The sequence below is a fragment of the Cetorhinus maximus genome, chromosome 1 (genome assembly GCF_964194155.1).
Source record: "Cetorhinus maximus chromosome 1, sCetMax3.hap1.1, whole genome shotgun sequence".
NCBI classification, from domain to species: domain Eukaryota; kingdom Metazoa; phylum Chordata; class Chondrichthyes; order Lamniformes; family Cetorhinidae; genus Cetorhinus; species Cetorhinus maximus.
The window spans coordinates 57,505,394-58,535,655 of record NC_135879.1 but is presented as its reverse complement, the minus strand read 5'-3'; the positions used below and the strand labels follow the sequence as shown (position 1 = coordinate 58,535,655).

Below are 1,030,262 nucleotides of genomic sequence, written 5' to 3'. Positions count from 1 at the left end.
AGTTTAGAGTGAATAGAAGGCTCACTTACACTGGGGGAGCAGATCAGATCATTCATTCTCTTCCTGCACTGCAGGGCGGTCCTTTTTTGTTTAGCATGGGTGCTGACTTCCCTAGCAATCTCCTCCCAGGCCGCCGAGGTCAGGTGACAGGGCCTCCTACCCCCTCAGAAAGAGGATCTCTTGCCTTTCCTGGACTGCCTGGAGAAGAAGCCCAGGGAGCCCTCACTGAACCGTGGGGCCGAGGGTCTTGATCTTTTGGGCACCATTGAGAAGTTCACAGCACACCTGAGCCGCAGTGAGTGAATTTGTGTATGGGTGCCATTTAAATACAGTGCCAGGACCTTCAACCATATGAGGTAACGGCAGTGCAGATGAAGCACTGCCCACCCCATCACAAGATAATTAATTAGCTTCCGAGCACGAAATCAGGCATGATTTCCCGCCACTCCAATCAGCAGGAAATGTGCCATGAAACCCGCCCGCCACGGCACTTGGTTTCAAAAATTGAAAATTCCACCCATGGTTGCAATGTGACCAAGGTTGGGAATTGAATGTTCAAGGGTATTTGAAAATTAGGAAGGATAGGAAGAAAGGGAAAGGAATTGGTGTAGCTCTGTTAATAAAGGATGAGATCCGGACAGTTGCGAGAAATGGGGCGGAATCTTCCGTTCTCGGCAGGTGTCTTGCCCATTGCCTGAGAAAGTATCAAGACACCCGCGCTGACTCTGAGGAGGAAAGCTCATCATATCTTCTGGCCATCAGGCATTTCATTGTCAGCGGCAGGATATCCTGCAGACTGACAACCCCAAAATACAACTTCCCACCTGTCAAGAGCTGCCAACCAATCACAGGTCAGCAGTTCTTGCACTCATCAGTATCATGGAGGGGGTTGTGTCTGTTGCCGAAACAACACCACTGGAGTCCCAGGATCGAGGAGAACCCAGGAGAAAGCAGGTCTCGTGGTGTGGGGATTGGGGAGAGAAAGGGGTCATGGGGGTTGGCAGTAAGGGAAGGGGTGACTGGGGCAGGTCAAGGGACCCCCCCCACCCTCCTATTCCAGCTGACATGCAGCCCATGCAGTTTTACTAGGTGTGCAGGCTGCATGTCGGAGGACTGCTAGACGCTATGATTCTGCTGAGTCTGAGTGACGAGCTTCTGGACTTCGTCCTAAATCAGTTGCTGGAGCTGCAAAGGCAAGCTTGGGAACATCAGGAAGAACTGTCAGCTACTCCTCAGATTGCAATGCACAATGGAGGAGTCCATCCACCCTCAGTCTGAGGTGATAACGCCGGCATGCCAACTCACTGAGGTCAACACTGGCAGGTTGCCAGCCGCCACGGAGACCTTGGTCCAGGACATCAGTCCTGCACTGCTGCAGGAACTGTACTCCATCGCTGTTGCCGTTGGTGGCATCTGTCTGTATCAATGCAAGAGGGCTGCAGGGCACCTCAATTTCACTCCAGCTGCTCCTACTCCTCAAGGAGTTAGTCAGGGGCCCTCGGTCACCAATAAGGAAAAGAACCAACAGCTCAACAACTCGGTGTCAAGCACCCCGCTGACTTTGGGAGGGTCCGGCCGATCCAATTCCCCTTTTCCTGTGACCCTATCAGCTCCAGCTCCACAGGCCGAGGAGAGAGCAGCTGCCCTCCAAAGGACCCCCGCCAAGGTCATCACAGATAACAGGGCATAGCAGTCAGCAGGCTGCCTCCACCTCCGCTCTGGATGTCGGGGATCACCAAGATGTATCGGCAGGGAAAGGAAAGTTAAGAAGATGTAACTCTTTTGAGTCAAACAATTAAACTAAATTAACAAAATCAGGGATAAAGTAAAAGCAGTCCCTTAAAGGGAAACTGCAAAACCAAAGACAAAATTCAAAGGAAACTTACCGCCAATAAATCAAAATGTCATCAAAAGGGTCTATAAAGCACCCCGAGCACGGAAGTCCTCGACAGTGCCGGTAGACACCGTGTGCTCCCTCTCCAGGGACATCCGGCCACGAACATAGCCGTGGAAGAGGGGCAGACAGTCGGACGACCTCCTCGATCGCCTGCTGCCTGGACCTGTTAATGGCCAACTTGGCCAGGCCCAGAAGCAGGTTCACGAGGAGGTCCTCCTCCCTCCTGGCCCCCCTCTACAACGGGTGCCCGTAGATCAGGGGCGTGGGACTGAAGTGCAAGCAAAACGACAGTAAAAGATTTTTTAAAATAACTGAAAAGGGTGTGCAGCCTACAACAATTAACATAGACATGGTACATGGACTCCACAGGGCTAATGTTCAATGATTACATGAAATTAATTTAGGGTGCCCAGAGTCTTCTCTGTGAGTGACGAATGGCCACATTTCCAAGGGGATTCTCAAACTTGTCCAGTTGCCCAATAGTTCCACAGTTCGAAAATACTCTGGTGAATTTGAAGGCTGCAAACAAGGGGTTAAAACTAGGGGAACAATCATTGCCACTTTGAGAGATCAGTGTTGCATGTATGGGCATTATTGCTTCACTTTACCGCATGTCAATTGAGCAGCTGCTAACCTGTTTCAGCTGTGCCTCTGTCCTCATTTTGGAACTATCAATTCAGTTGGGTGGCCTTTTAGTGACAGCTCCCCACCCCCGGACATGTGTCCCAGTGCAACCTTCGCCGCTCGTTGACCCCAGTGGAGCTTTTGTCCTGCAGCCCCTTTCCTTCCCTTCCCTTCCCTCAGCTTTCAGTCCTGTCTGCCCCCTTCCCCAGTGGAGCCCTTGCCCTGCAGCACAGTAAAAGCCACTCCCGCCTTAACTCTCCTGTGGTACCTGTAGAGACTTGCTTTGAGAAATCTTTTTTTTTTTGTAAAAATATACTTTATTCATAAAATATCTTCAATCACATTCCAAACCATTTCAAAAACACCATTACAAGGGTACAATCCAGGTTAAACTTTTACAAAATGTATCACCAGGTGCATCAGTACAAACAATATTACAATCATTTACAGCCTTTCATTTTGAGCTGTACAGCCCGAGGGGCTCTGAACAGTTCCCAGTCTCTCGGTGCGCTGTGGCAGAAAGGTCTTAGACAGCGACCCTTCCCCATTGCGCCTTTGCGGCAGCTGCCCCAAGCTTTAGTGCGTCCCTCAGCACGTAGTCCTGGACTTTGGATTGTGCCAGTCCGCAACAATCGGTCGGGGACAACTCTTTGTGCTGGAAGACCAACAAGTTTCGGGCAGACCAAAGCGCTTCTTTCACCGAGTTGATGATCCTCCAGCTGCAGTTGATGTTTGTCTCGGTGTGTGTCCCTGGGAACAGCCCGTAGAGCACAGAGTCCTGTGTCACAGAACTGCTCGGGATGAACCTCGACAGCAACCACTGCATCTCTCTCCAGACTTTCTTTGCAAAGGCACAATCCACAAGGAGGTGAACAACGGTCTCTTCCCCACCACAGCCACCTCGAGGGCAACGTGCAGAGGGGGTGAGACTCCTGGCGTGTAGGAAGGATCTGACGGGGAGGGCCTTTCTCACCACCAGCCAAGCTACGTCTTGGTGCTTGTTGGAAAGTTCTGGCGATGAGGCATTCTGCCAAATGACTTTGACAGTCTGCTCGGGGAACCATCCCACAGGGTCCACCCTCTCCTTTTCCCTCAGGGCCTCTAGGACGTTACGTGCTGACCACTGCCTGATGGACTTGTGGTCAAAGGTGTTTTTCTGCATAAATTTTTCCACCAGGGACAGGTGGTACAGCACGGTCCAACTACTTGGAGCGTTCCGCGGCAGCGTGGCCAGACCCATCCTTCGCAACACCGGGGACAGGTAGAACCTCAGCACGTAGTGACACTTGGTGTTTGCGTACTGAGGGTCTACGCACCGCTTGATGCAGCCACACACAAAGGTGGCCATCAGTATGAGGGCGATGTTGGGCACGTTTTTTCCCCCTTTATCTAGAGGCTTGTACATCGCGTCCCTGCGGACACGATCCATTTTCGACCTCCAGATAAAGCGGAAGATGGCTCGAGTGATCGCCATCGCGCAGGAGTCTGGAATGGACTTGCTTTGAGAAATCGTCTACTTCCTACCTGTAGGAAACTCGTTCGAGTTACCAACAGTCACAGATTGCAACTCTTTTCGAGTACAATCACAGTTCTTGGTTTCCGGGAGTGGGACATGAACCCACAACCCTCTGATTCAAAGGCGAGGGTGCTATGAACTGAGCCACAGCTGACACCTCCCTGACTTGCTTTGAGAAATTTTTTTTTTTTTTTTTTTTTGTAAAAATATACTTTATTCATAAAAAATCTTCAATCACATTCAAAACCATTTCAAAAACAACATTACAAGGGTACAATCCAGGTTAAACTTTTACAAAATGTATCACCAGGTGCATCAGTACAAACAATATTACAATCATTTACAGCCTTTCATTTTGATCTGTACAGCCCGCGGGGCTCTAAACAGTTCCCAGTCTCTCGGTGCGCTGTGGTAGAAAGGTCTTAGACAGCGACCCTTCCCCATTGCGCCTTGGCGGCAGCTGCCCCAAGCTTTAGTGCGTCCCTCAGCACGTAGTCCTGGACTTTGGATTGTGCCAGTCCGCAACAATCGGTCGGGGACAACTCTTTGTGCTGGAAGACCAACAAGTTTCGGGCAGACCAAAGCGCCTCTTTCACCGAGTTGATGATCCTCCAGCTGCAGTCGATGTTTGTCTCGGTGTGTGTCCCTGGGAACAGCCCGTAGAGCACAGAGTCCTGTGTCACAGAACTGCTCGGGATGAACCTCGACAGCAACCACTGCATCTCTCTCCAGACTTTCTTTGCAAAGGCACAATCCACAAGGAGGTGAACAACGGTCTCTTCCCCACCACAGCCACCTCGAGGGCAACGTGCAGAGGGGGTGAGACTCCTGGCGTGTAGGAAGGATCTGACGGGGAGGGCCTTTCTCACCACCAGCCAAGCTACGTCTTGGTGCTTGTTGGAAAGTTCTGGCGATGAGGCATTCTGCCAAATGACTTTGACAGTCTGCTCGGGGAACCATCCCACAGGGTCCACCCTCTCCTTTTCCCTCAGGGCCTCTAGGACGTTACGTGCTGACCACTGCCTGATGGACTTGTGGTCAAAGGTGTTTTTCTGCATAAATTTTTCCACCAGGGACAGGTGGTACGGCACGGTCCAACTACTTGGAGCGTTCCGCGGCAGCGTGGCCAGACCCATCCTTCGCAACACCGGGGACAGGTAGAACCTCAGCACGTAGTGACACTTGGTGTTTGCGTACTGAGGGTCTACGCACCGCTTGATGCAGCCACACACAAAGGTGGCCATCAGTATGAGGGCGATGTTGGGCACGTTTTTTCCCCCTTTATCTAGAGGCTTGTACATCGCGTCCCTGCAGACACGATCCATTTTCGACCTCCAGATAAAGCGGAAGATGGCTCGAGTGATCGCCATCGCGCAGGAGTGTGGGATGGGCCAGACCTGCGCCACGTACAGCAACAGCGAGAGTACCTCACACCTGATGACCAGGTTCTTACCCGCAATGGAGAGGGAGCGTCGCTCCCACATGCCCAGTTTCCTTTTCACCATAGCCACTCGCTCCTTCCAGTTTCTAACGCATGCCCCGGTCCCTCCGAACCATATCCCCAGCACCTTCAGGCCGTCAGCCCTGACAGTGAAGGGGACAAAGGATCGGTCGGCCCAGTTCCCAAAGAACATGGCCTCGCTCTTCCCACGATTTACCTTGGCTCCCGAGGCCAGTTCGAACTGGTCGCAGACGTGCATCAGTCTGCGCACCGACAGCGGATCCGAGCAGAAAACGGCGACGTCGTCCATGTACAGGGAGGCTTTTACCTGAGTGCCTCCACTGCCTGGGATCGTCACTCCTCTTATGCCCGGATCCTTCCTGATGGACTCGGCAAAGGGTTCTATGCAGCACACGAAAAGGACAGGCGAGAGAGGACAGCCCTGCCTGACTCCAGATTTAATCGGAAAGCTATCTGTTTCCCACCCATTGATTGAGACTGCGCTACTGATGTTAGTGTAGAGCAGTTGGATCCAATTTCGAATTCCCTCCCCAAAGCCCATTTTGGAGAGCACATCCCCCATGTAGGTGTGCGATATTCTGTCAAAGGCCTTCTCCTGATCCAAGCTGATGAGGCAGGTATCCACACCCCTGTCCTGTACATAGGCAATCGTATCCCTGAGCAGCGCCAGGCTGTCAGAGATCTTCCTGCCTGGCACAGAGCAGGTCTGGTCAGGGTGAATCACCAATTCCAGAGCGGATTTGACCCGGTTGGCGATGACCTTGGACAGAATCTTATAGTCCACATTCAACAGTGAAATGGGTCGCCAATTTCTAATTTCCTCCCTTTCCCCCTTGTGCTTGTAGATGAGGGTGATGATGCCTTTCCTCATGGATTCTGACATGCTGCCGGCCAGGAGCATACTCTCGTACACTTCTAGCAGGTCTGGGCCGATCAAGTCCCACAGAGCCGAATACAACTCCGCCGGCAGGCCGTCGCTTCCGGGGGTTTTACTCTTCTCGAAGGACTCGAGGGCCTTAGTCAGTTCGTCAGGAGTTAGCGGTTTGTCTAGGCTCTCCCGCGTACTGTGGTCTAAGACCTCCGTGATAGAGGACAGGAAGGACTGGGAGGCCGTGCTGTCCGTGGGCTTCACGTCATACAGTCCGGCATAAAAGGATTTGCTGATCCTCAGAATGTCGGACCGTGATGACTTTACTGAGCCGTCTTCTTCCTTCAGGCTGCTGATCACAGAGCGCTCTCTGTGTACCTTTTGGAAGAAGAAACGTGAGCACGTCTCATCCTGCTCCACGGAGCGGACTCTGGAACGGAAGATGATCTTGGAGGCCTCCGAGGCAAAGTGCGAGGCTTGCTGGCCCTTCACCTCTTGGAGCTCCTCCTTGACATCGACCCCCATCGACTGCAGCCGGAGCAGGTTCTGCATCTTTTCCTGGAGTCGGGACATTTCCCTCTGTTCCTTTCTAGCTTTCTGGGTGCCTTTGCGGATGAAAAACCTCTTGATGCTTCCCTTGATCACTTCCCACCAGTGTGTCAGGGACTCAAAGAGGGGTTTCACGGTTCTCCAACCTTTGTAATCCCTCTTGAGCTCCTCAATGTTCTCTGGGGTCAGCAGTTGCACATTTAGCTTCCATGCCCCCCTGCCCACCCTCAGGTCTTCCTCCAAGTGGCAGTCCGCCAGTAGGAGGCAGTGGTCAGAGAAGAACACCGGCTTGACCCTGAAACCAAAGCGGTGCAGCCTGTGAAGCTTGATGCTGACACCCATGAATGCTGCGCAATGCAAAGTATGCAAACTCACCTCAGGGTCAGGAGTGAAGTGCAGGTTGCCAGCTTCATGTTGTGTAAATCCTGTTGTGAAACATGTTATTCTAATTGCACGCCAACGTGGGCTCTTAATCCAGTGTGGAGGGATGATTCCAGTGAGCAGGCATCATAATGAGATTCTGATTTATGCTAATGACATTCGCGATGCTCAGTGGTGGGAAATGTGATTCGCCAATGACGGCTGAAGCGCACAGTCACTTCCTCATTTTACATCATCGTAAAACCAGTTTTGGGCCTTCTCATGAGATTTAGCTATTGCGCCCGCCATGACGCCCGCTGCAGTGGGAGCGGAAGATCCTGGTATGTGGAATTAATAATGGGAAACAAGGAAATGGCAGACTTCGAACAAATTTTTTTTTATCTCTCTTCACAGTAGAAGAGACAAAATGAATCCCCAGAATATACGAACATACACACATACATGCGAATTAGGAACAGGAGTAGGCCATTCGACCCCTCTCCGCCATTCGATTTGATTGTGGCCTCAACTCCACTTTCTTGCCTACCCCCTATACCCTTTGGATTCCATTCTTAGTCAAGAATCTATCTAACTTTGCCTTGAAAATATTCAATGACTTTACCTCCACCGATCTCTGGGGAAATGAATTCCACAGGCTCATGACCCTCTGAGAGCAAAAAAAAAATTCTCCTCATCTCTGTCTTAAATTGGAGACCCTTTAATTTAAACTGTGTCCCCTAGTTCTATTCTTGCCCACAAGGGGAAACATCTTTTCAGTATCCTCCCTGTTAATTCCCCTCAGGATCTTACACGTTTAAATAAGATCACCTCTCATTCTTCTAAACTCCAATGGATACGGGCCCAACCTGTCCAACCTTTCCTCATAAGATAGTTCTTTCATTCCAGGAATCAATCCAGCAAACCTCTGAATTGTTTGTAATGCAATTATGTCCATTCTTAAATAAGGAGACAAAAATTGTACACAGTGCTCCAGATGAGGCCTCAGCAATGCCCTGTACAATTGTAGTAAAACTTCCCTACTTTTATATTCCATTCCCCTTGCAATAAACAATAACATTCCATTTGCCTTCATAATCACTTGCTGTACCTGCACACTAATTTTTTTGATTCATGTACCAGGACACCAATATCCATCTGTACCGCAGAGTTCTGCAATCTCTCTCGATTAAATAATTTGCTGCTTTTCCATTCTTCCTGCTAAAGTGAACAAGTTCACATTTTCCCATATTATACTACATCTGCCAAAAATTTTTACCTACTCACTTAATCTAACTATATCCCTTTGTGGGCAAGAATAGAACTAGCGGACACGGTTTAAATTAAAGGATCTCCAATTTAAGACAGAGATGAGAATTTTTTTTCCCCTCAGAGGGCCATGAGCCTGTGGAATTTGTTTCCCCAGAGACCAGTGGAGGTAAGGCCTTATGTCCTCTTCTCAAATTACTATCCTACCTATCTTTGTGTCACCAGCAAATTTAGCAACCTTACATTTGGTCCCTTCATCCAAGTCATTGATATAGATTGTAAATAAATGAGGCCCCAGCACTGATCCCTGTGGCACACCATTCTTTGGGTGGAACTTTCCATGCCTGCAGCCGTCGGGTGTGTTCGGTGGCATGAGAGAGCAATATGGCAAGAAGGCCAAAAATCAGTTTCATGACGTTGTGAAACCAGTTTGCAATTCTCCGCTCAGTCATTCAATGGCCGGCCCTGTTTCTCACCATTGGATGTTAGGAACCTCACTGTAATACGCCTGCATATCATTATGGGGCCAGTCCGCCGGAATCGCCCCCCACGCTAGATCGTCCGCCCATGTCGACAGGAAAACACGCCGGTGCAGAACACATCTTGACAGGTGTGACGTGCAGAAGTCAGGACTTACCTCCAGGGCCATGCTCACATAGCGGACATCCAAGGAGCAGAAGATGCTGGAGCCCAACAGCAACAGGACACTGGAGGAACATCCATGGCATGCTGGGTGGATCCTCATGGACATGGCTCAGCCATGAAGCAGCTCACAGAAGGTGGAAAGTCACCGTTGAGGGTCTGCTCACAACGGATGATGGTCGAGGGGGTGAAGAGGAAGATCCAGCCGTGTTTGGGAGAGGAAGATGTACGGGGGGGGTGTCGGAGAGAAAGGTCTAGGATTGACTGGGAGAGGAAGAGGTGTCAGGCGTGGGAGGTTGGGTTGGGAATGAAGGTGTCAGGGGAAGGTTGGGAGGGGGTAACGAAGGTGCCGGGGGGAGGTTGGGAGCGGGGAACGAAGGTGTCGGGGGAGGTTGAGAGGGAGGAATGATGGTTTCAGTTGGGAGGGGGGGATGGAAAGTGTCGGGGGGAGGTTGGGAGGGGGAGGACTATGGGGGGAGTGGGTAATGGGGGAGAAGACAGCAACAAGGGTGGTAGGTGTAAGGGAAGGACTTCAGAGGGGGGAAGGAGTGCAGAGAGGGGAAAGAGTCCAGGAGGAGGAAGAACTTCAGAAAGGGGAGGGAGTAAAGGTGGAGGAAGGGGGAAATAGTAAGCTGGGGGGGAGTCTGGGGGCGGGGGGATGAGTTCCAAGGGGGGAAGGAGTTCTTGGGGGAAGAGTTCCAGGGGCAAAAGGAGATCCAGGAGGGGAAGAAGTTCCAAGGGGGAAGGAGTCCGGGGGGGTTGTGTCCAGATAGATGTGCAAGGGAAGACTCTGATGAGTCCATGACTGCTTCCTGGGGAGCGAACTGAGGGTGGGCGTGGTATGAGGGAATGGTGAGAATGACCAAGGACAGAGTGAGGCAATAGGGTGTGGGTTTGATGGTATGGGTAGAAGGGACTGCGAGGGCGGTTGGTGGGGATTCAGAGGCAGACACAGACCCTGGGGATGAGGAGGAGGAGGTTGGGGAGGTAATGTGGATGGGGTGAGATTTTCGGAAAGGAAGGGAACGTGCGTGTTCATCTGAGCATCTCTGAAAGGAAAGGACTGTGGCTGGTAGTTCATGGAGGGGAGGTGGAAGGTGATGTCAGGGGGGTCGACAGTGATGGTAGAAAGGACATGGGTGACTGGAGGAGGGGTAAGGGTGGGGGAGCAAAAGAAAAACTAAGTTACTATCATGCTGGCTAAATCAAGAGTCGTGGTGGGTGAGATCAGGTGCTGCATGGGAGTGTGGTCAGTGTGTGGGCAGAGATGCAGATCAGTTCAGCTGGTCAACTGAAAGAAAACCCCAGCAGGCAGCATTGAAAATGCTCACAACATTGAGATGAGTGTGATACGGGAAGGATCCGTGTGCATGGGAGAGTGCATGCACGAGGCTTCAAAAGGCCCTGCCACACACACACTTCTCCCTGCAGAATCACTCGTGGGCCAGAAGCGTGCAGCTGAACTGCCAGTGTTGGGGGGGTTGTGAGGAGATGCAATGGGAGGACTCGTGAAGCCTGTCAATGAAGCTGAAAGACACCATTCCACATTATTGAGTGAAATTGAATATATTTCCAGATTGTCAGGTGATAAGATATGTGATCAGAATTTCTTAACTTTTGAACATCTTAGACTTCTAGTTGCTGCCCTGATATCCACAGGATGGATGGAGACAGCCTGCCCAATGGTTGGCCTTGTTGCCTCTGATGACTTCGGAGTGGGTCCTCTGGAGAGCCGAGGCCTTGGGGGCCTTGGCTTGCTTTGGCTGTCCACCTGTGGGCCAGCTGCTCCCTCTGCGGTGACAGAGGATGAGGCTGAGGAGGTCACAGGCAAAGTAGACTTGGAGGGAGAGGCCAGCCTTGGAGATTCCTAAGTGAATTACCCAGGGGTGTCCAGCTGCTGCTCCTCCTCCCTTTGGGTGCCCGAGGGCCCTGGCCTGACTCCTTGAGAGGAAGAAGTGCCTGGGGAGGCGTTGAGGTGCCCTGTTTCCCTGTCGCGTTGCCACTGCAGGAACTCACACGGCTCTCACGATGGAGTGCAGATCTGCGCACACCTCCACATTCTGCTGGACCAGGGTGTCCATCGCACCCGCCATCCTATGCAGGGAGACATGTGGGCACCACTTCATCAGAGAGCAGGTGGACACACTCCTCCAACTCACGTGCCACTCTGTTGAGGGCTTCCAACAGCTCTGTGTGATGTTCCCCCACCTTCTGCTGGTTCTCCACGATGAGTTGGAAGGCCAAATCCAGAGGTTTGTCATCTGACTCGGACCTCACTGATGCCTCTTCCCCAGCAGTCCTCCGAGTGCCGGGAGCTCGGCTGAACCTGCCTCCTCCTGCTGTGGACATGTGTCTGTGCGGTGACCAACAAATTGTGAATCCGAGCCTGCTCTACATCTAGGTCTCACCAAGGTGTATGTCTCTGCATCGATAGAGGGTGTGGGTAAGTGCTGTGACAGGTCTTCCATGCTGCTTATTTCCAGCTCTTCAATGGCAGGAGGTGAGGACATGGATGGAGCTGAGGGACTGGCTGGCTGAGTGTGTTGGTCGCTTGGCAGAGCTCCCTGTGAACCAAAGTAGAGATAATTAGTGCATGACAGCAGAGTCAAAAGCAGGAGAGAGAGCACTCACGGTTGATTTGAGAGAGGGATGATGTGATGCAGGATCCTCATGAGTGTGTTTGCCGCCCACCTCACCGTCGCCTCAGGCACAGTCCACATCCTCAACCAGTCAATGCGATGGCAAAGTCCTCAAAGTGAGTGAGGGGCATAATGTGGGCCACTCTACCCCTGGCCTGGCACCTCTCCCTGCTGTTGTGAGCCACCTTCTACATGAAACAGAAGGAGAGAGTGTGAGCAAGACACATGGCACTGCATGAAATGTTTGCGTGGTGAGTGGGGATATGGACAGGGTGAGGATGTGAGCTCCAGAAGATATGAGCCTGATGGAGCTTTGAGGGTGTGTGTGAGAGTTAGTGGTGTTGCCCCTCGAGGTGTGAGATCCCTGCCGATGTGTGATTGGTTTGTGAGTGTGTGAGATGAGAGTGATGAGAAGGGTGACTTACCCTGGCGGAACGGATGAGATTCTTTATCCTGTTGCAGCACTGGGTGGCTGTCCTCTTTCGTAGGGCATTAACACTGATCACCACTGCCACAGCCTCCCATGCTGGATTGGTGATGCTGCTGCCCATCCTGCGGCCAGAGCGGGGGTAGAGGACATTGTGGCAGGCCTCCACTGCATCCAAAAGGCACTCAAGGGGCGCATCATTAAACTGGGGGCAGCTGCAGTCTTTTTGCCTTTTGGGGCCATGTCTTCTTTGCAGTAGTCATGGGCTCGAAGCGCTGAGAGATGTGTGCGCAGCTGCACTTTAAATGTGACGCCTGGCGTGATGAAGCTGCGATGTGATGACGTGCCAGCCATCGAAATGGCATGTTTTCCGGAATGTATAATTAATGCGGTAGGATTGGGATGATACAGTGTGAGAAGCCGCCATTGTGGCCTTCAGATTTCCCGCCTGCTACCGCACTTAGTGCAAATCTGGGAAGATTCCGCACATTATATCTTACCAATCTGAAAATGACTCATTGTCTGAATACTCTCTGTTAGTTAACCAATCTTCTATCTATGCTAATATGTTACCCGCTACACCTTGAGCTCTTATTTTCTGTAGTAACCTTTGATGTGGCACCTTATCAAATGCCTTTTGGAAATCCAAGTACACCACATCTTCAGATTCCCTTTTACCTACATTGTTTATTACTTCCTCAAAGAACTCCAATAAATTAGTGAAACACGATTTCCCTTTCACAAAACCATGTTGACTCTATCAGATTGCACTGAGATTTTCTAAGTGCCATGCTATAACCTTTTATAATAGATTCCAGCATTTTCCCAATGACAGATGTTAAGTTAATTGGCCTGTAGGTTCCTGCTTTCTGTTTCCCTCCTTTCTTGAATAGAGGAGTTACATTCACTATTTTCCAATCTACGTAATTTTGGAAAATTAAAGCAAATGCATCTACTATCTCAGCAGCCACTTCTTTTAAGATCCTAGATTGAAGTCCACCAGGACCTGGGGACTTGTCAGCTTTTAGTATCAATAAATTTTTTAGTACCACCAGGGCCACTCAGCTCCTGACCTCATTACAGCTTTGGTTCAAGCATGGACAAAAGAGCTGAACTCCCAAGGTGAGGTGAGAGTGACTGTCCTTGATATCAAGGCAGCATTTGACCGAGTCTGACCGAGAAGAAGCCCTAGCAAAACTGGAGTCAATGGGAATCGGGGAAAACTCTCCATTGGTTGGAGTCATACCTCGCACAAAGGAAGATGGTTGTGGTTGTTGGAGGTTAGTCATCTCAGCTCCAGGACATCACTGCAGGTGTTCCTCGGCCCAACCATCTTCAAATGCTTCATCAATGACCTTCCTTTCATCATAAGTTCAGAAGTGGGGTTGTTCGCTGATGATTGCACAATGTTCAGGACCATTCATGACTCCTCAGATACTGAAGCAGTCCATGTCCAAAGGCAGCATGACCTGGACAATACCCAGGCTTGGACTGAGAAGTGGCAAGTAACATTCGCGCCACACAAGTGTCAGGCAATGACCAGCTCCAACAAGAGAGAATCTAACCATTGCACCTTGACGTTCAATGGCATTACCATCACTGAACCCCCCACTATCAACATCCTGTGGGTTACCATTGACCAGAAACTGAACTGGACTAGCCATATAAATACTGTGGCTATAAGAACAGGTCAGAGGCTAGGAATCGTGTGATGGGAAACTCACCTCCTGACTCCCCAAAGTCTGTCCACCATCTAGAAGGCACAAGTCATGAGTGTGATGGAATACTTCCCACTTGCCAGGATGCATGCAACTCCCACAACACTCAAGAAGCTTGACACCATCCAAGACAAAGCAGCCCGCTTGATTGGCACCACATCCACAAACATTCACTCCCTCCACCACCGATGCACAGTAGCAGCAGTGTGTACCATCTACAAGATGTACTGAAGGAATTCACCAAGGCTCCTTAGACAGCACCTTCCAAACCCACAACCACTACCATCTAGAAGGACAAGGACAGCAGATAGCTGGGAACACTGCCACCTGGAAGTTCCCCTCCAAGTCACTCACGATCCTGACTTGGAAATATATCGCTGTTCCTTCTCTGTCACTGGGTCAAAGTCCTGGAACCCCCTACCTAACAGCACTGTGGGTGTACCTATACCACATAACCTGCTGGCTTTGACACCCACCCGCCTCCATTCCCACTTCAGGTCTGCTTTGGGAGGTAGCAACCTTGACTCCAGCCCACCCAGACTCCCCGGGATGAAAATTACATTTGTCTGAGGGTTCATTTAGAACTCAGGAACGTGATATCAGGAACTTGCAATTCCTGAGCTAATGATGAAAATCCAGCTACTGGTGAGAGTGATGGTTCCCCTAGGGAGCACAGGCAGAGTCAAGTCTGCAACACCATGGTTGGCTCAGCTGCATAGCAGGGTAAGGATCAATAATGGTAGGGGATTCAATAGAGAGGGGAACAGACAGGTGCTTCTGCAGCTGTAGACCTGACTCCAGCATGCTATTTTGCCTCCCTGGTGCCAGGGCCAAGGATATCATTGAGTGGCTACAGGAATTTCTGAAGGGAGAGGGTAAACGGCCAGAGCTCATGGTACATTAGCACCAATTGTACAGGCAGAAAGAGGAATGAGGTCCTGCGGGCAGAGTTTAGGAAGCTAGGAAAGAGATTGAAAAGCAGGACCTCAAATGTAGTAAACTCCAGATTACCCCCAGAGCCACATGCTAGTGAGAGCAGAAATAGGATAATAGAGCGAATGAATATGTAGCTGGAGAGATGGTGCAGGAGGGGGGGACTTTAGATTCCTGAGGCATTGGGACCACTCCTAGGGGAGGTGTGACCTGCATCAGAGAGACAGGTTGCACCTCAACGGGGCTAGGATCAATATCATCACAGGCAGTTCTGCTAGTGCTGTTAGGGTTTAAACTAGCTTGGCAGGGCTATTGAAATCTGAGAGTGTATTCAGAAGGGAGAAAAGAAAGTTTGGAAATGGAAGGCAGGAAATTAGTCAGTGTGTTTGGAAGGCAGATAGCAACAAGTGCTAATTAGTACATACTTCAATGCAAGAAGTCTGGAAAATAAGGCCAATGAGTTGAGAGCACAGATTGACATGTGGATGACATGGGATGTGGGCATTGCTGGCCAGGCCAGCATTTATTACCCATCCCTAATTGCCCTTGTTCAGAGGGCATTTAAGAGTCAATCACATTGCTGTAGGTCTGGAGTCACATGCAGGCCAGACCAGGTAAGGATGGCAGATTTCCTTCTCTAAAGGGCATTGGTGAGCAGATGGATTTTTACAACAATCAACAATGGTTTCATAGTCATCATTAGACTTTCAATTCCAGATTTTTATTGAATTCAATTTCAATTGAATTCTACCATTTGCCATGGCAGGATTCAAACCCGTCCCCAGAGCATTACCCTGGGTCTCTGGATTACTAGTCCAACGGCAATACCACTTCGCTATCGCCTCCCTATTATAATGTTATTGCTATTACAGAAATGGCTGAAAGAAGGGAAGGAATAGTAGCTCAACCATTGTTTAAAAAGGGAGAAAGGGATAGACCAAGTAATTGTAGGCCAGTCATCCTAATCTCAGTGATGAGAATATTATTGGAAACAATTCTGAGGGACAGGATAAATCTTCATTTAGAGAGACATAAATTAATCAAAGACAGCACAGATTTGTTAAGGGAAGGTCCAATCTGACTAACATGATTGAATTGAATTTTTAAAAGAGGCAACAAGGAGTGTCAATAGGGATAACGCATTTGATGTAGCGCACATGGATTTTAGAAAGGCTTTTAATAGGGTCCCACATGGGAGGCTAGACACAAAAGTAAAAGCCTATGAGATCCAAGGCAAAGTGGCAAGTTAGATCCATAACTCGCTCAGAGGCAGACAGCAAAAGGTAATGGTCATTTGGGTGCTTTTGTGACTGGAAAATTGGGGAGGATTTTCCAGCTCCTCCCGCCGGCGGGATCTTCTGGTCCTGCCGAAGTCAACAGAGATTTGAATGGCCCGCTGCATCTGTCGAGGGGGAGCCCACTGTGGTAGGGCTAGAAAACCCTGGCCATTGTTTCCGGTTGGGTTCCGCAGGGCTCAGCATTAGGTTCCTTACTTTTTTTTTGGTGTAGATCGACAATTTGGAATTGAATGAAGGGGTTATTGGCCATGTGATTGATAACGTTAGAGAAAACTACAGAGTGCAGGAAGATATCAATGGGCAGTGGGGCAGAACAGCGGCAAATGCAGTTCAATCTGGAGAAGTCTGAGATCCTCCTTTTGGGGAAGGCTCACAAGGCAAGGGAACACATAGTAAATAGTAGAATACTGAGAAGTCTGGAGGAACAGTGGGACCTTGGAATGCATATCCATAGATCCCAGAATGTGGCTGGACAGGTAGGTAAAGTGGTTGAGAAGGCATATGGATATTTGCCTTTATTAGCCGAGGCATCGAATATAAGAGAAGGGAGATTATGCTGGAACAATATAAAACACTGGTTAGACCACACTTTGAGCTTTGCATGCAGTTCTGGTCATCACACCATAGGAAAGATGTGATTGCACCAAAGAGGGTACAGAGGAGACTCACAGGATCTTGCCTGTACTGGAGAATTTTAGTTATGGTGAAAGATTAGATAGGTTTGTGTTGTTTTCTTTGGAATGTCGGAGACTGAGGGGAGACCTAAGTGAGGTGTACACAATTATGAGGGTCTGGATAGATTGGATAGGAAGGCCCTATTCCCCCTGGTTGAAGCTGGGATTAGCCGAGTGAATGGCTTCTTGTTGGCCAGCGCAAACATGATGGGCTAAATGACCTCCTTCCATGCTGCAAATTTCTATGATTTTTTTCTACGATTCATTAAGAACAAATATTTTTCCTGTTTCTACTGGATATTTTCATTATAGTTAATTAGGGGTGCTGAAACCTTGGGACAAATAACACGTGGCTAGAATGATAATGTTTTTGGCCCAAATCAATTTGTAAAACACTTTAATTATAACATCGCTTAGTAGAATGGATATACATTTAAAACAATGGTGATTAAGATGAGCAGAGAAGATTTGAATTTTTCTTTCTAAAACGTAAAACTTATGACATCTCTGAATTAGAATGTAATGCTGCAGTAGTTTCTCGTGGTCCCATGGCTGCCAGAAATAGGGCTGAGTTCTTAAAACTAATTTCACCTAAGATTTTATAGTGGAGATAGTGGTTGGGGAGGCAGAGATAATTTTGTTGCATTAGTCTGGCCTGGGTTTGAAAAAAGATCACAGAGATGAATGGACACGGTATGCAGATGCCCACTAATAAGAATACTTTAGTTATTGATACGCTACCTATAAGTGTATTTCAGTAATATGTAAGAATATTAAATAAGATGATCTATGTACATATTCACCATTCTTGAGAATTATTTTATTGTTTAAAATAACAGCATTGATGAAAATTAAAAGTAGGAGCTACTTTTTAAAAATGCAGCTTTATGTTACATTCAGCAAACTCGTTTATCGTTCTGGCTGCTCGCAGTTTTTTTCTCCCTTTATACATATATTTCTAGCTGAAAGATCAAAAAAATTCAGTGGCCTTTTTCTTCAGTGGACTTGACTTTTCTGTAAAAAAACTGCATCGTGTATTCATTTTTTTTAGTTTTTTTTAGTTCTTTTCTTACCTAGAGAATTATAATGAGATGGCATGAATGAGATCTACTGGGAAACTACTGGACCTTGAGACTGGAAATAAGGAAATGATTGATGGCTTGAAATTACCATGAAAGCACAATCAGCTTTAGATTATAAAAAAAGAATTTTTAAGTTGCCAAAGAGATATTCTTTGATTTGTAGACCAACTGGGTATATAATGCTTCATCCTAAAGACAAAGCCTATCACAAAGCAACTTACATGACTTCTGATTTTTCTGCTGGGTGTAAAATGGAACGTAAGGCAGCCGCACTGTTTTTTCACATTTAAATGTATTGGTGTCGTAAAAATAATTTTAATATCAGGACCTTGCAAGCCTTCAGGTATCAACCACGAAATAAGTAAGTTCACAGTTGAATTTGCCTTTGTCGGGCGGGAGCAGCCACGAAACCGACCACCACCCGTGATCGGGCTCCAACCACGATTTCACACCAATTAAGGCCCGCCCAGCATGAAACACGGTTCGTCGCTTGCCAGGAAGGGCCGAGAGGGGGCGGGGCCTGTTAGCCACTGGGTCCAATGGTGACCTGGCAGCCGGTATAAAGAAGGCCCAGGCAGGCCCAGAAAGGCTACCAGGTAAGGACGTCTAGCTGCCATTTGTACGATTCATTCAAGCACAGCAGCATACACCAGGCGGCAGTGCAGGTCAGGTGGGCACTCGGCCCTCCGCTTTTCCCATGAGTGTCTTGCCATCCTGGTGGCTGCCAGGAGGGACGCCCTTGTCCTCAGAGATGGGAGGAGAAGCCACCACACCTCACCAAGAGGGCATGGGAGGAGGTGGCTGTCCGGGTGAGCAGGCATGATGAGGAACAGCGCAAATGGGTGCAATGTTGGAAGCGCTTCAATGACCTGCTGTGCTCAGGAAGGGTGAGTACCATGTTGGCATGGGTTAGTGTGCAGAAGTGTTAAGGTGTGGACACCCGCCCCCCCCCCCCCCCCCCACCGTGGACCTCAGTGGTGTTAGAGTCTAAGTGCCAACTGTCAATGACGCCGGAGCTGGCCAAGGGGGTGAGCCCTGGCTGCTTAGACTGAGGGCCTTGCGGCTCAAGGGCCACAACTCAGATGTGCCCTGTGAGGTGTTCCTCTATCCTTTCAGGAGAAGACCAACTATAACCAAGCAGAGAGGTCACGTACAGGCAGAGGTCAGCCCAACCTGCTGCTGCTCTCCCAATTCGAGCAGGATGCCCTTGAGCTGGAAAGCCGACATGCTCCCCGTACAACTGGGCGTGGAGAGGCGGGGTGCCAGACGAAGGTAAGAGTGCAGTGCACAGAGGTGAGACTCTTGGATTGTGCAACCATCCTAGTGCAGTCTCCTCACATTGATATGAGCCTCAAACCTTGCATCCCCATTGATCGTTAGAAGATGATGGCACCATGATGCAGATCTCCATTGTCTCACCAGGGTGCCTGGCATACACAGTGACAGTGTGATGACTTTAACTAATGACATGTCCTTCTTCTCCCTTTTAGGTTCGCCAGCAGGCGTCCCATCTGCATACCCCGAAGGGCCACCCCTGACACCAGAGGACCACTGGGCGTCACTGTCACCTGCGTCACACCCGCTCTCTGAAGCAGGCACCAGCGCAGAGACCGGAACCTTGGTGGGCATTAGTTTGGCAGCTAGTATCTCAATGCACATTGGTGAGGGCACTTCATACTCGCTTGAGGTATAGGCAGAGAGTGCCCAGGGCACCGGCAGTTGGAGGAGTGCTGGGAACCAGGATAATGCTCATTTGAAGGCTAATGATGTCGTCCATTAGACAGCAGATGCTGGATGTCCAGCAAGATGTGCGGGAGTATCTGGCGGAGATCCATGAGAATCTGCATGGTCTCCATGATGAGGCGGAGCATGAGCATGCGTTGACCATCATGGATGAGCGCTCTGCCTCCTCCATTGAGAAGGTGGTGACTCTCATGGGAGATGCAGCTCCAGGGGCAGAATGAGGGGTTCCTGGTGTTGCGCTTGAACCTGCAAGCCCTCACACAGGCACTGACCTCAGGTGGTCAGTGTCAGTGTGGGAGATGGATGAGGCATGCAGTATCCCAGCTAGGTGCCTGTGAATCAATGGTGTGCAGGGAGGTCCACAGTGACCTTATGTTGATGCATGAGCTGCCTGTCATCTCTGCGGGCTCCTCTCAGGGTGCTCCAGATGACGGCAGCAGCTCCTCTGCCCCTCCACCAGTGACCATAGCATCTGATGAGGCCGTAATGATTGGGGAGATGCCAGCCGTGGCAGTGGCCGCTACCCCCCCTGGTGGTGCCAGCATGGGCTCAACTGGCCAGAGCGCGACAGCCATGGTCATCAATCCCAACATGACAGCAGAGTCAGCAGGCTATCTCCAATGCTGGTGCCAGCGACGGGGGAGCACCTAGGTGTAACAATCACATACGTAAGTTAAAGGCACCATGAGCAGAAGAGGGAGAGGTAACAGGTGATTTTATGTTCATTTATGTTTAGTTAATGTACACTGGTCTGGGACTTAAGACCAGAGAGGTTGATGTAAATAGTCTGTACTTGTCAAAATGATATAAATCTGGTTTTGTCATCATGGCCTGAGTATGCTTCACCTTTTTATTTCATTGGTGCAGGGTACACCAGTATGAAATGCTGGACGTACGTGGGTCTAAACTTTATTGCGCAGGCACTGAGTGTCCTTTGTTTTCAAATGAAAGGGTCCTTTCAGACATCCGGGATGGAGGTGGCAGCCCTGGCATATGTTTGAATCTGATCTTTGGCAGCCTAGCTGAAGGAGCGTTAGATCAAGGCATCCCTGGTGTCCCTGCCTCCCTGGAGGTTACCAAGGTCTGGGGCTCCACACCTCAGCATTCTCACTGTGCCCATCTCCAGACTCACCACTGGAGTCATCATCTGTGGCCCGTGCAACTGCGTCAAGATCCTCTTCCTCCAGTGGGTCCCACTTAGCCAGTGACAGATTATGGAGAGCGCAGCATGCAACCACTATCAGTGACACCCGCTCTGGGGGGGTATTATAGTGCTCCCCGTGAATGGTCCAGGCATCGGAAGCACATCCTGAGAAGACCTATGGTCCTCTATACCACCACCCTTGTGGAGGCATGATTCATATTGTAACGTTTCTCTGCCTCTGTTCCTGGATGGCGGAGAGGCAGCATGAGCCACCTCTTCAATGGATATCCCTTGTCACCAAGCTGCCATCCATCCAGTTGGGCTGGAGCACTGAAGAGCTTAGGCACCTGGGAGTGTCTCAGGATGTATGCATCATGGGAGCTGACAGGGTACCTTGCACAGACTTGTAGAACCTGCATCCTGTGATCACACACTATCTGCAGGTTCATGGAGTGGAATCCCTTCCTGTTGACGAAGGCACCCAGCTGACCCGCTGGTGCCTTGATGATCACGTGTGCAGTCGACAGCACCCTGGACACGGGGGATCCCAGCAATCGCTGCAAAACTTCTGGCTCGCTCAGCCTGGCTGGCCTCATCCGAACGTAAAGAATAAAGGTCAATACCCGCCTGAACAGAGCTTCTGTCAACAGCTTGACGTAACTGTGGACAGCTGATGGGAAACTCCACACAGATTCCTCACTGAGCCCTGGAAAGAGACAGAGGCAAGGAAGTTCAGGGCCACTGTGACCTTCAGAGCCACTGGCATGGTGTTTCCACCCACACCATCAGAGCTGATCCCAGGCTCAATCATCTGGCAAATGGTGGTGACGGTCTCCCTTAAGAGGTGGAGCCTCTTTCGGCATTGCACCTCAGACATATTGAGGTAGCTGAATTGCCACCTGTAAACCCTGGCAGTGGGATAGTGGTGTCTTCTGTGGCCCCTTCGGCCTTGGGCTACCTGCTGGCCCTGCCATTAATGCCCCTTGTGCCTGCGCCTCTCCTCCCACAGCTCTCTGCCCTGGAAGCTGCATAGGGACACGTGGCCTTCTCTCCCTTCTGCCCTCTCTTCCTCCTCAGAGGAGGTGTCCCCAGCTGAGATCACAATCCCCGTTACTAGGGTAAAGGAAAGCTGTCTGATAATTGGAAGGGTCAAAATGGTCTGAATCCTCCGGGGGCCTGGCAGACAGCAATGAGTCCTGAAATGAGACCTGGAAATGCTAAGAATGAAGCCCTGAACAGAGATGAAGTTGCCAAATACCAATAAGCAACCAGGTGAAAACTATTTCGAAAACTGCTCACTACTCACACTGGCAATGCTGCTGACCCTTTTTATCCCATCCTCGGATGAGGTTTGAGGAAATGTCGGCTGGCCGCCAGCCCGTTTTTCCCATCTGACAAGGAAAAAATCGCATGAGCAACAAAAAATCTCAGACAGTTGCATTGTTAAGGGCCTTAAGTGGCCTGTTAATTAATGGCAGGCACTACTCCTGCAACCACGCGCACCTGCCGAGCAAAAGTTTGCAAGAGTGTGCGAAGACGTCAGGACGCTCGCCCAACGTCATCGCGTACTATTTTACTCTCGTTTGGGTCAGGTGTGCACCGCCCGGCGAGGGAATAATTTTGTCCCAAATGTAATTTCTGTCCTGTAGGATTTGTGAGAAATATGACTTACTTCATTGCAATTTTCCAAATGTTTGTCATCAAATATGCCCAAAATCTATTGCTTTTTAAACATAGATTCTATTGTAAAATAAAAATAACATTATGGTGGCGTGGTGGTAATGTCACTGGACCAGTTATCCAGAGGTCCAGGCTAATACTCTGTAGACATGGGTTCAAATCCCACCAATGGCAGCTGGTGGAATTTCAATTCAGTTAATAAATCTGGAATATAAAGTTTGTCTCAGTCATCGTGACTATAGCAAGTATCATCAGTTATTGTAAAAACCCATCTGGTTCATTAATGCATTTTAGGGAAGGAAATCTGCCACTCATGGTCTGGGCTACATGTGATTCCAGATCCACAACACAGTGGTTGCCTCTTTACTGTCCTCTGAAATGGCCTAGCAAGCCACTCAGTTCAAGGGCAATTATGGATGGGCAACAAATGGCAGTAACACCCACATCCCATGAAAGAAAGAAGAACAATGAACTCTTTTGAAACACATATTTTACAGAATATTGCGTTCAAGTATAAATATTTTAGGGCTGAGTTACTGGAGGCAGACATTAAATGCCTGGGGATTGCCATGGGAAACTTGGCTTCAGTTAGATTCTTGTCCGCGCACGACATGGAAAGGCCATGGTGATTATACCGTAAAATTATAACTAATATATTAAGTGTTGCACATAAAATCAATTTACTAAAATAATGTATTTATTGTATCTATTTAATGAAAAGGATATCCTAAAGATATATTTAATATGAGAAAATAAGTGTTGAACATACATTGCAAATATACTCAATAGACACATTGGGTGGAATTTTCCATGAATGAGACTAAGTGCGGTGGCAGTCGGTTTCGGCAGCACCCACCATGCCAACCGGAATGGCGGGAGCTTGGGCCCGATTCTGCACTTGGAAGGTTATTAATTATGCAAAGGTGCATAAAAGCAAAAAACTGCGGATGCTGGAAATCCAAAACATTGTTATGCAAAGGTGCATATCGGTCTGAATCACCTGGCAGGTCAGAAGCTGACTCACCAGACATTAGCTGGCAGCTGAAAGGTCTGGGCGCCATATTCAAAGGCCAGTCCAACACATAATCTCTCCAGCCCATCAGGAATGTCTTGCAACCAGAAGAAGAAGGCCAAGAGCCTCAAGAAGAAGGCAGGACACCGCTTCACCCACCAGGCCCTCCAGGCATTGGTCACAGGGGTGCAGGTGTACAGGCAAGTGTTCTATCTCAGGGGTGATTGCAGGAAGCACAACAGCTTCACCTCTCCAGCCTGGGAGGCCGTCGCGGAGGTCAACACGGCTGGCAACCATGCCCGAAATACCATCCCGTACAGGAAGAGGATGAATGATCTCATCCACTCAGCCAGGGTAAGTCATCCTTCAACTCCCCTGGTTAATCTAACCCCAGTTACACCTCTGTTAAGGCAACAGTAAAAACACATAGATTTTAAAAGAGCCGGGCAAAGTAACACGATACCCTGAACAGTTGAATTCAAAGTGAGTTTTCTTAACTTCAGTTCTTGCAGACAGCAGTCTGAGCTCAGAGGCTGGAGGCTTTTCACACTTGTTAGATCTTAGAATGTCTTCCCTTGCACATAACCTTCTCTCCTTTATACATATATTGCCCTTTGAATGCGGATTCCCATTGTTTCACCATGTCTTTCGACTTTATCTCTCTAACAATAAAAACCTATCATAGTACTAATGTTACCAGTAATCTTTGGGAAAAATAAACACACTGTTTCTTAACTTCTCCTAGTTAAGTGAAACATTTCAGCCCCTCTTTTGAATTCAAGCTAGCTAGGTTTATTTAAATGTGCAAATGTTCCCTTTACACCTCACATTCTAAAACTTCACCCATGTTTACCTACGTAGCATTTCAAACCTAGCTTATCTTCTGATACATCAAAGCCTTCAGACCAGCTGCCTTTAGTTCAATTAAGTCCCACACACACAGACCCATAGACACCGACCCCATTATTACTTTACTTTATAATAAAATCCTGTCAGCAATTAACGTATCATGGGCACGTATCCCACATCTTCCTTCCTCCATAAGGGAGTGTGTGGAGCTGTGAGCAGCATGGTACCTATTCTTGGACGGACTCTGAGGGCGATGCACCAGTGTCATCAGCCAGTGTTTCCCAAAGCAGCCATAATGATGGGCCTTCTTGTAAAGGGCATCTGTGACCTCCTTTATGCACCAACATGTTGCGGACTGAGAGATGCCGCACAGGTTGCCTGTCAATCATTGGAAAGAACCAGAGGCTAAGAAATTGAGTGCTGCAGTCACCTTCAAAGCCACTGGCAGGGGATACCCTCCAATTCCACATGGCGTCAAGTCTTCATAACAAATGTGGCATATGTGATGTACCAGAGCTCAGGACAAGCACAAAAGTGCATGCATTGCCTCTCACTCATCTGTAAATAGCAGACTCTTCTCTGACAAGTTGTCCCCGTTCACAACAAAAACAGAAATACCTGGAAAAACTCAGCAGGTCTGGCAGCATCGGCGGAGAAGAGTAAAGTTGACGTTTCGAGTCCTCATGACCCTTCAACAGAACTAAGTAAAAATAGGGAAGTGGGTGAAATATAAGCTGGTTTAAGGGGGTGGGGTGTTGTTGGGGGTGGCGGGGGGGAGTTGTTGGGACAAACAAGCAGTGATAGGAGAAGATAACCAAAAGATATCACAGACAAAAGATCAAAGAGGTGTTAAAGGTGGTGATATTATTTAAAAGAATGTGCTAATTAAGAGTGGAGAGCAGGACAAGCAAGGTAGCTCTAGTGGGGGGTAGGGTGAAATAAACAATGGGTGGAATACATTTAAAAATAATGGAAATAGGTGGGAAAAGAAAAATCTATATAAATTATTGGAAAAAACAAAAAGGAGGGGGAAGAAACGGAAAGGGGGTGGGGATGGAGGAGGGAGTTCAAGATCCAAAGTTGTTGAACTCAATATTCAGTCCGGAAGGCTGTAAAGTGTCTAGTCGGAAGATGAGGTGTTGTTCCTCCAGTTTGCGTTGAGCTTCACTGGAACAATGCAGAAAGCCAAGGACAGACATGTGGGCAAGAGAGCAGGGTGGAGTGTTAAAATGGCAAGCGACAGGGAGGTCTGGGTAATGCTTGCGGACAGACCAAAGGTGTTCTGCAAAGCGGTCAGCGTTTGGTCTCTCCAATGTAGAGGAAACCGCATTGGGAGCAACGAATGCTGCTTCACTTGAAAGGAGTGTTTGGGCCCTTGGACGGTGAGGAGAGAGGAAGTGAAGGAGCAGGTGTTGCATATTCTGCGTTTGCATGGGGAGGTGCCGTGGACCAGGGTGTTAAGGAGGGAACAATCCCTACAGAATGCCGCCGGGGGGGTGAAGGGAAGATGTGTTTGGTGGTGGCATCATGCTGGGGTTGGCGGAAATAGCGGAGGATGATCCTTTGAATGTGGAGGCTGGTGGGGTAATAAGTGAGGACAAGGGGGACCCTATCATGTTTCTGGGAGGGAGAGGAAGGTGTGAGGGCGGATGCGCGGGAGATGGGCCGGACACGGTTGAGGGCCCTGTCAACCACCGTGGGTGGAAAACCTCGGTCAAGGAAGAAGGAAGACATGTCAGAGGAACTGTTTTTGAAAGTGGCATCATCAGACCAGATGCGACGGACGCGAAGAAACTGAGCAAATGGGATGGAGTCCTTACAGGAAGTGGGGTGTGAGGAGCTGTAGTCGAGGTAGCTGTGGGAGTCGGTAGGCTTGTAATGAATATTGGTGGACAGTCTATCACCAGAAATTGAGACAGAGAGGTCAAGGAAGGGAAGGGAAGAGTCAGAGATGGACACTGGATGATGCTGCCAGACCTGCTGAGTTTTTCCAGGTATTTCTGTTTTTGTTTTGGATTTCCAGCATCCGCAGTTTTTTGTTTTTATATTATTATTAAGTGGTTCCTGTTGTCTGGGTTTCTCCTCCTGACTATCCTGCTCATGTTCTGGCTCCGCTTGACCATGTCCCTCCTGCTGGAGATGCATGCGGAGTCGCCTCTACCTCCTTTAGCTCCTCCATTGCATTAGGACCCTGACAAAGACAGCATTGAGCCCTGGATCCATATGTGCTTTTGCCTTCTCTCTGAAAGGAAACACTGAAGACATTAATGATTCAAGGGCAAGAAAGTGAAGCTCAGAAGATGAAACGTATTTTCCGTAGTTTTTCCTGACCTACTTGCATGGTGGCTGATGCTGCCTTGTCTCTGAAAGACTAGCACACACATTGAGACGACCAAGATGGCATCACAGATATGTCACATCTTGAGCCCTGCATGAGATGCTAAAGTTCAGTTGAGATGAGTGACCCAACCTAGCTCTGTGCTTCAATCTCTGATGTGGCATATTAATGGCCAATCAGTTGCTCATGGTCAATGAGTGGATGCCCTTTGGCCCAATGGAGTGTCATCTGGTGAATATGTGACAGGTCTTCATTGATGGAATGCCATATATGATACAGCTGTGCCTCCTTCACTATTGCATGCATTCCCAAATTCTACATTCCTATGTGTTACTCTTGAGATGCAGTGACTGTGATGTGTAGGCACTAAGTTCTGAGTAGCCCTTTGACAGCTTTTGAAGCCATTGGCTTTCAGTTGGTTTCGTCGCAAGGAGGTCTCCTCTTTTCTTTCTAAACAGACTACTGTTCACTCCTGCAACAACAAGAGGCTAGAGGATGACCCCAGAAAGGCCCCCCTCATGTTCATCCTTCCCCTGACTACCATTCCACAGCCTTCCCTCCCCGTTGCTTCCCTCGTGTTCACCCTTCCCCCTGGCTGCCATTCCACAGCCTTCGCTCCCCGTTGCCCCTCTCGTGTTCGTGAACCCCACCCTTGCCTCACAGCCCATCCTCAGTTGAAGTGTTTCTGAAAGTGGAGGCCTGCATGAGTACCACAGCACAGTGGTGTTCTTTGGGACAATGTAGGCCAAGAGCAGGAGCAGACCAATCCTCCAGCCCTAGCACTGTGACATTCATCGCAACAAGACTGGCACAGCGCTAAGGCAGGTAGCCTATGTATGTTCCGCTCACCTCGAAGTTACCAACGAACTGAGGTCCAACTTGTGCATGCCACCCCTTTTCAGGCCCACATAGTCAAGATTCTGGTGAGCAGCTGTTTTAATGGGCATTCATGACATGTTAATGAATGCAAATGGCATTCATGCCACTAGTCGGTGTGATAACTGACCCGCCATAAACCTACCATTGGCATGCTGTTTTTACGCTGGCGAAGTTCCGACCTTTTGCCTGCTGCTGGATTCTCCACTCCCACCTGCCACGAAACCCGGCGTGGGCGGGATGGGAAAATTTCGCTCATTATTACTAACTTACTGGCATCAATATCTTCACTGTTTACATCAACCATAAAGCACACTGAATTCAAACAATGTCAGAGTACAATTAACAAAAACCTTAAGGGGCACATGTATAAGATTATGGGAATATTATCAAAACTATTATGCACCAAATATTTTGTCAATAGATTATGATTGTGTCATATTAATACAATAATATATTATAAAAGACAATTATTCAACAATACCGTCTTTTAATATCTATCTACAAGAAATTAAAATTCTTAACACATAATGCAGTTCCTGTCTGTAATGCTCTGAGGCCATAATTCTTTCCTCACATCCTAGCTTCATATCCTACCGTTACACATCAGATGATGAAAAGACAGTTATGTATAAAGGTTTTAGTGCCAAGATGGAGTAAAGTTGGAAGTAGTGTTGCAGAAGGAAATTAAATGGTCCTAGAGATGGATAGCATGTGGGATTTAAAAGTCTGCTTAGAATCAGATGGGAAACTAAGATAGTGGCTAGGGAGTGGAATGCAATTATAGCAAGGAAGGATATGAGACAAGGATTAAAAAAACAATGGCACAGATCTTATTGAGGTTGAGATGGACAGAGTTGTGACCCATCCAAAACTTGATGTGTAACAATCAGTGTGGCACCACAGAAACACTTGAGGGAAGTAGAGATAAGCCAGGGAACTGCAGGCCAGTGAGTCTCACATCAGTGGTAGGGAAACTATTGGAGAAAATTCTGAAGGAAAGAATCTGTCTCCACTTGGAGAGGCAAGGCTTGATCAGGGATAGTCAGCATGGCTTTGTCAGAGGGAGGTCATGCCTAACAAATTTGATTGAATTTTTTGAGGAAGTGACCAGGTATGTAGATGAGGATAGTTGATGTAGTTTATACGGATTTCAGCAAAGCCTTTGACAAGGGCCCACATGGGAGACTTATAAAGAAGGCAAATGCACATGGGATACAGGCTAATTTGATAAGGTCGTTTCAAAATTGGCTTAGTTGTAGGAGACAGAAGGTGATGACAGAAGGCTGCTTTAGTGACTGGAAGCCCATGTCCAGTGGCGTACTACAGGGATCTGTGCTGGGTCCCCTATTATTTGCCATTTATATAAATGACATAGATGACTATGTGGGAGGTAGGATTAGTAAATTTGCGGATGACACAAAGATTGGCCGGATGGTTAACAGTGAGATTGAGTGTCTTGGGCTACAGGAAGACATAGACGGGATGAACAAATGGGCAGATAAGTGGCAGATGGAAAAGTGTGAGGTGATACACTTTGGAAGGAGTAATTTGACAAGGAAGTATTCAATGAACGGCATGGCACTAGGAAGTTCTGAGGAACAAAGGGACCTTGGCGTGTGTGTCCATAGATCTCTGAAGGCGGAGGGGCATGTTAGTGGGGTGGTGAAAAAGGCATATGGGACACTTGCCTTTATCAATCGAGGCATAGATTACAAAAGTAGGGAGGTCATGTTGGAGTTGTATAGAACCTTGGTGAGGCCACAGCTGAAGCACTGTGTGCAGTTCTGGTGGCCATATTATAGGAAGGATGTGATTGCACTGGAGGGGGTGCAGAGGAGATTCACCAGGATGTTGCCTGGGATGAAACATTTAAATTATGAAGAGAGGTTGGATAGGCTTGGGTTGTTTTCGTTGGAGCAGAGAAGACTGAGGGGTAACCTGATCGAGGTGTACAAGATTATGAGGGGCATGGACAGGGTGGATAGGGAGCAGCTGTTCCTCTTAGTTGAAGGGTCAGTCACGAGGGGACATAAGTTCAAGGTGAGGGGCAGGAGGTTTAGGGGTGATGTGGGGGAAAACTTTTTTACCCAGAGGGTGGTGATGGTCTGGAATGTGCTGCCTGGGAGAGTGGTGGAGGCGGTACCTGGATGAGCACTTGGCATGTCATAACATTCAAGGCTATGGGCCAAGTGCTGGTAAATGGGATTAGGTAGGTAGGTCAGGTATTTCTCATGTATTGGTGCAGACTTGATGGGCCGAAGGGCCTCATCTGCACTGTGTGATTCTGTGTGAATTGGCGAAGAGATAGACCTGGATGATATATATATCTGGAAGTTGACATGTACATGCATGACTAGGTAAAGCAGCCAATAGATCAAGAAAATGAAGAGACCAAGTGCCACATCAAACTATACATAGAAACCAAAAATAATGAAGTATTGGACAACAAAACAAAACACAGCTGAAAATGTAGACATTTTCAGCTAAACCAATTAACCAAACACAGCTGAGGTAACATAAATATGACTAACATCTCCCCAAAATACTTACTTTCTCACACTAAAAGATTCATTTGAGTCAGCTGGCTCAACGAGATCCGAGTACACCCACATTTTTCAGGTGCAACGTGCACAGTGGGCAGAGGCACATCCTGGAAAATTAGACATAAAAGGCAGAATTTTACGGCCTCTCCCGCCAAGGGGATCTTCTGGTCCCATCGAAGTCAGTGGAGTTTTGAATGGCTCAGGGCGTTTTCCGGCCCTGCCCCTGCCACAATGAGGCCATAAAATTCCACCCATGGCTATTCGTCTAAGGGTGGGAAGCTATAAATTGTAGAGGTGCATACAGAATTAGGGGTCCATGTACAGAAATCAATAAAAACTAGTTTACAGGTACAAAAAATAATTTAGAAGGCCAATAGAATGTTAGTCTTTATCTTAATGGATCTGGAATGCAAAGGGGTGTAATGTGCTACAGATTTATAAAGCTCTGGTTAGATTGCATCTAGAGTTCTGCATTCAGTTCTGTGCAGAGTACTTCAGGAAAGATGTAATGGCCCAGGAGGGGGTGCAATACAGATACACCAGAATTCTACCAGGGCTAAAAGGGTTAAATTATGATAACAGGTTGCATAGAGGCTTGTATTATGTTGAATAAAGATTAAGGGGTTATTGACTTATTTAAGATAATTAAAAGATTTAATTGACGTAGAAAGAAAGTATTTCCAATGTTGGGGTTTCAGAATAAGGGGCACAACTTTAAAACTAAAGCTTGGCCATTTGGGGCATGTAAGGGAGCACTACTTCACACACACAGCAGCGTTAAATTGGAATTCTCTCACCAAAACAGTAGCGAGGTTAGGTCAATTGAAAAATTAAAATCTGTGATTTTGATAGATTTTTGTTAGGTAAGGTATTACAACCAGGATGGGAGGAGTGCATGTATGATCTAGCCCCACTACTCCGCAGGCTGTACAATTAATTTAAAAGTTTAATTTTCTTATCAAAATAGCCAATAGTCTATTCCCTCTACTGGTGCCCAGAATAAAAGAGTCTTCAGCCAGGCTTCTTTCAATGAACTCAGAACGATTGTTTATTATAAAACAAAACTCCTTTTTAACAAGTTGCAAGTACTGGTTAACACACAATTGTAATCGGGAGGTATAACTATCTAACTCTTCCTAAAGAAATCCCAAGCACACCCACAGACAAACAAAGGACAAACAGATAAGCCAGAATTTTCCAGTTGGCGTGCAGGGGTGGGCCCTGCATGCCCGCGCATAAAATGACACGCGGTGACATCAGGTGAGCATCCTGACATCACCGCGCGCCATCGTGATATTTCGTTGGGTGGATGTGTGTTGATCTCCGATGCGCACCCGCCATTAATTAACGGGCCCCTTGAGGCGCCAATCGACTGTGATTTTTCGGCACTCGTGCAATCTTCCGGTCAGCACACGGGCACAACAGGCAGGCGGGTAGGACACATTTGTATAAACAGCATCCACGGGCGAGATAAGAGGGCTCACTGGGGTCGCGAGTGTGCTCTGTCAAATATTGTTTTTTCAAAGTTACTGATACTTGCCTGTGTGATCTGCAATACTTCAAAACACATACCAGCTGCTTGGTTTGGACTCACAACCTTCAAGTCAGCACTCTGCAGTGAGGCATCTTTTTTGGGCCTGCAGGTTTCAGGAAGCCTTCCCTTAGTCTGGGAATGGGAGCTGAACTCTCCACTGGAGGCACCTCCTCTGAGGAGGAAGGGAGGGCTAGAAGTGGGAGGAGGCCAGGAGTGCACATTCAGCCTCCAGGGGAGCCACCTTTGGGAGGACAGGCGCAGGCACAAGGGGTGCAGCGCCAAGAGGTAGTCCAGGGTGGAAGGAGCCGCAGAAGACGCCACTATCCTGCTACCAGGGTGTACGGGCGGTGAAGCAGCTACCTCAATATGGCTGAGCTGCAGTGCCGAAGGAGGCTTCGTCTCTCAAGGGAGACAGTCAACTATATCTGTCAGATGATTGGGCCTGAGATCTCCACGAATTGTGTGAGTGGACACCTCATGCCAGTGGCTCTAAAGGTCACAGCTGCCATCAACTTCTATGCCTCTGGCTCCTTCCAGGGGTCGGTGGGTGATCTTTGCGGTGTCTCCCAATCAGCTGTCCACGCTTGTGTCAAGCAGGTTACAGACGCTCTGTTCAAGCGTGCATTGACCTTCATCCACTACCGTTGGGACCAGGCAAGTCAGGCACAGCAAGCCAGAGGCTTCGCGACGATTGCTGGCTTCCTCCCCGCGTCCGGGATGCAATAGACTGCACACATGTGGCCATCAAAGCGCCAGCAGGTGAGCCCGGTGCCTTCGTCAACAGGAAGGGCTTCCACTCCATGAACGTGCAGATAGTGTGTTATCATAGGATGCAGATTCTGCAAGTTTGTGCAAGGTACCCAGGCAGCTCCCACGACGCCTACATCCTCAGACACTCCCAGGTGCCGGCGCTCTTCAGTGCTCCGGCTCAGCTGGATGGTTGGCTGCTGGGTGACAAGGGCTATCCCCTCAGAAGGTGGCTCATGACGCCTCTCCGCCATCCAAGATCAGAAGCTGAGCAGCGGTACAATAGGAGCCACGCCTCCACAAGGGCTGTGGAGGAGAGAGCCATTGGTCTTCTCAAGATGCGCTTCCGATGCCTGGAACGCTCATGGGGCGCACTCCAGTATCCCCCAGATCATGTGTCTTTGATAGTAGTTGCATGCTGCACTCTCCACAATCTTGCGCTGGAAATGGGGAACACTGTGGATGATAAAGACGTAGACGCAGTGGCTGCGACTGCACACGTTGAGTCCAGCAGCAAGTCCAAGGATGAACACGCACAGGGAATTGCTGAGGGGATAGACGCTAACCCGGGCATACTCCAGGGAGGCAGGGACACCCGGGAGGCTTTAATCCAATGAACCTTCAGCTGGCACACCACATATGGACCTCCAGTACAAGCCTGGGCTGCAGGCTCCATACTCGATACCTAAGTGCAAAATCTGCCTGGATAGGAACATTAACTAAGGACCTTGTTAATAAAGCTGGATGACCCACAAATCACTCATAACATTTTTGGAAACCATCCACCTGCAGAAGAAAAGAGGCACCCTCAGCCATGGTGACGTCTGAATTTAATATTACAACCAAAGAAACTTAAGAAAACAAAATGACAAAGGGGTTAAAATTCATACCAACTCATAAAGACCTCATTGCAGGCCAACACAAAAGCACCAGTGACAAACCCATGGTGTGCCTAAGGTGCCTTATGTTTACGTTTTCGGGTGCTACGTCTTATTGCTGACTCCTAGCTGGGAGTGGCATCTGAGACAGCCTGCTCACTCTGCTGTCCTGTTGACCTCGGTGACCTTAGTGGTCGTCCTCTGGCCCGTGGAGCCTGTGCTGGCCCATCTGGGAGGGAGCTGCCAGTTCCACAGCTGGCATCTCCCCAGTCGTCGCAGCCTCACTGGATGCAATGGTCACTGGCAGAGGGGCGGAGGAGCTGCCGCCCTCATCTGGAGCGCCCTGACAGGAGCCCGCAGAGGCGATAGGCAGCTGCTGTGCCGACGTGAGGTCGCTTCGGACCTCCCTGCTCACCGTGGATGGATGGGCACCAAGCTGGGAAACTTGGTGCCCAGACCATCTCCCACATTGGCAATGACCAATGCGAACATGTTACTCACCCTTCCTTAGTGCAACACGTCGTTGAAGCGCTTGTGACACATGATCCAGGTGCACCGCACCACATCACTACCTCCTCCCAGGTACGTTTGGTCATGTGGGGGTCCTCCTCCTCCTGTCCTGGGCTACGAGGACCTCCCGGCATGCTGCCACCTCCTTGAGAAGGGCAACAAGGCAATCATCAGAAAACAAGGGGCACACTGGCCCCCTGCCCTACCCTCCTGCCTGTCCCGTTCACCAGCCTTTGAAAGGCTGCAGCAACTTTTTAAAACAGGCCGCCAGGTCACCATTGGACCCGGCAGTCATTGCAGTCCCGCCACCGCCCACCCACTCCCACTGTCCTTGGAAGTCGCGATTCATGCTAGGCGTGCCTTAATTGACCCGCCCACATAAAATGGCGGCGCCTGCCCCCGCACAACCCTCCCGACGGGGGGAAAATTCTCCCTCTGATTTCGCAAATGGTCTTCAATTGCTTTGGAGTCCCACACAACTAGTATTAGCTGCCTCAGGGAGATTAGTTTAAGTTACCAAAATTTTAATAAAGAAAAGAAAAAAATTTAAGACATGTCCCTTCATGTGACAGTGTCACATAAACTGGGACATGTCAATAAATTTTTATAAAAATTTTTATTCAATTTATAAACACTTCATGAAACCTCATCTCGCCGTGGATGAGGTTCCATGAAAAATGCGAAGGCCGCCTGGGCTTTTCGCCTGCCCGCCAACCCTAAGGTTGGATGGGCAGCTCAGTTTATTAGTTTGATTGATATTTAAATGGCCTTAATAGGCCTTTGACAGTTCGGCGGGCGCGCAGCCGAGTCCGCTGCGCGCCCGCCAAACTGAAAATCTAAATCATGCGCGGTGACGTCGAGGCACCCGCCCACACCCAATTGCCTGTGCAATCAGGCTGCTGCTAAATTCATTGGGCCCATTTTTAGGCAAGATTTCTTCAAAAGCGAATATAACCATGTAGGCAGCAATTCTATTTTTCATAATATAGGAAGAGGTCTACCATGACAATGACCATCCAGACACTTCAATCACTTTAATACAGTTCCACAGTCACTCACTCGCCAATTGCGTTAGGGCATATTAATTGCTCAAATGCCAACATAGGCACCTACATTATTTAGTGAGTCAGAAAAGGTTTAGCTAGGTGAGGTACTGAGCTAGTGTGAAAAAAGTGTTCTTTTCCCCAAGGTGGGTAGTGTTGAATGAGCACCCAGATCTCAGGGAAATAGGGCTAGATTTTCATTCTCGGGGTGGGTAGCAGGGGTTGGGAAATTTCTTGGTTTGACTGCCTGTGCTGGGAGAAAGTGCCACCAAAGATGGGATTTTCATTCCAGGGGATGGATGCTAACTGGAGTCGGGCTGACTGGATGCAGAAAGAGTTCAGAGACAGCAATAAGGACTGTCAAGTGTTGAGGTGGGCAATTTAAAAGGCTCGCCTCAGTGCTCTGGGACTTTGTCCTAGTTGTAATAATGACAGCAAAACAAAGAACAGCCCTTTAGCCCTCACCCATCACACCTCATGCACTCCCCGTGCCCCATTCATGCCAACCCATGCCCTCCACCCATCCCCCATGGCCCTTTCTACCCTCCATGCCAAGCTATGGCTCTCCATCCACCTGCCATGGCCCCTCATACACTCCATGCCAAACTATCACGCTTTCAAGACCATTCACCCAATATACACTCTGTACGGATCCAATGAACCCTATAATAACAATAGGATGTGTGAAAAAAAACATTTAAAAATTCATTCATTCATAAGTTTCTACTTTGTTAAAAAAACTTTCACTATAGCCTTATAAAAACGTCAATCATACAGACCCTTTAAAGTGTCAATTGCTGAAATAGCAAGCAATTGAAACATCTTTATCTTATGTAAATAAACATTGTGCAATTGACCAAATAGATCTGAGAACAAGAGCTGTCAATCATCAATGTTTTCCCTGGAGCACAGGCGTTTCAACAGCCTAATGATATCTGGACTCTCAGCAAAGAAGGCATAACGCAGCAGGGGCCTTTTTTGGGACTCAAACTGCATTTTTCAGTTGTCCAGGTGTCAATTAGCTGCTGTCTGGGCTTCTGTCCCTTTAAAATGGAGGACCAGCATGTCTCTAGGAGTGGTGGCCACCGCTGTGCTGGAAGAGAGACCATGGAAGCAGGCCACACTGCAAACCAGGTTAGTGCAGTCTAGTGGCACCAAGGTCAGTCAAGAAGACCCCAGCAAAGGGAGAAGATGGTTGGGGCAGAGGGGGTTTGCTGCATGGGCAGCCATTGCAACTGGGGGGCCCCTCCATGGACCACAGAGCACCCAAATTGTAGGGTCCCCTCTGAGCCCAAAGGGAGGTCACCAGGGCTCACCAGGCAGTCTCCCACATGGCAGAAGGCCCACCTGCTGATGATAAAATGAAATGAAAGAGGAGGCAACATTGGGACAGTTGGCACTGGTTATTGTCAGAGAAGTTGTTGCTGGTGAGTGAGTGATAAGAATTGAGTGAAAGAAAAGAGATTTGGGAAGGGAAAAAGCTGCTGAACCCAAGTCAATTGAAAATTTCAAAACTGTGATTGACAGAGTTTTGTTAAGCAAGGGTATAAATAGATATGGTACCAAAGCGGGGTAGATGGAGTTAAGATACAGGTCAATCTAACTGGCAGAACAGGCACAGGGGATTGAAAAGTCATCACTTGTTGATATGCTTAAATGAAATAAGGATAAGAAAAGTCAGGGGTTTTGAAAAACTTTGTGGTAGTAAAATATGACTATGGAAGAGAATAATGGGATGAGCTGTGAGCATGGAAGAACGTTAGAGTCAATACAATGAAGAAAATAATGAGGAAAAAGTTGCGAGAAAAGTGAAGAATATATATTCATAAGCCCTGGGGAAGGTATTCTACTGGGCCAATGGGATTTCAGAGTGTTTCTACAAACTAACAATGACACTAGGGCCAAATTTTTGTCAGGGTTCGGAGGCACGGTTCAGTACCTGAATGGCCACACAGCTTTTATTTGGAAGAAATGTGATTTTCTTCTGCCTTTCTGATCCTGCACCATTTCCCCCTGGCCTTTTTGCAGTTCTGGAATGCCTAGTATGCAAAAGGCACACCTGCCCCTGCTGAGGTTGGGTTCCCCATTTTAAATGCGGGACAAAAATTGGATTTCCTCCTGCACACCATTTTTGTCTGGTGTTGAGGGGTTTTGGAAGCCCATTAAAAGCCTGCTGTATTTGAGACTTTGTGAAGAAAATGGAAAGCCTACTGAAGAGTCTAGAACATTCTAGAAGATAAGTATGAAGTGTTTACACACATTCAAATGTCATTATTGGGTGCTACATTCCAAAATAGATGTGCTTTTAATGCAGTGATTCATCATAGGGATCTGTCCTTTAAAGGTAAGTTGATCCTTACATTGACCAGCCTTGTGTATTTGTTCACATGCATCACAGTGCTTTTCCAATGGAAAAAGCACCATAATGAAGTGAAAAATGTATCAAAATATTCTGCCAGCATACGTTATCATCTTTTCCACTGTGATTTAAATGGCTCTTGATGATTTTTTTAAAAAGCCTCCTTCTGACACTTAGAAAAAAATCTAACCATCTGCTTGCCTACATTTATTGACAGACACTCTGTTTTGAAATTGAAATGAGCACCACTTCTTTCCTTCGCAGAGCGTAGTCCATTGTTTGGACAGTTGTGGCCATTGTCAATGCTTGACTGAGTGATAATGAGTTTCAGCACTGTACATTTTCCATTTATCTGAGAATGAATGAGTTTCAAGAAGTTGTATTAACAGATTGTCCCTTTGATGTGGTTTATGATTCATTGACACGAGCTAATAGGATTACAAGTATTACAAGGTTATTTTCACATGCCAGAATGCGCTTTTCCCTCGATATGAATGATATGGTGGCTTTTATCAGAATGTGAGAGGTTCATTTTTTCCCAAGAAATGTAAAATTTTTTCATTAATATTGCATATAATCTGAGGGCTGAACTTAATGTATACGGAGTGAGTGGCTATGAAGGTAACATGGGAGGCATAGGATTGGCATAGGTGATCTGAGGGAGCATGGAGGATACATGGGGCATAGAGATGGCATGGAAGAATCTGAGGGGGCTGAGGATACACAGCATTGAGTTGCCATAGGTGATCTGAGGAGGCATTGGGGATACATGTGAGCGTAGAGCTAGCATGGTTTGGCATAGGCAATCTGAGGGGGCATGGGTGATAGGTGGGGGGGGGGCTGCTGAGGGAGGTGAGGGATGAGGTGAGCTGGGATACTGTGTTGGGGAACCAAGGTGGGCCTTCTCATTGGCCTGCCTCCGTACCCACACTCCTCCCACAAAGATTTGTGGCTTGCAAACTGCACTGCAAACCCGAGCCTGGTATGAAAAGACTAAAATGGTGTGTGAGGTCACACATGGGTAGGGTGTGCAGTTTGTGAGCTGCAAAAGTGCGCAGATTGGGTTTATTCGAGCCCAGAGGAAGATTTGGTCCCAAGAGCTCACAAAATATCACCACCGCAGGACTAAAAGAAACACAAGTAACTAGGAGCAGGACTGAAAAACCCCAGAATAACAGAACCTCATTACATTAAGATCAGAAGTAAAAATATTCATATAGCACCTTTCATGGCCTCAAGATGTCCCAAAGTGCTTCACAGCCAAGGGCGTTTTTTTAAGTGCTGTCACTATTGTGCTGTAAGGGAATGTGGAAGCCAAAATGTGCACAACAAAATCTCATGGTCTCCAATTTTCAAGTTTATAAGTAGCTCTGAATTAGGCTTTTTAGCTTTTTTTAAAGGAACTAAACAACTTACAGTGTGTTCTGTCCCTAACCATGTCATTCATGAAAGACACAGTGTTCTTCCCTGAGCAATAAACTGAGAAACAGACTTTTGGTTGATTAAGTAACTACTAAGACAATTAACACTATATGCATGTGCAGCTTAGTGTTGCAAAGAGGAGAATATATCAGGTAAAATAAATCCAATGGCCTGGTGAAGCTGGGATTGTGTGGGGGAGATTGTTGCAAAGAAATCATAAGGTCCGGGGTCAAGGGGCCATGAAGTTAAAAGTTGCAACATGGTTTTGTGAAAAAAGAAACCACTCGTGAGTCTATAAGCTTCGAGTAACCGAGGACTTTATTTACAAGCATTTGCTGGGAGGACGCTGCCTGATCCTACAGGGTGGCTCTCCAATACAAAGGGTGCGAAACATATTTATATCTTTTAGTTATCACATTTCACTTTCCTGCCTAGTACAACCTCCAGTTACATACCTAATAAGCAAAATTATTCAGGCTGAAGATGTCTCTGTTATTTCACTGGAAGGCTAGGAATGCCTCGGTTATAACGCCTCCTAGTCTGCGTTCTTATCACCCTAACATTTGTTTACACATCCTGTGAAGGTCATTAAGTTTTATGACTTGTGATTGTTAGTTGGGTTCCCACACTACTGGCTACATACCTGTTATGTTCCTTTAGTCGGGTCGCTTTGCTCAGTGAACACAGTTGCACGCCTATCTACTGGTGAGTGAGTTGGAAAACAAGACACTGCAGATGCAGAGATCAATGTAAGATGAAGCACATGCTATTTATTAACACAAGTAACAGAGCACTAACACGTGTGCTTCTCCAACCAGACCCTATTCTAAACTATCAATTAACATTGTAGCCCACGCTACACAGCAATTAGGTAATACAATGATGTGGCCAATCTGCTCACATTCTCTTAAAGGTGTATTGCACCTCAGATTACCACAATACCCATCATGCCTATGTATTGACTATATTTCCCATCATGCTTAGAAAAAGCTCTCATAACAACATTTGTCTATTCTAAAGCTATTAATACATGTCCAACCTAATCAGTTGCCCCACTTCAGTGGCGAATCAAAATCAGAATCAAGCGATTGCACATCGGTTTGGCAGGTAGAGAGCAAGACCCGGCTTTCCCAAATATTGGGCAGGGGATTGGATAGAGTTGCAAAAGATGCATATAAACACAAAAATCATGCAGATTCAGTAGGTTAAATAAACAAAATGGCAGAGTGACCTATGCATCATGCCCTGGAAACACAGCATACCAGCAGGTTTTGCGAGACATAGGCCTGAATCTTACCCTTGGTGGGCGCGCGTGATCAGCGGGTCTGGGTCCGGTTGGGAAACAGGCCCCTGACCATGATCGGCCCACGACCACGATTTACATAGAAACATAGAAACTAAGAGCAGGAGTAGGCCATTCGGCCCTTTGAGCCTGCTCTGCCATTCAATACGATCATCTATCTCAATATTCCTACTTTCTCTCCATATCCCTTGATGCCCCTAATATCCAAAGATTTATCAATTTCTTTCTTGAATATACTGAGCGACCCAGGCTCCACAGCCTTCTGTGGTAGAGAATTCCACAGGTTAACCACCCTCTGAGTGAAGACATTTTTCTTCACCTCAGTCCTAAATGGCCTGCCCCGTATCCTGAGACTGTGACCCCTGTTTCAGGACTCCCCAACCAGGGAAAACATCCTCCATGCATCCAGTCTGTCTAGCCCTGTTAGAATTTTATACGTTTCAATCAGATCCCCTCTCATTCTTCCAAACTCTAGTGAATACAGGCCCAGTTGAACCAATCTCTCCTCATACAACAGTCCTGCCATCCCCGTGAACCTTCACTGCGCTCCCTCTATGGCAAGTATATCCTTTCTTAGGTAGGGAGACCAAAACTGCATGTAATATTCCAGGTGTGGTCTCACCAAGGCCCTGTATAACTGCAGTAAGATGTCCCTACTTCTGAACTCAAATACTCTTGCAATGAAGGCCAACATACCATTTGCCTTCCTAATTGCTTAACTGCACCTGTCTATTTACTTTCATTGACTGGATACCCAGATCCCTTTGTAAATTCACGGTTCCCATTATTTCACCATTTAAATACTACTCTGCCTTTCTGTTTTTCACACCGAAGCGTATAACTTCACATTTATCCACGTTATACTGCATCTGCTATGAGTTTGCCCACACACACCACTTGTCTAAATTGCCCTGAAGCCTTCTTGCATCCTCCTCACAACTCACAATCCTGCCCAGTTTTGTGTCGTCAGCAAATTTGGAAATATTCCATTTGGTTCCCTCATCCAAGTCATTTCTATATATCGTGAATAGCTGGGGCCCAAGCACTGATCCCTGCGATATACCACTAGACACCGCCTGCCACCTGGGAAAAGACCCATTTATTCCCACTCTCTGTTTCCGGTCTGTCATCCAATTCTCAATCCATGCCAGTATAGTACCCCCAATCCCATGTGCTTTAATTTTTCCCACTAGCCTCTTACGTGGGACCTTATCAAAAGCCTTCTTGAAATCCAAATACACCACATCCACTGGTTCTTCCTTATCTATTCTACTAGTTACATCCTCAAAAAAACTCCAGTGGATTAGTTAAGCATGATTTCCCTTTCATAAACCCATGCTGACTTTGTCTAACCCCATTAATGCTTTCCAAGTGTTCTGTTACCACGTCTTTTATAATAGACTTTAGCATTTTCCTCACTACTGATGTTAGGCTAATTGGTCTGTCATTTTCTGTTTTTTCTTTCCCTCCTTTTTTAAATAGTGGGGTCACATTTGGCACCCTCCAATCTGTAGGAACTGCTCCAGAATCTATATAATTTTGGAAGATGACTACCAATGCATCCATTATTTCCATGGTCACTTCCTTTAGTACTCTGCGATGTAGATTATCAGGCCCTGGGGATTTTTCAGCCTTTAACCCCATTAAATTCTCTAGCACCATTTTTTTTAACTAATAGTGATTTTCTTCAATTCCTTCCTCTCACTAGACCCTTGGTTCCCTAACATTTCTGGGAAATTATTTGTGTCTTCTTTTCTGAAAACAGGACCAAAATACGTGTTCAATTCTTCTGCCAATTCTTTGTTCCCCATTATAATTTCCACCATTTCTGATTGTAAGGGACCTACGTTTGTCTTTGCTAATCTTTTTCTCTTGACATACTTATAGAAGCTTTTACAGTCAGTTTTTATGTTTCTTGCAAGTTTACTCTCATACTCCATTTCCCTCTTTTTGATCAATCTTTTTGTCCACATTTGCTGAATTCTAAACTGCTCCCAATCCTCAGGCTTGCTGCTTTCTCTGGCAATTTTATATGTCTCCTCTTTGGATCTAATACTATCCCTAATTTTCTTTTCATGCTAGCTAGCCAATTAAGGCCCACCCAGCATGAAACGGATCTTCTCAATGGTCGGGAAGGGCCGAGTGGGGATGGGGGCCTGTCGGATGCTAGGTCTAATGGCAACCCAGTAGTTGGTTTAAAAACGGCACAGACAGCTCCTTGAAGGCTGCCAGGGAAGAACATACATTCTGCGTTCCGGAAGCTGAAGCTATGGGTTCGACAGAGGCTGGAGATACCAGGCTGGTGGGGGGATGGGGCAGAGGGCAGGTCGAGTGAGCACTTGGCCCTCCGGTTTTTGGACAAGTATCTCGCGGTGCTCTTGGACGTGGCTGCCAGGAGGGGCACCATTGTCCCCAAAGATGGAAGGAGGAGGCCACCGCACCAGACAAAAAAGGCTTGGGAGGAGGTCGCAGCCGAGGTCAGCAGTCACAACATTGTGTGGTGCACATGGGTACAGCGTCGCAAAAGGTTCAATGACATGCTGCGCTCGGGAAGGGTGAATACTGTGTTGGCATGGATCAGTGTGGTGAAGTATTAAGGGCTGGCCATCCCCCAGTCGAGCTCAGGGGTGTTACAGTGAGTGCCAACTGTCAATGATGCTGGAGCTGGCTAAGGGGGTGAGCCCTGGCTTCTTGGACTGTGTGCCTTGCGGCTCGAGGGCCACAAACTGGATGTGCCCCGCAAGGTGTTCCTCAGGTGGGGTTGGCCAGGCTGCAATGGTGCTGCAGGTAGAGAGTGGGCTAATCAATATTCCTCTGTCCTTTCAGGAAAAGATGAGTCATAACTACATTGAGAGGTCACGGACAGTTGGAGGCCCCCCAAACCTCCTAATATTGACCAGATTTGAGCAGGACGCCTTGGGGACAGAGAGACATCAAGCACCACGTTCAGCCAATTGTGGTGATGCTGGGGTGCCAGACGAAGATAAGAATGCAGTTCACAGAGGTGAGAGTTTCGGATGGTGCAAATATTCTTGTGTAGTCTCTTCATTGATGGGAAACTTGAAACTGGAGTCCCCATTGATCATTGAAAGATGATGGCACCATGATGCAGATCTCCATTGTCTCACCAGGGTGCCTGGAATGCACATTTGACAGTGTGATGACTTAAACTAATGACATGTCATTGTTCTCCCTTAGATTCGCCAGCAAGCACTCGTTCGCAGGACCCTGAAGAGACACCCCTGACACCAGAGGACCACCAGGCTTCAGTTGCACCTGCATCACACCCACTCTCTGAACCAGACACCAACGCAGATACCAGCTCCTGTGGGCATTAGATCTTTGGCTAGAATGTTGGTGCACAGCAGTGGGTGTACTTCACACTCGCTTGAGGTGCAGGTGGTGGCAGACAGTGCCTAGGGCACTGGCAGTCGGAGGACTGCTGGAGACCAGGAAGGCAGTCTCCAGGAAGGGAGTCGAAGGCAGATGATGAGCCTCTGGAGTCGTCCAATAGGAGCCAGATGTTGGATGTCCAGCAGGATGCGTGGGAAGATCTGGTAGAGATCCATGAGGGTATTCGTGCCATGGTCTCTGTTGTGGAGGAGTCCATGTGGAGCATAAGCACTGCGTTGACCCACAGGGCCGAGCGGACTGCCTGCTCCATTGAGAAAGTGGTGACTCACATGGAGAGGCAACTCCAGGGACAGAATCAGGGGTTCCTAGGATTGCACTTGGACCTGCAAGTCCTCACTTGACGTCGGGTGGTCAGTGCCAGTGTAGGAGATGGATGAGGCAGCCAGTATCCCAGCTAGGTGCTCGTCAATGGCGAGCAGGGAGGTCCAGAGCGACCTCACGTTGGTGCACAAGCTGCCTGTCATCTCTGGAGGCTTCTCTCAGAGCACTCTGGATGACGGCAGCAGCTCCACTGCCAGTGATTGTGACATCTGATGAGGCTGCGATGACTGGGGAGATGCCAGGCATGGCACTGGCTGCTCCCTCCCAGGTGGGGCCAGCACAGGCACCACTGGCCAGAAGACAACCACCAAGGTCATCAAGGCTAACAAGACAGCAGAGTCAGCCGGCTGCCTCCAATGCTGCTGCCAGCGAGGGGGGTGGGGGTGGCATCAAGATGTAGCACTCATAAATATAAATTTAAGGAACCATGAGCACAAGAGGGACTGGTCACGGGTGACCTTCTGTTCTGTAATGTTTTGTTTGAATGTTTACTGGTGTGGAAATGAACACCAGAGATGGTAATGTTAATTTGTTTTGAGTGTGAAAATTACATAAACTTTGTTTTGGTCTTAATGGCCTGAGTATGCTTCACCGTTTTTTTGGTGGAGGGTACACCAGTATGTAATGCTGGATGTGAATGGCTCTAAACTTTATTGCACAGGCACTGAATGGATTTTGAGTTCAAATGAAAGGGTCATTTCAGATATCACGGATGGAGGTGGCAGCCATGCCATGAGGTGGAAGCATATCTTTGGCAGCCTAGCTGAAGGAGCATTGAATCAAGGCTTCCCTGGTGTGCATGCCTCCCTGAAGGATACAGAGGTCTGGCTGCACACCCTTGGAGTTCTCTTCACCATGCTCCTCTTCTGACTCACTACTGGATTCATCCTCTGTGGCCTGTGGAGCTGCCTCAAGATCATCTTCCTCCAGTGGGTCTCCCCTTGCCAGTGCCAGATTGTGGAGAGTGCAGCTTGCAACCACTATCAGTGATACCCGCTCTGGGGGGTATTGTAGTGCTCCCCCTGAACAGTCCAGGTATCGGAAGTGCATCTTCAGAAGACCTATGGTCCTCTCTATCATCGCCCTTGTGGAGGCATGACTCCTATTATAACGCTGCTCTGGCCCTGTTCTCGGGTGGCGGAGAGGCAGCATAAGCCACCTTTTCAATGGATAGCCCTCATCACCCAGTAGCCATCCATCTAGTCAGGCCGGAGCACTGAATAGCCTTGGCACTTGGGAGCGTCTCAGAATATAAGTGATGGGAGCTAACAGGGTACCCTGCATAGACTTGAAGAATCTGCGTCTTGTGGTCACACACTATCTGGATGTTCATTGACTGTTGATATCCCTTCCTGTTGATGAAGGTACCCAGCTGACCCACTGGCGCTTTGATGGCCACGTGTGCAGTCGATTGCACCCTGGATGTGCCGGCACCCAGCAATCACTGGCTTGCTCAGCCTGGCTGGCCTCTTCCATATGGAAATGAATAAATGTCATTAGCCGCCTGAACAGAGCTTCTGTCAGTAGCTTGACGCAACTTTGGACAGCTGATTGGGACACTCCACAAAGATCCCTCACTGACCCCTGGAAAGAACCAAAGGCATAGAGGTTGAGAGCCACAGTGACCTTCAGAGCCACTGGTATGGGGTGTCCATCCACACAGTTGGAGCCGATCTCAGGCCCAATCATTTCACAAATGGAGGTCAGTCTCCCTAGAGTGGCGGAGCCTCCTTTGGCATTGCGCCTCAGACATATTCAGGTAGCTGCATCGCTGCCTGTAAACCCTGGCAGCTGGATAGTGATGTCTGCTATAGCCCCTTACACCTTGCACTACCTGCTGGCCCTGCACCCCTTGTGCCTGTGCCTCTCCACCCATAGGTCACTCCCCTGGAAGCTGCATTGGGACACCTTACCTCCTCTCCCTTCTGCCCCTCTCTTCCTCCTCAGGGCTACAGAAGGCTGTCGGATACCTGGGAGGGTCCACATGGTCAAAATCTTCCAGGTGCCTTGGAAACACCAATGAGTCCTGAAATGAAGCCTAGAAATGCTAAGAATGAAGCTCAGACCTGTGATGAAGCTGTCAAGTTCAAATAAGCAACCAGCAGCAAACTATCTCCTAAACTCCTCACTACTCACAATGGCAATACTACTGAACCTTTTTAGCCCACCTTGGATGAGGTTTTGCAAAATGTGGGCTGCCTGCCCGCCCGTGCAATGAGCGCAAAATTGCACGGGCAACGTAAAATCAGGATCAATTTGGTTTTTAATGGCCTTAAGTGGCCTTTTAATTGATGGCGGGCGTGGCTTCAACACCTGCATGCGCCTGCCGACCTGAAGATTGCGCACATGCGGGATGATGTCAGGGCACTTGACTGACGTCTTTTCGTGCTATTTTACGCCTGATCGGGTTGGGCGCACACCTGGCTGTGAGGTGTAAAATTCTGCCCATAATTCAAAGTTTTTAATTCCAAATTAATTATGAAACCAACTAGGTTTTGTTCTATCTTTGCAAAGTACCTCATAGAATGAAGGGTTAAGAAATTCTCAAAAACAGCAAGAAGAAAAATTCCTTTATTCATCTCAATTGCTTTAACTGTTAGGGCTGGCACATCATGTGATCAAGAAGGTATGTGACCAATCTGGGTCTCCATTAGCAACACACTGAATTGCCACTAGGAAGAAATCAGTATTGTCTCACATGTAGGGTTGTCAGCTCTGGTTTGTCACATTTCTGCAGATTTAATCACATGGCATCTGCTCACTGTTTGCCAATATTATTACATTTACCTTAAAAGCAAAATACTGCAGAGATCTGAAATAAAAACAGAAAGTGCTGGAAAAGCTCAGCAGGTCTAGCAGTATCTGTGGAGGGAGAAACAGAGTTAATGTTTCCAATATGACTCTTCTTCAGAACTCAGTTCACTCATCAGTGAGACTGATCACACAAAATAGAGGACCAGCAATCCTGTTTCCGTGTGCCTCTCCCACTCATTTTCCTAATGTTTAGTAAAGTGGCTGAAAGGACATTAACCTGAAACTATATCTCCGGGCTAATTTTCGCTCTCAAGTTGCGAGAGCAGAGTTGGGAAACTTCTCCACTCCGCAAATCCGACTCAGGAGAAAGGGCCCTGGATGTTCTCATTTTCATTCCGGGGGGTAGGGGAGGGGGATATTAATGGGAGTCGGGCTTATTGCCCCCAGAAAGAGTTCAGAGGCAGGTGGGTGTGGAAGCACGCTGTGTGAAAGGCCCACCCCTGGGACCTGTAAGAAAAAGAATAAAACAAAAAAATGCCCACTAGCCCTCACACCCCCTCAACCCCCTGCCCAACCCTAATTCTACAACCATGCCAATTTATGCGACCTCACTTACCCCCAATAGCCCCTCATACCCTTCATGCCACCTCATGCCCCTACCCATCCCCATGGCCCTTAATACCTTCCATGCCAACCTATTCCCCTTTACCCACGCTCCACAGCCCTTCATAGCCTCCATGCCAATCTATGCCCCTCAACCTACACCATGGCCCTTTATAGCCCCTATGCTTACACCCTCCATGCCAACTCATCCAGTATCCACCATGGGCATACCTCAGGAGCCATACTGAGATGAAATAAAGTTCTAAGTATCTATTGCAGACTATTTTTTAAAAATCTCATTCATAAAAACCCACTAAACACACTTAAATTCCTTCAACTACATAATCCTTAAAAGCAAACATTTAATTCAAGTAATTAATCCCTTATGAAAACATACATCAAAGACTTTATAACCACTTAGAGCTGTCGTTCAAACTGTAAACTTACAGGCACTTCCACAGTGATAATGATAGGTTGCGAAACCAGTCATGCAGCACTAATCCCATAATGATAGATCTCCGGCATATGTCAACAGACAGGGAGAAATTGCAAGCACTGTTTTTTTAAACTGCGGACTGTATTCTTAAATTTAAAGGGCAGGAGTTTTAAATGCCTTGAAAGCTTGACAGTTCCACAGACCTTTTCTACTTTTTACACACATTCATGTCCACTCTTACCAATCCCAAAAGGTACCTTACCTCTCCCAAAGGGCTACTTACCTTTACCAAAAGTCACCTTAAAGCCCACAAATCATGTTTTGGATATTCCACTAATGAAAATTGGATTTGTTTGAAGAAGTTTCACTTTTCATTGTGTAGCTGCCTCCATGAACTACGGATGTGCAAACTACAACCCTCCCCTGTTTCCACCCACCCACCCCCGTCAAAAATGGTGGGTGGCAGGTTTGGAAGCGGGACTTCCAGAATCGGGGGGTCTGGCAACATTTTGGACAAACCGGGGGCCCTTTCCATCCCCGCAAAAACTCAGGCCTGCTTCTCCCTCAACAGATGCTGCCTGACCTGCTGAGTATTTCCAGCATTTTCCATTTTTATTTTATTTGAAATCAAATTTGGATATATCAGGAAGAGATTCATGGAACAGATGCTTCAAACCTGGCATTTTATCCAAACCCACAAGGAACAGACAAAGCTTTGAAGTTCTGCACCAGTGCTACAGTTTTAATCTTGTTCTGTTCTTTAATTTTGAAACAGCAACACTACTGCAGTCTTCAAAGGGTTAAGGAATACTTTGTGGACAGAGGTTACAGGTAGGTGTGCTATAAATCTCAAAGCCTTTAGGCTTTGTTCATTCTTCTGGGCTTCACTGCTGAAAATTCATCTTTGAAGCTGCTGTCTACCCACTTCTGCTTCTGCCAGCTGTGATCTTCCTCAAACCCCCACTCCACATCTTCAGTTATATCATTTCCCTTTGGTCACAATTTAAATTCCTTGTCTAAAGTCGGAGAGAGAACCTCGAAGATTCAGTCCATTGATGATGAAACTTCAAAGGTTAAAAAAGAAGTGACTATATTATACCACTAGCTACTGCACTAGAATATTGTGGGAGCTATCTTTAATATTTTGAGATTACTTGATTGCTAAAGCACATTTGCAGTTTTATGTCTGGCAAACACATTCTAAAAGATTATTGTAGAAAGCTCCATCGAACAAATTACAAAATGATTCCAGAATTTTGTGCACTTAAAAATAACAAAATAGAACAACATAGCTTACCAGCTCAAAAAATTGCATCAGTGTTTCCCCAAAGTAAAATTCCACTATCTTTCAATCCCTGCCTCAAATATGCAACCGCCCCCCCTTACATTTGTGTGACTGCAGGTATGCGCCGCATGTCAATATCCCTGGTGCAGATACTGCATTGATGAGATAATTTTGTTTGTCTCAACCTGCTTGCATATCAACTTTAGCTGTTTGATGCTCTGGAAGGTCAGACATATTTATACTATGGGGATATGGATTTCCCAATGGAAATCCATCTGTAAGGAATCCATGACTTTAGACAAATAAGCCTAACCAATCCATGTCAGCATTTACTCCCCTTCCAAGTGAATAATTCTAATCACATTTACCTACCGTTTTCCCATATACATCAATACATTTTCCTTCATCCATCTGTCTATTGTTGCCATAGTTTCTGTCTCAGCCCAATAACTCTGGAATTCCATAGCCTCACAGCTCTCTGTGTGGTGACATTTCTCTTGTCCTCTGTTCTAATTTTTGACATTTAAAATGGTTATCTATGGCTCTTGTTCTTAATCCCCATGACTGCTGAATATAGTCAGCACTGCCTCTCGGTTCAGGAGTCAGTTTAATGGCATTACCACAGAAGCTCCCAAACTAGGGTGGACGGAGGGGTGGGTGCATGCCAAGTTGGGTGTTTTTGTTGCTTAATCAGCAGAGGCAGAGTACAAAAGCAAGGAAATTATGGTAACTCTTTATAAATCACTGGTTCTGTCCCAGCTGGACTAGTGTAACCAATTCTGGGCATCACACTTTAGGAAGGATGTCAAGGCCTTGGAGAGGATGCAGATGAGATTTACTAAAATCATACAGGGAAGTCAGGGTTGCTCTCTTTAGAACAGGTTTTATAGAGGTGTTCAAAATCAGAAAAGGTTTTAAGTGAGTAAATAAAGCCAAGTTCTTTCCAGTGGCAGAAGGGTCTGTAACTGAAGGACACAGATTTAAGGAAATTGCCAAAAGAACCAGGGATGAGATGAGGGGAGGTACTTTTACACAACGAGTTGTTATGATCTGGAATGCACTGCATTAAAGAGTGGTGGAAACATGTTTGCCATTGACCACTCCTCATTGCTTCAATTTTAAAAAATCAATGCCAAGAAGCTGGCCTTTTACAGTTCCATCCTTCGTCCAGAAGTATTTCTTCACTCATGGCTTTATCTGCATTTACCACATTAAATTTTTGATATGCTTTTTGATAAGGCATCGCTGTCTTTATTGACTTTTTAAAAACATGCAGCTTCCTATGAATTTGTTTTTTTTAACTCACCTGGGATTTAACAATGATATTTGCAACATATAATTTTCAGAACTCCAACCTTTTTAACTTCTTGTCGCATTCACCTGTCTGCATCAGCCTAGGTTAAGAGGGAACAGCAGCTTCATGCTCTGTGGGTCCACTGCCACTCTCCTGGTTGGTGAACAGATTGCTGGAGTGTTGTGATGCCCTGGAAGCTCCTTTGCAGATGGGTATCTAGAGCCATGCTGACAGCAGTCTGAGGTTCCATGGTAGCAAGTTGAGATTGCATGACAACAGTCTGAGCTTCACTGTAGCACTAAGATGGTGGCTGGATGCTGCTTGTGCCGTAATGGAAGTTGAAACGTCGGCCATCAGATGCTATTCCATGGTTAGCTCCACAGGTGTGTGGAATTAGCCATCTATTCAAAGTTGGAAAGAATGAATTCCAATCTCTGCGCAAAGCCCAGTGCCATATTGGTTGTGGACATCTCTATGCTCCTTGACATTGAATGTAGGCTTGTCAGCAGGCTTCCCAGCCTAACAAGCATTTGGGTGTGGACACCCATCAACCTTTTTGTTCCAGCTTGGACAATTGAAGTCCGCATCTGAGTTCTCAGCGTAGAAGTTCTGTGTGACCTTGCCCACCAGACAGCTGGCAACCGAGTAATCCTTTCCCTCTGTCTTGGCTCCAGCGCACTTGTATCCCATGTTTCCATTCTCTGTTCCCTGGGCAGCTTCTAGTTCATGAGTATCTGAAATGACAAAAGGGACAAGGTGAGGGGAGAGGAGTAAGTAAGAAGTGCACATCAGTAACACATCTGCCTATTGTTAGTAAGAAGAGATTGAGGGATGAGGGTGAATTTGGATGAAGAGGTGGATTAGGTATATGGATACCCTCATCTTCAATTGCTTCAGCCCACCAGTGGCCACATCCTCAGCAATGGCCTCTCCCATAATGGTCAGCAATGTCTCCTCCATTGGGGTGAAAACATGTAGGTGAGCCTCTGCCCCTTCTGTTAATTCCTGCTGCCTTCTGTTGTGTGCCACTTTCTTCTGCCAAAAGGAGTGAAGTGTGTCAGTGAGAGTCGTGCAATACCTTGTAGCTGTCGTGTTTGAATAGCTGGCATTGTGAGCAAGCTTTGAGGTATGGGTGGCAAGCTTGTTACAGTGTTAAGTATGTGAGAGTGCGGTAAAGCATAGGAATTTAGGCATGAGTCCTGACTGATAGAGATTGTTGGTAGATGAATGATGGAGATGTTGTGAATTGATAAGGCTAGTGGATAAGGCATTTGAAGATGTTCTAACTGACCTTAACAACAGGTGTGAGATCACTGAACTCCTTTTTGAACTGTAACCAGATCCTCTGGCATTGACCTCAATGTAATCTCTTGCCACTGCCTTCCAAGCATATGTCTGGTGGGCATTTGACCCCCCTGAGGATAAAAGACATCACTCCTTTCTACCGCTTCAATGCAGCAACTGAAAATCTTGATGCACACTATCTAAGATGGTCAGCCACTGCTGATTCTTGGCACAAAATAATGTCAGCATTCCCACCAGCTACAATGCATCTCTCCTTTAGGAGGTGCGCTTCTCAATTTAAGTAGTGCTAGGCACTAACAGTATTGGGTCCCCTCCCAACACTTCAGCAGAGTGAAACCAGTTGCACACAGAAATCATGGAAATGAGCAGGCAACATGAAGTTGGCTTTTTATGTATAATCAACCAGCGCAATCACACATTGTGATCCTGGCATCCATTTTTGGGTGTTCTGCAGTTTAACTGCCATTGAATTTAATCCCAGATCCAGCTTCAAAATGTAACCCAGTTATGCTAATTAGGTTTAGACCTACTAGCACCATTGCCTCTAGTTTCAGCCTTGATGTTGACACTCCATGCCCTGAGCTGTTAAAATATATTAACCACACCTGTTCTTGGCCTTGCCAACCACGGAAACATTGGATGTTCATGGGATTGTGCTGTGCACAAATTGGCTTCCATCTTTCGCGACATCACAATAGTGATTGTATTTCAAATATACCTCATTAGGTTTAAAGTGCTTGGGGAAATTCTGAGGTCATGAAAGATGCTATGTAAACCAAAGTTCCTTCTTTCTTTAAAGTGCTTTGTTGAGAGCGATCCTATTGTTATAAAATGGCATGCTATCTGACGCTATGAAAGATTTACAAGACAGTCCAGCAAATACGATTGATACATGAGGACCATTTCATATTACCAAAGTGTAAATCTCCTGTAAACTAGCTTGTAAGACAATGCAACCGAACAACACCACTCTGACTTATTTCTTTGTATATGAAACCATACACATTAATTACAACCATTATCTGAAAGTCATTATTATAAATTTTTACATCCATCTTGTTACTAATATGATCACCAAAATCTCAGTTATATCAAAGTTTTTAAAATTAAAACAAGACCAGCACACAATTGTCTGATTTTGAGAAATATCTGAGAAGTCTGCTTTGCATGCAATAATCTTTGCATCTCCAACTTTGTGACAAGATTGTGTGAAATTAATAGACTTTTCATCTGAAAAGATCTTTAGTGGCTGGAGGCGCAGGAGGTAGAAAGTGTAGGCTGTAATAATTGCTGTCAACCTTGGGAAATGCTATCAATGCTAGTACAGTAATGTTCCAAACCAGCACATCCTCTAATTATTGAAAAGCTCAACACAAAGTTGATGTTAATCAGTCTCTTGGAGAATTCTGCTTTATGTGGTTACTACAGATTTATGGCATTTTTCTATACTTTTATTAAAGCTGATTTTTCAGCTTTAGTGTAAGGAAATTATGTAATGCAAGTTTCCTTCATGAAAGTGAATACCAGAATTATTCTGAGACCATTTCATGAAGCAAAGAAGTATTCTTCATTATTGGACTAAAATAATTTTTTATGCAGAGTAGCAACAACTAGCCAAGACTGACCATGAATTATAATTTGATGGACTCAATACAATTTTACAAGTTTAATTATTAAAAATAACAATTCCACAATGAACAACAAAAACAACTGGCATTCATATACCACTTTTAACTTAGTAAAACATCTCAAGGTGCTTTACAGAAACATTATCATAAATGAAGGATCATCTCATCTAATTTAAATCAAATACTGGATGATATGGAATCGCAGTACCAAGTAAGTTGCAAAGATTTCTTTAGAATGTAAAGACAAATGTAAATAAAACCATTTGGTTAAACAAATAAAAATAAGTTGGAAAATGAATTCAAGAAATCAATTTGCAAAATTATTATAAATATTAGCAAATCTCCCATGCTCTTATTGATGGCAAGGCAGAGGATATGTTGTTTTCTAATAATATACACTCCTTGTAAGATAGGGCCAAATTTTTGTAGTAAGGCAGCTAATCACATCGGTCACTAGTTGACTTGCCTTTGTATTGTTTAGGTTTATAAATTTTTTGCCTGGCAAGTTGCTGGACATGTGAGCTGATAACTTTGCAGTGAGAGAAACATGGCATCTGGGACCTGAGTGAACAGGCTGTAAATCTCCTTAACTGATCAGATTGAAGAAATGTGAAATAAACAGCAAAAGGACAAAAATAAAAATTAAAAATACCTGGAAAAACTCAGCAGGTCTGGCAGCATCTGCGGAGGGGAACACAGTTAACGTTTCGAGTCCGTATGACTCTTCAACAGAACTAAGTAAAGATAGAAAAGAGGTGAAATATAAGCTGGTTTGGCGGGGGGGTGGCAGTAGAGCTGAATAGAGGGCCAGTGATAGGTGGAGATAGCCAAAATATGCCAGGGAGACAAAAGGACAAAGAGGTGTTGAAGGTGGTGATATTATCTAAGGAATGTGCTAATTAAGGGTAGAAAGCAGGACAAGCAAGGTACAGATACCTTATAGATATAGATAGCCCTAGTGGGGGTGGGGTGGGGTGAAGGAATCGAAATAGGCTAAAAGGTAGAGATAAAACAATGGATGGAAATACATTTAAAAATAATGGAAATAGGTGGGGAAAGAAAAATCTATATAAATTATTGGAAAAGAAAAAAAAAGCGGGGGGGATCGGAAAGGGGGTGGGGATGGAGGAGAGAGTTCATGATCTAAAATAGTTGAACTTAATATTCAGTCCGGAAGGCTGTAAAGTACCTAGTTGGAAGGTGAGGTGCTGTTCCTCCAGTTTGCGTTGAGCTTCACTGGAACAATGCAGCAGGCCAAGGACAGACATGTGGGCATGAGAGCAGGGTGGAGTGTTGAAATGGCAAGAGACAGGGAGGTCTGGGTCATGCTTGCAGACAGACCAAAGGTGTTCTGCAAAGTGGTCACCCAGTCTGCGTTTGGTCTCTCCGATGTAGAGGAAACCGCATTGGGAACAACGAATGCAGTAGACTAAATTGAGGGAAGTGCAAGTGAAATGTTGCTTCAATTAAAAGGAGTGTTTGGGCCCTTGGACGGTGAGGAGTGGGGAAGTAAAGGGGCAGGTGTTGCACCTTCTGCGGTTGCATGGGAAGGTGCCGTGGGAGGGGTAGTGGGTGATGGAGGAGTGGACCAGGGTGTCCCGGAGGGAACGATCCCTGCGGAATGCCGCCGGGGGGGGTGAAGGGAAGATGTGTCTGGTGGTGCCATCATGCTGGAGTTGGCGGAAATGGCGGAGAATGATCCTTTGAATGCGGAGGCTGGTGGGGTGATAAGTGAGGACAAGGGGGACCCTATCATGTTTCTGGGAGGGAGAGGAAGGTGTGAGGGCGGATGCGCGGGAGATGGGCCGGACACGGTTGAGGGCCCTGTCAACCACCGTGGGTGGAAAACCTCGGTTAAGGAAGAAGGAAGACATGTCAGAAGAACTGTTTTTGAAAGTGGCATCATCAGAACAGATGTGACGGAGGCGAAGGAACTGAGAGAATGGGATGGAGTCCTTACAGGAAGCGGGGTGTGAGGAGCTGTAGTCGAGGTAGCTGTGGGAGTCGGTAGGCTTGTAATGGATATTGGTGGACAGTCTATCACCAGAAATTGAGACAGAGAGGTCAAGGAAGGGAAGGGAAGTGTCAGAGATGCACCATGTGAAAATGAAGGAGGGGTGAAAATTGGAAGCAAAATTAATAAATTTTTCCAGGTCCAGACGAGAGCATGAAGCAGCACCGAAGCAATCATGCCAAAGGACAAAGATGGAAGGCAAATTAAAATGGGTGAATTCAATGTCAAATCAGCTACAGAGAGAGAAATAGAGAAAGAAAGTTGGATTCAGAGAGAGCGAAAAATCAGACAGTAAGGAATGTAATTTTTTAAATTTATATTTTAAAAATATCCAACAATTAAAGCCTGAAGGAATCAGCCTCCAGTTGTAATAGTTAACTTTTGCTGCCAGATTTGCAGGGACTAAAGCTTGAAATTACTGACAGAATTTAGGAACAGAAGTAAGGCTCTCAAATCTGTTCAGCTGGTACTCAATGAAACCATGGCTGATCTGCGACCTAACCATACACCTGCCTTTGCCCTATATCCCTGAATATAACAAAAATCTATCGATCTTAAATTCAAAATTAACAATTGATCTTGCATCAGTCGTCATTGCAGAAGAGCATTCCAAACTTCTACCAGTCTTTGTGTGTAGAAGTATTTTCTAATTTTTTAAAACATTTATTCTTTCATGGGATGTGGGCATCACTGACAAGGCCAGCATTTGTTGTCTATCCCTAGTCTGGCTTTAACTTTTAGACTATGCAGTCCAAGACATCCCAACCATCAGAAATAGTTTCTCCCTATCTAGTCTATCTGGTCCTCTCAATATCTTGAGAACCATGATCAAATCACCCCTCAACTTTCTAAATTCCAGGGAATACAATGCTAGTTTGTGCAACCATGCCTTGAGTCCGGGTACCATTCTGGTAAACTCCCTCCAAGGTAAATACATCTGTCTTAAGCTGTGGTGCCCAGAACTACCAGCAGTTAACTTTTTGTTGACTTTACTTTCCACGGCAAGTTTAGTTTACATGTATTCCACAAATACACAACTTCACACCAATCAATACAAGAGGAATCCCCAGGTATGGCATCACTCCAGTAGGGAGAAGGGTTTTTGGTCATTAGGGGTGAGATACTGGTGTCTGTCACCACTGGGCACAGAGTCCGAGGTGTGGCAGCGGTTAGGTGGGGCGTGGAGGGCAGAGAAAAGAAATCACAGCATCTGGAACACTGGGATCCAGGCATGACTCCTGAAATGTACACAAAATGGAAGATTCAGAGACTTAGCATTTTGTATTACTAGTTCAGACAAGGCAAAACCAGCGTAGATTCTGAATTTCTTTCAACTATCTGTAAAAAACCAACTTCAATCATAAAAGATGGCCTAACTTGCTTTGATACAATAGACCCAGACTATCATCCACGTGTCTGGTCAAGTATCCAAGAAGGTTTAAATATAAGGTTAACTGGCATGTCTGGCTTTTTTAAGGTTACCACATTTCAATTTTGATTTTTCTGGTTTGTTCAAATCAAATAGTTTGCCTGGAGCCATGAGTGAGGGATTAATAAACCAGAGAAAATCATGACAGATGGTCAGCAACAAACCACACAAAGGCTAATCATTCAGGTCTTCACGTGTGGCATGGTTTACATTGCAGGTTAACACAAGGAGATCTCTGACTGTTAATTTTCTAACTTATGAGAAACCATAGATAAGCTTGGAACTAAAAAGCGAAAAATTGCATTTACCTGGCACCTTTCAAGACATCGGGGCATTTGTGCGCTGCAAAGTTCCATGAACACCATCGAAAGAATGACCAGCTGCTCTGTTGAGGATAGTGTTTTTTAAGATGTAGTTGTTGTTGGTGAGAACACTGACAGTACTCCCTGCTCTTCTTTGAATAATACAGTGGGTTACTTTATGGCCGGTTGAGAAGACATAGAGGACTTTGGTTTAATATCTCATCTGAATGATAGCACCTTCAACAATCCAGTACTACACGTAAGTGTTAACCTAAATTATATCCTGAAGTGGAGATTGAGGACATGACCTTACTCAGAAGTCTGGCTGCTACGACTGTGCCATATTGGTACCTTACTGCAAATCTACTTTGTTTCATCGTTTCTGTTTATTTATTCGTTCACTATTAGTAAATATACAATATATAGCCTGAACCATTATCTACCTAAGTGTTTATTTCCATGCAATTTTATATGTCTGTGAAACGCTATCCACATGTTGCTAGTAAAAAGAATACAAAATATGGCCAACAGCTATTAACACTGCATTTGGGGTTTTAATGAGATTCTCACAATTTATGTGAGAACACTCTACATTCTTATTTTCTCCCACTGGGAAATACAAATTAGGTGATAAACAGGCCTGCGAGCATTCATTAGATTAGTGCCTGTAAAATCGGCTGACAAATCAGAGCTCTACCTTCAACGAGTGCATTTTCACATCTGAAGCTTGATGGGATTCTGCTTCCTTACATTTAATATCAAAAATGTCAAAACTGCATTGGAAAAGATGCATCCAAGGACGGGTTTTCCTCTTTGAGGTGGGAATCGCAAGTCGGGAGATTTCCCAACCTAGCGATCATTCCTCTTGACCGACAGTGCTTGCCACACTATTTTCATGGTGGGCAGGGACAGGCTGAGGCAGGGGCGTTGCCTCTTGAAGCAGGCCTGAGGAGGGAATGGATGCAGGTGGATGGTGAGATGGAAAAGTTAGAAGGCCCGCCTCCATTTGTTGGGACATTGGCCCAGCTCTGCACATAAGTGTTAAGCACCCTAGCCCTCATCGCTTCAACCATACCCCTGTCCCTACATTTCCCCCATGCTCATATTATTATCATGCCCACTCACCCAGTATCCATTATGTGGACAACTCGTGAGCCCTATAATAACAATGGGAAGTCTTTGAGATTTCTTGAAACTGTCAAAATAAATATACAACCATTCACACGCAACTTGAAAAAAATCTTAATCACATTAAATGGTCATAAAACTGTCAAAATAAACAAATTACCATTCAACAATAACTTCAAAAAACATAATGCTCTTAGGAACTCATAAGACTGTCAATCAAAACAAGGCTCAGAGTTCTCTTGACAGTTTTTTCAACAGCCTCTGCTGAGCTGAACCATTAGTGGGGTCTAAAGCTCAGCCAAGCATTCATAATCAGGTTTTACTGCACAAATGTGTCAACAAAACTTCCAGAGTTGGACACATTAAAAACTTTGAAGTGGTCTAAACAGATGACCATCCGTCCCACTGCTTCAGAGGCTGAACAGGTGGCTGGGCTGTCAATTAAAGTCAACCATCTGTCCAGCTATTTCAAAGGCTCAACAGATGGCTTGACTCTTAATCAATTTAAAGATTAAAGCATTGGATGAAGTACTCCTATGCATCAGAACACTTTCACAATGTTGATAAATTTAATGGTCCCTCACCTTTTAAGAAAAAAAGCCCTATCATCAATTACTGCATGAAAAACATACCTAAATTATCTGACAGCATTTTAAAATGACATGTGAAGTTGGCAACATCTTTTAATTTTGTCTGTCAAAAAGTTCCCGACTTCAGAATAGGATTCCCCAATGGTTCATGAACCAGGCTGCCTTTAAAAGGCTTCCACAGCTTGCCTGACTCCATGAAACTTGCTAGAATTCTCTAATCAACATCCAGAAATAGAGCTGCCGGTGTTTGGGATTGCTGCATATGTAGGGTTGCAAACCACACCTTTATCCTGTGCCCTTGAAAATAGCAGAGGAAAGGAATGGGGTTGGGAATAGCGGGGTGGAATCTTCTGCTGTCACTGGTGGTGACCGTGAAATTAAGTTATGGGCAGGAAGGCCTATGGTCGACTTATCTGCCCCACCGCCTACTGAGGACCTTAAATGGTCAATTAATGACCACTTAAAGGCCTCATCCCACCGCTGGCATTAACCTAGTGGCGGGCAGGCTTATCACCATGCGGCATGAACAGCTGCTAAAATGTTGCAGCCAGATTGTCATCTCCTTGGGAGGGGGGAGGCATGTGGGGGAGAAGGTCCCTTGTTCAAAGTGCCTGGTTGAGGGACTGGATATTGGGAAGGTGGTCGCACTGAGACCACCCTTGTGCCCTTGCTGCCGACACCCCCTTCACACCTCTCCCCATGACTCCCACCCCTGAAACCAACCTCACACCCCACATTACTTACCTGTGGCCTGGCTCCGCGATCCTGGGACTCTGGTGCCTGTCCTTTTGGCAGCAGCCACGGCCTCCCCAGTGCCACTGCTAAGCACAGGAGCTGCCATCTTCTAATTGGCCGAAAGCTGTTGGTAGACAACCTCGGGTCTTGATTTCAGGGGAAGACCCACTGCTGGCCTTGCCACTACCTGATTGTCATGTGGTTCAGCAGGCCTTCCTGAAAAGAGGCAGTGCAGATCTGTTGCCGGCTCTCCAGCTGGCAGGTGGAGACCCCTGATGCCGCAACAAGATTCTGTCCCCATAATCTGTCCCCACCTGCATCTTCGCCAACTGCCCCTGCCCGATGCGGGTTTGCCCCACATCAGGAATGGCATCTCGGCCCCAAGTAAATTGCAGCACAGCCAACATGTTTCAGGAATGGATTGTTGCAGTGACAATGCCCAAAAAATCATTAGTTGTATGAATTTTCAATATCTGCAGGTGCATTTTTTTCAAAACAGTACACAAAGTACAGCAAATTTTTTTTATAATCCATGCAAGTGAAATTTAATGTCTCCAGCTAACTAGCTGTTGGAAATTTGGATTGTACTTTTCTAACTTTGCATCCTGCTTGTCTAAATAACGGTTTACGTTTCCCCGCTGACCAGGGGTATATGGTTCTCTTACTGCAGCCATGATACGTACACCAGCAAAACATAGACGGCTTTTTAAAAATATGTTGAATGGGTCCGTTAACTTAGATGACATCAAGCATGACATTGGCTCAAATTAAGTATTTTGTCACATTTAAGACCCACGTAAAAAAGCACATGACGAAGTGTTTGTTGTTGCTTATGCAGAAAAAAAATACAGTCTCTTGTAAGCAAGAACCCAGGAAATAGTGGAAGGTGAAAATTCTTCACATTGCAGCCAAACAGGGTAGTTGATAAAGCCGATCTTGCTATTTGACTGCCCAAAGAGAAATAGACAAGAACTTTGGGCACAATGCTTCTGCAAAACATCTCCCATATTGATTGCTCGAACAAATAAAACTACACAAGTTTGTGTCATCTACTTATTCTAACGCCAATTATTTTAGCAATTTGAATCTGAGCTATTAAAACTATTGAGGTGTTCTCTGACAAATGCTAAGATGACTATTGTGACCAAATGAAATAATTAAAATTAGTTTAAAAAGGACAGGTTAGGCGCATTTTATGCGATGCATTACATGCACTGTAACTTATAATTAGCTCCATCCCTATTGTTGGACAACCCCAAATTCAAGTGAATTACAAGTCTCGTGTAAGGCATGCAGTTCTTCGGCATATTACCTTTAATTTTTTTCTATCATGACTGTGTTACAGGTACAGCCTTAGCCTTCTTTTGAGTCCTGGATTACCGTTTATACCGTTATTACCGTTTTTTCACCGCTTTTGTCCCGAGAGCGCTCGCGCGGCCGTTGTCAAGGAGACGGTGGCCGGCGTCGTGATTCACTGCGACAGGTGGTGGTGGAGGAGGAGGAGGAGGACAGAGCAAGTTTGGGCAGTGGCTGCTGCTCATCTTCTGAAAATCCCCTGCTCCCATCCTCTAAGAAAGAGCTAACTCTTTCAACCCTTCTCCCGCCCGCGACTGATGAGAGTTGTGTTTCTGTTTTATTTGTGTGTGTCTCCAGAACAAGACCCGGCCTACAGGGGGGCAGGGCACCTGGTTTCTCCCAAACGACTTCAGAGTTCGGCATTGCTGAGTTCCGTGTTTGGTAACTTTTACTTTTCCTTCTTTGCATTTTAATGCTTAATCGTTAAGTTGCTTAACTAACTATTGTTGCTAATACTTATGCACCTAAATTAAATTATTGTACCTTTCTTAATTTCCTGAGTAATTGTTGATTTATCAAGTAAGTTGCAAGTCAGGCTGGCTTTAAAAAAACATAAATGCCTCCCGAAGCCAATTAGAAACTATTTTCTGTGGCTGAGCGAACTTCCTCTGAAGACGGGAATTGCCGACTTTCTACTTTTTAAGTGGCATAGAAATTGGCCTTTACAATGGTATCTGAAATCGACGCTTAGACAGATTCTTAAACTATAGGTAGTCGAGGGTTATAGGGAACGGGCAAGAAATTGGAATTGAGGCCAAGATCAGAACACCCATGATCTTAATGACTGGCCGAGCAGGCACGAAGGACGTACGGCACACTCTTACATAAGAGGATGAGAAATAGGAGTATCACGAAACATTTTTAGAAAACAATTTTGACATCATTTGGAATTTAATTCAATTTAATGCTTCTGGCTGCACTGTACTGACTAATTTAATGTTTATCTGCGGGGATGGAATGTATGTGCATGCATATGCTGAGTTTTATCCTGAGCTATTCCAATTTGAGCAAGACATTGGCTCAGATCTTCTGGTCCCCAGATGGTTTTAACCTGGAAAATGCTTTGGGGGACCCCTCAGAGGCCTCAAGGATTCCACATGAATTGCCCGGAAAGTTTCAGGTTCCGTTGGGCAATTACCCTGCGTCTGGAACTGGAGATTTTGGGTGGTTCTGACTCACTAACCAGAATAGTTACCCAGGGCAAGTTAGAAGGATTAAAACCAGTTCTAACTCCTGGGTAACTATACTACTTTACTACTAACACCCCACTGGACCACCAGACTACCCTCCCCACCCACTCTACCCGCTCACCCACTCACCTTACACTTGCCTTCTCTTCCTAGCTTGTTAAAGTGGCTTTGGGACATTTAAACTTACTGGAATACGGCAGCTACTACTGTAAAAAGGGGCATGGCTTGGCTTCCCCCAATGCTCTTACACTATGAAGGAAGGACTTCAGGTATGCAGGTATGCTCCATGTTTCTCAGAAGGTCCTGTTTGGAGGTCTAGCCGAGAAGTGTAGAGCACGTGTAGTGCAAGGCACATAAATAGGAGCAGAGTGGCAATGGGATGGTGATTGCCACTCATTGAAAGATTTGGCCCATTATAAGTGAGCTACTAGATAGCTGGAATTGATATTGTGGCTACTGGTAGCAGCAGCATAAATATACCTTTGATTCAGAGGACATAATTAAACTTTAAAATCGGCTGAGTTGGTGAATGAGGTGTTGCATGCTGGTGTAAGAACCTGTTGGCAGAAAGATTGATTGCACATCTGTCTAAACTTGTTTTTCGGCTTCCTGGGATCTTGGTCTGCAGTGTTATACCATCTGTTGTAAGGACACTTGCAGCAACCGTTCAGCATAGGGCTCACACAACCAGTGAAAGTAATAGTCAGCTTTGGCCTCAAGCCTGCTTCCATCTCTGTCGAGGAATGTTGCGATGCTAATCCATGGAGAAAGTGCAGTAAAATGACCAGGAGTTCATATTTCTCACAACCACCTCTTGGATTAGCATTTCCATTACCATTTCCACTTCAGTTGCTGCCAGAGATGGTTAGCTTGTTCTGACACTTGCCCTCAGAGCTATTGCAAATCATGGTGTAGAAGTCAACCTGGTATATAAGACAGCCCCGTTTCTCCACCCTCAAAAATCATGTTTTTGCATTTACTCTGTATAAGTTGGCGCCCCCCTTTTCAGCCATGACATGCTTTATTAGCATTCCACCTCCATTTTTTTTTTTGCTTCACATTTGAATGTTTTACTTACCAGTACCTTATAATTGGGTGCAAGGGATCCAACAGGTGATATGGACTCTGTACAAAGATGCGCGGGAATTTCAAACACAACCACCCTTTGTTTCGGATGCCAATAACATTTCATAATGGCAACCAACCATGCTGGGGAGCGGGGAGTTCACTTTTTACTTTGTGCAGAAAACCATCCCAGCTTTTTTTTTTGGATGGATTTTTTAGGGCTTCGAAGGCCGACTTACACCAACATCTACAGTAGCCCACATCTTATTTATCCTTATCATTAGACCAATTCTTGCGTTGAAGGGGTTGTCTTGTGAGGAACGATTGAACAGGTTGGGCCATACTCATTGGAGTTCAAAAGAGTAAGAGGTGATCTTATCAAAACATAGAATATGTTGAGGGGGTTTGACACTAAATGCTGAGAGGATGTTTTCCCCTTGGGGAATGTGGGGGAATCTAGAACTTGGGGCAGGGATGAAAAATTTCTGCTGTTTTTGTGGAATTCTGACTTTTGGATAATGGAATTCCATCCTTTTAATTTTTTTTCGACCTCTGATTCCACCGTCTTCAATGTGGCCAAAGCTAAGGGGAGAGAGTCTCAGCCTGGAAAATCTCTGCCAGTAATGAAGCCAGGAGCAGGACTCGGGGAGGCCACCACTTGGTCTCACAAGATTTGGCTGCTATCACTTATCCCTGCAGTACATGCTCTGCTGCTGGCTGTTTGGTGCATGCTTGGGGGTAGGGGAGCAGTGGAGGCCAAGTTTTCGCAGGCTGGTGGATATTGGGAAGTGGGGTGGGGAAGGCAGCAGTGGACCCCTCAAAGGGGCTGCTGATTGAGTGAGTGGGGGAGAGGGGTTGCTGAGTGAGGAGAAAGGTGATTTGGGGAGCCAGGCTGCTGAGTGAGTGGGAGAGGGGGGGTGTTGGGGAGAGGGACAGCTGAGTGAGTGGAGGGAGGGGTGATGGGAAGAGGGGTGTGTCTGGGGGGGATGGGCTTCACTGAGTCTTCTGCCACCAGATAATATGGAGAGCTTGGCTGAAACTTAGATGAGTATATAAAATAATATTTTTATGAAGTACTTTAAAAACATAATGTGTCATATAATGAGAATTTTATATGTTGATATGTAAGCTTTAATTGTATACTGCATATTACTTTGCTGTTTTATTGCTATTTTGCTGTTGCCTGGGATCATATTAATTTTCAAGATTTTTAAAATCTATTCATTCATGGGATGTGGGCATCGCTGGCAAGGCCTGCATTTGTTGACTTCTGTAATTACCCTGGAGGAGGTGGTGGTGAGTTAACATTGGTTCACGTTTGAAAATAGTTTGTGAAGCACTGCCTTGGTCCTTTGATTCGCTTCTCATATACATAATCCAGCAAGGTCACGTTCTGTTGTTAATATGGTCTTCATCCTGTATTAAGTACACTAACTGCATTGAATGCTGAAATGTTGAGGTCAATTTGGTGATTTGATGCAAATACATTGTTTACATTTATTACTATCAAGACTGTGGACCAAAGAGCAAACTAATGTTTCTACCCTCTTGAAGCCTAACAATTTCACCTATTTGAAGTGCCTAGAAGCATTTGCACTCAGTGCAGATCAAATAAAGGGCTATAATTACATGATTCCGTGTCACAAAACATTTTTAGACCTTTTGTCCTTGGCCACACTCATCCCTGCTCTAGGTATAGTTTCAAAATAAGGGATCTCCCATTTGAGATGGAAAGGAAGAAGAATTTCTTCCCTTAGTTGTAAATCTTTGGAATTCTCCTCTCTGGAAAGCAGTGGTGCCTGGATCATTGAATATATTCAAGGCTGAATTAGAGTTTTGATCTACAAGGGAATGTAGGGTTATCCAGCCACTGGTGCAGCATGTATTGGTGCTGGTTCCCAGCCTAGCAAAATGGGGAGGGTTTGCAGCAGGAAAGACATAAGGCTGTAAAACTTCCCACTAAAATCCAAAAATGACGGTTGACCACCTTCAAATCAGCCATGTGGTGACCCCATGTAACATTGGAAAAGCTAAAAGAGGAACCAACCAAGAAAGTTGGGGAGTATGGGGGCTGTCAGGAAAGTGGATTTAAAGCTACCATTAGATCAGCTATAATCTTATTGAATGGCAGGGCAGGTTCAAGGGTCGGATAGCCTAATCCTGTTCCTGTTTCTTAGATCTTATGAGTTTTTTTTAATCTATTCAATCATGGGATATGGACATCGCTGGCTAGGCCAGCATTTATTTGCCATCCCTAATATTGAAATTACTTTTCAGATTTTTCTAATGTTTGAATATTTTTGACATCTCCTCCAACATTTCCCTCTAATTGTTCCAGTTTCTCTAAATTTCAACTACATACAATTTTCCAACACTTGTGTAATCCCTGCACTGGGATCTGAAGAATTTACCCTGGAAAGTTAAAGGATTTTACCACAATTCCATTCTGCTGAGATTTGTCATTTCTCAATCTTTCTTGATAAAAATGGGGCCCCATATTTTTGACTACAGCTCGAATTCTAGTCGTGAATGGCCTGTTTCTGTGCTGTATATCCTATGTCATCAATAGCAAGCAAATGTGTGAAAGGTAAAGGACCAAAAAAGATATCTCCACCAGGGATAAAAGCATTCTTAATTGTGACAGGGATAAAGAGACAATGAATATTTCTCCACATATTGAGATTTATATGCAATATTCTCTGTTTGCAGAATTTTCTGGCTACCCAACTACAAAGTTAAAATGTCAACTATTGAAAAGCAATGTTCAGCCGAGCCACAACCTAATCTGCAGGAAAAGCTGCAAAATTGCGATTTACCGCTCAATAGGCAATTTCAGAGGCCCACATCTAGGTAAGTGTTTGTTGGGTGTGTTTTATATTTCCATTACTGCCAGAACCCGATCAAGAAAAGCCTACTTCCATTCCTTGAAATATGTGAAAAAAGTTTACATACCTATAGTAGCAACTGCAAGCATTTAGTATCTATTTCAATCTTGTGTTGAAAACAATGACACTGTTAACACAATTAGGAGCATTTAGAACATACCCAATTTTACAAGGTAATTACAGATGAGGAAGGCCATTTGATCCATATCTATTCATCTACATGGAAAAACCCTACAGTGGCATTATTTGTTAAATGTTTCCTACTACTGTATTTATGAGGAAATTGTTTTTTTTGTGTTGGGACAGAGTCACAGACCTAAGTTGACTTTTTAGTAATTTGATCCTATGGATGGAATCTTGTGGGGGTGACAGGGGTGTTGGCTGGGCGACAGGGATCACAGCCACCAGCTAGAGAGCTGGCGAGATCCCCGTGTTACCTTTTTCTTGGGAAAGCCAGCTGCATCTTGTGCCACTCAGGCACTTGGCAGACCCCCCCCCCCCCACCCCCAACCGAACCCTGGGATCAAGGACCCTGGGGACGGATGTCCCTCATGCTGATAGCTGCCTGCCAAACAAAAGCCATCAGTTCTTCTGTATTGAACAGCATCACTAGGGAGATGGCGACTGCTGCCAGTACTATACCCATCCAAGGCCTCTGACAGAGGAGGGACCCAGGCACAGGTGACTGATGGTGGGAAGGTGTCACAGATTGGGGTTGCGAGGAAGGAACAAGTGGGTTGAGAGCAATGGCAAGGGGGGTGGCTGCCAACAGGCTCTGCCCTGCCTTTCCAATGCTGGGTCTGTCGATCAGGCACAAAGTGCCTTTGAATGAGGGGTTTCACACCCCGCCCCTGCACCACCACCTCTCCCCGAGAGCTTGCAAGCAAAAACACCAGGATTTTCTTGTTGTACTCTCCGGTCCTGATCACTGCTGGGTTAATACCAGCAGAGGGAGGATGAGGCCCCTAAGTGGGCATAAATTTTCCACTTAATGGCCTCAATTAGTGGCAGGGCAGGAAGGGCATCTACAGGCCTTCCCACTATGGGCTTAATTGGGGTGAAGGCAAGAAGGTGGTGGGGTCCCCTCCTGCCTGATTCAGTGCACCCCCCACACCCCCCTCCCCACCAAACTCAGGACAAGAGAGGGTACAAGATTCTGCCCTATGTCCTTTTTTTCTCTCAAATTTAATTCCAGCAGTATTCTGCTCTTATCTTTTCCATTTATTGACTACCACCTCTTTGCCCTCTTTCTAGACTGGAAAAACTCAAGTTTCTTTCCTCTTAACTCAAACCTTTGACAATTGGGAGTAAATTTTAATTTCTGGAGCCAGACAGCCTGCCACCTTTCCTATTGACAAGAAGTCTGAGTGATTTTGAGGGCCTGACCTTGTTACTCTGCTGAGTGGGCAACCGGCTGCAGTTTGTCAGACTTGAGCCAATACAATATCAGGTGGGTTAGAAAAAAGGTTGGCCTAGGGCAACCCCATAGCCTTTATACTCTTGTCTCCACATAAACTACCTTTTGTGGCTGTTTTGTGCAGTACAATTCAGTTCTGCTTAGTACAACTGGGTGTAACTTGTATATTTGGTTCTGTTTTCCCTTGAAATTCCATCCATGGTTCTTTGTAGGTCACCAGGCCCTAATTTTCATGCTTTAATGAAGTTCCTGCCCGATTCAAGCAGGCTCTCTGGCCACCCAGCAGAAGGCTCAGAAATATGGTTGTGTTGAGAGGGTGTGTTAGCTGTTGAGCGCAGTGCAACTATTTTAAGATCACTACAAACCTGTTTACATAGGGCATACCAAATTGAAATCAGCCCTTGGATATCAACTTCATGGCTCTTCTCTACACTGCCTCTCGTTTTTTTTGCTTGATAAGATATCTGACCAGAGCACTGTACAGTTCAATCGTGATTTTGTTTGAACTGTATTCTATTGAATTGTATTCTTTTGTATTTAGCTAAATGCAGCAGTTTAAGACCTTAGTGGTTTTAATTGTTGTCCTACACTAGCTGGTCATGTTGGGGTAGAAATTCGTTATGGGCCATTTTCGGGAGCATAACTTCGAGGGGGAACCCAAGTTTGTCATCGCTCCACAGGCAGTTTGGCTGGATCAAACTTGAGCTGCTTGCTTTGTTTAACGTGGCTCTCCAATGAGTCCTGGTAAGTGAGAAGAGGGGAAATGATCGCAGGATGGCAGCTGCTCGCAATAATGCTGTGCAGCTGGGAAGAGCTCTCCTGCTTCCCCTGACTCCACACACAGGTCACTTTTTCCCAGAATTTCATTAAGTGCAGTAGCGGGTGGGTAAAATGGAGTCCTACCTGCCAACGACATTGGCGAGTTTCCACACCGTATCGTCCCAAACCCGCCTCATTATTTATACACACCATTTCCACGGTGAGCGGGCTCTCATTTGCCTGCCTGCCATCACCCTGCTGTTGCATCACGCCGGCCGCCATCTTTAAAAGGCAGTCGCCAGCAAAGCGCTCATTGCCACCAGCTCACCATCGCTGCCCGGGAGACATGGCCAGCAAAGGAAAAAAGGCTGCAGCCCCCGTTTCAACGACAGGCCCCTTGAGCGACTGTTGAATGCTGTGGAGGGCTGCCAGGCTGTGCTCTGCCCCTGCTCTGGCTGCAGGATGGGCTGCAAAGTCACCAACCTGGCTTGGGAGGCAGTGGCAGCAGTGGTCAGCGCAAACGTCCTGCAGAGGAGGACAGCCACCCACTGCCACAAAAGGATGAATGGCGATCTCTGTTCCGGCAGGGTAAGTCACTCTTTTCATCATTTCCAACTCTCATACACTCAAACCCATCACACATCCACAGGGCCCTCACTCACTGCCAGTGCAAGGGACATCACCATTCACGCTTTCACACACACCATCATTGCCCATATCCCCTCCATGGGACCACTCGCCACCCACACAGGCCAGGCATACTTATCATCTGGCTTGGCAGATGTCCTGATACACTCTCCCCATCTCTATCCATGCAGGACAAACTGGCTCACAACAGGAGGGAAAGGTCGCAGACAGGTGGAGAGATGCCGGAGATCAAAGTTCTGACAGAATTCAAAAACAGAGCCATCCAGCTGGCCGGCGATGACCGGGACCAGCCCTGTGCTGACTGCGAGGTTGGCGCTGCTCTACTAAGTGAGGATCCAGCAGTGCAACATCCAACAGACAACCATGCTGTGAATGATGTGTCCTCTTTCACAGGCCACTGCCATACACTAATTATCTCCCCTTGCTTTTGCAGGCACATCTGGAAAACAGCCGACAGAATCCATGACCCAGGGCCTCCAATCAAGCTCCGAAGAAACCTCTGAAGAGGAATCTGAAGGCACCCTCACTGAAGTCCCATCACAGTCCTCACCCACACCCTCCACCAGCGCAAAGACACACACCTCGGTGGGATCTAGCTTTAGAGTAGCCTAGAGATCACAATCTGGTGAGCACATTGCACTTTCTGATCCACAGCAGGTGGAGGTAGGGACTTCCCAGGCCCCCGGCACACAGAGGATTGCTGGAGGCCAGAACGTTGCTGAGTCCGAGTCAGATGACAAGCCTCTGGACTCGATCATGTCACAGTTGCTGGAACTGCAAAGGCAAGCTAGGGAACAACAAGAAAGGAAGTCTGCTGCACTCCTCAGATTACAAGGCACGATGGAGGAGTCTGTCTGCCTTCAGGCTGAGGTGATAGCGCTGGCATTGCAACACACCGAGGTCAACACTGGCAGGATGGTGGCCGCAAAGGAGACCTTAGTCTAGGACGTCACACATGCACTGCTGCACGGGCTTAACTCCATCGCTGATGCCATAGTTGGCCTCCAACGGTGTGTACGCGAGAGGGGTGCTGGGCAGCTCGACCTCACTCCAACTACCCCTTCCGCTCACGGAAAATGCCAGGGGCCCTTGGGCACCCATGGGGAGGAGGATCAGCAGGTGCACACTCCGGGGCCATCTACCCAGGTGAGTCTGGGAGTGACCGGCCCATCTGACTCCCCTATTCCTATGACCTCTGCAGATCCAGCTTCACAGGCTGAGGAGGGTGCCACTGCCACACAGCAGGACCCTGAAAGCAGGCCGGGGCCCTCCAGAGTACACCTGCCAAAGTCATCACAGACATGGCGTCACAGTCAGCAGGCTGCCTCCACTTCTGCTGTGGATGTTCAGGGAGCACCAAGATGTAGTGGCAGGGTTTAGGAAAGTTAAGAATTAAGTCTCTTAGAGTCCACCAAATAAACTAAATTAACAAAACTAGGGATAAAATAAAACAGCTCCTAAATTAGGAAACTGTAAAACCAAAGACAAACTTGAAAGGAAAAAGTTAAGAATTAGTTGCACAGTCTGGGCATGGGTGTTGATCACTTGTACGTACTGTTCACTCTGTGAAGATCTGTGGAGTGTCCTCACTGCATGTTGTCGTCACCCTCCTGCGATTGAGCGACTATTAGGGCCTCCACTGCATCTCCATGACAGGAGCATTCTCACAAAAGGTATTGGTGCTGTGATAAGCCAGACTGGAGTCATACATTCACAACTGTGATGTGAGGATCTACGGGGACACCTCACTGCATGCTGTCGTCATCATCATCCTCTATGAGCGCGCCTGCCTCGTCCAGCCAGTGCGAGAGTCTTATCCCCGTCATCGTCACCACCGAGGACCCCCTCACCCTCATCCCTGTTGCTGTCCTCTTCATCGGAGGAGACGTGCAGCTCCTCCATCTCCTCCTCAACCAGCTTCTCTCCCCGTGGCAGCGCCAGGTTGTAAAGGGCGTAGCAGTCAACGACAATGCGTGGCACCCTCTACGGACTGTATTGCAGGGCTCTTCCAGACCGGTTCAGGCACCGGAACTGCATCTTCAGCATCCCGATGGTCTGCTCCACCAAGTTGCGAGCTGCTGCAAGAGCCTCATTATAGCATCGCTCTGCTGCAGTCTGAGGCCACCACACGGGTGTCATCAGCCACAGCCTCTGCGCATAGCCCTTGCCCTCAAGGAGCCAACCCTGCTGCCTCTGTGGACCCTGGAAGACTGCAGGGATCTGCAAGTGACTCAGGATCTAGGCATTGTGCACACTCCCTGGAAATTGTGCACATACCTGCAGGATGCGTTTCTGGTGGTGGCATACTAGCTGAATGTTCAGTGAGTGGAAGCCCTTACGGTTGATGAAGTACACTGGGTATAGCGATGGAGACCCGAGCGCTACATGAGTGCAGTCAGTCGCACCCTGCACCTGTGGGAATCCTGAGATCAGGGCGAATCCAATGGCCCTTGCATCCTGGCTGTCCCAGTCCAGGGTGAAATGCACAAAATTGTGTGCCATGGAGAAGATGGCATCTGTGACCTCATGGGTGCATTTGTGGGTGGCAGATTGAGAAATCCCAGAGGTCACCTGTGGAGCCCTGAAAGGAACCACTGACATAGAAATTGAGTGCCGCGGTCACTTTCCCAGTCACTGATAGTGAATGCCCTCCATGCCCCCTTGGCACCAAGTCTTGCAGTAAGTGGCAGATGTGAGCCACCAGGCCCCTAGACATGCACAGTCATCGGTGGCACTGGTTCTCGGTCATCTGCAGGATTAGCAGGCAGCGTCTATAGACCCTGGATTCGCTAGGCGCCGACCAGCCACAGCTCACTGTCACTCCTGGGCAGCGTGTGCAGGAGCCCCTGCTGCCCCTTCTTCATGAGGTTGCTGCTCCTGCCTTTGTGCAGCCATGTGCCTCAGCCACTCTCTCCTCCGTCTTCTATGGTCTCTGTAGGCCTTCAGGCGTACAGCTAGGTCACCAGGATCCATGATCTTGACGTGGTCCTTCTGCAGCATGAAAGAGCAGTTGCGCCTGGATATCCCCCTGCCCCCTCAGCAGTCGCCTCTGGGGCCAGGCATCAGTTTCCCACCACCAGCAGGCTCAGAAAATTCCGCCCTACATGTGCACTTTTGTTCTACATTCCAGTTCCTTTAAGGATCATTAGCTCAGCTGCTGTAGTATTATAGAAGGTGTGGGGGGGCAGTGAGCTCAGTTGGCTAAATAGCTAGAGGGTGGTTCAGAATAATGCCATTAGCGCAGGGTTGTTTCCCATTGGCTGAAGTAAGCTTGAGGACCTACCTCCTTGCCCTGCTCCTGTGAGTGTAAGGCAATGGCATACCACCACTGACAAAAACTGCCAAGAAAACTGCTCTGGATGAAGTATCAGCAGACAATGAGGCAAAGACCAGAGCATAGATGAATGTATGAGAATTTTGTAACTGGCCAATGAATGTGTATACCAATGAGTCCTGATACCGGCTATGTCTGTCTAAATAAAAACCCTTATTAAAACAGAACCCCTTGCTGAGCTAATACTTTTTGAGCCTAGGCTCTCAGCCAAGCATGCATAATGAGGACAGGTCGAACTCTTTTTCAGTAGAATTAGATGGCCTTATCGTGCATGCTTGGCTGAGAGCCCAGATACTCAGGGGTTTCTGTTTTGACAATTGGAGAGAACTCTTGACTTTGCTTGATTGACACATTTAAGTGGCTATAATTTTTTGTCTCTGATCTCTATTGTCAATGTCTCAATGTTTATTTGTACAAGGTTAAGAGGTGTGATGTGTTTGAGGCCTCAGGTATTGGTACTTTAATGATCTGTCTGGCACTTTTATAGGCTTGTAGGGATAGCTGTTTCATTTTCAAAATGTGATTTGTGAATGGGAGCTTTTTTTCTGTGCCGTTCCACACATGCTGCTGTTACTATATGGCCTATTGGCTCTGTACCTAGTGTATATTGGGTGAAGGGACACAGGCCGTTAGTTGGCATGAGTTCGCATGGAGGGTATGAAGGTTGGGAGCTAAGACTCACTCTATATTTTTATAAAATATATATACTATGGCTAATTTCTATTTTTTTTAAGAACTGGTCAAAGGTTTTTAAATAGCTGAAGGCATGACTCTAACAAAAAGAACTTCCTGGCATTCAGAACAGCTGCCACCTCATTATCTTTGAAGAGATGCTAATGACCCCTGTGACTGCAGAGATCAAATCCAAGGGAATTGTACAAAGACCATTTACATTTCTAAGGCCAAAGTCTGGCCAACAGAGACGACCAGTCTGTGAGGAAAAAGACCCCTGAAACCTCTTTGGCAATGTTTCAATTGTTAATAATTTCAAATCTCAAGAATCCAGACTAAGAAATGTACATACTTTGTCCAAACTACAGTGGAGAGGTGTCAGTCACCTGATGCTGCCCCCCCCTCCCTCCCCCCACCCCAAACCAAGCTGCTGGAACCTGTTATATTGTCTTGTGTAGCTGCACAGCTCAGACTGCCATTTTCCATCAATCAAGTGGCCACTCAGAACAAGAGTTTTGTCCAGGTGAATGCCTGGCCCCTATCTACACTGTTTCTACTGGACCTTCTGAACTTCTGTACCAGAGCCTACAAGACTAATTCATCTCTACATGCTCATTGTGGAAGTCATCTTTGTTGGAAAAGTGAATTATCCAGCATCAGTCTTCAACCCACCAACTCTGAAAGAATATACCATTGGACTTTGATTCTGGACTCGTGTGAAATAATAATTCTTACCTTCTCTGTGGTCTTTACCCTGCAACTCTTTCTCTTTCTTATCCCTGTCTCTTTTTTATTGTATAAATGTACTGGGTGCTATGTAGCGACACCACCCCCTGCCTTATCCTCGTAACCTTGCAAATCATTTATTTTCGGGTAGCAATCCAATTCCCTTTTGAATACCTCAATCGAACCTGCCTCCACCACCCTTTCAGGAAGTTTGTTCCAGACTCCAACCACCCTCTGTGTGAAAACATTTTTCCTCTCATCACATTTACTCCTTTTACTAATTTTATTGAATCTGTGCCCTCTAGTTCTTGATCTTTTGAGCGGGAACAGTTTCTCACCACTTACCCTGTCCGTACCCCTCAGGATCTTGAATACCTCTATCAAGTCTCATCTCAGCCTTCTTTTCTCCAAGGAAAAGAGTCCCAACATTTCCAATCTATCCTCATAGCTACAGTTCTTTATCCCTGAAATCATACTTGTGAATCTCCTCTGTACTCTCTCCAAAGCCTTTTCATCCTTCCTCAAGCATGGCAGCCAGAACTGGACACACTACTCCAGATGAGGCCTAACTAGTGTCCTTTACAAGTTCAACACGACCTCCTTACTCTTTTGCTCAATGCCCCTATTAATAAAACTGAAAATACTATATGCTTTATTAACTGCTCTCTCAACATGCCTTGCCATCTTCAATGACCTATGTACATACACACCTGTTCCTGCACCTCCTTTAGAGGCCCTCCCTTTATTTTATACTGTCTTGCCAAATTTTTCCTGCCAAAATGAATCCCTTCACACTTCTCTGCATTGGACTTCTTCATCTGCCACTTATCTGCTCAATCCACCAACATGTCTATGTCCTTTCGAAATTCAAGACTATCCCCATCACAGTTGACAGCATTTCCAATCTTCGTATCAGCTACAAATTTTGAAATCATGCCTTGCACATCACAGTCTCGGTCATTAATATATAGCAGGAAGAGCAAGGGTCCCAACACTGACCCCTGGGGAACTCCACTACAAATCTTTCTCCTGTGATGGAATATTTGAAATAAATACTTGACATCAGGTCTTCGGTTCAGCACTCAAGCGGTCTTTATTTGCACTGGTAGGGAGACAACCTTCTATTGGTAACGCCAGGAGACTTCTCCAACGATACAGAGTTTCAAGCAGTTTATATACTATTCTAATTGCGTTACAATCACAGTGCCACCTACAACAGAACCGATACTATTAAAAGGACTGGAATTTAGGACATCACAACAATGACGCAGGATAACCACCATTATATACTCTAATTAAGAAATGGAGGAAGCCATTGTCACAACCAAATGGCCCCAGACAACATCCTTTCGCTCTGTCACAGAAGGAGATAAATCTTTTGCATAAAGATCAACTTTGGAGCCAGGGACAGCTCATGTTGGTAGGGTCCATTGTTTTTAGTTGTGGAAATAACACCAGCACTGAGCAGGCCTGTCCAGAACAGATTTGCTGGATCAAAGTGAGTGCTAAACACCAATAATCCAGTAAGATGTCCTCAGGAGATGTGCTTGTGATACTCTATAATCTTAGCATCCAGGAACCATTTTAACACCATAATTGTTGTAGAGCTTGAAAGCCCCACTTCACTCCAATCTGAAAAACAACCATTTATCACCACTCTGTTTTCCGTTACTCAGCTAATTTCTTATCCAAGTGCCTATTTTCCGCTTTATTCCATGACCTAGAATTTTGCTCACAAGTCTGTTGTGTGGCACTGTATCGATGCCTATTGAAAACCATATACACAACATCAACAGCATTTCGATTATCAACCTTCTCTGTTACCACCTCGAAACTCCAAGTTAGTTAAACATGATTTTCCCTTAATGAATCCATGTTAGCTTTCCTTAATTATCCTGCACTTGTCTAAGTGACTATTGATTTGATCCCGTACTGAAGTTTCCCTACCACTGAGGTCAAACTGACTGGTCTGTAGTTCCCAGCTTTATCCTTGCATTCCTTTTTGAACAAGGGTGTAACATTTGCAATTCTCCAGTCCTCTGGCACCTCCCTTGTGTCCAAGGAACACTGGAAGGTGCTAGTGCCTCTGCAATTTCCACTCTCACTTCCCTCAGTACTCTTGGATGCATCTCATCCGATCCTGGTACCTTATCTATTTTAAGTAAAAGTAGCCTTTCCAACACCTCCTTCCTCTTGATTGTAAGTTCTTCTAGTGTACCAGTTACATCCTCTCACCTCAGCTTGGGTAGTGTCTTCTTCCTTTGTAAAGACAGATGCAGAGTACTTGTTCAACACCTCTGCTATTTCTCCAGCTTCCACATACAAGTCCCCCTTTTTTTCCTGTCCCTAATCGGTCCTACTCTTTCTTTTATTACCGTTTTATTATTTAAATGCTTATAGAAGGCCTTGGGATTCCCTTTTATGTTCGTTGCCAGCCTCTCTTCATGTTCTTTCCTTGCTTTTTAAAATTTTCTTCACTTCCCCTCTGGTCCTTCTATATTCAGCCTGATCCTCCATTGTAGTTTCTACCTGACATCTGTTATATGCGTGCTTCTTCCTTTTCATCTTTATTTGTATCTCTCTCGTCACCCATGGCGCTCTGGATTTATTTGTCCTATCTTTCCCCTTCAAGGGATATTGCCTGCAGTACTTTTTCTTTGAAGGTGGTCCATTGTTCAGCTACTGTCTTTTCTGCCAACATTTGATTCCAACTCACTCGACTCGGATGCATTCTCATCCCATTGAAATTGGCATTCCCCAAATTAATTATCCCTGCTCTGTATTTTTCCCTGTCCTTTTCCATGCTTAACCTAAACCTTATGATAAAATGGTCACTATCCCCCAGAGGCTCTCCCACTGATATTTGATCCACTTGGGCCAACTCATTCCCCAGAACCAGGTCCAAAAGTGCATATCCTCTCATTGGACTGGATACATACTGCTGTAGAAAATTATCTTGAACACATCCCAAGACCTCTAGCCCCTCTTGTCCCTTTGTACTTTTCCTATCCCAGTCTACATTTGGCTAATTGAAGCCCCCCATTATGATTACTCTATAATTCTTGCACCTCTGTAATTTCTTTGCAAATTCATTTCTCCACATCTCTTCAACTAGTTGGTGGTCTATATACTACACCAATCAATGTTATTGTACCTTTTTCATTCTTTACCTCTAGCCTGAGAGATTCTGTCCTTGACCCCTCTGGAACATCCTCTCTCTCCAGTACTGTAATGCCATCTTGAATTAATATTGCCACTCCATCACCCCCACCACCGCCCATGACTTATCCTGTCTCTCCTAAACATCTTGTACCCAGGAATATTTAACGCCCAGTCATGCTCTTCTTTGAACCAGGTCTCTTATAGCATAATATCATAATTCCATTTGTCAACCTGTGCCTACAGTTCACTAATCTTATTAACCACATTCTGTGCATCTACATACATGCACATTAGCCCTGATTTAGGCTTTTTTACTTTCCCTCTTATTCTGACACCATCTAATGACTTACTATTACTCTAATTACTCTAATTCTATCAACTCCCCAAGTATTCTATCTACCTTGAGACTACTCTCTGATATATCCTCGTTATCAGTTGATACTTCGCTACTTCCCACTGCCAGATTTTTCCCGTGCACTCTGAATTCAGGTTCCCACCCCCCTAACAATCTAGTTTAAATCCTTCCCAACAGCACTAGCAAACCTTCCCTCGAGGACATTAGTCCCAGTCCTGTTAAGGTGTAACCTGTCCTTGTACAGGTCCCACCTGCCCCAGAACAGATCCCAGTGCCTCAAAAATCTAAAGCCCTCCCTCCTACTCCATTTCTCCAGCCATGTGTTGAACTGCTCAATCTTCCTATTCATATGCTCACTAGCAGGTGGCACTGGGAGTACCCCTGAGATTACTGCTTTTTAATCCCCTTCCTAACTCCCTAAAATCTGCCTTCGAACCTCATCCCTTCTCCTGCCTATGTCATTGGTCCCAATGTGGACCGTGACCTCTGGTTGCTCGCCCTTCCCCAAACAATGTCTTGCAGCCGCTCTGAAACATCCTTGACCCTGGCACCAGGGAGGTAAATGCCTGTCTGCTCCTCTAGCTATGGAATTCCTTACCACTATAGCACTTCCACTCTTCCTCCTCCCCTCCTGTGCAACTGAGCCACCCGTGGTGCTTGGCTGTTGCTACAGTCCTCTCAGGAACCATCTCATTCACCACTATCCAAAATGGAAAAGTGGTTAGAGAGCAAAACAGCCTCAGGGGATTCCTCCACCACTCACCTGTTTCCCTTTGATACTCTGGCAGTGACCCATTCCCTCTCTGCCTGCACACTTCTTAGCTGCAGTGCGACCACTACTCTAAACATGCTATGTACATAATCCTCAGCCTTGCGGATGCACCACAGTGACTCCAGCTACTGCTCAAGTTTTGCAACCCAGAGCTCAACTTTCCGCAGCTGATGACACTTCCAGCAGATGTAGTCATCAAGGGCACTTTGTGCCTGCAGGACTTCCCGCATCCCACAGGATGCACATTCCACATGGCCGAGCTGCACTCATACCTTAAACTTTATATAAAGTGTTTACTAACCTATCACTCACTAATTATCATCTCTCCTTCTTGCGCCTCTTTATGAAGTCTAGTTGCTCTCTCCCTCTCGAGCTCTTTTATCTCCCAGGCTCCTCTCTAGTTCCCTATGACGTCACACTTGATTTTCTCCAAATCTGGTTGGTCCACTGAGAAGCACCACAGCTAGTTCCTTTTGAACTCCTGGCTCCTCTTGTGCTCTTTTATTATGTATTAATTAATTTAATTATTTTTCTTTATTTATAATTAACAGATCCTACTACTCAAGATAAGCTTACGACTATTTGTAAACCATACTGATGCTAATAAAACCGTACAATTACAAATAAATGACCAATTTGAAAGACAATCAAGCAAAGCCAATGGATACTCACCAGCCTATCACCTACCTGCTCCCCTGTGATGCCACACCTTGATTTTTGTTTTAGACTGTGGAAATTGGTTAGAGGTCAGCCCCTGCTATTCTTGTTGACTCTGAATGAACTCCTGTTCTCTCTCTTTTACGCTTTTCAAAACCCGACTCAATAACTCTGTTTCTCTATCTACAGATGCTACCTGACCTGCTGAATATTTCCAGCATTTTCTGCTTTTGTTTTAGGTTTTCAACATCTGCTATATTTAGTTTTTGTCCTTCTAAGTGTCTATTTTCTATTCTTTAACTAAGTTCTTAGCCATTTCCATGGTTAATCCTGAATTTCTACAGCATTTAAGTTAAACTAATTGTCATTTCTGTGGAAGTTTGTCAGAAGTCATTTTGGAGATCCAGGTATTCCATCATGGGGTATTTAGGATGCATTCGTACCATTCAGTCAAGCTGCTAGAATGCTGTTGGGTGAATTGTATATTAAGCCTGAAATAGACTGCTTAATTATGTAAATCTGGATCACATATCAATTACAAATTTCAGCTACAAATCCAGTCAGAGACATTTGTGGCACACAAGGCTATTTGGCCCATTGAGTCCATGCTAGCCCTCCACGGAGCAATTCAGTCAATCCTACCTCCCTCCTCAATCCCCATAGCCCTGCAGGTTTATTTCCTTCAATTGCTCATCCAATTTCCTTTTGAAGTTTTTGATAATTTCTGCTTCAATTGCCCTGATAGGCTGCAAGCTCCAGGTCATTACCACTCGCTGCGTAGAAAATTCTCCCTCACATTCGCCGGGGCCTGATAATCTACATCCCAGAGTACTTAAGGAAGTGGCCCTAGAAATAGTGGATGCATTGGTGGTCATCTTCCGAGATTCTATAGACTCTGGAACAGTTCCTACAGATTAGAGGGTAGCTAATGTAACCCCACTATTCAAAAAGGAAGGCAGAGAGAAAACAGGTAATTATAGACCAGTCAGCCTGATGTCGGTAGTGGGGAAAATTTTTAGAGTCCATTATAAAAGATTTAATAGCTGAGCACGTGAAAAACAGTGGTAGAATCAGACAGAGTCAGCATGGATTTACGAAAGGTAAATCATGCTTGACAAATCTACTGGAATTTTTCAAGGATGTAACTAGTAGAGTTGATGAGGGGGAGCCAGTGGATGTGGTTTATTTGGACTTTCAGAAGGCTTTTGACAAAGTCCCAAAAAAGAGATTGGCGTGTAAAATTAAAGCGTATGGGATTGGGAGTAGTGTATTGAGATGGATAGAAAACTGGTTGGCAGACAGGAAACAAAGAGTAGGAATAAACAGGTCTTTTCCCGAATGGCAGGCAGTGACTAGTGGGGTACCGCAGGGATCGGTGCTGGGACCCCAATTATTCACAATATATATTAATGATTTAGATGAGGGAATTAAATGTAATATCTCCAAATTTGCAGATGACACAAAGCTGGGTGGGAGGGTGAGCTGTGAGGAGGATGCAAAGATGCTTCAGTGTGATTTGGACAAGCTGAGTGAGTGGGCAAATCATAGGAGATGCAGTATAATGTGGATAAATGTGAGGTTATCCATTTTGGTAGCAAAAACAGGAAGGCAGATTATTATCTGAATGGCTATAAATTGAGAGAGGGGAATGTGCACCGAGACCTGGGTGTCCTCATACACCAGTCGTTGAAGGTAAGCATGTAGGTACAGCAGGCGGTAAAGAAGGCAAATGGTATGGTGGCCTTTATAGCCAGAGGATTCGAGTACAGGAACAGGGATGTCTTGCTGCAATTGTACAATTGAGACCACACCTGGAATATTGTGTGCAGTTTTGGTCTCCTTATCTGAGGAAGGATGTTCTTGCTATAGAGGGAGTGCAGCGAAGGTTTACCTGACTGATTCCTGGGATGGCGGGACTGACATATGAGGAGAGATTGAGTCGATTAGGATTATATTCGCTGGAGTTCAGAAGAACGAGGGGGGATCTCATAGAAACCTATAAAATTCTAACAGGACTAGACAGGGTAGATGCAAGAAGGATGTTCCCGATGGTGGGGGAGTCCAGAACCAGGGGTCATAGTCTGAGGATATGGGGTAGACCATTTAGGACTGAGATGAGGAGAAATTTCTTCATCCAGAGAGTGGTGAGCCTGTGGAATTCGTTACCACAGAAAGTAGTTGAGACCAAAACATTGTCTGTTTTCAAGAAGGAGTTAGATATAGCTCTTGGGGCGAAAGGGATCAAAGGGTATGGGGAGAAAGCAGGAGCAGGCTATTGAGTTGGATGATCAGCCATGATCATGATGAATGGCGGAGCAGGCTCAAAGGGCCAAATCGCTACTCCTGCTCCTAGTTTCTATCTTTCTGTTTCTATTCCCCTTGCATCTCTTGCCCAAAACTTTAAATCTGTGCCCCCTAGAGTTTTTTACCTTGTCGACCTTATACATACAGTGAAACCTTTCTGTCAAATCTCCCCTCAATCTCCTTTGTTCCTAGGAGAGCAACCCCAGCTTTTCTAAGCTAACCTTATAATTAAAATTCATCATCCCTGGAACAGTCCTGGTAAATCTCTTCTAGGATCCCTCTCTAGGACCCTCACTTTTGTTCCTAAAGTGTGGTGACAAGAACTAGATGCAATACTCCAGTTGCACCCTGACCAGAGCTTTATAAAGGCTCAACATGACTTTCCTGCTTTTTTTCTCAATGCTTCTATTTATGAAGCCCAAGATCTCATACACTTTGCTAACCACTGTCTTTGAAGGTGGCAGACATATTGAGATCGATGCACATGCACCCTCAGATCATTTCTGTTCCTATACACACTCTTTGGAACTGTGCTATTCCTCTCCCTATTTTTTTGCTAAAATGCATCACCTTCCACTTCTCTGTAGTAAATTTCATCTGTCACTTGTTTGCCAATTCTGTTAGCCTATCTTATGTCATGTTGCAGGTGACTTGTATCATCCATACTGTTTTCCACTCCTCCAAGTTTAGAATCATTAGCAAATTTTGAAATTCTATCCTGTATTCCAAGATCCAAATCATTTATAGCAAAACAAAAAAGCAGTGATCCTAGACTGACCTTTGGAGGACACCACTGATTACCATCCTGCATTGTGAAATATAACCATTTACCACAACTCGCTGTTTCGCGTCCATAAACCAATTTTTTGTCCAATTGGATGCTGATGTTCCTATCCCATAAGCTTCAATTTTGTTAACTAGCTTTTGGTAGTACAGAACTTTGCGTATTGCTTAAAAAAAAAAAGATTTTTTTTGTTGAAGCTTTTTGTCTTCCACTCATCAGGACAATTCACAAGAAAATACCAATATCAGAGGAAACAACATATTTCTACTGTACTAGAAGAGAGTGGTGATTGGTAGAGGCAGTTCTGTGGAGAATGCACCAGTCGATGGTGACTGATAGTTAACCGCCAAGCATTGTTTGAAATTTAAACCAGGCAGCTTGACGAATTGGTCAAGACATTGCCATAGGGAATGAACCAGCAAATCGCTGTCACTTATTTTGTTTATCTGAAATAGGTGCAATGTGTGTACGTGTTCTTTGTGTCTGCAAAGAACAGGGTCCTGTGTATTAATATATGTAGCCTCCAGTACACCAAAATGCACCGCACTGCAAGCCTGACTGACAGGGCAGAATTTTACGCTGTTCAGGCTCCCAACGCCATCCTGCACTCACGTGATATTTCAGTCGGCGGGCACGTGTGGGTGTTGGAGCTGTGCCCGCCGTCAATTAAGAAGCCAGTTAAGGCCATTAAAAAGGCAATTGACCAAGATTTCATGTTGCCCTTGCGATTTCATGCTCATCGCAAGGGCAAAACAAGCAGGTGGGTAGCCGACATTTTGCAAAACCTCACCCAAAGGTGGGATAAAAAGGGCCAGCAGCGTTCCCAGTGTAAGTAGTGAGCAGTTTTGGAGATAGTTTGCTGCTGGATTCTTGGTGGTGCTTGGCCGCTTCATCTCTGTTCGGGGCTTCATTGTTAGCATTTTCAGGCTTTGTTTCAGGACTCATTGTTGTCTCTAAGGCACCCGGCCGGATTCAGACCATGTGGACCCTTCCAGATATCCGACAGCCTTCTGTAACCCTCATAATGGGGATTGTGGTCTCCACTAGAGGCACCTCCTCTGAGGAGGAAGCGTGGGCACAAGGGAGAGGAGGCCAGGTGTCCCAATGCAACTTCCAGGGGAGTGACCTGTGGGAGGCGAGGTACAGGCACAAGGGGTGCAGGGTGAGCAGGTCGTCCAAGGCAGAAGGGGCCCCATACGACACCACCATCCAGCTGCCAGGGTTTACAGGCAGTAATGCAGCTACCTCAATATGTCCGAGGTGCAATGACGAAGGAGGCTACGCCTCTCCAGGGAGAGTGTGACCTCCAGTGGTCAGATGATTGGGACTGAGATCATTTCCGACAGTGTGGGTGGATACCCCATGCCAGTGACTCTGAAGGTCACAGTGGTCCTCAACTTCTATGCCTCCGCTCTTATCAGGGGTCAGTAGGGAATCTGTGTGGAGTGTCCCAATCAGCTGTCCACAGTTGCATCAAGCTGGTGAGAGAAACTCTGTTCAGGCGGTAATGACATTTATTCATTTCCATACGGACGAGGCCAGCCAGTCTGAGCGAGCGAGAGGGTTTGCAGCGATTGCTGGGCTCCCCCACATCCAGGGTGCAATCGACTACATGCATGCAAACATCAAGGCATCAGCAGGTCAGCCGGGTGCCTTTGTCAACAGGAAAGGATTTCACTCCATGAATGTGCAGATAGTGTGCAGCCACGGGATGCATAGTCTGCAAGTTTGTGCAAAGTGCCCTGGCAGCTCCCATGGCGCTTATATCATGAGACATTCCCAGGTGTCAAGGCTCTTCAGTGCTCCATCCCAACTGGATGAATGGCTGCTGGGTGACCAAGGCTATCTGTTGAAAAGGTGGCTTATGACGCCTCTCCGCCACCCGAGAACAGAGGCAGAGCAGTGTTATAATAGGAGTCATGCCTCCACAAGGGCGGTGATAGAGAGGACCATAGGTCTTCTGAAGATGCGCTTCTGATGCCTGGACCATTCGGGGGGTGTACTACAATAAACTCCAGAGCGGGTGTCACTGATAGCGGTTGCGTGCTGCACTCTCCATAATCTGGCACTGGCAAGGGGGGTACCCATTGGAGGTAAGAATCTTGAGGTAGCTCCACGGGTCGCAGAGGACAAATCCAGTAGTGAGTCAGAAGAGGAGCACAGTGAGGAGAATGCTGAGGGCATGGAGGCAGACCTCTGTAGCTTCCAGGGAGGCAGGGATACCACGGACACCTGGATCCAAAGCTCCTTCAGCTAGGCTGCCAAAGATCAGCTTCAAACGCATGCCAGGGCTGCCGCCACCATCCAGCATGTCCGAAATGCCCCTGTCATGTGAACCTAAAGTCCACTCAATGCCTGTGCAATAAAGTTCAGAACCACTCACATCTAGCATTGCGCAGTGGCGTACCCTGCACCAAAAATAAAAGGTGAAGCATACTTAGGCTATTACTGCGAAAGCAAATTTAATGTTGTCACTTTGAAATCCCATTGAAATGACCAGTACTGGCGTTGATGCTCACACAAGTAGACATATAAACCAAACATAATTGAACAGAAGATCACCCGTGACCAGTCCCTCTTGTGCTCATGGTGCCTTAATCTTATGTTTATGCTGCACCTTGGTTCCCTGCCCCCCCCACCCCCCAACCCCCTCCATCGCTGGCAGCTTGCAGACTTTGCAGTCTTGTTGGCCTTGATGACCTTGGTGGTCGTCCTCTGGCCAGAGGAGCCTGTGCTGGCCCTGTCTGGGAGAGAGTGGCCACTGCCACGGATGGCAACACCTCAGTCATCGCAACCTCATCAGATGCCAGGGTCACTGGCGGAGGGGCGGATGAGCTGCTACCATCATCTTGAGTGCCTGAGAGGAGCACGCAGAGACGACAAGCAAATCATGTGCCATGTGAGGTCGCTCTGGACCTCCCTGCTCGCCATTGATGGACGGGCACCTAGCTTGGATACTGGGTGCCTCATCCATCTCCCACACTGGCACATGCCACCTGAGGTCATTGCCTGTGTGAGGGCTTGCAGATCTGAGCACAGCCCCAGAAACCCCTCATTCTGTTCCTGGAGCTGCCTCTCCATGAGAGCAGCCACTTTCTCAATGGAGGAGGCAGTGCGCTTGGCCATGAGGGTCAACGCAGTGCTTATGCTCTGCATGGACTCCTCCACAACAGACAACATGGCACGCATACCCTCATGGATCTCCACCAGCTCCTCATGTGCATCCTGCTAGACACCCAGAAACTGCCACCTAATGGATGACTCCAGAGGCTTATCATCTGCCTTCGACTCAGTATCGTCCTGGTCTCCAGCAGTCCTCCGACTGCCGGCGCCCTGGGCACTCACTGCCTCCACCTGCACCTCAAGCAAGTGTGAAGTGCCCTCACCAGTGTGCACCGACAATGTTGCAGACGATCTAACGCCCATCGAGGTGCTGGTGCCTGGTTCAGAGAGCGGATGTAACGCAGGTGTAGATGAAGCCCGGCAGCCCTCTGGCATCAGGGGTGGTCCTTCAGGGTCCTGCGACTGAGTGCGTGCTGGTGAATCTAGGGGAGAACAAGGATATGTCATTAGTTAAAGTCAGGACGCTGTCACTGTGTATGCCATGCACCCTGGTGAGACAATGGAGATCTGCATCAGAGTGCCATTGTCTTTCAATGATTCATGGGGATTCCAGGTTTGAGGCTCCCATCAATGAAGAGACTACACTAGTGGTTGCAGAATCCGAAACTCTCACCTCTGTGCACTGTGCTCTTAGCTTCATCTCATACCCCAGCCTCTCCACGACCGGTTGCATGTGGAGCGTGCCAGCTCTCCAGTACAAGGGTGTCCTGCTCGAACCTCATCAGCAGCAGCAGGTTGAGCTCCATGACCTCTCCAATCAGTTATGGCTCGTCTTCTCCTGAAAGGACAGAGGAGCATTGATTAATCCACTCTCTACCTGCAGCGCCATTGCAGCCCGTCCAACCCCGCCTGAGGAACACCTTTGCAGGACACATCCAAGTCGTGGCCCTCAAGCCGCAAGGCACTCAGTCCAAGCAGCCAGGACTCACCCCCTTGACTAACTCCGGCATTATTAACAGTTGGCACTCAGACTCTAACACTCGTGAGCTTCACGGGGGCACAGCCAGCCCTTAACACTTCTGCACACTGATCCATGCCAACATGGTACCCACCCGTCCTGAGCGCAGCAGGTCATTGAAGCTCTTGCGGCACTGCACGCATGTGCGCTGCACCACTCCATGGCTGCTGACCTGCGCTGTCACTCCTTTCAGGTTTTCTTCCTCAGGTATGGTGGCCTCCTCCTTCCGTCCCTTGGTACAAGGATATCTTTCCTGGCAGCCACCACCTCTAGGAGCACGGCGAGGCACTCATCAGAAAAGTTGGGGGCCAAGTGCTCACCCAACCTTCCCTCCTGCCTGGCGTCTCCAGGTAGGTATTGCCTCTGCAATGCAGATTGTATGCTTCTTCGCTGGTAGCTTTCAAGGGGCTGCTTGTGCCATTCTAAACTGCCCGCCGGGTTGCCATTGGACCCGGCACACGACATGCTCCTGCCCCCGCCTAGCCCTTCCTGACCATCGGAAAGCTGTGTTTCATGCTGGGCAGGCCTTAATTGACCAACCAGCTTGAAATCACGGTCGTGAGCCGATCGCAGGCGGTGGCCCATTTCCTGGCCGATCCCGGGCTCACCAATCACACTCGCCCACCGATCTGAAAATTCAGGCCACTGTCTTAAATTGTTTGTCAGTGTAATTCTTAACAAACTTGACAATATTTGCTAAATAATCCCCAACCGTGGAATCACATCTTATGTTGGGCACTGTTTTGAGTTTTGCATAGCCTCCCTGAGTTATATTCCATCGCTTGGCTAATAAAATAACTCCTATGCCTCTAAATCGCTGTATCATCCTGTCCTGCTACCATCACAGATTTGTGGACTTGTACTCCAAGGCCCTTCTGCTCCTACCATTTATTGTGTATTTCCTTGACTATTTGTCCTCCTTAAATGCACTACTTCACATTTCTCTGGGTTGGGTTCCATTTACCAACTTACTTCCCACCTGATCAGTCCACTGATATCTTCACAGATGGTGAAGATTTACCTGGGAGTGATTACAGAATCACAGAATCACACAGTGCAGAAGAGGCCCTTCGGCCCATCGAGTCTGCACCGACACGTGAGAAACACCTGACCTACCTACCTAATCCCATTTTCCAGCACTTGGCCTGTAGCCTTGAATGTTATGACGTGCCAAGTGCTGATCCAGGATGTGAGGCAACCCGCCGCCTCCACCCTCCCAGGCAGTGCATTCCAGACCGTCACCACCCTCTGGGTAAAAATGTTTTTCCTCACCCCCCCTCCCCCAAACCTCCTGCCCCTCACCTTGAACTTGTGTCCCCTTGTGACTGACCCTTCAACTAAGGGGAACAGCTGCTCCCTATCCACCCTGTCCATGCCCCTCATAATCTTGTACACCTCGATCAGGTCGCCCCTCAGTCTTCTCTGCTCCAACGAAAACAACCCAAGTCTATCCAACCTCTCTTCATAACTTAAATGTTTCATCCCAGGCAACATCCTGGTGAATCTCCTCTGCACCCCCTCCAGTGCAATCACATCCTTCCTATAATGTGGCGACCAGAACTGCACACAGTACTCCAGCTGTGGCCTCACCAAGGTTCTATACAACTCCAACATGACCTCCCTACTTTTGTAATCTATGCCTCAATTGATAAAGGCAAGTGTCCCATATGCCTTTTTCACCACTCCACTAACATGTCCCTCCTCCTTCAGAGATCTATGGACACACATGCCAAGGCCCCTTTGTTCCTCAGAACATCCTGGTGTCATGCCGTTCATTGAATACTTCCTTGTCAAATTACTCCTTCCAAAGTGTATCACCTCACACTTTTCAGGGTTAAATTCCATCTGCCTCTTATCTGCCCATTTGACCATTCCGTCTGTATCTTCCTGTAGCCCAAGACACTCAACCTCACTGTTAACCACCCGGCCAATCTTCGTGTCATCCGCAAACTTACTAATCCTACCCCCCACATAGTCATCTATGTCGTTTATATAGGGGACCCTGCACAGATCCCTGTGGTACGCCACTGGACACTGGCTACCAGTCACTAAAGCAGCCTTCTGTCATCACTCTCTGCCTCCTACAACTAAGCCAATTTTGAATCCACCTTATCAAATTACCCTGTATCCCATGTGCATTTGCCTTCTTTATAAGTCTCCCATGTGGGTCATTGTCAAAGGCTTTGCTGAAATCCATATAAACTACATCAACTGCACTACCCTCATCTACACACCTCCTCAAAAATTCAATCAAATTTGTTAGGCATGACCTCCCTCTGACAAAGCCATGCTGAATATCCCTGATCAAGCCTTGCCTCTCCAAGTGGAGATAGATTCTCTCCTTCAGAATTTTCTCCAATAGTTTCCCTCTTGCGTTCTTTAGCTTTCTTTTTCACTATGACCAACATGGCCTTTTTTTTTTGAAATCACATGCAAACTTCTTGATAATGGCCCCTATATTTAATTCTAACTCATTGATATGTACCATGAAAAGCAACGATAGTTGTACTGAGCCTTCCAGAACCCCAATGGAAACAACCTCCAGTCACAGAAATGCCCATTTTGACCACTGACCATTTCACTTGCTTCCTGCCAATGAGCCAATTTTGGGTCTAACTTGCACATATACTTTTCTGACTAGTCTGTTATGTGGGATGATGTCAAAAGTCTTGCTGAATCTATGTATACTACATCAAACATGCTGCCCTCATCAAAACTCCCTGTTAATTCCTCAAAAATGTCAATCAAGCTAGTCAGCCACAATCTTCTCTTACCAAATCCATGATGACTGTCCTTGATTAATCTGTGTCTTTCGAAATGATGATTAGTATTATCTTCAATTTTTTTTGACAATTTTCCTACTACTGAGATTAAGCTGACTGATCTGTAATCACTTGGACTATCTTTATCTCCCTTTTAAACAATGGTACAATGTTAGCTGTCCTCTGGGACCAAGGCTGTAGCCAGAAAGGATTGGAAAATGATGGTCAGAGCCTCTAATATTTCCAGCCTTGCTTTTCTTAATAGCCTGGGATGCATTATACCTGGGCTTGGCAATTGTCTACTTTCAAAGATGCCAAAGCCCTTAATATCTCCTCCCTCAATATATTTATCCCATCCACTGTTTCATACTCCTCCTTAACTACAGAGGCAAAATATTTATTAAGAGCTATGCCCACATTTCTGGCTCTATACGCAGGTTACCTTTTTGGTCTCCAATGGTCCTATTCTTTACTCTTGCTGTTTATGTATTATTGAAACATCTTTTGAGCTTTCCTTGCTATTATTTTTCATGCCCTAACTTTGTTTTCCTGATATCCTTTTTAATTTCACTCCTGCACTTTCTATACAACTCTGGGCTTTTTGCAGTTTTGAACTCTTGGTATCTTTTCTTTTATTCAATCATGGGATGTGGGCTTCGCTGGCTAGGCCAGCATTTATTGCCCATCCTTAGTTGTCCTTGAGAAGGTGGTGGTGAGCTGCCTTCTTGAACCACTGCAGCCCACGTGATGTAGGTGCACCCACAGTGCTGTTAGGAAGGGGGTTCCAGGATTTTGACCCAGTGACAGTGAAGGAACGGCAATATATTTCCAAGTCAGGATGGTGAGTGACTTGGAGGGGAACTTCCAGATGATGGTGTTCCCATCTATCTGCTGCCATTGTCCTTCTAGATGGTAGTGGTCGTGGGTTTGGAAGCTGCTGTCTAAGGAGCCTTGGTGAATTCCTGCAGTGCATCTTGTAGATGATACACACTGCTGCCACTGCATGTTGGTGGTGGAGGGAGTGAATATTTGTGGATGTGGTGCCAATCAAGCAGTTGCTGGACAGTGTCAAGCTTCTTGAGTGTTGTGGGAGCTGCACTCATCCAGGCGAGTGGAGAGGATTCAATCATACTCCTGACTTGTGCCTTGTAGATGATGGACAGGCTTTGGGGAGTCAAGAGGTGAGTCACTCATCGCAGGATTCCTAGCCTCTTACCTGCTTTTGTAGCCACAGCATTTATATGGCTAGTCCAGTTCAGTTTCTGGTCAATGGTAACCCTCAGGATGTTGATAGTGGGGGGGTTCAGTAATGCTAATACCATTGAACGTCAAGGGGTGATGGTTGGATTCTCTCTTGTTGGAGATGGTCAGTGCCTGGCACATGTGTGGCACGAATATTACTTTCCACTTGTCAGCCCAACCCTGGATACTGTCCAGGTCTTGCTGCATTTGGGCATGAACTGCTTCAGTATCTGAAGTTGTGAATTATGCTGAACATTGTGCAATCATCAGCGAACATCTCCACTTCTGACCTAATGATGGAGGGAAGGCCATTGATGTAGCAGCTGAAGATGGTTGGGCCCAGGGTATTACCCTGAGGGACTCCTGCAGTGATGGCCTGGAGCTGAGATGACTGACCTCCAACAACCACAACCATCTTCCTTTGTGCTAGGTATAACTCCAGCCAGTGGAGAGCTTTCCCCCCTGATTCCCATTCACACTGGTTTTCCTAGGGCTCCTTGATGCCACACTTGGTCAAATGCGGCCTTGATTTCAAGGGCACTCACTCTCACTTCACCTCTGGAATTCAGCTCTTTTGTCCATTTTTGAACCAAGGCTGTAATGAGGTCAGGAGCTGAGTGGCCCTGGCGGAATCCAAACTGGGCATCAGTGAGCAGGCTATTGCTAAGCAAGTGTCGCTTGATAGCACTGTTGATGACCCTTTCCATCATTTTACTGATTACCGAGAGGAGACTGATGGGGCTTTAATTGGCCGGGTTGGATTTGTCCTGTTTTTTGTGTGCAGGACATATCTGGGCAATGTTCCACATAGCTGGCTAGGTGCCAGTGTTGTAGCTGTACTGGAACAGCTTGGCTGGGGATGCGGCAAGTTCTGGAGCACAAGCCTGCAGTACTATGGCCGGAATATTGTCAGGGCTCAGAGCCTTTGCACTATCCAGTGCCTTTAGCTATTTCTTGATATCATGTGAAGTGAATCTGGCATAAGCTTCCCTACTTTTGCCTTATTCTACTGTATATACTCCTTGACATTTAGGAGATGCTATATTTGAGAGTCTCTTTTCCTGTGTGGAAGCATCTTTGGTCTGTGTTGTAAGATGTGTGTACTTCGGTAGGTCTCATGAAGAGGTTCTGAGTCTTGAATAGTTTAACAATTTAACAGCAAGTGTCTATTAACCACTCATAACAATGTACATATATACAGCATAATGTCTAAGCTAGGAGCTGTCTCCATGCTTGCCCCTACACATGTCCCTGTCCAGTCCACGACAGCCTTCTAGACTTGGATCATGTGTCCCACATTAACCCTTTCTATGCCAGATCCTTAAACTAGACTCTTTTCTACAGTCTGAACCTGCACTATCTCCTCATTGAATGCCCCTGACTACTCTGTCACTGCTTTACCTTTAAGTAGCTGTTTCCATTTACTAAATCAGATCCCAGCTCAGTTAAGTTGGCCTTTGCACAATTGAGAACTTGTCTTGAGGCCTTGTTTGTAAGCGAAAGGGGGCAGGGGCATGTTGGTAGAATCCGAGGAGGTAATGTTGGATCTGGTGTGTTGTGATAATGTATTTGTTAGCATATTAAATAGCATTTAAATATATGTTTATGCTAATATGTATGTCATCACAGTAAATGATGCAATGTCATGAGTTTCCGTTCTCTTGCTACATTGCGAACCCAACTGATTGTAAATTAGTTGTTAGTGTAATCCTTAACACATTTGGATTTTTCAGCAAATGCTGAACAATCATGGAATTACATTTAAGATTAGACATTATGTTCTGAAAAAGAGATAATACAAAAGGTGGCAGAAACAGTGAATTGACAGCATTGATCAGCAGCTAAAAGTGACAATTAAAGTCAGAAGCCCTATCTGAGCGTCAGATCTAGGAGCAGGAGTAGGCAATTCAGCCCCTTGAGCCTGCCCCACCATTCAATACAATCATGGCTGATCTCATTTCGGCTTCAACTCCAATTTCCCGCCCTCTCCCCATAACCTTTCAACCCATTACTAATTAAAAATCTGTCTATCTCCTCCTCAAATTTATTCAGCGTCCCGGCATCCACTGCATCCTGAGGTAGTGAATTCCACAGATTCATGACCCTTCGAGAAAAGTAATTCCTCCTCATCTCTGATTTAAATCTACCACTCCTTAGCCTAAAACTATGGCCTCTCATTCTAGAATGCCCTACAAGGGGAAACATCCGCTCCATGTCTATTTTGTCTGTCCCCTTTAGCATCTTATATACCTCAATTAGATCTCCTCCCATCCTTCTAAACTCTAGCGAATATAGGCCTAAACTGCTCAATTTCTCCTCATAAGACAAGCCCCGCATCTCTGGAATCAATCTAGTGAAGCGCTGCAACTGGATCACAGCTCTTGCACTAGGAGAACAACAGTGTATGTAGAAATTAAAGGCAATTTGGGCGCACTCTTGGTTTTGCCCTGAGCCAACAATGCCCTTTAGGGAAGGAAATCTGCCATCCTTACTTGCTCTGGCCTACATGTGACTCCAGACCCACAGCAATGTGGTTGACTCTTAAATGCCCTCTGAACAAGCGCAATTAGGTATGGGCAATAAATGCTGGCTTAGCTAGTGACGCCCAAATCCCATGAACGAATTTTTTAAAAAATCAACTGTAGCTTCAGTAGCAGAAATCAGTGCAGCATTGTGATTAGCATGGATTCCTTCCCACCACTGCCACAATTGTGTACTGTTTGCTGATCTTGATGCCATAGGCCCTCCCGCCTTCAAGCTTGAAGCACGTGCTGTAGCAGCACAGCTCAGGACAAGGCCCCTATTCAACTCCACAGACATCGCAGCTTGCTGCAACTTTTAAAGCAAGGTTAAAACAATGGGAGTAAAGACTAGAAGGCTTAGACAATGGCATTCAGGTTTCCAGAGATGGATTAGAAAGCATCTGATGTCCCAGGTGAATTCAAATTGTCAAGGTAGAGGATTGAACTATCTTCCTAGACAATGAGGTTGTTTTTAGCAGAGAAGCAGGCTATAAAAATTAAGATTGCCATTGGAAACTAAGGTCTGCGCAGAGTCAGTATGCCTGATTTACCTGATGCTGACCAGAAGGATCCACCAATGCTATGGGCAACATTAGAAAATCAGCTTAGAAATCAATTTCAGAGTACACTGCCTGGAACTTGTGTGGTGTGGACAGAAATACAATAAGAGCTTGGATGACTTTGCTAACCAGTGCACAGAGAAAGCAAAATAACACAACTCCTCTGATGTTAAAGTTTCAGATCGGATTATGGAGTTGGGTATAACTCCAGTCCTATTGAGGCATTCCAGAAAGACTTCCTGGAAAAGTTAAAGGGACACAACGTGGAGAACATGCTACAGGACAGATGCAGACATGAGGCCATTGTGGCTGGGAGGCAGTATTTGCAAGCCTTGGTGTCAGGAACGTCTGTAGGCACAATATCTAAGACACCCAAGCAAAGCAAGGTGTGCAGTAACTGGAGATTATCTCACAAAACCCATGTAGATGCTCCACATATGAAGACACTTGCAAAGCCTGTGGACTTAAAGGCCATTGGGCTAAACTTTGCAGAAGGTCCAGCAGCAGGAACGTGGGGAGAAGCCCGAGTGGGCAGTGCTCAAACCACAGAGGTGGTGCACCCAGAGGCGAAGGGAGGTGAGACATTTACAGGCATCACCAAAAACATAGACCCATCAAGAAATGGAGGAATGCCTGACCAAATTGAATGAGGTGGATCAAGGTGGAGACACTTCAGGAGAACAGCTAACAGCTATTTCACGCAATCACCTTGGCAATCCATTCTGTTAACAAAACAAAAGCTTTTGCAACCCTCCAGGTCATCTGCCTCACTAAGGCTGGATGGCATCGACTGAGAGTAAAGACTGACAAGTTCCACATTCTCAGGGATATATACCATGGAGCATGGAAGTCTATGGTCCAACCCACAAGTGTGAAGCTTATGAAAAACAGTGGCTGGGCAATAAAATGCTTAGGTTCCCTAGTGCTGAAATGAAGGTACAAAGAGTCAACATGGTCTATTAAGATGTTCTACATAATCAGGACCAGCAATAGCAGGGTTGTCAGCGTTCAACAAACTTAACGTGGTCATGATCCATGAACTGACAGTGTCAGAAGACCACAGCAGTCAGAACGGGTTGGAGTGGTGCAAGACCTCCAGAGGTTCTACCTGACCCAGTCTGATATGGTTGGAAATTTACACAGGATCACAGTCCTACACCTTAAGGAAGGTGCAATACTGTCAATTAACTCTGCAAAAATGCAGCATGCACATTTGAGAAGTTGAGGATGGAATAGAATTTTTAGGCATCATTCGAGTGCATTACACAGACTGGTGCAGTTCCACCACTGCCAAAATTAAGCCGAGGATGCTAAGCAAAGTCGTCATAAGATACCAATGCTAAAGACAAACATTTTTTTTCCAAATTGGACACAAAAAATAGATATTGGTCCGTACGCTTGTCAAGAGAGTTGTAAGAGCTAACAATGTTTAGAACTTCTGGCACGTAATGTCTCCTCTGTTTACCTTTTGGACTGTTGGTTAGCAAGGATATACTTCTAAAGTCTATGGACTGGATAACGGAACAAGTCCTCAGCTGTGTATGTCTTGTCAGTGACATCACCATAGTAGGATGCATGGAAGAAGAAAAAAAAACCTAAACTTGTTAATGGAGACCGCCAGATGTGAAAGCTTTCAACAGCAAACAGTGCTTGTTCTAGTATGCATTTAGGAGGATGAACATGTGTCTGTATACATCACTAGAAGGGAAATAATGCATGTACTGTGTTTTAAGTTTTAGTTCCACTTTTGCTTTAAGCAGCAGAGCAAACAACAGCCCCTCATGCTCCAAGCTTTACAACAACGTAAGACCATTGTCGTGTGCCTAATCTTAATAAATGAACCCACAATGTGTTTACCTAATCTCTTACAAGTGATTGGTGCCTACACAGCAAATAAGCTCAAAGACTTTTATCATAATAAGAACACGGCATGGTGTGCAGCAATGGTTCCTTCTAAATGATGATGGTAGCAGCTAATAGACATCTTTAAGAAAAGCCAAGATACCATGGTAAGGATGTGCAAAGATTAAGTACAGGTACGACATGGTGAACAGCAAGCAATAGGCACTACACAGTATGAGAAAACCCTTCCAAGCTTTGGTCAGACTGCAATGAAGTCCCAGCAAGTGTTGAAAACGCAGTGTGGTGACTGCGAATAAAAGCTTTGGAGACACAGCGTCGAGCAAGTGCTCAGATAAAAAGCTAGGTAAGCAGACTGATTCCTCGTGGTGAGATTGTAGCGCATAGCCTGTCAGTTCCATGAGTGGGACAGCGCATCGAGAGGACTGGCACCAGATTAGCTCAGTCGGGAAGGGCGAGTGACCAGGCTGTGGGCCGGATCAAGAGTGAGCAAGGGAACAACCATCATAAAAATCAGGCCAGAGAAGGTTACAATAATAATGAACTGCTACAGCGACACTCATCCCGGATACTGCTACAGAAGGAAGGTCAAAGGGATATTGTCAGAATGTCTACAAAATTGCCCAGTTTGAATTGGAATATAGCTGGCTACTATTGAATTCTAAACATTTAAATAGAGTACAGAGTTATGGTTTCTTGATTCAGATGCATCTGACCCAGATAAGCAAGCCATAAAGACTCGCCTAGCAATAGGGATGAAGGTCTACACAGGCTGAACACAGCAGGATTAACAGAAAAAGAGCTAAAGGAACCCCAAAAGATATGGACTACGTTGGAAGACGGGTTCAGGATCAGTTTAAACTTCTGTATTAATTGACTGCAGTTCACAACTTATCGCCAATAGCCTGATGAATCCAGAGATCACATCGTCAACAAATGAGGAGAAAAGCCTACTTAATGTGATTTTGCAGACACAGAGCTATAGTAATATGTGCCACATTGCGAGTCAGACTGATGATCTTAAATTGGTTGTTAGCATAATTCTTAGCACATTGGGCAACATTTGCTAAATAATCCTCAATCGCGGAATCACATCTAATGTTGGTCATTGTTCTGAGTTTTGTAGGCACAGGCTGTTGGATATGGTCTGTACCCTGCCTGTTGCGAACAGCAGCTGGGCCATACTGTTTGATATGATCTGCCAGTCTTTGGGACGTACAGTCTGCATACTAGCGTCACATTGGCACTGAAATTCATATACCACATTATTCATTTGTGTGATAGGCAGTACGTCTTTTTGGCTTGACGGCAGCATCTTGTTAGTGGCGAATACCACTTGTGGTATTCGCCACTAACAAGTGCTACTACATAGTAGCAACATGAAATAGCTAGTTTCAGCTATTGCTCAAATTTCTGAGATACCTTGGTCTTCTGGGATAATCTGAGGTAGACTGGGCACTTTCCAGGGCTGAAAGTGACGGCCTTAGTCCCATTTATAAGTTTGCATGATATACAGCGCAAAATGATCTGATCAGGGTAGCCATTATCCTGCAGGATGCCTTTGATGTGCCTTATTTCAGCATCAAGCTTGCATGGAACTGTAAGAATCCCAATGTATATATTGACCAGTGAAGATAAACTTGCTAAATAATCCTCAATGTGTAAAGAATTACGCTGGCAACCAATTTAAGATTGTCAGTCGGGCTCGCAATGTAGCGCATTTGCGTGTACTGGAAGCTACATGTATTAGTTCACAGGGCCTTGTTCTTTGCAGACAGAAAGAATGTGTACACACCTGTTTCAGCTAAACAAAATAAGTGACAGCCATTCGCTGACTCATTCCTCAGGGCAATGCCTTGACCAATCAGGATGAAACTGCCTGGTTTAAATTTCAAACAATGTTTGGCAGTTAACTGTCAGTCACCATCAGTAGTGCATTCTCCATGGCAATGGCACCTGCCAACCAATCGTACTCCCCAAATACTGTATAAATTGTTGTTTTCCTCCTATATCTTTGTATTCCTTGGCTCTATTTATTCAATTGTTGGAATATGTCTTGATCCAAGTAAATTAGAGGATATTCAAGCCATGCCATTATCCCAAGGAAAGGAAGATCTTCGAAGATGCTTAGGTCTCTTTAATTTCTTATCTCCATACATTGCCGATTTTGCTCAGAAGTCTTCATCGCTAAGGGCACTGTTGAGAAAGAAAGTGCCTTTCCTGTGACACGAAGACCACCAATACCTCTTTGAAGCACTGAAACAGCAGAAGCATCAGCATTACAATTTTACAATCCTAGGTAGACAGCTACCCTGGAAATATATGCTTAACAGGCCTGGGAGCATACATACCAAGGCAAACCTATTGTATTCACTTCAAAATCGTTCGTCCTGTCTGTAACAAAATCCAACTATTCCCTCGTTGAGCGGGAAACATTAGTTTTAGTGTTTGGAATTATGCATTTCACACTTATTTATTTGTCAAAAGATTGCAACACCTCTTGATCAAATTCCAAGGTTACGACTGAGATTAGGTACTAGCCAGGTAACTTGATGGTCTCATCAAGTACAGTTAGCAGATTGCCTAACCCAGTGAAAAGATATATCCTTGGACCTACAAGTTTATTTGATTGACATTGAATTTGAAAATGTTCTTCAAATTGATCTAGTACATTTTCTGCAACAGAAATATCAGTAGCCACAAGAAGGAACGGCAAAAGCTTCTACATTACATAAACTGTGGAAAATGATCATTGAAGGATGGCCTGTTTAATTCAGCATGTCCACAAACACAGGGGACCATTTTGGCCTTATAGGGATGAGCTAGGCATACCCCAGGTGGTCATTTTTAAATGCAGGCAGGTCGTCATACCAGCATCTTTGCCACCTGATATTCTTCAAGTTCTTCACTGGCACTTGGGCATTGATTGGACAGGAAGACTCTATTGACCAGGTATGTACAAACATACATACGAACGAGGAGCAGGAGTAGACCATTCAGCCACTCGAGCCTGCTCCGCCATTTAATAAGATCATGGTTGATCTTCATACTCTCATATCATGGTATGAACAATGACATTGAAGTCGTTGGCAAGAAGTGCGAGGCATGTCAAGAGATATGCGAATTCAGCACAAAGAACCACTGATTCCACATGAAGATCCGGCCCATCCTTGGTCCAAAATTGCTTCCAACCTCTTTCATGTCCTTGGCACTGACTTCATTATTGACTACTTTTCCAAGTATCCCATCATTAGATAATTGCATGATATGTCAGGCAAAACTGCACACTCTTAAATGCTATTTTTGGCTTATTTAGTGTGTGTAGAGAGATCATTTTTGGATAATGGCTGCAATTTATTGTTAAGCCATTTCAAGATATGTGTGAGAAATGGAATATTGATCACACTACTTCTTCTCATTACCTTAGATCTAACGGCCTAGCTGAACAAATGATTTGCATGGTGAAATCCCTAATTCTCAAATGTAGACAGACCAAGCAAGATCTACACATTGCACTATTACACCTGAGAGCGACACCTTTAAGTGCAACTATTCATCACTGTCAGAGCTCATGTTTGGCAGACCAGTGCGTGCCAATTTACCTATTCTTACTCATTCTACTCTCTCAAACTAGAGAGCAAGTTTTAAAACTATGAGGGAAGATGACCAACATGCATGGTAAATATGCAGGTGCAGAATTGCCAAGCAGTTGGGACAAGAAGTTCGCATTCAATGTCCCACAGAGGTACATGGCAACCAGCTGAGGTGGCATTGATTTGTTCAAGACCAAGGTCCCATGAAATCATTACACACAAAAGCACAACGGTGAGGAATAACAGAAGACAAATATGATCCATTTCATCTCCTCAATCACTGCACAGTCCTAATACATCTAGGATAAGGTCCAAAATGCAACCAGGAACAACATCCAAGAATGACAGCCCCACAGATCACTGTGAGAAACTAAAACCTCAAGACGAGGTTACCATCACAAGATCTGGCTGTACAAGCAGATTACCTTTATGCTTTAGAGACTCCTTAGGTTCACCAGTTCTATGCAATTATGTAATGGTAACTGAACATGTATTGTTAATAGATATACTTGTTTAGAAAGGGGAAAGTATCTTTAAAAAGAAAGGGGGATGTTGTAGTTTGCCTTTTAAGAGGATGAACTTGTCTATATATACCACTAGAAGGGAAGTGATGTACGTACTGTGTTCCAGTTTTAGTTTCACTTTTGCTTTAAGTAGTAGAGCAAACAACAATTCCTAGTGCTCCAAGCTTTACAACAATGTAAGACTATTGTCATCTGCCTAATCTTAATAAATGAACCCACAATGTGTTTATCTTGTCCCTTATGGGTGATTGGTGCCTTGTATATTAGAAGTCTTTGAGCTTATTTGCTGTATATTATTTTAAGAACACGACAGTGCTCCATTAGGGCAGATCACAATTTCTTTTTTGGTGCCTTTTACTTAAGCTCACATATTTGCCTATATCCTGGGAAGATCAAAGACATCCTGTCAATTCTGACATTCTAGGACATGTATGACCTCCAAAGATGTTTATTCAACTTCCTTGCTACATACAGCTTCTTGGAGAAGGCATCTCCACCAAGAGAATTGCTAAAGAAAGACATGTCATCCCTATGATAACCTGATCACTAACATGCACGCATTCAATGTGTTGAAACAAGTACTTTCAATTGAATCATGTCTTCAATACTTTGACCCTAAGAAGGCAACAATATTAGTGGGACGCATCACAGAAGGGCCTCAGTGCATGTTGTCGTCTTCTGTCGCACTTGATTCAAAAGGTCTGTTGCCAGTACAAGCAAATTACTCCGATATAGAATGAGAAACCCTCGCTGTTGTCTTTGGGATCACCAGGTTCCGCACATTTTTTTGGGAAAGAGATCACGGTCAAAGTAGATCATAAGCCACTGGAGATGATCTGGGGAAAACCACTCATGAGCACATTGCCTTGACTCCAGAAGTTGCTCATTAAGGTTCAAGGCTACAACGGTGATATCAAGTACAAACCCAGTATTCAGATGGTCCTTTTAGACACTCTAATTAGACTGCCCAACCCTGGGAAGGCGCAAGATATACCACTAGATAGCCAGGTGGATGAAGTTGGTGCAAGCTTGGAGGATGTCTACAACGTAAATCTCATGTGCTTCGATCAAAACAAGAGGAACTCCAAAGGGGACTTCTCAAGATCTCATACACTGAGCTGTGTGGCAGATCATTATAGAAGGTTGACCTGAGATCATCCAGGAGATTCCTACGATCTGAACATATTGGCTGCATCAAGATGAGATTGGTATATCCTATAGAGTACTCTTCAAAGAATGCCAAGTACGTACTCCTGCAACACTCGGGCCTGACATGATCAGCTCTACTAGGGACACAAGGGATTAGAGTCGATGAGATGACTTGCTGGTGAGTCAGTGTTCTGCCCCAGCATCAGTAAGGACAGCAACCAGGTAGTTATAGATTATGATGCGTGCCAAGAATATCAAACCAGTCAGCAGAAAGAACTATTTGCACTATTGGCATGACATACCATCATTTCCGTGGACCAAGAGAAGACAGCATCATTGCTATTGGCCGACTATCACTCCAAATTTCCAATTGTTTAGAAGTTCCGGGCACACGTGCAGCTGTGCCCAGTACTGTTGGTGCCACGTTTAGTTTCTTTGGTGCCCCGATGAAAGTTGTATCCGACAATGGATCACAATTCATGGAGAAACCGTTCCAGGATGTATGTGAACAATGGTCCATCAACTACATGACATCATTGCCCTGATATCCTCAGTTGATTGGAATAGTTGAATGTATGGTCAGGACAGTCAAATCGCTGATCAAAAAAGTGTTTGGAAACCAAGCAAGATGCGTTATTGCATCTTTGCACAATGCCATTAGACGCTGGATTTCCATCACCTGCTGAGATTCTGTTTGGTCGACTGGTGAGAACCACACTACCAAGTTATCAAGTTATCATTCCACCAAATCATCTTTAATTACAGACCAGCTTAATCAGAAACGAGATAAAATGAAAGACGCACATATTGTGCATGCAGGTGCAGAATTACCACCGCTATATATTGGTCAGAATGTGAGGGTCCTACGCCTGCGAACAGACATGGATCTTAGTAGAGGTGTTCAAGGTGTGCAAATGAGGTGTTAACGCCAAATGATGCAGTGCTACAAAGGAATTGTTCTCTGCTCAGGGGACTCTCTGCTAGTCATGCATAAGGTGACCAGCCAGCATCGCCTATGCATACCCGTATACATTCTGCAGACCAAGAGACAACAACCAACACCAACAATTGAGGACAATTCTCTAAAATACAATCTTCAGGAGGGGAGGATGAACAGCTCGAGAACATACTCACGTTTCGTTGTCACAAGGTCTGGTCACATCAGTTGATGACCAGCACTGTTCCAAATATAGATAACACCTCGAAGAGGAATGTTCCAAATGTTCTTGTCACAGTTGAATGTTTTATCTAAATAATATTAGTTAAATTTCCTATTCCAGAAGGGTTGCTTATTCATTTTTAAATTAATGTTATACTATATGGGGTTGTTATTTAAGGAAAGGGGGATCTTCTGATAATGTGTTTGATTGTATGTTAAATGTAATTACGTAAATATATATTTATACTAATATGTATGTTATCACTGAATGTGATGCAATAACATGATTTAGTTCTCTTGCACAGTTGGTTGGCACATGTAAGCTGAAGATATAATAAGCCTGCATTATATCTTTGAGTTCAACCTCTATGCCTGGCTTCACCTTCGTTTATATTAATCTAGAAAGAGATAGTACAACATGGTGAGCCCTGATGAATCCACACTGTACCCATTTCAAGACCATTCTTTTTTTTATTTATTCTTTCACAGGATGAGGCTCTGGCTAGGCCAGCATTTATTGTCTATCCCTCATTGCCCCCAAACGTAATGCTGAGCCGTCACCTTGAACTAGTGCAGTCCATGTGTTGTAGTAACACCCACAGTGCTGTTAGAAAAGGAGTTCTAGGATTTTGACCCAGTTGCAGTGAAGGAACGGCAATATAGTTCCAAGTCAGGATGCTGTGTGGCTTGGGGGGGAACTTGCAGGTGATGGTGTTCCCATACATCTGCTGCCCTTGTCATTCCAAGTGGTAGAGTTGCGGGTTTGGGGAAGGTGCTGTTGAAGGAGCCTTGGTGAGTTGCTACAGTCATCTTGCAGATGGTAGATACTGTTGCCACTGTGTGTCAGTGGTAGAGGGAGTGAATGTTTAAAGGTGGTGGATGGGGTGCCAATCAAGCGAGCTGCTTTGTCCTGGATGGTGTCAGGCTTCTTAAGTGTTGTTGGAGCTGCACTCATCCCAGCAAGTGGAGAGCATCCCATCACACTCCTGAATTGTGCCTTGTAGATGGTGGACAGGCTTTGGGGAGTCAGGAAGTGAGTTATTCGCTGAAGAATTCCCAGCTTATGACCAGCTCTTGTAGCCATAGTATTTATATGGCTGGTCCAGTTCAATTTTTGGTCAATGGTAACCCCAGGATGTTGATAGTGGGGGATTCAGCGATGGTAATGCCACAGAATGTCAAGGGGAGATGGTTAGATTGTCTCTTGTTAGAGATGGTCATTGCCTGGCGCTTGTGTGGTAGAAATGTTACTTGCCTCTTATCAGCCCAAACCTGAATGTTGTCCAGTTCTTTCTGCATATGGACACAGACTGCAACAGTAACTGAGGAGTTGCAGCTGGTGCTGAACACTGGGGGTGTTTGCTGATGATTGCACACTTCTGACCATGGAGGGAAGATCATTGAAGCATTTGAAGATGGTTGGGCCTAGGATACTACCCTAAGGAACTCCTTCACTGATGTCCTGGGACTGAGATGATTAACTTCCAACATGCACAACCATCTTCCTTTGTGCTAGGTATGACTCCAACCAGTGGAAAGTTTCCCCCTGATTCTCATTGATTTCAGTTATACTCGGGCTCCTTGATGCCACAATTGGTCAGATGCTGTCTTTTTGTTAAGGGCAGTCATTCCCAGCTCACTTCTTGAGTTTGGCTTTTTTATCCATGTTTGGACCAAGGCTGTAGTGAGATCAGAAGCTGAGTGGCCCTGGCAGAACCCAAACTAAACATCAGTGAGCAGGTTATTGCTGTGTAGGTGCCATGCATACCACTGCCGATGATCCCTTCCATCACTTTGATCGAGAGTAGACTGATGGGGCAGTAATCAGCTGGGTTGGATTTCTTCTGCTTTTTGTAGAGAGGACATACCTGGGAAATTTACCATGTTGCTGGGTAGATGCCAGTGTTGTAGCTATACTGGAACAGCTTGGCTTCATTACTATTGCCAGAGTGTTGTCAGGGCCCAAAGTCTTTGCAGCATCCAGTGTGTTTCTTGATATCACGTGGTGTGAATCGAATTGGCTGAAGGCTGGCTTCTGTGATGCTGGGAACCTCAGGCAGAGGCCGAGATGAATCATCCACTCGGCACCTCTGGGAGAAGATGGTTGCAAATGCTTCAGCCTTGTCTTTTGCACTGTGCTGGGCTCCCCCCATCATTGAGGATGATGATATTTGTGGGGAGACTCTTCCTTTTCCTGTTGAATTTTCCACCACCATTCACAACTGAAATATAAGCTTAGATCTGATCTTTTTGTCATGGGATAGCTTAGCTCTATCTTTCGCATGGTGTTTCCACCATTTGGCATGCAAGTAGTCCTGTGTTGTAGCTTCACCAGGTTGATGCCTCATTTTTAGGTATGCCTGCTGCTGCTTCTGGCATGCCCTCCTGCACTCTTCATTAAATCAGTGTTTATCTCCCCGGCTTAACGGTAATGGTAGAGCGAGGGATATGCCTGGCTATGGGGTTACAGATGGTGGTTGAATACAATTCTTCTGATGGCCCACAGTACCTCATTGGATTCCCAGTTTTGAGTTGCTAGATCCTTTCAAAATCTATTCCATTTAGCACGGTGGTAGTGCCACACAACATGATGCAGGGTACCCTCAATGTGAAGACGAGCCTTCGTCTCCACAAGGACTTTATGGTGGTCACTCCTACCAGTACTGTCATGGATGAATGCATCTGTAATATGTAGATTGGTGAAGACAAGGTCAAGTAGGTTTTTTCCTCTTGTTGGTTCCCTCCCCACCTGCCGCAGACCCAGTCTAGCAGCCATATCCTTTTTTCAGTCAACCAGCTCGATCTGTATTGGAGCTACCAAACCACTTTTGGTGATGGACATCGAAGTCCCACACCCAGAGTGCATTCTGTGCTTTTTGCCAACATCACTGCTTCTTCTAATTGGTGTTCAACATGAAGAAGTACTGATTCATCTTTTGGGGATGGGGGAGCAGAGTTGGGGGTTGAGGGGTGGGTGTGTGGAGTTGGAGAGGTGGGGGTGGGTTTCCTTGCCCATGTTTGAATTGGTGCCATGAGACTTCATGAAGTCCGGATTCAATGTTGCAGATTCCCAGGGCACCTCCCACCTGACTGTATACCACTATGCCACCACCTTTGGTGGGTCTGTCCTGTCCATGGGACTGGACATACCCATGGATGGTGATGGTGGTGTCTGGGATATTGTCTGTAAGGTAGGATTCTGTAAGCATGACTATTTCAGGCTGTTGCTTGACTAGTCTGAGGGACAGCTCTCCCAATTTGGGACAAGCCCCTCAGATGCTAGTGAGGAGCAATATCGATAGGGCTGGATCTGCCATTGTTGTTTCCGGTTCCGAATCGATGCCTGGCGGCCCGACTGCTTCCATTCCTTTTTGACTTGCAGCAATTTGATACAACTGAGTGGCTTGCAAAGCCATTTCAGGGGGCCATTTAAGAGTCAACAACATTGCTGTGGGTCTGGAGTCACGTATAAGCCAGACCAGGTAAGGATGGCAGATTTATTCCCTAAAAGGCGTTAGTGAACCAGATGGGCTTTTATGACAATTGACAATGGTTTCATTGTCACCATTACTGAGACTAGCTTTTAATACCAGATTTATTAATTTAATTTATATTTTACCAGCTGCCATAGTTGGATTCTTCCTGAGATTCGGTGCCCAAAACTGATTGCAGAGCTCTAAATGGGGGTCTGATGAACTCTGTATAACTGAAGCATCACTTCCTCACTTGAATTCGTTTCTTTGAGATAAAGGTTAATGTTCCATTAGTCTTTCTGATTACTTTTTGTTCCTGTGTATTAGGTTTTGGTGCTGTGTATACACAGACACCTGTATTTTTGTTCTTATAGCTTCTTGTGTCTTACCACTAAAGAAATAACGGAAGTGTCTTTAAATGGCTATAGGAAGTACAGTTAAAGTCTTATAAAAAATGTTTTCTTGACCTACTAACTCTATTTTAAACCATTTTCTTTTTTTTGTCTTTCATTACTGATAAAGGCAGTTATTAAAACAGCTATGACTTCTACTGGGGATCACCTTTTTGTCTCCTTGCCTATTGGAAATGATAAACAAAGTGGAGGGCAATAGGAAATAAATTCATGTAAAATGGACCCAACAGTGTTGAACTCAGCAGATCGACAGCCTGCACTGGTTCGTTGGTATGTTCGGGCTGGCTGTAAATCGTAAATCATTTTTTAATTTTTAGGCCCCTGGGCACCTACCTGAAATGAAGACAGGCCTCACTTGAATATTGAAATTTAGGTCCTACACCCATTTTCAGGAAATTCATGAAGACTGGACAGAGCTTGCAGTGCATAAGTTCTTGCTAGTTACTCTGGCTACTTGAAGGAACCAAGCGCTTCGTAAACAGAGCGCTATAGTTGGGAATTTGGTACAAGTAGGAATTCAATGCAGAGGACGAAAGGGATGCTGCTTTTTATTTTTGTTGTACCTCCCATAGCTGGTTAGTGTTCTTCTATCTGTAAGCCAGGAAACTAACTTGCTATTCCTGAAAGAGTGAGGTGGGAGGTAGGAGTTTTACTTCAGAGATAAAAACAAAAAACTGCGGATGCTAGAAATCCAAAACAAAAACAGAATTACCTGGAAAAACTCAGCAGGTCTGGCAGCATCGGCGGAGAGGAATAAAGTTGACGTTTCGAGTCCTCATGACCCTTCAACAGAACTGAGTAAAATTAGGAGAGGGGTGAAATATAAGCTGGTTTAAGGTGAGGGGGTGAGGGGGTGGGTGGGGGGAGAGAAGTGTGGGTGGGGGGGGGGGTGGTTGTAGGGACAAGCAAGCAGTGATAGGAGCAGATAATCAAAAGATGTCACAGACAAAAGAACAAAGAGGTGTTGAAGGTGGTGATATTATCTAAGAGAATGTGCTAATTAAGAATGGATGGCAGGACACACAAGGTACAGCTCTAGTGGGGGTGGGGTGAAATAAGACTAACAGGGCATAAAAGGTATAAATTTAAACATAATGGAAATAGGTGGGAAAAGAAAAATCTATATAAATTATTGGAAAAAACAAAAGGGAGGGGGAAGAAAGGGAAAGGGGGTGGGGATGGAGGAGGGAGTTCAAGATCTAAAGTTGCATTCAATATTCAGTCCGGAAGGCTGTAAAGTACCTAGTCGGAAGATGGGGTGCTGTTCCTCCAGTTTGCGTTGAGCTTCACTGGAACAATGCAGCAAGCCAAGGACAGACATGTGGGCAAGCGAGCAGGGTGGAGTGTTAAAATGGCAAGCGACAGGGAGGTTTGGGTCATTCTTGCGGACAGACCGCAGGTGTACTGCAAAGCGGTCGCCCAATTTGCGTTTGGTCTCTCCAATGTAGAGGAGACCGCATTGGGAGCAACGAATGCAGTAGACTAAGTTGGGGGAAATGCAAGTGAAATGCTGCTTCACTTGAAAGGAGTGTTTGAGCCCTTGGACGGTGAGGAGAGGAAGTGAAGGGGCAGGTGTTGCATCTTTTGCGTATGCATGGGGAGGTGCCGTAGGTGGGGGTTGAGGAGTACGGGGTGATGGAGGAGTGGACCAGGGTGTCCTGGAGGGAACGATCCCTACGGAATGCCGCCGGGGGGGTGAAGGGAAGATGTGTTTGATGGTGGCATCGTGCTGGAGTTGGTGGAAATGGCGGAGGATGATCCTTTGAATGCGGAGGCTGGTGGGGTGATAAGTGAGGACAAGGGGGACCCTACCATGTTTCTGGGAGGGATGAGAAGGCGTGAGGGCAGATGCGCGAGAGATGGGTCGGACACAGTTGAGGGCCCTGTCAACGACCGTGGGTGGAAAACCTCGGTTAAGGAAGAAGGAGGACATGTCAGAGGAACTGTTTTTGAAGGTAGCATCATCAGAACAGATGCGACGGAGGCGAAGGAACTTAGAGAATGGGATGGAGTCCTTACAGGAAGTGGGGTGTGAGGAGCTGTAGTCAAGGTAGCTGTGGGAGTCTGTAGGCTTGTAATGGATATTGGTGGACAGTCTATCACCAGAAATTGAGACAGAGAAGTCAAGGAAGGGAAGGGAAATGTCAGCGATGGACCATGTGAAAATGATGAAGGAGTGGAAATTGGAAGCAAAATTAATAAATTTTTCCAGGTCCCGACGAGAGCATGAAGCAGCACCGAAGTAATCATCGATGTACCAGAGAAAGAGTTGTGGGAGGGGGCCGGAGTAGGACTGGAACAAGGAATTTTCCACATACCCCATAAAGAGACAGGCATAGCTGGGGCCCATGCGGGTACCCATAGCCACACCTTTTGATCCTTAGCTTACCCATGTAGGTTGTGGACCTTTTATTAGGTAATGACTTAGCCAGTTATAAGCTGTTATCCCCAGAGCAGTCCATGGAGACTGGAGAAACTGAAGGGAACAGACCAAATTCTACACAGGTGCAGAGGGCTGAGAAAGTTACAAAGATCCCACAGGAGGCGATAGAGCCAGTAAAGGCTAAGGAGGCTAAAGGAAAGCCAGTCAAATTTAAAGAGTCTAGGGTAAAGCCAGTGAAAGGTAAAGGAATTGACATACATTCAGTAGAATTGAAGGAAATGTACCAGAGGTAAGGTTAGCAGATACCTTCTTCCAAGATTAAATAGGGACCAGGAAAGTTTCCAAACAGGTAAGCAGAGAATGAGAGAAATGCCTCACCTAGTTGAAGTGCCACAGGGGAGTGCAGCAGAAACTGGGCAGCCATCTGTGAGCAGTAGTGTCCCAGCGACCATGGTACAGATTGGCGGGAAATCCATGCCCAAGGAAAAGGAAAAAGAGAATATAATACGCCCAAACTTGAACATCTCTTGTGAAAACCACAAGGAAAGTAAAAGAAAAGTCACTGAAGGATTTCCCAGTAGAAAATCAAATGGTCAGGTTCCAAATTCAAATCTAACTGAATCCAGAAATCTAACTTCAAAACCTACTAAAGACAAAGAGCAGGAGGAGAGCCCAGATTCCTCACAGAGGTATAAAAACAGTTTACCACACACTGTCACTCTAGAAACAAGAATTATCAATGGACCAGAATTTGTACTAGTAAGCCTATAGTTTGTGGAAACAGCAAGAGGTTAAAGACTCTATGGGAAGTGCAACAATGCAGTAACTGAAATTTGCGTAGTACCAGCCTTGGAACAGAAGAGACCCACTTGGCAGCCTGTGACATTTGTTTTCCTCCAGGACTCCAGAATTGAACTTGAATTCCACTAAAACCAAAACTCACCAAAGACCACATGTCTGTTGGTATTAAAATTCCTAAAGCTCTATGAACAGATGTTAATTAAAATTCAAATCTGCTAGACAACACATAACTGGGATCTTTAAAAGGGGAAAGGGATAGAAGTCACTAAATTCCTGAACAAAAGCATTTCTAAGACCAGACCCCCAACACCAGAAGAAATTCAAGTATAGTTGTGCCTCATCCAAAAAAATGATGAAAAATGTAAGCTTGAAGCAAGAAACTGGCTGCTGCAGACAAAGCAAGTGTAAAATTAATGTGTGAATGTTTAGAATGAGCGTATACAGAATGTGTGTTCATGTTTCTTGTGCTTTACCATAAAAGCAACGTAAAAGAAAATATAATCAAGATTAAATTTTTTCCCCCTGTGCAGTGGAGAGATGTCCTATCAATAAATTTTAAAACATGAATGTAATCAGTTTGGAATCTTCTGGAACTAACTTTTCTTTTAAAAATAGACTTTAAAATGCTGCAAAATATGGCCTCCAAGAATCATCTGACTTGATCTGTGGATTCAAACTACCACACTGCCTCAAAAGGACAAAATATCAACTTCCAGACTAAGCAGTGTCAATACCCATATCCTGAGACCATTCAGAAGAAACTTCCTATCTGGAATAAGTCTTTTTCAGAAACAAAGACAATGATTGTCTCAGACCCCCCAGTGGGAATGTCTGCACACAAAGACCCAGGCTCTAGGTAATTAATTTAAGCAACAGAAAGGGCAGCAACATCTACGCCTTTAAGAACTGGAGACTGAAACACTGTAAGGACTGTACACCTGTTCCTTTTCATGGCCACCAGTACAGAAAACTGACCTCCTGGTAACAAGACTACAAGTAACTAACTTTGTGATCTACCGAAAATCCATCTGTTCAAAGGAATTCTGCAATAATCCTAATTTATGATTTCAGCTATTGAATCAGCCTACACTATTCTTCAGATGTAAAAATGCCTTCTTCACCAGGCCTGCAACACCTGTTTTTTTCAGACCAGCTAATCACATGAATTGCAAACTATTCTTTGTTTATAACTTGTAAAAGTGCACTATTCTTTAGTCACATTTTTCCTCGAGTGTGTGTGGGGTGTGTGACTGACATAGGATTAGACTTTTGGCGTGAACGCATGAATAAATAATTGTCTTTATTTAAATCCTCTGCTGGATATTCAAATTGTTCACACACTCGGGTTAAGAAACACACACCTCTTCCTTTTCAATATTCACACTGATAATGGACGGTTAGGGAAGGGAACAGGAGCTTCTCATCTCTGTCCGTAACAATGGTTTTAGATTAAAGGAAGAGGCTTATAATGTTGCCAAAATGAGGAGATAAGTCTGAGGATTGGAAGGATTTTAGAAGTTAACAAAGGAGAGCCAAGAAATTGGTAAAGAAAGAGAAAAAAGAACATGAATGAGACCAGCAGGAGACGTTAAAAAAAATTGTAACTGTTCCCATAAGTGTTTAAATAGGAAGAGATTAGTGAAAGTAAATGTGGGCCCACATGAGGCAGAGACAGGTGAAATTATAATGGAGAGCCACCACTTAAGAGCCACCTCCCACCACTAATAGAATTCTCCTGTGGCGAGAGAGGCCCAGGCCAAGTGTTCAGGCTGCCAATAAAAACTGGTGTCCGGGCCAGTGGAGGTGATTCCTGTTTGTTCCTGTTCCAATTGGAGGTCCCCCTAAGGTTTCCACCCCTCCCACACTGCCCTGTCCAATCTAGACCCCACTGCTGGGGCCAGCCAGTCTGACCCTAAACTTGCCTTGTTCTGGGCTCTGGAATCCACTTTTTCAGGGGACTCACTTCCGGTGCCACTGTTAGGACAATTGAGCTGCCAGCAATTTGATTGACCAGCAGCTCTTCGAGGCGGGCTTCCTCTCCGACTGGGGCGGAAGTCCCATCTCAAGCCAATTAAAGGCCTGATGGCTGTTGAAGTGCAGCAAGGCTTGCCCCAACTTATATCCCAGGTTGTGGGCTGTGAAATTCAGTTCTAACAAACAAAAGGGATAAACCTTTTGGATAAAAGCAAAATACTGCGGATGCTGGAAATCTGAAACAAAAACAAAAATAGCTAGAAAAACTCAGCAGGTCTGACAGCATCTGCGGAGAGGAACACAGTTAACGTTTCGAGTCCATATGACTCTTCATCAGAACTAAGGAAATATAGAAATGTGGTGAAATATAAACTGGTTGAGGAGGGTGGGACAGGTAGAGCTGGATAGAGGGCCAGTGATAGGTGGAGGCAAAGAAGAGATTGCCAAAGATGTCAAAGACAAATCTTTTGGATATTACTTCCCACAGGTATATAATGTTCAACACTGGGGAAATGAGAAGCACTAAAACAGGATTGTAAATTTTTACTCAAGTTTGTTATAAATCAATTCCAAGGGCCGTAACTTCTGACTAGCATCGGAAAGTGCTGGCCCACAGAAATTAGAAGAAATAAATGCACACTTACCCAGTCGTGAAAATTGCATGGCCACTTCCATTCGCCAGAGCTGCTTGGGGCCTGCAACAAAAGAATCCAGCGAAGTCTAGATCCAGAGTATTCAAGGAGGTCATGCCCCTTTTATTAGAGCATTTGCTGCCGTAAAGCAGGTGAGTTTAAAGGGCCAGGGAAATTGACAAGCCAGGGGAAGGTGAGTGTCTAAGGTAGGTAGATAGGATTTGGGTGTGGGGGGTGTCCGGAGAACGGCGGGTGGGGGATTGGAGGTCAGGGCGGGGAATCAAAGGTAATGGAGGTCTGATGGGATCGGTGGTCGGGGGGGATTTGGAGGTCGGGGGGGATCGGAGGTCAGGGGGGATCGGAGGTCGGAGGGGATTGGAAGTCGGGGGAATCGGAGGTCGGTGGGGGGATCAGAGTTTGGGGGGGATCGAAGGTCGAGGGATGGAAGGTTGGGGTGGGAATCGGAGGTCGGGGTGGGGATCAGAGGTCGGGTCGGGGATCGGAGGTCGGGTCGGGTCCGAGGTCGAGCCGGGTCAGGGTGGTGGGAGGTTGGGGGATGGGTCAGGTCATGGGGGTGGGGTCCGGGTTCGAGTTCGGGTCTGGGGTGGTCCGGGCCTGGGTTGGGGTGGTGGGGGGAGGTGGTTCCAGGGTCCGGTTGGGTCACGGGGTGTTCCGAGGTCGGGACTGGGGAGGGGGGGTCCAAGGCCGGGACAGGGGTTGGTCTGGAGGCCGGGTGGGGGTCCAGATTTCTCACCGGTGTTCTTGATGGCTCTTTTTCAGGATCCGGGATCCTGTATGCACCACTACCCTTCGCTCCCCCCCCCCCCCCCACCCCCGCCCCCATCCTGCCCCCTTTTCCAGATAATGCACAACCTGCCGCTCCTATCACAAAGTGTTTAGCCTTACATTAATTGGTGAAAGCCCTTTCAGCTCTCAATTCTCTAACCCACTCGCTTGTAGCTGTCTGCTGACCATTGACTCATTACAGTTTTGAAGCCATCTGACTATAAGTCTGTTTGCAGCTGTAAAGATTGAGATCCCGTCTAAGACAATGTCTTTGTTTACAGTTGTCATGTTCATTTTTTTTCTGCAGGCTCGGCAAGGTCTTTTATGACAACTTAGGAAAGTCAAGCAGGTCCTGTTGTTGGCCTTTTTACTGAACAAATTTTTATTAATTGTTCTGCTGCTCTAGATTTTAATGCATTATTAATCTTTACATTAATGTGGACCGAGGAGGAACAGGAGTGGTCCTTGTGCAGGCTGTTTCCATCGAAGCAGACCCCCATCCGTTCCTGGACCTAACTTGCAGACCAAAACTTGAATGAGCTTGGCAGACAAGCTGCATTGTGTTTCCCAGTTGGCACTTCTGGCTGGTTGAATTTATTCTAAGGAAGTCCCAGGAGAAATTAAGGATTTTTTTGTGCCTCTTTCCTGTCCCATGTCTTCAACACAATGACCATTTCCCATTAATTCTTAGAGAAGAATTATCAAATTTAGATACCAGTATTTCTTGTTATATTGTATAATTCTTATGGTGATACTAAACAATGTTTTCAGGTAACAATATTTAAAGAGAAATACACCAATTAATCAGGTACATGAGGAACGGTGGATAAACTTTAATGATGGTATATGTTAGGTAAAATATAAAAGGTCAAGCATGTTCCTTAGCAAAAGGAGGAAGGATTTGGATGTGATTGATTATGTAAGGTTTCCAGTTAATGTGAAGTTGTTATCAACAAAGCTAATCAGATGCTGGAATGGATGTCAAGAGCTTTGAACTGTAAGTTAAAAACAAATTACTACAATTTTGCATATTTCAGGACCATTTTTTTCCTTAGTAAGACCAGTGGTGCTGAGGCCAGCTGTGTAGCTCCAATTACATTTTCATACTGACCTATAAAACTTTTTGTTTAGAAAGATTGAAACTAATTTTATTACGGCCACAAAAAACATCACTTTTTAAACATTATTTGTTTTACCTTGCGCTTATAGTAAACATTTTTAACACTAAACAGTTTGAACAATAATTATTAAAGAATAGAAGTAAGCTTCTCCTTAGATTTGCTTCTATAACATTTGGTATTTGTTTTTGCTGTTTTTATGCCTGTGTAAACTGCATGTAAAAGTGCAACATTTGTATAGTGCCTTTAATATAATAAAACATTCCAAACAAAGCCAGGGATGAGTTATTTTTAACCAAATAAGTATGGAATAAATATCCTGGTAACATTACTGTAGCAAAATATAATGGCACTTTTACACTGTTGTTATCAGTACTTGGTTAAAACAAAAATATAAAAGTTGTCTTTTCTACATGTCTAATAGAAATTACTTGTTTATAGGGTACCAACAAAGAAGGAACGATCAGCAGAAGCAAAGCGCTTAGAAACATGGAGTAAACATTTGAAACTTTCCAAACATGATATTAATATGTAAGTATATACATTTTAATTAATGGAACCTGGCTTTTAAGAAATCTCCAAGAACTTAGCGGTGAAGATGTGTGCTGAGTGGTATAGAGTAGCAATCAAGCTTAAATGTAATAGGGCTGAATTTCCTTGGTGTTTCAGCATATTTTCAGTGTAGAACTGTGTCAAATAGGTTTTTGGTGGCAGGAGAATTTGGCAGAAATTTCCATCGGTTTCCCACCATAAAATTGCCCCCATTCAGTTCCCTTACATTTTTCTTCCTACAATCTACTCACCCAGTTCTGAGTACCGTCATTTACATTTTGTAATAAGAGGCAGTGGCACTGCCACTTGGTTCCCGCTTTTACATTTGCTTTGCACTTAATAACTTGGACTGAGAATTATAAGATGCAACTGTTGTAAAGATTGGTTGAAACTAGGGGAAATGAGGAGCTTTCGAGCCTAAGGTCACTGGAGAGTTTCAGTAGCAATTTCCTTAGCTGGGAAGCACTTTTTTGCATAGGTTTTCTTTTTCTATTAAAGTCTTGGATTTGCTTCTGACAGGGTCAGAACACTAGCAGATTTTCAGCCACACCACTTTCCTCCACCACTTCTGCTTTCCTATCTGTAGAGAGGGATTCTCTAGTACAGGTATGGCATTTCAAATGCGCAAATCCTTTTCCACAATTATCAAGGAAGAGGAGTAAGAGAGGATGGAACATACAGTTGTGCAGCAATTGAGGAGATGCACTCTACCAGATAGTATCTCCCCAAAGAATATACAAGCAGCACTGGTCATATGAAGACATTGGTAAAAGATGTGCCCAAGAAAATGTGGCTGGAATTTTCTGGTCCCACCAGCATTACCGAGGGCAGGACGGAAAAATTTGGAGAGCCATTGACTTTTAACAGCCCTCCAAATTTTCTGTCCCTCCTACGATGATGCATGCTGGTGTGTTTCATCAAAGAGCAATAGGGCAGTTTTGACACCAACTTAATGAGGACTTGCAGCCTGCTCATCTACTTATGAAGGCACTCCTGGCAAGCCTCCCATGTTATACCCTCTGTGAACCTGAGATTATACAAAACTCTTGCTGCCCGTGTCCTAACTTTACACTAAGTCCTGTTCATTCATCAACATTGTGCTCACTGACCTATGATTGGCTCCTGGTTAAACAATGCCTTCATTTTTAAATTCCCATCTTTGTTTTCTCTCCATGGATCCAACCCTCCTTCTTTCTCTAATTTCTCCAACCCTCTGAGGTATCCGCACTGCTCCAATACTGGTCTGTTGAGCATTCCCAAATTTAATTGCTCCAACATTGGCAGCTGTGCCTTCAGTTGTCATGGCCCTAATTCTTGGAATTCACTCCCTAAACCTCTCTACCTCAACCTCTCTTTCTTCCTTTAAGGCATTCCTGAAACCTGTTTCTTTGACCAAACTTTTGTTCATTTGCCAAATATCTCCATATGTAACGACGTGTCAAATTTTGTTTTATAACGCTCCTGTGAAGCACCTTGGGGCATTTTATTACATTAAAGGAGCTAGATACATACAAGTTGTTGAGCACAGCACACAACATAAATAGCACTGTTCCATATCAGGCAGCTACATGTGATCTATGTAATTTCAGCCAGATGATAGTATGGATATGTACTTATCAAGGAGAATCAGTAGATGTACTGTACTTAGATTTCCAGAAAGCATTTGATAAGGTGCCATATCAAAGGCTATTAAGGAAAATAAAAGTTCATGACGTAGTGGGTAACATATTGGCATGGATAGAAGATTGGCTAGCTAACAGGAAACAGAGGATAGCCATAAATAGATTTTTTTCTGGTTGGTGGGATGTAATGAGTGGCATGCCAGAGGGATCAATGCTGGGGCCTCAAATTTTTACAATTTATACAAATTACTTGGATGAAGGGACAGAAGATATGGTAGCTCAATTTGTTGATGATGGAAACATAAACCCACCTGGTTCGCTAATGTCCTTTGGGAAGGAAATCTGCCGTACTCACCTACATGTGACTCCAGATCCACAGTAATGTGGTTGACTCTTAAGTGCCCTCTGAAATGGCCTAGCAAGCCACTCAGTTGTATCAAACTGCTACAAAGTAAATAAAAAGGAATGAAACCAGGCAGACCACTCGGCATCAACCTAGGCACCAGAAATGACAACACCAAACCCAGCCCTGTGGACCATGCAAAGTCCTCCTTACTAACATCTGGGGGCTTGTGCCAAAATTGGGAGAGCTGTCTCACAGACTAGTCAAGCAACAGCCTGACATATTCATACTCAAAGAATCATACCTTACAGATCATGTCCCAGAAGCCACCATCACCAGTCCTGGGTATGTCCTGTCCCACCGGCAGGACAGACCTGGCAGAGATGGCGGCACAGTGGTATACAGTCTGGAGGGAGTTGCCCTGGGAGTCCTCAACATTGACTCTGGCCCCCATGAAGTCTCATGGAATCAGCTCAAACATGGGCACAGAAACCTCCTGCAGATTACTATGTACCACCTCTGCACCCCCACCCCACCCCACCCCTCAGCTGATAAATCAGTGCTCCTCCATGTTGAACACCACTTGCAGGAAGCATTGAGGGTAGCAAGGGCACAGAATGTACTCTGGCTGGGGGACTTCAATGTCCATCACCAAGAGTGGCTCGGTAGCATTACCACAGACCAAGCTGGCTGAGTCCTAAAGGAAATAGTTGCTAGGATGGGTTTGCGGCAGGTGGTGAGGGAGCCAACAAGAGAGAAAAACATACTTGACCTCATCCTCACTAACCACTAGCAGATGCAGTACCGGTAGGAACGACCACCACAGAGTCCTTGTGGAGATGAAGTTCCGTCTTCACATTGAGGATACCCTCCATCGTGCTGTGTGGCACCACCACCATGCTAAATGGGATAGATTTCAAATGGATCTAGCAACTAAAGACTGGGTAACCATGAAGTGCTGTGGGCCATCAGCAGCAGCAGAATTGTACTCAACTACAATATGTAACCTCATGGCGAGCATATCCTCCACTTTACCATTACCACCAAGCCAGGGGATCAACCCGGGTTCAATGAATAGTGCAGGAGTGCATGCCAGGTGCAGCACCAGGCATTCCTAAAAATGAGGTGTCAACCTGGTGAAGCTACAACATCGGACTACTTGCATGCCAAACAGCATAAGCAGCAAGTGATAGACAGAGCTAAGCGATTGCATGATCAATGGATCAGGGTAGTGTCCTAGGCCCAACCATCTTCACCTGCTTCACCTATGATCTTCCTTCCATCATAAGGTCAGAAGTGGGGATGTTCGCTGACGATTGCACAATGTTCAGTGCCATTCGCAACTCCTCAGATACTGAAGCAGTCCGTTTCCAAATGCAGCAAGTCCTGGACAATATCCAGACTTGGGCTTACAAGAGGCAAGTAACATTTGCACCGCACACATACCAGGCAATGACCATGTCCAACAAGACAGAATCTAACCATCGCCCCTTGACATTCAATGGCACTACCATTGCTGAGTGCCCCACTATCAACATACTGGGGTAACCATTGACCAGAAACTGTACTGGACTAGCCATATAAATACTGTGGCAACAAGAGCAGGTCAGAGGCTAAGAATCCTGCGACGAGTAGCTCACCTCCTGACTTTACAAGGTACAAGTCAGGAGTATGATGGAATACTCTCCACTTGCCTGGATAAGTGCAGCTCCAACAACACTCAAGAAGCTTGATACCATCCAGGACAAAGCAGCCCGCTTGATTGGCAACATATCCACAAACATTCACTCCCTCCACCACCACCGAACAATGGCAACAGTGTATACCATCTACAAAATGCGCTGCAGAAACTCACTAAGGCTCCTTAGGCAGCACCTACCAAACCCATGACTGCTACCATCTAGAAAGACAAGGGCAGCAAATACATTGGAACTCCACCACCTGGAAATTCCCCTCCAAGCCACTCACCATCCTGAGTTGGAAATATATCACCGTTCCTTCTCTGTCACTGGAACTCCTTCCCTAACAGCACTATGGGTGTACCTACACCATATTGACTGTAGCAGTTCAAGGAGGCAGCTCACCAGCACCTTCTCAAGGGCAATTAGGGATGGGATGGGCAATAAATGCTGGCCTTGCCAGCAATGCCTACATCCAATAATTGAATAAAAAAAGGTAGGAAAATTGTGAAGAGGACATGAAAAGGCTGCATGGGGACATAGATAGGTTAAGTCAGTAGGCAAAGATCTGGCAAATAGAGTACAATGTGGGAAAATGTGAAATTGTCCATTTTGGCAGGAAGAATAAAAAACAAGCATATTATCTAAATGGTGAGAGATTGCAGAGATCTGAGATTCGGAAGGACCTGGGTGTCCTAGTGCACGAATCACAAAAGGCTAGTATACAGGTAATACCATCAATTAGGAAAGTTAATAGAATGTTATCATTTATTGTGAGGGGAAGAGAAGTTTTAAGGAAGGTCTTAAAGAGGAGAGAGCGATAAAAGGAGGAAATTCTAGAGCTTAGGACCTAAACAGCTGAATGCATGCCTGCTAATGGAGACAAGCAAAGTCAAGAATACAGAAGACAGCAGAATTGGAGAAAGTGTTCCCATGTTTGTCTACAGGTAACAAATGCATCGGCGAAAGTTTAAGCAACAGATGGACAGAGAGAGGGGCAGAGAAAGGGAATATTTCCGAGGTAAAACGGTAATAATTTTAATCCTTTTAATTTTTTGATATTTTAATTTAAGTACAATTTATAGTTACCAATATCTAATCAGTTGGGACTGGCTACAACCAATAGGTGGGTATGCTAAGTTTAATCAGTGTTTAAGATGAGATACAACACACTAGCAGTACAGCAAACATATGTGACCAAGTACCATATATGGCAAGTACCGATTTAGGTTGGACAAGATGGCTGGCACATGCAAACAGATCTTTCTTTGTTCTTTTTTTCTCTCAGTGCTTCATGTCTTCACGACTTCTCAAACTATCCAAGAGTGTTAACTTGGATCTACCCCATAGGAGTTTCTCTCCACTGGCTACTGCACTGAGGACTCTCAAAGTCTCCAACTTTCTACCCTTCTCAGGGTAGACTTGGATGGATTATTGACAGAACTTATTGCCCTAAAAAGATTTCCTTTATTGCAAAATGTCCAATAAAATGGTGAGCTATTTATTTAAATCGTGGGATAAAAGCCTGCCCTAATGTTATTCACCTGCCAGAAGCTTCTTGAACCAGGCCTTTACATCATTCCTTATCTCACCCTAGAATGTTCCACATGTCTTGTTTTATAACTCCTTTACATCTCTTGCCTGACCCATAACAAACTTGCAAGGCTCCATTGTTCATATAGAGACGTGAATGAACTCTTCATAATGGCTGCCCAGTCTAGGTGATCTAATTCCTTATCAGACTTTTGGATGGTAGGGTTGTTCACCAGAGTAACTACTCTACTTCCACACACTACTTAATGTTTTCATATCAACAAGTATCTAAATCAGGTATGGCTAAATGAAAAGCCCAATACAGTTTTGTACTATGATTATTTAAAGTGTCTATCCAGTTGCTCTCCCACTATTTCAGAGGCCTCATTTGACCATGGCCCCTTATTGGGTTAGTTACAGCTGCCGGCACCTAAGAGTAACCATTTCACTAGTTTATTTCTGGAGAAACAAAACCTTAAGCAGTTTCCTGTAAAGCAAAACTTACAGAGCTAACCTAGTCCTTTACCTACTTTAACCTGTGTTTGTGTGTGTGTATATATATATATATATCTATATATAAAAAAAATATGTATATGCATATACACATTTTTTATACATAAAATATACTAAGCATATTACTAATTTCTAAGAAACTTCCCACCTTAAGAGGGAGAAACTTCATTTAACCTTTCACTTTCAGCCTTTCATTAATTGTGCAAGTTCCAGGCTATTGGTTCGATGGCTCAGTCAGACACCTCAGATAACATGTCCTTGCAATCAGGATTATCAGGATCAGGCACTGAGCAATTACCAGTATCTCTGACGCCATTCTTGCACAGGCATATTGCCTGAAGTTGTAACCTATTTCTTACCATTGGTGGTCTCCTAATTTTTTTATTGATTTTTCAATTCAAGTGTTATCCTGTTGCATCTTAACTAGGTGTTTCTGGGAAGTACAACTTCTTTCATTGATAGATCTCAACCTAACAGATAAAGGTGGAATTGGGTGTCCAAAATTTATTATGCCTTCTAGGGCATAATGTCGGGCAATATTCATTTGTACTTAGGTTACATTATGAGCTCTTGTGGGGATTAAATGAGCATTTCCTACTTGAGTCATTTTATAGTGCTTAAAACAAAAGGTTGGTCACTTGACCTGACAGGTGTAGAGAGTCTTTAATTAAGTTATTATCATTGCCACTGAAGGTGGGTGGAGTTAATGTTTTTGCCCCAGTCTGTTATGACTGTAAACAATAAGTTTCAAAAACTAATGGATGGATTGCAATGAAACTTGGTACATAGATAAGGTATGGCTCAAGGAGTAACTGATTAGTTTTTGGCAAAGATGCAGATTTGGATCCTAGAATTTTTTTAAAAGAATCCATTAACATTGAGAGAGAGAGCAAATTTACTTTTTTTTTGGAATGTTATGGGTTGTTTTATTTAGAACATTATTGATTGTTTTAGAATGTTGTAGATTCTCTCATCTGCAGTGGGATTGTCACAGCTGTCAAAATGTGAGCAGAGTTTTCAGAGCAGGTTGTTGGATGTGGATTGGCCTGAATCCTCCTCAGTGAGGTGGAAGCTCTTAATAAAGCAATTTCTTTTTTCAGCTTTTTAGTTACAGAGCATCAGCTAGGCAGGGAAAAGCCTCAAGGAAGAGCAGCATAATTACAATAACGTTGAGTTAACACAGCATGGTGGAGCTCTACTGAGTACCCTCTTTACTTGTTAGTTTGTTGTATCATTTTGCTGTAAAATATCTCATAGATGTAATTACACAAGCCTTTGGCATTTGGACTGCTGAAGGTTAAATATCACTGGGACAATTTCATAACTAACATTATTGTACAAAGTCCCATGGGTATATCTTAACTACTAAACTACTCTCAGTTATCTCAGGGCAAGATTTTAACAAGAACTATTTATTTACAGCAAGTATTTACACATTTGGACCTCCATATGAAGTAAGAGATTCAGCTCTCTTCAAGATCTCTCTTACTTCACAGTCATCAGATTTGACATCTTTATTACATCAGCATCATGTGTGCTTCTGATGTTAACCCTTTACTGTACAATCGCCTCACTCAATAATACTCTAAATTATTAGCACGTAAGTACATGTAATTCAACAGATCATGCAAGGACTTAAAAGATTTTCCAACTGTACCTTGACATGTATCCAGTGCTGCATCCTCACTAGCACTATCCAAATCCCCATGTGTGAAACTATCTGACCTGGTGCATTGGAGCGAAGAAGCAGATGACACTGGCTAAGATGGGCGGTTTAGAACAGAGAACATGGGACATGACGTCTCCTGCACAAATTGATGGATGGGTTTGAATGTGACTTCATGTCCTTTAACATCTTCATCCTCCTTGTCTTCTACCTCATCATCATCATCATAGTTTGCAAGGTTCACATAGTTCTATACCTGGTATTCGTCCCCTTTACCACCTTCTTCCTCCTCATACGCTTCCAATTTGCTGTAGTAGATCTGCAAGAAAGGAGGGTAGAAGTATCACCACATTAGAATTAAGGGTACAGAAAAAAGGATGGAAGCTTGTGCCTTACCCTTCACTGTAGTGCCAGGATGACAGTACAGGTTTTCAGTTAACTTACAACTAACAAATATGTCCCCAACCTTACCATCTCCCATCACAATAACATTGTATCTTCCCATGAACTATATGAACTCTCCATTGGAGGACAAGGTGTATCAAGGCTGGGATGCCCGCTCCAGCATGCTGCCTCTTGTGATCATTCTGTGCCCATTTGTTCTGCAACAAGATAGATTAAATAAAGGGAAGAGATAACAGTGAGGAATGTGTGTTACTTGCATGGGAGAGCTGAAGTAAGAGACCTGGAGGAATCAGTTTGTTAAAATGGAGAAAAGGGTTTTAGACTTGTGCTGTAAGTAATTACTGTTGGAGGAAATGGATAACCATAGCGCAGGGTCTGAAATTAGAACCTCATGAACTAGAGTGCTTTCTGGAGGGTTAGTCACACAAATGTTCCTATTAGAAGATAAAGAGTGTGCTTGATACCCAGGATTGGCAAGGAAGTAAAGGGAGAGTGTCCAGGACGTTATTGTGTTTGCTCTGGTGAAGTAATTGAACAACTTGCAGTTTTTGTCCACAGTGCTGTGGATGAGAAAGTTGTGCTCAATGCCAGTATGTCCAGGTGGTACAAAAATTGATTTCTGCAAGGTTTGCTGCTTCAGATACCCAGAATTCAGTACCTTCTAATGTCAGTTTGCTCAGTAGGTCATGGTGGTCAGTGTCTGAAATTATGGTAGCGTTTTCTTTACCTGCATGCCATGCCTTCTGCCTTGTTTAGCTGCATATGTGAGCTGCTTCATAGTAGACATACTTGAAAAGCATTAGCAAAAGATGGATGACATGTGAGTAAAGTTAGTTGAATCAAGTGAGTGAGCTTCTTCCTTACCTGCATACTCCCAGCCTGCTACTGCATTATTAAGCTAGAATTATCTTTAAAGGCTGCAGTCTGATTTCCATGTAGCTCAACAAATTTCACCTGTTTTATATGGAACATGTGGAATGACTTCTTCACTGGATGTGCAAACCAGCTGACGCAGGAATCTTTTATATAAATACCTCTTCAGATCACTGACAAGGGCAAATCAATTTTGATTGGTATGAAAGCAGTTCAACTCATTGGCTGGAATTTTCCCGTCCCTCCCAGGGCGGGTTTCGTGGCGGGTGGGAGTGGAGGGTCTAGCGGAAGGCAAAAAGTGCAAATCCGGTGCCGTAAAAACAAGTCACAATTCTCCCGATGGTGTGATCATGGTGGGTCGGTTACCCCACCGACTAGTGGCGCTAATGTTATTTGCATTCATTAGCATGTCATGAATGCTCATTAAAACAGCTGCTCACTGGAATTTTGCCACACCCTCCAATCTACCATCACGCCGGTGGGAAATTATGTTGGCCTCAAACCCATTTGAAAAAGAGTGGTGTGCACAAGTCGGACCTCAGTTCGCTGGTAAATTCGAAGTGAGTGGAACATATCTGCCATAGCGCTACACCAGTCTTGCTGTGATGAATGCCACGCTATTGAGACTGTAGTGTTGGACTGCTCCTTTTCTTTGCCTTCATTGTCCCGAGCCACATCAATGTGCTGTGGCCTTCACTTTCAGAGACTAGCACTTCAACTGGGGGTAGGCTGTGAGGTGGTGGTCAGGTTGATGAACACGATGGGGGCAATGGGGAGGGAAGGTGGTGGAATGACAGTGAGAGGGAAGGGCGAACACCATGGGGGCAAAAGGGAGGGAAGGCTGTGGAATGGTAGTGAGAGGGAAGGGTGAGCACTATGGGGGCCTTTCTGGGGTCGTGATCTGACCTTTTGTTGCCGCAGGAGTGATCAGGAGAGATGAAAGCCACTTAAAGCCAATGGCTTCATTAGCACTGTTAAAGGACTACTCAGAACTCAGTGGCTACACATCACAGTCACTGCATCTCAAGAGTAACACATAGGAATGTAGAATTTGGGAATGCAAGCAATAGTGAAGGAGGCACAGTGTATCGTATATGGCATACCAGCAATGAAGGCCTGTCATATGTTCATCAGATGTGACATCCTAATGAGCCAAAGGTCATCCACTCATTGACCATGGGCAACTAATTGGTCATTAATATGTCACATCAGAGATTGGAGCACAGAGCTAGGTTGGGTCACTCATCTCAATTAAACTTTAGCATCCCACGCAGGGCTCAAGATGTTACATCTGCGATGCCATCTTGGTCACCTCGATGTGTGTGTCAGTGTCTCAGGGACAAGGTGGCATCAGCCACCATGCAAGAAGGGTAGGAAAAACTATGGACCCTACAAATCTCCAAACGTGTCATCTTCTGAGCTTCACTTTCTTGCCCCTTCAATGTTTCCTTTCAGAGAGAAGGCAAATGCAGATATGGATCCAGGCTCAATGCTGCCTGTTTCAGTGTCCTAATGCAATGGAGGAGGCGAAGGAGGAAGAGGCGACTCCGCGTGCAGCTCCAGAAGGAGGGACATGGTCAAGTGGAGCTACAGCATGAACAGGAGGGTCAAGAGGAGAGACCCAGACAACGGGGGTGACTCGCCAGACCTGGGGTTTATCGTCCAAGAGTCTCCTATTAACAAACGAGTGAGAGACAATGCCATGCATGTCTGCGCTTGTCCCGAGATCTGGTACATCACATATGCCACATTCTTCATGAAGACCTGACGCCACGTGGAGTTAAGGATATCCCCTGCCAGTGGCTTTGAAGGTGGCTGCTGCACTCAATTTCATGAACTCTGGTTCTTTCCAGGGATCAGCAGGTGACCTGTGTGGCATCTGTCAATCTGCAACACATCGATGCATAAAGGAGGTCACAGTTGCCCTTTACGGAAAGGCCCATCATTATGTCAGGTTTGCTCTGGACGAAGATAGCCAGAATGCGAGATTCACTGGCTTCGCCGCCATCTCAGGCTTCCCAAGAGTGCAGGGTGCAATAGACTGCACCCATGTGGCTATACGGGCTCCATGGCAGTAGGCCCTAATGTTTATAAACTGCGAGGGCTATCAGTCCCTCAATGTACAACTGGTGTGTGATCACCGGAAGCACATACTGCACGTTTGTGCACTGTACCCTGGGAGTTGCCATGACTCTTCCATACTGAGTCACTCCCAGGTGCATGAGATTTTCGAGGGGCCATTATGTCTGCAGGGATGGCTGCTTGAAGATAAAGAGTACCCACTGAAATGCTTGGCTGATGACACCAGTGGGCCACCCTCAGAGTCCAAGGAGAGGTACAACGTTGCTCACAGCTCCACATGCTCCTTAATAGAGCAGATCATAGGGCTTCTGAAGATGCATTTTAGATGCTTGGACCGCTCAGGTGGCTCACTACAATACACTCCCAACGGGGTTTCCCGCATCATCGCAGTGTGTTGTGCCCTTCACAATCTGGCTGTGCAAAGAGGTGACCCCCTGCCAGAGGATGACCTGGAGGAGGATGGGGGCTCATCAGTGGATCAAGATCCGGAGGCCCAAGAACCTCAGGAGGCGACTGAGGGTCAGCATGAATGCGATCACGTCATGGGGGAAGGAAGATGTGGGAGACGTGCCCATGATACGTTAATCGCTGGCAGGTTCCAGGAAGAGTAAAGTCACGCGAGGGAATATGGCCACATCTCTCCTAGTCCTCAATGCCATTTTTTTTCAACTTTTTTTTATTCATTCATGGGATGTGGGCTTCCCTGGCTCGGCCAGCATTAATTGCCCATCCCTAGTTGCCTTGAGAAGGAGGTGGTGAGCTGCCTTGTTGAACCGCTGCAGTCCATGTGATGTCGGTACACCACAGTGCTGTTTTGAAGGGAGTTCCAAGATTTTCACCCAGTGACAGTGAAGGAACGGCAATATATCTCCAACTCAGTGGGTGACTTGGAGGGGAACTTCCAGGTGGTGGTGTTCCCATCTATCTGCTGCCTTTGTCCTTCTAGATGGTAGTGGTCATGGGTTTGGAAGGTGCTGTCTAGGGAGCCTTGGTGAATTCCTGCAGTGCATCTTATAGATAGTGTACACACTGCTGCTACGGTGCGTCAGTGGTGGAGAGAGTGAGAGTTTGTGGATGTGGTGCCAATCAAGTGGGCTGCCTTGTCCTGGACAGCGTCAAGCTTCTTGAGTGTTGTGGGAGCTGTACTCATCCAGACAAGTGGGGAGTATTCCATCACACTCCTGACTTATGCCTTGTAGATGGTGGACAGGCTTTGGGAAGTCAGGAGGTGAGTAACTCGTCGCGGGATTCTTAGCCTCTGACCTGCTCTTGTAGCCACAGTATTTATATGGCTAGTTCAGTTCAGTTCCTGGTCAATGGTAACCCCCCAGGATGTTGATAATTGGGGATTCAGTGATGGTAATGCCATTGAACGTCAAGGGGCGGTGGTTAGATTCTCTCTTGTTGGAGATGATCATATCCTGGCACTGAATGTTACTTGAGAAATGGAAAGCAATGAAGGTGAACAAGGCAGAAGAGACAGAAACTGAATGTTACTTGCCACTTGTCAGCCCATGTCAGGGGATGCCCACGCACTTGCTGTGAGAACGAGTCCCACATTCGCACTTGCCTCTTGAATTGCCAGGCCATGATCTTTGCTTTGGGCCGTTGGACCTTGTGAGTGAGCTCACTCTGGGAACTGAGAGCCTACTTAGGAACAAGAGTGATGCGAGAGAAGAGTTAAAGTCTTCGTCGCCACCTAGTGATGCAAACACTGCTGCGTCTGAGACTTGAACGTGCCTAGGGATTTCCTCCTCCCCCATTTCTTTTCTTCTGCCAATACCACTGAGGAGACACAAATGTCACTAGATTATAAATGCTGGTGAGCTGCCCTCACTTAATGGTGTTCTTTAAGGAAGAAGGGTTAGAAACGGTTACACCACACACTTCCAATAAAGATTTAAATACATTTCCCTGACATCACACAACGGGCGTGGATACAAGTTCAACTGAGGAATGACATCACACGAATGTAAACTTCATAGTGGGACACTATCACTGATTGGGATGAATGCTAAACCTTGAAATAAGAGGATTCCAAAGTATCAGATCACAATACCTTCAGTTGACAGGAACATTCACATTACCATAAAATGTATTAACAAAAGTGCAATTTAGTTACATGTCTAGGACACCCGTGACCCCAAAGTGATATCAGTTTTTCTTAACTTTCTTAACTCTAGCGCTACACCTGAGTGCAGTCCTGACATTCACAGCAGGGATGGAGGCAGCCTGCTGACTGCTACGTCCTAATGTCTGTGATGACCTTGGCAGATGTCCTTTAGTGGCCTGTGACCTGGAGGGCTCCGGCCTAATAAGGGTCACCTGCACAGGGGCAGAAGCACCCTCAGCGGCCTGTGAAGCTGGAGTGGATGGGGTGACAGGCAGAGGGGGCTGTGATCAGCTTGACACCCTTGGAGTGTCCTGAGAGGAGGCCCCCAAAGTGTCAGGCTGATGCTCATCCTCTCTATGGGTGCCCAAAGGCCCCGCCCTGACTCCTGCAGAAGATGATGCACCTGAAGGGGGGTCAAGATGCCTTGTCCCCATGTCGCCTACACCTTGATTGTGCCCGCCTGGCTGTGTGTCCATGGAGTGCAGGGCCGAGCGCAAATCCAGCAAACCTGCTGGACCAAGTTCTGCATGGTGGTCGCCAGCCTTTGCATGGTGACCTTGAGGCGCTCACATGTCAAAGCCACAACATCAGACTGAATGTTGATGGACTCCTCTACCATTTGCTCTCGTCTGCTGAATGACTGCTGAAACTCTGCCTGATGTTCCACCGCCTGTCATTTCCTCTCCAGCATAGATTTGGCTGCCACTTCGAGAGGCTCATCATCTGACTCAGACTGAGTGGGTAGCTGGTCTCCAGCAGCCCTCTGAGTGCTGGAGACCTTGGCTGTCCCTGCCTCTAACTGTTGCGGGGATGTGTCAGTGAGGTGTTCTTCAGAAAGTGAGCCCAAGCCTAATCTACATCTGTGCCCCACCGACGTTTGTCTCTGATCTGGTGGAGGCTGCGTGTTGGCGTCGTGATGGTTCTTTTGGAGTTTCCTCTTCGGATGAAATCTGGGGGCTCGCACTGGTGGTGCTGGACTTGCTTAGGGGCCTCAATCTGCTCGTGCAGCTAATGAGCATGAGCTAGATAAGACTGCACATGACTTACTGTGAATGTCAAGATTTGATGAAGTGATGGAGCTGTGATCCGTACTGGGTTGGTTGGAGAGGCCGATCTCACATTCCCAACAGGAGCAATCCATGTTCTCCCCAGCCATCTCGGCTGCAACCTCCTTAAACTCCGTGAGGGCGATGATGTCGGCTTTCTCTATCCTGGTCTGAGCTCTCTTGCGCCTGTTGTGTGCCAGCTTGGCCTGTATGAAGAATAAAGGGACATGATGAGAAGGGATGGAGCAGAGTTTGGTTAAGATGTATATTCCCTGTGTGTGGTGTGCCCTCCCCAGAAAGGCCAGAGGATGGAGTGTGAGCAACATGACAGATAGGATGGTGGTGATGTAAAACTCTCAGTGAGAGAACAAGTGTTGATATGTGTCCCCTGCTACTATTTGCGTGAGGGCCCTGAAGAGAGTAGCTGATGGAGTGCTTGATGCCATGATGAGAGTTTGATATTGGAGGGTGTTGAAGGATGACTTACCCTGGCAGTGCGGATTAGATCATTCATCCTTTACCTGCACTGGGCGGCATTTTGGGTATGGGCTCCAGCCGTGCTGACCTGCTCCGCGACAGCCTCCTAGGCTGGAGAAGTGAGGCTGCTGTGCTTCCTGCAGCCATCCCTGGGATAGAGCACGTGCCTGTGCGCCTGCACCCCTCTGATCAAGGCCTGGAGGACTTGGTGCGTGAAGCGGAGTGCTGCCTTGTACTTCAGGCTCTCTGCCTTCCTCTTCTGGCTGCCAGACATCTCTGGTAGGCTGGAGAGAGTGAGATTGTGTGTTGGATAGGCTTTTAAATATGCACCTGGACCTGCGAACCCACCAACCAACCAAACAACTCACGACCTGCTCGGTGATTTGGACCGATACGTGCCTTTGCATAATTAATGAGACTCCAAGTGCAGAATCGGGCGTGAGTTCCCACAATTCCACTCGGCAGGGTGGGCGCTACTGAAACCGCCCGCCATTGCGCTTAGTCTCATTTATGGAAAATTCCACCCATTCTGTGGAAATTCACCCCCAATATATTAATATTATAGTCAAGGCTCCTGATTGGCGATTTTCACAGACTGACGGATTGGCAGCATAAAATTTCAAAGTCCTACAATTCCATAATAAAAACGGATTTCACTTATTCAGTCATGATTAATCCATGTTCCTAATTCTAAAAGAATTAAATTGCAGAATACAGTCCCCAAAGCACTGTTTAGGACTCAGGATTCCATGTAATAAAAAAGAAATGTGACCATGAAATGTGTCACTTATTATAGTTGAAAACTATATTTGCTTCTTAAGTCATTTAAAACTATTTGGAACAATATTAGCTAATCATTTTTGTCATTAGTTTTTTAGATGACTATTCAACAAACATTTTTGAAGTAATACAACAAAAAATAACCTGAAGCAGCACACCTTGTTAGAGTTGATTAGATAAACGTATTGAGATAACTTTCTTTTAACTAGTTCTGCCTAAATTCACCTTCACTATTTAAAACTTTAAATAGTTTTAAGTGCTATTTTTATTATTGTGGATGTGCACTTATTATTTCCCACAAGGAGTTCTTAAAAGGAGAACTGCACACCATAGCTGTACCTCCGTTACACACTTAGCCCTTCATTGTCATTGGCAAGTTTTAGACAGATACAAATGAAAATATGCTGTTTGCATTTGTTTTCTGTGATCATTTCATTACCATAATTTTAGGTGCAGTCCAGGGACATGTGCAGGCAGCAAACTAGTGTTGACAGCAGATAATTGTGTATAAGTGAAATCTAAAGGGGTGTGCACAATTTAAAAGGTTGGTAAAAATTCTGAAAGCCTTTAGAAAGCCTCAAAAAGCATTGCAACCTACTATTAAATGTTGAACAGATAGCGAATTGAAAAGAGTCAGGAAGAAGTGAAAGAAAAGTAGAAAGATTTGCAGGTAGCTGATGCAACACCTAATACAATGGCTTCTGAAATAGAGATGCTGCAGCATGGGATATATATGCAAGGAAGGTACCCATTTGTACCATTGCAGGACACCCTGTCCATTGTGTCAGATGTGGCTCAGATGGTAGCACTCTCGCCTCTGAATCAAAAAATTCTGGCTTCAAGTCCCACTCCAGGGCTTGAGCACAAAATTCAAGGCTGACATGCTGAAGAAGCATTGCACTGTTGGAGGTGCCATCTTTTGGGTGAGATGTTAAACCAAGGCTATCTCTCTCTCGCTTTCTATCTCTCTGAGGTCTGACTGTCTAAGGGCCTCTGATTCTGACTGCCTGAGAGTCTGTAAATTTGCCTATAACGAGGCCAGCTGCTCTTTCCTTTGCACCCAGGTGTGAAAGCTGGGCTTCAATAGGACTTAACCTGGGCCCCCAGTTCCCATGGCAACCAGCTCACATAAGCTTATTGTTGGGCTGAACCAATAACCAAGCAATCACGTGCTCCTCTACATGACTCCATTTTACTTTTAATTTACATAATCATCTTATAAAATTTTATCCCATTCATCATCATTCATTGATTTTCAGCAGAGGAGACCATTGTTGTTGCAACTGCCAACCTCATTTTTTCCAATGATCTCCTTCGCATGCCTGGTAATATGCACCAACACTTGTGTTGAAGTCACCAAGAATGATAAACTTGCCTGACTTTGGTACAGCAGTAATCAAGGGTTGGAGGTCATCATAGAATTTATCCTTGAATTCATCAAGGTCGGTCATGGTAGGGCGGTACACACTGAGACACTTGCCTGCCTATTGCCTTGCAGGGGGAATTTAAGCACCATCAGACTATCATCAACACCCTCCGGAAGGCAAGTTAACTTACTGACAAGAGGCTCATGGCAGCAAAGCCAACACCAGCTTTGCGGCATTCCTTTCCACGGACACTCCAAAAGAATGTGTAACCTACATTGATTTTCTTGAGCTGATCCTCTTCAGGTAGATGGGTCATGGTAGGGGCAACAATCTGGACACTGTACCTAGCCTGATCTCTACCGACAAGAATAGTTCTCTCAGAGTTGTCAGCTCTGGCGTTGTGCTTGAGGGTGAGCACATTCCATGTGCCAATGGTGACAGTTGTCAGCTTTACTTTTTTGGGATTGACTTATGACTGTATTAGTTGGAACCCCACCACCTGGGGCCTGCTGATCAGGGTAGGTGAAGCAGACAATGTTTAGTGCACATTTTCTAGCCCCTTCCTCACACTATGGAAGTGAGCATTGGTGCTGAAAAAGATTGCTCAGTTGCTCAGGGACTGTTGAAACAGTACATCAGAGGACTGCTGAAGCACAGGTTCAGGCATCTGGACAGGCAAGCAGTTTTCTTTTCATGGCTCAGCCCTTGAAGCCCTAATTTCTATCATGTTTAGAATAGCTAGAAGAGGATCTCTTCCTTCGGTGAATGCGCTCCTTGGATGTTCCTGCCTCCAGGACCTGCTGCTTCTCTCTGGTACCTTGTATTTCACCATTTTTCTTGCTGCTACCACTCCCACCCCCATCCCCCTCACCTGCTCACTGGTTCACTGTCTTAACCTACATGGAATGTCAGTGTGCTTGAGCAAAAGAACGTGTGATTTAGGATTGTCCTCTTCCAAGACGTCTTCTTCTGCAGCCTCCAATTTCTAAAAAGGACCTAGAGGAAGGAAAAAAGGCACAAATATTAGGCTGGCACTGACAGGTTGGATATTAACAGGTGCCAATCTTCAGAATGCACTTTAAAGTTGTGAACCGTACTGAATATTTACTGAGATGACAGAAGGGTTGGAAGTAACATGCAGGCACCCTGCTCAACTTAGCTGCCAACCTCGCCTTCCCTGAAGTTCATGGCATTGCCTGGGTCGCTAATCTTCAGGGCTTCTTGCTTCGTTTGGGTAACAGTAATGTTATCAGCTACTCTTTTCCTGGCCTTGCCCTTCTCCGTAGCATTATGTGCTCTTTTGTCCTACAAATAGAAGGCAAGATTTAATGAGTGGCTGTCGAAAAGCTAAGTAGAAATGAGCAGGGTTTATGTGTATAGTACATATGCTGTGAGCTGGAGAAGAAGCAAGATATAACAAGAATGGGGAGGTGATGAATACAAGGCCATGTGTGTGGAATGTGACATAAGGAAGGAGTACTGGAAGGAGTTTCTGGTTCTGCTTGTATTAGAATGTGAGAAGAAAATGGTGTTGGTACATGGTTTGTAGAGAGCAAAGGAATAAGTGTGTATGTTTGGAATGGGAGTAGATCGTATTGTAGTGTGCCCTTGTGATTATAAGCTGAACGATGTAGTGAAGAGGAGTTTTGTTGAGAGATGAGACATGAGGTGAGAGAAATGTCAACAAGTGCTAAGATTCATGGAGAGATGAAGATCTGTACTCAACCTTGCTTCCCTTGTGAGGTAATTTAACCTCTTCCTATACTGAACTCAGTTTCTGGGGTGATGCTACTATGCTGACCCTCTCAGCCACTCCTTTCCACCCTCATTGGATATTCATCCTGTAGATGGCCCCATGAGTGCTAGGGAACACTGTTTCCCTTCTTTCTCTGATCTTACACATGAGGACCTCCAAGGAGGCACCTATCTAAAACCTGGGGGGGGGTCATCCTTGTGGCTCTTGCCTACACTGCTTCCAAGACTTGATATGGGCAGTACTCAAGATATATTCTGAACAAAGCACTGTACAGTTTGATCAGGACTATCTGACATATGCTGTACAGTTTTCAGTATATAATCCCTCTTAAATTTGATACTGTTTGCAAATCTGGATCCAAATCTTGATGTAAATTAGAAATAGCAGTGGTCCCAGGTGTAAACCCTCAGTACTCTCTAAGTCGTGCCCATTGTTAGGATGACTGATCTATTGTTACTGGGCTTACTTCTTTCTCTCTTTTGAACAATGGTGTTAAATTGTTAACCCTCCAATCCACTGGCATAAGATCATCACCCAAGAAGAAGATTGTGATAAGTCTGTTATTTTTAACTTTGACTTCCTTCAGCATTCAGGGATGCAGGTCCCTAAATTGCTTCAAATTTTCCAGGCCAGGAATTTGAGTTTGGTGGGCAGGTGTGGTTGGCAGGCCTGGAAGCGGCCAGGAAGTGGGCTGCCGCCAACGATCGGCCCCAAACCGCGATTTCACGCTGGCAGGCTAATTAAGGCCCGCCCAGCATGAAACGCAGCTCATCACTGGCCGGGAAGGGCCAAGCAGAGGCCTGTTGGCTGCCAGGTCCAATGGCTACCCGGCGGCGGCCGGATTAAAACAGCCCAGGCAGACCCTGGAAGGCTGCCACGGAAGAACGCCTGTTCTGCGTTAGCAAAGTGATGGAGTCAAGTGCAGCTGGAGGTGCCAGGCAGGAGGGAAAGTTGGGTGGGCACTCTGCCCCCCACTTTATGGATGAGTGCCTTGCGGTCCTTCTGGAGGAGGTGGCTGCTGGGAGGGACACCCTTGTCCCCAGAGATGGGAGGAGGAGGCCATCGCACCTGGGAAAGAGGGCATGGGAGGAGGTAGGGCAGCGCTGGTTAGCAGCCATGACATGGTGCAGTGCCGGAAGAGGTTCAATGACCTGCTGTGCTCAGGAAGGGTGAGTACTGTGTTGGCATGGGTCAGTGTGCAGAAGTGTTAAGGTCTGGCTGTACCCACCGTGGACCTCAGGAGTGCTAGAGTCTGAGGGCCAACTGTCAGTGACACTGGAGCTCGCCAAGGGGGTGAGCTCAGGCTGCTTGGACTGAGTGTCTTGTGGCTTGAGGGCATGACTCGGATGTGCCCTGCGAGTTGTTCCTCAGCTGGGGTTGGCCAGGCTGCAATGGCGCTGCAGGTAGAGAGTGGACTAACCAGTGCTCCTCTGTCCTTTCAGGAGAAGACAAGCCATAACCAAGCAGAGAGGTCACGTACAGGCGGAGGCCCGCCCAACCTGCTGCTGGTAACCAAGTTCGAGCAGAACTCCCTTGAGCTGGAGAGCGGGCATGCTCCGCATGCAACTGGACGTTGAGAGGCGGGGGTACCAGACGACGGTAACAGCGCAGTGCACAGAGGTGAGAGTTTTGGATTGTGCAACCATTCTAGTGTAGCCTTTTCATTGATGGGAGCCTCCCCGTTGATCATTGAAAGATGGTGGCACCATGATGAAGATCTCCGTTATCTCACCAGGGTGTGTGGCATGCACAGTGACAGTGCGATGACTTTAACTAATGACATGTCCTTGCTTTCCCTTTTAGATTCACCAGCATGCACTCGGCCTCTGGACCCCGAAGGGCCACTCCTAATGCCGGAGGACCACTGGGCTTCATTTGCACTTGTGTCACACCCGCTCTCTGAACCAGGCACCAGCGCAGATACCAGTACCTCGGTGGGCATTAGAGCGTTGGCTAGTATCTCAATGCACATTGGTGAGGGTACTTCACAATTGCTTGAGGTGCAGGCAGAGGCAGAGAGTGCCCAGGGCGCCAGCAGTTGGAGGACTGCTGGGGACCAGGACGATGCTCAGTCGAAGGCTGGTAATGAGCCTCTGGAGTCATCCATTAGGTGGCAGATGCTGGATGTCCAGCAAGATGTGCGGGAAGATCTGGTGGAGATCCATTAGGGTGTGCGTGCTATGGACTCCATGGTGGAGGAGTCCATGCGGAGCATGAGCACTGCGTTGACCCTCATGGCTGAGCGCACTGCCTCCTCCATTGAGAGAGTGGCAACTCTCATGGAGAGGCTGCTCCAGGGACAGAATGAGGGGCTCCTAGGGTTGCGCCCGAACCTGCAAGCCCTCACATAGGCAATAACCTCAGGTGTTGAGTGCCAGTGTGGGAGATGCATGAGGCACCCAGTATCCCAGCTAGGTGGCAGTCCATCAATGGTGAGCAGGGAGGTCCAGAGTGACCTCATGTTGGCGCATGAGCTGTTTCTCATCTCTGCGGTCTCCTCTCAGGGTGCTCTGGATGATGGCAGCAGTTCCTCCGCCCCCTCAGCCAGTGACCATGTCATCTGATGAGGCTGTGATGACTGGGGAGATGCCAGCCGTGGCACTGGCCGCTCCCTCCCAGATGGGCCCAGCACAGGCTCCACTAGCCAGAGGATGACGGCCAAGGTCATCAATGTCAACAAGACAGCAGAGTCAGCAGGCTGTCTCCAATGCCACTGCCAGCGAGAGGGAGGGAGGCACCAAGATGTAGCTCTCAGAAACGTAAGTTAAAGGCACCATGAGCACAAGATGGACAGTTCGCGGGCGATTTTCTGTTCATTTATGTTTGGTTTATGTGTCTGCTGGTGTGAACATCAATGCCGGTAATGGTAATGTCATTATGCTTTCAATGTGACAATAACATTACATTTGCTTTGGTTCTGATGGCCTTAGCATGCTCCGCCTTTTTTCTTTCTGCTGTAGGGTACGCCAATATGTAATGCTGGACGTGAGTGAACGATACTTAATTGCGTAGGCATTGAGTGGACTTTGGGTGCAAATGAAAGGGTAATTTCAAACATCCGGGATGGGGGTGACATCCAGGATGGGGGTGACATCCAGGATGGGGCCCTGGCATGGCTGGTAGCCTAGCTGAAGGAGCGTTAGATCAAGGTGTCCCTGCCTCCCTGAAGGATACCTCACTCTGCCTCAGACCCTCAGAAAACACAAAGGTAATAATCTCCGGTTACTACCTGAGCCACGTGCAAATTGGCATAGGGTAAATAAGATTAGCAAGGTAAATGCTACTTATTTAGCATAAATAAAGATTGGTGTGGAAGAAATTGGTTCCGATTCATGGGGCAGTGGCCCCAGTACTGGGGAAGGAGAGGGCTGTTCCTTTGGGACAGGCTTCATTTGAACCAGTCTCCTGGTGAATTGTATAACTAGTGTTGTAGATAGAACTTAAACTAATTAGTGGGGGGAGGGGTCAATTGAAGGAAAGTTTAAAAAATCAAAAAGAAACGAGAGAGCAGAGGTGCAGGGTAATGAAGAGGTGAAAGATAATCAAAATGTGACAGGAAGGGGCAAAAAATATAAGCAGAAGAGTGCAGCAGAAATCAGAACCAGAATGAGCAATAATGGTAAAAATTCAAAGCTTAAGTGTCTTTATCTGAATGCATGCAGTATTTGCGACAAGATAGATGAGTTGATGGCACAAATAGAAATAAATGAATATGACTTGATAGCTATTACAGAGACTTGGTTGCAGAGTGACCAAGACTGGGAACTCAATATTCAAGGGTATTCGATGTTCCAGAAAAATAGGCAAAAAGGAAAAGGAGGTGGGGTAGCCTTGTTAATAAAGGAAGGTATCAGTGCGGTGGTAAGTTGTAATATAGGTGCAATAGATCGTGATGTGAAATCAGTTTGGGTGGAAATAAGGAATTGCAAGGGAAGAAGTCACAGGTGGGAGTCTCCTATAAGCCCCTGAAGAGTTGCCTCACTGTAGGACAAAGTATAAATCAGGAAATAATGGAAGCATGTAAGAAGGGCGCTAAAATTGACATGGGTGATTTTAATCTGCATATTGACTGGACAAATCAGATTGGCATCAGTAATATGGAAGATGAATTTGTAGAGTGCACCAGGGATTGTTTCTTAGAGTAATACATTGCACAACCTACCCGGGAACAGGCTATTTTAGATCTAGGAGTGTGTAATGAGGTGGGACTAATAAGAGATATCGTAGCTAAGGATCTTCTTGGGGGTAGTGATCACAAAATGGTAGAATTTCCAATTCAGTTTGAGGGCGAGCACTCGGGCCTTAAACCAGTGTCCTCAACTTAAATAAGGGCAATTGCAGAGGTATGAAGAAAGAGTTGCCTAAAGCAGGCTGGGAAAATAGACTAAGGGGAAGGTCAGTTATGAGCAGTGGCAAACATTTAAGCAGATGTTTCATAACGCTCAACAAAAATTTATCCTGGGCAAAAAGAAGGACTTAGTGAGAAGGATGAACCACCTGTGGTTAACAAAGGTGGCCAAGGAGAGTATGCAATCAAAAACTAAGGCATACAAAGTGGCAAAAACTAGTGGTAGGCCAGAGGATTGGGAATTTTTTAGGAACCAGCAGCGGATGACTAAAAAGCTAATAAGGAGGGAGAAAATTGATTATGAAAGTAAATTGGCAAGAAATATAGAAACAAACAGCAAGAGGTTCTACGGATATATAAAAAGAAAGAGGGTGGCCAAAGTGAGCATGGGACCCTTGAAGGATGTGACTGGAGAATTGATAACGAGGAACAGGGAAATGGTACATAATTTAAACCAATATTTTGCATCGGTCTTCACGGTGGAGGACACTATACACATCTCAAATATATCAGATAAGCAAGGAGCTAATGAGAGGAAAGATCTTGTAACAGTCTCTATCACGAGGGACAAAACATTTGACAAACTAATGGAACTAAAGGCAGATAAGTCACCAGGACCTGATGGCATGCATCCAAGGGTTTTTAAGGAAGTGGCTGCAGAGATAGTGGAGGCATTGACCGAAATATTCCAGAACTCTCTGGATTCCAAGTAGGTCCCAGCAGATTAGAAAACCGCTAATGTGACACCCCTGTTAAAGAAGGGAGAGACAAAAAGCAGGAAACTATAGGCCAGTCAGCCTAACATCTGTCATTGGGGAAATGCTAAAGTCCATTGTTAAGGAAGAAATAGCAGGACATTTAGAAAAGCTTAATGCAATCACACAGAATCAACATGGTTTTGGGAAAGGAAAATCATGTTTGACAAATTTGTTAGAGTTCTTTGAGGATATAACAAGCAGAGTTGATAAAGGGGAACTGGTAGATGTAGTGTATTTGGATTTCCAGAAGGCATTCGATAAGGTGCGCATAAAAGGTTATTGCACAAGATAGGAGCTCACGGTATTGGTGGTAATGTATTAGTATGAATTGAGGATTGGTTAACACACAGAAGACAGAGAATTGGGATTAATGGGTCTTTTTCAGGTTGGAAAGACGTAACTAGTGGAGTGCCACGAGGTTCAGTCCTAGGACCTCAATTATTTACTATCTATATTAATAACTTGGAGGAGGGAGCAGAATGTAATGTATCCAAATTTGCTGATGATACAAACATAAGTGAGAGGGCATGTTGTGATGAGGACATAGGGAATCTGCAAGGTGATATAGACGGATAGACTGAGTGGGCAGATGGAGTTTAATGTAAGAAAGGCCATGCTCTTTGGTAGGAAGAATCAAAAGGCAGACTATTATTTAAATAGAGAGAGACTTCAAAAAAGTGCAGCACAGAGGGACCTGAGTGTTCTTGTGCATGAAACACAACAAGTTAGCATGCAGGTGCAGCAAGTAATTAAGAAGGCAAATGGAATTTTAGCCTGTATTGCTAGGGGGTTGGAGTTTAAAAATAGGGAAGTCTTGTTACAACTGTACAGGGTGTTGGTGAGGCCGCACCTGGAGTATTGTGTACAGTTTTGGTCCCCGTATTTAAGCAAAAATACACTGGCATTGGAGGCAGTTCAAAAGAGATTCACTAGGCTGATTCTTGGGATGAAGGAGTTGACTTATCAAGAATGGCTGAACAGGTTAGGCCTTTATTCATCAGAGTTTAGAAGAATGAGGGGTGATCTTATTGAAATGTACAAGATTCTAGGGGGGCTTGACAGGGTAGATGCTGAGAAGATGTTTCCACTAGTGGGGGATCCTCGAACTAGCGGACATAGTTACAGAATAAGGGGACACTCATTTAAAACTGAGATGCAAAGGAATTTCTTTTCTCAGAGGGAAATGAATGTCTGGAAATCTCTACCCCAGAGAGTTGTGGAGGCCAGATCACTGAAAGTATTTAAAGAGGAGGGAGATAGATTTTTGAATATCAGGGAGTTGAGGGCTATGAGGAGCTGCCACGAAAGAGGAGTTGAGGCCTGGGGCAGATCAGCCACGATCTTATTGAATGGTGGGGCAGGCTTGAGGGACCAAATGGCCTACTCCTGCTCCTATTTCTTATGTTCTTATGTTCACCGTGCTCCTCTTTTGAGACACTACTGGAGTCATCATCTGTGGCCTGTGCAGCTGCGTCAAGATCCTCTTCCTTCAGTGGATCTCCCCTTGCCAGTGCCAGATTGTGGAGAGTGCAGCATGCAATCACTATCAGTCACACCCACTCTGGGGGGTATTGTAGTGCACACCCTGAACAGCCCGGGCATCGGAAGTGTGTCTTGAGAACACCTATGGTCCTCTCTACCACCGCCCTTGTGGAGACATGACTCCTATTGTGATGCTGCTCTGCATCTGTTCCTGGGTGGCGGAGAGGTGTCATGAGCCACCTTTTCAACGGGTAGCCTTTATTCACCCAGCAGCCATCCATCCAGTCGGGCTGGAGCACTGAAGAACCTCGGCACCTGGGAGTGTCTCAGGATGTAAGCATCATGGGAGCTGCCAAGGTACCTTGCACAGACTTGCAGAATATGCATTCTGTGGTCACACTATCTGCAGGTTCATGGAGTGGAATCCATTCCTGTTGACGAATGGCTGACCCGCTGGCACCTTGATGGCCACGTGTGCAGTCCATGGCACCCTGGACATGGGGGAACCCAGCAATTGCTGCAAAGCCTATGGCTCGCTCAGCATGGCTGGCCTCATCTTTATGGTAAAGAATAAAGGTCAGTACCCACCTGAACAAAGCTTCTGTCACCAGCTTGACGCAACTGTGGACAGCCGATTTGGAGACTCCACACAGATCCCCCACTGAGCCCTGGAAAGAGCCAGAAGCATAGAAGTTGAGGGCCACTGTGACCTTCAAAGCCACTGGCATGGGATGTCCATCCATACAGTCGAAGCTGCCCGATCATCTGACAAATGGAGGTCACTGTCTCCCTTGAGAGGTGAAGCCTCCTTCGGCATTGCACCTCGGGCACATTGAGGTAGCTGCATCACCGACTGTAAACCCTGACAGTAGGATAGTGGCGTTATCTGCGACTCCTTCCGCCTTGGACTTCCTGCTGCCCCTGCGCCCCTTGTGCCTGTGCCCCTCCTCCCACAGGTCCCTCTTCTGGAGGCTGCCTTGGGACCACCTAGCCTCCTCTCCCTTCTGACCCTCTCTTCCTCCTCAGAGGAGGTGCCACCAGCGGAGACCACAGTCCCCATTACTAGGGTTACAGAAGGCTGTTGGATACCTGGAAGGGTCTACACTCTGAATTTTCTGCAGGCCTTGGAAACACCAGTAACTCCTGAAATAAAGCCTCGAAATGCTAAGGATGAAGCCCCGAACAGAGTTGAAGTGCCAAGTACCAATAAGCAACCAGCAATAAACTATCCCCAAAACTCCTCACTACTTACACTGGTAATGCTGCTGACCCTTTTTATCCTGCCCTTGGATGAGGTTTAGCAAGTTGCCCGTTTTGCCCATGAGACAAGCGCAAAATTGCACATGCAACGTAAAATATGTCTTAATTGCCTTTTGAATGGCCTTAACACACCTCGTAATTGATGGCCGTGCAATGACGTCGGGGCGCTCACCCGACATCATCACGCGCTATTTTACACTCGAGTGGGTCGGGCACATGTCAGCCTGCTCAGCGAAAAATTCTGCCTCCAGTTTAGGATGATTGACCCCACTACAGTCTTGATATCAAACCACACAAAAGGAGGCCATATGGCCCATTGTACCTGCCAACTCTCAAAAGGGTCGTCAATCCCACTCCAATGCTCTTTCCCCATAGCCTTGCAATTTATTTAATTTTGCAAATGTATCCAATTCCCTTTTGAAAGTTACTGTTGAACCTGCTGCTCCACCCTTTGAGGCAGTGTATTCAAGAATGTAACAACTCACAGAGCAAAGAAATTTCTCTTCATCTTTCCTTCGGCTTTTTTGCTAGTTATCTTAAATCTATGTTTTCTGTTTACTGACCTTCCTGTCAGTGGAAATAGTTTCTTCCTAGCTACTTAATCAAAGCCCCTCAAAGCTTTGAGCACTTCCATTACATTTACCCTTAATCTTCTTTACTCTAAGGAGAATAATCACAGCTTCTCTAGTCTCTCTATATACCCGAATCCCATCATCCTTATTTTTACTGATGGCAGATGCAACCAAAAAGATCCTATAGATTTCTCAGCAACCCACCCAGATGTCAGTGACCATTGTGAGTTACAAAATCTCATTAACTCTGTCTCCCTCATGAGAGATTTCAACGTTTCACTTTTGAAGATTTAGCCTCTAAATTCCTTCAACAGCCATTCTGACTCGGACTGCCTCAATGACTACTCACCTCCCGATAGTTCAATCTCTTCTCCTGAAACCTCGTTTCATGGGGTTCACAAAGCTACACTCCTGCCTATAATTACCGAGACAATTCCAACTCTTTCGCAGACTGCTAGCTTCACTAAGCTCTCCCTGGGTTTCTCCGAACTCCATTTCCCGGCTGCACCGATGGATCTCCTCTTCTGAGCTGTAACCCTCTCCAGCATGGAACTAGTGATCTTCTGCCACCATCTTATCAGCCATGATCTTATTGAATGGCGGAGCAGGCTCGTGAAGTCAAATGGCCTGCTTCTAATTCATATGTTCATAAGTTCTCAGCTCCCCAGGACTGCTCCTTGGGCCTTCTCTCTGTGAGCTGTGAACCACACGAGGTTGAGACTGCAACTCTCAGCTGCACTGAATGGCTTTTCTGAGCCCTAACTGCCTGGAGCCTGTTAACAGCAATATTTCTTTGGTATCTAGCCTCTTTTCCTGCTGTAGAACACACACTTCTCCGCTAAACACATAGATAAATTGGAACCAGCGAACCTTCTTAAGCTCCACCCATCTTCATGACAACACAACCCTTTCAGAGTTCATTGAATGCTTTTAAACTAATGTAGCCTTAATTCCCAAAACAAAACATCTCTCTGGACTGCACTTCTTTGCCAGCAGTGTAGACACTACATCTTCAGTTCTCTAGCTAAGTAAGCCCTCTTTCTGTTTCATGGCTCTTACCTTTCTAGCTGTTAATCCCTTAAGTCAACATGGCCCCAACCTTTGAAGTGTAATAGACTCAAAGGTGCTTTAGTTGCATTTATCCCATTTTCTACAGTTGAACTTTAATCTTCCCAGAACTAAACATTACCGCTAAAATATTAACATGAACCATGAACTGGATATTCATTACACTGTTTATCTGTAGTTTCACCTGTTAACAATTCCACCAGTTTCAAACCATGACCTCCACCACCTAGAAGGGCAATTTAGGGCTGGAGACGAAGGGAACCGTACCACCTGCAAGTTCCACTCCAAGCCACACGCCATCCTGACTTGGAACTATATCACCATTCCTTCACTGTCGCTGGGTCAAAATCCTGGAACTCCCTCCATAATAGCATTCTACGTGTACCTACACCAGATGGACTGCAGGGGTTCAAAAAGGCAGCTCAACACCAGCTTCTTGAGGGCAATTAGGGACAGGAAACAAAAGCTGGCTGTGCCAGCGATGCTCACATCCTATGAAAGTGTAATAAAAAGTTTACTGGTTAATTTTTCTCTCATTCCTTCAAAGTTAGCCTTTCCCCAATTTAAAATATTGGATTGTGACCTATCCTTCTCCCTCTCGAATCCAATGTTTGTTTAGTTATGTCATGGTTATTGTTAACTTGGTGTTCCTTTACCAATAGATTATTGACTAATTCCAGCTCTCTACTCGATGCTAAATGCCTGTCCTCTTGTTGGTCCAAAGCTATTGTTCCAAAAAACTGTTTTGAATTAAGTCAAGAAATTTGCTGGTTTTGGAACTCAAACTGGGAAAAGTACAAAAGCTTATGTAAAGCTAGGTCTCGCATTATGATCACTTTTGACATAAACTTCTCTGATTTTCATGTTTATGCACCCCTTCATCATTGCCAGCTGGAGGTCTGTTGTCATCTTCTACCTAAAGTCTTCCACCTTTGTTTCTCAATTCTACTCAATTTCTACTGCCTGCTCACACTTACTGATATTCATGCTTTCTAATGCTGTAAGACTATTTTTTTAAATCAATATTGCCACTCCTTTTATTTTAATTTCCCTGTCTTTTCCAAAGGTCTTGTCTAACTTGAAAAATTCATCTCCTAAACATGCCCAGCTTGGAACCAGGTCTCAGTGTTGGCCACTATATCATACCTTTCATGGAGGGGCAGAGTGGTTTAGGAAGGGAATTCCAGAGTTTAGGGCCTTAGCTGGCTAAAGGTGCAGCTGCTAATAGTGGAACGAAGGAATTGGTGGATGCACAAGGGACTAGAATTGGAGAATTGCAGAGTTCTTTAACGGTTGTAGGATTCGATGAATTTACAGAGCTAAGGAGGGGAGAGACCTTCGAGGCATTCGAACATGAGGGTAAAATTTTTTAAATTGAAGTTTTGCTAAATTGGGAGCCAATATAGTTCAATGAGCACAAGAATGATATGTCATTTACTTCTCTACTATCTCCTCTTTTAAGATACTCCTTAAAACCTATCGTTTTAAGGTTTCAACTGTTTCACCAGATAGCTCCTTCTGTTGCTCAGTATTATATTTTAATTGACAATGCTCCTGGTGCTTTGCTGTATTAAAAGCACTATATAAGTACAAGTAGTGATGGTGGTTGTTTCCGTTGATGAACAGGACTTGGTACAAAGGAATTTTAGATGAACTCAAGGTCAGTAGCATGCCTTGGGATGGTAGCGTAGTGGTAATAGTATAGGACTGGTAATCCTGAGGCCTGCACTAATGCTCTGGAGTCATGGGGCTGGATTTTACGGAGTGCCATAGTCCCTGCTCCATCCCCGTGCCCCCCCACCAGCTAAAATGTTGAGTGGGGGGAACTGGCAATTTAACGCTGGTAGCAGGGTTAATTGCTTAAAGGCGAGACGTCCATCCCTTTCTCAGGAAGAAGTCCCGCCTTAGACTGCTGTCAGACAATTGGATTGGCTGGCAGTTCTGTAGTCCCAGCAGCACCAACTGAGATTAGTAACCAATGCTGAGGAACCCAGAATGACAGATAAGACCGGAGGTCTTGGTGAGGGGGGAAGGCGGTTGGGTTTAAGACGCCCGAAGGAATGTTAAGGTGGGGAGAAGACATTTGGGGGGGGTGTCTCCGATGGGCCAGAGAGCCCACAAAATAAGCCCCTCCCCACCTTGCCCATCACCAGCCCACGTATCTGAAGCTGTCAGGCTTTCTGCAAGGCCAGGGTCTCCCTCTGCCACATGTAAAATACTGGCAGTGGCTGGTTTAATTGGCCATAAGGACCTCAGTAGGTCCAAGGGCAGGCAGGCTGCCCAATGCCTCCCCACCCCCACGCCCATAAAATTTCAGACAGGTCTGAGGTGAACAAGTAGGTGGTGAGAAGGCTTGCCCACTGGACTTTACATTCCCCTCCCACCTTCAAACCCATAAGCAGGGGAGAGTAAAATCCAGCCCGCGAATTCAAATCCCACCACAATATCTTGGGAATTTTAAATTCAATTGATTAATACACCTGGAATACGATGCCAGTCTTATGAAACGACTGGGCTGCCATTAAAATCCATCTGGCTCATTAATGTTCTTAAGGGGAGGAAACCTGCCATCCTTACCTAGTCTGGCCCACATGTGATTCCAGACCATAAATTGCCCTCTGAAAGAGCCTAGCAAGCCACTATGCTGTAACAAACCATTACAGAAATGTCAAATAAGAATAAAACCAGAGGGACCACCTGGCATTGACCTGGGCACTGGAAACAACAAAGACACATCCCTGTCCAGTCAACCCTGCAAATACCTCCTCACTAGCATGTGGGGATTTGTGCCAAAATAGAGAGCTGTCCCACAAACTAGCCAAGCAACAGCCTTAAGTGGTCATATTTATTGACCCATACCTTATAGCCAACATTCCAGACTTCTTCATCACCATCCCATGTGCAGGACAGACCCAGCCAGAGGTGATTGTGTAATGGTATATTGGAAGGAGTAGCCCTGGATGTTCTCAACATTGATTCTGGACCCCATGAAGTCTCGAAGCATCAGGTCAAACATGGGCAAGGAAACCTCCTGCTGATCACCACCTACTACCCTCCCTCAGCTGATGCTCCTCCATGTTGAAGACTATTTGGAAGAAACACTGAGGGGAGCAAGATCATATTATGTCCCCTAATGTCCATCACCAAGCATGGCTTGATGCCACCAGTACTGACCAAGCTGGCCGAATCATGAAGGACATATCTGTCAGATTGGGCCTGCATCAGGTGGTGAGAGAACCAGCAGAAGTTAAAACCTATTTGAGCTTGTCCTTATCAATCTACCTGTCGCAGCTGCATCTGTCCATGGCAGTATCGGTAGGAGTGACCACCGCACAGTTCTGGTGGAGGCAAAGTCCCGTCTTCACACTGAGGATACCCTCCATCATGTTGTGTGGCGCAGTGTGAAATAAACTCAGAACAGACCTAGCAGCTCAAAACTGGGCATCATTAAGGTGCCTCCCTCCCAGAAACATGATAGGGTCCCCCTTGTCTTCACTTATCACCCCACCAGCCTCCGCATTCAAAGGATCATCCTCCGCCATTTCCGCCAACTCCAGCATGTTGCCACCACCAAACACATCTTCCTTTCACCCCCACTGGTGGCATTCCGTAGGGATCGTTCCCTCCGGGATATCCTGGTCCACTTCTCCATCACCCCCTACTCCTCAACCCCCACCTATGGCACCTCCCCATGCCCACGCAGAAAATGCAACACCTGCCCCTTCACTTCCTCTCTCCTCACGGTCCAAGGGCCCAAACACTCCTTTCAAGTGAAGCAGCATTTCACTTGCATTTCCCCTAACTTAGTCTACTGCATTCGTTGCTCCCAATGCGGTCTCCTCTACATTGGAGAGACCAAACGTAAACTGGGCGACCGCTTTGCAGAACACCTGCGGTCTGTCCGCAAGAAAGACCCAAACCTCCCTGTCGCTTGCCATTTTAACACTCCACCCTGCTCTCTTGCCCACATGTCTGTCCTTGGCTTGCTGCATTGTTCCAGTGAAGCCCAACGCAAACTGGAGGAACAGCACCTCATCTTCCGACCAGGCACTTAACAGCCTTCCGGACTGAATATTGAATTCAACAACTTTAGATCTTGAACTCCCTCCCCCATCCCCACCCCCTTTCCGTTTCTTCCCCCTCCCTTTTGTTTTTTCCAATAATTTATATAGATTTTTCTTTTCCCACCTATTTCCATTATTTTTAAATCTATACCTGTAATGCCCTGTCAGTCTTTCCACCCCACCCCCACTAGAGCTGTACCTTGTGTGTCCTGCCAACCATTCTTAATTAGTACATTCTCTTAGATAAATATCACCACCTTTAACACGTCTTTGTTCCTTTGTCTGTGACATCTTTTGATTATCTGCTCCTATCACTGCTTGCTTGTTCCTACTACCACCCCCCACCCCCCAACTTCTCTCCCCCCACCCCACCCCCCACCTTAAACCAGCTTATATTTCACCACTCTCCTAACTTTACTCAGTTCTGCTGAAGGGTCATGAGGACTCGAAACGTCAGCTCTTTTCTTCTCTGCCGATGCTGCCAGACCTGCTGAGTTTTTCCAGGTAATTCTGTTTTTGTTTTGTTTTTTTTGTTTTTATCATTAAGGTTCTGTGGGCCATCAGCAACAGCAGAATGGTTTTCCACCATAATATGTAACCCCTTGGCCTTCACCTTACTATTACCATCAAGCCAGATGATCAACCCTCATTCAGTAAGGAGTGCAGGAGAGCATTCCAGGAGCAACACCAGGCATACCTAAAAAAAAATGAGGTGCCACCTTGGTGAAGCTACAACACTGGACAATACTAAACAGGAGAAGCAGTATGCGATAGACTGAGCTAAGCGATCCCACAATCCACAGATCAGATTTACACTCTGCAGTCCTGTCACATCCAATCGTGAATGGTAGTGGGTAATTAAACAACTAATTGGAGGAGGATGCTTCATAAACTTCTCCATCCTCAATGCTGGCAGGGTCTTGCACGTCAGTGCAAAGGACAAAGTCGAAGCATTTGCAGCCATCTTCAGCCAGAAGTGCCAAGTGGGTGTCTATCTCGGCCTCCTCTGGAGGTGCCTGCCTGTCTTCAGACAATTAAATATACTCCATGTCCTATCATTTGATACAGTAATGGCTGTGGGACCTATCAACATCCTGGCTGTATTATTATTATTATTATTTTGTTCTCCAGAACTAGCTGCACCTGTAGCCAAGCTCTTTCAGAACAACTACAACACGCACATCTATCTGACAAATGGAAAATTACCCATATGGCCTGTCCACAAAACGCTGGACAAATCCAATTACAGCGCCATCAGTCTGCTGTTTTAATCATCAGTGAATTGATGAAAGGTGTCATCGACACTGCTATAAAGTGGCTTTTAGTCAGCAACAAACTACTCACCAATGTCCAGTTTGGGTTCCGCCAGGGCCACTCAGCTCCAGATCTCATCATAGTCTTGGTCCAAACATGGACAAAGAGCTGAATTTCAGAGGTGATTGCCCCTGATATCAAGACAGCATTTGAGTTTTAAGCGTGAGTTTTTTTGTTTATATGTTTGAGTATGGCATCAAGAAAAATTGGAAGGCTTTAGCAAAATTGAAGTCAATGGGAATCAGGGGAAAAACTCTCCACTGGTTGAAGTCATACCTAACACAAAGGAAAATGGTTTTGGTTATTGGAGGCAATCATTTCAGCTCCAGGATATCACTACAGGAGTTCCTCTCAGGATCCTCAGGGTAGTGTCCTAGGCCCAACCATCTTCAGCTGCTTCATCAATGACCTTCCCTCCATCATACAATTAGAAGTGGGGATAAGAGGTGTCAGCTGTGGCTCAGTTCATAGCACCCTTGCCTTTGAATCAGAGGGTTGTGGGTTCATGTCCCACTCCCGGAAACCGAAAACTGTGAATGTACTCAAAAGAGTTACAATCTGTGACTGTTGATAACTCGAAAGAATTTTTTAGAAGTGGGGATGATTACTGATGATTGCACAGTGTTCAGTAATAGTCAGTGGCTGAGAAGTAGATTGGGCTTTATTTGCACATAGAAGCTGACTATATGTTGCTGAGAAGTCACATGTGAATGATGAATGGAAAGAGATTAACCATAGAGCCCTGCACTACATTGAAAGTTGCTATTTGGACATGGGAGAGAAATAATTCAAAGAAATTATGATAGATTGAATTGGAACTACTGACTATAGTGCCACAGAAGTAGACCATTAAAGAAAGATTGTGGAGGAAACTGGATTGGTCAACAATGTTGAATACTACAGGAGAGGCTGAAGAAGATGAAGAAGAAAAATGAGCACAAGCATAGCCATTGGTCACCAGGATTTATTAGTGCAATGGACAGATCATAAATCAAGAGACAATAGCAGATTTGAAAGGTGTGTGATCAGTGTCAGATTAGGGAGAGGATGAAAGTATTGCCAAGTGTGGAAGCAAGAACCAAGCTGAAACGTTGCTAAAGAATAGCCCAAAACTAGTTTGATATGCAAGGTAGCCTTAAGAGACAGAACACAAATTAAAGATGGAAGCCAGATAGGTAGGAAAGTGTGTTATGAAGAGGACATAAGGAGGTTGCAGATCGATATAGATAGGTTGAGTGAGTGGGCAAAGATCTGGCAAATGGAGTTTAATGTGGGAAAATGTGAAGTTGTCACTTCGGCAGGAAAAATAAAAAAGCAGAGTATTACTTCAATGGAGAGTGGTTGCATAATTTTGAGGTACAGAGGGATATAGGTGTTCTCATACATGAGTCACCAAAAGTTAGTATGCAGGTACCTCAGGTAATTAAGAAGGCTAATGGATGCTTTCCTTTATTATGAGAGGAATTGAACATAAAAGTAAAAATGCTGTGCTTCAGTTATACAGGGCATTGGTGAGACCACATCTCAAATACTGTGTGTGGTTTTGGCCTCCTTATTTAAGGAAGGATGCAAATATGTTGGAGGCAGTTCAGAGGAGGTTTACTAGATTGATACCTGGAATGAGTGGGTTGTCTTAGGAGGAAAGGTTGGACAGACTGGGCTTGTTTCCACTGGAGTTTAGAAGAGTGAGGAGTGATTTGATTGAAGTATGCAAGATCCTGAACTTTCTTGATAACGTGGAAGTGGAAAGGATGTTTCCTCTTTTGGGTGAATCTAGAACTAGGGGGCACCATTTTAAAATTAAGGGTCACCCTTTTAGGGTAGAGATGAGGAGAATTTTTTTCTCTCATCAGGTTGTGCTCTCTGCCTCAGAAGGTGGTGGAGGCAGAGTCATTGAATATTTTTAAGGCAGAGGTAGAGAGATTCTTGTTAGGCAAGGGAATCAAAGGTTATCGGGGGTAGATGGGAATGTGGAATTCGAAACACAAGCAGATCAGCCATGATCTTATTGAATGGTGGAGCAGACTCGAGGGGCTGAATGGTCTATTCCTGTTCCCATTTCTTATGTTTCAAAGTTAATGTCTGTTTGTTTATGAGATACAATAATTCAATGGCTCAGGTTTGATTTGTTTCTTTTTCATTTTGCAATTTAAAAATCCAGGTAATCCAAGAGGTATACATTGATCGAGAAATATTTCTGGAAATCTATGTTTTTCATTAATTATCCTGAGGCAAATAATGCATTAAGTGAAAATGAAGTGTATCGGTAGACTAAGTTGAATTTTTATTTTTATTGTGATAGTCATATGGTGCTTATATGTTTCAGAAACTTGTGGCGGAATCATCCTAGATTTACACTAAATGTGGTAGCAGGCAGGAAAAAGGGCGTTTTACCCACCGGCTGTAATGGTGACTTTTGGTGCCTTATCATTCCATTCCTGCCTCATTAATTACGCAGCCACAGGAAACATGCTATCTCACTGGCAGGTGGCCTCCAATTTGCCCACCATGCTGTTACCTTGCTGCTTCCTCACGCAGGGTGCCATATTTAAACTGTAGCTGAGTGCACACTTCTCAATGCTTGCAACCAGGAGGGCACTGGTGAAGACATGGCCCCAAAACCAAGAGTGCAGCCCCCAATTCAGTGATGCATCCCTGGGATGCCTTCCGGACACTGAGGAGGTCCGCCGCGATATCCTCTACTCCTGCTCTGGTCGCAGGAGGCCCATTATCCTCACCACTCCAGCTTGGGAGGTGGTGGCAGAGGTGGCCAGTGCCAGTGCTGCACACAAGAGGTCAGCCATCCAGTGCAGAAAACAGATGAATGATCTCATTCGTGCCGCTGGGGTAAGGCAACCATCTCATCACTCTAAACTCACACACTCACAAGGCCATCACACATTCACTGGCTCATTGCCAACTCAAGGGGCATCACCAGTCACTCTCTCACACAAACCCTCACATCACCATCTGGCCTCTTCTCCTCTGGAGACTGCCTCCTCAACCCTCACCAAATCCCAAAAAGCTAGCATACAAGTTCAGCAGGTTATAGGGAAGGCAAATGGAATGTTGGCTTTTATTTCAAATGGAATGGAGTATAAAAATAGGAAAGTCTTGCTAAAACTGTACAAAGCACAATTTAGACCATACCTAGAACTCTGTGAACAGTTTTGGTCCCCTTGTGTAAGGAAAGATATACTGGCATTGGAGGCAGTCCAGAGAAGGTTCACTAGGTTGATCCTGAGTATGGAGGGATTTTCTTATGGGGAGAGGTTGAGTAGGTTGGACCTGTACTCATTGGAGTTTCGAAGAATGAGAGGCGACCTTATTGAAACATATAGGATTCTTTGGGGGTTTGACAGGGTAGATGCTGAGAGATTATTTCCCCTTTGTGGGAGAGTCTAGGACCAGAGGGCATAATCTCAGAGTAAGGGGTCACCCATTTAAGAAAGAGATGAGGAGGAATTTCTTCTCTCAGAGGGTAGTGAATCAGTGGAATTCTTTACCGCAGAGGGCTGGGTCATTAACTATGCTCAAGGCTGAGATAGACAGATTTTTAACCAGTCAGTGAATCAAGGGTTATGGGGAAAAGGCAGGAAAGTGGAGCTGAGGATTATCAGATCAGCCATGATCTCATTGAATGGCAGAGCAGACTCAATGGGCTAAATGGACTACTTCTGACTTATGGTCTTGCACAGATCATCGTGCCTACAAACACACTTTAGACACCCCCCATCTACAGCCCTTGCCCTGCAGCCTCTTCCCTTGCCTGAGGCCAGTTCTCCCCATTCCCCAGGTAAGCCCTAGCCCTGCAACCATTGAAAAGCCACCTTAGGCTGGCCAGTTAGGTAGAGACCTGCCCATGAGCCCCATAAAAGTGATGAAATGCTGCCTGCAAAGCCTGGCGTTAATGACCACAAGTGCTGCCTGAAGAAAGGTCGGCAAACAAACCTCGAAGTCCTAAAAGAATTGCAGCTTGCCAGGTGCATGTTGCTTGTGTACTGTTGTGAAACACATTGGCGTGCGTGCCCCGATGATCCAGCGTGGGGGGGCATGATTCCGGCGAGCAGGGCTTATAGTTAGATGCAAATGTATTAGAATGACGATCCCAACTTTGGACGGCAGGAAAGGCGGACCACCATTGACGGGCGGAGCAGACGACCGTAAACTGGTTTCATGACAGCGTAAAACCAATTTTTGGCCTTCCCTCCATATTGCCCGCTCACACCCGCCATGACACCCCGACGCCAATGGGGGTGGAAAATTCTGGCCTAAGCTATACAGTTGACAGTTTTCCTGTTTGGAAAAGTGAGTAGGTGGAATTTTCCTCTAAAGTGGCCTCATTGCAGCCTAGGTTCAAACGTGGACAAAAGAACTGAACCCCAGAGGTGAGGTGAGAATGACTGCCCTTGGCATCAAGGCAGCATTTGACCGAGTGTGGCAACAAGGAACAAGGAGCCCTACCAATGGGAATCAGGGGGAAAACTCTCCCCAGGTTGGAGTCATACCTAGCACAAAGCAAGATGGTTGTGGTTTTTGGAGGTCAATCATCTCAGTTCCAGGACATCCTCATGGTAGTGTGTCTTAGGCACAACGATCTTCAGCTGCTTCATCAATGACTTTCCCTCCATCATAAGTGGGAAGTGGGGATGTTTGCTGATGATTGCATAATGTTCAGCACCATTTGTGACTCCTCAGATAGTGAAGCAGTCCATCTCCAAATGCAGCAAGACCTGGACAATACCCAGGTTTGGGCTGACAAGTGGCAAATAACATTAACGTCACACAACTGCCAGGAAATGACCGTCTCCAACAAGAGAGAATCTAACCATCGTCTCTTGACGTTCAATGGCATTACCATAGCTGAATCCCCCACTATCAACATCCTATCAATGGTTACCATTAACCAGAAACTGAACTGGACTCACTATATAAATACTGTGGCCAAAAGAGCAGGTTAGAGGCTAGGAATCCTGCAGTGAATAACTCACCTCCTGACTCCCCAAAGCCTGTCCACCATCTACAAGGCACAAGTCAGGAGTGTGATGGAATACTCTCCACTTGCCTGGATGACTGCAGCTGCAACAACACTCAGGAAGCTTGACACCATCCAGGACAAAACAGCCCGCTTGATTGGCACCCCTTCCACAAACATTCACTCCCTCCACCACCAACGTACAGTGGCAGCAGTGTGTACCATCGACAAGATTCACTGCAGGAACTCACCAAGGCTCCTTAGACAGCACCTTCCAAACCCATGACTGCTATTATCTAGAAGGACAAGGGCAGCAGATACATGAGAACACCATCAGTTGGAGATTCCCCTCCCAGCCACTCACCATCCTGGGCTGGAAATATATCGCCATCCCTTCACTGTCGCTGGGTCAAAAACCTTGAACTCCCTCCCTAACAGCACTGCGGGTGTACTTACAGGGACTCTAGGGACCCACAGGGACTGCAGTGGTTCAAGAAGGCAGCTACCACCACCACCTTATCAAGGGCAATTAGGGATGGACAATAAATGCTGGCACAGTCAGCAATGCCCACACCCTGTAAATGATTTTAAAAAAGCATTGATCTCAGTGTAAATGGCTCATGAACATTTCACTGGAGAACACAAAATGGCATTTTCTCTCCTTGAATTAGGGACCAGGGCCAGAACCTACGGCTCGGCGAGCGGGGGTGGGGCCCACTTGCTGACGCGTAAAATGACGCGCGGCGACGTTGGGCGTGCAACCCGTCGTCACTGTGCGTCATTCCAATTTTCAGTTCAGAGGGCACACACCGGAGTCGGCTGCGTGCTCGCTGAACTGTCAAAGGCATAGTAAAGCCATTTAAAAACTAATTAAACCACTTAATATATCTGCCCATCCAACCCTTAAGGTTGGCGGGAGCCGAAGAGCCCAGGCGGCCTTCGCATTTTTCATGAAACCTTATCCATGAGCAGGATGAGATTTCATGAATGATTTATAAGTGAAACAAAGATTTTCAGTAAAATTCATAGACACGTCCTTGCTCATGTGACACTTTCACATGAGGGGTCAGGCCTTAATTAATTTTTTTATTTCTTAAAATTTTTGAAACTCAAACTGATCTCCCTGAGGCATCTCTGTGCTTCCGGGTGCGCATCATGCTGGGCGGGCCTTAATTGGCCCGCCCATGTAAAATGGCGGCACGCAGCCAATCGTGGGCGGCTATCGGCTGCACGCCCGCCTGCACCCACTCCCGCCCAACCCCCCTGACAGGGAGAACATTCTCCCCCAGTTTAATGGGCTGCAATTATGTATGTGCGAGACTCCAATGAACAGATTTTTCCAAAGGACTAAAATTTTCCTTTGTTTTCATAAGAACAAAAGATCTATACACATTAAAAGCAAAAAGTAGGTGTAAAACTATGCTGTAATGTGGCATATAATTCACAATATGTAAATGACACTTACTTTTGCTATTTTGAATTATCCTATGTGAAGCAGTGCATTACAAATCTCCCCATGGCAGCTAGGAAATATAACATAGGAATTGCCCAGCTGAGTGAATTGTGATTTTTCTTTCTTATTTGGAAAAACTGCAGCAATGCAATGTGCCAGCAAATTGTATAATTCTATTTATTCAATGAACTCCGCTCACAGAGTGAATTTCAAATCACAATAAATATTGTAATAAATTTTGACAGACCTCTGGAAATAGTTTGAGATTGCAGTTAGCAGGTCATAAATAAAATGGGCAGAATTTTCCGTGCTTGCTGGCATTAGATGTCATGGTGAACGTGAGCGGACAATATGGCGGGAAGGCCAAAAATCGGCTTCACAACGTTGTGAAACCAGTTTGCAGTCGTCCGCTCCGTCGGTCAATGGTGGGCTGCGTTTCCTGCTGCCACACGTCGGAAACTTCATTGTGATACATCTACATATCATTATGAGCCCAGCTCACCGGAATCAACCCCCACACTGGATCATCCAAGTATGTCAGCATGCATCACAACAGCACCTATAAGGCATGCAGCTGATGAGCTGCACTTCGAGGGGAATTCGATGGTGAGTGCATAGTAGCGTTGTGCAGCACTCGCAAGAGTCAGCTATTAGACTTCAAGGTTGAGGCACCACATATTCAGGCGAGGGCACAGGCAAGTCGCATTTTCCCGGCTGGCAGTCAGTTAGGTGCCGGGTCAAGGGCTGCAGTGCGGTTGAGACGAGTTGGGTGGGTGGAGGGTGGTGGGCAAGGGCTGTACTATGCTTCACAGAATCGCAAAACCACACAGTGCAGAAGTGGCCCTTCGGCCCATCGAGTCTGCACCAACACGCAAGAAACACCTGACTTCCTACTTAATCCCATTTACCAGCATTTGGCCCATAGCCTTGAATGTTATGACATGCCAGGTGCTCATCCAGGCACTTTTTAAAGGATGTGAGGCAACCCACCTCCACCACTCTCCCAGGCAGCGCATTCTAGACCGTCACCACTCTCTGGGTAAAAATGTTTTTCCTCACATCCGCCCTAAACCTCCTGCCCCTCACCTTGAACTTGTGTCCCCTCGTGACTGACCCTTCAACTAAGGGGAACAGCTGCTCCCTATCCACCCTGTCCATGCCCCTCATAATCTTGTACACCTCGATCAGGTTGCCCCTCAGTCTTCTCTGCTCCAACGAAAACAACCCAAGTCTATCCAACCTCTCTTCATAACTTAAATGTTTCATCCCAGGCAACATCCTGGTGAATCTCCTCTGCACCCCCTCCAGTGCAATCACATCCTTCCTATAATGTGGCGACCAGAACTGCACACAGTACTCCAGCTGTGGCCTCACCAAGGTTCTATACAACTCCAACATGACCTCCATACTTTTGTAATCTATGCCTCGATTGATAAAGGCAAATGTCCCATATGCCTTTTTCACTACCCCACTAACATGCCCCTCTGCCTTCAGAGATCTATGGACACACACGCCAAGGTCCCTTTGTTCCTCAGAACTTCCTAGTGTCATGCCATTCATTGAATATTTCCTTGTTAAATTACTCCTTCCAAAGTGTATCACCTCACACTTTTCAGGGTTAAATTCCATCTGCCACTTATCTGCCCATTTGACCATACCGTCTATATCTTCCTGTAGTCCAAGACACTCAACCTCACTGTTAACCACCTGGACCAATCTTTGTGTCATCCGCAAACTTACTAGTCCTACCCCCCACATAGTCATCTATGTCGTTTATATAAACGAATAATAGGTGACCCAGTACAGATCCCTGTGGTATGCCACTGGATACGGGCTTCCAGTCACTAAAGCAGCCTTCTGGCATCACCCTCTGTCTCCTACAACTAAGCCAATTTTGAAACCACCTTATCAAATTACCCTGTATCCCATGTGCCTTCACCTTCTTTATAAGTCTTCCATGTGGGACCTTGTCAAAGGCTTTGCTGAAATCCATATAAACTACATCAACTGCACTACCCTCATCTACACACCTGGTCACCTCCTCAAAAAATTCAATCAAATTTGTTAGGCACGACCTCCCTCTGTCAAAGCCATGCTGACTATCCCTGATCAAACCTTGCCTCTCCAAGTGGAGGCCCCTGCGATCTCCTCCCTTGCCTCCCTCAGCAGTCTGGGACACAAATCATCGGGCCTGGAGATTTGCCCACTTTTAAGCCTGCCAACATCTCCAATACCTTGTCACTCCCTATATCAATTTGCTCAAGAACCTCGCAGTCTCTCTCCCCGAGTTCCATACCTTCATCCTCATTCTCTTGGGTGAAGACAGATGTGAAGTATTCATTCAACACTCTACCGATGTCCTCTGGCTCCACCCATAGATTGCCCCCTTGGTCCCTAATGGGCTCTACTCTTTCCCTGGTTATCCTCTTCCCATTGATAGAATATCTTGGGATTTTCCCTACTTTTACCAGCCAGAGCTTTCTCATATCCCCTCTTTGCTGTCCTAATTGTTTTCTTAAGCTCCACCCTGCACTTTCCATACTCCACTAATACCTCCGCTAATTTGCTCCCCTTGTACCTGCTAAAAGCCTCTCTTTTCCTTCTCATCGTATCCTGAATAGCTCTGGTCATCCATGGTTCTATGGGCTTGTTACTCCTTTCTATCACCCTAGAGGGAACATGTTGAGCCTGTGCCCTCTCCATTTCCTTTTTGAGCACCCCAAACTGCTGTTCTGTAGATTTCCCCACAAGTAGCTGTTCCCAGTCTGCCTTGGCCAGATCCTGCCTTATTTTTCTAAAATCCACTCTCCCCCAATCCAAAACAATTTTTTGTAACTTGTCTATTTCTTTGCCCACAACAAGTTTAAATTGTACCATGTTGTGGTCACTATCATTAAAATGCTCCCCCACCAACACCTCAGCCACTTGCCTGGCTTCATTCCCCAGAATTAGGTCCAGCACTGAGCCATCCCTTGTCGGACCCTCCACATATTGACCTAAAAAGTTCTCCTGTACACATTTCAAGAAATCCACTCCATCCAAGCCCTTCACACTATGTCTATCCCAATTAATGTTGGGAAAGTTGAAATCACCTAATATAATTACACTATTGTTATTGTTTTTACACACCTCCACGAATTGTGCACATATTTGCTCCTCAATTTCCTGCTGACTATCTGGGGGTCTATAATAAACACCTAACAATGTGGCTGCCCCTTTTTTATTCCTAAGCTCTACCCACAAAGCTTCATTCAATGCCCCCTCCAATATATCATCTCTCCTTACTGCAGTAACTGACTCCTTTACTAATAATGCAATGCCTCCTCCTCTTTTACCCCCTCCCCTGTCTCGCCTGAAGATTCTATATCCCGGAATGTTGAGCTGCCAATCCTGCCCCTCCCTCAACCACATCTCAGTGATGGCTACTATATCACAGTTCCACGTGTCAATCCTAACCCTCAACTCATCCGTTTTATCTCCTGGCATTAAAGTAGAGGCCATCCAGCCTTGCCTTACTCTCTTGAAACTTAATGCAGCAGTTCTCCCTCTGACTTGATTGTTTTACTGTATTATGATGTGTCCCTATTTTGCTAATATTCTGTGTCCCCTCCCTCTGCCGAATTAGTTTAAACTCCTCCCAACAGCACTAGCAAACCCATCCACAAGGATATTAGTCCAGCTCTGGTTCAGATGTAGTCCATCCCACTTGTACAGGTCCCACCTTCCCCAGAAGCGGTCCCAGTGATCCAGGAATCTAAAACCCTTCCTCCTGCACCAACTCTTAAGCCATGTATTCATCTGCGCTATTCTCCTATTTCTGTGCTTGCTAGCACGCGGCACTGGGAGTAATCCAGAGATTACAACCCGAGAGGTCCTGCTTTTCAGTCTGCTGCCTAACTCCCTGAATTCTTGATGCAAGACTTCATCCCTCTTTCTACCTATGTCATTGGTACCAACATGTACCATGACCTCTGCCTTATCACCCTCCCCCTTCAGGATGCCCTGCAGCAGTTCAGTGACATCCCGGACCCTGGCACCAGGGAGGCAACACACCATCCTGGAGTCATGTTGACGGCCAGAGTAGCGCCTATCTGTTCCCCTGACTATAGAATCCCCAATTACTATTGCTTTTTATCTCTTCCTCCCCTCCTGTACAGACAGGCTGCTTGTGGCACCAGAAGCTTGGCTCTGTCTGCACTCCCTGGAGGAACCAGCGCCCTCATCAGCCTCCAAAGTGGAATGCCAATTTGCGAGTGGGTCCCCAGGGGACTCCTGAACTACCTGCCTGTTTCTCTTGGTCTGCCTGGTGGTCACCCATTCCCTTCCTTCCTCAAGTCCCTTCAGCTGCAGTGTGACCATCTCTCTAAATGTGCTATCCACAATACTCTCAGACTTGCGGATGCTCCAGAGTGTCCCCAGCCGCCGTTCCAGCTCTGAAACCCGAGCTTCCAGGAGCTGCAGCTGGACATGCTGGTCCGGGGCACTGGAAATGTTCCCGGCTTCCCACTGGAGCACGAGGAGCACACCACAGCTTTGAGCTCTCCTGCCATGACTTATCCCTTTTAAATTAAACCTTTTAAATCAATTACTCTAGGGCCCTTCTTTCCTGATCCTCATTGCTACAGAATATACAAACTATAAACCACAAAAAAGACCTTAAGCTATAAGGGACAAAAGTAGTAAATACTTACCTGACCTTACCCACTACTTACCAGTCATTTCTCTCCTTTGTAGCCTCTACTGCTGCAGCAAGGCAAGACCACTCCCTGAAGATTTAAGAAGTTGGATAGCAAAGAAAAAATGCAAAGAGCACCTCTTCCCCTCTGCACCGAATTCCCACTGTGCACCATATTGCCAATACCCACACTCACTCTGGCTGTGTTTCACTCAGGATGAGGTCTCTCCCCTGGTTGAGGCAAGTTCGTCGGGGGGGGTGCAAGGGCTGCATTGAGGTTGAGGCGAGTTTAGGGGGCAAGGGCTGCACTGCGGTTGAGTTGAGGTTGGGGAGCAAGGGGTACACTGTGGTTGAGGCGAGCTGGGGGCAAGGGTTGCACTGCGGTTAAGGGGAAAGGGCTGCATTGCAATTGAGGCAAGTTGTGGAGGGGCAATGGCTGCACTGTGGTTGAGGTGAGTTGAGGGGGCAAGGGCCGTACTGCGGTTGAGGCAAGTCGGGGGGTGGCAAGGACTGTACTGCGATTGATGGTAGTGCACAAGCCCCCTAAACTTTCCTCAGCCACAGTCCAGCCTTTGCCCCCACAAGCAGAGCAATTAAACAACTACTTTAGTTCTGTCTTCATGGAGGAAGACACAAATAACTTCTCAGAAATGCCAGAGAATTGAAGGTCTAGTGAGAAGGAGGAATTGAAGGAAATTAGTATTACTGAAAAAACAGTGCTGGAGAAATTAATGGGAGTGAAAGCCGTTAAATCCCCAGGACCTGATAATCTATATCCTAGGGTACTAAAGGAGCTGGTCATGGAAATAGTGGATGTGTTGGTTGTCATCTTCCAAAATTATGTAGATTCTGGAACAGTCCCGGCAGATTGGAGGGTGGCAAATGTTGGGGGGGAGGGGAGGAGGTGTTGGGAGGGAAGTGGCCATGCATTAAGGAAACCTTGTATAAAGTGACCATTGCTCCACAGCTGAGACAGTTCAGACGCAGCCACATTGACATGCTTGGAGTCGTGCCTCTAGCTTACCTGCCCATTCAAGCAACACAGAAGCCTGAAAGTGCCACCAAATGCTCCAGAGCTTTTCACCCCTCAGGCACAGACTGCAAACTAATGAGCATTTTAGTGGACTGCAGAACAATTGGCGACTATGCATTTTGTACAATCTCCTTGTGAAAGTTGGCCATAGAGCAGTCACTGGTGGAGGCGCTCACAGCCCCTTGCAATGTCATCATTCAGGTTTGGACCAGTCTCCCCCATGGTTCAAGCTAACAGTGCAGCCTTGCATTGTGAGAGCACAGCATGCAGTCCAGCGGGTGAAGCTGCCACCAATCGGTCAGGTGGAGTGGGGTGGATGTGAGTGAGATTTCGGGCAGCCTTGCAACGCAGTAAACTCTGGCCATTTAAGTGGTGGCCAGCACTCTTTGGGATGCACTCTTAAGGGGTCTTCACAAGAGAGGTTATTGATGCACCCAAGCTAAACCACACGTCTCTGCCTTCCATCCTACAGGAGGAGTACATCAGGAGCGTAGAGCCTGGTGACCTAGCTGTATGCCTCATGGCTTATAGAGAGCGGAGATGAAGGAGAAGAGGTGCCTAGCTGGGCAGATGGAGGAGCAGCACCCTCAGGAGGAAGGGGCGGCTGGGGCTCCCACATATACCGCTGAAGAGCCACAGTTAACCATCACTGGTCAGCACTTAGCCAGACCCAGGGCCTACAAACGGAGCTTGTCATTCCTGCAGATGACTGAGAACCAGTGTCGCCGAAGACTGCGCATGTCCAGTGAACTGGTCAGTCACATCTGCCACCTTCTGCAGGATTTGGTGCCATGGGGACATGGAGGGCATCCACTGCCAGTGGTCATGAAAGTGACCGTGGTGCTCAAGTTTTATGCCAGTGGCTCCTTTCAGGGCTCCACAGGTGACCTCTGAGGGATATCGCAAGCCTCCATGCACAAATGCACCCATGAGGTCATAGACGCCATCTTCGCGAAGACACACAACTTTGTGCATTTTGCCCAGGATCAGGAAAGCCAGGATGCAAAAGTGGTGGGATTTGTCCAGATCTCAGATTTTTCACAGGTTCAGGGTGCCATCAACTGCACTAACGTGGCACTTAGATCTTCGTGGCAACAAGTGGTCAACAACATCAACCGCAGGGGCTTCCATTGGCTGAATGTTCAAGTGGTATGCGACCACCTCAAATGCATCCTACAGGTCTGCGCACTGTACACAGGGAGTGTCCACAACTCCTACATTCTCAGTAGGTCTCAAATCCCTGTCGTCTTCCAGGGTCCACGGAGGCTGCAGGTTGGCTCCTTGGGGACAAGGGCTACCCGCAGCGGACATAGCTGATGACACCCGTGCGGCGGCCTCAGACTACAGCAGAGAGAAGGTACAATGAGGCTCATGCTGCAACTTGCACCTTGGTGGAGCAAACCATTGGAATGTTGAAAATGAGCTTCTGGTGCCTGGACTGGTCTGGTGGAACCCTGCAATACAGTCCACACATTGTTGTCACCTGCTGAGCCCTTCACAACCCAGCGCTGCAACAAGGAAAGGAGCTGGCTAAAGAGAAGATGGGGAGCTGGATGTCTCCTCTGATGTGGAGGACATCAATGGTGATGAGGGTGAGGAGGCCCTGGAAGGCAAGAATGACGGCGATGAGGCCATTACACTGGCCAGACGAGGCAGGCGTGCTCAGGACGCACTCATAGCTGCTAGATTCGTGAAGGATGATGATGACGACGTGCAGTGAGGAGACACCATAGATCCTCTCATTGCATCTGTGAACCTTTGACTCCTGTCCGGCTGATGCCAGCGCATATACCCTCAGTGATAAGGCTCCTGTCATGGAGACATAGCAGATGCCCATAGCCTCTACATTCCACGGGGATGATGACAACATGCAGTGGGGACACTCCATAGATCCTCACATAACTTATGTGAATATCTGGCTCCTGTCTGGCCGATGGCACCTCTCCTGTACTCTGTGAACAGGGACATTTCATGGAGATGCAACGGGGAAACTTTAATTTCTCCTGATCCTATGGCATCCTTCGTGAACTGAACCCTTCAGAACCACACTGTCTTCGGACACAAATGCTGATGAGATGGGGTGCAAGCCGCACCTCAAAGGCGCTAGGAGCACAGAGAGAATGACAGAACTCTGTGTCGCCCATCCAGGACATGTGGCAGCAATGATAAGCCCCACTGAGGTGCAGGCATGACTGACGTGACCAGTGACAGTGAAGGCACATCATCAATGCGCTGGGAAGGTTGCACAAAGCACGGGGAAGAGGCCCTGTACTGAGATCCCTGCCTTTATCTTGTGCAGGAACCAAGGTTTCACATTTAAATGACACAAACACTGCTCATCATAACAAGGAGCCATAGGCAAGCAGGCATTGTTGGGAGCACATTAACAAAGTGAATATTATGCACAAGTGATTAACACCCATGCCCAGGCTGTGCAACTACAGCTGTGGCTCAGTTCATAGCACCCTCGCCTTTGAATCAGAGGGTTGTGGGTTCATGTCCCACTCCCGGAAACCAAGAACTGTGATTGTACTCGAAAGAGTTGCAATCTGTGACTGTTGATAACTCGAAAGAGTTTCCCGGAAACCAAGAACTGTGAATGTACTCGAAAGAGTTACAGCTGTGGCTCAGTTCATAGCACCCTCGCCTTTGAATCAGAAGGTTGTGGGTTCATGTCCCACTCCCGGAAACCAAGAACTGTGAATGTGCTCGAAAGAGTTACAATCTGTGACTGTTGATAACTCAAAAGAGTTACAGCTGTGGCTCAGTTCATAGCACCCTCGCCTTTGAATCAGAAGGTTGTGGGTTCATGTCCCACTCCCGGAAACCAAGAACTATGAATGTACTCGAAAGAGTTACATGCGATCTGTTGATAACTCGAAAGAGTTACATCTTCTTAGCGAGGTGTCAGCTGTGGCTCAGTTCATAGCACCCTCGCCTTTGAATCAGAAGGTTGTGGGTTCATGTCCCGCTCCCGGAAACCAAGAACTGTGAACGTACTCGAAAGAGTTACAATCTGTGACTGTTGATAACTCGAAAGAGTTACATCTTCTTAGTCTTCCTAACCCTGTCGCTATGTCTTGGTGCTCCCTGACATCCACAGTGGAGGTGGAGGCAGCCTGCTGACTGCCTGTGACGACCTTGACCAGTGTCCTCTGGAGACTGAGACCTGGAGGGCACTGGCCTGCTTTCAGGGTCCTGCTATGTGGCAGTGGCCCCCTTCTTGGCCTGTGGAGCTGGAGCTGCTGTGGTCACAGGAAGAAGGAATTTGGATGGGGCAGACACACCCGGAGTCACCTGAGTGGATGGCCCCGAGATGTGCGCCTGCTGATCCTCCTCCCTATGGGTGCCCAAGGGGTGACTCGGCTGACTCCTTGCGGAGAAGGGGAAGCTGGAGTGAGATTGAGCGATCGAGCCGCCCCACAGCTCTCTTGTGTTGACACTGTTGGAAGACAACTATGGCATCAGCGATGTATAGCCTGCGCAGCAGTGCAAGACCGATGACCTAGACCAAGGTCTGCATGGCGGCCGCCATCCTACCAGTGTTAACCTTAGTGCTTTGGCATGCTGGCGCTATCATCTCAGACTGAAGATGGACGGATTCCTCCATTGTGCCTTGCAATCTGAGGAGTGCAGCGGACATCCCTTCCCGATGTTCCTGAGCTTGCCTTTGCAGCTCCAGCAACTGAGCTATGACTGAGTCCAGAGGCTCATCATCTGACTCGGACTCAGCAGATTTCTTGTCTCAAGCAGTCCTTTGAGTGTTGAAAACCTGGGAAGTCCCTGCCTCAGCCTGCTGTGGATCAGACAGTACAATGCGCTTACCAGATTGTGACCCCAAGGCTATTCTAAAGCTTGGTCCCACCGAGGTGTGTGTCTGTGCGCTGGTGGAGGGTGTGGGTGAGCGCTGTGACGGGTCTTCAATGAGGGTTTCAGCAGATTCCTCTTCTGAGGTGTCTTTGGGGCTTGAGTCGTGGACCTGGGTCAGCTGTTTCCCAGAATTGCCTGCAAAAGCAAGGGGAGATAATTGGTGCATGGCAATGGCATGTGAAACAGGACACACCACTCACAGCATGGTTGTCTGATGGATGTTGCACTGCTGGATTCTCCCTTAGTTGAGCGCTGCCAACCTTCCCGTCAGCACAGGAACAGTCCAAGTCTTTGCCGGCCAGATGGATGACTCTATTTTCAAAGTCCTTGAAGACCTTGATTTTCAGGCATTCCTCCACCAGTCTGCGACCTCTCCATTTTGTTGTGTGCCTGCTTGTCCGACATGAATACAGATGTCAGTGTGTAAGCAAGGTGCCTGTCAGGCCAGTTGATAAGTATGCCTGACATGTGTGGGTGGTGAGTGGTGCCGTGAAGGGGATGAGGACAATGAAGCTGTGTGTGAGAGAGTGAATGGTGATGCACCTTGAACTGGCAGTGAGTAAGATCCCTTGGATGTGTGATGGGTTTGTGAGTGTGTGAGTTGAGAGTGATGAGAAGAGTGACTTAGCCTGGCAGAACAGAGGAGATCATTCATCTTCTTTCGGCACTGGGTGGCTGTCCTCTTTTGCAGCGTGTTGGCACTGCCCACCGTTGCCACCGCCTCCCAAGCCATGATGTTGCTGCCCCTCCTGCGGCCAGAGTGGGGGTAAAGGATATCATGGCGGGCCTCCCCGGCATCCAAAAGGTGTTCCAGGGACACATCACTGAACTGGGTGGGCTGCAGTCTTTTTGCCTTTTGGGGCCATGTCTTCTGTGCAGCAGTCCTGGGCTGGAAACACTGAGAGGTGTGCACCCAGCTGGACTTTAAGTATGGCACCTGGCATGAGGAAACAGTGAGGTGATGATGTGGCGGGCAAATCGGAGGCTGCCCACCAGCGAAACAGTGTATTTTCCAGGAATGCATGATTAATGACAGGATTGGGACGACACGGCATGAAAAGCTGCCATCGTGGCAGGCAGGTAACACGTTCTTTTTCCCGCCCATTACCGCACTTAGTGCAAATCTGGGGTGATTCAGCCCAATGGCATGAAACAATATGGAAAAGGAACCACCCCCCATAAAGAACAAATTAAATGAAACCTACTTAATGTAACCTGAAATCTTGCAGATTTTGGTTGCTGCTCTGAATGAAGCCCCTTAACTCTAATACCTTTTTTTTCCCTTCCTTTTGCCATCCCCTTGGGCCTTTCTATCCTATCCTCTCCTTCCTTTCTCCCAGTTGTGCTGTCTTTCATTTCTCTCCTCTTCATTACTTTACACTCCCAATTACTACCTGAACCTATCAGTGTTTCTCTGTTTTCTTCCTTTTCTACTGCTAACTCAGGCTTACGTCTCCCTTAAATAAGTACACAACCTTCCTCTATGCCTCTCTTGACATTTACTCATAGGCTCTTGAGACATCTGTTGCTGCCTCTATGAACAGCTGTTACAACCTCTGTTTCCACCAACCTTTCTCTGGGACTCCATAGAACTAGGACTCCTCCTGAGCCCTAACCTTGTCATCTGCCTTCCTCTCACTACACCCACGCCACCGCTTGAACTCTACCAATAAATCAACCATTACCAACCCTCCAGATTTCTCTCAAATGTTTGTTCATCTATAAACAAGGCCCTTTGCTACCCATGACCCTATTGGCTTGACATCCTGGTTTTGACTAAAACTTGAATGGAGACATCTTGCCCCACCTGGCTATACTTTCCATCACTTTCTAACCGCATCATGCTGTGGCCACTATCACCAGCTTTGTCTCTCCCTTATTACGCAGGCATGCATTCTTTCTTTTGAACCTTCTTCTCTGGCCCTTGCCTCACCTTTAAAATCTATGCTTTCTACTACACTTCCCCTACCCAAGACATACTCTAAAGCTTTCAAAATATCTTCCCTCCTTTCCTTTTTTTCTGCATTGAAACATCCACCTTTGGTGACTTCAGTCTTCATCTTGGTTCCCTTTGACATTTAAACTGACTCCTCGGAGTTTACTGTCCCCCCTAAATCTTTTCCTCCATCTAAACTCTCCTACCTATATTTATGGTCACATGCTCAACCTTTCCATACCCTGTGATCTTTTTACACAGACTTAATCACATACACGGTCATCTTCTGCCACTTTCTTATACCTTTCATGTCTTCATAAATCTCACCTTTCCCTACTCCTTCTAACTCACTTCCTCTGTGTCCATGCTGGGAAAAGTTGCTTACAACCCTTTCTAAGCCACAACTGCCGAGCCTTTGGCCCTTATTTGCCAAAAATACTCGTGTAACTGTAAATCTGGTCAACCATGTCTTCAGCTTTACCCTGGCAAAACTTTTATATTCCCCCATTCCCCCGTCCACTCTTTCCTGGTATGGCCCACATTTTTGTTTGCTCAGGTGCAAGAGAAGCAGAATTGACCATATCTGTTGCATAAATAGTTTAACCACCTGACACCAGATTCGGACCACATCAAGCCTCACTTTCCTCTGTCAAAACAACCCAATTCTCCAGCATCATCCAGATCATTCCCATCTGTTTTCTTTCCATTATCAAGCGTTCCTTAAATCTTTCATCCAGATCTCCATACTCATTTCCGCAACAAATGCAAAGGACCATCTTTTTCCTTAAAGTTGGAACCATCAATTCACCTTTCTTTGCTAATTTTTTCCCTTTCCATTTATCCACAAAGTCAAATTTCCCTGCATTGCCACTCTTTGCAGTAGTTCTGAGCTCACTATCAATTTTAACTCGGAGGGGTTGTGGGGCAGTGTAAGATGCATTTGTGGGCCTAAACTTCAGGTCTGGACTAATTGAACTACCAGGACTCATTAAATTGTAGATTCACAGAATCATAAAATGGTAACAGCACAGAAGGAGGCCATTCAGCCCATCTTGCCCATGTGGGCTCTCTCTAAGAGCTGCTTAGTTAGTCCAAATCCCCTCTCTTTTCCCCCTAGCCCTGCAAATCAGTTTGCTTCAGATAATTATCTAAGTCGCTTTTGAAAGGCAATTGAATCTCCCTCCACCACAGTATCAGGCAACGCATTATAGATCCTAACCACTCTCTACATGAATAAGTTTTTCCTCATGCAGCCTCTGGTTCTTTTGCCATTCAGTTTAAACTGGTGTCTTTAGGTTCTCGACCCTTCTGCTGATGGAGACAGTTTCTCCCTATCTACTCTGTCCAGACCCCTCCTAATTTTGAACACCTCTCAAATCTGTCAATTTTTTCTCTCACAGGGCATTTTGTGTATGGAGATGGAGGACGTGGGTATGTTTCTTAATGCATATTTCGAAGAGCTTTCCCTCTCTGCAGCCTCTGCTTCATCTTGGTGTCATATTGCAGACCTAAAGACATTACCATTGCAGTCCGCATATCCCTATACCTATTGCAACCTTTATGTAGACTGGTCACCAAATCTCCTGCCCTCTCTGTTAGGATGCAGCACAATTTCCTGCTAAATCCAGGAACTCAACACAATACCTCCAAAAGCACTCCACAGTACTTTGAGACACTTTGCAATAGCAAACATTATTCTAAATTACCTTACCTGCAAGTTGAGTGCCTGGCCCTTTTAAAACAACTGCTGGGCTTTTTGCAGTGAACACACATTATTTGGTGAGTGACGAGAATATGTTGAACAGACCTACATAGTCCAAGTTTGTAAGTAGAGCATCAAAAAATCAGGTAGGCTGTTTGACATCATGACAGTACCAGTTTGGAGGCTTCAGGTATAACAAGGGATCGCTCGCGCAAATGCCCTTCTTAGCAGGGGCGGCCAGAGGCACTGCCAACCCCACTCAAATGGCCTCGGTGATTTATGTAATGCCATATACAGCAGTGCTACGGATCTGAAGTTCGCACCCATGGATAAAACGCTGGCCATAAACACCATAGTCTTATGTTGGGATAAACCAAATTGTTTCTAACTTTGACATCCTATTCAACCCCAAGTTCAGTTTCTAATGCCATATTTGTCCCATCACAAAGTGCCTGCTTTCACCTCTGTAACATTATCCACCTCTGTCCCAACCTCAGCCCATCTAACATAGAAACATAGAAAATGTATGGCACAGAAGAAGGCCACAATCATGTCAGTGCTGGCTGGGAAAGAGTTATGTGGCCTAAGCCCACTTTCCTGCTCTTGGTCCATAGTCTTGGAGGTTACAGCTCTTTAAGTCCATATACAAATACTTTTAAAATATGATCAGCGCTTTTGCCTCTGCCTCAGGCATTGAGTCCCAGACCCTTATCACCCTTGAGATGAAAAACGTTATCCTCAAGATCCCTCTAATCCTTCTACCAATTATCTTAAATCTATGACCCTGGTTATTGACCTCCCTGCTGAGGGAAATAGGTCCTTCCTATCCATTCTATCTAGGCCCAACATTATTTTCTACACCACAATTAAATCTCTCCTCAGCCTCCTCTGTTCCAAAGTAAGCAACACCAGCCTATCTAATCTTTCTTCATAGCTAAAATTTTCCATTCTTGCAAACATCCTTGTAAACCTCTACTGTACCCCTCTAATGCAATCGTGCCCTTCCTGTAATGCGGTGCACAGAATAGCTCATAGTACTCTAGCTGTTGCCTAACTAATGTTTTATACAGTTCTAGCATAACATCTCTGCTCTTATATTCTATGCCTTGGCTAATAAAGGAAAGCATACCATATGCCTTCTTAACCACATGATCTGCATGTCTTGCCAGTTTCCGGAATCTGTGGACAACTCCTCTGTTCTCCTACACTTCTCAGTATGCTACCATTTATTGTCTAGCCCCTTGCCTTCTTTGCCTTCCATAAATGCTTCTCACACGTCTTCAAATTAAGTTCCATTTGTCATTTTTAACCCACCTGACTAATTTTTCCTGCAGTCTCTAGCTTTCTTCCTCACTATCAACCATATGGCTAATTTTTGCATTATCTACAAACTTAAATTATGGCCCCTGTTTTGAAGTCTACCATGAAAAACATGAATCTAGTATGGAAACCCACTGGAAATCACAGTTACAAAAACATCCATTGGCCATTAACATTTGCTTCCAGCCACTGAGACAATTTTTGATTCAACTTGCCACTTTCCCTTGGACCCCATGGCATTTACTTTTTGACAAGTCTGCCATGTGGCACCTTGTGAAAAACCTTGCTGAAATCCAAGTAGACTACATCAAATGTGACACCCTCACCGACCCTCCTTGTTACCTCCTCAAAAAATTCAATCAAGTTAGTTAGACATATCCTTCCTTAACAAGTCCATGCTGATTGTCCTTGATTAATCTGTGCCTTTCTAAATGAAGATTAGTGCTCTCCCTCTGAATTTCTTCCAATAATTTACCCACTACTGAGGTTAGGTTATCTGGCCTGTAATTATTCGGTTTATCTTTTCTCCCCCTTTAAACAATGTTAGCAGTCTTACAATCTCCAGTCTGTCAGCACTCATACCTGTAGCCAGAGGGGATTGCAAAATGATGATCAGAACTTCTGCCATTTCTTCCCTAGCCTCTCATAGCAACCTGGGATGCATTTCCACCCTTTTTTTGGAAGGAACATATTTATTCTAATCCCTCTCTATCTTCCCCTTATGCTTCCCACTGCATTGATATTGATTTACCTATCTGAAATAGAAACAGAAAATATTGGAAATACTCAGCAGATCAGGTGACATATGTGGAGAGAGAAACAATATTAATGTTTCAGGTCAATGACCTTTCACCATAATAGTTCCGATGAAAGGTAATTTATCTGAAACAGTAACTTCCTTTCTCCAACTTCAGCCTTTTGTGCACCCCAGCTTCCTTTGCCCTATCATTTGTTGTTTCTTCATCCACCCTGCTCATGTTCTGTATGTTCCTGATTAAATTGCTCCACCCCTCTATTCCTCTTAAATCCTCCTTAAAACCCAACTCTTTGACCAAGCTTTAAATGACCATTATATTTTTCTTTGGCTTGCATCACTTCTGTATGACTATCTCTCTGTGAAGCACTTTGTCTTAAAGGAGCGTCTTAAAGGCACTATATAAATGCAGGCAGTTGTTGAAAATATGATTGACTTTTCCAAATAATTCAAAGGTTTCTACGCGATCAATTGTGGAATCTTCGTTTTTCATAGAGAAGAAAAACTTATGACCAACTACATTATAGAGGAATTTAAATATTTCAACTCTAGTGCAGAAAACGTCATGTTTTTATAGCACATCATGAATTATTCTATTTGCAGTTCTCTGTTCTTTCAAATAAGTGACTTGAATGAGAGATTCAGCTGAATACCATTAGGAAAATGCAATGCATTTTTAAGAAGATAGTAAAACTACACTGATTAACATATTGTCATTGGTGAAATCTGAGAATGCCTCATCTGACTCTGTTAAATAAGAAGAAGAACAAAAGTTTTGTTAGAGCTATCAAATATACGTAATCAAAGAAAATATCTTACCTATCCTGTTCAATGGACAGCATGTTGGTGACCAGTGGCATTGTGTAATGCAGGCCATTGGGAGTTCTCCACATAGGAGCTACTACAAATGCTTTAATTTTAGGGCAATTGATAGTGCTATCACTTTTTCACACAGGAAACAAGTCTTGTGGAAGCTTTTGTGAGATCAGAGCTACCCTCTCCCACCATGGCCGAAGATTCTGCTGTGGTTTTCCAAGGCATAAGTCCAGCAATGGTACAGTGAGGTGCATTCATGCACTGGATAGCTATTGAACTTGACATTCATCAGTATATTGAAAGTATGCGTCAGGTCTCTGGATTAGTTTGGATCATCTCATATAACAAAAAAGGTCTGCTCAGATCTCCAGGATTGTAGTTGTGTGCTACATGCTACGCCACTTTTCTTCATCATGGAGACCCCAAAAGAGGAAGACTCAAAATTGCAGCAATTAATTCAGCAGAGGAACAGCAGTGCAAAGAAACTTGTTGCCAGCTTCAAGAGAGATTTCTGACACTCTGAAGAGACCTTGTCATGACTACCATAGCAAAGTTATGTGTACATTTTCTGCATCCCTCTGTAAAAGTACCATCATCTGCAGCCCTTTCACTGTGCAGAACTCATATAGCTCTCCTTCATGTCAACACATGAAAGCACTTCAGTACCTTTCTCTACATGTAGAACAACTTTAATGCAACCATCATTTTACTGTGAAACAATATTAGCCCAAATCTTCCAATCAGGTTCAGAACCGTTATTTCCAACCCTGATCAGACAGAAAAGTACCCAGTTACCTTCCTCTAATTTTTCTGGTCAATCTTCCAATGGATGATCCTTCTGAACTCAGTCAGCACAGGAAACTTAAGACACATCAGCAAAGGGAATCTGCACAGAAGCCACAATCAGTTTTCACAGCAGACTTTTGGAGGGTGGGTGAGATAAGTGGGTAAGGGAGTAGGGTGGGTGAGGTAACAGGGTAAGCGGGGAGGGTGGGTGAGTAAGTGTGTAAGGGAATGGGATGGATGAGGTAAGTGCATAAGGGGGTAGGGTGGCAGCAGGGTAGCATGGCAACTGGGTAGGGTGGCAGCTGGGTAGGGTGGTGAGGTCAGGTCTGATTGGGTTGGAGGGGAGTTGAAAGGTCAAGGGTGGAGATGGGGGTTCTGTGGGAGTCATGTGGCAGGGGCTATTCAAGTCAGGTGGGGGTAGTTGTGGGGAGTCTGGGGGTCAGGGGATGAGTCAGGTGGTGGGAGCTAGTCAGGTCAGGGGAATCAGGGGTTTGGGTGGAGCTGGGTGATGGGGGCTAGTACAGTCGGGTTGGGGGGCCGAGGAGAATCGATGAGGGGGCCGGAGGGAGTCGGATGGTGGGGTGTAGTCAGGTCTTATCGGGGGAACTGGAGGGCCAGGGAGGTTAGTGGGGAGTTAGGGAGGAGTTGGGCAGCTGTTAGTTTTATAGTCTGTTACCCAGGAGTTAGACTAGGATTTTACTGTCAAACATTTCCTGGGTGACTAGTCAGGTAAGTAAGTCGGAACTGTCTGAAGTCTCCTACTCTAATTCAGAGTTGGAGACTTTTTAGGAGGGTCCAATGGAGGAGAGGAATTGCCCATTGAAAGTTGAAACAGATTCAACAGCCTGGCACCTGGGAGGAGGAGAGGGACAGAAGGGAGAGGGGGCCAGGTGTCCAAAGGCAGCATCCCAGGGAGCGACCTGTGGGAGGAGATGCACAGGCACAGGGGGTGCAGGGCCAGCAGGAAGTGCAAGGCAGAAGGGTCTGCAGAAGAAGGCACTATCCTACAGCCAGAGTCTACAGGCAGTGATCCAGCTATCTCAACGTGTCCGAGGTCCAGTGTCGAAGGAGGCTCCGACTCTCTAGGGACACCGTGACCTCCATATGCCAGATGATTTGAGCCGGAAATCACCTCCAACTGTGCAGGTGACCACCCTAGGCCAGTGGCTCTAAAGGCCACAGTAGCCCTTAAGCTTTTCGCAGCCGGTTCTTTCCAGGGGTCAGTGGGAGATATGTATGGTGTGTCCCAATCAGCTGCCCACAGTTGCGTCAAGCTGGCCACTGACGCTCTCATCAGACAGGTCATGACATTCATTCATTTTCGGATGGAAGAAGCTAGCCAGGCTGAGCGAGCCAGAGGCCTCGAGCAATGGCTATGCTCACCCGCAACCAGGGTACCGTAGACTGCACTTATGTGGCTAGCAAGATGCCAGCAGGTGAGCTGGGTGCCTTCACAAACAGAAAAGGCTTCCACTCCATGAACATGCAGACATATTGTGATCACAAGTCTGTGCAAGGAACCCTGGCAGCTCCTATGATGCCTACATCCTGTGACACTCCCAGGTGCCAAGGCTGTTCATCACTCCAGCTTGGTTGGATGGATGGCTGCTGGGTGACAAAGACTACCCCTTGAAAAGGTGGCTCATGATGCCACTCCAGCACCCAAGGACAGAAGCAGAGGACAGGTACAATAGGAGACATGCCTCACAAGGACGGTGGTTGAGAGGACCATTGGGCTGCTGAAGATGAGGTTCATATTCCTGGACCGGTCGGGGGAGCATTGCAATATCCTCCAGAATGCATGCCACTTATAGTCGTTGTGTGCTGCACTCTGCCCACAGAAACGACAGGCAGCTCGTCCACCAGCATGAGGTAGGTTTGGACCTCCCTGCTCACCATTGATGGACGGGCACCTAGCAGAGAGACTAGGTGCCTCATCCATCTCTCACACTGGCAGTGACCTCCTGAGTTCACTGCCAGTGTGTGGGCTTGCAGGTTAGAGTGGAACCCCAGGAACCCCTGATTGAGTTCCTGGAGCTGCCTCTCCATGAGAGTCACCACTCTCTCAATGGAGGAGGCTCTGCACTTGGTGCTCAGGGTCAACGCCGTTCTCACGCTATGCATGGACAGAGACCATGGCACGCAGACCCCCAAGGATTTCCGTCAAATCTTCACGCGCATCCTGCTGGACATCCAGTATCTGCTGCCTGATGGACAACTCCAGAGGCTCATCATCTGCCTCTCAGCATGGTCTTAGTCTTCAGCAGCCCTCCAATTCCCAGTGCCCACGGCACTCTCTGCCTCCGCCAGCTCCTTATGTGAGTGTGTCATGCCCTCCCCACTGTGCACTACCATCTGAGCCGATAAACTAATGCCCACCAGCGTGCTTGTACCTGTGCGGGTGCCTGGTAGCGAGGGAGCATGTGACACAGCTGGATCTGTCTGTGGCTCCTCCTCAGGTGTCAAGGGAGGGCCTTCAGGGTCCTGGCAGCTCCTGGAGGATGGCGCATCTGAGGGAGGAAGACAATAGTAGTATCAGTAGTATCAATCTTCACATAGTCAATGTGCATGCTAGGCGGGCTGGGGAGATTATGGACAACTGCCTCATGGTGAGACCATGATTGCTGGATCATTGGGGACTCTCGCTAAGAACTCCTCATTTGAGATGAGATGACCCTACATTGTTTGGACTGTCTGCCAATCTCGCATCTGTCCACTGGACCCTTACCTTTCTCCGAGATGCCTCTCTCTCCGCAACCTGAGGACCTTGCTTCATGCATGCACTCTAACTCGAGGGCATCCATCTCAAATTTGCTTAGAATGAGCAGATTGGCCACCCCACCACCTGTTCGTGTGTGTTCCGCTGCATTATAACTTCTCTTGTCCTGTTCGGAACAAAGTGCATTCATTAGTCCACCCTCTGTCTGCAGCACCACACCAGCCATGCATTCCCCAGATTTGCACACCTCACCCTTCTATGCACCCAAGGCTGGTGGTCAGGTCTCCCAGCCTTGGCTGGAACAGGTATGTGTGCCTTTTGTCACTCTGCACCTTACACCTCTGAGTGCCATGAAGAACAGCCACTCTTCATGTCATCTCCACCCAGTACCATACCAACTTGGTACTCACCCTTGCTGAGCGCAGAAGATCATTAAACCTTTTCAGCACTGGATCCAGATGCGGTGTCATACCCACTGACCTGGGCTGCCACTTCTGACCAGGCCTTCTTTGTCTAGTGTGGTTCCCTCCTCTTGCCATCCTGTGGCATGAGGATGCCCTGCCTGGCATTCACTGCCTCCACTAGATTGCGCAGGCACTTGTCCAACAAGCATTGCCCTCTCACCTGGCATGCCCAGCAGGTGCTGAGGCCATAACGTAAGCCAATTTTTAAACTCTCTCCTGGACAGCTCTTTGAGGCTCCTCAACAACTTCTGGCTGCCTTCAGGAAGCTGCATCTGCCAAATTTAAATCCCCCGCCGGGTCCCCATTGGATCTGGCACCTGCCATTATCCCGCCTCTGCTGGCAGCGCTGCACCAATGAGCGGGCGCGTTTCACGCTGGCTGGCCCTTAGTTGAAATTGCATGAAATTGCGTTTGGGTTCCGTTTGCAGCCGGAAGCGAAAATTGCGGCCTCTTCCAGGCCCGCCAATCACCTGTGCATAATGTGCGCAAAATTCAGGCCACGCATCCTTCTCTCCAAAAAACACACTGACAGTAAGGGAAAGGGTACAAGGGTTTCAGTTCATCTCTCCTATCCGTAACAGATGTATATATTGCAAAGTTGTAGAATATATGTAGATATAAGATTGAATAATATATACATTGTATATAAATTTTTATATATATGATGCTAGAAAATAGGAGAGTGGCCAATGCAACACCTATTTTCAAAAAAGTAAATTGGAGCTTCCCTGAGTAATTAGAGGCTATTTAGTTTAATAACTGTGGAGGGTTCAATTTTGAAATATTTAAATAAAGATAAAATTATAAGTATCTAGATAAAGGAAAATTACCAGAAGCAGTCAACATAAAATTCAGAAAGGAAGATTCTGCTTGACAAGCCCAATAGAATTTTTGAGCCACTGAAGAAGGACTGAGGACCAAGGATAGAGCCTTGGGGTCCCTGAAAGTAATGTTTCCATCAAGGGATGGAAAGGGAAGCCATTGTCACAGATGCTCAGGCTATGATCAGATGGATAAAAATGATTCAATCCAGGGGTGCAAGGCAACAGAACAAAGGCATTGGAAGAGGATGATGTGGTTTACTGAATCAAAGGTGACAGAAAGGTTGAGGAGGAAGAGAAGGAACACTGTACCATAGTTACAGTGACAGAGGATTTCATTTATGACTTTGTTTAGTGCTGCTTCTATGCTGTAGAAAACACAGAAACCTGAAATTCATTTTTTTCCATGGGGTGAGCTGTCAGAGGTGTTTTCTCCAAAGATGTTAATGAGGCCCAATTTCAGGGAGTCCTCAGGCCTCTCTGTGGCATACTGCTTGTGCAGCAATACCAACTCAGGGGCCAAAAAGGAACGCAGTTTGATCTCTAACCCAATATTCTTCAGTATATTTATTTTTATTGAAAGTTATTGTCTGACAATAATTGAAGGTATAGTATGTTATTAGACAAACAAGATTCAGTTCAAACTCATTATGGTAAATCATAATGTTAAAACTATTTCTGGGACAAGTATTTCAGGGATAGTACATTATTATCCTGTGACTAACTCAACGTAATGACTAATGGTAAAATAACAAACATGAAACATGTAAGTCTAATTCTGTATATTTTTGTCTGTAAAAGTACAGCTCTATTCAATCTTTGAGAAAAAATATTCAGTAAGCTAACGATGAATGTTTTGCTAATTGTATTGCAAACTGATTTGATGAACAGGGGACCAATTCAAAACAAAAACAAAAATAGCTGGAAAAACTCAGCAGGTCTGACAGCATCAGCGGAGAGGAATACAGTTAACGTTTCGAGTCCGTATGACTCTTCATCAGAACTAAGGAAAAATAGAAATGAGGTGTAATATAAGCTGTTTGAGGGGGTGGGACAGGTAGAGCTGGGTAGAGGGCCAGTGATAGGTGGAGGCAAAGAAGAGATTGCCAAAGATGTCATAGACAAAAGGACAAAGGGGTGTTGACGGTGGTGATATTAGCTAAGGAATGTACTAATGGTGGCATTTAGGGTAGAAAGCAGGATGAGCAAGTGACAGATGGCCCTAGTGGGGGTGGGGTAGGGGGAAGGGATCGACATGGGCTAAAAGGTGGAGATAAAACAATGGATGGAAATAAATTGAAAAATAATAAATAGGTGGGAAAAGAAAAATATATTTTTTTTAAATTATAAATTATTAGAAAAAAGGGGGATCTGAAAGGGGGTGGGGATGGAGGAGAGAGTTCATGATCTGAAGTTGTTGAACTCAATGTTTAGTCCGGGAGGAGGTAAAGTGCCTAATCGGAAGATTAGTTCCTCCAGTTTGCGTTGAGCTTCACTGGAACATTGCAGTAGGCCAACGATGGACATGTGGGCATGAGAGCAGGATGATGTGTTGAAATAGCAAGCGACAGGGAGGTCTGGGTCATGCTTGCGGACGGACCGAAGGTGTTCCGCAAAGCGGTCACCCAGTCTGCGTTTGGTCTCTCCAATATAGATGAGACTGCATTGGGAGCAGCGAATGCAGTAGACTAAATTGAGGGAAGTGCAAGTGAAGTGCTGCTTCACTTGAAAGGAGTGTTTGGGCCCTTGGACAGTGAGAAGGGGAGAAGTAAAGGGGCAGAGGACCAATTCAATCTGATGCATAACAATTATACAAATAGGTGAGTTTCTACAATTTAATTTTAAAATTTTATATGACTACATGAGATGTAAATTAAGCTATGTTAGGAGCAGTATTGTTTTCTGACATACTAAATACAGTTATCACTTTTAGACTAAGCTTTCCTGACCTGTCTATTGTCTCTCTCTTTGACTCAGTGTTGATTTTTACCTGATTCCACTCCTGCAAAGCACTGTGAGGTATTTTACTCCATTAAAGGCACAATATAAAAATAACTTGCTGCTTTTGGACATGCCGATTGAAATTGGGGCTTATGCGTTTCTCTGCTAAATACAATGACCAATGGTACTTTGGTTTAGCAGTCATAGAATTTTTCAGCCACAATTTGCAACTTTATTTTGGTTATTTAAAGAAACATAGAGATTGCTTCAAAAAATTAAAAATGAATAGAATTACAGTAAAGACATTCTGTCTCTTTCTGAACTTAATACAATTTCTAAAGTTCCTAGGAAACAATGATAAAACAGGTGTGTAACCAACAGCCTATCTTTTTTACACACACATCACACAAACACCAGCATGCACACATACATGCACGTGCATATACGTACACACATATCCCTCTGCATAGTAAGAAAAAATACACATTTTAATCAATTTCAATTTACATGAGTCCTAATGAACAGTTTCGACATAAAGATTGAATTGATCTGTGAATAATTGTTGCAGATTTTAAGGAGGAAGAGGAGTTCAACTGCAGGAAAGAATGGAAGATATATTTGTATCTTAAATATCATGCGCTCACTCAGACTCAGATCAGGAGACAAGTTTTGAGACCTAAGCAACTACATTGTCTTGTCTGAAGAGCGTTCCTTCGTTGCTCGCTCTTCATGAAGAAAGCTGTGACAAAGTAATGCTATTTACTGAAGCCTGACCTGCAGCAAGATCTTGCACAGGAACAGCTCTGTCCATTGCTGTGAAAGTCATCAGCTGTGAACTTTTAAGAAGCTAGAACTTTGCAAATCACATTAGTCAGACTTCAGTGTATCATTGCAGGTCACAGAAGCCTAATTTGTATGTGGAAACACTTTTGCCCATTTCCTCTGGAAAAAGAGACAGTACGGCACTTTTAAAGGGGATAGGCATTCCTAAAGTGCAAGGCCTCATTGATTGCAAACACATAGTAATCAAGGGCCCTAAGAACAACTTCATGGCACATAACAGTCATAGTGTCATTATGCCATGGAAGGAAGCCATACAGCCCATTGAGTCCATGGTGGCTGTCTGTATAGCAATCTAGTAGTCCCATTCCCCAGCTCTATACCTGTAGCCCTGCAAGTTTATTTCTCTCAAGTGTCTATCTAGTTTCCTTTTGAAATCATTGATCATCTCTGCTTCCATCACCTTTGAAAACAGTGAGTTAGGAACATAGGACTTAGGAGCAGGAGTAGGCCATTTGGCCCTTTGAGCCTGCTTCGTCATTCAATAAGATTATGGATGACCTGGTTGCGTCTCAATTCCACTTTGCCACCTGCCCCCCAATAAGCCTTGACTCCCTTGCCTATCAAAAACCTGTCAAACTCTACTTTGAATAAATTCAATGACCAAGCCTCCACTGCTTTTTAGGGAAGAGAATTCCACATGTTAACTACCCTTTGAGAGAAAAAATGACTCCTCATCTCCATCTTAAATGGTAGATCTCCTATTCTTAAATGAGGTCCAGGTCATTTCTACTCGCTGTATAAAAAATAATTCTTTTTCACACCTCTCCCTGTATCTCTTGCCCAAAACCTTTATCCTGTGTCTCATATTCCTTATAACATCAGATAATAGGAAGGACTTTTCTCTGTCTACCTTGTCTAAACCGGACATAACCTTGAAGGCTGCGATCAAATCCCCCCTCAACCTCCTTTGTTCAAACAAGGAGAACAACCCCAATTTCTCCAACCTAATCTAGTAACTAAAATCCTTCATCCCTGAAACCATTCTGGTAATTCTTCTCTGCACCCTCCGGCAGACCCACTCATCCTTCCTAAACTATGGTGAATGGAACTGGGTGCAATACTCTAGTTGTGGCCTAACCTGAGTTTTATGAAGATTCAGCATAATTTCCCTGCTTTCATCCTCAATACTTCTGTTAATGAAGCCCAAGTTCCCAAATGCTTTTCTGATTGGTCTCTCAATATAAGACCATAAGACATAGGAGCAGAACTTAGGCCATTCGGCCCATCGAGTCTGCTCTGCCATTCAATCATGGCTGATAAGTTTCTCAACCCCATTCTCCCGCCTTCTCCCCGTAACCTTTGATCCCCTTACCAATCAAGAACCTATCTATCTCGGTCTTAAATACACTCAATGACCTGGCCTCCACAGCCTCCTGTGGCAATGAACTCCATAGATTCACCACTCTCTGGCTAAAGAAGTTTCTCCTCATCTCTGTTCTAAAAGGTCTTCCCTTTACTCTGAGGCTGTGCCCTCGGGTCCTAGTCTCTCCTACTAATGGAAACATCTTCCCCATATGTCCTATTCCTTCAGAAATCTATGCAGATGAATCCCCAGGTCCCTCTGTCCTTGCACACTTTCTAGAACTGGGCTATTGGATCTGTTCTGCCAGAATGCATCACCGCACATTTCTCTGTATTACATCCCATCTGTCACTTGTCTACCCATTCTGCTAGCCTATTTATGTTCTGTTGCAGTCGATTGTATCAGCCGTGTTGTTTGCCACACCTCCAAATTTTGTGTTGTTATGAGATAGCAGTTTGGTAAAGCTGAGTTATTTAAAAATCCCAGAGAGAAGCTTTAAACAACTGTCATAACTTATATTTTATTTTTGTATGTTTGAGATACAACTCTAAATTCAGGAATCAGACCACCAGTTCTTGAGAGGTTTTATCTTAAACTAAATGAAACATTTTATTAATTTAGAACACTTTAAACACAGATACATGGCTACAAATTACTACTATCATAACTTTTAACAGATTCCCAAACTAATCTCCATTAAGTCAACAGCGACCCACACCTAGCAAAGCATTTTCATCTTAAAAATTCAAAATGAGATTCCTTTCACTTTGGTTCCTTGCAGCCACAGTGGTAGGCTTACAAGCTTTGATCTTACATTGCCTCTGCCCCACACACACAAAACTGCGCTCAATTATATCCAGCACATCTCATTGAATGTAAATTCTCATTGTATCACTAGCCTCTTTGAACTCCACCTCTTCTAACAATAAAACCCCTTTTATAGTACCAATTTTATTAATAATATAAACATATTGCTTGGTCTCTGCTAGCTCGGTGCCAGATTTCACCCCACTTCTTGAATGCTCTATTCAAAAAATGCAAATACACTCTACCTTTCTTACATCTCAAAACTAGTACACATCAAAGCACCCAGACTAGCTGGTTTTAATCCAGTTATGGGGAGGCAATGGCGTAGTGGTATTGTCACTGGACGAGTGATATTGAGACCCAGGGTAATGCTCAGGGGACCAGGATTCGAATCCCGCCACAGCAGATGGCGGAATTTGAATTCAATAAAAATCTGGAATTAAAAATCTAATAATGGCCATGAAACCATTGTCGATTGTTGTGAAAACCCATCTGGTTCATTATTGTCGTCCTTACCTGGTCTGGCCTACACGTGACTCCAGACCCACAGCAATGTGGTTGACTCTTAAATGCCCTCTGAAATGGCCTAGCAAGCCACTCAGTTGTAATAAACCACTACAAAGTCACAAAAAAGGAATGAAACCGGACAGCCCACCTGGCTTTGACCTAGGCACTGGAAATGACAACGGCAATTTCAGCCCTGTCAACCCTGCAAAGTCCCCCGTACTAACATCTGGGGGCTAGTGCCAAATTTGGGAGAGCTGTCTCACAGGCTAGTCAAGCAACAGCCTGACATAGTCATTCTCACAAAATCATACCTTGCAGATAATGTTCCAGACGCCAGCATCACCATCCCTGGGTATGTCCTGTCCCACCAGCAGGACAGACCCAGCAGAGGTGGTATACAGTCGGGAGGGAGTTGCCCTGGGAGCCCTCAACATCAACTCCAGACCCCATGAAGTCTCATGGCATCAGGTCAAACATGGGCAAGGAAACCTCCTGTTGATTACCACGTACCACCCTCCTTCAGTGAATCAGTATTTCTCCATGTTGAACATCACTTGGAGGAAGCACTGAGGGTGGCAAGGGCGCAGAATGCACACTTCAATGTCAACCACCAAGAGTGGCTCAGTAGCACCATTATTGACCGAGCTGGTCGAGTCCTAAAGGACATAGCTGCTAGACTGGTTCTGCGGCAGGTGGTGAAGGAAAAACATACTTGACCTCATCCTCACCAACCTACCTGCTACAGATGCATCTGTCCATGACAGCATTGGTCGGAGTGACCACCGCACAGTCATTGTGGAGACGAAGTCCCAGCTTCACATTGAGGATATCCTCCATTGTGTTGTGAGGCACTATCACCGTGCTAAATGGAATAGATTTCGAACAGATCTAGCAACTCAAGACTGGCACCCATGAGGTGTTGTGGGCCATCAGCAGCAGCAGAATTGTACCTGAACACAATCTGTAACCTCATGGCCTGGCATATCCTCCACTCTACCATTGCCATCAAGCCAGGGGATCAACCCTGGTTCAATGAAGAGTTCAGGAGGGCATGCCAGGAGCAGCACCAGGCATACCTAAAAATTAGGTGTTAACCTGGCGAAGCTATAACACAGGACTACTTGCGTGCCAAACAGCATAAGCAGCAAGTGATAGATAGGGCTAAGCATCCCACAACCAATGGATCTGATCTAAGCTCCGCAGTCCTGCCACATCCAGTGGTGAATGGTGGTGGACAATTAAATAACTCACTGGAGGAGGAGGCTCCACAAATATCCCCATCCTCAATGATGGAGGAGCCCAGCACATCAGTGTAAGAGATAAGGCTGAAGCATTTGCTGCAATCTTCAAACAGAAGTGCCGAGTGGATGATCCACCTCGGCCTCCTCCAGAGGTCCCCTGCATCACAGATGCTAGTCTTCAGCCAATTCGATTCACTCCACATGATATCAAGAAATGGCTGAAGGCACTGGATACTGCAAACGATATGGGCCCTGACAATATTCCAGCTATAGCACTGAAGACTTGTGCTCCAGAACTTGCCATGCCCCTAGCCAAGCTGTTCCAGCACAGCTAAAACACTGGCATCTACCCAGCTATGTGGAAAATTATCCAGGTATGTCCTGTACACAAAAGCAGGACAGATCCAACCCAACCAATTACCGCCCCACCAGTCTACTCTCGATCATCAGTTAAGTAATGAAAGGGGTCATCTAGTGGCACTTGCTTAGCAATAACCTGCTCACTGATGCCCAGGTGGGTTCCACCAGGGACACTCAGCTCCTGACCTCATTACAGCCTTGGTTCAAACATGGACAAAAGAGCTGAACTCAAGAGATGAGGTGAGAGTGACTGCCCTTGACATCAAGGCAACGTTTGACCGAGTGTGGCATCAAGGAGACCTAGCAAAACTGGAGCCAATGGGAATCCGGGGGAAAACTCTCCACTGGTTGGACTCATACCTTGCACAAAGGAAGATGGCTGTGGTTGTTGGAGGTCAGTCATCTCAGCTCCAGGACATCACTGCAGGAGTCCCTCAGGGTAGTGTCCTCGGCCCAACCATCTTCAGCTGCTTCATCAATGACCTTCCTTCCATCATAAGGTCAGAAGTGGGGATGTTCGCTGATGATTGCACAATGTTCAGCACCATTAACGACTCCTCAGATACTGAAGCAGTCTATGTCCAGATGCAGCAAGACCTGGACAATATCCAGGCTTGGGCTAAAAAATGGCAAGTAACATTTGCGCCACACAAGTGTCAGGCAATGACCATCTCCAACAAGAGAGAATCTAACCATCGCCCCTTGATGTTCAATGGCATTACCATCACTGAATTCCCCACTATCAACATCCTGGGGGTTACCATTGACCAGAAACTGAACTGGACTAGCCATATAAATACTGTGGCTACAAGAGCAGGTCAGAGGCTAGGAATCATGCGACGAATAACCCAACTCCTGACTCCCCAAGGCACAAGTAGGAGTGTGATGGAATTCTCCCCACTTGCCTGGATGAGTGCAGCTCCCCCAACACTCAGGAAGCTTGACACCATCCAGGACAAAGCAGCCTGCTTGATTGGCACTATATCCACAAACATTCACTTCCTCCACCACCGACACACAGTAGCATCTGTGTGTACTATCTACAGAAATTCACCAAGGGTCTTTCGACAGCACCTTCCAAACCCATGACCAGTACCATCTAGAAGGACAAGTGCAGCAGAGAGATGGGAACACCACCACCTAGAAGTTCCCCTCCAAGTCACTCACCATCCTGACTTTGAAATATTTCGCTGTTCCTTCACTGTCACTGAGTCAAAATCCTGGAACTCCTTTCCCAACAGCACTGTGGGTATACCCACACCACAGGGACTGCAGCATTTCAAGAAGACAGCTCGCCACCACCTTCTCATGGGCAATTAGGGATGGGCAATAAATGCCAGCCCAGCCAGCGAAGCCCACATCCCATGAATAAACAAAAAAAATTAAGACACATCCACAGACTAAACCTCTATTTTAAAAGAAAAATATTTTCCAATTATATTATATACATTAATAGCTTCATGACATCCCCCTCCCTATTGAAAAATGAATCATCATAATTCTGAAAGAGGGCATCATTTTAATAACCCATCTCACACTATCTCCTACACTTATTACACTATTTCATTACCAGATGGATGCATTAACATAACAATATACATATATATATATATATATATATATACAAATCCTTGGTATCAACAGAAATCACTCCAGTTCAGTGTCAAGATTTTTTTTAAAAGCCCCATTTTCCTTTAAGCTTCAAACTCTTGATAACGTATCTGCGAACAGATTTTCGCTTACAGCAATATGCATAATCCGTAGATTAAATGGTTGTAATAATAGACTCCATTTGAAAAGCCTTGCATTTATGTCTCGAAATTTGCCCATAAACTTCAAAGGATTATAGTCTATATAAACAATTGTTTCTGATGAATTGTTTGCAACATAAATTTCAAAATGCTGCAACGTTAACACCAAACTCAAAGCCTCTTTATCAATCGTTGAATATCTTCTCTGTTGTCCATTCAGCTTCCGTGAAAAATACCCTCTCGGTTTATCAATTCCAGCATCATATTCTTCTAACAGTACAGCCTCAATGCTTATATCGCTTGCGTCAATGGCCAACTTGAATTGCTTGGCATAATTGGGTACTGCCAAAACTGGTGTCGTTAATACAGTTTTCAAACTATCGAATTATTTCTGGCACTCCAGTATCCATTGAAACTTCTTGTTTTTTAATAGTTCAGTCAGTGGAGCAGCCGCTTGGCTAAAATTTGGTACAAATTTTTGGTAAAACCCACTCATGCCCAGAAACCTCAAAACTTCTCGTTTTGTTGTAGGCACTGGGAAATCCATGATCGCCTTGACTTTCGCATCTCTCGGAGCCACCTTACCATGTCCAATGGTATGGCCTAGATACGTAACTTGAGCATTTGCAAATTCACTTCTAGCAAAGTACATCACCAAATTAGCTTTTTGTAGTTGAGTAAATAATTCTTCCAGATGCGATAAATGCACCTCCCATGTCTGACTGAAAAGGATTAGATCGTCAATATAAACAGCACAATTGCTTAGACCTGCAATTACTTTGTTTGTCAGTCTTTGAAATAGAAACATAGAAACTAGGAGCTGGAGTAGGCGATTTGGCCCTTCGAGCCTGCTCCACCATTCATTATGATCATGGCTGATCACCCAACTCAATAGCCTGCTCCCGCTTTCTCCCCATATCCTTTGATCCCCTTCACCCCAAGAGCAAATCTAACTCCTTGAAAACATACAATGTTTTGGCCTCAACTAATTTCTGTGGTAGCGAATTCCACAGGCTCACCACTCTCTAGGTGAAGAAATTTCTCCTCATCTCAGTCCTAAATGGTCTACCCCATATCCTCAGACGGTGACCCCCTGGTTTTGGACTCCCCCACCATTGGGAACATCCTTATTGCATCTACCCTGTCTAGCCCTATTAGAATTTTATAGGTTTCTATGAGATCCCCCCTCATTCTTTTGAACTCCAGCGAATATAATCCTAACCGACTCAATCACTCCTCATGTCAGTCCCGCCATCCCAGGAATCAGTCGGGTAAACCTTCGCTGCACTCCCTCTATAGCAAGTACATCCTTCCTCAGATAAGGAGACCAAAACTGCACTCAGAATTCCAGGTGTGGTCTCACTAAGGCCCTGTACATTGCAGCAAGACATCCCTGTTCCTGTACTCGAATCCTCTGGCTATGAAGGCCAACATACCATTTGCCTTCTTTACCACCTGCTGCACCTGCATGCTTACCTTCAGCGACTAGTGTACGAGGACACCTAGGTCTTGTTGCAGATTCCCCTCTCTCAATTTATAGCCATTCAGATAATAATCTGCCTTCCTGTTTTTGCTCCCAAAGTGGATAACCTCACATTTATCCACATTATACTGCATCTGCCATGCATTTGCTCACTCACTCAGCTTGTCCAAATCACACTGAAGATTCTCTGCATCCTCCTCACAGTTCACCCTCCCACCAGCTTTGTGTCATCTGCCTTTTTGCACCTTGAATGTCGCAGGTGCATTCTTCATACCAAATGGCATGACTTTATACCGATATAGTCCACTTGGCGTTACAAAAGCTGATATCTCCTTTGCTCTCTCCGATAACAGTACCTGCCAATATCCTTTTCGCAAGTCAATCTTTGTGATAAATTTCGATTGTCCCACTTTCTCAGTGCAATCTTCCAACTGTGGTATGGGATATGAATCCGCTTTTGTCACCGCACTCAATTGTCAATAGCCCACACAAAGTCTTTGTGTTCCACCCGGTTTCGGTACCAATACAATGGGCAAACTCCATTTACTGCAACTAAACTCAAATTATATAATTTTGAAGCATTCAAGGTTCAAGAAGGCAGCTTACCACCACCTTCTCAAGGGCAACTAGGGATGGGCAATAAATGCTGGCCAGCCAGCAAACCCCACATCCTGTGAATGAATTTTTAAAAAAGCATGAAATCAATTTTTTTTTGTACTTGTGATAACTTTGCTGGATTTAATCTATGTGTGTTGACAAATTGAAGATGACAATTCTATACACACATCGTGTAAAGCTAAATGCGTCTTTCCCTACTTATTTCCACAAATAGGTTTGTGTGTCTGCAATAGCTTTTCCAAATCACTTTGACACTTGCTTGGAAGGTAACTCAATATTTCATTTAAATTTTCAAGCACCCCCTCATTATCCAATTTGATTAGAGGAAAATCAATTTCAGAGTCCTGCACTTCGACCTATTTCTCATCATCCACCATCACTAATCCCTCTTTTTGTTCCTCTTCCCTGTCAAATTACGTTTTAAGCATATTTACATGACACACCCTCTGCTCCTTTCTTCTATCTGGAGTATTTATTAAATAATTTACTTCACTCTTTTCAATCCTGTAAGGCTCATCTAATGAATCGCCTAATACTGGTAACAAAACTAGTACTTTCTCTCCAGAACCAAAACTGTGAATTTTAGCTTTCTTATCTGCTTTCACTTTCATCATTTGCTCAGATATTTTTAAATGTTCCCTAGCCAACTCATATGCTCTGTTCAATCTTTCCCTGAAATTTGATACATAATCCAGGAGAATAGTTTCTGAATTTTGACCCACAAATTTCTCATGAATCAATTTCAGTGGTCCCCTTACTTCGTGACCATAAACTTGTTCAAAAGGACGAAAACCAGTTGATGCATTAGGATCATCTCTAATAGCAAATAACAAGAATGGAATTCTTGTATCCCAATCCTGACAGTATGCTTTTATCATAGTTTTTAAAGTTTGATGCCATCTTTCCAAAGCTCCTTGTGACTCCGGATGATAAGCTGTTGACTTAAACTGCTTTATCCCCAAACTGTTCATTACTTCTTTAAACTTGACATTTGACCCCTGATGAAATTTGACCTCTGATCTGAAAGTATTTTCTTAGGTAAATCATATCTTGTAAAAAAACTTTAACTCCCCCACAATCTTCTTAGTTGTAATTTTTCTGAAAGGTATAATTTCAGGAAACCTGGTAGACACATCCATTAGTGTCAGTAAATACTGATTTCCACTTTTAGCCTGAGGGTGGGGTCCTATGCAATCAATCATGATGTAAATTCTAATTGTATCACTAACCTGGTAAAAGGTTCTTTAAATACTTGTATTGGGATTAAAGGTACCGGCTTAATCACTGCTTGTGCTTTTCCTGTTATTTGACATGCATAACAGGTTCTACAGAATTTGACGACATCCCTATGCAACCCTGGCCAAAAAAACCCTCTGTATCTTTTCCTGTGTTTCCGTAGTTTCTAAATGTCCCCCCGTTGGAATTTCAGGAGCAATCCTCAGAATCTCATTTATATACCCTAATGGGATAACAATCTGGTGCATCTCCCTCTAGCTTTCATTTGCTGAGATGTGATCCGACCACCACTTTCTCATCAAAATACCTCCCCAAAGATAATAACACACTGGAATACATTTTGCTTCTGTTTCTGAGTAAGCTTTCTGATATAACTGTTTTAATTGCAAATCATTTTTCTGTAATTCTACTAACCTCTTTGAGTTAAACACTTCAGCTGATTGTCCTGTATTCCTTCATCTTGACCAATATCATCAAATACGGTGCCAGCTAATTGGATTTCAACACTTTCTTCTTGCCTTTGAACTGCCTGCTTATTTCATTTGTCTTGTTCTTCCCTATGAGCCTTTGATCTCATTATAACACAATCAGGAAACAATCCAGGATGTTCCTTCTGTAACACCTCTGTTGAAAACGCTTCTACAGGCTGCTCAACTACCATAGGCATTACCCACATTTGCAATCCAGCGATAACATTACCCAGATTAAACTGAACCCCTGCAATGGGTAATTTTTCTACCACTCCAACTATAACTTCACCATTCTTCCAGTTGTTCTTTAAATTTACCTTCCACAATGAAATAGATTTAGCATCTCCATGAACTCCACTTATTATTACCTGCTTCTGCAATATTCCCTTTGAACAACAAATACCACTATCCCATAACATTAAGGATTGACTAGATCCTGTGTCTCTTAAAATTTTAACATCTCTACCTACTCCACCTTATACACATGGAAAGACTTTCCCTTCACATACTAAATTTTTAAACATTTCTGTGACTTGCTCCTCAGAATTCTATTGAGTAAACTGTGAGCACATTCCCACTTCTTTAACTTTCACTGATTCTCCCTGTTTCACCTGTACACAAACCACTGGTTTCTCCTGTGACTGAACCTCAGACCCACAGTAATTTTACTTCCAGAGCTTTTGTGTACCCCAACAATTCCAACAGATTTTCCAGCAATCTCCAACACACTGACTTCGTGTGCCCCACTTTATTACAATGAAAACACCTCAGTTTTCAAATTTCACTTCTACCTTCAGCATCTTCCTTTTTATTCTGAGAAAAAAACTTCCTGGGAACTTCCATCTACTCCTTCTAATCCCTGACTACCTGCCTTCCTTTCACCTTCCCACTTTTTAACATTTTCCAATTTGATAGGGCGACGACAAAAAGGTTCAGCTCTATGAACTAACTCATAATCATCAGCTATCTCTGCTGCTTGTCTTACAGAATCAACCCTCTGTTCCTCCACATGAGTTCTCACTACTGAAGGGATTGAATCTTTAAATTCTTCCAAAAGAATTACTTCCCTAAGAGCTGCATAGGTTGTTTCTATTTTTAACGCCCATATCCACCGGTCAAATTTACTTTGTTTTACTCTTTCAAACTTAATATACGTATACCCAGCCTATTTTCTCATATTCCTAAATTTCTGCCTGTATGCTTCAGGAATCAACTCAAATGCCTTTTTCAAAATAGCCTTTTTCACCACATCATAATTCACTGACATTCCTTCTAAAAGTGAAGCATATACCTCAAGCGCCCTACCTAACAACTTAAACTGTAATAATAACATCCAGTTTTCCTATGGCCATTTCATCCATTTATCTAGCTTCTCAAATGAAACAATAAATGCTTCAATATCTTTTTATTCAAACTTTGGAATAGCTTCTACAAATTTAAACATCTCCCCACTGGATTCTACTCTGGAGATAAATCCTCACCTACTGGCATCTCTTTTTTAACTGCCAACATTTTCAGTTGGAATTCTCTCTTTCTTTCTTTTTCTCTTTCCTCCTCTATCATCACAATTTCTAATTCCCTTTTAAAAACCATTTCTCTGTCCTTTGCTTCTAATTCAAGCTTTTTCATTTTCAGCTGAAGTCTCACTACTTCCAACTGTGACTCACTAGTGTCAGGTTTCACTTCCAACTGTAGATGCTGTGCTATACTTTTAACTATATCTGATTTTGTAGCACCCTCATATAACCCCAATTTTAGCTTATCTGCCAACTCTGTTAACTTACTTTTAGTTATTTTTTCCAACCCAATCCGTTATCGTTTCTACTCCCAGACAAGTCTTAGCAATTGCCAAAGCCATCTTGCAGTCTCACACTTCTAAAATACTTCACCAACTCCTGAATTCAAAGTGCTTCTTGTACTTGTAACCTCAAAATTCACCAATTCCAAACCAATCAAGGAATTAGAAATATTTTTATCCTGGATGAGCCCCCAATTGTTATGAGACAACAGTTTGATAAAGCTGGGTTATTTAAAAATCCCGGAGGAAAACTTTAAACAACTGTCATAACCTATATTTTATTTTTGTATGTTTGAGATGCAATTCAAAATTCAGGAATCAGACTACCAGTTCTCAAGAAGTTTCATATTAAACTAAATTAAACATTTTATTAAGTTACAACATATTAAACACATATACATGGCTACAAATTACTATCATAACCTGTAACAAATTCCCAAACTAATCTCCATTAAGGCAACAGCAACCCATAGATTTTTAAGCAGTCATCAGGCAAAACATTTTCACCTTACAAATTCAAAATGAGGTTCCTTGCAGATACAGTGGTAGGCTTATAGGCTTTGATCTTACATTGCCTCTGCCCCGCACACACAAAACTGCCCTTGGTTACATGCAGCACGTCTCATTGAATGTAAATTCTCATTATATTACTAGTCTCTTTGAACTCTACCTCTTCTAACAATAAAACCCCTTTCATAGTACCAATTTTATTAGTAATATAAACATATTGCTTGGTCTTTGCTAGCTAGGTGCCAGATTTCACCCCACTTCTTGAATGCTCTTCAAAAAATGCAAATGCACTCTACCTCTCTTACATCTCAAAACTAGCACACATCAAAGCACCCAGACTAGCTGTCTTTAATCCAATTAAGACACACCCACAGACTAAACTTCTATTTTAAAAGAAAAATATTTCCCAATAACATTATATACATTAATAGCTTCATGACAGTGCCATTGGCAAGTTTTGCCATTTTACTCTGAAATCCACTATTCAAGTAATATATGTGTGAATAATATATATATTTTACATATTTATATAAATATCCTCAGTCAGAAAAGCAACCATTTACTATGACTCGCTGTTATCTGTTCTTAAGCCAATTCTTTATATCCAAGTTGATACTGACCCTTCTTTTCCATGAACCTCAATTTTGTTAACCAGCCTTTTATGTGGTACTTTGTCAAACATTTTCTTAAAATCCATACAGACAACATCATTGTATTCCCTTCATCAACTTTTTCCTGTTACTTGATCAAAGAATTCATTTGGGTTAGTCAAGCATGATCTGCCTGTTACAAATTCATGCTGCTGCTCCATAATTAACTCAAACTTCTCCAAGTGCCTGTTGATGTTGATTTTTTTTCCCCCTGTGATTATCGTTTCTAAAGTCTTACCACTGATGTTAAACTGACCTGCAGTTACCAGGAATATCCTAACAACTTTTCTTGAATAACTGTGTCACATTTCCCACTCTCCAGTGCTCTGGCATCTCCCATGTATCTAAGGAAGATTGGAAGATTTTGGCTATCCCTTCCACTATCTCCACCATACTTTATTTCACAACCTGAGATGCAAGTCATCCAGGCCAGGGGACTCATCCACTCTAAGCCTAGCTAGCTATTTCAGTATATCTTGCCTCAATTTTCAACCCCTGCCCCCCGTTACCTCTATTATCTCTGCTTTTGCTAATATTTTGTCAGTATCTTCTTCCTCAGTGAATACTGAAAGTATTCAAGCCTTGTGTCATGCCGTTGAGCATATATATCCCTTTTGGTCCCTAAAAGGATCCACCCCACCTAATGTCGCTTACCATTCGCATGCAGATGGAAGATTTTTGAGTTCCCTTTTGTGTTAACTGCCATTCTATTTTCATATCCTCTCTTCGTCAGCCTTATTTTCTTCTATGTTTCTCCTCTCAACTTACTTTAGTTGGCCTGGTTCTCATTGAATAATTCACCTGATGTACATCATGCACCCTCTTTTTTTTTGTTTCATCATATTCTTTATCTCCCTCGTAATCCAAGGAGCCGTGGCTTTGGTTCCCTCACTTTTTGCCCTTCTTGGTAAGTACCTAGCCTGGACTATGAAGCATCTCCTACTTAAAGAACACTCATTGTTCCATTACAGTTTTTCCTGTAAATCTTTGGTTCCATTTTGCTCTGGCTAGATCCCCTCTCACGCACTGAAGTTCACCTTCTTCTAATTTAGAAATTCTACTTTAGATTGATCCTTGCTCTTCTCCATTACTAATCTAAACCTTATGGTCTGATGATCATTCTTAGCCAAGTCCTCCCCAGAGATACTTAGTCCACTTGGCTCACCTCATTTCCCAGCACCAGATCCAAAAATGCCTCCTTCCTAGTTGGACCAAGAACATGCTGGTCAGGAAGTTCTCCTGAAAACATTTCAGAAATTCCTCCCCCTCCTTACTGTTTACTCTAACATGATCCCAGTTAACATTTGGGTAATGAAAGTCACGAATATCACTACGCTATAGTCCTTGCACACCTGTGTGATTTACCTGCAAATTTGCTCCTCTCTCTGGCCTAGCTTTTCATGTTGGGGGGGCAGCAAATGGAAGTTAGGATTGTTTTTGGGTCCCGAGCCTACCCCTGTGGGGATATAAAAATTAGTTCGCGTGGGCAACCCTTAATTGTTATTGAAACAACAATGTGTCGTGTGCAATGCGAAATATTAATCACTGCTTTCATCGGCTGGTGTAATGCCTTGGATTGTTTTTAAAAAGAAAAGAGAAAGAGCTCGAACTGCAAAGACACTGTTTTAAAATGGCTGCAGAAGTCACCTGACCTACAAGTTGGCCACATTTCTAGCAGCCGTTGAAAGCGATTGCCGGAGGATATGCCTAGGCAATTCCCTGATGGACTTTATACCTGCCGTTGCCTGGATGCTCTGCAAAATATAAGGGCAATCGGTCACCAGACTTCCTGACTCCAGAAACTGCCAGGAACAAAGAAAGACTAACAAAACTCACTATGCAAGGAGAGTGATGAGGACCCCCTATCTGTTTCAATGGCATCTTGTTAGCTTTGACTATAGGAGATCGAAGCTCCTTCATTAATATTGATTACTCTCCATTGTGTGTCAATAGCCAGCTGTCACCTGATTGGATCCCAACTTGTGAAAACCTATGATTATAAGCGTGTCTGTTGGTTACAGCAAGAAAAGCCTGCAGAAGGCATCAGTAACATCAAGAAGAAGATTGCAGAATGTAACATCATCTCCTCTCTCCCTGCTATTCTCAACGTCGGACTCTGTCTCTGTTACGTTTTTGGAATACAGAGATAGAGAATTTTAATCAAAATAAACTTCAAGTGTCATAGCATCCACTTTGGAAAAGGGCGACTTACACCTTAAAAGAGATCGCCTCCAGAAAAAGAACCAGCTTACGTCGGCCGCAACAGCTTAGGAATTTCAAGACCACTAAAGGAACTTTGTGACATATATTTCCTTTTTTATCTTACAAACTTTAACTCTTATCAATTTCACCTCTTCCATACGAACATACGAACAAAGAGCTGGAGTAGGCCATTCAGCCCTTCAAGCCTGCTCCATCACTTAATAAGATCATGGCTGATCTGATAGTAACCTCAAATCTGCATCTCACCTATCACCCTTTGCTTACCAAGAATCTATCCATCTCTGCCTTAAAAATATTCAAAGACTTTTCTTCCGCCACCTTTTTGGGAAGATAGTTCCAAAGACTTACGACCCTCTGAGAGAAAACATTTTGCCTCATCTCCATTTTAAATGGGCGACCCCTTATTTTTAAACAGTGACCCCTAGTTCTAGATTCTCCCACAAGAGGAAGCATCCTCTCCACATCCACCCTGTCAAGATGCCTCAGGATCTTATATGTTTCAATCAAGTCACCTCTTACTCTTCTAATTTCCAGCAGATACAAGCCTAGCCTGTCCAACCTTTGCTCATAGGACAACACACCCATTCCAGGTATTAGTCTGGTAAACCTTCTCTGAACTACTTCCAATGCATTTACATCCTTCCTTAAATAAGGTGACCAATAATGTACACAATACTGCAGATGTGGTCTCACTAGTGCTCTGTATAACTGAAGCATAACTTCTTACTTTTGTATTCAATCCCCCTCGCAATAAATGATAACATTCTATTAGCTTTCCTATTACTTGTTGACCTGCATACTAGCCTTTTGTGATTCATGCACTAAGGCACCCAGATCCGTCTGCATCTCAGCTGTGCAATCTCTCACCATATAGAAAATGTGCTTCTCTTATTCCTCCTGCCAAAATGGACAATTTCACATTTTCCCGCATTATACTCCATTTTCCAGATCTTTGCCCACTCAATTACCCTATCTATATATTTTTGTGGCTTCCTTATTCCCTCTTCACAACTTACTTTCCTACCTATCTTTGTGTCATCAGCAAATTTGGCAATCATCCCATCCATCCCTTTATCCAAGTCATTTATATAAATTGCAAACAGTTGAGGTCCTAGCACTGAGCCCTATGGCACATCACTTGGCACATCTTGCCAAATTGAGAAAGACCTATTTATGCCTACTCTCTGCTTCCTGTTAGACAGCCAATCTTCTATCCATGCCAATATGTTACCTCCTATACCATGAGGTTTTATTTTCTACAATAACCTTTGATGTGGCACTTTATCAAATGCCTTCTGGAAATCTAAGTACAATACATCCACCGATTCCCCTTTATCCACAGCAAATGTTAATTTCTCAAAAAGCTCCAATAAGTTGGTTAAACATGATTTCCCTTTCACAAAACCATGTTGATTCTGCCTGATTACCTTGAACTTATCCAAGTGCCCTGCTATAGCTTCTAACATTTTCCCTATGACAGATGTTAAGCTGACTGGCCTGTAGTTTCCTGCTTTCTATCTCCCTCCCTTTTTGAATAACGGAGTTACTTATGCCATCGTCCAATCTAATGGGACCTTCCCCGAATCTAAGGAGTTTCAGAAAATTAAAACCAATGCATCAGCTACCTCACTAGACACTTCTTTTAAGACCACTAGGACAAAGTCCATCAGAACCAGGGCACTTGTTAGCTCCAACAATTTACTCGGTACCTTCTCTGGTGATTGTAATTTTCCTGAGTTCCTCCCTCCCTTCCATTTCCTGATTTATAGCTGCTTCTGGGATGTTACTTGTATCCTCTGTAATGAAGACTGGTGAAAACTACCTGTTCAATTCATCTGCCATTTCCTTGTTTTCCAATATCAATTCTCCAAACTCACTTTCTATAGGACCAACACTCACTTTGTTAACTCGTTTCTTTTTTAAGTATTTATAGAAACTCCTACTATCTGTTTTTATATTTCTGGCTAGCTTTCTCTTGTACTCTAATTTTTCCCTTAATTAATCTTTTAGTTACCCTTTGTTGTTCCAAATATGTCCAATCTCCCTGCCTCCCACCTATATTTGCATAATTATATGCTCTTTCTTTAAGTTTGATACTATCTTTTACCTTTCTAGTTAACCATGGATTGTGTGTCCATCCCTTGGACTGTTTCTTCCTCGTTAGAATGTATCTATGCCCTGTTTTCTGAAATATCCCCTTAAATGTTTGCCACTGCATCTCTATTGACTTATCCCTTAACCTAATTTGCCAATTCACTTTAGCCAGCTCTGCTTGCATGCCCTCATAATTGCCCTTATTTAGTTTAAAAACATAGTCTCAGACCCACTCCTCTCTCCCTCAAACAGTATGTAAAATTTAATCATATTATACCACTAGGAGGTCATTAATTAATCCCATCTCATGTACAGTACCAGGTCCAGTATAATCTTCTCTCTGGTTCGCTCCAGAACATGCTGTTTTAAGAAACTAACCCGGAAACATTCTATGAACTCCTCATCTAGGCTACCTTTGCCCACCTGACTTTTCCAGATTAAAATCTCCCCTGATTATTACTGTGCCTTTCTGACAAGCTCCTAATATTTCTCCCTTTATGCTCCATCCTACAATATGGTTGTTATTAGGGGGCCTGTACACAACTCCCAGAAGTGACCTCTTGCCTTTACCATGTCTCATCTCAACCTAAAACGTTTCCACACCCAGGTTTCCTGAACTTAGTTCATCCCTCTCTATTGTCCTAATTCCATCATTAACTAACAGAGCCACCCCTCTACCTTTTCCTCGCTTCCTGTCCTTCTTAAATATCCTATACCCTTTAATATTCAGATCCCAATCCATGTCCTCCTGCAACTCGTTCTGTTTTGTATGCTAGTTTGTGTGCAAGTATGTTGTGGGATTCGGGAAGTGTTTTTTTTTAACCTTTTTAATAAGTCTTATACTTTTACTTGAGTGAGTTTTTAAACAATAAAACTAACTCCTTATTTGTTAACTCAAGAGATCTGGCTGGCTTATTTCTTCATATAGTTTTACATACAGTCAAGTACATGCTGAATTGGAAAAAAAATTACAACTTAAAAAAAATTTAAACTCTGTTATAACCAACTTCAGGAGTGGAAAAGAGAGGAATTTTTTCACCACGTCAGATAAGGCTGCAACACATATTTGGGTACTTACATCCGAGATTTGAACCCACATACAACGAGTAGAATTGGAAGTGGGAACTAAATTAATCCCTTGATGATTTATCTTTAAAAAATGCCAGTACAGTTCTCTTGTTTGAAGTGTTACCATACCACCAAAATGCCTACATTCGAAGCCAGTACCTTCCTAGACTAGAGTGAGGGAATTGGGGATAGCTTAAGGGCTCAATCCGTCAAAGAGTTAAAAAGCATAGCTAAGCAATTAGAGTTAGAGTTCCACCCAAAAGTCAGGAAAACTGAAATTCTAAAACTTGTGACCAGACATTTGGATTTTGAATATGAAGAAACTGAAATAACAAACTAACTTTAGTAAAATTACAGCTAGAACAGAAACGACTAGAGCTAGAATTCCAAGCTAGGGAAAGAGAAAGGGAGAAGAAAGAAAAGTGGAAAGAGAGAAGAAAGAGAAAAGGAAAGAGAGGATAGGGAATAAAAAGGAATGTTTCAAAGAGATACACAAGAATAGGAGCTGAGGCTACTTGAACTGCGTAGGGAAAGGTCCATTGTGCTCACTGAAACCACCCATGGCTCAGAACTGAGTGCTGAGTTATTCAAGTTTTTCCATTTAATCCCTAAGTTTTATGAGGAAGAGGTAGAAGCTTTCTTCATTTTTTTTGAAAGAGTGGCTCAGCAGATCAAGTGGCTAGCAGAGAGCTGGACCCTGCTGTTGCAGAGCAAACTGACAGGCAAAGCTTACAAAGTTTACTCCCAGTTGCTTGATGAAAGTTCAGCAAATTATACGGTGGCAAAAAATGTTATTTTAAATGCATACGAACTGGTGCTGGAGGTGTACCTTCAGAAATTCTGTACCCTTGGAAAATGGCCTGACCTGACATACATTGAATTTGAATAGCTTAAGCAGCTTATACTGATAGATGTGGATGCTTACAATTGAGGCCACATACAAAAGCCTTCAAGGAATATGCTTCATAAAGAGTTCAAAAATTCACTCCCTCTCTCTCTATCAAAACTCATGTAGAATAACAGAAAGTGGAAAGGGCCAGACAGGCAGGCCTCATATCAGATGACTATAAGGTAACCCATAGACCCTTGAATCAAAATAAATTAGGATCTGGCAACCCTCACAGACAAGGGAGAGATAGAAGGGTGATGGATGAAGCCAAGATAGGCTGGAAAGAAAAGGGGAACACTGAAGGCAGGACAGAATTATCCCCAACTTTAAAAAGGAGAAACCCAGAGGATAGACCGGTGAGAAACTGCCACGGAAATCAGGCCATTTAAAAGAAAATTGTTAGCATGCTAAGAGACTCACAGGGAGTCCCACTGCCAAACTAGTATCTGTAGCCATGAAGATGGTCAGCCTATGTACAAACATGGCAGATGGCCAAGGTCACTACCAGGAATTTGTATTTAAGGGGAAGATGACCCTTAATTGTTTAAAAGAATCACTGGCGGCTTGCATACTTAGCTAGTGGGGAACAGTAAAGAATTTCCACCTGAGAACAGGGTAAATTCCAGTGTGCTAGTAAAAGGGCTCACAGGAGAGTGTGTAGAGGTGCCACGGTTTAAAGTTTATTTACAGAGCGAGCTTGTTATGGGCCTAATAATGGTGGGTGTAGTCCACGCTTGCCCATGCAAGGATAGATATTTTATTGGGGAGCAACCTCACTGGCTGGAGAGCATTTTCCCGAAAAGCCAAGGACAGTCCAGAGAGGCTGAAAAAGCTGGAGAAAGTCAGCAGAGATCTGCAGAGGTGCAGGGAACCAAGAGAGATTCAGAGGCCCTACAGAGGGCAATCGAACCCACGAGGTTGAGGTGACGAAGAAAAAGCCACTTGAATTTAAAAGGGCAGAAGCCAGGCCAACAGCGTCAGAAAGGATCAGGGTAGCAGCTAAGGAGGTTAAAAGGGCTGAAGACAGACCAGTAAAAGTAAAAGAGGTCAAGAAAATCCCAAGAAGGTTAAAAAAGATGAAGGAACAGAGCCAGACATTTTGTTAGCAGATACCTTTATGTAGATTTAAATGGAGATCAGGGAAGTTCCCAGTGGGCCAAGAGAAAGTGAGGGTGAGGCCCCACTTGGTCGAAGAGCCACAGGGGATTAAAGCAGGAGACAAACATCTGCTTGGGGTAGAAGCATTCCAGGTGGGAAGTCCATTCCCAAAGCAAAAGAGAAAGGGAAGGGAACATTCCCATAAGCAAACACCTTTTGTGGAGACCACGAAGGACATCCCAATGAAATCACGGTTGAGTTACTCACTGGTAAGCCAAAAGAAGAAGCCCAAAATTAAACCTCGACCAGCCCAGCAGTGTCGATGCAGAGTTAACCAAAAGTGAAGTGCTGGACACAAGCCCAGAGACCCAATAGGAGGCTAAAATCAAGTTACAATCTACTGACCTCCTGGAAATCCAATCTGAAAAAGTACCCGGGGTTGAACCACTAACTCCATGGGTTATAGAGCTGTGGAATGAAGGGTTAAAACTCAGCCAAACAGCTCAGCTCTGCCAGCAGAAAAATTTGCATGATAGAAGCTGTGCTGTCCCACCGTTAACCAGAAGCGCAAGTGTTATCAAAAATCTGGGGAACAGAAGTTTAATTCGAGTTCTAAACCCAAAGCCACTAGATAATACATAATCAGCAGTTTTCTGAAAGAGATCAGGCACTAGGTTCTGAAACTGGAAAAAAATCCTCATTAAGGCCTGACCCCAAAAGGGAGCAAAAAGAATTCAGAGCTAATGCAAGACTAACTGTTTTGAATGAAGACAGGCTTTGTGTGTAACTACCATTCAAATCTATCCAGAATCTAACTCAGTTTAGAATTAGGTCTCCTCTACATTGGAGAGACCAAACGCAGACTGGGTGACCGCTTTGCGGAACACCTTTGGTCTGTGCGCAAGCATGACCCAGACCTTCCTGTCGCTTGCCATTTCAACACATCCACCCTGCTCTCATGTCCATCCTTGGCCTGCTGCAATGTTCCAGTGAAGCTCAACGCAAACTGGAGGAACAGCACCTCATCTTCCGATTAGGCACTTTACAGCCTTTTGGACTTAACATTTGAGTTCAACATCTTCAGATCATGAGCTCTCTCCTCCACCCTCACCCCCTTGTTGATCCCCTTTTTTCCAATAATTATTATATATTTTTTATATATATATTTTTTTTCCCCACCTATTTCTATTATTATTTATTTCCACCCATTGTTTTATCTCCAGCTTTTAGCCTATTTCGATCCCCTCCCCCCACCTCACCCCCCACCCCCCTGGGGCCATCTGTCAATTGCTCATCCAGCTTTCTACCCTTAATGTCACCATTAGCACATCCTTTAGCTAATATCACCGTGGTTGGCACCCCTTTGACCTTTTGTTTATGACATCTTTGGCAATCTCTCCTTTGCCTCCACCTATCACTGCCCTCTATCCAGCTTCATCCAGCCCAACCCCTCTTAAACAGCTTATATTTCACCACATTTCTATTTCTCTTTAATTCTGATGAAGAGTCATATGGATTCGTAACATTAACTCTGTCTTCCTCTCCACAGATGCTGTCAGACCCGCTGAGTTTTTCCAGCAATTTTTGTTTTTGTTTCAGTTTAGAATTACCTGGTTACCAACCCGACAATAGAGCACAGCTGTAACCATAAGGTTAAGGTGTGAATAGGTGTGCATGTGTTTCTTTTATTTATTTTTAAATATTTGGAACTCATCATAATTCGCGTTTCATTCTCCATGCGGGGGATATGTCATGACAGTATGTCATGTGCAGTGTGGAATATTCATCATTAGTTTCATCAGTTGGTGTAATGAGAACTTTAATCAAAAGGAGCTTCAAGGGCAGGATTTTCCCTTTGTCGGGTGGGCGCGGAGAGCAGGCCCGGGAGTGGCCGTGAAATGGACCGCCGCCCGTGTTCGGGCCCCGACCGCAATTTCATGCTGGCTGGCCAATTAACGGCCAGCCAGCATGAAAGATGCACTGAACGGCTCAGCACTGCCGGGCTGGGGGCAGGAGGAGGGTGAACGCGGATGTCTATGCATGCGCAGGATAGTGCATGGCGACAGCTCCTTGAGGGCACAGAGCTGCCTCAGGGAGCTGAAGATTTGGACAAAGGAAAATAAAGATTTAATAAATGATATAAATATGTCCCCACATGTGACTCAGTCACATGAAGAGGGACATATTTAAAATGAAGTGGAAATTTTTTTGTGTGTTTTTTGCTTGCCGTTGGAAACCTCATCCCACCAGTAGATGGGGTTTCGTAAAAAATGCAAAAGTCACCTGGCCTATTTGCCCACCCGCCAACCGTAAGGTTGGACAGGCAGCGAGAAATGCAAATTAATTAAGTGCTTAGGGGCCTTACTAGGCCTCTTAATTGTCAGTGGGCACGCTGCTGACCCTCGCACGTGCCCACTGACCAAAAGATCGCGAGAATGCGCAATGACATCGGGACGCTCTCCTGACATTATCACGTGTGATTTTATGCCCGATCGGGTCGGACGTGCACCCGCATGAGGAACATAAAATCCTGCCCCAAGTGTCATAGCATCCACTTTGGAAAAAGACAGATTACAGTTTAAAAGAGACTGTCTTCAGAAAAACAACCAAATTGCATCAGCCGTAACACCCCTGGAATTTCAAGACCACCAAAGGAATGTCGAAATGTATATATCCTTTTTTATCTTATGGACTTTAACTTTTTTAAAAAGGAAAAATAAACAACTAGAACTGCAAAGACACTGTGTTTTAAAATGGCTGCAGAAGTCACCTGACCTACAAGTTGGCCGCATTTCTAGCAGCCTTTGAAAGCAGATTGCCAAGGGATATGTCTAGGCAGTTCCCTGATGGACTTCACACTTGCCATTGTCTGAACTCTCTGCAAAATGTAAGGAGAATAGGTCACCACACCTCCTGACTCCAGAAACTGCCAGGAACAAAGAAGGATGAATGAAACTCATTATGCAAGGTGGGTGATAAGGACCCCCTATCTGTTTTCATGGCATCTTGATAGCTTTAACAATAGGAGATCGAATCTCCTTCAGTAATACTGATTTCCCTCCAATGTGTGTCAATAGCCAGCTGTCACCTAATCGGAACTCAACTTGTGAAAAGCTATGATTATAAACATGCCTGTTGGTTACAGCAAGAAGAGTCTGCAGAAGGCATTAGTAACATCCAGAAGAAGACTGCAGAATGTAACATCATCTCTCTCTTCCTGCCATTCTCAAGTTTGGACTCTATCTCTGTTATATCTTTGGAATACATCACAGAGGTAGAGAATTTTAATCAAAAGGAACTTCAAGTGTCATAGCATCTACTTTGGAAAAAGATGGATTGCAGTTTAAAAGAGACTGTCTTCAGAAAAATGACCATCAGCTGCAACACCCCTGGAATTTCAAGACCACTAAAGGAATGCTGTAAACATATATTTCCTTTTTTATTTTACCGACTTTAACTCTTATCAGTTCCACTTCTTCAATCCTGTAATTTGTTCTATTTTGTATGCTAGCGTGTGCGTGTATGTCGCAGGATTTGGGACGTGTTTTAACCTTTTTACTAAGTTTATACATTTATTTAAGTGAGTTTTTAACTCTCCTTACTTGTTAATTCAAGAGATCTGGCTGGATTATTTCTTTATACAGCTTTTCATACGGAAAAAATTCACAACTTTTTAGAAAAATTTAAACTCTGTTATAATCATATGAACATACGAATTAGGAGCAGGAGTAGGCCACTCGGCACCTCAAGCCTGCTCTGCCATTCAACAAGATCATGGCTGATCTGAATGTAACTTCAAGCCCACATTCCTGCCTACCCCGATAACCTTTCAACCCCTTGTTAATCAAGAATCCATCTAGCTCTTACATCCTCCTTACATCTACCCTGTCAAGACCCCTCAGGATCTTAAAGGTTTAAATTAAGTCACCTCTTACTCTTCTAAATTCCAGTGGATACAAGCCTAACCTGTCCAGCCTTTCCTCATAGGGCAACCCGCCCATTCCTGGCATTAGTTTAGTAAACCTTCTCTGAACTGCTTCTAATGTATTTACATCTTTCTTTAAATAAGGAGACCAGTACTGTACACAATAGTCCAGATGTGGTTTCATTAATGCCCTGTACAACTGAAGCATAACCTCCCTACTTTTGTAATCAATTCCCCTCACAATAAATGATGTCATTCAATTAGCTTTCCTAATTACCTGCTGTACCTGCAGATTAATCTTTTGTGATCCATGCACTAGGATACCCAGATCCTCTGAATCTCAGAGCTCTGCAGTCTCTCACCATTTAGATAATAAGTTTATTTTTTATTCTTCCTGCCAAAATGAACTATTTCACATTTGCCAAATCTTTGCCCACTCACTTAACCTAAAAATATCAATTACGTACTCTTCACAATTTACTTTCCTACCTATCTATGTGTCCATTCCTATGAAACCATTCCTTCTGTCCCTTCATGCAAGTCATTTATATGAATTATATAAAAAGTTGAGGTCCCAGCACTGATCCCTGTGGCACACCACTCATCACATCCTGCCAACCAGAAAAAGACCTATTTATGCGAACTCTCTGCTTCCTGTTAGCTACCCAATCCTCTATCCATGCCACTATGTTACCCACTACACCATAAGCCTTTATTTTCTGCAATAACCTTTGATGTGGCACTTAACAAATGCCTTCTGGAAATCTAAGTACAGTACATCCCCCAGTCCTCCTTAATCCACAGCACATGCGACTGCTCCAGAGAACTCCAATAAATTGGTTAAACATGATTTCCCTTTTACAGAATCATGTTGATTCTACCTGATTGCCTTGAATTTTTCTAAGTGCCCTGCTGTAACATCTTTAACAATAGGTTCTAACATTTCCCCTATGACCGATGTTAAGCTAACTGGCCTATTGTTTCCTGCTTTCTGTCCCCCTTTTTGAATAAAGAAGTTATATTTGCTATTTTCCAATCTAATGGAAGCTTCCCCAAATCTAGGAAATTTTGGAAAATTAAAACCAGTGCATCAACTATCTCACCAGCCACTTCTTTCAAGACCTTAGGGTGAAGTGCATCAGGACCTTAAGGAGGCAATTGAAAGCGATTTTTCATTGCCTGTCCACTTTTATGGCTGGCAGACAGGCCAGTCAGCCAGGCAGCCTTTACATTTTTGCCCAAACCTCGATTCAGGGCGGAAAGAAATCTTCGTAGGGAGATAAAATAAAAAGAGATATCTGGGGACTATTTTTTATATGGTATGCATTCAGGTGCTTGATTGTGCTGCATGGACATATTTTGCAGCATTTTTGTTGTTTCATTTATTCTGTGGAGGTCTGCAGCTCCCTGAGGCAGCTGTCTGCCTTCAGCAAGCTCACTAGAAGCGCACACCAGCACCCGCAGTGACGTTGGCAACCGTCCCCTTCCCGCTCCCACCAGCAGTGCTGGGACTTTCTCAGCGCGCATTTCACGCTGGTGGCCCTTAATTGGCCAGCCAGTGTGAAATTGTGGTTGGGGGCCAGTTGCGGTTGGGAGCTCGTTTCCCGTCTGCTCCCAGGCCCGCTGATAGCATGAGCCCGACGAGCGAAAAATTCAGGTCCTGGAGATTTGTAAGCCCGCAGCCCCAACAATTTGCTCAATACCACTTCCCTGGCTATTGTAATTTTCCCGAGTTCCTCCTTCCCTTCCATTTCCTGATTTACAGCTATTTCTGGGATGTTACTTGTCCTCTAAAGTGGACTGAAGCAAAATACTTGTTTTATTAATCCATCATCTCCCTACTCTCCATTATCAATTCTCCAGATTCTCTATAGGACCAACACTCACTTTGTTATCTCTTTTGTTATTTAAATATCTATGAAAACTCTTACTATCTGCCTTCATATTACTAGCTAGCTTTCTCTCACACTCTAATTTTTCCCTCTGAATTAATCTTTTTGTCACTCTTTGCTCTTCTTTATATTCTTTCCAATCTTCTGACCTGCCACTTGTCTTTACGTAGTTGTCTGCTTTTTCTTTAAATTTGATACTGTCTTTAACTTTTTTGGTTAACCACGGATGGTGGGCCCTCCCCTTTGAATTTTTCTTTCTCATTGGAATGTACATATTCTGTGTATTCTGAAATATCCCTTTAAGTGTCTGCTACTGAACTTCTTTTGGCATATCCCTTAACCTCATTTGCCAATTCATTTTTGCCAGCTCTGCTTTCATGCCCTCATTTAAGTTTAAAATACTAGCCTTGGGTGCACTCGTTTCCCCCTCAAATTGAATGTAAAATTCAATCATATTATGATCACTGCTACCTAGGGATACCTTCACTATGAGGTTATCAATTAATCTTATCTTGTTGCTCAATACCAGGTCTAGTATAGCCTGCTCTCTGGTTGGCTCCAAAATGTGCTGATCTAAGAAACTATCCCAAAAACATTTCATGAACTCCTCATCTACGCTACCTTTGCCCATCTAATTTTTCCAGTCTATATGTAGATTAAAATCCCCCATGATTATTGCTGTACCCTTCTGGCAAGCTCCCATTATCTCTTCTTTAATACTCTGTACTACTGTGTGGTTACAATCAGGGGTGCCTGTACACCACTCCCACAAGTCCCACTTCTTGCCTTTATCGTTTCTCATCTCAACCCAAACTGCTTCTACATTCTGGTTTCCTGAACTTAGGTCATCCCTCTCTAATGTGCTAATACCATCATTAATTAACAGAGCCACCCATCCACCTTTTCCTAACTTCCTGTCCTTCCTAAATGTTACATATCCTTCAATATTCAGGTTCCAATCTATGTCATCCTGTAACCATGTCTCTGTAATGGCTATCAGATCGTACTTATTTGTTTCTATTTGCACTATCAGTTCCCACTTTCCCCAATACTGGTGCCAGTGCCCACAAACCAGAACCCACTTTTCCCACACCAGTCTTTGAGCCATGCATTTATTTCTGTAACCTTATTTGTCCTATGCCAATTTGCACGTATCTCAGGTAATAATTCAGAAATTACTACCTTTGAGTTTCTGCTTCTTAATACTGACTATGCAGAGCCTCCTTCCTCATCCTGCCTATGTCGTTTGTACCTACATGGACAACGACCACTGGATCCTCCCACTCCACTCCAAGTTCTCTCCAGCCCTGAACAGATGTCCTGAGCCCTGGTACCGAGCAGACAATAAAGCCGTCTAGACTCTTGGGGCAGGATTTTCCCGTCGGCGAGGGGGGGGGGGGGGGGCCCACTCGCCGATGCGTAAAATGACGCGTGGTGACGTCAGTTGGCACTCCTGACATCACCCCGCCCCATTTAAATTTTAAGGTAGGCGGGGGCTCAGCAAAATCAGCTGTGCGCCCACCGACCTGTCAATGAGGCCATTGATAGAGTCATTAAACTAATTAATGGACCTGCCCGTCCAACCCACAGGCGGGATGAGGTTTCATGTAGGTTTTTAAAAATTTAATTAAAGTTTTTAAAAAAGTTATGGACATGTCCCAACTCATGTTACAGTGTCACATGAGGGAACGTCAGGTAATTTTTCTCTTTCTATTTTTAATAATTTGTACATTAGAGCCGATCTCCCTGAGGCAGCACTTAGCCTCAGGGAGATGAGTGCGCTCTTTCGTGCGCATGCGCACAAAAGAGCGCACTCTCAGGTTTAGGGATCCCCACCCCGTCCGCACAGGGAGTGCATAGCGCTTCCATGTGGACGTCATGCTGGGCGGGCCTTAATTGGCCTGCCCATGAAAAATGGCAGCGCCCCCAATCAGGGGCGCCGATCGTAGGCTCATCTCCACGCACCTGCACTTCAACTTCCCCCCCAACGGGGGGAAAATCCTGCCTTTGCTGTTTGCTACAGAGAACGGTGTCAATCCCCTTTACTGTACTGTCCCCTATTACCACTACATTCTTTTTTGCTCCCCCCACTTGGATGGCTTCCAGTACTACAGTGCCATTCTCTCTGCAGCCCCCACTCTCATCCAAACAAGCTGAGGAAACCTCAAACCTGTTAGACAATTGCAGAGACTCACACTCCTGCCCTCTGGGTCCCCTTACCTATCTCACTTGCAGCCACACCCTCCAGTCCCTGGCCACTGACAAAGTCAGAAGACCCTATCCTAAGTGGCGTGACTGCCTCCTGGTATAAAGCATCAAGGTAACTTTCCCTCTCCCTGATGTGCTGCAGAGTCTGCAACTCAGCCTCCAGGTCAATGACTCTGAATCGAAGTTCCTCAAGCTGCAAACACTTACTGCAGACATGTTTGCTCTGGATCACAATGTTATCTAGCAGCTCCCACATGCTGCAGCCTTGACACTTCATATGTCCTGCCATCATTAATGTATTTTAAATAATTACTATATTAATCACTTATTTATGTTGCTTTCTTATATATTTTATAACTTTACCACCAAATTGTGTACTATTTTAAACCTTAGGGGTAGAATAGAACTTACCCACTTACCAGATACTCACCAAACAGCTAGCTCCTTTCCCTGTCGTAGAGCAAGAATCAACTTCTATGGGGTGAGATAGAGAGGAGAAACGAACAACTCCTTCTCCAAACTTCCCTCTCACCAAACTCCAAGGCCTGAATTTTTCCCTTGTCGGGGGCGCACAATTGGCAGGCACGGAAGCGGCCGGGAAACGGATCCCCAACCACAATCAGTCCCTGACTGTGATTTCACGCTGACTGGCCAATCAACGGCCAGCCAGCATGAAACATGCATTGACAAGCTCAGCGCTGCCGGAGTGGAGGCAGGAAGAGTGTGGGCAACCACGTCACCATGGGAAGGGGTGAATGCTTTCAGTGAGCTCCCTGAAGGCAGATAGCTGCCTCAAGGAGCTGCAGACCTCCAAATAATAAAATAAAGCATGAAAAATCTGCAAAAATCAAGCACCTGAAAGCATACTCATAAAAATGCTGTCCCCAGATATTTCATTTTATTTTATTTCCTAATGGAGATTTCATCCTGCCCTTAGATGAGGTTTCATCAAAAATGTAAAGCCACCTGGCCAATCAGCCCATCCGCCAACCGGAAGGTTGGACGGGCCATGAAAAATCGCTGACAATTGCTCCGTTAATGGGCTTAATTGCCTGCTTAATTGTTGATGGGCACTCTTACGACTGCCCTGCGCGCCCACCGAGCGAAATATCGCACGAGTACGTGATGACACCGGGACACTCGCCCAATGTCACCTCGCGCAATTTTACGCCCGCCTGGGCTGGGCGCACACCTGCCCACAGAACGTAAAATTCTGTCCTTCAAGTCTTCACTCAGTTAGTCAAGGCTGCACTCCACTTGCCAAGGCTGCATTAAAGAACCCTGAATTTATAGTAAACTGAACTGGGGCTACAGTAACCAGATTCAACTAGTTATCCAATTAAATACTCAGCTCCTACAACTAAGAGTGAGTTTACTCTTTCTAAACTGCAAGAAAGAAATAACTTAGCCTGCTTACACAGTACTTTCCAGTTACTGCTAATTACAGACTAGATTAGATTTTAAGACGAAACTTTAAGAACAAAATTAACACTTAAAACTCACCTCTCACCAAACTCCAAGTCTTCACTCAGTTAACCAACCTCAGGAGTGGAAAAGAGAGCAATTTATTCATTCTTCCAGACTTGGTCATAACAATATGGAAACAGGCTTACTGGCCAATTAGCAGCCATGGGCATGGGAGCGGAGGTGGGCCAATGGGGTAGAATAAAGAGTTGTGACAGCCTGGGTTGGCAAAGGATGAAGAGTCATGGCAGCTGCTATCAAAGCGAGCATACATGTGGAGGGACCTCTTGTCATCACAGACCAGCTGAACAGTGAGAGAGTGGAAGCCCTTCTGTTGATGAACCTCAATGGATGGTTGCTGGCTGCCTTGATGGCCACGTAGGTGCAATTGATAATGCTATGTATGTGAGGGAATCCAGTGATGGCAGCGAAACCCAATGCCCTCTGTGCCTGCGAGGCCCCATCTATCATGAACTGAATGTACTGTCCAGCCTTCGAAAGTAGGACATGGGTGACCTATAGGATGCCACAAAGGTCTGTAGCTGATCCTTGCAAAGAAGGCCAAAGCCACAGCAACTTTACTGCATACTGGCAGGGCATGCTGACCAATGCTGCATGGTCTGAGGTCTTTGGCGATGATGGCACAGATGTCTGTGAACATTTGCCTGGAGAGTTGCAGCCTCTTGCGCCACAGCTTCTTGGTCATCTAAAAGTAGCTCTGCCTTCATTTCTTCCAATGCTGAGGGTTTGGCCTCTCTGTCCTTTCTGCCACTCATCACTCTCCCCTGCTCTCCTAATGCCCGGAGCTCTGTCCTTCCTGCGGAGGGTGTTGCTAATCATCGCCAGTGGGCCCAAAAAGTCATGTCCTCATTACCAGCTGTGGATTTCCTTGTGATTAGGTGGCTGCCCAATCTTCCTTGGCAGCTTTTCCCCCTGCTGTTATATACCACCCCCCCACCCCCCCCATATGCCAGGATGACCCTCTGTATTGCCTGATCACTTACTGCCCACTCTTCTTACCACCTGTGCAGCCAAGGGCACCTGTTTGTTAATGGGTGAGCTGCCCTCTGTGCCATTCACCCTTTTATGGGGCTATATGAACATACTTCTGGATTTGTGGCACTGTCACTTATGCCACCTGGAAAGCGGCACCACTGATACTGATTACCAACTCCCTCACTTCCAGGACTACAGAACAGTACTGCAAGAAATTCCACATTTTCTGTGGGGCAGGCAAAAGAACAATCTGCATAGCTCTTATTTGCCCCTTTGGCACCAGCACCCCCTTAAGGCAAAACTTCCATATCTAACCCTTCAGAATGCTTTATGGTTGAAGGCATTACTAGTTCCTTATTCTGCATTAAATTTCCACAGATCCCCAACCACACAGTTGCTGTGCACAGCCTCAAAATCCCTTCCTTCACTTGCATACCTCACATTCCCACATCTGTGACTTCACCTTGCCACCTGCAGCAAGTTCCTTAATTGACAATCTTACCCTTATTTACATATCATTTTGCAGGAGAAATTGGCGCATAATGTTATTAGAGGATGTTTTCCCATGTTTAAACCCCTCACCCCCTTTAAGGACGAAGACAAGGCCGGGTAGTAGGTTCAGAGACACTTAGCTCTTTGTACGGGAGATGCTGAGGTTAGTGGCATATTTCCAGCAAACTTGGATACTGACTGAGCCCCTGCACTTTCTCCATGGAATTCCTATGAAGCATCACATAGCCACAACTTTTCTCAGCCTTCTTTGCCACCATGAGGGTGCTGCTCACCCATTCTTATCTTCTACCCTCCCTTCATTGAGTTCCACCACAGCAGTAGGTGGCAATGAAGGAGGAAGATGACAAAGAGGGATGGTAATGCCCAAGCCATCTGGGATCTGCAGCTACATGATATTTTTGACTCATAGGGCAACAACACATGTCAGTCCTTCAGCCACCCACTCATAGCCTCATTCCAATGAAATTTGGAGGTGAGATCACATCGCCTAGGGCACCGGCTCCAAGCCAGGACCAAGGTGTGATGTGACTAGAACCACACATTATATGGACATTTGTTGTGCAGTACCAACTTTTGTATCAATTATTGTCCAATGCTGCCATCACAGAGCAGATCAGGGCATTTAAATGACTATTAATATTTTTAAAGCGAACAATTGGTCTAATATCCCATTCAGAATGAATAATTATTTTTTAAAAAACAAATCGAGATAGCTTAATTTGAATATAAAAGAGTTCTGTGTCATTCACTTACATTTACCCTGAATATGGTCCTTTATTTTTCAAATAGTCTTTTAAGAGCACACATTCAATGTGAATTATGTTTAGTTATAGGAAAAAAGCTATTGCAGAAAACAGGCAAAAACTGCCCAGATGAGTGTTTTTCAGCAAAGTGGACTGAAACAGTACTGTTGAGTTAATATACCGATCCCACAACATATTTTTCTTCCCTTGTTTCCTTTTGCAAAATGATTTTAATTTATGGAATGTTCCTTTCATCACAAGTTCAACATTCGGTAACCATTCTTCACATGGTAACAAATTACAAGACTAGGTTCAAAAGTTTCATGTGCAATTAGTCACTGTAATTGTTCTAAATTTCCAGCAGGAGCCCCCAGAGATTAAAGATTTTGCAGATTGCATTAACTTTTGTTTGACAAGCAATAAATATTCAACCGTTGCCAAGCTTCTTCTGCATGAGGGTTCCAGTGTCAAGGGTGAAGATGGCTTTCTGGATATTAAATTATTTAACCATTAGTGGTTGAATCTGCATTGCATTTAATTGCTAAACGTGCAACTTCACTGTTTCAAAAAATATGAACCTTAAATTTCCATTGGAATATTTTTGATAATTCGCATCTGCCTCATATCTTGCCACCTGGAAAGAGGCACCACTGATACTGATTACCAACCCCCTCATTTCTCACCCTTGCCACATGTTATATCGCAGGCCATGGAGTGTTAGAGCATATTTTGGGCAGGTGCCTGCCAACTGAAGCCTTGCCTTGGTGGGGGGTGGGGAGGAGTTAACTTGCAGCAGGAGATTGGGAAACATTTAAAACTTCTTAATTTAAATTTTCCGCTTTCTCTAATCAATTGTAGGAAAATCAGCCTTTGGAAATTTCTCCAACCCACTTGAGCCAGAATCAGCTTCTGGCAAGTAAATAGGCACACATAGTGGTGAAGGCAACCCCATAAATGCTGTGGTAATGTGCCTACATGGACATGTTTTTGATCTTCCAGGGAATTAAGGAACATGGGGAATGGGTGGGAAAGTGGAGTTGAAGCTGAAGATCAGCTCTGACCGTATTGAATAGGAGAGCAGACTCGACAGACCATTTAGTTTACTCCTGCTCCTATTCCTTTCCCTGTCCTGAACCCAGCCCTCTGGGGCAAAAAGTCACTTGTCCACTATTAATTGGCTGATAGACAGATCCCCTGTCCAATTAAGGCTGGCAAGTGGGCTTCTGACGCTGGAGGGTCAGTCAGAGGCCTTCCAGCTTGAGAGCAGCAGCAGGCTGCAGTAACGTTAAATAACTAAATAGGCACTTCAGCATGAGGGGGCCCTCATACCAACTTTTTAAAAAAGTTTAATTAAAAAACATAAAAGCAGCAAAACTGGCATGTTGGTTGTACCATACCCAGGTGAACAGAGAGGGCATATGGCTCTGCCTGGAGAGCTGCCCCTCCCCCCCACCCCCATCCCCACCTGCCACTGGGTACCCACCAACAGGTAGTTAAACTGCACAGTGTTGCATTGGCAAACTAGAGGTTGACTGGAAAATCCCAGTCAGCCTGCTTTAAGTGATGTTAACAAGCCTTTTAATGAGCCAGCACCAGAAATAGGTTTGGAAAACCTACACACTGGCCTGTTGTAGGGTATTGGATAACATTTGGTAGGCCTTAATGAAGTCCTCATAGTCTTAAGTAGGTTAACTGTTTGTGTTAATTAACTACAAGAACTATGTACATATATGCAGTAAAGGGTTCAAGCTAGGAGCTGTCTCCATGCTTGCTTGTGCACATGTTTCTGTCCAACTCTAGACTGACTCTGTGGCGCTGGTCATGTGTTCTCTTACATCACTGTGTGGGTGGTACTGGAGTCAGTCCCACATTAACCTGTATGTGCCAGACCCTTATACTACAGTAAGCATGCATATTCCATTCCTATAAGCAGACATGGCATAGTCATGACACAAAAGTAATTGTGACAACAGGAAGCGTATGCAAGGACAACATTTTTAATACGCTGTAGATAAACAAATCACAGAATTACAGTGCAGAAGAGGCCCTTCGGCCCATCGAGTCTGCACTGACACGTGAGAAACACCTGACCTACCTACCTAATCTCATTTACCAGCACTTGTACCATAGCCTTGAACGCTATGACGTGCCAAGTGCTCATCCAGGTACTTTTTAAAGAATGTGAGGCAACCCACCTCCACCACCCTCCCAGGCAGTGCATTCCAGACCGTCATCACCCTCTGGATAATAAAGTTTTCCCTCACTTCCCCCTAAACCTCCTGCCCCTCACCTTGAACTTATACCCCCTTGTGACTGACCCTTCAACTAAGGGGAACAGCTGCTCCCTATCCACCCTCTCCATGCCCCTCATAATCTTGTACACCTCGATCAGGTTGCCCCTCAGTCTTCTCTGCTCCAACGAAAACAACCCAAGTCTATCTATCCTCTCTTCAAAACTTAAATGTTTCATTCAGGCAACATCCTGGTGAATCGCCTCTGCACCCCCTCCAATGCAATCACATCCTTCCTATAATGTGGTTACCAGAACTGCACACAGTACTCCAGCTGTGGCCTCACCAAGGTTCTATACAACTCCAACATGACCTCCCTACTTTTGTAATCTATGCCTCGATTGATAAAGGCAAGAGTCCCATATGCCTTTTTCACCACCCCACTAACATGCCCCTCCACCTTCAGAGATCTATGGACACACACACCAAGATCCCTTTGTTCCTCAGAACTTCCTAGTGCCATGCCGTTCATTGAATATTTCCTTGTCAAATTACTCCTTCCAAAGTGTATCACCTCACACTTTTCAGGGCTAAATTCCATCTGCCATTTATCTGCCCATTTGACCATCCCGTCTATATCTTCCTGTAGACCAAGACACTCAACCTCACTGTTAACCACCCGGCCAATTTTTGTGTCATCCGCAAACTTACTAATCCTACCCCCCACATAGTCTTCTATGTCGTTTATATAAATGACAAATAGTAGGGGACCCAGCACAGATCCCTGTGGTACGCCGCTGGACACTGGCTTCCAGTCACTAAAGCATCCTTCTGTCATCACCCTCTGCCTCCTACAACTAAGCCAATTTTGAATCCACCTTATCGAATTACCCTGTATCCCATGTGCCTTTGCCTTCTTTATAAGTCTCCCATGTGGGACTTTGTCAAAGGCTTTGCTGAAATCCATATAAATTACATCAACTGCACTACCCTCATCCACACACCTTGTCACCTCCTCAAAAAATTCAATCAAATTTGTTAGGCATGACCTCCCTCTGACAAAGCCATGCTGACTATCCCTGATCAAACCTTGCTTCTCTAAGTGGAGATAGATACTCTACTTCAGAACTTTCTCCAATAGTTTCCCTACCACTGATGTGAGACTCACTGGCCTGTAGTTCCCTGGCTTATCTCTACAACCCTTCTTAAATAGCGGAACCACATTAGCTGTTGTCCAGTCCTCTGGCTGGTCCCGGGCACTGGAAATGTCCCCGGCTTCCCACATGGAGCACAAGGAGCACACCACAGCTTTGAGCGCTCCTGCCATGACTTATCCATTTAAATTAAACCTTTTAAGTCAATTACTCTAGGGCCCTTCTTTCCTGATCCGTGTTACTGTAGCGTATACAAACTGTAAACCACAAAAAGACCTTAAACTATAAGCGATTAAAGTAGTAAATACCTTACCCACTACTTCCCAGTGATCCCTTTCCCTTGTAGCCTCTCCTGCTGCAGCATGCTCTGAAGATTTAAGAAGTTGGATGGCAAGTAAAAAATGCAAAGAGCACCTTACCCCCTCGCACCGAATTCCCGCTTTGCACCAAATTCCAAATACCCGCTCTTTCTGTGTCCCACTCAGGATGTGCTCACTCTACTGTTCCTGTGCAAGCAAATGTTTGTTCTTATTTCCTTGACCTGACCATGTCAGCAATAGTGTAGGAGGACAAGACTTATTTTCTTCTTCTACCACTGAGCAAGGCATATTGTAATATAAATCTTCATTGGAGTTTATTTTCTTGATTTAAAGAGCCCAGTATTTATTTTCTTTGGGCAGAATTTTGCCCTCATCAGGTGAGCTCGGTGGGGTGAGCAGGAGTAGCAGGGAAGCTGACCACAGCCTGCGATTGGGGCTCGATTGTGATTTCACGCTGGCAAGCCAATCAAGGCCCGCCCAGTGTGAAGCACATGCTGCATTGCTCAGTGTTGCCTCTGTGGGGGGCGGGGAGGGGAGGAGTGTGAGCGCGCAAGTTCATGCATGCGCTCAAGTGCGCACAGGAAAAACTCCCTGAGGCACAGAGCTGCCTCAGGGAGATGAAGATTTTGAACAATGAAAATAATTAAAAAATTTAAAACAAAATAATTTAAAAATGTTTATAACATGTCCTCTCATGTGACATGAGTGGGGACATGCTAGAAATTAGTTTGAAAATTTAACTTTTTTTAAATCACTGGACGAAACCTCATCCCGCTCGTGGATGAGGTTTTGCAAAAAATCCAAAGGCCGCTTTGCCTTTTCACTTGCCCACCAACCGTAGGTTGGAAGGGCAGTGAAAAATTTAATTCTGTTGGTACCTTAATGGCCTTAATAGGCCTGTTAATTTTCGGTGGGCGCATGCAGGAGTCGGCAGTGTGCTCACCGACTGAAATATCGCACGAGTGCGCAATGACTTCGGGATGCTCGTCTGATGTCATCACACATCATTTTGCGCCCGTTCGGGTCAGGTGCACGCCCACCCGACAAGCGGAAAATTCTGCCCTTTATCTTCCCACTGCCCAGGAAGCATTCTTTTCTTCTGCACTGTATCTCCTCACTCTCATTTGGCCCTTCTTCCAATTTCTAATGTCTAGGCAGTTCACCTGCTTTGCCACCATTGTAATTGATACCTGACCCTACCCTCAAAACCTGAAACACTTCATGTGGTATTTAGGCCTAGAAATTCAATGGTGCTGTGCCCATTTTTCAGCTCTAAAATAGGTGCTTCAGTAACTAATAGGTCTACCATTCCATAGTGGTGTTGACCTCATCGGAGATTGGGGTAAGGAAGCTAAAGGGCTGGGTGCTTATGCCATTTATGGCACTCATGAAGTGTCGATATCGTGGAGCCAAGAGTTTTGGATGGCACCTTGCTCCTCCGTCTCAGAGAAGGACTCGCTGCTTTAGCCAAAGATTTCCAAATCTCTGTTATTGCCAAAACGCTGCCATTACAGTGTTGCTCTTTTCTTGTTAGCAGTTGTTTGTTTTACATCAGGGAGAAAACAAATAGGCCTAGCTAGTCTGTTCCTTTTTGATTGATTTGAATCCCAGCTACCTGCCTTTTCACCATATCTCTCAATCACTTCTCGATCCAGAAATATATCTAGTTGCCTATTGAATCCATTAACACTATTTGCTTCAATGGCCTACCTTGGTAACTGAATCATTTAGGAAAGACTCCAGGGCCAGTATCAATTCAAAGGTTCTAAGAGTGTTCACAAGCACCAAAGAAAATAACAGCTTGCAGATAATACAAAAATTAAATGTATGCAAAATTGAATCATATTACTAAGATAAAAGCAAAATACTGCGGATGCTGGAAATCTGAAACAAAAACAAAAATACCTGGAAAAACTCAGCAGGTCTGACAGCATCTGCGGAGAAGAACACAGTCAACATTTTGAAACATTGACTGTGTTTCTCTCCGCAGATGCTGTCAGACCTGCTGAGTTTTACAGATATTTTTGTTTTTGAATCACATTACTGTTCCTCTCCAGCAAACACAAAAGAAAGAATTTGAATTTACATCTCACCTACACTGTCAAGATATCCCAAAGTGTGTTAGTCAATGAAACACTTCTGAAATGTAGTCAATAAGAAAATGCAGCAGCAATTTTGCACGCAACAAAGTCCTACAAACAATAATGAGGTAAGGTTACCTGGCAGATGTCAGCACACATGCTCTAGCTGCATCATTTGTTTCTTTGTTTCTTTTCTTGCCCCATTATCATTCCGTATGGCCCTGCAAGACTAACTCTTCTGTTATTCAATCTCTCATGTCTTTCATCCTATCACAGACATTTTGTCTTTGTCCTATTTTTAGTGGTGTTAGCTGAGGGATAAGTGTTGCCCATGACACTGGAAAAGCTCCCCTACTGTTCTCCAAATAGTGTAACGGCCACATAAGAGGGCAAGCAGGGTCTCTGTTTAACACCTCATCAGAAAGCCAGCATCTACGTGAATGCAATACTTTCTTAGTACTACACTGAAATATCATCCTGGATTATCTGCAGTGGGACTTGAATTTACAACTTTCTGGCTTAGAGGCAGAAGTGTTATTTCTGACCTAAGGCTGACATAAAATCAGCGAAAAACTACTGAGGGTGTATTATTGGAATTGTCTCAAAATATGAAAGGAGGTGCAAAGGACACACAATGTGAAAATATCTGTAATTGCCTTTATTTCAGGAAGCCTGATAATAAAGTAAGCAGATAGGAAGTATTTGCTTCCTTCTCAAATGGTTTGACAGATTTATAGTAATGGTATCACAGTTTAGTGGTAACACTTATCCACTAGCATGTATAGCACATCATAAATATATCCTTTTTGTACTTTAGACACATAGGGCTGAATTTCCAGACCTTCCGCTCAGTGGAAATTGTAGTATAAGGTGTTCAGGTTAGTATAAGTTAATGTGAGACTGGGGAAACAGTACTTCCCACATTGGTAGTGAGTATAGGAACAGAAGGATAGAGCAGATAAAAGTGTGGCTGGAGAGATGGTGCAGGAGGGAGGGCTTTAGATTCCTGGGGCATTTGGACCGTTTCTGGGGGAGGTGGGACCTGTACAAGTTGGGCGGGTTACATCTGAACAGGAACGGGATCAACATCCTCACGGGGAGGTTTGCTAAGACTTTTGGGGTGGATTTAAACTAAATTGGCAGGGGCATGGGATCCTGAAAAGTAGTTCAGAGATGAGAGAAGCTGAGATGGAATTAGAAGTTAAAACGCTAGTAAGTGAGTCTGAAAGGCAGATGAAACATAGGCTAGATAAGAAAGAAGTGAGTTTAGCATGGATAAATGGAATATATTTTAATGTAAGGAGCCTGAGGAATAAGACAGACGAGCTGATGGCACGTGGGAGTATGATATAAGGCCGAGACTTGGCTAAAAGAAGGGCAGGATTGGCAGCTCAACGTTCCTGGTTATAGGGTATTCAGATGAGATAGAGAGGGGGATAGAAGAGGATGGGATCGCAATATTGATTAAGGAATCAATTATAGCAGTGAAGAGGAATGATATCTTGGAAAGATCATCAAATGAGGCCATATGGACAGAAGTAAAGAACACAAAAGGGGAAAGCACGCTGTTGGGTGTGTACTGTAGGCTCCCAAACAGTCAGGGAGAGATAGAGGATCAAATATGTAATCAAATTTTAGAGAAGTGTAAGAATAATAAGGCAGTAATAATAGAGGATTTTAACTACCCAAATATTAACTGGGCTAGTTTTAGTGTGCAAGGTAGGGAAGGAGCAAAATTCTTAAATTGCATCCAGGAGAACTTTTTTAGCCAGTGTGTATGTAGAAAGCCCAACAAGGGAGGGGGCAGTTCGGGACCTAATATTCGGAAATGAGCCCGGGCAGATGGAAGGTATATCAGTAGGGGAGCATTTTGGAGATAGCGACCATAACTCAGTTAGATTTAGGATAGTTATGGAAAAGGATAAGGTTGGGCCGGGAATAAAACTGGGGAAAGGCTAATTTTCCTAAGATGAGATACGATTTGGCCCAAGTGGACTGGGTGCGGCTACTTGCAGATAAAAATGTGTCAGAGCAGTGGGAGGCATTCAAGGAGGAAATAGCGAGTCAAAGGACATGAAAGTTAGGATTAAGAAAAAAAGAGAAGCTTATGGCAGATACAAAGGGCTCAATAAGGCAGACTCCCTAGAGGAGTATAAAAAGTGCAGGGGGGATCTTAAAAAGGAAATTAGGAAAGCTAAGAGAGTGTATGAGAAAGCATTGGTGGATAGAATAAATGAAAACCCAAATGGGGTTTTATAAAATACATAAAGAGCAAGACAATAACTAGGGAAAGAGCAGGGCCAATTAGGGACCATAGAGGTAATGTGTGTGTGGACCTGGAAGATGTGGATACAGTCTTCAATGAATACTTTGCGTCGGTCTTCACAATGGAAAAGGACGGTGCAGGTATAGACATCAGGGTGAAGGACTGCAAAATATTAGAGGAAATTAACATAGAGAGAGAGGAGGTACTAGTGGGTTTAGCAGCCTTCAAAGTCGATAAATCCACAGGCCCGGATGAGATGTATACCAGGCTGTTGAGGGAGGCAAGGGAAGAGATATCAGGGGCCCTGACAGTAATTTTCAAATCCTTTCTGGCCACAGGTGAAGTGCCAGAGGACTGGAGGAGTGCTAACGTTGTCCCATTATTAAAAAAGGGAGGAAGGTATAGACCAGGAAATTACAGGCCAGTCAGTTTAACCTTGGTGGTGGGGAAGTTACTAGAAAGAATTCTGAGAGACAGAATATACCTGCATTTGGAGAGACACGGATTAATCAGGGATAGTCAGCATAGACTTGTTATGGGAAGGTCGTGTTTGACAAATTTCATTGAACTTTTTGAGGAAGTAACCAGGAGTGTTGATGAGGGTAATGCATTTGATGTGGTCTACATGGACTTTAGCAAGGCTTTTGATAAGGTCCCTCATGGCAGACTGGTCAAGAACGTAAGAACCCATGGGATCCAAGGCAAAGTGGCATGTTGGATCCAAAATTGGCTGAGAGGCAGGAAGCAGAGGGTGACGGTAGAGGGATGTTTCTGTGACTGGAAGTCTGTTTCCAGTGGGATTCCGCAGGGCTTGGTGCTGGGGTCCTTGCTGTTTGTGACGTACATAAATGATTTGGACTTAAATGTAGGAGGTATGGTCAAGATGTTTGCAGAAGACACAAAAATTGTTGGGGTGGTAAATAGTGAGGAAGATAGCCATATACTGCAGGAGGATATCAATGGACTGGTCAGGTTGGCAGAACAGTGGCAAATGGAATTCAACCCGGAAAAGTGTGAGGTAATGCACTTGAGGAGGGCTAACAAGGCAAGAGATTACACTATGAATCGTAGGACCCTGGAAAGTACTGAGGATCAGAGGGACCTTGATGTGCACATCACAGACCCTTGAAGGTAGCAGGGCAGGTCGATAAGGTGGTTAAGAAGGCATATGGGATACTTGCCTTTATTTGCCGAGGTGTAGAATACAAGAGAAGAGAGGTTATGTTGGAACTGTATAAAATGCTGGTTAGGCCACAACTGGAGTACCGTGTGCAATTCTGATCACCACATTATAGGAAGGATGTGATTGCACTGGAGAGGGTGCGGAGGAGATTTACCAGGATGCTGCATAGGCTGGAGGGTCTGAGCTATGAGGAAAGATTGGATAGGCTGGGGTTCTTTTCCTTGGAGCGGCAAAGGTTGAGAGGGGACCTGATAGAGGTGTATAAGATTATGAGAGGCATAGATAGGGTGGATAAGAAGGCACTTTTTCCATTAGCAGAGGGGTCAATAACCAGGGGGCATAGATTTAAGGTAAGATGTAGAAGGATAAGAAGGGAAATTTTTTCACCCAGAGGGTGGTGGGAGCCTGGAACTCACTGCCTGAAAGGGCGGTTAAGTCAGAAACTCTTGTAACATACAAGAAGAATTTAGTTATTCATTTGTGTTTCCATAGCCTCCAGGACTATGGGCCAAGCGCTGAAAAGTGGGATTAGTGTAGTCAGCTTTTAGTTGACCAGCGTGGAAACGATGGGCCGAATGGCCTCCTTTCTGTGCTGTTAATGTCTATGAGTCTATTATGATGTAGAGAGTCACTTGATGATAGACTGTGTGTGGAGAGAGTCTTGAGAGAAGCCGGCATGAGTACAGCATCTAGTCAGGGCTGTACCTTGGAGGTGTATATAGTTGTGTGTTAACAATAAACAGTTTATGTTCAACCACACAAGCCTCCAGACCTCCTAGTGAGATACTAAACAACCTTACAACAGAAATGGGACAGTAACACATCAAAAATGGTATGCAATGGCACCGTTGTTGTGGCCAGAACAATTTTCACAAGGGCCCAATGCTGGTCTGAAGTCAGATGGAAAGTGAATTAAAATGGAGATCTGGGTTCTATGACTCAATGTAAACTGGGATTGCCATTTTTGACTGACCTGGCCATGATTCAACCGGTATCATCTGGTGCCCAGCTGAAGAACATGACAAAGGTGAGTTGCCTGGACCAAGAAGTGTTGGTGTGCTCATCCAGGTTTATATCCAGCCTGGACTGCTGTGCTCTTGAACATCAGTTGAAATCCCAAATGAATAGTTCCACACGCAGTGGGGAGGCAGGTTTGCGATTGAAACAGGCTTTGCCGCGGCTCTTTAACTCAGCTTCTGTATTAGCATACCACTTCTGGGTTTCCCAGCCAATCAGAGGCACTCACACTGAGTGGGATAGTGTCCCAAATCTGTCGAAGGAAGGATTTCTAGTTAAAGATACCCCAGCAGGAGTTGGAATGGCTAAACCGTATATTGATTCATGTAGCTTGAGTAACCACATAAGTTAATAAGACACCTGGGAAAGTTGGCCCCAGGATCTTAGAGCCTTACCAGGAGACCCTGCTGCAGGTTTTGAGAGACTGCAATGAGGTGATATTTGTCAAGGAAAGGAACAAGAGGTCAGCCTCTCCAACTAAGCAGGAATGGATTGAAGTGGCCAAGGAAGTGAACAGCAGGAGTGTGGTTCCTTGAAGTTGGAGACAGTGCCCCAAAGGTTCAAGGACCTCAGAGGGCAGGAAAGGTAAGTGTCAGAACATTTTTAGGTGCCAACACCTAGACCTGACTTTCTCAGCATTCTCGGCAGCTTCCTTCAATTGCCATTTCAATTGCCTTAAGTACCTTTTTTTCAGAACCCTGCACCATTCCGAATAGACATGCCATCTGCCCCTCGTAAAACCAGCACCTGGCGTGATCATGTCAGGGCTCAATTCTGACAATTGACTGGGATTTTACAGGCTTATTCCATTTCCCCCAAAAGTTGCTTAGGCTCGGAGCTACACTGTGGATGTAAAAGCAATGAGTCACTCAGTACCAAATAATGTGTGAAAACAACTATTTTTATTAAATAATTACAAATGATAAAAAAAGGAAAGAAAGAAAACTTTATTAGAAAGGAAGAAAATGTATATATCTATATATATATATAAAAAGTAAGGAAGAAAGGCAACTTTATTGTATCACAAATGGTAACCCCAAATTGGTCTGTTGAAGACAGTTCTCCAAAATGGTAAAACATCCCCAAATTAGTCTATTCGTGATAATTCCCTAAACAGGTACAATTCCCCTTACATATATTACCAAGTCTCCAAATAACTTTGCACGCAGGTGGTTAGTCACTCCGTCGACATCCCTTCCTCTGTAGTCTTCAGTGGTTGACTAATCCACTCCAGCTGCAGCACTGAATGTTGGATGCTGTGCCCCCTTAAATCTAATTTCTGACTCTATTCCAGCCTTCCAAGGCCTCCATCCAGACTTTCTCAAAGCAAGAGTCCGACAACCATGAGTCCTTATCAAATTCTTCTCACAGGCATAGCATGGTTTGCAAGGCTAAGGCTGTTTATACATCTTTTTGATGGTGTCTCCCATCTGCCATCAATCAAGTTACGCTGTCCATCAATCAAATTCCATCTCTTGATTCCACACCATAATTGACCAGCCCATGGAAAAGGTTATACATTGTCCTGGCTTGTAATTCAAGGTTCATTGAATGCAGTAAGAATTGATTCCTGTTAAACAGTAGAAAACAAGTTTTATTTTAGCAAATCTAGAAAGAAAAGGAAAAACAGTAGTTTGGACGAAACAACACCTGCAAAATCAAGGTCTACAAAATAGCATTTAAAAATTCAATACAGGCTTAAAACAGGTTCTCTTAAAATTAAGAGCAAAGCAGAAATAGAATGCAAAAATATAAGATTGCGAAAATTAGTGATTGCAGGCCTCAAGTCTACAAGATCATGGGGCATCAGGGCCCTGACAGGTATATCAGGGTTGCAACAAGACAGCAGGTCAGATCAGTGTGGCATTCAGCAGCTATCAGGTAAGGCAATGTGCCTTCACAGGAAGGCTAGGATAGCATGACCAAAGCATATTGCAGTGAAAAGGGGGAGTTCAAGTGCCAGGGCTTTGTGGACGAACCTCCACAGTGCCGTCTGACTCCTGGCACCTGGATGCATTGAAAGGGGGCTGAGAGGGGTGGGGTTGTGTGGGGTGGTTAGAAGAAGCATCTGGGAGGGTGGCTGTTGAGACCGGGAGCATCCACCTGCCATTGGTCATGGTTCACTCTGGAGGCGGGTCCTCCAGCGAGGAATAACACTTAAGAGGGAAAGTGTTACAGCCATTGAGATTAAGACAGCAGCAACCTCACGCCACCTGCAGAGACAGCATCAGGGTGGGAAGCAGCAGAGGGAACCTCAAGCAGGCTGCATTGCAGAGAAGGAGGTGCCCTGTAACAAGAGTGTACAGAAAGAGGATGAACTTTCTCCAGTTGTCGGCACAGCTGTATCTCATATGACTGCACCTCTCCCAAAAGGCTGTCACAGATCTTTGTGCCACAATGACAGATGAGCTGAGCCCCATAGGTATTGGTGGTCACCTGATGCTAGTGCCAGTGAAGGTCACCATTTCCCTTATTTTCTACAACTCCAGTTCATTCAGGGGCCCACTGGAGGCATGTGTGGTGCATCATTGCATCAGGTGGTGATTAATATCATGTTCAGGAGAGCCAGTCAATACATCCATCATCGCACTGATCTGGACAGCCAGTCCGAGAGATCCAAAGGATGTGGGGCCATCACTAGATTCCCCAGGTATAAGGTGTGATAGACTCCATGCATGTGGCCATCAAGGCTTCCACAGGCCAGCCAGCAGAAGCCTTCATTAACAGGAAGGGATTCCAATCCCTCAATGACTAACTGGTCTGCAACCACTACCAACATATCCTGCAGGTGTGCAAACAGTACCTGGGAACTGCACCATTGCCTACATTCTCAGGCACCAGAGGGTGCCTGAACTTATCACTCTCCCTGTTTGCCTTCAAGGTTGGATTCATTGTGACAAGAGCTACCTATTATAGAGATAGCTACTAATTCTAGTGAGGAATCCTAGGATGGAAGCAGAGGAGAAATACAACACCAGACAACTGATGACCCAAACAGGTCATTGAGCAGGTGCCTGGATCATTCCAGTGGGGCTCTTCAATATACCTCAGCAAGGATATTCAGGATTATGGTGGTCTGCTAGGCTAATGAGACTAGAGTGGAGCACACTACCTTGCTGGGAGTTGGAGTGAACCTGTGGGAGACAGTTGGAAGCTGAGGAGCGCCTCTAAATACAGATCCGGGATTGCAGAGCGGCCTACCTTGCTGGGAGTCAGAGCAGAGCTGAGGAGCGCCTATAAATACAAACTGGGGATTCGAGTGAGGAGCGGAGCTGAGGAGCACTATAAATACAGACCAAGGATTCGAGTGAGGAGCGAAGCTGAGGAGCAGCTATAAATACAGACCGGGGATTCGCGTGAGGAGCAGAGCTGAGGAGCACCTATAAATACAGACCGGGGATTCGAGTGAGGAGTGGAGCTGAGGAGCGCCTATAAATACAGACCGGGGATTTTAGTGAGGAGCGGAGCTGAGGAGTGCCTATAAATACAGACGGGGGATTTGAGTGAGGAGTGGAGCTGTGGAGCGGAGCTGAGGAGCCCTATAAATACAGACCAGGGATTCGAGTGAGGAGCGGAGCTGAGGAGCGCCTATAAATACAGACTGGGGATTTGAGTGAGGGGTGGAGCTGAGGACCGTACTGTTTCAATATTTCACTGTTTCAGCTGCTATGAGGATATAGTCGGGGGGGTGGGGGGCGCGGGGGGTGCGAAAAAAACAACTGTGACGTCATAGGAAGCTAGTAAGCTGATTGCCGGTAAATGCTTAGTCTAAGGGACAACGTGTGAGAAACCAGTTTAGGACAGGCGAGTTCAGGTAGATCTGTAAATAAAAAGAATTAAAACTTTAAAATAATAAACCAAAATTTGAAAACTTTAAAATTAAAATAAAACAATAAAGATAAAAAAAGCAATAAAAATAAAGTAATTTAAACAAACATCTAAAACACATACCTTGTAGTTAAGAAGCATATAACCTTTACTTGTCAGTGGTACTAGCATTCAATAAACACAGTAAATTGTAGCATACATAGGAAGAAAGTAATTGAAGTAAATTAACTAAATAACATAAGTTAGAATAGTGGCAGAAGCGTTATGTTGTATCTGTGAGATGTGAGAGCTTTTGGACGCCAAGGCGAACCATCACAAACACATCTGCAGGAAGTGTAAGCAGCTTGAGGAATTCTGGATCAGGATTATTGACCTGGAAACCAAAATGCAGACACTGCGCAACATAAGGGAGGGGGAGAAACACCTGGATACTTTGTTCCAGAAGACAGTCACACCTCTTAGCAGAGGGTCATCTGTTTTGGTCAGCAGTGAGGGACAGGAGGATGTGGCTGTCAGTGAGGCAGATAATGGGACCGAGCAGGCAGTAGTGGAGGAGCCTCAGATTTTGCAATTGTCAAACAGGTTTGAGGTGCTCACAACATATGTGAATGAAAGTGAAGTCTGCAAGGTGGATGAGCCATGGCCAGGACATGTTGTACAGGAAGCTGTTCAAGTAGGGGGAGCAAAAAGGAATGCAGTGGTAGTAGAGAATAGCACACTGAGGGGGATTGACACTGTTCTCCGTAGCAAAGAGTGAGAATCCAGACGGTTATGTTGCCTACCCGGTGCCAGGGTTTGGGACATCTGCTCAGAGCTGAAGAAGAACTTGCAGTGAGAGGGGGAGGATCCAGTTGTCGTGGTCCGTGTAGGTACCAATGACATAAGTAGAACTAGGGAAGAGGTTCTGCAAAGTCAGTATAAGGAGCTAGGTACCAAATTAATAAGCGGAACCTCAAAGGTAATAATCTCAGGATTATTACCTGAGCCACGTGCAAATTGACATAGGGCAAATAAGATTAGAGAGACGAATGCACAGCTCAAAGACTGGTGTGGGAGAAGGGGGTTCCGGTTTGTGGCATCAGTACTGGAGAAAGTGGGGGCTGTACCGTTGGGACAGTTTACACCTGAGCCATGCTGGAACGAGTGTCCTTGCAAATTGCATATCTAGGGAAGTAAAAAGGGCTTTAAACTAAACAAGAGGGGTGAGGGATCAAACTTGGGTAGTGGTGGCAATTCAAGGTGTAGAGTCAAGACAGGTAGTAATATGAGAAATGAGGGTCAGAGAATGGCAGGAAGAGACAGAGAGAAAAAAACCTAAGAATACATCAACAGTCAAGACTAGATGTTGCAAAGGTGACAAAAAGACAAAACTGAAGGCTCTCTATCTGAATGCACGTAGCATTCATAACAAAGTAAATGAATTGAAGTAAATAAATATGATCTGATAGCAATTATGGAGACGTGGCTGCAGGACAACAAAGATTGGGTCCTTAATATTGAGGGGGTACATGACATTCAAGAAGAATAAGAAGCTAGATCAAGGTGGAGGGGTAGCACTGTGAATCAAAGAGGGCATTGGTGAAATAGTTAGAGATGACCTTAGTTCAGGAGATCAAGATGTAGAATCGGTTTGGGTGGAAATGAAGAATAGTAGGGGAAAAATGTCATGAGTGGGAGAGGTCTACAGGCCCCCTAGCAGTAAACATAGAAACATAGAAAATAGAAGCAGGAGTAGGCCATTCGGCCCTTAGAGCCTGCTCCGCCATTCATTATGATCATGGCTGATCATCCAACTCAATAGCCTGCTCCCGCTTTCCCCCTGGCTCCCTGGATCCCTGGGAATTGCAAATGCAAGAGCTTTTTGCTTCTCACTGGCCTCATCAGTAGCAAAGTGGATGTAATTAGCAACTCTGGCAAACATGACATCAGTCACCAGGGAGATGCACTTGTGGCAGCAGATTGCGAAATCCTGCAGATCCCTGGAAGGAACCAAAGGTGAAGAAATTCAGGGCTGTGGTGACTTTAACACTTGACCCTGGCCCTCTTGGAAGGAGGTCTTGTTCCAGGAGGCTGCAGATGTCAGCAATGAACTGCCTTGAAAGCCTGGGGTTCCTGAGGCACTATTGCTCTGTCGCATTGAAGAAACTGATCCTCTACCTGTACCCTGTATGGGGGTATCACCTCCTTCGAGCTGAAGCTCTGTGTCCATCCCCTCTATCCTGTGATGCAGCACGTGGCCCTGGAGGAGGCAGCTGCTATTCCTGCTGGTGTGGCTGCTGGTGCTGCTATTGCTGCTGGTGTGGCTGCTGGTGCTGCTGGTATTGTTGCTGCTCCTGGCTGTTAATTGGATTTATGGGGCGAAAGGGCAGGTTTGGATGTAGGTGGAGGTTAAAGTCCTGAAAAATGCCAGCATGTCAGAAACCCAACATGATCCCACCACTTCCAGGCTGTACCTCAGTGCATTCAGAGGCCAGCAGGAAACCCCCGAAGAGCTGTCAATTCAATCATTTAAGTATTTATATAACCAATTAATTGGGTAAATAGGCTGAAAGGTAGGGCAGTAGATAAACTGTGAGAAACATTTAAATAAACAATTCAAAATATTCAACAAAAATACATTCCATTAAACAACTAAAACTCAGCAAAAAAGATTAATCCATGGCTTACTCAAGAAATTAAGGATAGTATTAGTCTAAAAGAAGAGGTTTATAACATTGCAAAGAATGATAGCAAGTGTGAGGATTGGGGGTGTTTTAGAAACTTGCAAAGGGCCACCAAAACGTTGATAAAAAGGGAAAAATAGAATACCAGAGTAAATTAGCCAGGAATATAAAAACAGATTTCAAGAGCTTTTACAAAAAGGAAGAGAGTAGCTAAGAGACAGGAGAAATTAGTATGGGGCATGAGGTAACAGCAGAGACATTGAACAAAATGTTGTGTCTTTCTTCACAGCAGAAGACACAATTTGCATACCAGAAAAAGGGGGCAACCTAGGTGCTAAAAAGAGTGAGGAAATTAACATGATTAATATCAGCAGAGAAAAAATATTGGAGAAATTTAAGGGGCTAAAATCTGACAAATCCCCAGGACCTGATGGCCTCCAACCTAGGGTTCTAAAAGTTTAGCTGCAGAGATAGTGGATGCGCTAGTTATTGTTTTTCAAAATCCCTAGATTCTGTAATGGCTCCAGCAGATTGGAAGTTAGCAAATGTAACACAGCTATTCATGAAAAGAGAGAGAGAGAAAACAGGGAACTTCCTGCTTGACAAATTCATCAGAGTGTTTTGAGGATGTAACTAGTAGGGTGCATAACAGGGAACCAGTAGATGGAGCATACCTGGATTCCCAAAAGTCATTCAATAAGGTGCTACAAAAAAGATTGATAGGCAAGATGAAGGCTCATGGAGTTGGGGGTAATATATGAGCATGGGTAGAGGATTGATTGACGGACAGGAAGCAAAGAGTGGACATAAATGGGGCATTTTCAAGTTGGCAGGCTGTGAGTAGTGGAGTGCCGCAAGGATCAGTGTTGGGGCCTCAGCTATTTACAATCTATATTAATGACTTAGACAAAGAGACAGAGAGTAATGTGCCTAAGTTTACTGATGATACCAAGCTAGGTGGAAATGTAAGCTGTGGGAAGGACACAGAGAGGCTGCAAACAGACATGGAGAGGTTCAGTGAGTGAGCAACAAGATGGCAAATGGAATATAACGTGGGGAACTGTGAACATAGAAACATAGAAAATAGGAGCAAGAGTAGGTCATTCGGCCCTTCAAGCCTGCTCTGCCATTCATCATGATCATGGCTGATCATCCAACTCAATAGCCTGCTCCCGCTTTCTCCCCATATCCTTTGATCCCTTTCGCCCCAAGAGCTATGTCTAGCTCCTTCTTGAAAACATGCAACGTTTTGGCCTCAACTACTTTCTGTGGTAGCGAGTTCCACAGGCTCACCACTCTCTGGGTGAAGAAATTCCTCCACATCTCAGTCCTAAATGCTCTACCCCGTATCCTCAGACTGTGACGCCTTGTTCTGGACTCCTCTACCATCGGGAGCCCCCTTCCTGCATCTACCCTGTCTCGTCCTGTTAGAATTTTATAGGTTTCTATGAGATCCCCCCTCATTCTTCTGAACTCTGAACTGGAATGCTAATGCATTCAGTGTGCTTTTTCCAGCCTTAGGATCCCAATCCCACATTTAATGAAATGCATCCTCAATGTTCTGCTTTTCAACCACTTTTAGTCTGTTCCTATCCATAGGAACACAAGTGAATCCCCACATAATGCTCACCATCTTCCTACACTTAAATACAATTAATATACAATTAACAGATTCCCTTTTGTCTCGTTAAATAAAAATTAGAGTTTATATGTACAACCACAAAGCACTATGTTGTTAGACACCTTTCTTTTAGGATCCCTAACAATTTCTTTGCACATGCATTTCTTCTTTGTAAAACAATCAGACACTTGATGCCTTGCACCCAGCCATTTAATTTTAGAGATTTCCTTTCTTTCCAGCATTCGTTTCAAGCCAGCAAGGTCAATCTGCAACCTTTTCTCACACACTTTTTGTAGAGTGGACATTATCACACAAGGAACAATTTGTCTACATAACATTCAATTGGCATACTATCTTCAGTATGACCAGCATACGAAATATTACTTAAAATGTTCTACAAATAGAATCCCATACCCACTACCTCCACAACAGCCAGTTTCACCAGCTAGAGTACTTTTAACCACCATTTTTATTTCCTTAACTTTTCAAGCTAAAAGACAATATTTCCCATTCTCACCCATCAGAAATATTTTGAAACCAGTTGCATTAGTATATCCAACAGGAAGATTGGCACATAAAGCATTGCTAAAAATGACTCGTTTCATGCTCTTTGGGTCACCTAAGGATGCATTTTTCCATATTTAACTTTCATAATGGTTTATTTGCTCTGAAAATATTTTCTACTTTAGGGTAAATGCAAAATATTGCGGATACTGGAAATCTGAAACAAAAACAGAAAATGCTGGAAAAACTCAGCAGGTCTGTCAGCATCTGTGGAGAGAGAAAAAAAACAAGGTTAACGTTTTGAGTCCTTATGACCCTTCTTCAAAGCCCTCTACTTTAGGATGTTTCATTGTAGTACTTAACTCCAATACACCAAATCTACCATTCAGCCTAGTTTGAATGCCTAACCAGTTCAAGTGACCAATCAAACTTTGCAATTGCTCTTTATCCTCTTTGGATATAATATCACCTTCTGTGATGACTTAGTATATATAATTAATCTGGATAGGAGTAACATTCTCTAAATAGAATTGTTGATTTAATGTTATTCCAGATCTCCTTGCTTAATATCTAAACCTAAATATTTGAAAGCCACACAACCCTGACTCCAATTTTAAATTCTACTCTAGTCTTATTAATAATACATTTCTCAAATTCCACAGTACCATCCCATAAGAAATTATCAGCATGCACCATGAAGGTGCTTGAAAGTTTTCCTCTATGATACCAATAAAATATTGCGGGATCTATTTTTAGTTCTCATCGGAAAATAGGCCATAGATGCATTTTTTAACTTTTCATAGTATTCCTTCTGCACTTGGTGTGCCTTTGGGCATTTTCAGAAATATAACTATCACTTTACAAAAATGTGGATTTTATGTCAATTGACCTACAGTCCCATGAATATGAGGCCAAAACAACTAAAAAAAGATCTTTGAGATTACTTTGCCAGCTGTGGAAGAATCCAGTCTAACATCTATCACTCTTCAAAACCCCTGGCAATTTGCCTCACTTTAGTCCTCCAAGTCCCATTTGCAAGGACTTTTTCATTACAAATCCACATGTGATAAAGCTCATTGGTCCTTACCTAGTACCTTAGAATAAACTCCAAATTCTTTCCAACTATCTAATTCCTCTTGCTTTGTCTCTCTTATTATTTAATTATTTTGCCAACGAATCACAATCACGGGGATTTTTGCTTCTAGTTCTGTTCCAAGTCTTTTCTGTGGCCTTTATTTCATTGGCTTATCTAGCCAAGCTATGTCCTTTACCTGCACTTTTCAGTCTGTTGGATCTACTACTTTGAGATCTCTCTCTTTCAAAATTGGAGGTTCTTTCTCCAGTTCATGATCATTTTCTGACATGCGAGTCACTTCCAGAATCACTATCAGTACTTGTACTGCGCCTTCTTACTTTCCACTGTTCCATCTTTTTACCAGTCTGTGTACCTTGCTTCATGCTCATCATCCTGAATATTCAACAACATTTTAACTTGTCAGTAGCTTTTCATGCACATCCCACAATTGTCACAAACCTCCATTCATTCGAACCCTTCCAGATTTTATGTCACCAGAATACACCCTCTGGGAAATTGGCCTGTGGATGCGATAGCTCTGTCATGTGTGTCATGATCACTCACATTACCACTATCCAGTCCTTGATTGACCGTATTCCGTTCCTCAGGACCGTCATCACAAAACACACAAACTTTAGAGTACAAAATATGCTGCTAACTTCTATCAGCTGCTAAAGAGTTCAAGATGTTGTGATTAATTCTGATTAATTGTCAGGAATGAGCCTTAACAGTTTGATTACCAAGTTTGATAAGCACTGACTTACCATCAAAGCCTATTACTCTACTAGGACCTTTCCATTCTTTAGTATGTCAAATTTCCTGAATTAAATTCTGATCCCAGATGGCCTTATACAATGCCTCAGTGCTCCATCTGAATTTTCTCAGAGGTCTCAGCCTTGATGAAAGCCTGTCTCCCTGCATGTAAAGCATTCAAATATGCAGAAAAGTTGGAACTAATTGTCGGACTATCATGCAGAACAGAAGACAGTTTGGGATTTCATCCATTGACTAATTGATAGGGACAATATCCTTCAATTATCTAGAGTGAATTCTGTGAATGAACAGCCTATGCCAGGGCAGTTATCAATTTGCAGTCTGGTTGATCGGCTAAAATTTTATGCAACATTTCATCAACCACAGCCTGATTCCTTTCACAGAGTAGATTGCTGAAAGGACTTTCAGTGGTAGTATTCATGACCATGATGTTCATGTTTCCACACGTGTCTCTGAACTCGTCATTGGCAAATTCCCCTCTATATCTGACAGAAACATTGCTGGTGTCCCAAGTCCAATTCCTATTCATTTCTCCATGACTTTATATTTAATAACCCTTTTGTTCTTATTAACTAATATTGTAAAAGGACTTAATCTGGTAGTCATATCTACAAAATGTAGAATAAAAATATTTATCTGTCTTCTAGCACATTAAAGTCACGTACCAATGGAAGGCTTGATACTTTTTATAAATTTCATTGTTGTCACCAATTTCTTCTATTAGCCTCATATACATGTCATCAGCTACACCTGCACCTTTTAGCAGGAGTTTTAACCTTGGACACATAGGGCGAACAAATTGTCTGTGTAATATTTTTTCTCTAATTCTTATCACCTGCTGCTGTACTTATCTAACATTCTGATGAGAAATATCAGGTTTTGTAAAGGGGAGACAATAATGCCCTGACTAGATAAACTGCAGATCCATTGACTTTCATAAAATAATTTCCTCATCATGCTCTGTCCCAAATTTCATTTTTGCCCTTTTCATTGTAGGTTAAGTCAACAGCATAGGTGTCTAACTAGAGACTACACCACTGCTTACAAAATGGCTTACTCTCACTATTTTACATAGAATTACAACCATCTTTAGTGACCTCAAATTGTAGTCATCATAAAATCTAATCATCAGCGCCCTCTGTTGGATGCTCTTCCTCCTGTTGAGTGCAAGAGTCCTCTTTGATTCCCTCCTGAGTCGCAGTGGCTGCAGTGACTTCTCCCAGAATGCTTCAGTCACTTCTCACCAGTGCCCTCTGTTGGATGCTCTTCCTCCTGTTGAGTGCAAGAGTCCTTCTTCTTGATTCCCTCCTGAGTCACAGTGGCTGTGGTGATTTCTCTCAGAATTTTTTTTTTTTTTTTTTTTGTAAAAATATACTTTATTCATAAAATATCTTCAATCACATTCCAAACCATTTCAAAAACAACATTACAAGGGTGCAATCCAGGTTAAACTTTTACAAAATGTATCACCAGGTGCATCAGTACAAACAATATTACAATCATTTACAGCCTTTCATTTTGATCTGTACAGCCCGAGGGGCTCTAAACAGTTCCCAGTCTCTCGGTGCGCTGTGGTAGAAAGGTCTTAGACAGCGACCCTTCCCCATTGCGCCTTTGCGGCAGCTGCCCCAAGCTTTAGTGCGTCCCTCAGCACGTAGTCCTGGACTTTGGATTGTGCCAGTCCGCAACAATCGGTCGGGGACAACTCTTTGTGCTGGAAGACCAACAAGTTTCGGGCAGACCAAAGCGCGTCTTTCACCGAGTTGATGATCCTCCAGCTGCAGTTGATGTTTGTCTCGGTGTGTGTCCCTGGGAACAGCCCGTAGAGCACAGAGTCCTGTGTCACAGAACTGCTCGGGATGAACCTCGACAGCAACCGCTGCATCTCTCTCCAGACTTTCTTTGCAAAGGCACAATCCACAAGGAGGTGAACAACGGTCTCTTCCCCACCACAGCCACCTCGAGGGCAACGTGCAGAGGGGGTGAGCCTCCTGGCGTGTAGGAAGGATCTGACAGGGAGGGCCTTTCTCACCAACAACCAAGCTACGTCTTGGTGCTTGTTGGAAAGTTCTGGCGATGAGGCATTCTGCCAAATGACTTTGACAGTCTGCTCGGGGAACCATCCCACAGGGTCCACCCTCTCCATTTCCCTCAGGGCCTCTAGGACGTTACGTGCTGACCACTGCCTGATGGACTTGTGGTCAAAGGTGTTTTTCTGCATAAATTTTTCCACCAGGGACAGGTGGTACGGCACGGTCCAACTACTTGGAGCGTTCCGCGGCAGCGTGGCCAGACCCATCCTTCGCAACACCGGGGACAGGTAGAACCTCAGCACGTAGTGACACTTGGTGTTTGCGTACTGAGGGTCTACGCACCGCTTGATGCAGCCACACACAAAGGTGGCCATCAGTATGAGGGCGATGTTGGGCACGTTTTTTCCCCCTTTATCTAGAGGCTTGTACATCGCGTCCCTGCGGACACGATCCATTTTCGACCTCCAGATAAAGCGGAAGATGGCTCGAGTGATCGCCATCGCGCAGGAGTCTGGAATGGGCCAGACCTGCGCCACGTACAGCAACAGCGAGAGTACCTCACACCTGATGACCAGGTTCTTACCCGCAATGGAGAGGGAGCGTCGCTCCCACATGCCCAGTTTCCTTTTCACCATAGCCACTCGCTCCTTCCAGTTTCTAACGCATGCCCCGGTCCCTCCGAACCATATCCCCAGCACTTTCAGGCCGTCAGCCCTGACAGTGAAGGGGACAAAGGATCGGTCAGCCCAGTTCCCAAAGAACATGGCCTCGCTCTTCCCACGATTTACCTTGGCTCCCGAGGCCAGTTCGAACTGGTCGCAGATGTGCATCAGTCTGCGCACCGACAGCGGATCCGAGCAGAAGACGGCGACGTCGTCCATGTACAGGGAGGCTTTTACCTGAGTGCCTCCACTGCCTGGGATCGTCACTCCTCTTATGCCCGGATCCTTCCTGATGGACTCGGCAAAGGGTTCTATGCAACACACGAAAAGGACAGGCGAGAGAGGACAGCCCTGCCTGACTCCAGATTTAATCGGAAAGCTATCTGTTTCCCACCCATTGATTGAGACTGCGCTACTGATGTTAGTGTAGAGCAGTTGGATCCAATTTCGAATTCCCTCCCCAAACCCCATTTTGGAGAGCACATCCCCCATGTAGGTGTGCGATATTCTGTCAAAGGCCTTCTCCTGATCCAAGCTGATGAGGCAGGTATCCACACCCCTGTCCTGTACATAGGCAATCGTATCCCTGAGCAGCGCGAGGCTGTCAGAGATCTTCCTGCCTGGCACAGAGCAGGTCTGGTCAGGGTGAATCACCAATTCCAGAGCGGATTTGACCCGATTGGCGATGACCTTGGACAGAATCTTATAGTCCACATTCAACAGTGAAATGGGTCGCCAATTTCTAATTTCCTCCCTTTCCCCCTTGTGCTTGTAGATGAGGGTGATGATGCCTTTCCTCATGGATTCTGACATACTACCGGCCAGGAGCATACTCTCGTACACTCCTAGCAGGTCTGGGCCGATCAAGTCCCACAGAGCCGAATACAACTCCGCCGGCAAGCCGTCGCTTCCGGGAGTTTCACTCTTCTCGAAGGACTCAAGGGCCTTAGTCAGTTCATCAGGAGTTAGCGGTTTGTCCAGGCTCTCCCGCGTACTGTCGTCGAAGACCTCCGTGATAGAGGACAGGAAGGACTGGGAGGCCGTGCTGTCCGTGGGCTTCACGTCATACAATCCGGCATAAAAGGATTTGCTGATCCTCAGAATGTCGGACCGTGATGACTTTACTGAGCCGTCTTCTTCCTTCAGGCTGCTGATCACAGAGCGCTCTCTGTGTACCTTTTGGAAGAAGAAACGTGAGCACGTCTCATCCTGCTCCACGGAGCGGACTCTGGAACGGAAGATGATCTTGGAGGCCTCCGAGGCAAAGTGCGAGGCTTGCTGGCCCTTCACCTCTTGAAGCTCCTCCTTGACATCGACCCCCATCGACTGCAGCCGGAGCAGATTCTGCATCTTTTTCTGGAGTCGGGACATTTCCCTCTGTTCCTTTCTAGCTTTCTGGGTGCCTTTGAGGATGAAAAACCTCTTGATGCTTCCCTTGATCGCTTCCCGCCAGTGTGCCATGGACTCAAAGAGGGGTTTCACGGTTCTCCAACCTTTGTAATCCCCCTTGAGCTCCTCAATGTTCTCTGGGGTCAGCAGTTGCACATTTAGCTTCCATGCCCCCCTGCCCACCCTCAGGTCCTTCTCCAAGTGGCAGTCCGCCAGTAGGAGGCAGTGGTCAGAGAAGAACACCGGCTTGACGTCGGTGGATCTGACTGTGAATGCACGGGACACAAACAGGAAGTCTATCCTGGAACGAATGGACCCGTCTGGCCGCGACCAGGTGTATCTACGCTGCGCTCCGTCTGCAGGGTTGCTGAAGACGTCGTGCAGCTTGGCATCCTTAACTGTTTCCATCAGGGATCTGGACGTAGCGTCCAATCTGCTGCCGGCCCTGCCGGATCGTCCAGCCGCATCGATGATGCAGTTGAAGTCACCGCCCAGAATGACCGGCCTGGAGGTCGCCAGCAGCAGTGGGAGCTGCTGAAAAACCTCCAGCCGCTCAGCCCCTTGTGCCGGGCCATACACGTTAATTAACCGGAGTGGAGCGTTCTTGTACATTACGTCTGCTACGAGGAGTCGCCCGCCCACCACCTCCTTAACCTCGGAGACGGTGAAGTTGCCTCCCCGCAGCAGAATACCCAGGCCGGAGGAACGAGAGTCGTTTCCGCCCGACCAGATCGATGGCCCATGGGACCACCATCGTGACCATTGCCTGTAGGAGCTGAGGTGCGGTATCGCACACTCCTGCAGAAACAACAGGTCAGCTTTGACCTTGGCTAGGTAGTCCAAGGTCGCAACACATCGCGTAGTAGATTTAATGCTACGCACATTTATGGATACAATCTTTAAACCCATTTTAAAGCATTTATTCTCCTACCAAACCCACTGTCTCTGAGAGTCCCAGACCTTTAGTCTGCTCCTTCATACCCGTAGTGAGCTCAAATTCCTTCACTTTGGATGGGCTGAGGTAGATCTCCTTGGCAGTGTTCTGCTCCGGTGGCATCTGGAGGTTCACGTAGAGAGCGGGTTTTGAGATGACCTTTGCTGGAGAAGCTTCTCCAAAACTCACCCCCTCTGGGGTGTTGCTGTTCCCGGCTTCCTGGAGCTGGGGTGCGATGATTGCCTCACTGCTCCCAGATTCCAGGGGCTGTGGTGCACTGGCCTCCTCAGGTTGCAGGCAAAGTTGGGGTGCGCTGGTCTCCTTGTTGTCTCCAATTTTCTGGAGCTCGGGTGTCTCGTCCTCCAACGCCCTGGAGCTTTGCCGCCTCTTCTGTCGGTGCCGCCCTGGCACTTCATCGTCCGAAGAGCTGCTGCCCTTGTCATCCATGTCGGATGGGAGACGCCTCTTGCCGCTTCTCTGGGAAATGCCTTTGCTTCTTCTTCGCTCCTTCTTACTTTTCTTGTTCTTCACCGTCCGCCACTCCCCCTGCTGCTTTTCCACTGCTGCCTCCTCCTCCATTGATTCGCTGTCCTGAGGACTGGGAGGTACAGGGGGTAGTGCTGCTGATTGGCTCTCTGTTGCCTCAATCTCTTTCTCCACCTTGTCTCTCTCTGTGTCCTCCTTTGTCCCGTTGAGCTCCCTGGGGGCCTTGGTGGTTGGAGTGACACGAAACATTTCTTCTGCTTCTGCTTCCCCCTCGTCGGCTTTGGCTGCCTGTGCGTAAGTACGGCAGCGTTTGGGGCAGGTCCTGTAGAGGTGACCTGCCTCGCCACACAGGTTGCAGCACTTGGCCTGTTTGCAGTCTTTTGTCTGGTGCCCTTCCTGTTTGCAGATCTTGCAGAGGGAGGCGCTGCAGTTGGCCGCCACATGACCAGCCTTGCCGCATGAGCGACAATGCTTGGGTTGCCCAGCGTAGACCAGGTAGCCACGATTTCCCCCGATAGCGAAACTGGAAGGAGGGTGGAAAATGGCTCCCTTACCATCGGTCTTTAGCGTGACCTTAAACAGGCGTTTGCCTGTCCAGATCCCCAAGTCGTCTCGAATCTCGGTGCCGCTCCCCACCTTATCGAAGTACCTGGTGAGGAAGGTGACCACGTCGGTGACAGGGACGAAGGGGTTGTACACATGCACCATCACCACACGTTCCCGTTGCAACGGCAGAGAAAAGTGCGGCTCCGCCGTCAGGATCTTCATCTCCGGCAGGTCTCTCTTCTCCTCGAACACCCTCAGGAGCTGGACGCAGTCTGCCACCCGCTTGAACGTTACGTCGAAATAACCACCTTTGCGGGAGTCCTGCAGGGTGAAGATCTCCGGAGCTTCGAAGCCGCACGCCTTCAACAGGATCCTCCTGGCGAAGAAGCCCCGATCCATAGGTGATCCTCCTTCGCTGTCGTTCACCGTGACTCGGACGGTGATAGGTAACCCACGGTATGGATTTCGATTGGTTATAGCCCTTCCATCCCGACCTTGCCTTGGCAGGACCATGGTGTCGCCCCTGCAACACTTGATCTTAGCCAAAAGGCCATGAATTTCTCTCAGAATGCTTCAGTCACTTCTCACCAGCACCCTTTGTTGGATGCTCTTCCTCCTGTTGAGTGCAAGAGTCCTTCTCTTTGATTCCCTCCTGAGTCGCGGTGGCTGCGGTGATTTCTCCCAGAGTGCTTCAGTCACTTCTCACCAGCGCCCTTTGTTGGATGCTCTTCCTCCTGTTGAGTGCAAGAGTCCTTCTCTTTGATTCCCTCCTGAGTCGCGGTGGCTGCGGTGACTTCTCCCAGAATACTTCAGTCACTTCTCACCAGCGCCCTCTGTTGGACTATATTCTAGGGTCTTAAATGAGATGGCTAATGAGGTCATTTTTCAAAATTCGTTAGATTCTGGAAAGGTTCCATCAGATTGGAAAGTAGCAATTGGAGAGAGGCAGGAAACAGGAAACTATAGGCCAGTTAGCTTGACGTCTGTCATGGGGAAGTTATTAGAATGGATCATTAAGGAGGTTATAGCTAGGCACTTAGAAGGGCTCAAGGTAATCGGAAAGAGTCAGCATGGTTTTGTGAAAGGAAATTCATGTTTAACCAATTTATTGGAGATTTTTGGAGGAGTCACATGCGCAGTGGATAAAGGAGAGCCTGTAGACGTACTGTAGTGGGTTTCCAGAAGGCATTTGATAAGGTGCCAAATCAAAGATTATTACGGAAAATAAAGGCACATGGTGCATTGTGTAGGGGGTAACATATTAGCATGGATAGAAGATTGGCTGGCTGGCAGAAAGCAGAGAGTATGCATAAATGGGTCTTTTTCTGATTGGCAGGATGTGCTGAGTGGAGTCCCACAGGGGTCTGTACTGGGGCCTCAACTTTTTACAATTTACATCAATGACTTAAATGAGGGGAGTGAAGACATGGTAGCTAAATTTGCAGATGACACAAAGATAAGCATGTTGTGAAGAGGACATGAGGTTGCAGATGGATATAGATAGGTTGAGTGAGTGGGCAAAGATCTGGCAAATGGAGATTAATGTGGGAAAATGTGAAGTTGTTCACTTTGGCAGGAAGAACAAAAAAACAGAGTATTGCTTAAATGGAGAACAGCTGCATAATTCTGAGGTGCAGAGGGATCTAGGTGTTCTAGTACATGAGTCGCAAGAAGTTAGTATGCAGGTACCTCAAGTAATTAAGAAGGCTAATGGACTGCTATCCTTTATTACGAGAGGGATTGAACACAAAAGTAAGGATGTTATGCTTCAGTTATACAGGGTACTGATGAGACCACACCTCAAATACGGTGTGCAGTTTTGGCCTCCTTATTTAAGGAAAGATGTAAATGCATTAGAGGTGGTTCAAAGGAGGTTTACTAGATTGATACCTGGAATGAGTGGGTTGTCTTATGAGGAAAGGTTGGACACACTGGGCTTGTTTCCACTGGAGTTTATAAGAGTGAGGGGTTGATTTGATTGAAGTATACAAGGCCCTGAATGGCCTTGACAAGCTGGACGTCGAAAGGATGTTTCCTCTTGTGGGTGAGTCCAAAACTAGGGGGCACTTTTAAAATTAGGGGTCCTCCTTTTAGGACAGAGGTGAGGGGAATTTTTTTCTCTCAGAGAGTTGTGCGACTTTGGAACTCTGCCTCAGAAGGTGGTGGTGGTGGTGTCATTGAATACTTTTAAGGTAGAGGTAGAGAGATTCTTGTTATGCAAGGGAATCATAGGTTATCGGGGTTAGGTGGGAATGTGGAAATCAAAACACAAAAAGATCAGCCATGATCTTCTTGAATGCGAAGCATGCTGGAGGGGCCAAATGGTCTACTCCTGTGCCTATTTCTTATGTTCTTATGTTCAAAGCAGCCTCAGATGAGGAGGATGATGAGGAAGCTGATGACCAGCTGTAGCATCCTGATAGTCCTTACAACATCTACCTTTCAGTCAAATAATGGTCCACCTTCTCTCTCCACTTGCTGTTTAACCTCAGTTGCAAGACTAGGCTCCTGCACCCACTGTCACATGGCACTTCTGCATGGTCTGAGCGATGACCACAAGAACTATGGCCCCTCCCAGACAGCCATTGGAGTGAACTGAGGTACTCTTGTATTTCTGGAGGCTTTCCAAATGATACATAAATGATAGAATGGTCCCCATATTTAAGGAAAGATATACTTTCATTGGAGGCAGACCAGTGAAGGTTCAATTGATTGGTTCCTGGGATGCGAGGGTTTTCCAATGATGAGAGGCTGAGTAAATTGGGCATGGACTCTCTGGAGTTTAGAAGAATGAGAGGTAATCTCATTGAAACATACAAGGTTCTGAAGAGACTTGATATGGAGGTTGTTTCCCCAATTGGAGAACCTGGAACATGGGAACAGAGTCTCAGGATAAAGGGCGGATCATTTAGGATGGAGATGATGAGAAATTTCTTCACTCAAAGGATTGTGAATATTTGGAATTCTCTACCACAGAAGATTGTGAATGCTTCATCATTGAATATAATTAAGGCTGAGATAGACAGGTTTTCAGCCTCTCAGGCAATCAGGGAATATGGGAAGCAGGTGGGAAAGTGGCGTTGAGGCCGTGACCATGTTGAATGGCAAAGCAGGCTCAAGTGGCCCTTCCTGTACCTATTTCTTATGTTTTTATGTTCTTAGATGGAAAAGTCAAGAAAACGAATGACAACATTATTACAAACATTGACACACACAAGCAGTAACTCCTTACCAATGTATTCACCCGTGAAGCCCAAGTGCACCTTGGCTTTGCTTATAAAACCCAAACTTCAGCTTTTCTGTCTGTTTCTCTCTCTGTTTCATTTGTGTTAGGAATTAGAATGTTTGTAACTAATGACAAGTACACAATATGAAAATTAAAGGCATTTTATGTTCAAAATTCAGCTTTTTTTTCAAATAAACTAAAACATGAGGGAAAATATTTGGCCCAGAAAACCATCAATTTTGTCAGGATCATAGCTAGTGCTGACACTTCCAGAGTTTGCCGGGCATGTGTCATTTGAGTGGGCAGGCTGGTGCCCATGCCATTAGAAGCGCATTGTGAAAGCCCAGTTGTCCTTTTGACTGGAAAATCATGAATAATGTTCTGGTTCTGGGATGAAGAGAGGGGTGCTAAACCTCTCCAGGAAATCCTTGGAAATAACCCCAGGGGGTCCTTTTGCTGAAGACACTCAGCCCTACCTCACCAACTCCTCTCTTGACACATCCACTGTCTCTAATTTGTCATTCTGCTTGTTCAGCATCCAGTAATGAGTGAGCAGATAATAGGTATACACTCAAATTGGCAGGATATGACTTGATAAAAACAAAAAACTACTGCGGATGCTGGAAATCCAAAACAAAAACAGAATTACCTGGAAAAACTCAGCAGGTCTGGCAGCATTGGCGGAGAAGAAAAGAGTTGACGTTTCGAGTCCTCATGACCCTTCAACAGAACAGTTCTGTTGAAGGGTCATGAGGGCTCGAAACGTCAACTCTTTTCTTCTCCGCCGATGCTGCCAGACCTGCTGAGTTTTTCCAGGTAATTCAGGATATGACTTGATCCTATTTCCACTAAACATCTAACTGCCCAGCTTCCCTTCCTGTTCTCTGTATTAGCTGATACTCTCAACAGTTCTCTCTCTTCAGGTACTTTCCCTCTCTCAATTCTGCCATCATTATCTCCTCAAAAAAAAACTTGTGACCCACCATCTTTGCAAACTATGGCTCCATCTACCCCCCTTTCCTCTCCAAAGCCCTTGAAAGTGTTGTCTCTTCCCATCTTTTCGCGAATTCCATGTTTAAAGCCCTCCAATCAGATTTCTGCCCCATCACAGCAGTGAAACAGCTCTTATCAAAGTAACAAATGACATCCTCTGTGACTGTGACAAAGGTAAACTATCCCTCCTTGTCCTTCTCAACCTGTCTGTAGCCTTTGTCATGGTTGACCACGCCACCCTTTTCCAATGCTTCTCCACAGTCATCCAGCTGGGTGGAACTGCACTTGCCTGGTTCCATTCTTATATTTCGAAACGTAGCCAGATTATCACCATTTTTTATTCGTTCATGGGATGTGAGCATTGCTGACAAGGCCAACATCTATGCCCATGCCTAATTGCCCTTGAGAAGGTGGTGGTGAACCACCTTCTTGAACTGCTACTGTCCATATGGTGTATGTATTCAAAGTGCTGTTAGGAAGCTCCAGGATTCTGACCCAGAGACAGTGAAGGAGCAGTGATATAGTTCCATGTCAGGAGAGTGTGTCACTTGGAGGGGAACTTGCAGTTGGTGGTGTTCCCATATGTCTCTTGCTCTTATTCTTCTAGGTGGTAGAGACCACTGGTTTGGAAGGTGTAGCTGAAGGAGCCTTGTCAGTTGCTGCAGTGCAATGGCTCTTCTTCCCACTCCTGCACTGTAGCCTCTGGTGCCACATTCACTACACTCCTTCATTGTTGTTAATTTATCAGACTGCTTGTCCAACATACAGTACTGGATGAGCAGAAATTTTGTCCAACTAAATGTTAGGAAAACTGAAGCCATTCTCTTCAGTCCCCGCTGCAAACTCCATTGCCTAGCTACTGTTGAGGTTGAACCAGACTGCTCGTAAACTTGGTGTCATATTTGACCTCAAGATGAGCTTCTGACCACAAATCCACGCCAAGACTAAGACAACCTATTTCCAGTTGGTCATCCAAAGTTCTGTTCCTTGTGTCCTTATTCGTACCAAGAATAGATCATTCATCACTCATGGCTGTTAACGTTCATTGGCTCCTGGTTAAACAATGTCTCAATTTTAATCTTCTCTTCTTGTTTACAAATCCCTCTATGGCCTTGCCACTCCTTATCTCCGTAATCTCCACCAGCCCCAAGACACTGTGAGATACCTGGACTCCTCTAATTCTGGTCTCTTGAGCAACCCAATTTTACGTGCTCCACCATTGGTGGCCGTGCCTTCAGTTGCCTATATCCTAAGTTCTGTTTTTATTTTTGTTTTATATCTATATTTATTTTTATTTTTATTTTTATTGAAAGTTATTTTTGTTTTAGGTTTCCAGCATCCACAGTTTTTTGCTTTTATCCTAAGTTCTGGGATTCCCTCTCTAAACCTCTCTTCCTCTCTATCTCTCTTTTCTCCTTTAAGACGCTTCTTAAAACCTACCTTTTTAAGTAACCTTTGGCTATCTGCCAGAATATTGCCTTATATGACTTGGTGTCAAATTTTGCTTTATAACAACCCAGTGAAGCATCTTGGTTTATTACAATAAAGTCACTTTGTAACTACAAGTTGCTGTTGTTGTGGGAAGCTAGGAACTGTGGATCAGCAGAGAGATTTAGGGGTCTAAGCAATGTACCCTCTAATTTTTTTATGGAATGCTTGGGCGATTTGTTTAAGTGCGTGGCCCTTATAATTTTTTTTGCATGGCCACGCAAGGGGCAGAATTTTGCCCTCATCAGGCGGGCACGGTGGGCGTGCCCTGGACCGGTCACGAAGCCGACCGCCACCCTCGATTTCACACTGGCTGGCCAATCAACGGCCAGCCAGCATGAAACATGTGCTGCAGCGCTGCCAGGGCGGGGGCGGGAGGAGCGCTAGTGCTGAACTTCGCACATGCATGCAGGTGCGTGCAGTAAAAGCTCCCTGAGATACAGGGAGCTGAAGATTTTTAATGTTAAAAATAAAGATATTTAAAATCATGAAAACATGTCCCGTCCTGTGACTTTGTCACATGAGCAGGGACATGTTAAATAGGGGTGTAAAACGTTTTTTTTAAATCACTGGTCAAAACCTCATCCTGTCCATGGATGAGATTTTGCCAAAAATGTGAAGGCTGCTTGGCCTTTGCGCCCACCATCCAACTGAACGGTTGGATAGGCAGCGAAAATTCTACCCAATTAATTGATTAAGGGCCTTAATTGTCGGCAGACATGGTGCCAATTTCCACGCACGCCCGCTGACTGAAATATCACGCATCATTTTATGCTCGTTCGGGTGGGGCACAGGCCCACCTGATGAGAGAAAAATTCTACCCATCGTATCTGAAAAGGGCCAATTTGTCCTGGCTTAGAGGGAATACTTGGCCCAAGTATGAAAATCCCTAAAAGCTTGTGGACAGGTACAGAGAATGATTAAAAAGGATAATGGAATGTTGGCCTTTATCTTGAGTACTGGAATAAAAAGGCATGGAACTAATGTTACAGCTGTACAGATCTCTGGCTGAACGCTATCTGGAGTATTACATTCAGTTCTGGACCTCAGAAAGGATGTATTGGTATTGGAGAGTGTGCAGCACAGATTCATCAATATGATAGTGGGACTAAAAGGATTAAATTATGAGGACAGGTTGCGTGGATTAGATTTGTATTCCCTTGAACATTGAAGATTATGGGGAGAATTAGTTGAGGTGTTTAAGATGATAAAAGGATACAGTAGTGTAAATGGAAAGAAACAATTTTCCTTGGTTAGATTGTGTAGAACAAGGGGGTGTAATCCTAATATTAAAGCTGGGCCATTGAGGACTGATATCTAAATGCAGTTTTTCACAAACTGAGTGGCAAAAATCTGGGACCATATCCCCCAAACACTGTTGAGGATAGGTTTTTGTTAGGCACGGGTATTAAGGATTATAAAATCTAGAAGGATAGATGTAGCTGAGGTACAGGTTAATCATAATGTAAATGTATGACAGAACAGTCGAGGGGCTGATTGGCTTACTCCTGTTCCTCTGTTCCCTTCATTCCCTCCAGCCCCCACAGGTCACTGTCTGAGGCTGAAACACACCCTTTGCAATCACAGCATCCTTCTGACCTTGCACTGTACCCCTGACTCCCACTTCCTCTCCATCAGTAAGACCATCTATTTCCACCTCTGTAATATCCCAAATCCCTGCTCCTGCCTCAGCTCATTTGTAGCTGAAACCCTCATCCATGCCTTGGTACCCCAAGATTTGACTATTCCAATACTCTCCTGGCAGGCTTCCCACCTTAAATGCCCCATAAACTTGAATGTATCCAAATCTCTTCTGCTTGTATCCTTACCTGCCCTATGCTGTTCCCCTATCACCCCCTGTGCTCCCTGACCTACATTGTCTTCTGATCTCAAATTTTAAAATTATTTATTCTTGTTTTTAAATCCTTCCATGCTCTTGGCCATTCCTATCTCTGTAGCTTCCTCCATGCTCACAACCCTTCAAGATCTCAGCACTCCTATAATTCTGACCCCTTGTGCATCCCTGATTTTATTCGCTCCTCCATTGACAGCTGTGCCTTAATTTCTTAGGCCCTAAACTTGGGAATTTCCTCAGTATACCGCGCTGCCTCTCTACCTATTTTTCCCTTTAAGTCATCCTTAAAACCTACCTCTTTGACCATGCTTTTGGTCACCTTTCCTAAGATCTCTTTATATGGCTCGGTATATTTTTTTTCTCTTGTGAACCCTCTCATGAACATCTTTGAACATTTCTACTATATAAAAGGCTCTGTATAAATACAAGCTGTTATTAATGAGAGTATAATGAAATAGATAAAGAATTACACCTGCAATCCTCATGTATCCAGATGATAATAAGTCTGAATAAGAAAATATTAGATGACATTGTTGTGAAGCAAAAAAATGAATAAGGGCATTCAAACACAAAGGCAATTCAAATGGTTAAGTTTAATCATGTTGTAGAACATGTAATCTTTACTATTTAATTATTTTGATTTACTGCTGTACCACTGGCTGTGATGTGGAATCTTACCCACATACCCGCACACCGCACACCCCACCACCACCATAGCCAGAAATCAGCAAAAACAGTTGATCTGGGTGTGAACTTCCCCTTTTATGTTACTCTCATATTTCCATTGGAAACCCTGTAAAAAGTTGAGCCTCTTTCAATGAAGTGTAACTTTTTTTTAACAGCATTCTGAGTAACAACTATTGCTGAACAAGCAATCTGGCCCAAAAAATAATCTTTCATTTGTGAAATGTTGTTAAATTATCCCATTATGATTAACTATTAGGTTTTTCAAATGAGATTTTTAAATATATTGATAAAATGTTTGTTCAAGATATTTCAGCTTCTCCTTTAACCCCCTGTGTATGTCCCAATCTTTACTTCACTCTGTAAAATTTTAAAAATTTGCTTTGATTACCAGTGCTTTTCATTTCCTGTTTGGCTTTCTGTGCAAATTCTTTAATATGATTGGCTGCTTAGCCAGCTTAATGAAATTGCTGCAGTTCAATGCTGCGAATCCCTATTAAATTACACGACAAACAGTTGTACATTGAGAGAGTTAAAATTCTTGCCACAGAGATTACTAGATTTCTCACGCAGCTTTCTTCGAGGTCAATGGTGAGCACCCTTGCTTCCACTGACTATAAAATCCGGACCATTATTGAAATATCTGTTAGAAGCCGTTGTTTGGCAGTATAGAGCTTGAGTTTTGCTGAAAAATGAGACATTTTTGTTGAAACTTTTCATTTTGCGTTCATCAGGACATTTTGCAAGAATACAAATCCAAGGGAGACAACACATTTATATTGTATGAGAAGAGAGTGCTGATTGGTTGACAAATGGACTCTGATTAGTAGAGGCATTGCAATGGAGAACACACCATGATGGTGAATGACAATTAACTGCCAGGCATTGTTTGAAATTTAAACAAATTTCAACATTGTTTGAAACTTAAACCAGACAGCTTGACTCTAATTGGTCAAGGCATTGCCCTGAAGAATGAATAAGAAAATGGCTGTCACTTATTTTGTTTAGCTGGAACAGGTGCAATGTGTGTACATGTTCTTTCTGCCTGCAAAGAACTGGCCCCTCTGTATTAATATATGTAGCTGCCAGTACACGCAAATGCATCGCACTGCAAACCTGACTGACAATTTTAAATTGTTTGTCAGCGTAATTCTAAGAACACTGAGGATTATTTAGCAAATGTTGTCCAATCGCGGAACCACATCTAATGTTGGACACTTTTGAGTTTTACAAGCACGGGCTGGTTGGGTACAGTCTGTACCTTTCCCGTTGCAAGCAGCGAAAGGAAAATGCTGTTTGATATGATCTGCCAGTCTTTGGAACATATGGCCTACATACCTAGCATCACACTGGCACTGAAACTCATATATCACACTACTCATTTGTGTGATAGGCAGAACATCTTTTTGGCTTGATGGCAGCATCCCATTAGTAGCGAATACCACTCGTGTTGCTACTGCATAGTAGTAGCATGAAACAGCTAGCTTTACCTGTTGCTCAAATTTTTGAGAAACCTTGCCCTTCCAGGATAATCTGAGGTAGACTGGGCACTTTTCAGGTGAGATCTGTATGACCTTCACAAATGTGAAGGAATCCTTCACTGTTTATGTGGAAAACTTGCTCAGAACTGGTTGTAACAAATCCCCCAACCAGGACTTGCGTATCGATAGCAATGCTGTGTCCATGTGTTCATTTGATATTGCTAACCTATTCACCAATGTTCCACTTAAGGAAACCATAGATATTTGCACTGCAACACTATATCATGGTGATCTAGAGCCGCCACCATTGCATGAATCAGTATTCATTGAGCTTATGAACTCGGCAACTCGCATAGTTGAGTTCAGTTTTAACAATACCATGTATGTCCAAATGGGTGGTGATGCCATGGAATCGCCTCTAGGTCCAGTTCTTGCAAATGGAGAGGTGGTGACATAGTGGTATTGTTACTGGACTAGAGATCCAGGATAATGCTCTGGGGACCCAGGTTCAAATCCTGTCCATGGCAGATAGTGAAATCTGAATTCAATAAAAAATCTGGAATTAAAAGTCTAATGAAGTCATTGTTATAATTGTAACTTCCTTTAGAGAAGGAAATCTGCTGTCCTTACATGTGACTCCGGCAATGTGGTTGACTCTTAAATGCCCTCTGTTTTCAAGGGCAATTATGGATGGGCAATAATAGCCAGTGATACACCTAGCACATGATTCTTTGTGATTCCATGATTAGACAACATTTGCTAAATAATCCTCAGCGAGCTATATTTAAATCTGCAGCTGCATGTAATAATTTCCTTACACGTCTTAATGGGCTCCATCCTGCACTCAAATTCACCTTTGAAATGGAGCAGTCAAATGAACTCCCTTTCCTTGGCATACTAGTTGAGAAATCTTCCAGGGGGTTCTCTATCATGGTCTACTGCAAGCCTACCTTCAGGGATCAATATATGTGTTGGGATTCTTACGGTTCCATGCGCTATAATATTGGCCTTTTCGGCAACCTTGTAAATAGGGCCCATGCCATTTGCTCACCATACAAGCCTCATGTTGAAATAAGGCGCAACAAAGGCATCCTGCGGGATAACGGTACCCTGATCAGATCATTTCACGCTGTATATCACGCAAACTCACAAACGGGCCTAAGGCCATCACTTTCGTCCCTGAAAATTGCCCAGTATACCTCAGGTTACCCTAAAAGGGCAAGGTATCTCAAAAAGTTGAGCAACAGGTGAAGCTAGCTGTTTCAAGCTGCTACAATGCAGTAGCAACACAAACAGGATGCTGCCATCAAGCCAAAAAGGTGTTCTGCCTAACACACAAATGAGTGATGTGGTAAATGAATTTCAGTGCCAGTGCGATGCTAGGTATGTAGGCTGTGTGTCCTAAAGACTGGCAGATTGTATCAAACAGCATATCCCTTCCACTGTTTGTAACGGGCAAGGTACAGACACAAAACACAGTGTCCAACATTAGATGTGATTCCACGACTGGACAACATTTGCTAAATAATCCTCAGTGTACTAAGAATTATGCTGACAACCAATTTAAGATTATCAGTCGAGCTTGCAGTGTGGCGCATTTGTGTGTACTGGAAGCTACATATATTAATATATAGGGCCCGGTTCTTTGCAGACAGAAAGAACATATACACATATTGCGCCTGTTTCAGTAAACAAAATAAGTGACAGCCATTTGCTGGTTCATTCTTCAGGGCAATGCCTTGACCAATCAGAGTCAAGCTGTCTGATTTAAATTTCAAACAGTGTTTGGCAGTTAACTGTTAGTCACCATCAACTGATGCATTATTCATGCCAATGCCTCTACTAATCAGAGTCCACTTACCAACCAATCAGCACTCTCTTCTCATATATATAAATTTATTGTCTCCCTTGGATTTGTATTCTTACAAAATGTCCTGATGTGTGCAAGGTGAAAAATTGTCTCTTTTTCAGTAATATCTGTTAGAATACCACCAAAGGTGGCACAGGAAAACATCACAGGTGTAAGAATTTCAACATGGAAATATCTACAGAAATTTTCAATGGAGTGTGTGTGCGATCCACACTCTCATTTTAATATAGATAAAAGACAATTGATATCTTGGAATCAAATCAATAAAATTGAGCAGCTTTAGTAAATGCAATGCATTGTAATAGGATCAAAATATTTTATTATTAATGATGATAGAAAAGATAGTTTGTCAGTATTGGCTCCTACATGCATTATGTGCCTAAATGGTACAGTGCAACACATTAGTAGTAGTTTGTTATATTTTTGCAGAATATTTCTGCTCCTTAATAGCGGACACTGTGGCCAGTTACATACTTTTCTGACTTTTTACAATGAGTAGCATAATTTTCAAAACATTAAATATCTTCCAGGTAGGAGTTGTCTCCAAGCATCATGCAACTTTTAATATATCTCCAACATATGTATTGCAATGTACCCCTTTCAGTGTCAAACTAGCTTTTGGAATATAATAACAACCTAAAGCAAATTAGAATTTTCTGTGATGATTGCAAAAGTATAACTGGTTAGTGCATTCAAAGGATATAAGGGTTAGAAAAACAAAGCAATTACATTTGAAATGAAGAAACCTTTGAACATGTTTCTTCTTTTCTTATCCCAGTTACAGGAATTCATACAAACACAACATATGTTTAGACATGTTGCAGCAGGGTTATCACAAGTCCTTTTCAGAACTCACCAATCTGATCCTGAATTGGAATGCTGTAAGGGAGGCCGCAGGACCTGGTTCTGACATATGGATGGAAGAGCCCCTGGACAAACAGCACGATAAGCTGGATCATCTTCAGTATTTCCTGGTCAGGGCTGAGGCAGCTCGCAGAGCAGGTAAATGAAGTAGTCATAGGTATTAGCAGCAGTGGTGCTTGCCTGAAGGGGAATGAAAATGAGTTCAGGTAACAATTTACTACATTTCTGGAAATTGCACATAGAAGCTTCACTCCAAAAAGCTCGTAAATATGATATAATGCAGGATAACTGAATATGTTTTTGAAATATGGACATTTTACCTACCCATTTACATGGCTTTCATTCAGTATCATTAATAAAATGAATGAAGATCAAAAGAGTTCATGCATCTGAAAGCTTCTTGGAGATATTTTTATTTCATGTTTATGAGGTATTTAGCTTGCAGTTTATATATGCATAGCATCAGATATGTGGCAGTAGCTGTCTAAATATGTGTATAGACATCTCCTTAAGAAAGAAAATATTAAAGCTATAGTTACAGTGATGTTACTTCATGTTAACTATGAACTGCTATAATTAGAAGAAATCTAAGAATGTGTCAAGTGGCTTTGTTGCACTTGTGTTGGGGCACGTGGAGGAGAAAGTGAGCTGCCTAATGAGCATACAGATACCTTCCTTGTTAGTTTCCAAAATCAGTAGTTAATACAAAAACACATGGGACTGAATTATTTGATGTATAGAAAGCTTTAAAACTGGTGACATTTACAAAAAAAAAATCAAGAAACTGAAGGTTACAATTCCACTATATCAGTCAGAGCAAATTGAATTTATATTTGAAAAGTTGAACTTTAGTGAACCAATAATTAATGTTATTTGTGCTGCACCCTACTAAGATAATAGAATTAAGCATTGAAACATGTTAGTCATTTTCTTTATAGAAATGACTCAATTCTTGTGTGCTATTGTCCTGATATTGCAATATAGTTTATATGAATATGTATATTTCTGATATATTTGCCATAGACATTTCCAAAAAAAAACCTTTCTTTTCTTTCTTAAGGACTATTTGAAGAAGTCTATAATAATCAACTTTCACTGGCATGTTACTTTAAAACAGTAGGGGACAAACTGCTTTCAGATCACTTCTTTCAATCGTGCCTCACCACCGCTGAAATGATCATCCCAGCTGGGGGACAGAAAGTAGTAGAAGCAAATGCTAACATGGGCGTGGCCTATGAGGAGAAAGGTAAATCATATTTTCTTTGGTTGTGTGATATTAGTTTGGAGAAATCGGAAAACATTGTGATATGTATTGCAATTTCCACTTTGGAGGCAATGTTGCACAACAAAATGACGATGAGTAGCGTTTATCCTTGCTGGTTTTCAATATGTCCATTTTCTAGCAGTGATTTTGATCTGATAATTTTTCAGACTCCTCATGCTGAGTATTTTAAAGCAGAATTTTTAAGATTCATAGAAACAGAAAACCCTTTTTCCATTTATCGTTCTTTGAGTATGGCAAAACTTACTTTGTCATATCGCATTTTAGTGCAAAATATTTACAACAGCAGTTTACAGTGACCAAATTCTGCTTCTGATACTAAATAATTGGATTGAATACATGACCTCCTACTCTGTCAGATATTTAGGCAACAGTTTTTGCTCATATAATGGGGGTGGGGGGTTTCATTCTATAACATAGATGAATTGTTGTCATTTTGATTTGATTATTGCCAGCAGGTCGATTTTTAAAAAATATATATGATCTAAATATTATTAAACATTTTTTATTTGTATGATATATTGCAGAGTCTCTTCAACTAATCAGATTGCAGAACCAGAGACTACTGCCTCTTCAGTTAATGAGATCCTAAAATCATGGAGCAAGTGATTTTGGTTTGGTTCAATAGTAAAAATTACTAATTACATTCTACTTAAAATGTTCTGCAGTACGCAGCCTCCATAGCAGTTCCTGACTTCTCCATAATCTATCTACCTATACTAGCCTATTTATCATGTCACAACCTTTGAAGACAACATACCTCAAAAGTATCATAAATTGCATCTCTGGATCACACCTGGATGCATCATGCATCTATAGGTAATTCTCTTTGGGTTTGCTAAATCATTTACAACAGGGCTGGGTATTTGCACAGGCCTTTTCCAACATCAAATTCCAGGTGTTTGTCTATGTCATAAGTACAGCTGATGCAGGCATTCCACTAGAGAACACAAGTATGACACTCACAAGTGACCTGGATTTATTGGACCACTACTTTCAAACTTGGAGCCTCCATTCCAACCTAGAGAAGACAGTTATGACGGCATTCCATCCAAATAATAATGCCGCCGGGAAAGAACACATTTCCTTCTGATGAAATCAAATTACCCATGACCCCTACCCAAAATACCAAGATGTGACCCTGGACAGAACATCATCTATCACATCAGCTGGCCAAAAAGTAAAAATCAGGTTGAACCTTATCCAAAAACTCAACAGACGTCACGGGGTAAGGACAGCCAAAACACTTGGCACTGCAAGAGTGAGCCTAGTCTATTCTGCTGCAGAATGCAGTTCTGCCTCATGGTCCTGTGGCCACCACACAAAGATCGTAGATGCGCAGCCAACACCATCATGAGGATGGTGTCAGGGATGCTTAAGTCCACTACTAGTGGCTCCAGATGCTGTCTCACATTTCCCTACTTGCCAGTCACCACAAAATCATTGTGCTCTGTAAGACGGAAAAAGCCATGAGCAACACCAACTTTCCCATTCACGAAGTATTCAAAAAACCTACCAAGAAATGCTTAGAATCTCACTGGCCTTCCTGGGAAACAGCAGCTAATATTCATGCAGCTGGTAACGACCCACTATCTAGATAGATGGAACCTTGGGACACATGCAGCATGAAGAACCAACATCTCATCACTGACTGAACAGCAGAGGTCCCTGGCTTCAATATCTCTTGAAGACAGTGGGCAGCACTCAACCGAATCCACATAATGCATGGCCACCTGCTCCATAAGTGGAAAGTGAGGAATGACCCTCAGTGGGATTGTGGCCATGAGCCCAGACCATGGAACACATCATATTAACCTGTCCATTAAGATCTGTTGTGGGAGGCACTTCATTTCACTACCTGGCCTCCCAGGAAGTCATTGACTAGACATCTCATTATAAGCTTTTCCTGTCGTATGGAAATAGTAGTAGTTCCCTGCCATCCACTCCTGTTCCCTCTGCTTCTCAAGAGCCCCAGGTGAAGCTTGGTACTAGTCACTAGGGTAGCAGCAGTAAAGTCTCAAACTTTGAGGATGGAGGCAAATGTCCTTTTAGTGGTCTTCTCTCTCTCCAATTCAGCCCTTTTATTTAGTCTTATGGGCCTCAGTCTCAGCCAGACATGTCCCCTTGAAATTGGTGTTTTTTGTCTCCATTCTGTAAAGTGGGCTAGGGGCTAATTTCCTCCCCATTGTGTCTTCAGCACAAACGAAATGTCATAGTTATACTGATTTTCTCAGGAATTAATTAAAAATGAAATAATTTTGTCAAGATCCACGTAGACACATTTCTAAACACATTTCTCAAATTTCTACCATATTCCTAGGTCTCCATGAGGACTCGTAATAGACCCCTAAAAACAAAAGTATTAACAAAATAAGCATATAAAAGTTAAACAATTGAGTTAAAAAATCATTAATTTAGCCATTAGTTTGACTCAAGCAATTACCTCTCTTCATATTCTTTCACATCCCAAACTCCAGGTACATCCAAAAAGAAGTGAAAGCAAGAGAGGGAGAGAAAGAGAAACAATGCAAAGCAATGCAAAAAGAATAGTAGATTGGACGTTACTTGTTGCATGGACTTCAGATCGTAGTCGGGCGGGCAGAGGCAAGGGGCGAGGATCGATTATATCAGCCCCTTTTGCCCATTTTTGGGACTAAGCCATTTTCCTCTGTCATTTCTGGTGGATAGTAGAAGCACTAATAATCCCAATGATATCAATTAAACCCTGTGCGATGCTTATCTCCTACAAGGAGGTGATAGCGTAGTGGTATTGTCGCTGGACTAGTAATCCAGAGACCCAGGGTCTCTGGTGACCTGGGTTTGAATCCCACCATGGCAGGTGGTGGAAGTTTTCAATTGAAATTGAATCCAATAAAAATCTGGAATTAAAAGTCTAATGATGACCATTGTTGATTGTTGTAAAAACCTATCTGTTTCACTAATGTTCTTAAGATATTCCACACTGTAATGCACTACTGTTAAACAACTACAAACTCTATTGTCCTAAGTATCTGCATTGATGATTAGCCAACATTTTGATTTTAAATGCACAGCCTGTAAAGGGTTGATTCCCAGGCTCTTCAGTGGAAAGGAAATGCTTCCTATCTAGCAGCAGCTTCTTCATTTTCCACCACTAACTGATGCGGCTCACTTGTACTTTGTACGCCACAGTGTCCTCTTCACTTCTTAACTCCCCTGAGGTGCATGTTTTTAGGCTGGTGCTAAGGAAAGGTAGAGTGAATGAAGATGTGTGTTGCAAGGTCTAGCATCGCCAGATGCCTGCCCTTTCTTTACATCACATTTAGAGGAGGTAAAAAGAAAGAATTACTAAAATGCTTTCCTGAGAAGCTGTGTTAACATAACAATTTAAGCAGGATCCACAAGAGTTTCAGTTGCTGGTCTATGATAACCCCCAAGATGTTGATTGTGGGGGATTCAGCGATGGTAATGCCACATTGTTGGCCACACGTGTGCAGCCTATTGCACCCTGGACGCGGGGGAAGCCAGCAATCGCCGCAAAGCCTCTGGCTCGCTGTGTCTGGCTTGCCTGGTCCCAATGGTAGTGGATGAAGGTCAATGCATGCCTGAACAGAGCGTTTGTAACCTGCTCAACACAAGTGTGAACAGCTGATTGGGAGACACCGCAAAGATCATCCACCGACTCCTGGAAGGAGCCATAGAAGTTGAGTGCAGCTGTGATCTTCAGAGCCATTGGCATGGAGTGTCCACCCACACAGTTAGCAGAGATCTCATGCCCTATCATCTGACAGATACAGTTCACTGTTTCCCTTGGGAGATGGAGCATCCTTCAGCATTGCAGCTCAGACATATTGAGGTAGCTGCTTGGTCGCCTGTATACCCTGGCAGCAGGATAGTGGCATCTTCTGCGGTTCCTTCCGCCTTGGACTACCTCTTGGCTCCGCACCCCTTGTGCCTGAACCTGTCGTCCCAAAGGTGGCTCCCCTGGAGGCTGGATGTGCAACAAAAACAAAAATAATGTGCACCCCTGGCCTCCTCCCCCTTCTAGCCCTCCCTCCTCAGAAGAGGTGCCTCCAGTGAAGACTTCAGCTCCCATTCCCAGGCCAAGGGAAGGCTTCCTGAAACCTGCAGGCCCAGAAAAGATTACTCACTGCAGAGTGCTGACCTGAAGGTTAAGAGTCCAGAAAAAGCAGCTGGTATGCATTTTGAAGTACTGCAGATCACACAGGCAAGTTTCAAAAATTTTCATTAATGAATACTTGACTGTGCACACTCGTGACCCCAGTGAGCCCTTTAATCCCACCCGTAGATGAGGTTAATACAAATGTGTCCTATCTGCTTGCCCGTTGCGCCTGTGCGCCAACCCGAAGATTGAACGGGTGCCGAAAAATTGGCATTGATTGATGGGTCAAAGGTCTTAAGTGGCCTATTAATTAATGGCAGGTGTGCATCGGACATCATCACGTGCCCGCCCAGCAAAATATCGCGATGGCGCACGGCGACATCAGGACGTTCGCCCAATGTCACCACACGTTACTTTACGGCCCCCGCACGCCAACGGGAAAATTCTGCGAATTTTGTGAAAAAGAAATTGTGCTTGACTAATTTATTAGAGTTCTTTGAGGATGTAACAGCCATTGTGAATAAAGGGAAACCAGTAGATGTAGTATATCTAGATTTCCAAAAGGCATTTGATGAGGTGCTACATAAAAGATGAGCTCATGATGTTGGAGATGATATATTAGCATGGATAGAGGACTGGCTAACTGACAGGAAACAGAGAGCTGGGATAAATGAGTCATTTTCAGGATGGCAAACTGTAACTAGTGGAGTGCCAAGGGATCAGTGCTGTGGCCCAAACTATTTACAATCTATATTAATGATTTGGATGAAAGGACTGAGTATATTGTAGCCAAATTTGCTGATAATACAAAAATAGGCAGGAAAACAAGTTGCGAGGAAGATTCAAAGGGCGGAATTTTCCATGCCCACTGGCATTGGGCATGTTTGGTGGTGTGAGCGGACAATATGGCGAGAAGGCCAAAAATTGTGTTCACAAGACCAACCTTGTGAAACCAGTTTACAATTGTCCGCTCTGCCCTTCAATGGCGGGCCGTGTTTCCCGCAGTCAGACATTGGGAACCTCAATGTAATACATCTGCATATCATTATAAGCCCAGCTCACCGGAATCATCCCCCCATGCTGGATCATCCAAGCATGTCGACACGTTTCACAACAGCATATATAAGGCATGCACTTGGCAGGCTGCACTTCAAGGGGAACTCAGAGGGGAGTGCACAGTAACGTTGTGCAGCGTCACGAGGGTCGCTTGTTAGACTTCAAGGTTGAGGCGCCATGCATTCAGGCGAGGACACAGGCAAGTCGCTTTTTCCCAGCTGGCTGACAGTGCGGTGCTGGGCAAGGGCTGCCCTGTGGTTGTGGCGTGTTGTCGGGGGGGCAAGGGCTGCACTGCGGTTGAGGTGACTTCAGGGGGACAAGGGCTGCACTCCGGGTGATGGTAGTACACAAGCACATGCGGGGTGGGGGGAGGGAAGCAGCCACACATTAGGGAAACCTTGTATAAAGTGACCATTCCTCTGCAACTGAAACAGTCCAGACGCAGCCACATTGATGTACTTGGAGTCGGGCCTCTAGCTTATTGGCCCACTCAAGCAAAGCAAAAACGTGAAATTATCACCAAATGCTCCTGAATTTTTCACCCCTCGGGCACAAACTGCAAGCTAATGAGCATTTTAGTGGACTGCAGAACAGTTGGACAACTGGGCACGTTGTACAATCTCTTTGCTAATGCTGGCCATGGAGCAGTCACTGGTGGAGCCCCTTGCAATGTCATCATTCAGGTTTGGACCAGTGTCCCTCATGGTTCAAGCAACACTGCAGCCTTGCAGTGTGGTTTAGGAGAATGCCTGCATTCCAGTGGGTGAAGTTGCCGCCAATTGGTCAGGTGGAGTGCGGCGGAGGTGGGTGGGGTTTTGGGCAGCCATGCAGCGCACTAAACTCTGGCCAACTAAGTGGTGGCCAGCATGTTCTGAGATGTGTTAAGGAGCCTTCAGATTTAACCAAGAGAGGTTCTTAAAACACCCAAGCTAACCCATGTGTCTCTCTCTCTCTTTAAACCTGCAGGAGGAGCACATCAGGAGCATGGAGCCTGGTGACCTAGCTGTATGTCTCGTGGTGTACAGAGAGCGGAGACAAAGATGAAGAGAGTGATGGAGGCGTCCGGCTGGGCAGAGGGAGGAGCAGCACCCTCAGGATGAAGGGGAGGCTGGGGCTGCCACACATACCACTGAAGAGCCACAGCGAACTGTTGCCATTCGGCACCTAGCTAGACCCAGGGTCTATAGACGTCACCTTTCATTCCTGCAGATGACTGAGAACCAGTGTCGCCAAAGACTCCGCATGTCTAGGGAACTAGTTGGTCACATCTGCCAGCTGTTGCAGGATTTGGTGGCATGGGGACATGGAGGGCATGCACTGCCCGTGGCCCTGAAAATGACGTGACATTCAGTTTTTACGCCAGTGGCTCCTTTCAGGGTTCCATGGGTGACTTCTGTGGGATATCGCAAGCCTCCACCAACAAATTCATCCATGAGGTCACGGATACCGCCTTTGTGAAGGCACACAACTTTGTGCATTTCGCCTAGGACCACGAAAACCAGGATACAAAAGCGCTGGGATTTGCCCAGACCTCAGATTTCCCATAGGTACAGGGTGCTATCGACTTCACTCACATGGCGCCCAGATCACCGTCACAACAAGTAGCCAACTATGTCAACCACAAGGACTTCCATTCGCTGAATGTTCAGCTGGTGTGCGACCACTACAAATGCATCCTGCAAATCTGCACATGGTTCCCAGGGAGTGTTCACGACTCCAACATTCTCAGTTGGTCTCAGATTCCTGAGGTCTTCCAGGGTCCACAGAGGCTACAGAGATGGCTCCTTGAGGACAAGGGCTACCCACAGAGGACATGGCTGATGACACCCGTGCGATGGCCTCAGACTGCAGTAGAGTGAAGGTATAACGAGGCTCATGTTGCAACTCGCACCTTGGTGGAGAAACCATCGGGATACTGAAAATGAGTTTCTGGTGCCTGGACCGGTCTTGTGGAGCCCTGCCACATAGTCCACAGAGGGTGTCACGCATCGTCGTCGCCAACTGCATCCTTTACAACCTGGCCCTACAACGGGGAGAGGAGCTAGCAGAGGAGGAGATGGAGGAGCTCGACATCTCCTTCGATGAGGAGCACGTCGACGGGGATGATGGTGAGGAGGTCCTCGAAGGCTCAGAAGGCCCTCATCGCTGCTACATTTGTGGAGAATGATGACGACATGCAGGGAGGAGACACCATAGATCCTCACATTGCAATTGTGAACTCGTGATTCTAGTCTGGCTGACGGCAGCACAAATAGCCTCTGCGATAAGGCTGCTGTCATGGAGATGCAGCGGAGGTCCTAATAGTCGCTCGATTCCAGGAGGATGATGACGACATGTAGTGAGGACACTCCATAGATCTTCACATAGTCTCTGTGAATGGCTGACTCCTATCTGGCCAAGGGCAGCTCGTTTGTGCTCTGTGATCAGGGTCATATATGGAGATGCAGCTGTGAAACTTTAAATGCACCTGCTCCTTTGTCAGCCTTCAACACCTGACCCCTTCAAGAGCACAGCATCACTGGTCACAGATGCTGATGAGATGGGGCCAGACCCACCTCAAGAGTGCTGAGAGCACAGAGAGAAAATGATGGAACTCTGTGGTGCCTGCCCACAACATTCTGGCAGCAATGACAAGTACCTTCGAGGTGCAGGCATCAGTAATGTGTCCAGGGAGTGTGAGCCGGACCATCACTTTGGTCTGAAGGCTGCACAGAGCACAGGGAAGAGACCCTGGACTGAGACACCTGCCTTTTTATCTTAGGCAGGAACCAAGGTTTCACATCTGACTGACACAAACACTGCTCACGATAACAAGAAGCCATAGGCAAGGAGACATTCCTGGGAGTTCATTTAAAATAGTGAACATTATGTACAAGTGATTAACAGATATGCCCAGGCTATGCACTACAACTTCTCAACTTTCCTCACCCTGCCACTACATCTTGGTGCTTCCTCCAACATTCTCAGCAGAGGCGGAGGCAGCCTGCTGACTGCTATGCCTTGTCTGTGACCTTGTTGGGCATCCTCTGGAGGACCAAGACCTGGAGGGCCCCGGTCTGCTTTTGGGGTCCTGCTGTGTGGCAGTGGCACCCTCCTGGGCTTGTGGAGCTGCTGCGGTCACAGGAAGAGGGGATTCAGATTGGCCGGACACTCCCAGAGTGACCTGGGTGGGTGGCCCCGGAGTGTGCACCTGTTGATCCTCCTCCCTATAGGTGTCTGAGGACCCCTGGCTGACGCCGTGAGGAGAAGGGGTAGCTGGAGTGAGATCGAGCTGCCCCGCACACTTCTCATGTACACACTGTTGGAGGCCAACTATGGTGTCAGCAATGGAGTTCAACCTGCACAGCAGTGCAGGACTGATGTCCTGGACCAAGATCTCCATGGCAGCTGCCAGCCTACCAGTGCTGACCTCAGTGTGTTGTCATGCTGGCGCTATCACTTCAGCCTGAAGGCGGACAGAGTCATCCATCATGCCTTGCAATCTGAGGAGTGCAGTGGACATCCCTTCCTGATGTTCCCGAGCTTGCCTTTGCAGCTCCCGGAATTGAGTCCAGAGGCTCGCCATCTTACTCAGACTCAGCAGATTTTTGGCCTCCAGCAATCCTCCAAGGGCCGGAGACTTGGAAAGCCCCTGCTGCCGCCTGCTGTGGGTCAGAAAATTCAATGTGCTCACCAGATTGTGATTCCGAGGCTATTCTAAAGCTAGGTACCAGCGAAGTGTGTGTCTTTGCGCTGGTGGAGGGTGCGGGTGAGTGCTGTGATGGTTCTTTAATGAGGGTGCCTTCAGATTCTTCTTCTGAGATGTCTTCTGGGCTTGACTGGAGGCCCTGGGTCATGGAGTCCCTTGGCTGTTTCCCAGATGTGCCTGCAAAAGCAAGGAGAGATAATTAGTACATGTCAGTGGCCTGTGAAACAGGACATATCACTCACAGCATGGTTGACGGATGTTGCATGGCTGGATCCTCACTTGATACAGCACCGCCGATCTCACCGCTAGCAGAGTAATGGTCCAGATCTTCACCAGCCAGCTGAATGCCTCGATTTTCAAAGTCTGTGAGGACCTTGATTTCAGGCATTCCTCCACCAGTCTGCAACCTCCCTACTTGTGTGCTAGCTTGTCCTGCATGAATACAGAAAAAAGAAGTTTTACTCGCCAACCACAATGGTGGCTTTTCATGCTGTTTTGTCCCAATCCCGCCTCATTAATAATGCATTCCAGGGAAACACGAAGTTTGCATGGCGGGTGGGCTCTCAATTGCCCGCCACGCCACCACCTCGCTGCTTCCTCATGCCGGGTGCCATATTTAAAGTGCAGCTGTGCGAACACCTCTCAGTGCTTCCAGACATCCTTGAGAATCCAACTTTCTTTCATCTTGGAACTAAACAGACAGTCTCCACTGTTAGCCATTGACTCCAAGCATAAATACCTTGCACCTTCTTCCTAGTCAAACAGTCAAAGCCTTCCTTTGATCTCTAACAATCAAACCATCCAGGCTTACTAAAAGGCAGACTTCAGAACGTGTCATATGACCCCCTTCATTTTACCTTAAACCTAAAGACAAAGGGCTGAATTTCACATGCCCCATCAGGCATGTTTTTGGCATAGGGGCTGCGGGGGCACGTAAAATAGGTCGAGTAGCTAGCCCACCACTTTCTCACTCACCCCTATAATATGCTAAGTGAGCGGGCACTGAAATTGGCTGCCCATCTGCCATATGTAAATTAAAAATTAAGGATAATTTAGGTTTGTTAACAAGCCTATTGACCTCAATAATACTCTGCCCACACCATAACACAGCATAGGCAGTTGGGTGGGAGTGGGCAGGCCATTTTTAAAGGCCTCCATGAACATTTAGGGGGCGCCTTGACCACATCAGGGACAATGCCCCCAAGATGTCACACCCCCCCTCCACACCACCTGCTCAACAGAACCTGGTTCCCCACCCGTCTCCCTGGGATCCCACTGCACCCTAAAACCTGGGGCAACCATGATCTTCTTTGGGCCTTCTTCCTGCAGCCCCGTCAGTGCCCGCTGCTCTTCTCTCACGCTGCTGGGACTGATGATGTTGCCGCGTTGGCTGGCAGCTCCTGAGGGCGGGTCTTCCTCTGGAATGAGGGGTGGAAGTTCAATTCTCTACCGGTTTAGCTTGCCATAAGGCTGCAGGGCAGGCTGACACATAGCGAGTCGGCTTCTGGCTGACTTTACTTCCGGGGGAAGCGGGGCCCTCAAAATGCAGCCCATAGTTACAAAACATAGCAATCTTATAATCCGAATAATTGTAAAAACTTGATGATCTATTAGCTTCCCACAGTCATCCCCAAGTTAGTAATTTAAATTTTAACAGGGTAAGAGAAAAAGTCCCCAGGCAATTTGCAACACCTTTATAATCATAATTATAACAGCAATTACAATAACTTTTATTTTATAAAGTGCTTTTACTGTAATAGCTGCACTAAGCCACTTCATAGGAGCATTATAGTATAAAGTTTGACACCAAGCCACATAAGCTGATATTAGGGCAGATGATCAAATGCTTGGTCCATTAGGTAAGTTTTAAGGAGAATCTTAAACAGGGCAAGAGAGGTGGAGAAGTTTAGGAAGAGAATTCCAGAGTCTAGGGCCCAGGCAACTGAATGCACAGCCACCATTGATGGAACAATTAAAATCAAAGATGCTCAAGAGGCCAGAATGAGAGTAGTTAAGAAGGGTTGGGAGTCTGGAAGAGATTCCAGAGATAGGGAGGGGTGTGACCATGAAAGAATTTGAAAACAAGGATGGGAATTTTATGTGACCATGGACCTGCTGTGACTGCATTACGTTTATTGATTAGCCAGGTGACCACTATTTGTGAAGATTTAGGTTTAATACAAGTAAACTTTATGTGATCTGTAACCAATTATAAAGAATTGCCTGGAGTATATGATCTGTGATCTGCCGATTACAATAAGGGTGTCAATTGCATTTGTTTTCTGTGCCACTAGCATCTTTATGACTTCTGATGGAACATTTGTGAGGTTTAGTCAATCAGAATTGTTTGGAGTTATTTTTGAAGTCCACACTGCATTGCCTAGGAAATTAATCAGCTATAGGCTATATTACCTGCCTAATATCCATGTAGTATCAGCAGAGAACCAAAAAGAAAATTTGACAATGTTGACAGCTTCATTATCTTGGGACCTCTGGAATGTACTTCACATATGCTTCTGTGCATCTGTTCAAAATTTCCAAGCCTATATTAAGATGAAGGCCTTCAAGTCTAAGAACATCCAAGTGGTATGTAAATCCAGCAGTGACATAAAACATGCAGCAGAAAGGTGGTAGTGTAGCTTTAGTTCCACTGATACAGAAAGAAGATATTGATGCAGGAAGAAGAACTCATATATTATTGCTTTTCACATTCTCAGGGCATTCCAAAACATTCTATAAGCAATGGATTATTTCTGAAGTACAGTCATTTCTTATATGTGGAGAAACATGGCAGCCAATTTGTGCACAGCAAGGTTTCGCAAGCATTAAGTGAATGAATAACCCAATAATCTGTGTTGGTGTTGTTGGTTATGAGAGATATTTGTCGAATCATGCTTTAGGCTCTTTTATGTCTGAGCAGCTAAGGGGAACCTTGATTTGTATCGTATCTGACAGATGGCATCTCTGACAGTACTACAGTGAAGTTTGAACCTAAATTATAGTCTCAAATCCTAGAACAAGGCTTGAACCCACAATCTAGCTAGAGTACTACCAGAAGTACCAAACTGACATTATGACATATGAACCATAGGAGTTCACAGCCTATTCAAGTCATTATGCCAGTGCTGGCTATTTACTACAGCAATTTAAAATTAATTTCATTGCCCTGCTTTATCCACATTGCCCTGTATCTTCCACTTGTTCAAATATTTATCCATTTTTTTTCTCTTTTAAAGATGCAAGGATCTCTGGCTACAACCAGATCCTATAGAAAGGATCCCATGCTCTTAACAACTCACAGCATAAAGAAAATTCTCCTAACCTTTCTCCTTACTCCTATGTTTAGAATAATGACCCCTGCACTAGAGGAAACAGGTTTTTCCTATTTGCTCTATTAAAACCTTCTGCAATTTTAACCTAAAATTTAATTCTAAATTTAATATATTAAATTTACTTTTCATTTTCCCTGCTCCAGTGGAAATAGCCACTGTGAAATTTTCCTGATATCAATACTTTCCCATTCCTGGTCTTCTGTGTTTATCGTCTTTGCTATGGGTACTCAGCATTGCATACATTACTCAAGCCATTTAACCTCTGAATAAAAAGGTTGTGGGTTGAATTTCTACTCCAGGATTTGAGCACATAAAATAGAATGATACTTCAGGACAGTGCTGCATAATTTCTTTATTCTTTTCATGGGATGTGGATGTTGCTGGCAAGGCAGCACTTGTTGCGCATCCCTAATTGCCCTACACCAGAGTGGCTTGTTAGGCCATTTCAAGAATCTACCACATTACTGTGGGTCTGACGTCATATGTAGGCTAGACCAGGTAAGGATGGCAGATTTCCTTCCCTAAAGGACATTAGTGAGTCAGATAAGATTTTTTTACAAGATTGATGATAGTTGCCTTGGCACTACCACTGCAACTAGCTTTATAATTCCAGATTGAATTAAATTCAAATTCCACCACTTGAACCCGTGTCCCCAGAGCTGGGTTACTAGTTCAGTGACATTTCCACCACATTACCATCTCCCCCCAAAGGAACAAAATTGCTGTCCTTAAGATGAAAAATTAAACCAAGACACTGTCCATTCAGGTAGATGTAAAAGATCAGATGCAACTTTTTGAAGAGTAGTGGTCCTGGTGCAATGACCAATACTTTATTTTACAAACTGCACCAACAAAACAGATTAACTGGTCAGCATATGACTGTAGGTATGTGCACAAATTGGCTGCTGCATTTACCTGTTTAACGACATATGATTCAAAGTAATTCATTGGCTGTGAAATACTTAAATGCATTTAAGGGGAAGCTAAATAAGCACATAAGGGAGAAAGGAATAGAAGGGTATATTGATATGGGTAAATTAAGTGCATCACGAGGAGGTTCATAGGAGGATCATCCAATTGCTTAAGGAGTTGAATGGCCTACTCCTGTTCCTATGTGAAAGTCTTCAGGGGCTGAATGGTCTCCTGCTACCTGTGTGACATTCCAACTAGGCTGAATGGCCTGTTTCTGTAATATAGATTCTGTGTAATTCTATTTTAAAATCTTGGGGATGTGAAAGGCACTGAAAAAATGCAAGTTTTTTTTCCCCAAAAGTAGCCTAACCAATACTTTGTATAAATGTATCATTAATTCTTTACTCTTGTACTCTATGTCTATATGTATAAAAACAAAATATGTTGTTGGCCTTTTCCTAATGATTTATCTACCTGCATTTGCACTTGCAGAGAATTATGTATTTGAATTCCTAGGTGTCTCCTTGCATTCACCTTCAGCATCTTCCCAATGAACTTATCTTCCTATTCCTTGTATTTCCTCATAAAATGCATTATCTCATCTGTCACCATATTAAATTACACCTTCCAGCTGTCTGCTCATTCTGCCATCCTACTTTTGTTTTCTTCAGGTCTTTTACAGTTCCCTTTGCTGTTTACCAAACTCTGGCTGAATAATAAGTGCTGGCGCGGCAGGCAGGCCCCATATCTGGAAGCAGCCAGCATTCCGATTTCTAAGCCTGCCGCCCAAAGACGCCGAATAATGTGTCAATTGGGCCAATTGTAAGTGCAGGGTTGGTTAAGGGCCACAGACAGAGGGATTCAGCCCAATCAGAGCTAGAGGGCGGGATCTCTGGCATGGGAGCTTGTTGGCTGTGACCCAGAAGGAGCTCACGGTCAACAATTTAAAGGGACACCTGGCACGGGGCAGTCAGAGGAATGCCAGAGGTGACCCAGAGACTGATCCTGAGTCAGATGATGAGCCTCTGGAACAAAAACAAAAATAGCTGGAAAAACTCAGCAGGTCCAACAGCATCTGCGGAGAGGAACACAGTTGACGTTTCGAGTCCGTATGAATCTTCATCAGAACTAAGGAAATAGAGGAATGAGGTGAAATATAAGCTGGTAGGGGGGGTGGGACAGGTAGAGCTGGATAGAGGGCCAGTGATAGGTGGAGGCAAAGAAGAGATTGCCAAAGATGTCATAGACAAAAGGGCAAAGGGGTGTTGACGGTGGTGATACTATCTAAGGAATGTGCTAATGGGGATATTAAGGGTAGAAAGCAGGGCAAGCAAGTGGTAGATGGCCCTAGTGGGGGTGGGGTAGGGGGAAGGGATCGAAATGGGCTGAAAGGTGGAGATAAAACAATAGATCGAAATAAATTTTAAAATAGGTGGGAAAAGAAAAATATATTTTTTTTTAATTATAAATTATTGGGAAAAGGGGGGATCGGAGAGGGGGTGGGGATGGAGGAGAGAGGTTATGATCTGAAGTTGTTGAACTCAATATTAAGTCCGGAAGGCTGTAAAGTGCCTAATCAAAAGATGAGGTGTGCTGTTCCTCCAGTTTGCGTTGAGCTTCACTGGAACATTGCAGCAGGCCAAGGATGGACATGTGGGCATGAGAGCAGGGTGGTGTGTTGAAATGGCAAGCAACAGGGAGGTCTGGGTCATGCTTGCGGACAGACCAAAGGTGTTCCGCAAAGTGGTCACCCAGTCTGCGTTTGGTCTCTCCAACGTAGAGGAGACCGCATGAGCCTCTGGAGTTGTCTGTAAGACAACAGATGCTGGAGATCCAGCGCGAGGTGTGTGGAGATTTGGCGGATATACCAGAGGGGTTGCGTGCTCTGGCCCAGACTGTGGAAGTGTCCATCCAGGTCAGCCACTCTTAGGAGCGACAAGCTTCCTCCATGGACAGACTGGTGACTGTCCTGGAGGGGCAAACCGAAGGTGTTGCTGACGCAATTGTTAGTTTGTGCTCCAACATCCACACCATCGTGCTGGCTCTAAGCTCAGGGGCCCAGAGCCAGGGCAACAGGAGGACTGGGAGCCAGGGCACTGCACCAGCTCCTGGAATCTCACAGGAAGGCAGGGAGGCCTAAACGACCCTAGTGGCAGAGGGTGAGCAGCGGCTGTCCACATGTAGGGGCACCCGTCAGGGCACTTCTGATGGGGCCTCTCCTCCACCCATTCACCATTGACACAGTCCTCACCCAGTGCCGCAGTGACAGAAGCTTTTCCTGCCAATCAGCAGGAATCTTCCAACCAGGCGGAACACTCAAGGCATCAGCTGCACAGAGGACAACCGCCAGAGTCATCCAGGGCAAGGGCTGTATCATATCAGGCACCTCTCTCTAGTGCTGCTGCAAGAGATGGGGGACCACTGCACTGGAGCTCCCAGAAACATGTTAAGAAAATGCCACAGTACTCACCAAGTGGGTCACCTGGGTGCTTTTATTATGATTGTTTATTACATTTCTCATCCACATTGTGTAAATAAACCCTGACCTCATTGTCCCTCGTGCAGAGCTTCTCTCAATATGTTATTGCTGTTGGAATTCCTTAGCATCATTGACATTCCACTAAAGAGTTTAAGCCAAGCCAAGGTGCATAGATGTGACTTACATGTACAAGGTAAGTGTGTTGACTGGACAGAGACCTGAGTCTCACATTCCTTATGAAATGACGCACGACAGAGAACGTGCTCACATCTGTGAGGCTGGGTCCTCAAATCTATTGGAACCTGTGTCTTTTCAAGGCATCCCTTGTGTCATGATCAACCATGCGATCAAGTCCAGTACATACAAACATCTATGTCAGAGTGTTCCATCATCTCATCCTCAGCCTCATACTCCTATCCTCCTCACTGGAGGATGTGTCTTTCACAGAGACAACTATCTCCGTGTCTGGCCTCTTTAGCAGCATAAGGTCATGGTCAATGCAGAAATGTACCTCTTTGCAGGAGGTCTCAGATTTGTAGATCAGAAATTTTATGGATTATCCATTTACTTCTTCTACAAAGCACTTCCAGCAGTCACAGAATACTAAACAGCCAAGATTTAATTCTGCCCTCAGCCTGACCCTTTAAACCCATCTGCCTGATAAAAAAAAGGGAAATACAGCCGGCGTGAATCCCACTCTGAAAGCGCTTTATTCCATTCTGAGCGCATTATGGCAGTCGATTGCCTTTTTAATTAGCACAACTAGCATATTACCTTTAATTTGCATAGCACAGTCAGGCCCCCAATTTCCAGATCCGCCTGCTAACCATATTAGACCAGACTAGTGTGATGACAACAGGAATGCGACCTGACATCATTGCACCTGATAATACGTCAGCGGGTGCTTGTTTCGCTCCCATTTTCAGAGCATATTATTTAGCCCTCTATACTTTTGTGCAATCCGAAAATTTTCTGTTTATACACTCTGAGCTTGAGTTAGAATAGAAATACTGCCCTAAATTGCATCATAGGACCCCAACTTTTAAAGATTAATGAGCCCTGACCTGCCTGTTGCGAGTGTCTCTAACATTGCCACAATTCGTCATCTGAAATGGCAACAAAGGGGACCACACCAGGAATGGGGAGGCGAGCCTGCCCCATTCACACTGATGGACAGGATTAAAATAAGCCTTTAATTTTCACTTATAAAGTGTCATACTTGATTGTCAGGTTATCGTCTGCCTGATATCTATATCAGATATACATTTGTAAGTGGGAATACCTGAATGTCTGGTCCATTGTGTTCAATGTATCCATTAATAGATGTTAATTGGTATTTTCCTATAGCATTCACATGGGACAAGACACTTTGTTCACAGGTCAAGATTATGAAGCCAGTGAATTTAAACAGTTCTGTTGAAGGGTCGTGAGGACTCTAAACGTCGACTCTTTTCTTCTCCACCGATGCTGCCAGACTTGCTGAGTTTTTCCAGGTAATTCTGTTTTTGTTTTGAATTTAAACAGTATCTTGTAGATCCTTTTGAAGTTTCAGTTTTGGACAGCATTATTCAGATGAATAAACGCCTTTTGAGTTCTGTGAATAGCTGACCACATTAACGTAGTTGTGAGAAATGGGAAGCAGTTTTGTTCTAGTTTGCCTTCAAAGAAGTTAGGACTATATTGACAGAAAACAGCATTGGGGTTATCATAGGCCTCTTGATAACATATGTAAGAAGTGAAGAAGCATAGTAATTATCTTGGCATTTCAATGTGAATAGTAGCTTATAATCACTGTAAGTAAACTGTTTACACTGAGTATTGTTTCTTTATCTATGTAATGCCCAGTAAGTTTGTCTGTTGGCTATAGTCTGATCTGTGATCTATCAAATAGTTTATTTATCCAACTTAAAAGATAAAGGATATCACTTGGCAGCATGTGATAAGTTTCACTAAATTGAAATACAGTGATAAGTGTTCTCTTTTTAATCCATGGTTCTGCTTACATGTACAACAATAACAATTTACATTTGTAGTTGCAAAATATCCCAAAATATTGGGAAAGTAAGATGTAAGATGTCAATAACTTGAGTTGTCAGTAACATTTGCTGAGATTTTCTGCCCCGTTCGCAGTGGCCGTCATGGCAGGTGGGAGCGGAAAATATAGCGAGAAGGCCAAAAATCGGTTTTATGGCGTTGTGAAACCAGTTTGCAATCATCCGCTCTACCCATCAATGGTGGGCCACATTTCCCACCACGGCATGTCGGGAACGTCATTTGCACCTCATTATAAGCCCTGCTTGCTGGAATCATCCCCCCACACTGGATCATCAGGCCAGGTCAGCATGCAATTAGTTTTTCACAACAGGATATAAGCAACGTGCAGCTGGCGACCTGCACTTCATTCATCACAGTTTGCGTGCCTTGCATCATGCAGCACTCGCAGGAATCGGTGCCAGGCTTCGCAGGCAGCACCACATCCCTTTCAGGGGGGTGTCACAGGCAAGTCTCTACTACCAGACCAGTAAGGTGAGGGTGGCTTTTAATGGGCTGCAGGGTTAGTGCTGCTTTGGGGGAGGGGAGCAACTGGCCTGAGATATGGAGAGGGGCTGTAGGGCTAGGCCTGCACTGAGGAATGGGGGAAAGTGGCCTCAGACAGGAGAAGGGGCTGCAGGGCTGGGGTACAAGTGTACTAGGGGCTACGAGTAGGAAAGGTTACGCTCAGACACATGACTGGGGGGAGGAGGAGTGGGGGTTATATGTTGAACAGTGTAAATGGCCTCCAGAGGGGGATGGGTGAGGTCAACACGGGCCATAGGCACATCTACTTCAAAATGTTCAGGAGCTAACAAATGGACATGCAGAAGAAGCACAACTGGATCGAGGAATACAGGGGATGGATGGGGAGGTCTGTGAGGGAGGTAGACCTGAACATGAAGCTCCCCTGGGATGATTGGAGAGGTTTCCAAACTCACACAAGGGCCCAAGCTGGTCTGGCAGTGAGAGTTCTGCACCACCATCTTCCAGCCTGCAGTGATGGTGCAGTGTCCTGAGTGAGGGCTCTGAGGGCAGATAGGAGGGCAGGTGCATGTACTGGGGGGTGGGGGGGTGCTGTTGCTGAATACATTGGCACGCAACTGAATTGTACATTTCCAAATGAGGAGAGAGACACAACATATTGGAAACCTTTCAGTGACAGTGCAGGGAGCCTGCAGCCATAGTAGCCTGAAAATGCCCGATCTAGTCTGAAATCCGAAGCTAAGCAGACTGAGGCCTGGTTAGTACTGGGATGGGAGACTGCCTGGGAATACCAGGTGCAGTAGGCGCTAAGAAACAGAAAAGTGAAATAATGATGCCCATTCATGCAAGACTAATCCTGCAAAATGGCACTAATTGATCATCTTGTTTTAACCCCTTCTTCGCAGCATGTTCCCCAGAGTAATAACGAATTCCATAGCAATTGGGCGAATGGACAAACTCCAGAAGCCTGTTAGAAAGTTGGCGCCAGATGGTTCACTGAAGAGAAGCCTCAGGCCCCCCTCAAATAATCTCATTTCCTTAGTGAACATTTACTCTCATGTTTATTCCCAAGAGTGTAGTATTAGAGTGCAGTGAATGAGGCTCCCAGTGCCTGGGCTGAAAGCAGCATATCCAAGTGCCTGGCCAAAGCAATGTCGTAGCAGTCAGTCAAGTTGTTGGGAGGGGACCTTGATACGCATGCCACACTGGCCATCATTTCAGAGGCGAGTACTCTTGACATCGGAACAAAGTCCTTGAACCCATATTCACTGTCGAGTCATTGCCTGAAAGAGAACACTTGGAGGCTAATGCTAACACTTGTCTCTTTCTCAATGATACTACGGAGAATATGGAGGCTGGATTTATCACTGCCTGCATTATCGCTTATAGGCAGGAGAGAAGAAGGAGGAGATTGTGACAGAGGCGCCTGTATCACCAAAGAGAGGAGCAAGACCCTCAAGACTAAGGGCCAGCAGGGCCTCCACCAGAAGCAGGGGATGAGGCTTACAGAGGCATCGTGCGTAGGCAGCTTGCAAGACCCAGGGTGTACAGAACTCACATGTCTTATCCGCAGATGAGCAAGAACCAGTGTCGCCAACGGCTCCGCATGTCCAGGGATCTGGTGACTCACATTTGCCACATTCTCCAGGAATTGGCGCCACGGGGACTGGAAGGGCATCCATTGCCGGTGGCTGTGAAAATAACATCCGCTCTGAACTTCTAAGTCAGTGGTTCCTTCCAGGGCTCCACTGGGGACCTTTTGTGGGACCTCCCAAGTGTCCACGCACAAATGCATTCATGAGGGCACAGACACCCTTTTTGCCAAGACCCCAATTACGTCAACTTGACAGGAAGGCAAGACACCAGAGACATATTAGATTATGCCAGAGTACCAGTAAGCCAGGACGCCAGAGCACTGGGCTTTGCTGAGATTACAGGATTCCCACAGGTGCAGAGTGCCACCACTGCACTCATGGCTACAAAAGCTCCTTGGCAACAGGCACTGCAATACATAAACCGGAAAGGCTAGCACTCGCTCAATGTGGTCTGCGACCACAAGAAACTGATCATGCAAGTTGGCGCCAGGTAACCATGAAGCGTCCACAACTCATACATCTTGAGTACATCACAGATCCCGGACATCTTCAAGGGATCAAACAGGATCCAGGGCTGGCTCCTTGTTGACAAAGGGTACCTGCAAAGCACATGGTTGATGACACCCATGCAGCAGCCTCAGACCCCTGCATAGAGAAGGTACAACGAGGCTCATGGCACTAGCTGAGCATTGGTGGAGCACACCATAAGGATCCTAAAGATGTGATTCCGATGCCTGGACAGATCTGGTGGAGCACTCCAGTACAATCCCCAGAGGGTCTCACGGATCATCATGGCTTTCTGCATGCTGCACAACCTGGTGCTGCAAAGTGGGGACAACTTGCCACATGAGATGGAGGAACTGCACATCTCCTCCAATGAGGAGGACCTCGAAGGGCTTGAGGGTGATGAATTCAAGGAAGATGAGGCAGCAGGGGAAGAGGCCATAGCATGGGCCAGACGAAGCAGGCATGCACATGAGGTCCTGATAGCCACCAGATTCCACCAGGAGGATGATGAGTTGTAATGAGTACCCTATTGGACATGAGCCCTCCTTCATCGGCCAGCATGAGCACTAGCATTGCAATTCCTCTCATTTCGCCCCTGCACTTCAATATGAGACTGAATAGTTACACATCAGGCTCACATTGTCCTGATCCTTTGAAGGATGATGGATCCTTGGCAGCATGTGTCCTTGCTGAGATGTGGTGTTAACTGGAGGAGGGAATCCCGGCATCAGACATCAGAAGATGATGCCTCTTCCAGTGTCTGTCCAGCATCCTAGTTGCAACAGCACCCTGCAAGAGCCAGGAGCTATTGGTTGATCCTCAGTCGTCTCATAGCTGTATGCCTTCAATGTGACAAGGCTCCTCAAGGAGAACCACCTGAAGCAACGGAACTACGCACTCTGTGTAACATCAATAGTTCACACTTAGGCAAGGGAGCTGATGACGTTCTGCTGCTGTCAATCCATTTATAGATAACTCAGTCATCTGTGGTGGATTCTTCCAAACCACAGTAACATCCGGCACTCTCAATTAGGGATCACAGGCTGCATTTATCCTCAGCTTGAGATGATGTGGATCACCTGAGTATGTTGTTAAACACTTGCCTGCCAGTCATAAAATGCCTCCTCTTTAACACAGACATTGTGTCCTCATTGCTAGCTCTGGCCCTTGCCAAGTCCAAAATGCACACACACCATGAAGCCCTCAAGGGCATGTGTCATTGCGAATAAAGAGCGTACTTCAGCTTCAGTACATCCTTTCCCATTGCTCCCCAACACATTGTCTAAAGCAACCATATGCGCTTTCAGAGCCTGCTCAAAACCTCTATTGCCTGCCAGATATGACTATTTGGAATTAGCATCAGTGAGCTGGCAAGTGCTCAGGTGAGGGGACACACAGCATTGCATCCTTAGTTCGTGATGAGACCCTTGTCCCCGCAAGACACACAACTACAGGGTGAGAGACGCACAAGGTTGGACTTTCAAGTGCCAGGACGATAATGTGGCTGAGAGTGGCTGAGCTTCATCATCTTGAGGTGGCAAGGTGTCCCATTTATTGGTGAGCTTAGCAGATGTACACCTCTGAAAGTTGAAAACGCAGTTGGCTGACAACAGCACACACGAGGTCTGAGTATGGGCCTATAGCATGAAAACCCCGCCAAGAGGCAGAGAGCACATGGAGTTGCACAATATATGACCTTTTTCCATGTGTAAATACATCTCTCCTTGTACACTGCACCTTCACCCTTCAAGAATGTAGACGAGGTAGGAGAACACCTCGCCTCAATCTTATACAGCCAAGAGTAAACATGACATGACCCTTCAAAGCACGTGAATGAGGTTTGTTCCTCAAGCACACTTAACATTAAGGCTGAAACATCACTGATGCCAAGAATGATGTTCAAAAAGGGTACACACTGTGGTGATATGGAAGCACACTACTTTGACGAGAAGCCCATAATAGCAACATGTGCAACAAGTCGGGGGAGGGACCATGGTGTGTCATCTGATTGACTGCAACACAGGTCATCATAACAAGGAGGCATGTACAAGAGGTATGGAATGGGTACGATTCTATTTACAGTTGTGAACATGATATACATGTTGTGAATACCCATGCCACCATTGTGCTCCTATTATTTTATTGATTCCCTAATCCTACTGCTATGTCTGAGTGCATCCTCGACATTCACAGTGGAGGTGGAGGTGGAGGCACCCTGCTCACTGCTACGCCCTGTGTCTGTGATGACTTTGGCAGGCATCCTCTGGAGGACCCCGGCCTGCTTTGGGTCTCCTGCTGTCGAGCAGGTACACCCTCCTCGGCCTGTGGAGCTTGAGGTGATGGGGTCACAGGAAGAGGGGATTGGGATCGGCTGGACACTCCTGCAGTCACCAGAGTGAATGGCCCTGGGGTGTCCAATTGCTGGTCCTCCTCCCTATGGATGCCTGAGGGACCCTGGATAACTCCTCGAGGGGAAGGGGCAACTGGAATGAGATTGAGGTGCCCCGCACTCCTCTAGCATTGACACTGATGGATGCCACCAATGCCTACACTAATGAAGTGCATATCCTGCAGCAGTGCAGGACCGATGTCCTGGACCGAGGGGTCTCCATAGCAGCCACCATCCTATCAGCCTTGACCTCAGTGCATTAGCATGACGACGCGATTACCTCAGACTGAAGGCGGACGGACTCCTCCGTTATCTGTTGCAATCAGGAATGCAGCTGACATCCCTTCCTGATAATCCCCTGCTTGTCTTTGCAGCTCCAGCAACTGATTTAAAACTGAGCCCAGAGGCTCGTCATCTGACTCAGACTCAGCTGAATCGTGCCTCCAGCAGTCCTCTGAGTGCTGGTGACCTCGGATGTCTCTGCCTCCATCACAGTGTGCACTGTGCTCACCAGATCGTGACCCCCAGGTTCCTCTAGATCTAGGCCCCACTGAGATGTGAATCTCTGCACTGGTGGAGGGTGTGGGTGAATGCTGGGATGGGTTTTCAAGGCTGCTGTGTTCTGGTTCCTCATCCGAGGTGTCCTTGGGGCTGGAGCTGAGGGCCTGGTTGGCTGAGGGCATCAGGCACCTGGCAGAGGTGCCTACAAAAGAAAGCAGAGATAATTAGTGCATGACAGCTGAGTAAAAAACAGGAGCATGCACTCACAGTAGCGTGGACTGATGGATGATCTGGAGTAGGATGCTCACGTGGGTGTTTACCGCCGACCTCTCCATCGCTGCAGGCACTGTCCACATCCTTTCCAGCCAGCTCGATGGCTCTGTCCTCCATTAGGACCTTGAGTTCTGGCACTCCATCCCCAGTCTGGGACCTCTCCCTGCAATTGTGCACAATCTTCTCCTGCATAAAGATGGATGGAGAGAATGTGAGAAAGACACATGCCAGGGCAGATGAGAAGGATGCCTGGCATGTGTGGGTGGTGAGTGGTGCCATGGATGGGATGAGAACACGATCTGCAGAGGAGATGAGAGAGTGAGTGGTGATGGCCATTGAACAGGTAGTGCGTGAGATCCTGTGAATGACTGATGGGCTTGTGATTGTGTGAGTTGGGAATGATGAGATGGTTGACTTACCCTGGCAGCATAGATGAGACCATTTATCCTCTTTCTACGCTGGGTGGCTGACCTCTTCTGTGCAGTGTTGGCCCTTACCACCACTGCTACTGCTTCCCAAGCCTTTGTGGTGAGCTTGGTGGACCTCCTGCGGCCAGAGCGGTGGTAGAAGACATTGCAGTGAGCCTCCATGACGTCCAAAAGGCAGTCCAGTGTTGCACCACTGAACTTTGGCGCTGCCACCTTCTTGGCTTTCGGGGCCATGTCTTGAGTTAAGCAGTCCTGGGCTGTAGGCATTGAGAGCTGTGCACACGGCTGCTGTTTAAATATGACGCCCAGAGTGAGGAAGAGGCACAGTCACGGCATGGCGGGCGAATCAGAGGCCGCCTGCCAGCAATATGGCTTGCTTCCCGTGCCTGAATAATTAATGGATTGGGAAGCAGATGATACGGCATGAAAACCTGCCATTGCAGCCGGCAGGGAAAACGCCGATTTTTATGCCCATGAATGCACTTAGTGCAATTCAGGGAAAATCCCACCTATTTACAATATTTGGCATTAGCCCCCACAAAAATACTTTGCACAAGGCTGAGCAGGTAGATGGTCTAATGGGGTTTGTTCAATATCACACCAGCAACTTATGCCAGCCTACTTTCAATTTCTATGAGCTTCAACTTCCCCATTCAGTTTAGTTCATTGATGCCCATTCAAAGCCTTTTTTAAAAACTTCCCTATACTTTGCATTCTGTCTTACAAAAATGGAATTTTTCTTCTGTCTATGAAATTTTGCCTGACATCAAGGAGGCCATTGGGGGGCCTTCCGTGAATCACCGGGTGCCCGATCAGGAAGGTCTCCCCACCCAAGCCTACAGGGAAACAACGGGATGAGGCCCTTAAGTGACCCTTAATTTGGCCACTCAAGGGCCTCAACTGGCCACCAGACAGGAAGGTCACCCTCAACCGTCGCCCCTGACTTAATCAGCGGAGTCGGGAAGGCAACGGGCTGTCCATCCGTGCCTTTCCATCCACTTAATGTACTTGTAAAAGTTATTTTACAAGTACATTAAGAGTAAGAGGATAGCTAGGGAAAGAGTAGGGCCCATTAAGGACCATAGTGGTAATTTGTGTGTGGAGCGGGAAGAGATAGGTAAGGTTCTAAATGAATACTTTGTGTCGGTGTTCACAAGTGAGAGGGATGATGTGGGTATGGAAATCAGGCAGAAGGACTGTGATATAATTTTTAAAATTAGCATAGAAAGGGAGGAGGTTCTAAGTGGTCTGGCAGGCTTAAAAGTAGATAACTCTCCAGGCTTGGATGAAATGTATTCCAGGCTGTTGAGTGAGGCAAGGGAGGAGATAGCAAGCGCGCTGGCAATAATTTTCAATACCTCTCTGGCGACAGGAGAGGTGCTTGAGGACTGGAGGACAGCCAATGTGGTACCGTTATTCAAGAAGGGAGGAAGGGATAAACCAGGAAACTACAGGCCAGTCAGCCTAACCTCAGTGGTGGGGAAACTATTGTAAGCAATTCTGAGGGACAGAATTAATCTACACTTGGAGAGGCAGGGATTAATCAAGGACAGTCAGCATGGTTTTGTTAAGGGGAGGTCATGTCTGACCAATTTGATTGAATTTTTCGAAGAGGTGACTAGTTGTGTAGATGAGGGCAATGCATTTGACATAGTCTACTTGGACTTCAGCAAGGCTTTTGATAAGGTCCCACATGGGAGACTGATAACGAAGGTAAGAGCCCATGGGATCCAAGGCAATTTGGCAAATTGGATCCAGAATTGGCTGGTGATAGGAAGCACAAGATGATGGTTGAGGGGTGTTTTTGTGACTGGATGCCTGTGTCCAGTGGGGTTCTACAGGGATCGGTGTTGGGTCCCTTGCTGTGTGTGGTGTATATATAAGCGATCCAGACTTGAATGTCGGAGGGTTGATCAATAAGTTTGTGGATGACGCGAAAATTGGGGTGGTAAATAGTGAGGATGGGCTGGTCAGATGGACTGATCAGTGGCAAATGGAATTTAATGCAGATAAGTGTGAGGTGATGCACGTGGGCAGGACAAACAAGGCACGGGAATACACGATGAATGGTAGGACCCTGGGAAGTATCGAGGATCAGAGGGACCTTGGTGTGCATGTCCACCGGTCCCTTAAGGTAGCAGGACAGGTAGCTAAGGTGGTTAAGAAGGCATACGGGATACTTGCCTTTATTAGCCAAGGCATAGAATATAAGAGCAGGGAGGTTATGCTGGAACTGTATAAAACACTGGTTTGGCCACAGCTAGAGTATTGCGTGCAGTTCTGAAATCCACATTATAGGAAGGATGTGATTGCACTAGAGAGGGTGCAGAGGAGATTTATCAGGATATTGTCTGGGCTGGGGAGTTTTAGTTATGAGGAGAGAATGGATAGATTGGGGTTATTTTCCTTGGAGCAGAGGAGATTGAGAGGAGACATGATTGAGGTGTATAACATTATGAGGGGCATAGATAGGGTCGACAGGAAGGAACTTTTCCCCTTGGTGGAGTGATCAATAACCAGGGGGCATAGATTTAAGGTAAGGGGCAGGAGGTTTAAAGGCAATGTGAGGAAGAATTTTTTCACCCAGAAGGTTATTGGAATCTGGAACTCACTGCCTGAAAGGGTGGTAGAGGCAGAAACCCTCATAACATTTAAGAAATATTTGGATGTGCACTTGCGATGCCATGGCATACAAGGCTATGGGCCTAGTGCTGGAAAATGGGATTAGAATACTTAGGTACTTGTTTGACCGGCGCAGACTCGATGGGCCAAAGGGCCTTTTCCTGTGCTGTAGACCTCTATGACTCTGTGACTCTATGACACTTATATGGGCACCCCAACCCCCAGCCCGCCCCCTCATAGGGGGGTGGAATTAAATTCCACCTACCATTTGACAATAGCTAAGATGCTAATGCATTGTATGATCAGATTAGTAGTAGAACACAGATGCAATTTTTTACGATAATGGTAGAAGTTTTCTAAAAAAAGTGCCAAGGGTGAAATTTGTCTCCAGTAGTAGCTCAAAACAGGCGATAGTGAACTGGCAGCCTGTTATGCATTCTGTTCAAATTTCTGTCTAAGTTACATAGCCACACAACAACCCAAAATTTCCTGTGCGAGCTGCAGACACTTTGACTGCCGCTGCGCAATTTAAAGGACTCATGCACTTAAACAAAGTGCCCGCGCAATAGGAACTAAAGTACTTTGGCAGGATGTAAAGTCTGCATAAAGCTAATGAATGACTGGGAGAGGGCTGCACATGCTGCAGTTCGGCAGTGTAAGCCCTTTGGGCCGAGGATGGGCCAACGGGCTGGCACAGAGAAGAAAAACAGTGTGAAAACCTGGGTCAGGTGACCAAGAGTAGAACACCATCAAGAAGAACTGTCGCAGGCAGGGGAGAGGGAACAGGGGCAGGAAAAGGTCTCAGTTCAGTTAAAAAGAGAGGAGCAGAGAAACAGGCTGCAACTAAGAAAAGGGCTGCAGTAGCAGACTTTTAAGTGAAGAGGGCTCATGGAAGGCCTTGATAATCAAAGAGAGCTCAGGAGGACCCCTGAAGATCCAAGAAGGCAGCCGAAGTTTGTTGACTCTGTGCTGTGGACCTTTGGGGCAAAGATACCCCTTTGGAGCAGTAGTGTTCTGCTTGACATGGCTGAAGAGCTGAAGTTGTGCTTGTGAGTTGGTACTTGAGTGTATACTCAAGAATCTAGGGGAACGGAATCTCGGGAGACGAGATTGAAACTCTGCGAGGTGGGCCGTCGTTGATGCCATCTGAGTTGGAGCTACTTTTGGAGAGAAGTTCCAGGTTAGATCTGCGAGGATGAAGATTGGAAGCTCTAATGACAGAGATGGAGTTCAGTGAGATAGGTTGACTCACAGGGTTACTGATGGCTGGGCAGATTGTTGAAAATTCCATGGAACCTGTTTTTGCCGCATTTGACATTTATTATGTAGTGTGATGTGTTCGACCACAGTTTGCTTGTTAATTCACATGTGCCTCATATTAACCCTGAAATGTTAAAGTATATGATAGATATTGTAAATTGGTTTATCTTTCTGACCTTGTGTTGTAAAATGTATTTTTGCTTGTTTAAAATCCATGGAATCGTGTGGCTTTATTCAATTAGTGTTTTGAATCTCAAACTTTGTCTACTTTAAACAAAACGTTATTGGTCCCTAACCTGATCTGACCAATAACTTGGGGGTCTGGCCAACAATCATTATATTAGTATTGTACCTTGCAAGCATTTGTTGATAATGATTGTGAACCGGTTTAAACATTGAGTATTCATTTGAAAGATATTTACACATTTATAAATGATCCAATAAACAGGTCTATCTCCAAAAATAGTTCGTGTTCCTTCATGGTACCCAATTCCTGATGACTGTGATCCATTAAACCTGTCTTTGAATATCAATCCTTTGTAGAAATCACCTCAAGGCAGTCCCAAAGGCTGTCATTAAAAATATGTTTCACAATATTTAATTATATTTTTTAGAAATACTCAACATGGTAAATGATTTTGGAAGTTCTGATAGATACTTCATAAACTTCAATATATTGCATAAAACGATGTTATGAGAATCGATGCAAATCGATCCTTATTTTATGGGTAATGTAAAACTCTTTTGACTACGTATATGGTTATAATGAGAATGAAAGTTAGGAATGTAATGAAGTGTCTTGTGTTAAAGTATTCATATATTCAGAATAATTCTGTTTGAGCTTTTGGACTGAACCAAAGCCTATTTCTTTGTGCAAAACTAAAAAAAAATGTAAGTATAACACAACCCGGTGGCCAAAGATTCTCTTTAACATTGTAAGCATGATATTTTAATTTCATATCAAATACAGTACTTGACTAATAAATCAATATTTGCTGAAACATCTTTATTTTTGTGTACATGTGGTATCACTTAAATTTTAAATATCTTATCATTGTACCCTTGATTCTTAATTTTGTGAATAATGTGAATGTGGTTTGCTTTTCAAGTGATTTTTTTTTAGAAAAAATACCAACTGAAATTGTTCAGTAATTTCTTCCCTTATTTTTTTATTGACGAAATCTTCCAGCTAAAGAAGAGAAATTATTAGCTATTCCCAGTGTTGCTGAAGTCCGCAGCCAAGCAAGGCAGGTCAGTCAGTGCATCCCCTACTTTCTGACATTTCAAATTACCTGAATAATACCTGCAGCAATCTCCAGACCTAATTAACATCCCATGCAATTATGGCTAGGTCTAAATGTACAACCTGTCTGAAGGAGCTGGAAGCAGCTTAGATTTTTTTCCCCAGACCAGCTAGCATTGTTGCCTGGCTTCTTATGCAAAATTGTAGTGTCTTCTGGTATTTTTGTCAGCGCAGCCTAAATTGTTTTTCCATCAAGTAATCAATGCATTGCTGAATGAGTTCATTTTAATGCACTCAATCATGCCTCTAATGTTCATAGCTTACGGGTGTAGGCATCAGTAATGCAGGAATGTTATATGGCTTCAGTTTGGGCCATTTCATAAAATATTCATGGAATCAAAAATGTGCATCAAAATAGCGGCTGGGTGAATTACATTTATGTGGCTGATGTTGTGGCAGTAGAACATTGCCCATGTCAGTGTCAATATTTTGAAGATATTTTTTAACAATTCAAAATTAAACTGCATATAACCTTTTTTTGCATTTTGTTAAAGTATATAATATTCCTATATTAAAGAGTTGTTTTAGTATCAAAAGGAAGATAAACAGGCAGATGATAGCTACATTCTTTCAACTCCAATTAAATAAAGCTTTTAAATGAACGTTCTCGTTGCCTTTGAATTGTATTGAATTGTATTCTTTCTGGTACGTTTTTGATAGTATATTGTTTATCTGCTTCACATCTGAATTTGGTTTTCCATTGTCAATGTTTATTTGCTTCTCATTGTGTCTTTCCACGGTCAATGTTTTAAGTTTACTGTGTATTATACTTTTTTCAGGAAGTGCACCTGCTGTGTATCAGAATCAGATGATTTCTTCCAAGTCTACAGTGTACAAGTTTAAATATGCTGGTTGAGCTTTCTGCTGTGATTTTCTGCCTATTACAATGAATGGACAGGAATCTGTAGAAGCAGAAAACCCCTGCAGATCTATAATTAGCCTTGCTTATGAAATTTTGTCTACTCAGTTTTTTTACTGCCGAAAGTCAATATCAATCGAAAATATCTTTGGCATTGTGTGATTAGCAAGGTATTTAAATATTCACGCTTAGGAATTCTTAGTGTGACAGAAACAATGCACTAGTTACTGAACAGTGAAAATAAATTAAACAATCACATTGATAAAAAGAAAAAGAAAGGCTTGCATTTATATAGCGCTTTTCATGACCAGCAGACATCTCAAAGTAGTTTAAAGATAATGAAGTACTTTTTGAAGTGTAGTCACTGTTGTAATGTAGGAAATCATATTTAATTCTAATGACATATCCAACTGATGATGAAAGCAAAACCTTGAAAGCAAAGCGCTGACCCTTGTTCTGCTATTAACACATTCTGCAATCTTACCTTTATGCCACTTTCAGAAACTTCTTTAGTCTTTACCACTACCATTAACATTCCCTTGGTTTTCTGTCTATGACATATATGTCAATCTCTCCTTAGCTCCCACCTATCCCTGACCTTCTATCTTGCTCCACCTGCCACCCTCTCCTAAACTTTATAAAACCCATCACATTTCTACTTCTCTTCAGCTCTGAAGAAGAGTCATATGGACTTGAGACGTTAACTCTGTTTCTCTCTCCACAGATGCTGCCAGACCGGCTGAGTTTTTCCAGTATTTTCTGTTTTTATTTATCTATGATGGCTAATAAAAATTAAATTGCTTATTTTGTTAAATAATATTTTTGTATACTGTATTTCCTATTGATGAAATCCAAAAAAAATTTCCTACTATGTAAAATAATTAAACATATTGAACGTCTAAGGCTAACTTGTAATGTGCTCAGCACAAACTAATGTGAGATGGCCTCCTGACACCTCAGGGTTTTAGTACAGTTGGTAGTCTTCTGAGTTATACTGCCACTTTTACATTAATATGCACCTTAAAAGCTTCACATCCATGTGAATTGGCAGTGTAACTGCACTCTTAAAGCCCTGTTCACATTGTGTATTAAATGATGAAGTATAAACAGCGTATATAATAAAGTTTAGAATAATGACTGACCAGCCAGGCTAAAACCAGGGGCAATATTTTGACGCTGGTATTTTCCTTTATTGCAAAGTGAGAGATTTTGAGTAAAGCTGGCTTGAATCTCCTATGATGTTGTGTGAATAAAAAACTTAACACTTGTATCAGGCTGGTATTTTAATATTATGCATATAATTGATTTTTAGTTTAAGTGGAAACCATGGGAGATTACATTTGCTTGCAAAGCATCTTACCTAAATGTAATCTTAATGCGACCTGTAGCAGAAGCATATATTTTAAATTCTTGCAAATTCTTTGTTTCTAGAAAAATACTAAGAGTAGAAAGGATTAGTTATAAGAAAATGACTGTTTCTATTCATTCCAAGGAAAAGGGAAATATTATTTATCAGCAGTTATATATCAGCTGCATCATAATATGGTACATTTGAGACAAATACACAGTTTTAAGTAGAGTACGTTATCCACAGAATGTCTGCACAAATTGTATGATCTTTTTGGAATGTGCAAAGACAAGCATCAAAGGTTATGATTCTGAATAGAATATAGTACTTAGGTCATATTTTATAATTGTTTCAAAAATCTGATTACTTCTTGAATGGTGCTGTCATTAGAACAGTTCTAAATTAAAACATTATAAGGACTGCATTCTGTTCAAGAAACAGTGGCAAAACAATGCAAAGACGATTCAGAGTTCAGAAAAAATAGCTGAAGTATCTGATATTTAAATATTAAGTAACAATTAATGTCATATGGCATGATGCAAGTTCAAGCTCTCATCACCATACTTGTCATAAATGATTAGCTGCCAAAGAGAACAGAACGGGCTTGGTCCACAGCTTTTACACTGGGGACGGGTAACTAAATTCAATATAAAATTTGTATTCAGTTGATTCCCTAAGAGGCAGCGACAAGATGCAAGGTCTGTGACAAACAAAAACTTGCTCCTCTCGCTCAGTTTGCGAAACTCACAGATCGGGAGCAATTTTAATTCTTCACAAAAGCAATAAAGTCCTAATAAATGAATCCCCAACATGGGAATTGAGTATGAATATGAAAAAGAAATGAGAATGCTGCATGCATTTTTTGAAGGATTTAATACCAACAATATACTATCCAAAATCAAACACAGAAGTTGTGTGTACTTCAGGGCTTTGATGTTAGTAAAGCATAGCCTTCAGGAGCTGAAAACCAAAAAATCCCAAGGAATGAATGAACTATTCCCCCAGGTACTTAGAGAGACAAGGGTTGAGATTTGTGAAACACTGATAGTTATTTCGATGGTGAAATTTCAACAGTTTGAAAGCAGCTTAATGAAGTTCTATATTCAAAAATGTTGACAGGCAACTACACCAGTCTCACCTCAATAATTAGAAACAAAAAAGAAGAATTTCCAAATAGAATAACTGTTATGCCCTTAAGATTTCTGTCCACCAATGGTCAAGAGAGGCATTTACATGACAGTTTCCTGGGTCACCTTGTTCTCATAGGTTCTCATTCAAGTAGTTATTGGTTGAAATCCCAGGCAAACTGTGTATACGTTATGGCACAGAAAATGTGGGTGCAGCCTTTAAAAAGACAGTTTAGCTTGCACACTTCAGTAGCAGACTGAGGAGCAACCAATTAAGGAAGGAGCTGTGCTTCATTCGCTTACTTGACTCTTATAACTTCCCTTTAATCTTTATAGCTTGCTTTTTGAAGAATGTCAACACAACCCTCTAGATCAAGCAGCCAAACAAGACAGCGAGGCATGGCACGCAGGCACAGAGGAACACAGATCTTTTCTGAAATAAAAACAGAAATTGCTGGAAATACTTAGCAGATCTGGAAGTATTTGTGAAGGGAGAAATAGGGGTAATGGATGAAATTTAATGCAGGCTGCTGGAGCAGGAACCCTGGCTGGGAAAGCCGTGGGTGGCTGCATGTCAGAGGTCTAATGTCGGGAACAGAGGGCTAAATCACATGAGTGGCAGGGAAGCAGCGAGGCATGATGCCATATGTAAGTGGTGAGAAGGTAATTGAGATTGTTAAAAAGGTCATTAAGTCAAATTAACATTCTTCTGACTGGAATTAAATGCTGCTCTCCAAATTTAACGAGTGGTGAATCCCGGGCCGTCAGATTCCTGACCATTAAAAGGTGGCGGTTTCCAAGTGAGGTCACAGAATGGAAGGTCAGCCATTGTGGAGCTGCCTTCCTTTGGAGTGCAAATTTCCACTGAAAGTGGGGAGGAGGCCAGCACACATGTGAATGAGAGTGGCAACTCTGAGAAGCAGAGCTGTGAAGGAGAAGGGAAAATCTGAGAGTTAACAGCTGGATGCTGCATCCAAGGGCAGCAGCTTTATTAGCACTGTTAAAGGGCTACTCAGAACTCAGTGGCTTCACATCACAGTTGCTGCATCTCAAGAGTAACATATAGGAATTTAGAATTTGAGAGTGAATGCGATAGTGAAGGAGGTACAGATGTAGCAGATATGCATCCCATCAATGAAGGCCTGTCAGCTGTTCATCAGATTTGACACTCTGAACAAGCCAAACAGCTAGAGGCCAATCATCTCCGAAACAACTGAGTGGCCGTTTCAGAGGGTGTTTAAGATTCAACCACGTGTAGGCCAGACCAGGTAAGGATAGTACATTTCCTTTCCTAAAGGGCATTAGTGAACCAGATGGGATTTTACAAGTATCAACAATGGTCATCATTAGACTTTTAATTCCATTTTTTATTGGATTGAAACTTCACCATTTTATTGGATTCAAATTTCACCATCTGCCCTGGCATTACCCTGGGTCTCTGGAATACTAGTCCAGGAACAATGGCACTACATCACTGCCTCTGCCCTGAGGTGAGTAGCTCACCTCCTGATTCCCCAAAGCCTGTCCACGATCTCCAAGGCACAAGTCAGGAGTGTGATAGAATACTCACCACTTGCCTGGATGAATGCAGCTCGAACACTCAAGAAACTTGACACCGTCCAGGACAAAACAGCCTGCTTGACTGGCACCCCTTCCGCAAACATTCACCCCATCCACCGCCGACGAACAGTGGCAGCAGTGTATATCATCTACAAAATGCACTGCAGAAGCTCACCACGGGTCCTTAGGCAGCACCTTCTAAACCCACAACCGCTATCATCCAGAAGGAGAAGGGCAGCAGACACATGGGAACACCACGACCTGGAAGTTGCCCCCCAAGCCACTCACCATCCTGACGTGGAAATATATCGACGTTCCTTCACTGTTGCTGGGTCAAAATCCTGGAACTCCCTCCCTAACAGCACTGTGGGTATACTTATACCACATGGACTACAGCTGTTCAAGAAGGCAGCTCACCGCCACCTTCTCAAGGGCAATTAGGGATGGGCAATAAATCTGGCTTAGCCAGTGATGCCCACATCCCATAAATGAAGAAAAAAAATGATTGGTCATTAATATGCCACATCAGAGATTGGAACACAGACCTAGGTTGGTCACTCATCTCAATTAAACCTTAGCATCCCACGCAGGGCTCATGACTTTACACATCTGCGATGCCATTTTGGTCACCTCGATGTGTGTGCTAGTGTCTCAGGGACAAGGCGGCATCAGCCACTATGCACGTAGGGCAGGAAAAACTATGGACCCTTACAGTTTCCATATGTTTCATCTTCTGAGCTTCAAATTCTTGCCCTTGAATCATTCATGTCTTCAGTGTTTCCTTTCAGAGAGAAGGCAAAAGCACATATGGATCCAGGGCTCAATGCTGCCTTTTTCAGGGTCCTAATGCAATGGGGGAGGCGAAGGAGGGAGAGATGACTCCACGCTAGCTCCAGCAGGAGGGACATGGTCAAGCGGAGCCAGAGCATGAACAGAAGGGTCAGGAGGAGAGACTCACCAGACCTAGGGTTTACCGTAGAAGGTTTCCTATTTATGAATGAGTGAGAGGCAATGTCGTGCATGTCTGCGTTTGTCCCAAGCTTTGGTACACCACTTATGCCACATTCTTCATGAAAACCTGACACCATGTGGACTTGGAGGGTATCTCCTGCCAGTGGCTTTGAAGGTGACCACAGCTTTAAATTTCTTTGCCTCTGGTTCTTTTCCAAGGATCATGAAGGGACCTCTCAGTACACAACATATTGATACATAAAGGAGGTCACAGATGTCCTTAACTGGAAGACCCATCATTATGTCAGGTTTGCTTTGGACGAAGGTAGCCAAGCTGCAAGATTCACTGGCTTCACCGCCATCTTAGGCTTCCCAAGAGTACATGGTGCAATAGATTACACCCATGTGGCTATACGGGCTCCATGGCAGCAACCCCTGATGTTTATCAACCGCAAGGGCCATCATTCCATTAATGTACAACTAGCCTGTGATACCGGAAGCACATACTGCACATTTGTGCACCGTACCTGGGAGTTGCCATGACTTCTACATCCTGAGTCACTCCCAGGTGTCTGAGATTTTCGAGGAGCCATTACGTCTGCAGGGTTGGCTGCTTGGAGTATGGGGTATCCACTGAAATGCTGGCTGATGACACTGGTGCATCACCCTCAGAGTCCTTCCGAGGAGAGGGGCAACACTGCTCACAGCTCTACACGCTCCCTTATAGAGCAGACCATCTGAGGACTTCTGAGGGTGCGTTTCAGATATTTGCACCGTTCAGGTGGCTCACTACAATACACTTCTGACAGGGTTTCCTGCATCACCGCAGTGTGTTGTGCCCTTCACAATCTGACAATGCAAAGAGGTGAACCCCTGCCAGAGAATTGGAAGAGGTCATTGGAGGATGAAGATCCATAGGCCCAGGAACCTCAGGAGGCTGCTGACCGTCTGTATGAGCACGATCATGCCATGGATGAAGGAAGATGTGGGAGATGTGCCCGTGATACATTAATTGCTGAAAGGTTCCAGGAAGAGTAAAGTTAAGTGAGGGCGTATTGCCACAGCTCTTCTAGCCCTCAACGCCATTTACTTTCATCTCATGGAATGTCCACCCACTTGCAGCAAGAACAAGTCCTGCATTCAGACTTGTGCGTTCTGGCCTCAGGGATCGCCAGGCCATGATCTTTGCTTTGGTCCATGGGGCGCTGTAAGTGAGCTCACTCTGAGAACTGAGAGTCCACTTAGGAATAAGATCGATGCAAAAGAAGACTTGAGCTTTCGCCGCTATCTAATGATGCAAATACTGCTGCCACTGAGATGTGGACATGCCGAGGGATCTCCTCCTCCACGCATGTCTTTTCTTCTGCCACTACCACTGAGGAGACATAAATGCCGCTGGAATATCAATACTGATGAGCTGCCCTCACTCAATGGTGTTCCTTGAGGAAGCAGGGTTAGAAATACTTACATCGCACACCTCAAATAAAGATTTAAACACAGGTCCCTGACGTCACACAAGGGTGCGGAGACTATTTCAACTGAGGTTGACATCACAGGAATGTTAATCTCACAGACGGACAGTATCACTGAGTGGGAGGGTGCTTAAAACTCGAAATAAGAGGATTCCAAAGAACAAACTCACAATGCCGTCAGTTGCCGAAAACATTCACATAACCATCAAATGTATTCACAAAAGTGCAATTTCTTTAACACACCCGTGACCCAAAAGTGACATAAATTTTTTTTAACTTTCCAAACCCTACTGCTACGCCAGGGTTCAGCCACGACATCCACAGCAGAGGTGGAGGCAGGCTGCTGACAGCCAAGTCCTGATGTCTGCGATGACCTTGGCGGACGTCCTCTGGTGGCCCAAGGCCTGGAGGGCCCCAGCTTGATAAGGATCACCTGCTCAGGGGCAGAAGTGCCCTCAGGGGCCTGAGAAGCTAGAGTGGATAGGGTCACAGGCAGAGGGGCTATGAACAGCTTCACAACCTTGGAGTGCCCTGAGAGGAGGCCCCTGTGGTGTCCGGCTGATGCTCATCCTCCCTGTGGGTGCCTGAGGGCCCTCCCCTGACTGCTGCAGGAGATGGTGCACCTGGAGGGAGGTCAAGGTGCCTCATCCCCATGTCGCCTACCTCTTGATGGTGCTCACCAGGGTGTGTGGCCATGGAGTGCAGGGCCGAGTGCAAATCTGTCAGGACCTGCTGGACCAAGGTTCTATGGTGGTTATGAACCTTCCCGTGGTGACCTTGAAATGCTTGCATGTCGGAGCCATGACAATCAGATAGAATGTAGACGGACCCCACCATTGTTTGCTCTAGTCTGCTGAGTGACTGTTGAATCTCTGATAAGACATGTTCTTAGTGAAATGTTAAATTTTTATTTTATTTTTAATTGCTGTTGGAAACCTCATCCTGCCTGTGGATGAGGTTTCCTAAAAAGTGCAAAGGTTGCTTGGCCTTTTTGCCTGCCCGCTGACTGAAGTATTGCATGAGTGCACGATGACGTCGGGATGCTCGCCCGACGTCATCACGTGTCATTTTACAATCGCTCGGGTCGGGCGCACGTCCATCCGATAATATTCTGGCCTATGTTTCTAAGCTGTGGGGAGGATATTGAGAGGCTGCAAAGTGATATAGACAGGTTAAGTGAGTGGGCAACAAGTTGGCAAATGGATTATAATGTAGGGAAGTGTGAAGATTCACTTTGGCCAAAAGAATAGAAGAGCTGAATATTTTTTAAAAGGTGAGAAACTTGTAAGTGTTGATGTTCAAACAGACTTGGGTGTGCTCGTAAAAGGAACGCGAAAAGTTAACATACTGGTATAGCAAACAATTAGGAAGGCAAATGGCATGTTGGCCTTTAATGCAAGGGGATTGGAGTACAGGAATAAAGAAGTCTTAATAGAGTTGTATGGAGTTTTGGTCGTTGCATCTCCAGCATTGAGTTGGCGGTTGTTTCCAGAGGCTCATCATCTGACTTGGACTGAGCGGGTAACTGGTCTCCAGCAACCCTCCAAGTGCTGGAGATCTGGGCTGTTCCTGCCTCCGGCTGCTGCGGGGATATATCAATGAGGTGTTAGCCAGAAAGTGACCCCGAGCCTAATCCACAGCTGTACCCCACCGACTTGTGTGTGTCTGAGCTGGTGCAGGGTGCAGGTGAGCACCATGACAGTTCTTCCAGGGCTTCCTCTTCAGAAGTGGTCTGGGGACTCACACTGGTGTTGGACAGGCTTGGGGGCCTCGATCTGCTGGTACTTAGAAAATAGCAAATAGAGTTTCAGTTAATGAGCATGAGCTATATAAGATTGCATGTGACTCACTGTGATTGTCAGGATTTGATGAGCTGATGGAGCTGAGATCAATACTTGGTTGCTAGGAGAGGCCAATCTCCCCTTCCCAACAGGAGCCATCCCTGTCCTCCCCAACCAGCTCGGCTGCAGCCTCGTCAAACTCAATGAGGGCAATGATGTCGGCCGTCCCTCCCCTGGCCTGCAATCTCTCGTGCCTGTTGTGTGCCAGGTGGGCTGTATGAAGAAGAAAGAAAGGCATGTGATGAGAAGGGATGGAGCAGAGGTTGGGTGAGATGCATGTTCCCTGTGTGTGGTGAACCCTCCCTAGAAGGGCCAGAGGATGGAATGTGAGCAACATGATAGATGGGATGGTGGTGATGTGAAGTCTCAGTGAGAGAATGTGTTGATATGTGTCCCCTGCTAATGGTTGTATGAGATCCCTGAAGAGAGTAGCTATTTGAGTGCTTGGTGCCATGATCAGGGTTTGATATTGGAGGGAGCTGAAGGATGATGTACCCTGGCGGAGTGGATGAGATCATTCATTCTCTTCCTGCACTGGATGGCATTTCGGGTGCGGTTGCCAGCAATGCTGACCTGCTCTGCGATGGCTTCCCAGGCTGGAGAGGTGAGGCTGCTGCACTTCCTGCAGCCACCCCTGGGATACAGGACTTTCCTGTGCACCTGCGCTCCTCTGATTAAGGTCTGGAGGGCTTAAGGGTTGAAGTGGGGTGATGCCCTCTTCTCGAGGCTCTTGGCCTTCTTCTGAGAGATGCAAGACATCTCTGCATGTGCCCAGAAGACGTGGGCTGGAAAGAGTGAGATTATGTGTTGGGCTGGCTTTTAAATATGGCACCTGGACCTTCGACCCCACCAGCCGACAGCGGGCAGGCGAATCAGCTCCCAACCCACCAGGTGATTTGGCCCAATAATCACCTGTACATAATTAATGACCCTCCAAGCACGGAATCAGGCACGTGTTCCCGCCATTCCGGCCAGCAGGGTGGGCACTGCCGAAACCGCCCACCACCGCACTTAGCCTCATAAATGGAAAATTCCACCCATGGTTACAACATAATCAAGGTTGGGAAATAAATATTCTAGGGTACACAATATTTCAGAAAGACAGACAAAATGGCAAATGTGGAGGGAGAGCCCTGATAGTAAAGGATGACCGAAGGCCTTTAGAGAGAAGGGATCTAGCCTCAGAAGATTATGAACTAGAATCAGTATGGGTAGAAATTAGAAATTGCAAGAGTCAAAAAATACTAGCAGGAGTAATTTATAGGCCTCCTAACAATAGCTATACCATGGAATATAACACTAAACAAGAAATCATTGAAGCTTGTAACAAAGGCAGTCTAATAATTGTGGGCGACTTTAATCTTCATATAGACTGGGATAATCAAATTGGCAAGAGTGGCCTAGCAAATGACTTTGTTGAATGTTTTCGTGACAGTTTCTTGGACCAGTACGTTTTGAAACCAACTATGGCTGAAGCCATCTTAGATCTAGTATTGTGCAATGAAGCAGGGTTAAGCAGGTAATTTTGTTGTAAAGAACCCACTGCGAAATAGTGATAATAATACCATTGAATTCCAGGTTAAATTTGAAAGCGACATACTCCAATAACAAACAAGAATCTTGAACTTAAACAAAGCCAATTACATAGGTATGAAGGGAGAATTGGCTAAGGTAAACTGGGTAAATAGACTAAAAGTTATAGCTGTAAATAAACAGTGGAAAACATTTAATGATGTGATAAACCAAAGCACAGAGGCAAGGCAAGAGAGAAAGGCATTAATATGGGAAATGATAAACAGACTGTGACAGGAAGGGACAGAGAGTATAATTCTAAGAGTAACTCAGCAGATAAGGTTAGACGCTACAAAAATAATAAAAGGACAAAAGTAAAGGCTCTGTATCTAAATGCACGTAGCATTCAAAACAAAACAGATAAACTGGTAGCGCAAATAGAAATAAATAAATACGATCTGATAGCCATTACAGAGACATGGCTACAGGATGACATAGATTGGGACCTGAATATTGAAGGGTATCTGACATGTAGGAAGGACAGGAAATTAGAAAAAGGTGGAGGGGTGGCTCTGTTAATTAATGATGGTATTAGCACATTAGAGAGGGATGACCTAAGTTCAGGAAACCAGGATGTAGAAGTGGCTTGGGTTGTGATGAGGAATGATAAAGGCAAGAAGTCACTTGCAGGGGCTGTGCACAGACCCCCTAATTGTAACTACATGGTAGGACAGAGTATAAAAGAAGAGACAATGGGATCTTGCCAGGAAGGTACAGCGATAATCATGAGGGATTTTAATCTACATATGGGGCAGAATTTTCTGGGTGACATGCGGGGGTGCCAGGCCCCGCATGTCAGCACTTAAAATGGCGTGCGGTGACGTCAGGCAAGCATCCTGACGTCACCACGTGCCATCACGATATTTAGCTGGGTGGGTGCGCGATGAAGTGCGACGCGCGCCCGCCAATAATTAAAGGGCTTGTTAAGGCCCTTAACTTGGCAATCAATGCCGATTTTGAGGCGCCCGTGCAATCTTCAGCTCGGCGCACAGGTGGGTAAGTGACTTTTTAACAAAACTCATCCACGGGCGGGATATGTGGGCTCAGTGGGGTTGTCAATGTTTTATGTGAAGTATTTATTGCAGCAAGTATTTTAAACTTGCCTGTGTGACCTGCAGCAGTTCAGAATGAATTCCAGCAGCTTTCTCTGTACTTTGAAGCTTCAGCTCAGCACTCTGCAGTCAGGAATCTTTATCGGGCCTGCAGCTTCCCGGAGGCCTCCATTTAGCCTGGGTATGGGTTCTGACATCTCCAATGGAGGCAGCTCCTCTGAGGAGGAAGGGAGGGCTAGAATAAGGAGGAGGCCAGGAGTGGACAATCAGCCTCCAGGGGAGCCACCTTTGGGAGGCCAGGCGCAGGCACAAGGGGCGCAGGGCCAAGAGGTAGTCCAAGGTGGAAGGGGCCACAGAAGATGCCACGATCCTGCTGCCAGGATACACAGACGGCGAAGTAGCTACCTCAGTATGACTGAGGTACAGTGCTGAAGGAGGCTCCAACTGTCACAGGAAACAGTCAACTACATCTGTCAGATGATTGGCCCAGAGATCTCTCCTAACTGTGTGGGCAAACACCCCATGCCAGCAGCTCTGAAGGTCACAGTTGCCCTCAACTTCTATGCACCTGGCTCCTTCCAGGGATGGGTGATCTTTGCAGTGTCTCCCAAACAGCTGTCCACACTTGTATCAAGCAGGTTACAGACGCTCTGTTCAGACGTGCATTGACCTTCATCCACTTCCGCTGCGACCAGGCAAGTCAGGCACAGCGAGCCAGAGGCTTTGCGGCCATTGCTGGCTTCCCCCGTGTCCAGGGTGCTATAGACTGCACACATGCGGCCATCAAGGCGCCAGCAGGTGAGCCAGGTGCCTTTGTCAACAGGAAGGGCTTCCACTCCATGAACGTGCAGATAGTGTATGATCACAGGATGCAGATTCTGCAAGTTTGTGCAAGCTACCCTGGCTGCTCCCATGACACCTACATCCTCAGACACTCCCAGGTGCCGGAGCTCTTCAGTGCTCCAGCTTGGCTGGATGGATGGCTGGTGGGTGACAAGGGCTATCCTCTCAGAAGTTGGCTCGTGATGCCTCTCCGCTATCCAAGAACAGAAGCTGAGGAGCGCGACAATAGGAGCCACTGCTCCACAAGGGCTGTGGTGGAGAGAGCCATCGGTCTTCTTAAGATGCGCTTCCGATACCTGGACCGGTCAGGGGGCGCACTCCAGTACCCCCCAGATCACATCTCTGTGATAGTGGTAGCATGCTGCACTCTGCACAATCTTGCGCTAGAAAGGGGGGATGGAGTGGACGATAAAGACCTTGATGCAGTGGATGCAGCTGCACATGATGACTCCAGCATTGGTTCAGAGGATGAGGAAGCACAGGGCAATGATGAGGGGCACCAAGGAGGCAGACTTTAATCCAACAAACCTTCAGCTAGCTCCACACAAATGGATCTGCAGGACCAGCATTGCCTGGCGCATCCATACGCGGCACTTAAGTGCTACATCTTCCACTTCATCAGCTGCAACTAAGGGCTTAGTACATAAACATCAATGTCCACTCAAACACTCATAATATGTTTGTGAAACATACACATGCAGCACAAAGGAGACACCCTCAGCCATGGTAACAAATATGGACTTTATTTCCATCCATTCATCAGATGGTGCCGCAAAAATCAAAACAAAACGTTGGTCCAACATTGAAAAATATAAATTCCCTAATCTAGGGCCAACACAAAATCACCAGTGAGAAATCCGTGGAGTGCCTAACGTGCCTTATGCTTACGTTTGCGGGTGCCTCGTCTTGGTGCCGCCCCATCGCTCGGAGTGGCTTGTAAGACAGCCTGCTGACTCTGCTGTCCTGTTGGCCTCGATGACCTTGGCGGACATTCCCTGGCCCGTGGAGCCTGTGCTGACCCCTCCTGGGAGGGAGTGGCCAGTTCCACAGCTGGCACCTCCCCAGTTGTCGCAGCTTCAACGGATGCAGCAGTCACTAGCAGAGTGCCCTGAGAGGAGCTCGCAGAGACGACAGGCAGCTGCTGCGCCGACGTGAGGTCACTTTGGACCTCCCTGCTTACCGCAGATGGATGGGCACTGAGCTGGGACACTTGGTGCCCAGAACATCTCCCACATTGCCAATGACCACCTGTAGCCAGTAGCACTGTGAGGGCTTGCAGGTCCGAGCGTAACCCCATCAGAAGCTGAAAAATCTGTTCGAAGCCCCTCTCCATGACAGTCGCCAATCTGTCCATGGAAGAAGCCTGATGCTCTGACATGAGGTTCATGCCATCATTAACACTTTGCCTGGATTCCTCCACCACAGAGACCAAGTGAAGCATAGTCTCATGCAACACTGCACGATGCTCCCGCGCACCCGGCCACTTTTCCTGCAGCTGCTGCATGGCGGGCATCTCCAGAGGCACATCATCACGGCCCAACTCAGCATGTGCCTGGTTCCCTGCAGTCCTCCATCGGCATTCTCTGTCTGTGCCATCTCCTCCAGCGATTGTGAAGTGCCCTCTCCAGTGTGCCCCGGTACACTAGCCGACGTTACATCCCCCACCGATGCGGTAGTCACTGCGCTGGTGCCTGGCTCGCTGAAATGGTGTGACGCTCCTGACAATTGACGCCCCTCAGGTGTGGAAGGGGTACTCTGGATGTCCTCATTGCAGCCATGCTGTGATGATGCTGAAATTAACAACAAGCACAGTGGATCAGTTAGCGTTCAGTCAGTAACACAATTCATCCCTTTCCTCCCCAGGCTCATAATGCGCTCAACCTTCAAGAACCTAAGAAGACGAACATTGGTGGGGTGGTAAATAGTCAAGAGGAGGCCCAAACATTACAGGCACATACAGACAGGCTGGTCAGATGGCCTAAGGAATGCCACATGGAATGTTATGTGGATAAGTGTGAGGTTATGCACTTGGGCAAGACAAACAAGGCAGGGGAATACAGGAGAAATGGTAGGACCATGGAAAGTAAGGATGATTACAGGGACCGTGCTGGGAAGGCCTGTTAATGTAGCAGAACAGAAACATCAGGCGTTTAACAAGGTAAAAGCCAGACTTGCCTTTATTAGCCGAGGAATAGAATGTAGGAAAAGGGAGGTCATGTTGCAAGTGCAGAAAATGCTGTCGAGGCCACAGCTACACTTTTGCGTTCAGTTGTGATCTACGCTTCATGGGAGGGATGGCATTGGAGTGGAGAGAGTGCAGAGGTTCCTGACCAGGATGCATGCAGGTCTGGAGAGTTAGAGTTATGAGGAAACATTGCATAAACTTGTAACATTTGCCGTGGAGCACAGGAGATTGACAGGTCACATTATTGACCTTCATACCGTTGAGGGGCAGAGACCAGGTGGACAGAAAGCAACATTTCCCCTTGGTGGAGGGATGACTAACCTGGTGGCATTTATTTAAGTTGAGTGCCATGAGGTTGACAGGTGAGGTGCTGAGGACCTTTTGTACAGAGTAATGTGGGACGCATTGGCTGAAAGGGTGGTGGAGGTACAAACCCTCCTAAGATGCAAAAAGTATTTGGATCTGTGGCAGCGATGCCATGTTAGGCCATGGGGATAGTGGTCAGAAATGGGATAAGGCGACTTTGGAAGGTGCTAGAGACATGCATCCTCAAAGGGCCGAGGGACCTTTGTGTATGACCCACTTGTCTGACTGTATCAGTCTGTGAATGAGCAGTGTTGCTGCATTAACGATTGTAGCAATCATCAGTGTTTTGGATGGTGGGAAGACAGACTGGATGGGACTGTGGGCCTCAAATACCTGGCCGTTGCAGCCCAGCCTCACCGACACCTGTCGACCTCGCCTTTCCAACTCCACGGCCTGTTCTTCAAATCGGCTGAGGATGAGAAGCACGGGCTGGCCGCCACCAGTGCGCGAACGCCCATAGATGTTGTGTGCATTTTTCTCCTGCAGAACAGAGAACACCATTTATTGGGGCTGATCACTCATGTACTCTGCACACGCATGCCGCACCCCAACCACAGTGGCCCATCTGAGGCCTCCAGCGGCTCCTGTCCACACTACTGGTGATCGGTCACCAAAAAATAGTACGGCTGCTCCCAACCCCCTCCCCCAACAGCCACCTTGGACACATTCGGCATCCATCACTTTCAATAACAGACAGGTTTTAGTTCCCATGGCAAGGAGGCACAACTAGGTACGGCGCTGAGGCCACCAGAATCCCCTTGGCCACAACACCTTGAGGCTCCCCAACACCATCTCATCACCGTCAATAAGACATGTGTTGGAGTTATGAGTATGTGCCTAGCTGCCTCTCCTGCAGGTTGCCACCAGACTAATCAAGTGCGACAAAGACCAACACATGGTGCGGGGAGAACCCATCTTCTCATCAGCCACTAAGGCTGACGTAAGCATGGTCACTATCTGCTTGATCACCAACCGTACGCCAAATGCCCAATGCAGTAATGACACTAAGACGTGGGATGGGGGGGGATGCCTCAAAGGCTAAGGCTACCTGCTAGGTTAAATGGCCAAGGCCAACATGGTACTCACCCTTCCAGAGCGCAACAAATCATTGAAGCTCTTGCGGCACTGGATCCATGTTCACCGCACAACATCCCTGGAACTGACCACCTCCGCCGTCTCCTGCCAGGCCTGCTTCGTCACATGGGGGGCCCTCCTCCCCCCATCCTGGGGAAACAGGACCTCTCGCGGTGCTGCCACCTCCTCAACAAGGGCAGCAAGGCAGTCATCAGAGAAGCGAGGGGCACATTGGCCCCCCGCTAGCCTACCCTGCAGCCTGCCCTCCTCCTCTGGCCTGGCCTCCTCCGGAGCCCGCTGTGCAGACCCCCTGCAGTGCAACCTGGAGCTGGCCATGGTGATAAGCCTAAAGGAGGCTGCCTGGCCTTTTTTTATACAGACTGCCGGTTCTCCATTTCAACCGGCGGTCTGTACATGCCCGCCGCAATTTTAAAAGTCCCGATCTCCACAGGAGTGTGAAATTCGCTGGGCGGGCGCAAAATGTCGCCGTGGCCCCGATCGCCAGCAACGATCGGGTCCGCGGCCGCCCGCGATTGGTTCAGCTCTGCCCGCCGAATGGAAAATTCAGCCCATAGACTGGAAAAATCAGATGGGCAAAGGTAGCGTAGATGAGGAGTTCATAGAATGTTTTCGGGATTTTTTTAAAACAGCATATTCTGGAGCTAACCAGAGAGCAAGCTGTACTAGGCCTAGTATTGAGCAACAAGATAAGATTAATTTATAACCTTATAGTGAAGGCACCCCTAGGCAGCAGCGATCATAATATGATTGAATTCTACATCTATTTCGAGGGAAAAATGAATGCGTCCAAAGCTAGTATTTTAAACTTAAGTAAGGGCAATTACAAGCACTTGAAAGCAGAGCTATCTAAAGTGAACTGGCAAATGAGGTTAAGGGATCGGTCAATAGAGGTTCAGTAGCAGACATTTAAAGGGATATTTCAGAATACACAGAATATATACATTCCCATGAGAAAGAAAATTTCCAAGGGGAGGGCGCACCATCCATGGTTAACTTAAAAAGTTAAAGACAGTATTTAACTTAGAGAAAAATCATAAAATTACACAAAGACGGGTGGCAGGTCAGCAGATTGGAAAGAATATAAAGAACAGCAAAGGGTGACAAAAAGATTAATACGGAGGGAAAAATTAAAGTATAAGAGAAAGCTAGCTAGTAATATGAAGATGGATAGTAAGAGGTTCTATAGATATTTAAATAAGAAAAGAGTTAACAAAGTGAGCGTTGGTCCAGTAGAAAGTGCATCTGGGGAATTGATAATGGAAAGTAGGGAGATGGTAGATGAATTAAACAGGTATTTTGCTTCGATCTTCACTATAGAGGACATAAGTAACATCCCAGCAATGGCTGTAAATCAGGAAATGGAAGGGAGGGAGGAACTCAGGAAAATTTCAATCACTAGACATGTGTCATTGAGCAACTTGTTGAGGCTGCGGGCTGACAAATCCCAGGTCCTGATAGACTTCACCCTAAGGTCTTGAAAGAAGTGGTTAGTGAGATAGTTGATGCATTGGTTTTAATTTTCCAAAATTCCCTAAATTCAGGAAGGTTTCATTTGATTGGAAAATAGCAAATGTGACCCTTTCATTCAAAAAGGGAGGGAGGCAGAAAGCAGGAAACTAAAGGCCGATTAGCCTAACATCTGTCATAGGGAAAATGGTAGAAGCTATTATTAAAGATGTTATAGCAGGGCACTTAGAAAAATTCAAGGCAATCAGGCAGAGTCAACATGGTTTTATAAAAGGAAAATTGTGTTTAACCAATTTATTTAGGTTCTTTGAAAGAGTCACATGTGCTGTGGATAAAGGAGAACTGGTGGATGTACTGTACTTAGATTTTTAGAAGATATTTAATAAAGTGCCAACTCAAAGGTTACTTTAGAAAATAAAAGTTCATGGTGTAGGGCTAACATATTGGCATGGATAGAAGACTGGCTAGCTAACAGGAAGCAGAGAGTTGGCATAAATGGGTCTGTTTCTGGTTGTCAGGATGTGATGAGTCATGTGCCACAGTGAGTCACAGTGAGTCCTGGAGCCTCAACTTCTAACAATTTATATGAATGACTTGGATGAAGGGACTGAAGGAATGGTTGCCAACTTTGCTGACAACACAAAGATAAGTAGGAAAGTAAACTGTGAAAAGGACGTAAGAAGGCTATAAAGTGACATACATAGATAGATTTAAGTGAGTGGGCAAAGATCTGGCAAATGGAGTATAATGTGGGAAAATGTGAAATTGTTCATTTTGGCAGGAAGAATTAAAAAGAAACTTATTATCTAAATGTTGAGAGATTGCAGAATTCTGAGATTCAGAGGGATCTGGGTGTCCTTGTGCATGAATCACAAAAGTTAGTATGCAGGTACAGCAGGTAATTAGGAAAGCTAATAGAATGTTATCATTTATTCTGTGGGGAATTGATTACAAATGTAGGGAGGTTATGCTTTAGTTGTATAGGGCATTGGTGAAACCGCATCTGGAGTATTGAGTACGGTACTGACCTCCTTATTTGAGGAAAGGTGTAAATGCATTAGAAGCAGTTCAGAGAAGGTTTACTAGACTAATACCCAGGAATGGGCAGGTTGTCTTATGAGGAAAGGCTGAACAGGTTAGGCTTGTATCCACTGGAATTTAGAAGAGTAAGAGGCGACTTAATTGAAATCTTTAAGATCCTGAGGGGTCTTGACAGGGGAGATGTAGAGAGGATGTTTCCTCTTGTGGGAGAATCTAGAACTAGGGGCCACTGTTTAAAAATAAGGGGTCACTCATTTAAGACAGAGATGAGGAGAAATTTTTTTCTCTCGGAGGGTTGTGAGTCTTTGGAACTCTTTTCCTCCAAAGGCTTTGGAAGGAGAGTCTTTGAATATTTTTAAGGCAGAGCTGGATGGATTCTTGATTAACAAGGGGGTGAAAGGTTATTGGGAATGTGAGGCTGAGGTTACATTCAGATCAGCCATGATCTTATTGAATGACAGTGCGGTTCGACGGGCCGAAGTGGCCTACTCCTGCTCCTAATTCATATGTTCGTATTTAAAGAAACAATTCAAATTGTGCAACATAAGCACATTCCATGGAAAAACAAAAGCTCAGCAATGAAGACCCATCCACGGCTTACTCAGGAAGTTAGGGATAGTATTAGATTAAAAGAAGAGTCTGACAATATTGCAAGAAAATATAAAAAGTCTGAGGATTGGGAGTGTTTTAGAAACCATCAAAGAGCAACCAAAAAATTGATGAAAAGGAAAGAAATAGAATATGAGAGTAAACTTGCTAGTAATATAAAAACAGACTGTAAGAGCTTTTAAAATTATATAAGAAGGAAGAGAGAAGCTAAAGTTAACATTAGTCTGTTAGAATCAGAGACAAGAGAAATTATCATGGGGAATGAGGAAATGACAGAGGCATTGAGGAAATATTTTGTAACTGTCTTCACATAGCGGACACAAGTTTCATTCCAGAGACAGATGGTAAACTAGGGGCTCAATAGAATGATGAAATTAGGGAAGTTAATATCAACAGAGAAAGGGTTTTCGAGAAACTTAAGGGACTAAAATGTGACAAATCCCCGAGGTCTGATGGCCTGCACCTAAAGGTTCTAAAGCAGATAGCTGCAGAGATAGTGGATACACTGGCTATGATTTTCCAGAATTCATTGGATTTGGGAATGGTCCCATCGGATTAGAAGTTGGCAAATGTTACTCCACTTTTCAAGAAAAAATGGAGAGAAAACAGGGAACTACAAGCCAGTTAGCCTAACATCAGTTGTTGGGAAAATGTGGGAATCTATTATCAAGGAAGTCTTAACAATACACTTAGAAAAGATTGGTATGATTAGAGAAATTCAACTTGGTTTTATTAAAGGGGAATCTTGTTTAACAAATTTATTGGCATTTTTTGAGGATGTAACTAGTATGGTTGATTACCTGGATTTCCAAAAGGCTTTTGATAAGGTGCCACTCAAAAAATTAATGGGCAAGATAAGTGCGCATGGAGTTGAAGGAAATATATTAGCATGGATAGAGGATTGGTTAACAGATAGGAAGCAGAGAGTGGGCATAAATGGGACTTTTTCAAGTTGACTGGTAGTGAATAGTGGTGTACCACAAGGGTCAGTGCTAGTGCCTCAGCTATTTACAATTTATATTAATGACTTAGATGAAGGGACAGAGAGTAATGTATCTAAGTTTGCGGATGAAAAGTAAGCTAGGGTCCTGAATCTAAACAAAGGAAACTGCGAAGGTATGAGGCTTGAGTTGGCTAAGATAGATTGGGGAACTTCATTAAAAGGCATGACAGTGGATAGGCAATGGCTAATAATTAAGGAATGAATGTATGCATTGCAACAGTTATATATTCCTTTCTGGCACAAAAACACAACAGGAAAAGTGGCCCAACCATGACTAAAAAAAGAAATTAAGGATAGTATTAGATCCAAAGAGGAGTCATATAGAGTTTCTAGAAAAAGGAGCAAGCCTGAGGATTGGGAGCAGTTTAGAATTCAGCAAAGGAGGGCCAAGAGATTGATAAAGAGGGGAAAAATAGAGTGTGAGAGTAAACTTGCAAGGAACATAAAAGCGGACTGTAAAAGCTTCTAAAATTTTGTAAGAAGAAAAAGATAAGTGAAGACAAACGTAGGTCCCTTAAAGTCCGAAATGGGAGAATTTATAAAAGAGAACCAAGGATATAGCAGAGCAATTAAACAACAAATTCAATTCTATGTTCAGGGGAAGACACAAATAACTTCCCAGAAATACTAGGGAGCCAAAGGTTTAGTGAGAAGGAGGAATTGAAGGAAATTAGTATTACTGAAAAAACAGTGCTGGAGAAATTAATGGGCTGAAAGTCAATAAATCCCCAGGGCCTGATAATCTACATCCCAGGCTACTAAAGGAAGTGGCCATGGAAATAGTGGGTGTGTTGGTTGTCATCTTCCAAATTATGTAGATTCTGGAACAGTCTCGGCAGATTGGAAGGTGACAAATGTAACCCTGCTATTTAAAAAAGGACGGAGGGAAAAAACAGGAAATTACAGACCAGTTAGCCTAACATCAGTGGTAGGGAAAATGCCAGAGGCTATTATAAAGGATGTGATAACAGGACACTTACAAAATATCAACAGGATTATACAAAGTCAACATGGATTTATGAAAGGGAAATCATGTTTGTCAAACCTAGTTTTTTGAGGATGAAACCAGCAGAATAGATAAGGGAAAACCAGTGGACATGGTGTATTTGGATTTTCAGAAAGCTTTTGATAAAGTCCCACATAAGAAGTTAGTGTGCAAAATTAAAGCACTTAGGATTGGGGGTAATATATTGGCATGGATTGAGAATTGGTTAGCAGACAGGAAACAGAGTAGGAATAAATGAGTGTTTTTCAGAATGGCAGGCAGTGACTAGTGGGGTACCACAGGGATCAGTGCTTGGGCCCCAGCTATTCACAATATATATCAATGATTTGGATGAAGGAACCAAATGTAACATTTCCAAGTTTGCTGACGACACAAGACTAGGTGGGAATGTGAGTGGCGAGGAGGATGTTAAGAGGCTTCAAGGTGATTTAGACAGGTTGAGTGAGTGAACAAATACATGGCAGATGCAGTATAACGTGGATAAGTATGAAGTTATCCACTTTGCTAGGAAAAGCAGAATGGCAGAGTATTATTTAAATGGTGATAGATTGGGAAATGTTGATGTACAAAGGGAGCTGGGTGTCCTTGTACACCAAACACTGAAAGCAAGCATGCAGTTAAGAAGGCAAATGGTTTGTTGACCTTCATTGGGAGAAGACTTGAGTACAAGAGCAAAGATGCCTTACTGCAGCTGTGCAGGGCCTTGATGAGACCACACCTGGAGTGTTGTGTGCAGTCTTGGTCTCCTTACCTAAGTAAGGATGTGGAGTTGAAGTCTAAAATCAGCTATGATCATATTGAATGGTGGAGTAGGCTCGATGAGCCATATGGTCTACTCCTGCTCCTATTTCTTGTGTCTTTTGCTCATGTGACAGCAACATCAGCTATCTGCACCAGAGTCCAGAGCCTTGGAGATCCATGCTAGGGAGGCTTGTGAAAACCTAGTTCACAGCTGCTTCCAGCAGGCATGAGTTCCCTGATCTGCCACACACCACCAACAGATCATGTCTCCCAAAATCTTATCAGATGTATTACATCCCACTGTCCATCAACAAGTCTGTCCAATCCCAGTGGCCGTCACACGAAGATGGCAAGACTCCACTTTCACTCCATCAAGCAGGCAGATAAGGTCTGAGTGTTGACAGATCCATTCAGAAACCATCAGACACTGAATAAAAAATGCAGGAATACATGCACAAATGCAATTTAATGAAACACAGCAATCATTAACCAACATCAAAGGTTTAAACACCCGTGCCACCCTGGTTGCGTCTAAGCGCTCTTGGTGATGCGTTTCTGAGTGCTCCACTGAAGTGCAGCCCTGGCATCTGCAGCTGAGGTAAACAGGGCAGGCTGCTGAACACAATGGCCTCTGGCCTGAGATCACCTGGGTGGCTGTCTGATTTCTTTTAGAAAGCCTGCCAGAAAATCACAAAGCTGCCCCAAGGTCAATAGCAGCTTAACAACTGGGAGTGTTCTTGCTTGAAAAATTGTAAATGAAATCGCTATTTTAGAGCCAATTGGATGCAGGGGTAGGGGAGAAAGCCAGGGGAGATTGGGGGTGTTAGAGGGATGGGGGTAGGTTAGTGGGTATTGGAAGAGTTGGGGAGGAGGTTGCAGGGTGTTGGACGGGTGGAGCTAAGGGGATGTTGGAGGGTTGAGGAGGTCGGGGGTCAGTTGGAGGGGTGAGGGAGGTTGGGGGACAGTTGATGGGGTGGGGGCAGGTTGGGGGTGTTGGAGTGATGGGGGTAGGTTGGGGGCATTGGAGGAGTGAGGTTTAAGTTGGGGGTTGTTGGAGAGCTGGGGGATAGTCAAGAACTGTTGGAGGGGCAGTGGGAGGTGTTGGAGATGTGCGGGGTAGGTTAGGGGCTCTTGGAGGGGTGGGGGCAAGGTTGGGAGTGTTGGAGAGGTGGGGGATAAGTTGGAGGGTTGTTGAAGGGGTGAGGGTAGATTGGGCATATTGGTGGGGTAAGGTGTAGTTGGGGGTGTAAGGGGTCAGGGGGTGGCCAGGGGACTGTTGGAGGGGTGGTGAGAGGTTGGGGTGTGTTGGACGGGTGTGGGGTAGGTAGGGGCTGCTGGAGGGGTGGGGCAAGGTTGGGGTTTGTAGGCGTGGGGAGAGGCCTGGGGACAGTTGGAGGGGAATAGGTTAGGGGGTGTTGGAGGAGTGAGGGGGGATGCTGGGGGGAAGGTTTAGGGGGTGTTGGAGGGATGGTGGGTTTGAGGGTTAGGGGAGTTTGGGGGCCTGTTGGAGGGGTTTGGATAGGTTGAGGGGCTGTTGGATGGGGTGGGGGTTGAGTTGGAGGACGTTAGAGGGGTTGGGGGTGTTGGAGAGGTGGGGGTGTTGGAGAGGTGGGGGTAGGTTTGGGGGTGTTGGAGGGATGGGGTTTAAGTTGAGGGTTGTTGGAGGAATGGGATTAAATTGGGGTGTTGGAGGGGTAGGGGTACGTTGGGGCTGTTGGAGGGCTGGTGGGAGTTGGGGGGGTTGTTGGAGGGGTGGGAAGATTGGTGGGTGTTGGACGGGTGGGGGGATAAATTTACGGGTGTTGGAGGGATGGAAGCAGAATGTAGGCTGTTGGAGGGGTGAGTGGATGGGATGGGTGGGGAGATTGCAGTGTTGGTGTGGCATGGGGTGGTGGGTGTCACATTTTGCTGTTAGAGTTTCTTATTTACTAATTATATTTTTTAATTTTCGGCTGTAAATTCAGAGTGTACAACACAATTTGTATGACAGTTCCTGGAGGAAGGAGAGACAATCCAGTTGTTGATTTAAGGCCTTGCTGAATTTATGTACCTTGTATCATTCTTTTCTGAATAATTCAGATCAGCAATTTGATCTACTATACATTTTTCCTAAGTTGCTGGTAGATGTCTGATTGGCAAATGCCGGGGATAGTACCATTAAACATAAAAGGAATAGATGCCATCTATGGTATATTGTGGATTGGTGCCAGAGAAGTCAGAATGTCAAGGTTGTATTCACTACAGGGTTGAATTGTTTTGTAAATATAGTGATTTCTTTGTAGCCACTGTCTTAACATCAGTTGATTGCTTTGTGATTAATTATCCTTTGAGAATCAGCATTGGGCCTCCATTTTCGCCATTGTTGCAGCCACTCTGCCTACTGCATGCAGGTATAATGAACAAAAGACAAAACCTACATTTATATAGCACCTTTCGCGATGTCCCAAATCACTTTACAGCCAATTAAATACTTTTGAGTTGTAGTCACCGGTATAATGTATGCAGTGTTATCCAATGGCAGAACAGGCTTGAGGGGCCAAATGGCTTACTCCTGCTCCAGTTTGAATGTCATTCTGGATGGATAAGATGAGCTGGGTTAGATGGCTTTTGTCATCCATAATTATCTTGTGAACAGAGGGTGGAATAATTGCTGGAGTTCTGTTTATTTTGTTGCTAATGGGAGTTTACTGAACAGGCTTTGTGGGATGAAATTGCCAGGACACGAGTGTGTATTGGGGGCATAGTGAATCAGTAAAACCTGTACATGATTCTCAAGAGTCTTTTCCATTGATTTCAATCTTGTCCTTATGTCTACTTACCTATTATCCCACTCTATTTGGTGCTTTTGTGAGATTTTCGAGATATTGTGATAAAGTTATATTGCAGAGTAGATATTGAAAATATATTGCAGTGAAAACCAACAATCAGCAGAGTCTTCAGGCTTGCTGATAAAGAAAACACAGATACAATTGTGAACTATTCAGTCTTTGCCTTCTGGCCTCTTAAAAGTTGTGTCTCCACAGAGACACCTGAGAACTCCAATGCTTCTCACTGACAGTGAAGACTTATGTTGTTCAGTCATTCCACTTTATTGCACAGGAATCATTTAATCTTTCTACCCTGTGGCATTGCCGATAAAATAGAATCCAATTACGCCCCTTGTATGAAATAATTATATCGAATAACATCATGCACCCAGACAGGAGAAAGTTTTCTAATTCTTCTACAGAATGGAAGAGATCTTGTGCAGTTTATCTGGGTTGCAGGTATTGAATCTTCCCCCCAAATATGAATTTACTGTCACCATGTTCACATGGTACAATGTGCAGAACATGTTAATGAGGGCTGAGGCAGTCACCGAAATCAGTGTTATTGTCTGCACAGTGTTATAAATACTGTCAAGTTAACAACATTGCATGATACTGTTAAAGTAAAATTTGTACTTTCTGGTTTGTTTAATAGTAACAGTGGGATCACCTATAGGGCGTTCTTGAACTAACACTGCATTATATCATTGCTGGTCTTAATATTAATGACACAAGCTGCATATATATCGGACAATATTTGTAACCAGATGCCAACAAGGGCCGTCATCATTTTACTGTTATCTTTCTGTGATTGGTGAACTGATTGGTGAATCTGGAAAGGGGGAAGATATCATGCATTATTTTGGCGGGGGAGGGGTTAGTGGGGTGTGTGGTGGTGGTGGAGGTGTGAGAAATGAGGGGCCCAGAAAAAGGGAAAGATCCAGGGCCCATTATTTCCCTCCTTGGCACTGCTGAGGTCTGGAGGGCCCCAGCATGCCGAGGGCATGAGGACTGCCTGTCCATCCTCTGCGCGCCTCAAGAGGAGCCCCAATATGTGGCAGGCTGCAGCATCTCCTCCCTCTCTGTGCACAATGGCATCTCTTTGTCAATTGAAGATGGAAGGGCACCTGGAGACTGCTCCAGGTGCCCTGTTCCCCTCTTGCCTGGTCACTACAACCTCAAGCTCATTGATATGCAGGTCTGCTCATATAATCAACAGCCACTGAGTGGTGTGGTGGACCTGGCTGTCCATGACAATCTCCAACCTCTCCATGGAGGAAGTCATACTTTCACACACCTGGGACATGTTAGAACTCAAGGGCTGGATGGACTCCTCCATCTTATGGCCATGGCTGCATATAGCCTCTGGCAGTTCTGCCAGCTGTCTCTCTGTTCTATGCTGCAATTCCAGCAGATTCAGTGGGCTGACACCAGGTGTGGAATTTTAAAGTCACTGTCGGCATTTTTGAAGGTGTGGGGCTCAAAAAATGCAGCACGAGGCTTGCCCACTCCTGACTCATCTATCATTTTACAGGGAATGGATAAGCAATGGGCAGCCTGCCTGCCCTCAGGCCAGTTGAGGCCCTTAAGTGGCCAGTTAATGGCCACACATGCCTCATCCCATCCCCACTGATATTTCATTTATGCTAGGGGCAGGCTCATGCCAAATGGGTAATCCGGCAGTTTTAGCTGCATAGGCTGGTATCAGGCTAGTGGGGTTGGGTGGGGGGTACCTACTTTGAGGTCCCCTTTGTTCATCAGGGGCAGCCCCCATGGCCATACCCTTCTTTAACCCTCCCACTCCAGCCTTTCAAACCTGGTCCCCCAATTCCCTTGCTGGGCCCCGCCAATACCTCAGAATTACCTGCCGGGACTACACAGCTACTGCTCAATCGTATTAGCAGCTCTCTAAGGTGGGACTTCCTCCCCATATGGGGGCAGAAGTCTTGCCCTGAGCCAATTAATGCTGAGTGTTAAATGGCTGCAGGGCAGCAGGTAACCCCGCCAATTCTACAGGTGGCAGCATGGGAAACACTACCATCCAAAAAACCTCCCAAATGCCTCCCTTCTATGTGCATTCTCATGGGGCTTGGAGGATGTTGGCACCAAGAGGGAAATGCCTGTTACCCACATGCAATCATTCGTCATGAGACAGCTGCTGCTGGGGCCTATTTCTCTTTCACCCACTCGACTGCTCCTCCCTATGTTGAGACCCATCACATGTTGATCACTGGCAGCTACGGTACGCACATCATTCATTCAGACTCACCCTGACAGTACAGAGGAGGTCATTGACCCACTTCTGACATTGAACCCAGTTGCACTGCTGGACCCCATGGCTGCTAACCTCCTTTGCCATCTCCCTATATGCTACCTTAGTCAGGTGGGAGGTCTCTTTCATCCCTTGGGAACACTTCCCGCTGTTCGCATACCAGGGAGGCGTCACTGAACCGTGGGACCATCTTTTGTCTGCCCTTCGCCATTCCCCTGTTAACAGCCTCTTGCTTCACTTTCTTCACTGAAGACTGCAGACACTGGAGATGCAGAATGTTGTTGTGTCCAGTGAGGGATTTATACCTTGCTGTTCATGTTTTCTTGCTTACAACAGAAGGCTTGTGTTCTGTGGTGTATGGTGGGTCCTCTCAGCAGCAACCACAAAACCTATACTGTCATCACCTGACGCCAGGATTGCTGCCTTTCTGCCGCATCCGATACAATTGGATGGGCCCTGCAACTCTACCTCGTTAACTAGATAGTCACCACATTATCATATTCAGCTGGTTGTATCAGGACTAAGCAAAAATGCTGTCCATTTCCAGGTCCCCTGCTGGGGCCCGTGCCAGTGATATTAAATTCTGCCTACGTTTCAACTGGATGAGCTTTCAACAGTACTGGGAAATGTTAGGTGTAATAGGTTTAATCAACTGAAAGGGGTGAGGGGATAAAGAACTTAAGGGAAGGTCTGCAAAAGGGTGGAAGATACTAAATGACAAAAGGATTGGTTGTGCAAGGATAAAAAGAACTGGTAATGGGACAAATAAAGAAACAAGGATTTCTCTAGAGGAGGGGTGAATGCCAGAATGACGAACAGCTGTCATCCGAAAACAAAAAAGAGAGAAAATCAAGAGAGTAAAACCAAAACTAGCAAAGAAAAAGGAAACAAAATGGGGTTCAAAGACTAGAGTCTGAAATAGCTGAACTCAATATTAAGTCTAGAAGGCTGTAAAGTGCCTGATCCAAAGATGAAATGCTGTTCCTCAAGCTTCTATTGATCTTCACTGTAACGCTGCAGAAGGTGAGGACAGAAAGGTCAGTGTGCAAGCAAGGTGAAGAATTAAAATGTCAGGCAACCAGATGGTTGCAGTCACACTTCCAGACTGAATGGATGTGTTCTGCAAAGTGGTCACCAAATTTGCATTTGCTTTCCCTAATGTCGTGAAAACTGCATTGTGAACAGCAAATACAGCATACTAATTTGAAATAAGTACTTGTAAATCACTGTTTCGTCTAAGGAGTGTTTGGGGCCTTGGATGGTGAGAAGGTAGGAGACAGAGGGGCAGGTGTTGCATCTCCTGTGCTTGCATGGTAAGGTGCTGTGGTAGGGGAGGGTTTTAGTTGTGATTGAGGTGTGGAGGGTCTGTCCCTTTGGCATGCTCAAAGAGGAGGGGAAGGGAAGATGTGCTTGGTGGTAGCGTCAGGCTGGAGGGAGCAGAAATGGTTGAGGACAATCCATTGAATACAGAGGCCAGTGAGGTGTAAGTTGAGGACAAGAAGACCACCAACATGGTTCTGGGAGGGAGAGGAAGGTGTGAAGCAGAGATACAGGAAAGTGGATGGACATGGTCGAGGGCCTTATCCACCATGGTCAGAGGAATGCTTAGTTTAGGAAAAAAGAAGACGCATCAAAAGTGGAAGGTTGCACCACCAGAACAGGCGTGATGGAGATGGAGAAACTGGCAGAATGGAATGGAGTCCCTACAGAAATCTGGTTGTGAGGAAGTATAGTCAAGGTAGTTGTGGGAGTCAGTGGTCTTATAGTGAATATTTGTTGATAGCCCATCCCCAGAAATAGAGACCGAGAGATTGAGGAAGGGAAAGGAAGATGGGCCATGTGAAGGTGGGAGAATGGTGTAAATTGGAAGCAAAATTTATAAAATTTTCCAGTTCAGGATAAGAGCAGGAAATGGCACTAATAGTCATCAATGTACCAGAAAAAGAGGTGAGGGAGGAAGCCTAAATAGAACTGGAACAATTAATGTTCCATATATATCCCACAAAAAGGCAGGCAGTCACAAACAGTCTGCATATTGAGGGAATGGAATCCCTTCCTGTTGAATAGTTTAGGGGGTGTTCTGTGGGAGCATGCAAAGAACTTGCAATGCATGCTATCAACTATATCTGGACCTTGAGGAAATCAGCAGCCCTGTAAAATTGGATGCTTTATCTCACTGCTGTCTTGTGATAAAAAAGCAATAAAATCTTATAAGGAATGTCAGTAACTTGATAAATATATGCCCATACCACTGTCTGATATTAGACAGCTTAGCCATAGTTGTGTCAATTAAGTGAGTGCCATAAAAGTGGAGGGTAGTAGTCACTTAATAGTCATAATGAACATAATCTGGGGAGATGAGTGTAATTGCAGGTCCATCTGCAGAAGGTGACACGACTATCCTATTGCCTCTTTGGCAAAGCATTCTACTTATGCACAACTCAAGATAACTTGAACAGCCTGTATATTTTGAAACAAAAACAAAAAATGCTGGAAAAACTCAGCAGGTCTGACAGCATCTGTGGAGAGAGAAAAACAAAGTTAACGGTTTGAGTCTGTATATCCCTTCATACGGACTCAAAACGTTAACTTTGTTTTTCTCTCTCCACAGATGCTGTCAGATCTGCTGAGTTTTTCCAACGTTTTCTGTTTTTGTTTCAGATTTTCAGCATCCGCAGTATTTTGCTTTTAGCCTGTATGTTCCGTTGGGGAATAATATTTCATAGGTTGAAACATCCATAAATGCTGCCTGATACTCCTGTGCCCTATTCTGTTTTGCTTCTTCTTCTCCTTCATTATAATGGCATACAAGAGTATGCTCATAAGGAATAGTATAGCTGCTCTGGAGAAGTCTTCATTACGGGTAGGAGGTTTGAGGATGTTAAAAACCCAGTGGTGGTCTAACTCTTTCTGAAAAGCAGATGTGGGTGTCTAAGCAGAATGCCAAAAACACTCACAAAATTTTATTTTCCAGCAACTGAAATTCCTATTCAAAATCTGCAGGCTCTTCAGACTCAAAATCATTTCACTTCTATCTTTATAAGTTGATCTTGTCTGCTGCACCATGAGCTGTAATTTTGACATAAGCATCTGATGTGAGTCAGGGCTCGGCAAGCCAATTGCTGGAGGTCTAATAAGTACGGGGGAACCAGGACAAGGTTTTAATGTAAGAAATTGGGTGTAACACGTGCCATTCACCTGATTTTCCCTGCCTGTAAGAATTCCTGCCATTGCATGCCAATATGTTGAAAATGCCTGGAGACTTCCTTCCCAAATTTATAGAATATTGCAGCACAGGAGATCATTCAGTCCATTAAACCTGCCTTTGCTCTTTCAAAGAACAATTCAGTTAGTTCCACTCCACTGCTCTTTCCCTACAACCCTAATTTTTTTTCAAAACAAAAACAGAATTACCTGGAAAAACTCAGCAGGTCTGGCAGCGTCGGCGGAGAAGAACAAAGTTGACGTTTTGAGTCCTCATGACCCTTCAACAGAACTAAGTAAAAATAGGAGAGGGGTGAAATATAAGCTTATATTTCAACCCTCTCCTATTTTTACTTAGTTCTGTTGAAGGGTCATGAGGACTCGAAACGTCAACTTTGTTCTTCTCCGCCGACGCTGCCAGACCTGCTGAGTTTTTCCAGGTAATTCTGTTTTTGTTTTGGATTTCCAGCATCCGCAGTTTTTTGTTTTTATCTAATTTTTTTTCTCTCTCCTTCAAGGGCAGAATTTTTTGTTTGACGTGCGGGGGGAGCGGGCCCCGCATGTCCACGTGTAAAATGATGCGCGGTGACGTCAGGCGAGCGTCCGGACGTCACCACGCGCCATCGCGATATTTTGCTGGGCGGGCACGCGATGAAGTCCTACATGCACCAGCCATTAATTAACGGGCCACTTAAGACCCTTTAGTCTTTAATCGTCGCCGATCTTTCCGCGCCCATGTGATCGTCGAGTTGGTGTGCAGGTAAACAGGCAGGTGGGTAGGAGACATTTCTATTAACCTCATCCACGGGTGGGATAAGAGGGCTCAGTGGGGTCGTGAATCTGCTCTGTGAAGTATTTATTGGAGAAAGTTTTTAAAACTTGCTTGTGTGATCTGAACGGATCCTAGCAGCTTTTTCTGGACTCTTAACCTTCAGGCCAACACTCTGCAGTGAGGAATCTTTTCCGGACCTACAGGTTTCAGGAAGCCTTCCCTTAGCCTGGGTATGGGATCTGATCTGTCCACTGGAGGCAGCTTCTCTGAGGAGGAAGTGGGGGCTAGAAGGAAGAGGAGGCTAGGAGTGTACATTCAGCTTCCAGGGGAGCCACCTTTGGGAGTACAGGCGCAGGCACAAGGGGCGCAGGGCCAAGAGGTAGTCCAAGTTGGAAGGAGCCACAGAAGACGCCACTATCTTGCTGCCAGAGTATACAAGCGGCAAAGCAGTTACCTCAATATGTCTGAGGTGACGTGCCGAAAGAGGATCTGACTATCAAGGGGGACAGTGAACTATATCTGTCAGATGATTGGCCCTGACATCTCCCCTAACTGTGTGGGCGAACACCCCATGCCAGTGGCTCTGAAGGGCACAGCTGCTGTTAACTTCTATGCCTATGGCTCCTTCCAGGGCCCGGTGGGTGATCTTTGCAGTGGCTACCAATCGGCTGTACACACTTGTGTCAAGCAGGTCACAGACGCTCTGTTCAGGCATGCATTGACCTTCATCCACTTCCGTTGGGACCAGGCAAGCCAGACACATTGAGCCACAGGCTTCGTGGCGATTGCTGGCTTCCCCCGCATCCAGGGTGCAATAGACTGCACACATGTGGCCATCAAGGTGCCAGCGGATGAGCACGGTGCCTTCGTCAACAGGAAGGGCTTCCACTCCATAAACATGCAGATAGTGTGTGATCACAGGATGCTGATTCTACTAGTCTGTGCAAGGCACCCAGGCAGCTCCCACGACGCCTATATCCACAGACACTCCCAGGTGCCGGATTTCTTCAGTGCTCCGACCCGGCTTGATGGATGGCTGCTGGGTAACAAGGGCAATACCCTCAGAAGATGGCTCATGACGCCTCTCCGCCATCCAAGAGCAGAAGCTGAGCAATGCTACAATAGGAGCCACTCTTCCACAAGTGCTGTGGTGGAGAGAGTCATCGGTCTTCTCAAGATGCGCTTCTGATGCTGGACTGTTCAGGGGGCGGCTCCAGTACCCCCCAGATCGTGTCTCAGTGACAGTGGTTGCATGCTGCGCTCTGCAATCTTGTGCTGGAAAGGGGGAATGCAGTGGACGCTGAAGACGTTGACGCAGTGTCTGCAGCTGCACACGATGAGTGCTGTAGTGATTCCAAGGATGAGCATGCACATGGAAATGCTGAGGGGTTAGATGTTGACCTGGGACCACTCCAAGGTGGCAGGGACACCTGGGATGCTTTAATCCAACGAATCTTCAGCTAGCACAACACATGGATCACCAGGATAAGCCTGGGCTGCCACCTCGATACTCGACACCCAAGTGCAAAATCTGCCAGGTCATCAGCACTATCTAAGGGCCTTGTACATAAAGGTGTCCAAAAAAGCACTCATGACACTTTTCTTAAACATAAACATGCAGAAGAAATGAGGCACCCTCAGCATTGATGACACATCTAGCATTTAATGTGTGAATCAGAAGCTATCACAAATATTAAACAATAGTGTAAACAATCAAAAAGAAATCATAAGGATCTAATCTTGGGCCAACACAAAACCACTAGTGAGAAACCCATTGTGTGCCTAATGTGCCTTATGCCTAAGACGGGTGCTACGTCTTAGTGCTGCCCCATCGCTTGGAGTGGCACCTGAGACAACCTGCTGACTCTGCTGTCCTGTTGGCCTTGATGACCTTGGCGGTCGTCCTCTGGCCCGTGAAGCCTGTGCTGGCCTTGCCTGGGAGAGTCGTTGCAGCCTCACTGGATGATATGGTCACTGGGAGAGGGGCGGAGGAGCTGGTGCCCTCACTGGAGTGCCTTGAGAGGAGCCTACAGAGACGATAGACAGCTGCTGCGCCGACCTGAAGTTGCATTGGACCTCCCTGCTCACTGTGCATGGATGTGCAACGAGCTCGGAAGCTTGATGCCCAGACCATCTCCCACACTGGCAGTGACCAGCTGAGGTCATTGCCGATGTGAGTGCTTGCTGGTCAGAGCGCATCCCCAGGAAGCCCTGGCGGGTCTCCTGGAGTAGGTCCTCCATGAGAGTCGCCACTCTCTCCATGGAGGACGCATGGGGCTCAGACATGTGGCTCATTGCTTCGGTGATCGTCCGCAAAGACTCCTCCACCATGGAGTCCCAGCCAAGCATAGCCTCATGTATTTCCCCCAGATGCGCACACCCGGCCGCATTTCCTGCACGTGCTACGTCGCAGAGAACTCCAGAGGCACATCATCAGGCACTGACTGAGCATGTGCCTGGCCCCCTGCAGCCCTCTGACTGCTGGCATCATGGGCACTGTCTGTCTCTGCCAGCTCCCCCAGCGACTGTGAAGTGCCCTCATCACTGTGCCCCGGGACACTAGTTGATGTTCGAATTCCCACCAAGGTGCTAGTATCTGCGCTGGTGCCTGCCTCGCAGAAATGATGTGAAGCTGGTGCGACTTCAGGGCCCTCAGGTCTGAGAGGGGGCATCTGCTGCTCCTCCTCCCGGCTGTTCCCTGATGATGCTGAAAGGAAGAACAAGGACAGTGGATCAGTTAGCGTGCACACATTGACAAACTTCATCTCTGTTCCCCTGGCTCATTATGTGCTCAACCTTCCATAACCAATTGCTCAGCAATGTTGCAACAATAACTAATTTAACAATCATCAGTGCTATGGCTGTTGGGAGGACAATGCGGACCTCACTGTTGGCTTTAAATACCTGGCCGTACCACCCCTGCCTCACCGATACCAGTAGACCTGGGTGCATGGCGCCTCTCCAGCTAAAGGGCCTCCTGCTCGAAGCGGCTTAATATGGAGAGCTGTGCCTGGCCGCCTCCAGTCCTCACACGCATGACCGCGTTATGTGCATTTTTCTCCTGAAAAAGAGAGACCATTGATTAGGGCAAATTGCACATGGATTCTGCTTGCGTGCCACCCAACCAGAGTGGGACATATCAGGCCTCCAGTGCCTCCTCTCCCCGCTGCTACTGATAACTCAGACAAAAATGCTAGGCCTGCTCCCCACCCCCCAATGTCCCCTTGGACACATGTTGCCTACACCACATTAGGAACCACACAGTATTTCCTCCCAAAGCAAGGAGGCGCAATCACGTGCAGTGTACAGGGCAGCAGATGGTTCGTTGCCACGACACCTTGCGGCTCCTCTTCTACCATCTCGTCACTCTGAATAGGACATGTCCTGGAGCTCTGAGTATGTGCCTAGGTGCAGCTCCTCCAGGTTGCCCCCAAAACCAGTCATGTGGGACTAACATCAACACATGGTGTGGAGGAGAACTCACCTCCTCATGACCCACTCAGGCTGACCTCAGCATGGGCACTATCTGCTTGCCCACCCAGCAAAGGAAAAATGCCCTAAATGATTCAATGCAGTCACAACAGTAAGACTTGGGTGGGGGGGGGCTCAGAGGGTAAAGCTACCTGCTGGGTTAAATGTCCAATGCCAACATGGTACTCACCCTGCCAGAGCGCAACAAATCGTTGAAGCGCTTGTGGCACTGGATCCAGATGCGCCGCACCACGCCACAGAAGCTCACCACCTCCGCCACCTCCTCCCAGGCACATTTGGTCATGTGGGGGGGCCTCCTCCACCCATCTGGGGCGACCAACACCTCCCGCCGTGCTGCCACCTCCCCGAGGAGGGCAACAAGGCAGTCATCAGAAAACAAGGGGTGCATTAAACCCCCGGTGTCCTATCCTGCACCCTGCCCTGCGCCTCTGGCCTACCCTGCAGCCTGCCCTGCTCCTCTGGCGTACCCTGCAGCCTGGCCTGCTCAACCAAACCCCTCTGCTGCGGCCTGGAACTGGCCATTGTGAGCAGCCTATAAAAGGGTGCCAGGCCTTTTAAACAGACTGCCAGCGGTCTGTGCACGCCCGCCGCCGCCTGCACACTCCCGTTATCTATGAGAGTTGGCAAATATGCTGGGCGGGCCTTAATTGGCCCGCCCACGTAAAATGAAGGAGCAGACGGGTCCATGCCCGCTCCCGCTCCCTCCCCCCGCCAAACAGAAAATCCTGGCCCGAGTATTTATCTAATTCCTCTTGGGAGCTATTGAACCTGCATCTACCACCCGAACATACAGTGCATTCCTCGTGTTTTATATAGATGTAACATAACTTCCTGGCTTTTGTACTCTATACCTCTATTTATAAAGCCCATATGCTTTATTAACTGCTTTGTTAACCTGTCCTACCATCTTCAAAGATTTATTCACAAACACCCCAGGCCCCTCTATTCATGCACCTCTTTAAAATCATACTGTTTTGCTTGCAACTCCTCATTCATCCTATCAAAATATATCACCTCACACTTTTCTGTTTTGAATTTCATCTGTCATGCCTTGTGTCCGCCAGTTCCATCTGCCTGTCTGTGCCCTTTTGAAGTCTACTAATATCATTTTTACCATTGAAAACACTTCCAGATTTTGTGTCATCTGCAAATTTCAAAATGTTTCCCTGTATCCCCAAATCCAGATTGATGTAACACCAGTGATCTAAACAGCAGCACTGAATCCTGGGCAATACCACTGTATACCTCCCTCCAGTTTGAAAAAGCAGCTACTCACCACAACTTTCTGTTTTCTAATTTTGTATCCATGCTGCTACACTCCCCTTTACCCTATGGGCTTCAGATTTGCTACCAAGCCTAATATATACTTTATCAAAGTCCTTTGAAAGTCCATATAAACAACATCAACTGCACTGCCCTCAGCCACCCTCTCTAGTGCCTCATCAAAAAACTCAATTTGCCCTTAATAAATGTTATGATCCCGGCAGAGACCAGTAACTTTTTTCTTAAAGTAGAAGAAATCTGAAATCCCAGTTATTTACCAAAAGAATGAAACCATAAGATTCTGCGGTTTGAAACAGAACATTTACTATACAAGAGTCAAAGAACACAAACACTAAATATTACCTTAATTAACCACCTATATTCTAAACTCCAAAGTCTATGTTAGTTAAACATGAATTAATCAGCAAATTGTAATTGATTATAAACTATAAATTACACATTAATTTGCAGATACAACTAAGACAGATCTTACAAATTGGCTCAGCAGACTACTCAGCATTTAGGTCAGAAAGTCTTTCAAAACTCTATCTTCCTTTTGAAAAACTTCAGCTCCTCTTCTTCTAGAATTTAACTTGATCCTCAGTTGACTGCAGCGCACAACCAACCCAAAATCCACAGGCACGATTTTCACCAAAATGGCATACGTCTGCAGAACCTTCTCAACGCTGCTTACAATGGTCTGGATGATGTAGGTCCACCAATGTTGCCTTCAAGTAACAGAAACAGCTACAGCAACTATGGGCAGAATTTTGCCCTTGGCGGGCAGGCTTGGCAGGGATGGGCAGGGGCAGTCAGGAAGCCGACTGCCGCCCACGATCGGGACCAAACTGTGATTTCACACTGGAGGGCCAATTAAGGCCCGCCCAGCGTGAAATGCGAGCAGCAGCACTGAGCACCGTCCATGTGGGGGGGGGGGAGTGCAAGACGGCTGAGCATGAACTTCGCACATGCGCGCAAGTGAGCGCTGCATAATCTCCCTGAGGTACGGGGCTGCCTCAGGGCGATGAAGAGATACAAAAAAAAATGTAATAAAACATGTCTGTCACATGCTATTAATGAAAAATTAAAGTTTTAATTTTATTTTCATTTGCTTTTGGAAACCTCACCCTGCCCGTGGATGAGGTTTCCAAAAAAATGCAAAGGCCTTTTGGTTGGACGGGCAGAGAAAAGTTTACGTCAACTAATAACTTAATGGCCTTAACAGGCCTTTAAATTGTCGGCAGGCTCACTGTCGGCTCCAGCGCGCGCCAACCGAACTATCGTGCAACTGCACGTTGGTGTCGGCACGCTCGGCCGACGTCAACGCATGTCATTTCACACTTCACACTCAAGCGGGTCGGGCGCGCATCCACTCACCGAACGAAAATTTCTGCCCCACATCTTTGCTTATTCTCAGCTTCTGGATTCAGCCTCCGTCTTATTCAGCCTGCCTATATTGAATTCATCATCTATTGAACTCTGATGGTTCTGTCTCCAAAGGACAGAATTACACAGCCACCAATCTACATTATTGTACTGTCTGTTCACCCAGACCAATATTTTTTCATTTCTCCCCCGTACTTGTTTTATTTAATTTATTTCTTTGTATTACCAAACTGGTATCTCCCACACACACTTTCCTACTTCATGTTACTCTCTAATTCCATCATCCTCGATTTCCCTCTGTGGAAATGTCAGTGGATTGAACCTGGGCCATCTCTTTAAAGGCCAGCAATTGCTCCATTACATTTCTGTCTGACAGCCTTTTCCTCCAATTTACCTGGGACAGATCCTCCTTAATTCACTGAAGTTAGTCTTTCTCCAGTTAAAGATTTTTTATTCTAGATTGCTCCTTGTCCTTCTCCATAACTCATCTATTCCTCATGATATTATAATCCTATTTTCTAAATGCTTCCTCACTGTGAAATTCTCCACTTGACAAATTTCATTCCCCAGGACTAGATCCAGAAACATCTCCTTCCTCATTGGCAGAAAAACTGCTGATCAAGAAAATTCTCTTGAACACACTTCATAAATTTCTTCCTTTCTCTGCCCTTAACATAACCACTATGTCATTCAATATTGGGATATTGGGATAGTTAAAGTTTCTCACTATCATTACTCTAGAACTCTTGTGCCCCTCAGTAATTTCCTTACAAATTTGGTCCTCTATCTCCTTCTCTCAATTTGTTGGTCTATAAAATACAGAAAGCAGCATGATAGCTCTTTTATTCTTTCTTAATTTCAACCAAAAAGATTGTGAGTGGAATTTTCCCAGAATTGCACTAAGTATGGTAACGGGCAGGTAAAATGGAGACCTACCCGCTGATGAAAATGGTGGGTTTTCACGCCTTATCTTCCCCAGCCCGCCTCGTTACATATTCACTCCCGCGAAACACGCCATTTCCATGGTGGGTGGGCTCTCATTCGCCCGCTCGCCATCACCCCACTGTTGCATCACGCCGGCTGCCATCTTTAAAAGGCAGCTGCCAGCAAAGCGCTCATCACCATCAGCTCACCACCGCTGTCTGGGCGACATGGCCAGCAAAGGCAAAAAGACTGCAGCCCCCTGCTTCAACGACGGGTTCCTTGAGCGCCTGCTGGATGCCGTGGAGGCCCGCTGGGATGTGCGCTACCCCCACTCTGGCCGCAGAATGGGTAGCAATGTCACCAACCTGGCTTGGGAGGCAGTGGCAGTGGTGGTCAGCGCGAGCACCCTACAGGGGAGGACAGCCACCCAGTGCCGCAAAAGGATGAACCATCTCCTCCGTTCCACCAGGGTTAATCACATTTTTCATCACTCCCAGCTCACACACTCTCAAACCCATCACACATCCACAGGGCCCTCACTCACTGCCAGTGCAAGGGACTTCACCATTCATTCTTTCACACACACCGTCATTGTCCTCATCCCCTCCATGGGACCACTCACCACCCACACAGGCCAGACATACTTATCATCTGGCCCGGCAGGCGTCTTGATACACTCTCCCCATCTCTATCCATGCAGAACAAACTGGCTTACAACAGGAGGGAAAGGTCGCAAACAGGTGGAGGGCTGCCGGAAATCAAAGTTCTGACAGAATTCGAAAACAGAGCCATCCAGCTGGCCGGTAATGACCGGGACCAGCCCTGTGCTGACGGTGAGGTCGGCGCTGCTCTACCAAATGAGGATCCAAAAGTGCACCATCCATCAGACAACCATGCCGTGAGTGATGTGTCCTCTTTCACAGGCCACAGCCATGCACTAATTATCTCCCCTTGCTTTCACAGGCACATCTGTCAAACAGCTGACAGAGACCATGACCCAAGGCCTCCAATCAAGCTCAGAAGAAACCTCTGAAGAGGAATCTGAAGGCACCCTCCCTGAAGTCCCATCACAGTGTTCACCCACACCCTCCACCAGCGCAGAGACACAACCTCGGTGGGACCTAGCTTTAGAGTAGCCTCGGGATCACAATCAGATGAGCACATCGCACTTTCTGATCCACTGCAGGCGGAGGCAGGGACTTCCCAGGTCCCCGTCACTTGGAGGACTGCTGGAGGCCAGAACGTTGCTGAGCCCGAGTTAGATGACAAGCCTCTGGACTTGGTCATGTCACAGTTGCTGGAATTGCAAAGGCAAGCTAGGCAACAACACGAAGGGATGTCCGCTGCTCTCCTCAGATTGCAAGGCATGATGGAGGAGTCTGTCCATCTTCAAGCTGAGGCAATAGCGCCAGCATTGCAACACACCAAGGTCAATACTGGCAGGATGGTGGACGCCATGGAGACCTTGGTCCAGGACGTCACTGCTGCGTGGGCTTAACTTCATCGTTGATGTCATAGTTAGCCTCCAACAGTGTATATGCGAGAGGGGTGCTGTGCAGCTCAATCTAACTCCAGCTACCCCTTCCGCTCACAGAGTCAGCAAGGGGCCCTTGGGCACCCATAGGGAGGAGGATCAGCAGGTGCACGCTCCGGGGCCATCCACCCAGGTGACTCTGGCAGTGACCAGCCCATCTGACTCCCCTCTTCCTGTGACCTCTGCATATCCAGCTTCACAGGCCGAGGAGGGTGCCACTGCCACACAGCAGGACCCTGAAAGCAGGCCGGGGCCCTCCAAGTCTCAGCCCTCCAGAGTACACCCGCCAAGTCATCACAGACAGGACGTCACAGTCAGCAGGCTGCCTCCACCTCTGCTGTAGATGTCCGGGGAGCACCAAGACGTTGTGGCAAGGTTAGGAAAGTTAGGTAAAATTAGTTGCACAGCCTAGCAACGGGTGTTGATCACTTGTACAAACTGCTCACTATTGTCAATAAACTCCTAAGAATGTCACCCTGCCTGTGGCTGCTTGTCCTGATGAGCAGTGTTCTCATCACTCAGATGTGAAACCTTCCTGCACAAGATAAAAGGCAAGTGTCTTAGTCCAGAGCCTTTGCCCTGTGCTCTGTGCAGCCTTCAGACCACCGTGATGGTCCAGCTTCCCTGGAAACATCACTGATGCCTGCACCTCGGCAGTGCTGGTCATTGCTGCCAGACTGTAGTGGGCAGGCACCACAGAAGTTCTCTCATACTCTATGTGTGCTCTCAGCCCCTTTAAGATGGGGCTGGCCCTGATCACATCAGCATCTGTGACCAGTGATGCTGTGCACCAGCTCCTGAAGGGCTGAGATGCTGAAGGCAGACAGCATCAGATGCGTCTAAAGTTTCCTGGCTGTGTCTCTGAGATGGCCCTGATCATGGAGCGCAAGCGAGTTGCTCTCAGCCAGACAGGAGTCAGACATTCTCAGAGGCTATGTGAAGATCTATGGAGTGTCCTCACTGCATGTTATCATAATCCTCTTGCGATTGAGCCTCCACTGCATCTCCATGACAAGAGCATTCTCACAGTCAAACATTCACAACTGTGATGTGAGGATCTACGGGGACAGCTCACTGCATGTCGTTGTCATCCTTCACAAATCTGGCGACTTTGAGGGCTTCTGAGTGCGCCTGCCTCATCTAGTCAGTGCAAGAGCCTCATCCCCGTCGTCGTCACCACTGAGGGCCCCCTCACCGTTGGTGTCCTCCTCATCGAAGGAGACGTGCAGCTCCTCAATCTCCTCCTCAGCCAACTCCTCACCACGTTGCAGCTCCAGGTTGTAAAGGGTGCAGCAAACGACAACGATGCGTGACACACTCTGCAGACTGTATTGGCTCCACCAGACCTGTCCAGGCACTGGAACCTCATCTTCAGCATCCCGGTGGTCTGGTCCACCAAGTTGCGATCTGCTGCATGAGCTTCAATATAGCGCCACTCTGCTGCAGTCTGACGCCGCCGCACGGGTGTCATTAGCCATGGCCTCTGCGGGTGGCCCTTGACTCCAAGGAGCCAACCCTGCAGCCTCTGTGGACCCTGGAAGACTGCAGGGATCTGCAAGCGACTCAGGATGTAGGCATCATGCACACTCCCTGGAAACCGTGCGCATACCTGCAGGATGCGTTTCTGGTGGTCGCATACTAGCTGCACGTTCAGTGAGTGGAAGCCCTTGCAGTTGATGAAGTCCACTGAGTGTAGCGATGGAGACCTGAGCGCCACATGACTGAAGTCAATCACACCCTGCACCTGTGAGAATCCTGAGATCAGGGCGAATCTAATGGCTCTTGCATCCTGGCTGCCCTGGTCCCGGGTGAAATGCACAAAGTTGTGTGCCATGGAGAAGATGGCATCTGTGACCTCATGGATGCATTTGTGAGTGGCGGATTGTGAAATCCCACAGAGGCCACCTGTGGAGCTCTGAAAGGAGCCACTGGCATAGATATTGAGTACTGCAGTCACTTTCACAGCCACTGGCAGTGGACGCCCTCCATGTCCTCTTGGCGCCAAGTCCTGCAGTAAGTGGCAGTTGTGAGCCACTAGGTCCCTACACATGCGCAGTCATCGGCGACACTGGTTCTCAGTCATCTGCAGGAATGGCAGGCAGCGTCTATAGACCCTGGGTGTTGCTAAGCGCCGACCAGCCACAGATTACTGTTGCTCCTGGGCAGCGTGTGCGGGAGCCCCTGCTGCCCCTTCTTCATGAGGTTGCTGCTCCTGCCTTTGCGCAGCCAGGTGCCTCAGTCGCTCTGTCCTCCGTCTTCTACGGTCTCTGTAGGCCATCAGGCATACAGCTAGGTCACCAGGATCCATGATCCTGATGTGGCCCTCCTGCAACATGAAAGAGAGAGAGACGTGGTTATCATGGCTGCACTTAGCACCTTTCCTGGCCCTGTGTGACTGCCCTTTAATTCTTCCTGGAGAGAGCTGATCACCCCTCAGTTGGCCACAGGAGTACATTGCATGGCTGCCCTGTCAACCTGCGACATGGGGGACACTGGTCCAAACCAGGATGCTGAGATTACATGGGGCTATGAGTGCCTCCAGCAGTGACTGCTACATGGCCAGTGTTGGTGAGGAGATTGTACAATATATGCAGTCCAACTGCTCCGCAGTCCAATAAAATGGTGGCGGACTCGAAGTCTGTGTCAGGATGGTGTGGGGGGATGTGGGAGCAGGGGTGGTGTAAGGTATGGAGCGCTTGATGGGTCTTTGGCGCCTCCACGATTCTTGCATAGGCGGGCAGCCTAGGAGCCTGACCCCAATCATGTCACTGTGGCTGTACCTGATCTGTCCCTAATGCATGGCCATTTCCCTCGCTTACCCTGCCCCCCAGCCTTGATTGCCTGTGCGCGGGATACAGCGCCAGGGCAGCAATTGACCACCACCCCCCCACCCCGCACCCCCCAACCAGTAGTCACCTCCCAGGCTGGCCAGCACTTACCCCCAGACACCCACCTCTGCAGTCGCCTGCGAGGCTGGCCAGCACTTGCCTCCAGACACCCCACACCTCAACAGTCGCTTCCATGGCTGGCCAGTACTTGCCTCCAGGCATGACCCCCCTCAGCAGTTGCCTCCGAGGCTGGCCAGAACCTGTCCCCAGACAACCCCCCCCCCCCACTCCTCGGCAGTTGCCTCCGAGGCTGGCCAGCAGTTGCCTCCAGACACCTCCCCCCCCCACTCAGCAATTGGCTCCTAGGCTATCCAGCACTTGCCCCCAGACACTCCCCACCCCTCAGCCATTGCCTGCAGGGCAAGGCATCAGTTCCCCCCATCCCCCGGCACCCCTGAGGCCAGTTAACAATGGGTGAGCTGTGGAGAATGCTGCTACTCACTCACCTCAGTTCCCCCAAAGTGAAGACCGCCAAGTGCACGTCACCTGCGTGCTGTTATGAAACATGTCAGTGTGCTTTCCCGCCGACGTGGACGTACAATACGGCAGAGTTCCAAAAACCTGGCAGGATGGCCTTTTAATTATATGCCAATGTGTTACAATTAGCTCCCCGCCAACCTATGGCGGGAAACATGGGCCGCCATCGGTGGGCTGAGCAGAAGATCACGACCTGCTTTCACCCCCTCATGAAGTGGGTCCCACCATATTTTCCACGCACGCCACCTATCATGCCTGCCACCAGCGGGCTCGGAAAATTCCGCCCTGTGCCTTTGACCCCTCAAGAACATTTTCGTTCTAACACTATTATTTACTAAAAACCGAGACCCTCCTCTTTCTTTCTTATCCTTCCTGATTACCTTGCACCTAAAAATATTAGACATGTTTCCTCTCATTTTCTGATCCAGTTGTTAGTTATCACCACTACATCATATTCCCATATGGCTATTTGCACCTGCAATTTACCGCCCTTATGAATCAAACTTTGTGCTTTTAGACACACAAATTTACACTCTTCACTTGGTATTTTCTATGATTCCACCCAATTCTGTATTATTTCTAATTCTAGTAATCTTTCTCCTTTTGCTTCTACTTTTTAATACTACACTTTGGTGCTCAATCCCCCACTAAATTAATTTAAACCCTCCTGACAGCACTAGTTAACCTGGCCATGAGGATATTAGTCATAGCTCTGTTCAGATGCAAACCATCTGTCCCTGCCACAGGACTGGTCCCTATGTCCCCAGAATATGAAACCCTCCCTCCTTTCACCATGGCCTGAATTTTCCAATCCTGCCCACTGGTGGGATATCTGGTCCTGTCAAAGTCAATGGATTTTTGGTTGGCTCGCCTCATATCCTGGTCCTACCACCACGGCCATGGCAGGGCTGGAAAACTCTGCCCTATGTCTCTAGCCACACATAAATCTGTCATATCTTTCTATTTCTAATCTCACTAGCGCATGGTACTAGAAGTAATCCAGAGATTAGTACCTTTAAGGTCCTGCTTTTTAACTTCCTACCTAGCCTCTTAAACCCAGACTGCAGGATTGGAGCCCTCTTCCTACCTATGTTGGTTTCAACATGGACCAGAACTTCTGGATCTTCCCCTTCCCTGCCACAGAACATTCTGCACCTTTGCCATTATGTCCTTTACCTTGGCTCTGGGGAGACTACATGCCATGTGGGTCTCATGTCAACAGTAGCCGAAGCGCCTCTCTGTCCCCTGACTATTGAAACAAAATAAGCAATAAGTGACAGTGTATATTGTTATGATCCCAGCTGATATTACTACTGGGCAAGCCAGATCCCAGGGTGGAACCCGGCTTGATAGATCCTAACTTTTATTTTTTGTTTAGAAATGTGGAGGGCGGTTACTAAACAGCGGCACAGGAGTCAGCTGATGAACTTTTAACAAAAGAATAAAACACTTATTAAACAAGAAAAATGAACTATATTACAATACTCCTTTACCCACAACCATACCTTTACAGATAATACAGATTTGTAAGGATCACACAAGTTACAAAAGCTATCTTATTCTCTGGTGTTCACAGTCCATGTAAACCAACTGGTGACCTGTGGTCAGGCACATCACACTCTGAAACCAAGTGACAGATGCCACCCTAAACAGATATTATAGATCCCTCATCAACTCCTCCCAGAAGCTTGTCACACCGTAAGCCAACCGGTCTCACTGAACTCCATCTTTCACACGAGGTTTCCAATCTCCATTCTCGAAGAACCCCCTTTGGAATTTTCTCCCAAACAACGCTTTCTCTTGGATGCCTTCCACAAGGGTCCACCTCCAGGGTTTCGAACCCTCCTTCCAATGTTCCTCTCCCCTGAATCGCCTTCAATTCAAGCTTTGCCTTCCACGTACTCTCCCTGAGATATTCAGCTGTGCCAACAGAACACCACTGCTTCACATGCCCATGGTAAGGAGTCACAAACCTTTGGCTGTCTCCTTGGATCTTCTGGCTTCGCATAAGCCTATTTTGCTTAAGTCTGCATCCTGCAGTTTTCTCCCTTTAAGCTTAGAACCTTCCTTTGCTCCTCACTCTTAATTTCACTTAACAGGACCTTTTCCAGATTCCTGCTCCTCCTTGGACTAGAATGTCTTCTTGTGACCTTTCTCCTGTTCCACTCCCTGGTTTTGGCTTCTTTAGTTTGACACTTGCAATCTGTCCCTCTCCTATGCTGCTTCTGCTGGCAACTCCTTTTAGCTAAGCTGAACTGAAACTACTTTTTTTGTTTTACTCTGTCTCTGTGGGTCCATCTCTCTGGACCCTGTTGCTAGGCAACAGCATAGTTTTTCTACCTTGTGTTTGTTTTAAGGTCCCCTCAAGAGTCGTAAAACCTCATTAAATCTAGACATCTTTTAAAATGCATCTAAAACTCAAGTCCCCCCCTTTCTTAACACACAAATACAGGAATACAAATTAAACTTAAGTTTAAAGCTAAAACTCATTCCTAACACCCACAAATACAAACATAACTTACTTAAACTATCTCTGGTTCCTAACAATATGCCTTAGAATGTTGTTTGGTTGTTTGAGGAGGTGACAACATAGAGTCATTTGACCATAACGTACTTTGGTTTTTGATGAAGTACCAGATGAGAAATTCTTTCACAAGTTAAACAGTGGGCATCAAGAGTCAGGCATGGACTTGAGTTAGTAATTGACTACAGGGAAAGAAGCAAAGTCTTTTCATTAAAGGTTTCATCGGGAGAATGTAATGAGTGGTTTTCCCCAGGCATGCATGCTAGGAACCTACTAATTCCTGGTGTACGTAAAATTAAAGAGGATGTCAACCGATTAAGTATGGTTTTGCTCAATCACCTATGGCACTATTTCCTGCCCTGATCTCATTTCAAAGCCACTTGCTTTAACATCCAGAAGGTTGTACTCAATTTACATGACAAATTCAATAGTGACCCTGAAGATTTTTGATTTATGAAAGTCTGAATTTCATAATTAAAATATTATTGACAGATCTGTAATGGTATTCCTTACTGGTAGTCTGTGGTGTGGAGCATGGTTATGATGTTTAAGTGCTAACTTTAAGGTTATTTCTGAACTATTCCTTGTGGGAAAGATTAGTATCTGTAACCAAGTGTGATACTTGCTGTGTGACATTTAAAGGTGTACTAAATTTAAAATTGTTATTGATATATACATATTTACTAGCTGATCTCCTATGGTGTTACTCAGGCATTATGGATCTGGAATTTGATTGTAATCTTCAGTTGCTAACTTTGCCTGTTTCTAAGATATTGGCCCGGAGTTTCACTCCCACAGTGGGTAGTGCAAGTCGGGAAATTTCCAGGTTTGCTGCACCTACCTTGGAAGAAATTCCCCCAAATGGCAGGAACTTCATTCCAAGGGGTGAGAGTGCGGGGTGGAGTAGGGTCCACCGCCCCCAGAAACAGTAGAGATGCAAAGGTGGGCCCTGTATGGGGAATATGCCTTGGGCAGACTATAAAAGGTCAACCTGTAAGCAGTCCCTACTGTGAGGCAGGAAGTTCATGGAAATGTTGTTGGGTGGGAGGATTCATCCATCAGCAGTCAGATCAGCAGTAAATGTAATAGTTGCCGACTGGTTGCCGATACTGGAAGAGATGGCCCATCGCGGGCTTTCCAGAGGAAAATGTAAAGATTACTGCTGTCTATTCATCTGTAATGAAGGACCACACTCTAGAATGTTAAGGCTGGCAAAGCTTCACAAGACACAGCCATGAGATGGCAGCATTTTGGCAGCATTAGCAGCTTCTGACACTCTTGCATTGACTTAGATTATCACAGTGTCTCACGGGATGCTTGTTGGACACCAAATGCAGAATAATTCCTCTTCCACCTACCCTTTTCCATTTATCTATCAGAGTGTGGTCATGCAATTGTACCTTTCCCATGACCCTCACAGCAGCACACTGTCATGGCAGATGAGTGTGACTCAGAGAGAGCAGGCCAGCAGGATAGATTGCACTCAGGAGCACGACATGCCATCTTTGTGTGATAGGAACAGATACCAGGCATCTCTGCATTCATGAACGCATCTCCCACCCCACTTCCCCCCAACCAGGAATTGCTGAACGAGAGAATATGGTTTCTTCATATAAGCAGACATAGGTTATGTGGGGCAGTGAATTGAAGCTGGACCTGGAGGTCCTGGTGGAGGAGGTCCAGAGGTGGAGGGAAAACATTTACCCTAGTGGACGGCGGAACCCGCTCACTGTTACAAAGCGAGCATGGCAGAAGATTGCCTCCACCATTAGCGCAGCAAGGGACCATGAGAGATCTTGGACCCAATGAAGTTCCACAACCTGTTGTGCTTGAAAAGGTGAGTTGTTCAGCAGAAGCACACAGAGATCCTTGTGATGGATGACACAGAAGGAGTACTTAAAGTTAGCCCTTGACATTCTGAAACAACCACTTACACTTAGTGCACTAACAGGATCATCTCCACCATTAAAAACATGTTCCAAAATGCCTATAACATCATTTTTGACACGTGCTATGGGCGATTCTACATCCCCACCATGCTACCTCCATGGTTGCCTCCTCAGCATTATAATTTGTCTGTAGTCCCCCAGGCCCTCCCCAGTCTGGGCCATCTTCCTGGCATTGTGGGCCCTCTCTTTTTTTATTCTTTCACGGGATGTGGGCATCATTGGCTAGGCCAGCATTTTTATTGCCGATCCTTAATTTCACTTGAGAAGGTGGTGGTGAGGCACATTCCTGAACTGTTGCAGCCCATGTAGTGTAGGTACGCCCACAGTGTTGTTAGAGAGGGAGTTTCAGGGTTTCGACCCAATGACAGTGAAGGAACATAATGTTCCTTTGTGTAAGGAACAGTGAAGGAATATCATAACATCATAAGAAATAGGAGCAGGAGTAGGCCATTCGGTCCATCGAGCCTGCCCCGCCATTTGATAAGATCGTGGCTGATCTGATTGTGGCCTCAACTCCATTTTCCTGCTGTTCCCCCCACCCCCGTCCTTCAACCTCATAACGCTTGACTCCCTTGTTGATCAAAAATCTTTCTAGCCTAGCCTTGAATATATTCAATAACCCAGCCTCCACTGCTCTTTGGTAGGAGAATTCCACAGGCTAACAACCCTCTAAGTGAAGAAATTCCTCCTCATCTCCCTCTTAAATGGGAGACTTCTTACTATGAATCTGTGTCCCCTTGTTCTAGACTCCTCCACATAGGGAAACATCCTCACAGCATCCATCCTGTCAAGCATCCCTCAGAATCTTATTTGTTTCAGTAAGATCACCTCTCATTCTTCTAAACTCCAATGGGAGGAGAACTTGCAGGCAGTGGTATTCCCACACATCTGCTGCCTTATCATTCTGGGTGGTAGAGTTTGCAGGTTTGGAAAGTGCTTTCAAGGAGAGAATTGGTGAGTTGCTGCAGTGCATTTTGTAGATGGTACACACTGCTGCCACTGTGCATCAGTGGTAGAGGAAGTGGACGTTGAAGGTGGTAGATGGGTGCCAAACAAGTGGGCTGCTTTGTCCTGGATAGTGTTGAGCTTTTTGAGTGTTATTGGAGCTGCACTATCCAGGCAAGTGGAGAATATTCCATCACACTCCTGACTTGTGCCTTGTACATGGTGGATAGGTTTTGGGGAGTCAGGAGCCTGGTCCTGCAAATACAACGTACAGAGTGCAGTTAGCATATTCTTTGTGCCACGGGGACAAAGTTCTTAATGTGGCAGTTGATCACAGTGGCCATGCACATTTCAACCCATAACTTTGTGAACCTACATGACAGCCTTGGATATATAATCATCCATGTCATGGGAGAGGTATGTGCCAAGTCTGCCACCACAGGTGCAGCATTCATATTTCCCTACATGGAGGAGTCTAGAACAAGGATGTTTCCCTATGTGGAGGAGTCTAGAACAAGGGGACACAGATTCACAGTAAGAAGTCTCCCATTTAAGAGGGATTAAGCGGGTTTGACGGCGTGTATCCTGCTGCACAGTATGGCGGGAAATTGCACCCGATTCCGCGCTTGGAAGCTCATTAATTATGCAGAAGCGAGTAACTCTCCGAATCACCAGGTGGGTTGGAAGCTGATTTGTCCGCCCCAACGTTACCCTGGGGTCAAAGGTCTGGGTGCCATATTTAGAACACACACATCTCATCCTCTCCAGCCCAGCTGTCTCCTGGAGACCCACAGAGATATCGTTGAGCCAAAAGAAGAAGGCTGCAAGCCTCAAGAAGAAGGCAGCACCCTGCTTCAGCCACCAGGCCCTCGAGGCCTTGATCAGAAGAGTGCGGGCACATAGGAATATCTGATGTCCCAGGGATGGTTCCAGACAGCATATCAGCCTCATCTCTCCAGCCTGGGAGGCCATTGCAGAGGACCTCAGTGTGGCTGGCAACTGCATCCCTAACATCGTCTAGTGCAGAAAGAGGATGAATGATTTCATCCGCTCCTCCAGGATAAGTCGTCCTTCAACTCCCTCCAATATCAAACTCTCATAATGGCATCATGTACTCAATGGGCTACTCTCTTCAGGGATCTCACACAATCATTAGTGGGAGACACATATCACCACTGATTGTCTCACAGAAACTTTACGTAACCACCATCCCATCTATCATGCTGCGCACTCTGCATTCTGAGACCTGCTAGAGAGGGCGCACCACACACAGGGGGCATGCATTTTCCCAACCAATGCTCCATTCCTTCTCATCACATGACTTCTTTCATCTTCTTCCGGGCAAGCTTGCCCACAACAGGAGGGAAAGAGGGCGGACAGCTGGAGACACAGCCAACTTAATTTCCCTCAGTGAATTTGAGGAGGCTGCAGCTGAGATCGCTGGGAAGGGCAGGGATCGCTCCTGTGGGGAAGGGGAGATTGGATTGTCTCAGCAACCTAATGCGGATCACACCTCCATCAGTTCATCACATCCTGATGATCATAGTGAGTGACATGCAGTCTTATAATCCTCTTGCTCATCACCTAAAACTCTATTCTCTATCTTATGGACACCAGCAGACCAAGGCCCACAAGGCAGCCCACCATAGGTTGAATGCCCAGACCACGTCAGAAGAGGAAGCTGAGGAAGAACCATCACTACGCTTACCTGCACCCTCCACCAGCGCAGAGACACAAACCTTGGTGGGGCATAGCTCGGGGTTAGGCTTGGGTTCACCTACTGGGGAATACTTCACTGACTCCTCCCTGCAGCAGTCAGAGGCAGAGAAAACCCAGGTCTCCGGTACTAGGAGGGCTGCTGGAGACCAGCCGCCCACTCAATCTCAGTCAGATAGTGAGCCTCTGTGAGCAGCCGCCAACTCAGTGCTGTAGATGCAACAACAGGCAGCGGTGGAACATCAGGCAGGGATTTAGCAGTCACTCAGCAGACTATAGTGAAGGGTGGAGGAGTCTGTCTGCGATCTCTCTAATGTCGAGGCTCCGATATGTGAGTACTTCAAGGTCACAATGGGAAGGTTGGTGACCACCATGGACATTTTTGTCCAGCAAGTTTTGCCCGATTTGCACTCGGCACTGGATTCCATGGCCACACACCCTGATTGGCACCATCAAGATGTAGGCGACAGGGGGATGAGGCACCTTGACCTCCCTCCAGGTGCACTGTCTCCTCAAGGAGTCAGGGAGGGGCCCTCAGGCACCCACAGGGAGGATGAGCCAAGCAGACACCCCGGGGACCTCCAAGGGTGTCCAGCCACTCAGAATCCCCTCTGCCTGTGACCCCCATCCAATCCAGCTGCTCAGGCCGAAGAGGGTGCATCTGCCCCTGAGCACGAGACCCTTATCAGACCAGGGCCCTCCAGGCCTCGGGCCACCAGAGGACGTCCACCAAGGTCCCCACAGACATCAGGACGTGGCAGTCAGCAGGCTGCATCCCCCTCTGCTGCGGATGTCGGGGCTGCGCTCAGACGTAGTGGTAGGGTTAGGAAAGTTAAGAAATATTGAATTCACTTTTGGGTCATGGGTGTACCACCACTGTGAAAATGTTGCACTTTGGTAAATACATTTGATGTTCATGTCAATGCCTTGATCAACTAAAGGCATTTACATTTGAATCCTCTTATTTCGACGTTTAGCCATTCTCCCACTCAGTGATAGTGTCTCTCTGTGGGATTTACATTCAGGTGATGTCAGCCTCACTGAAGATAGTTTCTGCACCCTTGTGTGATGTCAGAGAGATGTGTTTATATCCTTATTGGAAGTGCATGATTTATGCGCTTGTAACCCTTCTTCCTCATGAAAGACCACTGTGTGAGGGCAGCTCAACAGCCTTGAGTGATTAGTGGCAGTTGTGTCTCCTCAGTGGTAGTGCCAAAGGACAAGACATGGATAGGAGGAGGAGATGCCTAACCATGCCCTCATCTCACTGGCTGCTGTACTTTTTTATTTATGTGCCGGCAACTGCTTCAAGTAATTTCTCATTGTTGACTCTCATTTCCCAGAGTGAGCACATACAGAGGACTCCACTGACCTTCTTAGAGATCATGGCCTGGCGAATCATGAGGCTAGAAGGTGCAAGTGTGAATGCCGGACTGGTTCTCGATGTGACTGGTTGGACATCCCTTGAGATGAAATGCAATGGCATTGAGGGCCAGGAGAGCTGTGGCCATTTCCTCTTGCCTTCACTTCACTCCTCCTAGAATCTGGCAGCGATTAAAGTATCACGGGCATGTCCTCCAAGTCTTGCTTCCTCAATGGCGTCGTTGCCTTCAAACTGACCCCATCACCCTCTTCAGGTACCTGGGCCTCCTGATCTTCATCCTCCAAAGACCTGTCATCCTACTTTATTTCACCGATGATCACACACCAGTTGAATGTTGATGGAATAATAGCCTTTGCAGTTTATAAACAGTAGGGGCTGCTGTCATGGAGCCCTTAAAGCCACATGGTACAGTCGATTGCACCCAGTACTCTTGGGAATCCTGAGATAGCTGAGAAACCAGTGAATCTCACAGCCTTGCTATCTTCATCTGGAGCAAACCTCACATAGTGATGTGCCTTGCTGTAAAGGGTATCTGTGACCTCTTTTATGCAGCTATGATATAAATTGAGCTAGCAAATTCAGTTTAACCTAGGACTGAGTATGTGCAGTTGTTGGGTAAGAAAGTCTAAATTTTTATTTTGTACAAACCTAATTTAGTTTGCAGTTTGCAGTTGGCATTAAACTGAAGTCTACAGTTTAAATTCTGTAGTTGCCAGCCTTAAGCAGGATTTTTTCAAGGGTTCCAGTGAAAGAGTAGTTTAATTAAGAAGCAGCTGAAACTGGATCCTGGGGCCAGTGTCCTGGCGAAACGAATAACTAGGGCTGTAGAGGGAGGCAGTGGGGGTCGGGAGGCATGCGTTCTGGAGAGGGGATACGTAGGCTTACAAAGTGAAAAGATATGGCAACATTGCAGGGCAGCTATTGAGGTAATGATACTCAGAGTGTGACAGGAAGGAAAAGAATGTACAAACATTAAAAAACAGCAGCGAATAGGGTCAAAGGGGGAAAATATGGTAAAAAGGCAAAATTAATGGCTCCTTACTTGAATGTACATAGTTTTCAGAACAAAATAAATGAATTAACAACACAAATAGAAGTTAATGAGTATGATCTTATAGCCATTACGAAGACATGGTTACAAGGAGATCTAAGCTGGGAACTAAATATTCAGGGGTATGTGACTTTTCGAAAGGACAAGCAGGAAGCAAAGGGTGGTGGGGTAGCTTTGTTAGTATGAGATGGAAAGTACAATAGCAAGAAATGATCTTGGATTGAAAGATGTAGAATCCATATGGGTGGAGGTGAGAAATAACAAATGGAAGAAGACACTGGTGGGAGTAGCCTATAGGCCCCCTGACATTAGCTGTACTGTAGGGCTGAGAATAAATCAGGAGATAATGAGGGCATGTAAAAAAGGTAGTACATTAATCATGGGTGACTTTAATCTTCATGTAGATTGGGAAAATAAAATTGGCAGAGGTAGCCATGAGCAAGAATTCATAGAGTATATTTGGGACAGTTCCTAGAACAATATGTTGTGAATCCAACCAGCGATCAAGCTATTCTGAATCTGGTAATGTGTAATGAGGCAGGTTTAATAAATGGTCTCAGAGTAGAAGATCTCCTAGGAAACAGTGACCGTAACGTAGTAGAATTTAGCATTCAGTTTGAGACTGAGAAACTTAGAATCATAGAGTCATAGAGGTCTACAGCACAGAAAAAGGCCCTTCAGCCCATCAAGTCTGCACCAGTCAAACAAGTACCTAACTATTCTAACCCCATTTTCCAGCACTAGGCCCATAGCCTTGTATGCCATGGCATCGCAAGTGCACATCCAAATACTTCTGAAATGTTATGAGGGTTTCTGCAACTCAAGACTGGGCATCCATGAGGTGCTGTGGGCCATCAGCAACAGCAGAATTGTACTCGAACACAATTTTTTAGCCTCATGGCCCAGCATATCCCCCACTCTACCATTACCATCAAGCCAGGGGATCAACCCTGGTTCAATGAAGAGCGCAGGAGGGTATGCCAGGAGCAGTACCAGGCATACCTAAAAATGTGTGAGAGTTAGTGGTGTTGTCCCTTGAGGTGTGAGATCCCTGTGGATGTGTGATGGGTTTGTGAGTGTGTGAGTTGAGAGTGATGAGAATAGTGAGTTACCCTGGCGGAACGGATGAGACCATTCACCCTGCTGAGGCACTGGGTGGCTGTTCTCTTTTGCAGGGCATTGGTGATGACCACTGCTGCCACCGGCTCCCATGCTGGATTGGTGATGCAGCTGCCCATCCTGTGGTCAAAGTGGGGGTAGAGGACACCACGGTGGGCCTCCATGGTATTCAAAAGGCGCTCAAGGGACGCAACACTGAAGCGGTGGGGGGGTGGCTGCAGTCTTTTTTGCCTTTCAGGATCATCCTGTCTTCTGTGTAGCAGTCATGGGCTGGAAGGACTAAGAGGTGTGCGCATGGCTGCACTTTACCACGCCAGGCGAGATGAAGCAGCGAGGTGATGCTGTGACGTGCGAATGAAAGCCCGCCTGCCATCGAAATGGCATGTTTCCTGGGAGTGCAATATTAACGCAGTGGGTTTGGGATGATAAGGCGTGAGAAGCTGCCATTACGGCCACCGGGTAAAATGTCGTTTTACTTGCCCACTACCGCACTTAGTGAAAATCTGGGACGATTCCGCCCATTGCAATCTTGACAATGCACTGGTCAATGGTTTTCACCAAATCATCTCCAGTGGCTTGTGGTCGGTCTCCACCACAAACCTTTTGCCAAATAGATAGGTATGAAAACGCATGATTCCAAACACTGAAGCTAATGTTTCCTGCTCGATGTTGGAATAATTAGATTGCATTACGGACAGAGGTTTTGAAGCAAATGAAATCGGTTTTCCTTTTTGTAGTATGCATACACCCAAATCTTTCTGTGAGGCATCTATCTCCAGGGTAGTTGCGTCCTTAGGATCATAAAATTGCAATGTCAATGCTTCTGATAATGACTGTTTCAGTGCTTTGAAGAGATATTGGTGGTCTTCATCCCACAGGTAAAGAACATTTTTTCTCAACAATTCCCTTAGCAATGAAGACTTTTGAGCAAAATTGGGAATGTATGAAGGCAAGAAATTAAAGAGATCTAGACATCTTTGAAGATGAGGAGTTGGAATTTTACTTATAGCAGGACATATGCCAGCACAGGTCGAACCGAATAAATTGATTTGCTACACAGTAATGTCACATTTCAGACTGTTGAACACCAAACCTTCATTAACTTGCATCAACAAGTGCAGATTGCGGTCATGCTCTTGTTTGGTCCTTCCCACACTAGCTACATCATCTGCGATACAGATGTATCCTGGTACAGTGCAGGTAATGTGCTCTATGTGAGCTTGAAAGAGATCCTGGCTAACAGATAGCCCAAAAGGAAGTCATTGAAAACAGTTTCATCCAAATGGGTATGAAATGTAGTAAACCCTTGGGACTTCTCCACGAGATGTACTGACTAGTAACCATACTTGGCATCAAGCTTCAAGAATAATTTTGCACCTGCAAATCTCATATTTAACTCTTCTAATGTGGGTATTTTGTAGTGACCATGTTTCAAAGCTGTGTTTAAAAGTTGTGGATCGAGGCATACTCCAATGATCCGTCCTTCTTTATGACACATGTGATTGAGCTCCACCAATCTGTGTGCTCTTATACTCTTCTCATGATTCTGTCTCTCTATTTTGTCTAGTTTGACCTTCTTGTATGTGGATGATGCACTTACCAGAGTGGATGAATTGACGGACTTGCATTCTGCTGCAGGTGTAATGTTGCAGCTCCCTTGAAACTCTCAATTTTCTCGAAACATTCTGGATATTCCAAAGTCAAATTTGGAACTGAGTAAAAAGGAGTAATTGCTGAAGTTGATCTGCCTTGTGATGTCTGACTGATTCTATGGATTGTTACTAGTGTAAGGCCACAGCATGCCGGGAGATCTGCAATTGCTGGGCCTTTAGTTTCCATGATGTAGAATATCTGTGCCACCCAGGAGGATTGATTGTTCTTGCACTCCAGGACCATGGATCCTGTACGTGGAATTAGTGAACCATTTTCCGCTGAAAGTTTCACAGCAGTAGCTTTCATCATGGCATTCCACGTCTGTGGATACATGTCTTTTAGAATTTGCAGAGGTAGTATGTTGACGCTTGCCACTGTGTCAATCTTGGTCAATAACGAATAGTTACCAACTTTCTGAGGACAGATAATTTGAATCTTGGCAAACACTTCAGATGGTATGACGGCATCAATGTTTTCTATGAGATTGAGGGTGTGAAACATGTGTTCACCGCTCTTCGTCTCATTGTGCACATCGTCATTTTCTGGTTTGTTAATCACCTCATGTTTATGTTTCTGATGGGATACTGACGGCCATTTTTATTGCTTGAACGAACCTGTTGTGTATGGTCTGTTTGGATCAGTGCACGGCTCTTTGTAGCTGCACCAGCCTTTGTTCTGGTGCCTGCTGCTGCCAATAGCCCTGTCTGCCACAAGCATTGCAGAATTGATGAAAAGCTGAGCATGCCCTTGGTGCATGTAGAAGACCACGCCTTCCACATGTCTTGCTAGGTTTGGGTGTTCTAGTGAGTGAGTCAAAAATTGGGGTTGTGCTTAGGACTTGTAAGCTTTGTAGAGATGCGAGGGTTGTTTCATATTTACCTCCATCCTTGAGTAGCTCTTCAATGCTTTACGTTTTGGGCATGTCTAGCAGATCTTTCTGGAATGTTTCCATGGGAGTGGATGCGATCACCAGCTCAACAATTCTTTCTGCTAACTCTGTGTTTGAAAAATCACAGTATCCTTTTCTTTGCATCTGCTGACAAAGTGGTCTATGGATTCTGTCGGTTGTTGTTGAAATAACATGAACTCTAGTCGATGAATGCGGAAGTTTAACCTGATTCTGAACCAGTCTTCCAATGTAGTCCATATATTTTCAGGATCCTTTAGCTCTTCTTCTGTTAATTCTGACATGTTGAGCCCGAGCAGACCTTCATTCCTAGTTTCTAGGTGAATTTTTATGGCTTGCTTGTCCAGTTCAGACACATGTGAAGTAAGAAACCATAGCTGTGTGTTGTTTAAACATTTTAAATGTCGATAGCAGATTAGCTGCATCCCAATTCAAACTGGGAAATCTTATGGACATTCTGACAATTCCCCTTTGACCTTCCTTCTCCTGTAGTACTTGAGATGAGTGTTGCTGTAGCCATTTTTGTGCACTTTTCCACAGCTCCACCTATGAAGACGATTTGTGGTGGGAATGCACCACGAGTAATGCTGCCTTTGCTTTTTATTCAATTTATTGTTTAGAAATTCCTAAGACACCAGTTATAATTGCAACCTGCTCTGGCCCTATTTTTATTACAGTTTTTGTTTTTGTTTGACTCTCCCTTGCTCACTATCCGGCCGACACCCTGGCCATTTCCCTTTCCTGACTGAGCTAACCTGGTACTGGTCGTCTTGACGTGCTGTCTGACTCATGGAACTGACAGACTATGTGCTGCAATCTCACCTCGAGGCATCCGCCTGCCTACTATTTAATGCTCTTTATTTGAGCACTAACTTGGCACTGTGTCTCCAAAGATTTTCACAGTCACAATGCTGCATTCTCAACACTTTCTGATGCTGCAACTTTGTTGCAGTCTGTCCAAAATGTCTAGGGTCGTCTCATGCTATGTGGCATAATCTAAGGCTGTTCACCATATCATACCTATTTTTAATCTTGCTGCCACCTGTCTGACCATCGCTGATCACCATGTCGTGTTCTTATAATGATATAAGTCCTTGAGCTTATTTGTTGTATAAGACACAAGGTAACAATCACTCATAAGGGATTTGGTAAACACAGTGTGGGTTTATTTATTAAGACTAGGCACATGAGAACAGCTTTACATAGTTTAATAGCTTGGAGACATTAGGAGATATGAGTGTGTGCTCTGCTCAAAGCAAAAGTGAAACTAAGACTTATCACATGACACATTTCCCTTCCAGTGATGTCATGCTGATATCCTGTAAACTGATCTGGGACCAATGTTCTAGCGAAAAGGGTAAATAGGGTGGTCAACAGGACTTTAAACTAGAAAGTGGGGGTGAAGGGAAGGGTAAAACTCCAAGAAGTATGACTAATGGAAAACAAAGCAGCAGGTTAGCATGTTGGGGGGTGGATTCAACTTCATGGAAAATTATGAAAAAACTGAAAAGAAAGGAGAGCCCAGGAGAGGCTATTAAAGTCTCCAGAACACAAAATAGGACAGAATGTTTGGAAAGGGCTAGGAATCTAACTTCAAGCACATCAGATAAAGGGACGACAATGAGAAGGGGGATGGGAAATACAGGACTGAAAGTGTTGTGTCTGAATGCACGCTGTATACGAAATAAGGTAAATGAGATTGTGGCGCAGATTGAAATTGGCAGGTATGATGTGGTGGGCATCATGGAGACATGGCTGCAAGGGGATCAGGACTGGGAGCTAAATATCCAAGGATATACATCCTATCGAAAAGATAGGCAGGTTGGCAGAGGGGGTGGGGTTGCTTTGTTAGTAATAAATGAAATTAAATCGATAGCAAAAAATGACGTAGGGTCAGATGATGTAGAATCTGTGTAGGTAGAGTTGAGGAACCGCAAAGGTGAAAAAACCATAATGGGGGTTATGTACAGGCCTCCGAACAGTAGTCAGGATGTGGGGCACAAGATACACCAGGAGATAGAAAAAGCGTGTAAGAAAGGCAAGGTTACAGTGATCATGGGGGATTTCAATATGCAGGTAGACTGGGAAAATCAGGTTGGTAGTGGATCCCAAGAAAAGGAATTTGTGGAATGTCTACAAGATGGCTTTTTGGAGCAGCTTGTGGTGGAGCCCATTAGGGAACAGGCAATTCTAGATTTAGTGATGTGTAATGAGGCAGATTTGATAAGGGAGCTTAAGGTGAAGGAACCCTTAGGAGGAAGTGACCATAATATGATAGAATTTACCCTGCAATTTGAGAGGAAAAAGCTGTAATCAGATGTAACGTTATTACAGTTGAATAAAGGCAACTACAGAGGCATGAGGGAGGAGCTGGCCAGAATTGACTGGGAGATGAGCCTAGCAGGAAAGACAGTGGAACAGCAATGGCAGGAGTTTCTGGGAGTAATTTGGGAGACACAGCAAAAATTCATCCCTAGGAAGAAGAAGCATACTAAAGGAAGGACAAGGCAATCATGGTTGACAAGGGAAGTCAGGAAAGCTAAAGCGAAAGCATACAATGCGGCGAAGAGCAGTGGGAAACCAGGGGATTGGGAAGTCTACAAAGACCAACAGAGGACAACTAAAAAAGAAATAAGGAGGGAGAAGATTAAATATGAGGGTAAACTAGCCAGTAATATAAAAGAAGATTACAAGAGTTTTTTTAGAGATATATAGGATAAGAGAGAGGCAAAAGTGGACATTGGGCCGCTGGAAAATGACGCTGGAGAAGTAGTAGTGGGAAACAAAGAAATGGCGGAGGAACTAAATAAGTACTTTGTGTCAGTCTTCACAGTGGAAGACAAGAGTAACATCCCCAAAGTTCAAGAGAGTCGGGGGGACAGAGGTAAGTATGGTGGCCAATACCAAGGAGAAGGTGCTAGGAAAACTGAAAGGTCTGAAGGTGGATAAATCACCTGGACCAGATGGATTACACCCCAGAGTTCTGAAGGAGATAGCTGAAGAGATAGTGGAGGGGTTAGTGGTGATCTTTCAGGAATCACTGGAGCCAGGCAGGGTCCCAGAGGACTGGAAAATCGCTAATGTAACCCCCCTGTTTAAGAAGGGAGTGAGACAAAAGACGGGAAATTACAGGCCGATTAGCCTGATCTCGGTCGTTGGTAAGATTTTAGAGTCCATTATAGAGTCATAGAGGTCTACAGCACAGGAAAGGCCCTTTGGCCCATCGAGTCTGCGCTGGTCAAACAAGTACCTAAGTATTCTAATCCCATTTTCCAGCACTAGGCCCATAGCCTTGAATGCCATGGCATCGCAAGTGCACATCCAAATATTTCTTAAATGTTATGAGGGTTTCTGCCTCTACCACCCTTTCGGGCAGTGAGTTCCAGATTCCCATCACCTTCTGGGTGAAAAAATTCTTCCTCACATCCCCTCTAATCTCCTGCCCCTTACCTTAAATCTATGCCCCCTGGTTATTGATCTATTAAGGATGAGATTTCAAAATACTTGCAAGTGCATGGTAAAATAGGGCAAAGTCAGCATGGTTTCATCAAGGGGAGGTCATGCCTGACAAATCTGTTAGAATTCTTTGAGGAGGTAACGAGTAGGTTAGACAAAGGAGAGCCAATGGATGTTATCTACTTGGACTTCCAGAAGGCCTTTGACAAGGTGCCGTACAGGAGGTTGCTCAGTAAGATAAGAGCCCATGGTGTTAGAGGCAAGGTACTAGCATGGATAGAAGATTGGCTGTCTGGCAGGAGGCAGAGAATGGGGATAAGGGGGTCCTTCTCAGGATGGCGGCCGGTGACTAGTGGAGTTCCGCAGGGGTCAGTGTTGGGACCACAACTTTACAGTTTATACATTCATGATCTAGATGAAGGAACTGAGGGCATCCTGGCTAACTTTGCAGATGATACAAAGATAGGTGGAGGGAGAGGTAGTATTGAGGATGCGGGGAGGCTGCAGAAGGATTTGACAGGTTAGGAGAATGGGCAAAGAAGTGGCAGATGGAATACAACGTGGGGAAGTGTGCTGTCATACACTTTGGTAGGAAGAATAGAGGCATAGACTATTTTCTAAATGGGGAGAGAATTCAGAAATCTGGAATGCAAAGGGACTTGGGAGTCCTAGTCCAGGATTCTCTTAAGGTTAACTTGCAGGTCGAGTCGGTAGTTAGAAAGGCAAATGCAATGTTGGCATTTATTTCGAGAGGACTAGAATATAAAAGCAGGGATGTGCTGCTGAGGCTTTATAAGGCTCTGGTCAGACCACATTTAGAATATTGTGAGCAATTTTGGGCCCCGTATCTCAGGAAGGATGTTCTGGCCCTGGAGAGGGTCCAGAGGAGGTTCACGAGAACGATCCCAGGAATGAAAGGCTTAACATATGAGGAATGTTTGAGGACTCTGGGTCTATACTCGATGGAGTTTAGAAGGATGAGGGGGGATCTGATTGAAACTTACAGAATACTGAAAGGCCTGGATAGAGTGGACGTGGGGAAGATGTTTCCATTAGTAGGAGAGACTAGGACCCGAGGGCACAGCCTCAGAGTAAAGGGAAGATCTTTTAGAACAGAGATGAGGAGAAACTTCTTTAGCCAGAGAGTGGTGAATCTATGGAATTCATTGCCACAGAAGGCTGTGGAGGCCAGGTCATTGAGTGTATTTAAGACCGAGATAGATAGGTTGTTGATTGGTAAGTGGATCAAAGGTTATGGGGAGAAGGTGGGAGAATGGGGTTGAGAAACTTATCAGCCATGATTGAATGGCAGACCAGACTCGATGGGCCGAATGGCCTAATTTCTGCTCCTATGTCTTATGGTCTAAAGGCATATTACAACAGGCAAAGCTGTGGGAAGGACACTACAGGCTGCAAAGGGATATGGACAGGTGAAGTGAATGGGCAATAGTGGAGATGGAGTATAATATGGGGAAATATGAGGTTATTCACTTTGGTAAGTATAATAGAAAAGGAGAACATTTTAAACGGTGAGAAACGTTTAAATATTGATTTTCAGAGAGATTTGGATGCCCTCATACAAGCAACACTGTAAGTTTGCATGGAAATTCAGCAAGCAATCATGAAGCTAAATGGCATAATCATCTTTATTGCAAGGGGGGTGGAGTACAGGAGTAAGGACATTTTGCTACAATTGTGCAGGGCTTTAGTGAGACCCGACCTGGAGTACTATGCACAGTTTAGTTCTGCTTATCTAAGGAAGAATATACTTGCCTTGAAGTCAGTGCTGTGAAGGTTCATTACTTTGATTCCTAAGTAGGAGGGTTTTCCTATGATTAGAAGTTGAATAAATTGGGCCTATTGTCACTGATATTTAGAAGAATAAGAGGTGATCTCATTGAAATTTTTATGACACTGACAGGGTTTGACAAGGTGGATGCTAAGATGTTATTTTTCTTGGGTGGAGATTCTAGAGCTAAGAGGCTTAGTCTCAGGATTTACAATTGAGAAAAGGAGGAATTTCTTCACTCAGAGGGTAGTGAATCTTTGGAATTCTCTATCCCTGAGGGTGGTGGATGCTCAGTCATTGAGTAATTTCAAGGCTGAGGTTGATAGATTTTTGGATTTTAGAGGAATCAAGGAATATGGTAATTGATCAGGAAAGTGGAATTAAGGTTAAACGGTCAGCCACAATCTTATTGAATGGTGGAGCAGGCTCGAGGGGCCGTATGGCCTACTCCTGTTCTTATTTCTTATGTTCTTAGGTGCTGTTCCTTGACCATACATTGAACTTCATTGGAATAGTGTTGGAGGCTGAGGATAGAGAGATCAGAGTTGAAGCGAGTGGGTATTAAAATGACAGGCAACTGGAAGCTTTGTGTGATGCTTGTGGACTGAATGGAGGTGTTTCACAAAGCAGTCACCCAATCTGCATATGATCTCCCCAGTGTAGAAGAGACTGCCTTGTGAGCAGTGAATACAATATACTAAATTGAAAGAAGTACAAGCAAACTGCTGTTTCACCTGATAGGACTGTTTGTAGCCTTGGGCAGTGAGACATGAGGAGGTAAAAGGGCAGTGATTGCATGTCCTGAACTTGCAAGGGAAAGTGCTGTGAGAAGAGGAGAGGGAATTGCTAGTGATTGGGGAGTGGACCAGGGTGCCATAGAAGGAATGGTGCCTTAAAAATGCTGAAAGGGGAGGGGAGGCGACAATGTGTTTTGTGGTGATATGTCAAAAATGGTAGGAGACAATCTGTTGAAGGCTGATGGGGGGGAGGTTGAAGACAAGGGGAACCCTTTCATGGTTTTGGGAGGGGTGAAGGGTGAGAACAGAAGTGTGTTCAGCCTCCTACACTGTTTCAATGTCGCAGCTGTTGATGATGATTCTGCTTTTTCCACCTAACATCTCCTCTAGATCTATCTTTTATTTCTTTTCTTGCCTCATTATTGTCTCCTTTGCCTTGTACCATCATCCCATTTGTCATTTAACCTTGTCTGCCTTCCAATCTATCATAGTACTTCCCTTTTGTTCTTCCCCACCCCACCCCCCACTCCTTTTCCTGCTCCTGTGCTTGCTCACCTGTTATGTCTTTAACTTTTTCCAGTTTTAATGAAATGTCATCAACCTGAAAAGCAACTCTGGTTTTCTCTCCACAGATGCTGCCAGACCTGCTGAATATTTCCAGCATTTTCTGTTTGTTTTACTTATTTAGTATCTTCGCTATTCCCTCATTTTCTAATACATTCTTACATATGAACATAGAAACATATGAATTTGGAGCAGGAGTAGGCCACTCGGCCCCTCAAGCCTGCTCCGCCATTCAATAAGATCATGGCTGACCTAATTGTAACCTCAACCCCACATTCCTACCTACCCCCGATAACCTTTCACCCCCTTGTTAATCAAAAATATATCTAGCCCTGCCTTAAAAATATTCAAAGACTCTGCTTCCACTGCCTTTTGAGGAAGAGAGTTCCAAAGACTCGCGACCCTCTGAGAGAAAAAAATTCTCTTCATCTCTATATTAAATGAGTGACCCCTTATTTTTAAACAGTGACCCCTAGTTCAAGATTCTCCCGCAAGAGGAAACATTCTCTTCACATCCACCCTATCAAGATGCCTCAGGATCTTAAAGGTTTCAATCAAGTTGCCTCTTACTCTTTTAAACTCCAGTGGATACAAGCCTAACCTGTCCAACCTTTCCTCATAAGACAATCTACCCATTCCTGGGTATTAGTCTAGTAAACCTTCTCTGAACTGCTTCTAACGCATTTACATCTTTCCTTAAATAAGTAGGCCAGTACTGTACACAATACTCCAGATGTGGTCTGACCAGTGCCCTGTATAACTGAAGCATAGGGCAGAATTTTTAGGTCGGTGTGTGGGTGCGTGCCCAACCTGATCAGATGTAAAATTGCTGGATGACGTTGGGCAAGCGTCCCAATGTAATTCCGCGCTCGCGCGATATTTCAGTCGGCAGGTGCGTGCAAAAGTTGGAAGCGTGCCCACCAACAATTAAAAGGCCTATTAGGATCATTAAAGTTGTAATTGTCTCTGATTTTTTGTGGTCCAACCATACAGTTGGCAGACGGGCGAATCGGCCAGACGGACTTTGCATTTTTCATGAAACCTCATCCAAGGGCGGGATGAGGTTTCCGTTATTAAATAAAAAGTAAATAAAAATCTGTGGACAACATTTTTATCATGTATATGTTCAGGGGATTGTGATGCATGGATATTTTTTTCCTGATTTTACAAACTTTATTTATTGGTTTTAAAGTCTTCAGCTCCCTGAGGCAGCTCTCTGCCTTCAGGGAGCTCTCATTCAGCGCTCGCCCGTGCCTGCGCTTACGTCAGTACACGCCCTCCTCCTGCCCCTACCCCGGCAGCACTGAGCATTTCAGTGTGTGCTTCACACTGGCTGGCTATTAATTGGCTAGCCAGTGTGAAATCGCGGTAAGGGGCCGATCACGATCGGCAGTCCATTCTCCGGCCTGCCGATCGCGCCCACCCGCCAACCTAAAAGTCCTGCCCATAAACTCCCTACTTTTGTAATCAATGCCCCTCACAATAAATGATAACATTCTATTAGCTTTCGGAATTAATTGCTGTATCTGCATACTAGCTTTTTATGATTCAGTAAGGATGTCACTGAGCGGCTGCAGGACATTCTGAAGAGGAAGGGTGAACAGCCAGAGGTCGTGGCCCATATTGGTACCAACGACATAGGTAAAAAGAGGGATAATGTCCTGCAAGCAGAATATTGGGAGCTAGGAAATAAATTAAAAATCATGACCTTAAAGGTAGTAATCTCAGGATTACTCCCAGTGCCAAGAGCTAGCGAGATCAGGAATAGGAGAATAGACAGGATGAATGTGTGGCAGGAGAGATGGTGTAGGAAGCTAACCCCTGAAGAACTGACCAAGGCCCTTGAGTCCTTTGAGAAGAGTAAAACTCCCAGAAGCGACGGCTTGCCGGCGGAGTTGTATTCGGCTCTGTGGGACTGGATCGGCCCAGACCTACTAGAAGTGTACGAGAGTATGCTCCTGGCTGGCAGTATATCAGAATCCATGAGGAAAGGCATTATCACCCTCATTTACAAGCACAAGGGGGGAAGGGAGGAAATTAGAAATTGGCGACCCATTTCACTGTTGAATGTGGACTATAAGATTCTGTCCAAGGTCATCGCCAATCGGGTCAAATCTGCTCTGGAATTGGTGATCCACCCTGACCAGACCTGCACTGTGCCGGGCAGGAAGATTTCTGACAGCCTCACGCTGCTCAGAGATACGATTGCCTATGTACAGGACAGGGGTGTGGATACCTGCCTCATCAGCCTGGATCAGGAGAAGGCCTTTGACAGAATATCGCACACCTACATGGTGGATGTGCTCTCCAAAATGGGGTTTGGGGAGGGAATTCGCAATTGGATCCAACTGCTCTACACTAACATCAGTAGCGCAGTCTCAATCAATGGGTGGGAATCAGATAGCTTTCCGATTAAATCTGGAGTCAGGCAGGGCTGTCCTCTCTTGCCTGTTCTTTTCGTGTGTTACATAGAACCCTTTGCTGAGTCCATCAGGAAGGATCCGGGCATAAGAGGAGTGATGATCCCAGGCAGTGGAGGCACCCAGATCAAAACCTCCCTGTACATGGACGATGTCGCCGTCTTATGCTCGGATCCGCTGTCGGTGCGCAGACTGATCCACATCTGCGACCAGTTCGAACTGGCCTCGGGAGCCAAGATAAATCGTGGGAAGAGCGAGGCCATGTTTTTCGGGAATTGGGCTGACCGATCCTTTGTCCCCTTCACTGTCAGGGCTGACGGCATGAAGGTGCTGGGGATATGGTTCGGAGGGACCAGGGCATGCGTTAGAAACTGGAAGGAGCGAGTGTCTATGGTGAAAAGGAAACTGGGCATGTGGGAGCGACGCTCCCTCTCCATTGCGGATAAGAACCTGGTCATCAGGTGTGAGGCACTTTCGCTGTTGCTGTACGTGGCACAGGTCTGGCCTATTCACACTCCTGCGTGGTGGCGATCACCCGAGCCATCTTCCGCTTTATCTGGAGGTCGAAAATGGATCATGTCCGCAGGGACACGATGTACAAGCCTCTAGATAAAGGGGGAAAAAACGTGCTCAACATCGCCCTCATACTGATGGCCACCTTTGTGTGTGGCTGCATCAAGCGGTGCGTAGACGCTCAATTATGCAAACACCAAGTGTCACTACATGTTGAGGTTCTACCTGTCCCCGGTATTGCGAAGGATGGGTCTGGCCACGCTGCCGCGGAACGCTCCAAGTAGTTGGACCGTGCCGTACCACCTGTCTCTCGTGGGAAAATTTATGCAGAGAAACACCTTTGACCACAAGTCCATCAGGCAGTGGTCGGCATGTAATGTCTTAGAGGCCCTGAGGGAAAAGGAGAGGGTGGATCCGGTGGGATGGTTCCCCGAGCAGACTGTCAAAGTCATTTGGCAGAATGCCTCATCGCCAGAACTTTCCAACAAGCACCAAGATGTAGCTTGGCTGGTGGTAAGAAAGGCCCTCCCCGTCAGATCCTTCCTACACGCCAGGAGTCTCACCCCCTCGGCACGTTGCCCTCGAGGTGGCTGTGGTGGGGAAGAGACTGTTGTTCACCTCCTTGTGGATTGTGCCTTTGCAAAGAAGATCTGGAGAGAGATGCAGTGGTTTCTGTCGAGGTTCATCCCAAGCAGTTCTGTGACACAGGACTCTGTGCTCTACGGGCTGTTCCCAGGGACACACACCGAGACAAACATTAACTGCAGCTGGAGGATCATCAGCTCGGTGAAAGACGCTCTCTGGTCTGCCCGAAACTTGTTGGTCTTCCAGCGCAAAGAGTTGTCCCCGACCGAGTGTTGCAGACTGGCACATTCCAAAGTCCAGGACTACGTGCTGAAGGACGCACTAAAGCTTGGGGCAGCTGCCGCAAAGGCGCAATGGGGAAGGGTCGCTGTCTAAGACCTTTCTGCCACAGTGCACCGAGGGACTGGGAACTGTGTAGAGCCCCTCGGGATGTTCAGCTCAAAATGAATGTCTGAAAATGATTGTAATATTCATTATTTGTACTGATGCACCTTGTGATACATGTGGTAAAAGTTGAACCTGATTGTACTTTTGTTATGGTGATTTTGAAATGGTTTGGAATGTTGTTGAAGATGTTTTATGAATAAAGTATATTTTTGCAAAAAAAAAGAAAGATGGTGTAGGAGGGAGGGATTTAGATTGCTGAAGCATTGGGACCGATTTTGGGGAAGATGGGATCTGTACAAGCTGGACGGGGTGCACCCCAGCAGGACCAGGACCAAAACCCTCACTGGGTATTCACTAGTACTGTGCGGGAGGGTTTAAACTAGAGTGGCAGGATGATGAGAACCCGAGTGGGAAGACACAAGAGATGGAAACAAAACCAGAAATGAAAGACAGAAAAGTAAAAAGCAAAAGTGGAAGGCAGAGGAAACAGTGGCTAGCAGCAAATAGGGCCATAGGTCAAAAAAAATTGTGTAAAAAGAGAAGTCTAAAGGCTCTGTATCTGAATGCATGGGCCATTCACAATAAGGTTGATGAATTAACAGTGAAAATGGATGTAAACGGATACGATATGATTGCGATTATAGAGACATGGGTGCAGGCAATCAAGGCTGGGAACTGAATATCCAAGGGTAATCAATATTTAGGATGGACAGGCAAAAAGGAAAAGGAGATGGCGTGGCATTGTTAGTTAAGGATGAAATCATTGCAATAGTGAGAGAGGATATTGGCTCCGAAAATCTAGATGTAGAATAAGTCTGGTTGGAGCTAAGAAGCAACAAGGGGAGGAAAACATTAGTGGGAGTTGTTTACAGGCCTCTAAACAGTAGTGATAAGGTAGGGGATGGTATTAAACAGGAAATTAGACATGCACATAACAAGGGTGCTACAGTAATCATGGTTGACTTTAATCTACATATACATATTGGGCAAACCAAATTAGCAGTAATACTGTGATGGACGCATTCCTGGAGTGTGTACGAGATGTTTTTTCAGACCAGTACGTCGAGGAACTGACTAGGGAACAGGCTATCCTAGATTTGGTTTTGTGCAATGAGAAGGGGTTAATTAATAATCTTGTTGTGCCTAAGGGTACAGTGAGCATAACATGACAGAATTCTTCCTTAGGTTGGAAAGTAAAGTAGTCCAATCTAACCTAAATCTAAACAAAGGAAACTACGAAGTTATGAGGTGTGAGTTGGCCAAGATAGACTGGGGAACTTCATTAAAAGGCATGATGGTGGATAGGCAATGGCTAATATTTAAGGAACGAATGCATGCGTTGCAACAGCTATATATTCTTTTCTGGCGCAAAAACACAACAGGAAAAGTGGCACAAACATGGGAGAATTTATAATAGAGAACAAGGAAATGGCAGAGCAATTAAACAACTACTTTAGTTCTGTTTTCACAGAGGAAGACACAAATAACTTCCCAGAAATGCAAGGGAATTGAGGATCTAGTGAGAAGGAGGAACTGAAGGAAATTAGTATTACTAAAAAAACAGTGCTGGAGAAATTAATGGGACTAAAAGCCGATAAATCCCCAGGGCCTGATAATCTACATTCCAGGGTCTAAAGGAGGTGGCCATGGAAATAGTGGATGCATTGGTTGTCACCTTCCAAACTTCTGTAGATTCTGGAACAGTCCCGGCAGATTGGAGGGTGGTAGATGTAACCCCACTACTTAAAAAAGGATGGAGAGTAAAAACAGGGGATTACACACTGGTTAGCCTAACATCAGTCTTAGGGAAAATGCTAGAGTATTATAAAGGATGTGATAACAGGACACTTAGAAAGTATCAACGGGATTAGACAAAGTCAACATGGATTTATGAAAGGGAAGTCATGTTTGACAGACCTATTGGAGTTTTTTGAGGACATAACTATCAGAATAGGTAAGGGAGAACCAGTGGATGTAGTGTATTTGGATTTTCACAAAGCTTTTGATAACGTCCCACATAATAAGTTAGTGTGCAAAATGAAAGCATAGGGGATTGGGGTAATATATTGGCATGGGTTGAGAATTGGTTAGCAGACAGGAAACAGAGAGTAGGAATAAATGGGTCTTTTTCAGAATGGCAGGTGGGGACCAGTTAGGTACCACAGAGATCAGTGCTTGGGCCCCAGCTATTCACAATATATATCAATGATTTGGATGAGGGAACAAAATGTAATATTTCCAAGTTTGCTGATGACACGAAACTTGGTGAGAACGTGAGTGGTGGAGAGAATGTTAAAAGGCTTCAAAGTGATTTAGGCAAATTGAGTAAGTGGGCAAATACATGGCGGATGCAGTATAACATGGATAAGTGTGAAGTTATCCACTTTGGTAGGAAAAACAGAATGGCTGTGTATTATTTAAATGGTGATTGATTGGGAAATGTTGATGTCCAAAAGGACCTGGGTGTCCTTGTACACCAATCACAAAGCAAGCATGCAGGTGCAGCAAGCAGTTAAGAAGGCAAATGGTATGTTGGCTTTCATTACAAGAGGACTTGAGTATAGGAGCAAGGATGTCTTTATGCGGCTGTGCAGGGCCTTGGTGAGACCACACCTGGAGTAGTGTGTGCAGTTTTGGTCTCCTTACCTAAGTAAGGATATACTTGCCATAGAGGAAGTGCAGCGAAGGCTCACCAGAGTGATTCCTGGGATGGCAGGATTGTCGTATGAGGAGAGATTGGGCCGACTAGGCCCGTATTCACCGGAGTTTAGAAGAATGAGAGGGAATCTCATTGAAACATGTAAAACGCTGACAGGGCTGGTCAGACTAGATGGAGGGATGATGTTTCCTCTGGCTGGGGTTCTAGAACAAGGGGTCACAATCTCAGGGTACAGGGTAGGTGATTTAGGACTGAGATGAGGAGAAACCTCTTCATTCAGGTAATGAACCCGTGGAATTCTCTACCACGAATGTGAAGGCCAAGCCACTGATTATATTTAGAAAGGAAAGAGATATAGATATCTAGACTCTAAAGGCATCAAGGGATATGGGGAGAGAGTGGGAGTATGGCATTGAGATAGAAGATCAGCCATGATCATATTGAATTGGTGGAGCAGGCTTGAAGGGTTGAATGATCTCCTCCTGCTTCTATTTTCTATGTTTCTATGCACTAGGACATACAGATCCCTGTGAATCTCAGATCTCTGCAATCTCTCACCATTCAGATAATAAGCTGCTTTTTCACTCTTCCTGTCAAAATGGACACTTCCACATTTTCCCACATTATACTCCATTTGCCAGATCTTTGCCCACTCACTTAACCTATCTATGTCACTTTGCAGCCTCCTTACATCCTCTTTACAACCTATGTTCCTACCTATCTTTGTGTTGTCAACAAATTTAGCAACCCATTCCTTCAGTCCCTTCATCCAAGTCATTTATATAAATTGTAAAAAATTGAAGCCCTAGCACTGATCCCTGTGGCACACCACTCGTCACATCCTGCTAACCAGAAAAAGACCCATTTATGCCAGCTCTCTGCTTCCTGTTAGCTAGCCATTCTTCTATCCCCCTTTTGTTACCCCCTATACACTGAGCTTTTATTTTCTGCAATAACTTTTGATGTGGCACTTTATCAAATGCCTTCTGGAAATCTAAGTACTGTACATCCACCAGTTCCTCTTTATCCACAGCACATGTGACCATGTGACTTCTTCAAAGAACTCCAATAAATTGGTTAAATATGATTTCCCTTTCACAACACCATGTTGACCCTGCCTGATTGCCTTGAACTTTTCTAAATGCCCTTCCAGAACATATTTAATAATAGCTTCTAACATTTTCCCTATGACAGATGTTAGGCTAAATAGCCTGTAGTTTCCTGCTTTCTGTCTCCCTCCCTTTTTGAATAAAGGAGTGACATTTGGTATTTTCCAATTTAATGGAACCTTGCTGAATCTAGGGAATTTTGGAAAATTAAAACCATGTATCAACTATCTCACTAGACACTTCTTTTAAGACCTTAGGGTGCAGTCTATCAGGACCTGGGGATTTGTCAGCCCACAGCCCCAACAATTTGCTTAATACCACTTCCCTGGTGATTGTAATTATCCTGAGTTCCTCCCTCCCTCCCATTTCCTGATTTACAGCTATCTCTGGGATGTTACTTGTGTCCTCTATAGTGAAGACTGAAGCAAAATACCTGTTTAATTCATCCTCCATCTCCCTACTTTCCATTATCAATTCCCCAGATGCACTTTCTATAGGACCAATGCTCACTTTGCTAACTGTTTTCTTATTTAAATATCTATAGAAATTCTTACTATCCATCTTTATATTACTAGCTAGCTTCCTCTCGTACTCTAATTTTTCCCTTCTTATTAATCCTTGTGTCATTCTTTGCTGTTCTTTATATTCTTTTCAATCTTCTGACCTGCCGCCTGTTTTTGCGTGATTATATGCTTTTTCTTTAAGTTTGATACTGTCTTTAACTTTTTAGTTAGGGAGCATGGGTCCTCCCTTTGGAATTTTTCTTTCTCATTGGAATGTATCTATTCTGCGTATTTTGAAATATCCTTTTAAATATCTGCCACTGAACCTATATTGACCTATCCTTTAACCTCATTTGCCAGTTCACTTTAGCTAGCTCTGCTTTCATGCCCTTATTAAGTTTTATAAAACTAGTCTTGGACACGCTTGTTTCTCTCTCAAAATGAATGTAAAATTGAATCATACTGTGATTGTTGCTACCTAGGGGTGCGTTCACTATGGACAGAATTTTTCGTCCCCCGGGCAGCTTGCGCCTGACCCAGTCGGGAGTAAAATAGTGCACAATGATATCAGGCGAGCATACCGACGTCATGGCTCACTTGCATGATATTTCACTGAGTGGACACGCGTGGGTGCTGGAGCAGCGCCCACCATTAATTAAGTGGCCACTTAAGGCCCTTAACAGTCCAATTGACTGTGATTGTTCCTTACCCGTGTGATTTTCTGCTCGTCACATGGGCAAAATGGGCAGGTGGCCAGCTGACATTTTAACAAACCTCATCCAAGGGTGGGATAAAAAGGGTCAGCATCATTGCCAGCGTGAGTAGTGAGGAGTTTTGGAGATAGTATGCAGCTGGTTGCTTATTGGTACTTAACAGCTTCATTCTTAGCATTTCCAGGCTTCACTTCAGGACTCATTGCTGTCTGCCAGGCCCCTGGAGGATTCAGACCGTGTGGACCTTCCAGGTATCAGACAGCCTTCTCTTACCTTGGTAATGGGGATTGTGGTCTCTGCTGGAGGCACCTCCTCCTCTGAGGAAGAGAGGGGCAGAAGGGAAAGGAGGCCACATGCCCCTATGCAGCTTCCAGGGGAGGGACCTGTGGGAGGAGAAGCTCAGGCACAAGGGGCGCAGGACCAGCAGGTAGTCCAAGGTGGAAGGGGCCACAGAAGACGCCACTATCCTGCTGCCAGAGTTTGCAGCAGCGATGCAGCTACCTCAATATATATGAGGTGCAATGCCGAAGGAGACTCCGCCTCTCAAAGGAGAGCTTGACCTCCATTTGCCAGAAGATTGGGCCTGAGATCATCTCTGACTGTGTGGGTGGAAACCCCATGCCAGTAGATCTGAAAGTCACAGTGGCCCTCAACTTCTATGCCTCTGGCTCTTTCCAGGGCTCAGTGGTTGACCTGTGTGGAGTCTCCCAATCAGCTGTTTACAGTTGCGTCAAGCTGGAGACAGAAGCTCTTTTCAGGTGGGTACTGGCCTTTATTCTTTACCATACAGAAGAGACCAGTCAGGCTGAGAGACAGAGGCTTTGCAGTGATTTCTGGGTTCCCCGTGTCTAGGGTGCAATTGACTGCACACATGTGGCCATCAAGGTGCCAGCGGGTCAGCTGGGTCCCTTCGTCAACAGGAAGGAATTCCACTTCATGAATGTGCAGATACTGTGTGACCACAGGATGCAGATTCTATAAGTCTGTGCAAGGTACCCTGGCAGCTCCCTTGACGCGTACATCCTGAGACATTCCCAGGTGCTGAAGCTCTTTAATGCTCGAGCCCAACTGGATGGATGGCTGCTGGGTGACAAGGGCTATCCATTGAAGAGGTGACTCATGACACCTCTCCGGCACCCAAGAACAGAGGCAGAGAAGCATTACAATACGAGTCATGCCTCCACAAGGGCAGTGGTAGAGGACCATAAGTCTTCTTAAGATACGCTTCCGATGCCTGGACCATTCAGGGGGTGCACTATAATACCCCCTAGAGCAGGTGTCACTGATCGTGGTTGCATGTTGCACTCTCCACAATCTGGCACTTGGAAGGGGGTACCCACCAAGGAAGAGGATCTTGACACAGCTCCACAGGCTACAGATGATGAATCCAGTAGTGATTCTGAAGAGGATCACAGTGAGGAGAATGCTGAGGGCATGGAGTCAAACCTCGTCAACCTGCAGGGAGGCAGGGATGTCTTGATCCAATGCTCCTTCATCTAGGCTACCAAAGATCAGCTGCAAATGCATGTCAGCACTGCCGCCTCCATCCCGGATGTCTGAAAGAACCCTTTCATTTGAGCCCAAGAACACTCAGTGCCTGTGCAATAAAGTTCAGAGCCACCTCCGTCCAGCATTACATACTGGCGTTCCCCGCACGAATGAAATAAAAAGGTGAAGCATACTGAGCTCATGATGACAAAAACACAATTTATGTCATTCTGACAGTTCATAATCTTAACAGAAAAGTTTCTGGTATTCAACATCAGACCAGTATACATAAAGTAAACAAAAATGAACATAAAATCACCTGTTCCTCTTGTGCTCACGGTGCTTTTAACTTATGTTTGCGCATGCTACGTCCAGGTGATCCTCCCTCGCTGGCACCAGCATTGGAGACAGCCTGTTGATTCTGCTAAAAGCAAAATACTGCAGACGCTGGAAATCTGAAACAAAAACAGAAATACCTGGGAAAACTCAGCAGGTCTGACAGCATCTGCGGAGAGGAATACAGTTGACGTTTCGAGTCCGTATGACTCTTCATCAGAATTAAGGAAATAGAGAAATGAGGTGAAATATAAGCTGGTAGAGGGGGGTGGGACAGGTAGAGCTGGATAGGGGGCCAGTGATAGGTAGAGGCAAAGAAGAGATTGCCAAAGATGTCATAGACAAAAGAACAAAGGGGTGTTGACGGTGGTGATATTATCTAAGGAATGTGCTAATGGAGACATTAAGGGTAGCAAGCAGGACAAGCAAGTGGCAGATGGCCCTAGTGGGGGTGGGGTGGGGGGAAGGGATCAAAATGGGCTGAAAGGTGGAGATAAAACAATAGATCGAAATAAATTTAAAAATAGGTGGGAAAAGAAAATATATTTTTTTAATAAATTATTGGAAAAAGGGGATCAGAAAGGGGGTAGGGATGGAGGAGAGAGTTCATGATCTGAAATTGTTGAACTCAACATTAAGTCCGGAAGGCTGTAATGTGCCTAGTCAAAAGATGAGGTGCTGTTCCTCCAGTTTGCGTTGAGCTTCACTAGAACATTGCAGTAGGCCAAGGACAGACATGTGGGCATGAGAGCAGTGTGGTGTGTTGAAATGGCAAGCGACAGGAAGGTCTGGGTCATGCTTGCGGACAGACCGAAGCTGTTGGCTGTCTTCTCCTGAAACAACAAGAGGAGCATTGATTAGTCCACTCTGTACATGCAGCGCCATTGCAGACTGGCCAACCCCAGCTGAGAAGCACCTGGCAGGGCACATTGAAGTCATGGCCCTCAAGCCACAAGGCACTCAATCCAAGCAGCAAGGGCTTGCCCCCTTGGCCAACTCCGCAGTGAATGACAGTTGACACTCAGACTCTAGCACTCCTGAGGTCCACAGGCCAGACCTTAACACATCTGCACACTGACTCATGCCAACATGGTACTCACCCTTCCTGAGCGCAGCAGGTCATTGAAGTGCTTCTGACACTACACCCAGGAGCACTTCTCCATGTCACGGCTGCTGACCAGCGCTGCCACCTCCACCCATGTCCTCATGGTGAGGTGCAGTGGCCTCCTCCTCCCATCCCTGGTGACAAGGCTGTCCCTGCTGGCAGTCGCCTCCGCCAGGAGGATAGTGAGGAATGCATCAGAGAAGCGAGGGGTTGAGGGCCCACCTGACCTGCCCTCCCGCCTGCCGTGTCAAACCGCACTCGAATCCATAGCGAGAATTCAGGAGCCTTCCAGGGGCTGCCTGGGCTGCTTTTAAACTGGCCGCCAGGTCGCCATTGGACCCAGCGGCCAGTGCGAAGCCGCGTTTCATGCTGGGGGGGCCCTAATTGGCAGGAAGGGAAAATCCTGCCCTATGAGGTTATGAATTAATCCTATTTCATCGCTCAATACCAGGTCTAGGATAGCCTGCTCTCTGCTTTGCTCCAGAATGTGCTGTTCTAAGAAACTATCCCAAAAACATTCTATGAACTCCTCATCTACCCGACCTTTGCACATCTAATTTTTCCAGTCTATGGGCAGGATTTTTCAGTCGGCGTGCAGGGGTGAACCCGACACACCAACGTGTAAAATGATGTGCGATGACGTTGGGCATGCATCCTGATGTCATCGTGCACTCGTGCGATATTGGTGCGCACATGCCAGAGTCGGCTGCGCACCTGCTGATATTTAAACGGCCTATTAAAGCCATTAAGGAAGTAATTAATGTAATTGTTAACCGTGCCCGTCCAACCTTAAGGTTGGTGGGCAGGCGAAAAGGCCAAGCGGCGTTCACATTTTGTAGAAAACCTCATCCACAAGCGGGTTGATGTTTCCTAAAGCTTTTATTAAATAAATTTTAAAATTTTCCAAGATATAAAAACATGTCCCATCTCATGTGACACAGTCACATGAGGGATATGTTTAATTAAATGTTTTCTCCATTCATGTAATTATTTCAATATCGATTCAATCTCCCTGAGGCAGCTTCGTGCCTCAGGGAGATTAAAGCACTCTTTCGCGCGCATGCGAAGAGATCGAGGGAGGTCATGTGATGAGAATGGAATAAGACATGGCCACAACACCATGATTTCTCTAATTTATCCGTACAAAAATTACTGATATTTGGTTAAAAGGTTCAGCTTTTTGACTATCAGTGTTTTGGGGTTTATTCTGATGCTCAACATACGTTCGAAATGTCTGAACTCAGAGGCAAACGCAATTAGAATGAAACCTGGTGCTTTATCGACTGCAGAGTCTGATACTACAGCTGGTAACAACATGGGAGTTTTCCACACTGAATTTGATTCTGTCAGCACACTTGCTGATTTACAGAGCACTATTCTCGTTGAATTTGCTGAACTCCATTCGGAACTGCCTTCCTCTGTTGCTACTCTAGCAGCCCTTGTTGCCTCCTCCAATCAAAGGCTTCAGGATGTTGGGCAATCAGCTACTCACTTGAGTTACAGAACTGCAGCTTTGGAGACCCGCTGCACCCAGTTGGAAGCCCAAAATACTAAATTACTGATGAAGGCGGATGACCTGGAGAATCGCAGCACAAGACAAAATTTAAAGATTCTCTTAGTGCTCATTGTGCGGAACAGAGAAACCCTGCTTTTACTGGGGCACTTCTTTTGGAGGTTTTAAGGAAGCTTGAGAGTTTCAATTCACTGCTGGTAGTGGATCAAGCCCATTGCTATTTGGCGCCACACCCGCAGCATGGCGAGCCCCCAAGGCTAATAATGCTAAGACTGCATCACTTTAGAGTTAAGGAGCAAATTATGCACCTGTCTAGAGAAAAGGGTCAACTATACTTTTGTGGAAGCAAGATATTCATCTTCCCTTACCTCAGCGTGGATCTAGCCCGGCGTCATGGAGAATACAAATCTATTGAAGCCCAACTTCGTGAAGCCAGGCTTAAATATGGCCTTCTCCACCTGCTCACCTGTGTGTAACTTTCGATGGAGTGAAGAAGATTTTCAACACGCCGCAAGAAGCTTCGGCCTTTTTCAAGGACACAATTGTACCTTCTCTTAATAAGTCATATTGTGACTTCACCCAGAAGAAAACGGTACTCAATGCTTAATTAGGTAACTATGCATAATGATTCTGTTACACGATAAGTTTTGTTGGTTAAACCAATTTCTTTGTATTGTCATGACTCACTGGAGATAGTGCGGTGTAGTATCAATTGTTCCTTGAGCTGTGACAAATGTGAAAAAGTTTGATCAAACCACCAGATTGCCCCAATTTTACCTAACTGTTTAATTTAGGTTAACAGAATAAGAGCACCAGGTTTGTAAACTTAATAACTAAATAACTGTTTATTGAACAAATTGTTTTTAACCAATGGCAAAAGAAAGAAATATGAATTGCTAATTTCTAACACTATAACTTAAACTCTACCCCCTTCTTAATTCCCTTTACACACACACATGACACATAAGACACACAAAAACATGGATTTTAAGGGTGGGATAAAACAGTTCAATAGCACCAATTCCAAAGTACTGGATTCGATGGGTTAATTTGGATCGATGTCTTCCAAATTCCTTTCAGTTCTTGTTGATGACACGAGATGGTCTTCCAGCACTTTCAGTATTTAGTTCACTGGTTGAGCACTTGCCTTTCAATGTCTCTGACAGTGATTTTCCCCTTTGTCTCTTGATAGGGATTTTCAGAGAGAGCGCAGGTTATAGAGATATGAAAAGAAAAGCCAGCTAGCTATTATTGTGGAATGACTGGAATCTTCCACACACAGGAGAAAGAGGTCTTAGGTCTTGTTCCTTTCAGGCTAGGAGCATTCAGCTGCTCTGCTCTTCACACAAACCATGGTCATCTGGTTAGGAGCGAATTGAAATGCTGTCATCAGACAGCTCCCTTTGTCCAGGACTCCTTTCTGGAACCATCCTGTCTTTCATGGCATACTGTGTTCCAGGACTGCGACAATGTATATATCTCTCATCCTGTTCCAGTGGACATATCTTTCAATCTGCAGCTATTGTAATTCTAATCTTAGATTATTTTGAGGAACTACAGCTCTCTACTTTCATATAACTGACCCTAATTAGGTTGTATGTATTATATCATGTGAAAATATATCTGACCTGTGATTGTTGTTGATTTTCTTATTATTTATTTTTTGGGGGGCTGGGGAGGGCTTTTTCTTTCCTTTTCTTTTTCCTCCTACTTCTCTTTTCCTTTCCCTTTTCTTTCTCTTCCAAATGTAAATGTAAATATTATTACTGAACTGTAAACTATATTTTTGTACTGTTACTCATTATGATTGTTGTTAAAACTTAATAAACGGAAATAAAAAAAGGGACGAGATCAGCATATTAGTAAGAGAGGGTCTTAGTTTGAAGGATCAAGATGTAGGATCAGTTTGGGTGGAGCTAAGAAACACCAAGGGGCAGCAAACATTGGTGGGAGTTGTTTACAGAGCACCAAACTGTCGTGGTAATGTTGGGCACGGTATAAATCAGGAAATTAGAGATGCATGTAACATGGGTAATACAATAATAATGGGTAACTTCAATTTACACATAGACTGAGTTAACCAAATCGGCACTAATGTTCTGGAGGAGGAATTCCTGGAGTGTGTACGAAATGAATCTCTGGAGCAGTATGTTGAGGATCCAACTAGTGATCGGGCTATTTTGGATTTAGTGTTGTGTAATGAGAAAGGCCTAAGTAATAAGCTTGTGTAAAGGAGCCTTTGGAAAATAGTGAACTTAATATGAAGGAATTTTGCATGAAGTTTGAATGTGATATAGTTCATTCTGAAACTTGGGTCTTAAATCTGAAGAAAGGAAATTATTAAGGTATGAGGAGCAAGTTGGCTATGGTTGATTGGGAAAATACTCTAAAAGATTTGATGGTGGACATGCAATGGCTAATATTTAAAGAAATACCACAAGGTCTACAACAGATATACATTCCTCTAAGGCACAAACACCCAAAGAGAAAGGTAAATCAACCATGGTCAATGAAAGAAGTTAAAGATTGCATTAGATCAAAGAAGTGGCTTATAAGAATGCCAGAAAAAGTGGTAAACTTGAGGATTGGGAGCAATTTAGAACCCAGCAAAGGAGGACCAAGAAACTGATTAAGAAAAGGAAAAGAGAATATGAATGGAAACTAGCGAGGAACATAAAGGCAGATTGTAAAAACTTCTTTAGGTATGTGAAAAGGAAAAGATTAGCTAGGACAAATTTAGGCCCGTTACAAGTGGGGACAGGTGAATTTATAGTGGAGAACAGGGAAATGGCAGAGAAATGAAACAGTTACTTTGCATCTGACTTCATTGAAGAAAATACAGAAAATCTCCTAGGGATATTAGATCTTGTAGGATTTGTGAAGCTGAGAAACTAAAAGAGATTAGTATTAGTAAAGAGGTGGTACTTGAAAAGTTAACTGAATTGAAGGTTGATAAACCTCCTGGACCAGATGATCTTCATCAAAGAGTGTTGAAGGAGGTGGGTAGAGAGATAGTGAATGCATTGGTGGTTATCTTTCAAAATTCTACATATTCTGGAAAGGTTCCTGTCAACTGGAAGGTAACCCCACTATTTAAGAAAGGAGGAAGAGGGAAAATAGAGAACTACAGACCTGTTAGTTTGGCTTTTGTAGTAAGGAAAATGTTAGAATCGATTATAAGACATGATAACTGGACATTTAGAAAAGAATGGTAAAATAGGTCAGAGTCATAATGGATTTATGAAAGGAAAATCGTGTTTGACAAATCTGTTGGAGTTTTTTGAGGATATTACCTGTAGCATTGATAAAGGAGAACTAGTAGATGTGGTAAATTTGGATTTTCATAAGGTTTTTGATAAGGTCCCACACAGGGGATTGGTAAATAAAATTAGGGCGCATGGGATTTGGGGAAATATACTAGTATGGATTGAGAATTGGTTAACAAACAGAAAGCAGAGAGTAGGAATAAACGGATAATTTTCAGGATGGCAGGCTGTTATTAGTGGGGTACTGCAAAGATCAGTGCTAGGTCACAGCTGTTCACAATCTATATAAATGATTTGGATGTGGGGACCAAATGTATTATTTCCAAATTTGCTGATGACACCAAACTTTGTGGGAATGTAAGTTGTGAGGAGGATGCAAGAAGGCTTCAAGAGGACTTGAACAGGCTAAGTGAATGGGCTAGAAAATGGCAGATGGAATATAATGTAAGTGTGATGTTATTCACTTTGGGAGAAAAAACAGAAAGGCAGAATATTTCTTAAATGGTGAGAGGTTGTAAAGTGCGGGTGTTCAAAGGGTATCCTGGTTCATGAGTCACTAAAAGTTAGCATGCAGGTGCAGCAAGCAATTAGGAAGGCACATGGTATGTTGGCCTTCATTGCAAGGGGATTTGGGTACAGGAATAAAGATGTCTTGCTGCAATTGCATAGCGCCTTGGTAAGATCTTACCTGAATTCTTGTGTACAGTTTTGGTCCCCTTATCTAAGGAGGGGTATACTTGCCATAGAGGGAGTACAATGGAGGTTCACCAGATTAATCCCTGGGATGGCGGGAATGTTTTATGAGGAGAGACTGGGGAGAGTGGGTCTGTCTTCCCTAGAGTTTCAAAGAATGAGAGGTGACCTCATTGAAATTTACAAAATTCTTACAGGGCATGACAGGGTGGATGTAGATACGATGTTTCCCCTGGCTGGTGAGTCTAAAACCAGGGGATATAATCTCAGGATAAGTGGTAGGCCATTTAAGACTGAGATGAGGAGGAATCTCTTCATTCAGAGGGTGGTGAATTTTTGGAGTTCTCTACCCTAGAGGGCTGTAGATGTTCAATCATTGAGCATGTTCAAAACAGAAATCTATTGATTTCCAGAGACGAATGACATCAAGGGATACGGAGATAGCGCGGGAAAGTGGTGTTGAGGTAGATGATCAGCCATGACCTAATTGAATGGCTGAGCAGGCTCGACAGACTGAATGGCCCACTCCTGTTCCTATGTTCCTATGATTTTAGATCACCTACCAGCTGTGCTTCATTACAAGAACTAGATCAAGTAGTGAGTGCTTCCTTCCTCTTGGAGTGGTAACATATTGACTGAGAAAACAGTCCTCAATACAAAAAGAGAGTTCTTCACACCACAAACATTTCCTTACCTCAGTCTACTTTTAAATAATTTAAATCTCCTACAATTATAACATTTCCTATTGGCCACCTGAAGAGTGACATTGATAGTACCCTGAAAGCAAGATGCCAGCTCATCCACTGTGCTGCAATGGAAAATAATCCAAGTAGATCACTAGGGCTGGAATTCGCACCCCTCCCCCCCCCCCCCCCCAACCACACCGTGGTGGGTTTCCCTATGGCGGGGCTGGCAAGCCATTGAAATCTCCGTTCATATTGGTCGACGTGAGAGGCTGGAAAATTCTGGCCTAGGCCTGAGCATACATCAGAATGATTCATAACTCCACAAAATTAATAAAAAGGATCCATCAACTGAGAAGACAAAGTCACTACAAAGTCTGGATAATTGGGCAAAACTTACTGGCGTTCTTAAGCATAAGCTAGTGTTTGCAGTCATATAAATGTATTCATGGCTTAAAAAGTACAACATTATTTCAGCTTTGAATACAATATGTTAAATATAGAACAATTGTGTGAGCTGTAAGCTAAACTGTGCTTCTGTAGGATATTTTCAAAAGAATAAAATCATGCAGAAAGGGAAAGAATCTTTAGAAGAAAGAATACTTCAGTAAGAGCTATGAAGAATAAAGTGCAATAACTTCAATAAGAATGGCAAAGTGAAACCACACTGAAGAAGCTAAAAATGCAACATGGCAGAGATCATATATTAATATAAAACTGGCAAAGGCCATACAATAAGATCCTCAAAGAAAATGAAATAGTTAAAAATATAAGAAGTTTGACCCTTTGGGAAAAATGTAGAGTGAAATATAATGGGTGCAAAATGTGGATCTGGAGACTGTTGAACAACTGCTACTGAAGCCAGAAGCCTTTGAATGGAGTGCACTTCACCTCCAGTCTTTTTGGACTAGGAAGGGAGCTCACGCAAGTGTTCCCTGCTTGTGCCATAAGCCTCTGAACTGGTGCTGTCATGACATCACTCAGCTCTACAGACTGATTTGATTTTGTATTTGCAAACTTGGATCACAGGCCCATTCAATATATTCGCTTGTCACTCACCAAGGAACATGCATTCAAATACAAAAGGCACCTAACACAAGTGTTATTTAAAGGCCCAGGCAGCAACTTGCAGATGAGGTGCTTTTGACTCACTTCTGTGTAGGCTGTTTGTGAAAGAACTGTAGTGTATTTTTGAAGGTGCTTTTTGAGAGATGGTTCTTCAAATTAGGGCAGACACAGGAATTGATGCCCAATGTATGAGGGCTGTGTTTGCAGTACCTCTTGGTCTGCAATATAAGTATGAGATGAAGCAGACACTGCAGAGACATGAAGCACAGCAAAAAGGGAGAAGGAGGATGGGTCGATACGGAAAGCTGTATCCACTAAGGGTTTTTCAGGAGCACTTCCCCTATCTGTACCTGACCCAGGAACATTGCCTGAGGCGACTCAGGTTCAACAAGGCGGTGGTGAAAAAATTGTGGAACATTTTTGTTGCCACCTCCTACATCCCAACCTGGATCCTTGCACCAGGGCAGGACGGACCTGCCAGCGGCTTTGAAGGTCACCATTGCCTTAAATTTTTAACTGTCCATGTCCTACCAGGCTGAAGTGGGGTGCACCTCCAACATTCCCTAGCATGCTATTCAGAGCATCCAGGAGGTCACGGAGGCCACCTACTACAGGTGAGGACAGTACATTATCTTCTTGCTTAGGAAGAATAAGCAGAATGAAAAGGCATATGGCTTTGACAGGATAATGGGATGCCCAATCATGCAGGCCCCATAGCCTGCACACACTTGGTTCTGTAGGCACCCCCATGACAACTGGGAGAGGTATAGGGATGATAAGGAATTCCAACTCATAAACATGCAGTTGGTCTGCGACCATGCCAAGAACATCATACCAGTGAATGCCCACTATCCTGGCAGCAGTCATGATGCAATCATTCTGCACCAGTTGGCCATCCTAGAGGAGCCAAAGACTGGCTGCTCAGGGACAAGGGCTACCTTCTCTACACGTGGCTAATGACTCTGACCCCCACAATCCCACTGCGCAAGGAGAGTGCACATCAAATGAAAGTCATTGTACCACACAAAACATTATCAACAGGCAACTGGCCTGCTGAAATAATAGCTCCACTGCCTTGACTGCTTGGAGGGAGCCCTACAGTAGAAGCCAGAGCAGATCTCAAAGTTTGTGATTGTTTGCTGCGTCTTCCACAACATCCCTATTACGAGAGTGCAGCCATTGCCTCCAGGCATCTGGAGGCCATCCAGGGAGAAGGAGGATGAACAGTTGGGGGCAGAGTTGAAAGCACCTGGAACCCTTATAACCAGAAGAGCAAGACACAGAACAATCAGACTCCGTTTTCTATGAAACTACTTCCAGTGACCACCATGGACCCAACATTCGCACTTGTCATCCTTAGCCACCATCCAATAATAAAAGTCCCCCACAAAACCCTTATTAGCATCTTTATCCAACAACACATCCAAATTTACAAAAACAGAAATGAATTATTCACCAGTGTCTAATCTCTTCGTGCTTGTCCTATGGGCCTCTTTGTCATGGTGCTTCTACACAGTGCTACTGCTGTGGCTGCAGCATGACTGGTGGAAGGCTGCTGACTTTTAGAGGGAGAAATGACCTTGCAGAATGCCTTGAAGCAGCGCTGGACCATGAGGGTCCTGATTGAGACTGCACCATCTTGGCATGGGCGGTAGTAGTCTCTACTGTCTGGCTGACAGGGAGCAGTAAAGGCATTTGGCAGACAGGCAATGGTGAGAGCAAATGCTGTCATCGTGAGAGAGGGCAACAGGTTCATGCTTCACGTTGCCACTGTCGCTCCCACAGAGCAACGCTTCCACAATTCTTCCACAGATTTACTGGACTGCCTGCATGCCTCCGTGAGCACTGAGATCCGCAACCATGATGACAGTAGTCTGAGCCTCCATGGCAGCAAGCACAGATCTCATGGCTTCTGTCTAAGCTTTCATTGCAACAATGAGATGTCAGTGGACTTCCACCTGTGCTGCGGTAGAAGCTGAGACAGTGACCCACAGGCACCTGTAGAGGTGTACTCCCAAGAGGCTTCTTTAGTTGAACAACAAACTTTATTTACAGAACTGTTCGATTAGCTGCCTGCTTCTAGCAAGGCTACAATACTCTCCCCAAGGCTGGAAAAACTCCACCCACTTATGAGATTCCCCATGCTCAGTGTTGATTGGCTGTTCTGACCACATGACCCTTAGTCAGTAAGCCTGCCCTTAAAGCAACAATCACCACATCCCTTGTTTTACATTCCTTACACAAATTACTTTATACAGGTGAATAAAAAACAATATCAAAAATCTTAGAAATAATCACCCTTTCACTTTGTCATGAATTCAGATTATACTCTTATATACAGAGGCCCAGCAATTACAAATCAAGTTGTTGCGGGTAGATCGGTGTAACTCTATAACCTGAGGCTCTCCTACAGGATTGGCATTAAAGGAATTGTGATAACAGGTACCTCTTTTGGCACAGGCACTATTTGATTCAACGGAGACATCAGCAAAGTCTATAACAGGTCAATTAGGCACTCCGGTGCTTATGGGTTTGATAACATTCCTTGGGTGGCAATACTGACCGTGGAAGTGTCTCCCTGCTCTTCAGGTGATCCACGTGTTTACGAATGATCCAGCCTTCCATGTCTACTTGGTACGAAAGGAGTCCAGCCTCAGAGACAATAATCCTGCTATCCAACTTGGACTACCACCGAAGTTCCTCACATAAACGGCTTCATCTAACATAAATTTTTGGACTCTACTATGCAAATTGTGGCTTATTTTCTGATTCTTCTCTACCCTCCCTGGCAAATTTGGAAGTACGAGGCACAGTCTTGTTCTGAGACGATGCTTAATAAGCAGTTCTGCTGGTGGAACTCCCATTGTTGCATGCGGAGTTGTGCGGTAGCTAAGAAGGAAGCCTGAGATTTTGGTTTCCAAGGTTCCTCCTGACAATTTTTTAAAGTCCTGACTTGAAAGTTTGGATGGCCTTCTCAGCTAGTCAGTTTGATCCTGGGTGGTAAGGCACCGGTCGGATGTGTTTAATGTTATTTAGACAGGTGCAGTTCTGAAATTCAGCACTTGTAAATACAGCTCCACTGTCTGATACAATAACTTAGGGCAATTCATGAGTCGAAAAGCATTGGCTTAACCTTTCGATGGTAGCATGCAACATAAGTGATTTCACCTCAGAAATCTCTATTCATTTTGAGTGTGCGTCGATTATGAGCAAAAACATTGTGCCTAGGTATCGACCCACGGAGGCCAGGCCATTTCCAAGGGTGTAGAGGGCTGTGGCTGCCAACTTTTGCAGCAGTTGGCACTGTTGACAATGTTTGACTATCTTCTTGATAGCTGCATCTATACCAGGCCACCACACATAACTCCAGGCGAGCATTTTCATCGTAGAAATGCCACGATGAGCGCTGTGTAATACGGTTAGGAGCAGTTCTCTGCCTGGTACAGGAATGACTACTCGTGCTCCCCAGAGTATGATGGTAAAAAATGGTTTCATTTCCTCGGAGACTGGCTCATTTAACCTTCCTGTAAGTATCTGGTCTCTCACTTCAGACAAAAACGGAACTCGATTGGTCCAGTTCCTGACCTGCTTCAAGCAGACGGGCGATGTGTCTAAGAAATTCAATGCAAGGATGATTTCTTGGGGTACAGGAGTACACATGATGCTTTCTTGCAAGGGTAGGTGGATAAGAGCTTTTGCTATGTGTATCCCAGGTCGGTGCTTGAAAGTGTATTCGTAGACAGACAGAATTAATGCCCATCCCTGAATTCTTGCTGAGGCTATCGGCGGGATAGCCTTGTCTTCTTTCAAAAGGCCCAAAAACGGTTGATGATTGGAGACAATAGTAAAGTACCTGCCATGTAAGTACTGGTGGAATTTTCTAACTCTGAAGACTATTGACAATCCTTCCTTCTCAATCTGTGAATAACCTTTTTCAGCCGCTGAGAGGGTTCTTGAAATGTAAACTCCTGGCCTCTCAGAGCTATTGTCCATTTCATGAGCCAATGCTGCACTAACACCATATGGAGAGGCGTCGCAGGTCAATTTCAATTCTTTAGATAGGTCGAAATGCACTAACAAGGTTGAGGAATGCAGCATTTGTTTTAGTCTTTTGAAGGCTGCCTCCTGTGGAACCTTCCAGGACCAACAATGGTGTTTCTTCAGCAGTGTGTGCAAGGGGGACAGTACAGTTGATAAGTTGGGTAAAAATCGCCCGTAGTAGTTTACCATCCTTAAAAATGATTTGAGTTCAGTGATATTTGTAGGGGAAGGCGCTTCCTTTATTGCCTTAACCTTTTCTTCCACGGGGTGTAATCCTTGTGCGTCTACATGGTGCCTCAGATAGGTAACCTCAGTGGCTTGGAAAGTGCATTTCTCCTTTGTTAGGCAAACTCCCGTTTCCAGAAATCTTTTTAATACCTTCTCTAAGTTTGCTAAATGCTCAGCCTCTGTCCATCCAGTTATGAGGACATTGTCAAGGTATACTACAACCCGTGGCAGTCCCTGTAGCAGACCCTCCATCGTCCTTTGAAATATTGCACATGCCGAAGACACATCAAAAGGGAGGCGCGTATATTGGAATAAGCCTTTGTGTGTGTTTATTGTGACATAGCCCCTGGGATGTGTTATCTAACTCAAGTTGCTGGTACACGTGGCTCATATCCAACTTAGAGTAGGATTGACCTCCTGCCAGCTTTGCGTACAAGTCTTCAATTCTTGCTGGATCAAACTGGATATTTATCCAACTTGGCAGCCTGATAAACTGTTAGCTCTCATCGTCGCAAATGCAGACAGTCTTATCCGGTTTCAGTATGGAGATGATAGATGCTGTCCAATCCGAAAATTGAACTGGCTGTATGATGCCTAGTTCCTCCAAACTATTTAACTCAGCATCCACTTTTTCTCTTAAGGCAACTGGTACTGTTCTTGCCTTAAAAAGTTGGGGAGCTACCTTTGGATCAACATAAATCTTGGCTTGCAAGACTTTGATTTTTCCTAACTCGTTGTGAAAAAAGTTGTCGTATTTTTTTAATAAATCTAGCAGTCCTCCTGCCTGCACTTGAAAAATCTCAGACCAAATTAACCTGATTTCTTTTAGCCAATCATGGTCCAGAAGGCTTGGTCCTTTCCCAGTCACTTGGGAGCTTGGCTGACTGCTGCCCATAGCTCACAGGTACCATGACGGTGCCTTTTACTTTTACTGCTTCTTCCGTGTAAGTTTTCAACTGGGCAGAAGTTCTCTCCAGGCTCAAGGGTTGGGTACCTTCTCTCACGAACTAAAATGTGCACTTACCCATCACTGTGGCTGATGCCCCTGTATCCACCTCCATAACTAGAGTCTTCCTGTTCATGTGAAGTGTGACAGTAATAGAGTCTGCCTTGGCTGCTTTAAGATTGAAAAAAGAGTGAATGTCAAAATTAGTTACTTCAGGCTCTTTCACGTTATGTATTTCTAACATCTTTGCTGGCTGGTTACTTGGCAGTCTGGACTTAGCTCTGCATTGCTTTATCAAATGTCCTCTTTTGCGATGGTAGAAGCACTTAGCCTCCTTAAATTTACATGTTTCAGGAGTGCAGTGTGCCCCACATCGGTAACATTTCAACTTCAGGATCACTGTCAGGTTGCCTCCGGTATATTTTTTTGATTTCTGGGTGATTGGGAATGATTCCCGCTTTGCGGCTGCTTTAGTGGTTTTAGCATCATGCCTGTCTGCAGGTTCCCTCCCTAATTGGTAAATTGCGCCATTTTGCAAGCTCTGGAGCTCCTGCAAATCTTTTTCAGTGCCTTCCATGGCCTCCACTATCTCCAATGCTCATTTAAAAGTCATATCAACTTCTGCAATCAATCAACGTTGAATGGCGTTGCTGCGCACATCACAAACTCACCGATCCCGTAGCATGTCGTTCAAAGTCACTCCGAAATCACAATGCTCTGACAATTGCTTTAACTTAGCAATACAAGTCACAAATAATTCGTCTGGGGCCCTCACCCTCGAATTAAATTTGAATCTTTGCATAATGACCGATAGTTTCGATTGAAAATGTCCCTTTGCTAAATCCATGAGCTCACTGAACAATTTGGCGTCGGGCACACTTGCAGCTGTGAGACTGCAAATAATGTTGTAGGTTTGACTCCCACAGACGCTCAAGAGAATTGCTTTGCGCTTTGTCTCCCCCGCCCCCCCCCACCCCCCCACCCCTATTTCGTTGGCCTGAAAATAAAATCCAAGGCGCTCGATGTATTGACTCCAGTCCTCTATTGAGGAGTCAATTGGGTCAATCCTCCCAAAGAGAGGCACCTCAGTGAGTATATTTTATTTCTTTCTTTAAAACAAGATACCCACAGTTGTAGGTTGAGAGGTAGCACCAGTATCATTTATCCTTGTCGCCAGATGTAGAGATGTACTACCAAGAGGTTTCTTTAGTTGAACAATGAGCTTTATTTACAGAGCTGTTGGATTAGCTGCCTGCTTCCAGCAAGGCTATAATACACTACACCAGGCTAAGAAAACTCCACCCCCTTATGAGATTCCCCGCACTCGGTGTTTGACTGTTCTGATCATGTGACACTTAGTCAGTAAGGCTGGCCTTAAAGCAACAATCACCACAGCACCCCTTCATGGTATGGTCTGCTAGCATTGCTTTGGAGTTAGCCACCACTTTCATGATGGAAAGAATGGGCCCCAAGCTCTGCACAACGCCTTGTCCCACATTGGAGCTGGACTCCTCCATGCTCCTCATCAGTGACAGGAGGCTTTTCAGTCTGCCAATGTGCCCAGCATCTCAGTGTGTGTACTCATCAACATTCTCCTGTACTCTGCTTCATTGAAGCCCTCATCTGACGTTCTTGAAGCAGAACTTGTGTGTGACCTTGCCCTCCAGTGAACTGGCAAGCAAACTATCCTTTCCCCCTGGCCTGCCTGCAGTCTGCTTGTGCCCAGTAATTTACTGCGAACAGATCCCCCCGCTATTCTAGCTTCTAAGGTGCATGCTTTTCCAGTATCTGAGCTGGTCTAAAAATATCATTTCAAGCGACAGTGCTTCCTGATCACTGGTGTGATGTTGCTATCCCTCCTCCTCCTGGATATGCTGCACTTAGCCAGGTGGGAATGCTTTGATATCTGACACCATAAAAGCAGATGGTGGGATTGGGGTAAGGGTGGAAAGCAGGAGGCTCATGGTCACATTATCTGCAATTTTCACTTCAAGCCAGATATCCAGATGAAGGTGAGGAAGGAGTTAGGCAGTACCTTACCATCATCATCGATGGTCTTGGTGACCCCAGCCTCTATGGGCTCCATCCTAGCTGGCCCCATGATTTGCAGCACCATCTACACCATCGGGCCCAGTAGATGGTGATGTGCTGACCCACTGTTGGTTCTGTGATTTGCCTTTCCTTTTATGGGCAATCTTTTCCTGCAAGAGAAAGGCAGAATATCAGTGATTATTTTGCATTGTGTTTGGGTGATGTGCCTGTCATGGCTGAATAGCTAGAGGTATGTGGAGGCAGCGAGAGGTGGATGTGTGTGAGGCTGGCATCATTGGAATGTGTGTGGGGGTGAGGTGGATTATGTGATTGTTAGGTGAATCCTGAGTGCTATTGACTGCTGCTGAGTAAGTGAAGGGAGTGTGGTGCATTAAGTAGCATGAGAAGCTGGAGGTTTGGGGAGTGTGAGATGTGATGTGGAGATACATTAACTGGCCTGGACCAGTGTATGCAGTCATTAAACTTTTTCCAGTACTGCTACAAGGTCCTCAGAACCAAACTCTGGACATTGACCTCCCTTACCATCTGATCCTATTCCCTCAGAAGGGTTTGCCTTGAGGGCCCCCTCGTCCAGCACATCCTGCCCCCCCACCTCCCCCCACCCCACCCCACCCCACAGAAACATGTCCTCTCTTCTTCTGTTCAGCTCAGTTATTAATGCCTCCATTGCCCCATTTGTGAACCTAGGAGCCTTCTCCCTAGCCTGCTTCTCCATATTCCTTGCTCTGATTTTCCCTGATATCAACCTGCAACAATGTTCTGTTATTCAGTGCAGCTTCCCTTTAAGAGAGACAGACACCTTTAAAGAGCTGGAGGCTAGCTGAAACACATGCTAACCTCTATCTGTTAGGCCTCCTGTTGAGCTTGCAGCCAACCAGGAGAATGGGTCACACTGGGCTGCATAGTCCAATCATTGAAATGATGAGGTAGCATGGAACTTGTGACTTCCAAGGCAATTGGGTGCAGGTGGGCTGTGAACTTCAACCCCGTGTACAAAAACAGTGTGGACCAATTTATAGTCCAAAATATTTAAAGAAGTTGAGTGGCACAGAATTAATATATTGTATGAGAATCTGAGAATAAATGCATTCAAGTCACTTGGTAGTATAGAACATGAATATTGCAGAAGAGAGAGACTTTTGGCCGAAGCTTTTCATCTTGCACCTGTCAGGACAAACACAAGAATGCCAAATTTCAAACGATCACAACAATTCATACCACAGAAGAAAAAAGGTGCTGATTGGTTGGCAAGTCAACTCTGATTGGTCAAGGCGTTGCCATGGAGAAAGCAATGGGGAACCATAGGCTCCCATGTTTCTGACTGTTTGTAATAGGCAGAATACAGACCATACTCAACAAGCCTGCACTTGCAAAACCCAAAACAAAATGTCTACTGTTAGATGTGATTCTGCAATTGCGCAGCACTTGCTGAACAATCCTGAGTGCACTAATAGCTACACGAACAACCAATTTTAATAATCAGTCGAGCTTGTAATTTGGCTTATTTATGCTCGTTAGAAGCATCATGCATTCAGCGCAGGGACCAGTTCTCTGCAAACAAAAGGAATATGTTCCTTTTTTGAATTACACCAGAAGCACTGGGAGCCAATAGTTCCCTGCTGCTTTCTCCATGACAATCTCTCGGCCAATCAGAGTTGACTTGTCAACCAATCAGCACCCTTTTCACCTATGGTATAAATTGTACTGATCATTTGAAATTTGGCATTCTTGCATTTTTCCTGACAAGTGTTCCATGAAAAGCTTCAGCAACACAAGTTTTCAGCGATTAATGAATTCTTTTACATTTTTTTGGAGAACATCTACCTTATTTGAAAATTTAAGAAACATTAGCCTCTTCTTCAAGTCATGTCTAAAAGGTTAAGAACTGGTGTTAATCCATCTAAACAGTAATGTGTCAATAGCACTTATATTTCCTGGTTCAGCTTACTTGCATCATTAGTTACAGATCCAGTTGTAGACGAGATCAAGTGAATGGATCACACTAGGGGAAAAATTCTGCCTATAGGACAGTAAGGGCCAAAAAATTGAATTTGTTGCCTTACTACCCCGTTATCTCTGATGATTGACCCACTGTACCTTTAATGGAGGTCCAAAGTTCGAAAGCTGAAGCAACTGTGTTATGTCTTGTGGTTCCCAGCAGTTTGAAATAATCAAACTTTTAGACATAAATGCTGGAGCTTTCTTTGAAAATATTTCACAGATCTCACCATGTACTGTGGACTGATACATTGTTGCTCAGCATCTGACTGTACTACAGTAGTTACAAATGTAGTATTCTGGATATACATGTTGTCATGAAACCTAAACTTACCTTAAAGCTGAGAGCGAAGGGCGAGAAATCCAAGTCCCGAAAAACCTTGGATTTCCCGTACATGCGCAGACCCGGAGCAGGTTACACATGTGCAATTCAGCAGATCTGCATCTTTACATTCTTTGGGCCCAGGACTGACCCGGTGCATCTGCACAGAAAGAGAGAAAAAAAAGGTAAATGGCTCGAAAACCCGGGTCAGGAAGTGGAACCCCATTGCCGACAAGTGTCCCAGGCAGGGGACAGGAAGAGGGGACAGTGAGAGGTCCCTGGGCTAATTAGTAAGTTTGCAGACGACACTAAGGCTGGAGGAGTTGCAGATAGTGAAGAGGATTGTCAAAGGATACAACAGGATATAGATCGATTGGAGACTTGGGCGGAGAAATGGCAGATGGAGTTTAATCCGGACAAATGCAAGGTAATGCATTTTGGAAGGTCTAATACAGGCAGGAATTATACAGTAAATGGCAGAACCCTTAAGTGCATTGACGGGCAGAGGGATCTGGGTGTACAGGTCCACAGGTCACTGAAAGTGGCAACGCAGGTCGATAAGGTAGTCAGGAAGGCATATGGCATGCTTGCCTTCATTGGCAGGGGTATTGAGTATAAAAGCTGGGAAGTCATGCTGCAGCTGTATAGAACCTTGGTTAGGCCACACTTGGAATATTGCGTGCAATTCTGGTTGCCACATTACCAGAAGGATATGGAGGCGTTGGAGAGGGTGCAGAGGAGGTTTACCAGGATGCTGCCTGGTCTGGAGGTTATTAGCTATGAGGAGAGATTGGAGAAACTTGGATTGTTCTCACTAGAACGATGGAGATTGAGGGGCGACTTGATAGAAGTTTACAAAATTATGAGTGGCATGGACAGAGTAGATAGTCAGAAGCTTTTTCCCAAGGTGGAAGAGTCAATTACTAGGGGACATAGATTTAAGGTGAGAGGAGAAAACTATAGAGGAGATGTGCGGGGCAAGTTTTTTACACAGAGGGTAGTGAGTGTTTGGAATTCGCTGCCAGAGGAGGTGGTGGAAGCAGGTACGATAGTGGGGTTTAAGAGGCAGCTTGATAAATACATGAATAGGATGGAAATAGAGGGTTACGGACCCCGGAAGTGCAAAATGTTTTAGTTGACGAGCAATATGATCGGCGCAGGCTTGGAGGGCCAAAGGGCCTGTTCCTGTGCTGTACTTTACTTTGTTCTTGTTCTTGTTCAAAAAAAAGGGGAAGGGATACAGGGAGAAGTGCAAAAAGGAAGTCTGAGGTAGGGGACAGAGACAGGGGACAGAAACAGGTCACAGTTAAGTTAAGAAAGAGAGGAGCAGAAAAACAGGCTGCAAACAGGAAAAGGGTTGCTGGTAGCAGACTCTGAGTGAAGAAGGCAGTCGAAGGTTTGTAACTCCATGCTGTGGGCTGGTAGGACTCTGTTCGGTAATAGAGTTACCGAAGTCTGGATGGATTGTTGAGAAATCCGTAGAAACTCGTGGTCGCATTTGGCATTTATCGTGCAGTGTGATGTGTTTGACCACAGTTTGCCTGTTAATTCATATGCACCTATTATTAACCCTGAATGTTAGAGTATAAGATAGATATTGTAAATTGTTTTATCTTTCTGACCTTGTATAGTAAAGTATATTTTTGTGTGTTCAGTTTCTCCATTTTTTTTCCTCCAGTTTAAAATAGATTAAGCTAAGAAAAGGTAAGTGTTCTAGATTTTATTTAAAGTACATAAATAATTTAAAGTTTTTTTACTGTATTTAACTTAAAGTAAGGGTTTTTTTTCAACTAGAAGCATGGCAGGGCAGCTCAGTCCTGTGTTATGTACCGCCTGCAACATGTGAGAAGTCCTAGATGCTCCTTGCGCTCTGACTGACCACGTGTGCAGGAAGTGCCAGCAGCTGCAGCTTCTTGAGCTCCGAATTTCGGAGCTTGAGCGGCCACTGGAGGCACTGAGGTACATCTGCGAGGCTGAGAGTTTCGTGGTCACCCCACAGCTTACAGAAGTGAAGACAGAGAGGGAATGGGTGACCATCAGTCAGAAGAAAGGTATCAGGCAGGTAGTCAGGGAATCCTCAGGGTGCATCTCGCTCGAGAACCGTTTTTCTCTGTTGGAAAACGGTGAGAGTGACAGTCCCTCTGGGGAGTGCAGCCATGCTCATGGCACTGTGAGTGGCTCAGCTGCACAGGGAGGGGAGGAAAAAGAGGGGAAGAGCAATAGTGGTAGGAGACTCGATAGTAAGGGGAACAGACAGGCGTTTCTGCGGCCATAGACATGACCCCAGCAAGGTATGTTGCCTCCTTGGTGCCAGGGTCAAGGATATCACTGAACGGCTGCAGGGCATTCTAAAGGGGGAGGGCAAACAGACAGAGATCGTGGTACATACTTGTACCAACGACATAGGTAGAAAGAGGGATGAGGTCCTGCAAGCAGAATTTAGGGAGCTAGGAAACAGATTAAAAAACAGGACCTCAAAGGTATAATCTCTGGATTACTTCCAGTGCCACACGCTAGTAAGTATAGAAAAAGGTTAGCCCAGATGAGTTGGTGCAGGAGGGAGGACTTTAGATTTCTGGGACACTGGGACTGTTTCTGGGGGTGGTGGGACCTGTACAAGGCAGACGGGTTGCACCTGAACCGGAATGGGGCCAACATCATTGCGGGGAGGTTTGCTAGTGCTGTTGGGGATGGTTTAAACTAACTTGGCAGGGGTGTGGGATCCTGAGAGGAGGTTCAGCAGGGGGAGATACACAGCCAAAATTAGAAGAGAGAGCAAGTGAGTCTGGAAGGCATAGAAATTATAGGCCAGTTAAGGCACAAAGGAGCTTGGCAAGGTTGGATGGTATTTATTTTAATGCAAGAAGTCTGACGAACAAGGCAGATGAGTTAAGGGCACAAATTAACACATGGAAGTATGATGTCGTTGCTGTCACAGAGACATGGTTGAGAGAGGGGCAGTATTGGCAGCTCAATATTCCAGGATATAGGGTCTTCAGGCAAGACAGGGAAGGAGGTAAAAGAGGAGGGGGTATCACAATATTGATCAAGGAATCAATTACAGCAGTAAGGAGGGATGACATCTTAGAAGGCTCCTCAAATGAAGCCATATGGGTAGAACTGAAAAACAAAAAAGGAGCAATCACGTTGCTGGGAGTGTACTATAGGCCCCCAAATAGTCAGAGAGAAATAGAAGAGCAGATATGTAGGAACATTTCAGAGAAGTATAAAAATAATAGGGGAGTAAAAGTGGGGGATTTCAGCTACCCCAACATTGACTGGGTTAGTCATAGTGTGATAAGTTTAGAGGGAGCGGAATTCTTAAAATGCATCCAGGAGAGCTTTTTAAGCCAATACGTACAAAGTCCTACAAGAGAGGGGGCGGGTCCTGGATTTAATTTTAGGGAATGAAGACGGGCAAGTGGTAGAGGTATCAGTGGGAGAGCATTTTGCAGATAGTGATCATAGCTCCGCTAGATTCAAGGCTGTTATGGAAAAGGACAAGGAGGGCCAGAAATCAGAGTTCTAAATTGGGGGAAGGCCGATTTTAATGAGATCAGATATGATTTGGCCAGAATGGACTGGGAGCAGCTACTTTTAGGTAAATCTGCATCAGAGCAGTAGGACTCATTCAAGAAGGAAATAGGGAGAGTACAGGGCCAACATATTCCAGGAAAGATAAAGGGTGGGACCAACAAATCCAGGGAACCCTGGATGTCGAGGGATATACAGGATTAGATAAAGAGAAAAGGGGAGGCGTATGGCAGATACCGAGGGCTCAAAACAGTAGAAACCCTAGAGGTGTATAGAATGTGTAGGGGGGAGCTTAAAAAGGAAATTAGGAGAGCAAAAAGGAGGCATGAGAAAACATTGGCAGGTAAAATAAAGGAAAATCCAAAGTTATTTTACAAGTACATTAAGAGTAAGAGGATAACTATGGAAAGATTAGGCCCCATTAAGGACCATAGTGGTAATTTGTGTGTGTAGCCGGAAGATGTAGGTAGGGTTCTAAATGAATACTTTGTGTCGGTGTTCACAAGTGATCGGGACGACATGGATATGGAAATCAGGCAGAAGGACTGTGATATAACTAAAGAAATTAGCATAGAAAGGGAGGAGGTTCTAAGTAGCCTGGCAGGCTTAAAAGTAGATAAATCTCCAGGCCCGGATGAAATGTATCCCAGGCTGTTGAGTGAGGCAAGGGAGGAGATAGCAGGGGCGCTGGCAATAATTTTCAATACCTCTCTGGTGACAAAGAGGTGCCAGAGGATTGGAGGACAGCCAATGTGGTACTGTTATTCAAGAAGAGAGGAAGGGATAAACCAGGGAACTACAAGCCAGTCAGTCTAACCTCAGTGGTGGGGCAACTATTGTACGCAATTCTGAGGGACAGGATTAATCTACACTTGGAGAGGCAGGGATTAATCAAGGACAGCCAGCATGTTTTTATCAAGGGGAGGACATGTCTGACCAATTTGATTGAATTTTTCAAAGAGGTAACCAGTTGTGTAGATGAGGGCAATGCATTTGACATAGTCTACTTGGACTTCAGCAAGGCTTTTGATAAGATCCTGCATGGGAGACTAATAACGAAGGTAAGAGCCCATGGGATCCAAGGCAATTTGGCAAATTGGATCCAGAATTGGCTGAGTGACAGGAAGCAGAGGGTGATGGTCGAGGGGTGTTTTTGTGACTGGGTGCCTGTGTCCAATGGGGTTCCACAGGGATTAGTGTTGGGTCCCTTGCTGTTTGTGGTATATATAAACGATTTAGATTTGAATGTAGGAGGGTTGATCAGTAAGTTCGCGGATGACACAAAAATTGGTGGGGTGATAAATAGTGACGAGGATAGCCTTAGATTACAGGAGGATTTAGATGGGCTGGTCAGATGGGCTGATCAGTGGCAAATGGAATTTAATGCGGAGAAGTGTGAGGTGATGCACTTGGGCACGACAAGCAAGGCACGGGAATACACGATGAAAAGTCGGACCCTGGGAAGTACAGAGGATCAGAGGGTCCTTGGTGTGCATGTCCACCAGTCCCTTAAGGTGCCGGACAGGTAGATAAGGTGGTTAAGAAGGCAAGTGGGATACTTGCCTTTATTAGCCGAGGCATAGAATATAAGAGCAGGGAGGTTATGCTGGAACTGTATAAAACGCTGGTTAGGCCACTGCTAGAGTATTGCATACAGTTCTGGAATCCGCATTATAGGAAGGATGTGATTGCACTAGAGAGAGTGCAGAGGAGATTTACCAGGATGTTGCCTGGGCTGGAGAGTTTTAGTTATGAGGAGAGATTGGGTAGACTGGGGTTATTTTCCCTGGAACAGAGGAGATTGAGGGGGGACATGATTGAGTTGTATAAAATTATGAAGGGCATAGATAGGGTAGACAGGAAGGAACTTTTCCTCTTGATGGAGGGATCAATAACCAGGGGGCATAGATTTAAGGTAAGGGGCAGGGGGTTTAGAGGGGATGTGAGGAAGAATTTTTTCACCCAGAGGGTGGTGGGAATCTGGAACTCACTGCCTGAAAGGGTGGTAGAGGCAGATGCCCTCATAACATTTAAGAAGTATTTGCATGTGCACTTGCGATGCCATGGCATACAAGGCTTTGGGCCTAGAGCTGGAAAATGGGATTAGAATGGTTAGGCATTTATTTGACTGATGCAGAATCAATGGGCCAAAGGGCGTTTTTCTGTGCTGTAGACCTCTATGACTAACCCGTGGAATATTGTGCCTTTCCTCACTGAGGAAGTGTCTCAACTCTCAAAGTTTGTCTACTTAAGCATTGTTTGTCCCGAACTGGATCTTACCAACAACTTGGGGACCTGGCCAAAGATCATAACAATGTAAACATTGTTCCTAACTCTTTACAAATAATATAGCAATATGATATCCCTCTTTCTTTAAAAAAAAATCATGCCTCCATATTGAAATATAACTGTCCCAATCATTAAATTTTAAAAAATATATTGGCCCAGATCTTCTAGTCAGCATCAGAGAGGATGCGTCCAATGCTGACTGCAATTTAAACTGTACACTTACCATTTTATGCTAGAACATTTGCGCCTTCCAATGCCATCTCCGCAGGGATGCAGGGACGTACAGAGTCGGGTAGCCAATTGTCGAGCATAAATCAGGTGCAGCCATGCCCCCTTTTCTCATCATGAATGAAAGACAGACCCATTAAGGTCTGTCTTCAATTCATTGACCTACATTGTTTAAAATGGAGCTGTCAACCCCAACAGTGTTCTGCGGGGTGGGGGTGACATTGCTGGGAGGGCGGTGGGGTGAACATTTTTTTCTTTCTTCTTACATGGGATGAGGGTCTCGCTGGCAAGGTCAGTATTTATTGCCTATCTTTAATTGCCATTGAATGAGTGGCTTAGGCCATTGCAGAGGGCAGTTAAGAGTCAATCATGTCTGGAGTCACATGTAGGCCTAAATGATGAACTAGCTGATAGTTTCATGGTCACTATTACTGAGATTAGCTTTCAATTCCAAATTTTATTAATTCACAGAATTATTCCCATGGAGAAGGAGGCCATTCAGCCCATCATGTCTGCACCAGCTGTCCGAATGAGCATTGCACGTAGTGCCATTCTCCTGCCTTCTCCCATTAAATTCCACCAACTGCCATATTGGGATTTGAACCCTTGCCCATAGAGCATTAGCCTGGGCCTCTGGATTACTGGTCCAATGGCATTAGCACTACCCCACTCTCTCCCCCTCATTGTCAGGGGAGGGTGAACATTGCCGGGTGGAGTTGTGACCTTTGCCGGGAGGGAGGTCAACATTGTCCGGATGGGAGGGGTGAAATGCCAGGTCGGGGGAGGCGACCGTTTTTGGTGGTGATGAACATTGCCGGGAGGGGGGGGAGCATTGCTGGGAGGGGACTAAACATTGCTGTGGTTGCCATTATTCTTTCCAGCTGATTTACTTAGAGCTTTGCTGGCCTTATGCCTGCTGTGAAAGCTCCAAGTAAATCCGTGTAAAAACTAGGGGTAAGTATAGGACAAACAGCCCAAGCCTCTGTGATTCTGGCCATCTTATCCCACTATTGTAAGGATCGCGAAGCAATCGGGGCCAGGTAAAACTGCAATCAGAATTTTAAACTTCCCACATAAGAACCGCAGGTGTGCCCACACTGGTTCCCAACACACATCAACGGCGTAAAGTTGTGTCGGAGGCCTCTCCCCATATCGGAAGATTTGGGCCATTATGTCTAAACTAAAGAAGATTAATAATCGACTTGTCTGATTAAACTGAACACCTTGAGTCTTTTATAACTTGTTTTCTTTTCTCAAAAACATTATTCATGATATCACTTATCACTGGTAGGATGTTGTGCCTCCATTTTGTGGATTTGGCATTCACCTCTAACAGTGATGAATTGACATGCTGTACTGGTGATGTGCCTGGTGTTATAAGAGTTGTGTTGCTTGTTGTTGATGTTGCACTGCATGTTGGTGATGCTGATGATGTTGTTTCACTTGTTAGTGATGTTGTAGGTGTTGATGATGACCTTTTCTGCTTTTCCAGTTCAGGTGTGTGTTGAATATGGACTCTGTTCCTTCTCATTTGCTTACCGGTTTCAATCTCAATGATGTATGATCTTGGAGTATGAGTTTTGCTGGATCCCATTCTGTACATGTACACTTTGCACAACTCAGGCATTGATTTAACATTAGGATAAAAGCAAAATATTGCGGATGCTGGAAATCTGAAACAAAAACAAAAATTGCTGGAAAACCTCAGCAGGTCTGACAGCATCTGTGGAGAGGAAGACAGAGTTAACGTTTCGAGTCTGTATGACTCTTCATCAGAACTAAAGAGAAATAGAAATGTGGTGAAAAAAGCTGTTTAAGGCGGGGTGGGACAAGTGGAGCTGGATAGAGGGCCAGTGATAGGTGGAGGCAAAGGAGAGATTGCCAAAGATGTCATAAACAAAAGGTCAAAGGGGTGTTGACAATGTTGATATTAGCTAAAGGATGTGCTAATGGTGACATTAAGGGTAGAAAGCAGGATGAGCAAGTGACAGATGGCCCTAGTGGGGGTGGGGTGGGGGGAAGGGATCAAAATAGGCTAAAAGGTGGAGATAAAACAATGGATGGAAACATATTTTTAAAATAATAATAGAATTAGGTGGGAAAAGACAAATATATATATATAAAAAATATAATAATTATGAGAAAAAAGGGGATCAAAAAGGGGGTGAGGATGGAGGAGAGAGTTCATGATCTGAAGTTGTTGAACTCAATGTTAAGTCCGGAAGCCTGTAAAGCGCCTAATCAGAAGATGAGGTGCTGTTCCTTCAGTTTGTGTTGAGCTTCACTGGAACATCGCAGCAGGTCAAGGACGGACATGTAGGCATGAGAGCAGGGTGGGTGTTGAAATGGCAAGCGACAGGAAGGTCTGGGCCATGCTTGCGGACAGACTGAAGGTATTCCACAAAGCGGTCACCCAGTCTGCATTTGGTCTCTCCAATGTAGAGGAGACCGCGTGGGGAGCAGCGAATGCAGTAGACTAAATTGAGGGAAGTGTAAGTGAAGTGCTGCTTCACTTAAAAGGAGTGTTTGGGCCCTTGGACGGTGAGGAGGGGGGAAGTAAAGGGGCAGGTGTTGCACCTTCTGCGGTTGCATGGGAAGGTGCCTTGGGAGGGCGTTGAAGTGTAGGGGGTGATGGAGGAGTGGACCAGGGTGTCCCGGAGGGAATGGCCCCTATGGAATGCCGACAGTGGGGGTGAAGGGAAGATGTGTTGGGTGGTGGCATCATGCTGGAGTTGGCAGAAATGGCTGAGGATGATCCTTTGAATGCGGAGGCAGGTGGGGTGATAAGTGAGGACAAGGGGGACCCTACCATGGTTCTGGGAGATTTAACAAGTTTGTTGAAGTGTTGACCGCCTTCTACCTGTGCGTCAGTGAGTTGTTGCCTTACTTCCTCCTGGCCATTTGGAGAGAGTATCCTGCTTGGTAAAGTTGTCAAGTACTTTCTGCCACTGAGTAGCTTGAGGCGATTCCATGTGAGCCCTGCAAGGTGTGGGCTGGAGTGACAATAGGCAAATTTTGGGTCTTCCTTTGTCTTTTGGCATTTCATGAAGGTTCTTCTAACCATCTGGACATGTCTTTCCATAAATTGTGTCCCCTTCAGTATTTTGGCGATGAGATGATGATGTTGAACCCACACTGTTCAGAAAATTCCTTAAACTCTCTGGAGGTGAACTGGGTTCCATTATCAGATATTATACTCCTTCATGAGCAAACAGAACACATATATCTGCTGAGTTTAATGTTGTAGCTTAGCTCTCAAATCCTTTTCCTTTTTGATAAAAGGAACTTTGAATAATTATCTTTAACTATGAGATACCATTCTTGATTGTGAATACATCGGCTATCAGAGTATGCCATGGTCTGGGTCATACTTAAGTACTTACCATCTCCTCTTTCTGCTGTGTATTCATAGACCTCTGGCATACACTGCATGGAGATACCAATCTTTTGATGTCTTTGTAAATACATAACCAGTACACAGCTGATCTGGCTCTGAGTTTACATTTCTCCATTTACATGTGGTCATCATGTATCTTCTGGAGAGGTTCTCTCTGCACGTTTTTGGGTACAATGGGCAGAATTTTCCCATTCCTACCGCAGCAGATTTCGAGGCAGGCAGGAGCAGAGATTCCAGCAGGAGCCAAAAAGTCGGAAACCCACCGTTGTAAAGACAATTTGCAGTTCTCCCGATGGCAAGGCAATAGTGGGTCGGTTATCCCACCAACTAGTGGCATGAATGCCATTAGCATTCATTAACATCTCATGAAAGCTGATTAAAACAGCTACTCGCTGAAATCTCCTCACGCCTTCCAATCTTGCATCACGCCAGCGGGAAATTACGTCGCCCTCAAATAGGGTGGGTGTGATAGGAGGGGGTGGTTAAGGTTACAGGGGGCAGAAGGAACTGGTAGGATGGGAGGGTAAGGGTTTGATGATTTTGGGTGAAGGGGCGGTGAGGGTTGTTAGTTGGGACACAGAGATAGACACAGATATGGGGGTGGGAAGGAGGAGGTCGAGGAGGTCATTGTGAGTGAGGGTGGGACGTTCTGGAAGAAAGGGAATATGCACGTTCACCTAGACATCCTGGAAGGAGAAGGATTTGGACTGGAGGGTGACGGTGGGGAGGTCTTAGGTGATGCCATGGGGGCCAATGGTGATGGTGGAAAGGACATGGCTGACCGGGGGATGGGAAATGGTGAGGGAGCTCATAAAGAAACTACAACCATAGTTCTCAAATTGAAAGTAAGCAGAGCCTTTTGTTGGACGAGCACAGGTGCTGCATGGGAGTTGGGTCAATGTGTGGACAGAAATGCAGGTCATCTCAGCTGGACAACAGAAAGGGACCCCCAGTAGGCATTATTAAATATTCTAGGGACCAGTAAAATGAGTTTGATGGATAAAGGCTCTGCATGCGCAGGAGAGTGCTTGCATGAGGCTCTGAGAGACACTGCCACATATTCTTCTCCTTGTAGGTTCAGTCATTGGAGCCGACTACGTGCAGGAAAACTGCTTGGCTGGGGCGGGGAGGTGCTCGCAAAGCCTTTAGAAGGATGCTGAAAGAAAACAGTAGACAATATGCATTGAAAGTGAATATATTTGGAGATGTTCAATTAGTGACAATTATTGTCTTCACCCGTGCAACAAACTGTGATCAAAATTTTTTGATTTTTCTAGGCCATCCATCCCTTCTAGGTGCTGTCCTCACATCTGCAGCAGGGTGGAGGCAGCCTGCAGAGTTGTTTGCCCTCTTCCCTTTGATGACTTCAGCAGTTGTCCTCTTTGAGGGCTTCAAACACCACTGCATGATGTCCCCCCGCTTCTTGCTGACTATCCACCATGAGTTGGAAGGCCAGAAGCTCATCAACTCATCGGACTGAGTGGATGGCTGTTCTCCAACAGCCCTTCTAGTGCTAGAGACCTGGCCTGTCCCTACCTCCAACTGCTGCGGGGACGTGCTTGTGCAGTGACCTCCGGAAAGTGACCCTAGCCTCATCTAGAGATGTGCTCCACTGAGGCATGTGTCTATACTCTGTAGGAGGATGTGGGTGAGCACTGTGACGGTTCTTCATCATCTTCCTCCTTGGACGTGGTCTGTGAGCTGGGAGTTTGATGGAGTCCCTTGTGGGCTTCAACTTGCAGGTGCCTATAAGATAGAGAATGGAGTTTTAGTAGATGAGCATGAGGAATATAAGACTGAATGTGACTCACTGTGATTGTCAGGATGTGATGAACTCATGGAGGAGTGATCCGTATTGGGTTGGTGAGACAATCCGATCTCCCCTTCCCCACTGTCATCCCCAGCAATTTGGGCTGCAGCCTTCACCAACTCTGTGAGGCCAATGATATCGGCCGTGTCCCACCCCTGTCAGGGAACTTTCCCACCTGTTGTGGACAAGCTTGGCCTGGATGAAGGCACAAGAAAGGCATGTGCTGAGAAGGTTTGGAGATAGGTTAGCAAATGTTCACGCCTGCTGTGTGTGGTGAGCTCTCCCCAGCAGGCCTGAGGATGGAGAGTGCACAGCATGATAGATGGGGTGATGGTGATGTGCATCCCCTGGTAATGGTTGAGTGAGATCCCTGAAGAAAGTAGCCATTTGAGCACATGATGCCATGATGAGAATTTGATATTAGAGGGAGTTGAAGAATGACTTACTCTGGGGAAGCGGATGAGATCATTCATCCTCTTCCTGCACTGGATCTCGTTCCAGGTGTAACTGGCAGACCATAACACCATAAGACGTAGGAGCAGAAGCAGGCCATTCGGCCCATTGAGCCTGCTCCGCCATTCAACGAGACCATGGCTGATCTGATAATCCTCAACTCCACTTTCTTGCCTTGTCCCCATAACCATTGATTCCCTTACTGATAAAAAAGCTATCTATCTCAGCCTTGAATATACTTAATGACCCAGCCTCTACAGCCCTCTGCGGTAAAGAATTCCACAGATTGACTACCCTCTGAGAGAAGAAATCCCTCCTTAACTCTTCTTTAAATGGGCATCCCCTTACTCTGAGATTATGCCCTCTGGTCTTAGACTCTCCCACAAAGGGAAACAACCTCTCAGCATCTACCCTGTCAAGCCCTCTAAGAGTCTTATATGTTTCAATAAGGTCGCCTCTCATTCTTCTAAACTCCAATGAGTACAGGCCCAACCTACTCTACCTCTCCTCATAGGAAAATCCCTCCATACCCAGGATCAACCTGGTGAACCTTCTCTGGACTGCCTCCACTGCCAGTATATCTTTTCTTAGTTAAGGGGACCAAAATTGTTCACAGTTTTCTAGGTGTGGTCTAGCTAGTGCCTTGTATAGTTTTAGCAAGACTCCCCTATTTTTATACTATATTCCCTTTGAAATAAAGGCCAACATTCCATTTGCCTTCCCTACTATCCGTTGAACTTGTACGTTAGCTTTTTGTGATTCATGCACGAGGACTCCCAAATCCCTCTGTGCTGGAGCCTTCTGCAGTCTTTCTCAATTTAAATAATATTCAGCTCCTCTATTCTTCCCGCTAAAGTGCATAACCTCACATTTTCCCATGTTATATTCTATCTGCCAAGTTTTTGTCCATTCACCTAACCTGTCTGTATCCCTTTGTAGACTCCTTGGGCGGGATTTCCCCCACCCACCCGCCGCTGGGATCGTCCGGTCACACCACGAATCAATGGACTTTTGGCTGCTGCGCCGCCTCACCCATGGCGGCTCCTACCCTTGACAGGGCCAGAAAATCCTGGCCCTTGTGTCATCCTCACCACCTGCTTTCCCACCTATTTTTGTATCATCTGCAAACTTGGTGATAGTGCATTCACTTCCCTCATCTAAGTCATTAATATATGTTGTAAATAATTGAGGCCCCAGCACTGATCCACTAGTTACAGATTGCCATCCCGAAAATGCCCCCCTTATCCCAACTCTGTCTTCTATTAGTTAGCCAATCCTCTATCCATGCTAATAAACTATCTCCGACACCATGGACTCTTATCTTATTAAGTAGCTTTATGTGCGGTACCTTATCAAATGCCTTTTGGAAATCCAAATATATTACATCTACTAGTTTCCCTTAATCTATCCTGCTTGTTACCTCCTCAAAGAATTCTAATAAATTGTTAGGCATGATTTCCCCTTCCTGAAGCTATGCTGACTCTGCTTGATTAGATTATGTATTTCTAAATGCTCTGCTGTTACGTCCTTCATAATAGACTCCAACATTTTCCCAATGACAGATGTTAAGATAACTAGCCTATAGTTACCTGTTTTTTGTCTCCCTCCCTTTTTGAATAAGAGTGCTACATTGGCCATGCTCCAATCCTCTCGGACTTTTCCAGAATGTAAGGATTCTTGGAAGATTACGACCAGTGCATCCACTATCTCTGTAACTACTTCCTTTAATATCCTAGGATGCAACCCATTGGGCCCAGGGGACTTATTGGCCTTTAGCCCCATTAATTTCCCTAGTACTTTTTCTCTAGTGATAGTTATTGTATTTATTTCCTCCCCCACCTTTTGCCCCTTGATTATTTAGTATTTTTGGAATGCTGTTAATATCTTCTACTGTGAAGACTGAAGCAAAGTATTTATTCAACTCCTCTGCCATTTCCTGGTTCCCTATTATAATTTGCCCTGCCTTATTCTCTAAGGAGCCCATGTGCACTTTGGTCTCTCTCTTCCTTTTTATATGTTTAAAGAAGCTCTTACTGTCCATTTTTATGTTACTTGCTAGCTTACCCTCAAAGTTTATTTTCTCCCTCTTTATTATTTTTTGGTCATCTTTTGTTGGTTTCTAAAACTTTCCCAATCCTCTGGCTTACCACTAATCTTTGCCACATTGTATGTTTTTTATTTCAATTTGATACTGTCTTTAACTTGCTTGGCTAACCATGGTTGGTTTATCCCCTTCCTTGAATCTTTCTTCCTCACTGGGATATATCTTTGTTGAGAACCATGAACTATTTTCCTAAACATCTGCCATTGTTTATCAATCATCTTTTCTGCTAAACTTCTTTCCCAGTCCACTCCAGCCAACTCTGCCCTCATTCCATTGTAATTACCCTTATTTAAATTTAGCACAGTTGTTTCTGACCCAAGTTTCTCACTCTCAAACTGAATGCTAAATTCTACCATATTATGGTCACTGTTTCCTCGGGGATTCTTTACTCTGAGATCATTTATTAAGCCTGCCTCGTTACACATTATCAGATCCAAAATAGCCTGATCCCTGGTCGGATTCACAACATATTGTTCTAAGAAACTGTCCTGAATACACTCTATGAATTCTTGCTCGTGGCTACGTCTGCCAGTTTGATTTTCCCAATCTACATGAAGATTAAAATCACCCATGATTAATGAACTGCCTTTTTTACATGCCCTCATTATCTCCTGATTTATTCTCTGTCCTACAGTATAGCTACTGTCAGGGGGCCTATAGACTATTCCCATCAGTATCTTCTTCCCCTTGTTATTTTTTACCTCCACCCATATGGATTCTACATCTTCTGATCCAAGATCCTTTCTTGCTACCATACTTATTCCATCTCATACTAACAAAGCTACCCCACCACTCTTTCCTTCTTGCCTGTCCTTTTGAAAAGTCACATACCCCTAAATATTTAGTTCCCAGCTTTGATCTCTTTGTAACCACGTCTCCGTAATGGCTATAAGATCATACCCATGAGCCATACCCAGCAGCCGCACTGATCTCCTTGGTGATGGTCTTCCAGGTTCGATAGGTGAGGCTGGTGTTCTTCCTGGAATAGAGCACATCCCTATGCGCCTGCACCCCTCTGATCAAGGTCTGGAGGGTGTTGTGTCTGAAGTGGGGTGCAGCATCCTTGTTGTATGTAGAAGACATCTGTAATGGTCTCCTGGAGACAGATGAACCGCAGAGAGTGAGATGTATGTGTTCAACTGGCGTTTAAATATGGTACCCAATCTTTTGACCCCGCTAGCTGACAGCAGGGCAGATGAATCAACTCCTGACCCACTAGGTCATTTGGCCCGATAGTCACCTGTGCATAATTGATGAGCTTCCAAGCACAGAATCAGGTGCAAGTTGCTGCCATTCTGAACAGCAGGGTGGGGGCCGCCGAAACAGCCGACACCGCACCTAGTCTCATAAATGGAAAGTTCCGCCTGATGATTCTGGATCCAGCCAGCAGAACACATACATTCTACATATGAATATATGAATTAGGAGCAGAAGCAGGCCACTCAGCCCCTCGAGCCTGTTCCGCCATTCAATAAGATCATGGTGGATCTGATTATAACCTCCACTCCACATACCCTTCTACCCCCGATAACCTTTTATCCTCTTGTTAATTAAGAATCTACCCAGCTCTGCCTTAAAAATATCCAAAGACTTTGCTTCCACTGCCTGGAGAGTTCCAAAGACTCACGACCCTAGAGAGAAAGAATTTCTCCACATCTCGGTCTTGAATGAGTGACCCCTTTTATTTTTAAACTGTCACCCCTAGTTCTAGATTCTCCCACAAAAGGAAACATCCTCTCTGCATCCATCCTGTCAAGACCCCTCAGGATTTTAAAGGTTTCAATCAAGTCACCTCTTACTCTTCTATACGCCAGTGGATACAAGCCTAACCTGTCCAATCTTTCCTCATAAGACAGCCTGCCCATTGCTGGTATTAGTCTTCTCTGAACTGCTTTTAACGTGTTTACATTTTTCCTTAAATAAGGATACCAATAAGGTACATAATACTCCAGATGTGGTCTCATCTGTAACTGAAGCATAACCTCCCTACTTTTGTAATCAACTCCCCTCACAATAAATGATAACATTCTATTTGCTTTCCTAATTACTTGCTGTACCTACATACTAGCCTTTTTTGATTCTGCACTAAGACATCCAGGTTCCTCTGAATCTCAGAGCTCTGCTATCTCTTACCATTTAGATAATAAGCTTCTTTTTTATTCTGCCTTCCAAAATGGACAATTTCACATTTTTCCACAGTAGATTCCATTTGCCAGATCTTTGCCCACTCACTTAACCTATCTATGTCACTTTTCAGTCTCCTTACGTCCTCTTCACAACTTACTTTCCTACCTATCTTTGTGTTGTCAACAAATTTAGCAACAATACCTTCAGTTGCTTCATCCAAGTCATTTATATAAACTGTAATAAGTTGATGCCCCAGCACTGACCCCTGTGGCACACCACTCATTACATCCCGCCGACCAGTAAAAGACCCATTTATGGCTGCCCTCTGTTTCCTGTTAGCTAGCCAATCTTCTATCCATGCTAATATATTACCCCCTACACATGAGCTTTTATTGTCCGCAGTAACCTTTGATGTGGTACCTTATCAAATGCCTTCTGGAAATCTAAGTACAGTGCATCCACTAGTTTCCCTTTATCCACAGCACATGTGACTCCTTCAAACAACTCCAATAAATTGGTTAAACGTGATTTTCCTTTCACAAAACCATGTTGACTCTTCCTGATTGCCTTGAATTTTTCTAAGCGCCCTGCTATAACATCTTTAATAATAGCTTCTAACATTTTCCCTATGACAGATGTTAAGCTAACTGGCCTGTAGTTTCCTGGGCTGGGATTTTCCAGCCCCATCATGGTGGGACCTGACAATCTTGGTGGTGGGAGGGGCCGGAAAATCCCACCCCTGCTTTCTGTCTCTCCCCCCCTTTTTAAATAAATGAGTTACATTTGTTATTTTCCAATCTAATGGAACCTTCCCCAAATCCAGGGAGTTTTGGAAAATTAAAACCAACTATCTCACTAGCCACTTCTTTCAAGACCCTAGGATGAAGCCCATCATGACCCAGGGATTTGTCAGCCTGCAGTTCCAATAATTTGCTCAATATCACTTCTCTGGTGATTGTAGTTTTCTTGAGTTCCCCCCTCCCTTTTGTTTCCTAATTTACAGCTATTCCTGAGATGTTACTTTGTATACTTTATAGTGAAGACTTATGCAAAATACCAGTTCAGTTCATCTATCATCTCCTTATTTTCCACTATTAATTCTCCAGACTCACTTTCTATAGGACCAATACTCACTTTTAAAAAATATTTTCTTATTTAAATATCTATAGAAACTCTATTGTCCATCTTTATATTTCTAGTTAGCTTCCTCTCGTACTCTGATTTTTCCCTCATTAATCTTTTTGTCATTCTTGCTGTTCTTAAATTCTGTCCAATCTTCTGACCTGCCACCCATCTTTGCATAATTTTATGCTTTTTCTTTAAGTTTGATACTGCCTTTAACTTTTGTAGTCAACCACGGCTGGTATGTTCCCCCCACCACCCTTGGAAGTCTTCTTTCTCATTGGAATGTACCTATTCTGTGCATTTTGAAATATCCCTTTATAAGTCTGCCAATGCCTCATTATAGACCTATCCCTTAACCTCATTTGCCGGTTCACTTTAGCTAGCTCTGCTTTCATGGCATTATAAATGCCCCTATTTAAGTTTAAAATACTAGTCTTGGACCCACTCTTCTCTCCCTCAAATTGAATGTAAAATTCAATCATATTATGATCGCTGCCACCTAGGAGTGCCTTCACTATGAGGTTAACAATTAATCTTATCTTGTTGCACAATACCAGTTCTAGTATAGCCTGTCCTCTGGTTGGTCCCAGAATATGCTGTTCTAAGAAACTATCCAAAAAACATTCCATGAAGTCCTCATCTACACTACCTTTGTCCACCTGAATTTTCCAGTTTATATGTAGATTAAAACCCCCCATGGTTGTCGCGTTATTTTTCTGACAAGCTCCCATTATCTCTTCCTTTATACTCTGTCCTACAGTGTAGTTACAATTAGGAGGCCTAATGAGATGTCATGTCCAGTGAGATGTCATCTCTGGTAAACCAATACTGCTGTATTGCTGGCTGTGTTTGCTGTATCTTACTGGCCCTCCCTCAATCTCTTGCTGAGATAGCACCTTTAACTTTTCATCTTTGCTGTCTCATCTCTAACTCAATTCAGTTTTGGTGGTATCATGTTTATTAATTGATGGATCTTTATACCATGATATTTTACCTGGTGTTTTTCAAATGGTGCCAACTGAGTCAGGGCATTTGCTAGCACCGTTTCTCTTCCTGGCTTGTATTTCAGAGTGAAATCCCAACTCTGAAGATTCAAGCATGACCTCTGCAGTCTTTCTGGTGCTCTACACAGATTTTTCTTCTAGAACTGCTCTAGTGGATGATGCTCTTTCTCCAACTATGAACTTTCCCCTGTAGAAATACGTATGGAATTTCTCACATCTATATATGACTGCTGCAAGCTCTCTTCCTATGTTGACATACCTGGTCCCAGCTGATGTTTGAGCTTTGAATGCGAACACTTTTGGCTTTTCATCTTGTAACAGGGCTGCTACTAGTCCTTTGGTAGAAGCATTACTTGAAGAGTCACAGGTTTCTTTCTGTTATAGTATGACAGACTTGTCTCCTTGCATACTACTTCTTTGAGTTTGCAGAAACTCCTCTCATGTAACTCTGACCACTGACACTCCATTTCCTCTCTCATCAGCTCTCATAGGTTTGCTGTGTGTTCTGACATGTAAGGTATGAAATAACTCATGGATCAAGCCAAAGATACTTCTCAGCTCTCATTGCCTCTTCTAGCTTCTATCTCAGAGATAGCTGTGACTTTTTCAGGACTCGACTTGACTCCAGCAGGTGTGTACACCATTCCAAAGAACTCCAAAATGAAAAAAAGTTACTGGACCAGTTACCAACTATGCATTGGGACTATTGAAACCCGGTTGATCCCTGGTTAGTGCGCGCAGCTGCCCTGTAGGTTGGAGGCCGATTGATGCCCAGCTTTGTTTTGGGGTTCTTCTCTCGGCATTTCACTTCTCCATTGAAGTACTAATCTGAGCCCTCTGCAGTAGAACTAATTTTCTATCTTACTCAAGGAGAGTTGGCACCTGTGCTACCCTTGTCCCCTGCCCTGGCTGAAGACCTCTTGTGCCTGGTGACTCATCAGGTCATACCTTGCCTCTGAGCTATCCTCTAAAGTACATGTAAAGAGTATCTGAGCTAGTGGCTGCAAATGTGAAATCAAGCCACAGTTCCTTCGTCATCTATGTCTTCTTGCTCTTCCACCTATTGCTCTGCCATCACTGCCTGGCCAGGTTACAGTTCTTGGGTATGTAAAGATATGCAGCCATGCCTATCTTCTGCCAGTTAGCATCTGTTGCCTGACATTGTGCACATCTTGTCCTGCAGTAGAGAGGGCAGTACATCAGGGTTGTGCAATTTGTTTGACTGAGGTGGCTGTCATGGTTGAAAGCTGGCAGTGTGTGCAAACTGTGGGATTTCACTGTGAGGCTTGCAACAGAGCTAAGTGTGAAGGTGTGGTAATTATGGTTTTATGTATTGTGTAGTATACCTTTAAGAAGGATGTTATAAAGGAAGATCACACAATCTTATGTAACCAATAGAGGAGTCGTGCGGGCTACCTCTGTCGTTAGTAGTCTGAGTTAGTAAGCAAAAGTATGGAAACAGGGTTTGAGTTGAAAGCACACAAGTGTAGCTGCTGAGTACCTTTGTAAATAAACAGGATGTGTTTCACCTAAGAACTGTCTGCTGATCAACTCTGTCTATTGCAGCCATCCCAAAATAAGCATGTAACCCAGATCCATAAGTCCCAAAAAACTGGTGACCAGGATCCAACAGAGGGTGAGGTGAAGCTATGAATGTTAAGTATAATTCCTGATTGATGGATTGCTGGTAGGTGAGCGATAAAGTTATGGTGAGCTGAGCAGTGTCTGACCCTAGTGGTACAGTTGCTGGCATATGTTATTTGAAGATGCATTCACTGCCTTGACCACTTGTGTGAGGTCATTGAACTTTTTGCGGCACTACATTCAGGTCCTTAGGGCTAGTCTCCTGGCATTGACCGCCACAGCTATTTGGTCACGCCGCCTTAGCAAAGGTTGTCTGGAGGACCTCCTGGCCTCCTAAATAGGGCACATCTCTCCTCTGCACATCCTTGGCCAAGGCTCCACTGAACAAAAGAAAATATTGGAACCTGCTCTCTTCCATATGGTGCCATTATCCAGATCTGAATGGGTTCATCAAAAATCTCCAGCAATTGCTCCAGCCGCAATGCACCTCCTCTTCTAGAGGTGCAGACTGATTTTAACTGATGCTGGCTTGTGGTGATTTTGAGCCACTGCTGGGGGGTGCTATTGCTCAATTAGTGTGGTGAGCATGGTTGCACACTACAATTATGTTAATTAGCAATATGAAGTTGACATGCTATGTGCACTGAAAGCAACAGCTATGGGTTAATCCCACATCATGATCCCTGCCCATTTTCATGGACTATCCATGCTTTCCCCCCAATATTTCAAGCATAATCTTTCTCACATACCATCCCACTGGAAAAACACAACAGGTACAAATAAGGCAAGGACATAGCCTGTTTTCCTCACTGTAGCACCAAAAAAGCTGGTACACAAAGGTTGAAATGAGGAGAATTGCCCCCTCTTTATTTTTGTGCTTGTGTTTTCATCCAAATGCAGAATCTAGGCTGCTGCATCTAGTTTGTGTTTTGACACTAGCACACAACACATTATACCTTGTTATAGTTGCAAAATAATCTTAAAGAGTGATATCAAGTGATTTGCCTTCAGCTGTTCTGCCCTGGGGCCTGAAACTTATAAGTATTTTCCAATCAATCATGTATTGGGTAAAGATCTTTCAAGATAAATAAGAGCCTGGAAGAAAGAGAGGAGTAATAGTGGGAATAATTAGAGCAAATACACTAACACTAGGGGCAAAATTTTCTGCCTGTCGGGTGGGCTGGTTGGGAGCGGGCGTGGAACCGATCGCTGCCCGGGATCGGCTGTGCGTCGCCATTTTACATGGGCAGGCCTTAATTGGCAGCGTGACTCGCGCTCGGTAGTGCTCAGCACTAACTGTGCGGGTCGGTGGAGGAGGGAGAGTTGGGGCTCTTCGCCTGCCCGCCAACCTTAAGGTTAGACAGGCAGCTTTGAGAATTACTTTAATTGGTTTATTAATGGCCTTAATAAGCCGTTGACAGCTCGACGGGTGCACAGCCGCCTCTGGCGCGTGCCTGCCGACCGAAAGATCGGAATGATACGTGGTGACGTCAGGACATATGCCTGACGTCACCGCGTGTCATTTTATGCGTCAGTGTGCGGGACCCGTCCCTGCACGACGACGTGAAAATTCTGGCCTAGAATTCAAGAATTTAAAGACAAGTTGCCCTTTGGATTAAGCTAGGAAATAGCAAGAGATCTGGCACATTAATGGGACTATATCACAATTGCAGATTGCCTCGGGGAGACCTCTGTGCTCTTTTGCGTGCATGCGCGAAAGAGCGCAGGAAGCTTCTCAGGGAACCCCCCCTCCCCCCCCGCACAGGGAGCGCATAGCGCTTCCTGGCAAGTATCACGCTAGGCGGGCCTTAATTGGCATGCCCACGTAAAATGGCGGCGTGTCCCCGATCAGGGGCGCTGATTGGGTTCGCGCCCGCCCCTGCACAACCCCTTCGACAGGGGGAAATTTCTGGCCCATATTCCCGCCATAATTAATTCCACCTATTTCCACCTCTATAACATCGCCTGACTTCACTCTGTCTCAGCTCATTTGCTGCTGAAATCCTCATTCATGCTATTGTTATCTCTACGCTTGACTGTACTCCTGGCTGGTCACCCACATTCTACCCTCCGTAAACTTGAGGTCATCTATATCTCTGCTGCCCATGCCTTAACTCGAATGAAGTCCCATTCATCTATCAGCCCTGCGCTCACTGACCTAGGTTGACTATTGTTCAAGCTTGATTTTTAAATTCCCACGCTTGTTTTTCTTATCTCTGTAACCTGCCCCATCCTGATAACCTTCTCCAAAATGTATGCACTTCTCTAACTTTCTTGAGCCTCTTGAACATTCCTGATTTGAATCACTCTATCATTGGTGCCATGCCCTCAGTTGCCTAGGCCCTAAGCTCCTGAATACCTTGACTGCACCTCTCTGCTTCTCTATCTTGTTTTCCACCTTAATGACACTCCTTAAAACCTATCTCTTTGACCAAGCTTCTGGTCATCTGACAATGGACTGAATAATACAGGGCGGGATGCAGGGGAAGAAGGAAGAAGGCCCATGGATTCCTTGGAGCAGGTAAGCCTAGGGTCTTGGGCAGGGAAGGTTTGGGTAGGTTAGGGAGAGGGGCGGCGAGTTTAAGGCTGCGGGAGAGTAGGAAGGAATCAGGGATTCTACCTTAGGAGGGGCTGCCTTGCAATCAGCAAAGGGCAGCCCCCAAAACAGTGAACACCTGCTTCCTTTGAAGTCATTTTTAAAAAGAATTGGGCTGCTCACTCCTGCCCAGCTGCCCACGCCAAACGTTTTATGGCGTGGGCAGCATATTATCAGGGTCAATTGTCTTGGTAACAAGTCTAATTGATCCTTGATTACTTATTTGAACACGGTGGGTGGGTGTCGATTTTTGCACCCGCCGACCACCCATATTAAGGCAGTGAACTCAGCGGTGGGCACCCACCCTATTTTACATGCTGCCCCTGCGCAAAACACACCCGGTGGGGAGACATAAAATACAGCCCAATGTCTCCTTAGGTGGTTCGGTGTCATAGCACAGAATTTTTCGCTCGGCGTGCGGGCATGCGCCCTACATGCTCGAGCGTAAAATAGCATGCGATGATGTCGGGTGAGCGTCCTGACGTCATCCCGCACTCGCACAATATTTCAGTTGGCGGACATGAGCGGGTGCCAGAGCCACGTCTGCCATTAATTAAGAGGCCACTTAAGGCCATTAAAAAGCCAATTGACGCCGATTTTTCGTTGCCCGTGCGATTTTGCGCTCGTCGCACAGGCAAAATGGGCAGGGGGCCAGCCAACAATTTCAAAAATCCTCATCCACGGGTGGGATAAATGGGGTGAGCAGCTTTGCCAGTGTCAGTAGTGGGGAGTTTGGTACATAGGGCAGAATTTTGACCTCGGATGGCATGCGGGCCCCACCGGCTCAGCGGTGGGCGGACAGCCAACCTCCGCCACCGAAACGGGGCCCACCGCCATTTTGAGTGAGCGGGCCAATTACGGCCCACCCAGCGGCCTGCCCGACAGGAAGTGCTATGCACTTCCTGTGCGGGGGGTGGAGGGATTCCCCATCTGTCAAAAAGCGCACTGCTCCCTGAGGCAAAGTCCTGTCTCAGGGAGATTCGTGACAGGCAAGTAAAGTCTAAAAATTGATAATTATTGAAATTATTAACATGTCCCCCTCATGTGACAATGTCACACGAGATAGGACATGTTAACAATAAACACATAAAATTTACTAAATGTTTAAAAAACGGACATGAAACTTCATCCCGTCAGTGGCTGAAGTTTCATGAATAATCAGAAGCCTGCTGGGGCTCCTGGCCTGCCCGCCAGCCTTAAGCTTGGACGGGCAGGTCTTTAATTATCTTAATGAGCTTGTCAATGGCCTCAATTGACCATTGACAGGTTGGCGGGCGGACAGCTGATTTCGCTGTCTGCCTGCCTTCCTAAAAATTTAAAGGGACCAGGATGACGTCGGGGATTCCTCCCGATGTCATCCCGCATCATTTTCCCCTCGGCGAGCGGGCCCCGCCCCCAAATCGCCGAGGGGAAAATCCTGCCCATAGTTTGCTGCTAGTGACTTATTGGTACTTGGCAGCTTCACCTCTGTTCAGGGCTTCATTGTTGTATTTCCAGGCTTCATTTCAGGTCTCCTTGATGCCTCCAAGGCCCCCATAGGATTCAGACCCTTCCAGGTGTCAGACAGCCTTCCGTTATCCTGGTAATGGGGATTGTGGTCTCCGCTGGTGGCACCTCTTCTGAGGAGGAAGAGAGGGGCAGAAGGGAGAGGAGGTCAGGTGTCCCAATGCAGCATCCAGAGGAGGGACCCATGACAGGAGAGGTACAGGCACAAGGGGTGCAGGGCCAGCAGGAAGTCCAAGGTGGAAGGGGCTGCAGAAGCCGCCACTATCCTGCTGCCAGGGGATGCAGCTATCTCAATATTCTGAGGTGCAGTGCTGAAGGAGGCTCCGTCTCTCAAGGTTGACAATGACCTCCATTTGTCAGATGATTGAAAAGGTGGCTCTTGACGCCTCTCTGCCACCCAAGAACAGATGCAGAGCAGCGTTACAATACGAGCCATGCCTCCGCAAGGGCAGTGATAGAGAGGACTATAGGTCTTCTCAAGACACGCCTCTAATGCCTGGACCGTTCAGGGGCTGCATGACAATACCCCCAGAGTGGGTGTCACTGATAGTGGTTGCACACTGCGCTCTGGTGAGGGGGGACCCACTGGAGGAAGAAGATCTTGACACAGCTGCACATATGATGAGTCCAGTCATGAGTCAGAAGAGGAGCATGGTGAGGAGAACACTGAGGGCATGGAGGCAGACCTCAGTAACCTCCAGGGAGGCAGGGACACCAGGAACGCCTTGATCCAACGCTCATTCAGCGAGGCTACCAAAAATCAGCTTCAACCTCATGCCAGGGCTGCCACCTGCATCCTGGTTGTCTGAAATGACCCTCTCATTTGCACCCAAAGTCCACTTAATGCCTATGCAATGAAATATCCAGCCACTCACGTTCAGCATTACATACTGGCGTATCCTGCACCAGAAAGAAAAAATGTGAAGCATACTCAGGCCATCAGAACCAAAGCAAATTTAATGTTATTGTCACACTGAAATCATTATGACATTACAATTACTGGTGTTGATATCCACACCAGCAGACATATAAACAAAACATAAATGAACAGAAAATCACCCGTGAACTGTCTGTGCTCACGGTGCCTTAAACGTTCATTTGCGAGTGCTGTGTGTCCCTCACTGCCACCAGCATTGGAAGCAGCCTGCTGACTCTGGTGTCTTGTTGGCCTTGATGACATTGGCGGTCACCCTCTGGCCAGTGGAGCCTGTGCTGGCCCTGCCTGGGAGGGAGGGGCCAGTGCCACGGCTGGCATTTCCCAGTCATCGCAGGTTCATCAGATGCGACGGTCACTGGCAGAGGGGCGGAGAAGCTGCTGCCTTCATCCAGAGCGCCGTGAGAGAAGCCCGCAGAGACGACAAGCAGCTCGTGCGCCAATGTGAGGTCGCTCTGGACTTCCCTGATCACCATTGATGGACGGGCACCTAGCTGAGATACTGGGTGCTTTATCTCCCACACTGGGAGTTCACTACCTGAGTTCATTGCCTGTGTGAGGCCTTGCAAGTCCCAGGAACCCCTGATTCTGTCCCTGGAGCTGCCTCTCCATGAAAGTCGCCATTCTCTCAATGGAGGAGGCAGTGTGCTTGGTCATGAGGGTCAACACAGTGTTCATGCTCCACATGGGCTCCTTCACAATGGAGACAATAGCATGCAGACCCTCATAGATCTCTGCCAGATCCTCCCGCACATCTCACTGGACATCCAGCATCTGCCGCCTAATGGGAGACTCCAAGGGCTCATCATTTGTATTCGACTGAACATTGTCCTCGTTCCCAGCAGTCCTCCCAATTGCTGGTGCCCTGGGTACTCTCTGCCTTTGCCTGGACCTCAAGCAAGCGTGAAGTGCCCTGTCAGGAAGATATAATGATTTCCATAATGTTATTGGAATTTATTGTAAAAAAGAGTAATAGTGGGATGTGTCTATGTGTGTGCCTGTATGTGAGTGAGACTTAATTGAATTAGAGGCAGCTTGCCGCGGGCAAGCCGGCGCCCCAGCCAGAAGCCCATTGACTTACAGTGGGACTCGAAGATCCTGGCGGCGGGCAGGTGCTGAAAATCCCGCCCATGGGAAGTTTGAGAATGTGAAGTGTAAAGGGAACATTTGTATTTTTTAAACAAACTGCAGTGGCTTGAATTCAAAGGAGTGGGTATAATGTATACATAGCCAGCAAAAGTAGTAAGAAATAGTGTGCTTATTTATTTTTCCCAAAGATTATGGTGGAATTGGTACTAGGATAGATTTTTTATTAGTAGAGAGGTAAAGTTCAAAAGACATAGTGAAGCAATGGGAATTTGCATTCAAAGAGAGAAATGTGAATGAAGGATAGAAGATTGTTTGTAAGGGAAGCAGTTTAAGATCCAAAAAGTGTGAAAAGCCTGCAGCCTGTATGTCCCAAACTGCTGCCTGCAGGGACTGAAATGAAGAGAACTCACTTTGAATCTGACTGTTTAGGGTATCGTTTACTTTGCCTGGATCTTTTAAAATCAATGTGTCTTTCTGTTGCCTTAGCAAAAGTGTAACTGGGAGTTAAATTAATTAGGGGATTTAGAACTTATAATAATAGTAATTTGTAGATCTATGTATGTATTTAAAAACATTTCTCTTATTAATAAATGTTTAATTTAGTTTTATAAGATCCTCTCAAGACTCGGTGGTCTTATTACTGACTTCAAAGCCCACATCTCGAAACATACAAATTGAAAATTAGTTGTGACAGTTGTTTCAAGTTTCCCTCAGGGATTTGAACAGCTCAGCATTTACCATCTGCTGTGTCATAACGAAAATTGGAGGCTCATCTGGGATCTATTTGAAATTCCTTGATTGGTTTGGAGTTGGTGAATCTTAAAGTTATGAGTACGAGAAGCACTTTGAATTCAGGAGTTGCTGTGAGGTTTTTTTTGTAGTTGTGAGACTGCAACATGACTTTGGCAATTGCTAAGTCATGTCTTGGAGTTGAAGTTATAACTTTGGCTGGTTTACAAAAAGTAAAGAAAGCTAAGTTAATGGAATTGACAGATAAGTTACAATTAGGATCACCTGCAGAGGTGAGGAAATCAGACATAATTGAAGGGATAGCTCAGCATTTCAAATTGGATGGAATACCTGAGAGACCGAGTTCTCGAAGTGGTGCTTGGAATGGGCTCAAATTCAGTTGCAAATGAAAAAAGTGGAGCTAGAGGCGGCAGAAAATAAAGAAGAAAGAGCATTTCAAAGGGAACAGGCAGAAAGGCTGAAACTCGCAATTCTGTGCAGTGTGTTGTTACCTTCGTCTGGCACCCCCACCCCTCCACGCCTGGTTGCATGGGGAGTGTGCCAGCTCTCCAACTCTAGGGCGCTCTGCACAAACCTTCTGAGCAGTAGCAGGTTGGGCAGGCCTACACCTGGTTGGTTATGCTTGGTCTCGTTTGGTAATGGCTTGATTTCTCCTGAAACGACAGAGGTGCATTGATAAGTCCACTCTGTACCTGCGGCGCCATTGCAGCCTGGCCAACCCCAGCTGAAGAACGCAGGGCACATCCGAGTCATGTCCCTTGAGCCGCAAGGCACTCAGTCCAAGCAGCCAAGGCTTGCCCCTTGGCCAGCTCCGTCGTCATTGACAGTTGGCACTCAGACTCAAGCACCCTTGAGGACCTTAATACTTCTGCACACTGACCCATGCCAACACAGTACTCACCCTTCCTGAGCGCAGCAGGTAATTAAACTGCTTCTGGCACTGCACCCATGTGCGCTACGCCATGTCTTGGCTGCTCACCAGCGCTGCCACCTCCTCCCATGCCCTCTTTGTGAGGTGCGGTGGCCTCCTCTTCCCATCTCTGGGGACAAGGGTGTCCCTCCTGGCAGCCACCTCCTTCAGCAGGATTGCGGGGCAGTCATCCAAAAAGTGGGGGGCTGAGTGCCCACCCGACCTGCCCTCCTGCCTGGCGTCTCCAGCCGCACTCGACTACATCAAGACAGAACAGGTATCCTCCTGTGGAAGCCTTTTTGAGGCTGCATGGGCCATTTTTCAATCGGCCGCCGGGTCGCCATTGGACCCAACAGTGTGAAATCATGGTCGGGGAGTGATTGTGGGTGGCAGGCCATTTCCTGGCTGCTCCCAGTCCCGCCGACTGTGCCTGCCTGCCCACCTAAAAATTCTGCCCATAATTTATTTTATGATGCTCAGGTAGAGTACCTTGGGATGGTTTATTACGTTAAAGGCACCAAATAAATGTAAGTTGTTGTTTTTGTTGCAGTTTTTACAGATTTTACAGATTTTACCCAGCCCCAGAAAGAAACCATAGACTCCTGCGGCCCTGGGCATTTCTCAATATAAGTTAATATTAGAAATATTCCATGTTAGCAGTGTCCCAAATCAAAGAAAGCATTAGTTCATTCTATTAGAGATTCTTCAGATGGACTGCATCCAGAACAGTCTGCCTGAAAGATATTACTGTTGAGCCACCATGCTTGACGCCACATCAATTTTGTGTTAGTCTTATTTGCTGCAGTGCAAGGTTTTCTGTTATTTTTAAATTATTTTAGGGCCGTAACTTCCGAGCTTCAGGGCATTGTATTGGGTGGGTGGAGGGTGGGGAGATACACCAAAGATTTTCTGGGGAATCCCCTTCAGAGGTTCCCAGGTAAGGTTTGCACGGCAATTGCCCAGAAGTGCAAATTTCCCCAGGGCAATCGCAAACTTTGAATGGTTCCACTGGAGCTACATCAATAGTTACTCAGAAAAGGTTAGAAGGATTAGAACCACTTCTAACTTCTGAGTAACTATTGTACAGACCCAGGGGACCCACCCCACCCCACCCCTCACCCGATTACCCTCCCTCAGACTCCCCCAACGCCCCCGTCTCCCCCCATCCACCCGACTACACACCCAACGGGACTCCCCCCACCCGCAAGTGACTACAACCCCTGACAGGAACACTCCAAACCATGGGATTCCCCCACCCCCACGGGAACTCCTCACCCTGCCTCCTCCCCCAGCCCCACCACACCAGGCCCGACTCTCACCCCTAACCCCACACCCCCAGGCTTGACCAGCCCAGCCCAACAGAAGGAAACCATAGACTCCCGCGGCCCTGGGCATTTCTCAATATAAGTTAATATTAGAAATATTCCATGTTAGCAGCATCCCAAATCAAAGAAAGGAACAGGCTCCAGGCCCGAACCAACCCAAGGCCAGAACCGCCCCCGCAGCCTCCGACCCCCCGATCTCTCACCCCCATAACTTATCCACCTGACCTACCCCCCCCCGAACCCCCCATCTCCAACCCGCCTCGATCTCTGACCTACCCTAACCCCGCTCAACCTCCCCCAACCTCTGACCCTCTGACCTCCCTGTGAACCCCCTCCAACCACTCCCCCACCTCCGACCCCCCCCGATATACGACACTCCTGAACCAACACCCCACTTCTGACACCCCCATCCTTGATCCCACTGCCCTCCGACATCCCATGACCTCTGCATCTCAAGCTCCTCCCGACCTCCGACATGCCCCAACCTCTGCCCTCCCCAATCTCGAATCACCCCTCCCTCCTCCGGCACCCCCAACCTCTGACCAACCCCTCCTGCCTCCGGCCCCCCGAACCTTCGAGCCACCCCGACCTACCCCTTCTGACCTACCCCTCCGACCCCAGAAATGTCCAACCTGCCAAATGTCCAACTCTGGCCCCAGACCCCACCCTCCTACATCCATCCCTGACGTCTCCCTGACCTCCATGCTGGACACCCTCCGATCAACCACCCAACTCCAACCCCCGCCCGATCTCTAACCACCCCAAGTGCCCACCACCTCCAACTGTCTCACCTTTGACCTTCCCAATCTCTGACCTCCCCCAACCGCCCCACCACCGATTTCCCTGCGATCCTCCCCACCTCTGATCCTCCACGATCTCCGACCCCCCTGACCTCTCCCCCCGACCTCCCCCTGACCTCCAACAACCCCCCAACTTCTGAACCTCCCGACCTCCGACCAACCCCCCACCTCCAGCCCTCCCGACCTCCGACCAACCACCGCCCACCTCCTACCCTCCCTGATCTCCGATTCCCCCATAAACTTCCCCCCGACCTCTCCCCGGAATCTCCAACCCTCCCGATCTCCCACTGACCTCTGACCCCTCCTGACCTTCAACGCCCCGACCTCTGCCCCCAACCTCCGGACTCCACCCAGTCTGCGACCAGCCCCTCCCCTCCAACCCTCCCAGCCTTTGATCCCTTCCGACCTCCCCCCAGCCTCTGATCCCTCCACCTCCAACTTCCTCCTGACCTCCAACCACACCCCCACCATGGCCCCTGACCTCCACATCCCCTGACCCCTGACCACCCCAACCTCCAACCACCTCCCCCCACCACCCCCAGTTTCCCCCACGTCCAACACCCCCACCTCCGACCCACCCCGAACTTCGACTTCCTCCCCAACCCCCTGACTTCCCCCCCAATCTCTGACCTCCTGACCTCCCCTCTGAATCGCCTCTGACCATCCTCCCAACCCCGATCTCTGACCCCCCCTCCCGAACCACCGCCCCCCACCTCTGGTCCCCCCCACTTCTGATCCCCCACAATTTCCAAACCCCCTGACCTCCCCTTGATCTCCAATAACCCCCCAACCTCTGACCCTCCCGACCTCCAATCACCCCCCACCTCTGACCCCCTTGACCTCCGAACAACCCCCCCCACCTCTGGCACCCTCCAATCTCCGATTGCCTCCCAAACTCCCCCCTGAGCTCTGCGCCTCAGGGAAATTCTCAAGCACGCACTCGCATGCACACGTGAAGTTTGCGCTTGCCCTGCTTGCCCTCCTCCCACACCCCCTCACCTCACATAGGCAGTGATGAGCGCTGCTGCTCCCGTTTCATGCTGGTTTGACCTTAATTGGTCCGCCAGCATGAAATCACCTTCCAGCTTCGATCACGGGCAGCGGTCATCTTCCCAACCACCACTGCCCACCCCGCCGAGCCCACCTGCCGAGGTCAAAATTCTGCCCTTTGAGTCTAGAGACTCAAGGATGAATTTTCTGATGAAGTGGGAATCCCAACGAGTCCCAGTGAGTGGATCCTCTGGGCTTATATTCACTTAAATGTTCTTAGTGTGTTCCCAATACATTTACACAGCTATTAGATCACCTACCTCAGGTTGAGGAAGAGATATGACTGTGGCATAACGCATTGAAAATTTTCTTAATCTTCTGCTTTGATTGCACTGAATAAGGCAATGCTTTCATTTTCAAACCTTAAATCATCCTACTGCCACCTCAACAATGCTGGATGCCAGGCAACAGCCAGTGTTGCTAAGGCATTGAAGATGAAAAGTATTGCAGATGGCACATTCCCAACATTAAGTTCTTAGTTGTGTTGGCCACCATTGATGCATTGGCAAGGAATCCCAGAATTAGCAATAAATTAACATTGAATCCTGATGGGTTCCGTTGGCCATCTCCTGACCCTGACAACTCCACAGAAAATTCATTTGATATGTATTTGATATGTGGGGAATATTATATACAACAAAATCCTGTCCCGACCTGATGCCTCTGCGTGTGTAATTTCCATCTGTAGCTACCAGATAGCAATCAACAGCTGAGACATGTTAGGTTTTTTTTAACCCTGTCTTTCCCCAGCATAGGGATAATAGCTAGTTAAATTCTTTGGAGTTATCAACAGTCACAGATTGCAACTCTTTCGAGTACAATCACAATTCTTGGTTTCCGGGAGTGGGACATGAACCCACAACCCTCTGATTCAAAGGCGAGGGTGCTATGAACTGAGCCACAGCTGACACCTCAATAGCCAGTTAAAGGTGCCCTCCAATCATCCCAATAATAATAATTGATAACTTAGCACAACCTGGAGAATGAAATGGGGACTTCCTTGATTACTGTGGTGATGAATTTGCATGGGGCTTAGGAACACAGGATTATTATTATGAGATTATGTGCCCTGGTTTTAGTCTCACCAGCTAGGGGAAACATCTTATCTACATCCACCCTGCCACGCCCTGTAAGAGTTTTCTAAGTTTCAATGAGTCACCCTTCATTCTTCAAAACTCTAGGGAATACAGCCCAGATTCCTCAATCTCTCCTCATAAAACATCGCCATCCCAGGGATTAATCTGGTCGACCTCTGTTGCACTCCCTCTATGGCAAGTATATCCCCCCTTAGGTACGGGGACCAAAACTGTACACAATAGTCCAGGTGATTTCTCACCAATGCTCTGTACAAATGCAGAAAGACATTACTCCTGGGGCAGAATTTTGCCGTCGGCGAGCAGAGGGCGGGGCCCGCTCGCCGGCGCGTAAAATGACATGGGATGACGTCGGGCGGAACCCCCGACGTCACCCCACCACATTTAAATTTTCAGGGGGCGCAGCAAAATCAGCTGCGGGCCTGCCGACCTTTCAATGGCCACTTGAGCCCACGTAAAATGGCGGTGCAGCCCGCTTTGCTGGCGGTGATCGGCTCCGCGTCCACCGGCGATTAGATTGGACCCGCCCGCCTGACAGGCAGAAAATTCTGCCCCTGTACTCAAAACAGGCTTCTCCTTTTCCACTGCCATAACTTCAGCAGACCACTTAAATGAGGTTTGCATTTAACTTCTGCCAAAGTTACAACCGTGAAGCAGGAAAAGCTCAGGGGAAATTGACCTCCAATAGCTCAGCACATTGAGTGGATCCTTTTCCCAGTGAACCATTAGAGAAGCCACACTTAAAAAAAACTCTTCCGTGCAGTTTGCATATTTTTATTAAAACTTAAGGTCACTTTAATAAATTTGTAAACCAACAAGAGACTATGGTTATATTATCATACCATCATCTATGCCATCATTTTTCTCTGCGCTTCATAAAGTTTCTTGAAAGACACTTCAAACTGAAGCACCATCTCTTTAATTATATTTATTTTACCAACCTGTGTGATAGATGTGTTAGGAGCACATATTAGGAATTTATTCATAGAGGTCAGTGTGCACACACTTCCAGATTTTTCTATTCAAATGACAAATGCCCCATCATACAAGGCTCCTCACTGGAAAGATCAATTTATAGAACTTCCACCTATGTCTATTTACACTGCTCTTCAGATTGTAAATAAAAGAAAACCTAATAAATTGACTAAATCAATTTGAACAGCTCCAAATAACTGCTTCTTTTTGTAATGTAGCACTATTACACCTAAGTATAGTTATTATAACAACAGTTTATATTAAATGCTGTTTGCAATTTGCAATACGTGCATGTATTAATAAAGATATTTCACAATAAATATATTTGCTGAGCTTGTATACAGTGAATATTGTTGACTACAGTTTGAGTATTGTATGAAGTATTGAAAATTTTGCATTTTCACAGTGCAGAGTTTGCTTTGCTCTCTTGGTTTCACAAGACAGACTGCCACAGGGTTTTATCATCTGCTGCCAGTGATTGTCACACAACATTTGGAACAGAGATGACTCTTTCCTTGGAAGTGAAAGTAACCACTGCAATAAACTATCATGCTATTGCATTCTTTCAAGCTACCCAGGAGACATCTCCCCATCAAGCAGTCTACAATTCATACCTGTGTCAAAAGGGTACAATTTCTATTCTTGGATAACAACTTCATTACTTTTCCTGTGGAAAGAATGCTTTGCCTGGACAGGACAACTGCTTTCACTGAACGGCAGTGTACCTTTAAAAAGTTGTACATGATACCGATGTTGGCATCAGGATTTTCTTATCAAGCTCTGGCCTTTTTGAAGAGGGTTTCCATTGGATTACTGTTCAATAGTGGTTGACGATAGAAACATCATAATGTACCCTAAAGGCCGTTATCTATAAAGCAATCATGATGCTTCCCTTGTTCGTAAAGATTGCTCTTGGGAGATGCAGTAAACAGCTGTTTACAACTTGTTACACTGTTTCTCTAGGGATTCTATTGATATCCCACCAGAATTGCAGAAGTAAATGGAGAATTCCTCACCAGACTGTGGAATTTCAGGGCCAATAACTTTAAATTCAACATGGTAACAACATTTTTGAAACAAAAGTAACCTTTATTAGCTGGCTGACAGATTTATCACAACAACTTTTGTAGGTAAAATTTGCCATCAAAGTGAAATGTCAAATCTATTTAATCTCCACTTCTAATGAATGTGCTATTAGTATATTACAAACTGAGTGCCCCTTAGAGTTTTAAAGGGTATGTTCATGATCATCACTTCCCACAAAGAAAACTTTCATGACCAGAATTTTTAGCTTGGCAGACGGGCACTCGCCACACCCACTTGAGCGTAAAATGACGTGCATTTACGTCGGATGAGCGCCCCGACGTCAACGCACAGCTGCGCGATATTTTGGTCGGTGGTCGCGAGCCAGAGTCGGCAGTCCACCTGCCAACAATTAAAAGGCCTATTAAGGCCATTAACAAAGTAATTGAAACAAACTTTTTGCTGCACGTCCAACCTTATGGTTGGCGGGCAGGCGAAAAGGCCAAGCAGCCTTTCCGTTTTTTTGGAAACCTCGTCCACAGGTGGGATGAGGTTTTCAACATCAAATAAAGATAAAATAATTTTAAAAAAATTTCATTTATAACATGTCCCTACTCATGTGACAGAGTCACATGAGTAGGGACATGTTTTATAACATTTTTAATATCTTTATTTTGAAAACTGTTCATCTCCCTGAAGCAGTTCTGTGCCTCAGGGAGATTTCCAAGTGCGTACTTGCGCGCATGTGCGAAGTTCGTCCTTGCCCTCCCCTCCCCCGCCCACACAGGCAGTGCTGAGCTACCCTTAATTGGCCCACCAGCATGAAATTGCTGTCCAGCCCTGATCATGGGCAGCAGTCGGCTTCCCGTCCGCCCCCGCCCGCCACTGCCGAGCCCGCCCGACAAGGGCAAAATTCTGCCCCATATTTTGTTGATCGGTCAAAAGGTGATACAGAACAGGTGCAAGGTGCTTTCTTTCAGTGTCTGAGGGTCAATTGAAAAGTAGATGATTTTTCTTTTACCTCTGCTTCCCTCAGCTATAACCACATACTTCCAAGAAGGTATTGGCAGAATGATATTTAAACTGGGACAAATTAATGTATTTCTCAGTTGTTAGCCTTGGCTCAGTGGTAGCACTCTCAACACTCAGTCAGAAAGTCGTGACCAGTCTAAAGGCTTGAATATATTGTCTCTGCTGACATCTCAGTGCAGTGCTGGAGTGCTTCATTGTCAGAGGTGCCAGCTTTCTAATGAGACATTAAACTCAGGCCCTTCAAGTGAATGTAAAAGACCTAATGACACTATTTGAAGAAGAGCAGATAGGTTCTCCCAGGCCAACATTTATTCCAAATCACAGGAACAGATTGTGATCATTTATTTTGTTTGTATTTATGGGACATTGCTGCATGTGATTACACTGTCATTTGAATACTTGAAAAAAATGGTTTCCTTGTGGGCCATAACAGGATTACTCCTTCAGGCTCCATATGGAAACCCAAGGCCTCAAACTTCCTCCCTTTGATATTTGTTTCACTGGCCCAAAATTTACCCTACATTAATGATAAGGTTTAAAACTATTTGATGCAATTATAGATCATCATCTAGGTTCAGTGGTAATATACCTTCTAAAAATTAAAGAGTACTGCATTGATTCAGTATCAATTGATTTATTTTAAACTTAGTAAGGCATGGTAAAACAGCAAAGGCTGGTTGACTGAAAATTCACATTAAAATACAAAACATTGAATTCTGCCTGTATATTCACCTTCCACTAAGTAAACTTTGTTTAAAATTTTCATAACAAATTTTAAAATTGTCAAAAAATGTACAATACAAAAATAAAGTCCAGGTGAAGTTGCTCGTCAATTTCACTATATCAAAGGCCATGGATGAATTAGGGAGAAGACTGTTATTGAATTTGTGTTGAGTAAGAAAAAGTCCAAAGGGCGGACACACTATCCGTGTTTAGCTAGAAAGGTTAAAGATAGTGTCAAACTTAAAGAAAAAGTATACAATTGTGCAAGGCCAGAATATTGGACAGAATATAAGGAACAGCAAATTATTAAAAGATTAATTAGGGGGGAAAAATTAGAGTATGAGAGAAAGCTAGCCAGAAATATAAAAACAGATAGTAAGAGTTTCTATAAATATTCAAAAAAGAAACGAGTTAACAAAGTGAACGTTGGCCATATAGAAAGTGACTCTGGAGAATTGATTTGGAAAAAAAGGAAATGGCAGATGAATTGAACAGGTATTTTGCATTAGTCTTCATTATAGAGGATACAAATAACATCCCAAAAGCAACTATAAATCAGGAAATGGAAGGGAGGGAGGACCTCAGGAAAATTACAATCACCAGAGAATTGGTACTGAGTAAATGTTGGAGCTGCGGGGTGACAAGTGCCCAGGCCCTGATGGACTTCATCCTAGGGTCTTAAAAGGATTGGCTAGTGAGATAGTTGATGCATTGGATTTAATTTTCTGAAACCCCCTAGATTCAGGGAAGGTCCCATTAGATTGGAAGATAGCAAATGTAACTCCATTATTCAAAAAGGGAGGGAGACAAGTGGGAAACTACAGGCCAGTTAGCTTAACATCTGTTACAGGGAAAACGTTAGAAGCTATTATTAATGAAGCTATAGCAGGGCACTTGGATAAGTTCAAGGTAATCAGGCAGAATCAACATAGTATTCTGAAAGGGAAATCATGTTTAACCAACTTATTGGTGTTCCTTGAGGAATTAACATATGCTGTGGCTAAAGGGGAACTGGTGGATGTACTACACTTAGATTTCCAGAAGGCATTTGATAAAGTCCCTCATCAAAGGTTATTGCGGAAAATAAAAGCCCATGTTATAGGAGGTAACATACTGACGTGGATAGAAGATTGGCTGGCTGACGGGAAGCAGAGAGTCGGCATAAATGGATCTTTTTCAGGTCAGCAAGATATAATGAGTGGTGTGCCACAGGGATCAGTGCTGGGACCTCAACTGTTTACAATTTCTATAAATGACTTAGATGAAGGGATGGGATGGGATGGTTGCCAAATTTTCTGATGACACAAAGATAGGAAAGTAATTTGTGAAGCGGACATAAGGAAGCTACAAAAAGATATAGATAGGTTAAGTGAGTGGGCAAAGATCTGGCAAATGGAATATAATGTGGGAAAATGTGGAATTGTTCATTTTGGCAGGAAGAATAAAAGATAGGCATATTATCTAAATGGTGAGAGATTGCTGAGCTCTGAGATGCAGAAGGATCTGGGTGTCTTAGTGCGTTAATTGCAAGAGGCTAGTATGCAGGTACAGCAAGTAATTATGAAAGCTGATAGACTGTTATTTTTTACAAGAGGAATTGAATACAAAAGTAGGGAGGTTATGCTTCAGTTATACAGAGCACTAGTGAGACCACATCTGGAGTACTGTGTACATTATTGCTAACCTTATTTAAGGAAGGATGTAAATGCATTGGAAGCAGTTCAGAGAAGGTTTACCAGACTAATACCAGGAGTGGGCGGGTTGTCTTATAAGAAAAGGTTAGACAGGCTAGACTTGTTTCTGCTGGAGTTTAGAAGAGTAAGAAGTGACTTGACTGAAACATATAAAATCCTGAGGGGATTTGACAGGGTGAATGTGGAGAGGATGTTTCCTCTTGTGGGAGAATCTAGAACTAGGGGTCACTTTTTAAAAATAAGGGGTCAGCCATTTAAAACGAAGATGAGGCAAATTTTTTTTCTCTCTGAGGGTCGTGAGTCTTTGGAACTCTCTTCCTGAAAAGGCGGTGGAAGCAGAGTCTTTGAATATTTTTAAGGCAAAGGTGGATAGATTCTTGGTAAGTAAGGGGGTGATAGGTTATCCGGGGTGGGTGGGACGCAAATTTGAGGTTACTATCAGATCAATGATCTTATTAAATGGCGGAGCAGGCTCGAGGGGCCAAATGGCCTACTCCTGCTCCTTATTTGTATGTTTGTATGTTCTGCAGTATATTTTGGAACAAGATATTGCTTTGGTAAAATATTTATGGAAAAATATATGGACTGAGCACCAAAAATTTGAAAAATGTAATTAAAGGATAAGTTAAAATCTTCAAGGTATAATGTAAGCTTTTGAGGAAAACTGAAATATTGTTTAAAAGCCTGTATTTTCTGATTTGTATTTTGCTCAACTGAATTATACAGAAAGCAAACATCTCTGAAAGCTAAAATCAGTCACTGGATTGACTTAATATTTGTGAATGACTTGGATGTTACAGGTCAGCTGGATAAAGCTGCTGAGCATTATGAGATATTCCATCAACTCACTGTGGGAATGACATGGCAGGATGAGAATGGCTGCTATCACTTTGCACAGGCCTGTGCGAATCTCTGGAGGATTTACACATTGCTAGCAGATGAACAGCTTGAAAATGAACAGTATAAAGAGGCAAACAAAAGTCTCAGAAAAGCTTATGACATAGCTAAGGAAGGTAAGTGCAAATGACATTCTCAGTTCCTGTGTTTTATGTGGTAATACTCTCGGAGTAAAATAAAATTTAACTGGCTGATTATGCAAACTTTAAAGACAGATGAAAATGATTTTGTACCTGCATTTATAATGTCAAACACAGAACCAGCTGTAGTGTTTTTGAAAGTCCCTATTTTGTCAAGATTTAAATTTCCTGAATGTAAATTAAACTTTTTTCTAAAACTGACTTTTTGGACATTAGAGCAACATTGTTTAGAGCTACGTGGCCTCCTATGGCACCAAATAGCAGGCCGGAAGAGCACAACCCACCATATTGCGTAAGGACAGATGAGGCATCCTTTAACCATGTCTGAAGCAGACAACAGGATGTTTCATTTGAGCATAATGTCTGCTTCATGTCAGGAAGGCTGTAAAATGCCTGATCAGAAAATGAGGTGCTATTCCTCAAGCTTATGTCAAATTTCATTGAAACTGTTTAGGACTGGTGTTTCACCACATGCAGATCCCACTTCTGTGTTGCCCTTGAAATTAAACACTGTGTGAGCCTCTGAATTGGTGATTATGAGTATGAAACCAAGCAATGGTGTTGTGTCTTCATCATCACTGTCTTCTTGTTGTTCCTGTACAGCCAGGCCAGGTAGCACTTCTTGGGTATCTGAAAGGAGAAAAGCATAAAATATGGAGAAGGGGAGAAAGCTAAAGGTGCATGCTTACACCATCTGCACTTTGCAAATCAGGAGAGAGTGTGGGATGACAAGCAGGTGGGATGTGAGAAGCAGCATTAGATATGTGGTTACCATAATTTTTGATGGCTTCAGCTACTTTGTTGGCAATGGCCTCTGCAATGGGCATCCAAATAATGGCCAGCATTGTTTCCTTCATGGGAGGAAAGGCATGCAAAGAGGACTACTTGTCCTCTGCCAGTTAGAATCTGCTGCTTCTGGTTGTGCAGTACCTTGTCCTGCAGGAGAGAGAGAAGTGTGTTGGTGAGGCTCATGCAATTTATTTCATTGATCTGGCTGTCATGGTTGAACAGTGTACAATAGTTTGTACCAGCTGTGAGATGAGGGTGTGAGACTTGCAGCAAAGTGTGTGACAGTGTGATGTATCATATGAATATTAGGTATAAACCCCGATTGATAGAGATTGTTGGTAGGCGAGTGATAGGGGTATGATAAATTGAGCAGTGTCTAAGCCCGGTGATGCAGATGATGTTATGAGACAGCCTTTTGGTAAAGCTGAGTTAATTAAAAATCCCAGAGGGAAACATTAAACAACTGTCATAACCTATATTTTTAAGTGGTATGTCTGAGATGCAACTCTAAATTCAGGAATCAAACCATCAGTTCTTGAGAGGTTTTAAATTAAACTAAATGAAACATTTTATTAATTTACACAAGTTAAATACATATACATAGCTACAAATTACTACTGTCATAACTTTTAACAAATTCCTAAACTAATCCCCATTAAGGCAACAGCAACCCATAGATTTTTAAGCAGACACCAGGCAAAGCATTTCCATCTTACAAATTCAAAATGAGGTTCCTTTCACTTTGGTTCCTGTGGAGTCAGTTGGAGGTTTACAGCTGCTTTGATCTTACATTGCCTCTGCTCTGCGCACACGAAAACTGCTGAAGTTATACCTAGCACAGCTCATTGAATGTAAATTTTCATTGTATCTCCAGCCTCTTCTAACAATAAAACCCCTTTCATAGTACCAATTTTGTTAGTAATATAAACATATTGCTTGATCTCTGCTAGGTGCCAGATTTCACCCCACATCTTGAATGCTCTATTCAAAAAAATGCACATGCAGTCTACCTCTCTTACATCTCAAAATTAGTACATATCAAAGCACCCAGACCAGCTGGCTTTAATCCAATTAAGACACACCCACAGACTAAACCTCTATTTTAATAGAATATTTTCCAAGAACATTATATACATTAATAGCTTCATGACAGATGGTAAGATATAGATAAACTCACAAAGGTACTCAGTACCTGTTTCAGCCACATTGTACCTCCCCTTTAAGAGGTGAAGGCTAGCTTTAACTGGTGCTAGCCGCTCACAATATTGGCACCCTGTTGATGAACCCAGCTAATCCAGCTACAACACTGGCATCTAACAGACCATGTGGACAATTGTCAAGGTATATTCAGTTCAAAAAACAGCAGGACACATCGAACCCAGCCAATTAGCACCCTATCAGTCCACTCTCCGTCATCAACAAAGTGATGGAAAGTGTCATTGACAGTGCTATCAAGTGGCAGTTAATCAGCTCACTGAGTAACCTGCTCACTGATGCTCAGCTTGGTTCCACCAGCTTTAGTCCAACAAGGACAAAAGAACTGAATTCCAGAGGTGAGATGAGTGAGAATGACTGTTCTTGACATCAAAGCAGTATTTGGCTGAGTGTGGCATCAAGGAGCCATAACAAAATTGAAGTCAATGAGAATCAGGGGAAAACTCTCCATTGATTGGTGTCATACCTAGGAAGATGGTTGTGGTTGTTAGAGGCCAAACACCTCAGCCCTGGGACATCGCTGTAGGAGTTCCTCAGGACAGTGTCCTAAACCCAACCTTTTTCAGCTGCTTCATTAATACCCTTCCCTCCATCATAAGGTCTGAAGTGGGAATGTTCCTGATGATTGCAGTGTTCAGCAGTTTGTAAAGCAAAATAACCAAATTTATGGACCAACCCTAAAAGAAGAAATTTACCGAACAAGAATTCTTCAAGGAGCCTGCCTCTCTGCCTCAGGCACCTCCTTCTGCACACTGGTGCATTGCTCCTTACCAAGCAATGCGTGCATGGGCCTCTTCAATGACAGTCTCGCCATCACTGCAGCACCCTTGCGAAGTTCATGGCTGCCTCCTCTGGTGCACTGAGAGAGATCATGATGGATGTCCCTCCACCAGTTCTAGCTATATTCAGGTGCTATACACCTATTTCTACTGCTAGGACAAGTGAGAGAGGGAGATAAGGCACTGCAACCCTGTATGGAGAAGGCCATCGCCACCAGAATGGTAGAGACAACATGTTGCCGTAGACACATGTCCCCAGTATTGCTATGCATCAGAGCTCCTCTATCAGCTGAGTGAGTGTCCTGAGCAAAAATTCCTCCAAAGTTGAGTAGCAGTATGCGCCCTGTGTCTCCTCAGCAGCTGTGAATGTTGTAGGGTCTATGCCCAAGGGCCTGTCCCATTTAGTGGGGGGTTTCCCTCGCCTTTCCAGACCAAATACGCTCATTAAAGTGCTTAAGGCACTGTAGCCAAATTCGCCGAACTGTTCCAGAGGCGCTGAGTTGGTTGGCAATTTCCAACCAAACTCTCTTGGTTGTGTCTGGTGGCATTTTTCTCCCAAATGGGAAGAGGATGTCCCTCTTTTTCCTTACTGTATCCATGGGTGCCTGGAGATTGGCATCTGAGAACCTGGTGATAGCCCTGACCCTGGCTCTCCTGGCTGCTGGTCTGCTGCAACACCCGGCATTGGAGTGGAAATGTTACAAAAGTCAAATATGTTTCTGTTTTATGCACCAGCAAGGAAATATTGTAGGGTTGTGAGAAGCTAATCAGTTGTAGATAACTGACAAGTGATGGTTGTCTTATATGTAAAAAGTGGTTGCCTCATTGTTAATGTGTGCAGGCCATCATAGAATGGCTTCCTGCTGTGTGGCAATGTTTATAAGTAGTTGATCTTTCCTCCCAAAAGATTGTGTGCAATTAGCTGGGTCCAAGACGTTGTTCATTCGGGGGCTTATAATAATTAAAATATCCACATGAAGTTGTTAGGAAAAGCCATTTAATTCAGAATCAGATATCCAGAGACCCTCCCTCAAAATGGCTGGTTTCTTCAATTTCACTACTTTGCTGTCATCATGCATCATGCTAGAGAGAAGACAGAGAGCAAAGGTCTGTACTCCATCATTCGTGCACAGTCTTTGGAGTGTTATGATCTCGGTAGAAACCAGTAACGTTTAAAAAGAAATTCAAACTTTCAGTTATTAACTGAAATAATGACACCACAAGATCTTGTATTTTAAACAAAAACATTTACTGTGCAAGAGTTAAACAAAGCAAGCACTATTACTTAACATTAACATAGAGATTCATAGAGTCATAGAGGTCTACAGCACAGAAAAAGGCCCCTCAGCCCATCTAGTCTGTGCCGGTCAAACAAGTACCTAACTATTCTAATCCCATTTTCCAGTACTAGGCCCATAGCCTTGTACGCCATGGCATCGCAAGTGCACATCCAAATACTTCTTAAAAATTATGAGGGCATCTGCCTCTACCACCCTTTCAGGCAGTAAATTTCAGATTCCCACCACCCTCTGGGTGAAAAAAATTCTTCCTCATATCCCCTCTAAACCTCCTGCCCCTTACCTTAAATCTATGCCCCCTGGTTATTGATCCCTCCACCAAGGGGAAAAGTTCCTTCCTGTCTATCCTCATAATTTTATATACCTCAATCATGTCCTCCCTCAATCTTCTCTTATCCAGGGGAAATAACCCCAGTCTATCCAATCTCTCCTCATAACTAAAACTCTCCAGCCCAGACAACATCCTGGTAAATCTCCTCTGCACTCTCACTAGTGCAATCACATCCTTCCTATAATGCGGATACCAGAGCTGCATGCAATACTCTAGCTGTGGCCTAACTAGCGTTTTATACAGTTCCAACATAACTTCCCTGCTTCTATATTCTTTGCCTCGGCTAATAAAAGCAAGTATCCCATATGCCTTCTTAACCACCTTATCTACCTGTCCCGATACCTTAAGGGACCGGTGGGCATGCACACCAAGGTCCCTCTGATCCTTGGTACTTCCCAGGGCCTTACCATTAAATTTTGTATTCTTTTAAAGTGGTCCGTGAGCTAAGAATTTATATGTGTGTATGTGGCCCCTTTTTAGTTTATGAGTGGTTCAATTTAAAAATAACCCAGCAGACAAACTTAAACAATATAAACATTAGTTTATTACAAAAACTACTCTGCAAGTTACTAAGGCAAAAGTGATAAAGGTATTAACTAAAATACAGATACAATGATTAATAGCAGATAAAGATATTAAAAGATGAGATTCCAAATCAGTCTCTGTGAGATATCATTGCAGGCCTATTGCTTAAATTCCTTCTTTCTGAAGTGAAGGGGTTGAAACTTGAGATTTAGTTTAGCAGCTGCGATGGCTCCTGCAGTTGACTATTCGGAGGTTTGTCTATTCAGCTGGACTCAGCAGATCAGTAGGTTTTTGGGACAGAGAGAGAATGTTTCCTATTCCTCACTAACTCTGAGGTTGCCACACTTTGTAGATTATCTGGACTCTTTTAGCAGAATAGCAGTTGATTTCTTTATACCTTCCCCTTTGTCTTCCCTTAGCCAAGAGTCCCCTCTGAAGTTGTTTCTCAGTTCTTCCTGGGGTTCTACACACAAAATGGCTATTCTCAAACAGATTTTATATAGTATCAAAATTTAAGATGGCTGCTATGTTAATTTTGATGAAGTATTGTTCCACCAGTCAAAGAAGTTAATTATGTTGTATTTATATTCCCTTCCTTCCTGTTTCCTCAGAAGTAAAAGTTATCATACGTTTTAGAATTTAATGGACATCCCTGGAGGGGTCTTTGCATTTTTTAAATGACTCCTTGTAGCCAGCACTAGGGATATGAGTCTGATAAGGTTTGAATAAACACTGGAAGGTGCTATGTTGTCTGTCCAAACCTTCATTTTGAAAAAGGCTTTTAAATTCAATGTAAAGATTTGAAAACAGAAATGTGCCTTTAAAACAGTTGTTGTTAAAATCTGTAATATCATAATTAGACGTTTGTGACAAAGCACATTCTTTATCCCTAAAATCTCAACCGATCACTTCCCATTCTACTTTTATTTCTGCCCAAGAGTTCCCCGATATTTTACAGGAACTTGTAAATTCCTTCACTTTTCCTGGGACCAAGCCAAGGTGTGTTACAGCTTCCTGGAATTCACTTTGATTTTCTTCAGTGTTCCCGCTCTTCTCTGAGGTTAAGCAACTTCTGATTGTGGGCTCCCCAGTACAGCATGGACCTCACTGCATTCTTGCTTCAGCACTCCACATCAGAAAACAGCCTTGGTTTCTGATAGACCTCTGCTACTGTTCAACAGTTCCTGGCAGATCCTCCCTCTCTGCTTGTCTCAAAGCTGCTCCCAGGCTAACCTCAACTGCCGTTCTGTGAGAAATCAATCAGATAAAACCCAATGCTTTTGTTTATCTTGCATTCAAAAAATTTTCAATCCCCCACACTAAAAGTTATATTCCTAAAACTTATGAATCATGAAATGATATATTCTTAAAAGGAAGCTAACTTTGAGCAAGCAAATGAAGATTCAAACCAATGCACATTGCAAAGGCCTTTTCTTTGAATTCTTAGCCCACAAAGGGGACTTCCCAGAGTGTGTTAGTAACAAAATGCCGCAAGGAGAGGCAGCAGAGTAATTTTTTTAACTGCCTTCTACACATTTTCCAACATTTCAAGCAGAATTTTAAGCAGCAGCAACAACAGAAGTTGCCAAGATGGCTTTTTATCCTGCCCGCTCTGGATTCAGCCCACCTATGTTCCCACCTCCTGTTTACCTGCTCAGATGGCAGACCTGTCCCTAAGCTCATTAAGCCCCCAACCCCAGCTATACTATGCCCACTGCTGGTTTCCCAAGGCAGGCGGGTTCACAATACAGAATCAAAGCTGCCTCCCGTTTCTCATCGCTAAAAGGAAAACCTGACCCTAAATATTTGAAAATAGAATATGTTCCATTCTCCAGCACTAATATCTCTTACTTTGAGTTCAAAAATTTGTATTTCTAAGAAATTAATTAAAAGTAGCAAAGTTAGTATCAGTGGTGTGTATGGTTTTAGAAACAATGACTGGAATCATCCGGTCCCACCTGCAGTGGGAGGCCAAAAATCAGTTTCCTGATGGCGGGATGAACTTTGACAATTAAATTCTCAAGACTTCAAAGGCGAACAATGTCTGGAAGCCCTTTTGCATGTATTAGCATGTCATGCATGCTCAATAAAAGGCCAGCTCAGGAGAATTAAATTCCCCCTCCAAATTAATCCCCTGCCAGTCAGAAATTAGAACGTTCTCATTTATGACTGCATGTAAGTGGCATGCACCTGGGGAGAGGTTGACTTCTTCCATGACTTTGAAGTGAGTAGCTGCTGTTTTGGCCTTCCTGGGATCACTTGAAAATGTCAGCCTCTTGATTGAGATAAGGTGTCTCAAGCTGCACAAAGGCTCAACAGGGAATGGAGGACCAGCAGGGAATGGTGGGAGACTGTCCGGGGAAGGAAGACAGACTATCCAGGGCATGCTAAGAGACTATTCTGGAAAAGAAGCCAGACTGTCTGGTGCTTGTTAGAAGGGAGTCTGGGGAAGGAAGCCAGACTGTCCCAGGCATGTTAAAAGGGTGTCCAAGGAAGGAAGCCAGACTATCCGGGGCATGTTAGAAGGGTGTCCAGGAAAAGAAGCCAGACTGCCTAGGGCATGTTAGAAGGGTTTTTGGCAGCAAACACCCGACTCAAACCTCCATCCTCCCTGGTAAATGGTCATGCCTAACAAGGGCTCATTTGGTAAGTCTTTATATGATGGTATCGCTATAGAGTCTCGAGGGTAATGGAGACAAGCTGAATAGGTCTGAGGGATGACTCTTGCACATGGCTGTTATCATCCTAGTCAATGTGGAATGTCTCCATACATATCATGTATGAAAGGGAGGAACACTCATCTGTGGTCCTCCTGTCCCTCAGCTGGCGATGCCAAGTCTATATGGAAGCTCCACCGGGGACCTGTGTGGCACCTCCCAGTCAGCGACACATCTGGGAAGCGACAGATGCCCTCTTCAGATGCACCAACTTGTCAAATTCTGCCTGGATCTTGAAAACCAGGCTGCCAGAGCATTGGATTTTGCATTCACTGGTTTCCCACAAGTCCAAGGGGCTATTGACTGCGCACATGTGCTTTGAGAGTTCCCTGGCATCAGCCAGTCACATTCATCAATGGGAAAGGCTTCCACTCTGAACATGCAGCTGATATGCGATCACAGAAGACAAATCCTGCATGTTTGTGCTCTGTTCCCAGAGAGTTCTCATGATGCCTACATTCTGAGCCACTCCCAGGTTCCACAAGTTTTTGAAGGATCTCAGTGATTGCAGGGCTGACTCCTTGGGGACAAGGGATATCCCCAGAAGACTGAGCTGAGATGCCAATTCACCATCCGCAGAGTACTGTTGAAGAGAGCTACAATGTTGCACATGCTTCCAAAAGGGCCACGATTGAGCAGACGATATGCCTCCTAAAGATGAGGTTCAGATGTTTGGACTGCGTGGCGAGGCACTCCAATACTCCCAACAGTGCCCTGGATTATTGTTGTCTGTTGCACCCTGCACAATCTTGTGCTACAAAGCGGGGATGTTCTTGGCTGAGGGAGACATGGACGACCAAGATGTTTACCCCAACGATAAGGACGGTAAAGGGGGTGGTACTGATGAGGACCTAGATGTCGTAGAGGCATATGCAGAGGACATTGCAAATGTACTACCCGGCAGACAGACCCGTGACAATCTGATATCTAACAGATTCCAGGCAGAATAAGCTACCGATACATTTCCTTTACTATTTGGTTTTCCATCAACTGCTGGCTGGCGCTGGGGCTGCAGTTCCTTTTTGGAAACATACATTATACTTCGCTCTCATGTAGCTTGATTTATGATAGGTGAATTAAATTACACTACTTAATGTCTGCCCTGCTGGTGGTTTGATCTTTTGCATGCGCCAAACTGTGCTGATATACAGAAACCTGGCACTAAATGCACATATTAGAACCTGAACAGCACTCCTTTCTCCCATACGTCAGGCACCTATAAGTAGGAAAGATTTTTCCCAGGCCCTCACAAAGTCCGTATGCATGGCGCATTGAAAGCAACATGAAATCTTATCTCGGCAGGGATGCACTCATGTCACCTTAACATGCCCCTAATGGGGGGCAGACCTTGCAGAGAGCTCTTTCAGACTGAACTAGATATATGGGTGCACAGGGAAGAACAGCATGAGAACACCATTTGGCCCCTCGAGATTGTTCCTCCATGCAGATTGATCTGGGAAGTTAGTGTTCCTGGTCCCCAATCACCAACACACACACAGTAACCCCATATCCCTTGACACCTTTGTCATCCCGAAAAGTTTTGAGGTTACTTTGGAGTCAACTCAATGACAGTGCCTCACCTGCACTATGGGTTGTTGAGTGGCAACCACTCCGGATCCTCCAATTGCAGAGATTTCTACAAATCCCAATCCTAGATGGCCTTAGTAATACTGCGAGACTGTGATCCATCATTCTGGACACCCCAGTCAAGTTAAACAACTGTACTGCATGGACCCTGCAGAGCCCTGAAAGAGCTCTTGATGCTTCACATGGATAGCCTCAGCCCTCGGCACAGTCCAGCACAGAGTCCCATTCTACTCTCTCTCTCAACTCATGATGTAATAGCCCAGTCCTTCAATGAGGTCCGATGCACTTTGGTTGCAATCCCCTTATGCTTGATAAGGAGATGAGCAAGCCAAACAATTCTCCATGTGAGGTCTCACAAAGGCTTCAGCCAACTGCACACACACCTCTTTAATCTTAAACACAGTCCCTCTTGCAGTCAAGGCTAACTTGCCCGTTGCATCCTTACTTGCAGCCTTCACCTACATGTGAGCTCAAAATTACAAATCACCAAGCACGGCCAGTAACAATAAGATGTGCCCGCCACAGCATACTCCTAACATGTAGGGAAGCCTCTGGATTCCTATTATTAAGAACACAGTGTAGAGCTTCATTCTTAATCCTGAAACTGCATAGTGTTCCTTGCCACTCATAGCCTGTTTAACTTCCCTTGAGTACTCTGCATCCATCCACATCTCACATCGGGGCAAGAGCAGCAGGAGAAAAAATTACCTCACTGAACACTGCACAGACATCATTTTCAGAGCTCAGAACGTCGCGAGCTGCAAGTCATGGATTGCGAGATGCGTGCCTAGTCTGCACATTCACAAATGATGGCCAGTGCTTAAACATGCACGTGTGAGATTATTGAGTAATCACAATGTTGATAATGGGAGAGAAATTACTTTATAGGAGTTTATTGTTAGACTCTGATGGGGGACCAAATTCCACACCCTTAAATGCCTATGAGCATTAAAGTAACTAGGAGCAAGATGAGTATCAAGGAAACTTCCAAACAGCGCAAATGAACAGATGTTTACAAGTGCCAAAATTATATACAATGGTTGTACAGCCATCTAGGCGCAGCCCTGACATCCACAGTTGAGGAGGAGGCAGCCTGTTGACTGCTATGCCCTGTTTATTGTGGGCATCCTCTGGTGACTTGAGGCCTAGATGGCCCCGGTCTGCTAAGGGTCTCCTGCACCGATGCAGGTGTACCCTTCTCAGCCTGACATTCTGGAGGCAATGGGGTCATTGGTAGAGGGGAGGTTGAGTGGCAGGGCACCCTTAGTGTGTCCTGGGATGAAGACCCAAGGATGTCTTTCTGGCACTCCTCCTCTCTATGGGTGGACAATGGCTCCTCCCTGACTCCTTGATGAGAAGGGGCACCTGGAGGAAGATCAAGGTGCCCTGTTCCCCTTTCGCCTAGCCACTGCTGCACTGCACATATGGCTAGAGCAACTGTGTGCAGATCTGAGTGCATATCCGGCAGCCACTGTGTATTGTGCTGGACCTGGGTCTCCAAGGTAGGCGCCACCCTTTCCATGGATTGAGGCAAATGCTCGCATGCTGGAGCCAGAACAGCAAACAGAACATGGAGGGACTCCTCCAGTCTTCAGAACAGTTTGCGCACAGTCTCTGGCACTGCTCCCTGATGTTCCCCTGCCTGTCTTTGCATCTCCAACAGGTCTCTTATGCCTGAGCCCAAAGGCTTGTCAGCTGCATGGGGCTGAGCAGGGACCTGGTCTCCAGCAATTCTCTGAGTGCCAGAAGCATCAGCTGTCACTTGCTCCATCAGCAGTAGACCCATATCAGTGCGGCTCACCAGATTGTGATTCAAGCCTATTCTAGAACGTGCACCCACCAAAGTGAATACCTCCATGCTGGTGGAGGGTGCAGGTGAATGCCGTGATGGTGTATCCCCTGAGAATTCTGAGGCATCAGAATGGGTTGGAGGTGGTTCTGTGGGTAGTCTCCCTTTTTTGATTCCCTGTTATGACAGACGCAGTTGGTAAAGTGGAATTATTTAAAAATCCCAGAAGGAAACTTTTAACAACTGTCATAACCTATAATTTTAAGTGTTATGCTTGAGATGTGACTCTAAATTCAGGAATCAAACCACCAGTTCTCGAGGTTTTACATTAAACTAAATGAAACATTTTATTAACTTACACAGGTTAAAATATATACACACATGACTACAAATTACTACTGTCATAACTTTTAATTTCCAAACTAATCTCCATTAAGGCAACAGCAACCCATAGACTTAACCAAACACCAGGCAAAGCATTTTCACCTTACGAATTCAAAATGAGGTTCTTTTCACTTTGGTTCCTGTGGACAGACAGTTGGAGGCTTACAGCTGCCTTTTGATCTTACGTTGCCTCTGCTCTGCACACCTAAAACGGTTGTCTTGTTATACTTATCACTGCCCATTGAATGTTAATTCTCATCATATCAACAGCCTCTGAACTAAACCTCTCTAACAATAAATCCCCCTTCATAGTACCAATTTTATTAGTAATATAAACATATTGCTTAGTTGCTGCTAGATAAGTGTCTGTTTTCACCCTACTTCTTGAATGCTCTATTCAAAAAATGCAAATCCACACTATCTCTCTTACATATCAAAACTTGTACACATCAAAGCACCCAGAATAGCTGGCTTTAATCCAATTAAGACACACCCACAGACTAAGCCTCTAGTTTAAAAGAAAAATATTTTCCAAAATATTATATACATTAATAGCTTCATGACATTCCCCCTTTTCTTGCTGGTACCTGGAATGGAAAAAATGAAGATTTGGTGGACACATAAGCAGGCTCCCTTATGAAAACAATGGGTGAAATCATCCCAGATTTGCACTAAGTGTGGTAGTGGGCATGAAAAAAGACATTTTACACGCCGACTGCAATGGTGGGTTTATGCGCCGTATCATCCCTGTCCCACCTCAAATTATACAGTCACGGGAAACAGGCTGGATCGTTGGCGGGTGGCCTCTATTGGCTTGCCACGACATTACCTTGTCGTTTCCTCATGCTGGGTGCCATATTTAAAATGCAGCTGCGCGGCACAGTTCTCGATGCTTGCAGCCCAGGACTGCTCCGCTGAAGACATGGCCCTAAAATCCAGGAAGATTACAGCCCCCTGATTCAGTGATGCATCCCTGGGATGCCTCCTGGATGCTGTGGAGGCCCGCCGCGATGTCCTGTACCGCCGCTCTGGCCGCAGGAGGCCTGTCAGTCTCACTACTCTGGCTTAGGAGGTGGTGGCAGAGGTGGTCAGTACCAATGCTGCACACAAGAGCTCGGCCATCCAGTGCAGAAAATGGATGAATGATCTCATCCACGCTGCCAGGATAAGTCAGCCATGTCCTCACTCTAAACTCACACACTCACAAGGCCATCACACATTCACTGGCATCTCGCTCACTGCCAGCTCAAGGGACATCCCCACTCACTCTCTCACACACACATTCGCATCTCCATCTGGCCTCATCCCCCCTGGAGACTGCATCCTCATCTTGTCCAAGGCTCCTCTCAGTGCACACGCATTTGGCCTGGCATGCGCCTTGCTCACACCCTCTTTGTCTTTATGCAGGACAAGATCGCGCACAAAGGTAATGGCGGAGACAGCAACTTGTTGCCTGGCCTACTGTGAGATTCGCCATGCTTCTTGCGCATGAATATGTAATAAACTGAATAGCGTGAGATCACACACGGCCAGCTGTCCCAACCCCCCAGCAGAAATCCCTCTCAGTTCTGTTCTCACCACCAAACTTATACTCCAGAACGGAAGATTCCATCCAATAATGAGGAAAAATCAATATGCACTTTGAAAGGTTTGAGTTAATTAAGGAGAGCCAGCACAGATTTGTAAAAGGCAGATCATGCTTGACTAATCTAATTTAATTTTTTGGATGAAGTAACAGAGAAGGTTGATGAAGGGAAAGCAATGGATGTTGTCCAGATGGGTTTTAAGAAAGCCTTTGACAAAGTATCACATAAAAGGCTGGTTAACAAAATCAAAGCTTATGAAATGAGAGGGTCAGTATCAGCTTAGATAAAAATTAAGGATAGAAAACAGAGTGTCATGGTTGTTCTTCAGACTGGATGATGCTAGACCTTGGTGTTCCCCAGGGGTCAATGCTGGGAACACTGCTTTTTTATGTATATAAATGACTTGGATGTTGGAATGCAAAGTAAAATTTCAAAATTTGCTTATGATTCCAAACTTGGAAGTTTGGCTGAGAGTGAGGATGATACCGATTGATGCCAGGAGGACATAGAGTGGCTAGGAAAAAGGGCGAATAAATGGCATATGGAAGTTAATACATAGAAGCGTGAGGTGATTCACTTTGTCCCAAAGAATATGGAGAAGCAATATAGTCTAAATGGCATAGTTCTAAAAAGACGGATCTGGGGGTGCATCTGCATAGATCTTTAAAGGTAGCAGTTAGCAAAGCATATTGGATCTTGGGCTTCATAAATAATGGTATTGAGTACAAAAGCAGAGAGGTTATGTTGAACCTTTATACAGCTCTGTTAGGCTACAACCAGAGTGCTGCATCCAAGTCTGATTATCACACTTCAGGAAGGATGTGAGTGAGGGTCCTTGAGAGGGTGCAGAAGAGATTTACCATAATAGAAACATAGAAACAGAAAAAATAGAAGCAGGAGTAGGTCATTCGACCCTTCAAGCCTGCTCCGCCATTCAGTATGATCATGGCTGATCCTCTACCTCAAAGCCATACTCCCGCTCTCACCCCATACCCTTTGATGCCTTTAGTGTCTAGAAATCTATCTATTTCCTTCTTAAATGTATTTAGTGACTTAGCCTCCACAGCCCTCTGAGATAGAGAATCCCACAGGTTCACCACCCTGTGAGTGAAGGAGTTTCTCCTCATCTCAGCCCAAAATGGCCAACCCCATATCCTGAGATTGTGACCCCTTGTTCTATACCCCCCAGCCGGGGGAAACATCATCCATTCTGTCCAGCCTTGTCAGAATTTTATATGTTTCAATCAGATCCCCTTTCAATTTTCTAAACTCCAGTGAATACAGGCCTAGTTGGCCCAATCTCTCCTTATATGACAATCCTGCCATCCCAGGAATCAGTCTGGTGAACCTTCGCTGCACTCCCTCTATGGCAAATATATCCTTTCTTGGGGAAGGAGACCAAAATTGCACACAATACTCCAGGTGTGGTCTCACCAAGGACCTGTATAGCTGCAGTAAGATATCCTTGCTCCTGTACTCAAGTCCTCTCGCCACGAAGGCCAACATACCATTTGCCTTCTTAACTGCTTGCTGCACCTGCTTGCTTGCTTTCAGTGATTGGTGTACAAGGACACCCAGGTCCCTTCGCACATCAACATTTCCCAATCTATCACCATTTAAATAATACTCTGCCATTCTGTTTTTCCTATCAAAGCAGATAACTTCACACTTATCCACGTTATACTGCATCTGCCATGTATTTGCCTACTCACGCAACCTGTCTAAATTGCTTTGAAGCCTCTTAACACCCTCCTGACCACTCATATTCCTACCTAGTTTTATGTCGTCAGCAAATTTGGAAATATTACATTTGGTTCCCTCATCCAAATCATTGATATACATTGTGAATAGCTGGAGACCAAGCACTGATCCCTATGGTACCCCACTAGTCACTGCCTGCCATTCCGAAAAAGACCCATTTATTCCTACTCTCTGTTTCCTGTCTGCTAACCAATTCTCAATCCATGCCAATATATTACCCAATCCCATGTGCTTTAATTTTGCACACTAACCACTTATGTGGGACTTTATCAAAAGCTTTCTGTAAAGCCAAATACACCGCATCCACTGGTTCTCCCTTATCTATTCTGCTAGTTATGCCCTCAAAAATCTCCAGTAGGTTTGTCAAAAATGATTTCCCTTTCATAAATCCATGTTGACCTTGTCTAATTCTGTTGATATTTTCTAAGTGTCCTGTTATTGCATTCTTTATAATAGACTCTAGCATTTTCCCTACCACTGATGTTAGGCTAACTAGCCTGTAATTCCCTATTTTTCCCCTCCCTCCTTTTTTAAATAATGGGGTTATACTTGCCACCTTCCAATCTGCCGGGACTGTTCCAGAATCTGCAGAATTTTGGAAGATGACAACTAATGCATCCATTATTTCCACGGCCACCTCCTTTAGTAGCCTGGGATGCAAATTATCAGGTCTTGGGGGTTTATTGGGTTTCAGTCCCATTAATTTTTCCAGCACTTTTTTTTTTAGTAATACTAATTTCCTTCAATTTCTCCTTCTCACTTTGGTTCCCTAGTATTTCTGGGAAGTTATTTGTGTCTTCTTCTGTGAAGACAGAACTAAGGTAGTTGTTTAATTGCTCTGCCATGTCCTTGTTGTCTATTATAAATTCTCCTGTTTCAGACTGTAAGGGACCTACATTTGTCTTCACTAATGTTTTTCTTTCTACATAATTATATAAGTTTTTACAGTCATCTTTTATGTTCCTTGCAAGTTTACTCTCATACTGTTTTTTCCCCCTCTTAATCAATCTCTTGGTCCTCCTTTGCTGAATTCTAAACTGCTCCCAATCCTCAGGCTTGCTACTTTTTCTAGCAACTTATATGACTCCTGTTTGGATCTAATACTATCCTTAGTTTCTTTTGTTAGCCATGGTTGGGCCACTTTTCCTATTGTGTTTTTGTGCCAGAAAGGAATATATAAGTGTTGCAATGCATACATTCGTTCCTTAAATATTAGCTGTTGCCTGTCCACTGTCATGCCTTTTAATGAAGTTCCCCAATCTATCTTAGCCGACTCATGCCTCATACATTTGTAGCTTCCTTTGTTTAGATTTAGGACCCTAGTTTTGGATCAGACTACTTCACTTTCCATCCTGAGGAAGAATTCTATCATGTTATGCTCACTAAAGGACCCCACACAAGATTATTAATTAACCCCTTCTTATTGCACAAAACCAAATCAAGGATAGCCTATTCCCTAGTTGGTTACTCAACATACTGGTCTCAAAAACCATCTTGTACACACTCCAGGAATTCATCCGCCAAAATATTATTGCAAATTTGGTTTGCCCTGTCTATATGTAGATTAAAGTCACCCATGATTACTGTAGCACCCTTGTTACATGCATCTCCAGTTCCCTGCCTAATGCTGTCCCCTACCTTACCACTACTGTTTGAAGGCCTATATACAACTCACACTGTTTTCCGCCCCTTGTTGCATCTTAGCTCCACCCAGACTGATTCTACATCTAGATTTTCTGAGCCAATATCCTCTCTCACTGATTTCATGTTTAACTAACAATGCCACATCACCTTCTTTTCCTTTTTGCCCGTCCTTCCTAAATATCGATTATCCTTGGATATTCAGTTCACAGACTTGCTCACCCTTCAGCCATGTCTCTGTAATTGCAATCATATTGTACCCATTTATATCTACTTGCGCTGTTAATTCATTGACTTTATTGTGAATGCTCCATGCATTCGGATAGTGCCTTCAGACTTGCCTTTTAATGCATCTTTTTTTGTACTATGGCCCTATTTGCTGCCATCCCCCATTTCCTCTGCCTTCCACTTTTGCTTTTTACTTTTCTGTCTTTTGTTTCTATCTTTGTTTCCCTCTCTTGTGTCTCCCCACTCAGATTCCCATTCCCCTGCCACTCTAGTTTAAACCCTGCCCCACAGTACTAACGAGTATCCCTGCGAGGATATTGATCCAGTCCTGCTGGGGTGCAACCTATCCAGCTTGTACAGGTCCCATCTTCCCCAGAATTGGTCCCAGTGCCTCAAGAATCTAAATCCCTCCCTCCTACACCATCTCTCCAGCCACCCATTCATCCAGTCTATTCTCCTATTCCTGATCTCACTAGCAGGTGGCACAAGAAGTAATCCTGAGGTTATTATCTTTGAGGTCCTGCTTTTTAATTTATTTCCTAGCTCCCTACATTCTGCTTGCAGGCCCTCAACCCTCTTTTTACCTATGTTGTTGGTACTGATACATATCATGACCTCTGGCTGTTCACCCTTCCCCTTCAGAATGTCCTGCAGCCACTCAGTGACATTCTGGACCCTGTCACCAGGGAGGCAACATACCATCCTGGTGTCATATGTGTGGCCACCAAAACGCCTATCTGTTCCCCTTACGATAGAATCCACTATCACTATTTCTTTCCCATTCATGTTTCCCACCCACCCCAACCCATGCAGCTGAGCCACTCATGGAGCCACAGACTTGACGCTTGCTGCATTCCCCTGAGAAACCATCTCCCCAATGGTATCCAAAATGGAAAATCTGTTAGAGATGGAGATGGACCCAGGGGACTCCTGCACTACCTGCCTAGTGTCTCTACTCTGTCTGGCGGCCATCCATTCCCTTTCTGCCTGTGCATTCTTTACCTGCAGGGTGACCACCTCACTGTATGGGCTACCCATGAAGATCTCAGCCCTGCGGATGCTCCACAGTGATTCCAGCCGCTGCTGCAGATCTGAAACACGGATTTCAAATAGCTGAAGCTGGAGACACTTCCTGCACACATGGTCACTGGAAGTGTCCCTGACTTCCCACATTGCACAGGATGAGCATTCCACATGACCAAGCTGCCCTATCATGACTTACCCTTAAACTACTCCCATTACTTTTACTTTCCCTAGTTTAGAGAATATTAAGGAAAGTAGAAATACTCACCAAGTCCTACTTACCAAGGCTGCTGCTCTTCTTTCTGAGGAAAAGTAGAAAATAAAATGATCACCTCCTTCCTTCTTCACCAAACTCCCTCACTCTCCAAACTCCAGCTGAAGCACCTGAATGCAGCCCAAAGCAGCATTCCAGTGCAGACAAAAGCAGCACTGTAGATGGCTTGATTTTATGCTGTCTGAATCTAGCTTCTGAAAACCTGTTTAAACCAGTTAACTAATTAACTAGCTGCAAGCAGAACCTGAATGAGCCCCTTTTAAAGATGGACCAAAACTCACCTTCCCCCAACACAAAGAGCAACCTATAGTTAATTGTTTAATTAAGGAAAGGCTAGACTGTGGATTGAAATTAATCCTTAAAACTCCCTCAATCATCAAACTCCAACTGAAGCACTCAAATACAGCTCAAAGCAGCATCCCAGAGATGTGGGAATTTAGTTACAAGGTTAATGTAGTAATTATAGTCTTGATAAACATAGGACTGTAGCTTCAAGAATAATCTTGTGTTGTAAGATCAAATGATCTGCGTAAACCAATGAGTTAGCAGCGCTGGGAACCTCTAGGAGAGAGTTCTTCTTTAGCTATATAGTTAGATACACACTTGTAGCTGCTACTGCTGCCTTGTAAATAAAGGTCAATGTTTCCACAAAGAAAGGTTGTCTGGAAAACCAACTCTATAACAAACTGGCAATGAGGATAGATCAGATCGGTGCTTATCTAAGATAATTAAAAAGAAAGGAAAATGTGCTCATCTGAGATGACATAGTTTGGCAGAATCGATCCTTTTGAACCAGCCACAGATGACTGGTCTCAATTTATAGAATGTCTCGAGTTCTACTTTTCAGCCAACGAAATTACAGGGGAGGAAAAGAGGAAAGCAATTCTCCTGAGTATTTGTGGGAGTAAATCCTACAGTTTAAATTGAAGCTTGAAGGTCCCCAGTGCCCCAGGTTTGAAGGCCTTCAGTGAATTAGTAGGCCTTGTTAAGCGACATTTCAAACCAAGCCCTCAGTCATAATGCAGAGGTTCAGATTCAATTCAAGGAATAGAACCCGGGGGAGACCATTGCTACCTATGTGGCAAAATTAAAAACAACTAATGGAATGTTGTGATTTAGGTGAAAACCTGAATGATATGCTCAGGGATAGTTTGGTCTATGGAGTGCAAGAGGATGCTATTCAGCGAGGATTGCTGGCTGAAGTGGATCTTGATTTTAAGAAAGCATTAGAAATAGCGCTTGCAATGGAAAGCACTGTAAGGGATTCACAAGTGATTCAAGGTGCACAAAATGGTGCCATTTTCCTTGAAGGGTGGGAGCGGTCAGCCAAAAGTAGTGCGAAAAGCCAGGACTCCGCTGAAGAAGCAGGAAATGGTTCCCACTCATCGAAAATTTAGAGGAAACAGCTTAGCAGCAAATTCAAAAACTTAATTTTTATTGACATGAAAACAATCATACTCCTAACGATTGGCAATTTGAAAAGGTGGAGTGTTATTTTTGTCACAAAGTGGGCTCATATTGAAACATTGCAAAGTGAGATTAAAACAGGCTTCCAGGCAACAAACGAAGTCCAAAGAAATATATAGGGTGGAAGAGCCAGAAACAACCAATTCTGACATTTATCCCTTGTCAACATGAAAGTTAGGAAGACACAGCCAATTACTGTCACATTGCAAGTGAATGGTAAGCCCTTAAAAATGGAAGTAGACACTGGTGCTTCTACCACTGTAGTAGGAGAACACACTTTCAGATATTTAAATAAAGGTGCTCAACAATTAGCTTTGGATCAAACCTCTGCCAGGTTGAAAACGTACACAGGCAAAGAAATCCAGATAAAAGGCATCACCAGAGTACCTGTTTATTATAGACACAAAACAGCACAACTACAGGTGATGGTGGTAGAAGGTGATGGACCAAGCCTTCTAGGTTGAAATTGGTTGAGAGAAATTAACCTTGATGGGCCAGTGAGATTTCAAAAGGAAGCAGGAAGAGTTCCTAAGTTGGAAAAGGAACAAGACAAGGTACTTCAGAAAGAGCCTGGAGAGTCCAAGGACCGGAACTGGATGAAAAAGGAATGTGTAGCCATTTAGCGACCTGAAGAAATGAAGACTGTCTTAAACAAAGACATGGAAGAACAGCAGAAGAAACTCAAAGAGACAGAATTCAAGATGAAGCGAGTGAGCTTCAGAAAGAAAATGAAAACATGTTGAAAGACCCTCACACACTACAAAGGTCCCTCAAGTCAAAGTTTGTGCCTCTGGAAAATTATGAAGAGAAATAGGAAGAATTTAATGTCACTCTGAACAAACTGAAGAACCAGTTGGCAGAGGTGATGCAGCAATGTTCAAGTTTCCAGGAGGAAGCCAACAGATACAAAAAGGAGACAGAAGAACTGAAGAATCAGCTGAATGAAGCTAAAGAGACTTTGAAAGCAAACATCGTAGAACTTTCCAAGATTGAGTAGATAATGAAATCATTGGTAGCTCAACTACTGAACTAAGACAAGTGAAGATTTCACCTTAGAGAAGCCTGGCCGACAGTGAAGTCAAAAAGAAGGCCGAGACTAAATTCTGTGGTCGAAAGAAGACAAAAAGAAAGAAGGATCCAAAAAGAAAATACAAGGTTGGAATGAGAATGTTAACAGATGAATTGTTGGAAACTAAACTTGTTCATTTCCTATTTCACTACAGAACAATCCCCCACACTATGACAGGTGCAACACTTGCTGAATTACTGATGAGGAGCCGCCTTTGAACAAGACTAAGCTTGACATTTCCCAATTTGGAGGGGAAGGTGGAGAAAAGTCAAGGGAACCAAAAAGCAACTCGTGATTTGCATAGCCATGAGCGACAGTTTACTGTCGTATTTGTAAGGAATTTTGGTGGAGGACCAAAGTGGTTATTTGGTAAAGTAAACTCTGTGACCAGACCATTGTTGTGCCATGTGGAAGTGGAGGGCCGGACCACCCGTAAGCATGTGGATCATTTAAGAAGAAGGTAGATACCCCAATAAAATGATGTTCCACCTGTAACCATTGCTGAACCTGTGGTTCCTGTTGAAGTTGCTCAACCAAGGAAAAACATGCCCGATGTCTCTGTCAGAGTGGAAGACACTGAACTGCCTGTGCCGAATGAGGCACCTGGTGTTAATGCGGTTCCTGAGAATGTGGTTCCAGTCAAAGAATCGGAAATCGTGGAGCTACGACATACCACATGGATCAGGAAACCACCTGAAAGACTGAACTATTATAATGTCATGAGATAAATATCCTTATAAATACAAAATGTACAGAGAAGTTAAAGGGGGAGGAAAGTAGAAATTATAGTTTTGATAAACGTAGGATTGCAGCTTTAAGAATAATCCTGTGTTGTAAGATTCCATGATCTGTGTAAACCAATGAGTTAGCAACACAGGGAACCTCTAGGAGAGAGTTCTTTAGTTATAGAGTTAGATGCACAGATGTAGCTGCTGCTGCTGTCTTGTAACTAAAGTTCAATGTTTCCACAAAGAAAAGTTACCTGGAAAATCAACTCTGTAACCGTTAGATTGGAAAAGCTGGGGTTGTTCTCCTTGGAACAAAGGAATGAGGGGAAATTTGATAGAGGTATACAAGATTATGATAAGTTTAGATAAAGTAGACAAAGGAAAGCTGTTCCTATTTGCTGATGGTACAAGGACCAGGAGACACAAATTTAAGGGTTTGACCAAGAAATGCAAGGGGATGTGAGGAAGAACTTTTTTGTGCAACGAATGGTAATGAGCTGGAACTCTGCCTATGAGGGTGATGGAAGCAGGGATGATGAATGATTTCAACAGGAAATTGAATGGAAAGTTGAGTGAAATAAAATTACAAGGCTACGGGAATGGAGTGAGGTAATGGGACTGATTTGATTGATCTACAGAGAGTTAGAATTGACTCAATAAGCTGAATGGCCACTTTCTGTGCTGAAATGACTCTGTGGGAAGAATTTTCTGCTCATTGGGCGCGCCCGACCCGACTGAGCGTAAACTGACACGTGATGACGCTGGACGAACGTCCTGATGTCACCGCACACTCGCGTGATATTTCGGTCGGCAGGCAAGCGCTGGAGTGGGCAGCGCGCCCGCCGACAATTAAAAGGCCCATTAAGGCCACTAAAAGGGCAATTGAATGAAATTTTTCGCTGCCCGTCCAACCTTGCGGTTGGCAGGCAGGCAAAAGGGCCAAACGGTCTTTGCATTTTTTTAGGAAACCTCAACAACGGGCGGGATGAGGTTTCCAACAGCAAATAAAAATAAAATGAAAGTTTTAAAATTTAATTAATAACATGTCCCTGCTCATGCGACAGAGTCATGTGACAGTCACATCAGGGGACATGTTTTATAAAATTTTAGAAATCTTTATTTTTAAGTTTCAAAATACTTCATCTCCCTGAGGCAGCAGGGAGCTTTTCAAGCGTGCGCCCGCCCACATGCGTGAAGTTTGCTCTGGCCCTCCTCCCCACCCCCCACAGAGGTAGCGCTGAGCGCTGCCACGCGCGATTCACACTGGGTGGGCCTTAATTGGCCCACGAGCGTGAAATCGCGGTCTGGCCCCGAACACGGGCGACGGTCGGCTTCCCAACTGCCCCCGCTCACCCCTGCCAGGCCCGCCCGACGAGAGAAAAATCCTCCCCCATAACTCTACGAAATAGTCTGGGATTACAACCAGACTTTCTCCTGATCAATAGAAAACAGAAAACTTATTGATACAATTGATAAGCCAATTATTAAACATTGATTAAAAATGGCATCTTAGCAAACAAAATATCAATATAAAAACTAAGAAGGTGTCTCTGAATGCATGTATTTTAAAAGGAATTATTTAGAATACTTATGGCACAGAAGGTAATTTGGGCTATACTGTCTGTACCAGCTATTAAAGACCTACCCAACTTAATTCCACATTGCAGCTCTTGGTCTTTAGCCTTGTAAGTTGCGGCACTTCAAGTGTATCTCCAAATATTTTTTTTAATGCAGTAAGGGTTTTGTATCTACCACCATTTCAAGCAGTGAGCTCAGACCTCCACCATCCTCTGAAAACTTTTCTTCTCAATTCTAGTCTAATCCTTCTGCCAATTACTTTAAATCTATGTCCCCTTGTTATTGACCTCTCAGCTGAGGGAAATAGGTTCTTCCTTTCCACTCTCTCTCTATTCCCTCAAAATGTTTTACACCTTAATTAAATCTCCCCCCAGCCTCCTCTGTTCCAAAGAAAATATCCCCAGCATATCCAATGTTAACTCCAATGTAAAAATAAATTGGAACCAGCAAGATTGATCATTTCAGATGTATTTTTAGGGAGTATACCACTAGCACAGACTAAAGTAATAATTTGGATTTTTAAATACTATATAAATCCAATATTTCTGCCAATACAACTGGTCAAACCTTTTCATTGTATGCAAAAATACAGACAAAGTAAGCATTCATGATGCTATCAAAACAACATACTGTGCACGTGTAGAGTGTATGCACCATCAGAACCTGTGTAAACCGGAAATGTTGTTTTGAATTCATTCTAGTCATGACTGCGTATCAAAATTGCTTAAATGGTCGGCAGGAATCAAAGGTAAAGATATGCAGATGATGAAAAGAGTGGAAAGAACTAATCTTTTTATTACATCCTATAAAATTCACGTGATAGTTTTCTTTATGGATTATGTATGTGGAGTAACTTGTAAATGATAGTGAATGCATTGTTTTTTCTTTTAATGAAAAGGAGGATGTTTGGATAAGTACCTTTGTACACCGTGGTTTACCATACTCATGTGACCTCTGATGTCATTATATGTAAATCAATATGTAAAAGGCAGTAGCCATTTTATACACCACATGGAACAGCTCTCTTTTCATGTGACTACTGTGATAGCTGTTAGTTCTTGAGGATCCTCAAGAACTCTTAGAACTTAGTTATTAAAATCATTTGCAGCCTTGTTACATAAAGTTTATTGATGTTTTAAATGAACAATACACAATTTTTCCTTATGAATTCCTCTCTTTATGATGCTAAGTAAGTTTGGTACTTGTAATAATGTAGCAGCACTTCATGAAGAGGTACAGAAATCAATAGGTGCTAATGATTCATAAGAATATTAAAAGAAACTGAACTTCAACAACAAAGCTCCAAAATTTTTAACTGTCAACTTCTTTAGGGGGAGATGGTTGTGTAATGGTAATATCACTGGACTAGTAATCCAGAGGCCCAAGCTAATGTTCTGGGGGCCTGGGTTCAAATCCCGTTGCAACAGCTGGTGGAACTTAAATTCAATTAATAAATCTGAAATTAAAAGCTAGTCATGGTAATAGCAACCATGAAAACAATGTTGATTGTCATGAAAGCCCATCCGGTTTACTAAACCTGCCTTCCTTACTTAGTCTGGCCTACATGACTCCAGACCCATAGCAATGTGGTTGACTCTTAAATGCCCCCTGAAATGGCCTAGCAAGTTATTCAGTTGTATCAAATTACTCTCTACAAGGAATGAATGAAACCGGACGGATCACCCGACATCACTGAAAAGGACAACAGCAAACCCAACCCTGCAAAGTACTCCTGAGTGCTTGTGCCAACAGTGGGAGAGCTGATCTGTTGACTAGTCAAGCCACAGCTGGACATCGTCATACTCACAGAATCATACATTAAAGACAATGTCCCAGACACCACCATCAACATCCTTGTGTATGTCCTATCCCAAGTGGTGGTGGCACAGTGGTATACAGTCGGGAGGGAGTTACCCTGGGTGTCCCCAACATTGACTTTGGACCCCATGACGCCTCATGAGATCAGATTAAATGTAAGCAAGGAAATCTGCTGATTACCACCTACTGCCCCTCCACACTGCTGATGGAGTACTATTTCATGTTGAACACCACTTAAAGAGGAAACACTAAGGATGACAAGGGCACAGAATATACTCTGGGTGGGGACTTCAATGTCCATCACCCAGTGTGGCTCAGTAGCACCACTAGCCAAGTCCTAAAGGACGTGGCTGCTATACAGGGTCCGTGGCAGGTGGTGAGGGAATCAATAAGAGGTATTATAACACAGCTGATGGTAAAGGCTGAGTTGTTCAAATCCCAGTGGGAAACTTGAAACAACTGTCATAACCCATTTTCACAATTTGTATGTTTCGAGATGCAGGCTTTGAATTCAGTAGTAATAAGACCACTGAATCTCAAGACGTTTTTGTAAAGCTAAATGAAACATTTATTAATACAATAAAGATTGAAAAAACATACATACATCCACAAAATGACTACTATAATAACCACAAAAGTCCCCTAATTAACCTGACTCTCAATTACACCCCCATTAAGGCAACAGTAAAATTCAGATTTAACAGACCTCTGGCAAAGCACACCCTGGACAGTTGCATTCAAAATGAGTTTCCTTCAGCTCTGGGTCCTTGCAGTCAGACTTGAGGCTTACAGGCCGGAGGCTTCTCACACTTGTTGGATCTTAAAATGCTTCTTCTTTACACAACCTCCTTTCTCCTTTATACATATCTTTCTCTTTTGAATATAATTTTTCCAGTTTGTCACTAGGCTTTTAACTTTACCTCTTCTAACAATATCGTCCTTTCATCCCACTAATTTTATTAGTAAGCTTTTAAAAAATAAACACATTGCTTGGCATCTTCTAGCTAGGTGTAAGATTTTGCCTCAGTCTTGAATGGTTTCTTTTAACAAATGCTAATTAATACTTTACCTTCTACCCTCCTTACATTTATCTAATAAACATCTCAAAACTACTAAACACCAAAGCACCCAGACGAGCTGGCTTTAATCCAGTTAAGACACACACATAGACACAGGCCCCACTAGAACTCTACTTTAAAAAAGATAATTTCCAATAATATTATAGACATTAATATCTCTTCTAATACCCCTCCTTATCGAAAAATGAACCGTCATAATTCGAAAAGACGGCTTCATTTTTTTAATTAACCCATCTTACATTATCTCCTATACCAACTATATACTTACACTATTACAATACCAGATATGTATCTGTATGTATGTACATTAACATAACAATGGCTGGGATTTCCCAGCCCTGTTGTGAGACCCACCATGGGTGAGGCGGCGCCCCAGCCAGAAGTCCATTGACTTGCGGCAGCACTGAAAGATCCCAGTGGATGGCGGGTGCAGAAAAACTCACCCGATATATATACAAATCCCGATGCATATACAAATCCTTGGTATCAGCAGAAATCATTCCAGTTCAGTGTCCAGGTTTTAAAATGTCCAAATTTCCCTTTAAGCTTCAAACTCTTGATAACGCATCTGCAAACAGATTTTCTCTACCAACAACATGTGTCTTCTGTACATTAAATGGCTGCAGTAATAAAGTTCATCTGAATAGCCTTGCACTTCTCTTGAAATTTGTCCAGAAACTTTAAAGGATCGTTGCCCATATAAATAATTGTTTGACAAATTGTTTCCAACAAAGGGCAGAATTTTGCTCTCGCTGGGCAGGCTCAGCAGGGGCAGTGGGAAATCCAACCGCCGCCCGCAATTGGGGCCCGACTGCGATTTCACATTGGCAGGCCAATTAAGGCCGGTCCAGCGTGAAACACGGCTCATCACTGGCCAGGAAGGGCCGAGCAATGTCAGGGGCCTGTCGGTCGCCGGGTCCAATGGCGACCCAGCAGCCTGTTTAAAAAACGGCACAGACAGCCCCAGAAAGGCTGCCAGGGAAGGACGTCTGTCTGCCATTGCAAGGATGGACTCTAGTACAGCAGCAAATGTCAGGTGGGAGGGCAGGTCGGGTGGGCACTTGGCCCCCCCGTTTTTCCGATGAGTGCTTCACTGCCCTCCTGGATGTGGCTGCCAGGGGGTACACCCTTGTCCTGAGAGATGAAAAGAGGAGGCCACTGCACCTCACAAAGAAGGCATGGGAGGAGGTGGTAGCCCGGATGAGCAGCCACGACGTGGTGCGGTGCACCTGAGTGTAGTTTCGGAAGCGCTTCAATGACCTGCTGTGTTCAGGAAGGGTGAGTACCATGTTGGCATGGGTCAGTGCGTTCAACTGTTTTGGGCTGGCCGTCAGAGGTGTTAGAGTCTGAGTGCCAACTGTCAATCACGCCAGCGCTGGCCAAGGGACTGAGCCCAGGCTGCTTTGACGGAGTGCCTTGCGGCTCGAGTGGATGTGCCCTGCAAGGTGCTCCTCGCTTGGGGTTGGCCAGGCAGCAATGGCACTGCAGGTACAGAATGGACTAATCAATGCTCCTCTGTCCTTTCATGAGAAGACACTCCATAGCAATATTGAGAGGTTGCAAGCTGGCAGAGGACAGGAGGTTACCGAGGTCAGGCTGCACACCCTTAGCGTTCTCCTCATCATGCTCCTCTTCTGACTCACTACTGGTTTCATCCTCTGTGGTCTGGGCAGCTGCGTCAAGATCCTCTTCCTCCAGTGGGTCTCTCTTGCCAGTGCCAGATAGTGGTTGCATGCTGTGCTCGCCACAATCAGTGACACCCGTTCTGGGAGGTATTGTAGTGTGCCCCCTGAACAGTCCAAGCATCGGAAGCGCATCTTGAGAAGACCTATGGTCCTCTGTACCACTGCCCTTGTGGAAGCATTGCTCCTGTTGTATCACTGTTCTGCCTCTGTTCTTGGGTGGTGGAGAGGCATCATCAGCCACCTTTAAGGGATAGCCCTTGTCACCCAGAAGCCATCCATCTATCCATCCATCCATCGGGCTGGAGCACTGAAGAGCCTCGGCACCTGGGACTGTCTGAGGATGTACATGTCATGGGAGCTGCCAGGGTACTTTGCAGAATAAGCACACTATATGCACGTTCATGGAGTGGAATCCCTTCCTGTTGACAAAGACACCCGTGTGACCCATTGGCATCTTGATGGCCACATGTGTGCAGTTGATTGCACCCTGGACAGGGGGAACCCAGCAATAGCCGCAAAGCCTCTGGCTCGCTCAGCCTGGCTGGCCTCGTCCATATGGAAATGAAGGAAGTCAATACCCACCTGAACGAAGATTCTGTCATCAGTTTGTCGCAGCTGTGGATAGCTGATTGGTGGACTCCACACAGATCCCCCCCGAGCCTTGGAAAGAGCTGGAGGCATAGAGGTTGAGGGCCACTGAGACCTTCAGAGCCACTGGCATGGGGTGTCTACCCACATAGTCATCGCTGATCTCAGGCCTAATCATCCGACAAAAGGAGGTCACAGTCTCCCTTGAGAGGCGGACCTTCCTTCGGCATTGCACCTCAGACATAAAGGTAGCTGCATTGCTGCCTGTAAACCCTAGCAGCAGGATAGAGGCATCTTCTACAACCCCTCCTGCCTTAGAATTCCTGCTGGCCCTGCGCCCGTGTGCCTGTGCCTCTCCTCCCACAGGTCTCTCCTCTGGAAGCTGCATTGGGACACGTGGCCTCCTCTCCCTTCTGCCCCTCTGTTCCTCCTCAGAGGAGGTGCCTCCAGCAGACACCACAATCTCCATTACCAGGGTAAGGGAATGCTGTCTGATACCTGGAAAGATCCACATGGTCCGAATCCTCAGGGGACCTGGAAGACACCAATGAGTCCAGAAATGAAGCCTGGAAATACTAAGAATGAAGCCCTGATCAGAGATTAAGCTGACAAGTACCAATAAGCCACCAACACCAAGCTACTCACGTTGACAATGCTGCTGACCCTTATTATCCTGCCTGTGGATGAGATTTTACAAATTGTGGCCTGCCTGCCTTACCTGTGCAATGACCGAAAAATTGCAAGAGCAACGTTGAACCACCATCAATTGGGTTGTCAAGGGCCTTAACTGGTCTGTTAATTAATGGCAGTTGTGGCTCCGACTCCCGTGCGTGCCCACCGAGCGAAATATCACATGAGTGTTCGATGACGTCGGGAAGCTCGCCCGAAGTCATCGCACATCATCTTACGCTCAAGCGGGTCGGACACGCGCCCACCCGCTCAGCGGAAAATTCTGCCCATAGATTTCAAAATGCTAACACTAAACCCAATGTCTCCTTTTCAATTGCTGAATATATCTCTGTTGTGCATTCAACTTCCGTGAAAAATACCCTATCGTGTTTTCAATTCCAGCGTCATCTTCTTGTAACAGTAGAGCCCAATGCCTATATTGCTTGCATCAACGACCAACTTAAATTGCTTGGCATAATTGGGTACTGAAAATTGGTATAGTAGTTAATACAATTTTCAAACTATCAAATGCTTTCTGACACTCCAGTGTCGATTGAAACGTCTTGTTCTTTTTTAATAGTTCAGTCAGTGGAGCAGCCACACTGATAAAATTTTGTACAGATTTCTGGCAAAACCCACTTATGCCCAGAAATCTCAAAACATCATTTTGTTGTAGGTACTGGGAAACCCATGGTAGCTTTGACTTTCACATCTTTTGGAACCACCTTACAATGTCCAATGGTATGGCCTAGATATATAACCTGTGCTCTTGCAAGTTCACTTTTAGCCAAGTTTATCACCAAATTAGCTTCTTGTAATCAAATAAATAATTCTTCCAGATGTTGTAAATGTTCATCCCATGTCTGGCTGAAGCCTATTAAGTCATTAGTATAAACAGCACAATTGCTTAGGCCTGCAATTACTTTGTTTCTCAGCCTTTGAAATGTCCGAGGTGTATCCTTCATACTAAATGGCATGACTTTAAACTGATATAGTCCATTTGTCATCACAAAAGCTGATATCTCCTTTGCTCTCTTCGATAACAGTACTTGCCAATATGCTTTTAGCAAGTCAATCTTTGTGATAACTTTTGATTGTCTCACTTTCTCAAATACAATCCTCCAACCGTGATATAGGATATGAATCCACTTTTGTCACCGCATTCACCTTTCGATAGTCTGCATAGTCCTTGTGTTCCATCTGGTTTTGGTACCAGGACAATAGGTGAACTCCAGTCACTGCAACTAGACTCAATATCATTTTGAAGCATGAAATCAATTTCTTTCTGTACTTTTGATAGCTTTACTGGATTTAACTTATAAGGATGTTGCCTTACCAAAGATGAAACTGTTACAGAGACATCATGTATAGCTAAATCTATCCTCCCCAACTTATTCCCACAAATAGGTTAGTGTGGCTGCAATAGCCTTTCCAAATCACTTTGACACTTGTCTGGAAGGTAACTCAATATTACATTTAAGTTTTCAAGTACCCCCTCATGGATAAATCAATCTCAGAGTTCTGCACTTCTACCTCTTTCTCATCATCTACCACCACTAACACCTCCTTTGGTCCTCTTCCCTGTCAAAGTACTTTTTAAGCATATTTACCTGACACACCATTTGCTTCTAGCTGGAATATTTATTGAAACATTTACTTCACTCAATTTCTTTTCAATCCTGTAAGGCCCACTAAACCTTGCCTTTAATGAGTCACTCAGTACTGGTAACAGAACTAGCACTTTCTCTCCAGCAATAAAATTCCAAGCTGTAGCTTTCCTGTCTCCCATCACTTTCATCACTTGCTGTGATACCTTTAAGTGTTCCGTAGCCAACTCACATGCTCTATCTAATCTCCCTGAAGTTTGAAACATAATCCAGGAGAGTAGTTTCTGGATTTTGACCCACCAATTCCTCATAAATCAATTTCAGTGCTCCCCTTACTGCAAGACCATAAACTAGTTCAAAAGGACTAAAACGAGTCAATGCATTAGGAGGGTCTTTAATAGAAAATAATAAGAATGGAATTCCCCTATCCCAATCCTGTGGATAATCCCAACAGTACACTCTCATCATAGCTTTTAAAGTTTGATGCCATCTTTCCAAAGCCCCTTGTGACTCAGGATGACAAACTGTTGACTTAAACTGTTTTATCCCCAAACTGTTCATTACTTCCTTAAGTGGCTGTGACATAAAATTTGAACCCTGATCTGATTGTATTTCCTTAGGTAAACCATATCTTGTAAAAAATTTAGTTATCTCTTCCACAATGTTCTTAGTTGTAATATTTCTTAAAGGTATCACTCAGAAAACTTGGTAGACACATCTATTATTGTCAGTAAGTACTTTTTAAGACTTTTAAGAACTTAAAAAGCTTTAAGTCTTAGTGAGGGGTCCTACACAATCAATCATGACCCCAGTAAAGGTTCTTCAAATGCTGATATTGGGACTAAATGTGCCGGCTTAATCACTGCTTCCCTATCACCTGACATATTGGTTCTACAAAATTTGACTACATCCCTATGCAATCCTGGCCAATAAAAAATGTTTCTGTACTTTTGCCTGTGTCTTCCTAATTCCTAAATGTCCCCCCATTGGAATTTCATGAGGAATCCTCAGAATCTCATTTCTATACCTGAATGGCATGACAATCTGACCTGTCTCCCTCCAGCTTTCATTTGCTGAAACATGATTCAGCCTCCATTTTCTCATTAAAATATCACCCTTAAGGTAATAACATTCTGGAATACATTTTGCCTCTATTTCTGAGTAAGCTGTCTGATATAGCTGCTTTAATTGCAAATCCTTTTGCTACAACTCAATTAACTGCCTTGAGTTAAAGATTTCAGCTGAATTGTTCTCTCCTGTCTCTTTGAGAGATGTTATCAAACACTGTCACAGAAAATGCTGGAAAAACTCAGCAGGTCTAACAGCATTTGTGGAGAGAAAGATAAAGTTAATGTTTTACGTCCAGAACTTCAGAACTTGTCAAAGAGAAGAGCAGTACTTCAAGGTAGGCATTCCTGGAAGAGAAGTGGCAGTGAATTAAACACTAAGATAAAAACAAAATACTGCGGATGCTGCAAATCTGAAACAAAACTGAAAATTCTGGCAAAGCTCAGCAGGCCTAGCAGCAAGTGCGGAGAGAAAGACAGACTTAATGGGCTGAATTTTGCTGTCAGTGAGCAGGGGGCGGGGCCTGCTCACCAACGCGTAAAATGACGCGGGATGACGTTGGGGGTAACCCCCGATGTCATCCCACCCCATTTAAATTTTCAGGAAGGCAGGCCCGCAGCAAAATCAGCTGCGGGCCCGCTGACCTGTCAATGGCCAAATGAGGCCATTGACAGGATCATTAAAACAATTAAAGGACCTGCCCGTCCAACCTTAAGGTTAGCGGGCAGGCCAGGAGCCCCGGGGGGAACTAGAAAAAACATGAAACCTCATCCACCGGCGGGATGAGGTTTCAGTAGGGATTTTAAAAGTTTAATAAAGTTTTAGTGTAATTTATGAACATGTCCCATCTCATGTGACATTGCCACACGAGGGGGACATGTTCAGGATTTTTGTTTCTATTTTTAATGTTTTTACAACTGTCAGCGATCTCCCTGAGGCAGCACTTAGCCTCATGGAGATGTGCGCTCTTTTGTGCGCATGCACGAAAAAGCGCACTCTTGCTTTTGGGGAATGACCCCCCGCTCGCACAGTAAGCGCATAGCACTTCCCGGCGGACATCTCGCTGGGTGGGCCTTAATTGGCCCACCCACTTAAAATGGCAGCGGGGCCCGCTTCTCCGGCGGGGATTGGCTCCCTGCCCGCCAGAGATTGGGTTGGGCCTGCCCACCCGGCAGGCAGAAAATTCTGCCCCATGAAACCTCATCCACCGGCGGGATGAGGTTTCATGTCGGGACTCAAAAAGCTTAACAAAGTTTTAGTGTAATTTATGAACATGTCTCATCTCATACATGTTAAGGATTTTTTTTCAATGTTTTTACAACTGTCAGTGATCTCCCTGAGGCAGCATGTGCGAAAGATTTAAAAGGGTGACGAGAAAAAGGCTTAGCTCTATGAACTAGCTCAATCATCAGCTATCTCTGCTGCTTGTCTTACCATTTGAATCCTTTGTTCTTCCACATGAGTTCTCACTACCAAAGGGATTGAGTCTTTAAATTCTTCCAAAAGAATTACTTCTAAAAGCTGCAAAAGTTGTCTCTATTTTTAATGCCCATATCCACCTGTCAAAATTACTTTGTTTTACTGTTTCAAACTCAATATAAGTTTGCCCAGGCTGTTTTCTCATATTTCCAAGTTTCTTCAGGATGCTTCAGGAACCAACTCATATGCACTCAAAATAACCTTTATCACCATATCATAATTCACCAATACTTCAGACAGCGAAGCATATACCTCATGAGCTCTACCCACCAACCTGGATTGTAACAACAATGTCCACTTCTCCTGTAGCCATTTTATCTGTTTAGCTATCTTCTCAAATGAAATAAAGAATGCTTCAATATCCCTTTCCTCAAACTTTGGAAGAGCTTGTACAAATTAAAACATCACCCCACTGGGTTCTATTCTGGATATAAGTTTGTCCTCACCTCCTGACATCTCTTTTTTAACTGCCTACATTTTCAGTTGGAATCCTCTCTTTTTCTCTTTCCTTCTTCTCTATCTTCACAATTTCTATCTCACTTTCCTGTTTCCTTTCTCTCTTCTGACTTTCTGTCTGTTCCCTTTTGAATGCCCTTTCTCTTTCCTTTTATTCCAATTCAATAGTTTTCACTTGCAACTGAATTTGAGCCCATTCCAATGAACCACCCCTTGGAGAACTCTGTCTCAGGTATTCTTTCCAATTTCAAATGCTGTGCTATCACTTCAATTATGCCTCATTTCCTAGCCCCCGCAGGCAACCCCAATTGTAATTTATCTGCCAACTCTGTTAACTTATTCTTGGATACTTTACTTCCAAAAGAGACTTTGCCATGGATACAGGTATTTTTGCAGTCTCACTACTTCAAAAAACCCTCACCAACCCCTGAATTCAAAGTGCTTCTCATACTCGTAACATTAAGATTCACCAATTCCAGAAAAATCAAGGAATTACAAATATATCCCGGACGAACCCCCAATTATTATGACACAGCCTTTGGTAAAGGCTAAGTTGTTCAAATCCCAGAGTAAAACTTGAAAACAATTGTCATAACCCATTTTTGCAATTTGTATGTTGTGAGATGCAGGCTTTGAATTCAGTAGTAATAAGACCACCGATTCTCAAGAGGGTTATATAAAAAACTAAATTAAACATTTATGAATACAAGAAAATCGTATGTCTACAAAATTACTACTATAATAACTACAAAAAACCCCCTAATTAATCTGACTCTCAGTAAATCTTATAGATTTAAAGAGACATCTGGCAGAGCACACCCTAGACAGTCACATTCGAAATGAGTTTCTTTCAGCTCTGGGTCCTTGCAGACAGACTTGAGGTTCACAGGCTGGAGGCTTCTCACACTTGTTGGATCTTAAAATGCCTCTCCCTTACACACAATCTCTTTTCTCATTCACTTGCCTGGATGAGTGTAGCTCCCACAACACTCAAGAAGCTTGACAATGTCCAGGACAAAGCAACCCACTTGATTGGCATCCCATCCACAAACATTCACTCCCTCCACCACCGACACATAATGGCAGCAGTGTTTACGATCTACAAGATGCGCTGCAGCAACTCACCAAGGTCCTTCGACCGCTTCTTCCAAACCCATGACGTCTACCACCTAGAAGGACAAGGGCAGCATATGCAAGGAACAACACCACCTGCAAGTTCCCCTCCAAGCCACAAACCATCCTGACTTGGAACCTTATTGCCGTTCCTTCAATTTCACTGGGTCAAAATCCTGGAACTCCCTCCTAACATTATTGTGAGTGTACCTATACCACATGGGCTGCAGTGGTTCAAGAAGGTAGCTCACCACCACCTTCTCAAGGACAATTAGACAATTACAACAAAATTGCTTGTCTAGCCAGCGACACCCACATCCAGTCTAATAATTTTTAAAAATAATTTCCACTATTGGCTACTTGCAGCTAAATCATAAAACTGCTTTTGATAAATGAGTTTGATAATAGCGGGTAGCTGAAATCTCTCTCCCTATACTTATTTGGCAGTCGGAAAGGTTAATGGTGAATGCAATGCAAGTTTTTCCTTGGTGGCCTGATTGGTGAGGTAAGCTACTTTTTGAATCCAGAGATGAATAGGCAAAATGGGTCAAACCATGGTCTCCTACTGGACTCAATTGATTGTGCTTTGACATCTGGGCCGGAGTTCACTTGTGTAGGCTCTTGAGCACTTTGAGGTTCATCCACAAGATTCTCACACAGAAGAGATCATGGAGGTCAGGGTGTGAATGAGACAGAGACCGGTGTTGAACCTTTCTTCTTTTAAAACAAAATGTTTTACTATCTAATGGGTTCTGTTCATGGATGTTAAATACCTAGTAGTTTAAGGTAATAAGGTGAACAGGTTTTGGGTTTTGATTAGTTAATTATACTCCGATGTGTATATACGAACATACAAATATATGAAATAGGAGCAGGAGTAGGCCATTCGGCCCCTTGAGCCAGCTCCGCCATTCGATAAAATCATGGCTGATCTGTTTGTGTTTCCAATTCCACATTCCCATCCACCCACAATAACCTTTGATTCCCTTGCCTAACAAGAATCTCTCTACCTCTGCCTTAAAAATATTCAATGACCCCCACCTTCACCACCTTCTGAGAAAGAGATTCAAAGTTTCACAACCATCTGAGGGAAAAATATTCTCCTCATCTCTGTCCTAAAAGGGCAACCCCTAATTTTAAAACTGTGCGCCCTAGTTCTGCACTCACCCACATGAGGAAACATCCTTTCCACGTCCACCTTGTCAGTACTGTTCAGGGTCTTCAATCATATAAAGAAGAGTCAGCCAGAACAGGGGGATGTTGTGCTGTGGGGGAGATGTTAGAGTGGAGAAGTAAACCCTTTGGCAAGCAATGAACACTTTACATGTTATGGCACAGCGGATGGTAAATGCTGAGCTGCGCAAATCCCAGAGGGAAACTTGAAGCAGCTGCCACAACTCTTTTGCAATTTGTGTTTTTATTTCGAGACGTATGCCTTGAATTTAGTAGTAATAAGACCTCTAAGTCTTAGAGCTTTTTTACAAAACAAATTAAACATTTACCACTGGGACAGTGGTAGTGTAAAGGGCGGAGAGGGACAAAAATTCCTAGATTGTGTTCAGGAGAATTTTCTACAGCAGTATGTGTCCAATCCAACAAGAAAAGATGCACTATTGGACCTGGTTCTTGGAAATGAGGTAGGCCAAGTAGATCAAGTGTCAGTGGGGGAACATTTAAGAGACAGTGATCATTGTATTGTACATTTTAGGATGATGTTAGAAAAGGATGAAAGGTAACCCAGAGTAAAAATAATTAACTAGACAAGAGCTGACTTTGATGGGGCAAGAATGGAGCTGGGCCAGATAAACTGGAACGAAAGATTGGCAGGAAAACTGTAGCTGTACAATGGGCTACCTTCAAAAAAGAATTGGTTCAGGCACAGTCAAGGCATATTCCATCGAAAGGGAAAGGTGGGGCAAACCCTGGATGAAAAAGGAGATTGAAATTAAGATAAAGAAGAAAAAGTGTGTCCGGTAGAAAATATAATTGAGAACCAAGAGGAATACAGAAGGTTCAGAGGGGAAGTGAAAAAGCATATTAGAGAGGCAAAGAGGGATTATAAGAAAAGACTGGCAGCCAACATAAAGAGGAATCCCAAAGTCTCCTATAGGCATATAAATAGTAAAACGATGGTAAAAGGAGTAGGGCCGATTAGGGAACTAAAAGGGAATTTACACATGGACAAAGGGGCCATGGCTGAGGTATTAAATGAACACTTCGCATCCGTCTTTACCAAGGAAATAGATGCTACCCAGGCCATGGTGACAGACGAGGAAACTCTGTCAATAGAAGGGTTCAAAATTGATAAGGAGGAAGTATTGAATAGATTGTCAGTACTTAAAGTTGACAAGGCACCGGGACCGGATGAATGCATCCAAGGATATTGAAGGAAGAGAGAGTAGAAATTGCAGGGGCACTCACCATAATCTTTCAATCTTCACTAGACTCAGGGGTGGTGCCAGAGGACTGGAGAGTTGCAAACATTACACCCTTGTTCAAAAAAGCTGTAAGGATAAGCCCAGTAATTACAGACCAGCCAATTTAACTTCAGTGGTGGACAAGATTCTAGAAACAATTATTCAGGATAGCTAGCATTAGTAATCACATGGAAAAATATGGGTTGATAAGGAAGAGCCAGCATGGATTTCTAAAGGGGAAATTGTGTTTAACTAGCTTGCTGGAGTTTTTTTTGAAGAGGAAACAGAAAAGACCGATGAGGATAATGCTGTTGGTGTGGTGTATATGGACTTTGAAAAGGCATTTGACACAGTGCGACACAGACTTGTGAGAAAAGTTATAGCTCATGGAATAAAAGGAACAGTAGCAACATGGATACAAAATTGGCTGAAAAATAGGAAGCAGAATGTAATGGATAATGGATGTTTTTCAGGCTGGTGGAAGGTTTGTACTGGAGTTACCCAGGGGCCAGTATTGGGACACTTGCTTTTCCTGAGATATGTTAATGATCTAGATCTTGGTGTGCAGGGGACAATTTCAAAGTTTGCAGATGATACAAAGCTTGGGGGTGTTGTGAACTGTAAGGAGGACGGTGTGGAACTTCAAGAGGACATAAACAAGCTGCTGGAGTGGACAGATAGGTGGCAGATGAAGTTTAATGTGGAGAAATGTGAAGTGATGCATTTTGGTAGGAAGAACATGTTCAGACAATATAAAATAAGAGGTGGAATTTTGAAGGCAGTGTAGGAGCAGAAAGACTTGGGTGTATATGTACATAGATCATTGAAGGTGGCAGGACAGGTGGAGAGAGCAGTTAATAAAACATATAGTACCCTGGGCTTTATTAATAGGGGCATAGAGTACAAGAGTAGGGAGGTTATGCTGAATTTATATAAGACCCTCGTTAGACCTCAGCTGGAATATTGTGTATAGTTCTGGGCACCATATTATAGGAAGGATGTGAACGCATTGGTGAGAGTGCAGAAGAGGTTTACAAGAGTGGTCCCAGGGATGAGAAACTTCAGCTATGAGGCTAGATTGGAGAAGTTGGGACTGTTTTCCTTGGAGAGGAGAAGGCTGAGAGGAGACTTGACAGAAGTTTTCAAAAGCTGAGGGGGCTGGACAGAGTAGATAGGGAGAAGCTGTTCCCAATCGTAAAAGGATCAAGAATGAGAGGGCATAGATTTAAAGTGATTTGCAAAAGAAGCAGATGTGACGTGAGAAAAACCTTTTCCACACAATGAGAGGTTTGGGTCTGGAATGCACTGCCTGGAGGTGTGGTGGAGGCAGGTTCAATCGAGGCATTCAAGAGGCCATTAGGTGATTAGTTGAATAGAAACAATGTGCAGGGGTACGGGGAAAAGGTAGGGCAATGGGACTAGGTCATAATGCTCATTGGAGAGCCGGTACAGATGCGATGGGCTGAATGGCCTCCTTCTGTGCCGTTAAGATTCTGTGATTCTGTAATAAAAGATTTTAAGCGCGTACATAAGTCTACAAATTACTACTATGATGACTCCTAGTTCACCTAATTAATTTAACTTCCAGTTACACCTCCATTAAGGCAACAGTAAAACAACATAGATTTCAACAGACCTAGGCAAAGCACACAATACCCTGGACAGTGATATTTAAAATGATTTCTCAGCTTCGGTTCCTGGAGACAACAGCTTGGTACATAGAGGCTGGAGACTATTCACACTTGTTAGATCTTAGAATTCCTTCTTCTTACACATAACCTCATCTCCTTCATACAGGTTTCTCCCTTTTTAATGTAAATCCCATTGCCCCAATATGTCTTTGCAACTTTACTTTGCCCATAATATAAAGCTTTCATAGCACTCATTATCAGTTATCTTTGGGAAAAATAAACACACCTTTTGGCTTAGCCTTACTATCTCTTTGAAATTCAGGACTCTGGTTTATCTAAAAATTGAAAATGTTCTTCACACCTCAGGTTCTAAAGCTTCGGCCATGCTTATGTATTCAGCACATAGACCAGCTGTCTGTAATTCAATTAAAACCCACACAGAAACTAATCCACCTTAACCTTATCCACCTTTTAGCCTTTCTTTACAATAAATTACAGTAATATTATGAAAATTATTATATTTTCATGACATTCCACCAAAGCATCCTAGTCTCAATGTCTTCTTCACAACCAGGTTTGGGAATTCCACTGAGATTTCGTAGCAGAGAATGGTTGCCTGAAAGTGAAGATTGGAGACTAACATTTACTTCCAAACAGAAGGCCAGTAATGGAGTTAATTTTTTTTGAGAGAAGACTGGAAGACTGTAATTGTAGACTCTTTGAAGAAAGATAACTAAAACCAGGTATAGGGTGGCAGGACATGATTTAACACCATTGTTTTGTGAAATGGAACCTTATGATCAATGGAAAATTAAAGTTGATGTATGGACACGGGTTACATCTGTAATGAAAAGTAAGGGATGGCTCTGCCACTTTTGCTTCCTACCAGGAGCAAGATCAGTTTCACAGTGTTCTCGGAACTAGATGTTCAGGAACTGGACAATGAAGAAGGTTTGGACATTCTCTTGAGATTCATGGATAAAATTTATATGAAAGATGCCTTACTGAATGCCTATGAAGCTTGGTCAGACATTGACAAATTTTTAAAAATTGAAAATTCTTCCATAGAAGAATACATCATGGGGTTTAACTGACTACGTTTGAGATTGCAGTGATTCCACTTGGAAATTCCTAAATCCGTACTTGCCTTTAAATTTTTGGATTGTGCTAGGATATTAAGTATGGATAGGTCTTTGGGTTTAACCGGAGTTAGATTTGAAGAGAGAGATGCACTTTTGGATCAAATGTCTGAAGCCTTAAAAAAATTTTTGGGAAAGCATTCATTTCCACCCACTTTTATGATGCAAATGGGCTCTTCAGCAATGACACCAAAGATGGAGGATACAATGCTAGCAGCATTTCAAGACCGTTTGAATATAGGGCCCAAACGTCTGTATGAAAGAATTACAAACAAGTAGTTATGAGGACAGACACACTGGGAGCTATAACAGGTGGTGGGAGTTGGGCAATTATAGAAGGAGGATGAGCCCCAGGAATAATCAAGGGATGGTCAACAGGTGCTTTAAATGCAACTCTAAGTATCATTATGCATTGAATTGCCCAAAAATGAAAAACAGGGCTTTTGAGACAACACATGATATGGAAGGTACAGATGGTGAGGAGGACAATACTGACCAGAAGGAATCGTATTGGTCACCAGAAGTTTCAGTCCACTAATGAGTATCCTAGTTGCAGATTTGTTCAATTGTGCAGTTCTAAATAGAGGGTGTACACCCACTATGGTATGTGGAGTGGACTGGCTGATTCTTTAAGTAAGGAAGACCAAAGTAAAATCAAAGAATACGGCAGTTCTATTTGTTTCAAGCTCAGTGATGGTATCACGTTGAAATCACTAAAAAGAATAATAATTCCGTGTAAAAAAAACGGGTGAATCACTTTCATTACCGATGTAGTATCGAGTGAAATACCTTTACTGTTAAGTAAGCCTTCAGTGAAAAAGGCCCAAATGAAGTTGGAAATGGAACATGATAAAGCAATAGTTTTTGGTAGTTCTGTAGATTTGCCATTTACACAGCCAGGACATTATTGTATTCCTTTAAGGTCTATCATCTCTAGACAGAATTAATGACAGCTGGGGGTATGGATTTAAAGGAGAAAAAGCAAATTATCACCAAACTACACTGACAATTTGCAATCCCTCTGGCCATAGTTTGAAGATTCTTATAAAGGATGAAGGGGTACTGGATGAGGAATACACCAGACTTGTCCATATTAGTGAAAAATGTGATATTTGTAAAAAGTACAGGAGAATGCCATCACGACCAGTAGTAAGTCTTCCATTGGTGAGAGATTTTAATGAAACCGTAGCCATGGACCTCGAAATATGGAATAAAGAAAAATATTTTTCTTCTACATTTTGTAGACGTAGTGACTAGATTTAGTCTGTCAACATCAATTTTTACTAAAGACAAAAAAGTAATTATCAATAAAATAATGGAAAGATGGATAGGAATGGGGTTGGGAGTACCAGCTAAATTCTTAATGGACAATGGAAGAGAATTTGCCAATGATGAATTCAGGTGTATATGTGAAAATTTTAATATTGTAGCAATGCACCTAGCAGCAGAAAGTTCTTTTAGCAATGGGATATGTGAGCGAAATCATGCCATGATTGATGAAATGCTCTGAAAAATTTTAGTTGACCAACCGAATTATAAATTGACAACTGCTCTAACATGGGCAATACATGCAAAAAACATGTTCCAGATGGTTGGGGGCTACAGCCCCTGTCAATTAGTTTATGGAAGGAATCTGAAGATACTTTCAATAATGTGAGACCATCCCCTGGCTTTGAAAGGGACTACTATTAGCTCAATTTTTGCAGAACATTTGAATGTCATGCATGCAGGGGGGAGAGCATTTATTAAGATGCAGATTTCAGGAAAAAAATCAGAAGAACTTTGAGGTGTCAGATCAGGCCATCAGAAATGAATTTTAAGCCCGAGGACATGGCGTACTATAAAAGAGAAGGGCAGAAAGAACGGAGAGGCTCAAGCGAAGTTATAGGCACAATTGGCAAAACAATAATCTTGCAATGTGGCAACCAAACCATTAGATTACATTCCACATGGCTTACTGGCACTGATTACATATTGATGGAACCTGAACAGGGAATGGAAACTGAAGATGCACCATGCACTTCACACACATATATGCCGGACCTATGTGAACAACAGATTGTGGCAGATACCAGGGTAACTGAGAGTAGACCAAGTGATGGTGAAGATCAGGTTAGGGCCATTTACACAAAGATCAACTACTGAAAGTTGGAGCTGGGGTGGCACATATGCCAGAAGGGGATAATGAGTAGAGGGAAGCCACCATAGTAGGAAGGGCAGGAAAGGCAACAGGGAAATACAAAAACTGGCTGAATGTACAAGGCAAGGGGCAGAATATCAGATTTTAGGATTGACAGAAGGATGTAAAAATGTGGAAAGCCAGGAAACGCAAAATCAGACAGTGGACCTACTGATGATCACAGCCCAAGGGAAATATCAAGACCTTGTGAAAGGAAATCTAGTTGCAGTATGGACAAGTTGAGTAATAGTAGTCCACAGATGGACAGGAGATCTAGTAAGGGTTGTAGTTTAACAAGAGTAAGGATCAAAGAACAAGCGAGGAGCAACAGAAGCAGGAGCCCCTATGATAGAGAAACTCTAGTGGCTACTAATAAGTTAGATGGTAAATTGGTAAAGGAGGCAAACAAAAATAACTTGACAATTGGGATAGCTTGGTGTTTACACGGAGGAGCCAGCATTATCCCATAGATGGATATGTATGGAGAAAGTACTTCCTGATGGTACTACAAAGCTAAGGTCAGACTTGTTGCTCAGATTTGAGGAAAAACTGGGCAACCAGGAAGTTAGAGGAGACTCCCTAACAGCAGAAAATGTAAGTTTGAGGATGTTCCTAGCACTTTTAGCGACATACTCATAGGAATGTAAATCCATTGAAGTCAAAGCAGCATTTTTGCAAGTGGAACAATTTCAAAGAGAAGTATTCTTAAAACCTCCACAAAGAAGCTGGAAATATAGAGAGGAAACTATGGAAGCTAAGTAAGTGTGTGTACGGGCTAAATGGTGCATCCAGAGTATGGTATTTTTCAGCTACGTCCATCCTACTAAAAGCTGGTTGTCTTCAGTTGAAAGTAGGTCCAGCAATGTTTTATTGCTAAATGAAGAAAAACTATCAGGCATTTTCTTAATACACGTAGATGATTTCCTTTGGCAGTGGTTGGTGGGGGGCGCAGGTGGGAATCTGCAACATTTGAGAAATCTAGGAAAGATAAAATTATAAAGAAATTCAAAATTGGAAGTCAGGCTTCTGGAGCTTTTAAGTATATTGGGTTGGACATTAGACAGACTAAGTTGGGAATAACCCTAACTCAACAGTCTTACTTTGAGAATGCTAGGATCCCGATAAATCAGGCTAGATCCTCACAGAAGGAAGACTGTACAACAAAGGAAGAAGCAGATCAATTAAGAAGGTTAACTGGGCAATTAAACTGTTTATTCACACAAACTAAACCGGTTGCGTGCTATGATGTATTAGAATTGAGCACCATGCCGAAATATGCTACAGTTGGGGAAGTGGTAAAAGCAAATAAGACATTGAAGAAATTCAGTTTAGTTCAGTACGCTCAGATTTCCAGACCTGGGTGACCCAGAAGGGATGAAATTAGCCACCTTTAGTGATGCTCACGCGATAAACTTTGCAATGGTTATTCAAGTACAGCAGGATTAGTTATAATTTTGGTGGGAAGAAACGATAAATGTTGTCCATTATCATAGAAATCGAAGATAATAAAGAGAGTAGTTAAAAGCACCTTAGCTGTGGAGAAGTGACAGATATGGCTATGTATTTATTGAGTATCTTAAAGGAACACCAATATAGGGGGCAACCGGGGAAATATGTGCCTATAGAATGCTATAGATAACCATTTGCTATGGGGGCATTGTCCAGTACACAAAGTGTGTCATGGAAAAGAGGCTGAGGATTGATCTTGCGAGTATAAAAGAAATGTTGGAAAGGAAGGAGATTTCAAAAATAAATTGAGTCAACGCTAGTCACCAGCTGTCGGTTTGTTTCATAATAAGAACTGGTCATCCAAAGAAATTGTTGGACATCTTCGAAGAGGGACACCTTGTGTTATAAACCATTATGAGAACATGGACATTTTCATGTTGTAACCATATTTTTTTTTGTTTTGTTCAAGATGGGGGAGTGGAGTATATTAAAGATTGATTGTATAATAAGATAACATGTATTATCATTTTGTATTTTTTCTTATGAATAGTTTTTGTTAGCATATCAATTTAAAGAAAAGGGAGTATTTGTTAGTATCTAATAGGTTCTGGTGATGGATGTTAACTATCTGGTAGTTTAAGGTAATAAGGTGAACAGGTGTTGGATATTGATTAGTTAATTATACTCAGATGCGTATATAAAGAAGAGTTAGCCAATGGGGGGGGTAGGGGGGAGATTGTGGTTGTGGTTAGACTAGAGAAGTAAGCTCTGTGGTAAACGACAAAGTCTCCACCAAAGCATCCTAGTCCCAGTGTCTTCTTCACAACGAGGCTTGGGAATTCCACTGACATGTTGCATATCAATAATTTTAGAAAAAGCAAGAGTGTAAGCCACAGTCAAATTAATGATCCCTGACGGATTTTATTTTAGCTGTTTTCCCCTCATTACTGGAATATTTTCTTAGTCCCTGTTTAAAATTACAGAGTTAAATGTAAATCATTCTATGTTATCTCTTTGTTTTGAACAGTGAAACTTTAGTTGTGTTTGAATGGACAATAAAATGCTTGTGTATTTCTTCTGTTAAAAACAGAAAGATTACAGAGATCTTTTTAAAAAGTGGCCCAGTGTTTTTTTGTTTTGATGCAATTTTCAAGTAAATTGGTGAATTTTGATATTCTCCTTGATTTTCGACTGCATTGCTGCTGTATATTGACTTCAGCATACTGATTCTAGTGTGGAGTTAAACATGCATGGCAGAAAATTATTTTCTGTTGCATAATTGTTTTGGGCAGAAAATTGGCAAATGGAATTTATTCCAAAGTAGTATGAGGTAATGCTTTTGGGGATGACAAGACAAGAGCATACATAATAAATGGTAGGATTCAGAAAAGTGTAGAGGAACAAAGAGACCTTGGAGTTTATGTTTATAACTTCCTGATGGTAGCAGGACAGGTAAACAAGGTGGTCAAGAAGGCAGATGGGATACTTTCCTTTAATGGTCGTGGCCTAGAGCATATGAGCAGGGAGGTTATGCTAGAACTTATGCAAAACACTGCAAGCTGTGAGAAGGACAGAGGCTATAGAGATATAGACAAGTTAAGCGAATGGATAACAAGGTGGCAGATGGAGTACGATGTGGGGAAGCGTGAGGTTATTCACTTTGGTCTTGAGAATAGAAGAAAACAGGATAGTTCTTAAATGGTATAGAACTTGTAAATATTGATGTACAGCACACTTGAGTGTACTCGTACAAGGAACAGAAAGTTAGCATGCAGATACAACAAGCAATTAGGAAGGCGAGTAGCATGTTGGCCTTTATTGAATGGTGATCAGAGTATAAGAATGAAGCAGTCTTGTTACAGCTGTGCAGGGCTTTGTAACCACAACAGGAGTACTGAGTGTAGCTTTGGTCTCCATATCTAAGGAAGGATATACTTGCATTGAAAGCAGTACAGTAAAGGTTCACTAGATTAGTTCCTGGGATGAGAGGGCTGTTCTATGACAAGAGGCTGAGTAAATTGAGCCTATACCATCTGGAATTTAGGAGAAGTGATCTCATTGAAACATACAAGATTCTAAAGGGGCTTGATAGGGTAGATACAGAGAGGTTGTTTCCCCTGGCTAAGGAATCTAGAACACAGGGGCAAACTCAGGATAAGGGACTGATTATTTAGGGTTGAGAGGAGGAGAAACTTTGTCACTCAAAGGGTTGTGAATCCTTGGAATTCTCTACTTCAGAGAGTTGTCGATGTTCCATCATTAGGTTAAAATAAACAGATTTTTGGTCTCTCAAGGAATCAAGGGGTATGGGGAGTAGGCAGGAAAGTGGAATTCAAACCGAAGATCAGCCATGATAGTAATGAATGGCAGACTGGGCTCGAAAGCCTGCTCCTATTTCTGATGTTTTGTTGCCAGAAATGTCCCAAGCACAGCACTGCATTCAGGTGGTGCACCCTCACCACCTTGTCCACATACATCCAAATCTGTATTTTTTCTTTCTGCTCTACTTACGGCCAGGACTTAAAGCGAGAGGGCTTGAGTTGTTATAGATACCTAAAGTGGCAAGGAAACAGAGAGCCAACTTTGAGTTAAAGCCTTCATACTGCTCATCTGTCCCTTCAGACCTGTAGTCTAGTCCTGGTATCTGCACCACTCCTCTCGTGCCACCGCCGAACAGAACACTTATACCTAGTCTAATGCACCAAACTAGCCCACCACTTTACATTCTTGCAAGAGGAAAATTTTGTGAGATACAAGTTTTACACCTTAAATTTTATGTATTTGATACTTAATTATGTTTAAAAAGCTACAAATTTCCATGTGCAGGTGGTGTTCACCTGCTATGGTTGATATTCTTGATTGGACTGGGGTAACTTGGTGAGCTCTCTTAGCTATCAAGTGAAGATGGCACAGCTAACTTTCATCACTCAGCTATACTTTGGTAGGGGTAGTATTCTGTTCCTTTATAATGAGCTAACTGGAAAGTCAGCATCCTGGCCAGATCAGATTGCTGTTAGATGTAGAGTCTAAAAATGAGCCCAGCTGCATTTACCTAATGGTACTTTTGCATTTCCTGGTACGTCAGATGTTGCTTTCAGTGATATTCAAAGGTTTGTCGGTTCAAAAATACCAGTTTACAGTAGTTAATAAGTGAAGAAAACCATTAATTAAATCGCTAGCAACTACAGTAGCCATTAATAGTTGCTACCAGTATTTAGAAAATTCCATCCAGTTACTCTTGCATAGTCAGATACAAACGTTTTCCATGATTTTGCTGATTTCTCTTTTGATTTGAAGTTGTTCATAAAATACTTTGTCCTCCAGAGCAAACGTACATTGAGAAAACATATTTGAGCAATTTGACTAGAAATTGTCTTTAACCACCAACACATATATAGATGAAAATACTCTCTTATAAAAAAAATAACTTTACTCACAATGCAGACAAGATGTACTCTTGGATGATTTGATGGAGGCTGTGATCTTTTCTTTTGTCATTACAATGATTCAGGTACAGGTTAATATTTACATATATAATTTATAATGTTTACATTGTCAAGAAGAACATCTTTAGGACTTAAACTTGCACCATTATCTTGCCTAACTGACAAGGTATCTCCCTGAGGGACGTGATGACTACTTGTTTACCCCATCAATAGAAATCGAGCTTGATGAAGTAGCCTGGAAGCATTTGCATTTCACTACAAATCAATTTCACTACTACAGATAGCCCTCAAAGGTGGCGGTGAGCTGCCTTTTTGAACCGCTGCAGTCCCTGTGGTATAGGTACACCCAGAGTGCTGTTGGGGAGGGAGTTCCAGGATTTTGACCCAACGACAGTGAAGAACCAGCAATATACTTCCAAGTCAGGATGGTAAGTGGCTTGGAGGGGAACTTCCAGGTGGTGATATATCAGGAAGATATAATGCTATTGGAATTTATTGTAAAATTGTGGTATCTGTGTCTATATGAGCATGTGTGAGACTTAATTGGATTAAAAGCATCTGGTCTGAAGGCTTTAATGTATTAGAAGATAAGCTAGGTTTAAAATGTTAAGGAGGTAAACATGGTGGAAGCTTAGAATGTAAGGTGTAAAAGGACATTTGCATTTTTAAATAAACCAGACTAGATTGTTTTCAAAAGAAGGGTGAAATATGTCACCTAGCCAGGTGAAGTTAAGAAACAGTGGGCAGAATCTTCTGGCTGGCGTGCGGGTGGCGAAGCCCACACGCCAGCGCTTAAAATGTCACGCGCTGACATCAGCGTGTGGCATCGCGATATTTCAGTCGGCGGGCACCAGCCATTAATTAAAGGCCTCGTTAAGACCCTTAACTTGCCAATCGTCGATGATTTTGAGGGGCCCGTGTGAACTTCGGCTCGGCGCACGGGCCCAATGGGCAGGCGGGTAGGTGATTTTTTTTACAAACCTCATCCAGTGGTGGGATGACGTTTGATAGTGGTTTTAAAAACGTTTAATAAAGCTTTTGTTTATTTCATTAACATGTCCCATCTTGTGTGACATTTTCACATGAGGGGGACATGTTAATGAATTTTTTATTGTTCTATTTTTTATATTTGCCAGCCTTTCAGCGATCTCCCTGAGGCAGCACTTTGCCTCAGGGAGATGTGCGCTCTTTCGCACACATGTGCAAAAGAGCGCGCTCTAACAGTTGGGGAATCCCCCGCCCGCCCCCCTGCACAGGAAACACATAGCACTTCCCATTAATTGGCCCGCCCACTTAAAATGTTGGCGGGGCCCGTTTTGGCGGCGGCGATCGGCTGCACGCCCGCTGCCGAGCCGGCGGGGCCCACCCGCCCATCAAGGGCAAAATTCTGCCCAGTGTGTTTATTTTTTCCGAAGACTATTGGTAAAATTGGTACCATGATAAATTTTTATGATCAGGGAAGTAAAGTCCAAAGACATAGTGAAATAATAGGAATTTTTTCCCAGGGTGGAAGAGTCAATTACTAGGGGACATAGATTTAAGGCGAGAGGAATAAACTATAGAGGAGATGTGCGGGGCAAGTCTTTTACGCAGAGGGTAGTGAGTGTCTGGTATTCGCTGCCAGAGGAGGTGGTGGAAGCAGGTACGATAGTGGTGTTTAAGAGGCAGCTTGACAAATATATGAATAGGATGGCAATAGAGGGATACGGACCCCGGGAGTGCAAAATGTTTTCGTTGACGGGCAATATGATCGGCGCAGGCTTGGAGGGCCGAAGGGCCTGTTTCTGTGCTGTACTTTTCTTTGTTCTTTGTTCTTTGAATTTGCATTTAAAGGGGGAAATATGTATAAAGGAGAGAAAGCTGTGTGTAAGGGCAGGCATTTTAAGATCTAACAAGTGTGAAACATCTAAGCATTTAAGCCTCAAGCTGCTGTCTACAAAGAACTAAAGTTAAGGAAAGTCACTTTGAATTGGATTGTTCAGGATATCATGTTTCTTTGCCTGGGTCTTTTAAAATCTATATGTCTTACTATTGCCTTAACAGAGGTATAACTGGGAGTCAGATTAATTAGGGGATTTAGAAGTTATTATAGTAGTCATTTGTATGTGCTTAAAATCATTGCTTATTAATAAATGTTTAATATAGTTTTATAAAAACCTATAAGGCTCGGTGGTTTTATTATTACTGAATTCAAAGCCCACATCTCAAAACATACAAATTGCAAAAAATAGTTCATTATAAAATATAATAATACATAACAATAAAAAATAATACATCGATGATTACTTCGGTGCTGCTTCATGCTCTCATCGGGACCTGGAAAAATTTATTAATTTTGCTTCCAATCTCCACCCCTCCATCATTTTCACATAGTCCATCTCTGACACTTCCCTCCCCTTCCTTAACCTCTCTGTCTCAATTTCTGGTGATAGACTGTCCACCAATATCCATTACAAGCCTACAGACTCCCACAGCTACCTCGACTACAGCTCCTCACACCCCGCTTCCTGTAAGGACGCCATCCCATTCTCTCAGTTCCTTCGCCTCCGTCGCATCTGTTCTGATGATGCTACCTTCAAAAACAGTTCCTCTGACATGTCCTCCTTCTTCCTTAACTGAGGTTTTCCACCCACGTTCATTGACAGGGCCCTCAACCGTGTCCGGCCCATCTCCCGCGCATCCGCCCTCACACCTTCTCCTCCCTCCCAGAAACATGATAGGGTCCCCCTTGTCCTCACTTATCACCCCACCAGCCTCCGCATTCAAAGGATCATACTCCGCCATTTCCGCCAACTTCAGCATGATGCCACCACCAAACACATCTTCCCTTCACCCCCCCGGCGGCATTCTGTAGGGATCGTTCCCTCCGGGACACCCTGGTCCACTCCTCCATCACCCCCTACTCCTCAACCCCCACCTATGGCACCTCCCCATGCCCACGCAGAAGATGCAACACCTGCTCCTTCACTTCCTCTCTCCTCACCGTCCAAGGGCCCAAACATTCCTTTCAAGTGAAGCAGCATTTCACTTGCATTTCCCCTAACTTAGTCTACTGCATTCGTTGCTCCCAATGCAGTCTCCTCTACATTGGAGAGACCAAACGTAAACTGGGCGACCGCTTTGCAGAACACCTGCGGTCCGTCCGCAAGAAAAACCCGAACCTCCCTGTCGCTTGCCATTTTAACACTCCACCCTGCTCTCTTGCCCACATGTCTGTCCTTGGCTTGCTGCATTGTTCCAGTGAAGCCCAACGCAAACTGGAGGAACAGCACCTCGTCTTCCGACTAGGCACTTTACAGCCTTCCGGACTGAATATTGAATTCAACAACTTTAGATCTTGAACTCCCTCCTCCATCCCCACCCCCTTCCCGTTTCTTCCCCCTCCCTTTTGTTTTTTCCAATAATTTATATAGATTCTTCTTTTCCCACCTATTTCCATTATTTTTAAATCTATATCTGTAATGCCCTGTCAGTCTTTCCACCCCACCCCCACTAGAGCTGTACCTTGAGTGTCCTGCCATCCATTCTTAATTAGCACATTCTCTTAGATAATATCACCACCTTTAACACGTCTTTGTTCCTTTGTCTGTGACGTCTTTTGATTATTTGCTCCTATCACTGCTTGCTTGTCCCTACTACCACACCCTCCCCAAACTTCTCTCCCCCCACCCCCACCTTAAACCAGCTTATATTTCACCCCTCTCCTAATTTTACTCAGTTCTGTTGAAGGGTCATGAGGACTCGAAACGTCAACTCTTTTCTTCTCCGCTGATGCTGCCAGACCTGCTGAGTTTTTCCAGGTAATTCTGTTTTTGTTTTGGATTTCCAGCATCCGCAGTAGTTTTTTGTTTTTATAAAAATAGTTGTGGCAGCTGTTTTAAGTTTCCCTCTGGGATTTGAACATCTCAGCATTCACCATTGGCTGTGCCATAACAGGTGTTCCCATGCACCTGCTGCCCTTGTCTTTCTAGATGGTAGTTGTCATGGGTTTGGAAGATGCTGCCTAAAGATGTCTTGGGGAGTTTCTGCAATGCACCTTCTAGATGGTGCACACTCTGCCACTCTGTGTCGGTGGTGGAGGGAGTGAATGTTTGTGGAAGGGGTGCCAATCAAACAGGCTGCTTTGTACTTGATGAATTCTTCAACTTCAACTCAACTTCTTGAGTTTTGTCAGACCTGCACTCATCCAGGCAAGCAGAAAGTATTCCATCACACTCCTCTGACTTGTGCCTTGTAGATGGTAGACAGGCTTTGGGGAGTCAGGAAGTGAGTTAGTCACCACAGGATTCCTAGCCTCTGACCTGCTCTTGTAGCAACAGTATTTACATGGCTGGTCCAGTTCAGTTTCTGGTCAATGGTAGCCCCCAGGGGCAGGATTTTCCCCCCGTTGGGGGGCAAGTTGAAGTGCGGGCGCATGGAGGCGTGCCTCCGATCGGCGCCCCCGATTGGTGGCACGTCGCCATTTTACGTGGCGGGCCAATTAAGGCCCGCCCAGCGTGACGTCCACACGAAAGTGCTATGCGCTACCTATGCGGGCGGGGGGGGGAATCCCTAAACCCAAGAGTGCGCTCTTTTGCGCATGCGCATGAAAGTGCGCACTCATCTAACTGACGCTAAGTGCTGCCTTAGGGAGATTGTCTCTACTGTACAAATTATTAAAAATAGAAAAAAATAAATCCCTGACATGTCTCCTCATGTGACACTGTAGGTATGTGTTGGGACATGTCCATAACTTCTTTAAAAACTTAAATTAAATTTTTAAATACCGACATGAAACCTCATCTCACTCGTGGATGAGGCTTCATGCTTTTTCTAATGCCCACCAGGGCTCCTGGCCTGCCTGCCAACCTTAAGGTTGGACGGGCAGGTCCATTAATTACCTAAGTGACTCTGTCAATGGCCTCAATTGGCCATTGACAGATCGACGGGCGCACAGCTGATCTTGCTGAGCCCCCGCTTACCTGAAAATTTAAATGGGGTGCAGTGACGTTGGGAGTTCTGCCTGACGTCACCGCACATCATTTTACACATCGGTGAACGGGCCCCCCCCCAGCCCTCCCTGCTCGCTGATGGGAAAATCCTGCCCCAGATTGTTGATAGTGGGGGATTCAGCGATGGTAATGCCATTGAATGTCAAGGGGCAATGGCTAGATTCTCTCTTGTTGGAGATGGTAATTGCCTGGCACTTGTGTGGCTTGAATATTACTTGCCACTTCAGAATTTTAATACAGGAGGGCACAGAAGGAGGCCATTTGGCTGATCATGTCTGTACTGGCTCTTCATATGAGCATTATGACCTAGTGCCATTGTCCTGCCTTTTCCCCGTATCCCTGCATCTAATGATCTCTCAAATGCCTTTTTCCCGTACCCCTGCATCTAATGATCTCTTGAATGCCTCGATTGAACCTGCCTCCACCACACTTCCAGGCAGTGCATTTCAAACCCGAGCCACTCGTGTGAAAAAGCTTTTTCTCGCGTAACATTTGCTTCTTTTGCAAATCACTTTAAATCTATGTCTTCTCGTTCTTGATCCTTTTAAAAGCAGGAACAGCCTCTCCCCATCTACTCTGTCCAGCATCTGCATGATTTTGAACATTTCAATCAAATCTCCTCTTAGCCTTCTTCTCTCCAAGGAGAACAGTCCCAACCTCTCCAATCTGTCATCAGTGAAGGTTCTCATCCCTGGAAACATTTTTGTAAACCTCTTCTGCACTGTCTCCAATGTGTTCGCATCCTTCCTAAAGTGTGATATCCAAAACTGTACACAATACCACCTAGAAGGACAAGGGCAGCAGATAGATGGGAACACCACCACCTGGAAGTTCCCCTCCAAGTCGCTCATCATCCTGACTTGGAAATATATTGCCGTTCCTTCACTGTCACTGGATCAAAATCCTGGAACTCCCTTCCTAACAGCACTGTGGGTGTACCTACGTTACATGGACTGCAGCAATTCAAGAAGGCAGCTCACCACCACCTTCTCAAGGGCAACTAGGGATGGGCAATAAAAATGCTAGCCCAGCCAGTGAAGGCCACATCCCATGAATGAATTTTTAAAAAATCATTAATTAATCCTCTCTCATTGCACATTACCAGATCTAAAATAGCCTACTCCCTGGTTGGTTCCAAAATGTTACTATTCTAAGAAACTCGAATACACTATATGAACTCATCTTCAAGGCTATCTTTAACAATTTGATTTGTTCAATCTATATGAAGATTAAAATCACCCACAATTCTTGCCGTACTTTTATTAAAAGCCCTCATTATTTCTTAAGTGCTCTACCCTACAATATAGCTACTGTTAAGGGACCTATAAACTACACCCACCAGTGACATGTTTCCCTTGCTATTTCTTACCTCCACCCAAACTGATTCTACAACTTGATCTTGCGAGCCAAGATTAGTATTGTATTGATCTCATCCTTTATTAACAGAGCCACTTCACCTCCTTTTACTTTCTTGCTATCCTTCCTAAATGTCAATATACAGTTCCCATCCCTGATCATTTGCAAACACTTCTCTGTAACCGCTGTCATATCATACGTACTTATTTTTATTTGTGCTGTCAATTCAGAAATCTTGTTATGAATATTGCATACATACAGTTAAAAAGCCTTTAATTCTGTCTTTTTAACATTTTTCTCAACTCTGACCCTATTCGTTGGTGCATTCTTATATTCATATGCTCTGTCCCTTCCAATCACATTCTAGTTATTATTCCCCATACTGCTACCATGCCTTGTCCCTTCTCATTAGCTTTTTAAGCCTCCCTTCCCTTGAACCCTGATGCCACCGCTCCCCTCCCCCTACTCGAACTGTTTAGTTTAAAGCCCTCCCTACTGCCCTGGTTATACAATTTGCCATGGCACAAGTCCCAGCGCAGTTCAAATGAAGGCCATCTCAATGGTATAGCTCCTTCATTCCCCAGTCCTGGTGCCAGCGCCCCACAAATCAAAACCTCTTTCTCCCACACCAATCTTGGAGCCACAAATTCAACTCTCTTATCTTAGTTACACTATGTCAATTTGCTCATGGCTCAGGTAGTAATTCAGAGATTATTACCTTTGTATATCCCTTAGCTGCTCATACTCCCTTGGCAGGTTTTTTTTAGTCCTACCTATATCGTTGGTACCCATGTGGAGCACAACAACTGGATCCTTTCCCTCCCACTCCAAGTTCCTCTCCATCTCCAAGATATCATTAACCCTGGCACTGGGCAAGTAACACAGCTTTCAGGATTCAGTAGCAGACAGCAGCATCTATCAGCCTAACGATAGTGCCCTCTGCTACTACCACTACATTCCTTTTTACTCCCCTGCTTGAGTGGCCCTCTGTACCATGGAGATGTGGACTGTGTGCTCTGCAGTCACTGGTCTCATCCATACAGGCTGCATGAATCTTGAACTTGTTGGACATGTGCAAGGACTGAGGTTCCTCCAGTGCTACCTTCTGGATCCTCATACCTACATCACTTGTACTCACACCCTCCCGACCCTGACCATGGACAAGTCTGAGGTATCTAACCTAAGCAGTGTGACTGCCTCCTGGAACAAAGTCTCTGGGTGATTTTTCCTCTCCTGATTCATCGCAGAGTCTGAAGCTCAGATTTCAGCTCATCAGCTGTGAGCTGAAGTTCCTCGAGCTGCGGACATTTACTGCAGATGTAAATGCTGTTGGTCACATTGGCATCTACCAACTCCCACATGCTATAGCTGCAACACATCACCTGCCCTGCCCTCTTTATTACATTTTGTTTAATTAGGGTTTCAAATTTAGAAATATTACTCAACAGTATTTGTAGTTCTATTAAGTAGTTTAACTAGTTAAGCTATAATTGTAATACAGTACTTATCTCTTCCCAGTACTAGTTTAAACTACTTTCCAGTTTAGAGAAAAAAAAGAAACTGTAAAACTCACCACCAATCACCCACTTATCTAATTAATGTCTCCGACTTCAGCTCTCAGATCTCTCTGTGTCCCACTCCTTCTCTCAGTCTACTCCTTGTTCTGTAAAAGACCAGAACTTCTTCCATCAATGTGCCAAATTCCCTCACTCACCAAATTCCTGAATCCTGTCAAAACTGTATTCCACCTATCTCGCTTCTGTGCTACTTACTCCATGTGTGAGCAAAAACTTCCTGTAGTTATACCAGCAAATTCTTGATCTCATTATCCTGTTAAAGCTGCACCCTGTTGAGCTGGCCTCCATGTTACTTACTGTTACTGGTGCAAGCTTAGGGATCTTTTATTAAAGATCTAGTTTATTTACGAGCAGTTTTTGACCTGTTTTTGTCATAATTTTTAAGAGAACAACAGTCCATCCGTGTTTCTTCATTGCTATATGGGATGGACATTCACATTGAAACCATTTGATATTTTGGGCTGGATTTTTCCAGCCCTTTGGAGACAGGCTGAGAGGCTGGAAGCCTCATAAAAAGGCAGAAGGCATTGGGAAGGGAGCCTGACATTTTCCCTCCACCACGGGATACTACCATCCAACTGGAAGCAGGTGGCCAACTAAACCAATTAAGTAGCCAATTAAGGGCCACTTTCCTCCCCGCCACCATTTTACCAGGATTGGGAGGAGCCATCGCTATGTGCACATACTGAGAGGTAAATGCTGCAGCTTCCAGCAGGGAGGGCCTCCTTGATGGCCACTCCATTGCAATGGCTGCCTCTATGGCCGGACATTGTTCTCCCCTACAATCACAGGGCCTGCCTGCCTGCCTGCCTAGCTCCCACATGATAATTCAAATAATCTACCTTGCATTCAAGGGCACCTCAACATGGAGACACCCTCTTCTTCCTGTAATCTCAGCAGCCCCCACCTCTCTCAGTAGTTATGCTCAGCCTGCTGAGCTGCTAGCCCCTTAATTGGGTCAGTAGCTCCAGGAGACAGGCCGCCATCCTCAATTGAACAGCAGTATTAATTGGCTACCACCAGTAAAATGCTGCCTAGGGTCCTGCTTCCCACCAATGCTGTGCCAGTTTTAGCAGCAGGACATCCTACCCTTTGATAAGATCTGGCCTTTGCCTTCAGAAGAAATTAAAGGTGACATCTGCCTCCCTTCTCCAAAAAAAAAATCTGCAGTATTGAAATAAAAACCAAAAATGCTGGAAAATTAGTTCCACATTTCAGGCATCTATTGTTTATCAGAAATAACATTTAAAGATGGGACGGAACGAAAATGGCAGAGTTTTGGGGTGGAGGGGCTGCTGTAGTAAAGCGAGATAATGAAACAAATGTCCAAACAGTTTTATTTGAAAAACTGTGGTCACAAGCCTCGGCTCTGTAGTGTCTGAGGTGCCTGCATTTCACCTCCTCCAACCACACCCACAATTGCAAAGCATGACTAGGATAACGCTGCCAGTGAACATAAAGATCACTGTGGCCCTCAATTTCTACAACCTCAGATCCTTCCATGTGGGAGCAGGTTGGTGTTGCCAAAGCATTTCATCGTGCATCACTTCATTAGGGAAGTGACAGAGACCCTGTGTGCCAGGAGAGAGGACTTCAAAGTCTTCTCTCTCACCAGAGAGCAGCAGAAGGAACAAGCCTTACAAGGTTAGCTGGATTCCCAATGGTGCAGTGAAACCATCAACTGCAGGCAAGTCCCACAAATTTATGGGGATGTGTATCACAACAGCAAGGTGTACCATTCCATTAAAGTGCAGTTGGTGTATGATCATACACAGAACATCATGTCAGAGAATGTCACCTGTCCTGGCAGCAGCCACAATGCTTTCATCCAGCATCAGTCACTTATTTAAAAATTCTTTCGCAGGGCATGGACACCGCTGGCTAGGCCAGCACTTGTTGCCCATCCCTAATTGCCCTTGAGAAGTTGGTGGTGAGCCACTTTCTTGAAACACTATAGTCCATGTGATGTAAGTACACCCACAGTGCTGTTAGGAAGGGAGTTCCAGGATTCTGACCCAGCAACAGTGAAGGAAACAGTGATATAACCCTATATTTAGCCACCACAATGAACCAGAGGCTGGCTGCTCGGTGACAAGTATTACCTGCACTACAACTGACTCATGTTTTCTCTCCACCACTAGACCATATGGGGACACTGTACCAACAATGATAGTCATGCTGCCACATAGAATGTCATGAGACAAACTATCAGCATTATGAAACAATGATTTCCCTACCTGAATCTCTTAGGAGAGCACTGCAGTACTCGCTGGAGCATGTCGCCAAATTGCATCCTCCAATACCTCGTTCTCATGAGGGCACTATTGCATATTGCACTGAGTAAGACTAACACACCCTCAGCTGCAGGCAGCCATTATTGAACTAAATTTATTTACAACTCCCCAACAGAGAGGGTAGCAGAGAGGGCAGCAGAGAAACTTCTGTGAGGCCATCTCTGTCATTAAATGAATGTACTTCCAACTTTGGCAAAAAGGGCATCAGTGACCAGAGGGATGCAGTGGTGTGCAGCCATTTTTGAGACAGTACTAAGGTCCGCAGGTGATCCTTGGAAGGAAAGAAGTTCTTGGCCACAGTGACTTTGATGGCCACTGGCAGGGCACAGTGACTAGTGCTGCAAGGTGCAAGGTCTTCGGTAACGAGGGCACATCTGCCTGGAGAGATGCAGCCTCCTGCAGCACTGGGTACCAGTCATTCTCCAGGTAGCTCTGTCTTCAAGGTTGTGTGTTGAGGATTTGGCATTTGTTTCTCTCCCATGCCCTCCTAATGCCCATGGTGCTGCCCTTCTTGCAAAAGGTATTGCTGTTCATCTCCACTGAAGCTAAAATCTGACAGCCATGCGGCCATGGAGTCTACCTTCCGGCTAGGTGGCTGCCCAATTGTCCTTGGCAGCCTTTCTCCCTGCACTGCTGTCCCCGTGATGCTAATGGGGGTGCCAACACCATTCAAAGCCCTGGTGCTGAGTGTCAACTCTGCCTGTCACCTTTACAATGCCACAATCACCTCCTTATCAAATGCCCATACCCCCTTTGCCCCGCTGATTCTCATATGGAGCCAGGCTGTAAACCCTTGGGAAGCCATGGCTGGGCCCCCAATGTGTACCTGCCTTCCTTTAGGTGATCTGTTTCTGAAGGTCTGGGTATCCTGCGGGTCCCTTTAAAACTTGAACTTAAACCCCGGCCAAGCTCTTATCAAGCCTTTCAACAGTGTTAATTAACTTTAATGGGAGAAAAGCAGGATTCCTGTTCTGCTTTTGCCCCACCCTGATTATTGCTGATGCTGGGATTGGCATCTTGAAATTGACACACCTCTCATTGCCATTATTTTTGTCCCCCCAAACCACCCCCCTGTTTCCGTTCCCAGCTTTAAGGGGCCTCAAAAATTTAGCCAGCATGTTCATTATTTTGAATTAGTGTGCAAAGCCAAATTGTACTAATTGAATTATGTGAACTAAATGGTAATTGTTGCCTGTATATTCACTGACAATCTCGGAAATAAAATGACTTAATGATTTGTTCTGGCTCACTTAACTTCAGGTCAGTGTTACTTACAACATCATGTAATATTTCCACACACTGTAACTTCAACCACTGGGGGTAGAAATCCTGGTTTTGTAATTTTAGAAGAAAAAAATGAGTATAATATGGTGATTCACTACTTTGTAGTTTCTCATTAAAATTAATGAATACAATAATTTCACCTCCTAGTGTGAGAGAACCAGTGGTATAAATGAATGTACAAGTTGCTGAGTGTTCAAGTGCGCCTCTGCTTTATATTAGTATTTTTGTATGTGTATACAGGGTAAATTTCTTCTTTCTCTCCACAATTTACCCTGTTCCTATCCACTTTGCCAGATACCTGTGTCACCTAGAGCGTGGTGAACAGCATTATCCCAAATCTCCACTATTGCAGTCTATAGGCAACTGCATGGTAGTACCTGGTGCCATCCAGGCATGATTTTCACCACAGAGTGTTTTTAAACCCCCACCACTGGAAGGTGCCACTGACTCAGATCAGCATGTTGGCGATCAGTATGGTTCTGCTGAGGAACTGAATCTATTTCTGCACTGTGCTTTTTTTGACATGCTTCATTCATTTTGCAGTGTCCTGCAAGTGGGCAAAGGGTACAGCTTGTACTAATGTGGATCCTGCAATATTACACAAATATGTTAGATGTCCCAAGCCAAAAGAGGCTTCCATAGTTCTTAAAAGTTACACTTGTCCGCGCTCATTCCAAGATATAAGTTGTCTCTATTTTAATGTATATTCAAGGCTTTTTCCATATCGATGCTGCAAAGAAGTTCTGGTATAGTAGCATACCAGAAACATGTTAGACTAGCTGGATATTCTGATTTATTTTTATGATTTCTTAAGAGCCTTGTACTTTCTCACTGTGCCTTGGAATCCTTTGTCTATATGCACCCTGCAGACAAAGGATAAGGTAGGTAGGCCATGAACCTACTCTGAGACTTTGACATGCCTTTCTTATTGCTGTGGCAGCATGCATTCATGCTTCATTATGCTGTACTGCCCTGCCACCTGTTGACTTCATTAATATATATTTGGTTGCATAAACTGGTTTCTCTTGCTACTAGAATAAAATAGATGCTTCAGTGCTTTACATTTTCATCCATTTGTTGCTGAAATAAAACAAAAATAAATATCACCTATTCTTCACAGAAGATTTGTAGTAATTATCATAAATCCATTGTTTAAATGCATTTGGTTCCAAAGCAAACCAAACTGTGTATATAGATTTTTTAGAATTGTACTATTAACTGAAGTATTTACATATAATAAGACATTTGTTTCCACCAGGGGGCGATAAGAAGATGGAATTAGCAGCTCTGTATCGTGTGGCTTTAGGTTACCTTAGTGCTGGAGATCCAGACACAGCTATCGGTGTAAGTACGATGCTCATGTTTAATCATTTGGTTTTTCTATGTTGTTTTTATTCAACGCATAACCACTTTAATTACTGAACTGGTTTTGCTACTTTGAAAACATGAATGTATAATTGCCAACGTGTACCTTCACCAACTTGATATATGATGGTTATGATCTTGCTGCGTTTCCTGGCTTTTTAATAAAGGTACAAAACAAGTAAATCATTAAAGGAATGTGAATGTGTTACAAACATAGAGTGTGGGAAATAAACAGTAGAGAAAAGAGACAGAGGTAAGGGAAAATCTACAGAAAGAGTGAAGGCAAAAATTAAAGCACAAGAAATAAGAATTAGAGACAAAGTCAAATCTATACAAAAAAGAAAGACAAACATGATGGAAAACAAATAGAAAAACAGAGAGAGAGACAGAAATAATTAGAGAGGAAGAAAAGCAGCGAAAGTTTCAGGAAGACAGACACAACACAATATTATTATTTTTGTCTATGAACAATATAGTAAGGGGTCAATTACCACATCAAAATAAATTTTCATGCTTTTTAAAAATTTCACATTCAATAAAGAGTCAGTAGTAAATACTAACATCAATTTAATTTCTTAAATCACATTTTATATAGTTCCTAATTTATAAAAAAAACACTATTAAAATTAATTGTGAGTAATTCAACAATGGGAAAAACCTGTTTTATTAGTAAAGAAAGAATTTAAAGCTTAAAGATGTAGCATTGTATACCTATTATGGAGCAAGAAAACTTCCTCCACCTTAAATAGTGTTATGTGCAATTATTTTTGATCACTTTTTCTTAGCAGAAAGATAAAGCTAAGAACTTACCTGTCAGTATTAGTATGCTCCATTTTGATATTTTATTCCAATCTTGCTATAATTGCACTGTCCAGAGTTGCTCATGTACATTTTTTAAAATCATCAAAGCATAGATAAAAGCTAACTGATACCCATCAATATGGGAAAAATAAATAAAAGCTAATGCTTGTTTTACTTTTTAAGAATCATTGCATACAATTTACATTTATGTTTCATTATATTAATCATCTTGCCATCTGAGTGGAGCTCAGATGTATACAGGCCTCAGATCATAGTTACCCCCTCCCTTAGGACGCCTGCTTATCATTATACTGAGCTTGCTAGCTTTCTGCTTTGCCTTGTGGTAATATGCTGTTCATTGCCAGGACAAGCCTCAGAGACATGCTAAAGAGGTCCTGCCACACAGCTCAAGGCTCCTGGGGTCTGTGCTCTGGGGTCTCAGTGGTTGTTTCCCAGCTTTTCCATCAGAGTTTTCATCTCCTTTATCCTGTTGTAGTGTGCCACCTCGGGCTCTCTTTCTACGGAAGACTATAACCGGGATCCAACAGCAACAGCTGCTGTAAAAGACAACAATTTCCTCCCACTGTTAGCTCATTAGTGTTTGCTCAATCAAGTACAAATAAACTTATGGCTACTGTTGGACATCTGGGAAGGAACATTTATTTAAAATACATACCTACGAACAGGATGCTTACAGTACTTTAGTTCATAGTTTGCTTAAAATTATGGTATGCAATTTATAGTATGTTTTTAAATATGGCAATATTTCTATGTTATGAACCATATTTTAATGTGTAGCCAAGACCATTAAGTCAGATAGCAATAAGCCTATGCTATTGAATCCATTATTTAATTCAATTCAGACCAACCTACCTGACATAGAAAAATGTTTCTGATTAACCCCAACATTTGCAACTGTCAAACTAAAGATGACAGAAAACATCTCACAGTTTCAGTTACATAAAAATATTTAAGCTTTTAAATTTAGTTTTGTTCTGTCCTGAACTTTAGCGTGTAGTACCTAATTTCAATATTTGAGTAACTTTTATTGCTATTCTGATATAGCATAGCACAGACTGTATTGAATTGCACTTGGAAGATTAAACAATTGTAAATTTATGTTAGTTGTAGATCAAATGCTGTGTTACATAAGCTAATATTTAATTATTTTTTCTGAAGTTATTTAACTTATTATAACACCCAAAGGAATGAGCTTTTTATGGTAAATGTGACTTTTCGCTACACTAATTGACAAGGACATTATTTCACCAGAAAAAGTTGAGAAAACCAAACATTCAAAACCTTACAATGTCAACTATGTCAGCGGGAACAAAATACACCAATAAAATTAAATTTGGGAAAAAGGGAAAAATGTTGAAAAATCATTAGAACTATCGTGGTAACATGTGCTGTTAAGACAAATGGCATATCCATTAAGCTTAATTCTGCTATGGCATGTACTTATATAATTGTTGTTTCTTTTTAATGCTGAATATAATAAATCCATAGTTTAGCTAGTCGCAAAGGTAACACATCATGATATTTAATATTTGGCTATAGATTTTCAGAAATAGAAAAGGTATTTTAAGAGATTTTCTTTGCTATCTTATTGATAATAGTTGTTTTGGCCTTGTGTGAAGTTTTCCCAATTCAGAAAATGTTTTAATTATTTCACTCAATGTAATAATTATAAATGAACACGCTTCAAAATAAATTATTATGCAATACTTTGGTTGTATCCTGATAAAGTTTTTAAAAAATAATTTGCCAACTATTTTATGTTTGAAAGCTTTTCAACCATAGTAGGTTTTCAGGAGATGTCTTAGGTATTTAATTCTAGTATATAATGTGCTCAAAAGAAAATGATTTTTCAATTCTTTCTCATGAAAAATTCTATCAGCATTAAAAAAAGATTTTTGATATGTGAGAATAAAGGTATTTGATAATGTTCAGCTTACCAATGGAGCCTTAGATGTAGGTACTTTATGGTGCTGAAGCATGAACATGCATATACTATGATTTCAGAGTCTTGGGAGGATACTGGAACTTGACAATCAGGTATATTGCCGTCGACATAGCTATGAGATAAAAGTAAGGCAGGCATCTGGACCAGAGCACTATTTTCAAAAGACAGCTCTGAATGTTTTCTGCACTTGCGCTCACCAGTCTCGTGCTTTTGCAGCTCTCTCATTTTCTCCTGTTCCTGCAATACTCCTTGCATCATTCATGTTCCCTAGGTCTCACTTTTCCTCCACGTCATCGTGGCCCTCCATGCCAAAAAAAGTACATTCAAGAATCTCCAAATTAAGTGCTGTACACCCACTTCCATTACTTGTGTCGCTGTTTGTTTCATGTATGTCACTGCACTACATTCAGCAGCACACTGGTGTGTTTTGTCAATAACCATTTATTTGTTGCTGAATAGTAGCAGCCATTACATCTGACCTCCCTGTTTCATCAATTATGGATAGATTATTGGATATGAACATCTGCAAAAGCTTGCAGTTAGAACCACCTTCTGGTCGGAATTAGATAAAGTCTGGCATTTGTTGTCAGACCAAACTCTAGTGGAAGGACCGAGGAATTCAAGGAACAGAAAATTCGCATCAGCAGGCACCTATAATTGTTTAGAGCCACTGCTGTGCAATACTGACAGCTTAGAATTTGTTTATTTAATCTTATTATGTCTTTTATTGTATTGCACCTTCATGAAAATAAACACTAGCCCATAAACCCCTATTGGGCCATTGCATCTTGTCTAGCAAAAAAACTAATTGGTTACAAAATGAATTACATATTAACTTGTGGGTTGAAGTATGAGAAGCCCAGTCACTCCATCCACCCTCACCTCATCTCATCCTTTGGATTGGACGAAAACACCTGGGGCAGGATTTTCCGCTCGGTGTGTGGGCACACGCCCAACACACTCGAGTGTGAAATGGCACGTGATGATGTCGGGCAAGCGTCCCGACGTCATCATGCACTCGCGCGATATTTCAGTCGGCGGGTGCGTGTGAGAATCGGCAACGCGCCCACCGAAAATTAAGAGGCCTATTAAGAGCATTAATCAATTAATCAACCTGTATTTTTCACTTCCCGTCCAACGTTACGGTTGGCGGGTGGGCAAATTGACCAGGCGGCCTTTGGGTTTTTTAGGAAACCTCATCTATGGATGCATGCATTGCCCAACCAGCATTTTGCTGTAACCAGAGGCCTTGCTTATGTCCCTGCTGTGCACAGAAAGGCAACTCACTGTAATGAGATGGTGCGAGACACCATGGACCTGAAACGATGGGAGATATGTGAGGAGGAGCGGCCTCCATAACACTTGTATGACCTCGGAACATTGCATCTGATAGAGGAGCCATTCACTAAATGGGACGTTCACAGAAACAAAATATATTTGCACATGTGCAACGTATATACAGTTTGTGAACACACATGTCACCTTTGTGCTTTCAAATTCTCTTGATTTTTTTTACGCTACCACTACATTTAGGTGCTTCACCAACACCCGCAGCAGAGGTGGAGGCAGCCTACTCACTGCTATGCCATGTTGTCTGTGATGACCTTGGCGGGTGTCTTCTGGAGGGCCCCAGCCTGCTATGGGTCTTCTGCTGGGTGGCAGCTGCACCCTCCTCGGCCTGAGCAGCTGGAGTTGCTGGAGTCACAGGCTGAGGGGACTTGAAGCTGCTGGTCAGCCCAGGAGAGTGCTGGGTGGGTGGCCCCAGTGTGTCCAGCTGACGCTGCTCCTCCCTGTGGGTACCCGAGGGCCCTTCCCTGCTCTTTGAGGAGAAGGGGTTCCTGGAGGGAGAACAAGGTGACCCGTCCCCCTCTCACCTAGTCATTGCTGGAACGTTCTCATGGCAGAAGCATTGGTGTGCAGTTCCTTGTGCATATCCGGAACAAACTGCTGGACCAAGATCTCCATGGCAGCCGCCACCCTTCCACTGGTGATCTCAATGTACTGGCATGTCGGTGCCACGACATCAGACTGAATGTGGACAGACTCCGGCATCTTCTGTTCTAATCTGGTGACAGCCTCTGACAACCCTGCCTGATGTGCCCCTGTCTGTCTTTGGAGCTTCAACATCTCTCTAAGGGCCAAGTCCAGAGGCTTATCATTGGACTCGGACTCAGCCGATGCCTGGCCTCCAGCAGTCCTCCAAATGTTGGTGACCTTGGCTGTCAATGCCTCAGCCTGCTGTGGACCTGAATCTGTGCTGTGCTCACCAGATGGTGGCCCCAAGCCTGCTCTAAAACTAGGTCCCATCGAGATATGTAACTGCACTGGTGGAGGTTGAGGGTGAATGCTGTGACGGCTCTATATCTAATGGGTCACCAGGACCCTCATCCAAGGTGGTCTAGGGACTGGGACTGACGGACTGGCTGTGGTTGGGCCTCTTCCTTTTCTTGCTGGTGCCTGTTATAGAGAGAGGAGATATTTAGTGACTAACATGAAAAAGCACTCAGTTTCAACGAGTGATTGATGAGTTGTTGATGAGGCCTCACTGGCTTGCTAGGGAATGCCAGACTCTCTATTGGTGCTTGCACGGTTGCTGTCCTCACCAGCCAGCTCTGCCGCCTGCTCCTTGTAGGGAAACATTTGCAACAATCTTCAGCAAGAAGTGCCGAGTGGCTGATCTATCTCGGCCTCCTCCAGAGGTCCCCAACATCACAGATGTCAGTCTTCAACCAATTCAATTCATTCCACGTGATACCAAGAAATGGCTAAAGCCACTGGATACTGCAAAGGCTATGGACCCTGACAATTGGCAATAGTACTAAAGACTTGTTCTTCAGAACTTGCTGTGCCCTTAGCCAAGCTGTCCCAGCACAGCTGCAACACTGACATCTACCTGGCAATGTGGAAAATTGCCCAGGTATGTCTTGCGTGCAAGAAGCAAGACAAATCCAACCTGGCCAATTACCACTCCATCAGTCTATTCTTGATCATCAGTAAAGTGATGGAAGGGGTCATCAACAGTGCTATCAAGTGGCACTCGCTTAGCAATAACTTGCTCACTGACACTCAGTTTGGATTCCTCCAGGATCACTCAGCTCCTGACCTCATTACAGCCTTTGTTCAAAAGTGGACAAAAGAGATGAGCTCCAGAAGTGAGGTGAGAATGACTGCCCTTGACATCAAGGCAGCATTTGACTGAGTGTGGCATCAAGGAGCCCTAGCAAAACTGGAGTCAATGGGAATCAGGGGGAAAACTCTCCACTGGTTGGAGTCATACCTAGCACAAAGGAAGATGGTTATGGTTGTTGGAGGTCAATCATCTCAGTTCAAGGACATCATTGCAGGAGCTCCTCAGGCTAGTGTCCTTGGCCCAACCGTCTTCAGCTGCTTCACCAATGGCCTTCCATAATAAGGTCAGAAGTGGGGATGTTTGCTGATGATTGTACAATGTTCAGCACCATTAGCGAATCCCCAGGCACTGAAGCAGTCCATGTCCAAATGCAGCAAGACCTGGTTGAGCTGACAAGTGGCAAGTAAGATTTACAGCACACAAGTGCCAGGCAATGACCGTCTCCACCAAGAGAGAATCAGGTTATTGCCCCATGACATTCAATGGCATTACTATCTCTGAATCCCTCATTATCAACATTCTGGGGGTTACCATTTACCAGAAACTGAACTGGACTATCAATCTAAATACTGTGGCTACAAGAGCAGGTCAGAAACTAGGAATCCTGAGGCGGGTAACTCACCTCCTGACTGCCCAAAGCCTGTCCACCATCTACAAGGCACAAGTCAGGAGTGTGATGGAATACTCCTCACTTGCCTGGATGAGTGCAGCTCCCACAACACTCAAGAAGTTTGACACCATCCAGGATGAAGCAGCCTGTTTGATTGGCACCACATCCACAAACATTCACTCCCTCCACCACTGATGCACAGTGACAGCAGTGTGTACCATCCAAAAGATGAACTGCAGGAACTCACCTAGGCTCCTCAGACAGCACTTTCCAAACCCACAACTGCTACCATCTAGCAGGACAAGGACAGCAGACACATGGGAACACCACCACCTGGAAGTTCCCCTCCAAGCCACACACTATCCTGACTCGGAAACGTGTCACCGTTCCTTCACTGTTGCTGGATCAAAATCCTGAAACTCCCTCCCTAACAGCACTGTGGGTGTGCCTACAGCACATGGACTGCAGGTGTCCAAGAAGACAGCTCACCACCACCTTCTCAAGGGCAGTTAGGGATGGGCAATAAATGCTGGCCTATTCAGCAATGCCCACATCCCATGAATGAATAAAAAAAATACCAGCACCTCTGACTGGTCTGGGATCTCTCCCTGTTGTGGGCGATCTTTTCCTGCAAGAAGACAGGTGGAAATGTTGAGAACAGGACAGATGTCAAAGCAGATGGTATGCAAGCCTGCCTTCTGTGTCAAACAAAAACAAAAATAGCTGGAAAAACTCAGCAGGTCTGACAGCATCTGTGGAGAGGAAGAAAGAGTTAACGTTTCGAGTCTGTATGACTCTTCATCAGAACACTTCTGTCTTATTTGTGTCCTGAGTGGACCTGTGTAAGGGCTGAGGCCGTGACTTGTACAGAATTGACAAGAGATGAAGATGTAAAACTGTGAGAGAATCAGTGGTGATGTCCCTGTGCTGGTAAGGTGTGAGATCCTGTGGACTATAACACTGCAAATACTTGATGGAAAACAAAAACAGAATTACCTGGAAAAACTCAGCCGGTCTGGCAGCATCGGTGGAGAAGAAAAGAGTTGAAGTTTCGAGTCCTCATGACCCTTCAACAGAACTGTTCTGTTGAAGGGTCATGAGGACTCGAAACGTCAACTCTTTTCTTCTCCGCCGATGCTGCCAGACCTGCTGAGTTTTTCCAGGTAATTCTGTTTTTGTTTTGGATTTCCAGCATCCGCAGTTTTTTGCTTTTATTTTTTATTTTTAAATACTTGATGGACTTGTGAGAGTGTGAGTTGAGAGTGAAGAAAAGGTCGACTTACCCTGGCAGAGCAGATGAGATCATTTATCCTCTTCCTGCACTGGATGGCATTACTCTTCTGGACCTTGTTGGCACTGACAGCACTGGCGAACTCCTGCCAGGGCTTTATGGTGAGGTTGGTGGCCCTCCAGCTCCCGTCATGGAAGAAAAGTATCTCCCGCCAGCCCTTGACTGCCTGGAGGAATGCCACCAGCGCGTTGTCACTAAGCTTCGGAGCTGTGGGCTTCTTCCTTCTCAGGGCCATTCTGGTGTTTGCCACAACAAATCCTGGTGTACAGAAAGTGATTGTGTGCGTGGGTACGGTTCAAATATGGCACCTGGACATAAGGAGCCAATAAGATAATGGCAGGCCGGATGAATCTCAGCCCGCTCCACCACGTGATATTGTGTGCTACACATTCATGTGTACATAATGAGCTGAAAATTAGATGATCTGGCATGAAAACCCACCACACTGGCCGGCGGGAACCGCGCCACCTTTCCCAGGGCGGAATTGTCCCAGATTTGCAATAAGTGCAGTAGCGGGCTTGAGAAAAGATGTTTTACCCACTGGTCACAATGGTGGGTTTCCATGCCTTATCGTCCCCTTGCTGCCTCATTAATTATGCAGCCACAGGAAACATGCAGTCTCACTGGTAGGCAGCCTCCGATTTGTCCACCATGCCATTATTTCGTTGCTTCCTGACACTGGACGCCACATTTAAACTGTAGCTATGCGCACAGTTCTCAATGCTTGCAGCCCAGGACTGCTCCGGTGAAGACGTGGCCCCAAAACTAAGAGAGTGCTGCCCCCGATTCAATGAGGCATCCTTGATTGCCTTCTGGATGTCGTGGAGGCCCACCGCAATGTCCTCTACCCCCACTCTGGCCTGAGGAGGCCCATCAGTCTCACAACCCTGGCTTGGGTGGTGGCGGCAGAGGTGGTTAGTGCCAATGCTGCACACAAGAGGTCAGCTATCCATTGCAGAAAACGAATGATTGATCTCATCCATCCTGCCAGGGTAAGTCAACCATCTCATCGCTCTAAACACACACACTCGCAAGTCAATCACACATTCACTGGCATTTCACTCTGCCAGCTGATGGGACATCACCACTCACTCATTCACGCACACCCTCACATCTCCATCTGGCTTCATCTCGTCTGGAGACTGCCTCAGCCCTCACCATCTTGAGGCCACTTGCAGAGATTAACATATGCCCCTGCACACACCCTGGGATACCCCCATTCCCCAGTACAACCCTCACCCTGCAGCCTCTTCCCTTGCCTGAGCCCATTTCTCCCCCTTCCCCAAGCAAGCCCTAGCCCTGCAGCCATTGAAAAGCCACCCCTGCCTTAGGTCTGGTCTGCTAGGTAGAGACCTGCCCGTGAGCCCCCCTAAAAGTGAGGTGGTGCTGCCTGCGAAGCCTGGTGCTGATAACCGCGAGTGCTGCCCAAAGCACGGTAGGCAAACAAACCTCAAAGTCCTGAGCGAAGTGCAGCTCACCAAGCGCATGTCGCTTATGTAGAGTTGTAATATATGTCAGCATGATGACCAGATGATCCAGCATGGGGGGATGATTCCGGAAAACAGGGCTTATAAGATCGTAAGACGTAGGAGCAGAAGTAGGCCATTTGGCCCATCAAGTCTGCTGCGCTATTCAATGAGATCATGGCTGATCTGATAATTCTCAACTCCACTTTCCTGCCTTTTCCCCATAACCCTTGATTCCCTTACTGATTAAAAATCTGCCTATCTCAGCCTTGAATATACTTAATGAGCCAGCCTCTACAGCCTTCTGCAATAAAGAATTCCACAAATTCACCACCCTCTGAGAGAAGAAATTCCTCCTCACCTCTGCCTTAAATGGGCGACTCCTTACTCTGAGATTATGCCCTTTTGTCCTAGACCCTCTCACAAGGGGAAACAACCTCTCAGCATCTGCCCTGTCAAGCCCCCTAAGAATCTTATATGTTTCAATAAGATCGCCTCTCATTCTTCTAAACTCCAATGAGTACAGGCCCAACCTACTCAATCTCATCTCATAAGAAAATCTCTCCATACCTGGGATCAACCCAGTGAGCCTTCTCTGTACTGCCTCCAATGCCAGTATATCTTTCCTTAGATAAGAGGACCAAAACTGTTCACAGTATTCTAAGTGCAGTCTAACTAGTGCCTTGCATAGTTTTAGCAAGACTTCCCTATTTTTATATTCCTTTCCCTTTGAAATAATGGCCAACATTCCATTTGTCTTCCCTATTACCTGCTGAACTTGTATGCTAGCTTTTTGTGATTCATGCACGAGGACCCCCAAATCCCTCTGTGCTGCAGCTTTCTGCAGTCTTTCTCCATTTAAATAATATTCAGCTCCTCTATTCTTCCTGCCAAAGTGCATAACCTCACATTTTCCCAAGTTATATTCTATCTGCCAAGTTTTTGCCAGTAACCTGTCTATATCCCTCAGAAGACTCTTTGTATTATCCTCACCATTTGTCTTCCCACCTATTTTTGTGTCATCCACAGACTTGGCGTTAGTACATTCACTTCCCTCATCCAAGTCATTAATATATATTGTAAATAATTGTGGCCCCAGCACTGATCCCGGTGTCACTTCACTAGTTACAGGTTGCCATTCTGAAAATGCCCCCCTTATCCCAACTCCCTGTCTTCTATTAGTTAGCCAATTCTCTATCCATGCTAATCTACTACCCCCAATACCATGGGCTCTTATCTTATTAAGTAGCCTTACGTGCAGTACCTTATCCAAATATATAAAATAAAGTATTGAAATTAGGTTCCCAACATGTGGTGGCAGGAAATGCGGCCCGCCATTGACAGGTGGGGTGGATGATCGCAAACTGGTTTCACGATGGCGTGAAGCTGATTTTTAGCCTTCTCGCCATATTATCTGCTCATGCCCGCCATGACATCCACCGCCAACGGGACCGGAGGATTCCGCCCTTAGTCTCCAGAGTGGAAAATTTCGCCCTAAGTCTGGTGGGGGTGCAGGGAAGTTGACCTGATCCCTGCTGGTCGGTGGGACGGCTGATCACACACAACCTTCCACTTTTCAGATCATTAATCATGCATCAGTGAGGAGTTCTGCGAATCTTGTGCTTCCTGCCCACCCCGCCATTATGTCATGGGGTCGAAGGTCCTGGCACCATATTTAAGTGGCACCCAGACAGACACTCACTCACTGCAGGCCAGTTGCTGCGGATAAGTCATCATTATGGTACCCAAACGGGGGTAACCTTTGTCCCCAGGTTTCAATGACTCCTCCTTGGGGATTATTCTCCAGGCCATCCAGGAAAGACGGGAAGTCCTCTTTCATAGGGATGGGAGCAGAAGGTCCTCCCACCTGACCACACCAACCTTGGAGGAAGTCATTGGGGAAGTTAGCACCCATGGGGCCCGACAAAGGATCACCCTGCAGTGCAGGAAATGGATGAATGATCTGCTGCGCTCTGCCAAGGTAAGTGCAACATCTACTCAGTGGAAACTCACATTCTCATAAGGGCATCAGCCTAAGGGTTAGAGTTCACAGGGATGTCACACATGACCAGCAGATGAGGCATCAGCATTGAATGTGTGCCAGTCACTTTATGTACACTTTATGCATGTAATTTCCTGGACAAACGGCTTCTCAATCACTTGCTGGGGTGGGATCAGCAAAGACTATAGGCATGCATGCTTTAGAACTAATCATTCATCCATTGGGATCAAAGTCAACCCTTGTGTCTTCCTGCAGGACAATTGTCCTTAACAAGAGAGAGTGTGACAAGGCTGGAGGTGGCACCCCTGACATCCGTAGTCCCTCACGTTTTGAGGAACAGGCCGCAGAGCTTGCAGGAGAGGAGAGAGATCATTCCTGAGCAGAAAGCGAGATTGGACTCCTCCAACTCCTCCAGATGACACAGCCCCTGCCGCCAGGCCCCTCTGGAGGCTAAAGAAACTAGCAAATGTGAGAATTTGTCAGCACTTCATTATCACGGGCATGTCTTCTGCATCGTTCCCATGCGTTGGCCTCATCACGTGGCTCATCTACATCCTTGCTCCCTTCGAAACCATCCCCTTTAATGTCTTCCTCTTACGGGGAGACTTCTCGCACCTCTATTTCTCCCTCAGGCAACACATCCCCACTTTGCAGCGCGAGGTTGTGCAGGGTGCAGCAAACAACGATGATGCAGGACACTTTCTGTGGTGAGTGTTGGAGAGTCCGACCTGACCAGTTCAAACACCGGAAATGTATCTTCAGGAGGCCAAATATTTGCTCTATTGAGGACCTTGTGGCAGAATGTGCAGCATTGTATCTCTCTTCAGCAGCACTATGTGGACGGTGAATGGGCATCATCAGCCAGATCTTCTGGGTGTACTCCTTGTCCTCAAGGAGCCTGCTCTGTATGTGCCAGGGTCCCTCAAATATATGTCGCACCCCCAGATGCATCAAGATGTAAGAGTCGTGAGAGTTCCCTGGGTACCTAGTACAAACATGCAGGATCTTCTTTCTGTGATCACACGTTACTTGGACATTCAGAAAGTGAAATCCTTAATTAATTAAGCCTTAATTGGCCCGCAGATGCAAAATGGCAGTGCGCAGCCAATCGTGGGCAGTGATCGGTTACGCCCCCGCCCGCATCTGCTTCCGAACTGCCCGCCCGACGGGAAGAAAGTTCTCCCCCATGACTTTATGCATTGTACCTTGTAAGCCCTGACCATTAAACTGGGAATATTGAGGATTGTAGTGTGCATGTAGCTTCTGTTCAGCAGCCGTGGCCCTTGACTGTTTGATCCTCCTTCCCTTTTTACGTGTTGCAACAGATGGCCAACACACCAACTCAAATGTGGCCCCAAAACCTAATGGATTCTCGCATGAATACACACGATTAGCAAAGGAGCAATGCTCCTTCAATGGGCATTTGACCCTTGAAAACAGTACTCAGCTGAGCCTGGTTCTCCATGGCTTGAGCAAATAATTAATAGGGTGCCCCTTCAATTGGCCCAAAATAGCAGCCCTGAACTCCTACCGCATGGCTTGAAACCCCTCCCATATCATTTTTTCAAGCTTCTTTTTCCAATCATGGCCGCCTCGGCGTCGTCCTCGTCCTCCTTGGCAGCGGGCAGCGGTTTCGGGGTGTCCGAGCTGACCCTGCTGTGGAAAGTGCCCTTTGCCTCGCCCAAGGAGCCGACGAGCTGCTGGAAGATGCCACTGAGAGGTTCCTTTGTGAAGCAGTTTTCAGCTATCAGGTGGCTCACACATTAAGACAGGTGAAACAAGAGCAACAATGTTCCCGGATGGAGAAACTGGCCAGTTTGGTTGAGGAGTTGGAGGCACATGAGTGGCGCTGCAAACCAATTGAACGGCTACTGGGATTCACTCCTTATCTGGATGAGATGAGACAGATTGGATTTAGTTCATCCATTTGAAAGCTTTATGCTCTTTAGCAGATTGAAACTGGGAGATTAAACAGCATTATTTTTCTCTGTAAAAAAAAAGTGCACCAGTGAGCGTTTTGAATCCTGTTTTGAATGTACATAATAGACGTGGGGTTCTGTGTTCAGGGGACTTATTTGGGTCTTTTAAGACTTTTTTTAAAAATGAGGTATGGATCCATGAGTTGAACTGTTAATAAATAGACATTATTTTACAAGCTAAAAAAAAAATTACTCAGTAATGGCGACGATGGTGCTTCGCACTTTTATGAGTGCGACCAACTGCTTCCAACCTCCCCCTGTTACCCACCAATTTCCTCCACTCTCCTCCACAGTCACTGCCTCCTAACGGCAATCTCTCCTGTATTATCCATGCCCTTGACCCCATCATTGTTCACAAGGATATTCTTGTTTGCCACTCCGTTCCCTTCAATGTTGATGTCACCAGGTCCTTTATTGATTTGACCCCACCTCTACTCAAGGCCACCTGCACCCTTATTTTAAGAGACCCCCCATGAGCCCATCCAGTAACCCCCCATGACTTTAGAATTACTGACTTAACGAATGTAGATGCCTATCCTGAATGTAACTATGCCTTCTACTTCCCAATACCATGCCTCAAACCCTGATGACCAAATGCCTTAGTTGATTCACCGCACCCTACACACCATTCTGTGCACGACTGCCACTGCCCTGAGAAACCTTCCCCCGCCCAATACTGGGACCAGGACATGCGTGCCATGCAGAGCCCTCTAACATGGCCCGACAGTGTGGACTCATTCCCCGGACAGTCCCTTAAACATGCTCCCTGGACAGTCTTTCATCCTTCCCTGGACAGTCTGTTAAAGTTAACCCCCCCCACCCCCGGGCTGTTTTTCACCCTTCCCCTCTGGTCCTTCTCCAACCCCTTGTCTTGCCTCTGTCTCACCTGCTGGTCCTTCCCTCCCCACTTCCCCAGTCATACCTCTGTCTCACTCTTCCCCTCTGGCCTGCCATCCCCCCAGTCTTTCCTCCATCTCACACCTCCCTACTGGTTGTGCTTCCTGTGCCTAGCCCGAGTGCAGCATGTGCTACAGGCACCCGGTATATTTCAGTGATGGTGTGAAAGGAAGGTGAAAGCAGCATCTACTGACCTCCAAGTCACTGATAAAGTGAAGTTCAAAGGTACGTGGCTCTTATATACAGTTGTAAAACAGAACATTCTAATTAGCCAATGGCAGGGAACTTAATTTGGAGGGGGAGTATGATTCCAGCAAGTTGGTCTTTTAATGAGCATTCATGAGATGCTAATAAATGCAAATGTGGTTTCCAAAATTGCTCAGTGGGAATTTTGACTTGCCTTTGATCCACCTTGAAAGCCGGGAGAGCAAATTTCCAAACTAACTTTCTGCTGGTGGGAAACTAATGTTTTTAATTCACGCCAAAATAACTGCCCCGCCTACCACAATTCCCGCCGCTGTTGGGAGCAGAAGATTCCACCCTATGTTTGTCGACGTTTGTTAGGCCAGGAGAATGGAACCTCGCTGGCAAGCCAGCATATATTGCTCACCATCTTATCACCCCCCAGAAGCTGTTGTCACAGCAGCATCTGCAGCTGAGGCAACCCATATTTTGCAGTTGAATACATAGAATTCTTAGCCAGGCCTTTCCAGGATTGGAGCAGGTGTGACTGAGTCATGTGTAATGTCCTTCCAAGTCAGAAGTGTTGTGAGGCTTTGAGGGAACCATGTATATGGCTTGTTCATACCAAGGGTCTGAAGCCTTTTCGCTTCTAGATGCTAAAGGTCGTAGGCTTGTAGGTTGGTCTGGAGGGAATTTGCCAGATCTGTTGGCATTTCCACAGTGACATTTCTTGAGGCAGAAATCAAGAGATCCTGCAGAGGCTTCACTCTGGCTGAAATCAGGATGCAATGAGTGTCTCGTGGGCCTCTGTCACATTGCTCCATCACCTGGCATCTGCAGCTGGAGCAGCACCATGCATCACCTCAGGCTCCTCTGATTCTTCCCCTTCATCCTCGCCTGAAAATGAATCTGGCTCCTCCATCTTCTGATGAAGAGTCATATGGACTCGAAACGTTAACTGTCTTCCTCTCCGCAGGTGCTGTCAGACCTGCTGAGTTTTTCCAGCTATTTTTGCTTTTGTTTCAGATTTCCAGCATCCACAGTATTTTGCTTTTATCCTCCATCTCCCAGGCTGGCAATTCTCATCTCTTTGCTGCACTAGGTTACGTAGGGCGCAGCAGACCACAATGATCTGAGATGCATCCTTCAGAGTTCCACCTTATCTTCAGCAGTCCAATGATATGTTCTATTGTTGCCCTTGATGAGGCATGGGGGGCATTGTACCTCTCCTCTGCTGGCGTTTGTGGGTTCCTCACAGATGTCATATGCCAATCCTTCCAAGGATATCCCCTGTCACTGAGGAGCAACTACAGTTGCACAGGGGAGCAAACAGCTGAGGCACCTGAGATAGATTGAGAATGTATGAGTCATGGGAGCTCCCTGGGAAGTGAGCACACACCTACAGAATTAAATTTTGTTGGTAACAAACCAGCTGCACATTAATGGATTGAAACCTCTTTTGGTTTATGAATGCTGCTGGTTGTTCCCAGGGAGCTCTCAGCGCCACATTTATGCAATCAATTTTCCTTTGTACTTGGGGAAATCCAGCTGTAGAGCCAAATCCAACAGCTCTGGCTGCCTGGCTCTCAGAGTCTGTGGTGGATTGCACAAAATCATCAGCCCTTTTGAATTTGGCATTGATGAACTCCCTTATCTGTGTGTGGCTGACTGGGAGATGCCACTCATGTCCCCCATGGATCCGTGGAATGACCCAATGGGGTAGAAATTCAAGGCGTGGTGACATTTAAGGCTACTGGCATAATATTGCCTCCCATTCCAAGGGACAGTACGTCTTCCTGCAGGAGCTGACAGAGGTCAGTGATTGACATCCTCAGCTATCTTTGACATTGCCTCTCTGACATTTGGAGGTCGTAACTCCGCCTGTGGTATATTTGGTTATGTGCTATTCCTTGATGTTGCACTGGCCCCCTGGTTGCCAGCATCCTGAGCAACCTGACCATCTGCTGCCACCCCTTGTTATCCTTCTGGCTGTTGTTGTGCCTGGCCATGAGCCATCCTCTGCCTGTTCCCTTCTTCCTCCACCACAGCATCAAAAAGCACAAGGCCCATCCTGTCTGCCTGAAATGAACTGCAGACTGAAGGCTGGCAAAGATCTGGTCAGCATAGTCTATTTGGCCCTCCTTCCTGACTTGATGATTGTGAACCAATGGAGAGCCCACTTCTATGCATTGACCACACCCTGGCCTCCACCAACTGTGCCAACTCCCTTCTCAACCTGATTTCTGGCCACCTCATTCTACTGTTGCGGCTATGTTCCTGGACACTCCACTCTGACACTGGGGCTGCAAACCATCATCCTGCACCCTCCCTAAGTCACCCTTGACCTTCCCTCCACCACCTTAGCCCCACCTTCTGTGACCCTCGAGCCACCCAGCATCACCCTTCGTCAAGAGCTTTCCCCATCACCATCAAGCTACCCCCTGGCAGACTGGACCTGCCCCATCACTGTCAACATAACAACCATCATCCTTGACCTCAATTCATTGTTTTATCTCCACCTTTTATCCTATTTTCAATTTTTTTCCCCACCACTGTCCCCTCCCCCCACCCCACCCCCACAGGGGCCATCTGTCACTTGTTCATGTTGTTCTTTCCAGAGTGCTTACTATTATCACATTCTGCTCTCTGACCTTAATGCCACCATCAGCACCTCCTTTAGCTAGTATCACGATCATTAACACCCCTTTGTCCTTTTGTCCATGATATCTCTGGCAATCTCTCCTTTGTCTCCACCTAACACTAGCCTTCTATCCAGCTTCACCCCCCCAGAAACAGCATAAATTTCATCGCATTTTACTTCTATTTAGCTCTGAAGAAGAGTCATACGCACTTGAAACGTTAACTCTGCTTTTTTTCTCTCCATAGATGCTGTTAGACCTGCTGAATTTTTCCAGCATTTTCTGTTTTTGTTTTAGATTTCCAGCATCCGCATTATTTTGCTTTTATATTAAGTGGAGAGTATTCCACCACACTCCTGACTTGTGCCTTGTAGATGGTGGACAAGCTTTGGGAGTCAGGAGGTGAGTTACTCACTGCAGAATTCCCAGCCTCTGACCTACTCTTGTAGCCACAGTATTTACATGGCTGGATAAGTGTATGCAAAACTTTGTTTAAAATGGTCCTCTGACACAGGTGACTGCAAGGGGAGTCTCATCATCTTTCCCTATTCTTCCAATGGTTGGTTCCACAAGGTCCACCTTTGTTCCAATGAACCTTGGCAAAATCAACAGTGGAACTTAGGCTGAACTTAAGATCATCACCTTAATAATGAAGAAGGATAAGAAAAAAGAAAGGAAGGGAGGTAGGAAGAAAGGGAGGAAGGAAGGAAGGGAGGAAGGAAGGAAGGCTTTTAAAATGTAGCCACTATCGGAGTACAGGAAACGCTTTGTCCACTGTAAGCTCTCAAATGGAAATGAGATATTGATCAGTTAAAATATTTATAGTAATAATGCTTAGGGGACATTGGGGAGAAGCCCGTTGCCATTCAAATAGTGTTATGGGATTTTTTATGTCCACCTGAGAGGGCAGACAGGGCCTTAGTTTATCATCTCATCCAAGTGCAAAACTTGTTCTAGCGTTGAACGTAATTTAGGGCATAAGCCAGATTTGTTATTTATTTATTCTTTCACAGGATGTGGACATTGCTGGCTTGGCCAGCATTTATTGCCCATCCATAATTGAGGTGGTGGTGACCACCTTCTTGAACTGCTGCTGTCCATGTGTTGTAAGTGTACCACAGTGTAGTTAGGAAGGGAGTTCCAGGATTTTGATCCAGAACAGTGAAGGAACAGTGATATAGTTCCAAGTCAGGACGGTGTGTGGCATGGAGGAGAACTTGCAAGTTTTGGTATTCCCATGCATCTGCTGCCCTTCTCCTTCTAGGTGGTAGAGGTTGCAGGTTTGGAAGGTACTGTCAAAGGAGGCTTGGTGAGTTGCTGCAGTGCATCTTGTAGATGATACACACTGTTGCCACTATGCGTCAGTGGTGGAGGGTAGTAAATGTTTACGGTGGTGGATGGGGTGCCAGTCAAGCGGGCTGCTTTGTCTTGGATGGTATTGAGCTTCTTGAGTGTTGTTGGAGCTGCACCCATCCAGGCAAGTGGAGAGTATTCCATCACACTCCTGACTTGTGCCTTGTGGACAGATTTTGGGGAGTCAGGAGGTGAGTTACTCGCCGCAGGATTCCTAGCCTCTGACCTGCTCTTGTAGCCATAGTATTTATATGGCAGGTCCAGTTCAATTTCTGTTCAATGGTAACCCCCCCCCAGGATATTGATAGTCAGGGATTCAGTGATGTTAATGCCATTGAATGTTAAGGGGCAATGGTTATATTCTCTCTTGTTGGAGGTGGTCATTGCCTGGCACTTGTGTGGCGTGACTGTTACCTCCCCACCTCCAAACAGATTTTCAGACCCAATCTGTATCACCATTACGAGAACATGCAGGTCCTATTCTGTCAACTTGTTTCATTGATCCGGGTGTCTTCCTTGTCACCTGGTCACACTTCCTGCAGTGCCTTTATAAGCTGCAGTTTAACGATATTTAAGATTTGCAAACGTTAGCTTTTTCAGATTCTTATAAAAGGCACTTATTTCTTGCTTTCTACATAACCAATATATTCTTTTAAAACTTGCAGTTTTTTTATTCATGGCCTGCTCCCATTTTTGGAGCCAAATCTGTAATGAGATCCTTATATTCTTAAGTGTTTTTATTTGTAGCTTTTTTTAAATTCTGTAAGAATTTTTGGTATCTCTGCCTCTGAGCCAGAACTCTCAATTCAAGTCCCACTCCAGGATTGATGACCAGGGAAGGTGCATTCATAACATGGCCAAACAGGTTGAGTATCAATTTTAAATCCTTCCAATGTACACCAATGACAGGGTTAAGAATGAGAGTGATTCCTGGTCAGCCATGTGATGGAAAGAAAATTGGAGGCTCTACCATCACTATTCATGACTGTGGACTGCAACATGCACGTAAAAGCGCATGTTGCCAGAGCAACTTAGACTCCTTGGGGATCTAGTTGTCTCAGTTGGCTGGATGGCCAGTGTGGATCAGATTGGTGCCAACAGCATGGGGTTTGATCCCCATTCCAGTTGGTGTGGATTTGAGACTTGCCTTCTTGCCCTGTTGGTGGCAGTCGTGGTGCTGTGGATTGGAGCTGCCTTCGGGCAGAGTACAGAGGAAGAAGAAAAATTTTTGGGTCATTCTAATAATCACTCCTTAAGCAAGCATGTCTCATTTTGAAACAAACTTGTCATAAATATACAGTCCTTACATAGCAAGAAAATGTGCAAACTGTTATAAATAGATTTTGCAGGTACACTCAAAAAAGCTGTTTCAGGTTAAATTGAAATTTAATTGCCTCGCATATGGTGTTTTGATTTAGACCTCTTTATTTCTGATAATTTCCTGTATGATAGTTCTGTAATTAGTAGCTATCAAATTAGCTGGATAGCATATGCTCATTGACGCCTATGATACATAAATTTAATGATAATTTCTATTATCAACTAAGACTAGCAGAAGTTAACTCTTTCTTGTGCCCAAAATGGGCTTGAGGTTGATAGAGTACTTCTGACAACTGCCTGAAGTCTGTTTTACGGGTAGGCCTGTTAATGGGCACACAGCATATTAAACTAAAACATGTAGAGGCTACTTACGTATAAAAATGTCAGCTGTGGCTCAGTTGGTGTAAAATAAGGGGTTAACATCAGAAGCACACGAGGCTGGTGTAATGATGACACAACATCACATGATTGAGGAACAGAGATCTGGAAAGAGCAGAATTTCCAACCTCGTGCAGAGGTCCTAATATGTATATAATAGCTGTAAATAAAGAGTGATGTTTTTAACAAACTATAGTCTAGAACAGCTTACTTTGGGAGAATAGACAAGCCTCAAAGAACCCTCATCTGGGCCCTGAACACACAATGAAACAGTTGATTGCACTCTCACCTCTGAACCACAAGGTCCTTGGTTCAAGTCCTACTCCAGGGCTTGAGCATGTAAAAACCAAGGCTAATGCTCCGGTGCAGTACTGAGGAAGCACTGCACTGTTGGAGGCCCCGTCTTTCGGATGAGATGTTAAACAGAGATCCCTTCTATCTGTTCAAGTGGATGTAAAAATTTCCATGGCACTAATTCAAAGAAGAGCAAGGAATTTATCTCTGGTGTCCTGGCCAATATTTGTCCCTCAAGCAATGTCACAGAAACAGAGTATCTAGTTGTTATAATATTGTTAACCACATTCATTATTTAAAAAATGTTGGCAGAATACAGATGTTAGTTTGTTATACTGACACAACAGAAGCAGAAATCTGGATGCTCTGCCATTTGTAGAACCCTATTTACCTACCTGAAAATTGCATTAGATGCACCTGGAGCAGCCATGGTGCTCCCCCGATTTTCCACTATTGGATGATTGTTTTTCAGGTGAGAAACAGGCAGGCGGCAGTTGAAAGCCCTCTTTTTCTTTGACTCCCACCATGTAATCCTGAACATTTAAGGCAAATGTAACTTTGGTAGTAGATGAAACATGAACACATTTATTAACTTTCCATTTCTTGTATTATTATCTAGTAGTTCCAATGACAATAAACATTTTCGCACTGTTTCTCTGTACTGTGCAATAATAGTACACAACTTCAAGCCCCACCGTCTCCCAGCCCAGTCAGTTGGTTTCCAATTTTAGATAGAGCTTCCTAGACAAAGGTTCAGCAGAGGTACAGTAATTTGACTTAGAGGAGGGTGGTTAAAGTTTATATGACACTCCTGTATAGCTCTTGGCAATAGGATATGATGTGGAATTAGTGGAGACTAGGGGCAGGACTTTTCATATGGCGGACAGGCTCAGCGGGAGCGGGCGGGGGCATGCACGGAACCGATCACCACCCGCGATCGGCTCCGCAGTGCCATTTTACGCGGGTGGGCCAATTAAGGCCCGCCCAGCGTAAACCGTGGCCACTGAGATCAGCAGGAAGGGGTGGTGGCGGCAGGAGGCCAATATCCGCCGGGTCCAAAAGCGACCCAGCGGCCTATTCAAAAACAGTGCAGGCAGCTGTCCTAAAGCTGCCACTGATTTCGGTCAGGAGCATGAGGGAGAACGCCCTTGGAGAGCAGGCAAGGCGGGAGGGCAGGTCGGCGGGGCAGTTGGCCCCGAGGTTTTCTGATGAGTGCCTCGCTGCCCTCCTCAAGGAGGTGGCAGCATGCCACGAGATCCTGGTGCCAAGGGACGGGAGGAAGAGGCCCCCCCCACCTAACAAAATGTGCCTGGGAGGAGGTGGCAGCATGGGTCAGCTCCCACGATGTGGTGAGACGCACCTGGGTGCAGTGCCGAAAGCGGTTTAATTACCTCCTTCGATCGGGAAGGGTGAGTACCGTGTTGACATGGGTCACTTAGCACAGCGGTTAGGTTGCCCCCCACAACCCCACCTCAGAATTTTGTTTTTGTATTCATTCATTCACGGGATATGGGCTTCGCTAGCTGGGCCAGCATTTATTGCCCATCCCTAGTTGCCCTTGAAAAGGTGGTGGTGCGCTGCCTTCTGGAACCGCTGCATGTGGTGCAGGAACACCCAAAGTGCTGTTAGGGGGTGAGTTCCTGGATTTGGACCCAGTGACAGTGAAGGAACGGCGAAACATTGCTAAGTCAGGATGCTGAGTGACTTGGGGGGGATCTTCCAGGTGGTGGGATAGCCATCTATCTGCTGCCCTTGTCCTTCTAGGTGGTAGTTTTTATGGGTTTGGAATTCCTTCCAGTGTGAGTGGCAAATGTGATGGAGGCAGCATCTGGGCAAGGGGGTCAGCCCTGGCTGCTCGGAATGAATGCATTGTGGCTCCAGGGTCACAAATCGGATGAGCCCTGTAAGGTTTTCCTCAGGTGGGGGTGGCAATGCTGCAATGGCAATGCAGGTACGGGGTGGACTAATCAATGCTCCTATCTCCTTTCAGGAGAAGACAGCACACGATAATGTAGAGCAGCTGCGGACTGGCAGAGGGGAGCCCCAGCTTCTCATCATCACCAGATATGAGCAGGAGGCACTGGAGCTGGAGAGGCGCCATGCTGGAGATCAAATGGCCGTGATGAGGTTGGAGTGCCCGCTGGGAGATAGGAGTGCAGTGCACTGAGGTTATAATGTCTGTCAGTGCAAACATTCCACTGTTGACTGTATATTAATTTCAGCCTCCAACAAGGGATCCCCATTGATAATGGAAGGAGAAGTGCATCCTGACCCAGGTGCCAGGCATGCACATTAACAGTGTAACGACTTCAGCTGATCAAATGTCCTTGTTCTTCCTTTCAGCACGCCTGGACTCAGGAGGCTGAGGGACCGCCGCTGACCCTTGAGGGCACAGAAAACATTAACGCACCAGTGTCATACCCTCTCAGCTAAGCAGGCACCAGCGCAGATACCAGCACCTCGGTGGGAATAAGATTGTCGGCTAGTATCTCGGTGCACAGCGGTGAGGGCACTTCACACTCACTTGAGGTGCAGGCAGAGGCAGAGAGTGCCCAGGGTGCTGGCAGCCAGAGGAATGCTGGGGACCAGGAATATGCTCATTCGGTGGCTGATGATGTGCCTCTGGAGTCGTCCCTGAGGCAGCAGATGCTGGAAGTCCAACAGGGTGTGCGGGAAGATCTGGCGGAGATATATGAAGGATTGCGTGCCATGGTCTCCATGATGGAAGAGTCCATGTGGAGCATGAGGAATGCAATGACTCTCATGGCCGAGCGCACTGCCTCCTCCATGGAGAGAGTGGCGACTCTCATGGAGAGGCTCCTCCAGGAGACCAATCAGGGCTTCCTGGGGGTGCGCTCGGACCTGCAAGCCATCACAGCGGTAATGACCTCAGGTGGCCAGTGTCAGTGTGGGAGATGGATTGGGCACCCAGTATACCAGCTAAGGTACGCATCCATCAATAGTGAGCAGGGAGGTCCAAAGTGACCTCACGTTGGCGCACGAGCCCGCCGCGCACCCCCCCCCCCCACCCCGCCGGTGACCGTGGCATCTGATGGGGCTGCTGCGACTGGGGAGATGTTAGCCATGCCACTGGCTGCTCCCTACCAGCCGGGACCAGCACAGGTTCCACAGGCCAGAGGATGACATCAGGACAGCAGAGTGAGCAGGCTGTCTCCAATGCCACTGCCAACGAGTGGGGAGCACCTAGACATAGCACCTGCAAGCGTAAACATAAAGCACCTTAGGCACAACACTGGCTTATCACTAGTGGTTTTCTACTGCCCCACTTTTAAGTTACTTTTAAGTTGGTGTATTGTTCAACACCTTTTAATGTACTTTGTTTTCTGTATGCCAAGTTGCCAATCATTAAATGTTTTGGTTCTCAACAAGCCTCTGGGTGCTTCATTAGTTCTGCAGGCGAAGGGGAACCCATGATGTTATGAGTGACTTGTTTGTCATCGAGCTTTATTGAAATGGCAAATAGTTCATATGGCTGACCAAGTAAATGTTGCTCTCAGGTATCGAGCATTGAGCTTGCAGACTGGCATGTGTTGGTGGTTCATCTTTGGTTGGCTAGCTGAAGGAGCGTTGGATCAAAGCCTCCCAGGTGTCCCTGCCTCCCTGGAGGTTGCCCAGGTTGGCGTCTATCCCCTCAGCGTTCTCCTGAGCATGCGTGTCCTCAGACTCACTACTGAATTCATTGTCTGCTGCCAGAGCAGCTGCATCTACATCTTCTTCCTCCACCGCATCCCCCCTTTCTAGCGATGGATTGCGGAGAGTGCAGCATGCAACCACTATCAGTGCCACACAATCTGGGGGGTATTGCAGTGCGCCCCCTGAACGGTCCAAGCATAGGAAGTGCATCTTGAGAAGACCGATGGTTCTCCCTACCACCGCCCTTATGGAGGCATGGCTCCTATTGTACTGCTGCTCGGCCTCTGTTCTAGGATGGCGGAGGGGCATCATGTGCCATCTTTTGAGAGCATAGCCCTTGTCACCCAGCAGCCATCCATCCAGCCGGGCTGGAGTACTGAAGAGTCTCGGCACCTGGGAGTGTCTCAGGATGTATGCATCATAGGAGCTGCCTTGGTACCTTGCACAGACTTGCAGAATCTGCATCCTATGGTCACACACCATCTGCACGTCCATGGAGTGGAAGCCCTTCCTGTTGACGAAGGTTCCCAGCTCACCCGCTGGCGCCTTGATGGCCACATGTGTGCAGTCGATTGCACTCTGGACATGGGGGATCCCAGCAGTTCTGGCAAAGCCTCTGGCTCGCTCATCCAAGCGGTAGTGAATGAAAGTCAATGCACGCCTGAACAGAGCATCTGTCACCAGCTTGACACAACTGTGGACAGCTGATTGGGAGACTCCATAAAGATCATCCGCCAACCCCTGGAAAGAGCCAGAGAGATAGAGGTTGAGGGCAACCGTGAACTTCAGTGCCACTGGCATGGGTGTCCACCCACACAGTTGGAGTTGATCTCAGGGCCGATCATCTGACAGATGGAGGCCACTGTCTCCCTTGAGAGACGGAGCCTCCTTCGGTACTGCGCCTCAGACATATTGAGGTAGCTGCATCGCTGCCAGTAAACCCTGGCAGCAGGATAGTGGTGTTTTCTGTGGCCCCTTCCACCTTGGACTTCCTGTTGTCCCTGCGCCCCTTGTGTCTGCGACTGTCCTCCCACAGGTCACTCCCCTGGAGGCTGAATATGGACTCCCAGCCTCCTCCCCCTTCTGGCCCTCTCTTCCTCCTCAGAGGAGGTGCCTCCAGTGGGGACCACAATCCCCATTCCCAGGGTAAGGGAAGGCTGTCTGATACCTGGAGGGCGCCAAGTGTTATGATTCCTCTAGAGCCCTGATTTGAAGCCTGTTCTTTCTGTCAAAGCAGTTCTGAAGCGAAATGAAGTTGTCCTGTTCACACAAGCAGGTAGCAGTAAGTAATAAACTAAAATTCTAACAACTTGCATTAGCGAGCCGACTCACCCCTCTTATCCTGCCTGTGGATAAGGTTTTTAAAAATGTGGCCTACCCACCTGCCCGTTGCGCCCGTGCAATGAAAAATCATATTCAATTGCTGCCTCATGGGCCTTAACTGGCTCATTAATTAATGACAGGTGCCTTGGAAATCATAGCGCGCGCGCGCACGCGCGCGCCTTCCGAAATATCGCAATGGCGCGTGGTGACGTCGGGACACACACCCGACGTCATTGCGCGTTATTTTACGCATTGGCACGTCGGGCCCTCCCCCACACGGCGACTGAAAAATTCTGCCCTAGGAGGAGAATGCTAAACTCCTTGCTCTGAAAGAGAGCATGCAGATGGAAACACTTTAAAAGTGGACATTTTTTTTTCAACTGTACTTTGTAAAATTGGAGAACTCCAATACTGTCAACTTTCTGCATTGTTACTTGAGTTTGAGTACTAGCAAGTGGTCTGCGTTTTTATTTTAGCGATGCCGTTTCAAAAAATCCATAATTTGTGCCCACAGTTTGTCTTATTAGAAGATGACATGATCGCAAAACCATTTGCTCTGTTTGCTACATTTGAAGCAATCATTTATCAATTCAATTGTAGTTAGTGCTGCCAACTGGATTGCAGGTTTCTGCCTTTAATAAATGTATGATTGGAATTTCATGTTAAAATATGAGTTTGCTAAGCATATGTGAGTTTGAACCAATGACTTTCACTATATATTAGGACAGTTTATTCCAAATTTAACAACAAAAAATGAAAATATTTTCTCCTGTATCTTGAAAGATTAACTAAACTTTCAAAGCTAATTTTCATTCACAAATTAGATCACCCTTGAGGCTATACATTATTAAATGCCATTGAGGTGGAATGCCATAAGAATTGTGATCATATATGGCTGTTGACCATTAATGTATGTCTTGGTGTGTTTGATTAATAGAATTTGAAGCTCTTTCAAGTAGGACATAAACTGTACTATTTAAAATGAAGATTGTTAGAAATGAATTAATATTAGAATATATATAGCAAATTTATCCCACTTCATTCACCATTTATACAGCATAACATATTTGGAGAAATGTTATAACTAATTTATTTTGGACAATATCGCAAATGAAAGAACCTTTTCTGATACTGGTATATAAAAATGAACCCCAGATGGATGTAGAATTCCCTCTGCATATGTAGTAAGAGTAGGTACTTAGGTTGTGTACTGGCCCCAGCTGGCCCAGAGCCCAGTGCAGGACTTATTGAAATCATTTATTAATGCAAATCTCTGTCCCTCAAACTGAAATAGCATTCATTTTGGCCACATGAGGCCTCTTTAACCATTCCTAGTGACACATAGTTCACTCTTGTCCACGACTGTTCCTATGATGTGTAAAGCTGCAATGAAAATTTAGTGTTGAAATTGGTATATTATAATCTCATTATGAAGGCTAAGTTTTAAAAGTAACATAGTAAAATGTTTAGCAGTTAAAATTGTAAACTACCAATAACAAGATATTAACATTTATCCCGAGACCAATAGATAATTGCAGGACTACTGGAATACAAATTCTGTAAACTACATAACTCAGGCTTGGTTTTGCTGTCCCAAATGGAAATAATCCAGCAACTGCTCAAACCTCAGTTTTGTTCTCAACACTCAAGGATAGTAGAGGATATTTCAAAGAAGTGCGATGACCTGAAGAGACAAGCCAAAGATAAATTGGGCCGGTTGTCAGGAGTGCCAGAGCTACAGGTTGAGAACCATCAGTGTAAGAGCGGCCCTTCTCCAGGGAGAAACAGATTGTCTGATCGATAAACTCTGAAGTCATTGGTGTGGATAAATATAGCCAGATGGATTTGTATCTATAGTCCAGTGGAAGATTAAGCAAACAACCATGACAGTCATTTTCAGAATGAATCTTTTTACTTTAGTTCCGCGTATCTAACTTATTCATTGGCATTACAGGATGTTTTACACCAGTGTATTAATATTTAAAACTGTTTCTGCAAAGTAGGAAGGCCAAGTTAGAGCAGCATACTTCCTTTTTCACTGACAATGAGGAAAATTTGGAGATTCGGGGTTCTGGACTCATCCACAAGAGGAAACATCCTTTCCACATCTACCTTGTCAACACCATTCAGGATCTTACATACTTCAATCATACTTCAGGGAAGGTTCAATTAGATTAGATAGGAAAGTATGTTGTGAAGCGGACAAATGGAGGTTGCAGATGGATGGGTTGAGTGAGTGGGTAAAAATCTGGCAGATGGAGTATAATATGCGAAAATGTGAAGTTGTTCACTTTGGCAGGAAGAATAAAAAAGCAGAGTATTACTTAAATGGAGAATGACTGCAGAATTCTGAGGTGCAGAGGGATCTAGATTCAAGTGCATAAGTCACAAGAAGTTAGTATGTAGGTACAGTAAGTAATTAAGAAGGCTAATGGAATGCTATCCTTTATTACCAGAGGAATTGAAGTAAAAGTAAGGGTGTCATGGTTCATTTATACAGAGCATTGGTGAGACCACATCTTGAATACTGTGTGTAGTTTTGGTCTGCTTAATTAAGGAAGGATGTAAATACATTGGAAGTGGTTCAGAGGAGGTTTACTCGACTGATACCTGGAATGAACAGGTTGTCTTATGAGGAAAGGCTCTACAGACTGGGCTTGGTTTCACTGGAGTTTAGAAGAGTGAGGGGTGACTTGATTGAAGTATGTAAGATCCTGAATGGTGTTGACAAGGTAGATGTAGAAAGGATGTTTCCTCTTGTGGGTGAGTCCAGAAATAGGGGGCATTATTTTAAAATTAGGGGTTACCCTTTTGGAACAGAGATGAGGAGAAATTTTTTCTCTGAGGGTAGTGCGACTTTGGAACACTCTACCTCAGAATGCGGTGCAGGCGAGGTCATTGAATATTTTTTAAGGCAGCGGTAGATAGATTCTTGTTAGGCAAGTGAATCAAAGGTTGCTGGGGTAGATGGGAATGTGGAATTTGAAACACAAATGAATAAGCCATGATTTTATTGAATGGTGGAACAGGTTCAAGGGGCCAAATGGCCTACTTCTGCACTTATTTCATATGTTTGTAGATTGGAAAATAGTGAATATAACTCCTTTGTTCAACAAGAGGGAGAGAGACAGGAGACTACAGGCCAGTTAACTTAACATCTGTTTTAGGGAAAATGTGGGAAACTATTATTTAAGACGTTATAGCAAGGCACTTAGAAACTTCAAGGTAATCAGGCAGGTGCAACATGGTTTTGTGAAAGGGAAATCATGTTTAACCAATCTATTGGAGTTCTTTGAAGAAGTAACAAGCGCTGTGGATAAAAGGGAACCAGGGGATGTACTGTGCTTATAAGGCATTTGATATGGTGCCACATCAAAGGTTATTGCAGAAAATAAAAGCTCATTGTGTGGGGGATAACATATAGGCATGGATAGAAGATTGGTTAGCTAACAGGACACAGAGAGTAGGCATAAATGGGTCATTTTCTGGTTGGCAGGATGTAATGAGTGGTATGCCAGAGGGATCAGTGCTGGGGCGTCAACTTTTTAGAATTTATATAAATGGCTTTGATAAAGGGACTGAAGGTATGGTTGCTAAATTTGCTGATGATGCAAAGACAAATAGGAAAGTAAGTTGTGAAGAGGATGTAAGGAGGCTACAAAGAGATATAGGGTGGGAGTTTCCAACACTGCCTGTTGCCAGGATCGTCCGGTCCTGCTGAAAGTCAATGGACTTTTGGTAGGCCACTGAATTTCCCGCAGCGGGTTCCACCATGGCGGGGCCAGAAAATCCCAGCCATAGATAAGTTGAGTGGGCAAAGATCTCGAAAATGGAGTATAATGTGGGAAAATTTGAAATTGTCCATTTTGGCAGGAAGAATAAAAAGGAAGCATATTGTCCAAATGGTTGCAGAGCTCTGAGATGCAGAGGGATTTGGGTGATCTAGTGCATGAATCGCAAAAGGTTAGTATGCAGGTACAATAAATAATTAGGAAAGCTAATAGAATGTTCTAGTTATTGCAAGGGGAATTGAATACAAAAGTAGGGAGGTTTTGCTTCAGTTATACAGGGCATTGGTGAGACCACATCTGAAGTACTGGGTACAGTATTGGTCTCCTTATTTAAGGAAGGGTGTAATTGCATTGAAAGCAGTTCAGAGAAGGTTTACTAAACTAATACCTGGAATGGGCAGGTTGTCTTATGAGGGAAGGTTGGATAGGCTAGGCTTGTATTCGCTGGAGTTTAGAAGAGTAAGAAGCAACTTGATTGAAACCTATAAGATCCTGAGGAGTCTTGACTGGGTGGATGTGGAAAGGATGTTTCCCCTTGTGGGAGAATCTAGAATTAGGGGTCACTATTTAAAAATAAGGAATCGCCCATTTAAGACAGTGTTGCAACTGGGATGGGAGGAGTGCACTGTCTGTCTCTAGTTCCACTACTCCACGGGTCCCAACATATATTTAAATAATTTTTCCAGCTAGCTATACGGCCAAATATGTGCTTTACCTATTAATCTCAGAATGACAACTCAATGCCTAGGTTTCTTCAATAAACAGCAAAATTATTAGTTTATTATAAAACCAGACTTGTCAAGTGGAAATGCAAAGCTTATTAACATACAGCTTGAAATATGAAAGTATAATAATTACCCTTTCTAAATACCTTAACCGACACACACGTACCGCAAAAAAGAGGAATTCTGCCAAATGTTTAAAAGTCAGTGGTTCAAGGGAAAAGGATAGATGGTGGAGTCCTTGAAATGATGTCCAGATTATACAGTTGGTTTCTCAGCACTGGTCTGAGAAGCAATCAATGACTCTTGCACTACTTTTCAAGTGGACTTCGAGGAAAACTTGCAGTCAGTTGACTTCAAAACATAAAGAAACTTTGGAGCAATTTTCATTCACTTTTTGCTTTCGACGGGTCTGGAGCTTCTGGAGTTGTTGTCTTCTTTACCCAAGCAGTTGATTCTTCTTGTTTCCCCCCCAAAGCAAAACAACAGCCTACCAGCATTTAAACACAGTTTTCCAAAACATTTCTTTTTCAAAGCCATAAACCACCATGTGACCCTTTTATAAACAGTCCACCAGGATCAAGAGTTTTACAGCTGCTTTAAAAATGCTTAATTACTTTTTCTTGTAAAATGCTGACTTTTCCAGGAACAGCAGCAGCCAGAGTCCTTGCATTAACCCTTTAAGGGACAGTGTCTTATAAAAACACAAATTCTTCCAGAATATTCTTAGGCCTTGAAGATGAACCATTTTCTATGATTAAAGCATTTATGACAACAGAGATGAGGAGAGGAGAATTTTTTTCTCTCAGAGTGTCGTGAGTCTTTGGAATTCTCTTCCTCAAAAAGCAGTGGAAGCAGTATCTTTAAATATTTTTAAGGCAGACGTAGATAGATTCTTGATAAGCAAGGTAGTGAAAGGTTTTCGTTGTCGGTGGGAACGTGGAGCTAAGTTTACAATCAGATCAGCCATGATCTTATTGAATGGTGGAGCAGGCTCGAGGTGTCGAGTGGCCTACTTCTGCTCCTAGTTCGTGTGTTCACATGAAAGTCATTTTTTTCCGATTGTGAGAAAAAGGTCAAAGGACAATGTTTTAAAACTTAATTTCTTAGTTTCCTTACCAGTATTAGAAGTAGTAACAATGTAAGAGTAAAACAACCTACTTCTTTCATCCTGAACAAACAATATTCTTGTACAACATCAAAAACCATTAGCAGTCAATAATCCATATGTATTGCCCCAACCAACAAGGCAGAGGAAATGCAGATAGATATATTTTTTAAAAATAAAGATAAAGATATGGCTTAGCAGAAAATAAGTCATTCAACTTTTAATTGTACCCTTAAAGGATGTTTTGGTGATCTGGCGCTTTCAGGGGGAGCAACAATTCAAGCAGTTGGACTCAGAAAATTAAGAGCATGAAATCCATTATATCCTGTACATTAATTTTAATAATATATATGGAAATGCCATCAAGAGTCTGCCAGAAATATTGTGAGCCTAACCCCAGGATTTTGTTCAGGGCCAGCAAAAAGCCAAAGGGGCAGAATTGTCCCTGCCATAAATTCAATGGGATTCCTGTCAAAGGAAATTGTTGGCTGTCACTTCTAAACAACATCTATTTCACTCTGTCAGTGGTGGAATCAGAGGGCAAAAGTAAGTAACTTGAAGCTCTAAAATTTGTCCTGTTTTTATCATTTTTTGTTTGGGTGGAATGGAGTTTCTTACAAGTCTTTGTGGCAATTGTGCATTTGTTTGCTGCTAGCATTTTCACTGGGGCTAAAAGGTTCCGCACTAGAAATTTCCCTATATGAGATGTTTGGAAGATGAGGAAGAAGATCAACAAAAGGATGTCCTAAGACCTATACACTTACATATGCAGTGTTTGTGACCACATCTATTTTGACAGACAACTCATGCATAAACTTCTCTTGCCAAAGAAAACCCAGGCAGCAGACCCAATAGCATCACCAAAGGTATGTGAAGGCCAAGCTATCATAATGATATATGCTTTCACGGATGCACCCTCAAAAGGTTTGTCATTCTTTCAGTAGCACTGCATCCAGCATACTGACTGTAACCACCAAGGGACCATTGACCACACCCTGTCTGAAGGGGAACTACATGGACAGCGTTTATGTAAGCAGAGAAATAGATACAGGCCAGGATTTTGCGGCCCTGTCGAGGGCGAGACCCACCACAGGCGAGGTGGTGCCCCAGCCAGAAGACCATTGACGTGCAGCAGGACTGGAAGATTGCGGCAGTGGGCGGGTGCAGAAAATCCTGCCGACAGGGTTGTACCACATGCTGCAGTAAAAGAAAGACTTGCATTTATCTAGTGCCTTTCATGAGCACTGAACATAACAAAGTGCTTTACAGCCAATGAAGTACTTCTGAATTGCGGTCACGGCTGTAATGAAGGAAATGCAGTTGCTAATTTGCACAAACTCCCACAAACAACAATGTGGTAATTTCACATCGAGCGTCGGAGTCAGCTGCACACCTGCTGATATTTAAATGGCCTATTAAGGAAGCGATTAATGTAATTGTTAACGCTGCCCATCCAACCTTAAAGTTGGCGGGCAGGCAAAAAGTCCAAGCGGCCTTCATGTTTTTTAGGAAATCTCATCCACGAGCGGGATGAGGTTTCCTAAATCTTTTATTAATAAAGTGAAAAATTTTTCCTAACTGTAAAAACATGTCCCATCTCATGTGATAGTCACATGAGGAACATGTTTAAATAAATTTTTGATCCATGTATTTAATAATTTCAATAGCGATTCAATCTCCCTGAGGCAGCTCCGTGCCTCAGGGAGATTGAGGCGCTCTTTTGCGCGCATGCGTTGGCCCCTCCTCCCCCGCCCGCACAGGTAGCACTGAGCACTATGGCTTGCATCTTAAATTGGCCCGCCCACGTAAAATGGTGGCACGGAACCGATTGCGGGCGGCGATCAGCTTCACGACCGCCCCTGCCCGCTCCTGCCGAGCCCGCCCGCCACCTGAAAAATTCAGGCCATTAACTCTGTTTCTCTTTCACAGATGCTGCCAGACCTGCTGAGCTTTTCTAGCATTTTCTGTTTTTATTTCAGAATTCTAGCATCTGCCGTGTTTTGCTTTATATGAGGGATAACTCTCCTGCTCTTCTTCAAAATGGGCCGTGGGATATTTTACATCTACTTAAGAGGGCAGGCAAGATTGCAGTTTAACATCTCATCTGAAAGGCAGCACTTCTGTCTTCCTGGAGTAGGACTTAAACTCACAATCTTTCGACTCAGAGACGGAAATGCCAAGAACTGAGCCACTGCTGACACATAGGTCAGAATTTTCTGCCTGCTGGGCGGGCAGGCCCGACCCAACCTCCAGTGGGTGGGAGCTGATCCCCGCCGGAGAAGTGGGCCCCGCCGCCATTTTACGTGGGTGGGCCAATTAAGACTCGCCCAGCGTGACATCCGCCGGGAAGCGCTATGCGCTTCCTGTGCAGGTGGGGAGATTCCCCAAAAGCAAGAGTGCGCTCTTTCGCATATGTGCGCGAAAGAGTGCACACCTCCCTGAGGCTAAGTGCTGCCTCAGGGAGATCGCTGACAGTTGTAAAAACATTAAAACTAGAAAAAAAAATCCTTAACATGTCCCCCTCATGTGACAATGTCACATGAGATGGGACATGTTCATAAATTACACTAAAACTTTATTAAACTTTTTAAATCCCTACATGAAACCTCATCCCATCGGTGGATGAGGTTTCATGTTTTTTCTATTGCCCTCCGGGGCTCCTGGCCTGCCCGCCAACCTTAAGGTTGGAAGGGCAGGTCCTTTAATTGTTTCAATGATCCTGTCAGTGGCCTCAATTGGCCACTGACAGGTCGGCGGGCCCGCAGCTGATTTTGCTGTGGGCCTGCCTTCCAGAAAATTTAAATGGCCCCGCCCCCTGCTCACTGACGGCAAAATTCAGCCCATAGTAGTAATTACTGGAGATAGTACTGTGGAGTAGCTTAGAAGGCACTCTTCTTCACAATCATGCAGTACCATTTCCACATCAGTAATCATCATGGGCAATTACCAGCTGAGGTCAATGCCGCTGTGAGGGCTTGCTGGTCCGAGCGCAACCCCAGGAGGCCCTGATTGTTCTCCTAGAGGAACCTCTCCATGAGAGTCGCCATTCTCTCCATGGATGAAGCATGGCGCTCGGCCATGAGGCTCATTGCATCAGCGATGCTCCATGTGGACTCCTCAAGAATGGGCATAGCCTCATGTATCTCCGCCAGATCATCCCGCATACCCTGCTGCACTTCCAGCATTCGCTGCCTCATGTGCCTGGTCCCCAGCAGTCCTCTGACTGCCGGCGCCCTGGGCACTTTCTGTCTCTGCCCTCACTGCCGTGCCCTAGGACACTAACCAAAGATCTAATCCCCACCAAGGTGCTAGTATCTGCGCTGGTGCCTGCCTGGCAGAGATAGTGTGATGCTGGTGAGTGGATTTCCTCTGGGTCCTCAGGAGTGAGAGGTGGCCCCTCTGCCTCCTCCTCCTGGCCCTGCTCCGGTGATGCTGAAAGGAAGAACAAGGACATTTGATTTGTTACAGAGCAGACAATGTCAATTTACATCCCGCTCCCCCGGATCATTATGTGCTCATCCTTCCATAATTAATGGTTAACTTATGTTGCTAACTTCAATCACTGAGCATTCAGCAGTGCCATGGCTTTTGGGACACACATGGTGACCTGAATGCTCGCCAAACATACCACCCCATGGCACCCCAGCCTCACCACCACCGGTGGACCTGGGGGCATGACGCCTCTCCAGATCCATGGCCTGCTACTCAAAAGGTGTCAGGATCGCCAACTGGGCCAGGCCTCCGCCAGTCTGCATCCGCTCTGCGGAATTGTGCGCAGTCTTCTCCTGAAAAGGAGAGAAGAGCATTGATTAGTCCAGCTGCACCTGAATCCCCATCGCATTCCTGCCAACCCAGCCAGAGTGGGACATTGCAGGATTCCAATTCTTCGTTACCCTGCAGCTGCCGCACACTCACCCAAAGAAGCCAGAGCTGACCCCCTGCCCTTGTCCAAATGCTGCCTCCTTCACATGTGGCACCACAAGGTGTTACTTTGCTAAGCAAGGAGGCACAAGCATGTGGAACGCAAAGACAAGCACATGGATTGGTGCCCCGCCACCTGGAAGCTCCCCTCCCAGCATGTTAGCATCCTGACTTTGACATGCTTCCCAGTTCCAGCATTCTGCCTAGGTGCAGAACCTTGACTTTCACCCACATTCTATACTTTGGGTGTCAGTGTCACAAATGCTGCGGGTGCAGAACCCATCCTAGCTCAACCCTTTCAGGGTGAACTAGGCATGGGCAATATTTGCTGGCACACCCAGCCAGGGATACATGCTGTGAAGGGTTCAATGCCGTTACTGTACTCAGAGTTGCGGGGTAGGGGGTGGTGGCTGGGGGGAAAGGGTGATGGCTGCATTAAGTGACCTCAACCAACATGGTACTCACCCTTCCCGAGCTCAGGAGGTAGTTGAATCTTTTGCGGCACTGGATCCACGTTCACCGTACCACGTCATGGGAGCTCACACTCTCAGCCACCTCCTCCTATGCATGTTTGATCAGGTGGGGAGGCCTCTGCCTCCTGTCTCTCAGAATCAGGACCTCCTGCCGCACTGCCACCTCCTCCAGGAGGGCAGCTAGGCACTCGTTAGAGAAACGAGGGGAACACTGCCCTGCTGGCCTACCTTCCGGCCTGGCCTGCCCCACTGGCCTACCCTCTGGACTTGCGTGATGCACAGTAGCCCTCTGCTGTGCTCTTCTCCCGGCCATTGTCAGCAGCCTTGCAAAAGGTGCCAGGCCTTCATTTAAACAGGCCGCTGGGTTGTCATTGGACCTGGCGGTCTGTGCTGGCCTACCGCCACCCGCCCACTCCCACTATCCTCGAGAGTCAAGAAATATGCTGGGCGGGCCTTAATTGGCCCACCCATGCAAAATGGCGGCACGGACCCGATCGCCAGTGTCGAATAGGCCTGTGCCTGCCTGCTCCCGCATGGCCCGCCCAACGTGGGGAAAATTCTCCCTCATACTCATCCTTGCCCCATATCTTTTGGTTAACAAAATTCTAACTTCAGTTGGTGTGGGTAAATTGGGTTTTGATTCATGGGCCATTGGGGAAAGTAGGAGCTATACCCTTGGGACAGTCTTCACCTGAACCATGCTGGAAGCAGTGTTCTGGTGAGTCGTATAGCTAGGGCGGTAGAGACGGCTTTAAACTAAATAGTGGAGGTGAGGGATCTTGTGAAGGAAGATGTGGTAAATTAAAGGAAAGGACAAGGCAATAGAGAAAAGTAACAGTAAGAGCAATGATAATCAGAGCATGGCAGGAAGGAACAGAAAATACAGATGTAGGAGTGCACCAGCAGATAAGGCCAGAGTTTGCAAAAAATAGCAAAAAGACAGAACTAAAGGCTCTCTATTTGAATCTGTGTAGCATTTGCTACAAATTGGGTGAATTGTCAGCACAAATAGAAATAAATATGTATGCCCTGATAGCCTTTGCAGAGATGTGTCTGCAAGGTGACCAAGACTAGGACCTGAAAATTCAAGGGTACTTGACATTTCAGAAGGACAGGTAACTATGACAATGTGGTGGGGTAGCTCTGTTAATTAAGGATGGCATTAGTACAATAATGAGAGATGATCTTAGTTCTAAAGATCAAGGTGTCAAATCAGTTTGAGTTTAAGAAACAGCAAAGGTAACAAGTCACTTGTCGGAGTAGCTTATAGGCCCCCTAACAGGAACTACACTGTAGGATGGGGTATACAGGAAGAAAAAATGGGGCTTGTAAGAAAGAATAGCAATAATCATGGGTGATTTTGTCTGCCTGTAGATTGGGCAAATCAGATTAGCAAAGGTATCCTAAAAGATGGGTTCATGGAATATTTTCACAACAATTTCTTAGAGCAGCACATAAAGAGCCAACCAGAGAGCAGGCTACTTTTGTCTTTGTATTGTGCAATGAAGCAGGATTAATTGATGACCTCATAGTAAAGGAGCTTCTAGGCAGCAGTGATCATAACATGATTGAATTTTGCATTCAGTTTAAGGGAGAGAAGAGTGAGTCTAAGATGAGTGTTTTGAATGTAAATAATGATAATTACAGGGGTATGAAGACAGAGCTGGTGAAAGTGACTGGGAAATTTTCTTCCCTTGCTAACTCCTCTGTTTGTAGATCAAGTTCAAGCTTTGCATTTCTCTTTCCTTTTTCCTCTTTTTCAAGTTTGAACTTTTTCATTTCTTTTTCTATCTTAAGCTGCTTTATTTTGTTTTCTTTTTCTATTTCAAGCTGCTTCATCAGCAATTAAATTCTAGTTAAGTCAAGCTGTGTTATACCTGTGTCAGGTTTTTCCTCTTCTAGTTCCAAATGCTTTGCTCATCGATGTCTGCTTTCTTAGCCCTTGCTTTTAACCTTAAATTCAACTTTCTGCTAATGCAATTAACCAAACCTTGGTCAATTGTTGCAAATCACTTAGGGATAAATCTTCCTTCTCCAGAAATGTCGTAGCGATTAACAAAGCCATTCTGCTTTTCAGTCAGTATAGTGAAATCCACCATGGAAATCTTATCAGCTCTAACCTCAGTAAGTCCCAGCACTCATATGTGTTTGCGGATTCAAAATCCTGCAAGAGCTATGAATTTATGATGTGACCCTGGACTAGACCCTAAATTTATGTTGTGATCTGTTTATGGATCAGTAACTTTTTGTTTAAAGTAGACAAAGTTTGAGACACCAGGTATTTGCTAAGAGAACAAAGCCACTAGATTGCATGGTTTTTGAACAAACAAAATAAACTTTACTATACAATGTCTGAAAGATAAAACAATTTACAATATCTATCTTATACTCTAACATTAAGAATTAACATGAGGCAAATATGAAATAACAGGCAAACTGTGGTCAAACACACCACACTGCACAATAAATGGCAGATGCGACCAAGGCAGATCCTACGGATTTCTCAGCAACCCACCAAGATGTTAGTATTCACTGTGAGTTACACAATCTCATTAAAATTCTGTCTCCCTTATGAGAGATTCAAGTCTTCACTCTTCCCTTGTTAAGATTTAGCCTCAGAATTCCCTCCAAAGAGTTGCTCCGACTCAGACTGCCTCAACAACTGCTCACCTCCCAGGGTTTCAATCTCATCCCCCAAGACCACAATTCCCTGGATTCCTGAGTCTTCACTCCAGCCTCTACTTGCTGGTGAAATTTCAGCTCTTTACCAGACAGCGAGCTTCACTGAGTTGGTGCTGTCCCTAGGTTTCTCCAAACTCCAGTCTCCTAGCTGTACCCAACCTATAAGGCTCCCAAGGCCTCTTTTGAGCCTAACCCTTTTCAGATGGAGCCAGTGACCTTCTGCCACCTTCTTGGCTGTCCCGGACCTCTCTGAGCCATAACTGCCTGAAGTCTGCTAACAGCAGCACTTCTTCTGCCTGGAGCCTTTTCTTCGCCTGCTGAACACACCCAGTCATGTGGACTTTCTGATTTGTTGGGTTGCTGCTACCTGCAGTGTGTATTGCTTAGACACCATTAAGCAGTCTTGTAGAAGTTACCAAGAAGTCCACCTTTTCCTTATTTTCATTGACAATATCGCTGTTATCATTTTCTAAGGGGCCTACATTGCTTCTAATCAGCCTCTTTTCCCTCATGTAATTTAATTGTTTTGTGTTCATTTTGATATCCTTTGTGCATTTCTTTTCATACTATAGAATCTTAGTAGCTGTTTAACATTTCTCCCTTTCAGACATGTCATTGAATCATATTATGACTGCTACTAAATAAATGTTTATGCACTATTAGACTGCTCACTAAATCTGGCTCATTATTCATTACTAAATCTAATATGGTATGGCCTTTGCTGTTTGTAGAACATATTTCTGTAGTGGTTTAATACTACAGAGTGGCTTGCTAGGCCTTTTCAGAAGGTAGTTAAGGGGTAACCAAATTGCCAAGTATCTGGAGTCACATGTTGGCCAGACCAGGTAAGAATGGCAGATTTCTTCCCTGAAGGATATTGTTGAACCAGATGGGCTTTTACAACAACCTGGCAGTTTCATAGTCACCATTACTAAGACTAGCTTTTAATTCCAGATTGATTGATTAATTTAAATTCCACTTTAGCTGCTGTGATGGGATTTGAGCTCATGTCTCTAAAGCACTAGTCCAGGTCTTTAGATTACTAGCGCAGAAAGATTACTACTATAATACCATTCCTATGCAGAAAGCTTTGTAGAACACCACTCAGCTTCTGGTCAACTCGGTTCCAGCTGCTTGCACTCCTCGGCCAGAGCACCTGATTCCTGCATCTTTTGTGCTATTTTTATCTGCCATGCATAGGATAACCTATAGGACTGTCCCCACTATGGTGGAAGACATCATGCCCCCTTCCAGCACTATGATCTCTCAGTGGACATTTCCAGCCCCTCCACTACCTAAACCTTGGCCCCCATTTTTGCAAAGTTCAGATTCGCATTGTGAATGGAAACCTTATTTTTAATAAAGAGCGCTTTGGGTGCTCTTAAAAATATAAAAGTTAGGAAAGCAGGACACTTTGAAGACCTGTGTTCAGCATCATTGGCCCTCAAACACAGCAGCAAGGTACTTCTGAAATGATCATTACCCTCTCCCGTCTAGCACGCATCCAAAATATACTGCAAGTGAAGCAAGAGCATATGTATTTCATAGTAAACTGCCGGCCCAGGAATTTGAGAAGGGTCAGGGCAATACTGGCCAGCAGGTGGAAGTCTTGCTCAGGCCCTTTCTGCATCACTTACTTCATTTTCAAAATGTATTTATTTATTTTTAAACAAAATTCTTTTCATTTCCAGCAATACCCAAAATGTACAAGCATAACTAAATATTCCCCATTAAACTATATAATCCTCGCCTTATTAAACCAGACACCTGCCGCTGGTTTCTTGAAATACGTGCTGCCCGTTGGCAGCAGTCTCACCCACCATTAGTGTTACTTAGGAAATCACTACCCATAATTACTCGCACATTGATTTTATTGGAAATTTCAAGCCATAATTTCCAGCCAATGGGCAAGGTTTCCATCAGCACAAATAGCTTTAAAAATTACATGCTATGTGCAGATTAGCTGAGAGGTCAGTAATCAGGGGCATAGATTTTAAGTAATTGGTAGGATTGTAAGTGAGTTGAGGAGCAAATTTTTCACCCAGCAGGCGATGGGGGTCTGGAACTCAGTGCCTGAAAGAGTGCTAAAGGCAAAAACCCTCACTGCATTTAAAAAACACTTGAATATGCACTTGAGGTGCTGTAGCCCACAGGGCTATGGACCTAGAGCTGGTAGCTCGGATTAGATTGAATAGGTCTTCTTCGACCTACATGGATGGGCATGTTGGGCCAAATAACCTCCTTATGTGCTTTAAATCTTTCTATTTTTTTATGTTCACAACATGAGGTTCAAATCTGAAAATAATACTAACGCTCACAATATCATGTAGTAAACGTTCAATTTGACTGAGTCACCATCAATCAACTGCCACAATATTGTGTTCTATGTTATAAAACAGCAGGACAATATAATGTACCTTGGACTCACTACGAGGAATGCCATGTGAATTTCATAGATGTGGACTTGTTATTTTTATTGGGAATTAGACATTGGCAGGGTTAACCAACACATCTATAATTTACTGATAATCATTACACTTCAAATACTTTCTTATACTGCAAGGATCACAGGAGAAATGTTTTGTGACATTAAGTGCTGCATCTAAAGGTGTCCAGCTACTAATTCACCATGTCATCACCTGTGCTTCAAACCCCAGTGAGCTGACTCCACTATATCATGACATCCTGGTGCCCAGATTGGTTCTAGTCCTTGTTACTGTCCAACTTGTCACAAATTGTTAGGCAGTGATCTGTTTGATTTACCCGGCGATTGATTGGCTGAGTCATGTCCAAGCTGTGTAAATTAGTCATGAATATCCACCGTGCTCCCAAACTCAAAAGGTAAGCATGTCAAAAACAAATGAAATTTATTATACCTAGAAGTACAAGCTGAAGGTAACAATGTTGTTAGCTTTACAATTTTTAAAATCTATTTAAATAGGGTGAACTTCATTTAAAGGAATAAAGGCCTGGATTTTCACTGAGCCAGAATGACTCAGGAGCCCTTTAAAAATGGCAGGAAGGTCCCAATTCCTGACCCCATTCCCGGGCTTTGTGATTTTCAGGAGTGCCTTTAAAAGGTGCAGGTTGGTTTACATCAAAAGCCCACACCCGGCAATCCAGACCTGACCACCTCCATTGCGGAGATAGGCATGTCCTATTCCTCTGCAATTTTCATGGATTCGGAACAGGTTTTTAAAGAATTGTGGTTCATGGCCTCTCAGAGAATTTGTGAACCCTAGTCTGTATAAGGGGACCTTTTAAAAAGTGAGTTCAGAAGGTCGTTCTCCACTCACCTCCCATCATGCCCCCTATGCCATGCTATGGCACTCCACCTAACCACTATGGCCCATTATGCCCTCTATGTCCATTTACCCACTATACACTGTATGGAACCAGTGAACCCTGTAGTGACAGTAGGTTGTGTAAAAAAAAGCTTTTAAAAAAGTTCATTACTTACTACTACGTTAGAGAAACTCCTTTCACTGCAGCCCAATAGAAGTGTCAATCACCTCTTTAGCTTGAGTAAATAAACATTGTGCAATGGACCGAATAGATCACAGAGAAAGAGCTGTCAATCAAACGATGTTTTCCCTGGGGCACTGCTGTTTCAACAGACTAATGGATGTCAGAGCTCTCAGGCAAGAATGCATAATGAGTGTCTGGATGATTGATACTTTTATAAGGTTGTAGAAAAAGCAATTTTTTGATGAGAAGTAGAAAGTTATGAATGAAGGACTTTTTAAGAATCTTTTTCACACATGCTATTGTTACTATAGGGTTCAGTGGTTGTGTACAGTGTATATACTGGGTAAATTGGCATGGAAGTTCCATAGCTCAGCATGGAGGTTATGAGGGGCCGTGGGTGGAAAACCCAACTCCAGCCACTACCTGTCCATTACCCCAGAACGAAAATCCCGCGTTTGCAGGCTCTTTTGTCCGAGGCAGGCGCGCTGAGCCAGGAAATTTTCTGACTCCTACCATCTCCCTCTAGGATGAAAATCCAGCCTGAAGTTTCTATCTTGTTATTATGCTATAAACAGGAAGGTGGCCAATTATTTAAAATAACAGGTAGTAGACAATGGCAAACTCAGCCCTGTCGACCCTGCAAAGTCCTCCTTGCTAACATCTGGGGCCAGTGCCAAAATTGGGAGAGCTGTATCATTGATTGGTCAAGCAACAGCCTGACATAGTCATACTCACGGAAACAACGTCCCAGACACCACACTATCACCATCCCTGGGTATGTTCTATCCCATCGGCAGGACAGACCCAGCAGAGGTGGCGGCACAGTGGTATACAGTCGGGAGGGAGTTGCCCTGGGGGTCCTCAACATCGACTCTGGACAGCATGAAGTTTCATGGTATCAGGTCAAACATGGGCAAGGAAACCTCCTGCTGACTGCCACATACTGCCCCCCACCCCTGCCCGTCAGCTGATGAATCAGTACTCCTCCATGTTGAACATCACTTGGAAGAAGAACTGAAGCTGCTTCAATGTCCATCACCAAGGGCAGAATATTATGATCGGCGTGCAGGTGCACGCCCGACATGCCCGAGCATAAAATGACACGCAGTGACATTGGGCGAGTGTCCTGACGTCATCGTGAAGTCTCCTGAGGGGACATATTTTATGACAATTTTATTTACATTATTATTTTTATTAAACAGTGCTTCATCTCCCGGAGGCAGGTCCCTGCCTCAGGGAGGTTGAAGCACTCTTTTGTGCGGATGCATGAAGATCACGCGAGGCCCACTTGCTCTCCGCCCCATGCCCGCACAGGCAGTGCTGAGCGCTGCTGCTCGCGTTCCATGACCTGCCTGTGTGAAATTGCGGTGTGGAGCCGATCACGGGTGGCAGTTGGCTTCCCGACCACCCCCGCTGAGCTCCCCCACCAAGGGCAAGATCGTGCCCCAAGAGTGGCTCGGTAGCACCACTACTGACCAAGCTGGCCGAGTCTTAAAGGATGTAGCTGCTAGCCTGGGTCTGCGGCAGGTGGCGAGGGAACCAACAAGAGGGAAAAACGTACTTGACCTCATCCTCACCAACTTGCCTGCCACAGTTGCATGACAGTATGGGTAGGAGTGACCACCACACAGCCCTTGGAGAGACAAAGTCCTGTCTTCATGTTGAGGATACCCTCCATCATGTTGTGTGGCTCTACCGTCATGCTAAATGGGATAGATTTCGAACAGCGCTGGCAACTCGAGACTGGGCAATCATGAGGCACTGTGGGCCATCAGTGGCAGCAGAATTGTACTCAGCTACAATCTGTAACCTCATGGCCCAGCATATCCCCCACTCTATCATTACCACCGAGCCAGGAGATCAACCCTGGTTCAATGGAGAGTGCAGGAGAGCACGCCAGGAGCAGCACCAGGCACACTTGAAAACGAGGTGTCAACCTTGTGAAGCTACAACACAGGACTACTTGCATGCCAAACACCATGAGCAGCAAATGATAGACAGAGCTAAGCGATTCTATAACCAACAGATCAGATCTATGCACTGCAGCCCTGCCACATCCAGTCATGAACGGTGGTGGCCAATAAGCAACTCACTGGAAGAGGAGACTCCACAAATATCCCCATCCTCAATGATGTGGGAGCCCAGCACCTCAGTGCAAAAGATAAGGCTGAAGCATTCATAACAATCTTCAGCCAGAACTGCTGAGTGGATGACCCATCTTGGCCTCCTCCGGAAGTCCCCAGCATCACAGAAGATGGTTGTGGTTGTTAGAGGTCAATCATCTTAGTTCCAAGACGTCACTGCAGAGTGGTGTCAGCTGCTTCATCAATGACCTTCCTTCCATCATACGGTCAAAAGTGGGAACGTTTGCTGATGATTGCACAATGTTCAGCACCATTCACGACTCCTCAGATACTGAAACAGTCCATGTCCAAAATGCAGAAAGACCTGGATAATATCCAGGCTTGGGCTGACAAGTGACAAGTAACATTTGCGCCACACAAGTGCCAGGCATTGACCATCCCCAACAAGAGAGAATCTAACCATTGCCCATGACATTCAATGGCATTACCATCGCTGAATCCCCCAGTATCAACATCCTGGGGGTTGCCATCGACCAGAAACTGAAGTGGACTACCCATATAAATACTGTGGCTGCAAGAGGCTAGGAATCCTGCAGCAAGTAACTCACCTCCTTACTCTCCAAAGCCTGTCCACCATCTACAAGGCACAAGTCAGGAGCGTGGTGGAATACTTTCTGCTTGCCTGAATAAGTGCAGCTCTAACATCACTCAAAAAGCTTGACACCATCCAGGACAAAGCATCCCGTTTAGTTGGCACCCCATCCACATACATTCATTCCCTGCACAGTGGCATCAGTGTGTGCCATCTACAAGATGCACTTCAGGAGCTTACTCAGGCTCCTTAGACAGCACCTTTCAAACCCTCGACCACTACCATTAGAAGGACAAGGGCAGCAGACACATGGGAAAACCACCACCTGGAAGTTCCCCTCCAAGCCACTCACCATCTTGACTTGGAAATATTTCGCCATTCCTTCACTGTCACTGGGTCAAATTCCTGGAACTCCCTCCCTAACAGTAATGTGGATGTACCTACACAACAGGGACTGCAGCGGTTCAAGAAGGCAGCTTTTCAAGTGCAATTAGGGATGGGCAATAAATGCTGGCCTAGTCAGCGACGCCCTCATCCCATGAATGGATTTTTTAAAATGCCAGTCAGTTTGTAATTAGGCTGTGAAAGAAAAAGGCTTTAGGAGCTGAATGGCCTGTCTAAGTTTATGCTTTCCTGTTTTTATACAGTGATGTCTTGGTGTTGAAATACACGAACATATTATTTCTATGTGATCAAATTTATACATAGCTCTCTACCCTCAAAAAAAAATGCTTGTCAAATACTTTCACAAAGGAAGTTCCCCTTTAAGAATTTGGAAAACACTTCAAAACCAATGTATTAGCAACAACAGCAGCAACTTAAAAGATATGTTAAGACCTTCCTGGGATACCAGAAAATAAAACTCACAATTTTATATCACATTCTACCTCATATTTCCCATTTTTAAAGTTATGTAATGAAATCCCTTGTAAAAGTGATAGAAACACAATGCCACATAAAGGTCTGTGATTTTTTTTTAAATCCCACTTGGGACTTTTTAAATTCCACTTGTGAGGTTGCCTATAACTTTTGCCTTCTGGTTGAATTAATATTTTCATGTTTTTTAACTCAGTATTTTTAGCATTTTTCCTGTTACCTTCCCTCCTTTAGCCAAATCAATCTTCGGTCAATGCAATTGGTTGGAAAACCAGCCTTTGAACTGATCTTCAGTAAATAATAAGTATCTTATTATAAATTGCCTCCACTTCCAAAATTAATGTTTCAAACCCAGAGAAAGGAGATAATCAACATATTTTAACAATAATTTTTCAAAGTTTAAAAAATGCAGCATAGATTAATCAGGACAAAACTAAAAGTTTAACAAAACAAGATATAAAAAAAAAGAATAAAGTAAGAATAACACGGTAAGCAGAATTAAATGTTCAACATTTTATCTTTAGTTGAAACATTTTTATGGGGCTGAATTTCCTTAGTCATACCTCCAGCGGGTGAACAACAGAAAGGCTTGGAAGAAGTGCCAGGACCTGGACATACCAGGTCCCAGCCTAACCTAGATTATCCACTCAGTTTTTTGAGTTGCAGTAGATCCACCATTCCATTACAAAGCCAGAGGTATGAAGAGGGTGGGGCCAGGATGGTGACTTCCTTCACTGGAAATTGCTATTGACTCCTCAGAGGAAGTCACTCACTCTGATGACCCACTGTATATATGCCCAGCAAGATGTGGCATACCAGATTCCAGTAGGCTGCAACAGCTCACTTTGGAGTAAGATGTGTCTGGACCTAAAATTTTTTTTTAAAATTTCAATGCTGTCCCTGGTGAAGCAGACTAAAGGATCACAGAGGAGAGTACTACAAGGAGCTGATTTCCCCAGAGTCACCTGAGAGGTGCCCATAATGGTGCAGGCATGTAGTAACCTTATTGAAATAAAGCACTTTTCCACTAACCCTGTACACACTGGAAGATCAGCATTAGAGGTGTTGACAGGTAAAGTCCCAGTGTAACTACCAGGATCATATCCTGATTACCTCCAACATTGAAGATGGGTGGAGGTAATGTTTTTGCCTCTGTTAGCCTGTTTGTGTGTTTGTTAGCAATATATCTCAAAAACTAATGTCTGGATTTCAATGAAACTTAGTATAAAGATAGGGTATGGCCGAAGGAAGAACTGATTAGTTTTTGGCAAAGATGTGGAACTGGATCTAGTTCCTGGAATTATTTAAAGGATCCATTAGCATTCAGAGATAGGGTGAACTGACTTTTTAAAAATTTTGTTTGTTGATTTATTTAGAGTGTTGTTGATTTGATTGTTTGAGAATATTCTGATTGTCTTGGCTGCTGTGGTGCAATTTGTCACAGCTGTCAAAATGTGAGCTGAGTTTTCAGAGCAGGTTGTTACATGTAGATTGGTTTGAAGCATCCACAATGAGATGGAAACTCTGAATTAAAATATTTACTTTTTCAGCTTTATAGTTAAAGAGCATCAACCAGGCAGGGAAAAGCCTTAAGCAAGAGCTATGTGATTGTAATAACATTGCATTAACACAGCATGGTGGAGATATGCGCTTTACTGTGTGTCGCCTTTGCTTGTTATTTTTCAGTTCTGTTGAAAGGTCAGCGACCTGAGTAACTCTGGGTGGAATCATCCCAGATTTGCACTAAGTGTGATAGCGGGCATGTTTTATCCGTCAGCTGCAATTGCGGGTTTTCATGCCGTATTGTCCCCTTCCTGTCTTATAAATTATGCAGTCATGAGAAACACAGTGGATTGCTGGTGGCAGACCTCCAGTTGGCCCGCCACACCATTATCACACTGCTTCCTCACGCTGGGTCCATATTTAAAATGCAGCCACGCGCACACTTCTCAATGCTTATAGTCTAAGACCGTTCCACTGAAGACATGGCCCCAAAAGCCAGGAAGATTGAAACCCCCCCGCCCCCTAGGTCAGTGATGCATCCCTAGGACACCTTCTGAACGCCATGGAGACCTGCCGCAAAGTTCTCGACACTTCACCCAATCTGGCCTCAGGAGGCCCATCAGTCTCATCACTCGAGCTTAGAAGGCAGTGGCAGAGGTGGTCAGTGTCAACGCTGCACACAGGAGGTCAGCAACCCAACGTAGAAAACGAATGAATGGTCTCATCCGTGCTGCCAGGGTAAGTGAACAATCTCATCACTCTAAACTCACTCATTCACAGGCCCCTCACACATTCACTGGCATCTCACTCACTGCCAGCTCAAGGGACATCACCACTCACTCTCTCACACAAGCCCTAACATCTCCATCTGGTCTCATCTCCTCTGGAGACTGCCTACTCCGTGACCCCAATGCCAGCGCCGAGAGCATCTTGGATGAGGATCTTGAGGGCAGCACCATTTAAGACTTGTCACAGCGCTCACCCACACCCTCCACCAGTACAGCGACACACACCTCAGTGGGACCTAGATGTAGAGTTGCCTTGGCATCACAATCTGGTGAGCACACCACAAAATCATTCCACAGCAGGCGGAGGTGGAGACATCGTTGGTCGCTGGCACTCAGAAGACTGCTGGAGGCAAGGAATCTGCTGAGTCCGATTCAGATGCTGAGCCTTTGGACTCGGTCCTAAATCAGTTGGTGGAGCTGCAAAGGCAATCATGGGGATATCAGGAAGGGATGTCTGGTGCACGCCTCAGATTGCAAGGGATGATGAAGGCGTCTGTCTGCCTTTAATCTGAGGTGAGGGTGCCAGCATCCGATGCGTTGAGGTCAAAACTGGCAGGATGGCAGCCACCATGGAGACCTTGATCCAGGCTATTGGTCCTGCACTGCTGTACGGGCTGAGCTCCATCGCTGACGCCATAGTTGGTCTCCAACAGTGTCAATGCGAGAGGAGTGCAGGGCAGCTTGATCTTACTCCAGCTTCCCCTTCTCCTCAAGGAGTCAGCCAGTTGATGTCGGGCACCCATAGGGAGGAGGACCAGCAGCTCAACACCCAGGAGCCATCCACTCAGGTGACTCCAGCAATGTCTGGCCAATCTAAATCACCTCTTCCTGTGACCCCTGCAGCACCAGCTCCACAGGCAGAGGAGGGTGCAGCTGGCCCACAGCATGACACCCAAAGCAGGTCGGGGCCCTCCAGGATCTCAGCCCTCCAGAGGACACCCACCAAGGTCATCACAAACAGGGCATGGCAGTCAGCAGGCTGCTTTCACCTCCACTGGGGATGTTGGGGGAGCACAAAGACAGGGTTAGGAAGATTAAGAAGATGTTACTTGTCCGTAATGTTCACTATTATAAATAAACTCCAAAGAATGTCTCCTTGCCTATGGCTCCTTGTTGTGATGAACAGTGTTCATGTCACTCAGATGTGAAACCTTGGTTCCTGCACAAGGTAAAGGCAGGTATCTCAGTCCAGGGCCTCTCCCCTGTGTAGTGTGTAACCTTCACACCACACCAAAGTGATGATCCAGCTTCACACTTACTGGATGCATTAGTAATGCCTGCACCTCAATGGTGCTTGTCATTGCTGCCAGAATATCATGGGCAGGCATCACAGAGTTCTGGCATACTCTCTGTGTACTCTCAGCACCTTTGAGGTGGGGCTGGCCCCCATCTCTTCAGCATCTGTGACTGGTGACACAGTACTCTGGAAGGAGGCAGGTGCTGAACGCTGACAAAGGATCAGGTGTATTTAACGTTTCATGGCTGCATCTCCATGATATGACCCTGATCACAGAGCTCAAGCAAGTTGCCCTCAGCCAGACAGCAGCCAGACATTCACAGAAGCAATGTGAAGATCTATGGAGTGTCCTCACTACAAATTGTCATCATCCTCCTGGGATCTAGCAATTATTAGGGCCTCCGCTGCACCTCCATGACATGAGCCTGAGTACTAAGGGCATGTGCGCTGCCATCAGCCACACTGGAGTCAAGCCTTCACAGATGCAAGGTGAGGATGTCAGGACTATCCTCACTGCATCTTGTCATCATCCGCCATGAATCTTGCAGCGATAAGGGCCTCTTGAGTGTGCCTGTATCGTCTGGCCAGTGCAATGACTCCATCGCCAACATCCTCGCCTTTGAGGACCTCATCACCATCACCCCCTTCAACGTCCTCCTCATCGGAGGAGACATGCAACTCTTCCACCTCCTCCTCAGCTAGGTCCTCCCCCCGTTGCAACGCCAGGTTGTGTAGCACAGCAAACTACGATGATGCCCGACACTCTCGGTGGACCATACCACAGTGCTCCACCGGACCTGTGAAGGCACCGGAACCTCATGTGGAAACCCAAGACTTCAGAACAAAACTGCGTGTTGCAGCCCAAGACTTCTCTGGCTTGACTGAATGGTTGATTCAAACTGCATCTTCTCCCAACCTAGAGCTGTTTCCAGGAGATCTTCCTCACACAGCCAGCAGCTAACAGCTAACCTAAGCTCTCCACAGTAATTCTAAAATACCCATTTCCCACTTTCATCTCAGGTTCCATTTAGCTCTGAAGAAGAGTTGTATGGACTCGAAACATTAACTTGCTTCTCTCTTCAAAGATGCTGCCAGATCTGCTGAGTTTTACCAGCATTTTCTGTTTTTATTCCATTGTTCTCACACCTCTTTGAAACTCAAATCCTTCCAAATATAAAATCTTTCATGTTTTATATTTTATCTCTGCTTTCAGGTCAGTAACATATAACATACCCTCTTCTATTTACCTATGTAACTCCTGCAAGATGCAAACATGTTTCTTGTCAATGCTGACTTCCCTTTGATATTCAAACAAACCCTCAACTTATCTACATATGCAAATGTTAGATCCAACCTATCCACTTGTACCTCAAATCTAACGCCTCTGTCCTTTCATGTTTTAAACCCCCCAGACAACCTGCCTCCTAGTAATCTCTGCCCAGCATAATTAAATCGTTTACGCACACACACAGCCTTCTTTACAAAATAACCCAATATTCGCCAAAAACACTAAAAATAATAACCTCTATTTCTCACACCATGAACTCTTATGGCACCAGGTCAAACATGGGCAAGGAAGCCGCCTGGTGATTACCACGTACCATTCCCTCTTGGCTGATGAATCAGTACTCCCCCATGTTGAACACCACTTGGAAGAGGCATTGAGGGTGACAAGGGCACAGAATGAATGGGGATTTCAATGTCCATCACCAAGAGTGGCTCGGTAGCACCGCTACTGTTGGAACTGGCCAAGGTCTAAAGGACATAGCTGCTATACTGGGTCTGCGGCAGATGGTGAGGGGACCAACAAGAGAGAAAAACATACTTGACCTCATACTTAACAACCTGCCTGCCACAGATGCACCTGTCCATGACAGGATCAGTAGGAGGGACCATCGCACAGTCTTTGTGGAGACAAAGTACTGTCTTCATATCGAGGATATCCTCCATCATGTTCTGTGACACTACCACAGTGCTAAATGAGATAGATTTCAAACAGATCTAGCAACTCAAGTCTGGGTAACCATGAGGTGCTGTGGGCCATCAGCAGCAGCAGAATTGTACTCAGCCACAATCTGTAACCTCATGGCCTGGCATATCCATTACTATCAAACCAGGGGATCAACTCTGGTTCAATGAAGAGTGCAGGAGGGCATGCCAGGAGCAGCACCAGACATAGAAATGAGGTGTCAAACTGGTGAAGCTACAACACAGGACCACTTGCATGTCAAACAGCATAAGCAGCAAGTGATATACAGAGCTAACTGATTCCACAACCAACGGATCAGACCTAAGCTCTGCAGTCCTGTCACATCCAGTTGTGAATGGTGGTGCACAATTAAACAACTAACTGGAAGAGGAGGCTCCACAAATACCCCCATCCTCAATGATGGTTGAGCCAGCATGTCAGCGCAAAACATAAGGCTTGAAGCACTTGCAACAATCTTCAGCCAGAAGTGCTGAGTAGATGATCCATCTTGGCCTCCTCTAGAGGTCCCCAGCATCACAGGTGCCAGTCTTTAGCCAATTCGATTCACTCCACATTATATCAAGAAACGGTTGAAGGCACTGGATACTACAAAGGTTATGGGCCCTGACAATATTCCGGCAATAGTATTGAAGACATGTGCTCCAGAACTTGCAGCGCCCCTAGCCAAGTTGTTCCAGTACAATTACAACACTGCCATTTACCCAGCAAGTTGCCCAAGTATGTCCTGTACACAAAAAGCAGGACAAATTCAATCCAGCCAATTACCGCCCCATCAGTCTACTCTCGATCATCAGTAAAGTGATGGAAGGGGTCATCAACAGTGCTATCAAGCGGCACTTGCTTAGCAATAACCTGTTCACTGACACTCAGTTTGGGCTCTGCCAGGGTCACTCAGCTCCTGACCTCATTACAGCCTTGGTTCAAACATGGACAAAAGAGCTGAACTCAGAGTTGAGGTGAGAGTGGCTGCCCTTGGCATCAGGGCAGCTTTTTACCGAGTGTGGCATCAAGGAGCCCTAGCAAAACTGGAGTCAATGGGAATCAGGGCAAAATCTCGGCTGGTTGGAGTCATACCTAGCACAAAAGAGATGGTTGTGGTTGTTGGATAGATAATGAGACCATGGGTGGTGCTACTTTGATCAGAAAGTATTCTACCAGTCTTCTTACTTTAACAATTCTGCTCAAATCATTGAATTTTTTCATGTTTGAGGTAATGCTCCTTGCATTGATGTACTCTGCAATCTCTTCCCATTATCTCCTGATAGCTGAAGGGGTCAGGGGAAAGGAATGCTCCTACTTCTCTCCAGTACCTAGTGCAGTATGAGTGGCCCTTGGTGCCTATTCACTCCCTCCATCAATTGTTTCTTCCTCTACCCGTTACACAACTTTTGAAGCCAGAATACACACCCCTTTAAGAGTTGTTGCCTGCTTTTCAGTAGTATCATGAACTCCCAATATTGCACCTCCACCCTCCTACCCAGATAGGCATGAAGCCAATGAATAACATGGGTGTCACTAGCTTCACGTGTAAATCAGTATAATTAGCGAACAGTACGGATACTCATTGGTCAGGTAGTCTGTGCCCCACCTCTTGTGCACACATTTTAAGGATTATAGGCCTATGTTTTTTAGTTCTGTAAGATTCATTAATATTCAGTTAATGCTAATATTGGAGCCATTTTATTACTACAATATTGTTGTTTATTTCAATGTCATAGCATCTGAACTGAAAAATAACTAAACTGCCCCAAGGAGAAGATTATTTAACTGAACTGTCAACTGTAAAAAGAAATCTTATTAAACAGAGCCCTGTAAAGTTTCCTTAATATATCTTAAATTACATCATCTTTAAGTGGCAATAATCTTTATGGGCAGAATTTTCTGGCTGGCGGACGGGCAGAGCGGAAGCGGGCATGGGTGGACACAGACCCGATCGCCACCTGCGATCGGGTCTGCGCCACCATTTTACGCAGGCAGGCCAATTAAGGCCCACCCAGCGTGAATCGCGGCTCCTGAAGACAGTGAGAGTGGGCAGGCAGGGGCGGGACTGCAATGACCGTCGGGTCCAATGGCGACCCGGCAGCCTGTTTTAAAAAGCTTTCTAAATTAGGTGAAGGCTGATTTTAATAAGATCAGATATGGTTTGGCCAAAGTGGACTGGGAGCAGCTACTTTTAAGTAAATCTACGTCAGAGCAGTGGGACTCATTCAAGAAGGAAATAGGGAGAGTACAGGGCCAACATATTCCAGTAAATACAAAGGGTGGGACCAACAAATCCAGGGAACCCTGGATGTCAAGGGATATACAGGATTGGATAAAGAGAAAAAGGGAGGCTTATGGCAGATACCAAGGGCTAAAAACAGTGGAAGCTCTAGAGGAGTATAGAATATGTAGGGGAGAACTTAAAAAGGAAATTAGGAGAGCAAAAAGGGGGCATGAAAAAACATTGGCAGGACTTGAATGTCAGAGAGTTGATCAGTAAGTTTACGGATGACACGGAAATTGGTGGGTGGTAAATAGTGAGGAGGACAGCCTTAGATTACAGGAGGATATAGATGGGCTGGTCAGATGGACTGATCAGTGGCAAATGGAATTGAATCTGGATAAGTGTGAGGTGATGCACTTGGGCAGGACAAACAAGGCACGGGAATACACAATGAATGGTAGGACCCTGGGAAGTACCGAGGATCAGAGGGATCTTGGTGTGCATGTCCACTGGTCCCTTAGGGCAGCGGGACAGGTAGATAAGGTGGTTAAGAAGGCATATGGGATACTTACCTTTATTAGCTGAAGCATAGAATAAAAGAGCAGGGAGGTTATGCTGGAACTGTATAAAATGCTGGTTAGGCCACAGCTAGAGTATTGCGTGCAGTTCTGGAATCCGCATTATAGGAAGGATGTGATTTCACCAGAGTGAGTGCAGAGGAGATTTACCAGGATGTTGCCTGGGCTGGAGAGTTTTAGTTATGTGGTGAGATTGGATAGACTGGGGTTATTTTCCCTGGAGCAGAGGAGATTGAGGGGGGACATGATTGAGGTGTATAAAATTATGAGAGTCATAGATAGGGTAGACATGAAGGAACTTTTCCCCTTGGTGGAGGGATCAATAACCAAGGTAAGGGGCAGGAGGTTTAGAGGGGATGTGAGGAAGAATTGTTTCACCCAGAGGGTGGTGGGAATCTGGAACTCACTGCCTGAAAGGGTGGTAGAGGCAGAAACCCTCATAACATTTAAGAAGTATTTGGATGTGCACTTGCGATGCCATGGCATATGAGGCTATGGGCCTAGTGCTGGAAAATGGGATTAGAATAGTTAGGTACTTGTTTGACCAGCGCAGACTCGATGGACCGAAGGCCTTTTTCTGTGCTGTAGACCTCTATGACCGTATGGCTCTATAATGCCACCGAACAGGTGAGGACTGGCGGAGGGCCGGCCCAGGTGGCGATGCTTAGCCAGTTAGAGCAGGAGGCCCTAGATCTGGAGATGCACCATGTGCCCAGGTCCACCGGTGTCAGTGAGGCTGGGGTGCCATGGGCAGGTATGTTTGCCCAGCACTGAGGTTACCATTGTTCTCCCAGCAGCCATGGCAGTGCTGAATGTTCAGTGATTGAAGTTTGCAACATGGCTTGACCATTGCTTATAGAAGGATGAGCGCATAATGATCCGGGGCACAGGGATGCACATTGACATTGTCTCCACATTAACTAACCAAATATCCTCGTTCTTCCTTTCAGCATCAGTGGAGCAGGGCCGGGAGGAGGAGCAGCAGGGGCCCCCACTCACACCTGAGGGCCCTGAAGTCTTGGACTCACTAGCGTCATACCATTTCTGCCAGGCAGGCACCAGCGCAGATTCTAGCACCTCGGTGGGAATTAGATCATCAGCAAGTGTCCCGGGGCATAGCAGTGAGGGCACTTCATAGTCGCTGGAGGAGCTGGTGGAGACAGAGAGTGGCCATGGTGCCAGCAGTCGGAGGACTGCAGGGGACCAGGCAGATGTTCAGTCGGTGGCTGATGATGTGCCTTTGGAATCATCTGTGACGCAGCAAATGCAGGAAATGCGGCAGAGCGTGCGGGAGATACATGAGGCTATGCTTGGCTTGGTGTCCGTGTTGGAGGAGTCTCCGTGGACTATTGCCGATGCAATGAGCCTCATGGCCGAGCGCCATGCGTCCTCCGTGGAGAGAGTGGTGATTCTCATGGAGTGGCTCCTCCAGGAGACCAATCAGGGCTTACTGGGGATGCACTCAGATCAGCAAGCCCTCACATCAGCATTGACCTCAGATGGAGATGGTCTGGGCACCAAGTTTCGCAGCTCGGTACCCATCCATCCATGGTGAGCAGGGAGGTCCGAACCGACATCACATCAGCGCAGCTGCTGCCTGTCATCCCTGCAGGCTCCTCTCAGGGTGCTCCGGATGAGGGCGGCATCTCTTCCGACCCTCTGGCAGTGACCATTGCATCCAATGAGGCTGCGATGATTGGGGAGATGCCAGCTGTGGAACTGACAGCTCCCTCCCAGGCAGGGCCAGCATAGGCTCCACAGGCCAGAGGATGGCCGCCAAGGTCATCGATGCCAACAGGACAGCAGAGTGATCAGGCTGTCTCAGATGCCAGTCCCAGCGAGGGGGCAGCACCTAGACATAGCACCAAAAAGTGAAAACATAAGACACCTTGGGCACACCACGGGTTTATCACTGGTGCTTTTGTGTTGGCCCGTAATGAGGTCTTTATTAGTTGGTGTGATGTTAAATACCTTTGTCATTTTGTTCTCTTAAGTTCCTTCTGTTATACCATTAAATTCAGACACGTCACCACGGCTGAGGGCGACTCTTTTCTTCTGCAGGTGGATGGTTACCAATAATGTTATGAGTGATTTGTGGGACATTCAGCTTTATTAACAAGGCCCTTGGTTAATGTTCCTATCCAGACAGATTTTGCGTATGGAGCCTGTCAGGTATCGAGTATAGATCCTGCAGCCCAGGCTTGTCCTGGAGGTTCATATGTGGTGTGCTAGCTGAAGGTTCATTGGAATAAAGCCTCCCAGGTGTCCCTGCCTCCCTGGAGTATGCCCGGGTCAGTGTCTACCCCTTCAGCATTTCCCTGTGCATGCTCATCCTCAGACTCACTGCTGGACTCATCATGTGCAGCCGCAGCCATTGCGTCTACATCTTCTTTGTCCACAGCATCCCCCCTTTCCAGTGCAAGATTGTGGAGAGCGCAGCTTGCAACCACCATCAACGACACACGATCTGGGGGGTACTGGAGTGCGCCGCCTGAACAGTCCAGGCATCAGAAGCGCATTTTGAGAAACCGATGGCTCTCTCCACCACAGCCCTTGTGGAGACGTGGCTCCTATTATACCACTGTTCAGCTTCTGTTCTTGGATGGCGGAGAGGCGTCATGAACCACCTTCTGAGGAGATAGCCCTTGTCACCCAGCAGCCATTCATCCAGCTGGGCTGAAGCACTGAAGAGCCCCGGCACCTTGGGGTGTCTGAGGATGTAGGCATCGTGGGAGCTTCCTGGGTACCTTGCATAGACTTGCAGAATCTGCATCCTGTGGTCACACACTATCTGCACGTTCATGGAGTGGAAGCCCTTCCTGTTGACGAAGGCACCGGGCTCACTTGCTGGCGCCTTGATGGCCACATGTGTGCAGTCTATTGCACCCTGGACGCGGGGGAAGCCAGCAATGGCCGTGAAGCCTCTGGCTCGCTGTGTCTGACTTGCCTGGTTCCAACGGTAGTGGATGAAGGTCAATGCACGCCTGAACAGAGCGTCTGTAACCTGCTCGACACAAGTATGGACAGCTGATTGGGAGACACCGCAAAGACCACCCACCGACCCCTGGAAGGAGCCAGAGGCATAGAAGTTGAGGGCAGCTGTGACCTTTTAGAGCCACTGGCATGGGATGTCCACCCACACAGTTAGCGGAGATATCAGGCCCAATCATCTGACAGATATAGCTGACTGTCTCCCTTGAGAAACGGAGCCTCCTTCGGCACTGCACCTCAGACATATTGATGTAGTTGCTTCGCCACCTGTATACCCTGACAGCAGGATAGTGGCGTCTTCTGCAGCCCCTTCCACCTTGGACTACCTCTTGGCCCTGCACCCCTTGTGGTTGCGCTTCTCCTCCCAAAGGTGGCACCCCTGGAGGCTGAATGTGCACTCCTGGCCTCCTCCTCCTTCTAGCCCTCCCTTCCTCCTCAGAGGAGGTGCCTCCAGTCGGGAGTTCCACTCCCATTCCCAGGCTAAGGGAAGGCTTCCTGAAACCTGCAGGCCTAAAAACAATTCTTCACTGCAGAGTGCTGACTTGAAGGCTGTGAGTTCAGTCCAAGCAGCTGGTATGTGTTTTGAAGCATTGCAGCTCACATAGGCAAGTATAAGTAACTTTACAAATTAAATATTTGACAGAGCACACTCGCGACCCCACTGAGCCCTCTTATCCCGCCCTTGGATGAGGATTATACCAATGTCTCCTACCCGCCTGCCGTTGTGTCTGTGCGACGACCCGAAGATTGCACAGGCGCCGAAATATCGCCATCAATTGGCGCCTCAAGGGCCTTAAGTGGCCCATTAATTAATGGTGGGCGCGCATCGGATGCTATCGCGCGCCCACCCAACAAAATATTGTGATGGCGCGTGGTGATGTCAGGATGCTCGCCCGATGTCGCCGTGCGTCACTTTACGTGTTGGCGTGTGGGTCCCACCCCCGCATGCCAACAAGAAAATTCTGCCCTATGACTCAATGACGCAAACACTGAAAATTTTGGATAAAAGAACATGAGTTGGATCGTTGTGGATCTGAAATATATTCTAGTTAATTGTGTTGGTCATTTGTAGCAATTTTATTTATCAATATCAGAGGCTTACTTCAAAAGTAAACTGTTTAATATCATTTTTTGTTCAGATATTATAGACCCCACAAAATAAGTGAAAAATAGAATGTACTCAAAAGTAATGCATTATTTTTGTTGTTTCTTTCTCCGGTGTAATATACACAATTTCTGTCTCCTTCTTTCTTGTTTAGTACTTGCAAATGTATTTGGAACTGTCCAATTCCATGGATGATGACATTGGCTTAGGCAAAACCTATGAAGCTCTGGCTAAGGCCTTGATAAGGTAAGTTGCATTTTGTCACTGGGAATTCATTCAACTGTGAAAAACTAAATTGTTAGAGGTCTGTTGCCAAGCATTACAGCGTACTTAAATTCGAAGCATTGCCCTTCTTGAATGACCCTTGCATGAAAGTTATCCAGTTATTTTCTGGGCACAATTCAAAGGCAGCATGAGGTTGGCAAATGTTAGATATTTTATCATAACAAACATCTAGATGATATGTTAGTTCCTACCATTTTATGTTTAAAGTTACATAACCAAATGTTTCAAACCATTGAAATATTTTGGATTTTGATTTCAGTTTTAGAAATACATATATTATTCCTTTAAAATTATTTTCCATGAGCTTAACATTCTGTCTGTTCATTTTTTTTGGTCAGTCTGAGATGATTAAGTGTTTTCCCAATGGGAAGAAATGTTTTTTTGTTACAAATGTAACAGTATTATAACTCAAACATTATACATACAGCATTTATATTAAATGCAATTCAACAGTCCAGTAAGCATCACAATTTATTAAATTAAACTGGTTCTTTCCGAGATGAAATTTTGGAAATGACCATACAGAAAAAAAATTAATTGAAAGTGTTTACATTAATTCATGAAATGAAGAAAGTCGTTTAAATTTCCACCTGTCACCAGTCCCATTTTCTTCTCGCTAAAAGCTCTGGTCCTTAAACTTGGTGGCACAATTGGCAACCCCCCTGAGTGACTGTTTTCATCTCTGCTATATTTGATTTCTCCACACTGAACAAATGATTAAGTTTTCATGCATTGGTTCAGCCAAAATCTGTGTTCACTCAACCACATCCTTTATTGATTACTTCTACTGCAAACAGTAAGCTGTGTGTGATGTACATAATTGGACAGTTGTCAGGGGATGAGGGTGTTAAGAGTCCTGGTTCCCCAGCTGGAAATTGGAATCACCTTGATATACAAATAGTATGTGCTAGCTCCTCTCAACCTTGAGACTAAGGAAGCCTGTTTTCTGATAAAATAAATTAACTCTTTAAAGCCTCCAATAGAAGTTTCTTAAAGTATATGACATTTTTCTCAAATGAAGATTTTAAAACATCAGTGCAGAAGCTCTCAATGCTGCATGGCTAAGCCATGTTTATTGTTATAGTGTTAAGGTTTTCTGCAAACTGCAGAAGAAACTGGATTAAGAATTAGCCCTATGGACTATGGGCAGCATGTGATATACATGTATGTTTTTGCATATTATATAGATGCAATGTGAAAAAAATTAGGATCCCTAGTTTACTCTGTGAGTGAGGATGATAAGTAACTTCCTCGCTCATGAAATACAAAACAGCCAAAAACATGCTTCAATGAATTGTTTTGTCTTAAAACTATCTTGTCTCCCAAAGCACAATAGAGAATATTTCTTGGACAAATATTTGCACACTTCAACAGCTATACTGAGGTGTTCAAATGTCTTCTAATAACAAAGACATTGAAGTGCTGGGGGCATTATCTTGGAGGTTACTGTGAACAATGTTAGCGTACGAAAGCTTATGCACTCCTGGCAAATTTGCTTCTCTAATTTCAATGGAAATGTTAAAATTAAATGGTTAAAGTCTCCATTAAACTAACAGAGAGAGAAAAACTGATTTATGCTAAGCATTCATAGTTACAATAGATTTTGTACTTTCAAGGTTGTTGTTACTAGCTGTCACAAAATTTACCACATATGTTAATTAAAAGCAATGGCTGGGATTTTCTGCTTTGGTGGAATCTGCATCTTCTTTGGGAAGAAATATCCTCTTGTCATAAATATATGCCAATGACTGTGGCCAATATTTCGTGGCCAGGGTCCTTCGTATTTTTGGATGGATTCACTGACAAAGTGAGGAGGAAGAAATTAGCAATGATATGCCCCAGAAGCCTCAGCAGTATAAACAGGAATTAACTAAAAAAGGTATCTTCTGGCCTTTTAAAATTTAAATGCTCCCCTCTGTCACAATAACAATGCTAGACAGCGAGAGCATTAGGAATAGGAGTAGACTTTTCAGCCCCTCAAGCCTGCTTCACCATGTAATTAGATCATGGCTGATCTGCACCTCAACTCCAGTTAACTGTTCCAAAGCCCTTGATACCATACCCAATAAAAACCTATCCCAGTCTTGAAAGTTCTAATTGTCCTAGCATCCATAGCCTTTGAATTCCACCAACTTTTGTGTGGAAAGGCGCTTCCTGATTTTATTCCTCTGTGGCTCAGCTCTACTTTTAAGATTATGTTTCTTGTTTTTCATTCCTCTACCAGGAAAAATTTCTCTGTATCCACACCATCAAAATATTCTACTATTTAAACACTTCAATCAGGCACCCCTCAATATTTTATATTGAAGATGACATAAGCCAAGCTTCTGCCACCTGTGCTCATAATTGAATCCTGTAAACCTCGGTATCAGTCTGGTGAATCTGCACTATATACCCACCAAGGCCAATATATCTTTTCTCAGGTGCAATGCCAAAAATGAAATGAAATACTCCAAATGGGGTCAGACCTACCGAAGAATAACTTCTTCATCTTTGTAATTGAACTCCCTTGAAATAAAAGCTAACATACCATTAAATTGTATTTTATTCCTGTCCAATAGCTTTTAATGATTGTGCACTTGGACTTTCAAATCTCTTTGCTCCCCTGCAGTTCCATTTTCTCAGCATTTATGAAATAATCCACCTTATCTTCGTTAGGTCCAAAGTGGATGACTTCACACTTTCCCACATTGAACTTCTTTTGCCTCAGTTTTGTTCACTCACTTAATCACTCTCGGTCCCTTTGCAACTTCCTGCTTCCATCTGAACTGTTTACTGTCCCTCCCAACTTAGCATCATCTGCAAATTTGAATATAGTTGGTTCACCCGAATCATTGGCTCAGATCTTCTGGTCTCTGGATAGTCAGAGAGCAGGCGTTGTCCCCGCAAGATGCACTACAGGACCCCGCGGAAGTCCCAATGCAGCGACTCCATGGGAATTGCCCAACTTCCAATGGGCAATTCCTCTGCTCCCCGAGACTCTCCAAAAAAAAGTTAGAGTTGGAGACTTTTGACGGTTCCTACTTACTCACCGTAATTGTTCCACAGGAAATGTTAGACAGAAAAATCCTAGTCCAACTCTTGGGTAACTATACAACTGACACCCCAATCACTCATACTGACTCCCTCTCTGACTACCTCCTCAACTCCTCGACTCCTCACTGACCCCTGACTCCGTCCTGACCATCAGTCTACCCTCCTGTCCCCTGACCCAACCTGACTAGCCCCCATCACACAACCGCCCAACTCACCCAGCTACTCCCCTCAACCCCCAACTGTCCCAACCCCCCAACTTCCACCCTCCCCTCTAAATGCCCCCACCCCTGACTCCCCCCCAATCCCTGACTTGACTGACACTCACCACTCGACTAGCTCCCGACCCTCTGACTCCCCCAACCTGACTAGCCCCCACTGCTCAACTCCCCCCTGACCCAACCAACTGCCCCCCTGACACCCAACTTCCCCCTAAACCCCTGACTCGCCCTGCCCCTCTGACTCACCCTCCCACCGACCTGATCTGACTGGCCCCCAATACCTGACTCCTCCTTGACCCCTCTGATTCTTCCCTGACCCAACCTGACCCAATCTCACCACCCTACACACCTACCACCCTACTTTGCTGCCACCCTCACCCACTTACCTCACCCACCCTACCCCCTTACCCACCTTACTCCCTTACCCACTTATCTTCTCCCCATAGCTTTACAAAGAAGCCTCAGGATAATTAAACTCTTTGCTTACCAAAATACGGCAGCCAGTGTCATAAAAAGGGGGCGTGGCTTCTGCACAGATTCCATTCACTGATGTCTCCGAGGTTTCCTGCGCTTAGTCAGTTTGGATGGACCCTCCATTGGAAGATTGCCCAGAAAGGGAAGAGTGTATTTTTATATCTGATCAGGGTAGGAAATAGGCGTTCTGACCCTGAATGGAAGATTTGGGCCACTATGCAGTGAAAAGTTGAAGCCCTAGAACAAATCCCTGGGGACCACCACATGTCACATCCCACCAGTTTCTGTACCCTTTTTCCTCACTCTCTATCTAGCCCCCAACCAATTTTTAACCCAAGTCAAAAGGCTACAGTGTGAATCTGGATAAAAACAGCACTTGGGGCAGAATTTTACGCCTCGCGGGCGGGCTGGCGCGCGCCTGACCTGATCAGGTGTAAAATAGCGTGAGGTGACGTCAGGCGAACATTCCGATGTCATCCTGCATGCAGGCAATCTTCAAGCCAGTGGGCACATGCGGGTGTCGGAGCCACGCCCACAATCAATTAAAAGGCTACTTAAGGCTATTAAAAACCCAATTGATCCCGATTTTACGTTGCCTGTGCGATTTAGTGCTCTTTGCATGGGCAAAATGGGCAGGTGGGCAGCCCACATTTTGCAAAACCTCATCCAAGGGTGGGCTAAAAAGGATCAGCATCATTGCCATTGTGAGTAATGAAGAGTTTACAAGATTGTTTGCTGCTGGTTGCTTATTTGAACTTGACACTTCATCTCAGTTCTGACCTTTATTCTTAGCATTTCTAGGCTTCAGTTCAGGACTCATTGATGTCTTCAAGACCACCAGAGGATTTTGACCGTGTGGACCCTTCCAGGCATCAGACAGCCTTCTGTAAGCCCCGTAATGGGGATTGTGCTCTCCGATGGAGGCACCTCCTCTGAAGAGGAATGAGGGGCAGAAGGGAGAAGAGACTAGGTGTCCCAGTGCAGCTTCCAGGGGAGCGACCTGTGGGAGGAGAGGCACTGGCACAAAGGGCGCAGGGCCATCAGGCTGTCCAAGACGGAAGAGGCCGCAGAAGATGCCTCTATCCTGCTGCCAGGGTTTACAGGCAGCGATGCAGCTATCTCAATATATCCAAGGCACAATGCCGAAAGAGGCTCCGCCTGTCAAGGGAGACTGTGACCTCATTTGTGAGATGATTGGGCCTGAGATAATCTCCAACTGTGTGGGTGGAAACCCCATGCCAATGGCTCTGAAGGTCTCAGTGGCCCTCAACTTCGATGCCTCCGGCTCTTTCCAGGGCTCAGTAGGGATCTTTGTGGAGTGTCCCAATCAGCTGTCCACAGTTGCGTCAAGTTGGTGACAGAAGCTCTGTTCAGGCGAGGAATGACATTTATTAATTTCCGTGTGGATGAGGCCAGTCAGGCTGAGCGAGCCAGGGGGTTTGCATCAAATGCTGGGTTCCTCTGCATCCAGGGTGCCATTGACTGTACACGTGGCCATCAAGGTGCCAGAGTGTCAGCCGGGTGCCTTCGTTAACAGGGAGGGATTCCACTCGATGAATGTCCAGATAGTGTATGACCACAGGATGCAGACTTTGCAAGTCTATGCAAGGTACCCTGGCACCTCCCATGACTCATACATCCTGAGACAATCTCAGGTGTCGAGGCTATTCAGTGCTCCAGCCTGACTGGATGGATGGCTGCCTGCTGGGTGACAAGGGCTATCTATTGAAAAGGTGGCTTATGTCATCTCTCCGCCACTCAAGAACAGAGGCAGAGCAACATTATAATAGGTATCAGGACTCCACAAGAGTGGTGATAGAGAGGACCATAGGTCTTCTGAAGATGTGCTACTGATGCCTGGACCATTCAGGGGGAGCACCACAATACCCCCCAGAGTAGGTGTAACTGAGAGTGGTTGAATGCTGCGCTCTCCACAATCTGGCACTGGCAAGGGGGAACCCATTGGAGGAAGAGGATCTTGACGCTGCTCCACAAGCCACAGAGGATGAATTTAGTAATGAGTCAGAAGAGGAGCACGGTGAGGAGAATGCTGAGGGCATGGGGCAGACCTCTGTATCCTTCAGGGAGGCAGGGAGACCAGGGATGCCTTAATCCAACGGCCCTTCAGCTTGGTTGCCAAAGATCTGCTTCCACATGCCAGGGCTGCCGCCTCCATCCAGGATGTCTGAAATGACCCTTTCATTTGAACCCAAAGTCCACCCAGTACCTGTGCAATAAAGTTCAGAGCCACTCACGTCCAGCTTCACATACTGGCTTACCCTGCACCAAAAAAAAAGGTGAAGCATACTCAGGCCATTAAGACAAAAGCAAAATGTATGTAATTTTCACAATCAAAACAAATTAACATAACCATCTCCGGTGTTCATTTCCACACCAGGAAACATAAACAAAACATTACAGAACAGAAGATCACCCATGACCTTGTGCTCATAGTGCCTTAAACTTATATTTATGTCTTGGTGCCACCCCACCTCAGTGGCAGTGGCATTGGAGGCAGCCTGCTGACTCAGGTGTCTTGTTGACCTTGATGACCTTGGCGGTTGTCCTCTGGTCAGTGAAGCCTGTGCTGGTCCCCCCAGGAGGGTGCGGTCCGTGCCATGCCTGGCATTTCCCCAGTCATCGCAGCCTCAACAGATGCCACAGCCACTGGCAGAGGGGTAGAGGAGCTGCTGCCATCATCCTGAGTGCCCTGAGGTGAGCCCGCAGAGATGACAAGCAGCTCTTGTGCTAACGTGAGGTCACTCTGGACCTCCCTGCTTGCCATTGATGGACGGGCGCCTAGCTGGGGTACTGGGTGCCTCATCCATCTCCCACACTGGCACTAACCGCCTGAAGTTATTGCCTATGTGAGGACTTGCAGGTCCAAGCGCAACCCCAGGAACCCCTGATCCTGTCCCTGGAGCTGCCCATGAGAGTCGCCACTCTTTCAATAGAGGTGGCAGTGAGTTCAGCCATGGGGGCCAATGCAGTGCTCATGCTCCGCATGGACTGCTCCACAACAGAGACAATGGCATGCATACCCTCATGGATCTCCGCCAGATCCTCCCGCACATCCCACTGGACATCCAGCAACTGCCGCCTAATGGACGACTCCAGATGCTCATTATTTGCCTTTGACTCAGCATTGTCCTGGTCTCCAGCAGTCCTCTGACTGCCAGCTCCCAGGGCACTCTCTGCCTCTGCCTGCTCCTCAAGCGAGCGTGAAGTGCCCTCACTACTGTGCTCTGACATTCTAATCGAAGATTTAACACCCACCGAGGTGCTGGTATCTGCACTGGTACCTGGTTCAGAGACCGGGTGGGACGCAGGTGCAGCTGAAGCCCGGCGGTCCTCTGGCGTCAGGGGTGGCTCTTTGGGGTCCTGTGAATGAGTGCCTGCTGGTGAATCTGAGGGGGAACAAAGACATGTCATTAATTTCTGTCATCACACTGTCACTGTGCATACCTGGCATCCTGGTGAGTCAATGGAGATCTGCATCATGCTGCCATTGTCTTTCAATGGTTAATGGGGACTCCAGTTTTGAGGTGCCCATCAATGAAGAGACTGCACAAGAATGTTTGCACCATCCAAAACACTCACCTTGTGCACTGCACTCTTATATTCGTCTAACATCCCAGCCTCTCCATGACCAGCTGACTGTGCATGGCGCCTCTCCAGCTCCAAGGCGTCCTGCTCAAATCTTGTCAGGGTTAAGAGGTTTGGAGGGCCTCCGTCAGTCCATGACCTCTCAGTGTTGTTATGGCTCATCTTCTCCTGAAAGGACAGAGGAGCACTGATTAATCCACTCTCTACCTGCAACACCATTTAAGCCTGGCCAATCCCACCTGAGGGACACCTTGCAAGGCGTATCCAAGCTTTGGCCCTCAAGCCACAAGGCACTGAGTTCAAGCAGCCAGGGCTCACCTCCTTAGCCAGCTCCGACATCATTGACAGTTGGCACTCAGACTCTAACACCCCTGAGCTCCACGGGGTTGTGGGGGGGGGGGCGGTGGCAGCCAGCCCTTAACACTTCGCCATACTGATCCATGCCAACACGGTATTCACTCTTCCCGAGCGCAGCAGGTCATTGAACCATTTGCAGCTCTTCACCCATGTGCACCACACAACGCTGTGGCTGCTGGCGTCAGCTGCCACCTCCTCCCAAGCTTTTTTTGTCAAGTGCGGTGGCCTCCTCCTTCCATCTCTGGGGGCGAGGGTGTGCCTCCTGGCAGCCGCCTGCTCCAATAGCACCGCGAGGGACTTGTCTGAAAACCGTGGGGCCGAGTGCCCACCCGACCTGCCCTCCTGCCTGGCGTCTCCAGCCGCAGTTGAGGCCATGGCTTCGGTCTGCAGAATGCAGAAGATAAGTTCTTCCCTGGCAGCTTTTAAAGAGCTGCCTGTGCCGCTTTTAAACCGCCCACCAGGTTGCCATTGGACCGGGCGCTCGACAGGCCCCCGCCCCTGCCCAGCCCTTCCCGACCATTGGGAAGACACATTTCATGCTGGGTGGGCCTTAAATGGCCAGCCAGCATGAAATTGTGGTCATAGGCTGATTGCAGGCATGAACCTATTTCCTGACTGGTCCCGGGCGTGCCCATCGTGCACACCCGTCAAAGGTAAAATTCAGGCCTTGGAAATTAAAGTGTAGTGTATAAAAAGACAAAGTTTGGAGTAGCAAACTGGGGAATCACCAAGTAAGCAGATTATTATTTAGATCATTGAGCTCACTTCCAGGTAGATGACTATCTCATGAATCATTTTGATCCACTTTTCAAGAATGTCTACCAAGGCAATGAGGGGAGGAACGGGGGAAGAGTTAATAATTCCTCAGAGGCTGATCTTCAAACCATTCAAGAAGAGACTGAACACAGGAGAGACAGGCTACATGGGACTGCATGGGAGAAAACCTCAAAAAGCTTTTCTCGTTAGGGGCCAGGTTAATGACTGTGCATCTGTACTGTTGCTATGGCATCCCTGTGAAACTGTACACAGCTATAACCTGCCACACGCTTCTCTGTCTTTTTGGTCTTAAGAAGGTCACGCTCACCCGTTCTTAGTTTTCGCCTTCCATTCCTGCAGATCCAACACAGTACTAAGGGGAAGATGATGATGAGGGTGATGAGCAGGAGAATGAGGGACAGAACTTATTCCTTGCCAATTTTGAAAATGGCAAGATGATTATAAAGAGGAAGAGGAAGTTACTGTTGAGCCCATTGATGAATCCCCCATGTTCTTGCCACAACTTAGTCAATTTCATCACTTGTTTTTTCACTCCCCCACATCATCTCATACTTTTACACAGGGGTGGAGATGGAGGTGGTGATGGGGGATTAAATGAGGGAGTGAGTGAGGATTTGCCACCTTCCCAAAGGAGGCTGCAGAGACGGCTGCCCATGACAGAGGTATGGGCCCCAGAAGTTATGACTGCTCAACACAAGACAAGGATGTTCAAGAAACATCACACCTACATGCCTACCTAAGGCTACCTACCTGAATTATGCAGCAAGTAACATCTATGACACTGGTGTCTGCAGTCCTCATTTATGGCAACCTTAGGGAAGATTTTCCTTTGTTGCAAATATCAATGGAGCATGTGGGAACTTCACAGGAATCTGCAGTAGACCCCAAACTAGGAAGCAGCCAAAGACGATTCAGTGAATCCTCTTACATGGAAACATAGACTACAGCTCCTGGTGGCACCTGGGAATAGAATGAACGGTACCCCTGTGTACCAGCTTCCAGATCCTGATGGCTGGGATGTTAAGCTACTGTCTCTCAGGGCTTTCAGAATCTTATAGCTACCATTTTCAGAATCAGCCTGTTGATCAGAGGGGATAGAACCATGGCAGCAGTTGGAACAGGACTACTATCTCAGTAGAGCAGCACGTGCCAGATCCCTGGCCTTTACCCTCAGAGCACCATGCTGTTGTCATGTAGGAAATGATAGTGAGCTGCCCCGGCACAAGCTCCAGTAAACCACGGAAGGAGCTTCCACCAGGAGCAGGCTGCCATGGGAGGAGGACCACATAAGCTCAAGAGCCTCAGGTTGCACCTAAGAGAAACAGTAGAATAGCAGAAAAAAAGTATGTACAGCAACATGGGGAAGAATGATATAAATAAATATTAGGCTGGCTTGTGTTCATTTTAAAAGAGAATGTGCTGTTTTAGCATACTTTTATTCGTGGAAGTTAAAGTCATATTGGGAAGGCTAATTCATGATGACTTATTCATTCAGGCAATCATTACTGACATGACGTAGGGCAAAGAGGTCTGATGTAATGTCCTAGAAATGGTACTACGTTTTTACTTGAAGGTGGGGAGAAGGAGATAAAGCATTGATGAGAAGTGTAGATTTATTACACAGAGGAAAATACTTCAATGATCAGCCGTGCTCTGATTCTCTTTGCAGCAATCACTGAGGAGTTCCCTAAGTGATAGTCATCATAATGCTCACCTCAATGTAGTTCTGCTCCAAAGCAGAAATGGATATGGCCACGTTCCCAGGAATATCCATGTCCAGGCCTTTTGATATGGTTAAGATGTGCAGGGCACAGTTGGCTACAACAAAATAAGGCACAAAAGCACCCATTTAAGATCCCAGTGACCACTGGTAGAGGCATATACCTCGATATACTGCTGCTCTGCTGCTGTTCGTGCAACTATTAGTCGGCTCATTATTCATAAGAGTAGGGGGCAGGCCTTGTCACCCACAAGCCATTAATCAACATGCTTTTCTTTTTTGAGGAATTCGCTTCCTCAGTGAATAGCAATTTTCTAATAAATATCCCCCCATAAATTCCTCCTCAGACATTAATTGCTTGAATTTTTTTGGGGGAGTACAAACTCTTTAAATGATGCCTCACCCTCCTTTTCTCAAACCTCTGCAGCTGCTCGTCCATTCAATGGTATGCCCATAGGCAATGCAATACGTGTTTCTAAGAAGCCTTTATTGTGGGTCTGGGGATTGAAAATCTCACACTTCCACAGAGAGTGAAAAGAAAATCCAAGATTGGCCAGGTTAAATATAATTAAAAATTATTCACAGCTTCAGTGGTCATTATTCAAATTTTCACAAATCTTCAAGCTTAAAATCTTATCTCTTATTCTAGACTCAGCTGATCCTGGCAACAGATGCATCGTATGGCCAGGAAATTAGACATGATCCCATTGAAGTGCCTGTTGCACGCCTCCTAAAATGAGGTCAATGTCAAGAACACAGAAACTGGGCTGCTGGCTACATTTGTTTATTATTGGCGAGCTGCAGATTACAATCAAGTCCCAGAGGCAGCTCACCAGTATCAGGGTGGCAGCCCTTTGAAGAGTCTGGGGGCGGGGGTGGGGAGGCTAGCAATTGGGAAGTCTGTAGATTTCACGTGGAGCACACCTGCTCCTCCCGGCTACACAATAAGGTAAATAAAAAACTAGCTTTAAGTGCCAGCATCTAACAGTCCCTTTAAGGGCTGCTGATTTGACTGCTAGTTGCCTGAAGAAAACGAGCAACAAATGTATGGGGACATGCTGCTGACATTTGCAATCAAATTTGTGAAGCCAGACTGAAACAGGTGTTAGGCCATGGAATTGCATATGCAGTGGGTCTAATACCTCTTTTAGCACTTGCCTTAGACATTGTTGGAGGAAACCTAACTAATATGGCAGGGGTAGCACACTTTTTGACATGAAATGAGCACACACACCCTATCTCTCATATTGGACCTTGACAGACAAAAATGGGCACAACACAATCCAATTTCTAGGGCAAAATTTCTCATTAGAAACATTAAGAGGCAAAAGAGAGGGAGGAATTACTGAGAAAAAGTGCTCAGAAATCTAATGGGACTAGAGGCTGACAAGTGCCCTGGACCTGATAGCCTGCCTCCTAGGATTTTAAAAGCAGTAGCTGCAGAGATAGCTAGGATTGTTTGTAATCTTCCCTAGATTCTGGAATTGTTCAAGTGGATTAGAAAATCGCAAATATAAAGAAAGGAGGAAGGCAGAAAGCAGGAAACTATCAGCCAGTTATCCTAACATCTGTCATTGGGAAAAAGCTGGAATTCATTACTAAGGATGTAGCAGAAGAAGATTTAGAAAATCATAATGCAATCAAACAGAGTCAACTTGCTTTTATGAAAGGAAAATCATGTTTGACAATTTTATTAGAGTTCTTTGAGGATGTAACAAGCAGGGTGGATAAAGGGGAGCCAGTAGATGTAATGTATTTGGATTTCCAAAAGACATTTGATGAGGTGTTACATAAAAGGTTACTGCACAAGCTAAGAGTTCATGGTTTTGAGCGTGATAGCATGGATAGAGGATTGGCTAACGAACAGGAAACAGAGGGCTGGATTTTACACTCCCCTGCTGTCAGGTTTGAAGGTGGGTGGCCTTCTTGCTGCTCACCCAACCTGTCTAAGGTCTGCCATGATGGATACTGGGTGAGTTGGCATTGAGGATATAAGGGCAAAGGGTGGTGGTGGGGGGGCATGGGATTGACATAAAGTTGGCATACGGGTTATAAAGGCCTATGGGGATGAATAGGGGGGTCATGAATTGCTATGAGTTTGCACTAAGTTGGCATAGGAGCTATAAAGGGCCATGGGAATGGGTGGGGGGGCAAGAGGTGGCATGAGTTGCCATGGTTGAGGCATGGGGTGTGTGTGAGGGGCAAGGGGATGTGAGGGGTGAGGGCTAGGGGGCTGTTTTTTGTTTTTATGGGAACTGGGACAAAGTTCCAGAGCATCAAGGCAAGCCTTTTAAAGAGCCCCCCTTGGCATCCAGAGGTCCTTATGGCTGTCTCCAAACTCTTTCCGGGGCCGGCGGGCACCCACGCCCCCCCACCCCCCTGTAAAATCCAAAGATTCAGGGCACTTTCTTCCAAGTCAGATTTATGGAGTTGGGAATTTTCCTAACTCCACGCTCCCAACTCAGGAGCGAAAACTTGGCCCAAGGAGTCTGCCAAGAGTCGGCCCAAAGCAACATAGATAGGTTAAATGAGTGGGCAAAAATCTGGCATATGGGACAGGGTTTTCCCCTCGTTGGGTGGGCAGGCCCGAGAGCGGCCACAAAACCGACCGCCACCAGCGATCGGGCCCCACTGCGATTTCACATGAAATGGGGCGCCGGACTGGCTGGGAAGGGCCAAGCAGGGGTTGGGGTCTGTTGGCTGCTAGGTCCAATGGTGACCCGGCGGCCAGTTTAAAAACGGCACAGACATCCCCAGAAAGGCTGCCAGGGAAGGACTTCTGTCTGCCGTTGTAATGATGGACTCGAGTGCGGCTGCAAACGCCAGGCAGGAGGGCAGATTGGGTTGGGACTTGACCCCCTGTTTTTCTGATGAGTGCCTTGCTGTCCTTTTGGAGGAGGTGGCTGCCAGGAGGGACACCCTTGTCCCCAGAGATAGGAGGAGGCCACCGCACCTCACCAAGAGGGCATGGGAGGAGGTGGCAGCCCAGGTGAGCAGCCATGCCGTGGTGTGGCGCACATGGGTGTAGTGCCGGAAGCACTTCAATGATCTGCTGTGCTCAGGAAGGGTACCATGTTGGCATGGATCAGTGCTCAGTGTTAAGGTCGGGCCACTCCCCCTGTGGACCTCAGGGTGCTAGAGTCTGAGTGCCGACTGTCAATGATGCTGGAGCTGGCAAAGGGGGTGAGTCCTGGCTGCTTGGACTGAGTGCCTTGTGGCTTGAGGGCCATGACTCAGATGTGCCTTGGGAGATGTTCCCCAGCTGGGGTTGGCCAGGCTGCAATGGTGCTGCAGGTGGAGAGTGGACTAATGAATGTTCCTCTGTCCTTTCAGGAGAAGACAAGCCACAACAAGCCGAGAGGGTAGGTACAGGTGGCTCTCCTGGTTTGAACAGGACACCCTGGAGCTGGAAAGCTGGCATGGTCCCCGTGCAACCGGCCGTGGAGAGGCGGGGGTGCCAGATGAAGGTAAGAGCACAGTGCACAGAGGTGAGACTTTTGGATTGCGCAGCCATTCTAGTGTAGTCTCCTCATTGATGGGAACCTCAAACCTGGAGTCCCCATTGATCATTGAAAGACGATAGCACCGTGATGCTGATCTCCATTGTCTGACCAGGGTGCCTGGCATGCGCAGTGACAGTGTGATGACTTTAACTAATGACATGTCCTTCTTCTCCCTTTTAGGTTCGCCAGCAGGCGTCCGATCTGGAGACCCCAAAAGGCCACCCCTGACTCCGGAGGACCACCGAGCGCCATTTTCACATGCGTCACACCCGCTCTCTGAAGCAGGCAGCAGTGCAGATACCAGCACCTCGTGGGCATTAGAGCGGCGGCTAGTATCTCGGTGCACATTGGTGAGAGCACTTCACAGTCGCTTGAGGTGCAGGCGGAGGCAGAGAGTGCCCACGGTGACGGTAGTTGGAGGACTGCTGGGGACCAGGACGATGTTCAGTCGAAGGCTGATGATGAGCCTCTGGAGTCGTCCAGTGGGCAGCAGATGCTGGATGTCCAGCGAGATGTGTGGGAGGATCTGGCAGAGACCCATGTTGATCTGCATGCCATGGCTTCCATGATGGGGGAGCCCATGCGGAGCGTGAGCACTGCATTGACCGTCATGGGTGAGCACACTGCCTCCTCCACTGAAAGAGCGGCGACTCTCATGGAAAGTCAGCACCAGGGACAGAATCAAGGGTTCCTGGGGTTGCTCTTGGACCTGCAAGCCCTCACACAGGCACTCACTGACCTCAGGTGGTCAGTTTCAGTGTGGGAGATGGATGAGGGCATCCACTATCCCACCTAGGTGCCTGTCCATCAATGGTGTGCGGGGAGGTCCAGAACAACCTCATGTTGTTGAACAAGCTACCTGTTGTCTCTACGGCATCCTCTTAGGCTACTCTGGATGACGGCAGCAGCTCTTCCGCCCCTCTGCCAATAACCGTGGCATCTGATGAGGCTGTGGAGACTGGGGAGTTGCCAGGCATGGCACTGGCCACCCCCTCCCTATAAAATTCTAACAGGACTAGACAGTGTAGATATAAGAAGGATGTTCCCGATGGTGGGGGAGTCCAGAACCAGGGGTCACAGTCTGAGGATACGGTGTAGACCATTTAGGACTGAGATGAGGAGAAATTTCTCCACCCAGAGAGTGGTGAGCCTGTGGAATTCGCTACCACAGAAAGTAGTTGTGACCAAAACATTGTATGTTTTCAAGAAGGAGTTAGGTATAGCTCTTGGGGCGAAAGGGATCAAAGGATATGGGGAGAAAGTGAGAGCAGGCTATTGAGTTGGATGATCAGCCATGATCATAGTGAATGGTGGAGCAGGCTCGAGGGACCGAATGGCCTACTCCTGCTCCTATTTTCTATGTTTGTTTCTCCCAAGCGGGCCCAACACAGGCTCCACTGGCCAGAGGACAACTGCCAAGGTCATCAAGGCCAACAAAATGGCAAAGTCACCAGACTGTCTCCAATTCCAGTGTCAGCGAAGGGGAAGCACCTAGACGTCACACTCGCAAACATAAGTTAAAGGTACCATAAGCACAGGTCATGGGTGATTTTATGTTCATTTCTGTTTACTTTATCTATACTGCTCTGGGAATGAAGACCAGAAACGTTTATGTAAATAGTTTGGAATTGTCACAAAGAGATAAATTTTGTTTTTCGTCATGGCCTGTCTATGCTTCACCTTTTTATTTTATTGGTGCAGGGTACGCCAGTATGTAATGCTGGACGTAAGTGGCTCTGAGCTTTATTGCACAGGCACTGAGTATTCCTTGTGTTTAAATGAAAGGGTCCTTTCAGACATCCAGGATGGAGAAGGCAACCCTGGCATGTGTTTGAGGCTGATCTTTGGTAGTCTAGCTGAAGGAGCATTGGATCAAGGCGTCCCTGGTGTCCCTGCCTCCCTGGAGGTTACTGAGGTCTGGCTCCACGCCCTCAGCGTTCTCCTCACCACGCTCATCTTCGGACTCACTACTGGACTCATCATCTGTGGCCTGTGCAGCTACGTCAAGAACCCCTACCACCAGTGAGTCACCCCTTTCCAGTGCCAGATTGTGGAGAGCGCAGCATGCAACCATGATCAGTGACACCCGCTCTAGGGAGTATTGTAGTGCTCCCCTGAATGGTCCAGGCATCGGAAGCGCATTTTGAAAAGACCTATGGTCCTCTCTACCGCCGGCCTTGTGGAAGCATGACTCGTATTGTAACGCCCCTCTGCCTCCATTCTTGGGTGGCGGAGAGGCGTCATGCACCATCTTTTCAACAAATAGCCCTTGTCTCCCAACAGCCATCCATCCAGACAGGCTGGAGCGCTGAAGAGCCTTGGCACCTGGGAGTATCTCAGAATGTAAGTGTCATGGGAGCTGCCAGGGTACCTTGCACACACTTGCAGAATCTGCATGCTGTGATCACACACGATCTGCACATTCATGGAATGGAATCCCTTCCTGTTAATGAAGACACCCAGCTGACCCGTTGGTGCCTTGATGGCCACATGTGTGCAGTGGATTGCACCCTGGACGTGGGGGAACCCAGCAATCGCTGCAAAGCCTCTGGCTCGCTCAGCCTGGCTGGCCTCGTCCATGTGGTAAAGAATAAATGTCAGTACCTGCCTGAACAGAGCTTCTGTCACCAGCTTGATGCAACTGTGAACAGCTGATTGGGAGACTCTGGCAAATGGAGGTCATGGTCTTCCTTGAGAGGTGGAGCCTCCTTCGGCATTGTACCTCGGACATATTGAGGTAGCTGCATTGCCGCCTGTAAACCCTGGCAGCAGGATAATGGTGTCTTCTGCAGTCCTTTTTGCCTTGGACTACCTGCTGACCCTTCACCTGTTGTGCCTGTACCTCTCCCCCCATAGGTCCCTCCCCCGGAAGCTGCATTGGGACACCTGGCCTCCTCTCCCTTCTGCCCCTCTCTTCCTCCTCAGAGGACGTGCCTCCAGCGGAGGCCACAATTACCAGGGTAAAAGAAGGCTGTCCTGGAAGGGTCCACATGGTCGGAATCCTCCGGGAGCCTGGCAGACAGCAATGAGTCCTGAAATGAGGTCTAGAAATGCTAAGAATGAAATCCCGAACAGAGATGAAGCTGCCAAGTACCAATAAGCAACCAGCTGCAAACTATCTCCAAAACTGCTCACTACTCACACTGGTAATGCTGCTGACCCTTTTTATCCCACCCTTGGATGAGGTTTGTGAAAATGTCGGCTGCCCGCCTGCCTGTTTTGCCCATGCGATGAGCAGAAAATTGCACGGGCAAAGTAAAATCACAGTCAATTGGACTGTTACGGGCCTTGAGTGGTCTGTTAATTAATGGCAGGCACCGCTCCAGCACCAGTACGTGCCCACCGAGCAAAATATTGCACGGGCGCGCGATAACATCGGGACGCACGCCCGATATTTTATTCCTGATCGGGTCGGATGCGCACCCGTCTGCAGGATGAAAAATTCCACCCATGGAGTATAACGTTGGAAAATTTGAGAGTATCTACTTTGATAAGAATAGAAAAGCAAAATATTCGCCCAGATTTTCATCCCCATGTCGGGTTCTTTGAGTCGGGAGGTTTCCTGACTGGAGGAACCCAACCTTTAAAATTGGCTGCCCACAGGTCGGATTTTCAGTTGGCGTGGCGGGCTGAAATAGAAATCAGGATATGTGACCCCAGAATGAGTGTGGAGGCTGCCAGGTATGGAGGCAGGCTGCGCGCAAGGACTACCTCCGTGCTCCAGCACTGTGTTTAAATGAAGAAAAAATAACAATGAAACATAAAACATCCCCCCAACCCTCACCCCTCATTCCCCCCACACACTCTCAATGCACATCCATGCCCCAACTGCCCCATGGCCCCTCACAACCCCTATGCCAACCCATTCTCCCTCCACCCATCCCCCATGCCCCTCACACCCCCTATTCTAACCTATGTCCTCCCACCCACCCTCATGGCCCCTCATAGCCCTATGCTAAACCATGACTCCACCCACACCCATGGCCCCTCACATTTCCTATGCCAACTCATGCCCCTCCACTCACCCACATTGCCCCCATGTGCACTATGCCAATATATTACCTCTCTACTCACCTCCATTGCCCCATACTTCCTATGCCAACTTAGTGCCAACTCATGCTAACCCATGCCCCCCCACACCAGCGTTTGCCATCACCCCTTCCATGTCAACTCACCTATGACAGTTCTTTGACAGTTTTGTCAGCTTTGAAACTTCCTGGATGGCTTTGACAGCTTTGACACTTCCTGCATAGCTTTGACAAATGGACAGCTCCTTAAAGATTTCTTGACTGTTGGACAGCTCTTTAACAGTTCCTTGACAGATGGACAGTTCCTTGACAGCAGGACAGCTCTTTAACAGTTCCTTGACAGCTCGCCTATTTAACAGTTGGGCAGTTCTTTAGCAGCCTTACAGTTACAATGAATTTGTGCATAAAAATTGCATAATCATGTTCTCTTTACACAATCCCAAAGGGTGCCTTACCTCCCCCTGGAGAAACATAGTAACAGCCTTCCTTAGACATGTATGCCATTTTCCAGAGTCTCTGCCAACTTCCCATTATGGAACCCCAACAGAAATTCCAAGCGCAAGCGTATATGTAGATGGCTCTAAAGAGCAGTGTAGTGGTGGAAGATGAAAATTAAATCTCAATAAAACTAAAGGAATATGGACCATTAAAGGAGGGTGTCAGAACTGGGGGCTAAAAACTCTGATAACTCTTGAAGAGTCTCTGGAGGCTGCTCACCAAGTGACTAAGAAGAAGCAATCAAAATTAAAGGGAAAGGTACCACATAGAGCAGCTATGAGTGTTCAGGGAAGGAAAGTTGCAGCTCATAGGGGGAGGTGATGGCGTAGTGGTATTGTCGCTGGACTAGTAATCCAGAGACACAGGGTAATGCTCTGGGGACCCAGTTCGAATCCCACCACAGCAGATTGTGGAATTTGAATTTGAATTCAATAAAAATCTGGAATTATAAGTCTAATGATGACCATGAAACCATTCTTGATTGTTGTCAAAAACCCATCCGGTTCACTGATGCCCTTTAGGGAAGGAAATCGGTAATCCTTACCTAGTCTGGCCTATACGTGATCCCAGACCCATAGAAATGTGGTTGACTCTTAAATGCCCTCTGAAATGGCCTAGCAAGTCATTCAGTTCTAACAAACCGCGACAAAGTCACAAAAAAGGAATGAAATCGGATGGACCACCTGGCTTCAACCTAGGCAACAGAAACGACAGCAATGTCAATCGCAGCCCTGCTGACCCTGCAAAGTCCTCCTTACTAACATCTGGGGGCTTGTGCCAAAATTGGGAGAGCTGTCTCACAGGCTAGTCAAGCAACAGCCTGACATAGTCATCCTCATGGAATCATACCTTACGGATTATGTCACAGACTCCATCATCACCATCCCTGGGTATGTCCCGTACAAATGGCAGGACAGACCGAGCAGAGGTGGCGGCAGAATGGTATACAGTCAGGAGGGAGTTGCCCTGGGAGTCCTCAATATCGATTCTGGACCCCATGAAGTCTCATGGCATCAGGTCAAACATCGGCAAGGAAACCTCCTGCTGATTACCACGTATCTCCCTCCCTCAGCTGATGAATCAGTGCTCCTTCATGTTGAACATTACTTGGAGGAAGCACTGAGGGTGGCAAGGATGCAGAATGTACTCTGGTGGGGGGGACTTCAATGTCCATCACCATGAGTGGATCGGTAGCACCACTACTGGCTGAGTCCTAAATGACATGGTCTGGGCCTGTAGCAAGTGGTGATGGAACCAACAAAAGGGGAAAAAAAAACTTGGCCTCATCCTCACCAACCTGCCTGCTGCAGATTCACCTGTCCATGACAGTGTCCACTGCACAGTCATTGTGGAGACAAAGTCCTGGCTTCACATTGAGGATACCCTCCATCGTATTGTGTGGCACTACCACCGTGTTAAATGGGATAGATTCCGAATAGATCTAGCAACTCAAGACTGGGCATCAATGAGGTGCTGTGGGCCATCAGCAGCAGCAGAATTGTACTCGAACACAATCTGTAACCTCATGGCCTGGCATGTCCCCCACTCTACCATTACCATCAAGCCAGAGCATCAACCCTGGTTCAATGAGGAGTGCAAGAGGGCATGCCAGGAGCAGCAACAGGCATACCTAAAAATGAGGTGTCAACCTGGTGAAGCTATAACGCAGGACTGCTTGCATGCCAAACAGTATAAGCAACAAGTGATAGACAGAGCTAAGTGATCCTAAAAGCAATGGATCAGATCTAAGCTCTGCAGTCCTGCCATATCCATTCATGATTGGTGGTGGACAGTTAAACAACTCACAGGAGGAGGAGGCTCCACAAATATCCCCATCCTCAATGATGGAGGAGCCCAGCACAGCAGTGCAAAAGATAAGGCTGAAGCAGTCGCAACAATCTTCAGCCAGAAGTGCTGAGTGGATGGTCCAAATTGGCCTCCTCCAGCAAACCCCAGCATCACAGATGACAGTCTTCTGCCAATTCAAATCACTCCACGTGATATCAAGAAATGGCCGAAGGCACTGGATACTACAAAGTCTATGTGCCCTGACAATATTCCAGCAATAGTACTGAAGACATGTGCTCCAGAACTTGCCGTGCCCATAGCCAAGCTGTTCCAGTAAAGCTACAACACTGGTATCTACCCGGCTATGTGGAAAATTGCCCAGGTATGCCCTTTACGCAAAAAGCAGGACAAATCCAACCCAGCCAATTGCCGCTCCATCAGTCTACTCTCGATCATCAGTAAAGTGATGGAAGGGGTCATCAACAATGCTATCAAACGGCACTTGCTTAGCAATAACCTGCTGACTGATGCCCAGTTTGGGTTCCTCCAGGGTCATCTCAGCTCCTGACCTCATTACAGCCTTGGTTCAAACATGGACAAAAGAGCTGAACTCCCGAGGTGAGGTGAGAGTGACTGCCATTCACATCAAGGCCGCATTTGACCGAGTGTGGCATCAAGGAGCCCTAGCAAAACTGGAGTCAATGGGGATCAGAGGAATATTCTCTACTGGTTGGAGTCATACCTAGCACAAAAGAAGATGGCTGTGGTTGTTGGAGGTCAGTCATCTCAGCTCCAGGACATCACTGCAGGAGTTCCTCAGGGTAGTGTCCTTGGCCCAGCCATCTTCAGCTGCTTCATTAATGACCTTCCTTCCATCATAAGGTCAGAAGTGGGGATGTTCGCTGATTGCATGATGTTCAGCACCATTCGCGACTCCTCAGATACTGATACAGTCCATGTCCAAATACAGCAAGACCTGGACAATATCCAGGCTTGGGCTGACAAGTGGCAAGTAACATTAGCGCCACACAAGTGTCAGGCAATGACCATCTCCAAGAGAGAATCCAACCATCACCCCTTGACGTTCAATGGCATTACCATCACTGAATCCCCCACTCCCAACATCCTGGTGGGTTACCATTGACCAGAAACTCAACTGGACTAGCCATATAAATACTGTGGCTACAAGAGCAGGTCAGAGGCTAGGAATTGTGCGACAAGTAACTCACCTGCTGACTCCCCAAAGCCTGTCCACCATCTACAAGGGACAAGTCAGGAGTGTGATGGAACACTCCTCACTTGCCTGGCTGAGTGCAGCTCCCAGAACACTGAAGTAGCTGGACACTGTCCAGGACAAAGCAGCCCACTTGATTGGCACCACATCCACAAACGTTCACTCCCTCTACCACCGATGCACAGTAGCAGCAGTGTCTATCATCTACAAGATGCACTGCAGGAATTCACCAAGGCTCCTTAGACAGCACCTTCCAAACCCACGACCATTACCACCTATAAGGACAAAGGCAGCAGTTAGATGGGAACACCACCACCTGGAGGTTCCCCTCCAAGGAGCTCACCATTCTGACTTGGAAATATATCGCCGTTCCTTCACTGTCTCTGGGTTAAAATCCTGGAACTCCCTTCCTAACAGCACTGTGGGTGTACCTACACCACATGGACTGCAGCGGTTCAAGAAGGCAGCTCACCACCACCTTTTCAAGGACAACTAGGGACAGGCAATAAATGCTGGCCCAGCCAGTCCACATCCCATGAATGAATTTAAAAAAATTATCCAACCCTGTGTTTGATAGCTGCTGAAGTGGAAATGGGGCTGCCTGAGACAGTTATATAAAATTTGCTCTATGTGCCATTCTACAGTACCATCGTCATAGCTCAATAATGCAAAGAGATTGAGCCAACTTTCAGGCTACAATTGACCACAACTGAATGTGCTGGCCATCTGCTCCATGGTGTCCTGGTGGCAGGTAGTAAAGCATGCATTGTCCTCTCTGCTGACCAGCAGCCGGAGTAACAGTTTCCCAAGGGAAGGGCCTGCAGAAATAGCTGGTGGCATTTTCAAAGATGCCATTAATAACTTAAACCTGACCCTTGATCTTCCTAGCACGCAGTCTTTCCTACAATACCTCTGAAAGTACTAAATATTGCAATTTGGGTGCTTCAAAGGAGCGAACCAACTACACAATTAGTCATATATTTAGATATCTTAATAATGCCACAGGATCTACTTCCCAGCTTCCTTTCTCTGCTCTGTGAATGCTTGAACAGGCTGTAGCTGCCAAAAACAGTTTCAGGACCCCTTCAGCCACCTTAGAACCCTGGACCTAAGAGCATCCCTTGCTACAAACCAAGCATTCAAAAATATTGCTGTGATTTCCATTTAATTGTACTACTTAAACCTCTGCTATAGGGCCTAGATAGTAGGAAATGGGGTGAACACAAAGAGGCAGAGAGACATTGAGGGATCCAGGCCTAAAGTTTAGTTTTCTGTGTTTCTTTACTCCCCTGAGTGCTTCACTTGGGTTATTTATTAATTCTTGGGTCCATATACACTACTCAGCTGAAAATGTAAATGTCTGCAATCATAAAGGGCATAGTCCACTTATGGAAACTGTTGCCAGGCCATTGTTTAAGGAAACAAAGTGAAGCATACACCTTATGCAAACATAAAGGAGAGAAAGGGAGATAAAACAACCATGAAGAATAAAATCTAATTATTGCATACTTGCCTGTTTGGAATTACCTTGCATTTTTGTATTATTACACACATAGATTGTCAATTATTTCTAAAGTTATACAACAACTGAAATATCATGATGTCACTGCCAAAGTCTGAAAAACTATTGCAAAGCAAAAATAATGGCAAATTACTTCCCAAAAGCTTATTCAAAAGTAGAGACAAACAATTTGCATTTTTATCATACTAATTGAAAAGCAGAACACTGTGAATGCTGGAAATCTGAAATAAAACAGAAAATGCTGAAAATACTCAGCAGGTCGTGCAGCAACTGTGGAGATTCGGCACTTTACAGCCTTCCAGACTCAATATTGAGTTCAGCAATTTCAGACCATAATCTCTGCCCCCATTTTTATTTCCTTTACTTTGTTTTTGCTTTCCATCAGCAGCACACCTGCTCTAGGTACATCTTCTGTTCCTTTATTTCTTTCCTTGCGTCACCACCATTCCTAATGGCTCTGGAAGACTAACCTTTCTGTCATTCAGTCTCTCCTGTCTTTCACCCTATCATGGACCTTCCTCTTGTCCTTGTTGTCATGACCATGGACCGTATCCCCAAATTATTTATGGACATATTAGACTTTTTAAGTAAGACATGTTTTTTTAGAAAAAGGACATACAAGCAAAAACTGGCTGAGAATATAAGGTAACCACTTCCTGGAAAATCCTTATGTGGATTACTTGACCAACTAGTTCAGAGAGAACAGAATATTGCACCTAAAAGGAGATAATGGAAAATGATTATCACCTCAGCTGAAACCACTTCCTGTTGACTTATACCCACACTGTGAACATGAGCTAAGTTGAAAAGAAAACAGATCTGGGGGAAAGACATGCTTGCTTTTTCCTTACCAGGAATAAACAAGGAAAGGGGCTTAAAAATCCAACTGCAACCCTAGTTCTATGTGCTAGTCTGGTGTTCTGCTCTGGTGTGTGTGTGTTCTGTGAAGGTCACAGCTGAAGAACACTAGCTGGGCATTCCTGCGCTTGCAGATAAAAAGTCCTTTCTCTCTGCTGACTCACAAGTCAGCAAAGCCACAGTCAAAAAGGAAACAGAACAACTCCTTTCAGATAACCTTCAGAAGAAAGAATCTCCAAATCAACTGCTCAACTGCCAAACTCAGTGCCACTGGAATCACCGCAACTTAATGGCCACAACGTTTTACCATCTACGCCTCATGAACAAGCCAAAGGACTCATTTGTATATCTTTTTAACTTTTATTTTTGGACTCAGTTTTCTCATTTATAATATATGTGCATGGTGTGTTTTTATTATTTTTTCTTGCATTTAATAACAAATAAACCCACTCTTTGGATGGAATCCTCTGTGCCCGCTGGCATCAGGCGTGTTCAATGGCATGAGTGGACAATATGGCGAGAAGGCCAAAAATCAGTTTCACAACATCGTGAACCCAGTTTGCGATCATCTGAACAGCCTGTTGATGGGCTGCATTTCCCGCCATCGGACATCGGGAACCTCATTGTAATACATCAGCATTTAATTATAAGGCTAGCCTGCCAGACTCATCCCCCCGCCTTGCCACACTGAATCGCCCGCCCATGTCGGCATGATTGCATGCCAACATGTTTCACAACAGCATATAAAAGGCATGCAATTGGCAAGCTGCACTTTGAGGGGAACTTGGAGGTGAGTGCCCAATAACGTTGCAGAGCGCTCGCGAGGGACACCTGTTGGACTTCAAGGTTGAGGCACGTTGTGTGGGGACAAAGGCTGCCCTGCTGGTTTGCGGGGATGGGGGGGTGGCAAAGGCTGCCCTGCGGTTGAAGGTAGCGCATAAGCATGTGCGGGGTGAGGGGGGTTGTGGGTGAGGGAAGCGGCCACGCATTAGGGATACCTTGTATAAAGTGACCATTCCTCTGCAGCTGAGACAGTTCAGGCGCAGCCACATTGGAATGACTGGAGTTGGGCCCCTAGCTTATTTTTTCATTCAAGCAATGCAGAGGCAAGAAAGTGCCACCAAGTGCTCTATGCCTTGGGCACAGACTGCAAATTAATAAACATTTTAGTGGACTGCAGAACCATTGGGGAACTGGGCACATTGTACAATCTCCTTGCTAAAGCTGGTCGTGGAGCAGTCACAGGTGGAGGCGCTCACAGCCCCTTGCAATGTCATCATCCCTGTTTGGCCAGTCTCCCCCATGGTTAAAGCTAACAGTGCAGCTTTGCAGCATGGGTTAGGAAAATGCCTGTGCCTGAGCTGAAAGCACAGCATGCAGTCCAATTGGAAAAGCTGCCGTCAATTGGTCAGGTGGAGTGGGATAGAGGAAGGTGGGGTTTCCGGCAGCCATGCAGCGCACTAATCTCTGGCCATGCAAGTGGTGGCCAGCACTCTCTGGGGTGCATTAAGAGGCCTTCAGACTTAACCAAGAAAGGTTCTAAGAGCACCCATGCTAACCCACGTGTCTCTCTTTCATCCTACAGGAGGAGTTCATCAGGATCATGAAGCCTGGTGAACTAGCTGTATACCTTGTGGAATACAGAGAGCGAAGACGATGGAGAAGAAAGCGTTTGGGGTGCCTGGCTGAGCAGAGGGAGGAGCAGCACTCTCTGGAAGAACGGGCGGCTGGGGGCCCCACACACGCCACCGAAGAGCCACAGCGAGCTGTTGCTGGTTGGCGCCTAGTTAGACCCAGGGTCTATTGATGCTGCCTTTCATTCCTGCAGATGACTGAGAACCAGTTTTGCCGAAGAGTGCGCACATCTAGTTGGTTGGTCACATCTGCCACCTCCTGCAGAATTTGGTGCCACGTGGACATGGAGAGCATCCACTGCCATTGACTGTAAAGTGACAGTTGCATTCAATTTCTATGCCAGTGACTCCTTTCAAGGCTCCACAGGTGACCTCTGTGGAATATCACAAGCCTCCACCCACAAATGGATCCATGAGGTCACGGATGCCATTATCGCGACTTTGTGCATTTTGCCCAGGATCAGGAGAGCCAGGATGCAACAGCAATTGGATTTGCCCAGATCTCAGGTTTCCCACAGGTGCAGGGTACCGTTGGGTGCACTCACATGGCACTCAGGTCTCCGTCGCAACACGCGGTCAACTATGTCAACCGCAAGGGACTCCATTCACTGAATGTGCAGCTGGTGTGCGACCATCACAAACGTATCCTGCAGGTCTGCGCAGTTTCCAGGGAGTGTGCACAACTCCTACATTCTCAGTCAGTCACAGACCCATAACGTCCTCCAGGGCCCACAGAGGCTTCAGGGAAGGCTCCTCAGGGACAAGGGCTACCTGCAGAGCACATGGCTGATGACACCCATGCGGCAGCCTCAGACTGCAGCAGACTGAAGGTATAACAAGGCTCATGCTGCAACTCAAAACTTGGTGAAGTAAACCATCAGGATGCTGAAAATGAGGTTCTGGAGCCTGAAATTGTCAGGTGGAGTCCTGCAATATAGTCCAGAGAGGGTGTTATGCATCGTCGTCGCCTGCTGCGCCCTTTACAACCTGGTTCTCCAACGGGAAGAGGAGCTGGCTGAAGAGGACATTCAGGAGCTGGAGGTCTCCTCTGATGAGGATGTCGACGGTGATGAGGGTGAGAGGGTCCTCAAAGGAGATGATGATGGCATTGAGGCCCTCACAATGGCCGGACGAGGCAGGCACGCTTGGGAGACCCTCATAGCTGCTAGATTTGAGGAGGATGGTGACGACATAGAGTGAGGAGACACCATTAGATCACATTGCATTTATGAATCTTTGACTCCAGTCTGGCTTCAGGCAGCACACATAACCTCTGTGATAATGCTCCTGTCATGGGGACGCAGTGGAGGCCTTAATAATTGCTCGCTTGCAGGAGGATGATGACGATATGCAGTGAGAACACTCCATAGATCTTCACATAGCCTCGGAGAATGTCTGACTTCTGTCTGGCTGAGGGCAGCTCGCTTGTGTTCTGTGATCAGGGTCATATCATAGAGGCATAGCCATGAAACTTTAAAAGCATCTGATCCTTTGTCTGCCTTCAGCACCTGACCCCTTCAGGAGCACACTGTCACTGGTCACAGATGCTGAAGAGATGGGGGCCAGCCCCACCTTAAAGGTGCTGAGAGCACACAAAGAGAATGATGGAACTCTGTGATGCCTGCCCAAGACATTCTAGCTGCAATGACAAGTACCATCGAGGTGCAGGCATCAGTAATGTGTCCCGGTAGTGTGAGGCCGGACCTTCACTTTGATCCGAAGGCTGCAAAAAGCACATGGAAGAGGCTCTGGACTGAGGCACCTGCCTTTATCTTGTGCAGAAAGGTTTTACATTTGAGTGACATGAACGCTGCTCATCAAAACAAGGAGCCATAGGCAGGGAGACATTCTTGGGGGCTTATTGACAATAGCAAACATTATGTACAAGTGATTAACACCCGTGCTCCTGGCTGTGCAACTACATCTCCTTAACCTTACTAACCGTGCCGCTACATCTTGGTGCTCCTCGGACATCCACAATGGAATTAGAGGCAGCCTGCAGACTGCTACACCCTGTCTGTGATGACCTTGATGAGCGTCCTCTGGAGAGCCCGTGCCTGCTTTCGGGAACTTGCTGAGTGGCAGTGGCACCCTCCTCGAACTGTGGAGCTGCAGCTGCTGGGGGTCACAGGAAGAGGGGGTTTGAATAGTCTGGACACTCCAGGAGTCACCTGGGTGGATGGCCCCGGATGTGCACCTGCTGATCCTCCTCCCTATGGGTGCCCAAGGGCCCCTGGCTGAATTCTTGAGGAGAAGGGGTAGCTGGAGTGAGATCGAGCTGCCCCGCACCCATCTCACGTGGAGACCAGCTATGGAGTCATCGATGGAGTTCAGCCCGCGCAGCAGTGCAGGAGCAATGCCCTGGATCAAGGTTTCCATGAAGGCCGCCATCCTACCAGTGTTGACCTTGGTGTGTTGGCATGCAAGCGCTATCACCTCAGCCTGAAGGCAGATGGACTCCTCCATCATGCCTTGCAATTCTAAGGAGTGCAGCGGATATCCTTCCTGATGTTCCGGAGCTTGCCTTTGCAGCTCCAGCAACTATGACATGACCGAGTCCAGAGGCTTGTCATCCAACTCAGACTCAGCAAATTTCTGGCCTCCAGCACTCAGAGGAGTGCTGGAAACCTGGGAAGTCCCTGCCGCCACCTGCTTTGGATCAGTATGATATGCTCACCAGATTGTGATCCCAAGGCTACTCTGACGCTAGGTCCCACCAAGGGGTGTGTCTCTGTGCTGGTGGAGGGTGTGGTGAGCACTGTGACGGGACTTCAAGGACAGTGCACTTTATATATGGTGCCTGGTGTGATGAACTGGCAAGGTGATGGCATGGCAGGCGAATGAGCGCCCGCCTGCCATTGAAACGAGAATGCATAATTAATGCTGCGGGTTTGGGATGATATGGCATGAAAATCCACCATTGCAGCTGACAGGTAAAATGCACTTCGTGCAAATCTGGGATGATTCCGCCCTTTCTTTGACTCAAGACAGCCTGGTTAAATTGGTTCCTTTTAAAACATAAATACATTTGGACTAGGAAAAGGTATCCACGAAGGAAGGGATCCTTTTTAAATTAATCTTGTTGCGACCAACCGAGGGGGGCTGAATAAATTAGGGGAGCCAGTTCCTCCCTCCTCACGCAGGAGCATAACAATTTGGGTGCCTCATCCGGGATCATAACAAGTTGGTGGACCTCGCCCGGGGACCAGTTGTAACATTGTCCTACCCAAACCTTGCTCAAGACTTATTACATCTTTAACTTTCGCCAGTTCTGAAGGGCACAGGTCTAAAATAGTAATTCTATTTCTCTCTCTACAGATGATCCCTGATCTGCTGAGTATTTCCAGCATTTTCTTTTTTATTTTGCATTTTTATAGCTCCTTTCAAGACCTTAAGTTGTCTCAAAGCACTTCACAGCAAATGAAGTTCTTTTAAAGTATAGTCACTTTGTAATGTAGAAGGCTATTTGTGCACAGCAAGATTGCACCAATAGCAATGAAATTAATAACCAGATAATTTATTTTAGTGATATTGGTTGAGGGATAAATATTGGCCAGGACAATGGGAGAATTCTTCTGCTCTTCTCTGAATAATGTCATAGGATATTTTATATGTGTCTCAGGGGATAGACAAAGTGTTGGTTTAGTGTATCTTCTGAAAAATAGCACCTCCAATGATACAACAGTCTCTCTTTGCTAGACTGAAATGTCAGCCTAGTTTAAGTGCTCAAATCTCTAGAGGAGAAAATGTAACTGTTAAGCCAAGGCTGACATTAGTTGAATCCAGTGGTATACCAAAGATACAGAGAATGTAAGGTTGTAAAACAAAGAATACAGTGAAGTTTGAAAATTGCTGACAAATATGTATGTGTAAATTTTGCTAGTTTTAAATTTTTTTCAATTTAATTTTTGGATTTTTTCAGTTTATCCTACTGAATTCTACATCAGATTCACATTGAATCAATACCAATACAACATTTTGTTCCCCCTTAGTACAGGACATTCTTCTGAAGCTCTTGAATACCTGAAACAGTTTCTGACCCTGGCAGAGAAAAGTGATGATAAACAGAGTTTGGTGGATGCCTGCAGATTTCTTGGAATTATGTATAATAACCTGGTAGGTACCAGTTTACATAATTGGGGGTAGAAATTGGACCTCAACTCATTTTACATGTGAAAAAAGACACAAATACCATTTTTGTGATCAATATCCAATGCCCCAAGGATGCCGGAGGAACATCTGACCTGAAATTGGGTCATGCCTTTTTCAAGGGTCTCTGACAGCTGTCTAAAACAAATCTTCAGTCCTTGAAATGCGTAATTGAGTGATTTAATGCTTTTTAAAGTTCCCTCACAGAATTTGGACTTCAGGATTCTTCAGCGGTCACTGCAGTCTAAGTAATTACCACTGGTGAAATTTTTACATTAATTTAGAAAAAAAAACGATATCCTCAATCAGGAGAAGCAGGAATGCTTCCCAATTGCACAACCATCATGACAGTCTCTCCCATCCCATATTGCCCACCTCAATCCTTCTCCCAGCACCTACCTTTGGATGACTGCAGAAAGGGGCTCAGCACTTTTGCAAGCTGCCTTTGGAAGCTCGACAAGACAGCAGCTCCTGCTGAAAATGTTCCAATTTCAGGCCAGCCTACTAAGCTCCCTGTATGGTAGGCAGGCAGTATGCCAGCTGCAAACATGCCACCTTCCATATTTGTAAAGGTAAGTCTGCTGGCGGCAGGAATGCATGTCAGCAACATCTAAAGTCCAGGGTGACTTAATCAAATTAGGCTCCTGTGCATTTTACAGGACCTGTTCTCCATTATCAAATGCCCCAACACTTAACTCACCACATGCTGAACTCGCAAAGCATAGCGTGGCACTAACTGTTGCATTGTATCTACCTGGAAAGTTCATTTTGTCTAAACAGAGAAAGATTTGCTGGTCTTGTACTATTGTTGACTGCCTCAGAAATAGTTTGGCACAGACATGTGTGGTCTCATCGGGATATCTGCAGTGCTGGAGGCTGGTTGGGGAGTCAGTAAGGAACACAACAAGAAGCTAGAACATTTGCCAGAAAAGGGAGGAGGAGGAGAGCATTGCAGAGGCAACCATATCGACAGAAGATAGTTAGGCAGTATTCTCATTAACTGTACTCAAAAGCAGAATCTTCTGTTCAGCATGCGTGGGCGGGCCCCACACGCCGATGCGTAAAATGACGTGCAGTGACGTCGGGCTTGCGTCCCGACGTCACCATGTGTCATTCTAATCTTTTGTTCAGTGGGCGCGCACCGGAGTCGGCTGCACACCTGCTGAGCTGTCAAAGGCCTGTTAAGGCCATTAATAAACTAATTAAGCAATTTGACAGGGCTGGCCGTACAACCTTAAGGTTGGCGGGCAGGCGAAGCGCCCAGGCGGCTTTCACATTTTTCATGAAACCTCATTCACGGGCGAGAGGAAGTTTCATGAAAGGTTTATTAAATTAATAAATATTTATTAAACATTTGATAAACATGTCCCAGCTCACATGAGGGGGACATGCGTAAATGATTTTTAACTTTTTTTATTTTGAGGTTTGAACTTGAACTTAATCTCCCTGAGGCAGCTCCATGCCTTAGAGAGATTTCTGCGCTCTTTCACGTGCGTGTGCACAAAAGAGCGCAGGCCCCAACTCTCCCTCCTCCCCCCCGGCACAGGTAGCATTCAGCGCTACTGGGCGCGCATCACACTGGGCGGGCCTTAATTGACCCACCCACGTAAAATGGAGGCATGCAGCCGATCGTGGGTGACGATCGGCTCTGCGCCTGCTCCCAAATTGCCTGCCCGACGAGGAGAAAATTCTCCCCAATATTTCATACACCTTTGCTTTGCTAAGAAGAACGTGCACCAAGCTATGTCACTGCTGCAGCCCTAACTTCAGCTTCAAACCACGGATTGGGCTCCAATGCCTCTGACTGTCAAGTTCACTGTGGCCCTCAGCTTTTATGCCTCAATTTCCTTTCAGGTTGCAACAGTTGGCATTAGCAATATCTCCATGTATCGCACAATGTATTAGGGAGGTCACAGAAGCTCCCTACAGAAGGAAGAATATCTACATCACCTTCTCTGTAGACACAGTGAAACAGCATGAGATAGCACTAGGTTTCACCTGCAAGGCAGAATTCTCCATGGTTGAAGGTGCCATAGACTGCCCACACATGCTCCCTATCAGCAGCTTTGCATCTTTATCAATTGAAAGGGATTCTATACCCTCAATATGCAGATGGTTCATGACCAAGGCAACACATCATGCAGCTTTTGTTCACTATCCTGGCAACAGTCATGACTCTCATGCTGCACCAGTCCTTTGCACCACCTTTATTGCAGCCAAGTCACCAAGTTACAGGCCTTTTCCTTGCATGACTCAATGACTTCTATCAGGAACACAGTTGCAAAGAAAGCCTACAGTGAAAGCCATGCTGCCCAAGGAACATCATGCACAAACAATGGGTGTTCTCAGGCCCCACTTGTGTTGTCCAGACTGTTCCAGAGGATCTTTGTAGTACACCCCTGAATGAGCATCCAGATTTGTCACTGCTCCACAACTTCACCATCGTAAGGGGTAGATTCTTCCCATCACACGTGCAAGAGGAATAGCAGGAAATGGAGAAAGGGGAGGCAACAACCACCAGTGCCCCTACGTACCAGCTCATTGAAGTGTGTTTAACTTAAATCAACCCTTCCATCTCCAATATGCCAATGGTCCCACAACCCTTATCACTTTTCTTGCAATAACCATTAGATTGTCTTTCTTTAGGCCAGATTTATCAGTCTTGTACTTATTTCACTACAAAGATAAATATGAACATCACCTCCAGAACAAAATTCAAATTTATCAAACATAATATTCTCAAAAGTTATCAATTTTGCTTCTAATTTCCACCCCTCCATCACCTTCACATAGTCCCCCTCCGACACTTCCCTTCCTTGACCTCTCTGTCTCAATTTCTGGTGACAGACTGTCTCCCAATATTCATTATAAGCCCACAGATTCCCACAGCTATCTCGACTACAGCTCCTCACACCCTGCTTCCCATTCTCTCAGTTCCTTCGCCTCCGTCGCACCTGCTCCGTGATGCCACTTTCCAAAACAGTGATTCTGACATGTCTTCCTTCTTTCTTAACCGAGGTTTCCCACCCACAGTGGTTGACAGGGCCCTCAAACGTGTCCGACTAATTTCCCACGCCTCTGCCCTCACACCTTCCTCTCCCTCCCAGAACCAGAATAGGGTCCCCCTTGTCCTCACTTTTCACCCCGCCAGCCTTCGCATTCAAAGGATCATCCTCCGCCATTTCCGCCAACTCCAGCATGATGCCACCACCAAACGCATCTTCCCTCCACCTCCCCTGTCAGCATCCTGTAGGGACCATTCCCTCCGGGACACCCTGGTCCACTCCTCCATCACCTCCAACACCTCAACCCCTTCCCGCGGCACCTTTCCATGCAATCGCAGAAGGTGCGACACCTTCCCCCTTACTCCCCCCCCCCTCCTCACCGTCCAAGGTCCCAAATACTGCTTTCAAGTGAAGCAGCACTTCACTTGCATTTCCCTCAATTTGGTCTACTGCACTGGCTGCTCCCAATGCGGCCTCCTCTATTTTGGAGAGACCAAACGCTGACTGGGTGACCGCTTTGCGGAACACCTTCAGTCTGTCCGCAAGCATGACCTAGACCTTCCTGTCGCTTGCCATTTCAACACACCACCCTGCTCTCATGCCCACATATCCGTCCTTGGCCTGCTGCAATGTTCCAGTGAAGCTCAATACAAATTGGAGGAACAGCACCTCATCTTCCGATTAGGCACTTTACAGCCTTCCGGACTTAACATTGAGTTCAACAACTTCAGACCATGAACTCTCTCCTCCACTCCCACCCCTTTTTTGATCTACCCCCCTTTTTTCTATATTCATTTTTATTTTTTTATTTTTATTCCGCTTATTTTCATTATTTTTTACATTTATTTCCATTTTTATTCATTGTTTTATCCTGAGCTTTTAGCCTATTTTCGATCTTTTTTTCCTCCACTGTCCCCTCCCCCAACCCCACCCCCACTAGGGCCATCTGTCACTTTCCAGAGTGCTTACCCTGGTCTGGCCATTATCATGTTCTGCCTTCTATTCTTAATGTCGCCATTAGCACCTCCTTTAGCCAGAACCACCACTATTTACAACCCTTTGACCTTTTGTTTATGGCATCTTTTGCAATCTCTCCTTTGCCTCCACCTATCGCTGGCCTTCTATCCAGCTTCACCTGTTCCACACCTCTTAAACAGTATATATTTCACCACATTTCTACTTCCCTTTAGCTCTGAAGAAGTCATATGGACTCGAAACGTTAACTCTGTCTTTCTCTCCACAGATGCTGTCAGACCTGCTGAGTTTTCCAGCATTTTTTGTTTTTGTTTCAGTTTTCCAGCATCTGTAGCATTTTGCCTTTATCTTATTGCGAAAGGGAAAGATTAGCAAGGACAAACGTGGGCCCATTACAGGAAGAGACAGTAGAATTTATAATGGGGAATAAGAAAATGACAGAGAAACTAAACAAGTACTTTGTTTCTGCCTTCACCGACAAAGTTACTAAAAACCTTCCTGAAATACTAGAGAACCAAGGGACTAGCAAGATTGAAATCTTGAAAGAAGTTAGTATTAGTTAAAAAAAAGCAGTCGTGGAGAAATTAATAAGACTGAAAGTTGATAAATCCCCTGGACCTGATAATCTGCATCCCAAAGTGTTGAAAGAGGTGGCTGCAGAGATAGTGGATGCATTACGAACATATGAACATACCAACAAGGAGCAGGAGTAGGCCATTCAGCCCCTTGAGCCTGCTCCACCATTTAATAAGATCATGGCTGATCTGATAGTAACCTGAAATCCGCATCCCACCTACCCCTGATAACCTATCATCCCCTTGCTTACCAAGAATCTATTCACCTCTGCCTTAAAAATATTCAAAGACTCTGATTCCACCACCTTTTCAGGGAGAGAGTTCCAAAGACTCACGACCCTCTGAGTGAAAAAATTTTGCCTCATCTGCGTTTTAAATGGGCAACCCCTTATTTTTAAACAGTGACCCCTAGTTCTAGATTTTTCCACAAGAGGAAACATCCTCTCCACATCCACCCTGTCAAGGCCCCTCAGGATCTTATATGTTTCAATCAAGTCACCTCTTATTCTTCTAAACTCCAGCGGATACAAACCTAATCTGACCAACTTTTCCTCATAAGACAACGCACCAATTCCAGGTATTAGTCTGATAAACCTTCTCTGAACTGCTTCGAATGCATTTACATCCTTCCTTAAATAAGGTGGCCAATACTGTACACAGTACTCCAAATATGGTCTCACTAGTGCCCTGTACAAATGAAGCATAACCTCACTACTTTTGTATTCAATTCTGCTCGCAAGTTAATGATCATCTTCCAAAATTCTATAGATTCTGGAATGGTTTCTGTAGATTGGAAGGTAGCAAATATAACCCCTCTGTTTAAGAAAGGAGGAAGAAAGAAAACAAAGAACTACACACCTGTTATCCTGACATCAGTAGTAGAGAAAATGGTAGAACCTATTATAAAGGGTGTGACAATTGGACACTTAGAAAATAATGGTTGGATTGGGCAGAGTCAATGAGCAGGATTTTGCCCTTGGTGGGGATGCTCGGCAGAGACGGGTGGGAAACCGACTGCCACCTGCGATTGGCTCCGCACCGTGATTTTACACGGTCGGGCCAATTAAGGCCCACCCTGCGTGGATCGTGAGCAGCAGCGCTGAGCGCTGCCTGTGCAAGCGGCGGGAGGAGGGAGAGCCGGGCCAAAACGCAGTTCTCGCATGCGCGAGAAAGAGCGCTTCAATCTCCCTGAGGCACAGAGCTGCCTCAGGGAGGGAGACTGAAGCGCTGTTTAAAAAAAATGAAGAGAATAAAAATTTAATAAAACATGTCCCCTCATGTGACTCTGTCACATGAGCTGGGACATGTTTTTAATTCAAAAATAAAGTTTATGTTTATTTGCTTTAGAAAACCTCATCCCCCTCGTGGATGAGATGTCCTAAAAAATGTAAAGGCTGCTTGGCCTTTTCGCCTGCCTGCCAACTGTTAGGTTGGACGGGCAGCGTAAATTTGAATTTAATTAGATTGTTAATGGCCTTAATAGGCCTTTTAATTATCGGCGGGCATGCAGCCAACTCTGGCACGTGCCAGCCACACAAAATATCAATACTCTAGGTATTGAGACTGCGTGATGACATCGGGATGCACACCTGATGTCATCGTGCATCATTTCATGCTCGGGCGTGTTGGGTGCGCGCCTGCACGCCGAGCATAATATTCTGCCCAATGTGTATTTATGAAAAGGAAATAATTTTTGACAAACCTGTTGGAGTTTTTTGAGGATGTAACTAGCAGAATGGATAAGGGAGAACCAGTGGTTGTGATGTATTTGGATTTTCAGAAGGCTTTGGTTAACAGGCATAAAACAGAGTGGGAATAAATGGGTGATTCTCAGGTTGGCAGGTATGACTAGTGGGGTACCGCAAGAATCAGTGCTTGGGCCCCAGCTATTCACAATCTATATCAATGATTTGGCTGTGGGGCCCAAATGTAATATTTCCAAGTTTACTGATGACACAAAACTTGTTGAGAATGTGAGTTGTGAGAAGGATGCAAAGAGGCTCAAAGGGATTTAGACAGGCTGAGTGATTGGGCAAGAACATGGCAGATGGAATATAATGTGGGAAAACATTTTCTTAAATTTTCTTAATTTCTTAAATGGTGAAAGATTGGAAGTGTTGATGTCCAAATGGACTGGGTGTCCTTGTTCATAAGTCACTGAAAGTTAACATGCAGGTGCAACAAGCAATTAGGAAGGTGAATGGTATGTTAGCCTTTATTGCAAGAGGATTGAATACCTAGAGTATTGTGTACAGTTTCGGTCTCCTTACATAAGGAAACATATACTTGTCATAGAGGGAATGCAATGAAGGTTCACCAGACTGATCCTGGGGATTGCCATATGAGGAGAGATTGAGGAGACTGGGCTTGTATTCTCTAGAGTTTAGAAGAATGAGATGTGATCTCATTCAACATACAACATTCTTACAGGGCTCGACAGGGTAGATTTAGGAATAATGTTTCCCCTGGCTGGGGCTGGGCGGGGTGGGGAGGGTTGGTGGTTCTAGGACTAGGGGACAGAGTCTCAGAATAAGAGGTAGGCCATTTAGGATTGAGCTGAGGAGGAACTTCTTCATTCAGAGGATGATGGATCTTTGAATTCTCTACCCCAGAGTGCTGTGGAGGTTCAGTCATTATGTTCAAGACAGAGATCAATGGGTTTCTAGATATTAAAGATATCAAGCAATATGGGGATAGCACAGGAAAATGGCATTGACATAGAAGACCATCCATAATCTAGTTGAATGGCGGAGCAGGTTCAAGGGGCCAAATGGCCGACTCCTGCTCCTATGTTCCTATGTTCTCATGTTCTTAAGATGGGTTCCCTTGAAGTCCTATTCTCGACTGGAGGCTGGAAGGTCCCATTTGCAGAATTACCCCAGTTAAGTTATAATATATTAATGAAATGAAGATTGTATGTTGGTGGTAATCTTAGTTGTTTCCAGTGCTATCTGGAAGCTTGGAGAGAATGAACAGAAAAAGGAATTCATTTTTTCAGAAAATTGAAGAACTTTGTAAGGTAACATGAAATTGTGTAGTAAGGAGAGTCTGCAAAACATGGCTGTCTGTTCCAGTTGACCAATTTTGGCTTCCAGTCAGTATGCAGAAATTAAAATTGTACTTTGTTTAGTGGACAGTCTCACTGCCAACAAAAATGGCAAATGTCAGTTGAGCATTTTGCTCTCACAAATGTCAATATGCTCGGGGCTGCAGAGCAGTCTTTCACTTAAAGGATCATCTTCTCAAGTAGGACTTAATTAACAAACATAACCAGTGAGACATTTGAGTTACATTTTTTTGGAAATAATAGTGACATTGACAATGCTGTTGTCAAAAGCACTTTTACCTACAGGCTCCTTCTCCTTTAAACATTCCTTGAGGCACTATTTGTATCATACTGAATAGAAGTGGATTTAAAATGTGTTGCTCTACTATTTTAATGGCTGTTTTATTTTTGTCCTCATCATTCAATCGCATCATTTTAACTATGGTACTTCCTTCTCTAAAACTATTTTTAAAAAACTCAGTGGTAGTTTATTCAAAAATAGGTCATTCTAAAAAAAGCATGTTAATAACAGTGTAAAGTGAATGGTAATTGCTTTGACTATAGATTGTGGCAATAATTGTGATGTGATCATTGCAGAATAACACTTAAATAATTTTTAGGAAGTTATAAATTATTATGTAGTCAGGGAGCAAGATTAATGATCATTATGACTACAGTATATATTAAAACGATGTATTTGTTTATTAAAAATCTTTTTAGACAACATTTTCTTTTTGAAGGTTAAGTTTGGATTTATTCAGTACCCAAAGCAAACATATGGCTGACAGCAGCAAAAATTGCCTGCCTCATGGTGTTTGTTACTTGCAAAAATAAAGAACAGAAATGTGAGAACATCATCCTACTTCACACATTAGGTTCAATGGAAAAAATCTTACACATCCTCACGTTTCACTGTTGACTTAATGTGCACATTTCATGCCCAAGCCTAGAATTCCAAATTCCACTAATGCTACTTCATTTTTATGTTTTTAGCTTGAGATTAATTCCCAGCATGTTAAGGTTACTGTTATGTTTTCTTTACTCAAGGATCAGACAAGGCCTTTATCTTAACTTTTGTGTTGCCTCAGTAACTGTGGATTAAGAAGCAACTGCTTATAGTGACTGCTCTTATTCCACAATGTAAATACCAATAAACTAAATGCCTTTTTCCAACCTAAAAACTTATTTGCATTTCTGAACTTGTTTCTCTGTAACATTTCCTAACAGGGCCAATATGATGTAGCTCGCAAGTATATTTGGCGAGGATATGAGATCGCCGTAACTTTGGGTGATCTACATCTACTAGAGATTATGCAGGTTAATTTTGGCATCTTCAAAGCTCACGCAATGATGACCACATATTGTCACCATGTAGAAGCTGCTGGACACGGCAATCTTGAGCGTCTGGTTACATGGAAGGATAGTAGAAAAGACACGTTCGAGGTCCCCATTATGGAAGGTAAGTTGTTGGCCAGAGAACACAGTTGTGCTTTCTGCATTGTTAATAGCTGAGTCATATCGCATTTATATTAATTTTTTGCTCATCAGTCGCTGCTTTATTTCCTTATTAAATTAATTACTTTTGAGACTATATTCTTTCTATTACCAAATATGGTTAGATGTTTCTAAGTGTGAAACAGTTAATTCATTGCCCAAAATGACTGGTTGCACAGTTAATTTCTACTAATTGATATTGGCAGTTGGAGTGAGTATACTTGAAAATGTTCTTATGTCATCTCAGTAGAAGATTGAAAGAGAATAATAATTATTCTTTACTAATGTGATTTATGTTGGTCAGTATGTTGATGCTGGTTAGAAAAACAGGCTGACATTAAGTAATGATTGAAACAAACAAAAGAAAACAATAGAATTCACATGAATGTCTTTTCTATTATGATAACATTGCATAATTGTTATGTGTGTAACGGAATAAAATGTGTTTTACCAAATTAAAAGTAATATTTCTACTTGAAAAATTTATTGTTTAAAACAGCTTATTCAATTCCAAACTTAGGGCAAATTCGCCAATCCCATGCTCAGTGTGTAGCCATGAGTGAAGGAAACTTGATTTGGGGCAAAATTATAAATGGACATTCTTTAATATTGAAACATTGTACTGCAATTTCATAGAATATGGTTAAGTTTAATCTTCCAGTGCAAGTCCATCATTTGTTTTAAATTGTTAAAACTATGGGAATTTGTTAATGAAACAATACAATTTAAATACCTTCTCTAATTTGTTAAGACCTGAGTAATTCCAGCTGTACCAATTTTAATGGTCAAATTAGCTTTTCTGTGAATGTTTCATATAAACAGTAATTGTTAGTGACATCATTCGCGGAGCTGACATGAAGAGTTATTGATCCAGTGTGAAGTAACTGAACTAATCAACACTGTCAAACTGACAGTCACTGATGCACTGTGTACCTCATGAACGCCTCTAGCACTGGTTTAGCAAAAACATCCAAGCCAATTTCCTCCAATTATGTCATTTAACCCTCGTTATTTCAACAAAAACAGTCAAAAATATTCAACACAAACAGAAGGCAGAAATATGTTTAAGTGCGTTATAATTATTTTAAATAAACACTTTAAATTTTGATTTAGCATTTAAGCAAATTTTTATTTAAAATAAATTTAAAGTGAGTGAGGAACAGCAAATTTTTTTATCAAAAGTAGTCCTGAAGTGATTAATACAACAGGATGTGAAAATCTTACCTGAGCTCAGGGAAGGTTGTAAAATGGCTTTGAGGAAAGTTTTTTTATGTTTGTAATAGTACTTTACACCATTTAAGTCTGGTATTGGAGCAGCTTGGTGGGGGCATGCTGGGGGGAGAAATCGGGCTCTGTATCCCCTTTTGTTTAGGTGCTAATTGGTCTTTTACCCTCAAGCATGGCAGACAAACAGATCATGACATCAATTGATGTGCAATGCTGCGTTGATGGCAGCACTGCCATTTTCAAATGTCATGTTCCAGCCTACACCTGTCTTAACCTCAAACAGCTGAGCATGATGTTAAATGGCTTGAAGGACCCCACCAGACCTACTTAAAGGAATCATGGATTACTTACTTATAGGTTAATTGCTGGATTATTTCTTCTGACTGCTGGTGCAATTCTACACATTTTTGGAGCTTTTCTGTACTTGATTAAAGTTCCAGCAATCTACAAGGAGTGTGCTGACTGCTGTTATAAATTTATTGATTGAAACAGTTTATTCAATTCAAAACTTAGGGTAAATTCACCGATCCCGTGCTCCCATGCATAAAGGAAGCTTGATTTGGAGATGGGGCGACAGCAATGTGATGTCAATTCTCTCTTGCATTAAGACATGGCTCCCAGCTGTGGGTGTACCTACACCACATGGACTTCAAGGCAGCTCACCACCACCTTCTCAGGGGCAACTAGGGATGGGCAATAAATGCTGGTCCAGCCAACGAAGCCCACCTCCCATGAATGAATAAAAAAATACACCTCAATGTGTCGAAGCTCAAAACATTAGCTTTCACTGTCACACTGCACCTGATTAGCTGAATTATTATTTTCATGAAACACCAATCAGGCAGGCATGACTGAACAGGAACAAATTATATCAATCAGCAAATGGCAAGTGGGAACAATAATTCACAATGACAAATTGAAAGTCATGGAAACAACTAGCAGTAAAAAAAAGGAGTAGGCTAACCACTGAACTTACCTGATATTCTTTGAAAATCAATTAAGCTACCATCCTTTGGCATTTGGAGAGAGTCATAATGAGTTCTGTTAGGTTGGTAGTGCAAATGTAGAGTGAATTGCCTAAGGGTTGCATACGTTCCTCTATTTTCAAAGTTGTCATTACAATGCTATGTCCTGTTGCATTCAGCAAATTTCATCCATAAAACAATAAATACCCAAGATTCTGCTGAAAGGTCATTGACCTAAAAACATTAACACTGTTTCTCTCTCCACAGATGCTACCTGAACTGCTGAGTATTTCCAGTATTTTCTGTTTTTATTCCAATTATCCAAGGCTCCCTGGCAATTCAGTGTATCTTGTTGCACCAGGAACTACCTTTGGAATATACACCAGGATTTTACGGCCCCTACCGCCCGGCGGGATACTACAGTCCTACCGAACTGAATGGAAATTTAAATGGCTCACCACATCCGCCGGGGGGTGGGGAGACATGCTGCAGCGGGGCCGTAAAATCCTCGCCATAGTTTCTTCTTACATTTTCTTTAAAAAATTGAATCCAGACCGTTTTGTTTGGTGTTACTCTCTATAGATAGAGCTTGGTACCTCAGCTTCATCTTGCGATCATAGCCTTGTGAACATATAAATTTTCCAAGTACTCTGATTTTGACCTAGGACCCAGGCTTTAGCATGAGAAGTAACACATTAGAGCAGCGAATATTTTTGGTTCCTACTGCTGTTGTACCCAAGATATTTGAATTGAAAAATGTAGTACCCAAGTGACCTCTGTTTTATTATTTAGAGTCCAACCAACATATTCTTTTGTTGGCATGTGTTGCAATCCTGAGAGATGGCAGTATCGGGCAGATAGACTTCATCCCGGTCTTTACTGGGTGGGTCTTGTCTGGTTTCTTTCTTTATCCCTTCATGTTGCATTCTGATGGCTTTTATATAGCAATTCATTTGTACACAACCTTTGTTTCTTTATTATATTCATTACCACCCTCTTTGGCTGTTGCATCATGAAATCTTTTGTTATTTGATCTCCTCTGGCCTCCGCCTATCACAGAGCTTCCCCTTTGTTCTTCCTGGCCCCTCCCCCTTCCACTGATGTAAAAACTCTTACATTTCTATCTTCCATCATTTCTATTTTCTTTCATTCCTGATGAAAGGTCATTGACCTGAAATGTCAACTCTCTCCATAGATGCTTACCTGCTGAGTTTTTTCCAGCATTTTTGTTACTATTTTAGATTCCCAGCATCGGCAGTATTTTGCTTTTGTAGACTACAGCCTCTTTATTCCACCGGATCCTTAGCCCCACTGATCAGGCCTATGTCTTAAAATGGTAGCTATCAAATCCTGAAACCACTGAAATATAGTAGTTGCCATGGTTTGGAGACTGTCATCTATGCTGTGCGTATTCTCTCCTGTTTGCATCCAGAACTGCAGTCTGCACTGACTGCTATCCTGCTGCTTCCACTTCAGGTTTCAGTGCCAAGTGCTGAATTGGTACCTGCAAGGAAGATAAACCTTCCATCATGGTGCTGCAAAGGAGAGCTGTAGACTCAATAGTCATGTCTATCAATTGCTGCACATCCTTGAAGATTGTCCACAGATCCTGTGCATCAGTATGATGTACCCTAAAATACCCTTGATTTCTGGGTCCCACAATGTCAAATCCATAGACAGCCGGCAGCCTTCTACACAACTTCCACTGGGAAGGGGTCATATTCTCCTTCATTCCTCTCTGAATTCCTCTTGCTTGGTGAATCAACCAGTGCCAATTCCTCACTATGACTATCTAATCTCCCCCAGATGTAAGTCTTTGAGATGGTGACTGGAAGGAGGACCAAGAGCCTCAAGAAGCAAGTCAGGACACAAGAAGATGGGGCTAGATCAAGAAGTTGGAAACAGCTCCCATTAAAAATGGCTGCTTTTTGCCTAACAAAATTGATCACAGCACACATGGCAACTTGGAAAACCAATTTCTTGAAGTGGCCCGAAATACATATTTCAGCCTCAAATATACAAAAGACATAATACCAATTTCAGTCAGGTTTCCTGAGCAACTACAGAGCATTCTAACCAATATGGCATGCAGTACATACACCCTGAAGAATGAGTGTGTGCACGTTAAGCACCGTGTAGGACCCTTTGGCGCTCTCTTTTGCCAGAAAAAGGATGATGCAAGATCTAATTTTTAGGCCATTGTTCTGGAAAACTGAAAAAAGACTTGCATTTATGTAGTATCTTTTATAACCACCCAACATCCCAAAGCGCTTTATTGCCAATGAAGTATTTCATTGAAGTGTAGTCACTGTTGTAATGTAGGAAATGTAGCAGGCAATTTGCACACAGCAAAATCCCACAAACAGCAATGTGATAAAGACTAGATAACCTGTCTTTGTGATGTTGTTTGAAGGATAATTAATGGCCAGGACACCAGGGGTAACTGCCCTACTCCTCTTCAAAGTAGCATCATGGGGTCTTTTAAATACCCCTGAGAAGGCACATGGACCCTCAATTTAACATCTCATCCAAAAGATAACACTTCTAACAAGTCAGTATTCTGTCATACTGCACTGAAGCATCAGCCTGGAGCAGCACTTGAACTCACAACCTTCTAATTCAGAAACAAAAGTGTACCAACTAGGCCATAGTTATACCTGTAAACAATCCTGAATACATTTCAGAAATTCACTGTCTTTACGACTTGAGCTGTTATGTTTCTCCCATTCAATAGGAAAATTAAAATCTTCTATGATAGCTACATGCCCTTGCTACATGCTTCATTGATCCCCATATTTATACACCACACTAAATCATTAAAATCAGGTGGCCTGTTAAAAACTCCTGCGAGAGAATGGTGACCCATATTTACATGAGCTAGAAAATGTAGGGAGGGGACTGCGGTTTTAGAAGGGAAGTCTATGTAACTCCTCACAATTAGTATATAGGGCCTGACAGCTTCCTTGTCTGGAAGTCAAATAGCCTTGATTTCCATTCAGCCAGGGAGCATTCCATAGGTGGCTGCAGGACCAGATAGGTCCAAATCATGACTCTGAGATGATGTGAGAATGGCAGGGGTTGGGGGGGGTGCATGGGGGGAGTTCATAGTTGGGTACCTGATCCTGTTTGGGAGCCTTATCCTTGACTCTGGGGAATTTGATCCTCAGCCACTCCCCATCCCTGACCCCAAGGAGTCTTTGTGATGGAGGAGTGGACATTGTCTGATGGGGTGGGAGGTTTGGGAGATTAGGGGGGAGCCCTCCTGCTCTTCCTGGCCCCCAAGCAGTGCTTTAAAGGCACATACCTCTCCCAGAAGCCATCTTCAGCTTGATTCAGGTGCCTGGTTTCCTGAGGTCTGAGATATCCGACTGCCACTGTAGAACCTGTAAAGCAAGTTAAATCAGAGGCTGCTAGCTTCATTAAATGTTTGAAATACCAATTTGCCGCCTGGAAGTGGATTGGCTGCCTGCCAGTTGCCAACATGAGTAAAACTCAAAAGTTGGTTGGTTGGAGCCAGGCTCAGTGATTTTTATGATTTATCCCCCATCAGCACCCAATCCCATGGACTCACAATGGCGGCACAGTGGTATACTGTTGGGAGGAAGTTGCCGTGGGAGTCCGGACCCCATAAAGTTTCATGGCATCAGGTCGAACAAGGAAACCTCCTACTGATTACTACGTACCAACTGCAAAGCCCCCCCTCCTCCCGCCCAGCCTACTACTCAGCTGATGAATCAGTACTCCTCCGTGTTGAATATCACTTGGAGGAAGCACTGAGGGTGGCAAGGGTGCAAAATTTACTCTGGGTGGGGGTCTTCAATGTCCATTACCAACAGTGGCTCGGTAGCACCACTACAGACTGAGCAGGCCAAGTGCTAAAGGACATGGCTGCTAGACTGGGTCTATGGCAGGTGGTGTAGGAACCAACCAAGAGGGAAAAAACTGCTTAACCTCATCCTCACCAACCTGCCTGCTGCAGATGCATCTGTCCATGACAGTATTGGTAGGAATGACCAGCACATCAGTGCGAAAGACAAGGCTGAAGCATTTGCAACAATCTTCAGCCAGGAGTACCGAGTGGCTGATCCATCTCAGCCCCCTCTGGAGGTCCCCAGCATCACAGATGCCAGTCTTCAGCCAATTCAATTCATTCCACGTGATATCAAGAAATGGCTGAAGGCACTGGATACTGCAAAGCATATGGGCCCTGACAATATTCCAGCAATAGTACTGAAGACCTGTGCTCCAGAACTTGCGGCTCCCCTAGCCCAGCTGTTCGAGTACAGCTACAACACAGGCATCTAGCCAGCTATGTGGAGAATTGCCCAGGTATGTCCCGTATACAAAAAACAGGACAATCCCAACCAGGCCAATTACCTCCCCATCAGTCTACTCTAGATCATCAGTAAAGTGATGGAAGAGGTCATCAACAATGCTAATAAATGGCACATGCTTAGCAATAAACTGCTCACTGCTCACTCCCTCACCTTGGGAGTTCAGCACTTTTGTCCATGTTTATACCAAGGCTGTAATGAGGTCAGGAGCTGAGTGACCCTGGCAGAACCCAAACTGTGCGTCAGTGAGCAGGTTATTGCTAAGCAAGAAATTTCCATTGGGAGATAAAATAAAAATAAAGATTTGAGGACAGCATTTTTATGAGGTGTGCTTTCAGGTGCTTGATTGTGATGCATGGACATTTTTTGCAGCTTTTTACAGCTTTATTTCATTATTTGTAGGTCTGCAGCTCCCTGAGGCAGCTGTCTGCCTTCAGGGAGCTCTCTTGCAGCGTTCCCTCCCACCGAGGTGACGTCATCACCCGCCTTCTTCCTGCCCCCCACCCGGTAGTGCTGGGCTTTTCAGCACATGTTTCATGTTGGCTGTCCTGGGAATTTGTCACCTTTCAGTCCCTTAAGTTTCTCCAATGCTTTTTCTCTGCTTATATTAATGATCTAAAGTTCCTTAGTCTTATTAGCTCCTTGGTTACCCTTGGTAATTTATGTCTTTCGCTGTGAAGGCAGATACAAAGTGCTGGATTTTTGTGGAGCCGGGTAGACTTCAGTTCCTTCAGTTGTTTGTAATAGGCAGAGTACAGACCATACTCAACCAGCTCGTGCTAGCAAAACCAAAAACAAAATGTCTACTGTTAGGTGTGATTCCGCGATTGGGAAGCACTTAATGAACAATCTGAGTGCACTAATAACTACACTAACAACCAATTTAAGATAATCAGTTTAACTTGTAACGTGCCTCATTTATGTTTATTAGAAGCGACATACATTCATATGTTCACCCGTTCTCTGCAAGCAAAGGAATATGTTAAAGCCTTGCACCTTTTTTTGGATAACTCAGGAGCTTGGGGAGTCTAGAGTCCCCTGTTGCTTTCTCCATGCCAATGCCTCAGCCAATCAGAGTCAACTTGCCACCCTTTTCTCCTGCAGTATAAATTGTTGTGATCATTTGAAATTTGGCATTCTTGCATTTGTCCTGGTGAGTGCAAGACGAGAAACTTCAACAACATGTTTCTTTTTTCAGTATTTAAGGAAAAAACCATTACCATCTATTTTTGCAGTTTAAATACAGTTCTCAGTTTACATCCCCCAAGGGCTGCTGTAACAGCTGAGGTCCTTATGAATCCTTGGCTGAGTTTCTAAAGCTAGAACCACACTTATCTCATCATGGGTTGGCTGAGTTTACATTTTGATTCATGGTTTAAAGAGGCTATTAAAGGATTACCTGTCTTTGATACGGTTAATGAATAGAAGACTTTCTTTTTATAACAAATTGGACACTTGATAGGATGTAAAAGCTCTGAATGGGTTTCATGGATGACAGTTTTTTTCTTTATTAAGTGTGCATGATTGAGACCGCTATTAGATTATTAGAATTTTTTTCATCTTCACATGGCTCCTGAGGTCTCCGCATAGCAGATACTGTGTGAGTGGCAATGGAGGTGGCATGGGAGCATAAATTGGCATGGAGGGGGCATGAGAAGTGGATGGGAGTGTGAGAGGGGTAAGAGCTAGAGGGCCTAATAGCTTCTAAAACAACTGGGATGTAGTCCCAGAGAAACGAGGCAGGCCTTCTAATCAGCCAGTCTTGACACTCACCCGCCTCCATTGCCACCTATGATTTGCATCCTGGATTGACAGACCCGGCTTTATCCCTCACCCTACTCCCTGAAGCAAAATTGGGTGTAATGGAGCCTTTTAAACCACGGCAGGTGTGCTGAGTCAGGAAATTTCCTGACTCAAGCTATCCACCTTGATAGTAAAAATCTAGCTCTAAATATCTGTTCAATGTGTCTGGCATTTCCTCATTCTCCATGATAATTTCTCTTGGCTCTGCCTCTAAGGAACCAATGTTTACTTTAACTACTCTCCTTTTTATATACTTGTAAAAGCTCTTATAATCTGTTTTTGTTCCTGGCTGGTTTATTCTCATATTCTATTTTTCCTTTTTTTTAAATCACTCTTTTTGGTCACCCTTTACTGGTTTCTAAAACATTCCCAATCCTCAGCTTTACTACAATTCTTTGCTACATGATAAGCCTCTTCTTTTACTACAATATTAACCTTACCTTCCCTAGTACAGTATGGATGACTCTTTCTTGCTGAGTTTTTGTTGTTCAATGGAATGTATTTTTGTTGAACATTTTGAATTCTTTCTTTAAATGTTTTGCACTGTTTATTTGCTGCCATACCCTTTAATCTCCTAGCTGATGCCATTGAGACATACCAATGCCTTGAAGTAAAATAATTATAGAAGCCATTAAAAGACACAAAAAATAGTTTATAAGGAAAGCAAGAGCAACTCAGCTAGTCCCACTCTCTTGCCCTTTTCCCGTAGCCCTGCAAACTTTCTATCTTCAGGTAATTATCCAATTCCATTTTGAAAACCATGCCATACTCTCAGAGAGTACCTTAACCACTCACTGCATAAGAAAGATTTTCATCATATCACCTTTGGTTCTGTTGCCGTTCACCTTAAATTGGTGTTCTCTGGTCCTCAACACTTCCATCAATGGAAACAATCATTCCCTAGCCACTCTGTCCAGACTCCTCATGACTTTGAATAACTCTATCAAATCTTCTCTCAACTTTCTCTTCTCGAAGTAGAGAACAACCTCAACTTCTCTAATCTATCCACACAATAAAAATCTTTCACCTATGGAACCATTCTTGTAAATCTTTTCTGCATCATTGTACTTGGATGTGCACTTGCGATGCCTTGGCATATAAGGCTATGGGCCTAGTGCTGGAAAATGGGATTAGAATAGTTAGGAACTTATTTGACCGGTGCAGACTCGATGGGCCGAAGGGCCTTTTTCTGTGCTGTAGACCTCTATCATCTCCAATGCCTTCGCATTCTGCCTAAAGCATAATGCCCAGAACTGGATACAATACTCCAGTTCAGGCCGAACCCTGTTTTATAAAGGTTCACCAAAAGCTCCTTGCCTTTGCACTCTATGGGCAGAATTTTACATTTGGCGTGCATCCCGACGTCACCGCGCACCATCGTGATATTTTGCTAGGCAGGTGCTATGAGAACGGAGGTGTGCCCGCCATTAATTAACGAGCCAGTTAAGGCCCTTGAGGCACCAACTGTCTTTGATTTTACGCAGCCCGTGCGATTTTATGGGCATTGCACTTGCACAATGGGCAGGCAGGTAGGCCACATTTTCAAAAACCTCATCCATGGGCGGGATAAGAGGGGTGAGTGGGCTCGCTAATGCGAGTTGTTAGTATTTTAGCTCATAACTCATTGCTGCTTGCTTGTGTGAACAGGACCACTTCATTTTGCTTCAGAGCTGTTTTGACAGAAATAACAGGCTTCAATTCAGGACTCTGGAGGAGCCATGACACTTGGGGCCGCCCAGGTATCAGACAGCCTTCCCTTACCCTGGGAATGGGTATTGTGGTCTTTGCTGGAGGCATTTCCTCTGAGGAGGAAGAGAGGGCCAGAAGCGGGAGGAGGCCAGGTGTCCCTATCCAGCCTCCAAGGGAGCGACCTGTGAGAGGACAGGGCCAACAGGAAGTCCAAGGCAGAAGGGGTCACAGAAGACGCCACTATCCTGCTGCCAGAGTTTACAGGCAGCGATGCAGCTACCTCAATATGTCTGAGGTGCAATGCCGAAGGAGGCTCCACCTCTCAAGAGAGACAGTGACCCCCCCATCTATCAGATGATCGGCCCTGAGATCAGCTCCAACTGTGTGGGTGGACACCCAATGCTAGTGGCTCTGAAGATTACAGTGGCCTTCAACTTTTATGTCTCCAGCTCTTTCCAGGGGTCGGTGGGTGATCTTTGTGGAGTCTCCCAATCAGTTGTCCACAGTTGTGTCAAGTTGGTGACAGACGCTCTGTTCAGGCGTGCATTGACTTGCAATCACTACCGCACGGACGAGGCCAGCCAGGCAGAGCAAGCCAAAGGCTTTGCTGCAATTGCTGGGATCCGCCGCATTCAGGGTGCAATCGACTGCACACATGTGGCTATCAAGACGCCAGCGGGTGAGCCAGTTGCCTTAGTCAACAGGAAGGGCTTCCACTCCATGAACATGCAGATAGGGTGTGACCATAGGATGCAGATTCTGCAAGTCTGTGCAAGGTACCCGAGCAGCTCCCATGATGCTTACATCCTGAGACATTTCCAGGTGCTGAGGCTCTTCAGTGCTCCAGCCCAGCTGGATTGATGGCTGCTGGGCGACAAGGGCTATCCTCTCAAAAGGTGGCTCATGACGCCTCTCTGCCATCCAAGAACAGAGGCCGAGCAGCGGTACAATAGGAACCATGCCTCCACAAGGGCAGTGGTAGAGAGAACCATCGGTCTTCTCAAGATGTGCTTCCGATGCCTGGGCCATTCAGGGGGCGTCCTGCAATACCTCCCAGATCGTGTGTCATTGATAGTGGTTGCATGCTGCGCTCTCCACAATCTGGCATTGGAAAGGGGGGACGCAGTGGAGGAAGAAGATGTTGACGCAGCTGCTCTGGCAGCAGACGATGCATCCAGTAGTGAGTCCGAGGACGAGCACGCACAGGAGAATGCTGAGGGGATAGATGCTGACCTAGGCAACCTCCAGGGAGGCAGGGACATCCGGGAGGCTTTGATCCAACGCTCCTTCAGCTAGCCTACCAAAGATGAACCACCACCACATGCCAGGGCTGCAGGCTCCATACTCGATACTTGACAGGAACATTTGCTTGGTGAACAACATGCACTTTGTGCCATTTCAATAAAGCTCAATGACAAACATGTCACTCATAACATCATGGGTTACCCTTCACCTGCAGAACTAATGAAGCACCCAGAGGCTTGTTGAACACAAACACATTTAATGGTGTGTTGCAAAACAAATTAAAAGGAAAGGTGTTCTCCATCACACCTACTAGTAACTAACTTAAAAGTGGGGCAAAAAAAATCACCAGTGATAAGCCAGTGTTGTGCCTAAGGTACTTTAAGTTTGTGTGTGCGGGTGCTACGTCTAGATGCTCCCCCCTCGCTGGCACCAGCATTGGAGACAGCCTGCTCACTCTGCTGTCCTGTTGGCCTTGATGACCTTGGCGGGTGTCCTCTGGCCGTGGAGCCTGTGCTGGTCCTGCCTGGGAGGGAGCAGCCAGTGGCATGGCTGGCATCTCCCCAGTCGTCGCAGCCTCATCAGATGCCACGGTCACTGGCAGAAGGGTGGAGGAGCTGCTGCCCTCATCCGGAGTGCCCTGAGAGGAGCCCGCAGAGACAAGCAGCTCGTGCGCCAACATGAGGTCGCTTTGGACCTCCCTGCTCAACATTGATGGATGGGCACCTAGCTGGGATACTGGGTGCCCAATCCGTCTCCCACAGTGACAGTGACCACCTGAGGTCATTGCCGGTGTGAGGGCTTGCAGGTCCGAGCGCATCCCCCAGGAATCCCTGATTGAGCTCCTGGAGCAGCCTCTCCATGAGAGTGGCCACTCTTTCCATTGAGGAGGCAATGCGCTCGGCCATGAGCGTCATTGCATTGCTCATGCTCCGCATGGACTCCTCCACAACGGAGACCATGGAACGCATTCCCTCATGTATCTCCTCCAGATCCTCCTGCACACTTCCAGCATCTGTTGCCTCAGGGATGACTCCAGAGGCACATCATCAGCCACCAACTGAGCATGTACCTGGTCCCCAGCAGTCCTCCGACTGCCGGCGCCCTGGACACTCTCTGCCTCCAACTGCACCTCAAGAGAGTGTGAAGTTCCCTCACTGCTGTGCACCGAGATACTATCCGCTGATTAAATGCCCACCGAGGTGCTGGTTTCTGCGCTGGTGCCTGCCTAGCTGAGAGGGTGTGACACTGATGCGTTTCCCTCATCTGTGTCCTCTAGGGTGAGCGGCGAGAGTTTAGGCTCCTGATCCCAACGGGCTTCTGGTGAGCCTGAAAGGAAGAACAAGGACATGTCATTAGTTGAAGTCATTACACTGTTACTGTGCATGCCTGGCACCCCAATCAGGGTGCCCTTGTCTTTTCATTATCAATGGGGATTCCCTGTTCGAGGCTCACATCAATATAGAGATAACAGTGGAATGGTTGCTATGAGACATTCTGACCTCCTTGCACTGCACTCTTACCTCCCTGTGGCACTCCAACCTCACCGCGGCCGGTTGACCTAGGCGCATGGCGCGTCTCTAGCTCCAGTGCCTCCTGCTCATATCTGGACAGGATTAGAATGTGGGGCGGTCCTCCACCAGTCTGCGGCCTTCCAGCATTATTGTGGGATGTCTTCTCCTGAAACGAGAGAGGAGCATTGATTAGTCCACCCTGTACCTGCATTGCCATTGCAGCCTGGCCAACCCCACCTGAGAAACACCTCGCAGGGCTCAGCCGATTTGTGACCCTGGAACCACAAGACACTCATTCCAAGCAGCCAGGGCTCAACCCCTTGCCCAGATGCTGCCTCATCGACATTTGCCACTCAATCACGCTCTAAGAACTCTAAAGTCTGGTGGGGGGGGGGGGGGCGCCTAACTGCTGTGTTAAGTGACCTATGCCAACATGGTACTCACCCTTCCCAATCGAAGGAGGTCATTGAAGCGCTTACAGCACTGCATCCATGTGCGCCTCACCACATCCATGGGAGCTGAACCAGGATGCCACCTCATCCCAGGCATTTTTGGTGACGTGGGCGGGCCTCCTTCTCCTGTCCCTGGGGACAAGTACATCCCAGTGTGCTGCCACCTCCTCCAGGAGGGCAGCGAGACACTCGTCAGAAAACCACGGGGCCGAATGCCCTGCCAACCTGCCCTCCCACCTGCTGTGTTCAGCACCGACGTTCTCCATGACAACGGTCCTCTGGGTCAATTGCAGCCTTTGCATAGCTGCCGTGGCCGCTTTTGAATCGGCCGCCGGGTCGCCATTGGATCCGGCAGACATTGAGCTCCTGTCCCCGCCCGCCCCTTCACGCTGATGCCAGAGTCGCGTATCATGCTGGGCGGGCCTTAATTGGGGGCTGCCCACGTAAAATGGCGGTGTGGAGCTGATCACGGACGGCGATCGGGTTCCCAACTGCCCCCGCCCGCTCGCGCCGAGCCCGCCCGACCAATGTAAAATCCTGACCTATGCCTCTACCACAATGTATCACTTCACATTTGCCTGCATTAAATTTAATTTGCTACGTGTCCATCCATTCCACCAACCTATGTCCTCTTGAAGTCTATCTACCCTCCTCACAGTTCACAATCCTACCAAGTTTTATGTCATCTGCAAATTTTGAAATTGTGCCCTGCCTACCAAAGTTTAGATCATTAATTTAGGTCAAGTGAAGCAGTGGTCCTAATGTCAACCCTTGGGGAACTTCCATGTATACTTTCCTCCAGTTCAAAATACAAAACCGTCCACCACTATTTATGTCACACAGCCAACTTTGTATCTTCGCTGTCAATGTCCTTTTCATTCCATGGGCTTTGAGTTTGCTGACAAATCTGTTATGTGGCACTTTATCAAATACCTTTTAGAAGTCTATGTACGCCACATCAACCACATTACCCTTATCAGCTCTCCATTACCTCATCAAAAAACTTAATCAATTTAGTGAAACCTGATTTGCCTTTAACAAACCTATGTAGGTTTGCCTTGATTCATCCACATTTGTTCATGTGACTGTTAATTTTGTCCCAGATTATCACTTCCAAAAGGTTTTCCACCACTGAAGTTAAACTGACTGGCCTGTAGTGTCTGGGCTTATTCTTATATCCCTTTGTGAAGAAGAGTGTGACATTTGCAATTCTCCAGCCCTCTATCTAAGGATGATTGGAAGATTATTGCCACGCTATTGCAATTTCCACTCTTATTGTCCTAGGTATCCTCGGATGCATCTCATTTGGTCCTGGTGGCTTATCACTTTAAATACTGCCAGACTTTCTAATACCTCGGCCTGGATTTTTGATCCCAAGGTGGGTGTGTTGACTTGGGAAATTTTCTGGCTCACTACACCCGCCTTGGGAAAAAGTGCCCCAAATATTGGGATCTTCATTCTGGGTGGGGGTGTGTTTGGGGAGGGCGGGTGTGTGCCGGAGGTGGAACTGCCACCCCCAGAACAGATTGGAGTTGGCTGCAAGGACTGCTGAGTGCTGAGGTGGGCCATTTAAAAGGCCTGCCTCGGTTCTCTGGGAGTTCGTCTCAGTTGTGTTTTTAAATATTAAGCCCTCTAACCTTTACCCCTCATACGGCCTCACCCTCCCACCCACTCCTCATGCCCCATCCATGTTAAATCATGCCGACCCATGCTGCTCTACCCACCCCCAATGGTTTTTCATACCCTCCATGCCAACCCATTCCGTCTACTCATCCCCAGGTTCCTTAGGCCCCCTATGCCAATTTAGTGCCAATTCATGCCAACTTATGCCCCTACACCCTTTGTCCTTACATTCTCACGCCAACTCACCCTGTATCCACCATGGGCAGACCTCAGGAGCCATGCTGAGATGAAATAAAATAAAGTTCTAAGTATCAGCTTCACGACATAAAGACCACCCTCATTCATAAAAGCCCATTCAATACATTTGAAACCTCTCAAGTACTTAATTCCTTACAAAGAAAAAACAAACATCTGTACTCACAACCCCACATGAAAGACAGCTAATCCTGTAATAACCCCTTGGAGCTGTCAATCAAACTATGAACTTACAGCCCCCTATGTGATAATGACAGATTGTGGAAGCAGTCAAGCTGTAATAATACTATAATGATAGCACTTACAGTTATGTCAGCAAACATCTATTGAAACTGCAAGCACAGATTTTTTTTTCAATACAAAGACAGAGGCAGGCTTTTTTAATTTAAAGGGCAAGGGATTTAAATGACTTGACATTTTGACAGTTCCACAAACTTTATCTGCCATTTATGAGCAATTATGTTTATTCTAAAAATTCCAACTGCGGAATAAGGCCTTCACTCCAACATAAATGGGGTCCTTTTGAACTCAGCAATGATTTCAAATGGCCCTGCTGAGTTTGGGTTTCCCTTATATGTGAGTCACTTTCTCTTACTACTAAAGAGAGGATCTGTTGGAAATGGGGTGGGACTTCTGGATCTGGGCTCCCAGCACCATTTTCGATATGCTATGGGGTTTCCATGACCCCGTGAAAATCTAGGCCCTCCACCTTTATCAATGTTTAGCCAATCCAGTGTCCCAACTACTTCCTTTACCAATATAAATTTGGCAGCATCTTTCCTTGGTAAAGACAGATGTAAATTAATCATTTAATACCCCAGCCATGCCTTCTGCCTCCTTGCATAAATCACTTTTTTGGTCCTTAATTGGCTCCTCCTTTTACTAACATTTTACTATTTATATGCCTATATAGAAATCTTTTAGATTCCCTTCTATGTTACCTGCCAGTCTCTTTTCATGTTGTCTGTTTGCTTCTCTTATTCTTTTTTCACTCCTCTGAACTTTCTATATACAACTTGGTCCTCACTTGTCATATCAACGTAACATCTGTCATATGCAATAGTAAAACAGAAAATGCTATAAACACTCAGCAGGTCTGGCAGCATCTGTGGAGAGAGAAACAGAGTTAACATTTCGCGTCTGTGACCTTTCATCAGAATCCTCTGTCATACACATCTTTTTACTGCTTTATCTTACTCTCTTTCATCATCTAGGGAGCTCTGGCATTTTTTGTCCTACCTTTGCCCTTTGCGAAAATGTACCTCAACTATGCCTGAACTATTTCCTTTTTAAGGGCAAACTATCGTTTCATTACAGTTTTGTCCAGCGATCTTTGATTCCAGTTTATCTGGGCCAGATCTGTTTTCAATCCACTGAAATTAGCCCTCTCTCCCAATTAATTATTTTTACTCTTCTTTGCTCCTGATCCTTTTCCATAGCTAAGCTAAATCATATGGTCCTATGATCACTGTGAGGGACTAAGACCTCACCCTGTACATTTTTTATAAAATATATAGAGATATGCTCATTGGTATTTCAAAAAAAAATTAAAATTGGACAAAGTTCTTTAAAATGGCTGAATCTATGTCCATAAATTTCCCCCCGTCGGGGAGGTTGTGCGGGGGCGGGTGGGAACCTGATCGGGGCCAGGCCACCATTTTACCTGGGTAGGCCAATTAAGGCCCGCCCATCGTGACGTGCGCTCGGGGATGAGGATTCCCTGAGTGGTTCCCTGCACTCTTTCGCACATGGGTGCCTCAGGGAGATTTGTTTCAGTCTTAAACTTAAAAATAAAGGGTTTTTAAACTTTTAAAACATGTCCCCTCATGTGACACTATCATATGAGCTGGGACGTGTCAAAGAATAAATGTATAAATTTTTTTTAGATTTTAAAACAGTTCATGAAACCTCCCGTGGGATGCGTGGATGAGGTTTCATGAAAAATGTGAAGGCTGCCTGGGCTCTTCACCTGCTCGCCAACCTTAAGGTTGGATGGGCAGCTCATTAAATTGAGTTAATTAGTTTTTAACAGGCCTTAATAGGCCTTTGACAGTTCAGCTGCACACCCACTGAACTGACAATCTAAATGACGCGCGGTGACGTCGGGATGCACGCCTGTCACTGCTCGTCATTTTACGTATCAGCGAGCGGGGCCCGCTTGCCAACGGGAAAATGCTGCCCAATGTCTGTCTGTGACCCCTGAACAAAACAAACTACCTGGCAGTATCAGGGACCCTCGCACACTATTATCTCTGGAGAACCACTAACGAGCCCTGAGGGCTGGACAGGCCAAATTCAAAGAGTGTGATACAAAGGCCATCTGCATTTCTTAACCCAGGCTGACCAATGGGAGTCTAAGACAAAGGGCCCCGCAACCTTCCTTTCAAATCTTAATGGTTGAGATATTTAACAATCTTAGGGACCCAGAGGAGGGATACACATCCTTTGTCAAAGACAGTGTGGAGAGATGGGAGTCATGTGCAATATAGAGTAATCTCTAGGTCCCCAAACAGTAGTTCAGCAGTAGGGCACAGTATAAACCAGGAAAGACTGGGAGCATGTAAGAAAGGCACGGCAATAATCATGGGTGATTTTAATATGCATATAGACTGGACTAATCAAATTGTCAAGGGTAGCCTTGAGGGAGAGTTCATAGAGTGTATTAGAAATTGTTTCTTGAGCAATATGTTGTGGAACCAACCAGGGAGCAGGTTATTCTGGATTTGGTTTTGTGTAATGAGATGGGATTAATTAATGATCTCATAGTAAAGGATCTTCTAGGGAAGAGTGATCATAGCATGCTAGAATTTCAAGTCCAGTTTGAGAGTGAGAAACTTGAGTCCCACATTGGCGTTCTGGAGTTAAACAAAGGTAACTACATAGGCATGAGGGCATATTTGGCCCTAGTGGACTGGGCAGGAAGACTACAAGGTGGGACAGTTGATGAACAGTGCACATATTTAAGGATATATTCAATTCCTTCCAAGTAAAATATATTCCAAAGAGGAAGAAAGATGGTAAGGAGGAAAAGCATCCATAGCTAAGCAAGGACGTTAAAGATAACGTAAAAGCAAAATCTAAGGCATACCAAATTGCAAAGGTCAGTGGCAGGCTGGAAGATTGGGAAACTTTTAAAGATCAACAAAGGGTTACTAAAAAAATAATAAAAAGAGCAAAGGTAAATTATGAAAGAAAACTAGTGCAAAATGTAAAAAACTGATAGCAAAAGCTTCTGCAAGTATATAAAAGGAAAGAGAGTAGCTAAAGTGAATGTTGGTCCCATGGAGGATGAGACTGGGGAGTTAGTAGTGGGGAACGCAGAAATGGCAGAGACGCTTAATCAATATTTTGCCTCAGTTTTCACGGTGGAGGACACTAGTACCACCCCAATAGTAACCGGTAGTGCAGAGGGTATAGAGAAGGAGGAACTTGGAACAATCACCATCACCAGAGAAAAAATACTGAGCAAACTATTGGGATTAAAGGGTAACAAGTCCCCAGGATCTGATGGCCTACATCCCAGGGTCTTAAAGGAAGTGGCAGTGGAGATAGTGGATGCATTGGCTATAATATTCCAAAATTCCCTGGATTCTGGAAAGGTTCCAGTGGATTGGAAAAATGCTAATAAAGCGCCCTTATTCCAAAAGTGGGGGAGGCAGAAAGTAGGAAACTATAGACCAGTTAGTTTAACGTCTGTCATTGGAAAATTTTTGGAATCCATTATTAAGGAAGCAGTAATGGGACACTTGGAAAGTCAAAATGCAATCCATCAGAGTCAGCATGGTTTTATGAAGAATAAATTGTGTTTGACTAATTTGTTAGCGTTCTTTCAACATGTGACAAGCAAAGTGGATAATGGGGATCCTGTAGATGTAGTATATCTGGATTTCCAGAAGGCCTTTGATAAGGTGCCACACAAAAGATTAATACACAAGATAAGATCACATGGAGTTAGGGGTAATATATTAGCTTGGATAGAGGATTGGCTAACCAACAGAAAGCAGAGAGTTGGGATAAATGGGTCTTTTTCTGGATGGCAAGCTGTAACTAGTGGGGTGCCACAGGGTACGGTCCTTGGGCCCCAACTATTTACAATCTATATTAATGACTTGGACTCAGGGATAGAAGGTACTATAGCTAAATATGCAGATAACACCAAAATAGGTGGGAAAGTAAGTTGTAATGAAGAAATAAGAAATTTACAAATGGATATGGACAGGTTAGGTGAATGGGCCAAAATTTGGCAGATGGAGTTTAACGTGGATAAGTGAGAGGTTATCCATTTTGGTCAGAAGAATAAAAAGGCGACTTATTATTTAAATGGAGAAAAACTTCAGAATGCTTCAGTGCAGAGGGACCTGGGTGTCCCCATGCATGAATCGCTGAAAGCTAGTATGCAGGTACAGTAGGTAATAAAGAAGGCAAATGGAATTTTGGCATTTATTGCAAAAGGAATAGAGTATAAAAATAGGGAATTGTTTTTGCAACTGTATAAGGCATTGGTTAGACCACACCTGGAGTACATATCCTCTGGAACTCGTGTCTTCACCTCATCCATGTCTCCACTTGCCACTCAAACATTCCATGCAGTGCTACGTGTCCTGCTCACACTCACTCCATCTGTTTTCATGCAGTTGAAGCTGGCTCACAACAGCAGGGAGAGGTCACAGACCAGGGGTGGAGTGGCCCACATTAGGCCCCTCATTCACTTTGAGGAGCATGCCATCATACTAACTGGTGAGGATGTGGACTGTGCCTGTGGCCATGGTGAGGTCAGAGATGAACATCCTCATGAGGATCCTGCACCATTTCATCCCTCTCTCAATGCAAATGTGAGTGCTCTCTCTCCTGCTTTTAACTGTGCTGCCATGCACTAATTATCTCTACTTTGGTTCACAGGGAGCTCTGCCAAGCAACTGACACCCTCAGCCAGCCAGTCCCTCAGCTCCATCCACATCCTCACCTCTAGCCAAGAGGACTCCTCCTCCATGAAAGAGCTGAAAATAAGCAGCCTGGAAAACCCGTCACAGCGCTTACCCACACCCTCCATCAGCACAGAGACACACATCTCGGTGGGACCTAGATCGAGAGCAGGCTCGAGCTCACAATCTGGTGGTCATCGCACGGACACATGTCCGCAGCAGGAGGAGGCTGGTTCAGCCGAGCTCCCCGGCACTCAGAGGACGGCTGCGGAAAGGCATCTGTGAGGTCCAAGTCAGATGATGAGCCTCCGAATTTGGCCTTCCAACTCATCCTGGACAGTCAGCAGAAGGCAGGGGAACTTCACGCAGAGCTGTTGGAAGCCCTCAACAGAGTGGCACGTAAGTCAGAGGAGTGTGTCCATCTGCTCTCTGATGAAGTGGTACCCACAGGTGCACATATGGAGGTCTCTGTGGGGAGGATGGCGGACATCATGGAGCCCCTGATCCAGCAGAATCCGGAGATGTGTGCAGACCTGCACTCCATCACGGTCACCATGGGTCAGTTCCTGCAGTGGCAACACGAGAGGGAAACGGGGCGCTTCGGTGTCCCCCCAGGTGCTCCTTCTCCTCAAGGAGTCAAGCCTGGGCCCTCGGGCACTCGAAGGGGGGAGGAATGGTAGCTGGGCACCCCCGGGTCACCCACTCAGGAATCTCAAAGGCCGTCCACTCCCTCTGAGTCCCCTTTGCCTGTGACCCCCTCAACCTCGTCCTCTGTCACCGCAGAGGGAGCAGCTGACCCACAGGAGGACAACCAAAGCAAGCCAGGGCCCCCAAGGCCTCGGCTCTCCAGAAGACCCATGCCAAAGGCATCAGAGGCAACAGGGCCAACCATTGCACAGGCTGTCTCCACCCCTGCTGTGGATGTCAGAGCAGCAACTAGAAGTCTAAGGTGTTCAAAAGTTAAGAAATTCTGATCATAGTTGGTTGCGTGGGTGAACACATTTTGTCACTTTTCAATCCAAAGATATATTCACTTTCACTGAATAATGTGTAATGGTGTCTTTCAGTTTCATTGACAGGCTTTATGAGTTCTCCCACTGCATCCCCCCCACCAGTTCAGCTGTACGCAACCAGCCCACAAGTAATTTTGGACGCCAAAGTATTTGTGGCAGAGCCTTTCGGAGCCCCATGCAAGCACTCTCCCATGTATGCGGATCCTTCCCACTTCACACTCATCTCAATGTCCTGAATATTTTCAAACTGCCTGCTGGGGCTTGCTTTCAGTTGACCATCTGAGCTGACCTGCATCTCCGCCCACCTGCAGTTTACACTCCCATGCAGCACCTGATCCTGCCTACCACGACTCTTGCTTCACTTTCGATTTAGCAAGCATGGTGCGTCTAACATTTGTCTTCAGGTCCCCCGTCCTTTCCCTTACCCCAGTTACCCATTTCCTTTCTCCCATCATGGTCAACCCCATTGACATTACCTTCCACCTCCCCTCTGTGACCCACCAGCCACAACCGTTTTCTTTCAGGGATTCCCCTCCTTCCTAAAAATCCCATCCCCAATCACATTAACCTCCCTGACCTCCTCCTTTCCACACCCAGGGTCCATGTCATCCTCCGAGTCCCCACCAACCACCCTTGCCGTCCCTTCTACCAACACTAACACACCCATCCTTCCGACCCACCCTACTACCTCACTCTGTACTTGGTCATTTTCAATCCCTTGCAAGACACCCACTCTCAGCTCGCTCGCCAAGAGGCAGTCACGGACACATCAGAGCCCTCCCTCGCATGTTCACCTGGACATAGCCCCTCTGGACTCCATCCTTCCTTGAAACTCCTTCCCCCTCTTGGAACTCCTTTTTCCCGAAACTCCTCCCCTCCGCTTGACTCCCCCGCTTAGTCCTTACCCCCGCCGGATTCCCTGCCACTCCCCCACCCCACCAGCCCTTCCCTCTTCCTGACTCCTTCCATTACAACTTACTTCTCCCTCCAGCCTTACTCCTTGCCCATTTCCAACTCCTTCCACCGCCCTTAACTCCTTCCCCTCTCCGCACACCTTCCTCCCCCTGGATTCCTTCCCCTCTCTGCATTCCTTCCGCCCCCCGGAGTCCTTCCTCCTCCTGGACCCCTTCCCCACCCCCAGGCTCCTTCACCCCCACCCCCCCCCACCCCCCCCGCCCCCCCACTTCCCCTCGCCACACTCCTTCCCCCTCCGAATCCCTTCCCTTACACCATCCACCCCGCTTACTTCCACCCCCTTTACACCTACCTCCCTAGTTGCTATCTTCTCCTCCATTACCCCCTCCGTTCCCCCCATAGTCCCCCCCAACAACTTTGTGTCCCCCTTCCAACCTCACCCCCCGCCGATACCTTTGTTTCCCCCTCCCTACCTCACCCCATGTGAAACCTTTTCCTCTCCCAATCGATCCTAGACCGTCCTCTCCCACCCCCCCCACCCTCAGTACATCTTCCTCTCCCAAACACAGCTGGACCTTCTTCTCCACCCCCTCGACCATCATCCGTTCAATTTTATTCATTCACAGGATGTGGGCTTCGCTGGCTGGGCTGGCATTTATTGTCCATCCCTTGAACCGCTGCAGTCTATATTGTGTAGGTACACCCATAGTTTAGATAGGGAGTTCTGGGATTTTAATCCAGTGACCGTGAAGGAACGGCAATAAATTTCTAAGTCAGGATGGTGAGTGACTTGGAGGGGAACTTGCAGGTGATGGTGTTCCCATCTATCTGCTGCCCTTGGCCTTTTAGATGGCAGTGGTCATGGGTTTGGAAGGTGCTGTCTAAGGAGGCTTAGTAAGTTGCTGCAGTGCATTCTGTAGATGCTAGACACTGCTGCCACTGTGTGTCAGTGGTGGAGGTAAGGAATGTTTGTGGATGTGGTGCCAATCAAGTAGGCTGCTTTGTCCTGGATGGTATCAAGCTTCTTCAGTGTTGTTGGAGCTGCACTCATCCAGGCAAGTGGAGAGTATGCCATCACACTCCTGAATTGTGCCTTGTAGATGGTGGACACACTTTGGGGAGTCAGGAGGTAAGTTACTCGTCGGAGGATTCCTGTCCTCTGACCTGCTCTTGTAGCCACAGTATTTATATGGCTAGTCCAGTTCAGTTTCTGGTCAATGGTAACCTCCAGGATGTTGATAGTGGGAAATTCAGCGATGGTAATGCCATTGAACATCAAGGGGTGATGGCTAGATTTTCCTTTGTTGGAGATGGTTATTGCCTGGCACTTGTGTGGCATGAATGTTACTTGCCACTTGTCAGCCCAAGCCTGGATATTGTCCAGGTCTTGCTGCATTTGGACATGGACTGCTTCAGTGTCTGAGGAGTCGCGAATGGTGCTGAACATTGTGCAATCATCAGTGAACATCCCCACTTCTGACCTTATGATGAAGGAAGGTCATTGAAGAAGCAGCTGAAGATGGTTGGGCCGAGGACACTACCCTGAGGAACTTCTGCAGTGATGTCCTGGAGGTGAGATGACTGACCTCCAACAACCACAACCATCTTCCTTTGTGCTAGGTATGACTCCAAGCAGTGAAGAGCTTCCCCCCGATTCCCATTCACCTCACCTCGGGAGCTCAGCTCTTTTGTCCATGTTTGAACTAAGGCTGTAATGAGGTCAGGAGTTGAGTGGCCCTGGCAGAACCCAAACTGGGTTTCAGTGAGCAGGTTATTATGAAGCAAGTGCCGCTTGATAGCACTGTTGATGACTCCTTCCGTTACTTTACTGATGATCGAGAGTAGACTGATGGGGCGGTAATTGGCTGGGTTGGATTGGTCCTGCTTCTGAGTACAGGACATACCTGGGCAATTTTCCACATAGCCAGGTAGATGCCAGTGTTGTATCTATACTGGATCAGCTTGGCTATGGGTGCGGCAAGTTCTGGAGCACAAGTCTTCTACAATTCTACTGCTGCTGATGGCCCACAGTGCATCATGGATGCCCAGTTTTGAGTTGCTAGATCTGTTTGAAATCTATCCCATTTAGCACACTGGTAATGCCACACAACACAATGGGGGGTATCCTCAATGTGAAGGCAGGACTTCGTCTCCAGAAGGACTGTGCAGTGGTCACTCCTACCAATACTGTCATGGACAGATGCACTTTGGTGAGGATAAGGTCGATATGTTTTTCCCTCTTGTTGGTTCCCTCACCACCTGCCGCAGACCCAGTCTAGCAGCTTTGTCTTTTAGGACTCGGCCAGCTCGGTCAGTAGTGGTGCTACCGAGCCACTCTTGGTGATGGACATTGAAGTACCCCACCCAGAGTACATTCTGCACCTTTGCCACCCTCAGTGCTTCCTCCAAGTGGTGTTCAACATGGAGGAACACTGATTCATCAGTTAAGGGAGGGTGGTACATGGTAATCATCAGGAGGTTTCTTTGCCCATGTTTGACCTGATGCCATGAGACTTCATGGGGTCCGGAGTCGATGTTGAGGACACCCCAGACAACTCCCTCCCGATTGTACACCATTGTGCCACCTCTGCTGGTCTGTGCTTTATAATGATATGCAGACATGTTACAATGAGGTTCCCGACATCTGACAGCAGGAAATGTGGCTTGCCATTGACGGGCAGAGTGGACGATTGCAAACTGGTTTCATAATGTCGTGAAACGGATTTTAGGCTCTCTCGCCATATTGTCTGCATATGCCGCTGAACACGCCCGACGCCAGTGGGCATGGAAAATTCTGCCCATTGCCTACAAAACTATTTCATCTCTGCATGCATATCTCATTGTGTGAAGTCAGCACCACCATTAAAATGAATTATACAGCATCGGTTTTCAACCTGCCAACCTAAGTGAAGGAATACCTCATTGGACTTTGATTCTGGACTCTGGAACCCACATGAATCAATATTTCTTTTTTCTGTGGTCTGTGCACTGTAAATCTTTCATTTCTCTATCTCTCTCTTTACTGTCTGAGTGTGGAGGCAATGTTGCAATCCGCCTTTTGCGTTTTGAATGTGTGTAAATAAACTAACCCTTTGAGTTCATTCTAGCTTGAATTTGCTGTGGATCGCACCAAAACTAAAGGGTTGGGGAATATGCCATTGCTTATAAAGAGGGAAAAAAATCAAAACACCTTTCTGTTTACAGACAGCTGGTGAGAGGAGATATTAGTGCTGTTTAAATTAACCCCCACTCCTGTCCATAGCATGATTGTCCCCTAAATGTTCCCCTTCTGTCATTTAAGGAGGTCTTGTGGCACAGTGGATGCATCCCTAACTCTGTGCCAGAAGCTCCAGTTTCAACTCTCAGTCAAGGGCTTGATGACCAAGGAAGGTACATTCACAACACAGTAAAACAGGTTGAGTAACAACCTGTAAATCCTTCCAACCTTCATGCCAATAGTAGGTGTTAAGAGCAGGGGAGATTTCTTGTCAGCCATGTGATGGAAAGGAAATTGGAGCCTCCATCATCACTATTCATACCTCCAGAGTACAACAGGCATATTAAAGTGTCTGTTGCTATAGCAACTTGGACCCCCAATTGGATCAGTTGGACAGCTGGTGCAGATCAGATTGGTGCCAACAACACATGCAGGGTTCAATCCCCATTCTGACTGGGGTAGATTCAGGACCTGCCTCCTTGCCCTACCTGTGTTGGAGATCATGGTGCTGTGGGTCCGACTGTCTTCAAGCAGAGAACTGAAGAAGAAGAACGTTGCCATTTCATCCACATGTTCCACCTCATTCCCCAGAACCAGATACAGCAATGTCTCTTTCTTTATTGGCCAGAAACATACTGATGTGGAAAATTTTCCTGAACCCACAAACGCCTTCCCTCTGCCCTCTACACTATGACTACCCTTGTCGATATTAGGATAATTAAAGTCACCATTGTAATTACTTTGTGGTTTATGCATCTCTTAATTTCCTTGCAAATTTGCTCTTCTATCTTTTCTACTAGTTGGTGGCCTCTAGATTATACCCAGTAGTATAATGGTATCTCTATTGTTTTTTATCACAAACCAAATGGATTCTGTCCTTGACCCCGCTTGGCATCATCTCTCTCCAGCACTGTAATATTCTGCTTAATTAACACTGCCACCCCTCCTACTTTCTTTCTTTCCCTATCTTTCCTGAACACTTAGGCCAGGATTTTCCGGTCATCAGGCAGGTTTGGCGGGGTCAAGTAGGTGCGGCCGCGAATCGGACCGCCGCCTGCAATCGGGCTGTGACTGCTATTTCACGCCGGCTGGCCAATTAACAGCCTGCCAGCATGAATCACGCGTTGCAGCACTCATCACTGCCTGTGTGGAGGGGGGAGGAGGGCGAGCGCAAAACTTCACGCAGTAAAAGCTCCCTGAGGCACAGAGCTGAAGCTTTTTGAACATAAAAAATAAATAATTTTAAAATGTTAATAACATGTCCCCTCATGCGACTCTGTCACATGAGCAGGGACATGTTACAAATTAGTTCAAAATTTTTTTCTTAAATCACAGATCTGCCCGTGGATGAGGTTTCGCAAAAAATCCAAAGGCCGCTTGGCCTTTTCGCCTGCCTGCCAACCATAAGGTTGGACAGGCAGTGAAAAAATGTAATTTAATTAGCACTTTAATGGCCTTAATAGGCCTGTTAATTGTTGGCGGGCATGCTGCCGACTCCCGTGCGTGCCTGCCAACCGAAATGTCCAAAGAATCTATAGATCTCCCTCCAGCATCAGTGCGCAATGTCATCGAGTGTCATTTTACACTCATTCGGGTCGGGTGCATGCCCATCCGACGAGTGCAATATTCTGCCCCTAGAATTTGGGGATATGTAGCACCCAGTCCAGCCCTTGTTTGAGCCACTACATATTCTCCCATGTCGATCTATGTCTGCAGCTTACCAATCTTATTTACCAAGCACTGTGCGTTCACATACATACACTTTAATTTAGACCTTATTGGCTCTTAGTCTGACCCTACCTATTGCCTTGCTGTTTCTTACAATAGTGCTATTTGTTTCTTTCAACTCCTTTGTGCATCTTGTTTTTCCTTTCTATTGTAACATCCTGGTTCCTACCCCCTGCCAAGTTATTTTAAACCCTCCTCAATAGCACCAGCAAACTGCCTCAGGATGACATTGATCCTAGCCCTGTTGAGGTGCAACCCGTCTGGCTTGTACAGGTCCCATCTCCCCCAGAACTGGTCCCGATATCCCAAGAATCTATAGATCTCCCTCCAGCATCATCTCTCTAGCCACACACTCATCTGCTCTAGCTTCCTATTCCTATACCAAGCAATCAGCATCTTCTCTTGTTCTGACGTCACTTTATTTTATAGGGAGGTTAAATGAAATGTTTTTACTTAACTCTTCTCATATTTTAAATTACTGAAAAATTCAGAACCCTAAATAATCACACCTAGTTATTATTTTGTTATTTCTTTCAAACTTTATGCTTAGATCTGAAAAAATTATTTATCATTGATTGTAATTATACGATAAATTATCAAATTGACCTTAGGTTTTTTAATAATTAATTGATTTAATCTGACTTTATAGTGATTAATTTAAATTAAATTAAAACTTTACCAGAATACTCACCCCACTTGACTCTTTGTGCTGTAATATCAGGTTGCGGTCATCCTCGTTATGTTCTTGGGTCGCCATATCTGGAATATGTGATTCTGTGAATTTTTATTTTATTTAAAAATATTGAAGTTTTAATTATTGAGATAAAATGATGGATGAAATTTTTTTCAAAAAGCAAATTAAATGTTTTTTTTTGGTTTGCCTGTTTTTTCTTCTGACTAGTCTTTTAAGATTCAATGCTGTCAAAAGTTCTTAATAGATTCTCACTGTAAGTTTTCTCATTGTTTATCTTTCTTTGAATTCATGCATTCTCTATTTTCAGTCCTGATTTTCTATGGTTTTGCATTGAGCAAATCAACAAGCTCTGATAGAAAAATGTTAAAATTTCCTATTATAAATGTTTTGAAGATGAGAACAATGGGGGAGTAGTTCCGTTGTTTGGAATCTTTAGGAAGGAAGTATTAGAGTAAGATAGTAGTGGGAAATGGGGTTTCAAGGTGGCAATACTGGGGAAGATGCTAAGTGTTGTAATGGTGGGATGATGGACTTGGATGTAGCAGAACTGCGATGATAGTAGAAAGGTTGGAAATATTGGGAGGGTATTAATGTTTATGGGAATACTGGGTGAGGGATCCTGGGGATTGGGAACATTGGGATGGATGTCACTGACAAAAATGCAAATATAGGGATTTTCTCAGAGTAGGTTTGCAGAAGTGGGGAGAGCCATTGAACAATTTTAAAAAAATACCAAATCAATGTCTAGACGAAACCTACTGCTACAAGTGTCAAGAAACTATTCATGGTGAGTTCATTGGCTAGCATCACCACACCTTTGGTATTTAATTATCTAAATGGAGAATGCATGCGCACTGAACATTTGATTGTATTTAAGTTGCACCTATACTACAGCACTGCTACTGGAACTAGCCCCACCTTGACCCCATTTTAATATAGAAGAGGTGCTATCTTCCTGCAACATTCGAGCCAAAGTACTATCAATGGAAAACATAGATTTTGCCATTTGTTCCACCCAACAAAACAACCATTTACATAAACTACTTGAAGAAAAAATTGGATGGAGCTGTGAGTAAGTTCATATTTACCTGTAAGCTAACCTATTTCAATATGCTTGAATGCTATTTGTGAAAAAATTGATTTAATTGACGGATCTCCATTTTCCATATATCAAAAAGGCTAGAATTATATTCAACAACCAGCATTGATATTTGTAACTGGCTTATAATGAACTGTTACTTGTTCAAAAATTTAAAAAAGTTGTCTAACCATTGTATCGAGTGGCCCTGTTAGGTTATACACTTTGTCAGCTAACAGTTGTCAATGCGCAGAGCATATAGAGGGTTAAAATTAGGCTGTATTTTAGGAAACATTCAGATTGGTGCTACCAGGGAGACACTAAGCTATCTTGGCTAATGACATGTAGGTACTGAATCTTAAGACCTCTCAGGTGGCTCTAGCCAACCAGTTTCTTCAGTATGATGAAAAGGTTGAGATAAAATAAACTGACAGTTGCTAGTCAGTGCTGGCAGCAGACTGCACCCAGGCAGCTGAGACCCCAGGAGTCCTATTTTACAAAGGCTTTCATTGCTATAAGCACATACTCCAGAACAGGCCAGATTGGCAGCTGGTGGTCGGTAGCGGGGGAGGGGCGAGGGGGTTAAGGGAGGGAAACTGGGTTTCTTAGGAATTGTTGGCTAATTATAAGCTATTCCCACCTACTTAAAACCAAGGCATTAAACAAAAAACACTTTTCATCTTGCTATCACTGCTGCACATGACATTATGCTCCAATCAATAGCCTCCCACTGACTGCCTCAGTGACTGCAAATAAATACACTGCAGTTCAAGTAAACAGTAATTGAGTTGGTGCAGCAAAACTGCAGATCTCTCAACAAAAAAGATCTTTTGATACAGAGATAGTATAGTAGCACTTTGTATAGTGGAGCTGAAATGAAGAAATCAGATCCTGAGTATTGACAGCTGTCAAAACCATGATACACTGCTGAAATGAGAGGTCAATAACTGTTGCATTTACCATGTAATGCCAATAGTAAAAAGAACATTACAAGTGAAGACTAATGGTTCCATTATTTTAAGTCACCTTTCATTTAAGTAAAATGTACAGTTGGAAACTTGAATTTTTAAAACTGGAACAGCACCTTGCATGTAGGGGAGGGGAGTGGGGCACATAATAATGGGTTAAAAGCAGGGCCATCAGGCACTAATATGAGTGCTGCTAATTGACTTGAGTTATGACTTTCAGGCTGTGATGTCAAATGCAATAAGTGTGGTACAGGCCCTGCTTTGCTCTAGAGTATTGATTTTTGAGATAATTCAAAAACATGCCAAGTATTAAATTATTGTATATTTGTATATTTTTCATTGTATATTTTTCTGATGAAGCGTTGGGAAAATTAACCACATCATTTCCATTTTATATCTCTATACTAAGACCACTTTAAAACAGTCTGTTTTCTAATTTGTTTCAAATACTTGAAGGTGGAACAAGCAGTTTCCTTATTTAGAAAATATTTATTTGCAAAATAATGGAAAGCAAAATGTGTACAAGATTGAAACAAAGTAAGGCAATCTTATCAAGTTGTTCTAACTTATTTTTCAATGCATTGATGCTCTAATTAGTCATGGAATGTGGATTTTCATGTGTGACTGCCCAACTGTGAATATTTGATTTAATCCATATATGATAAGGTGATCAGAGTAATTTTACAACTTTGCACTCCCAGTTGAGGAGCTCACTCATTAGCAACATGAAATTGGAAAATTACCAATGCCACGGCGTAGCCAAGGATATGCCCACAGGCTGGGAATGAAAACTGGAAGGGAGGTCACCACTGGCCACTTGTGCATTTCCTAAACACTAGTTAGGGTACATTGGAAAATGCTTAGAAGTAGGTCCCTTGGTTGCCATCACAGGCAGAGAAAGCTGTGCAGTGTGCTCTAAAGGAGGAAAAAGAATAGATAAACATTTCTCCATGCAGCAAATCACTTTGGTAGGTATCAAAACAGTATGGGACTCATTTTATTCTTGATTATATTGACAATCAGGTGCAAATGGATTGGGTGGAGCATGAAAATAGTGGAGATCAGTCACAGTGGCTTTTTTCCCCATATACAACTCTAGTTTCTGGTAGGGAAATCAATAGGTGGTGGAAGCTGTTAACAAAATACGAACAGTAATATGGAAATGAGCAGCAAATGACATTGTTTGGATAGTAACACGATGATGTAAATTATCACAATGATGACACCACATATACATAAATATTCAGAGTAGCTAGGTGCAGAACTGTATCAGAAGTAAGTGCAAAATATCCATGCAACAATTTTAAAGTTAATTTATTTTGCTAACTTTTTCACTTTTTCTGATGCCACATAAATTTTCATTTGTTTTTGTGGCAGCTTTTTTTCTCACCACCACCATTAGTGCCATTTCCATTTGGAATCCCATTTTCTGATCTTTTTGCAGCCAGAAAAGGAGAATCAACAGAAGAATGTAAGGCAGGTCAAACTGCACCAGTGGTATTTGTAGTACAGCTGTTTAATGTTAAATATGTAAATATATGGTCTACATCATCAGCGGAGTAAGGTCATATGATAACAGAGCATGGAGGGAAATAGTTCCATGTAGAGAATCGTGTAGAGATTATTTTCTAAATAGTTAGCTTAATGTTCAATAAAAGATAAAGTTTGTTAACAGTATTGCCTCCAGCCTTATCAATAAGTCCAGGACCATGACTACAACATACCAGACCAAAGACAATAATAACAGATGGTGACAACAGTTAAACACAATGCAAGGAGCAACAAATGAAGAGTGACTGGAAGAAGTAGCAGGACAAGGACAGCGCAGCAAAATCTTCAACCATACTCCAGAAGAACAGTAAAAAAGAAGAAATGGATAAAATCCTACTCTACCAGAGTGTTTCGACCAAGTGGAAGGCCTGGATCAATCTGAGAAGTGGAACAACTGGTGTCACAGGTTTACCAGGTACAGAACACCATCGGGACTAGCAGAAAAGACTAGCAAAGAGCAGGTCAGTATCTTACTCTACGCCATTGGCAGTAGTGCAGAGGACTTTATGGCCAGACCGGGCATAAAAAAAGACACAGCACATATGAAGTCATTAAAGCCTTCAATACTTATTTTAATCTTTGGAAAATAACCATTATAGAGCGAGCAAAATTTAATAGGTGCACCCAAAGACCGGGAGAGAGCAAAGGTTCCTTTATTAATGAGCTATATTGATTAGCAGAAATTGTGAATCTGAGCCTTAAAGGATGAATTAATTAGAGATCGAATTGTTATGGGAGTCTTAGAAGAGACACCGGCCAATTTTTTGCAGTCACGGTAAGACTTGATCCTATTGAAAACGGTACAGATATGGAGGCAAGCAGAAAAGAGAGAGCAAAACAAAAGTTTTATCAAGGCACAAAATAAATCTCATGGAGAAAACAGATGGATATGGTCCAGTTTATAGCACAAAAAAATTGCAGTGCATCTAACACCAAACAGAGAAAAAGAGGAGAGTGCGGTAGCTGGCATTATTCATTGTTATTGTTGTGGTGGGAAAAGGCTACATTGGTGCGAAGAGCACCCCAACAAAAATGCAGAGTGCCATTCTTGCAAGAAGAAAGGCCATTTTAAATTAGTTTGCTACAGCAAACAACTTCTAACCGAACAATTAAAGGAGAAACAACCAAGATCGTGTACCATCCAGGAAATTGAAGGCATTCAAGAAATTGAAGAAGAAAAAGAACCAGAAGTACCATTCTTGGGAGAAGTCACAGGATCAAATGGAAATTATTGGAGTGCAGATATTATGGTCAATGGACATAAAACAAATTTCAAGTTAGACACCGGGGCAACAGTTTCAGTTCTATCAGTTACAGAGGAGTGGTTAAAACCAGAGATACTCCAGCCATTAACCATGAGACTCCACGGCTCAGGAGGAATACAGCTGAAAGTCAAGGGTAGTTGATTGCAAAACGCCAACATAAAGGAAGAGAAATCACAGCATCCTTGTATGCTACTCAAAATTAAGAATTCTCACTGTTAAGTCGGAAAGCTTGCACAGATTTTTAACAACTTTTTAAAGGAAATGAATTGGAAAATCTAGAGGAAACCAGATGGAAGATTTCCCTGGAACAGCAGGTGAAGGAGCAAGATGAATACGTACAAGGAAAGCAGCAAATAACAGCAGGTGCATTGTTATGCATTCTTGTTGGGAAGCCAGAATAGGAAGACAAAAGTCTTACTGAGGAGGTAGAATCATTCAGCTCACTCATAATAAAATTCTTACCAGCAACCAAACTAAAGCTGAATGAAATATGCCAAGCAAAGAAAACAGATGAAGAATGTGCTAAAATTAGTGAATACTGTGAAAATGGATGGCCAGAAAATATTCCTAACAATATCATCCTAAAACTGTAATGAGTAATGCAGGCATCTCAGTATTGTGGATAACTATGATGAGAGGTTGGCCATACCAACAGTCCTCAGACTCGAAATCCTTCAAAGAATACACCAGGGACACTGTGGTGTTACAAAATGTCATACCAGGGCACAAAATTAGTTTGGCGGCTAGGAATTTCAAAATCATAGAGGACATGATTCCGAGTTGCATCACCTGTGCAATCCATCACCAAGAGCAGAAGGAACCTTTGATGGTATCATCATTTCTATCCAGACCCTGGGAACGTCTTGGAATGTACCTATTTGAACTCAAGGGGAAAACATTCCTCATAGTTGTTGACAACTACTCCAGATGGATTGAGATTAAATGTCTTCATGGAACAACCGCCGAAGTAGTAATTAATTCACTAAAATAATTTTTTTCCACACATGGCATTACAGATCTTGTCAGTTCAGACAATGATTCACAGTTTGCAAATGAAGGATTCAAGAAATTCACAGAAGACTATGGGTATGTCCATACAACTAGCTCACCCAGGTACCCAAAGGCAAATGATGAGCTGAGAGAGGAGTAAAAACAGTCAAAACTTTGTTGAAAAAGAATGATGATCTCAACTTAGCACTGTTGAGTTACCATGACAGAATGGGTTAGCTCCTTCAGAACTACTGATGGGAAGAAGATTATGCACACAACTTCCTGTTCTTCCACATATGCTCATTCCATCTCTTAAAAAACATCTGACACCTAGAGAGTAAGGGAGAAGGAGGATGAATATCGTACAAACCAGACAAAGAATTTCAATCAATGCCATAGAGTGCATGAGTTACCAGGACTCCAACCAGGTGAACCAGTCTGGATTAGAGACCAGAATAGAGAAGGCCAAGCACTGGAAAAGGCACAAAGTCCAAGATCTTATCTGGTTGAAACAGAGAAGGGATAGTGCAAATGAATAGAATGCGCTCATATCAACAACAAGAAGACCATTAATTGAATAGACTAACAATCCATATGATCAGGAAGACAACCTGAACAGAGAACCAATAGACCAATAGTCTCTGAAGATTCCCAAGTTACTCAACAGAGTTCAAGAGTTAACATGAAGAACCTGAATCCTATGCAACCTCAGAGAGAGATCCAAATAAGGTCCAGGAGTATGGTGAAACCACCACAACTCTTATCTCTGTAAACCAGAGATGAAAACAGAGTTTGGGGGGAGGGATGGTATTGGATAATCTAAATAGTATTTATTGAGTCAGAGACTTAGGAGGGAGATTTAGTATAAGGGTTAATGTTAAATATGTAAATATATCGTCTACATCATCAGTGACGTAAGATCACGTGATAACAGAGCAGGGAGAGAGATAGTTCCAAGTAGAGCATCATATAAAGACTACCTTGCAAATAGTTAGCTTAATGTTCAGTAAATATAGAGTTTGTTAACAGAATCATTTCCAACTTTATCAATAAGCCCAGGACCACGACTACCACATACCTGACCAAAGACAACAATGACAGAGTATTCTGTGTCCGCCTGCACTACATCTGTGGTGCATTTACAAAATATTAGTGCAGTGGCTGTACCTGTCAATTGCCTCAAGCCTGCCTCCACCTCTTATTATGCATGCTGTGATGCTCTGAGGATGTTGGCTTGAAATGCCAAATAAAGCCAACCTTCTTGCAGCATTTCATGCAGCACCACCTTCACTTCAGAAGTTATCAAACATGGGATTGGGTGTAGGACTGCCTCATCACATAACCGCAGACCTGCAAATTGTTTTACATTTTGCTTCATTTTTGCCAATTACTTCCTAGCCCTCACCCACTAGCCTTGGCAAAAGTTATCAATCATGTGAAATGTCTATGAAGTCTTTTCAAAGGCTACAAAGCTTTTTGCTATCATTCTGCCTTCAGCTTTCTGCATCAATTAGATTACCTTAACATAGGCCAGCATTTTACTTTCGGCGTGCAGGCGCGCACCCAGCATGCTGGAAATTAATACAACGCGTGATGATGTCGGGCGTGCATCCTGACGTTGCCACACACTCGTGCGATATTTCATTTGGCGGGTGCATGCCTGAGTTGGCTGTGTGTCCGCCGATAATTGAAACGCCTATTAAGGCCATTAAGGACCTAATTAACTGGAAATTTACACTGCCCGCCCAATCTAATTGCTGGCAGGCAGGCGAAAAGGCCGAGCGGCCTTTACATTTTTTAGGAAACCTCATCCACAAGTGGGATGAGTATTTCTAAAGCTAATACTAATTAAATAAAACCTTTATTTTGAAAAAAAAACACGTCCCATCATGAGGGGATATGTTTCATTCAATTTTTACAGTATTAATTTTTTTAAAAAGCGCTTCAATCTCCCCAAGGCAGCTCCGTGCCTCAGGGAGAAGCGCTCTTTCATGCGCATGCGCGAACTGCGCGCTAGACCTGACTCTCCCTCCTCCCCCCACCTGCACAGGTAGCAATCGCTCGCAATCCACGGAGGGCGGGCCTTAATTGGCCCGACCGCGTAAAATGGTGGTGTGGAGCCAATCGTGGGTGATGGTCAGGTTCCCGCCCGCTCCCACCGAGCCCGCCCGATGAATGTAAAATCCTGGCCATAATTTTCCTGTCCCATCAGTAGGCTATCTTCCTATACCCATCCAATTCCAGCACCCATTTTTTTATGTTCTTATGTTCTGTTTGGGAGCATCAAGAAAAAGTAGAATCTTCATTACTTAGAGTTGCTGCGTTTTTATGTTAACTATTTTCATTTGCTTTTCTTTCAAGTTACTTCAATTTGATCATTATTTCCTAAGTTGCCTTTGCAGTTGCATCTTAGAAGAAAAGTTACTTAAAGGTCAAGGTTTTTGACATTTCAGATAATTGAGACATATTTCAGTGTAATGTGACAGAATTTTATACTATACAGCAATTCCCCACTGAATATCATAACTTGAAAGTGTCACTTTATGGGAAGCAACGTTAACTGAATCAGATTTTCCATAAAAATTAATGTATAAATTGAAGTTAAATTCTTTTGGGCATTGCTCATCATAAAAAATAACATTTTAAGTTGAAATACTGTACGTGTACATTCCTACATGAAATAACTTTTAAAATACAGTAAGTCCCCCTTTTAAGTTGCCCCATTTAAAGTCATTCCACTTTAACATCGATCAGTTAATAGGATCCATATTCGCATTTTACGTTGGGAGTTTCATTTTAACATTGTTTCCCACCGGTTCTGACATAGGGTCATGTACCGAATCGGCGCCATTTTGGAGCGGCCTCTCTCCCTCCCTGTCTCCTGGTCACTGCCAACATTCCATCTTGCTGACCTTCCTTCTCGCCAACCTTCTCTTTTGCCAACCCTTCTGGATGCCACCAATCTTCTCTCCCACCAAACTTCTCAGTAGTTGCCGATCCACCCTCTTGCTAAACCTCCTGGTCACTGCCAACCTTCCCTCTTGCTGACCCTCCCTCTTACCACCTTTGCAGCTTGTGCCTTACCTCTGCAACCCTGCAACTTGAAGCTGCTCTTCCTGCTTCCTGCCTCCTGCCACTCATCTCATGAGTCCTCACTCACAGCGAGAGTTCAGGAGAGGGAAGTGGTGAGAGGGAGGTTTGGCTAGAACAATTGGCGGTGACTGGGAGGATCGGGAGTGGGAGAGATGGCGAGCCAGAGAGGTGGCGAGCCAGAGGTAAGTAGAAGGAGTCAGCATATTTCTTTTATATTTTTTAATACATTTTATTTTAAATGTTATTTCGTTTACAAATATAGCAATTTAGCAATGTAAAGTATTTCAACATTTTTTCTGATGAGAAAGTTGTACAGAACCTAACGACAGCTTTTACTTTTATTGGTTGTAATGATTCATTAACGTTGTTTCATTTAAAGTTGCATTTTTCAGGAATGGAATTACAATGTTAAGTGGGAATTTGCTGTAAAATAAATTTCTAAATATAAAAGAACTATAAAAATAAGATAACACTCACCAGTGGTGGATGTGGAGCTTGTTTGTTCAGTTGCCTGGTTCTGCGCTCCACTGGCTATTACCGTTCCGCTACGGATGTTCACCTCGCTCCGCCCTTCTGATAAACCCAGCCATCCATCTGTTGGCACCATGGCAAAGTGTGACTCGACTGCCCAGTCAGAAAAGATGGCATCAGTGCTAGAGCAGCTGAAGGAGTTCATGGTGATGGTGGCAGACACCAGGGACTTCAACTGTAAGAGCTGGGGGTGGTGGGGAGGGGGAAGGCAGGGGAGCTGGTGGGGTGGTAATGTCCATGGCAACCCCAGGCTGTGAACCCCAGGAGCCTGGGCCTCTGAGCTGCTCCTTACCCCAGCCTGGTTGGTAGGGTTGTTGGTGGAGGTTGGGGGATAAGATTTATGATCAGAGCCAGGATACATGATGGTGATACAAGGAACTGGGTCATCTCTTATAGATAGGTTGAGTGAGTGGGCAAAAACTTGGCAGATGGAGTTTAATGTAGGAAAGGGTGAGGTCATGCACTTTGGTAGGAAGAATCAAAAGGCAGACTATTACTTAAAAGTAGAGAGGGTCCAAAAAAGTGCAGCACAGAAGATCTGGGTGTTCTTGTGCATGAAACAAAAAGTTAGCATGCAGGTGCAGCAAGCAACTACGAAAGCAAATGGAATTTTGGCCTGTAATATTAGGGGGTTGGAGTTTCAAAATAGGGAAGTCTTGTTACAACTGTACAGTGTGTTGGTGAGGCTGCACCTGGAGTACTGTGTAGAGTTTTGGTCCCCATATTTAAGAAAGGATATACTGGCTTGCAGGCAGTTCAAAAGAGATTCACTAGGCTGATTCTCGGGATGAAGGGATTGATTTATCAAGGACGGCTAAACAGGTTAGGCCTTTATTCATTAGAGTTTAGAAGAATGAGGGGTGATCTTATTGAAATGTACAAGATTCTGAGGGGGCTTGACAGGGTAGATGTTGAGAAGATGTTTCCACTAGTGGGGGAATCTTGAACTAGGGGACATTGTTACAGAATAAGGGGCCACTCATTTAAAACGGAGATGCAAAGGAATTCCTTCTCTCAGAGGATAGTGAATGTCTGGAATTCTCTACTCAAGAGAGTTGTGGAGTCTAGATCACTGAAAGTATTTAAAGAGGAGGTAGATAGATTTTTGTAATATCAGGGAGCTGAGGGCTGTGAGGAGCTGGCATGAAAGAGAAGTTGTGGCCTGGGGCAGATCAGCCATGATCTTAATGAATGGCGGGGCAGGCTTGAGGGGCCGAATGGCCTACTCCTGTTCCTATTCCTTATGTTCTTATCATCTTTAATCAGCAATGCATTTGTGAGCTGTTTACTCACTGAGCTTATTAATGGAGATAAATCTCAGATCTTCAGCCTGGGATGTGCAGGCCATGGATCAGGAACTCTCTGGCACTCTGACAAATGATGTAATAGCAAACATTAAAAGGATATATGTTCCTTATTGTATCAGTGATGTTATAACAAAATAACATTGACCGAATCAATGTTAAGTGAGGAATAGTAGATGATTGCAGCACAAATTGAAGTTCTAGACCTACTGAAGTCACCTATTGTGTACATAGCGAACTAATGTGAGCTGTTGACTAGCTGTCGTATTTGCTTGCATCACCAGGTTTATTGGCAGCATTTTTGCCTACTTCTTACAAGTAGACTGATACATAATCTCAAAATATTGTCTAATCCTGGAATTTAACAGTGTTCCCCGTACACACTAAACTGGAAATCCTATCACCTAATTAAGCCCCAAACAAATATGCAATTGACCCCTGAGGCGATGAATGATGTTACCAGATGATTCCACATATTCACAGATTTTGCATATATCTCTTTTGCAGCTCTTTGTTCTTTCTAGAATTCTGTAGCACCCATGAAAATTAGACAGTTGACTCAGATGGTGCACTTCACGGGCATTAAAGACTTCAAAGAGCATGCTGTGTGACAAAGAAAGGTGCTGTCCGAGTGATCACTGATCATATTACTTAGATATATGTGTTTCATATGTAATTAGATACTTCCGAATTACAGCAACATCTATTTTGTTGTGACCAATCATCAGTATTAGTCCTTATTTTTGTGTAATATATATCTTTTTTTAAAAGTTAGTCAACAAGTATAATCCAATTTGTGCTATTGCATTGCAAATCTTCACGGCCTGGAAGAGGAAATTTAGGGGGAATTAACATGCAAATAGGGTAATTGTTACTGGCCTGGCTAATTAGTGTACTCATATACTAATGCATTGCCCCTCCCTGCAGTTACATTCGCAGCTGGGTGTCCCTGGAGAGGGGGCATGCAGTATCCACCGGCATGATCGAGGCCTTCCATGCCTGGTGGGCACTGCAGTGACTGGGGTGCTTTATTAACCCTTTTAATCACATTTTAATTTGAGTTTTGTAAGTTTCCTTTCAGTTTTTGTCTTTCTTTTTGCAGCATCCCTTTAAGGGGCTGCCTTTTAATTTGTCCCTCATTTTGTTAATGTAGTTTAATCTATCAAGAAGAGTATTTTTAGCTAGGTGGGCGGACATGCACCCGACCTGACTGAGCGTAAAATGACGCGTAATGATGTCGGGCGAGCGTCATCACACAGCATCACCATTAAAAACCTTACGCTTGGTGGGCAGGCGAAAAGGCCAAGCAGCCATTGCATTTTTTGGAAACCTTATCCATGGGTGGGATGAGGTTTCCAACATCAAATTAAAATAAAATAAAAATTTTAAAATTTATTTAATAACATAGAGTCACAGAGATATATAGCACAGAAACAGGCCCTTCAGCCCATCGTGTCCATGCTGGCCATCAAGCACCTACCTATTCTAGCCCCATTTTCCAGCACTTGGCCCGTAGCCCTGTATGCGATGGCATTTCAAGTGCTCATTTAAATACTTCTTAAATGTTGTGAGGGTTCCTGCCTCTATCACCCCCTCAGGCAGTGTGTTCCAGATTCCAATCACTCTCTGAGTGAAAAAACTTTTCCTCAAATCCCCTCTAAACCTCCTGCCCCTTACCTTAAATCTATGCCCCCTGGTTATTGACACCTCCACTAAGGGGAAAAGTTTCTTCCTAAATACCCTATCTATGGCCCTCATAATTTTGTTTACCTCTATCAGGTCTCACCTCAGCCTTCTCTGCCCTAAGGAAAACAACCCTAGCCTATCCAGTCCCTCTTCATAGCTGAAATGCTCCAGCCCAGGCAACATCCTGGTGAATCTCCTCTGCATCCTCTCCAGTGCATTCACATCTTTCCTATATTGTGGCGACCAGAACTGCACACAGTACTCCAGCTGTGGCCTAACTAGCGCTTTATACAGCTCCAACATAACCTCCCTGCTCTTATATTATATGCCTCGGCTAATAAAGGCAAGTATCCCATATGCCTTCTTAACCACCTTATCTACCTGTGCTGCTGCCTTCAGGGACCTAAGGACATGTACACCAAGGTCCCTCAAATCCTCTGTACTTCCTGGGGTGCTACCATTCATTGTGTACTCCCTTGCCATGTTAATCTTCCCAAAATGCATCACCTCACACTTCTCAGGATTAAATTCCATTTGCCCCTGCTCTACCCGTCTCACCAGCCCATCTATATCATCCTGTAATCTAAGGCTTTCCTCCTCACTATTTACAACACCATCAATTTTTCATGTCATCTGCAAACTTACCTCCTATATTCATGTTCAAATCATTAATGTACACTACAAACAGTAAGGGTCCCAGCACCGATCCCTGCGGTACACCACTCGTCACAGGTTTCCAATCGCAAAAACAACCTTCAACCATCACCCTCTGCCTCCTGCCACGAAGCCAATTTTGGATCCAATTTGCCAAATTGGCCTGGATCCCATGAGCTCTTACCTTCTTGACCATTCTCCCATGCGGGACCTTATCAAAAGCCTTACTGAAGTTCATGTAGACTACATCATCTGCACTACCCTCATCTACACAATTAGTCACCTCCTCAAAAAATTCAATCAAATTTATTAGACATGATCTACCCCTGACATAGCCATGCTGACCAACCCTGATTAATCCCTACCTCTCCAATTGGAGATTAATCCTGTCTCTCAGAATTTTTTTCAATAATTTCCCTACCACTGATATTAGGCTCACTGGCCCGTAATTACCTGGTTTATCCCTACTACCCGTCTTGAATAATGGTATCACATTCGCAGTCCTCCAGTCCTCTGGCACCTCTCCTGTGACCAGAGGATTTGAAAATTAGTGTCAGAGCCCCTGCAATCTCCTCCCTCGCCCCACATAGCAGCCTGGGATACATCTCCTCTGGGCCTGGGGATTTAACCACTTTTAAGCCCGCTAAAACCGCTAATACCTCCTCCCTTTCAATGCTAATTTGTTCAAGTATATCACAGGCCCCTCCCTGATTTCTACACCTACATTGTCCTTCTCCATAGTGAACACAGATGAAAAGTAATCATTCACAGCCAAATATAGAATAGAAACTACACCTACATCGTCCTTCTCCATAGTGAACACAGATGAAAAGTAATCATTCACAGCCAAATATAGAATAGAAACAAAGTCAGTCTGGAACCTACATCCTCCGGCTCCTCACACAGATTGCCACTTTTGTCACTAATGGGCCCTACTCTTTCCCTGATATCCTCTTGCTCTTAATATATTTATAAAACGCCTTGGGACTTTCCTTTATCATGCCCACCAGTGTTTTTTCATGCCCCCTCTTTGCTCTCCTAATTAATTTTTTAAGTACCCCCCTACACTTTCTATACTCCTGTAGGGCTTCCGCTGTTTTCAGCCCTCTGTATCTGCCATAAGCCTCCTTTTTTTTTCCTTATCCAATCCTCTATATCCCTTGACATCCAGGGTTCCCTGGACTTGTTGGTCCTACCCTTCACCTTTATGGGAACATGTTGGCCCTGAACTCTCACAATTTCCTTTTTGAATGACTCCCACTGGTCTGATGTAGACTTTCCTACAAGTAGCTGCTCCCAGTCCACTTTGGCCAGATCCTATCTTATCATATTGAAATCGGCCTTACCCCAATTCAGGACCTTTATTTCCAGTCCATCTTTATCCTTTTCCATAACTACCTTAAATCTTACAGAGTTATGGTCACTATCTCTGAAATGCTCCCCCACTGACATTTCTACCACTTGCGTGCCTTCATCGCCTAAGATTAGGTCCAGCACTGCCCCATCTCTCGCAGGACTTTCTACATGCTGGCTCAAAAAGCTCTCCTGGATGCATTTTAGGAATTCCACCCCTTCTATGTGTTTCACACTAAGACTATCGCAGTTAATATTGGGGAAGTTGAAATCCCCTACTATTATTGCCCTATTATTTTTACACTTCTCTGAGCTTTGCCTACATATCTGCTCCTCTCTCTGCCCCTGACTGTTTAGAGGCCTATAGTCACCCAGCAAAATGATTGCCCCCTTTTTGTTTTTAATTTCTACCCATATGGCCTCATTTGAGGAACCTTCTAAGACACCATCCCTCCTTACTGCAGTAATTGACTCCTTAATAGTGCAATGCCACCCTCTCTTTTACATCCCACCCCCGTCACACCTGAAGATTCTATATGCTGGAATATTGAGATGCCAGTCCCGCCCTTCCCTCAACCATATCTCTATGATAGCAACAATATCATATTCCCATGTGTTAATCAATGCCCTCAATTTATCTGCCTTACCTGTAAGACTCCTTGCGTTAAAATAGACGCAGTCCAGCCTTGCAATATTCCCTTGTGCCTTAACAGGTCTATATTTGCTCCGCCTTCCAGACTGACTTAGTTTCTATTCTATATTTGGCTGTGCATCACCTCCTACTGTACCTCCACTCTGTATCCCATCCTCCTGCCAAATTAGTTTAAACCCCCCCCACCAACAGCACTAGCAAACCTCCCCACAACGATGTTGGTCCTGTTCTGGTTCAGGTGCAACCTGTCCAACTTGTACAGGCCCCACCTTCACCAGAAATAGACCCAGTGATCCAGGAAACTAAAGCCCTCCTTCCTGCACCATCTCTTCAGCCACGCATTCATCCTCTCTATCCTCCAATTACTATACTCACTAGCACGTGGCATAGGGAGTAATCCGGAGATTACAACCTTTGAGGCTTTTTAATCTGTTACCTAGCTCCCTAAATTCTTGTTGCAGGACCTCATCCCTCTTTCTACCTATGTAATTGGTACCAATGCGAGCCACGACCTCTGACTGTTCGCCTTCCCCCTTCAGAATACCCTGTAGCCGTTCTGTGACATCCTTGACCTTACACCAGGGAGGCAACACATCATCCTGGAGTCACATCTACGGCCGCAGAAGCGCCTGTCTGCATTCCTCACTATTGAGTCTCCTACCACAATTGCTCTTGCACTCTTACTTCTCTCCCCTTGTGCAGCTAAGCCACCCACATTGCCGTGAACTTGGCTCTGGCTGCACTCTCCAATGGAACCTTCACCCTCACCATTTTCCAACACAGAAAAACGGTTCTTGAGTGAGATGCACTCTGGGACTTTCCTGATTACCTGCCTGCCTCCCTTCTTCTGACTGGTGGTCACCCATTCCCTCTCTGACTGCACTTCCTTAAGCTGCGGAGTGACCACATCTAAAAACATGCTATCCACGTAACCCTCAGCCTCGCGGATGCACCGCTCTGTCTCCAGCTGATGCTCAAGCTCTGAAACCCGTTGCTCAAGCAGAGTCACATGAGGGGACATGTTTTATAACATTTTTAAGATTTTTATTTTGAAAACTGTTCATCTCTCTCAGGCAGCTCTGTGCCTCAGGGAGATTTTCAAGCGTGCACCCGTATGCATGCGCGAAGTTCGCGCTCACCCTCTTTCCCGCCAACACAGGCAGTGCTAAGCACTGCCACTCGTGTTTCACCGACAAGGGCAAAATTCTGCCCACTGATGCATTGTGCTTTGGAGAGCCTGGATGTTGGAATACCCGTGCAATTGTACATGTAATGAGTTTCCAACCTCAATAAATGCCAGCATGGACTGGTTGAGCTGAATGACTTGTTTTTGTGCCTTATATCCTATGTAATCATTTGTAAGCTGTAGCATGAAGAAAAAGTGTTTCTACACAAGGAAATGCATGGTAGGTGTACATATCAGGAAGGCTGCATGGTTTGATTTTGCAGAAAGGCCAATTAATTCAGTGGAGGTCCAGGGGCCATCTACTTGAACAGCAGAGTCCAGGAAGCGGGTGGTGAAGGCAGCATCAGGTGATGCTGTGGCAGATGTTGGCATCATATTTAAAGAGCTGCCAGCCTTGTATTAAATGCTGTTTGCTCTGGAGGGGCATCTGCCTGACTGCTGCCTGCTGCTGAGGAGCCTCTGCCTGACTACTGCCTCCAACCAAGGAGCTGACTGGAAATTGGCAGCAAAAATGGCAGAAGGGAGACCCAGCTGACTCCATGATTCAGTGATGCCACCCTGCAGATTCTCCTCCAGGCTGCAAGGACAAAGCAAGAGATGCTCTTTCCAGGGATGGGAAAAGGAGACTAGCCTGCCTGACCAAAAAAAAAGGCCTGGAAGGAGATTGCAGAGAGGGTCAGCAACCATGAGGTCCCCCAGAGAACTTGGATCCAGTGCCACTACCACATCAATCACCAAAAGTGAGTACTCTATACCTCTTTTCCCTTTGAGGCTTGCGTGTGGCAATGCGAGAGGGTGCATTTGATGGAGAGGGAGTGACCATGCAGATGGTGGCAAAGGAGTCAGGAAGCAGCATATGTTGCCAGGGACATGGCTACATCTCAGTAATAGGGCCCACCTGTTATTTCTGATCCCCTCAAGGTCCCTCAAGATTGACCATATGCAGGACGCATTCGTGTGGCCTTATCATGGACAGCTGGACTGCCACCAGCATATATGATATGCTAGTCTCAATATGCTGGGCCCAAACATCTTTAGCTGCTTCCCTCCATCATAAGGTCAGAAGCGGGGATGTTCGCTGATGACTGCACAATGTGGGGAGGTAATGGTGTAGTGGTATTGTTGCTGGGCTAGTAATCCAGAGACACAGGGTAATGCTCTAGGGACCTGGGTTCAAATCCTGCCACGGCAGATGGTGGATTTCAATATGAATTCAATAAAAATCTGGAATTAAAAGTCTAATGATAACCATGTAACCATTGTCAATTGTTGTAAAAACCCATCTGGTTTACTAGTGCCATTTAGAGAAATCTGCTGTCCTTACCTGGTCTGGCCTACATGTGACTCCAGACCCACAGCAATGTAGTTGACTTTTAAATTCCCCCTGAACAAGGGCAATTAGGGATGGGCAATAGATGCTGGCCTAACCAGTGATGCTCACATGCCATGAATGAACAGAAAAAAAATGTTTAGCACCATTTGTGACTCTTCAGATACTGAAACAGTCCATGTCCATATGCAGCAAGACCTGGACAACATCCAGGCTTGGGCTGATAAGTGGCAAGTAACATTCATGCCACACAAGTGCCAGGCAATGACCACATCCAAAAAGAGAGAACCTAACCATCACCCTGTAATGACATGATTTACCAGACAGGTTTCTACTTAAAACAGATAACTTCATGACGGAGAGCTCTTCCTGAAGCCACACGCTTGAACCAAGTCCATGACTAGAAAGCCACGGCCCCCAGATTACCTGCGCTTAGGACTCATTCTTCAAGAACAATCACTTGACACCTAATAGGCAGTACCTTCAATCACTACATTTCCTCTCCTTTAGTATTTTTACATTACCTATTTACAAAGAACATTTTAATTCACAACATATACATATATACAGGTCAAGTGATTAAAGATTAACGGCGGAATTTTCCAAGCCCGCTGGCAGTGGGCATGGTAGGTGGCGTGTGTGGAAAATATGGCAGGACCCACTTCACGACGGCGTGAAGGCAGGTCGCGATCTTCCGCTCAGCCCGCCAACAGCAGGCTGCTTTTCCCGCCATTGGTCGGCGGGGAGCTAATTGTAATACATTAGCATATAATTAAAAGGCCATCCTGCCAAGCTCTGGGAACCCTGCCGTATCGTCCATCCACGTCGATGTGCTTTCCTGCCGACGTGTTTCACAACAGCATGCAGGCAACGTGCACCTGGCGGCCTTCACTTTGGGGAACTGAGTTAAGTGAGCAGCAGCGTTCTCCACAGCTTGCTCATTGTTTACAGGCCTTAGGGGCGCCAGGGGGTGGGAGCAACTGATGCCTGGCCCCGCAGGCGACTGCTGAGGGGTGGAGAGTGACTGGGGGCAGGTGCTGGCCAGCCTCGGAGGCGACTGCTGGGGGGGGGGATTCAAGTGCTGCCCTGGCACTGCATCCCGCACACAGGCAATCAAGGTGGGGGGCAGGGTAAGTGATGGAAATGGCCACGCATTAGGGACACCTGTATAAACTGACCATGCCTCTGCAACTAAGACAGATCAGGCGCAGCCACAGTGATATGATTAGGATCAGGCTCCTAGCCTGCCCGCCCATGCAAGCATCATGGAGGCACCAAAGGGCCACCAAGCGCTCCATACCTTACCCAACCCCCCAACCCCCCTGGCACAGACTTCGAGTCCGCCACCACTTTATTGGACCGTGGAGCAGTTGGACTACACATGTTGTACAATTTCCTCACCAACGCTGGCCATGTAGCAGTCACTGCTGGAGACGCTCACAGCCCCTTGCAATCTCAGCATCCTGGTTTGGACCAATGTCCCCCATGTCACAGGTTGTCAGGGCAGCCATGCAGCGCACTCATCTCTGGCCATCCGAGGGGTGACCAGCACTCTCTGGGAAGCATTAAGGGGTAGTCATACTTGGCCAGGAAATGTGCTAAGTACAGCCATGATAACCACGTCTCTCTCTCTTTCATGCTGCAGGAGGACCACATCAGGTTCATGGATCCTGGTGGCCTAGCTGTATGCCTGATGGCCTACAGAGACCATAGAAGATGGAGGAGAGAGCGACCGAGGCTCGATCGCAGGAGGATGATGACAACATGCAGTGAGGACACTCCATAGATCTTCACATAGCCTCTGAGAGTGTCTGACTCCTGTCTGGTCAAGGGCAGCTTGCTTGCGCTCCATGAGCAGGGCAATCTCAGAGTTGCAGTCATGAAACTTTAGACGCATCTGATGCTGTGTCCACCTTCAGCACCTCAGCCCTTCAGGAGCTGATGCACAGTATCACTGGTCGCAGATGTTGGTGTGATGGGGGCCAGCCCCACTTTAAAGGTGCTGAGAGCACACAGAGAGTATGAGAGAATTCTGTGGCGCCTGCTCACTACATTCTGGCAGCAATGACCAGCACTGCTGAGGCGCAGGCATGAGTAATGTTTCCAGGGAGTGTGAGGCTGGACCAACATTGTGGTCTGAAGGCCGCAGAGAGAACAGGGAAGAAGCCTGGACTGAGACACCTGCCTTTTATCTTGTGCAGAAAGGTTCCACATCTGAGTGACGAGAACACTGCTCATCAGAACAAGGAGCCATAGGTAGGGTGACAACCTTGGGAGTTTATTGACAATAGTGAACATTATGTGTTCCCAGGCTGTGCAACTAATTCTCCTTAACTGTCCTAACCCTGCCGCTACGTCTTGGTGCTCCCCGGACATCCACAGCAGAGGTGGAGGCAGCCTGCTGACTGTGACACCCTGTCTGTGATGACTTTGGCGGGCGTCCTCTGGAGGGCTGAGACTTGGGGGGATGGCCCCAGAGAGTTCACCTGCTTATCCTCCTCCCTACGGATGTCCGAGGGCCCCTGGCTGCCTCTGTGAGCGGAAGGGGTAGCTGGAGTGAGATCGAGCTGCCCAGCACCCCTCTCGCGTACACACTGTTGGAGGCCAACTACGGCAACAGCGATGGAGTTAAGCCAATGCAGCAGTGCAGGAGTGATGTCCTGGACCAAGGTCTCCATGGCAGCCGCCATCCTTCCAGTGTTGACCTCGGTGCATTGCAATGCCGGCGTTATCACCTCAGCCTGAAACGGACGGACTCCTCCATCTTGCCTTGCAATCTGAGGAGTGCAGTGGCCATCCCTTCCAGATATTCCCAAGCTTGCCTTTGCAGCTCCAGCAACTGTGCCATGATCGAGTCCAAAGGCTCGTCATCTGACTTGGACTCAGCAACGTTCTGACCTCCTGCAGTCCTCCGAGTGCCAGGGACATGGGAAATCCCTGCCTCCGCCTGCTGTGGATCAGAAAGTGCGATGTGCTCACCAGATTGTGGTTCTGAAGATACTCTAAAACTAAGTCCCAACAAACTATTATCAATGAGGTGTGTCTCTGCGCTGGTGGAGGGTGCGGGTGGGTGCTGTGACGGGACTTCAGGGAGGGTGCCTCAAATTCCTCTTCGGAGGTTTCTTTGGAGCTTGCTTGGAGTCTCTGGGTCGTGGACTCTGTCTGCTGCTTCCCAGATGTGTCTGCAAAAGGGGAGATAATTAGGGCATGGCAGTGGCCTGTGAAAGAGGACACATCACTCACGGCATGGTTATCTGATGGATGTTGCACTGCTGGGTCCTCACTTGGTACAGCAGCGCCGACCTCACTGTCAGCACAGGACTGGTCCCGGTCATCGCCGGCCAGCTGGATGGCTCTGTTTTCAAATTCTTTGATAACTTTGAATTCAGGCATCCCTCCACCTGTCTGCAACCTTTCTCTCCTCTTGTGTGCCAGTTTGTCCTGCATGGATAGAGATGGGGAAAGTGTATCAGGACGTCTACTGGGCCAGATGATAAGTATGCCTGGCCTGTGTGGGTGGTGACTGGTCCCATGGACAGGATAAGGACAATGATGGTGTGTATGAAAGAGTGAATGGTGCTGTCCCTTGCACTGGCAGTGAGTGAGGGCCCTGTGGGTGTGTGATGGGTTTGTGAGTGTTTGAGTTGGGAGTGATGAAAAAAGAGTGACTTACCCTGACGGAATGGAGGAGATCATTCATCCTTTTGCAGCACTGGGTGGCTGTCCTCTTCTGAAGGGCATTGGAGCTGACCACCCCTGCCACCGCCTCCCAAGCTGGGTTGGTGACATTGCTACCCATCCTGCAGCCAGACCAGGGGTAAAGTACATCCCGGCGGGCCTCCACGGCATCCAGCAGTCGCTCGAGGGACCCGTCGTTGCAGCATTTTTCCCTTTGCAGGCCATGTCTCCTAAGCAGCGGTGATGAGCTGGTGGTGATGAGCGCCTTTTAAAGATGGCAGCTGGCGTGATGCAACAGCGGGATGGTGGCGAATGACAGCCCACCCGCCATGGAAACGGCATGTTTTATGGGACTGAATATATAATGAGGCAGTCTCGGGAAGATATGGCGTGAAAACCCTCCATTTTCAATTGCGGGTAGGGCTCCATTTTACGTGCCCGCTACTGCGCTTGGTGAAATTCTGGGAAACTTCAGCCCTAAGTCTCTGAGGTGGTTTTTTTATTCGGTTAGAGCGGCATAGGTCTACCAGTTGAGGTTCTCCCACTGGATCGATATGATCAGGAACTGGATCATCAGGTACATTATTAGAAAGTGGCAGTTCAGGTTTAGGCAACTCTACAGATTCGTAAGGTACGTCTATTCTTGGTTCGACGTGAATCACAGGCGGAATAGCTGGTTGTTGGAATATCTCTCTACTCCTAAGGTGATCCACATGTGGTTTTCCACTTCCAATTGGAAGGACAAGGGACCAGTTTCTGAGACAATTATACCGGGAACCCAACTTGGTCCACTTCCAAAATTCCGCACGAAAACTGTATCTCCTACAGTATATCTTCAAGCTTTGCAATGAATATCATGATTCAATTTTTGATTACTCTGATTCTTCTCTATCTTTCCCCTCTAAGTTTGGAAATGCCAGACTTAACCTTGTATGTAGGTGACGTTTCAATTCAGACGGCGTTGAACCCGTAGTTGCATGAGGCATTGCACGATAATTGAGAAGAAAATGGGAAAGTCGAGTTTCTAGAGTACCTTCAGATAACCTCTTCATTCCTGATTTGAAAGTTTGCACAGCTCTTTCAGTTAACCCATTTGATGAGGGACGAAATGGTGCTATTTTAATATGTTTGATTCCATTTAAACTCATGAGCAGAATTTTGCCCTCGTCGGGCGGGCTTGGTGGGGCGGTAGGGAAGCCAACCGCCGCCTGCGATCAGGCCGCGACTGCAATTTCACGCTGGTGGGCCAATCAAGGCCCGCCCTGCAGGAAATGTGCGCTGCAGCGCTCAGCGCTGCCTGTGTGGGGCGGTGGGGGAGGAGGGAAAACAGGGAACTTTGCGCATGTGCACAGGTGCATGCAGGAAAAGCTCCCTGAGGCACAAACCTGCCTCAGGGAGCTGAAGATATAAAAATCAGAAATAAAGAATGTAAAAATGTTAAAAAAAATGTCCTGCCTGTGAATGAGGCTGCCTAAAAAGTGCAAAGGTCGCTTGGCCTTTTAGCCTGCCCGCCAACCATAGGTTGGATAGGCAGCGAAAAATAACATTTAATTGGCACTTTAATGGCCTTAATAGGCCTGTTAATTGCTGGCGGGCACACTGCTGACTCTTGCGTGCACCTGCCAACCAAAATATCGCGCAAGTGCGCGATGACGTCGGGATGCTCGCCTGATGTCATCGTGCATCATTTTACACTCGTTCGGATCAGGTGCACACTCGCCCGACGAGGTAAAAATTCTGGCCATGAACCTCTTAAATTCTGTACTGGTAAAGATTGTACAGTTCGGCGAAACAATTACTTCCTGTAGGCCATATATACTAAAACATTGATGCAGCTTTTCAATAGTTGCACTTGATGTTGGTGATCTGACTTCATACACATCCATCCATTTATAATGCTCATCTACAATCAATAAAAACATGCTACCTAAGAATGGACCTACATAATCAATATGTAGTCTAACCCAGGGTCGACCAGGCGACTCCCACAGATGCAGTGGAGCTAAAACAGGCAAATTCTGTTGTTGCTGACGCTGGAGAAAGTACTTGACAATTTAACTCTGCTTTATGGGCATGGAATGGTCTTCAGACACTGGTGAATTGAACCACCTTTGCAATACAAGATCTCAGACTTTTGACAAAATTGGATCCCTGTTCATCCAATTCCTAATTTGCTTTGCACACACAGGTGTAACAATTCAAGCGGATGGGAAGCCACTAGTAATGGAAGAGATACAGTGGTGGGAGAGCACACATTTAAATACCTAAATGAAGGTACCCGGCCACTGAAACTGGAGAGTCCATAGTCCCTGTGATGAAACCTGATCAAACTATTTGCATTTGTGGGCACTACAAATTGACAGTGAACAAGACGGCCAGACTAGATAACTAGCCCATCCCGAGGATAGACAACTTGTAAGCAAAGCCAGCTGGAGGCAAATTCTATACCATGCTGTACATGAGCCAAGCATACCAACAGCTAGAGCTAGATAGCATGTCTAGAGGGTATGTAACCATTAAATTCAGCACAAGCACAACTTCTTGTGACACTGGGGCATGTACAATGCCAGATAGTACGACACAATGGTGAAATGTTGTCCATGCAGGTTCTGGTGAAATTTCTTTACTCCAATAAACCTTCCTTTTCTTGTTGTGAATAATCCTTCTCAGCTGCAGAGAGGGTTCTGGAGACATAGCTGATTGGTCTTTCGAAACCACCTTCCATCCTGTGTGAAACATAGCTCCCACACCACAAGGAGACGCATCACAGGTTAATATTAATTGTTTTAATTAGTCATAATGTATCAGTAGACATGATGAATGTAATAGCTTCTTAACTTTCACAAAGGCTTCTTCTTGTTGCGCATTTCATGACCCACAATGATTCTTTTGTAATAACAAGTGTAATGGTGCTAACACTGCTGCTAAGTTTGGCAAGAAGCGGCAATAATAATTAATCATGCCCAAAACAGACTTCAGTTCAGTTACACTGGGCAGAGAGGGCACCTCTTTGATTCCCCCATCTTTCTCCTCTACTGGATGCAACCCCATGGCATCCACCCGGTGATCCAGGTAAGTAACTTCTGGTGCTTGGAATGTACATTTCTCTTTCTTTAATCATACACTGGCTTCGAAGAATCTTATTAAACCTCTTTTAGGTTGGCCAAATGTTCGACTTCCGTTGACCCTGTGATCAGGGCATCATCTAGGTATACAGCTACTCGGGTAAGCCCTTGCAAAAGACTTTCAAGATCCTTTGGAAGATTGCACATGCAGATGACACTCTAAAATGTAAGCGCATATATTGATACAGGCCCTTAGGTGTGTTGATGGTTACATACCCTCTGACATGCTATCTAGCTCTAGCTGTTGGTATGCTTGGCTCATGTACAGCATGGTATAGAATTTGCCTCCAGCTGGCTTTGCATAAAAGTTGTCTATCCTCGGGATAGGATATTTATCTAGTTTGGCCGTCTTGTTCACTGTCAATTTGTAGTCCCCACAAATGCAAATAGTTTGATCAGGTTTCATCACAGGGACTATGGACTCTCCAGTTTCAGTGGCCGGGTACCTTCATTTAGGTATTTAAATGTGTGCTCTCCCACCACTGTATCTCCTCCATTACTAGTGGCTTCCCATCCGCTTGAATTGTTACAGTTGTTGGTTTGGTTTTACTGCTTTGACATTGTACAGGGAATAGATATCAGTATCGGCTTCAGGTTCTGTTATATTATTCACTTAATCATTTTGGTCTTTTTTTATTCATTTATGGGTTGTGAGCTTTGCTGGCTGGGCCAGCATTTTTATTGCCCATCCCTATTTGCCCTTGAGAAGGCGGTGGTGAGCTGCCTTCTTGAACCGCTGCAGTCCATGTGGTGTAGGTACACCCACAGTGCTGTTAGGAAGGGAGTTCCAGGATTTTCACCCAGCGATAGTGAAGGAACGGCGATATATTTCCAAGTCAGGATGATGAATGACTTGGAGGGGTTTCCATAATAGTGCATTATGGGCTGTCTCGATTTCATCCTGCATAGCTTTATTACATGCCCTTTCTTATGGCTGTAATGGCATTCTGCCTTCTTGAATCTGCAGGTGTCTGGTACATGGTTACCCCCCCACATCTGTAACAGATTAACTTCGGAGTCGCTGTTGAAATGCTTCCACTAGGCCTTTTGTTTTTTGAGCAGCAGAGACAGCCTCTCACTTCACTGCTGTATCTCTGGTTTTTGCACCACACCCAGCGGTAGGTTCCTGCCCCACCTGAAGAACGGTGCCATGTTGCACATTCCGTAAAGCCTGCAAGTCCCTCACAGCACTATCCCTGGCTAGCGCAATTTCCATGGTGCACCTTCAAATCCATGTTAAATCTTGTGAGTAAACAGCACTGAATGGCGTCGTCATGAATGCCACAAGCTAACTGGTCCCTCAACATATCATTGAGTGTGTCTCTAAAGTCGCAGCACTCAGTCAACTGCTTCAACTTGGCTATATAGGTTGCAAGGGACTCTCCCGGGGCCCTTACTCTGGAGTTAAACTTAAACCTCTGCATTATCATGGATAGCTTCGGCTGAAAATGCATCTTCGCGAGGTCGACCTATTTGTTAAAAGATTTAGAATTGGGAGCATTTGGGGCCGTCAAACTGCGGATGAGGTTATATGTCTTGCTACCACAAACACTCAAAAGAATTGCTTTCTGCTTCTCCTCCACAGTAATTTTGTTTGCCATGAAATAAAAACCAAGGCGCTCTACATACTTGCTCCACTATTCCATAGACATGTCATAAAGGTCCATTCTGCCAAAGAGTGGCATGACTGATTAGTATACTTTTCTCTTTTCCTTAAGAACTGTTGTACTCGCATTCACAAGGCGAGGTGCAGCGTTGGAGCTATCCCATCCTTATCGCCAAATGTAATGACTTGACGTACCGGACAAGTTTGTACTTGAAATGGATAACTTTATTACAGAGAGCTCTTTCTGAAATTACATGCTTGAACCAAGTCCACGTCTAGAAAGCCACACCCCCCAGATTACTCGCGCTTAGGGCTCATTCGTCAAGAACAATCACGTGACTCCTAATAGTAGTAGGAAAAGCTATGCCTTCAATCACTACACTCCCTGACATTCAATGGCATTACTATTGCTGAATGCCCTACTGTCAACATCCTGGGGGTTACCACTGACCAGAAACTGAACTGGACCAGCCATTTAAATACTGTGGCTGCAAGAACAGGTCAGAGGTTAGGAATCCTGCAGCGAGTAACTCACTTCCTGACTCCCCAAAGTTTGTTTACCATCTACAAGGCACAAGTCAGGAGTGTGATGGAATACACTCCACTTGCCTGGATGCGTGCAGCTCCAACAACACTCAAGAACCTCTACACTATCCAGGACAAAGCAGCCGGGCGGCACCCCACCCACAAACATTAACTCCCTCCACCACCGGTGCACAGTGGCAGCATTGTGTACCATCTACAAGATACACTGCAGGAACTCATCAAGGCTCCTTAGACAAACCCACAACTGCTACCATGTAGAAATACAAGGGCAACAGGCGTATGGGAACACCACCACCTGGAAGTTCCTCTCCAAGCCACACACCATCCTGGCTTGGAAATATATTGCTGTTCCTTCACTGGGTCAAAATCCTGGAACTCCCTTCCTAACAGCACTGTTAGGGTGTACTTACATCACATGGACTGCAGCAGTTAAAGAAGGCAGCTCACCACCACCTTCTCAAGGGCAACTAGGGCTAGGCAATAAATGCTGGCCTAGCCGGTGAACCCATATCCCATGAATTAATTAAAAAAAAACATTGAGCAGGTCTTTGGGCTTCTGACTTGGGCTTCAATTCAGGTGCCTAGATTGATCCAGTGGAGCCCTTCAGTATGCCGCAGCAAGGGTCTTGCATACCATGGAGGTCTGCTGTGCACTGCACAACCTAGCAGTGCAGAGGGTGAGGCATTGGTCAATGGTGATCTCATGGATTGCGATGCCTCCTCTGATGATGAGGATGTGGAGAAGGCTGCTGACCAGGTGATGCAGGATGAGGAATCCCCTGACCACAGGCAGGGCAAATGAGGCGTGCAAGGGAGGTTCTGGACATGCTAATGCAGAGACGTCTGTTGTGATTCTCATGCCCTTTCAAAACCATTCCCATAAGCCTTACCTTTATGCAGTCCTGCTGTCACATCCTTCATTTTGCACTATGTTTCCCAGTGTCAAGGTGCACAGAGCACAGTGGCAAGGTTGAGCAGCTCACTAACCACAGCTTAGCCCATCGCTTCCAGGGAACATGGTGGTAGATGGGATCTCAAAGGGCAGCAAGAATTGGAAGGAGAAGCAACACTAGTGTGTGACCCTTTATAGAATGGCACAACAAATGCAAGGCTTAATATCTACATTTTCTATTCACCAGTCAACTGCAATTGCAGCTGGGTGGTCTTTTTAACTATCTTAGGAGTACTCGTTTGCAGCTGAGGTGGAGGTAGGCTGCTAATTGGGCTGCCCCTTGAATTGACCTTGGCGGTTGCCCTCTGGCTGCCTGAGGCCCGGAGGGCCTAAGCATGCTGAGGGGCTCCTGTACAGGTGCAGAACCTTCCTCTGACATTGTGGCTACTGAAGGCCCTGGAGTAACTGGCAGAGAGGCTAAGGAGACTCTCTCCACATCAGGAGTGCTCTGAGAGGGGCTCTCAGATGCAGAAGGTAGCCATTTCTCCTCACTTGCAAGGCACACTTTTATCTCACTGCTGACCTATGAAGAATGAGGAACAGATGCCTCATCCCCATCTTGCCTTTTCACTGCTGCTCATAAACAAGACAACAGCATAGAGATCAGTGTGCATCTATGGCACACGTACTTGTCTTCTGCATCTGGCTCTACACAAGGGTTACCAATTCCCTATGGAGGAAGCCATGCATACACACACCAGAGACATGGCAGCACTCATGGCCTGGATGGACTTTTTAAAATTTATTCATTCATGGGGATGTTGGCATCGCTGGCTAGGCCAGCATTTATTGCCCATCCCTAATTCCCCTTGAGAAGGTGGTGGTGAGCCACCTACTTGAACCGCTGCAATCCATGTGGTGCAGGTACACCCAAAGTGCTATTTAGAAGGAAGTTCCAGGATTTTGACCCAGTGACAGTGAAGGAATGGCATTATAGTTCCAAGTCAGGATGGTGTGTGGCTTGGAGGGGAACTTTCAGATGGTGGTGTTCCCATGCATCTGCTACCCTTGTCCTTCTAGGTGGTAGAGTTCGAGAGTTTGGAAAGTGCTGTCAAAGGAGTCCTGGTGAGTTGCTGCTGTGCATCTTGTAGATGGTACACACTGCTGCCACTGTGCGTCAGTGGTGGAGGGAGTGAATGTTTAAGGTGGTGGTGGGGTGCCAATCAGCAAGCTGCGTCATCCTGGATGGTGTCAAGTATCTTGAGTGTTGTTGAAATTGCACTCAATCAGGCAAGTGGATGTATTCCATCATACTCCTTTCTTATGCCTTGAAGATGGAGGACAGGCTTTGGCGAGTCAGGAGGTGAGTTACTCTCCACAGAATTCCCAGCCATGGTAATGCCATTGAATGTTAAGGGGTGATGGCTAGATTCTCTCTTGTTGGAGATGGTCATTGCCTGGCACTTGTGTGACACAACTGTTGCTTGACACTTGTCAACCCCAGGTCTCACTGCATTTGGACATGGACTGCTTAAGTCCACGGGTTGCCCTGTAGCATTTGTTGTACATCTCCTTTACGTTCGTGCGTGGGTTCCTCACAGTTGTGAGCAATTATGTCTTTAGTGAGTAACCCTTGTCATCCAGTATCCACCCGTGAAGGTGCAAGGGGCGCCAGAAAAGCTGCAGCTGCTGGGACTGTTGAAGTATTTTTTCATTGTGGCTGTATCCCAGGAACCGTGCACACAACTGAAGGATCTGCTTTTGGTTGCCGCAGCCAGTTGAACATTGTGTGGGCGGAAATGCTCTCCTTTGAGGAAGGCTGCTGGCTGGCCCATGGGAGCCTTGATGGCCACATGAGGACAGTCGATGCCACCATGCACCTTGGAGAATCCAGCGATGGCCCTGGAGCCTCTCCACCTGATATTCCGGATTGGTGTGGTGGGAACATAGTTGTGGCCCTCTTGAACATGGCTTTGATCACCACCTTGATGCACCAATTGGCCACAGTCTGGCAGATCCGACACATATCCTCAGCAGATCTCTGGAAAGAGCCAGAGTCATAGACGTTGAGAGCCACAGTGATCTTCAGCACCAGGTAATGGGTGTCCACCAACCCCCATGGGTCTAGCTCACCCTGCAGCATGGCACAGAAATCAGTGACTGCCTCACTAGAGAGTTGCTGGCTTCACTGATACTGCCACTGAGACATCTGGAGATAGTTCAGCCTCGGACAGTAGATTCCCTCTTGGGAAAGCCTCTACTGTAGCAGGAGGCTCTTGGCGTATGCCCTCCTCCAGCATGTCCACATCGAAACTGGCCCTCTTGCTGGCCCTGCGGTTGCTGATGTGTCCTCTCTGTTGCCTGGACCCTCTTCTCTCCTCTCTGCTGCTCCTCCACAGCGTAGTCCCCAAAAACCTTGTGGATGAGGCCCAAAGCCTTCTATGCAGATGGCCCCTTCACTTTCCCAGGAACATTCCTTGAGAGCAAGTGCCACTACTCCTATCTCAGGCAGTGGTCCCTCCTTCTGCCATTATTTGGCTATGAATTCTGTAAGGTGAGAGTGACTGCCTTGACATCAAGGCTGCATTTGACCAAGTGTGGCACCAAGGAGCCCAGCAAAACTGGAGTCAATAGGAATCAGGGGAAAACTCTCCACTGTTTGGAGTCATACCTAGCACAACGGAAGATGGTTGTGGTTGTTGGAGGTCAGTCATCTCAGCTCCAGGACATCACTGCAGGAGTTCCTCAGGATAGTGTCCTGGGCCCAACCACCTTCAGCTTCTTCATCAATGACCTTCCTTCCATCATAAGGTCAGGACTGGGGATGTTCGCTGATGATTGCACAATGTTCAGCACCATTCGTGACTCCTCAGATACTGAAGCAGTCCATGTCCATATGCAGCAAGACCTGGGCAAGACCTTGGGCTGACAAGTGGCAAGTAACATTCGCCCCACACAAGTGCCAGGCAATGACCAGCTCCAACAAGAGAGAATCTAACCATCGCCCCTTGATGTTCAATGGCATTACCATCACTGAATCACCCGCTATCAACAGTGTAGGGATTACCATTGACCAGAAACTGAACTGGACGAGCCATATAAATACTGTGGCTACAAGAGCAGGTCAGAGGCTAGGAATCGTATGACGAGTAAGTCACCTCCTGACTCCCCAAAGCCTGTCCACCATCTACAAGGCACAAGTCAGGAGTGTGATGGAATACTCCCCGCTTGTCTGTATGAGTGAAGCTCCCACAACACTCAAGAAGCTTAACACAAACATACAGAACAAAGCAGCCCGCTTGATTGACATCACATCCATAAACATTCACTTCCTCCACCACCGACGCACAGTAGCAACAGTGTGTACCATCTACAAGATGCATGGCAGGAATTCACCAAGGCTTCTTAGACAACACCTTCCAAACCTACAACCACTACCATCTAGAAGGACAAAGGGTAGCAGATAGATAGGAACACCACCACCTGGAAGTTCCCCTCCAGGTCACATACCACCCTGACTTGGAAATATATCGCCGTTCTTTCACTGTGGCTCAGTCAATTCCTGGAACTCCCTTCCTAACAGCACTGTGTGTATACCTACACCACACGGACTGCAGCGGTTCAAAAAGGCAGCTCATCGCCACCCTCTCAAGGGCAACTAGGGATGGGCAATAAATGCTGTCCCAGCCAGTGAAGCCCACATCCTGTGAATGAATTTTAAAAAGACCACCTTCTCTGGCACTGTATGCTGGCTTTCTCGATAACTGGCTGAGAGAGCTAGCACTGAGCGCTCGTTTGCTTGCCATCTCCTTGAACCAGGCAAGGCTTTGAATCTCCATGGTCCCTGTGCATCATCAGTAAAATCAGAAATACACCATAAATTTGACCATTTAAATACCTTAATTGTTGCCCTGCTGCATCGATGTGCGAGTCCCCCTCCATGTTTGCTGTTCTTGGTAAAATCCAGGAGCGACTTAAAGACATTGGACTTCCGGTCCAAAGTGTTCCATTTGGATTTCCCCTGCCCCTCTCCCTTTCACCCAAATGTGTTCTAAGTAGCCCCATGAAATCACAGCTGTTGAACAGGCTGGTTCTCTCTTCTCTGGAAAAAAGGCTAAGGGGAGACCAAGTAGAGGCATTTAAAATTATGAAAGGCTTTGATAGAGTAGTTACAGAGAATGTTTCCATTTGTGGGCATGAACATAACTAGAGACCATCAAAATAAGATGGTCACCAAGAAATCTAATAGGGAATTCAGAAGAAACTTCTTTACCCAAAGAGTGGTAAGAATGTGAAACTCACTGCTATAGGGAGTAGTTAAAGTGAATAGTATAAATGCATTTAAGGGGAACCTAGATAAGCATATGTAGGAGAAGGGAATAGAGAGTTGTGATGATAGATTTAGGTGAGGAAAAATGGGAGGCTCAAGTGGAGCATAAACGTCGCATGGGCTGTTTGAGCCAAATGGCCTGCTTCTGTGCTGTATATTCTATGTAAGCGGCAACATAATGGAAAAGCAACATAGTGGAAAAGGAAGGGAAAAAGATTCAGAGGTAGCTTAACCTAAGAAGCTCTTGAGCACTTTCAAATGATCTACTCAAGAACAGCATTTGTAGAGGTCTGATTGTTTGCCTACTTAATCCACATGGTTTGAGAAAGCTTTGTGACATGGGAAGAATATTTTTAGACTAAATATAAATATTTGCAATGCTACAAAATAAATGGTATACTGTTTTTAGTTATTTATTATGATTAAATATTCATAATATTGATGATACTCTGAATAGGTAAACTTATGTTGTAAAGCTAACAAGTGTAAACTAAAATTGATTTTCAATTTTAATTTTGGTATCAGTAGTGTACTCAAAGATGAACCTGAGGTGCTTGCCCCAGGATTGCTGCTCCTATGATACTTGCTGCATGTGTCTGCGCTGAAATTAATTCACCTTGCACAGTAATGCAAAATAATGTTTTGAGGGTTTTGAGGCACTAGTACTGCCTCATAGGTTGGAGCTGGAACATTAGGAGGCAGCAGTAATGATGGCTGACTCTTTACAGCACTGTCAATACTTTGCTTAAAGGTGGTGGAGTCTTACATCCCCTTGCAAAATGTGGTCGTTAAAGCCAAAAAGGTGTGTGCAGCAAGGAAAGGTAGTTCTGTGTCAACAAAAGAATCACCCAGAAACTTTATTTTTCTCTGTGGTCCTTAGGGGAGGCACAGCACCTCAGAGTCTTTAGACTCATTTCGAGAATTTAACCTCATATGCATGAATGAACTGATATGCAAGCTCTATCAGCTGACTATGAAGCTATTGTGCATTTTAAAACACAAGGCACGCGAGTTGCTGTAAACACCTGTGTTCAACATTATTGCATCACTCAACATTGTATTATGTAAATTACTCTGTAATACATAAATAGTGTACTTGGTAAAAGGTTGTTTCTTAGTTTCAGTAAAAGAAACAAAGTCTTGAATTTATGTACTGCCTTTCATGACCAAAGCGCATTACAGGCAATTAAGTACTTTTTAAAGTGGTATCACTGTTGTAATGTAGGAATCACAACAGCTAAATGGCATGCAGCAAACTCCAACAAATAGCAATGATATAATGACCATATATCTTTTTGAGGGATGTTGTTCATACTGATTGGAAAATCAAGGATTAATACTGGCCAGGCTACTGCACTTCTTCAAAATAGTCCCATGAGATCTGGCAGATGGGGCCTTGGTTTAACATCTCATCTAAAATACTGCACCTCCAAGTGCCAGCCTGGAATTTGTGCTCAAGTCTCTGGAGTGGAACGTTAAACTACAACCTTCTGACTCTGAGGGAAGGCTGCTACTGACTGAACCATAGCAGACACTATCATACCACATTGACCATAACAAAATGAAATCATGACCAATGCTATGGCAAAGACAAGGGAGGAGGTCCTAGGCAACAAGCATGGAAATAAATTAAAAAATAGGACCTCATAAGTGGTAATCTCGCGATTACTGTCCAAGCCATGTGCTGATTGGCATATGAATAGACAGATCAGGAAGGTGAATGCAATATGAGTGGTCTAGCAAAGAGGGATGAGTGAGCTGAGTATAGCGCCATGGTACAGGAAGCCATTCAAGCAGGAGGAGTTCATAAGAACATAGTGGTAGTAAGGAACAATATAGTCAGGCGGATAGATACAGTTCTCACAGCCAAGACCGTGTCCAGAAAGTTGTGTTGCCTGCCCGATGCCAGGGTTCGAGACATCTGCTTGAGGTTGGAGAGGAGCTTGCAGTAGGACAGGTAGGATCCAGTGGTCATGGTCCACGTGGGTACCAACAACATTGATAGGACTAGAAGGACTAGGAAAGAGGTTTTGCTTAGGGATTGTGAGCAGCTGGGGGCTAAATTAAAAAGCAGAACCTTAAAGGTAATAATCTCTGGATTATTACCAGATGAATGAGCAAATTGGTGTAGGGTAAATAAGATTAGAGAGGTGAATGCGTGGTTCAGAGACTAATGTGGGAAAAATGGATTTCAATTCATGGGTCACTGGCACCGAAAGCAGGGGAAATGGGAGCTGTACTGTTGGAATGGTCTTCATCTGAACTGTGCTGGAATCAGTTTTCTGGCGAGTTTGTATAACTAGGGCAGGAGGGAGGGTTTTAAGCTAAATAGTGGGGGGAATGGATCATGTGAGAGGAGATGTAGTAAATCAAAGGGGAACAACCAGGTGATTGAGCAGGGTAATGATTTGGGTAATTGTAACCAGAGTATGGCAGGAAGTGATAGAGAGTACAAACTTAAGGCTAGATATTGCAAAAATGACAAAAAGACAGAGTTAAAGGCTCTGTAACCTAATGCACGCAGCAAACAAAAGGGATGAATTGTTAGCACAGGTAGAAATAAATATGTATGACCTGATAGCCATCACAGAGACAGGGTTGCAGGGTGACCAAGGCTAGGACCTGAATATTGAAGGATATTTAACATTTCAAAAAGATAGGAAGCTAGGAAAAGGTGGTGGGGTAACTATGCTAATCAAGAAAGTAGTGAGAGGTGACCTTAGCTGGAAATAGCAAGAAATAGAATCAATTTGGGTAGAGATAAGAAATAGGAAAAGTGAGAGGTCACTTGAGGAAATAGTTTATAGGCCCCCTAACAGTAGTTATATGTTAGGACAGATTATACAGGAAGGAATAAATGGATGTGTAAGATGCAATAATCATGGGTAACTTTAATCTACATGTATATTGGGCAAATCAGATTGGCAAAGTTAGCCTGGAATATAAGTTCATAGAGCGTATTTGTGACAGTTTCTTAGAGCAGTACGTTCTAGAGCCAACCGGGGAGCAGGTTATTCTGGACCTGGTAATGAGCAATGAGACAGGATTAATCAATAAGGGGCAGAATTTTACGTCCTGCAGGCAGGTGTGCACCCGACCCAGATCGGGTGTAAAATCGCGCGAGGGAACATTGGGCGAGCGTCCCAAAGTCATCGTGCACTCATGCGATATTTTGCTCAGCGGGCATGCACAAAAGTCAGAAGTGCGTCCGCTGACAATTAAGAGGGCAATTAAGCCCATTAACAGCGCAATTGTCTGTGATTTTTCGTGGCCCATCCAACCTCACAGTTGGCGGATGGGCAAATTGGCCAGGCAGCCTTTGCATTTTTCATCAAACCTCACCCAAGGGTGGGACGAAATTTCCGTTATTAAATAGAAGGAAAATAAATACCTGTGAACAGCATTTTTATCAGCTATATTTTCAGATGCTTGATTGTGATGCATGCTTTTTTTTGCAGCTTTTTAAAACTTTGTTTGATCATTTTCAGGTCTGCAGCTCCCTGAGGCAGCTGTCTGCCTTCAGGGAGCTCTCTCACAGTTCTCACCCACGCCCACAGAAACATCATCGCCTGCCCTCTTCCCATCCCCGCCGCGGCAGTGCTGAGCTTTTCAGCGTGCGTTTCACACTGGCTGGCTATCAATTGGCCAGCCAGCATGAAATAGCGGTGGGGGGCCGATCACGGTGACCCCTTTCCCGACCACTCCCTGGCCCGCCAATCACGTGTGCCTGCCAAAGGCAAAATTCAGGCCAAGAATAAGGGGTGCGCCAGGAGACAGATGACTATGCCGGAATGAGATGAGTAGAGAATTAGGCTCACGTGGGAATTTGGTGCATGCGGGGAAGAGGTGCGATAAACATAGGAATTATTCTAAGCCAGGAACAAGAGCAGCTGAGCAGAAATGGACCTGGGTGTAAACCTCACCTTCAGAGCTGAATTTTTAAAATATCAAACAGTGACATTGCAGGGAAACTGTAAGCTAATTTGTTGATAAGAAACTGCTGTTAGGGAGTGTCTTTAAATAGCTGTAAATTAGAAAAGCATATTTTCAAAGAAGCAGCTACTTGGATTTGAGTAAGAAACACTAGGAATAAGGAAATTCAGGGCCACTAATGTAAAGTTATATAAGTAACCAAAGTAAAATAAGGTTAACATAAGGGAAGTAAAGTTAAGACATGGCAGGGCAGCTTGGTCATGTAGAATGCATGTCCTGTAATATGTGGGAAGTCGTGGACAGTGCTGGTGACCTAGACGACCACATGCAGGAAGTGCTGCCAGCTGCATTAACTTGAGCTCTGGGTTTCGGAGCTAAAGCAGTGACTGCAGTCACTGTGGCACATCCATGAGGCTGACAGCTATGTGGATAGCACATTCAGAGAGGTGATCACACTGCAGGTTAGGAGCATGGCAGCAGAAAGGGAATGGGTGACTGCCTGGCAGCCCAAGAGAACCAGGCAGGTTGTGCACGAGTCCTCTAGGGTCCTGCTTGCTAATCGGTTTTCCATTTTGGATACTGGTGAGGGCATTGGTTCCTCAGAGGAGTGCAGTCAGAGCCAAGTTTGTGGCACCACAAGTGGCTTGGCTGTACAGGAGGGGAGGAAGAAGAAAGGAAGAGCAATAGTGGTAGGGGATTCGTTAGTTAGGGGAACAGGCAGGCATTTCTGCGGCCGTAGACGTGACTCCAGGATGATATGTTGCCTCCCTGGTGCCAGGGTCAAGGATGTCACGGAGCAGCTGCAGGACATTCTTCTGGGGGAGGGTGAACAGCCAGAGGACGTGGTCCAGATTGGTACCAATGATTTAGGTAGGAAGGGCGATGTGGTCCTGCAGACAAAAATTAGGGAGCTAGGTAGAAAATTAGCAAGCAGGACCTCAAAAGCAGTAATCTCTGGATTTCTCCCAGTGTCACATGTGAGTACAGAAATAGGAGGATAAGGCAAATGAATGCGTGGCTGTAAAGATGGTGCAGGAGGGAGGGATTTAGATTCCTGGGACACTGGGACTGGCTCTGGGGGAGATGGCACCTGTACAAGCCAGATAGGTTACACATGAACAGAGCCGGGATTGAGTTCCTTGCAGGCATTTTGTTAGTGCTGTTGTGGGGGGCTAACTCGACAGGGTGTGAGAACCAGGAGACAGTATTAAAGAGAAATACCAAGGTGCACAAAATTCTGAGAGAGGCAGAGCACCAACTTGTGGGGAGAATGTAAAGGAACAAATCTGCAGAAAAATTACAGAAAAGTGCAAACATTATATTTCGGTCGGCAGGCACATGCAGAAATCGGAACCGCATCCGGCGAAAGTTAAAGGGCCAATTAAGAGCAATTAACTCCGATTTTGAGTGTGGTGCATGGGCCATTCAGCTAAGCGGCCTTCACGTTTCTCATGCATTCTATATCCAGGGCGGGAAAAAAGGCCCACAGGCTGATGGCAAGGTGTATAGTTAAGAGTTTGGCTGTGAGTTGCTTGTTATTGGCTTAGAGATTGTTTCTGGCATTCTTGAGAACTCACTGATTTTTGAGCATTTGCAGAGACTTTCTGCCAAGAGGCTCCTTCAGTCCAGAATCTTGTGCAACAATCTGCACAAAAATGGGTATTGTGTACTCAGCTGGAGTGACCTCCTCAGAAGAGGAGGAGAGGGCCAGAAGGGAGAGGAGGCCAATTACTACAGGCAGTGTCCCAGAGTGGGACCTATGGAATGAGAGGCATAGCCAGAATGGGTGTAGGGCCAGCAGGAGGTACGTGGCAGAAGGGTCCAGAGAAGGTGCTATTACCCAGCAGGCAGAGTCTACAGACAGCAATCATGCTCCTTGGATTTGTCTGAGGTTCAATGCTAAAGAAGGCTCTGCCTCTCCAGGGAAACTGTCACCTCCATATGTGAAATGATTAATCCCAAAATCACCTCCAAATGTATAGGTGGCCACCTTATGCCAGTGGCTCTTAAGGTTACAGTTGCCCTGATCTTTTACACCTCAGGTGCTTTCCAGGGGTCAGTGGGACACCCATGTGGTGTCTCCCAATCGGCTGGCCACAGCTGCATCAAGCTGGTCACTGATGCACCGTTCCGAAGGGTCAGTACCTTCATTCACTTGAGGACCGACAAGGCCAGCCAGGCTGAGCGAGCCAGAGGCTTTGCTGCAATTGCACGATTTCCCCGAATTCAGGGAGCCATTGACTGCACGCATGTGTCCATAAAGGTGCCAGCGGGGGAGCCGGGTGCCATTACCAATAAAAAGGGTTTCCATTCCCTCAATGTCCAGATTGTGTGTGACCACAAGACTCAGATATTGGAGGTTTGTGCCAGGTATTTAGGTAGCTGTCAGGATGCCTACATCCTCTGTCATTTCCAGGTGCCAAGGCTCTTCGTTGCTCCAGCTTGCTTGGATGGCTGGTTCCTAAGGGACAAAGGCTATCCACTGAAAAGGTGTCTGATGATGCATCTGAGGCACCCAAGCAGTCTGAGGACAGCTATAATCACAGTCATGCCTCCACAAATGCAATAATTGAGAGGACCATAGGCCTACTCAAGATAAGGTTTTGCTGCCTGGACTGCTCAGGGGATCACTTCAATACCCTCCTGAGCACGTTTCCCTTGTTGCTGTCTGCTGCGCACTGTACAATCTGGCTCTGTCAAGGGGGACCCATTGGAGGATGAAGACAATGATCCTGCTCCACAGGCTGCAGAGGACAATTCAAGTGCTGAGTCTGAAGAGGAGCAGGAGGAGCTTAAGGGTGAGGAGCAGGAGCCTGATGTAAGGATCCTTATGGGAGGCAGGGAAGCCTTGATTCAGAGGACTTTCAGCTAGAAATCCAAAGCAAGGAATCAGGGTGATGGCATGGGATACACCACCTTACTGATCATACCTGATGAGGTGCTCCTGCCACCCTTAAGTCGAGTCTGACTTCTGAAATAAACTTTGCAGCCCTTCTTCTACGTCACACACGACTCCCAGGCCTCTTCCCTGTCAATTGCATGAAGCACACTATGGCCATTGCACATAATGTAACATTTTTATAATAAAGACAAAGGTACAAATGGACCAGTATACATGTGCCAAGGAAACATAAATCACCCATGACAACCCCGTATGTGATCATTATGACTAAAACTTGTTTGCTCCCCCCTCGCTGGCAGCTCGATTGGAGGCAGCCTGCTGACTCTGATGCCCTGTCGGCCTTGATGACCTTGGCGGCCACCTTCTGGTTTCTGGAACCTACGTAGTGCAGGCGAGTCCAGTGCCATGGGTGGGCACTCCTGTCATCGTGGTCTCATCAGATGCGACAGTCATTGGCAGAGGAGCTGCTGCCATCATGCAGTGCGCCCTGAGAGAAGGCCACAGATGTGAGCTGCAGCTCGTCCGCCAACATGAGGTTGGTTTGAACCTCTGTGCTCACCACAGACAGACGAACAGCTAGCAGAGTTACTAGGTGCCTCATCCATCTCTCACACTGGCAGTGACCTCCTGAGGGACATTGTTGCCTACTCCCCACTCCCCCCCCCCCCCCCCCCCCCCCCGCCCAAAAGATGCAGGTACAGTTGCCCATCACATTGTCGCACATCGCCCTGACATACATAACCAGCTACGGTCTATCAAGGCACATAATTATTGCATACTGCATTTCACACTCCTGAGCACCAACATGTGCTGCCACCCGCAAAGACATCTACCTTAAGGTTCCAACTGGAATCAATAGTCGCCCTGGCAGATTGACACTGGATCCAGGTTCTGTGAACTACGTCATGGCCGCCGACCTGCCACCTCCTTCCAGGCCGCCTTGGTCACATGAGGTGGCCACCTCTTGCCGTCCCTTGGCTGCAGGATGTCATGATGGTGACTTACTGCCTCCAGCAAGCCCCTAAGGCACTCATCTGAAAACGGGGGCGGACTGGATCCGAGCATTCCGTCTTGCATGGGCTCCTGGCAATGAGCAACACATGAGCAGTAGTTTAAATCACCAAAAATGTCACTTTCCACACCTGTTCCCTGAGGCTCTGAGTACAGACTTCCAGCCTTCAGGGAGCTGCACTTAAATTCCACACTGTTCCCAATGCCTCCCTCTTCCCGCCCCTACGGCAGCGCTGAGCTTCTCTCAGTGCACGTTTCATGCTGGCCGGCAGTTAGTTGGCTAGCCAGCATGAAATTGACTTCAGGAACCGATTGCAGATGGGAGCAGATTTCACATCTGCTTAAGGGCCTGCAGATCGCACTCGCATGCCGGGCTGAAAATTCAGGCCATGGTCCCAATATCAGGCCTTCCCCTTCTAGGAAATTCGCAGCCATGGCAACATAAAGAACAGGACTGACAGTTAAATATTTCAGTTTATAAAATATTTAAAAAGGATAGAAAGAAAAAAGGGTGGGTGGAGTAGCTGTATTGATTAGATATAACATAATGGGGATATAAAAAGGAGTATAACTAACATTAAGAAAGAAACAGGATCCATATGCATTAAGGCAAAGAATAAGAGGAATTGATCATGCCAATGGGGTATTCCAAAGACCACTTAATAGTGAACAGGGCCTAGAGGAGAAATATGTAAGGAAATCTACAAATTGAGTAAAGGACAATAATAATCATAGGAAATTTCAACTGCCCCCACATAAACTGGCAACATGAAGTGGAGAAAGGGGAAAAGTGAATGGAGTTTTTAACAATGTGCCCAAGACTCATTTCTTACTCAGTACTCAAGAAGATGTTGTGGTACACTGGTTAGCATTCCTGACTCTGAGCCAGAAGTTATCGGTTCATGTCCCACTCCAGGACTTGATGGCCAAGGAAGGTACATTCATAACATGGCCAAACAGGTTGATTATCAACCTGAAAATCCTTCTGCCACATGCTAATGACAGGCATTAAGAACGGGAGAGATTCCTGGTTAACCATGTGATGGAAAGAAAGTTGGAGTTTCTTCCATCAATATAGCCCATAGCTCCAAACTACAACTGCTAACGTTGCCCCACTATTAAAAAAGAGAAGTATAGACCAGGAAATTACTGGCCAGTCAGTCTAACCTCGGCGGTGGGGAAGTTAATAGAAAGAATTCTGAGGGACAGAACATACCTGCACTTGGAGAGACATCGATTAATCAGAGATAGTCAGCATGGATTTGTTAAGGGAAGGTTGTGTTTGACAAATTTAATCAAATTTTTTGAGGAGGTAACCAGGAGTGTTGCTGAGGGTAATGCATTTGATGTGATCCACATGGACTTTAGCAAGGCTTTTGATAAGGTCCCTCATGGCAGACTGATCAAGGAAGTAAGAGCCCATGAGATCCAAGGCAAAGTGGCATGTTGCATCTAAAATTGGCTGAGAGGCAGAATGCAAAGGCTGATGGTAGAGGGATGTTTCCGTGACTGAAAGTCTGTTTCCAGTGGGGCTCCACAGGGCTCAGTGCTGGGGCCCTTGCTTTTTGGAGGTGTACATAAAAATGATTTGGACTTAAATGTAGGGGGTATGATCAAGAAGTTCACGGATGACACGAAATTTGGTAGGATGGTAAATAGTGAGGGGGATAGCCGTAAACAGCAGGAGGATATCAATGGACTGGTCAGGTGGGCAGAGCAGTGGAAAATGGAATTCAATCCAGAAAAGTGTGAGGTAATGCACTTGGGGAGTGCTAACACGGCACGGGATTACACTATAAATGGTAGGACCCTGGAAAGTACAGAAGATCAGAGGGACTTTGGTGTGCATATCCACAGACCCCTGATGGTAGCAGGGCAGGTAGATAAGGTGGTTAAGAAGGCATATGGGATACTTGCCTTTATTAGCCGAAGCATAGAATACAAGGACAGGGAGGTTATGCTGGAACTGTATAAAACGCTGGTTAGACCATAACTGGAGTACTGCGTGCAGTTCTGGTCACCACATTATAGGAAGGATGTGATTGTACTAGAGAGGGTGCAGAGGAGATTTACCAGGATGCTGCCTGGGCTGGAGGGTCTGAGCTATGAGGAAAGATTGGATAGGCTGGAGTTGTTTTTCTTGGTGCAGCGAAGGTTGAGAGGGGACCTGATAGAGGCGTATAAGATTATGAGGGGCATAGATAGGGTGCATAGGAAGGTGCTTTTTCCATTAGTAGAGGGGTCAATAACCTGGGGGGCGGGAGGGGGCGGCGGCATAGATTTAAGGTAAGAGGCAGAAGGATAAGAGGGGAGTTGAAGAGAAATTTTTTCCCCCAGAGGGTAGGGGGAATCTGGAACTCACTGCCTGAAAGGGTGGTTGAGTCAGAAACTCTTGTGACATTCAAGAAGTACTTAGATGTTCATTACGTTGCAATAGGCTCCAGGGCTATGGGCCAAATGCTGGAAAATGGGATTAGTGTAGTCAGATCTTTGTTGACTGGTGCTCACACAAGGGGCCGAATGGCCTTCTTCTGTGTTATAAACGTAGAGTCGTGGAGGTCTACAGCACAGGAAAAGGCCCTTCGGCCCATCGAGTCTGCGCCAGTCAAACAAGTACCTAATTATTCTAATCTCATTTTCCAGCACTAGGCTCATAGCCTTGTATGCCATGGCATCACAAGTGCACATCCAAACACTTCTTAAATGTTATGAGGGTATCTGCCTCGACCACCCTTTCAGGAAGTGAGTTCCAGATTCCCACCACCCTCTGGGTGAAAAAATCCTTCCTCACATCCTCTCTAAACCTCCTGCCCATTACCTTAAATCTATGCCCCCTGGTTACTGATCCCTCCACCAAGAGGAAAAGTTCCTTCCTATCTACCCTATCTATGCCCCTCATAATTTTATACGCCTCAATCATGTCCCCCCTCAATCTCCTCTGCTCCAGGGAAAATAACCCCAGTCTACCTAATCTCTCCTCAGAACTAATAGTCTCCAGCCCAGACAACATCCTGGTAAATCTCCTCTGCACTCTCTCCAATGCAATCACATCCTTCCTATAACGCAGATTCCAGAACTGTTAGTTTAAATCCTCCCCAACAGCACTAGCAAACCTCCCCGCAAGGATGTTGGTCTCATTCCGATTCAGGTACAACCCGTCCACCTTGTACAGACCCCACCGCCCCCAGAAATGGTCCCAATGTCCTAGAATTCTAAAGCCCTCCCTCCTGCACCATCTCTCCAGCCAGCATTCAACTGGGTTAACCTCCTATTATACTCACTAGCACGTGGCACCGGAAGTAATCCAGAGGTTACTACCTTTGAGGTCCTGTTTTTTAATCTGTTTCCTAGCTCCCTAAATTCTGCTTGCAGGACCTCATCCCTCTTTCTACCTATGTCGTTGGTACCAATATGTACCACATTCTCTGTCTGTTTGCACTCCCCCTTTAGAATGCCCTGCAGCCGTTCAGTGACATCCTTATTTATGTACTTTAAATAAAATCTAGAACCTTTACCTTTCCTTAGTTTAATCTATTTTATACTGGAGAAAAAAACGAGAAAAACACTTACCTACTTCTCACCAATCAGCTCTCACCTTTGTGCTGACGTCACTTTTTGAAGCTTCCCCGCACTCGCGCTGGTTCTGATCTCTCCGCCGCTCTCTCACGTTGTCTTCTGATGTCACCCTTGTTATTTTCAACATGAACTGACTGCAGGACACTCTTCCCAGGCTGCTTCTCTGCGGTGCTGGATTGCTAACTGAAAAGAGAGAATGTGCAAGGTTATGGGGATAAGGCAAGGGAGTGGGACTAGGTGAAGTGTTCTTTCAGAGAGCCATTGCGGACTCGATGGGCCAAATGGCCTTCCTCTGCAATGTCAAGGTACTGTTATACTGTGAACCAGCCCCTGTAGAGATGGCAACCTGCTGCCCCTTCCCCATCCCCTACATGCATTCTCCTTTTGTCCATCCCTTTTACCACTGCTCCTTGGAACTGCCAGGTACAGCTTGATAAACGTCCATGAGGTAGAGGTGGAGAGGCCCCAAAGTCTTTTGTTAGATAGAGGGCCTACTGGCAGCCTTTCCTTCCTCTATTTCATCCAATCCCATACCCACTGATGGCCTGGGTGTCTGATGCAGATTTGGGGTTCTTCTGCCTCTTTAAGCTGGCCTCCCACCTCGTCCAGTGCCACAGTGGCAGTCTGAATTCTCTTACATCAGCAACTTGCTGGTGAGGAATCCACTAAGAGACCACCATAAATAAATAAAAATCTGCAATACAGGGAAGTCAACTGTGTTTGGGACAGTGGGCAAAATTCCTGCCTCAACCCAACAGAGGTGGGAAAACGAAAATCTGGGCCATTATGTCACAAAACTTTGGTATATAATGGTGAGAACTATATTGCTATGTAGGGAAGGGAATGAGGATTTGAAAGAGGCTAGAATGGAGGCTTTTGGAGTTAGGGTATCTCTTTTCGATGTTCTCATACCCATTTATCAGGGTAATCAGATCAAGAAAGTTTTACTTAGACTTCTCTGACTGTCACAACTCAGAAGGCAATAAATGGACTCCCCTAGGGAATGTTGGGAAATATGTCAACTGCTGGTTGAAGACTTCCACTAGGAAAGTAACATTTTTTAGCAGCTTGTGAGAACCACTACCTTGACTTTTTTGTGTTTGGATCCTTCCAGGCAGCAACATTTGCCATGTTAGTCAAGCAGCTGCTCACTATCAGAAAGATCACTGATGCTCTATTCAGGAAGGATGTAATATTTATATCTTTACCAATGAAACCAGAGAAACAAAAAGAGAAAGCGAGAGAAAGATCTAATTCTGCAGGCTGACCGGGCTCCCATTGATGCAAGGATTAATTGATGGAATGCACGTGACACTCAAAGTCCCAGATGAAAAGCATCTCAATTTTGTGAATAAGGGAAACTTTCACTATATTAATGTTCAGTTATTGTTCAATTACAATCAGGTTATTCTCCAATTAATGAAAGATACACAGCAAGCTGCCATGACATTTTTATCAGGTGGCAATTCACCATGCAAGCCCTCATTAGTTAAAGCCATATATTCAGCTTCTTGATTGGTGAACAAATTTTCACCTTCAGTCATAAATGTTAACTGCTGTAAGGACTCCATAGATGGACAGGGACAGTAGATACACGAGCAGTGTATAGGAACCAGAGGTGGGAATGGAGAGACTGTAATCCTGCCATTACAATCCCATTTCTATGTCGAGACTGCTGGCAGGCAAGACCTTCCAGGAGTCCAGGCCCTAAGGTTCCAGCAGATTGAAAAATCACCAATTTAACACCTTTATTCAAGAAAGGAGAGAGACAGAAAGCTGGAAGCTATATCCCAGTTAGCCTAACGTCTGTCATAGGGAAAATGCTATGTAGACTGAACTAATAGCAGGAGATTTAGAAAATCATAATACAATCAAGCAGAATCAATATGATTTTGTGAAAGGGAAATCGTGTTTGACTAATTTAGCATTTTGGTCGCCTTGCAGCCAAGTCTCTGTGATGGCTATCAAATCATAAATATTTATTTCTATTTGAGATGACAATTCATCCATTTGGCTACAAATGCAATGGGTATTCAGGTACAGAGGTTTTAGTTCTGTCTTTCTACTATTTTTACAAACTCTGGTCTTATCTGCTGGCGCATTCTTGTGTTTGTAAGCTCAGTTCCTTCCTCCCACGCTGTGATTATAATTACCCTTATTGCTACCTTGTTCTCTTGCCTGTTTTCTCTTGCCTTGTCCTTTCCCTGTAATTTACCACATCTTTCCTCACATGATGCCTTGTCACAATTTAGCTTAAGGCCCTCTCTACCACCCTAGTTATACAACTCGCCAGAACACTGGCCCCAGCGCAGTTCAGGTGAAGATCATCCCACTTTCCCAAGTACTGGTGGCAATACTCCATGAGTTGAAACCCATTTCTCCCACACCAACCTTTGAGCCAAACATTTAACTCCCTAATCTTATCTACCATACGCCAATTTGCTTGCGGCTCAGGTAATAATTCAGAGATTATTACCTTTGAGGTTCTTTTTTTTTAAAATTAGGGCCTATCTGCTCATAATTCCAATGCAGAACCTCTTTCCTAGTCCTATCTGTATTGTTGGTACCTACATGGGCCATGGCAACTGGATCTTTCCCCTCCCCGCTGCAAGTTCCTCTTGAACCTCAAGATGATGTCCCGAACCCTAACACCAGGCAGGCAACTCAACCTTATGGAGAACTGTCTCTATCCCCCTGATTATACACTTAGTTATTATACTTGGCTACCCTGTGAAATGTACTCTACCTTTTTTATCCATCAGATAAACTTCTTTTAACCTATCTGAAGAATTTTTCACATTTACAATGCTGATCTTTTATTTGACCGCTGCCATTTGACAGAAATAACAATGTGACAAAGACATTAGCCGATTTTCCGGCCCCACTGACATCGGGTGTTATTGCGGACATGGATGGGGTACAATATGGCGAGAAGGCCAAAAATTGGTTTTACACCATTTTAAACTAGTTTGCGATCGTCCGCTCCACCCGTCAATGCCAGACCACGTTTCCTGCCGCCACACGTCGGGAACATCATTTTAACATATTTTCATCTAATTATATGCCCTGCTCGCCGGAATCATCCCCCCAGGTCAGCGTGACTTCAGAACGGCATGTTTCAAGGCTACCTTTAAAAGGCATGCACCTAGTGACCTGAACTTCAGGGGAACTTGGAGGTGAGTGAACACAACTTTGTGCAGTACCCGTGATCATTGCCTGTAGGACATCAAGGAAGACGTCTGTGCATTTGTGGGGTGTACAGACAAGTTGCTTTTTCCAGGCTGGCTTTAAGTGCGGTGCCGGGGCAAGGGCTCCAGTGCGGGTCGGGTGGGGTGGTGGGGGGGCAGTGCGGTGGGCAGCAAGGCAGCACAGATTGAAGCAAACACTCAAGCACATGCTGGGGGATTGGAGGGAGGGGGCGAGAGTAGCAGCCAAGCACTTGGAAAAGCTTGTCAAAAGTGAGCATTGTTCCGCAGCTAAGACCGTTCAGCTGCAGCTCCATTGACGTGCATGGAGTTTTTCTCTCCACTCAAGCAACGCAAAAGCATGAAAGTGCCACCAAATGCCCCAGAACTTCTCAACCCTTGGGTGCAGATTGCAAATTAATGTGCGTTTTAGGGGGCAGCACAGCAATTGGCTGACTGGGCAAGTTAAACAATCCACTTGCAAAAGTTGGCCATGGCTTAGTCACTGGCAAAGGCGCTCAAGGCCCCTGCAATGTCTTTATTAAGGTTTGGACCAGTATCCATCATGGTTCAAGCTAACAGTGCAGCCTTGCAGTGTGGGTTAAGAGAATGCCTGCACTTGAGCTGAGAGCACAGCATGCAGACAGGGGCCGAAGCTGCCGCCAATCAGTCAAGTGGAGTGGGGCGGAGGTGGGTGGGGTTTCGGACAAACAATGAGCGCACCACGCACTGGCCATCCAAATGTTGACCAACACTCTCCTTCATGTGTGGAGGGACGTTCAGACTTAACCAAGAGAGGTTCTTAGTACACCTACGCTAACCCACGCGTCTATCTGTTTGATCCTGCATGAGGAAAACATTAAGATCTTGGAGCCTGGTGATTTAGCAGTTTATCTCATGGCTTACAGGGAGCAGAGAAAAAGAAGAGAGCGGTGGAGGTGCTGGGCTCCACAGGTGACCTGTGCGGGATCTTGCAAGTGTACAAGTGTATCCAGGAGGTCACTGGCACCATCTTCGCAAAGGCAAAGAACTTTTTGTGCATTTTGCTCAGGATCAGGAAAGCCAGGAAGCAAGAACACTGGAATTTGTGCAGATCTTTGGTTTTCCACAGGTGCAGGGTGCCATCAACTGCACTCATGTGGCACGATCTCCATGGCAACAAGCAGTCAACTACATTAACCACAAGGGCTTCCACTCACTGAATGTTCACCTGGTGTGCGACCACCACAAATACATCCTACAGGTCTGCGTACAATTCCCAGGGAGCGTCCATGACTCCTACAATCTTATCAGATCTCAGATCCCTGCAATCTTCCAGGGTCCAGAGAGACTGCAGGGTTGACTCTTTGGGGACAAAGGCTACCCACAGAGGACATGGTTGATGATGCCCATGCTGCATCCTCAGGCTGCAGCAGAACGACGATATAATAAGGCTCATGCTGTGACCCAGATTTTGGTGGAGCAAATGATAGGCGTTTTGATGATGGGGTTTTGATGATGACCTTGACAGGTCCAGTGCAGCACTGCAATACAGTCCCCAGAGGGTGTCGCACATCACTGTCGCTTACTGCACACTCCACAACTGGCACTACAATGTGGGGGTGAGACCTGGCTGAGGAAGAGATGGAGGAACTGCACCTATTCTCTGATGAGGAGGATGCCAAAGGTGATGACAATGATAAGGTCCTTGAAGGCGAGGATGCCGGTGATGAGGCCATCGCACTGGCCAGGTAAGCCAGGGAGTCCTCATAGCTGCAAGGTTCATGGAGGATGATGACGAGGTGCAGTGAAGACAGTCCTGTCATCCTCACCTTGCATCTGTGAATGTTTGACTCCTGTGTGACTGATGGCAGTGCACATATGCTCAGTGCTCAGGCGCATGTCATGGAGACGCAGTGGAGGCCATAATAGTCGCTAGACTCCAGGAGTATGATGACGACATGCATTCATCCAGGCAAGTGGATACTCAATGATGGGGAAGCCCAGCACATCTGTGCAAAAGATAAAGCTGAAGCATTTGCTACAACCTTCAGCCAGAAGACAGTTGCCAGTCTTCAGCCAATTTGATTCACTCTACATGATATCAAGAAACGGCTGAAGCCACTGGATAGTGCAAAGGCTATGGGCCCTGACAATATTCCAGTAATAGTCCTGAAGACCTGTTCTCCAGAACTCGCCGTGCCCCTAGCCAAGTTGTTCCAGTACAGCACTGGCATCTACCTGGCTCTGTGGAAGATTGCCCAGGTATGTCCTGTACACAAAATGCAGGACAAATCCGCCCCATCAATCTACTCTCGATCATCAGTAAAGTAATGGAAGAAGTCATCGACAGTGCTATCAAGCGACACTTGCTTAGCAATAACCTGCTCACTGACGCCCAGTTTGGGTTCCAGCAGGGCCACTCAGCTCCTGACCTCATTACAGCCTTGATTCAAACATGGACAAAAGAGCTGAACTCCCGAAGTGAGGTGAGAGTGACTGCCATTCACATCAAGGCCGCATTTGACCGAGTGTGGCATCAAGGAGCCAGAGCAAAATTGGAGTCAATGGGAATCAGGGGGGAAACTCTTCACTGGCTAGAGTCATACCTAGCACAAAGAAAGATGGTTGTGGTTGTTGGAGGTCAGTCATCTCAGCTCCAGGACATCACTATAGGAGTTCCATAGGGTAGTGTCCTGGGCTTAACCATCTTCAGCTGCTTCATCAGTGGCCTTCCTTCCATTATAAGGTCAGAAGTGGGGGTGTTCACTGATGATTGCACAATGTTCAGCACCATTCAAGACTCCTCAGATACTGAAGCAGTCTATGGCCAAATGTAGCAAAACCTGGATTATATCCTGGCTTGGGCTGACGAATGGTAGGTAACATTTGCGCCACACAAGTGCCAGGCAATGACCACCTCCACACCTCCAACAAGAGAGAGCCTAACCACCACCCCTTGACGTTCAATGGCATTACCATCACTGAATCGCCCACTAACATCATCTTAGGGGTTATCATTGACCAGAAACTGAACTGGACTAGCCATATAAATACTGTGTCTACAAGAGCAGATCAGAGGCTATGAATCCTGTAACGTCCTGACTCCCCAAAGCCTGTCCGCTATCTACAAGGCACAAGCCAGGAGTTGATGGAATACTCTCCATTTGCCTGGATGAGCGCAGCTCCCACAACACTCAAGAATTTGACACCATCCAAGACAATGCAGCCCACTTGATTGGCACCACATCCACAAACATTCACTCCCTCCACCACCGACGCATAGTAGCAGCAGTGTGTACCATCTACAAGAAGCACTGCAGGAATTCACCAAGGCTCCCTGGACAGCTCCTTCCAAACCCACAAACACTAACATCTAGAAGGACAAGGGCAACAGATGGATGGGAACACCACCACCCGGAAGTTCCCCTCCATGTCACTCAGCATCCTGACTTGGACACATATCACCGTTCCTTCACTGTCTCTGGGTTAAAATCCTGGAACTTCCTTACTAAACAACACTGTGGGTGTACCTACACCACATGGACTGCAGCGGTTCAAGAAGGCAGCTCACCACCGCCTTCTCAAGGGCAACTAGGAATGGGCAATAAATGCTGGCCCAGCCAGCGAAACTCACACCCCATGAATGAATCAAAAAAAAATTCTTGATAACACATGGAGGGAATCAAATTGGATTAAGACTGGCATCTGGGATACTGGGAGGAGGCCGAGATGGATCATCCACTTGGCACTTCTGGCTGAAGATTGTTGCAAATGCTTCAGCCTGGTCTTTTGTACTGATGTGCTGGGCTCCTCCGTCATTGAAGATGGGGATATTTGTGGAGCCTCCTCCTCCAGTGAGTTGATTAATTGTCTACCACCGTTTACGACTAGATATGACAGGACTGCATAGATTAGATTTGATCCATTAATTGTGGGATCACTTAGGCCTGTCTATCATATGCTGCTTTTGTTGTTTGGCATGCAAGTACCCCTGTGTTGTAGCTTCACCAGGTTGACACTCCATTTTTAAATATACTTGGTGCTGCTCCTGGCATGTCCTCCTCCACTCTTCATTGAACCAGGGTTGATCCCCCGCTTGATTGTAATGGTAGAGTGAGGATTATGCCGGGCCATGCAATTTCAGATTGTGGCTGAGTACAAGTCTGCTGCTGCTGATGGCCCGCAATGCCTCATAGGTGCCCAGTTTTGAATTGCCAGATCTGTTTGACATCTATCCCATTTAGCATGGTGGTAGTGCCACACAACACGATGGCAAGTATCCTCAAATGTAACGACGGGGCTTCATCTCCACAAGGACTGTGTTGTGGCTACTTGTACCACAGTGCCATGGTCAGTTTGCTCATCCACCCTGTAGGCCTTACTCTCATCCATGCAAGGTGCAAGAACCTCAAGCCTTTTGGATAATTGCAAAGGCTGATGCTCCTCCATTTCTACCTTCTCAATCCCCATTCCTGTCTCCCTCACAGTCACACCCTCCTGTCTGTGATCATGGACCAAATCAGATCAGATTACCTTAGCCTACAGGGTATGACTGCCTTCTGGAACAAAGTATCCAGGTCACTTTCCCCCTCCCTGATACATTGCAGTGTCCATGGCTCTGCCTCCAACTGAATGACACTGAGCTAAAGCTCCTTGAGCTGCAGACACTTACTGCTGACGTGTTTGCGGTGGATCACACTGGCATCCACCATGTCCCAGATACTGCAGTTCCAACATATCACCTGCTCAGCCATTTTTATATTATCTTCTTAATTATTTTTAATTAAAGCCTTTAGTCTTGCTTGTGCTTATATACTTATTATTTCAATTTATGTTCCATTGACCCCGATTTAAATTCCCTAGTTTAGCTAAGATAAATAAGAAATACTCACTGCCAATCACCTGCCTGCTTCCCTGTGGTTTCACACCTTGATTTTTGTTTCCGAATGTGGTCTCTGCCGCCACAGATTGTCCAACAGCTGTCCCTGTTCTCCCCTTGGAAATCTTGCTCTCCATCTCGATCTGTATGGACCAGTTCTTCCCTTGGAAATCTCACATTCCCTTTCGATGTTTATGGCCCCATTCTCCGTTGGAAATCTCACTCCCCCACTCAATGTTTACGGCCCTGTTCCCCCCTCGGGAATTCAGTCTTCCTCTCGATGTTTACGGGCCTGTTGTCCCCTTGAAAATCTCACTCTTCCCTGTCAATGTCTACGGCCCCGTTCTCCCCTCAGAAATCTCACCCTCCCTCTCAATGTCTGCGGCCCCGTTCTCCCCTCAGAAATCTCACCCTCCCTCTCAATGTCTGCGGCCCCGTTCAGCACTTGGAAATCTCGCTGTCCCTCAATATCTATAGCCCTGTTCTCCCCTCGGAAATCTTGCCCTCTCTTTTAATGTGTACGGCCCCGTTCTCCTGTCGGAAATATTTCTCTCCCTCTGGATGTTTACAGCTCTGTTCTCCCTTGGAACTCTCGCTCTCCCTCTCAATGTCTACAGCCCCGTTCGCTCTTTAGAAATCTCACTCTCTTTTAACTTCTATAACCGTGTTCACCATTGGAAATCTCTCTTCCTCTCGATGTCTAACATCTTGCTCACCACTTAGAAATCCCGCTCTCCCTCTTGATGTTTACGGCCCTGTACTATCCTCGGAAATCTCGCTCTCCCTCTTGATGTTTACGGCCCTGTACTATCCTCGGAAATCTCGCTCTCCCTTTGATGTTTACGGCCAATTCTCTTCAAAAATCTCACTCTCCCTTTCTCCCCTCGTTTTGCGCTCCCTCTCGTCGTTTAAGGCCCCGTTCTCTCCTTGGAATCTCGTTCCCTCTCTTCATGTTTATGACGCTGTTCTCTCCTCCAGACTTCAGAACTGCTATCTCAATAGATGTCCAGACTGAATACATAACAGCAATGGGAAAAGCTAAAACATTTGAACTTGGTTTGGCTACCCCGTGAAATATACCCTACCATTTTTATCCATTAGATTAACTTTTTTTTTAACCTACCTGAAGACTTTTCCACATTGAAAAAGTTGATCTTTTACCTGACAGCTTGCCAGTTGGCAGAAGTAACAATCTGGCAAACACGTTGTTTAAAGAGCAGTTATATCTTCCAAACACAGCACCGTCACAATGAACATTACTGAACACAGATGCAACTCATGCTACAGAATTTAATGATGAACTATAAAGGAGGCAAAATCATTTAACTTACGTTTTAAACTCTTCCTGCCTCCAATCCATGTTTCACACTTCCATGGAGCTGGTGTAAAACCCAACAGCTGCTACAGTCCGGCCATCATCATGAAAATCAAAGAAACTTACCTGGGGTGGGTACTCAATGAGTCCAAAATGCTGTCACTTCCTTTCTTCATGGAAATGGGCCCTGGAATGAATGCAGCTGCTTCATGTGTAGGCATTGGAAGACGTTTTAAGCCAGAAGGCTCAATGCCACTCTCTATAGAGACATTGAAACATGGGCCCATTTCCTCCAGTATACTGGCTCAGGCTCAGTTACAGACTCAGAGAAGCACTGGTCACTGTCAGTATGGGCTGAATAGTACAAACCAGGTCTTGGAAACTCTATAAGGCCCTGAAATTCTGCATCTATAGCAGCACTGTTAGCTGCTATTCCAGAAGCTACGAATATCCTTCAAAGCTGTTCCTGGCATTTGGATGCCACGGTACCCACAGCAATGGCAAACTCTAAGATTCACAAGCTACTTTCTGCTGAGTCTCTATAGTGATGCTTACTCAAGTAAAATGTCATGATGCAGTTGTGCAGTTGTAGTTCCAGTAGCTATTTCTCAATGGAAATGCTATGGAAAATATTCAATCACATGAAACACAGAAAGATCATTTAGATGTGGGTGCAGTGACATACTCGCTTGAAGAAATTGATGCTGAGTGTAAGGGCTTTGCAATACTTGGAAAAAGCACATAGAAATGAGATTACAGATGATAAACATTCCCAGCTTTTACCAACCTACTGTTGCCACCTGACCTCCAGTTTTACCCTCATCCACAGGTTTTTCCAGTCTGCCTTATCATCATTTGCATTGCTTCCCCTTCATGTCCACTCAGTTTCTGTGCTGCTATTCCTCCTCCAGCTGTGTAACTTTGGCTTTGGTTACAGGCCATCTTTTTCTTTGGCTGGAAGAAAGACAATGTTAAAGGCAATTATGAGGCATAGACACTTTTCCTCATATAGGTACATGCATCTCATGATAGTAAGCTGCTGAGATGCATTGACGCTTGAAATGAAGTATCCTTGAAGGTTAATTGTAGCCCTTGTGGCAGACAATGTGAATTGACAATGGTGTTGAATAAAGGAGGTTCTTGAGTATTCCAGAGATTGTAGAAATGAGTTCACTTGACATTCAGATATTGAGAGAGGGAAACAGTAGAATGGCCAAGGCTGTTGGTGAAGACTATATGAATAGTAGAGAAAATATTTTGGCAAGTGTGCCCTGACTTAACTTGGCCAGTTATGTGGTCATTGAACTTTTTCCTGCAATGTGCGGCAGTGAGTAAAATATAGAATAGTAAATTTGCAGGGAAATTACAGGGAAGTGCAAGAACCATAGAGTATTGATAATAGGGGACTTTAATTATCCTAATATTGACTGGAATAATAATAGTATAAAGGGCAGAGATGGAGAAGAGTTTCTGGTGTGTTTAGGAGAAATTTCTTGATCTGTACACTTCCACGGCATTGCTGGATCTGGTTCTGGGAAGTGAGGTGGGCCAACGGGATCAAGTATCAGTATAGCAACATTTAGGAAACAGATGCTGTAGTATCATAAGGTTTAGATTGGCTATGGAAAAGGACAAGAAGAGGTCCAGAGTAAAAATAATGAATTGGAGTAGGGCTAATTTCAGTGGATTGAGAACAGATTTGTCTTGGGTAAATCAAAATTAAACATTGACAGACTAAACAGCCTCTCTTTTATAGTAGAAGCGAACTTATTACTCTAAAGCTGCTCTACATATCAAAAGAGGGCCTTAGACAGATTCACACTGCCGCTAACCTACCGTCAGGTAAAAGAAATCCAAATCATGTTATTGTTGAGACAGGTATTAATGAAACCAGGAGAGGACAGCATCATGTTGGTGAGAGCTTGGATGAGAATGGGATAATCAATACTGTCAAGAATTGCAAAGAAATCGAGAAGGATCAAGTGTTGTAGAGAGCAATTTTTACTGCTCTCTTTTAGAGAGCAGCAACTATGTTGTGGGCAGTTTGAAACCAAGGGCAGAATTCTGCGCTCATCAGGCGGGCGGGCATCCGACCCGAATGGGCACAAAATGACGCACGATGTGTCAGGCGAGCGTCGCGACGTCATCGCGCACTCATGCGATATTTCGGTCGGCAGGCATGCGCAGGAGTCGGCAATATGCCCGCCGACAATTAACAGGCCTATTAAGACTATTAAAGTTCTAATTAAATGAAATTTAAGCGGCCTTTGGATTTTTTGCGAAACCTCATTCACGGGCGGATTAGGTTTCGATCAGTGATTTTGAAAAAATAAAAAATTTCCAAACTAATTTGTAATAAGTCCTTGCTCATGTGACATAGTCACATGAGGGGACATGTTGTTAACATTTTTAAATTCTTTATTTTTTAAGCTCAAAAAGCTTCAGCTCCCAGAGGCAGCTCTGTGCCTCAAGGAGCTTTTACTGCACGCACCTGCACACATGTGTGAAGATCCGCGCTCGCCCTTCTCCCCCATCTACATAGGCAGCGCTGACTGTTGCAGCATGCAATTCACACTGGCTGGCCATTAATTGGCAGCCAGCGTGAAATGGCGGTCGCGGCCCAATTGCGGGAATGGTCCAATTCACAGTCGCTCCCACCCACCCCCTCCAAGCCCACCCGACAACCAGAAAATCCTGGCCTAGGTTGCAAAAGCTCAAACTGGGAGTAATGGGAAATGTGGAAACATGATTGCAAAGTAACAATAAGTGACTTTGAAGAGGATAACATTTGATATGCAGCGATAATTGAAGAAATTGAATGGTTTAAGGGAGATTCTTTTGTAAAAAATGGTAATGAAAACTAATTTGAAGGAGGATAGAATGATTTTAAGAACCTGGGAAGAGAGGACATCAATGGAGAAGATGGAGAATTTTGGTGGGCCTTTGGTAGAGTTTGGTACAATTAGCCCACTTGATCAGCACCCCACCTACTAACTTAAACATTCACTCCCATCCAAGTCTCACACCATCCTGACCTGGAACTATACTGCAGCTCAGCACCACCTTCTCAAGGTTAATTAGAGATGAGTAATATCTGCTGCCCTTGCCAGCAACGTCAGGTCCTACGAATAAATTAAAAGAAATGTGTCAGCATTAGTTCAGTGGTAGCGCTCTTGCCTCTGAGTCGGAAGGTCAGGTCACCCCTGCTCCAGAGGTTCAAGGACATGATCTAGGCTGGCATTTCTGTATAGAACCGCGGCTGTACTGCTGTCTTTTTGATAAAATGCTAAACTGAAGACTCATCATCTTGCTTAAGTGAGTGTTAAAGACACCGCAGCACTATTCTAAGAAGAGCATGGGGGTTATTCTGATATCCTGACCAATATCTAACCCTTAACCAACACCTAAAACATAGCGCCCTGACCGGCATGTTTTTGGTGGGGGTGGCACATAAAATTTACTGGATGAGTAGCCCACTGCCTTTCCTGCCCACCCCCGACCCAGTCCCCTCTTCCTCCACTGCCATAATATGCTGGGCAGTGGAGGGTGGGTGAGAGACAGATGGCTGTGTTTTCACCAAAGTTGGTGAGAGGGCGGGAAGGAAGGAAGGGGTACCTCCTTTGGGGGGGTGCCCTGTGCGCATTTTGGTCTTGCCCCTAAGATCGTACCCCACTTTCATGCCTCCCTGCTTGGCCTCCAAAACCCAACCCCTCACCCTTCTTGCCCCCACTGCCCTATTGTGCCCAACCCCCTCCCATCCAAAAAGCCCAGGACTTACCTGGGACAGGTCACCATTAATCATTTTCGTGGGACTCTTGCAGTCCCAGCAGCACCCATTACTGAGTTCTGGCGCAGCTGGGACTGCAAGAGCTACTGGCTAATCAGATTCACCAGCAGCTCTTGAGGGCTGGACTTCCTACCACTGAAGGACAAAAGTGAATACACTTAAAAAGTACTTCACTAGTTGAAAGTGCCTTGGAATGTCCCGTATTTGTGAAAAGCAATATATAAATGCAATTTTTTCTTTCATCCTTTGTTTCATATATTTTGGCTGGATTAAATTTATCCACAAGTTGGTTCAGCGTCATGTCTTTCATGTTAGGTTGGTTCCTTTTTTTTTAGAAGACTCTTCTACCGAGAAGACCGAGAAGGACATTACAGGACCCAATACAGAAAAAAAAACAGCCTCAGTACTGGTGCCAGTTCCATACCAGTTGTAATTTGCAATCACTCCTCTGCCTACTAATGATAAAACCTATCAGGGGAATTCATAACTTTTGAACAAGCTAGCCCACATAACAGTTATTACACTTCAAGTATGTGAAGCACAGGGAGATCTTTTCTTTAGGTGGGGCTGTATCTTGAAGGAGTTTTTTTTTCAAGGCCAGAATTTGTTGCCCATTCCTAATTGCCCTTGAGAAGGTGGTAGTGAGCCACCTTCTTGAACTGCTGCAGTCTATGTGGTGTAGGTACACCCACAGAGCTATTAGGAAGGGAGTTCCAGGTTTTGACGCAGTGACAAAGAAGAAACGGCAAGATAGTTCTAAGCCAGGATGGTGTATGGCTAAGAGGAGAACTTGCAGATGGTGGTGTTTCCATGCATCTGCTGCCCTTGTTCTTCTGGTGGCAGAAGTCATGAGTCTGGAGGATGCTGTCGAGGGAACTTTGGCAAGTTGTTGCAGTACATCTTGTAGATGGTGCACACTGCTATCACTGTGCTTAGGTGTTGGAAGGAGTGAATGTTTAAGGTGGTGGATGCAGTCCAACTAAGCAGGCAGCTTTGCCCTACTTGGTGTTTTTGTCCAGGATGGCGTTGAGCTTCTTGAGTCTCGGTAGAGTTGCACTCAGCCAGGCAAGTGGAGAGTATTCCATCATACTCCTGACTTTCACCTCATAGATGGTGGACAGACTTTGGGGAGTTAAGAGATAACTTGCTTACCACAGAATTCCCAGCCTAAGATCTACTCTTGTAGGCATAGTATTTATATGGCTGGTCCAATTAAGTTTTTAGTGAATGGTAACCTCCAAGATATTGAAGGTGGAAAATTCAGTGATGGTACTGCCATTGAATATCAAGCGGAGATGGTTAGATTCTTTCCTGTTGGAGATGGTCAGTGACTGGACTTGTGTGGTCCGAATGTTACTTGGCACTTATCAGATCAAGCATGAATGTTGTCCAGGTCTTGCTGCATGCAGGCACATTATCTGAGGAATTTGAATGGTGCTGAACACTATGCAATCATCAGTGAACAGCCCCACTTCTCATCTCATTGGATGGAAGGGCATTGATGAAGCAGGTGACAATGCTTGGGCCTCAGACACAACGCCGAAGAATTCCTGCAGCAATATCCTGCGGCTGTGATGATTGGCCTCCAATGACCACAATCATCTTCATGTGCTGTACATATGCCCTCCTGATTTCCAACGTGGCCAACAATCTCCTCCCCCAAAATCTGCCACCATCACCACCACCCCACACACCCCTCTCCCCCAAAACGGGCTCGTCATAATCTTCTCCCTGCCTCCCATGATCTGTCCATTTTCCCCCTCCATAGATGTCCTCTAACTCTTGATATTTCTGGGCCTTCTCTCTCCATATTGGACTCGGGTCATACTGGACTCAGAAGAATAAAACTGTTTTCTCACTCCACAGATGCTGCCAGACCTGATGAATTTTTCCAGCACTTTCTGTTTTCAATTCCTTCTCTCTCCCTCCTCCCTGCTCCCCGACTGCAGCCGGGTGCTGCAGACCTATCCATCTGACAGCCAGCAGCCTCTCAATTGGCTGGCTACAATCAAGAAACAGAGTTCAAAAAGGTAATCAGGTGCTGCTGTTAAGCTTGGCAGGGCCTGAGGGAAACTCATTCTCCTGGGTTCCTGATTGCAAGCTGCCCCTTCTCCCCAACTACCCCCACTCACTCCCCATTTCTCCATTAATATCAGGGCCAATTATTCAAAATGTTTATATCATTTTGGTTGGTAATGGAAAATGCTAAGGAGTTTCCATACACAATTTGGAAATTTCTTAATTATTTCCCTTAGTTTTGCCTTTGTAAAACATGTATCGTCTATGTGCTCGAGGATTTCCCATTCTTTAATTGCGACAGAACACTAGAATATGTCTCATCATCATATGCAAGTAACCATGTTAAAGAGGGAGTTTGATATTTCTGAAATGGACCTAGTTTGCCTTTTGAGAACTTCCTCAATCGAACTAAAGGTGCTAAAATATTAATAGCTTTTCTTGCGCATCTGAAAGAACCTCTCACAATACACATTATGTTTCAACGTTGACATAGAACAAATTTGGGTTTTTTTGTACAACTGAGTTCTTTTTTCATGGTGAATGGCAAAGGATGGGAGTCAGACTGCAATATTCTTACTGCAAAGGCATTAATATGATCTAAAGCTATACATAAATGTAATATTCTGCTTTTATTGCCAATCTGTAAGACAGTTTTCAACAACAAGTCAAGCTGTGAAAATGTACCAATGAAAATAGCAGGTATGAAGTTATTTCCATAAAGCACAGAAGGCAAAATCACTCAAACCTGGTCCACAGCTTTTAAAAATTGCAAATTAATGTGAAACAAAAACACTGTTTAACGAATGTAAAAGCAAAGTTGTCTATATTGAAATTTTGCTTTTACAGTCTAATTGTAAAGACTTTACAAATCATAATGCAAATCATCTTTGGGTAATCATGATAAAAATCTGCCAGAATAAATAGTTTATTTAAACATTGTGTCCTTAAAAGTGGCTAAGACAAGACCCCAGCTGATTAAAATTGTCATTTCTGTGAATCTATTGAGGCAAATATTTAGCTCATTATCATTTTTTTTAATAGCTTTTCACTTCCCAAACCCATTCCTGAGGTTCAGTAGCTGCTATTAAATTTCACCTCATAGATATACTGTTATGACATGTAATAACTACTTGAATATAAAGGGGATTAATAATTTAGAAGGAGTTAACAAATTAGGCCCATCATTAAAAAAAGAGGCTTCAAACCATTTCACATAAAACTCAGTCTAAGGTAATGCTCTCTTCTTATGATAAAGAATTACTGCATTAATTCTGCAAAGTGAACTTATTGCTCCTATTCATCTCTTAAATCCCTGGAGCATGTGAAGACAGGAAGACTGAAAATGATAATGGCAATATTTAAAGCATGATGGTTTGAATATTTTTAAGCCATAAACAACTTCACAGTTGAGCTCTTCCCAGTAATTTCACCATAAACAAGATGAATGTGAATTTTCCCACTTATTCGTTGTTTCCAACATAATTTTTAATAGCTCCCTGTAATCAGCAGAAGATGGAGAGTGGTGGTAATTTCTGTTTTATATCAAAGACTGATTTGAAATGTTACATGAGTATTCAGGCTCATTTGTAGTATTCTTTCTTGTGTGACCTATCTCACCTAAGGTGAGATCTGACATAAGAGGCAACTAACTGCTCTGTAATTCGTTTCAATAATAACATTAATTTAGTACCAAAATAATTCTCTCACTACCTGTGCATTCACTTGATTACTTGTGTTTGTTTTTGTAATTTTAACCCTTTGTGGCAAAGTCCAGAAAAGGCATAGGCCAGAATTTTTAGCTCGTCCAGCTGGCACCTGCCCAACCCGAATGAGCGTAAAATGACGTGCGATGATGTTGGGCAAGCGTCCCAATGTCATCACGCACTCGCGTGATATTTTGGTCGGCGGATACGCGTGGGAGTTGGCAACGCACCCACCGACTATTAAACAGGCCTATTAAGGCCATTAAAGTTCCAATTAAATTTAATTTTTCGCTGCCAGGCGAAAAGGCCGAGCGGCCTTTGGATTTTTTAGGAAACTTCATACACAGCTATTAAAAATTAAATAAAAATTTAAACATTTCATTAATAACATGTCCCTGCTTATGTGACAGAGTCACATGAGGGGACATGTTTTTTAACTATTTAAAATTCTTTATTTTTAATTCCTAAAATCTTCATCTCCCTGAGGCAGCTCTGTGCCTCAGGGAGCTTTACCTGCGCACACTTGCACGCATGCACGAAGTTCCCCGCTCGCCCTCCTCCCCCGTCCTCAACGCAGGCAGCGCTGAGCTTAATTAGCCTGCCAGCATGAAATCGTGATCAGGCCCCAATCGCAGGCAGAGGTCGGCTTCCTGACCTCTGCTCCCCGCCCCCCTGAGCCCGCCTGATGAGGGCAAAATCCTGGCTGGAAGTGTACAGGCCATTGATTGAGAATATTTTGCTTTATCTTCTGGAGCGTTGTTACCAGAATAATTAAAGCCATGTTTGTGCTTTTCATTGTGAATTTAGAATAAATATCGGGTAATAATAAGCTCAAATTGTGAATACTGAAAATCACTTTTAAGTAAATTAAAAATATTTTTAAAATATGTTATAAATACATTGGGGAAAAGCTCCAAATGTAGCAAAATCATGCAGATGTTTGTAAGGAAGTTAATGGTTTTGCTACATCTTGTGCAGAGGAAATTTTGACCCATTATTTACAAATTCGAGAAATATTAACTTCCTTACATTCAGATCATAATCCCTATTATAAATGCAGCATTACCTACATCTCCTTTCCTTTGACTCCACCCTCTCCCTCTGCACCTCCTGAGGCTGAACAAGACTGTGAAAAGCCTTGATGATCTTCTAAACCCTTATTCTATCCATCGCCAACATTAATTAGTTTTATCTGGGCAATATTACCCATCTCCACTCCTGTATAACTTGCTGCCACAGACTTATCCAAGTTTTTATTACCTCTAGACTTGTTTTCCCGTTTCCCTCTTGCCAACATCCAATCTCTACCTTGTTCATAAACCCCAATTTATTTGAAATTCAGGTGCCCATATCGAGTCTCATATGAAATCTCAAATCACTCATCACTCCCATCCTCACTGACCCATGTTGGTTTCCTATCCCCCAAAAGATTAAATGTAAAGTTTTTATCCACATCTTCAATGTAAGCATTGTATCAGTATGTCAGTGGTCTGCTCTATCATATTTTGTGTAGCAGCATGGCTTTCATGTGTGCCTTGGAGCCATCAGTCATGTGGTCAGCAGATAGCCCTTGTCGTTCAAAAGTCACATTTTGGTTTGCTGTGGTGGCTCAACTGCAGCTGGCACAGCAGACTGCCACAGAATGAAGGCATCATGAGTGCTGCTGGGATAAAATGAAGAAAAGAAACACTTGTGTAGGGGTACCTGGCAGAGCAGGGGTTAATGTGGGACTGGGAGACAGTACCACCCTTAGTCTGATGTATAGAGACACATGACCTGAGACTAGAGAGAGTTCTGGACTGGACAGAGACCTGTGTAGAAGCAAGCATGGGGTTAGCTCATAGCTTGGGTTATATGCTGTATATATGTACATAGTTATGTGTTACGAATAAACACTTAATGTTCAACCATACAAGACTCAACCTCTTCATGAGACTATAGCATACAACATGGTGGCAGCTAATGGAAAAACCCAGAACATTAGAGAAGCTGGAGCAGAAATTCAAATGCTAGAAAACTAAAAAAACAGCATTCTGATCTGATTAAAATCACCTGAAGTGAAGACACAGTGGGAGATTGCCTGAAAGAAGCTCCTTTATAGAACTGGAAGCAGAAAGGCAGAAGAAAAAAACTCTATGTAACTAAGGACTCCACAAGAACTTGCAGAGGTCCATTGTGAATGCCCACAGAGTAGAGTCAAAAGACCTAGCAGGGGTGAGCAAAAGAAAATTCAGTTCTAAGCTAGGACTAGTTTAAAAAAGGTCCAGTGGTGTAAAAAAAGTCAGAGCAGCCAGTTTCAGAAAGCACTGCAGCTAGCCTGGGTTCAGAATCAGTACCAAACCACATGGCAGCTGAGCTCGCTGTAAGAAAAAAAATGAAAATGAATCAGAAGGTTTAAAAACCTCAGCCAAAGCCGTGAATCTATTGTGAAATGTCCGAAAAATCTCCAATACTGCAGGGAAGGCCCAAAATAGTTGATTGAGTAAACCATTGCACAAAACTATAAAGAAAGAGGTTGGGATTGCCAATGTCGCGGGAGCCCACTAGAACACGACATGCGCAGGAATTCTCTTTGAAAAAACGGTTACTGCGGCAGCATCTTTAAACCCTGCACAGCATTTAAAGCTGTACTCACCTGAACTTTAAAACAACCATGGACAACAAATCAACATTACCAGACCAATTTGGACTGATCCAAGGGCCAGACCAAACACAAAATTGGGGGCTTTGGCAGAAAAGATTCTTAAGATACATAATAGCTTCAGGATTAGATAAAAAGATAGAATCTGAACTAGTGAATACCCTACTTTATTCTTTAGGTCCGAAAGCCAATGATATTATTGCGAAGCAAGAAATAAACAATTCCTCAGATAAATTTGATGAAGTTCTGAAATCCTTTGACATGTATTTTAATCTAAGAAGCAACAAATTTTAGAGAGAGTGAAATTCAACAAATGAGTCCAACAGCCTGGAGAATCTGTTGTCTTTGTTATAAACAAATTATACAGATTAGCTGAAGGCTATGACACCAGTGACCTCAAATCAGAATTCATAAGGGGCAGAAATGTTGTCAGAGTGGCTGACAATGCCCTTTCAGACATACTACAGGCCAAGGGAGGCCTAACTCTAGAAAAGGCCATCCAAATAGTCAGACAGTCTGAAATCAGTCAATATCACCAATCTATTTTACAGAATGAAAGTAAGCCATGGGACAGAGTAACCTCAACTGTCCAGGTAGTGAAACACAAAGGGGCAGAGAGACTCCAGGCCAAGGAAGGCAATATTAAAACCAACCACAAGAGGGTGGGCAACCATGTCAGCGCTGTGGGCTAAATGGCCTCACAGGTGAGGGTAATGTCCAGCAATCTCAGTGCAGTTTTTCAACTGCAACTGCCTGGGACACTTCGGAAAGCTATGCAAAGCTAAGACACCCAAACGGGTGGAGGATCCCAAGAAAATTCATGAGATTGAGATACCACACAAGGAAGTGACCCAACCACACTTCTTGGGTGAAGTCAAGAATCCTGGCTTCTCTTTTTGGAATGCAGACAAGTCAGTAAACCCTCACCTCACCAAGTTCAAATTGGGCACAGGAGCCAATGTTATGGTCCTCTCAGATAAGGAACCATGGCTGAGAGGCCTCTGGCTATGAACGACAGACACGCCACTCTATGGGCCTGGAGGAATCTGATTTCCAGTCATAGGCCTGATCCTAGGAACACTAAGCTATGGCGACAAGCAAATATTCAAAGTCATGTACGTCATCCAAAACCAATCTTTTTCTCCCTTGAGCAGAGATGCCTGTGTTGCCCTTCACCTTCTTAAAATGGCAGAAGACGTCAAGACAACCTCTGTTGTCAACTACATGGAACTGCAAGTTCCTGAGAGGCTGATCAGTAAAGAGACTCTCAACTGGGACTTCAGCTCTGAATTATCTTCACTCTTCGCAGTCAGTTTGTCCAATTTTTTTTGCAGGCAGCAGAAGCTGCTCTTTGGTCAGAGCAGCCAAACCTTCAGATAATTACCACTGTACCTTGAGTGGAAGACACACAGAAAAATTACCAGCAAAAGAAGAATGAGCCCCATCCCCTTACTCCAACGGGTGCTGCCACACTACCTGTAAACACCACAGCACAGACACTGCAACCTCCAGCCAATGCGCAAAGCTGCAAGGTGATGCTGAAGCAAGGAACTAGTGACTATTAACTCGTCAGTGAGGCATGGAGACATACTGAAGAACATAGTGTCGTGATAAAAGCCAAACTATAAGGTAAGCCCACTAATGAGGAATACTCAAACAGGGAGAGACGCCTTCAACTCCCACAACGATCATAGTAGACCACACACAAAAAGCAAAACCGGGTTCGAACCACGGATGAACAGAGTGAACACTCTCTCTGAGAATAACAGGATAAGCCAGTGATCCTTGTGCAGAGCAGAGAGGGAACTGACAAAGAGAAGCTCAACTCCAAGGAGCAGAAAAAGCATATCAGAAGAAGGCAACTAAGTGCGAGGAACACAGACTACAACTCAAACTCCTTATTAACAAAGGTTGCCCAAATCAACAGAGCCTATCACTCTTCCAAATGTGACCAGAATGAGATCTGGATGAATCATCAAGCCTCCAGACTATCTGAATTTATAAAGTCAGAGACTTGATGGAGGGAAAAGGGGTAGCATGATTGTAATGTAAATACATTGGGTAAAGACTTGGTAGGAGGTGTAGTATAAGGGTATCTGGCATAGCAAGGGATAATGTGGGACTGGGGAATAGTGCCGCCCACAGTGTGAAGTATACAGACGCATGACATGAGACTAGAGAGAGTTGCGGACTGGACAGAGACCTGTGTAGAAGCAAGCATGGAGTTAGCTCATAGCTTGGGCTATACCCTGTATATAACCACATACTTCTTTTTTTGTAATGTCGATTGAGGGGCAAATATTGATCAAAACACTGGAGATAACTAACTCCACTGCTCTTCTTCGAAAATAGTTTCATAAGATCTTTTACACCCACCTGAGCAGCAAATGGGACCGCGGTTTAAAGTCTTGACTGAAAGATGGCACCTCTGATAATGCAGCACTCCCTCAGCACTGCTTTAGCTGGACGTCGAAGGAGTGGAATCCTTTCCGGTCCCCTCTAGGGTAAAGTTGACATGCAATGCCGTGCAGCGCATGTGCAGTCAATGGCATGTTGCACTAACGGGATACCTGCATTCTTTGTGAAGCTGCCTGTTCATTCCACCTGTTTGTCTCTGGCAGGAGAGAATGAAATGTAGCTAGTTCCCTTTGAATAGGATCCCCATTGACATCCCTTATGCAACAGTGGATAGAAAACTGATCGATGTTGCAAATATCTCCAACTCCAGCCAGGAAGGAGCCTGGTGCAGAAAGGTTTGTTGCCATGGTAGCCTATACAGCTAATAGCAAGGTGGTCCTTTCCCTTCTCTGAGGTGCAGTTAGGGCTGCAGAAGGTGGCAGATTTCAATGAAGACGCCTTTAATGAAGTGCAGACGTCTCACACATTGAGCGAGATCTTGTTGCATACAAGCCCAGCCACTTGCACAGAGTTAAAATCAGCCCCATTGTTTCTCACTGAGTTTCAAGTCAGAGATTGGGCAGATACGGCCCCCTGCTGAGAATCCTTCCCTCCTTCAATTCCTCTCTCAACCAGCAGCTTATCCTGCCCCTGTTCATTCTCCAAGTCATAGTATTCCAATGGGAATGCCAGTGAGTGCACCCATGTCTGGAGCCTCTGGTTTAAGCAGAAGCCTTGAAATCAGCAAAATGTCCTTTAGCATCTGCTACACTACTCCCTGTTAACTTTTGCAACTTGAAGAAATTAGAGAAAACACAAAACACTTTTTGTTGAATTCTAGCAACAGCCAGAAGAGGTCAACCAGCAATTAAGCTGCAAATAGTTGATGATCCCTTTAAATATCACTGGTGGCGTAATCCTATAGCTGAGCAGGAAACGTGATAATTTTGTTGCTATAGAATCCCCATCTAGCTTTTTCATTCCAGCCTTGAAAGTGTGGGCTGCCCTCTTGGCCAACCCATTGGATGCAGGGTGGTATGGTGAGGTCTTGACATGTGTTATGCCATTGAGACTCGTAAATCTTTGTAATTCCACGCTAGCGAATGCTGTTCCATTATCAGACACTATTGTCTCTGGTAAACCGTGTATTGCAAAACTCTGACGCAATTTTTCTATGGTGATTGCAGATGTGGGTGATCTCACTTCATATACATCCATCCATTTGGAATGAGCGTTAATAAGTAAGAGGAACATTGTGCCCAAAAAAGGGCCCACATATTCAACGTGGAGGCGGACCCATGGCCTTCCTGGTCATTCCCAAGGATGCAGTGGAGCAGAAGGAGGCAATTTCTGCACCTGTTGGCACAGCATGGAGCTCTTGACCATGTTTTCGATCTCAGTGTCCATCCCTAGCCACCATAAGTAGTTGCGCGGCACCATTTTCATTCTAGAATTGCCAGGATGGGCGCTATGAAATTCTATCAACAATGGCTGTCTTCCTCTGGGAGGCACAATGACTTTCGCTCCCCACAGTAAGATGTCATCCTGGCAGGTGAACTCATATCTCCTGTTAAAATAGGCTTCACTTCCTCCAACTTTGGCTCAGTAGGCCATCCCTGCAAGACTTGTTCCCTGACGTGAGACTAAACTGGATCGTGGTCTGTCCATTCTCTGCTCTGTTTGGCATTCACTGGTGATGAATCCAGAAAGTTTAATAACAAGACAAGTTCTTCACATTGCTGTCCTCTAGAGGTAATCGGCTCAGTGCATCGGCATTGGCAATCTGGCTTCCCGGCCAATGGATAAAAGTATATTCGTAAGCAGCTAGAACCATTGCCCACCTTTGGATGCGTGCCGAGGCAATTGGGGGTATTGCCTTATCTTCCGCAAACAAGACTAGAAGTGGCTTGTGATCGGATACAATGGTGAAGTGGCAACCATGGATGTATTGGTGGAATTTCTTAACGCCAAATACAATGGATAAGCCTTCTTTCAATATTTGTGAATATCTTCGTTCTGCCACACTGAGTGTTCTTGAGACGTAGCAATGGGCCGTTCAGAGCCCTCTGCCATCTGGTAGGAGAAAACTGCCCCAGTCCATAAGGGGATGCATCGAGGTTAAAATCAATTCTTTCTTTGGGTCAAAATGTACCAACAGGGCCAATGAATGTAATAACTGCTTTACTGCTGTAAAAGCCTGTTGTTGTGGGGCTTGCCAAGTCCACCTGTGATTTTTCTTGAGTTACCCCTATAATGAAGCCAGTACTGTTGACAAATTTGGGAGAAGACGACTGTAGTAGTTAACCATTCTCAAGGAGGACTTTGTTCTGTGGCATTTTTCAGGGCTGGCACCTCACGAATAGCTCTCACCTTGTCTTCTAATGGGTGAAAGCCCAGCGAGTCGACCCTATGACCCAGGTAAATCACTTCTTTTGCTTGGAAGATAATTTTTCCCTTTTTAAGCATACTCTGTCTTGTGAGAAATGCTTCAATACCTCTTCCAAGTTAGCCAGGCGTTCTTCATCAGTTAGTCCTGTTATTAGGACATCATCAAGATAAACTAATACATGGGGTAGACCTTGGAGTAAATTTTCCATAGTCCGTTGGAAAATGGCACAAGCCAATGAGACTCCAAGGGGTAACCTGGAGCTGCACCTTCCCTAATTGGCCCGCCCACATAAAATGCCCCCGACTGGGGGCACCGATCGGGAACCCACCCGCTCGCGCTCTCTCCCGCACAACCCCCCTGACGGGGGGGTAGATCTTGCCCCTGGTATACTGGTATAACCCCCTACGTGTGTTGATAGTCACAAAATCCTGAGAGGCCTTTTCTAGCTGGACTTACTGGTAAGCGTGGCTCATGTCGGGTTTCGTATATGCAGTTTCCCCTGCCAGCTTGGAGTACAATTCATCAATTTTTGGTATAGGGTGTCTATCAAGTCTGGCCACTTTGTTAACGATCAACTTGAAGTCCCTACATATTTGCACACCCTGGTCAGACTTTAGTACTGGAACTATGGGCGCTGCCCATTCGTAAAATTGTACAGGTTGTAAGACTCCCAACCTTTCCAGCCTGTCCAATTCAATATCCACTTTTTCTCATAATGCATAGGGGACTGGCCTCGTCTTCAAATTTCTGGGGGTTGCTCCAGGATCCATGTGGATTTTAGCTTGCAGCCCCTGAATCTTCCCGAGCTCTTCCCTGAACACAGAGGCATATTTTTGTAATAATTCTTGCAGGTCTTTCATTCTGAGTTGAAAAATCTCAGCCCACTCCAACTTTATTTCCTTAAACCAGTTCTGACCAGGCAGAGTTGGACCCTAAGATAAAAACAAAATACTGCAGATGCTGGAAATCTGAAACAAAAACAGAAAATGCTGGAAAAACTCAGCAGGTCTAGCAGCATCTGTGGAGAGAGAAATAGAGTTAATGTTTCGAGTCCGTATGACCCTCCCCTGCTTCCACTATCAGGGGTAGGTTAGCAGACTGGCTACTATATTGTACTGGAACCTGGCATATACCTTTTACATGTATGTATTCACCAGTATATGTCTTTAATCTAGTATCTGAGTTTTCCAGCTTTAGTGAGTGGCTTCCTCCACTCAGTTACTTAAACGTGTATTCCCCTATGAATGTCATGGATGCACCTGTATCTACCTCCATTCGAATGGGTTTTCTGTTAACTTCTACTGTCGTGTAGATTGGCTCTATTTTACCCATTTTTAAGTAGTGTCGTGGGTAAATATCTGTTTTTTCTGGGTCCTTCGCTATATAAATTTCACAACTTCTGGCTTTTTGTTTGAAATTTTGCCTCAATTTTTCTTTACAATATCACATAATGTGCCCATTGGATGGCAGTAGAAACACTCGGTTCTTCTAAATTGTCTTTCATTTGTAGGCTGCCTGGTTCCAATTCTGCTATTATTAATGTGGTTTTTACCCATTAAACCATTGCTTTTTGCTGGCCTATTAATGGTGGCTGTTTCCCACCTTTCCACGGAGACCTGTGTTTCCATACTATTTTTAGCCAGTACCTCCTTCCCGACGTGAAGGTCGGCACCATTTTATGCTCCCTTGATTTCTTCTGAGTCTCTGACTGCGCTTTCACTTGCAAGCGCCAACTCAAGCACCTTGAAGAAGTCTAAATTTGTTTCTGACAACAGCCTTTTTTGAATGTCGTCTTCATTAATCCCACACACCAATCGGTCTCTTAACATGTCATTAAACGATATCCCGAACTCACAGTGCTGTTTTAAGACTGATACATAGCAAGCGACTGTCTCTCCAGGGGCGTGGCACCTCGAATTGAATTTAAAACGCTGTGTTGTTACCAAGAGTTACGGCTGAAAGTAGCTTTTCACAAGATTCATCAACTCAAAGCTCTTGGAATCTGGGGCATTGGGTGCCATTAGACTACAAATTAGGCCATATGTTTTACTGTCACACATCAATAAAAGGATCACCTGCCTCTTCTCCTCCCCCAATATGTCGTTGGCCAAAAAGAAAAACATGAGGTGCTAAATATAATATACTGTGACCATATAATGTGGCCTGATCAAACAGCTCAATGCGGCCAAATTGTGGCATACTGGAGGAGATAACTTTGACGACTATGGGTGAGGGCTTACAATTGTAATGTACTTACAATCGGCCTGCAAGGCACAGCTGATTCACTTCAGTTGAGTTTTCACGGCCTTCCTTGGTGTTGGCAACTGGTCGTGTTTGCCTCGTTGCCACTTGTTATGTTCAGCTGTGGGGTTGCCTTGCTCGCGAACGGGTTGCATGCTTATCTGGTGGCAGGTGAGTCGATTACGATATACTGCAGACGCAGAGACCAATATGAAATGAAGCATATGCTATTTATTTATGCAAGCAACAGAGCACTAACATGATGTGTGCTTCTCCAGCCAGACTCTACTCTAGACTAACATTAACACGGTAACCCGTGCTACACAGCTATTGGGTCTTACAATCACATGGTCAATCTGCTCACGCTCTCAAAGGTGTATTACACCTCAGATTACCACAGTGAGCCTTTGTTGATTCTGATGCCAGGGGTCCATCTGGTTTTATTTTTCACTCCATGCATGCTAACACCTGCACCAAAATGGCATCTGGCGCAATTTGCCTTGTAAGTGCACTAGCTAGCCCAATTTCCTTCCTATGTCACAATCTACTGATATGTTTATTCTACTGCAGTGCTTTCCAAAACATTCCACAGTGTAGCTCCATTTTGAAGCTTGAAAATTGCCGTGACCCTAGAGTGCGAGTCAGGTGTGGGGCTAGAGTGTGTGGGAAAGATTTGTGGGAGCAAAGTGGAGAGGGGTTTGAAAGACCAGGAGGAGGGAGATTTGAGAGAGTGAAGCGTTTAAACTGCAGGGTTTTTAAAAAAAAACTTATCTTTTCACTGGCCTTTTTGGAGCAGGATTCAGGCCTTAAAGATCAGTCACTTAGGCCACACCCACCATTAAATAAACACGAGGATTTAAAGAGGCCTTGCGGCAGTTAGTCGGAACTCCACAGCTATTGCAGTGTCAGAGCTCATGACCCCAAAATCTCATCTTGCAATCCCCAGACTCTCAGTTTGTGAAACCCTTTTCTACTACTTGCAAAGTCAAGAAAGATCATTTGAAGGCACCTGATATGTGAATTTTGGTTATGATCATTGGGCTCACTATTAATTTTCTAGGTATTAGGCAGATGAAAGGACACTGCAGTTTCTAAGAAGTAAATGTTTGTCAATGGGAATCATCAGAGATGCTAAACCCTAATAAATATATGAGGCAAAATTTCCCCACTGGTGGGTTTGTAAGCGGTGGTTGACCGTAAAATTTTTCGGATGGCCTTCCCATTAGGCTTCTGCCTGCTCCAGCCTCTCCACAATTTTACACTTGGATGGTTGAGGCTTAAGCCGACCGGTCCACCCTTTCCTTAACTGAGGCCCTTAAGTGGTCAATTATTTGCTGCCCAGCCTCAATTTTCAGGCTGGAGTAAAGAGTTCAGGGGCAGGAAGCCCAAAATGTAACCGTGTTCAAGCTCGGGCCAGGGTCGGGGTGGTGGGCACCTATATCAACAGCCTCCTTTTAACATAGGGTGCCACTCCCCGCTCCACACCGCAGAAGGTCCAGCCCTTGCAGGATCTCCCTTTCACCACCCCTCCCAAACCCCGGCCTCTTCATCTTCAGCCTCCCTCTGCCCAACCCCCGGGGTCTCACCCCCCTCCTCCCCCTCCCTGAGGTGCCCAAAACTTAGCTGGTCCTGGAATCCCGGGATTAAGGACAGAATTTTGCCCTTGGCATACGGGGGTGGGCAGGAAGCCAACCTCTGCCCGCGATCGACAGTGCACCGCGATTTCACGCTGGTGGGCCAATTAAGGCCCACCCAGCGTGATACACAAGCGGCAGCACTGAGCGCTGCCTGTGTGGGTGGGGGGAGGAGGGTGAGGAGGTCTAGTGCGCATGAAAAAAATCACTGAAAAATCTCCCTGAGGCACAGACCTGTCTCAGGGAGATGAAGAATATATTGAAAAATGTATTAAACAACAAGAAAAATTAATAAAACATGTTCCCTCATGTTACTCTGTTGCATGAACAGGGGCATGTTTGTAATTAAAAATTAAAGTTTGTATTTCATTTGTATTTGCTTTTGGAAACCTCATCCCACTCATGGATGAGGTTTCCAAAAAAATGCAAAGGCAGCTTGGCCTTTTCGCCTGCCCGTCAACCATTAGATTGAACGAGCAGTGAAAAATTCAGGACAATTGATTGCTTAATGGCCTTAATAGACCTTTTGTCAGTGGGTGTGCTGCTGGCTCCGGCATGCACCCGCCAATCGAACTATTGCGCGACTACGCGTTGACGTCGGCACACTTGGCCGACGTCAACACATGTCATTTCACGCTTGGTTGGGTTGGGCTTGCGCCCGCCCGCCCGTTCGCCAAGCTAAACATTCTGCCCTTAAGCTCTGGGGACTGCTTGCAGTCCCAGCCCCATCCACTGCAGCTTCTGGCACTGTAGGGACTAGAGAGCTCCCAGCCAATCAGATTGGCTGGCAGCTCTCTGAGATGGGACATCTTCCTGAGTGAGGGGCTAGTTGGAGCATTAAATGGCTGCAGGACAGGAAGTATCGGCGGGGGTCTGTTCTACGCCGCATTCTCGGATGGCGGAAAGGGAAAACCCGCCATCCTAAAAATCCTGGCCATGGAGTAAATACCCTAAAATATAAAGCATGCCTTGGTTGATCTTTTCGTATGGCTGGAGACCTGGGTTGAATTTTTTTCTGTGACTATTTTGTTTTGCTTTTGAATAAGGGTGTCTGTTCCTAATATGCCGCACCTGACCAGATCGCCGGAACAAAGCCTTCCCCTGCTGTAAAAGCAGAAACCAGATCATTCTGGCTGTATTCCTTAAACTGATTGAGGGAAACATTAGAAAATGTATCACTTCAGCATTGATGTCTTTTATCTTTGCCCATTTCCTTTCAAATGGCTAGCTAGATGTGGACACTTAAAAAAAAACAGCATAAATGGGTTGTAAGTTCTGTTAAGAAAGCTAATTTGCCCTCACTGATATGTATTCCCTACTTATTTTCAACGATTAGTGCATTTTCTTATAGATACAATTGAATTGAAGGATATTGTTAAAACGTCTTATACAGTTTCTTTTTTTGCAGTCATGGTTTTAACTTTATGCTCTGGATATAACTTGAGGAGGATTTTTGGTTAGTTGGTTAGCAAGGTGAGTTGGAACTCACCTGTTGCACCAGAAAGGAAGCCTGGGCTATTTTCACCCTCAGGCCCTCTTTAAATCCTGTCAAGCCAACTTCATACCTGGAACAGCAGGGCAGCGGAGAAAAAAAAATGGAGACTGTCCACCAACAGAAGGTAGTTAACTGGATCAGCTTGCAGGGCTATCTCCAACTGAGTTCATTTTCAGGTAGGGAGTCCCAAGCAATCCTTATGGGACCCAGTTGTTGTTTGGGCCTTTTCTTACCCCACCTTATCTTCCTGCTTCTTCATATGGCACAAAAGCCACCAATTAAAATTGCATTTGTTCCCTGCTGTTATGACACAGCAGTTGATAAAGGCTAAGTTGTTTAAATCTCAGAAGGAAACTTGAACAACAATCATAATCTATATTTTCAATTGGTATGTTTGAGATACAGCTCTGAATTCAGGAATAAAACCACCAAGCCTCAAGAGGTTTTTTCTTACATAAAACTAAATTAAATCTTTATTAATCTAACAAATTAAACAAATACAAATGTCTACAAATTACTACCACAATAACTTTTAAACAAACCCCCAAATTAATCACTCCTAGGTAAATTTTCATCAAGACAACAAAAACCCATAGACTTCACATAGACACCAGGCAAAGCACATTTGACCTTATGAATTCAAAACGAGGTTCCTTTCAATTTGTTTCCTTTGCAGACACAGTTGTAGGCCTACAGGCCGGTTAGATCTTAAATGCCTCTGTCCAACACACACAAACTCCTTTCTGTTTATACCTCGCTTCCCCTTTGAATGTAAATTTTCTACTGTATTACTAGGTTTTTAATTTTACCTCTCCTAACAATAATCCTTTCATTCCATCAATTTTATTAGTAATATAAACACATTGCTTGGCGTATCCAGCCAGGTGCAATATTTTACCCATTCTTTTGAATACGTTATTCAACAAATGCAAGTGTACCCCCTTAACACCTTCTATCCTCCTTACATTTAGCTAATTAACATCTCAAAACTACTATACATTCAAGCACCCAGACTAACTGGTTTTAATCAAATTAAGCCACACAAAGACACATACCTTACTACAATTCCAATTTAACAATAATTTCCAATAAAGTTATGGACATTACTATCTCTTCACACGCTAGCTATATCAATAAAACTGCCTGGATTGGCTACCTCCTCAGGAGAACAGTTTACAATGTAGAATGGTGGATTCTGACATTATTTTGATAGGTAGAATTTTAATTGTCCACCCAACTGTCAGATCAATAAGATTAAAAACATTACCTTATTTCATGATTTAGTTTTAGTTTTTAATTGACTGAAATTCAGTAATGTTGCAAGGTTTGTGTTGTCTTATGAAGAGATCTAAAGACCTCTATGGTTGAACAATAGTTGTTTATTAATAACACATAACTACATACATATCAATAGGATACAATCCTGACTAGGTGGTATCTTCATGTCGATTTCTACCAGACTCACTTCTACACTCTACTGTTCCCATGTAACTCTCTACATCATAATATGGGTGGTACTGTTTCCACAGTCCCACACTAACCCTTACAGAACACCCTAATACTACAAGTAATGCTAACTGAATTAGCCCAGGTTTTATTATCGTACATTAGAAGTTTACAGAATAGACAGATTATAACATGAGTCAGAGTGTAATATTGATTTGACATCAGTGCTGCCATTTTGGACCTTGTCAGCCTAGATAACTCTCTTAAACAAGTACAATTGAATATGCATTCAACAGCACAGTGGACCTCCTTACCCCTGTTACGTTCTCTCTTGTACACAAATGCACCAATCATATGACACGGATTGGTAAAACAAAAATGTGGGTCCTTTATTTGAAGATAAGACTATATACAGACAATGCTAACTAGGAGGCTAAGTATATACATCTGATTCCTACTGCTACTGCTTGTGGACTGAAGTTAAGTCGTGGAACTAATACATCGCATCCTGTCAAGGTGGTAGTGATTGACAGCAATTTAGGATATTCTGTCTTAAAGGTTCATGTACCTCATATCGCAACAACCTCCGTTAGCATTATTTAAAGAAATCATCAACAGCTTGCATCAATCATCAACAAGCAATCAACAATTTGTTGATTACTTTCAGCTGGTTCTGTTTGAGCTTGTGGAAGTGCTGGGTGTTTTATGGAGTTCATTACTGTCAGTGAAGATTGCAGGGAGTGGTGCTGCATGTGCAGAAGGTGTTGGTTGTGTCTGCAAGGGCCGTGGGAACATCACATGCTCTATTGTAGCAGTCCTCTTGGGCTGCAGCATGAGGGGGAGATGGCGTATAGGCAGCAAATAAAAAAGAAATGACTTGCTTTTCCCTACCACCAAACTACTTTACAGCCAAAAAAGTACCTTTTTAAAGTGTAGTCACTGTTATCATGTGGAAAACACAGCAGCTAATGTGTGGTCAGCGAGCTCCTATGCACAGCAATGTGATAATGACCAGATAATCTGTTTATGTGATGTTGATTGGGGAAAAATATTATCCAGAACACCAGGGATAACTCTCCTGCTCTTCTTCAAAATAGTATCACTGTATATTTTACATCCACCTGAGCAGACAAATGGAATCTTTGTTTAACATCTCATTTGAAAAATGGTAGCTCCAACAGTGGAGTGCTGCCTTGGTATTGCACTGGCATGTCATCCCTGCGTTGGGACTTGAACCCAGAACCTTGCGATACAGAGATGAGTGTGCTACCAACTGAGGCACATCACTTCTCCTACTGCTCCCTAATACAGGTCAGGAGCAGTGTATTTTGTTGTATTATCTATGCTTAGATCAATACAAGATCAGTTGAAGAGTCAGCATATACATTGTACTTGGTGCTTTACTGTGAGACTGTTCTTACATATACTTCTAGCTGGACTAGAATCACTTCTGGTCATGACATGTACATGTGCATAAACATGTATTCAAATGTCTTTGCTTACCTCCACAATCACAACATCCCGCTTTCCTTGAATAGAGGATCAGTTCAGTTTAACACTGCTATGTTTACAAATAGGTATTCTTATGGGGTAGAAAAATTGTATCAATGTTACACAGCGGTGGTGTATTCCAGCTCATATACTTTGCAAGTTCATATCTTATCATACAACACCTTTTACTCTAACACATTCTTCTACATTAGTAACATAGCTATCATCTATATCTATCGTTACAAATAGTCCTTACTTCTAAGCAACTAAAAAACACTACTTAACTTGGAACATTACAACCTGTAACAACAACACCTAATGTGACTACTTTCCAAAGTGCTAACTACATTTTGTATCCTTAGAAATGTGCTTGTTGGCGGCTGACTCGACCAGACCTGGTATCAGCTATGCGTGGGTGTGGTTTTGAGTTATCTATTTTCTCAGCCTGAATTTTGGATTTGGAATAGCTGTCTCCAGCTGTTGGTGTGCTTGGTTTGGTCCTTGCCATCCCTTTGTCGGCAAATCACACATGTTCGCGAATAAGCAATGCTGTTGGATTGCCTGGTGCATGGCCGACAGAGAATTCTTTGAAGTGGGACCTATTTATTTTTAGTATAGCTCCATTCAATGTCATCACCTAGTAGGATTATGGTTCCCTGCAAACTTTCGACACTTCTGCCTGGATCTACTTTTGTTCCTGTGGAAAAGACTCTCCTTTTGACCGTTGGAGGGAGTCTTATTCATAACACACGTACCAGCACATTTATTATGAATGTCCTTCATCCTATTCTGCTGTTGTTGCAGTTGGTCCATGATTGAAGATGACTTTGTGAGATGATGGCTCAGACAGTGGTCCTCACTGGCCAACTGAACAGGATTTCAGCTGGGAATGGCAATTCAGAATCCAGCGGAGCTGCACGAAGATGTAACACAGCAATCTGGATATCTTGTCCAGTTTCTGTGCATTTCCTGATCAGATGCTTCACCATTCTGATCATGCATTGCACCATCTATTGGAGCAAGGATAATGATGTGATGTGATTGATAGCTCATTTCTCACACACGTTTTGGAAGGGTTTTCCACTGTACTGTAAACTGTTGCCTGACTTCCATCAGCATGCCAAAAAGGCTGAAAAGGGCACTTAAGTGTTGGCCACTGCTGCACTTGATGTGTCCCTGAGCCTTTCAACAGTTAGATACTTGGAATGGTATCGGTTTCAAGTAGGTAGTCCTCCTTGTCAACAGTGAATAGATCAATTATTTCCTTGGGCCATAGAGAGGATGGGATATTGTGTGGCTGGAGTGGCTCCTTCTGTTGTTTAGCTTGGCATTTCTTGGCAAGCATCATCAACCTTTACAACCTGGTCAATATCTTTGCTAATGTCAGGCCAGAACACTGATTCACAAGCAAGGGATCTTATCTTTCCAAACCTTATATGGCCCTGGTGGAGCTGACCGAGTATGCCTGAGCAAAATGTCACTGGAATCAGTACCTGGCGGCTCTAGAAAAGCACTCCGTTTGATGTGCCAATTTTGTCCCAATGTGGCCAGTATGCCCTCAGGTCAACCATAGATAACAATCTGCCACAGGCTTCTGAGTACAGGGTCACAGGACGTCTCGGGAAGTCTCTCTCTAGAGTTCATCTCGCTTGCTGTGACCAAAACACATCAGGTTGATGTTGTGGACATCCTCTACCTCTGCGCATACCTTGTCAACCTGGAAGTCAAGTGGTATATCCCGTGTCTTTCCGGGGTTAGACAGTCTGCTCGCAGCATCTGTCAGAACCATCCAGTTGCCAGGGTTGTACCTAATGTTGCAATTGTAACCTTGGATCTTCATTAGCAATCGCTGGAGGTGAGGCGGTGCTCTGGTAAGCACTTCCTCCAAATCAGTTCTCGAGGCTTGTGGTCCGTTTCAATCATGAATTCCTTACCGAACAGATACGAGTGGAATTTGGTGATTCCAAAAATGAGTGCTGGAGTCTCATATTCAATATTTGAGAAGTTTGCCTGGGCAAACTTCGATCCAAATGCCATCCTGCAGGAGGCACACTCCAAGGCCTTTCTGTGAGGCACTTACCTCTAGTGTTGCTTTCTGTAGGTCATATGAGGTTGCCTTTTCTGAAAAATTTGGGATGTATGCTGCTAGGAAGTTGAACAATCCCAAGCATCTCTGCATCCTTATCCTGTGGGCAAAGATTGAATGTGTTCAATTTCACTTGAATCTGGGTGAACCAGACAGGTTTTTACATCAATGGTTTCATGGCCACCATGAGAATAGCTTTTAATTCCAGATTTATTAACCACAAATAAATTCCATCAGCTGCTGCAGTGGGATTTGAACCCCTGTCCCCAGAGCATTAGCCTGGGCCTTAGGATTATTAGCCCAATGACATTAACACTACACCACCAATTCCCCCAGTGGATGGATGTGAATAAATTGATGTGGTCTGTCTTGATGGACCATTTCTTGCTGTTGAAGACCAAGCCTTCACTCCATCAGCATGTGGAGGTTTCTATCATGCTCCTGTTCTGTTCACCCTAGCACAGCAGTGTCTACAATGCATACGCAAACTGGGACATGCTCTGTTATTCATTCCATCTATTCCGGAAAGATGTATTGGCTAACTGATAGCCTAAAAGGTAGGCAAATAAAGCAGTACCTGCCAAAAGGTGTTTTGAAAGTCATCAGCTGCTGTGATTCCTCTGACAGGTGTACTGACCAGTATTCATTCTTGGCATCGAACTTGGAAAAATGCCTGACTCCCGCAAATGTTGGGTTATGATCTTCCAGGGTTGGCACCTAATGGGGATATCTCTTCAGGGCTTTGTTCAGCCTCCTTGGGTCCAGACACAACCAAATCGAACTGTCTTTCTTCACTGTGGTAGTCATGGAACTGCACCAGTCTGTGTGGTGCTGTACTCAGCGAATTCTGCCTTGCTTTTCCATGCCGTCACACTCTATTGTTAACTTGTCCTGTGTGCTACACTTCCATGGAGGATCAATGGATAATGTTGCATCATCTGGGAGATGAAGGACTACGTTTCCATGGAAGTTGCTGACTGTGTCGAACCAAACAGGGTACATCTCTGGAGGTACTTCACCAACTCTATGGGGCTATATGTACCTGGATTTTCATGGTCCTTCAATTGACTCAATTCATGGACCATTACTATATTGAACTCGTTGCATGCTGGCAAACCTGCCACCACAGGTCCTGAAACGCCCATGACATAAAATGTTTCTCTTGACCAGGGGGAACTTTTGCATCGACACTTCAAGGTCAAGGCACCTATGCAGTGTATTGACGAACCATTGTTGGCAGTGAGCTTCAAACTGTTAGCCTGGATTACCAATTTCCATTTCTTCCTGTACATGTCCACAGTGGAACTGTGTTGCCAATTGTTCCTGTGTTGATTTTTATACACATGTGATGCTTTCCAGTCTTGATTGGACATATGGGCCCAGGTCTTCTGATCTCCGGGGAGGGATCGTACCTGGGAAATCCCCCAGAAGTCCCCACACAAGGACTGCACAGCAATTGCTCGGGAAGTTCAAACTTCCGATGGGCAATTACCTTGCATCAGGAACCATCCAATACTCCAATTTAAATCAGGGACTTTGGATGATTCCGACTCTCTTAGCAGAATAGTTACCCAGGAAAAGTTAGAAGAATTAAAACCACTTGTAACTCCAAGGTAACTATCTGTAATGCTACACCCTCTGACTAAACCTACTAACAAGGAAAAAGACTTCCTTAGCAAGGTGGGAAGGTATCTTCTTGCTGGTCCTTGGGAAGAGCAGCTCTTGCTTTCCCAAGCAGCCTGGAGGAGAACTTACAGGGAGGCATCACTAAACCATGGAACCAACCAGTGTCACCCCTCTGGTTTGTCCCTGTACCCTCCTGGCTGTCTTTTTTGTTGCTCTGTTGAGTTGCAATCCTTGCATTGGATTCAACACTGGTCAGCTTTCAGGTTACTACAGTGTGCACTGGTCAACCTTCAGGTTCCTGCAGTGTGTGTTGGTCAGCCTTCAGGTTCCTACAGTGTGCACTGGTCAGCCTTCAGGTTCCTGCAGTGTGTGTTGGTCAGCCTTCAGGTTCCTACAGTGTGCACTGGTCAGCCTTCAGGTTCCTGCAGTCAAAAATGTGCAGCCTTCAGGTTCCTGAAGTGTGCACTGGTTACCCTTCAGGTTCCTGCAGTGTGCATAGGTCAGCCTTCAGATTCCTGCAATGTGCATAGGTCAGCCTTCAGGTTCCTGCAGTGTGCATAGGTCAGCCCTTCAGGTTCCTGGAGTCAGAAATGGTCAGCCTTCAGGTTCCTGCAGTGTACACTGGTCAGCTTTCAGGTCCCTACAATGTGTACCGGTCAGCCTCTAGGGTTCCTGCAATGTGCACTGGTCAGCCTCTAAGGTTCCTGCAGTCAGCAGTGGTCAGCCTTCAGGTTGGAGGGATCCACTTTGGAGCAAGTTCCCTTTCTGGAGTGCTGCTGTGGCATTTGTAGCATTCAAGGTAGAACTGAATGCAACTAGAAATGCCACCAGCAACTGCCTCTGCATTAGGTGATGCAAAGATCAGTGCCCCATAGCTGATCTTGCAACAACATTGGATGGGCCCTGCTGTGTGTGCACAAAACAGTTGCAATCTACAAGCCATTACAACCCAACTATGGCATCATCTTGTAATAACCCTTGACTTTCCTTTGTAAATTCCTCTTCAGTTAGGTTTCTTAATGTGAAAAATGCATACATAGACTGTGCCATTCTGCTGTTTTCTCTCTTCTTCTTGAACATTCCCCCCAATATTATGCATTATTTCCTGTCTGAAAGACAAGGCTATCAACTTTGAGAAAGTAATAGCTGTGAGGATTTTAGACACAAGCCATCCAATTTTATGCCTGTTCTTTGCTCAACTGCTATGTGAAAGTAAAATGGGTGTGCTGTGGGGTAACGTTGTAGTACACTTTAACCAGATGGAAAACATCCAAAAATAACAGTATGAAATGTTTGGTAAACATCATCAAAGTGCAAAAGGTACCAATTAGTTGGGGGTCATGGGCATCTGAGCCAACATGTACCCGATAAATCACAGATAATTCCTTTGATTATTCTTTTATGAAGCTCTTATGAAGTACAGATTTCTATTTTCTCATCTTCTGTCCGGTGATGCACACTTTTATCTTGATCCCACTCTGCAGCAACCTGCTCAGTAAGTATTCACAATTTAAGCGCCCAATTGCTCCTGAACATTTTGCTGTATATTTGCACAGCCGACTCTCAAGATCCTACACAATTATGCTTTAAAAAATGCATATACAGCTGCCCTGCATCGATCAGGGAAAGTAATTGCTTGAAGCCCAGACAATCCACAGCCATTGCGGTGTACTTCTGTCAAAACTGAGAGATTGCTGGAACAGCTGAAAAATAGTCCAGGACATGATTCTGCTAGGCAAGGGGTGGGGTCTCCCTAAATTCTGATTTTTGCACCCAGAGCCAATTGAGAAATCTGAAGTACATTCTGGAGAGCTTCCTGACAACTACAGTTGTGGGGCCCACCTGGGTGTCGAGCTGGAATCAATTTTTAAAGCTGCCTGCTCATAAAGGGACCCACTTGTGACTGAAGAAACATGTTTCTAGGTAAGTCTTTGACACCTTCCCAGACACCTCCACTAGTCTTTCTGGCATTTACCTAATGGCAGGCATGCTAGGAGTGACCGTAGTAGCAGGAGCACCTATCAATGGCAAGGAAATTAGGGGACTTCCCTCAATTCCAGAAGGGGAAGTTTTACAAGTTCAAAAGGTTGTGAGTGTGATGCAGCATAATTGCCAAGTTCACAATTTCACATATTTTCAGGGGTTAGTTTCTTCAATCTTTCTCTGTAATCTCCCTCCTCTTTCCCACATGAGCTGCATTTAATTTAAGAAGTTAATTTGAAGCAATCCCTCCTCCCCCTGTTGAAGGGATATTTCAAAATATTCTCATTTCTTAAACTAATGAATGTTAAGTTTGACCTGGAGTAAAATACTCTTTTTTTGATTTAATGGTTCAGTTGCATAATGCCGCATGAATTTATCATTAATGAATTTAACAAACCCTTTATGAGCACAAATTTGATTAATCCATTTGTGAAGAGTTAGGCACAATTATAGTGGTGCCAAACATGAATAGTCTGTTTGCACTTTCTATTGATATTTTTCTTTTATTCACGCTTATTTTTCTTAAAAGTCTTAGGCCATAAAATTCACTTGCATAGTAACTGTATTTTCAGTTCTGCAGGTGTCCTTTTGGGTCCAAAGTGGCATCTGCACTGCATGCCCATTTCTGGTGCTGGCCACGCCAGAGGCCATTTTGAGAATGTTATTAGCGCAGGTGCTCGGAATGAGAACTATGCAGAGTAGGCAGAATGTGACTTCAGATTGTAATGTTGAGTTGACTCTAGTGATGCAATCTTTGGCCTGAACACTCCAACCAATTCCCTCTTAACCTGGTATTGCTGAATATGCAAGATCACCCACCAATGCTATTTAAAGGGATCATCAATTACTTTCAGGTTAGTTGCTGATTAATTTCTATTAGTTGTTTCTGGGTTAGCAGGAGTGTTTGGTGGTTGTACTGTTATTTAAAGTTGATGAAACAAAATATGGTGCCACCACTACTTCCACACCACAAGCTCTGTACAAAGCCATGTGCATGGTTGGCACCCAAGTCCTCCATGCTCCTTGACAGTGATAACAGGCTCTCCAGTAGGCCAGTCAATGTTATGTTATGTGCATATCCTTCAGCTTTTTTCTGTTTGCTGCCCCATTGAAGTCCTTATCTGAAACCTCTGCATCAAAACTCATGGGTGACTGTGTCCTCTGGCAGTCTGGCACTCATGCAGACCACCTGTGCCAGGTGTCTCACATGCAAATCCCACCTTTAAGCTCTTCTCTAAAGTATGAGCAATATCAGTTTCCGAGCTGGTGGCTGCAAGTGTGAGAGTGAGTAACGGTGTTTCTTCATCATTAGTCTCTTCTTTCTCTTCCACTTCTTGTTCTTGCAGCATTGCCTGGAGAGGTTGCATTTCTTGGGTAACTGAAAAGAGGTGGGATAAGAGGGGAAGCAAGAGATGCATGCTCAAACCATAGCTAGCTTGTAAATCCAAAGAGATTGTGGGATGAGGGGAAAGTGGGATGTGAAAAGGATTGAGTATGAACATACCATCATTTTCAAAGTTTTCATCCCTGCCACTGGCCACAGCCCTCAATTGTGGCTGCTCCAATAATGATGAGCACTGACTCCTCCATTGAGGGTATGCACCCATGCTTGTCCTCCGCTTTTTAAGTGCTGCTGTCTGCGAATGTGCACAAATGTGTCCTGCAAAAGAAAGGGAAGTGTGGTGCAATCTGTGAATGTGATATGCTTGTCATGGTTGAATAGTTGGCAATGTTTCTTGCTTTGAGTACAGTGCACCCATATGGGCCGCACCAAACTCATTGTCACACAACTGCACTCAGTAATGAGAATAATCGGGAACTCTGTGGTCAACTGCAGTTCAGTGGTTACCAGTCCTCTCAAATATTCCTCCCTCCATTCAAGGCGATGCAGCAACACGCATAGAAATAACTTGTATCAGCAGCAACATGGACCTTCCTGTTCACAGAGATTCAAGAAGGAAATAGGGAGAGTACAGGGCCAACATATTCCAATAAAGATAAAGGGTGGGACCAACAAATCCAGGGAACCCTGGATGTCAAGGGATATACAGGATTGGGTAAAGGGAAAAAGGGAGGCTTATGGCAAATACCGAGGGCTCAAAACAGCGAAAGCCCTAGTGGAGTATACAATGTGTAGGGGGGAACTTAAAAAGGAAATTAGGAGAGCAAAAAGGGGGCATGAAAAAACATTGGCAGGTAAAATAAAGGAAAATCCAAAGTTATTTTACAAGTACATTAAGAGTAAAAGGATAACTAAGGAAAGAGTAGGGCCCATTAAGGACCATAGTGGTAATTTGTGTGTGGAGCAGGAAAGTGTCGGTAGGGTTCTAAATAAATACTTTGTGTCAGCGTTCACAAATGAGAGGGACGATGTGGGTATGGAAATCAGGCAGAAGGACTGTGATACAATTAAAGAAATTAACACAGAAAGGGAGGAGGTTCTAAGTAGTCTGGCAGGCTTAAAAGTAGATAAATCTCCAGGCCTGGATGAAATGTATCCCAGGCTGTTGAGTGAGACAAGGGAGGAGACAGCAGGGGCGCTGGCAATAATTTTCAATACCTCTCTGGCCACAGGAGAGGTGCCAGAGGACTGGAGGACAGCCAATGTGGTACTGCTATTCAAGAAGGGAGGAAGGGATAAACCAGGGAACTACAGGCCAGTCAGCCTAACCTCAGTGGTGGGGAAACTATTGTAAGCAATTCTGAGGGACAGAATTAATCTACACTTGGAGAAGCAGGGAATGAATCAAGGACAGTCAGCATTGTTTTGTTAAGGGGAGGTCATGTCTGACCAATTTGATTGAATTTTTCGAAGAGGTGACCAGGTGTGTAGATGAGGGCAATGCATTTGATGTAGTCTACCTGGATTTCAGCAAGGCTTTTGATAAGGTCCCACATGGGAGACTGATAACGAAGGTAAGAGCCCATGGGATCCAAGAAAATTTGGCAAATTGGATCAAGAATTGGCTGAGTGGCAGGAAGCAGAGGGTGATGGCCGAGTGGTGTTTTTGTGACTGGATGCCTGGGTTCCACAGGGATCGGTGTTGGGTCCCTTGCTGTTTGTGGTAGATATAAATGATTTAGACTTGAATGTAGGAGAGTTGATCAGTAAGTTTGCGGATGACACGAAAATTGGTGGGGTGGTAAATAGTGAGGAGGATAGCCTTAGATTACAGGAGGATATAGATGGGCTGGTCAGATGGGCTGATCAGTGGCAAATGGAATTTAATCCGGATAAGTGTGAGGGATGCACTTGGATAGTACAAACGAGGCATGGGAATACACAATGAATGGTAGGACCCTGGGAAGTACCAAGGATCAGAGGGACCTTGGTGTGCATGGCAGTGGGACAGGTAGATAAAGCGGTTAAGAAGGCATATGGGATACTTGCCTTTATTAGCCGAGGCATAGAATATAAGAACAGGGAGGTTATGCTGGAACTGTATAAAACACTGGTTAGGCCACAGCTAGACTATTGCGTGCAGTTCTGGAATCTGCATTATAGGAAGAATGTGATTGCACCAGAGAGAGTGCAGAGGAGATTTACCAGGATGTTGCCTGGGCTGGATAGTTTTAGTTATGAGGAGAGATTGGATAGATTGGGGTTATTTTCCCTGGAGCAGAGGAGATTGAGGGGGGACATGATTGAGGTGTATAAAATTATGAGGAGCATAGATAGAGTAGACAGGAAGGAACTTTTATTGTGGGTGGAGGGATCAATAACCAGGGGGCATAGATTTAAGGTAAGGGGCAGGAGGTTTAGAGGGGATGCGAGGAAGAATTTTTTTTACCTAGAGGGTGGTGGGAATCTGGGACTCACTGCCTGAAAGGGCGGTAGATGCAGATACCCTCATAACATTTAAGAAGTATTTGGATGTGCACTTGTGATGCCATGACATTCAAGGCTATGGGCCTAGTGCTGGAAAATGGGATTAGAATAGTTAGGTACTTGTTTGATCAGCACGGACTCGATGGGCCGAAGGGCCTTTTTCTGTGCTATAGACCTCTATGATTCTATGAGACCTTCAAGACCCCCCAAATCACCACATGGCTCTACAAAACCCCCTTAGGACATGAACATCTCCAACTCTATAATGCTAATGAAACCTGGAGGATAGCTTGGGCAGAAAACACTCTCCCAAATAAACACATTGACAGGGGTTTTCCAGTCCCAGCACCGGCAGGCGCTGATGGGAAGGGAAAATTTTGAGAGCAGTGGACTTTTATTCGCTCTCCAAATTTTCCCGTCCTGCCCATGATGATGACCGTCAGGGCCGGAAAATCCCGCCCATTGTCTCCAACCCAGCATCTCAACAACCAGACTCAATCTTCTCCAGAAAATGTGGACAACCCTCAACAGAATACGGACTACACATAGCCGATATGACCACCTTATATACAAATAGCACCTCAATACCTCAGCTTGCTGCAACTGCTGAAGCGCTGACCAAACCATGGAGCACATAATAACATCTTGCCCCAGCTCAAGTTTGAGGACGACATCCTGGAGTTATATTTGCTCTCCAGCAGGGCATTGGACTAGTTAGGGAACTTGACATTAAAATTGTGACGACAGTTTCTGCTCCTAAAACCATACAAAAGAAGAAGAGAGAGTTGGCAATGTGTGCAAACAATGAGGTGTGGGTGGGATGCTTGAAGCAGTAAAGCTGAGTTGAAGCTATGAAATGGTGTATGTGTCATTGTTGATAAAATTGTTGGTAGGTGTGTGAAGGGGAATGGTGAATTGAGCAGAGGGTGGGACATTAGCGTTCAGTTGTAAGGATATAGCATTTGAAGAACATTCACTGACCTTGACCCCTTGTGTGAGATTATTGAACTTTTTGTGGCACTGCAGCCATATTCCTGGGGCTACACACTGGCATTGACTATGACAGCTGTCTGCTCCCACTGCCCTCTCAGTATTTGTCTGGAGGCCCTCCTGGTCCCCTGTGAATAGAGGACCTCTCTCCATCCCTCCAACTTCTGCACTAAGGCCTCCAGTGCTGCATTGGAGAACCTTAGAACATTGTCTCTGCCATGTTGCATCTTTATTCAGATTCTTTCAACTCAGAGACTCCTCTCCAGCCACATCCATCACCTGCTTCAGCCAGCGTGCAACTCCCCTTTAAGGCTGCAGACTAAATTTAAATGGTGTTAGGCTTGTATGAACTTGGCCCCCCTCCTTATAGCCACTCAGTATGTTTAGCACTGGTGAACACCACAATTATGGTAATGTCCAGCCGGCATGGTCATTGCAATCCCCACACCCACTTTCTGGGGCTACACAATTTTGCCCCCTAACTCTACCTTTTAGTGACATTTTTGAATGCAGTATAATGTAAAATTCAATTTCTGTTGTGCTTTAGAAACTGACATTTAAACTAGGGGAATGCTTAGACAGAAGCTTTTAACAAGAAAACAACACCAGGTCAGTTGCAAAAGATCATATCAGTTTTTCCTTGCAGGCATCTGTGACAAGGAACTTTCTTTATGGAGTCTCTTTATGAAATCACCACAATTATAATCAAAATTCTTACAACGTACAGAGATTCCTAAAGGCTAATAGCTCTACTCAATTGAGTAACTCAGATAAATTATCATTAATTAGCTAATAAAAACCAGCAGGTGGTTTTCGGCCCAGAGACATTGTCTTGTTATTTAAATTATGTATATTAAACCACAGCAATGGTAAAGTAAATGAATGGGAAACAACAGATATAAGTCTATAAAAACTAATGCAGGATAATGTTTCAATGAAATCTCCCCCAACTCATAGATCTTACCCAAAGGAATACAAGGTAGCTTTGAGCCCTGTTTAAATAATATAATCCATGAATTAACAGATAGCCCTGTGCAGCTCAGAGTTAAACACTGATTATGCATGCAGTGCACAAGTGCGAGAGCAGCTTTCCTCAAAGGACTGTTCTTGTGTTTGTTTTAGAAAAATTACCAATAATGACTAGCAGGAAAAAGATTTGATCAAGTTCTGTTTTAAGATCACAAGGTCTAACAAAAGGTATGCTTTGATTACTGAGAAGAACCTGATGTACAGTAAATAAAGTTTGTTTACATCTTCATGGTTTATTCATGGTAACATTATGCACAAGGACATAATTTATGTAATTGATGGGTTTGTTGCTGTTTGATGTGCATTTGGTTATGTCTCTCCCTACTATGATTTAAACTTGAAGGGTATGTCAGATTTTTGCACAAAGGATCTGCCTTTACTGTCTTGTCTAAAATTACAATGGTATTGACTACTTGCTTAGATGATATAAGCTTCTGTCTTTCACTTTCTCTATATATTGGGGTGTATAATTTGCTAACCAATATATTAGTAATATAGTTTTATATACAGTTGTAGATATAGGAATCTGATTAGTAGATATGTATCTATTACCCAAGCCACATTAAGGAAAAAGTTGTGGTTCCTGTAAAGCTTTCTATATTCCTGTTGAGAAATGCTTTTCATTTGTTTCATTTTTATTGTTTCCCACTGTTAGCTGAACTGTTGTTTTCATAACAAATAAGAAAAGTTACAACAGAGGTTTGTGTCCAAAGAGGACTTCCTTTGAAGACCTTAACCAGACAATTGTAGAATAGCAACTTGCATTTATATCGTACCTTTAACATAGAAAAGAAAATCCCATTCATCCCTCACTCCTATACTCACTAACCTACAGCGGGTGTCGGTCAATCAATGCCTCGATTTTAAAATTCTCATCCTTGGTTTCAAATCTCTCTGTGGCCTCACCCCTCCCTATCTCTGTAATCTCCTCCAGCGCCACAACCTTCCGAGACATCCTTGCTCATCTAAGTCTGGTTTCTTGAGCATCCCCAATTTTAATCACTCCACCATTGCTGGCCATGCCTTCAGTTGCCTGAGTACCAAGCTCTCCAAGCCCCTCCTCAAACCTATCCACCTCTGTATCTCACTTCTTCCTTTAAAACACTCTTTAAAACCTACCTCTTTGATCAAGATTCTGCTTTACAGCCCTTATATCTCTTTATATGGCTCAGTGTCATATTTTGTATTATAATGCCCCTGTAAAGCATCTTGTGACATTTTATTACAATAAGGCACCATATAAGTACAACTTGTTGTTGTTGCACTTAAGTCTCTAGGAATTGTTGCTAATCTTGGGAGAAATGCTGCAGTATTTTTTGTTTACTCTATGATCCTCTCGCTCCCTGTGACATTCTGCCTTTGTTTCACTTCTAATGCTGCATTCTTCACCTTAGAGTGCTGCCAGTGATTATAGTTTTGACTCTTGTTGCAGCTGTTGATGTGTGGAAGCTTCAGATTTTTTATTCTTGGATTGTCACAACACTACCAAGCCGATATTTATTGTCCATTACTAGTTGCTTTTGGTGCATTGAGTCGATTGCATAATTTGGAACTGAAGTCAAGTTTAGGCAGGTTTCCTTCCTTACAGGGGTCTAAAGGACCAGTTGGGTTTTCACACAAATCCAGTACTTTTCATGGTCATTTTCTGATGCTATTGAATTCAGTTTCAGAACTTATCATGGTAAAATATGAGCTTGCAACCTCTGGGTTACTAGTTTTAATTCCATTTAGTATCCTTAACATAGAAAAGCATCCCAAGATGTTACACAGAAGCATACAAAAACTGTTACTGTGTTGAACATGCTAGGTTTATCCTAAGTGCCTCAAGGCACCAACACGGAACAGTGAAATAAACAATGCTCTTGGTACTGTCAACTTTTTTTTCCCTGGCCATCATGGGTGAGTCACTCAGCTAATAATACATGTTAGCTACACAATCTTTTGCTTTCTCATCTATATAGAACTTACCCAGCCATTGGGCTGGAAAAATTGTAAATTGCAAATTTCAAACAGTTGCACAGATGTGCTTGTTTTTCTGTTGCTGCTAATGCTGCCAGTGCTATTGTAGAGCTATTGCTACTCATCCATTACCATCCTGGCATCGCCTAGCTGACCCTGCTGATAGTGACAAGATTTACATACATTCACTTTTTGAAAGCAATCATTCAGGATGACATGTTTCTGTATATATATATATATGTATGTGTGTGAACTGCATTTCACACTGGATACTACTTGCACTATCAGTATGGAAAACAAATCCCACATTGCAAGAAGATTTGAAATAAAAGCAGTCCAGATTGTTGAAATTGAAACAACACAAACAGCCTATTAGATGTTTAACGGAACAATTATCTCAGACACATAGCTGTCTCAAATGCAGTCTTCAAATAACCATAATATTTTTTTACATAATTAGAGGTGCAAAATATATTTTATTGTGAATTTTACAAAGCGCTAGTACATGGAAAGTGTTACTATTGAATGCTCACTGTATTGAAACTACTTCTGTTATGTACAAAGTCACAACTGGGAAATCATAAAATGATTCTTCTGAAAAATAATTGCTGCTATTAAGTAAATGTTACAGTAGATTTTATTGTCTCTACTGAGATTTAAAATGCAAATTAAATAATTATGCAGGTGAAATTAAATCAACATTCTTTGAAAATTGTATCAATATTTGAATGTTTGATATTGCATAGAATTTTCAAGTGCCTGTAATCTCATCAGATGCAATCAGCTCTATGCCAGTACAGTATCAGCTTTTGTATTACTCTTATGAAAAGCTATGATCTAAAGTACTAAAACAATCAGCTTCATTTCCTAGCTGTAGTTTTTTACGTTTTAGAATTGTATTCTTAAATATAGATGTAAAAATACCACAAGTTTTCAGAGAACAAGAGTATTAACATCTATAATTTTACTTCCTTTCTACGGTACTTGCCAAATCTTTCTCTAATTGTGATGTGATGTCAACCATGGCCACATTGATTTCCTCTACATATGTTTTCATTCTGAATAATTGAAAAAAATAATACCTTTTCTGTTATATTCAATAGAAGGAGCAAATTATTGTAGATAATCAATTGTCTGGAGACTAAAGCTGGTTGCTTTAGTACCATGGGTCGTACTTCTTCAGAAAAAGAAATGGAGTGATGGAGATAATATGATATAGTGATCGATTCATTCAATCATTTGGTATAAAAACATTAGCCCTGGGAAAAAAGCTGCCACTGAGAGCTTTAACCACTGGTCTCAATAGTATGGCATCGAAGTGATTTGCATTTCCAGAGAAATTTCATGACCAGAGTCAGCTCTAGTGAAAATGTGAATAAATTGCTTTTTTCTCTTTCTTTTTTATATAGCAGACAGTGTGTAGCTGAATCCATTAGGGGCTAACTCTGTGTGTAATGAAATGAAGGCAATAACTGACATGATGGAAACCCTGGATTAGTTTTCAGACTAGCCTGAGCTCAGCTATTATGGCCTCTGTGTCAAGTTAAGGGTCCTTTGGGAGGCCTTGAGTGCCTCTGGATACTATTCTCACTGCTAGGATGGAAAACATCTCCTGAGTTGCAAGAAATATTTAAATAAAAGTAGCACAGATTGCTGAAATTGAAACAGTTCAAACTGCCTATAACATGCTTAACAGCACACTCATTCCACCACAAAACTGCCCAAATGCAGCTCCATAAAGCTCATGTTGAACATGTGATAATGAAAGATGTCAGAACAGTGCAGGGTAAACAAGTTTAACTCATGTAACATATTTTCTCAACCTCAAAAATGAAGAGACCTGCAGTTTACTCCCTTAACTGATGCTGTAAAATATGCTAATTTGGTAGGTTAATTGCTATGTAATTAGTCCTGATAATGCAATATGTACTAAGTTGTGTGTGGAGCTGCAGAGCCATAAAACATTGGTTGGATCTCACTGTTTCTTACACAATTAAGTTATTGAACTCATCTGGAGGAGTGTTAGAGAGGTGTTTCCCTGAGGGAGAGAAAATCAGAGGCCAGGCTTTAAACTACTAAAATATCCCCTGGCAGCTAGTTCCCAGCAGTTTGGGCAAAGGCTTGTGGATCAGTTCTGGTCCACACTGAGCTGGAAGATCTGAATGGAGCTTGAAACAGGTGAGAATTAACTTGAAAGAATAGACTGTAACATAGGTTTTAATGGGACAGTGTTGTAATCAAGTGTTGAGACTGGCCTTTTCACTATGCTAAACATGCAAGTTGTTGTTGAGCTTTTATTATTTCTAATTTATTTTTTAATAAAATCTAAGCTACAAAAGCAAATGTGTTATCACATCATTAGTATATGTTTTACCTTCATGAAACAGTGTTTTAATGTGTGGTCTCAATAAACATATATTTCACTTTGCTGAATGTAGGAATTGCATCAACAACACTTTTTTGAATGAAGTTCCAAAACAAAGGACTATCAAAATGAACATCTATCTGCCTATCTATCCATATGCATTTATTGACAGTAACCCTGAACTTCTATGGGAGTTCTCCTGATCTCCTGCTGCTTATGAAATGTATCCAGAGTGTTCTGACAATTTCCTGCTGAAGTTGTGGAAACTTAATGCCTGGTGTCCACAACTTGTAAACAGGCAATTTCTTTTCTTCAAAAAATAAGCTATTAATTTGTCATGCATATTTTAAAGGAAACTATGTGGAAATCAGAATATTTCTATTCTCTGATTTTAGCATTTACACTTAGCCTACAGCCTAAAACTTACAAATATTATGCAATCTGCAGTTTTGTGATAAATCAACACTGAACAACAACAACTTGTATTTATAAAGCATCTTTAACGTAATTAAACATCTCAAAAAGCTTCACATCAGTATTCTAAAGCAAAATTTGACCCCAAACCACATGTGGCTATATTAGGGCAGATGACCAAAAACTTGGGTCAAAGAGGTAGGTTTAAAGGAGCATCTTAAAGGAGGAAAGCAATTTAGGGAGGGAACTTCATTGCTTCGGGAAACAACTGAAAGCAGGACCACCAATGATGGAGCTATTAAAATCAAGAAAGCTCAAGAGGCCAGAATTTGATATCTTGGATGACTCTGAGGCTAAACAAAATTATAGAGATAGGAAGGGGTGAGTGCATGAATGGATTTGAAAACAAGGATAGGAATTTTAAAATTGAGGCATGGTTGAACTATAGGTAATAGGTCAATGAGCAAAGGGGTGATGTGAGCCGGACATGGTCCAAAGAAAGGGCACAGGGAACAGAGTTTTGGATGACCTCAAGTTTACAAGGATATAATGTGGGAGGCTGACCAGTAATGCATTGGAATAGTCAAGTCTAGAGGTAACAAAGTTTTGGAGGAGGGTTTTGGCAGTAGATGAACAGCAGGGGTAGAGAAGCTCAACAGTTGCCAGGGAGACTTATAATGTTGGTAGCTAGGAAACAGAGTTTATGGCACGGACCAAAGGCAATGGCTTCGGTCTTCCCATGACTTAATTGTGTGAACTTTCTGCTCATCTAGTACTGGGTGTTGAACAAAGAATGTGACAATTTAGCAACATAGAAAGACAAGTAAAGTGGTGGTGAGATAGACCTGAGTGTAGTCACATGAAAACCAATGCAGTGGCCCAAATTTCATGCTTGGCATGCACGCCAAGTTGGCGGAAGCGGATGTGGAATCCGCTCCTGGCCACAGTCACATTGCAAACATGATTTCACACAGGATGGCCAATTAAGGTCCACCCAGCATGAAACGTGTCTTCTCAATGGTCGGGAAGGGCCATGCAGGGGCGGAGCCTGTCGGGGGTCTGTCCATTGTTCATTCAAGCAATGGCCTCACCAGCAGCTGGAGACATCAGGCAGGAGGGCAAGTCGGGTGGGCACTCGGCCTCCCATTTCTCGGACGAGTGCCTCACGGTCCTTGTGGAAGAGGTCAGTGTCAGGTGGGACACTCTAATACCCAGGGATGGCAGGAGGAGGCCACCACACCTGACTAAAAAAGCATGGGAGGAGGTGGCAGCCAAGGTTAGCAGCCACAATGTTGTATGGTGCATATGGGTGCAATGCCGCAAAAGGTTCAACGATCTGCTTCACTTGAAATGTAGGTGCAGGGCAGGATAGTATCTCATGCTGGACGTGAGTGGCTCTAACATTTATTGCACAGGAACTGAGTGGACTTTGGGTTCAAAGGAAAGGGTCATTTCAAACATCCGGGATGGAGGAGTCCCTCCTGGCATGAGATGGAAGTAGATCTTTGGCAGCCTAGCTGAAAGAGCATAGGATCAAGGCATCTCTGGTGTCCCTGTCTCCCTGAAGGATCTAGAAGTCTGCCTCCACGTCCTTACCATGCTCCTCACCAGGCTCCTCTTCTGACTCACCATTTGTTTCATAATCTGTAGCCTGTAGAGCTGCCTCAAAATCCTCTTCTTCCCATGGGTCTGCCCTTGCCAGAGCCACATTGTGGAGAGCGCAGCATGCAACCACTATCAGTGACACCTGCTCTAGAGGGTATTGTACTGCTCCCCCTGAACAGTCCAGGCATCAGAAGTGCATCTTCAGAAGATCTATGGTCCTATCTATTGCCGCCCTTGTGGAGGCATGACTCCTATAATAACACTGCTCTGCCTCTGTTCTTGGATGGCGGAGAGGCGTTATAACCATCTTTTCAACAGATAGCCCTTGTCACCCAACAGACATCCATCCAGTTGGGCTGGAGCATTGAAGAGCCTTGGCACCTGGGAGTGTCTCAGGATGTAAGCGTCATGGGAGCTGCCAGGGTACCTTGCGCAGACTTGCAGAATCTGTGTCTTGTGGTCACAAAATATCTGGGCGTTCATCGAGTGGAAGCCTTTCCTGTTGACAAAGGCACCTGGCTGACCCGCTGGTGCCTTGATGGCCATACGTGTGCAGTCGATTGCACCCTGGATGCTGGGGAACCCAACAATCACTGCAAACCCTCTGGCTCGCTCAGAGTGGCTGGCCTCGTCCATACAGAAATGAATAAATGTCATTACCCACCTGAGCAGAGCATCAGTCACTAGCTTGATGCATTTGTGGACAGTTGATTGGGACCACAAAGATCCCCTACTGACCTCTGGAAAGAGCTGGAGGCATAGAAGTTGAGGACCACTGTGACCTTCAGAGCCTCTGGCATGGGGTGTCCACCCACTCAGTTGGAGGTGATCTCAGGCCCAATTATCTGAAAAATGGACGTCACAGTCTCCCTGGAGAGGCGGAGCCTCCTTCGGCATTGCACCTCAGACATATTGAGATAGCTGCATCGCTGCCTGTAAATCCTGGCAGCAGGATAGTGGCGTCTTCGGTGGCCCATTCAGCCTTGGACTACCTGCTGGCTCTGCGACCCTTGTGCCTGTGCCTCTCCTCCCATAGGTTGCTTCCCTGGAAGCTGCATAGGGACATCTGGCCTCCCTTCCCTTCTACCCCTCTCGTCCTCCTCAGAGGAGGTGCCACCCATTATCAGGGTAACAGAAGGCTGTCTGGTGCTTGAAAGGGTCCACATGGTCAAAATCCTCCGGGGGCCTTGGAGACACCAATGAGCCCTGAAATAAAGCCTAGAAATGCTAAGACTGAAGCTCAGAACAGAGATGATGTCAAGTTCATATAAGCAACCAGCAGCTAACTATCTCCTAAACTCCTCACTACTCACAATAGCAATGCTGCAAGACCCTTTTTATCCTGCCCTTGGGTGAGGTTTCGTTAAAAGTGGGATGCCCGCCTGTCCGTTTTGCCTGTGCAACAAGCGCGAAATCGTGTGGGCAACGTAAAATTGGGATCAATTGCCTTTTTAATAGCCTTTTAATTGTTGGTGGGCACGGCTTTGACACCCGCATGCGCCCGCCAACCTGGAGATTGCTCGTGTGCGGGAAGACATCGGAACACTATTTCATGTTTGTTCGGGTCAGGTGCGCACCCACCCGTGAGATGTAAGATTCTGGGCAGTGTTTTTCAGATGATATCAATGAGAGGTAGCATATGGATGAGAAATGGGAGAGGGCCAATGATAGAACCTTGGCAGGAAACCAGAGGTAGCATTGCAGGAGCATTTTACATTTAACATTTTATGTATACAGAAGACATTGCAAGTTAAACTAGTAAGGCTGTGCTTACTTCGTAACAAATAGGCTTTGTGCAGTTAAGGGGTATTAGTCCCCAGCAATCAAAGAAGATTGGGCCATGGTGCTTGAAGCATGTTGGAAGAAGGGAGGGAAGGAGAGATCATGGGAAAGAAGAGATTGTGGTAGGAGAGAGGTCACAGGGAGGAGGTCTATAAGGGATCGATAAGTCACCGATGCAGGTTTGCTTGAGAGAAAGCACTCCTGCTCCTCCTAATCATAAGATCATAAGAAATAGTAGTAGGAGTAAGCCATTCGGCCCATCGAGCCTGCTCCACCATTCAATAAAAAGATGGCTGTTCCGATGGTGGCCTGAACTCCACTGTCCTGCCTGGCTTCTATAACCCTTGACTCCCTTGATGGCTCACTAGCAGTGATGGCAAAGCACTTAACTGCTGGATTGCGCTGCTCACAAGTAGCTTCAGCTGCCCAGTTTCCAAAGACTTGGGCCACAGCCATTAAATTCAAATTACTCCCAAAATCAAAGGTTTGTAGCTTCATATTAGAATATGGACATGCCTCTCTAGAGCAGTTTACTCAGACACCCTCAAACATGCCACTGGAAGAAGGCATGTTTGTGGCGAGTTGGGGTCGGGTTTCACATTTTTAATGATTTAACCATCCCGGCCCTTTCCCAACTATCATGGGAGGGATTACAACTTTTCCTTGATCACAAGCAATGCCACCTATTCTACAAGACTGAGCTTATGAACTAAAAATGAATTATCTGGTAAGTGTGAAATGCAAGAGTCTTTACAATCAAGCTGTCTAAATGGTATAGGTTGTTTTGAAGCATTGTTCACAACCTCCACCTTAATTATCATGTTAACATCAGTTTATAAAGTTCTTAATTCATCTGAATAAAGTCTCATTTCCATATTCCCCCGCTGCAATGAACTTCAATAAACTATTTAATGTATCTTTGATGTTTACAGTTCATATGTAGTCCAAAGTCATGAATGGAATAATGTTTTTCGTATCTCAATAGATGAATCACATTCATCCAGTTTTACTGCATCTAAATTGAGTGATAAAAAACATTTTAGATGTTTTAGAAGATTGTGAGGTAGTACAGGAGAAAGTTGTATCATCAGGCAAGAGAAAACCATTACTAGCCACTGAAGGTGTGCCATCTGAGAGCCACACTCTATAGCCTGACTAGCAAAAAAGTCTTCATCTGTCACCAGTTCCGGCATGTGGCTTTATCTGAGTTACACCATACAACCCCAAGGGTCTGTACCAAGAGACTAAGGTAACATAATCCATACAGTACAGATGTTAGTCCCTTTGACTGTGTCCCATCACTTTCCCAGATCCCCCTAAAGGAAGGGGTATGCTTGCTTAATTAGCCATTAAAAATGACCCACCAGTGTGTAGACTGATAACACTCAAAGATATACTGACATGACTGCTATGCATATTATATGATGGCACCAGGATGTTAGCTTGCTTGATAAAGATCAATACAAATGAGAAACGCCATTCAGTCCACTTAATTTGTTCATTGAGAGAAATTCTAATGTCCCACATTTCAATATCAAATTGTTTCTTAAATGATTCCAAGGGTTTTACCTTCATCATTCTATCAAGGAGATTATTCCAGACATTGAGCACTGTATGAAGAAGAATGTTCCAATAACAGTCCTAAAATTATCTTTTGCTAGTTTAAACCCCTGTCCCCTTGTCCTGCATCCACAGTTTAATTTAAAACAATATTCTGGATTAACTTTTACAATACTTTTAATGACCTTAGGGCAAATTCATTAGAGGTTCTCCCAGTGCACTGCTGCAACTTTGGCAGAAACCCCATTTACATGCTTACAGTGGCAATACTAGAGAAGCTCGAGGAAATTCATCCCCCTTATATAACTCAATGAAATCACCTCCCTGACATTTCCTTTCCAGGCTGAAAAGTCCAAGTCTGTCCAGTGCTTCCTCAAACTCAAGACCCATGACACAGGAGGTCAGTCTTGTGACTCTTCTCTGCACTACCCCCAACATTAGTGTTTTTTGGTGACCAGAATTCGACACCTTGGTCAGGGTATAGTCTGAAGGGTGTTGGGTGATATCTTGTTTCTTGTTTCTTTTTTTAATGATGACATTGTAGCTGAGCTAACATTATTGATGACACATTTTCCTAACATGAACACATTTCTGCAGTGTCTGAATTCTATCAAGACAGGCTCCAACATGTGCTATCTGACCTTCAACCCCCAGGTCAGGTGATCCCATATATAGTACAGAGTACTGTATTGTATCTAATACTGGAGCCCACAACCACAATCAGCTATTATCATGACATTTCCTTTTTTAAAAAAAAAAACTTCTATACAACTCAAGTACACAAAGCCTCTTATTGATTCTTTTTCACTCTGTTTTGATCGGTCTGTTTTGTATTTTATTCATCTGTGTACCTCTGATTTTTTCACAATTCTTCCACTGGATGTTCTGAGTGGTGACAGAGGTGGTTTTGAAGGACAAGGGGTCTTCTCCAGCTCTGTGTCACTTTCAGCCCTTGGATAGTTTTCAGGACTCTCGGGCTTTGTCTGGTTATCTGTTGCTTCACTGGCGCATTCTGGTTTTTGATCTTCAGCTACACTTTCTGGTTCAGAGCAGGGTTGCGTTTCATTTGCTTTCCATAAGAATTTCCAGTTTCTCCTGTACTGTTGTCCGTTTAGAGTCTGCATTATGTAAGACCTTGGTTCTCCTGTGATTCCTATAACAACAGCAAGATTCCAGATCCCTTCATGCTGAATCCTCACTGTATCTCCCATGTTCAGGTCAGGCAGAAGTCGGGTGCCTTAATCAAGTACTGTTTCTGCTTCTCCTGTCTCAGGTTTGTGCAGATGTATGCTGTAGCTCACTGGCTGTGGAAATAACAGTTGGGGCGCAGTTGGAAGCTTAGTTCTTGGTCTTCTCCCCGTCAGGAGCTGTGCTGGAGATGATCCAATGCCCTCTAAAGGAGTATTCCTTAAATCTAGCAGAGCCAGGTAGAGGTCTCTTCCATACGCCTTTGCCTTCTTCAACAGGTGTTTTAAGATCTGCATGGTATGTTTCACCATTCTGTTGGATTGTGGATATTTGGGACTTGACATAGTGTGGCAAAACTCCCAGTCCTGTGCTATTTGTGAAACTCAGTGCCTGAGAATTGTGGACCGTTATCTGAGACGAGCACTTCAGGTATGCTGTGGTGAGCAAAAATTGATTTTAAATGATTTATTGCAATGATGCTCTTATATCATTTCTCAGCAGCACAGACTCAAAAAACTTTGAGTAATAAGCTATTGCTAGGAGGTAGTCACTGTTGTCAAATGTGATCAAGTCCATTCCAATTTTCTGCCAGGACCTCTCTGGAACACTGTGTGGTTGAAGTGGTTCTTTTTGTTGCGATTTACTGTACTATTGGCATACTGCACACACATTCACCATTTCTCCAATTTGTGCTCCCATTCCAGGCCAATACATTACATCTCAAACTCTTCTCCTGCATGTTTCTATGCCGAGGTGACTTTCATGCATGCGCTGCAGCATTTCTTTCCTCAGTGTTACAGGAATTATGATCTTTTCTCCCTTGAAAAGCATTCCTTCTGCTACATGAAGTTCCTCATGAAAGTTCCAGTGTTCTTGTATAGCAGAAGGGGCTGCATTCCAATGTGTGGGCCAGACAGTTTGCACAATCTGCTGCAGTTTTCTCCGGGTGGCGTCGTTCTTGGTCGCTTCCCTGATCTCATTCAGTTTGGTTACAGCCACAGGTAAGTTCTTTGTCAGCATGTGAACCTGTGCTTCTGTTTCTTTATCCTCTTCCTCCATGATGGGTAGGTATGCACGTGACAAAGTGTCTGCGATGTACATTTCCCTGCCCGGTTTGTATTTAACTCTGACCTGGTACTTCTACACTTGCATTAGTAATCTTTGGATTCTTGGTGGTGCACAGTTCAGGGACTTTTTAAGCACAGCTCTTTAGGTACAGCTGCACCATACCTGGAGAGACTGTTGTGGGGTGCAGGCAGGACTGCACTGCACCCAGAGAAACTATTGTGGGCGCCGACAGGGCTGCACTGTACCCGGAGAGATGGTTGTAGAACGCAGGCAGGGTTGCATTGTACCTGGAGAGCCTGCGGTTGGGGGCAGGGAGGGCTGCACTGTACCCAGAGTGCCTGCTGTGGCGCACGGGCATGGCTACACTCTACCTGGGGAGACTGTTGTGGACTGCATGTGCTGCACCCAGAGAGACTGTTGTGGGGGACAGGCAGGGCTGCACTCCAGCCAGAGGCACTGTTGTGGATGCTGGCAGGGCTGCATTGTACCCGTAACGACTGTTCTGGATGCAGGCAGGCCTGCACTCTGGCTAGATAAACTGTTGTGTTGCGCAGGCAGGGTGGCACTTGAGCTGAATGCCTGTTGTTGGCAAATACAGAACTGCACTATACCCCAGGAGACTGTTGTGGATGTAGGCAGGGCTTCACTGTATCCAGAGAAACTGTTATGGGATGAAGGCAGGGCTGCACTCTTGCTGGGGAGACTGTTGTGGGATGCAGGCTGGGCTGCATTGTACCCAGAGGCACTGTTGTGGGCACAGGCAGGGATCCACCGTACCCAAAGAGACTGTTGTGGGGGGCAGGCAAGATGCACTGTACCCGGAGAAACAATTGTGCGTACAGGCAGGGCTGCACTCTAGCCCGAGAGACTGTTGTGGACACAGACGGGCTGCACAGTGCCCAGAGAAACTGTTGTGAGGCACAGGCAGGACTGCACTGCACCCTGAGAGACTGTTGTGGATTCAGGCAGGGGTGCACTCTGGCCAGATAAACTGTTGTGTTGCGCAGGCAGGGTTCCACTCTAGCCGGAGGCACTGTTGTGGAGCGCAGGCAGGACTGCACTGCACCCAGAGAAACTGTTGTGGGCTCAGGCAGGTCTGCACCATATTCAGAAAGACTGTTGTGGGACACAGGCAGGCCTGCATTCTAGCCAGATAGACTGTTGAGGGATGCAGGTAGGGCTGCACTGTACCCGGAAAAAACTGTTATGGGGCACAGGCAGGGCTGTACTGTAAACGGAGACTCTGTTGTGGGGTGCAGACAGGGCTGCACTCTATCCGGGGAGCCTGTTGTGGACACAGACAGGGCTGCAACATACCTGGAGAGACTGCTGTGAGGCACAGGCAGGACTGTGGCCAGAGAAACTGTTGTGGGGTGCAGACAGGGCCGCACTGTACCCGGAGAGATAGTTGTGGGCGCAGTCAGGGCCGCATAGTACACGGAGAGACTGCTTTGGGGTGCAGTCAAGGATGCACTCTAACCGGAGAGACTGTTGTGGGGTGCAGGCAGGGCTGCTTTGTACCCGGAGAGCCTACTGTTTGGGGCAGACAGGGCTCGAGTGTACCTGGAGAGGCTGCTTTGAGGAGCAGGCAGGGCTGCACTGTATTCTACCTGGAGAGACTGTTGTGGATACAGGCAGGGCTGCATGGTAGCCAGAGAAACTGTTGTAGGCGCAGGCAGGGCTTCACTCTAGCCGGAGAGACTGTTATGGGGTGCAGGCAGGGCTGCACTGTTCCCGTAGAAACTGTTGTGGGGCGAGGCAGGGCTGCACTGCACCTGAAGAGACTGTTTTGGGGTGCAGGCAGGGCTGCACTATACCTGGAGAGACTGTGTTGGAGTGCAGGTGGGGCTGCACTCTGGCTAAATAACCTGTTGTGGTGCGCAGGCACGGCATCTCTCTAGCCGGAGAGACTGTTGTCAACGCACTCAGGACTGCACAGTACCCCGAGAGACTGTTGTGGAGGGAAGGCAGGGCTGCATGCTAGCCAGACAGACTTTTGTGGGCCACAGGTAGGGCTGCACTGTTCCCGGGGAGACTGTTGTGGAGCGCAGGCAGGGCTGCATTGTACCCGGAGAACTTGTTGTCGGGGGCAGGCAGGGCTCCACTGTACCTGGAGTGGCAGCTGTGAGGAGCAGGCAGGGCTGCACTGTACCCGGAGAGCCAGCTGTGGTGCGCGAGCATGGCTGCACTGTACCTGGAGAGACTGTTGTGGGCCACAGGCAGGGCTGCACTGTACCCAGAGGAAATCCTGTCTGTGCCAACAGGGCTGCACTGTACCCAGTGAGACTGTTGTGGGGCGCAGGCACGGCTGCACTGTACCTGGAGAGCCTGTTTTGGAGCGCAGGCAGGGCTGCACCGTAGCCAGAAAGACTGTTGTGGGGTGCAGGCAGGATTGCACTGTACCCAGTGACACCGTTGTGGAGTGAAGGCAGGGCTGCACTCTAACCCGAGAGACTGTTATGGAGTGCAGGCAGGGTTGCACTCCACCTGGGGTGACTGCTGTGCACGTAGACAAAGCTGCACCATATCTGGAGAGACTGTTGTGGGGCGCAGTTAGGGCTGCATCTAGCTGGAGAGACTGTTGTGGGACCCAGGTAGGGCTGTACTGTACACGGAAACATTGTTGTGTGGCGCAGGCAGGGCTGCACTGTACCCCCAAGAGACTGTTGTGGAGTGAAGGCAGGGCTGCACTCTAACCCGAGAGACTGTTATGGAGTGCAGGCAGGGTTGCACTCCACCCGGGGAGACTGCTGTGCATGCAGACAAAGCTGCACCGTATCTGGAGAGACTGTTGTGGGGCGCAGTTAGGGCTGCATCTAGCTGGAGAGACTGTTGTGGGGCACACACAGGGCTGCGCTGTACCCAGAGAGACTTTTTTGGGGCATAGGCAGGACTGCACGGTATCATACAGAATCACAGAATCACAGTGCAGAAGAGGCCCTTCGGCCCATCGAGTCTGCACTGACACGTGAGAAACACCTGACCTACCTACCTAATCCCATTTACCAGCACTTGGATGTTATGATGTGCCAAGTGCTCATCCAGGTACTTTCTAAAGGATGCGAGGCAACCCGCCTCCACCACCCGGCCAGGCAGTGCATTCCAGACCGTCACCACCCTCTGGGTAAAAACAGTTTTTCCTCACATCCCCCCTAAACCTCCCACCCCTCACCTTGAACTTATGCCCCCTTGTGACTGACCCTAGAGAGGCTGTTGTGGAGTGCAGGCAGGGCTGCACCCTAACCAGAGAAACTGTTGTGGGCGCAAGCAGGACTGCACTGTACCTGGAGAGAATACCGTGAGACGCAGGCAGGGCTGCACTATATCCGGAATGACTGTTTTGGGGCATAGGCAGGACTGCACAGTGCCCAGAGAGACTGTTGTGGAGTGCAGGCAGGCCTGCACTGTACCTGGAGGAACTCCTGTGAGTGCCAGCAGGGCTGCACTGTACCCAGAGAGACTGTTGTGGGGCTCAGGCAGGGCTGCGCTGTAACCGGAGATTCTGTTGTGGAGCACGGGCAGGACAGCACTGTACGCATACAGACTGTTTGCAGGGTGCAGCCAGGGCTGCACCGTTCCCAGAGGGACTGTTTTGGGACTCAGACAGGGCTGCACTGTACCTGGAGAAATTGTTGATGGGTGCAGGCAGGACTGCACTGTGCCCAGACAAACTGTTGAGGGGCACTGATAGGGCTGCACTGTACCCAGAGAGATTGTAGTGGACGCAGGGAGGGCTGCATAGCACCGGAGAGATTGCTTTGGGGGGCAGGCAGGACTGCACTGTGCCCAGAGAAACTTGTGGGACGCAGACAGGGCAGCACTGTACCCAGAGGGACTGTTTTGGGGCACAGGCAGACCTACACTATACACGGAGTGACTGTTGTGAGGTGCAGGCAGCGCCGCACTCGAGCCGGAGAGACTGTAGTGGGTGCAAGCAGGGCTGCACTCTTGCCGGAGAGACTGTTGTTGGGTGCGTGCAGGGCTGCACTGTACCTGGAGGGATTGTTTTGGAGGGCAGGCTGCTCTGCACTATACCCAAAGAAACGTCTGTGAGTCGCATGCAGAGCTGCACTGTACCCAGAGAGACTGTTGTAGGACAGGGCTGCTCTGTAAACGGAGAGACTATTGTAGGGCACATGCAGGGCTGCACTGTACCCAGAGAGACTTTTGTGGGGTGCAGGCAGGGCCGCGCTCTAGCCAGAGACACTGCTGTGGGGCACAGGCAGGGCCACAATGTACCCAGAGAGAATGTTGTGTGCTGCATGCAGGGCTGCACCGTACCCAGAGAGACTACAGTGAGGTCCAGGCAGCCCTAAACTGTACCCGGAGAGACAGCTGTGGGCCGCAGGCAGCACTGCACTGCACGCAGAAACACCAGTGTAGTGGAGGCAGGGCTGCACTAGATCCAGAGAGACTGTTTTGGGATGCAGGCAGGGCTGCACTGTACCCGGAGAGACTGCTGTGTGGCGTAGTCAGCGCTGTGCTGCACTGGAAGAGACTGTTGTTGGCGCAGGCTGGGCTGCACTGTACCCAGAGATACTGCTGTGGGGTGCATGCAGTGCTGCATTGTACCCGGGGAGACTGTTGTGGGGCACAAGCAGGGCTGCACCAAAGCCAGATAAGACTGTTGTGTATTGCATGCAAGGCTGCATTGTACCCAGAGAGACAGTTGTGATGCACAGGCAGGGCTGCACTGTATGCAGAGAGACTGTTGTGGGCCACAGGTAGGGCTCACATTACCCACAGAGACTGCTGTGGCACCCAAGCATGGCCGTATTGTACCCAGAGAGACTGTTGTGAGGAGCATGCAGGGCTGCACTCTGGCCAGCGAGACTGTTGTGCACTGCATGCAAGGCTGCATTGTAACGGTGAAACTGTTGTGACGGGCAGGCAGGGCTGCACTGTACCCAGAGAGACTTTTGTGGGGTGGGTGCAGGGCTGCACTCTGCCCAGAGAGAATACTGTGGGGCGCAGGAAGGGCTGCAGTGTCGCCTGAGAGACTGCCGTGGGATGCAGACAGGGCTGCACTGTACCTGGAGAGACTGTTGTGAAGCGCAGGCAGGGCTGCAATGTATCCGAAGAGGCTGTTGTGATGTGCAGGCAGGGCTGCAATGTATCCGGAGAGGCTGTTGTGATGTGCAGGCAGGACTACACTGCACCCAGAGAGACTGCTGTAGGGCACATGCAGGGTTGCATTGTACAAGGAGAGACTGTTGTGGGGTGCAGGCAAGGCTGCACTATACCCAGAGAGAGTGCTGTGGCACACAGGCAGGGCTGCATTGTTCCTAGAGAGACTGTTATGGGCCGTATGCAGGGCTCCACTATACCCAGGGAGAATGTTCTGCAGTGCATGCAGGGCTGCATTGTCCTGGGGAGACTGTCGTGGGGCACAGGCAGGGCTGCACTCCGGCCAGAGAGACGGTTGAGGGACACAGGCAGTGCTGCATATCGCCCAGAGAGACTGTTGTGATGCGCAGGCAGGACAGCACTGTACCCAGAGAGACTGTTGTGGGGCATACGCAGGGCTGCACTGTACCCGGAGGGACTGTTATGGAGCGCATGCAGGGCTACATTGTAGCCGAGGAGACTGTTGTGGGGCGCAGGCAGGGCTGCACTGTACCTGAGAGACTGCAGTGGGTCGCTGGCATGGCTGCAATGTACCCAGAGAGAATGCTGTGGGGTGCTGAAAGGGCTGCACTGTACCCAGAGGGACTGTTATGGAGTGCAGGCAGGGCTACACTGTAGCTCAGGAGACTGTTATGAAGTGTAGGCAGGATTGCACTCTTGCCGGAGAATCTATTGTGGGGCGCAGGCAGGGCTGCCTTAGACCCGGAGAGACGGCTGTAGTTGGCGCAGGCTGGGCTGCACTGTTCCAGGAGAGACTGCTGTGAGGGGCATGCAGGACTGAGCTATGCCCAGAGAGACTGCTGTGGGGTGCAGGCAGCCCTAAACTGTACCCAGAGAGAGCGCTTGGGCTGCTGGCAGTGCCGAACTGTACCCGGAGACACAAGTGGAGTGCAGGCAGGGCTGCACTAAACCTGGAGATACTTCTGTGTGGCGCAGGCAGGGTTGCACTCTACCAGGAGAGACTGTTGTTGGCGCATGCTGGGCTACACTGTTCCAGGAGAGACTATTGTGGGACGCAGACAGGGCTGCACTCTACCTGGAGAGACTTCTGTGGTGCGCATACATGGTTGCACTGTATCCAGAGAGAATGCTGTGAGGTGCAGGAAGGGCTGCATTGTTCCCAGAGAAACTGTTGTGGAGCGCAGGAAGGGCTACACTGTACCCAGATAGACTTTTGTGGGGCATACACAGGGTTGCATTGTACTTGGAGAGACTGCAGAGGGGTGCAGACATGGCTGCACTGTATCCAGAGAGAATGCTGTGGGGTGTAGGAAGGGCTGCACTGTCCCCGGAGAGACTTGTGGGGCACAGGCAGGCTACACTATACCCCAGTACACTGTTGTGGGGCGCAGGTAGATCTGCTCATTCCCCAGTGAGACTGCTGTGTCGCCCAGGCAGTACCACACTGTACCCAGGGAGACTGTTGTGGGGTGCAGGCATGGCCTCACTCTAGCCAGAGAGACTGTTGTGGAGCGCAACAGGGCCGCACTGTTCCCAGCGAGACTGTTGTGGGGCCGTATGCAGGGCTGCACTGTACCCAGAGAGACTGTTATGGGCTGAATGTAGGGCTCCACTATACCCAGAGAGAACGTTCTACAGCGCAGGCAGGGCTGCACCCTGGCCAGAGAGACTGTTGTCGGACACAGGCAGGGCTGCATTGTGCCCGGAGAGACTGTTGTGATGCGCAGGCAAGACTGCACTGTACCCAGAGAGAATGCTGTGGGGTGCAGGAGGGGCTGAACTGTACCCGGAAACACCAGTGGAGTGCAGGCAGGGCTGCACTAAACCTGGAGATATTTCTTTGTGGCGCAGGCAGGGCTGCGCTGTACCCGGATAGACTTGTTGGCTCAGGCTGGGCTGCACTGTTCCAGGGGAGACTGTTGTGGGACGCAGGCAGGGCTGCACTCTACTTGGAGAGACTGTTGTGACGCAGAGGCAGGGCTGCACGGTAACCAGGGAGAATGTTGTCCCTGGCGAGACTGCTGTAGGGTGCTGGTAGAGCTGCACTGTACCTGGAGAGACAGTTTTGGAGCGTAGGCAGGGCTGCATTGTACCCAGAGAGACTGTTGTGGGGTGCAGGCAGGGCTGCTCTGTAAGCAGAGAGACTGTTGTAGGGCACACACAGGGCTGCACTCTAGCTGGAGAGACTTTTGTGCAATGCATGCAGGGGTGCATTGTACCCAGAGAGACTGTTGTGGGGCACATGCACGGTTGCATTATACTTAGAGAGGCTGTTGTGCGATGCAGGAAGGGCTATACTGTCCCCGGAGAGACTGCTGTGGGGCGCAGGCAGTACTGCACTGTACCCGGAGAGACTGTTATGGAGCGCAGGCAGGGCTACACTGTACCTGAGGAGACTGTTGTTGGTGCAGGCAGCTCTGCACTATGCCCAGGGGCTGTTGTGCAGCACAGGTAAAGCTATGTTGTCCCCGGAGAGACTGCTATGGGGCGCAGGCGGGCCTCACAGTTCCTGGAGAGACTGCTGTGGGGCGCAAGCTGCGCTGTAATGGACTCGGAGAGACTGTTATGGGGCACGGGCAGGGCTACACTCTGGCCAAAGACACTGTTGTGGGGCGCAGGCTCGGCTGCACTGTACTCGGAGAGACTGTTGTGGAGCGCAGGCAGGGCTGCACTGTACCCGGAGATGGAGAGGCTGTTGAGGGGCGCAGGCAGGGCAGCACCATACCCAAAGAGACTGTTGTGGGGTGCAGGCAGAACTAAACCGTACCTGCAGAGACTTTTGTGGGCTGCAAGCAGAGATGCACTGTACCTGGAGAGACTGCTGTGGGGTATCGGCAGGGCTGCACTATAGCCAGAGGGACTGTTGTGGGGTGCATGCAGGGCTGCACTCTAGCCGGACAGATTCTTGTGCCGTGCATGCAAGGCTGCATTGTACTAGGACAGACCGTTGTGGGGTGCAGGCAGAGCTGCACTCTAGCCAGATTGCCTGTTGTGTAACACATGCAGGGCTACATTGTACCCAGAGAATCTGTTGTGCGGCTCATGCAGGGCTGTACTCTAGCCAGATAGACTGTTGTGTGATGCAGGCAGGACTGCATTGTACCCTGAGCGGCTGTTGTGATGCACAGGCACAACTCTATTGCACCCATAGAACCTGGTGTGGGACGCAGGCAGGGCTGTGCTGTACCCGGAGAGTTTTCTGTGGGTCGCAGACAGGGCCGCACTGTACCCAGAGAGACTGTTGTGCGACGCAGGCAGGGCTGCACTGTAATGGGAGAGACTCCTGTGGGGCGCAAGCAGGGCTGCACTGTACCCGGAGAGACTGTTGTATAGCACAGGCTGGGCTACACTTACCCCAAGGACACTGTTGTGGTGCACTGGCAGAGCTGCACTGTACCCAGAGAGACTCTGGTGGGGTGCAGGCAGTGCTGCACTCTCGCCAGAGGGACTGTTGTGGGGCATATGCAGGGCTGCACTCTAGCTGGAGAGACTCTTGTGCCATGCATGCAAGGCTGCATTGTACCTGGAGAGACTGCTGTGGCACGCAGGCAGGGCTGCACTGTGCCCGGAGAGACTGTTGTGGGGCGCATGAAGGGTTGCACTATCCCGAGAGAGACTGTTGTGCGACGCAGGGCAGGGCTGTACTGTAACGAGAGAGACCCCTGTGGGGCGCAAGCAGAGCTGCACCATACCTAGAGAGACTGTGGTGGGGCGCAGGCAGGGCTGCACTCTGGCCAGAGAGATTGTTGTGGGATGCTGACTGCGCTGCAGTATACCCGAAGAGACTGTTGTGATGTGCAGGCAGGGCTGTACTGTACCCAGAAAGTCTGTTGTGGGGCGTAGGCAGAGTTGCACTAGTCCCAGAGAGAATGCCGTGAGACGCAGGCATGGCTGCACCATACCCGGACATCTGCTGTGGGCCACAGGCAGGGCCATACTGTACCCAGAGAGACTGTTGTGGGTGCACGGTGGGCTGCACTGTACCCGGAGAGGCTGTTGTGGGCGCAGACTCTACTGCTCTGTACCTGGAGAGACTGTTGTGGGGTGCAGGCAGGGCTGCACTGTGCCCAAAGAGACTGTTGTGGGGTGCAGGCAGACCTAAACTGTACTCGTAGAGACTTTTGTGGGCCGCAGGCAGGCCTGCACTGTACCTGGCTGCAACTGCAGAGCTGCACTCTGGCCAGAAGGACTATTGTGGGGCATATGCAGGGTTGCTCTCTGGCTGGAGAGACTCTTGAGCCATGCATGCAGGGCTGCACTGTAGCCGGAGAGACTGTTGTGGGTGCACAGTAGGCTGCACTGTACCCGGAGGGACTGTTGTGAGATGCAGGCAGGGCTGCATTGTACGCAGAGAGACTGTTGTGGGTGCAGGCAGGTCTGCACTGTACCCGAAGGGGCTGTTGCGGGGCACAGGCAGGGCCGCACCGTACCCAAAGAGACTTTTGTGGGATTCAGGCAGACTTAAACTGCACCCGGAGAGACTTCTGTGGGCCGCAGGCAGAGCTGCCTCGTACCTGGAAAGTCTGCTGTGGGGCACCTGCAGGGCTGCACTCTAGCCAGAGTGACTGTTGTGGGATACATGCAGGGTTGCACTGGAGCAAGAGAGACTGTTGTGGGTGCACAGAGGGCTGCACTGGACCTGGATAAACTGTTGTGGGGCACCTGCAGGGCTGCATTCTGGCCAGAGGGACTGTTGTGGGGTGCATGCAGGGCTGCACTCTAGCTGGAGAGACTCTTGTGCCATGCATGCAGGGCTGCATTGTACCCGGGGGGGGCGTGTTGTGATGCACAGGCACAGCTCTATTGTACCCAGAGAGACTGCTGTGGGGCGCAGGCAGGGCTGCATTGTACTCAGAGCGACTCTTGTGGGGCGTACGCAGGGCTGCACTATTGCCAGAGAGGCTGTTGTGGGATGCAGGCAGGGCTGCACTGTACCCGGAGAGACTGCAATGGTGTGCAGTCAGGGCCGCACTGCACCCAGAGAGACTATTGTGGGGCGCAGGCCGGGCTGCTCTGTACCCGGAGTGACTATTGTAGGGCACATGCAGGGCTGCACTCTAGTCGGAGAGACTGTTGTGCCACGCATGCAGGGCTGCATTGTACCAGGAGAGACTGCTACGGGGCATAGGCAGGGCTGCACTGTACTCGGAGAGACTGCTGTGGTGTGCAGGCAGGGCCGCAATGTGCCGGGAGAAACTTGTGTGGCGCGTGCAAGGCTGCACTGTATCTGGAGAGACTGTTGTGACACTCAGGCTGGATTGCACTGTGCCCAGAAAGACTGCTGTGGGGCGCAGGCAGGACTGCCCTCTGGCCAGAGAGACTGTTGTGGGACGACGCAGAGCTGCATTATACCCAGAGCGACTGTTGTGGGGTGCAGGTAGGGCTGCAAATTACCCAGAGAGACTGCTGTGGCACCCAGGCAGGACCACACTGTACCCATTGAGATTGTTGCGAGTTGCAGTCATGGCTGCATGATACCCAGAGAGATTGTTGTGCAGCGCAGGCAGGGCTGCACTGTACCTGGAGAGACTTTTGTGATGTGCAGTCAGGGCTGCTCTGTACCCATAGGGACTATTGTAGGGCACATGCAGGGCTGCAATCTAGCCTGGGAGACTGTTGTGGGGTGCATGCAAGGCTGCACTGTACCTGGAGGCACTGTTTTGGAGTGCAAGCTGGGCTGCACTGTATCCAGAGAGACTGCTGTGGGTCGCAGGCTGGGCCACACTGTTCCCAGAGAGATTGTTGTCTGTCGCAGGCAGGGCCGCACTATACCCAGAGAGACAGTTGTGGTGCAATGGCAGGGCTGCACCATTCCCAGAGAGACGGTTGTGGGGCGCAAGCAGGGCTGCACTCTGGCCAGTGAGACTGTTGTGGGACGCTGGCTGCACTGCATTGTACCCAAGAGACTGTTTTGACGTGCAGGCAGGGCTCTACTGTAGCTGGATAGACCGTTGTGCGATGCCTGCAGGGCCGCATTTTATCCAGAGAGATGGTTGTGAAACGCAGGCAAGGTTGCACTGTACCCAGAGAGACTACAGTGGAGCTCAAGCAGGGCTGCATTGTACCCTGAGAGACTGTTGTGATACAGAGGCAAGGCTGCACTGTAACCAGGGAGAATGTTGTGCAGTGCATGCAGGGTTGCAGTGTACCCGGAGAGACTGCTGTGGGGCGCTGGCAGGGCTGCTCTGTCCTCGGCGAGACAGCTGTGGGGTGCAGGCAGGGTTGCACTGTACCTGAGGAGACTGTTGTGGGGCGCAGGCAGGGCAGCACCATACCCAGAGACACCGTTGTGGGCACAGGCTGGGCTGCAGTGTACCCGGAAAGACTGTTGTGGGACACAGGCAGGGCTGCGCCATACCCAGGGAGATTGTTGTTCATTGCAGTCAGGGCTGCACTCTGGCCAGTGAGACTGTTGTGGGACACTGGCAGTGCTGCATTGTATCCAGGGAGACTGTGGTGATGCACAGGCAGGGCTGCATTCTAGCTGGAAAAACTGCTGTGGGGGACAGGCAGGGCTGCACTTGACCAAGAGAGACTGCCATGAGGCACAGTCAGTTCCACACTGCACCCGAAGAGGCTGCTGGGGGGCGCAGGAAGGGCTGCACTGTACCCGGAGACATTGTTGTGGAGTGCAGGCAGGGCTACACCATACACGAGACTGTTGGGGGCACAGGCAGAGCTGCACTATACCTGGAGAGACTGTTATGGAACGCAGGCAGGGCTACATTTTACCCAATGAGACTGTTGTGGAGCACAGCCAAGGTTCACTCTGACAAGAGAGACTGTTGTGGGTCGCAGGCAGGGCCATACTGTACCCAGAGAGACTCTTGTGCCACCCATGCAGGGCTGCATTGCATCAGGAAAGACTGTTGTGCGGTGCAGGCAGGGCTTCACTGTACCCAGAGAGACTGTTGTATGGTGCGTGCAGGGCTGCACTGTATCTGGAGATACTGTTGTGGGTGTGGGCTGACTTGCACTGTACCCAGAGAGACTGTTGTGGGATACAGCCAGAGCTGCACAATACCCAAAGACATGGTTGTGGGCACAGGCTGGGCTGCACTGTGCCCGGAGAGACTGTTGAGGGACGCAGGCAGGCCTGCACCACACCCAGAGAGACTGTTGTTGGGCGCAGTCAGTGCTGCACTCTGGCCAGAGAGTCTGTTGTGGGACAATGGCAGTGCTGCATTACACCCTGAGAAACTGTTGAGATGCAGAGGCAGGGTTGCACATTACACAGAAAGACAGCTGTGGGGCATAGGCAGGGCTGCACTCTTGCCGGGAGACTGTTGTGGGGGGCAGGCAGGGCTGCACTAGACCCGGAGAGACTGCCATGAGGCGCAGGCAGGGCTGCACTCTGGCCAGAGAGACTCTTGTGGGATGCTGCCAGTGCTGCATTGTATCCAGGGAGACTGTTGTGATGCGCAGGCAGGGCTGCACTCTAGCTGGAGAGACTCTTGTGGAGTGCAGGCAGGGCTGCACTGTACGAGGAAAGACTGCTGTGTGCGCAGACTGGGCTGCATTGTACACAGAGACTGTTATGGAACGCAGGCAGGGCTACACTGTACCTGAGGAGACTGTTATGGGGCTGAACTCTAGCTGGAGAGATTCTTGTGCCACGCGTGCAGGGCTGCATTGCACCAGGAAAAACTGTTGTGTGGCGCATGCAGGGCTGCACTGTACCCAGAGACACCGTTGTGGGTGTAGGCTGGGTTGCACTATACCCAGAGGGAATGTTGTGCGACGCATGCAGGGCTGCACTGTACCCAGAAAGACTGTTGTGGGGCACAAGCAGAGCTATACACTCCCTGGGGAGACTGCCATGGGCACAGGCTGAGCTTAACTAGACCCAGAGACTGCCATGAGGCGCAGGCAGGGTTGCATTGCACCCGGAGAGACTGCTGTGGAGCGCAGGCAGGGCCACAATGTACCCGGAGAAACTGTTGGTGCGGCACATGCAGAGCTACACTGTAGCCAGGTAAACTGTTGTGCGACGCATGTGGGGCTGCATTGTATCCGGAGAGACTATGGTGGGACGCAGGTGGGGCTGCACATTACCCGGAGAGAGTGCTGTGGCACCCAGGCAGGACCACACTGTATCCATTGAGACTGTTGTCTGGTGCGGGCAGGGCCGCACTCTAGCCGGAGAGACTGTTGAGCAATGCGTGCTGGCCGCATTGTACTCAGAGAGACTGTTGTGATGTGCAGGCAGGGCTGCACTAGACCTGGAGAGACTGCCATAAGGTGCAGGCAGGGCTGCACTCTAGCCAGAGAGACTCTTGTGGGACACTGGCAGTGCTGCATTGTATCCAGGGAGACTGTTGTGATGCGCAGGCAGGGCTGCACTCTAGCTGGACCAACTCTTGTGGAGAGCAGGCAGGGCTGCATTAGACCCGGGGACACTTCCATGAGGTGCATGCAGGGCTGCACTGCACACGAAGAGACTGCTGTGTGGCGCAGGAAGGGCTGCACTGTACCCAGAGACACTGTTGTGGAGTGCAGGCAGGGCTGCATTGTACATGGAGAGACTGTTATGGAATGCAGGCAGGGTTACACTGCACCCGAGGAGACTGTTATGGAGCACAGGCAGGGCTGCACTCTAGCTAGGGAGACTCTTCTGCCACAGGTGCAGGGATGCATTGCACCAGGAAAGACTGTTGCGCGGCACATGCAGGGCTGCACTGTACCAAGAGATACTGTTGTGTGGTGCATGCAGGGCTGCACTGTACCCAGAGATTCTGTTGTGGGCGTAGGCTAGGTTGGACTATACACAGAGGGAATGTTGTGCGTCACATGCAGAGCTGCACTATACCCAGAGAGACTGTTGAGGGGTGCAGGCAGAGCTATACACTCCCCGGGGAGACTTCCGTGGGGCGCAGGCAGGGCTGCACTGCACCCGAAGAGACTGGTGTGGGGCGGTGGAAGGGTTGCACTGTACCCGGATACACTGTTGTGGAGTGCAGGCAGGGCTGCACCACACCCAGAGTGATGTTGTGGGGCACAAGCAGGGCTACACTGTACCCGGAGAGACTGCTGTGGGCCACATGCGGATCTGCACTCTGGCCAGAGAAACTGTTGTGGGCACAGACTGGGCTGCACTATACCCGGAGACACTGCTGTGTAGCGCATGCAGGGTTGCACTATACCCAGAGAGACTGTTGTGTGGCGCATGCAGGGCTGCACTGTACCCCAAGACACTGTTGTGGCCGTAGGCTGGGCTGCACTGTACCCGGATACACTGTTATGGGACGCAGGCAGGGGTGCACTGTACCCGGAGAGACTGTCAAGGGACGCAGGCAGACCTGCACCACACCCAGAGAGATTGTTGTTGAGCGCAGTCAGGGCTGCACTCTGGCCAGAGAAACTGTTGTGGGCACAGACTGGGCTGCACTGTACCCGAAGAGACTGTTGTGTAGCGCATGCAGGGTTGCACTGTACCCAGAGAGACTGTTGTGTGGCGCATCCAGGGCTGCACTGTACCCTGAGACACTGTTGTGGCCATAGGCTGGGCTGCACTGTACCCGGAGAGACTGTTGTGGGACGCAGTCAGGGTTGCACTGTACCCGGAGAGACTGTTGAGGAACGCAGGCAGACCTGAACCACACCCAGAAAGACTGTTGTTGGGCGCAGTCAGGGCTGCACTCTGGTCAGAGTGACTGTTGTGGGACTCTGGCAGTGCTGCGTTGTACCCGGAGAGACTGTTGTGATGCTGAGGCAGGGTTGCACTTTACCCAGAAAGGCAGTTGTGGGGAGCAAACAGGGCTGCACTAGGCCAGGAGAGACTGCCACGAGACGCAGGCAAGGCTGCACTACACCCAGGGAGACTGCTGTGGGGCACAGGAAGGGCTGCACTATACGCAGAGAGAATGTTGTGCAGTGTATGTAGGGCCATACTGTACCCAGAGAGAATGTTGTGCATCGCATGCAGGGCAGCAGTATACTGAGAGAGACTGTTGTGGGGCACAGGCAGAGCTATACAGTCCCCAGAGAGACTGCTGTGGGGCACAGGCAGGGTTGCACTATACCCAGAGAGACCATTATGGAACGCAGGCAATGCTGCATTGAACCAGAGGAGACTGTTTTGGGGTGCAGGCAGGGCTGCACTTTGGCCAGGGAGACAGCTATGAGTCACAGACAGGAAGGTACTGTACCCAGAGAGACTGTTGTGGGACGAAGGCACGGATACACTCTGGCCAGGGAGACTGCTGTAGCTCACATACAGGGTGGCACTGTACTCAGAGAGACTGTTGTGGGGCACAGGCAAGGCTGCACTGAACCTGGAGAGACTCTTGTGCCACGTATGCAGGGCTGCATTGTAACAGGAGAGACTGTTGTGGGGCACATGCAGGGCTGCACTGTACCCAGAGAGACTGTTGTGGGGTGCGGGCAGGGCTGCACTGAACCCAGAGAGACTGTTGTGGGCGCAGACTGGGCTGCACTGAACCCGGAAAGACTTGTGGGCGCAGAATTGACTGCACTGTACCCGGAGAAACTGTTGTGTGGTACATGCAGGGCTGCACTCTAGCTGGATAGACTGTTATGTGATGAATGCAGGGCTGCATTGTATCCAGAGAGACTGTTGTGATGGGTGGGAAGGGCTGCACTGTACCCAGAGAGACTGTAGCGTGGCGCATGCAGGGCTGCACTGTACCCGGAGAGAATGTTGTGCAATGCATGCAGGGCTGCAGTATACTGAGAGAGACTGTTGTGGGGAACAAGCAGAGCTATACTGTCCCCAGAGGTACTGCTGTGGGGCACAGGCAGGGCTGCACTATACCCAGAGAGACTGTTGTGGAACGCAAGGAGGGCTACGTTGTATTGGAGGAGACTGTTGGGGGGCGCAGACAGTGCTGCACTCTGGCCGGAAAGATTTTTGTGGGTCGCAGGCATGGCTGCACTCTAGCTAGACAGACTCTTGTGTCACGCATGCAAGGCTGCATTGTACCAGGAGAGCCTGTTGTGAGGTGCAGGCACGGCTGCACTGTACCCAGTGAGACTGTTGCGCAGCGCATGTAGGGCTGCGCTGTACCTGGAGACACTGTTGTGGCCTCAGGGTGGGCTGCACTGTACCCGTTGAGACTGTTGTGGGGCGTAAGCAGGGCTACACTGTACCCAGAGAGACTGTTGTTGGGCGTAGGCAGAGCTATACTGAACCGGAGAGACTGCTGTGGGGTGCAGGCTGGGCTGCACTATATCCGGAGAGACAGTTATGGAACGCAGGCAGTGCTACACTCTGGCCAGGGAGACAACTATGAGTCGCAGACAGGAGGACAATGTACCTAGAGAGATAGTTGTGGGGCACAGGCAGGGCTGCACTCTAGCTGGAGAAACTCTTGTGCCACGCACGCAGGGCTCCTTTGTAGCAGGAGAGACTGTTGTGAGGCACATGCAGGGCTGCACTGTACCCAGAGAGACTGCTGTGTGCCACTTGCGGGTCTGCACTCTGGCCAGAGAAACTGTTGTGTGGCGCAGGCAGGGCCACACTGTATCTGGAAAGACTGTTGTGTGGCACATGTAGGGCTGCACTGTACCCCGAGACACTGTTGTGGGCGTAGGCTGTGTTGCACTGTACCCGGAGACACTGTTGTGGGTGCAGGCAGGGCTGCACTCTGGCCAGAAAAGCAGTTGTGGGGCGTAGGCAGGTCTGCACTCTTGCCGGGAGACTGTTGTGGGGAGCAGGCAGGGCTGCACTGTCTCCACAGACACCGTTGTGGAGTGCAGGCAGGGCTGCGCTTTACACGGAGAGACTGTTGTAGGCGCAGACTGTACCTGGAGAGACAGTTGTGGGACGCACGCAGGGCTGCACTGTACCCAGAGAGAATGTTGTGCATCGCATGCAGGGTTGCAGTATACTGAGAGACACTTGTGGGGCACAGGTAGAGCAATACTGTCCCCGGAGAGTCTGTTGTGGGGCACAGGCAGGGCTGCACTATACCTGAAGAGACTCTTGTGTCAAGCTTGCAGGGCTGCATTGTACCAGGAAAGTCTGTTGTGGGGTGCAGGCGCAGCTGCACTGTACCCAGTGAGACTGTTGTGGGGCGCAGGCACGGCTGCACTCTAGCCGGAGAGACTCTTGTGGGGCGTAGGCATGGCCGCACAGTACCAATAGAGACTGTTGTGGGTCGCAGGCAGGGCTATACTGTCCACGGGGAGACTGCCGTGGGGCACAGGCAGGGCTGCACTGTCCCCAGAGAGACTGCTGTGGGGTGCAGGCATGGCTGCACTATACCCGGAGAGACTGTTATGGAACACAAGCAGGGCGACACTGTACCCGAGGAGACTATTGGGGGGCGCAGACAGTGCTGCACTCTGGCCAGAGACTGTTGTACCTGGAGACACTGTTGTTGCCTCAGGCTGGGCTGCACTGTACCTGGAGAGACTGTTGTGGGGCGCAAGCAGGGCTACACCATACCCAGAGAGACTTTTGTGAGGCGCATGCAGTGCTGCACTGTATCCAGAGACACTGTTGTGGGCGCAGACTGGGCTGCATTGTACCTGGAGCAACTTTTGTGGGTTGCAGGCAGTGCAGCACTGTACCCGAAGAGACTGCTGTGGGGCACAGGCATGGCCGCACTGTACCTGGAGAGACTGTTGTGCGGCACAGGCAGGCCTGCACTCTAGCCAGAGAGACTGTTGTGCAACACATGCAGGGCTGCATTGTAGCCAGAGAGACTGTTGTGACGTGAAGGCAGGGCTGCTCTGCACCCAGAGACACTGTTGTGGAGTGCAGGCAGGGCTGCACTCTGGCCACGGAGACTGCTGTGGCTTGCATACAGGGCGGCACTGTACCCAGAGACTGTTGTGGGGTGCAGGCAGGGCTGCACTCTAGCCAGAGAGACCCTTGTATCACGCATGCAGGGCTGCATTTTATCAGGAGAGACTGCCGTGGGGCACAGGCAGGGCTGTACTGTCCCCGGAGAGACTATTGTGGGGTGCAAGCAGACTGCACTATACCCGGAGAGGCTGTTGTGGGGTGCAGGCAGAGCTATACTGTCCCCAGAGAGACTGCTTTGGAGCGCAGGCTGGGCTGCACTGTACCCGGAGAGACTGTTGTGTGAAACATACAGGGCTGCATTGTACCTGAAGAGATTGTAGTGATGCGGAGGCAGGGCTGCACTATACCCAGAGAGAATGTTGTGCAGTGCATGTAGGGCCGTATTGTACTCAGAGAGAATGTTGTGCGACATACGCAGAGCTGCACTATACTGAGAGAGACTGTTGTGGGGCGCAGGCAGAGCTATACTGTCCCCAGAGAAACTGCTGTGGGGTGCAGGCAGGGCTTCACTATACCCAGAGACACTGTTATGGAACGTAAGCAGGGCTACACTGTATCCGAGGAGACTGTTGGGGGGCGGAGACAGTGCTGCACTCTGGCCAGAAAGACTTTTGTCGGTCGCAGGCAAGGCTGCACTCTAGCTAGAGAGACTCTTGTGCCATGCATGCAGGGCTGCATTGTATCAGGAGAGACTGTTCTGGGGCGCAAGCACTGCTGCACCGTACCCATTGAGACTTGGGCAGTGCATGCAGGGCTGCGCTGAATCCAGAGACACTGTTGTAGCCTCAGGCTGCGCTGCACTGTACCCAGTGAGACTGCTCTGGGGTGCAAGCACGGCTACACCGTATCCAGAGAGACTGTAGTGGGACCATGCAGGGCTTCACTGTACCAGAGACACTGTTGTGGGTGCAGGCTGGGCTGCATTGTACCCGGAGCGACTTTTATTGGTTACAGGCAGTGCTGCACTGTACCCAGAGAGACTGCTGTGGGGCACAGGCATGCCTGCGCTCTAGATAGAAAGACTGTTGTGCAACACATGCAGGGCTGCATTGTATCCAGAGAGACTGTTGTGACGCGGAGGCAGGGCTGCACTATACCCAGAAAGAATGTTGTGCGATCCATGCATGGCTGCAATATATCCAGAGAAACTGTTGTGGGGCGCAGGCAGAGCTATACTGTCCTCGGAGAGACTGCTGTGGGGTGCAGGCTGGGCTGCACTATACCCAGAGAGACAATTATGGAACGCAGGCAAGGCTGCACTGAGCCCGAGGAGACTGTTTTGGGGCGGAGGCAGGGCTGCACTCTGGCCAGGGATACTGCTGTAGATCGCAGGCAGCGCGGCACAGTACCCAGACAGACTGTTGTGGGGAGTAGGCAGGGCTGCACTCTAGCTGGAGAGACTCATGCCATGCATGCAGGGCTGCAATGTACCAGGAGAGACTGTTGTGGGGCACAGGCAGGGCTGCACTGTACCCAGTGAGACTGTTGTGGGGTGCAGGCAGGGCCGCACTGTACCTGGAAAGACCGCTGTGGGGCACATGAGGGGCTTCACATGAGCCAGAGGGACTGTTGTGGCGTGCATGCAGAGCTGCAGCCTACTGGAGAGACTCTTGTGCCACGCATGCAGAGCTGCATTGTACCAGGAGAGACCGTTGTGGGGCGTAGGCAGGGCTGCACTGTACCCGGAGAAACTGTTCCGTGGTGCATGCAGGTTTGCACTGTAGCTGGATAGACTGTTGTGCAGTGCATGCAAGGCTGCATTGTATCTAGAGAGACTGATGGGCAGGCAGGGCTGCATTGTATCTGGAGAGATTGTTGCGTGGCACAAGCAGGGCTGCACTGTACCCAGAGAGACTGCTGTGGGGCGCAGTCAGGGCTGCACTGTATCTGGAGAGATGTGGGGTGCAGGCAGGGCTGCACTGTACGTGGAGAGATATTGTGGGGCATAGGCAGGGCTGCACTGTACCCACAGAAACTGTTGTGCTGCACATGCAGCACTGCACTCTAGCCAGATAGACTGCTATGCGATGCATGCAGAGTTGAAATGTAACTGGAGTGACTGTTGTGATGCGCTGGCAGGGCTGCACTGTACCCAGAGAGACTGTTACGGGGTGCATGCAGGGATGCACTAATCCCAGAGATGGTTGTGAGGCGCAGGCAGGGCTGCAGTAGACCCAAAGAGACTTCCATGAGGCACAGGCAGAGCTATACTGAACCGGAGCGACTGCTGTGGGGCACCAGCAGTGCTGCACTGTACCCAGAGACACTGTTATGGAGTGCAGGCAGGGCTGCACTGTACTCAGAGAGACTGCTGTGGGTCGCAGGCAGGGCCACACTGTACCCAGAGAGATTGTTGTGGGGTGCAGGCAGGGCTGCTCTCTAGCTGGAGAGACTCTTGTGCCATGCATGTAGGGCTGCATTGGACCAGGAGAGACCGTTGTGGAGCCTAGGAAGGGCTGCACTGTACCCGGAGAAACTGTTGTGCCGCACATCCAGATCTGTACTCTAGCCGGATAGACTGTTGTGCGATGCATGCAGTGTTGCAGTGTACCTGGAGAGACAGTTGTGATGTGCAGGCAGGGCTGCACTGTACCCAGAGAGACTGTTGTGGGGCACATGCAGGACTGTACTATACCCAGAGAGACTGTTGTGGAGCGCATGCAGAGCTGCACTGTAGCTGGAGAGACTCTTGTGCCACAAATGTAGGGCTGCATTGTACCTGGAGAGACTGCTGTGGGGCACAGGCAGGGTTGCACTCTACCTGGACAGACTGTTGTAGAGCGCAGGCAGGGCTACACTGTACCTGAGGAGTCTGCTGTGGGGTGCAATCAGGGCTGCACTGTAGCTGGAGAGACTGTTGTGATGCACAGGCAGGGCTGCACTGTACCCGGAGAGACTGTTGTGGGGCGCATGCAGGGCTGCACTGTAGCTGGAGAGACTCCTGTGCCAGAGATGCAGGGCTGCATTGTATCCGGAGAGACTGTTGTAACGGGCGGGTAGAGCTGCACTGTACCCAGAGAGTCTGTTGTGGCCCGCACACTGGACTGCACTATACCCCGAGAGACTGTTGTGGAGCGCATGCAGGGCTACACTGTACCCGAGGAGACTGCCGTGGGGCACAGGCAGGGCTGCACTGCACCGGGAGAGACTGCTGTGGCGCACAGGCAGCGCTGCACTGTACCCAGAGACACTGTTATGGAGTGCAGGCAAGGCTGCACTGTCCTCGACAAGACTGCTGTGGGCCACAGGCAGGACCGCACTGTACCCAGAGAAACTGTTGTGCCGCACATGCAGGGCTGCATTCTAACCAGATAGACTGTTGTGCGATGCTTGCAGGGCTGCATTGTATCCAGAGAGACTGTTGTGGGACGCATACAGGACTGCACTATATCCAGAGAGTCTGTTGTGGAGAGCATGGAGAGCTGCACTGCAGTTGGAGAGACTCTTGTGCCATGCATGTAGGGCTGCACTGTACCCAGAGAGACTGCTGTGGGGCACAGGCAGGGCTGCACTGTAACTGGAGAGATGTAGTGGGGTGCAGGCAGGGCTGCACTGTACCCGGTGAGACTGCTGTGTGGCCCAGGCAGGGCTGCACTGTAGCCGGAGGGACTGTTGTCAGGTGCATGCAGGGCTGCACTCTAGCTGGAGAGACTCTTGTGCCACACCTGCATTGTACCAGGAGAGACCATTGTGGGGCCTAGGCAGAGCTGCACTCTACCCAGAGAAACTGTTGTGCCGCACATGCTGGGCTGCACTCTAGCCGGATAGACTGTTATGCGATGCAGGGTTGCAGTGTACCTGGGGAGACTGTTGTGATGTGCTGGCAGGGAAGAACTGTACCCAGGGAGACTGTTGTTGGGTGCAATGCAGGGCTGCACTGCACTCTAAGAGACTGATGTGGGACACAGGCAGGGCTGCACTGTACCCAGAGAAGCTGTTGTGATACGTATGCAGGGCTTCATTTTACCCAGAGAGTCTGTTGTGGGGAGCAGGCGGGGCTGCATTGTACCCAGAGAGACTGTTGTGATACACGTGCAGGGCTTTATTTTACCCAGAAAGTCTGTTGTGGGGAGCAGCCAGGGCTGCATTGTACCCAGAGAGACTGTTGTGGCCCACAGGCAGGGCTGCATCCTCACCAGAATGACAGTTGTGGTGCACAGGCATGGCTGCATTCCCGCTGGACTGACTGTTGTGGGGCACAGGCAGGGCTGTATTGTACCCAGAGAGACTGTTGTGGGGCGCAGGCAGTGCTGCACTGCACCTGTAGAGACTGCTGTGGGGCACAGGCAGGGCTGCGCTGTACTCGGTGAGTCTGCTCTGGGACGCAGGCAGGGCTGCCCTGTACCCGGAGGGACTGCTGTGGGACGCTGGAAGGGCTGCACTATACCCGGATAGACTGTTTTGGTGCGCAGGCACAGCTACACTGCACACGGAAATACGGTTGTGGTGCACAGACAGTACTGCACACTAGCTGGAGAGACTGTTGTGGAGCACAAGCAGGGCTGCACTCTAGCCAGAGAGACTGTTATGGGGCACAGGCAGAACCGCACTCTAGCCGGATAGACTGTTGTCGGGCACAGGCAGGGCTGCACTGCATCCGGAGAGACTGTTGTGAACGCAGGCAGGGCTGCACTTGACCCAGTGATGCCTGACTCGGGAAGGGGGGATGGTGGGGAAAGGTAGAGTCATGCCGTGGTGGGAGGGGATTGTGGGTTTCAGATGACCAAGGGAGTAAGTGAGGGGATGACAGGCTGAGGAATGACAGTGTATGTGTGGAGTTATGTGGAGCAGGGGAGGGGATGGCTGTCATGCAGAGGAATGAATGGGACTGTGGGAACTGGAGCCTGCATGGTAGGGGTGGATGAGGCTGTTGGATGGGGTTTAGTTTTGGACGAGAGGGCGGGGGTTCACTTGGACTCATGGCTGGTGGGGTGGGTTGGAGTATGAAAGGGAGGGTTTTCACTCACTCATGATTCGGGGAGGGGTGGTTTGATGGAACCAGGAGGGAAAGTGGCTGTCACTAAAATATTTCATGTCCCTTCAGACCACATTGTCGGGGTAAGAAATCAAAGCCAGTCCTGGGGCTCTGTGCGTCACATTGTCAGGGTGGGAAATCAAAGCCAAGTAGGGCTCTGTAGGCCATGCTACAGACCTGTACATGGCACGCAATTGTGGTCGTGGTCCAAGGAAGGAGAAAGGCCTGTACACGCTGCAGGGCTGGTGTACAGAATGGTGTGCAGGGCCTCACACACAGCAGTCCTGGGGGTGCGTGGCTTGATACTGGACTGCAGACAGCATTGTCATGGTCAGGGGAAGCACCTGTAGCCACAGATGGCAAACATGTAATACGGGGAAGTACTCGAAGCTCTGCTGGGGTTGGTTTCTGTATGTGACAGAAGGTACAGACAGCCTCAAGATGGGGAGGGATGAAGTCCACATGGGGCACACAGTGATGGCCCACAAGAGATGGGCTCGGAGAAGACGGGAATCTCCATAACGATTACAATGGGCTCTAGGATTACCGGGGGAGGCTGCAGAGTGACCGGAAGGAGGTCTACCTGCATATCGTGGGGTTCTAGGAGGATCGGAGGGACTTCCATAATGACAGGGGGAGGCTGGAAGCTGGTCCCAAAGTAAAAGTGCAGCACCACCATGTTGACTGCCCGATGGAATGATGCAGTTAAAAAAGGCACTGAGAGAAACAAATTGCCAGGGGAGGGGTAGAGACCATGTGGGAGGTGCCAATGGCTGGACTCCTGGGTGCGTTCAAGGGACAGCCTAATTTTTTGCACATGAGATCCATGCTCAGCTGAAAACAGTAATGAAAACCTATTGAACAGGGAATGAATCAGGAAACTTAAATCATCGTGTGCTTGGATGCAATTATACACTAGGGTTTGTGGTCACATTTGAGTTGGTGTCATTGAGCCTAGTGCAGTTTGAGGAATGTGAGAAGGGAAGAGAGATCACACCACTAAGGGAGTATGGCAGCAGGACATATGCCATATGCAATATGGTCCATGAGACCCTGCAAATAGCATTGTGGAATAGACATAGCTTCCATGGCACAAGGCTTCCAAAGACTCTAAAAGTGCAAGGCAGGGGTGAATTCAGATCCAAATGCGGCAGTTTGACAGTACCTTGGATGAGTCTGAAATCACATGTGCTCGACCCTCTCCAATCGTATTTGTGATTGTGCTGTCAAGTTGCTGGGGGATTAATAGGCACATATGATCCTTGAGTTAGCTTCTCAGGTGTAAGGGTGGAAATGGGAATGGCATTTAGGACAGACATCTGCCAGACTTACAGCAATTGCAGAGCCCTGAGTGGTTGCACCTCAGCAAGTCACTGTCCTGATGAGGCATCGTCTGTGAGAACAATGCAAACACTCTTCATAACTTTACTGCATGATCTAGATGTTATTTGCTACTTCTTCCTGATATGTGAATGGCAACTGGGGGGCAATAGCAAGATGATAAGAGCTGGTGTTGGCAGAAAAGGAGCTCTCCTGATGCTGCTCCCTGTTGAGCCATCCACACGCTAAGCATGAAAGAGTGTATCCAGGCCGCCATATTGAGCTGGTGTCACACTGACATGAGTGAATACCTGTGTAATTTGGAATTGCAGATGCTTAAAAGCTGCCATGCTGCCACGGGTGAAAGGACTATGCTATGTGGAGTTGCTTAAGGACGTGCGCAAATGGAGTGCAAATCAGATTTTGCAAACGGACATATGTTGACCAGGCTACTCATTGAGCAGTGGTTTAATCCCTTCCAAGGACGATTCCATCGTTAGGGCATCACTAGGTGAGTACTGACATTTCCATAATCATTACGAGAGCATTGAACTTCATGGGCAGAAATTTTCGCTCAGCAGGCGGGCATATGCCCGACCCGCTCAAGCGTTAAATGATGTGTGTTGGCATCGGCCGAGCATGTTGACGTCAACGCACAGTCACGCGATAGTTCGGTCAGCGAGCATGCACCGGAGGCGGCAGCGAGCCCACCAACAATTAAAAGGCCTCTTAAGGCCATTAAGTAACCAATTAAATTAAAATTTTTGCTGCCCCTCCAACCTAACGGTTGGCAGACAGGCGAAAAGGCCAAGCAACCTTTGTATTTTTTTGGAAACCTCATCCACGGGCGGTATGGGGTTTCCAAAAGCAAATAAAAATAAAATGAAATATTTAATTTTTCATCAATAACATGTCCCTGCTCATGTGACAGAGTCACATGAGGGGACATGTTTCATTACATCTTTTTTTTTAACATCTCTTCATCTCCCTGAGGCAGCTCCGTGCCTCAGGGAGATTGAAGTGCTCTTTCACGCGTATGTGCAAAGTTCCTGTGCATGTGTGAAGTTCGCGCTAGGCCCGCTCGCCCTCCTCCCCCTGTCCTCACAGGCAACGCAGAGCGCTGAGCTGCCGCTTGCATTCCACACTGGACGGGCCTTAATTGGTCCGCCAGCGTGAAATCGCGGTCTGGCGCCGATCGCGGGCGGCTTCCCGACTGCCCCCACCCACCCCCACCGAGCACCCCTGACAAGGGCAAAATTCTGCCCCAGGAGATTTTCTCACTGAGATTGAAGATGATGGAGTGTTACATGCAGCAAAGGCTGAAGAAAATATTGATTTTGAGTATTTGTCAGCACTTTACTCCACCTGGAATCTTGTAGCTATCAGGTTGTCATGAACATATCTGCCACATCATTCCTGTGCAATGGCCCCTTCATGTGGCTCGTCTAAATCATTGCCTTCTTCAGATCCATCCACTTCAATGTCCTCCTCATCCAAGGAGACATCTTGCTCCTCTATTTCTCAGCTAACACATCCCCCTTTGCAGGGGTAGGTTGTGCAGGGCACAGCAACCAAATGTAATGCAGGACACTGTCTGCGGTGAGTATTGGAGAGCCTTGCCTGACCAGTTCAAACATCTGAAATGTATCTTTAGGAGGCCAGTCGTTTGCTCTATCAAGGACCTTGTGGTGGAATGTGCTGCATTGTATCTCTCTCCAGCAGCACTTTATGGACACGAATGGGCGTCATCAGCCAGGTCTTCTGGGGGGTAACCCCTGTGCCCGAGGAGCCAGCCCTCTATGCACTGAGGTCCCTCAAAGATCTGTGGCACCTGTGAATGTGTCAAGATTAAGAGTCGTGAGAGCCTCCTGGGTATCTAGCACAAACATGCAGGATCTGCTTTCTGTGATCACAAATTAGCTGGACATTCAGAGCGTGAAATCATTTTTGATTTATGAATCTCCTTGGCTGCTGCCAGGAAATTCTCAAGGCTACAGTTGATGGTGCCCTGCACTCGTAGGAAACCTGAGATGGCTGCAAATCCAACAGCTCTGGCAGCTGGCTTGCATCATCCATGCGGAACTGTACATAATGGTGAGCTTTATTGAAAAGGGTGTCTGTTACCTTCCTTATGTTTTTGTGTGGCGCCGATTGTTGTATTCCTCATAGATCCCCAGTGGAGCCATGGAAGGCTCACTGGCAAAAAAGTTCAGTGTGGCGGTCATCTTCAAAGCTACCAGCATGGGATGCCCTCAAAGTCCTTGTGGCATCAGTTCTTCATGAAGAAACCCTTTTGTTATGACCATAGCCGGTATTAATTGCTGCCCATTCATTCAGTGTCTTTTCAATCCTGTAAGGCCCACTAAACCTTGCCTTTAATGGTTCACCTAACACTGGTAACAAAACTAACACCTTATCTCCAGCAGCAAAACTATGAGCTTTTGCCCTCTTATCTGCATTTGCCTTCATCACTGCTGTGATATCTTTAAATATTCCTTAGTTAGCCCACATGCTCTATTCAATCTTTCTTTGAATTTTGTCACATAATCCAGGAGAGTAGTTTCTGAACCCTATGTATAACTGTTCTCATGTGCCTCATCTTAATAAATGAGTCCACAACATGTTTACCCAATCCCTTATGAGCGACTGGTGCCGATATCATTATAGTAATGCAATATGGTGATCAATGGTGGTGAGACCAGTGGCAGCAAGATTATGTACAGGTACGACATGGTGAACAGCCTTAGATCATACTAAATGGTATGAGGAGACCTTTGACATTTTGGTCAGACCGCAACATGGAGAGTGTTGAAAACACAGTGGGTGACTGCAAAGAAAAGCTTTGAAGACACAGTGCTGAGATAATGCTCAAATAAAGAACTGGTAAGCAAATGGATCCCTTGTGGTGAGATTGCAGCACATAGCTCAGTGAGTGGAACAGCATGTCGAGAGGACCATCACTGGGTTAGCTCAGTCAGGAAAGGCAAGTGACCAGGGTGTGAGCTGGATCAATAGTGAGGGAGGGAGAGTCTACCAAAAAAGACAGCATAAAAATTGGGCCAGAGAAGGTTGCAATTATAACTGGTGTCTTCAGGTGTTGCTGATCAATAAATTGAATAAAAAGCAAAGACACCATTACTCTGTGGTACGTTTTCACCACAACTTGTCTTTGTGGGCAGAGCTTTGGAAAAGCGCGTGAAAATGGCTACAGCAACACTCGTCCCAGGTACTACAGAGGAAGGAAGGTCAAAGGGATATTGTCAGAATGTCCACAAAACTCCCCAGTTTGAATTGGGATGCAGTTGACATACTATCTGAATTCAAAATATTTAAACAACATACAGAGCTGTGGTTTCTTGATTCAAGTGTGTCTGAATCAGACAAGCAAGCCATAAGAATTCACCTAGCAATTGGAAATGAAGGTCTACACAGGCTCAACACGTCAGGATTAACAGAAAAAGAGCTAAAGGATCCCCAAAAGATTTGGACTACATTGGAAGGCTTGTTCAGAATCAGGTTAAGCTTCCATATTCATCGACTCGAGTTCGTGTCATTTTGATAACAGCCTATAGAATCCAAAGACCAATTTCGTCAGCAGATGCTGAGAAAAGAGTATGTGCTGAGAATTTTTCAAATGCAGAGCTAGCAGACAGAATTATTGAGTTGGTGATCGTATCCACTCCCACGGAAGCATTCCAGAAAGATCGGCTGGACAAGCCCAAATTGTATAGCATCGAAGAGCTACTCATGGATGGACATAAGTATGAAGCAACACTCACAGGTCAACAAAGTTTACAGGTCCTCAGCACAACCCCAATTACTGACGCACTCACTAGAACACCAAAACCTAGCAAGACATGTGGAAGGTGTGGCCTTCTGCATGCACCGATGAATTGCCAGCGTTGCACCAATTCTGCAAGACATATGGCAGAAAGGGCCATTGGTAATGGCAGAGTACTAGACCAAAGGCTCATGCAACTACAAAGAGCCATGCACTGATCCAAACAGACCTTGCACAATGGGTACCTTCAAGTAATAAGAATGATCATCTGGTATCCCGTCAGGAACATATGCATGAGGTGATTGACAAACCAGAAAATGATGATCATGTGCATGGCAAGACCAAGAGCAGTGAACACATATTTCACACCGTCAATCTTGTGGAAAACATAGATGCCATAACACCTTCTAACATGTTTCCAAGATTCAAATTATCTGTCCAAAGGAAGTTGGTAACTATTTGTTATTTGCCAAGATTGACACCGGGGGAAGTGCCAACATACTACCTCTGCGAATTCTAAAAGACATGTATCCACTAACATGGAAAGCCATGGTGAAACTTAATGCTGTGAAACTTTTGCCATACAACGGTTCACTAATTCCATGTGCAGGATCCATAGTCCCAGAGTGCAAGTACAATCAAACCTTCTGGGTGTCACAGATGTCCTGCACCATGGAAACTAAAGGCCCAGCAATTGCAGATCTATTGGCATTTTGTGATCTTACACTGGTAACAATCCATGGAATCAGTCAGACACCACAGGGCAGGTTAACCTCAGAAACTACTCCTGTTACCTCAGTTCGCAAACTAACACTGAAATATCCAGAATGTTTTGACAAAACTGGCAGTTTCAAGGGAGATTCAACAATACACTTGCTTGAGAATGCAAGTCCACCAATTGATCCAGCACCTAAGTGCAGCATCCACATAAAAGACAAATTGAAGGTCAAACTAGACAAATTGGAGAAAGACAGAATTATTAGAAGAGTTCAAGAGCACACAGATTTGTGCAGCTCAATCACATGTGTCATGAAAAAGGGCAGATCATTGAGAGTATGCCTCAATCCATGACATTTAAATGCAGCTTTGCAATGTTGTCCTTACAAAATATCCACATTAAAAGAGTTAAATCTGAGATTTTCAGGTGCAAATTTTTTTTCAAAGCTTTATGCCAAGCATGGTTACTGGCCAGTACATCTCACAGTGAAGTCCCAAGAGCTTACTACATTTCGCACCCCATTCGGACCATTCTATTTTCAACGATTTTGTTTCAGGCTATCTGTTAGCCAGGATCTCTTTCAAGCTTACATGGACCACATTATATGCATTGTACCAGAATGCATCTGAATCATAGATGACATAGCCATTGTGGGAAGAACAAAGCAAGAACATGACCATAATACTCACTTATTGATGCAAGCAGCATCACTGAAGGATTGGTGTTCAACAGTCTGAAATGTGACATCAACGTGCAGCAGTTCAATTTCTTTGATTCTTTATTCCAGTGCTGGCATATGTTTCAATCCAAATAAAATGGAGCATAGTAAAGCCATGCCAACACCTAAAGATTAGGATGATCTTTGAAGATGCCTGGGTCTCTTTAATTTCCCGTCTCCATATGTTCCTAATTTTGCTCAAAAATCTTCATTGCTAAGGACATTGTTGAGGTCTTTCCTGTGGTACAAAGACCACCAATAACTCATCAAAGTACTGAAACAGTCATTATCAGAAGCATCGATTTTATGATCTTAGGGAGACAACTACTATGGATGCTTCACAGAAAGGTCTACTAAAGGTCTACACAGAAAGGTATACTACAAAAAGACAAACCAACTGATTTCCTTCAAAATCTCTGTCTGTAGTAGAATCCAACTACTGCAACATCAAGTGGGAAACATTAGCTCTAGTCTTTGGAATCATGCATTTTCATACCTATCTATTTGGCAAAATATTTGTAGTAGAGACCAACCACAAGCCACTGGAGATGATTTGGCAAAAACCACTGACCAGTGCACCACCAAGATTGCGACATCTCTTGATAAAGATTCAAGGTTACAACTGTGAAATTAGGTACAAGTCAGGCAACTTGGTCACATCAGATACACTTAGCAGATTGCCTAACCCATGAAACCAGAAGATATATCCTTAGATCTACAAGTTGACTTCATTGACATCGATTTTGAAGATGTTCTCCAAATTCATCTGGTACATTTTGAGATATGCAAATGCCAGCCGCTACAAGAGGAAATGGCGAAAGATTCTATGCTACAGAAACTGTGGAAAACCATCATTTAAAGATGGCCTGATTCAATTCAGCATGTCCATAAACACGTGGGACCATTTTGGCCCCACCAGGGTGAGGTAGGCATCTCCTGGGGAGTCATTTTTAAAGGCAGACAGATCATCATACCGGAATCTTTGTAACCTGATATTCTTCAATAATTTCATCACTCACATAGATCGGATGAGAACACTCACAAGAGAGGCAGTCTATTAGCCAGGTGTGAACAATGACATTGAAGTCATCGCCAAGAAGCGCGAGGCATTTCAAGAGCATATGCCAAATCAGCACAAAGCACTACTGACTTCCCATGAAGTTCCTACCCATTCTTGGTCCAAAATCGCACCCGACCTTTTTCATGCCCATGGCACTGATTTCATCGTCATCATCAACTACTTTACTAAGTATCCCATTATTCGACAGTTGCACAATAAATCAAGAATAACTGTCGCACTCACTCTAAGTGCTATTTTCAATTTATTTGGTGTGTATAGAGGGCTCATTATGGATAACAATCTGAAATTTATTGGTAAGCCATTTCAGGATATATGTGAGAAGCACAATATCGATCACACTACTTCTTCTCATTACCCTAGATCTAATGACCTCGCTAAATAAATGATCCGCACGGTGAAATTCCTAATTCTCAAAATAAGACAGACCAAGCAAGATCTGCACATTGGGCCATAACCTCTGACCAGCATCGGAAAATGCTGGCCCACAGAAATAAGAAGAAATAAATGCACACGTACCTGGTTTTGAAAATTGTGTTGATACTTCCGTTTGCCGGAGCTGCTTGGGCCTGCATCGAAAGACTCCTCGCGGGCCCCAGCGGTCTAGATCCAGCGTGGTCAAGGAGGCCATGCCCCTTTTATACAGCACTTGCTGCTGTAAAACAGGTTAAGTTTAAAGGGCCAGGGAAATTGACAGGCCAGTGGAAGTAAGTGTCTAAGGTAAGTAGATAGGATTTGGGGGTTGTGGGTGTCTGGAGATGGGCGGGGGTGTCTGGAGGTGGGGAGTAGGGTGGTGTCCGGAGGGGGGGTGGTGGTGTCCGGGGGTGGGGGGGCTGTGTCTGGAGGTCCGGTGGGGGGGGGCCAGAGGTCAGGAGGGGGTCTTAGGTCTGGGGGGGATGGGGCGTTAGGAGGTAGGGGTGGGATGGGGGGGGGGTACGGGGGTCTGGAGGTCAGGGTTCAGAGGTCTGGGGGTGTGTGTGTCCGGAGGTCGGGGGTGGGGTGGGATGTATCCGGAAGTCGGGGGGTCCGAGCCTGGGGCGGGGGATGTGTCCAGAGGCTGGGGGTGTCCGATGTCTGGGGGGATCGGGGTTGGTGAGTCCAGAGGTCACGGGAGGTCCGAGGTTGGGGGAGGTGGTGGGGTGGAGGTCGGGTGTTGGGGGTTGCTGGAGGTTGGGGTGGTGAGGGCCAGAGGTCCAGATCGGGGGATGGGGACATTTGGAGGTCGGGTCATCCAAGGTGGGGTGGGTCGGTGGGTGGGGGGACAACCAAGGTCAGGGGGAGGTCTGAGGTCGCAGGGGGGTCCGAGGTCGGGGAGCATCCGAGGTCGGGGGGGGGCATTCGGAGGTCGGCGGTCCGGAAGTTGGGTGCTCGGAGATCGGGTGGTCCGAGGTCGGGGAGGGGGATCCGAGGTTGGGGGGGTCGTGCGATGTTGAGAGAGGGCTGAGATCGCTGGTGGGTTTTTCAGAGGTCCAGTGGGGGGTGGGGGATGGGGGTGTCCCGAGGAGGGGTCGGGGGTGTGGGGGAGTCCTGTGGGTTCGGTCTGGGCCTTTGCAATAGTTACCCAGAAGTTAGAAGAGGCTTTAATTCTTCTACCTTTTTCTGGCTAACTATTGGTATAATCCCAGCGGAACCTTGAAGTTTGCGATTTAAGTCGTATTTTCGGATGGTCCCCAGCACAGTTCAGTTGTCCAGTGGAAGTTAGCACTTCTGGGCAATTGCCATGCAAACCCTTGCCTGCGAACCTGCCAGAGGGATTCCCCAGCGCATCTTTGGAGTATCCTCCAAATCCGGCGCTGGGGAGCGCGGAAGTTATGGGCCATTGCAATGTTATATCTGAGAGCGACACCTTTAAGTGCAACTATACCACCACCGGCAGCACTCATGTTTGGCAAACCAGTGCATACCAAGCTACGTACTTTTATCCATTCTCTTCTCAGAAACTAGAGAGCAACATCTAAAACTGCAAGAGAAAATGACCAATGTGCGCGATAAAAATGCAGGTCCAGAATTGCCAAGTTTACAGTTGGGACAACATGTTCACATCCAGAATCCCACAGAAGGTATGTGGCAACCAGACGAGGTGACAAGGATTTGTTCAGTGCCTAGGTCCTGTGAAGTCATTACACACAAAGGTGCAACGGTGAGGTGTAACAGAGGACAAATCAGATCCATTCCAACTCCTGAACCACCATACAGTCCTATTGCATCCAGCACAAGACCCCAAATGCAATCAGGAACAACATTCAAGAATGATAATCCCACAGGTCACTGTGAGCAATTAAAGAAACATCCAGACAGCGTTACCATTACAAGACTTGGGCATATCAGCAGATTACCTTTACGCTTTAGACACTCATAGATTCATCAATTCTATAAGCTTATTATGGGGAGGTGGTGCTATAGTGGTATTGTCACTGGACTAGTATTTCAGAGACCCAGCGTAATTCTCTGGGGACCTGGGTTCAAATCCCACCAAGGCAGATGGTGAAATATGGATTCAATAAAAAATCTGGAATTAAAAGTCTAATGTTGACCATGAAACCATTATTGGTTGTCATAAAAACTCATCCGGTTCTCTAATGTCCTTTAGGGGAGGAAATCTGCTGTCCTTACCTGGCCTGGCCTGGCCTATGTGTGACTTCAGACCCACAGCAATGTGGTTGACTCTGAAATGGCCTAGCAAGCCACTCTTTTCTCAAGGGCAATTAGGGATGAGCAATAAATGCTGGCCCAGCCAGTGACACCCACATCCAAGGAATTTTTTTAAAATTATGTAATGGTAACTAAACATGAACATGTATCATAAATAGTTATACTTTTTTGGAAAAAAGGAGGATGTTGTAATATGCCTTTAAGGGATAACAGCATGACATCACAAGAAGGGAAATGTGTCATGCAGTCCATTCTAGTTTCACTTTTGCTTTGAGCAGAGCACAGCACACCACTCAGATGTCTTCAAGCTTTATACCTATGTATAACTGTTCTCATATGCCTCATCATAATAAATGAACACACAATGTGTTTACCCACTCCCTTATGAGCGATTGGTGCCTATATAATTATAATAACACCTCAGTAACCCTATCCTGCAACCCAGATTATATTGATAAACTATTTGTTTGCTGTTTTCTTTACTTGCTGATAATACTTTAGTTATAGCTATTGTGCAAAGTGTGATATAAACATAAAGCACTTAAAATGAGAAAATAATATTAAATATAGTATGCATTTTTACAATACCTGGATGAGAAAGATCTTACAAACAGGGAGATTTTCAATTTCTGCCATAATATCAAAAATTCCTGTCAGCAATTAATGATTTCCTACTTAAGAATGTAGTATTTTACAAATAAGCATTCCATGCTGAAATGTCCTTTTGAATCATTTTGTGGAGGTTAACAGAAAACTGTCATTACAAAATCACATGACTAGTTTTTGACAGTACATGCCTGAATGCTTAATGTAATAATAACCTTCAGTGCCAAAACTAAATGATATATGAATATAATCAACCTTTGTGATGACTATTCAAAAGTAATCCCTTTAGCATTCAACCACAGCAGACATTTTAACAAGATAAAACTATATTAAAAAATTCTCCTAAGAGTGCCACTGCATATGTTTATGAACATGTTACATTGGAATTAATAAACAGGGTTTATTTAGGAGTGGTTGGAATCAAATCTAATTTTTAACAAAAAAAAGACAATTTTACAATCTTATAGTCCAACTGAACCCAACTAATAACGATTGCAATTCTGACATTGAAGCCAAGTGAGATTGAATTAGAATCCCAGAATTACTTGCCACAACATTTGCATGCCACCATTAAATACATTGTTGGGTGACTAGACTATGAGGTTGAGCCCATCACAAGGGTGGAACACTGAACTTTGAGGGTGAAATAGACCTAGTAGCAATAAGAACAGTGATTGCTAGAATCGATCATGGACAAATAATCAGTTTGGTTTCTGCCAAACCTCTCACATGCAGACCTCATTAAGGCCTTGTTTAAAATATGGGCAAAAGAGCTGAATTGCAGAGGTGAGGTAAGAGTAACAGCCCTTGACATCAGGCGGCATTTGATTGAGTGGAGCCCTAGCAAGGAGCCCTAGCAAAATTGAAGTCAATAGGAATGAGAGGAAAACTTTCCACTGGCTGGAATCATACCTGTCACAAAGGAAGATGGCTGTGGTTGTCAGAGGCCAATCATGTTAGCCCCAGGGTGTCACTGCAAGAATTCCTTGGGGCAGTGTCCTAGCAGCCCAACAATCTTCAACTGTTTCATCAATGACCTTCCCTCCTTCATAATGTCAGAAGTGAGAACATTCACTGATGATTGCACAATGTTCAGTTCCATTCGCAATTCCTCAGTTAATGAAGCAGTCCATGACCACATGCGACAAGACCTGGACCACATTCAGACTTGGGCCAGTAAGTGGCAAGTAACATTCATACCACACAAGTGCCAGGTAATGATCATCTCCAACAAGAGAGAATCTAATCATCTTCCCTTGACATCCAATGGCACTACCATTGTTGAATCTCCCACCATCAACATTCTGGGGGCCATCATCGACTAGATACTTAATAGGGCGATCCACTTAAATACTGTGGCCACAAGAACAGGTCAGAGGCTGTTTATTCTGTAGCGACTAACTCAACTCCTGACTCCCAAAGCCAATCCACCATTTACCAGTCACAAGTCAGAGAGCATGATGGAATACTCCCCACCTGCCTGGATCAGTGTTCTTCCAACAACACTTAAGAAGCAGAACAAAACAGCTCAATTGATTGGCACCCCACCAACTACCTCAAACATTCATTTCCTCCACCACTGATGCATAGTGGCAGCAATGTGTACCATCTACAGGATGCACTCCAGCAATTCGCTAAGGCTTCTTCGACAGCATCTTCCAAACCTGTGACCTCTCGTACCTAGAAGGGCAAGGACAACAGGTGTTGTTGGAAACATCATGACCTTCAAGTTCGCCTCCAAGCCACACCATCTTTACTTGGAAATATATTGCCATTCCTTCAATTTTGCTGCGTCAAAATCCTGGAAGTTCCTATCTAACAGCAATATGTATGTACCTACTTCATACAGCCTTCAGCAGTTCAAGAAGATAGCTCACTAGCACCTTTCCAAGGACAATTAGATATGGACATTGCCAGCAATGCTCACATATCATTAAAATTTGCATTAAAAAAGGACAAGCCCAAACCTACGCTACTGTTCCTAACTGGGAAATGAACCATCAAAAACTGAGAAAATGATATGTGTATTTTTAGAATATTTGCAAACTGTTGCAAGTAAAACAATGTTTTTTTTTTCACACTTAGCATCTTGTATTGCATTGAACAGCTCCAAAGCCTCAAAGCGAGTTGCCTTCAAGCAGACCCCCAGCAATACTGAATCTATGGATGTCTAGCTTTGCATTACTAACCAATCAATAATTGATGGCTTATCCTCATATGCTTTCTCAATTAACTCGAGGTGTTCTCCAGCGTTCTTTCCTTTCTCGCCCAGGCTTCTCCCTAATATCAGTGATGTCCAATCTTCCAACATCCCCCATTCTTTTGCTGTTGTCCACTTTGCATTCATAAATGGCCTCAGATTGCACAAATTGGACTGGATTTAATAGCCGTGGCGCTGGGTCCATCCACTGGCTGGAGAGCTGGTGGCACCCTCATTGCCACCATTTCATGAAGCCCCTGTGGGATAAAATTCTAATCTGGCACTTACTTTCCTGTCCAGGATTCCTACGGCCTTCAGGGGAAGCATTCCACCCCCAGGAACTGCTGACCTCTGACAGGCCAGCAACTCTTCAGTACCAGCTGCAGCACCAGGTGCATTGGCCACTGCTGGTACTGCAGGAATCCCAGGAGGAGGCCCCAGAACACAGGTAAGTGGGGCGGTCAGGTAGCCTCAGCAAGATGGGGGAGGAGTAGGGTCATTTTGAAGAGCAGCAGTTGGGCATCTTCCCACTGGGGCGACCCTTGCCTCTGGTGGAACCCTCTGTTGGGCACAAGGTGCCTGAACAGGAGTGTGCCCCCAGGCCACAGGCAGGCGCTACAGGGTACACCTGACAGTCTGCCCATGTGCTGTTTTATGTGGCATTTCCCGTCCCCCCCCCCCCCCCCCCCCCACCCCCCCATCCCCACCAGTGGTGCCAAGCTGAAGCCCTTAATTGGCCACTTATGGGCCTCAATTGGTTTCTTGGTGGGTAGTCAACCTCAACCTCCCTGCCCTGGACTTAACTGGGAGTGACTGGAAAATGACAGCCTGCAACTTCCTGCCCCAGTAAATGGTGCCGCTGCCTTCCATCCCATCCTGAGGGCTGGAGAGAGGGCATTAAATTCTGCTCATTCAGTGCTTGCACTGCACTAGCTAAATCTCTACACTTTGATCTCTAGCGTGCTCTCAAATTGGGCATTGAAAATTGTTTCTTCCAATTCCTTAAAGGTACAATTTCTTCGTATAGCTTGTAAGATTAATCAACGGCTAACAAAAGCAACCACCTTAGGTATATAAAAAACAAAATGATGCATGTGCTGAAAATCTGTAATAGGAACAGAAAATGCTGGAAATGCTCAGCAAGTCAGGCAGCATTTGGAAGAGAGGTACAGTGTCAACAGCAGCTAACTTATCTACAAGACACGTTCATGTGCAGGGAGTGGGGGGGCAGATGGTGAAGTTAAGAATGGGAAACCTGGAAATATGGATTTCCTGAATGTACTGCAGTCTTTTCACTTTTTTTCTATAGGTTTCCCACCCACGGCCAATCTGATTGATAGGCTGACTGCCAGTCAGGCAGCAGCTGAACTAAAAGCAGGTAGGTCTAGTGGAGGGGTGGGTGGGATCATTGGGAAAGTGGGGGCAGATGGTGGTCAGGGGTGCAAACAGTGGTCAGGAGGGGTACAATCACAGGGCAGGGACCAAATGGTAGTCTGAGGAGCAGATGATGATGAGAGAGAGCAGCTGGTGGTCAGGAAGAGCAGATAACGTTCAGTCCCAGGGGCATCCGATCACAGAGAAAGGGGCTCCGATTGCAGGTGGGTGAACAGAAAGATCATTGGAGAGGTAACTGGTTTACTGGTTGTTGGACTTAGAAGAAACATTCCTGTTCCTGGTCATATGCATTCTATAAAGGCACTTACCTTATGAACTCAGTACTTTTCACCTCCTTTCACTAAGGCCAGGAAACTCAGCTGACGGTGATTGAAAATAAAATCACTGTTAAAATGAAGGCACACTGCCCCATTAAAATATTGAAATGAATAACCGGCCTCCTAAGAGCAGATTGGTCACCCGCCCCTTGAACCATCTTCATTAAAACCAGAAATAGGTGGGCTCGAGATAGGTTGGGTTCCTGTTTCAGATTTTTAGCTTTTCAACCTCCTACCTGCACCAAATCCACCCATTTTTGGGAGTTAAAATTACCCACAACATTTCAAGTCAATGACCTTTAATCAGAACTGGAAAATATTAGAGATGTAACAGGTTTTAATGAAGTACCAAAACGAGGAAAGGAAGGGCGGGGGGAAAAGACAAAAGGGAAGGCCTGTAATAGGGTAGAAATAAGAAGAGATTTAAATGACAAAATGGATGATGATGCCTGGCAAAGGGGGATGGTAACCGGACAAGTAAAGAAACAAAAGATGGGTCTCGAGGAGGCCTAATTGGAAACAGCAGAAACATTAGCAATAAAATTGGAGCTGTGGTTAAGATCTGAAATTGTTGAACTTGACGTTGAGTCCAAAAGACTATAAAGTGCCTAATCAAAATATGAAGAATATCGGAGGCTGTGACCAGAGAGATCAGAGTGAGAGAAAGGTAGAGAATTAAAATGGAAAGCAATTGAAAGCTCAGGGTCATACTTATGGACTGAACAGAGGTGTTCAGCAAAGTGACCACCCGACCTGTGTTTGATGTCCCCACTATAGAGGAGACCGCACCGTGAGCAGCAAGTGACAGAGGATGATCCTTTGAATGTGGAGACTGGTCGAGTAGAATGTGAGGACAAGGGAAACCTTATTATTGTGGTTCTGCAAGGGAGGGGAAGAAGTGAAAGCAGAAGTGCAGGAAATAGAATAAACATGGTTGAGAGCCCTGTCAACCACAGTGGAGGGGAATTCTTGGTTGAGGAAAACGAAAAACATATCGCACGCACTTGTGTAGAAAGTGATATCATCAGAGTCAATGTGACAGAGACGGAAAAACTGGGAGAATGGAATAGAGTCCTTGCAGGAGGTAGGGTGGGATAAATTGTAGTCAAGATAGCAGTGGGAGTTAGTGGGCTTCAAGCAGATACTGGTTGACAGCATATCCACGGAAATGGGATTAGATAGGGAAGGGAAGAGTCAGAGATGGATGATGTGAAGGCAAGAGAGGATTGAATATTTGAAGCAAACTTGATTAACTCTTCCAGTTTGAGGTGGGAGCAGGAAGCAACACCGTTTATTTGGAGGAAATGAGAAGAGTCAAAGGAGAGGTTGTTCAAAGTGAGAACAAGTTTATCCAGGCGGAGATGGATGGTGGTGGATGGGGACTGGTTAGACCTCCATTCAAGGAATCAACAGAAAGCCCAAAGGCTGCCTTTGAGGGGATTGGAGGTGTGGAGTAACTGGATGTCCATTGCAAAAAGGAGACCACGAAATTGGAAACTGTTAAAGTGGCGGAGAACACTGGAAGATTTGTGGATGTAGGTCAGAAGAGACTGGACAAGGGAGAAAAAAATAGAGTTGAGATAAGAAGAAATAAGTTTTGTGGGGAAAGAAGAGGCTGAAACCATGGGCAGCATTTTCCCGTCAGTGAGCAGGGGGGGCGGAGTCTGCTCGCCAATGCATAAAGTGACGCGCGGTGACGTCGGGCGTGCGTCCCGACATCACTGCGCGTCATTTAGATTGTCAGACTCGGCTGCGCGCCCGCCAAACTGTCAAAAGCCTATTAAAAATGAATTAACTCAATTTAAGGTTGGTGGGCAGGCGAAGAGCTCAGGCGGCTTTACATTTTTCATGAAACCTCATCCATGGGTGGGATGAAGCTTCATGAACTGTTTAAAAATCTAATAAAAATTTACACATTTTTTTCTTTGACATGTCCCAGCTCAAGTGATAGTGTCACATGAGGGAACATGTTTTAAAAGCTTAAAAATCCTTTATTTTAAAGTTTAAGACTGAAACAAATCTCTCTGAGGCATGGAAGTGCCTCAGGGAGATCTCTGCGCTCTTTCGTGCGCATGTGCGAAAGAGCGCAGAGAGCCACTCAGGGAATCCCCCCCGCCCACACAGGGACCGCACAGCACTTCCGAGCGCACATCACGATGGGCGGGCCTTAATTGGCCCGCCCACCTGAAATGGCAGTGCGGCCCTGATCAGGGGCGCCAAATGGGTTCACGCCCGCCCCAGCACAATCCCCCCGACGGGTCTATAAGGGCAGTCCTATTTGTGAATCTTGGGAAGGAGGTTGAAGCAAGTTGCACTGTTGACCCTCAGTTCCTTTCATCAATCAGCAATCTTGGTCTCACTATCTCATCTGATCTCAAAAAGAACTCTTACTTCTTCTCATTGCTTAAGCTTCTTCCAGTGGGCTTAGTTTCCTCTTTCAGGCCAAACACTTCTTCCATTCAGCAGATCTTAATGTTTTCGAAACTCTATTTCTTTTCGAGACTTAAATATTGTCCCCATATTTGGAAGGCTTCTCTTCTATGTTGCTCACAGTCCTAGACAAGACTAAAGAAAAAGCATTACCTGATAGACAATCACTTTCTTGCCTGTATAGCCTCCAGCCTCACTCTCATGGCCTTTCTTATATTTCTCTATAAGCTGTAGTGCTTGTCTCAATTTTCATTTCTTATTCTTTCTAAACTCCAAATGTTCCTCCCAATACAACACACTCCTCCCTACACACAATTTATTGAAGCCATGTCTCATTGTCCCATGTTTTGCAGTGGTAATAAGGATGAAACTGTTATTGCTCAGCATCATGACTCCATTGGAACAGACAGCAACTTCTGAAGTCTGCACATGTGCAGGCTAACATGTAAATCCAGAAGTTGCTGTTAGTAATCTCCAGATGGTGTACTGTTGAGGCACCCCCAGACTGCAATCAATGGAAATCAATCTAATTGGTGAGAACTTTCGTTATTACGCTGTTAGTGTCACTGTAAAAACCCTTGAAAAGGTTACACCTTGTTGAATAATGTGTAATGGGGTATTTAATGGCATCTCGTTTCATAATTACTACTAAATATCCTCAGTGGTCCTGTAAAGCTAATTTTATGTTTGTGGAATGTCAATTTTTTTCTATAATGATCAAAAAGGTACACATTTTTATTTAAAATGTATTTTTTCTTTTTTAAAAAGTTTATCTTTATTTACGCTTCTAACTTTTAATCCAATCATAATAATTTATTTCATTATCTGAGAATTTAAATTAAAAGTGAAGGATGTTATGTGCTTTTAACTTCTTGGTTTGCTATGTATGAATACTTCAATGTGATTGGCTGCTTACCTCCTTGCTGACATCATTATTGCTACACACCAAGGCATCACCTTGTCTTAGCACAATTTGTAAATACTGTGGGGAAGGGGGCAAGCATGTCACAGAGACCATCAGATCTTAGTGGGCAGCTTTTTTCAAGGCCAGCAGCTTTGTCATTGACTGCAAAATTTGGGACATTGCACAATCTTCAATTCTAACTAATTTTTACCATTATGCAAACCAGTAGAATCACTTATTCTATCAGTCTACAATCACAAAATGCTTGTAGTTTAGCCACAGGAAGTAGGAGAACAAATCCTCTTTGCATTATAGCAAGCTTACATTTAAGTGATCTCTCAGGGAATCAAGGGATATGCAGCAAAGTGGAGTTGAAGGCCAAGGTCTACCACAATCGTATTGAATGTCGGAGCAGGCTCAACAGGAGTACTCTGGTCTATTCCTGCTCCTATTTCTTGTGTTCTTGTGTATGTCTTAGTCAGCAAATAATGACTTCTCTCCCTGCTCCTGCAACATTACCTCTAGAGTCCTCCAAGGAGCTACCCATGACCCATCCTCTTTCTATCTACATGCTGCCCCTCGGCGACATCATCCAAACACATATGTTTGGTTCCACATCTATGCTGAAACATCTTGCTCTACCTTACCACCATCTCCCTTGACCTCTCCACTGCTTCTGATTTGTTACACTAGTTGTCCAACATCCAGTATTAGATGAGCAAAAATTTTCTCCAATTAAATATTGGGAAGACGGAAGCCATTGTCTTCGGTCCCCATCATAAAATGTCATTCCCAAGACATCTCTCTTCCTGTCCACTGCCCGAAGCTGAACCAGGCTATTCACAACCTTGACATTTTATTTGACCGTGAAATGAACTTCTGACCCCATTTCTTCTCCATCACCAATACCCCGACTTCCAGTTCTGTAACATCAGCCAGCTTCTCTACTGCCTCAGCCTATCTGCTGCCAAAAACCTCATCCATATATTTGTTACATTTTGATTCAACAATTCCAATTCTCTCCTTGCCAACCTTGCACCCTCTGTAAACTTGAGCTCATCCAAAATTCTGTTGCCTGCATCCTAACCCACAGCAAGTCCTGTTCACCCAACTTGCCTGTGTTCACTAGTCTTTACTGACTCCCAATCCAACATCCTGATTTCCAAATGTCTTCACCTCACATCTCACCCCTCCCTATCTCTGTGACCTCCTGCAACTCAATAACCCTCCAATATCTCTGCACTCATCCAATTCTGGCCTCTTGTGCATCCCTGATTTTATTCACTACATGATTTCTGACTGTGCCTTCAGCTGTCTAGGCCCTAAACTGCAGAATCACACCCTAAACCTCTCTGCCTGTCTATCTCTCTTTCATTCTTTAAGACACTCCTTAAAGCCGACTTCTTTTACCAAGCTCTTGGTCACTTGTCCTAAAATCTTCTTGCACACTCAGTGTCAAATTTTTCTTTCATAACAATCCTGTGAACTCTTGGGACGATTTACAGCCACCTTCCTTTGATGCACACTGAAAAGTTTTATGAGGAGGCTGTATCCAACAAGAGCATTATCCTTAAATCATGCCATCTTGTAGAGCAGGGCTGTGTCCCAGAAACCAGTAATTGTTAAAGTCATAACTGCTTTAAATGCTTACCAGCCAAAGAAAATTAATTGATCATTCATTTGACTGCTGTTTGTAGGAGTGTGCCTACTGCCGGTGCACAGTGAGAGCAGTATGTACCGTCTAAGAAGATGCACAGCAGCAACTTGCCAAGGTTCCTTCAACAGCGCTTTCCAAACCCTTGACCTCTATCATCTTGAATAACAAGAGCAACGGCTGCATTGGAACATCACCACCTACAAGTTCCCCTCCAAGTCACATACCATCCTGACTTGGAAATTTATCACTTCACAGTCACTGGACCAAAGTCCTGGAACTCCCTCCCTAACAGCTCTGTTGGTGTACCTACACCACAAGGACTGCAGCGGTTTAAGAATGTGGCTCACCACCACCTTCTCAAGGGCAATTAGGGATGGGTAATAAATGTTGGCCTTGCCAGCCACATACACATCCCATGAACAAATAAGTAAAACATTTCAGTCATTCAATCAATGTCAGAAACATTCAGCCCTCTAAATTCTTTTCAGGCTTGGTAAAACCCTATATTTTGCTCCACATTGAACTCTATGGGCAGAACTTTATGTTTGTCGGGCGGGCGGGCCTGACCCAATTGGCGGCGGGCGCGTAGCCAATCTCCGCTGGCGAAACAGGCCGTGCTGCCATTTTGCGCGGGCGGGCCAATTAAGGCCTGCCCAACGCATTTCAGACTCCCGTGTACAGCGGGAAATTCAAATGTGCGGCTGGCGTGTACAGACTGCCGGTTCCAATGGGGAACCGGCAGTGTGTATAAAGAAAGGCCAGGCTGACTCCTTTAGGCTGTTCACCACGGCCAGCGACCAGGCTCCAGAAGAGGTCAGGGCAGAGGAGGAGGAGGGGGGCAGGCTGCAGGATAGGCCAGCAGGGGGCCAATGTGCCCCTCGATTCTCTGATGCCTGCCTTGCTGCCCTCCTCGAAGAGGTGTCAAATCGTCAGGTGGTGTTATTTCCCGAGGATGGGAGGAGGAGGGCCCCCACATTACCAGGCAGGCATGACAGGAGGTGGCAGAGGCAGTAAGCTCTCAAGATGCTGTGCAGCGCACAGGAACCCAGTGCCGCAAACACTTCAATGATTTGTTGCGCTCTGGAAGGGTGAGTACCATGTCGGCCTTGGCCATTTTACCCAGCAGGTAGCCTTAGCCTTTGAGGCCACCGCCCCCCCACGTCTTAGTGTCATTACTGCATTGAGCATTTGGCGCACGCTGGGTGGGTGGGCAAACAGATAGTGACCATGCTTACATCAGCCTTAGTGGTTGAGGAGAAGATTGGTTCTCCCCGCAGCATATGTTGGTGTTTGTCGCATTTGAGTAGTCTGGGGGCAACCTGCAGGGGAGGCAGCTAGACACATACTCAGAACTCCAACACATGTCTTATTGATGAGTGATGAGATGGTGGAAGGGGAGCCTCAAGGTGTCGTGGCCAAGAGCCATCTGCTGGCCTCGGCGCCGTACCTAGTTGCGCCTCCTTGCCATGGGCACTAAGACCCATGTGTTATTCAAAGCGATGGACACCGAATGTGTCCAAGGTGGCCGTTGGGGGAAGGGGTTGGGAGCAGCCATACTATCTTCTGGTGACTGATCATCAGTAGTGTGGACAGGAGCCACTGGAGGCCTCAGATGGGCCACAGTGGTTGGGATGTGGCGTGCAGAGTACATGAGCAATCAGCCCCAATAAATGCTCGTCTCTGTACTGCAGGCAAGAACAGAGCACAATAGCCAGGAGTGTTTGCGGACTGGTGGTGGGCACGCCATGCTGCAGCACCTCACCACTTATGAGGAGCAGGCCATGGAGCTGGGGAGGAGGCAGGCGGTCAGGTCGGCAGGTGTCGGCGAGGCTGGGGTGCAGTGGCCAGGTATTTGAGGGCCACAGTCCCATCCACTCTGTCTCCCCACCATTCAAAGCACTGATGGTTGCTGCAATCGTTAATGCAGCAACACTGCTCATTCACAGACTGATACAGTCAGACGTGTGGATCATACACAAAGGTCCCTCGGCCCCTTGAGGATGCGCGCCTCTAGCACCTTCCAAAGTCGCCTTATCCTATTTGTGGCCACTATCCCCATGGCCTAACATGCCATGGCATCGCTGCTACACATCCAAAGACTTATAGCATCTTAGGAGGGTTTGTACCTCCACCACCCTTTCAGCCAGTGCGTCCCACATTACTCTGTCCAAAAGGTCCTCAGCACCTCACCTGTCAACCTCATGGCACTCAACTTAAATAAATGCCACCACGTTAGTCATCTCTGCGTCAAGTGGAAATGTTGCCTCCTGTCCACCCGTTCTATGCCCCTCATAACGGTATGAAGGTCAATAATGTGACCTGTCAATCTCCTGTGCTCCACGGCATATGTCGCAAGTGTACGTAATGTTTCCTCATAACTCCAACTCTCCAGGCCAGCATGCATCCATCCAGGTCACAAGCTCTGCACTCTCCCCACTCCAATGCCATCTCTCCCATGAAGTGCGGGTGAAACTGAACGCAGAAGTGTAGATGTGGCCTCGACAGTGTTTTCTGCACTTGCAACATGACCTCCCTTTTCCTACATTCTATTCCTCGGCTAATAAAGGCAAGTCTGGCTTTGACCTTGTTAAATGCCTTATGTTCCTGTTCTGCTACCTTAACGGGTCTGCCCAGCAAGATCCCTGTAATCGTCGTGACTTTCCACGGTCCTACCATTACTCATGTATTCTCGTACCTTGTTTGTTTTGCCCAAGTGCTTAACCGCACACTTATCCACATAACATTCCATGTGGCATTCCTTAGGCCATCTGACCAGCCTGTCTGTATGCGTGTGTAATGTTTGGGCCTCCTCTTGACTATTTGCCACCCCACCAATGTTCGCCTCCTTAGGTTCTTGAAGGTTGAGCGCATTATGAGCCTGGGAGGGAAAGGGATGAATGGTGTTACTGACTGAACACTAACTGATGCACTGTCCTTGTTGTTAATTTCAGCATCACCACCGCATGGCCACCAGGAACAAGTCCAGAGTGGAGGGGCCACACCTGAGGGGCATCACTTGCAACTTGCATCGCATCATTTCAGCGAGCCAGGCACCAGCGCAGCAACTACTACATCGGTGGGGATTATGACGTCAGCTAGTGTCCTGGGGCACAGTGGAGAGGACATTTCACAATCGCTGGAGGAGATGGCATGGCCAGAGAGTGCCGATGGCGCCAGCAGCCGGAGGACTGCAGGAGACCAGGCACATGTCGGGCAGTGATGATGTGCCTCTGGAGATGTCAGCCAAGCAGCAGCTGCAGAACAAGTGGCAGGATGCGTGGAAGCATATGGCAGGGTTGCATGAGGGTGTGCTTCACTTGGTCTCTGTGGTGGAGGAATCCAGGCAGAGTGTTAGTGATGGCATGAACCTCAGGACAGAGCTTCAGGCTTCCTCCATTGAGAGATTGGCGACTCTCATGGAGAGGGGCTTCCAACAGATTGAGACTCTTCTGATTGGGTTACGCTCTGACCTGCAAGCCCTCACAGTGCTAATGGCCACAGGTGGTCATTCCCAATGTGGGAAATGTTCTGGGCACCAAGTTGGGACACTCGGTGCCCATCCATCTGCGGTGATCAGGAAGGTCCAATGTGACCTCACTTCGGCGCAGCAGCTGCCTGTCGTCGCTGCGAGCTCCTCTCAGGGCGCTCTGGATGAGGGCAGCAGCTCCTCTGCCCCTCTGCCAGTGACCTTTGCATCTGTTGAGGCTGTGACAACTGGGGAGGTGCCAGTACTGGAACTGGCTACTCCCTCCCAGGCGGGGCCTGCATAGACTCCACGGGCCAGAGGACGGCCGCCAAGGTCATCAAGGCCAACAGGACAGCAGAGTCAGCAGGCTGTCTCACAAGCCACTCTAAGCGATGGGGCGGCACCAAGACGTAGCACCCGCAAACGTAAGCATAAGGCACGTTAGGCACTCCACGGGTTTGTCACTGGTGATTTTGTGTTGGCCCTAGATTAGAGAATGTTTCATTATGTGCGTCCGAGCGACGTTTGTTGTTTATTTTGGTGGCAATAAAGTCCACATTTCTGACCATGGCTGAGGATGTTTCCTTTGTGCTGCATTTGTATGTTTCACAGACATATCATGAGCGTTTGAGAGGACATTGATGTTTCTGTACTAAGCCCTTAGTTGCAGCTGATGAGGTGGAAGATGTAGCACCTAAGTGCCATGTGTGGAAGCGCCAGGCAATGCTGGTCCTGCTGATCCATGTGTGTGGAGCTAGCTGAAAGTTTGTTGGATTAAAGTGTCCCGGGAGTCCCTGCCTCCTTGGTGTAGTAGCGGGTCGGCGTGCTGCCCCTCATCATTGCCCTGTGCTTCCTCATCCTCTGAGCCATTGCTGGATACATCATGCGCAGCCTCATCCACTGTGTCAAGGTCTTCCTCGTCAACTGCCTCCCCCCTTTCCAGTGCAAGATTGTGCAGAGCGCAGCATGCTACCACTATCACAGAGACGCGATCTGGGGGGCTACTGGAGTGCACCCCCTGAGCAGTCCAGGCAACGGAAGCACATCTTGAGAAGACCGATGGCTCTCTCCACCACAGCCCTTGTGGTGCCACGGCTCCTATTGTAGCACTCCTCAGCTTCTGTTCTTGGATGGCAGAGAGGCGTCATGAGCCACCTTCTGAGGGGATACCTTGTCACCCAGCAGCCATCCATCCAGCTGAGCTGGAGCACTGAAGAGCCCTGGCACCTGGGAGTGTCTGAGGATGTAGGTGTCATGAGATCTGCCTGGGTATCTTGCACAAACTTGCAGAATCTGCATCCTGTGATCACACACTATCTACACGTCCATGGAGTGGAAGCCCTTCCTGTTGACAAAGACACCGGGCTCACCTGCTGGCGCCTTGATGGCCACATGTGTGCAGCCTATTGCACCCTGGACGCGGGGGAAGCCAGCAATGGCCACGAAGCCTCTGGCTCGCTGTGCCTGACTTGCCTGGTCACAGCAGAAGCGGATGAAGGTCAATGCCCGTCTGAACAGAGTGTCTGTAACCTGCTTGACACAAGTGTGGACAGCTGATTGGGAGACACCGCAAAGATCACCCACCGAGCCCTGGAAGGAGCCAAATGCATAGAAGTGGAGGGCAACTGTGACCTTCAGAGCTACTGGCATAGGGTGTCCACCCACACAGTTAGGGGAGATCTCAGGGCCAATCATCTGACAGATATAGTTCACTGTCCCCCTTAACAGTCGGAGCCTCCTTCGGCACTGCACCTCAGTCATATTGAGGTAGCTGCTTCGCCGCCTGTATACCCTGGCATCAGGATAGTGGCGTCTTCTGTGGCCCCTTCCACCTTGGACAACCTCTTGGCCCTGCTCCCCTTGTGCCTGCACATGGCATCCCAAAGGTGGCTCCCCTGGAGGCTGATTGCCCACTCCTGGCCTCCTCCTTAATCTATCCCTCCCTTCCTCCTCAGAGGAGCTGCCTCCAGTGGAGATGTCAGAACCCATACCCAGGCTAAATGGAGGCCTCCGAAAAGCTGCAGGCCCGATAAAGATTACAGTCTGCAGACTGGGGATCTGAAGCTTCAAAGTACGGAGATAGCTGTTGGAAATCGATCTGAACTGTTAACAATCACACAGGCAAGTTTAAAACACTTTCTGCAATAAATACTTCAGATAAAACATTAACAACCCCTCTGAGCCCACATATCCCACCTGTGGATGAGGTTTGTTAAAAATCACTTACCCGCCTGCCCGTTGCACCCATGCGCCGAGCCGAAGATCACACGGGCACCTCAAAATCAGCATCGATTGCCGAGTTAAGGGCCTTAACAAAGCCTTTAATTAATGGCGGACGCACGTCACGTTTCATAGTGCGCCCGGCCATTTAAATATCGCGATGGCGTGCCTGACGTCGGGACGCTCGCCTGACGTCAGCACGCAACATTTTAAGCACTGACGTGTGGGCTCCGCCACCCACGTGTCATACATAAAATTCTGCCTATAGGAGTAAACAGGTTTCCTGCGCACTAGAGCATGAGTGAACTGGATTGTCTACTCTGGCACACAAAGAGATATATTTTAGCAGAGGTATTAATCCACTGAGAATAGACTCCTTAATGCCTGCATATAAATTCACTAAGCATTAGTCCATTAATATTATTAACATTAATTTCTATTCTAATAATGGATTTTGCTACTAAACAAATGATATTTTGTGTATTGTTGGATCCATTCAAGCATAATGTGAATAATGTTTTCAGTTATAGAAAATCATTTCAAATGTGCTTATCGTAGACATTTGGTACAAGTAAAAGTGCATGTAATGAATGTGATTACTATGAATTGTTCTGTATTAGTCATAATTTTTCTAAGCTTTCTAGATGCAGCAATTGTGCATTTGAATTGGTAAAGCGCAAATGCCGCTCTATTATTTAAGAAAGGAGATAGGAAGAAACCAGGAAACTACAGTCCTGTCAGTTTAGCATTGTTAGTGAGAAAGTTACTAGAATCAATCATCAGGGACAAGAGTGTCTGCACAGTCAAACAACGATAAGCTGATCAAAGACAGTCAACATGGATTTATGAAGCGAATATGATTCAGATATTTTGGGTTCTCAGGAAGTCATATTCGACTCAAAACATTAATTCTGTGCCTCTGTCTACAGATGCTGCCAGTCCTGCTGAGTATTTCCAGCACTTTATGTTTTTCTTTCAGGTTTCCAGCATACTCAGTATTTTGTTTTCATTTATGGATTTATGAAGCGTAGTGTTATGACCGGTCCCCGGGTGAGGTCCCCCAATTTGTTTTGATCCCAAGTGAGATACCCCAAATTGTTAACTTCCAGAACAGGACCCCAATTTGTTATGCTCCTAGGTGAGGAGGAATGAGCTGGCTCCCCTTCTTTATTCAACCCCTTCAGTTGGTCACAACAAGGTTAGTTTAAAAGGGATCCCTTCCCTTGTGGATACCCTTTCCCAGCCCAAATGTATTCATGTTTTACAAAGAGACAATTTAACCAGGCATTTGTGAGTCAAAGAAAGAGTAAATTTATTAGTTACTAAAAACCTGAGAAAAAATAATAAAAATGCAACACGCATACACACAGATCAGAAATGAGAAGTTGAGTCCTAGTTAATCTCCCTCTGCTGTGACTCTCACTAGCACACCAGAACTAGAACACCCAAATCAGGTCTGCAGTTAGCTTTTTAACCCCTTTCCTTGTGTATCCCTGAAAGGGAAAAAACAAACATGTTTTTCATCTAGAGTCCGTTTTCTTTTAACTCAGAGCATTTCCACATTCTAAGATATAACTCAACAGAAGATGGGTTTGGATGTTTTGCTGAGATGTGGCAATCAGTCTCCATTGTCTCTGCAACCACAGGAGATTAAAGTTCAGTCTTTTGCATTTCATCTCTCCTTTTAAGTGCCTGTCTGAAGCAGGCCTTGATACCTTTTTATGTGTGACATTCCATGTTCTCTCTGGATTAGTCGGTCAAGTGTAATCCACATGGGAATTTTCCAGAAAATGGTTACTTCTCAGCCATCTTTTGTTCAGTGTCTTTGCTTGTATGTCTTTTTTAAAAAGCACATCTTCCCTAAAAGGTTCAATAGGCCCATAAGTAATTTAGGGCTGTAATCCACTGTTGTAACGTAATCCACTGTTGTAACAGTAGTCTACATCTGATTAAACTAGATTAACTTTTCAATTAGCTCACTAACATGGTGAAAAAAGAGTGCGATATCATCCATGTGGACTTCCAGAAGACATTTGATGGGGCTCTGCACAAGAGATTTGTAATGACTTGACGTACCAGACAGATTTCTAATTGAAACAGATAATTTTATTACAGAGAGCTCTTTAAGAAGCCACTGCTTGAACCAGGTCCATGACTAGAAAACCACATCTCCTGATTACCTGAGTTTAGGGCTCATTCATCAAGAACAACCACGTGACCCCTAATAGGCAGTAGGAAAGGTTATACCCTCAACACTACATCTCCCCCTTTAGTGTTTTTTTACATTTCCTATTTACAACATTTTAATCCACAACATATACACATATACAGGTCAGGTGATTAAAGATTAAGTCTCTGGGGTGGTTTTCTTATTCGATTAGAGCAGCGTAGCTTTACCACTTGAGGTTCTCCCACTGGATTGATATGGTCAGGAACTGCAGCATCAGGTACAATATTAGAAAATGGTACGTCAGGGTTAGGCAACTCTACAGAGACATCAGGTATGTCTATTCTAGGTCGATCTGTCACCTCAGGAATTAATGGTTCGACATGAATCATAGGTGGAATAGCTGGCTGTTGGAATGTCTCTCTATTCCTAAGGTGATCCACATGTTTTCAAACAATGTGGTCTTCCACTTCCACTTGGAAGGACAAGGGATCAGTTTCTGAGACACTTATATCAGGAACCCAACTAGGTCCACTTCCAAAATTCTACACAAAAACTGTGTTTCCTAGAGTAAATCTTCGAGCTTTGCGATGGATATCGTGATTCAATTTTTGATTCTCTGATTCTTCTCTACCTTCCCCTCTAAGTTTGGAAACACCAGACTTAACCTTGTACGTAGGCAGCGTTTCATCAATAATTCAGACAGCTTTGAACCCATAGTTGAATGAGGCTTTGTACAAGAATTGAGAAGAAAGTGGGAAAGTTGAGTTTCTAGAGTACCTTTGGATAACCTCTTCATTCCTGATTTGAAAGTTTGCACTGCTCTTTCAGCTGACCCATTTGATGAGGCATGATATGGCGCTGTTTTAATATGGTTGATTCCATTTAAACTCATGAATCTCTGAAATTCTGTACTGGTAAAGACTGTACCGTTATCAGAAACAATGAATTCTGGTAGGCTATGGATCCTGAAGCAGCTTTTCAATAGTTGCACTCGATGTTGGTGATCTGACTTCATACAACATCCATCCACTGAGAATGCGAATCTACGATCAATAAAAACATGCTACCTAAGAATGGACCTACATAATCAATATGTAATCTAACCCAGGGTCCACCAGGCTGCTCCCATCGATGCAGTGGAGCTGAAATAGGCAACTTCTGTTGTTGCTGACATTGGTGACAGTGCTTGACCATTCTTTCAATGTCATTGTCTATGCCTAGCCACCAGACATAGCTTCGCACAAGCAGTTTCATCTTCAATATGCCTGGATGTGCACTGTGAAGCTCTGTCAAAGGGACGATGACTCTTGATCCCCATAACAAGATCCCATCTTGACAACTTAACTCTGTTTTTCGGGCATAGGGTAGAGATAAAGGGTGTACTTTGATTAGTTGAATGTGACAAGTGGTGTTCCTAGGGATCTCTACTGTCCATGTACACAAATCACTTAAAGCAAGTGCACAGGCACAGAAAGTAATCCAAAAAACAAATAGAATGTTGATCTTTATCTCAAGAGGGCCGAAATACAAAGGGAGGAAATAATGCTTCAGATGTATAAAGCATTTATCAGTTCCCATCTGTGGCACTGAGTTCAATTTTGGGCACTTCATTTCAGAAAGAAGATGTTGGTCTTGTAATGAATACAGTGCAGATTCACCAGAATGATAGCAGGGCTGAAAAGGTAAAATTATGAGGAGAGATTGCATACACTTGGCTTGTATCCCCTTGACTTACAATCTCTCCTCATAATTTTACCTTTTCAGCCCTGCTATCATTCTGGTGAATCTGCACTGTATCCATTACAAGACCAACATCTTCTTTCTGAAATGAAGTGCCCAAAATTGAACTCAGTGCTACAGATGGGGACTGATAAATGTTTTATACATCTGAAGCATTATTTCCTCCCTTCGTATTTCGGCCCTCTTGGCTTGTATCCCCTTGACTTAAAAAGTTGAAGGTAATCCAACGGGAGTGTTTAAAATGATTAAAGGATTCAATGGACACACAAAGGTTTTCCTCTGCTGGGGACACAGTCTTAAAATTAAAGCCATTCAAGATTGAAATCAGGAAGCAGTTTGTCATGCAATTAATAGTGATATCTATGAAACACTCTCCCAAAAAGCTGTTGAAGCTTGGTCAATTGAAATGTTCAAGACTGGGATTGTTTGATCGGCCATGATTTAATTGAATGGACAAGCTTGAGGGGCTGAATGGTCTACTCTTGTTCCTATATTCCTACATGATGGGAGCCTCCTTTCATGTTTTTCTTCTGTGTCACTGAAGTAGTATGCTGTTCAACATCAGACCACAGGGCAAAGAAACCTTCCTTCAAAATATTATATAACTCAGTGGTAGACTTCACCACAAAACCAAAGCCATTTTTAAAAATTTGCTCATGGGATGTAGGTGTTGTCGTGAAACTATAATATTTTTCATAATATTATTATAGGCTTATGGGTGTGAGTGTGGATGATTCCGTCTGTATAACTGATTTAATTGAATTAGAGTTAGGTAGACTACAAGCTTGAAATTATCAAAAGAAGTTAGGTGTAAAAGGCATTTGAAATGCTAATGAGTAAACATGGATGAAGGCAGCATGTAGGGGGTGAAGGAAATTTGCATTTTAAGATAAGTGGAAAGGTGTTTGGGTTTCAAAGGGATGGTAGGATGTTTACAACTAACACGGTAAGCAAGGCCAAGCAGTATGCTTATTTTTCCCAAAGGTACTGACCTTACTGGCAACATGAAAGATTTTTAAATTATGGGAAAAGTAAATTTCCAAAGACATGTGGAACAGTGGGATTTTACACATTAATGAAAGAAAAACATATGTGAAGAAGAATGGAAGGCTATGTGGGGGTGTTGCCATGTAATGTCTTGAAAGGTACACTGTGTAAAGCAGCATTGGGGAAAAGCCTGTAGCCACTTTTGCAGAAGTCTGCTGTCTCCAGTAACTAAAGTTGTGTTAAAAAGCCTTTGGAATTTCACTGTCGGGTGGAGGTGCATGGTAACCTCGCTGGATTGCCTATTTAAATTTAAAATCTATTTTGGACTGTTGCCTAAATGTAGTTGGGAGTCAGGTTAATTAGGAATTTTGGGATTTGTTATAATATCAAGTAATTGTAATCTTACGTCTGTGTTTAAATTCTTTTCTTTTGTTAATAAATGTTTTAATTTAATTTTTAAAATCTCTGAAGTTGTTAGTGGACTCATTACTTCTGAATTCAGTGCACAAATCTTTCTGTAATAAATACAAATTGCAAAACCGTTGTAATAGCGTGGCCAAGGTTCCCTTGTGGATTTGGTCCACCTGGCACATATCACCTGCCACATCGTAACAGTGTCACTGGCTAGGCCAGCATTTATTGCCCATCCCTAATTGCCCTTGAGATGGTGGTGTTGTGCTGCCTTCTAGAACTCCTGTGGTTCATGTGTTGTAGGAACAGCCACAGTGCTGCAAGGAAGAGAGTTTCAGGATTTTGACCCAGCGACAGTGAAGGAATATCGATATAGTTCCAAGTCAGGATGGTGTGTGACTTGGAAGGGAACTTGCAGGTGGTGATGTTCCACTGCATCTCCTGCCCTTGTCCTTCTAGGTGGTAGAGGTTTGGAAGGTACAGGTTTGAAAGGTGCTGTCAAAGGAGCCTTGGTGAGTTTATGCCAACTTCTATGGTGTTTTGCAAGGATGCTGTTCAGGCAGCATCTCAAAGCTGAGCTCATGAATTCTAAATCCAAAAGAGATTCATCAGGGTCAGTTGGCATGCTAACCCTTATATAGCAGCACACTCCTCCTTCCCTAACCGCCAATTTCAACCTTTCCTCATTTGTCTTGTGTCTCACCATATAGTTCCCCTGTGACTTGCTGTGAAAAAAGTGACACTTGGTTACTGTTGGAGTATCCATGGAATATTGGGAGGCAAATTTGTTTGATCCCACTATCTGCAGCATACCTGCACATGCCAGAAGAAGGCAGCACAGAAACCAGGCAAAATTGGTCCTGCTGCTCTCTGTTCATGAGACATTAATCTGAGTCCCTATCTGCCCTCTCAGATGGACATGAAAGATCCCATAGCATTATTTAAAAGAATAACAGTGGAGTTATCCGTGGTATCCTGGCCAATGTTTATCCCTCAATCACCATCACAATAATAGATTACCTAGTCATGTCATTATCACATTTCTGGTTGTGGGAGCCTGCTGTGCACAATTTGGCTGCTATGTTCCTATATTACAACAATGACTACACTTCAAAAGTATTTAATTGGCTGTAAAGTGCTTTGAAGTGCCTGGTGGTTGTGAAAACACTGTACAAATGCCCATGAAAAATTGCCTAACCTAGAATGGAGTCAAATGTCTTTCAGGTTTCACCTGGAAACACAGGCAATGAAGTCCAATTTCTTCACCATTGTGTTATATTTTGATGCTGTAGAAAAACTTTCAAAGCTGCTAAATATTGCTAATTTAGCCTCACTTACACTATGGTAGCACAGTTGTACAAACTAGGAATACCATCAAGCTCCCTAACTTCTGCCTTCTATGTTCTCCATCCCTAGACATTCTTGTAGTTGGTGAGTAGTTTGAGTTGCTGCATGCTACAGTCAACCCATTTGACTCTCCCATTTGTTTAGCAGTCTTTTTCTGCAAAGAAAAACAGCAGCAGTCTTTGCATGCACCTCCTTTGAATAATGAAAAGGTACGTCTCAAGAATCAGCTCTCACTTCATGCATAATGCAATAGTTTGAGCAACATTGGTAGTTAAACTAGCAAAATCTATCTTTTTAATACACTTTTAACTAAACCATTAGCACCAACCAACAAATATTTATTCCTATATATCTTATAATACTTCCAAACTATCTGATTAAATTTCTGTTGTGTTGTAACTCTATCATCATTCTGACTATAAAGCAATAATTGTCCAACTAGCCAATAGTTGCTGAGAGTGGTGAAGAATTATTTTACCTTTCATAACCAGCTTTGTTTTAATCATTTGTATTATGATCTGCAGAAAGAGATAAAGATACAACTATTAGTAATATCTGAACTTGGTTCACTCATGTTAAAAGTATCAATCAAGATCTTAAAAGCATTAAAACTGAATGATCACCTTTTCTTACCAATGAAAGCTTTCAAGAGGTTTCGGAGGCTGGTCCAGATCCACTCAAAATAAATCATGTACAGAATATATAAAGCTGCTTATTTCTTCAAGATCAGATTAACAATGCACTGTTCTAACAATTTATATAGCATGCCTGCAAAGGAACCTATGTTAAAAGGGTATGCAGAGAAAAAGATTTAATCTATCATAACTCATAAGAGCTTAAGCTTAACATTGAACTTCAACTCAAAGGCAGCTACATAGCCTGCTGATCAAGTAGTGCTAGCAGGGACAGATTGTTCCAAGGTTGGCATTTATTATCACTGTTAACAATGGAGGTTTTGCTCTTGGCACTTGTAAGAACAAATGGAAAGGTATTACACAAGACAGGAAGAAACCAGTAAAGACAGGAAGAAAGCACAGCTTTTGACACCAACATTTGCTGTAAAGGCCGCAGGAAACAACTGATGTGAACAAAATGAGAGAGGGCACAGCAAAAAACATGGTACATACATCATAGAGAAAAAGAGAAATAGCGAAATGCTGTTGTTATGAAGATGGAAAACACTGCTATGTATATTATGTCAAATATAGAGGGAACAACATTTCAGTTGTGTATTGCAAAATGTCCCTTTTCTCAGGATTGTCCATAGAGGAAATAATTATTTCAACAGATTATTTGCCCATGGCCTTTGCTTACTGAGCTGCTGGTGACAGAAAATCTAGACATGTGCAGTTGATAGTTAAGGTTGAATACAATAAATATTTGTATGTAATAAATCTCCTCTTATTATGAATTGATACTGATAGTCTAATGTTTACTTTTATTACCCCAGTGTTCTAATATTCAAAAGAAATGTGTTTAGTAAGTTTTACGGCATTGGTCTTTGTACGGTATGTTAAGCTATGTGACAGATATTGATGGTGTAATGTGGCTAAGTTGATACTGATGTTCTGACTGACCCTTGATTATGTTTTATTGAGCGTCAGTTGCAGATAATTTGGCTTCTTGCTTTTATTGTTTTCATTCATTACAGCTACAGCTCAAAGTGAGCGATAGACAATTTTTTTCCAGGGGTTGCAACACTGTATACTACTTGCACCACTAAAATTGATGCTAACAGCTCTCTCATTAGCTTATTGAGTAAAAATACCACATAGAATCATACAATTCTGTATTAAACAATACAGACCAGAAAATCTCAAGTTTGATCTCAGGTCTTTGCTAAATTAACAGATCTAGAGATTGAATATATTCAGGGCTGAGTTAGAGATTTTTGATTGACAAAGGAGTCAATGATTATGGGGGATAGGCAGGAAAGTGGAGTTAAGGCCACATGAGATCAGCCGTGATCTTATTGAATAGTGGAGCAGGCTTGAGGGCCCAAATGGTCTATTCCAGCTCCTATTTCTTATGTTCTTATGTTCTAGACAGAGACAACAATTGGATCACTATAAGTACTTTGGTACCTCTGAGCGAAGGAGGGAAAAGTAAGCTAGGATGGTCTGACAACCATCCATCAAACTCAAATACAAATTGCTTAAATCTGGTCATCAAGTGAGGAGAAGATTGTGCTCTGCCTTGAATCCCTTCATTGTCAAATAACCTACCAGCACACAGTGTTTAAGTTTACACATGAAGAATAATCACTTGGAAGATATGCCAGTGTATTTCTGCCAGCTGTGAAACTGTGCCCAACAATGAAGGGTAATTTTCAAATTTGTTACCTGTGTGATAATCTGGTTGAGTAGAACACATTCAGTTTTCATTATATTGATTTCAGTGACATGGAAATCGGGTAGGCTTTACAGAGATGGGTGATCAGCTCCATCAGAGTACCACACAGGCAGCAAAGTTGAAGATTACCCCCATGACTCAGCAATATCAGGAGGAGAGACAAGAAAAATTGGAGAAATAATGGGCTGAATTTTCCCAGAATTGCACTGTGCGGTAGCGGGCAGGTAAAATGGAGTCCTACCCGCCAATGAAAATGGTGGGTTTTCACACCATATCTTCCCGAGCCCGCCTCATTATATATTCACTCCTGCGAAACACACCATTTCCATGGCAGGCGGGCTCTCATTCACCCACTCACCATCACCCCACTGTTGCATCACGCCAGCCACCATCTTTAAAAGGCAGCCGCCAGCAAAGCGCTCATCACCACTAGCTTACCACCACTGCCTGGGAGACATGGCCAGCAAAGGCAAAAAGACTGCAGCCTCCCCACCCGCTTCAACGATGGATCCCTTAAGTGACTACTAGATGCCATGGAGGCCTGCCAGATCGTGCTCTACCCCCCGCTCTGGCCGCAGGATGGGCAGCAAAGTCACCAACCTGGATTGGGAGGTGATGGCAGGCGGTGGTCATCGCGAATGCCCTGCAGAGGAGGACAGCCACCCACTGTCACAAAAAGATGAATGATCTCCTCTGTTCCACCATGGGAAGTCACTCTTTTCATCACTTCCAAATCACAAACCCATCGCACATCCACAGGGCCCTCACTGAATGCCAGTGCAAGGGACGTCACCGTTCATACTCACACACATCATTGTCCTCATCCTGCCCATGGGACCTCTCACCACCCACACAGGCCAGGCATACTTATCATCTGGCCCGGCAGGCATCCTGATACACTCTCCCCATCTCTATTCATGGAGGGCAAACTGGCTCACAACAGGAGGGAAAGGTCATAGACAGGTAGAGGGATGCTGGACAGAATTCGAAAACAGAGCCATCCAGCTGGCCGGCGATGACTGAGACTGGCCCTGTGCTGACGGTGAGGTCGGCGCTGCTCTACCAAGTGAGGATCCAGCAGTGCAACATCCATCGGACAACCATGCTGTGAGTGATATGCCCTCTTTCACAGGCCACTACCATGCCCTAATTATCTCCCCTTGTTTTCGCAAGTACATCTGAGAAGCAGCTGACGTAGTCCATGACCCAGAGCCTCCAAGCAAGCTCCGAGAAAACCTCTGAAGCGCAATCTAAAGGCACTCTCCCTGAAGTCCCAGCGCTCACCCACACCCTCCACCAGCATAGAGACACACACCTTCGTGGGACCCAGCTTTAGAGTAGCCTCAGGATCACAATCTGGTGAGCACATCGCACTTTCTGATCCACAGCAGACGGAGACAGGGACTTCGCAGGTCCCCGGCACACGGAGGACTGCTGGAGGCCAGAACGTTGCTGAGTCCGAGTCAGATGATGAGCTTCTGGACTCAATCGTGTCACAGTTGCTGGAGCTGCAAATGCAAGCTAGGGAACAACAGGAGGGCGTCCACTGCACTCCTCAGATTGCAAGGCACAATGGAGGAGTCCAAATGTCTTTAGGCTGAGGTGATAGCGTTGGCATTGCAATACTGGCAGGATGGCAGCCGCCATGGAGACCTTGGTCCAGGACATCATTCCTGCACTGCTGCGCGGGCTTAACTCCATCGCTGATATCATAGTTGGCCTCCAACAGTGTGTACACGAGAGGGGTGCTGGGCAGCTCGATCTCATTCCAGCTACCCCTTCTCCTCAAGGAGTCAGCCAGGGGCCCTCAGGCACCCATAGGTGCATGCTCCAGGGCCATCCACCCAGGTGACTCTGGGAGTGACCGGCCCATCTGACTCCCCTATTCCTGTGACCTCCACAGATCCAGCTTCACAGGCCGAGGAGGGTGTGACTGCCACACAGCAGGACCCCGAAAGCAGGCCGGGGCCCTCCAAGCCTCGGCCTTCTAGAGGATGTCCAGCAAAGTCATCACAGACTGGGCGTCACAGTCAGCTGGCTGCCTCCACCTCTGCTGTAGATGTCCTGGGAGCACCAAGACGTAGCGGCAGGGTTAGAACAGTTAAGGAAAATTAATTGCACAGCCTGGGCACGGGTGTTAATCACTTGTACATAATGCTCACTATTGTCAAGAAACTCCCAAGAATTTCTCCCTGCCTTGGACTCCTTGTTCTGATGAGCAGTGTTCTTGTCACTCAGATGTGAAACCTTTCTACACAAGATAAAAGGCAGGTGTCTCAGTCCAGGACCTCTTCCCTGTGCTCTGTGAGGCCTTCCAGCCTCACACTCCCTGGAAACATTACAGATGCCTGCACCTCGGATGTGCTAGTCATTGCTGCCAGAATGCAGTGGGCAGGCGCCATAGAGTTCTCTCATACTCTCTGTGTGCTCTCAGCACCTTTAAGGTGGGGCTCACCCCCATCTCTTCAGCATCTGTGACCAGTGATGCTGTGCACTGGCTCCTGAAGGGCTAAGGTGCTGAAGGCAAACACAGCATCAGATGCGAATGAAGTTTCATGGCTGTGTCTCTGAGATGATCATGGAGCAGAAGCGAGCTGCCCTCGGCCAGACAGGAGTCAGACATTCTCAGAGGCTATGTGAAGATCTATGGACTGTCCTCACTGCATGTTGTCATCATCCTCCTGCGATTGAGTGACTATTAGGGCCTCCACTGCATCTCCATGACAGGAGCATTTTCAGAGAGGGTATTGGCACTGAGATAAGCCAGACTGGAGTCAAACGTTAACAACTGTGATGTGAGGATCTATGGGGACACCTCACTGCATGTCGTTATTATTCTCCACAAATCTGGCAGCTATGAGGGCCTCCCGAGTGCACCTGCCTCGTCTAGCCAGTGCGAGAGCCTCATCCCCGTCATCATCACCACCGAGGACCCCCTCACCGTCATCCCCGTCAGCATCCTCTTCATCAGAGGAGACATGTAGCTCCTCCATCTCCTCCTCAGCCAGCTCCTCACCCCGTTGTAGCGCCAGGTTATAAAGGGTTCAGCAGACGACAACAATGCGCAATACCCTTTGTGGAATGTATTGTAGAGCTCCACCAGACCGGTCCAGGCTCCAGAAATGCATTTTCAGCATCCTGATAGTCTGCTCCACCAAGTTGGAAACTGCTGCATGAGTCTCATTATAGTGTCGCTCTGCTGCAGTTTGAGGCCGCCGCACAGGTGTCATCAGCCACAGCCTCTGCGGGTAGCCCTTGTCCCCAGCCTGCAGCCTCTGTGGACCCTGGAAGACTGCAGGGGTCTGTGAGCGACTCAGGATGTAGGCGTTGTGCACACTCTCTGGAAACCGTGCACATACCTGCAGGATGCGTTTCTCGTGGTCGCATACTAGCTGCACGTTCAGTGAGTGGAAGCCCTTGCATTTGATGAAGTCCACTGAGTGTAGTGATGGAGACCTGAGTGCCACATGAGTGCAGTCAATCGCACCCTGCACCTGTGGGAATCCCGAGATCAGGACAAATCCAATGGCCCTTGCATCCTGGCTGTCCTGGTCCCGGGTGAAATGCACAAAGCTGTGTGCCATGGAGAAGATGGCATCTGTGACCTCATGGATGCATTTGTGGGTGGCGGATTGTGAAATCCCACATAGGTCACCTGTGGAGCCCTGAAAGGAGCCACTGGCATAGAAATTGAGCGCCGTGGTCAGTTTCACAGCCACTGGCAGTGGGTGCCCTCCATGTTCCCTTGGTGCCAAGTCCTGCAGTAAGTGGTAGATGTGAGCCACCAGGTCCCTCGACATTCGCAGCCATCGGCAACAGTGGTTCTCAGTCATCTGCAGGAATGGCAGGCGGCGTCTATAGACCCTGGGTGTTGCTGGGCACTGACCAGCCACGGCTCACTGTCGCTCCTGAGCAGCGTGTGTGGGAGCCCCTGCTGCCCCTTCTTCATGAGGTTGCTGCTCCTGCCTTTACACGGCTAGATGCCTCAGTCGCTCTCTCTTCTGTCTTCTACAGTCTCTGTAGGCCATCAGGCATACAGCTAGGTCACCAGGATCCATGATCCTGACGTGGTCCTCCTGCAGTATGAAAGAGAGAGAGAGACGTGGTTATCATACTTAGCACCTTTCCTGGCCCTGTGTGACCACCCCTTAATGCTTCCTGGAGAGCGCTGGTCACCACTCGGATGGCCAGAGATGAGTGCGCTGCATGGCTGCCCTGTCAACCTGTGACATAGGGGACATTGGTCTAAACCAGGATGCCGAGATTGCAAGGGGCTGTGAGTGCCTCCAGCAGTGACTGCTACATGGCTAGCGTTTGCGAGGAGATTGTACAACATGTGCAGTCCAACTGCTCCGCGGTCCTATGAAGTGGTGGCGGACTCTAAGCCTGTGCCGGCAGAGGAGCTGGTAAGGTATTAAGCGCGTGGTGGCCCTTTGGTGCCCCCGTGTTGCTTGCATGGGCGGGCAGGCTAGGAGCCTGACTCCAATCATATCGCTGTGGCTGTGCCTGTTCTGACTTACTTGCTGAGGCATGGTCAGTTTATACAGGTGTTGGACTACTGGGCCAATTTGAAAAGGATTTCCCTAAACAAAGTATTAATTCCAAAGGATGGTTTTAAATTCCTTGAGGAATTTTTTAATAGTTATAACCTTAAGCTTTATGTATGTTGCAGTGCTAGTTATACTTGCTGTAAGTTGCAAGTCAAGCACCAGTAGAAATTAGGAATTATTGATTGTGCTGTACCTCTATTCTTTACATCTTCTAAGGCCAAATGACAGTCAATTCTGGACAGTTGATTCATTGATGTTGCTAATTAATAAATTAAACAGTTATGCTGAGAGATCACAACCTAATGCAATATGTCTGTCCCCATAAAGTATTTGGAAAATTTGAATTTTGGAGCACTTAATGGCCTGGTAGTCTATGTAAAATAATGGAATAAAATGGCTGTATAGGATATTTAACTTAATCCAGGACCGAAAGAAAGAATTTTTTCAGTCCTGATTTGGAAAACTGGTTTAGTATTGCTTTCAAAGATCTGTCACCAACACCCTGCACCCCGCCCCCCCGTCCCCCCACCCACTCCCGCCTCCGGGAAAATGGCCCATGGGTGGGATAATGCCAGAAAGCTGACACAACAGCAGGCGGCACAAAATTCTGTGCTCACCTCCACTGGGGCCTAAAAACCCAGTCCCTTGAGTACAAAATAATTGGAAAGTAATGAATCATGATAACTTTGAAAATAATGTTAAAATCTTTTATGGTGATGAAACCATCGTCGGGTATGTCTTCAGTGGGTAACATTGACACAGCATCATTTTATAGTTGCAGACTGGCCTCACAAAGGCACTAACTTCTCTGTAAAACATAATGGCCCAGAACTCCCTATCTCCGGATGGTTGAACCCCAGAGGTATCCGCCCAAAAAATGCACTGGGGACCCCTCGAAAGTCCCAGCACACTGACTCCTCAAGAGTTGCCCAGGAAGTTTGAACTTCCAACGAGCAATTCAGATGCATCTGGAACCTTTAAACTCTGAGTTAGAGTGGAGACTTTGGATGGTTCTGATCCACATAACAGAATAGTTACCCAGAAAACGTTAGAATGATTAAAACCAGTTCTAACTTTTGGGTAGCTATATTACTTATGCCCGACTCCCCACTGGACCCTCTGACTACCCTCTACCCCAGTCATCCTGCCCCCTCATCCACCCGCCTGCTAAACTACCCCTTCACCCACCCGCCACCATACCCTCACATCCACCCACCACTCTACCCCTTAACCTACCCACCTGCCACCCAATCCCCTCACATCCACCAACCACTCTACCCCGTCACCCACCTACCATCTACTCTACCTCCTCATCCACCTGCCACTCTACTCCTTCACCCACCCATCTGCCCTCCCACCCCATCACCCACTTACCTTACACACTTACCTTCTCTCTGTAGCTTCTCAAAGTGGTTTTTGGACCATTAAACTCTCTACTTACCAGATTAAGGCAGCTAGTGCCATAGAAAGGGGGTGTGGCTTAGCTTCACCTGATGATGCCGCACTATGAGGGAAGGACTCCTGGAACAGGCATTTCTGAAGAGGCCCAGTTTGGAAGTCCTGGTGAGAAATGTGGAAGTCCAGTGCAAGGTAAGAAAATAGAAATGGAGTGGCAATCTGACGGTGATTGCCATTTCTCGGAAGATTCAGGCCCACAATTATGACACAGTCCTTGAAGAAAACTTTCGAATGTGACATTTTTATATTAATGTTCAGTGTATTGCTGTGACATTAAGAATAATTTGCATAGAGTCCTTAAAAAATGTGTGTTTTTTGTGTTCTACCTTATTTTCAGGTTTTTAGCACTTGGGAAGTTTCTGTTAAGCTGCAGTTCCTAAGTACATTGATGAATGAGAATAGAGTTTATCTCACTTATTAGCCATTTTTCCCAGTGGGAAATGTGAGATTGGATTTCTCCATGCAGTGCCTCAGGCAGGGTATAGTAGAAACCAAATAAATACTGCCTTTGGCCATAAAGGAAGAAGTTGAGTAGAACGTGGAATAATCTTTTTTTTATAAATCTCACTTGTTTATATTTAACTCTAATGTTTTAGTTAAAATATAATTTGCATATATGTGCATATTAATAATATTGACAAAATGTCTAAATCACCAATAGAGAAATAGATTAACGCAACCCTTTCAATAACATGCTTCTTTGTCCTTGTGCCTGTCTTCAAAAGACATTTTTATAACACATCAGCTTTGGTTGCATATAAAAAGAATCAGTGGCCTTGATTTTACAGTGAAGGGCTAGAAGGATGCATGGAAGCCTGGTAGTGGATGACAAACCCGGCAAGACCAGGGACGTAGATACCTTGCCAATCTTAAAGAAATGGCCTCATCTAAATAAATCTATACAGAGCCCTGCCTGACAATGAATCCAATTAACTGCCTGGCCAGTGGGCAAGAGTGAGCATTTGGTTGCATGAGAGAGTATCTGGTGGCAAGAGACAACAGTCGGGGATCTGTGTGAACATTCCTGGATGGAAGATCATGGCAGGGATTGGTGATGGGGTGGGGGAAGGGATTTTGCTGCTAGCTACCATTGGAAGGGGTGGGGATGGGGCACAGGATATATCAAAGATTGGCAGGTGCAGGTAGCCTGGTGCAAGGGAGGATAAGTCTTCTTTGTGAGGCCTGCGTAAGTACTCTTATAGAATCATAGAATGGTTACAGCACAGAAGGAGGCCATTCAGCACGTTGTGTCTGTGTTGGCCCTCTGGAGGAGCAATTCACCTAGTATCACTTCCCTTCCTTTTCTCCATAGTACTGCGATTTTTTTTTCCTTTTCAGTAATGATCCAATTCCTTCAGAATGCCTCAATTAACCCTGTCCCCACCACAGTCTCAGTCAGTACATTTCAGATCCTAATGCTTACTGCATGAAAAACATTTTTCTCATGTCACCATTGCTTCTTTTACAAATTGCCTTAGATCTGTGCCCTCTAGTTCTCAATCTTTTCGCCAATGGAAACAGTTTCTCCCTATCTACTCTGTCCAGACTCCTCATGATTTTGAATACCTCTATCAAATCTCTTCTCAACCTTGTCCAAGGAGGACGGTCCCAAATTCTTCAATCTTTCTATGTAACTGAATTTCCTCATCAGTGGAACCATTCTCGTGAATCTTTTCTGCAGGCCTTCTTATGCCTTCACATCCTTCCTAAACTATGGTGCCTAGAACTGGATGCTATACTCCAGTTGAGGTTGAACCAGTGTTTTACACAGGTTTCATATAACTTCCTTGCTTTTATACTCTATGCCTCCATTGGTAAAGCCCAGAATACTGTGTACCTTTGGCTCTCCTGGCCCAGAAGGAAACCTAAAATAAAACTTTAATACTTACTTTCTGAACCTTTTCTGTCACTGCTCCCTTGCTCAGGCTTCAGGATAAAATTGCATATTGGGTCCTGATGAAATTATTTGACACAATCTGCATATCTAAAATAGGACCCCCTTTCCTTCCTGCAAGTGTCCTGCTCACCTGCTGAAAAGAGCATGTTAACATCAGGACACAATGGGAAGGCAGCAGGATTGGAGGAGGTAAGTAACTCATATTATATTAATTCTGTTCCCCTCACCGCCTCCTGATTTCTGCGAGGTGAAGGCAATAAAATTGCCAACATCCATTCAAACTTGTATGTAAGTATGTTTCTACCCACCATAAACTTGAGGACATCCAAAACTCTGTTGTTTATGTCTTAACTTGCAGCAAGTCCCATTCTCCTATCACTCCTGTGCTCGCTGACATACATCGGCTCCTGGTCAAGCAACGTTTGATTTTTCAATTCTCACCCATGTTTTCAAATCCCTCCATGGCTTTGCCCCTCCCTATCTCTAGTTGTAATCTCCTCAGTCTCTGAGACATCTGCAATCCTCTAACTCTGGCCTCTTAAGCCTTCCGAATCATTCCGAATAATTGCTTCATCATTGGTGGCTGTGACTTTAGTTGCCTAGACCCCAAGCTCTGGAATACCCTCCCTACATCTCTCTGCCTCTCTGCTTTGCTTTCATTCTTTAAGACATTCCTTAAAACCTACCTCTGGCCAAGCTTTTAGCCATCTGACCTAATATCTCCTTATGTGGCTCGGTGTCATACTTTGTTTTATAATGCTCCTGTGATGCACCTTGAGACATTTCATTATAGTAAGGGCACGATATAAGTTACTGTTGATAAATTAAGATACAGCACTAACATTCTAAAGACTTTGGTTCTGTTGTTATGATTGCTGTTTATTCATAAAACACAGTAGATTCTGTCAATGAAGTTGCTTGTGAGCCATGCAAAGACAATGTTTATTGTATATGGAACTGATAATCTAATATGTTCAATGAAGTATTGGAGCCACATTTGTACCTACCTGTAGGGCATGATTTCAGTTCCTCAGGTAGGTCCATAAAATACCAGTAGCAGTTATGAACTAAGTAATAAGGGCCACAGAAAAACCCACTGAAGCTTCCTCTGAAGCACAAACTGCCAGTGTGCATGTGCAAGCATGTACTTGCTTTGGCATGCGTGGTGATGCTTCAACGCTTGAGGAAGCCAAAGCTCCCAGTTATGTGCAGACAATAATATCTAGCTGGCATGGCTAAAGTAACTCAATTCAATGGAATTCACTCTTATTAATTAAATCAAATAGGTGAAACACAGTTTTCTTGACTGCTGAGAGAGTGATAGAATTAATGGCCAGAATTTTACACTCTCCTCAAGGGGTGAGATGGCAGTTGGGGGCATAACATTGGGCACTATGCAGCAGCATTGTACATGTCACCTATCCTCCCGACATTTACCCACAATAGGGAAGGTGTACGGCAACCCGCTTGCCAACTATTGGCCACGCAGGGGCCTCCTCCTGCCTTCACTGTGAGCAGGCCAGCGATTCATGAGTGGGGAGGTCGATGATCCAGGAGTGGGAGCAGGTCAGTGATCCTGGAGTGGGGACAGGTCAGTGATCCTGGAGTGGGGACAGGTCAGTGATCCTGGAGTGGGGACAGGTCAGTGATCCTGGAGTGGGGACAGGTCAGTGATCCTGGAGTGGGGACAGGTCAGTGATCCTGGAGTGGGGACAGGTCAGTGATCCTGGAGTGGGGACAGGTCAGTGATCCTGGAGTGGGAAGGTTAGTGATTCTAAAGAGGAAGGTCGATGACCCTGGAGGAGTGGGTGTTTGGCAATTCTGGAGTGAGGGAGCTTGGTGATCCTGGAGTGGGAACACGTCCGTGATCCTGGAGAGGGGTGGCTGGTGATCCTGGATTGGGAGAAGGTCAGTAATCCTGGAGGAGTGCAGGTGGGTGAACCTCAGGGGGAGGGAGACGATCCAGATGAGGACAAGTAAGTTCACTTTGGGAGGTTGGGGATCAGGGGGAAGCACTCTTACTTCTCCTGGCCATAAGCAATGCTGGAAACACTCTAATCTCTTCTATGTGATAGTCTTTACTTTCCTTTATCTGCCAGGTTTCCTGAGCCTGGACAACCTAGCTGGCCAGGATTATGCCTTGAAGGGGATATAATCTGAGGCATACAATCTCATTATTATATTTAAAGGACCAACTCACCTCCTGGAAGTAATTCTGCCCTGCCTCTGTTGAAACTGGAAGTAGCCAAGATTGAGGCAGGTTGAGATCCGTTTTCAGATTTTTTTTCTATTCTCACATTCCACCCAACCCAAAGAAATCTGCTTTTGAGGGTTAAAGTGCCCCCTTACATGTATAGTGTTAGAATCTTTGTTGGTGTTCAAGTGCTGTGAGGCTCTTCTAAAACTGTATTGATTTTCTCAACAGATGTTGCAACAGTCAAGCAAGTTGTCATAGAACTAACTGTGGAAGTGGAGATAAGTAATGATGAAAATCAGCCTTAAATAAAGAAAAAGCTGCAAAAACTACAAAGCAAGTTCATATTCTTCTTAGCAGCAACACTTTTTGCAGATGGAATTCATATGGTATCAGTTAAAGCACCAGTAGGAAAACAAAACAATCATAAGGAATCTTTTATTTTACCAACAATTGTATTCATAATGATGCACGTGGCCAAATTTTGCCTTATATTCTAAAGTTTTAACCAAATGACACAGTGACTGTTAGACCCAAAGTTTGTTGTTTTTACATTAATTGAAAATTAGTGCATAAATAATGTCTTATAGTGTTCTAACTCACATTATTATTGAAAATATTCTTTCATCAATACAGCAATCTTTAAAGTTTCCCATGTATGAATCGCAAATGAAACATCATGCGTTATTGTTAACAAATTGCTCTAGAATAATTTTGAGATGTGTTACACAGACAGAACCTCCTAATTTTGTTGTAATAGATAATATACTTGATTACACAATCAAAAATAATGAGTTGCACTAACCAGTTCAAGAACCTGTGCTTCTTTAGCTATTTTTCAATCGAAAATTCTATGTATTTCTAACCTATTGCAATATGTTGTGTTTGGCTCTCTTTGCATATTTAATGATCTATATGCGCTGTTAAAATATCTGCTTTCAAATCAGTTTAGAATGTGAACCACTCTAGTGCTGTTAGTGAAAATAATGTTTCTTGTTAATTAGCTGATGCCTCAATCAATAAGCATAATCCAGAAAGGAGTTTTGATGCTTGTAATAGAAATAAATTAAAAACCCCATGAAAACAACACTTCTTTGAAGTGGCATTGCAGAGCTTGGGTGTTCTTGTCCTGGAAACAAATATGCCAGCTAAAGTGCAGATACACCATAGTTGTTCTCACCTCTCCACTCTTAACACATTTCTGGCAGAAATTGAAACTTCCCCAGATTAAGCATATGATCACTGCTGCTTAACTGCTTGTTTAAAAGTAGTACTGTTACCTCTTTTGATTGCTACTTCTGAAAATTATTTGTTATTTGTTCCTGAGATGTGGCAAGGGTCTTGGACACATCTAGTTGCTCTGCATGCATTAAGGGTCAACCACTTAGGGCGGAATTTAACGTAGGCTGATGGAGTAGGAAATGAAGCGGGGGACGATAGAATCATGCAGGAGATGCAGTTTCGGAAGACCGACGCCGGGAACTCTGTGCTGCATTATGCTGGTGGCAAGGTGGCAGCGAGGCATGGAAACAGTGGGAAGCCAACGGAGCTGATAAAAGACTTATTTATGTCTCATTTGCATGTAATTGAGTGGAATTTAATGGCACTTTACAAATTAAATGTGCAACTGTTCCAGCTCCATGCACACCTCCCGGTATGGATCCTTGGGACAAGGGATACCCAATCAAGACCTGGCTGACGACACCTGTGAGGAACCCCTGCACTGCAGTCAAGGAAGGTTACAATGCCAGGCAGGGCAGCAGGATTAGGCACCTGCACCAGAGGCAAGAGCCAAGGAGAGACGCTCAGGAGAGGCTCATGACACACTCATTCACACCCACTTCAAGCAAGTGAGATGCCTTTCACATAAGACCTCCAATCCAAGATGCCATTACATCTCATTACACTCAGTACTCATCAGTGTCAATTGCCCAGCCTCTTTATTCATACTGCCCCATTCACGGATAGAGCCAGACTCTGCCTTCCCCACCTGCAGCTAGGCAGATGAGGGTGCAGGGTTCACACAGCAAGTGAGAATACAGCAGTCACTGCACAAAGGAGATAAAAATTAATACACAAACACTATTTACTGAAACACAACCACCATTTTCTGAAACACAACCACCATTCATGAACATGTACATAATATAACCACCCGTGCCATCCTAGTGCTTCCAAGTGATCTTTCTAATGCATTTCCAAGTGCTTCAACTAGCTGCGACCCCGGCATTTGCAGCTGAGGTGGGGGCAGGCTGTAGAGTCTGCTGCCTCATGGCCTGAGATGACCTTGGCAGCCATCCTTTGGTTTCCTGAAGCCTGAAGAGTTCTAGCATGCTGAGGATTTTCTGCACAAATGCAGGTACCTCCTCTGCAGCTGCGGCTAATGGTGGCATTTGGGTCACTGGCAAAGTTGCTGAGGAGTACATGTCCATCCTCAGAGCACTTTGAAAGAATTCCGCTTTGCTGAAGCCTCAGCTCTCCTTCCCTCTCAGTGCGCAAAGGCACATCCCTGTGGATATGGAGGGGCACCTGGAGGGGAGTCTAGGTGCCATATCCCACCCTTACCTGGCCATTGCTGCACAGCCAAAGTGATAGTATTCAAGTCTGCACATATACTCTGCATCCACTGAGTGGTCTGTTGAAGCTGGCTCTCCATGAGGATCACCAGTCTCTCATTGGAGGAAACCATATGCTCACACACCTGAGACATGGCAGAACTTATAGGGCAGAATTTTATGTCCCGTGGGCGGGTGGGCACGCGCCCGACCCAACCGGGCATAAATTCACGCAAGAAGACATCGGGTGAACTTTTTCAGATCTCCAGCTCCCTGAGGCAGCTGTCTGCCTTCAGGGAGCTTTCTCATAGCGCTCACCCATGCCGGCAGTAACATCATCGCCCGCCCTCTTCCCGCCCCCGCCCCAGCAGTGCTGAGCATTTCAGAGCACGTTTCACGCTGGCTGGCCATTAATTGGCCAGCCAGCATGAAATTGTGGTCAGGGGCCAATCACAGTCAGTGGCCAGTTTCCTGACCTTTCCTGGGCCTGCCGATTGGGCACGCCTCCAAATGTAAAATTCAGGCCAAGGTCTGGATGGGCTTCTTCATTGTCCATGCATGGCTGTGCAGAGCCTCTGGCAGCTCTTCCAGATGTTCCACTCCCTGTTGCTGCATTTCCAGTTAAGTTCCATGTGGCCAACACTAGAGGCCCATCATCAGACTGAGGCCAAGCATGAGCCGGGCCTTCCATAGACCTCTGACAGTGTGGAATCTTGGCTGTTAGAGCCTCCACCAACTGTTCCTGCAGCTTTGTGAGGTGCTCACCAGCTTGTGATCCTGAATCTAGTCACAAACACATAACCGCCAACTTGAGAATATCTGCGTTGGTAGGTATGCTGGATTCTCTGAGGGATTGTGGCCTCCTCCTCAGAGGTGGACTGACGGGTCCCAGTCAAGGCAACAGCTTGCCCTTCTGGAGTGGAGAAGCCTGCATGGTAGAACATAAACAATTAGGGCAAAGGCCTGCCTTATCCCTTCTTCCATCAATATCTAACGTGCACTTCCTTTCTGCCCAGCGGTGTACACCAAGCTCAAGGCCTTATCATTCTCTTCACTCTGCATTCCACCATTGCCCGGCTGCTCTGCCTGCCAGCCAAGTGCCTCATCGTCTGTGGGCATCAAGACATGGATATCCAACACACTTCCACCCATCTTTGACCCCTGCACCTTCTCTCATGTTTGAGCCCTTTTCTCCTGCAAGCAGAAGGGGAAAGTGAGTCTCCACACATTGATCTGTTGACCACTTAATCAGCTGAAAGCCCTTTGACACTTGATAAGGGCTCCAGGATGTTGCATCCATACTCTCGGGACTTGGAGGACTCTCAAGGTAGATGCCTATCACCAACATGCAGCCATTCCTCACAAGGCAGCTGCTGCTGAGGCATAAAGTTCTTTTGCACACCTGGTTGATCCTCCCCAAGCTGAGACCCATTACGTGTTGCTCACATGAAAGCCATAGTGTTTGAAGCACTTAGTTACACTCACCCTGCCAACCGAAGGAGGACACTGACCCACTTGCAACACTGCACTCATGTATGCCAATAGACCCCATAACTGCTAACCTCCGCTGCTATCTCCATCCAAGCTTCCTTGGTCAGGCAGAGTCTCATTTTTCCATCCGTAGGGAACAGCGCCTCCCGCCGTTCCTGAGCAGTATTGCGGAGAACCTGCAGGTAGGCATCGCTGACCAATGGGGCCACTCTTTTTCTGCCCTCCGACTTGCTCCTTCTCATGGTTGTCTACAACAGTTTGTTGTTGGTACTGTGCTCACAGTGGGCATTTGATGATCCTTCTGGAGCAGTACAGAATTGGAACAGTCTTCAGGGTAGAACAGAGATGATGAGATGTCTTCAGGGGTCACAAGGTCATAAGATCATAAGAAATAGAAGCAGGAATAGGTCATTCAGTCCCTTAAGCCTGATGCACCATTCAATAAGATCATGGCTGATCTGATTGTGGCCTATTTCCTGCCTGCCTCCCATAACCCTCAACTCCCTTGTTGGTCAAGAATCTATCTAACTCAGTCTTGAATATATTCAATAATCCAGCCTCCACTGCTCTCTGGGGAACAGAATTCCAAAGTCTAATGCATCTCTTAAAAAAATAACTCCTCCTCATCTCTGTCTTAAATGGGAGACCCATTAGTTTTAAAATGTGCCCCCTAGTTCTATACTCCCCCACAAACATCCACCCACCATCCGCCCTGTCAAGTCCTCTCAGAAACTTCTATGCTTCAATAAGATTACCTCTCATTCTTCTAAGCTCCTATCAGCATGGGCCTGACCTGCTCAACTTTTCTTCATAAGACGATCCTTTCATACCAGGAATCAGCCGAGTGTACATTCTCTGAACTGCTTCCAATGCAATTATACCCTTCCTTAAGTAAGGATGCCAAATCTGTACACAATACTCCAGATGAGATCTCACTAAGGCCCTGCATAGATGTAGCAGACTTCCCTACTTTTATACTCAATTCCCCTAGCAATAATGGCTAACATTCCATTTGCCTTCCCAATCGCTTGATGTATCTGCATGTTACCTTTTTCTGATTCATGTACCAGGACATCCAGATCCCTCTGTACCACAGATTTCTGCAGTCTCCCCATTTAAATAATATTCTGCTTTTCTATTATTCCTGTCAGAGTGGACAAGCTCACATTTTCCCACATATACTCCATCTGCCAAAGTTTTGCCTTTGCAGACCCATTTTGTGTCCTCTTCACAACTTGCTTTCCTACCTACCTTGGTGTCATCAGCAAATTTAGCTACCATGCATTCAGTCCTTTCATCCAAGTCATTAATATAAGTTGTAAATAGTTGAGGCACCGGCACTGATCATTGTAGCACTCCACTAAGTTTGCCAACCAGAAAATGACCCATTTATTCCAACTCTCTGCTTCCTGTTAGCTAACCAATCCTTTATCCATGCTGAATATGTTACCCTCAACACCATAACTCTTATCTTGTGTAGCAACCTTTTGTTTGGCACCTTATTGATGTATTTTGGAAATCCAAATACACCATATCTACTGGTTCCCCATTATCCACCTTGCCTGTCACTTCCTCAAAGAACTCTAATAAATTAGTCAAACACCATTTCCCTTTCACAAAACCATGTTGACTCTACTTGATTGAATTATGATTTCCTAAATGTCTTGCTATTACCTCTTTAGTAATGGGTTCAAGCATTTTCCCTATGACAGATATGAGGCTAAGTGGCCTATAGTTTTCTGCTTTCTGTTTCCTTCCCTTTCTTGAATAGAGGTGTTACATTTGCGGTTTTCCAATCCGCGGGAATCTTGTTACAACCAATGCACCACTCTCTCTGCAGCTACTTCTTTTAAGACCCTAAGAAACAAGCCATCAGGTCCAGGTTACTTGTCAGCCTTTAGTCCCAGATGTTTTACCAGTATCTTTTCCCTAGTGATCATGATTGTTTTAAGTTCCTCCCTCCCTTTTCCCTCTTGATTTTCAACTATTCTTGGGATGATTTTTGTGTCTTCTGCAGTGAATACTGATACAAAATGCCTGTTCAATGCTTCTGCATTTTCCTTGTTTTCTATTGTTAATTTCTCAGTCTCACCCTCTAAGGGACCAATGCTCACTCTTATCCATTTTACATATTTGTAGAAACTCATACTGTCTGTTTTTATATTTCTAGCATTCTTCCTCTCGTACTCTAATTTCTCCCACATTATTTTTTTAGTCACTCTTGATCGTTTTTAAAAATTTGTCCAACCTTCTGACCTACCACTAATCTTCGCAGTGCATTGTATACATTTTCTTTCAGTTTGATACTATCCTTAACTTCTTTAGATGGCCATGGATGATGCACCTTTCTCAGAGTCTTTCTTTTGTCAATGGAATATATCCTTGTTGAGAGTTATGAAATGTCTCCTTAAATGTCTGCCACTGCTTCTCTACCTTTTAACCAATGTCCCCAGTCCACTTTAGCCAAATCTGTCTTCATACCCTTATCATTGCCTATATTTAAGCTAAAGGCTCTAGCCTTAGACTCGCATTTCTTATCCTCAAACTAAATGTGAAATCCTATCATGTTACAATCACAATTCAATCATGTTACAATTAGAGGCTCCTTTACAATGAGGTAATTAATTGATTCTGTCTCATTATACATTACTAGGTATAAATTAGCCAGCTTCTTGGTTGGCTCTAGAACATACTGCTCTAAGAAATTGTCCCGAATTGACTCAACAAGCTCTGCTTCTAGGCTACCTTTGCCAATTTGAGTCGTTCAATCTATATAAAGATTAAAATAGCCCACAATTATTGCAGCACTTTTCTTAAAAGCCCCATTATTTCTTCATGTATACTTTGTCTAACACTGTAGCTACTGTTAGGGTCTCTATAAACTACTCCCACAAGTGACTTATTTCCTTTGCTATTTCTTATCTCCACCCAAAGTGATTCGTCTGAACTAAGGTCACCTCTCATTACTGTACTAATCACATCTTTTAATAACAGAGCTACCCCACCACCGTTTCCCTTATTCCTGTCTTTGAACATTCATGTTCTAGCCTTGGTCACCTTGCAACCATATCTCTGTAATGGCCATCAGATCTTACTTCTTTATTTCTATTTGTGCTATAAATTCATCCATTTTTGTTATGAATGCTGTGTGCATTCAAACACAGTGACTTTAATTCTGTCTTTTTATTGTTCTTCCACACACTGACCTTATCTGCTGGTGCATGCTTAACTTTGTATGCTCTGTCCTTTCCTGTCACACTCTGGTTATTATTACTTGTATCGCTACTCTGCTCTATTGCCTTCTCCCCTCAATCTCCCCTCAAGTGATCCCTCCATCCCACTATTTTGTTTAAAGCCCTCTGTACTGCTCCAGTTATATGATTAACCAGGACACTGTTCCAGCACAGTTCAAATGAAGACGGTCCCAGTGGTACAGCTCCCTTTCCCCTAGTACTGCTGCCAGTGCTCCATGAATCATAACCCATTTCTCCCACACCAATCTTTGAACCATGCATTCAACTCTCTGATCTCTTTTACCCTATGCCAATTTGCTCAAAGCTCAGATAGTAATCCAGAGGTTATTACCTTTTGTTTTGTTTTTTTAATTTAGTCCCTAGCTGCTCATAATCCCTAAGTAGATCCTCTTTCCTCATCCTATCCATGTTGTTGGTACCCACATGGACCACAACAACTGGATCCTTCCCCTCCCACTGCAAGTTCCTTTCCAGCCCTGAGCAGATGTCCTGAACCCTGGCACCATGCAGGCAATACAGACTTTGGGACTCTTGCTCTTGGCTGTAAATTGTATATCCCCCTAACTATACTACCCCCAAATACAACTACATTACTTTTTACTCCACCCATTTGAATGGCTCCCTAGACAAGGGTGCCATGGTCAGCTCACTTGTCCACCCACTCACTTTCACACAAACTGCAAGAGCCTCAAATCTGTTGGACAATTGCAAGGGCTGAGTCTCCCCCACTTCCACCTTCTCGATCCCCATACCTACCTCAATGGCAGGTCACACACACCTGTGGGACAAAGTGTCCAGGTAACTTAACCCCTCCCTGAGGCATTGCAGTGTCTGAAGCTCAGACTCTAGTTCTCAGCTGAAACTCCTGGAGCTGAAGACACTTACTGCAGATGTGGTCGCCGTGGACCACACTGGTCTCCCATGTGCTACAGCTGCAACACATCACCTGCCTTGCCATCCTTATTATATCTATTTAGGTATCAAATATATTTAATTACCTGACACCTAGCTTTAATGGATAAGGTAATTTAGAGAAAAAAAGTACTCACCCCAATCGCTTCCTTCGTGGTACATCATAATTCGATTTTCCTTAGAATGCAACCTATATATTCACCTAAAGTTTTATTCTTTAAACTCTTGCTGCTGTCTCACTGCTCCATCTGAGAAGTGCCCTTTAAAATCTCACCCCTCTCTCACTGCTCCCTCTCAAACTCGCTCTTTAAACACTCACCACTGTCTCACTGCTCCCACTCAGATTCGCTCTTTAAGCATTGGCCACTGTCTCACTGCTCCCTCTCAAACTTGCTCCTTGAGCTCTCGCTGGGTCTCACTGGTCCCTCTCAGATTCACTCTTTAAACTATTGCCACTGACGCGCTGCTCCCTCTCAAACTTGTTCTTTAAACTCTCGCCACTGTCTCACTACTTCCTCTTAGACTCGCTCATTAAACTCCAGCCAATGTCTCAACGCTCCCATTCATGCGGCCCTATTTAAACTCTCGCCATTGTCCCCCGGCTCCATCTCAGACTCGCTCTTCAAACTCGCAACGCTCATTCACTGCGCCCTCTCAGACTTTCTCTTTAAACTCTCGCCACTGTTTCACTGCTCCCTCTCAAACTCGCTCTTTAAACTCTTGTCACTGACTGATTGCTCATTCTCAAACTCGCTTTTTAAACTCTCGCCACTGCCTCAATATCCGTCTCAGACTCGCTCTTTGAACACTCGACACTGTCTCACTGCTCCCTTTCAAACGGCAATCTTAAAGCTCTCGCCACTGTCTCAATGCTCCCTTTAGACTTGCTCTTCAAATTCTCACCACTATCTCACTGCTCGCTCTCAAACTCGCTCTTGAAACTCTTGCCACTGTCTCACTGAGCCCTCTCAGACTCGTTCTTTGAACTCTCGCCACTGTCTAACTGCTCCCTCTCAAACTCACTCCTTAAACTCTCGCCACTGTCTAACTGCTCCCTCTCAGACTTAGTATTAAAATCAAGCATCTCACTGCTCGTCATGTCTCACGGCTCCCTCTCAGTCCCACTCTTTAAGCTCTCGCCAGTGTCTCCATGCTCCCGCTCAGACTCACTCCTCAAATTTCCGCCATGGTCTCATTGCACCCTCTCTGACTCACCCTTTACACTCTTCCACTGTCTCACAGCTCCCTCACATACATCGCTCTTTAAACTCTAGCCATTGTCTCACTGCTCCCTTTTAGGCTCACTCTTCAAACGCTTCCCACTCTCTCACTGCTCCCTTTCAGAAGTACTCTTTAAACTCTCGCCACTATCTCCGTGCTCCCTCTCAGAATCGCTCTTTAAACTCTCGCCACCGCCACACTGTTCGCTCCCAGGCGTACTCTTTAAACTCTTGCCACTATCTCTTTGCTCCCTCTCCGAACTACTCTTTATGTTCTCACCACTGGTTCACTGCTTCCTCTCAGACTTGCTCCTTGAACCCCCACCACTGTCTCAATGCTCCCTCTCATACTTCGATCTTTAAACTCTCCCCACTGTCTCACTGCTCCCCCTCAGACTCACTCTTTAAACTCTCCCCACTGACTCACTGCTCCCTCTTGGAATCACTCCTCAAACTCTTGCCACTGTCTCACAGCTCCCTCTAAAACCCACACTTCAAAGTCTCCCCACTATCTCACTGCTCCCCCTCAAACTCACTCTTTAAACTCTCGCCACTGTCTCACTGCTCCCTCTCAAACACACCCTTTAAATTGCTGCCACTGTCTGACGGCTCCCTCTCGTACTCCGATCTTTAAACGCTCGCCGCTATCTCCCTGCTCCCTTTTAGACTCATTTTTAAACCTTTGACACCATCACCCTGCTCCCTCTCATGATGCTGTCTCACTGCTCCCTCTCATACCCCACTCTTTATACTCTCACCACTTTTTGAATGCTCCCCCTCAGACTCGCTCTTTAAACTAATGCTGCTGTCTCAATGCTCTCTTTTGGACTCACTCTTCAAACTCTCGCCACTGTCTCACTGCTCCCTCTCAGACACGTTCTTTAAACTCTCCCCACTGCCTCACTTCTCCCTCTTAGACTCACTCTTAAAACTCTCGCCATTCTCTCACTACTCCATCTTAGACTCGCTTGTTAAACACCCACCACTCTCTCACTGCTGCCTCTCGACTCGCTCCTTAAACTCTCACCACTGTCTCACTGCTCCAACTCATCCCCCGATCTTCAAACTAACGCCACTGTCTCACTGCTGCCTCTTGGAATCACTTCAAACTCTTGCCACTGTCTCACTGCTCCCTCTAAAACCCACTCTTCAAATTCTCCCCACTATCTCATGGCTCCCTCTCAGACTCGCTCTTTAAACTCTCGCCACTGTCCACTGCTCCCTCTCATGCCCTGCTGTTTAAACTCTAGCCATTGACCAACTGCTCCCTCTCAGACTCACTCTCTCCAAATCATTCTTTAAACTCTTGCCACTGTCCACATGTTCCCACTCAGACTCACTCTGTATACTCTCGCCACTGTCTCACTGCTCTCCCTTAGGCTAACTCTTCACACAGTCGGCACTGTCTCACTGCTCCCTCTCAGACTCGTTCTTTAAACTCTCCCCACTCTCTCACTGCTCTCTCTCAAACTCGCTCTTTAAATTCTAATCAAAGTCTCACTGCTCTCTCCCGGACGCGCTCTTTAAATTCTCGCCACTCTCTCACCGCTCCAACTCATGCACCAATCTTTAAACTCTTCCCATTGTCTCACTTCTCCCTCCCAGTCGCTCTTTAAACTCTCCCCACTGTCTCACCACTCCATCTCAGACTTACTCTTTTAATTATTGCCACTATCTCACTGCTCCCTCTTAGACTCGGTCTTTAAACTCTCGCCACTATCTCAACGCTCCCTCTTAGACTCACTCTTTAACCTCTTCCCACTGTCTCACTCCTTCCCTCATGCCACTGCTTCCCTCATACCCTGCTCATTAAACTCTCCCCACTATCTCACTTCTCCCTCTCAGACCTTCGCTTTAAACTCTCTCCACTCTCAATGCTCTCTCTTACGCTCACTTTTCAAATTCTTGCCACTGTGCCACTGCTCCCACTCAGACCCACTTTTTAAACACACACCACTGTCTCAATGCACCTCTTCAGACTTGTTCTTTAAACTCTGTCCTATCACACTCATACCCCTCAGTAACTCCCACAGCAATCCTGCAGCCTCCTTTCCTCTGTTATGAGCTCTGCCCGCCATTTATGAATGGCGGCCGCACCTTCACTCACATCATCTGAGACTGGGCTCGGACTCTTCCTACCCACCTCGACACTTGCTGACACCGCTGGGCCCTGTCTTGTTAATTAGACAGCCATTGCAGCCCCTACCACCTACGGCCCCTACCAGCCCAAACAGCAATATTGCCCACTTTCAGGTCCACCGTCGGGACCTGCACCACTGAAAGTAAATTCTACCCATCATGTGGGACTGGAGTCACTTATACCTCAGACTAAGTGGAGCAGCAGGAGTGCAAATTGTATTAGTCAAACGCGTGGATTTTGATAACAATCAAGCAACGTTTGTGATCATTTTCTGTTGCAAGCCCAGAAATTACCAATTTCCTGAATTTAATTTCACACCTTACCATGAACTCACAACCACTGAGTTTCTTGCCCACTATATTGACCAGGTTACTGTATTTTTTTTATTCTTTCATGCATTGTGGGCATCACTCGCAAGGCCAACATTTGTTGCCCATCTCTAGTTGCTCTTGAAATGGTGGTGGTGAGCCATCTTTTTGAACCACTGCAGCCCATCTGGTGTAGGTACACTTACAGTGCTGCTAGGGATATCCAAGACTTTGATCCAGTGACTGTGAAGGAAGGGCAATATAGTTCCAAGTCAGTATGGTATGTGACTTGGAAGAGGTGGTGTTCCCATTTGTATCTGCTCCTCTTGTCCTTCTAGATGGTAAAGGTCACAGGTTTGGAAGTTGCTGTCAAAAGAGCCTTAGTGAGTTACTGCAGTGCATCTTGTATATGGTACACACCGCTGCCACTGTGCATCGATGGTGAAGAGAGTGAATGTTTAAGTTGGTGGAAGGTGTGCCAATCAAGTGGGCTGCTTTGTCCTGGATGGTGTCAAGCTCCTTGAGTGTTGTTGGAGCTGCACTCACCCAGGCAAGAGGAGAGTATTACATCGTATTCCTGACTTGTGCCTTGTAGATGGTGGACTGACTTTGGAATTCTTGTGTGGCCTGAATGTTACCTGCCATTTATCAGCCCAAGCCTGAAAGTTGTCTAGGTGCAGCTGCATATGGACACAGATTGCTTTATAATCTGAGGAGTTGCGAATGTTGTGCACTCATCAGCGAACATCCCCACTTCTGACCTTATGATGGAGGGAATGTCCTTGATTGGCTGGGCCTAGGACACTACCCTGAAGAGCTCCTGCAGCAATGTCCTACGACTGAGATGATCTGCTGGGTTGCTGGCAGCTGCACCTTGTACAACCAAAGCACTTTATCATAGGAAGGAAGGAAATTAGCAAGCAAGTGAACTTGGGTTCACTCATATCCCTTTTGCACAGTCAGTATTTCAATAATGTCTTACATATCCAACTTCTTTATATATTTCAAATGCATTCTGTCCATATTCTTTATCACACCTTTTTTAATACAGAGGAACTTAATCGTAAAATTAGAACTAGCTCATAAAGTAAATCAGGTAGCAATTTTTCACAAAAGGGGAATGGAAATCTCAGATTCTCTGACCCACAAGGTTTGGATGCTGGGTGAACTGAAATTTTCTAGAATCAGGCTTTTGTTGGGCAAGAGTGTCAAAGCATATGGAACAAATGCAAGTTCCCCTCCAAACCACATACCATCCTGACTTGGATCTATATCGCCGTTCCTTCACTGCCACTGGGTCAAAATTCTGCAGCTCCTTACCTAACAACACTGTGGGTGTACCCAGACCTTGACATCATGAAGAGGCTGAAGCACTCCAATGATCCCTTGAGTGCATCCTCACTCCTGGTAGGGCCACCCATAGTGGCAAACTTGGGGAAAGGTGCCAGACAAAGTGCAATCCCAAAAGTCCTCAAAGGTAGAACAGGTGAAGGAACACTGTGCATCTCATCAGTTGTAAAGGCGGAAGAAGGTTGCAGTGGCAAGGTGGTCCCGGTCATCATGGTTCAACACATCACTGAAACCTGACCACCAGCCTCTCAAGATCCTGTGGACAATGACAGCGTCACATGATCCCCACTTTAAACAAAGCCACGTGCAGGCTTCTACCAGGTTCCATTTGCCAAGTCCTGCAGCGATGGAGGATTGGCGACGGGGTCAGAGCTGTGTACCTTGGAGGACCAAGACAAGAATCTGTACACAGGTGACAGATGCATGAAGGTTGTTGGAACCTGTGTTGGGACAGAGGTGTCTTTGGGCATCAGCATCTGTGACGGAGCAGTCCTTTACCGGATACCCTCTGCCCACCCCAAATGATGACGGAGTTAGAAAAGGTACCCTAAAAATAGTCCATCCCATTTTCTCTTGGTTGGGGAATGTGTAGGATCATCACCTTTGTGGTCAATGGAAGAAAAATTTAAGTTTGTAACTTGGAATGTTAGAACACTCATGGATAATCTTCCTGTTGCCGATTCTCCATTGCCACAGGTACTTTCCAATTAGTGCCAAATTTTCAGCAAGATTTGTTTGTGAACCAAAGGCTGCTGGTACTTTTGACACAAATGACCAGAAACATTTTGTGTAGGATTTATATTTACTGCACAGCTATAACCTTTGCTTAATTGACATGGGTTGGTTAAACTAACAGATTATATCACAGGAACACTTCAGGAATTTTGAACATGAGGTGAGTGTTAAACTGATTATGGACTAAAACATTTACATATACAGTGTTCTGAAGGAATTACATATGTATTTTTGCAATATATATTCAAAAGATGCAATAATGATGGCCAAGGTTGCAATATGTAGAGTTACAGATCATGGATTTAATAATAAAATATTTCACTCACTATAGTCACAGAGCCTGGGTCTGTGGTCAAGGTAGAATACTGAAACTGCCCTTTGCTTTGTCCACTTTAGAATTTCTCTCCAGACAAATTAGCATGTTTGGTCAGTTTTGCTAAGAACAATTTTTTCTTATGCTCAAGTTGTTAATGCTTTTTAAACAGTCATGTTGGAGCTAATTTGGAAATGATAGAATCTTATAGCACAGAAGGAAGCCATTTGGCACATCTTGTCTCTTCTTTATTGACTTTTGTAGTTATAATTCGAACAATGGCAGAAATCCTGAAAAATTGCCATTTTGTTTTTCTGCCTAGGTATAGGTTCCAATTTGGAAAATTATTTTACAAGCACAGGTAAAGATAATGTGGTGAATTTCAGTTTCTGCTTTGTATCTGCAGTGGCATGTATTGTGTCTATGAAATGGAGCAGAAGTCATTTGGATAAGTCACTGGCTTACGTTCATGTGATAAGTTAGTTGCTATTGCATACAATTGACTTATCTTATTTTTCAACTGGAGTAAATTTTTGTACTGTTACCATAGATGCTTTGGCAGAGAACATAGAGTGAAATGTTTTGTAAAACAGTGGAAAATCCAACAAATGTGCTCTACACTCATAACATGGAAGATAACCACAGACTGTGTAGCTGATGAGTGTAATTAACACCCCATATAAATATATATAATGTATTTTAATGGCGTATCTCAAAAAACACAATTAATAATACAAAACATTTGGAGTATGCATAAATAAATATGGGTGTTGACAGTTCAATTTATGTATTGCACTACTGAAAAATGTTAGGGGTAATATTAATTCTATCCGCTTGGCAGAAGCTGGGTGGTAGTTAAAATCGCCCATGGGACATATCTACTCAAGTCCTGCTATCTTCTCACAACTTCCGAACTTAACCTGGCCTTCTCAGCAGGCAAGAGAGTCATCCACCAGAAGCAGGCAGGGATCTTCTTTAAATATGCAGATTGGGCTCCGATTATGTCATTAGGCCTGACTGCTATTTTACCCAGAGGCCTGAATGGGGAAGCCTATGTAGATGAGGAAATCTTGTTTTGCCCCATGGCACCTTCCACGACTGCTCTAAGGCTGTTGTTAATGGTGATCACATTAAACAAAAATGTTATGAATATATCAATTAGGTGGTTTAGAGGCGGAGATAAAGAGATTTCTCCAATTTGATATAAATCCCATTAGTTCAAAGGAAGCACTTGTTCGACTCAATCATGCCACAAAGAGGGCAAATTGCTAACTGGTACATTAGGACTCATTTGCATCAATATTGCTACTGAAGCTGTTGAAAGAGCAGTCTTGTCATTGCATTAACTCTGGGCACAGGCACAGATGCCAATAACACATCGGCTGGAATTCTCCGGCCCCATTGGTGTCTGGCATCATGGCGGGTATGAGTGGACAATACGGTGGGAAAGCCAAAAGTCAGTTTCATGCCATCGTGAAACCAGTTTGCAATTGTCCGCTCCATCCATCAATGGCAGGCTGCCTTTCCCACCGCCGCATATCGGGAACCTAATTTCAATGCATTTGTATCTCATCACCTTGCCTGCTCACCAGAGTCAACCTCCTATATCAAATTTACCACCCACATCAGCGGGGAAACACGCTGGGTCAGAACATGTCTTGACAAGTGTAACATGCAGAAGTTGGGACTTACCGTTAGGGCCTTGCTCACATCGCAGGCACCTGAAGAGCAGAAGATGCTGGAGTCCAACAGCTACCGGACCCTGGAGGACCACGTGCATTGCATGCTGGGTGGATTCTCATGGTCATGGTTTTGCCGTGGAGCAGCTCACAGAATGGGAGATCTCCATTGATGTCTGGGGTCTGCTTCGGGACATCGCGGCCTTGGACATGGGCTGCTACAGGATGATCATCAAGGAGGGGAGGAGAGGGGGGAGAGGAAGATCCAGCTGTGAGTGGGAGTGGAAGGTGTAGCGGTGTGGGAGGGTGTGGGGGGAGGAGGAAGACGGGAAAGGAAGGTCTAGGTTTGACTGGAAGAGGAAGGCATACTGGAGGAGGTAAGGTTGGGAGGGGTGGGGAATGAAGGTGTTAGGAGGGGATCGAATGTGTCAAGGGGGTGAGGTTGGGAGCGGGGAGGAAGCACCGAGGGAGTGGGGTGTAACGGGGGAGAATGTGGCAACTAGGGAGGTAAGTGTAAGAGGGAAGCAAGGTGTAAAGGAAGGAGTTCGGAAGGGGGAAGGAGTTTTGAAGGGGAAGGACTTTGCGGGGGAGGAAGGAGTCCGGTGGGGAGTAAAGAGTTCGGACAGGGGAAGGAGTCCAGAGGGAGGAAGGTGTTCAGAGTCGGGAAAGAGTCAGGGGAAAGAAGGAGTCCGGGGGAAGGAGAGAGTAAGGGCGGAGGCGTTGTAAGGGTGGAGGAGGGAGTAAGGGTGGAGATTATAAAATGACAAAATGCATTCACCCGTGCAATCACCTGTGATCAGAAATTCTTAACTTTTCTAGGCCTACCACTTCTTCTAAGTGCTGGCCTGACATCCCCAGCAGGGGTGGAGACAGCCTGTGCAATGGTTGGCCCTGTTACCTCTGATTACTTCTGCGTGGGTCCACTGGAAAGCCAAGGCCTTTAGGGTCCCGGCTTGCTTTGGCTGTCCTCCTGTGAGCCAGCTTCCCCCTCCGGGGTTGACAGAGGACAAGGTTGAGGGCATCACAGACAAAGGGGACTCGGAGGGAGAGGACAGCTTCTGAGATTCCTGAGTGGATGGCCTTGGGGTGTCCAACTGCTGCTCCTTGTCCCTTTGGCTGCCCGAGGGCCCCGGCCTGACTCCTTGAGGGGAAGGAGCACCTGGAAGGATGTCGCTGCAGGAACTCACCCATAGCTATCACGATGGAACACCAGTCTGCGCACACCTCTGCGTTCTGCCTGACCAAGACCCCAATGGCGTCCGCCATCCTCCCCATGGAGACCTCAATGCGCGCACATGAGGGCACCACTTCACCAGAGAGCAGGCGGATGCACTCCTTCAACACGTGTGCCACTCTGTTGAGGGCTTCCAACAGCTCTGCGTGATGTTCCCTGCCTTCTGCTGACTGTCAATGATGAGTTGGAAGGCCGAATCCAGAGGTTCATCACCTAACTCGGATCTCACAGATGGCTCTTCCCAGCAGTCCTCCGAGTGCCAGGGAGCTCGGCTGAACTTGCCTCCTCCTGCTGCGGCCACATGTCCATGCGGTGACCACCAGATTGTGAACCCGAGCCTGCTCTAGATCTAAGTCCCACCGAGGTGTGTGTCTATGCGCTGGTGGAGGGTGTGGATAAGCGCTGAGGCAGGTCTTCCAGGCTGCTTATTTCCAGCTCTTCAATAGAGGACGTGTCCTCTTGGCAGGAGGTGAGGACATGGATGGAGCTGAGGGACTGGTTGGCTGAGGGTGTTGGTTGCTTGGCAGAGCTCCCTGTGAACCAAAGTAGAGATAATTAGTTCATGTCAGCATGGTAGTGCATAGTACCTACACCACAGGGACTGTGCGGTTCAAGAAGGCAGCTCACCACCTCCCTCCAAAAGGCAATTAGAGATGGGCAATAAATGCTGGCCTAGCCAGCAACATCCCATAAATGAATTTTTAAATTGCTTTATTTTAAATACCTCACAGCTGTAGTGATACGTTGAAATCATAGGGCAGGATTTTATGTCCCGTGGGCAGGCGCACACCCGACCCGATCAGGTGTAAAATCACGCACGATGATGCCGACGTCATCGTGCACTCTCGCGATCTTTCAGTGGGCTGGGGCACGCAAGAGTTGGCAGCATGCCGTCGACAATGAAGAGAGCTATTAAGCCCATTAAAGTTTCAACTAACTGCCATTTTTTGATGCCCGCTCAACCTTGCGGTTGGCGGATGGGCGAACAGGCCATGCAACCTTTGCATTTTTTAAGAAACCTCATCCACGGGCGAGATGAGGTTTCCAGAAGTAATTTTTTTAAAATAAAAAATTTTGAACATCATTTTAAACATGTCCCTCTTCATGTGACTGAGTCACATTGGGGACATGTTTCTCTTATTCTTAAAATGTTTATTTTTGTGACCACAAATCTTCAGCTCCCTGAGGCAGCTCTGTGCCCTCAGGAAGATTTCAGTGCGCGCTCCCCTGCGCATGTGCAGACTTCCTTGCTTGTGCTCCTCCCGCCCCCACCCCAGCAGCGCTGAGCTCCTCAGCGCATGTTTCACGCTGGCTGGCCGTTAATTGGCCAGCCAGCGTGAAATCGCAGTCAGGACCTGCTCGCGGGTGGCGGATATTTTCTTGGCCACTCCTGGGCCTGCCTACCGCACCCACCTGATGAAAGGAAAATCTTGCCCATAGATTCATAAAATAGTGCAGCGCAGAAGCAGGCCATTCAGCTCATCAAGTCTCTGCCAGCACTTTCAAAGCACAACCCAGTTAGCCCCACTCCAAAGTTCTTTCCCCGTATTTCTGCAACTCCTTCAAGAGTTTATCCAATTCCCATCTGAAAACTACTATTGAATTTGTATCCATTTGTATTTGTATCAGAAGCGGTGAGCAGGAGAGGGGCAGGGAAGGGAAGGGCAGGAGAGTTAGGCAGGGAAGGGGAGAGTGGGAGAGTCGAGCAGGGAAGCGGAGAGTGGGGGAGCTGTGCAGGGAAGTGGCGAGCGTGACAGTCAGGCAGGGAAGCGGAGAGTGAGAGGGTCAGGCAGGGAAAGGGAGAGCGGGAGAGTTAAGTAGGGAAATGGAGAGTGGAGGAGCTGGGCAGGGAAGGGGAGAGTGGGAGAGTCAAGCAGGGAAGGGAAGAGTGGGAGAGTCGGGCAAGGGAAGCAGAGTGCGGGAGAGTCGGGCAGGGGAGCGGAGAGCTGGAGAGTCGGGCATTGTAGTGTTGTATAAAGGTTTAGTGTTAATTATGTAAATGTACAGTCCACATTATTAGTGACGTAAGATCACATGACAACAAAGCAAGGCGAGAGATAGTTTTATGTGGAGCCCCATGCTAAACCTGTACTGTGTATAGTATAATGTTCAATAAAAGGGAAAGTTTACCAACAACCATGCCTCCAATGGTATCTGTAAGTCAAGATCATGAACAACCCCATCTAAGACCCACAATAATGATAGCAGCAGAATCAGCGAATGGGAGGGTTAGGCAGGAAAGTGGCGAAAGAGAGAGTCAGCGAGAGAGAGTCGCTGAGAAAGAGTCAGCAAGAGAGGGGGTGAAATCGTCTCAGATTTGCACTAAGTACAGTAGCAGGCAGAAAAAAGGACGTTTACCTGTCGGCCTCAATGGTGGCTTTTCATGTTGTATCATCCCAATCCTGCATCATTAATCAGGCATTCCCAGGAAACACGCCTACTTGATGGTGGGCGGCCTCTCATTCGCCCACCATGCCATCACCTCGCCACTTCCCCACACTGGGTGCCACATTTAAAGTGTAGCCGCACACACACCTCTCAGTGCTTGCAGCCTAACATTGCTACACAGAAGACATGGCCCCTAAAGGCAAGAAGACTGCGGCCCCCAATTCAGTGATGCATCCCTGGAATGCTTCTTGGACACCGTGGAGGCCCGCCGTGATCTCCCCTGCCCCTGCTCTGGGTGAAGGCCAGCAAGCAAGGTCACCAGTCCAGCTTGGGAGGCGGTGTCAGCGGTGGTCAGCGCCAATGACCTGCAAAAGAGGACAGCCACCCAGTGCAGAAAGAGGATGAATCAACTCCTCTGTCCCGCCAGGATAAGTCACTCTTCTCATCACTCTCAGCTCACACACTCACAAACCCATCACACATCCACAGAGATCTCACCCACTGCCAGCTCAAGGGACATCATCATTTATTTTCTCACACTCACCGTCATCTACCCTGCGGATCGTGTCCTCATCCCGTCCATGGCACCACTCATCACCCACACTTGGCAAGACATCCTTCACTTCTGGCCTGGTAGGCATCCTCCTTACACTCCCTCTATCTGCATTCAGACAGGACAAGCTAGCACACAACAAAAAGGGGAGGAATGGCCAACATCAAGATTCTAACAGACTTTAAAAATAGAGCCATCCAGCTGGCCAGCAACGATCTGGGCCTGTTCCTGTGCTGATGGTGAGGTCGGCTGTGCTCTACCAAGTGAGGATCCAGCAGTACAACATCCATCAGACAACCATGCTGTGAGTGATGTGTCCTCTTTCACAGGCCACTGTCATGCACTAATTATCTCCCCTTGCTTTAGCAGGCACATCTGGGAAACACCAAGAGAATCCACAACCCTGGTCCTCAACTCCAGTCCTGACGAAACCTCAAAGGAGGAATCTGCTGAAACCCTAATTGAAGACCCATCACAGTGCTCACCCACACCCTCCATCAGCACAGAAACACACACCTCAGGGGGACATAGTTTTAGAGTAGCCTTGGTGTCACAATATGGTGACCACATCACACTGCCTGATCCACAGCATGTGATGGCAGGGACTTAGACCATAAGACCATAAGACATAGGAGCAGAAATTAGGCCATTTAGCCCATCGCGTCTGCTCCGCCATTCAATCATGACTGATAAGTTTCTCAACCCCATTCTCCCGCCTTCTCCCCGTAACCTTTGATCTCCTTACCAATCAAGAACCTATCTATCTCGGTCTTAAATACACTCAATGACCTGGCCTCCACAGCCTTCTGTGGCAATGAATTCCATAGATTCACCACTCTCTGGCTGAAGACGTTTCTCCTCATCTCTGTTCTAAAAGGTCTTCCCTTTACTCTGAGGCTGTGCCCTCGGGTCCTAGTCTCTCCTACTAATGGAAACATCTTCCACAAGTCCACTTTATCCAGGCCTTTCAATATTCTGTAAGTTTCAATCAGATCCCCCCTCATCCTTCTAAACTCCATCGAGTATAGATCCAGAGTCCTCAAACGTTCCTCATATGTTAAGCCTTTCATTCCTGGGATCGTTCTCGTGAACCTCCTCTGGACCTTCTCCAGGGCCAGAACATCCTTCCTGAGATACGGGGCGCAAAATTGCTCACAATATTCTAAATGTGGTCTGACCAGAGCCTTGTAAAGCCTCAGCAGCACATCCCTGCTTTTATATTCTAGTCCTCTCGAAATAAATGCCAACATTGCATTTGCCTTCCTAACGACCGACTCAACCTGCAAGTTAACCTTAAGAGAATCTTGAACTAGGACTCCCAAGTCCCTTTGCACTCCAGATTTCTGAATTCTATCCCCATTTAGAAAATAGTCTATGCCTCTATTCTTCCTACCAAAGTGCATGACCTCACACTTCCCCACATTGTATTCCATCTACCACTTCTTTGCCCATTCTCCTAACCTGTCCAAATCCTTCTGCAGCCTCCCCGCCTCTTCAATACTACCTGTCCCTCCACCTATCTTTGTATCATCTGCAAACTTAGCCAGGATGTCCTCAGTTCCTTCACCTAGATCATTAATGTATAAAGTGAAAAGTTGTGGTCCCAACACTGACTCCTGCGGAACTCCACAAGTCACCGGTCGCCATCCTGAGAAGGACCCCCTTATCCCCACTCTCTGCCCCCTGCCAGACAGCCAATCTTCTATCCATGCTAGTACCTTGCCTCTAACACCATGGGCTCTTATCTTACTGAGCAGCCTCCTGTGCGGCACCTTGTCAAAGGCCTTCTGGAAGTCCAAGTAGATAACATCCATTGGCTCTCCTTTGTCTAACCTACTCGTTACCTCCTCAAAGATTTGTCAGGCATGACCTCCCCTTGATGAAACCATGCTGACGTTGCCCTATTTTACCATGCACTTCCAAGTATTCTGAAATCTCATCCTTAATGCTGGACTCTAAAATCTTACCAACGACCGAGGTCAGGCTAATCAGTCTGTAATTTCCCATCTTTTGCCTCACTCCCTTCTTAAACAAGGGGGTTACATTTGCGATTTTCCAGTCCTCTGGGACCCTCCCTGACTCCAGTGATTCCTGAAAGATCACCACTAACGCCTCCACTATCTCTTCAGCTATCTCCTTCAGAACTCTGCGGTGTAATCCATCTGGTCCAGGTGATTTATCCACCTTCAGACCTTTCAGTTTTCCTAACACCTTCTCCTTCGTAATGGCCACCATACTCACCTCTGCCCCCCGACTCTTGAACTTTGGGGATGTTACTCTTGTCTGCCACTGTGAAGACTGACGCAAAGTACTTATTCAATTCCTCCACCATTTCTTTGTTCCCCACTACTACTTCTCCAGAGTCATTTTCCAGCGGCCCAATGTCCACTTTTGCCTCTCTCTTACCCTTTATATAATCTAAAAAAACTCTTGCAATCTTCTTTTATATTACTGGCTGGTTTACCCTCATATTTAATCTTCTCCCTCCTTATTTCTTTTTTAGTTGTCCTCTGTTGGTCTTTGTAGGCTTCCCAATCCCCTGGTTTCCCACTGCTCTTTGCCGCATTGTATGCTTTCTCTTTAGCTTTTATGCTGTCCCTGACTTCCCTTGTCAGCCATAGTTGCCTCGTCCTCCCTTTAGTATGCTTCTTCTTCCTAGGGATGAATTTTTGCTGTGTCTCCCAAATTACTCCCAGAAACTCCTGCCATTGCTGTTCCACTGTCTTTTCTGCTAGGCTCATCTCCCAGTCAATTCTGCCCAGCTCCTCCCTCATGCCTCTGTAGTTGCCTTTATTCAACTGTAATACTGTTACATCTGATTCCAGCTCTTTCCTCTCAAAATGCAGGGTAAATTCTGTCATATTATGGTCACTTCCTCCTAAGGGTTCCTTCACCTTAAGCTCCCTTATCAAATCTGCCTCATTACACATCACTAAATCTAGAATTGCCTGTTCCCTAGTGGGCTCCACCACAAGCTGCTCCAAAAAGCCATCTCGTAGACATTCCACAAATTCCTTTTCTTGGGATCCACTACCAACCTGATTTTCCCAGTCTACCTGCATATTGAAATCCCCCATGATCACTGTAACCTTGCCTTTCTTACATGCCTTTTCTATCTCCTGGTGTATCTTGTGCCCCACATCCTGACTACTGTTCGGAGGCCTGTACATAACTCCCATTATGGTTTTCTTACCTTTGCGGTTCCTCAACTCTACCCACACAGATTCTACATCATCTGACGCTACGTCATTTCTTCCTATCGATTTAATTTCATTTCTTACTAACAAAGCAACCCCACCCCCTCTGCCAACCTGCCTACCTTTTCGATAGGATGTATATCCTTGTATTTTTAGCTCCCAGTCCTGATCCCCTTGCAGCCATGTCTCCGTGATGCCCATCACATCATACCTGCCAATTTCAATCTGCGCCACAAGCTCATTTACCTTATTTCGTATACTGCGTGCATTCAGATACAACACCTTCAGTCCTGTATTTCCTGTCCCCTTTCTCATTGTCATCCCTTTATGTGATGTGCTTGAAGTTAGATTCCTAGCCCTTTCCAAACACTCCATCCTATTTTGTGTTCTGGAGACTTTAATAGCCTCTCCTGGGCTCTCCTTTCTTTTCAGTTTTTTTATAATTTTCCATAAAGTTGAATTCACACCCCCACACGCTAACCTGCTGCTTTGTTTGCCATTAGTCATACTTCTTGGAGTTTTAGCCTTCCCTTCCCCCCCCCCCTCCCACTTTCTAGTTTAAAGTCCTGTTGACCACCCTATTTACCCTATTCGCTAGAACATTGGTCCCAGATTGGTTCAGGTGGAGACCGTCCCAACGGTACAGATCCCTCCTGTTCCAATACTGATGCCAATGCCCCACGAAATGGAACCCCTCTTTCCTGCACCACTCCTTTAGCCACGTGTTTACTTCCCTTATTCCCGCGTCCCTATGCCAATTTGCAGGTGGCTCTGGTAGTAATCCGGAGATTATAACCCTTGAGGACCTGTTCTTTAATTTAGTTCCTAGTTCCTGATAATCCCCAAACAGGTCCTCTTTCCTAGTCTTACCTATGTTATTTGTCCCGACGTGGACCACAACAACTGGATCCTCCCCCTCCCTCTCCAATATCCTTTCAAGACAGCCAGAGGTGCCCCTCACCCTGGCACCGGGCAGGCAACATATCATGCGGGACTCTCGATCCTGCTTACAAAGGATGCTATCAATTCCCCTAATTATAGAATCTCCTAATCTGCTACAACTACCACTTGTCTTTTTGCTCCCCCCTCTTGAAGGGCCTCCTGTGCCACAGTGCCGTGGTCAGCTGGCTCATCCTCCCTACAGCCCAGTTCCTCATCCACACAGGGAGCAAGTACCACGTACCTGTTGGACAAGGTCAAGAGCTGAGGCTCCTCTGTTCCTGAACACAGGATCCCTCTACCTGCCTCACTTGCAGTCACACCCTGCTGACCCTGACCACTGATTGAACTTGAGGTACTTAATCTACCGGGTGTGAACACCTCCTGAAACAAAGCATCCAGGTAACTCTCCCCCTCCCGGATGTGCTGCAGCATCCTGAGCTCGGACTCTAGCTCATCAATTCTGAGCCGGAGTTCCTCCAGCAACCAACACTTGCTGCAGATGTGGTCACTGCAGCTCGCAATGGGATCTGCCAGCTCCCACATCATACAGCTACAGCACATCACCTGCCCAGCCATCTCAACTTAGATAATTAATTTAACAATTACCTTTGCAGTGTTTTTTTTTCAAAGTTGGTGCAGATTTCCTACCAACCAATCAGGTCACAGCTTTCCTGTGATGTCACTTTTTCAGTTTTGGCTTCAGTTACTCTTTGCCCGAGGTCACCACTCCAGTGCTCCTCCCTCCGAGTCTGCTCCCTGGAGACAAGGCCACGAATCCCCAAGGTTAGCTAGATTTATACTCACCACTCTGGTTCTCCTCCCTCCGAGTCTGCTCCTAGGATTTACTCACCAATCAGCTGCTTTTTCTTTAAAATCCACTTTCAGAAGAGTGTCCCTCACAGGTCTGGTGCACTCCTGAAGGCACTGCCTCTTCCTCTCTCTCTTTTTTTTAGGTTTGTGGAGGAGGGAGGGATGGAAACACTACAGCGATGTAATGTTTGGGGCTATTCCGTTCTTTGACAGTGGGTCCTCCTCAATTCCCTCCTGAGTCATGGTGGCCGCGGTCACTTCCCCCAGAATGCTTCAGTCACTTCTCACCAGTGCCCTCTGTTGGATGCTCCTCCCAGGTTTCCAGCTCTCGGAGGACTGCAGGAGGGCAGAAATCTGCTGAGTCTGAGTCAGATGAGGAGCCTCTGGACTCGGTCATACCTCAGTTGCTGGAGCTACAAAGGCAAGCTCGGGAACATCAGGAAGGGATGTACACTGCACTCCTCAGATTGCAAGGCAGGATGGAGGAGTCCTTCCGCCTTCACTCTGGGGTGATAGCGCCGGCATGCCAACACACCGAGGTCAACACTGGTAGGGATGGCAGCCACTGGAGAACTTGATCCAGGACATCAGTCCTGCACGACTGTGCGGGCTGAACTCCATCGCTGATGCCATAGTTGGCCTCCAATAGTGTCAACACAAGATGGGTGCGGGGCTGTTCAAGGAGTCAAGAAGGGGTCCATGGGCACCCATAGGGAGGAGGATCAGCAGGTGCACACCCCATCCACCCAGGTGACTCTGGGAGTATCCAGCCCATCCGAGTCCCCTCTTCAGCAGCTGCGGCTCCACAGGTCAAGGAGGGTGCCACTGCCACACAGCAGGACCCTGAAAGCAGGCCAGGCCCTCCAGGCATCAACCCTCCAGAGGATGCCCGTCAAGGTCATCTCAGACAGTCAGCAGGCTGTCTCCACCTCCGGTTTGTATGTCAGGAGAGCACCAAGACGTAGCGGCAGGGTTAGGAAGGCTAAGAAGATGTAGTTGCACAGCCTGGGCACCGGCGTTAATCACATGTACATAATGTTCACTATTATAAATACACCCCCAAGAATGTCTCCCTGCCTTTGGCTCCTTGTTCTGACGAGCAGCGTTCGTGTCACTCAGATGTGAAACCTTAGTCCCTGCACAAGATAAAGGCAGGTATCTCAGTCCAGGGCCTCTTTCCTGTGCAATGTGTAACCTTCAAACCAAAGTGATGGTCCGGCTTCACACTCACTGGATACATTACTGATGCCTGCACCTCGATGGTGCTTCTCATTGCTGCCAGAATGTCGCAGGCAAGCGTCACAACACCTTTGAGGAGGGGCTAGCCCCCATCTCTTCAGCAGCTGTGACCAGTGACGCTGTGCTCCTGAAGGGGTCAGGTGCTGAAGGCGGACAAAGGATCAGGTGCATCTAAAGTTTCATGTTTGCATCTCCATGCTATGACCCTGATCACAGAGCACAAGCGAGTTGCCCTCAGTCAGACAGGAGTCAGACATTCTCAGTGGGAATGTGAAGATCTATGGAGTGTCCTCACTGCATATTGTCAACATCCTCCTGGAATCTAGTGACTATTAGACCCTCCGCTGCATCTCCATGACAGGAGCATTATCACAGAGTATATGCGCTGCCATAAGCCAGACTGGAGTCAAAGGTTCACAGATGCAATGTGAGGATCTATGGTGTCTCCTCACTGCATGTCGCCATCATCCTCCACAAATCTAGCAGCTATGAGAGCCTCCTGAGCACACCTGCCTCATCTGGCCAGTGTGATGGCCTCATCACCGGTATCCTCATCTTTGAGGGCCTCCTCACCCTCATCCCCTTCGACGTCCTCCTCATTGAAGGAGATGTCCAGCTCCTCCATCTCCTCCTCAGCCACCTCCTCTCCCCGTTGCTGCACCAGGTTGTGAAGGGTGCAGCAGACAACGATGTGTGACACCCTCTGTGGTATGTATTGCAGGGCTCCAACAGATTGGTCCAGGCACTGAAATTTCATTTTCAACATTCCGATGGTTTGCAAGTTGCAGCATAAGTCTCACTGTACCTTCACTCTGCTGCACTCTGAAGCAACAGCGTGGGTGTCATCAGCCACTTCCTCTGCAGGTAGCCCTTGTCCTCGAGGAGCCAGCCTTGCAGCATCTCTGGACCCTGGAAGACGTCAGGGACCTAAGACCCACTGAGAATGTAAGAGTTGTGGACACTCCCTGGGAATCGTGCGCAGACCTGCAGGATGTGTTTGTGGTGGTTGCATACCACCTGCACATTCAGCGAGTGGAAGCACTTGTGGTTGACATAGTTGACCACTTGTTGCCACAGAGATCTGAGTGCCACGTGAGTGCAGTCGATGGCACTGTGCACCTGTGGGAAACGTGAGATCTGGGCATATCCTAGTGCTCTTGCATCCTGGTTCTCCTCATCCCGGGTGAAATGCACAAAGTTGTGTGCCTTCATGAAGATGGCATCCGTGACCTCATGGATGCATCTGTGGGTGGAGGCTTGTGAGATCCCACAGAGGTCACCTCTGCTGCCCTGAAAGGAGCCATTGGCATAAAAATTGGCACTTTCATGGCCACTGGCAGTGGTTGTTCCCCATGTCCCCGTGGCACCAAATCCTGCAGCGGTGGCAGATGTGACCGACCAGTTCCCTAGACATGCGCAATCTTCGACGAAACTAGTTTTCAGTCATCTGCAGGAATGAAAGGCGGCATCTATAGACCCTAAGTCTAGCTAGACGCCAACCAGTGAAGGCTCGCTGTGGCTCTTTGGTGGCATGTGCGGGAGCCCCAGCCACCCCTTCTTCCTGAGGGTGCTGCTCCTCCCTCTGCCCAGCCAGGCACCTCTGTCATCTCTTCCCCTTCACCTCCACTCTCTGTAAGCCATGAGGCATACAGCTAGGTCACCAGGCTCCATACTCCTGATGTACTCCTCCTGCAGGATGAAAAAGAGAGACATGTGTGTTAGCTTGGGTGCACTAAGAACCTCTCTTGGTTAAGTCTGAAGTCCCCTTAATGCATCCCAGAGAGTGCTGGCCACCACTTGGATGGCCAGAGATTAGTGCGCTGCATGGCTGCCCGAAACCCCACCCTCCTCTGCCCCACACCACCTGACCGATTGGCAGCAGCTTTGCCCACTGGACTGCATGCTGTGCTCTCAGCACAGGCATAGGAATTCTCCTAACCCACACTGCAAAGCTGCACTGTTAGCTTGAACCATGGGGAGACTGGTCCAAACCAGGATGATGACATTGCAAGGGTTGTGAGCACCCCCAGCAGTGACTGCTCCATGGCCAACTTTCACAACGAAGATTTTGCAATGTACACAGGCGTCCAACTGTTCTGCAGTCCACTAAAACGCTCATTAGTTAGTTGTGTCTGCCCAGAGAGAGTCACCAAGAGAGAGAGTCGCCAAGAGAGAGTGAGCAGGGGAGAGTGTTGCCGAGAGAGAGAGCCAGTGAGAGAGAGTCATCAAGAGATAGAAAGAGGCAGCGAGAGAGTTGCCAAGAGATAGAGTCAGTGAGAGAGAGAGCTGCCCGAGAGAGAGAGCGACAGCAAGAGGGAGAATCAGCGAGAGAAAGAGAGAGTGTTGATGAGAGAGAGAGTCGGCGAGACAAAGAAAGTGTCGACGAGAGTGTTGACAAGAGACAGGGAATGTTGAAGAGAGAGAGAGTCAGTGAGACAGAGAGAGAGTTGACGAGAGAGAGGGAGCAGGCTAGAGAGTCAACCTGCAGGGGAGAGTCAGCCTGTGGGAGGTAAGTAGCATATTTTGTTTATATTTTTAATTTTTTACATTTTAAAAGTTAGTTCATTTACGAATATAGGAATTTAAGAATGTACAGTATTTCAACTTACAGGGCATAATTTTTAAATATTTTTCTGTTTGGAGTGGTCCTACAGAACGTAATGCAGAATGCAGCATCCCTTGGAGAGCTCTGTTGCAGCAGAGTACAGTCGAAGGAAGACAAGACACACTCCCTTTTTATGGCTTGAGCTGCAGTATGGTAAGTTCAAAGGTCCGGTTTTAATGTTCGTGAATGGGTGAAGGGGTTGAATGAGTGAATAGGTAAGGTGGTAGGCAGGGTGAGGTAAGTGGGTAAGTTGGTACCTGGTAAGTGGATATGGAGTTGGTGGGTGAAGTGGCAGGTGGGTGAGGTGGTAGGTGGGTGAGGTGGTAGGTGGGTCTTGTGGATAGACAGGTGGTCAAACGTAGGTTGGGGGGGGCAATTGGGTTGGTTCGGGGGCTAGTTGGGTGGTCGGGGGTAGTTGGGTTCGGGGGGTAGTCGGGGCGGGTCAGGCATGTAGTTGGGTTGGCTTGAGAGTTAGTTAGGGAATGGGGAGGTGGTGGAATAATAGTATTGTCACTGGATTGGTAATCCAGAGTCCCAGGATAACACTCTTGTGACCTGGGTTCGAATCCCATCACAGCAGATGGGAGTTTGAATTCAATAAAAATCTGGAATTAAAAGCCTGATGGTGACCATGAAACCATTGCTGACTGTTGTAAAAAAAAATCCTAATGTCCTTTAGGGAAGTAAATCTGCTGTCCTTACCTGGCCTGGCCTACATGTGACTCCAGACCCACAGCCATGTGGTTGACTATCAAATGCCCTCTGAACAAGGGCAATTAAGGATGGGCAATAAATGCTGGCCTAGCTAGTGATGCCCACATCTTATGAACAAATAAAAAAGATGGGGAGTTGGGTTGGGTCAAAGGGTACTCAGGTGGTTATTGGGAGGTCAGTTCTGTAGTGGCCCAGAAGTGAGATTAGGTTTTAATCTGTCTAACATTTCCTGGGTAACTATCCAAGTAGGCCAATGGAGTAAAATATGCACTTGTCCATTTTGGCAGGAAGAATCAAAGAGAGGCATATTATCTAAATGGTGAGAGATTGCAGAGCTCTGAGATTCAGAGGGATCTGGGTGTCTACGTGCATGAATCACAAAAGGCTAGTATGCAAGTACAGCAAGCAATTAGGAAAGCTAATGGAATGTTATCATATATTGCAAGGGGAATTGATTACAAAAGTAGGAAGGTTATGCTTCAGTTATACAGAGCACTAGTGAGACCACATCTGGAGTATTGTGTAAAGTATTGGTCACCTTACTTAAGGAAGGATTTAAATGCATTGGAAGCAGTTCAGAGAAGGTTTACCAGACTAATACCTGGAATGGGCAGGTTGTTTTATGAGGGAAGGATGGACAGACTGGACTTGTACTCACTGGAGTTTAGAAGAGTAAGAGGCAACTTGTCTGAAACATATAAAAGCCTGAGGGGACTTGACAGGGTGGATGTGCAGAGGATGTTTCCCCTTGTGGAAGAATCTAAAACTAGGGGTCACTCTTTAAAAATATAGGGTTGCCCATTTAAAACAGAGATGAGGTGATTTTTTTCTGAGGATTGTGAGTCTTTGAAACTCTCTTCCTGAAAAGGTGGTGGAAGCAGAGTCTTTGAATATTTTTAAGGCAGAGATGGATAGATTCTTGGTAAGCAAGGGGGTGATACGTTATCAGAGGTGGGTGGGATGCGGATTTCAGGTTACTATCAGATCAGCCATGATCTTATTAAATGGCAGAGCAGGCTCAAGGGGCCGAATGGCCTACTCCTGCTCCTTGTTCGTACGTAGGTACAGCAGAACTGTCCCAAGCTCAGAGTCAAGACATTTGCACAGGACTCCCGGGAACAGGGAATTGTCCATCGGAAATTGAAACTTGCTGGGCAATTCCCACATAGGTCAGCACATCAGGACTTCCATAGGGTCCTGATGTGCATCTGGTCTCCGACAATCAGAAGACTGGAAGGTTTGGGCCAGTATCATTACTCATACAAATCAGAATTTTTTTATTCAAGCTTGGGATATGGGCATCACTGCCAAGGCCAGCATTTGTCACCCATCCCTAATTGTTTTGAAAGGTGATGGTGAACTCCCATCTTAAACCGCTGCAGTTTATTAGCTGTAGGTACACCCACAGTGCTGTTAGGGAGGGAGTTACAGGATTTTGACCCAGCGACAGTGAAGGAACAGTGATAGAGGGGTGAATTTTATGCCTCCCAGCTGCTGGTATATTTAAAGGCATGAGGGGCAGGTAAAATAAAGAGGGCGGCTAGCCCACCATCTTCCTACCCACCCCTGTCCTGTCCCCCTTATTACAGAGCCGATAAAGCGTAAGACAGCCCACCCACCGTTAGGCCTATTGAGGCCTTTAAGTAGATAATTAACTGCCACTTAAGGGCCTCAATCTGCCTCCACCACAATTTTCCATCTGGCTGGGGAAGGCGGGGTAATGGCGAGCAACCTGGCAGCTTTGACAGTGCAGGCTGCTGTCAGGAAGGAAGGGGTGTCCCCTGTGCCCATCAGAGGTACCCATCCCAAGATGGAACCTCCCCCCCCCACCTTTGTGCTTCCCTACTGGCCATAAAACCTGACCCCTCACCCACCTCCCCTTGCTTGCTGGGGTGTGCAATCCTTGCCTGACCAAAATGCCCTGGATTACCTTCAAGTTCAGGAGACATCTTCTTCCTTCCTGAGGATTGCTTCTAGTCCCAGTCAAACAGATTGGCTGGCAGGTCTCAAGGGCAGAACTTCCCTGAGAGCCAGATATCCATCTCCCAAGTAATTAAGGCTGCCTCCAGCGTATTATCACTGTGGAGCAGCTGGATTTGAAGTCAGCAAGACGCTGACAGACTTTTTGTATGGTAGGGGTGGGGGACCAGTTAATCCATTCCCCCATAAAATTCATCCCGTAGTTTCAAGTCAGGAAAGTAACTTGGAGCGGAACTTGCAGGTGGTGGTGTTCCCATGCATCTGTTGACTTGTCCCTCTAGGTGGTAGGGGTCACAGGTTTGGCAGGTGCTATCGAAGAAGCCTTGGTGAATTGCTGCAGTGCACCTTGTATATGGTACAAACAGCTCGCAGGGTGTGCTGGGTAGTGGGAATGTATGTTTAAGGTAGTGGATGGGATGCATATCAAGCAGGCTGATGCTTTGTCTTGGATGATGTCAAGCTTCTTGAGTGTTGTTGGAGCTGCAATTGTCCCAAGTGGAGAGTATTCCATTACACTCCTGACTTGTGCCTTGTAACTCTTTCGAGTTATCAACAGATCGCATGTAACTCTTTCGAGTACATTCACAGTTCTTGGTTTCCGGGAGTGGGACATGAACCCACAACCATCTGATTCAAAGGCGAGGGTGCTATGAACTGAGCCACAGCTGACACCTCCTTGTGCCTTGTAGGTGGACAGGATTTGGAGAGTCATTTGGAGATGAGTTACTCTCCACAGAATTCCCAGCCTGTGACCTGCTCTTGTAGCCACAGTATTTATATGGCTGGTCCAATTCAGTTTCTGGTAACCCCAGGATGATGATGGTGGGGGAATTCAGCAATGGTAATGCCATTGAACGTCAAGTGGAATCTTGCCTAGGTCTTGCTGCTTGAGGGCCGTTCTTTTTCAGTGTCTGAAAAATTGTGAACGAAACTGAACACTGTGCAATCATCAGCGAACATTCTTAGTTCAAGCAGCTGAAGAGGGTTTAGCCTAGGACAGTACCCTGAGAAACTCCTGCAGCAATGCCCTGGGGCTGAGGTGATTGGCTTCCAACAGCCACAACCATTTTCCTTTGTGTTAGGAATGACCTGTGGAGAATTTTTCCTGATTCCCATTAACTTCAATTTTGCTAGAGTTCCTTGAGTCACACTCAGTCAAGGACAACCACTCACACCTCACCTTTGGAATTCAGTTTTTTTGGTCCATGATTGCACTAAGGCCTTAATGAGGTCTGGAGCTGAGTGACCCTAGTGGAACCCAAACTGCATTGGGGAACAGGTTATTGCTGAGTAAGTGATGCTTGATAGCACTGTTGACGACACTTCAATCACTTTGCTGATGATTGAGAGTAGACTGATGGGGCAATAATTGGCCAGATTTGATTTGTCCAGCTCTCTGTGGACAAGGCATACCTGGACAATCTTCCACATTGTTGCCTAGAAGCCGGTGCTGTAGTTGCAATGAAACAGCTTGACTAGGGGCATGGCTAATTCTGGACACAATGCTTCAGTACTGCAGCTGGTATTTTGTCATAACCCATAACCTTTTCTGTTTCCAGTGCTGTCAGCCGTTCCTTAATATCGCATGAAGTGAACCAAATTGCCTGAAGACTGGCATCTATAATGGTGGGGGTCTCATCCACTTGACACTTCTGGTGAAGATGGCTACAAATACTTCAGTCTTGTCTTCTACACTGATGTACTGGGCTCCCACACCATTAAGGATGTGGATGGTTTTGGAGCCTGCTCCTCCAGCTGGTTGTTTAATTGTCCACCACCATTCAAAATTGGATGTGACAGGACTGCAGAGCTTTGATCTAATACATTGGTTCTAGAATCTCTTAGCTCTCTCTATAACATGCAGCTTCTGCTGTTTGGCATGCATATATAGTGTTATGTGGTAGTTTCACCAGGTTCACCACCTCATTTTTAACTATGCCTGGTGCTGCTCCTGGCATGGTCTCCCACATGCCTCATTGAGCCAGTGTTGGCCTCATTGGCTCCTGGCTTGGTGGTAATGGTAGAGAGAGGGATATGTCTTGATGTAAAGTTACAGATTGTTGTTGAATACAATTCTGCTGCTGATGATGACCCACAGCACATCATGGATGCCCAGTTTTGAGCTGCTAGATCTGTTCTAAATCTATCCCATTTAGCACAGTGGTAGTGCCACACAACAGAATTGGGGGTGCACCCAATGTGAAGACGGGACTTCACCTCCGCAAGGACTGGGCAGTGGTCACTCCTACCAATTCTGTCAGGACAGGTGCATCTGCATCAGGTAGATTGGTGAAGATGAAGTCCAGTCGGATTTTCCTTTTTGCTAGTTCTCTCATCACTTGTGTCACCCCCAGTCTGGCAGATACGCTCTTCAGGACTTGATCAGCTTGGTCAGCAGTGATGCCATTGAGCCACTTTTGGAGATGGACATTGAAGTCCCCTCACCCAGAGTACATTCTGTGCCTTTCCTACCTCAGTGTTTCTTCCAAGTGGTGTTCAGAGCACTGATTCATCGGCTGAGGGAGTAAAGTATGTGGTAATCAGCAGGGGGTTTCCTTCCCTGTGTTTGACCTGATGCCATGAGACTTCATGGAGTAGAGGAGGACTCCCAGGTCTACTCCCTCCCAACTCTACACCACCACTCCAGTGGGTCAATCTTGCCGGTGGGACAGGGAATACTCAGAAGTAGTGATGGGGGTGTCTGGAACATTGGCTGTAAGATATGATTTGGAGAGTAAGGGTGGAATCTTTTGGAGGTGATAGAGGTCTCACCTGCTGGATTGAGAGCTGGCGAGACACCTGCATTTCCTTTTTTCAAGAAGGCCGCCACAGCTTGTGCCACTCAGACATTTAACAGGCCAGTGGTGGGGCTTCCCTGGGATCAAAATCCTGAGGCAGATGTCCCACCCGTCAAGAACTGCCAGCCAATCTTCTGTACTCAGCAGCGCCATCAGGGAGGTAGTAGCTACTGCCAGCTCTACAACCACCTGAGGCCTTGGACTAAGGAGGGACCCAGTCACATGACTGATGACAGGAAGGGGATTGCAGGGTGGAGGTCACAGGGAGGGAGGAGGGAGTCGGCAGCAAGTGGAGGGTGTGACACTCAGCAAGCCACCCCCTTCCATTGCCGGGTCCCTCGATCAGGCACTGAGTGCCTTTGACTATGCCCCCCCCTCAGGAGCCTGCAAGCAAATACACCAGGGTTTGATTGTCATGCTCTCCACATGGCAAGCGTCCCACCCACCACTGGGTTAATACCAGCAGTTCCGGGATGAGGCCCTTAAGTGGGAAAATGGCAGGGACACCAACTGCCATCCTCCCGCCTGATTAAATGGTCCTCCGCCACCAAACTCGCCATTGGGGAGGGCGCAATATTCTGCCCTATGATTATATTGGACTGCTGCTTAACTAGCCTGAGGGACAGCTCCCCCAATTTTGGCACAAATCCCCAGGTGTTAGTGAGGGGAACTTTGTGGAGTCAGCTGCGCAGGTGCCTTTGTTATTTCCGGTGCCTCTGTCGTTGCTTGGCAGTCCATCCAATTTTAATCTTTTTTGACATTTCTGTGATGGTTTGATGCAACTGAATAGCTTGCTAGATCATTTCAGAGGGCAGTTAAGAGTCAACCACATTGCTGTGGACCATATGTAGGCCAGACCAGGTTAGGACAGCAGGCTTCCTTCCCTGAAGAACATTGGTGAATTATTATGACAATCCAGTAGCTTCATGATCGTTATGAATGAAACCACCATTTTTATTCCCTATTTTATTAACTAATTGAATTACATTCCCCCAGATGTCAGTGATGGAATTTGAAATGTTTCTGGAGGATGAGTCCAGGCCATGAAAATATCTAGTATCCTCAGGTATTGTCGCTACCATACAGTTTTACATGTTATTTAAAGTTTATCTGTGCGGGACTATTCACATCTAATCATCAGAATACTAGCCATATGGTAGGACTTTGAATCAACGTCCCAGGAATTACATTGCACAAATTTAATAAGCACTTGTAAATCATCCTCAAAGAAAATGTGAGCATAGATTTGATAACACAGCATGCATCCATAGAAAAATATATCTGTCAAATCTATTAATTTCATGTTCTCTGTGGCAGATTTTTTCATCATCCATGGAAACGGAAGCAATTTGCCAGTAAAGGAATTAGGTTTCCCAAAAAAAGAACATGGAGCTGGTAAAGAAATATTAGTATTTGTATGTGATCTGTATGGCTACAGTGCTGTAATGCCCTAGGGATTATCTTTCATAAAGCACACTGTTTTACTAGCTACATTTTGTCCAAAGGGCTAAATCCAGAAACCATCACCTCTGTCAATGTATATTCGTTGGCTCCAACCTGAGGACCTTCTTTTATTACTGATCCTCTCCAGATTATTTTCCCCAATCCATTGTTCATAACTGAAATGTTGGTTGTATGACTCCTTTTCTTGTTATAAGGGAGAGTAGACCATCTTCAAATTATTTGTTTCAATTTTGCCCTGATATCCCATCCCTTATTCTCTTGCTCATTCACTTTCTCCCCCTCCTACCCCTTGTTGTTTTGGATAGATCCAACTTGCCAGCCTGCTATTTATGTATGACTTGATTCTTGCGTTAAAAGTAGATACACTCAAGGATTTCCTTCAAGTGTACATTTTCATAGGGTCTTTAACATCTAGCTTTGCCTGATGAATCCCCTAAAATATACATAATGGGATGAAGTTGGTCTTTAGTGAAAGTAAATTCAGGAAATCCATTCTGCCCCACCGTCTAAGACCAACTTCATCCCTATAAAATTTTGATCAAAGGACTCCAGGTTCCTGACCAAAAGATAAGAAAATGGAAATGAAAGAGAAATGTGGCAAAAAGGGAGTGAAGAAGAAAGCAAAACAAATTGTAAGTGAACACATCATGCATAGGCAAAAAAGAACTGAAAAAAGCAAAAATCAAGAAAAGAGAGAAAACAAGAAGGGGCAACAAAATGGCAGCATGGTTAGAGGACTGGCAACAAGTGGACCAAGGTGAGCAGATGTCATGTCTCCCCAGTTAAAAGTCATATATTGTGTCTTTATTTTCATATATTTCCATTACAAATTCTTATCCCCACACTTTTAATGGAAATTGCCGATGTAAATTGTCAAGCCCCACTTTGCTGCACTGAACTGACAAGAACTTCCACTTTTATGCTATCCAGCTGACTGTAAAAACCCTTGAAAAAGTTATATCTTGTTGAATGAGGTGTAAGGTTTTTTAATGGTGTACCAAGTTCATAATGACAGAAAAGCTGAGATGCTAAACCTTGCCATCTTTGGTGGGGAGGTCTAATTACAAGTTTGCACATGCTGTTTCCTTTACATGGGAATTGATAATACTAAAAGTTGAAAAAGCAGTGTACATAGTGGTTATACTTTTAATGTGCTGATGTAATACTTTTAATGTGTTATGAGTCAATCTCCCAAGGTAATGTAGATGGTGATTCAACACCAAATGTAGTCTTAGTTGAAGTAGGGTTAGAAGGCTCAGAATAACTGACCACGATACACAGACATAATTTATTCCCCATTTTAAAAGCAATCCTTACTTTTATATTCACCAAAGCTCCTTCGACAGCATCTTCCAAACCCACGACCATTACCATCACCTGCAATTTCCCCTCTAAGTCACTATCACCATCCGTTCCTTCACTGTCGCTGGGTCAAAATCCTGGAACTCCTTCCCTAACAGTGCTGTGGGTGTACCTACACCACATGGACTGCAGCGGCTCAAGAAGGCAGCTCACCAACACCTTCTCAATGGCAACTAGGGGTGGGCAATAAATGCTGGCCCAGCCAGCGAAGCCCACATCCCGTGAATGAATTTTTAAAAATATATAAATTCTTATGTCCCAAATATAATACAGCACCATCACTACTCTGAGGTTGTAATTACAGCATGACAAATTTAAATCAGCAGTTTCCGTTAAAAACCTGAACACTGAACTTACTGTGAAACAAATGTGAAGTATGTACTAGTATAAAAATTTTAATGACCTAGATTTTGCAGTCAACAACAAAGCAATGGTACTTGCCATTGATCTCAAAGAAAGCTGCCCAGAAATTTCTAACTATCTCTGTGGTATGAATTTCCCCATTCAAAGTATTAATTTGAATTTGGCACCAAGTCAAGGGGTTCTCCAGTGCTCCTGCAATGGTAATAACATCAAGCAAGGTAAGCAGCCATCACACTGATGGATTCTCAGAGGCAGTAATCCAAGTTAAAGCACTGATTATCCTTCACTTTTTAATATAAATTTAGAGAATGAACTGAAGATTTGGACAGACACATGGGATCAAATTTGAAGCTCAAATATTATAAGTTAACATTTAAAAAAATATTATTTTAAATTATGCAGAATATTTTATAACAATGAAGAAAATCGACATTACATTAAAATGAACTTAGTTTTTCAGGGCCAGATAGCTGGTTCAACAGTAATTATCACAGAATCACAGAATTGTTGCAGTATTTGGCCATTCAGCCTATCATGTCTGCGCCAGCTCTCCGAATGAGCGCTGTGCCTAGTGCCATTCCCTTGCCTGCTCTCCATAACACTTTTCAGAAAATAATACAATTTCCTCTTGAATGCCTGCCTCCACCACACTCTCAGACATCACATTGCAGATTCTTAATCACTTGCTACGTAAAAAAATTTCTCCTCATGCCTGTATTGCTTCTTTTGACAACTAACTTATATCTGTGCCCTGTCCTTTCTGTACTCTCTCTAATGCCTTCACAACTTTCCTAAAGTGTGGCACCTAGAACTGGACTAAATACTTCATTTGAAGCTGAACCAGTGTTTTAAACAAGTTTAACATAATGCCGTTGCTCTTGTACTCTATGGCCTCACAGGTCCGTATCCTTTATCTGTGAATCTGAAAACTGGACACATCCAAAAATCTGCAATTTTTTGAACCTCATCGACCCTTAGCATGGGAAGTCCCTGACCCGAGCCGACATGACCCGAGCTGACACGAACCTTGCCGACTGCACCCAGTCTTTAGCACAGGAAGTCCCTGATCTGAGCTGACACAGCACACCCAAGCCAACACAAACCTCGTCGACCATACCTGACATTTAGCAGGGGAAGTCCCTGACCTGAGCTGACACGACTCAAACCGACACAAACCTTGCTGACCACACCCGACTTTTAGCACGGGACGTCTAGTTATTTGTCTGCACATCGACATTCTGAACCCTCTCCTACAAGCAGAATCGCAGATGGTACCACGGGTGGGAACTTATTACAGTAGCCCTGTATTTATTATTCGGTGATACGCCTTATTTTTCTGGCCATTTTATTTTACACTATAGCTAGCCTAGGCTTAGGTTATTGTAATGTAAGTAGGCCTAATCCTATTTGAGGTATCTGAAAACAGAAATTATCTGAAATTCGAAATATGGTCGGCCCCAAGAATTTCAGATAACAGATTCTTGACTTGTACTAATAAACTCTAGGATATTATATGCTTTACTAACTGCTCTCTCAACCTGTCCTACCAACTTCAATGGTTTATACATGTATACACCCAGGTCTCTGCTTCTGCATCCCTTTGAACTTTGTACACTGCTAAGTTACATCTCATTCATCAAGATGTAAATTTTTCTAGGAGTTTCACAGCAAGATTGTCAGTGGAAGTTCTCATTAGTTGCGAGATTGCTAATTGCAGTCTGCATGGACTTCAACAAGGCAAGTATCCTATGGAGAAGTGTTACAGACAGGGGAGGAGAGATAAACTGAAACCCCTAATTCCCTTCCATTATTGTCCATCATCAGTGTGTTTTTTTTGGAAAGGTAAATATGTGTGTTTTTAAGCCTCTTTTAGCATGCGTCAATTTAAAGAAACAGTAGGAGGATTATTTATTCACACACTCACCCTGAAAATCTAATTACTACATCATCCATGCACCACACACTCAAGAAAGATACACTTAAAAAAGATAGCACACTTCTACAAGGGTTAAACCAAAAGAACAGTTAACAGTTCACATGTTTGGCTTGTTGTAGGAGAACCAACATGGTGGGCCCAGTAAAGAAAGGAGTTTTATTTCCACTCTTAAATTGTAGTTCAGATGGGTTCAAATATCTGAAGTCAGATACCCGGATTGTTGCAGGATTCCCGTGAAGAGATTAATGTTCAGCAGATCATGAAGGTAAGCTCTTGTGGATTTTGTATCAAGAGGTCAAATTTCTTTACAGATGGAGTTGGAGGTTTGGAATCAGGCAGGGAGGTCCTTTTAAGCTATATGGCCTCCAGGTCCTTAGAAGCTGAGAGGACATCGCCTTTTTTCTGCAGCTGCTGTCTCTTTCACTGTTCTCCTGCAGACTGCCCAGGTCTTTTAGGGTTTTCAGATAAAAACTCATTATTTCTAGCTGGTTGCAGTCACATGGCCGTCATCGGTATTGTCCATCCAGATGGCTCAGCTGAAAGTCATTACTATACAATAGAGATAATGGATGAGTTCTTCACACTTACTCAGGATGAATTGGTTTCTGCCCAGCTTTCATTGTTAGGGTTCCCACTTGGAGACTCGGAGTCTGGACTTGTGTTTTGGGTAAATCCTCAAACAATAGCATGTGTAAATTCCACAGGTAATCTCGATATGTCCATTTCAGAAGGAGGCCTCCACCCAGGGTGATGCAATTAGGAACTTTCCAGAAGCTTCAGGTAGTGTGTGTTGAAGTTGCAAAAGTCACCGGACCCTCAGTGGCCATTTTAACAGTTCGTCAGTTTCCATTTTTAAAAAAACCAGTCATAGAAACTTCTATATGAACATGAGTCCATATTTAAAGTTATGGTTATGACATGCCTTTACTGGGCATAGCAAGAAGCATAAAATAATTGGCAGAAACTTTTGGATTTGCATATTTAACTGTTTACACGCAGACCCCAGAAATTCCTGTCAATTTCAAAAGAGTAATAACAGTGAATGCTGACCATTTCACCATCATTATCACTGCAAATTAAGATCGGCAGATCATAAGAAATAGGAGCAAGAGTAGGCCATTTGCCCATCAAGGCTGTTCTGGCATTCGATAAGATCATGGCTGATCTGATTGTGGCCTTGAATATATTCAATGACCCAGTAACCCACTGAGATCTTATGGTGCAGCGTGTAGCATCCCTGCCTCTGAAGCTCTGGGTTCAAATCCCACTCCAGAACTTAAAGGCCGCAGAGTATGTGTTTGTAACATGGCCAAACAGATTGGTTATTGACCTGTAAAATCCCTCTAATACACTATGGCAGGAAGTAAGACCAGGAGAGTCTCCTGGTCAGATATGCTTGTTGTGGAGTGGTACTCCTTAAGCTATAGCCTCTGGTGACCAGTTCCAGGAAAAAAACTAGCTATGGAAACAGACTTTGCATGTGTTTTGTCTGCCTCATGCATCAATATATGTGGGAAACTTTAGCCTAAGCTTCCACTGCTCTCAGTGGAAGGGAATTACAAAGAGTGATGACTCCCTGAGAGAAGAAATTCCTTTTCATGTCTTAAATTGGAGACCCCTTGTTTTTAAACCATGTCCGCTAGTTCTAGATTCCCCACAAAAGGAAACATCCTCTAGCATCTAACCTGTCAAACTGCCTCAGAATTATCTATGTTTAAGTAAGATTGCCTCTCATTCTTCTAAACTCCACTGAATATTGGCCAACCTACTCAAACTTTCCTAATAAGAGAGCCCCACCATCTCAGCCATCAGCCTTGTGAACCTTTTCTGAACTTCTTCCAGTGCAAGTATATCCTTAAGTAAGGAGACCAAAACTGTACACCGTACCCTCAGTGAGGTCTCACCAATACCTTGTACAGTTGTAGCAAGACTTCCCTACTTTTATACTCCATTCCCATCGCAATAAAGGTCAACATTCCATTTAGGATATATATTAATGATATTAATGACTTGGATGAAGGAATTGAGTATAGGGTAGCTAACTTTGCCAATGGTACAAAGATAGATTGGAAAACAAGTTGTGAGGAGCATACAAAGACACTGCCACAACCTCATACAGTGCATGGAGCAATGCATTTAAGTTAATGGAGCTCTGAAGAAGAGTTATACAGACTAGAAATGTCAACTCTGTTTTTTTTATCTCCACAGATGCCTTCAGTCCCTTCATCCATTCATCATTTGCCTGCTGCCCCCATCCCCAGTTACTGTCATGAGACTCCAGCCAAACTGAGACATGGATCTTATTTGCATGCAGCTAACAAGTTGCAGACTGCAAATTAATACTATGTGACAACTTTCCAGCTGGGAAGGGTGGTAAATCAATCAAATCCTGTGCAAAACCAGTTAACAGTCTGGAGGAAAGTTGGGGTGGTCCCAAGGCCTACCTTGGCTGACAATTAATCATTGAGGGCCTATCTTGCCCCTCTGGTCAAACCATAGAATCATGGAACCATAGAAAAGTTACAGCACAGAAAGAGGCCATTCAGTCCATTGTGTCTGCGCCAGCCAATAAAGAAACATGTTTTTAAAACTAGCTGACCATTTAAACCCCACCTTCCTACACCTAGTCCGTAGTCTTTCACGTTACAGCACTTTAGGTTCAGATCCAGATATCTTCTAAATGAGTTGCAGTTTCTGCCTCCACCACCAAACCAGGCAATGAATTCCAAACACCCACCACCCTCTGGGTGAAGAAGTTTTTTCTCATGTCACCTCTAATCCTTCCACCAATCACCCTAAATCTGTGCCCTCAGTAATTGACCTCTCTTTCAGGGGAAACAGGGCATCCCTGTCTACTTGATTGAGGTCCCTCAAAATCTTATATACCTCAATCAGGTCACCCCTCAGCCTCCTCAGTTCCAAGGAAAACACCCCTAGTCTATCCAATCTTTCCTCATTGCTGCAATTTTCAAGCCCTGGCAACATTCTTGTAAATTTCCTCTGTATACTCTCCAAGGCAATTATGTCCTCCCTGTAATGAGGCGACCAGACTGTACACAAAATTCCAGCTGTGGCCTAACCAGTATTTTATACAGTTCCATCATTACATCCCTCCTTTGTATTATATACCTCGAACAATAAAGGAAAGCATTCCATACGCTTTCTTTACTACCTTATCCACCTGTCTTGCCACCTTCAGGGACCTGTGGACATACACACCAAGGTTTCTCATTTCCTCTACCCCTCCTAATATCCTCCCATTTATTGTGTATTACCTAGTTTTGTTTGCCCTCCCAAAATGCATTACCTCACATTTCTCTGGATTGAATTCCATCTGCCACTTTTCTGCCCACTCAAACAAATCATTCAAATGATATCATTCTGAAGACAACAGCTATCCTTTTCACTATCAACTACACGGCCAAATTTTGTGTCATCTGCAAATTTCCTGATCATACCTCCCACATTTAAATCCAAATCATTAATATATACAACAAACAGCAAGAGACCCAACACTGAGCCCTGTGAAACACCACTGGAAACCGCTTTCCATTTGCAAAAACATCCATCAACCATTACCTTTTGTTTCCTGTTGCTGAACCAATTTTGAACCCAACTTGCCACATTCCCCTGTATCCCATGGGGTTTTACTTTTCTGACCAGTCTGCCATGTGGGACCTTTTCAAATACCTTACTAAAATCCATGTAGACAACATCCACTGCACTACCCTAATCAATCCTCCTGGTTACTTCCTCAAAATATTTGATCAAATTATTAAGACACGACCTTCCCCTAACAAAACCATACTGACTATCCATGATTAATCCGTTCCTTTCTAAGTGACAGTTTATCCTGCCTCTCAGAATTGATTCTAATAATTTGCACACCACAGAAATCAGACTGACCAGCCTATAATTATTTGGTCTATCCTTCGCACCCTTTTTTAAATAATGGTACAATGTTCACAAGCCTCCAATCCTCTGGTACTTCGCCTGTCTCTAGTGAGGATCCACTATTTCCTCCCAGGCTTCCTTTAACAGCCTGGGATACAATCCATATGGCCATAGTGACTTATCCACCTTCAAGGATGTCAGTCCCTCTCTCATTATGCTTATTGTATCTAAAATTTGACACTCCTCTTCTTTAACTAGAATATCTGCTTCATCCCTCTCCTTAGTGAAGACAGAGACAAAGTACTCATTGACAATCCTGCCCATATCTTCAGCATCAATGCACAAGTTACCATGTACATCTCTAATCAGGCCTATTCTTTCCTTAGTTATTCTCTTGCTCTTAATGTACTGGTAAAACATCTTTAGGTTTTCTTTGATTTTACCTGCCAATATTTTTTCATATCCTCGCTTTGCTTTCCTAATTACCTTTTTTACTTCACCCCTGTACTTTCTATAGTCCTCTAGGCTTTCTACTGTATTGAGTTTTTTGTGACTGTCATGAGCTTTCTTTTTCCGCTTTATTTTACCCTGTATATTTCTAGATAACCAGAGGCTGTAGATTTGGCAGTACCACCCTTTTTCTTTGTGGGGACATGTGTACACTGTACTTGTAGAATTTCGTTTTTGAATGCCTCCCACTGGTCTGTCACTGATTTCCCTTCAAGTAGCTGTTGGTCCCACAAAAATAAAAGTTATAAAGTAATTTTGACCAGTTTCTGAGTGGCCTCCATTGTTCCTTAAGGACTGCTGGTTAACCAATCAATAGTGGCACAAAGGGAAGAAGTATGTGTAGTGCACATTCAACCTATCTGTCACTAAAACTTGATTTTGGTACTATGACATACATATAGCCTCATACTTAAAACAAGTCGATTCTCCGGCCCATCTCAGGACTCTATACAGCAAATAACCCCACACAATATTCAGGTTACCCCATTCACACAGCAAAGGCACTTAAAGTTAACCCTATGTTTCTCTTTCTATCTCCCATCACTACATCCCCCTCTCTCAGTATTACATAAATGTTAAAAAGTTGAATATCTGTCTTACAGTCAAAAGCCAATAGCATTAAATTTTTATGAAGTAATTAACTGGTTTCAAATTCAACTGGTGATTTTTTTTTAGAAAGATGAAGTAATTTCAAATGAATTAAGAGACCGGCCCTTGACATCAAGGCAGTATTTGACCGAGTGTGGCATCAAGGAGCCCGAGAAAAACTGGAGTCAATGGAAATCAAGGGGAAACCTCCCAGCTGGTTGGAGTCATACCTAGCACAAAGGAAGATGATTCTGGTTGTTGAAGGTCAATCATCTCAGTTGCAGGGCGTTACTGCAGGAGTTCCTCAGGATAGTGTCCTCGGCCCAACCATCTTCAGCTGCTTCGATTATGGCCTTCCTTCCATCGTAAGGTCAGAAGTGGGGATGTTTGCTGATGATTGCACAATGTTTAGGACCATTTGCAACTGCTCAGATACTGAAGCAGTCCATGTCCAAATGGAGCAAGACCTGGACAATATCCAGGCTTGGGCTGACAAGTGGCAAGTAACATTTGCGCCACACAAGTGCCAGGCAATGACCATCTCTAACAAGAGAGAATCCAACTATCGCCCCTGAATGTTCAATGGCATTACCATCACTGAATCCCCCACTATCAACATCCTGCGGGTTACTATTGATCAAAAACTGAACTGGACTAGTCATATAAATACTGTGGCTGTAAGAGCAGGTCAGAGACGAGGAAACCTGCAGTGAGTAACTCACCTCCTGACTCCCCAAAGCCTTTCCACCATCTACAAGGCACAAATCGGGGGTGTGAGGGAATATTCTCCACTTGCATGGATGAGTGCAGCTCCAACAAAACTGAAGAAACTCAACACCATCCAAGATAAAGCAGCCTGCTTGATTGGCATCCCATCCACAAAAATTGACTCCCTCCACCACTGACGAACAGTAGCAGCAATGTGTACCATCTACAAGATGCACTGCAGGAATTCACCAAGGCTCCTTAGACAGCACCTTCCAAACCCATGACCACTCCCATCTGGGAGGACAAGGGCAGCAGGTAGATGGGAACACCACCACCTGGAAGTTCCCCTCCAAGTCACTTACCATCCTGACTTGGAAATATATCACCGTTCCTTCACTGTTGTTGGGTCAAAATCCTGGAACTCTCTCCCTAACAGCACTGTGGGTGTATGTAAACCACATGGACTGCAGCGATTCAAGAAGGTAGCTCACCACGACCTTCTCAAGGGCAATTAGGGATGGGCAATAAATGCTGGCCCAGCCAGTGACACCCATGTCCCATGAACAAAAACATTTACTCAAAGCCGGGAAGAGAGGTGGTGGAGAAGACTTTTGGACAAGGAACCTGAAGAAAGGTTTCCTCACGTTTTGCTGAATTGACTAGCAGGGCATCTTTTCATATTTTGCAACAGGGTTCTCACCCAGCAGCCAGCCAGATTAATAGGCGGGTAAGCAGCCTGGAAGAAGCTGAGGTTGGAGAAAACCTGCCATCACGGTGGCAGGGGAGGGAGGGAGAAACAGACATCATGGGGGTTTGCGGTGCATTGTACATTCAAGGGAAATGAATCAGACATTGTGGTGGGTGTCAGATGATTGCAGGGCTCCAATTGCTTCAGTGGTGCATGGGCGGGGTGCCAAGGGATACACTCCTGTTTCCTCCTTGTCCATAAACAGTGTATTAAATGCACTTACATCATGGATCTGGCCCTTCTCGCCTCCTTTCACCTGTTGGGATTTTTGTGTCCCAGGAATCCTAGCATAGATGCATTAAAAATAAAAGTTAAGTTAAAAGGGAGGGACATAGACTCCTTAAAGGATCTCAATGACTGACCCACCTCCTGAGGGTGGATTTGTTGGCAATCCTCAATCCGCCTCTATTAAACCAGATCAGTGAATGGGTTCAAAGTGTGGTCAGGTTTGAGAATTTAAAAATAAATTTACTTCCCATCCAACCCCCAACCCACCCATCCTTGGGAGTTAAAACAACATGACTTTCCCTCAAACCCCCAGGTTTTTTTCTCACTTAGCCTTCTCTCTTTGTCTGATTCCAGTTTCTCTCTCTCTCTCTCTCTTACACACACTCACTCTCTCTTTTGCTGACCCTAGTCTCTCTTTCTCTTTCACTAGCTCTTTCTATTACCCCAATAATTTTCTCACTCACACACGCTCTTTCGCTTTCTCTGACCTCAGTGGCTCTCTATCTCACTCATTCTCTTTATCCTTGTCTTACGTTTCCGGAACACAAAGCAAAAGTTATAACATGTGTAACCAGAACAATGTACACTTCAAGTTCTCTGTTTGAACAAAATAACCAAAATGAATTTTAATGCTGTGAATCTTCTGAAATTTGTCGTTTAATGTTTCTTCAAACAACTAATGATGAGAAACTGCTGAAGAAACTATATTCCTCAATCCAGATAGCTGCAAGGCACTGATGCAACTTGGGAAGATAGGTCACTCCACATGTTCAGATGGCACAATGTTCAGCACCATTCGACTAGCCGTATAAATACTGTGGCGACAAAAGCAAGTCAGAGGCTGGGAATACTGCAGAGAGTAACCCACTTGCTGACTCCCCAAAGCCTGCCCACAATCAACAAGGCATAACTCAGGAGTGTTATGGAATACTTTCCACTTGCCTGGATGAGTGCAGCTCCCACAACATTCAAGAAACTCATCATCATCCAGGACAAAGCACCCCATCCACCACCTTCAACATTCACTTGCTTGACCACCAATGCACAGTGGCAGCACTATGCACCATATACAAGATACACTGAAGCAACTCATCAAGGGTCCTTTGACAGCACCTTCCAAACCCACGATCTCTACCACCTTAAAGGATAAGGGCAAAAGATGCATGAGAACACCACCGCCTGTCCCCTCCAAGCCACACAGAGAATCACAGAATCACACGGAGCAGAAGAGGCCCTTCGGACCATCGAGTCTGCACCAACACATTAGAAACACTTGATCTACCTACCTAATCCCATTTACCAGCACTTGGCCCATAGCCATGAATGTTATGACGTGCCAAGTGCTCATCCAGGTACTTTTTAAACGATGTGAGGCAACCCGCCTCCAACTCCCTCCCAGGCAGCACATTCCAGACCGTCACCACCCTCTGGGTAAAAAAGGTTTTCCTCACATCCCCCCTAAACCTCCTGCCCCTCACCTTGAACTTGTTTCCCCTCGTGACTGACCCTTCAATTAAGGGGAACAGCTGCTCCCTATCCACCCTGTCCATACCCCTCATAATCTTGTACACCTTGATCAGGTCACCCCTCAATCTTCTCTGCTGCAACGAAAACAACCCAAGTCTATCCAACCTCTCTTCATAACTTAAATGTTTTATCCCAGGCAACATCCTGGTGAATCTCCTCTGCACCCCCTCCAGTGCAATCACATCCTTCCTATAATGTGGCGACCAGAACTGCACACAGTACTCCAGCTGTGGCCTCACCAAGGTTCTATACAACTCCAACATGACCTCCCTACTTTTGTAATCTATGCCTCGACTGATAAAGGCAAGTGTCCCAAATGCCTTTTTCACCACCCCACTAACATGTCCCTCCGCCTTCAGAGATCTATGGACACACATGCCAAGGTCCCTTTGTTCCTCAGAACTTCCTAGTGTCATGCCGTTCATTGAATACTTCCTTGTCAAATTACTCCTTCCAAAGTGTATCACCTCACACTTTTCAGGGTTAAATTCCATCTGCCACTTATCTGCCCATTTGACCATCCCGTCTATATCTTCCTGTAGCCCAAGACACTCACCCTCACTGTTAACCACCTGGCCAATCTTTGTGTCATCCGCAAACTTACTAATCCTAACCCCCACATAGTCATCTATGTCGTTTATATAAATGACAAATAATAGGGGACCCAGCACAGATCCCTGTGGTACGCCACTGGACACTGGCTTCCAGGCACTAAAGCAGCCTTCTGTCATCCCCACCCCCCCCCCCCCCCCCCCACCTCCGGTCTCCTACAACTAAGCCAATTTTGAATCCACCTACCCTGGCCAGAATTTTTCCGTCGGCGAGTTGGAGGCGGGGCCCGCTCGCCGACGCGAAAATGTCGCAGGATGATGTTGGGAGGAACCCCTGACATCATCCCGCCCCATTTAAATATTCAGGAAGGTGGGCAGACAGCGAAATCAACTGTCTGCCCACCTACCTGTCAATGGCCAATTGAGGCCATTGACTGGATAATTAACCCAATTAAAGGCCCTGCCCATCCAACCTTAAGGCTGGTGGGCAGGCCAAGAGCCCTGGCGGGCAGTAGAAAAAACATGAAACCTCATCCGCTGGTGGTGGGATGAGGTTTCACGTCCGTTTTAAAAATCTTTAATAAACTTTATGTCATATTTATTAACATGTCCCATCTCGTATGATATTGCCACATGAGGGGGACATGTTAATAATTTTTTATTTTTCTATTTTTGAGGTTTTTTAAACTGTCATCGATCTCCCTGAGAGCGCACTTTGACAGTTGGGGAATCCCTCCCCACCGCACAGGAAGTGCATAGCGCTTCCTGTCGGGCAGCCCACTGGGCGGGCCTTAAATGGCCCACCCACTCAAAACGGCGGCGGGGTCCGTTTCGGCGGTGGAGTTCGGCTGCCTGCCTGCCGCTGAGTCGGTGGGGCCCGCCTGCCCATCGAGGGCTCATTTCTGCCCCCTGTATCCCATGTGCATTTGCCTTCTTTATAAATCTCCCATGTGGGACCTTGTCTCATCTACACACCTGGTCACCTCCTCAAAAAATTCAATCAAATTTGTTAGGCATGATCTCCCTCTGACAAAGCCATGCTGACTATCCCTGATCAAATCTTGCCTGTCCAAGTGGAGATAGATTCTCTCCTTCAGAATTTTCTTCAACAGTTTCCCTTCCACTGACGTGAGACTCACTGGTCTGACTTGGAAATATATTGCTGTTCCTTCACTGTTATTGGGTCGAAATCCTGGAATAACCTCCCTAATAGCACTGTGCGTGTGCCTACACCACATGGACTGCTGCAGTTCAAGAAGGTGGCTCACAACCACCATCTCAAGGGCAATTAGGGATGGGCAATAAATGTTTGCCTTGCCAGTGATGCCCACATCCCATGAAAGAATAATAAAAGCAACATCCAAAATCAGCTCTGGGCAAAAAATTTCAATTGTAAGCTCAAGCTTTTGGGAGAGGCTTGAGTAAAACTTTAATGAAAGCATCAAAAGATATTTTAATTGATAAATGTAATCCTGTTAGTGTGAATTCTAGGATTCCCACCTGAGTCAGAGGGTGAAATGTTTCAGCCCCACTCCAGACATTGGTAGTATTCCTACCTCTGAGTCAAAAGGTTGGGCTCGAGCCTGTATCCAGAGAATACCTGTGCACAGAGGTCGAAGCACAGGTCTAAATACTGGGTTGGTATCCAGTAGTACTTTCACCAACAGATGCAGGTGTTGGTGCACCTACCCAGTCATAAAGGGTAGTGGAATCTTTAGCTTTGGTAGCAGTGTCCCTAGTATCCAAAGATTAAAAACTCCAATCATAAAGTGTAGTGGAATTAAACACTTGCAGCATATCTGGGATAAGGTACTCCAAATATTGAAAACTATGAGCAAGGCAATAGGAAACCACCTCAGTTACTCTTCCTTGGTAAGTAGCTCAATAAGCTCATGTGTAAGAATTAGGACCTGCAATACGAGGAGAACACAACTGACAGAATATGCATTATGTATTTTTAAAATATATATGTTATATTTTGGTTAAACCCTTATTTCAGACATCATAAATTTGAGATCCTGATGGAAAAATGGCAGATGAAAACATTTGGAAAGCATGTTCAGAGAATTGTGGGAATGCAAGGATAGAAATTGATAAACGTCATAACCATTTTTCCCACAGCCTGCAGCCACTCTGTGCACAAGTTAATCCAAATGTTAAATCCATGAGGCCCTGCTTCTGGTCATCATAGGTAGTAAAAACAAACATTAGACCCTTTAAAAGTGTGAATTATGGCCCTGATGCAGGACCCCTTATCAAAAATTGTGAACAACGAGGGAGCCTGCACCATTTAAAATGCTTTAGCAGCCCCAGCAACCATCAATGGCAGATATGGTCCAAAACAAGCAGTGCTTCACTGACTCCACTATTGGGCCTCTGTTTCTTGTAGTCCACTCCTATCCCCCAGCACGGGATTTACCTGAGGGACGCTGTCAGGGAGGCAAATGGCCCAACAATTGATAACTTTAAGCTGCTTGTGGAAATAACACCAATGCCAAGCATGCTGATGAGACCCTGGTTCAGATGTGTACTGGTTGTGTAGCACCAAGTCTGGACCTGAAAATCTACCACCCCTATCCCACAAGTAGGTTAGGCACCCAGAATGAACAAAAAAACATAGAAAATACATGAGCATTTTTTCATTAAAAATGTGGACATTGAAATTTATCATGAAAAACATTAATACAAGAAACTGTGCAGACCAGGGGCACATGCAGATGCAAAAGAATGCAGACTTAAATTTATAGAGCAAATTTCAAGGCCCCAACATTTCCCAAAGTGCTTCACAGCCAATTAAGTACTTTTGATGTGAATTGACTATTGTAATGCAGGAAATGTAACATCCAACTTCTGCACAAGGAGCTCCCACAAACAACAATTTGATAATGACTGTTTTAGCAGTAGTATTGCTGAAAAAGGAGCTTTTCACCTTGCACTCATCAGGACAATTAGCAAGAAAATACCAATGTCAGGGGAAAACCATATTTCTACTGTATGAAAAGACAGTGCTGATTGGTTGGCAAGTGGACTCTGATTGGTAGAAGTGTTGCCAAGGAGAATGCACCAGTTGATTGTGACAGACAGTTAACTGCTGAGCATTGTTTGCAATTTAAAACAGGCGACAAGACTCTGATTAGCCAAGACATTCCCTGGGGAATGAGCCAGCGAATGGCTGTCACTTATTTTGTTTAGCTGAAACAGGAGCAAAATGTGTACACATTCTTTCTGTTTGCAAAGAACAGGGCCCTGTGTATTAATATATGTAGCTTCCAGTACATGCAAATGTACCACACTGTGAGCCCAACTGACGGTCTTAAATTTGTTCTCAGCGTAATTCTTGGTGCAATGAGGATTGTCTAGCAAATGTTGTCCATTCACGAAACCTTCTAATGCTGGACACTGTTTTGAGTTTTGTAACCATGGGCTGGTTGGGTACAGTCTGTACTTTGCCCATTATGAACAATGGAAGGAACATGCTGTTTGATATGATCCTCCAGCCTTTGGGATGTATGGCCTACATACCTAGCATCACATTGGAACTGAAATTCATATACCACATTATTCATTTGTGTGATAAGCAGAATTTTTTTTGGCTTGACGGCAGCATCCTGTTAGTGGTGAATACCACTCGTGTTGCTACTGCATTGTAGCAGCTTGAAACAGCTAGCTTCACCTGTTGCTTAATGCAAGATGAAAAGCTTAAACAGAAAAATGTCATTTTTTTCAGCAATACTCATGTTTTAGCAATGTTGATTGAGAGGTAAATTTTGACCCAGACACTGGAAGAACTTCACTAACTCTACTTTGAAATAGTGAAGTGGGATTTTTTGCGTTCACTTGAGAGGGCAAACGGGCTTCAATTTAATGTCTCAACAAACAGCACCTCCAACAGTGCAACATTCTCTCACTTCTGCACTGAAGTGTCAGCCTAGATTATATGATGAAGTATCTGGAATGGGACATGGACTCCCAACATACTAATGCAGAGGCAGGTGTGCTGCCCATTAAGTCAAAGCTGATACACTTACATATTTAACGACAGAGATGAACATTGTGAGAACACAAGCAGCATTTCAGTTGGGATTCCACAATGCAAAACTCTGAGACCTCATAGGGCCTCGATGCTTTGCTTGCCCATAATAACCTTTATCCCTGAACCAACAATGTCCATTAGAGATTATGTTTTTAAAACATGGACCCATGCTTTGCCCATGTCCATGATGTTTATGGTGGAAGTAACATGAAGCCACGAGGCCCTGGGATCATTCTAACCTGAGTGATGTGTTAGCCTACAAACACTCCGAGTGACTTCTGTTCAGTTTTGGTACGGGCCCACTGTTTTTGCCGCCTTTTAAACAGCAGAGACAAGCAGTGGACCCGAAGCTGGGACGATCCGGCTGAGTGCTTACACCCTGGTAACATAGAATGTGCACCGGGGAAGCCACGATGCGTCTTGAATTTGCCAAGGGGCAGTCCGAAAGGCCACGTGGACCTGCTAGGCTTCAGATTTTCAGAGATGTATTTCTTCTTTGGTTGTCATTAATGGCGTAAGAACTGCACTGTTAAAACAACCTTAGTCCCCCAAGACCAGAATATCTTAAGGTGCATTTCCACTTGTGAGTATAAAGGAAACTGTGCTGGAAAAGCGGCCAGAAATTACGAAAGTTCGGTGCAAAACGTATGGCTCAGGGAAAAGCCTGAGCTTGCTATGGCAACATCAAGCGTTCCCACAATCAGTACTACCAGTCCAACGCGGGTTTCATTGCCAGATGCCGTGTTATCCCAGCCTACAACAGAAATCATCAGACTGTAGTCAAAATTCAAAGCGATGGGAAGTCAAAGATTTAAATTCCTAGGCAAATACCTAAGGCTTCAGATCTTTTTGAATGTGAAGTTGTGTCTCTGTAATGCTGGCAAGTCCTTTGTTTTTTTTTGCAGAATCAGAGTCAGGTGTGATGAAACAAAATGGGAAGAGGAGACCTAGCTGCTTTCATTCGGAAAACAAAAGCAGTGTTTCATATGAATTTCACACGAACTGTCACAGTGCTCCTGGTTTTTCTTTTTTCACTTGTGTTCAACTTTCAACCTCAATTTCTCTGCTTGTTCGTTTCCTTCATTCTAGGTACTTTATTTCCCCTCACTTCATTTCCTATTTCCTTACACGTTCTTTCCTCTAATTACTTTAGCGTTTTATCTTTATTTTTCAGTCATTTTAGTTCGTTCCAGTTGTCCGTTTCATTCATTCGGTGTTGGTCAGGGTTTAGACCAGATGCTGTGTTGCTGGCCGATCAAGTGTCATGATGTACTGGTTAGAATATAAAGTTCACCAAAGAGAGTTTTAAGTTCTATTAATGAGATTCCGTATCATTTCATCCTTTGACCATTAAGTTGTCTTTTCGACTTGCATCATTACACATTTGCAGCAATGCTTCTTTCTCCGTTTACATCAAATCTAGGCAAAGCTTGTTGCCCCTAATAGCCTTCCCTGTTCATGAGGACTGTTGTATTTTAAATTCTGCAATATAATTAGAGGAAAAATGATTATGTGGATTCAGTGCAAAATAAAACCACCTACGTTTTTTAAACATTTACTGATGACTTTTTTCATGAATTTCAAGGTGCTTGATTTCTACAAGGTCACGTAGCCCCATCACTGCAGTCGGCTCACTTAAAAAGTATTGACCAGCCAAGACCTTTTGGCCATGATCTCTTGACCCTGTCAAACGCGCAGCCTACCAAAGGAAATCACGATTTTAAAAAAATCTAGACTTTTCCGAGACGTGGTTTCCAATTACTTCTAATAAATATGATTGTACAACGTGATTTTAGAATAACTGTGATAAAATTACTTCAACTTAATAAACTGAACAAAATATTGCAGTGTAGTTAAAGTGTGAAACCGAACATGAATATAGTATTTTCTGTAAAGGGGTTTAACATATTGCGAAACTAAGTCAACTGAAAGCAATATTTTTAATCAAGATACAGAATACTGCAAATGTGTCGTGTTTAGCTTTACAAAAATAATGAGGTTTATAGATAACTGAAGGTAGTGATGGACACATTGTAAATAAGTTTAATGGCGTCGGTAGACAGATGACCAATTCTAACATTGGAGGATCTTTACAACCGAGGGACTTACAATTCTTTCAGTGGACCTATCTGCTGAAATATCCACGCATAAAACTTTATCTCTTTTTTTATTTATTACTTCGAAAATTGTGCAATTTGTTTTCTTGACTATTTCAGTTGGCTTTGACCTTTGGATTGGCAAAGAATTCCATTCGGAATAGGAAAGCGGATGTATAGCAAATTTCTGTTTTTTTAAAAGTTTATAGCAAGTATAATGTTTAAATATCGAGAACACCAGTAATGAGATCTCATATCTTATTTAAGCATATACTTCGAGGAATTAATTCACAGTCTACGGATACAAAGTCGCGGACTTCCAATTGTCGACGGACTTGTGATTTGGTAAAGTAGTGGCACCATGATTTTCATTATTTAGTACCCAGTTAGTCCAGTGCCGTCACATTATCAGTTTCTAAATCTTATCTGAGATTCACTGAATTCTTTCGTAGTTTTCTGTCTGGAAACAATTGCAGAAAAATACGACTCTTATTTTGTCATTGCAAAGCTTACAATAATGCTTTGTGGCAAACTTTAGCTACACGTTCATATTCCTTTCTAATGTGATGTAAAATGAGAACTTAGAATTCAAGAGTTGAAGGAAAAACTAAGGAAGACTTTTGGTAGAGGATTCACAGTACTTTAAAACAATGTATTGGTTTCTGTCTATTTCTATCCATTTGCACCTGAGAAGTTGGGACTACTTTATTGCTTATGGTTCTAATGCCATTCTGGGAGTACACATGGGAGGTCAAAACCGGTTAAAAGAAAGTTATGCACATTTTACGTTGGATGTGAACTAGAAGAAATAACGCTGATATTTGCATTTAAAACGAATAATCCTAAAGGCCAACATAGCAAAAATAAATTGTTATTAATAGATCAATTTGTTCATACTTCATGTAAGTAGTTATTTTTACAACTAACGTTGCAATACAGGTTAAATTCTTTATGATGAATCTTTTAAAATATGATATTTTCAAATATGTCGAATTGTATGGTTGTTATCACAGAGGCATGGATTTTTTAAGAAAAAAGTTATCATCGGCTATTAATCAAATAGCATGGAAAGGGCCTTGAAGGTTTAATTGGCAGGCTCACTGCCCTGATAGAGTTCGTCTCCTATAATATTCCAGTTGCTGACAACATATGAGTGATTGATGTAGGAATATTAAGTTAGCGATTGGTTCTACTGTGTCTACAAAACTGTTTGAAACCGTTAGGTAAGCGTTAGCTCCTAGGACAGAACATTCTTCAACTTTTTAAAGGAAGGTTTAAGTGGCTGCACTTATGCAATACGAACAAGTCTGACTAATGTTGATTTTCTTGTCGACTTGTAACGTGCTGAAAATTATTAAACCAGCCCAAGTGATGATTTAAAAATTGCTTGGGCCTTGTAAATCAATCTAATTATATCATTCTGTGCACCCCTAACATTGCCCCCAGTATCGGGGCTACATTCCAGTGGGATAGTTCTCTGTAGAGAATCGCTGAAGATACTTTGAGAAAAAAAATCATTATTAAACAAGTTTGATCATTTCTCTAGAAAGAATCACTGCAGTGCTGTGGGTGTTTTGATCACCTCGTTCACTGAGAGAGAGAGATAATCAATATTTGCATTAAGATTGGTGTGACAAGAAAATGACAATAAAGCATGATTGGTCATAAACAGAGTGTATTGAATAAAAGTGACGGATAATACAAAGTCTGTTTATTAGATAAGTGCAAAAATAAATGGGGTTCCAATGAATAGAATTTTAAAGATAGCAATAAATAGTGGCGACACATTTCAGAACAATAAGTGAAAGGCTTCCTAAAGTACTATTGCGTTTACAGACATATTTTCTGGACCAATTAGTGAACGGGGACGTGTAAGAGAGAATGTGAGTTAAAAGAGGTGAATATTCTGTCAAAATAATAAATAACACTACAGAACCCGTTTGTGACCGCGTCTGGTTGCGCTTCTGCCTGCTGCTCAGATGCGGTGACATTTTGATGTAATTATTGCCTAAAAGCTCTGCCCAGTATTCCTCTCTCTGTCCTCTATTTTCGCCCAAGGCCACTGGCATGGAAAGGATCATTTGCTACCAACTGGGCTGTTTGATGAGGGCCTGACCCAGCGACTCATCTATCAGCACAGTGTCGTTTCTTTTATTTACATCTGTCTTTAGCATTCTAATTACTCTGTTTATTACTATAGCCTAAAGGAGCCCGTAAAAACAAGGGGAATGGAGATTTCCATAACAATAAAGAGTCTCATATTTGCTGCTTTCCAATGTTTGCTGCTATAATGACCTATGGGTGTCCTTTCAAGAAATTAACCATCAAAAGTCACATTGTGCCGTCAGGTTATTGACTACGCATAGAATTATATAAGGAATATATTATATACGTAATCTGATTTAAGATGGGGAATTGCCGCATTTGAAAAGAACTCGCCAGCAATAGCTTAAAACCAAATGTCCGATGTATAGGTTTAACTGGAATTTCATTTTTATTCGGAATATTTATCTCTTATGGCCTTCACGTTCTCTCTCTGTAAAATTACATTGATTTTAGTAGAACTAGGTTAAAATACCAAGGTTCCTGTTGGTCTACGTGGCCATATATTGAGATATATTCTACTAAATGTGACTCACTTAATCTCATGGCCCCGTCAGATATAAGGTTCGATTTTTTTCGTTTAATAAGCGCTGCTGCAGTAGACACCTATGTGTCCTAGATGTGGAAAAATCTTAAACGCATTTCGCTACACGCAACACACAGAGGGAATTTGCACCCATGTGATCGTTGTATGGCTAAGAAAATTCGCGCTCGTGCTTTTTCCCTGTTTTTGAATGTCTTAATAGTAATGCAACGGAATATGAAGCAGCTAATTTGCACGGTAGATTAACCCGGGAATTTATCAGAATTCCATTCATTTTGCTAATTCTGTTTTGTAACTCTGAGCCGCTACAAAGCCATTTTGTGTGAACATATGTGTTAGAAAACATGCGTTTCTGTGTAAAAAATCTGTAACGTTAAGCAGCCCCCAGAAATCAAAGGCATTTCTGCTCAGAATATATATATTTCCGCAATGTGTTTAATGAATTAATCCAGTTTGATCAGTAGGCTTAGTTTTTAAATTATAATGAAATAGCTTTCTACTATCCGAGTTTAATTGTATTATCTTAAGGAAATGTCGGTGTTTATAGTGTCAATGCTTGACTGTTCTGAATGATTGTATGGAAGTCTGTGGTCACGCATCCCTTTGGCTACAGATGGAAGGATGTAGATTGTTCTGTTGGGATATAGTGTATGTCTGTATATACAGCATTCTGCATATTAGCATCAGGGTGCAAATTAATGTATGGATTAGTTCCAGATTTTAGTGATAATTTATTGTCCTTTGTGTTGCCATATGAGCAAACTGATAGATAATGCAATAATGTCCACGTAATTAAGCGAGCGCAACTTAATCATGAAATGAGAGCAGTTTTGCTGTCCGTTCAGTAGCTCTCTGTGCTGATCTGTGTTGAGTGATCGCTGTGCAACCAGCAAACATCCAGGGACAATTTCCCACTTACAGCCAGCAACAGCCCCGCTGCGGCATATTACAAAAAAAAAATGGGTGGGACACCTGGAAATAACAAAGGGAGGCTGGGAAGGCGGGAGCTGTGTCTTCGCCAATATTAATACTTACTCACGAAGAACATAGAGAGACCCAACTAGAAAATAGGCTGCATATTCAGACCAACCTGGGAAGATTAAATTCATATCAAATGAATCTAAGGTTTTTTCTGAGAAATTAATTACAATAGTTTTGTGATGAACAAATAAACGGCTAATATTTGGCATCATCTGTGAAAATACTATGAGAGTATTTCAGTTAAATAATCCATGAAGTTACACAGATAGTGTACCCTTTGGGCACTATGAAGTGTGTCACAAAAAAAGTTCTTTTCGTTTTCAGCCTTTCCTGAAATCTCTTCAGTAAACTTTAAAGTTCTGCTATAATTTATTTGGAATTACGGCGGTCATGTAATAAGGACAACAAATTATTTGCGGATATCAGATTCATTCTGCTTGGGTTTTAATACCTGTTGCTGCAGGCTGAGCCACTGTTTAAAATTATTCTTGTCGTCCAAGGAAATTAAAAAACCAAATGCGCATTAATGTGTTTTAAAATTACTTTTTGAATCTCGCAGCGATTTTCACTGCTGTTTTCTAGGGTATGAATTGTATATGCAATGGAGGTTCGAGAAGAGACAGTGTTTCGAGTATTTCTTCCAAACTCTCATCTAAATGACATCAATAATAGGGCCCACACTTTAATGAGCTCTCAAGTTTAAAGACTTGAAGGATATTAACAAGCGCCTTGACAAATGGTGCTTAGAACCACATTAAAGACAGTGCTAATGGAGCGCATAATGACGGCTAATTTTCGATCAGATATAAATTAGAGCCCCAACAGTTATTTGCCTAAAGGACTTTATGTAAATGATTCAGTTCTGTATAAACTGAGGAGAGAGTAAAGCCCTGACATACTGGCGCTCCTTGTGGAAATGATTAATAGATCTGCGGCAGAATGTAGCTGACAAGGGGCTGCACAATATACATCCAATATAGAATATGCATCTATTCTCAGATCAAACCCTAATTCAAATGATGATGATCCCATCCATGTTATTTTCAAATACAGTCCTAAGTAGCCCAGCCTTACGCTTTGAACATGGATGTTGGTGGAACATTGTGGTAATCCCGGAGGTGTCTGCTTATTATTGTAAAAGTGAAGTCTGTATGTCGCTCCATGCATTCTTTATGGGTGCAGTTGTTACACGGAATGCATGCTGTTAGAGTCTTACCTATCAGTTCAGATTTTTGATGTGAAACAATGTTAATGTGTAAGAATATGTTTCGAGGCTCGTGGTGATTAATTCTGTAGTGTAGTCTGAGGTAAAAGAGAAAAGGTTAGCAGGCTTACCCATTGGTGAATGGGGTATGCAAAAGGGGGGCCATAATTTATAAAATAATTCATTCCATCTTTCAAGTGACAATCTATTAAATATATATTTCATATTAGTGGAAAGGTTATATTATATGAAATAAAACATGGATATATCATCACTTCAAAAATGAATGTGTGGGATATCGGCTTTCCGCTGGTTGGTTTTTTTCATATATTATTTTTTGTCGAATTATTGTAACAGATTTGCAATGATGTATTGGATCCTTTCAGAGAATGTGCCCTGTTCAGTAATTCTGACGTATAAATGTGGGAATGCGTTGTTATTTGGCGATGTTCGTGCTGGTTTTGATATGTATTTCGGTACGTTTTGCAAAACACCATTTTAAAAAGTAGCTGTAGTCCATTGTCTTTTCTAGCATTCCAATTCGGATTAGTCATGAGCACAAGTCTGAAGATGCTTTTTTCTAATGAAGAATCTGAATGACATTGCATCTGTCTACTGAGATCACATTCTTGCTGCACTTAACCTAACATCAAAAATGGCGATCCTCGCTACCAAAATTATAATGGACTTGTTGATTAGATACGGTGCTTAAATAGCCAAATATTGAATGTGACATTTGATGTGATCATGAAAGATGTTTATAACAATTAATGTTGCTTCTTTACAGCTCATTAGTGCCTGTTTCCGATTAATTTTCGTTCTTAAAATTGATCAGACTGCATTAATGGTTTGTTGCCTTTAAACATATTTGTAAAAATCGTCTTTATTCCGCATGGTTAAGACATAAAGCGTTATTATGGGCCTTAAGATGTAGCGTGTGTTATATATATGAATATCAGTTGTTGTTTAATTGTAGAAGCTCTGATATTTGTTCATTATATTGCTGTAAAACTGGGGGCGCAGATGTAGCGAGCAGCATCCACTGTTATAATAAACCATATTAACTCAGGTATGGGTTCCTTCTGTTTAATTTTCTTGGAGAAAATTTTTACTTTTATTCTTTATTCAACTGCTCTTATTGAAAATGTTCTTTCTACTCGTTGCCAATGGTTACATTTTACATTGCTGTAACTAATTCAGGTCATTTTATATTAATAATCAATACATGGAAACTTTAAAAGACACAAAAAGTCCCATAGATTATACTATCAGAGAGCTTTAAAGTTAAAGATTTGGAGAACGGGTTTGTGGTGTGGCTTTTAAATGTCCTGCTTTATGTGTTTACCTTCGTATAATTTCCAGAAGCAGTGGTATCATGAAGTAGTGGTCAGTGTTGTAAAATAGGAAATTTGTTATTCTCTCATAAGCAGAGCACCAGAAGACAGCATGGAAAGTATTAGATAAAGGACACGTGAACACAGTATGGAAAATACACAGGGGGAAAATTGGAAAAGACATGAAGGTACACTGAAGATAGAAGAGAGAGAGATAGATAGGTAGGTAGATAGGTAGGTAGATATATAGGTAGATAGATAGATAGATAGATAGATAGATAGATAGATAGATAGATAGATAGATAGATAGATAGATAGATAGATAGATAGATAGATAGATAGATAGATAGATAGATAGATAGATAGATAGATAGATAGATAGATAGATAGATAGATAGATAGATAGATAGATAGATAGATAGATAGATAGATAGATAGATAGATAGATAGATAATGGATGGATGGATGGATAGACAGACAGACAGACGTTATAATAGAGTGAGGATATGCTGGTCCATTGGGCGCTCTGGAAAACCCAAGAGCTAAATGCTAACCAGGTATTTCTAAATGTCTACAAGCTAAAGAGAGCAAGATAGAGCAAGAGCCTGAAATTATTAGATTGTTTCATTAATGTAACTTACCCTTGGCTACAGATTGAAAAAATATTCTTTGTGAATTCTTGGGTTGCTAAAGTATAGGTTTTCAGTGTTGAAATAGACCGTCCTTCATAGTATTGTGAATGATATATAAATATACATTTAACGTTAACGCGGATTGTGTACTTTCTGTGTATACTTTCCATAACAAACACAACAAAAACAATACTGTTGCTCTTTTTTGAAACGTAAAACTATAACGGTGTACAAGAACCAGCTTTACAACTTTAATTGTTTCCTTACAACTGTACTACAAATATCGGAATTATTTATTTACAATCACCTATTCAATCAATTCTCAATTATAATTAGTTGAAGGAATCGGGGGAATGTGGCTCTTTTAAGTTAGCACAAGCGTAATATTCTTACAAATTATGATTTAGGAATATATTATTTTATATTTTGCATCTTAAAAGGTTCGGTATTGTAATTTCACCTTAATATTTCTTCCTGCTCGACTATTTCGTGTTTACATTACATGGTTGAGATGATGCTCCACCGTGTTATCTTACATGTTTGCATAGTCATTCAGTGCGTGCAGCCTGTCAGTTCAAATATCCGTTGGTTAGGTTGCAATATTGGTTGTCTTTCCATTCATTCGTATTCACTATTTATATATGAGTTTATCTTGAAGGGCGATCCATATTTATTCCCAGGATGTTAAACCCTCTATCTTAATGAGCATATAGAAGACGTAACATACATTAACATTAAATACCGCTATATTGATCACACACAAACTCAGTTTTAAAATATACAGAATATTTTCATTTACTCACCTAAAGCATTGTTTAGAAATACAATTACACACGCGGCATTTTTTTTTGCCTTCACTCACGTCCCGTCTCCGTTGATTTCTGGTTGGAAAAAAACACCAGGCATTCTTATACCACTACAACCGATTAATATTGCATTAACCGTATTTAAAAAAAAATTCCAAAAGCACAATATAATGCCACCTCTATACCAAATCCATCTATTATTAACGAAAAGGTAATTGGAGACCTATGTGCATGGTTTAGAGCTGTTAAGGGACAAACACTGCGAAAATAGGATCTGGTTTCATTTGCAAAATATAACGTTTTTTGGGTGGGAGGGGTCTGCAAAATTCAACTTTTATTCTATAGTTTTGTTAATTCGAGATTAAAAGCAGTCACGTCTTTGAAGGCAGACAGTTGTTGTAAATGTACAGTTAAAATATTCTCTGCGAGTCCCAAGGCAGTGCTCCACTGGTCCCAGCCTTCATTAAAATTTCATCAGCACCAACCAAAGAATATCATAAAATTTATTTTTTTTTAAATTCTTCGTTCATAAAAAAGTACCTTGCCTTATTATGGATAAACAAGCTTACAAAAGTAAATGTATGGATTCGGTATTATAACTGCTCGTGTGAAAGCAATCAGCAATATTTTATAATAAGGAGGAGATTGAAAATTTAAGATATTCCTTCTGCAGGACAATAAAATTACTCAAATGGGGGATAAGTTAACATCTTAAGCATATAGATGTTTGATTTAAACGAGTTTACAGTTAAAATGAACAGTTTACAAATAATTACATTGAAAAACTCGGTACACTATTAAGTATAAGTATAGAAATGTTTTACATTAAGGAAACATATTTAAATGGTAAAATGGAAACATAAAATAAAGTGTTAAATCTCAATTCGCTGTACTTGCATTCAGATTCCTTCCTCCCCTCTTAAATTAACGGAGAATTTCCTCACTCGGGAGCTGACATGTGACTAGATTGGGGATGTCAAGCAAAGACGAGCACTATGCAAAGTTAATTTTAATTCCCGGTGAGGATTTCACATTCCAATTCTCTGTGACCCAGAGTAATTAGCTTAGATAACTAATGATTACTTACTTATTCGTTGTAATTATCTGGATTTCGCAATTCGCTGTGTAATTTATTAATTCCCGTAATAGCCTTTTAGTGAATGACTCATTTAGAGGGCGAGGTAAAGTTTAGATTCTTTTCCTGCTCCCTGTTACAGTGGTTAATTTGACATAAACTCCCCTCTCTCTTGGCGATGCTTATAATTATCCGATTAATCTGTAATATTTTACTGCCACTATTGCTACATTCAGACTTGTCGTTTCAGCTGCCTTTAGAACAGTAATTGCTAAGCACTAGCAGTTTTAAGTATTGCACAAACTTATAAGTATCAACCAGCTTATCGTTAAAGCGCAGGTTACTTCTACTCCTTCCCTCCCAAACAAAAATACGAGCCACGATATTATAATCACATTTAGTGTAAAATAAGAAAACAGTAACCAGAGAAAATAAATAAAGTGTCTCGTCTCAAAATAGTTGGTGGTATAAGGAGTTACAATGTTTAACTTGGAACATTAATTATCAGAGCTTCAGAAGTTCATTTAGCCTTAGGGTTTATGTCGTAGGAAACCTATATAGCCTCATCAGGTCGAGTACGTGTATACGGTTATGCACAGTATTAGGAAGTCAAATAATAATAAAAGTAGATCACCTATAGGAGGCGTTTTGAAAGATGCCTTCCTAATACCGTAAGGTTCAAAATGAATAAGGTTTACCCAATTGCAAAATGTTCAAACAGTGTATTTGTATTTACTGTTAACAATTCAGAATATCGAGGTACCCTTTAAAGAGAGTTATGCTCAGAAATTGTTATAATGAGTTGGTCGCTGTTGCTTAGTGTTATGTGGAATGTGCGATATTTATGATCCCCTATGGTAATTGGCGAAATCTAACTCTCCTGTAATTAATCGTGGAAGGATAACTGCAGTTGCGGTTCATATTCCTTAAATTGACAACTTTATAGCTTTGAGTAAACGTGTTTGTCCCCGGGTGCAAATGTCCAGGTGCGTGGCCTGTTTCATACTAACAGCTGTCGCTTGTTAGATCTGCATGGATTGCGGGCTTGAATCATTAAATTTCGCTGATAATCACTTCTAGGCCTCTTAAAGAAAGCAGCAAATAATGTAGTTATACATTCAATACGTCTTTCACCATCTTTCCAGCTCTAAGTGTAAACACTAAACAGCCGGTTAAAGATGAACTAATGTGCATGTTTATATATTGTCTCCTCCTTATCAACATTTATGAGATCTGAGGAGGGATAACAGCATCATATCCGACACGAGTTGAACGGTAAGTATTACACGGAGTTGGAGGAATAAAAATGTTCGTTCGCCACCATGCTTGAAGAATACGCATGAGAAAACTGTTAATTTCGTAGAACTGAAATTGATTAAGATCTGTTAAAGTTGGACGGCTGTTTACTAACCCTGCTATAAGCGTTCCCCATACAGGACAAAACATTGACCTCATAAAACGTGATCAGTATGTGTTTGTATTTATGACTGGCCTCGCATCAATCAACAAACGCAGCAATGTGTAGAAAGCATAACAAGGAGAACGTGAGCAGAATACACAAGTCCAAAACCGGTAGGAAGAATGGTAAGTGTTAACGCAAAAGAAATGAACAATAGTTTGTTTAGTTGTTGTGAAATGATTTATACCTGTTTGCGTTTATAGATCACCTTATATGTCCATAGCTGTAAGATCAGGTTGGATTCATATGGAATGTGGGCCAGTGCAAATATTAGCATATCTGAGCAATGTAGTGTAAATGGCCGATTAAACAGCTCAAGCCAGTACATGTGAGCCTACGTACTGCTATTGGATTTAATGGTAACAACCGCGCGTTTCGTTATAAACAGATTTGCTTAATAAAAAAAAATCTGCTGTAAAACGATCTGTTGAAATAAGGAAGATCTATTTTTGAGGCTTTGGAGGCACATTCTATTTGAAATAATATTGACTTTGGGACCCGCCTCCCTGAACTCGCTCGCTGTCTGTAATCCTCCAGAACAATTCCGCTGTCCTTCAGTTGGCAACTTTTCTGTTGCTTTCAAATACAACTAAAACTTGACATAATTTATTTAGACTTGAATGATTAGCGGGTTCAATATTTCTACTAATTCCATATAAATAATAACAATAATACATTTACAGGTGCTAATAGAGTCTTGTGGTGCAGCTACAGGGAATTGTGTCCTCTGATGTGGTTCACTGTTTAATTAGTCTACAGGGGGAAAAGGATAAATAAAATAATTCTGAACTGAAGGCACTAATCCTATTATTATTTGCTGTCATTTCGACATGCACACTGGTATTAGTGAATGCTGTATTTCTATAAATGACCATTGTAGATATTCCAATGATTGCCAGCAACAGTAAACGCCTAGATTCACTAAGTTTCCAATTATTCACTGGATAATTCTGAATGGAGTGTAATACTCAAAACTAGAAGACAGCGGTGTGGCCATTTGGGTTCTACTGGATTGTCTGTTTATTAGAAATATGTTGCATTTTGAGTTAAAAACTACAAATGCAAAAGCTTTTCATAGCTGACTCTAGGTGGCATTAATCCTCCAGTCCCCAGTATTTTGCTGTTAACAGCTAGCCATTTTCTAAAGATTGAAATCATACACACACCCACACGCTTTAGTTTTTTTTTGTCGTTGTTTATCATAAAAAAGATTCCTCCCTTGTACAACTGATCCGCTGCAAAACAGGTTATTTGTACGTTGTGAAAGAGGCCCGCTTGCCGGCAGTCTGAGTGCCGAGCTTTGACATCTGGCAGCCTGGAGCTCCTGGGACAGATCCTACTCTCCACAGACTCCCTGATTGGAGTCTAATAGAATATTTGCAATCTCTCCGAGGTACCTTTTACCCCTCACTGGCAATCCAGGCATTAACTGCCAAAGCATTAGCAACAGAATCATGTCTCTATAACCACTAAGCAAAGACGCGCTAGTTTGTGGGTTAAAATAACTTGCATCACATTGAGCACGTTTTATTTGTTATTTTCACAATAGAAATACGCGTCCGTTAGTCAAGGCAAAACTTTAGTTGGTGCCTCTAACCGCCACTCTACACATCATAAAATATAATGTTCATGGGGAACGGGCAATATCGAATGAAATCGCATTCAGGATTTACTGTAAAGGTTTTAACCTTTTCTATTATGCCACTTATTCAGCAATAAAAATCAACAATAAAGTCAATAGATCACTTTTTATTTTAAAGACTATGCATAATCTTACATGTAAATTAAAATGTACAGTGTTTTTTAATCTATGAAAACTGCATGTTATTTTAAAAATACAATTAGGAGCCTATGGGTTTTATTTCAAAACACGATGTTTATTTCATGCTAAGAAATCAAAAGTCAATTTATTTATTATACTGGTAAAACTACCTACATCCAAAAAGATAGTTAAACAAATACCCGGGGCACGTCTGCAATGAAAACATGCAACATAGAAGTCTTATTTTACTAAAATGACTCAACTTCGAAAGAATAGTCAAAGGATTTGCTTAATGAAATAAGTCATTTTAATAACCAGAATGTTAATAACTTAACATTAAATTACACCGATAAATAAAATGGATAAACCTCTCTAGAGCAAACAAAGAAACAAAATGTTTAAAACACCATATACCATACAGAAATCGTGCGCTTGTCCACGTAAAAATGTTTCTGCTATAACAGCAACACATCAAAATCTGTAAGAATATATCTATATGTGCATCAAGTCCATTGAATGATATTTACAATATACATGTACCTTTATTTAATATTTTTAAAAAGATAGGCCAGTACCAAACAACAAGTTATTTCAGCAGTGCATCAATCGCCCGTGGTCATTAAAATGTGCAGTTTTATTTTAACTTTTAAAAACGCACCTCTACAACCTCTTCCCTCCAGTAAACTAAACAAAAAGCATGAATTAAAAAGAAACTCAATTCAAAATCAAAACAGACCCCACGACGGTTACACCTATGTTGCATTTTTAATGATCGATCGACAAAGATTAGTTTCTTTGATCAAATCTTTACAGTCAAGATTTAAACCTTTTTTTGTGCGTTGTCACAGAATGCAAGAGGGAATCCCCAGAAAAAAACTTGACGAAATAAATAGTTTTAAATTTTATACAAATATATACAGGGTGAATCCTTTTTATTTGCCTTTTTTGGGAAAATGTGACACGTTTTCAACCAAAAATCAAGGAATTGCATTTCTGCTTGAATTTTCGTCCTTCTTTATTACTGTTTTTTTTAAACACGCGGACATTTCTTATTTCCCGATCATTTTTTCTTACACTCTATCAACCAGCATACTGTATTAAACATTAAATTATTCAATAATCCCTTTATTTACCCTGCTGTTATCACAACTTGAATTAAACAGGCGGAATTAATTCGAGTGAACACGAAATTAACTTTGTAGACGGTTTGAATGAATAATTCAGGTTTAGGTTGTTTGGCACTAATCTAATAATAGCCTTCAGACACAGGGAGAGATTTCCTGGCTGCTCACAACAGTCATCTCCGTGCGTGGCGTAGAGTTTTTGTGTTGAGGGGAAAGGGGTTTCAAAGTGAAATTTAAAGGGAAATTTGGGGCGATCACCCAGGTTTCCAATAAGACAGTAGCCGCAGCAGGAAGCTGAGGAATGCTGAGCACAGAGATATAATTTCCCAACAAAATGGAGACAGAATTGCAGGTTTCTTATGATGATGGAAGAGCTCTGTGGGTAAAGCATTTGTGCAACCCTTAAACAATCGATTGCACGAGATCTTCCATCAAATGCTCGGGTAAAAGTGCTGCTCATTACTGCAGCTTAACCTCTGAGATTTGTCTGTACTAGTTCATTACAAGGCGCAGAGGGAACATAGGTATAGAAAAGGTGATACTTGGAAGAATAAAAGAACGAATACAATCCAAAACATGAAGCTCAAATCAACGTTACAGCAATTTTGCAAACAATGTCGTTTCAGCTCAGTGAGTCCTTATTTTTTTTGTAAACGTTGCGAGTTACGATTTTAAAAAAGGATTTGTTTCATTTGTTCATCTGTGAATCGAAATTCTCAGTTTACACCAATTCACAATCGGGTTTTGATGTGTCCTGTTTCGGTGGCAGTGGGTGGCATTAAGAAAGAAAGAAAATTCTCTTACTTGTTCACGGCCCAGAGCAAGGTCCTTGTAGATTCAGGAAGTCCATTCGAACTACACAGCAGGCAGGGGGAAAAGTTCCACTCTGTCTCTCTCGCCCCAAGAAGTCAGACTAGTGACCTGCAGAGTATTTCATCCGTTTCTGTTTCTGCCTCTGGTTACAAAACCAGACTCTGACCACGTTCTTTTTGAGGTCTAGTTTCTCGGCGATGGCTGCGATTTTCTCGGACGATGGCCGGGGCTGGATGGCGAAGTAAGCTTCCAGAGACCTCTTCTCCGGGGCGGCGATCGACGTGCGCTTCCTCTTCTTGTCGGCGCCGTTGAAGAGCTCGGGCTTGCTGAGCTTCTCCCGGTGGGACTTCTCGGCTTCTTCCAGCCAGGCTTGCAGGATGGGCTTGAGGGCGATCATGTTGTTGTGGGACAGGGTGAGAGACTCGAACCTGCAGATGGTGCTCTGGCTGAGCGAGCCCACCCCGGGGATCTTCAGGTTGGCCAGGGCCGAGCCCACGTCCGCCTGGGTCACCCCCAGTTTGATCCTCCTCTGCTTGAAGCGCTCGGCGAAAGCCTCCAGGTCGCGGGGGTCGGCGTCCACCTCGCTCATGCAGCCCAGGGCCGGGTGCGAGGCGGCCAGGCCGTGGCCGTGGGCGGCCATGCTCATGGCCTGGTGCATGTGGTTGATGGCCGCCATGTGAGGGGGGCCGGGGGGCGGCGGCGACACCACACTGCCGTCCGGGGCGGTGATGGTGGGCAGCCCCAGGCCGGGGGAGATGTGCTCCAGCAGCTCGCCCTCCAGGTTCTGGTGAGGTTGGTGTGGGTGCTGATGGTGCTGGTGGTGGTGGTGATGGTGGTGATGGTGATGGTGATGGGACGGAGGGTGAGTGATGGGCCCCGAGGATGAGCTCGAGCTGCACGGGATGCTGTTCATGTTGTGGTAGGTGGCGTCCGGCTTGAACGGCTGGTTCTTGCTGCTCTGAGCTCCAATCTCCACAGCCGCCAGAGCCTCAGCTCGGCCCACCAAACTTTCATCCAGCCCGCCGAATATATTGCTCTGCAATTGCAAATAGAATGCAGACATTCCTGTCAGCAGGGAATTCTCTCCACTCCAGGATTAAAACATTTCCAGAATGTTAAAAACACACACACACACACACGCACAGGTCATAAAAATTAATATGAAAGGCAAGGCAGTTTGAATACATAAGTTGAAAGTATCCGAGGTGTTGGGTGATTTGCTGTACAGACATGAAAAAAACATCAAGCAGACAGAGAGGGAGAGGGGGCTGTCAAACGGTGCCTCGAAGCGGTGATTATGCAGATACATACCGGTGCTGTGGGCAGACACACTCGGCACATGGTCTCGGAGCTGCTGCCGCCGCCGCCGCTGCTGCTGCTGGACGGGGTGGAGGACGAGTTGGAGGGAGGCGATGAGTGCAGGCTGGAGTACTTGGGCTCGGCCAGGTTGGAGGAGGGCGGCGGCATGCCGAACGCCTGCTTCCCGTTCAGCGGCATCATCATCATCATCTTGCGGCGGCTCGCCCGGTGCGGGGCGCTCGCGGGGGGACCGGGAGCGGGGCTGGCGCCGCCGCCGCTGCCGCCGCTGCTGCTGCCGCCGGGCTGGCGCGCGGCACCTGCTCGGAATGGGGCGCGGAGGGGAGCGAGTCTCTCGCCGCTGCCCCTGGCCCCACTGCTGCCGCTGCTGCTGCTGCTGCTGCACACCTTGCTCGAGCAGGTAGCTTGTGGAAAGACATGAAGGGACTTTTCCTGGTTGCTGTGTGTGTGTGTGTGCGCGTGTCTGTGTGTATCTGTGTGTAAGTGTGCGCGTGTTGCTGTGTGCCGATGCTGAGCGCCTATTGGTCACACGCCGGCTCGGTTGCACGGGGCTCAGAGGCGGAAAGGCGCTCGCGCTCGCAGCCTGTCGCGTTCCAGCTGGTGGGAGCCAGAGAAGGAACAAGCCCTCAGAGCCTCCACCCCGGAGAATCTCCCTCCATTAACATGCCCCGGCAATAATACGCATGCGGGATGTCCTCCCTCCCTCCTTTCAAATTATCCACACGCGCACTACAGTTAGCAGCCCCTAAATAAAGCTTGATGATTACCCCACACCAATTCTGTTTTCCCTGCAGAATTGCGGATCTATAGATACCGTCACTGGATTATCAGCTCATAGATTTTTATCACCAGGAACATCAGCCGTAGCATTCATGTTTTGTTTTTGGCAAGCACACTACATGATATTGCTTTGGTTTTATGTACCTATGGTGCAGGGACTTCAATAATATGTTTCAATATTGCTGAATTTCCGATTTATGGCAACAGAATAGATTCTAAATTATTTTCAGAGAAGGAAAATAATTTACATATTTATATATATAATGTTTAATATTTAGATGTTCAGCACTACTAACCTTGAAAAATATTTACCAAATATTGCATCTATGTGCCTATTAAGCTGGTGAACGGTTTGACTTTTTATACCATCCCTCCATGTAATTTCAGTGGCCATCAAGAAATTATATTGCACCACTTGCTCCACCACTCTTCTCAGCGCACGATGAAACAAAATAAATCAAACTTAAAAGCCTGACTATCATTTAATTATCGCGCGAATAGCGCTTTCATTGCACCCGAAAAGAAGTGGAGCAACATCTCTAAGCAAATTATGACCAGGGCAGAGAGGAATTATTAGATTGAAATTTCATTTAGGCTCGAGAGACACGGGACTTCAATATATAATCTGCTGTGCCTCATCTGATTTGTATGCGTAATTCCCGTTGACAAATTTATTAGTTTTCATAATAGTGAAAAAATTGAGAAGCAGCGGGCTAATCTATAATCTTGTATCTATAAATTGTACATGTGTCATTCGTGAAAGCTAGTCTACATGAAGTCTAATATTTATCGCAATATGAAGTGGGTGATCCCTCCCCTTCTTTAGTATCTAATAAAAAATGGTACAATGTAGAACGTAGTGCTAGCAGAAGGTTATTAGCACGAACTTAATACTACTTTTGATACCTCATCAGAGAGGTAATTAAACCCTGGAATTATGTACTAATTAACGAGGATTGTCCAATTTGTTTAATCTATTATAAAGTTTCAACAGTGTTAATTTATTCTTCTTTGGAACTGTTCACAGCGCATTTCAGTATGCAACACATCAGTTCCTATGAACAGATGTTACATTAGATTTTTAAAGTTGCAGTAATTATACTGGTTAACTAGGACTGTTCTTGGAATCAAAGTTCAGGACTAAATGCTGATATCTTTGTAGTACAGCATAGCAGAATAGTACAGTGCCTTGAGTTGTTACAATTATACATTGGTTTCTACGTGTCCTAAATAATGTGCTGACAAGCTTTCTTCAGGAACTAAATTATTGTGGACTAATAGTACAGCATAAGGAAGGAAACGGCTTTCTGTATGGCAGTTGTGTCTTGACTCATTACGTATTTTCTAAGATATAAGCAACACCACTCAAACGAGTTACTCTAACTTATCGTCTCTGAAAGCTGGTTCTTTATTAGTTTTTGTCTGTTGTTATTTAATTATGTTATCTACTTTGTTTTTCATTTTAATAGATGATAAAAGGCAAATATTTTTATATAGACAAGGTTCTTCAAAATAGTCATTTCAACTTCCGTTTTATGTCAGTAGTTAATATTCAGAATTTGATTTATAGGAACAAAACAACTTTTCCTCACCCGCGCAAACCCTTCTTCGTGTACAAGATCCAACATTTAGATTCACGTTGGAACTGTTGAAAACCTTATGACGTAAAGCTTTGAAACTTTCATGTTTTTGAGTCAATCAATATAGCAGCAGTATTTCTAAAACCATCTTTAAAACCTGCGCATTTACAACCGGTAACACACAGGTACAAGAAGTTTATTCTTGTGAAAATGCAAGTCAATGTTTACGCTTGCTTGATGACAATGGTAGAAAGTAGCTACAAAATAATTTCTGTTGGTAGAAGTATTACAGACACCAGGGTGAGGAATCGAGGCGATTTAGATCGTTTGCGAACCAGGTAGGCGTTTATATTTTAAATCTGAGAAAAAAAATGCATTTAAAATAAAATCTTTGTATAGGAATAAGAAAAACAACTGTTGTCAGTTGTTATGAGTTAATTTCTCTCACTGCTGCATACACATCATTGACATGCAACTGGTGTATCTCGGAGCAACCTGGTTCTTGTGTCTGTATTTACGCTGATTAAAGAGATGTAAGCAATTCTTCAAATGGAAATGAGTGACGACATCGTTGGTTGACGCGAAGATATAATGTGATTATGAATATTAATTTAATATTTTAACAGGGTCTTGAGGAAAAAAGCGTTGATTCAATAACATAGGCAGTGTGTAAAAAAATCTAGATGTATGTAACTGCTGCTTCAAAGAACTGGTTTGATTGAACAGGATCAATACAAATGAATTCTGTACACATTTAGCAGTTTCACTCGCTTCACTGTAGTTTGGTATAAGCATGAGCTCGCCCACCCTCCACAGCAGCAGTTTAGACACCGAAGACCACTCGAGAAGAGAAATAAAAAAGTAAACAAAAACAAAAGTGGATGGGTTTTTTTGGATTATGTGACTGGGACAGCAGCAGTGACACATGGGTAACGGGGAAATGAACATAGACACAGAAAAGACGAAGAAAAGAGTAACAGCGAACAGAAAAAAAAACACTGACACTGATAATGGAAAATTGGGGAGAATCTGTCAGATGAAATGAGTGCAAAGATGGGAACGAGAAAGAACACAAGACATAGTAACGGGGGTTGGTTGGTAGGTGGGAGGGCGGTGGGGGAGAAAGACGTGTAGAATAGAGAGGTGAGAATAAAAGTGAGTGTGAAGTGGAAAGCATGTGAATAAGCACTGAGAACAACTACGGCGCAAGAGGTGGACAGACAAAGATACAAGCAGTGAAATGTGACCACAGAATGAGGAAAATAAAGATTCATACGCTATTATAATAAACGGAATAGAATAATATATGGACAAATTTAAAATAAAAGTTTAATATTTACAGAGGAAACAGGCTGAAAGAGCGAGCAAGCTAGGGGAAGAAGCTAAAATAGGAAGAGATCTGGAGTGCAGCTCAAGATGGCAAGTCAGCCTCTATTTTATAATAGCTTCTGTCACCGTCCCCATATCTGGATGCACCGAGGCGATTTTAGATGTCCCAAAGCAATGGCAAACTGCTAGTAAAAGTGCAGTGCATTCACTATCATGCAAAATGCCATCAGTCTTCACCCAGCTTTAGCACACAAATGGACTCCTTAACATTTGAGCAGCCTTCAGAATCCGGTCCACAGACACCAGGAGGGAAATCACTGTCTCCTCGCATAGACGCATGTTCTGATTTATGATAAAAGTTTAACGAAATCATTTATATTTCAGAGACCCTAAATCGCTGCATAAATATTTTATCCACAATGACATATATGTTAAAGGAAAATATACCGTTTCCGTCATCAGATTATGTAAATAACATCGCCGAGGAGTTTGAAATCCACTTGATTAAAGTTCTATTAAGGTAAACTCCAAAAACATTTGCTTTATAATAGAGAATTTTTTGCACAAAATATAAAACAAAGGACATAAAATACACAAAGGTGAAATTGAAACTTTCAACACCCCATGCAAAATTTTGCACATACATCAACGTAATTTATTTTTCAAAAAAGCTTACTGCTAAATGCAAAAACAAAGTGGATTTTGAGTATTTCTGAAAAAAGACACATTGTCGAAGTTTTTCATCTTGCACTCATCAGGACAATTCACAAGAATACCAAATGTAAAGGGAACAACAGTTTATACTTCACGAGGAGAGTGCTGATTGGTTGGCAAGTGGACTCTGATTGGCAGAAGCGTTGCCAAGTACATATTGTTGTTTTCTTTACATTTGGTATTCTTGCGATTGTTCTGATGAGCGCAAGACCAAAGCCCAATACTCAAGTTACATTAATCCTTGTGTCTTTCAGTTGAATAAAATGCAAATACCAACTGCAATGTATGGAGATTCTTAGTTTGAGTGAGCTGAAATATGGTTTGGTCAAGTGGAGTCACGAATCACTGGCAAATTATGGGAAATAATTTCTTGATTCCTTCCCAGTAATTAAATTTCGATTTGCAGCGTTTATTCTTCTGCCGAGAAGCGTTTGCTGCAATAAATTTGAAAACAGTCTCCATTGATTGCTCCTGGCTTTTAAGTCTTGATTCCGTGATAAGACTCCACATTTTATGGAAGAGTAAATAAAGCTGCAGCACGGAAGCAGATTTCAAACCTCGTCAATAGTTCTCAGCTCATTAACAATTACCAGTTAGAAAATGTACACCACCCTCAATGTTAACGTTTACATTTCTTCATTGCACTTTTAATGGACTTTTCACTGGGCTGACAACAATGCCAATGATAGAATACGCTCTCTTCATCAGAAATACATCTAACTGATTAAATTCCGCCGGTTTCTTCTACCTGATACCCATGTTATCATCCTGTAGTTACCTTTGTTACTAATAGTTTACAACTCTACCCCACCCCCAGCAACAGTCACGTGCCACCCAGAACCTCGCAAACGGGAAGCAATTTATTTTACCTTGGGATGTGTAATGGTGTTTAAAACACACACGTGGTCAAAATACTCTGAATTGTTGGATTCCGGTGCGATATAGACTTCATGTGGCTCAGGCGAAAGTCTAAAGATTCAATCACCTACAGTTATTTTTTCCACTTTGACCTTAAGGCATTAAAATAACTTGTCAGTGGGGTCAGCGCACTAGCCAAACTCTGTGAGATCACCTAAATTGGCAGATACAACATCACTTAGAGTCGGTACTGGTTGCAGTAGGATTCGAACCTGTTGTAAAGCCGAGCATAACCTTGTCTGGCTGACCTGTTTGGCCCTCTGGGAACTTTATCAACTTATTCTTAACTGTTTTTTTAAGAATATCCCTCTGGTCCACTCTCAGCAACTTTAAAACATGGCGGGACGGGAGTGCAGATCTTCATATGAGTGCAAGCAAGTATTTTTATTTTCCTCAGATTAATGCCAGTCAGCAGCTTGACTGTTCACATATCACTGCAGATACTGGATTCAGATTGATATCTGTGGAGCGTGGTCAGTCAGCAGACCCGAGTCATACCATTAACTGTGGCTCACACTCAGATCCGACGATTACAGAACTCTGCTCAGCTGAATATGCAGAGTTCCCACTCTTAAGGCTAATTTTAATACTAGTACTTAGGCTACATCTGGAGTACTGTGCACAGATCTGGTCACCGCATAACAGGAAGGATATGATGGCACTAGGGAGGCTACAAAAAAGATTTACTCGGATGCTGTCGGGACTGGGAAATTTTAGATATAAGGCAAGATTGGATAGGTTGGAGGCTGAGGAGAGATTTAATTGAGGTGTATAAAATGATAAGGGGCCTTAATAGATTGGGTAGTAAGGATTTTATTTGCCTTAGCAGTGAGGCCAATAACGGGGGGCATAGAATTAAAGTAATTGGTAGAAGGATTAGAGGAGAATTGAGAAGAATTTTTTTCACCCTGAGGATGGGGTCTGGGACTGACTGCCTGAAAGAATAATAGAGCTGGAAGCCTCCATCACATTAAAAAAAAAACTTTGTGACTACACTTGAAGTGCTCTAACCTAGAGGGCTATGAGCTAAGAGCTGGAAAGTTTGATGAAGTTTGAATATCTCATTTTCACCAGCACAGACATGATGGGCAAAAAGGCCCCCTTCTTATGAAAATTTGTAAATATTCAAAGTTTCTACGATTAGGTGCTAACATTCACTTCTTTCTGATATTAGACAATTGGAAAATACATTTATTAACTGCCCTGAAGGGCAACTGATCCTTTAGGCAATTCTAAAGTGCCTTCATTCTGAGCTGGCTTCTACAAGAATTTGAAAGGATGAACAGGCTGACTCTCCATTCTCTTGTAAAAAAAATGGAAAGCTGAGGGCAGACCTAATAGACGTATTCAAAATTATCAGAGGTTTTGATAAAGTGGAAACAAAAAGAATGTTTCCTTTTGTGGACAAAAGCAAAACTAAAGGCTATCAATATAAGATAGTCACCAAGACATCCAGGAGGGAATTCAGACGAAATTTCTTTCTGCAAAGAGTGGTGAGAATATGAAACTGGCTACCATAGGGTATGGGTGAAGAGAATAGTACTTATACATTTAAGGGAAACCTAGACAAGCATATGAGGGGGAAGGAATAGAGAGTTACAATGATAGACACTGGGGCACAAACATTGGCATGGACTGGCTGAGCCAAATCACCAGTTCTTGTGCTGTATATACTATATAAAAACAAATGGTACAAACTCAAGCCAGTAGCAGACAACTATCTGGAGGATGGATTGCACCTACTGCCTTTAGACTGCTTGGGAGTTAGGTCAGGATGAGATCTCAGGGAGCAGCCATTTTAGGTCCACGTGGACCATAATTCACTTTGTCTCAAAACAAGGGGCAGTTTCATTTTCTTATTCATTCAAGGGACGTGGGCGTCACTGGCTAGCCCAGCATTTATTGCCCATTCCTAACTGCCCTTGAGAAGGTGGTTGTGAGCTGCTTTCTTGAACCGCTGCAGTCCATGTGGTATAGGTACACCCACAGTGCTGTTAGGAAGGGAGTTCCAGGATTTTGACCCAGTGATGGTGAAGGAACGGTGATATATTTCCAAGTCAGGATGGTGAGTGGCTTGGAGGGGAACTTCCAGGTGGTGGTATTCCCATGTGTCCGCTGCCCTTGTCCTTCTAGATGGTAGTGGTCATGGGTTTAGAAGGTGCTGTCTAAGGAGCCTTGGTGAGTTCCTGCAGTGCATCTTGTGACTGGTGTACACTGCTGCCACTGTGCATTGGTGGTGGAGGGAGTGAATATTTGTGGATGTGGTGCCAATCAAGCAGGCTGCTTTGTCCTGAACAGTGTCAAGCTTCATGAGTGCAGTGGGAGCTGCACTCATGCAGGCAAATGAAGAGTATTCCATCACACTCCTGACTTGTGCCTTGTAAATGGTGGACAGGCTTTGGGGAGTCAGAAGGCTCAAGTGGTAAATAACCTTCACACCACACAAATGCCAGGCAATGACCATCTCCAACAAGGGAGAACCTAACCGTCTCTCCTTGACATTCAATGGCATTAGCATCGCTGAATCCCCCATTATTAACATACTGGCAGTTACCATTGACCAGAAACTGAAATGGACCAGCCCCATACTCACTGTGGTGACAAGAGCAGGTCAGAGGCTAGGAATCCTGTTGCGAGTAACTCACCTCCTGACTCCCAAAGCCTGTCCACCATCTAAAGGGCACAGGTCAGGAGTGTGATGGAATACTCCCCACTTGCCTGGATGAGTGCAGGTCCCACAACACTTAAGAGGCTTGACACCTTCCAGGACAAAGCAGCCCGCTTGATTGGCGCCCCATCCACCACATTAATTATTCAGTTCATCAACCAAGGCCACACAGTGGCAGCAGTGTGTACCATCTACAAGATGCACTGCAGAAACTCACTAAGGCTCTTTCAACAGCATCTTCCAAACCTGCAACCACCTAGAAGAACAAGGGCAGCAGGTGTATGGGAACACCACCACCTGAAAGTTCCCTTCCAAGTGACACCCCATCCTGAATTGGAACCACATCACCGTTCCTTCGCAGTCCCTGAGCCAAAACCCTGGAACTCCGCACCCACCCCCCTCCACCCCCCACAACAGCACTGTGGGTGTACCTGCACCACATGGACTGCAGCAATGCAAGAAGGCAGTTCACCACCACCTTCTCAAGGGCAATTAGGGATGGGCAATAAATTCTGGCCTAGCCAGGATGCCCGCATCCTGTGAACGCATTCAAAAATACTAACGTGGAATCATCAGTTCCACAGTCCAGCCTCGCTACATGATGGTGAAGTCAAGTTTTTTCCGGTCTGTGAATAGTGCTGGCAATGAGATCTGAGATACATCACTCGCAGTGCTGTCCCATCTGAGGACAGCCACTGACAGATAGAAATGGTAACTTATTATTGACGTTTGATGATAAATCATGGATTGTAAATTATAGCAACAACGAAAAGCCACAAACAAAATTGACCAACTATCCAAATTCATAACATTCCGTTTGTTGATGTATTTTAGGTTCTTACATTTCACACAGATCCCTATCTATGTCAACATAAACTTCTGTTTCAATGTCGAACGCTTTTGCCGTCATTGATTCAGAATCACTTTTAATCCATTTGTTTTCGGTGAGTGAACTTGGTCATATGCTTCAACATTGATATTTAAATTGTTCGCAAAATACAAAATGATATTAAAGCTAACAGTTGAAAGTAAATTTACGGCTACCACGTGAATTTATATTGTAACACGGGATTACATAGCAAATATTAAAGGAGCATTTTGATATAGCAATACTTATTAAACACAAAATTCCGGAGAACCCAGTTGAAAAAAACTTCTATTGATCTCAGAGCTGTAACCTCTTGTCCATCATAGGTCGTGCTTTAAGGTAACATTTTGCAAGCCTGCTATTTCTGATGTATGTTGGACTAATACATTTTGTACTAGGAGTAGAGTTGGATCGAACATAATTGCATTATACAACACGAAGACATAATGTACACCAAGACAAATCTGTAAATTAAATATCAGTACACCTTTCCGTCATAGCTCTAATATTGGCTTGATATAATTTACTCGCAACCGACCCCTCCCTAATACGCAGGTGTTTTAAAGACTGTTGCTTGCGGGGTGGTGCATTTCCCTTTTCGGCTAAAGGTTGGACGTCTTTTGAAAAGTACCCGTGATACAGCGAGTTTCGATGAGGAGGAAATCACGAGATGCATCACAAAGTATGGAGGAAGGAGGTCCATCCAGCGTGTCTGTCCATATAAGCGTATTTCAGGTTACCTAAAGTTGTCTCGCGGTAGAACCAAATCTATTTCCCATCTGAATGAGCGCAAGATGAATGCTGCAGAAGTTTACTGATATGGGACATCAAACTTTTGGGAAAACACCTTTGCATTTGAATTTTCTGGCCACTAAATACAAGACTTCCAAAACAAGCTATGAACACCAAAAAGTATAGTCCTAAACCGGCGCTGATCCTGAAACTATCGCTCATTTGACGTTATTTATTGCCGAGAACACCCGAATGATTTCTGATCGGAAAGTACAAAACATGTACATAATTACATGTAATTATGATTTTCTTTTACCTTTAAATAATTCTTTTTTTCTCCGTCATCGGGAAAGTGCCATATTTCAGTGGAGAGGGATAACTTGCTCCCTGAGTCCAGATTTGAGATGTGCCAATGAGGAGTGAGTGAGCCATCTTCCGATTTTCTCAGCTCCCTAACTCCATTGGACTCAGCTGAGCTTGGAGCAGGCTTGGGAGAAGCAAAAGAAGGTGAACCTTCCATCACAATGTCCCAACACAGAGCATTGGTATAAAAACCCACAGTGCACACCATGGCATATTTAGCCAGCCCCAAAGCTTTGTTATTTTTAAGTTCTTGTAGATTTGATTGATTTTTTTCGGAGAGTCTTTTATGTAATCATTAAGTCATGATTTCCACATTAAAACTTGCCATAGCAAATAAAGTTAAAAATCACTTCTTTCATAGCTGTGGAGGTACTTTAACATTTAAAATATTTCTAAGCTGCTAGGTGTGACCTGCTGTTTAATACTCATTTTTCAATGATCTACTATCCTGTGTAATTCTGCATCAGTTGTGCATGATTGATGTTTAACAAGATATCAATAAATTACATTTTTCAATTTAATTTTCACAGAGGAACAATTTTCAGAGCAATGGAAAAAACAGAGGAATATCATGTTAGGGCATTCTAATCCTATTGCACACACATTTAACTTATTACTAAAATTGACAGAGGGAATTTGCCCTGTAGTCCCCTATAATGGCAAACAGAACCCAAAATAAGCCATTGACTCTTTTCTTCCCATTATAAAAAATGATAACTTCTTGCCTTTGACTTATTGCAAAACCAGAGGTTAGCTTCGATAAGACAGAAGTACAATAGGCACAAAAAAGGCCTTAGAAAGGCAAGAAAATATGGGCAAGATGGAATCAGAAGGGACAATCCAGCACATTAGAATTTCCAACAACAGTGGAGACCTTGAATGCACTGCCAGAAAAGGTACTGGAAACAAATACAATAGCAGGGCTACAGGGAAAGAACAGGAATGTGGGACTAATGGATAGTTACTTCAATGAGCCAACACAAGCACAGTTGGCTGGATGGTCAGTTTCCACACTGTAAGATTCTATGATTCTTTAACATGAATACAGCAGGCAAGCATCCTCCTGTTTGAATGCCCAAAGCAGCTTCAAACCCGGCTGCTCCAAATCCTAACCCTAATTTACGCATCCTAATTCTAAACCGAGCAATAAAACCAAATTATAATATCCAAACGGTAAGCTAAAGCTTAACACCGACCCAAACTCTCTCATTAGCCATAAACTTATCCTCATCCTGAACCCAATCTTAAAGTTAATCCTAACATGGGTTCATAACTCTGACTCTATCATGATCTCAAATTCTAACTTTAAACTGGACCTAATGTTAATTCTAAATCCTAACCCTAAACTTCTGGTGCTGCTGAAATAGTGACGAAAGTAAAGAAAACTTCAAATAACTTGTAGAATCATAGAAATTTACAATGCAGAAGGTGTTCAATCGGCCCATTGTGCATGTGCTAACTGAAAAGAACTATTCCACCTAATCCCACTTTTCTTGTAGGTTACAGTACCTCAGTACATATCCAAGTATTTTTTAAATGCAATGAGAGCTTCTGCCTCCGCTATCCTTTCAGGCAATGAGTTTGAGATCCACCACACCCCACCCCACCCTCCAGGCCCCTGGCCCCGCAACTCTCCTCAACCCTCCTCTAATCCCTCTAAAAAATATTTCAAATTTATGCCTCCTGGTTATTGACTCTCTGATAAGGGAAATAGGTCATTCCATCCACTCTATCTTGGCATGTCATAATTTTATGCACCTTAATTAAATCTCCCTTCAACCTCTTCTGTTCCAAAGAAAACAACTCCAGCCCATCAATCTACCCTCATAGCTAAAATTCTCCAATCCTAGTAACTTCCTTGTAAACAATCACTGTACTTTCTCTAGTGAAATCACATCCTTCCTGTACTATGGTGACCAGAACTGTACACAGTGTGTTTGTGGCCTTAATAAAGTTTTATACATTGCTGGCATAACCTCCCTATTCTTGTTTCTTATGCTTTGGCTAAGGAAAGCAAAAGGTCTGCCTGCTTAATCACCTTACCCACCTGTCTTGCCACGTCCAGGGATCTGTGTACATATACTCCAAGGTCCCTCTCTACTTCCACACTTCTCAGTAACCTGCCAAATCATCATGGCCCCAATTCCCTAAGTAAGTGAAGCTTCCCTAATCTGTCTGTATGGATAATTCAGCAGTTTCATCCTTACCTGTAAAGCACAAAGCTTCCACAGTGATTGCAGTAATGATTTGGTCAATGAATAAATAAAAACAACAGGCACATACATATTTGTAATGTATTTCAAACACATGTTTGTTTGTTAAATTTAAAAAGTATATATTTTTCATCTCAAAAGCAGACCCACTTTAATTGTAGAATCTCTGCACTGGTATATAGATACTATTCTATTACATATTTGAGGTTAGGGAAATCAAGTGGGCTTAAGCTATTTAGGGGGTTACAACATGCTTTGCTTTTAACCTCATTCACTATCCTGCTAGGAAAACATCCTTATATTGCAAGCATCGTGCTGTGTAAATAGCAACAAAGTAAAAAACCCCAATCGACAAAGTTACTTTGAGAGGTCCAGCATAGAGTGGGGAATATTTTGTCTTTGGTTGATAGTTGAAAACAAGCAATGGTGGCTTGGTCTTCTATTAAGCACCACTCCTAGGAGGTCTTGTGGCGCAATGATGCATCTCTACCTCTGGGCCAGAGGCTCCAGGTTCAAGTCCCACTTCAGGACTTGACGGCCAAGGAAGTTGTGTTCATAATGCAGCCAAACAGGTTGATTACCAACCTGTAAATTCCTTTCATTATGCCTATGGCAGGCAGTAAGAGTGGGAGAGTTTCCTGGTCAGCCAAAACTGTGTGGTAGCTGCAGCGCAACAGTCTCCCCATGTTAAAAGGCTCCGTGTGCAAGCTCTTGCCATGGGCTATACTACATGGCAAGTGTCCTCTCACTTTGAGGGACTGTGTGAGAGAGAGAAAAACATCTCTCCTGAATGTTGTTTTGATTTAAGTCCATAGAAACGAAAATTAGAAGCTGTGCTTAAAGGAGTGGCTGAGCTGATACCACACAGTTTACACAATCATCCAAAGTAAAAACTGCCTAGTGTATGAAGCAAAGAAACACATTCCAACAGCAAGAGCTTGGAGCAAAAAAGTAAGCACTTTTGTCTAGTTTTGCTGAGTGTCAGTTCCTCAAAACCAGTCACAATACATAAGAGAGTAAAATTTCCACAGTTGGATAATAAAATCATTCTTCCATCATGGAGATCCTGCTGCAGAAGATAGTGAAGAGAAGGATACTTACAATAGGTCGAGGTAGTGGTATTTAGAATGCAGTATACCACAACTTGAATGCTAATTCTCTCCAGGACATTTTGTAGAGAATCCTAGAGCTGACTAAACATTGATAACACTGTTGGCCATCTCAAATGTCTGCTTATTGATATCCCTGCTTCTAGAGTTTACTTTATTGAATATTCTTTGCTGCTATACTGGAGTTGTGCAGTAACATTATGCACCATGTTTCAAGTTGTTAAACAACAATAATTTGCATTTATATAGCATTTTAAAGATAGTAAGCAGACATAAGGTGATTCAAGGAGTGCTACCAAACAAGATTTAACAGCAGGTTACACAAGGGGACATTAGGTCAAGTGATCAAAAGCTTGGCCGAAGAGATAGGTTTTTACAGAACATCTTAAAAGAGTAGAGAGAGGTGGAGAAGCTTAGGGAGATAATCCAGAGTTTACTGTCTAGGCAGCTGAAGATATGGATGATAACGGTGAAATGATGAAATCGGGGATGTGTAGGAGTCAGAACAGAGGCCAAAATTCGAGGAATGCGGGGGGCTGTAAGGCCAGTAAAGGTTACAGAGATAGGGAGGGGTGAGGCCATGAGAGATTTGGAAACAAGGATGAGAGCTTTAAAATTGAGGTGTTGCTAGACTGGAAGGCAATGTAGGTCAGAAAGCATAGAGGTAATAGATGAATGGGACTTGATGCAATTTAGGATTACGGCAGCAGAGTTTTGGAGGAGCTCATGTTTACAGAGATTGCTAATTGGAAGGTCAGCCGAGAGAATATTGGAATAGTCAAGTCTAAAGGTAAAAAATGCATTGTGAGGTTTTCAACAGCAGATAAGCTGATAAGAGGGAGGGCAGATAAAGGAAAATGTTATGGAGGTGGAAGGAGGTGTTCTTGGTGATGCAGGAGTTATGGGTTCAGAAGCTCAACTCAGTGTCAAATAGGACACCAAGGTTTGGTTCAGCTTCAGACGCTGGCCAAGGAGAGGGATGGAGTTGTTAGTTAAGTAACCAAGGTTGTGGTGGGCACCAAAGACAATGACTATGGTATTCCCAATATTTATTTAGAGATTTATACTTATCCAATATTGGATGTCATTCAGAGTAGTTAATCTCTTAACTTCATTAAATAAAAGAGAAGCAAACCTTCCTTTTGCTTTTTGAGATTAACAATGCCACAGACCCTAATTGCACCATCATTGATTCTTGCTCAATCTTTTTTTTTTAATACTGAACAAGTACACAGTGTAGATGTAAAAACAGAAAATGCTGGAAATACTCAGCAAGTCTGGCAGCATCAGTGGAGAGGCAAACAGAATTAACATTTTAGGTCAATGACCTTTCATTAGAATGTCATTCACCTGAAATGTTAACTCTTTTTCTCTCTCCACAGATGCTGCCTCCCTTGATGAGCATTTCCAGCATTTTCTGTTTTTATTTCAGAATTCCAGCATCCGCAGTGTTTTATTTTCCATGGTGTAGATATTCTCTGTTACAATACTGTAACTTACAACTCAAGAAATTAGTTACCTCTACCTTTGACTAATATTATAAAAGCAAGCAATAGAAGAACTACAAATTTATCTAGAACTAATATTGAGTCTAAACCAAAATTTGGAATATAATTTAAATGGCTCAAATTGGCGCATTTCACTATTTTAAGCTAATCACACAGAAGATGTGATAAAATAAATCATATTTAGTTATTTAAAAAAATCATTGTTATAGTAATTGTAAGTTAAACCTATCATACTGTTTTGGGGATCATGTGACTGTACAGATGAATTAGCCCTAAGCGCAGGTAATCTTAGGAGCAGAGTTTTCTAGCCTTGATCTCAGTGCAAGCATGTAGCTTCATCAGGAGCTCTGTAAATTAGGTTTACTGTTACAAAAAACCTGCCCTGCACTCCAAATTTATTACAATTGGCAACAAGATACATAGCTCCAATGCTGCACCTCGCCTTTTGGATGTGAACATTTCTAATCTTAGGGAAGAAAGGAAAGCATATTCACCAGCAATGCCACTCTTTGGCAGAATTGACCCATATGACTCATCCATTGAGGGCTGGAGTCAGTACATAGAGTTTCCACTTTCTGGCAAACAAAATAACGGTGGAGGAGAAACAGAAGACAATTTACCTAAGTGTCTGTGGGAGCAAAGCATAGTCTGACAGCTCTGAATGCACTAAATTCCAGATCCTTTGTCGTGCTAGTGGATTTCGTGAAGGCACATTTTCAGCCTAAACCATCTGTGATCATGCAAAGATTCAATTTCAACTCTAGAGTAAGGGCCCCCGGTGAGTCGACGGCAATGTACATCGCAAAGTTAAAAAGGTTAATGGAGTATTGTGACTTCGGTGATACTCTAAACAACATGTTGCAAGATCCTCTCCGCAGATGCTGCCAGACCTGCTGAGTTTTTCCAGGTATTTTTGTTTTTGTTTTGGATTTCCAACATCCGCAGTTTTTTGCTTTTATCTTATGTTGCGAGATTGTTTGGTTTGCAACGTAAAAGATGATGCCATTCAGCGCCGTTTACTTGCAAAATTTAATATAGACCTGAAGCGCACTATGGAGAGTGCTGAGAGGGACTCACAGGCTTTGCAGAGTGTGCAACATGGTGTCGTTCTGCAGTTAAGGCAGGAACCTGCTGCCAGGCATGGTGTGAAGACCAGGGTGGCAACCGCAAGGCGGGACACGGTCCCTACAGTGCGAAAAACAAAAAGAAATACTGGAAGCAGTGCACCAATAATTCAGAAATTAAAGTGTTACTGATGTGGAGGTAAACATGTAATGGAAATCTGCAGATTTAAAGAGGCAGAATGCCACCACTGTCACAAAAAGGGCATGTTGTAAAACAATGTAGGGCAAGATCAAGACAGTCATTCAGACAGCAGGTCAAGTTGAATTTTTTAAATTCATTCATGAGATGTGGGCATCACTGGCTAGACCAGCATTTATTGCTCATCCCTAATTGCCCTTGTTCAGAGTCAACCACATTGCTGTGGGTCTGGAGTCACATGTAGGCCAGACCAGGTAAGGACAGTAGATTTCCTCCCCTAAACGGCAGTAGTGAACCAGCTGGATTTTTACAACAATTGGCAGATATCATCAGACTTTTAATTGAATTAAAATTCCACCATATGCTGTGGTGGGATTTGATCCCAGGTCCCTGGAATATTGGTCCAGTGACAATACCATTATGCCACCACCTCCCCCTAAAACAAAGTGCATAATATAGATAAACCAGAAGCTGCTGAGATTGATATTTGTTCCCTACACAATCTAAAGGCCAGGAAAACTGAACCAATCACTGTTACCCTTCAAGTAAATGGAAAGCCTCTGGTTATGGAGGTTGACACAGAAGCATCGACCATAGTGGCAGGAGAACACATCTTTAAATACCTCAGAGAAGGGACCCAGCCACTGAGTTTGGAGCAAACCATGGCTCAGCTAAAAACGTGAGAGGCAATACAGATGAAAGGCATCGCCTCTGTACCTGTGTCCTACAGGCAACAGACAGCCCAGCTGCCAGTAATTGTAGTAACAGGTGAAGGACCTAGCCTTCTGGGCCGTGATTGGTTGAAAGAAATTAAACCAACCTGGTCAGAAACGTTTCAAGTCAGAACAAGTGGAATTCCTGAGTTGTTAAAAAAGTATGACAGAGTATTCCGAGATGAGTTGGGGAAAATAAAAGGTCTACAAGTTAAATATATGTGGACTCTGAAGCAACACCCCGGTTTTTTAAGGCAAGACTTGTGCCTTATGCTCTAAAGGAGAAGGTGGATGAGGAATTGTGCTGTTTGGAGAAGTTAGGAATAATCCAGCCAGTCCAATTTTCAGAATGGGCAGCACCCATAGACCCTGTGATGAAACCGGATCAAACTATTCGAATCTGCAGAGATTACAAATTAACTGTGAACAAGGCTGTGAAATTAGACAAAGACCCAATCCCAAGGATTGAAGATCTGTACGCTAAACTGGCAGGAGGAAGATCCTACACTAAACTGGACTTGAGCCAAGCGTACCAACAGCTAGAGCTGGACAACACATCAGGAGGGTATGTCACCATAAACACGTACAAGGGCCTGTACCAATATACACGCCTACCCTTTGGTGTGTCATTTGCCTGTGCCATTTTCCAAAGAACCATGGAAAGCCTACTACAAGGACTTCTTAGAGTCAACGGAAGCAGAACATTTGGCTAACCTAGAAGAGGTTCTGAAGAGATTTTTGGAGGCTGGCATACGTTTGAAAAAAGAGAAGTCCACTTACAAGCAACTGACATCAGTTATTTGGATCATCGAGTGGATGCCCAAGGGTTGCATCCATTAGAGGAGAAAGTCAGGGCAATCAAGGAAGCATCTTCTCCGATCAACGTCACAGAGCTCAAGTCTTTTTTGGGCATGGTAAATTATTATGGCCGCTTCTTGCCTAATCTATCTGGTGTTAGCCCCTTTACACTTATTGTTGAAGAAGAATCACAGATGGTCCTGGTAGGCACAACAAGAGAAAGCCTTCATAAGACTTTATCTGTCATATTTGGAGTAAAGAAGTTTTATCAATACTTGCACGGCTGACATTTCACCATCGTGTCAGATCACAAGACACTAATAGGTTTGTTTAGTGAAGATAAGGCAATCCCACCAATAGTCTCCACTAGAATTCAAAGATGGGCTTTGGTTTCGACGGCATACAAATACACTTTTATGTACTGTCTGGGTGTGCATATAGCAAATGCAGACACCCTCAGTCATCTTCCTTTGCCAGATAGCATTACACATACTGCAGTACCTCAAGAGGTTGTACTTGTGTTGAATTTCCTGGACTCCTCACTGGTCTGTGTGAAACAGATAATGAATTGGACAAACTGGGATCCAATTTTATCAAGAATCCGAGAACACGTATTGCAAGAGTGGTCAAATGCACAAGTCTCTGAAGAATTGAAACCATTCTATGCCTGTAAATCTGAACTGAATTGTCAAGATGGCATCTTGTTACGGGGAGCAAGAGTTGTCAACCCTTTGCAAGGAAGAGAACCACTATTGACAGAGCTTCATAGTGCGTATCCTGGCTTTTGAAAATGAAGATGCTCGCACAAAGTTATATATGGTGGCCAGGTATGGACAGTGATATAGAAAAAATGGTTAAATACTGTCTCCAGTGTCAGCAACAGCAGAAGTTGCCCATTTCAGCTCCACTGCATCCTTGGGAGTGGCCTCGTCGACCCTGGGTTAGACTACATACAAACTATGTAGGTCCATTTTTAGGTACCATGTTTCTAGTGATCATCGACACATATTCAAAGTGGATGGATGTGTATGAAATGAGATCACAGACATCGTGTGCAACTATTGAAAAGCTTTGCCAACATTTCAGTGTACATAGTCTACCAGAAGTTATAGTGTCAGATAATGGTACTGCTTTCACTAGTTCGGAATTCCAGAGATTCATGAACCTAAATGGGATTAAACACCCACAACAGCACCGTATCATCCCTCATCCAATGGGTTAGCAGAAAGAGCAGTACAAACCTTTAAAACAGGTATGAAGAACTTGTCCAAGGGAACATTATAAACATAAATTTCAAGATTTCTGTTCAACTATCGCACGACTCCTCATGCAACCTTGGTTTCAACACCTTCTGAATTGCAAATGAAGCACTGACTTCATACAAGATTGAGTCTAGTATTCCCTAACTTAGAGGGGAAGGTGGAAAAAAACAGAGTGGTCAGAAAGTGAATCATGATGCTCACAGCAAAGGTTGAGAATTTATTGTGGGGAAGGCAGTTTTTGTGTGAAATTTAGCAACTGGATTGAGATGGGTTACTGGTACAATTGTCTCTGAAACAGAACCTTTGTCATATCAAGTAGAAATGGAAAACAGGATTGTTAGGAAACACATGGGTCATCTCAGAAGTTGAGACACACTCCAACAAACAGTTACTCCACCTGAAATTGAAGTCGAACCATTGATCCCTGAGATGCCAGATCAACAAAGAATAAACATACCTGATGTCTCTGTTGAAGTAAATAATTCTGAACTTCCATTGTCTAAGGATGTCCCTGATGCTGCAGTTCCTGGTCAAAAAGATCCAATAGAAGAATCTCAAGTTGTAGAGTTATGTCACTCTACCGGAATCAGAAAATTTCCTCAAAAGACTAAATTTATAATTGCATGAACTGTATATAATTGTAATGATATGGATTAAGATATTTCTGTAAATAAGAGTGGTAAAACAAAATTAAAGGGGGAGGAATGTAGTAATTGTAAGCTAAACCTATCATACTGTTATGGGGATTATGTGACTGTACAGACGAATCAGCCCTAAGCACGGGTAATCTTAGGGGCGGAGCTTTCTAGCCTTGGTCTTGGTACAAGCATATAGCTTCATTAGGAGCTCTGTAAATAAAGGTTACTCTTTCTTACAAGAAACCTTCCCTGCACTCTAAGTTTATTACAATTGTCCTTCATATATTCAAAGTATTACAGGTATTATTCTTCAATCAGACTATACAAGAATTATTGTAACTCAGCTGCTGGCAGGTGGAATCATAGAATCATATAGCACTGAAGAGGTCACTTAGAACCATTATGCTGGTGTTGGCTATTAAAAGAGTGATCCAATTAGACCCACTACCCTGCTCTTTAGTCATATCTCTGCAAATATTCCTTTTTAAGTATCTAATTCCCTTTTGAAACCTGATATTGAATCTGCTTCCACTATTATTTCGGGCAGTGGATTCCAGAGCATAACAACTTGCTGCATGAAAAATTCTCATCTTCCCTGGCTCTTTTGCAATTACCTTAAGGCCTTTAGCTATGGAGAGTACAGCCTAGATTTTCTGCTGGGCAATGCAATTCAGCTAATGTTGACTAAACCAGCGTAAAAGATCAAGAAAATTCAAATGGATGTTACAACTTGTGCAAATTGAATTGACATGATGTTTTGATCTGGTTCAAAAAATCATGCTGGAAGCTGGCCTCGCCCATAAAACTGGACATCCCCCAGATTGACTTAAACAGCATCTCAAGTTTCAACCCTTCGCAGCCTTTCAAGTTCAAGGAGACTCTTCGAATTAAGCTGATTTTTAGGCACAAAGATGTTAATAGGCACCTTTTAAAAAGTTTTAAATGTTAACAATTATTTAATTTAATAAGAAACTGACTGTTGGAGACCAATGAAAATAGTAAATGATCTTCATAGCTTTTTTAAAGTCATGTTCAATTATTTAAAATCAGGTACTCACAAGTGCTGGACTAGACACTCTTGTTAACAATGCTATTTTTTGTGATTCAGTATGTCCATTTTCAGCTGTATTGATAAAACTGCACCAGGTTAACACTTATATATGAAGGATTTTTTAAAATACGAGGTTAAAAAAACAATTCCTGATTGCACTAGTTTAGTGAATATTTAAGTTTATGATTATGCAAATGATTTTGAGGGGTGAGTTGAACCATAATTTTATTTTGGAGAAACAGTATAATTTTAAGTGCAATTTGCACCCTTATTGCTGGTTCCTCTCAAACTGGAACTCTAACCCTATTTATTTATTGCAATTTGTAAATTTCCTGATTAACTTTTGTTCCTTATGCTGCTGTCCTTTCTATTCTCTCTGTGATAAATTTACCTGTGCTACTTGTTGGACACTGCAGTCCCTAAACAAAATAAGAACTAGCACCCAAACCCCACATTTAATTTTTCATCTGTGTGTTTGAACAAAAAAATCTTGAGGAGCCTCTAACACCAATCTGTTTGCCTGGGGGTAGTCCTGGAGGAGTTAATCTAATTTATCCAGGAATTTTTATTTTTTGTGTGGGAGCATACTTGTTTGTTTTCACTGGACATCAGGCTTTTCATAGCCCTGGGGTGTTAGGTATCTGACATTTCAGGGAGCAACTGTATTTATTGTGCCTCTGGCGAATGTATCCAGATGTATCCAAGTGTGTTGGCAATCCATACTAGAATGTAAAGGGATTACATAAATTTTCCATGGGCTAAGCAGATCATTAACCTGCAAAACAAAATCCATATAATTTTCTATTGTTTTGCATCACTTGTACTCATCTGCATCACCTGCAAACACACTTATGTGAACCAAAAAGACCCATACTTCTTTGGTGTCCAGTATGCCACACATGGCAAGATCTGTTTAACTGACAGTGTACACAATGTCCACATTCTCTGGTAATTGCTCTCAGTACCTTCATAGAACACTGAAAGTTAATAATTGAAAGTAAACAATGCACTTATACCTTCATGCTTCATGCTATGTGATTTATTTAGCACCTTTTCACTGTTGGAATATCTCAAAAGTATTTCACATGATTATTTTTGAAGCAGCAGACAAAGTATGTTTAATATAACCACTATTTATTCACAGGAGGGCGATAGCTAAGATCTGTAGAAACAGCTAATGATTTCTTTACTGCTCTTAACAAGCAATGTGGGCACAGTTAAAATCTTGTACATGAAGGGTTAAAGGCAATATTATGTAAAGGACTTCCGGGATGCTAGGGCTAAGTTTCAGCGACTCCATATATTGAGGTGAGGTTGGAATATGATTCTTAAACTATCACATGAAAGCTGTGGAGATATTTTTCTGGTATTCTCTGCTCATAATATAGTAGTGGCAGCTCAATCCAATGTCATTTAAGAAATATGGAAGATAAGGGGAGGAATGTCAGTAAAGATAATGGCATAATCCATCACAAAAGATAGAGTAATATGTAACATAAGCTTGAATTTCACACTTGGCGCGTGTGCCAAGTCGGCGGGCCTAGAAGCAGACCCGAAATGTGCTTCTGCCCGTGATTGGCCTCCGAACACAATTTCACGCTGACTGGCCAATTAATGGCCATCCAGCACGAAATGCGCGCGGATAAAGCCTCAGCGTTGCCGAGGTGGGTGGAAAGAGGGCAGGCGCCGACAAAAGTGAGGGTGTGGGTGGGCGCATCCAGCGAGCTCCCTGAAGGCAGACAGCTGCTGTGGAGCTGCCTCAGGGAGATACAGACCTGGACAGGTTACATGATAAGAAAAAAATGCACCAAGCTGTGTCTATGTAACACATTCTAGCACCTGACAGCAAAACTCAAAATACATCAATTCCCAGATATCATTTTCTATTATATTTCACCCCAGACACTTCATCCCCCCCTTGGATGAAGTTTCGTTAAAAACGAGCTGCTCACCTGCCTGTGCGATGAGCGCGAAATCAGATGGGCAATGTAAAATCATGGACACTAGGGATTTTAATGGCTTTAATTAGACCTTTAGTTGTCGGTGGGTGTGGCTCCAACTCCCACACGCGCCCGCCGACCTCAATATTGCTCGTGTGCATGATGACATTAGGACGCATGCCTGACATCATTTCGTGCAATTTCATGTGCGTTTGGGTCAGGAGCACATCTGCCCAATCATTGTAAGATTCTGGCCATAATCTAAATGAATTTCTGCTGTTTGCTTTGCAATGTGGGTGTACAATGGGAATGTGTAGAGTGTTAGGAGGGGTGATACCTTCAGTTGGAGTGAGGGTAGGTAGCAGAAAATAATGGCTTTCATCCAAGTTTTGTCAGTTATCTGGATGAGGAAGCCTTGGATTGGGCTATAATGTAATGGAAGTAGACATTAATTGTGCTGATAGTGAAGGTTGAATGAGCTGAGCAACAGTGACAGTTTGAAGAGGGACATGCAGTCAATTTTTGCTGGGAGGTAAGTGTAATTTGTTATTTATTTTGTTCTTCATAGTTCAATTTTTTAAGGTGTTATGGGGCATTTTCTGTATGTGATTTAGGCTGACATGCTTAGAAAAGAACAAATATTTAGTGAAGAGGGTGCAGAGAAAGCATCCAATAAGATTCCAAGTGCAATGTGGATGAGTCGTAACATAAAAACATAAGAAATAGGAGCAGGAGTTCACCATATGGTCCATTGAGCTCACCACGATTCAATATGATCATGGCTGATCTTCAGCTTCACTCTCCCAATTGCTCCCCATATATCTTGATTCCCTGAAATCTGTCTGTCTCAGCCTTAAACATAGCCAACAATGGAGCATCCTCAACTCTCTGGAGTAGATAATTCCAAAGATTCACAACTCTTTCAGTGAATAAATCAGTTAAATGATCGACTCTTTATTCTGAGACTTTGCCCTCATGTTCTAGATTCTCTAGCCGGAGGAACAACCTCTCATGGTCTACCCTGTCAAGCCTCTTCAAAATCTTGTATATTTCAATGAGATCATCATTCATTCTTCTAAAATACAGAGAATTTAGACCCAATTTACTCAGCCTCTCATCATAGGATAACCCCCTCATTCCAGGGACTAATTTAGTGAACTTTTGCTGTACCACCTCCAATATTTAATGAAATACGGAGACCAAAACTGTGCACAGTATTCCAGGTGTGGTCTTGACCAAAGCTCTGTCCAATTTTAGCAAGACTTCTTTATTCTTGTACTCAAATCCCCTTTCAGTACAGGCCAACATACTATTTGCCTTTGTAATTGCTTGTTGTACTTGCATGCTAACTTTGAGTTCCTTGAATGAGTGCATCCAAGTCCTTCGGAACATCAACATTTACAGGCTTCATGCCTTTTAAAAAATATGCTGCCTTTCTATTCATATAGCCAAAATGAATAATCTCACACTTCTCAACATTGTACTCCATCTCCTACCTTGTTGCCCACTCACTTAATCTGTCTATATCTCTTGGCGGTTTCTGTGTGTACTCCCCACAGCTTGCATTCCCACCTAGCTTTGTATCATTAGCAAACCTAGACGCGTTACTCTCTGTCTTTCTGTTTAAGTCATTAATTTAGATTGCAAATAGCTGAGGCCCCAGCACTGATCCTTGCGGCACTGCACTAGTTACAACCTGCCAACTTGAAAATGCTGATTTATCCCTTTTCTTTGCTTCCTGCCCATTAACAATTCCCCTATCTGTGCTAATATATTACCCCAAATCCTTGAGCTCATAACTTGTGTATTAATCTTTTGTGTGGCACCTTATCGAATGCCTTTTGGAAGTCCAAGGATACTACATCTACCAGTTCACCATTATCTACATAATTGTTACATCCTTAAAAAACTCTAATAAATTTTTCAAACATGATTTCCCTTTTGTAAAAACTTGTTGACTCTGTCTGATCATACTATGATTTTTTTAAAGTACATTGTTAAGACTTCCTTAATAATTAATTTCAGCACTTTCCTGATGACCAATATCAAACTAACTGATCTTTAGTTCCCTGCTTTTTCTCTCCTTCTTTTCTTGATATGGTGTTGCATTTGCTAACTTCCAATCTGATGGGACCATTCTAGAATCAAAGCAATTTTGGAAAATCATAACCAGCACACCTACTATCTCTGTAGCTATCTCTTTTAGAACCTTAGAATGTAGACCATCAGATTTTGGGATTTTTCAGATTTTAGTCCTTTAAGTTTCTCCAGTATTTTTTCTCTGCTAAGATTAATGATCTTAATTTCCTCACTCTTATTATATCCTAGGTTACCATTCATTTCTGGAATGTGACTTGTGTCATTACTGAGTAATGAGATATGATTGAAAAAGCTTCAGCTGCACAGCCTAAGAAGGTGAAGGGGAAGGAAAAATCTCATAGAGGCACATAAGGGCAAGTTTTTGGCTGGGCCTGTTTTCAGCTCAAGACTAGTTGTTGTGGAGGCAGCAGTATCCAAACAGAGAAGTCCCTGGCTCATTAGATGCCTGCTGCAGGTAGGCAACAGGGAGATCCCCTGATGAGAAAAGTTCATTTGGTAGTGGACCTCAGGAGTGTCCAGGTTTGGAGTGGGATACATGGGCATTGGTGGGGTTGAGTGCTGGAGGGAGGAATGGTTATGATGATTGTGGGAGTTGAAGGATCACACCTGCTCTTCCTCATTCCACTGTAAGGTTTATTATTTTAAAAAATTGTAAATCATGCTACCATTTGTTGGCACTTGCATGGGGTGCTCAGGGTGACCAATTCTTACAAAATAAAGTAAGGCACACTTCAACTTTGGGATAGGGGGTCTGGGGGAAGGGGCCGGGTGGTTGCTGGTGACCATGAGAGTAGGGGGAGGAGAGGGGTTGGTAAGTGTCATAGTGCAGTGCAGGGGGTGGGGAGTGGATCTTAAAACCATAATAGCAAGGGGCAGGGGGGGTGGTGGTGTTTAAAATCAACTAAAACTTACAATTTATCTTGTTGAATCTTGACATTGTCATATCTCTGCTGGCTGAGCCACTCACATGCAGTCCCACTCGAATTACTCAAACTCAGCTGGAGACTCCCAGGATTCATCTCCCAAAGGCTGCCCTGGAAATAAGGGATAAAAGGCGTCCCTTAAGAGACAAGGGAAAGGCAGTAAAAATAAGGGGCAATACCTTAAAATATGGGACAGTTGGTCACCCTGGGTCTGCTGGAGAACTCTGAGTGCTAGCTCTGCTCATCCTAAACTTACTTCAGCAAGGAGCCCTTCAACAAGCATTAAGCTCCTCACTTACATATGTAAGGAATCAAGCACCTGATTTAATCAAACACAGGGAAGGCCTAAAAATTGGGGGTGACAAATATAGCAGTGAGCCAAATGCTTGTGCAGATTATTTCACTCCCATTCTACCCCACACAGGAATGTTGTATTGAACTAACTTTTAGGTTATAGTGTGCCACACCTTTTATTGGCCTAATGCTGGGGAGAGGTGACATATTCAATTCTTTATAAACTGTACTTCTAAAAAAGATTAAATGTATTTAATGAAATTGTTCATATTTCCTTTCCTGCTGATAAGATGGACCAGTGTGAAAAAAGATTACTGTAAAAACCTCACCGAACAATGTCAGGAAGGCATTTCCCTACAGTATATTAGTACAATCTCTTGACATGTAAAGTAATTCCGATGTAGCTGCATTTGGTATAACTCTCCTTCAACATCTGAGACTCAGGGAATTTTATTTAGTGGGAACTTCATTCAAACTATTTCAAAACCTGCTGAGCGATTAAATACTTCACTGATTCTAAGCCCTCCGGCTCCATTCTGTAATGTTCTAATTGCCTGTGGCGATCGTTGGTGCTAATTCAACAAATTTGATCTCACCATTGATTTTAATGAAGAACATGGAGCTATGATAATTAGCTGTTCAACATATTCGGCTAGGCTTTCCATTGGGTAGCACAAAGGTCCCAGCCAATAATTGTGTATATAATGGCATAAGTCACTGATGCCATCATTCCCTGGAAATTCTACACCATAATAATGGTACATAATGTAGACGAGCCACTATAGCAAATTCAGGTCCCTAGTAAGGATACAGTAATGGAATTAGTACAAGTTTAGCTTATAATATACTAATTTCATGGGTAGAGTTTATCAAAAGCCCAAGGATTTACTGCAATTTTGCTTTTGTCCTTCAGCCTGTTGTGACCCTGAAAAAAGAAGACTGAGTTTTGACATGCAGTGACCTCCAGTTCTGCTTGGAACATCAGGAGTCTAGGTGTACACTTCGGTAATCTGAAACATAGGCTGCGTTTAAAAAGTCAGTTACATTAATTGTGTTGTTTAGAACCAGTGACATTGATTTAATCTCTAGTTTGTTTTCATAGATCCAGCATTCCTCTCACAATGGAAAGTACACTGAGGCTAAGATTTTGCTACAACTACCTCCTCGTCTTACAGTGTAGAAGTATGCGATGGTTTTACTGTTTCATGAAAAGTAGCAATTTAATTTATGAACAAAGGACATTTTAAGGTGGGCAATGTACATCAATAGTGTTTAGCAAATCTTCTGTCATTTGTTTACTCCTACGCAATGCAGTTACATGGATATATCAAAGTGCATCATCACAACATTGTTTGTACATTGTGGTGAAATTTAAGCACTGTTCTTATGGCTCTTTTTCTCATCAACCAAGAAAAGTTTGCTAAGCCATTTTCATGAACTCAACGCTCCTTTAAATTTAAAGTAACTTTACAGCTTCAGTGCTTTTGAAAACATCAATTATACAAAATAGACCAAGTTCAAGGTAAGCAATCTGGCATGGATAAGGAATGATTCATGATCTCAATCAGAAACAGGGTTATATAAACAGATTTTTTCAGACACCTAACAGAGACTAACCAGCTGATTTTAGTTTGTTGCCTGAACTGACACGGTGCCCCAATTTTAACTCCGTGTAAATGAATAGATTTTGAGTGAGTTAAAATCTAGCCTTCAGTAACTTCACTGAATCACACAAGCATTTTGCATTTGCAAATATTGATCTGTTTAGGTCATTTCAGACAATAGCTCCAGGGGCTCCACCAATCTCCCACCGAAGTTACAGTGGAAGAATGGGAAAACATCTGTGGAATATCAGGGCCTTTTTAATAAAATATACAAAGGTTAACATTTTATTTTTCATCTGCCTCTAGCAAACTGAAAACCAAAAAACAAGATTTAAATATAGCATTTCACTTTGGCATTACAGTGGAACCTCTATTATTCATGCTCCAATTATCTGCCTTCCTCTTAATTATCCACCAGAATTTTTACACTGTCACCAAACAAGTTTCCCAATGGGAGTTCCCATATCTCAGGAGTTTGCTAGAAGAAAAAGAACACCAATGAAGGGATGGCAGGCTTTCATCCTCTTCCCATTTCCTGACTCCACCCTTCTTACCTTCTTTGACCTCAATGCTGCACTTAGTCTTGACGCAATGCCAGGTGGGATTGACTATTGTATACAGTGTTTCAAAAGGACTATTAGCTTAGCCAGACAATTCCCAACCTGACATTTTATTGACCATTGCTGCAACAATGAATATCAAAATTTGCAATGTTACAAAACTTCATGAGCTGGATTTTTCGGCGGGTGTTGTGACCCCAATTTCAGGCCCATATAGGGGTCCTGAGACCACCCATGTCATCACTACGCCTGGTGCAACCTTCCAGGAGAGAGCCTCTTAATTGGCTGCAACCGTACTCACCATCCTATTAAGGATGATGAGCAGGTTCCCAAGACTGGAGGCTCAATCAGAGGGCCCACAGCAATGTTAGGCTGGCAGCTTAATGGGGAGAGGTGGGCAATGCTGAGGCAGGCGGGTGAATGCAAGGGCACCTCAACATGGATGCACCCTCGGTTGACTGCATTGAAGTCAACAAATGAAGAGGCCCAAAGGTGGTAAGGCCGTTGGAGTGGAGGGTAAACCTCTCCACAAGAGTAGAGATAGACGCGATTTCAGCCCTGCGACTTCATCATCGTGGCATGGGGCCTCTGGCTCTGATGGCCAACTGCCTGCTGCCTGGTAGCCACCTTTAGCAGGAAACCTCTCCAACATTGGGAGAAGAACAGCACCAACACAAAATGGTGCCTTATTTGTCCTAATTGGCTCCTTGCCTCTGTGGAGCAGCAGCCAACCCAGTTCCCAATCCGAACCTGGGAAAGTTCCCCAGGGGCGGCAATGCATTGGGAAGCCATCCTGACACAGCTCACCCTAATTTCCTGCCACACTCCGCTTCCAACCCAGTTTCCACAGGGCAATGAGAATTCAACCTAATTTCCCTGCTTACAATTTAACTGAGGCATGCACCTATTAAAGATTTGCAGTAAGACTTGAATGAACATTTTTGATAGCCAGTGATAAAAATTATGTCCACAAATTTCTACCTAAGGACTGAGTATCAATTATGTATAAATGTGTAAAATCTGATTTAATTCAGAATATATCCTTTTCTTATTTATTGTTAATGTTGGAGAGTCTTGAACATTTATCCCTCTAGTCATTTATGATTCCATATGCACAAATCCAAACTTTGGTTTAACAGTAAGTGTTCCCTGTTGACAGCATAAAAGAGAGTGCTTTAAGGTACAATAAGTGATATAGCCTGGTGCAATATTCTGCGTTTTTACACTTGCTGGGTTAGGTTTCCAAGAGGAAGCTGGATCAGCAAGGCCTAGTGTTGAATCTACACCAATAAAAAACTGCTTGACATTTTCCTCCACCAATGAGGTTGTCAGTGGGGAGGCGATGGCATAGTAATCCAGAGACCCAGAGTAATGGGGACCAGGGTTCGAATCCCACCACAGCAGATGGTAGAATTTGAATTCAATAAAATATGGAATTAAAAATCAAATGATGACCAAAAAAATCATTGTTGATTGTTGTAAAAACCCATCTGGTTCACTATTGTCCTTTAGGAAAGGAAATCTGCAGTCCTTACCTGGTCTGGCCTAGATGTGACTCCAGACCCACAGCAATGTGGCTGACTCTTAAAGTGTCCTCTGAAATGGCCTAGCAAGCCGTTCAGTTGCATAAAACCACTAAAAAAGGGAATGAAACTGGACGGACCACCTGGCATCGATCTAGGCATCGGAAATGACAACAGCAAACTCAGCCTTGCCAACCCTGCAAAGCCCTCCTTACTAACATCTGGAAGCTAGTGCCAAAATTGGGAGACCTGTCTCACAGACTAGTCAAGCAGCAGCCTGATATAGTCATGCTCACAGAATTATACCTTATAGATAATGTCCCAGACACCACCATTGCCATCCCTGGGTATGTCCTGTCCCACATGCAGAACAGAACCAGCAGTGGTTGTGGCACAGTGGTATACTGTCAGGAAGGAGTTGCCCTGGGAGTCCTCAACATCGACCCCAGACCCCATGAAGTCTCATGGCATCAGGTCAAACATGGGCAAGGAAACCTCCTGCTGATTACCATGTACCACCCCGCCTCCCCCTCAGCTGATGAATCAGTGCTCCTCTATGTTGAACATTACTTGGAGGAAGCACTGAGGGTGGCAAGGGCACAGAATATACTCTGGGTGGGGGACAATGTCCATCACCAAGAGTGGCTCAGTTGTGCCTCTACTGACCAAGCTGGCTAAGTCCCAAAGGACATAGCTGCTAGACTAGGTCTGCAGCAGGTGGTGAGGGAACCAACTAAAGGGAAAAACATACTTGACTTAACCTCACCAACCTGCCTGCCACAGATGTATTTGTCCATGGCAGTATCGGTAGGAGTGGCCACTGTATAGTCCTCATGGAGACAAGTCCCACCTTCACATTGAGGATACCCTCCATCGTGTTGTGTGGTACTACCATGATGTTAAATGGTAGATTTCAAAAAGATCCAGCAACTCAAGACTGGGCATCCATGAGGCGCTGTGGGCCATCAGAGGCAGCAGAATTGTACTTGAACACAATCTGTAACCTAATGGCCCGCCATATCCTCGACTCTACCATTACCATCAAGCCAGGGGATTAACCTGGGTTCAATGAAGAGTGTAGGAGGGCATGCCAGGAGCAGCACCAGGCATACCTAAAAAAAATGAGGTGTCAACCTGGTGAAGTTATAACACAGGACTACTTGCATGACAGACAGCATAAGCAGCAAGAGGTAGACAGAGCCAAGCAATCCCACAACCAATGGATCAGATCTAAGCTCTGCAGTCCTACCACATACAGTCGTGAATGGTGGTGGACAATTAAACAACTCACTGGAGGAGGAGACTCCACAAATATCCCCATCCTCAATAATGGGGGAGCACAGCACATCAGTGCAAAAGATAAGGCTGAAACATTTGCTACAATCTTCAGCCAGAGGTGCTGAGTGGATGATCCATCTCGGCCTCCTCCGGAGGTCCCCAGCATCACAGATGCCAGTCTTCAGCCAATTCGATTCACTCCATGTGATATCAAGAAATGGCTGAAGGCACTGGATAGTACAAAGGCTATGGGCCCCTGAAAATATTCCGGCAATAGTACTGAAGACTTGTGCTCCAGAACTTGCCACGCGCCTAGCCAAGCTGTTCCAGTACAGCTATAACAGTGGCATCTACCCAGCTATGTGGAAAATTGCCCAGGTATATCCTGTACACAAAAAGCAAGAATAATCTAACCTGGTCAATTACCGCCCCATCAGTCAACTCTCCATCATCAGTCAAGTAATGGAAGGGGTCATCAACAGTGCTATCAAGCGGCACTTGCTTAGCAATAACTAGCTCACTGATGCTCAGTTTGGGTTCCACCAGGGCCACTCAGCTCCTAACCTCATTACAGCCTTGGTTCAAACATGGACAAAAGAGCTGAACTCCAGAGGTGAGGTGAGAGTGACTGCCCTTGACATCAAGGCTGCATTTGACCGAGTGTGGCATCAAGGAGCCCTAGTAAAACTGGAGTCAATGGGAATCATGGGGAAAACTCTCCACTGGTTGGAGTTATACCTAGCACAAAGGAAGATGGTTGAGGTTGTTGAAGGTCAGTCATCTCAGCTCCAGGACATCACTGCAGGAGTTCCTCAGGGTAGTGTGCTTGGCCCAATCATCTTCAGCTGCTTCAATGACCTTCCTTCCATCATAAGGTCAGAAGTGGGGATGTTCACTGATGATTGCACAATGTTCAGCACCATTCACGACTCCTCAGATACTGAAGCAGTCCATCCCAAATGCAGCAAGACTGGACAATATCCAGACTCAGGCTGACAAGTGGCAAGTAACATTTGCGCCACACAAGTGCCAGGCAATGACCATCTCCATTAAGAGCAAATCTAACTATTGCCTCTGACGTTCAATGGCATTACCATCACTAAATCCCCCACTATCAACATCCTGGGGGTTACTATTGGCCAGAAACTGAACTGGACTAACTATATAAATACTGTGGCTACAAGAGCAGGTCAGAGGCTGGGAATCATGCGACGAGTAACTCGCCTCCTAACTCTCCAAAGCCTGTCCACCAAATACAAGGCAAAAGTCCGGAGTGTGATGGAATACTTCCCATTTGCCTGGATGAGTGCAGCTCCAACAACACTCAAGAAGCTTGACATCATCCAGGACAAAGCAGCCCGCTTGATTGGCACCACATCCACAAACATTAACCCCCTCCACAACCGACGCACAATAGCAGCAGTGTGTACCACTTACAAGATGCACTGCAGGAATTGACCAAGGCTCCTTAGACAGCCAAACCCACGACCACTACCATCTAGAAGGACAAGGGCAGCAGATAGATGGGAACACCACCACCTGGAAAATCCCCTGCAAGCCACTCACCATCTTGACTTGGAAATATGTCACCGTTCCTTCACTGTCACTGGGTCAAAATCCTGGAAATCCCTTCCTAAAAGCACTGTGGATGTACTTCCACGAAAACTGCAGCAGTTCAAGAAGGCAGCTCACCACCAACGAAGCCCACATCCCATGAATGAATAAAAAAGAATTGAAATTATATCACCTGTGTCAAGCCATCTTGTATTTATAATGCCGTAAACTGCCGCTTGCGAGTGCTGTGTCTTGATGCCCCCCTACCCTCGCTGGCAGCGGCTTTAGAGGCGGCCTGCTGACTGTGATTTCCTGTCGGCCCTAATGACCTTGGCTGACGTGTTCTGACTGGCGGAGCCTATGCAGGCATTGCCTGGAGGGAGCATCCAGTGCCATAGCTGGGCATTCTTCAATTGTCACGGCCCCATCAGATGTGGCGGGCTCTGGCAGAGGGGCGGGCTAGCTGCTGCCTTCGTCTGGAGCACCCTGAGAGGAGCCTGCAGATGCGACATGCAGCTCGTTCACCAGCACTTCCCTGCTCACCATTGATGGATGGGCACCTAGTAGAGTGACTGCTGACAGCACTGTCAGTGTGTGGGCTTGCAAGTCTGAGAAACCCCTAATTATGTTCCTGAAGCTGTCTCCCCATAAGAGTCGCCACTCTCAATGGGAGGAGGCTGTGCGCTCAGAGCTCTGGGTCAACACAGTGCTCACGTTCTGCATGGACTGCACCAACACAGAGACCATGGCACACAGGCCCTCAGGGATCTCCGTCAGATCCTCCCTCACTTCCTGCTGGACAGCCAGCATATGCCACCTGATGGACAATGCCAGAGGCTCATCATCTGCCTCGGTCTCAGCATCATACTGGTCTCCAGCAGTCCTCTGATTGCCAATGCCCTGGGTACTCTCTGCCTCCACCAGCTCCTCATGCAAGTGTGATGTGCCCTCACCACTGTGCACTAACAACTGAGCAGATGAGCTATTGCCCACCAACGTGCCTGTATCTGCGCTGGTGCTTGGTGCAGAGAGACATTGTGACGCAGGTGTATCTATCAGCGGCTCCTCCTCAGGGTCTGTGCATGTAGTAAGGATGAGGGAGGAAGGGAGCATGTCAGTTGTGAGCATCATTACTAAGTGATTGTGCATGCACAGCAGTTGCTTATTACAAAGGACAACTGCCTCACTGAGGCATTGTGATTGGACAGGCGATGGGTGCTCTGGATTTGAGCTTCTCATTGAAGATGCCACGACTATATCTTTTTTGCACACTCCCCCAGTCTCTCACCTGCCAATTGGACTATTACCTTCCTCCAAGACCCCTGCCTCACTGCGAACTGTGGACCTTGCTCCTCCCTCGCATTCTATGTCCAGGGCATCCATTTCAAACCTGGAAAGGACCAGGATGTTGGGCACCCCAACACCCACTCATGTGTGGTCCAGGGCATTGTGGCTTCTCTTCTCTTATTAGGTGATTTCAACTTTCAACTTTCCCAACATTAATTGGGATAGACATAGTGTTAAAGGCTTGGATGGAGTGGATTTCTTGAAATATGTATAGGAGAACTTGGGACGGCGCAGAGCTGGACCTAATTCTGGGGAATGAAGCCAAACAGATGGCTGAAGTGGTGGTGGGGGAGCATTTTAGTGATAGCGACCACAACATGGTACAATTTAAGCTTGTTACGGACAAAGAAATAGACAAGTTGCAAAAAAATGTTTTGGATTGGGGGAGAGCGGATTTTAGTAGAATAAGGCAGGATCTGGCCAAAGTAGACTGGGAACAGCTACTTGTGGGAAAATCTACAGAAGAGCAGTGGGGGGCATTCAAAAAGGAAACGGGGAGGGTACAGGCTCAACATGTTCCCTCTAGGGTGATAGGAAGGAGTAACAAGCCCAGAGAACGATGGATGACCAGAGATATTCAGGATACGATGAGAAGGAAAAGTGAGACTTTTAGCAGGTACAAGGGGAGCAAATCAGCAGAGGCATTAGTGGAGTACAGAAAGTGCAGGGCGAAGCTTAAGAAAGCAGTTAGAAGAGCAAAGAGAGGATATGAGAAAGCTCTGGCTGGTAAAAGTAGGGAAAATCCAAAGATATTCTGTAAGTATAATAATGGGAAGAGGATAACCAGGGAAAGAGTAGGGCCCATTAGGGACCAAGGGGGCAATCTATGGGTGGAGCCAGAGGACATCAGTAGAGTGTTGAACGAATACTTCACATCCGTCTTCACACAAGAGAATGAGGATGAGGGATTGGAACTCGGGGAGAGAGACTGCGAGGTTCTTGAGCAAATTGATATAGGGAGTGACAATGTATTGGAGGTGTTGGCAGACTTAAAAGAGGACAAATCTCCAGGTCCGGATGATTTGTGTCCCAGACTGCTGAGGGAGGCAAAGAAGGAGATCGCAGCGGCTCTGACCCAAATTTTAAATTCCTCTCTGGCCACGGGGGAGGTGCCAGAGGACTGGAGAACAGCTAATGTGGTTCCACTATTTAAGAAGGGTTGTAGAGATAAGCCAGGGAACTACAGACCAGTGAGTCTCACGTCAGCGGTAGGGAAACTATTGGAGAAAATTCTGAAGGAGAGAATCTATCTCCACTTGGAGAGGCAAGGTTTGATCAGGGATGGTCAGCATGGCTTTGTCAGAGAGAGCTCATGCCTAACAAATTTGATTAAATTTTTTGAGGAGGTGACCAGGTGTGTAGATGAGAGTAGTGCAGTTGATGTAGTTTATATGGATTCCAGCAAAGCCTGTGACAAGGGCCCACATGGGAGACTTATAAAGAAGGCAAATGCACATGGGATACAGGGTAATTTGATAAGGTGGATTCAAAATTGGCTTGGTTGTAGGAGACAGAGGGTGATGACAGAAGGATGCTTTAGTGACTGGAAGCCAGTGTCCAGTGGCGTACCACAGGGATCTGTGCTGGGTCCCCTATTATTCGTCATTTATATAAACGACATAGATGACTATGTGAAGGGTAGGATTAGTAAGTTTGCAGATGACACAAAGATTGGCTGGGTGGTTAACAGTGAGGTTGAGTGTCTTGGGCTACAGGAAGATATAGATGGGATGGTCAGATAGGCAGATAAGTGGCAGATGGAATTTAACCCTGAAAAGTGTGAGGCGATACACTTTGGAAGGAGTAATTTGACAAGGAAGTATTCAATGAACAGCATGACACTAGGAAGTTCTGAGGAACAAAGGGACCTTGGCATGTGTGTCCATAGATCTCTGAAGGCGGAGGGACATGTTAGTGGGGTGGTGAAAAAGGCATTTGGGACACTTGCCTTTATCAGTCGAGGCATAGATTACAAAAGTAGGGAGGTCATGTTGGAGTTGTATAGAACCTTGGTGAGGCCACAGCTGTAGTACTGTGTGCAGTTCTGGTCGCCACATTGTAGGAAGGATGTGATTGCACTGGAGGGGGTGCAGAGGAGATTCACCAGGATGTTGCCTGGGATGAAACATTTAAGTTATGAAGAGAGGTTGGATAGACTTGGGTTGTTTTCGTTGGAGCAGAGAAGATTGAGGGGTGACCTGATCGAGATGTACAAAATTATGAGGGGCATGGACAGGGTAGATAGGGAGCAGCTGTTTCCTTTAGTTGAAGGGTCAGTCACAAGGGGACATAAGTTCAAGGTGAGGGGCAGGAGGTTTAGGGGGGATGTGAGGAAAAACTTTTTTACCCAGAGGGTGGTGATGGTCTGGAATGCGCTGCCTGGGAGGGTGGTGGAGGCAGGTTGCCTCACATCCTTTAAAAAGTACCTGAATGTCATAACATTCAAGGCTGTGGGCCAAGTGCTGATAAATGAGATTAGGTAGGTGGCTCAGGTGTTTCTCATGTGCAGACTTGATGGGCCAAAGGGCCTCTTCTGCACTGTGTGATTCTGTGATTCTCCTGTATGGACAAAAGTGCATTCATTAGAACATCCTCTACTTGCAACACCATGCCAGCCTCGCTCCCCACCCACTAGGAGAGCCAGCTTGAGGTGCCCGTCACACTGACACACCTCATCCTTCTATACACCCAAGGCAAGCAGACACATCTCCCAGCCTTGGCGGGCACAGGGATATGTGCCATTTGGCACTCTTCATCTCATTGCCCTGAGTGCCAAGATGAACATTTTGACACAGCTCCATGCAAAGTTGGTACTCACCCATGTGGATCGCTGAAGATCATTGAACCTCTTCCGATAGTGAGTCCATGTGCGGCGCACAACATCATGCCATTCACCTGGGCAGCCACCTCCATTCAGGCGTTCTTCGTCTGGTGGCATGGCCTCCTCTTGGTATCCTACAGCATCAGATTATCATGCTAGGCACTCATTGCCTCCATGAGGCTGTGCAGGCAGTCAGAGAATCATGGGGCAGACTGCCCACTGGCATTGCCCTCCCACCTGGCATGCCCAGCAGGTGCTGAGGCCATAACTGCTACCAGGTTACAGACTCTCTCCTGAACAGCTCCCTGAGACCCCTCAAAACTTCTGACAGCCTTCAGGGAGCTGCCGGTGCAGTTTTTAAAACCTCCTCCAGGCCCCAATTGGACCCAGCTCCCGCCCCTGCCGGCAGCGCAGTCCGGTCATGTTTTATGCTGGCCGGGCCTTAAGTGGCCAGCCAGCGTAAAATTGCGTGTCAGTTGCGATCACAGCCAGAAGCGGATGGGAACAGTTTTTTCTTAAACAAAAACAAAAAATGCTGGAAAACTCAGCAGGTCTAACAGCATCTGTGAAAACAACCAGAGTTAACGTTTCGAGTCCATATAACTCTTCTTCATTGGACTCAAAACGTTAACTCTGTTTTATTTTCTCGACGGACGCTGTTAGACCTGCTGAGCATTTCAAGCATTTTCTGTTTATGTAATAGTTTTTTCTTGTCTACCTAATCCAACCCTGTCATAATCTGTACACCTCTAACAAATCTCCCCTCAATCTCCTTTGCTCCATAGAGAACAACCCTGGCTTCTCCAATCTAATCTTGTAGCTAAAACCCCCGGCCCTGGTACCATTCTGGTAAACCTCCTCTGCACCCTCTCAAGGACCTTCCTATCTTTCCTAAAGTCTGGTGATCAGAATTGGATGTAATACTCTAGTTGTGGACTAACCAGAGCTTTATTAAGGTTCAGCATAACTTCAGTGCTTTTCTACAATACCTCTGTTTATGAAGCTCAAGATCCCATTTGCTTTGTTAACTCCCCTTTCAATATGCCCTGCCACCTTTAAAAATCGATGCACATGTACCCTAAGGTCCCAATGTCCCTGCACACTTTAGAACTGTACCATTAAGTTTATATGGCATCTCCCTATCCCTTTTAACAAAATGCATAACCTCACATTAGGTTAGTCAAGCATGATCTTCCTTTTACAAATCCATGCTGACTACCTGTAATTAAGTCAAAATTCTTCAAGTACCTGATGATTTTTTTTTTCTGTTATTAATTCTAAAACCTTGCCCATCACTGATGTTAAACTGACTGGTCTGTAGTTACTAGGAACGTCCTTATACCCTTTCTTGAATAAGGATGTCATATTTGCCACTCTCCAATCATCTGGTAGCTCCTCCATATCTAGGGAAGATTAGAAGATTATGGCAAATCCATCTGCTATCTCCAACCCCCACTTCCCTTAGCGACCTAGGACAAGGTGTTTTATCTAATCTAAGCATAGTCAGCTTTTGAAATACCTCCTCTCTCTGAATTTTCACCTTAACATTGCCTCTACAATCTCTGCTTCTATCGATATTTTGTCAGCTTTCTCTTCCTTTGCAAATACCGATACAAAGTATCCTTTAAATATTTAACCATGCCCTGCACTTCTAAGCATATATCACCTGCTTTGTCCCTAATAGGACCCACTCCACCTCTTATTACCCACTTACTATTTACATGCTAGTGTGTGATTTTTGGGTTCCCTTTTATGTTAGCTGCCATTCTACTCTTATATTCTCCCTTTGCCTGTCTTATTTTCCTCTTCACATCCCCTCTCAGGCTATTGTTTTTGAATTGGTTCTTGCTTGAAGAATTCACTTGACATGTACCATGCACTCTGTCTATTTGTTTCATCATATTCTCTATCTCCCTCATCATCCAAGGATCCTTAGTTTTGGTTCCCCTACTTTTCTACCTTGTTGGAATGTACCTAACCTGCACCTGAAGCATCTCCTCTCTAAAGATCACCCGTTGTTCCATTATAGTTTTTCCTGTCAGTCTTTGGTTCCATTTTACCCTGGCTAGACCCCTTCTCATCCAATTGAAATTAGCCCTCTTCCAATTTAGACGTTCTACTTTATATTGGTCCTTGCTCTTCTGGGTTACTAGTCTAAACCTTATGTTATGATGATCACTCTTACCCAAATGTTCACCCATCAACACTTGATCCACTTGGCCCACCTCCTTCCTTAGCACCAGATCCAGCAGTATCTCCTTTCTAGTAGGATGGAGAACATAATGGTCAAGGAAATTCTCCTGAACGCATTTTATAAATTCCTCCATGTCCTTACACTTTACTCAAACATTATCCCAATCAATATTTTGGTCATTAAAGTCCCCCAATATCACCACTCTATAGTTCTTACACATCTCTGCGATTTCTGTGCAGATTTGCTCCTCCAGCTCTTTCTCGCTATTTGAAGGCCTATAGAACACCCCCAGTAGGGTGATCATATTCTTTTTGTTTCTCAACTCTAGCCAGATGGATCTGTCCTTGCCCTCTCAGGGATATCCTTCCTTTCCAATAATACAATGTCTTTCCTAATCAGTGCTGCTACCCCACCTCCGTTTCTTACTTCTCTCTCACTTTTCTGAACAATTTGTGCCGAATTTTCCGTGTCTGCCAGCATCGGGTGTGATCGGTGGCGTGAGCAGACAATATGGCACAATTGGTTTTACGACGGCGGGAAACCAGTTCATGATCGTTTGCTCAGCTCACCAATGGTGGGCCGCATTTCCTGCCATTGGATGTCAGGAACCTCATTGTAATACATCAGCATATCATTGTTACGCCAGCCCACCGGCATCGTTCCCCCCCCGCCCCTCCGCCGGATCATCCATCCACATCAGAGGAAAAGCACGCCGACGTGTTTTACAACAGCACATAAATGCATGCATTTGGCGGCCTGCACTTTGAGGGTAACTCAGAGGTGAGTACACAGTAATATTGTATAGTGCTTGCCAGGGTCGCCTGTTGGACTTCAAGCTTCAGGGGAGTTGGGGGGGTCAGGGTTAAGGGCAGCCCTGTTGTTGAGGCGACTGGTGACGGGGGTATTAAGGGCAGCCTGGCTGTTGAGGTGACTGATGGCGGTGGGGGGGGGGGCAGCCCTGCAGTTGAATATAGCGCACAAGCATTTGGGTTGTGGGATAGGGTGGGCGAGGGAAGTCGCCAAGCATTCCGGAAACCTGTATAAAGTGACCATTCCTCAGCAACTGAGACAGTGCGGGTGCAGCACATTGATACGATTGGGGTCAGGATCCTACCTTATCTGCCCACTCAAGCAACGCAGAGGCATCAAAGTGCCACCAAGTGCTCCAAAGCTTTTCACCACCATCTCCCAACACCCCGTTGGCACAGACTGCAAATTAATGAGCATTTTAGTGGACTGCAGAACAGTTGGACGACTGTTGCACACGTTGTACAATCTCCTCTCTAAAGTTGGCCATGGAGCAGTCAATGCTGGAGGCACTCACAGCCTATTGCAATGTCAGCATCCCGGTTTGGACCAGTTTCCCCCATAATTCAAGCTAACAGGGCAGCCATGCAGCGCACTAATCTCTGGCCATCCAAGTGGTGGCCAGCACTCTCCAGGAAGCGTTAAGGGGCTGTCACACTTAACCAGGACAGGTTCTTAGTACATCCATTCTAACCATGTGTCTCTCTCTCTTTCATCCTGCAGGAGGAGTACATCAGGATCATGGAGCCTGGTGGACTAGCTGTATGGCCTACAGAGCATGAAGAGGACAGAGGAGAGAGTGACTGAGGCTCTTCGCTGCGCAGGGGCAGGAGCAGCAAGCTCAGGAAGAAGGGTTGGCCAGGGCTCCCGCACATGCCACCCAAGAGCCACAGCGAGCAATAGCAGGCCCTCGCCTAGTGACACCCAGGGTCCATTCCTGCAGATGACTGAGAACCAGTGTCGCTGAAAACTGCGCATGTCTGGGGAACTGGTCGGTCACATCTGCCAGCTACTGCAGGATTTGGTGCCACGGGGACATGGAGGGGCATTCACTGCCAGTGGCCATGAAAGTGACCATGGTGCTCAATTTCTAGGTCAGTGGCTCCCTTCAGGGCTCCACAGGTGGCCTCTGTGGGATCTCACAAGCCTCCACCCACAAATACCTCCATGAGGTCATGGATGCCATCTTTGTGAGGGCACACAACTTTGTGCATGTCACCTGGGACCAGGAGAGCCAGGATGCAAGAGCAATTGGATTTGACCAGATCTCGGGTTTCTCACAGGTTCAGGGTGAGATCAACTGCACTCACATGGCACTCTGATCTCCGTTGCAACACGCAGTCAACTACATCAACTGCAAGGGGTTTCATTTGTTGAATGCGCAGCTAGTGTGTGACCACCAAAAAATGCATCCTGCAGGTGTGCGTATGGTTTCCAGGGAGTGTGCACATCACTTCCATCCTCAGTCAGTCACAGGTCCCTGAGGTCTTCCAGGGTCCACAGAAGCTGCAGGGATGGCTCCACAGGGACAAGGGATAGCCGCTGTGGCCATGGCTGATGACACCCGTGCGGGGCCCTCAGACTGCAGCAGGGTGACGGTATAATGAGGTTCATGCTGCAGCTTGCAACTTGGCGCAGCAGACCACCGTGATGCTGAAGATGAGGTTCCGGCTCTGGTGGAGCCCTGCAATTCAGTCCGCAGAGATTGTCATGCATTGTTGTGGTTTGCTGCGCCCTTTACAACCTGGCACTCCAACGGGGAGACGAGCTGGCTGAGGAGGAGATGGAGGAGCTGCACGTCTTCTCCGATGAGGAGGACGCCAATGGGGATGAGGGAGAGGAGGTGATGATGATGGAGGTGAGGCCCTCATAGCTGCTAGATTTGTGGAGGACAATGATGACATGCAGAGAGGTGACCCCATAGATCTTCACATTGTATCTGTGAACATTTGACTCCAGTCTGGCTTATGGCAGCCCACATACCCTCTGAGAGAATGCTCCTGTCATGGAGATGCAGTGGAGGCCCTAATAGTCATTTGGTTGCAGGAGGATGATAATGAAATGCAGTGAGGACACTGCATAAATCTTCACATAGCCTCTGAGAATGTCTGATTCCTGTCTGGCCAAGGGCAGCTTTCTTGTGCTCTGTGATCAGGGTCATAACATAGAGACGCAGCCATGAAACTTTAGAAGGATCTGATCCTTTGTTCGCCTTCAGCATCTGAGCACTTCAGGAGCACAGCATCACTGATCACAGGTGCTGAAGAGACGGGGGCCAGCCCCACTTTAAAGGTGCTGACAGCACACAAAGAGAATGAGAGAACTTTGTGGCACCTGCTCACGACATTCTGACAGCAATGACAAGCACCACCGAGTAATGTTTCCAAGGAGTGTGAGCCCGAATCATCACTTTGGTACAGAGGCTGCACAGGGCACAGGGAAGAGGCCCTGGACAGAGACACCTGCCTTTATCTTGTGTAGAAAGGTTTCACATCTGAGTGACAAGAACACTAATCATCAGAACAAGGAGCCATAGGTAGGAAGACATTCTTGGGAGTTTATTGTCAATAGTGAACATTATGTACAAGTGATTAACACCCGTGCCCAGGCTGTGTAACTAATTCTCCTTAACTGTCCTAACCCTGCCACTACATCTTGGTGCTCCCCGAACATCCACAGCAGAGTTGGAGGCAGCCTGCTGACTGCTCCGCCCTGTCTGTGATGACCTTGGCGGGCGTCCTTTTGAGGACCGAGACTTGGAGGGCCCCGGCCTGCTTTCAGGGTCCTGCTGTATGGTAGTGGCACCCTCCTCAGCCTATGGTGCTGCAGCGCTGGTTTTGAGTCCGCGCAGCAGTGCAGGAGTGGCGTCCTGGACCAAGGTCTCCATGGCGGCCGCCATGCTACCAGTGTTGACCTCAGTGAGTTGGCATGCTGGCGCTATCACTTCAGTCTGAAGGCGGACGGACTCCTCCATCATGTCTTGCAATCTGAGGAGTTCAGCGGACATCCCTTCCTGATGTTCTCGAGCTTGCCTTTGCAGCTCCAGCAACTGTGACATGACCGAGACCAGGGGCTTGTCATCTGACTCAGACTCAGCAACGTTCTGGCCTCCAGCAGCCCTCCGAGTGCTGGACGCCTGGGAAGTCCCTGCCACCGCCTGCTGTGGATCAGACAGTGTGATGTGCTCACCAGATTGTGATCCCGAGGCTATTCTAAAACTAGGCCCCACCGAGGTGTGTGTCTCTGCGCTGGTGGAGGGTGTGGGTGAGCCCTGTGACAGGACTTCAAGGAGGGTGCCTTCAGATTCCTCTTCCGAGGTGTCTTTGGGGCTTGACTGGAGGCCCTGGGTCATGGACTCTCTTGGTTGTTTCCCAGATGTGCCTGTGGAAGAAAGGGGAGATAATTAGTTCATGGCAGTGGCCTGTGAAACAGGACACATGACTCGCAGCATGGTTATCTGATGGATGTTGCACTGCTGGACCCTCACTTGGTACAGTACTGCCGACTTCACCGTCAGTACAGGACTTGTTCAGATCATCGCCGGCCAGCTGGATGGCTCTGTTTTCAAAGTTGGTGAGGACCTTGATTCCAGGCATTCCTCTACCAGTATGCGACCGCTCCCTTTTGTTGTATGTCAGCTTTTCCTGCATGAAGAGATGGGGAGAGTGTAAGCAGGATGCCTGCCAGGCCAGATGATAAGTATGCCTGGCATGTGTGGGTGGTGAGTGGTCCCATGGACGGAATGAGGACAATGAAGGTGTGTGAGAAAGAATGAATGGTGATGTCCCTTGAATTGGCAGTGAGTGAGGGCCTTGTGGATGTGTGATGGGTTTGTGAGTGTGTGAGTTGAGAGTGATAAGAAGAGTGACTCACCCTAGCAGAGCAAAGGAGATCATTCATCCTCTTGCGGCACGGGTGGCTGTTCTCTTTTGAAGGGCATTGGCATTGACCACCACTACCACCACCTCTCAAGCTGGGTTAGTGCTGTTGCTGTCCATCCTGAGGCCAGAGCGGGGGTAGAGGACATCCTGGCGGGCGGCATCCACGGCATCCAAAAGGTGCTCGAGAGACATGTCGCTGAATCTGGGGGCTGCAGTCTTCTTCAGTTTCAGGGCCTTGTCTTCCGTGCAGCAGTGGTGGTCTGGAAGCACTGAGATGTGTGCTTGCGGCTGGACTTTAAATGTGGCGCCCGAAGTGATGCAGCGGCTTGGTGATGGTGGGTGGTGAAAGAGAGCCCGCACGCCATGGAAACAGCGATTTTCCCGGAAGTGCATAAATAACGTGTCAGGTTTGGGACAATACGGTGTGAAAAGCCACCATTGCGGCCGGCAGGTAAAATGTAGTTTTACCCACCCGCTACCGCACTTAGTGCAAACCTGGGAAATTTCCACCCCTGGAGTAGGACTTGAACCCAGAGTTTCCAGCTCAGAGATAGAGACAGCGTCTCCTAAGCCTCAAGGCCTCCTACCATGATCTAAAACAACTTTTATTCCCTCTTTTACAATCTAGTTAGTACCTTGTATAAACTATCAATTTTAATTAATGCCTCTAGGCCTGCTCTGTGCTAATACTCTTATTAATTCACTCACTGTTATACTTAGCCCAAATGATGTTTTTAATTTTCCAGCTCCTAATTTAAAAAGCCCTAGATTAGAGAGAGAACAAGAGAAATACAGGCCTACTTGTGAGATACAACGTGTATTCCTGACACATCACTCCTTGAATTATTTTGAACACAATCAGCCAGCTCTGAACCCAGATATTCTAGCTCTTCAATCCTCCCACCGGTCTCACTGTGCTCTCACTCTCAGTGCTGCTGCCGCTCTTCAATCCTCCTGCCGGTCTCACTGTGCTCTCACTCTTGGTGCCGCTGCTGTTCAATCCTCCCACCGGTCTCACTGTGCTCTCACTCCCAGTGCTGCTGCTCTTCAATCCTCCTGCCGGTCTCACTGTGCTCTCTCTCTTGGTGCTGCCGCTGCTCTTCAATCCTCCTGCCGGTCTCACTGTGCTCTCACTCTCGGTGCTGCTGCTCTTCAATCCTCCCACCGGTCTCACTGTGCTCTCACTCTCAGTGCTGCTGCCGCTCTTCAATCCTCCCGCCGGTCTCACTGTGCTCTCACTCTCAGTGCTGCTGCTCTTCAATCCTCCCACCGGTCTCACTGTGCTCTCACTCTCAGTGCTGCTGCCGCTTTTCACTCCTCCCACCGGTCTCACTGTGCTCTCACTCTCGGTGCTGCTGCTCTTCAATCCTCCCACCGGTCTCACTGTGCTCTCACTCTCGGTGCTGCCGCTCTTCAATCCTCCCACCGGTCTCACTGTGCTCTCACTCTCGGTGCTGCTGCTCTTCAATCCTCCCACCGGTCTCACTGTGCTCTCATTCCCAGTGCTGCTGCTGCTCTTCAATCCTCCCACCGGTCTCACTGTGCTCTCACTCTCGGTGCTGCTGCCGCTCTTCAATCCTCCTGTCGGTCTCACTGTTGCTGCCGCTCTTCAATCCTCCCACTGGTCTCACTGTGCTCTCATTCCCAGTGCTGCTGCCGCTCTTCAATCCTCCTGCCGGTCTCACTGTGCTCTCACTCTCGGTGCCACTGCTCTTCAATCCTCCCACCGGTTTCACTGTGCTCTCACTCTCAGTGCTGCTGCTGCTCTTCAATCCTCCCGCCGGTCTCACTGTGCTCTCACTCCCGGTGCTGCTGCTCTTCAATCCTCCCGCCGGTCTCACTGTGCTCTCGCTCCCAGTGCTGCGGCCGCTCTTCAATCCTCCCGCCGGTCTCACTGTGCTTTCTCTCTCGGTGCTGCTGCTCTTCAATCCTCCCACCGGTCTCACTGTGCTCTCACTCTCGGAGCTGCTGCCGCTCTTCAATCCTCCCGCCTGTCTCACTGTGCTCTCACTCTCGGTGCTGCTGCCGCTCTTCAATCCTCCCACCGGTCTCACTGTGCTCTCACTCCCAGTGCTGCTGCTCTTCAATCCTCCCACCGGTCTCACTGTGCTCTCACTCCCAGTGCTGCTGCTCTTCAATCCTTCTGCCAGTCTCACTGTGCTCTCACTCTCGGTGCTGCCGCTCTTCAATCCTCCCACCGGTCTCACTCTCGGTGCTGCCGCTCTTCAATCCTCCCACCGGTCTCACTCTCGGTGCTGCTGCTCTTCAATCCTCCCACTGGTCTCACTGTGCTCTCACTCTCAGTGCTGCTGCTGCTCGTCAATCCTCCCACCGGTCTCACTGTGCTCTCACTCTCGTTGTTGCTGCTGCTCTTCAATCCTCCTGCCGGTCTCACTGTGCTCTCACTCTCGGTGCTGCTGCCGCTCTTCAATCCTCCCACCGGTCTCACTGTGCTCTCACTCCCAGTGCTGCTGCCGCTCTTCAATCCTCCCACCGGTCTCACTGTGCTCTCGCTCTTGGTGCTGCTGCCGCTCTTCAATCCTCCCGCCGGTCTCACTGTGCTCTCACTCTCGGTGCTGCTGCCGCTCTTCAATCCTCCTGCCGGTCTCAGTCTCAGTGCTGCTGCTGCCGCTCTTCAATCCTCCCGCCGGCCTCACTGTGCTCTCTCTCTTGGTGCTGCTGCCGCTCTTCAATCCTCCTGCCGGTCTCACTGTGCTCTCTCTCTTGGTGCTGCCGCTGCTCTTCAATCCTCCTGCCAGTCTCACTGTGCTCTCTCGGTGCTGCCGCTGCTCTTCAATCCTCCCACCGGTCTCACTGTGCTCTCACTCTAGGTGCTGCTGCTGCTCTTAAGTCATCCGCCTGGTCTGACTGTGCTCTCTCTCAGTGTTGCTCTGCTGCTCCTCTTCTATTTTCCCTCTGGCCTTGCTGAGTTCTTGCTCCTGCAAATACTGTTTGCACTGGAATATTCCAGTTTCCTCACTTATTGTCTGCCTCCCCAAATGAACACTGGCATAAAAGAAGCTTTGCTGATTGCAGGTGCAGTAAACAGGAAGAAGTGTGCTTAAAGTACAGCCTCTGAAGACTTTTAACTGATTAAATCTTGCTGTTCAATACTTGTTTTATTTGCAAATTCACTTTCCTTATAGGCCCAGCACTACTCTTGCTTTATGCAGCAATTTTTCAAGTGAATATATTGACCCTTAGTGACTCTCTTTTACCTCCATTAGGAGGAGGAGGAAGACAATGATCAGGAAGAACACAGCACAGAGTCTAGACCAATCAGGCATAACAGATGTTGTCAGACTCCTACCTGCTGCTAATCACACCCTCTGCATCTAGGGACTGAAATGCTCACAATTTGTAGTTCTCTCATGAGTCAGCCCTTGCATTGAGCCTGGAGCTCAACTTTAACAGAGGAACAGCACTGCCATGGGTAGCGAAGTCACTGCTACACTGAACTCCTAAGACACTTTTTTTTTCAGGCAGCATTTGAAGACATTTGCAATATCAGACAATTGGTCATTCAGTGTAAATGTTCAGTTAAAGTGCTTGTCTGTACCCAGGGGTGAATAGGGACCTAAACTTAAGAGGTTCTGGATTTTAGGCCATATGCCTTCTTTCAATCTGAGCACCAGATTAAGCTTGAAGGTGGGCGGTAGGTTGCTGTCCACAACTATCTAATCCACATTGTTTGTGGGTGCAGTCAGTTCAAAACGTTTTCTACAGACCTCGTGCATTGTGTGAGAGGGCTAATAAAAAGTAAAAATGCTAGAAATACTTAACAGGTCAAGCAACATCTGTGAAGGTAAAAACAGTTAATGTTTCAGGTCAACAGCATTTCATCAGAACTGGAAAAAGTTATAAAAGCAAAATACTGCAGATGCTGGAAATCTGAAATAAAAACAGAAAATGTTGGAGACATTCAGCAGGTCTGGCAGCATCTGTGGAGAGAGAAACAGAGTCAATGCAGATAAATGTGACGTGACCCATTTCGGAGCTAAGAGAGATAGATCCAAGTAATTTTATATGGTGAAAGGCTTGGGGGTTCAAAGAGATGTAGGGATGCATGTACTACAAAATATAGTGATCTGAATCACAGAATCTTTATAGTGCAGAAAGAGACCCTTCTGGCCCATCGAGTCTGCATTGGCTTGCTGAAAGAGCATTCGACCTAATCCCACTCCCCTGCCTTATTCAGTAACCTTGCACATTCTTTCTTTTAAGATAGCAATCCAATTCCCTTTTGAATACCTTGATCAACCTGCTTCCACCACCCTTTCAGGAAGTTCGTTCCAGACTCCAACCAAAATGTTTCCTCACATCACTTCTACTTCTTTTGCCCATTATTTTGAATCTGTGCACTCTAGTTCTTGGTGTACTCTTGAGTGGGAACAGTTTTTCACTATTTACCCTGTCCATACCCCTCAGGCTCTATCAAGTCTTCTCTCAGCCTTCTTTTCTCCAAGGAAAACAAACCAAACCTTGCCAATCTATCCTCATAGCTACAGTTGCTTACCTCTACAATCATTCTTGTGAATCTCCTCTGTACTCTCTCCCATGCCTTCACATCCTTCTTCAAGGATGGTGCTCAGAATTGGATGAGGCCAGAACTCCAGGTGAGGCCTAACTAGTGTCTCATACAAGATTAACATGGCCTCCCTGCTCTTGTACTCAATGCCCCTGTTAACAAAGCCTAGGATACTATATGCTTTATTAACTGCTCTCTCAACATGCCCTGCCACCTTCAATGACTTATGTACATATATACCAAAGTTCCCTTTGTTCCTGCACCTCCTTTAGAGTTTCTTCTTTTATTTTATACTGTCTCTCCATATTCTTCCTGTCAAAATGAATCACCTCAATTGTTTCTGCATTGAACTTCATCTGCCATTTGTCTGTCCAATCCACCAATGTGTCTATGTTCTTTTGAAGTTCAAGACTATCCTCACCACAGTTGACAACATTTCAAATCTTTGCATTATTAGCAAATTTTGAAATCATGTCCTGCACACCTCAATCTAGGTCATTAATTTCTATCAGGAAGAGCAAAGTTCCCAACACTGACCCCCTCGGGAATTCCACTACAAACCTTCCTCCAATCTGAAAAACAACCATTTATCACCACACTCTGTTTCCTATCACTCAGCCAATTTCTTATTCAAGTGCCGACTTTCCCTTTTATTCCATGAGCTAGAATTTTGCTCACAAATCTGTTGTGTGGCACTGTATCAAATGCCTTTTGAAAATCCATATACAGATCAATAGCGTTGCCCTTATCAACCTTCTCTGTTACCTCCTCAAAAAACTCCAGCAAGTTAGTTAAACATGATTTTCCCTTAATGAATCCATTAGGCCATAAGACCATAAGACATAGGAGCAGAAATTAGGCCATTCGGCCCATCAAATCTGCTCCGCCATTCAATCATGGCTGATAAGTTTCCCAACCCCATTCTCCCGCCTTCTCCCAGTAAACTTTGATCCCCTTACCAATCAAGAACCTATCTATCTCGGTCTTAAATACACTCAATGAACTGGCCTCCACAGCCTTCTGTGGCAATGAATTCCAAAGATTCACCACTCTCTGGCTAAAGAAGTTTCTCCTCATCTCTGTTCTAAAAGGTCTTCCCTTTACTCTGAGGCTGTGCCCTCGGGTCCTAGTCTCTCCTACTAATGGAAACATCTTCCCCACGTCCACTCTATCCAGGCCTTTCAATATTCTGTAAGTTTCAATCAGATCCCCCCTCATCCTTCTAAACTCCATCGAGTATAGACCCAGAGTCCTCAAACGTTCCTCATATGTTAAGCCTTTCATTCCTGGGATCGTTCTCGTGAACCTCCTCTGGACCCTCTCCAGGGCCAGCAGATCCTTCCTGAGATACGGGGGCCAAAATTGCTCACAATATTCTAAATGTGGTCTGACCAGAGCCTTATAAAGCCTCAGCAGCACATCCCTGCTTTTATATTCTAGTCCTCGCGAAATAAATGCCAACATTGCATTTGCCTTCCTAACTACCGACTCAACCTGCAAGTTAACCTTAAGAGAATCCTGGACTAGGACTCCCAAGTCTCTTTGCACTCCAGATTTCTGAATTCTCTCGCCATTTAGAAAATAGTCTATGCCTTTATTCTTCCTACCAAAGTGCATGACCTCACACTTCCCCACGTTGTATTCCATCTGCCACTTCTTTGCCCATTCTCCTAACCTGTCCAAATCCTTCTGCAGCCTCCCCCCCTCCTCAATACTACCTGTCCCTCCACCTATCTTTGTATCATCTGCAAACTTAGCCAGGATGCCCTCAGTTCCTTCACCTAGATCATTAATGTATAAAGTGAAAAGTTGTGGTCCCAACACTGACCTCTGCGGAACTCCACTAGTCAGCGGCCGCCATCCTGAGAAGGACCCCCTTATCCCCAATCTCTGCCTCCTGCCAGACAGCCAATCTTCTATCCATGCTAGTACCTTGCCTCTAACACCATGGGCTGTTATCTTACTGAGCAGCCTCCTGTGCGGCACCTTGTCAAAGGCCTTCTGGAAGTCCAAGTAGATAACATCCATTGGCTCTCCTTCGTCTAACCTACGAGTTACCTCCTCAAAGAATTCCAACAGATTTGTCAGGCATGATCTCCCCTTGATGAAACCATGCTGACTTTGCCCTATTTTACCATGCACTTCCAAGTATTCTGAAATCTCATCCTTAATAATGGACTGTAAAATCTTACCAATGACCGAGGTCAGGCTAATCAGCCTGTAACTTCCCGTCTTTTGCCTCACTCCCTTCTTAAACAGGGGGGTTACATTTACGATTTTCCAATCCTCTGGGACCCTCCCTGACTCCAGTGATTCCTGAAAGATCACCACTAACGCCTCCACTATCTCTTCAGCTATCTCCTTCAGAACCCTGGGGTGTAATCCATCTGGTCCAGGTAATTTATCCACCTTCAGACCTTTCAGTTTTCCTAGCACTTTCTCCTTGGTAATGGCCACCATACTAACCTATGCCCCCCCAACTCTCTTGAACTTTGGGGATGTTACTCGTGTCTTCCACCGTGAAGACTGACGCAAAGTACCTATTCAGTTCCTCTGCCATTTCTTTGTTCCCCACTACTACTTCTCCAGCGTCATTTTCCAGCGGCCCAATGTCCACTTTTGCCTCTCTCTTACCCTTTATATATCTAAAAAAACTCTTGCAATCTTCTTTTATATTACTGGCTAGTTTACCCTCATATTTAATCTTCTCCCTCCTTATTTCTTGTTTAGTTGTCCTCTGTTGGTCTTTGTAGGCTTCCCAATCCCCTGGTTTCCCACTGCTCTTTGCCGCATTGTATGCTTTTCTTTAGCTTTTATGCTGTCCCTGACTTCCCTTGTCAGCCATGGTTGCCTCGTCCTTCCTTTAGTATGCTTCTTCTTCCTAGGGATGAATTTTTGCTGTGTCTCCCAAATTACTCCCAGAAACTCCTGCCATTGCTGTTCCACTGTCTTTCCTGCTAGGCTCATCTCCCAGTCAATTCTGGCCAGTTCCTCACTCATGCCTCCGTAGTTGCCTTTATTCAACTGTAATACTGTTACTTCTGATTCCAGCTTTTTCCTCTCAAATTGCAGGGTAAATTCTATCATATTATGGTCACTTCCTCCTAAGGGTTCTTTCACCTTAAGCTCCCTTATCAAATCTGCCTCATTACACATCACTAAATCTAGAATTGCCTGTTCCCTAGTGGGCTCCACCACAAGCTGCTCCAAAAAGCCATCTCGTAGACATTCCACAAATTTCTTTTCTTGGGATCCACTACCAACCTGATTTTCCCAGTCTACCTGCATATTGAAATCCCCCATGATCACTGTAACCTTGCCTTTCTTACACGCCTTTTCTATCTCCTGATGTATCTTGTGCTCCACATCCTGACTACTGTTCGGAGGCCTGTACATAACTCCCATTATGGTTTTTTTACCTTTGCGGTTCCTCAACTCTACCCACACAGATTCTACATCATCTGACCCTACGTCGTTTCTTGCTATCGATTTAATTTCATTTCTTACTAACAAAGCAACCCCACCCCCTCTGCCAACCTGCCTATCTTTTCGATAGGATGTATATCCTTGGATATTTAGCTCCCAGTCCTGATCCCCTTGCAGCCATGTCTCCGTGATGCCCACCACATCATACCTGCCAATTTCAATCTGCGCCACAAGCTCATTTACCTTATTTCGTATACTGCGTGCATTCAGATACAACACCTTCAGTCCTGTATTTCCCGTCCCCTTTCTCATTGTCGTCCCTTTATCTGATGTGCTTGAAGTTAGATTCCTAGCCCTTTCCAAACACTCTGTCCTATTTTGTGTTCTGAAGACTTTAATAGCCTCTCCTGGGCTCTCCTTTCTTTTCAGTTTTTTCATAATTTTCCATGAAGTTGATCCACCCCCCAACACGCTAACCTGCTGCTTTGTTTCCCATTAGTCATACTTTCTAGTTTAAAGTCCTGTTGACCACTCTATTTACCCTTTTCGCTAGAACATTGGTCCCAGATCGGTTCAGGTGGAGACCGTCCCAACGGTACAGATCCCTCCTGTTCCAATACTGATGCCAGTGCCCCACGAAATGGAACCCCTCTTTCCCGCACCACTCCTTTAGCCACGTGTTTACTTCCCTTATTCTCGCGTCCCTATGCCAATTTGCACGTGGCTTGGGTAGTAATCCGGAGATTATAGCCCTTGAGGACCTGTTCTTTAATTTAGTTCCTAGTTCCTGATAATCCGCAAATAGGTCCTCTTTCCTAGTCTTACCTATGTTATTTGTCCAGACGTGGACCACAACAACTGGATCCTCCCCCTCCCTCTCCAATATCCTTTCAAGCTGGTCAGAGATGTCCCTCACACTGGCACCGGGCAGGCAACATACCATGTGGGACTCTCGATCCTGCTTACAAAGGATGCTATCAATTCGCCTAATTATAGAATCCCCTACAACTACCACTTGTCTTTTTGCTCCCCCCTCTTGAATGGCCTCCTGTGCCATGGTGCCGTGGTCAGCTGGCTCATCCTCCCTACAGCCCTGTTCCTCATCCACACAGGGAGCATGTACCTCGTACCTGTTGGACAAGGTCAAGAGCTGAGGCTCCTCTGTTCCTGAACACAGGATCCCTCTACCTGCCTCACTTGCAGTCACAATCTGCTGACCCTGACCACTGACCGAACTTGAGGTACTTAATCTACCGGGTGTGACCGCCTCCTGAAACAAAGCGTCCAGTTAACTCTCCCCCTCCCGGATGTGCCGCAGCATCCGGAGCTCGGACCCCAGCTCATCAATTCTGAGCCGGAGTTCCTCCAGCAACCAACACTTGCTGCAGATGTGGTCACTGCGGCTCGCAATGGGATCTGCCAGCTCCCACATCATACAGCTACAGCACATCACCTGCCCAGCCATCTCGACTTAGTTAATTAATTTATTAATTAGCTTTGCAGTGTTTTTTTTTTCAAATTTGGTGCAGATTTCCTACCAACCAATCAGGTCACAGCTTTCCTGTGATGTCACTTTTTCAGTTTTGGCTTCAGTTACTCTGTGCTCTGAGGTCACCGCTCCAGTGCTCCTCCCTCCGAGTCTGCTCCCTGGAGACAAGGCCGCGAATCCCCGAGGTAAGCTAGATTTATACTCACTGCTCCGGTGCTCCTCCCTCCGAGTCTGCTCCCAGGATTTAATCACCAATCAGCTGCTTTTTCTTTAAAATCCACTTTCAGAAGAGTGTTCCTCGCAGGTCTGGTACACTCCTGAAGGCACTGCCTCTTCCTCGCTTTTTTTTTAGGTTTGAGGAGGAGGGAGGGATTGCAACACTACAGCAATGTTATGTTTGGGGCTATTCCGTTCTTTGACAGTGGGTCCTCCTCGATTCCCTCCTGAGTCGCGGTGGCTGCGGTGACTTCTCCCAGAATGCTTCAGTTACTTCTTACCAGCACCCTCTGTTGTATCACCATGCTAGCTTTCCTTAATTATCCCGCGCCTGTCCAAATGACAATTTATTTTGTCCCATACTATAGTTTCCAGAGGTTTCGCGACCACTGAAGTCAAACTGACTGGTCTGTAGTTGCCCGCATTACTCTTGCACTCCTTTTTGAACATGGCTGTAACATTTACAACTCTCCAGTCTTCCGGCACCACCCCTACATCTAAGGAAGACTGAAGATTATCACCAGTGCCTCTGAAATTTCCACTTTTACTTCCCTCAGTATCCTCAGATGCATCTCATCTGGTCCTGGCACCTTATCAATTTTAAGTAAAGATAACCTTTCCAGTACTTCCTCCTTCTCAATTGTAAATTCCTTGAGTGTACCACTTACCTCCTCTCTCACCTCAGCCGGGATTAGCATCCTCTTCCTTTGTAAAGACAGATGCAAAGTACTCGTTTAATACATCTGCTACTTCTCCTGCCTCCACATGCAAGCCTCCTCTTTTAACCCTAATTGACCCTTTATTTTCCCACCCTTTTATTATTTACATGCTTATAGAAGACCTTGGGATTCCCTTTTATGTTAGCTGCTAGTCACTTTTCATGTTTCCTCCTTGCTTTTCTGATGAGGTTTTTCACTTCCCGTCTGGTCCTTCCATATTGAGCCTGATTCTCCATTGTATTTTCTACCTGACATCTGTTATAGACGTGCTTTTCAGCTTTTTCTTCTTCTTGTGCCTTACACTTCAGTGTCAGATTTATTTTTTCTGATCTTATTTCTATCTTTTTCTGTCTTCTTTTTTGTCCTCGTCCTTTCTTTATTCATTCATGGGATGTGGGTGTCGTTGGCTAGGCCAGCATTTATTGCCCATCCCTCATTGCCCTCGTTCAGACAGCATTTTAAGAGTCAACCACATTGCTGTGAGCCTGGAGTCACATGTAGGCCAGACCAGGTAAGGACAGCAGATTTCCTTCCCTAAAGGACATTAGTGAACCAGATGGGATTTTACAACAGTCGACAATGGTTTCATGGTCATCATTAGACTATTAATTCCAGATTTTTATTGAATTCAAATTCCACCATCTGCCATGGTGGGATTCAAACCCGGGTCCCCAGAGCATTACCCTAGGTCTCTGGACTCCTCTGGGTCCAGCGACATTTTGGTTTCACTGTTGGCCAGGTCTGTCTCCGGCAAAGTCTTAACCTTGTTTCCGTTCTGTAATTGTGCTACTCATGGCTTCATTATACGCCCGCAGTTTGTAAAGTTCTACGGCTGTTCCTCTCAATGTCTCCTCTTTCCATTCAATTGCTTCTTCAGCTCTTCAGTCTGTTTCTTGTAGCTTCCGGCTTCCTCCTGAAAAATGGAACATTACTGAGTCTGTTCTGCCAACTGGTTCTTCAGCTCGTTCAGTGATGTTAAATCCATTTTACTTTTCTTCATAATTTTCCAGAGGAATAAACTTTGTCCTAAGGAATTCTTGTAGCATGTGAAGGTCTTTGCTTTGTGAAGCTCACTTGTTTCATATTGAGTTTTCCTGTAAATCAGCAGCGTCTCCGTGAGTTTCTTCTGCTGTGCTTCCATTCTGCTCTTTAAGGCAGTCGTCATTTCTTCATGTTGCTGAATGGTTACGCATTCCTTTTGCATTTGGTCTTAAAGGACAATCAACTGTTTATTTTCTTGTTGACTTCTTGCCTACTCACTCGTGGTTTCAATGCATCATCTCATTGCTACTGATAGTTCCAATGCAGCTTTTTCTGAAGTAAAATCCACCATCCCTGTTAGCTCCTCATGCTTTTCCATGTCTCTATATTGATTCTTCAAGGAGTCTTTTAGGGTTGCAACTTATTTGTGTGCCTTTTCTGCCCGCTGTTTTGCCTGGCTGCACATCTGGTTGAGTTTTCCCAACACCTGCTTTCCCAACTTTGATTTGCCAGCTGTGGAATTGAAGGTCATTTTTTCCTCCGGTTACCTTTGTGTCGAATCTGAAATTTGTTTGTTCAGATCTCAAACACCTTGGCTCATTGAAGACTTCAGTCTATCGTGCACTTTCAAAGGTATACACTCAGCTTGAATCTAGCGCTTCAAATCTTCCAGTTTAGCTTTGATGCAAACATTTTCCTGTAGCACAGCTTCATTGACTTTTCACATGTTTTGCTTCTTCTGAGCTACCTCCGATAGCTTTTCTTCATTCACAGCCATCTGTTCACTCTGCACTGCCACTTGCTGTTGCAGTTTGGGTACTGTGTCAATGTTTTCAAGAAACTCTGGGCGGAATATTTTGTGCCCATTGGCGTCAGACGTCATGGCGGGCATGAGCGGACAATATGGCGGGAAGGACAAAAATCAGTTTCATGACATCGCAAAACCAGTTTACAATCGTTCGCCATGTCCGTCAACAGTGGCCCACGTTTCCCACTGTCAGATGTTGGGACCTTCATTGTAATACACCTGCTGGAATCATTCCCCCACACTGGATCATCCAAGCATGTCGGCGTGATTGCATGCTTACATGTTGCACAACAGCATTTATAAGGCATGAACTTGGTGAGCTGCACTTCAAGGGGAACTCGGAGGTGAGTGCACAGTAATGTTGCACAGCGCTTGTGAGTACAATGGTCACTTGTTGGACCTCAAGGATGAGGCGCCGCACATTCAGTCGAGGGCACAGGCAAATCACTTTTTCCTGGCTGGCTGACAGTGCGATGCTGGGGCAAGGGCTGCCCTGCGGTTGAGGTGAGTTGGGGTGGTGGGTGAGGGAAGGGCTCCCCTAAGGTTGAGGTGTGTTGGGGCGGAGGGTGGTAGGGCTGCCCTACGGTTGAGGCAAATTGAGGGGGGGGCAAGCACATGCGGGGAGGGATTGGAGGGAAGCAGCCACGCATTAGGGAAACCTTGTATAAAGTAAACATTCCTCCGCAGCTGAGACAGTTCAGACGCAGCCACATTGACATGCTTGGAATTGGGCCTCTAGCTAATCTGCTCACTCAAGCAACACAGAGGCATGAAAGTGCCACCAAATGCTCCAGAGCTTTTCACCCCTCCGGCACAGACTGCAAACTAATGAGCATTTTAGTGGACTGCTGAACAGTTGGACGCCTGTCTACATTGTACAACCTCCATGTGAAGCTGGCCATGGAGCCGTCACTGGTGGAGGCGCTCACAGCCCCTTGCTATGTCATCATCCCGGTTTGGACCAGTCTTCCCCATGGTTCAGGCTAACAGTGCAGCCTTGCAGTGCGGGTTAGGAGAACGCCTGTGCCTGAGCTGAGAGCACAGCATGCAGTCCAGTGGGCAAAGCTGCCGCTAATCTAATCGGTCCAGTGGAGTGGGGCAGAGGTGGTTGGTGTTTCGGGCAGCCATGCAGCTCACTAAACACTTGCCATCTAAGTTATGGTCAGCACTCTCTCAGATGCGTTAAGGGGCCTTCAGACTTAGCCAAGAGTGGCTCTTAGAACACCCAAGCTAACCCACGCATCTCTCTCTTTCATCCTGCAGGAGGGGTAACTCATGAACATTAAACCTAGCTGTTTGCCTCATGGCTTACAGAGAGTGGAGACAAAGGAGAAGAGAATGGTGGAGTAGCCTGGCTGGGCAGAGGCAGGAGAAGCACCCTCAGGAAGAAGGGGTGGCTAGAGCTCCCACACACACCACCCAAGAGCCGCAGTGACCCATCACTGGTTGGCGCCTCGCTAGGCCCACGGTCTATAGATGCCGCCTTTCATTCCTGCAGATGCCGAAGAACCATGTCTGCACGTGTCTAGGGAACTGGTCGGTCACATCTACCACCTGCTGCAGGATTTGGCACCACGGGGACATGGAGGGCATCTACTGCCAGTGGCTGTGAAAGTGACCATGGCACTCAATTTTTACGCCAGTGGCTCCACTGGTGACCTGTTTGGGATATCACAAGCCTCCACCCACAAATGCATCCATGAGGTCATGGACGCCACCTTCATGAAGGCACACAACTTTGTGCATTTCGCCCAGCACCAGGAAAGCCAGAATGCAAGAGTGCTAGGATTTGCCCAGATCTCAGGTTTCCCACAGGTGCAGGATGCCATCGACTGCACTCTTGTGGCACTGAGATCTCCGTGGCAACAAGCGGTCAACCATGTCAACCACAAGGCTTCCACTCGCTGAATGTTCAGCTGCTGTGCGACCCCCACAAACACAACCTCCAGGTCTGCTCATGAATCCCATGCAGTGTCCATGATTCCTACATTCTCAGCAGAACTCAAATCCCAGACATCTTCAAGGGTCCACAGAGGCTACATGGATGATTCCTCGGGGACAAGGGGTACCCACAGAGGACGTGGCTGATGACACCCGTGTGGCGGCCTCAGATTACAGCAGAGAGAAGGTACAACGAGGCTCATGCTGCAACTTGCACCTTGGTAGGGCAAACCATCGGGATTCTGAAAATGAGGTTCCGGTGCCTGGACAGGTCTGGTGGAGCCCTGCAATATTTCCCACAGAGGGTGTCATGCATTGTTGTCACCAACTGCACCCTTTACAACCTGGCGCTGCAATGGGGAGAGGAGTTGGCTGAGAAGGAGATGGAGGAGCTGGACATCTCCTCCGATGAGAAGGAAGTCAAAGGGGATGAGGGTGAGGTGGTCCTCGAAGATGAGGATGACGGCGATGAGGCCATCACACTGACCAGTCAAGGCAGGCGTGCTTGGGTGGCCCTCAAAGCTGCTAGATTCAGTGAGGATGATGACGACATACAGTAAGGAGACACCACAGATCGTCTCATTGCATCTGTGAATGTTTTACTGCAGTCTGGCTGGTGGCAGCACACAAACTCTCTGTGATATGGCTCCTGTCACGGAGACACAATGGAGGCCCTAATAGTCGCTCGATTCCAGGAGGATGATGATGACATGCACTGAAGATCTTCACTTAGCCTCTGTGAATGTCTGACTCCTGTCTGGCTGAGGGCAGCTCACTTGAGCTCTGTGATAGAAACATAGAAACATAGAAAGTAGGAGCAGAAGTAGGTCATTCAGCCCTTCGAGCCTGCTCCGCCATTCAATATGATCATGTCTGATCCTCTATCTCAATGCCACACTCCTGCTCTTTCCCCATACCCCTTGACACCTTTAGAGTCCAGAACTCTATCTACTTGCATCTTAAATATATTCAGTGACTTGGCCTTTACAGCCTGCTGTGGTAGAGAATTCCATAAGTTCACCACCCTCTGAGTGAAGAAGTTTCTCCTCATCTCAGTCCCAAACGATCTACCCTATATCCTGAGATTGTGACCCCTTGATCTAGATCCCCCCAGCCAGAGGAAACATCATCCCTGTATCCAGTCTGTCCATCCCTGTCAGAATTTTATACATTTGAATGAGATCCCCTCTCATTCTTCTAAACTCCAGCGAATACAGGCCTAGGCGGCCCAGTCTCTCCTCATATGACAATCCTGCCATCCCAGGAATCAGTTAGGTGAGCTGCACTCCCTCTATGGCAAGTATATCCTTTCTTAGGTAAGGAGACCAAAACTGCAGTTGTGGTCTCATCAAGGCCCTGTACAGCTGCAGTAAGACTGTACTCAAGTCCTCTTGCAATGAAGGCCAAAATACAATTTGCTTTCTTAACTGCTTGCTGCACCTGCATGCTTGCTTTCAGTTAAAAGCAAAATACAGCGGATGCTGGAAATCTGAAACAAAAACAAAAATTGCTGGAAAAACTCAGCAGGTTCGACAGCATCTATGGAGAGAAAGACAGAGTTAACGTTTCGAGTCCGTATGACTCTTGGTGTGCAAGAACACCCAGGTCCCTTTGTACATCAACATTTCCCAATCTACCACCATTTAAATAATACTCTGCCATTCTGTTTTTCCTATCGAAGTGGATAACTTCGTACTTAACCACGTTATATTGCGTCTGCCATGTATTTGGCCATTCACTTAACGTGTCTAAATCACCTTGAAGCCTCTTAACATCCTCCTCACCACTCACATTCCCACCAAGTTTTGTGTCATCAGCAAACTTGGAAATGTTACATTTGGTTCCCTTATCCAAATCATTGACATATATTGTGAATAGCTGGGGCCAAGCACTGATCCCATGGCCGCCTCCTTTAGTAGCCTGGGATGTACATTATCAGGCCCTGGGGATTTATCGGCTTTCAGTCCCATTAATTTCTCCAGCACTATTTTTTTAGTAATACTAATTTCCTTCAATTCCTCCTTCTCACTATACCCTTAATTCCCTAGCATTTCTGGGAAGTTATTTGTGTCTTCCTCTGTGAAGGCAGAACTAAAGTACTTGTTTAATTGCTCTGCCATTTCCTTGTTGTCCATTATAAATTCTTCCGTTTCGCACTGTAAGGTACCTACATTTGTCTTTGCTAATCTTTTTCTTTTTAGATACTTATAGAAGCGTTTACAATCTGCTTATATGTTCCTTGCAAATTTACTCTCATACTCTCTTTTCCCCCTCTTAATCAATCTCTTGGTCCTCCTTTGCTGAATTCTAAGCTGCTCTCAATCCTCAGGCTTGCTGCTTTTTCTAGCAACTTTATGTTGTTAGCCATGGTTGGGCCACTTTTCCTGTTGTGCTTTTGTGCCAGAAAGGAATTTTAAACTGTTGCAATGTGTACATTCATTACTTAAATATTAGCCATTATCTATCCACCTTTTAATGAAGTTCCCCAATCTAACTTAGCCAACTCATGCCTCAAACCTTTGTAGTTTCCTTTGTTTAGATTTAGGACCTTGGTTTCAGATCGGACAACTTCACTTTTCATCCTAATGAAGAATTCTATCATGTTATGGTCAGTTACCAAACAAGATTATTAATTAACCCCTTCTCATTGCATAATACCAAATCTAGGATAGCCCGTTCCCTAATCGGTTCCTCGACACACTAGTCCAAAAAACCATCTCGTACACACTCCAGGAATTCATCTGCCACAGTATTATTGCTAATTTGGTTTGCCCACTTTATGGGCTGAATTTTGCCATCGGCAAGCAGGGGGCGGGGCCCACTTGCCAACGCGCAAAATGACACGGGATAACCCCCAACGTCATCCTGCCCCATTTAAATCTTCAGGAAGGTGGGGGCACAGCGAAATCAGCTGTGCACCCACCGATCTGTTAATGGCCAATTGAGGCCATTGACAAGATAATTAAAACAATTAAAGGACCTGCCCGTCCAACCTTAAGGTTGGTGGGCAGGCCAGGAGCCCCGGAGGGCTTCTGAAAAAACATGAAACCTCATCCACCAGCGGGATGAGGTTTCATGTAGTGTTTAAAAAAGTTTATTAAAGTTTCAGTGAAATTTATTAACATGTCCCAGCTCGTGTGACATTGTCACATGAGGGGGACATGTTAAGGATTTTTTTATTTTTCTAATTTTAAAGTTTATACAGCTGTCAGCAATCTCCCTGAGGCAGCACTTAGCCTCAGGGAGATGTACGCTCTTTAGTGCGCATGGGCACTCTCACATTTGGGGAATCCCCCCCACCCACTGCACAGGAAGCGCATAGCGCTTCCCGCCGGGCATTACGCTGGGCAGGCCTTAATTGGCCTGCCCACATAAAATGGCGGCAGGGCCCGCTTCTCCGGTGGGTTTTGGCTCCCCGCCCGCCAGAGATTGGGTTGGGCCCACCCATCCGGTGGGCAGAAAATTCTGCCCTATATGTAGATTAAAGTTACACATGATTACTGGAGCACTCTTGTTACATGCGTCTCTAATTCCTGTTTAATGCCACTACTTACCACTACTGTTTGGAGGCCTATAGACAACTCCCACTAATGTTTTCCGCCTCTTGTTGCTTCTTAACTCCACCCATCTAGATTCTACATCTAGATTTTCTGAGCCAATTTCCTCTCTCACTATTGCACTGATTTCATCCTTAACTACTAGAGTCATATCATGGAGATGCATCCGTAAAACTTTAAATGCATCTGATCCTTTGTTCGCCTTCAGTACCTGACCCCTTCAGGAGAACAGCATCACTGGTCACAGATGCTGACGCGATGGGGGCCAGCCCCACCTTAAAGGTGCTGAGAGCACACGGAGAGAATGATGGAACTCTGTGACACCTGCCCACGATATTCTGACAGCAATGACAAGCACCATCCAGGTGCAGACATCATAATGTGTCCAGTAAGTGTGAAGCTGGACGATCACTTTGGTCTGAAGGCTGAAAAATCACACGGAAGAGGCTCTGGACTGAGACTCCTGCTTTTATCTTGTGCAGGAGCCAAGGTTTCACATCTGAGTGACACGAACACTGCTCATCAGAACAAGGGGTCATAGGCAGGGAGACATTCATGGAAGTTTATTTACAACAGTGAACATTATGTACAAGTGATTAAAACCCATGTCCAGCTTGTGCAACTGCATCTTCGTAACCTTCCTAACCCTGCCACAATGTCTTGGTACTTCCCCAACATCCACAGCAGAGGTGGAGGCAGCCTGCTGACTGTGATGACCTTGGCGGGTGTCCCCTGGAGGGCCGAGACCTGGAAGGCCCCAGCCTGCTTTCGGGGTCTTGCTGTGTGGCAGTGTCTCCGTCCTCGACTTGCAGAGCTGGAGCTGCTGAGGTCACAGGAGGAGGGCACTCGGATGGGCCGGACACTCCCGGAGTCATCTGGGTGGATGGCCCTGGGGTGTACACATGCTGATTCTCCTCCTTATGGGTGCCCGGGGGCCCCAGGTTGACTCCTTGAGGAGAAGGGGAAGCTGGAGTAAGATGGAGCTACCCTGCACCACTCTCGTGTTGATACTGCTGGAGGCCAACTGTGGCATCAGCAATGAAGTTCAGCCCATACAACAGTGCAGGACTGACGTCTTGGACCAAGGTGACTGCTGTCCTACCCGTGTTGACTTCGGTGCGTTGACACGCCGGTATTATCACCTCAAACTGAAGGCGGACGTACTCACCCATCGTGCCTTGCAATCTGAGGAGTGCAGCGGACATCCCTTCCTGATGTTCCTGACCTTGCCTTTGCAACTCCAGCAACTGTGACATGACTGAATCTAGAGGCTCATCATCTGACTCAGGCTCAGCAGACTTCTGGCCTCCAACAGTCCTCTGAATGCCGGAAACCTGGGAAGACTCTGCCTCCAGCTGCTGTGGATCAGACTGTGTGATATGCTCACCAGATTGTGACCCTGAGGCTCCCCTAGAACTAAGGCCCACTGGAAGCCCTGGGTCATGGACTCTATTGGCTGTTTCCCAGATGTGCCTGCAAAAGAAAGGAGAGATAGTTAGTGTGTGGCAGTGTCCTGTAAAACAGGGCACATCGCTCACAGCATGGTTGTCCGATGGTTGCTGTATCCTCACTTGGTGGAGAACTGCTGACTTCACCATCAGCAAACGAACAGTCCAGGCCTTCACCATCCAGCTCTATTTTCAAAGTCCATGAGGACATTGATTTCAGGCATTCCTCCACCAGTCTGCGACCACTCCCTCTTGTTGTATGCCAGCTTGTCCTGCATGAAGAGAGGAGAGAGTGTAAGCAGGACACCTGCCAGGCCAGATGATAAGTATGCCTGGCATATGTGGGTGGTGAGTGGTGCCATGGATAGGATGAGGACAATGAAGATATGTGTGACGCAGGGTCTTGCAATTTTTGTAGTGTTGCTCACCCATCTTATGATCTAAGCAGTTTTCTTGCTCTGCACTACTTAGGGGTTTTGCAATCAGCTTCCACGCACTCTGGTAGATTCCTCGCTTCCAAGTCTGCAAAGAAGCTTCCTCAACTTTTTCTTCAAGTTTTCTTCTTAGGTGCATGTCTCCCTAGTTAGGCTTCAGTTGCTTTTAGTTTCTCATACCTTGGAATGCTGTCTCGGTTCATGCATTTAGCTGCCACCTTTCATATCACCATGGATCACCATGTCAGTTTATGGTACTATCTCTGATGTGATATCTTGTAGAAGTGACCACTGCTGCCAACCATGTTGTGCTATGCTGATAGCGCTGACATCTCAATGCTGCCAACTGTACTGTAATATGGTGTGCAGTGGTGTCTCACGATGAGATCTTGAGACTTTTATATTTATGCATGAACTGTTTATTAACCTTTAACTACAGATCCCAGATGCCATTACCTCCATGCAGGCTGGTTCTAGAATGTTCTCTCCAGGCTGTTCTCTCAGTCTATTGCCATGTGACTCTGTATTGTGGGCGGTGCTATTCTCCAGTCCCACGTTAACCCTTGCTCTGTCAAGCACCTTTACATTACAATGGCATGCAGGCATATAAAACATCATACAAAAATGCCAATTCATCAGAATGTTACCAAGGCTCCTAGATAAATTATAAGGACATCTTACATAAATTAGGCTTGTATTCCCTGCATATGGAAGGTTAAGGGGTGATTGGATTGAAGTTTTAGGATTTTGTAAGTAATTGATAGGGTAGTTAGAGACTGGCAGGGGAGCATAGGGAGAGGGGACATAATCTTAAAATCTGAGCCAGCACCATTTAGGAATAAAGTTGGGAAACACTTCTTTATGCAAAGAGTGATAGAAGTGTGGAACTCTTTCTCCCACCAAAAGCTGTAGGTAATAACTAAATTAATAGCTTTAAATGTGAGATTGATAGACTTTTGCTAGTCAATGGTATTAAGGGATATGAAGGCAGAGCAGAGTTAGGATACAGATTACCCGTGGCCTCACTGTATGGCAGAACAGGTTCTAGAGGCTAAATTCTTCACAACTGTTCCCTATTCTTAATAAAATCCCCTTTCATTTTCAGGCACAGTTTAGTATTGCATTCTGTTTTGTCCTCAATTAATTTTCCAGTAGTCCTGAGATATCGGGTCTAATTTTAACTCGGTGTAAGCCAATGGGTTTTGAATGAGTTAAAATCTCTCCCAATATTGTCTACTACTCTGATGTTAGGGATAGGTACAGAATTACATTATCCCTGAACTAGGTTAGACAGATATAGATCAATATAATAGCACTACATGGAACAAATAAATATTTCAGTTTTCAAAAGCGGTTTACAAAATCCTTGGTCTGTATATATTTCAGACAGTTTCACTATTTTAAGTACCCAAAGTAACCTGGTAGGTGGTTACCATATTTCATTATTTTATCTGCCATCACCCTTGTTATAATGGGCACCGGTGTCTTAATGAAGTCATGTTTGGACTTTGGAATCAATAACACCTTTTTCCATCTGATGAAATTTCAGACAGTTCATAGTGGAGTTCTCCACTGTTTTTCCTTTAGGCAATCTAAAGATAGTTATTGTCCCTTGTTTGAACTATTTATACTCTGTATCAGTTGCATGGTTAGGGTTGGGGTTAGGATCATCTTTTTTTTTTGATTTTGTTTTCAGTATTTTTTCTAATTAAAAGAAAATCCAGTGAATCTTATCAAGGATCTCTGTGGATTTGTTAATTTTAAAGAAGCTGTCATTAAATTCATACTGGTCCTGTGACCTGGAAGCAATTTGACCATATAAAAAGGATTTGCATTAATATGGCACCTATACAACCTCACGATGTTCCAAAGCACTTTGCAGCCAATGAAGTACTTTTGAAATGTAAACACTTGTAACATAGAAACGGTCAGCAGCCATTCTCACAAACAGCAATGAGATAATAACCACTAATGTTGTTTGTGAGAGAAATGCTGGCCATGACACTGGGGAGAACTGTATTGCTCTTTTTCAGGTAATGCCATGGGAGACTTTCTGTCCACGAGAGAGCAGATGGGGCTTCCGAAAGATGGTACCTCCAACAGTGCAGCACTCCTAAGTACTGCACTGAAGTATCTTTTTGCAGCATATGAAGTGGCCCTTTTTCCCTCTCGAGGAGGACCAGAGATGATTTTTTTTCTGAAAATGCAAGCTGCTTTGTTCACAGGATTGTGGAAAATTAGAATTTTCAGTTTATTAAGCCTCACCTACTTCATCAAATGGTATAAGCATGGTAACAGATTTGTTTTCTTATGCATAATAGATCTGGAAGCCCAGTGGAATATAGATAATAAAGAGCCAAAATTCTGGGAACTGAAAATTATAAACCACAGTGTTACATCCATATTAATAAAAAATAATTGTCTCTGTGAACTTCAGACTTTAACTTTTCATGTGAAAGTGCTAATTATGGTCAATTTTGTATGAATGAGACTGCATTGAAAAGGGATGATTGACATTAGTACCTGCTGGAGGCACAGTAAATCCAAAGACCATTCCTTTGGAAGTCTAATAGAGTTTTGGAAAGAAAGAACTTTTTCATTTTTTAGTGCTCATGAAGATGAGAGATGTCAGTGCTAAGGAGTGGACCACCCAGTTCAGCATCAGCTCTCGAGGAATTTGCTAAATGGATGAGAGTGGAGCTCTTATTGGGCCTGTTTTGGTGGAGGAAGGCTGTATCACAGTGTCAACCTTGGCTCACTCATGGCACTTGCTCTGACTTAGAAGGCTGTGGGTTCACAGCCCAGTCTAGGGAGTCGAGTACATAACCTATATTGATGCTTCAGGGCACCATATAGAGAGAGATTTTATCTTTTGTATGAAACATCAAACCAGGATCCTGTCTGCCTTTCCAGGGAGATATAAAATATCCCATGGCACTATTTGAAGACAAAGACGTTTTTTTCCCTGGTGTCCTAGCCAATTTTTATTGCAGATTATGTGGTCATTATATCATTGCTGTATATGGGACCTATCGTAAATTGATAGCTTACTTCCCTACATCGCAACAATATCTTTCTTAAAATTTTTATGCAGCTGTGACTTTCACATGCAAAAAGGCAAGAACCTTTTCTGTGGTGCATATTGTCTCTAGATTGGTCTCCAGGCGACACCATGGTTATGTTGCAAATACAAACAGAAAATGCTGGAAAGATTCAACAGGTCAGGCAGTAGCTGTGGAGAGAAAAACACAGTAAATATTTTGGGTGATGACCTTTCATCAGGAGCTCATTTCCCTCTACACAGATGTTATCTGATCTGATGAATATTTCCATCATTTTCTGTTTTTATTTCAAATTTCCAGAATCTGCTGTATATTGCTTTAGCTTTAGCTGTGGAGCAACTCTATTTTTAAAGTAGAACCAGGAAAGTTGAGTTTTCTGGGCATTCAGGTAGGTCTGCCTGGACCAAGCATGGGAGTGTCTAGAGTGTGCGAAATATATTCATGCCTGTTTTTCTCTAACCCCCTAAAACTGTTCTCCCTTCAAATGTAGAAGTACCATTGGAACCTCCAAAAAAGATTCTTATCATGTCTACTTTAGTTGTTACAAGTGAAATAACAGCTAGAAGCAAGATAATTATAGGAAATTGAGCTGATCATAAAAGTCTTGCAAAGCCTAAAGAGCAATATATTTGATAACACCAATTAGAATGCAGAGAAAGCAATATCATCATCAAAAATAAATGTAACTTTTGAATTAATAATTGAAAAATACTCACCCTTACATACCAGGCAACTGACACATCACCATATATTAATGGTTAAACAACATTATTGATGATAAAGCAGTGTGAAAGCCAATGTGGGGTCAGATTAAATATTCTTTTGAAGCTTTTGTTATCAACATAGCTACTAAAAAGCCTGTATTGTTCATCACCCCAAAATGTGAACTCGGGCAGTAGCCTCTTGTGCCAAGTTTCATATACAAGTCTGCCTATAGTGTTACCATGTACAATTATGAGATTCCATAAAGTTAGGCTGTTATTTAACTGTATCAGTACTTTGGTTGAATACCTTGGTGAGATAAGCAAGTTGATCTTCTTTCAAATGTCTGATATATATTTTGTGAAAAATACAGATTAAAAATAAAAACAACAGGCACCTCATTATTGAAGACAGTTCTTTGACTAATGTCTATGGTACATGTCTCTTCAATTATTTCTGCTGTTGCTTGTGAAGGAGAAGCTTCTTCCATTTCAAAGACTGCCTCTGTTGCCAAAGTCCCTTGTGAGAGTTTTTGACAAGATGTCTAATAGTAAGTTTAGTAGTCAATAGCAATACATACACAGGTTCAGAATAATGAAGATGCATAATGGGTATCATTTATTCTAGAAGTGAAAAAGGTTTCATAACTTGAAAATGACAAAGTCATGTGATTTTATTAATTCTTCACAAATGGAATAAGATAACAATTCTTTATTTTTGATGGTACAATTTGTTTGTATTTCATATGAAAGCTTGGGCACGTAAACTAGTTGCAGATAAAATCATGTCTCAAATTTGAATAAGAAGAATTTTCAGACACAGATGTCATAGAATGTTTTTAATGAGCAAGAGCTGAGTGCAGATTGTCAAGACTAAATCTGTTTTAGAACTGTGCAAGGAGTTAGAGTAAAGCTTTTGGGGAAAACAAATGCTATCACACTTCACTTTTCACTGATTACCATTGACTTCAATTTTACTAGGGCTTCTTGATACTGCACTTAGTGAAATTCTGTCTTAATGCAAAGGTGATCAGTCTCACCTCGGCTCTGGAATTCAGCTGTTTTTGCCTATGTTTGTACCAAGGTCACAAGTGAGGCCTATAGCCACATGGTCCTGGCAGAACCCAAACTGAACACCAATGAGCAGATTATTTCAGAGTAAGTGCTGTTTGATAGCACTGTCAATAAAACCTTCCATTATCTTGCTGATGCTTGACAATAGGCTGATGAGGGAGAGATTATGGTGTGTAATATCACTGGAATAGTAATCCAGAGGCCCAGGCTAACATTCTGGGGACAAGGAAGCTGGTAGAATTTGAATTAAATTAATAAATCTGGAATATAAAGCTAGTCTTAGTAATGGTGATCATGACAACTATCAATTGTTGTAAAAATCCATCTGGTTTACTAATGGCCTTTAGGGAAGGAAATCTGCTGTCCTTACCTGGTCTGGCCTACATGTCTCTCCAAACCCACAGCAATGTTGTTGACTCTTAACTGCCCTCTGAAATGGTCAAGCAAGCCACTAAGTTCAAGGGCAATTAAAGATGGGCAACAAAGGCTGGCCTTCAGCAAGGCCCACATCCCATGAAAGAATACATTTTTTAAAAACTGGCTTGGATTTTCATTCCCAAAGATGGGACATTTCCCAGCTCTGCGAACCTGACCTAGGGAAATGAGGCCCAGAAGATCGGATTTTCAACTTGTGGCGGGAGGGATGGATTAGAAGTTGGGCCTGCCATTCCCAAGAGGAGTGCGGAGCCTGCTGGATGCAGAGGCGGGCAAGGCAGAAGGTCTGCCCATGTGCATCGGTGCTTTGTTGAAATTATTTTAAAAAATGACATTTCTTTGACCTATCCCAAAGGGTGCCTTACCTCTCCCAAAGATATCCAGGAACCATATCCAAAACGTTACCATACCTCTCCAAAGGGTACCCTGGCTTTCTATCCAAATGAATCACAAGGTTCAGATCTGCTCTTACCTGGTCTAATCTGCACACTTCGGGTATCAGAATGTACCTCACCAAAATCACATGATTGGGGGTAGCTGCTGATTTATATGGGCAGCTGCCTCCATAAACCAGGGATGTGCAATTTAGACTGCCCCCATTCCCCTTCCCCTGTGAAAATGGCAGAGGCTGGGTTCTGGTGTGGGACTTCTGGATTCGCCCCTCTGCCAGAATTTTTACGCAAAGAGCCCCTCCGTCTACATGAAAATTCAGCTTATTGTATTCCATCCATTATGATCTTTCCCACTCACCCAATCAACCTGTCCAGATCTCCCTTTGCCCTCTTTGCATCTCCCCTACAGCTTACTTTCTCACCTAACCTTGGACCATAAACAAGCTTTGACACTCAGTCCCCTCATCTAAGTCATTAATATAATGTAAATTATGTAAATAGCTGAAGCCCAAATACTGATCCTTGATATACCCTGCTAGTTACAGTATGCCAACCCAGAAATGTCCCTCTATTACTACTCTTTGTTTTCTGTCCATTAACCATTCCTTAATCCGAGTTTATGTATTACCCCAAACCCCATGAGTTCTAATTCTGTGTAATAACCGTAGATGTGGCACCTTGTAGAATGCTTTTTGAAAATCCAAATGCACTGTAACCACTGGTTCCACCCTTGTCCATTTTAGTAGCTACATATCCAAAAAAAACTCTGACAGATTTGTCAAATAGAATTTCCCTTTCGTATATCTACTTTGACTCTGCTTAATCATGTTATTTTCTAAGTGCCCTATAATCAGATCCCTAATAATAAATTCCAACATTTTGCTTACTACTGATGTTATGCTAACTGGTCTAAAGTTCCCTGTTTTCTCCCTTCCTCCTTTCTTAAATAGCAGTTTGCCTCCTTCCGATCCTTGGGAAATGTACTAGGATCTAAGAAATTCTAGAAAATCAAAACCAATGCATCCATTATTTCCGCAGCCACCTCTTTTAAAACCCTAGGATGCAGGTTGTCAGGTCTAGGGGATTTATTGCCAATTAGTTCCACTAATTTCTCAAGTACAATATCTTATATCAATTTCTTTAAGTTCCTCATTCACTCTAGAACTTTGATACCCTATTATTTCCAGAATTGTTTTGTGTCTTCTACCATGAAGATGAAGACAGATACAAAGTATTTGTTTAATGTCTCTACCATTTCTTTATTCCCCATTATAATTTCACTTGTTTCTGTAATGAGCCCACATTTGCTTTCACTAATTTATTCCTATTTATATACAGTACCTTCAGAAACGTTTACAATTTGTTTCTATCTTTTGTTAGTCTACTCTCATGCTTTCTTCTCTTTCCTTTTCAATTTCTTGGTCCACCATTGCTCAGTTCCAAAATCATCCCAATCCTCAGGCCTACTACACTTTTTGGCAACATTACAAGACTCTTCCTCTGATCTAAAACTATCTTTCACTCCACCTGTTAGCCAAGGCTGGACTACATTTTCTGTGGGGTTTTTGTGTCTTAAAGGAATGTGAGCTGAATCTGGTCTCTAGAATTGCTTCTAGGCGGTCTGCTGATTTTATTCTTATTTTAGCTCTTCATAGCATTTTGGCATAGCTGATTGGTTTGCTTGGTCACTTCAGATGACAGTTAAGAGTCAACCACATTCCTGTGGGTCTGGAGTTACATATAGATCAAATCACGTAAGGAAAATTGATTTCTTTCCTTTGAGGATATGAATAAACCAAATTTTACAACAATCCGGTAGCTTCTGGGCACCATTACTAGAACAAAGGAAGATGGTTGTTGTTGTTGGAGATCAATCATCTCAGCCTCAGAATACCGCTGTAGGAGTTCCGGAGGGCAGTGTCCAAAACCTAAACATTTCAAATGCTTCATCAATGTCTTTCTCTTCAACATAAGACCAGAAGCAGAGATGTTTGCTATTGGTTGCTGTGCTCAGTACAATTTACAACTCTTCAGATAATGCAATAGTCCATGTGCACATACTGCAAGAACTAGACCATATTCAGGCTTGTGTGGATAAGTAGCAAGGAACATTAGCGCCACATAAATACCAGGCAAGACCCATTTCCAATAAGAGAAAGTTTAACCACTTCAACAGCAGTACCATCATCATGCCCCACCCTCAACATCCTGGGGGCCACCAATGACCAGAAACTTAACTGAGCTAGCCAGTTAAATACTGGTTATAAGTCAGAGGCTGGGTATTCTCCAGCAAGTAATTCACCTTCTGACTTCCCAAAGCCTACAAGATACAACTCAGGAGTATGATGGAATACTCTCCATCTACCTGGATGAGTGCAGCTCCAACAAAACTCAAGAAACTTGACACCATCCAGGACATAGAAACTCAACTGATTTTAACCCCATCCACTACCTTAACTACACACTGTAGCTGCAGCAATTTACCAAGACTTCTTCGACAGAACTCCTAAACACAGTACCTCTACCGCCTAGAAGGACAAAGGCAGTAGGTGCATGGGAACACCATCACCCGCCCTCAAGTCATAGGTCATTCTGATCTCGAAACATATTGCCATTCCTTCATTGTAACTGGGTCAAAATCCCAGAATTCCCTACCTAACAGCATTGTGAGAATACTTTCACCAAATGGACAGATGGAGTTCAAGAAAGTGGCTCATAAACAATGTACCCTCTTTTTTCTGACCTGGGGTGTGACCAATTTTGCATGCAGGACTGCTTAGGGCGGCAAAACCTTTAAGCCAGCATAAAAGAACAGAAACTCTCAAGTGTAAAGTCATTAAAAGTGTAACTCAGTTATGCTTAAAATTCCATGATCTTCTGCAGTGGTTCATTTCATCTGTCCATATTTTGTTGTCATCTGGCAGAAATCATGTGGAAACTTCTGGCCAATGTGTTTACCTCAAACCTGATACATGTGCTTACCATCCTGATATCCACCAACTCTCTGAAAAACTATCTTTGTCTCATTTCACTGTCATGTTAGTATAATCCCTGTTATACAGCACTGGTTAGCCTCACAAGAAGTGAGCCCTCCTCAGTTGAAGCACTTCCTTTCAGGGCTGGCTGCTTCTGTTCCAGAACTGATGCCAATGTCTCAGAAATGTAAACACTTGCCCCATACACCATCCTAAGCAAATCATCTGTTGATGCTCAGAGCTGTGGTATGCTGAATGTACGGGGTTAAGAAATGAGCCCTCATGATCCTGATTGCTATCTGCTGGAAAAGGTGCTCAATGCATATCTGATGAGAACTGAATACGTATTGGCTGTGATGCCACCCATTGTGGAATATCCTACAGATATTCACCGTCACAGCTAATGTGTAAAGAATACTTAATTGGGTGCAGCACCAGAGGCTGTTCATCACCCATGGGGCCAAGCCATAGTACACGTCCATACCAATGGGATAAAATTGTCAGCCCATCATTTACCTTCCTCATCTTACAGCATAGAAGAAGGCCTATACAGAGTAGAATATGCCTTAAATGTGCAATGACACTGTGATCATTGTGTTAGACTGATTTAAGAAGTGATTGTTTTGTAGCTGCCTGTATTTTCTGCACATTGAAGCTGTGGAAGTAGTCTGCCACATCTGACACAATTGGAGGGGGAAGAGGATGTATCAGGACAGTAATGCTTTGAGAATGCCAGCATAGAAATCTTGCTTCTGAAAGTGGAACAGAGGAGAAGAAGTATTATTTTATACCTTATGATCATAAGATTTCCAAGTTGGTTAACAGAAGAACATGGTAGGTGATGTCTAAAAGAAATTGAGCTAGCAGAAATACCCAGAAAATATGGCTGCAGCAGAAAATTACATGAATTCACTGGGCAGGACAGCATTGTTTCTTATTTACGTTCTAAACTAACCAATATTAGCCTAACCTCTTCTCTTCAACTCATGATTCCAGGAGCAATCCTGACATCGGTATCTTTGAGATCATGCTCTTTAATTTAACTCCTCATTCCTGAAATTCTCTTTGCAGAACTTTAAATCAATTCATTTCTATATCATTGGTTTCAACATAAGCCATGGCTTCTGTTTCCCTTCCTTCACCAAAATTTTCTACATGCTCTTGACTATACCTCATAATCTGGCAATGAGAAGTGATGTATCATCAGGGCCCCTAACTGCAATTACATGAATAGTCCCCTGAAAATTACCTACTCATATTGCATCTTTGTACTTGATCCACCTCCCTACATTTTTAGCAGCCACCTGCTTCCAGGTCTATGATGTTGTTTGTGGTTTCCCTTGTAGAAACACGCTCTGGGAGGCTTCTTAGTCAAACAAAACAAACTTCATTTACACAGGAGATTCCATGGCTGCTTGTATCCAGCCAGCCCCTCATATAGCCATTTTATTCCTAGGAAACCCCTCGTTAGAATTTATTCTCCCGTGCTAGCCACACATGGTTGAACAAGTCACGTGAGCCCCCTATGCAGTTGAACTGATCTTAAAGTAACAGCCATCACAGCCCTTTCCTGAAATGTTGGGCAGAATTTTCCCATTGTCATGCGGGGGCAGGCCCCGCATGTCCGGATATAAAATGATGCCTGGTGACGTCGGGCAAGCGTCCAGGTATCACCACGCGCCATCGCGATATTTTGCTGGGCGGGCGCGTGATGATGTCCAGCACACGCCTGCCATTAATTAATGGGCCACTTAAGGCCCTTGAGTGTTCAATCAACGTCGATTTTTCAGCGCCCATGCAATCTTCGGGTCGGCGCAAGGGTGCAACGGGCAGGCAGATAGGACACATTTGTATTAACCTCATCCACGGGGGTGGGATAAGAGGGCTTAGTGGGGTCGTGAAAGTGCACAGTTAAGTATTTATTTGCAAGTTTTTCAGACTTGCCTGTGTGATCTGCAGTACTTCAAAACACATACCAGCTGCTTTTTCTGGACTCTTAACCTTCAGGTCAGCACTCTGCAGTGAGGAATCTTTTCTGGGCCTGCATGTTTCAGGAAGCCTTCCCTTAGCCTGGGAATGGGAGCTGAACTGTCCACTGGAGGCAGCTCCTCTGAGGAGGAAGGGAGGGCTAGAAGGGGGAGGAGGCCAGGAGTGCACATTCAGCCTCCAGGGGAGCCACCTTTGGGAGGACAGGCGCAGACACAAGGGGCACAGGACCAAGAGGTAGTCGGAAGGGACTGCAGAAGACGCCACTATCCCGCTGCCAGAGTATACAGGTGGCGAAGCAGCTACCTCAATATGTCTGAGGTGCAGTGCCGAAGGAGGCTCTGCGTCTCAAGGGAGACAGTCAACTGTATCTGTCAGATAATTGGGCCTGAGATCTCCACTAACTGTGTGGGTGGACACCCCGTGCCAGTGGCTCTAAAGGTCACAGCTGCCCTCAATTTCTATGCCTCTGGCTCCTTCCAAGGCTCGGTGGTTGATCTTTTCGGTGTCTCCCAATCAGCTGTCCACACTTGTGTCAAGCAGGTTACAGACATAGAAACATAGAAACTAGGAGCAGGAGTAGGCCATTCGGCCCTTCGAGCCTGCTCCACCATTCATTATGATCATGGCTGATCATCCAACTCAATAGCCTGCTCCCGCTTTCTCCCCATTCCCTTTGATCCCTTTCTCCCCAAGAGCTATATCTAACTCCTTTTTGAAAACATACAATGTTTTGGTCTCAACTACTTTTTGTGGTAACGAATTCCACAGGCTCACCACTCTCTGGGTGAAGAAATTTCTCCTCATCTCAGTCCTAAATGGTCTACCCCATATCCTCAGACTGTGACCCCTGGTTCTGGACTCCCCCACCATCAGGATCATCCCTCCTGCATCTACCCTGTCTAGTCCTGTTAGAATTTTATAGGTTTCTATGAGATCCTCCCTCATTTTTCTGAATTCCAGCGAATATAATCCTAATCGACTCAGTTTCTCCTCATATGTCAGTCCTGCCATCCCAGGAATCGGTCGGGTAAACCTTTGCTGCACTCCCTCGATAGCAAGTACATCCTTCCTCAGATAAGGAGACCAAAACTGCACACAATATTCCAGGTGTGGTCTCACCAAGGCCCTGTACAATTGCAGCAAGACATCCCTGTTCCAGCACTCGAATCCTCTGACTATGAAGGCCAACATACCATTTGCCTTCTTTACCGCCTGCTGCACCCGCATGCTTACTTTCAGCGACTGGTGTACAAGGACACCCAGGTCTCGTTGCACATTCCCCTCTCTCAATTTATAGCCATTCAGATAATAATCTGCCTTCCTGTTTTTGCTACCAAAATGGATAACCTCACATTTATCCACATTATACTGCATCTGCCACGCATTTGCCCACTCACTCAGCTTGTCCAAATCACACTGAAGCATCTCTGCATCCTCCTCACAGCTCACCCTCCCACCCAGCTTTGTGTCATCTGCAAATTTGGAGATATTACATTTAATCCCCTCATCTAAATCATTAATATATATTGTGAATAACTGGGGTCCCAGCACCGATCCCTGCGGTACCCCATGAGTCACTGCCTGCCATTCGGAAAAAGACCCGTTTATTCCTACTCTTTGTTTCCCGTCTGCCAACCAGTTTTCTATCCATCTCAATACACTACCCCCAATCCCATGCGCCAATCTCTTATGTGGGACTTTATCAAAAGCCTTCTGAAAGTCCAAATAAACCACACCCACTGGCTCCCCCTCATCAACTCTACTAGTTAACATCCTCGAAAAATTCCAGTAGATTTGTCAAGCAAGATTTCCCTTTCATAAATCCATGCTGACGCTGTTCGATTCTGCCACTGTTTTCCATGTGCTCAGCTATTAAATCTTCTATAATGGACTCTAGAATTTTCCCCACTACTGACATCAGGCTGACTGGTCTATAATTCCCTGTTTTCTCTCTGCCTCCCTTTTTAAATAGAGGGGTTACATTAGCTACCCTCCAATCTGTAGGAACTGTTCCAGAGTCTATAGAATCTCGGAAGATGAACACCAATGCATCCACTATTTCTAGGGCCACTTCCTTAAGTACTCGGGGATGTAGATTATCATGTCCTGGGGATTTATCGGCCTTCAATCCCATTAATTTCCCCAACTCCATTTCCCTACCAATACTGATTTCTTTCAGTTCCTCCCTCTCACTAAACCCTGTGTTCCCCAACATTTCTGGTATGTTATTTGTGTATCCTTTGTGAAGACAGAACCAAAATATGTATTTAGTTGGTCAGCCATTTCTTTGTTCCCCATTATAAATTCCCCTGTTTCTGACTGTAAGGGACCTACATTTGTCTTCACCAATCTTTTTCTCTTCACACACCAAGAGAAACTTTTACAGTCAGTTTTTATGTTCCCTGCAAGCTCACTCTCATACTCTATTTTCCCCTTCTTAATCAATCCCTTGGTCCTCCTTTGCTGAATTCTAAACTGCTCCCAATCCTCAGGTCTGTTGTTTTTTCTGGCCAATTTGTATGCCTCTTCCTTGCATCTAATACTATCTCTAATTTCCCTTGTAAGCCATGGCTTGGCCACCTTTCCTGTTTTACTTTTGCGCCAGACAGGAATAAACAATTGTTGCAGTTCACCCATGCGCTCTTTGAATGTTTGCCATTGCCTATCCACTGTCATCCCTTTAAGTAACGTTTCCCAATCTATCATAGCCAACTCGCACCTCTTAGCATCGTAGTTTCCTTTATTAAGATTCAGGACACAAGTTTCAGAATCAACTATGTCACTCTCCATCTTGATGAAGAATTCTATCATATTATGGTCACTCATCCCCAAGGGGCCTCACACAACTAGATTGCCAATTATTCCTTTCTCATTGCACAATACCCAGTCAAGGATGGCTTGTTCTCTTATTGGTTCCTCAACGTATTGGTCCAGAAAAACATCCCGTATACACTCCAGGAATTCCTCCTCTACGGTATTGTTACTAATTTGATTTGCCCAATCTATATGTAGATTAAAGTCACCCATAATAACAGATGTTCCTTTATTACATGCGTCTCTAATTTCCTGTTTAATGCCATTCTCAACATCACCACTACAGTTTGGGGGTCTATATACAACCCCCATTAACGTTTTTTGCCCCTTAGTGTTTCTCAGCTCTACCCATACAGATTCCACATCGTCGGAGCTAATATCTTTCCTCACTAGTGCGTTAATTTCCTCTTTAACCAGCAATGCAACTCCACCGCCTTTTCCTTTTTGTCTGTCCTTCCTAAATACTGAATACCCCTGGATGTTCAGGTCCCATCCCTGGTCACCCTCCAGCCATGTCTCCGTAATCCCGACTATATATACCTGTTTACATCCATTTGTGTGGTTAATTCATCCACTTTATTGCGAATGCTCCTCGCGTTAAGGCACAAAGCCTTGAGGCTTGTCTTTTTAACATTACTTGTCCCATTCCTACTATTTTTCACTGAGGCCCTGTTTGATTCTTGCCCTTGATTTCTCTGCCTATCACTTATCTTATTCCCCTTTCCGTCTTTTGTTCTTGTCTTTGATTCCCCTTCCTCTGACTCCTTGCATAGGTTCCCATCCCCCTGCCATTTTAGTTTAAACCCTTCCCAACCACTCTAGCAAATGTTCCCCCTAGGACATCAGTCCTGGTCCTGCCCAGGTGTAACCCGTCCAGTTTGTATTGGTCCCACCTCCCTCAGAACCGGTCCCAATGCCCCAGGAATCTGAAACCCTCCCCTTCACACCATCTCTTCAGCCATGTATTCATCCGATATATTCTGCTATTTCTACTCTGACTATCACATGGCACTGGTAGTAATCCTGAGATCACTACCTTTGAGGTCCTACTTTTCAACTTACTTCCTCACTCCCTATATTCTGCTTTTAGGACCTCATCCCTTTTTTTACCTATGTCGTTTGTACCAATGTATACCACCACCACAGGCTGTTCACCCTCCCCCTTCAGAATGTCCTCTAGCCGCTCTGAGATATCCTTGACCCTAGCACCAGGGAGGAAACATACCAAAACAAAAACAGAATTACCTGGAAAAACTCAGCAGGTCTGGCAACATCGGCGGAGAAGAAAAGAGTTGACGTTTCGAGTCCTCATGACCCTTCGGCAGAACTGAGTAAAGTTAGGAGAGGGGTGAAATATAAGCTGGTTTAAGGTTGGGGGGGTGGTGTGGGGGGAGAGAAGTTGTGGGGGGGGGGGTGGTTGTAGGGACAAGCAAGCAGTGATAGGAGCAGATAATCAAAAGATGTCACAGACAAAAGGAACAAAGGGGTGTTAAAGGTGGTGATATTATCTAAGAAAATGTGCTAATTAAGAATGGATGGCAGGACACTCAAGGTACAGCTCTAATGGGGATGGGGTGGAAAGACTGACGACAGGGTATTACAGTTATAGATTTAAATAATGGAAATAGGTGGGAAAAGAAAAATCTATATAAATTATTGGAAAAAACAAAAGGGAGGGGGAAGAAACGGAAATGGGGGTGGGGATGGGGGAGGGAGTTTAAGATCTAAAGTTGTTGAATTCAATATTCAGCCCAGAAGACTGTAAAGTGCCTAGTCGGAAGATGAGGTGCTGTTCCTCCAGTTTGCGTTGGGCTTCACTGGAACAATGCAGCAAGCCAAGGACAGACATATGGGCAAGAGAGCAGGGTGGCGTGTTAAAATGGCAAGCGACAGGGAGGTTTGGGTCTTTATTGCAGACAGACCGCAGGTGTTCTGCAAAGTGGTTGCCCAGTTTGCGTTTGGTCTCTCCAATGTAGAGGAGACTACATTGGGAACATACCATCCTGGAGTCTCGTTTGCGGCCACAGAAACGCCTATCTATTCCCCTTACAATTGAATCCCCTATAACTATTGCATTCCCACACTTTTTACTCCTCCCCTGTGCAGCAGAGCCAACTGTGGTGCAACGAATTTGGCTGTTGCTGCTTTCTCCTGAGAGGCCATTCCCCCCAACAGTAACCAAAGTAGTATATCTGTTTTGCAGGGGAATAGCCACAGGAGATTCCTCCACTGCCTGCCTCGTCCTCTTGCTTTGCCTGGTGGTCACCCATTCCCTTCCTGCCTGTGGACTCTTAGCCTGCGGTGTGACCACCTCTCTATATGTGCTATCCACGATACTCTCCGCCTCGCAGATGCTCTACAGTGTCCCCAGCCGCCGCTCCAGCTCCTAACCCCGGGCTTCCAGGAGCTGCAGCTGGAGACACTTCCCACACACATGCTGGCCCTGGGCACTGGAAATGTGCCCGGCTTCTCACATAGAGCAGGAGGAGCACACCACGGCTTTGAGCTCTCCTGCCATGACTTACCCCTTTAAATTAAATTAAGCCTTTTGGAAGATACGTAATGTCAATTACTCTCAGGCCCTTCTTCCCTGCCCCTCGTTGTTACAGAATATAGTCCCTACAAACGATGAACCACAAAATAAGACCTTAAAAATGATAAGCAATAAAAGTAGTAAATGCTTACCTGGCCGGTACTCAAAGGATCACCTCGTTCCCTCCTCACCGAACTTCCTCAGTCACCCCTGCTCTCATAGCTTCTCTTCAACTCCCGATTCCTCTCGCGGTCCTCTTCAACTCCCGACTCCTCCCGCGCTTCTCTTCAACTCCCGGCTCCTCTCACGCTCCTGTTCAATTCCCAACTCCTCGCGCGCTCCTCTTCAACTCCTGACTCCTCTCGCACTTCTCTTCAACTCCTGTCTCCTCTTGCTCTGTTCAGGCATGCATTGACCTTCATCCACTTCCGTTGGGACCAGGCAAGCCAGACACAGCAAGCCAGAGGCTTCGCGATGATTGTTGGCTTCCCCCGCATCCAGGGTGCAATAGACTACACACATGTGGCCATCAAGGCGCCAGCAGGTCAGCCTGGTGCCTTCATCAACAGGAAGGGCTTCCACTCCATGAACGTGCAGATAGTGTGTGATCACAGGATGCTGATTCTACAAGTTTGTGCAAGGTATCCAGGCAGCTCCCATGACGCCCACATCCTCAGACACTCCCAGGTGCTGGGGCTCTTCAGTGCTCCAGCCCCGGCTTGATGGATGACTGTTGGGTGACAAGGGCTATCCCCTCAGAAGGTGGCTCATGACGCCTCTCCGCCATCCAAGAACAGAAGCTGAGCAGCGCTACAATAGGAGCCATGTCTCCACAGGGCTGTGGTGGAGAGAACCATCGGTCTTCTCAAGATGTGCTTCTGATGCCTGAACTGCTCAGGGGGCGCACTCTAGTACCCCCTAGATTGTGCATCACTGATAGTGCTGCGCTCTCCAAAATCTTGCGCTGGAAAATGGGGACGTAGTGGACAATGAAGATATTGACACAGTGGCTGCAGCTGCACATGATGAGTCCAGCAGTGAGTCCAAGGATGAGAATGCACAGGGAAATGCTGAGGGGGTAGACGCTGACCTGGGCATACTCCAGGGAGGCAGGGACAACCGGGAGGCTTTAATCCAATGAACCTTCAGCTAGCACACCACAGATGGACCACCAGGACAAGCCAAGGCTGTCGACTCGATACTCGACACCTAAGTGCAAAATCTGCCAGGTTAGCAACAGTAACTAAGGGCCTTGTTAATAAAGCTGAATGTCCAACAAAGCACGCATTGTAGCTTTGGAAACCATACACATGCAGAAGAAAAGAGACACCCTCAGCCATGGTGACATATCTGAATTTAATGTGTCAAGCTAAGCAACTTATTACAAAAAAAAGACAATAGTGTTACAAATCAAATTAAATCATAAGGGCCTCATCTCGGGCCAACACAAAAGCACCAGTGAGAAACCCGTGGTGTGCCTTATGCTTTCGTTTCTGGGTGCTGCGTCTTGGTGCTGCCCCACTGCTTGGAGTGGCATCTGAGCTAGCCTGCTGACTCTGCTGTCCTGTTGGCCTTGATGACCTTGGCAGTCGTCCTCTGGCCTGTGGAGCCTGTACTGGCCCCGCCTGGGAGAGAGCTGCCAGTTCCACAGATGGCATATCTCCAGTTGTCGCAGCCTCACTGGATGATACGGTCACTGGGAGAAGGGCGGAGGAGCTGCCACCCTCACCTGGAGTGCCCTGAGAGGAGCTCGCAGAGACGACAGGCAGCTGCTGCGCCGATGTGAGCTTGCTTTGGACCTCCCTGCTCACCGTGGATGGATGGGCAGCGAGCTGGGAAACTTGATGTCCATATCATCTCCCACACTAGCACTGACCAACTGAGGTCAATGCCGATGTGAGGGCTTGCTGGTCAGAGCGCATCTCCGGGAAGCCCTGGCGGGTCTCCTGGAGTAGGCTCTCCATGAGAGTCACTACTCTCTCCCCAGAGGAAGCATGGCGTTCGGACATGTGGCTCATTGTTTCAGCGAACATCCGCATAGACTCCTCCACCACGGAGACCAAGCCAAGCATAGCCTCATGTATCTCACCCAGATGCTCCTGCACACCCGGCCGCATTTCCTGCACCTGCTGCAGTGCAGACGACTCCAGAGGCACATCATCAGGAACCGACTGAGCATGTGCCTGTTCCCCTGCAGTCCTCCGACTGCTGGCGCCATGGGCGCTCTCTATCTCTGCCAGCTCCTCCAGTGACAGTGAATTGCCCTCATCGCTGTGCCCTGGGACTCTAGCCATTGTTCAAATTCCCACCAAGGTGCTGGTATCTGCGCTGGTGCCTGCCTCGCAGAAATGGTGTGACGCTGCTGTGACTTCAGGCCCCTCAGGTGTGCGAGGGGGCCTCTGCTGCTCCTCCTCCCGGCCCTTCTCCGATGATGCTGAAAGGAAGAACAAGGACAGTGGATCACTTAGCTTGGAGACAATGACAAAGTTCATCCTTGTCCCCCGGATCATTATGCGCTCATCCTTCCATAACCAATGGTCAAGACATATTGCAAAATTAAATCATTTAACATTCAGCAGTGCTATGGCTGCTGGGAGGACAATGCTGACCTCACTGTTTGGTATAAATACCTGGCCGTGGTAGCCCAGCCTCACCGACACCAGTGGGCCTGGGTGCATGGTGCCTCTCCAGATCCAGGACTTCCTGCTCAAAGTGGCTAAGAATGGCGATCTGCGCCTGGCTGCCAGCAGTCCTTGCACGTTCTGCCACGTTATGAGCATTCTTCTCCTGAAAATGAGAGAAGAGCATTGATTAGTGCAAATTGCACATGGACTCTGTTCTCATCACCCTGACTTGGACATGTCCTGGAGTTCAAGCACATTATCTAGGTGCAGCTCCTCCAGGTTGCCCCCAAACCAGTCATGCAGGACTCAGTGTAACATATGCTGCGGGGGCAAAACACATCTCCACACCACCCTCTCAGGCTGACCTCAGCATGAGCACTATCTGCTTGCCCACCCAGCAAAGGACAAATGCTGTCAATGATTCAATGCAGTCACAACACTCACACTTTTGGGGGTGGTGGTGGTGGTGGGGGGGGGGGGGGGGCGCGGTGGGGGGCAGCAGGGGGTAAGCCGGCCTGCTAGGTTAAATGCCCAATGCCAACATAGTACTCACCCTGCCAGAGCGCAACAAGTTGTTGAAGCGCTTGTGGCACTGGATCCAGGTGCGCCTCACCACGTCACGGGAGCTCACCACCTCCCCCACCTCCTGCCAGTCACGTTTCGTCATGTGCGGGGGCTTCCTCCTCCCATCCTGGGGGACCAGCACCTCCCACCATGCTGACACCTCCTCGAGGAGGGCAGCAAGGCAGTCATCAGAAAAGTGAGGAGTACACTGGCCCCCCCGCCCTACCCTCCAGCCTGACCTGTCTCGCTGGCCTACCCTCCGGACTGGCCTGCTCACCAGAAGCCCTCTGCTGTGGCCTTGCACTTGCCATTGTGAGCAGCTTAGAAAAGGCTGCCAGGCCTTCATTTAAACAGGCTGCCAGGTCGCCACTGGACCCGGCAGTCTATGCCGCCCGCTCACTCCCGCTATCCTTGGGAGTCGAGAAATACACTGCCTTAATTGGCCCGCCCGCATAAAATGGTGGTGCGGACCAGATCTTGGGTGGCGATCGGGTCCGCACCCACCCACGCCCGCTCCGCCCTCCCCACCAACCGGAAAATTCAGGCCATTGTTTTTGTCACAGATTTGGGCCTATGGGCATAATCTTGCAGAGGTAACAGTGGTTTCACCTGCCGACTGGAGGGCTGGCAAGAGACCCGTATTGCCTCCTTTGGGAAAGGCCCACTGAACCATGGACCAATCAGTGGCGTGGGAAGTTCTTTTGCTCAGCAGTGGCACGGGAAGGCAATGGCTGCTGCAGGAGAGACACCCACTGGAGGCACAGGATTGCAGAGCAACCCAAGCCACGGGTAAGTAAAAGCAGGAGGGGTTTCACAGAGTGTGGGTTGCGAGGGAGAAGGACGTATGGGGTTCAGTAGCAAGGGCAGTGGGGTGGCTCTCAGCAGAACCCTCCCCACTTCCCGATGCTAGGTCCCTCAATCAGGCACTGGGCTGCGTTTTACGTGCCCCCACAGAGCGTGTTTTTGGCTGAGGGCATGTAAAATAGGGTGAGTGCCCACCCCATCACCTTCCTGCCCACCCCCACCAAAATCACCAAAATCAAAGGTCAACTGAACTTGTTAACAAGCCAGTTGACCCAGCTAATATACGTGCTGCCCACTGTTCCTTCCTTTCAGTGTCTCCACAATTATTTTGCAGCCTTGTGGAGTCTGTGGACCATGTATATATATAGGGTGTTGTAGGCTGAACTCCCTTTTCAGTTATTTGAGAAGCCTTTTGCTGTTGATTTGTTTGCACTTCAGTCCCATGCCCCTGATCTATGGGCACTCGGTGTGGAGAGGTGCCGGGAGGGAGGAGGACCTCTCCGTGAACCTGCTCCTGGGCCTGGCCAAGTTGGCCATTAACAGGTCCAGGTAGCGGGCGATTGAGGGGGTCGTCCGGCCTGACTGTCTGCCCCTTTTCCGTGGCTATGTCCGCGGCCACATGTCCCTGGAGAGGGAACACATGGTGTCTGCCGGTACTGTCGAGGCCTCCGTACTCGGTGGTCACAGCGGGGACTGGGGTTTTTTATTGACCCTGTTAATCACATTTTGGTTTAATGTTTGTAAGTTTCCTTTAAATTTTGCCTTTGTTTTTGTCATTTCCCTTTAAGGGGCTGCTTTTTAATTTGTCCCTAATTTTGTTAATTTAGTTTATTTGGCTGACTCAATTACACTTCCTACGCCATAAAACTGTTGGAGTTGGCAGGCTGCTATTTTAAAACACTTTTTCAAAGGGTGGGAAGGAAGGAGGGGTACTATTTTCAGGAGTGCCTTTGCACAATGGGGATCAGCTCCACCAAGATGGTACCACCCCCTTTCTTCCTACCTGCCGACCTATAAAACGTACTATCCCCACCACCCCACCCTGCCTCCATAAACTGCCCCACGCCCAAGATCCTGGTCTTACCTTTCTCCAGCATCGATGGGCCTTCATCTTGGCAGCAGCCCTGACTAATGCACTCTTGGCACTGCCAGGACTGATGGACCTGTCAGCCAATTGGATTGGCCGGCAGCTCCTGAGGGTGGCCCTAACTCCCCAGTGAGGGGTGGAAGTCCCACGCATCCTGCCCCAATTTAGCTCGCCCACAGCGCATTATGACTGGCATGGAGCGGGTTGGCTTCACACTGACTTTGCTTTTGGTAGGGGGGGTGATCCATTCACCCTCCCTGCCTCTCCCACCGATTAATGTTGCCCACTAAGTGCCTTTAAAGGAGAGACCCTCACTCCTGGCGATGGAAAACAGTCCACAAGGATTTACTTGTCGTGCAAGCCACATAATGGCATGTTATTACCAGTGGCTGCAGGATGAAGCCCTTCAAGTGGTTATTAATAACTCTGCACTTAAGGGCTTCAACTGGGAGTGGGGTCAGAATGTTGTAAAGGGCCTTCCGGCTCAGACTTAATCCAGGTAGAAGCAGGAAGGCGGCAGGGTATTTATCCGCCACTCTCCCACCTAATTAAATGCCCTCCCGCCTCCAAACATGCCCAAACAGGGAAAAGATTCTGCCCTATATGGCAACAGCAAATATTAATGTTAATGCTGGCATTCCAGCTTTTACCATGAGAACATAGACTGCAGATATCCCCAGAGCTGTACTTGTTCTGAGGCTGCTTGATTTCAATGTGATGAATGACATGTGGGTTGTAGAAGGTTCCATACTAGCTACAAAGTTCCAGTTTTGAGGCAAGATGTGAAGGCCACAGGCTAGCCTCTTCTAGCTGCAGAGCTTTAAAGGGAAAATTGTTGGGGGGAGCATCCTAAGAACACTAATTGTGTAACAGCATTCACAAAGCAATTGATTTTGCACTGCTTTATGGCAGCTATTTGCCTGTGTTTATTGGAGTATGAAGCAAGGACCCATGCCTCCTACTTCACCATCTCCTCTCTCCTCCTCCAAGTCCCAGCTCTGAATTTGCTCCTCAAATGGGGTCAGGTGAGATCATGCATTGCAGTTGTAGAAGTACATACAACTACATGTATGTCTTTTGGTGTGCATTGATTTCATTTACAAAAGAAGGAACAAACAATTTCTGAACCCAGTGGGTGAAAATGCACCCAGGGATTGGAAAGGTAAGCATATGCAACAAGCAGGTGGTGGTAATGGAAGGATTTGACTGTTGTTGTTCTGAGCATTTGGTGTACTGTGCAAGAGAGGTAAGTGCATAAAAGAGTGTCCTGGTTACCCATAGGAAAGTAAACATAAAAGAATCATGAGTTGGAGGGGAAGAGGTTAGGCTAATATTGGTTAGTTTAGAGCCTAAATAAAAAGTGATGCTGTCCCAGCAAACCCGCCCACTTTGTAAGTTTGTGTAATTTTCTTCTGTAGTCACATTTTCTGGGTATCTCTGCAGCTCAATTTCTTTCAGACATCCCCTACCTAAAGTCACTGGAGTGGAAGTTTGGAATGGGAGTTGAACCCACAACCTTTTGACTCAGAGATGAGAATGCTGCCATGGTGCCAAAACTGACACCGAGGGGAGGATTTTCTCCCCGTCGGGCGGGCCGGTCGGGAGCCGGCGTGGAGCCGATTGCCACCCGTGATCAGCTGCACGCCATTTAGCACTACCTGTGCGGGCGGGGGGAAGAGGGAGAGTCAGGGCCTGCGCTCTTTCGCACATGTGTACGAAGGAGTGCAGAAACCTCCCTGAGGCAAGGAACTGCCTCAGGGAGATTATATTCAATTTGAAACATCAAAATAAAACAAGTTAAAAATCATTTACACATGTCCCCTCATGTGACAGCGTCACATGAGCTGGGACATGTTTATCAAATATTCAAAAATTATTTAATTTAATAAACCCTTCAGGAAACATCATCCCGCCCGTGGATGAGATTTCATGAAAAATGCGAAGGCCGCCTGGGCCCTTCGACTGCCCGTCAACCTTAAGGTTGGACAGGCAGCCCTGACAGTTAGGTTAATTAGTTTATTAATGACCTTAACAGGCCTTTGACAGTTCAGCGGGCGCGCAGCTGACTCCAGTGCGTGCCCGCCGAACGAAGGATTGGAATGACGTGCGGTGACGTCGGCATACACGCCCGATATCACCATGTGTCATTTTACGCGTCGGCGTTCGGGACCCACCCCACATGCTGAACACAAAGTTCTGGCCCTATTCTTGGATTCTGTCAAAAACCTATTCCCCATTTCCGTGGCTCCACTCCTTCTTCACTGACTTATTAAACCAAGTAGCATTTTTACACATGTACAATCAAGCACAAGGCAGCAACAGACCAGATGCTGACCCTAAATGCTGAACCCAGTATGATAATTGTTACTGAGGTCTCACAGCTTTATCCAGCAATAGTTCAGTTGGAATCTCACCATTCAGGTAGTTCCTCAATCCATTTTATAATTAAATTACTCATGCAATTTTATAATTGAGTTACTTGATTCCATTTGAAAAAAATTACTTCTCAAATACATTTATTTTAAACTACGGCTGCTAGTCATCTTAAATTGGAAGCCCAACTTAACATCACTGATTTTAAAACTCAAATTTATAATTAAGTTACACTCTCATTTTTGTAATTAAATTATTAACTAAACGTTATAATCCACAACACTGTTCACTACATTTAATGATTAAATTACATACTAAATTGAATTAACTTACTCACTGAAATTCATAATTACTCACTATAAATAATTAATTTATCTGCTCCTTCAATAATTAGTTAGCCTATCAACATTTAATAATAAATTTAATCACAAAATTTAAGAGTCCTTTTATGCTCTGAACACATTTCATAATTCAACAAATTTCACACAACAGTTAATGAAAATTTTAACTGAATTTATTAACTTCCATCTTCAGCTTAGTTATTATGAACTCATTCATTTTCCATGTGAGCAACACCACTGCAGATCTGCTATATTGCAACCTACCAGTTAATATTCTATGCACTAAGAATAAGGCAGAGGTTTTGTAAGAACTGGAATGTTAGTGCCATGCATTGCCAGCATGGAGTTGGTCCTAGGACCTGGGTGCACAGAGAAAGGAGCTTGGGTTCTGGCAGTTTGAGGATGGAGTCTTGGGGCTGGATTTTTGGCTGCATAGATTGGAGGTGGGCGGGACCGAAAATTAGCCCCACTGGACAGCGTGCTGGTTCCCAGGTTGCATCCTACCTCCCTGCTACTTTTGTGGAGGAAGGATAGGGAGCCAGCAGGGTTACTGTCCCATTTTTGTAGGGCTAGGAGAAGCACTCCTGCTGGCACCACAAAAAATGTATTTTTTTAAAATGCTAATACACATGGGAAGAGTGTTTGTGTCATAAACTCTAGCCCTCAAAATTGCAACTGAGCTCTTAACTACATGATTATGACCCTGATAATTAAAGACGCCAACTGCTTTTTTTCAGATAGGCACTTCAGCCGCCGTGCAGCAGATCCCTTTCAAAATGTGGCTGGCCTCTTTATCCATGTTCGTGGAGCATCAAGACTACTGATCCCATTTTGAGACTGCTACCACCCCATTAACATGAGGCCATGGAAAACAACATTGATCTGAATGTGTGTTACTCAGCTTGGAGAAGATTTGGAAATAGGTGAATTCCACAATCATTGTTAGGCCCACTTTTGTTCTCTACATATTGATGATTTTGACTGGGCATAAGGAACATAATTTATAAATTTTCTGATGAAACCAAAATAGGAGGTCTTCAGGGGGACATAGACATGTTAGCAGAAAGTCCAGAATGGCGGAAGATGCAATTTACTGGAGAGAAATATGATGCAACGCATTTTGGGAGAAAACTAAGGAATGAGAGTATATACTGGAAAGACACTGAAGAATGTAGATGTTCAAAGAAATAGATCACAGAATCCTACAGCACAGAAGAGATTATTCAGCTCATTGTACCTGTGTTCATTCTTCGAAAGAGCTATTGATGTAATCCCATCCCTGACTTTTTCCTCATAATCCTGCAAATTAGTCCTCTTCAAGGACACTATAGAGTGTATTTGGGACAAGTTCTTAGAGCAGTATGTTTCAGAGCCAACCAGGCAGCAGGCTATTCTGGACCTGATAATGTGCAATGAGACAGGATTAATCAATAACCTCATGTTAAAGGAGCCTGTAGACGACAGCGAGCATAACATAATAGAATTTCATTTTCAGTTATAAAGGGAGAAGTGTGAGTCTAAGACTAGCATTTTAAACCTGAATAAAGGTAATTACAAGGATATGAAAGCAGATCTCACTAAAGTGAATTGGGAAACTAGATTAAAAGGTAGGACAGTAGAGATGCAGTGACAGGCTTTTAAGGAAATATTTAATAACTCTCAGCAAAAATTTATCCCAGTGAGAAAGAAAGATTCTTTGAGAAGGATGCATCATCCATGGCTGAATAAGGAAGTTAAAGATGGTATTAAATTGAAAGAAACACTGTACAAATCTGAAATGATTAATGGTAGGTCAGAAGATTGGTCAAATATTAAGAACCAGCAAAGAATGATTTAAAAAAAGAGGGGGAAAGAAGAGTATGAGTTCTTCTGGGTAGTGTCCTCGGCCCAACCATCTTCAGCTGCTTCATCAATGACCTTCCTTCCATCATAAGGTCAGAAGTGGTGATGTTCATTGATGATTGCGCAATGTTCAACCCCATTCGTGACTCCTCAGATACTGAAGCAGTCCATGTCCAAATGCAGCAAAACTTGGACAATATCCAGGCTTGGGCTGACAAGTGGCAAGTAACATTCGTGCCACACAAAGACCATCTCCAACAAGAGAGAATCTAGTCATCGCCCTTGACATTCAATGGCATTACCATCACTGAGTCCTCCACTATCCACATCCTGGGGTTTACCATTGACCAGAAACTAGCCATGTCAATTCTGTGGCTACAAGAGCAGGTCAGAGGCTAGGATTCCTGTGAAAAGTAACTCACCTCCTGACTCCCCAAAGCCTTTCCACAAGGCACAAGTCAAGAGTGTGATGGAATACTCTGCACTTGCCTGGATGAGTGCAGCTTTAACAACACTTAAGAAGCTCAGCACCATCCAGGACAAAGTAGCCACTTGATTGGCATCCAATCCACAAAAATTAACTCCTTGCACCACCGGCGAACAGTGGCAGCATCTACAAGATGCACTGCAGAAACTCACCAAGGTTCCTTAGACAGCACCTTCCATCTGGAAGGACAAGGGCAGCAGATGCATGGGAACACCACTACTTGGAAGTTCCCCTTCAAGCCACTCACCATCCTGACTTGGGAATATATCGCTGTTCCTTCGCTATTGCTAGGTCAAAATCTTGGAATTCCCTTCCTAACAGCACTGTGGGTGTACTTACACCACAGGGGCTGCAGTGGTCCAAGAAGGCAGCTCACCACCACCTTCTCAAGGGCAATTAGGGATGGGCAATAAATGCTGGCCTAGACAGCGACACCCACATCCCGTAAATGAGTAATAAAAAAAATGAGAGAAAGCTAGCTAATAATATAAAAACAGATAGGCCAGAATTTTCCAGCCCCCTCCCACCTCCCCCACCGCAGCGGGTTTTCCATGGTGGTTTAGGGGGGGTCCCATGCTGGGGAAGTCCTGTGGGGAGTGAGAAGTTCTGTGAGGGGGGTAGTCAGGGGTTGGGGGGAGACTCCTAGGGCAGTAGTTGGGAGTTGGTGGAGGCCCTTTGGGACGGGTAGTGGGGGGGGTGGGGGGAGTTCCCCTGGGGTTTGGAGGTATGGAGGGAGTCGAGGGTGTAAGTGCGGGCCTGTACAATAGTTACCCAGAAGCTAGAAGTAATTTTAATTCTTCTAACTTTTCCTGAGTAACTATTGATGTAAGACAGTCAGAACCATCCAAAGTTCGTGATTTAAATTGCATTTTTGGATGGTTTCCAGTGCAGGGCAATTGCCCATCGAAGTCTGCACTTCCTGGGCAAATACCCTGCAAACCTTACCTGGGAACTCCTGGGGGGTGAGGGGGTGATGGTGTGGTGCTCCCCAGCGCATCTTTTGGGCATCCCCCAGTTACACTGCCCTGGAGCTCTGACGTTTTGGCCCATGATTGCATTAGAAACAGTACAGAGAAGGTACACTCGACTCATTCCTAAAATGAGGGACTTATCTTATGAAGAAAGGTTGAACAAACTCGGTCTATACACATTGGAATTTATAAGAATAAGAGGTATCTCATTGAAACATATAAAATCCTGAGAAGATCTGATAGAGTGGATACCGGGAGGATGTTTCCACTTGTGGGAGACACTAGAACTAGGGGACACAATTTAAGAATAAGAGGTCTAAGAGAAACTTGGGTCGGAAACTGTGCTAAACTTAAATAAGGGTAATTACAAAGAAATGAGGGCAGAGGTTTAAGATAGAGATGAGGAGAATTTTTTTATTATGTCAAATTTTCTTCCCCAGAAAGCAGTGAAGGCTGGGTCATTGGATCTATTCAAGGCAGAATTAGGCAGATTTTTGATAGACAAGGAAGTCAAGGGATATAGGGGACAGATGGCAAAGTTGAATTGAGACCACAACCAGATGGGCTTATTGAATGGTGGAGCAGGCTTGAAGGGCTGAATGGCCTTTTATTTATTTATTTGTTCATGGGATGTGGGCATTGCTGGCTAGGTCAGTATTTATTGCCCAACCCTAAATGCCCTTGTTCAGAGGGCATTTAAAAGTTAACCGCATTGGTGTGGGTCTGGAGTCACATGTAGGCCAGACCAGGTAAGAACAGCAGGTTTCCTTCCCTAAAGGACATTAGTGAACCAGATGGGTTTTTACAACAATTGACAATGGTTTCATGGTCATCATTCGACTTTTAATTCCAGATTTTTTTATTGAATTCAAATTTCATCATCTGCCCTGGTGGGATTCAAACCCAGGTCCACAGAGCATTCCCCTGGGTCTCCGGAATACCAGTCCAGTGACAATACCACTATACTGACAATACCACTATGCTACCACCTCCCCCATACAGGCCTACTCCTGCTCCTAAGTCCTATGTTCAGGTATATGTCCAATTACCCTTTGAAAGTTACTACGGAATTTGATTCCACCACCCTTTAAGGTAATGCATTCCACATCTTAACAATCCTTTGTGCAAAGAAATTTCTCCTAATTTTGCTTCTGGTTCATTTGTCAATTATTTTAAATCTATGACCTCTGGTTATTGATTCACAGGGTAGCTTTGTTAGTACGGGATGGAATAAGTATGATAGCAAGAAATGATCTGGGATCGGAAGATGTAGAATCCATATGGGTGGAGGTAAGAAAAAACGAGGGAACGAAGACACTGGTGGGAGTAGTCTATAGGCCCCCTAACAGTAGCTATGCTGTAGGACAGAGAATAAATCAGGAGATAATGGGGGCATGTAAAAAAGGTATACATTAATTATGGGTGACTTTAATCTTCATGTAGAATGGGAAAATCAATTTGGCAGAGGAAGCCATGAGCAAGAATTCATAGAGTGTATTTGGGACAGTTTCCTAGAACAATATGTTGTGGATCCAACCCAGGATCAGGCTACTTTGGATCTGGTAACGTGTAATGAGGTAGGTTTAATAAATGATCTCAGAGTAAAAGATCCAATTGGAAACAGTGACCATAACATGGTAGAATTTAGCATTCAGTTTGAGAGTGAGACACTTGGCTCAGAAACAACTGTGCTAAACTTAAATAAGGGTAGGTATAAAGAAATGAGGGCAGAGTTGGCTGGAATGGACTGGGAAAGGAGTTTAGCAGAAAAGATGGTTGTTGAACAATGGCAGAAGTTTAAGAAAATTGTGCATGACTCACAACAAAGAGAAGTTTTCCAGTGAAGAAGAAGGATACTAGGAAGGGGGTAAACCAACCATGGTTAACCAAGGAAGTTAAGGATAGTATCAAATTGAAAGAAAAAAACATACATTGTGGCAAAGATTAGTGGTAAGCCAGAGGATTGGGAAAGTTTAAAAAAATACAAAAGATGACCAAAAAGACAATAAAGAGGGGGAAAATAAACTTTGAGGGTAAACTAACAAGTAAGATAAAAACAGACAGTAAGAGCTTCTTTAAATATTTAAAAAGGAAGAGAGAGGCCAAAGTGAACATAGGCCCCTTAGAGAATGGGGCTGGGGAAATAATAATGGGGAACCAGTATATGGCAGTGAAGTTGAATAAATACTTTGCATCAGTCTTTGCAGTAGAAGACTCTAATAGCATTCCAAAAATACTAAATAATCAACGAGCAAAAGGCAGTGAGGAAATAAATACAATAACTATCACTAGAGAAAAAGTATTAGGGAAACCGATGGGGCTAAAGGCCGATAAGTCCCCTGGACCTGATGGGTTGCATCCTAGGATATTAAAGGAAATAGCTGCAGAGATAGTGGATTCACTGGTAGTAATCTTCCAAGAATCCTTAAGATTCTGGAAAAGTCCCAGGGGATTGGAAAAGTGCTTATTCAAAATGGAAGGGAGGCAAAAAACAGGTAACTAAAGGCCAGTTAGATTAACATCCATCATTGGGAAAATGTTAGAGTCTATTGTAATAGATGTATTACATGGATGTAATAGCAGATCATTTAGAAATGAATAATATAATCAAGCAAAGTCAGCATGGCTTCATGAAGGGGAAATCATGCCCGACAAATTTATTAGAATTCTTTGAGGAGGTCACAAGCAGGATAGATAAAGGGGAACAAGTAGTTGTAATATATTTGAATTTCCAAAATGCGTTCAATAAGGTACTGCACATAAGGCTACTTAATAAGATAAGAGTCCATGGTGTTGGGGGTAGTATATTAGTATGGATAGAGGATTGGCTAACTAATAGGAGAGAGAGAGTTGGGATAAGGGGGGCATTTTCAGGATGGCAACCTATAACAAATGGAGTGCCACAGGGATCAGTGCTGGGGTCACAATTAGTTACAATATATATTAATGACTTGGATGAGGGAAGTGAACGTACTATTGCCAAGTTTGTGGATGACACATAAATAGGTGGGAAAGCAAGTGGTAAGGATGGCAAAAAGAGTCTACAGAGGGATACAGACAGGTTAAGTGAGTGGGCAAAAACTTGGCAAGTGGAATATAAATGGGAAAATGTGAGGTTATGCTTTTTGGCAAGAAGAATAGAGGAGCTGAATATTATTTAAATGGAGAAAGACTGCAGAAGGCTGCGGCACAGAAGGATTTGGGGGTCCTTGTGCATGAATCACAAAAAGCAAACATACAAGTTCAAAGGTAATGGGGAAGGCAAATGGAATGTTGGCCTCTATTTCAAAGGGAATGGAATATAAAAGTAGGGAAGCCTTGCTAAAACTATACAAGGCACTAGTTAGACCACACACAGAATAATGTGAACAGTTTTGGTCCCCTTATCTAAGGAAAGATATACTGGCATTGGAGGCAGTCGAGAGAAGGTTCACTAGGTTGATCCCAGGTATGGAGGGATTTTCTTATCAGGAGAGGTTGGGCCTGTACTCATTGGGGTTTAGGAGAATGAGAGGCGACCTTATTGAAACAAATAAGATTCTTAGGGGGCTTGACAGGGTGGATGTTGAGAGGCTGTTTCCCCTTTTGGGAGAGTCTAGGACCAGAGGGCATAATCTCAGAGTAAGGGGATGCCCATTTAAGACAGAGATGAGGAGGAATTTCTTCTCTTAGAGTGTGGTGAATTTGTGGAATTTTTTACCGCAGAGGGCTGTGGAGGCTGGGTCATTAAGTATATTCAAGGTTCAGGTGGACAGATTTTTAAATAGTAAGGGAATCAAGGGCTATGGGGAAAAGGCAGGAAAGTGGAGTTGAGGATTATCAGATCAGCCATGATCTCAATGAATAGTAGAGCAGGCTCAATGGGCCAAATGGCCTACTTCTGCTCCTACATCTTATGGTCTTATGGTTATGGTCACTAACCAGAGGAAATAGTTCTGTTAAAACTTATCATAATTTTGAATACCTCTATTAGTTCTCCCCTTAACCTTCTGGAATCTGAGGAGAACTGTCCCAACTTCTCCAATTCCCCCATATAACCCAACTACCTCATCTCTGGTATCATCCAAGTAAAACTGCTCTGTGCCTTCTTCAAGGCCTTGACATCTTCCCAAAGTGAGGTGCTCAGAACTGTAAACAATACTTTAGGTTGTGGCCTAACCAATAATATATAAAGGTTTGGCTGACTTCTTTGTTTTACTATTCAATTTACAATCCCATATGCTTTCTTAACTGCCATATCAATTTATCTGCCATATTTTTGAACATGAGTTCAAATGCATTAATTCATTAAAAGCCATAAAATAGCCAATAGCATTTAGGATTTTATAATTAAAGGATTTTCTGTGCCTAATCGGGGCGGGCGTGTTTAGTGATGAGATTGGAAAATCTTGTGAGAAGGCCCTAGGTGCGTTTCCCAGTGATGTAAATCCAGGAAGCGATTGTCCCCTCCCCCTATCACTGTGTTTCTTACCGAATGTTGGGAACTTAATTTGAATGCATCTACATCTCGTTACTGGGGCCACGTGCCGGAATCACACCCCTACGTCAAATTTAAATCCCACGTTGGCGTGATTTTAGAATGGCCTTTAAAATTGTCTTTAAAAGGCGTGCACCTGGCAACCTGAACTTTGAGGGGAACTTGGAGGTGAGTGCACACAACTTAATGCAGCACTCGCAAGGATCCCAATGCAAAGAAGTGGCTCCACAGATTCAGGGAGTGTCACAGGCAAGTCTTTGTGGCTGGCTTGTGGTGCCAGGGCAATGGCAACAGCACCAGAGAGAAGGGAGAGAAGGCAACATTGTGTCAAGAGCTATGGTGCTGGAGAGAAGGGAGAGAAGAGAACATCATGGCAAGGGCAACAGTGCTGGAGAGAAGGGAATCTCGGGGCTAGGGCAACAGTGCTGGAGAGAAGGGAAGCTCGGGGCAAAGGCTACAGTGCAAGGGGAGACATGGCAACACAGGCTGAAGATTGTACACAAACACATGCCGGGGGGAGGTGGGGGTTGGTGGGGGGGGTGAAGAAAACAGCCAGGCAAATGGAAAAGCATGTCAAAGATGAGCACTCTTCCGCAGCTGAGACCATTTAGCTTGAGCTCAATTGACATGCTTGGAGTCAGCCTAGTCAAACAGATGTGCCCATTGAAGCAGCACTAATTCCTGAGAGTGCTAATGATTGCTTCACTACTTTCAACTCTTCATGCACAGACTTCAATATCGAATGAGTGCTATGGTGTTGTAGAGCCATTGGGCGACTGGGCAAGCTTGAGGATCCCCTTGGGAAAGGTGGCCATGGAACACTGACGGAGGTCAGTCCTAATCTCTTGCATTATTATTAAGTAGATATTGAAAAGTCACCCTTATGGTCCAAACAAACTGTGAAGCCTGGGAGTGCAGGTTAGGACAATGCATGTGCCTGCGATGAGAGTTCAGGATGCAGTCGAATGGCCGAAGCTGCGCCACTTGGTCATGTGGCGTGGGGCAGTGGTGGGTGGGATTTTGGTTAACCATCATTTTCATTAAACATTGGGCATCCATGTGGTGGCCTGGACTCTCCGGCATGCATAAAGGGGCCTTGAGAGGTAGCTGCAGGCGATGACTTGACCAAGAGTGGTCCTTAGGAGACAATTGCTGACCCTCTCATGTCTCTCCTTGATACTGTAGTGAGGAGACCATCAGGAAGAATGAGTTTAGTGATCTTGCTGTCTGCCTAATTGCTTATAGGCAGGAGAGAAGAAGGAGAAGAATGTGATGGAGGCGCCTGGCTCGCCAAAAGAAGGAACAGAACCCTCAAGACCATGGGGCAGCAGGGCCTTCTCTGGACGCAGAGGATGAACCCCAGAGAGCTGTTGTTTGGAGGCACACTAGACCGAGGGTCTACAGATGGTGCATGTGGGTAGCACATGAGAGCACATGCAGATGAGCGAGAACCAGTGTCACCGATGATTGTGCATGTCAGAGGAACTGGTCACTCACATATGCCACCTTCTGCAGGATCTGGTGCCACAGGGACTCGGAGGGCATCCACTGCCAGTGGCAGAGAAAACGACCACCGCACTCAGCAGTGGCTCCTTCCAGGGCTCCACTGGGGATCTTTGTGGTACCTCGCAAGCCTCCACTCACAAATGCATCCAGGCGGTCATGGATGCCATTTTTACCAAGGCATGCAACCTTGTTAACTTTGACAGAGATCAGGCAAGCCAGGAAGCAAGGGCACTGGGATTTGCTGAGATTTCTAGATTCCCACAGGTGCCGTCGACTGTACTCACATTGCTCTTAAATTCCTGGCAACAAGCAATCCAGTATATGGACCACAAAGGCTTCCACTCTCTCAATGTTCAGCTGGTCTGTGACCATAACAAACAGATCATGCAGGTCCGCATGAAAGCATCCATGACTCCTACATCCTCAGCAGGTCTCAGATCCATGACATCTTCCAGGAACAACACAGGTTGCAGGGTTGGCTCCTCGGGTACAAGGGCTACCTGCAAAGGACATGGCTGATGATGCCCCTGCAACGGCCTCAAACTCCTACTGAGAGAAGGTACAATGGGGCTCATGCCACAACCCGGAGTTTGGTTCAGCACACCATTGGCACCCTGAAAATGAGGTTCCAGAGACTCGACAGATCTGGTGGAGTACTCTACACTTCCTAGATGGTGTCACACATCATCAAGGCTTGCTGTGCTACACAACCTGATGATGCAAAAGGGAGAGAACCTGGATGATGAGAAGATGGAAGAGCTGCATGTCTCCTCCAATGAGGAGGAAGCCGAAGGGGTTGAGGGTGATGAGATCCTGGAATGCGAGCATGCAGGCAATGAGGCCTTTACACTGGTCGGGTGAAGCAGGCATACTTGTGAGGCCCTTATTGCCACAAGATTCCAGGAGGATGATGATGAGATGCAGTGAGGGCAGTCTTGAGATCTTCACATTGCATCTGGGAATGTCTGACACCTGTCTGGCTGAGGGCAGCGCACATTTGTTCTGTGAAGAGGCTCATGTCATGGAGACACTGCTGAGATACAGTGGGCACATGGACTTTAAGAAATTTGATCCTTTGCCAGGCTTCATCACCCATCCCCTTCAGCACCACACCTTCACTTGTCAGGAATGGTGACGAGTTGGGGGGCAGCCCCGCCTCTAAGCTGCTGAGAGCACACAGAGATGCTTGGGTACCAGATTCTTGCAGCAGACAAGCCACAGTGAGGTGCAGGCATCACTGATCTGGAGAGTGACTTTGAAGTTGGACAATAACTGTGCTCAGGTTACACACTGCACAGGAGAGAAGCCCTGTACTGCAACACTTGCCTTCATTTTGTGAAGGAACAAAGGTTTCACTATTGAGTGACATGAGCACTGCTCATCATAACAAGGAGCCATAGACAAGAAGACATTCTTGGGAGTGTATTTACAACAGTCAACATTATGTATAAGTGATTAACACCTGTGCTCACATTGTGCAGCTACATCTTCTTAAACCTTCTAACCTTGTCGCTACATCTTGGTGCATCCCGACATCCACAGCGGAGGTGTAAGTGGCCTGCTGACTGCTAGGCACTGTCTGAGATGACCTTGGCAGACGCCCTCTGGAAGGCTGAGACCTGGAAGGCCCCGGCCTGCTTTCGGGCTTCTGCTGTGTGGCAGTGCCATCCTCCTCGGCCTGTGGAGCTGGTGCTGCTGGGGTCACAGGAAGAGGGGATTTGGATGAGCCAGACACTCCCAGAGTCACCTGAGTGGATGGCCCGGTGGGTACGCACCTGCTGATCCTCCTCCCTGTAGGTGCCCGAGGGCCCTTGGTGGACTCCTTGAGAGGAAGGGACAGGTGGAGTGAGCTGGTGATTCCCCGCACCCTTTCTCACGTTGACACTGATGGATGCCAGCAAATGCCTCAGTGATGGAGTGCAGCTGCTGCAGCAGTGCAGCACGATGTCATGGACCAAGGTCTCCACGCCGTCCGCCATCCTACCAGTGTTGACCTTGGTGTGTTGGTATGCCGGTGCTATCACCTCAGTCTGAAGGTGGATGGAACCCTCCATTGTGCTTTGCAATCTGAGGAGTGCAGTGGACACCCCTTCCTGATGTTCCTGAGCTTGTCTTTGCAGATCCAGCAACTAAAGTATGACCGAGTCCAGAGGCTCCTCATCTGACTCGGACTCAGCAGGTTTCTGGCCTGCAGTAGTCCTCTGAGTGCCGGCACCCTGGTGTCCCTGCGTCTGCCTACGGTGAATCAGACAGTGCGATGTGCTCACCAGATTGTGACCCCGAGGCTGCTCTAGAACTAGGTACCATCGAGTTGTGTGACTCTGCGCTGGTGGGGGGTGTGGGTCAGCGCTGTGATGGGACTTCAGTGTTGGTGTCTGCGGATTCTTTTTCTGTGGTGTCCTCAGGACTGGAGTCGAGGACCTGGCTCATGGACCCCCCTCAGTTGCTTCCCAGATGTGCCTGCGAAAGAGAGATAATTAGTGCATGACAGTGGCCTGTGAAACAGGACACATCACTCACACATGGTTTTCTGATGGATGTTGCACTGCTGGGGATTCTCACTTGGTTGAGTGCCGCCGACCTCACCGTCAGCACAGGAGCAGTCCACATCCTTGCTGGCCAGCTGAATTGCTCTGTTTTCAAAGTCTGTCAGGGCCTTGAGGTCGGGCATTTCTCCACCAGTCTGGGACTCTCCCTTTTGTTGTGTGCCAGCATGTCCTGCATGAAGACAGATGGAAAGAGTGTGAGCAGGGCACCTGCCAGGCCAGATGAAAAGGATGATTGGCATGTGTGGCTCGTTCAGTGGTGCCATGGATGGGATGAGGACATGATCCACAGGGCAGATGAAGGTGTGTGTGAGAGAGTGAGTGCTGATGTCCGTCAAGTTGGCAGTGAGTGAGATCCATGTGGATGTGTGATGGGTTTGTGAGTGTGTGAGTTGAGAGTGATGAGAACAGTGGCTTACCCTGGCTCAATGGAGGAGATCATTCATCCTCTTTCGGCATTGGGCGGCTGTCCTCTTTTGGAGTGTGTTGGTGCTGACCACCACTGCCACCGCCTCCTATGCTGGATTGGTGAGCTTGCTTCTGGTCTTCGCCCAGAGTGGGGGTAGAGGATATCACAGCGTCTAGTAGGCGCTCAATGTAGCCATCACTAAATTTGGGGGCATTGTTTCCTAGCTTTGGTAGCCATCAGTTCCCAGCAGTTTCCTATCCCTTGGACAGTGCTAGCTCTGTGCATGAGCGGCCTTTAAATATGGTGCCCCGATTACTGAAGCACTGAGATCACGATGGGATGTGCAAATCAGAGGACGCCCCACCAACAATCCACCGTAAAACCTGTGCTTCTGATTTCTTTTCACAATATTCCGCACGATAAGAGGTGAAATTCCACCATCGGCAGATCAAATGCAAATTTCCCCACCCGACATTGGACTTTGCTGATTTCAGGGGAAATTCGGCCCATAGAGCAATATTAAAAGCAAGATTTAGAACCATTTGTGCTGTCTTGGATCTTCCATCATAAAAAAGGGTGAGGTGACGGGTTAGGGGAAATTTATTTCTACAGTATGTTGTTAGAGTATTGGTTTGCTTTGTCACAGGGAATATATAAAACAAAGATCTTTTAACAAAAGAATAGATAAACATCCGAAGTTGAAGAAGATATAGGGCTATATTCCTCCCTCAACCAATACCACCAAAAGCGACTACATAGTCATTTATCTGATGGCTGTTTGTGCATAAAGCAATGGTACACCAATTCATGTCACAACCCGGAGTTTGGTTGAGCACACCATTGGTGAATGCACTCCTCAGATTACAAGGCACAATGAAGGGTTCCGTCCGCCTTCAGACTGAGGTGATAGAGCCGGCATACCAACACACCGAGGTCAACACTGATAGGATGGCGGACGGCGTGGAAACCTTGGTCCAGGGCATTGGTCCTGCACTGCTGCAGCAGCTGCACTCCATCACTGAGGCACTTGCTGGCATCCATCAGTGTCAATGTGAAGTGGGGGGGCAGCAGGGAACCTTGAGCTCACTTTAGCTGCCCCTTCCTCTCAAGAGTCCACAAGAGGCCCTTGGGCACCCATAGGGAGGAGGATCAGCAGCTGCATACCCCAGGGCCATCCACTCAGGTGACTCTGGGAGTGTCTGGCCCATCCAAATCCCCTCTTCCTGTGACCCCAGCAGCTCCAGCTCCAAAGGCCAAGGAGGATGGCACTGTCACACAGTGGGACCTCGAAAGCAGGCCAGGGCCCTCCAGGTCTCGGCCCTCCAGATGGCACCTGCCTAGGTCATCTCAGACAGGGCCTAGCAGTCAGCAGGCTGCCTCCACCTCTGCTATGGATGTCGAGGATGCACCAAGATGTAGCGACAGGGTTAGAAAGGTTAAGAAGATGTAGTTGCACAACGTGGACTCACATCAATTCCATTTGAAGCACTCTGGGATGTTTCTGAATGATATGATAAGGCGCTACTTAAATGCAAGTTCTTTCTTACTGCTTCCACATCATACATCAGTGTTTTCTCCGTGTCTTGCTTATTTTAGCTTCCAAGGACCAGTTGAGAGATCGTTTATCAGCATTTCAGTTAAAAGAATAAAAATCCATCAAAGCTCTTCTCATTGTAAAGTTGAAAAAAGAAAATGTCATCCACATTCTTTTAAAAGAATGCTCTAACTAGAAGAAGTAACCTACAAACTATTGTTGGCTATATTAGTGGTTGTAAATAAATGGGCTAGTGCCTCCATTGACACATCAGACAGGAATATCATATGAAAATTTATATGTTTGTGCAGTAAAATAGTAATTTCAAAGCTTGATTATCAAAGAAAATGTGGATCAATCAGTTCTTTTCCAACAACAAAAAATAAGTTTATCAAAGAAATTTTAAAAATTCTAATCTTTATTTCTGGGTTTTGCAATTTTAAGGCCTTCTGGACTCATCAGAAAAAAGTTTCAAATCTAAAAATTTTGAGAAGCATTCCTTAAGAATTAGAAAGCAACTACTGAAATGATGTAACTTAGCTTGAACTATTGTTTTTACTATATTACAAGCTTTAAAACTTTTAAAATGTATTTTAAACTAAACAACAAAGATGTGATACAGTTAGGATGCAGGAATTGACTCCATCATCCACCACCATCACCCACCCAAAATGATGAAATTGATTAAAAAAGAAAGATATTATTATAAAAGTCTACAGCCAGAATTTTCACATCGGCGTGCGGGGGTGGGCCCGACACGCGATGCATAAAATGACACGTGGTGATGTTGGGCGTGCGTCCTGATGTCACCGTGCGTCATTCTGATCTTTTGTTCGGCGGGCGCACACTGAAGGCGGCTGCGTGCCCACCGAACTGTCAAAGGCCTGTTAAGGCCGTTAAGAGACTAATTTAGATAATTGACATTGCTGCCCGTCCAACCTTAAGATTGGCGGGCAGGCGAAGAGCCCAAACGGCCTTTGCATTTTTCAAGAAAACGCATCCACGGGCGGGATGAGGTTTCCTGAAAGTCTTGTTAAATAAATAAATATTTTTTACACAATTGATGAACATGTGACACTGTCACATGAGGGGACATGTCTGAATAATTTTAACCTTTCTTTATTTAAAACTTTCAATTTGAACTTAATCTCTCTGAGGCAGCTCCATGCCTCAGAGAGATTTCTGTGCTCTTCTGTGCGCGTGTGTGACTCTCCCTCCTCCCCCCGCCTACACAGGTAGCGCTGAGCGCTACCAGTTGTGCGTCACGTTGGGCGGGCCTCCAAGTAAAATGGCGGCACAGAGCCAATCGCGGGCTGTGATTGGCTCCATGCCCACCCGCACCCACTCCCAACCGGCCCGTCTAAGAGGCAGAAAATTCTGCCCGTGAAGTAAGTACACTGTAAACAAAACAAGTATCTTATATGTAGCCTCTCGGTTAGATTATTTTTACTTACAAGCCTGTCCCAATGGTTTTTGAGTTATTTATGCACTGGAAAAGAAACAAGAAAAATATCATCCTTCATTATGTTCTCACAGTCTGCAGCAAGACACCTGGTGGGCATTTTTGGATACTTTCATCCCCCAAAAAATCACAGAAAAAATAATCATACACGTTTTTAATTTATTTATGCTCACTTAGTGCAAGAAAACAAGTCTAGAACTTAGAGACCAGGGGCTGAATTTTCCCCCCGTCGGGAGAGAAGTGGATGGATGGGCGCGTACAGGCGTGCTTCTGATCGGCACCTCCAATTGGAGGCACGCCGCCATTTTACATAGGTGGGCCAATTAAGGCCCGCCCAGCGTGACGTCCGCACAGAAGAGCTATGCGCTCCCTGTGCGGGCGGGTGGGGGGGGGGGGGGGGGGAAATCCCAAAATTGAGAGTGCACTCTTTCGTACATACGCACGAAAGAGCGCACTCATCTCCCTGACACTAAGTACAGCCTCAGGGAGGTCGGCTGTAAATGTAAAAAAGATAAAATAGAAAAATAAAATTTCCCTTACACGTCCCCTCGTGTGACAATGTCACTTGAGTTGGGACAAGTCCATAATTTTTACAAAATCTTTATTAAAATTTTTGAAAGCCTGCATGAAACCTCATCCTGCCTGTGGATGAGGTTTCATGTTTTTTCTAGTTCCCGCCAGCTGGACAAGCAGGTCCTTTAATTACTTAATTGACCCTGTCAATGACCTCAATTGGCCATTGACAGGTCGGCGGGCACACAACTGATTTCACTGTGCTCCCGCCTTCGTGAAAATTTAAATCGGGCGCGGTGGCATTGGGAGTCCCCCCTGACGTCACCACGCGTCATTTTACACGTCAGCCCCCGCTCACTGACTTGTAAAATTCTGCCCCAGAAGTTAAAATAAGGAGAATCTGCTCTTATTATTCTTGGGTACTTTTTTACAGATCATAGTTCCAACTGTTAGCTTTTATCTGGGCTTATGAGCAGCATTGTATTCCCAAAGTGCAGGGGAGGCAATCATGAGAGAGGTTATCAAGTATATAGCATGGAAGTGGTTGAGAAAGATTTCAGTATATATGGAAGAGGCAAGCGAGAGGAATAAAATCCTGATTTGTCATTTCATGTTAGGGCGTCTTGCAGAAAGTACTGAATGATAAACCGGAAGAAATGTGTTTATTATTTTTCCTTACTTCTTTAATTATTTTTCTGTTTATCCTTGGGTAAACCTGTGGTATCCAAGTAAGCAAGGAGATCACAAGAACCCAAGAAATTGGAGCAGGAGTAGACCACATGGCCTGTCGAGCAGTACAATCATGGAGTGGAGTTTTCCACTGGTGTCGGGCATACTTGACGGTATGAGTGGACAATATGGCGAGAAGGTCAAAAATCAGTTTCATGATGTTGTGAAATCAGTTTGCAATCATTTGTTCTGCCTGTCAATGGCCATTGAAAGTCAAGAACCTCATTGTAATACATCTGCATATCATTATAAGTCCATCCCGCCAGAATGAGCCCACGTCAGCAGGAAAACACAGTGGTGTAGAACACGTCTTGACAAGTGTGATGTGCAGAAATCGAGACTTACCACCAGGGCCTTGCTTACATCGCAGACATCCGAGGAGCAAAAGATGCTGGAGCCCAACAGCAACAGGACCCTGGAGGAACATCCATGGCATGCTTGGTGGAGTCTCATGGACATGGCTCCACCACAAAGCAGCTCATGGAAGGTAGAAATTTACCATTGAGGATCTGCTGCAATGGGTGATCATTGAGGGGGTGGAGAGGAAGCTCCAGCTGCGTTTGGAAGAGGAAGGTGTGTCGGGGGTGGTGAGGTTGGGAGGGGGAAATGGAGGTGTCGGGGGGGTGGTGACGTTGGGAGGGGGAGAATGAAGTTGTCGGGGGGTGAGGTTGGGGGCGTAGGGAATACGGACGGAGGAGGGGGTATCGGGGGAGAAGATGGAAACTGGGGAGGGAGGTGTAAGAAGGGAGGATGGCGTAAGGAAAGGAGTTCAGAGGGGAGATGGAGTCCAGAGTGGGGAAGGAGTTCCAAGGGGGGAAGAAGTCTGGGGGGAGGATGTCCAGGTGAATGTGCAAGGGAGGGCTCTGTTGAGTCTATAACTGCCTCCAGAGGAGCGAACTGAGGGTGGGTGTTGTAAGAGGGAATGGTGAGAATGACCTAGAGCAGAGTGAGGGGGTAGGGTGGGAGGGTTAGGGTGTGATGATATCGGTGAAAGGGACAGCGAGGTTGGTTGGTGGGAATGCGGAGGCAGACACAGAGCCTGTGGCTGGGAAGGAGGAAGTCGGGGAGGTTAATGTGGATGGGGGTGGGATTTTCTGAAAGGAAGGGAATGTGCACATTCACCTGGGCATACCCGAAAGAAAGGGTTGTGGCTGGTAGGTCACGGTGGAGAGGTGGAAGGTGATGCCAGGGGGGTCGACAGTGATGGGGGAAAGGAAATGGGTGACTGCGGGAAGTGAAACAATGGAGGAGCACAAGAAAAACTGTAGCACTACCATGCTGTCTAAATCGAAAGTGAAATGAGAGTCGTGGTGGGTGAGGTCAGGTGCTGCATGGGAGTGTGATCAGTGGGTGGGTGAAGAAGCAGGTCAACTCAGATGGTCAACTGAAAGTGAACCCCCACAGGTAGCATTGAAAATGCTTAGGACATTGAGATGAGTTTGAAGCGGGAAGGATCCGCGTGTGTGGGAGAGTCTATGCATAAGGCTCCGAAAGGCCCTGTCACACACACACTTCTCCCTCCAGAATGTCTCATGGGCTGGTTGCATACAGCTGAACTGCTGGTGAGTGGGGCGGGGGGGGAGAGGGCATGCAGTGGGAGGACTCGTGAAGTCTGTCAAAGAAGCTGAAAGACGCCATTACACATTATTCAGTGAAAGTGAATATATTTTCAGATTATAAAGTGACAAAATGCGTTCACCCGTGCAACCACTTGTGATCAGAAATTCTTAACTTTTGAATGCCTTAGACTTCCAGTTGCTGCCCTGACATCCACAGAAGGGGTGGAGACACGCTGTGCAATAGTTGGCCCTGTTGCCTTTGATGACTTTGATTTGGGTCCTCTGGAGAGCCGAAGCCTTGGGGGCCCTGGCTTGCTTTGACTGTCCACCTGTGAGCCAGCTGCTTCCTCTGAGGTAACAGAGGATGAGGTTAAGGGGGTCACGGGCAAAGGGGACTCAGAGGGAGAGGTCAGCCTCTGAGATTCCTGAGTGGATGACCCAGGAGCGTCAACCTGCCACTCCTCCTTCCTTCGGGTGCCCAAGGGCCCTGGCCTGATTCCTTGAGGGGAAGGAGCACCTGGAGGGATGTTGAGGTGCCCCTTTTCCCTCTTGCGTCACCACTGCAGAAACTGACCCATGGCTACCGCGATGGAGTGCAGGTCTGCACACATCTCTATGTTCTGCTGCACCAGGGTCTCCATGGCGTTCGCCATCCTCCTCATGGAGACCTCTATATGCATGCATGTGGACATCACTTCATCAGACAGCAGGCAGACACACTCCTCCGACTCATGTGTCACTCTTTTGAGGGCTTTCAACAGCTCTGCTTGATGTTCCCCCGCCTTCTGCTGACTCTCCACGATGATTTGGAAGGCCAAATCCAGAGAGTTGTCAACTGACTCGGACCTCACAGATGCCTCTTCCCCAGTAGCCCTCCAAGTGCCAGGGAGCTCGGCTGACCCTGACTCCTCCTGCTGTGGACTTGTGTCCGTGTGGTGACCACCAAATTGTGAACCCGAGCCTGCTCTAGGTCTAGATCCCACCGAGCTGTATGTCTCTGCACTGGTAGAGGTTGTGGGTAAGCGCTATGACAGGTCTTCCAGGCTGCTTATTTCCAGCACTTCAACAGAGGAGGAGTCCTCTTGGCTGAGGTGAGGACATGGATGGAGCTGAGGGACTGGCTGGCTGAGTGTGTCGGTCGCTTGGCAGAGCTCCCTGTGAACCAGAGTAGAGATAATGAGAGCATGGCAGCAGAGTCAAAAGCCGGAGAGAGAGCATTCACAGTTGTGTTGAGGGGGGGATGATGTGGTGCAGGATCTTCATGAGGGTGTTCGCCGCCGACCTCACTGTCATCGCAGGCATGGTCCACATCCTCAGTGCGATGGCACGCTCCTCAAAGTGAGTGAGGGGCTTAATGTGGGCCACTCAACTCCCAGTCTGGGAGCTCTGCCTGCTGTTTTAAGCCTGCTTCTCCTGGATGAAAATAGATGAAGAGATTGTGAGCAGGACACATGGCACTGCATGGAATGTTTGTGTGGTGAGCGGATACATGGACAGGATGAGGATGCGAGCTTGGCAGGATATGAGCCTGAGGAAGATGTGAGTGTGTGTTTGAGAGTTAGTGTTGTTGTCCCTTTAGGTGTGAGATCCCTGTAGATGTGTGATGGGTTTGCGAGTGTGTGAGTCGAGAGTGATGAGAAGACATGGCCTCGAAAGGCAAGAAGACTGCAGTCCCCTGGTTTAATGACACGTCCCTCTAGAAGAGTGACATATCCTGGTGGAACAGATGAGACCATTCATCCTCTTGCGGCACTGGGTGGCTGTCCTCTTTTGCAGGGCATTGGCGCTGACCACTGCTGCCATCGTCTCCCATGCTGGATTGGTGACCTTGCTTGCTGGTCTTCGCCCAGAGAGGGGTAGAGGACATCACGGCAAGCCTCCACTGCGTCCAAAAGGCACTCGAGGGATGTGTCATTAAACCGGGGGGCTGCAGTCTTCTCGTCTTTTGGGGCCATGTCTTCTTTACAGCAGTCGCTGCCTGGAAGCGCTGAGTGGTGTGCGTGTGGCTGCACTTTAAATATGGCGCCGGCATGATAAAGCGGCGAGGCGATGGCATGGTGGGCGAATAAGAGCCCGCCTGCCATCGAAATGGCGTGTTTCCCATAATTAATGAGTCGGGTTTGGGACGATACAGTGTGAAAAGCCACCATTGTGGCAGTGGGTAAAATGTCCCTTTCCCCGCACTTGACTGCCCTTCGTGCAAATCTGGGACGATTCCACCCCAGGTGAATTGCTCATTCAGTGAGCTAGAGCAGACATGATGGGCCAAATAATCTCCTTCTGTGCTGTAACAATTCTATGTTGCACTACTTTTATGACGCAAAGGGCAGAATCTTCAGTTTGGCGAGCAGGGGCGGGGCCCGCTCGCCAACGCGTAAAATGATGTGCCCGATGTGTCCCGACATCACTGCGCGTCATTCAGATTTTGAGTTCGGCGGGCGCGCACCGGAGTCGGCTGCATGCCCGCTGAACTGTCAAAGGCCTATTAAGGCCATTTAAATTCCAATTCAAATGATTAACACAGCTGCCCGTCTAACCTTAGGGAGCCCAGGCGGCCTTCGAATACATCGTGAAACCTCCTCCACGGGTGGGATGAGATTTCATGAGGGTTTTTAAATTTCAATAAAATTTATCAAAAATATTCATAGACATGCCCCAGCTCATGTGACAGTGTCTTAAAATTTTTTTTCTTCCTTTATTTAAATTTTTATATATCAAACTGATCTCCCTGAGGCAGCTGTGCCTCAGGGAGATTTCTGCGCCTTTTCGCGTGCATGCGCGAAAGAGTGCAGGCCCCGACTTGGCCTACTCCCCCGCACGCACAGTGCTTCCAGGTGTGCGTCGCGCTGGGTGGGCTTTAATTGGCCTGCCCATGTAAAATGCCGGCGCGCAGCCGATCACAGGCGGTGATCGGCTGCGCGCCCGCCCGCGCCCGCTCCCATCCAACCCCCCCAATGGGGAGAAAATTCTCCCCAAAATATTCACTAAACAAATTCAAAGAAATAAAAGATGACAGAGTTTTGAATGACAGAACAAAATATAAATCCAAGCCTTTGCTCACTGATAATATTAGTAAGTAGCTTGGTAAATGAATCTTTACATGCAATAAATTTAAATGCGGTTACATTTTTGAAGTAGTATTAGAAAGGAACAAGAATTTTACAGAAACAAATCAAACAGCATTACTCTTCTTTCTTGCAGATAATTTTATACAGCTAGTAATGTTATGTAGTAATTGAAGGATTACCTCATTTCATTATAAGTGTATTTAATTTTCTATTCCAATTTTTTCTTAGTAATAATTTTTTGTTTTGAAAAGATGTTGATGATTTTTTTTCTGCTCAACAGTTCCAAATAGGGGAGCTTGTGCTCCAAGACCACTGCTTCTGGGAACTGGGTTGAGACTGTTCAATCTAATTTCATACAGGACTTTTACAGCCTAAGGAGAGAAAAGACTTTCATCCCATGAGCCTGGGCTGCATTGAAATCAGGCTCCCAGAAGTCAAAGCACAGTAAGCTAACCCACTACATCATTCAGTCCCCCAGACTATCATTTGCAATAAATAAAAAGCATACTAAAAATAGTGATGATATATGTTGCTAGAGCTTATTATTTTCAGGATAAAAATCCTAATTGCAGTCATTTGTCTACTTAAAAATTATGTTTTAATTGCACTGTATAATCAATATCTTTGTTGTAGCAAGAATCCAGAGAGAACTACCCAGTTTGCATACAAGAAGTAATTGGCGAAGTTCACCCTGTTATTTTTGACTCTGCTATTGCCATGACCAAGAACATCAGAAAATGTGAAAAAAACAAAAATTCACTTGGCCTCATGAAATAGAAAGACAGTGGTTCTCCATTCCCATGTAATGAGTCCCTAAAACAAAAACAAAAAAATGCTGGAAATACTCAGCAGGTGGGGCAGCACATGTGGAGAGAAACAGTTAACATTTCAGATCTGAAGAAAGACAGAATTGTAAGAATTTTTAAACCTGTAGAAGGGGGGAAGGGACAGAAAGAACCAAAGGTGAAAGGGTGAAGGGCAGGAGAGATTAACTAACAAAAGATTTAATGGGACAAAAGTCAAAGAGGGTGGTAATAGGTATAGTAAAGAAACAAAGATGAGGTGTGAATGGCCATATAGCAGCTCATCTGAATGCAACATGAAGGGATAAAGAAAGAAACAAACCAGCAAAAACAACCCTCAAAAAAACTCATAGAATAAGATGGTGGTAGAGGTTATGATCTAAAGTTATTGAGCTTGGTAAGCTCCATCAGTCTCAGCACATTGGTGGGCGCTACTTGGACTGATGAAGTTGTCAGCCAAGCTGATTGGCTGGCAGCTCCCGCGGGTGGGACTTCCTCCCTAATGAAGGGCAGAAATCTGACACTGCCACAATTTGTGTTATGGCTGTGGGGTGGGCTGGTGTGGAGCGGTTTGGCTCTATGCCAACTTTGCTTCCAGGGGAGGGAATGCAATCTGTCTGCGCCCCCAAAATATGTTGCTCATTGTCTCTGTCTGTCCAGAAACCACAAACAGAAGTCACCTGACTTTCTGGAGTCCATTTTGTGAGGTTACAGTGTCCACTATTCCATGTTGCTTTCTTTTTTTAAAAAGTATACAGAGTCTGCTGCCCAATTATTTTTACAGGCATGATGTGACCGTCACAAGTGGCAGAGACACCAGTGCAGCAGCATGAATTGTGTAGGCATCCGCCAGAGTTCCCAGAAGTTGTCTGCTCCTGTGTATGTATGATGATGGAGTCTATCAATGCTATGAGTGATGACATGTCTCTATGGGGTTGACAAGCCTCCCAGATTGGCTAGGATTCTGCCAGAATCGGCATCTATCTCCCAGTGCCCATTGAAAGCAACCTGGGAGATTTAGGATATGCAAAATGTTAATGGATATAGATTAAGTGAATGAGTGGATGGGGTTGTCAGGCAGCTGGAACTTTTGGCTGGGGGGCCAATGGTCACCAGGTGTTTGCAGAGCGCTGGTTCTACTTCCGGTAAAGATGGAAGTCCCCAGAGCCAGGTTGAGGCTGCTGCACTCTCTGTAGAGCCTGGGGATTGTTTTGGGTGTTCTCGGCAGCCACAACACTCCTGTGATGGAATACGTGCAGTTGGCGAATGCCATGCTGTTGTGTTTGTTCTTGCCAAAAGACTGTGCATTCACAGGCACAGTGCAAGGCAGAAGCGAGGCCTGTCTGAAATATAGTGAATGCCTGGGCCTGGGGGAATGGAGCAGTCCCAAGCTCGTCTGCTCTCAACCTGGCTGAGAGACCAATGGCAGGAGTCTGGGGGAGGGGCAGATGAAGGTAGGAGGTCATGTGACATCTACCAGAGTCTGTTCAGCCAGATTTTGCAACTTTATGTCTCTGGTGCACGACAGCATGGCATCCTCCATTGAGACTTAGAAATCTAAAGAGAAGATTCAAGGCAATAGAGCAGTGGAACAATTTGGGTAAAGACATGCAAAGTAGGACAGGGAGGGACAGAGAGTTTAGAGTCATAGAGTTATTGTCATTGCACTACAGAGAGTGCAGAGGAGATTTACCAGGATGTTGTCTGGGCTGAAGAGTTTTAGTTATGAGGAGAGATTGGATAGACAGGGGTTATTTTCCCTGGAGCAGAGGAGATTGAGGGGGGACATGATTGAGGTGTATAAAATTATGAGGGACTTAGATAGGGTAGACAGGAAGGAACTTTTCCCCTTGGTGGAGGGATGAATAACCAGGGGGCATAGATTTAAGTAAGGAGCAGGAGGTTTAGAGGGGATGTGAGTAAGAATTTTTTTCACCCAGAGGGTGGTGGGAATCTAGAACTCACTGCCTGAAAGGGTGGTAGAGGCAGAAACCCTCATAACATTTTAAGAAGTATTTGGATGTGCACTTGCGATGCCATGGCATACAAGGCTATGGGCCTAGTACTGGAAAATGGGATTCGAATAGTTAGGTACTTGTTTGACCAGCGCAGACTCAATGGGCAGAAGGGCCTTTTTCTGTGCTGTAGACCTCTATGACTCTTTGTGTTTTAAAAAATATTCTGCTTTTCCATTCTCCACATTATACTCCATCTGCTACATTGTTGTACACTCATTTAACCTGTCTATATTTCTTTGCAGCCTTTTTGTGCCTCTTCACAGTTTACATTCCCACCTAGCTTAGTGTCATCAGCAAACTTGGATACATTCCTTTGCTTTTAGTTATATCACTCTTGGTTTCTCCACCTCCAAAGTCAATAATATAGATTGCAAATAGCTGAGGCTCCAGCACTGATCCTTGCAGCATTCCACTAGTGCTGCCTGCCAACTTGAAAATGCCCTGCTTTCTGCTTCTTGTCCGTTATCCAATCCATGTTAAAATATTATCCCTCAACTCCATGAGCCCTTTTTTTGCATATTAATCTTTTCTAGGGCACCTTATCAAATATCTTTTGGAAATCCAAATATGCTGCACCTCTTGGTTCTGTAATAATTTGATGGAGCAGCAGGTTTAGTGGAGAAAAGGCTAAACTTTATTTAGGAGACATGTGGAGTTGCTTGCACGCTAGACATGATCTCTCCGTTGGAAGCCCCGCCCATAGGATTACCCGCACAACAAGCTTATTGGTCGAAGCCCCTGTAATTGCATCACATGATGAGTAATTGATGGAAGAGAGGGACAATACATCTAGTTACTATACATCCCCCCCTTTAAGTTTCTTACATTTACAATTTTAAAAAGTAAGAAAATCCAGCAAACATTTGTACAGTCTCTGGTGATTACAAATCAAGTCTCCGAGGAGCTGAAACAGGTAGCTTCTGGAGTTGCTGGCAAAGGGAACAGTGTTTAACCATGCTCTCGATGTCATTGTCTATTCCTGGCCACCAGACGTTGCTGCGTACCAGCATCTGGGGGTGCACTGTGGAGATCTGCCAAGAGTGACTCTCTACCCTATGATGGGATCATGACTCTTGAATCCCACAGCAAAATTCCGTCTTGACAACTCCATTCGGTGTTTCTGGAATAAAATGGTTGTAAGTCATCAGACACAAGAGTTCTTGGCCATCCTTGTAAAACAAAGTCTTTCAGTTTTGACAGGACTGGGCCTCTGTTCATCCAATTCTTGATCTGTTTGGCACATACAGGTGATGAATCCAAGAAATTTAACAATAACACTAACTCTTGTGGAATGGGTGTATTGACAAGACTACCTGATAACAGAAGACAACTAAGTGCATCTGCCTTGGCTATATGCGAGTCAGGCGGTATATGAATGTGTACTCATAAGCTGATAGCGTCAAAGCCTGTCATTGGATTCTCACTAAAGCTATAGGCGGGATAGCTTTGTCTTCGCTGAACAAACCTGTCAGCGGCTTATGGTCAGACACAATTGTAAAATGTCGCCTGTGTAGGTATTAGTGAAACTTCTTGACACCAAATACAACCAATAGTCCTTCTTTTTCCAACTGAGAGTAGCCCTTTTCAGCTTGGAAAAGTGTTCTTGAAACGTAAGCAATGGGTCTTTCTGATCCGTCCTCCATTTGATGTGATAAAATGGCTCCTACGCCGTAAGGAGAAGCATCACACATCAACACTAGCTCTTTAGATTGGTCATAATGTACCAACAAGCATAATGTGAACCCCAGGACCAGTGGTGGTTCTTCCTCAGCAATAAATGTAGTGGTGCCAGTACAGTGGATAGATTAGGTAATAAATGGCTACAGTAATTAATCATACCTAGGAAGGATTTAAGCTCTGTCACATTTGAAGGTGATGGTGCATCTTTAATTGCTTGGACCTTGTCTTCAACAAGATGCAACTCCATAGCGTCCACCCTGTGGCCCAGGTGGGTTACCTCTGATGGTTGAAATGTGCATTTTTCTCGCTTCAAACGCACACTTGCTTCCATAAATCTTCTCAGCGCTTCCTCAAGGTTGGCTAAACATTCAGCTTTGGTGAGTCCAGTGATGAGAACGTCATCTAAGTACACGACCACATGTGGAAGTCCCTGCAGGAGACTCTCCATAGTTCGCTAAAAAATAGCGCATGCTGGTGAAACTCCAAGAGGCAAGCGGGCGTACTGGTAGAGACCTTTATAGGTATTAATTGTCACGTACTCTCTTGACATGCTACCCAATTCCAATTCTTGATAGGCATGACTTGTATATGACTTGCCTCCTGTTAACTTGGTGTACAAGTCATCAACTCTAGGAATGGGGTATTTGTCTAACTTTGCTGTTTTGTTGACTGTCAGTTTGTAGTCACCGCACATATGTATAGTCTGGTCTGGCTTGACAATTGGGACTATCGGTGCGGCCCACTCAGAAAACTGGACAGGCTGAATTATTCCCAGGTTTTCCAACCTGCACAACTCTGCTTCCACTTTTCCTTTTAGTAAGGCACTGGTCTGGCCTTGAAGAAACATGGTGTTGCCAGGGATCAATGTGCATTTTAGCTCGTGTGCCCTTCAGTTTTCCCAATTCGTCTTGAAAAACAGTATCATATTTCTTCAAGAGCTCTGGAATTCCATCGGACTAGAATATTTCTGACCAGTCAAGTTTTATTTTCTGCAGCCAATCTTGACCCAAAAGACTGGGCCCCTCCCACCTTACGATTATCACAGGCAGTTGGGCTGTCTGTTGTTTGTAGCAGACTGGGACAGCAGCAATGCTTTTGACCTGAATGGATTCTCCAGCGTAAGTTCTCAGCTTGGCGGACGTCCGCTCCAATATCAATGGTTGACTCTCTTCACTGAGGTACTTGAACGTGTGCTCCCCAACAACAGTAGTTGAAGCACCGGTATCTCCTCCATCTGCAGTTGCTTGCCATTCACTTGCACTGTCCCCGTAATAGGCTCAGATTTAACAGCAGTCACATGATACAGAGAGTATACATCAGTAGTAGCAGCCTTAGGCTTTGCTGTATCAGTTAGCTCAATCAGATTCGTTTGTAGTTTTGCTGTTTGCCTATCCTCTGTTCTGCATTGTCTAGCCAGATGTCCTTTCCTGTGGCAATAATTGCATTCTGCCTCTTTGAATCTACAAATGTCTGCTCCATGATTTCCTCCACATCGGTAGCAAATGCGTATCTTATTAGCTGATGTGTTACCATTAGGCTTCCTAAGTCTTCTTGTAGTGGGCATAGAATCACATATAAAATCCGCTGTTCTGTTTTTCGCGCCACGCTAAACGGCAGGTACTCGCCCAACATGGAGTATGGCGCCATTATCCACATGCTGCAAAGCCTGCGAGTCTTTCGCGGCACTTTCCATCGTGAGAGAAAGTTCCAGGGCATGCTTGAAATCGATGTCAGATTCAGCTAGCAAGCGGCGCTGTATGGTGTCATCCTTGACTCCGCATACAAGTCCGTAGCATATCATTCAAGGCATCCCCAAACTCATAATATTCGGTTAACTGTTTCAGACAGTTAGCAATAGATTCTCCCTGGCATGAACTCTCGAATTAAACTTGAAGCACTGCTTGATCACAGACGGCTTGGGCTGAAAGTGCATTTTCACGAGTTCCACTAACTCACTGTACGACTTAGAACTGGGCACGTTCAGGACAGTCAGGTTTTGAATCAGGTTATATGTTTTGCTTCTACATGCACTCAGCAGGATAGCTTTACGTTTTTTTTCAACAGTAATCTCATTTGCAATGAAATAGAACCAGAGTCACTTGACATACAGACTCCAATCTTCAATGTTAGCATCGTATGAATCCATTCTTCCAAGCAGCAGCATGACTGGTAAGTATTGTTCAGTTTCATTTTACTCACATCAATCAGGGCGAAGTACGCAGCAGAAGTAGATTTTATCCTCGTCGCCAAATGCAATAGCTTAATGGAATAGCAGGTTTGGTGAAGCAAAGGCTAAACTTTATTTAGGAGACACGTAGAGGCGCTTGCACGCTAGCCGAGGTCTCTCTGTCGGAAGCCCTGCCCCACAGGATTACCCACGTAAAATGTTTATTGGTCGAAGCCCCCGTAATCGCATCACATGATGAGTGTTTGACAGGAGGGAGGGACAATAAATCTAGTTACCACACCCTTTATCAACCCTACTGGTTGCATCAAAAAACTCTAATTTGCTAAATACAATTTCACTTTTGTAAAACCACATTGACTGTGTCTGATCATACTATGATTTTCTAACTGCACTGTTAAGATTTTCTTAGTGAGAGATTCCAGCATTTTCTCGACTGGCCTATAGCTCCTTGTTTTCTCTCTTCTTCCTTCCTTGAATGCCGGTGTTATATTTGCTAACTCCAATCTGCTTGAATCTAAGGAATTTTGGAAAAACACAACCAGTACATCCATTATCTCTAAGCTACCTCTTTTAGGACCCTAGGATATAGAAACATAGAAACTAGGAGCAGGAGTAGGCCATTCGGCCCTTCGAGCCTGCTCCGCCATTCATTATGATTATGGCTGATCATCCAACTCAATAGCCTGCTCCCGCTTTCTCCCCATACCCTTTGATCCCTTTCGCCCCAAGAGCTATATCTAACTCCTTCTTGAAAACATACAATGTTTTGGTCTCAACTACTTTCTGTGGTAACGAATTCCACAGGCTCACCACTCTCTGGGTGAAGAAATTTCTGGTCTGGAGGATTTCCTGAAACTGTTCATAACATGGCCATTTTGGGGGAGGTGGGTTTGAGGCCAACAAGCCTGTTCCCCACCATGAGGCAGGTAGTCAATTAGGCTCATTAGGAGTCTTGTCAACGGTAGGTAAAAGAGGCAGACAGGAATTTTCCAGTTGGCCTCCGGTTTTCCAACTTGACAGTGGGGGCATTTCAACTGATGGAGGCAGGTGCCCAATGACAATTGCACTTGAGAAGGCCTACAAGCCCTCCCTCCTTCCTTGGTAGGTGGGGGGTACAGCTATTTCTCGATATCACGTGGAGTGAATCGAATTGGCTGAAGACTGGCATCTGTGATGCTGGGGACCTCCAGAGGAGGCTGAGATGGATCATCCACTTGGCACTTCTGGCTGAAGGTTATTGCAAATGCTTCAGCCTTATCTTTTGTACTGATGTGCTGGGCTCCCTCATCATTGGGGATGGCGATATTTGTGGTTGGGGCGAGTTGTTGGGGGCCAGGGCTGCACTGTGGTTGGGACGAGTTGTGGGGGCAAGGCAGCACGGTCTGATGGTAGTGCACAAGCACATGTGAGGGGGTGGGTGAAAGGGAAGCATCCACGCATTAGGGAAACCTTGTATAAAGTGAACATTCCTCTGCAGCTGAGACAGTTCAGGCGCAGCCACATTGACATGCTTGGAGTCAGGCCTCTAGCTTATCTGTCCACTCAAGAAACGCAGAGGCATGAAAATGCCACCAAGTGCTCCAGAACTTTTCACCCCTCGGACACAGACTGCAAACTAATGGGCATTTTAGTGGACTGCAGAACAATTGGATGACTGTGCAAGTTGTACAATCTCCTTGCAAAAGCTGGCCATGGAGCAGTCACTGGTGGGGGCATTCACAGCCCCTTGCAATATCTTCATTCAGGTTTGGACCAGTCTTCCCATGGTTCAAGCTAACAGCACAGTCTTGCAGTGCAGTTTAGGAGAATGCCTGTGCCTGATCTGAGAGCACAGCATGCAGTCCAGCGGGCGAAGCTGCCACCAATCGGTCAGGTGGAGTGGGATGGAGGTGGGTGGGGTTTCGGGCAGCCATGCAGTACACTAAACTCTGATCATCCAAGTGATTGCCAGCACTCTCTGGCATGCATTAAGGGGCCTTCAGACTTAACCAAGAGAGGTTCTTAGAACACCCAAGCTAACCCACACGTCTCTCTCTTTCATCCTGCAGGAGGAGTACATCAGAAGCATGGAGCCTGGTGACCTAGCTGTATGCTAAGGAGCATACAGCTAGGAACAGGGAGTGGAGATGAAGGAGAAGAGAGCGACAGAGGTGCCTGGCTGGGCACAGGGAGGTTCAGCGCCCTCAAGAAGAACTGGGGCTCCTGCACATGATGCTGAAGAGCCACAGCGAGCCATCACTGGTCGGTGCCTAGCTAGACCCAGGGTATACAGATGCCACTTGTCATTCCTGCAGGTGACTGAGAACCCATGTCACTGAAGACTGCGCATGTCCAGGGAACTGATCGGTCACATCTGCCACCTGCTGCAGGATTTGGTGACACAGGGACATGGAGGGCATCCACTGCCATTGGCTGTGAAAGTGACCGCGACACTCAATTTTTATGCCAGTGGCTCCTTTCAGGCCTCCACAGGTGACCTCTGTGGGATCTCGCAACACTCCATGCACAGATGCATTCAGGAGGTCATGGACACTATGTTTGCGAAGGCACACAACTTTGTGCATTTCACCCGGGACCAGCCAGGAAGCAAGAGCGCTGGGATTTGCCCAGATCTCAGGTTTCCCACAGGTGCAAGGTGTCATCGACTGCACTCACATGGCACTCAGATCTCCATGGCAACAAGCGCTCAACTATGTCAACCTCAAGGGCTTTCACTTGCTGAATGTTCAGCTGGTGTGCGACAACCACAAATGCATCCTGCAGGTCTGCGCACAGTTCCCAGGGAGTGTCCACTATCCCTACATCCTTAGCAGATGTTTCAGGGTCCACAGAAGCTACAAGGATAGCTCCTTGGGGACAAGGGCTACCCACAGACAGGCTGATGATGCCCGTGTGGTGACATCAGAGTGCAACAGAGAGAAGGTACAATGAGGCTCATGCTACATCAGTGTTCTTCGGAGGCACTTCGGTGGAGCAAAACAACAAGATGTTGAAAATGAGGTTCCAGTGCCTGGTCTGGTCTGGTGGAGCCCTGCAATATAATCCACAGGGGCTGCCACACATCGTCGTCGCCTGCTGGGCCCTTTACAACCTGGCGCTGCAATGGCGGGAGGAGCTGGCTGAAGAGGAAATGGAGGAGCTGCCCGTCTCCTCCAATGAGAAGGACATTGACAGGGATGAGAGTGAAGAGTTCCTCGAGATGAGGATGATGGTGATGAGGCCATCACATTGGCCAGATGAGGCAGGCGCACTCAAGAGGCCCTCATAGCCATTAGATTCGTGGAGGATGATGACGACATGTAGTGATGACACTCTATAGTTCCTCACATTGCATCTGTGAATGTTTGACTCCTGTTTGGCTGATGGCAGTGCACATTCCTTCTGTGATAAGGCTCCTGTCATGGAGATGCAGTGGACGCCCATAGTCCCTACATTCCAGGAGGATGATGACTTTTAATTCCAGATTTTTATTGAATTCAAAATCTACCATCTGCCATGGTGGGATTTGAACCTGGGTCCCCAGAGCATTACCCTGGGTCTCTGGATTACTAGTCCAGTGACAATACCACTACATCACTGCCACCACCCCACCCCACCCCACCCCACCCCCCACCACCCCACCCCTGGAGTGCCGGTTTGCCAGCATCATCCTTTTTCGAGCCTTTCTCCATGAGGCAGGATTGGGTGCAGAGGGGTTACCCCACTCGCAAGCAACAGGTAGCTAATTAAGGAAAGCTAAATTAAAGGTCAACTAGAATTTTCCAGTCAGTGTGTGGGCACACTACGGTGTCTGAAGCATGGCAGCAGCCTGGAGGCAATAGAAAAAGGACCAGTGACCCAGGGAGACTCTGAGACCATCCTTCCTGCCCACTATCTACCTGGCCACAACAGTTACTTGGTTTCCACTCAATAATGGTGGCCTGGCAGCTGTGGCCATTTTTTATTTCAGGTTTGTTTAAATTGCGGAGAGGGAACCTCAAGATGGAGACACTCTTTCTTTCCCTTACCTACAATCCAGGATGTAGCTTCTTCCATGCTGGAGGGCCTCCAATTGGCTCTCCAGTTCGAGAGGCTGCCTACATCTTTAATTGGTGGTGAACATGCCCTATGGCCACTAATTGGCCAGTTAAAGGAAAGTCACTACCAGGTGACTGCTCACAACACAGTGTGGGGTCAGCCATTTGATCTCGACATTGGGGTCCCAACCCAAAATGCAAAATCCTACCCTATATCTCTGCCATAGCTATTATAACGAAACCGTTCATCTCTACTTTTGCCACTAGTTCATCTATCTTATTATAAATGCTTCGTGCATTTGGGTAAAGAACGTTTAATTTCATTTTTTTAACCAATATTCTTTTCAGGCACCTTATTCACTACAATAAACTCTCTGTCCCTCCCTGTCCTACTTTGCATGTCTTTACCCAAATTGTTCCACTGCTCTATTGCCTTGAATCTTCTCTTTAAATTTCTAAATCTCAATGGAGGATACCATGCTGTCATGCACCAGAGACATAGACTCTGGCTGAACAGATTCCGAGAGATGTCACATGACCTCCTACCTTCATCTGCCCCTCCCCCAGGCTTTTGCCATTGGCCTCTCAGCCAGGTTGAGAGCAGACGAGCTTGGGGCTGCTCCATTCCCCCAGGCCCAGACACTCATTATATTTCATTAAACTTCTAAAGTTAATATTTAGAGAGGCTTGTGTGTGCTCATTCAACAGACACAGAAAATTAGCATGCAGATACAGCAAGCAATTAGGAAGGCAAATGGCAAGTTGTCCTTTATTGCAAGGGGATAGAAGTACAAGAATAAGATTGACTTGCTACAATTGCATAGGACTTTGGTGAGTCCACACTTGGAGTACTGTGCACAGTTTTGGTCTCCATATTTAAGAATGATGTACTTTCCTTGGAGGCAGTCCACTGAAGGTCCACTAGATTGGTTCCTTGGATGAGAGGGTTATTCTATGATGAGAGATTGAGTTAACAGGGTCTATATTCTGGAGTCGAGAAGAATGAGAGGTGATCTCATTCAAACATACAAGATTCTGAAGGGGCTTGACAGAGTACTCAATGAGTGATTGTTTCTCCTCACAAGGGAACCTAGAACACAGGGGCACAGTCACAGGATAAGGGATTGATTACTTATGTCTGAGTTGAGGTCAAATTTCATCATTGAGAAGGTTGTGAATCTTTGGAATCGTCTATCCCAGGGCATTGTAGATGCTTCATCATTGAGTATAGAGATAGACAGATTTCTGGTCTCTCAGGGAATCAAGAGATATGGGAAGTGGGTGGGAAAGTGGAGTGAGGGAGAAGATCAGCCATGATGGTATTGAATGGCAGAGTAGGCTCAAGGGGTCAGATGATCTTCCCTTATTCTTATGTTCTTATGTTAGCATTGAGTGTTGGCAATGGAAAGATGGGGAAAGAGACCTGGTGTCAGGGTTAGATGAAGGACAGCCATTTGACACTTAACTGGCACAGGGATCTTGGTGAAAAGCTTAAAATGCTGCAAGCACATTTCTGAAGTGAAATGTGCATGGATGAGTCCATTGTGGTTTCTTTGGCAACCAGGCACTAAAGGAACATCATGATGCTCCTCCTTCTTACCTCCAAAGATGCCAGGTGCTCTCCACCCTCCCCTTGCGTCAACTCCAGCCCTCTCTGAAGTAGCATGTTGTGATTGGCACTGCAGACCACAACATCCTGGAGACCCTTGCTGGGACATGTTGAAAGGTTAAGGCACCAGAATACCATCTTAAACAAGCCAATGGTTTGCTCTATTGTTGACCTGGTGCCGACATGGTTCCTGTTGTACTTGTCCTGTGCTTTTGTGTTTGGGTTTCTCATTGGGGTCTGCAGCCAGGTTTTGAGTGCGTAGACTTTGTCTTCCAGAAGACAACTGCTGAGGTTATTTAGTGGAGAGAATGTGAGGCTGCAAAGGGAAAAAGCCATGGCAGATCCCTATATACCCGATGTAAACATGCACAATGTTCTTACAGTGGTCACAGGCCAGCTGCACATTAAGGGCGTTGAAACCCTTCCAGTTAATGATGGTGCCTTGATTGCCACATGAGTGCAAGGGAGCCAGTAATGGAGGTACTTGAGCCCAAGCCCAAACCCAAGCCTGTGAAGGATAAATTGCTGGGTTTCCCCTCCATACCTGAACTCTTCTGCCAGCCTCAAAGTTGCAGCCAGGGTAGGAAGTGGCCATTAAGTGGCCTCAGCTAGGGCAAAGGTGTGTGGGCTGCACTAGGCCTTGCTCACATCCCGTAAAGTTGTAGACAGGTCAGGGGGTGGGTGGAAGGGTGGTGGAAAGGCCACCAAGAGAATTAGTCCCATTAGGTTTCCCACTACTTTTTCTCTAGTGATAGTTATTGTTTTAAATTCCTCCCTCCCTTTTGCCCCTTGATTTTTGTAATATTATTGGAATGCTTTTTGTGCCTTCTACCATGTAGATGGATACACAATACTTGTTCAAAGTCTGTGAAATTTCTTTCTTTCCCATTATTAATTTCCCAGTCTCAGCCTCTAAGGGAGTAACATTCACTTTAGCTACTCTCTTAATGACATAAGAACATAAGAACTAGGAACAGGAGTAGACCATTCGGTCCCTCGAGCCTGCTCCGCCATTCATTAAGATCATGGCTGATCTCTTTGCGTTTCGATTTCCACATTCCCATCTAACTCCGATAACCTTTGATTCCCTTGCCGAACAAGAATTGATCTACTTCTGCCTTAAAAAAATTCAATGACCCCACCCCCACCACCTTCTGAGGCAGATATTTCCAAAGTCGCAAAACCCTCTGAGAGAAAAAATTCTCCTCATTTCTGTCCTAAAAGAGCAGCCCTAATTTTAAAACTGTGCCCCCTAGTTCTTGACTCACCCACAACAGGAAACATCCTTTCGACGTCCACCTCATTGAGGCCATTCAGGATCCTGTGTACCTCAATCAAATCACCCCTCACTCTTCTAAACTCCAATGGAAACAAAACCAGTCTGTCCAACCTTTCCTCATAAGACAACCCACTCATTCCAGGTATCAATCTAGTAAACATCCGTTGAACCACCTCCAATGCACTTACATCCTCCCTTAAATAAGGAGACCAAAACTGCACACAGTATTAGAGGTGCGGTCTCAACAATGCCCTGTATAACTGAAACATAACATCCTTACTTTTATGTTCAATCCCCCTTGTAATAAAGGATAGCATTCCATTAGCCTTCTTAATTACTTGCTGTACCTGCATACTAACTTTTTGTGACTCATGTACTAGAACGCCTTGATCCCTCTGCACCTCAGAATTATGCAGCCGTTCTCCATCTGCTTTTTTGTTCTTCCTGCCAAGGTGAGCAACTTCACATTTCCCCACATTAAACTCCATTTGCCAGATCTTTGCCCACTCACTCAACCTATCTATATCCATCTGCAACCTCATGTCCTCTTCACAACATGCTTTCCTACCTATCTTTGTGTCATCTGCAAATTTGGCTACCATGTCTTCACTCCCCTCATCTAAGTCATTGATGTAAATCATAAATCTTATTTTTTATATGCTTGTAGAAGTTCTTATTGTCTGTTTATATATTTCTCCCTAGTTTACACTCGTATTCCAATTTTTCCCTCATTATTTTTTACTCGTCCTTTGCTGGTTTCTAAAATTCTCCCAATCTTTTTGCCTACCACTAATTTTTGCATCATTGTACACCTTTTCTTTCAATTTCATACCATCCCTAACTTCCTCAGTTAGCCATGGATGGTCCTTCCTTCTCAGAGTCTTTCTTACTAAGTGAAATATATCCGCATTGAGAGTTATGAAATATCTCCTCAAATTTCTGCCACTGCTTATCCACTCTTTTACCTTTTAACCTATTTTCCCAGTCTACTAGAGCCATATCTTTTGCAATTATCTTTATTTAAGTTTAAGACACTAGTTTCAAACCCAAGTTTCTAGGCCTTACACTGAATGTGAAATTCTATCATGTTATGATCACTCTTGCTTAGAGGATCCTTTACAATGAAGTCATTAATTAATCCTGCCTCATTACACACACACATCTCGAAAACAACCTGTTCCATGGTTGGTTCCAGAATGTATTATTCTAAGAAACTGTCCTGAAAACACTCGATGAACTAATTTCCAAGGCTACCTTTGCCAACTTGATTCATCTAATCTATATGAGGATTAAAATGGCCTACGATTATTCCATCCAAGCATCCATTATTTCTTAATGCATACTCTGTTCTACATATATATATATAGTCACTGTCGCCGTGAAGCAGTCTGGGAAGAATGTCCTCTGCAGTTACTGTCGCCGAGTGAAAAAAAACAGAGTGACATCACAGGAAAACCGTAAGTTCATTGGTTGGTAAGTAACTGCTAGTTTGAACTACCTATTCTAAGTTGATTTCAGATTAAAGGGGCCCAAGATCAGAGGCTTCAGCTTCAACTCAGCAGAGAGAGCGAGTTCCAGTTGATTTTAAAAAGTGTATTTTGAATCTCTATTCTAACTTGCTTTCAGATTAAAAGTAAATAGGAGAAATATTTTACAGATTGATAAACTAAAGACCAGTAGGAAATTTAAAAACAAATTGAAAAACGAATTAAATAAAATAGAGATGCAGGGCCAGGCGATGTGTTGTAGCTGCATGGTGTGGGAGCTGGTGGACCCCATTGTGGTTCCTAGTGACCACATCAGTAGCAAATGTTGATTGCTCGAGGAACTCCAGTTCAGAGTTGATGAGCTGGAGTATGAGCTTCGAACACTGCGACACATCAGGGAGGATGAGAGTTACCTGCACGCTGTGTTTCAGGAGACAGTCACACCCCTTAGATTAACTACCTTAAATTCGGCCAGTGGTCAGTGACAGGAGGGTGTGAGTGAGGCAGGTAGAGGGATCCAGGAAGTAGCACTGCAGGAACCTCAGCCCTTGTCCTTATCCAACAGGTTCGAGATTCTTGCTCCCTGTGTGGACAAGAGCAGGGACTGTAGGGAAGATGAGCAAACTGACCATTGCACCGTGGTACAGGGAGCCATTCAAGCTGGGGGAGAAAAGAGAAATGTAGTTGTAATCAGGGATAGTATAGTTAGGGGAATAGATACTGTTCTCTGTAGCCAGGATCGAGAGTCCTGAAGGCTGTGCAGCCTACCTGGTGCCAGGGTTAAGGATATCTCATCTGGGCTGCAGAGGAACTTGGAGTGGGTGGGGAAAGATCCAGTTGTCGTGGTCCACGTAGGTACCAACAATATAGGTGGAACGAGGAAAGAGGTTCCACTGAGGGAATACGAGCAGCTGGGGTCTAAATTTAAAAGCAGAACCAAAAAGGTAATAATCTCCGGATTACTACCTGAGCCACAAGCTAATTGGCAAAGGGTCAATAAGATTAAAGAGGTAAATGCATGGCTCAAAGATTGGTGTGGGAGAAATGGGTGAATCCATGGGACATTGGCACCAGTACTGGGGAAAGAGGGAGCTATTCCGTTTGGACAGGCTCCATTTGAATCAGGCTGGGACCAGTGTCCTGTCAAATCGCATAACTAGGGTTGTAGATAGGGCTTTCAACTAAATAGTGGGGGGAGGGTTCAGTTGCAAGGAAATATAAAAAAATCAAAGTTTGAGGAGAGGGTAAGAGTGCAGGTTAGTGACGAGGCTGATTGTTACCAAAAAGTGAAAGGAAGGGACAGAGTGTGTGAACGCCATATTGCACCAAAGAATCATATAAGAGTAGGGAAAATTGACAGTAGGGCAAACTTAAAGGCTTTGTATCTGAATCTGTGTAGCATTCGGAATAAAACTAATGAGTTAATAGTGCAAATAGAGATAAATAGGTGTGATTTGGTGGCGATTACTGAGACATGGTTACAAGGAGAACAGGTTTGGGAGTTGAATATCCAAGGGTACTCAGTGTTTCAGAAGGACAGGCAGGAAGGAAAAGGAGGTGGTGTAGCTTTGTTAGTAAAGGAAGAGATCGGTGCTATAGTGAGGAATGATATAGGCACTGGAGAGCAAGACGTAGAGTCAGTCTGGGTAGAAATAAGAAATAGCAAGGGAAAGAAGTTCCTGGTGGGAGTAATCTATAGGTCCCCAAACAGTAGTTCAGCAGTAGAGCATAGTATAAACCAGGAAATACTGGGAGCATGTAAGAAAGGCAAGGCAATAATCATGGGTGATTTTAATATGCATATAGACTGGACTAATCAAATTGGCAAGGGTAGCCTCGAGGGAGAGTACATAGAGTGTATTAGAGATTGTTTCTTGGAGCAATATGTTGTGTAACCAACCAGGAAGCAGGCTATTCTGGATTTGGTTTTGTGTACTAAGATGGGATTAATTAATGATCCTCCACCTCCACCTGATTGGGACATTGCAGGGCTCCAATGAATTGTCATCCCGTAGCTGCCGCACACTCACTCCAAGAAGCCAGGGCTGACCCCACTTGCCCACATGCTGCCTCCATCACATTTGCCACCACATGGTCTAACCTTGCAAAGCAAGGACGCACAAGCACGTGGAACGCCAAAGGCAGCAGATGGATGGGTGCTCTGCCACCTGGAGGCTCCCCTCCCAGTATGTCAGCAGCCTGGCTTTGACAAGTTTTGCAGTTCCAGCACTACGCCTAGGAGCAGATCCTTGAGGTAGCCCCCAAAACAGTACTCTAGGTGTCAGTCTACTACATGCTGCGGGTGCAGAACCCATCTCAGCACTACCCTCTCAGGGGTGAACTAGGCATGGGCAATATCTGCTGGCCCACCCAGCGAGGGGCACATGCCGTGAATGATTCAATGCTGTACCTGCACTCAGAGTTGGGGAGCAGGCGCTGGGGGGAAAGCCTACCTGGTGTGTTGTAACCTCTACCAACATGGTACTCACTCTTCCCGAGCACAAGAGGTCATTGAAACGCTTGCGGCACTGGACCCATGTGCGTCGCACCACATCATGGGAGCTAATTATGTCTTCCACCTCCTCCCAGGCACGTTTGGTCAGGTGGGGGGGGCCTCCTCCTCCTGTCCCTAGGAACAAGGACCTCCCACCGTGCTGCCACCTCCTCCAGGAGGGCAGCTAGGCACTCGTCAGAAAAGCGAGGGGCACAGTGCGCTGCTGCACTACCCTCCTGCCTGGCTTGCTCACCAGCAGCGCTCTGGGGAGCCCTTCTCTTTGCCATGATGCACAGCCTTTGCAAGGCTACCTGCATGTTATTTAAACAGGTCGCCAGGGGGTCGCCATTGGACCTGGCGGTCATTGCACTCCCGTCATCACCCATCCACTCTCGCTATCCTCGGGAGCTGCGTTACACACACGTAGCGCGGAGCTGATTGTGGGCAGCAATTAGTTCCATGCCTGCCCTTGTCCGCTCCCGACCGGCTTGACGGGGAGAAAATTCTCCCCATGGATATTATTCACGTCAACTTCCAAAAGGCATTTGGTGAAGTCCCCCCGTAATAGACTGTTAAGTAATGTTATAGCTCATGAAAGTAAGGGCAAATTATTGACCTGGCTGGCAAATTGGTTGAGTGACAGGAGACAGAGAGTAATGATAATAGATAGGTACACAGGATGTGACTAGTGGTGCCTCACAAGGATCTGTGTTCGGACCTCAACTATTCATTGTATTTATTAATAAGTGGAAACATAGGGTGGAAATTTTATGGCCCCTTCCACCAGTGGGATCTTCTGGTCCTGTCGAAGTCAATGGACTTTTGAATGGCTCACCGCATTTTCTGATCCCATCCCCATCTGCCAATATTCTCCATATCTACCTCATGAAACACCACTAAAATTTTAAAGATCTATTATGTCACCCCACAATCACCTCTTTTCTAAAGAAAAGAAACCCAATCCCTTCAGTCTTTCCTGAAAGTTGTACCCTCTCAGTTCTTTGTGAATCTCTTTTTGCATTTTCTCCAGTGCCTCTATATCCTTTCTATAATATAGTGACCAGAACTGTTAAAAGGACTCTACGTTCCATCCCGTGTTCTATACAAATTTAACATAATTTCCCTGCTTTTCAATTCTATCCCTCTAGAAAGAAATACCAGAACTTAGCTTTCACTTATTATTGCTTTGGTAACTTGTTCAGGTCTTGTACAGCGTCTTGAAACACATTCATGCCAGTTCCAGCATCAATTCTGTATCAGTATCAGCATTAGTATGAGTTGTGACAGTAGTTGGGTTTAAAAAACTGTTTGTAGTTTGAACCTTAGCTCGAGGAAAACAAAGACATTTAAATCACCAAAGTGAACACATTTCTGTCAGATATTTTGAAGCACCAGTAGGAGCATCAGTAAACAAGCCAAAATGAATGTCGCCAAATCCATTGCAAGGAGCACTCTGAACCAGCCAAGAGGAGTATCTGTATGAACTCCAGACAGATTTGAGCACAATATTGGACATTTGCAGGATCTACAGCCAGGGATGTTGTTGCAACCGATTCTTTGTACGAAGAGCTAGTATTGACACCTGGCTCAGGCAATTGAACGATTTTAGCATGAGTGTGAGCATGAACTATTCTACACAGAATGTTTAGAAAATCCTGTCTAATGTGACAAATAAAATAACAACTTCTTTCCCTCCTCAGCTGAAGGCACTGACACATGACCGACTACAGTTTCGTCAGTGCTGCTGCTGTCCTGTACGTTAATTAAGTGGCTGTGCACTTTTAATTTAATTGCACTGTGCAATTAAGAGTCTACATGCTGAGCAGCAGCAAATTATTCAACCATAAAGGACATCATAGCCAAGCCTGATCCTGCTGTTCCCTGGTGTCCACATGTGCATTTTCTAGCAAGAAGTATGTGATAGCAATAAGTAATAGAAGGTTCTGGGGCCCATGGGGCCAACTGCAGTACTCCTGCTGTTGCCCAAACTGAAATAATTTAATTCAGCACAGGCCAGTATACCATCCAGTATGTAATCATAGCGAACATCATAGCGAGCATGCATTACCACTGAAACATTAGAAAAAGGCCTTATCCTCCACTTTAAAATTGAAAAATAACTTAACTCTCCCCATAGTACAATAGATAAATATTTGTGTCCAGTGAGTTTCTAATTTTGTTAAGTAATAATATGCTTGGCCTCAGCAATTTGGATTAGGGAGGGGAAAGTCAGCTAGGTTTTCAATTTCTGACAAAATTGTTAACATATATAATTGAGCTGGATTTAACCCAAATGACTAAGCTGTAGATTATTCAATCTAGTTATTGGAGAAAAATTGGCCGTGAATTTCCTCAGAGTTGGCGTGGAAATCATACTTATACATACAGACAATTCCTGCGATGTAGGTGTTGTTGGCAAGGCCAGCATTTATTGCCCATTCGTAATTGTCCTTGAGAAGGTGGTAGTGAGCCGTGCTCTTGAACTGCTGCAGCCCTTATGGTGTAGATGCACCCACAGTGTCATTAGGGAGTGAGTTCCAGGATTTTGACCCAGCGAGAGTGAAGGAATGGCGATATAGTTCCAAGTCAGGATGTTGTGTGACTTTGAAGGGAACTTGCAGATAGTGTTATTCCTGTGCACCTGCTGTCCTTATTCTTCTAGGTGGTAGAAGTCGTGGGATTAGAAGGTGCTGTCAAAAGAGCCTTGACAAGTTGCTGCAGGACATCAATTTTTAAAGTGGTGAATTGGGTGCCAGTCAAGGGGGTTGCTTTGTCCTGGGCATCTTGAGTATTATTGGAGCTGTGATTAACTGGCTAAGTGGGGAATATTCCATTTCACTCCTGACTTGTGCCTTGTAGATGTTGGACAGACTTTGGAGGGCTGGGAGGTGAGTTACTCATTGCAGAATTCACAGTCCCTATAATATTTATATGTCTGTTCCAGTTTAGCTTTTAATCAATGGTTGTTGATAATAGGGGATTCAAAGATAGCAATGCTACTAAATGTAATTGTTGCAGATGGTCATTGCCTGACACGTGTGGCACGATGGTTATTTATGTGACATGAATGCCACCTGCCACTTGTCAGCCTAACCCTGGATGCAATTCAGGCTTGTTGTGGGTTAGAATGCTTAATTATTAGCATAATTCTGAATGGAACTGTACACAATATAATCGTTATTGAAAAGCAGGTTTTTCCCTCTTGTTAGTTCTCTCATCATCTGCCACAGGCCCAGTCTGGCAGATATGTCCTTCAAGACTCGGGTCGGTAGGTTAGTAGTGAAGTTACTTAGCCACTCTAGTGACAGACACTGAAGTCCCTCACCAGAATACATTCTGCATCCTTGCAACACTCAGTGCTTGTTCCAAGTGGTGTTCAACATTGAGTAGCAATGACTCATCAGCTGAGAGAGGGCATAAGGTGGTAACCAGCAGGAGGTTTCTTTGCCCACGTTGACCGATGAGTCCAAAGTTAATGTTAAGGATTTGCAGAGCAACTCCCACCTGACAGTATACCACTGTGCCACCACCGCTGGCAGGACAGGAATTGGGATGGCGTTGGTGGAGTCTGGGATGTTCACTGCCAGGTATGATTCAATGAGTATGACAATGTCAAGCTGTTGCTTGACTCTTCTATGGGACAGCTCTCTCAATTTTAGCACAAGTACCCAAATGTTAGTGAGGAGGGCTTTGCAGGGTCAACTGGGCTGGGTTGAGTGCTTAGGTTGATGCTGGGTGACTTTGTTTGTCTTGGAAAATTTGATACAACTGAGTGATTTGCTAGGTTTCTCAGAGGTCAGATAGGAGTCATTTTTGTGGGTTTGGGGTCACATGTAGGCCAGACCAAGTAAAATCAGCAAATTTCTTTCCCTAGAGGATATTTGTGAACCATTTGGATTTTTATGGCAGTTTCCATGGTTGCCAATACTATGACTAGCTTTTTAATTCTAGGTTTATTTAATTAATTGAATTTAAATTCCCCAGCTGTCAGTGTGATTTGAACGCATGTGTGTGGAGAATAGTACAGGCCTCTGGAGTACTGGTCCAATAACATCGTCATTATGCTACTATCCCATTCTGGTGAAGTTATAGGGGTGAGAAAGAGCAATTCTGGGGATATTTTCAGTCATTGTGCTCAACATGATCCTGATGCCTCTCCTTTATTTTGTATTGGAGGACAAGCTGCTGTACCAGTAAAATTATGACACACTGATAATTACTGACAGGGCCAGTGCAAAAAGAAAGCATGTAATTTTCAAAAATTTAACTGTTGTCCATTTATGATTCTGGAAAGCTCTTCAGTTTGAATGGATTTTGAAGCAAACAAACTAGTGTTCTGATTTGGTCACCATTAAACCAAATGGAATGGCACACCATTTATCATAAAAACCTCAAGTATTCAATCTTCCATTGTCTGTATAAATGCTTTGATAAATTTTTTAAAAATAATGCTGAGACTATAAAATAATATTTTGGCATAAATAGATTTCATTCTGATGAGTCACCATTTTGAAACCTGTTTTAAAATGGGGATACAATTGTAGAGTTATGATGTGAATTGTATCCATTATTGTTACTGGAGCAAAACTTAAAAGAAAAAAAACACACACTAAGTCACCTTTCAAACCCTGACCTTGTATAACAATCCAATAACCTATAGATTGTTTTTAAAACTAGGAGACTTGCGAAATAAAGATCATCATGCTGTCATCATAATATATTCTGCATCATGTATCTTCTCTAGAGTTCAAAATATGTTCTTCTGTGCATCATAATGCCTTGGTCAATTGGCTTTTTTCTTGAAGCATTCAATGCGCATACACATTTTGAAAGGGACCTAGAACTTCCAAAAATGGAACCTAATTATTGTGAAACTAGGATAGAATGAAATAGCATTTGTATTAGGAATTAAAAACTATAATAAGTCAATTTTGTCACCATTTAACAAAACAACACATAGCAAAGTCCCAAAAATAGAAAATGAGATGTGACAGTTAATCAATTATGTTGAAGGATAACTATTACAAGGACATTAAAAAAACTAGCATATATTCTTCAAATAGCACCAAAGGATCTTCTGCTTCCACCTGTACAGGCATATACAAACTCAGTTTAATATCGCATCCAAAGTACGACATCTATAAGAATGTAGCATTCTCTAAGTACTATGCTGAAGTATTATCTTAGATTATTTTCTCAAATCAATAGTGGGGACTGTAGGTAGGTGAGTCCACATTTCCCGTCTTATATTTTTAACCCTAAAGTCTGACTTGAACCCGTCTGGGTGGGGAAAATGGTCAAGGCTCACAACTCCACACACTTCAATATTCTTTTAACAGTTAATTGACCCACTGATAACTTACATCAGTACCCTGCTCTCCTAAAGTTAAATCAATACTTATAAATGCTATTCCCACAACTTCTGAACTGCATCCATCCTGTCGATCAGAAGAGTATGTCCCCATCTGTGTGGATGATCAATTCAGCCTGTAGTTACCTTGCAAGTTGTTGCCCCTGTTTCTCTGCACAGGTTTCTTATATTGCTAAAATCACACCCATGACAATAATTGACACAAACCCCTTCTTGATTGCACCTTCTTACATCTTGCAACAATCCCACATCCTGGGTTCATGAATAGTCCATTCACATAAGTGTCCATTAGTCCATTAACATAAGGGTTTTGATGGGGAAGATTCTAGCTTAACAGTATCATCAGGTTGGTGAGTAAGTTTTGTTCTAATGAAACAGCTTTTGAGATTAGCATTTTCCAAGGAATATGGGTGTTCACAAAGACAGGAACCCCCACAGCTCGTTAACTCGTGAGTATTATTTATAATTCTACAGTTGGGCTACAGGAGTTCAGTGGTCAAGACAAATCATTTAACTCTTGGATAGATGCATATCATTGTGTGGTCTGATTGCCTTTGCCATCTATTGATTAGTGTATTCAAGAAGTTTCTTCATTGTGTCTGTGTTGCATTTCAAGATTTATTTTAAGTCTGTTTCAAAGTCCCATGGAATGTTGAGAGGTGAAACTTGGCCAATTTCGGACAACTGCCTATTACAATACCATTATTTGAACATTAAATGTTGGCTCCCTTTTAAGTTGAATGTGTTCTTGCTGAAGGACTGGCTACAGGACTTGACCCCCTGTTGACTGATGTTTTGACTCCACAGAGGATCAGTCACTTTACACTAACTTCTCCTGTTCTTGCTGAGCCAAGACCTCATGCTTTAACTTTTGCTATCTCTTCTTTCGCTGTCTTTTCTCCGCTATCGCCAGGCATAGACCATATGACCAACACATGAGAGATGATTCTTATCCAAGGGTTTATCTCAACTGTAGTTTCCCAATTCCACAATTGTTCCCACCATGGGATAAATTTAATGTTTTGTATATCTTTCTCTACATCACTTGGTCTTTGTTTTTAATTCCCACAATATATGCTGGTTTACATTAAGATCATTCAGTAATTCAGTTACTTTAGCCCAAACTTCAGGTTCATGTAGCTTTAGATCATAGCTGAATTTACTAACAAATTCTTCCATGTTCAAATGAGAAAATGGGTCTGACACCTTGATACGAATTTCCTTTCCTAGGTCAGGGGAGTTGTTTTGAGCTCTAAGAAAATGTGTTAGCCATATAATTTCTAAACATACATTGTTTCCTATGTATTAATCATTTGAGTCCCCAAACATCAGTAAAAATATGCTTTTTAAGTGAAAAATATTAGTGTTGATAGGCATTTTATTTTGACACATGTGGTATTTAGAATCATTAGTCTTTAGTATAGTCAGAATTTCATTATGCAACAGTTTAATTATTTAATTCAAATCTATTGAAAACATGAATTACAGAAAACTTGACTTCTGACTGGGGGATGGTATATAGAGGGACCACTACTTTTCTTGATTTCTTGATTTATATTAATAACCTAGACCTAGGCTACAGGCCAAGTGCTGGAAAACGGGATTAGAATAGATAGCTGCTTGATGGCCTGCATGGACACGATGGGCTGAAGGGCCTGTTTCTGTGCTGTATAACTCTATGAATCTATGACCTGGGTTTACAGGACACAATTTCAAAACTTGAAGGTGATGCAAGACTTGGAATTATTGTGAACTGTGAGAAGGATGGTGATAGACTTTAAGAGGATATAGACAGGCTGGTGGAATGGGCAGACACGTGGCAGATAAAATTTAATGTAGAGAAGTGTGAAGTGATACATTTTGGTCAGAAGAATGAGGAGAGGTGACGTAAAATAAAGGGTACAATTCTAAAGGAGATGAAGGAGCAGAAGGAACTGGGTACATGTGTGCATAAATCATTGAAGGTGGCAGGGCAGGTTGAGAAAGCGGTCAATAAATTATACTGAATCCTGGGTTTTATAAATAGGGGCATAGAATGCAAAAGCAAGCAAGTTGTGAACCTTCATAAAACACTAGTTCAGCCTCAATGGGAAGGGTGTGAAGGTTTTAGAAAGGATGCAGAAAAGATTTATGAGAATAGCTCCGAGGATGAGAGACTTCAGTTATGTGGATAGGCTGGCGAAGCTGCGGCTGTTCTCCTTGGAGAAGAGAAGGTTGAGAGGAGATTTGTTAGATGTGTTCGAAATCATGAGGGGTCTGCATAGAGTAAATGAGGAGAAACTATTCCCATTGGCAGAAGGTCGAGAACCCTAAAGTGATTAACAAAAGAACCAAAGGCTGTATGAGGAAACGCTTCTTTATGCAACAAGTGGTTTGGATCTGGAATGCACTTCTTGGGCATGTGGTGCAGAAAGGTTCAATTGTGGTTTTCAAAAGGAAACTGGATAACTATCTGAAGAGAAAAGATTTTACAGGGCTATGGGGAAAAGGTGGAGGAATAGGACTAGCTGAGTTGCTGTTGCAAAGAACTGACACAAAGACAATACGCTGAATGGCCTCCATCTGTGCTGTAACCACTCTATGATTCTGATATCGGTACATTCAAGAAACTTGATAAACACACGAGGAAGAAAGAAGCTGAAGGTTACCCTGATAGTGTGATCAAGAAAGGTGGGGGAACTCTTGTATGGAACATAAACAGAGTCAGTATGTACATATTAGCATCACTCTTCAGACAATTAATTAAACATCTGTACTATACATTGTACAACACCAAATTAAGCTATCAATTGGTACACTTCCAGTCACAGCATGGGATGAACAAAGTGTACCATTTGTATACGGCTTCTCTTTCCAAAATGAAATGTTCTCTGTCCGTGACCCATTTCACACCTAGAACAAGGACACATCCAACTCAAATTATCACAACAGCTAAGTGAAAAAGGTTGGTGCTAAATCCGCAACACCTTCCTGTTATCTGATTTTAAGTGCACACAAGTTCACTAACACATTTTTGAAAGTTTGTTTTTATATTTTAAAATGCATGGTTTTGATCAATATCACTTAGAGTTTTGAAATGAGTGGTGAATGTGGCTGCTTAAACATTTTTGGCAAATGGGATTTATATGGTGATGGAAATTCAAATCTAAATGTGACATTCTCTTAGAGATTGCTTAAAAGGTAATCAGAACTTGACTATATAATACAACATGGATAGTTGTACCTCAGAAACATTCCATGCAGTGCCATGCATCCTACTCACACCCTCATCTGTTCTCATGCAGGAGAAGCTGGCTCACAAAAGCAGGGAGAGGTGCCAGATTGGAGGTGGAGTGGCCGACATTAGGCCCAGTCACTTTGAGGAGTGTGCCAGCATGCTGACTGATGAGGACGTGGACCGTGCCTCCGACGACAGTGAGATCAGTGGAGAACACCTATGTGATGATCCTGAACCACATAATCTCTCTCTCAATGCAGCTGTGAGTGCTCTCTCTTCTGCTTTTGACTCTGCTGTCATGCACTAATTATCTCTACTTTGGTTCATGGTGAGCTCTGCCAAGCGACCGACACTCTCAGCCAGCTGGTCCCTCAGCTCCACCCAGGTCCTCACCTCCAGCCAAGAGGACACCTCCTCCATTGAAGAGCTAGAAATAAGCAACCTGGAAGACCTGTCATAGCGCTTACCCACATCCTCCACCAGCGCAGAGACACACATCTCTGTGGGACTTGGATATAGAGCAAGTTCAGGTTCACAATCTGGTGGTCACCACATGGCCACGTGTCCGCAGCTTGAGGAGGCAGGTTCAGTTGAGCTCCACAGCACTCAGACAACTGCTGGGGAAGAGGCATCTATGAGGTCCGAGTCAGATGACAAGCCTCTGGATTCAGCCTTCCAACTCATTGTGGAGAGTCAGCAGAAGATGGGAGAACATCCCAGAATTGTTGGACGCCCTCAACAGAGTGGCATGTGAATCAGAGGGAGTGCATCCACCTGCTCTTTGATGAAGTGGTGCCCACGTGCGCATATGGAGGTCTCCATGCGATGGATGGCGGATACCATGGAGACTCTGGTCCAGCAAATTGCGGAGATACAAGCAGACCTGCACTGCATTGCAATAGCCATGAGTGAGTTCCTGCAGTGGCAACGCGAGAGGGAAATAGGGCACCTCAACATCCCTCCAGATGCTCCTATGCTTCAAGGAGTCAGGCTAGGGCCCTCAGGCACCCAAAGGGAGGAGGAGCAGCAGCTGCACATCCCTGGGTATTCCACTCAGGAATCTCAGAGGCTGACCACTCCCTCTGAGTCCCCTTTGCCTGTGGCCCCCTCAACCTCATCCTCTGTCACCGCAGAGGGAGAAGCTGGCCAACAGGAGGACAGCCAAAGTAAACTGGGGCCCCCAAGGCCTTGGCTTTCCAGAGGACACATGCCAAAGTCATCAGAGGCAACAGGGCCAACTATTGCACAGGTTGTCTCCACCCCTCCTGCAGTTGTCAGGGCAGCACCTAGAAGAAGTGGTAGGCCTAGAACCCCTCCTGCAGATGTCGGGACAGCACCTGGAAGAAGTGGTAGGCCTAAAGAAGTTAAGAAATTCTGATTATAATTGGTTGCATGGGTGTACACATTTTGTCACTTTATAATCTGAAAATATATTCACTTTCGCTGAATAATGTGTAATGTTGTCTTTCAGCTTCATTTACAGGCTTCGCGAGTCCTCCTAATGCATCCCTCCTCTGTCCCCGGTAACTAGCAGTTCAGCTGCACGCAGCCAGACCATGAGTAATTCTGGAAGAAGTGTGTATGTGGAAGGGCTTTTTGGAGCTTCATGCAAGCGCTTTCTCACGAACGCAGAGCTTTCATCTATCGCACTCACCTCACTGCCCCGAGCATTTTCAATGCTGCCTGCTGGCATTTTCTTTCAGTTGTTCATCTGAGCTGACCTGCATCTCCGTCCACCCACTGATCATACTCTCATGCAGCACCTGTGCCCATCCAACACGAGGCTCCGCTCACTTTCAATTTTGACAATCATGGTCGTGGTCAAGTATATTGTCAGCTCCCCCGTCCTTTCCCCTCCCCGAGTCAACCATGTCCTTTCCCCCATCACTGTCGATCCCCGGCATCACCTTCAATCTCCCCACCTTCACCTACCAACCCGAACCCTTGAAGTACCAGGATGTCCAGGTGAACGTGCACATCCCTAGAACCATAGAACACTAGAGCACAGAAAAACAGGTCATTTGGCCCTTCTAGTCTGTGCCGAAATATTATTCCGCTAGTCCCATTGACCTGCACCCAGTCCATAACTCTCCCATCCATGTATCTATCCAATTTATTCTTAAAACTTAAGAGTGAGCCCGCATTTACCACATCAGATGGCAGCTCGTTCCACACTCCCACCACTCTCTGAGTGAAGAAGTTCCCCCTAATGTTCCCCCTAAACCTTTCCCCTTTCACCCTAAAGCCATGTCCTCTCGTGTTTATCTCTCCTAATCTAAGTGGAAAGAGCCTACTCGCATTTACTCTGTCTATACCCTTCATAATTCTGTAAACTTCTATCAAATCTCCCCTCATTCTTCTACGCTCCAAGAAATAAAGTCCTAACCTGTTTAATCTTTCCCTGTAACTCAACTCCTGAAGACCCGGCAACATCCTAGTAAATCTTCTCTGCACTCTTTCAATCTTACTGATATCCTTCCTGCAGTTAGGCGACCAGAACTGCACACAATACTCCAAAGTTGGCCTCACCAATGTCTTATACAACCTCACCATAACATCCCAACTCCTATACTCAATACTTTGATTTATGAAGGCCAGTATGCCAAAAGCTTTCTTTACAACTCTGTCTATCTGTGATGCCACTTTCAGGGAATTATGTATCTGAACTCCCAGATCCCTTTGTTCCTCCGCACTCCTCAGTGCCCTACCATTTACTGTGTATGTCCTACCTTGGTTTGTCCTTTCAAAATGCAACATCTCACACTTTTCTGCATTAAATTCCATCTGCCATTTTCTGGCCCATTTTTCTAGTTGGTCCAGATCCCTCTGCAAGCTTTGAAAGCCTTCCTCACTGTCCACAACGCCTCCAATCTTAGTGTCATCAGCAAACTTGCTGATCCAATTTACCACATTATCATCCAAATCATTGATACAGACAACAAACAACAATGGTCCCAGCACAGATCCCTGAGGCACACCACTAGTTACAGGCCTCCAGTCTGAGAAGCAATCATCCACTACCACTCTCTGTCTTCTCCCACACAGCCAATTTTGAATCCAGTTTACAACCTCTCCATGGATACCAAGTGTCTGTCCTTCTAAACTAACCTCCCATGTGGGACCTTGCCAAAGGCCTTACTAAAGTTCATGTAGACAACATCCACAGCCTTTCCTTCATCTACTTTCTTGGTAACCTCCTCGAAAAACTCTACAAGGTTCGTTAAACACGACCTACCACGCACAAAGCCATGCTGACTATCCTTAATCAGCCCTTGGCTGTCCAAATAATTGTATATCCGATCTCTCAGAACACCTTCCAATAATTTACTTACTACTGACGTCAGGCTCACTGGCCTGTAATTACCTGATTACTTTTGGAGCATTTTTTAAACAACGGACCAACATAAGCTACCCTCCAATCCTCCGGCACCTCACCCGTGGCTAAGGACATTTTAAATATTTCTGCCAGGGCCCCTGCAATTTCTACACTAGTCTCCCTCAAGGTCCGAGGGAATATCATGTCAGGCCCGGGGATTTATCTACCTTTATTCGCTGTAAGGCAGCAAGGACCTCCTCCTCTTTAATCTCTATATGTTCCATGACACTACTGCTTGTTTCCCTTCCTTCCTTATACACTATGCCAGTTTCCTGAGTAAATACTGATGCAAAAAAACTGTTTAAGATCTCCCCCATCTTGTGAGGCTCCACACAGAGACGACCACTCTGATCTTCAAGGGGACCAATTGTGTCCCTTACTATCCTTTTACTCTTAATATACTTGTAGAAACCCTTTGGGTTTACCTTCACATTATCTGCCAAAGCAACCCCATGTCTTCTTTTTGCCTTCCTGATTTCCTTCTTTAGTATTTTCTTACATTTTCTATACTCTACAAGTACCTCATTTGCTCCTTGTTGCCTATACCTGCTATACACCTCTCTCTTCTTCTTAACCAGATCGCCAATATCCCTTGAAAACCAAGGTTCCCTATGCCTGTTAACTTTGCCTTTAATCCTGACAGGAACATGCAAACTCTGCACTCTCAAAATTTCGCTTTTGAATGCCTTCCACTTACTGAACACATCCTTGCCAGAAAACAACTTATCCCAATCCACTCTTCCTAGATCCTTTCTCATTTCCACAAAATTGGCCTTTCTCCAATTTAGAATCTCAACTCGAGGACCAGACCTATCCTTATCCATAATTAACTTAAAACTAATGACATTGTGGTCACTGGACCCAAAATGTTCGCCTACACATACTTCTGTCACCTGACCTGTCTGGTTCCCTAACAGGAGATCAAATATTGCGTCCTCTCTCGTTGGTACCTCTATATATTGATTTAGAAAACTTTCCTGAACACATTTGACAAACTCCAAGCCATCCAGCCCTTTTACAGTATGGGAGTCCCAGTCAATATGTGGAAAGTTAAAATCTCCTACTATCACAACTTTCTGTTTCTTACATCGGTCTGCTATCTCTCTACAGATTTGCTCCTCCAATTCTCTTTGACTATTGGGTGGTCTATAATACAACCCTATTAGTGTGGTCACACCTTTCCCGTTCCTCAGCTCCACCCATATGGCCTCTGCAGACGAGCCCTCCGGGCTGTCCTGTCTACGCACAGCTGTGATATTTTCCCTGACTAGTAATGCCACTCCTCCCTCTTTCGTCCCTCCCCCTCTATCACGTCTGAAACAATGGAACCCCGGAACATTGAGCTGCCAGTCCTGCCCCTCCTGCAACCAAGTCTCACTAATAGCAATAATGTCGTAATCCCACGTGCCAATCCACGCCCTAAGCTCATCTGCCTTTCCGACAATACTCCTTGCATCGAAATAGATGCACCTGAGAACATTTCTATCACGTACAAACCTTTGATTTCTGTCTATACGTGCATTCCTCGCTTGACCTTTATCCTCCTCCACCTCACTATCTGCTCTAACACTCTGGTTCCCCTCCCCCTGCAAATCTAGTTTAAAGCCCCGAAGCAGCACTAGCAAACCTACCTGCAAGGATGTTAGTCCCCCTCCAGTTCAGGTGCAAACCGTCCCGTCAGAACAGGTCTCACCTTCCCTGGAACTGAGCCCAATTGTCCAGAAACGTGAAGCCCTCCCTCCTGCACCATCTCCTTAGCCACGTATTTAGCTGCATTATCTTCCTATTTCTAGCCGCACTAGCACATGGCACGGGTAGCACTCCTGAGATCGCGACCCTGGAGGTCCTGTCCTTCAACTTTGCACCTAACTCCCTAAACTCTCTTTGCAGGACCTCCTCCTCCTTCCTATCCACGTCATTGGTCCCTACATGGACCACGACATCTGGCTGCTCACCCTTCCTCCTGAGAATACTGAGAACTCGATCCGGGATATCGCGGACCCTGGCACCAGGGAGGCAACAGACCATCCGGGATTCTCGATCTCTCCCACAGAACCTCTTATCTGTCCCCCTAACTATCGAATCCCCTATCACTACTGCTCTCCTCTTTTCCCTCCTTCCTTTCTGAGCTGAGGGTCCAGTTTCGGTGCCAGAGATGCGACCACTACAACTTGTCCCTGGTAGGTCGTCCCCACCAACAGTATCCAAAACGGTATACCTATTGTTGATGGGAATGGCCACAGGGGTGCTCTGCTCTTTCTGTCTATTCCCCTTCCCTCTCCTGACAGTCACCCAGCTACCTGCCTCCTGACTTTTAGGGGTGACTGTCTCCCTGAAACTCCTGTCTATTACTGCCTCTGCCTCCCGTATGATCCAAAGTTCATCCAGCTCCAGCTCCAGTTCCCTAACTCGGTTTGTCAGGAACTGTAGCTGGATGCATCTTTTGCAGGTGTAGTCATCAGGGACAGTTGTGCTGTCCCAGACTTCCCACATGCTACATTTGGAGCACTCGACTGCCCTAACTGCTGCCTCCATTACCTACTCCTAATTTAATTAAAGAAACTTACCCGGCCTTACCTCACTGGGAGCAAGCTCATCCTCAGCCTCTGCTCGCCGAAGCCTCTCGAGCCAAAGCCTCAAAGCTCCACTCCTTCACTGGGCCACTCACACACTGGCCGCTCCTCTTCAGCTTCCCCTTCTTTTATTTTCAATCTCCCAATCACCTCTCCTCTTGCGCTGTTTTCAATCTCCCGACTGACTCTCCTCTCGCACTGTTTTCAATCTCCCAATCACCTCTCCTCTCGCGCTGTTTTCAATCTCCTGACTGACTCTCCTCTCGCGCTGTTTTCAATCTCGCAATCACCTCTCCTCTCGCACTGTTTTCAATCTCCCGACTGACTCTCCTTTCGCGCTGTTTTCAATCTCCCAATCACCTCTCCTCTCGCGCTGTTTTCAATCTCCCAATCACCTCTCCTCTCGCGCTGTTTTCAATCTCCCAATCACCTCTCCTCTCGCGCTGTTTTCAATCTCCCAATCACCTCTCCTCTCGCACTGTTTTCAATCTCCCGACTGACTCTCCTCTCGCGCTGTTTTCAATCTCCCAATCACCTCTCCTCTCGCACTGTTTTCAATCTCCCGACTGACTCTCCTCTCGCGCTGTTTTCAATCTCCCAATCACCTCTCCTCTCGCGCTGTTTTCAATCTCCCGACTGACTCTCCTCTCGCGCTGTTTTCAATCTCCCAATCACCTCTCCTCTCGCGCTGTTTTCAACCTCCCGACTGACTCTCCTCTCGCACTGTTTTCAATCTCCCAATCACCTCTCCTCTCGCACTGTTTTCAACCTCCCGACTGACTCTCCTCTCGCGCTGTTTTCAATCTCCCAATCACCTCTCCTCTCGCGCTGTTTTCAACCTCCCGACTGACTCTCCTCTCGTGCTGTTTTCAATCTCCCAATCACCTCTCCTCTCGCACTGTTTTCAATCTCCCAACTGACTCTCCTCTCGTGCTGTTTTCAATCTCCCAATCACCTCTCCTTTCGCGCTGTATCCAATCTCCCAATCACCTCTCCTCTCGCGCTGATTTCAATCTCCCGACTGACTCTCCTCTCGTGCTGTTTTCAATCTCCCAATCACCTCTCCTCTCACGCTGTTTTCAATCTCCCGACTGACTCTCTTTTCGCGCTGTTTTCAATCTCCCAATCACCTCTCCTCTCGCGCTGTTTTCAATCTCCCGACTGACTCTCCTTTCGCGCTGTTTTCAATCTCCCAATCACCTCTCCTCTCGCACTGTTTTCAATCTCCCGACTGACTCTCCTCTCGCGCTGTTTTCAATCTCCCAATCACCTCTCCTCTTGCGCTGTTTTCAATCTCCCGACTGACTCTCCTCTCGCGCTGTTTTCAATCTCCCGACTGTCTCTCCTCTCGCCCCGAGCTTCCTGAGAATCCCATCCCCATCCACATTAAGCTCCCTGACCTTCTCCTTCCCATCCCCAGGTCCGTGTCTGCCTCCGAGTCCCCACCAGCCACCCTCGCCGCCCCTTCTACCGTTACTGACGCACCCTAACCCTCCCACGCTACCAGCTCCCTCTGCCCCCTTTCATTCTCACCATTCCCTCCTACTGCACCCAGCCTCAGTTGGCTGCCCAGGAGGCAGTCATTGACTCTACAGACCCCTCCCTTGCACGTTCACCTGGACATCCTCCCTCTTATTCCCTCCTCCACCCTTATGCCCTCCTCCACCCTCATGCCCTCCTCCACCCTTACTTCCCCTCTCCACACTCCCTCCTCCCCATAACACCTTCCCCCTTCCACACTTCCTCCCCCCCTTACAAATATCTCCCCAGTTGCAGCATTCTCTCCATTACACCTTTGCCCCCGTACTCCCCTTATCTCCCCCGCCACGTCACCCCACTGACACCTTTGTTCCCCCCTCCCAACCTCATTCCCCCTGGCACACCTTTCTCTCCCACTCACACCTAGACCTTCCTCTCCCACCCTGCCCCCAGTACACCTTCCTCTCCCATTCACAGATAGACCTGCTTCCCCCAATCCTTGGCTGATCGTCCCTAGCAGCCCATTACCAAGACTGCGATGTTCTCAAGCAGACCCGAGGCATCAATGGAGACCTTCCACCTCTGAGAGCTGCTTCACGGCAGAGCCATGTCCATGAAGATCCACCCAGCATGAGATGCACATGTCCCTCCAGGGTCCGGTAGCTATAGGGCTCTTGCATCTTCTTCTTCTTGGATGTCCACGATTTGAGCAAGGCCCTAACGGTGAGTCCCAACTTGCAGGTGTTGTTGGGCCAGCTCGTTTTCCCCACCGGCATGATGGTAAATCGGGCGTGGGGTATGATTCTGGTTGGCCCTTACTTTGCATCCTATTAGCAGGATGCAAATCTGGTTCACGCTGGCCTCCAGCAGGTTTCGCGTTCCAGGCGGACACCACTGGATAATCTTGCTGAGATTTCACGCCTGCATGAAACCAATTTATGCCCCTTTCACCGAATTGTCCACGCCCCACCTGCCATGATATCCGCCACAAATGGGACTGGATGATTCCGCCCACAGTCCGAGATCCAAGATCTTGTATCCCTCTAGTCCCCTCCCTCTGTGATACACCACTTTCTGATTCCGCAGGCATACAGCTTTTCAAAGTAAGCACCATAGGCAGTGTTGGAAGAACTGTCCATGGTGTCGGTGACTACTAGGCAGCTAGGGTTCTCCCTGTTTATCAGACTAGCTGCTTTCAGTTGGTCTTCCAGAGAGTGATGCCTTGGGATATCATAAGGGGCATCGGTGCTGACCCAGCCGTCAGAGGATGGGCTTCCTCAATGTAGACCGGGAGGAAATCTGCAATGTCTGCATATTGGGTGGTGACCTGTTGGAAGGACTTGAGGTGCGCCATGAATGGGGGTCAGGTGCAGATTCTGAAGTTAAGAATCAGTGGCCTCGGCCCTCGGATGTAATCGAGCGGTGAATATTAAAACCTTTAAATATGAGGTGCCGGGTGCGCTCTGGCAGCACTACACTCCTGCTAGGCGTAAAGGCTGTAGGATCCTATGTCCTATTGATACCACTTGTGCAGGCTTGATATGAAAGGTTAGTTGTATGACTGGGCATATCAAATTATTTCCATAAATAAAAGATTTTACAGTTGCGGTTACACAATACACTCTACTCCCTCTATAAACAGAGTTAACAATTCCAGGGCCAGAATTTTATGTTCTCGGAATGGGTGCACGGCAGACCCAAACTCACGTGAAATCACGCGAGAAGATGTTGGGTGGGCATATTGATGTCATCGCATTATTGTGGATATTATGGTCGGCGGGCGCACAAGGGAGTTGCAAGCACCAACTGACAATTAAAGGGGCAATTAAGCCCATTAAATCAGCAATTTTATGTGACCCATGTGATTTAGTGGTCAGTGCACTGGCCACTTGGCTAGGCGACCATCCCCTTTTTAATTGAAACTCAATCCAGGGTGGGATAAAAGTCAACCAGAGCTGTGGTCGTTTGAGTAGGTAGGAGTTTAGGGAAGGGTTGGTTGGAGGTGATTTTCAAACAGTTCATTGCATTTGCTGTGTTTTCTGGAGGACTCCTTGGCTTACAAGATTTCCTAGAAGCTTTCTGATGACCACACCCTTCAGTGCACTATCCTGTGCCATCTGTATTTCAGCAAATGGGGATTATTTACTCCGCTGCAGGGACCAGCCAGAGGAAGTCCAGGGCCAACAGGAAGTGCAAAGCAGAAGGGCCCGCAGAAGATGCCATTATCCTGCAGCCAGAGTCTACAGGCAGCACTCCAGCTACCTGGAATTGTCTGAGGTCCAGTGCCAAAGGAAGCTCTGCCTCTCTCGGGAGACTGTGACCTCCATATGCCAGATGATTGGCCCAGAGATTGCCTCAAACCGTGTAGGTGGTCACCCAATGCTCTTAAGGTTACAGTGTCTCTGGACTTTTTTTGTCTCCGATTCTTTCCAAGGGTCAGTGGGAGTCTTTGTGATGTTTCCCAATCTGTTGCCCACATCTGCGTCAAGCTGGTCACTGGTGCTTTGTTCAGACGAGTCATGGATTTCATTTATTTCCGGACTGACAAAGCCAGCCAGGTTGAGTGAGCCAAAGGTTTTGCTGCAAATGCTGGATTCCCCTGCATCCAGGGTGCCAGATTGCAGGCGTGTGGCCATAAAGGCGCCAGTAGGTGAGCTGGGTAGCTTCATCAACAGAAAGGGCTTCGACTCCATGAACATCCAGATTGTTTGCGACCACAAGACACAGATTTTGCAGGTCTGCGCCAGGCACCCTGGCAGCTGCAGCACTCTCAGGTGCCAAGGCTCTTGATCGCTCCAGCTCGGTTGGATGGTTGGCTCCTGGGTGACAAAGGCTATCTCCTGAAAAGGTGACTCATGACGCCACTCAGACACCCAAGGACAGAAGTGGAGGAGAGGTACAATAGAAGTCATGGCTCTACCAGGATGGTAATTGAGAGGACTATTGGCCTGCTCAAGATGAGGTTCTGCTGCCTGGACCGATCAGGAGGAGCACTCCTGAGCGTCTCTCACTTATTGTCGTTGTGTGCTGCGTACTGCACAATCTGGTTCCATCAAGGGGGGACCCAATGGAGGATGAAAACAGCGAGGAAGCTCTACAGGCCGCATGGAATGACTCAACTGATGGGTGTGATGAGTATCCAGAGGAGACCCAGGATGAGGACATGGCTGCAGAAGTGAGGAACCTTTTGGGAAGCAGGGAGATCAGGGAAGCCTTGATTCTCCGTTCATTCAACTAAGCATCCAAGGCATGGCTTGAAAGTGAGGGCAAGGGTGGTGCCTCCTTGCTGAACATTACTGATGAGGCCATCCTGGGACCCCTATGTCAACTAACTGCCTCTGAAATAAAGTTTGAAGCCCTTCCCGTTTGTCATAAGCCACTCCCATGCCCAACACCAATAAAAAACATGAATCACGTTCAGACCATGAGACATAATAAAATCTTTATATGGTGGTCCCTTTAACACAATTTGAACATAGAACCCATTTCAACTAAAGTAATATCACCTGTGACAAGCCCTCTTGTGTTTACAGTGCCTTAAACTCCCACTTACGAGCGCTGTGTCTTGGTGCCCACTTTGCTGGCAGTGGCATTGGAGGTAACCTGCTGAATGGTATGTCCTGTCAGCCTTGATGACTTTGGCGGACATCCTCTGGCCGGCGGAGGCCATGTAGGCACTTCCTGGAGGGAGCGTCCTGTGCCATGGCTGGGCACTCTTCAGTTGTCGCAGCCACATCAGATGTGACAGGCACTGGCAGAGGAACAGAGGAGCTGCTACCTTCATCTGGACCGACCTGGGAGGAGCCCACAGATCAGACATGCAGCTCATCCGCCAACGTGAGGTTGTTTTGAACCTCCCTGCTCACAATTGATGGACAGGCACCTAGCAGAGTGACTAGGTGGTTCATCCATCTCCCACACTGGCAGTGACCTGCTGAGTTCACTGCCAGTGTGTGGGCTTGCAGGTCCGAGCGCAACCCCAGAAATGCCTGATTTAGTTCCTAGAGCTGCCTTTCTATGGAGGAGGCTGTGTGCTCGGAGCTCAGGGTCAATGCAGTGCTCATGCTCTGCATGGACTCCTCCAAGACAGAGACCACGGCATGCAGACCCTCAGGGATCTCCACGCTGGACATCCAGCATCTGCCACCAGATGGTCGACTCCAGAGGCTCATCATCTGCCTCGGACACAGCATGACTCTGGGCTCAAGCGGTCTTCCAACTGCCTCCGCCAGCTCCTCACACGAGTGTGATGTCCCCTCACCATTGTGCATTACCATCTGAACCGACACGCTATTGCCTGTCGATGTGCCTGTGTCTGCGCTGGTGCTTAGTTCGGAGAGAGGATGTGACACGGGTGCATCTGTCCGTGGCTCCTCCTCGGGTGTCAAGGGAGGTTCCTTGGGGTCTCTCAGGCATCGTGAGGGGGACGCATTTGAAGGTGGAAGAGAATACATCAGTTGATAACATCATAACAATGTGACTGTGCATGCTTGACAGTTGCTTGTCACAATGGACAACTTTCTCACTGAGGCATTGTGATTGGACGAGCAACGGGGACTCATGATTTGGCCTTCTCATTAGAGATGCCACGATCTTACAGCTCTTACATACTCCCCTAGTCTCTCACCTGTCCAAGGGACTCTTAACTTCCTCCGTCTCCGTGACCTGTGGACCTTACTCCATGCTCGCATTCTATGTTGAGGGCATCGATCTCAAACTTTGAAAGGAGGTTGGCCTGTTCGTGCACGCTCCAGTGCATTATGGCTTCTTTTCTACTGTACGGACAAAAGTGCTTTCATTAGTCCATCCTCTACCTACCACACCGTTCCAGCCTTGCAACCCCCACCGCCACCCCACCCACAACCCCAGGTCGAGGTGCCCGTCACTTTGATACACCTCACCCTTGTACTCACCCAAAGCAAGCAGGCACATCTCCCAGCCTTGGCGGGCAGAGGGATATGTGCCATTTGGCACTTTTCATCTCACTGCCCTGAACGACATGAAGAATGGCGACCTCCCAAGACATGCAAAGTCGGTACTCACCCTTGCGGAGTGCAGAAGTTCATTGAACCTTTTCTGGCACTGGATCCATGAGCAGCACACAACGTCATGCCTGCTCACCTGGGCAGCCACCTCCATTCAGGCCTTCTTCATCTGGAGGGGTGGCCTCCTCTTGCCAACCCGCAGCATAAAGATCTCATGCTGGGCACGCACTGCTTCCACAAGAGCATGCAGGCAGTCGCCAGAGAAGAGGGAGGCTGAGTGCCCACCAGCATTGCCCTCCCGCCTGGCATGCCCAGTGGCTGCTGAGGCCATAACTCCTGCCAACTAAAAAAAAGCTTCAAATCTCGCGTGGACAGCTCCTTGAGGCTCCTCAACAATTCCTTGCAGCCTTCAGGGAGCTGTCTGTGCTGTTTCAAACCCCTCTCTGGGTCCTATTGGATTTGGTGCTCACCACGTTCCTACCCTCGCCAGCAGGACTGAGCCACTGTCAGCACGTGTTTCACACTGGCTGGCCCTTAACTGGCCAGCCAGCATAAAATCGTGTTCAGGTTGCGATCATGGGTGGGAGTGGATATCACATCTGCTTCAGGGCCAGTCGATTGCGTGTGCACAACGTGCGCAAAATTCAGGCCCATGTCTTCTGGACGTAGATTGCATGGTACAATTTGCCCTCTTCCCTGATAACCCGCATGTGGATCCTTCATGGTCGTATAATATATAGGGACAAATTATTGTCTCTTTTGCTTCCCAAGTCTGTGGGAATCCACCGATCTGCTCCACTTGTGGAGGCATTATGGGCTACATAAGCAGCATGGTCTTGGTGTTCTGTCATTATTTGTGTCCCATGCAATACATATCAGATGTTTTCGACTCTAAACAAGGGATATCCCCAGTGGTTTGGAGTTATGAGGGGGAATTTCAAAGCAATTGCTAACACCATATCATATACAGGGCTATTGTATTTGTGATAGACTAGTTATGCCTTAATCAACCTTCTCAATTTGCATGGGCTCACACTGGATGAAATTTCATAATCTGTAACTTGTGTTGAACGTTCATTGCTAAACCAATCAGATATCTCTCCTCTAATTTATGACAGGTTTGTTCCACTAACCAACTCCTGTATATTGTACACATCATACTGATCTACCTCTGTGCTTGCATTTCAATGAATTGATCCACCTCCCTAATGGTATCTAAAATAGGATTAGTAAGTTTTGTTAATTGGAGAGTTATTATTAGGTTCTCGTATAGTTGCTGTTTTGCTAAATTATTGCTTTGCTGTTAAATACTTTTGCTTTGCTGCTTAGCTTTCCTTAGTTCACTTTTCATTGTTATTCTATCTAATCTATTATAAACCATTCCTGTCGTACTGACTCCTGTCACTATATCATCAAAGTCCTTCTCTCCCTTATTTCTTGTCAGGCTTTGGGTTGTGGCCACTGTATTTTCCAAGGGCAAATTTTTTTGGATGTTGGGGCTTCCTGTTCCTCCACCCAAAAAGTCAACGGGGAATATATTCCTGCCAATACCAGCTGCCTCACGGCCATTTAACACATAGTAGGACATCAACTGGCTAAGAGTTAGACTCCCGCCCCCAATCTGGGGAGGAAGTCCCACCTTAGAGAGTTGCCGGCCAATCCAATTGGCTGGCAGCTCTGTAGACCCAGCAGCGCCAGGCTCGAGCAGTGGAACTGCAGTCCCCAAAGAGGGGTTAATGGAGGCAGGACTTCAGACTGTGGTAGGCCACAGTGAAGGGTAAGGAGGGGTTGGGCTACCAGGTTTGAGAAGCCGGTGGGGTGGGGTTAAAGGGTGGGGTATGACTTTGCGGGGGATGCCCCTGATTAGCAAAGGGGACCACCAAATGAGGTCTCCCCTGCCTCTTACCCAACACCAGCTTTTTTTTTTATATTCGTTCATGGGAGGAGGGTGTTGCTGGCTAGGCCTGCATTTATTGCCCATTTCTAATTGCCCTTGATAAGGTGGTGTTGAGCTGCCTTCTTGAACCGCTGCAATCCATGTGGTGTAGGTACATCCACAGTGCTGTTAGGGAGGGAGTTCCAGGATTTTGACTCAGCGACATTGAAGGAATGGTGATATATTTCCAAGTCAGGATGGTGAGTGGCTTGGAGGGGAACTTCCAGGTGGTGGTGTTCCCATCTATCTGCTGCCCTGGGGCAGTGTAACATCTGTGGCATTACATAATTTAGATATTGTGTACTTGTTCCCATTCATGGGTGACTCAAAGCTGCATTTTACACAAATTTATCTCCTTTTAACTCTATCACTTTTACCAAAGCTAAATTATTGTTGCCGCCTTTTCAGAGCTGTTATTAGTGTCAAAAGGATATGTAAAAGTACAGTTCCTTAGAATATTTTTCAGCTATGGCCGTTTTCCCCAGGAAGGTGATTGTTGAGGAACACCAATCTAGCTCGAAGGACACACTTTCACACCACATGATTCCCAAGGGAAACACTGATGCATTCTTCATCGTTTTCTCTTTTCCCATTCTCTTTCTGAAAAATAAAACAAAGCTTTGCTTTGTATTGTCCCCTATTACACTATCTAGGCTGCGCAGATCCAATTGGTTAAATAGAAACTTGATTATTTACAGAAGTTACAAGCACGCCCATTTATGACCTCTCAAGTTATATTTTGGGCCTCTAGGGCTAGCACCCTCTGGGCTCTCTCCTTTCTGGTTGGCACTTCTTGTTCTTTTTTGAGAGGCTGGGATTGATACAAGTGACCTTTGTGACTGTCCCTGTGGCTGTATGACTGTAGGTCTCATCTTCCAAGGTCCACCATTTTATCATACTCACACAGTCCCTTCCATTCTATGTTGTTTCTTTTGGTGTTTGAACAGTTTCATTTGATTGATGTGGAACTATTTTACCTTCTTGCGTAGTTGTAACACATATACCATTGAGTTTGCTTTTTCTACTATATTATATGGTCCCTTACACAGTGGTTCAAACACTCGTACTTTTGAGCACAATTCCTTAACATCACCTATTTAAAAAGGAAAACAAAATAAACACTGGGGTGAATTTTATGGGAAATGTGTTACTCGCCCATACCCCACAGTCGAAAAGTCAGTCATGTCAACTCTAAATCTGACTGCCCCGCAGCAATAATACGCTGAGTGTGGCCTTAATGAGGTAAGAGTGGAACTTCCACCCCTAATGTACAGAAATTCCTGCCCTCAAGAGCTGCCAGCCATTCAGACTGCATGTAGTTTCCAGGAAGGAAGAACTTGGATACTGGACTTTAAAGAAAGTCGGGGCATTTTGGTTGGGGAGGGTTCAGAAGCTCCAGTGAAGTGAGGCCGGGTTTTGGAAGCTGGGGATAAGGTACAAAGCAGGAGAAGGGGTTACCATTTTGGGAGGGGGTGCTTCTGATTGGCACCTGGGAGACCCACAAGGAGGTACTCCAACTTCCTTCCCGCCTTTACCCATGAATTGAAACGTGCCAGACTGGCCGCCTTCCTTCTGCCTTCCCCAGCTGCACATACTATTGCAGTGGAGGCAGAACGAGGTCCTTAATTGGCCACGTTAGGGCCTCAGTAGACCTAAGGGCAGGCGGACCTTACCCACCACCTCCCCACGCTCCCCCATAATATGGGGGATACGATAGGCTGGGGACAGGTGAGAAGGTGCTGGGCTGGTCACCCGCTTCATTTAACATGAATCCACCCCCCCACCCCCTCCACCCCCCCACCCCCCCCGCCCCCCCACCTTCAATTACACTGTAAAATGGCTGTAAAATTCACTCCTGTGGTTCTGTCACATAGCCCAATAGGTTAATTAACATCAATCAATTTAGAAGCTTCAAAATCAGCTCCAATTATTCCCAAACTTTTAGAAGAAAAATTTCCAACCCAAGATTTTTAGCAGAACTCAGGTAATTAAACAACCATAATCACCTCAAATGTCACAAATTTCAATCAAACATTAAAAAAAATTCAAAACTACCTATTCTTATATGTGTGAATTTTGCATTTGAAATTAAAATTCCCACATATTATCATAAATAGAATTTCACCTTGGCCCTGATGAAATTCAAGTTCTTCACAAGTTAACTTTAATAATTGCACATTAATTCAGGATAGTACTTACTAACTAAACACAAAATGCAAAACATATGCTTTAACCAAGAAAAGATAAAAATTATGTCATTTCCAGTTCTTTTGTTCAGGCACCTTTTTGAAATGGCTGTAATAAAACTAAAGAAAAAGTTAATCCTCACAGTTAAACAAAAACTTTTAAGATTTTACTTTAAAAAGACAGCAGAGCTTCTTCAGCTTGCAAGCTTCAAGCATTCACATGCATACTGGTGTTCAAAGAGATTGCAACCTCAAAATCCTTTAACAGTAAAAGAAAATGGAATTATTTCCATTTCTTTTATTCCATTTTAGATTAGTTACTGTTTCCTTAACCCAATTTCCAATTCCAGATGGTACCTGCATTATCCCATTCTGTACTGATTCAAAATTTCAAACTGACTGTTCGTATTCTCACTCAAATATACTACCTTCTGCAAAATCCTTAACACTTTTGTCTGGGAGAAATGTAGCAACGTAGTGGAAAGAGGTGAAGGGAACACTGAGACTCAACATTTCACACACCTTTAGACTATGCTTACAATTCTCACAATTAACTTTTCAGTGACTTCCCACAGATCCACAAGAAAACTTTACTCAACAGTTTTTCTTTAAATCCCAATTTTGGTACGTGCACACTCTTAAATTGACATAGACACTCAATGGTCACACTTTCATCTTTCTATGCGCCCTAGAAACATGAATTCCTATAATGAGTTATAAAGTGTTAAATTTAATATTCCCAGATCTCAAATTCCAGAAAAAGAAAATTAAGGCCTAGATTTTTGCAGTCTTGGAGACTTTGTGGTGTATGCAAAATGGCGCTGACAATCCGGATCCAGAGGTTCCACCTCCATTTCCGAAAGATCATATTTTCACTGCTAGAGGAATGAGGGCGGGACGTGACGTGACTCATACATGGGGGAAACCTGAACTCATCAGGGCCATTTGAAATCAGTGTCAAGTTCTAACAGATCCCACTTTTGCTAGAGTGAGAGCCTTAACCTACAGTGTGAGAATTAACAAATTTTTAGAGTAGGTGTAAATGCTCATAATGGGCAGATAAAGTTTGTCAAGTCACTTTAATCCCCTATCCTTTAAAAATGAAAAAAAATAGCCTGCCTGTATCTGTGAGTTGTAAAAAAACTGTGCTTGCAATTTCAAGGGCAGAATTTTCCCCCGATCGAGGGGGGAAGTTGATGGGTGGGCGCGTGCAGACGCGCTTCCGATTGGCGCCCCCAATCGGAGGCATGGTGCCATTTTACGTGGGCAGGCCAATTAAGGCCCGCCCAGTGTGACGTGCGCAGGGAAGTGCTATGCGCTTCCTGTGCGGGCAGGGGGGGGATGCCTAAAATTGAGAGTGCGCCCTTTCGCACATGCGCACAAAAGAGTGCACTCATCTCTCTGAGGATAAGTGCTGCCTCAGGGAGATCGCCTCTACTTTCAAAAATATTAAAAATAGAAAAAAAAATTTCCCTTACATGTCCCAACTCATGTGACATTGTCACATGAGTTGGGACATGTTCATAATTTCCAAAAAAACTTTATTAAAATTTTTAAAACCCTACATGAAACCTCATCCTGCCTGTGGATGAGGTTTCATGTTTTTTCTACTCCCCACTGGGGCTCCTGGCCTGCTCGCCAACCTTAAGGTTAGACGGACAGGTCCACTAATTACTTTAATTGCTCTGTCAATGGCCTCAATTGGCCATTGACAGGTTGGCAGGCGCGCAGCTGATTTTGCTGTGGCCCCGCCTTTCTGAAAATTTAAATGGGGCGCGGTGACGTCGGGAGTTCCGCCCGACGTCACCGAGTGTCATTTTACGCATCGGTGAGCGGGCCCCGCCCCCGCTCGCCAACGGTAAAATCCAGCCCCAAAAGTTGTTTATTGACATAATGCTAAGTGCTGTCATTATAGCATTCTTATTGCTTGATTGCTTCCACAACCTGTTATTATCACAGTGGGTGGCTGTAAGTTTACAGTTTGATTGACATCTCAAATAAGTTATTAAAGGATTAGCTGTCTTTGATATGAGGTTATGAATACAAATGTTTGTTTTTATAGGGGAGTGAGTGCTTGAAGGATTTAAATGTATTAAATAAGTTTTCATGAATGAGATTGCTTATTATATGTTGAAGTCTGTAATAGATATTCAGAACTGTACTTTATTTCATCTCAGCATGGCTCCTAAGGTCTGCTATGGTGGATACTGGGTAACTTGGCATGGAGGGTGTAAGGGTAAAGGGTGGTGAATGGGGGGCATGTGTTGACTTGAGTTGGTATGGGAAAAAGGGGGTTCATGTATTGGCATGAATTAGCAGCAAGTTGGCATAGAGGCTATAAGGGGCTGGGGGTGTGTGGGGATTCGTAAATTGGCATGAATTGATATTAAGGATCCATGGGGATGGGTGGAGGGTCGTAAGCTGGCATGAGTTGGCAAAGGGGCCATGGAGATGGGTAGGGGTTCATAATTTGGCATGAGTTTGCATTAAGTTGGCATTGGGGCTATAAGGAGCCATGGGTGTGGGTTCGGGCATGGGTTGGAATGACATGGCATGTATAGGCATGGGAGTGGATGGGGGTGAGAGGGGGTATGAGGGGTGAGGGCTAAAGGGCCTAATGTTTAAGAAAACAACTAGGACAAAGTTTGTATATGGATTTTCAAAAGACATTTGATACAGTGCCACACAACAGACTTGTGAGCAAAATTCTAGCTCATGGAATAAAAGGGAAAGTAGGCACTTGGATAAGAAATTGGCTGAGTGATAGGAAACTGAGAGTGGTGATAAATGGTTGTTTTTCAGAATGGAGAAGGTTTGAAGTGGAGTTCCCCAGGGGTCAGTGTTGGGACCCTTGTTCTTCCTGATGTATATTAATGACCTAGACTGTGGTGTGCAGGGCATGATTTCAAAATTTGCAGATGATATGAAGATTGGAAATTTTGTCAACCATGATGGGGATAATCTTGAACTTCAGAAGGACACAGACATGTTGGTGGATTGGGCAGACAAGTGGCAGATGAAGTTCAATGCAAAGAAGTGTGAGGTGATTCATTTTGGCAGGAAAAATATGGTGAGCAAGTATAAAACAAAGGGAGAGCCTCTAAAGGAGGTGCAGGAACAGAGGGACCTCAGTGTATACATACATAGATCATTGAAGACGGCAGGGTATGTTGAGGGAGCAGTTAATAAAGCATATAGTATCTGAGGCTTTATTAATAGGGGCATTGAGTACAAGGGTAAGGAGGTCATGTTGAATTTGTATAAGACATTAGCTAGGCCTCATCTGGAGTACTGCATCCAGTGCTGGGCGCCATACTTGAGGAAGGATGTGAAGGCATTGGAGACAGTACAGAGGAGATTTACAAGAATGATTCCAGGGTTAAAGAACTATAGCTATGAGGATAGATTGGAGAGATTGGGACTGTTTTCCTTGGAGAAAAGAAGGCTGAGAGGAGACTTGATAGAGGTATTCAAAATCCTGAGGGGAATGACAGGGTAAATAGTGAGAAACTGTTCCAACTCAAGAGAACATCAAGAACTAGAGGGCACAGATCCAAAATAATTGGCAAAAGGAGTAAATGTGATGTGAGGAAAAGGTTTTTCACCCAGAGGGTGGTTGGAGTCTGGAACGAACTTCCTGAAGGGGTGGTGGAGGCAGGTTCGATCGAGGTATTCAAAAGGGAATTGGATTGATACCTGAAAAGAGAGAATGTGCAAGGTTATGGGGATAAGGCAGGGGAGTGAGACTAGGTGGAATGCTCTTTTACAGAGCCATTGCAGACTCGATGGGCTGAATGGCCTCCTTCTGCACTGTAAAGATACTGTGAAACTCCCATGGAACTGAGATGAGCCTTTTAACCAGCTTGGCTTGGCACTCGGCAGCCCATGTGGCCACTTCTGATCTGAGACTCTGCACAGTCACCTCGGGAACGTAAATCTAGGCCCAAGAGTTTGAATCAGTTTAAAATCTCATCATAGTACAAATGTATACACACATTAACAATTAGCTTAAAACATTTAGGACCAGACCACAAAGGGTTAAACAGATTTTAGTTCAGTGCACAGTAAAACTGAGACACACAAAAAAAACATTCAAACAAAAGAATTATACCTTCCATAATCAAACAGACTCATATAAACTGAAAAAAGGTTTTTAACTTGCAAATTAAGAAACTTCCTCACACACATTCCAGTTGTCAATTCCTTTCTTATAGTATTTTAACTTTTGCTGTGGGTCCTTTCAACTTTTTCTTTTTCTTCCTTTTAAACTGTCTCATGAGCCAGATGATGCTCTTCCCTCCCTGAAAGGCATGGGACTCATTTCTCCATCCTGAATCCATACTCTTGATTGCTACTTGTAAACCTTGTTTAAATCTCTCTCAGTCATTTCTACCTTTTGTTTCTGGCTGTACACTACTTCACTACAAGTTTCAATTTCCCGGCACTTATCCAAACCTTGATTCTCTAAATACTGTTCTTTACTGCATTATTTTTCTTTCTGCTTTTTGATTTCCTGTTTCTCCTCCACTACTTTTAATAATCTACTCCCGATTGTTTCTTGGTCACTTGTCATTTTTGTACACTGTCCAATCTGAATATTGCTGAAAAGAGACGTGCTGTCGAAGCTTGCATTCATCAAAGCTTCGACAGCATGTCTCTTTTTTCAGCAATGCTCAATTTCTGTACTACCAAACATCTGCTTTTCAATTTCTTCACTTAATTTAACATACTCCTCTTCCAGGGACATCTTGTCAAACACTTTGCGACTTGGTGGATATCCAGTCCCTGGGAACCTATACTTACCCTTTTCTGAGAGGCAACTTTTCTTCAATGTATTTGTCCTCTTGTTCCCGCTCTCTACCTTTGCTCCTGTTGTACTTGTTCTATCCTTCTCTTGCCTTTTCTGCTTATCACTGATGTTTCTGTGCCAAATGCTGTGTCTTTTACCTATATACCAACTATCTCATACAGTGTAGCCATTTTGGCTTTCTCTCAGCCATGGGAGTTTATTCCCATTCCTCAGGTTGTTTTCGAGGGTCAAATGCAGTCATGATGACTCAAACCCATCCCTGTTTTAAAGGTAATTTCTTACTCAAATACTGCTCAACCTATTTCTACCCCATTTTCCCCTATCAGGCTCCACGTTGAGTATCAAATTCTGCAGGTGGGTGAACCCACATTTTCCGTCTTATACTTTTAACCCTAAAGCTCAACCCAAACCCATCTGGGTGGGGAAAATGGTGAAGGTCACAACTCAATACACCTTGGTATTCTGTAAACAGTTTATTGTCCTACTGATAACTTACAAACAACAGTATCCTGCTCCCTTCAAGTTAAATCAATAGTTATAAATGCAGCTCCTGTGACTTCCAAACTGCACTCACCCTATCGATCACTCAGAGGAGTATGTTCCCATGTGTGTGCATGATCAAGTCCTCCTATGGTTACCTTGCAAGCCATTGACCCTGTCCATCAACACACATTTCTTATAGTTCAAAAATCACATCTGTGGCAATGATTGCCACAAACTTCTCCCATTTTTGATCGTAGCTTCTTACATCTTGTGACAATCCCACATCATGGGTATGTGAATAGTCTATTAACATATGAAAGGATTTCGATGGGGAAGATTATTTCTTATCATCAGATTGGGTGACTGAATTTCATTCTAATTGAACAGTTTTTGGGATTAGCCTTTCCAAGGAATGTCAGTGGATTCCAGGCATACTGGAACCCAAGGATCATTAGCTTGTAAGTACTATTTACAGTTCTACAGGACTGAATCTACAACCTGAACTTTCCCTTCATAGAAATTCTCTTACTCATAGTCATGGTCATCTCCTCAACCTTGTCATCTATCATGCCTCTCAGTTTCAATCACAAACAAGGCCATCCTTGATCAATTTCCTTGTATCCTTCACCTCCTTGTATCCTACCACCTTCAACTCCCACTTCCATTCAATTCCACCACTGCAAAAAAATTCTCTTCCATGTCACTTACAAATATAATTTCAAATTCCCAACTTTCCTTTGGCCCTCCATTCACCACAACACTTCTGCAGCTCTGACATTTTCAACTATTTCCTCCAAATTTGATGCCCCCTCCCATTCTGATTGTTAACCCTCACGAGCCCCTATTTTCACTCTCTCAAGCCTAAGATTCATCAGGGTGGTTCAGAGAGTAAAGATAATTCAGGCTTCCTTTCTCCAATACCAACTTTGTCTTTTAGTCTTTAAAGAATTATTACATAGTTTACTGCAACAGTAAATTCCTTCAGTAAAGTCCCTGGGCCCTGATATTCTACATCCCAGAGTGTTGAAAGAGGTAGCTATGGAGATAGTGGATGCATTGGTGATCATCTTCCAAAATTTTATAGATTCCATAGATATAGATATAGGTTCCTGCAGATTGGAAGGCAGCAAATGTTACCCCACTATTTAAGAAGGGAGGGAGAGAGAAAACTGGGAACTACAGACCTTACATCAATAGTAGGGAGAATGTTGGAATCTATTCTAAAGGATGTGATATATGGATACTTGGATAATAAAGATCTGGTTGGGCATAGTCAACATGGATTTATGAATGGGAAATCATGTTTGATGGACCTGTTGGGAGTTTTTTTGAGGATGTCACTACCAGAATTGATAAAGGAAGTCGGTGGATGTAGTATACTTGGATTTCCAGAAAGCTTTTGATAAAGTCCCCCACAGGGGGCTGGTTAGCAAATTAAAGCACATCGGATAGAAGGTAGTATACTGGCATGGATTAAGGATTGGTTAACAGGTAGAAAACAGAGAGTAGGAATAAACGGGTCAATCTTGTGTTGGCAGGCTGCGACTAGTCGGGTAGTGCAAGGATCAGTACTTGGGCCCCAGCTGTTCACAATATATATCTATGATTTGGATGTAGGGACCAAATGTAATATTTTTAAGTTTGCAAATGACACAAAGCTACGTGGGAATTTGTGGTATGAGGAAGATGCAAAGCGGCTTCAAGGAGATTTGGACAGACTTAGTGAGTGGGCAAGGTAGATGGAATATAATGTGGAAAAATGTGAGGTTATCCACTTTGGCAGGAGGAACAGGTGTATAGAGTGTTTCTTAAATGTTAAGAGATTAGAAAGTGTAGATAGAGTCATAGAGTTTTACAGCACGGAATGAAGCCCTTCAACCCATCATGTCTGTGCTGGTCATCAAGTCCCTATCTACTCTAATCCCATTTTCCAACACTTGGCCCGTAGCATTGTATGCTTTGGCATTTAAAGTGTTCATCTAAATATTTCTTAAATGTTGTGAGGGTTCCCGCCTCTACCACCCTTTCAGGCAGAGTTCCAGACACCCTGCACCCTCTGGGTGAGAAAAAGTTTCCTCAAATCCCCTCTAAACCTCCTGCCCCTTACCGTAAATCTATGTCCCCCAGTTACTGATCCCTCCACTAAGGGGAAAAGTTTCTTCCTGTCTATCTTATCTATGCCCCTCATAATTTTGTACACTTCAATCAGGTCCCCCCTCAGCCTTCTCTGCTCTAGGGAAAATAACCCCAGCTGATCTAGCCTCTCTTCATAGCTGAAACACTCCAGCCAGGCAACAACCTGGTGGATCTCCTCTGCATCCTCTCTAGTGCAATCATATCCTTCCTATAGTGTGGCAACCAGAATTGCACACAGTACTCCAGGTGTGGCCTGACCAACGTTTTATACAGCTCCATCATAACCTCCCTGCTCTTGTATTCAATGCCTTGACTAATAAAAGCAAGTATCCAATATGTCTTCTTAACCTTATCTACCTGTCCTGCTGCCATCAAGGATCTATGGACATGCACACCAAGGTCCCTCTGATCCTCTGTACTTCCTAGGGTCCTACCATTCATCATGTACTCCCTTGCCTTGTTAGTCCTCCCAAAATGCATCACCTCACACTTTTCAGGAATAAATTCCATTTTCCACTGTTATGCCCAACTGACCAGCCCATCTATATTATCTTGTATTCAAAGGCTTTCGTCCTCGCTATTTACCACACCACCAATTTTTGTGTCATCTGTGAACTTACTGACCATACCTCCTACATTCATGTCTAGATCATTAATGTAAACTACAAACCGCAAGGGATCCAGCACTGAACCCTGCAGTACACCACTGGACACAGGCTTTCCGTCACAAAAACCTTCAACCATCACCCTCTGCCTCCTGCCACTAAGTCAATTTTAGATCCAATTTGCCAAATTGCCCTGGATCCCATGGGCTCTTACCTTCTTGACCATTCTCCCATGCGGGGCCTTGTCAAAAGCCTTACTGAAGCCCATGTAGACAACAACAACTGCACTACCCTCATCTACACACCTGGACAGCTCCTTGGAAAATTCAATCAAATTTGTTAGACATGATCTCCCCTGACAAAGCCATGCTGACAATCCTTGATTAATCCTTGCCTCTCCAAGTGGAGATTAATTCTGTTCCTCAGAATTTTTTCCAAAAGTTTCCCTACCACTGATGTTAGATTCACTGGCCTATAGTTCCCTGGTTTATCCCTACCACCCTTCTTGCATAATGGTACCGCAATAGCTGTCCGCCAGTCCTCTGGCACCTCTCCTGTGGCCAGAGAGGATTTGAAAATTAGTGTCAGGGCCCCTGCAATTTCCTCCCTTGCCTCCCACAGCAGCCTGGGATACATCTCATCTGGGCCTATGGACTTATTCACTTTTATGCCTGCTAAAACCGCTAATACCTCTTCCCTCTCAATGCTAATTTGTTCAAGTATATCGCAGTCCCTCTCCCTGATTTCTATACCTATATCGTCCTTCTTTATAGTGAATACAGATGCAAAGTACTCCTTTAAAACCTCACCTATGTCTTCTGGCTCCTCAAAGGTTGCAACTTTGGTCCCTAATGGGCCCTACTCTTTCCCTGGTTTTCCCCTTGCCCCTAATATACTTATAAAACGCCTTTGGATTTTCCTTTATTTCACTCTAATTTCTTTTTTAAGTAACCCCTTGCACTTTTGATACTCCTCTAGGGCTTCCGCTGTTTTGAGTCCTTGGTATCTACCATAAGCTTCCCTTTTCTTCCTTATCCAATCCTGTACATTCCTCGACATCCAAAGTTCTCTGGACTTGTTGATCCCACCCTTCACCTTTATGGGAACATGTTGGCCCTGCACTCTCACTATTTTCTTTTTGAATAACTCCCACTATTCTGATGTAGATTTTCCTACAAGAAGCTCATCCCAGTCCACTCTTATCATATTAAAATCGGCTTTCTCAGTCCATCTTTGTCCTTTTCAATAACTACCTTAAATCTTACTGAGTTATGGTCACTATCACCGAAATGCTTCCCCACTGACACTTCTACCTCTTGCCCGGCTTCATTCCCTAAAATTAGGCCCAGCACCTCTCTTGCAGGACTTTCTATTTGCTGGCTTAAAAAACTCTCCTGGATACATTTTAAGAATTCTGCCCCGTCTAAGCCTTTCACACTTTGTCTATCCCAGTTAATATTGGGGAAGTTGAAATCCCCTACTATTATTACCCTATTATTTTTACACTTCTCTGAGATTTACCGACATATCTGCCCTTCTATCTCTCCCTGATGGTTTGGGGGTCTATAGTACATTCCCAGCAATGTGATTGCCCCCTTTTTGTTTTTACGTTCTACCCATATGGCCTCATTTGAGGAACCTTCTAAGATGTCATCCCTCCTTATTGCAGTAATTGACTCCTTGGTCAATATTGCGCCCCCCACCTCCTCTTCCCCCGCACCCCCCCATCCCCCCAACCCCCCTGTCTTGCCTGAAGATTATATGCCCCAGAATATTGAGCAGCCAGTCCTGCCTCTCCCTCAACCATGTCTCCATGATAGCAATGATATCATACTCCATGTGTTAATCAACACCTCATCTGCCTTACTTGTAAGATTCCTTGCATTAAAATAAATGCCATCCAGCCTTGCCATGCTCCCTTGTGCCTTAACTTGACTCTAGACACTCTGCCTTCCAAGACTGACTTGGTTTTTCTTCTGTACTTGTCTGTATATCACCCCCTACTATACCTCCACTCTGTATCCCATCCCCCTGCCAAAGTAGTTTAACCTCCCACCAACAGCACTAGCAAATCCCCCGCAAAGATGTTGATCCCGTTCCGGTTCAGGTGCAACCCGCCAGACTTGTATAGGTTCCACCTTCCCCAGAAATGGACCCAGTGATCCAGGAATCTAAAGCCCTCCCTCCTGCATCAACTCTTCAGCTACACATTCGTCTGTTCAATCTGCCTATTCCTTTACTCACTAGCACATGGCACCGGGAGTAATCCAGAGATTACAACCTTTGAGGTCCTGCTTTTCAATCTGCTGCCTAGCTCCCTAAACTCTTGTTGCAGGATCTCATCCCTCTTTCTACATATGTCATTGGTACCAATGTGAACCATGATCTCTGATTGTTTGCCCTCCCCCTTCAGAATGCCCTGCAGCTGTTCAGTGACATCCTTGACCCTTGCCCCAGGGAGGCAACACACCTTCCTGGAGTCACATCAGTGGCCGCAAAACCGCTTGTCTGTACCCTTTACTGTTACCTACCACTATTGCTCTTCCTCTCTTTCTTCTCCCACTTGTGTAGCTGGGCTCTGGCTGCACTCCCCAGAAGAACCATCACTCTCACCATTTTCCAACACAGAAAAATTATTCTTGAGTGAGATGCACTCTGGGGCTTGCCTGCCTCCTTTCTTCTGACTGGTGGTCACCCATTCCTTCTGTGACTGCTCTTCCTTAAGCTGCGGGGTGACCACATCTAAAAGCGTGCTATCCACGTAACTCTCAGCCTCGCGGATACACTGCTGTGCTTCTCGCTGAAACTCAAACTCCGAAACCCGGCGCTCAAACTGATCAAACCGGTGGCACTTCCTGCAGATATGGTCATCCTGACTTCCAGGAGCGTCTAAGACTTCCCACATACTGCAGGCCATGCAACACATGGGGTAGAGTTTTCCCTATGCCGGGCGGGCTGTTTGGGAGCGGGCGCGAAGGCAATCGCCACCTGCAATTGGCTCCGCGCCGCAATTTTATGCGGGTGGGCCAATTAAGGCCCGCCTAGTGTGAATTGCGGCTCCCAAGAACAGCGGGAAGGTGCGGGCAGCGGCGGGAGTCCAATGACTGCCGGGTCCAATGGCGACCTATTTAAAAATGGCACAGGCAGCCTTCCAAAGGCTGCCACCAATGGCGCACAGGAGGATGTCCAAGAGTGCTCTCGGAGAGCAGGCCAGGCAGGAGGGCAGGTCGGTGGGGCAGTGTGCCCTGAGATTTTTGGGTGAGTGTCTCGCTGCCCTCCTTGAGGAGGTGGCAGAACGGCGCGACATCATAGTGCCAAGGGACAGGAGGAGGAGGCCCCCCACATGACGAAATGTGCCTGGGAGGAGGTGACAGAAAGGGTCAGCTCCCACGATGTGGTGAGATGCACCTGGGTGCAGTGCTGCAAGCGGTTTAATGACCTCTTGCGATCGGGAAGGGTGAGTACCATGTTGGCATGGGTCACTTAGCACAGCAGTTAGGTTGGCCCCCGCCAAACTTGGAATTTTGTTACTGCATTCATTCATTCATGGCATGTGGCCTTCGCTGGGTGGGCCAGCATTTATTGCCCCTCCCTAGTTGTCCCTGAGAGGGTGATATTGAGCTGCATTCTGTATCTGTTGCATGCGATGCAGGTACACCCACAGTACTGTTTTGGGGGTGAGCTCCAGGATCTGGACCTAGGCGCAGTGGTGGAACGCCAAAACATTTCAAAGTCAGGATTCTGACTGACTTGGAGAGGAACTTCCAGGTGGCGGGGTAGCCATATATCTGCTGCCCTTGTCCTTCTAGGTGGTAGTGCTCCTTGATTTGGAAGGTCTTACAGTGTGAGTGGCAAATGTGAAGAAGGCAGCATCTGGCCAAGGGAGTCAGCCCTGGCTGCTTGGAGTGAGTGTACGGAGGCTCCAGGGTCATGAATCGGATGAGCCCTGCAATGTTTCACTCAGGTGGGGGTGGCAAGGCTGCAATGGCAATGCAGGTACAGGGTGGACTAATCAATGCTCCTCTCACCTTTCAGGAGAAGATCGTACACAATAATGCCAAACGGATGTGGACTGGCGGAGGGCAGGCTCACCTACTCATACTGACCAGATACGAGCACGAGGCTATCGAGCTGGAGAGGCACAATGTGCCCAGGTCAACCGGCCACGGTGAAGTTCGGGTGCCAGTGGGAGGTAAGAGTAGCAGGATAGTGGCATCTTCTGCGGCCCCTTCCGCCTTGCACTTCCTGTTGGCCCTGCACCCCTTGTGCCTGCGCCTCTCCTCCCAAAGGTTGCTCCCCTGGAGGCTGAATATGGACTCCTGGCCTCCTCCCCCTTCTGGCCCTCCCTCCTCAGAGAAGGTGCCTCCAGTGGAGAGCACAGTCCCATTCCCAAGGTAAGGGAAGGCTGCCTGAAACTCGCAAGGCCCCAAGAATTATGTTTCCTCCAGAGTCCTTATCTGAAGCCTGTTATTCCTGTCAGAGCAGCTCTGAAGAGATTTGAAGTTCTCCTGTTCACACAAGCAAGTAGCAGTAAGTTTCTAAAGTAAATAACAACTCGCACTCGTGAGCCCACTCACCCCTCTTATCCCGCTTGTAGATGAGGTTTTTAAAAACGTGGCCTACCTGGCAGCCTGTTGTGCCCGTGCAATGACCTGAAAATCACACGGGCTGAGAAAAATTGATGTGTATTACTGCCTGAAGAGCCTTAAGTGGCCCGTTAATGGTGGGCGTGCCTCTGAACCCATAGTGCGCCCGCCCTCCCAAAATATCACGACGGTGCGCGGTGAAGTCAGGACGTCATCGCTTGTCATTTTACAAGTCGGTGTGTCGGGCCCACCCCTGCACACGGACCAGAAGATTCTGCCCACGGGACTGAGCTCCCCTGCCATACCTTTAGTTAAAATACTTTTACCCTAAATTTAAGCCAAGTATGCTAGAATGTAGCTTTAAAATGGAGAAAAACAGCTTACCTACTACCTACCAATCAGCTCTCTGCTTTGCACTGACGTCATTTTTCGAATTCTGGCGTGGTTCCTGTTGGGTGTTAGCTACTGCTCCAACTGGCTCCTTCTGGGCCTCAACTCTCAGGCTTTTGTTGAGAAGCTCTGCTGGCACTGTTCACCCCCAGGTTTGGTCCGCTCCCGCTCCGACTTTTAAAAAATTCATTCATGGGATGTAGGCGTCACTGGCTAGGCCAGCATTTATTGCCCATCCTGAATACCCTTGCTCAGAGGGCTTTTAAGAGTCAACCACTTTGCTGTGGGTCTGGAGTCACATGTAGGCCAGACCAGGTAAGGACAGCAGATTTCCTACCCTAAAGGACATTAGTGAACCATAACAATGAACAATGGTTTCATAGTCATCATTAGACTTTTAATTCCAGCTTTATAAAAAAATTCAAATTCCACCATCTGCCGTGGCAGGATTCGAACCTGGAACCCCAGAGCATTACCCTGGGTCTCTAGATTACCAGTCCAGCGACAATACCAATACGCCATTGCCTCCGCTTGAATGGCTCAATCTGGGCCTCGACCCTCAGTCTTATATTAAGAAGCTCTGCTGGCACCGTTCACCCCCAGGTTCGTTCTGCTCTACTCCTGCTTCGACTGGCTGCTCCAAAGGGACCTGGGTGTCCTCGTCAATAAGTCATTGAAAGCTAACATGCAGTTAGGAAGGCTAATGGTATGTTAGCCTTTATCGCAAGAGGATTTGAGTACGGGGTAGAAAAGTCTTGCTTCAATCGTATAGAACCTTGGTTTGACCGCAGCTGGAGTACTGTGTTGCAGTTTTGGTTCCCTTACCTTATTATTACCATAGAGGGAGTGTGACGAAGGTTCACCAGAGTTGTTCCCAGGATGGTGGGACTGTCCTATGAAGAGAGATTGGGGAAACTGGGCCTGTATTCTCTAGAGTTTTGGAGAAGGAGAGATGATCTCATTGAAACCTACAAAATACTTAAAGGGATAGACAGGGTAGATGCAGGTAAGGTGTTTCCCCTGGTTGGGGAGCTTAGAACCAGAGGACACAATCAAAGTAAGGAGAAGCCACTTAGGACCTAGATAAGGAGAATTTTTTTTACTCAGAGGGTTGTGAATCTTTGGAATTTCTGCCTCAGAGGGCTTTGGAAGCTCAGTCATTGAGTATGTTTAAAACAGAGATTGACAGATTTCTAAATACCAATGACATAAAGGGATATGGGGATAGTGTGCAAAAAAGGCATTGAAGTGGATGATCAGCCATGATTGTATTGAATGGCAGAGCAGACTCAAAGGCCTGAATGGCCCACCCCTGCTCCTATGTTCCTTAAAGTCATTGGGGGCGGGCAGGGGAAAGTAAAAAGTACCTCTGCAGAGCGAATTTAAAGTTATAGGGGAGAGAGGATAACTGGGGCTGTAGGGAGGTTAAAATGCTGTCTCAGTGTAAGAGTTGACAAAGTGCCTGAGCTGGTGGTGGGGTTAGGGTACAATGACTTAGTGGAGAGATTGGCAAGTTTTCAAGGCGGCTGGTGGGGTTGGTTAGGCTGGGAGTTTAATGAGCGTGAAGGATAACCTACCTCTGCGGTGGGGTGTTGAACTATGTTAGTGAGGGGGGTTGGCAAAGTGTTCACTAATGCTAATAGGGGCAAATTTTTTTTTATTCATTTATGGGATATGGGCATCACTGGCTAAGCCAGCATTTATTGCCTATCCCTGATTGCACTCGAGGAGGTGGTGGTGAGCTGCCTTCTTGAACTGCTGCCATCCATGTTGTGTAGGTACACCTGCAGTGCTGTTAGGGAGGGAGTTCCAGGGTTTTGACCCAGCGACAGTGAAGGAACAGTGATATATTTCCAAGTTAGGATGGTGAGAGGCTTGGAGAGGAACTTCTAGGTGGTGCTGTTCTAATGTGTCTGCTGCCTATGCCCTTCTAGGTGGTAGTGGTCATGGTTTTGGAAGGTGCTGTCTAAGGAGCCTTGGTGAGTTCCTGCAGTGCATCTTGTAGATGGTACACACTGCTGCCACTGTGCGGCGGTGGTAGGAGTGAATGTTTATGGATGGGGTGCCAATCAAGCGGGTTGCTTTGTTCTGAATGGTGTCAAGCTTCTTGAGTGTTGTTGGAGCTGCACTCATCCAGGCGAGTGGAGAGTAGTCCATCATACTCCTGACTTGTGCCTTGTAGATGGTGGACAGACTTTGGAGAGTCAGGTGAGTTACTCGCTGTAGGATTCCTAGTTTCTGACCTTTCCTTGTAGCCACAGTATTTAAATGGCTAGTCCGGTTCAGTTTCTGATCAACGGTAACCCCCAGGATGTTAATAGTGGGGGTTCAGTGATGTTACTGCCATTGAACGTCAAGGGCCAATGGTTAGATTCTCTCTTGTTGAGGATAGTCATTGCCTGGCACTTGTGTGGCATGAATGTTACTTGCCACTTGTCAGCCTAAGCCTGGATATTGTCCAGGTCTTCCTGCATTTGGACATGGACTACTTCTAGTATCTAGGTATTGCCTAATGTTACAGACCGTGATGGGAGACGTACGCAGTTAATTCTAGTCCCACTTCTCCACAGGTCGTAACAATAGTTTAAATATTTAATTCATTCACAAAACTGGCCAATTGTTTACCTTTGATACCTTTATTCCTAGCATAAAAAAACTCTAACCAGGCTTCTTTCAGTAAACACAAAGAAAGATTCATTATTTTTTAAAAGAAGTTTGTTTTATAAGTTGATAAACTGGTCAGTAGTTTAGAAGTGTAATGATTTTCCCCACAAAACAAACACAGTCCCCTGCAGAGGCTGGAGTATGGGAAAGTTTCTTTTAAAAGGATAAAATCCCAAGAGACAATGACGCTGTTGATCTGACAGAATTATGGTCACAATAGATCTGGAAGTTCTTTCAGACAATTTTTTGGCGAAACTGTCCTTGATGACTCTTACTTATCACAACTTTGCAAACTCTGAAAAATAAACAGATGAGTTATCCTGATGAGATGTTTCTGAAGAAAATTTAATACAAAGATGGGGCAGAGGAAGGGAAGGTGTGTGTCTTTTCCTTGCAGGATGCTTTTAAGGCACACAGATTCACTCTCTATCCATGAGAGTTTTAAAAACTAAGATGTTCAAAGAATACTTCTCTTAGGACAGGTGTTTTTAACCAATCAGCAAGAGTCTTTAGCCTGGCAACAGCAGTACTTTATTAAACTTAGATATGCAAAGTATCTCTTTCCTCTCCAGGTATTCCCTGCCAGACATCTATCTTGGCTTCTTGAAGAATGGCATAGTCACAGCCTCGAATTAATACTGCAAACTTTTAAAAATAACTCAGGAGGAGGAATGTCCAAAATTCAATGTCCTTCAAATTTTCCAACAATGGGTTCCTCACACTAAGTTGAGGTATGTCTTGGGGTGGGAAGAAATGCCTGAGTCTAGGATGAGATTGGCAAAGTGCTTCAATGTGGGCTGCGTGGTAGCGTGCCTGAGAAGTGGAAACTGATGGAAAATTGCCTCAGGGAACTTTGAAAGTGTATCAGTGGGGCAGATGAGCAAAGTATCCTAGTTCAAGGTGCAAGTCTGCAGTGTGCCAGATTGTAAAAATGTCTCTGGAGACGAGTTGCAAAGTGCTTTCGTATGATTTCCAAACTGTCAAACTTCTTTGACACAACTGGCAATAGAGAAGGCCCCAATTTGTGAAAGTAAACAGGTTCTAATTTGTCTCACCAGGAGGCCTACATTCTTTACAAAATTAAAATTTGTCGCAGCAGTTGGTGGGTCTTGAATTTTGATTCAAAGCAACATCATTACTTTTTACACTGTGAGAACACTTTTATCAGAAATACATAAGCCACAGATTCCAATCTCACTACAAGGACTGATTTTAATACTTTGAAGAGGCCCTGCTTTTTCCAACTAAAGTTGTACTAGTAATTTTTGGAAGGTTCTTTCAGAGTTAAGAGAGTTTCATCTTCTCAATCTCATTTTCTCATTCACACTGCAGGTAAGTCCTGATTTATTCATAGCTTCCGAAAGAGGTCCAGCATTTAAAAAAGCAAAACAAAAGCCAAAATAGTAAGATATGTAAGCAGTCTTGATTTCAGAAAATATAAAGTTATGAGGTGCTGAATTTTTAAGGTTCAGTGACAGGCATACCTGTACTGACCCCTGTCGTCGTTGTTTGTTTGTTGAGAAACTCTCAAAGTACGTGCCATAGTCTGTCATAGATCCATTTTAACAGTATCCCATTGCAGCAGCTTTTAGTCTTCTACAGAATTAATTGTACCTCCTATTTTGGTATTATCTGCAAATTTCAATACCTACATCAAATTATTGATATACAAAGTGTAGAAAAGTGATTACAGACATGAATTATGAGAGACAGTGCTACTCGCTTCCAACATCTCTGGAAAAACTGTACTAAACTCCTATCTCTGTTTTCTCCCTTATATGAATCTTATCCTTCCCCTAATTGTCTCGTGCACTGTGTGGTAAAGTTTTTGATTGTTGCCCAGCTGTCATCATAGACAAATTACTTCACCTATCCAATTCTTTCTGGTGTTATTACTGAAAGTTTTGCATGGCCTTAACCACTGCCTAGCTAAGGAACTGTCCCCTCCAATAAACTCAGTCTGTTAATCTCAGCTAATGTGTTAATTACATGACTCCGTAATCTTCTCTCAGTTAAGCAAGTTACATAAATACCATGTCTTGGATGTGATGTAGTACTGAACCATTAATCATATGTTCTCTCTGATTCGATGCCAGCAACCATGACAGATTGGACTATGCTATGAAGTTAAAGCTTCCCCATCTGAATTTGCAACATCCCATGCAAGGTCAGTGTGCTGAACATCTGCCAGACCTGCTCAATGTATAATGTAAAGCAATCTGATGAGTAACACTGTGATTAGAGTTATAACAACAGGTCCTCTGCCTGTGAACAACTGGCTACTAGCCTTTCTAGATTGGTGAAGCCCCGATCCTAGTGAAATCTGAGAGTGCTTCCAGAGCCACCTGCATTGTTATTGCATGGGTTTGGCTCCCTCTGCAGTCTTACCTGCCTCCCGATCATGTAAGGTGATCATAACTTCACAATTGTTTGAACATTTTATTAGGTAATGATTTAGTGATAAAGATAATAAGATGCAACTATACACATAGGATATTCCTGCCATTCTTGATGTCATATTGGGTAGAATTCCAGATGCTGAGGGGTTGGGGGGTAGTGGTGGCAGTGGGGCAAGTGGACTTGGGTGCGTGAGGGGCATTGATCCCTGAAAACCGCCAGTGGCTCGGAAACTTGATATGATACCATCCACTTCTGGGTTTTATCGGAGTGCATCCGCAGGCGAGTGGGAAACCCTCTGGACCTGCCAGGTCAGTCATTTAAATTTGAAAACAAGCAATTAATTATGGCTTTAACTCATGATCAGGCTTTAACAGCCAGCACATAGGTTTCTCCAACTGTGTGGAACTCACCAGGGTCAACAAGGTGAGAGCAGTGGGGAATACTGTCGATCAATGAAACTGACAGGATTGAACGCCTTTAAACAGTGAAACTATGTAGTTGCTGGGCTGCTTACGTGGAAGGCTTGTGCTCATAGCACTTGCTCTCAGAGTCTGATTTCACTGCTTCACAGGTGTTTTGAAGTTTTTGGAAGTCATTTTTCCTACTTTACTCACGTTGATCTGACTTTCCTTGCTTTCAGTCTTCAATGCAGTATGGGGCAGCTTATGCAGGTCTTTGCATCTCTGCTGAGGAACCAGAGGAGCATCGCCAGCAATATCAACAGTATGAGAAGTAACACCAGCAGTGGCATCATCTGCTTTCTCCTCAGGCACATGCCTTTCCACAGGACAGCTAGAAGATAGACACAGGGTGCCAGCTTGAAGGAGACAAATACACCCACCATAGGGTCTACAGACAGTGGATCAGCTTTCTCGATACGTTTGAGCGCCAGTGCCTCAGGAGACTCAGCCTTTTGTGGCAGCTCACTGCTGACAGCTGCAGCCTCTTGAAATTAGATCTCCTTCACAGTGGTCCAAGAAGGCATACATTGCCATTGGCTGTCAAGGTTGCTAACACTGAAAGGGTCACTCCCCACAGTTCTCTGTCCCTCCCTGGAGTTGTGAACTCTCTTCTCCAAGGAGAAATGGATTGTGTGGAGAGGAGGAAATTAAACCACTTGTGGAGGGTGACTGTGAGGGATGGCAATAAGGTGAGAGTGTTGTTATACTTCTGATGGGCCAGTTGGTGAAGGAAGAAAATGGAGCCAGTCTTTACTTGGAGTAGATTTTACTCAGATTGAAACATTACTGGTATATACCTCCTGACGCCACTCTAACTTGTCAGGAAGTGTCTCTTTATACAGGCTCCCTGCATGGCCTGCTGCCTGGCCTGCCATGCCCAGAAGCAGGCCAACAACGATGTCCACTGCCCTGTCTGCCACCTCCACACCAGGTGGCCAAAGATCAGGAGCATGGGGCTGAAGTGCAAATAGAACTTGAGGAGCAACCCCGTCAAAAAGTGGAACATGGGCTGCAACTTCATACATCCTATGTAGATGTGGAACACAGATCCCTCAAGGCTGCAAATAATATAGGCGGCCTGGGAATCCGTGAACCATCTTAGTTTTTTGTTGCACGGGACCACTGTGTGCAATACCTTCCATGCCATATCCCTGATGGTAAAGGGATAGACTCCAATGTAGAGAGCCAACCACTTGGGGCGCCCACAACCTCCAGATGGCAGGAAGGAATGCCACAGTGTGTCTGGATGGCTGACAAGGGCGAGGAAGTGAAGGGTGTGCAGCAGCACCTCATATAGGAAACCTCTCTGTGCAGAATGGAAAAGCTTGGAGGGAGTTTCCATGAGACAGCCATGATCCCAGCTAATGTTACTACTGCACAAGCCTAATCCCAGGGTGGAACCTGGCTTGATAGATCCTAACTTTTATTTTTTGCTTAGAAACGTGGAGAGTGGCTACTGAACAGTCACAGGAGTCAGCTGATGAACTTTTAACAGAAGAATACAACATTTACTAAACAAGAAAAGATGAACTATATTACAATACTCCTTCACCCACAACTTATACCTTTGCACATATAAAGAGATTCATAAGGATAGCACAAGTTACAAATTCTATCTTGTACTCTAATGTTCCCAATAACTACACAGTCCATGTAAACCAATAGGCGACATGTGGTCAAACACACCACACTCTGAAACCAAGTGACAGATGCCACCCCAAACAGATGCTATGGATATCTCATCAACTGCTTCCAGGTGCTTGACACACCGTGAGCCAATTGGTCTCACTGTACTTCGTCTTTCACATGGGGGTTTCCAATCTCCACTCTCGAAGAACCCGCTTTGGAATCCTCTCCTAAATGACACTTTCTCTCAGATGCTTTCCACAAGGGTCCACCTCCAGGGTTTCGAAATCTCCTTCTGATGCTCCTCTCCCCTGGATTGCCACAAGCATTCAAACTTTGCCTTCCACACACACTCTCACAAATGCTCAGCCGTGCCAATGGAATACTACTGCTTCACATGCCCATAGTAAAGAGTTACAGACCTTCGGCTGTCTTCTTAGATCTTCTGGCTTCTTGCAAGCCTATTTTGCTTTAAGTCTGCATCCTGCAGCTTTCTCCTTTTAATCTTGGAGCCTCCTTCTGCTGCTCACTCTTAACTTCACTTAACCAGATTCCTATCCTGTCCTTTGACTTAACTTAAAGGGCTTCTTAGGCCTTTCTCTTTTAGGATCTGCTCCCTACAGTTCCCTCTCTCAGTCGACTGCTGACAACTTGGTATCTTCGTTGAGATCCAGAACTCACTTGACAATCACTGTTACTTAAACTTTAGAGCAACTCATCTAAGATTCTTAGACTTATTCTCCTCAGCAGTCTGGTAGTAGGCCACCTAGAGAGAGACTTAAACTGCTCCCTTCACCTTAGAGCATAATGACCAACTGAACTCAAACTGCTTTTGGTTTCTTTGTGTCTGTGTGGGGCCTTTCTCTCTGGGCCCATGTTGCTAGGCAACAGCACAGTTTTTTGTACCTTGTGTTTGTTATAACTCCCCTTTAATGTTGTAACTCCCCTTTAAGAATCGTAAACCTCATTAAAATGCAGGCATCTTTTAGAGTGAAACTAAAACTCAAGTTCTCCCTTTCTTAACATAAGTATAGAAAAATAAGTTAAACTTAAAGCTAAAATTCATTCCTAACACCTGCAAATACAAATATAACTTACTTAAACTATCTCTAGTTCCTAACATAGCTCAAATTATAATGCCGAGGTGCCCGAGGGAGGTTTTGGGCCAGGGGCCAACGTGACATTCCATCTGAATACAGGTCAGTTGGGTCAGGAATCCAGAGCACGCTTGAGCCACGTCGACACCTTGAGTGCAGTCGGAGCTGGGCACCATGGTTTTAAGGCTGTGGATGGTCTTTGGCCATGAGCTGGACATCAACAGATGCAGATGTGCCAGTTCTTGTGGTGTCATCCAACCCTCTCCTCCATCATCCAGCACGTCCCTGACTCTGGTCACCCCAGCAGCCCGAGCCCTCTCTTCTGCCAGCCACATGAATCTGCATTGTGGAGGTGATGATTCTTGAGCTCCGGCTCTTGGATGATAGCTGCTACTCCTGATGGGAGAGAACTCTGGCCTGAGGCAACCATGTTCCAGACTTTGATCAGTTCCTGATTAAAGACAGGCAACTCTTGCAAAGAACCACAGAGACCTCCCAGGTCTATAAACAAGAGCTGTAAGTCATAATTGAGGCCTTGTTCTTGGCACAACACATATATCGCACAGTGCACACCATCGGGAAGGGGCTCAACATAAAGGTATCGCTGCAGGTTCTGAAGGCGGGAAGTCGCCACCTGGGTGCGAAGGCACATCAGCTCCTGACCGCCCTCCTTAAATGACACTCAGTACCTCAGCAGCAACTCAGTGCAGCCATTTGTCCCAGAAGAAGTCGACGTGCTTCTTCTGTATCTTCATGATAAACTCCGGGGAAGAAGTCTCTCTTTATATGTTTTTTTGAACAAAACCATAAATCAAAATAAACTAATAAAAGGGGTGACAGCCCCTAATGGGGCACTGTAACAAAAACAAAACTTACAGAAGGAAACTTATCTAATGAAACCAAAATGTAATTCCTGGAGTTGATGATGCACTCCAGCTCCTGCAGTGCTCACCGGTTGCAGAAGGCCTCAAGCGTACCAGTGGACATCATGTGCTCCCTCTCCAGAAACATCCGGCTGTGAAAATAGCCACGGAAGTGGGGCAAACAATCCAGCCGGACGGCCTCCTCGACCGCCCGTTGCCTGGACCTGTTAATGACCATCTTGGCCAGGCCCAGGAGCAGACTTACGAGGAGGTCTCCCTCCCTCCTCATCCCCCCTCTGCACTAGGTGACCAAGGATCAGGAGCGTGGGGCTGAAGCGCGACCAAAGTTTGAGGAGTAGCACCTTCAAATGATGGAAAAAGGGCTGCAACTTCTGGTAATTTACATTTACATGGAGCATGTACTCCTTAAGGCAGCAGAAAACACAGGCAGCCTAGGGGTCTGTGAACCATCTTAGCCTCTTATTGCATGGGACTGTTGCATGCAACACCCTCCGCACCAGGATCTGGCCTGGATAGAAAAGGGGAGGGGGCTCCCACGTAGAGAGCCCTCCACTGGGAACCCGTGCCACTGCCGGATGGCAGGATGGAACGCCACGGTGTTAATGGGATGGTCGGAGAGGGCTAGGATGGTGATGGGTGTGCAGCAGCAGCCCATAGAGGAAACCACTCTGCGCCAAATGAAAAGGCACGGAGAGAATATCCGAGAGATGGCTCAAATTGTGGGGCTGCGGCTCCCAAGGAAAGTTTCGGGGCTTGAGGCCAATGTGAAATTCTGACCGCATAGGAGTCAGTCAGGATGGGAGTCCACCGCACGCTTGAGTTGCCTTGACATGAAGTGCAGTCGGTTCCGAGCACCGCCGTTTTAAGGCTGTGGATGGCTTTGGCCGAGGGCTGGACATTAACAGACGCACGACATGCAAGTTGCTATGGCATCAACCAGCCCGTTCATCCATCATCCAGCATGTCCACAGCTCTGTTACCCCAGCAGCCTGAGCCCTCTCTTCCGCCAGCCACCTGAACCCTCTCTTCCGCCAGCCACCTGAACCCATACTGGTGGAGGCGCGGATTCTTGAGTAGCAGCTCTCTAATGATGGACTCTACTCCTGACGTGAGAGAGCTCTGGTGTGAGGCAACCATGTTCCAGGCTTTGATCAGTTCCCTATAAAAGACAGGCAACTCCTGCAAGGAGGCATGGAGACCTCCCAGGTCTATAACCAGGAGCTGCAGGTCATAGTTGAGGCCATGCACCTGGTAGAAGAAAAACGTCGTCAGAATACAACATTGGGGAGGTGGCACAACGTAAAGGTATCAACTGCAGGATCTGAAGGTGGACAATCGCCACATGGGTGTGAAGGCACACCAGTGCCTGACCGACCGCCCGCCCTAAGCTGGAGACACAGGACCTCAGTAGCGACCCAGTGTGTCCTTTTGTCCCAGAAGAGGTTGATGAGCTCCTTCTGTATTTTTGTGACAAACTCTGGGGGATAAGTGTCTCTTTATATCCTCTTTCAAGAAAACTAATGATCAATATAATAAAATAATAAGAGGGATAACAGCGCCTGATGAGGCACTGCAACAAAAATTAAACTTCAAAGGAAATTTACAAAATTAAATTAGATTATCATTCCCGGCTTATGATGCATTCCAGCCCCTCGGTGCCCACCAGGCTCGAAGGCCTCAAGCCTCCCAGTGCACACCATGTCATCTCTCTCCAGGGCTACATAAGAACTAGGAGCAGGAGTAGGCAATTCAGTCCCTCGAGCCTGCCCCGCCATTCATTACGATCATGGCTGATCTAATTTTGGCCTCAACTCCTATTTCCCGCCCTTCCCCATAACCTTTTAACCCATCACTAATTAAAAATCTATCTCCTCCTTAAATTTATTCAGTGTCCCGGCATCCACTGCACTCTGAGGTAGTGAATTCCACAGATTCACGACCCTTTGAGAAAAATAATTGCTCCTCATCTCTGTAAATCTACCACCCCCTAGCTTAAAACTATGGCCTCTCATTCTAGAATGCCCCAGAAGGGGAAACATCCGCTCCACGTCGACTTTGTCTATCCCCTTTAGCATCTTATATACCGCAATTAGACCTCCTCTCATCCTTCTGAACTCTAGCGAGTATAGACCTAAACTGCTCAATCTCTCCTCATAAGACAAGCCCCGCATCTCTGGGATCAATCTAGCGAACCTCCTCTGAACCGCTTCCAGTGCAACTACATCCTTCCTCAAGTAAAGGGACCAAAACTATGCACAGTTCTCCGGGTGCAGTCTCACCAATGCCTTGTACAGTTGTAACAACACTTCCCTATTTTTATACTCTATTCCATTATCAATAAATGCCAAAATTTCATTTGCCTTCCTTATTACCTACTGTACCTGCAGACTAGCTTTCAGCGATTCAAGCACGAGGACACCCAGATCCCTCTGCACTGAAGCATTCTGAAGTTTCTCTCCATTTAAATAATGTCGCCTTTTTATTCTTCCGACCAAAATGGATAACCTCACACTTATCCACGTTAAACTTCATCTGCCAAATTTTGGCCCATTCACCTAACCTGTCCATATCCATTTGTAAATTTCTTATTTCTTCATTACAACTTACTTTCCCAACTATTTGGTGTCATCTGAAAATTTAGCTATCGTGCCTTCTATCCCTGAATCCAAGTCATTAATATAGATTGGAAATAGCTGGGGCCCAAGGACTGAACCCTGTGGCACCCCACTAGTTACAGCTTGCCATCCAGAAAAAGACCTGTTTATCCCGATTCTCTGCTTTCTGTTGGTTAGCAAATCCTCTATCCAAGCTAATATATTACCCGTAACTCCATGTGATCTTATCTTGTGTATTAATCTTTTGTGCGGCACCTTATCAAAGGCCTTCTGGAAGTCCAGATATACTACATCTACAGGATCCCCATTATCCACTTTGCTTGTCACATCTTGAAAGAACTGTAGCAAATTAGTCAAACATGATTTACTCTTCATAAAACCATGCGGACTCTGATGGATTGCATTTTGACTTTCCAAATGCCCCATTACTACTTCCTTAATAATAGATTCCAACAATTTCCCAGTGACAGACATTAAACTAACTGGTCTATAGTTTCCTACTTTCTGCCTCCCCCACTTTTTGAATAAGGGCGTTATATTAGCATTTTTCCAATCCACTGGAACCTTTCCAGAATCCAGGGAATTTTGGAATATTATAGCCAATGCATCCACTATCTCTGCTGCCACTTCCTTTAAGACCCTGGGATGTAGGCCATCAGGTCCTGGGGACTTGTCACCCTTTAATGCCAATAGTTTGCTCAGTACTTTTCCTCTAGTGATGGTGATTGTTCTAAGTTCCTCCTTCTCTATATCCTCTGCACTACCTGTTATTATTGGGGTGGTACTAGTGTCCTCCACTGTGAAAACTGAGGCAAAATATTGATTAAGCGTCTCTGCCATTTCTGCGTTCCCCACTATTAACTCCCCAGTCTCGTCCTCCAAGGCACCAACATTCACGTTAGCTACTCTCTTTCCTTTTATATACTTGTAGAAGCTTTTGCTATCAGTTTTTACATTTTGCACTAATTTTCTTTCATAATTTACTTTTGCTCTTTTTATTATTTTTTTAGAAACCCTTTGTTGATCTTTAAAAGTTTCCCAATCTTCCAGTCTGCCACTGACCTTTGCAATTTGGTATGCCTTAGTTTTTGCCTTTAAGTTATCTTTTAATTTCCTTGCTTAGCCATGGATGCTTTTTCCCCCTCTTACCATCTTTCTTCCTCATTGGGATATATTTAACTTGGGAGGGATTGAATATCTCCTTAAATGTCTACCACTGTTCATCAACTGTCCTACCTTGTAGTCTTCCTGCCCAGTCCACTAGGGCCAAATCTGCCCTCATATCTATGTAATTACCTTTGTTTAACTTCAGAACACGAGTGTGGGATTCAAGTTTCTCACTCTCAAACTGAACTTGAAATTCTAGCATGCTATGATCACTCTTCCCTGGAGGATCCTTTACTATGAGATCATTAATTAATCCCATCTCATTACACAAAACCAAATCCAGAATAGCCTGCTCCCTGGTTGGTTCCACAACATATTGCTCCAAGAATCAATCTCTAATACACTCTATGAACTCTCCCTCGAGGCTACCCTTGCCAATTTGATTAGTCCAGTCTATATGCAAATTAAAATCACCCATGATTATTGCTGTCCCTTTCTTACATGCTCCCTGTATTTCCTGGTTTATACTGTGCCCTACTGCTAAACTACTGCTTGGGGACCTATAGATTACTGCCTCCAGGGACTTCTTTCCCTTGCTATTTCTTATTTCTACCCAGACTGACCCTAATTCTTGCTCTCCAGTGCCTATATCATTCCTCACTATAGCACTGATCTCTTCCTTTACTAACAAAGCTACACCACCTCCTTTTCTTTCCTGCCTGTCCTTCCGAAACACTGAGTACCCTTGGATATTCAACTGCCAAACCTGTTCTCCCTGTAACCATGTCTCAGTAATCGCCACCAAATCATACCTATTTATCTCTATTTGCACGCATTCAGATACAAAGCCTTTCAGTTTGCCCTATTGTCAATTTTCCCTACTCTTATATGATTCTTTGGTACAATATGGCGTTCACAAACTCTGTCCCTTCCTTTCACTTTTTGATAGCAATCAGCCTCTCACTAACCTGCACTCTTACCCTCTCCTTAAACTTAGATTTTTTATATTTCCTTGCAACTGAACCCTCCCCCCCACTATTTAGTTGAAAGCCCTATCTACGACCCTAGTTATGCGATTCGCCAGGACACTGGTCCCAGCATGATTCAAGTGGAGCCCATCTGAACGGAATAGCTTCCACTTTCCCAAGTACTGGTGCCACTGGCTCATGAATTTGAACCCATTTCTCCCACACCAATCTTTGAGCCACGCATTTACCTCTTTAATCTTATTGACCCTGTGCCAATTAGCTTGTGGCTCAGGTCGTAATCCGGAGATTATTACCTTTTTGGTTCCGCTTTTAAATTTAGCCCCTAGCTGCTCGTATTCCCTCAGCAGAACCTCTTTCCTCATTCTACCTATATTGTTGGTACCTATGTGGACCATGACAACTGGATCTTTCCCCTCCAACTCCAAGTTCCTCTGAAGCCCAGATGAGATATCCTTAACCCTGGCACCAGGTTGGCAACACAGCCTTCGGGATTCTCGATCCTGGCTACAGAGAACAATATCTATTCCCCTAACTATACTATCCTCGATTACAACTACATTTCTCTTTTCTTCTCCCACTTGAATGGCTCCCTGTACCACGGTGCTATGGTCAGTTTGCTCATCCTCCCTACAGTCCCCGCTCTCGTCCACACAGGGAGCAAGAATCTCGAACCTGTTGGATAAGAGCAAGGGCTGAGGCTTCTGCAATGCTACTTCCTGGATGCCTCCACCTGCCTGACTCATAGTCACATCCTCCTGTCCCTGACCACTGGCCAAATTCAAGGTAGTTAATCTAAGGCGTGTGACTGTCTCCTGAAACACAGTGTCCAGGTAACTTTCCCCCTCCCTGATGTGTCGCAGTGTCCGAAGCTCAGACTCCAGCTCATCAACTCTGAGCCAGAGTTCCTCGAGCAATCAACATTTGCTACTGAAGTGGTCACTAGGAACCACAATGGGGTCCACCAGCTCCCACACCATGCAGCTACAACACATCGCCTGGCCCTGCATCTCTACTTTATTTAGTTTTTAAATTTGTTTTGAAATTCCCTACTGGCCTTTAGTTTATCAATCTGTAAAATATTTCTACTATTTACCTTTAATCTGAAAGCAAGTTAGAATAGAGATTCAAAATATACTTTTTAAAATGAATTGGAACTCGTTCTCTTTGCTGAGTTGAAGCTGAAGTGTTAGGCCTCCGATCCTGGGCCCCAGTAGTCACCCTTAATCTGAAATCAATTTAGAATAGGTAGTTCAAACTAGCAGTTACTTACCAACCAATGAACTTACGGTTTTCCTGTGATGTCACTCCTGGTTGCGAATGTAGCCCCGGAAGAGGGGCAGACAATTGAGTCAGATGACCCCCTCAACCATGCACTGCCTGAACCTGTTAATGGCCAGCTTAGCCAGGCCCATGAGCAGGCTGATATGGACGTCCCCCTCCCTGGTGTCTTTTTATACTCTTTTGAACATCAAATTAAAAATAAAGGGGACAAATTAACAAATTAGCAAAAGATCAAATGAACAAAATAAACGGGCAGCCTCTTAAAGGGGAACTGCAACAAAAGACAAATCTACAAAGAAAACTTACAAAGGTTAAACCATAATGTGATTTCCAGAGTCAATAGTGCACCCCAGTCCCTGCGGTGCACACCGAGCACGGAACGCCTCGACGGTGCCGATGGACACCTCATGCACCCTCTCCAGGGCCACCTGGCTGTGAACACAGCTGCGGGAGAGGGGCAGTCATTTCGGATGACTCCAGGTTTCTAGTTACATGTGCTCAAGTAATCATTTAACCAATGCCATTCATCTGTATGTACTTGAACCTCAATTGATACAATTAACAAGTGTGAGTGTTGGCTGTTCAGATGGTGAGGAGGTGCCTCAAGAGAGAAGAATGAGCGGAGCTGCAGGACGTGTTGGTCTGAGGCTTTCAATTCTGGGGCAGTCAGAGGGTTGGATTTTCCCGGTCTCAGACCACTTCCGGGTCCCAATCCTGCTGGAAGTTGGAGTACATGATCATCAGCATTTCGCAGGGGATGCCAATTCTTGGGTCACCTCAGTGATACCTATCCTATGAAGGACTAGGAGGTGGAACCAGGAAGTGGCAGACCCCACCAAAAGGCCGCCCATCAGTCTTCAAAGTGGATAAAGGTAGAGTGAAACAGTGCTGAGAAAACAGGACATCAGAGTTGGGGCATGGCTGTCTCTCATGGCAACACGACCCCAATGTTCTCTGACGCCTTCATGGAAGTTATGGTGGAGGCAGTGCAAGCCACAAGTAACATTTTATTTCTGGAGAGCAGTAGGAGGGAGCCTGTCAGGTAAACAAAGGAGGGATGGCTGGAGGTCACCAGAGATCAGTAGCCACAGAGTGGTGAGCAGGATTTGGAAGCGCTTTAATGACCTTATACATCTGGTTTGGAGCAAAGCCCAAGCTGTCAGCCCACAGAATCTTACAAAGGTGTTACACCTCTGAACAGGAGGGCCTTAAGTGATTAAGTACGTGGAGATTGTCCATTGCCAACCCTCAGACAAGTGATTAAAGTGATGCAAGGTTGGCATGAATGTAATATAAGCCCTGGATAAATGCAATGACAGAAGCATCACTTCACATAGTGCAATAGGATGGGCAAATGGGAAGGTCAAGTGAAACCAACTTCTCTATCCTCACATTGCGGGAAAAATTAATGCACAACACACAAGAGAGGAGTCATTCAGGGAGTGTAGTGGCCAATTTAGCAATCCTGAAGGTGATGGAGGAGGAGGAGGAGGCACTTGACATTGCAAGGTTGGTAGCAGTGCAGGCAGTCGGAGAAGGTAAGATTGATGTGCGGCATTCAGAGGTTTATAGCTTAAGAATTCTCCATGGAGGCACTTCGGCATCCAACATTGTGAAGTATAAAAGAGGAATAGCACTAGCCATCTGTGCAAGCCATGACTGTTAATATGGCAATCATCTTCTTAAAACAAATTGGTAGTTAAACAGGTGATGGGCATTAATTCACAGAATCACAGAGTGCAGAAGAGGCCCTTCGGCCCATCGAGTCTGCACTGACACGTGAGAAACACCTGACCTACCTACCAGCACTTGGCCCATAGTCTTGAATGTTATGACATGCCAAGTGCTCATCCAGGTACTCTCTAAAGGACGTGAGACAACCTGCCTCCACCACCCTCCCAGGCAGCGCACTCCAGGCTGTCACCACCCTCTGGGCAAAAAGGTTTCTCTCCACATCCCCCCCCAAACCTCCTGTCCCTCACCTTGAACTTATGTTATCCCAACTGAATAGAATAAAAAGGTACAGCTGGAACACTTTGTGTGGAAGCTACTAGGAAGTTAGTAGCACTGAGGAGTTGTCTTGGAAATAAACCAGCTTTAACCAAGAGACCTGCCTGGATTAATTCTTCCACCATAACCTCTTATTATGAGTAACATGGTAGCAAATGAACTTTAAGCTTTGTTGATTGATTGCTGTATGTGAAGCTTTTTGCCTCAGTCCTCTGAGGGAAAAGAAGTGTACTGTTGCTAACAATTTAAGTTACAGAATGGTGGAAGGACGGTGCAAAATCGCAAGCTTTTGACTATCCACCAATTTGGTCTGACTCTGAACCTTATCAGCAATGGAAGGCTGAAGTTGAAATGTGGACCCGGGTTACTGCTATGCCCTGGAAGAAGCAAGGTATGGCTTGGTGTTATCATTACCAGCCAAAAGTAAGATACGGAGTAAAGTATTTTCAGAGTGGAAAGTGGATGATTTGGATCATGAAGAGGGATTAAACCGTCTGATACAATTTTTGGGTAAGTTCTACAAAAAGGACGAGTCATTGGAAGCGTATGAAGCTTGGACGATCTTTGATAGGTTTAAGAAATCAGATGATCAGTCCATGGAAGAATATATCATGGATTTTGATAAATGGTACAGGAGACTACAGCGATTTGAACTTGAAATTCCAGAATCGGTATTGGCATTTAAATTATTGACTGTGCTCGCATTTCCCATGTTGATAGTCATTTAGAACTAATAGGGGTTCAGTTCCGGGGGAAAGAACCTCTCTTAGATCAAATGGCTACTGCCCTAAAAAAAATTTCTATGGAAACCGTCGTTCCCTGCCACTTTTTTAGCAAATGTGAACAACTATGCTGTAAAACAAAGGATAGAGGATTCAATGGTGGCTGAATTTTGCAGTCGACCAAATATTAGATGAAGATTCCAATACAAAGATGGGGTTAATGATAAAAGGTCTGAAAATGGTTGTACCCCTAGCCAATTTGAGAGTCGGGACAAAAAAGCGTGTCTGGGATGGTGACTATAGATGTTTAAACCCAAAAAATGCACGGGGAACGGTTAATCAGTGTTTTCGGTTTGATTCCCAGTACCATTATGCAACATAAAATAAAAGCAAAATACTGCGGATGCTGGAAATCTAGAACAAAAACAAAAATACCTGGAAAAACTCAGCAGGTCTGACAGCATCTGCGGAGAGGAGCACAGTTAACGTTTCGAGTCCGAATGACTCTTCATCAGAACTAAGGAAAAATAGAAAAGAGGTGAAACGTAAGCTGGTTTAAAGGGGGGTGGGACAGGTAGAGCTGGATAGAGGGCCAGTGATAGGTGGAGATTGCCAAAAGATGTGATAGACAAAAGGACAAAGAGGTGTTGACAGTGGTGATATTAGCTAAGGTATGTCTAATGGGGACATTAAGGGTGGAAAGCAGGATAAGCAAGGGACCCATTATGCAATGATTGCCCACAGTGAAGGAATCGTGTTTTTGAAGTGACCCACGAGACGGATTCATCTGAAACTGAAAATGATGATGGTGACTGCCATGATGGAATTGTATTGATCACTGAGAGTTTGAATCCGGTGATGAGTAACTTGATGGTAGATTCCTTCAACTGTGCAGTTCTGGACAGTGGTTGCACTTCTACGGTGCGCAGCATGGACTGGCTTAACTGCTATCTGGAGTCTCTTGATGTGGCAGACTGGCGGAAGGTCAAGGAGTATGAAAGCTTTACCTGCTTCAGGTTTGGAGATGACAATACGTTAGCATCCTCCAAACGGGTGGTCCTCCCTTGTAAGATAGCAGGGATCAATCCGTTTATCAGTACTGATGTGGTTTCTAGCGAGATACTGCTATTGTTGAGTTGATCTGCAATGAAGGCGGCTCAGATGACGCTAGATATGAAGAATGATAGAGCAGTCGTGTTTAGGAAAAATGTGGATCTCCATTTTACTTGGTCAGACCATTACTGCTTGTCACTAAGGAAGCTAGAGATTTCTCATCAAAAAGTTCATGAAATTTTGTTAACTGCTGAGGATGAGAATTTGGTGGACAAAAAGATGATCATTTTTAAATTACATAGACAGTTTGCACATCCGGTGCCACAGAAACTGAAGACTCTGCTTCGAGATGCGGGAGTGGTCAATAAAGGATATGATGATCTTATTGAATAAGTCACTGCTCAGTGCGAAATTTACCTTAAATATCGCAAGGCACCACCGCGACCTGTTGTGAACTTGCCACTAGCCAGGGAGTTTAACGAAGCAGTGGCAATGGACTTGAAAGTTTGGGACAAGGATAGGGGTATTTTTTTACTACACTTCATAGATATGGCAACCAGATTTAGTCTATCCACTGTGATACATAGTAAAGACAAAAGGACCATTGTCGATAAGGTCATGGAGAAATGGGTAGGAACAGGATTAGGAACACCAACGAAGTTCCTCACAGATAATGGTGGGGAATTCGCCAATTAGGAATTTCAAGATATGTGAGAAAATTTAAACATCATAGTTATGCACACAGCAGCTGAGAGCCCATTTAGTAATGGTCTTTGTGAAAGAAACCACGCAGTCATAGATGACATGTTGCATAAAATATTAGCTGATCAACCAGGTTGTAAACTGCAAACGGTACTAGCATGGGCGGTGCACGCAAAGAACTCTCTGCAAATGTTTGGGGGGTACAGTCCGTATCAGTTGGTGTATGGAAGAAATCCAAAATTACCTGCGGTGTTGTTATATGCTCCCCCTGACCTAGAAGGGACTAGCATTAGCTCCACTTTTTATGCTCATCTGAACGCTTTGTATGCGGGCAGAAAAGCTTTCATTAAAGCTGAGGGTTCGGAGAAAATTCGGCGGGCCCTACGGCACTGCATAAGACCATCAGGGATACAATTTAGACAAGGGGACATGGTATGTTATAAAAAGGAAGGTCAGAAAGAATGGAAAGGACCTGGCAAGGTTATAGGCAGTGATGGAAAAGTAGTAGTTGTGCAACATGGTAATCAAACTGTTAGGGTACATTCTTCAGTTAACTGGTACTGACTATACCTTTACAGGTTCTAAACAGGACATAGAACATGAGGAGGCACCATGCACTTCACACGCAGATACACTGGGTAGTTATGAGGAGCAGACGACAGCAGGGTTGACTGACTATGAACAAAGTAATACTGAGGCCTTTCCTGCTCTCCCTATGATGGTGTCATCCCTCCACACACTGGTCCCTTCTGGCATGTATGTTACCTTTGTTCCTACTTTGGGTGATTGCCCTTTTGGATGAATAACATTGTCCTATACCTCAGTATTACTTTGTTCATAGTCAGTCAGCCCTGTATGTCAACCCTGCCCCTGCTGTGGTCTGCTCCTCATAACTACCCTGTGTATGTGAAGTGTGATTGGGCAGTTGAACTGGTTGTGCACTCAGGCTAGGCCTGATGTGTTGGATGATGTGTTGGAGCTGAGTACCATGATGAAACATGCGACAGTTGAGCAAGTACTGAAAGCAATTAAAACATTTAAAAAATTAAATTCAGAGATGTGTACTCAAGTTTCCAGCCTTGGGTGATCCAGAAGATATGAGGTTGGTAATTTTTAGTGATGCCAATCTTCCAGATGGGTACTCTAGCACAGCAGGGTTCATCATATTCCTGGTGGGAAAGAATGATAAATGTTGCCCACTGGCTTGGGAGGCCAAGAAAATAAAAAGGGTAGTGAAAAGCACCTTAGATGCTGAAATGTTAGCCTTAGTAGAGGCATTAGATGTGGGGGTTTACTTGTCCAATATATTGACAGAAATATTATATAAGGGGCAATGTGGGAAAAGTTTGTCCATAGAATGTTATGTTGATAACTGGTCTCTTTGGGACAACGTTCATTCCACGAAAAGTGTCATGGAAAAAAGACTATGAATAAACCTAGGCAGCATAAAGGAGATGTTAGAAAGAAAAGAGATCTCCAAGATAAAATGGGTTGATGCAAGTTACCAACTATCAGACTGTTTTATAAAAAGTGCCTCCTCTAAAAAATTATTAAATGTGTTGGAAGAGAGGTGTCTTATAATGATGCAATGAAAAAATTGTTTTTGTTTTATAATTGTGTGTGTGTGGATATATTTGTGGTGAAACTCTTTCGAGTTACCAACAGTCACAGATTGCAACTCTTTTGAGTACAATCACAGTTCTTGGTTTCCAGGAGTGGGACATGAACCCACAACCCTTTGATTCAAAGGCGAGGGTGCTATGAACTGAGCCACAGCTGACACCTCCAATATTTGTGGTGAAAGAAGTTCAGGAATTATAGACGTGGAGATACGTGACATTATTTCCTTCTGTTTTTAAAAAAAAGTGTTCAAGTTTTTTTTGGAATCTCTTAATATGGCAATCATCTTGTTAAAACCAATTGGTAGTTAAACAGGTGATGGGCATTAATTATCCCAACTGAATAGAATAAAAAGATACAGCTGGAACACTTTGTCTGGAAACTACTAGGAAGTTAGTAGCACTGAGGAGCTGTCTTGGAAATAAATCAGCTTTAAGCAAGAGACCTGCCTGGATTAATTCTCCCACAACAACCTCTTATTGAGAGTAACAATGGCAACCTCAGAGGGTGACTTGCACATTGAGAAATCACCGTCATTCGTATTGTCCACCAGGGCAGATACACACCTAGGTGGGGCCTCATACGAATTTCGGGCAGGTGATATAAGGTGGGCAGCATAGCATATGTGAGCAGAGTCCCCATTGGAGGACAAGAGCAGCTCTAGCCATGCTAATCAAGCTGGAGATGCTGAGCTTTGGGGGCCGTTTACAAAACAGGTGCTAGTGGAACAGCAAGAGATGCGTGGAAATTTGTCAGAATTTCCTGAGGCAGTTCCTTGCAATGAAAATGGAGGAGACCATTCATGACATGAGCATCGCTGTGTCTTAGGCACATGAATGCATGAGCTACTCCACTGAAAGTTTTGCCACCATCGGAGCCTTGACCGGTCCATTGCATTGATGGCGCTCAGGTGCTCTCACTCATCTGGTAAGAGTGGGAGTGCAGGTGGGCCATGAAAGGGCTTGGGGAGGAAGGATGATGTGGATGCAGTTCCCAACCAAGGCACTCATCTTGTGAAGCTGGCCTCTCTGTCTGACACACATGCCCGCATGACTGAGATTGTCCCAGTACAACTGCAGCCAGCGTAGTCTGTCATAGTGTTATCATGAGCACAATGGCCCGAAAGAAGGGCACCACAGACAGGAGAGCCTTTCGAGCAGCTTGTCCACACATCTGCCCCAGCCACAGGGGAAGGAGTAAGAAGTGGCATTATCAGCAGAGTGAAGGAAGTGCTGGCAAGTGGTACTTACTCAGCAATAACCTGCTCATTAACGCTCAGTTTGGGTTCTGCCAGGACCACGCAGCTCCTGACCTCGTAACAGCCTTGCTCCAAACATGGACAATAGAGATGAAGTCAAGAGGTGAAGTGAAAGCCCTTGATATCAAGGCAGCATTTGGCTAAGTGTAGCATCAAGGAGCCCTAGCAAAACTGGAGTCAATGGGAATAAGGGGTTAAACTCTCCACTGTTTGGAGTTATACCTAGCACAAAGGAAGATGGTTGTGGTCTTTGGAGGTCAATCATCTCAGTCCTGTTCTTCAGGACAGTGTTCTAGGTTTAACCATCTTCAGCTGCTTCATTAATGATCTTTTCTCCATCGTAATGTTAGACATGGGGATGTTCGCTGATGATTGCACAATGTTCAGCACTATTCCTGACTCCTCAGATATTGAAGCAGTCTATGCCCATATGCAGCAAGACCTGGACAATATTCAGGCTGATAATTGACAAATAATATTCATGCCATGCAAGTGTCAGACAATAACCATTTCCAACAAGAGAGAATCTAACCATCGCTCCTTGACATTCAAATCCATTACCATCACTGAATTCCCCACCAATGGCATCCTGGAGCTTGCCGTTGACCAGAAATTTAATTGGACCAGCCAAATAAATGCTGTAGCTACAAGAACAGATCAGAAGCTGGGAATTCTGCAGAGAATAACTCACCTGCTGACTCCCCAAAGCCTGTCCACCATCTACAAGACACAAGTGTGATGGAATACTCTCCACTTGCCTAGATATTGCAGCTCCAACAACACTCAAGAAGCTCAACACCATCCAGGACAAAGCAGCCAGCTTGATTGACACCCCATCCACCACCTTCAACATTCAATCCCTCTACCACGAAACGCGCGACCTCTATCACCTTGAAGGACAAGAGCAGCAATTGCACAGGAACACCACCACCTACAAATTTCCCTCCAAGCCACACACCATACTGACTTGGAACTATATTGCCTTTCCTTCACTGTCGTTGGGTCAAAATCCTGGCAGCTCACCACCACCTTTCAAAGGCAATTAGGGATGGGCAAAAAATGCTAGCCTAGCCAGCGATTACCTCATACCATGAAAGAATAAAAAAGAAAGATGTTCATCTGGATGCAAATTATGAGGATGTGTGAAATAAATGCACTTTCTTCCAAGTAAAAAGGCTGTGGTGGAAAAATGACATTTGTCATGTCATTTGATGTGGGAGATTTCAACATCATCAGAAGGTCCTGCATAAGTGTGAGATCTGAGAGGCATATGTGACCATGTGATTTTGCAGGTGACTTCCTGCATCATGAGTGATGATCCCCAGAAGTGGACCTATCCTTGTATAGGTGCCTCTATGTATTAAATGAAAGTCCAATCTAGATGCTTCCATTGGAGGCTCTACCATGCTCAGGAAATCATTCCTGGATCAGGGCATCCCTGGCACCATAATCAGTGTGTCTCTGCATTGCATTGAAGTGCCTCTGGTTGATCCTCCTCAAGGTCCTCATCCTCAGACAAGGTGTCACATTCTTTCCCATGGATCTCCTCCAGTTCCACTCCTCTCTGGATGTCCAATTTGAACAGAGCTGAGCAGACCCCAACAATGCAGGAAAACCCTGTGGCGGCATACTTCAGGGCTTTCAAGGCAGAGGAACCGCATCTTGAGCAAGTCAATGGCCTGCTCAGTGGTAGTCCTTGTGCTGAGATGGCAGCAGTTATATCTCTCCTGTGCTTCAGCTGTGGGGTTATGCACTGGGTCAGCAGCCATCTCTTCACTGGGTACCCCTTGTCTGCCAGGAGCCATCCATGGAGTCTGTGTGGTGAACGGAAAAGCAACGGCATCTGCAACTGCCTCAAAGTGAATGAATTATTACAGCCGCCAGGAAACCTTGTACAAACCTGATGGAAGAATTTACAATGGTCATAGATGAGGTGAACATTTCTGGAGTGGAAACCCTTCCTAATGACGAATGCTCTGGCCTGAGATGACAACATGTGCAGTTGATTACACCCTGCACCTGAAGGAATCCTGTCACTGGGGCAAAATAAAGTGGCCTTCTGTACTTGACTGGCAGCATCTGTGCTGAAGGTGACCAAGTCAGCCCTCACAAAAAGTGCATGTGTCACCGGAGATATGCAGATCTGTCTGCCGATTATGAGATCCCACATAAGTCAGCTACCAACCCCTGAAATAAGCCCGAGGCTAGAAAGTTCAAGGGTCATTGTCAGCTTGGCAGTTACTGGTACAGGATGACCCCCCTCAGCTTTGAGGCATTAGGTCATGCTCCAGTGGTGCACAGAGCTCAGACCCCAGATGCCTAGATAGGCAAAGGTGGCACAGTTGCTGATCAGCAAACTGATCCCCTGGTGGTATACTGTCTTCTGGCCCTTCCTACCCCATTGCATCCATGTGCACCATGTGACTGCCTTTGTTGCTTAGCCACTGCTCCTCCCCACCTCTGATTAGGTGGCCCCCATTATCAGATAGTGTCAGGCACTAGAACCTCAGCTGCCAAACTTCCCTCGCATGTTTGTGATGAAACATTTCTCCAAGACCCACCCTCTCCATCACCAATCCCTATGATTCAGCTCAGCTTCAAGAGTGGCAAGTTAGTGGATGTGCAAAAGCTTCTGTTCACTATTTAATCCTTTGATACAAATTTTAGATGTCTGGTACTTCAAAGACTTCCCATTGTGTAGATGCCTCATCTGCTTGTGAGCTGCGCGTCTCTGGTAAAGTTCTTTGCCTTACTTAATCGGCTGTCAACTGCCTTGTTAACCTTCCTAATTGCCTGCCCTCTGCCACGGGGAGGGAGGCCATACTCACAGAGAAGCCGCCTCTGGAAAAATAGCATGGAGGCAGTTTCACATCAGGAAACCAGTATTCTGCACTACAGCCTGAATTTGCTGCCCTTTAACCCACCTCTGCCACATTGCCAAAATCAAGCCCAGGCTGTGGGACTTGGCACCTGAAAACAGGATGCCATCTACCTTGAAGTCATTAAACCTCTTGGGGCACTGTATCCAAGTTCAAAGGAACACACTCCTGCTGTTCACTTCGTCAGCCACTCCCCACTTAGTTTGAGAGGCTGGCCTGTCCCTCCTGGCTGTACAAAACAGCACTTCACTTCAGTCCCTAAGATCCTGCAGCAGGACCTCCAGGGAAGAGTCAGAGACCCAGAGGCAGCCTTTCCATGTCTTATTTACATTGCTGTGGTTGAAGGTTCAGAAACCAAGATAGAATTCAGCCACTTTGACCCCTGTCAGGATCCCTTTAATCAGAAACCATTTCTTTGTCAGATGTGGGTTGTCATCATGTCTGCACTCTGATTAGTCAGGAAACCTGTCAAGAGGATGCTAATCCTGTTGCTGAGTTCAAGAGCCATGGCAAAACCTGTGTCTTTGACAACTGGGTTCCTAACCCACTGCATGCCGCCCTGTTGTGAGGGGATCTGTTGTATTAAAATTCTGCTTATTGTTTCCCACCCCAAACGCTTTCTCCCACCACCAGCAAAAAACTATGAATGCAGGAAACTCGACTGTACACTATCGCCTTACATCAGATGCAGGAAACAAGTGTCAGACCATATTCCATCAAAAATATGTAAAGTTAGGGTCTTCCAATTTGAAACAAAACGTCATTTACTCCACCACAGCTGGTAAAAGCTTAACTGAGCCGATTTTAACTGGGGTGGGAGTCATGCGAAGGCTGAGGCAGTTGGCAAGGCATCCACGCCATGGGGCTCAGAAGATTTTAATTCATGAACCTCATCTGTTAAGTCTCCCACATGAACCCAGTAGAAACCATTGCTATTTGGCAGGCAGGTGCAGTATTATGGGCAGCAGGTTACCACCAAGAACTCAAAGGAACAATCCCCAGTGCTCAGGTAAATAGTTGGGATGGGTGATTGGGAGACCCGTGATTTCAAAGAAGGGAAGTCCAAATCAGAGGAGGTCCAAGGTTTCCTTGTGGAGCCTGGGGGAGCATTCCTGCTCAATGTGCTCCACAAGGGAAGTGAAAAGAAACTTGCCTTTCTGGGTCTTTTGGTCCTAGCTCCTCTTGCTGCCAAGATGGCCTGGCAGTGAGGCCAAAGTTGCATTCCCCTATGAAACTGCAGCCTGATTTACAACCAGCAGGTGTCCTTTCCCCTGCTTGAAAGAGTGGGAAGAGATTGCAACTTGTAGGAAGGCAGCAGGATTAGTGAAGCCAAGTTGCATGGGCCATTTTAACTGCCCAGTTGTCAGGTTTCTGCCAGAGCAGGCAGGTTAAAATTGTCACTATGTTAAGGATCATCACCTAAAATATCCCAGAAGACGTGGAATAAATTGCACATAATCACTGCAGAAAATCTCTGCATGTAAATGACCTGCAATATGTTGGTATAGTATAACATTTTATGTTAACTTTCCCATAAATGATTATAAGGTGTTATTGTGGCAAATATGAAGGTGTCCTGTCTTGCTTTAGTCTGACAGCTGTATTTTGAATTCTAGCCCAATACATCCGATTTTATAAAGCTATCTACAGCCTGAACCTATTTCTGTACAGATGTTACCAATTTTTAAAATAATTTCCCTGTCAAAGGCTTGAGAGGTTATCTAACATGATTTTCAAATATATAGGCCATGATTGATTCAGTTATAAACTGGTAGCTTGCTGTTTTTTGAATGAGGTTGGCAGTTATTAATTTTTAATGAGCTTTGGCAATAGATCAGGAGATACAAAAGGAAGAAATGGAGAACAGTCCTCAGTGTGTGTAGTTGATCGAACAAATGAAGGTATCACAGCTTGTAACAAGGCAAGAAAGAATAGAGTTGTGTACAGAAGTTTGTAGAAATACAGGCTAGTATTTAGAGTCACAACCTTTTATTATTTTCTCCGTTAAGGAGATAGATCATAGCATTTCCACATATTGGCCCAGATCTTCTGATTAGGATCAGAAACCTTATTTCCGACGCTGATCAGACAAAAAGATGCACACTTACCTTCAACCAATATTTCAGGGCGTCTTCCGATGGAGGATCCTTCACATCTAACCCAGTGCAGAAAACCTCGAGGGGAGCAGCGCAGAGGAACCGCACAGAAACTGTGCCCCCATTTTACAGCAATAGCTGTCATATTGCAGTAAATAAAGAGTTTAAATGCCCAAAAGCTACTAGAGAGAGAAAGTAAGTAAGTGTGTAAAGAGGTAGGGTGGGTAAGAGGGTAGGGTGGGTAAGGTAAGAGGGTAGGTGGGCGAGGTGGGTAGTCGACTGGTGGGGGCTAGTCAGGTCGGGTCTGGGGGCTAGTCAGCTCAGGACTGGGGGGGGCTAGTCGGGGGTGTCAGTTGTACGGTTACCCAGGTGTTTCTCTGCCTTAAATTTCCAGGGTAAGTCAGAGCCAAAGTCTCTGACTCTAACTTAAGAGTTAAGGACTTTCACAGGGAGCCCCGGGGTGTAGGGGAATTGCGCATTGGAAGTTGTGAAGACATTTGCAATGGCACTGGAAGCTAGAATTCATCTAGGGGAGTGATGTTAAGAGAGAAAATCCAAAAAGATAAATTACCTAGGAATATGACATTCACAGTTTTCCATTAGTCTTTAGAAATTGCAATCTCAATACTCATGGAGATAAAATGGGCTTCCAAGGTCCAAAGGAAATTATAAATGCAATTAATTTAGTGACACACAAGAACACATGAGAATTAGGAGCAGCAATAGGCCATTCGGCTTCTTGAGTCTGCTCTGCCATTCAATAAGATCAATCACCCAGCCTCTGCCACTGTCTTTTGGGAAGAGAGTCACAAAGTCTAATGACCCTCAGAGAAAACATTTCTCCTCATCTCAATCTTAAATGGGGCACCCCTAATTTTTAAACTGTGTTCCCTAGTTCTAGACTCCTGCACATGGGGAAATATCCTCTCAGGAAACAAATGACTATCCAGGCTGAAGATTTTAGTATATCCATGAGATATTTTCAGGTTTCTTCTAATATCTTTGGGGTCCACAGATGTTGGCTGTTCAAGAAGATGGGTTGGAATGGAGATTTTAATTCTCCTGGGAATTGTAGGTCGTTTGTGTTCCAGGCTAGAACTCATTTAAAGGTAACTGATCATCGTGGCAATGTGAGGTTTAGGGCAGAACCATATTTTCTTCAGTTAATGGATGTTACAATTCAGGCTCTCCTCCAATTTTTTATTAAACCTTATTTACAGCTAAATCCTGTTTCCATAGGCAGGCTCAGGCCTCCCATGATCAGAAGCACACACCTCATTTATGCTGCAAACAGAAGTAGTGACACATTGTAATCATCTTACAGAAATAGTTTGCCTCAGAGGTTACCCACCATGCACACCTGTGCTGTTGTTAGCCCTTAAAATTAAATGATTAAATTTTTTTATGCAAGGCAAACATTTGACCCACTGGACCCATTAGATGTTATGCCCTGCCATTAAATTAATTCACTCTAAATTTTCCAGTGCTTGGCTATATTTTTTCTTAAATGTGTAATTTTGAACTTATTTTACTCCACATACCTATGTTGTTAAGTTTGTCAGTACACTCAAAACTATCAATGTAGCTTTAAATGCAATGAATTCATCAGGATTTTCCTAAAAGGTCCGAATAAAAAAAGAAAGTAAACTGACTAAGCTGATTTCTCCCAGTATGACTTATTGATTTTGAATTTGGTTCAAATGCTAACCTCACCAGAAATCATCACTTGGTATTTTAAAACGTGTTCTGTGATGTGTGCATATGTTGCTTGAATAATGTAATCACACAGATGTTGTGATGTGTAGATAATGCAAGCTACTTGCAGGTCTCCTCTTAGTCTTCCCCTTTCCAGAGTAAGGAGCCATAGTATACTCACCTTTTTTTCCCCCCTGATAGTTGCATTTTCTCGATGTTGGTAACAATCTTTTCTCCAGTACTTTAACATCCTTTTGTAGTATGGAGTGCAGGGGCCGGATTTTCCTGAGAGCTCTGGAAACCTAACCTGCACATTTCTCTGCCTTCCGAATTGCACTTTGGAGCCATGTGTGACTTTTCCCAGGATTTTGTCTTTTTACACAGGGGTCAGGTTTGCATACATTTTGCGAGCCGCGATGGAGTGCATGAGGAATGAGAATATTGAGGCGGGACAGTTAGAGGCCCACCTCAGTTCTCTAACCCAACAGTTCAGCTGCCAAAACAAAAACAGAATTACCTGGAAAAACTCAGCAGGTCTGGCAGCATCGGCGGAGAAGAAATCAGTTAACGTTTCGAGCCTTCATGGCCCTTCGGCAGAACTGAAGCATAGTTAGAAGAAGGGAGAAATATAAATTGGTTTAAGGTGGGTGGGGGGTGGGGGGAGAGACACATTGAGGGTGTGGTGATTGTGGAGATGAGCAGATAATCAAAAGATGTCACAGACAAAAGGGTCAAAGAGGTGTCGAAGGTGGTGACATTTGTCTGAGAAAAGTGCTAATTAAGAATGGAAGACAGGATATTCAAAGTACAGCTCTAGTGGGGGTGGGGTGGAAAGACTAACAAGGTTTTAGTTTAGATTTAAAAATAACGGAAATAGGTGGGGAAAGAAGAATCTATATAAATTATTGAAAAAAAAAGGAGGGGGGGGGAAGAAACGGGGTGCGGATGGGGGGAGGGGGAGTTTAAGATCTAAAGTTGTTGAATTCAATCTTCAGCCCGGAAGGCTGTAAAGTGCCTAGTCGGAAGATGAGGTGCTGTTCCTCCAGTTTGCGTTGGGCTTCACTGGAACAATGCAGCAAGCCAAGGACAGACATGTGGGCAAGAGAACAGGGTGGAGTGTTAAAATGGCAAGCGACAGGGAGGTTTGGGTCTTTCTTGCGGACAGACCGCAGGTGTTCCGCAAAACGGTCGCCCAGTTTGCGTTTGGTCTCTCCAATGTAGAGGAGACCGCATTGGGAGCAACGAATGCAGTAGACTAAGTTAGGGGAAATGCAAGTGAAATGCTGCTTCACTTGAAAGGAGTGTTTGGGCCCTTGGATGGTGAGGAGAGAGGAAGTGAAGGGGCAGGTGTTGCATCTTCTGCGTGGGCATGGGGAGGTGCCATAAGTGGGGGTTGAGGAGTAGGGGGTGATGGAGGAGTGGACCAGGGTGTCCCGGAGGGAACGATCCCTACGGAATGCCGTCAGGGGGGGTGAAGGGAAGATGTGTTTGGTGGTGGCATCATGCTGGAGTTGGCGGAAATGGTGGAGGATGATCCTTTGAATGCGGAGGCTGGTGGGGTGATAAGTGAGGACAAGGGGGACCCTATCATGTTTCTGGGAAGGAGGAGAAGGCGTGAGGGAGGATGCGCGGGATATGGGCCGGACACGGTTGAGGGCCCTGTCAACGACCGTGGATGGAAAACCTCGGTTAAGGAAGAAGGAGGACATGTCAGAGGAGCTGTTTTTGAAGGTAGCGTCATCAGAACAGATGCGACGGAGGCAAAGGAACTGAGAGAATGGGATGGAGTCTTTACAAGAAGCGGGGTGTGAGGAACTGTAGTCGAGGTAGCTGTGGGAGTCGGTAGGCTTGTAATGGATATTGGTGGACAGTCTATCATCAGAAATTGAGACAGAGAGGTCAAGGAAGGGAAGAGAAGTGTCAGAGATGGACCATGTGAAGATGATGGAGGGGTGGAGATTGGAAGCAAAATTAATAAATTTTTCCAGGTCCCGACGAGAGCATGAAGCAGCACCGAAGTAATCATCGATGTACCGGAGAAAGAGTTGTGGGAGGGGGCCGGAGTAGGACTGGAACAAGGAATGTTCAGCTGCCAACATTGTTTAAAGGCTCCCTAAACCTTACCCTGCATCCTCCTCACACCCCCACCCATGCCCCCTCATATCAGCTATGCCACCTGTTTGCCATTTACAAGCCCCCATGTACCCTCCATAGTCACTAATATCCACTGTGCCCAGTCCTCAGGAGTAGCAATAGGAGTTAAAAAAATTAAACCTCGAACAATCTAATAAAACCCTGAATTCAAACCCGCTATCATTGATATTGAATAAACCTTACTCCAATGTCAAAGAAAATTGTAACTCTAAGTGCCAATAAAGTTTGTAAACAAACAAGAAACCACATCAAATGCATATTCTGTTATTACAGCTTCTTAAATGTGAATCATTCTTGGGTCAACAGGGCACCTGCTTAGTTGAAGCAACAGCTTCTGAAACCCAGCCAAACATTCATAATGGCTACACTGTCATAACAAAAACATTTCCTGAAACTGACAGAAATAGAGTCCCATTTCCAATTCAAAGCAGAATGCCTCATAATCAATGGAGAGGAGCGGGTGCAGAGTTCTTATTTAAACTTTCAAAAGCAGAGTTTTGGCTGTTTAAAAAAAGTCAGCTGATCTAAATCACAGCACAAAACATGACAGCAAAGACTGACGGGACTTTTTATTTACATTTTTAATGCATTATGGGCTTTTTTCAATGGAAAAAGTACTGTAATACATGTCAACACTTACACAATGGTGGTCGGCAACTTACCTTTGCAGGCCAGGTGCCGATGTTGAATCGCTACATTAAAAACACAACATTACAATACAGCATCTAACAGTGATATTCGAAGATATTGAAACAATTTAAACTTAGCTTTTAGAATGTTACTGATTCGTCAGCAGGCTTCCCCCACTGGTCACAAACTCTCCATGGTGGTGTTTAGGGCTTCCAAAATATACACCGGCACATGAAAATTGTGTGCGGGAAGAAATGCAATTTTCCCGTGGTCCTTTCAGTGGGAACCCTGACCTCAGAAGAGGTGCATGTGTGTTTTGCTCCAAAGGGCTTCCCAACCCATGAAAAGGCCACACAAAAATGGTGTGGGGTGAGGACAGCATAGGAAAAATGTTTCACAAAAAACATTTAGCATGACATATTAGCATGGATAGAAGATTGGCTGGCTGGCTGGCAGAAAACAGACATTATACATAAATGGGTCTTTTTCTGATTGGCAGGATGTGATGATTGGAGTCCTGCAGGGGTCTGTGCTGTGGTGTCAACTTTTCACAATTTATATCAATGACTTAGATGACGGGAGTGAAGGCATGGTAGCTAAATTTGCAGATGATACAAAGATAGGTAGTAAAGTATGTTGTGAAGAGGGCATAAGGAGGTTGCAGATGGATATATAAAAGTTGAGTGAGTGGGAAAAAATCTGGCAGATGGAGTATAATGGAGGAAAATGAGAAGTTGTTCACTTTGGCAGGAAGAATAAAAAAGTAGAGTATTACCGGAACAAAGGACGGCTGCAGAATTCCGAGGTGCAGAGGGATTTAGGTGTTGTAGTACATGTGTAACAATCACATAAACTTAGTATGCAGGTACAGCAAGTAATTAAGAAGGCTAATGGAATGCTATCATTTATTACCAGAGGAGTTGAACATAAAAGGATGTTATGCTTGTTATACAGGGCATTGCTGAGACCACATCTTGAATAATGTGCACAATTTTGGTCTCCTTATTTAAGGAAGGATGTAAATGCATTGGAGGTGGTTCAGAGGAGGTTTACTAGATGAATACATGGAATAAGCATGTTGAGGAAAGGTTAGACAGACTGGGCTTGTTTCCACTGGAGTTTAGAAGAGTGAGGGGTGACTTGATTGAAGTATATAAGATCCTGAACGGTTTCGATGAGGTGGACGTGGTAAGGATATTTCCTCTGCTGGGTGAGTCCAGAACTACCAGAACACCATTTTAAAATTAGGGCTTGCCCTTATAGGACAGAAATGAGAATTTTTTTCTCTCAGAGGGTTGTGCGACTTTGCAACTCTCTGCCTCTGAAGACAGTGGAGGAGTATATTTTTAAGGCAGAGGTTGACAGATTCTAGTTAGGCAAGGGAATCACAGGTTATCAGGGGTAGATGGGAATGTGGAATTTGAAACACAAACAGATCAGCCATGATCTTATTGAATGGCCAGCAGGTTTGAGAGGCCAAATGGCCTACTTCTGTTCCTATTTTGTATGTTTGCATTTTGTGACCCAATTCACACCTCCATCAGGAGATAGAAATCCAGCCCCAGAACCCAGCGCACTACCCTGAGCGTTGGCTAACCAAGGTTCTTGGTAAATCTAACCTTACTTCCGTTCTTTTATATTCTGTTCTTCTAGAAATAAACCTCATTGCTTTGTTTGCACTCTGTACAGTTTTATCAATTTGTGTTGCTACTTCTATTTTATATCTATATTCGCAGATCTCTTTGCTCCTTTAACCCATTTAATTTCTTAACTTCCAAGAAATAAGTGCCCTCCTTAAACCTCCTACTAAAATAAACCATGTGACATTGAATTTTATTTGCCATTTATGCTAACCTGCTTAAGTCTTCCTGATTTTTGCATGTGTTCCAAATTATTAGGTACACCTACCAATTTGACAGCATTTGCAGAAATCCCCAATTCCTGAGTCCATATCTTGTACTCATTTGTAAATGACAGTGTCTCCAGTCTGAGAAACTTCCCTGATCTCCTACCTTCGCTGCTCATTTTGATCCAATCTGCTGTCTGGTCCCTAACTCCAGAGGCTCTGACCAGTGTCAGAAAATTCTTACATGGCACATTACTGAACTCCTTCTGAAAGTCTATGTATATCACATCCACAACATTGCCTTTATGTAGTCTGTACTAAACATGACCTTCCTTTTAGAAATCCAAACTTACTTTTTTTTTAAAAACACTTTTCAATATCTAGATGCTTTGTTATCTCATCTTTTAAAGACTTTAGTATCTTTCCTACCGCCAATATTAGGTTAACCAGCCTTTCTGTCCCTAGATTTTGAAGATAAGATATACTTATGTTGTCTGCTAGTCCTGTGGCACTATTGAATTTTTATTTATGAATACTACTGTCTTTGCTATTTTCTCCCAAGTGTCTCTTGATTATGTGGGTGAAATCCATCTGGATCTGGGGCCATGTCTTCCTTATGTTTGGCTAGCATCTTTTTTCTGGCCACTGGCCACCTATTACCTCGCCCGGAGTTCCATTTCTACCTTAGCCATTATAATATCCCTCTTGACTTCTACTGATGTAATTTCCTCTTTGTTCATCTCTTCAGTGGCTACGTATTCTTCATTTTTGCTTGGTCAATATCCTGGAATTTTCGACCTGAAAGCACTGTGTATATCAACAGCAGGATTACAGAGGTTGATGAAGAACCTTCTTGGGGAAAGTAACTAGGCAATCAATGCAGCATTGCCACTGTCCCAAATTCTGAGAAAAAAATATTTACAGTGGCATTCACAATGGAATTTCTTAGAATAGTATGGCTTATGGATTTTGGGAGTTTGCAAAAATACAGCCTCAAAACATTAATTCTTAATAAGTAGTGCTAGTTATTATAACATAGAGGTACAACTACAGTAGCTAATTGAATACATTTGAGATATTTACTGTTGCTTTCAGTGCTATGATTATCTTTGGTGGCTTGTATCTCTTACTGTCATTTTCAAATGCTTCCAATGCTCTATTTTGAGAATAATTATTTGTGTTTGGAGATTAAGTCATTCAGAGAATTTAAGTGGAGTGCAAACCAAACCTTGCCCACAGCCTTTTATATCAAAAAGATGATTGTTATGACAGCTCTCCCATGATTATTCTTATGGAAAATAAAAGTGTTCATTCTGACAGAACTTTTTTACCCTCCTACTCATTCCATTGCTAAAGTCATAAAGATTCTATCTCAACACTCTTTCCCTTTTTGATTTATTTATAGCCATATTTATTTGACCACAGCAAATTATGAAAAAGTCTAATTGGCAGTATCTTCTGTCTCATTATAGTATTTTGAAAGACCCAATTTTCCTGTGTCTCACGTATGTTCAACATCATAAGCCACATGCAACAATCTCGTGCAATCAATTTGCAGTGCACTCAATTTTCTGATATGCAATTTTGGGGACAGCAAAGTGTCAGTGCCACCAGCAAGCAAAACCACATTTACATTTCTGTAAATTATTTAAATCAGGTCCTAGGCTGAATTTCATAAGTGCAGTGAAACTGCCCTAGTATGCAATTCACCCATACAAAATAGGTATACATTAGGGAAATGGGCCTGGTCCACTTCGGAGTGTCTCTTAAGGCATAGTTGGTGTTACTCATGAAATGTTGAAATATAAGATTTTTAAACAGCATTTATTTGTATGTGCTGTGAACATCTGGCATATTTTTATGTCGCTTTATATTTTTGACTTTTTTTGAAGCCATCAGTTTTGCTAGAGTGTTGGAAATTATTGCTGGAATACCTCAGAGGTTATGTTTATTGCAATCAATATCCAATGGCTTGTGTTTACACACCATGTCACTCCTACCTCAATATGTCACACAAGACCTTTCTTCAACATTCTGCTTCATTGCAGAGGCTTTGACTGAGCTTTATAACCTTCTGCAGGCTTATTTACACAAAACTTCAAGGATTTGGATGTCACTTGCTGTACCTGTGAATGCTATTGCAGCATTAGCTTTACACAAAAGATCCTCCCAGGCAACCTTCTGGGTGCATCTGCCAGATTTGCCAATCTGCAATTCATTCCAATATTCAGCAAGTGACTGATGCTATGTTTGCTAGGTGAAACACCTTTAATCACTGTTTCAGTGGATGACTAACAGGGGAGGACACAGAACTATTACAGCCCAGCAGACTTCCAAAGAATTCAGGGCATTTAGATGGAACACGTGTGGTCATCAGAGTTCCACATCAACTCCAAATCCAGACATCAATTTTAAAAAGTACCATATAAATAAATAGATGGCTTTATACCATAGAAATGCAATATTGCAAATTACTGCCATTATCCAAGGAGCAGCCATTGTGTCCTTAATATCCAGTAGTTCCTGGAACATGGGTTATTATATAGTTCTGAGAGAGCCCTCAGTGATGCCAGAGTTCCCTTTGCATTATCCAATTAGGCTGATGACCCCACTTAGAAACACCTACACCACAGCACTGTGCAGATATAATGAGGCTCATGCTACCATTAGAGTTAGTATGGAGCATATCATAGGAATACTGAGATAAAGATCTCACTGCATGGAATTCAGGAAGGGGTGCTGCTAATGGGCATTACATCGCTGATTAACCAATACTTTAGTGCATGTACACTACATGTCGAACTCCACGTTCTCAGTTTTAATTTCTTTAAAAATGTATTATTTATGACTTTCATTAACTGAAAAAAAACACAGCAAAAGTTGGATGGATGATGGGCTTCAGTTACTAGGGTACATTGCAGAAACTTGCGAAAGGGTGGGGAATGCTCGGCAAGTCTGGCAGAGTTTGTGGGGAGAGGGGCAGAGTTGCTATTTCGGATTTGTGATCGTTCATTAGAACATCTGATGGGGCAGGGGAGGGATGTCACACATTTGAAACATTGGCTGTTTCTGTCTTCACAGATGATGCCAGACCTGCTGAATGTTTGCAGCATTTTCTGTTCTTATTTCAGATTTCCAGCATCTGCAATATTTTGCTTTTGTAATGATTACAGAAGCTGGAATGTTCTCCTTGGACAGAAGGTTGAGGGGGGTTCAATGGAGTTGTTCAGGCTCATGGGGAGTGTAGGTGGAGTGGATGGAGAGAAACAGTTTCCATTGGAGGAGCTGTGGAAAATCAGAGGACACAGATTTAAGGTGAATGGCGGAGGAACAAAGGTGACATGGGAGGCGATGGCGTAGTGGTATTGTTGCTGGACTACTAATTCAGAAACCCTGGGGACCCGGGTTCGAATCCCAACACGGCAGATGGTGAAATTTCAATTCAATAAAAATCTGGAATTAAAAGTCTAATGATGACCATGGAACCATTGTCGATTGTTGTAAAAACCCACTATTAATGCCCTTTAGGGAAGGAAACCCGTTGTCCTTACCTGGTGTGGCCTACATGTGACTCCAGACCACAGCAGTGTGGTTGACTCATAAATGCCCTCTGAAATAGCCGAGCAAGCCACACAGTTGTATCAAACCGCTACAAAGTCTCACAAAAGGACGAACCACCTGGCATCGACCTAGGCACCGGAAACAACAATGGCAAACCTGTTGACCCTGCAAAGTCCTCCTTCTGGGGGCCAGTGCAAAAATTGGGAGAGCTGTCTCACAGACTAGTCAAGCGACATCTTCACGGAATCATATCTTACAGATAATGTCCCAGACACCACCATCACAATCTCTGGCTATGTTCTGTCCCACCTACAGGAGAGACCCAGCAGAGGTGGTGGCAGTGGTATACATTTGGGAGGGAGTTTCCTTCGGAGTCCTCAACATCACCTTCGGACCCCATGAAGTCTCATGGCATCAGGCCAAACATGGGCAAGGAAACCTCCTGTTGATTACCAGGGCAGTCCCTCCCTCAGCTGATGAATCAGTGCTCCTCCATGTTGAACATTACTTGGAGGAAGCATTGAGCGTGGCAAGGTCGCAGAATGTACTCTGGGCGGGGGACTTCAATGTCCTTCGTCAAGAGTGGCTCAGTAGCACTACTACTGACCAAGCTGACCGAGTCCAAAATGACATAGCTACTAGACTAGATCTGTGGCAGGTAGTGAGGGGACCAAGGGGGAAAAACATACTTGACCTCATCGTCACCAATCTGCCTGCCGCAGGTGCATCTGTCCACGACACCAACAATAGGAGTGACCACCACACTGTCGTTGTGGAGATGGAGTCCCGCCTTCACATTGAGGATACCCTCCAAAGTGTTGTGTGGCACTACCACTGCTAAATGGAATGGATTTCGAACAGATCTAGCAGCTCAAGACTGGTCATCCATGAGGCATTGTGGGCCATCAGCAGAATTGTACTCGAATATCATCTGTAACCTCATGGCCCGGCATATCCCTCACTCTACAATTACCATCAAGCCAGGGGATCAACCCTGGTTCAATGAAAAGCACAGGGGGGCATGCCAGGAGCAGCACCAGACATACTCAAAAAATAGAGGTGGCAACCTGGTGAAGCTATAACACAGGCCTACTTGCGTGCCAAACAGCATAAGCATCAAGTGATAGACAGAGCGAAGCAATCCCACAACCAACGGATCAGATCTAAGCTCTGCAGTTCTGCCACATCCTGTCGCGAATGGAGGTAGACAATTAAACAACTCAATGGAGGAGGTGGCTCCACAAATGTCCCCATCCTCAAAGATGGGGGGAGCCCAGCACATCAGTGCAAAAGATAAGGCTGAAGCATTTGCAACAACCTTCAGCCAGAAGTGCGGAGTGGATGGTCCATCTCGGCCTCTACCAGAGGTCCCCAGCATCACAGATGTCAGTCTTCAGCCAATTCAATTCACTCCACGCGATATAAAGAAACGGTTGAAGGCATTGGATATTGCAAAGGCTGTGGGCTCTGACAACATTCCGACAATAGTACTGAAGACTTGTGCTCCAGAACTTGCAGTGCCCCTAGCCAAGCTGTTCCAGTACAGCTACAACACTGGCATCTACCCGACTATGTGGGAAATTGCTCAGGTATGTCCTGTACACAAAAAGCAGGACAAATCCAACCTGGCCAATTACTGCCTCATCAGTCTAGTCTCCATCACCAGTCAAGTAATGGAAGGGGTCATCAACAGTGCTATCAAGCGGCACTTGCTTAGCAATAACCTGCTCAATGACGCCCAGTTTGGGTTCCGCCGGGGCCATTCAGCTCCTGACCTCATTACAGCCTTGGTTCAAACATGGACAAAAGAGCTGACCTCCTGAAGTGAGATGAGATGCCCTTGTCATCAAGGCTGCATTTGACCGAGTACGGCATCAAGGAGCCCTCGCAAAACTGGAGTCAATGGGAATCGGGGGCGGCGGGGGGGAAACTCTCCACTGGTTGGAGTCATACCGACCACAAAAGAAGATGGTTGTAGTTGTTGCAGATCAGTCGTCTCAGCTCCAGGACATAACTGCAGAAGTTCCTCAGGGCAGTGTCCTCAGCCGAACCATCTTCAGTTGCTTCATCAATGACATTTCTTTCATCATAAGTTCAGAAGTGGGGATGTTTGCTGATGATTGCACAATATTCAGCAGCATTCACAACTCCTCAGATACTGAAGCAGTCCATGTCCAAATGCAGCAAGACCTGGACAATATCCAAGCTTGGCCTGACAAGTGGCAAGTAACATTAACGCCATACAGGTGCCAGGCAAGGACCATCTCCAACAAAAGGGAATCTAACCATTGCCCCTTGGTGTTCAATGGCATTACCATCACTGAATCCCCCATTATCAACATCCAGGGGCTTACCATTGACCAGAAACTGAACTGGACTAGCCATATAAATACTGTAGCTACAAGAGCAGGGCAGAGGCTAGGAATCCTGCGACGGGTAACCCACCTCCTGACTCCCCAAAGCCTGTCCACCATCTAAAAAGGCAAAAGTCAGGAATGTGATGGAATATTCCTCACTTGCCTGGGTGAGTGCAGCTCCCACAACACTCAAAAAGCGCGACACCAAGCATGACGAAGCAGCCCGTTTGATTGGCACCCCATACATCAACATTCGCTCCCTCCACCACCGACGCACTGTAGCAGCAGTGTGTACCATCTACAAGATGCAGGAATTCAACAAGGCTCCTTAGACGGCATCTTTCAAACCCACGACCACTGGGAGGGCAAGGGCTGAAGATAGA

General features: G+C 45.4%; 2 protein-coding genes and 2 pseudogenes across 5 annotated transcripts; 3 read left to right on the top strand and 1 right to left on the bottom strand.

The window, feature by feature from the left end:
- Nucleotides 1-60,671: 60,671 nt before the first annotated feature.
- Nucleotides 60,672-758,201, top strand: ttc29 (tetratricopeptide repeat domain 29). 3 transcript variants are annotated; one of them, XM_078547675.1, is made up of 11 exons: nucleotides 60,672-60,914; nucleotides 65,498-65,638; nucleotides 112,737-112,826; nucleotides 247,066-247,289; nucleotides 248,212-248,397; nucleotides 406,933-407,145; nucleotides 466,522-466,607; nucleotides 524,184-524,275; nucleotides 553,560-553,683; nucleotides 562,545-562,776; nucleotides 757,367-758,201. In XM_078547675.1, the coding sequence occupies exons 2-11, from the start codon at nucleotides 65,529-65,531 to the stop codon at nucleotides 757,441-757,443; spliced, it is 1,434 nt and encodes a 477-aa protein (XP_078403801.1). In that variant the 5' UTR covers nucleotides 60,672-60,914; nucleotides 65,498-65,528; the 3' UTR covers nucleotides 757,444-758,201. The 3 variants fall into 3 exon arrangements, with proteins under 3 accessions (XP_078403801.1, XP_078403883.1, XP_078403930.1); XM_078547757.1 differs by having other exon boundaries at nucleotides 60,696-60,902; XM_078547804.1 differs by lacking the exon at nucleotides 406,933-407,145 and having other exon boundaries at nucleotides 60,696-60,914.
- Nucleotides 267,207-267,325, top strand: LOC144689013 (5S ribosomal RNA; annotated as a pseudogene).
- LOC144688671 (anaphase-promoting complex subunit 16 pseudogene) lies at nucleotides 479,479-479,825 on the top strand (annotated as a pseudogene).
- A 67,296-nt stretch (nucleotides 758,202-825,497) lies between the features above and the next one.
- pou4f2 (POU class 4 homeobox 2) lies at nucleotides 825,498-826,897 on the bottom strand. Of its 2 annotated transcripts, XM_078547457.1 has the most exons (3): nucleotides 826,809-826,897; nucleotides 826,717-826,748; nucleotides 825,498-826,447 (listed from the first exon to the last, which is right to left on the bottom strand). In XM_078547457.1, the coding sequence occupies exons 1-3, from the start codon at nucleotides 826,895-826,897 to the stop codon at nucleotides 825,498-825,500; spliced, it is 1,071 nt and encodes a 356-aa protein (XP_078403583.1). The 2 variants fall into 2 exon arrangements, with proteins under 2 accessions (XP_078403583.1, XP_078403670.1); XM_078547544.1 differs by lacking the exons at nucleotides 826,717-826,748; nucleotides 826,809-826,897 and having other exon boundaries at nucleotides 825,498-826,460.
- Nucleotides 826,898-1,030,262: the final 203,365 nt, after the last annotated feature.

Excerpts from the sequence above, each read along its gene's own strand:
- pou4f2 (XM_078547457.1), bottom strand. The coding sequence starts at position 826,897 with ATGATGCCGCTGAACGGGAAGCAGGCGTTCGGCATGCCGCCGCCCTCC. Across the intron at positions 826,749-826,808 it reads TACTCCAGCCTGCACTCATC|CTCCGAGACCATGTGCCGAG; the intron begins GCCTCCCTCCAA and ends CGGCGGCAGCAG. Across the intron at positions 826,448-826,716 it reads GTGCCGAGTGTGTCTGCCCA|ATTTGCAATTGCAGAGCAAT; the intron begins CAGCACCGGTAT and ends TGTCTGCATTCT.
- ttc29 (XM_078547675.1), top strand. The coding sequence starts at position 65,529 with ATGTCAACTATTGAAAAGCAATGTTCAGCCGAGCCACAACCTAATCTG. Across the intron at positions 466,608-524,183 it reads ATCCAGACACAGCTATCGGT|TACTTGCAAATGTATTTGGA; the intron begins GTAAGTACGATG and ends TTTCTTGTTTAG. Across the intron at positions 524,276-553,559 it reads CTGGCTAAGGCCTTGATAAG|TACAGGACATTCTTCTGAAG; the intron begins GTAAGTTGCATT and ends GTTCCCCCTTAG.